Raw genomic sequence first — 1,078,301 nt, 5'->3', positions numbered from 1 at the left:
TGGAGGAGAGTGCAAAGCACTGTCCCATAGGAGAGAGCAAGAGACAGGTATGTAAGGGAGAGATTACTCTGGGAGGCCATACGCTTTCCTGAAGAGATGGGTATATAGGCCCTTCTTAAATGATTGAAGACTAGGGGAGAGTCTGATGGCAGTAGGCAAGTTATTCCATAGGAGAGGAGCCGCCCGTGAGAGGTCCTGCAAGCGCGAGTTGGCCGTACGGGTGCGTGCAGCGGTCAGGAGGTGGTCGCGGGCAGAGTGGAGGGTACGAGGAAGGGCATACCTCTGGATCAGTGCAGAGATATAAGAGGGGCTGGAATTGTTCAGTGCTTTAAATGTATGGGTTATCACTTTGAATTGACTCCTATAGGATACAGGGAGCCAATGTAAGGACTGGCAGAGGGGCGAGGTGTGAGAGGACCGACTGGAGAGGAAAATCAGTCTAGCTGCAGCATTCATTACAGACTGTAGCGGGGCAATACGGCTTTTGGGGAGACCAATCAGGAGAGGGTTACAGTAATCCATGCGGGAAATTACTAGAGCATGGACAAGCTCCTTGGTAGCATCTTGCGTAAGAAAGGGGCGGATGCGGGCTATGTTTTTGAGTTGGAACCTACAGGACTTGGCAACAAACTGGATGTGAGACTCAAAGGTGAGACCAGAGTCAAGTATGACGCCAAGACAGCGCGCTTGTAGGGATGGACTTATGTGGATATCACTGACTTGAAGGGAGAGTGAGAGAGGAGGATCAGTATTAGGAGGAGGAAAGACAAGGAGTTCAGTTTTAGAGAGGTTAAGTTTGAGAAAGCGTGACGACATCCAGTCAGAGATGGAAGATAGGCAAGCAGTGACACGTTGCAGGACGGCAGGGGAGAGGTCCGGTGAGGAGAGGTATATCTGAGTGTCGGTCTTTATCTTAGTATTGACAAAAATTTTGTCATGCCGTCATAACATATGTTATACATAATTAAGATCATGTCTACTTAAATCAAATTATAGTCACTTACCTGCGTGACGTACGGGAAAAGGTCTAATATGGTAACTTGATCATAAAGACACACCCAATCTGTGATTGATATCCATGTGAAATCCAATCCCTCTATCCAGGAAGGGCGGGAGGGAATAATACTTGCCTCCGTGTCTTTAATAAAATCATGACTTTACGTCATGTTTATAGTAAAATCTAGGAATTTTATTAAAGACACGGAGGCTCCTATTATGCTCTTTCAAAACTGAGCTATAACTCTTTCCAAGAAATGTTGGATTGGTTTAAAATAGAAATTCCGGAATGTGGATTCCGTAGACCAGTCTGCGGCCTTCAAGATGTCCTCCAATCGACATCCTATTGTCGATGCCTTAGAAACCATAGCGCCTCTGACAGAGTGGGCTGAAAAGACTGTGACGTCTATCCCGGCTGAAGCTAATAACCATTTGGCCCAACAAGCGAGAGTAGGTGTAGTTACTGGAAGGTGCGGTTTCTTCAGTGAAATAAACAAAGGTCCGTTGTTGGACGATCGTAGGGGAGAAGTACGGGATTCGTATTCTTTTAAGCACAGTATCGGGCACAGATTTGGTTGATTTGGAAGTCGTAAGTAGAAGACTTGTTTAGTTGCCGATTTCGTTCTCCACGAAATATCAAACAACACTCCTTCCGGAGTGAACATACGGGCTTGCCAGTCCAAAGCCCTCACATCTGACACTCGTTTACAGGATAGTAGACAGAATATCATAAGTAATTTTGCCGACAATTGTTTAAATGACCGTGCCGTGTTGTCGGGCCATTCCTCTAGGAATTTGAAAACATGTTGACATCCCAAAAGGATCCATATCTGGATTTTGGTGGGCGTGAGAAACGTACACCTTTGAGTTGGTGACAGACCAGGGGGTTCTGTCCAAGAGGAATTCCGTCCACAGTATCATGACCTGCCGAGATGGCTGTTCTATAGATGTTGACTGTATGGAAAGCTTTGCCCGATTTGAATAGTTGTGTGAGGAAGTCTGTTTTTACAGAAGTTGATACGGGATCCACTGATTTCTCCAGGCACCAATTGGACCAAGTTCTCCATGCCATAGCATATGTGCGCCGTGTTCCTGGTGCCCAGGCGTTTGCCAGGAGTTGGGTAGTCGTTCTCGAAACTTCCGTGATTTCCCAGGGTCCCCGGAAAGGAGCCATGCCATGAGCCGGGGGATTCCCCGTTCTATCAGGTCGTGGTTCTCCCCATCCGGATTGGTTAACAGGGAGGCTTGATCTGGAAGCAACTGTGGGAAATCGATCGCCATTTCCAGAAGGTGAGGGAACCAAGGTTGATATCTTCAGCAATCATGTTATCAAGACCAATGTGGTCTTGTACCGTCGAATGTGCGCCAGAGTCCGGGCAATCAGGTTGAACTGAGGGAAGGCATATGCTCGTCCCCCGGTCCAATCCTGAAGAAAGGCATCTGTTGCCAAGGCTTCGGGGTCTGGTGGCCAGCTGAAAAATTGAGCAGGTTGTGTGTTCAGTCTGGATGCAAAGAGATCCACACTCAAGGGTCCCCATAGTTGTGCGATCTTGGAGAATACCTTCGGTTGAAGTCTCCAATCCCCTAAATCCCTCAGGTATCGGGAGTTCCAGTCCACGGTGTAATTGTCTAGGCCTGGTATGTGTTCCGCAGTCACCGATACATTGTTTTGTAAACAATAATGCCAGAAGTCTCGAGCCAAAACCGCCAAGATGCGTGATTTAGTACCTCCTAGATGGTTTATGTACCTGACCGCCGAGATGTTGTCTAACTTGAGGAGAATTGAGCAAGAAATGCCCCCGGGTGAGAGGCTGCGGATGGCAAACGAGGCCGCCAATAGTTCCAGTGAGTTTATGTGTAGGAACGATTCGTTTACAGACCATCTGCCTCCTGTGAATATGGAGCCGCAGCGCGCGCCCCAGCCATTTAAGCTTGCGTCCGACTCTATCACTATATCTGGAGTGGAACCGAAGATCACCCGTCCGTTCACGCTTCCATGTGGGTTAACCACCAGCTCAGCTCTTCCTTGGATTCCTCGTCCAAAATGACGTTGGTCTCGTACGACTGACCGTTCCTTAGGCAAGATGCTTTTAGACGTTGCAATGCCCGATAGTGAAGTTGTCCCGGGAAGATCGCCTGGATGGAGGCCGCCGATCACACAAGCCAGTTGTCTCAGAGAAATGTCTGGGCGGTTCATTAACCTCCTTATCTCCTTTTTTGATGTTGGATATCTTGTCCGCCGGGAGGCACAGAATTTGCTGGACGGAGTCGACTCGGAATCCTAGGAATTCCATCTTTTGAGAGGGTTGTAGCACCGATTTCTCCCAGTTCACCAGGAAACCGAGGTTCTGTAGGAGATAAAGGGTCCATGACAGGTGCGACAACAGAAGGGATCGTGTCCCTGATAGTATGAGGATATCGTCTAGGTAGATAATAAGACGAATTCCATGTAATCTGAGGAATGCAACCACTGGTTTCAACACTTTCGTGAAGCATCAGGGAGCGGAGGATAGTCCGAAAGGAAGGCAGCAGAAACGCCCTTTCCTTGTGCCCCACTGGAATTGTAGTAGATTCCTGTGAGTTGGTGTTATCGGGATCGTGAGATACGCATCTTGTAGATCGAGTTTCACCATCCAGTCTCCCGGGAGGAGGAGATCTCTGAGGCAGTGTATGCCCTCCATCTTGAAATGCTGATATTGGATGAAGGCATTGAGGGATCTTAAGTTGATAACCGGGCGGACATCTCCGCCTTTTTTCGGCACTAAAAATAAGTTGCTCGCAAAACCTGGGGTATCTAGAGGGATTTCCTCTATAGCATTTTTGTTTCGCAGGACCTCGATCTCCATGGAGATGAGGTCGCGGTGAGAATTTGGCATGTGTGGCACACGTGGAAGGGAATCCTGAAAGGGAAGACTCGTCAGTTCTAGGTGGTAACCAACACCCAGCTGTCGGATGTGATCGTGGCCCAAGTCTGAGAGAACAAAGCCAATCTGCCCACATTTATATGGGAAAAATGGGGAAACATTGTACTCACCATAAGGGCGTTTTCCTGGGAGTGTTCCTCTGCCGCCACGGGCATTCCAAGGTCTTCCTTGAGAGGGGAAGAATGGAGTGTAGGAACGTTCCTGGTTTTGCCTCTGAGTGTTGAAGGAGCCTCTGCCCGGTCTGGAGAAACCTTGGGGATTGCGGCCAGGTAGACGGCTCCTACCTCTACCGGTCCCACCGAAAACCTTTTGGTGGAAGACTCTTTTGATGGACGATTGGGCTTTATCCAGAGCCGTGAAGGTTTTAACATAGGAACCCAAGTCTTTGACGAAGGATTCACCGAATAACAGGCCCTTAGCTGAGGCCCCTGGTTCAGAGGAGGCCATGCTAGTGTCAGGGTACCTGAGGCCTCTACCTCTAAGGGAGGTAGAGACTTGGTGGTTTATCCATCCAGGCGAGCTGTTTCCTCCGTTCCTCGCGGTTCATCCAGCCACTTAAACACCGGCCGCGAGGAATCCACATCCTTTTCTAGCAGGACGCTCAATACGTGACGTCATGACGCTATCACGAGCGATCTGTCACTCAAGTGTCCGATATCCAATCGGCACTTGTCAGAGGCGTGCTTACCATCCGGAGCCAGGGTATTTAAGCTTGCTTCTCTCTTCAGCTCATTGCCCTGTCGTGGTTCTAGCTTGTCTAGTCACTCAGTGCTCTGGTATTCTGTTTGCTCTATTTGGTTTTGACTCGGCTTGTTGTACTACCCTGCTTCTCTGTTATCCCTTGACCCGGCTTGTCTCTCGCTTATCTGTCTTCTCGTTCCCTCGACCTCGGCTTGTCTCTGACTATTCTCTATCACTCTCGGTACGTTAGTCCGGCCATTCTAAGGCCCGGTATACGTACCTTTCCACTCTTTGTACCCTGCGTGTTGGATCCCTGTCCCGATCCTGACATTACGACAGGGCCAATGGATCCTGCAGGTACAAACAGTCAGCTTGGTTCTTCTGATCCCAGGTTTGACGCCATGGAGCATAGGATGGATCAGATGGCTCTAGCACTACAGGCACTTTTGTCTCGTGCTAGTAACCCACCTGAGGAGACACGTACTCCTTCTATTTCTCCTGCAGTCTCAGGTCTAGAGGTAGCCACTGTAGGTGCTTCTTCCCGTATTACCCCACCAGTACGTTATGGCGGGTCACCGGAGAAGTGCCGTGGTTTTCTGAACCAGATTAGCATCCATTTCGAATTACAACCCCGCTCTTATCCTACAGATAGAGCGAAGATTGGATTTGTTATTACTTTACTCATTGAGAAAGCTCTGAGATGGGCCAATCCTTTATGGGAGAATGATAATCCACTAGTCTATAATTATAATGCCTTTGTAGCTGCGTTTAGAAGAACTTTTGACCCTCCTGGTAGAAAGGTCAATGCAGCTAGATTACTGTTGCGCCTTAGACAGGACAATCGAACACTTGTGGACTATGCACTAGAGTTCAGGTCCTTGGCGGCAGAAGTTAAGTGGAACGAACAGGCTTATATAGATGTGTTTCTGAATGGGTTATCAGATGTAATTCTTGACGAAGTCGCTACTAGAGAACTCCCTGAGAATTTGGAGGATTTAATTTCTTTTATATCTCGTATTGATGAACGCATAAGAGAGAGGCAGAACACTCGAGATAGCACCCGTAGACCCTCCTTTAAACTAGCGCCTACCTTTCAAAATTCTGAGTTCGAGGACTTACGTATTTCTGAACCTATGCAGATAGGCAGTACTCATCTCACAGAGAGAGAGAGACAGTACAGAAGGAGGGAGGGTTTATGTATGTATTGTGGAGTCAGAGGACATTTACGCCTAAATTGTCCTAATCGTTCGGGAAACGCTCGCACCTAAGTTTCTCTAGAGGACAGGCCTTGGGTGTTTCTACTTTGTCCTCTATTCACAATTACAAAGAGTTCAGGCTTCTGTTACCCGTTTCTTTGAGGTGGGAGAAGGGAGTAGTAAAGACTATGGCACTAATCGATTCTGGAGCTGCTGAGAGCTTTATAGATCAGGGTTTTGTTGCCAAGCATGCTATCCCATCCCAGTTAAAAGAGACACCACTGGCTGTCGAGGCCATCGATGGTAGACCGTTACTTGAGCCTGTTATTTTCCATGAGACCATACCGATTAACTTAACTGTTGGCATCCTGCATAAAGAGGATATATCCTTAATGCTCATTTCTTCTCCGTCTATTCCCATAGTCCTGGGGTACTCCTGGTTGAGGAGACACAACCCTATTATTAATTGGGAGTCAGGGGAGATAGTTTCGTGGGGAGAGAATTGTCAAGAAAAATGCTTGCGGAAGGTCTTACCTCTCGGATTAACTAATACATCGAATACCTCTGACAATCCTACAGAGACACAAATTCCGCCTCAGTATCTAGATTTAAAGGCAGTATTTGACAAAAAGAAAGCCGATACCTTACCCCCACACAGGTCCTTTGATTGCAAAATTAACCTACTCCCTGGTACCATGCCTCCCAGAGGTCATGTATACCCATTATCTATAAAAGAGAACTCAGTTCTAGAGGAGTATATTCACGAGAATTTAGACAAGGGATTCATCAGGAGGTCCTCCTCCCCTGCCGGGGCTGGATTTTTTTTTGTTAAAAAGAAAGATGGTTCTTTGAGACCTTGTATTGATTATCGAGGCTTGAATAAGATAACCATTAAAAATGCCTACCCGATTCCCTTGATCACCGAACTCTTCGATCGTTTGAAGGGCTCTACAATTTTCACCAAGTTAGACCTCAGAGGGGCATATAACTTGGTGAGAATCCAGCAGGGACATGAGTGGATGACGGCATTCAATACTCGATATGGTCACTATGAATATACTGTTATGCCTTTTGGGTTATGCAATGCGCCAGCTGTATTCCAGGATCTGATAAATGAGGTTCTTAGGGAATTTCAGCAAGATTGCGTCATTGTATACCTAGATGATATACTCATTCATTCTAGTGAGATTGAGACTCATCACAAGCAAGTCAGGAGGGTTTTGCACAAGCTTCTCCAGCATGGCTTGTACTGCAAGTTGGAGAAATGTAGCTTTGATCAAACCCAGGTAACCTTTCTCGGCTATGTGATCTCTGGGGAAGGATTTAAGATGGATCCGGATAAGCTCCAATCCATTCTAGAGTGGCCTTTACCCACAGGTCTTAAAGCCATACAGAGATTTATTGGTTTTTCTAATTATTACAGGCGCTTTATTAAGGGCTATTCTTCCATTATCGCACCTATCACTAATATGACCAAACAGGGGGCTGATACTAAGAATTGGACTACTGAAGCTCTCCTTGCGTTCAAAACTCTCAAGGAGCTTTTCGCTTCCGCTCCAATTTTAGTTCACCCCGACACTTCTCTGCCTTTTCTACTTGAGGTAGACGCATCAGAGACTGGTTTAGGTGCTGTTCTATCTCAAAGGTTGGGGGTTGATAAACCATTACATCCATGTGGATTTTTTTCTAAAAAATTGACCGGTACTGAAAGCAGATATGACATTGGTGACAGAGAATTACTAGCGGTTATCAAGGCTTTGAAAGAGTGGAGACATTTATTGGAAGGTACATTACATCCTGTTACCATTCTAACTGACCACAAAAATTTGTCTTATATCGGAGAGGCTAAGCGGTTGTCCTCCAGGCAGGCTCGTTGGTCGTTGTTTCTTACCCATTTCAATTACGTTCTGACTTACAGACCTGGGTCAAAGAATTCTAAAGCCGATGCGCTATCTCGCCAATATGAGCCCTCTGCTTCAGTTGAACCACTTATGTCCTCCATTGTACCCAAATGCAATATTATTGCTAATACCAGTCTCAAAATTCATTCTCCGCTACTTGACCAGATCTTGAAGTCACAACATCTAGCTCCCGGAAACACTCCTGAGGGAAGAAACTTTGTTCCTCCTGAACTTCAACTGGAGCTCTTACAATGTTTTCACGAAAGTAAAGTAGCTGGTCATCCTGGTATTCGCAAGACATACTCTTTGATATCCAAGGATTTCTGGTGGCCTTCACTTCGAAAAGATATTGAGGAGTTCGTCGCAGCTTGTGAAACTTGTGCCAAAACTAAACTACCTCATGCATCTCCATGTGGCCTGTTACACCCCTTGGACATTCCTGAGAAACCTTGGTCCTGTTTATCCATAGACTTTATCGTTGATTTGCCTGCTTCCAAGAGACAGACTGTTATTCTCACGGTGGTGGATAGATTTACTAAGATGGCCCATTTCGTGCCATTACCTAAACTTCCGACTTCTCCTGAATTGGCGGAGATTTTTGCAAAAGAGGTTTTTCGCCTACATGGGATTCCTTCAGAGATTGTTTCTGATAGAGGCTCTCAATTTGTCTCACGTTTCTGGAGATCCTTTTGTTCTCAAATGGGCATCAAATTGAACTTCTCCTCGGCCTATCACCCTCAGTCTAACGGAGCTGCTGAACGTACCAATCAAAAAATCGAACAGTATCTGCGTTGCTTTGTTTCCGAACACCAGGACGATTGGGTCGGTCTGATTCCTTGGGCGGAGTTCGCACACAATAACCTTGTTTGCGATTCAACTCGCTCTAGCCCTTTCTTCATGAACTATGGCTTTCATCCTTCGATTTTTCCTTCGGTTTCCTCTTCTCAGGGGATACCGTCGGTTGATGATCATGTCGCCAACCTGAAGAAATTATGGGATCAGACTCGGCAAATTCTGTTACATAGTTCCTCGTTGTTCAAGAAACACGCTGACAAGCATAGAAGAGCGGCTCCTGTTTTTGTTCCTGGGGATAGGGTATGGTTAAGTACTAAGAATATTCGACTAAAAGTTCCATCTATGAAATTTGCTCCTCGCTACATAGGCCCTTACAGGGTTCTCACTCGTATCAATCCGGTTGCGTATCGCCTTGCTCTGCCACCTGCCTTACGCATTCCTAACTCTTTTCATGTCTCCTTGTTGAAACCCCTTATTTGCAACAAATTCTCCTCTAAGGTCTCCTCGCCTCGTCCTGTTCAGGTGGAGGGTCGGGAGGAGTACGAGGTAAGCTCCATCGTTGATTCCAGAATTTCAAGGGGAAAATTGCAATATCTGGTCAACTGGAGGGGATATGGTCCTGAGGAGAGGAGTTGGGTACCTCAGGAGGACGTTCATGCTTCTCGCCTTCGCAGAGCATTTCACCTCCGCTTCCCATCTCGCCCCGGTTCCTTCCGCCCGGTGGGCGTATCTGAGAGGGGGGGTACTGTCAGGGTACCTGAGGCCTCTACCTCTAAGGGAGGTAGAGACTTGGTGGTTTATCCATCCAGGCGAGCTGTTTCCTCCGTTCCTCGCGGTTCATCCAGCCACTTAAACACCGGCCGCGAGGAATCCACATCCTTTTCTAGCAGGACGCTCAATACGTGACATCATGACGCTATCACGAGCGATCTGTCACTCAAGTGTCCGATATCCAATCGGCACTTGTCAGAGGCGTGCTTACCATCCGGAGCCAGGGTATTTAAGCTTGCTTCTCTCTTCAGCTCATTGCCCTGTCGTGGTTCTAGCTTGTCTAGTCACTCAGTGCTCTGGTATTCTGTTTGCTCTATTTGGTTTTGACTCGGCTTGTTGTACTACCCTGCTTCTCTGTTATCCCTTGACCCGGCTTGTCTCTCGCTTATCTGTCTTCTCGTTCCCTCGACCTCGGCTTGTCTCTGACTATTCTCTATCACTCTCGGTACGTTAGTCCGGCCATTCTAAGGCCCGGTATACGTACCTTTCCACTCTTTGTACCCTGCGTGTTGGATCCCTGTCCCGATCCTGACAGCTAGCCAGTTTGGGTTCAATCTTCAGCAGGATAGCTTTCCTGCATTCCGTCGACATGGCTGTATTGGCGTTGCCGATCATGCAGACCAAGCGTTGGAGCCAGCCAAACGCCACATCAAAATCCAATTGTGCCTCACCCGACTGAGCTGCGTCCAGCAGTTCCTACAGCTTAGTGACGGGACCCAGTGTGTCTAGGAATTTGTCCTGACAGTTGTGGAGGGAAAAGTCTAGTCCCCTCTTAGGTTTCCAGACGGTTTTGGCCAGAAACTGGGCTATCTGTGGGTCCACTTCTGGGGTTTTTTCCACAGCATCTGGTATTATGGGTCGGGGGCATTCCGCTCTCAACTTATTACGGCCCTCTTGGGAGAGGGACTTACGTACCCTGAGGGCCAGCTATTGGGCGATATGTTCAGAGGGTTCCCACTCAGCAGAGCGTGGGTGCCTTAAGTTATCGGGGTCAAATAAAGGTATATCTTTGGAGTCACGGGCTGCGTCTGCCCCGAGCGCCCCTGATTGTGTTGAGGCATGTGTCGGTGCCGAAGGGAATTGTTTTCCCTGGAGGCTCTCGCACTCCGAGAGCTCGTCCTCGTACGGATCAGAGTACGGGACATCTGACCCCTTATCCCCCTCCTCGTCTGAGTCAGACAGTATATCTTGGGCTCATGCCCGTTTCCAATCTCTGGTAGCCGTAGCTCGCCCAAAAGCTCTATTGCGCGGTTGTTGCGTGCCATCATGGACAGCATGAGGCGTGTCAATCAGAGCAGGGTTACCCTGCATGGGGGGGGGGGGCTTGAGAGTGTTTGCGCTTGCCTAGTGCTTTGCGCCCTGGTAGTGCCCCTTCAGGAGGGGTAGGGGTCAAGACAGGGGCAGTGTGAGGTTGGACTTGCCTGAGAGCCTGTGTAATGGAGTTCGAGATGGTAGAGGACATAGCACCCATTGCTGATGATATGGCCTTAGAGATAGAGTTGGACATGGTGGTGTCCAGAAGGGTTTGGAATTCTTCAGAGCCCATGAGCCCAGGGTCAGCCTGGGGGTCAGGGCTAGTAGTGTCCATTGAGGGACTAAGTTTGCCAGGGAAGTTATCACCAGACTGCATGGTAGATAAATTGAGTGCAAGTATGAAAACAAAAAATTGAAAGGCAGAGTACAAGGATTGATTAACCCAAGTACAGGATAAGAAAAAAGGTACAGGGAGATGGAGGATAGCTCCAAAGTATATATGCTATAAAGTAACTGTACCCATCTGGAGAGAGAAACTACAGAGTCTCCGGTCGTGTGAGTGAAAATCCCATGATGCACAAACACTTTAAAATGTCCGCCGCCTTAATAGGCGACGAGAAACCAAGAAAATGGCCGCCACGAGTCACCGCGCATGCGCGCCGCTCGCGAGCAGCGAAAATGAAAGTAAAACTGAAACGCCATGCGGACGAATGTAGGTCCGCCGGCGGTATAGAAAATTAGTGTCGGGAACGCAGCGGGGGTGCTGGTCGACCCCCGCCGACAATACCCGGCAGAGTGTGACCGGGGAAGGGAGCACCCAACCAGAGGGGGGAGGAAGGGGAGGGAAACAGAATGACCCAAAAGGGAAAACCTGGGAGTGCAAAACCGGTCACACAAAATAGCAATATACCAGAAAAACAGATAGATAATCAAATGCAGTGGGAAGGGAGCAACATAATAAAGAACATCCCAAATAATCAGAGTAAATAATCAGAACAAATAATGTAACACAATATAATCCCACCAGAGCATACTATTGGTAAGAGGAGAGTGTACTTATCTGGTCTGAGGGAGCAGGGAAGAAAGAGGAAGAAGCATGGAGTGCTACACCTTATATACTAAGGGGGTGGATACCATTGGTAGCACTGTGAATATGCTAATGTTATATTGTTTTTTTTTCTCTCTTTTGCATATATCTCTCTTCGCTGCTGAGGGAGAATTAAAGAAAGAGAAGCATAATAGGAGCCTCCGTGTCTTTAATAAAATTGTTGAGCAGCAGCATTTAATACTTACTGTAGTTTATTGAATTGCATAGAGTAGACAGAGACAGCATGCAAAGTAACCATTTCATTGTCACAATCCTTCATGTAAAAAACAGAAACCATTAGACATTTCTTTACATAGTACGGCCAGGCTACTTCAAGTTTACTGGTATGAGATCCATGCCTAACACAAGCTTACAGCATGCCCTATATACACTAGTATCTTGACAAAGGGCAGAAGCAAATTATTTTTCTACACCTTTCTGTTTCATTGTGTCTAATTATAAAACTGTCTGCTTGTAACTCATCCTTTAAGCGATATTTTTTTCTTATGAGTGATGTATAAGAAGGATAAATAAACCAATATTTTATTTTTTAACAAATGTGTTTTTGTAATCTAAGGATAATCTAGCTCATTGAAACAGCATATCTTTATTTTTCTTTAGATAGGTTGTTAGACTTTAGAGGGAAATCGTGAGTATCAAAAAGCTACAGGTAAGTATCACATAGTAAACAGGGCCGACGCGTCCATAAGGCAACACAAGTGGCCGCCTTAGGGCGCATCGGCCCAGAGGGGGGGGGGGGGGAGGGGCGCTAGATTGGAGTGACCGGCAGGAGAGAGCACTATCCGTCAGTCCGGCTGGGTACAGGAGACTGAAGCTCGTGTACCGCGGTCTGTTTGGCAACGCTACAATAAAGGTAGGAGACACACCGGGGCACTAAAGGGAGGGGGTGGAGGAAAACTATGGGAGGGGAGAAAAGAACACTATAGGACAGGGGAGTTGGGAGAAGAATGCTATGGGACAGGGGGGAAGAATACTATGGGACAGGGAAGGAGTGAAAATAATGCTATGGGACAGGGGAGGTGGGAAGAACACTGGGGTGGAGATGAACATGGGGGAACTGAGATACAGGGGAGGGGAAGGATAATGAACACTAGGGTAGTGGGGGGTCCACTAAAAGAGAAGGGAGAGGAAAACTAAGATCTGGGTGGGTGGGAGGGACATTAAGGAGAATGTGGGGCACTGAGAGACAGGTAAGGGGGAGGGAAGACAAACACTAAAGGACAAAGGAGGGAGGGGAGAGTAACACTAAGGGGCAGGGGAGGAAGGTGTTGCGGTTGCCGGCTCGCGGCGTGGCAAAGCTGTGCCCGACCGGCACAGTCTAGCCAACGGCACGAGCTTACCTGCGAGCCGACAGCCGCTTCTCCGCATCCTCCGACCGTCGCGCCCGGATCCAAAATGGCGCTGACCACATGGTCGCGCCTAAACTTGGCTCCATGCCCACGACATCAACGCGCACGCACGTTTTGGGGTCAGAGGTCGCCCTCTGACCAATCAGACCTTTGAGAGGGATATTTAAATCCCTAGCTCACTCCAGTACCTTGCCCTGTCGTGGTTTCCTGCTCATGGTTTCCTGAGAGTGCTTTATCATTGTGAATCTGATTTCCTGGTATCCTGATCTTGACTTTTCCCTGGTTATTCTGAATTCTGGTTTCCCTGACTTGGCTTGTGTAAACGGTATTGTGTATTTTCTGGCTTCCTTGAACTCGTCTTTCCCTTTGACCATTCTCTGTCTCTAGCGTATTAGTCCGGCCATTCTAAGGTCCGGTTTACTCTCTGTCCTTTTATTTTCCTTTTCTTGCCTATGTATATGTTTACATGTATATGTTTCTGCATGCTGGACCACACTAGTAGTCATGACAGAAGGTGAGAGGACCATTAAGGGACAAGGAGGGGAAAGGACCACTAATGGATATGGAGGGGGGGGGGGGGAGAGTGGCACGGCACACAGAAGGGCCTGATTGTCATGCTGATCCCCCCAACCTGGATCTGCATTGATCCAGGTTGGGGGGAACTGCATGACATCCCAGGCAGTCCCCCTGCATCCAGTCTTGCCCTCACGGACAATGCTCAAGATTTACCTATCAGAGCACGCTTATTGGTTTGCTTAAATCAAACAGAGTGGTCCGAGTCAAATTGCAGGCCGTGGGAAGACTTTATAAGCATTTCCCTGCCATGTGGAGTTCAGTCTGCGTGGTGCCCTAGCTGGTTGAAGGTGGAAAAAACATTTGTGTCTGTGTTTTCTATTTTTTTTTACATGTTTATTTTTGCACTCAGGTTTTTTATAAGTTCGACGGTAATTATGGATTTTTATTTGCCCTTTTTTTGTGCTGAAAAAAGGTTTTAGAAAAACGAAGACATCCAATGGTAAGTATGATTTTATTTTTTTTATAATTAATTAGGTTTATTGCTACCCCTATTGCTATTTTAGGGTGAGGGGACAGGTAGGCTTTTATTTTATTTGAGAGGGGGGTGACTAGAGGCTTTGGTATTTTACATTAAGCTCCTACACACCCCTCATGGGTGAGGGCTGGGGGGGACAAAAGGGTCTTCCCCCTTATTCTCACTAGAGCCCCCCCACCTATTGTCACTAGGGCCCCATTTTTAGGTGGTGGGTAGTAGAAACCTTTATTCTGTTTGTATGAACATTGAGGACTCATTAGGTACATGCAAGGCCAGTCTTCCATGGAACCTAAGGTTCTGGAGTTTTCTGGCCTTTCAGGACATGACAAACGGAGATGTCCCCTCTTACCACAATATGTACACAATTCCTCATTCCTTCTCTGTTTTCTCTCTATTTCAGACAGTCTTGTCATACCCAATTGCATAAGTTTAGGAATAGCCAAGGCCATAGAATCTGAGGGAAAGGTAGGTACTAATTTTATAGCCGGTCTTCTAGATCTCTCTCTGGTATTCTATCTATGTCTAAGCATCTCATCAATATGACCAATATAAGTAATGAGCTCTTCCAATGTTTCTGGCAAGTTCCTAGTCACTACCTCATCCACAAATGCACTGTTGTTCAAACGTATCTTTGCCGCTTAGTGCATAATACATAAGGGAGTGGTTGCCCTGTTTCAATCTCAAGAGAGACCTGGCAGCATTGGCTTTCCTGCCTGGTGGATCAAAGCTCTCCTTAAAAGCTGCTATAAACTGTGTGTAGTTGTAAACCAGGGGACTTTTTCCCAGACAAGAGCCATTTCAGTAAGTGGGATTATGATAAAGACTATTTTTGCTCTATTTATGGGGTACACTCTAAGACATAGCTCAAACAAAATGCTGACCTGGTTTCAAAAACTCTACTTCTAGAGGGGTCCCCACTATATAGCGCGATGGATAGGTTGGATTATTGCTATTCCTGTGGTTGGAGGATTCTGCACCAGCAGACACAGGACTAGGGTTGTCCCTCAGCTTGCATGTTAGCCAATCTGATTATTAGTTTGCAAGGCTTTTGCGAATTGATCCATGCCGTGATCAAGACCATCAAGCCTTCCGTCATTAGCTAGCATTCAGGGATTCACACCTGCATGGTCCATTGGCCCTGTTGTAATGTAATGCAATACCCAATACACAGAATGTAAATCCTCAGAGGAGTAAAAACTCAAAAATTGTCCCTAAACCAGTCTTAAGAGTGACCAGGTAAACAGGATAAATAACAGGACCATAGGAACGTCAGAACAAGCCAAGGTCAAGGGAAGCCAGAAAATCATGAAAATGAGAAACAGAGCCAAGTCAAGGGAACCAGAGAAACAGAGTAGTCAAGATAAAGCCGAGTCAATATTAAAATGCAATACACAAAACCGAGGTATGCAGTATTGGGACACTGGAACAATAGGAACCACAACAGGGCACTGTTGTTTTATATAAGATGTGACGGCAGAAAAGAACTATTCAGCTCATCTAATCTGCCCAATTTTCTAAATACTTTCATTAGTCCCTGGTCTTCTCTTATATCTATGATAGCATTATGCCTATCCCACGCATGCCTAAACTCCTTCACTGTGGTAACCTCAACCACTTCAGCTGGAAGGCTATTCCATGCATCCACTACCCTCTCAGTAAAGTAATACTTCCTGATATTATTTTTAAATCTTTGCCCCTCTAATTTAATACTATGTCTTTTTGTTGTTATAGCTTTTCTTCATTTAAATAAAGTCTCCTCCTTTACTGTGTTGATTCCCTTTATGTATTTAAATGTTTCTATCATATCCCCCCTGTCTAGTCTTTCCTCCAAGCTATACATGTTAAGATCCTTTAACCTTTCCTGGTAAGTTTTATCCCGCAATCCATGAACCAGTTTAGTAGCCCTTCTCTGAACTCTCTCCAAAGTATCAATATTTTATATGTTTAATGGTGTGGTCAGTGGTGTATCTTGGACACACCCCCCCCCACGCGCGCGACCCCCCCCCCCCCCCCGCCCCGCCCCGCCTTCTAAATACACACACATTCACTGACAGATATGCATACACTAGCTAACAGAAACACACACTCACTAACAGACACACACACTAACACACACACACACTCATACTAACAGACACACACACTAACACACAGTCAGACACACACACTAACACACTGAGTCAGACACGAAGTCACACACACACAGTCAGACACACACACACTAACATACACACACAGTCAGACACACACACTAACAGACACACACACACACACTAACAGACACACTGTCAGGGTTCCGCGGGCGGCTGTTAGGGGAGGCTGCAAGCCGCTCGCAGCACTCACCCTTGGTTCTTGGCCGCCCGCGGTCTCCTCCTCCTGTGTATGTCGGCGAGCGGCGTCCTCACTGCCTCGCACGCCGCTCGCATCCTCCTTCTTGTCCCCTGGCGGCAGCGTGTATAACGTTGCACGCTGGGAGACAGCACATTTATGCAAACGCCCGGGTCAGCCACGTGACCCGGCGTTAAAGTCACAGTATGACAATCACAGTGGGAGGTATAGATATATCCCACGTGTGATTGTTAATTCTGATTGGAAGTTATCCAATCAGAATTAACCACAGGGTTTATATACTTACCTTCCCTGCCCCTCAGTGCCCTGTTGTGGTCTTTGATACCTGTATTGCTGTTTGCTTGTAGTTCTCTCTGGTTACCGATTATTTGGCTTGTTTCTCCGACTCTCCTGTATTCTCCATCCCTTTGACCTCAACTTGTTTCTCGTTCTCCCGTTTTCTGGCTCCCCTTACTCGGCTTGTCTCCTGACTATTCTGTGTGTGCTTAGCCCGGCCACTCTAAGGTCCGGTACTGCACCTTTTCTGTGTCTGTGTGTGTGTGTTAGCGTGTTGGGTTCCCCGAATCGTGACACACACACACACACTCACTCACATTAGCCCACTCACTTCTTTTTTTTTATTTAACCCCCCCAGCCTCCTTACCTTTGGGAATGCTGGGGGGGGGGGTTTCTCCCATTCCCTGGTGGTCCAGTGGCTGCTGGTCGGTCGGGCAGGTGGCGCTGGCGAGGGAGCACTTTCCCCTGCGCTCTCTGCTCAGTTCCCTCGCGCGCCGCCCGCAGAGTGAGGCTGGGAGCCGGAATATGACGTGAGCTGAGCAGAGAGCTCAAGGGAAAGTGCTCCCTTGCCAGCGCCGCCCGCCCGACCGACCAGCAGCCCGCCTGCCTGGACTGTTAGCCACAAAGCTAACAAGGCATTTGCCCTGGGAATTTGGTGGAGGCTTTATTTGCCGCCCCCTGGAAAATGCCGCCCAAGGCAAATGCCTTGTTTGCCTCGCGGCTAAAACGTCCCTGGGCGTGGTAATCATAACCACGCCCCCAAAACATGACTGCAATGTGCTCTATTACTTATAGCTAGCCTGACGTCATGATGCCGGTTTGCGTGAAACCGTGTCAGAAAAAGCATCCAGCGTCCAAGGCGCTGATCGGAGCATCTGTATGTGTAGAAGCAGCGGTCTGCAGGATCTTCTGAACAGCTGACAGGTAGGCCACCAAGGTAGGTAGGTACCACGGACCAAGAGCCTACTTGATGACATAGATCAGACAAGTGTTTGGAAGCTCAGGTAAATGTAGCATGACACACAAAATGACTGACTATAACACTATAAGGTTATCCAATCAAAACCACAATGTCCTCAGTGAACCAGAACCCTACTTCTAACACTCACTGTTTGTGTAAGCAGGAAGCCAATGAGAGAAGAACTGAAGAAAATAACTTAAATGATTTCTTTGACTCAAAGTCACAATTTATTGGAGGTTACTACAGCAACATGACAACATGACTTGCCAGACATTGCCAATTTCATTATAGAATGTATTTTACTATAAACATAAACTTCTATGTCGCAAAACAAATCATTCAGTAAAAACAACACAACCAACATGTGATCATTGAAAAGACAGGTGCTATCATAATGTTGTTATAAATGGAGTATGATTGACAGATAGAGAAGCATAGGGCATGCGGTGACTGGAGTATAGGGAGGGACGTATATATGTGAGGAAGAGAGGGAAAGTGAAAGGATGGACTGATGGATGGAAAGGAAGAAAGAAACACAACCACTGACACAGTATTTTAACTTTTCCAATTTTAATTGCAGAAACTGACGCCATTGATGATGACTTTTCCTATCCCCCACCCACTTTTTCCAGAAAAATAACACCAGGCAAATTATTTATGGGACTTCACTAATCATATATATTTTTTTTTTAATTAAAATGAAAAACCCCAAAGCATACCTCTAGGGGTAAAATGGTATCCTGGACAGAGCCATGAAAAAACATCTTACTGCAGCCACATGAAGGCTAAACCATGGACCAAGAGCCTGCTTGATGGCAAAGATCAGAAAAGTGTTTGGAAGTTTAGGTAAATGTAGCATGACACACAAAATGACTGACTATAACACTATAAGGTTATCTAAGCAAAACCACAGTGTCCTCAGTGAACCAGAAAGCACAGTATTTTAACTTTCCAATTTTAATGTTTTACTTATCTAGATGTTAAAAAGTATTTCTTTAGCAGTGATGGCTTTTACTATCCCCCACTCCCACTTATTCCATAAAAATAACATCAGGCAAGTGAATTATGTGACTTCACTAATCACATTTTGTTTCTTAATTAGGATACAGCAAAATAAGGAAAAAAAACAACAACCACACCTCCAGGGGGAAAATGGTATCCTGGACAGAGTTGTGTGTTTGTACAAGAAGATCTTCAAGCTCATTATTCTGCTACTTACAAACATGACAAAATACTCAATGATACTCCAAAAGAGATCAAAACAGCTCAAGAAGCTGCAACTGCTCTATTAGAGAATGTAGAGGAAAAAAATGCTTATGTGGATTTCCATCCTGAGCCACGAATTCTAGATCCTGAGATCCCAGGTCTAGAAGAATATATTCCCCCCATGAGCCCAGTTTGTTCTACTAAACCTCTTACTAGTAGTGAACTACCAAAGGAGCTGCCAGTAAACTCTGTTCAGTCACAGTCCACTTTGACTTGCCAATCTGAGCCTATTGATTTAGATCGTAAGCAGTCAGTCACAGGTGTAGAAGAAGATATTCTTCTGGAGGACCATGTTTCTACTACTAAACCTCACACAAGTGAATTAGCAGATGAGCTGCCAGTAAACTCTGATCCACCACAGTTTACTTTAGTTTCTCATCCTGAGCCTACAAATCTAGTATCTAGGAAGTCAGTCACAGGATTAGAAGAGGATATTCTTCTAGAGTCCCCGCTTCATCTTACCAAACCTTTGACTACGGAATTGTCACAGGAATTGCCAGTGAATTCTACCAGTCTGGTTTATCACCCTGAGCCTACTTTTACGTCCATCAATTTTCCTGCAGGGGAAGTGCTTCTAACAAATAAAGAGGGACCCACTGAGCAGAAGTATACTGAATTAAGTTATCCAGCCTGAAGTACATGTGAGCTCTGTCTGCTCAGGAAAAAGAACATGAAGAAAGTGAACCACCTACTAAAACTAATGTATACCCAGAGCAGACCGCAGAAAGCCCGGCACAAACTGCTGAGGCTGTACCTCAAACACACCCAAATATCAAAATAGGAAACCAGATAGCCTTCCAGATATACCTGACATACAACTACATACGGCTAAGAAAATCCAACTGCAACCACTGTATTCATCACAACAGGCTACCAAGAATTTTACACACCCAACTGCAAGATTCTGCCGCCCTGCTAGGTCTAAACCTATATTTCCAGCTGGACCGAGTCGAAGGAGGTCCCAGCAAGAGCCTTGCAAACATCCTGGCAAAATTATAACATTAAATCAGAATATTCACCTACATAAAGCTGAAAATGCTTGAAAACCAGCTATGAGAAGGGCAAATGAAATGTCTACTGGTGTCCAGGCTCAGGAATTGTTCCGCAAAGTGCGTGGTATCCTGAATAAGGTGACTCCTGAGACATTTCAGCAACTAACACACCAACTGGCAGACCTCTCTGTACACACAGAATATCAGCTCAAAGGTGTCGTTAAACTACTATTTGAATAATCAATAGCTGAGCCAAATTTTTCATTTATATATGTCAACATGTGCCACTGTCTAATGGGGCTGGAAGTTCCAACTGAAAGTAATTCTAAAGTCTGCATTAACTTCCGCAGGTTGCTGCTAAATCTTTGCCAGGAGTGGTTTGAAAAAGGTGAAGATGGTGACGAGCGAATTAAAAAACTACAGACGACATTGGAAACAGCTACATGGCCTACAGAAAAGGCTCAAGTAAAGGAGTTGAGCGATTCTCGTAATACAGCACGCAAGCGCTCTCTAGGGAACAACACATTTATTGGGGAACTATTTAAACTGAAAATGCTCACAAAAAACATCATACATGACTGTCTTAACAAACGTCTGAACAGGCAAAGTGAGGAGTCAATGGAGTGCTTCTGTCGTTTGCGAACATCAGTTGGAAAACACCTGGAAAGTGGACTGCCTCTTATGGATGACCATTTCAGCAACATTGCTAAACTCATCAAAAACAGGAAAACATCTCCCCGAATTAGATTCATGATGCAAGATCTGGTGGATTTGAGGATTAACAAATGGGTGCCTCGCCGTGAAAATCTGGATTCAAAAACAATAGCTCAGATTCATAAAGAAGCAAAATTAGAACCCACATAGACAGAAAAGTGTAGAGAACAACCTTCTCAGTTACGTGACAATCTTGCTTACTATTGGGGAAATATGGGAAACGTTTTTCTAAAAAGGAATATAAGCTTTAAATGATTTTCTCATGTGGAAAGTTAATGTTCATGTTGTTAATCTGCCATAGTTATGTGACTTATTTTACTTCGTTCTACTACCCAAATACATGTTCTTCATTTGATTATCGTTATTATATAAATATCTTTCTGCATCAGCTTGGAAAGAAATTTTCGTATGGACCTCTTTCCATGAAGGAGTTTCTTGTTTATTCTGATACCTTGCTAGGGTGATTTTAAATGCCAAGAGGATATTTAAAATAAAATAATGAAAAAAAAATAGATGCTTTAACTTGTGCAGGGAAAATCCAAATGAAAAAGAAAAGTTTGTAAGTCATTTACCCAAATTCTAAAGATTTTCTGTATTTTGATTTTGAGATGGATCAAATATGGTAATGCGTGCCTATTTTACTTTTGCAACGTCAACATGAGTTTGTGTTACTTGAATTACATTTATTCAGTTGCTTGGGGACTATGTGATAGTTTGTAATATTGTTTTTGTAGGTTCACGCAGTGGGTTGCTTTCCTGGTGTTCTGCCATGCCTTAAACCACATATGTGTAGAATTTTGTCTGATACTCTCTTGTTCCCATTTTAGTATATATTTTGGTTTATCTGTGTGAGATTCTAGTGAGAACATTTTAGTTATTTTTGAAGTTAAATTAGCAGGGGAATATCAAGATAAATTCATCCCAAACATCTAGAGGTAAGGGAGGTGATGTGTTGTTCAGGAAATTCTTAACTCTTAGGTAATTAAATACGTCAGCCGATGGCAGATTATGGTTTTAAATTCTTTTTATTTTTCTTCATAAATATAAACTTTTTTTATGAAAATTTTTTTTCATAGATATCCCATTTATAATTACTACTTATTAACACAATTGTGTAATAGAAAAGAGTTATGGGTCATTATAGAAAGAACAAAAAACAAATAATAGCATTTAATAAAACCTATTTATTGTGAAATATTGTTTTTTTGTTTATGTAAACATATATTGTGTTGTATGTTGATTGAATATATATATGGTTGAATTTGTTTGTAAGTTTTAAAAATGTTTCTTAATAAACTTTATTTGAAGGTAAAAAATAACTTAGTCTGTGATAATGCACCATCTTCAAGGCAATGTCAGCTGCAACTGAGCACTGCTCACTGTTTCTACTTTTATAAATAATAATGTTCTAAAATATTCAAATTGCATTTGCCATCTCATGCTTACCATACCCAGGGGGCTATCATTCATCCCATGGTGGTCCAGTGGGTCATTGGTGGTCCAGTAGGCTGCTGGTGGTCCATTGTACTGCTGGTGCAGCCACATTCTATCGCAGTTCCGGAGCTCTGTGATGACATCAGTGCATTGACTGGGAAACCCACCGCCTGCGCTTTGACTCTCTCACAGAGCACCAGAACTGCAAGGGAAACACACACACATGCAGTTGCAAAATTATTCAACCCCCATTAAAAATCAGTTTTATTGTCAAAATGTACTGACTTTCAGCTGTTTGCAATAAACAAGTCAAACAAGAGCAATTGAAATAGCTTAACACACCAAATGCTTCAAGTGGTTTCCACAAATTCAACAAAAAACGCTAATTATAATGAATTCTACAGTATGAAAATTTTTCAACCCACTGCTAGTGCAACCGCATTTCCTCACGGTTCCGGCGCTCTGTAATGACATCAGAGCGCTAGCTCGGAAGCCTGGTCCCTGCACTATGATTTTCTCACAGTGTCGTAACTGAGAGAGAGTGCGGCTTCTTCAGGAACTCAATTTCTAAGAGCTGACAGGGAGATCAAAATAGGTGGGGGACCCGATCAGAACCAAAGATTAATGGCATCCAGCGCTGGTGCATTGCAAAACCTGTGCTTTCTTGCCGCGCCAAATTTGGTGATAGCCTGATACAACAGGCACCACAAGTGAGATGGCAGTTCAATTGGGGTGGCTAAGAATAATATAATGGGGGTATGGCCCCGCTGCACTCCCTTATAATGCCACTGCTGCAAAAATACCAATGTAATCAATGTGCTCCAGTGTCCCAGTAGGTTACAATATGTCGGTAGAAGAACCAAAAATGATCTGTGCAGATAAGAGACCATATGAGACCACATGAGAAAAAGCACATTTTGCAGATTCACTAGTCAACTGGACTAGTGCACACAGTGCAGACGCTAGTCAACTGGAAGTTTCAAAACACTGGAGAGGAGGTGATTACATAAAAGAGCTAGAGAAGAAAGTAATGAAGTGGATCTAACATGAAGGAAGGGCCGGCGTGCCCATATGGCTGATGCCTTGGGGTGCCAGAGCAGGGGAGACGCAAAAATCCAAATCCCCTGTCTCTGGCTGGGAACTCAGATTTTTCAACGTACCTGTCTCCCTGCAGCCAGGGAAGTTGGCCGGCCATTCCTGAAGATGCCAGGAGGATGGGACGTGACTTCCACTGCTCTTCTCCCAGGACCGCTGGGAAATCTGGGAGAAGAGATCATCAGTAGAGGCCAGCCGATTTCACTAGCTGCGGACTCCAGCTCCTGTCCCACCCCTCCCTGGCTCAAGGTAAGACCCAGGTAGGGGGAAATAATAATATATATATATATATATATATATATATATATTATTATTTAATACAATTTTTTATGCAGCCCCACCACAGCCCCTGTCCTTTTCCTCAGCCCCATATGTCCCCCTTTACAGCAGCTGTGCCTCCTTCTACTGCAGCTGCCTCCGCTCTCAGTCCTTGTCCCCCCCAACCTCAGCCCCTGCCCCCCCTCCTCAGCCCTGTTCCCCCCCGTCCTGAGCCCCTGTGCCGCTTTCTACAGCACACGTGGCCCTTTCTATTGCAGCTGTCCCCCCTCTGAGCCCCTGTTCACCCTCTCGGCTCTTGCCCCCCCCCCCAGCCACTGTGCTCCATTCTATAGCTCATGTGGCCCCTTCTATTGCAGCTGTCCCCCTTCTGAGCCCCTGTTCACCCTCTCAGCTCTTTCCCCCCCCCCCCTCAGCCACTGTGCCCCATTCTATAGCCCATGTGGCCCCTTCTATTGCAGCTGTCCCCCCTCTGAACTCCTGTCCCCCACCTCTCAGCCCCTGTCCCTTCCTCTCAGCTCCTGCCCCCCTCAGCTCCTACCCCCTACTCAGCTCCTGACCTCCCCCTCAGCTCCTGTCCCACCTATATCAGGTCCTGCCCCCTTTCAGTTCCTGTCCCCCCTCACAGCTCCATGCATCCCCCTCACAGCCCCTGTCCTTCTCTCTACAGCCCCTGCCCTCCACCACATAAAATACACTGAGTGTGTGAGGGTAGTCACCATCACCTGGGGTTTCATCTTCGCATGCCATTAGCCATTAGAGGAAAGGGTAAGAGAACAGGAGATGCTTGTCATGACCGAAGTGTGGTTAGATGAATCATACCGGCCTTGCGGTGGCATGCATCCCACTTCTACCCATGGCTGGTCAAGCCTAAATGGATAAATGGAGAGGACTACGATGGCCCTGGTCTTTTGTGGGAGGTTTTTGAGGATGGTATGGCGTTAGAAGACCCAGACAGTTCCCGCTTTTGGTGCATGTGAGATGAACAGGAAGACAGCTTGGACCTTACGGGGATAACAAATGCAGCCGGATCTGACTTTTCTGGTTAACCTGGAGTGGGAACTTGAACAGGACTATGAACGCCTGTTTCGCCAGATAACACCGCCAGTGTCCGCAGTGATGGAGCTCATAAACTTGGCAACCCAGGGAGAGGTGAGTATCGCACTTTATCCCCAGCAGCAGACGATGTTCCAGGGAGGAGAGACTGTCAATCTCACACCCCAGCAGCTGAGTAAGTGACAGGGAGTGGAGTTTGTCGGTCTCACTCCCCAGCAGCAGTGTGCATCCCAGGGACAGGAGTGTGTCATCCTCCATCCCCAGGGGCAGTGTGAGCTATTGGGAGTGGAGACAGTTGGTTAACTCCCCAGTGGCCGAGTGACTTATTGAGAGTGGAGACAACCGGTCTTACTCCCCAGCGGCAGTGTGGTGTCCAGGGAGAAGAGGCAGTTGGTTTCTCTCCCCAGCGTCAGAGTATGTTACAGGGTGTGGAGACAACTGGTCTCACTTCCCAGTGGCAATGTGTATCCCAGCCAGAGGAGAGTACTGTCCTCCATCCCCAGCAGCAGTGTGAGTTCCATGGAGGGGAGACTGTTGGTCTCACTCCCCAATGGCAGTGCGAGTTATTGGTAGTGGAGACAGCCGGTCTCACTCTCCAGCAGCAGAGTTAGTTACAGGGAGTGGAGACAGTCGGTCTCACTTCCCAGTGGCAGTGCATCCCAGGGAGAGGAGAGTATCGTCCTCTATGCCCAGTGGCAGAGAATGTTCCAGGGAGAGAAACATATCGTCCTTCCTCTCCCAGCGGCAGTGCGAGTTATTAGGAATAGAGACAGTCGGTCCTAGACGCTGCTTCCTAGACACTTGCAGGGACCCTGGAACACTTCAGAACCAGTCACCGAGGCTTGACTAGGATCACTGAGGGTCTTTTCCACCCTGGACAAAACACCAGACGACACTTGGTAAAGGTTAAAAACAACTAACTTATATATAGATAGACTTATAGATGTAGATATACTTATATATATAGATATAGCACCCACATGTTAACCCCTAACAGCCTCATTTACATACAACAGGGTGCATAGAATACTATAGTACAAGGAAGAATCGGGTCAGACAATAGCAAGGGCTGATGGGAGACTGAGGAGGGACAGGGCAGCTAGTTTAAACAGTTTTGCCAGGGTGCTGGGGAAACAATAGGACAGCAAAAGGGGGAGGGGAGAGGAACAGACAAGCAATACATTAGACATACCCTGCATTAATAATGGGCAGAGGGTGACCAAAACACAAAAGGAATCTGGAGACCTTAACCCTTACACTAAAAGGGTTAAGACATTTCAAAGAGGGGATAAGAAACACAAAAAGTTAAATAAAAATAAGGAAGGATGACCGAAAATTTGTTTTAGGCAATATGCCCGAAGCAGGTTATCAGGATACAGGTTGTAAGAGATAACTAGAAGCAGAACCTATAAACAAAATTATAGGTGAGTATAAAGGAAAACCTATAAACGAAATCATAGGCATGTATGAAGGAAAGATAAAATAGAAAGGTGAACAGCGCTAAAGATCAGAAATTGTACATACGTTTAGTAGAAATACTGGCCAGCGGAGTAACTTAAAAAAAATGAGAAACAAAGATACAAATAATGGTACAGTATGTATGAACGATATAATTCCACAAGAACAAAGGTGTTATATTCACACTCACACTTTGAGGAGCTATATCAGCTCGGTGTTAAGAGCTTGGACGGAATAATCCCCGTCTATGGATTTCTTGAGGTTCCAGATCGTTGGTGAGTTTATAGGTGTAAGTATTCGTTATATGAAAAACAAGAGTAAAATACGCCACATGGTCTAGTACGTAAATATAAAATATTGTAGTAAGAGTAGATGATCCTACTTACATATACTAGAGAAACGACCTGCTCTAGTTTGGAGAATTTCAGGTGGAATAATCCCCACCTCGGGATATAGTGGACCCAGGTATAGCAGCAAAGCAGTATTAAATAGGAAGGAGGACAAAAAAAATTACTGGATGGTTTAAAAATTATATATACTTTAATACAATAAGTAAAAAGTGAGTAATACACTATAAAACCAGTCCTGTATAAAAGTCCAAAATTCTTCCTCACTTGACGCGTTTCGCCGAAGCTTTCTCAAAAGTGAATTCAGGTCGTTGCTCTAGTATATGTAAGTAGGATCATCAACTCTTACTACAATATTTTATATTTACGTACTAGACCATGTGGCGTATTTTACTCTTGTTTTTCATATAACGAATACTTACACCTATAAACTCACCAACGATCTGGAACCTCAAGAAATCCATAGACGGGGATTATTCCATCCAAGCTCTTAACACCGAGCTGATATATTCACACTCACACTTTGAGGAGCTATAACACCTTTGTTCTTGTGGAATTATATCGTTCATACATACTGTACCATTATTTGTATCTTTGTTTCTCCTTTTTTTTAAGTTACTCCGCTGGCCAGTATTTCTACTAAACGTATGTACAATTTCTGATCTTTAGCGCTGTTCACCTTTCTATTTTATCTGTCCATTTATCACAAGGTAGAGGGAACACCTTGTTGGTGAACTGCTGCTCACCCTTGAGAAGAGAGCGCTTATTACCCTTTTGCATGTATGAAGGAAAGCCTATAATAGAAATCATAGGTTACATGGCTATACACACACACACACACACACACACAACTAAACAATATAAAGGAACAAGTAATACTGATAAGTTTGACGTTTAGAGGATCAGTCTCTTTGATTTTGGAGGTTGTACAGCAGGTATAAATAGAAGAAACGAGGTCTTTCAGGATGTTTGCAAATATAAGGAATGTTGTAATATCCAGAATTGTTCAGTAGTGTAGAAATAAAGTAATAATAAATCAAAGTCCAGTATTTTAATAAAGCTGGTAAGAACGGAAGATCAGGATTCCCATGTTGGTTAAATAGTTACCGGTAATTTGTAGGGACGAAGCAATAGTAAAATAAAGTCCAGTATTGACTAAAGCTGGTAGGAATAGACAATCAGGATCTCCAGGTTGGTTAAGCAGTGTTCAGTAAGTGAGGCAAGTTGAAAAGGATGAATTAGGATGGTTCAGATAGTATCAGGATTTCAGAGTAGGAGCCAGGATAAGAAGTCTTGTTCACTTCAGGGCACAAACTTCAATCAATGTAAAGGCACCATTTGAAGCTGGGTTTGGCCTCTTATAGCATGTTTGGATGATCATGCTATTCAGGTGAGCGTGTTTTTGGTTAGACTAGTGGCTAGTGAGTCCAGTGGCGGAAAGCAGGAATTGCTGCTGGAACTAATTGGCTTAAAGGTCAAAGTTTTGAATGAATATGTTAGACACACAGGGGCATTAAACGTCCAGAGCAAACGTCATAGTTTAGAGAGTGTGACCAGGGATTCAGTGAAAGTGTGCCCATCCAGCCTGGAATAGAGGCCAACAAGTTTCAAAGTGGGGCCAAGATATGGGATGGAGGAGAAAAGGGAAAAAAACAAAAAAAACAACCTACCATTGGTGAGCCAATCTAGAAAACCAGTGTTACACTATCGGAAAAAGCTCTATGCTGTTGACCCTTCCGTAGTTGAAAAGGAATACATTTCATGCATCTCAAACAGAGAAGCAATATGTGTTTTATAAAATAAATGCACCAAATGGACCATAGGTACTTTTGCCTTGTTACCATTAGTTGCTTACTGGGGTACGTATAGAAAGAAAAGTTTTGTTCCTCAAAGCATAGTTATCCCAATTCACTACCACAAGCTGGTGCTGCAGCACTGGCAAATGGAATTTCGTTTGTGATGGGATGTGTTGTAGATATGTAACTTGATGTTAATGTGTCTGCTATGGTTGAAGTCCTCTTGTTGTGTCCTGATTTCTTAAAAGTCAAGATACTTTACGGAGACAGTCGTGCTGAAAGAGAAGGCAAGCAGAGATAGCAGCAATCTGCAAACCACATCTTTTTTTCTCTTTAGATGGCCCTATTAATAATGCAGTTAAACCTCGTTCAATTTACTTTATTGCAGAAATTGTAACAGTATCTACATTAGGAAAAGCAGATGAAGAACATTTGCTGTGGGTTTGAGTATGTTTAGAAAGATATTTTCCGCACATGATAGAATCTTAGATTAAACAAACTGGGCTTTTTAATGCAAGCATAAAACAGTATATAATTCAGGCTAATAGGCTTTGCCTGCTGATGGGAAACATTAAGGGATGAGAATGACGCCATTCTCCCCTGTGATTAGATGGGAATTAAAGCAAGGGGAAGAGGATTAAAGAAGAGGACTGGGGATGGTGCAATAGGACTAGGAGTGATTACAACAAAGACGAGAATGAAACTGGGTGAAAGGGAGAAGACATAAATCTGAGGAATGGGTGGAATAAGAGTAGAAAAATGGATAGAAAAGAATCTGGTAAACAAGGGAGAGGAATGGACAGAATGGAGAAATAAAAGGGGAGAATGGTAAATAGGCAGGTGATAACTAGAAGGGACAATCCGACCCCCTGAAGCACTTCACCATGCCAATTACTTTATGTGTGAACAGTGTGTCCTTGTATTTTTTACAACTGGTCCTGTTACCTGTTACCAGGTTGTTTAGCTCAGTGAAGCTAAACTCAAGAGGCAGCAATTAATCAATGCACCTGCCTTGCAAAGACTTCTTATTGAGCTGCACTGTGAAGTCTGTGATTGGACAGCCACAGAAAGTCTGAGCAAGGTTAAAAGAGGAGGGCTTGCAAAGGCTGGAGACAAGAGCTTTGCAGCTTTTTAAAGTTGTTTTTAGGTATACCCGCAATTAATTTTTTTTTTAATGAAATACACGTCTTTGTTGGTGGTGTATCTACTAAACAGTGATTTTTTTTCTTTTTTTTGTATTTGGGCAGTGGAGTGTCACTTTAAGTAGACGTTTGCACTGGAGGCTTGATTTTGGCAAAATGTAAAAATTGCCACTTCTCTGACGTGACAGTAATTTACATTGTCCGAGAAAAAAGACAGCGTGCATGCACCAAAACTATTACACAATGATGTAGCAGTTTTATTGCTTAAAGTTTTCCCACCTGCACCCACTCATGTCTCTCAGCCGTTATCTATGACAGGCATAGGCAGCCTTCGGCACTCCAGAAGTTTTGGACTACACCTCCCATGATGCTTTACCAGCATTATGGGTGTAAGAGCATGGGGGATGTAGTCCACAGCATCTGGAGTGCCGAAGGTTGCCTATCTCTGATCTATGAAATACCTTCTGACTGTATCTAACTTGTTTCTTCAAGGTGTTTAACCTTAAAATTAAGAACCCACAATCCACAAAGGGCAAGTGAGTATATCCATCTTACAATGAGAGTGTTTATATTTGCAAGTTTATTATATTTCTTATAACCTTTTTCCTTTCATTCTTTATTCATTGGGAATATGGACAGGAGTAATTAAGGATGAAGTCAGAGCCGGGAACTTTACATAAAATATTTAAAATTTTTGTCATATATAATTAGAGAACAACAACTCAATATAACATCTACAGAATAAAATAAAATAATGCCGCTTATCTTAACTTTTAATAAAATAACATTTAAATAAAAGTATAGGAGAACATAATACAAACATAAATATGTGTATAGCGGTGCTCAGTACTCAGGATGAGTACCTCAGTTTGAAGATACTTCTTAGAGGAGAAAGTTACTCTTCAGTGATTTAAGCTCAATCTCCCAAACACTTGACTACACATAATGTAGGGTATTGAAAACAGCACATCTATTTACACCCCCATAGTCTCATTTACATACAATAGGGTTACATTGGTACACAAAGATCCCTTCCAAATCCTCAACTGTAACCTCTCCTAAACGGCATAGTGAGCCCAAGCCAACCAATAGCAGTATGCACTTGGGATGGTAACCAATTACACTATTTATCCCAAGTCAACCAATAGCAGTATGGACTTGGGATGGTAACCAATTACACTACGTATCCCAAACCAACCAATAGCAGTATGGTCCTGGGATGGTAACCAATAACACTACGTATCCCAAGTCAACCAATAGCAGTATGGACTTGGGATGGTAACCAATTACACTACGTATCCCAAACCAACCAATAGCAGTATGGACTTGGGTTGGTAACCAATTACACTACGTATCCCAAGTCAACCAATAGCAGTATGGACTTGGAATGGTAACCAATTACACTACGTATCCCAAACCAACCAATAGCAGTATGGACTTCGGATAGTAACCAATTACACTACGTATCCCATGTCAACCAATAGCAGTATGGACTTGGGCAGTAACCAATGACACTACGTATCCCAAGTCAACCAGTAGCAGTATGGACTTGGTTGTAACTGAGCTTCCTGTACCCCGGTTGGGTACCTCCGCCGACGGATGCTCCTAGTGCTTACCAAGGGCTCCAAGCACTTCTCCAGATACCATAAGTACTGCAGACCCCACGAACAGCTGCAGCTTGGTTGGGATCTCGCCGTCACCTACCCTACCCACACTGGACCTATGACAAGGCTCCAGGTGCATTACAGCACTATAATAACCTGAATGAATAACCCCACACCATAGGAGCTATGATGGACAATTACAGCTGTACTATAGTGACTTTAGTTTTTTTGAAGCAGTTGTGGTGTATAGATCATGCCCCTGCAGTATCACTGCTCAATTTTCTCCAGCCTAAGGAACCACAGGAGAACATGCAGAGATTAGGGAAACAGGGAAATGAGGTAGGGGAAAATAGACCAACTGGAGATGTGGGGAGGGCACATAAGATGAGAACAGGTGATTGAAAGGGGAGATTAGATAGGAACTAGTGATGGATGGGGGTGGGAGGTGGGGGAGGGGGGAAGAAGAGAACCATTGTGTGACGGAAGGGGACATAAAAGTGGAACAGGTGATTTAAGGAAGAGAGAAGAGGGGTTAAGGTGAGGGATGGGGATAAAGAAGACGGGTTCAAGTGAGGGATGGAGGTAGAGAAGAGGGATACAAGTGAGAAATGGGAAATGGGAAAATAATAATGGAACAAGTAAGGGATGGGGAAAGAAGAGGACAACAAGGGAAATAAGAAGAGGGGAACAATTGGCGAAAGAGAGGGTTATGGGGAGAGGGGCATAATTGGGGAATGGGGAGAGGAACACATGTGAGAGGAAGGTAAATGAGTAGATAAGCATGGAGAGAGATAATGAGGGCAGATGGAAAAAAATGGGTTAATAGTGCACAGTGCAGATGGGAATCGGAAACAGAGAACACAAACACCTTTACATGCACACTTAATACCTACACATGCACACTGAAACTTCACACAAATATACTGCTGCATGCACATAGTGACACTCTATAAAAACACACCACTAAATTCACACACTACCATTCTACACAAATACACCCATCATCCACATGCACTCACTAACACTCACTAACACTCCACACAAATGTGCTCCAACATACATATTCAGCAACACAACCAGCCACATACTCTGAACCGATCATATCCCCCTATCCACTCAGTCAGATAGTCTCATCTCACTTCACTGTCATACCCAATCACCCTGTCATGTTAATAAACTTGGCCACATAGCACGTCTTCTATTTCCGCTGACCTTGTACTTATTGCCAACCAACCATACATATAGTCATATTCACCACATCATCACACCCCAAATTACTCAGATTCATCTATCCTATCACATAAACCAAGCTTCATATAATAATGGGCTGGGGTGCATTGAGGAAACTGTCCTTGGGGACTCAGAGAGAGTACATCCAGCCCTGAGTTTAAACATATCAAAATTCAGCTACAAATCTGTAATTCACTACTTGCAATATGTGCCCGATAACGTCCCAAAAATAATTGTCCTAAAAAATAATAAGTCCTGAATATACGACACAAATTAACTATCAGGATTATTAATTAATTCTATTTTTAGTATTATTTTTTTTTAATGGTTGCATAGTTGTGTATAAATTATCATCAACAAAATCAAAAAACTTTTCTTTTTCTCATATTTTCTCATATTTTAATATTTTATTCATATGCAATGCTGTGCAATGCATTAAAATAGGCATTAGAAGAAAGCCTTATCCTTTAAGATATAATATATAATATTCATTTGTGCACTTAAAGGCTTTTTTTTCATACCCCTTCCCTCCCACCTCCCTTTTATCGTCCAATTATTTTCCTAGTTTTGATATATATTTATGTTTATTAAGAATGTTATAAAACACAGACAGTCGGTACTAATTCGGTACTAATGGACGTATCTGCAGGGCAAGATGCTTCTCATTCGGATCACGTAGAGAGGACTTCTCAAGCCTTCCCCATTACTGTTATTAGATGTACAGTTCTAATACTTCCCTGCAGAGATGAATAATACTTATTAATGAGATTGTATGGCCTTGTGTATTTTACTTACTGACCTCTATGCAAACTCTCCCCTCAGCTCAATGTCTGCGAGTGACATCATCAAAGACGTACCGGGAGAACCTGACTGTGCATGGGATCCTTTATTTCTTGATTTTATTTATAGTGGGGACCGTACTAGCAAGAACGGGGCTGTAATACAATATTGTTTTTGGCTGGAGTGACTCTTTAAAGACAAAGCATTAAATGATTATGAAAGACAGAAAAAGTGCCTCAAATCCCCCTATGAGAACCTCACAGGATAACTGAAATGGCTCAGTCATGTAGGTGTTAAAACGAGATGATTCAATTTTCACATCATTACTTTAAATAATCATACTTCTATCATTAGAGTTAGGTAAACTAGTTACTCGTTATTCACCCTTAAAACTTCATATAATAGGTTTAGGGTCAATGATGCTGTATGAAAATAATTATCATTAAATGGTAGTCCAGCAGGTGGCAGTAGAGTCTCATATCCTCCTCTCAATCAGGGTTGTTCACTAAAATAAGAATTTTTTATTTATTTCTAAAATATTTTACCAGGATGGATAAATTGAGATTTCTCTTGTTTTCAAGTGTGTCCTGGGTCCACAAAACATTGCATAGTTACAATAAGATACTATTAATAATAATAATAGATAATATTACAAAAATACAATATGCAAACTATATATATATATAAAACATACAAACATATATAAATTTAATACATAACAGGTAATACATATAATCAACCATGACAGGTGCATTCTGTGCTGAGGGATGTGCCATAGATCTCTTAAAAGATTTTAGATTGAATGAAGATTTGTCCCTGAGGTTATTCCATAATTGCGGAGCTCTGTAGGAAAAGGAGAGTCGAGCCACTTTATTTTTGTATCGCGGTATGCTAAATATCGTGCTTGTACTAGATCAGAGGTTATAGGAGGTGGGAACAGCCGGGGAGAGCATTATACTCATGTAGTGTGGGAGCTTCCCAGAAATGCTCTTATGCACAAGGCTGGAAAGATGAAGAGTGCGTTGGAATTCCAGCGACAGCCAGTTCAGCTCTTTTAACATGTCACAGTGGTGGGTAAAGTAATTACATTCTAGTACAAAGCGGCAGAAAGAATTATATAACATATTACGTTTATTAACGTGGGTTTGCGGTGCGGGTGCATGCACTACATCCCCATAATCAATGATCGGCATTAGCATTTGTTGCACTGGTTTTGGAGCACAGCCTCAAACTGTGGTAGCTTGGGTTTACTAGCGTAGATTACAGTGTCGTCTGCATACATGTGTACAGTTGAGGATTCAACTGTATAGATCATCAAATAGATCATTTATAAATAATGTGAATAGCAGGGGGCCGGGTATTGAGCCTTGGGGAGCACCACACGTGAATGGAAGAAGGAAGGAAGCACTATCAGAAATGGCCACATATTGTAATCGGTCTGAAACATACGTTCAAAACCAGGCTAGCGGACGATCACTAATGCCTGAGTTTTTACGTTTTTGCAAAAGAATGCCACGGTCTATTGTGTCAAAGGCCATGGCAAAATCAAGGAAAATAGTTCCAGTTAAGTCTCCTTGTTCCATGCCAATTTGGATGTCATTGCAAACTTTTAAGAGGGCAGTCGAAGTTGAGTGATTTGGACGAAAGCCTGATTGATCAGGGGTCAGATAATTTGATCGTTGATAATATTCACATAGTTGCGTGTGTACGCATTTTTCCAAGATATTGACAATACAGGGAGCAATGATATCGGTCGATAGTTAGATACCAAAGTATTCAGGGCCGTCTTTAATAGTGATTGGACCCTGGGCAAGCATTTGCTTGGGTCCCCTGAACCCTGCCCAACTAAAGGGTAACTGTGGTAAAGTAAGTGTGCCAGTGCAAGAGGGGTTAATGAGAAGGTTGTGGGATTAAAGTTAGAGGGTGGTGTGGTGTGGCATGGTTTTGGGGTGAGTGTTACAGGGTTTGGGTGAATGTTCCATGGTTGGAGTAGGAAGTGTGACAGGATGAGGGGAGGTGAGCATGACATTATTAGGGGAGATTGATGTGAAAGGGGGTAAGAGGTGAGTGTGACAGAGTGATGGAGGATGTGTGTGACAGGGCTGAGGGGTGAATGTGACCGTGAAAGAGAAGGCCAGTGTGATAGTATTAGGAGGATTAATGTGATAGGGTGAGTGTGGCAGAGCGAGAGAAGGTGAGTGTGACAGGATTGGGGGAGTTAATGTGACATTTGTAGAGTCATGGGGTGGCATTGTGTGGAGGGTGACAGGGGTGTATTTGTGTTCAGTGTCGGCTTTGGAATGCATTGTGTTGCAACAATGTATTGCCAAACACAGATACAAACTTAGACACACTGACACAGAAATGCACAAACACTCAGATGCACACAGTCGCACATGAGTAATGCACTGCCACATGCAAATATATGCACACTCTCAAAAAAAAAGAAGCAAAAAAAAACACTGACACATAGATACACATACACACTAACAGAAGTACACAGACACCCTAGTACACAAACACACTAATGCAGGTACACAGACACACGTATACATACACACAGGTACACATACTCACACGTATACATACACACAGGTACATATACACATACGTATACATACACACATGTACATATACACACATATACATACACACACATGTATACATACACATACACACAGGTACATACACACACACAGGTATGCATACACTGACACAAATACACAAACACAGGTACACATACACTCTGACACAGGTAGACAAACACAGACACATACACACACACACACACACAGGTACACTTACACACAAGTACATTTACACTCTGACACACATATACATACATATATAAATTGCAATTTACGTTTCCCTACTTTTGCTGCAGGCAGAAGGATGGCTTCACTGGGTTACAGTGGTAGCTGGCTGACCTAAGGTGATGGGAGTTTGAGGCACCAGGCTTTCTCAGTATCCCTTCATGTGTGTGTCTCCGCCTCCTCCTCCTCCCCCCACGCAGCTTTCTGTTAGCTGCCCGGGAGGAAGTTAACTCACATCCTCCCAGCAAGCCACGGGGAAACCGAGACACAGGGGCCCGGCTGTGGCCACATGGAAACATAGAAAAAGGGGACCGGCCGCGGGCATCACTGTGAGATGGGCCCGGTCGTGGCTCGCATGGAAACATGGTGAAGGGACCCAGTCTGGTGAAATATTAAAGGGCCACAGGCCCCTGATGAAGCAGCTAGATCTTTATCCTCTTCTACATACCTTCCTTCTTTTGTTTTTAATCTAACTAATCCTTGTTTTACTTTCCTTTTCTCATTTATGTATCAAAAATGTTGTGTCCCCTTTTTTACTGACTGTACTATTTTCTCTTCTGTGTGTGATTTGGAAAATCTTATAACTTGCTTAGCCTCTTTCTGCCTAATCTTATAAATCTGTCTATCTTCCACACTCTGTTTTTTTTTTTTCATAATTACTAAATGCTAACTTTTCGTTTTTTACTATTTTGGCCACATCTGCAGAGTACCACAGTGGTTTCTTCTTCTTTTTTTTTTTTTTTTTTTTTTACTTTTACTGACAAGCTAATGCAATTTTCTGTTGCCTTCAGCAGTGCACTTTTAAATAATCCCATTTCTCTTGGACTCCATTTAAACTGCTCTAGTCTGATAATGACTCCTTTACACATATTCTAATTTTAGAAAAAACCTGCTTTTCTAAAGTCTACAACTTTTGTTTTTGTGTTGTGACTCAGTCACTGTTTTATATTAAACCGCACTGACTGATGATCACAGGATCCTAAACTTTCACCTACAGTAATATCTGATACCAAATCTCCATTTGTTAACACTAAATCTAGAATGGCCTCTTTACAAGTTGGCTCCTCAACGACTTGTTTTAGAGACAATCCCAGTAGGAAGTTTAGAATATGTGCTCATGGCACATGCAGCTATTTTTGTTTTCCAATTCACATCAGGAAGATTAAAGTCACCCATTATGATAACTTCCCCCTTCGTTGTCATTTTAGCTATTTTCTCAACTAGTATATTATCTAACTCTTCTTTTTTTCCTAGGGGCCTATAAATCACACCTACACAAGTTACTGTGTGATTACCAAATTTTAAAGTAACCCAAACGGACTCTATGTTCGCCTCACTAACTTTTATTAGGCTAGATTTTATGCTATCCTTCACGTACAGGGTCACCCCTCCCCTTTCTTGCCCTCCCTATCGTTTCTATATAAAGAGTACCCTGGTATTAGGATATAGCTCCCTAATTTGGTATCCTTATGTGGGATAGCCATAATTGAGGGTTATCTTATCTACAAAGCAACCTGAACAGAAATTTTCTAATCTATCATCTGTTTACCATATTTATTTATCCTTCTGTCTGTCTAACTTATCTATGTACAATAATAAATATTAATCTTAACCAAAAGATTAACCCAAAGCTCCAGATTCACCATGACCAGCTGCCACTAGTTCTTGCACTGGACTACAGGATGAGGACTTCTGTAAAGGTGAGGGTTAAAGCCTGCAAAATTGACTCATTCAGTTAACTGAAATGGTGCTAGATTTAAAGGCAGTAGATTTGTAAAAAAAAAAAAAAAAAAAACAACAACAACCTGAAAACAAGTATTTAATTTGCTGAATTAATCATATTTATTGAAATGAGAACTAAGGCATTTCAACACAAAAATGTCAAATGGCGTTAATGTGTTTGTGGTTTCTAATAAATTTAAACCATATGATTTACTGTGGTAATATATATCTGTTTATGCATTAAAATAAAACAAAACAATATTTATTTGCTTTTCTATAATATTTGTTTTATATATTCCCATTTCATATTTTGTGGACCCCATTGGCCACTTTCTAAATGTATGTGTATTTTTTGTTATAAACTGTTAAAATGTAAACTTAGCATATTTAGTAATATCATTAGAAATATCGTAGAAATGTGTTTATTAACGCATTCTATCAGATTAAGGAATACATACTTGTAGCTAAAATTGACTGTAGCTTAATGGGGCACTATAGTGTCAGGAACACAAGGACTAGGCATATTAGCTACACTTTATTTTAATTATTCTCAGTCTTTACTTTGGACGTTTTTATTATTATATGTTTTAACTAAATAAAGGTACATCTTACACTTTAATACCATGATCCTGATTCTTCTACCGGGTTCCATCAGAGGCAGTGTTACCCTAAATAAACACTAAAGCACTACAACTTGGAGCCAGTTTACAAAGGCTCCTTACCATGTGAGCGTTCTCACATAAGTGTGTTTTCTTCACCACCTTATACAAGCATACTGAACTTAAGAGATATTTATTTCCCCTTTTTATATATTAGGGGAGTGACTGATTTGAACATCCAAAAGAAGAGGGGTGTGTATGCCACCTTAAAGCACACAAGCTGCAAAGTTTAGAGCCTATATTTCTAAATGGCTATGAATCATGTGAGTTTATTTCCAGTCACCCTCATTAATATATTCACATTTGTATTGCAATTATAGTTAAAGTCAATGTGGTTTTCTGCTTAAAGATACACTATAAGCCCAAAGTTATGTGGGCATCTGACCATCAACCTAAATGAGCTTTTGGGACATGCGATCCAAAACCATGGGCATTACTATGAAGTTATCTCCACCTTTGCAGTTATAACAGTCACCATATTTTGGAAGATATTGGGCCGTGACTGCCAATTTAGGCTCTTTCAGCCAAAAGAGAGTTTGTATGGTTAGGCATTGATGTTGGATGTGAAGGTCTGGCTCTGTTCGATATTCCAATTCATGCTAGAGGTCTTCAAATAGCTGACCATGTCTTCATGAACCTTGCTATTTCCACAGGCTAGAACAGAAAAGTGCCTTCCTCAAACGGTTGTCACAGAGTTGTTTGCACCCACTTCTTGTTCTGATTGTGCATCCAGAGCAGTGGCGGATCCAGAGCCTGATCTCGGGAGGGGCACTTGTAGATTATTTAAAGAAATAATCCAGACACAATAACCACTACAGCTCAGTGTAGTAGTTATGGCGCCAGTAGTGCCAGGATCCCATCCCAGATTAAGTAGTCAAATCATTTAAGAACAGTTTTACAACTTACCTGGGGTCTGCTGGGATATAGGGCATAGGAGCAGTGATATGTGTTAGGGGTGAAGTGTGTGTGAAAGGTGCAGTGTGTGTATGTGTGAGCCGTGAAGTGTGTGTGAGGGCGGCAGTGTATGTCAGGTTTGAAGTGTGTGTGTTAGGAGGCAGTGTATGTGTGAGAGAGCTGCAGTGTGTGTGTGTGAGCGGTGCAGTGTGTATGTGAGGGTGGCAGTGTGTGTGAGAGTTGCAGTGTGTGTATGGGGCAGTGTTTGTGGGGCAGTGTGTATAGTTTGTGTATGGGGCAGTGTTTGTGGGGCAGTGTGTGTAGTGTGTGTATGGGGGCAGTGTTTGTGAGGCAGTGTGTGCAGTGTGTGTATGGGGCAGTGTATGTGGGGCAGTGTGTGCAGTGTGTGTATGGGGCAGTGTGTGTATGGGGGGAGTGTTTGTGGGGCAGTGTGTGCAGTGTGTGTATGGGGGCAGTGTTTGCGGGACAATGTGTACAGTGTGTGTATGGGAAAGTGTTTGTGGGGCAGTGTGTGTATGGGGCAGTGTGTGCAGTGTGTGTATGGCGGCAGTGTTTGTGGGACAGTGTGTGCAGTGTGTGTATGGGGGCAGTGTTTGTGGGGCAGTGTGTGCAGTGTGTATATGGGGGCAGTGTGTGCAGTGTGTGTATGGGGCAGTGTGTGTATGGGGGCAGTGTGTGCAGTGTGTGTATGGGTCAGTGTGTGCATGGGGGCAGTGTTTGTGGGGCAGTGTGTGCAGTGTATGTATGGGGGCAGTGTATGTATGGGGGCAGTGTATGTATGGGGCAGTGTATATATGGGGGCAGTGTGTGTATGGGGGCAGTGTGTGTATGGGGCATTGTGTGCAGTGTGTGTGTATGGGGGCAGTGTGTGCATGGGGGCAGTGTTTGTGGGGCAGTGTGTGCAGTGTATGTATGGGGGCAGTGTATGTATGGGGGCCGTGTGTGTATGGGGCAGTGTGTGTATGGGGCATTGTGTGCAGTGTGTGTATGGGGCATTGTGGGCATTGTGTGCAGTGTGTGTATGGGGGCAGTGTTTGTGAGGCAGTGTGTGCAGTGTGTGTATGGGGCAGTGTATGTGGGGCAGTGTGTGCAGTGTGTGTATGGGGCAGTGTGTGTATGGGGGGAGTGTTTGTGGGGCAGTGTGTGCAGTGTGTGTATGGGGGCAGTGTTTGCGGGACAATGTGTACAGTGTGTGTATGGGAAAGTGTTTGTGGGGCAGTGTGTGCAGTGTGTGTATGGGGCAGTGTGTGCAGTGTGTGTATGGGGGCAGTGTTTGTGGGACAGTGTGTGCAGTGTGTGTATGGGGGCAGTGTTTGTGGGGCAGTGTGTGCAGTGTGTATATGGGGGCAGTGTGTGCAGTGTGTGTATGGGGCAGTGTGTGTATGGGGGCAGTGTGTGCAGTGTGTAAATGGGTCAGTGTGTGCATGGGGGCAGTGTTTGTGGGGCAGTGTGTGCAGTGTATGTATGGGGGCAGTGTATGTATGGGGGCAGTGTATGTATGGGGCAGTGTATATATGGGGGCAGTGTGTGTATGGGGGCAGTGTGTGTATGGGGCATTGTGTGCAGTGTGTGTGTATGGGGGCAGTGTGTGCATGGGGGCAGTGTTTGTGGGGCAGTGTGTGCAGTGTATGTATGGGGGCAGTGTATGTATGGGGGCCGTGTGTGTATGGGGCAGTGTGTGTATGGGGCATTGTGTGCAGTGTTTGTATGGGGGCAGTGTGTGTATGGGGGCAGTGTGTGTATGGGGTCAGTGTGAGTATGGGGCAGTGTATGTATGGGGGCAGTGTGTGTATGGGGCAGTGCGTGTATGGGGGCAGTGTGTGTATGGGGCAGTGTGTGAAGTGTGTGCATGGGGGCAGTGTGTGCATGGGGGCAGTGTATGTATGGGGGCAGTGTATGTATGGGGGCAGTGTGTGTATGGGGCAGTGTGTGTATGGGGCAGTGTGTGCAGTGTGTGTACGGGGGCAGTGTGTGTATGGGGGCAGTGTTTGTGGGGCAGTATTTGTAGTGTGTGTATGGGGGGGAAGAAGGGTAGGGAGGCTTTTTAATTTCTTTTTAGTTAATAAAAAAATATATACTTTATGTCCCCCCTCCCTTCTTGCCTGTACTGGGAGGAGGGGGGACATTTCTCGATCCCTGGTGGTCCGGTGGGGAATCCTTGGTGGTCCCAGTGGTTAGAGTTAACTCTAACCCGCGCTCCAGGGCTAGAGTTCACTCACACGAGCTTTGGAGCATTGCCGTGGTAACCGCGGCAACACTCCGTGCTTGCGAGAGGAGGACCCGGAGGAGCTGCAGGCTGAGCTCCCGGGTCCTCTCTCACTCCCTCTCCCTCCTCTGCCGGCTTCCAGCATAGTGCCTGTGGACCTGGGAGGGAGAGCTCTGATCACTGATCTCCCTCCCCGGTGCGCAGGCACCTTGCTGGGCTGGCACTTGGACAATGCCAGCCCTGCATTAGCCGGCACGGGAGAATCTCGAGGGGGGGCAATTGCCCCGTTGTCCCCCCCTGGATCCGCCACTGATCCAGAGACAGTTTAGAACTACACAGTTAGTGACAGGTGATTTTCACGTGTAGCAATAATAAATAGCAATGTTGATATTGCAGGATAAAACACACATCTAGAGGGTGTCTTCCAGGTAACCACGGGAGGTGTTTGCTTTGCAAAACCACAGTTTCACTTGGTCATGTGACGTTCAAGACAGCAGGAGGAGCGAACAGCACCACGGCCATTGCGGGATTAATGCTCTATCGGTCTGCATCGACACCCAATTGCACTGTCCCTGCAGCTGTTATCGCTCTGACAGCCTGTGCTGCAGGGACTCCTGGTCTGCCATCCAGTGCTTCCGCGTTCAGTGTGAAGTGCAGAGAGATGGATCTTCTCCCTGTAAAAAAAAAATTAAATAAAGTTAAAGTGAAATCCCACCCCCCTTTACCCATTTAGAATAACAAATTAACCCCTTCCTTGAGAACTGATAACTGAGTACAAGGATCAATTGGCAGGGACTACATTTTACTGTGATCTGATATTTTTTTAACTCTCAGGGGTTAAATTTATTTTATAAATTAATTTAAATATTTTAGAATTATATATTTAGCTAGCTGGGGTGGGTGGAAGTTAGTAGGGAATTGGGGGATTTGGTGGAAAAAAAAGCTTTAAAAAGTAAAAAAAAGTTTTACATTTTTTTAATAACATTTAAATAAAGTAAAAACAATACCACTCACCTATACCCAGTCCTAATAAAAATTAACCCCTTCCCTGCCAGTTGATCCCTGCCTACAGTGATCAAAATACAGATCACAGTATGATACTGTGATCTGATTTTTGTTTTTAACCCCTGAGGGATAGTTATTATTTTTTTTACCATTAGGGGCTCAATTTATTTCATTAATTTATTTCAATATTTGAAAATTATATATTTTGTTAGCTGGGGTGAGTGGGAGTTAATTATGAATTTACTGTTAGTGCTGCTTACTGCTAGGTACGGGTTAATGGTAAAAGAAAAGTTAATAGAAAAAAATGAGACAGCCACTAGAGGCTGGATTAACCCATAGATAAACATAGAAGTTTCTCTAAAACTGCTATGTTTACAGCAGAAAGGGTTAATCCTAGCTGGACCTGGCACCCAGACCACTTCATTAGGCTGAAGTGGTCTGGGTACCTATAGTGGTCCTTTAAGGCACAATATACACCATATAAGATACCCTGGGGTGTCTGCTTTATCTAATGAAAGTCCTTTGTGGGGTTATTTATTTGAACAGTCAAACTACTATAATACCCCAAAATGAGACATAGGCCTGTCAAGTCCATCTATGAAAATTCTAACTATAGAAACTGAAATAGCCTTGTCTCATATGGCATTGTAGCTTCACAGAATAGTGCAGAAGGCATACAATGGGGGTATCATAATACTCAGCAGATAAAGCTGAACACAATATGGGGTTCTGTGCAGGAATAGCACACAGCAGCTTTATGAAATACACATTACAAAACCTTGTTAAATGTGTATATGCCAAAATAGAGAAAAAACACAATTTTACTCCAATATTTAGCAGAGATTAAGGATAAAATGGCTACGTAAAAAGTGTCAAAAAATCCCTAGGCATGTGACAGCATGTGATATCTACTTAATATAAATGTATACTTTTCTGTGGCAATTTTGTTTACTGTGATGGCTACTAAACCTACAAGAGAAATATACCAACTTCTAAAATTGTTTTACATTGAAATTTTATTTTAGTCCTTGTATTTTGTGTCCTGTAACTTTCAAAATAAGCTGAAATCCTACACATATTATGTAGTCTATAAATCAAGACACATAAATTAATTTATTTTGAATTACTTTTCGTAGGCTTGACGTATTATGCACAAGCTATTATTGCCAAAAGTACGAAAAAACTTTTTTTGTTTGTTTTTACACCCATTTTTTGGCATTTTGTTTATAATTAATGAGAATTTATCTATGTATATGTGACATCAAATTAAAGCCCCTTTTGCCCTCTAAATGATATATACTATGTGTTGGTGCAATAAATGACAGAGATGCAAATTGCGTTTGAACACAAACATCAAAAAATGCAAAAATGGGTAGGACAAGCTTTTGAAGCTGTGTCCTTAAGGGGTTAATGTCCCTTCTTCCAGCTATTGTATACTTTTGTAATTATTAATCTGTTTGTTTTCACACTGTAGATTACCTTTTTTCTTACCCTGTAACTTTGATCCCATTCTCACAAAAATATCAGGAACATAATAATCATGTGGGTTTCGCCTTTAATGAAGGAAAAATTATTCTGGGGCTTATTTTTTCATCACACTCAGAATACCCATACATTGAATAAAATTATTCAACAAACTAGTGAATTGAAAACAGTATTGCAAAATTTTGAGCAAAAAAAGCTGATTTGGAACATGTCGTATAGTAATAGCTATTTCACATTTTTCAATTTAGTTTTCAGCTCACTACAATTCCGAGTTCGGTGAATAAACTCTTGGTTAATCTAAATCCAGGTCTATAGCGTTGGTTCTATGCCAGCTGGAAAAAAAATGTGATTCCTGAAACAATCAATACAGTACAAAGTGATAGAATCTCAATATGATATACCCTGATCTATTGGTGTTTCCAGCCTTTAGTCTTTGGCGACTAAAACGATTCGCACTTGGAGGATTTGAATGATGGTTATCATTATGGGCTGAAGGGCATAGAATAAAACTTCAAACCTGCTAAGTCTTCTAGATTTACAGTTCCATTATATTTTTATGTTTTAAGTTTCACTTGAATATATGTCATAAGATGTTAAAAAGAGTTTCAGTCCTGTTTTAATGTCTGCTGTATATTATTTTTATTACCAGTAAGTGCATTGTGCATAGTTGTTTTTGTAAAAAGATGCAACCAGCAGACTTCTTAAATAAAGTAATTCACAGTGTGAGTGTAATACGTGCAAGATTTAAGTCCTACGGGATGTTTTGTTGATTGTCCATCGTGGAAATACATTCAGAACAATATATATATATATATATTTCTGAATATAGCAGAATCAATAACCAACAAACCCCTCAACCTACCATCCATCAGTATATACAAAAAGAATAAAGGAAACTATGTTCTATAACTAAAAATAAAATAGAACAAAAGTATGCCCAGACAACCTTAATAATCAGGGCTGATCTGGTAGTGAAAAGCAGTCCTGGAAAAGTATTTATGCCAGTACTATAATGCATGCACCGGTAAAGCATGTCTTCCAAACAGTGGCGGAACTACAGGGGTCGCTGAGGTTATGAGGGCGACTGGGCTCTTTGAATTCCTCTGTCACAAGGGCCCATGAGCTGGACGGTAGGCACAGTAGACAAGCACCTGCTTTTCTGGACAGCAGGTGCCTACTTTGCCAATAAATATAGTGTCCGGGGGAGGGAAAGTAGGCAATAGCGATGGAGCACTGATTGTAATGCTTTTCCTCACTGCTCCATCTTGTGCTTTGTAGTGAACCAGGATATGATGTCACTTGGCCATCACTACACAGTGCAGGAAGGGAGCTGTGATGGGAGAACATTGAGATTACAACAGCCACACACCTGACCCCAGGAAGAAGATCCCCATTAGGAGAGGACACACACCAGCTCTTCCCTCTGTTCAATCAACCCATAGAGAGAGAGCCAGACGCCTCTGGTCTGCAGCTCTCCCAGGTGCAGAGCTGCAGACTATCAAATTAGTGTCTCGTGATATCAGCCAATTAAAGCATTGTCGTGGGTTACCATGGCAACGCTCTACCCGGAGCTCTAACCTATCACGTGGTCTGCAGTTCTGCACCTGGTGTGTAGCATTGAGAGTTTGTGTGTGTGTGTGTGTGTGTGTCTGTGTCAAATCAGTGAGAGTGTGTCTGTCAGTGAGTTTGTGTGTCAGTGTATCTGAGAGTGAGTATGCCAGTGTGTGTCTGTCAGTGGGTGGGTGTATCAGTGAGTGTGTATGTCAGTGTGTGTTTGTCAGTGGGTGGGTGTGTCAGTGAGTGTATGTGTATCAGTGAGTAATGTGTGTGTGTGTCTGCCAGTAAAAGAGTGTGTCGGTTAAACAGTGTATGTGCCAATCACATGCATGTTGTGTCGATGGGTGTGTCAGTGAGCGTATATGTCAGTGTATGTGTATCAGTGAGAGCATAAGTTGAGGCTTCTCTGCTTCTTGCACCGGGGACCTGTGATTGCTAGTTACACCCATGCTCCCAACTATCCCAGTTTTGATGCGACCGTAACGATTTTTGGGTCCTGTAGAAAGCACTGAAACAGGGCTCCATGTATGGTCCATCCTCAGTGGACTGGTTTTCTTCATTAGATGTTCTTGCACTACACCCAGGGAACTAGGACCCTTCCGAAAGCACTAACACAGTGTTTCCTGCATTGGTCCGTCCTCAGAGGTTTGGCCTGCTTGATTGCAGGCAGCCTGACATGCATTCACACCAGGCTTACCTGCCAGTGTTTTGGGTTGACCTGCCCCAAATTCCAGCTGGACCACAGCATTTGGGTGGCACCATTGACTGACAGAGCTGCTGGCAGACAGACGTCTTGGGGTCCCTTAAATAGCATTGCCTGGGCCCCCACTTAGATACAAAATCCTTCTGTGTGTGACACACACACAAATACATACACAAAAGCTGTCAAATACAATACACATAGACAGACACTATTGGATACACAAAGTCCACAATATCAGGCACACACACAGATAAACAATATAAACAAAGACAAAAACTCGTTTAGACACCCATACACAGATTCCCCCCTGTCAGACAATTTTTTTTTTTTTACTGGCATTTATAAAGCACCAACATATTCCACAGCGCTGATGTCAGGACAGACACACATACACACTGTCAGACAAACACAGACACTTGCATTTACAAGCACTGTCAAACACACAGACACATTCATAGACTCTGTTAGTACACTAACAGAAACAGACACAATCTCTCTCTCACACACACATATATTCTCTCTCACCACAAACATACTCAAAAAAAGATTTTATTAATAGAGTATTTATTTATTTTTTGAGTTCCATCCATTCTCTCTATGTTTGGAACGTCTCAAGTGAATCCTCTTCTAGGGGCTTAGTGTGGAGCTGCTCTGATTTCTATGCATTGCCTGCACAGCTCCCTTGCTCACCCTGTAGTGAGGCTTTGACCATGGTGACATCACATCTCGGCTCCCGGCATCACTATAGTGTGTGCAAGGGAGTTGTGCAGGCACTGCTATTCAAATTCAGAGCTCCATTATTGTCTATTTTCCCTAGACACTGTACAGAGTAGGCACCTCACCCCTGGTAGGAAGATGTCCTTATCATTGGGTGGTCTTTGCACCACCTTGTGGCACGCCCGAAGGTGGCCACCGGGACAGCCTTAGGCAGGGCCGTTTTAAGGAATTTGGGGGCCCCAAGCAAAACGGACATGGAGGCCCCCCCCAAACTCCAACCCCCCCCACCCCCCACATGCACGCTCAAGGTCTGGGCCCCCCGGCGCCTGTACCCGGGTCCTTTCCCCCCCCCCCCCCCCGAGTCCGCCCACAGGGATGCAGTGTCTGCAGGGCCGGTGCAAGGGTTTTTGCCGCCCTAGGCAAAAGTAAAGTTTGCCGCCCCCCATGTGACATCACAGTGCCCCACCCATATGATCTGCCATGTTAACTAACACACTGCTGCAGTGCCGCCGTGTTTACAATAAAAGGCCTGCAGGGACAGGCTATAGACACCAGAACCACTACATTAAGCTGCAGTGGTTCTGGGGACTATAGTGTCCCTTTAATGTGATGTAAATTAGAGATTAGTGCCACGAATAATATACTAGATTGCCTACTTACAACCAGATGAGGATGATGATGGGCTTCAGCTGCCATCTGGCTCCACTGGTCTGGTGTAGAACAGGCTCTCTGGAGGCGGTTTGTAACTGTGGTCACAAAAATCAATGTTCTGGGAGAACAGGAAGCAGCTCCATTTTTTGAGGGCCATTTACACAGCTCAAGGTCTGGGTCCCAGGGTCCACCTTCATGTTCCACCAATGAGTTTGTTCACAGGGGTGTGTGTGTGGGGGGGGGGGATGTCCTGATGTGTGTAAGGAATGCATTGTGTGAATTTGTGTTTGTATGTGTAAGGGCTGCAAGGTGAGTTTGTGTATGTATGGGATGCAGTGTGTGTGTCTGTAAGGCAGTGTTTCCCAACCCAGTCCTCAAGGCACACCTACCAGTCCAGGATTTAAGGATTACCCAGTTTTGTCTAAGGTGTTTTTAGAAAAAAAGAAAACACCTTAGACACAACTGGGTCACCCCTAAATATAACAGAAGTTCCACCTGTGAGGAAAGTCCAACCAAATAGGGACCGTTTCACTGGTGGAGGAACACCTATTTGGACACTCCAGTGGTGTCCTGGGGCTTGACCCCTATAACTTTTAGAACAGACGAAAAGTCTGTTGAAAAAGACTCAACTGCTGGAATGACCCAGACTAGTCAAGTGTACAACTGGATATGATGAACAAAATAATAATAAATCTACAAATAAAGTAAATATAGTCTAGTGAAAACACCAGTAAATAATGGTGAAAAACTTGCCGAAATGGCTTACCTCTATGTACATAAAATGATGCCTATGCGCCTACAGAGCTCCCCAATTGCTAACTGGCTAGTGACTTTATTAAGTAGAAAGAAATGGTCAAATCCAGAGCTAGGGGCCCATAGAGTAGGTATAAGTCAAATGACAAACATAGGTATCTGGGGTGCAGTCACGTACAGCTAAACACGGTGCTTAAGTCGTGTAACTGCAAGAAGGTCTATAAACTTAGTAACCAATATGTACGCAGTATCTGGTCTGCAGTATACTAAGTGATAGTTAAACTGTCATAAGGGGTGTCATACATGGGTAAATAGATACCTAGCATAAATGACATTGGGAATCAAAAGTATGGGGGATATATACATATTGTTATTAGGGTCCCCCTGAAAAAATCTCGATAACTGTAACGCTAAACAAATAATGGTTACAGTGTATACTTGAGAAACCCCAAATGCTACTTCTGTGAGAAATACTCAACAGATAATAAACGTGACAAAACCCCTGGTACAAATAAGAGGTGAAAAAAACACAAGATTAGGGTGACTTCATGTGCATAACCATACTTAGAGTGTTGGTTGCCTACACATGGTGATAGATTTCCCTAAGTGAAAATAAAGTGAATAGAACAGAGAGCCCATAGAGCCCGACGCGCGTTTCGGTGCTCGCTCAGATGCACCTTCGTCAGGGGCTAATTTGAGACTAGTCAGAAGTCTCCTTTCGTATGTATTCAAGTCCCAGCCACTTGCTAATTGACCAATGGGACCGCCGATATCAAGCGCCAAAAAGACCACGTGGGCGTATGTAAATGCCCTGGGTGGATGAGCCAATCAAGAGCCTTCAAGTCTGACGTCTTTCGACGTTTTTTTCTTCTTCTTATTTGCACCAGTACATTAACCCAGTGTGTGCCGAGTGGAAAACATCCTTATTGGCTACTATGTAACGGTACACTTGCGGAATTGTAGCGGTTTATTTTAGCTTAGCTACATTTCCCTCATGCCGTGTTACTATTATTGCCTTTTAGTGCTGTTACGGATTTAAGATGTACTTGAACCGGAGTAACGTCTAATGTGTTGGCATATAGTACTTAGCTGGTCTCTATCAGCCTATAAAGGGCTGTATACACCTTCATCACTCCGTCCGAGTTGACCCATTTGGGTGTTATGATCGGATCGGGTGGTTATGGTCTAGTGCCCTCATAGTGCAATAGTTGCTGAAAACCTTCACTGTATTTGGAGTGCCAATAGGAGGTGTGCTGCACTGCGACAATACATGCCGGATCCATAGCTGCTTAGTGGATAGGGTATTGGTCGTGTGGACCTATTCAGGTACATTAGAAGTGTACTGCTCATCCCTGAGTTGCTATATGAATATTCTAGAGCTCCTAGTTGTTCATGGGATAGATGTTGCCAAAAGCTCCTCTCATCATGAATCGGGAGAGGGTCCATCTATTTCAGAATCTCCTTGTAATACTGCATACCAACTAGGTATGTGTCTGGGTATCCGTTCACTTCAAACTGCCCTATTGCGGATGATCCGCGGGTATCTTACCCGTTGGGTGTCGAAAGGCATCAATTGGACAGACCTCTTAGTGTTATGGACGACATATGCAACTCCTCTCAAGTAGCTTGTTTGGCCTTAGTGCATATATAGAGTTTTAATACTGCTCTCTTCATGTTACGTGGCAGGGCTAATATGTAGAGCGCCGTGAAGTTTACAGATACTCTATTGTGTATGACCACAAGGACTGATAGATTAGTCTATCCGGTCGGTAATATGCATAGTGTTCAGTTTTTACTACGGCTATGTACTGGCGTGTTAGAAGTTAAGAGGGGATTATTTAGCCCCTGTATATGGCGTATGGAGGATCAAATTAGGCTGAGACGCCTTAGAGTCGCCACTCGCTTGGGTCATCATGGTGTATCCTACTCCATGAGAGTCCAGACAGTATTGGGTACCCAACCTTCTGTTACATAGGGGATAGTGTGAAATTACCCCATAAAGACTACTGTATTATCGTCTATACTATGTAATGTGGAGGTATCAGACTGTTAAGTGGCAGGGCGGTTGGTCAAAGGACCTGGAATACAAAAATAATAGTTATAATGGTAACTATTAGATCTAAATATTTACAGGTATTTACAATATGTACATATATATTAAAATTAGTAATGGTAAAGATTAGCAAAGCGTGCTTAAAAGCTGGATGTGTAGAGCCACTTACCGGGAGTGGTACGGATCATAATGTTGATCTTAAGTTTGCGAGACACACGTCCGCATATACAATATATGTCCAGTGTGATATATTTTTGGGATGGGGTAAACTCACTTCCCTTTGTTAGTGAGGAGAATTTTCATATAAAGGGGGTGTAGGAGAAACCCTCGTTCAGTCCATTTGGGGATAGGGTTTTTAATGTGAAAATCCAGTAACTCTCTCTTTGGAGAAGTTTGGTATCAATATCACCCTTTCTGGGACCTAGCTTTATCTTTTCAATGCCGTTGAAACGTAGGCCATGTGCTGAGCCTCCGTGTTTTAGTTTCAGGTGTCTAGAGATGACTGTATCGATTTGTCTAGTAGGGTTCACCGAGTTCACGTGTTCGAGAATCCGGTTTTTAAATGGTCTAAAGGTCTTCCCTACATATTTCAAATCACAGCTACATGTTAGAAGATAAACTAGGCCTGCAGTCTGGCAGTTAAAAAAGGTCTTAACTGCATGTGTCTGGGTGTTTGTAGAATTCGAGAAGGTCTTAGAATTTCTACGAATGAACTTGCATGCCTTACAACGGCCGCATTGGAAAGTGCCTTCTGCTGGGGTTTTCAGCCATGTACCTTCCAACTTCGGTAGTGAAAGGTGGCTGGGTACCAAAATGTCCTTGAGGTTGCGCCCTCTTCTGGCTGTAAGTGATGCATCTGAGGTTAAAACATCTTTAAGGTGTTGGTCTTGGTATATGAGGGGCCAGTATCTCCCTAGAATCTGTTTTACTGGGTCCCAGCCAGAATCAAAAGTGCCAATGCACCGGATTATGTTTCGAGGTTTATCATTCTTGTGCTTTTCTACCAGGAGTGTTTCACGTTCAGTCATTATGGCTCTCTTATAGGCGGATTTAAGACACCTATTCGAATAGCCCTTGGTTTTGAACTGAGATCTTAGGATCTTGGCTTTACATTTAAATTCTTCGAGAGTAGAGCAATTACGTCTGACGCGCAAGTATTGGCCTATCGGTATACCCTTTTTAAGAGTGCTAGGGTGATGGCTTTGCCAGTTCAGGAAATTATTGGTAGCTGTGGGTTTCCTGAAGAGGGTAGTGGAGATACAATGTTCATTTTCTATGGTTTGTAGTGTCAGGTCCAAGAAATTTATCTGTTTCCCGCCTATCTCATGTGTAAACTTGAGGTTCAAATTGTTTACATTGAGTGCCTTCACAAACTCTTCGAAGTATTCATTTGTTCCTGTCCAGACAATCAGCACGTCGTCTATGTATCGTTTCCACATTTTGATGTGGTTATGGTAGTCTACAAATTCTTGACCAAACACTACGTTGTGTTCCCACCACCCCAGGTGGAGGTTTGCATATGAGGGGGCACAAGTTGTCCCCATAGCGGTCCCTCTCACCTGGTGGTAGTATGTGCCCTCAAATAGAAAGTAGTTGTGCATTAAAATGAACTGTAAAAGTTGCAGCACAAAATGGTTATGGTCTTGTAGAGATGGATCTCGTGTCTGGAGAAACCATTGTGTGTTGTTAAGGCCTATCTTATGGGGGATAGAGCTATACAGCCCTTCTACATCAAGGCTACACAATTTCGCCTCGGGAGGTAATGTCAGGTCATGCAGTACTTTTAAAGTTTGTTTTGTATCCCTCAGGTAGGATGGGAGGGTTTTCACTAGTTCACTCAGTATATGTTCAACGTAGACACTGCAGTTTTGGGTAAGATTATTATTGCCCGACACTATGGGTCTACCCGTTAGTATTTTTTGTTGTTTGTGTATCTTGGGCAGTGAGTAGAAAGTGGCTATGGTTGGTTTTTTATTAAGCATAATCTTTTTTTTTTTTTTTTTTTCCTTTTGTTTCAGACTATACCCGCCTCTTTGTAATTCAGATATATCTTCATATATGGCCGGGTATCTTGGTCATCATAAACATTTGCTGGCTCAACTCTACTTAATAAAAACAAGCAGTTAACTACATAACCCAGGTTGAGCTTTTATTATTTACTCCTATCCTCTTCCTCCCTCCCCTCCCCCTCTTACTCCTCCTCCCTCTCCCTGCCTCCCTCTCTTCTTCCTTTCCTATTACTTGTCATTATTTATTCAGAGATCTTCTATCTAGAGAGGGGACGGGACCAGCCGAGGGGAAATTGAAAGAACGAAGAGGAAAAAACTGCCAAAAACAAAAGAAAAACAGCATCTTAACCTCATTCATACTCTCATTCACACCATACAGTACTGCTACCTTTCTTTCTCCTTTTCTTTACCCTTTTCTTTCTCTCTTTTCCTCTTCTCAGCTTTCTTATTTCTTGTGCCCTTCTTTTTATTAGTTTGTCCTCTTATCTTTCGTTTTTCTAGCTTATTGCCAAGAGAGTTCTATCTCTAGTTTCTCCAAATTTTTGAGCCACTCTTCCCATTTATCAAGTTCTTTATGCTGGTTTTTAATTTTATTCATCCCTATTTCCATTTGGATCTGGTATTTTAATTGCTGAATAATCTGTATCTTTGTAAATATTTGTGTCTTTTTCCAATTCCTAGCAATAATGATCTTTGCTGCTATTAAGGCATGTGTTGTCAAAATTTGGTTCATTCTACTAAGAGCGGGCCACCTTATATGGAGTAACATCATATCTGGATTGACTTTTAATCCTACTCCATTTAAACTGATTAATAATGAATTTGTCATAGACCATATGGTGGTTACTTTTTTACACCTCCACCAGATGTGGAGATAATCTCCTTTCTCTTTTCCACATCTCCAGCAAAGATCATTATTGTTATTAAACATTTTTGATATTTTTGAAGGAACCAGATACCAATTATTGATCACTTTAAAGTGAGTTTCCAACAGAGAGAGACAGTGTACATATTTATTTGTTTTTGATATAGCATCGTACCATTCTTCTAGTTCTATAGTGCATTTCAGAGTTTTTTCCCAGCTTTTTATTGCCGTTGGGCGGTTCTCTGTTTGTATTGTATCACATACTTTTGTACATTTAGCGAAAAGGTTTTTACACTCTTTTTGAGAGAATATCCCTTTTAAGACATTGTATGTATCTCCGCTGTTTAAAAAAAATTTTTGCTTCATATAGTTCCTAACTCTTAGATAAGAGAAAACCTCTCTATCTGGGAGGGGAAATATCCTTGTCAATGTCTCGAAAGTTTTTAATTCACCATTCTGCATTAAGTCTTCTACCTTCCCAATATTTACTTCTCTCCATGTTTTTAAAGAGATATTACTTATGTCTATTTCAAGGCTCTCTATATTTTGGAACCCCAGAATCTTATTACTAATATCTGCTTTCTTCTTTATTTTTTCCCATGTAGGGATAATTTGATTTAACACGAATGAAAGCGAAAAGTCGTATGCTTTGTTATTCCATATGATATTAGATAAGTTTTTGGATTGACATACTTCTAATTCTATCCTCCCCCAGGCCTCCTTTTGATATATCTCCCTTTGTAGCATTACAGTGTGGTAGATTATTCCGGCTTCGTAGAATTTTTCCATATCTGGGAAACCTAGTCCCCCTTTGTCTATATTACAGCTCATTGTTTTTAATTTAATTCTAGGTTTTTTTCCCCTCCACACAAAATTAGCAAAAGAAGATTTAATCATTTTTATCCAAGGTTTAGGGATAGATAATGGTAGCATCCTAAATAGGTAAATCCACTTAGGGAGCACATAATACCTCAAGGTATTCACTCTGCCCCACCATGATATCTCTACCTGACGCCATTCCTTTAAATCTCTATTAGTGTTTTTCAAGAGATGGATAAAATTAGATTCCATGATTCTTTCTATTTTTGTATTTATTCTTATCCCCAAATAAGTAAATTCTTCTGGTTGGGCAAAGTTATATTCATTTTGTAGTTTGATTATCTTATCTAATGACACGTTCCTATACATTGCGGTAGATTTAGAGAGATTCAATTTATAATTGGATACTGTGCTATACTGTTCTATTTCTGTTATGACATGTGGGAGGGATTTTTCTGGGTCGACGATATACAATAGAGTGTCGTCCGCGTATAGAGAGATCTTTAAGTCCCCTTTTGAGATTGGTAGACCCTTGATTAGTAAATTTTGTCTGATATTTGAAGCAAAAATTTCTACTGTTATAACATACAGAATTGGTGACAAGGGGCACCCTTGCCTTGTGCCGTTTTCCAGACTAAACCAATTTGCACATATGTTTTGGCCTATGGATCTTGCCACTGGCTTCTTGTACAGGGAACCTATCGCTTCATTGACCCATCCTTTTATATTAAAGGCCTTCAGCGCTTTAAACATGAATCCCCAACTGACCCTGTCAAACGCTTTTTCTGCGTCTAATGACAGGATCAGGAGGGGATTACATGTCTTATCAGACAGGTCCATTGAGTCTAATAGCCTTCTGACATTATTTCCTGAATTTCTGCCAGGAACGAATCCAACCTGATCTGGGTTGATAATTTCAGGCAGAACTGTTTTTAATCTTTTTGCAATGATTGAAGCAAAGATCTTAACATCTACATTTATCAATGAGATCGGTCTGTAGCTTTTGACATCTGTTGCTATTTTGCCTGGTTTCAAAATTGGTAAGATGTTGGCTCTTAGCATCTCTTGTGGAAATGCTCCTTCTTTTACGGCTTCATTAAATGATCTTGTTAGTGGCTCAGCAATTATATCTTTCATTAACTTAAAAAACTTATTACTAAAACCATCAGGTCCTGGAGTTTTATAGTTCGCCAAGTTATTTATTGCCTCAATTACTTCTTCTTTTGAGATGTCCTTGTTTATTGAGTCTAGCTGATCTGGGGATATTTTTGGTAGTTCAAGATCTTTTATATAACTGTCTATGGATTCCTCCGTAGATCCGTCTGGTAAATTATAGAGTAATCCATAGAAATGATTAAAGATCTCTCCAATTTCGTTTGGGTCTCTATATATATTTCCTTCATATTCTATTTTATCTATGCGGTTATCTGCCGTTCTCTTTTTCAGTTGATTTGATAAGATTTTATCTGCTTTGTTTTGTCGGTAGTAATATCTGATTTTTAATTTGATCATTTTCTTTTCGATGTTTGCTAATATTTTTTTCTTAATAGTTTGTTTGAGATTAGTGATCTTTACTTGTCCTTCTTTATCTGGATTTAATTTGTGTTCTCTGAAGACTTTGTACAACTGAATATATAATTCAGATAAACCCGGTCCGTCTTTTTTCCTAACTCTACTCTTAATATTTATACATTGTCCCCTAATAAAGGCTTTGTATGCACACCAATTATTTAATTCTGAGGTGTCTTCAGGTCTGTTATCTTCTAGAAAATGTTGTGACCCTAATTTTAATGAATTTAGGTTTTCGTTGTTATAAAGTATTGAATCATCTAATTTCCAAGTAGTTCTAGGATAGAGACGTATCCCGTCCTTTATATCCATTATAACGCTATTATGATCTGACCAAATCATTATATTTATACGTATGTCTATTACTTTATCTATTATTTTTGGGTCTCCTAGAAAAAAATCAATTCTTGAATGAGTATTATGCGGCCAAGAGTAGAATGTAAACTCCTTTGCGAGCGGGTTCCTGACCCTCCAAATATCATAGAGATTATTTTTATGAATTATATTCTGAAAGGAACTAGCGTTTCTCAAGGCATTTTTATCCACACATATCTTGTTAATATTAGATTTATCCAACTCAAAATCAAAAACACAGTTAAAATCTCCCCCTATTATCACACAGCCCATGGCTACTCTATCCGCTCTTTCTAATATGTGAGAGAACACTCTCATCGGATTTACATTCGGTAAGTATACATTAATCACTGTATATAGTTCCCCGTTAATTTCACAAATCAATATTATATATCTACCCTCTATATCGATATCCTTATGTTTGATTTCTACTTGAAGTGTTTTGGAAAAACCTATAGCCACACCAGCTTTTTTATCCTCCTTCTTAGAGGCGGCTACTATTAGAGGGAAGTTATTGCCAAGCCACCCAATACTGTCTCCTAATATCCAATGCGTCTCTTGTATCAAAAATACTTGTATTTTCTCTGTCATTAAATATTCTCTGAAGGCCACTCTCTTATGTGGGATATTTAAGCCCTGTATGTTAATTGTAGCAAATCTTACCATACTCTGTTCTGGTTCATTAACTCTTTGCCTTTTTTCCGGAAGATTCTATAAACTCGTAGCAATACACCTTTCATATTCTTACACCAGTCACACACATTCATACTAACTTTTATACTGGAGTCTCTAATTATAAGGGACTGTCTTCTGCACATACTTGGTTGCCTTATCACGGCAATCACTAAGTTCTATTTAGAACTTATGGGCGAGCTGTGTTGGGCCACCGTGGTGGTGTGGGTAACTGGAAGGAAAGAGGGGAAAAAAAAAACTAAATCTTAACTTTAACTTGTTAGTTGATTCTATTTCCTTTTAATCAAGTGATAATCTTCTTTAACTTCTTGTGGTGCCTCTATACTTTTAACTTAAAAGTTAATTCTATTTCATTATTAATCAAGTGATAATCTTTCTTAACTTCTTATAGTGCCTCACTCCTTTTGGCTTTATAATTAATTCTATTTCATTTATAGTCAAGTGATAGTGCCTCTCTCCTTTTATTTAAATGTGCCTTATTGGTTCAAATTACTCATGTCTACTTTCCATATATTTAGGCTGATTCTATTTATTATGGATGAGTGTAATAGTGTGATATCTCTCCTTTCATCACCATCTCTCTCTGTTGTACTTACTAAATAACATAGTTTATAGGTGTACCAATCGCTTCAAATTACCCTTACTTCTATATGTTGGCTCAGTTTCCTGATGTGGTGAAATTAATTCTATATTATTCTATATACATGTGAAAGTCTATATACATGTGTAAAAAAAAAAAAAAAAGCAACTCTCATTTGTTATCCCTTCCCTCTATCTCCTCCCACCCCCCCTCTCCTCCCCATCCTTCTTGCTTTAACCTAATCCATCAGCTTCTTATCTTTTAACCAAATAACGGCTTTTTCTACTGAGTCTATTACCACTAGCTGATCGTGTATGTATAATCTTATTGCAGTGGGAAACCCCCATGTATATTTGATCTTCTTAGCTCTCAAAGTTTCTGTAACAGGGGCGAATGCTTTCCTTTGCATTCTGGTGAGATAAGATAAGTCTGCGAATACAATTATATCCTTATATTCTTCCCCATGTGGTTTCCTGACTCTGCTTGCTTTTAAAATTTCCTCTTTGAATTGGAATGATTGGAAACAGCAGATTATATCTCTTGGTTTTGTTTCTGGGATATTTTTGGCTCTGTACAGCCTATGACACCTTTCTATGGAATGGGTGAATTTCTCTTTCTCTATCCCCCAGGCTTTCCATAAATTATCCAGAAATTCTGGGATCTTATCCTGGGTGATTTTTTCTGAGATATTTCTTAATCGCAGGTTGTTTCGTCTAGAGCGATCCTCTAGATCTCCTACTTTTGTCTCTAAATTTTTAATTTTATTTTCCATATGGGTATGTTGATCTTTCAATATTTTCTCTTGAAATTCCAGACAATTTATTTTTTCTTCAGCCATATTTATTTTCTCAGTTAGGAGTTTCACTTGGTTTAGAATCTCCTCTGAATTCTTATTTATTTGCTTCATTAGTGTTTCTGACTGAGAATTTAGACAACTCTCCAGAAATTCTGCCGAAATTTGATTATTCGCGCAGATTTCTGAGCTGTTTAGTGTCTGGTCTGATCTTGAAATTGTTAAAACATCCTCTTCTGCTTTTTTTTTACTTTCTGGTGAGAAAAAATTAGTTACTTCTCTTCCCATTTTAAGGTTTTTCTTATCCCTTTTTACAGTGACTTTCTCCTGTGTTTTAGAGGCCATCTCTGCATTGGACTTCTACTATCTAAGTCTGCTGTTTAGTCTGCTGTTTAGCTGATCCACCAAAAAAAAAAAAAAAAAATGTGCCAGAAAAGTGGGAAGGGGATTTTCGAAATAAGGAACTTGCCAGCTTGTAGTAGAGGAGGGAAAAATAATAGTTGAGGACTTTATACAGCTTTGAGGACTTTATACAGCTTTATACAGCTTGTCCAGGTTTAGGGGCCGGTCAACTCGTTACTATTGTAATTGGTTTAATTGGCTACTACCTTCAGCTTGGTGACTTCCAGGAGTGTTATTCAGCGTATTATTAGTGCAATTATAGTGCCATTATAGTGCCACTATAACTCCTTCTATACACACTATACACTATACACTCTATACACTCTTTACAATGTTATTTCACTTATCTGCTGAGGTAGTGCCGCAGTTTTCCGCTTGTCCTCCCCCTTTCCTCTGTAGTTCCTCTGTAATTTTCTTCCGTGCTATGTCGCCGGATGTCGGGCACCCTCTCACCATAAACTGCTCAGTGTTGCTGGATGCTGGATACTGTTCGCCGCGTAGGTTCTCTCCTAACTTCCCGCCGCTTCCCAACCACGCTTACCCGCTGTAGCCCATCATGGCTCCGCCCTGTCGAGCGCCCGTACGTAGCGTGCCTACGTCATCATCGCGCGCCCCCCGGACTGGGTTGGGAAACACTGCTGTAAGGGATGCACTGAGTGTGTGGAAGGGGTGCATTGTGTGTTGCTGTGTGTAAGAGATGCATTGCTTGTGTATGTGTGTCTGTGTGTAATGCATTGTGTGTTTTTCTGTGTGCAAGGGGTGCATTGTGTGTGTGTGATGGATGTCAATCTCTCCCCCTACCCCCGTCAATTTCCTTCTTCTCCCCCCCTCTCCAATTTCCCTCTTCTCCCCCTCCCTCTCATTGCCTTCTCCCCCCTCCAATTTCCTTCTTCTCCCCCTCCCTCTCATTTCCTTCCTTCTCCCCCTCCCTCTCATTTCCTTCCTTCTCCCCCTCCCTCTCATTTCCTTCCTTCTCCCCCCCTCCAATTTCCTTCCTCCCCCCTCCAATTTCCTTCCTCCCCCTCCAATTTCCTTCCTCTCCCCCCTCCAGTTTCCTTCCTCTCCCCCCTCCAGTTTCCTTCCTCCCTCCCCCTCCAGTTTCCTTCCTCCCTCCCCCCTCAAATTTCCTTCCTCTCCCCCTCCCTCAAATTTCCTTCCTCTCCCCCCCTTCAGATTTCCTCCCTTCCTCTCCCCCCCCAAATTTCCTTCCTCTCCCCCTCCAAATTCCCTCCCTTCCTCCCCCCACCCAAATTTCCTTCCTCTCCCCCCTTCAAATTTCCTCCCTTCCTCTCCCCCCCCAAATTTCCTCCCTCCCTCCCCCCCACTCCCTCAAATTTCCTCCCTCCCTCCCCCCCCAAATTTCCTTCCTCTCCCCCCTTCAAATTTCCTCCCTCCCTCTCCCCCCAAATTTCCTCCCTCCCTCCCCCCACTCCCTCAAATTTCCTCCCTGCCTCTCCCCCCCACTCCCTCAAATTTCCTCCCTCCCTCTCCCCCCACCCACTCAAATTTCCTCCCTCCCTCTCCCCCCCACTCCCTCAAATTTCCTCCCTCCCTCTCCCCCCCACCCACTCAAATTTCCTCCCTCCCTCTCCCCTCCACTCCCTCAAATTTCCTTTCTCCCTCGCCCCCCCTCCCCCACTCAAATTTTCTCCCTGCCCCCCCTCCCTCCTCCCTCCTCAAATTTTCTCCCTCCCCCCCTCAAATTTTCTCCCTCCCTCCCCCTCCCCCCTCAAATTTTCTCCCTCCCTCCCCCCCTTCCCCCTCCCCCTCAAATTTTCTCCCTCCCTCCTCAAATTTTCTCCCTCCCCCCCTCCCCCCTCAAATTTTCTCCCTCCCTCCCTCTCCCCCCCTTCCCCTCAAATTTTCTCCCTGGCCCCCCCTCCCCCCTCCCTCCTCAAATTTTCTCCCTCCCCCCTCAAATTTTCTCCCTCTCCCCCTCCCCCCTCAAATTTTCTCCCTCCCTCCCCCTCCCCCTTCAAATTTTCTCCCTCCCTCCCCCCTTCCCCCCTCCCCCCTCAAATTTTCTCCCTCCCTCCCCCCTCAAATTTTCTCCCTCCCTCCCCCCTCCCCCCTCAAATTTTCTCCCTCCCTCCCCCCCTCCCTCCCTCCCCCCTCTCGCCTCAAATTTCCTCCCTCCCTCTCCCCCACCCCCACTCACTGAAATGTCCTCACGCTGTCCCTGACACCCGGCGGGCGCGCGAGGGAGCACTCTCCTCTGAGTGCTTCCTCTTCAGCTCCCTCGCGCGCCGCATACTGATGCCGGAGCCGGAAGATGACGTCATCTTCCGGCTCCGGCATCAGTACGGTGCGCGAGGGAGCTGAAGAGGAAGCACTCAGAGGAGAGTGCTCCCTCGCGCGCCCGCCGGGTGTCAGCAGGGCCAGCCTCAAGGCACACCTACCAGTCCAGGATTTAAGGATTACCCAGTTTTGTCTAAGGTGTTTTTAGAAAAAAAGAAAACACCTTAGACACAACTGGGTCACCCCTAAATCCTGGACTGGTAGGTGTGCCTTGAGGACTGGGTTGGGAAACACTGCTGTAAGGGATGCACTGAGTGTGTGGAAGGGGTGCATTGTGTGTTGCTGTGTGTAAGAGATGCATTGCTTGTGTATGTGTGTCTGTGTGTAATGCATTGTGTGTTTTTCTGTGTGCAAGGGGTGCATTGTGTGTGTGTGATGGATGTCAATCTCTCCCCCTACCCCCGTCAATTTCCTTCTTCTCCCCCCCTCTCCAATTTCCTTCTTCTCCCCCTCCCTCTCATTGCCTTCTCCCCCCTCCAATTTCCTTCTTCTCCCCCTCCCTCTCATTTCCTTCCTTCTCCCCCTCCCTCTCATTTCCTTCCTTCTCCCCCTCCCTCTCATTTCCTTCCTTCTCCCCCCCTCCAATTTCCTTCCTCCCCCCTCCAATTTCCTTCCTCCCCCTCCAATTTCCTTCCTCTCCCCCCTCCAGTTTCCTTCCTCTCCCCCTCCAGTTTCCTTCCTCCCTCCCCCTCCAGTTTCCTTCCTCCCTCCCCCCTCAAATTTCCTTCCTCTCCCCCTCCCTCAAATTTCCTTCCTCTCCCCCCCTTCAGATTTCCTCCCTTCCTCTCCCCCCCAAATTTCCTTCCTCTCCCCCTCCAAATTCCCTCCCTTCCTCCCCCCACCCAAATTTCCTTCCTCTCCCCCCTTCAAATTTCCTCCCTTCCTCTCCCCCCCCAAATTTCCTCCCTCCCTCCCCCCCACTCCCTCAAATTTCCTCCCTCCCTCCCCCCCCAAATTTCCTTCCTCTCCCCCCCCTTCAAATTTCCTCCCTCCCTCTCCCCCCAAATTTCCTCCCTCCCTCCCCCCCACTCCCTCAAATTTCCTCCCTCCCTCTCCCCCCCACTCCCTCAAATTTCCTCCCTCCCTCTCCCCCCACCCACTCAAATTTCCTCCCTCCCTCTCCCCCCCACTCCCTCAAATTTCCTCCCTCCCTCTCCCCCCCACCCACTCAAATTTCCTCCCTCCCTCTCCCCTCCACTCCCTCAAATTTCCTTTCTCCCTCGCCCCCCCTCCCCCACTCAAATTTTCTCCCTGCCCCCCTCCCTCCTCCCTCCTCAAATTTTCTCCCTCCCCCCCTCAAATGTTCTCCCTCCCTCCCCCTGCCCCCTCAAATTTTCTCCCTCCCTCCCCCCCTTCCCCCCTCCCCCTCAAATTTTCTCCCTCCCTCCTCAAATTTTCTCCCTCCCTCCCCCTCCCCCCTCAAATTTTCTCCCTCCCTCCCTCTCCCCCCCTTCCCCTCAAATTTTCTCCCTGGCCCCCCCTCCCCCCTCCCTCCTCAAATTTTCTCCCTCCCCCCTCCCCCCTCAAATTTTCTCCCTCCCCCCTCCCCCCTCAAATTTTCTCCCTCCCTCCCCCTCCCCCTTCAAATTTTCTCCCTCCCCCCCTTCCCCCCTCCCCCCTCAAATTTTCTCCCTCCCTCCCCCCTCAAATTTTCTCCCTCCCCCTCCCTCTCTCCCCCCTCTCGCCTCAAATTTCCTCCCTCTCCCCCACTCACTGAAATGTCCTCACGCTGTCACTGACACCCGGCGGGCGCGCGAGGGAGCACTCTCCTCTGAGTGCTTCCTCTTCAGCTCCCTCGCGCGCCGCATACTGATGCCGGAGCCGGAAGATGACGTCATCTTCCGGCTCCGGCATCAGTACGGTGCGCGAGGGAGCTGAAGAGGAAGCACTCAGAGGAGAGTGCTCCCTCGCGCGCCCGCCGGGTGTCAGCAGGGCCAGCCTCTGGGGGGCCCTGAGGTGACCGGCTGCTGGGGCCCCCAGGAGAAGAGGCTGGCCCAGTGGGTACATACCGGGCCCCCTGCGACCCGGTATGTACCCACTGAATGTGGGGCCCGGACGACCTGACCAGTCCGGGCCCCCCAGGACCGCATGCCCTGATGGCGGCCCTGCCGGCTCTGCTTGGGGCCCCGGGCCAGCTCGGGGCCCCAAGCAGTTGCTTGGTTTGCCTGTCGGGTAGCGACGGGCCTGGCCTTAGGCTTTCACCAGCCATACCACCAGTATAAAATCAAAGATTTTATCCCCCCACCTAAAAGAGAAAAGAGCAAAAACTAAATTTTCTCTTTTAAAGATATCATGAAATATATGCAGCCATCCTATATACAGAACGAATGTCCCACACAGACACACCCTAGGAACACACATAGCCTCCACACATACAAAACACACAAAGCCTCCACAAACACATGACAGTAAAAGCAGCCTTCACACACACACACACACACACAGACAGACAGACTTTCTCCCACACAACCTTCAACACACAAAGACTGCGAGAGAAAATGGGAAATGTTAATTAGGATGAAAATGACAGAGGGATAAGCAAGGCTGGCAGAAAAAATGCAGAAAAGAGATGGAAACATGTGCAACACATTTCAAGACACGGAAATAAAGAGACATGCAGGCAATCCGTCACTATTGCCTACATGACAGATAGAATCATGCAATGCGAAAAAGATGGGACACCCTTTTTGCCTAGGGTTGATAATAATTAATGCCTTAACCCGGCTTGAACCAGGTATTGGTTCCCAAGCATCTTGCTGTTCATCTCTTGAAAAGGTTGCTTTTGGATGAAACACAGTGGACATGCCAATACGTGGTGACATCGCATTCAGATAGCATGGAAGTCATTACTGAATTCTGGATCCTTGGGTTTGGCTGTTGTGTTAATCCCTCTGCATTATCGGGGACTGAACACTCTTGGAACTCTACCATATACCAGCAATACTGTGTCATGTTTAATTGAACATTTGGTTCCTTGTTTTATTATACTCTTTAACATATTATATTGATGTGCATTTTATGCGCGAGTCCATTTGGTACTTATCCCTAGTTGGGTTTCATGGTTTTATGAATTAGAGTGCTATTATTTTATGTTTTATGTTTACCAGACACTTCCTTGGCCTTGTGACAGTCATTGATTTTAACATTTTATTTATCACATATATTTCTTATTAAACATTTATAACAATGATTGTGCTTGGCACCTTCTAGTAGTTTTACATACACAAGTGACAAACTAGATTCTAGCCTAGGGTAGTAATAATGTTTGACTTGGCCCTGGCTTCAGTCAGTCTTGGTTCAAGCCATGACCAGGGTGGCACCCCTTGGTGGCACCTCAGCCACAGCACCCTCTTGCCAATCTAATGCCATTGTACTGATTGATAAGAAGGAAGAAAAATGAGGTCTGTGCTAGTGGAGGTACACACTATACAACTTTTGAATAACTAGGTATGGCATCTGTACCACTATTCCCATAAACCCGACTTTCAAATTAAAGTTTTGAAACAACCCCCTGCAGGTGTGCTCGACATGATTAGAATGTTTAGAACCATCCTTTGGCATGTGGTTATGGTTTTTTTGTTTCTCGGATCAATTTCTTTATTTTTCCATTAAAACACAGTAGAATCTAATGAATACATTATAATATACTCATTATTTTCCCATGCCATTTTGTTTATTTTGCAATAAAAAGCAAAACACTTTAGTGCAAAAATATTGCCAAACAAAACACTCCAATCCATACTTCACTCTGATTTTGGTTTTCTTTATATGTAAACCTTGCCCCGTTCTTACTTTTTGGCATTTTTATGTGCCATGGGAGTTTCTTGTGGGGCCAACTCTATTTTAGGTTAAGCAATAATTCCATATTATTCCATGTCATGACTGCTATATTTTTGTAACATGAGCAACTATATCCCCCAGGGAAGTTGTTTGTTGTATGAGAGAGAATACAATATTAAAATATTGTGTATTAATACCCACAGTTTAAGGGACACACTGCTCAAATAAAAATGCTTTTAAAAAATCACTATTTAGTAAAAATACTAACGAAAACATGCATGAATTGAATTATGCATTTTTTTTTAATGGGGTAATATCTAAAAACAGATTGCAAATGCGCAGATCTCTTCTCTGCAACCTTTGCAAGCTCTCACCTATTTCCCCTGCCCAGACTTTCTGTGGGTGTCCAATCACAGACTTGCCAATGCAGCTCATTGAGAAGTCTTTGCAAGGCATGTGATCGGGGTAATTGCTATCTCTTGAGTTTAGCTCCACTAAGCTAAACAAACGAGGAAGGGACAGGACCGGTTGTCTGACAGCCAGGAGGTGTAACCAGGTTAATTTGTAAAAGGGTAAATTTCTATTGAAATCTACACTTTTTTTTAAATGAAAAAAGAGGACACCCTCTTCACACATGAAACACTTCGGAAAGCTAAAGTGCATTAGGGGTCCTTGAACATTCACAGCAATTACTTGCATTATCCTTGTTTTAATTTTGTTGTATTTTAGGAGTTGGCAATATCAGTGTGTACCTATATGTGTTGCCTAAAATGCAGTCAGATGTCTTTGAACTATTAATAAATAGCTAGGCATAGGCGTGCGCATGGGGTGTGACAGGTGTGCCTGGGCACACCCTAATGCCCACGGCACGCCTATGGATTGAGACCGACAGGATGGATCGACGTTTCACCTATGGATCGACGTTTCGACCAAAACAAGGTATTTTTCAAGATCAGAACTTGAAAAAGACCTTGTTTTGGTCGAAACATCGATCCACAGAACTTTGAATTTTCTGCACAATAAATCAAGTAATTTTTTAATCCAGGAGTGCACCTTACTATTTTTTCTATATATAAATTGCTGGTTTGCACCCTGGTATGTACTTTTGTATATATTAAATATAGGTAGTGTGTCAAACCCATCCACATCCACATACATACATATACATGCGGCATGTGTTATGTAGCTTGGATCGGTCCTACAACAAAAAATACCAATCATTAATTTCCCATTTGTTTCGCTCTTTATGAAGGTCATAGTCATGCCATAAGAGCGATTTGCTGCCAGCAACACGTCAGTAAGAGAGATGTATTTGATGTATCAGTGCTTTTAGAAAATTAGATGCTTAGATGCTGTAAATTTGTAAATACAAATACAAACATTCACAAAATCAAATTCCTTAGACGTATTACCAATCAGATATATTGAGTTGTGCTCTTAGATGAAGCAACAGAACAGCAAAAAATAAAAAAAACGCTTTACCAAAAGAAAGTAAAGTAACAAAACCACTTATTTGACTAAAAAAGAAATTAGAATGAAAACAGTAGCTAGTAGACTTGTGCAATTTGTCTTACAATTGATTCAATATTGTCTGAAATTCTGTTGATTTGTCAATTAGAAAGTGTCCGAATTTCTGAATCGCTACCACGAAAATCAAACGAAAACAAATGGATCCATAAAAAAAATCGAACTGATTCCGTTTTTGGAACCATTCCTTTTGATTTGGCCGGCTGAAACAATGGGAGGCAAGGGTAGATAAATAAGTAAGAAACTAATATTAATTAACGATGTAACCATTAGAAATTTTGTAATATTTGCAAGTTGCAGAAAGGGGTATGTTTAATAAGTAAGAAATGTTACAGAGTGTCAGTGTAAGAAGAAATTCAAATTAATACACATTATATCTAAATTCTCATATTGAATATTCAAGTTTTATAGGACAGACATTTTAGAAAACCTGTTATTTATCATTCCTTTGTGTGCTATAAGTGCACATAAAAGTTAAATGCAGTGCTTAAATTTAGATCAGTCTGAATGATCAGCGAGCACGGTAAGAAAGGCTGTTTTTTTGCAGGTGCCTCAGAGCGCCCATCTGCTTATTAAAACCTGCTGGAAATGTGTTGGGATGCATGTTCGTAGAGAACTGCAGACGTAAAGGGAGTAGGCAAGATTTGCGCAGGTCCTTTGCTAGTGGATTTACATTGCAGAAGGTGGCCTGTCATCTCAATGTCCTCCTAAATGGTCAACGGGAAAGTTCCTCAGGAGACCACAGTAGCTTGGGATGACCAGATAGCTATACTTAGTATATTCCGTCAGGGCCAGTGCAAGGATTTTTGCCGCCCTAGGCAAAAAAATTACCCCCCCCCCCATGTAGTGACATCACAATATCCTACCCATATGATCCACCCATGTCATCACATCACATATGCCCAATCCCTGAGGGTCTGCTTCTACAGTAGTCAAGTATGGCTCTGTCTTGGCGTCATACTTGACTCTGGTCTCACCTTTGAGCCTCACATCCAGCATGTTGCCAAATCCTGTAGATTCCATCTTAAAAACATAGCCCGCATCCGCCCCTTTCTTGCATCAGATACTACCAAGGAGCTTGTCCATGCTCTAGTAATTTCCCGCATGGATTATTGTAACCCTCTCCTGATTGGTCTTCCCAAAAGCCGTACTGCATCCCTACAGTCCGTAATGAACGCTGCTGCTCGACTGATTTTCCTCTCTAGTCGTTTCTCTCACACCTCACCCCTCTGCCAGTCCTTACATTGGCTTCCTGTATGCTTTAGGAGTCAATTCAAGGTACTAACTCACACCTATAAAGCACTGAACAACTCTAGCCCCTCTTATATCTCCTCACAGATCCATAGGTATGTCCCTTCTCGGTCTCTCCGCTCTGCACGTGACCACCTCCTGTCCGTTGTCCGCACCCGTATGGCCAACTCGCGCTTGCAGGACTTCTCGTGGGCGGCTCCCTTCCTATGGAATAGCCTGCCTACCGCCATCAGACTCTCCCCTAGTCTTGCATCTTTTAAGAAGTGCCTTAAAACCCATCTCTTTAGGAAAGCTTATGGCCTCCAAGACTAACCAATACCTCACATACCTCTCTCTTGCACTCTCCTAAAGGGCAGCCCACCTTATTTGATTGCAAATCCCTGTCCTAACGTGTTTTACACCCCACCTCCTATAGAATGTAAGCTCGATTGAGCAGGGTCCTCTTCAACCTATTGTTCCTGTAAGTTTATTTGTAATTGTCCTATTTATAGTTAAATCACCTCTCATAATATTGTAAAGCGCTACGGAATCTGTTGGCGCTATATAAATGGCAATAATAATAATAATAATAATACAGTAGTCTGACCATCTGGCTAGTATTAACGTTCTTTGCTGGGTCTGCCCGGGCCGCTCATTTGGTAAGACTTCAGTAAAGCTGCCACATGTGCGCATAGGCATGCACAGCCCATTTTATTATGGTATGCACCAGGAAATCCTTCCCCGATGTTATTTTTTTATTGTTATGTAATGTGAATATTTTTTTAAAATGTTGAGTGGATGTGTGGTGTGGGTGTGTGTGTTGTGTAGGGTGGCTGACTGTGCGTGATATATAAGGCTGTGTAATGTGTGTATAGCTGTCATTGTCTGCATGTGAGCGGTATGTGTGGCAGTGTGAGAAGCTGTGAGTAATACGTTTGGGCCACTGTGAGTGTTATGCGTGGCAATGTGTGACATGTGGGAAATATATGTAGGAAGTAGTGGAATTTCCATTTAGAACAAGATGGAAAGGCGATTCAAGTTAGCTCCCTCTCAGCCCAATACAGCTGGTGGGTGGGGGAGTTTAGGTGCTGTAGTGAGGGATTAAAGGCAGCAGTCAGGGTAAGGGGCTGTAGTGATGGATAGGGACAGTAGTGGATGTGAGGGGCAGTAGTGGATGTTAGGAGCAGTGGGTGGATAGGGGCTGCAGTGGGGGTGTAGTGTGGCGTTATGGGGTGAAGTGAGTGATTAGAGGATTAAATAAGGTGTTAGAAGCTGTCAAGGAGGGTTAAATGCTGAAGTGAGTGGTTAGGACCAGCAGTGGGGGCCAAGGCAGTAGTAGGGGGTCATGGGCAGTAGAAGCAGGTAAGGGGAAGTATTAGGGTGTCAGGGATAATGGTAGGGGGCTGGGGTAGTGGTAGGAGGGCAGGGGCAGAACTAAGATGTCAGAACCCGTAGTGGGGGGGGGGGAGTAAGGAACTGTGGTGGGGGATCAGGGTCAGTATTGGTGGGTTAGGACCTGCGATGGGTGGCTAGGGGCAATAGTAGGATATTAGGACCTGTGGTGGGTGATTAGGGGCAATAATAGGGGGTTAGTGGCAGTAGTAGAGGGTTTGGGTCAATAGTGTGTGGTTAGGGGCAGTAGTGGGTGGTTCGGGGCATTAGTAGAGGGTTAGGGATAGTAGTGGGTGGTTAGGGACATTAGTAGGGGGTTAGGGGCAGTAGTGGGTGGTTAGGGGTATTAGTAGGGGGCGAGGGTGTTAGTGGGTGTTTAGGGGCAATATTAGGGGGTTAAGGGCAGTAGTAAGAGTCAGAATCCATAGTGACGGGTTTGGACCTGCAGTGGGGATTAGGGTCAATAGTAGTGGTTTAGTGGCAGTAGTAGAGAGTTAGGGCCAATAGTGTGGGTTAGGGGCAGTAGTGAGTGGTTAGTGGCACTAGTGGGTGGTTAGTGGGACTAGTGTGTGGTTAGGGGCAATAGGTGATTAGGGGCAGTAGTGGGTGATTAGGGGCAGTAGTGGGTAGTTAGGGGCATTAGTAGAGGGTTAGGGGCTGTAGTGGGTGGTTAGGGGCAGTAGTGGGTGGTTAGGGTCATTAGTGGGTGGTTAGAAGCAATAGCAGAGAGTTAGGGACAGTAGTGCGTGGTTAAAGGCATTAGTGGGTGGTTAGGAGCAATAGCAAGGGGTTAGGGGTAGTAGTGGGTTATTAGGGACATTAGTAGGGGGTTAGGGGCAGTAGTGGGTGGCTAGGGGCAATAGTAGGGGATTGTGGGCAGTAGTGGGTGGTTAGGGTCATTAGTAGAGGGCTAGGGGCAGTAGTGGGTGGTTGTGGGTGATAGTACAGGGTTAGGGGTAGTAGTGGGTGGTAGGGACAATGGTAGGGAGTTAGGGGCAGTAGTGAGGGTTAGGACTTTAGGGGGTTAAAAAGGGGCTAAGGGGAATGTTAAAAAAATATGTGTGTGTGTGTATGTGTGTGTATGTGTTTGTGTGTGTGTGTGTTTTGCTTTTTTGTTTTTTTCCTGGCAATATCCATGGCAGCACAACAATGGGTACCCCCTCCTAGCCCTCCCATCCTCATTCTTTTTGTTCCGGTCCTATCCCTACAGGTCAAACTGGCTCAGTTTTTGATCATTTAGGTTTTTCTTTTTGGCTTACATGAGGGTTGTTATCCTCTGCCCCAAGGGAGTTCAGTGAGAAGGGGAGAACGTGCAGTGACCCTAGGGGTAGCAGGTTTTGGGCAAACACATACACATTACCCCCTCCTACGAATCCTTTACAAGACTGAGGTTGTGCTATTTCTAGATGAGAAGTGTCTTGGATCAGCCTGTCTGGAAGCAGCAGTAATCCCCTCTATACCTACTTCAGAAACATTGGATTATATCTAGAAGGCAGATTGGTGAATATGGCGAGGATAAGCTCACGAGAACCAAGGTATCCTGAGGTGTGTGTACTATCAAGAGGGCCAATTTGTCTCATAGAATAAAGTTGCTGAGTTCATATTACTTTTATCTTTATAAGACAAGTGGTGTATTTGACACTGTCAGTTTGCTCTGAAAGTGCTAAGAGTCTGGGCAATAAGGCAAGACAAGTAAGAGACCAAGCATAAGTTTTGTCCTCAAATATTGGGAAACAAATAGTTTCGTCCTTAACTATTGGGAAACTCGGATACTTACCTTTGCATCATGGATACTAAGTGATGTCGTTGTGATAAGTGTTTCATCACCTTTCCTATGGGTGGCAAGTGGCCTAAGAGCCTTTATGGGAAAGAGTATGGTTTATTCATCCTATTGTCTACACATCAGTTATTATTATTATTATTATTATTATTATTGCCAACAGATTCCGTACCGCTTTACAATATTATGAGAGGTGGGATTTAACTATAAATAGGACAATTACAAGAAAACTTACAGGAACGATAGGTTGATGAGGACCCTGCTCAAACGAGCTTACAGTCTATAGGAGGAGATTGCAATTGGCACTGGGTGAGATGATCCATTCGTGTTAAAAGAGTCATGAGAACGAGAGTCAATCACACTGTGAGTGCTCCATCATGTTGCGAAGATCATACTGTGACGAAACCAACCTCGCCACTGGGCCCTGGAGAAGCCTGTTTGCTAGCCTCCTACCTACTGACTATGGCCATGGGTTATTTGGGGCATATTGTACTGTATATGGCTGCTACGGGCCATTTAAAATCATCTATGGACAGATTGGGACTTTTGAGACTACTGTCCCTTTAAGACTGTGAAGCATATTCAGTATATTGCCTTTCATATTATATATGTATTCATATATGTGTTAAGTTTAACCTGGGTGATTTGTATGCAGCATTCAACTGATTGTTCGGTAGAATCACTCCATTCAGTATATTGAGTGAAACTACCGAACAACCAGACCACCCAGGAATGAGTGTGCCTCCAATTACCGTTTGCAACAATGTTGCAAACGGGTAATTGGCAATCAGTGCAGTGTGGTCTGTGTCCTCTGGGTGGCCGCCATTCGGGAGCCGAACACGTGGCGGCGGCCATCTTAAACTACCGAACAGCGGTGTTTTGCCGTCGAGCGTCTGGAACTAAAATCGGACACTCGACTAGGCAAACACCGCTGAGACCTCCAGACTTCCAGGATTTCGTGGGGAAACTACCGAACGGCCCGCCGTTCGGTAGAAAGAAACTCACGAACTAGGGGATTCATGTGAATCCCCCTTAGTCTATATAACACCAGTAATTCGTCTGTTTCATTCACTTGTTTGTGACCGACCGCAGGGCCAAAATGCATGGAACTGTTTTCGGATACTTTACCCATGCGGTCGGTCAAATCTTTGGAACCCCATATCTCCCGAACCATTCATCCGAATTACTTGAATTTTGGATATGTTGTCCCCCTGAATAAGGGCTATCCAGCGATGCTGGATTTAAAGGTGTACCCCCTGATTTTGGGGTACATCCAGAACTTGGCTGGAAAAGTTGACCGGATAATTGGGTTTAATGTTATCTGAGGGGAGGGGATGTGTGGGCTGAACCATGTATGTGATTGGTCAATTTCATCCTCCCCCTGGGAGTGTCCTGTATGTACCTGTTTGTGAATAAAAGCCAGGCTGGATGAGCCAGTCCAGAGTTCCTGTTTTACCCTCAAAGTGATGTGTCGTCTCGTTATTGGGGGGAAGGATTCGTGGTATGCTGTTCCAGTTTGACTTCTAGGAGTGTAAACCTATCGTATGGTTTTTCCTATTCGGCTGTATACAGCATTCATATGCTAGAGAGGATTTCTATGCTTCTCAGCGTTGGTGGTTGTGGTGTCTGCTGCAGTGCTTAAGGTCCTCAGGAGCGCTAGGAGCATCCTTCAACGGAGGTACCCAGTCGGGGTGCCAGGCGATCCGTTACACATACCGGTCGAGGTTTTCAGGATATAGAATGTTACTCCTTGTGGTTCCAGCTGCCTCCATCTATCAAACCCATATATCATTGGCACAGTGTGTACAAAGACAGGTCCATGAGCTTCATGTGCAAATAAGGTATAGCTTGTACTTCTGCCAAGAACAAAACATTGCCAGCCCTACCCTGTTTAAACCTGCTTCCGCACCCAAGTGTTTTATTTTGGTAAAATGTATATTTTTTCCACATATTATGTACAATGTATGCATTATATATTACTTATTTACTGGTGATACATCTCTTAAATATTCATTATTTTTACTTGTTTTATAAATATCATTTGAATTATATGACTGTTGAATATACAATTTATAGATTATGTGTGTGTAGACATTTTTGTGCTTTCCACTGCACAATATCATTAGCTCGGTTCCCTCACATTTATACAAAGGTCAAGAAAGAAGAAAAACTATAGTTAAATAGGCATCGATAAAAAAAAAAAAAAAAAAATAAGAATATTATCAGACCTTAATCAAAAGTACATTAAAGAAAAAGTAAAAAAAAGAATCTAATGGCAGGTTGGACTAACATACAAAAAAAAGATCAGAAAGATTCAGAGGTTTAGAAACCAAAGTGAAAAAAAGAAAATAAATGTGACCGGCGTGTATAAAATCTATCTGAGCAAGGTAAAATCTTTCTTAAAACAGTTTTACTCCACCTCGATGAATACATGAAAATATATTTTCTGGGGACTTAAAATATTTTCTCTTCTGTACACTGGGATATTTATTATCTTCTTTTTATAATATTGTTATTGCATATTACATTAGCATTATTTTGTTACAAGTGCCTTTGATGTTTATGATGGAGACCATGTTTGTTTGGTGTATTTAATAAAGATTTATTGATTCATTTTAAATTGGTGTGCTCCCCATTCTGTTATTTATGGACTTAAAATATTTTGTCAGAATGTTAGCTTGCACTGGACTATCTTTTACAGCATACGTGATTTGGATTAGCCTTTGGACGCATTTGGAAGACACAGGAGGGGGGAGGGGAAAAAAATTTACTGAAACTCTTGAGAATGTGTTATGTCAAGTACCTGATAAGACGAAGACCCGCCATTTGCTTTTTGAATGATTGGCATTCTGGAATGCGGTTAAACAAGTGTTGAAATGTGTGTAGCATGAAACTGGCCAAAGAAAAAATGGATGTTAATAAATACATATATTTGTCTTATAATAGTCTCAAGATCCCATTCCAAATTAAAGGGGCACTATAGGCATCCAGACCACTTCAACTCATTGAAGTGGTCTGGGTGTTAGGTCATTTTTGCATTTAGTGCTGCAATGTTTACATTGCAGCAGTAAGTCTGCCCACAGTGGCTGTCTATCAGTCAGCCACTAAAGGGCTTCCTGAATCGGTATCTGATGCTGGATGAGCTTTGCATGAGGACCTCCAGCATCAGATTTTTCCCCATAGGAAAGTATTGATTCAATGCTTTCCTATGGGCAGGTCTAATGCACGCATGGCATTTGCCGTAAATGCGCATTAGCACCCGCTCATTGCGGGCCATTGGAGGGGGTGGAGTTACAATTTTATACATAAGAAAATGTAACATCCAGTACAAATGTGAACTTTAACCCAGAGTGTTTAATGTCTCCTATTCTCTTTATGCTCCCTCTCTGCTGACTGCCAGGTGCAAAGGACAGGTGCTTTTATTATCCTGTTCCTGATTGACATTGGAGGGGGTGGAGTTACAATTTTATACATAAGAAAATGTAACATCCAGTACAAATGTGAACTTTAACCCAGAGTGTTTAATGTCTCCTATTCTCTTTATGCTCCCTCTCTGCTGACTGCCAGATGCAAAGGACAGGTGCTTTTATTATCCTGTTCCTGATTGACAGGGAGCAAAGATGAAGGTTCCGTGGTAAAGGAGAATACAGTTTTGAGAGTTTCTACATGTATTTATTTATAGTCACCAGAACAACTGGAGCTTAATGTAGTTGTTCTGGTGAGTATAGTCAGTCCCAGCAGGCTTTTTGTGCAGTGTTTGCATTACAGCCTAGGGATACCTCCGCTGGCCACTCCTCAGAAGGCTACTAGAGGTGCTTCCTGGGACAATGCTGCATTGTGATTGGCTGAGATAATCACTTCTGATGATGTCAGTCAAGAAGGCAGATAATTTGGGATTGTAGCTGATGTTGGATGTCCTCACGGAGCTTGCGTCAGTATGACCCAGAAGCGCCTCTAGTGGCTGTCTGCTAGACAACCACTAAAGGTGAAGTTAACCTTGCAATGTTATTATTGCAGTTTATAAAAAAAAAAAAAAATGAAACTAGTACAATTGCAGGGTTAAACTGATAGGGACACTGCACCTAGACCACTGCAATGAAGTGAAGTGGTCTGGGTGTAAATAGGGTCCCTCTAAATATAGGGGATGAGTACAATTCATATTAAAAATCCTGAGTAGAGGCATTCCCCTTTAAATCTTGCAAGCCATTAAAATCAGCTGTAGCCTAAAAAAAGAAAACTGAAATCTATAGAGCACAGTCCGTAATCTTTCAGGATTGAGCAATATGTGCTCTGGTCAGAGCATGCTGTTCTAGGATAAAGTTGAAGGTACGTGGCTACATGACATCTCATCATTTACCATCATAGTCAAAATACACTCGCCGGTATTAACCTTTAACAAAGCACCAGTCATAATACTTTAAAGGCACCTAATAATGAGAATTAATAATCAACCTTGATTTTAAAAACAATTGCAAATCTCAAAAAATTACAATGTATCAATCAAAGTGTAATGTTTGTGTTAAAGGAGCAGGGGAAAAAAGTAAAATGATTTAATATAATATAATTCTGATCTACATTCATTATTCCAATTGTACTGTAAATATTTTCTCATAGCAAAAAAGCCTTCTATTTTTCCCCTAATCTATATTTAATAGTCTTACATGCTGTTACCATGGGCAAGTCCCAGGTTCAACAAAGTTTCTCATTCAAGCGCTTAATGATAGAGACAAATGCCCAACTTTTAAACCAAAACAAAACCTAGAATTTGTGTTATGTGTTTGTTCCACCATAATTTAGGGGTTTCTCTTCTAGTGCTCCAATACATATTATATATTATTTTTAAAGGTAGACATGAGCTTGCTTTCATATCCTATAGACTTGGCACAATGGAAATTTATGTCAGGACCTAAAACTTGTTCATGTGGTCATTCAGCTCATTCAAATATTATCCATGAAAAGTGAGAGAATGTGATTTTATAATCATGACTTGTTGTTTTTTCTTCTGCAATCTTAAATTGATGAATAATGGGGAGCAGCAGCAGCAGCAGCAGAAGCCACAGCAGTTGTCATTTTAAGTTGAAACAAGTGAATTAAAAAAAAAAATCAATGACCATCCTTCAGTTAAAAAAAAAAAAATAGCAGGAGCAATGGAATTTGAAAAAGGGGTATTTTTCAAATGAATGAAATGGGTGGGTGCGTGGGTGCATGGGTGCGTGGGTGCATCTTCAGTTGTGCGCTCACTTTTTCTTTACATTTTTTTCAATTAATGTTCTCCCTAACTCTACCCCATTTAATTTTTAATGGGCTTGTGGGTTCTTTATTCTTTGTTAACTTTGCACTTATCTGCAATAAATCGCACCTGCCACTTGCCTTCTAAATACCCCAATTTATCCAAATCCCTCTGTAGAGGGGTTACATTATGTTCAGACTGTATTTTCTTACCTAGTCATCTGCAAACACAGACAATTTACTTTCAATGCCCACTTCAAAATCATTTATAAATAGATTAAACCCTGAGGCACCCAACTTACCACTTTTGTCCAGTTTGAAAATGTTTCATGTTCAACTACTCTCTGCACTCTATCTTTAAGCCAGTTTCTTTTTATCATTCAAATAAACTGGAATATGAATGTGCCTTGCTTAAACTAACAGAACTTTATAAAAGGGATACTATAGTCTCAGCAATACAAAGCTGTATTTCTGGCACTATCGCTCCCTCTGCCTCCGCCCTCCCTCCCCTGTAAATAAAGGGTTAAATACCCTTTGTTTACTTACCTTAACCAAGAGCCAAGGTCCCTTAGTGCTGGGTCACGGCTCCGCCCTTTACTCTGTCCCACTTAGAGCGGGTGATAATGCACATGCTTAATAAATGCTGCGCACATTAGACCTCCCCATAGGAAAGCTTTCCTACGGGAATAAATCTGACGCTGGATGTCCTCATCCATAGCATAATGACGTCTAGCGTCAGATACTGGAACAAAGGTAGGTTTCAAACCAGGAAGCCCTCTAGTGGCTGTCTGGTAGACAATGAAAACATTGCAGTGACACTGCACCCAGACCACGTCAATGAGATAAAGTTGTCTGAGTGCCTGTAGTATCTATTTAAGTCTAAATTAATGATGGTGTTGAACAATGAGGTTGCTTTCTGGTGAATTTACTAGTACTGCAACGTTATTGTGTTTGAAATGAAGAAATACTGGACGGCACACAGAGCACTGCCGAATCTGCTCATTTCAAGAAGAACTATTATGTCTCATGATTTTATTATTATGTTTACTTATTCCCTTTTGTTTTTAACAAACATGTATTAGGGGGGGCGGGGCCGGGCCGCCGAGCCGTGAGGAAGCAGAGCACTATGCCTCCTGGCCTGAGCCCGGAAAAATCTGCAAATAACAGCGCTCAGACCGCTCCAAAACAGAAGGGACTAACAAAATGCTTCCTGAGCAGCACCCGGGCTTTATAGAGACCCCAAACAGGACGGGCTCCGAGCCGGGACAACGCGAAGAACGAAGCAGGCCTACTCACCATCGCAATGGCGGCTCCCCACGGCACACTGATCGCGAGCAGGCAGCATGGAGGCAACAAAGCACAAGCTGTGATGGAAGACCACGCGGTTGCGCGGGGCGGCCCGGCCCCTGCTTCCCCCCCAACCGGCCGGGGGGGGGACACCCCCGGCCACATGGCGGCGGCACACTCCAAGGCGGAAGACACCGCGTGGGGTCGGAGCTGACCGCCTGTACGGGCAAAGGCGACCGAAATGGAGCCCGCCCGAAGACCTACTCCGAACAGAGAAACACCAGGGGGGGCTGCCATGGGCGGCTCACACGGGCCCTGGCGGAGCCGAGCGCCCGACGGATCCCCTGTGTGGCATCCCCAGCCGCTGGAGAGGTGGATACCCGGGCCTCTGGGTCTGGGAGGTCCCCGGAAGGCCCTGTCCCCGACGCTGTGAGCCCGGTGGGGCGGGACCGCACCAACCTCCCGACGGACCGGTGGTCGGGAGGGCTGGGCACCAGCTCCAAATATGTGGCCGGCACCGGGCGAGACACAGGAGTGTACACCTCAAGGGGCCCACGTGGAGTTGGAGAGGTGCAGGGAGCAGACGACCGGAGGACTTTTGTGGTGGGGTCCAACGGACAGCTCGTGCTCCTGAGTGCCCACAATACTGCGGAGGGCCAGACAGACGAGCGGGGATTGGCATGGGGGTGATGGAAGGAGGCCTGGCGTCCCAGGGACAGTGTGATAGCAATGCCATGGGATGCTCCCCCCAGACGCTATAACGCTCTCTCCAGTGAACTAGAACAGACAAGGCTTTTAAGGAATTTTTGGATGCCAGAAATCCCACAAAGCAGCACTCGTCCACATTGGAGTCATACCTTATAAAGCCTGTGCAAAGGGTCCTGAAATACCCACTACTGCTGAAGGAGTTGGTTTCCTTGACTGACAATGAAAGTGAGGAGCACTACCATCTCACAGAAGCACTAAAGGCTATGGAAAAGGTAGCAAGTCATATAAATGAAATGCAGAAGATCTATGAAGATTATGGTACGGTATTTGACCAGCTGGTTGCAGAGCAGAGTGGAACTGTGAAAGAGGTGACAGAGCTTTCCATGGGAGAACTCTTGGTTTACTCTACTGTAACCTGGCTAAATTGTTTCCCATCATTAGGGAAAGCAAGGAGAGACTTAGAACTAACAGTGTTTGTTTTTAGAAGAGCTGTCATATTGGTGCACAAGGAACATTTCAAGCTGAAAAAGAAAGCTTCCTCAAACACACGTGGATCTCTATATCACGGTGATATCGATCAATTCAAATTCCGATGGCTTATTCCTTTGTCAGCTCTTCAGGCCCGACTCGGCAATGCAGCAGGAACAGAAAATAACTGCATGTGGGAACTTATTCATACGAAATCTGAGATCGAAGGAAGACCAGAAACTGTTTTCCAGCTGTGCAGCAGTGACTGTGAAAGTAAAACAAGCACTGTAAAGGTAATACGTTCAATTTTGAGGGAGAACCTACGACGTAACATAAAATGTGACCTGCCATGGGAGAAGTCCTACAAAGATCGCCTGGTCCCTTTAAGAAACAGAATTCCTTTGCCTGCAAAACTAGCTTCCTCGCTACGACATGCTTTGGAATGTGATGCTTAATTTTGAAAAGCCTATGTATACTCAATATATATGAATATGTGCATACATTGACCTATACAAATGCGTTAATGTACCAGAAATTACATCTGCCTCTCACAAATATACACCAAAGTGTAGGCTCAGTTGATTAACTTCGCTATACGCCAGACCATACAGCTTTTAGATTAACAGTACACAGGAATACCCTAGAGCGTTTACTCACGTAAGGATCTATACTAAATGTTATAGGAAAAAAGGAGGGAACAAAAAAAAAAAAAAAAAAACATGCTATTACCTATATGTAAATTTTCCCTCTACTCGCTCCTTTAACTACATTAGCCCAAATACTAGATGCTTAAAGACCTACACTGTGTGACTACAACTTACGTCCTTTAATGTTTGCATTGATCCTATAAGGAAAATTTATTGCATAGAGCACACAACCAGCTCACGAAGCGATAACCCAATTTAATTGCATAGATCAGTTGACAATATGAATAAATATGTTCTGCTATACAGGCTATGACAAATCCGCTTCTGCGTAAGCGACGAAATGTTTGCACCTTTATTTACCAATGCTTATGCTCCTGCGCGGGCAACTACTTGCTTTATTACAAATCAGTTTGCTAAATGCGTTTATATTGTGAAAACAATAAAAAATATTCAAAACAAACATGTATTAGCGAGGAGCGAAAAATAAAATGAATTGTAGAACTCTACATCTCTTTATCCAGCAACGGGGTGTCTCCATCTTGTCTTTCTGTTGATCATTTTTATAAGCTCTGCCCTTTACACCTGACAGTCAACATAGAGAAAGCATACAGAGACAGGAAACAAATTACATAATTCTCATCCTCATTTACAACATGTGTCTTTCACTGCCAGGACTGTACTGAATTCTGATGACATTTCTTAAATTCTTTAATAAACATTTAAGGTAATGAGAACACCACATGATTACATTTTTAACACAAGTTATAGGTGATTGTTAAAAAGGGTCACTATAGTCGCCAGAACAAATATTGCTTAATGTAGTTGTTCTCGTAAATATAGTGGGTCCCTGCAGGTATTTTCATAAAAACACTGCCTTTTCACAGAAAAGCACAGAAAAGGCAGTGTTTACATTACAAGCTAGGAACACTTCCAGTGGCAGTCACTCAGGTGGCCACTAGAGGTACTTCCTGGGTCAGTGCTGCACAGTGTGCAGCATCTCCACGCTCTACATAGAGATGCTGATCTTTCCCCATAGAGATGCATTGATTCAATGCATCTCTATGAGGAGATAATGATTGTCCAGGGTGGCGTTTGGCTCTGCCCCTCCCCATTTTGCCTCCTTCGCTGAGATAATAAGAATTGACAATCTCAGCCAATCCAGGTGTTTTCCTATGGGAGTTTTATGATGTCAGCCAAGGAGACAGTTCAGGGGTGGAGACTCTGCCAACGGACCTGCACGGTGCTGGAGAAAAAGGTACGTTTTCCACCTTTTTAATGGGGTGGGGGGTAACATAGTTTTTTTCAACACTTTGGGGTCAGGAATACACGTTTGTGTTCCTGACCATTTTGTGTTCCTTTATGTTTTCTGTTGAAGTGTCTTTTCTGGAGATGTGTGATAAAACATATGAATAAATAATTTTTTTTTATTTTTTTTTATTCAGTTATCATTGCAAAACTGGATTATTTCATGTTTTGAAAAATAGCAAATTACTGTTTTGTTGCACTAATGGGAAGTGCAATTAATAAACAACTCCATTGTGAGTTTGATAAGAATGTAATACATTATTTTATAGGCGGATAGATTTGGGAAGAGCAATATTTATTGCTTACTCTTCAACAGGTCCTGCTACCTGTAAAATAGCCTGCTTTAACGAAATCTAAATATCCATTTGTCTGTTCAAAATTTAATTGGCTAGGTAGATTATTACTTATTGAGCACCGGTTAGCCTTGTTATATTATAAAAATGGGCTGAGGAATTGATCACCTCCTGGTTCTATATTGTTAGGAATAGTATTGGACAGCCATTGGCTATATTAGACTATTAATGGCACCAGAATTGGATCCCCTCTGGCCCTAATAGATTATTTGAGGATGGAAACTTGTAGACCCATACCCACTTTTGTATTATTTTACACACCAAAGCATATAGAAGGATGAAGGACAACACAGGTCCCTTCCCAGTTATGGCTACCCTCTACTAGGGATTTTTCGAATCACCTATTATTGCCCAAATCTCACAATTTGGTATTCACATCCCTACAATTCATTTTTTAAACAAATAAATCCCACATTGAGAAATGTCTGGTTGGAGGACCAGAAGTGACATGCATGAAAATGATTGAATGTCTGTGATAGACATTAAAAGTAAATCATTAAAGGGACACTCCACTACCCAAATCCAAAAACATATAAATCAACAGTCCCTTCTTCCACAGCCCAAACTTTCTATAGCTGTCCAAACACAGGACAATTTCCATATCAGGCTTAATTTTTTGATTTTTGTTTTTCCATTTATTGCAATTAATTGTTTAGCAAATAAACCCCTACATGGTGTATTAATTATTTTTTATTTGTTTAATAGATTAAGCCAACAGCAAGATTGTCTTAATTAATTTTGTTAGTATTTTTTATTTGTCTCTCATATACACAGAAATACGTTCCACTTAGTTTATTTCATTGTGCAAACACTATTTGTTTTTTATCATAACATTAATCGGCATTGCAATCTTTTCAACTTTGGACTCGCCATCATTTTGTACTGAACACATTTAAGATTTACGGGGTTAGCAATGAACCGATTTGTTTTGGAACACAGAACATGTTTTTTGTTTTTTTTAATGTAATCTAAAATGTTCACCTAGGAAGTCATTTCAAAGAGTTTCAATCAACATTTCCTAAAGTCAAGGACAGAATTAGATTTTACAAATCCACTCATTCAATAAAAACAACAAGAGAACAGCACATTGATGTCATAATGTTACAAAATATTTGATGTTAATTTAATAATTGACTAAAGCCACTATGAAAGATACAACCAGGACAAGCTCTAGTGCTCTACTTGAGATAATATTAATAAATGGAATGCAGATTGAAGAAGATATACGTACAATTCATAGTAATACTTAATTAAATGTTCTATCAACAGTAATAATAATTTTTAAAATAAGGTATTATTATTATCATCGAAAATTCATTTTCTGTCTGCATAGCACCAACATATTTTTTTAAACTTAAAGGCTCTTATTACCAAAACAACTTTAGTTTAATTAAGTACTTTTTTTACACACACACTATATATATAGTGTGTACACACTCACTTTTAATGGAGCCTTCTGATGGTTCCTTGCATAAGCCTGGAGTAGAATGATCCCCACGCTTGGATATATGTAAAGTCTACTCTCTCTCAGGGGTAGCTGGATTAAAATCCTTACCACGATATAAAAAAATAAAATACACTATAGTGCATATTATGTTGTTAAAATACAGTAAAATAACAGGAGATGTGCTCACTTGTTTTAGAGCAAAAATTGGTTTTGTTCAATCCAAAAGCATGGGTTGTGTGTTCTCCACCAATAGTGTCACAGTACCAGGGCCACAGGAAGGTCCAGAGGTAGAAATTATATATATAAAATGTATTGGAAGAATTTTAGTTAAACAATAAAATAGCACACAATGCATTTCACCCAATAAATAGGCATTTTCAAGTGTAAAAAAGAAAAAAACGAAGATAATTTGGTTTAAAGGAAGACTATAATGTGAGGAATACAAACCTGTATTCCTATCACTATACTGTCCCTCTGCCTCCGCAGTGACCCCCTTCCCATCATGAAAGGGTAAAAACCCTTTCATTTATTTACCTGACTTATTTACCTGATTCCTCGGTCCCTCGTCTGAAAAAATGTCCAAACAATTTATCTACGGAAGTCACCATTAAAGAGACTATGGGAATTTTTGTAAAATAAATAATTTGAAAAGTTTTTCTAACAGATCAAAGTCTAATTTAATTTTGAATTTAATTTTTCAATTTTCAAGTAAAAGCTGAGAACATTGGCCTTGACGTAATCATTTTTTGGTTAACGTCTAAAATTATTATATTTCAAAATATTAAAAATATATCATATAAAATAAAGCAAAATATTAAAATATGTTTTTTAATATTAAATCACTTGATTGGAGTTTCAGATTAATTATGAGAGCAGACAAATACCCTAACATATACCCAGTTGTATTTCTTTTTGTAATGCCTAACAATGCATTGATGGCTTATTCTGGCAATTACAGAGAGAGACCCAAACAGCAGCTTCAAAAATGTAAATTTAAATATTTTTACCAGATCCTTGTTGTATGTGTCGCTAGGAATGATGCAGATTCTGCATTATGGAATTATCAATCTATTTTTCTTTTTATGGATATTAAATTGATCGAAAGAAATGATTTGTGTTTGTGCTTGGGAGGAGAGAAAACTGCTGGTGAAGGAGATGAAAGAATAGATGATTGATGATGTATAAATGTTGGGGGTGGTAGGAAAGGGTAATAATACTATGGTGGGTTTAAAAAGGTCTAATGCCTGGGGCAAGGATGGTGAGTGGGTGGTAAAAAAGGAAAAGAGTAAAGGCCATGGGTGGGACAAATAAAATATACATAAACATGATTGGATTAAAAATGAATGTTAAAATATAATAAATTTGGTTTTCAGGAGTATCTTGAAAACACTATCAAATCTGCCAAAGCTCCCTCAATAAAGCTAATCCACATTTCAGCTCCCTGAAAAAATAGAAACAGTGATTTAATTGGCACTGTATCCTTATTATTATTAATTTTATTATTATTATTACTGGTATTTATATAGCGCCAGCATAGTTCGTAGTGCTTTACAATATTAATATTTCTTGTTGGCAACCATAAGCGTTTATGTGGATTCTATGCTGTTGGCAAGTTTTTTGTTTTTTGTCTTTTTAGTCTGTTTTTCTTTTCTTTGTCTACTGTGTCAAAATGACACGTCTGTATTGTTGCTGTATATTTATTAGAAAAACCTTAATAAAGAGTAATAAAAAAATTAAAATGATGTCATCTGTTTATAGAAAGTGATGATGATGCATGCAATAGTTACCATGGGGATAACTTTATTAATCTCTCTATGACTCCCCCACTGGCTTATTTAATCAGTTTCTAAAGGTAAACAAGTGGTGCCGTAGAAATTTGTGTCATCAGAGACATTTATTTTGTGAACTGCTGCCTTTTAGTCATCGGTCATTGTGACCAAGGGCACCATGGCGTGATTTTATACTCTGTATAATATAGTGTGTTGTCCCTAGTAACTCTGAAGAGTGAAAGGCTAAAGAGCAGTGTGTGAGTTGTGACTTTTATTGGGCAAATCATTCCTCTGTATGCGTCCAAGGTTTTCTTTATCGGTCAGGTTCAGGGATTAGTGTGAATTTGTTACAATCTATGTAGCAAGACAGCAGTTAAACAGAAATATCAATAATCCTATATAGATTGAGAGGGATCTCTGTTACCAGACAACGGCTTGTTATTGATGACATCAATAGGGGCATATCTTCAGCCCACATGCACTGAGCGAGTGAAGTATTGCATGATCTCCTCTCTCTGCTGCTAGATTAGATGACATTATCTTGATCAGAATTCATACAATCAAAGCCTGATGGGCCTGTTTCCAAGCAAGGACCACTGAGCAAACTGTAAAATGTCTAATAGATCCAATAAGCACAGAGATCCAATGTCGTTTTTTTTTTTTTTTTTAATCAGGTGGATGATTGGTTGGATGCATAATGGCATCAATAATTTCCTCACTGGGATTGGAGTCAATCACAGACGTCCAACCATACCGTGTAGTGCACACATTTTCTCGGCATGGAGACACAATGGGGGTTATTTATCAAAGTGTTCTGAAAATTCAATATTCAAAAAAGGCAGGTGCAAAAAAAGTAACATGAAATTATCTCACTGATTTAATAAATTGCACCAACCAATTGCTCCAAATTTTATTTTCTGAATTTCCTGCTAATGGCCTGCTAAATTAAACACAGCTTGGCTTAATCTAGCATACCTGTCTCACCAGCAATGGGCACATTGAACCGTACAACACCTATATTGTACATGGGACTTCATATTTAGTCACTTTGTGGGAGACATGGACACTGAACAGAGCACCATAAGAAGCTTTTTTAATTATTCATTAAATAGAAAGAACACTGACATTTTGTGTGTTGGTTGTCAGTTAAATAAAACACATTGACAGTGAACATACCCTGAAGCTAAATTTCATGCAGCGAAGATTTTACATTCTTACGTTGTGTAGTTCATTGCCTGCTACATCAAAAAGACAAACTATAAGTATATATATATATATTCTAAAGTGTATTTAACTACTAATTTTAAATGTACAATTTAGTAATGTTTTGTTTTTTTCTATTAAATGTGTCCTTTTTGCGTTGGCTTTTTCTGGGTGAACTTTTGTTTTATTGAGAATAAGTGAAAACTATAGTATGTGTATGCCAAGTAGGTTACAGAGTTTCAAAATAATTAATCTCTCTATTGCACAAATGCCAAGGACAATGTTATTTCCTGCAGTTATTCAGATACTGGGAGTTTGCAGACTTCAAATAAAAAAAAGAAAAAAAAAAAAAAGCTCAGCTAAAAATTTTGTATTGCAATGTCTCAATGTTACAAAAACTTTCTAGATTTGGAGGTCATGCAATAAAGAGATGGAAAGAAATGTACTGAAATGAGCCAAGAGCAATCTAGAATATAAAGTATATTCATAATTCCAGATGCCCTGCCTAAATAGATAGGTAGACAGATAAATAGATAGATACACACACATATACAACACACACACACACACACACGTATAATAAACACAGAATGACAATCTTAGCATTAAAAACAGTCATTTGCGCCATAGCCCTCCCCCCCATCCCTGACCCCGCGCTCATCCCATACTCCGCCCTCCCCCTACAGGCTTCCCTATGGAAAAGCATTGGAATGTCTGAAATAACTGATGATCTCAGCCAGGAGCAGAGTGTTGGCCATGGCAAGACCATGGTGAGACCAGTGGATATAATGTGAGTAAATATGCTTTCTTTAAGTTTAAATGGGAGACCCACAAATCTAAGCCAACAAGCAGCAGTTGAATATATACAGGGCCATCTTTAACATGGGGCAAACGGGGCAGCTGCCCTGGGCCCAGTTACTCCTGGGGAGCTCAAAGCAGCTGCCCCATGGGCAATCTGGAGCCCATCAGGGTATCACTGAACAGGGGCCTGATGGGCAGCACTGTCCCTTAACAGCGCGACCAAATCATGCTTATATTCAAACACACAAATACTGCTCACAAATAGAACCCTGCGAAGATGGGAAAATGGAAAATATGCAGCTGGCATTGCATCATGGGAGTTGAACAACAGATGGGGAGCTATCTTTTCATCACTCTTGCACTAGAGTGCAGGGACCCAACAAAACGTTATTTTAACAGTGCCCTCTCTACATTAGTTCTGTCACTCACAAACACTGCTCACAAATACAACCCGGCAAGGATGAGAAAATGGTTGATCTCCAGCTGGCAAATGATTGTAGGAGTTGCACAATAGTGAAGGATCTATCTTTTTGCCATCCTTATGCGAGAAGGGGCCGAAATAAAGATCTTGTCCGAGGGCCCTTTCTACATTTGTTCCACCACTGCCAGCAGCTGTGTATTTCTAATGTCAGAGTGCTCTTTTAAAGCAGATCTGCCCAGCACGAGTAACTCTTAGTTCTGGGCAGCACAGCATCAGGGCCCTGGTATGTGGCCGCACAAACGCTGGTGCTCAACACCAGGGGGCGTGTGGTTACCATGCACCAGGCCCTGATAATCCACTTCCACGCTGAAGACTCATCTTTTCATCAGGCACTTAGGGGTCCCGGTCTCCGTACCGCCACTCGTGACACTATTAATATAGTGGGGGAAGACTCAGGACAACTAGCGAGGAGAACTCTGACCATCTCTAACAGATATATCAGTGCTCCCCCAGCTGTACTATCGGGTTCTGGCTGTTAGCAAACCAGAATCATTCTGGGTTTAGGGCTCACACTTATCTACGTCCTCCACCACTTGGCTTATCGATCAACCTTTTGTTTGTCACCTTTCGGAAAACTCACACTTTATTTTGTCTATTTGATTTTTTGTTACAGAGGAATTTAGAGTAGAAGCAGTACAGTCTTAAACGTTCTAACATTAAACTGTGCTGTTAGCTTTGAAGGACTGCATGGTAGTTAATGTATATTCGTTTTTGACAATTTATTAGTCTGTTTTGCCTGTCCTTTTGCAGGACTCTTTTTGTTTCTTTTTTTATTTGGGGAGGAGGAGGCGGGGGGGGGGGGAGGGGGATATTTTAACAGTTCCAATATTATGAAACCATAGAGCTGGATATATCTGTGATGTAACTGGTCCCTAACGCTCGATGTCTGAGAGTGTAACAAAAGAGCAGACGAAAAGCCTTTTCACAGACATTCTGGGGACATGTAAGAGACAAATATCTTTCTTGCACAATGTAAAAATGCAGTAATGCACTACAAGGTCATCGTAGAATTATATTTCATACTGACTTTGCTGTGTAGCAATGGGTTTGGGATCAATCTCAGTGTCAGCTAAAACCTTGCCTTGAATATATTTTAGAAAGAAATTGATTAGAAATAGTTTATTACATTTAAACAAGATTAAGCTTGAAATGTAAAATGTACTTATCATGGGTACACTATGTTATTCACTAATAAAGGAACATAAAAATCACCTGTACATTTAGGTTATCGAAATGCTAGCAAAGATAGAGATTATCTTAAAATGCTGTTTAAAGATTATGCTCCTCCCATCACATGTCAAACGATTGTAAAGTGAAGTGAACGAGGAACTAAATCGGGGCAATTCTTTTACATGCATTTTTCCTGCTCTCCATTACAGTATGTACAGTTGATAATTAAAATTATTTAACCCGCATAAAAAAAACAGGTTTATTGTCAGAATTTACAGACGTTCAGCGGTTTGCAATCAACCAATCAAACAAAACCTATTGAAGTAGCTCAACACAACTAATCTTCAAGATTGTATCATTTCAAACCAATTTTAAACAGGTTAGGTTATTTGAGAATTTTTATTACTGATATTAACCAAACTGACTTATAGAATTAAAAATGTGATTCACGATAAGGGGTCGGCAACCTATAGCACATGTACCACGTATGGCATGCAAGGTCATATTGTATGGATCTAGTATTTTGCCGCCCCGGCCGTTAAGAGCCTGGGCCGCCTCTGCTGCATATATATATATATATATGCAGCAAAGGCGGCTCTCTAATCATTGAGGCAGACTGACCTGTCGGGTCCTCGGTCTATGATCGGGGGGCCCGACACCAGGAGCCCCTCTGCTCAGTCTGCCATGACTGAGAGCCTCCTGTCTGCAGCTGCGCCGAGTGCAGAGCTGCAGTCTATGCGATGGCGGTCTCGCGAGCTCCCAGAGCGTTGCCGCGGGTTACCACGGCAAACTCTTACCGGTGCTTATGAGAACTCGAACCTCGTGGTCTGCAGCTTACATTTGGTGGAGCTGCAGACAGGACAGCGATCCCACTGGATCACCAGGGAAATGGTATGTCAATTTGGGGAGGCTTGTCAATGTCTCGCCACAACTTGCCCACCCCACACTGCCTGCCCCCCACCTCAACCTGTCCGCCCCAACCACACCCTGTCCCCCCACCTCAACCTGTCCCCCCACCTCAACCTGTCCCCCACCTCAACCTGTCCCCCCCCAACCACACCCTGTCCCCCACCACAAATTGACCCGCCAACCACAACCTTTCCCCCCACCACAACCTGTCCCCCTTTCACAACAACCTGTCCCCCAACCTCAACCTGTCCACCCAACCTCAACCTGTCCACCCAACCTCAACCTGTCCCCCTCAACCACAACCTTCCATAGCCTGCCCCATCCCTTACAGCCTTCCCCCTCACAGCCTGCTGCCCCACACCATGTCCCTCACAGCCTGCCCCTTACACCCTGCCCCCCCAAGCCTGCACTCCCACAGCCTTCTCCCCCACACCATGTCCCTCACAGCCTGCTCCCACCCCCTGTCCCCCACACCTTGCAACCTCATAGCCTGTCCCTCCACACCCTGCTCCCCCACAGCATGCATACCCACAGCCTGCCCCCCCACTCTGTCAATTTTTTCCATGCACTTCAAAGTAAGCACCGCACATATCCATTTAAATTCTTTGAGGACACCCCGGGTGAGAGATTGCACTCAGTTACAGTGATTCTAGGGCAGCTAAGAGAAGATCCAGAACCAATTGTAGTTGGTGCAGGGCTTTTCCAGCTGCCTGGCACCTATCACAATTTAATCGGACAGGAAAGCATGCTCTATTCAGTAATACAGGAAAGTTTTTCTGTAATACGGAAAAAAGCCAGTAGATGGCAGCAACATCTCGACCTCTCTATACTGTTTTAACCAGGAAACCTATCTGCTAATATCAGTACTGACATTAGCAGAGGGTTTCTTTAGGGATAGGGTTATGGGTAGTGGCTGGGTTAGAGATAGTGTTGGTTGTAGTGGCAGAGTTAGGTATAGATTTAGGGGTAGTGTTAGGGGTAGTTGTAGGGTTTGGGTTAGTGTTAGGTAAAAAATCATATATACACACACGTGTATTAATATACATCTATATGTTATAAGCAAAATGATTCATATAACATGTTTATAATATGTACACAAAATTTACCATAACACACATGAATTAATCTAAAAAAATAAAACACAGAAACGTACTGTTTCTTCCAGTGGGCCGCCAGTAATAGGCTGAGGGCATCAGATTATGCTCTCAGATGATCACCGGTCGCCCGGACAAATTGTCCTCAAACTGCAGAGGAAGGAAGCTGGGAAGAGCAGTGTTGAGCACTAGAGCCTTGGCTTCAGGGTTAAATCATTGCAAAAGCATCATAGAGTCTCAACCTGTGCCCATAAAACCCAGCCCAGTGCTACAAGCAACCTGCCACGGCCTGGCCTGTTTTAGTAAACCTCTGATCAAAGTCACTGGGCATAAAATAGAAAAATGCAATTGTTACCTAAGACTGGCCTAATGTTACAGAGCCATGCTTAGTGATCCAAGACTAGCCCTATGTTATAACAAGGTTGCCAGCAATTAATCATGCAAATAAGTTATTTCACCTGCTCTTAAATTATCTTTGACTTCTTCCTCTCCTTAATCTAATTTAATCAGCTCCTCAAATACCTTATCGTGTTCTCTAAATCCCACTTATGAAATAACAAAATATCTCTAAAAGGTAGAGCGCTTACCGGTAAATTGAAATCTATCTTCAGCAAATGTCAGAGAAACATACATTTATACCATATCACAGTGCTACCATAAAAATGTTTTTACAATAACAATTGTGAACATAAAGTGCATCAAAAAAGCTAGCAATAAATAACTTGACAACACAACATTCCACAATCGACCTTAAAGTGCTTCAATACTGTATTATATCAACAAATGCAGCAATAAAGAGCTTTAGACTAAAATATCCCTTTAACTTCTAGCAGGGATTAAATAAGTTCTTCACTTAGATAGAAACCTCAAAAAAATAACAAATATAAATAGCGCAGATGGTGTGAACAGAAATCTGCCTCTTATATTATAGATGGCATAAAAACATTAAACTCACACATTTTAGAGTCTAGATAATGGCTCTATTATATATCTCAGTGGAGCCAAATAAGGGTGATACCCTTTTCCCGTTTTGGATCAATCTCTTCTCCTTATAAGGTGGATTTAACTTCATAGAGAAGTAGAGAAGTAGAGAAGTAGAGAGATAATATAGTGCAATATTGCAAAAAAAATAATGTAAGGACACCCTTTTTTCCAGACAAAACAGACTAAATGAAGGTCTATTGTTGTCTTTTTCATTTTGTAGATCTACAGCTGTATTCTCCATATATATTATCTGTTTGCATTTCTGTTAAAGGATACTTTCTGGGATATCCTGGGAGGAAGCTGTACCTAAACATAGGATCAGTGTTTTTATATAAATTCACTTGGTGGTGAGTAGTGATGTACCGAACTGTCCGCCGGCGAACAGTTCCCGGCGAAATTAGCGTGTTCGCGTTCGCCACGGCGGGCGGACACATGCGCAGTTCGATCCGCCCCCTATTCGTCATCATTGGGCAAACTTTGACCCTGTGCCTCTTGGTCAGCAGACACATTCCAGCCAATCAGCAGCACTCCCTCCCTTCCACACCCTCCAACCTCCCTCCCAGCATCCATTTTCGATTCATTCGGAAGATGCATGCTTAGTGAGAGGAGGGAAAGTTTAGCTGCTGCTGATTAGATAGGGAAATTGATAGCTAGGCTAGGGTATTCAGTGTCCACTACAATCCTGAAGGACTCATCTGATCTCTGCTGTAAGGACAGCACCCCAAAAAGCCCTTTTTAGGGCTATAACATCAGGCTGCTTTTTTTTTTTTTTCCTGTGTAATGTAATTGCAGGTGCCTGCCTGCCAGCTTCTGTGTGAGGTTCACATTGGATACTGTGCCTATTTGCCCAGTGCCACCACTCATATCTGTTTTAACAATAGGTTAAGCTTTACATTTAAAATATTTTTTTTTTCTCACTGTAATAGAAGAGCAGTTGCCTGCCTGCCAGCTTCTGTGTGAGGTTCACATTGGATACTGTGCCTATTTGCCCAGTGCCACCACTCATATCTGTTTTAACAATAGGTTAAGCTTTACATTTAAAATAAATATTTTTTTTTCACTGTAATAGAAGAGCAGTTGCCTGCCTGCCAGCTTCTGTGTGAGGTTCACATTGGATACTGTGCCTTTTTGCCCAGTGCCACCACTCATATCTGTTTTAACAATAGGTTAAGCTTTACATTTAAAATACCGTATTTATCGGCGTATAACACGCACTTTTTCTCCCTGAAAATAGGGAGAAAATCATGGGTGCGTGTTATACGCCGATATCCTACATTTACTTACCTGTCTTGAAGCGTGGGCCGGCTTCACAGCGCGCACCGCGGAACTGGAACTTAAATTTCAGGTTCCGGTTTCCAGGGGGACTGAAAGGAAGTGTGCACACTATTGTGTGCACACTTCCTTTCAGTCCCGCCGGTACTGGAACTTAAATTTCAGGTTCCGGTTTCCGGCGGGACTGAAAGGAAGTGTGCACACTATTGTGTGCACACTTCCTTTCAGTCCCGCCGGAAACCGGAACCTGAAATTTAAGTTCCAGTTCCGCGGTGCGCGCTGTGAAGCCGGCCCACGCTTCAAGACAGGTAAGTAAATATGGGACAGAGGGAAAGTGCACTAGGGGACACTATGGGAGGGGGGGGGACACACACTATGGGGGGTGGAGAATACTATGGGGGGTGGAGAATACTATGGGAGGGGGGAGAGAATATTATGGGGGGGAATACTATGGGAGGGGGAAGAGAATACTATGGGAGGGGGGAGAGAATACTATGGGAGGGGGGGAGATTACTATGGAAAGGGGGGGGAACACTATGGGATGAGGGGGGGGAATACTATGGGAGAGGTGGAAATTTCCTGGAATTTCCTTCTGGAAATGAGGTGCGTGTTATACGCCGGGGCGTGTTATACGCCGATAAATACGGTAAATATTTTTTTTCACTGTAATAGAAGAGCAGTTGCCTGCCTGCCAGCTTCTGTGTGAGGTTCACATTGGATACTGTGCCTATTTGCCCAGTGCCACCACTCATATCTGTTTTAACAATAGGTTAAGCTTTACATTTAAAATAAATATTTTTTTTTCACTGTAATAGAAGAGCAGTTGCCTGCCTGCCAGCTTCTGTGTGAGGTTCACATTGGATACTGTGCCTATTTGCCCAGTGCCACCACTCATATCTGTTTTAACAATAGGTTAAGCTTTACATTTAAAATAAATATTTTTTTTTCACTGTAATAGAAGAGCAGTTAGTTGTCTGCAAGCGTCTGTGTTTCAGGCCTACTTCAGCGTGTGCTCTGCAGACCTGTGCCAGCGTGCTTTGACAGTTGCCAATCATATCTGGTGTCTCTAGAGCGTGCTTTTACAACCAAAATTTTGTTTCCACTGTAATAGAAGAGCAGTTGCCTGCCTGCCAGCTTCTGTGTGAGGTTCACATTGGATACTGTGCCTATTTGCCCAGTGCCACCACTCATATCTGTTTTAACAATAGGTTAAGCTTTACATTTAAAATATTATTTTTTTCACTGTAATAGAAGAGCAGTTGCCTGCCTGCCAGCTTCTGTGTGAGGTTCACATTGGATACTGTGCCTATTTGCCCAGTGCCACCACTCATATCTGTTTTAACAATAGGTTAAGCTTTACATTTAAAATACATTTTTTTTTTTCACTGTAATAGAAGAGCAGTTGCCTGCCTGCCAGCTTCTGTGTGAGGTTCACATTGGATACTGTGCCTTTTTGCCCAGTGCCACCACTCATATCTGTTTTAACAATAGGTTAAGCTTTACATTTAAAATAAAAAAATTTTTTCACTGTAATAGAAGAGCAGTTGCCTGCCTGCCAGCTTCTGTGTGAGGTTCACATTGGATACTGTGCCTATTTGCCCAGTGCCACCACTCATATCTGTTTTAACAATAGGTTAAGCTTTACATTTAAAATAAATATTTTTTTTTCACTGTAATAGAAGAGCAGTTGCCTGCCTGCCAGCTTCTGTGTGAGGTTCACATTGGATACTGTGCCTATTTGCCCAGTGCCCCCACTCATATCTGTTTTAACAATAGGTTAAGCTTTACATTTAAAATAAATATTTTTTTTTCACTGTAATAGAAGAGCAGTTAGTTGTCTGCAAGCGTCTGTGTTTCAGGCCTACTTCAGCGTGTGCTCTGCAGACCTGTGCCAGCGTGCTTTGACAGTTGCCAATCATATCTGGTGTCTCTATAGCGTGCTTTTACAACCAAAATTTTGTTTCCACTGTAATAGAAGAGCAGTTGCCTGCCTGCCAGCTTCTGTGTGAGGTTCACATTGGATACTGTGCCTATTTGCCCAGTGCCACCACTCATATCTGTTTTAACAATTGGTTAAGCTTTCGATTTAAAAGAAATAATTTTTTTGTACTGTAATAGAAGAGCAGTTAGTTGTCTGCAAGCGTCTGTGTTTCAGGCCTACTTCAGCATGTGCTCTGCAGACCTGTGCCAGCGTGCTTTGACAGTTGCCAATCATATCTGGTGTCTCTTTAGCGTGCTTTTACAACCAAAATTTTGTTTCCACTGTAATAGAAGAGCAGTTGCCTGCCTGCCAGCTTCTGTGTGAGGTTCACATTGGATACTGTGCCTATTTGCCCAGTGCCACCACTCATATCTGTTTTAACAATTGGTTAAGCTTTCGATTTAAAAGAAATTTTTTTTTTTTCACTGTAATAGAAGAGCAGTTAGTTGTCTGCAAGCGTCTGTGTTTCAGGCCTACTTCAGCGTGTGCTCTGCAGACCTGTGCCAGCGTGCTTTGACAGTTGCCAATCATATCTGGCGTCTCTTTAGCGTGCTTTTACAACCAAAATTTTGTTTCCACTGTAATAGAAGAGCAGTTGCCTGCCTGCCAGCTTCTGTGTGAGGTTCACATTGGATACTGTGCCTATTTGCCCAGTGCCACCACTCATATCTGTTTTAACAATTGGTTAAGCTTTCGATTTAAAAGAAATAATTTTTTTTCACTGTAATAGAAGAGCAGTTAGTTGTCTGCAAGCGTCTGTGTTTCAGGCCTACTTCAGCGTGTGCTCTGCAGACCTGTGCCAGCGTGCTTTGACAGTTGCCAATCATATCTGGTGTCTCTTTAGCGTGCTTTTACAACCAAAATTTTGTTTCCACTGTAATAGAAGAGCAGTTGCCTGCCTGCCAGCTTCTGTGTGAGGTTCACATTGGATACTGTGCCTATTTGCCCAGTGCCACCACTCATATCTGTTTTAACAATTGGTTAAGCTTTCGATTTAAAAGAAATAATTTTTTTTCACTGTAATAGAAGAGCAGTTAGTTGTCTGCAAGCGTCTGTGTTTCAGGCCTACTTCAGCGTGTGCTCTGCAGACCTGTGCCAGCGTGCTTTGACAGTTGCCAATCATATCTGGTGTCTCTATAGCGTGCTTTTACAACCAAAATTTTGTTTCCAATGTAATAGAAGAGCAGTTGCCTGCCTGCCAGCTTCTGTGTGAGGTTCACATTGGATACTGTGCCTATTTGCCCAGTGCCACCACTCATATCTGTTTTAACAATTGGTTAAGCTTTCGATTTAAAAGAAATATTTTTTTTTCACTGTAATAGAAGAGCAGTTAGTTGTCTGCAAGCGTCTGTGTTTCAGGCCTACTTCAGCGTGTGCTCTGCAGACCTGTGCCAGCGTGCTTTGACAGTTGCCAATCATATCTGGTGTCTCTTTAGCGTGCTTTTACAACCAAAATTTTGTTTCCACTGTAATAGAAGAGCAGTTGCCTGCCTGCCAGCTTCTGTGTGAGGTTCACATTGGATACTGTGCCTATTTGCCCAGTGCCACCACTCATATCTGTTTTAACAATAGGTTAAGCTTTACATTTAAAATATTTTTTTTTCACTGTAATAGAAGAGCAGTTGCCTGCCTGCCAGCTTCTGTGTGAGGTTCACATTGGATACTGTGCCTATTTGCCCAGTGCCACCACTCATATCTGTTTTAACAATTGGTTAAGCTTTCGATTTAAAAGAAATAATTTTTTTTCACTGTAATAGAAGAGCAGTTAGTTGTCTGCAAGCGTCTGTGTTTCAGGCCTACTTCAGCGTGTGCTCTGCAGACCTGTGCCAGCGTGCTTTGACAGTTGCCACTCATATCTTGTGTCTCTATAGCGTGCTTTTACAACCAAAATTTGTTTTTCACTGTTATAGATTGAATAGCAGTTACTTGTCTTCAAGCGGGTGTCTCAGGCCTACAGTGTGTGCTCTGCAGCACTGTTCCAGTGCACATTGCCAATCATATCTGGTGTCTCTATAGCGTGCTTTTAAAAACAAAATTTGTTTTTCACTGTTATAGATTGAATAGCAGTTACTTGTCTTCAAGCGGGTGTCTCAGGCCTACAGTGTGTGCTCTGCAGAACTGTTCCAGTGCACATTGCCAATCATATCTGGTCTCACAGTAGCTTGCACGCATAGTACCACAAATCCCCCAAAAAATGACAGGCAGAGGCAGGCCACCCCGCAGGGACCGTCATGGTCGTGGTGCTGTGATTCCCTTTTGCCCTAGAATAATGCCCAGTTTTCAGAAGCCACGTACCCTGAAATTGAAAAGTTCTGAGGACTTAGTTGACTGGCTAACACAGGACACCCAATCTTGTACAGCCTCCGCTCTGAACCTTGACGCACCATCCTCCTCCAGCTTAGCTTCAGGCACCTCTCAAGATAGCACTCACCCGCCTGCCGCCACCACCAAAACTAGCACCACAGCCGCTTTACTTGGTTTGTCAGAGGAGTTATTCACACACCCGTTTGAAGAAATGAGTGATGCGCAACCATTATTGCTAGAGGATGTAGATAACAGGGATATGTCTCAGGCAGGCAGCATTAAACACATGGAGGTACGGTGTGATGATGATGATGTTGTACCCGCTGCTGCTTCCTTTTCTGAGTTGTCAGATACAAGCGAAGCGGTTGATGATGACGATGCGTCCATGGATGTCACGTGGGTGCCCGCTAGAAGAGAAGAAGAACAGGGCGAAAGTTCAGATGGGGAGACAGAGAGGAGGAGGAGGAGACCAGTTGGAAGCAGGGGGGGGTCGTCGCAAGGAGCTAGTGGCACAGTCAGACAGCATGCATCGGCACCCGGGGTCAGCCCGACAGCACGCCAATCAACGCATGCTGTGTCCACCACCAGAATGCCGTCATTGCAGAGCTCAGCAGTGTGGCATTTTTTTTGTGTGTCTGCCTCTGACAACAGCGATGCCATTTGCAACCTGTGCCAAAGGAAACTGAGTCGTGGGAGGTCCAACACCCACCTAGGTACAACTGCTTTGCGTAGGCACATGATCTCACATCACAAACGCCTATGGGATCAACACATGAGTACAAGCAGCACGCCTACTCTAAGCCGCCATCCTCCTCCTGGTCCAGCATCTTCAGCCACGTCAACCACTGCTGTCCTTCTTGCCCCCTCTCAACCATCCGCCACTCCGTCTCCCGCCTTGAGCAGTTCCCGCTCATCTGCCCACAGTCATGTGTCTGTCAAGGACATGTTTGAGCGTAAGAAGCCAATGTCACCAAGTCACCCCCTTGCCCAGCGTCTGACAGCTGGCTTGTCCGAACTATTAGCCCGCCAGCTTTTACCATACAATCTGGTTGAGTCTGAGGCGTTCAAAAATTTTTTAGCTATTGGGACACCGCAGTGGAAGGTACCCGGCCGGAATTTCTTTTCACAAAAGGCAATCCCCAACTTGTACTCGATTGTGCAAAAGGAAGTCATGGCATGTCTGGCACACAGTGTTGGGGCAAGGGTCCATCTGACCACTGATACCTGGTCTGCAAAGCATGGTCAGGGCAGGTATATCACCTACACTGCGCATTGGGTAAACCTGCTGACGGCTGACAAGCAAGGAATGCGTGGCATTGCAGAGGAGTTGGTGACACCGCCACGAATTGCAGGCAGTCCTGCTGCCACCTCCTCTACTCCTCCTACTCCATCCTCTTCCATAACCTCCTCGGCTGAGTCCTCTTGTGCCGCTGCTTCTTGCTCCACATCAACGGCACCCCCCCAGCTCCCCAGGTACTATTCCACATCCCGGATACGGCAGTGTCACGCCGTCTTGGGTTTGACTTGCTTGAAAGCAGAGAGTCACACCGGACAAGCACTCCTGTCCGCCCTGAACGCACAGGTGGAAAAGTGGCTGACTCCGCAGCAACTGGATATCGGCAAAGTGGTGTGTGACAACGGAAAAAATTTGATAGCGGCATTGAAGTTGGGCAAGTTGACACATGTGCCGTGCATGGCACATGTGTGTAATCTGATCGTACAACGCTTTGTGCATAAGTACACAGGCTTACAGGACGTCCTGAAGCAGGCCAGGAAGGTGTGTGGCCATTTCAGGCGTTCCTACACGGCCATGGCTCACTTTGCCGATATCCAGCGGCGAAAAAACATGCCAGTGAGGCGCTTGATTTGCGACAGCCCTACACGTTGGAATTCAACACTCCTAATGTTCGACCGCCTGCTCCAACAAGAAAAAGCTGTTAATGAATATTTGTATGACCGGGGTGCTAGGACAGCCTCTGGGGAGCTGGGAATTTTTTTGCCACGTTACTGGACGCTCATGCGCAATGCCTGTAGGCTCATGCGTCCTTTTGAGGAGGTGACAAACCTAGTCAGTCGCAACGAAGGCACCATCAGCGACATCATACCATTTGTTTTCTTCATGGAGCGTGCCCTGCGAAGAGTGCTGGATCAGGCTGTAGATGAGCGTGAAGAGGAAGAGGAAGAGTTGTGGTCACCATCACCACCAGAAACAGCCTTATCAGCATCGCTTGCTGGACCTGCGGCAACGCTGGAAGAGGATTGTGAGGAAGAGGAGTCAGAGGAGGATTGTAGCGTTGAGGAGGAGGAGGAGCAAGACCAAACACAACAGGCATCCCAGGGTGCTCGTTGTCACCTATCTTGTACCCGTGGTGTTGTACGTGGCTGGGGGGAAGAACATACCTTCAATGACATCAGTGAGGAGGAGGAACGGGAAATGAGTAGCTCGGCATCCAACCTTGTGCAAATGGGGTCTTTCATGCTGTCCTGCCTGTTGAGGGACCCTCGTATAAAAAGGCTGAAGGAGAACGACCTGTACTGGGAGTCCACGCTACTAGACCCCCGGTATAAGCAGAAAGTGGCGGAAATGTTACCAAATTACAACAAGTCGGAAAGGATGCAGCATTTGCAAAATAAATTAAAAAGTATGCTTTACACAGCGTATAAGGGTGATGTCACAGCACAACGGGAATCTAACACGACCACGCCGGCAAGGACAGGACGCTTTAAAGACGTGTTGTTGATGGAGGACATGCGGACCTTTTTAAGTCCTATGCATCGCCACAGCCCTTCGGGATCCACCCTCAGAGAGCGACTCGACCGACAGGTAGCAGACTACCTCGCCATAACTGCAGATATCGACACTCTGAGGAGCGATGAACCCCTTGACTACTGGGTGTGCAGGCTTGACCTGTGGCCTGAGCTATCCCAATTTGCGATAGAACTTCTGGCCTGCCCCGCTTCAAGTGTCCTGTCAGAAAGGACCTTCAGTGCAGCAGGAGGTATTGTCACTGAGAAGAGAAGTCGCCTAGGTCAAAAAAGTCTAGATTACCTCACCTTTATTAAGATGAATGAGGGATGGATCCCGAAGGGACTGACACTGGGCGATACATTCGCTTAAAAAAGGCCTGATGAGATGAGCTGCCTTGGGCTAAAAATGGTCCACTGCTGTATTTTAGCTCTGAATGACGTTTGACTTGCGTGACTTATCCAACTAGGGTTCAAGCCGCCATGTTTTAGGGCACTTTCTGCCTGTGAAACAAACATCAATTTTTCTGGCCGCTGCTACAGCAGCGGCTGCAACAATACCAAATTTTTCAGGCATGTGTACATGCCTAATTTTTAGCCCCACTGGTGCAAGTGGACTGATTACAATTACAGGGTCTCTAAAGAGTCCTGTATTGTTATTTGTCGTCACTACCTTCCCGCGTCGGGAAGATTTCTTGCACAGGGCGCCCAAAGGCCTAAGGCTGGCCCTGCGCATGGGTCAGTGGCTCTGCACCAGACTTCCCTCCAATTGATCAAAGTTAAAGGATTTCAAGTGGACTGATTACAATTACAGGGCCTCTAAAGAGTCCTGTATTGTTATTTGTCGTCACTACCTTCCCGCGTCGGGAGTGGGTCATTTGCACCCCTGCTGCCTTCCTTGCATGTGGCAGCTGTTTGTCAGGGATTCGTCAATCCATATCTGCCAAGTGACCCTATGTAGGGGTAACAGTCCCTATTCTGCTCTGTGTCAGTGTGTATCATGGTCTCTGTGGACAGGGAACAGTCTCTATTCTGCTCTGTGTCAGTGTGTATCAGGGGTTTTGAGGACAGGTGTCAATCCATATCTGCCAAGTGACCCTATGTATATCTGCTGTCAGTACACAGGAAAAGTTTAAATATTTCTTGTTCTACGTTCTCTGCAACTCCACGCACCGACTCATCCAATACGTGAAGATCTGGGGTTTCTCTGACTCTCCTCAGTAGTGTTTCAAACAGAGTCTGCACTGTGGTAACACGGACATCTTCAGGACATAACTCAACTATTTGCAGATAGGCAGTCTGCAGCTTCTCTTTTTCACCTGTTCTCTTCTTTCTCTTATGCGTATTCTTGTCTATATGCAGGTGGTCTCTTGCCTTTCTTTTAACCAATTCGTTCCTTCCATATGGTTTCAAAAGATCTCTGGCATCATTACTTTCAACGCAAATAACGTCATCATAGTTAGTCTCCTCATTATTCACCAGGAAGAGAGTGTTTGCACTGACTACCCACAGCATGCTCTTGCCATTGCCTACTCCACCTTCAACGACAGGGTGCAAGTCCCAAGGAGAAGGATCATTCACTTTATTATCTGTCTTTATTTCACAAGTAGTGCCTGGAACATCCTCATGGGTCACAAGATGTAAATCTGGACTAATGTCAACCCCAGGGTCTGGAAAATCTAAAGAGTCCTGTATTGTTATTTGTCGTCACTACCTTCCCGCGTCGGGAGTGGGTCATTTGCGCCCCTGCTGCCTTCCTTGCATGTGGTAGCTGTTTGTCAGGGATTTGTCAATCCATATCTGCCAAGTGACCCTATGTAGGGGGAACAGTCTCTATTCTGCTCTGTGTCAGTGTGTATCAGGGATCATTAGGATAGGTGTCAATCCATATCTGCCAAGTGACCCTATGTAGGGGGAACAGTCTCTATTCTGCTCTGTGTCAGTGTGTATCAGGGGTTTTGAGGACAGGTGTCAATCCATATCTGCCAAGTGACCCTATGTAGGGGGAACAGTCTCTATTCTGCTCTGTGTCAGTGTGTATCAGGGATCATTAGGATAGGTGTCAATCCATATCTGCCAAGTGACCCTATGTAGGGGGAACAGTCTCTATTCTGCTCTGTGTCAGTGTGTATCAGGGATCATTAGGATAGGTGTCAATCCATATCTGCCAAGTGACCCTATGTAGGAGGAACAGTCCCTATTCTGCTCTGTGTCACTGTGTATCAGGGATCATTAGGATAGGTGTCAATCCATATCTGCCAAGTGACCCTATTTAGGGGGAACAGTCTCTATTCTGCTCTGTGTCAGTGTGTATCATGGACTCTGTGGACAGGGAACAGTCTCTAGTCTGCTCTGTGTCAGTGTGTATCAGGGGTTTTGAGGACAGGTGTCAATCCATATCTGCCAAGTGACCCTATGTAGGGGGAACAGTCTCTATTCTGCTCTGTGTCAGTGTGTATCAGGGATCATTAGGATAGGTGTCAATCCATATCTGCCAAGTGACCCTATGTAGGAGGAACAGTCCCTATTCTGCTCTGTGTCACTGTGTATCAGGGATCATTAGGATAGGTGTCAATCCATATCTGCCAAGTGACCCTATGTAGGGGGAACAGTCCCTATTCTGCTCTGTGTCAGTGTGTATCAGGGGTTTTGAGGACAGGTGTCAATCCATATCTGCCAAGTGACCCTATGTAGGGGGAACAGTCTCTATTCTGCTCTGTGTCAGTGTGTATCAGGGATCATTAGGGTAGGTGTCAATCCATATCTGCCAAGTGACCCTATGTAGGGGGAACAGTCTCTATTCTGCTCTGTGTCAGTGTGTATCATGGTCTCTGTGGACGGTGAACAGTCTCTATTCTGCTCTGTGTCAGTGTGTATCATGGTCTCTGTGGACAGGGAACAGTCTCTATTCTGCTCTGTGTCAGTGTGTATCAGGGGTTTTGAGGACAGGTGTCAATCCATATCTGCCAAGTGACCCTATGTAGGGGGAATAGTCTCTATTCTGCTCTGTGTCAGTGTGTATCAGGGATCATTAGGATAGGTGTCAATCCATATCTGCCAAGTGACCCTATGTAGGGGGAACAGTCCCTATTCTGCTCTGTGTCAGTGTGTATCAGGGGTTTTGAGGACAGGTGTCAATCCATATCTGCCAAGTGACCCTATGTAGGGGGAACAGTCTCTATTCTGCTCTGTGTCAGTGTGTATCAGGGGTTTTGAGGACAGGTGTCAATCCATATCTGCCAAGTGACCCTATGTAGGGGGAACAGTCCCTATTCTGCTCTGTGTCAGTGTGTATCAGGGGTTTTGAAGACAGGTGTCAATCCATATCTGCCAAGTGACCCTATGTAGGGGGAACAGTCTCTATTCTGCTCTGTGTCAGTGTGTATCAGGGCTGGGCTTTGAGGACAGGTGTCAATGTTAGGTGATTTCTGCCCTTTATGTATTAAAAGCAGACTCTGCATCAACTGTGCAATTTTCCATGGGAGTTTTGCCATGGATCCCCCTCTGGCATGCCACAGTCCAGGTGTTGGTCCCCTTGAAACAACTTTTCCATCACTATTGTGGCCAGAAAGAGTCCCTGTTGTTTTTAAAATTCGCCTGCCCATTGAAGTCAATGGCGGTTCGCGCGGTTCGCCGGTTTGCGAACATTTGCGGAAGTTCGCGTTCGCCGTTCGCGAACCGAAAATTCCGGGTTCGCGACAACACTAGTGGTGAGGATCGAGCTGTATTTGTCTCCCCCTGCCTACTGTTTTTTCTGTTGTATATACATTAAAATAAATATACTGGGAGTGAAAATACTGAAACATGTTTCACCTTTTTAATCACGGGCATGCTCAGTCACTCTCCAATACACAATGACACTTACTCTAGTGCACACTAGAGATGTTGCGAACATAACATTTTCTGTTCGCTAACGGCGAACGCGAACTTCCGCAAATGTTCGCGAACGGGCGAACCAGGCGAACCGCCATTGACTTCAATAGACAGGCGAATTTTAAAACTCACAGGGACTCTTTCTGGCCACAATAGTGATGTAAAAGTTGTTTCAAGGGGACTAACACCTGGACTGTGGCATGCCGGAGGGGGATCCATGGCAAAACTCCCATGGAAAATTACATAGTTGATGCAGAGTCTGGTTTTAATCCATAAAGGGCATAAATCACCTAACATTCCTAAATTGTTTGGAATAACGTGCTTTAAAACATCAGGTATGATGATGTATCGATCAGGTAGTGTAAGAGTTACACCCGCTTCACAGTGACAGACCAAACTCTCCGTTTAACGCAACGCAAACAACCGCAAACAGTCCATTTACACAACCGCAAACTCCCCATTTGCACAAGGTTGGATACCAAGCTAGCCATGTCCCGTTCCTTGTCCTCACTGATGACAACATCATCATAATCACACCGTACGTCCATGTGTGTAATGCTGCCTGACTGAGACATATCCCTGTTATCTACATCCTCTGGCAATAATGGTTGCGCATCACTCATTTCTTCCAACTGATGTGTAAATAACTCCTCTGACAGATCAAGTGAACCGGCTGTGGTGCTAGTGTTGGTGGTGGCGGCAGGCGGGCCAGTGGTGCCCGAAGCTAAGCTGGAGGAGGATGGTGCATCAAGGTTCCGAGCGGAAGCCGTAGAAGATTGGGTGTCCTGTGTTAGCCAGTCAACTATGTCCTCAGAACTTTTCGAGTTCAGGGTACGTGGCCTCTGAACACTGGGCATTATTCTAGGGCCAAAGGGAATCACAGCACCACGACCACGACGGCCCCTGCGGGGTGGCCTGCCTCTGCCTGTCATTTTTTTTTCGATTAGTGGTAATATGCGTGCAAGCTACTGTGACAACAGATATGAGTGGCACTGTGCACTGGCAGAAGTTGGCAGAGTAGACGCTGTAGGCCTGACACACACGCTTGCAGACAACTAACTGCTATTCAATCTATTACAGTCAAAAACATTTTTTTTTTTTAAATGTACACTACTGTTACACCAGATATGAGTTGCACTGGTGTGACACTGTGCCCTGGCAGGCCCTGAAACGCACACATGTGAAGGAAACTGACTGCTATTATATTACACTCAAAAAAGTTTTTAGTTTTTTTTTTATGCAAGCTATTGTGACACCAGATATGAGTGGTGGCACTGGGCAAGTGGGCACAGTATACGCTGTGAGCCTGACACACACGCTGGCAGGCAGGCAACTACAATTAGATTACACAAATAAAAAGCAGACTGATGTTTTGGGGTGCTGTCCTTACAGCAGAGATCAGATGAGTCCTTCAGGACTGTAGTGGACACTGAATACACTATCCTAGCTATCGATTTCCCTATTAAATCAGCAGCAGCTACACTGTCCCTCCTCTCACTAAGAATGCAGCTTCCCGGGGGCGGGGTCTAGCTGTCATGGAGGAAAGACACACTTCGTGTGAGCTCCCTCAATATCTCACTTTAAACAGCTATCAACAAGTGAACTTCACCCCAGAAGGGGATGACCCAGCAATGTTGCTCCTACCTGACCGACCCGACATGCTTAATAGCGGTCAGCAACTCGACAGAGTCTTACTTACCTCCGCATGGCAAGTGTGGCCTGGTGCTCACCGGGCGGAAGAGGCGGCTGATCTCCTGATCCTGGGATGCCCAGGAGCAGCTACTTCCTGACAGGAGCAATGTTACCCCCCCTCTCAGACCGGTGGGGGTTATCCCGGTCCACCCCTGAGAGGCTGTCTGGAGCTAATGGACGCACAGAGCACAGCCGCCCAGGCTGACATACTCATCTGCGACTCTCCCAATATGGCGGCAGCCGCGTGTCCTCCTGGTACCAGCAAAGCATGGCAGGATATTGAGTCTAAGCTGGACAGACTCTTTAATCAATTTTGGAAGCAAATAACAAGCAGGAAGCCCCAACAAGCTCCACCACAGCTAAGCGAAGCAGTCCCCATTAAAATCCACCAACGCAAAAGGCGTCAAAGACGGGACCGGAGGCACAAACAGAAATGCAGAGCCTGCCCCACATCAAGCACTCGCCTCCACCTTAAGCCACCACAATCCCGCACCGGACGTGAAGCACCACCGGGACAGATCCGACCACCCGACAAAACAAGCTTCCACCACCTCAAGCCGCGAACCCGGCACTCAGCCAGAGACTTGCCTTTGTTGTTCCAGGTATCAGGGACTCCCAGGGTCTGCACCTGGCGCCCAGAAGGGATCGGATGAGCACAAGCAGTAAACAGCAGCCTGCCAAGCATGTCCCACTATAGCCGATTCTCCACACCATGCCTTTGATCACATGAACTGTTCTCTGCACATTAAGTAATCGTAAAGTAGCAAGCGTTTAAACATGTCATTATTTCACCTCTTAAAGAGTTTATTGTCGTAGTTCCTTACATGCCTTTACCTTAACCGTTCATGTATTATGTTATTCACTAGTCTCATCTCATGGGGCGACTCACACTTGATTTATAACTAGTGGTGGAGCTGCTGATATAAATACACAGTTGATAACGTGCAAGCTACACCCTAAACATGACAGCCATCTTTCACAACAATGTACTGCTATATACTCATACCCTCAGTGCAACTAGCCATGATATACGCACGTTCAGCCTAGCATGCTCAAATATAACACACTTCTGTCTAAAAAAAAAAAATGCAGCTTCCGAATGAATCTAAAATGGATGCTGTCCAGGAGGTGGGAGGGTATGGGAGGGAGGGTCTGCTGCTGATTGGCTGGAATGTGTCTGCTGACTGTGAGGTACAGGGTCAAAGTTTACTCAATGATGACGAATAGGGGGTGGACCGAACATCGCATATGTTTGCCATCTGTGGCGAACGCGAACAAGCTATGTTCGCCAGGAACTATTCGCCAGCGAACTATTCGGGACATCTCTAGTGCACACCTAAATTCACACACTCTTTTGAAATATATATGTATATTCTCTGACACTAGTGTGTTAGAATGCAGGGGCATATTTATGCTTTACAAATATTGTCTGCATTTACAGACCCTTCATACAAATACACACATGCAGTAACACACCAACACAGCCCTATTTTACACATACTAGCACATAATAGCACTTACACATTAATATACATCTACATTCACAAACTATGCTGCTATATAAACGTTCATCACCTTGGAAATGTACTCAAATACACCATTGTAGTAACATATTTGCAGTACATAAACATACATCCCTGCGTTAACACACATTTATTTGCACTGGGTATTACCACTGTAACCTGTCAAACTGTTTTGTTTTGTACTTGGGTCTTCCAGCTGCAGAACGTGAATGTCAATTTTGTGCAAGATAGGAGCTCATTCACTAACTGATAGCCTTAGTTAATAAATGAGTTTCTATCTAGCACAGAATAGACATATGGCTTCTACAGCTAGCTATGCTCTTTTAGGGCTAACATTTGAAATTTTCTCATTATTTCATAGTTTATAAACCCCTTAGTTATTTAAATACACTGCATTTGTGGTATGTTAATTTCTCACTGACATGAAAGAGTAGCTTGAAGTGGCATATTTTCCAGGCACCTATAAGTCAGTATGTCGATTAGGTTACAGGTAATTATGTTGGCTGAATGTTTTTTTTTTGATCCATAATAATTAAACTTGCTCCATAAACTCACATGCCCTGATGTTTTTGAATAATACATGTTTATTCTACTTCCTCCTCCTACCTTGCAATTTTTCTATGTTTGTTCAAAAAAGATCTCCAGTACATGATGTATGGATAACAAATTCTATAGTTGAAGCGGATAAGACGTACAGCTCCCAGAATCCTCTGCTGTGCCAATAAAGTACCACTTATAGGATATTCCCACCAGTGCCTTAACCCCTTAAGGACACATGAGGGATGTATTCCGTCGTGATTCCCTTTTATTCCAGAAGTTGTGTCTTTAAGGGGTTAAAAAGCTACGCAAGCTTGATTGACTACAACATGTCCTTGCTCGATGAAAGTTGATTACACAATCTCCAAAAACTAGCGTTTCGCAGCAAATAGAGGAACATTAAATATGTAATATTTATTTGCTATTATTACTCATTTATTGTTTTTGCATACGTTTTCATTGCATGATCCATTTAGTACTTAATTAAAAAATGGGTCTGCTCCATCTTGGAGTTTCCGTTTAAAACACAGAAAAGTATTTTCTCTTTGGGACATAAGAAGTGTTTCAAAAAACTATTGCAAGGCGAAAGTACAATGTCAAATGAATCTAGTAGAAAATGCATCAAAATATCTCGCCCTTACTCTAATTTATTTGGCGAATTATTGTGAAATAGTAATCTATGCTGTAACCATAGCTAACGGCAGATCCTGTCTAGACCCGGAATGTTATCTAACAGTGTGCTCTTATCCAAAATACTTGTCGGGTTTATCTATGACTGTCTCCTACAGCTCCTTCAGAAACCAATACAAATCGTTATTGTTTTAACTTGTGGTTAACCAGAAGATTTTAAAAATCAACAATATATTTCTACCCTGCTTTATTTCTGGGTTCAGCATCACTTTACATAACTTTCTTTGAATTGAAGTATTATTATGTGTGATTGTTGCAGTTGCTCTAAAGGAGTGGGGTGCTCCTAAGGCTGTGTGAGTGTGTGCATGCGTGTTTGCTTGTTTGTGTAAGCTGTAAATCACTTACCTTGTCGGTCCGCCGCTCTGCCGACATCAGGATCGGTCGGACCGCCGCTCCCACAGCGAGAAACTATGTATTTAGCATCAGAGACGCCAGCCGCTATGCGCCCGCCCCTTTTAAAGAGGCAGTACATGCACATGTGCTCAGAGGAGCTCTAAACAAAAGAGCTCAACATACACGTACCTTTTGGGGGCGTGGTTATGATAATCACGTCCCCAATCATATAAAAGCCCAGTCTGCCTCCAAATCAGTTGTAGCGGAGTGCAGTATTAGAATCCACGATCTCCGCTGGTATAACAGGTAAATCCACAGTCAGCGCTGAAAAGTAAGGCAATATCCCCAATCCTCCCAATAACTGGACGAAACACAGTCTGGGAGTCAACTGAAGGCTTTATTCACAGGCTTCCATTTTTATACAGTTCCCCATGCAAGGGGTTTCCCTACAGATATTTCAAGGGATTTCTCCCATCAGGCATTGCATTTCTCCCATCAGGCACCGCTGCACGAGAGGGATACTCCCACTAGAATATACAGTTAAGTGGATTATCCCCTCGTGCAGCAGAACCGATATTTCACATTAAAATCTGTAACTTGAACAATATTCGTCTATTTTGCACGAACAGCCGTTCGGTAGATAGCTGGGGTCTGCGGGTACATTTCGTGGGAATACCGCTCAGCTCCCAGCTAAACTAACCGAACGCCGCACAAAATACATTTAACCATCGAGTTCGGTTTAAAACTACCGAACACCGATGGGGAACATAATGCGATGCGAGCGGAACTCCCGAACGCTCTGGAAGTCTAGCGGTGTTCGTGCCGTCGAGTAGCCGTTTTCAGTTCCAGGCACTCGACGACCAAACACCGCTGAAGAGACAAAGGATCCAAGATGGCCGACCGCCGCGTGGTCGGTAGTCGAACGACGGGCACCTAGGAGAGCCTCTAATTACCGATTGCAACATTGTTGCAATCAGTTAACAAGCGCCACACGTCCCTTAATGTGTGGTCTATCAGGGGAGCCCACATTCGTTTCACGAACAGCCCGGATAGTTGTTGTTCGTGAAACGAACTGACTGTATGCTAACAGCTTACGGCTGCTAGCATACAAATTACCAGGGACATAGCATACACAGCAGAAACACATAGTACACAGCCTATAATACAGACAACCTTTATGGCAAGTAAAGTCCAACATTACAGAAGTGGCTAGGTTTGCCACAATGCTCCCCCAGAACCAAGCCGGCATACACAGTCTGATCCCAACGGATCGGCTTGGGGATGTCCGGGGGAGTACCCACAGATCACTTTTCAAGTTCAGTCTGTCTGGATAACCCGTCGGCGTTACCGTTTTGCTTCCCTGGCTGGTAATGGATAGTAAAGACAAAGGGCTGCAGCGCCAAACTCCAGCGCAGCAGCCTGGCGTTGTCCCCGGCCACACGGTTCAGCCACACCAACGGGTTGTGATCTGTGAGTAGGGAAAAAGGTTGTCCATACAAATAGGGCTATAACTTTTTGAGGGCCCACACCACGGCCAGGCATTCTTTTTCAATGGCGGCGTAGCTTACTTCACGGGGCAACAACTTTCGGCTCAAGTAAGCTACGGGATGTTCTCCGCCATCTGCTCCAACTTGGCTCAGCACTGCTCCCAATCCAAACATTGAAGCGTCTGTGTGGACAAGAAATCTTTTAGTTGGATCAGGAGCGGCAAGTACAGGAGCATTAGTTAAAGCAGTCTTTTGTTGCTGGAATGCCTGTTCACACTCTGGGGCCCAGACAACCTGTCGAGGAAGGTTCTTGCGGGTCAAGTCAGTCAGGGGTTTGGCCAGGGTACTGTAATTGGGCACGAACTTTCTATAATACCCCGCAGTACCCAGAAAGGCTAGCACTTGGGTTTTTGTCCTCAGGGTGGGCCATTTCGCTACGGCTTAAATTTTTGCTGGTTCGGGTTTCTGTTGCCCACACCCCACCCGGTGGCCCAAGTACTGCACTTCTGACATCCCTATATGACACTTGCTGGGTTTTAGGGTTAACCCTGCCTCTCCAATGCGATCTAGAATGGCCCCTATATGTTGTAAGTGCTCTTCCCAGGTCTGGCTAAATATGGCAATGTCGTCTAAGTACGCACATGCATAACCTTGGAAACCGTCCAGTAGCCGATCTACCATCCGCGGAAAGGTTGCCGGGGCATTTTTCATCCGAAAGGCATGACCCGAAATTGGTACAGGCCAAACGGGGTGACAAAGGCCGAATTAGGGATGGCATCTTCGGCTAGGGGAATTTTCCAGTATCCCTTACACAAATCTATGGTAGTGAGATACTGGCCACGTGCCATCTTATCCAGCAGCTCGTCTATCCGGGGCATCGGGTAGGCATCAGACACCGTTTTGTCATTTAGCCTCTGGTAGTCGACACAGAAACGTGTCGTGCCGTCCTTCTTAGGTACCAGCACTACCGGCGATGCCCAGGGGCTATCGGAAGCCTCGATAACCCCTAGCTGCAACATTTCGTCCAGCTCAGTCTTCATATGTGTCCTGACTGATTCAGGGACACGATATGGAGCCTGTCGCATAGGTAGCTGTCCCGGGGTTTCGACTCGGTGGGTGGCTAGCGGAGTGTACCCAGGCAAATTGGAGAAGGTAGCCCCTTTAGCTACGATCAGCTCTTGTACCTGAGCACGCTCCTGAGGGCTTAGCCGCTCCCCCAGCTGAACCCCCCGGGATGGCTCTATCTGTTCTTCTGACTCTAATAGGTCAGGTAGGGGCAGATTCTCCTGATCCTCTGAGGCGGAGGCACATATTGCCGCCACGTCCTCTATCCTCTCATGGTAGGGTATGAGCATGTTTACATGGAGCATGCGTCTCTTCCCTACCCCTGAGCAGGGGCCAATCACATAGGTGGTGTCACATCTCTGTTCCACCACCTGGTATGGGCCTTGGCAGATAGCCTGCAGCTTGTCTGTGCGGACGGGTTTTAACAATCAAAACCTTCTGCCCCACTTGAAAGCTGCGGTCTCTGGCTCCCCTATCGTACCAGCGGCACTGGCGTTGATGGCCCGCCTGAAGGGTGGTGCGCACAGTCTGAGTCAGCGCCTCCAGACGATCCCGGAATTCCAATACGTAAGATACGATAGGAGTTCCATCTGGGCTACTCTCTCCCTCCCAATGCTCCCTAATTAGATCTAACGGCCCTAGTACCCTCCTTCCAAACAGTAATTCAAAAGGAGAAAACCCTGTCGATTCTTGGGGTACCTCCCTATATGCGAAGAGCAGATGGGGTAAAAACCTCTCCCAGTCTTTATGCGCTTCTCCAAACGTACGGAGCATCTGTTTCAGCGTACCATTAAATCTTTCGCATAGCCCATTGGACTGGGGGTGGTAGGCAGAATTTACTATTGGCTTAATGCCACATATCTTCCACAGTTGTTGGGTGACCTCGGCGGTGAATTGGGTGCCCCTATCGGATATTATTTCTTGGGGAAACCCCACCCAGGAAAATATCTTCATTAAAGCCTCGGCCCCAGTTACAGCATGAATATTAGTGAGGGCTACGGCCTCGGGTACCGGGTGGCATAGTCCACTACAGTTAAGATATATTTTTTCCCAGAGGGACTGGGTTTGGGTAAGGGTCCCACTATGTCTACGGCCACCCTACTGAAAGGTTCTGAAATAATAGGGAGGGGACATAATTTGGCTTTGTGGCGGTCACCTCGCTTGACTACTCGCTGGCATATGTCACAGGAGGTGCAGTACTGTCTCACATCTTTAGAAATCCATGGCCAGAAAAATGCATGGGTTAACCTATATCGGGTACGGGTCATCCCTAGATGCCCAGACAAGGGAATATCGTGCGCAATCCTAAGTAGCTCTTGCCGATACTTCTGGGGAACCACTAACTGTTTGGTGGTCACTGTGACTGACCCTCCCACTCCTCTTTCAGCAATACGGTACAGTAGCCCCTTCTCCCACGTGTACCGCTCCCCCTCTAACCCAGCCTGGTCGGTGTGTACTCTGTCCCTGTATATCTGTAGCGTGGGGTCTGACTTAATGTCTGTCTCAAATGTAGTTGGGGTATCCCAGGACATACGTGTCGTGTGGGGGTCATGGTCTCTTACCTGAGCCTCAGAGTGTGCTGGTGGAGCCGTGATGCGAGCCTGTTGTCGTGTGGTCACTGGATGGGCTTCCTGCTGTGGAGCCTGGGGTATAAAAGCAGAGGTCATCTGGCCCAAGTCATTCCCCAACACAACATCTGCTGGTAAGTTTTGCATGAGGCCCACTTCTACAACCCCCTCTCCCACACCCCAATCCAAATGTACTTTAGCAGTGGGTAGTCGGTACACTGCTCCCCCTGACACCCTTACTGCCACTGATCCTCCAGTGTGTGCGGAACCTGGAACTAGATGAGGTGCGATCAAGGTGAGCGTGGCCCCGGAATCTCGGAGCCCTTGTACTTCCTTCCCTTCCAGGGTCACCAGCTGGCGATGATGCTGCCTGTTGTCGGTGGCTCGAACTGACATCACCTCGTGTAGTACCCCTAGAGGCTCCTCTGCTTGAACGCTCCACATTTCTTGAGCAGCTGGCTCCCGCTGATAATGATGGGCAGCAGCCCTTGGTGCCGGATTCGGTCGGGCTTGGTTCCAGGCGGGTCTGCCCCGATTTTGGGTGCACTCACGGGCCATATGCCCCCACTGTTTGCATTGGATATTGGCACGCCCGTTATACCTGGAAGGTGGTGGTAGGTTCCCTGGGGAAGGGCAAAAAGGAGATGCAGTGTGAGCGTGGGGTGGTGGAATACTGGGTGGCCCCGTGGGTCGTGGGTAACTTTTGGTTAGGGGTACATGATGCCTTCTCGCATCAAAATGCTGATCGGCTAAGCGTGCCGCTTCGGTTAGGGTAAGAGGCTTCCTGTCCCACACCCATTCTTGTGTCTCTGGAGACAAACCGTTGAAGAATTGCTCCAACAGCATTAACTGTCGCAATTCTTCCATAGTAGTGGATTGGCTGGCTTGTATCCACCCTTGTGAGGCTTGGTCCAGCTTGTGTGCCCACTCAGCATGTGAATCTTTATCTGGTTTGCGTAGGTTTCGAAACTTGCGCCGATATGCCTCTGGCGTGATGGCATATCTCTAATATCGCCCGTTTCACCTTATCATAATCTTTGCTGTCCTCACTGGGGACAGCGCGGTATGCTTCGGCTGCCCGACCGGCCAGCTTGCCTGCCAGTAAGGGGACCCATACTGTCCGTTCCAACTCATGTAAATCACATAGTCTCTCAAAGTCCTGTAAATACCCATCAATCTCATCTTTCTCCTCGCAAAACATTTTAAAGGCATGATAGGGAATTTTGGGTTTTACCTAGCTGTAGTGGGAACCAGTAACAGATTCTGCTCGTGACGATGCATGCTGCGGGCTGTGTGCCATCACGTACTCCTGCACATTCGCCATCACCATGTGCAGCATGGCATCAGATATGGGCTGTGACAAGAATTCCAGCCTGGTTCTCATTTCCCTCTGGTAGAGTGTCTCCTCCATGGCTGCTGGGGGTGTAGCGCTGCGGGCTCTGTCTCCCTCCATCAGCTCTGCAATTAGTACAGCTTTGGGTTTGCTGCTGGCTACTTTACCCCTGGCTTCCAATAGCTCTTTCAATGTCTGCCGTTTCAAAGCAGCATAATCAATCTCCATTCACCACGTTGTTCGGTCCTTTGTTCCATACGAATTGCCCTTCACTTTCCTTGTTCGGTAGTTTCACTTTACACGAACACCGCTTTTCGGCTGTAAGGTTGGATCCCGGCGCTTGCCACCAATTGTAGCGGAGTGCAGTATTAGAATCCACGATCTCCGCTGGTATAACAGGTAAATCCACAGTCAGCGCTGAAAAGTAAGGCAATATCCCCAATCCTCCCAATAACCGGACGAAACACAGTCTGGGAGTCAACTGAAGCCTTTATTCACAGGCTTCCATATTTATACAGTTCCCCATGCAAGGGGTTTCCCTACAGATATTTCAGGGGATTTCTCCCATCAGGCATTGCATTTCTCCCATCAGGCACCGCTGCACGAGAGGGATACTCCCACTAGAATATACAGTTAAGTGGATTATCCCCTCGTGCAGCAGAACCGATATTTCACATTAAAATCTGTAACTTGAACAATATTCGTCTATTTTGCACGAACAGCCGTTCGGTAGATAGTTGGGGTCTGCGGGTACATTTCGTGGGAATACCGCTCAGCTCCCAGCTAAACTAACCGAACGCCGCACGAAATACATTTAACCATCGAGTTCGGTTTAAAACTACCGAACACCGATGGGGAACATAATGCGATGCGAGCGGAACTCCCGAACGCTCTGGAAGTCCAGCGGTGTTCGTGCCGTCGAGTAGCCGTTTTCAGTTGCAGGCACTCGACGACCAAACACCGCTGAAGAGACAAAGGATCCAAGATGGCCGACCGCCGCGTGGTCGGTAGTCGAACGACGGCCACCTAGGAGAGCCTCTAATTACCGATTGCAACATTGTTGCAATCAGGTAACAAGCGCCACACGTCCCTTAATGTGTGGTCTATCAGGGGAGCCCACATTCGTTTCACGAACTGCCCGGATAGTTGTTGTTCGTGAAACGAACTGACTGTATGCTAACAGCTTACGGCTGCTAGCATACGAATTACCAGGGACACAGCAGAAACACATAGTACACAGCCTATAATACAGACAACCTTTATGGCAAGTAAAGTTCAACATTACAGAAGTGGCTACGTTTGCCAAATCAGTGCCCTGTTGTGGTTCCTAGTATCTCCTCAGCGCGTTCTTGTGTTCTTTTGACTGTTCTTAGTGTATTGACCCAGTGGCGTCGCTAGGGGGGCCAGAGTGGGCCATGGCCCCCCTTACATCATGCTGTGCCCCCTCCAAATGCCAGCAACTTGCTGGCCATGTGTTTAAATTATATTCCCTCGGACTGTAACAGTCTTTTACAGCCCGAGGGAATGCAGGACAGAGGAGCTGGAACGCTGGGTGCTCTCTGTGGAGAGATGCCGGGGCCGGAGGGAGCACTGACAGGCTCCCCGGCACAGGCCCCGCCCCAAACAAAGCCCCGCCTCCCACACATAAGCCCTGCCCCTGCCATTGAGCAGCAGAGCTTGCTGCTGTTGGAAAGGCCAGAAGATGACTGTCTGACCGCCCAGTGACAGGTAGGCTTGATATGCTTGTGTGTGTGTCTCTGCTAATGAGGAATCTTGTGTGTGTGTGTGTGTGTGTGTGTATGGAGTCAGCAGTCTGTGTGTGTATGAGTATGGACTCAGCAGTCTGTGTGTGTATGAGTATGGAGTCAGCAGTCTGTGTCTGTGTGTGTGTGTGTGTATGGACTCAGCAGTCTGTGTGAGTGTATGGAGTCAGCAGTCTGTGTGTGTGTGTGTATGGAGTCAGCAGTATGTGTGTGTATGAGTATGGACTCAGCAGTCTGTGTGTCTGTGTATGTGTGTGTATGGACTCAGCAGTCTGTGTGTGTGTGTATGTGTGTGTGTGAGTATGGACTCACCAGTCTGCGTGTCTGTGTATGAGTATGGACTCAGCAGTCTGTGTGTCTGTGTGTGTGTGTGTGTGTATGGACTCAGCAGTCTGTGTGTGTATGGACTCAGCAGTATGTGTGCCTGTGTGTGTGTGTGTGTATGGACTCAGCAGTCTGTGTGTCTGTGTGTGTGTATGGACTCAACAGTCTGTGTGTGTGTGTGTGTGTGTGTGTGTGTGTGTATGAGTATGGATTCAGCAGTCTATGTGTCTGTGTGTGTGTGTGTGTGTGTGTGTGTGTGTGTGTGTGTGTGTATGAGTATGAACTCAGCAGTCTGTGTGTCTGTGTATGAGTTTGGACTCAGCAGTCTCTGTATGTGTGTGTGTGTGTGAGTATGGACTCAGCAGTCTGTGTGCGTGTGTGTGTGTATGTGTGTGTGTGTGTGTGTGTGAGTATGAACTCACCAGTCTGCATGTCTGTGTATGAGTATGGACTCAGCAGTCTGTGTGTCTGTGTGTGTATGGACTCAGCAGTCTGTGTCTGTGTATGAGTATGGACTCAGCAGTCTGTGTGTGTGTATGGACTCAGCAGTCTGTGTGTCTGTGTGTGTGTATGGACTCAGCAGTCTGTGTGCCTGTGTCTGAGTATGGACTAAGCAGTCTTTGTGTCTGTGTATGAGTTTGGACTCAGCAGTCTGTGTGTCTGTGTATGAGTATGGACTCAGCAGTCTGTGTGTCTGTGTATGAGTATGGACTCAGCAGTCTCTGTGTCTGTGTGTGTGTGTGTGTGTGTGTGTGTGTGTGTGTATGGACTCAGCAGTCTGTGTGTGTGTGTGTGTGTGAGTATGGACTCAGCAGTCTCTGTGTGTGTATGGACTCAGCAGTTTGTGTGTCTGTATGTGTGTATGGACTCAGCAGTCTGTGTGTCTGTGTGTGTGTGTGTGCAGGGCCGCCATCAGGGGGTGACAACCATGACGGTTGTCACGGGCCCGGCTCTGGCAGTCCTGGGCCCCACTTTCCCTCCCTGCACACATAGATAGCGAATATCGCTATCTATGTGTGCAGCCGCGGGCCCCCGGCTCCCTGTTACCGCAGAGGGGGCCCAGGCAGCACACAGCTTCTTCTCTCTTGTAATAACTCTCGCGAGACCCGGTTGCCATGGCAACACTCCGCGGGTCTCGCGAGAGTTATTGGAACAGAGGAGAGAAGAGAGGCTGTGTGCTGCCTGGGCCCCCTCTGCGGTAAAGGGGAGCGGGGGGCCCCCCACCGGACCACCAGGGATCATGGAATCTCCCCCCTCCCTGGACAAGGTAAGCAGGGAGGGGGGAGAAACCATTTAATTAAAATTAAAAAAAAAAATTATGTAAAAAATGTTCCCCCTTCCTCCGAGTCCCACCGGGTGGCCCAAGCACTTAGGGCCACCCGGAGGGCTTGTATCAGCAGGGGCCCGGTCGGGCGCTCTTTCCCCCCACGACCGGGCCCCTTGCTTTCCGGCAGCCGGCTGGGAGGGAGTGAGGATGGGGGATCCTCACTCCCATCATCCTCAGGCACCACACTGGACCCCAGGGAATCCACCCTCCAGCAAAAGGTAGGAAACTGGAGGGTGGGTTTAAAAATTTACATTTTACATGTGTGTCAGTATGTCTGTGTGTCAGTATGTCTGTGTGTCAGTATGTCTGTTTGTCTGTGTGTCAATATATCTGTCTGTGTGTCTGTATATGTCTGTTTGTCTGTGTGTCAGTATGTCTGTTTGTCTGTGTGTCTGTGTGTCAATATATCTGTGTGTCAGTAGGTCTATCTGTGTGTCAAAATATTTGTGTGTGTGTCAGTATGTCTATGTGTGTGTGTCAGTATGTCTGTCAGTGCATGTGCATGCATGTGTCAGTCTCTGTATGTGTCTGTGTGTGTCAGTATATGTGCCTGGATGTGTGTCAGTATTTCTCAGTGTATATGGGTGTCAGTGTGTCTGTCAGTGTGTGTGTGTGTGTGTGTGTGTGTCAGTATCTCGGTCAGTGTATGTGCCTGTGTGTGGGTGTCAGTATTTCTGTCAGTGTATGTGTGTCAGTATGTTGATCAGTGTGTGTGTCAGTATGTCTGTATATGAGCCTGTGTGTGTCTGTCAGTACGTCTACCAGTGTATGTGTCTGTGTGTGTCAATATATATGTACCTGTGTGTCAGTATGTCTGTCAGTGTATGTGCCTGCTTATCTGTATGTAGTCAGTGTATGTATCTGTGTATCTGCTTGTGTGTCAGAGTATGTACCTGTGCATCTGAGCCGCAGCTTTATATACAAATACACCCCTCCATTCAAACTTCAACACTACATACAAGCACACTCCTACATTTAAAAACAAACACTACACATAAATGCACACTTGCATTCAAACTCCAGTACCACATACAAACACATTAACACAAACATACTTCATACAAACACATGCTTACATTCAAACACACAAAACAGTGCTAAATACAACCCTGCAAGCATGGGAAATTGGTAGAGCCTCACCTGTCAAAGCATTGTTGGAGTTGCACGACAGATGGGGTTCTACCTTTAGTCCAATCTTGCAATTGGGTGTCCCAATAAAATTCATTCTATTTAATGCCGTCACTGCATTGGGATGGATGCCGTGATTGCATACCAGGGAGTGAGGGGCGACGGCGGCAGGGCCCAGGGGGCCCAAGCAAGCGCTTGCCCAGGGTGCAGTCGTTATTAAAGACGGCCCTGCACACACACACTGCATACACTGACACAACACACACACTGCATACACTAACACAACACACACACTGCATACACTGACACAACACACACTCTGCATACACTGACACAACACACACTGCATACACGAATACAACACACACACACTGCATACACTAACACACACACACTGCATACACTAACACACACTGCATACACTAACACACACACACTGCATACACTAATACAATACACACACTGCATTCACTAATACAACATGCACTCTGCATACACTACACACTAACACACTCACTGCATCCACTATACTGACACACACTCTGCATTCACTACACTAACACACACTCTGCATCCGCTACACACTAACACACTCTCTGCATTCACTACACATTAACACTCTGCATTCACTACACTAACACACACTCTGCATCCGCTACACATTAACACACACTCTGCATCCGCTACACATTAACACACACTCTGCATCCGCTACACATTAACACACACTCTGCATTCACTACAAATTTACACACACTACATTCATTACACTGACACACTCTGCATTCACTACACCCTAACACACACTCTGCATTTATTACACCCTAACACACACTCTGCATTTATTACACCCTAACACACACTCTGCATTTATTACACACTAACATACACTCTGCATTTATTACACACTAACACACTCTGCATTTATTACACCCTAACACACACTCTGCATTTATTACACACTAACATACACTCTGCATTTATTACACACTAACACACACTCTGCATTTATTACACCCTAACACACACTCTGCATTTATTACACACTAACACACACTCTGCATTCACTAAACTATGCACACACTCTGGATTCACTATACTGACACACACTCTGTATTCACTACACTAACATACACTCTGCATTAACTGTACACACAGCATCCACTACACAAACATCCTGTATTCACAGTACACACACTACATCCACCATAAATTGAAACACTCTGCATTCACTATACACAGACACTGCGTCTAATACACACACTACATCCACTACAGACACTGCATCCACTAAACACATTTCATATAGTACATACAAACACTACATCCACTACATAAACACACACTACATGCACTACTCAAACACACTCTATGTTCACTATACACACTGCATCCGCTACATAAACACACACTCTGCATTCACTGCACAAACAGTATCTAATACACACAAACACTACATCCTTTACACACATTCTAATTTACTTCCACCATACACACCACATTCAGTCCTGCATCATTGTCAACGGACTAGGTAGGGCGTGGGCGGGCCCGGGAGGGGGGGGGGGGGGGGGGGGGCAGACCTTGTGCTTTGTCAGGGGCCCCAAAATTTCTGATGGCAGCCCTGTGTGTGTGTGTGTGGACTCAGCAGTCTATGTGTCTGTGTGTGTATGAGTAGTGACTCAGCAGTCTGTGTGTCTGTGTATGAGTATGGACTCAGCAGTCTCTGTGTGTGTGTATGGACTTAGCAGTCTGTGTGTGTCTGTCTGTGTATTGACTCAGCAGACTGTGTGTGTGTATGGACTCAGCAGTCTGTGTGTGTGTGTGTGTGAGTATGGACTCAGCATTCTGTGTGTGTGTGTGTGTGTGTGTATGGACTCAGCAATCTGTGTGTGTGTGTGTGTGTATGGACTCAGCAGTCTGTGTGTGTGTTTGTGTGTGTGTGTGGATTCAGCAGTCTATGTGTCTGTGTATGGACTCAGCAGTCTGTGTGTATGTGTGTGTGTGTATGGACTCAGCAGTCTGTGTGTGTCTGTCTGTGTATTGACTCAGCAGACTGTGTGTGTGTGTCTGTGTGTGTATGGACTCAGCAGTCTGTATGTGTGTATGGACTCAGCAGTCTGTATGTGTGTATGGACTCAGTAGTCTGTATGTGTGTATGGACTCAGCAGTCTGTGTGTGTGTGTGTGTGTATGGGCTTACGGCTGCTAGCATACGAATTACCAGGGACACAGCATACACAGCAGAAACACATAGTACACAGCCTATAATACAGACAACCTTTATGGCAAGTAAAGTTCAACATTACAGAAGTGGCTACGTTTGCCACATCAGTGCCCTGTTGTGGTTCCTAGTATCTCCTCAGCGCGTTCTTGTTTTCTTTTGACTGTTCTTAGTATATTGACCCAGTGGCGTCGCTAGGGGGGCCAGAGTGGGCCATGGCCCCCCTTACATCATGCTGGGCCCCCTCCAAATGCCAGCAATGCCATGTGTTTAAATGATATTCCCTCGGACTGTAACAGTTTTTTACAGCCCGAGGGAATGCAGGACAGAGGAGCTGGAACGCTGGGTGCTCTCTGTGGAGAGATGCCGGGGCCGGAGGGAGCACTGACAGGCTCCCCGGCACAGGCCCCAACGATTAATAAATTATACTTGTTGTTTCACTAAGTCTTGGGCCAAGAACCTTTCGAAATCCATCACCCAGATATTAAGTTCATGCCTCTATATAAATTGTTACATTTCTGCTTTAAGAAAAGCAAATGTGTCCACCAGTTCTTTCTCCATAAATCCATTTGGAAAATCACAATTTGTGAAATTATTATAAATATACGTAGCAATTCACTTAAGTGAGGATTGAATTTAAAGTGAATGCAAAGTGAATTTCAAATTAAAGGCCAATGTAGCTGAGATGGAAGCATAGCTAACTTAAGGAACATTTCCAATTTGTCCATTTTTACCTTAAAATTCACTTTGATTTCACTTTGAACTCTTGTGAATGTCATATGATCTTTTGGATTGACTTGAACTGATGTACTCTTTGATGGCATCGGCATTGTTGTGGCAACAAGCAGGACGGTGTTAAATTAAGCTTAGCCCATTTCCTGTGTTTTTAAAATTTTGGTTCTCAGAATATTTTATCATGTTTTTTGAACATCTAAAATATATTAAAGCACAACCATAAAACCCAAATACTATTTAATGATATATACTCACTATAGTCATCTATTCTGCTCATACTTTATCCATTCCAAAGAATGTAACCAAATTAATGGTTTAACAAAAATAATAAAGGCATCCGTATAATTGTGGTACTTGTTCGCTCTTCAGCTCTTCATCAGTTTCCAACATTATTATTTTATTTTTTATAAAGCGCCAGCAAATTCTGTAGCGCTGTACAATGGGTGGACAAAAAGACACGTAATTGTAACCAGACGAGTTGGACACTAAGGAACAGAGGAATTGAGGGCCCTGCTCAATGAGCTAACATGCCAGAGGGAATAAGGTAGTGACACAAAAGGTAAGGGTAGGGTAGTAAAGTATGTTGCTAAAAAAGTATTCACTGAGGGCTTAGTAGGTTATTTTTGAAAGTTGCAAGAGGAATCAGGGTGCGGGTGGGGAAGCTACTTACAGTTTAATTGGTACGCATTCCTGAGAAGTGAGAATCCAGACTGAACTGAGTCAAGCAGAGAGCGGTAGTTGGATGGCGGAGTTGGGGTCAAAGTTGGGCTTTTTCCAAATCTGGGTTACGGTTGCATGTTAAAATAGAATGTAACCATTGTCTTGCAATAGCAAAACAAATCAAATAAAGATTTTGATGCATTTTCTTTTTTAAGGGTACAAGATAAATTGCAGAGAATTATGGGAAATGCTTTGTACGGAACCCAGAGATACAGAGAGGTGCGTACAATGAAAAAGTCTGTCAAGGAAATACTACATATAAGTTTGTAGTATAGGAAACCAATGCTACAAGTTAACAAAGCAAACAATTATACGGATAGAATGCTATAAAGCAAAATGTTAAGGTGATCACAATGCACAATGTAAATATTTTTCCCTTTCTTTAGTTGTTGTCGTAAAATAAATGGCATTGGCGGCCTATTCTTTTAACTCTGCTATCGAAGGTACATTGTGCACCAATCTTATAGAACACTGTACGTTGTAGAGAATAGTTACATTGTGTACGCGCCAATGTCATGTTGTCATACGGTCTTCGAGCCAGATTCACATGTGATTTTAAGTCATGAGACCTGAGAAAGAATGTCTCTTGTTGTAATGACCTCTGTTAACTTAAACCGTAGACTGAAAAGGCAAGCGTTCACCTTGCTTTTTTTTTTATTATTTCTGCATAGAAGAGTATGTTTGTGTACAGCAACAGAAAAATGAGTAGCTGCCTTAAAAATATAAACATTGATTTCAACAGTTATTTTGAAGTCCGAAATGGTAACTGCTAATGCTGATATAGACACTACATACTATATAATACTATAACAAAACCAGAAACACACACATAATACTCCGAAGTACCGTAAGTAAAAAAAATTGTGACCAAAGTTTAAAAGAGCACAAAAATAAAATATTAAGCTATGTCATGTATCAAAATCATAATGCTCTATTATACCAGCATTGTACATATAGGCTTTACTGGCTGTTATTGCAAAGAATAGCTATGTTGGCTATTGTGTCCCAAAACAAAAGATCCAGTCAACCTAATAACTAGATTTAAAATACCAATTGTGACATAGAGGATGTATACCCCTGTTTAAAGTTACTCAAACCAATCACAGTGCTCTTCTGCTTTATCTTCAAGAACTTTAAAAATATGTTTAAAATAAAAGGGTGCATGTGATTCAGGTGATCACCATGATTACAAGAATTGGATGTGAAAACCTGATCAAATTGCACTTCAGACACCTTGAAAAAGAATTAGGGGAAATAAAAAGAGCTTGATTTTTAATAGGTGTTTCAAAAATGTAAAAGGGGAGGAGTCACCAACGGATTGTACCTGCTGGTTCCACTGGTTTCCATGGCGATTGCCACACTTTTAGTGCTGCAGGCCACTTTTTAGAACCGAACACTTTAATGTACAAAAAACATAATGTTGCCTTTGTATTTTCTCTTATTTCTTTTGATAAGTCGCTCTACCGCCCCCCCCCCCCCCACCAATGTTCTTTACTCACCCTTGTCTAATATGCTATCCAAGAGAAGCCCCAAATTTGTTTAAAGGATCACTATAGTGTCAGAAAAACATTATGTCATCCTTGGGGGACCCGCATCCTTAGGGTCCCCCTCCCGTGGCGCTGAAGGGGTTAAAACCCTTTTAGCCACTTACCTTAATCCAGCGCCGGGCTTCCTCGGTGCTGGAGACCTCTCCTCCCCTGCCGACGTCAGCTCCCAAGTGGGCAAGTGCCGCGCGTGCATTCAAACAGTCCATAGGAAAGCATTTCTCATTGCTTTCCTATGGACGCTCTGCGCGATGGATGCGAAATTCGCATCCAGCGTCATAGATGCGCCTCTAGCGGCTGTCAGGAAGACAGACACTAGAGGTTGGATTAACCCCTAATGTAAACATAGCAGTTTCTCTGAAACTGCTATGTTTACATCTGAAGGGTTAAAACCTGAGGGACCTGGCACCCAGACCACTTCATTGAGCTAAAGTGGTCTGGGTGACTATAGTGTCCCTTTAGTCTTTCACCAGGTCAACATGACCACACTGGTTTGTTGAGAAACTGGAGAGGTTGAGAAAGCTGCAAAATTGTCTCTACCGCGCACCTCTGGCAGATGCAGACTGTGCGTATTACCGCTATGATCATTGGTACTTTGGTAGCATAACAGTATTTTCTATAGCTATGAAGTTAAACCATTAATATGCTTACTACTTTTGAACTGAGGAAGCAATATTGAAAAACTATAAAGGAAATTAGACTAGTGCAAATTTTGCTTCAGTCAAATTTATTTGGACAAAAAGTAATAGGCTTCTGGATGGGAAGAATTTTTGGCCAACAAAAAATCATCTTGGAATGAAAAATTTCGGGAAGCCTGAAAATGAAAGAAAAACACTGACTCTGGGGTATCTTTAACAATAACATATCTCTCAAACTATAGATCAGTGACTGAAAATTGGTGTCAAGAAGCAGTGGCTACTAGAAGTAGACACAGCAAATGGAATTCCGAATTCCAAATCAATTGAACTGGCCCGCCCATCACATTATTCAACTAATTTGGTTACTTCAGATTTCATTGATACCCCATCAGCCCAAATTCGGACGAATTGAGATTTCGACTGAACTGACTCTCCAAGTCTAGAAGAAATAGAAATTGTTGTTTAGTTATTAAACAATTGGAAAAAGAAAACACAAACACTATATTCTATGGCATGCATGCCCTTGACCCAAGGTTCTACATTAACTAGTTCCTCATCTTCTGATCTTTGCTTGATAACAAAATCATTTAAAAAAAAAAAATAGATATGATTGAAATAATATACAGCCTTGTCAGCAATCAACATTTCTATCTAGGTTGGATCCTTTTTTTTTTTTTGCTTGTACATAACTATTAGCACCAGTAGAAGCACTAAAGTCACTCTGTGCTAGCAACTTTCAGAGAAAAGGCAGTGTTTACATTACGCCCCAGGAACACCTCCAGTGACCACTCCTCAGATGGCCACTGGAGGTGCTTTCTTGAGGCAGTGTTGCACAGTGGATATCCTCTGCATGAAGACCCTGAATTTTTCCTCATAGAGATGCAGTGATGTAATGCATCTCTATGAGGAGGTGCTGATTGGTCAAGACAGTGTTTGGCCCCGCCACTTCCCACCTCTTTGCCAATTTCAGCCAATCCAATGTTTGGCTGGAAACAATGTAAAAATTTTTTACCTTTGAAGGTTGAAGAGGGGCAAGTCACCTGAATGGTGGTTTTAACACTATAGGGTCAGGAATACACATTTGTGTCCCTGACCCTATAGTCTTTATTTAATCATTACAACGTATCTACTGTTCTGTGTGCGATCTACATTTTCAGTATCACTGAACTCTCTATATTTAGTCATTTAAGGAAATTCTAGGAAAATGTCCAAACACGCAGTTACACAAACACACAAAATTGTCTATTGCTCTACTGTACTTTAAAAAGAAAATTAATGATCAACTTTTTCCTCCTTAGTCTATATATTTACAATACTGCAAACCGTCTTCTATAGAAACTAGTTATTTGTTTCCTTTACTTTACCAAAGTGTTAGGTAAGGCGTTCCACAACATGTCTCACTTTGATATATCTGTTTTACCTAACAGTTCTCCTGACATGTTTTTTTATTTTACATTAGTGTCAGTTGACATGCAAGCAACAAAACTACTTCTTCAACACTGTCCTTTGAAACTTTGCAGTAGGTAGAAGAATGCTGCAGGCGTCTTTTAATTTTATATAAACACATCATGATACTTTTTCTTGTTGCTTTTATAAATTAATCATTCTACCAGAGAATCTAACAAAAAGAATACTGTTAATTAAAAAAAAAAAAAACATCAACTTGGTATTGATTATTACAGTGAGGGGAAAAAGTATTTGATCTCCTGCTGATTTTGAATGTTTGCCCACTGAAAAAGAAATGCTCAGTCAATAATTTTAATGGTAGGTATATTTTAACAGTGAGAGACGGATTTAAAAAAAAAATCTTGAAAAACGCATGTCAAAAAAGTTATAAATAGGTTTGCATGTCAATGAGTGTCAATGAGTGAAATAAGTATTTGATCCCGTATCAATTACCAAGATTTATGGCTCCCAGCTGTCTTTTATACAGGTAACGAGCTGAGATTAGGAGCACTCTCTTAAAGGGAGTGCTAGTAATCTCATCTCGTTACCTGTATAAAAGATACCTGTCCACAGAAGAAATCAATCTATCACGTTCTAAACTCTCCACCATAGCCAAGGCCAAAGAGCTGTCCAAGGATGTCAGGGACAAGATTGTAGACCTACACAAGGCTGGAATGGGCTACAAAACCATCACCAAGCAGTTTGGTGAGAAGGTGACAACAGATGATGCGATTATTTGCAAATGGAAGAAACACAAAATAACTGTCAGTCTCCCTCGGTCTGGTGCTCCATGCAAGATCTCACCTCGTGAAGTTTCAATGAGTGAGTAATCAGCCCAGAACTACATGGGAGGATCTTGTTAATTATCTTAAGGCAGCTGGCACCATAGTCACCAAGAAAACAATTGGTAACACACTACTAGTGATGTCACGAACATAACATTTTCGGTTCGCGAGTGGCGAACGCAAACTTCCGCAAATGTTCGCGAACGGGCGAACCGGGCGAACCGCCATAGACTTCAATAGGCAGGCGAATTTTAAAACCCACAGGGACTCTTTCTGGCCACAATAGTGATGGAAAAGTTGTTTCAAGGGGAATTACACCTGGACTGTGGCATAATGTATAATAAACACAGGTTACTGGCTATAGGAGGAATAATGTATAATAAACACAGGTTACTGGCTATAGGAGGAATAATGTATAATAAACACAGGTTACTGGCTATGGGAGGATAATGTATAATAAACACAGGTTACTGGCTATAGGAGGAATAATGTATAATAAACACAGGTTACTGGCTATGGGAGGATAATGTATAATAAACACAGGTTACTGGCTATGGGAGGGATAATGTTTAATAAACACAGGTTACTGGCTATGGGGGGGATGATGTATAATAAACACAGGTTACTGGCTATGGGGGGATAATGTATAATAAAAACAGGTTACTGGCTATGGGAGGGATAATGTATAACAAACACAGGTTACTGGCTATGGGAGGGATAATGTATAATAAACACAGGTTACTGGCTATGGGGGGATAATGTATAATAAACACAGGTTACTGGCTATGGGAGGGATAATGTATAATAAACACAGGTTACTGGCTATGGGAGGATAATGTATAATGAACACAGGTTACTGGCTATGGGAGGAATAATGTATAATAAACACAGGTTACTGGCTATGGGAGGATAATGTACAATACGCACAGGTTACTGGCTATGGGAGAATAATGTACAATAAACACAGGATACGGGCTATGGGAGGGATAATGTATAATAAACACAGGATACGGGCTATGGGAGGGATAATGTATAATAAACACAGGTTACTGGCTATGGGGGGATAATGTATAATAAACACAGGTTACTGGCTATGGGGGGATAATGTATAATAAACACAGGTTACTGGCTATGGGAGGGATAATGTATAATAAACACAGGTTACTGGCTATGGGAGGGATAATGTATAATAAATACAGGTTACTGGCTATGGGGGGGATAATGTATAATAAACACAGGTTACTGGCTATGGGGGGATAATGTATAATAAACACAGGTTACTGGCTATGGGAGGGATAATGTTTAATAAACACAGGTTACTGGCTATGGGGGGGATAATGTATAATAAACACAGGTTACTGGCTATGGGGGGATAATGTATAATAAACACAGGTTACTGGCTATGGGAGGGATAATGTATAATAAACACAGGATACTTGCTATGGGAGGGATAATGTGTAATAAGCACAGGTTACTGGCTATGGGGGGGATAATGTATAATAAACACAGGTTACTGGCTATGGGAGGGATAATGTATAATAAACACAGGTTACTGGCTATGGGGGGGATAATGTATAATAAACACAGGTTACTGGCTATGGGGGGGATAATGTATAATAAACACAGGTTACTGGCTATGGGAGGGATAATGTATAATAAACACAGGTTACTGGCTATGGGAGGGATAATGTTTAATAAACACAGGTTACTGGCTATGGGGGGATAATGTATAATAAACACAGGTTACTGGCTATGGGGGGATAATGTATAATAAACACAGGTTACTGGCTATGGGAGGGATAATGTATAATAAACACAGGTTACTGGCTATGGGAGGGATAATCTATAATAAACACAGGTTACTGGCTATGGGGGGGATAATGTATAATAAACACAGGTTACTGGCTATGGGAGGGATAATGTATAATAAACACAGGTTACTGGCTATGGGAGGGATAATGTTTAATAAACACAGGTTACTGGCTATGGGGGGGATAATGTATAATAAACACAGGTTACTGGCTATGGGGGGATAATGTATAATAAACACAGGTTACTGGCTATGGGAGGGATAATGTATAATAAACACAGGTTACTGGCTATGGGAGGGATAATGTATAATAAGCACAGGTTACTGGCTATGGGGATAATGTATAATAAGCACAGGTTACTGGCTATGGGAGGATAATGTATAATAAACACAGGATACTTGCTATGGGAGGGATAATGTTTAATAAACACAGGTTACTGGCTATGGGGGGGGATAATGTATAATAAACACAGGTTACTGGCTATGGGGGGATAATGTATAATAAACACAGGTTACTGGCTATGGGAGGGATAATGTATAATAAACACAGGTTACTGGCTATGGGGGGGATAATGTATAATAAACATAGGTTACTGGCTATGGGGGGATAATGTATAATAAGCACAGGTTACTGGCTATGGGAGGATAATGTATAATAAACACAGGATACTTGCTATGGGAGGGATAATGTGTAATAAACACAGGTTACTGGCTATGGGGGGGATAATGTATAATAAGCACAGGTTACTGGCTATGGGGGGGATAATGTATAATAAACACAGGTTACTGGCTATGGGAGGGATAATGTATAATAAACACAGGTTACTGGCTATGGGGGGATAATGTATAATAAACACAGGTTACTGGCTATGGGGGGATAATGTATAATAAGCACAGGTTACTGGCTATGGGAGGATAATTTATAATAAACACAGGATACTTGCTATGGGAGGGATAATGTATAATAAACACAGGTTACTGGCTATGGGGGGATAATGTATAATAAACACAGGTTACTGGCTATGGGAGGGATAATGTATAATAAACACAGGTTACTGGCTATGGGGGGATAATGTATAATAAACACAGGTTACTGGCTATGGGGGGGTAATGTATAATAAACACAGGTTACTGGCTATGGGAGGGATAATGTATAATAAACACAGGTTACTGGCTATTGGAGGGATAATGTATAATAAGCATAGGTTACTGGCTATGGGAGGATAATGTATAATAAACACAGGATACTTGCCAAGGGAGGGATAATGTGTAATAAGCACAGGTTACTGGCTATGGGGGGGATAATGTATAATAAACACAGGTTACTGGCTATGGGAGGGATAATGTATAATAAACACAGGTTACTGGCTATGGGGGGATAATGTATAATAAACACAGGTTACTGGCTATGGGGGGGATAATGTATAATAAACACAGGTTACTGGCTATGGGAGGGATAATGTATAATAAACACAGGTTACTGGCTATGGGAGGGATAATGTTTAATAAACACAGGTTACTGGCTATGGGGGGATAATGTATAATAAACACAGGTTACTGGCTATGGGGGGATAATGTATAATAAACTCAGGTTACTGGCTATGGGAGGGATAATGTATAATAAACACAGGTTACTGGCTATGGGAGGGATAATGTATAATAAACACAGGTTACTGGCTATGGGGGGATAATGTATAATAAACACAGGTTACTGGCTATGGGAGGGATAATGTATAATAAACACAGGTTACTGGCTATGGGGGGGATAATGTATAATAAACACAGGTTACTGGCTATGGGGGGATAATGTATAATAAGCACAGGTTACTGGCTATGGGAGGATAATGTATAATAAACACAGGATACTTGCTATGGGAGGGATAATGTGTAATAAACACAGGTTACTGGCTATGGGGGGGGGATAATGTATAATAAGCACAGGTTACTGGCTATGGGGGGGATAATGTATAATAAACACAGGTTACTGGCTATGGGAGGGATAATGTTTAATAAACACAGGTTACTGGCTATGGGGGGATAATGTATAATAAACACAGGTTACTGGCTATGGGGGGGATAATGTATAATAAGCACAGGTTACTGGCTATGGGAGGATAATGTATAATAAACACAGGTTACTGGCTATGGGAGGGATAATGTATAATAAACACAGGTTACTGGCTATGGGGGGGATAATGTATAATAAACACAGGTTACTGGCTATGGGGGGGATAATGTATAATAAACACAGGTTACTGGCTATGGGAGGGATAATGTATAATAAACACAGGTTACTGGCTATGGGAGGGATAATGTTTAATAAACACAGGTTACTGGCTATGGGGGGGATAATGTATAATAAACACAGGTTACTGGCTATGGGGGGATAATGTATAATAAACACAGGTTACTGGCTATGGGAGGGATAATGTATAATAAACACAGGTTACTGGCTATGGGAGGGATAATGTATAATAAACACAGGTTACTGGCTATGGGGGATAATGTATAATAAACACAGGTTACTGGCTATGGGAGGGATAATGTATAATAAGCACAGGTTACTGGCTATGGGAGGATAATGTATAATAAACACAGGATACTTGCTATGGGAGGGATAATGTGTAATAAACACAGGTTACTGGCTATGGGGGGGGATAATGTATAATAAGCACAGGTTACTGGCTATGGGGGGGATAATGTATAATAAACACAGGTTACTGGCTATGGGAGGGATAATGTATAATAAACACAGGTTACTGGCTATGGGGGGATAATGTATAATAAACACAGGTTACTGGCTATGGGGGGGATAATGTATAATAAGCACAGGTTACTGGCTATGGGAGGATAATGTATAATAAACACAGGATACTTGCTATGGGAGGGATAATGTATAATAAACACAGGTTACTGGCTATGGGGGGATAATGTATAATAAACACAGGTTACTGGCTATGGGAGGGATAATGTATAATAAACACAGGTTACTGCCTATGGGATGGATAATGTATATCCCCCCCTATGGGGGGGGGGGATAATGTATAATAAGCACAGGTTACTGGCTATTGGAGGGATAATGTATAATAAACACAGGTTACTGGCTATGGGAGGGATAATGTATAATAAACACAGGTTACTGGCTATGGAGGGATAATGTATAATAAACACAGGTTACTGGCTATGGAGGGATAATGTATAATAAACACAGGTAACTGGCTATGGGAGGATAATGTATAATAAACACAGGTTACTGGCTATGGGAGGATAATGTACAATAAACACAGGTTACTGGCTATGGGAGGGATAATGTATAATAAACACAGGTTACTGGCTATGGGGGGATAATGTATAATAAACACAGGTTACTGGCTATGGGAGGGATAATGTATAATAAACACAGGTTACTGGCTATGGGAGGGATAATGTATAATAAACAAAGGTTACTGGCTATGGGGGGGATAATGTATAATAAACACAGGTTACTCGCTATGGAGGGATAATGTATAATAAACACAGGTTACTGACTATGGGAGGGATAATGTATAATAACACAGGTTACTGGCTATGGGAGGGATAATGTATAATAAACACAGGTTACTGGCTATGGGAGGATAATGTATAATAAACACAGGTTACTGGCTATGGGAGGGATAATGTATAATAAGCACAGGTTACTAGATATGGGAGGGAGAATGTATAATAAACACAGGTTACTGGCTATGGGAGGATAATGTATAATAAACACAGGTTACTGGCTATGGGAGGATAATGTATAATAAACACAGGTTACTGGCTATGGGGGGATAATGTATAATAAACACAGGTTACGGGCTATGGGAGGGATAATGTGTAATAAACAAAGGTTACTGGCTATGCGGGGGATAATGTATAATATACACAGGTTACTGGCTATGGAGGATAATGTATAATAAACACACAAAAAAAAAGGATGCAGCTTCAGAATTAATCTAAATTGTATGCTGTCTAGGAGGTGGGACGGTGGGTGGGCCTGGGGCTGATTGGCTGGAATGTGTCTGCTGACTGTGAGGTACAGGGTCAAAGTTTACTCAATGATGATGAATAGGGGGCGGATCGCATATGTTCGCCGTCCGTGGCGAACGCGAACAAGCTATGTTCGCCAGGAACTATTCGCCAGCGAACCGTTTGGGACATCACTACACACTACGCCATGAAGGGCTGAAATCCTGCAGCACCCGCAAGGTTCCACTGCTCAAGAAAGCACATGTACAGGCCCGTCTGAAGTTTGAAAATTAACATCTGAATGATTCAGAGGACAACTGGGTGAAAGTGTTGTGGTCAGATGAGACCAAAATCGAGCTCTTTGGCGTACACTTAACTCACCGTGTTTGGAGGAGGATCTCGTCCCCATTAGGACTTTCCGTCCTCCCATATTTATAATGTATTTTGAGGGTTATTTCCCTACGATAGGGAGAGTGACATTGGGCACCATTGACACTAATCCATTAGCACACTGTATACATTGGGGCTCCTGGATCAGCCCCTATCTATTTATTTAGTATCTTTCAAACATTATGGAATCCGACATCCTCTGTAAAATAGTAGATTGTGTTACTATAAGAAATACTGTGAGACTACACATTGTATATATTTTAAAAGATACAGAATAACCATACAGCTAAGATTGCATAAGCTGTGTTATACTGTATTTTTGTGCATGTGCACTCTTCTCTTAAAGGGACATTATAGACACCAAAACAATGTTAGCTTAATAGAGTGGTTTTGGTGTATATATCATGCCTCTGTAGTCTTATTGCTCAATTCTCTGCCATTTAGAAGTTAAATCACTTTGTTTATGCAGCTCTAGTCACACCTCCCTGCATGTGATTAACACAGCCTTCCTAAATACTTCCTGCAAAGAGTGATCTAATGTTTAAACTTCCTTTATAACACATTCTGTTAAGTTTAGAAATTCTTATATCCTACTGTGTTAATAGTCTTCTAGACCCTTTAATGTGTATTTTCCATATATTGTGGTCTTTACAGCAGTCACTATTAAGAAATTCAAGTTCTGGGACATTATCCTAATTTTTCATGAGGCCAACAGCCAGGTTCAAATGACAGTTGCAGGATAAGGTGTAGATTTCTACGTTTCATTTTATTTTTCAAGCCTTACAAATATATATTTTATTTATTTTTAAATATGGGAAGTGAATAAACATAATGATAAAAATTCTTGGAAGTTAAAGTTCCCCTTTAACATACTGCCAATGATGACTTGTTTGGGGTAAAAATGATAAAAATTCTTGGAACTTTTTTTCTTTGTAAAGGCACACTATAGAGACACCCAGACGCTTGCAGACAACTAACTGCTATTCAATCTATTACAGTGAAATTTTTTTTTTTTCTTTTTAAATGTCAAGCTTAAGCTATTGTGACACCAGATATGAGTGGTGGCACTGGGCAAATGGGCACAGTATCCACTGTGAGCCTGACACAGAAGCTGGCAGGCAGGCAACTGCAATTACATTACACAGAAAAAAAAAAAGCAGACTGATGTTCTAGCCCTAAAAAGGGCTTTTTGGGGTGCTGTCCTTACAGCAGAGATCAGATGAGTCCTTCAGGACTGTAGTGGACACTGAATACCCTAGCCTAGCTATCAATGTCCCTATCTAATGAGCAGCAGCTACACTTTCCCTCCTCTCACTAAGAATGCAGCTTCAGAATGAATCTAAAATGGATGCTGGGAGGGAGTTGGGAGGGTCTGGAAGGGAGGGTCTGCTGCTAATTTGCTGGAATGTGTCTGCTGACCGTGAGGCACAGGGTCAAAGTTTGCTCAATGATGACGAATAGGGGGCGGATCGAACCGCGCATGTATTCGCCCGCGGCGGCGAACGCGAACCCGCTATTTTCGCCGGGAACTATTCGCCGGCAAACAGTTCGGTACATCACTAATTAGCACCCTGTATACATTGGGGCTCCTGGATCAGCCCCTATCTATTTATTTAGTATCTTTCATTATTATCCGACACCCTCTGTAAAATAGTAGATTGTGTTACTATAAGAAATACTGTGAGACTACACATTGTATATATTTTAAAAGATACAGAATAACCATACAGCTAAGATTGCGTAAGCTGTGTTATACTGTATTTTTGTGCATGTGCACTCTTCTCTTAAAGGGACATTATAGACACCAAAACAATGTTAGCTTAATAGAGTGGTTTTGGTGTATATATCATGCCCCTGTAGTCTCATTGCTCAATTCTCTGCCATTTAGAAGTTAAATCACTTTGTTTATGCAGCTCTAGTCACACCTCCCTGCATGTGATTAACCCAGCCTTCCTAAATACTTCCTGCAAAGAGTGATCTAATGTTTAAACTTCCTTTATAACACATTCTGCACATTCTGTTAAGGTTAGAAATTCTTATATCCTACTATGTTAATAGCCTTCTAGACCCTTTAATGTGTATTTTCCATATATTGTGGTCTTTACAGCAGTCACTATTAAGAAATTCAAGTTCTGGGACATTATCCTAGTTTTTCATGAGGCCAACAGCCAGGTTCAAATGACAGTTGCAGGACAAGGTGAAGATTTCTACGTTTCATTTTATTTTTCAAGCCTTACAAATATATATTTTATTTATTTTTAAATATGGGAAGTGAATAAAGATAATGATAAAAATTCTTGGAAGTTAAAGTTTCCATTTAACATACTGCCAATGATGACTTGTTTGGGGTTTTCCATATGGTATTGGCAGTGTGTGTGTGTGTGTGTGTGTGTGTTTCTACGTTAAAGTAAAGTTCTCTTTTCAAAAAAGGACAAACACTTACTATTTTACTACACAGATATACAATCTTTATTGTTGCATCAAAACAAAGAATAAAAAAAAAATATAAACAGGTAGCTATTGCATAATAAAAATAAATGATTTCAAATAATGTTCAAAATTTTAAATGAACTATATTTACATTTTAGAGTAAAAAAACGCTTCTATTTCCATAAGTATATACAAAACATAATTTACATTCATATACACGTATACATACACAGCAAATAAATAACAAAGATTGTGTACCATTAATGTGTAACAGTCTTTACTCTGCTCAAGTATCTTATTGTAGAAGTATCTTACTGTATAATCTGCTGAGTTTTTTTTATGTACTACACAAGGCAGAACATTTCTTGCTGTGCAACAACACAAATTCATTTTTGTGTATAATTAACACCGACAGAGGCTATGCTAATATATCAAAGTGTTAATGCAGTAAAAAATGTGATATTCTATTTTTTTTTTACAAAAACAAAGCATTATATATTTAAACACTGTATGGTTATTTGTTAACCAATGAACTGTGATGCCCTGAAAGACACATTCTTTCTCAATTTAGCTCAAAATAAAAGAGCCTGAAATAATCTCGAGATCACCTTCATTTGCAGCTTGGTTAAAGGGTAACCCCAAATCGCTAAACCACTTCGGTTTGCTGCATACTCCCTTGAGCCAATTCATAAAAGTGCACATTTCAAGAGAAGTTTTGATTCAAACTATTTAGGAAGACCCCAGGAGGCTTACTAATTCACTCCACTTTGAACAATAGTTTAGGCAGAAATAAAGCACTTTTATGGAGAAGCCTTGCTCTATGCTTCCCTACGAGAAGCATTATGTTGGGTAATCATCTGATTTGATTGACACATTCATGGCAATCAGTTTGCATGCACAAATTTGTACCGGAAGGAAAGACTGTAGTCACTGAAATTGGCCCTGGTGTGGTGTAAAGCAGTGAGAGGATTTGGCACTTAACGAAAAGGTCATATTTTTTTTTTTATTTAGGCAGTGTTTGGCACTAATAATTCGAAAAGAACACACTAATATCAGTATATCAGTTGTAATGTTGACGTTTTCCTTTAAGCTAGCCTAAATTTGCATTTCAGTACAAATACAATTTTATATTTTAGTTCTCAAAAGTTTAAAAAATGAGACGTATCTTCACACATTGATCTGCATTTTTGTTTACATCCCTAATTAAAATCTGTAAAACTTGGGCGTCAGCAGTAATAGTGTTCTCAGTAGTCAGTTGTTATTGGCTAGATCAGGGGTAGAAAACCTTCAGCACTCCAGATGTTGTGAACTAGATGTCCCATAATGCTCTTACATTGCTCTTACGTAGTCGACAACATCTGGAGTGGAGAAGGTTGCCTAGCCCTAGACTAGAACCTGCTTCCTAATCGCAACATTTTGAAAAAGTCTCACAAAACTGCAATTTAAAGTCCAATTGGAAAGTGTCCCCAAATGCGTCAATATAATTTTTAGAGCAATTCAGTTAACTTTAAAAAGTTTGCTCCAAAAAGTTTAAAAAGTTCAAATTCAGAGGTTGGTGTTCAGTTCAGAGATGGGTTTGCAAAAAGTAAATTTAATAAATATCTTCTGAACATTTTTAGCCCAACTTCCATAAATAGTTCAATGCACTTTTTATTTATTCAAGGTTAGAGAACACCATCACAAAATATGCAAAGTCCACTATGGTGACAGAACCACAATTACCACTTCACTACAAAAACTTTAAAAAAAATATATATATATATATATATTGGAAAACATTTGAAATATTAGCATAAAAGCAGAAATTTCATTTTTTTTTCATATAGTGTACAGATGTGTTGGAAAAAAAAAATTAAATATGGGTATGAATAATAAACCTAATGGCACTTTAAGCAATGCACCATCAGAAAAATGATAACAGAATATAAAAGTCAATTGGGAAGAAAGGATTGGCCAATGCCATTTTATGTTTTTCTGCAGAGAAATGTATGTCTCTAAATAATTGAATATAATTCTGCACCAGTTAAACTAAATGTGTTTTGTCTTGCAATGGGCTAAATTTAATCTTTAATTGCAAGGAAAAACACAAGTGAACTTCTATACATTATTGGAGATAATGGAAGGGGAGAAAGGCCTGTTTTAAATGGACAGTGATATCATTAATTGAACCTTATGCAAAGTTTGTATCTGTGAATTAAATGTATGGAGTTGAACGTTAACTTTAGTTTTATGGTCACTGACCATGATTGAAATTCCTACTGTATTTTGATTGGGTGCAAAATCGCAGCCTATCAGAATAGAGAATCAATTTTTTTTCGTTTTCTTGCCTCTTTGCAGCTGTAAAATGTACTATAATGTTTACATATGTATGTGATATTGTTTTAAAGTTCTGCTATATATTCCATTATGACATTATTGATGCTTTGAGGAATAATTATGATGACCCGTAATTGCGGTGTTACACACTTAAAAAGTAAATATTTGCTTCAACAAATTATTCATTAATAACATTTCCATCGTTATTCATAATTCCTCAGTATGTTTTGTCATTTGTACCGATATACAAAAAATTACTATGTTTTCATCTTTGCATCAGTATATATTTCTATCTCTAGGACAGGGCTGTGTAAAAGTCAGGACCCAAGATGTTTCAAACTACAAATACCATGATGCTTTGCCAGCCTTCAGAATGGTGAAGCATCGCAGAAGTAGGAGTTCTACATCTGGGCATCTACCATTTGCCCACCCCTGCTCTAGGGTATATAAAAAAAATGAATGTCAAGTGGAAATAAGGTACACAATAGACATATTACTGGAACATGTTTACTGTTAAGTGCAAAAGTGAAGACAATACATAAATATATATATATGAGATTAATTATTGTCTAGTAATGTACTTATAAAGTATATGAGATAGCTTGGTATAGTAATTCAATGTATTATTATTATTATTATTGCGATTTATATAGCGCCAACAGATTCCGTAGCGCTTACTAATGCTCAGTTTAACCATGTGAATGCTAGAGGTGTAAATTAGACTTTTGCACGATGAGTATATTCAATTCAGATGAACCATTTTTCTAAAAATTTCAGCCATATGTTGGGTAGAATTTGGGTACCCAAAAAACGATTTGGGAAACAAATCCAGCTAACCAGAAAGGGTGCACAAATGAACCAATCAGTGTCCTTCAAATATATATATATATATATATATATATATATATATTTATATATATATATATATATATATTATAATATTAGGTATATATTTGCAGTAACCATTTGGTTTACAAATAAAATGAGAAAAAGTAACCAATAGAAAAAAAAGCAGAAAGGAGTAATAAAATAAATCTATTTATATATTATATATTTATTAAGTATATAATATAGAAATATGTTGTTTTTTTTACAGCTACTCCTTTTCCCTCTATTAACCACATCTCACTTGATCTGTGAATAAAATTTAGTGACTATTCACTAACTATCAATCATCTTTTTTCGCACCTTTCGCAAAAATTCAGAATCATAAACCAAATCGAACATGCTCTACCATTGTGCGTTTCTTTTTGTTCGTGATTCGGCTACATTTCTGTTCGGAATTTAGTAATTCGTCTGATCACCTGATCAGCCCAAATTTGAGTGAATTTCTGTTTGGACCGAAAGAAATCTCCAAGCCTAGTGTGATGTTAAACCTACCACTCAACAAGTTATTCAAATCAACATAATTATGCTAAGTATATTTTTGTTTTAGTCTAATCGTTTGCAAGTAGGTCAATTAATCAACAAAGTTAAAATTATAACCTTTTCAGTTGATACAGTTTTTGTATAAACTCCTCAATAACCTGGCAATTCTCCTACCTTATGAACTTGTGAATAGCCAATTGGAAAGGTTGGAATAAAACAAACTGTACATTTACTAATACATTGTAGTCATAAGGGGGTTATCGACCTGATAAGTATGGATATATTTTTTCTGCCAAACCCCAAACAAATTTTATGAAATGCAGCATTAATAATATACTTTGTAACATCTATTAAACTACTTTCAAACCAACTGTTGGTTTGTAAAATACACACTAATCATACTGACAGCCACTAGAGGCACTATCGCTGAAATAGTGCAGTAATACTCAACTATTTAAATCTGGATCATCATCGTAGAAAAGAGGCAGAACAGAATGTCATAGACTAGCGCTGAGTCAAAGAAAAGGTATCCTAACTCACCTTCTTAACCCTTTCAGCAGGAGGTCACCCAAACGTTGCTAGGGAAGTATAGCGTTAGGAGTGCACATTTGAATTCCTTTTACTAAAAATTAATATCTCAACTCTTCTTTCCAAGAAAAAAAATACACTGTGGGGTTTAGTCACTAAAGCCTCGATTTCAAATTTTTGCATAAGCTTTTCAAACGATTAAACATTTTTGGATAAACTTTTAAAATAATAGTTTCAAAGTATTAAAATATCAAAAGAAAATGCATCATATAGTTAAAAAAAAATGGTCACGAAGGAGAGCTCTCACTGGATTTCTCAGCCAAATTGGAATATTTATTGTGAATTCAGTCACATTACATCAAAGTTTCAGTCTATAAGAGACTGTCATCAGAAAAATGATGAAATTATGAAAGTCTTTTATATACTGAAATGTTGATATAGTATGACTGTATTCAGAAGAGACATTTGAATTTGGTTGAAAAGTCCAGTAAAAAAGCTCTCCTTCGTGTCCATTGTTTACCCAAGGTTGGAGATTTCTCCTTGGCAAGTACTTGTGACAGGCGTGTGCAGAGCCTTGGATTACATATTTTAAAAAAAATATAGATATATAAAAAAAAAAAACTAAATGTTCAAATATTTTTTTTAAATATTGGATCATTTTAAGTTTTTCCAAAAATATTAAATTGTAGCCTGTGCTTATAACTGTAGGAAATTGACAAAGGAATTCCAAAATGCGTAACTGTAAAAAAATCCCTATTCCGCTATTTGTGCCTAAAAAATTCAATTCTTCTATGAATTCTTCACTGTAATGAATAAGCTACTTACTGTACGATAAAATGGCCAAGCTGTGTAGGTAACAAACATTTATATTTACAAATACAATCAAGCTTTTAGGTGCATTGTAGTTTATAATTGTAGTTATGTTTTTTGTTTTTCTTAAACAAACCAAACTTTGCATAACCCCTTAAGGGCACGTGACGGAATTTTTCGGTCATGATTGCCTTTTATTTCTGAAGTTCTGTCTTAAAGGGGATAAGATTAGTTTTTTTGTTGACTGCATTTTTTATGGGAGAATAAAACTGTTCTAATAATTGGGGACACTTTGCAGAATAAGATATTGTTTCAGTGCCCAGGCATCACAACAGATATTGCTCTAAAAATAGTTACTTAGTACTGTGTTGTTTCAAGTCATCATTTAAAAAAATTCAATCAATGTTGAACTTTAGTGCACGTACGGCTAAATTATGCAACTTTCGGTAATCCATTTTGGCTGTATAATATATTCACAACATATTTACAATCCACAGCATTCGGCTCCTTTCGCAATTATAGATTTTGTTTTAAAACACACTCTGAGTTGTTATTTATCAATTTTCTCAGTTATTTAACTTTGTACCAATCCCTGTAACTATAAATAAACATCTTTAAAGATGCAATCATTCATTCAACATAACATAACTGAGAAAACACATTATAAAACATATATAAAAGAAACCAGAGGCACTCAAAACAGAATATTCAGTGTGGGGAGGGGGTGGGGGAGTTTGCGAGGTATGTGGGTGTACAATCCAGAAAATTGAAAGCCACTTCAATCTAGCAGCACTCCCGCACTCCACATTCTCAGTAAAGAGAGAGCGATAAAATCTAACTTATGTAACATTTTCTCTCTCTACCTCTAAATACATATAATATAGTCTTTCTTAATAATAGCTATATATAGTAACTATTTTAAATGCCGTGTGCCGTGTATGCAGTTCCAGTTCTGAATAACGCTTTTCTTTTTCTCGACACCTTCAATGTTATTGACTAACGTCAATAGGAGTGCACAATAATTTCACATCTGCAAAAAGGAAAACACAAAATCACATATGGTGTGTTTGAATTAATTAGCTATCACAACATGATTTGTTTGTGTTGTCTGCTCATTTTATCTTTCATTCTTGTTAGTTTGTGAAAACATGACAAGTGAATTTCGAAACCTGGCCAAAAGAGTTACATCTGGAGAAACTACTGAATGGGATAACTTTTTAGGTTATATACTGTGGGTTAGAATTTGCAATTTCTATTGTCAATTTTTTAATTGCTCATGTTAACGAAAAAAAAAGAAACAAACAATGAGGTATATTAAAGGGACACTATAGTCACCTGAACAACTTTAGCTTAATGAAGCAGTTTTGGTGTATAGAACATGCCCCTGCCGCCTCACTGCTCAATCCTCTGCCATTTAGGAGTTAAATCCCTTTGTTTATGAACCCTAGTCACACCTCCCTGCATGTGATTTGCACAGCCTTCCATAAACACTTCCTGTAAAGAGAGCCCTATTTAGGCTTTTTTTTATTGCAAGTTCTTTTTAATTAACATTTTCTTATCCCCTGCTATGTTAATAGCTTGCTAGACCCTGCAAGAGCCTCCTGTATGTGATTAAAGTTAAATTTAGAGATTGAGATACAATTATTTAAGGTAAATTACATCTGTTTGAAAGTGAAACCAGTTTTTTTTTCATGCAGGCTCTGCCAATCATAGTCAGGGGAGGTGTGGCTAGGGCTGCATAAACAGAAACAAAGTGATTTAACTCCTAAATGACAGTGAATTGAGCAGTGAAATTGCAGGGGAATGATCTACACACTAAAACTGCTTTATTTAGCTAAAGTAATTTAGGTGACTATAGTGTTCCTTTAAGCTAAGTGTTCAAAACTAATAGTTAAATAGCATCATTGTATTTATTAAAGAGTTCTAAAAGTTTCAAATACCCCACTTTGTGCATCTCTATTTATTTGGTTTACTGTATGACTACTGAGAAAAAGGGAGAAATTACAAGGGCGAGTTAAAAGATTTAGGGAGATTTATTAAAGTGTTCGCTTCTAAAAAGTGTTGCAAAATTTTAAAGGTAGAGCAGTCAGCAATGTAGCGGACCTGTTGGATACACCAATTTCCTTGGTGATTGCCCTACTTTTAATACTTAAGCCACTTTTTTAGAACACTTAGATAGCTTGTCCCAAATGTGATAGCTCAACACACATTATAGGAAGACTCCAAACACGTAACTCATGTTATCTCACTGAAGTGCATTATGTGTAAAGAGTGTGTCCGCTTTTTTCATTTTACAAAAAGTGCAGATATCAATAGAAATTAACACGTTTGTAAATGGATCTTGCTACACCCTCTCGCTGTCAATCAGAAAGCAGGTCCTGTAACTTCCTGATTTGGTTAGCTCAGTGGAGCTAAACTCTAGAGGCAGACACCTGCCTTGCAAAGAAGGCTGGGATTGGACAGTCACATAAAGTCTAGGTGGGGTTAGAAGGAAAGGGCTTGCAAATGCTGCAGACAAGAGAACTGCAGCTTTTGCAATCTGCTATTAGATATACACACACAATTGTATTTTATTTGGACAGTGGATGGTCCATTTAAGAAAATGAGATCTACAGCATGGCTGAATGAAAGGCAAGATGGGAGCTGAGAATGGACTAATAAATAACTAGGATACATAGCAGAACTTATTAAAAACCTTTGAGCTACAAAGTTCAATGAGGCCGTTCATTGAATTTAATTTGAGAAAACAAAAAGGAACAAGTAGTCACTTGAAATGCATTTTTATAGATATGTAACATGCACATCCTATATTATAATGGCATTTTGTTAGTTTTTGATTATGTTTTTTATTTTGACTTCAGAAATTGTACAAGTACGTTTGACGTATCCCTCTTTTTTTGTTAATTGTATCTCTTCCGAAAATTTGTGTTTTCAGTTAAACAGTTAATAAACATTACACTTACCAAAGCTTTTTTCTTTGTAAAGGAGTGCTGATTGCATTTGACAAACTCTACAGAGTTTTTGCCCCTTATCAGAGAGGCATGGTTGCCCTCCTTGGAACAGAAAATTAACCTGAAAACATATATGAATATCAACATTTACAAATACTTCTCCAAACTGAACTTTGTTAATCTTACAAGATAGCTTTTGTAGAACAAAATAAATAAATACAGATGTATTCGAGTAAAATGAGAATGAAATAAAACGTAGCTAAGAGAATTAGATGCTATTAACTGATCACGTGATATGTGTTTGGCAATTTAATTTAGGAGTACCATTGATATTTTTTTTAATTCACTGCATATATCTTGAAATGATACATAAAAATAAATTGTGCAATAAAATATCAGATGGTATAAACTATACAATATGAATTTATTTTAGTATATGGCATTTACGGCAATATGGCAATATGATAGATGTAAAATAACTTACTTTTTCTGATATTCTCCTGATTTTACACGGATTTTTCTAATATTGTATGAATAGGTAGTGAACCAATTTGACCAGCTAAAATAGGAGTCTTTTTCCCATTTTATTTTCAACATCAGAAGTTCTCCTATATCTTGTTCAATGTAAACTAAAAATGAAAAGGTTTTGTTGGTAGAAATCTCAGGCCTAGAGAAATAAGATAAAAGATAAAACACAAAATTAGTCTTTATAGTAGGCAAATAATTAGCAGTGTGTCATAATAACATGTTGCTTGCTATAGCCCCTCCTCGCCACATTCAAATATAAATATCTTCAGGACAAGCAAATCTTATCATATCATGATGGTCATTCTTTTAAATTGTCATGAAAGGTTTAATGGCAGAGATACTGCTGGTTTAGTCTCAACAGAGCAGGGAAATGACAATAATAAACGTCATTCTTAGGACAAATCAGAAGATGATATTGCCATGAATAAGTGGGGATGCCATTTCAACTTGACCTATTTTTTTTCAAATGCATAATAGCACCTTTATGTAAGTTGTTTGCTGCTTAACCTATGGATATCAACATCAACATATTTAAATGTTGCCATTGTACAGAACACTGGGGAGATCTCACTTGGAGTATTGTACGCAGTACTGGAGACCGTATCTCCAGAAGGATATTGATACCTTAGAGAGAGTTCAAAGAAGAGCTACTAAACTGGTTCATGGATTGCAGGATAAAACTTACCAGGAAAGGTTTAAGGATCTTAACATGTATAGCTTGGAGGAAAGACGAGACAGGGGGGATATGATAGAAACATTTAAATACATAAAGGGAAACAACACAGTAAAGGAGGAGACTAGATTTAAAAGAAGAAAAACTTAACTGTAGTGGTTATGGTGTCTATAGTGATCATTAAACAATCAGTCTCACATTAAGATCGATATCAAACAGTGGCTATCAAACTACATAAGACTTTTAAAAAAAATAGTTTTCAAAACCTTTATACTTCACAACATGAGTCTTCTAATTATATTGCACCAGAGAATATCCCTAACATAGCTAGTGATGCATTCTGTTTAAAAAACATTTTTATTAATAATGTAAAAGTCACTGACAGGTCACCTTGCTTAATAGACACTTACAATGCGATTGCGATGTTCTCACTTTCTCCTTTTGTTCCATACAAAGAAATCAGCAAGGGTTGGTTGGTGACCGTTAAGTCCTTTTGTCCAGAGAAATGTACTTTAACTTGATAGTGAAATACTGGAAAGAAACAGAGAAGAGAGCAGCATCTGTTATATTTGTATCTTATTTCCAAGATTTCATGGCATCAACTGTTGTCATGTTGCCAAAAATGTTCCTCTTATGGGACCCCACCAGGCTCTAAGGTTCCCTGATGGTCTGGTGACGCACTTCCAACTGCAGAAGTCAGAAGCCGGGGTGGTCAACATTCATTGGCTGAGTGCAACAGCTGACCTCTCTCAAAAAGTTGCCCAGAATTGACAATAGCTAACCCGGAATGCTAGTTCTGGGCTGGCTGATGATAACCCTATGATGATGACAACCCTGTAATGCTACTGGAAGTGACAGAGAGGTTAATGCACATACAGACTCCAGGTACCACAATTACTTCAAATCACTGAAGTGGTCATAGGGCTTAAAGTAACCCTTTAATATTTATTTTGGAGGATAAACTGAAATAAGATTTTGTCTTTTTTTTATTTTTCCTTCAAGAACTTTGACATACTCTGTCTCTACACTGTCACCCAGTACAGAAATAAAGATGTTATGGCATGCTTCAACAAACACAACAAAACCATAAATATTTAGCTAATGCTTTGAAACATGAAAAATTGATAATTATTCTTAAAGTAGTTTTTTGTCTTTCCATAATGTAACTTTTCTTATTTCAATAGATATGCCTACTTTTTAAATATCAATGTAGATAACATATTTTAATCCATTGATAAAAGCTATTTTCTATTATGAGTACAGCAGTATATCACGCATGAACGCATGAGTTCTTAGAAGTTCAAAGCGCTGATTAGAGGGAACAAACTGTGCAATTAAATTCCATCAGCTGTCTCTGGAAAATATTTCTCAGAGTTGTGAGGTCTATTAGAGATTTAGTGAGTTATCGAATTGCTGACTCCAGACCAAAATAGATTTAGAAAAAATGTAAAAAAAAAAAAAAATGCAAGTTGGAGATTATTTTCCAATTCAACTGTTTTGTACTAATTCAGCATTCAGTTGGAAAATATGCAACTTTTTTTGATACGTTTATTGTATGAACATAAAAATCAAAACCCCCTACTGTATATATAAATTTATTGGAATATTTTTTTGTTCATTTTTTACATTTTATTTAGCAAGGATTATATTTGAATTACTGTAATATAAGAAGTTTAATCGTTAAACGGAATGCTTTTTAATAATTTTAACAAAATGGCACATGCCTTCAATTTAAAGAGTAAAACATTCAATACCGATATTGCCGTGCAAAATTTTTCAATAAATATGTTAATAGAATCCTAGGTATATCTAAGTTTCAGATTATATCCTAACACTAACATCACCCATTTCTAAACTACGTCAATGTTGTTGAGTCAATGCTTTAATGCACTGTTTATGGTGCCAAAATGCTGTGTACCCCATCATGATGACTCGAGCATTGTGGGTATTTTTACGATGCTTGCAGTCCACTTATAAGATAAAAAGAAACCTCCGGGCAAAAGTCCAACTTCATGTATATATTCCGCAGTCGGGCAGAAATTATATAGAAGTAAAATTGTATTTCCTACCATGGACTTTATAATTTGATTACTTGTGAATACATGCCCGCTTTAAATATGGTAAATTGAACCAGAGAGAGCATCGTTCTCTAACGTGGGTCTAAATTGTGAGAGTAATATAACATTAAAAGTAATTGATTAATGATAAAATAATGTTATCAGCAAAACTGTATAGAATTCATGTTGTTATTCAAATGGTAACATCAAATAGTAACATCATTATCGTCATCGACACGTGGCCAAAATAACAACTGATATCTTCTTATTTGAAATGTATAAAAATTCCCACTAAAAGAAAATGAATCAAACATAATATGGCAAATACATTTCCCGTACCCTGCTCAGTCTATCTAGCCCTTTGCTGAAGTAGGGCTTTGATAATGTGTATTTCAATTTTCATACCTTTGAAAGGCATCTGCGCTCTTGTTTTCAAAAACATCTTGCTGGACCTCTTTCCCCGTACTTTGTTCACCTTATATCCCAATGTGTTACAGCGATTCTTTCTGCAGCTCAAACATAGTCCCTTATCGAAGGCCTCCTTTGAATTGCATCGGTAGGCCATGCTTGACTTCTCTTCGTACAGAAGAGAGTCGATAAACAGGTGAATGGAACGTTCATGGGAACATTTGACAAGTTGGTCCATATCTGCAAAGTATAAAATGCAGGATAAGTATATATACTGTTTTGGAAAGAGAATACATTATTTTATTATGCAATATTGTTATCGGTATAACTTTGTAATACTAGATTTATGGACAGTACTTAGATCTTGGCCTTGTTTAGCCAGCAGGATGTATTAGAAATACTATGCTTTATTGGGTCACAAGATATTTTATTAGGTGAGAAAGTAAATCATAAATAAATCAAAATAACATCCAAAAGGCAAATGTTCACCTTGTATGCCATCAACTATTTATTTGTTCCTGATAGAAAAGGATTATTGATCTACCAGAGATTCTTTTGGATGTCTAGTGACACGCTTCATCTTAGGCTCCAATCTGGATAAGGAGAGGTAGACTATGGGGGTGTAGAAGAAGGGTGAGAAACAGCACGGGAGCAAAGATATAGTAAATATATAGGTATACAGCTGTACCCTAAAACAAATAGAAATAAAACGTAGTGTAATAAATTAACAGTTGGAGGGCAAAACAAGATTGCACTCACAAAATTTATGATTTTATAGCGTGCAAAGGGTTCCTCCCCCAAAATATGGGGGGGGGAGGGGGTCGTCAATTTCCCTCCAAACTTCTCAACTTCACTTGTTGCAAGAGCTCTCCAGCTGGTTAAAACAAGGGACTCCAGTAAAATGTATATTTAACAAAAAATGCCTTTTTAAAACAAATCCAATAAGGCTACAGCTGTATCCCTATATATTTTGTGTATAAGATTAGGTAAAGGGGGACCGTTTGAGTAGGCCGATTGTGCAGTGGTGGCTTGTCCATAGGGGCAACTGGGGCAGTGCCCCACCAGTTTGTATGTAGGTGAAAAAAAGAGTTACATTTTGAGGGAGGAGTTTGGCACCATACCATCTTAAAATTTCACCAGCCGCCACTGCCCTTGGGGTAGCTGGTATTTATCATCACACACCAGTTAAGTATTTTCATATTAGTGGTGGACTTAAGTTGATTTAATTTTTTTGTCAAAGGAGCAAAGATAAAGGGAAATAGAGCTTTATGGGCTACTTGACTTCTCTTCATTGCTTTGCAACACAAAATGAAAAGTTAATAAACAATATTGGATTGAAATCTTTTGAAACTAAATATCTAAAGCTTAAATAAGTCTTGAAACTTTTATAATTCAGATGATTAATTTCATGTAAGTAACACAATTTAGCAGATTGATATAAAAAAATATTATGTTAGGAATATATATATTTTATTTATCTTTTACATCCCTTTTATGATTCTTTGTATGCTTTGGAGATAGTTTAGAATAGAGTAAACTAAAATATTTTAATTATTTCTACTACTGTCCACATACTGACTTGGAATTGCTCGGGTGAGTGTATCCCTTTATTTTTTATGTATGCAGGTAGAACGTGAGACTTGAGTAGATTTTTATGGCACAATGGTGATTTTCACAAACTTAGTGAGATGCATTATTGAACTAAATATATCAAGATATGTCTGCTTAAATTACCTGCAAATCCCTTTTCTGCAATAAGACGTAGTGCCTCCCCAATATTGCAGCCTGGCTGAAAGCTTCCTCCATTTGGATAGATATCAATATGCCCCACTGGCTTTTGAATCCCTATACTGCGATCAGGAGATCCCCTTGTATAAGTGTGTAGAACATCAACAAATTCCGCATCATCGGGAGACAGAGTTACATCATTTTCAGCATACTCAAAGGTAGGTCCAGCAGGATCCAAACCTGCAAGGAAAAATAATGCATAATAGAAAATATTGTATTTAGGGCACAATTCTACCCAATGTATTATCATCAACAGGCACCTAAAGAATGGGCATCAGCTTAAGAGCTACAACCCTCGGACTTTATTGTAGAACAAAATGTGCAATGATCCCGCATCCTATAATACAATTAAAGAGACTTTTATTACAACTACCACCAAAAGGTGAATTGCCAACATTTCAGTCCTTGACAAATACTTTACAAAAGCCCAAAGAGGTGACCCGATATCAAGTCACCGTTAGTGGTGGCTGTAATTAAAGTGAAACTATAGTGCTAGGAAAAAAAGAACATTTTTAAAGCCTTGTTAAAAAAAAGTTCAAAAATCTTACCTGTTATTCTGTTCACTTTTTTATTTGTAAGACTTCCAGCAACTCCTGCTGCATGTGCACCAAGGCTGTATCCCAAAATATGAATGTTGTCTACTGGATAATTGAACTTTTCCTGTGAACAAAACATAGAAATGTATTTTTATTATTTCCCGTATAAACGGGACCATACCCAAAAAAACATTGTAAGGGATTAAAAAGACATTGCTTATTAAACATAGTTATTCTCTAAACTTTTAATTGTATAAAACAGAAATCCAAATCTCAGTAAACATTAATATCCTCTTGCTATCCTACTCTTCCATAATTTTCTTCCAGTGAAGAAAATTGTGTAACTGGAGAAAAAGCTTTTGATAATTTGTTAAAAACTGGACAACAGTTTTACCCAACAAAGGGGAAAATTATGAAAATTCCCTGGAATTAAAGTCAGGACTGCAGTGATGAAACTGGTAGGTGAAAAGCCTGTGAAAATGCTCCTCTCTCAATCAAAGTCTATCTAAAATCCTACCAAACCTGGCTGACATAGGTGAGTGTTTAGCGGGATAAACTGTATTCTATAAGAAAGTGTTTGTTCCTGAAGAGATTCCAGCAATTGGTCTTGAATGTACTTATAAATACATTACATTCTCATGCAACATAAAAAAAAAAACATTGTGGGAAGGAGGAATAAAAGGGGGGGGGAAAGTAAAAGTGTAGAAAATATAAATTTCTCTTAATAGTAGCTCATGGAAATCAGAGGGCATTTTTAAAAGCCGCGAAAGCAGAAAACATGCATGGGTGAGGCTGGGTGGGGAAGGATGGAATGAAATTCTAAGGAACATGGGTGTATTATGTTATTTGGCCACAAACGTTTCCTAGGCAGAATATGTCAGATTATCTGTTTAGAAACAGTGGGGTTTAAATGATTTTTATTCTTTTCTCGTGAGAGTGTAGTGTACACAAAGCAAGGTCAGGTTGTTACCTAAAATCAGTGTTACGTAGTATGTACTTTGATATTATACTCATCGTGATTTTCTCACGCATGTGACTTTTCACATTATTGTGCACCTATTCATTAAATGTACTTGCTCTATCAATTACAATTTTCACATCAATAATACAATTAAATGCCATTTTATATCATTCGTTAGTCTAGGACAGGGGTAGGCAACCTTCGGCTCTACAGATGTTGTGGACTACATCTCCCTTGATGCTTTGCCAGCAATATGGCTGTAAAAGCATTATGGGAGATGTAGTCCAAAACATCTGTAGAGCCGAAGGTTGCCTACCCCTGGTCTAGGACTATTTATTTAAGTTCTTTCTCTAAGTTGTTTAACCTCTTAAGGACCAAACTTCTGGAATAAAAGGGAATCATGACATGTCACACATGGCATGTGTCCTTAAGGGGTTAAGATCTTAATTAAATTCCTGCCTATGTAAAATATTTATGTTGTGCTAATTTTATACTGATTATTATTTGATTAGTTTCACAATTAATTTGACAGATGACAGACATCATTGCTGTTACATTTACTTACATCGATCCAATCAATGAAAGTCGCTACATCTTGGCCAACAAACTTAGTGTATTCTGCTGAAACCGGATAGTGTTGCTGGGATCGGGCTAGCCAGTCTACAACAACAACATTGGAATAAGGCTCTCTTTTATACAGTGCTCCTACCAGCTTGGGAACCCAGCTCTCATACATGCCCGTCACCTAAAGTAAATAAATATATAAATATTAATTATGATCGGATTTTGTCCGACAATTTACTCAGGCTTTCCTCAAAATTTGTCACCCATAAAGTGATGCAATGAACCAATTAGAACACTTAACTGGCTTTCAAAATGCACAATGCTTCTTGTTACTTGTCGTACAAGTGATTACCATTCATGCTAGCTGCCATACAAATATGGCTTCCGATGGCAGCCATCTTGTTTTCAGCAATACTCCAGGAGTGTTCTTTTGCCCCAAGAACACTGTTATACATGAGGCAATGAATTGGGTTTCTGGGAGTTGCAGTTCAGCAGAATGCAGATAAACAAACTACAATTACCCAGATTTTTTGATGAGTCCATACAGCTTTGTTTATGGAACCAAGCACGCATGATTGAAGCATTTCAAGTAAACATTTTAGACATAGAATATAATTGTTTGTGAGATTATATTACTTTTTCATACTTTTTCATTTATATTAGCTTTTTAAGGCACACCTTATCTCTTTATTTAAAAAAAATCAAAAAGGAACATTTGCTAAAATGATGCACTCTAGCAACAAAACATCCCTGTGAACAATTCCAAACCATATATATTTGTTAATATGCATATTATTCGCAGTTTATGTTCCTGCGCCAAAAGAATATCTAAGAAAAAGAAAATAACCTATCCCTGAGTCCACACCCTGATGGTTCTAAGCAAAAAATGTGCTACACACTAAAATAAATGTATCTTGTATTTACAATATGTTTTATTTATTTTTTTACCATTGCCCTATTCCACAAACCCATGAGCATTATGACTGTATATTTTCAGTAAATATTCTCAAATATGCAAGTCACTAGCAGGTGCCTGAGGGCTCAGTCCACGGAAGTACAATGCTCCTTCTTACTTTTGAAATTGAAAAAGTCATTTAAGGTCAGCACCTGTCATCAATTTTTACAAGCAAGCCCTTACTAATGCGTTGCTAATTACTCATTGGAGAGTATATGAAACAATTTATAGACCTAATGCGACTAAACAAAAAATGACCTCCTTAAGTGGTCCTAAACCAAACCACTGTAGACATCATTATGCTGATTTGCAAATAAGAAAAACTATAAAAATCCTTATATAAAGAAGCAGTCAATCAGCCTTAAGGAATTAAGGACCGTAATAGTAGCCTTCCAAATGGTTTATTATTTTTGGTTAAACGTTTCAAATAATTTTTTTTCTACATTTTTAAATATAAAAAACCTATACTACATGTAAAAAAAAAATATATATCAATTGATTGAAAAATATAAAAAAATATTGCAATATTAAAATATTTTTCAAAGATTGAATCATTTTAAAAGTTTAGCCCAAAATATTAAATAATTTAGAAACGTATGCAATATTATTACATTGAAGCCTAAGTTAAAAAACAAAACAAACAAAAAAAGGCTTATGGAGGTATCGTGCCTATTCTGCAATCAGAAGAAAGGAAACAAAATAGTAAACAATATCACATTTCTCTATTGATAACATATTTTTCAGAAATACCCTCCCACACACAGAGTATCCGCGAACTTACCGTCCAACCATGAATGACAACAAATGTTTTGCTTGTGTGGTTGAAATTGCATTGATTAACAGTGTGTTCTTGTCCGGGTACTAGATAACAATTGTCTTCATCGACTTCCTCAGGAGTTCGAAGGGCAAATTTGCTCTCGATATCATTAAAATCTTTTTTCTTGGCAACAGTAGTTCCTGCAAGCATATTAGATTAGATAAGTAATTGACAGTGATAGAAGATACAATAGATATGCAGTTAAAGTAGAAATGCTGATCATACTATTAAATTCAGCTGCCAAAAGCTGTTTGTACCATAAACACTATAAAATGCCGCTACAGCATTTTTAGTGTTTCTGGTACACACAGCTTTTGGGTACAGTCTCTAATTATTTTGTCAACCAATTTTTGAGTGATTTAACAATTAGCAGAGTTCTCTTGGTTTCCGAACTGTGCCCCCTCTGTTGCTGTTAACATAATGAAGAAGATATTGTGAAATCATTTAATCTGCTTATCGTTATCATCTAAATTTGGTTAAGCAAATTAAACTCCTCATTATCTATCGAGCATGAGAATTTGGTGCTAGAAAACCTGATTTTGTGTCAAACTGCTCAAAAACGTTTAATGAAAACTTGAGCAAGTGAACCTAATGCTTCTTGAATAATCTTCTGTATAATATGCTATATTGGTGGATATGCTTAGAATGCAATTTTAACATTTAATTATTTAACATTAATTCATTTCAAAGACCACAGTGTCAGTTTAATTATAGATGCTTATACAACAAGATGCATCCTAAAGGGTTGTAGGTGTTTACACTGCATCTGTGCAATATATCTGACCCATGGGACCATCATGGGAAAACGTGAAGGGTTATTCAATGAATTCTAAACACATTTTTTTTTTTGGTAAATTATACAATTTTCCAGATCCTATATTTCCCCCTCAGTTTTGCCACTTGGATTTTATTAACAACAATTTGTTGAGAGTTTGGTGAATAACCCTGCAAGTAATTAATTGAAACATAGTCCCCAGACATAAATGGCATTAATCAAAGGACGCTGATTCAGCAGTTCTAAAACTTTTTTAACAGACTTTATGCTAGATAGAAATGGGTTCTCTTTTCACCAGTAAAGTCCACACTGAATTTGGAACAAGGTAGATATGACAAGAGATTAATGCACGTTAGACCGACGTAGTTCAAGTATTCCATGAAATTTTTTTGTCTAAAATTGCAATTTTCCTGTTACTTTTCTGTCTCATTCATTTTTGACACAAGCAACAAAATGTCCTTGAATGGTTATACAACCATGGGAAGATAAACTTTAACTACAATACGGCAATATTTGAGTATGGGGTGGGAACTAGGCAAATGGACCCTTCTATTATGTCATTCTACGAATGGTTGGTTATATGCTGAGAATGTGGAATTTAATATAAGTTTATAACCACATTGGCTTCCTGCGACCTCCTCTAATGCCTGAGCTAAGCAGTTTGGGGCCTATAAAGATCCACTTAGTAATTCTCTTCTTCTCTTAACTCATGTGCCAGGGATCTTATGCTGAGACCTGGAGCAGCCTCTGCTCTGTAAACAATATTCAAATGGCCGGGGGATTGCAAACATTCCATCACATTCCTTCATCCATTTACAGATGCAGTCAAAGAGAAAAAAATTGGGATAATGCGATTGGCTGGGATGTTACAGCCAATCACATCAGTTCCTCCAGTGATGCCAGCATGCCATTCAAAGTCAAATATGTACAAAAATACAAACGTGTTTTCCTGACACTATAGTGCTGGTGTGGCTGTTTAGGTCCCTGGTGGGAAACACTGTTTACCGTTTTCAGCGTTTACATTAAAAAGCCTGCAGGGACAGACTATAGACACCAGAACAACTAAATTAAGCTGTAGTTGTTCTAGTGACTATAGTGTCCCTTTAAATAGTAAGTTTGGTTTCTAGCTGTAGCTTTGTGAACAGTAAACTTCCTAAGCATTAACCCCTTAAAGACCAAACTTCTGGAATAAAAGGGAATCATGACATGTTACACATGTCATGTGTCCTTAAGGGGTTAAAGAACCAGTCAGCATTTTATTCTAGCCCTGACCAAGTCAAGCATTGTTAGTCAGCTTAATAGGTGAAAGTGCAACTGGATTAACTGTATCAAAAGGTGACATGCAGATATTTCTCTAAATCCGTAATTTCACCTGTGTGACACGACAAGATTCAATCTTTTTTTCAACTGCTATTTTTTTATCATGTAAATTTTGGCCAGCCTACAGATTTTAATATACTCTGATCCACCGATTAAATTACTAGTAGTTTAGTATAAAAGAGTTGGTATAAATCAGTATACTGGGAGTACACAGAGTATACAACGTTAGTATATGAAGGAGACTCTACAAATATACTCACAAAAAAATATAAATCAGTACATTACAAAATGAGTGCATGCTTAAAACAGTAATTCTTATACGATATCATTCGTATATATAATAATTAAAGTATTTGACAACCTACAATAACAGTAAAAATCAGAATTCTACCTTGAAAGAAATCTTTGGATTTTTTTTTAAATTTAATAACATTTTTATCCAGCCATTTATTACTTGCAGTGAGCTGCAACTGCAAGACGGTATGGCTATATCTCAAATATAGGAATTTCCCCCGCATTTAATTTGGCGGTATCATTTTACACCAACGCCACTTTCCAAGAACTCCTAGTTACTTTAGCCGAGAGCGAAACAGTTCAGAGAATTAAGCAATGTTGACATTGTCTTAGAATTGGCAAGTGAAGCCGGTGGAGACTGGAAATATTAGCTTAGAAAACAAAAGGGCTTGAGCGGAATGATTCCTGATGCAGATCCTGACAACATAACATAAACACAACAAATTGTACAATGTGCAACAGAGCATCTGTTATAATCCAACAATGGATTTCAGAACACAATGCAGGAAGGGAATCCCTAATCTGACTCTGCTATGACAAATAGCTGGAGAAAGCTGTATATATTAAGTTCTCAAAGGGACCAGATGACAGCCATTAAACTGTCAACTGGTCGTTGTGGGAGCATAATATACTGTTTATTATTTCAAGAATTCATTTCTAATCTGCTTAACTAGCTACTCTGTATACTGTTTCTGTCTAGACTCTAGTGCATTGCATTAGTAGCACAATTAGTTTTATTATTATTTGTATTTATATAGCGTTAACTAATTCCGCTGTGCTTTACAATATTATGAAGGGGGGGGGGGGGGAGTGAATTGTGTTTATTTTTATTTTGCAAGTCAATTGCAAATTACAGCAAACAAATCGTCACATTACAAAAAATATCCACCTGAAATGAACTGAATATGTTTCTTAATGCAACTATTTTGTCCTAAATGTTAATCAAGGTCAATTTCAAATCCCCCTTACTCACGCAAATGTATGTCCCGTTCCCACAACACCCTTTATGTTCTAAATGAATTATTATTAACTATTAGAATCTGTGTTTATATAGTGCCATCTTATTCTGAAATATATCTTATTATATATTATAAAAAGGGGAAATTTTATTGCAAAGTGTTACAGGAACAATAGGTTGATGAGGACCTTGTTCAAAGAGCTTACAATCTAAGGTTAAAAAAAAAATGTTTCTGAAAAAGATTTTGCTCACATTCGAAAATCCCAGAAATAAACAGGATAGCCTAATTGCTAGGTTTTGAGCCGGATTGCCTAAACAGTGCTATACGATGTAGTATAACCTATGTGACATTGTTAAAGTCTCTTACCTAGGCTGATTTGCAATATGTCTAGCTGTCACGGTTAGACACGGCTGGCTGAGTGTTATGAGAATGGAAGGTCACAAAGATCTAGCACAGGCTTCCCCAAACTCCAGCCCTCCTGATGTTGCTGAACTACAACTCCCATGATTCTATGAATGAAATAGATAGGCTGAGAATCATGGGAGTTGTAGTCCAGCAACATCTCGAGGGCCGGAGTTTGGGGAAGCATAATCTAGCATGTCAACCATTACTCTAAATATATTCTGTAACTCATTTTATTGTAATATTTGGTTTTAATTGTTTTATTAAGATGGCTACTGGCGAAGATGTTTTAGTCCAATACCTTGCTTTTTACTATTACATTTACCCTAAATTCCGTGTTCTGTCAATGGAGTTGTATTTGGCAATAATTGACTGAGTTCTACACTTTAGCTCAGTTTGCCAACGTAGAGAAAATACAAAATAGTCTCCAAGGCTTCTAGGTCTGGGAAAGTGTCCAAGCAGAACAAGTGAGCAATGGGCTGGATATGTCACAATTGCTATGAGCCAAGAGCTTTTTGAAATTCCTGGACTAGCCCTCTCATGCTGTGTTTTCATTCAGCCAATCAGAGAGTCAGAAAAGGGGGTGGGTGAGCTAGGTGGAGTCTGAATGACCTTCAGTCAAGATAAAAAGTTTTCAAACTGCTGAGCTGTGTAGGGGTTACTAGCGGGCACATTCAGAACCTTCTTTCACATTATTATTATTATTATTATTTTTTCCGGGTTCCACAGTAGACCACTGTGTGTCCTCTAAAGCCAGCATTTCAGTCATAATAAACCGGATTACAAGCTTGAAAAAAATTAGCAGGTTCCCCCAGCACTTGAGCTTATGTCTTCTTTTTAATTGTAAAAAAATTAAATATATATATATATATATATATATATATATATATATATATATAAAATGTTTATATATACATCATGCATATATTCACATTGTGGTTTTATATATATATCATTTGAACATATTCTGTATGTTACAAAATGTTGGAATTATTCACTAAACAGTGAATTGTAAAGCAAATTTTCAAACTTATCGGCAAAATAGAGAATATAAGAAAGTGTCCATTATGCACATTTTGACCTTCATTTTATAAATTTATTTTTAATTCTTTACAAGTCACTATTTAGTTTGTAAGCCCCTGTCTGTGAAACTGTAAAATCCGTCAAAATATCGACTTCAGAATTAAAGTATATCTATCTACAGTGTGATTAATTGTGCGTGCACACACACACACACATACACACACACAAACAAGCACAAACATGTACAGAAGATGCTTCACAACAGCAGTAACAGAGATATAGCAGGAAGTATTATGAGCACTTAATGCTCCTGAAACGGTGCAGGACAAGGGCAAAGTTATTAAAAAAAAAAAAAAATATATATATATATATATATATATATATATTTTTATAAAATAAATTAAAAATAAATAAAACTCAATTCTTGGCAATATGATTTAACTTTTTTTTCCTAATGAATGTATGTATGAATGAAATATGTACAATTAAAAGAATATAGAAATAATCTGGAAAAAAAAAACGTGTCTCTAAAGATTTCTTTATCTACAGCTATTCTGGACTGTTTTTGGTAATCACCACAAATCACTGTTAGGCGAATAACGCCCTTGAATTTTATTTGTCCACGTTCTCCGGCTGTAAAAGTATATTTACACAGCAGTAAAATAGAAGTCATAGTTAATTTAGTAATTTCCCTTTCCTTAAAGAGACAAGGATTTTTCGAATACTACTATGTGCGACTTAAATGGAAGTTGCTATTTGTTGCAATGTCTCTTTAAAATAAACCAGAACATTACTCCCAGACACTGACTCATATATCTTGATTATCTGTTATCAAAAGCCGTTACAAACTTTTCAATGGAATTTGCATCTGTTATACAGATTGTGCTGTTACAACTTCTGGTTTCAAATTTACAGAAAGTATCATGTAGAACTGATTATCATACATTCTCAGCTAAATCTAGCTAACACACAAGCAAAGGGAGCTTACAGTCAAATTCTACAGTTGTTTGTAAACAATAGCATGCGTCAAGCATAGTTTTGTCTGTTTTGTTTTTTGTTGTTGTTGTTTTTCCAGAAACTTTTTATACTCGTGAGATCTAACTACAGCTTTTACAAATCAGAAAAAAATAAAAAATATATAAAAAATTACATTTGATTTTACACTCTAAAACACATAGAAAATTCTGTTCGGAATATTCCGCAGACGTTCTAGAATGTCTAAACTTACTTGTAGTGGGCAGTTCAGTGGTTGCAAAGATTCCACAGAAAGTAGTAAGGCAGATCATCCATATAAACAAATGAAAAATATCCACACTTCTCATGTTTTTTTTTCTCAACTTCTTGATTTGAATGACAATGATGGTATCCTTGTAAAGTAAAATTTATGAGCCCACGCTTTCAATAAACTTTGATTAATGCTTCTTGTGTAATGAATGGACGTTCCCCCCTCTGGCAGGCGTCAGATTGTGCTCTCAGCAGTTGCAAGACTGCTTTATGTTATGTTGCTGAGATATGCAAATTACTACCTTCCCACAAGAGGAGGTTCTCATATTTTTATTAGCACACAATAGGGTCATACATATAAGGTTATTCAGTAAACTCTGAATTACAGCAAATTGAATAGTTAAGCTTTGACTGTAGCTCAGAAAAAGTTGATTCTACAAATCAAAAATATTTGCCGTAGATTTTACCGTACAGATTTTAATCAACTGGAGTTTACTGAATAACCCAAAATTATATTTACTTATAATTTGTATTTTGGCTTTCAATTCACTACAATGTGGTGTTTAGTAAAAATTACTAGGGATAATGACAGACACTAATAGTACACATTTGCCATTTGCCAGTCGTTTTAACAAAGCCGTTTTTCTGGCACTATAGATTTCTAAGGTGCCCCCCTCCCTTGCACCCCCATTCTGTGGCTCTGAAGGTGTTAAAACTTCCTCAGTCACTTACCCAAATCCAGCTTCAATGTCCCTTGGCGCTGGGTCAGTCTCTGCCCACGCTCTGACGCCGGAGGGGGAGACCTAATGCACATGCGCGGCAACTGCCGCCCTCGCATTAGGATTTCCCCATAGAAAAGCATTAATCAATGCTTTCCTATGGGGAAACATCTGACGCTGGAGGTCCTCATGCAGGCGATGAGGACGTCCTACGTCAGATAACAGACCAAAGGTCTGTTTGGATTCCGGAAGCCCTCTAGTGACTGGGGGCAGACTTAGAGCTTTGCAGTTCTTTAGAACTAGCACTAAGTGCAAAAGGGACACAGCATCCAGACCACTTCAATGAGCTGAAGTGGTCTGGGTGCCTACAGTGTCCCTTTAAACATTCAGATCGATCGTTCATTCTGGCATGGTGCCGACATTTCCTGGAAGTGTAAGATATCATTTTATTTAATTATTGACAGAAGGACAATAAAGGATATGTTACTAGAGTTCAGTTCAAAACTTAGTAGTTTTCCTGAATCATTGTTAAGCAACTAAGACATAGCTCCAATTGCAGTAATGAATGACAGTGTAAAACTGGTTTGCAATGTTAGAAATAAAATGGAAAATTGAGATCTCTTTCTGTGTGCGTTGTAGACATGTGCTTGGCACACCCTAATACAGGACTGAATTCTGCTCTCAATCCCTATTCACAGTTTGAGTAACTTTGTGTTAGTTTAGGTTAGTGCATTATCTGAAAGATAAAAAAAAATAAAAATTAAAAACTGTTCTATTTCTGTGTACGAGTTAATTCTAGAGCAAATATAACATATTCTATGCCAGATTTTTTTTAAAGTATATTTTCACAGTTTACACCTTAATTCTGCTGTATGTGTCGGTGTGTGTCCTCTTTTTTGTTTGTCTACGTAGGTGTGCGTGTTTTACATCCACATATAACCTAGTTTTATATCCATGAATCTCAATTCTTTCAAACTGTGAGCTATGTAGTATAACAGATAAAACACTGGACTCTGTGTTTAGCGGAAATGATGCTATTTAGAGGGTTTATTTGAGAAAAAAAAATGCAACAAAGTGAAATGAAAACCAAGTTGCAAAATTAGATATATGTGGCTAAATGTTTCCAAATCGGTTTTTTGGGTTTTTTTTTTTTTTTTTTGCAATTTGTTTTTCCCTACAATTTTCAGTTTAGTTACTACAATCTATTGCGTATGGAGGTTTCCCCTTTCTCTACTGAAGTTCATAGCTTATATTAACACGTTCACTAATAAGACAGAGAGCTTCTTACAGAAAATTGATGGGAGAAATGAAGAAAACTGATAGTTTTGTACAAGTACGTTTCAATTAATGGTTCTAAATGACAACTTTATTATCAATACACAGAACAGACCTGTGCAATATTTAAATACCCAAACATCCACTAACAAGCGACGACAGTAACCCCTCAGTACTCTCCCCCTAGCTATATATATTCTGTAGTATATAAGTATAATATTATAGACTTAATATTCTATTATTACTTTCATGCAAGTTGACTTTACATTGAACACTCCCATTTGCTCCAAATTACACTTGAATTAAAGAAAAACAAAAAAAACCATAAATTTTTCTTTTAACTGAGACGACATTATTCAACAAATAATTTTACAGGCACTATAGGGTCTTTAGGTCCCCCCCACACTCATAGTCCCACTTCCGCCGGGATGAAGGGGGAGGAAAGGGTTAATCATTTACTTTTCTCCAGCGCCGGGCTCCCTTGGCACTGGGAAAAACTCCTCCCTCTTCCGACACCAGCGCTGAATCCGCATGCATGGTAAGAGCCGCGCGCGCATTCAATCAGTCCATAGGAAAGCATTTCTCTGAAACTGCTATGTTTACAGCTGCAGGGTTAACCCTAGATGGACCTGGCACCCAGACCACTTCATTGAGCAGAAGTGGTTTGGGTGCCTATAGTGGTCCTTTAACCTCAAAAAGGGGCTGACTATCTATAATATATGTTCAGAAATGAAGACTATCAGCTTCTAAACTAACCTTGAAATATCGATAGCTCCCTATAGAGATGCACAGAGTCAATGCTAGTTACATCCCCCCTCTCATAATATTCTAAAGCGCTACGGAATCTGTTGGCGCTATATAAATGGCAATAATAATAATAATAATAATGCATCCCTATGAGGAGATGCTGATTGGTGCACCGAGGCGTTTTGCCTCTACATGCGCAATAGCCTACTAATACTTTCCTATTAGAAATCTTTTGATTGTCTGAGATCGTCAAATTGGAGTGGAGTACATGTTTGTATTCCTGACACTATAGTGTTCCCTTAAGAACATCAAAAGACATCCAAATTAATGAGAGGGTGTGGAAATGAGGAGGTAAGAAAATGGCAGATGGTTTGGTTTTACTCAAAATGCTAAAACACATCTGTTATACTTTATTAGACATACCCATCCTAACATGCATTACTTAAGATCATGGTGTCTGGTAATTAGGCAATCTTGTGAACCTGTTAGTTGAACACCTCACCCACCCCCCATCCCACAAGAACAAGAGATTGGGGATCTTTTATGGTCAATAGGGAATCCTGAGAAGAAAAAAAGAATACTACTATGAACAATGTTATCCACTGCCATCCACTGCTTTGGGTGTGAGATATTATGGCAAACCCTTAAATTTAAATGTTCTCCCGTTTCCCTAAAATTTGGCAATGGGAAAGGGTGTATCATAGGGACATATTAACCATCAGGTAGAGTATGCCTTGGTCTATGACCTCAGGTTCCGGGGGGTGGCAGAATAAAGACTGCTTGACCCTTTATTATCATTATTACTGGCATTTATAAGACACCAACATATTCTACAGCGTTGTACAGTAGTTGGGGAAAAAGACCGTACAACATACACAGACCAATACAAATAGTAAAGCGGGCCTTGCTCGCAAGCTGAGATCCAGCCATTAAAGCTCTTTTATACAAAGTACTGCAAACTTACAATCTAAAGGTTAAAATTTGGGAACTGAGACAGGGGTAACAGGGGGAATATGGATGTGATGGCATGTGAAAAATAAAGGATAACATGGAAAGGAAATTAGGAGGTAGGTGAGTGCAATGGTGAATCCATCATCAGATTTTTTGCATTTTCCAGCAACAGAGCCGCTGCCTGAAGAAATGAGCATAGATTCGTAAAAAAGCATGTTCTTATCACCGAACAGACATCTTCATGTGGCTCTCTCTGTAATTATACGTGACGTTATCCTTCACTGTGAGACAACCAGATCTTCTCTGATCTCTGCCTCACAGAGCACAGTCCATGTGGCTCTGCTCACATCAGGAGGAGACCTCCGTGCCAGCAGAGTTAAGAACATGAGGGAGGTGTTATAATCAGTCGAGACGTTGGTGGAGGGAAAATGGAGAGAGACAAGTCGGAAAGGAAAATGGCCTACTACAGAAAGATGCAAAGGGAAGGGGAAATTGAATACTACTGGCTACAGGAAGGGGGGGGGGGGTATGGGCTATTAATTACTGTATTATGTTAGTAGTAATTATTATAATAACAGATGGTTCTGTAAGAATTTAAAAAGTCTATACCCCAAGTCTAGAACATAGCAATATATTAAATATAGAATATCCAGTTCTAATTAGCACAAAACTAGTGTTTCTCTTTCTATGAGGTTATAAGATACCATAAAATAATCTCTTTGGTGAACAAGTGAAAGAAACATTTAAATTGTGTTAATATGCATATTAATGTGTTTTTTGTATTAGTAGAATTTGTTAGTAAAGATCTTAATAGGGAAACTGTAGTTAAGCTCACTTGTGCTCTTCACTAATGTTCTTTTATGTAGAACATATTTTGTTTCAATTACCTTTATTACTCATATTAGTGACTTATAAATAATCATTTTAGTTTTTGACACAGCAGGAGCTCTTTGAAAAAAAATCCAAGTCTATAAAGGGACACCCTAAGCACCAAAATGTGTAGATTATGCCCGATCAGTCTCACTGCTCAATTATCTACTATTTAAGAATCAAATCATTTTATTTCTGCAGCCATAGTCACACACCCCCTGGCTGAAATTCACACAGTGCTGAGTTCTAAGATCTAAATAGCTACTTTTTCCTATTGCAACATTGTTATAGTTTTACTATAACATTTTGTTACATGTACTCTCTCTTACCATAGCTCTCACTCACTTCTATGTAAAATACTGATTTAAATGACAGCGAGCAGCCACTGGCTGCTCGCTGTTTAGGTGACATGCTCCTACTGCAGGGAGGGAGGGGAGGGCTGGCACATGTAGGGGCAGCAGGATTTTACCTGTGCCAGCCCCCCCCCTCTATTTATTGCACTAGTGACTGGGCAGTCTAGTCACTTGTAATTTTAAATTTGTTTAGGCGATTAGGGAGGATTTAATCTCCCTGTTATCAATATAGGGGTCAGAGTGACCCCCATATTGATTTATAATTAGTGTGTAATGACAGTGAGCAGCCACTGGCTGCTCGCTGTTTAGTTGACATGCCCCACTTTCGGCAATGCCGCGAGTAGGGGGTCATATAGTATTCTTTCCACCTCCTCCCTGTCCCATAGTATTCTTTCCTGCCCCCTCCACTGTCCCATATTATTCTTTCCTCCCCCCCCCTCCACTGTCCCATTGTGTTCTTTCCTCCCCCTCCTCCCCTTTCCCATAGTGTTTCTTCCCCCCATCCCTGGTGTGTCTCCTACCTTTCTGGTAGTGTGGATTGGCAGGGCAGACCACGGCCGGACTGACAGTAAGTGCTCTCTCAGTGACTGGCTCTCCTTTCAATCTGGCTGGGTATAGGAAACAGAAGTTCCTTTACTGCGGTCCGCTCCGCTTGACCATGCTACACTGAGTGACTGGCAGGAGGAAGCGCCCACCTCCTGCTGGTCACTCCAATCTTGTGTCCCCCGGGGTAATGCGCCCTAAGGCGGCCGCATGTGCCACCTTATGGACACGCCAGCCCTGCATGGTGTTGGTGGTGTCACCCCCCATGATTCAGCCTGGTGTGGTCTGCACCCCCCTTGTGACGCCACTGAATCCGACGTAGAAGCAAATGGACCGCACCCGGGCTCCCGATATTAAATGGTGGGGGGATCTCCCTACTCGTGGCTATATAATCCGATATATACAGTGGGACCTCGGTTTACAAACGCCTCGGTTAACATAATTTTCGGTTTACAAATGAAAATCCATTGAAAATAATGCCTCGGTTTACAATTTTTTTTCGCAATACATAGCAAGTTTCCCCAGGATGCATTGCACCTGGGAGGTGTATAGCACCGCCCCCTGCATGCTGGAGCCTGTGGGTAGCACGTGGCGTCGAGTGTGGAGGTGTTGGAAAAGTTCGAGCGGCTTTTGCATCGAGTTTTGGAGCCATTCTGGAAATTGTTTGCAGTTGTTTTGAGACTTTTTGGTGCATTTCTCAAGCTGTGAAAAGGTAGGGAGCTGAGCTTTGTCCTTTGTATACCTTTTATTGTGTGTTCTGCATTGTGGGTTGGTTTCCATGCCAGCTCATTTTGACTTTTTTTTTACCTCCAGAATGGATTAATTGGTTTTCAATGCATTCCTATGGGAAACTGCGTTTCGGTTTACAAATTGTTCGCAATAGGAAACGTCCCGAAGAACGCATTAATTTCGTAAACCGAGGTCCCACTGTATATATATATGTATATATATATATTTGTGTTCGGGCATTCTCATATGATATAGAATAAGATGGTTGTAGCGATGTAGCTTTAGGAATAATCGTTTGAGGTGTGCCGAAACCGACGTATGCTGTAGGCCGGTAAAAAGTGGGCTTACATAGAGGAAATATGAACAATGGGAGTGGAGGGTGGGGCTATTCGTCTGACCCACAAAGGTAAGTAGGGAAAGGGGGAAGTCCCTTTTGTAGGTCTATAGCCCCTCCCACAACTTCAGGCCATGCCTTCCAATTTGTGTTCGGGGCATTCTCATATGATATAGAATAGAAGATGGTTGTAGCGATGTAGATTTAGGAATAATCGGTTGAGGTGTGCCGAAACCAACGTATGCTGTAGTATTGTACAGTGACAGTAATGGTTCAGTGGTGCGTATGGTGGCGTGCCCAAGAACATAACCAGTACCTTAAACCGGGCACCCAGCATTGCTTGTAAGACAGTAGGTTATATGCACTGGTTCGCACTTCTGACTCGTCTTAGTTTTAGGAAGGGACCGGACATAGTGGTATTGTGTGTTTTAGAACAATAAGAGGTCAACAGGCACTCTTGTTTATGATGTTTGCAGCTGATAGTGAGTTATACCTTGAGAAAGCAGTTAAAGGCTAGATAGGTAGCAGTTTTGATGACTGCATTGGTGCATGGTTCGGAAGGTGCATGGTTGAGTGGTTCTGATATGGTTTGAACATTGTATATCTATGGCCAGTATTTAGTTGTAGTGGGAACGTCCGCTTGGCTATGTCTCTAAGTAAGGTATGGATGGGGTAGGAGGATAGGAACCTTTGTTGTTTGGGAAGGAGAAATACGTATAGTGTTGAATGTCCGTGAGATAAAGTTTAACCGTGTTGTGCGAGAATTTTTAACTTAAGGTGGCAAAAAGAAGTGAATGCCATAAATGGTGAAACCTCAAACCAGCTATCTAAGTCTCTCTATATATATTTGTTTATTTAAAAAATTTTTTTTACTTTGTTTTGGCTGTATGAGACCCGGGCACCCAAGGTGGCCTGGGCCCCTTAGGGGTGTATTATATTTATATTTACCCTCCTGATGGCAGCCCTCTTTTGGTATCAAAGCCCATCCTCAAAGAATGAAAACAACAAAAGACGCTTAAATTATATAATGAGACACAATTTTGTCATGATGGTATACATTGTTGTATCTATATGTCACTATGCCACGCTTATTAAAATCCTGGTGCAACGAGATCTGGGGTTGGCTACCCCTCCTGTAATATTTGAACAAAAATTGTAGTGCAGGCATTCAAGGATCAATTCAGCATGTTTAATGGAACAAAGTGCAATGTATCGATCCCACAAGGGATCTTTCTCAAGCTTGATGTTTATTAGAGGTACTACGTTACACGCTGTTCTAATATAATAATAATCATGCTGATGGCCATGCTGTATCGAGATAATCCATTGTAACGAATAGTACATCATACAATGTGGATCTAGAAAATAATATATATATATATATGTTTGTTATCTTTCAAAACTTGTCTGTAATCAGACAGTGTGGAGAAATGTGGAAACATACAGTGTCCTTGGGAGATAGCTTTCGAGAAGTAACCCAGAGGTTAGATTGTGGCTTCTGAGCAAGAATACCGTGCACATTTTGGTCCCAATATGACGTTTATTCTCCAATCTACTTAAATTTATTTCTACTGAGAGTTATTTCCCTTTCCACCATATGGTATTACACTGAAATCATTATTTAATATTACCACATTACTTTCTGCAGACTCATTTTTTTTTTTTAATATATAAACCAAAATATAAATGTAAATGAGTGCCTATCACGCCAAAAAGGGGGAATACATTTAAATAACATAAGAAAACAATGATGTTATTCAGTTATAAAAACAAACAAAAAATTCCTTCTTCTCTTTACTTAAAATATAAAAAAAATAGACACATAAATAAAAAAACTAACCATGGATCCTTGCCTTTAATAGAGATTTTCTGTCTGCTATATCTATTTATATCTGTACATAAGGTTTTTTTTTTTATTTATTTCTCCATTGATGCAAATCTGCAGCCTCTGTATACCCCTGGAAGGGGGATGATAGCCAATAATAATTCACCCATTGATGTAGGTTAGAATACTGTGCCTATCCCAAACATTCCGGGCCAGCAGGAGTTGATAGGATACGGTGTTCAGAATTCATGAATTGGCTCATTCATAAAAAAAATATGAATAAAATTACTCAACCGTAAAATGAAAATTGTAGAGCAATTTTATTATCAAGCTGAGAAAATTCATTCTGCTTTTTTTAGGAATGAATCTACCTGTGGTTAAACGAAGTGCACACACAGCTTCTATAAGACTCTCTAATAGAAAGGACTTAGAATATGTATGTGAAAATTGCAATGTACTTTTAGTGCATTTCCTGTTTTAACAAAGGTCCATCTATTTCAAATACATACATTGGGGGTTGAGGAGGCGTATTAGCTATTTAAAAATACTTGGATGTTTTTTACCTAATATTTTGATTATTTATACTACGTAATACTAACAACATGTTTTTTTTTTTTTCAATTTTTTTATTTTCCTTTTTTAGTTCTGATCCTGGTTTATGTCTCACAGGAAACCTATTCTGTATTCAAAAGAACACTATAGGAACTGAAACAACTTTACCTTAATGTAAACGTTTTAGTGTATAGACCATGCCTCAAGTCTCACTGCTCAATTCTCTGCCATTTAGGAGTTAAATCACATTTGTTTCTGTTTATGCAGCCCTAGCCACATCTCCCCTGGCTATGGCACACACAACCTACATAAAAATTGTATCAATATCAATCAGATGTAATTTGCCGTAAAAGGTTTTTATCTCCTGCTCTGTAAATTTAACTTTATTCACACAATGGAGGCTCCCAGTAAGGTATTACAAGTGCACGAGATAAGTCATTCTAAATTAATCTGAATTTGCAATAAAGGAAGTGTAATTATTATATGACTCTATACAGGAAGTAAAGAGTCTTATAAAGGCTGTTTAAGTCACATGCAGGGAGGTGTGACTACAGTTGGATAAACAAAGTGATTTAACTCCTAACTGGCAGAGAATTGAGCAGTGAGGCTGCGGGGACATGATCTAAACACCAAAACTGCTTCATTAAGCTAAAGTTGTTTTTTTGCCTATGGTGTCCCTTTAAGACTTGCTGTTTTAGATACGGCACAAGCAATGTGTACACAATACATAGAAATATTATGCCAATACTATAAATATTGTCAATGGGGTTTAGTTTTAAAGGATTTATATGTCCATCATTACAGTAATATAATTATTGAATTGTTTAAGTAGGTCTTTGTCTCTGATTATTTCCCTACTAACACTGAATTTCAGTGAATTAAAAACTAAATTGCAGGGGCGGAGCCTGGCTTCCTAGCAGAGTGGACGTGCTACACGACAGCTCCTGCAAACTAGCCACAATAACGGGGAATACACCTCGAATTATTGCACACACACAGCTGGGAAGGTGACTACAGAGTGGGGGAGACCCAGGCAAACGTATTGATACCACTCACGACCCCGCGACTCACCGGGTCCCCTCGAATCCAGCTTGAGGCCTACCTGCAAACGAGCCAGGGAGAGGCGGCCGCTCTCCTCGTTGGTAACCCTGCAGATGGCGACCTCGACGTACTCACCTCTAACCCCCCCCCCTCTGGACCGGCGGGGGTCATCCCGGTCCTCGCTGGGGACGATCACCCCCAAGCCACGACCAGCACAGGTGACAAGACCTCATGCGAGCAGAAGCGACCCAGGCACAAACAAAATGGCGGCACAGACACGGTCCACAAAGAACCGCACACTCAGCAAGCCCCCCATGTTCACGAGAGAATTCTATAACCGGCTATGTGCCAATCTGTGGACCAAGCTTCACGCCCGGGGACAGGCATTCAAGCGGGCAATAAAAATGGTAACGGCATGGATCCGCCCGGCGACACGACGCCAAATAGGCGGGAATCCTCCCCATACCTCCACAGCAGTCCCTCGACGAAGCAGAACCCACAAACTGGCACGGAGGGCCAGCAACCATACCCTCATGCCCCAGCAGGCGACTTACCAACGAGCAAGTTCTGCTCGCACCTCATCGACTCCAATACCTCTCAGCATGAAGTGCACGGCTCCACACACGAGCACCCACAGCGCCGGCCACGATATCGACCAGGCGACAGCACAACACCATACCAGCAGGACACATAGACGGAGATCCCCCCCACAGCCCGCAAGAGAAAAAGCATGGAAGATTGGGAGAGGGGTGCCAATAATGAGACCTTCACAGCGGGACTTTGTGCAGAGGCATCACCTACCGCAGGGAACACTCACCCAACTCCGTCAAGGCATCGGCTGACTCCACAGGGACTGACACTCTAACTCTGGCATAATACCATCAGACACTTGCCTTTCTTTACCCTTATGGAACTCACATGAATGTCTGCTGACATATACCATTTATTTTTTGACTTTTACTATGTTCAGCCTTGCTTTCCTACATATCCCATCACTCGCAGCCAAAACTGAGGCTATTGAACTAAGATGCTACTGTAGCTAGGGGGTTTTACTTATGACTTTTACTTTACTTTTCAAATCGATGTTTTCAACCCATGTCCCACACAGTTTACCCTCTAGTACTGCTCTTGTCTAGCTTGTTTATTTTCCATACAACGCGCAGATTAAGCTACTGAGTTCATCTATAATTTGTAGTCAATAGACGTCTATGCTTTGTTTGCATGCATAATTTAAAATGACTTGCGCTCGCCAATGAGACTAAGCATTATGAAGCCTGTTTACTTTGAACAATGCCATTTCTAGCCTGGCACTCCTATAGTCATAGAGGAGACAACTCGTTATAACGCTATAGCCCACTATATAAAAAATTTGTGCATAGTTACTTTCACTACTTGTACCACAATATGGTATTTTTACTGCAAAGTATGCAAAGTCTTTTATTGTTATGCCTATATTATGTTGTGTTTATATGCCTGCCTACACCAGCTGTTATGGCGATGTAGGCATCTCTGTTCTTTCTAAGCACAAATAAAATAAAGATTTACAAAAAAAAAAAAAACTAAATTGCAATATTTATGCTGAAAAAGATTAGTTGTAACTATACTTATATAAAGGACATAATTGCCAAATCAGCACTTTTTGTACAAATTCCGCCGTTTGGTATTTAATGCAATACAATTCAGCATTTAGTGTTCGGTGTGTCGATCCTATTTAATGCAATGTGCGCCAACATGTATCTATCAAGACTGTTTAATCTTGGAGAGGTAGGCTACACAAAACCCTCGATAGTAGAAACAGTAAATTCATTCTGGGTCGGGTCAATTATATGCAAATTTTCAGACCTTTGACCTAGGTTAATAGTCTGCTTGCTATTTTAGCTGGGAAAGTCTTGGGATTTAAAACATGCTCCTCCTTTACTACAAACACAGCATCCATTAGCAATTCCAGCCGGCATTAAACTTTTACATTGATAATCTTAATTAAAAAAATATATATATATTTGTCTTAATGCATCTACAATTATAATAAACAGGCTCTTGCATATCCACTAAAAATTGATACAGTGCTCAAGAATTAAAACCCAGAGAGGGTTATTGACTAAAGTGGGAATATCATGAATTGGAAGTTAATTTAAACTGAATTTCAAATTTAACTCTGAAAGTATCAAGGCTCTTTTGAGATATGACACGTTTTATTGACCAAGGCCTTTTGTTTGGCACTTTAGCCATGCTTTCATTCTACCACAATTTCACTCTGTTACAAAATGGGGGGGAAATATAAACAATAACTCATTTGTTTTTTCAGTTTTATCTTTTAATCCTTAATCCAACCCCTAATACTACATATAGTCTAATGCATAACTCTACCCCCTAATCCAACCCATAATCTAACCCATAATCCAACCACTAATCCTACCCATCATCCAACCCATAACACTAACCCTAATCCACCCCTAATCCTACCCATAATCCAATCCACAAATCTAACCCTAATCCAACCCATAATCCTACCCACAATCCAACCCATAACTCTACCCGTTATCCAACCCATAATCCTCCAACCACTAATCCTACCCATAATACAACCCATAACCCTACCCCAAAACTTATCCATAATCCAACTCCTAATCCTACCCATGATCCAATCCACAAATCTAACCCTAATCAAACCCATAATCCTACCCACAATCCAACCCATAACTCTACCCGTTATCCAACCCATAATCCTCCAACCACTAATCCTACCCATAATACAACCCATAACCCTACCCCAAAATTTATCCATAATCCAACTCCTAATCCTGCACCTAAAGCAGCCCATAATCTCACCTTCTAATCCCATGTCCTAGCCCTGCCCCTAATTGTACCTCAGAGGGATTCCCACTACTGACATCAGTACTAACATCAGCAAAGAGACTTCCCAGTTCACACAGTACCGAGTGCTTTGTGAGTACTCTGTATTGTATAATTGCAGCATGAGAGGGACATCTCCTTTTCATGCTGCAGCTCCTAAACTTGTGATTGGTGCTGTGCAGCTGGCACATCCCAGCACCAATTACTGGACAGAAGAGCATGCAGGGAGACCTCTCCAGGGTGTTCTTAGACCCTCTCTCACCAACGCAATTGTGTTCAGCTGCAGGATTTAAATGTCTTTAAAGGGCTATGTCCAACACTCACTTTGAGCTCTGCACATAGCTCATCAGTAAGTTTGGGAACACTAACAAGCCGACGGCGAGAATTTAACCCTGCTAATACTTTTAATGCATGATGGTCTGTGCCGTGAAGAGCGTTAAAGCTCTGCACACCAAGATGGCATAGACCACTTTGAAAAATAACCCAGTACGAATATTCTTTTTAATCATTCTATGTATTCACTGACTAGAGGGTGCTACCAGTCACTGTGTGATGCTCATCTTTTTAACTAATGGCTTTGCAGAATAAGTGATACTTTGCACAAATATTGGAAAGAAAGCAAATAGTTGGAATGCTAATTGCATAATGAAATGCCACCCTTGCATTCCTTCTATAAATTAAAAAATGAAAGACAAAGGAATTTAGATCGGGAAACTTACAGAGTTATTCGGTTGATAGGAATTCATCAGAGAATTGCAAATTTAGGGTCGAAACAGCTAAGCTACAAACTTGGTAAATTTCCAATTCAACTGCATTTGCCTATAATTTATATTTTCCATTGTTGACATTATTACCTTTTATTGGCAAATTTTAGGGAACAATATTTTCTAACATTGGCAATTTTCCATCCTGACTAATGGGCAGAAATAAAAAAGCAGTGGGGGAGTGGAAAAACACAAACACATACAGCGATACTGAACAATGTAGCTGTGTCTCTGTTTTTTATTCACTTTTAAAAACTTGTTGCATGAGCCCATTGGCAGCTTTTGTACTCTGCAGTTGAGTACAATTTGAATTCCCTGCCTCCCTTTTTCTTTTGAACCTGTGACATTCTTGGTAGTCTCCCGTAAAGTAGCTGATGGACATGAAAACAGCAGAGGATGTTCTATAACAAGTATCAAACCAAGAACTATATTTCAGACAGCCCCCCTGCTGGCAGATCCACAGTCAGCTATAGGGGGTCATGTGATTGCTCTTTGAGAGCGATCACATGGCCCCCGGGGGCCTCACTTGCCGGAGGAGGGCTGCCTGGGCTGTCAGGCAGTCCTCCAGAAGAGGATCGCGGCGGAGGTGAGTACGACGGACCTCCAGGGGCTGCAAGCCATTACGGCGTTCTATGTCGCCTCAACGGCTTTAAAGCCCTTTAAAGCCGCAACGGCATAGAGCACTGTAACAGCGTTAAGGGGTTAAGTTCAAGGACACTTCAAAGTCAACCAATCACAGTGCTCTGAATGATAAATCACAGCGGAGGAGTTCTTTATAAAAAGCTTTGCCCACCTTGAACACATTCTCATCAGAACCCACTAACCAGTTAGATGTAGGATTTTTATTTATTTATGACTGCTATTTATAAAGCACCAACAAATTCCGCAGCGCTCTACAATTAGTGGAGAACGTACAATATACCCAGAAAAATACAAAAGGTAGAGAGGGCCCTGCCTATAAGCTGAGATCTAGCCATTGAAGCTCTTTTATACAAATGGTAACAATTCTATTGTAGTGCATGATAATATGGTAGCAATGTAAGAATAGAAACATAGAATGTGACGGCAGATAAGAACCATTCGGCCCATTTAGTCTGCCCAATTTTCTAACTACTCTTAGTCCCGAGCCTTATCTTATAGTTAGGATAGCCCTATGTCTATCCCACGCATGCTTAAACTCCTTTACTGTGTGAATAAATGAGGTGACGTATCTTAAGATGAAGCTTAGATGGTTGTTTTTCTGGTGAAGTCGTTTTGATTTTGTGGGCGAGATTATTTAAATTAAAATATGGATTTTATATTGTCATTTTAAAGTTGAGAAAAAAAGAATGAGAAAGATCTTCATTCGATACAATGGCAGATAAGTAAAAAATATTATTTTTTTTAATATACCTACTAATAAGTTTGAGGGGGTAGGTAGGGAATTACTTGATGTTGGAGCCACCATAGCACAATAATAAGGTAAATAAAAACTGTGGGCACCCTAACAAATTATGGTGCCAGGAAGACCTGGGCTCCATCTTACCTTAAGGGCCCCTCTGATTTTCTGTAAGCATTTGCTGACACTCTCAGTATATCAGGAGACTGGGCATCTACTGGGGCCTGTTTATTACCCTTCGCCCCACTGCACATGGGGTAAAAGGAGAGTTTAAGGGCAACATTTTAGTTTCCCATCTCGTAATATTGGTTTCCCAGGGTCCCCACTTTTTATTATTATATGTAATAGTTTGCTTTATTTAATATATCACAAAAGTATATCAACAGTTTTATATACATATGTTTAGTATAACAACAGTCTATTTTCCATGGTTTAAAAACTAGTTTAATGGATAGATGTAGTGTTATTGGTTTCCCGGTGGATTGTCTGTTTTGCGTGTTTTATATCTCCACCGGGGTACAGCCTTTACACCAGGAAACCAATAACACTACATCTGTCCATAAAACTAGTTTTTAAACCATGATCCAGACTTGCAAATGTCCTGGATCTTTAAAGAAAAGCCATTTTATTCTTTACGATGCTGTACTACCACACTAATAAGTCAATCTGTATATTTTTAAAGATGCACATTAGTTTGCCTTCCATATCTAAGAACTAGAATACCTTTTTAAAAAAAAAAAAATTATGTATAATTGATATAAAATTCCTTTTTACTCTTTATCAGCGTTCTGCCTTTTTTATCAGTTTGAATAGAAGGATTCGTACATATATGTTTCTACTAATTTTCTTCTGACACATAAATTGGTACTGTGTGTTACAACAAACTATTTTTTAATGTTCCATTGTTTTTGTTACTTTGTTCCTAATAAATTATTGGCAAAAGAGTGCATTGAGCAAACAGGAAGATAGTGACTGTTAGTGGCCCTCGTAAGCTGAGTGATGGATATTATGCTTATGTTCTTCCTAAATTTAAAGTAACAGATCAAGACCAGGATTATTCACTAATGTGAGAATTTAACCCCTTAAGGACAAATGGCATGTGTGACATGTCAGGATTCCCTTTAATTCCAGAAGTTTGGTCCTTAAGGAGTTAAAGTGAATTTCAAATGTAAGGTCAAATAGCCGAACTGGAAAAATTATCTGAAGTCAACTAAGTTTTCAGTTTGGCCTCTCAGACCTTAAATATGAAATTCCCTCTCAATGCTCGCTTTAGTAAATAAGCATGCTAACATAACTTTACTGATATGTGATTTACACACACTTGCACACATTTACACAGTTTTTCCAACATGTTGCAATTGACACATGAGCTCTAAGCCAGGGGTGCCCAAAAGGTAGATCCCCAGATGTATTAAAACGGCAGCTTCCATGATTCTTTGCCACTCTAAAGGCATGCAAAGCATCATGGAAGTTGTAGTTTTACAACCTTTGGGGATCTACCTTTTGGGCAGCCCTGCTCTAAGCTACGTAATAGCTTTCTAACAAATCTTGCAACGTTTTTAACATGTCGCATATTTCATTTATTCTCAAACATAAAAAAAGTGAAAAATCAATATTAATACAAGTCAATACTTAAATAAATCTTAAAGTGACATTCTACCCCAATGGTGCATTCTCTGATAAGCCTTAAAGTGACAGACTACCACATATTTCTCTTCCTTGCAGGAAAAGGGGCATTACACTAATTATTACAAAAACAATACGCAATTGTATACCACTAGTATCCCAGACTTAAGAACACTAAACTCTTAACAGGGTATGAATAACATCTTAAAAAATAGAACATCGCTTCATTATAAATAATCTTGAAAACATCTGAAAATAACTCAAAAGTAAAGAATTCTTAATAAACAATCATTAAAATCTTTCAAATAATTTAAATAACAAATCCTCATAAAGGAGGTACACATTGTTGAAAGAGAAAAAGCTGCCATATTTAAACTTAGTAGTTAGGCAGACGATATGGAGGCTGAATTTCACATCCCCATGGATAGATTTTTAGAAAAACATCATAACCCCAAGCTGATCCAAGAGAAGACGGAGAAAGGTAGGAGTATGAGTAGAGAAGGGTTGTTGGAGAGTGGCTCTAAAAACATGATTGGGCTTTTTTGTTGTTGTTGCTACATATAGAATTGGAGCTAAATATGTTAAGACAATTACTGATAAACATTAAGGGATACTTCAAGAAAATAACATTTTAAAACACTGTTTAGTTAGAGCCATTATGTTTTATCAGCAGTTTATTGACTCCTGATAAGCCATTTATCAGTGCAGGTTGATGAAATTACCATCTTTAAAGGTTTATCAGAAGCCTATAAATATTGGAGTAAAGGAGTTTAATAAAGGAGTTTAAGCATGCGTGGGGTAGGCATAAGGCTATCCTAACTATAAGATAAGGCCAGGGACTAATGAAAGTATTTAGAAAATTGGGCAGACTAGATGGGCCGAATGGTTCTTATCTGCCGTCACATTCTATGTTTCTATGGTTCAAATCTAAAAACTGGTATCTATATTTTATAATGAAGATATCAGATGAGGTGACTTAATTCCATTCATCAGCCACATAATGCCCGATAAATGGCCTCATCGCATTTGACTACTACAATTTGCTGATAAATCCCTTTTTTTTTTCTATCTGCTCACTACTATCAGAAGCTGCGCAATCTGTTCCTGAGTGAAGAAGGTGTTATAGTAAACCATTGTAAATCTATCCGGACCAGGTACTTTGTTGGACTTCATAGAAGAGAGGGACTTCAACCGAGTGCCACTCATTTTAAGGAAAGCTGGGCCAAGAATGATTGTATCTCTTCTTAAAGTACCGGGAGTAATTATAGATTGTGGAGTAGTCTTGGAGTAGTAGACTTGGAGCAGTCTTGGACGTCCTCTTAGGAATATACTATATTACTTTTCGAGTCCCTGATGTTTATGATGGAGCATGAGGCATGTCCACCAAGGCAGCGGGCAATGGGTGTGTCATTTTATTGGAGCCTTCAAAGAAATATAACAAGGGGGCTCTAAGGTCTAATCCATTTATTTATTTATTAATGGTATTTATAAAGCTCCAACAGATTCCGCAGCGCTCTACAATTAGTGGAGGACGTAAAATATACACAGACAAATACAAAAGGTAGAGAGGGCCCTGCCCGTAAGCTGAGATCGAGCCATTTAAGCTCTTTTATACAAGGTAGCCCGTGAGCTTACAATCTAAGGGATACCGTGGGGATTTAAAACAAGAAGAGATAGCAGGGGAAATTTGGAAGTGATGGCAAAAAGAGTAAACAGAGAGTTGCAGCTATTAGTAAAATATAGAGGGAATGACAAGGTAATTTGGTGAGAGTTTTAAGAAGCTGAAGGATCATGCTATAAATTTAGGGTGAACCTGGGTGGGTGGATTGAGCCGAATAGAATTGAAGAGGCTTGTTTGCAGATGGTATGGGGATCTGGGCTTTAGGAGGGGTAGAGATAAACCGTAATTTCAAGGGATTTACAGGTAGGAGTGGCAAGCATGGGGGGGAGTGGCAAGCATGGGAGATGTGTGGGAGGACACGAGAAACATTTGTGGTTTACAATTTAGAATTTTGCCAATCAAATACAAACAGCCAGATTATTAATTAAAACATGTAACTGCAGGTGCAGAATACTACAGTAGTACATTATAGATAACAACGATAACATTATTGTAAGAAAGTAATAATCTAGTGGCAGAGGAGAAAGAAATCCGGTGCAGCAAATTCTGAATTTCTTGTCATTCTTTATTTTTATTGTGCAAATCATGAACAAAACAAGTTTGTTGCGCCACGACAGCGGTACAAACCCAAATTTTAACATACATGAGATAACAGTGTCATGGTATACAGATTTCTTGCACATTTTTATGAATGTAAGTGAATGCATGGTCGTCGAGTACGTCTACGGTAGATAAGCAGAAACCAGCTAACTAACTTGCGAGAGGGTTTGCTTTATGTAGTCACACGCAAAACTAAAACATTAAAAACATTGGAGTGGCATGCTTAGTCAGAATAACCCTTTCCTCTCTGACCTATATGCTATTCTAGGTAAAATGTGCCTTGCTAAATGACATTAAGATTGTATTCTTTTTTTGCTGTGTAGAGGTAGTTACAGGTATGTGTCAAGCCACAAAACAGCACGCATGGTTTGATCGTCAGTTTTGACACAGTGGCGATACAAGAAGCTGCACATTTTTGTTTATAAGTTAAAATAAGCTAGGAATAACGCTGGCATTAATTAAGCTGTCAATCGTTTGAAATATACCAGTAAAACAATGTGAGAGTAACATTCGCAGGGTATAGAGCTATAACGCATTTTAAATGTAGCTGGTGTGGCTACGGGGAGCAATAGCTGCCAGTATATTATAAGTAACCTAAATAGCTATGGCAGTAGGCCTGTCTAGCCCCAATAGCAATCGTATGCCAAATAATAACCGGCGCATTACAATATAACATGTTAAGAAGAGAGGTAATACAGTTTTAAAAAACAAAATGAACAATGCATGCACGGTTATTGATAAGGGATGTGACCTATCGGTGGCCTGTCTGTGTGGTATCCGTGTGGGAAGAGTCAAACTCCATGGAACTAAGCCGGTTAGGAGGCCTGTGTCCGAGTGTGTGAGCCTTGGGTGTCACTTCAGGCCTAGTGTATCGGGTGTTGTAGCCAAGCCGCCGCGTAACTATGTGTTGGCCAGCTAAAAGGTAATATGTAATGTGTGGGACCTTGTGGGATCGTGGCTTGATGCCTAGATTCAGGCTCATGTACAGGTCCTAACGCTAGGATTATTTAATCATGGACCAGATAAGGTCTTGGGATCCCCTAGTTGCTTCAGTCGCTATAGCATGTATGCTGGCTGGATAGTAGACTGTGTTCACCTGTGATGATGTGTAGAGGAATACAGTGTCGTGTAGCCATTAAGCCAGAAATAACTAATAAGAGCAAAACTAACATATGCATAAAAAGAAAAAAAGAAAAAAGGTTATAGTCATAGTCCGTGGCCACCCTGTTGTTCAAGGGTACATGTTACAAGACTGTGAGTCAGGTATCTAAAGGGTGCCGTCGTGGAGGATGTGGGCCTCCTGATCGTTGCGAGGTTCGGTGTAAATGAATTGCTTGTACATATGAGGTCGGCCGTTGGTTCCCTAACTGAAGAGCGTCCCTGCCATCTCAAGGTTGATTCCGAAGATATCGAGTCTGCCTGTCAAGTGGTAAGTGCCACGTAGGGGTCAGGTGTTCGGCCCGTCGGTACAAATGGTATAGATCTCGCCGGGTCCCACGGGTGTTGGGGTGACTTTGGACCCTGCCGGGCTGTCTGTGTGAGGGAGTCCGGCTGTAAGCCCAGTGCTTGCAGTAGCGGTGTCGCGTCGTTCAGCTCCCTGATTTGATGGGAGTCTGTTCCCTGTTGGACGGTAAGCACGTGTGTTGTTTGCCACCGATATTTGAGGCCTCGTTGGCGGAGGAGCGTGGTAAGCGGTTGGAGGGATCGCCTCCATGCCAGGGTACCTCTCGATAAGTCTGCGAGGAAATGCAACGTCATCCCTTCGAATTGGAATGGCGTCTTCTCCCTCAAGGCGTTTTGAAGTGTTGTCTTGTCTGCTCTAGATTGTAAGGTGAGTATAATATCTTGTGTGGCCTCTAAGGGCACCCTGGGAGATTTGGGAATTCGAAATACGTTTGCGGGGGTGATCTTGTTGGCCTGCATGGGTGGCAGTATGCTGGTAATGAGGCGAGCCACAGCCTGAGCCAGGTCTGCGTCGGGGATATTTTCAGTGAACCCTCTTATTTTCAAGTTGTCCCTATGACCTGCGTCCTCTTGTTCCGCCATGCGGTGTTCAAGGAGCACTTGATGGTGTTGGATGTCGAGTATGTTTTGCCTGATTTCTCCGATATCTCGGGTGGTGTCCGAGGCTGTGTGTTCCAATGTGTTTAGTCGGGATGTCATCCCTTGTATGTCATCCCCTGAGTGCCTCGATGTCGTTGTGCAGATCTTTGTGGTGGTCCGCAAGCAGCCGTGTAAGTGCCGCAATTGTTACCGGAGCTGTCTCTGGGTTGGGACTGGGTAGTTGTGGAGGTCTTACCGCCTTGGTGGCCGGCAGGTAGTCATCTTCAGATGGGTCGTCCGAAAAATCGGAACAACCGCCGTGTATTGCCGCCATGTCTGGTCCACATGCCCCACGGGCCTGCTTCCACATGTCGCCTATCGTAAGGCCGGGCGGGTCTTTTTCGGACGGTGGTTTCTTGGTTTTCAGTCCCATGTTGCTCTGGGGACTGCTGTATGCCTTCTTGGGTCATTTTAGGGTTTTCCCCCCGGATTTCTGGGGTTATTTTACCCGTTTTCCTCGATTTTCTGCCGGAGCTCGTAGCCCGTGCGACTGCTTGCCTCAGCTGTCAGGCTCCGCCGCTTTCAGGCTCCGCCAAATTCTGAATTTCTATCTCTACCTTAATGTTACAGCGTTCAATTGAAGAGACTTGTTTGAAGATGGTATGGGGATCTTGGCCTTAATGTTGCAGCGTTCAATTGAAGAGACTTGTTTGCAGATGGTATGGGGATCTGGGCCCTAATGTTGCAGCGTTCAATCTAGAGAAGGTCCTGTATTGACTCCCCTGATGAATTAGACTTGTTCTTAAACTAGTTTGTGCAAGCGACACTGGAGAGAGAGAAAGCCTGCCATTCTTTACTTTTTATAGTGGGAAACATGTTTATTGAAGGACTCCCAGGTTATAATCTTAAGGACAGCACAAATACATGACAATGTCTGCCCAGAGGCAGAATTCTCCTTAAAATAGTTAGCTAGGTCTGAGCATATATTTTCTAAAAGCTACTGACTTTGCAGGAGGAAGGGATTCATCCTCCAGGACTATGGTCAGGTAAACTTAGAAAAGTGTAGTTCTGTTATAAGTGGGGCAAGGTCCAACCACGAGAAAGGATCTACATCAGTGAAAAAGACATCCAGGGCTCTGCAAAGGGATATTACAAAATAATCTATGCACGCATAAGACTGATGGTGGGGGGAATAGGAGTAGTCCCTAACTGAGGGGTGTTGTGATCTCCATATCTCCAACAGACTAGAGTCTTGGACAAAGTCAAGAGTTTGTCCATGCTGAGGCATGTGCCAAAGTGGTAGTCCGAGTAATACACTGGGGGCACAGCATTAAAATCTCCTCCCAAACTCCTCCCAAACTTATGATACTCTCTGAGAAGGCTCTGAGTGTAGATTGAGTAGTGATAGAGTTCCCCAGAATTCCATATCTAAAGATGTTGGGGCATACATACAAACTATCCAGCACAGGCAATTCTACCCTGAGTATCAGTAATTGTTCCTGAATGACAGAAGGACAGTTTCTATACATAAGAACAGAAACCCCATTTTTTTTTTTTAAGAGTGCAGGAGAGACCCTAAAGTAGAGAACATCGTAGAGCCGAAAAGGGGCATTTTTAGAAATGTGTGTCTCTTGGACAAAAGGAAGATCTGCCTTAAGCCATTTAAGGTTTTAAAATATAAGTCTCCATTCTTACAAGAGTTGAGCCCCTTAACATTAAAGACATTTTTTTAAATTTAGGAGATCATTGGAAAAAATTACTGGGGAGCATTTTAGAAGATGCTCAGTCTCCACCCAGGTTCCCACCCCCAGCACTCCCCACTCCACCCAACAGAGTAGAAGGAAAAAAAATGTTTTAAAGATTTTTTGTGCTTTACGTTTGTTTGTATATTTGTTTAAAAGTCTTTTCTTGATCTAAAAAAAAAATTGATGCATGCCCCTTTAATGTAGAATCAGCATACTAAGATAGAGGAAGTGTCCCAAATGAAAACTATTTATATCCAAAAAGAATATTAATTAAGTATAATCCAGCACAGCTTGAAATAGTATGCTTGAATCAGCCTCATGTGGCATGCCAAAGCTCCCACGCAGACTTTGATATTTATGCGCAAGAAGCATAACATATTCTATATTTCCAGATTTAAAAATGGAATACGTCTTGAGTGAAATCTCTCTCGCTCTGATTAATTCCGTATCCTGTCAGAATTTTTTTTATCAATTTATAATTGTAAAAACTTAGCTACATGGTAACATAGGATGGAAAAGAAGACATGTTCATAAAATTAAATCTCTCATACATCATACAAATAGTTTTTTTTAAAAGTCCCAAGTGTTTATAGCCTTATCCAATTGTGCTGCAAAAAGTAAAAACAAAGGCCTTCTTGCATATAACCAAAGGAGGAATCCACACTCGTATCTGGTTCTGGTGGCTGGCAGTGGCTAACCCCACTCCAATGGCCAAACAAAAAAATGTAGTCCAGGCACTCAGGATCACTTATGCTGCAGTTTTATTGGACAATCAGAAAAAACATGCGTTTGCCTGGACTACATTTATTGTTTAATTCTTGCATACAAAGTGATAATCCAATAAATCCTTGCATCAATAAGGTGCTAGAAAACTTGCAATCTCATTACAACCCTAACATTTTCAGTAGGCAACATAAAACAAATGCATTTTGGAACCAAGTTCTGTGGTCTATTAAAGTAAAAAAAAATGTTATTTGGCTATAATCACCATTGGCTATACATTTGGAGATGAAAAAAAAAGAAGACGAATTTACGGAATAGAAGTTAAGCATGGGATAGATCTACAATGATTGTAGGGATTTTGGTCTGTTGTGGCACAGGAAATATTGCAACGGTAGAAAAATAGCTTCTACTAAATAACAATAAATCCTGATGTTCTACACCAGTGATAGGCAACTTTAGGCACTCCAGATATTGACTACATCTCCCCTGATGCTTTGATGCCTTATGGCTGTAAGAGCTTTATTGGAGATGTAGTCCATGACATCTGGAGTGTTGAGGATAATGATCTAAAATACCTTTTCACGTAACCATGAACTAAATCCAGAAACAGAATATAAATGATTTGTAATGACCACCACAGGTCTCAGATCTGCCTATCATTAGAAATCTCAAGGTTGATCTCAGACATACAGTGGTTGAGTGACACCCTAAAAATATATATGAACCAAGGGTATTCTGCTAAGAGTGGAGAGTAATTCATAAAGCAAGAAAGGTAAGACTGTTAGGTACAGTAGTGCTTGGAAGTTGAGTTGGGTTTTACAAAGAAACATAGAATGTGACGGCAAATAAGAACCATTCGGTCCATCTAGTCTGCCCAATTTTCTAAATACTTTCATTAGTCCCTGGCCTTATCTTACAGCTAGGATAGCCTTATGCCTATCCCACGTATGCTTAAACTCCCTCTACCACTTCAGCTAAAGGCTATTCCATGCATCCACTACCCTCTCAGTAAAGTAATACTTCCTGATATTATTTTTAAACCTTTGCCCCTCTAATTTAAGACTATGTCCTCTTGTTGTGGTAGTTTTTCTTCTTTTAAATATAGTCTCGTCCTTTACTGCGTTGATTCCCTTTATGTGTTACTAATTACAGAATGACAGGGTGACCAAACATTTGCACATCACATTTTTAAAATTATTTTGGAAAATTTATTTTAAATCAGTTACATGTAGCAAATAAATACTATCTGCCCATAACATATGCAAAATTATGTAGGGTTTTCAGTGAAGAAAGAATGCTAATTTATTTTTCGTTCACAAAATCAATACAACATGGTATGCTGTTAGAGGTCCCTAAATGTCTGGATACAAGTGTGATATGCTTCTTTTAAACACTTTCTCAAAATAATAATTTTTCCCAAATAATCAATAATTATTGATTTATAAGGAGGCAAAATAATATTTTCATGTTGCAAATGAATACCTATTATTACACATGCCAATGTCTTACTGGCCTTTACTGGCCACAGCTTATTGACATCACGTATTGTCTCCTAATGTAACGTCCTTCTCACCTCGTGATGATGTAATTAGGATTTCTCTTTGTATTTTATTTCATCATTTGCACTTATTTTACATTAATGAGTTTTGGGAAGAGATGTAAACTTATCTTGAGACTATTTTGCACTTCCTGGTACCACTACTTACAGGGATCAGGTACATCTTTGATAATTTCCCATATGTAGTTCTGAGACATTCTAGATTTGTTCAAATGGTGTTAGTGGCATTGCATAGGATCCTTGGATATATAGAGCATATCCATCAAACATTTTAATTTACTCCTGGAGGGTACTTTCCATTCAGTAACCGTGTAGAAGAGATGTAAACTTATCTTGAGACTATTTCGCACTTCCCAGTACCACTACCTACAGGGATCAGTTCCATCTTTGATAATTTCCCATATGTAGTTCTGAGACATTCTAGATTTGTTCAAATGGTGTTAGTGGCATTGCATATGATCCTTGGATATACAGAGCATATCCATCAAACATTTTAATTTACTCCTGGGCGGTACTTTCCATTCAGTAACCGTGTAGAAGAGATGTAAACTTATCTTGAGACTATTTCGCACTTCCCAGTACCACTACCTACAGGGATCAGTTCCATCTTTGATAATTTCCCATATGTAGTTCTGAGACATTCTAGATTTGTTCAAATGGTGTTAGTGGCATTGCATATGATCCTTGGATATACAGAGCATATCCATCAAACATTTTAATTTACTAACTGGTTTTCTTTAAGAGTTCTTTGGGGCGATTTCCAGTTTGACCTATTTTAAGTCATATATATATATAGTAGATATATAAGTGCTATCAGCAATAGTAGGATGAAAGGTCAAAAACCAACACTAGGCAAATATTAATGTGGTAAAGTAATACTTGGGCTAAGGGTTCTAGAGCAGGGGTCAGCAACATATGACACGTGTACCACGCATGGCAATTGAGGAGACTTTACACGGCACTGAAGGCTCCTAGAGCCAAACAGGCTCTGGCCTATCAGGAGTGCGAGTGGTTGCTAGTGCAACCCGAGTGGTGCTTGCAGATGGTGAGGGACAATCCTCAATTTATGCATTGCAGCACTTAGAGGAAGTGGTTTCACACTGGAATAGAGCTATTGCAGCTTCTGTCCTTGACCTGTACCTGGCCATTCTGGTCCCTACTGTACCCCAGGGAAGCCACCCACACTGCTAGATATACACAGAGCTGCAAATTAAGCCTCCCCTCATACAAATAATACAAACAGCCTCACATACAATACCTCAAGCAGACCAACACATACACGCACCAAACACACAATATGACATATCATCCACACACACACAATTCCACAAGCAGCCCACATACACAGCCTACATTCATAGGTGTCATACACAGCACCACAAACTACTCATGAACATATACAATACAACAGCCCACATACACACAAATAAAACATTACAAAGCAACTGCAACACACATAAATAACACAAGCAGAATACAGGAACACACACCTCAATTTAAAAAAACAAAGGACCGGCATGCAAAGTGACTTCAAGATTTTGTTTCGGCACAGTACTATTGAAAGGTTACCTATCCCTTGTCTAAAGTATCAATGCAAAGTAAAAATACAAAATATCTAACATACTTGATACAAGTATAAAAAGTACCCAACACATTGAATTGCAATGTAGAGGGTATGTGAGAATATTAAAGGAACACTATAAGGTCTGGTACACAAACATGTATTCCTGACCCTATAGTGCTAAACCCACCATGTAGGTTGCTTGTCCCCCCTCAGCCCTCTTAAAAGCATGAAAAACTCACCTTATTTCTAGCACTGTGCGGGTCCACCGGCACTAGCTCTGCTGTCGCTAGCTCCGCCCCCTTGGTGACATAATCAGAATTGCCAATATCTTGCCAATCTAAAATCAGCAAGGGGGCTGGGCCAAATGTCGTTTGGGCCAATCAGTACCTCCTCATAGACATGCATTGAATCAATGCATCTCTATGAGGAAAATTCATCGTCTCCATGCAGAGCGTGGGGACGCTGCACAGCAGAGCTGCCTACTGTGCAGCACTGAGCCAGGAAGCACCTCCAGTGGCCATCTAAGGAGTGGCAACTTGGAGGTGTCACTAGGGGCAATGTAAACACTGCCTTTGCATAAAAATTCCTGAAGGCAATGGTTATACTCACCAGTACAACTACATTAAGCTATAGTGATCTGATTTTTTTTAATTACACACATTCTTCCAAACACATTCATCTCTACTGCATTCCTCACCTGCGTAACTATCATGTTTATAATGGAAACATTTTTTTCTGCATAGCATTTTTTGTTGTTGTGCTGCATTAGGGATTTTAGAAAGGAAAACTATAACAAGTTACCCATCTATTGAAATCCCACTCTAGAAACCTGATGTATTTTCTTCTTCTTAATCTTGAAACATTCTGAAATTACAAAAAGGAATTCATTCTCTGAATTATAGGTTTATTGCCCTTTACTGTGAGTAGCTTTAAGGCAAAGGAGTCAAGACTCCCATGTCTCTAAATATTTTATAAATCCCACGCTTTGAAATATTTTGTGTCCTAATTTAATACACTCCATAAAGTCTCTGTAATGTATGTTTAAATCTATTATATTATCTCTGTACAAAATAATGCTACGTCCTCTAATTTCCTGGAAATGTACAGTCTGATTTACTCTAAATATATCATCTCTACCATCACGTATCACTTAAAATTCCACTAATCTAAAATTCCAATATTCTTTTGTAGCTTTTGCTAAGCTGAAATAGAGTGGATGAATTAGAATGGGCAAAGTGATCTATTGGCGATTTTTGTTAGTAGAAGCTAATTACATATATATAATGTATCCACTTCAAAAGATAGAACACCAATAATTCTACTTCTTTTAATTTATAAATGTATTAAGAAGTGTAATACAAGGAATATCAGTATGATAGTCTGGACAATGTACATCTACTATTGATGTACTTACAATACAAATCGTTGAAGCATGGATGGCTATCTGTAGGAGTTTTAAACTCTACCTCTTTTAAATTAAACAATAATAAAAAAAAAAAATGAAAAAAATCAGACCTTACCAAAAAAAACTGAGATTATTCATGAAATGTAGACCCGACATTTGACCTATAAAGAAACGTCAGATGACAAAGGTAATTTTAATCCAGTTCAAGTCAACAACATTAAATCTGCCAAAACCTTTTAAAATATTTTAGAAAGATATGATGCAGATCCTACTTATAGCAAGTGAGGGTTTAGCAAAAAATAAACAAAAAAACTGTTACAAATGGAAGTGGTTAATTTTATGATAACCATGGGTTTGCAAATCCACCTCCCCTTATTTCTACCATCACCATGGACTGTGGGATCTGGGTTAGTAAATCAATGATAGAAAAATAAGTAGCAAGAGAGGTGAGAACGGATAACAGTTCAATTAGCCTGAACTTCGGTGAGTCCCCGCTCAGATCTGAAGCTGGTTTTAGCACAACCTGTGCCGTTACAGAGAGAACATATCTAAAGCATATCAGACTGGTCCCACCCGTACGGGCAGTCCAGATCCGAAATGCCAGCAAGTTCCCTCTGCACAAGAGATACGGCAACCCCAGACAATCGTTTCAACCTTGTAAGGTATCATCAGTGAGGTATAGCCAATATCACTCTTGGCACTGTGAGCAAGGGGTCCATGTCTGGATTGCCCTTTAAACTTAAGGAGAGAAAACAATTAGCAAGATAGGTGAGAACGGACAACAGCTCAATTAGCCTGCCCTTCGGTGGTTCCCTGTTCAGATCTCAAGCTGGTTTTAGCGTACCATTACAGAGAGAACATATCTGAAGCATATCAGACTGGTCTCACCCGTATGGGCAGTCCATATCCGAAATGCCTCACGGTGCTCACGGTGCTCACGGTGCCTAGAAGAAATGTTGGCTATACCTCATTCCTTATTTGTTATACTAATAAAGTGAGTGTGAGTCTGTGAGAGTGAGTCTGTGAGAGTGAGTCTGTGAGAGTGAGAGTGAGTCTGTGAGAGTGAGAGTGAGTCTGTGAGAGTGTCTGTGAGAGTGAGAGTGTCTGTGAGAGTGTCTGTGAGAGTGTCTGTGTCTGTGAGTGTGTCTGTGAGTGTGTCTGTGAGAGAAAATATCTAAATATTATATTTTTTTCTATATTTTTCATAATATTAAATTATTTTGAAAGTTATATTATACATATTATAATATATATATATTAGTTATATTATATATGTATTATTATTATTTAAAACGTTTGTAATTAAGTTGTTTTGAAAGATTATCCAACAGTATTAACTCAAAACCATGATCTTTTAAAAGCTCCGTAGATTATTAATTGAAGCAAAAAGATTTTAAAAAATCCCAAAAGTTCACTCCATATATGAAACAAATTTCTGACTTTTAAATATATAAACTTTGTAGCGTATGATGAATAATATATCCATAAATAGTACTAATTGAATTAACAATGTACATGTAAATTTTTTGGAATATTTTAATTGGAAGGTGGGGGGGATACATTTTTTTTTCCAATGTCCCAATGGGAAACGGCATTCATTATTTGGATAAAAATGTATATTTGCAATTTCATCAACTAACAAATAAAATATAAAATAGAGATACTAAAGAAAAAGTGTATACTTTAATATGTGACTCCATCTAGTAAACAAAACCATGCATGAAAGCATGAAAAAAAAAGAGAGAAAACTAATTTGTAAAATTTCAAATAGTAAATTACATGCAATGTTGACTTTAGCTCTGGTGAACCAGGTTCATCAGCGTGATGCAACTTTACAGCATCCTGTCATGTATGCAGCGTGTGGTCACTTACAACAGTGTTTCAAACCTGTACTACAAAGGGCGTGCATCTCCACCCAACAGGCTTTAAAATTAGGAAATCTGCTGTCTACATCTATTTCTTAACAAAAATGTGGTCAAAGTGCTCTCATAAATACAAATATGTCTGTGTGAAGAAGGGGCGGTATCTGAAAGGATATTTCCATTATCAGGTGGCTTTTGATGGACTTATAGAAAAAGGAAACAGTAAACCTATTAGAAACTTGGTGGCATGTAATTAAATCAGGTTTCGGGGATCCTTGCTTGTTTTAGCATGTGTATGTGAATGGGCTATTTCACGTTTCATTGATTAGTCGGTTAGTATGGTCCACCTGAGTGATAAGTGTTTATCACAAAAATATCTCATAATGTATAATAAATAATAATAATAAAATATTATAGTTTAGACATTTTTTTTTTAATTCTTTATTTGTGATGTGCAGAAAATATACAGACACATAGAGGTGGCCACGATAGCCGAGACAAACAGCTAGCAAGTGTACATAGGAAACAATGTTGTGGCACATATAACAAAATTACATTAATAGCTGCACAGTTTTCATTTATAGTGAACATTTGAAACTAGTCAGTAGTTAGTTATAAAATATGATTAAACATTTTAAACATTTTAAACAAGTCAGTGGTTGTTTATGAAATATGATCGCGATTATGTTGGTGTGAATCTATACAGGTGAATTTTGTTCCATGTCAGCAGGTAATGCCCTCCTATGAGAAGGCACTTAAGGTGGACCTCTTCTCTGCCGCAACATGGGTGGACAGGAGATGTACCTATGTATTCCCCCATACGGGGAGCAACCTTTGTAGCTGTAGGCATATTACTGGTAGCAACCGTCCTGTGCCAGGAAACGAAGTGACATACAGTGGGAATTTACAATCTGCATAAGAAAGCCTCTAAATGAACCTTATAACCTGCTACGACTGCTAGGAAGTAAAACAGAACCTGGGTCCACAGGCTTAGTGACGTATATAATATATGTCGTCTAAAATATATTAAAGTGATATAATAATTAAGGCCCTATCTGCAGTTATGTGGGTCGTATTTAGTCATATATTATGTGCGCTTAGTGCAAGAGGGTTAGGTAGACTCATGCTGTGCTAACCACAGCTACTGGCACTAAATCGTCATCCAAAACTTAAGGTTAGACGTTTCCCGTGCTGCCTAGTTACCCTGGTAGATGGGGGGGATACTGTCTACATTAGTGTGCATCTTAACATGCCCTGTAATACATGCAGTCTGTCGGGGGGAAACTGACGATTATGCTGGTGTGGGTTTGTACCTATGGAGCTGTTCTATGTTATCAGGTAATGCCTTTCTGGGGGGAGGCACTTAAGGTGGGCCTTGTCCCTGCTGCAGCTTGGGTGATCAAGTGTGATGCCTATGTGTTCCTCTATTCGGGGTACAGCCCTAATAGCTGTAGGCATATATCTGGTAGCGGCTGCCCTGTGCCCGGAGACGAATTGACAGACATTAATAACTTACAATCCGCATAATAAAGTATCTTAATAAATCCTATAACATGTCAAGACAACTAGGAAACAAAACAAAACCTGGGTCTATAGGCTTAGTGACGCATAGATTATATGCCATCTAAAATATATTAACGTTATATAAGAATTAAAGCCCTAGCTGCCGTCATGCGCCACATATTTTGTCATATAGTACATACAATTAGTGCAAACAGGTTAGATAGACTCATTCTATGCAATCCACAGCTATTGGCAAGTAAAAGACCGTCTAAATTTCGGGTTAGACTTTTCATTTGCTGCCTAGATACACAGGTAAATGAGGAGATATTGTCTACATTAGTGTACATCTTATCATGCCCTGTAATACATGCAGTCTGTCAAGGGGAAACTGGATGCTGAAAACTGAAAGACGGGGGGGTCAAACACTGCGGGCAAGACATGAGTCTGTGGGTTTAGGTGCAAATTACGTATGTTTTGGTGCCGCTGCTGTCTCAGGTTCCTGCGGGGCCTAAAGTGCTGGAAGTGCTTGTAGTACGAGGAGTTGTGTTCACCGTGCGGCGGTGAGAGCGCAGGCTGTTGTCTTTGCCCCTTTCAAGTCCGTGAGGGGTTCTGTGGATGTTGTGCTCTCGAGCACGCACTGCCCCTGCCCCACTTTCACTGTTCATGGTGTCTCGCATGTCTTCTACGGGTTCCTGTTGTTGTAGCTGTAGGGCCCGAAGGAATCCCGCTGGGTCTTCGTCAGCAGACAGTGTCAAGATTGAGTCTTTTAGTGGGACTACTAGGGTACCCGCTACTCCCCATCGGTACCTGATGCCCTTGTCTCTCAGTTGTCTAGTGATCGGCACGAACTTCCTTCTTTCCACTAAGGTGAGAAACGGGAGGTCAGCATAGACTTGCACCTGGTGGTTGTCTACTGTGATGGAGGGAGTCTTCCTGGAATAGGCCATTAGGGCGGCCTTAACCGCAGTATCCCGGGTAACAGCTATTATGTCCCTTGATGCATCTGCGGGAGCGGTCGGGGCTTTGCGAATCCTGAACGCTGCCTTTATCGGCCATGCGTCGCCTTCTTTTTTTGCCCCCATTAGCTCGGCCAGATTATTGACATAAGTCAGCAGGGCCTCCTTGCCTACTTCTTCTGGGGCTCCGCGGATGCGGACATTCCGTTTGCGGTGGCGTGTTTCCAGAGCCGTTACGGAGTGGGTAAGTCTGTGGACTTGACGTGTTAGCGAGTCAATTTGTGTTTTGGCGTCAGCCAGCAGAATGTCCCGTTCTCCCCCTCGTGTTTCAACTTTGTCTAACTGCTCTTTTACGCCTGTTACCTCTGTTTGGACCCCCATCAGATCTGCCTTCCACAGCACCCTTAAGTCCAGGAGAAGTTTTTTAATGTCTCCTTTCGTAGAAGGCGAGTCGTCAGGGTCTGATGATTCCGATTCAATCGGTTCTGCGTCCGGGGTTGCGACCTGAGGGTTTTCCCCGTCTGTGGATGAGTCTGAGTCGCTGGAACTCCGAGGCCTGCCCAGCGCCATTTTAGGCTGTGGATGCGGTTGCGGCCTTTCAAATGATCGCCTGATATCAGGCTGATAAGGGCTCTCCAGGCGGGCGATTTTTTTATTCTTCCGACCCATTCTGTTGTTGAGGGGTTTACTGCTTCATGTAGCTTGATTTTCAGGCGATTGCTCTTCTTTTTGGGGCAATTATAGTCTTTTTTCAGTCGATGAAGCAGGAGCTCACTGAGAACACGTCTGCCATGCAGCTCGGCTAGCCACGCCCCGCCTAGTTTCAACATTTTGATTTACTGTTGATGGAAACCCGCCAGTAGAAAACTTGTGATATAGCCTTTATATCAGTTTTTTAGAGTGGTCTCATAATACCACTTGTCTTCTTCAAGAATACTGCTCAAATAATTAAAAGTACACAGATTGGCATACAGATACATTTACAGCCCGTAAAACTCATTAAGGGCGTAAAATAATATATTTTATAAACTAACATCAACTAATTATTCAAACGTTACCTATTATTTACACTATATACAGTCACGTACCTATACATATTAATGAGATCTCCTCTTAAATATAATAATATATATTTTTTAAAACGGAAGAAATCCCAAACCTCAATAGTTGAACAATGGATGAACAGGGTAGAGTATGAGTGATATGGAAAAACTCAATTGGTTGTCCAGGGTCAATAGACAGAGTTATTTGAAAGTCTGGAACCCGGAGTTAACATTTTGGGTACAACACCTGAGAGGCCAAATGGGTAAGACATAGGCCTTTTCGTAACACACCCTCACATTGCAGTAAAACATTAACTCTCACACATGAAATATCTGTTACTAGGTGTAGAATGGCAGGACTAAACTGTTCAGCAAAATATACAGAGAACATATTTTTAAGGCTGCAATCTCTTAGTGTGTAAGGCTCACTTGAATAATATGTATAGATTTGGAACACAACTGCAGAATCTGATGGTTCTTTAATGAATTAATTTGGGGTTGAAGCAAATAATAATACTGATTCTGTAGCTTTAAATCTCAGCGTAGTTAGACAAGCAAGTAGAAGCAGTTTGCAATTGAAGCAAGTAATAATACTGGTACTGCAGCTTTAATTATCAGCATAGTTAGACAAAGCAAGTAGAAGCAGATACAATTGAAGCAGGTAATGATACTGATACTGTATCTTTAAATATCAGCGTAGTTAGATGAAGCAAGCAGAAGCAGTTTGCAATTTGAAGAAAGCAATTAGTTAGTCCATGAAAAATGACTGCTTCCTGGGAGTAACAGTCAGACAAGTTTGCAGGAAGGATTGTTAGTTGTAGCAATAGAAAGTAAGACAGACTTGCGTGTAGGCAGAATCCAAATTAGCACTGAAGATTCTACTTAGCTTTTGATGAGAGTAGTTCCAGCTTGCTTTTAGCTTGTCGCTAAACTGGGGAGGTTATTGAGCATGCAGGGGTGGTCCGTGATACAATCCAAGGTCGTGGTGAGAAGAGAGGGAGTCAGCGATATCCAGTCCGGGTCTGGTACGCGTGTAAAGAGAGTGAAGAACTTCAGCCGGGTATGTGATTGCGGTCTTAAAGGACCACTCTAGGCACCCAGACCACTTCAGCTTAATGAAGTGGTCTGGGTGCCAGGTCCAGCTAGGGTTAACTAATTGTTTTATAAACATAGCAGTTTCAGAGAAACTGCTATGTTTATCAATTAGTTAAGCCTTCCCCCTAATTCTTTAGTTGCTGTCTCACTGACAGCCGCTAGAGGCGCTTGCGTGATTCTCACTGTGAAAATCACAGTGAGAGCACGCAAGCGTCCATAGGAAAGCATTATGAATGCTTTCCTATGTGACTGGCTGAATGCGCGCGCAGCTCTTGCCGCGCGTGCGCATTCAGCCGACGGGGAGGAACGGAGGCGGAGAGGAGGAGGAGAGCTCCCCGCCCAGCGCTGGAAAAAGGTACGTTTTTACCCCTTTCCCCTTTCCAGAGCCGGGCGGGAGTGGGTCCCTGAGGGTGGGGGCACCCTCAGGGCACTCTAGTGCCAGGAAAACGAGTATGCTTTCCTGGCACTAGAGTGGTCCTTTAACCTTTTTCAATAATCCAAAAATTTGGATCTGGCGCGGTCTCCCTAAGTAGCGCGGGAGGACCGAGTCAGAGAAAGGGGGCGTGGCAAGGCTCCAGCTACCCGGAAGTGTCAGGGTATCGGTGATACCATCAATTAAGCTATCACATAGTGTCATTTAAAAGTGACAGAAAGTAAGAATAGGATATACAATAAAATAATATACATGTTATAACCAAAGTTGTTACTATATAAAACATATAATAATTCATAATAAAAAAAAATATTGAAAAGAAAGAATAGGACATGACCATGAACTTTTATTAAGGTTTTTCTAAATTCCCCCTTTTTTTTAATTTGAGTTAACTTATGTTTATTGTTATCTTTGTTTCACTATAGAACACACTCAATATGAGTATAATCTAAATTCACTAGTTTTATGTGTATCATCTTTCCTAAATTCAATGAGTACACTGTAATGAAAACCATTCTTTTGAAATATATTTTTTTAACCTCAATTTCTTGTATTGTGCTTTATAATATTTATTGTGTGCCTTCTGCAATAAAAGCTCATATTTAATAAAAATATTAATAATATAGTATTTAAACAACTAAGAAATAAAAGGGTATCCTAGCTCCAAAAATGAAAACCCTCTCCCAACTGGATACTACTAAAAATGATATGATAGCACGCATATATGTAAAAATGAAATCTAAATATATGGACAAATTTAAAAAACCATATCATATATAATGCACAAATGAATACATGAAAAATTTAGGAAATACAAGAGAAAGAAAGGGAATGTAAGGCTGATTCCATAAATATAACAAAATCGGATTATTCAGTCCTTGGGTGAGAAATGGTTGGTGGCAATAAATCCGATGCCCTTTTTGCTGTTTAAGATTGCTAATCGCCTGTTCTCCAATTTAGTACCACCTGGTTTATACCAATACAAAAAAAAAAAAAATCTAATCAATCTCTATAAGTTGAGAGAAAAAAAAAAAAAGATGTTTCGTGTCTGGTAAATAATTTTTATTAAATAACAAACAAACATGAAAAAACATGAAAAAAATAGAGGGGTAATGACGCCCGATCAAAATAATGGTGCCGTTAATATCCATTTGGAATATTGTCACCAAATATCCTAATGCACAATGCAAACTCAATGAAAAATAGCCTATCATAATTCAAAACAAAATAGGTGAATACCTCTGTCTGGCCGAAGTTACCATAACGTGCGAATGGAGAACTTATTTTGTATGGTAACTATTTGTTCTGTGTGCCTTTTCACCTATTTTGTTTTGAATTATGATACGCTATTTTTCATTTAACATTAATATATACTGTAAAACTATGAATTCATTTCTGTTTACTTAAGTATGAGTGATGTCACAATATATTGATATATACGTTCACACGAAGGTACGTGTAACATTAGGAAATCAGGCAATAAGCAAATCTTAGAATAGACATTTTTTGAGGAAGTAGAGGAAGTAAAGGGAAGTCAGAGAGAGGAAGAATGATGTCCAGGAAAGATAAAGGCCAACAGTGATAAAGTTTATTATGTTAATAAAATGGAAGCCTATAAATTTAATTCTTTGTAAGTACAAGATGTGATGAATAAGAAGCACATGATAAAACGCAACATAAAAATTAAGGTCAACTATCCTTGTAGGCAAATTAATTTCCAGTGAAAAGAGGTTATAAGACAAAGAGTGTCCCCTGGCTGGTATGAAATAACATGGGTTATTCGTGTTCTCCCGGTAAATGTCAATTTCTGGGATTTTTAATTACTTTAGAAAAATGATAAAGAGATTGAATCTAGAATTTATAGGAAATAAGTATTTTATTAACTTAAAAAGTTAATGGAATATGAAATTAATTTTGTATAAAACCAATTAACTGTATGTATGATGGAATAGATGGGTTTGTAGGTTTACTGCACAAAACAGTCAGCTTTCAATTGTTTTTGCTTCATTACAGTAACAGAGCATCTAGCACTATAATTAACACTATAATATTATGCCTCCATTTTAAAAACAGCAGAATGATTTTGTTTTCCCCTAAAGAACGTGATCTTTCATCTGCATGAAGCTTAAGGGATGCCAAGATGGACATGGTTTGACAATGACATAGAGTGGATTAAATGACAGCGATAATGGGGAGATGGAAATGGTGGTCTGCCACCACAACCAAAAAAAAAAAATTTGATAAAACTTTAGATAAAAAGTTTTCCCTGCAGCCCAATCCTTCATGTCTAATATTACTACCTCTCACCGGAGGGGAAGGAGGGGTTTGCTAAGAGGAAGAGACAGCTTGGGTGTATTCTGTCATTGGCTGTCTGGCACCAGCACACTGTGTATGCTGGTGATGGAGAATACATTGTTTTACCTATGCAATGCTTAGTAAATAGTCCAATAGACATACAGAGCTATGTATATTTATTTTATGGTACAGGGTGTTAGTCTCATGTCCTGCTTTCTACTTCTGTATTTCTTATTAGGTAGCTAAAGTATTACTGTATACATGGCTTGAAAGACTGAATGGTCAGTAGACCTGATTATAATACAAGATACTCATGCTTTGAAATGGTTAAACTCGCATCTTTTAAACATACCATATTTTTCTGTTCTTGTGTCCTTGTGCCTTACACCAGCTTTCGCTATTTTTTTATAAACATCCTGCTGACCGGACCGCACGGAGGAGAAGGAAGCTGACAGGAGCTGCAGGAGAGGTAAGTAAACTCTCTGCCAGTCCCCCTCCTACACAGCCCCCCTGTCTGTATTATGGCAATGTACATTGCCATAATACAGACATTGACTCGAGTATAAGTCGAGTTGGGGTTTTTGAGCACAAAAAATGTGCTGAAAAACTCGACTTATACTCGAGTATATACGGTATATCGTGGCTTATATCCAGGCATGTAGTGTTAGAGTATGGGATTAGCCAGCTGTCTGAGAGAATATGCATATAAAGAACAAGCTAAATAGAGTGCAATTAGGAACAGCTAGGTAATATTAATAGAAGTAAGCACTAGACCCATATAATCAGAGCCCACCACATAGAGAGCAATGCTGATGAAAATTAGCAAATATAGCATGTGCAGTTGTGGAAAATCTGCTGATCCATCACAAACTCTCTCAACCGATGCCCGTGGATGAGAGGCTAGAGACCCATAAGTGTAAGAGTCCATCTGTAGTTCCCGCTTTCACAGCCTCCAGATCGGGTAAGTATTGCTGTAAGTGCCTCTGGGATCACAGCTCCACGTGTCTTTGGCTCCAGGCTTGCAAGAAAGAGCCAGCCCTTTAAATGCTGCAGCTGCCTGAGCACTCTATAGAGAGCGCTCAGGCGGCTGCCGCACTGCCTCACCTCACCTTCCCACTGTAGCGTGGCCGAGCTCCTCTCCGGTCCACGGTCCTGGCCGGACTGACAGGAAGTTCACACTGAGTGTGCACTTCCTGTCAGTCCAGCCGGAAACAGGAAACAGAAACTCCTGTACTGCGGACTGCAGAGGAGCTCGGCCAGGCTACAGGGAAGGGGAGGTTAGGAAAACAGGGGCAGGGGGAGAAGAAGAGATTACAGGGAGGGGGGAGAAGAGATTACAGGGAGGGGGGAGAAGAGATTACAGGGAGGGAGGGGGAAGAAGAGATTACAGGGAGGGAGGGGGGAAGAAGAGATTACAGGGGGGGAGAAAAGATTACAGGGAGGGAGGGGGAAGAAGAGATTACAGGGAGGGAGGGGGGAAGAAGAGATTACAGGGAGGGGAGAAGAGATTACAGGGAGGGAGGGGGGAGAAGAGATTACGGGGGGAGAAGAGATTACAGGGAGGGAAGGGGGAGAAGAGATTACATGGAGGGGGATAAGAGATTACAGGGAGGGAGGGGGAAGAAGAGATTGCAGGGAGGGGGAGAAGAGATTACAGGGAGGGAGGGGAGAGAAGAGATTACAGAGGGGAGAAGAGATTACAGGGAGGGGGAGAAGAGATTACAGGGAGGGAGGGGGAGAAGAGATTACAGGGAGGGGGGAGAAGAGATTACAGGGAGGCGGGGGGAGAAGAGATTACGGGGGGAGAAGAGATTACAGGGGGAGAAGAGATTACAGGGGGGGAAGAAGAGATTAGAGGGAGGGGGAAGAAGAGATTACAGGGAGGGAGGGGGAGAAGAGATTACGGGGGGGAAGAGATTACAGGGAAGGGGAAGAAGAGATTACAGGGAGGGAGGGGGGAGAAGAGATTACAGGGTGGAGAAGAAGAGATTACAGGGAGGGAGGGGGGAGAATAAGAGAAGATTACAGGGGGGGAGAAGAAGAGATTACAGGGAGGGGGGAGAAGAGATTACAGGGAGGGAGGGGGGAAGAAGAGATTACAGGGAGGGAGGGGGGAAGAAGAGATTACAGGGGGGGGAGAAAAGATTACAGGGAGGGAGGGGGAAGAAGAGATTACAGGGAGGGAGGGGGAAGAAGAGATTACAGGGAGGGGAGAAGAGATTACAGGGAAGGAGGGGGAGAAGAGATTACGGGGGGAGAAGAGATTACGGGGAGGGAAGGGGGAGAAGAGATTACATGGAGGGGGATAAGAGATTACAGGGAGGGAGGGGGAAGAAGAGATTGCAGGGAGGGGGAGAAGAGATTACAGGGAGGGAGGGGGGAGAAGAGATTACAGAGGGGAGAAGAGATTACAGGGAGGGGGAGAAGAGATTACAGGGAGGGAGGGGGAGAAGAGATTACAGGGAGGCGGGGGGGAGAAGAGATTACAGGGAGGCGGGGGGGAGAAGAGATTACGGGGGGAGAAGAGATTACAGGGGGAGAAGAGATTACAGGGGGGGAAGAAGAGATTAGAGGGAGGGGGAAGAAGAGATTACAGGGAGGGAGGGGGAGAAGAGATTACGGGGGGGAAGAGATTACAGGGAAGGGGAAGAAGAGATTACAGGGAGGGAGGGGGGAGAAGAGATTACAGGGGTGGAGAAGAAGAGATTACAGGGAGGGAGGGGGGAGAAGAAGAGAAGATTACAGGGGGGGAGAAGAAGAGATTACATGGAGGGAAGGGGGGAGAAGAAGAGATTACAGGGAGGGAGGGAGGGTGGGAGAAGAAGAGAAGATTATAGGGAGGGAGGGGGGAGAAGAAGAGAAGATTACAGGGAGGGAGGGGGAGAAGAAGAGAAGATTACAGGGAGGGGGAAGAAGAAGAGATTACGGGGGGGAGAAGAAGAGAAGATTACAGGGAGGGAGGGGGGAGAAGAAGAGAAGATTACGGGGGGAGGGGGAAGAAGAAGAGAAGATGACAGGGGAGAAGAAGAGATTACAGGGAGGGAGGGGGGGAGAAGAAGAGAAAATTACAGAGGGGAGAAGAAGAGATTACAGGGAGGGAGGGGGGGAGGAGAAGAAGAGATTACAGGGAGGGAGGGGGGAGAAGAAGAAGAGATTACAGGGAGGCAGGGGGAGAAGAGAAGAAGAGATTACAGGGAGGGAGGGGGGAAGAAGAGAAGATTACAGGGAGGGGGGAGAAGAAGAGAAGATTACAGGGAGGGGGAAAAGAAGAGAAGATTACAGGCAGGAGAAGAGGAAAACACGAGGGGAAGAAGAGGAGAAGGGGAGGAGAACACGGGGGGAGAAGAAGAGGAGAACGGGGGGAATGAGAACACAGGGAGGGGGGTTGAGGAGAACATGGGGGAGGGAGAGACCACTAAAGGAGGGAGGGGGTTGGGGAGAGACCCCTAGGGGAGGGGGTGAAGAGAAACCGCTAATGGAGGGTGGGGGGAGAGCAGAGAACACTAAGGGAGGGAGGGGGGGTGTGGAGGATAGACCACTAGGGGAGGGTGGGGGGAGAGTAGAGACCACTAATGGAAAGGGGGTGTAAGAAGAGACCACTTAGGGTGTGAGGGAGACCACTAATGGAAAGGGGGGGAGAGGAGAGACCACTAATGGAAAGGGGGGGGCAGAGGAGAGCAGAGACCACTAAGGGGAGACGAGAGACCACTAATGGAAAGTCGGGGAGAAAAGGAGACCACTAAGGGAGGTGGGGGGGGGGAGGAGAGTAGAGACCACTAAGGGACAGGGGAGGAGAGGAGAGACCACTAAGAGGCAGGGGAGATCTCTAAGGGACGGAAGGGAGAGCTCTATAGGACAGGGGGCAGGACAAGGAGATCTTTCACACTACGCACACACACACACACACACAAACACAATGCAACCCTTACATATAAAGACAATGCATCCTTTGCACACATACACAGAAACACACAATGCATCCCTTACACACACATGCAAACACACATTGCTTCTCTTACACACACACAGAAACACAATGCATCTTACACACACTCAACGCACCCCTTACAGACACACACACTGCATCCCTTACACACACGCAAACACACATTGCTTCTTTTACACACACAAAGAAACACAATGCATCTCTTACACACACTCAACGCACCCCTTACAGACACACAAAATGCATCCTTACATACACAGAAACACACTTTGCATCCCTTATGCATACAAACACAGATTCACACAATGCATCCCTTACACACAACGAGAAACACACAATACATCCCTTACACACAAACACACACTGCTTTCTATCTCTCACACAAAAACACACTGCTTCCACTACACACAAACACACTGTATCACCTACACAAACTGGTATCCCTGTACACTACATTCCATAAGCACACACATTAGATCCTCTACCATAACACATCCCCTACACACTCCACTTCTTGTGAGCAAACATATGGGTGGACCTTATGGGCATACTCACCGTCAGGCCCTGGGGCCCAGACCTTGAGCTGTGTAAGGTGCCCCAAAAAATGGAGCTGCTTCCCGTTCTCCCAGAACATTGAATTTTGTGACTACTGTTACAAACAGCCTCCAGAGATCCTGTTCTACACCAGACCAGTGGAGCCAGACTGCAGCCAGAGCCCATCACCATCCTCATCTGGTTGTAAGTAGGCAATCTGGTATATTATTAGTGACACTTATCTCTAATTTACCTCACATTAAAGGGACACTTTAGTCCCCAGAACCACTGCAGCTTAATGAAGTGGTTCTGGTGTCTATAGTTTGTCCCTGCAGGCTTTTTAATGTAAACACACACTGTGTGCAGCACTGGCGTTAGTTCATATGGCAGATTATATGGGTAGGGCATTGTGATGTCACTGGGGGGGTGGCAAATCTTTCTTTTGCCTAGGGCGGCAAAAATCCTTGCACCGGCCCTGACCCCACGGATGTATGGATGATGGCATGGAGTTGTCTCCAAGTGGGCCCCCACCCCAGAAGAGGATTGAGCAGCTGAGACTGCATTTTGCCACAGCAGTGTAGCAGGAGAGCTTAGTGTGTGTAATATGCTCCCAGAACCTCAAGCAGATATCATCAAATCTTGCATTAAAGAGTTCTCTCCACCCGGCATTGTCGAGGAGGTTTGTGCACAGCGACCATCTTGGGCGTGAATGCTGGTAAACAGGATATTCCCGGCCAGATTAATCAAATTGCACTCTGCTAAATAACAGTTTGCGTGCATTTCAGGACCTCTGATGTCAGAATGTCAACTTTTTTCGCTAGTTTATAGCGCGATGTGCCAGGAGCTAGTGCAAAGCATGTCTGCCCATCTTGGATAGTTCTACTACTATCGACCAAAACTCTGAAGAAAGTATATATTGTAGCAAAACTGCCAGCAGTTTATAATCAACAGAAAATATGAACTTCCCTGTATTTCTTCTAATAATGCTGATGAAAAATAAAAATGTTCATAGAACAAAAAAAAAAAAAATTAGCTGAAAATGTTTTACATTTTGTGCAATGAAGATTGTTGTTGTGAGTGTCAGGTAGGACATTAACCTTTTGGAACTATATTACATAGTTTAAATAATTATCAGAATTATGGTTTAAATAAAAGAAATTGTGTTTTGCAATAATATGAAAATATATATATCAAGAGAAAACTCATTCACTTTGTCCTAATTATCTCAGATTCTTTTCTGATGATTCTGCAACTTTTCTCTGTATACGATCCTATAAGTATTCCTTTTCATGATATTGTAATATTTAACTTTTTTTTTTCTGTGATGTTAATAATAAACCATGCTTTATAACTATATCACTTTGTACATTTTTTTTTCATTTAATGCGAGAGCTGCATTCAGTAATGTTTTCAAATCATAGTTTGACATAGTAATCTGCCTGTGCAATCACGTGAAACCAAGTAAATATCACTACTATATCATGAGAGCTCCTAAAATATATACCACAACTCAAATAAAATGAAAAAAAAAAAAAAACAGCAATTGTATATTTCTTTCAAGAGTTTACTGTAGGTTAAAAAAATGGGTGTGTGGCCAAATGACAGTATCTGATTGGCTGTTCATATAGCGTGGTGATCAGGTGCTTAGGTTAGTAGGGAGCCTATTTCTCCTCTTGAAATAGTTAGCATGTACTTGCTGACTTGTGTAAGGTTAATCAAACATATGAAGGTCAGACAAAGGACGATCCAATAAACATTCACTTTTATGTCGTTTTAGACTTCAGCTAGTCTTCCGTTCATGTGTAGGAGGTGACATGCAATGACTAGATAATACAACAAGTCTCTAATATCAAATGTCACTTTATTTTGGTGCTTGTTTTATTTTGTTGTTTTTAAAAAAAATACTTTTGAGGTTAATCACTAAAGTGGGGATTCAAAGTGAATACAAAGTGAATTTTAAATTTAAGTTAAAACAGATAAAATCAGCTATGTTTCTGGTTTGGTTACGCAGGCCTTAAATTTGAAATTCCATTAGAATTCTATGAATAAGCTTGTAGGTCTGTGTAAAATACCAAAGGTTATTTTATTTCATTTATTACTCCATCCTTCTGCAATATCTCTACTGACTGATTTGCTAACATCCCATTGTCATTTTATTATTATTATTATTTTATTATTTATATAGCGCCAGCAAAATTTGTAGTGCTGTACAATGGGTGGACTAACAGGCATGTAATTGTAACCAGACAAATGGACACACAGGCACAAAGGGGTTGATGGCCCTGCTCAATGAGCTTACATGCTAGAGGGAGTGGGGTATAGTGACACAAAGGTTATAAGTAGGGGTAATAAAATAGGTTGCTAGAAAAGTATTCATTGGGAACTTAGTAGGTTATTTGTGACAGTTGCAGGAGAGGAGTCATGGGCGGGTGGGGGGGGAGGATGAAAATCTGCTAACAGTTTAATTGTTATGCTTTCTTGAAGAAGTGAGTTTTCAAAGATTTTTGAAGGAGTGGAGACTGGGTGAAAGTCTAACGGAGAAGGGAAGGGAGTTCCACAGAAAAGGTGCAGCCCTGGAGAAGTCTTGGAGGCAAGTATCCGATGTGGGAGTACGGACAGAGGATAGACATAGGTCTTCGGCAGAGCACAGGGGCCTCAACGGGACATTCTTGTGTATTAGGGAGGATAGGTAGGTTGGAGCAGCATTATGTAGGGACTTCTAAACAAGCACCAGAATCTTAAATTGAGCCCTATATTATATCATGTTAATTAATCTCCTTTATAAATTTAAATTCCCTTACTTACTTCTCAATACACCCATATATTTCTCTTTTTTAAGGTCTCGCTTACAGGGTGCATTGCTAGCTTCCAAAACTACTTGGGTTTAAGCCCAAAGCAAACTTCACACGCCCTAAAATCAAGGGAGTCTGAGATTTTAAATAATGGAGCCAGATGACCTTGCAGATCAATTAAATACAAATTTTGCAAGGGGAGGGTGACAGTGCTAATTTATCCCACATGCAGAGGCAGGCCCAGACTGGCCATCGGGCACACTGGGCAAATGCCCGGTGGGCCGCGGTGGCCATGGGCCGAGGCCAGCAGGGAGATCCAAACGCTGGCCCTGCAGTAGTCCACGGCGAGCCGGTGGGGAGATCAAAGATCTCCCTCACCGGCCCACATACAGTATATTCTGGCCGCCGGCGGGGAGAGAGTGAGGGAGCCAGCCAGGAGAGGAACCCGGAGGAGCTCTTACAACTCTGCCGGGTTCCTCTCACGAGATTCTGAGCGTTGCCAAGGCAACGCTCCAGGTCTCGCGAGAGTGAACTCTAGCCCCACAGGCTAGAGTTCACTCACCATTAGGACCACCAGGGATGGCAGCAGCAGCAGGATCCCCCCTCCCAGGCTAAAGGTAAGAAGGGAGGGGGGATATAATCACTCAAGTAACAGCAGCCTCACTTACTCACACACACCCTGCACCCCTAGCACTCACAGCACCCTCACTCACATACACTGACCCCCTGACACTCACAGCACCCTCACTCACACACACAATGCACCCCTGACACTCACAGCAACCTCACACACACACTGCACCCCTGACACTCACAGCACCTTCACTCACTCACACACACACACACACACACACACACACACACACACACACACACATGCACCCCTGACACTCACAGCACCCTCACCCACACACACACACTGCACTCCTGACACTCACAGCACCCTCACACACACACACACCCACACTGCACCCCTGACACTCACAGCACACTCACAGCACACACACACACTACACCCCTGACACTCACAGCACCCCCCCCACACACTGTATCCCTGAAATTCAAAGCACCCTCACTCACACACACACACACACACACACACTGCACCCCTGACACTCACAGCACATACACACACACACTGCACCCTTCTAACTCACAGCACCCTCACTCACACACACACACACACTGCACCCCTGACAATCACAGCACCCTCAGTAGTACACACACACACTGCACCCCTGACACTCACAGCACCCTCACACACACACACACTGCACCCCTGACACTCAAAGCATCCTCACACGTTCACACTCCACCCTCACACGCACAAAGCACCCTCACGCAAACACAGCACACACACTGCACCCCTGACAATCACATCACCCTCACTAGCACACACACACACATGCACATTGCACCCCTGACACTCACAGCTTCCTCACACGCACACGCTGCACCCTCACACACAGCTTCCTCACACGCACATAGCACCCTCATGCAAACACAGCGCACACACACACACTGCACCCATCACACACACAGCACACTTACCCACATAGCACCCTCACGCAAACACAGCACACATCACTCATACACAGCACACACACAGTGCACCCCTCTCACACACACACTACACCCCTCTCACACACACACATAGCACAATATACTTATAAAAATATGCATTTTTGTCTCAAATTTCAAGCAAACACAGTGCAAGCATGTTATTAGAACAAATACAGGGTCTTTCTCTCATGCTAGAGCTCTTCAGCAGAGCTCTACGCATGGTCTACCCTGGAAGAGCATTGAACCAACATGCTCACTTTGAGATGGGGCCTGCTTGTCATTGATGATGACAAAATACACCACATCTGGCCCCGCCCCCTTTTTAGTGGGCCGCTGTAATGAAAATATGCCCGGGCCGAATTTTCTTCCCAGTCCGGCCCTATGCAGAGGGCAGATATATAGCCAGTGAAATTATATGTATCCAAACACACAATCATAAGTCCAGACATGAGTTGACCCACTTAAGACAGGCACTAATAGCATAGCCACACAGTGACACAAATGCATATATAGTCATGGATAGCGATATCTTGTAAGATTTCAATTTGGATTTTTGGGGGGATTTTTGTGCTCTTAATCTGTATTTTGTTGATATATTGGTCCCAACGGCAGCACCATTGCTGAGAAATGCACGTTCTGAATTTTTTCTTTCTCTGTATATTTGAGTTCAGACCAGATTCCTTTTGGGTTAAACAACCCCCCCCCCCCTCCCCCCTCTACTTCAGATGCCTCTTTGGATGTGACAACAGGTAAGTATCAAAATGTAGGTAATCTCTAGACTTGTGCATGTCCATGTAAATTATTCAGGAAAACATTTTGAACATGTCCGTAGGGAGTAAAAATGGGCCAATCTCACTTGATCTGTGATAAAATCAACATTTAGTGACTGACCCTTAGCCATTAGTCATCTTTATAAATACTCAGATATGGGATACAGCTAGGCACTATGAAAAAAAAAATGGAGCAGCACATAGTGATGTATTATAACACAATAGTACAAATCAATAATACAGTACAATATAACCGTATTACTGATATAACATGTTATATTTTACTGTATTACTGATTTGTTTTATCCCTGAGGAAGTCCACTTATGGAAGAAACACATAGGATTACATACTTATATTTTATTATCATTTTGACTCTTACTTTTTATTGGAGGCTTAATGAAAATAAAATTATACATTTTGTACCTGATCCCCCAACTGAGATTCCTGTTCCTGTTCCTTTATTGGTCATCTACTACAATCAGAGAAGGAGATTGCATAGCCATAGCCCTTTGAGAGCCTCATGGTGCTTATTCAATTTACTTCTTGTGAGTGCAGTCATTTAGTCACCTGATTCACTTTATGTTACAATACATCACTATGTTCTGTTCCATTTTTTTCTTTTCATAGTGCCTAGCTGTATCCCATATCTCTGTATATATATCTGTGTAAAGGGGCACTATTGCGGAAGGCCTTTTGGAAGCCATATCATATAAGCTAAGCATTTTTTGCTATACTCAAACACTTATTTGGTGCTATATTGTACTGCATTAGTCATCTTTAACTAAGACGAAACACTAAATCACATATCAAAATGAACATTATCCATTGTGTAAGGTTTGTTTGCTTGTTAAGTCTTAGGGCGGGTTGGAGTTTGGTAATTCGGACAATCACTTGATCGAACAAAACTTGGACAAAATGCAATTCTAACCGAATCTCCAAGCCTAGTAAGCTCATTATGAGAAAAAGCAACAAAGTTACAGCAAAAGTACAACCTGGAAGTTATATAGTGAGGTCTGTCGGAGGTCTGGTATCTTTGTTTAGTGGAATAGCAAGCCATTGTATCCTACAGATGTTGCTCATTAAGCATAAGTGAGGTGAGGTTAATCTCTGACCAAGAAAAGGGATTGCAGTGCAATGTCAAATGATGGCAAGTTAGCAAAAGCCCCCTATCACCTATCAAATATGTAAACCGCATGGGCATTACTCCATCTTGTTTAAATTTAATTCTGCAATTCAAGGGGCCCCATACCATCAGGGGTGTATTAGCCGCGAGGCAAACAAGGCATTTGCCTTGGGCAGCATTTTCCAGGGGGCGCAAAAAACGCCGCCCCCAAATGCCCAGGGCAAATGCCTTGTTAGCCTTGCGGCTAACTGACAAGCCCTCTGGGTGGGCGATCTGCTGGGCGGAGCTGGCGGGCGGCTGGCGAGGGAGCACTTCCTCTGAGCTGTCTGCTCAGCTCCCTCGCGCGCCGCCGAGTGAGGCTGGGAGCTGGAATATAATGTCATATTCCGGCTCCCAGCCTCACTCTGCGGCGCGAGGGAGCTGAGCAGACAGCTCAGAGGAAGTGCTCCCTCGCCAGCCGCCCGCCAGCGCCGCCCAGCAGCCACTGGACCACCAGGGAGAGAGGGAACCCCCCCCCAGCATTCCCAAAGGTAAGAAGGCTGGGGGGGTTAAAAAAAAGTGAGTGTGTGTGTGTATGTCTGTTAGTGTGTGTGTGTGTATGTCTGTTAGTGTGTGTCTGTTAATGTGTGTGTGTGTGTATGTATGTTAGTGTGTGTGTGTATGTCTGTTAGTGTGTGTATGCCTGTTAGTGGATGTATGATAGTGTGTGTGTGTGTGTGTGTATGTATGTTAGTGTATGTCTGTTAGTATGTGTGTGTATGTCTGTTAGTGGTTGTATGTCTGTTAGTGTATGTATGTTAGTGGATGTCTGTTAGTGTGTGTCTGTTAGTGTGTGTGTGTATGTCTGTTAGTGTGTGCATGTCTGTTAGTGTGTGTCTGTTATTGTGTGTGTATGTCTGTTAGTGTGTGTCTGTTATTGTGTGTGTGTATGTCTGTTAGTGTGTCTGTGTGTCTGTTAGTGTGTGTGTGTGTCTGTGTGTCTGTTAGTGTGTGTGTGTGTGTGTGTGTGTCTGTTAGTGTGTGTGTGTGTGTGTCTGTCTGTATGTTTTAGTGTGTGTGTGTGTCTGACTGTGTGTGTGTATGTTAGTGTGTGTGTGTGTGTATCTGCTAGTGAGTGTCTGTTAGTGTGTGTGTCTGTTAGTGTATGTGTGTTTCTGTTAGCTAGTGTATGCGTATCTGTCAGTGAATGTGTGTGTGTGTGTGTGTGTATTTAGAAGGCGGGGCGGGGGAAGGGTTGGGTGGGGGTGGCGAAAGCAAAAACTCTGTTTTTGTTATTATAGTCAAAGATGATGGGCAAAAATGAGGTAGTATTTTGAGTTTCTTTATTTTTATATTTTAAAAGGCTGCTTCTGTAATTGGATTTTACTTTAGTGATAATAGTGTTAAGTTTATCTTCTGGATAGTGTTTCTCTAAAAATTTGTTTTTTAAAATGTTACTCTGTTCATTAAAATCATCATTGAGCGTGCAATTTCTTTTGAGTCTTATAAATTGACTTTTAGGGGCACTTTCAAGCCAAGGTGCGTGATGACAACATTTTTGGTCAATAACTGTGTTAGTGCACACCTTTTTAAAAAAGGTTTTAGTGTTTAATTGTCCGTCTTTAATAAAAATATTTAGGTCTAAAAAATTAATTTCTTCCTTACTAAACTCTGAAGTTAAAACTATACCTCTGTCATTTTGATTTATGTGTTTTAAAAACAGTTGTAGCGAGCTGTTTGTGCCATTCCAGATAAAAAAACAGGTCGTCAATATAGCGGAAATAGGAGACCAGGTTTGCCCTCCATTCATGGTCACCCCAAACAGCATCAGCTTCCCAATCTGCCATGAATAGGTTTGCATAGCTGGGGCAAACCTGGTTCCCATAGCCGTACCCCTTTTTTGGATATAAAAGGAATCTAAAAACCAAAAGAAGTTATTGTTTAAGATAATCTTAATACCCTCTATAATAAAAAGAATTTGAGATTCTGGCAATCTTTTTTCTGCTTTTAGTATTTTAGTGACTGCTTCGCAACCTTTTTCATGGGGAATGATAGTATAAAGGGATGTAACGTCACAGGTCACCAAGATATAGTCTTTTTGCCATATAAAATCTTTAAAAATGAGAAGAAGGGACATGGTGTCTTTCAAGTAGGATCTCATATTTCTTACAGTGGGTTGAAGTAAAATATCAATGTATTCAGACAGATTGGATAGAATAGAGTTTATACCTGAAACGATAGGGCGGCCCGGAGGATTGGTCTCGTTTTTATGAATCTTAGGGGGAAAATAGATAACTGGAATTTTAGGATATGGTTTGTATAGATAGTTAAATTCTTGTTTGTTGAGAATATTGGAGTGGCTACCATCCACTAAATAGTGGTATAGGGTAGCTTGGATCTTAGAACGGGGGTCTGTGGGTAACTTCTCATATATTTCTTTATCATTTAATTGCTTAAGAGCCTCAATTATATACATATCTTTAGAAAGAATAACAAGGCCACCTCCCTTGTCTGCTGGTTTGATGACAATATCTGTTTTTAATTGTAGTTCTTTTAGGGCCTCTTTTTCTAGATGATTTAAATTAGATTTGTCTGATTTTTTTTTTGATGCTGTTAAAATCTTTTAAAACAAGTTTTTCAAATACTTCTAAAGGTCCTGATTTAAAATTGGATGGATAAAATTTAGATTGGGGTTTAAGATTAGTATTTATTATAGTCGAGGTATTTATTGTAGTTGAGGTAGTGGTTGGGGTAGACTGTGTGGAAGTGTTGGAAGGTGCAGTATCTTTTCCCATAAACAATCTTTTCAAAGTGGCCTTTCTAACAAATTTATTTACATCCAAAAAAGCTTGAAATGGTTTAAAAGATGTGGTTGGAGCAAACTTAAGACCTTTACTGAGTACTGCTAATTGCATAGATGTGAGAGATAGTTGAGATAGGTTAAAAATTCCCCTTTCTTTTTCAGTTTTTTGGTTTTCTATTCTGCTATTCTTTCTCTTTTGCTCTCTTCTTCCACTTCTCCTTCCACTTCCTCCTTCTAATGTATAGCTTCTTTTTCTGACTCGTGATGGTAGGAATGAGAGTGGGTGTGATTGTGGATTGGATCTTATCTCTAAAAAATTGTCCTCCATGTCAATTTCTGAATCTATTGATAAAAGTTGATATCTGTTTGGATTTGTGATAGGGGATTTTGAATGGTCTGTGAAGCCATAATTTCTGTGTGTAAATCGTGTTCTTTGTGGTCTTGGAGAAAAATCTTTGTAGGTTTTATTTGTATCATTTTTATAAGAAGTGTGATTGCTGTGGTCCAAGCGACTCTTATGGTCATGGTATTGGGGTGAGTGTGTGGAGTCTCTTTGAGAGACGTGATAATTTTGTCTAGGGTGTCTGTTTAATAGAGGCTGGGGTATTGGTTGTTTGTAGGATCTGTTTGCATTATCATAGTGAGATTTGGGATAGTAATGGGATCTATATGAGTGGTGTGATGCATATTTGGATATCTGGTGTTTGGGTGGGTGTTCATGTCTCGTAAAACATGTAGTGTGATTGTTGCGGTGATATATTGGGGAACTTCTGTTACTTTGATTTGGCAGTGCTGAATTGTATTTAGTATTTTAATGATAAGTTCTGATTTGGTTGTTGACATAGTCATAATTATCTCGGACATATTTTTCTACTTTGATGTGTTTTGTATCCATCTCTATTTTTTCTATTTTGTTTTGAATTAGGATTGAATTTTGTTTAAATACCGGTGTGTCGATGAATGGGGATAGTTGTTCTTTCAGATCATTGATTTCTTTGTCTAGAATTGACAATTTTTTGCTTTTCTTAATCACTAGTGTGTCCATGAGACCAAATGTACATGTCTCAAGTTTATTGAACCATTCATTCATAAACTACTCATCCTCTTGATCTGAGGGGGGGAGTTTGAATAATCTAAGGCCTCTGGGAGTGATGCCTTCATCTATGTATTTTTTGAAAGTAGCAATTTCCCATTTGAGTTTTATCTCGCTTGTTAGTGCTCTTTCCAATTTTATCAACAATTCTTGTTGGCTAAAAATTGGAGGTCTGGAAATGACAGGACTATGTTCTCTATTATCAAAAACTTTGTTTATAGTTTATAGTTAATAGTGTGATTATTTCTTTAATCAAAAATGGACATGATGGCTGTGATCTGAAGGGATGCAGCTGAAACCAGAGGGAAGATAGTAACTATAACAAAGAGAAATAGAATTTGGGGTGGAACAGCGCTACAGTACTGATCACAGAGGTGAAAGGAGCTTTTTGATAATAGAGAACATAGTCCTATCATTTCCAGACCTCCAATTTTTAGCCAACAAGAATTGTTCATAAAATTGGAAAGAGCACTAACAAGCGAGATAAAACTCAAATGGGAAATTGCTACTTTCAAAAAAATACATAGATGAAGGCATCACTCCCAGAGGCCTTAGATTATTCAAACTCCCCTCCTCAGATCAAGAGGATGAGGAGTTTATGAATGAATGGTTCAATAAACTTGAGACATGTACATTCGGTCTCATGGACACACTAGTGATTAAGAAAAGCAAAAAATTGTCAATTCTAGACAAAGAAATCAATGATCTGAAAGAACAACTATCCCCATTCATCGACACACCGGTATTTAAACAAAATTCAATCCTAATTCAAAACAAAATAGAAAAAATAGAGATGGATACAAAACACATCAAAGTAAAAAAATATGTCCGAGATAAATATGACTATGTCAACAACCAAATCAGAACTTATCATCAAAATACTAAATACAATTCAGCACTACCAAATCAAAGTAATAGAAGTTCCCCAGTATATCACCGCAACAATCACACTACACATTTTACGAAACATGAACACCCACCCAAACACCAGATATCCAAATATGCATCACACCACTCATATAGATCCCATTACTATCCCAAATCTCACTATGATAATGCAAACAGATCCTACAAACAACCAATACCCCAGCCTCTATTAAACAGACACCCTAGACAAAATTATCATGTCTCAAAGAGAGTCCACACACTCACCCCACTACCATGACCATAAGAGTCGCTTGGACCACAGCAATCACACTTCTTATAAAAATGATACAAACCAGGTTTTCCCCCAGCTATGCAACCCTATTCATGGCAGATTGGGAAGCTGATGCTGTTTGGGGTGACCATGAATGGAGGGCAAACCTGGTCTCCTATTTCCGCTATATTGACTACATGTTTTTTATCTGGAATGGCACAAACAGCTCGCTACAACTGTTTTTAAAACACCTAAATCAAAATGACAGAGGTATAGTTTTAACTTCAGAGTTTAGTAAGGAAGAAATTAATTTTTTAGACCTAAATATTTTTTATTAAAGACGGACAATTAAACACTAAAACCTTTTTTAAAAAGGTGTGCACTAACACAGTTATTGACCAAAAAAGTTGTCATCACGCACCTTGGCTTGAAAGTGCCCCTAAAAGTCAATTTATAAGACTCAAAAGAAATTGCACACTCAATGATGATTTTAAAAAACAAATTTTTAGAGAAACACTATCCAGAAGATAAACTTAACACTATTATCACTAAAGTAAAATCCAATGACAGAAGCAGCCTTTTAAAATATAAAAATAAAGAAACTCAAAATACTACCTCATTTTTGCCCATCATCTTTGACTATAATAACAAAAACAGAGTTTTTTATATGCTGACACACATTTGAGTCGTTGTACAAAGTATTGAAGAATCACCTATTGTCCAGCTATATCCTACATGTGGGGAGTTTCAAATACCACTGTATGCTGTTTTACCTAGAGCTGGGCATAGCTCTACTGATTGTGAGTTGGCATTTTTCTCTTCTGTGTTGTCCGTGACATTATCCTTTATGGTTGTGCACTATTGGTCTTCCTTTTTGTCTAATTTTGTTTTTCATATCAACCACTGAGGACCTCATCAAGAACCAAAGAAGACCTACCCAAGACCCCCTTGTGTATTTTCAGAGACTTGTCCTTTTACTACCTCCCATTCACCTAGTGCACCCTGTATTTTTGTTGTTTTCTGTTCCCAGATTTATTGAAGGGTTTGAGGGTTGCCCTTCCCCTCAGGTGTGCAGCTCCTTTCACCTCTGTGATCAGTACTGTAGCACTGTTCCACCCCAAATTCTATTTCTCTTGACTGGGATACCATAGATTGAAGTTCCCCCTTTATACAAAATGGATACAAATTAAAAAACAAAAAGAAAACACTTTAATTCTTCATGCAGAAGCTAAACATAGAAAGCACTAGTGCTGTCCAGGAACGTAATATACTGCATCGTTCCGTAGCCTACAATTCCGATCTTTGAACACCAAGCAGAGGTTGATGGGATATGTATTTTAGACCTTGGCTGCAATTCAACTCAGTACTGTGTCACTGCAGCTACTCTACGTTTGACTGTAAAACTGTAAGTTTGGTGTATAGGACAGTGCACTGTGTTTACCAGAACCACAAAGCAGGCACGTTCGGGCTCTCAATCAGTGGATGTCCGTGTAAACAGGGAATTGAATGACACAGCATGTGCTTGCCATACCAATATTTGTATGGAATGAGAGTTACAGCTTTAATGCTACAGTATTTTTCATTTTTTGCGATTGTAAGCAATTATGAGCAAAATGGCAAAGAAGTAGGACCTCCTTGCCCATAACCTGTTGTCATAATGCTTCAAGTGTCACAGTTTGCCATGTATTCATCCTTATCGCTTGTTAAACGCCAAACCATCACTTCTATACAAATTAAACCATTGAATAAAACATTGAGTATCACCTATAATTTGTGTTAAAGTTTTTTTTTTTTTTTATTCTTTCAAATTTATTTTAAAGATTGGGCCACGGCATGAGAAAAAAACAGAAACTTACAGGGTTATTTACTAAAGTGAGAATTCATGAATAGTGATGTACCGAACTGTCCGCTGGCGAACAGTTCCCGGCGAACTTAGCGTGTTTGCGTTCGCCGCGGCGGGCGGACACATGCGCAGTTCGATCCGCCCCCTGCTCGGTCAGCAGACACATTCCAGCCAATCAGCAGCACTCCCTTCCTTCCACACCCTCCAACCTCCCTCCCAGCATCCATTTTCGATTCATTCTGAAGCTGCATGCTTAGTGAGAGGAGGGAAAGTTTAGCTGCTGCTGATTAGATAGGGAAATTGATAGCTAGGCTAGGGTATTCAGTGTCCACTACAATCCTGAAGGACTCATCTGATCTCTGCTGTAAGGACAGCACCCCAAAAAGCCCTTTTTAGGGCTATAACATCAGGCTGCTTTTTTATTTATTTTTTTTCCTGTGTAATGTAATTGCAGGTGCCTGCCTGCCAGCTTCTGTGTGAGGTTCACATTGGATACTGTGCCTACTTGCCCAGTGCCACCACTCATATCTGTTTTTACAATAGGTTAAGCTTTACATTTAAAAGAAATAATTTTTTTCCCACTGTAATAGAAGAGCAGTTGCCTGCCTGCCAGCTTCTGTGTCAGGTTGGATGCCTTGCCCATTTGCACAGTCAGTGCCACCACTCATATCTGTTTTAACAATAGGTTAAGCTTTACATTTAACATAATTTTTTTTTTTCACTGTAATAGAAGAGCAGTTGCCTGCCTGCCAGCTTCTGTGTCAGGTTGGATGCCTTGCCCATTTGCACAGTCAGTGCCACCACTCATATCTGTTTTAACAATAGGTTAAGCTTTACATTTAAAATAAATAATTTTTTTTCACTGTAATAGAAGAGCAGTTGCCTGCCTGCCAGCTTCTGTGTCAGGTTGGATGCCTTGCCCATTTGCACAGTCAGTGCCACCACTCATATCTGTTTTAACAATAGGTTAAGCTTTACATATAAAATAAATATTTTTTTTTCACTGTAATAGAAGAGCAGTTGCCTGCCTGCCAGCTTCTGTGTCAGGTTGGATGCCTTGCCCATTTGCACAGTCAGTGCCACCACTCATATCTGTTTTTACAATAGGTTAAGCTTTACATTTAAAATAAATATTTTTTTTTCACTGTAATAGAAGAGCAGTTAGTTGTCTGCAAGCGTCTGGGTGTCAGGCCTACTTCAGCGTGTGCTCTGCAGACCTGTGCCAGCGTGCTTTGACAGTTGCCAATCATATCTGGTGTCTCTTTAGCGTGCTTTTACAAAGAAAAAAGGTTTCCAGTGTAAGCTAATAGCAGCCAGTCAGTGTCCTTCAAGCGGCTCTGTCAGGCCTTCCTTCAGCGTGTGCCCTGCACAACCCTGCCAGCGTACTTTGACAGTTGCCACTCATATCTGGTGTCTCTATAGCGTGCTTTTACAAAGAAAAAAGGTTTCTAGTGTAAGCTAATAGCAGCCAGTCAGTGTCCTTCAAGCGGCTCTGTCAGTCCTTCCTTCAGCGTGTGCTCTGCAGACCTGTGCCAGCGTGCTTTGACAGTTGCCAATCATATCTGGTGTCTCTATAGCGTGCTTTTACAAAGAAAAAAGGTTTCTAGTGTAAGCTAATAGCAGCCAGTCAGTGTCCTTCAAGCGGCTCTGTCAGTCCTTCCTTCAGCGTGTGCTCTCCAGAACTGTTCCAGTGCACATTGCCAATCATATCTGGTGTCTCTATAGCGTGCTTTTAAAACCAAATTTTTTTTTTCACTGTTATAGATTGAATAGCAGTTACTTGTCTTCAAGCGGGTGTGTCAGGCCTACAGTGTGTGCTCTGCAGAACTGTTCAAGTGCACATTGCCAATCATATCTGGTGTCTCTATAGCGTGCTTTTACAAAGAAAAAAGGTTTCTAGTGTAAGCTAACAGCAGCCAGTCAGTGTCATGGTCTCTGTGGACGGGGAACAGTCTCTATTCTGCTCTGTGTCAGTGTGTATCATGGTCTCTGTGGACGGTGAACAGTCTTTATTCTGCTCTGTGTCAGTGTGTATCATGGTCTCTGTGGACGGGGAACAGTCTCTATTCTGCTCTGTGTCAGTGTGTATCATGGACTCTGTGGACAGGGAACAGTCTCTATTCTGCTCTGTGTCAGTGTGTATCATGGTCTCTGTGGACGGGGAACAGTCTCTATTCTGCTCTGTGTCAGTGTGTATCATGGACTCTGTGGACAGGGAACAGTCTCTATTCTGCTCTGTGTCAGTGTGTATCAGGGGTTTTGAGGACAGGTGTCAATCCATATCTGCCAAGTGACCCTATGTAGGGGGAACAGTCTCTATTCTGCTCTGTGTCAGTGTGTATCAGGGATCATTAGGATAGGTGTCAATCCATATCTGCCAAGTGACCCTATGTAGGGGGGAACAGTCCCTATTCTGCTCTGTGTCAGTGTGTATCAGGGGTTTTGAGGACAGGTGTCAATCCATATCTGCCAAGTGACCCTATGTAGGGGGAACAGTCCCTATTCTGCTCTGTGTCAGTGTGTATCAGGGATTTGACTATCTTTATTCAGATTAAAAAATTACAATTCCAGGAAAAATTTAACAAACATTTACAAGAACATGTTATGCACATCATAGAAACAACGTAAACCTCTTTAAAGCCACAAACTTAAGACAAAAAATACGTACACACAATGTGTAAGGGTTTGAAAGAATATTCTGAATCCTTACATGTTTACTTTATCGTTTGTTTGATTTTTGTGAACCATATATAAACTACAAGCAGCGTGAAAACTATAAAAACTCAAGTGGCCATGCTGATCAAATTAAATAGTATGCTTTACACAGCGTATAAGGGTGATGTCACAGCACAACGGGAATGTAACAGGGGAAGAGGTGAAAGTCATCCTCCCCCTCCCACGACCCCGCCATATCTGCCAAGTGACTCTATGTAGGGGTAACAGTCTCTATTCTGCTCTGTGTCAGTGTGTATCATGGTCTCTGAGGACGGGGAACAGTCTCTATTCTGCTGTATCAGGGGCTTTGAGGACAGGTGTCAATGTTAGGTGATTTCTGCCCTTTATGGATTAAAAGCAGACTCTGCATCAACTGTGCAATTTTCCATGGGAGTTTTGCCATGGATCCCCCTCCGGCATGCCACAGTCCAGGTGTTAGTCCCCTTGAAACAACTTTTCCATCACTTTTGTGGCCAGAAAGAGTCCCTGTTGGTTTTAAAATTCGCCTGCCCATTGAAGTCAATGGCGGTTCGCGCGGTTCGCCGGTTTGCAAACATTTGCGGAAGTTCGCGTTCGCCGTTCGCGAACCGAAAATTTCGGGTTCGCCACAACACTATTCATGAATCTCACATTTATGGTCACCCTCTCTAAATTAGCTAGTCTTTCAGTTCAGCTACTTTGGCCTTACATTTATGTGGCAGACCGCCTGGTACCCCCACTGGGTACCTCCGCCAGTCACTCTTCCTAGTTATCACCGAGTACCATAAGCACTTTGCCTGGACACCATAAGCACTTCCAGCCCTTAGCCCCCACAGCTTGGCTGGGGTCTCGCCGCCTCTTCCTACCCTGGACCCAAGTCCTGGATTCAGCTCCCAGTGGTTAGAGCTCTCCTCCAGAGAGAATAGCAGGTATAGCAAGTAAATAGAGCAGGGTAGCTGTCCCCCCCCCCCACCACCACACATTAGCTGAGACTTAATGCTGGGAGTAGACTGTGTTTATTCAGGGCCACACCAGTTGACTCCTCTCCCTGCAGGATACATTGCCGCTGGGGAGAGAGAACGGTTGTCACCTCTCCCTGCATGATACACTGCCGCTGAGTAGAGGGACCGGTTGTCTCTACTCCCAGTAACTCCAGCTGTGGTTGGGGAGAGGGACTGGTTGTCTCCTCTCCCTGCAGGATACACTGCCGCTGGAGAGACCAATTGTCTCTACTCCCAGTAACTGCAGCTGTGGTTGGGGAGAGGGACTGGTTGTCTCCTCTCCCTGCAGGATACACTGCCGCTGGGGAGGGAAACTGGTTATCTCCTCTCCCTGCAGGATACAATGCCACTGCGGAGAGAGACCAGTTGTCTCCTCTCCCTGCAAGGTACACTGCCGCTGGGGAGAGAGACTGATTGTCTCATCTCCCTGCAAGATACCCTGTTGCCAAACTGAGCTGAACAGGCGTTGGTAACTCTACTCAATCTCGTGTGTCTGAACTCCACTTGTCCCTCTAAGAAGTTGCCGACCGCCGGGGGTCGCATAACTATAAAGGCATCACAGACTTGTTATTGCATAAAAAGGCTGTGTGTGGCCCTGAATAAACACAGTCTACTCCCAACATTAAGTCTCGGATAATGTGTGGGGGGAACAGCTATACTGCTCTATTTACTTGCTATACCTGTTATACTCTCTGGAGGAGAGCTTTAACTACTGGGTGCTGCGATCCAGGGCTTGGGTCCAGGGTGGGAAGAGGCGGCGAGACCCCAGCCAAGCTGTGGCGGCTAGGGGCTGGAATGGTGTCCCGGCGAAGTGCTTATGGTACTCGGTGATAACTAGGAAGCGTGATTGGCGGAGGTACCAGGCGGTCCGCCACATGTGGTAGCAGCAGTGGGATGGCTTCCAAGCAAGTGGAGAAGCATCCTGGGGACACCAGAATACAGTATGGATTACTGACAAGAGGGAGAGCGCTAGCATCCGTTCAGCGTCCCTGTCTGCAGAGGAACTCAGGAGGATGGAGCAAGCTAGCAGTGTCCCCATATGAGGAGGAGTTCCTCTAGAGACTACAGAGCAACTTGACCCAAAGGGATGGTCCTGTATCAGAGGAGGGCATGCCGGACTGCAGAGATGCCACTCGGAAAGAGCTCTGGTATGAGGCCCTGGAGGATGTTCAGTTTTGGTGGAGAGAGAGCCTTCCAAGCAAAGAGCAGAGGCTCCAGGTACAAGTGGACATGCAACTACCTATCCTGGGAGAGGGTGAGTACTATAATGGCCCAGGCTTGCTGTGGGAGGCCTTTGAGGAAGACATTGACTTTGGCAGTTAGGGAGAATGTCGGCTCTGGGGCATCCAGAGTACCAGGGAAGCCCTGATGGGTCTCCCTAAAGCTGACTACCTAGGTTCAGACCTGATCCATCTGGCCACCATAGAATGGGAGCTGGATCCAGGGCTTGGGTCCAAGGTGGGAAGAGGTGGCGAGACCGCAGCCAAGCTGCGGTGGCTAAGGGCTGGAAGTGCTTATGGTGTCCCAGTGAAGGGCTTATGGTACTCTGTGTTTTGGCAAAGTTACCCAGTCAGGGTGCCAGGCGATGAACTACAATTTATAATTCATTTTCGATTCAGTTTGAAATCTCACTTTAGTGAACAACTGCGATTGTTTAATTTCTCATCTCCTCTATATGCTTCTTTTCTCATTCCTGAATGCTAAGAGCAAATGACAACGTTTTTAACGGTGACTGAGCCTTGATTTTAAGGCAGTTTTTAATTTACTTAGGCAGTTTGGGGTTATGGGGCCCGATATACTATTACACTAGAGAACATTCTAGTAGTAATTTTAAATAAAACCGTTTAAAAAAAACAAAACATATTAGATGCAAAATTAAACGAACACTGTAGGCACCAAAACAACTTTAACTGAAGATCATGTATAGAAAAGTGAAATATTTTTTAAAAAATAACATCTAAAAAACATCTACATTATTCAGAAAGACTTGTGGGTTTTTCATTCTCTAGAATGATCATTATCTGCAAATACTAAAGACAACCAGAAAAAAGTTAAATTAATTCATAAATTAATAATTATAATAATAAATATTTAATGTGACAGAAATACAATTAAGAGGCATGAGTCATTTGTATGCTTTTTGCAACAATTATGCTATCTTTTGCATTATATGCCCATTCCTCATGTCTTACTTCCAAAAAGACATTTAAACCGGCATATTTCCCAAAGACCCACAATAGTAACATTGTGCTTGGCGAAGTATGGCCTGAGGATGCAGCAATGGTGACATATACTTACCTGATGGTGTCCCCATGGACACTGCCATCTTCGATCCTCAGCTACTGGAGCTTCATCTTCCAGGAGCCCATGTTAATTATGTACTCTCACACATGCATGATAGTACAACAATGATGTCCTTGGAGGATCCTACAAGACTGAATAAGTTCCTATAGATATTATCTCGATTTCTGTGAGAAATGCCTTATTCCCACAGCTATCATAATGAAACTTGGTAGCTTCATCTATGTCAAGTTTTGTCATGATAGAGATTTACCATTGTCACAATCTCACTTACCTGGGGATCCCTTGTTTCACACTGCAGCCTACTCTGTCCCTCTTCAATGCACGCTGGAGCCTTCAGCATGCTCACCAGCAGGGAAGAAGAGCCGGCTGCATGTGAAAGCGGTGCATGTAAAAGAGGTGCCGCGACTCTCCATGCAACTCTCCCCATCTCGTTGCAGACCACAGATTGTTCAAGTTCCCAGCCTGATCCACACATGAAAGGGTTAGAACCTCTACCCCAACAGTGATACCTTAGGTGTGTATATTGTTTAATGAGTCGTCTGCCCATGTTAAAGGGTTAGAAGCCTCATTATACAATAAAAGGAGATCAGCTAACCAATGGTGTGGAAGAGATGGGATCATCTCCTCCATATATAACCACAGCTAACCCATGTCTCAGTGCTCAGCTATACTCTGCATTTCAGTGCATACACTCGTGTATTCCCTGTTGCCTCCTGATTCTTTGACCTACCTGCCTGTTATACTGTTTATGAACCGGCTCTACCTGCCCCGGACCTTGGCTTCCCATGACTATGAGTTTGTTACATCCTTATTTTGTAATTTGCTTTTGGCTTGCTTCTGCTCACTGAACACCTCTTGTCAAACCACAACAACCCAGTGGTGTATTTTGGTTTTGTGCGGCCCTTGGCATGAGTAAAACTGGGCAGCCCCGTAATCTAAAATTACTCCACCCCTTCCTGTCAAGGCTCCATCTTTTCCTCTTAAAGCTCCACCTTTTCCTCTTAAAACTCCACCTCTTCGTACCTAATCATTTTAAGCACACACTCTCACTGACCCATACACACACTTATTGGCACACATACATTCCCTGACAGATAACATGCACTCACTGATACACATACAATCACTGACAGAAAGTCATTGTCTCACTGACTGTTTAACCAACACACATATTCACTGACAGACACACATTGACACGAACACACTCTCAGATACACATGCACTCACTGACAGACACACATTGGTAGATACAAACTGACAGTCACACACACTCAATGACAAAAAACACAGACATCATTGGCAGACACAGACTCTCACTGATTTAACACACATGCATTCACTGACACACACTCATTCATTGACAGACAGACATGCCCACTGACACACAGATGCACCCATACACTCACAGACACACAGACATGAACTCACAGGCACTCATTGTCAGACACACACTGATAGTCTAACACACACTCAATGACAGACTCTCACTGATATGACAGATACTCACAAACATACACACTCACAGACACACACTCACAGACACACACACAGACACACATACACTCACAGACACACATACACTCACATACACCACACATACATACACTCATAGACATACACTCATAGACACACACTCATAGACACACACACATATACACTCACAGACACACACATACACTCAAAGACACAGATACACTCACAGACACACCCACATACACTCACAGACACACAAACATACACTCACAGACACACATACACAGTCTCTCACACATACTCACAAATTATTAATATAATTATTATTATTTAATTTTGTGGATCTGTCGTTGGGGTGCAGTGGGGTTTCTGTGAGGCAGGCGGCTGTGTTCGCATCAGAGGCGGCTATGATCTTCCTGCTCAGCTCTCTTGTGTCTTGCGGGACATCTACTATGCGGGAGCTGGAATTACATCATATTCTGGCTCCCGTGGAATCAGCAAACAGTGCGTGAGGGAGCAGAGCAAGGAGATAATAGCTCCCTCGCCGCCTCTGATGCAAACACAGCCGCCCACCATTGGGGTCCATAAGGAGGCCAGATGGCCAGCTCTTGGAGCCCCCTATAGCAGGAGAGAGCACCGCGGAGAACACCAGGAATGTCTGAGCAGATGTTTGAGGGCAGTATTTTTTGTCGTCCCCTAGATAGTGCCACCCAAGGCAAATGTCTAGTTTGTCTTGGACTAAATACAGCATTGCAACAGCCATAGGTCAAAGTAGTCCCACTCCCTACTTTGTCTTATGATATATTTTGACTGTGGAACTTTGGTAAAATTAGTGGATTAAGTCCATTTGAATTCCTATGTTTTGGGAATTAGACATTGGCCAACAGAAGTACCCATAAACCCTATGGCATCACATATTTCCTGACTAGAGAATAGATCAACATGGCCATTTTAGTAATGTGTGTTGTCACTGAACTTGACTAAAGAACATTTCAAGTTCAGTAAACAGTTAAATATTTGAAAAGCATGGCATCTAGACATACAGATAGATAGACAAATACAGACAAAGATAGGACAGACAGCCTGGTTACCCAATTCAGTGACATTCTGAAGATTTAGATAAAGGCTTTGTGCAAGGTTGCAACACTGGATTCATAGAACACGCTGAACTATGTTCCATTTGCAGAGTATGTATTTTACAATGTGTCATATTGTAGTCTTAAAGTTAAAACTAAATCATGTGTTCTGATTTATATAACTTTAAAAAAATTAAACAGTGTCACTATATTCATATTGCTTAATTGAAGGTATATCCAAGGTTAAATATATGACAATGTCCCTTGTATAATAAAGCTTCCAGATATACAAGCCAATGAACAGAATAATTTGCTATTCTCTGCTTATTTACAGTAGATTAATTAATGGGAATCTTTGAATTCTGTACATATATACTAGATAGATAATAGCGTCTATTGTAAAAGAAATTGAAATAATAAAATATGTTATTTTTACTCCTACGTTACAATCATATTTGTTTGAAAAAAAAAAAAATATTAACCCCTTAACACCGCAGCCAAATGTACAAGTTGTGAACGAAACAAAATGTAAACAAAACCTGGCATTTGCGCTATATGTCTGTCAAACCGTAATTCACCTCTTTCATATTAAATGCACCCCCCCTTATTATATATCATTTTATTCAGGGGAAACAGGGCTTTCATTTAATATCAAATATTTAGCTATGAAACATAATTTAATATGAAAAAAATGGGAGAAAATAAGATTTTTTTTTATTTTTTTCGTTCTACATGACATTTTAACTGTCAATGTCATAATACTGTTTGCTTTTACTGCAATAAAATACACATATTTGTATTCAGCAAAGTCTCACGTGTAAAACAGTACCCCCTATGTACAGGTTTTATGGTGTTTTGGGAAGTTACAGGGTCAAATATAGCATGTTACATTTGAAATTGAAATTCGCCAGATTGGTTACGTTGCCTTTGAGACTGTATAGTAGCCCAGGAAATAAATTTACACCCATAATGGCATGCCATTTGCAATAGTAGACGACCCAAGGTATTGCAAATAAGCGATGTCCAGTCTTTTTTAGTAGCCATTTGGTCACAAACACTGGCCAAAGTTAGCGTTCGTATTTGTTTGTGTGTGAAAAATGCAAAAAACGCCAATTTTGGCCAGTGTTTGTGACTAAGTGGTTACTAAAAAAGACTGGACATACCCCATTTGCAATACCTTTGGTTGTCTACTATTGCAAATGGTATGCCATCATAGGGGTAATTTTCATTCTTGGGCTACCATAGGGTCATAAAGGCAACGTAAGCAATCTGGCGAATTTTAATGTGAAAAAAATTAAACACAAGCCTTATATTTGACGCTGTAATTTTTGAAAACACCATAAAACCTGTACATGAGTTGTACTCAGGAGACTTCGCTGAACACAAATATTTGTGTTTCAAAACAGTAAAAAGTATTGCAGCAATAATATCGTCCCTGTAAGTGCTGTTTGTGCGTGAAAAATGCAAAAAACGTCACTTTTACTGGCGATATCATGGTTGTAATACATTTTACTGTTTTGAAACACTAATATTTGTGTTCAGCGAAGTCTCCCGAGTAAAACAGTACCCCCCATGTACAGGTTTTATGGTGTCTTGGAAAGTTATAGGGTTAAATATAGTGCTAGCAAATTAAATTCCCTATACTTTCGGCATGGGTGGTCAGGCAGGTCCCGCTAATTGTAATTAATTAGGATACCTAATTATGTAAAATTATTACATAAATATATGTGTAGAATTAATATATGTATATATATACATATGTGTATATATACGTATATATATATATTTTTTTTATATATATTTTTATTTATATATAGGTATATATATAGTGATATATACGTATATATTTATGTATATAGATATATATATATATTATTTCGTTCTACGTGTATTTTGATATAAATATATATATATTAATATCACAATACAGTTAGAACGAAATAAAACACATCTATATATTTTTTAATATTTTATTTTTAATTATTTTTTTTATTTAATTTTTTTACGTATTTACATATTTATTTTTTTATATTATTTATAAATATATATATAACAATAATTATATATATATTTAATCAGTATCAGTCTACGTGTAATTTGATATTAATATATATATATATAATTATATATATATATTAATATTAAAATACACCTAGACGGTGTATGTGTGTGTATGTATATGTGTATATATATACTTAGATCATATATATATAATATATATATATATGATCTAAGTATAATTTTTTTTTTTTACACTTATTTAACATTATTTTATTTAATTTTCAGCCAGCAGGGGGACCAACTGTCATTACAGTTGGTCCCCCTGCTGGCAATACAGAAGCCAGCTATACCGGCCATGTGATTGTGAGGTCCTCGCAAGGACCTCACTCTCACATGACCGGGAGGGACCGGAGGAGGCAGATCTGCCTCGGGGGGGCTCCCTGGGAGTCCCCCCAACCGCGATCGCCGGCGTGGGACCACCGGCGACCGGGTAAGTAAAAAAAAAAGGCGGGCTGCGGCGTTTAGAGCCGCTTTTAAAAGGACGTAAATATACGTCCGCCGGACTTAAGGGGTTAACATTAACACTTTGAAAATAAGATGGATAGCTTGTAGACTAGTGATGTCCCGAACGGTTCGCTGGCGAATAGTTCCCGGCAAACATAGCTTGTTCGCGTTCGCCACGGATAGCGAACATATGCGATGTTCGGTCCGCCCCCTATTCGTCATCATTGAGTAAACTTTGACCCTGTACCTCACAGTCAGCAGACACATTCCAGCCAATCAGCAGCAGACCCTCCCTCCCAGACCGTCCCACCTCATAGACAGCATACAATTTAGATTAATTCTGAAGCTGCACTTTTTTTTATTTTTTTTGTGTTTGTGTTTATTATACATTATCCTCCATAGCCAGTAACCTGTGTTTATTATACATTATCCCCCATAGCCAGTAACCTTTGTTTATTATACATTATCCTCCCCATAGCCAGTAACCTGTGTTTATTATACATGATCACCCCATAGCCAGTAACCTGTGTTTATTATACATTATCCTCCCATAGCCAGTAACCTGTGTTTATTATACATTATCCCTCCATAGCCAGTAACCTGTGTTTATTATACATTATCCCTCCATAGCCAGTAACCTGTGTTTATTATACATTATCACCCCATAGCCAGTAACCTGTGCTTATTATACATTATCCTCCCATAGCCAGTAACCTGTGTTTATTATACATTATCCCTCCATAGCCAGTAACCTGTGTTTATTATACATTATCCCCCCATAGCCAGTAACCTGTGTTTATTATACATTCCCCCCCATAGCCAGTAACCTGTGTTTATAATACATTATCCCTCCCATAGCCAGTAACCTGTGTTTATTATACATTATCCCTCCCATAGCCAGTAACCTGTGTTCATTATACATTATCCCCCCATAGCCAGTAACCTGTGTTTATTATACATTATCCCTCCCATAGCCAGTAACCTGTGTTTATTATACATTATCCCCCCCATAGCCAGTAACCTGTGTTTATTATACATTATCCCCCATAGTAATTTATCGTTGGACCTAGGCAGCATGATGTCTTAGGCCGGCCCAGAGAGTGAGTGAGTGAGTGAGTGAATAATATAATATACATGTTCATAAACATATTGGTAATATATGTAAATCGGGTTCATGCAAAGAGGGTGAAAAGGTATTAAAGAAAAACACACTTATTGCATCAAATTTACAAAGCCAAACTTTTAAAAGCTTTCTTTCTCGGGATGAGGAATATATCGGTTGTAGACTGAGGATTTCCATCTGCCCAATCTTTTAATAATATGCACTGGAGTGTCAGTGTTGAAGGAGACCGAAGCTGCCCCTATTCTAAATGAAAGACCCGAGACATGGATACAACCCAATCTTAGGAGTAGTGTTCTGATGTAGAAGATGAATTTAGCCGTAGTGAGAGGGATTCAGTGAGAGTAGTGGTGAAATGTGTGTGGCATGACTGAGTGTGGGTAAGTAAGAGTCAAGTATTTTAACTGGGCACTAGTTCTAGGTGGGATAAAGTGGTATAGCGGATGGATGAGTAGTTTGGTTCGTTTTAGAGGTTTGTAGAGAAAGTGTATAGTGATCATGATTTTTAGCGATATCCAATATTTTTAAGGTGGTCTCAAACAAACATAAAATGCTATATAAAATTTGTGGGAATATCGAATAGTCGTGTACAGTAAATCAGAGAGGGCTCAGAATATCGAACCATCGATCGGTAACCTGGATGAAGTAGGGGGTCTATCTGTTTTATTAAATACGCGGTAATATGCTTTTAATGGGATAGGACGTTAGGAAAGGTGTGTGATTGGGATAAGTGGTTGTGGCTGTATTTACCTTATCCTGGGACCGACCTGGCTCCTAAGCTTGAGCCGCGCGTGGCTGGATCACTCCTGCCTCCACACGAGCCGCATGCGGCTTGATCTCCTCTTCTGACTTAGCCACGTGCACTGACAGCAGTGATCGGTCACGTGGCCCGCCTGGCACTAGGAGCACGGCTCGAGTCACGAGCTCGCTCTTAAAGGGGCAGTGGGAGCCAAAAGTTGATTCAGGCTCCCATTGGCCCACGTCATTCCAGCACCCCTACACACAAACGTTTTGCGGGCGTAGGCGTGACGTGGGCCAATCACTGGTGTAACAGTAGTGTACATTAAAAAAAAACTAGAAATTTGACTGTGAAATAATAGCAGTCAGTTTCCTTCACACGTGTGCGTTTCAGGGCCTGCCAGGACACAGTGTCACACCAGTGCAACTCATATCTGGTGTAACAGTAGTGTACATTAAAAAAAAAAAACTAGAAATTTGACTGTGAAATAATAGCAGTCAGTTTCCTTCACACGTGTGCGTTTCAGGGCCTGCCAGGGCACAGATTCACACCAGTGCAACTCATATCTGGTGTAACAGTAGTGTACATTTAAAAAAAAAAATACAGGGGGCTTGTTGTCACCTTTCGGGGACCCTTGGTGTTGTACGTGGCTGGGTGGAGGAAGAGACCTTCAATGACATCAGTGAGGACAAGGAACGGGACATGGCTAGCTTGGTATCCAACCTTGTGCAAATGGGGAGTTTGTGGTTGTGCAAATGGACTGTTTGCGGTGCTTTAAACGGGAAGTTTGGTCTGTCACTGTGAAGCGGGCGTAACCCTTACACTACCTGATCGATACAACATCATACCTGATGTTTTAAAGCACGTTATTCCACACAATTTAGGAATGTTAGGTGATGTATGCCCTTTATGGATTAACCAGACTCTGCATCAACTATGTAATTTTCCATGGGATTTTTGCCATGGATCCCCCTCCGGCATGCCACAGTCCAGGTGTTAGTCCCCTTAAAACAACTTTTCCATCACTATTGTGGCCAGAAAGAGTCCCTGTGGGTTTTAAAATTCGCCTGCCTATTGAAGTCTATGGCGGTTCGCCCGGTTCGCCCATTAGCGAACATTTGCGGAAGTTCGCGTTCGCCGTTCGCGAACGGAAAATTTTATGTTCGCGACATCACTATTGTAGACTTGTGAATAGCGAAAAATGAATCTTAGTTTGGATGGTCAGAAATTTGAAATTTGTTCATATAGCACTTTGGTTCAGATTAATTTTGTCCATGCAAATGATTCAAACGCAAAATATAAATATATTATGTGTATAGTTTGTAGTACACTGATAGGTGCATTTTCCCATCATTTAGCTCATGAATTTAAGTAAAAAGTAACCAATAGAGAAGAAAAAGAAGAGGAAAAACATCTATATTTATACATTACTTATTAACCCCTTCAGGACGGAGTCAATAGTGCACGTTCTGATAAAACAAAACGTAAACAAAAACTAGAAAATGTCTGTTCACCCGTAGTTCCCCTCTTTCAAATTATATGCACCCACACTCATTATATATAATTTTGCTCAGGAGAAACAGGGCTTTAATTTATAATTAACTATTCATATATGGAACATAATTTATTATGAATAAAATGTAAAAAAAATGTGAGAAAATAAGATTTTTTTTTAAATTTGCATTTCCGGCTGACATTTTAACTGTGAATGTCATAATACTGTTAAGTTTTACTGCAAAAAATGCACATATTTGTAATCAGTGATATGTCACAAGTACAACAGTACCCCCCATTAACAGGTTTCATGTTGTTTTGGAAAGTTACAGGGTCAAATATAGAACATTCCATTTTCAAATTGACATTTTCCAGATTAGTAATGTTACCTTTGAGACGGTGTGGTAGCCAGGAATGAGAATTACCCCCATAATGGCATAGCATTTGAAAAAGTAGACAAGCCAAGGTATTGAAAGTGGGGTATGTTTAGTCCTTTTTAGTAGCCACTTAGTCACAAACACTGGCCAAAGTTAGCGTTCATATTTGTTTTTGTGTGAAAAAAGCAAAAAACGAATATTTGGCCAGTGTTTGTGACTAAGTGGCTACTAAGAAAGACTGGACATACCCCACTTGCAATACCTCGGGTTGTCTACTTTTGCAAATGGTATGCCATCATGGGGGTAATTCTCATTCCTGGGCTACCATACGCTCTCAAAGGCAACATAACCAATCTGGCAAATTTCAATGTGAAAAAAATGAAATGCAAGCCTTATATGTGACTCTCTAACTTTCCAAAACACCATAAAACCTGTACATGGGGGGTACTGTTATTCTCGGGAGACTTCACTAAACACAAATATTAGTGTTTTAAAACAGTAAAACATATTACAACAATAATATAGACCATAAAAGTGCCGTTCGCTTGTAAAAAATGCGAAAAACATCACTTTTACTTAAAATATCATCGTTGTAATACAATTTACCAGTTTGAAACACTAATATTTGAGTTCAGCGAAGTCTGCCAAGTAAAACAGTACCCCCTATGTACAGGTTTTATGGTGTCTTGGAGAGTTACAGGGTCAAATATAGTGCTTGCGAATTAAATTCTCTGCACTTTCTCCCTGTGTTGTCAGGCATGTCAATCAAATTTTAATTAATCAAATCACATAATTACGCTAAAAGATTATTTAAATATACACGTAGAATTTTAATATATATGCATTTATAGGTATTTAAATTCTACGTGTATACTATTGTAATCCTTTATGTAATTATATGTATTTATCTATATATATATATATATTTTTGCGGTTATTTGTATTTTATATATAGAATGTCATTCTAAGTGTATTTTATTACCGATATATATATATATATATATATATATTAATAACAAAATACAGTTAGAATGAAATTACATATGCATATATAATTTATATAGAATTTTGTTTCAATATTTTATTTATTTATTTTATTATTTTATTTATTTATTATTTTATTATACGTATTTATATATAATATATATATGTACATCTATTATATATATATAATATATATACATATTATATATATGTAACGTCATTCTAAGTGTATTTTAATATTAATATATATACTTATATTAATATTAAAATACACTTTGTATGACGTTACATATATATAATATGTATATATATTATATATATAATATAGAAACATAGAAACATAGAAACATAGAATGTGACGGCAGATAAGAACCATTCGGCCCATCTAGTCTGCCCAGTTTTCTAAATACTTTCATTAGTCCCTGGCATTATCTTATAGTTAGGATAGCCTTATGCCTATCCCACGCATGCTTAAACTCCTTTACTGTGTTAACCTCTACCACTTCAGCTGGAATTCTATTCCATGCATCCACTACCCTCTCAGTAAAGTAATACTTCCTGATATTATTTTTAAACCTTTGTCCTTCTAATTTTAGACTATGTCCTCTGGTTGTGGTAGTTTTTCTTCTTTTAAATATAGTCTCCTCTTTTACTGTGTTGATTCCCTTTATGTATTTAAATGTTTCTATCATATCCCCCCTGTCTCGTCTTTCCACCAAGCTATACATGTTAAGATCCTTTAACCTTTCCTGGTAAGTTTTATCCTGCAATCCATGAACCAGTTTAGTAGCCCTTCTTTGAACTCTCTCTAAGGTATCAATATCCTTCTGAAGATATGGTCTCCAGTACTGTGTACAGTACTCCAAGTGAGGTCTCACCAGTGTTCTGTACAATGGCATGAGCACTTCCCTCTTTCTACTGCTAATACCTCTCCCTATACAACCAAGCATTCTGCTAGCTTTTACTGCTGCTCTATTACATTGTCTGCCTACCTTTAAGTCCTCAGAAATAATCACCCCTAAATCCCTTTCCTCAGATGTTGAGGTTAGGACTCTATCAAATATTCTATATATATACATATTCTATATATATATATAAATATATTTATATTTAATTTAATTTTACACATGTCTAATATATATTTTTTTTACTTTCCCACCAGCAGGGGGACTGTCTGATATTTCAAACAGTCCCCCTGCTGGCAGATCCATAGCCAGCTATAGGGGGCCATGTGATCGCTCTTTGAGAGCGATCACATGGCCCCCGGGGGCCTCATTTGCCGGAGGGGGGCTGCCTGGGCAGTCAGGCAGCCCCCCAGAAGAGGATTGCGGCGGAGGTGAGTACACCTCTCCTCCAGGGGCTCAAAGCCGTTACGACGTACCATGCCGCCGCAACGGCTTTAAAGCCCTTTTAATGCGGGACGGCATGGTACGTCGTAACGGCGTTAAGGGGTTAAACATATTAAGATAGATTTTGTTTTTAACTGCTGTTTTAACTGCTGATCACTTCTCACTTGACCTGTGAACAAAATCAATAGGATAGTGGCTACCCCCTTACCATAAATCATCTTTTTTCCCATCAGTTATCTCTTTTTTGGTGCTACGCATGGTTCTCTGAATCATGAAACAAATAAAACAGGTCATCCATTATCTGTTTTGGGGTTCGGTCATATGGCATTTAAGAGTTACGGAATTCGAACAACCCACCAATCGTTCAAAATTTGGACCAGTTGTAATTTTTTTAAATTAAATGCACCAATCTAAAAACTAGCATATAAAAATAGATTAAAACAACAATTTTGTGTAAAGACTTTCTAGAAAAACGTAAAAAATTAAATTATGCAAATTTAGACAGTTTTTATGTTGTATTTAATTGTTCGTCATTTATAGAAATATGGCAGCATAAAATGATTTAGACAGTAAACAATGTCACTTATCTATCAATATATTATACAGGATCTCTTATCCCTTATCTATCAATATATTATACAGGATATGAAATGTTAGTATAAATATATATATATATATATATATATATATATATTTTACATAATAGGTGTGATAGAAATAGCTAAATAAAAAAGTCACATGTTCTGCTTGTAGGTATTTGACCCTGACGAAATTACTAGCAGTACCGTGTCAGGAGCACTGTAAAAGAAACATGGGGTAGAGATCATTATTCATAAAAGATGCCTATTTCAAGTACAGAAAACACACTGAGACTCGGACTGTAGATATCTAGCCCTCACGGGAACCATTAAAACCACCACATTTCACTTGATCGGATCTTTTGACAGCAGCAGCGTTAATTACTAAACTGGGTTGAAACAACACCTCTATCACAAATCACCAACCCATCTCATTGATTAACTTTGACATAAAAATGTTTGTGAAAGTCCTTGCCTCTAGACTAAACCCCTTATTACCCACCATGATTTACCCAGACCAAGTGGGATTTGTGCCCACAAGGCAACTTTACGAAAATATCATATGGTGGGCAAAGTTAACACAGACTCCAGAGAAGGCATTTGATTGAGTCCAATGATACTATCTTTTCTCTCTATTACAACATATAGGCCTGCTGTTAGCTTTCATAAAAGCCATTTGAACCGAGAGCACAGACCCTAATACCAGGATCCTTAATACCCTACTCCATTCAAGCTTAGCAATAGCACCAGGCAGGGCTGTCCGCTTCCCCCCTCCTTGTTGTCCTAGCCTTGGAGCTGCTGCTCCATCCTATAATAATTCATCCTCATATAAAAAAAACATAAAGATCGCCAACGAGGAATTTAAAGTTTTGGCTTACTTGAATGAAGTCCTGCTCACTCTCAGGAAACTGTGTATCTCCCTTTCTCGCTTGTTGGAACTCCTTGAGATGTATAGATAAATCTTGGGTTACAAGATTAATTTAGATAAATTGGTAGCCATGCCAGGGAGAAGGTGCTACTGTGTTCCCCACATGACATATGATTCTTTACATTTTTTTAGGGGTGACATTGAAAGCTGACCCAGGTAAACTCTATGTTAAAAACTACATGACTATTATAAATACCCTGTTAAGAGATTTTGACATCTGGCACAAGAAGCCTGTCTCATGGATAGGGTGGCTTCATGTCGTCAATATGAACATATTACCACAACTACTTTTTATTTTCCAAGCGCTACTCATTAGAGTAACAAAAAAAAGATTTGAGTCACTTACAGTGCGACCGGCCCCTTGCTTTTCAGCAGAATGGGAGGAAGTGACTTCCGTGAGTCACTTCCTCCCAGAGAAAAGAGCTGCACAGGAGGAAGGACCAGGGAGTGAGAAGGTGGCTGGACAGCCAAACCGCAACTCCCTTCATCCTCAGGCACCACACTTGACCCCAGGGAACCCGCCCTCCAGCAAAAGGTAGAAAACTGTAAAATTTAAATATTGCATAGGTCAGTATGTATGTAAGTGTCTGTGTGTGTGTCAGTATGTCTGTCTGTGTGTGTGTGTCAGTATGACTGTGTTTGTGTCAGCATGTCTTTCAGTGCATGTGTCTGTGTGTCTGTCATCATGTCTGTCAGTGTATGTGTCTGTGTGTGTGTCAGCATGTCTGTCAGTGTATATATCTGTCAGTATACAAGTCAGTGTATATATCTGTGTCTGTCAGTATGTATGCTGTGTGACAGTATGTCTGTCAGTGTATGTGTCTGTGTGTGTGTGTGTGTCAGTAAGTCAGTGTCTGTGTGTGTGTCTTTATGTCTGTCAGTGTATGTCTCTGGGTGTTTGTCAGTGCATGTGTCTGTCAGTGTCTGTGTCAGTGTGTCTGTCAGTGCATGTGTCTGCATGTGTGTCAATATTTTTGCCTGTGTATGTGTCAGTGTGTGTGTGTGTCGGTATGTCTGTCAATGTATGTGTCTGTCAGTATTTCTGTCAATGTGCATCTGTATGTCAATATGTCTGTCAGTGTATGTGTCTGTGTCAGTATGTCTGTCAGTGTATGTGTCTGCGTGTGTCAGTATGTCTGTCAGTGTATGTAGGTGTCAGTGTGTCTGTCAGCGTATGTATGTCATTATGTCCGACAGTATATGTGTCTGTGTATCTGTATGTTGTCAGTATGTGTATCTGTGTGTGTATCTGCATGTGTTCAGGTTGTATATCTGTTTGTCTGTATGTGTATTGGTGTACCTGTATCTGCATCAGTCTGTGTGTCTGTATCTGCATGCATGTAAATGTGTGTATATGTGTCTATCTCTATGTGTGTCAGTGTGTATATCTGTGTATCTTCATGTTTTTCAGTGTGTGTATGTATTCATTCAAAGGCTAACACTACACACAGATACACCCCTGCATTCAAACTTCAACACTACATTTAAACACACTCCTACATTGAAGCATCAACACTACATACAGACACACCTCTATTTTAAGCACCAAACTTAAATATACACATGCTCCTGCATTCAAACGCTAACACCACATACAAGCACACCCCTACATTCACACAAACATACTCTATACAAAAACATGCTTCAATTCAAACACACAAACACTGCTCAGTACTAAACACAAATCTGCACTTATTGGAAAATGGTAAAACCCCATTGTTGTAGTTGCACGACAGATAGGTATCTACCTTTTGGCCCAATTTGCGATAGGATGAGCCCAAAACAATACTTGCACCAGACCCTTTCTACTTTAGCTCTACCACTGCTTTGGGGTGGATGGTGTGATTGCCATGGAGGGGGCAGGGTCCAGAGGTCCCAAGCAAATGTTTGCTGTGATAAGGTGAATGGCGCTGTTTGTGAGGGAGTTTATATTTCCGCTAAATTGTTCAGAGAGGCATATAACCTTTAACCCCTGGGGGAGTATGTGTTGTATGTAAATTAAATGAATGTTTATATGTGGGCCCTGGGGTGGAGCATTCGGAGAGTAGGGTGGGCCAGTGCTCCACTCCTCAGTTTACAAGTAACTGAGAGAAATAAGATCCAGACCAGGGTTTTGGACTGTATCCAACCCATTACTCAGCTGCAGAAGGGGAATAAAACTCTCCCTGGTAGACAGGTGGGGGATACTTTTGTTGGAAGCAGCAGTCTGACCTGTCATTGAGTACTGGAGTGGAGAGAGTTGCTAATAAACAAGGTTGGTGAAACCTGTATTTTGTTTAAGTTTAATTCTCGATAGAGAGGGAATTTAATGTTAGTAACCGCTCGGACAATCTAGGATTTTGTTTGCAGGGATTTCTGTTACATTATCATTTCTTTCCTTTGCTGTTGTCTCCTGAGTGAATTTCAACAATAAAGTGCCTGGATTTATGTTAGATCAAAAGACTGAGCATGTTTATACACTAGAGGACAATGCTAATTGCAATACAGGATCACATTGCCCAGGGTCTAATCAAAATTAAAGATGGCCTTGCCTGTATCACCCAAAGATGAGGGGGGGCTAGGTCTTCCCAAATTCTACCTATCCTATCTAGCTGCTCAGTTGTCAAAGATTGTCGTGTGGCCTAACACTTATAGATGGGTGGGCGTGGAGTCTCTTCTTATGGGCTCAGATCTACCCAATTTTGTATATGGGTGTCAAAGTCTGAGAGACAACCATACAGACCACATGCCCAGCTTTATTGAACTGGATAAGACAGTCCTAACAGCTATGGGACTTAACATCCCTCTAATTCCTTTGAACCGGGATGAGAGAAAGAAACTTCAAAGGATTGGAAACCACTGGTTTACAGCGGTATTGCCAACTGTTTGAACACAACACATTCAGGTCGCTTGAATACTGAAAGACTCTGGCCCCATTGGCCATAAGAGACTAGTTTCAAATATATATCCAGCCTAGGGACTTTAAATGGGACCGTAGGATATGTTCAGTGGCTACATCCTCTATGACATTGTATGAAAGGTTATGCCTTTAAGAAACCACATAGAAGGGTTTGATCACAATCATATATGCGTAGCTCAGTGACCCAGAGGTGGGAGATGGTAACTTATGATATGTTGACCAATGGGAAGTAGACTTTCAACAGACACTGGAGGATGGGGACTGGGAAGATATCTGGGAACAATCTTACAAAATGCTGATGAGGTGGTACACGGCCTCTATTAAACTATTTAGAATGGGTAAAACTACCACCAATGACGGCTGGAGGGGTTGTGGCCATAGAAGCACACATGTCCACATGTGGTAGACTTCCCCAAAAATTTAACAATTCTGGACCCTGGTTAGAAACCTAATAAAACATGTAATGAAAAAGCATATTGATATGGAGCCAAGGTCTTTCTTACTATCCAAACCGACTGAGGACCTGTCCTCACAAATACAAAAACTACAAAATAAACTTACATTGGCTGGCTCAAAATGGAAACTCCTACACTAGATTGTGTAGTAATTAATATAAAGGACAACTATCTTATGGATAAGTTGACAGCTCAGGTACGTAACACTGAGTCAGTATTTATTAAGGTATGGTAACCTTCGGAGCCTCCCCACCCTGGGAGAGGACATTCCCCCCCCCCCTGTTTTTGTTTTTGTTTTGTTTTTTTCTTCTGCTCTCTTCACTGTTGGAAAAAAAAAATTAGAGTCAAGGGACAGATCCTAATACGGAGAAGAACAGTGGATAGCATCTGTACGCTCTTGTATCCAATGATTTGGCATTGTTTGCTTGTTAGAACTATACCTGATTATTGTATTAACATGTAACTGATGAAATGATGTGTATAACTTATTGTTGTATACTGCAAAATAGATGTATGCATAAGCAATGTATCTGATCATTGAAATTGTAAGCAATTCTGTCTACTTGTGCTCCTAAATAAAGAATTTTAATCAAAAAAATTACTAGTAGTACAGCTTTCTGAAAATGACAACAGAATGTAAACATAATGTAAGGAGTGGTATGTTAAGCCAGCACCCCGGACCACCTCACACCATAACAACTTAATTTCGATAAAATAGTTATGGTGCCTGATTTGTTTCTTTAAAATCTAAAAAAAAAATTAAAAAATTGTTTGGGAACCTAATGACTCAGCTACCTCGGCTATGTTCTTAGAGTTGTACAGTCTATAATTGTTTAGCATATAAAATTGGCAGTCAAATCCATGTAAGTGTAAAAAAGATTGTTAGATAAAAACAGATTATGTAATAAGGCGTTTGAATTCAAGATTTTCGTTCATGTTGCAGGATTTTATCGTTAAAGGTGGAAATGTGGTGCAAGATTAGTTGAAACATGTTTGCACAAGTGAAATAGTTTCATTATAAAATGGGCTCGCTATATTGCAAAATCAATACATGGAACACATGTACAATGTACTGCAACAAAGCCAATAGTTAAAAGTAAGTTTAGAAACCTAATGTAAGTGGAAAGCTACAGAGGCATAGAAAATCATGAACTCACTTTTTTTTTCAACCGTTGCCGTTCCACCCATCAAAACTACGTATATTTTATTGAGAAAGCCAAAAGGTAATTCTAAGTTGTCTGACTGTTCGGAACAGTATAATTTGTGTCAACTGAGATCATTTCTGCAGAGTTAATATTAAGTAATGAACTGAGCATCTGAGCAATGCTAATTTAATATGTATTCGAACAATCTAAAGGGCATTAAATCTATATATTTGAACTGGAAAGAGTGAATATTAAATAATGGCCTTGATAAAACGTTTTTTAATGATTTAATGTTTTCAGATTTTGTTTTAATTATATATTTTTTTCAAACTATGAAGATATCAAAAACATATCAACGTATCACAAATATATCAAAATATTACGATATTAAACATTTTTCAATTTTTTTTTTGCATTTTAAACGTTAAATCCAAAAATATTAAATTATTTGAAAAATGTATCCAAAAATATTAAATCGAGACCAATATTATGTTGCAATACTAGCTAATTATCTTAAACAGTGACAAGAATTCAGTTAGGGAAATAAACTCTTTTACTAAATTATTAATTACAGTGTTTGTACATAATTTATAAACATAGTTGTATACTTTCATTAAGATAGAGAAGAATGGCTCCCGAGTCCAAACCCTACCTAGGTTTTAATTAAGAATATGCCATACTGATTTAATGTTTATTTCTGTTTTTTATATGTTTATTCTTGTACTTGACCAGATTGTTTAGGTTTAGTTTCTTGAACCTCACCTATTCACACACACATGTGCTATATACAATGTGTTCTGAAATTAAGGTAGATTGTAGTAGTGCTTGAAGCAGATAGATTAGCAACACAAGTGTATAATGAAGCCTATAACATGTCTATCAGGTTATGATGCTGTGTTAGGACCAACTGTTAAGGAGAACATTTTATATAAAAGAGGCTTTAAAAGATACCTCAACTTGGATATTTTCCATACCTTTTTTAAGCACCACTGTCACTTTATAGTTCTTTATAATAATAGAACATGTATGAAGAAACACATTACATATGCAAAAATGCCAACTCAATCATAATATATGCAAAACATAAAGTTGTGACTACCACAAGTACAAGTCAAAGTTTGTCAAAATGTGCCCATTTGTGGAGCTTCTGCCACAATGGTCTGCCATTTCAAATGATCTGGCCCTTGGGATATTTGATGAGAACAGACACCTTCTAGTACAGGGCTGCCCAACAGGTAGATCCTCAGTTGTAGAACTACAAAACTATAACTCCCATGAATCTATGCATGCCTTTAGAAGGCCTTTAGAATGACAAAGCATCATGGAAGCTGTAGTTTTAAAACATCTAGGGATCTTTATATGGATCTAGGGATCTATCTTTTGGGCTGCCCTGTTCTAGAACCATGACCAATAAATGCCTATGGCATCTTATTGTTCATATGCCAAAAATTGTATAGAGGATCTTGTTGTCTCATGGATATTCCATTGACTCCCATTGTAGTCATACAGGCTTCTAACAGATGAAATACCCAAGGATCTACAGATGGATCAGTAGAAATGAAGAGGTAGACCACGTGTAGTTGTTCTTCATTGTTTATACAAGTGGCACTGTATGTGGCTAGCTTTGAAGACCCCTGGACCAGATTGATATAAACCTCCCATTGCACTGCAGTAGAGAAAAGTTGAGATGGGTTACCATCATGAGACCCCTGATCTTTTATAACCTAACATTTCACTGCATAATAGCTTTAGGAAAGAGACAATGATGGGTAAAGGGTTTTTCCAGGTGCACAACTGTTCTACTTGAGTAAACATATTGGAAAATGATAACTTTGAGAACATCAAGTAAGTGTATAAAAGTATACATTTGCACTTATTGCTATCATTTAACGACCTTAAATATTTGGTGTCTCTTACAGGACAAGTTTGTAACGTACATTCCCTAGGCATAATGTTATGTATCATACCTTGCTGTCATTGCAAAAATAAAGAATTGAAAAAAAAAGTATACATTTGCACTATTAATAATATATTTTTAAAGTCAAATACTACATTTTTATTTGGAAAAAAGAGCGTTGTCAGTAAAAAAAAAAAAAAAAAACCTGAATGGTGTACATATTTAGCAATTGCCTCATTGTTGTGTAATAATGCGATACCACCCTACACCGTAAAAAAAATGTATTGCACATGTAGGAGGCAAAGTCATTTAGAACATAATATTTCAACATTAAATATTGACTAACATGTATTTTAGGAGACCATATTGTTACGACATGCCTGTATATTGCTTTTTTTGCTGCTGTAGGGAATTTCTAAAATACTTTGCAAGAAAATGTTTTACAATTCATCATGTTTTAGAAGCACAATCGGAAAAACGACTGTGGACATATATATATAAATATAACCACATTTTTTTGTCATTTAATAAGGTGTTTTACTGTATCCATATCTTGATAAAATTTAGAAATGTAAAGATCCATAAGCTGACATTCCAATTACAAACATCATAGAGACAGACAGAAAGCAATTTTCTAATGGGATATGGATCACAGTGTGTGATGTAGCTTAGATCTAAAATCCAAAAATTTAAATATATCCTTTTAGTAAATAAGTAAACAACTAATCAAATTTTAGTTACAAGAATACATATACAAATGAGTATACTAATGATTTTGAATATCAATTACATGTAGCAACAGTGGGTGAGCAATATTAAACTACTGCAATTGATTTTACAGATTTGTATCCTTTATATAGAAAGGGGTATTTGATAAGTGAAGAAGACTCTGCTCAAACAAGCTCACAATCAAGGAGAATTAGGTGTCTTACACCTTTATTGTTTCTTGGAAAGGGTTGTATATTGTGGACCCATCATTGAGCCAAAAACAAACAACAAAATACAAATACAAAAACGCTACAATGGATGATTAAATGTCTGCAAGAATAAATCTACAAAATGTGTTTATTATTTGTAAATTAAGGCAATTTACAATGTATCTATGGTAGTAGCAATACAAGACAGAGATTTGTGGCATCTTGAAGATTGCTGAAAGCCTTATTTGCTTCAAGAGATTCTCTATCCAGACAGATATTTTCTGTACATTTGTCAACCATAGAAATGAACAATATGCGAGACAGAATTGTGGGAAATTTATTTAAAGGGACAGTTGGCCAAAAACCATGACTGTCCCATAAAAATTGGGTCAGTTGGCAAGTATGATAGAAAGAACCCATAGGTAACATATGTCTAATACAATATTAAATCTATGATGGCATTCTTTACTTAATCCTTTTACCTTGTTCTGTGTAGTGTTTTGTACAGCCACCACCCTGTAACTTGAGATAACATTTGCCAGTTTGCTTTATCTATACAGTGTTCATGATGATTACAGAACCCCCCTTATCTGCAGTTTTAACAATATGGTTCTGGTTATCATTCACTGATTGTAAAGCCTTGATTTTGATACTAGTAAGGTTGGGTGTCTTTCTGTACTGATTGTCCAGTATTTCTCTGGTGAACTTGTGTCTCACACTTTCTATATCTCTATCCTATGTCAGTTTCTGTTCTGGTTTAGTGGTCCGTGAAGATCTCCTTGAAAATGTATCCATTTTGCATTATTGGTCAACAATGTTAAAGACCTTGTCTGTTTTATTGTAGAAGAATTGAGTGTGAGAGTTCTGAAGAATGTTGACACTGCAAAGATTTTATCCATAGCTTTAGCATAGCACAATGATAGGCCTTTAGACAGGACAGATGTTTTATCATTGCTGGGTCCGTATGTGGGAAGATTAAAACTGCACATCTGGTTTTATGGATAAAGGACACAATAAACAGATATTGCAACTGAAGGTGTTTGAGATGCCCTGTTTTCTCTTGCTCCTGTCTCATGAAGTTGCCTTGTCCTCACAATACGGTGGAAATGTCTGACAATCCTCCTGCAATATCCAAGTATGGTTTGCAGTAAGGTTAGACCTAGTCTACAGCCACCACCATACCCAGGCACCATGGGCTGCCACCAGTGTGCCATCAAAGAAAGAAAGACAACATCCGTCCTGCCTAACAGAGGAAGTAGGTATGCGGACGTAGTGCTGCTGCTTTTACCTCCCCTTTTTTAAAATGGCATTCTAGTAGTTTCACTACTAATGTAACATTATTGTGTGTGACTACACTGCATGCAGTACAATACATAGCACAAATACATTGAAAAAAAGAAAAAAAGACTTTGCAAACGTATTATTCAATTTCAATGTTACTGTACCCTGTCTGTAATATTACTACTAGTGCAGTTAGGGATTACATGTGCAGTATACTGCATCCACACACTGTGTTTGCAATTTACAAAGCACATGCAAGTTGTTGCACTGAAGCACACTGCAAATTAAATATTCTGTCTCTGACAAAAAATAGAAAAAAAAGTCACAGCACCGTGGAAAGAAACAAGCAGTGCCCTATCAGCTTCTACCAAATGCACCAGCAGAGGTAGCAGGTGTTGCAGGAACTGCAGTATGCAAAACCACTTCAATGAATACAAGCACCAGTGCACCACCACAACAATTTAAAATACCTTTTTTTTATTTAAGGAGTAAACAAAAGCCTGTCACACTCATGTGAGGGCGGGGTATGGGGCAATGACCCGTGTTTTCTATGGTAAGTTATTATTATTATTATTATTACTATTATTATTATATATATTATAAATATGTAATAAAAGCTGTGGACAATTTTGACCCATATACCCTAGTATCAGTGTTTTATTGGGAAAGGTATGTGTGGGGGGTTGTCCAAGGTTCCGACTGCCCATATGGCGACTACACACTGGTCAAGTTCTTGATTGGACAGGAGATCCAGCTGACATGATTGGTTTGACCTCATGTCTATCATGGAAAACTAAGCTGCTTATATGTCTCCACAAAAAAATAGCCTCTTCTCTATTCCATCACATTTTTTTATGGTTCTAGCAACAGCACTTCAAATCATGAATCAAAACGAGCATTTTAATGCATTGTACTAGTTATTTCTCTTCTAAGTTTCTGGCACATGGCATTTTCAGAAATCGTAATTTTGACCAATCCAGTGATCGGTCGAAGTTCAGTTTTTCTGAAAATACCGCATCTGCCTGAATTGCAGTTTAGAATGAAACAAATCTTCAAGTCTACAGATCCAGTTCTATTCATGTACCTAATATCCTGGGACATGTAGTCTCAGATAATTGTTATTGTGGAAAATAATTACTGCCTTAATCTTCATTTCAAATGTTCTTCCTTTAGGGCCTTTCAACATAGCCTTACAAAGCTGGAGGACAAAACCTCAATTGAGTGTTGTTGTCCTCCTAGAGCTGTGTCACTGTAGGCCACACCCTGCAGCTCATCTCCTAGTTTGACCCACCAGGATCTGCAGATTATCTACAGAGATAATCAAAATACTAACATATCTAAATTAGCAATGTCCTATTAGGATGGCAAAACCCTTAAGAAACCGCTATTTGTCTTCCACTCACTTTTGGTCATCTCTGAAATACTTTGCTCTACTTCCTACTATGGATGTCAGGTGCTCTGCAATTCATTCCACTAGCCTTTAACTAAATCTTTAGAGCTCACGCAAACAGATCCATTTGTCTTTATATTGTTGTCTCCAAAATACATGGAGATAATAGCTAGACCCTCAAGTTGGGATGGTATCATGCTTCCCAAAATAATTTAGTGGTCTACTTATTCATTAATTTATTATGAAAACTCAGTTTCTATGAAATAAATGTATAAAAGAACAGCAGGGATTATATTAATCTGTACAGGTTATGAGCAAGTACATTTTTTCTTTCAACACTTATTTTTTGGTAAGACTTTAACAAGATTAAATATAAATCAAGGTTTCCCTGTAAATAAACTGAACCTTTCATAACACTGGTTTACATAACCGCTGATCAAAAGAAAATCTCTAGCAAGCCAAAGGCTAAATGTTCCAGTTATGTAAATCAAATTTAAATCCCCCTTTTAAAATAACCTCATCACATAAACGGTATTTCAGACAGAAACATAAAAAATAAGCTGTTCTTAAGTAGTTCAACTAAGACCAAATACATTTTTATATCATTCCAAGCAGCAAAATGTTGTAGTAGGGGTATTGGAGATATTCAACATGTTGGCAAGTGTAGACTATAAAGAAATCACATGGTTTAAGATTGGAATGCCCAAACGTTTCGCATTTGCAGCCCTTGATCTACAAATCCCATGTTTCCCAAACACTTCCTGTAAAGTGAGATCTAATGTTTAAACTTCCTTTATTACACATTCTGTTTAGAGTAAAAATTCTCATCTCCTGCTATGTTAATAGCCTTCTACACCATTTTATTTCATGCAGGCTGCATGTGACTAGGGCTGCATGGACATAAACAAAAAGTAATTTAACTCCTAAATGGCAAAGAATTGAGCAGTGAGTTTGCAGGGGCATGATCTATACACTAAACCTGCTTCATTAAGGTAAAGTTGTTTTGATGCTTATAGTTCCCCTTTTAGTACCCTGTTCAAGTGGTGCTTGCTGAATTGTTATTGTCCATTTGTATGCCTAGTAGTGATGTCCCGAACAGTTCGCTTGCGAATAGTTACTGGCGAACATAGCTTGTTTGCATTCGCCACGGATGGCGAACATATGCGATGTCCGGTTCGCCCCCTATTCGTCCTCATTGAGTAATCTTTGACCCTGTACCTCACAGTCAGCAGACACATTCCAGCCAATCAGCAGCAGACCATCCCTCCCAGACCCTCCCACCTCCTAGACAGCATACAATTTAGATTAATTCTGAAGCTGCATTCTTTTTTTTTTTTGTATTTTTTTTTGTGTTTGTGTTTATTATACATTATCCTCCATAGCCAGTAACCTGTGTTTATTATACATTACCCCCCATAGCCAGTAACCTGTGTTTATTATACATTATCCCCCCATAGCCAGTAACCTGTGTTTATTATACATTATCCCCCCCATAGCCAGTAACCTGTGTTTATTATACATTATCCCCCATAGCCAGTAACCTGTGTTTATTATACATTATCCTCCCATAGCCAGTAACCTGTGTTTATTATACATTATCCTCCCCATAGCCAGTAACCTGTGTTTATTATACATTATCCTCCAATAGCCAGTAACCTGTGTTTATTATACATTATCCTCCAATATCCAGTAACCTGTGTTTATTATACATTATTCTCCCCATAGCCAGTAACCTATGTTTATTATACATTATCCCTCCCATAGCCAGTAACCTGTGTTTATTATACATTATCCTTCCATAGCCAGTAACCTGTGTTTATTATACATCATCCTCCCATAGCCAGTAACCTGTGTTTATTATACATTATCCTCCCATAACCAGTAACCTGTGTTTATTATACATTATCCCCCCATAGCCAGTAACCTGTGCTTATTATACATTATCTCCTCCATAACCAGTAACCTGTGTTTATTATACATTATCCCCCCACAACCAGTAACCTGTGTTTATTATACATTATCCCCCCACAGCCAGAAACCTTTGTTTATTATACATTATCCTCCCCATAGCCAGTAACCTGTGTTTATTATACATTATCCCCCAAAGCCAGTAACCTGTGTTTATTATACATTATCCTCCCATAGCCAGTAACCTGTGTTTATTATACATTATCCCTCCATAGCCAGTAACCTGTGTTTATTATACATTATCCCCCTATAGCCAGTAACCTGTGTTTATTATACATTATCCCCCCATAGCCAGTAACCTGTGTTTATTATACATTATCCCTCCCATAGCCAGTAACCTGTGTTTATTATACATTATCCCTCCCATAGCCAGTAACCTGTGTTTATTATACATTATCCCCCCATAGCCAGCAACCTGTGTTTATTATACATTATCCCCCCACATAGCCAGTAACCTGTGTTTATTATACATTATCCCCCATAGCCAGTAACCTGTGTTTATTATACATTATCCCTCCCATAGCCAGTAACCTGTGTTTATTACATTATCACTCCCATAGCAAGTAACCTGTGTTTATTATACATTATCCCCCCATAGCCAGTAACCTGTGTTTATTATACATTATCCATCCCATAGCCAGTAACCTGTGTTTATTATACATTATCCCTCCCATAGCAAGTAACCTGTGTTTATTATACATTATCCCACCATAGCCAGTAACCTGTGTTTATTATACATTATCCCTCCCATAGCCGGTAACCTGTGCTTATTATACATTATCCTCCCATAGCCAGTAACCTGTGTTTATTATACATTATCCCACCATAGCCAGTAACCTGTGTTTATTATACATTACCCCCCCCCATAGCCAGTAACCTTTGCTTATTATACATTATCCTCCCATAGCCAGTAACCTGTGTTTATTATACATTATCCCTCCCATAGCCAGTAACCTGTGTTTATTATACATTATCCCCCCATAGCCAGTAACCTGTGTTTATTATACATTATCCCCCATAGTCATTTATCGTTGGACCTAGGCAGCGAGATGTCTTAGGCCGGCCCAGAGAGTGAGTGAGTGAGTGAATGAATAATATAATATATATGTTCAGAAACATATTAGTAATATATGTAAATTGGGTTCATGCAAAGAGGGTGAAAAGGTATTAAAGAAAAACACACTTATTGCATCAAATTTACAAAGCCAAACTTTTAAAAGCTTTCCTCATTTCTTTTTCGGGATAAGGAATATATCGGTTGTAGACTGAGGATTTCCATCTGCCCAATCTTTTAATAATATGCACTGGAGTGTCAGTGTTGAAGGAGACCGAAGCTGCCCCTATTCTAAATGAAAGACCCGAGACATGGATACAACCCAATCTTAGGAGTAGTGTTCTGATGTAGAAGATGAATTTAGCCGTAGTCAGAGGGATTCAGTGAGAGTAGTGGTGAAATGTGTGTGGCATGACTGAGTGTGGGTAAGTAAGAGTCAAGTATTTTAACTGGGCACTAGTTCTAGGTGGGATAAAGTGGTATAGCGGATGGATGAGTAGTTTGGTTCGTGTTAGAGGTTTGTAGAGAAAGTATATAGTGATCATGATTTTAGCGATATCCAATATTTTTAAGGTGGTCTCAAACAAACATAAAATGCTATATAAAATTTGTGGGAATGTCGAATAGTCGTGTACAGTAAATCAGAGAGGGCTCAGAATATCGAACCATCGATCGGTAACCTGGATGAAGTAGGGGGTCTATCTGTTTTATTAAATACGCGTTAATATGCTTTTAATGGGATAGGACGTTAGGAAAGGTGTGTGATTGGGATAAGTGGTTGTGGCTGTATTTACCTTATCCTGGGACCGACCTGGCTCCTAAGCTTGAGCCACGCGTGGCTGGATCACTCCTGCCTCCACACGAGCCGCATGCGGCTTGATCTCCTCTTCTGACTTAGCCGCGTGCACTGACCACAGTGATCGGTCATGTGGCCCGCCTGGCACTAGGAGCACGGCTCGAGTCACGAGCTCGCTCTTAAAGGGGCAGTGGGAGCCAAAAGTTGATTCAGGCTCCCATTGGCCCACGTCATTACAGCACCCCCACACACGAACGTTTTGGGGGTGTAGGCATGACGTGGGCCAATCAAATGTTAAAGGATATTTAAGTAAATAGAAAAAGAAGAAGAGACTGAAAAGAGTCCCTGGGGTGGAGAGTTATAATGAAAATGGGGAGTCCCTACCTTTAATAATCCTAAGGGGAAGAAAACAAACAATAGGAGGAGGATAGGACAGGTAGAGCAAGGGTAAGGGGTAATACCAGCAGACACGGGACAAATAGTGTCACAGGTCCTCCTTAAAATTGGGAGGTTGCCTGGTTATGTCCTCAGCTAGATGGAATCCCCTTAACCCTAGTGGAGGGATCTGGACTTTAAGGTAGAGCTTGTAACGAGTGGAGGAGCAATAAAGGGAAAAAAAAGGGAAAAAATCCTTTACCAGGGGGCACACACAAGGTCCCAATGTAAACCTTAACAGGACTACTAAATGGAGAGGACTAACCCAAATACCTCGGCACTATGTGAGAACCAATAGTGCCTACTGTGACCAGAGTCCCTAAGGCTCCCCCAAACCAAAAGCCCTTGTAATGCAGAGCAGCGAGAGACCTCTGAAGAGGGTCACACAAAACCCAATTAAAGCAGAAAATGCTAAATGAAGAGGTCAGAACCTAAGTACCTCGGCACTATAGGAGCAGCCAGTGCCTACTAAAGCCAGCAAGCCTGCCGACCAGAACCCTTGCAGTGCAGAGCAGAGAGAGACCTCTAAGGAGGGGACACACAGATCCCAAATTACACTAAGCAGGAACCGCTAAGTAAGGAGGTCAGAACCTAAGTACCTCGGCACTATAGGAGCAGCCAGTGCCTACTAAGACCAGAACCCTGCCTGTCCTAATAGCTAAAAATAAATTTAAATTAAATAAATTAAATCAAATCCATAAGTGCTACCAAAAAGAGTGTAAATAAATTAAATGAAATTATAAGGTCTAGCTCAACGGGCGTTTCGGCGTGTCAGCACGCCGTCGTCAGGAGCAGTGAACTGTTGGATTCCCAAAGCTGGTTTAAATACCTCTCTATGTGATTGTTCCATAAATGTTGACGGCTGTGTGACCACGTGGTCTGCCGTCCTGATTAGATGCTCATTGGTCTGATCGTGATGCTAATACCTCCTCTCTATAGTGATTGGACTGACTCGTTTATGTTCCCTCCTCTTGCTAGCCGCGTCAGATGACGCGGGCTCAATCAGACGGGGGAGGAGTGATGTTTCCATTCATTGGTGCTGTGTCCTCCTGTCATCTATCGGACCTGCCCCATTAGCGTCATGTGACGCGGTGCTCGGCATAAGCCGAGAATAATAGTAACGGAGCGATGGATGGGATAAAGGAGTGATTTAACCCCTGCAGCATTAAGCTTAGGGCTGCATTCAGTGGTCAGTTTGAACTGTATATAAGAGAGGTACTGAATATTTATGGTGCTGAATGCATCCAAAAAGAAGCGACCAAAGTTATAATCAGTGCTATGTACCGTCTATGGAACAGAAAATAATGAGTTACTAAATAATGGTAACAAGGTATAACATCTGTAATTAAGACAACGTGAATCCTATTGGATTTATAAACTCAAAACCCTCTCCCCAGCAGGTCTGAATGAGGGATTTTCCTTCTCAGCCTTCCTCTAATATCTTCTCCATCCTCCTCTCAATTTTTGGATGTTTTTAATAATGGTGTTTCCCACCAGTCCTGTTGTGGGACACAAACTTAGTCACTGTAAATAATTCACACGTAAACCTTGTATATATATTGTTACTAAGGGATGTTGTGTGGTTATTCCCTTATGGATATACCTCTGTTACTTTATAACCATCATTACAGATGTTATACCTTGTTACCATTATTTAGTAACTCATTATTTTCTGTTCCATAGACGGTACATAGCACTGATTATAACTTTGGTCGCTTCTTTTTGGATGCATTCAGCACCATAAATATTCAGTACCTCTCTTATATACAGTTCAAACTGACCACTGAATGCAGCCCTAAGCTTAATGCTGCAGGGGTTAAATCACTCCTTTATCCCATCCATCGCTCCGTTACTATTATTCTCGGCTTATGCCGAGCACCGCGTCACATGACGCTAATGGGGCAGGTCCGATAGATGACAGGAGGACAGAGCACCAATGAATGGAAGCCTCACTCCTCCCCCGTCTGATTGAGCCCGCGTCATCTGACGCGGCTAGCAAGAGGAGGGAACATAAACGAGTCAGTCCAATCACTATAGAGAGGAGGTATTAGCATCACGATCAGACCAATGAGCATCTAATCAGGACGGCAGACCACGTGGTCACACAGCCGTCAACATTTATGGAACAATCACATAGAGAGGTATTTAAACCAGCTTTGGGAATCCAACAGTTCACTGCTCCTGACGACGGCGTGCTGACACGCCGAAACGCGCGTTGAGCTAGACCTTATAATTTCATTTAATTTATTTACACTCTTTTTGGTAGCACTTATGGATTTGATTTAATTTATTTAAATTTATTTTTAGCTATTAGGACAGGCAGGGTTCTGGTCTTAGTAGGCACTGGCTGCTCCTATAGTGCCGAGGTACTTAGGTTCTGACCTCCTTACTTAGCGGTTCCTGCTTAGTGTAATTTGGGATCTGTGTGTCCCCTCCTTAGAGGTCTCTCTCTGCTCTGCACTGCAAGGGTTCTGGTCGGCAGGCTTGCTGGCTTTAGTAGGCACTGGCTGCTCCTATAGTGCCGAGGTATTTAGGTTCTGACCTCTTCATTTAGCATTTTCTGCTTTAATTGGGTTTTGTGTGACCCTCTTCAGAGGTCTCTCGCTGCTCTGCATTACAAGGGCTTTTGGTTTGGGGGAGCCTTAGGGACTCTGGTCACAGTAGGCACTATTGGTTCTCACATAGTGCCGAGGTATTTGGGTTAGTCCTCTCCATTTAGTAGTCCTGTTAAGGTTTACATTGGGACCTTGTGTGTGCCCCCTGGTAAAGGATTTTTTCCCTTTTTTTCCCTTTATTGCTCCTCCACTCGTTACAAGCTCTACCTTAAAGTCCAGATCCCTCCACTAGGGTTAAGGGGATTCCATCTAGCTGAGGACATAACCAGGCAACCTCCCAATTTTAAGGAGGACCTGTGACACTATTTGTCCCGTGTCTGCTGGTATTACCCCTTACCCTTGCTCTACCTGTCCTATCCTCCTCCTATTGTTTGTTTTCTTCCCCTTAGGATTATTAAAGGTAGGGACTCCCCATTTTCATTATAACTCTCCACCCCAGGGACTCTTTTCAGTCTCTTCTTCTTTTTCTATTTACTTACATTTAAGGGTTATCCCCTTCTGGGAGAGTTATTACAGGGCACCGTGACACTTGTCCACCGGTCCTTCTCCTGACCTCTGCACAAGTGACACCATCTATACAGTTTTTGCTTTCAGGTGTTATGCACCATATTTAGCCCTGTCTTCATCCTATCTACGAGAGGACGTTATTTTAGGATTAGAGATAGATTATTGGTACTTATGGCTGGTTTTCTCACCAATAAAATAGACCACAAACAATGGTGCTCAGATGCTGATAGCATCTTCTCTACTAATTCTTCTTTACAGGCTCCACCCCCTGTGGATATACAAAGTGGTTTTAATAAGCTAACCAAAATTTTCAAACAACAAATTAAAACAAGTTGGGAGATCTCGACTCTCGAGACATACATCTCCAAAAAGATTATCCCAAGGGGATTGAGAGTCCTGGTTCCACCATCTAGGCATATTGAGATAGAGGGTTTTACACGGGAATGGGAAGATGCAGCAGCAATGTGCTCCTCAACATTCATGTCTATAGTGTGCAAATATGAGACCATAAATTTGACGAATATCCAAAAGACTTTGGATACCGAGATTGAGAATATTCAGAAATTTAAGGAAGATCCACAATTTCAAAGCCTAGAGGTAAAACTAAAGACTAACTTAGATAGATTCTCATATCAAATCAAAATCAAAAAACATCACAAATTTGTAAGAGATACCACAGATTTTGAAACAGGGAGAGTCTATCGCCAGACAAAAAGGAAAGTAAGAGTTGATTCGGACCATTTTAGCACCCCCGAATACGAATCCACCGACACTGAGGGTGAATCTATAACCACCAACCCAATACCAATTGAGCCAAAAAGCATATTAAGGAAGGGGGTTGATTTTTTAGGGCTAAGACAGGCAGACGAACTACAACGTCCGAGAACAAGACAGACACTGAGAGGCAGGGGTCAGCGGAGACAACGACGTTAGCAACTAACGACTTAAGGATAATTAATTTGTCCTCATACGTATTATCTGACACTCAACGTAAAACCCTCTCTAAAGGCCTGTCCTTCGTACCTACGCCTACATTTAATAAATTCATCTGGACAAAAGACCTGCATTTATTTGCCCGCAAATTGGCCCTACACAAATACCATATGCATAAAAAAGAACTCAAAGCTTCCAGCCTAGGCCTGACAATTAAGGATATGGACTGCCTAGACGCTCTAGTCGAACTTCTTGACACTAATAACCCCAATGTCAGTGACATCCCAATTACCCATCTCACACCAAAGAGTCGCTTTATACCTCATATAAAGGACTATAAGAACATTACGGTCTTTTTAGAAATGGTGTGCAGGGCAATTGAAGAAGCTGAACTGGGGACTATGGGTATTGAACCTCTTGGCAACCTCACTAGGATAGAAAAAACAGCACTAAAGGAACTCAAAGATAATAATCAATTGGTGATCAAACCGTCAGATAAGGGCGGTAATGTGGTCCTGATGGATCACTCGAATTACATACAGATGGTACAGAAATTACTAGATGATAGGGAGACCTATCAGGTATTAAAACACGATCCTACAACTCAATTTCTTACCGAAATTAAAACTATGTTGAATCAGGCCCTAACTGACAATTTGATTACCAAAAACGAATTTGAATTCATGTTAGTGAGACAACCAGTATTATCAACCTTTTATAGTTTACCTAAGGTCCATAAATCCCTAGACAACCCGTCGGGTAGACCGATCGTATCGGGATGTGGCAATTTGACTCAGAACCTTAGCATCTTTCTGGATAAGATCCTGTCACCCATTGTCTCTAAGTTGCCATCATATATAAGGGATACAAAACAAATGCTCAGCCACCTCAAGGACATCTCCATCCCAGACCAGGCACTACTATGCAGTCTGGATGTAGAGTCACTATATAGCTCTATACCCCATACACAGGGAATTAGCAACATAAGAACCATCTTGGAACAAGAGTTACAATCACCGCCTGCATACATTGAACTTATTTCTAATATACTTAGAACCATCCTCACTAGGAATATTTTTCTGTTCAATGGCACAGTCTACCGACAAATCAGGGGGACTGCGATGGGCACATCTTGTGCTCCATCGTATGCAAATCTCTATCTAGGCACCTGGGAAAACCATATCAGGTCCGCCCCACAATTGAGCCACTTTATGACAATGGTCTTCTGCTGGAAGCGCTATATAGATGACGTGTTCATCATCTGGACCGGCACTGCACAAGACTTCCAAACCTTTGTAAACCTTTTAAACAGGAATGACCTTAATCTTAAATTTACCAGCGAGATAGGGGGGAAACAACTTAACTTTCTGGATATCACTATATCCATTTCCGAAGGGGGCATTGCAACAACCCTCTTCAGAAAACACACAGCCACTAACAGCCTCTTGAATTGTCATAGCCACCACCCTCGCCCCCTTAAAGCTGGCATACCAATAGGGCAATACCTTAGATTAAGGCGAAACTGTTCCTCTGTGGACGACTTCAAGATCAAAGCATGGGAACTTAGACGTGCTTTTAAAGACAAGGGCTACCCCAACAGGGTCTTATGCAAGGCCTATAGCCGGGCAATTAGCACTGAACGCGAGTCCCTCTTGACGGATAACAAGACGCAAGGGCAAGATCATAAACTAATCCGCTGCATTGCCACCTACGATGCAGGTTGGGATTTTATGATGAGCACCCTTAAGCGGTACTGGCCCATTCTGACTTCTGACTCTCAGATCAAACAGGTAGTCACCACTTTCCCCTCTGTGACGGCACGCAGGGATAGAAATCTATGTGACACATTGGTACAGAGCCATCTTGCCCCCCTAAAGAAAGGAGTGAACAATTACCTACCAAAGGGGTCGTATAGATGTGGACATTGCAGCGCATGTCAATTCATCAATCTAAAGTCCAAGAATTTTACGGACAGTAACAACAAGGAAACTTTCCCCGTACACTCATTCTTTAACTGCAGGACAGAAGGAGTAATTTACTTACTCACCTGTTCATGCGGGATGAAATATGTGGGCAAAACGTTCAGACCCTTTAAACTGAGGATTAGGGAACATGTCAACTCAGTCAGAAGACATTTGGAAACACCAATCTCACGCCATTTGAAAATTCACTATCAAAACTCGGCAAATAAGCTAAAATTCATAGGGATCGAATATATTCCACAGACTCAACGGAAGGGGGATTGGGACACGAAATTAAGACAACGTGAATCCTATTGGATTTATAAACTCAAAACCCTCTCCCCAGCAGGTCTGAATGAGGGATTTTCCTTCTCAGCCTTCCTCTAATATCTTCTCCATCCTCCTCTCAATTTTTGGATGTTTTTAATAATGGTGTTTCCCACCAGTCCTGTTGTGGGACACAAACTTAGTCACTGTAAATAATTCACACGTAAACCTTGTATATATATTGTTACTAAGGGATGTTGTGTGGTTATTCCCTTATGGATATACCTCTGTTACTTTATAACCATCATTACAGATGTTATACCTTGTTACCATTATTTAGTAACTCATTATTTTCTGTTCCATAGACGGTACATAGCACTGATTATAACTTTGGTCGCTTCTTTTTGGATGCATTCAGCACCATAAATATTCAGTACCTCTCTTATATACAGTTCAAACTGACCACTGAATGCAGCCCTAAGCTTAATGCTGCAGGGGTTAAATCACTCCTTTATCCCATCCATCGCTCCGTTACTATTATTCTCGGCTTATGCCGAGCACCGCGTCACATGACGCTAATGGGGCAGGTCCGATAGATGACAGGAGGACAGAGCACCAATGAATGGAAGCCTCACTCCTCCCCCGTCTGATTGAGCCCGCGTCATCTGACGCGGCTAGCAAGAGGAGGGAACATAAACGAGTCAGTCCAATCACTATAGAGAGGAGGTATTAGCATCACGATCAGACCAATGAGCATCTAATCAGGACGGCAGACCACGTGGTCACACAGCCGTCAACATTTATGGAACAATCACATAGAGAGGTATTTAAACCAGCTTTGGGAATCCAACAGTTCACTGCTCCTGACGACGGCGTGCTGACACGCCGAAACGCGCGTTGAGCTAGACCTTATAATTTCATTTAATTTATTTACACTCTTTTTGGTAGCACTTATGGATTTGATTTAATTTATTTAATTTAAATTTATTTTTAGCTATTAGGACAGGCAGGGTTCTGGTCTTAGTAGGCACTGGCTGCTCCTATAGTGCCGAGGTACTTAGGTTCTGACCTCCTTACTTAGCGGTTCCTGCTTAGTGTAATTTGGGATCTGTGTGTCCCCTCCTTAGAGGTCTCTCTCTGCTCTGCACTGCAAGGGTTCTGGTCGGCAGGCTTGCTGGCTTTAGTAAGCACTGGCTGCTCCTATAGTGCCGAGGTACTTAGGTTCTGACCTCTTCATTTAGCATTTTCTGCTTTAATTGGGTTTTGTGTGACCCTCTTCAGAGGTCTCTCGCTGCTCTGCATTACAAGGGCTTTTGGTTTGGGGGAGCCTTAGGGACTCTGGTCACAGTAGGCACTATTGGTTCTCACATAGTGCCGAGGTATTTGGGTTAGTCCTCTCCATTTAGTAGTCCTGTTAAGGTTTACATTGGGACCTTGTGTGTGCCCCCTGGTAAAGGATTTTTTCCCTTTTTTTTCCCTTTATTGCTCCTCCACTCGTTACAAGCTCTACCTTAAAGTCCAGATCCCTCCACTAGGGTTAAGGGGATTCCATCTAGCTGAGGACATAACCAGGCAACCTCCCAATTTTAAGGAGGACCTGTGACACTATTTGTCCCGTGTCTGCTGGTATTACCCCTTACCCTTGCTCTACCTGTCCTATCCTCCTCCTATTGTTTGTTTTCTTCCCCTTAGGATTATTAAAGGTAGGGACTCCCCATTTTCATTATAACTCTCCACCCCAGGGACTCTTTTCAGTCTCTTCTTCTTTTTCTATTTACTTACATTTAAGGGTTATCCCCTTCTGGGAGAGTTATTACAGGGCACCGTGACACTTGTCCACCGGTCCTTCTCCTGACCTCTGCACAAGTGACACCATCTATACAGTAAAGGATATTTAAACTTCCCTAGCCCTATCCACTTTGTCCTATCGTGGTTTCTGTGTCAGTACCCTTTAGTGCGTTCCTTGATCTATTTTGTTTATTTTGGTATTGACCATGGCTTTGTTCTTGACTCTGAATTTATCTTTAACCTTTTCCTGTCTTGTTTGCCCGTGTGACTGATTACCATCTACCTGACTCTGGCTTGTTCTCGTTTTCGTAGTCTCTCTGTTACCATGACCTCGTCTCGTTTCTGATTACGCTTTATCTCTGTCTGACGTTTAGTCTGGCCATTCTAAGTCCAGGTAATAATTTATATCCTAGTCTTGTCCCTTGCTATCCTAAACTCTGCGTGTTGGGGTATTACATCATGACATTATGATAGGACCATGGGCCCTGCAGGTTTAGGACAGCAAATGGCCTCCTATGAGGCAATATTTTAAGAACAGGATCACCGTATGGACCAGATTGCCCAGGCCCATCAGACACTTTTGTCCAGAAATGCTTATGTGGCCCCTGAGACACTGGTATGCGTACCATCTCAACCCGTACCTCCCATTCCAGAGGCATCTATCCTGACTAGAGATGTCCTGAATAGTTCGCGTTCGCCACGGATGGCGAACATACGGTCCGCCTCCTATTCGTCATCATTGAGTAAACTTTGACCCTGTACCTCACAGTCAGCAGACACATTCCAGCCAATCAGCAGCAGACCCTCCCTCCATGACACTCCCACCTCCTGGACAGCATCCATTTTAGATTCATTCGGAAGCTGCATTCTTTATTATTATTTTTTTTGTATTATTTTTTTTTATTTTTTTAGACAGAAGTGTGTTATATTTGAGCATGCTAGGCTGGACGTGCGTATATCATGGCTAGTTGCACAGAGGGTATGAGTATATAGCAGTACATTGTTGTGAAAGATGGCTGTCATGTTTAGGGTGTAGCTTGCACGTTATCAACTGTGTATTTATATCAGCAGCTCCACCACTAGTTATAAATCAAGTGTGAGTCGCCCCATGAGATGAGACTAGTGAATAACATAATACATGAACGGTTAAGGTAAAGGCATGTAAGGAACTACGACAATAAACTCTTTAGGAGGTGAAATAATGACATGTTTAAACGCTTGCTACTTTACGATTAGTTAATGTGCAGAGAGCAGTTCATGTGATCAATGGCATGGTGTGGAGGATCGGCTATAGTGGGACATGCTTGGCAGGCTGCTGTTTACTGCTTGTGCTCATCCGATCCCTTCTGGGTGCCAGGTGCAGACCCTGGGAGTCCCTGATACCTGGAACAACAAAGGCAAGTCTCTGGCTGAGTTCCGGGTTCGCGGCCTGAGGTAGTGGAAGCTTGTTTTGTCGGGTGGTCGGATCTGTCCCGGTGGTGCTTCACGTCCGGTGCGGGATTGTGGTGGCTTAAGGTGGAGGCACGTGCTTGACGTGGGGCAGGCTCTGCATTTCTGTTTGTGCCTCCGGTCCCGTCTTCGACGCCTTTTGCGTTGGTGGATTTTAATGGGGACTGCTTCGCTTAGCTGTGGTGGAGCTTGTTGGGGCTATGGTGGAGCTTGTTGGGGCTTCCTGCTTGTTATTTGCTTCCAAAATTGATTAAAGAGTCTGTCCAGCTTAGACTCAATATCCTGCCATGCTTTGCTGGTACCAGGAGGACACGCGGCTGCCGCCATATTGGGAGAGTCGCAGATGAGTATGTCAGCCTGGGCGGCTGTGTTCTGTGCGTCCATTAGCTCCAGACAGCCTCTCAGGGGTGGACCGGGATAACCCCCACCGGTCCGAGGGGGGGGTAACGGAGCTCCTGCCGGGAAGTAGCTGCTCCTGGGCATCCCAGGATCGGGAGATCGGCCGCCTCTCCCGCCCTGTGAGCACCAGGCCACACTTGCCACGCGGAGTTAAGTAAGACTCTGTCGAGTTGCTGACCGCTATTAAGCATGTCGGGTCGGTCAGGTAGGAGCAACATTGCTGGGTCATCCCCTTCTTGGGTGAAATTCACTTGTTGATAGCTGCTTAAAGTGAGATATTGAGGGAGCTCACACGAAGTGCGTCTTTCCTCCATGACAGCTAGGCCCCGCCCCACGGAAGCTGCATTCTTAGTGAGAGGAGGGACAGTGTAGCTGCTGCTGATTTAATAGGGAAATCGATAGCTAGGCTAGTGTATTCAGTGTCCACTACAGTCCTGAAGGACTTATATGATCTCTTCTGTAAGGACAGCACCCCAAAACGCCCTTTTTAGGGCTAGAACATCAGTCTGCTTTTTTTTTTTCTGTGTAATCTAATTGCAGTTGCCTGCCTGCCTGCCAGTGTATGTGTCAGGCTCACAGTGTATACTGTGCCCACTTGCCCAGTGCCACCACTCATATCTGGTGTCACAATAGCTTGCATTTCAAAAAAAAAATATTTTGACTGTGAAATAATAGCAGTCAGTTTCCTTCACACATGTGCGTTTCAGGGCCTGCCATGGCACAGTGTCACACCAGTGCAACTCATATCTGGTGTAACAGTAGTATACATTTAAAAAAAAAAATACAGGGGGCTTGTTGTCACCTTTCGGGGACCCTTGGTGTTGTACATGGCTGGGTGGAGGAAGAGACCTTCAATTACATCAGTGAGGACAAGGAACGGGACATGGCTAGCTTGGTATCCAACCTTGTGCAAATGGGGAGTTTGCGGTTGTGCAAATGGACTGTTTGCGGTTGTTTGCCGTGCGTTAAACGGGGAGTTTGGTCTGTCACTGTGAAGCGGGCGTAACCCTTACACTACCTGATCGATACAACATCAAACCTGATGTTTTAAAGCACGTTATTCCAAACAATTTAGGAATGTTAGGTGATTTATGCCCTTTATGGATTAAAACCAGACTCTGCATCAACTATGTAATTTTCCATGGGAGTTTTGCCATGGATCCCCCTCTGGCATGCCACAGTCCAGGTGTTAGTCCCCTTGAAACAACTTTTCCATCACTATTGTGGCCAGAAAGAGTCCCTGTGGGTTTTAAAATTCGCCTGCCTATTGAAGTCTATGGCGGTTCGCCCGTTTCGCCCGTTCGCGAACGGAAAATTTGATGTTCGTGACATCACTAATGCCTAGCTCTGGACTAGTTAAAGAGTTTCTTTTGTAGAAAGTCACATCAAGGCCCAACAGCCAAACATCTGAGGGCTTGCCAACCGAATAAGAGAGATGAATTAAATCTTCACTAACACCATGTTTATATTCTCAGTACTTGAATAACTTTTCCTATCTAAGGGTATCGCGTTCCTCATTGTCACAAAAATATTACTAGATATTAGAAAAAACAATGTAACACATAAAACACGTTATTCTTTTAACCCCTTAACGCCGTTACGGCGTTCTATGCCGTCGCGGCTTTAAAGGGCTTTAAAGCCGTTGCGGCGGCATAGAACGCCGTAACGGCTTGCAGCCCCAGGAGCTAGGAGGTACTCACCTCCGCCGCGATCCTCTTCTGGGGGGCTGCCTGACTGCCCAGGCATCCCACCTCCGGCAAATGAGGCCCCCGGGGGCCATGTGATCGCTCTCAAAGAGCGATCACATGGCTCCCTATAGGTGGCTGTGGATCTGCCAGCAGGGGGACTGTCTAAAATATTCAGTCCCCCTGCTGGTAGGTAGTGTAAAAAAAAAATATTCAAATGTTATAAAATAAATTAAATGCCTTTTTATATATATATAATATGTATATATATTATATATATAATATATATACATATTATATATATGTAACGTCATACGTAATGTATTTTAATATTAATATTAGTATATATATATTAGTATTAAAATACACTTAGAATGACGTTACATATATATAATATGTATATATATTATATATATAATAGATCTACATATATATATTATATATATACGTATAATTACAATAATAAATAAATAAAATAATTAAATAAATAAATAAAATATTGAAACAAAATATAAAATAAATTATATATTCATATGTAATTTCATTCTAACTGTATTTTGTTATTAATATATATATATTGGAAACAGAATACACTTAGAATGACATTCTATATATATCTATCTATATATAAAATACAAATAACCGCAAATATATATATATAGAGATAAATACATATAATTACATAAAAGATTACATTACTATACACGTAGAATTTAAATACCTATAAATGCATATATATTAAAATTCTACGTGTATATTAAAGTAATTTTTTAACATAATTATGTCATTTGATTAATTAAAATTTGATTGACATGCCTGACAACACAGGGAGAAAGTGCAGAGAATTTAATTCGCAAGCACTATATTTGACCCTGTAACTCTCCAAGACACCATAAAACCTGTATATAGGGGTACTGTTTTACTCGGGAGACTTCGCTGAACTCAAATATTAGTGTTTAAAACTGGTAAATTGTATTACAACGATGATATTTTAAGTAAAAGTGAAGTTTTTTGAATTTTTTACAAACAAACGGCACTTTATGGACTATATTATTGTTGTAATATGTTTTACTGTTTTAAAACACTAATATTTGTGTTTAGTGAAATCTCCCGAGAATAACAGTACCCCCCATGTACAGGTTTTATGGTGTTTTGGAAAGTTAGAGAGTCACATATAAGGCTTGCATTTCATTTTTTTGACATTGAAATTTGCCAGATTAGTTATGTTGCCTTTGAGACCGTATGGTAGCCCAGGAATAAGAATTACCCCCATGATGGCATACCATTTGCAAAAGTAGACAACCCAAGGTATTGCAAATGGGGTATGTCCAGTCATTTTTAGTAGCCACTTAGTCACAAACACTGGCCAAATATTCGTTTTTTGCTTTTTTCACACAAAAACAAATATGAATGCTAACTTTGGCCAGTGTTTGTGACTAAGTGGCTACTAAAAAAAGACTAAACATACCCCACGTTCAATACCTTGGGTTGTCTACTTTTTCAAATGGGGGTAATTCTCATTCCTGGGCTACCACACCGTCTCAAAGGTAACATTACTAATCTGGCAAATTTCAATTTGAAAATGGAACGTTCTATATTTGACCCTGTAACTTTCCAAAACACCATAAAACCTGTTAATGGGGGGTACTGTTGTACTCGTGAGACATTGCTGATTACAAATATGTGCATTTTGTTGCAGTAAAACCTAACAGTATTATGACATTTACAGCTAAAATGTGAGGCGGAACTACAAATTTAAAAAAAAAATTAAAATTTCTCACAGTTTTTTTTTATTTTATTCATAATAAATTGTTTCATGTACAAATATTTTATATGAAATGAAAGCCCTGTTTCTCCTGAACAAAATTATATATAATAAGTGTGAGTGCATTTAATATGAAAGAGGTGAATTGCGGTTGAACAGACATATAGCGCAAATTCCAGTTTTTGTTTACGTTTTGTTTTGATCAGAACATGTACTATTGACTCCGTCCTGAAGGGGTTAAGTCTGAAAAAAAATGTGTCTTATTTGTTAGAACAGTTTGAGGTTTAAAAATCTGAATACCGATGTCCCTGATTAAGGAAAATGAGGGCCAGTACAATGTGGTGGGACACTGGTGGCAACACCGCTACAGACCTTCTGTTCAGGCATACGTTATATTATTATTATTATTATTATTATTGCCATCTATATAGCGCCAACAGATTCTGTAGCTCTTTACAATATTATAAGAGGGGGGATTTAACTATAAACTTACAGAAACGATAGGTTGAAGAGGACCCTGCTCAAATGAGCTTATAGTCTATATAACTTGGAATCTTAATTAAGCCTGATTAAAGACCATAAGATCTAATTTATTCATTCCACTTCCAGGTCTGTGTTTGGGATTCTGCCATAAGACTTTTTGAACGTTTTTTCCTACATATACTTTTCAACAAGGACATTTAAAATGCAATTCACAAATGCAGATTCTTATATCTAAAAAAATCATTGCAATGCCCTTGAACACGTAAGAGGTTACCTGAAGACCTGAACCTCTCCTTGCAAACCCACATAGGGAACCACAGGGGAGTAGTAATACTTTTATGCAAAAAGATTATGTTAAATATATTTTAAGAAGTAAAATTCAAAACAGCATGGTGAGATTGTTTCAATTTAAATTTTTTTAAGAAAAAGACTTAATTTGTATACTGGGTCCCTGACCGTATGAACTATATTGGACCAACAGTGGCCAAATTCTTTATAAAGATTACTACAAATGTTTTTTTTTCTTTTTTTTTCATATTGAGAATTGACTTTTTAATTTATGAACTGTGGACTTCTATCTCTTTGTATTTTTAGATCTTAATTTGACCTCAAGTTGGCCACTCTCACCTGCAGACTGATTATATCCTAAATACTGATCAGCCACAACAGTAAAACCACCTGTCTAATATCATGTAGGTCCCCCTTGTGCTATCAATACTTCTCTGAGGCCTCGAGACTTGGACCTCAAGAACTCTGAAAGTGTACATCTGGCACCAAGACATTAGCAGCAGATCCTTTAGCTACTGCAAGTTCAAAAGTGGGGACTTCGTGGATATGATTTGTTGTTCCAGGCCATCTAATCGAATTGAGATCTGGGGAGTTTGGAGGCCAAGGCACAACCTTGATCTCTTTGTCATGTTCCTTAAACCATTCCTCAGCAATTTTTGGAGTGTGGCATCGTGCATTACCATGCTGAAAGACACCACAGCCATGAGGGAACACCATTGCCATGAAGGTCTGCAATAATCTCTAGGAAGTAATATGTGTCAAAGAAACATCCACATGAATGCCAGAACTCAAGGTTTTATCAGCAGAACATTGCCCGGAGCATAACACTGCCTCCGTCTGCCTGCCTTCTTCCCATCCTACTGCTATCTCTCCCCAGGTAAACAATGCACATGCACCCGGCCATCCACCTGATCTTAAAGACAATGTGATTCATCAGACCAGGCAACTTTCTTCCGTTGCTCCATTGTCAAGTTCTGATGCTCACGTCCCCATGGAAGGTGCTTTTGGAGGTGGACAGGCAGTGTGTTGTGACACATTTCTATCATGGCCTGCATTATGTTTTCACTAATTTGAGCTACAGTAGCTCTTCTGTTTGATCATAACAGATAGACTAGCCTTGGTACCCATGAACCTTAGGCCATTTTCCTTCCTTGCACCCTTTTTGGTAGGTACTAACCACTGCAAATCAGGAGCAACCCACAAGACTTGTCCAATCATCTACCCATCGCTATTTGGCCCTTGTCTAAGTCAGGCAGATCTGTTCGTTTTCCTGTTTTTTGCTTCCAACACATGAATTTCAAGAACTGACTGCTCACTTGCTACCCCAACCCATAACAGGTTCCATACCTGTCTCTTGCTCTCTCCTAAAGGGCAGCCCACCTTATTTGATTGCAAATTCCTGTCCTAATGTGTTTTACACCCCCACCTCCTATAGAATGTAAGCTCGATTGAGCAGGGTCCTCTTCAACCTATTGTTCCCGTAAGTTTTTTTTTTTGTTTGTTTTTTTGTAATTGTCCTATTTATAGTTAAATCCCCCCTCTCGTAATATTGTAAAGCGCTACGGAATATGTTGGCGCTATATAAATGGCAATAATAATAATAATAATAATAATAATAATAATAATTGTAACAATATAATCAATATTATTCAATTTACCTGTCAGTGGTTATGGCTGATCAGTGTGTGTTGGACTGCTTACCTTGAATAGTTGCCTTATTCATAATATTGGCAGAGTTTTTATTTTTATTCTAAACCTTGTGGTGTGCAGTAACTGAGTATTATTGCTTAACCCCTTAAGGACCAAACTTCTGGAATGAAAGGGAATCATGACATGTCACACATGTCATGTGTCCTTAAGGGGTTAATGTAACAACCATTGACTAAATGTTCATTTCTAACTGTTATTCACTTGCGATCAGTTTGTTTTGTTTTATTTTCCTCTTTTGCTCTTTTATTTCCAATTGGTTTATTGCCGTTAGAGAGTGTAGAATTAATTTCTCTGTCATTTTTCTGATCATCCATAAAGCCTCAGTGAGAGGCTACAGGTAAATAAATCACTTCATTTAACTTTTTGAGGGGGACCAAATAACCTAAATAGTTAGGGTCCCTTTAAGGCAGGCAGCGGAAAGTCGCAGTGTCGACGTTTCAGTCCACAGAATGAGACTTATCTCAGGACCATGTAAATTTTTTTGTTTCTAGCCATCTACAAAAGCATGCTAACACATACAATTGTGGTGTAACTTTTCTGTGTCACCAGTGTTTTGATTGTAAATTATCCAGATTGTTTCTGGGAACTTGTGGTTTTATTTTTTTCCCCCAAGGTTTGTAAAGGCTAACTTTGAAGTTAATTAGGTACATTAAAAAGTAATTTAATCTAATTTGTAAATTGATTTATTTATTTTTTTGTTCCTGAAACTACTTATTAGAGCCAAGTTCTTCCATGGAACACAAATATAAACAGATGTAGTAGCTGTAAATTTAGTGAAATTGCAATTTTGGGTTTTGGTACTGTGTATCATGCATCTATCTCAAATGGTTTATATTAAGGTACAATGTTCTCCAGAATTTTGACTGGATTTTAAAATATTTGGGTTAATTTGTTCTCTAATCAAACGCAGTAAAGGTCTCAAAAAGCAACAAATTAAGTACTTGTTAAGGCCGGTAAGGAAGACTGAGCTAAATCAATTTTCATTTCAACGTGTATAAATGCCGGGAGTTGGATAATTATTCAGTCAATAACGTAATCTTCAAAGCTGAAGACAAATGCCAACAGTTAATATCCCTTGCAGTTTGCACACTTTTTTATCAATAGTATTTATACTCCCTTCTAAAACTCAAACAGCTAATTAAAAATAAATTCATACTAAGGGAGCAAAAGACACTGAGGAGGTGTACTGGGGAAAAAAATATTTAATTCAGAGATATTATTTTTTGAGAGATGGGAATGTGGGCCTTATGCCGGACATCCCCTCGGGTGTATGGACTGAGCTATGGAGTAAGTCCAGGTGGGCTGCCAGCCCCGAAGAAGAACGGCCAGCCAGATTGGTAGCGTTGAACATCCTCTCAGCAGTAGCAGCAGACAGGTGAGATATTGTATTTATTCTATGCTAGAATGCCATGCAAATTGCCTCAAACCTGACTTCAAAAGCCTCCCTCCATTCTTGGTCCGCTAGGCCCAATTGGCTCTGCTGTCATTTCAGCTAAGTGGCCATCTTGGTAGCGCTGTGCTGGGTGTGTGAGTGTCACTTAGGGTCAGCTGGAAACGGGTTTGCTGCTTCAAGGCGGTATGTTGCCCCAATGCAAAGGGGGTGTGACAGGGCTGCAGTGCAGTCACTGTGAGCATGTAACTGCAGCCATGGGATCGGCCACCTCCCCCAAGCAGATATTCACTGGGTCAGGCGCAGAGTGTGCCAGTCGGAGCAGTGTCAAGCTCAACAATGTTTGTTTAGCTGAAGGTAGATTCTGCTATCGATTCTAGAGTGTTACCAGGCCTAGGACAGGTCAGATCAACATATAATAAGCTCAGATTTGATGTATTTATAATGGGCGGTTGTGATCGCTGTTTTTTACGTTGCTGTTAAGGGAAAGGGGCAGTGGTGTATTTAGTGGTGTATTTAGTATTTGTGCTGCCCTAGGCACGATGGGCACCCTCCCCCCCCTAATTTAAATTTTCCCCACCCCTTCCTGTCAAGGCTGCACTTTGACTGACAGACACTCACTCACTGACAGATGCACACTCACTGAGAGACGCACACACTTATTGACAGACACACACTCTCATGTACACTGACAAACAATGACACACACACTCACTGATTTGACACACTCATAGACAGACATACACTACTACTCGGACACACACTGACAGACTCACACTCACTGACAGACTCACTGTCACATTACAAGAAAAGAGGGACATTAGGATAGAAAAGAGGAACAGAGGGCTCAAAATATGGCTGTCCCTCCTAAATAGAGACACTTGGGAGATATAGATACCTTTTGTTTACCAGGAGCTCTGGGATTTTCAGCATTTCTGATTGCAAAATAAGGCAGACAAGGTCACTAAATAAGAAATAAAAAGTGCTACATACAACCAATACCCTCCTGAAAATGGCATTTTGTAAATAAATGCTAATGCAAAGGGATTTTGCAAAAATAACTAAAACCATTTACTTGCTTCTCTAAATAACCATATAGTTGTCAAAAATTACACTTTGTATTTTAACTACCCTTTTTGAATTACCTTTGTTTTTCTTCCATTGTGGAAATAGAATTAATTTATTGCCCTATATTTTCTATCAGATCTCTTTCTGATGTACAATATTTCACTTCCATTTTTCTGAATTTTATATCTGCCCATTTACTACTTCAATGTTCGGAAGATTTTTTTTATAATTCAATAAAACCACAGCTTAGGATAAGTACGTAATTTCTCTGTTTTTTTCCCTGTACACTTTTGAAAACATCACAATACATAACAGTATTCACAGAACTGGGCACGCAATTAATCAATATAATTTACATAAACTTCTAGAAGTTACATCGACTGCCTGTCTAAGTGAGATTTGTTTTGCTATTTTGTATTGTAGTGCTTTATAATTTTCTCAAGAAAAGCTAAAAATGAGAATGAAAGTATATTACGAGTTAGGCCATTTATAGCAGATTAGTTTAATCTAAAATACAACATTTAAATAAAATGTCAATTCCAAACAACTCTTCGTCACATAAAAAAATAATAATTTGTACTTGTTTTTCTTCTCCGTATAGCTTTAGCTGTCATTGTCTGTTTAAAAGTGACAAAGAAACAAAACCGGTGTCAGAAAATATCAAAGGCAACACATCCGATAGAGCAAAGTGTGAAAGATAGCTGTCACGGTTCAGTAAGCAGCATTACAACTTGTGATGGACAGTGCAAAATGCGCCGGTCGAAAGAGTGAATTATATAGTCAAATAAACTAGAGAAGGGTCAATAACCTGCTGTATTAATGCCGTATTTGTGAGGTGCACTGAGTGGCATTGTAGTTTGGAATTGGGAAAACAAAGTGAAGTTTTATTATTGCAACATACATCATACTGCACATAAACAAGTCAGCTTCTACAAAAGTCTAAAAAAAAAATAAACTTAGAAGCATCAGGGAGCATAATAACCTTCGAAAAACAAATACAAAATTCGGACCAATATAACGTAAAGTCTATCATATGAAATGCCAATGCATATTTGTTTTCATTTCTGAAGAAAACTGATGCTCCCAGAAGATCATATAGAAACATGTTTTCTTGGAAAAAACTATTCTTCATTGCTATGGTGCCTGTAAGTCTAAGACTGGTGGTGGTGGGCTCAATTCCCTGTTGGCTCCAGAAACATAATGATGAATAGTTAATATAGTAAACATAAAAAATAAAAAATATTTTTTTTTAAAAATCAGGATTGTGTGAGGGTGGTCAAGGCCAGTGATAATGGTGTTTTACATGTATTTTCTAAATAATTAACCTAGGGATTATTTGGTAACTGTTAAAGGGACTTTTACCAATAATAAATATAGTTGATAGGATTTGGCCTCATGTGCATGATGTGTTTTTCTCCACATTAAATTTCTTTAGTTTTATTGTTTGTTTTATTTTTTTTCTCTTATGTTATAATCGCTTTAATTTCTCTTAAAAATAAAAACCATTTGCCGCTTTCTGCATCATAACCCCACCTCTTTTGTCATGAGTCCTCATGTCATAAAAAGTCTTCCTGGTTGGCCTTCACTTTACATACACAGCTTAGCCAGTAAGAGATCACTGGGAGCTGAGCGACTAAAATGGTTCCCTCCCACACCCGATCATTGTCCTCTGTGAAGCCGTCTTTGAAAACAAACTTCACGTTGCTAAGTAGAAAGGGGTAGAAAGGGGTAGATGATAAAGGGGAATGGAGGGGATGTGGGGCAAAGTTATTGTAATGGATCGACGGGCACCCCGACTGGGTACCTCCGTTGAAGAATGCTCCTAGCGCTTCCTGAGGACTCCAAGCACTGCAGCAGACACCACAACCACCGAACCGGAGAAGCATATGAATGCTCTTAAGCATATGAATGCTGTAAACAGCTGAACAGGAAAAGCATACTTTAGCTTACACTCCTGGCAATCAGCATGCAATCCAATTCCCCCAATAGCGAGACGACACTTCGTTTTGAGGTAAAGCAGAACTAACTGTACTAGCACATACAGCCTCTTTTATTCCCAATCCACAAACATAGTACTGCCCACAGGGTTTTACAGAACAACCAATCAATACGTACAATACACAGAGACACTCCCACACAAAATCCTCCCCTCTGCCTGTGATATGATTACTGAACACAATGGGTAATATAATTATCACAGACAGAGAAATACAGTTTTATAAAACATATCACAGGGACCCCTAAACATGCAATAACCCCATATAAAGTATATCCTCAGAACCGGGGGATCTGGGTGAACCACATATCCAAAATTTACCCAGATCCGTTCAGTAGTTTGGAAGATACAGTTTAATGCAGATTCCGCAGAACATATACAGATTATTTAAAAAATAATTACTGTATAATGTGTCCCCTGTTGTATAGTTTAAAACTACTGCACGATGTCTTTGTGCACCAAATACCGACGAGATGGCACCGTGTAGAAAAGTCAAAACAGTGTCTGTGAGTTAAAATGGCCGCCATCCATTGTTCTCACCATGTGCTTCATCCATTGTTCTCACCATGTGCCTCTGATACATGAAATGGTGGCCACCCAGCAACTCCACAGTATGTCCCCAGATGGTTCTTAAAGGGCCAGTAGCAGCATAATACAATACAACATGCCCAAATCCTGTATTTAAAGGGTCAAATCTCCCAGGGGCCATAGTCAGCAGGCAGGAGGCAGGCAAACAGGCTTCTTCAATGCCCAGTGACGAGGTTGGTTCCGCCACAGTTATGTCAGCAAATCAGTTTACCTTGCTCTTTTATTGGCTGAGTTGCACACACGTAAAGTTCTAATCAGCACTATACGAGAATTCTATTAGAGCATGTTGCTAAATAAATTAGGATATGTGATGAGTTAACCTTTAGTGCGAGTGGAATATTTTCTGTGGGTGACATCAAATGTACCCACATCATATGTACACAGAGCCTGTAGTAGCACCAAGGGGGGGGGGGGGGGCAGTATTGCCCCTCCAAGGGACACTAGGGAAGTCCCTTTCAAACACATTCCCTCTCTTACTCTTTGGACAGCAAGTAAGCAAGAGGTGAGGAAAAGACAGTAAATGTGGAAATTGTGAGTGTCTGTAGGAATGCCAGTGTGAGTGTCTTGTATATGATTCTGTGTATGAGTGTGAGTGAAAAAGTAGAAACAAACCTTAATCCTCAGCTTTTAGTCCTATTCCACCACACTTTTGTCAACTTTATTTAGACCTAACCTATTGATTCTTCAGATTACAGATACAGAAACTCTCCTCATACCTCTATACACTAGATGAACCTTACATGCCCACTTCACTTGTTAACCACAGTAGTACTGAATGCTAGACATGGTATGAAGAAGTGGATTAACTATACCATTTAAAAGCTTTAAATGACTGCATACTACTGGTCAGTTTTGTATGTGAGCTTCATATAGTTAAAGAAGGACTGTTAACCACCTTCACTACATCTAACAGACAGCCAAAAGCTCTTTGTCTGAGTTAAGCCTGGGTTTGCAGGGCTTATCTCATTGGTTAAGAGTGATCAGTTAATGTTTACAAGCTTCCAACTCTCTGTTGTTAGTAGTTGAGATTAGGAACTGGTGGACTCAACGTGAGTTGTCTAAAATGGTTTGACTACATACAATGGGTGGCCATCATGGCACTACGGGCCATATCAGCATATTTGCATTTCCAACAAACAATATGAAATGGGCAAGTTGGCCATCACGCTAGGAACGTATTTCACAAGCATTCTGCAAACGGTATTTGTTTAGGAGACCAACAATTCGAAAGTTGGCAGGCTTCTGAAATCTCTATAAATTCAGCTGATCAGCATCCTTTCCAAACTCAGTTAATTAGTTTATTGCCTGTTTATAAAATGTCGACCAGCAGAGTAGACCTATTGATGTATGGATTTATTGCAGTCACACGTAATGTAAGCAGTAATTGTTAGTGACATATTCTATTATGGTTAACATTGAATTTTCATCGACTAGTTTTTTTTTTTTAAATGTCTCTTAGATCCCATGGGATATGTGAGCTGAAATGATCAAGAATTAAATATTTCACAGAGTAGTATGCCACAAAAGAAATTTCATAACCATAAAAGTATTGAAGTACTTGTATTCGAACAAACAGTATTTCATCCTTAGTGATGTTTGCTTATGCGTTGACCAACATCCCACCACCTAGGGTAAGCTTATCATGACATAACTAGTGAGTGGACAAGGAAGAAAGAGAAGATAACACAATACGTTAAAAAAGAGACAAGAAAACTGAGACAGAAATATAATAAGAAGCTATAGAAAGAATTAGAAAAAAACGATCAGTAAATGGGAGTGACAAGAGATTGATGAGAAATAGATGAAACCTTTAGAAATGAATAGGAAATAAATGTCTTTAGAAGGAAGAACAGTGCACATAAATAGGCCAAACCCATGCAAAATTATAATATTAACCTTCACACTGGTGATGAGGGCAGTAACTTAAGGTGCCATAATTTAGGCAATATCGTCTATAAGGTGTTCTAAAGCATGCCCAGACTGCTGTGTAGGGTAAACTATACTAGAGAAACAACAGACACATAGTCATATCTTTATTAGCCACATTATTTCCCCAAAGCCACATTCTTCTCCTGTCAGGTGTGTGCAAATCCCATGCAAGTCTCGAGAGATGTGACCAACCAATCAGAGTGCTCGGACTGAAATTGCATAGTGTGCTGTGAAAGCTCAGTCTGTGTGAGTCCACATTGGGTGAAGATGGATTATTTTTATTGCATTGCATTTTTTTTCTCTTTTTTTGTTTTGTTTTGCAATATATATTTTTTATTTTTTATTTTGAGAGCAGCATTGTGACGTTATGTGTTTTCTTTTTTGGCTTGTTTTGGGAGTAAATAAAATAAGTTTTAATAAGAAAAAAAGACATCTAATTGTAAATAGCTGTAAGGCGATCTTATTATCTACATCTTGTGAGTTCTACTTATATTGATGCAGTTTTAACATTTATTTACAGTATTACACTATTGTATTGTGTTTTTTTCTGTAGACTATCAGCTATGCTCCTCTGCCATTTATATATACATTCTACTTGTACGGGATAAAGTCTGGAACATCCCGAGAGGAAGCTGTTTCATTATTACGATAAGTCATTAATTTTGTTCAGTTATATATAGAGGTGTGGGTTTAACACACTCTCTTGCTTTTCTGTCACTTATTGATACAATTTACAGGCTTTCCGATGTTTGCAATGAACAAATCAAACAAAAGTAATTAAAATAGCTCAACACAAAGAATTATTTAAGTGGCTTCCCCAAATTCAACTGAAAATGCAACTTATAATGACTTCTTCAGTCTCAAAATTATGCTGAAAATCTGTAAATTTTGACAATAAACCTGATTATCAATGGGTGTTGAATAATTTTGATTACAACTGTAGCATGTGCTATGCACCTATTAAAATGCACCTGCTAAATGGAATTAATTCCTCAAACATATATTTTCAGTGTAATAAATAGGCTTTGGATTCAATATTCAAAACAATATTTTTTTACTCCCACTAAGCATTCAACAGTTGCTTTAAATCCATCTGAACTGTTAAAAGGGCTTATTGGGAGCAGAAAAACTGCAATACACGTGATCGGCTCATATGCAATCAAGGCCATTGTTTGATGAGACTGATGGCTACCTACCTGTATTGCCTTAGTATTACTTAATTGGATTAATTAAATAATGAATGGCTGCTCCAGATCAGTGCTCCTCAAGGCACACCTAACAGTCCAGGATTTAAGGATTACCCGGTTATGTCTGAGGTGTTTCGAAAAAAAACTCCGGCCCCCCCGTTGTACTACAACTCCCATGATTCTCTGGCTATCTATGTAATTTAAAGAGTCATGGGAGTTGTAGTTCAGCAACATCTGGAGGGCCACAATTTGAGGACCCCTGCCTTACACTCTAAGGTGTAAGGTGTTTTTTTTTTCTAAACACCTTAGACACACCCTAAACTGGACTGTTGATGTGCCTTGAGGAAAGGGTCGAGGAGCACTGCTCCAGATTATAAGTGAAATATAATTGAGGATACCTGATAAATAAAGACTTGGTGTTACGTGAAAGATGCAGTAAAGAACAAAAACATTACAATATTATTAATATTTATTTTCTATATTATATATACTATTATATTGTTATGAATATTAAGTGAAAAATATTAGCCTAATTTATTATTTTTGGATAAACTTTTCAAATGATTTATCTACAAAAGATTCCCATAGTCTTTAATTTCTGACTTTTGTAGATAAATTATTTCAAAGGTTTTTCTAACAGATTGTGATCATTTGAAAAGTTTATCCAAAAAATATGAAATCTATGCCATTCTATGATAACCTGTCAACAGAGACCATTCCGTACTTTAAGAATAATCTGTGCCGCAAGGTGTGCAACTGCGCATTAATTTACCTCATTTGTTTCAGGGCATAGCAGACTCCTGCTGGTGGGTGGTGGTATGGGCAGGGTTAATTAACATATATATAAAATATAAAGATAAATATCTGATAATAGAAAATAAAATAATAAAGGAATGAGTATATTAGGTATTATGTGATAAGGAATTATGAAATGTATGTAGGACTAAAAAACTCTGAATGATAATGTAAGGTGATCCTTCATTCACTACACAGTCTGAAGCACTGGGACATGGAAATCTCAGCAGATAAATCTTGAATGTGATGAATACTCTTGAATAAACATAACATTATGAGACAAGATTGTAACCTTTACCAACACTTTGCCTAACATGGAGTAATTGTGTAAAATTGATCCAATGCATTTGAAGTAACTGGTGGTATATCTGTTTGTTAAAGGGACACTCCACTGCCCAAATTCAAAATAAATAAAAATCACTGTTTAGAAGATATATCCAAAATGAAAACATGCGTGTATTTAATTATCCTTTTTTTCTTCTTTTTTTTTTCGGAGTATATGTAAAAACTGCTTATAAAATCTGCAGTTCTCTTCTCCGCTGCCCTTGCAAGCCCTCCCCTTCTAATTCTGCTCAGACTTTCTGTGGTTGTCCAATCACAGACTTCCAAATGCTGCTCAATAGAAATATTTGCAAGGCAGGTGCTCTGGGCAAGTGCTGCCTCTTGAGTTTAGCTCCATTGAGCCAAGCTAACCAGAAAGTAGCAGGACTTATTGTCTGCTTGTAAGCCAAGGTTGTGTAACCAGGTGCATTTATAAAAGTGTCCATTGCTATTGAAATCTGCACTTTTTACAAAATGAAATAAAGAGGACACTCTCTTCACACATAAAGCTTTTCAGCAAGCTAAAGTGCTTTAGGACTCTGGAGTGTACCTTTAAGTACGTAAGGCCACATGACTCAAAAGACCCATTTCAAATTTAGTGAAATGAAACCAAAGACTGTCCACTCCTTCCAGAACAGATACAAGATATTTTTTAACAACATGGATATATTATGTGGATCTATATATGCAAAGTACTCACTGTCCTAAATGGTCATCTCCAAGGTGCGTCATTCTGGAAAAAAACCTTCAGAAAAGCCAAACATTAACATAAGGGATTCTTGCACTCAAAATTGGAATGAAATTAAAAAACATACCATCATGTTTATTGTCATCCAAAATACAAAAAACAAAAATGCAAAATGTAAGGTAGGCAGTAAATAAAAATATATAAAAAAAAAATCTGAGTGGGGGGGGGTAATGTAGGACAGACACATGCCCACCAGGCCAGATGTAATCAACACTCGTTCACTGCTACTGAAGAAGCATCAATCTAGATGTGAAATGCACATCTTTTGCTATATTTTGTATTTTTGTTAAAAAAAAAAACAACAAAAAAAAACATTCCTTCCATACAGAGATGTAACAGTGGAAAAGGAAGAAATATCGGTGTAGCGCTCTATAGTGGTGAATATATAGGAATAAATGAAGGGAAACCTTGCTGTACCTTAATAGGTTTATATACATATGAATAGCCCCAATGTTTTCAGGTTTACCTTAAACAGAAAACACAAATATACAACAAATTTTAATAGAAAGATAAGCACGGTGGTATAGCAGCTCACACTAATTTGTTTGGTATAACCTAGAGTTAAAACTATACATATAAGCGCTTGTACTTTCCATTCTAGAGATGTAACAGTGTTTTGTAAGGTAAGGTGTTTCACAGTGTAAAGGTAAAAAGAATACTTAATAATTTAAGATGACAATGAATAAAATTACAAGCACGTACTCTTTGGCACACAATTCTTCAGATAATAATATTATATGGAAGCATTAGCTAAAAAGAAACATTTGATGTATTAGGAAAAGTTAAGAATACGGAACTTTGGAAAAGAAAAAATAACAAATAGGCGGTTAAGATTTGTAAAATAAAATAGAAGGCCACCACAATGGTCAGGTAGGGCGACCCTTCCGTGATAGACTTGTATCATGCCATGGAAGCCAAATGTGTTTTTTTAGAGTTGTGTCCCTCGGTCTTACATCTTCCACTGAACTGATGTGGGAAACCTTGTGGATAAGTTGTTAATAGGTAGGCACATAAGAGTTCTGGAGTTTTGCATCGAAGATGTGTGCAGCTTCGTAGACTCTCTATGCATATTTGGGAAGTTTGATGTGGGTAGATTTACCCAATAATAGGGAAACCTTGAAGTCAGACTCTATGTACTAGTTTCAATGCATATTTAGGGAATTTTGATGTGGGTAGGTTTACCCAATAATAGGGCAACCTTGAGGTCAGACTCAAAATTAATGTCCAAAACATTTCCTAACAAGTGAAAGAGTGCACACAGTCACCAGGCATGGTAATATGAACCAACCTCACCACAAGCTCTAAAACAAAGTGGGTAATGAGACCGATACATTTTACTCAAGGGTGAAGGTACCAGTGTAACATCTTGCACTTAGTAGTATGCTGTTTAGCTACCTTGATGTTGTTCCCATTTTGAGTGCAAGGATCCTGTTGGAACTTTCCCTGTGTGAAAACACCTGCTATGCGATGCTATGGATTTGTTGGTTCTAACCTGCTGACGTTTCTCCACACAAGGCCTTGGGAAGCAACAAATTCAGGCAGACACAAGGGAGATACCAGATCATCTATGTGAAACTTTTCCAAATTAAGTGATTGACCTTCAGTAGAGAAATATATGGCTTATGACTTGTTCTTGAACTTTACATGTGACCTCTGTGATACAGAGAGATCAGGGTTAAATGACTTATAACCAGTTGCTAAATTGAGTCCGTGACTTCTGTATAAAATTAAACTTAAGGAAAAATAGTTTATGACCAATACCCAAACAGAGCATTTAACCTCTGCCTTAGAGTAAGCTTGTAGCTGAAGGAAACCTATTCAGAATCTTAACTGAGCATGTAATAATGCACACAAATACAGAGACCGCAAACATTCAATTTGTTCTACCAATTACCTATCGTCTCCTTCTGCTCATTCCTCTGGATAGTAACAGGAAATGAAAACGTTACAGGCAGTGAAAAAGCAAAATATAACAGCAACGAAAGCATGAGAAACATTTGGTTGAAAAAATATCATTCGCAAATAAGCAGGGAAAGAAAGTAGTCTGCATTGATGACAAACGACAAGAGATAGAAGTTGCCAAGAAGACGATGTGCTGATTGGCGCAATAAATAGCACCATTGCCTGGTAACATTGTAAAGTATAGCAAGCAGAGGTGTATCAGATGTATGATAGTGAGGAAAAGCCATAAAAAAGCTCAATGTGAGAGAACAGTTAATGCAAAACCCAAAATAAAATGTAGGCTTAATAAATAAAGTGTTGTGTCACATCATGCTGTTATGTACTATGTGTTAGAGGAATACATGTAACTATAATCGTCGCACAAAGCTATGCAGAGCTAAAGCATCATTAACCCCTTAGGGACACAGCTTCAGAAGAAAACTTCCACATGATGGAAAATTTCCGTCATGTGTTCTTATAGGGTTAAGGAATCCCACAACACACTCAAAGCCAGAGTCTCCTATAATGCTAGCATGAACAGATTTACAGAGTGGCAAATGGAGCAGCAGCTCCAGGCTCATGCTTTAAAATAAGTCCAAAGCAGCCACAACATAAAAATTATTTTTATCCCATGTATTTAATATAAAAAAGGCTGCAAAGACTACAGTGCAGCTCCACTCAACTAGTGAATACAAGTCAGGTTGAAACAGAGACATGATTTGCAGCCCCACTGAGAACTCCTGAACTGTTCTAAGCATGTACTAAATGCCCTGAAACTAACACCCAAGATGCACTAGCACAGTACTTGCTGGGAACAATTCTCTAGTATTCCCAGATCTAGATGTGGACAACCCCAGGAAGACAGGACAGGACCTCGAATCTGTGACTGTCCCACCAAACCAGATACTATTGAAAGACATGGTAATGTAAAGAAGTTGCACAACAAAATACATGAGAATTTATAAATATTTGAAAGATACCCAATTAAGTAGAAAATAAAATAATAAAACTTAAGGTAACAAAAGAAAGGTCAGTTTGTCTTCTCCCTGTGGAAATCAACCTCAGAATGAAGGCATCCAGTAACATTTTCTTGCCTCATCAGTGAAATGTGTTTACATGAGCATATGTGTTCGTTCCATCTTCCAAATTCAAGAAAAACTAGGAAATTATATTTTGTTTTAAGTAGTAAAAACTAACAAGTCTCAAAGGGTTAATTGTCTGACTTTTATGAGAGCTGCTTCACATTTGTAAACTATAAATTATAATTCCCTTATCAGTTCTTCATAATTCCCACTTTAGTGAATAAAACCCTTTTGTGCATGTTGGGGATGGTGGTGATGACAGCTTCCAAATCAATCTGCGAAATGGCATTTTAAACAATATAGCGTTTTTTGTTATCTAATAAAAGTAGCTGATGCAGGTTTTGCAAAAGAAAAAACCCCCATAAAATTCATATCTAGCTGATTACATTATATTCTTTTGTCCTTCAATTATAGTAAACACAATTGATTCCTGTCCTTTGTTTCCCCTTCCCTGTTTTTGGATAGTTTAATGCTGAAAGATTTGAGAAAATGTTCACTAAATACAGGGATTAGCTATTTTTCAAAAGCTAACAGTGCCACCTACTGTCTCTTTAGAAGATCTACATTATCATACAGCACTTGAAGTGAAATCAATGTTAGTTGGATGATATTGGTTTATCGATTTGTGGTTGCACCTGCATTCTCATGACATGCGCACAGTCGTTATTCGGCAGGTGCAATATTTACCCCAACACCCCAATAACTACAGACACCATATTTCTGTTGGAAATATAAAAAGTCCACAGCTTTATTTATTATAATAAACAAGGTAACAAATTGGGGTCATTGCCACATAATGTAAATTTCCTACCATCCCCCACCGTTCATAAATTACCCCTGGCAATGACCCCGACCAATAACAATACATTACATTATAAATAACTAATAATACATAACACATGGCCTACCAAAGAGGCCCCATATCCATACATTTTTTAACTGTAGGGGTGTACCAAGACCCCCCTACACCACCTGGTTCTGAGCCACCGATGAGCTCGAACCTACAAACCACTTAACACTCCGGTCTAATCCAGCCTAATTTCAGCCTAACCACTTGATACTCCTCCTACCTTCCAATTACCCAAGCCCTATCCCGCCGCTGTGACCAAACGGGAACTCCTCAACTACAGGGAGGGTGGGAGGGACAATTATCAGGTAAGTGAGGGTTCTGTTAAAATGTCCACTACTCTAAAATGGCTGCTTAATATACCCCATATTCCTCCAACCCCTTTCCCAGCTAAACACACCCCTTTAACTAGTAACTCCCCTGCCTACTCCCTGGCTCTGTCATGGCCCACTCCCCTGACTCCGCTGTTCCATGGGCTTCATTCATAAGGTAAACAATCAAGGTAGCGCAACTAGATACTACATGTGCGCAATTAGTGCTACACACAATTTTTTGAAAGACCAAACAAACGCTTCAGATTCCCTTTATCAATGCCAGGACATTTCTGACATTGATGAAGAGGAAACCCAAACCGTTTGTTGTTTGGTCCTTCATTAAACTGTATGTAGCAATGGTTGTGCACATTTGGTATCATTTAGTATCTAGTTGGGCTTCCTTGATTTTTTACTTTAGTCATTTGGATTTAAACCTGATTTGAGCAACAGAGTGCACGGTCAGTAGCACAGAGTTATTCACATTGTATTTTTGTATTTTTGGGGGGTACTGCAGTAACCCATTCACCCATAGGGCCACTAGAGGTGTTTCCTACTGCTACGATGAGCATCTCCAAACCCTGCATGGAGATGCTGAACTCCCTGTAGAGATGCATTGATTCAATGCATTCTATTAGGAGATGCTGATTGCTGAAGCACAGAATTTTGCCGTGCATGCACAATAGCTTCCCAATGCTTTCTTATGGGATAGCAATGGATTGGCTGAGATCACCAATATTGATGATCTCAGCTATGGAGGCGGGGCCAACGCTGGCGAGACTAGTGCTGAGGTAGGGAAAAGGTGATTAAACTACCTTTAATCGCCACAGAGACGGGGCCAGGGACCTGATGTATTCCAGCACGATAGTGTCAGTAATACATGTTTGTTTAACTCTAAGTCTTCAGAGTGCCAGACTTTGTCCTGCCACATATGTAAACGTTACTCACAGATTCCTCTTAGCATGGAGAATGATGCGTGCTCCTCCATCTTATCCACTTGATTAACCTTACAAGTCATTTCTACTTGCCATCTCCAAGACTAGCGAACATTAGTAGCAGCATTGTAAAGCATTTTTTAAAAGAACACTATAGGGTCAGGAACACAAAAGTGTATCCCTGCCCCTATAGTGTTAAAATCACAATTTAGCCCCATGGCTCCCCCTTGCTCCCCTTAAAAAGCTTTAAAACTCATATTATTTCCGGGGCCACATGGATCTGCCGGTGATGGCCCACCCGATTCGCCTCCTTTGCTGACATCATCAGAATTGATGATCTCAGCCAATTCAAAGCTTTCTCATAGAAAAAGCATCAGATAGGTTGAGTACGTCAAGGAGGAGGGGCAGGGGCGCGGCCAAACACTGCCCTGGCGAATCAGCATCTCCTCAGAGAGTTCCATTGAATCTATGCATCTTTATGGGGAAAGTTCAGTGTCTACATGCAGAGTGTGAAGATGCTGAACATCAGTGGCCCAGGAAGCACCTCTAGTGGCCATCTGAGGAGTTGCCACTGGAGGTGTTCCTAGGCTGTAATGTAAACACCTCCTTTTCTCTGGAGATGTAGTGTTTACAGCGAAAATCCTGCAGGGACAGGCTATAGACACCAGAACAACTACATTGTGTTTTACTTGTACTGGTGACTATATTGTCCCTTTTAGCCCTACAAATGCTTCATTTAAGACCTGATTGTTGTTTCTGGTATGGCAGAAAAAGTATTGTTTGTCCACGTTAATATAAATGCATTTGATGCCAGTTAGTCCTAAAAATAATAAAACATTAGCTTCAGTTGAGGATTTGCAGATGGAAACAGATCCTCTTGGGCTATTGGCTATATTATATTGTCTATCTCAGGGTGGACCTACCCAACAGTTACCTTCTCTCTACAGATATATAGTGTGCATGTTCTCAGCAGATAGGCCGCTCTCTAAGTCCATCCCTAAAGCACCCATCTCTATAAATATATAACAATATCTTCAGGGCAATTGCCCTTATGTTTCATGGGTATGCAGCTTTCAAATGCTGCTAAAGGAAAATGAATTACCCATGGGTATCCCATTCCCAGTTTATCATGTAGCCTTTTTGCAGCATTTTTATTGTAGTGCTAGATTGTGCTTTAAATTTTAAACTGTGTGATTAAACGTAACCTTGAGTTCGGAACTCCTGTCCCCTAACTTTACAAAATGTCTAATGTCTTTTTGTATTTTATCTTCATTCTCCTCCTTTTTTTTTTCCATGTTTGATAATGTAACAATGTAATATTTGCACTGATCAGCCACAGCATTAAAACCACTGGCGGGTGAAGTGAATAACATTGATTATATTGTTACACTTGCACCTGTCATGGAGTGGGATATATTTGTTAGCAAGTGAACAGTCCGTTCTTGAATTTCATGTGTTGGAAGCAGGAAAAATGGGCAAGTGAAAAGATCTGTATGGCTTTGAGATGGGCCAGATAGTGATGGCTAGATGGGTCAGAGAGTCTCCAAAAGACTTGTTGGGTGTAACCAGGGAGCAGTGGTTAGTACCTGCCAAAAGTGGTGTATAGAAGGAAAACAGGTGAACCAGCATCAGGGTCATGGGCATCCAAGGCTCATTGATGCACGTGGGGAGTGAAAGCTAGCCAATCACAAAGAAGAGCTACTGTAGCTCATATTGCTGAAAACCTTAATGCTGGCCATAATAGAAATGCATCAGAAAATGCAGTGCATTCAAGTTTGCTGTAAATGGGCATGTGTAGCCACAGGCCATTCAGAGTATCCATGAAGACTCCTGTCCAATGCCAAAAACACTGTCAATGGAGATGTAAGCTGGACCATGGAGCAGGGGAAGAAGGTTACCTGGTCTGATGAATCATGTTTTCTCTAAGATCAGGTGGATAGAGGGAGCTTGTGCGTCATTTACCAGAGGAAGAGATGGCAGCAAGATGCACTATAGGAAGAAGGGAGAAAAACGTGTACGCAGAAAAAAAGGTATTTTACTTACCTTTTCTCTCTCACAGACTGGCCTTGCATAATTGGCTGAGATGCTTAAGATCGCTGATCTCATCCAATCCATTGAAAGCATTGGGAGGCTAGTGCCCATGCACGGTACAACACACTGCACCGATCAGATGGTCTCTCTGAGACCAATCTAATTGAAATAGCAGAGTTTTACTATAATATTTAATTGGAATGTTAACAAAACACAAAATTCAAGCCACACACTCCCCACAAAAGTGCTGTGTATTGTAGTGTAAAATGTATTGTAGTCTTGTAGAATACTAAAAAGGTTCCTCAAATTCCTTGTAAATGTGACATAAAATGAGTATCTACAATAGATAAAAACAGGATCAAACATAGAGCATTAGAGTAAAACACTTGAAAAGGGGGTAAAGTTCAATGTTCAACTCACAAGAATATAAAAGAATCAAGCTTCTCTGGTGTATACATATATTTCTGGATAAATCTGATTATTCCGATACGATGAATCTGATTTTCTTGGATTTTCAAATTTGCATGTAAAAGAAACATAGCAAAAACATAATGTAACACTGTATAAAAGTTTAACAAATAGCTTTTAAAGATCACACTTACAATATCCTTTAAAATGATGGGCCCATCATCAAAATCTCTGCAAAAACTGGAACATTAGTTAAGTGCAAGACAGGTTCCTCCTCTGTCTCTTTCTTTGGGATAGTGATGTAAGGGATACAATGTTTAAATCATTAAAATAGTAAAATTGTCCAATCTCACCCTACGCGTTTCGTCTCCCAGGAGACTTTGTCAGGGGTATAAATGACAAAAATTTACAAGAATTGGTAATGCTAACATGCAAACAAAACATAGTTATAAAGGAAATATGAGTTCGGCTCTGGGCTGCCTTCAGCAAGCCAGTAGATGTCTTCACAGTTGTTTCCCTTCTTGATAATTGAAGTTCCCGTCAGTAGACCTTCATTCCCAATTGCTCTCTTTGTCTTGGAACGCATATGCATTCCACCAACGTGCGCTGGGTCTTCTTCCGGTTTGTCAGAATCACAACTAGTGGCTAGTATGACAAGCACTAGAGTCATTTAAACCCTGCAATGAAAACATTGCTGTTCTGCAGTACGATAGTGTTTTCAACTGCAGAGTTAAAACAGAGTATAAAGAATAGATTAATTAATTAATTAATAATTACAATTCTGTTCGTTATCATCCCTCATAAGGGGGTTTGTGTTTGCTGCTCCTAGAGGGCTCATTGAGCAAATCATTATTCATAATATTTTTTCCCATTCTTGCTATTAAGGTTAAATAAATTATGGTTCTGTAACTTTATTTGTAATTAATTTGTATATATTGTGAATGGTTAGTGAAAGGTGATTGATTCATATTCACGTTTATGTACTCATTGTTTTCCCGTTGATTTCACTTTGTTTCTGTTTGTACATGTATGTATATGAATATATTGTATGGGAAGAGGAGCTTTTCACAGTGTACATCCAGACTGAAAGTATATGTTGAAAGAAAAAACTTCTTTCTTTGGGGGAGTGGGGGAGAGTTTTATGGTATTAAAATTCCTGACTTTCCTAAGTACACGGGCTCCTCTGACCAGTTGCTCAACACACGGGCAACATCCCGACATAATTGGCTCACCCAAAAGACGACACAACGACCTAAGCCGTAGCACCTAAGATTGAGGGAACATTACACACAGAGAATGACCATTCGTGAACGGTTCGGACCTGGCGGCCCAGGTAGCACGCCTGTCCCCGATACGAGGGTACACAAACCCGACAGGTTCCCACCCCACGCGCGACTGTAGCTCACATCCCACCAGACCCACCTAAAACCCTCAAACCTGCCATATACACCCTCACGGACAAATGCTACAAAATGATAAAAAATAAATAAATAAATAAATAAATAAAATAAGATACTGCGACATGCCGTAACAAACAATAAACGCTACTCTCGATTTGACCCCCTACCTTTACTCTTTTCTGTACCCCCACGTGATCTTGGAAACAAGAAAACATAAAAAACGATAAATAAAGATTGTCAAAACAAAATAAAAAATTCCTGACTTGAACTTTAAAACATGGTAATGTTTAACGTAAAGTTTGGACAACCTTGTATAAAAAGTATGTCCAGAAAAGTTTTGAAACATCTATTATAGCTTTTATCACTTCGGAATGCCAACATTTCCGAATGGACAAAGGGCTTCCATTAGTTTATTCTTACCTGTATATTTAATGATCATACTCTGGCCATGATTACATTTTAGGCACATTCGGAACACCCAAAAAGCCAATCATAATGTATATCCGAGTTCAAGTGTGACAGCTTTGTTTTACTGCATTTTATTAGTTACTTTTTCTAAATTGTATCATTAAACGGTATAAGAGGCACATTTATTAAACCTTTGCATGCATAGTTAAACTCATGTAAGCTTGATATTTTATAAAAACCCGTCTACTTTTTAATAAGGCATAACTGACCCTTTTGCTACTGTTATTTTTACCTGGCTATCAAATTGCTGTAAGAATATTAAATATGTTGAGCTGCACAGTTTTTTGCGTGGGCAGCAGCGATGGCTCAGAGTTCAAACAAAAACATGTTGCATTGATATACAGATAAAAGTAATACTTTTGGCCTCCCAGAGTAACCTCTACCTCACATACCTGTCTCTTGCTCTCTCCTAAAGGGCAACCCACCTTATTTGACTGCAAATTCCTGTCCTAATGTGTTTTACACAGGGGCGGGCTGGGAAGGGGGGCAGGGAGGCAATTGCCCCCCAGGCCGCCCTAAACCCAGGGCTGCACACATCCAGCAAAAAAATGAAAAATCTGAATCCCCTGCTTCTGGCTGAGGAGTCAGATTTTTCAACTTCCCTCACTCTTCCTTCAGTCTGCAGTCAGTGGAGTCGGCCGGCCTCTCCTGATGATGTCAGGAGGAGGGGGCGTGACTTCCACTGCTCTTCTCACAGGACCGCTGGGGAGTCTGGGAGAAGAGCAGAGGAAGTCACGGCCCCTCCTCCTGACATCATCAGGAGAGGACGACTTCACTGGCTGCTGCTGGTTGCTGCTACTGTTGGCTGCTGTCCACCCCTCCCTGGCCTAAGGTAAGACTCAGGGAGGGGGAAATACACTTTAGTGTTTTTTTTATTCCCCTCCTCAGCCCCTGTCCCCTTAGTCAGCCCCTGCCCCCTCCTCAGCCCCTGCCCCCTCCTCAGCCCCTGTCCCCTCCTCAGCCCCTGTCCCATCCTCAGCCCCTGTCCCATCCTCAGCCCCTGTCCCATCCTCAGCCCCTGTCCCATCCTCAGCCCCTGTCCCCTCCTCAGCCCCTGTCCCCTCCTCAGCCCATGTCCCCTTAGTCAGCCCCTGTCCTCTCCTCAGCCCCTGTCCCCCCTCCTCAGCCCCTGTACCCTTTCCTCAGCCCCTGTACCCTTTCCTCAGCCCCTGTACCCTCTCCTCAGCATCCTGTACCCTCTCCTCAGCCCCTGTACCCTCTCCTCAGCCCCTGTACCCTCTCCTCAGCCCCTGTACCCCTTCCTCAGCCCCTGTCCCCATCTCAGCCCCTGTCCACACCTCAGCCCCTGTCCACACCTCAGCCCCTGTCCACACCTGTCCCCTTGGTCAGCCCCTGTCCCCTTGGCCAGCCCCTGCTCCTTTCCCCCCTCTCAGCTCCTGCCCCCTTCCTCAGCCCCATGCCCCCCACCACAGCCCCATAACATCCCCACTACAGCTCCTCTCCCCCAATTGCAACCTATATTACCCTCACCACAGCCCCTTTCCCCAAATTGTAGCCATCAACTTGCTTCAGCCCCTATCCCCCCGTACATTTCCTAAACCCCCAATTACAGCTTTTACCCTCCACTACCACCCCCTGTCCCCCACTACAGCCCTGTCCCCCACTACAGCCCTGTCCCCTTACTCAGCCCCTGTCCACTGGTTTTAAAAGTGTAAAGTTTGGGTGTGTGTGTATGAGTATGTCTGTGTGTATGAGTATGGCTGTGTGTATGAGTATGGCTGTGTGTATGAGTATGGCTGTGTGTATGAGTATGGCTGTGTGTATGAGTATGGCTGTGTGTATGAGTATGGCTGTGTGTGTCAGTATGGCTGTGTGTGTGTGCGCATCAGTATGGCTGTGTGTGTGCCAGTATGTCTGTCTGTGTGCCAGTATGTCTGTCTGTGTGTGTGTCAGTATGTCTGTCTGTGTGTGTGTCAGCCAGTATGCCTGTGTGTGTGTGTGTGTTTGTGTCAGTATGTCTGTCTGTCTGAGTCAGTATGCCTGTAACAGTGTGTCTTTCTGTGTGTGTCTGTGTGAGTACCAGTATGTATCTCTATGTGTGTGTCAGTATGTCTGTGTGCAAGTATGTCTGTCTGTCTGAGTCAGTATGCATGCAACAATGTGTCTTTCTGTGTGTGTCTGTGTGCCTGTCAGTGAGTGTGTGTTTTTTAGTGTGTGCCAAATAAGCAAGTGTGTGTGCCTGTCATTGATTGTCTGTTTAGGTGACTGCTCCCCTCCCCCCCCCCCCCCCCCCCCCCCACACACACACACACTTTCAATCACATGGGAAAGGTGTTTTTACTCTCCTCTTGGTGCAATGGGCCACTTGACTGGATTTGCCCCCCAGGCCTAAGGCTGCCAGCCCTCCCCTGGTTTTACACCCCACCTCCTATAGAATGTAAGCTCAATTGAGCAGGGTCCTCTTCAACCTATTGTTCCTGTAAGTTTATTTGTAATTGTCCTATTTATAGTTAAATCCCCCTCTCATAATATTGTAAAGTGCTACGGAATCTGTTGGCCCTATATAAATGGCAATAATAATAATAATTATTATTATTATCATTTAATACTAATAGTTGCAATGATCAGAAGTCATTTAGGCTAAAATAAAGAAGGCAATAAAAAAAATCAAAATCAAACTTAAAATAAAAAAAAATAACCAAAACGAGTTATTAAAACTAGTTTTAACTGCACAAAGAATCTGTGAACTGGTACTGTACAGGTCAGTATATATTAGTATTTGTAGCTCTCCTAACTTGATACCATACTGTAGTATTACTTTGTCACAATCCACAGGGATATTGCTAAGTGACCAGGTGCTTCAGCCCAAAGGGTAATGTTTATGATCCCTCTCAAGTGTTTATGGCCCCTCCTAAAACTAGTCGTATTCCATGCCCTAACGTAACCCTAAACCCTAACATGTCACATTATGACATCAAATCTTTGAACTATTTAGAGCAGGCATAGGCAACCTTCGGCACTCCAGATGTTTTGGACTACAAATCCCATGATGCTTTGTCAGCATTATATGTGTAAGAGCATTATGGGGGATGTGGTCCACAACATCTGGAGTGCCAAGGGTTGCCTATCCCTGATTTAGAGCATTATATAAGCCTAGATTTATAAGCTGCATATGTTGTATTAAACCTACATCCACTTTATTAAAACCGTGAACCCAAATCAATAACCCCACACTGTGCTGTATAATCAACTCCAAATATGGTGCAATAAAGTTGCACTATCACAAACTATGTAGTTGGATGTGTTATTTCTCTTTAAATATTACCAAGGGACTTGAGATGAACAATGAAAGGGTATCAAAATAAGACCTGTGACAGAAGTCACCATCACCTGGGGTTCTATACGGACACTTTTTGTAGGACCCTGGACTACTCCTATGTCTAAGTCACCCTATACCCATTATAGGTGCAGGGTGTGAATTGTTGTTTCATTGTTATATGTTTTGTGTGCTCTCCTGTTCAGCTGATGCTTGCTACCAAATAGGTGGATTTGGCTATGTTGCCTGTACAGCACGACTTGTTGGTAGCAACAGAAATATGCACTAGCTGAATAGCAAGGCTTGTTAATTTACATATTCAGGTAGATTTGCATTTTGTAAATTCTGCACGCAGGAGAGATATTTTGTGCTGGTTATTGTCTTCCCCATCCCTTTATAAATATATTATTATGCTATTGTAATTTCCTGTATATTTTGTGACATGTTTTGGTTATTTTAAGTTTATCATGTTTGTCACAACAAGCTTTATTCAATGCGCATATGGGCTAGTCCCGAGTTAAAAAAAAAGTTTTGTATGTTAGTTCCATTTGGAAATGGGTATCGTGTGTAGATTTTCAGGGATCCCAGTGACAGAGTCTTTGGACCCGTTGGCTGTCTGCACGATCTCTTTACCTTGGGATAAATTAAGAGAGTTAGGTCTGAGAGCTGCAAGTGCTTTTGTAAAGACAATAGCAATCACTCTAAGCAGAGCTGCAGAGAAATCGGCAAAGGGGACGATACCTGCCTGGAAGGAAATCTGCAGAGGAATAGGCAGAGGACACAATACCTGCCTGAAAGGAGAGCTGCAGCCTGCGGTGGAATAGCCTCAGGCAAAAGCTTTACAGTTTTCCCAGTTCTAGCTAGGAGGCAAGCTTGGCGGACGTACGCAGTCAGGGTACAGGGAGCTCCTTCACAAGACTCATGACTTCTTAAGATCCAGCTTGTTGCCCAGCCAGGTCAGCCCATCTTTGCAACATACACGGTCCTATTTCACAATCTGCAAATATACACCCGAATTGCAAACTCTAATGTTATTCTCATACACATACATAACAATGTTTGCAACTTGCATATGATGGTAACTGGTCTTCCACCTCATTCCTGACATCCAGGGTATCCTTAGAGGAAGAACCTCGGTCAGATTTGAGATGGGAACTAATGAGCAGTGACCACCATCCTGGGAGTTGTGGGGTACAACACAGTTATAGGCTTTAAATACATACTTACATTTGTTTTCATCTTGTAGATTGTGGAACATTGTCATGAATAACAATACTTTTTCTCTGTCTCAAAAAACATATTTCTGCCTTAACTACCATTTTATATGACACATGGCATGAATAGTTAACATATATTGGATAAAATAAACATTTTTTTTGTACAGACTGCTGTTTAATTACAAATTACAAAACATTTTACATAATACAATTTTGTAAGAACATATTGTTCTAATTTCATTTATTTGTTCATCATTTTATTTGTTCACAATTTGAGAAATATTTAAGGATGAAAAGTATTAGTTATTATCTGGTAACCATCATCAGATAGGGTCTTAAATTCTCTCAGAAGAAACAAATGTTTTGTCACATGCAATAATTGTGAAAATGGTAGATAATTAAAAATTCTTATTGGTGTATGTAAAAACAAGATGGCACAGCAGACCCTCTTCCATTTAGGTGCAATCCAACACAACTATAAAAATTGTACCCAAGCCAAAAATCAGTCCAGGGCTCTGAAAAGTCGAAATCATCCTTCCTATACCAAGACTTTAGCCATTGCCATCCATAATCTCCCACTGCCTTTCTACTGTAGCACTGATAATACTTCTGAGAATACAACCTCCGAGGTAATTTTCTTCAGTTTACTTAATAATTTCCTGATCCCATTCTTTAGGACCCTCCATTTTCCTCCGACTTTTTCATTGGTACCAGTATGGACCTTGACAGCCCCTCCCAATAATCCTTCCACTCTGTCATCAACATGCTGGACCTGAGCACCAGAGAGACAGCAAACTGTCCAAACGATCAGAGTGGCAGACTACCCTATCTACTCTTTTAATAAAAGAGTCCACTACCACTACAACCTGTTTCTTTTTTTTTTGCAAACGTCCCAACTGCCCCTATGGATAAGCCATCACTGGTGCCCAGAGTTTTTCTTTTAACTTCAGTTTTACTCAAATTAAATCAAACCATTCTGTGGTGGAAACGAGACCTAAATCATGGTCCAGAATAGATGAAAGACATCCACTTGCTATTCAAAGATAATAGGAGATTAGATAACACTTTTATAGCAAAACTGGCAAAATAAAGTACAGACTCTGTAATTCTCCAAGCTATAATATTATTGACCTCAACAAAAATAATTTATGCATTATATTTGTCTTTGTTTAAAGGATCCCTGTTAAATAATTTGGATGAAGCTCGCATGTTTCTCCAATTGATTTTGCATTCCTCTTACAACTTGGTCTTTCATGTTACATTTATCATTTGTTGTTTTCTCTGCACATCCTTTAAGCATAACACAGAATTTATAATTTCTGCTCAGCTATTTTCAGTGAAGCAAATCATTTGTCAAGGGAGAAAAGAAAAAAAAAAACTTCCTGTGCAGTATGTCAGGCCCGCTTTCACAATCAATAACGATTTAATAGATAGCAAGTCTAATCTCTTTCATCTCGATCTGTTTGGCCATTAGGTTTTCTGCTTGTTCAATGCTAAATGAAGCAAGATTCACTTACAAATGTAAATCATAGCTTGAGCTAGTACTTCCAAAACAAGTTATACATTTCTTAACGTAAATAAGGAACTAAAGGCTTATTTTCTACCATTTTGAAAGAAAAACAAGTTGACAATATCTCCCGAGAGTGTTTATTATAGCATAATGGCATGGGGTAGTAAAAACTCTCAGTAGATAGACAGACAGAGACAGACGGACAGATGGATGGACAGACAGATAGAATGCATTAGATAGATAGATAGATAGATAGATAGACAGACAGATAGATAGATAGATAGATAGATAGATAGATAGATAATGATTAATCACACACAGGAGGGTCCTAAAGGGTCTAGGAGGCTATTAGTAGAGCAGGAGATAATACATTCTAGCAGTGGAGTATCCTGGTTTTGTGCTGCCCTAGGCATGACAAAACTCAGGCAACCCCCCCTGTACCCCGCCTTCTAAATACACATACACACTCACTGACAGACACATATACACTCAGTGTTAGACACATACTTTCACTGACACACATAAACTAGCTAACAGACATACACTCTCACTAACAGACATGCATACACACTCACTAACAGACACAAATACTAACACATTCACTAACAGAGACAGACACGCATACACTCTTACTAACAGACATGCATACACACTCACTAACAGACACACACAATAACACACTCACTAACAGACACACACACACTAACAGACACACACATAGTAACACACTCCCTAACAGACACACACACTCACTAACAGACACACACACTAACAGACACACACACACACACACTCACTAACAGACACAGACACTCACTAACAGACACACACACACACACACTGACAGACACACACACACACTAACAGAAACACACTAAAAGACACACACACCAACAGACACACACACACACACTCACAAACAGACACTCACATTTTTTTAACAATTCAATCCCTCCAGCCTCCCTACCTTTGGGAATGCTGGGGTGGATTATCACTTTCCCTGTGGTCCAGTGGGGCTGCTGGGCGGGCGGCCAGCCGGTCACTGCATTTGGCAAGGGAGCACTAATCCTCCTGTTCAGCTCCCTCGTACGCCGCAAAGTGATGCTGGGGCCCGGAATGTCAGCATATTCTGGCTCCAGCATCACTGCGGTACGCGCCAGAAAGCTGAATAAGAGGATTAGTGCTCCCTCGCTGCCCGCCAGGAAAACTCCGCCGCTGTCAGCCTGGAGGGGACAGCTCCTGTGCCCCCCAGGACAAGAGGCTGGGAAGGCATTTGCCAGGGCGATTGGGGGGTGACTTTTTTTGCCGCCCCCCAGAAAGTGCCGCCCCCCAGAAAGTGCCGCCCAAGGCAAATGCCTTGTTTGCCTCGGGATAAACATACTCCTGCATTCTAGATTAAACAATCTGCACTAAAGCAATCTAAAATATCTAGGTTCTTTTTCAGGAAGTGTTTAGCAAGCCCGTGCAAGTCACATGTAGGGAGGTGTGACTTGGGCTATATAAACAAAGTGATTTAACTCCTAAAGTGCAGATAATTGAGCAGTGAGACTGTAAGGGCATGATCAATACACCAAAACTGCTTCATTAAGTGAAAGTTGTTTTGGTGCCTATAGTGTCCCTATATATTGTTATAGTATTACCCTTTGAAAAAGATGGGCATAAGGCAACTTATTTTATGTGTGCATATTGATTGCAATGAAATTACTATGTAACATACATCTAACCATGAAGAACTCAGAAATAAATAGTACACTTTTAGTTCCCTCACCACTTTGACGCTCTACTTTGTAGTTTTTCCAGCAAATTCATTAATCATGACATGACTACATATGAAATGACATCTGGAAATATACTCAACTAAAATGATCAAAGAATGTAAAGAAAGTGACAGCTAAGCAATTAACAGGGCATTCATTACGATATGTTTTACCAAACAATCAATTATTTGAAAGTGGCATAAATGTGAAAAAAACACTAATCTACAACAACAACAAAATGTGAGATAGAAATAATAGCACACATTTTTATTCATAATCACACAGTACATTTTTTATTCTTAATTTATTAACAAGATTATAAGCGTTTTGAAGTCTATTTAGGTGTTTGAGGGTTCCCGTTAAAATATTGGACTCTCTTCTTCAAAAGTATTGTGATGATAAAACGTTAGTGTCGAAACCCGCACCACTCCAGGGGCCGTCCCCCCTCCAGCAACCCCGAACAAAGCTTTTCCCGGGGGCCCTGTGACTGTCCCTGAAGGCCCCGGGACCCCCCTGAGCTCCATCAATGCATCCAGGGAGACCAGCTGACCCACTCACACCAAGGTCACTTGCCTGCACATGGGATGCTCCTCTAGTGACGCTGCTCCTGGTCCTCCTGGAAACAGCAGGCTTGCTGTTCCGTCTCCCGCCGCCTGGGGCCGCCCTCCTGTTGGACGGCCTTGTGATCTGCAGTCCTGGGCTCCATTTTAATCCGGACACCAAATGCACTCTGGTGATTGCTGATTTCTGACCAGAATAAGATTTTGTAAATATACAAATTTCATATATTGAAATTTCATTCGGAATTCGGCAATCTGGCCAAAATCTATTTTTTTGTGAATAAATAGTCAATTATATCTCTATGTTTAAAATGTTTAGTAGCCAGAAGATATTTGTAACCAGTGGAATCTACTTACGTTTATTTATTACTGAGTGTTGTTTACATACTGTGGTGAAGAATTGCCTTTTGTGGTAATACTAAAGTACGGTATATATTTTTTAATAAAGTTTTCTAGAACTAAGGCCTTGATTTAATTCATTTGTATCAGCATTAAAAATAATTGTAAAGGTTTTAAATGATTTATTTACAAAAATTCCCATAGACTTAAATGATGAATTATATAGATAATCTAAAAAGGCCTTGATTTAATATTGTTGTGTACACTTTTGATATGATTTCATATTTATAAACGTGTAAAATAATGTAACATTACAAATATTTTAATATAATGTTTTTTCTATATACACATATATATACATATATATATATATATATTAATATATCGAAAAAAAATGTATCCACAAATATTTATTAAAGTGTAAAAAAACACAAAAACACAAATAAACAAACAAAATCAAACAAACAAAGAAACAAAATCCGTTTATATTTATATTTTTATAGCGCTCCACTTAAGGTATTTGTTTCACTTGTACCACTTGATGTTTTATTTATTAAAATATATTATATTATTTTCAAAAGCTTATCTAAAATAATTAAATCAAGGCATAAGTTGGTTATATTTTTCATGAATTATAGATGCATGATTTATGTATTTTACTACCAAGAAAGTTACTTAAAATATAACAGCTTAAACCCTTAATTATTGAAATTAATGATATCATCACAGAGGCAAGATTAAGAAGAACATTTGAGCAAAGGTAAAGTAAGGACACACTGAAAATCAGCACAGAAAAATGTTGTGTAAGCACTTTGCAGCTGTTATGATCCGAATTTCCCGTATATAGGATGATTTTACTATATTCTTTTTAAACAAAAATTTAAATATTTCAAAGGAAAAAAATTAATAAAAAACACTCATTGGATTTTATACATATTGCAATAAATTAGCAGTATTGCAGTGAAGTATAAAAAAACCTCTAATTGATCATATTACTATATATAATTTTACTATAGATAGTTTTACTATATTCTTTTTAAACAAAAAATTTAAATATTTCAAAGGAAAAAATAAATAAAAAACACTCATTGGATTTTATACATTGGATTTTATACATATTGCAATAAATTTGAAGTATTGCAGTGTAGTATAAAAAAAACTTCTAATTGATCATAATATATGCTTCTTAAACATACTGTATATGCGCATTACTGCAGTACAGTACAGCAAGTGAGGCTATTAATATAGCAACCGAGGGAACAGCGCATGACCCTCTGCCCACCAGAGTGATCTATTTGATAAACAATGCTAATGGACAAGCTAGTGTCCAAGCCTCCACCTCTCCTCACATGGGCTTCGGATGGGAGGTATTAAATGTGATAAGGTGGATTTTGGCATGCCTTTGGCCACAATTACAATTTCTTATACAGTCAACATATTTTGGGGTGCTGTACAACAAGTAAAACAAGATAAACTAATAATTATAACAAAACATGTTTAAAATACAGGTTCTCTGGGTGAAGTGGGATCTGTCCAAATGTGCTTACAAAATTTATGGCCAATCACACCTATTACTCACCCACCTGGTAGCTATGGGTTTCAAAGGCCTTAGACACCCCCAATAGTAAAATTCTCTATCTACCCCCTCACCCTAATGATAGTAAGGGTGGGCAATAAATCTTAGTTCTGTAAGAAAAAAATACTTACCTTCAGAGGTCTTCTTTCTTCTAAACCTTATATTCTTCAGGCTCCAAAAACGGCTAAATAAAGATGTATTGCATTCTGACACTAGTAGTAAAAATAAAAAAAGAACCGTCAAAAAATAAAAATGTGTAACAAAATGAAATCCATGTGAGACCTGCAAGGGCTCCATGCAGACTGAGCTTTCAAGGTGGGAAAAATATTTTGTAAATCTTTCCCACTCTTTAAATTCTCAATTAGATAGCTCTGATTGGTTGGCTTGTAGGCCAACCAATCAGAGCATTTTCACAGGCAAGTCTCATCTATCTTGAGACGTCCCTGGGAATATTCCAATTTGGACCAAATTCTGTCTCATTTGGAGCCTGATTTGCCAAATCCAGATTTTGTTACATAATGTGAGCTATGTCCAAATTTTGCAGATTTATTGTTTATTATACTAAGGATAATCTGAGCATTTTAACCATACCTCATAGTTATATACTGGCAGTGTAACCTTCAACTTTAGGTTCACAGACTGCAGGAGAGACTTGTATATACTATATTTACCGAATTGTATTGAAAGTTAAGTTTTAATTTACAAATGTAAAACCACCAAACAGTCTGGACAAGTCTTTAGTTCTTCTCTGTATGCTAGTACCTCACCATCGTTAAACGTCATATTATCATTATAGGAAGCCTTTTTTACCATAGCGTGCATTTCTGATGAAATTTTAATAGTACCTTATAATTAAAAAATGATTTGATACACATTGTAGCTGAATCCAAATTAAAAAAAAAAAAAATAATAATCTCAGACTTATAAGGAATATAATAAATAGAACATTAAAAAATCCTACATAGAAGTTAATGAACACTCCAATTAATGAGGCATTCTTAAAGCGGTTGCCTGAGTAAATATGCATTTTAAAGAATTGTCTGTAATTTAAGCAGATTTAAAATAAATGTGATATACCATACTCTGCCTATGCTTTGCATTGTACTGTTTACATTATACGTCAGCGTGGGAATAATGTATACAAATAAATGACCATAACTGGTTAAAAAAAAAAAAAGTATTGCCCTTGTATGAGTACATGAGCCTACACATTTATTTACCAAAGTAAGAATTTACCGAGAATTTCCAATTTAAGGTCATAATAGCTAAATGTTAAAGAATCTCTAAGTCACCTGATTCTAGTTTCGCTACTGTGGCCCTAAATTTGAAAATCACTTTAATTTATCACTCTAGTGAAAAACCCTGTGGATGTTTACAAACCGTAATTGGACTGCAGTGCTTTTAGTGCTGCAGTCTCCAAGATTAGAAAATCAACGAGACATCACTGCCACCTAGTGTTCATTGCTCAACGAGTAGCAAATACCAAAAACGAACGAGCATCTCCATTAACAGTATATACTGATTTGAGCAAGCTGGTTACGTTGAATCGGTAAGTAAGTCAAGCATTAAACACGTTATTTATTTTGGTCCTTAAATATGCAGTAAAAAGGGTTGAGAACTGCATGTTGCTAGCAGTTTAAATGATATAGACTGACTGTAAAAATAAATAATATGCTTCAATTTATTCCTGCAAAACAAAGTGCATATACAGAGTTTAATGACAGAACTGTGACATCATTTAATAATCAAGTATTTGCAGCCCATTAACCATTGTGTTTTTATTGCTTGTATATTAAGCATTTGATTGAAACTGTACACATTTACATTATTCTTTTAATTCAATTATTATTATTATTTACTTCATTACAATTCAAACAGTGGCTGCATTTATACATGACTTTAACATTAGAAAGCCATTTGTTCGTTGATGGTGATGCAGGTGATTTATCCGCATGTATCAAGGAAACCCTGAGACTCCTTTGTCTCTTGTACACCATGATTGGAGGATTCTTGAATAGATCACCCAATTTAGGGTCTGACGTAAATATGTGCCAGTGTTTATGGATTATCTAATTCATTTTTGATTGTATGGAAAAGGTGGTTACACAAGGTATTCTAGTGTTACTACTCCCTGTCATATGGGTCCTCGCTGTGGTATGGTCAAAATTATATTTGTTTCTAGTTACGGTCCCTTCCTTTCGCGAAAGTCATCCACAAGTTTGTTGGTCTTAAGTTCAAAGTTGTCCCCTCTAGAGATGATGCATTTCCTTCTCACCAATTGTGAGTATGCAAGGCCACGTTTAATTTGGGAGAACGAAAAGAATCAAAATGAAGGAAGGAATTGTGATCCTTGTTTTTTGAGTATATATCATCATTTTCATTTAGGGCCCCCACCCGCCGCTCATGGGTGGGGGCTGGGGAGATGGACAATAGGTCCCCCCATTGTACTTTAGGGCCCCCACCAGCCGCTCATGGGTAGGAGCCTGGGGGATGGACAATAGGTCCCCCCCCATTGTCATTTAAGGTCCCCACCCGCCGCTCATGGGTGGGGGCTGGGGGGACCCTATGACCCCCGTTTAGTTGAATAGCCCCCACTTGCCGGGCACTAGATTTGCATTTTATATCTGTTTTTATATATAAAATGCCAAAATACCAGAGAATTGCAGTGTGCAATGATAGCTTTTTTATTGGACTAACCTAATATTTCAAAGACAAGCTTTCGAAAGTTTTCCTGTCATCCTCAGGTCTGAAGCAATACTGATAGAGTTCAACACTTAGTTCCCAAGGTTTTGTATGTGTGAGAACATGGAGTGAAAGTGAGGGAGAGACAGAGGTTCCATCGGTAGAAAGAGGGACCCATCCACAGTCTTCCCAAAGTGCAGGGCAGGGACAGACTCACCCTTCGGGTCCAGAAAGGATGGACACGTGGAAGCATACTATTGGGGGAGACAGGAACCTTGTCAGCTTATCACAATCACATCTCACGCATACACCCAAGCCAGCTCAGGAGCAAGAGTCTGTCTCTAAGCAACTCTCTAATTCTGAACCAAAGGTTCAGAATCAGATAGTGCAATGAGCCCAGCAGACAGTTCCCAAAATAAAAGAGATGAAGGGTGTTGATTCAGTGCAGGTATCCTGGGAGTGTTCTCTGTCTCATCTTTTGTGTGCTTACAGGGGAGTGCTGCAGAAATCCATTGGTTTGTTCCCCTTAGAACTACTACATAAGCGCAGTGAGTGTGGTCCAAGGGATGTGACCAGAGATTGATGGGAAATGGAAACAGGAAAGTCAGTCATGTTTGTTGTGGATATGGCTATTGTATGGGCGTTGCAGAAATTACAGTCATATCTGTACGGCAGAGACTTTACTGTCATCACTGATCACTACCTGCCGCATTGGCTAGAGAGAGTGTGGAGTAACAATGGTAAGCTGCTTCGTTGGAGTCTATTCCTCCAACAGTATAATTTCACTGTCCAACACAAAAAGGGGAGCTTGCATGGAAATGCAGATTGTCTGTCTTGGCAAGGGGAACTAGAGGGCTAATGGTAGACAGATAAATCAGCCTGTGGCAGAATCTTTCTGTCCACCATCTCAAGGGGAAGGTGTCATGCAAAAGCATGAGTTATCATTACTAGATAACCATCATCAGCATTGGACATAGGTCATCATAAAAGGTATTGGTGCATAAGCTCTGAATTTGGGTTTTTCAAAGGACATCATGTAAAGAAACATAGAGAACATGTGTGTATACATATATATATATTATGAAAAGGCCCAATATAAATAGATATTCAAATTGCCCAGGCTATGTCCATTTGTTTAGCACCAAACATGCCCAGCGGAAGGGTGTGCCTGTCATGGGAAACCAGAATGGACACTTTCCAAGAAGTTAAAGTTATCATGTTCAATCTCTAAAATTTTACAAGAATTGGAGGAGTATGATGATAAGATAATTATAGAGAGATACTGTAAATGGCACAATAATATCTGAACCTCCCACAGGAACTATATATAATCGGTAAATACATGTAAGGATTTCTTGTGTTTTCTTCTATTTTCTTTTACGGACTGTTTTGTAACTTGTTATCTGTGTTTCTGTATGTCATTTACTTCTCTATTTTTGTACACAGCACTGTGAATCCTTTTTGTCAGAATAAATGCTCACTTAATCAGCTCGTGTCTTTGTTCTCTATGAGCTCACTCTCCAGAGGAAAGCTCAGGTAAACACTTTGCCAAAAGGGTTCATTATATAGGTCTGATCAGTAAAGTAAGGTTGTGATCCTATAATTCTACTGTGTGTGGGGTAACCTAAGACGCCCGGATATAAAGTCTTAGTGGTGGCAGCAAAGTGTGTACTAGGGTGCTAGTGTAGAAGGGATTGTAGGAGTTAATTTAGTAGTTGCTGGGGCTAGCAACAGGTAACCAGGCATCTGGTGTCATTATCCCTTTTCACTTCCACACTCTCCCCACTGTCTCGGCTTGGCCAATAGCCCACGTTTGGGAGTGTTAAACTCTACCAGATTGATAAGTAACGCTTCAGACCTGACTCTCGAAAGCTTGTCTTTGAAATATTATGTTTTTCAAATAAAAATAGGTATCATTGCATACTGCAATACTCTGGTATATTGGCATCTTGTCTACTGGACTAATGCGGCTAATGCCATCTACACACATATATATATTCCTGTGGAACTCACTTCTCTCCTCCGTTAGATGCTCACCCAGTCTCCACTCCTTCAAAAAATCATTAAAAACCCACTTCTTCATAAAAGCGTATCAATTAAACTGTTAATAGCTCCCGACTGATTCCTCTCTTGCAACTGTCACTAGTCTAATACTATCCTTACCTTTTTGTGTCACTTTACCCCACTCTCTCTAGCATGTAAGCTCATTGAGCAGGACCCTTAACCCCTCTGTCCCTGCGTGTCCAACATGTCTGGTTACAACTACATGACTGTTCGTCCACCCATTGTAAAGCGCTGTGAAATTTGATGGCGCAATATAAATAATAACATAATAATAACATAATAATAATAATAATAATAATAATAATTAAAAAAAAGTTGTTTTTTTAAATGCATCTTTACCTGTCTGTCACCGTCACTGGGGATAAAACACAGACACTATGTGCAGGTCCCCAGAATCCTTTTGTGTTTTGGTCACCCTCTGCCCATTATTAGTGCAGGGTATGTTGAATGTATTGCTTGTCTGTGCCTAGTTGAAAGATCCACCTCATTACTTCCTTCTCTAGCTCTTTTATATAATCACCTCCTCTCCAGTTTGAAACTTCCAGTTGACTAGCGTCTGCACTGTGTGCACTAGTCCAGTTGACTAGTGAATCTGCAAAATGTGCTTTTTCTCATGCGGTCTCATGTGGCCTCTTATCTGCACAGATCAATTTCTGGTTGTTCTACCCACACATATTGTAACCCACTGGGACACTGGAGCACATAGATTACATTGGTATTTTTGCAGCAGTGGCATTATAAGGGGGTGCAGCAGGGCCATACTCTCATTATATTATTCTTAGCCACCCCAATTGAACTGCCATCTCACATGTGGTGCCTGTTGAAGCAGGCTATCGTAAATGTGGCGCCGCAAGAAAGCACTGGTTTTGCAATGCACCAGCGCTGGATGCCATTAATCTTTGGTTCTGATTGGGTCCCCCACCTATTTTGATTTCCCTGCAAGCTCTTAGAAATTGAGTCCCTGAAGAAGCCGCACTCCCTCTCAGTTCCGATACTCTGTGAGAAAGTCATAGTGCAGGGACCAGGCTTCCTAGCTAGCGCTCTGATGTCATTACACAGCGCCGGAACCGTGAGGGAATGCGGCTGCACCCGCAGTGGGTTGAAGAATATTGACACTGTAGAATTCATTAGTCGAGTTTTCTGTTGAATTTGTGGAAACCACTGGAAGCGTTTGGTGTGTTAAGCTATTTCAATTGATTTTGTTTGACTTGTTTATTGCAAACAGCTGAAAGTCTGTAAATTTTTACAATAAACCTGCTTTTTAATGGGGGTTGAATAATTTTGATTGCAACTGTATGTATGCATTAGTATGTGATGTGTGTGTGTGTGTGTGTGTGTATATATATATATTCCCTTGCAGTTCTGGTGCTCTGTGAGAGAGTCAAAGCACAGTGCACTGATGTCATCACAGAGCTCACGAACTGCGACAGAATGTGGCTGCACCACCAGTACACTGGACCACCAGCAGCTTTCTGGACCACCAGTGAACCAGTGGACCACTATGGGATGAATTATAGCCCCCCTGGGTATGGTAAGAATGAGATGGCAAATGCAAATGCAGCTGACATTGCATTGAAGTTGGTGCATAATCACAGACAAAGTTATTTTTTACCTTCAAATAAAGTTTATTAAGAAATTTTTTTAAAACTTACAAACAAATTCAACCAAATTCAATGAAGGTACAACACAATATATGTCTACATAAACAAAAAACAATATTTCACAATAAATAGATCATATTTAATACTATTATTTGTATTTTGCTCTTTGTATAATGACCCCTAACTCTTTTCTATTACACAATTGTGTTAATAAGTAGTAATTATAAATGGGATATCTATGAAAGAAATTAAGTTTATGAAGAAAAATAAAAATAATTTAAAACCATAATCTGCCATCGGCTGACGTATTTAATTACCTAAGGGTTAGGAATTTCCTGAACACATCACCTCCCTTACCTCTAGATATTTGGGATGAATTTGTCTTGATATTCACCTTCTAATTTAATTTAAAAAATAACCAACATTTTTTCACTAGAATCTCACATAGATAAACCAAAATATGTACTAAAATGGGAACAAGAGAGTATCAGACAAAATTCTACACATATGTGGTTTAAGGCATGGCAGAACACCAGGAAAGCAACCCACTGCGTGAACCTACAAAAACAATATTACAAACTATCACATAGATGGTACTTAGTCCCCAAGCAACTGAATACTTTTAATACAAGTAACACAAACTTATGTTGGCGTTGCAAAAGTAAAATAGGCACGCATTACCATATTTGATCCATCTCACAATCAAAATACAGGGAATCTTTAGAATTTGGGTAAATGACTCTTACAAACTTTTCTGTTTCATTTGGATCTTCCTGCACAAGTTAAAACATCAATTTTTTTATTTTTTTTATTTTTTTTTAATATCCTCTTGGCATTTAAAATCACCCTAGCAAGGTATCGGAATAAACAAGAAACTCCTTCATGGAAAGAGGTCCATACGAAAATGTATTTCCAAGCTGATGCAGAAAGATATTTATATAATAACGATAATCAAATGAAGAACATGTCTTTGGGTAGTAGAACGAAGTCAAATAAGTCACATAACTATGGCAGATTAACAACATGAACATTAACTTTCCACATGAGAAAATCATTTAAAGCTTATATTCCTTTTTAGAAAAACGTTTCCCATATTTCCCCAATAGGAAGCAAGATTGTCACGTAACTGAGAAGGCTGTTCTCTACACTTTTCTGTCTTTGTGGGTTCTAATTTTGCTTCTTTATGAATCTGAACTATTGTTTTTGGATCCAGATTTTCACGGCGAGGCACCCACTTGTTAATCTTCAAATCCACCAGATCTTGCCTCATGAATCTAATTCGGGGAGATGTTTTCCTGTTTTTGATGAGTTTAGCAATGTTGCTGGAATGGTCATCCATAAGAGGCAGTCCACTTTCCAGGTGTTTTCCAACTGATGTTAACAAACGACAGAAGCACTCCATTGACTCCTCACTTTGCCTGTTCAGACGTTTGTTAAGACAGTCATGTATGATGTTTTTTGTGAGCATTTTCAGTTTAAATAGTTCCCCAATAAATGTGTTGTTCCCTAGAGAGCGCTTGCGTGCTGTATTACGAGCATCGCTCAATTCCTCCTTTACTTGAGCCTTTTCAGTAGGCCATGTAGCTGTTTCCAGTGTCGTCTGTAGTTTTTGATCTTCATCATCTTCACCTTTTTCAAACTCCTCCTGGCAAACATTTAGAAGCAACCTGCGGAAGTTAATGCAGACTTTAGGATTTTTTTCTGTTGGAATTTTCAACCCCATTAGACAGTGGCACATGTTAACATATATAAATGACAAATTTGGCTCAGATATTGATTTTTCAAATAGTAGTTTAACGACACCTTTGAGCTGATATTCTGTGTGTACAGAGAGGTCTGCCAGTTGGTGTGTTAGTTGCTGAAATGTCTCAGGAGTCACCTTATTCAGGATACCACGCACTTTGCGGAACAATTCCTGAGCCTGGACACCAGTAGACTTTTCATTTGCCCTTTTCATAGCTGGTTTCCAAGCATTTTCAGCTTTATGTAGGTGAATATTCTGATTCAATGTTATAATTTAGCGATAATGTTTGCAAGGCTTTTGCTGGAACCTCCTTGGACTCGGTCCAGCTGGAAATATAGGTTTAGACCTAGCAGGGCGGCAGAATCTTGCAGTTGGGTGTGTAAAATTATTGGTAGCCTGTTGTGATGAATCCAGTGGCTGCAGTTGGGTTTTCTTAGTCATATGTAGTTGTATGTCAGGTATATCTGGAAGCCTATCTGGCTTTTGTTTTATAAACCGAAAACTGAGCCGAAATTTACGGCTGTAGCATATCCTTGTTTTTTGTCCTATTTTGATATTTGGGTTTGTTTGAGGTACAGCCTCAGCAGTTTGTGCCTGGCTCTCTGTGGTCTGCTCTGGGTATACATTAGTTTTAGTAGGTGGTTCACTTTCTTCGTGTTCTTTTTCTTGAGCAAACGTATTAACTGGCACAGGCTGCTCTTCGGGTTTAATGACAGAGCTCACATGTACTTCAGGCTGGATAACTCTTAATTCAGTATACTTCTGCTCAGTGGCTCCCTCTTTATTTGTTAGAAGCACTTCCCCTGGTGGAAAAAAATTGATGGACGTAAAAGTAGGCTCAGGATGATAAACCAGACTGGTAGAATTCACTGGCAATTCCTGGGACAATTCCTTAGTCAAAGGGTTGGTAGGATGAAGTGGGCACTCTAGAGGAATATCCTCTTCTAATCCGGTGACTGACTGCCTAGATGCTACATTTGTAGGCTCAGGATGAGAAACTAAAGTAAACTGTGGTGGATCAGAGTTTACTGGCAGCTCCTCTGCTAATTCACTTGTGTGAAGTTCAGTAGTAGAAACAGGGTCCTCTAGAAGAATATCTTGTTCTGCACCTGTGACTGACTGCTCACGATCTAAATCAATAGGCTCAGATTGGCAAGCCAAAGTGGACTGTGACTGAACAGAGTTTACTGGCAGCTCTTTTGGTAGTCCATTACTAGTAAGAGGTTTAGTAGAATAAACTGGGCTCACGAGGGGAATATGTTCTTCTAGACCTGGGATCTCAGGATTAGTGATGTACCGAACTGTCCGCCGGCGAACAGTTCCCGGCGAAATTAGCGTGTTCGCGTTCGCCGCGGCGGGCGGACACATGCGCAGTTCGATCCGCCCCCTATTCGTCATCATTGGGCAAACTTTGACCCTGTGCCTCTCGGTCAGCAGACACATTCCAGCCAATCAGCAGCACTCCCTCCCTTCCACACCCTCCAACCTCCCTCCCAGCATCCATTTTCGATTCATTCGGAAGATGCATGCTTAGTGAGAGGAGGGAAAGTTTAGCTGCTGCTGATTAGATAGGGAAATTGATAGCTAGGCTAGGGTATTCAGTGTCCACTACAATCCTGAAGGACTCATCTGATCTCTGCTGTAAGGACAGCACCCCAAAAAGCCCTTTTTAGGGCTATAACATCAGGCTGCTTTTTTTTTTTTCTTCCTGTGTAATGTAATTGCAGGTGCCTGCCTGCCAGCTTCTGTGTGAGGTTCACATTGGATACTGTGCCTACTTGCCCAGTGCCACCACTCATATCTGTTTTAACAATAGGTTAAGCTTTACATTTAAAATAAATATTTTTTTTTTCACTGTAATAGAAGAGCAGTTGCCTGCCTGCCAGCTTCTGTGTGAGGTTCACATTGGATACTGTGCCCACTTGCCCAGTGCCACCACTCATATCTGTTTTAACAATTGGTTAAGCTTTAGATTTAAAATAAATAATTTGTTTTCACTGTAATAGAAGAGCAGTTGCCTGCCTGCCAGCTTCTGTGTCAGGTTGGATGCCTTGCCCATTTGCACAGTCAGTGCCACCACTCATATCTGTTTTAACAATTGGTTAAGCTTTAGATTTTAAATAAATAAATTTTTTCACTGTAATAGAAGAGCAGTTGCCTGCCTGCCAGCTTCTGTGTGAGGTTCACATTGGATACTGTGCCCACTTGCCCAGTGCCACCACTCATATCTGTTTTAATAATTGGTTAAGCTTTAGATTTAAAATAAATAATTTGTTTTCACTGTAATAGAAGAGCAGTTGCCTGCCTGCCAGCTTCTGTGTCAGGTTGGATGCCTTGCCCATTTGCACAGTCAGTGCCACCACTCATATCTGTTTTAACAATAGCTTAAGCTTTAGATTTTAAAGAAATCATTTTTTTTCACTGTAATAGAAGATCAGTTAGTTGTCTGCAAGCGTCTGGGTGTCAGGCCTACTTCAGCGTGTGCTCTGCAGACCTGTGCCAGCGTGCTTTGACAGTTGCCAATCATATCTGGTGTCTCTTTAGCGTGCTTTTACAAAGAAAAAAGGTTTCCAGTGTAAGCTAATAGCAGACAGTCAGTGTCCTTCAAGCGGCTCTGTCAGGCCTTCCTTCAGCGTGTGCCCTGCACAACCCTGCCAGCGTACTTTGACAGTTGCCACTCATATCTGGTGTCTCTATAGCGTGCTTTTACAACCAAAATTTTGTTTCCACTGTAATAGAAGAGCAGTTGCCTGCCTGCCTGCCAGCTTCTGTGTGAGGTTCACATTGGATACTGTGCCTACTTGCCCAGTGCCACCACTCATATCTGTTTTAACAATTGGTTAAGCTTTACATTTAAAATAAATATTTTTTTTCCACTGTAATAGAAGAGCAGTTGCCTGCCTGCCAGATTCTGTGTGAGGTTCACATTGGATACTGTGCCTACTTGCCCAGTGCCACCACTCATATCTGTTTTAACAATTGGTTAAGCTTTACATTTAAAATAATTTTTTTTTCACTGTAATAGAAGAGCAGTTGCCTGCCTGCCAGCTTCTGTGTGAGGTTCACATTGGATACTGTGCCCACTTGCCCAGTGCCACCACTCATATCTGTTTTAACAATTGGTTAAGCTTTAGATTTAAAATAAATAATTTGTTTTCATTGTAATAGAAGAGCAGTTGCCTGCCTGCCAGCTTCTGTGTGAGGTTCACATTGGATACTGTGCCTACTTGCCCAGTGCCACCACTCATATCTGTTTTAACAATTGGTTAAGCTTTACATTTAAAATAAATATTTTTTTTTCACTGTAATAGAAGAGCAGTTGCCTGCCTGCCAGCTTCTGTGTGAGGTTCACATTGGATACTGTGCCCACTTGCCCAGTGCCACCACTCATATCTGTTTTAACAATTGGTTAAGCTTTAGATTTAAAATAAATAATTTGTTTTCATTGTAATAGAAGAGCAGTTGCCTGCCTGCCAGCTTCTGTGTGAGGTTCACATTGGATACTGTGCCTACTTGCCCAGTGTCACCACTCATATCTGTTTTAACAATTGGTTAAGCTTTACATTTAAAATAAATAATTTTTTTTCACTGTAATAGAAGAGCAGTTGCCTGCCTGCCAGCTTCTGTGTGAGGTTCACATTGGATACTGTGCCCACTTGCCCAGGGCCACCACTCATATCTGTTTTAACAATTGGTTAAGCTTTAGATTTAAAATAAATATTTTTTTTTCACTGTAATAGAAGAGCAGTTGCCTGCCTGCCAGCTTCTGTGTCAGGTTGGATGCCTTGCCCATTTGCACAGTCAGTGCCACCACTCATATCTGTTTTAACAATAGCTTAAGCTTTAGATTTTAAAGAAATCATTTTTTTTCACTGTAATAGAAGATCATTTAGTTGTCTGCAAGCGTCTGGGTGTCAGGCCTACTTCAGCGTGTGCTCTGCAGACCTGTGCCAGCGTGCTTTGACAGTTGCCAATCATATCTGGTGTCTCTTTAGCGTGCTTTTACAAAGAAAAAAGGTTTCCAGTGTAAGCTAGTAGCAGACAGTCAGTGTCCTTCAAGCGGCTCTGTCAGGCCTTCCTTCAGCGTGTGCCCTGCACAACCCTGCCAGCGTACTTTGACAGTTGCCACTCATATCTGGTGTCTCTATAGCGTGCTTTTACAACCAAAATTTTGTTTCCACTGTAATAGAAGAGCAGTTGCCTGCCTGCCTGCCAGCTTCTGTGTGAGGTTCACATTGGATACTGTGCCTACTTGCCCAGTGCCACCACTCATATCTGTTTTAACAATTGGTTAAGCTTTACATTTAAAATAAATATTTTTTTTTCACTGTAATAGAAGAGCAGTTGCCTGCCTGCCAGCTTCTGTGTGAGGTTCACATTGGATACTGTGCCCACTTGCCCAGTGCCACCACTCATATCTGTTTTAACAATTGGTTAAGCTTTAGATTTAAAATAAATAATTTGTTTTCACTGTAATAGAAGAGCAGTTGCCTGCCTGCCAGCTTCTGTGTCAGGTTGGATGCCTTGCCCATTTGCACAGTCAGTGCCACCACTCATATCTGTTTTAACAATAGCTTAAGCTTTAGATTTTAAAGAAATCATTTTTTTTCACTGTAATAGAAGATCAGTTAGTTGTCTGCAAGCGTCTGGGTGTCAGGCCTACTTCAGCGTGTGCTCTGCAGACCTGTGCCAGCGTGCTTTGACAGTTGCCAATCATATCTGGTGTCTCTTTAGCGTGCTTTTACAAAGAAAAAAGGTTTCCAGTGTAAGCTAATAGCAGACAGTCAGTGTCCTTCAAGCGGCTCTGTCAGGCCTTCCTTCAGCGTGTGCCCTGCACAATTCTGCCAGCGTACTTTGACAGTTGCCACTCATATCTGGTGTCTCTATAGCGTGCTTTTACAACCAAAATTTTGTTTCCACTGTAATAGAAGAGCAGTTGCCTGCCTGCCTGCCAGCTTCTGTGTGAGGTTCACATTGGATACTGTGCCTACTTGCCCAGTGCCACCACTCATATCTGTTTTAACAATTGGTTAAGCTTTACATTTAAAAAAAAATATTTTTTTTCACTGTAATAGAATAGCAGTTGCCTGCCTGCCAGCTTCTGTGTGAGGTTCACATTGGATACTGTGCCCACTTGCCCAGTGCCACCACTCACATCTGTTTTAACAATTGGTTAAGCTTTAGATTTAAAATAAATAATTAGTTTTCATTGTAATAGAAGAGCAGTTGCCTTCCTGCCAGCTTCTGTGTGAGGTTCACATTGGATACTGTGCCTACTTGCCCAGTGCCACCACTCATATCTGTTTTAACAATTGGTTAAGCTTTACATTTAAAATAAATATTTTTTTTTCACTGTAATAGAAGAGCAGTTGCCTGCCTGCCAGCTTCTGTGTCAGGTTGGATGCCTTGCCCATTTGCACAGTCAGTGCCACCACTCATATCTGTTTTAACAATTGGTTAAGCTTTAGATTTTAAATAAATAAATTTTTTCACTGTAATAGAAGAGCAGTTGCCTGCCTGCCAGCTTCTGTGTGAGGTTCACATTGGATACTGTGCCCACTTGCCCAGTGCCACCACTCATATCTGTTTTAATAATTGGTTAAGCTTTAGATTTAAAATAAATAATTTGTTTTCACTGTAATAGAAGAGCAGTTGCCTGCCTGCCAGCTTCTGTGTCAGGTTGGATGCCTTGCCCATTTGCACAGTCAGTGCCACCACTCATATCTGTTTTAACAATAGCTTAAGCTTTAGATTTTAAAGAAATCATTTTTTTTCACTGTAATAGAAGATCAGTTAGATGTCTGCAAGCGCCTGGGTGTCAGGCCTACTTCAGCGTGTGCTCTGCAGACCTGTGCCAGCGTGCTTTGACAGTTGCCAATCATATCTGGTGTCTCTTTAGCGTGCTTTTACAAAGAAAAAAGGTTTCCAGTGTAAGCTAATAGCAGACAGTCAGTGTCCTTCAAGCGGCTCTGTCAGGCCTTCCTTCAGCGTGTGCCCTGCACAACCCTGCCAGCGTACTTTGACAGTTGCCACTCATATCTGGTGTCTCTATAGCGTGCTTTTACAACCAAAATTTTGTTTCCACTGTAATAGAAGAGCAGTTGCCTGCCTGCCTGCCAGCTTCTGTGTGAGGTTCACATTGGATACTGTGCCTACTTGCCCAGTGCCACCACTCATATCTGTTTTAACAATTGGTTAAGCTTTACATTTAAAATAAATATTTTTTTTCCACTGTAATAGAAGAGCAGTTGCCTGCCTGCCAGATTCTGTGTGAGGTTCACATTGGATACTGTGCCTACTTGCCCAGTGCCACCACTCATATCTGTTTTAACAATTGGTTAAGCTTTACATTTAAAATATATTTTTTTTTTTCACTGTAATAGAAGAGCAGTTGCCTGCCTGCCAGCTTCTGTGTGAGGTTCACATTGGATACTGTGCCCACTTGCCCAGTGCCACCACTCATATCTGTTTTAACAATTGGTTAAGCTTTAGATTTAAAATAAATAATTTGTTTTCATTGTAATAGAAGAGCAGTTGCCTGCCTGCCAGCTTCTGTGTGAGGTTCACATTGGATACTGTGCCTACTTGCCCAGTGCCACCACTCATATCTGTTTTAACAATTGGTTAAGCTTTACATTTAAAATAAATATTTTTTTTCACTGTAATAGAAGAGCAGTTGCCTGCCTGCCAGCTTCTGTGTGAGGTTCACATTGGATACTGTGCCCACTTGCCCAGTGCCACCACTCATATCTGTTTTAACAATTGGTTAAGCTTTAGATTTAAAATAAATAATTTGTTTTCATTGTAATAGAAGAGCAGTTGCCTGCCTGCCAGCTTCTGTGTGAGGTTCACATTGGATACTGTGCCTACTTGCCCAGTGTCACCACTCATATCTGTTTTAACAATTGGTTAAGCTTTACATTTAAAATAAATAATTTTTTTTCACTGTAATAGAAGAGCAGTTGCCTGCCTGCCAGCTTCTGTGTGAGGTTCACATTGGATACTGTGCCCACTTGCCCAGTGCCACCACTCATATCTGTTTTAACAATTGGTTAAGCTTTAGATTTAAAATAAATAATTTTTTTTCACTGTAATAGAAGAGCAGTTGCCTGCCTGCCAGCTTCTGTGTCAGGTTGGATGCCTTGCCCATTTGCACAGTCAGTGCCACCACTCATATCTGTTTTAACAATAGCTTAAGCTTTAGATTTTAAAGAAATCATTTTTTTTCACTGTAATAGAAGATCATTTAGTTGTCTGCAAGCGTCTGGGTGTCAGGCCTACTTCAGCGTGTGCTCTGCAGACCTGTGCCAGCGTGCTTTGACAGTTGCCAATCATATCTGGTGTCTCTTTAGCGTGCTTTTACAAAGAAAAAAGGTTTCCAGTGTAAGCTAGTAGCAGACAGTCAGTGTCCTTCAAGCGGCTCTGTCAGGCCTTCCTTCAGCGTGTGCCCTGCACAACCCTGCCAGCGTACTTTGACAGTTGCCACTCATATCTGGTGTCTCTATAGCGTGCTTTTACAACCAAAATTTTGTTTCCACTGTAATAGAAGAGCAGTTGCCTGCCTGCCTGCCAGCTTCTGTGTGAGGTTCACATTGGATACTGTGCCTACTTGCCCAGTGCCACCACTCATATCTGTTTTAACAATTGGTTAAGCTTTACATTTAAAATAAATATTTTTTTTTCACTGTAATAGAAGAGCAGTTGCCTGCCTGCCAGCTTCTGTGTGAGGTTCACATTGGATACTGTGCCCACTTGCCCAGTGCCACCACTCATATCTGTTTTAACAATTGGTTAAGCTTTAGATTTAAAATAAATAATTTGTTTTCACTGTAATAGAAGAGCAGTTGCCTGCCTGCCAGCTTCTGTGTCAGGTTGGATGCCTTGCCCATTTGCACAGTCAGTGCCACCACTCATATCTGTTTTAACAATAGCTTAAGCTTTAGATTTTAAAGAAATCATTTTTTTTCACTGTAATAGAAGATCAGTTAGTTGTCTGCAAGCGTCTGGGTGTCAGGCCTACTTCAGCGTGTGCTCTGCAGACCTGTGCCAGCGTGCTTTGACAGTTGCCAATCATATCTGGTGTCTCTTTAGCGTGCTTTTACAAAGAAAAAAGGTTTCCAGTGTAAGCTAATAGCAGACAGTCAGTGTCCTTCAAGCGGCTCTGTCAGGCCTTCCTTCAGCGTGTGCCCTGCACAATTCTGCCAGCGTACTTTGACAGTTGCCACTCATATCTGGTGTCTCTATAGCGTGCTTTTACAACCAAAATTTTGTTTCCACTGTAATAGAAGAGCAGTTGCCTGCCTGCCAGCTTCTGTGTGAGGTTCACATTGGATACTGTGCCTACTTGCCCAGTGCCACCACTCATATCTGTTTTAACAATTGGTTAAGCTTTACATTTAAAAAAAAATATTTTTTTTTCACTGTAATAGAATAGCAGTTGCCTGCCTGCCAGCTTCTGTGTGAGGTTCACATTGGATACTGTGCCCACTTGCCCAGTGCCACCACTCACATCTGTTTTAACAATTGGTTAAGCTTTAGATTTAAAATAAATAATTAGTTTTCATTGTAATAGAAGAGCAGTTGCCTTCCTGCCAGCTTCTGTGTGAGGTTCACATTGGATACTGTGCCTACTTGCCCAGTGCCACCACTCATATCTGTTTTAACAATTGGTTAAGCTTTACATTTAAAATAAATATTTTTTTTTCACTGTAATAGAAGAGCAGTTGCCTGCCTGCCAGCTTCTGTGTCAGGTTGGATGCCTTGCCCATTTGCACAGTCAGTGCCACCACTCATATCTGTTTTAACAATTGGTTAAGCTTTAGATTTTAAATAAATAAATTTTTTCACTGTAATAGAAGAGCAGTTGCCTGCCTGCCAGCTTCTGTGTGAGGTTCACATTGGATACTGTGCCCACTTGCCCAGTGCCACCACTCATATCTGTTTTAATAATTGGTTAAGCTTTAGATTTAAAATAAATAATTTGTTTTCACTGTAATAGAAGAGCAGTTGCCTGCCTGCCAGCTTCTGTGTCAGGTTGGATGCCTTGCCCATTTGCACAGTCAGTGCCACCACTCATATCTGTTTTAACAATAGCTTAAGCTTTAGATTTTAAAGAAATCATTTTTTTTCACTGTAATAGAAGATCAGTTAGATGTCTGCAAGCGCCTGGGTGTCAGGCCTACTTCAGCGTGTGCTCTGCAGACCTGTGCCAGCGTGCTTTGACAGTTGCCAATCATATCTGGTGTCTCTTTAGCGTGCTTTTACAAAGAAAAAAGGTTTCCAGTGTAAGCTAATAGCAGACAGTCAGTGTCCTTCAAGCGGCTCTGTCAGGCCTTCCTTCAGCGTGTGCCCTGCACAACCCTGCCAGCGTACTTTGACAGTTGCCACTCATATCTGGTGTCTCTATAGCGTGCTTTTACAACCAAAATTTTGTTTCCACTGTAATAGAAGAGCAGTTGCCTGCCTGCCTGCCAGCTTCTGTGTGAGGTTCACATTGGATACTGTGCCTACTTGCCCAGTGCCACCACTCATATCTGTTTTAACAATTGGTTAAGCTTTACATTTAAAATAAATATTTTTTTTCCACTGTAATAGAAGAGCAGTTGCCTGCCTGCCAGATTCTGTGTGAGGTTCACATTGGATACTGTGCCTACTTGCCCAGTGCCACCACTCATATCTGTTTTAACAATTGGTTAAGCTTTACATTTAAAATAATTTTTTTTTTTCACTGTAATAGAAGAGCAGTTGCCTGCCTGCCAGCTTCTGTGTGAGGTTCACATTGGATACTGTGCCCACTTGCCCAGTGCCACCACTCATATCTGTTTTAACAATTGGTTAAGCTTTAGATTTAAAATAAATAATTTGTTTTCATTGTAATAGAAGAGCAGTTGCCTGCCTGCCAGCTTCTGTGTGAGGTTCACATTGGATACTGTGCCTACTTGCCCAGTGCCACCACTCATATCTGTTTTAACAATTGGTTAAGCTTTACATTTAAAATAAATATTTTTTTTCACTGTAATAGAAGAGCAGTTGCCTGCCTGCCAGCTTCTGTGTGAGGTTCACATTGGATACTGTGCCCACTTGCCCAGTGCCACCACTCATATCTGTTTTAACAATTGGTTAAGCTTTAGATTTAAAATAAATAATTTGTTTTCATTGTAATAGAAGAGCAGTTGCCTGCCTGCCAGCTTCTGTGTGAGGTTCACATTGGATACTGTGCCTACTTGCCCAGTGTCACCACTCATATCTGTTTTAACAATTGGTTAAGCTTTACATTTAAAATAAATAATTTTTTTTCACTGTAATAGAAGAGCAGTTGCCTGCCTGCCAGCTTCTGTGTGAGGTTCACATTGGATACTGTGCCCACTTGCCCAGTGCCACCACTCATATCTGTTTTAACAATTGGTTAAGCTTTAGATTTAAAATAAATAATTTTTTTTCACTGTAATAGAAGAGCAGTTGCCTGCCTGCCAGCTTCTGTGTCAGGTTGGATGCCTTGCCCATTTGCACAGTCAGTGCCACCACTCATATCTGTTTTAACAATAGCTTAAGCTTTAGATTTTAAAGAAATCATTTTTTTTCACTGTAATAGAAGATCATTTAGTTGTCTGCAAGCGTCTGGGTGTCAGGCCTACTTCAGCGTGTGCTCTGCAGACCTGTGCCAGCGTGCTTTGACAGTTGCCAATCATATCTGGTGTCTCTTTAGCGTGCTTTTACAAAGAAAAAAGGTTTCCAGTGTAAGCTAGTAGCAGACAGTCAGTGTCCTTCAAGCGGCTCTGTCAGGCCTTCCTTCAGCGTGTGCCCTGCACAACCCTGCCAGCGTACTTTGACAGTTGCCACTCATATCTGGTGTCTCTATAGCGTGCTTTTACAACCAAAATTTTGTTTCCACTGTAATAGAAGAGCAGTTGCCTGCCTGCCTGCCAGCTTCTGTGTGAGGTTCACATTGGATACTGTGCCTACTTGCCCAGTGCCACCACTCATATCTGTTTTAACAATTGGTTAAGCTTTACATTTAAAATAAATATTTTTTTTTCACTGTAATAGAAGAGCAGTTGCCTGCCTGCCAGCTTCTGTGTGAGGTTCACATTGGATACTGTGCCCACTTGCCCAGTGCCACCACTCATATCTGTTTTAACAATTGGTTAAGCTTTAGATTTAAAATAAATAATTTGTTTTCACTGTAATAGAAGAGCAGTTGCCTGCCTGCCAGCTTCTGTGTCAGGTTGGATGCCTTGCCCATTTGCACAGTCAGTGCCACCACTCATATCTGTTTTAACAATAGCTTAAGCTTTAGATTTTAAAGAAATCATTTTTTTTCACTGTAATAGAAGATCAGTTAGTTGTCTGCAAGCGTCTGGGTGTCAGGCCTACTTCAGCGTGTGCTCTGCAGACCTGTGCCAGCGTGCTTTGACAGTTGCCAATCATATCTGGTGTCTCTTTAGCGTGCTTTTACAAAGAAAAAAGGTTTCCAGTGTAAGCTAATAGCAGACAGTCAGTGTCCTTCAAGCGGCTCTGTCAGGCCTTCCTTCAGCGTGTGCCCTGCACAATTCTGCCAGCGTACTTTGACAGTTGCCACTCATATCTGGTGTCTCTATAGCGTGCTTTTACAACCAAAATTTTGTTTCCACTGTAATAGAAGAGCAGTTGCCTGCCTGCCAGCTTCTGTGTGAGGTTCACATTGGATACTGTGCCTACTTGCCCAGTGCCACCACTCATATCTGTTTTAACAATTGGTTAAGCTTTACATTTAAAAAAAAATATTTTTTTTTCACTGTAATAGAATAGCAGTTGCCTGCCTGCCAGCTTCTGTGTGAGGTTCACATTGGATACTGTGCCCACTTGCCCAGTGCCACCACTCACATCTGTTTTAACAATTGGTTAAGCTTTAGATTTAAAATAAATAATTAGTTTTCATTGTAATAGAAGAGCAGTTGCCTTCCTGCCAGCTTCTGTGTGAGGTTCACATTGGATACTGTGCCTACTTGCCCAGTGCCACCACTCATATCTGTTTTAACAATTGGTTAAGCTTTACATTTAAAATAAATATTTTTTTTTCACTGTAATAGAAGAGCAGTTGCCTGCCTGCCAGCTTCTGTGTGAGGTTCACATTGGATACTGTGCCCACTTGCCCAGTGCCACCACTCATATCTGTTTTAACAATTGGTTAAGCTTTAGATTTAAAATAAATAATTTGTTTTCATTGTAATAGAAGAGCAGTTGCCTGACTGCCAGCTTCTGTGTGAGGTTCACATTGGATACTGTGCCTACTTGCCCAGTGCCACCACTCATATCTGTTTTAACAATTGGTTAAGCTTTACATTTAAAATAAATATTTTTTTACAATGTAATAGAAGAGCAGTTGCCTGCCTGCCAGCTTCTGTGTGAGGTTCACATTGGATACTGTGCCCACTTGCCCAGTGCCACCACTCATATCTGTTTTAACAATTGGTTAAGCTTTAGATTTAAAATAAATATTTTTTTTTCACTGTAATAGAAGAGCAGTTGCCTGCCTGCCAGCTTCTGTGTCAGGTTGGATGCCTTGCCCATTTGCACAGTCAGTGCCACCACTCATATCTGTTTTAACAATTGGTTAAGCTTTAGATTTTAAATAAATAATTTTTTTCACTGTAATAGAAGAGCAGTTGCCTGCCTGCCAGCTTCTGTGTGAGGTTCACATTGGATACTGTGCCTACTTGCCCAGTGCCACCACTCATATCTGTTTTAACAATTGGTTAAGCTTTACATTTAAAATAAATGTTTTTTTTTCACTGTAATAGAAGAGCAGTTGCCTGCCTGCCAGCTTCGGTGTGAGGTTCACATTGGATACTGTGCCCACTTGCCCAGTGCCACCACTCATATCTGTTTTAACAATTGGTTAAGCTTTAGATTTAAAATAAATATTTTTTTTCACTGTAATAGAAGAGCAGTTGCCTGTCTGCCAGCTTCTGTGTCAGGTTGGATGCCTTGCCCATTTGCACAGTCAGTGCCACCACTCATATCTGTTTTAACAATAGCTTAAGCTTTAGATTTTAAAGAAATCATTTTTTTTCACTGTAATAGAAGATCAGTTAGTTGTCTGCAAGCGTCTGGGTGTCAGGCCTACTTCAGCGTGTGCTCTGCAGACCTGTGCCAGCGTGCTTTGACAGTTGCCAATCATATCTGGTGTCTCTTTAGCGTGCTTTTACAAAGAAAAAAGGTTTCCAGTGTAAGCTAATAGCAGACAGTCAGTGTCCTTCAAGCGGCTCTGTCAGGCCTTCCTTCAGCGTGTGCCCTGCACAACCCTGCCAGCGTACTTTGACAGTTGCCACTCATATCTGGTGTCTCTATAGCATGCTTTTACAACCAAAATTTTGTTTCCACTGTAATAGAAGAGCAGTTGCCTGCCTGCCAGCTTCTGTGTGAGGTTCACATTGGATACTGTGCCTACTTGCCCAGTGCCACCACTCATATCTGTTTTAACAATTGGTTAAGCTTTACATTTAAAATAAATATTTTTTTTTCACTGTAATAGAAGAGCAGTTGCCTGCCTGCCAGCTTCTGTGTGAGGTTCACATTGGATACTGTGCCCACTTGCCCAGTGCCACCACTCATATCTGTTTTAACAATTGGTTAAGCTTTAGATTTAAAATAAATAATTTGTTTTCACTGTAATAGAAGAGCAGTTGCCTGCCTGCCAGCTTCTGTGTCAGGTTGGATGCCTTGCCCATTTGCACAGTCAGTGCCACCACTCATATCTGTTTTAACAATAGCTTAAGCTTTAGATTTTAAAGAAATCATTTTTTTTCACTGTAATAGAAGATCAGTTAGTTGTCTGCAAGCGTCTGGGTGTCAGGCCTACTTCAGCGTGTGCTCTGCAGACCTGTGCCAGCGTGCTTTGACAGTTGCCAATCACATCTGGTGTCTCTTTAGCGTGCTTTTACAAAGAAAAAAGGTTTCCAGTGTAAGCTAATAGCAGACAGTCAGTGTCCTTCAAGCGGCTCTGTCAGGCCTACAGTGTGTGCTCTGCAGAACTGTTCCAGTGCACATTGCCAATCATATCTGGTGTCTCTATAGCGTGCTTTTAAAACCAAAATTAGTTTTTCACTGTTATAGATTGAATAGCAGTTACTTGTCTTCAAGCGGCTCTGTCAGTCCTTCCTTACAGTTCTGCTCTGCAGAACTGTTCCAGTGCACATTGTCAATCATATCTGGTGTCTCTATAGCGTGCTTTTAAAACCAAAATTTATTTTTCACTGTTATAGATTGAATAGCAGTTACTTGTCTTCAAGCGGGTGTCTCAGGCCTACAGTGTGTGCTCTGCAGAACTGTTACAGTTCACATTGCCAATCATATCTGGTCTCCAAGTAGCTTGCACGCATAGTACCACTAATCCCCCAAAAAATGACAGGCAGAGGCAGGCCACCCCGCAGGGGCCGTCGTGGTCGTGGTGCTGTGATTCCCTTTTGCCCTAGAATAATGCCCAGTTTTCAGAAGCCACGTACCCTGAACTTGAAAAGTTCTGAGGACATAGTTGACTGGCTAACACAGGACACCCAATCTTGTACAGCCTCCGCTCAGAACCTTGACGCACCATCCTCCTCCAGCTTAGCTTCAGGCACCTCTCAAGATAGCACTCACCCGCCTGCCGCCACCACCAAAACTAGCACCACAGCCGCTTTACTTGGTATGTCAGAGGAGTTATTCACACACCCGTTTGAAGAAATGAGTGATGCGCAACCATTATTGCTAGAGGATGTAGATAACAGGGATATGTCTCAGGCAGGCAGCATTAAACACATGGAGGTACGGTGTGATGATGATGATGTTGTACCCGCTGCTGCTTCCTTTTCTGAGTTGTCAGATACAAGCGAAGCGGTTGATGATGACGATGCGTCCATGGATGTCACGTGGGTGCCCGCTCGGCAAGAAGAAGAACAGGGCGAAAGTTCAGATGGGGAGACAGAGAGGAGGAGGAGACGAGTTGGAAGCAGGGGGGGGTCGTCGCAAGGAGCTAGTGGCACAGTCAGACAGCATGCATCGGCACCCGGGGTCAGCCCGACAGCACGCCAATCAATGCATGCTGTGTCCACCACCAGAATGCCGTCATTGCAGAGCTCAGCAGTGTGGCATTTTTTTTGTGTGTCTGCCTCTGACAACAGCGATGCCATTTGCAACCTGTGCCAAAGGAAACTGAGTCGTGGGAGGTCCAACACCCACCTAGGTACAACTGCTTTGCGTAGGCACATGATCTCACATCACAAACGCCTATGGGATCAACACATGAGTACAAGCAGCACGCCTACTCTAAGCCGCCATCCTCCTCCTGGTCCAGCATCTTCAGCCACGTCAACCACTGCTGTCCTTCTTGCGCCCTCTCAACCATCCGCCACTCCGTCTCCCGCCTTGAGCAGTTCCCGCTCATCTGCCCACAGTCATGTGTCTGTCAAGGACATGTTTGAGCGTAAGAAGCCAATGTCACCAAGTCACCCCCTTGCCCAGCGTCTGACAGCTGGCTTGTCCGAACTATTAGCCCGCCAGCTTTTACCATACAATCTGGTTGAGTCTGAGGCGTTCAAAACATTTTTAGCTATTGGGACACCGCAGTGGAAGGTACCCGGCCGGAATTTCTTTTCACAAAAGGCAATCTCCAACTTGTACTCGATTGTGCAAAAGGAAGTCATGGCATGTCTGGCACACAGTGTTGGGGCAAGGGTCCATCTGACCACTGATACCTGGTCTGCAAAGCATGGTCAGGGCAGGTATATCACCTACACTGCGCATTGGGTAAACCTGCTGACGGCTGACAAGCAAGGAATGCGTGGCATTGCAGAGGAGTTGGTGACACCGCCACGAATTGCAGGCAGTCCTGCTGCCACCTCCTCTACTCCTCCTACTCCTCGGCTGTGTCCTCTTGTGCCGCTGCTTCTTGCTCCACATCAACGGCACCCCCCCCAGCTCCCCAGGTACTATTCCACATCCCGGATACGGCAGTGTCACGCCGTCTTGGGTTTGACTTGCTTGAAAGCAGAGAGTCACACCGGACAAGCACTCCTGTCCGCCCTGAACGCACAGGTGGAAAAGTGTCTGACTCCGCAGCAACTGGATATCAGCAAAGTGGTGTGTGACAACGGAAAAAATTTGATAGCGGCATTGAAGTTGGGCAAGTTGACACATGTGCCGTGCATGGCACATGTGTGTAATCTGATCGTACAATGCTTTGTGCATAAGTACACAGGCTTACAGGACGTCCTGAAGCAGGCCAGGAAGGTGTGTGGCCATTTCAGGCGTTCCTACACGGCCATGGCTCACTTTGCCGATATCCAGCGGTGAAACAACATGCCAGTGAGGCGCTTGATTTGCGACAGCCCTACACGTTGGAATTCAACACTCCTAATGTTCGACCGCCTGCTCCAACAAGAAAAAGCTGTTAATGAATATTTGTATGACCAGGGTGCTAGGACAGCCTCTGGGGAGCTGGGAATTTTTTTGCCACGTTACTGGACGCTCATGCGCAATGCCTGTAGGCTCATGCGTCCTTTTGAGGAGGTGACAAACCTAGTCAGTCGCAACGAAGGCACCATCAGCGACATCATACCATTTGTTTTCTTCATGGAGCGTGCCCTGCGAAGAGTGCTAGATCAGGCTGTAGATGAGCGTGAAGAGGAAGAGTTGTGGTCACCATCACCACCAGAAACAGCCTTATCAGCATCGCTTGCTGGACCTGCGGCAACGCTGGAAGAGGATTGTGAGGAAGAGGAGTCAGAGGAGGATTGTAGCTTTGAGGAGGAGGAGGAGGAGCAAGACCAAACACAACAGGCATCCCAGGGTGCTCGTTGTCACCTATCTGGTACCCGTGGTGTTGTACGTGGCTGGGGGGAAGAACATACCTTCAATGACATCAGTGAGGAGGAGGAACGGGAAATGAGTAGCTCGGCATCCAACCTTGTGCAAATGGGGTCTTTCATGCTGTCCTGCCTGTTGAGGGACCCTCGTATAAAAAGGCTGAAGGAGAACGACCTGTACTGGGTGTCCACGCTACTAGACCCCCGGTATAAGCAGAAAGTGGCGGAAATGTTACCGAATTACAACAAGTCGGAAAGGATGCAACATTTGCAAAATAAATTAAAAATTATGCTTTACACAGCGTATAAGGGTGATGTCACAGCACAACGGGAATCTAACAGGGGGAGAGGTGGAAGTCATCCTCCTCCTCCTCCTCCCACGACCACGCCGGCAAGGACAGGACGCTTTAAAGACGTGTTGTTGATGGAGGACATGCGGACCTTTTTAAGTCCTATGCATCGCCACAGCCCTTCGGGATCCACCCTCAGAGAGCGACTCGACCGACAGGTAGCAGACTACCTCGCCTTAACTGCAGATATCGACACTCTGAGGAGCGATGAACCCCTTGACTACTGGGTGTGCAGGCTTGACCTGTGGCCTGAGCTATCCCAATTTGCGATAGAACTTCTGGCCTGCCCCGCTTCAAGTGTCCTGTCAGAAAGGACCTTCAGTGCAGCAGGAGGTATTGTCACTGAGAAGAGAAGTCGTCTAGGTCAAAAAAGTCTAGATTACCTCACCTTTATTAAGATGAATGAGGGATGGATCCCGAAGGGACTGACACTGGGCGATACATTCGCTTAAAAAAGGCCTGATGAGATGAGCTGCCTTGGGCTAAAAATGGGCCACACGCTGCTGTATTTTAGCTCTGAATGACGTTTGACTTGCGTGACTTATCCGCCACCAACTAGGGTTCAAGCCGCCATGTTTTAGGGCACTTTCTGCCTGTGAAACAAATATCAATTTTTCTGGCCTCTGCTACAGCAGCGGCTGCAACAATACCAAATTTTTCAGGCATGTGTACATGCCTAATTTTTAGGCCCACTGGTGCAGCACTGTGGCTTCAAAAACCAAACCAAAAATTAAAATCCTCCAAGATGGCACCAATATACCAGTGGTCTAAGCATCTTCCCACCTTGGCCTAAAAAGGGGAGGTGATTCAACAATTAAAAATCTCTGCCATTTACACGTCCACTGATAGGAGACGCGGAAGGTATTAAACTGATATGAACAACACTCCACTCCTATCAGTAGGTCCGTCCCATTGTGATTTATGCCCCCCACCCACCGCGCAGGGATGGGGGCCGGGGGGGAGGAAAGTAGGCCCCCCCATTGTGATTTATGCCCCCCACCCACCGCGCAGGGGTGGGGGCCGAGGGGGGGAGGACAGTAGGTCACCCCATTGTGATTTATGGCCCCCACCCACCGCGCAGGGGTTGGGGAGGACAGTAGCTCCCCCCAGTGTGTATCAGGGGCTTTGAGGACAGGTGTCAATCCATACCTGCCAAGTGACCCTATGTAGGGGGAACAGTCTCTATTCTGCTCTGTGTCAGTGTGTATCATGGTCTCTGTGGACGGGGAACAGTCTCTATTCTGCTCTGTGTCAGTGTGTATCATGGTCTCTGTGGACAGGGAACAGTCCCTATTCTGCTCTGTGTCAGTGTGTATCATGGTCTCTGTGGACGGGGAACAGTCTCTATTCTGCTCTGTGTCAGTGTGTATCATGGACTCTGTGGACAGGGAACAGTCCCTATTCTGCTCTGTGTCAGTGTGTATCAGGGGTTTTGAGGACAGGTGTCAATCCATATCTGCCAAGTGACCCTATGTAGGGGTAACAGTCCCTATTCTGCTCTGTGTCAGTGTGTATCATGGTCTCTGTGGACAGGGAACATTCTCTATTCTGCTCTGTGTCAGTGTGTATCAGGGGTTTTGAGGACAGGTGTCAATCCATATCTGCCAAGTGACCCTATGTAGGGGGAACAGTCCCTATTCTGCTCTGTGTCAGTGTGTATCAGGGGTTTTGAGGACAGGTGTCAATCCATATCTGCCAAGTGACCCTATGTAGGGGGGACAGTCTCTATTCTGCTCTGTGTCAGTGTGTATCAGGGCTGGGCTTTGAGGACAGGTGTCAATGTTAGGTGATTTCTGCCCTTTATGGATTAAAAGCAGACTCTGCATCAACTGTGCAATTTTCCATGGGAGTTTTGCCATGGATCCCCCTCTGGCATGCCACAGTCCAGGTGTTAGTCCCCTTGAAACAACTTTTCCATCACTATTGTGGCCAGAAAGAGTCCCTGTTGTTTTTAAAATTCGCCTGCCCATTGAAGAAAATTTCGGGTTCGCGACAACACTACTCAGGATCTAGAATTCGTGGCTCAGGATGGAAATCTACAGAAGCATTTTTTTCCTCTACAGTGTCTAATAGAGCAGTTGCAGCTTCATGGGCTGTTTTGATCTCTCTTGGAGTATCATTGAGTATTTTGTCATCTTTGAAAATAGCAGAATAATGAGCTTGTAGATCTTCTTGTACAAACACACAACTCTGTCCAGGATACCATTTTCCCCCTAGAGGTGTGGTTGTTTTTTTTCCTTCATTTTGATGTATCCTAATTAAGAAAGAAAACGTGATTAGTGAAGTCAAATAATTCACTTGCCTGATGTTATTTTTCTGCAATAAGTGGGTGTGGGGGATAGAAAAAGCCATCACTGCTAAATAAATAATTTTTAACATCGAGATAAGTAAAACATTAAAATTGGAAAGTTAAAATACTGTGCTTTCTGGTTCACTGAGGACATTGTGGTTTTGCTTGGATAACCTTATAGTGTTATAGTCAGTCATTTTGTGTGTCATGCTACATTTACATGAGCTTCCAAACACTTGTCTGATCTATGCCATCAAGTAGGCTCTTGGTCCATGGTTTAGCCTTCATGTGGCTGCAGTAAGATGTTTTTTTATGGCTCTGTCCAGGATACAATTTTACCCCTAGAGGTATGCTTTGGGGTTTTTCATTTTGATGTATCCTAATTAAAAAATACATTGTGATTAGTGAAGTCCCATAAATAATTTGCCTGGTGTTATTTTCTGAAAAAAAGTGGGTGGGGGGATAGGAAAAGTCATCATCAATGGCGTCAGTTTATGCAATTAAAATTGGAAAAGTTAAAATACTGTGTCAGTGGTTGGGTTTCTTTCTTCCTTTCCATCCATCAGTCCATCCTTTCACTTTCCCTCTCTTCCTCACATTATACGTCCCTCCCTATACTCCAGTCACCGCATGCCCTATGCTTCTCTATCTGTCAATCATACTCCATTTATAATAACATTATGATAGCACCTGTCTTTTCAATGATCACATGTTGGTTGTGTTGTTTTTACTGAATGATTTCTTTTGCGACATAGAAGTTTATGTTTATAGTGAAATACATTCTACAATGAAATTGGCAATGTCTGCCAAGTCATGTTGTCATGTTGCTGTAGTAACCTCCAATAATTTGTGACTTTGAGTTAAAGAAATCATTTAAGTTATTCTCTTCAGTTCTTCTCTCATTGGCTTCCTGCTCACACAAACAGTGTGTGCTGGAAGTAGGGTTCTGGTTCACTGAGGACACTGTAGTTTTGCTTAGATAATCTTATAGTGTTATAGTCAGTCATTTTGTGTGTCATGCTACATTTACCTAAACTTCCAAACACTTGTCTGATCTTTGCCATCAAGTAGGCTCTTGGTCCATGGTTTAGCCTTCATGTGGCTGCAGTGAGATGATTTGTCATGGCTATGTCCAGGAAACCATTTTACCCCTAGAGGTATGCTTTGGGGTTTTTCATTTTGATGTATCCTAATTAAAAAAGAAAATGTGATTAGTGAAGTCCCATAAATCACTCGCCTGATTTAATTTTTCCGGAATAAGTGGGTGGGGCATAGAAAAAGTCATAATTGCTAACATCTAGATCAGGGGTTCCCAACCCGTGGTGCACGTACCCCCAGGGTACAATTCAGTGCCCCAGGGGGTACGCGAAAATAAATCAGTAATGGCGGCGGTGTAGCTGCATTACACGGGTTGGGAGCTTGGCTGGAGGTCCATCAGTTGGTCCATTCAATTAGGGCCTCCTGATGGACATATGCCATGATCGGTCCAGCTGTGCACTGTAGAGCTTTAGCGTGACCAGGGCCCATCTTCTCTGCAGTGAGAGCTGGGAGAAAGTCCGAGAGAGCCTTCCAACTCAAACAGATACAGCCGCGTGGGAGGTGCAGACAGCGATGTGCTAGGGGCGGGCCGCCAGGTTCTAGTGCCTGCCCTCACCAGTAAACCCTAATTATCCTAACTCTGCCCCTTACCGCCACAATCCCACCCCTGCCATCATAATCCTGCCCCATTTCTGATATAACTCCGCCTCGTCTTTGATAACCCCACCCCCTGTAAGTTAACTCTGCTTCTATTACACATTAAGCTCCATTGGCTCTGTCTGCCTCCCAACTCCCACCACCTCCTGCTCCCATAAGGTAGGAAACTGGAGGGTGGCTAAAATGTTCACTTGTATGTGTGTTTGGGGTATCTGTATGTATGTAGTATTTGTATCAGTGTGTGGTTCTTTATGTCTATGTATCTGTATCTATATGTCTGTATCTGTATCTGTTTGTGTCATTGTTTGTATCAGTGTGTGTATCTGTATGTCTGTGTATCTGGGACTGTATGTCTGTGTATCTGTCAGGATCGGGACAGGGATCCAACACGCAGAGTACAAACAAGTACAGGGTACGTATACCGGACCGTAGAATGGCCGGACTAACGTAAGGAGTAAGCAAAGAATGGTCTAGAGACAAGCCGAGGTCGAGGGAACGAGAGAGCAGGTAAGCGAGAGACAAGCCGAGTCAAAGGGTAATAGAGGTAAGCGAGGAGAACAGACAAGCCGGGTCAAAACCAAAGAGACTGACAAATAACAAGAGCACTGAGTGACTAGACAAGCTAGAACCACGACAGGGCAATGAACCAATGTCGAAAGCCCTATTTTATACCCTGGTCCCAAGCAGGTAATCACGCCCCCGATGAGTCCTCATTCGTGCTCGGGGCTTGATTGACAGGTCGGGTCGGGTTGTCGTCATGACGTCGGCTACTGAGCGCCGCGTCATAAAAGGAAGTAGATCCCTCGCGGCCGGCTTGTAAACGACCGAGGGAACCGCGAGGAACGAGTGATTCAACCCTTTTGCGAGGAAGAACGTCCAAGTGTCTCACCTCCACAGAGGTAGAGACAACAGGTACCCTGACAGTACCCCCCCTCTCAGAAACGCCCACCGGGCGGAAGGAACCGGGACGAGAGGGAAAACGGGAGTGAAAAGCCCTGCGGAGGCGAGGCGCATGCACATCCTCCTGAGGTATCCAAGACCTCTCCTCAGGTCCATATCCCTTCCAACCAACCAGATATTGTAACTTCCCCCGAGAGATACGAGAATCGATGATGGAGTTGATTTCATACTCCTCCTGTCCCTCAACCTGAACAGAGCGAGGAGAGGATACAGTGGAGGAAAACTTGTTACATACTAGGGGTTTCAACAAGGAGACATGAAAGGAGTTAGGAATGCTTAAGGCAGATGGAAGAGCCAGACGATATGCAACTGGGTTAATTCGAGTCAAGACCTTGTAAGGACCAATGTAACGAGGAGCGAATTTCATAGAAGGAACCTTCAAGCGAATGTTTTTGGTACTCAACCATACCCTATCACCTGGAACAAAGACTGGAGCCGCCCTTCTATGTTTATCAGCGTGTTTCTTGAACAACATGGAATTATGTAGAAGAATTTGTCGAGTCTGATCCCACAACTTCCTCAAATTGGCAACATGAACATCAACCGACGGTACCCCTTGGGAAGGAGAAACCGAGGGAAGAATGGAGGGATGAAAGCCATAATTCATGAAAAAGGGGCTAGAATGAGTAGAATCACAAATGAGATTGTTGTGTGCGAACTCCGCCCAAGGAATCAGACCAACCCAATCGTCCTGGTGTTCGGAAACGAAACAACGCAAATATTGTTCAATCTTTTGATTAGTGCGTTCAGCAGCTCCGTTAGACTGGGGATGATAGGCAGAAGAGAAATTCAATTTGATACCCATTTGAGAACAGAATGATTTCCAAAAACGGGAAACAAATTGGGAACCTCTATCGGAAATAATTTCGGAGGGTATCCCATGTAAACGAAAAATCTCTCTTGCGAATATCTCAGCCAATTCAGGAGAAGATGGAAGTTTAGGTAAGGGCACGAAATGAGCCATCTTAGTAAACCTGTCAACCACCGTGAGAATCACAGTCTGCTTTTTAGAAACAGGCAAATCGACAATGAAGTCCATAGCCAAACAGGTCCACGGTTTTTCGGGAATTTCCAAGGGATGCAAAAACCCACATGGAAGCGTCTGAGGTCGTTTAGTCTTCATACAGACCTCACATGCTTCAACAAAATCCCTAATATCTTTGCGTAATGAGGGCCACCAGAAATCTTTAGATATTAAGGAACATGTCTTGCGAATGCCAGGGTGCCCAGCCACCTTACTGTTGTGAAAGCATTGTAACAGTTCCAGTTGGAGTTCAGCAGGAACAAAATACCGTGACTCAGGACTCTGTCTAGGAGCCAGATGTTGTAACTTCATAATCTCGGCAAGCAACGGAGAATGAATCCTGAGGCTAGTGTTGGCGATAATATTGCACTTGGGAACTATAGAAGACAAAGCCGTCTCAGATATAGTAGAAGGTTCATGTTGGCGAGACAAAGCATCAGCCTTAGAGTTCTTAGAACCAGGTCTATAAGTGAGCACGTAATTGAAATGAGTGAGGAACAAGGACCAACGAGCTTGCCTGGCGGATAAGCGCTTGGCCTCCCCAATATAAGACAAGTTCTTGTGATCCGTCAAAATAGTAACAGGATGCAAGGTCCCCTCCAATAAGTGTCTCCACTCCTTTAAAGCCATGATAACAGCTAGTAGTTCCCTGTCACCAATATCATATCTGCTTTCAGGCCCAGACAATTTCTTGGAAAAAAAACCACATGGATGTAATGGTTTATCCACGCCTAACCTTTGAGACAAGATAGCGCCTATACCTGTCTCTGAGGCATCTACCTCGAGTAGGAAAGGTAAAGTTGTATCGGGGTGAACTAAAATTGGTGCAGAAGCAAAAAGTTCCTTAAGTGTCTTGAAGGCAACGAGAGCTTCCGTAGACCAAGTCTTAGTGTCAGCCCCCTGTCTGGTCATATTGGTAATAGGAGCAATAATGGAAGAGTATCATTTAATGAAGCGCCTATAATAATTGGAGAATCCAATAAACCTCTGAATGGCCTTGAGACCCCTAGGTAATGGCCAATCTAAAATAGACTGGAGTTTATCCGGATCCATCTTAAAGCCTTCCCCAGAAATCACGTAACCAAGAAAGTTTATCTGAGATTGGTCAAAACTACATTTCTCCAATTTGCAGTACAACCCATGTTGTAGAAGTTTGCGCAATACCCTTCTGACTTGTCTGTGGTGGGTCTCAATCTCTCTAGAGTGTATTAGTATATCATCCAAATATACAATAACACAATCATGTTGAAATTCTCTAAGAACTTCATTGATCAGATCCTGAAATACTGCCAGTGCATTACAGAGCCCAAAAGGCATTACCGTGTACTCATAGTGCCCATAACGAGTATTGAACGCTGTTTTCCACTCGTCACCCTGCTGAATTCTCATCAAGTTATACGCCCCTCTGAGATCTAACTTGGTGAAAATCTTGGAACCCTTTAGACGATCAAAGAGCTCAGTAATCAAAGGGATTGGGTAGGCATTTCTAATAGTTATTTTATTCAAACCTCGGTAATCAATGCAAGGCCTTAGCGTGCCATCCTTCTTATTCACAAAAAAAAAACCCGCCCCAGCAGGCGAGGATGATCTCCTAATGAATCCCTTGTCTAGATTCTCACGGATATACTCCTCTAAGACTAAGTTCTCCTTAGTGGATAAAGGATATACATTGCCCCTCGGCGGCATAGTACCAGGTAGGAGATTAATCTTGCAATCAAAGGACCTGTGTGGGGGTAAAGTATCAGCATTCTTCTTGTCAAAGACTGCCTTTAAATCCAGATACAGAGACGGTATTTGTAAGTCTGTAGAGTGGGTGGAGTTAACCGGTGTATTACCTACGCAAAGTGGTGAGACTTTCTGTAAACACCTGTTCTGACAACCCTGACCCCATGAGGTTATCTCCCCTAGCTCCCAATCAATAATAGGGTTATGTTTCTTTAACCATGGATACCCCAGAACTATAGGAACAGAAGGAGACGAGATAAGCATAAGGGATATACCCTCCTCGTGTAAGATACCAACAGTCAAAATAACAGGTATAGTCTCATGAGAAATAACAGGTTCGGATAATGGTCTACCATCTATGGCCTCAACGGCCAAGGGGGTGTCTCTTAGCTGGGATGGGATAGAGTGTTTAGAAACAAAAACTTGGTCAATAAAGCTCTCAGCAGCTCCGGAGTCTATCAATGCCATAGTCTTTATTACTCCCTTCTCCCATGCTAAAGAAACAGGTAGCAGAAGCCTGTGATCTTTATAATTGTGTATAGAGGACAAAATAGAAACACCCAAGGCCTGTCCTCTAGAGAAACTTAGGTGCGAGCGTTTCCCGGGCGATTAGGACAATTTAGGCGTAGGTGCCCTCTTACTCCACAATACATACACAACCCCTCCCTTCTCCTGTACTGTCTCTCTTCTTCTGAGAGGCGAGTATTGCCTATCTGCATAGGTTCAGAAAAAACTGGGATAGTGGTTTGAGGACTTTGAAATAAAGGAGCTAGTTTAAAGGAAGGTCTACGAGTACTATCTCGAGTGTTCTGTCTCTCTCTTAAACGTTCATCAATACGAGAAATAAAAGAAATTAAATCCTCCAAATTTTCAGGAAGCTCTCTAGTAGCCACCTCGTCTAGAATTACATCTGATAATCCGTTTAAAAATACGTCTATATAGGCCTGTTCATTCCACTTAACTTCTGCCGCCAATGACCTGAACTCTAGTGCATAATCCACAAGGGTTCGGTTATCTTGTCTAAGGCGCAACAGTAATCTAGCTGCATTGACCTTTCTACCTGGAGGGTCAAAAGTTCTTCTAAAAGCAGCGACAAAGGCAATATAATTATAGACTAACGGGTTATCATTCTCCCACAGAGGATTGGCCCATCTCAGAGCCTTATCAATGAGGAGTGTGATAATGAATCCAACCTTTGCTCTATCTGTAGGGTAAGAGCGAGGTTGTAATTCAAAATGGATACCAATTTGGTTTAAGAAACCACGGCACCTCTCCGGAGAACCACCATAACGTACAGGAGGTGTAATACGGGAAGAAGCACCTACAGTGGCTACTTCTAGACCTGAACTTACAGGGGAGATGGACGTGGCTCGCATCTCTTCCGGTGGATTACTAGAACGAGATAATAAAGCTTGCAGCGCTAGAGCCATCTGGTCCATTCTGTGATCCATGGCATCAAATCTAGAGTCGGAAGAACCAACCTGAGTGTTTGTACCTGCAGGATCCATTGGCCCTGTCGTAATGTCAGGATCGGGACAGGGATCCAACACGCAGAGTACAAACAAGTACAGGGTACGTATACCGGACCTTAGAATGGCCGGACTAATGTAAGGAGTAAGCAAAGAATGGTCTAGAGACAAGCCGAGGTCGAGGGAACGAGAGAGCAGGTAAGCGAGAGACAAGCCGAGTCAAAGGGTAATAGAGGTAAGCGAGGAGAACAGACAAGCCGGGTCAAAACCAAAGAGACTGACAAATAACAAGAGCACTGAGTGACTAGACAAGCTAGAACCACGACAGGGCAATGAACCAATGTCGAAAGCCCTATTTTATACCCTGGTCCCAAGCAGGTAATCACGCCCCCGACGAGTCCTCATTCGTGCTCGGGGCTTGATTGACAGGTCAGGTTGGGTTGTCGTCATGACGTCGGCTACTGAGCGCCGCGTCATAAAAGGAAGTAGATCCCTCGCGGCCGGCTTGTAAACGACCGAGGGAACCGCGAGGAACGAGTGATTCAACCCTTTTGCGAGGAAGAACGTCCAAGTGTCTCACCTCCACAGAGGTAGTTAAAATACTGTGTCAGTGATTGTGTTTCTTTCTTCCTTTCCATCCATCAGTCCATGCTTTCACTTTTACTCTCTTCCTAACATTGTCCATGTGAGGTCCCCCGTACTTACCTTGGTGGTCCACCTGTCAGCTGTTCAGCAGATCCTGCAGACGGCTGCTTCTGCGCATACAGATGCTCCGATCAGCGCCTTGGACGCTGGATGCTTTTTATGACACGGTTTCACGCGAACCAGAATCATGACGTCATGCTAGCTATAAGTAATAGAGCTCATTGCACTCATGTTTTGGGTGTGCGGTTATGATAACCACGCCCCCCAAACATATAAAATATTGATACTTTTGAGAGAGTTCAGAGAAGTGCTACTAAACTGGTTCATGTATTGCAGGATAAAACTTACAAGGAAAGGTTAAAGGAACTAACATGTATAGCTTGGAGGAAAGACGAGACAGGGGGATATAATAGAAACATTTAAATACATAAAGGGAATCAACCCAGTAAAGGAGGAGACTATATTTAAATGAAGAAAAATTACCACAACAAGAGGTCTTAATTTAGAGTGGCAAAGGTTTAAAAATAATATCAGGAAGTATTACTTTACTGAGAGGATAGTGGATGCATGGAATAGCCTTCCAGCTGAAGTGGTAGAGGTTAACACAGTAAAAGAGTTTAAGCATGTGTGGGATAGGCATAAGGCTAACTTAGCCATAAGATAAAGCCAGGGACTAATGAAAGTATTTAGAAAATTGGGCAGACTAGATGGGCTGAATAGTTCTTATCTACCGTCACATTCTATATAAAACAACAGTGCCCGCCCTGTTGTGGTTCCTAGTGTTCTAGTGTCCCAATACTGCATACCTTGGTTTGTGTATTGCATTTTGGTATTGACCCGGCTTTATCTTGACTACTCTGTTTCTCTTGACTTGGCTCTGTTTCTTATTTTCATGATTTTCTGGCTTCCCTTGACCTTGGCTTTTTCTGACGTTCCTGTTATTTATCCTGTTTACCTGGCCACTCTAAAGACTGGTTTAGGGACAATTTTTGAGTTTTAATTCCTATGGGGATTTACATTCTGTGTATTGGCTATTGCGTTACATTACAACAGGGCCAATGGACCATGCAGATGTGAATCCCTGAATGCTAGCTAATGACGGAAGGCTTGATGGTCTTGATCACGGTATGGATCAATTCACACAGGCCTTGCCAGCTTTAATAATCAGATTGGCTAACATGCAAGCTGAGGGACATCCCTAGTCCTGTGTCTGCTGGTGCAGAATCCTCCACCCACAGGAATATCAATAATTCAACCCATCCATTGCTCTAAAGCGGGGACCCCTCTAGATGTAGAGAGTTTTTAAACCAGGTCAGCATTTTGTTTGAGCTATGTCCTAGAGCATACCCCATAGATAGAGCAAAAATAGGCTTTATCATAATCCCACTTACTGATAGGGCTCTTGTCTGGGAAAAAGTCCCCTGGTTTACAACTACTCACAGTTGATAGCAGCTTTCAGGAGAGCTTTTGATCCACCAGGCAGGAAAGCCAATGCTGCCAGGTCTCTCTTGAGATTGAAACAGGGTAACTGCTCCCTTATAGATTATGCCCTAAGCGGCAGAGATACATTGGAACAACAGTGCATTTGTGGATGAGGTAACGACTAGGAACTAGGAAGAGCTCATTACTTATATTGGTCATATTGATGAGAGGCTTAGACAGACAGAATACCAGAGAGAGACCTAGAAGACCGGCTATCAAATTAGTACCTACCTTTCCCTCAGATTCTATGGCCTTGGCTATTCCTAAACTTATGCAATTGGGTATGACAAGACTGTCTGAAACAGAGAGAAAACATAGACGGAAAGAGGAATTGTGTATGTTTTGTGGTAAGTGGAGACATCTCCATTTGTCATGTCCTGAAAGGCCAGAAAACTCCAGCAAACCAGATTCTAAGGTCCCATGGAGGACTGGCCTTGGGTGTACCTAATGAGTCCTCAATGCTCATAAAACCAGAAAAAAAGGCTTCTAATACCCACCACCATGAAATGTGGCCCTAGTGACAATAGGGGGGGCTATTGTCCCCCCTCAGCCCCCACCCAGGAGCAACGGGTGGGGGCCCCAGTGAGAATAAGGGGGAAGACCCTTTTGTCCCCCCTGGCCGCCACCCATGGGAGGTGGGTGGGGCTCTCAATAACAATAGGGAGAAGACTCATTGTCGTCCCCCAGCCCTCACCCATGAGCGGTGTGTGGGAGCTAAATGTAAAATACCCAAGCCTCTATTCACCCCCTCTCAAATAAAATAAAAGCCTACCTGCCCCCCTCACCCTAAAAATAGCGAGAGGGGCAGCAATAAACCTAAATACCTATAAAAAAAAAGTCTTGTTTTTTCAGCACCAAACTTTCTTTTTTCAGCACCAAAAAACTATTTTTTTCAGCACCAAAAAAGGCCAAATAAAAATCCATAATTCCCGTCGAACGTATAAAAAACCTGAGTGCAAAAATAAACACGCCAAAAAAAATAAAATACCGACACCCCAAAAAAAATAACATTTTCACCCAGCTAGGGCACCATGCAGACTGAGCTCCGCATGGCAGGGAAAGGCTTAAAATTTGACGGCCTTCAATTTGACTCGGAGTGCTCTGATTGATTCAAGCAAACCAATAAGCGTGTTTTGATAGGTAATTGTACACGTTCCGATATAAAACAAATGTAAAAAAAACTTGAATTTGAGCTATATGTTCAACCATAATTTACCTCATACATATTAAGTGCACCCACACTTATTATATATGATATAGCTCAGGAGAAACAGGGCTGTCGTTACACATCAAATATTTATATATATTTAGATATGAAACATAAGTTTATATTGAGATTTGCCAGATTGGTTTGCTGGGCCTTAGTGATGTACTGAACTGTCTGCCGGCGAACAGTTCCCGGCGAACTTAGCGTGTTCGCGTTCGCCACCGCGGGCGAACACATGGGCGGTTCGATCCGCCCCCTATTCGTCATGATTGGGCAAACTTTGACCCTGTGCCTCTCGGTCAGCAGACACATTCCAGCCAATCAGCAGCACTCCCTCCCTTCCACACCCTCCAACCTCCCTCCCAGCATGTCAGGATCGGGACAGGGATCCAACACGCAGAGTACAAACAGTAGCCAGATACGTATACCGGACCTTAGAATGGCCGGACTAACGTAAGTAGTACAGTATAGAATGGTCAAAGACAAGCCGAGGTCGAGGGTAACAGAAGACAGGTAAGCGAGAGACAAGCCGAATCAAGGGTAACAGAGATAAGCAGAGTAAGGTAAACAAGCCGGGTCAAAACCAAAAGGGATAATAGAATACACAAGCACTGAGTGACTAGAACAAGCTAGAACCACGACAGGGCAATGAGCTAATGAAAGAAGCTCTGTTAAATACCCTGTTCAGAGCAGTAACCACGCCTCCGAGGCGTCCTGATTGGTCCTGCAGCAATTGAGTGACAGGTCGTTCCGGAGGAGTGTCCTGATGACAACTTCCTGCCTAGATGCTGTAAAAGGCAGTCACTCCCTCGCGGCCGGCCTTGCATGACCGGATAGACCGTGGGGAAGGGAGCCATCAGGCCGTCTGGATGGAGGAACAGCTAAGTCTCTACCTCTTTCGGAGGTAGAGACCACAGGTACCCTGACAGTACCCCCCCTCTCAGATACGCCCACCGAGCGGAATACACCAGGGCGAGAAGGGAATCTAGAGTGAAACGCCCTGCGGAGACGGGGAGCATGCACCTCCTCCTGAGGTACCCAACTTCTCTCCTCAGGACCATAACCCTTCCAATCGACCAGATATTGAAGTTTCCCCCGGGAGATTCGAGAATCAACGATGGAATTGACCTCATACTCCTCCTGACCCTCCACCTGAACTGAGCGGGGAGGGGCGATCGTGGAGGAGAACCTGTTACATATTAATGGTTTTAGCAAGGAAACATGAAATGAATTAGGAATGCGTAAGGCATTAGGCAACGCTAAACGATACGCAACTGGGTTAATTTGAGACAGTACCCTGTAAGGTCCAATATATCGAGGAGCAAACTTCATAGACGGCACTTTTAACCGAATGTTTCTAGTACTTAACCATACTCTATCGCCTGGAACAAACACCGGTGCTGCCCTTCTACGTTTGTCAGCGTGTCTTTTAACCAGCGTAGAATTGTGCAGAAGGATTTGTCGAGTTTGATCCCACAACTTTCTTAAATTGGCAACATGAACATCCACCGACGGTATCCCTTGAGAAGAAGACTCCGAAGGAAGGATGGAAGGATGAAAGCCATAATTCAAGAAAAAAGGGCTAGAATGCGTAGAATCACAAATGAGATTGTTATGTGCAAACTCCGCCCAAGGAATCAAACCGACCCAATCGTCCTAGTGTTCTGAAACGAAACAACGTAAATATTGTTCAACTTTTTGGTTAGTGCGTTCAGCAGCTCCATTGGACTGAGGATGATAGGCAGAGGAGAAATTCAATTTGATGCCTAGTTGGGAGCAGAATGATCTCCAAAAACGGGAAACAAATTGGGAGCCTCTGTCAGAGACAATTTGGGAAGGTATCCCATGCAAACGGAAAATCTCCCTGGCGAATATCTCCGCTAATTCGGGCGAAGATGGGAGTTTAGGTAAGGGAATGAAGTGAGCCATCTTAGTAAATCTGTCTACCACAGTGAGGATGACAGTCTGCTTTTTAGAAATAGGCAAATCAACAATGAAGTCCATTGCCAGGCAGGACCAAGGCTTTTCAGGAACCTCTAAAGGGTGCAGAAATCCGCATGGAAGCGAATGGGGTAGCTTGGTCTTGGTACAAACTTCACATGCCCCGATGAATTCTTTAATATCCTTGCGTAAGTCAGGCCACCAAAAATCTTTAGAGACCAGCGCATAAGTCTTGCGGATGCCAGGATGCCCAGCCACCTTGCTGTTATGGAGACAGCGTAGCACCTCCAGTTGGAGAGCGGCAGGAACGAAGTGTCGATCCCCAGGAGTCTGTTTGGGTGCCAAATGCTGAAACTTCATGATCTCAGAAAGCAATGGAGAGTGAATCCTGAGATTCGTGTTCGCGATGATATTCCCCTTAGGAACTATGGAGGACAGAAGTGGTTCAGTTATAGTGGATGGTTCATATTGACGAGACAAAGCATCGGCTTTAGAGTTCTTAGAACCAGGTCTATACGTAAGAACATAATTAAAGTGAGTGAGGAACAAAGCCCAGCGAGCCTGCCTGGCGGACAAGCGCTTAGCCTCCCCAATATAAGACAAGTTCTTATGATCCGTTAGAATAGTAACAGGGTGTAGTGTCCCTTCCAGTAAATGTCTCCACTCCTTTAAAGCCTTAATGACCGCTAACAGTTCCCTCTCCCCGATGTCATATCTGCTCTCAGGCCCAGAAATTTTTTTAGAGAAGAAACCACAAGGGTGTAACGGTTTATCCACCCCTAACCTTTGAGACAGAACAGCCCCAACTCCTGTCTCAGAAGCATCGACCTCGAGCAAGAAAGGCAGAGTCGTATCAGGATGAACTAGAATGGGAGCTGAGGCAAAAAGTTCCTTGAGAGTCTTAAAAGCAACAAGAGCTTCCTCAGACCAGAACTTAGTATCAGCCCCTTGTTTGGTCATATTGGTAATAGGCGCAATGATAGAGGAGTAACCCTTAATGAAGCGCCTATAGTAGTTGGAAAAACCAATAAACCTTTGGATAGCCTTGAGTCCTTTGGGCAAAGGCCAGTCTAAAATAGATTGGAGTTTACCAGGATCCATTTTAAAACCTTCCCCAGAAATCACGTACCCAAGAAAGTCTACCTGAGACTGATCAAAACTGCACTTCTCCAATTTGCAGTATAGACCATGTTGCAGAAGTTTGTGTAACACCTTTCTGACCTGTCTATGGTGAGTCTCAATCTCCTTAGAGTGTATTAGTATGTCGTCCAGGTAAACAATAACACAATCATGCTGAAACTCCCTAAGTACCTCATTAATCAAATCTTGAAATACTGCAGGAGCATTGCATAGTCCAAATGGCATAACAGTGTATTCGTAATGGCCATACCGGGTATTGAATGCCGTCATCCACTCGTGACCTTGCTGGATTCTCACCAAATTGTAAGCCCCTCTGAGATCTAACTTGGTGAAGATTTTGGAGCCCTTAAGACGATCAAATAACTCGGTAATCAGTGGGATAGGATAGGCATTTCTGACAGTTATTTTATTCAAGCCTCGGTAATCGATACACGGTCTCAGCGTGCCATCCTTCTTCTTAATGAAAAAGAACCCCGCCCCGGCCGGAGAAGAAGACCTCCTGATGAATCCCTTTTCTAAATTCTCCTGAATATACTCCTCTAGAACCGAGTTTTCCTGAACAGACAAAGGATATACATGGCCCCTCGGAGGCATAGTCCCGGGTAGAAGCTTAATTTTACAGTCAAATGACCTGTGTGGCGGCAAAGAATTGGCATTCTTCTTGTCAAACACTGCCCTTAAGTCTAGGTAAAGGTCTGGTATTTGTCCTTCTGTGGCCTGAGTAGGGTTCTCCTGTATGTTAATATTAGCTAATGGAGAAACCTTGCACAAACACCGATCCTGGCAGCCCTGGCCCCACGAGAGTATCTCCCCTAACTCCCAATCAATAATAGGGTTATGTTCTTTCAACCATGGGTACCCCAGAACTATGGGAACGGAAGGAGACGAAATGAGCAGAAGAGATAAATTCTCCACGTGTAGGATACCAACATTTAAATCAATGGGTATGGTCTCACGAAAGATAACAGGGTCTAGTAGTGGTCTACCATCTATGGCCTCAACGGCCAAGGGTGTCTCCCTTAGCTGGGATGGGAAATTGTTTTTACTAGCAAAGGCTTGGTCGATAAAATTCTCAGCAGCACCGGAATCTATCAAAGCCATAGCCCTTACTACTTCCCTCCCGCAAGTTAAGGAAACTGGTAGCAGAAGCCTGTGATCTTTATAATTAGGAGTAGAGGACAAAATAGAAACACCCAAGGCCTGTCCTCTAGAGAGACTTAGGTGCGAGCGTTTCCCGGGCGGTTAGAACAGTTCGAGAGTAAATGACCCTTAGCTCCACAATACATACACAAACCCTCTCTTCTCCTGTACTGTTTTTCCTCCTCAGAGAGGCGGGTACATCCTATCTGCATAGGTTCAGGAAGCAAAGATACCGTGGAGTCAGGACTTGGAAAAGCGGGGGCTAACCTAAAAGAAGGTCTCCGGTTCCTGTGTGGAGGTAGAGTATCAGCATTCCTTTTGTCGAATACTGCTTTTAAATCCAGGTACAGAGGCGGTATCTGTATATCTGTAGACTGGGTAGAACTACCTGGTGTGTTAATTACACCCAATGGAGAAACCCTCCGTAAACACCTCTCCTGGCAACCCTGGCCCCATGAGAGTATCTCCCCTAACTCCCAATCAATAATAGGGTTATGTCTCTTTAACCATGGGTAACCCAGGACTATGGGAACAGAAGGGGACGAAATAAGCATAAGCGATAAGTTTTCCTTGTGTAAGATACCAACAGTTAAGTTAACGGGTATGGTTTCACAAAAGATAACAGGCTCAAGTAAAGGTCTACCATCTATGGCCTCAACAGCCAAGGGTGTATCCCTTAACTGGGATGGGATAGTGTGTTTAGTAGCAAAGGCCTGGTCGATAAAATTCTCAGCAGCTCCGGAATCTATCAAAGCCATGGTCTCTAGTACTTCCTTCTCCCAAGTTAAAGAAACTGGTAGCAGAAGCCTGTGATCTTTATAATTATGAGTAGAGGACAAAATAGAAACACCCAAGGCCTGTCCTCTAGAGAAACTTAGGTGCGAGCGTTTCCCGAGCGATTAGGACAATTCAGGCGTAAGTGACCTCTGACTCCACAATACATACACAATCCCTCCCTTCTCCTGTACTGTCTCTCCTCTTCTGAGAGGCGAGTATTGCCTATCTGCATAGGTTCAGGAAACAGTGAGGTAGTGGAATCAGGACTTTGAAATGCGGGAGCTAATTTAAAGGAAGGTCTAAGGTTCCTCTCTCGAGTGTTCTGTCTCTCTCTTAAACGTTCATCTATACGAGAGATGAACAAAATTAAATCCTCTAAATTCTCAGGGAGTTCTCTGGTAGCAACCTCATCAAGGATTACTTCAGATAAGCCATTCAAAAATACATCCATATACGCCTGCTCATTCCACTTGACTTCTGACGCCAGAGACCTGAACTCTAGTGCATAATCCACCAGTGTTTGGTTCTCCTGTCTCAGACGCAACAGTAATCTGGCTGCATTAACCTTTCTACCTGGAGGGTCAAATGTTCTTCTAAAAGCAGCTACAAAGGCGTTATAGTTATAAACTAATGGGTTATCGTTCTCCCATAATGGGTTGGCCCATCTCAGAGCTTTCTCAATAAGTAGGGTGATAATAAATCCTACCTTTGCCCTATCTGTAGGATAAGAGCGAGGTTGCAATTCAAAGTGGATACTAATTTGGTTTAAGAAACCACGACACTTCTCAGGAGACCCACCATAGCGTACTGGGGGGGTAATGCGAGAAGAAGCACCCACTGTGGCTACCTCTAGACCTGAACCGACAGGAGAAACAGGGGTATTACGTATCTCCTCTGGTGGGTTATTGGCACGAGATAATAGAGCCTGTAGCGCAAGCGCCATCTGATCCATTCTGTGATCCATGGCTTCAAACCTAGGATCAGGAGAAGCCAGCTGACTGTTTGTACTTGCAGGATCCATTGGCCCTGTCGTAATGTCAGGATCGGGACAGGGATCCAACACGCAGAGTACAAACAGTAGCCAGATACGTATACCGGACCTTAGAATGGCCGGACTAACGTAAGTAGTACAGTATAGAATGGTCAAAGACAAGCCGAGGTCGAGGGTAACAGAAGACAGGTAAGCGAGAGACAAGCCGAATCAAGGGTAACAGAGATAAGCAGAGTAAGGTAAACAAGCCGGGTCAAAACCAAAAGGGATAATAGAATACACAAGCACTGAGTGACTAGAACAAGCTAGAACCACGACAGGGCAATGAGCTAATGAAAGAAGCTCTGTTAAATACCCTGTTCAGAGGAGTAACCACGCCTCCGAGGCGTCCTGATTGGTCCTGCAGCAATTGAGTGACAGGTCGTTCCGGAGGAGTGTCCTGATGACAACTTCCTGCCTAGATGCTGTAAAAGGCAGTCACTCCCTCGCGGCCGGCCTTGCATGACCGGATAGACCGTGGGGAAGGGAGCCATCAGGCCGTCTGGATGGAGGAACAGCTAAGTCTCTACCTCTTTCGGAGGTAGAGACCACAGGTACCCTGATACAGCATCCATTTTCGATTCATTCTGAAGCTGCATGCTTAGTGAGAGGAGGGAAAGTTTAGCTGCTGCTGATTAGATAGGGAAATTGATAGCTAGGCTAGGGTATTCAGTGTCCACTACAATCCTGAAGGACTCATCTGATCTCTGCTGTAAGGACAGCACCCCAAAAAGCCCTTTTTAGGGCTAGAACATCAGGCTGCTTTTTTTTTTTTTTTTGCCTGTGTAATGTAATTGCAGGTGCCTGCCTGCCAGCTTCTGTGTGAGGTTCACATTGGATACTGTGCCTACTTGCCCAGTGCCACCACTCATATCTGTTTTAACAATTGATTAAGCTTTACATTTAAAATAAATATTTTTTTTTCACTGTAATAGAAGAGCAGTTGCCTGCCTGCCAGCTTCTGTGTCAGGTTGGATGCCTTCCCCATTTGCACAGTCAGTGCCACCACTCATATCTGTTTTAACAATAGCTTAAGCTTTAGATTTTAAAGAAATCATTTTTTTTCACTGTAATAGAAGATCAGTTAGTTGTCTGCAAGCGTCTGGGTGTCAGGCCTACTTCAGCGTGTGCTCTGCAGATCCTGGGCCAGCGTGCTTTGACAGTTGCCAATCATATCTGGTGTCTCTTTAGCGTGCTTTTACAAAGAAAAAAGGTTTCCAGTGTAAGCTAATAGCAGCTAATATTCTGCTCTGTGTCAGTGTGTATCATGGACTCTGTGGACAGGGAACAGTCTCTATTCTGCTCTGTGTCAGTGTGTATCAGGGGCTTTGAGGACAGGTGTCAATGTTAGGTGATTTCTGCCCTTTATGGATTAAAAGCAGACTCTGCATCAACTGTGTAATTTTCCATGGGAGTTTTGCCATGGATCCCCCTCCGGCATGCCACAGTCCAGGTGTTAGTCCCCTTGAAACAACTTTTCCATCACTTTTGTGGCCAGAAAGAGTCCCTGTTGGGTTTAAAATTCGCCTGCCCATTGAAGTCAATGGCGGTTCGCGCGGTTCGCCGGTTCGCGAACATTTGAGGAAGTTCGCGTTCGCCGTTCGCGAACCGAAAATTTCGGGTTCGCGACAACACTACTGGGCCTATGTTGTCTTTTAGACTGTATGGCAGCCCAGGAATGAAAATGAACGCCATCATGGCATACTGTCAGGATCGGGACAGGGATCCAACACGCAGAGTACAGACAGTAGAAAGGTACGTATACCGGACCTTAGAATGGCCGGACTAACGTACGGAGATAGAGAGAATGGTCAAAGGCAAGCCGAGGTCGAGGGAACGAGAAGACAGGTAAGCGAGGAACAAGCCGAGTCAAAGGGTAACAGAGATAAGCAGAGTAATACAAACAAGCCGGGTCGGAACCAAAGGGATAACTGGAATACAAGAGTGCTGAGTGACTAGACAGGCTAGAACCACGACAGGGCAATGAGCAAATGGGAGAAGCACTGTTAAATACCCTGGCTCAGGAGAGTAGACACGCCTCCGACGAGTCCTGATTAGTTTCCAGACAATTGAGTGACAGGTCGGTCCGGGTTGGCGTCATGACGTCGACTACTGAGCGTCGTGTTACAAAAGGAAGTGGATCCCTCGCGGCCGGCGTGTAAATGACCGGGAGGACCGCGAGGGACGGAGGAAACAGCCCTTCTGGACGGATAAACTTCTAAGTCTCTACCTCTCTCAGAGGTAGAGACTTCAGGTACCCTGACAGTACCCCCCCTCTCAGATACGCCCACCGGGCGGAAGGAACCGGGACTGGATGGGAAGCGGGAGTGAAACGCCCTGCGGAGGCGAGGGGCATGAACATCCTCTTGAGGTACCCAACTCCTCTCTTCAGGACCATATCCCTTCCAGTCGACCAGATATTGTACTCTCCCCCGGGAGATTCGAGAATCGATGATAGAGTTGACCTCATACTCCTCCTGACCCTCCACCTGAACAGAGCGAGGAGAGGATACCGTGGAGGAAAATCTGTTGCAGACTAGCGGTTTCAGCAATGAAACATGAAAGGAGTTAGGAATGCGTAAGGCAGATGGGAGAGCTAGACGATACGCAACTGGGTTAATTCGAGTCAGAACCCTGTAAGGTCCAATATAACGAGGAGCGAACTTCATGGAAGGCACTTTTAAACGAATGTTTCTTGTACTCAACCATACTCTATCGCCTGGAACAAAAACCGGAGCCGGCCTTCTACGTTTATCAGCGTGTTTCTTAACCAGCATAGAATTGTGTAGAAGAATTTGTCGAGTCTGATCCCACAACTTCCTCAAATTGGCAACATGAACATCAACCGACGGTACCCCTTGGGAAGGAGAAACCGAGGGAAGAATGGATGGATGAAAGCCATAATTCATGAAGAAGGGGCTTGAATGAGTAGAATCACAAACGAGATTGTTGTGCGCAAACTCCGCCCAAGGAATCAAACCGACCCAATCGTCCTGGTGTTCGGAAACAAAACAACGTAAATATTGTTCAATCTTTTGGTTGGTGCGTTCAGCAGCTCCGTTAGACTGAGGATGATAGGCAGAAGAGAAATTCAATTTGATACCCAGTTGAGAGCAGAAGGATCTCCAAAAACGAGAAACAAATTGGGAACCTCTGTCAGATACAATTTGGGAGGGTATCCCATGTAAACGAAAAATCTCCCTTGCGAATATCTCTGCCAATTCGGGAGAAGACGGAAGTTTAGGCAGAGGAACGAAGTGAGCCATCTTGGTGAATCTGTCAACCATGGTGAGGATAACAGTCTGTTTTTTAGAGATAGGTAAATCGACAATAAAGTCCATAGCCAAACAGGACCATGGCTTTTCTGGAACCTCTAAGGGATGCAGAAATCCACATGGAAGCGTATGAGGTTGCTTGGTCTTTGTACAAACCTCACACGCACCGATGAAATCTTTAATATCCCTACGTAAAGCAGGCCACCAGAAGTCTTTAGAGATCAAAGCGCACGTCTTGCGAATGCCAGGATGTCCAGCCACCTTGCTGTTGTGGAAACATTGTAACAGTTCCAGTTGAAGAGCAGGAGGAATGAAATGTCGACCCCCGGGAGTCTGTTTAGGGGCTAGATGTTGCAGCTTTAAGATCTTGGCAAGTAACGGAGAGTGAATCCTGAGATTCGTGTTAGCGATAATATTGCATTTCGGAACTATAGAGGAAAGAACAGGTTCAGATATAGTAGAAGGTTCATATTGGCGAGACAAAGCATCGGCTTTAGAGTTCTTAGAACCAGGTCTATAAGTAAGCACATAATTGAAGTGGGTCAGGAATAAGGACCAACAAGCTTGTCTGGCGGACAGTCGCTTAGCCTCCCCAATATAGGACAAGTTCTTGTGATCCGTTAAAATGATAACAGTATGTAAGGTCCCCTCCAATAAATGTCTCCACTCCTTTAAAGCCATAATGACCGCTAACAATTCCCTGTCACCGATGTCATATCTGCTCTCAGGCCCAGATAGTTTCTTGGAAAAAAAAACACAAGGGTGTAGTGGTTTGTCCACTCCTAACCTTTGTGACAGAATAGCACCTACGCCTGTCTCAGAGGCATCGACCTCGAGTAGGAACGGCAGAGTCGTATCAGGATGGACTAAAATTGGAGCAGAAGCAAAAAGTTCCTTGAGAGTCTTGAAAGCAACGAGAGCTTCAGTAGACCAAGTCTTAGTGTCAGCCCCCTGTCTGGTCATATTGGTAATAGGCGCAATAATAGAAGAGTATCCCTTAATGAAGCGCCTATAATAATTGGAGAAACCAATAAACCTCTGAATAGCCTTGAGTCCCTTAGGCAATGGCCAATCTAAAATAGACTGGAGTTTGTCGGGATCCATCTTAAAGCCTTCCCCAGAAATCACGTAACCAAGAAAGTCTATCTGAGACTGGTCAAAAGTACATTTCTCCAATTTGCAGTATAACCCATGTTGAAGGAGTTTGTGTAATACCTTTCTGACTTGTCTGTGGTGGGTCTCAATCTCTCTAGAGTGTATAAGTATGTCGTCCAGGTACACAATAACACAATCATGTTGAAATTCCCTAAGAACTTCATTAATCAAATCCTGAAATACTGCCGGTGCGTTACAAAGACCAAAAGGCATGACCGTGTATTCATAATGCCCATAACGGGTATTGAACGCTGTCATCCACTCGTGTCCTTGCTGGATTCTCACCAAGTTATATGCCCCTCTGAGATCCAACTTGGTGAAAATTTTAGAGCCCTTTAGACGATCAAACAGCTCGGTAATCAAGGGAATCGGATAGGCATTTCTGATGGTTATTTTGTTCAAACCTCGGTAATCAATGCAAGGTCTTAGCGAACCATCCTTCTTTTTAACAAAAAAAAAACCAGCCCCGGCAGGAGAAGAAGATCTCCTAATGAATCCTTTGTCTAGATTCTCCCGAATATATTCCTCTAGAACTGAATTCTCCTTGGTGGATAGAGGATATACATTGCCCCTCGGAGGCATGGTACCAGGTAGTAGATTAATTTTACAATCAAAAGTCCTGTGTGGAGGTAGAGTATCAGCATTCCTTTTGTCGAATACTGCTTTTAAATCCAGGTACAGAGGCGGTATCTGTATATCTGTAGACTGGGTAGAACTACCTGGTGTGTTAATTACACCCAATGGAGAAACCCTCCGTAAACACCTCTCCTGGCAACCCTGGCCCCATGAGAGTATCTCCCCTAACTCCCAATCAATAATAGGGTTATGTCTCTTTAACCATGGGTAACCCAGGACTATGGGAACAGAAGGGGACGAAATAAGCATAAGCGATAAGTTTTCCTTGTGTAAGATACCAACAGTTAAGTTAACGGGTATGGTTTCACAAAAGATAACAGGCTCAAGTAAAGGTCTACCATCTATGGCCTCAACAGCCAAGGGTGTATCCCTTAACTGGGATGGGATAGTGTGTTTAGTAGCAAAGGCCTGGTCGATAAAATTCTCAGCAGCTCCGGAATCTATCAAAGCCATGGTCTCTAGTACTTCCTTCTCCCAAGTTAAAGAAACTGGTAGCAGAAGCCTGTGATCTTTATAATTATGAGTAGAGGACAAAATAGAAACACCCAAGGCCTGTCCTCTAGAGAAACTTAGGTGCGAGCGTTTCCCGAGCGATTAGGACAATTCAGGCGTAAGTGACCTCTGACTCCACAATACATACACAATCCCTCCCTTCTCCTGTACTGTCTCTCCTCTTCTGAGAGGCGAGTATTGCCTATCTGCATAGGTTCAGGAAACAGTGAGGTAGTGGAATCAGGACTTTGAAATGCGGGAGCTAATTTAAAGGAAGGTCTAAGGTTCCTCTCTCGAGTGTTCTGTCTCTCTCTTAAACGCTCATCAATACGAGAAATGAACTAAATTAAATCCTCTAAATTTTCAGGGAGCTCTCTAGTAGCAACCTCGTCAAGGATTACATCTGATAGCCCGTTCAAAAATACATCTATATAAGCCTGCTCATTCCACTTAACTTCTGCCGCCAAAGACCTGAACTCTAGTGCATAATCCACAAGTGTTCGGTTCTCTTGTCTCAGGCGCAACAGTAATCTAGCTGCATTGACCTTTCTACCAGGAGGGTCAAAAGTTCTTCTAAAGGCAGCTACAAAGGCATTATAATTATATACTAACGGGTTATCATTCTCCCATAATGGGTTGGCCCATCTCAGAGCTTTCTCAATGAGTAAGGTGATAATAAATCCAACCTTCGCCCTATCTGTAGGATAGGAGCGAGGTTGTAATTCAAAGTGGATACTGATCTGGTTTAAAAAACCACGACACTTCTCAGGTGAACCACCATAACGTACTGGTGGGGTAATATGGGAAGAGGCACCTACAGTGGCTACCTCTAGGCCTGAACTCACAGGGGAAATAGAAGTAGTACGCGTCTCCTCTGGTGGGTTATTAGCACGAGATAATAACGCCTGTAGTGCTAGGGCCATCTGATCCATTCTGTGTTCCATGGCTTCAAACCTAGGATCGGAAGGACCAAGCTGACTGTTTGTACTTGCAGGATCCATTGGCCCTGTCGTAATGTCAGGATCGGGACAGGGATCCAACACGCAGAGTACAGACAGTAGAAAGGTACGTATACCGGACCTTAGAATGGCCGGACTAACGTACGGAGATAGAGAGAATGGTCAAAGGCAAGCCGAGGTCGAGGGAACAAGAAGACAGGTAAGCGAGGAACAAGCCGAGTCAAAGGGTAACAGAGATAAGCAGAGTAATACAAACAAGCCGGGTCGGAACCAAAGGGATAACTGGAATACAAGAGCGCTGAGTGACTAGACAGGCTAGAACCACGACAGGGCAATGAGCAAATGGGAGAAGCACTCTTAAATACCCTGGCTCAGGAGAGTAGACACGCCTCCGACGAGTCCTGATTAGTTTCCAGACAATTGAGTGACAGGTCGGTCCGGGTTGGCGTCATGACGTCGACTACTGAGCGTCGTGTTACAAAAGGAAGTGGATCCCTCGCGGCCGGCGTGTAAATGACCGGGAGGACCGCGAAGGACGGAGGAAACAGCCCTTCTGGACGGATAAACTTCTAAGTCTCTACCTCTCTCAGAGGTAGAGACTTCAGGTACCCTGACACATACCATTTGCAAAAGAAGACAACCCAGGGTATTCAAAATGGGGTATGTCCAGTCTTTTTTAGTAGCCACTTGGTCACAAACCCTGACCAAAGTTAGCATTCACATTTGTTTTCCCAAGAAATCAGCTTTTTCAGCGATGATATTATCAGTAGTGATGTCCCGAACGGTTCGCTGGCGAATAGTTCCTGGCGAACATAGCTTGTTCGCGTTCGCCACGGATGGCGAACATATGCGATGTTCGGTCCGCCCCCTATTCGCCATCATTGAGGAAACTTTGACCCTGTACCTCACAGTCAGCAGACACATTCCAGCCAATCAGCAGCAGACCCTCCCTCCCAGACCCTCCCACCTCCTGAACAGCATAGATTTTAGATTCATTCTGAAGCTGCATTCTTGGTGAGAGGAGGGACAGTGTGCTGCTGCTGATTTAATAGGGAAATTGATAGCTAGGCTAGTGTATTCAGTGTCAACTACAGTCCTGAAGGACTCATCTGATCTCTGCTGTAAGGACAGCACCCCAAAAGGCCCTTTTAGGGCTAGAACATCAGTCTGCTTTTTTATTTTTATTTTTCCTGTGTAATCTAATTGCAGTTGCCTGCCTGCAAGCGTGTGTGTCAGGCTCAGAGCGTATACTGTGCCCACTTGCCCAGTGCCACCACTCATATCTGGTGTCACAATAGCTTGCATTTAACAAAAAAACACTTTTTTGACTGTAATATAATAGCAGTCAGTTTCCTTCACACGTGTGTGTTTCAGGGCCTGCCAGGGCACAGTGTCACACCAGTGCAACTCATATCTGGTGTAACAGTAGTGTACATTTAAAAAAAAAAAAAACACCAATTTTGACTGTAATAGATTGAATAGCAGTTAGTTGTCTGCCAGCGTGTGTGTCAGGCTCACAGCGTATACTGTGCCCACTTGCCCAGTGCCACCACTCATATCTGGTGTCACAATAGCTTGCATTTGAAAAAAACTAAACTTTTTTGACTGTAATATAATAGCAGTCAGTTTCCTTCACACGTGTGCGTTTCAGGGCCTGCCAGGGCACAGTGTCACACCAGTGCAACTTATATCTGGTGTAACAGTAGTGTACATTTAAAAAAAAAATTTTTTGACTGTAATAGATTGAATAGCAGTTAGTTGTCAGCAAGCATGTGTGTCAGGCTCACAGCGTATACTGTGCCCACTTGCCCAGTGCCACCACTCATATCTGGTGTCACAATAGCTTGCATTTAAAACAAACACAACTTTTTTGACTGTAATAAAATAGCAGTCAGTTTCTTTCACAGGTGTGCGTTTCAGGGCCTGCCAGGGCACAGTGTCACACCAGTGCAACTCATATCTGGTGTAACAGTAGCGTACATTAAAAAAAATAAAATTTTGACTGTAATAGATTGAATAGCAGTTAGTTGTCTGCAAGCGTGTGTGTCAGGCTCACAGCGTATACTGTGCCCACTTGCCCAGTGCCACCACTCATATCTGGTGTCACAATAGCTTGCATTTAACAAAAAAAAACTTTTTTGACTGTAATATAATAACAGTCAGTTTCCTTCACACTTGTGCGTTTCAGGGCCTGCCAGGTCACAGTGTCACACCAGTGCAACTTATATCTGGTGTAACAGTAGTGTACATATAAAAAAAAATATTGTCTGTAATAGATTGAATAGCAGTTAGTTGTCTGCCAGCGTGTGTGTCAGGCTCACAGCGTATACTGTGCCCACTTGCCCAGTGCCACCACTCATATCTGGTGTCACAATAGCTTGCATTTAACAAAAAAGAACTAAACTTTTTTGACTGTAATATAATAGCAGTCAGTTTCCTTCACACGTGTGTGTTTCAGGGCCTGCCAGGGCACAGTGTCACACCAGTGCAACTCATATCTGGTGTAACAGTAGTGTACATTTAAAATTTTTTTTTACTGTAATAGATTTAATAGCAGTTAGTTGTCTGCCAGCGTGTGTGTCAGGCTCACAGCGTATACTGTGTCCACTTGCCCAGTGCCACCACTCATATCTGGTGTCACAATAGCTTGCATTTAACAAAAAAAAAACTTTTCTGACTGTAATATAATAGCGGTCAGTTTCCTTCACACGTGTGCATTTCAGGGCCTGCCAGGGCACAGTGTCACACCAGTGCAACTCATATCTGGTGTAACAGTAGTGTACATTTAAAAAAAACAAAAACTATTTTGACTGTAATAGATTGAATAGCAATTAGTTGTCTGCCAGCGTGTGTGTCAGGCTCACAGCGTATACTGTGCCCACTTGCCCAGTGCCACCACTCATATCTGGTGTCACAATAGCTTGCATTTGAAAAAAAAAAACATTTTTGACTGTAATATAATAGCAGTCAGTTTCCTTCACACGTGTGCGTTTCAGGGCCTGCCAGGGCACATTGTCACACCAGTGCAACTCATATCTGGTGTAACAGTAACGTTCATTTAAAAAAAAAAAATTTTTTGACTGTAATAGATTGAATAGCAGTTAGTTGTCTGCAAGCGTGTGTTTCAGGCTCACAGCGTATACTGTGCCCACTTGCCCAGTGCCACCACTCATATCTGGTGTCACAATAGCTTGCATTTAACAAAAAAAAACTTTTTTGACTGTAATATAATAGCAGTCAGTTTCCTTCACACGTGTGCATTTCAGGGCCTGCCAGGGCACAGTGTCACACCAGTGCAACTCATATCTGGTGTAACAGTCGTGTACATTTAAAAAAATAAATACAAATGTTGACTGTAATAGATTGAATAGCAGTTAGTTGTCTGCAAGCGTGTGTGTCAGGCCTACAGCGTCTACTCTGCCAACTTCTGCCAGTGCACAGTGCCACTCATATCTGTTGTCACAGTAGCTTGCACGCATAGTACCACTAATCGAAAAAAAAATGACAGGCAGAGGCAGGCCACCCCGCCGGGGCCGTCGTGGTCGTGGTGCTGTGATTCCCTTTGGCCCTAGAATAATGCCCAGTGTTTAGAGGCCACCTACCCTGAACTCGAAAAGTTCTGAGGACATAGTTGACTGGCTAACACAGGACACCCAATCTTCTACAGCTTCCGCTCGGAACCTTGACGCATCATCCTCCTCCAGCTTAGCTTCGGGCACCTCTCAAGTTACCACTCGCCCGCCTGCCGCCACCACCAACACTAGCACCACAGCCGCTTCACTTGATATGTCAGAGGAGTTATTTACACATCAGTTGGTAGAAATGAGTGATGCGCAAGCATTATTGCCAGAGGATGTAGATAACAGGGATATGTCTCAGTCAGGCAGCATTACACACATGGACGTATGGTGTGATGATGATGATGTTGTACCCGCTGCTGCTTCCTTTTCTGAGTTGTCAGATACAAGTGAAGCGGTTGATGATGATGATTCGTCCGTGGATGTCACGTGGGTGCCCGCTAGAAGTGAAGAAGAACAGGGGGAAAGATCAGATGGGGAGACAGAGAGGAGGAGACGAGTTGGAAGCAGGGGGAGGTCGTCACAAGGAGCTAGTGGCACAGTCAGACAGCATGCATCGGCACCCGGGGTCAGCCAGACAGCACACCAATCAAAGCATGCTGTTGCCACCACCAGAATGCCGTCATTGCAGAGCTCAGCAGTGTGGCATTTTTTTTGTGTGTCTGCCTCTGACAACAGCGATGCCATTTGCAACCTGTGCCAAAAGAAACTGAGTTGTGGGAAGTCCAACACCTACCTAAGTACAACTGCTGTGCGAAGGCACATGATCGCACATCACAAACGCCTATGGGATCAACACATGAGTACAAGCAGCACACAAACTCAAAGCCGCCATCCTCCTCCTGGTCCCGCATCTTCAGCCATGTCAACCACTGCTGTCCTCCTTTCCCCCTCTCAACTATCCGCCACTCCGTCTCTCGCCTTGAGCAGTTCCTGCTCATCTGCCCACAGTCTGGTGTCTGTCAAGGACATGTTTGAGAGTAAGAAGCCAATGTCACAAAGTCACCCCCTTGCCCATAGTCTGACAGCTGGCTTGTCTGAACTCTTAGCCCGTCAGCTTTTACCATACAAGCTGGTGGAGTCTGAGGCGCTCAAAAAATTTGTAGCTATTGGGACACCGCAGTGGAAGGTACCCGGCCGAAATTTCTTTGCACAAAAGGCAATCCCCAACCTGTACTCGATTGTGCACAAGGAAGTAATGGCATGTCTGGCACACAGTGTTGGGGCAAGGGTCCATCTGACCACTGATACCTGGTCTGCAAAGCATGGTCAGGGCAGGTATATCACCTACACTGCGCATTGGGTAAACCTGCTGACGGCTGCCAAGCATGGAATGCGTGGCTCTGCAGAGGAGTTGGTGACACCACCACGACTTGCAGGCAGGCCTGCTGCCACCTCCTCTACTCCTCCTACTACTCCATCCTCTTCCATAACCTCCTCGGTTGAGTCCTCTTCTGCTGCTGCGTCTTGCTCCACATCAACGGCACCCCCCAGCTCCCCAGGTACTATTCCACATCCTGGATACGGCAGTGTCTTGCCGTCTTGGGGTTGACTTGCCTGAAAGCAGAGAGTCACACCGGACCAGCACTCCTGTCCGCTCTGAACGCACAGGTGGATCAGTGACTGACTCCGCACCAACTGGAGATCGGCAACGTGGTTTGTGACAAAGGAAGAAATTTGTTGGTGGCATTGAATTTGGGCAAGTTGACACATGTGCCGTGCATGGCACATGTGTGTAATCTGATCGTACAACGCTTTGTGCATAAGTACCCAGGCTTACAGGACGTCCTAAAGCAGGCCAGGAAGGTGTGTGGCCATTTCAGGCGTTCCTACACGGCCATGGCGCACTTTTTAGATATCCAGCGGTGAAAGAACATGCCAGTGAGGCGCTTGATTTGTGACAGCGCGACACGTTGGAATTCAACACTCCTAATGTTCGACCGCCTGCTGGTATCAGATATTACTGTAGGTGAAAGCTTAGGATCCAGTGATCATCAGTCAGTGTGGTTTAATATAAGAACAGTGACTGAGTCACACCACACAAAAACAAAAGTTTTAGACTTTAGAAAAACAGACTTTTCTAAAATTAGAATATGTGTAAAGGAGTCATTATCAGACTGGAGCAATTTAAATGGAGTCCAAAAGAAATGGGATTATTTAAAAGTTGCACTACTGAAGGCAACAGAAAATTGCATTAGGCTTGTCAGTAAAAGCAAAAAATTCAAGAAACCACTGTGGTACTCCGCAGATGTGGCCAAAATAGTAAAAAAACAAAAAGTTAGCATTTAGTAATTATAAAAAAACCCAGAGTGAGGAAGACAGAATGACCTATAAGATTAGGCAGAAAGAGGCTAAACAAGTTATAAGAGCTTCCAAATCACACACAGAAGAGAAAATAGCACAGTCAGTAAAAAAGGGGGGCAGAACTTTTTTAAGATATATAAATGAGAAAAGAAAAGTAAAACAAGGATTAGTCAGATTAAAAACAAAAGAAGGAAGGTATGTAGATGAGGATAAAGGTCTAGCTGACTGCCTCAATGAATATTTTTGTTCGGTATTTACAGATGAAAATGAAGGAAAGGGACCTCAGTTAAGAAAAAGGATAAATGAGTCATTTATTACATGTGGGTTTACAGAGGAAGAGGTTCTATTTCAACTGTCAAAAGTAAAGACAAATAAGTCAATGGGACCTGATGGAATACACCCAAAGCTATTAAAAGAGCTTAGTGGTGTACTAGCAAAACCATTAACAGATTTATTTAACCAATCATTGATAACAGGAGTAGTCCCAGAAGATTGGAAGTTAGCGAATGTTGTGCCCATTCACAAGAAAGGTAATAGGGAGGAGTCGGGCAACTATAGGCCAGTAAGCCTTACTTCAGTAGTGGGGAAAGTGATGGAAACCATGTTAAAGGATAGGATTGTTGAACATCTAAAAACACATGGATTTCAAGATCAGAGACAACATGGGTTTACTTCAGGGAGATCATGCCAAACTAATCTTATTGATTTATTGGGTAACTAAAATTATAGATCAGGGTGGTGCAGTAGACATTGCTTACCTAGATTTCAGTAAGGCTTTTGACACTGTTGCACATAGAAGGCTTATCAATAAACTACAATCTTTGAGTTTGGATTCCAATATTGTTGAATGGGTAAGGCAGTGGCTGAGTGACAGGCAACAGAGGGTTGTAGTCAATGGAGTATATTCGAAGCTTGGGCTTGTCACCAGTGGGGTACCTCAGGGATCTGTACTTGGACCCATTCTCTTTAATATTTTTATTAGTGATATTGCAGAAGGTCTTGATGGTAAGGTGTGTCTTTTTGCGGATGATACTAAGATATGTAACAGGGTTGATGTTCCAGGAGGGATAAGCCAAATGGCAAATGATTTAGGTAAACTAGAAAAATGGTCAGAGTTGTGGCAACTGACATTTAATGTGGATAAGTGCAAGATAATGCATCTTGGACGTAAAAACCCAAGGGCAGAGTACAGAATATTTGATAGAGTCCTAACCTCAACATCTGAGGAAAGGGATTTAGGGGTGATTATTTCTGATGACTTAAAGGTAGGCAGACAATGTAATAGAGCAGCAGGAAATGCTAGCAGAATGCTTGGTTGTATAGGGAGAGGTATTAGCAGTAGAAAGAGGGAAGTGCTCATGCCATTGTACAGAACACTGGTGAGACCTCACTTGGAGTACTGTACACAGTACTGGAGACCCTATCTTCAAAAGGATATTGATACCTTAGAGAGAGTTCAAAGAAGGGCTACTAAACTGGTTCATGGATTGCAGGATAAAACTTACCAGGAAAGGTTAAAGGATCTTAACATGTATAGCTTGGAGGAAAGACGAGACAGGGGGGATATGATAGAAACATTTAAATACATAAAGAGAATCAACACAGTAAAGGAGGAGACTATATTTAAAAGAAGAAAAACTACCACAACAAGAGGACATAGTCTTAAATTAGAGGGACAAAGGTTTAAAAATAATATCAGGAAGTATTACTTTACTGAGAGGGTAGTGGATGCATGGAATAGCCTTCCAGCTGAAGTGGTAGAGGTTAACACAGTAAAGGAGTTTAAGCATGCGTGGGATAGGCATAAGGCTATCCTAACTATAAGATAAGCCCAGGGACTAATGAAAGTATTTAGAAAACTGGGCAGACTAGATGGGCCGAATGGTTCTTATCTGCCGTCACATTCTATGTTTCTATGTTTCTATGCTCCAACAAGAAAAAGGCGTTAACGAGTATTTGTATGACCGGGGTGCTTGGATAGCCTCTGCGGAGATTTTTATATATATATATATATATATATATGTATATATATATATAAAAAATAAATAGTAGGTCCATATTCCATAATATTTCTATATACAACATTGCTCATTTTCAAATATGGCAAAGTAAGTCGTAACCAAAGGTCATATAACTATCTTCAGTAGTAAAAAAAACTGCTTTGGGTACAATCAATGAATTCAAGTCTATGTTTAACATCTGCTATATGGCATTTTAATGTTACACTAGCATGGCTTTAGAGAAATGTATAAAACATCATGAGGAAGTATGAAGCGAACAGATGGTACAGTGAGACTAGAAGCTACACGTCCCAGTAGACTTAAAAAAAGAGTATACATCACCTTGCTATTAGAAAGAGTAAAACTACCTTTATTTATTTTTGCTTAAAAATAAAAGATGAAAACAAATCTAAAAATACATAATGTAATGTACAGCTGCACTAATCTTTATTTATATCGTTTAGTATTCCTTTTTAGATTTTTTTTAATCTTTTATTTTTAAGTTAAAGGAACACTATAGTCACCTAAATTACTTTAGCTAAATAAAGCAGTTTTAATGTATAGATCATTCCCCTGCAATTTCACTGCTCAATTCACTGTCATTTAGGAGTTAAATCTATGATTGACAGAGCCTGCATGAAAAAAAAACTGGTTTCACTTTCAAACAGATGTAATTTACCTTAAATAATTGTATCTCAATCTCTAAATTGAACTTTAATCACATACAGGAGGATCTTGCAGGGTCTAGCAAGCTATTAACATAGCAGGGGATAAGAAAATCTTAATTAAACAGAACTTGCAATAAGGAAAGCCTAAATAGGGCTCTCTTTACAGGAAGTGTTTATGGAAGGCTGTGCAAGTCACATGCATGGAGGTGTGACTAGGGTTCATAAACAAAGGGATTTAACTCCTAAATGGCAGAGGATTGAGCAGTGAGGCTGCAGGGGCATGTTCTATACACCAAAACTGCTTCATTAAGCTAAAATTGTTCAGGTGACTATAGTGTCCCTTTAATAAAAAAAAAAAATATATATATATATCATTTTACATCTGCATCACTGGACTAATATAGCTACAATCTGTACTATACTATACCTTAAGATAGAACTTGACTTTTTTGAAATTAATCCTTCTCTAATCATAAACGACTCATCTAACATGTTAAGTCTTTGGAAACGACAAACACTATTTTCTTAGAGAAAATGTTCTCTATTGCGTTACATTTCTTTTATCTGTTCTATTTTCACATTGTTGTAACTTTTATAAATGTAGAGATTATTTCAATTTATGGACTTGTTATTGGAGGTAATCTAAAAGAGACTAAATATGGAGTTGCAGTTACAATAAATGATTTTGGAACATGGAAGTGGAATAGCAATATTTTAGTAACTGCTAGTTTAACATCTCAAAATGTGATCAGATGACAATCTGGAATTTTTCGGTTTCAACTATTGTGGCAATTATTTGTATTTGTACGCACCTAATCTACTGCGTTTAAGAAATTGTTGGTGATTTATAAATAATAAAAAATATTGAAAAGTGCCAGGCACTAAAGTGCTAAAGTGAGTATTGTCAAGAGTTCAAAGTGAATTTCAAATTTTACCCTGGAAACATGAATGGAAAACATTTTCAAACATCGAGTTGAAATTTTGAACTTGAAATTTACTTTGAATTCCTGACAATTCTTACTTTAGTAAATAACCCTGTATTTGTTTATCATATTTGTCTTAGGTAATAACAACTGTAGTGCAAGATTAACATTGTAAGAGTCTCTTGCTCATGGTTATTTTAACCATATGTATTTATTTATATTACATGATATTTCTCCCTCACCCTTATAATCCTACCCACTTAGATTTTAATATTCTGTTTTAATTGTTTTAATGTTTTTTCCTTATATGATTGCAACTTAATTTTCCTAAATAATCCCCAAAAAACTATAATGCATACCACTTTTATGCACAGTATGCTGTTGCCAAACAGCTAATGGCAGCACGTGACCCCTTCTTGCAGCCTATGTCTCGTCCTAAGCCCGCCCATCCGTTCTCCTCCATTGTGGTATAGTAGTGCCAATAGCCGAAATTCATGTATTCTGGGAGAACGGACCTGGCACAGCTTCCACAACAGCAGACCTGATTAGATGCTAGGGATCACGCGCAAAAGATCATACATGAGCCATGACGAGGAAGACATTTCCATACTTATAACTATACAGAGGGTTGGGCCTACATTTGTGCCCAAAGAGAGATGATCAAAGACATGCTAACAGTCCTTGACTGCCAATGAAAGCTCACTGGAAAACTGCCAACAAACAGTATGCTAGCAGAGGAGCAGAGGTAAATGAGGCAACCAAACCCAGCTAACACCATCACAGAGACTAGCAAGCTCATCAGCGCTTTATAAATACCACTACTAATAATAATAATAATAATAATCTATATCTCAGCATTAGTTGTCCCCCAACAGCTTGACTGCAAGGTCAAGATAAGAGAGAAACAACATTGTCCACTAGGGAGACTAAGACTGGAAGCCAAGATAAAGGCAACATGTAAGGCAGTTAGTAGGTTTGATTAATTTCACAGAGGTGGAAAGATTAATGTTAGATGTAAATCTGAGGAAATATGCCCATATCAGAGACTCTGAAAACATCTGAGCAGATACATCAGAGGAGAAGAAGCAAATATATTAAGTATCCTGGGTAAGAGAATATCCACCAAAGACCCACCCAGAGCTGAGAAAGAAGCACCACATAACACCTAGGATCAGGCATGCTCCCAGAACAGGAACCAGTCACCACCAGAGTTGAACATATCCAATAACGAGTATCCCACATGTAGAGTTGGTCAGCTCCAGGATCCATACCTACTGGATAAAGAAACTAACAATGCTACATAAATGATCCAGCTACTAGCAACAGTGACTGGCTAACACTACTGGTTAGTGTTAGCCTTGTCACTTCACCAATGGAACTCCACCATGTAACTACAGATCAATTACCTGTCTCCCCACAGCAGTGAAGTTTTTTGTAAAGTTATCATAGCCTACAAGATCAATGGGCATATGAGACAATACATGAGCAATACAAAGAAGGGGCAGAGGCTCAAAACACAAGCTGCTGGTCGACTAAGCAGTCACACAAGATTCCAAGACCAGACAGACCAATCTGTGCACATTCTGGATTGACTGCAAGAATGCCTATTACACAATGCGCCATACATGGATATTGGAATAAAAAGAGAAAGTTAGGAGCTAGAAGGTACAACGCTCTACCTAACCCTATGGTGAAGGCAAACCTTCTTTTCCAGAATAGGTAGAAGGAATAACCAGTAAGGCTTGTGTATCCAAAATAAAACAATTTATTAAACAAAATATATTAAAAACAAATATAATATATGGATACTTGTCCAACAATTGTAGTCTGGTTCTCTAAGATGCGTTTCGCCCGGTCCATTGGGCTTTTTCAATTAGAGTTTCTTCTTCCTTGTTTACCTTTGCTTTTAAATCACCGTCTTCGTCTTCATTGTTTCCCACCTCCTGTTCTGCACCAGTTGCAAGTGCGGCTGATGACGTTGCTGATCATCCGGCTGATTTCCATTATTGAGGCAGAAGTGACGTCTTTTCCGATCACTTCCGGCTTCTTCCATAACCATTTTTCTTATGGGAATATTCTTTCCAAAGCATTGCTGTGTATCATGGTACCGGATTTCCTGTTTTGGCCATTTTTAGTGTTGTCATCTTCTATATTGCCGTTCTTTCATATTAAGACATAGTTCTGGAATTCAGTCTCATTTCATGGGTCCATGATCTGTACCCAGAAGTGATATATTCCATTTGGGGGTATATATTATGTGGAGAAACATAACAGAAAAAAACAAAAGAAGAGATTAAGACATATCATGACATAAATAGATTCCTACTGAGGAATTGCTGATCAGATTTATTGAAAAAAAACATATGTATTATGTGCTTAATAGGTAAGTAAGTATATATATATATATATATATATATATATATATATATATACTAAATGGAGAAATTAATACATATATTAAAAAGTAGTAGTGAAGGTAGACAGCACTCCACGGACTCCAATCTTCAAATAAAATATAACTTTTATTGCTCCAAGATTAAAAGATTCAACGTTTCAGTCTGGATAACCAGACTTTCATCAGGACCACATCATCAGGATATTAAAAAGTATATATGAATTTTAAAAATCCAATGGTTAAGTAAAATGAATTTGTTAAATAAAAATAATATTCTATCTAGAAGCCACATATATTTAAAACATCACCCAAAACATACATATCCTCAATAAGTAGTATAAAAAATCCTAAATACAAGATGTACAAAATTCCAAACAGACCAAAAATGGCTATTCACCCCTATTATTTTAAAAATATATATTAAGATCGAATTTCAAATATTGTCCAATGTAAGTTGTTTTTAAAACATATAATAGGTATTTCTCCTCTCATTTTACTTTTTTGGGACATCTTATAAATAGCCTTTATAAAAATTGATATAACTCAAAGTCGCTATTTAATCCAAAGGGTAGGAATGAGTTTAGGTTAAAGATCCATCTCATTTCAGCTTTCCCCATTGCTTGTGTTAGATCCTCTCCCCTCCAATTGGTGTTAACCCTTTGTATTCCCAAAAAATGAATCTGGCTAGGGTCAATAATATGTTTTATTTTAAAATGATATGATAGGCTATGCTTTTCAAATCCATATTTTATGTTCCGGATATGTTCTTGTATCCTAACCTGTAGGCTTCTTGTTGTTCGTCCCACATATATTAGTCCACATGAACATACCATAATATAGATTATTCTATTGGTATGACAAGTAATTATATATTTTATCGGTAAAGTATCTTTATCTTTTTTTGGGTGAGTACATTTTTCCAAAAATCTTTTTTCATACTCGTGCAAGCACCACATATACCACATCGTTGAAAACCCGTTAAATAATTTGGAGTGGTTTTAGGTTTAAGTGGCTATGTACTAATAGTTTTTTAAACTTGGCACCCCACTACAAATTATAGACGTTTTTTTCTGGAAGTATGGAATTAAGATTAGCATGTCTTTTTTAAATTAGCCAATATGTATTAAAAATCTTTTTAATATAATAACTTTTACAGTTAAAATCACAGATAAATGAAAGTTGATTGTTCCTATTTGAAATGTCTTGTTTATTCTTACATAGCAGATGTTCTCTATTCTCTAGACTAGCTTCCTGATGGGCCTTTTTGTAATAGCTCTTTACTATATCTTTTATCCTTAAAATCTTCTAAAACTTTTGTTGCCTGGTTCTGGAATATTTCTTCATCTGTACAATTAAGTTTTAATCTTAATAATTGTGATTTTGGTACATTCAACAGCCACGAGAAGAAATGGCAGCTGCCTTCCTCCACGTAGCTGTTGACATCAACCTGTTTGAAGAAGGTTTTAGTTTTGATTCTTCCTTCTTCTATATATATATATATATATATATATATATATATATATATATATATATATATATATATATATTCTTAGATCCAGAAAGTTAACATTAGTTTGGCTGATCTCACTCATTAAGACACTTCCTCACCCTTTACCACAGATCACCTTTTCAAAGTACTATGGGTATTGGAATGTTTAGCTCTATACACGGTCATTAAGACACAAAGAATACACATATAGGTTCAAGAGTGGAGTTACCATCAGCCAATACCTCTATACGGACAACATCAAGCTGTATGCCAAGAGTGAGCAGGTCATTGACTTCCTAATCCACCAGACTAGGGTATACAGCAAGGACACTGGAATGTCATTCACCTAAGTGTTTGTGAATGATCACAAGAAGAGGGAAGATGACCATAAGGCCAAATAGGAGAGCAGCTACAAGTACCTGAGAAAACACAACACATGGAAACGATGAAGAAGAGACAAGGGGGATAGCAACATCCAAGTACCTAACTAATGAGTGTTCTCTTATTTAAGGGAACACCAAAGCATTGCCACCAACAAGTACGTTTCTTGAAGGGCGGGTATAGCCCACTTAAGGTTTGCATCTGGATTATTAGCACTAGGAATGGATCGCACAGCCTCCCAGCACAAATACAGGCCCTGCCTGACTGCAGTAGGCAGACATTCATCCCCTTCTCCTTTTTCTGGTTCCTCACCTACTTTATTCCGTTATGCTAGTGCCAATATGAGAAGATGCTATATAATGTCCTTGAATTCCAATACTATATCATAAGCACCCAGTGTGAATTAGTTTATGGCACCAACAGTGTTTTCAGCAGTATTATATATTTGTGCTTCTGTATCTTGCCTGTAACTCATGCTCAAAACTTTTGTCTCACATGTTGTCAAATTTAAATAAAGAATTATTCAAGTAAAAATAATTTAACAGATATTCAACACTGACGCATTTCACATTGGGTAGCTTAATCAAAGTGCAAGACCCCTTCTGCAGTCAAGCTCTTATACACTCAGTTATTGTACTGAAATTGAAATTCACAGTGTTTTCATAACTCTTGCAAGACTTAGGCACTCAGAAGTGATTTGCAATCGGAATTAAGAGAAATGCCAAATTCATCTGACGTCTTTACTTTCTCATGTAAGTAATTACAGAAGTCCATGATGGCTAGTTATTATGTAGAAAAAAACATTTATTGGCTATTTGCAGCCATTTATGGATTAAAAAAAAAGTTTAATAGAAATTTAACAATAAAACTATTGGTATTGTGCTAAACACCAACTAGAACTAGCGTAAAGAAAAAAATATATTTCTTAGACTTGTATGTAGAAGAAGAGACAATAATGAGAAAGACGCTATTCAAATAAGTGCATGTTAATAATCCTACAGGCTATCTAAAAAATCGATTTATATAACTGCAGATAAACTGCACATAACTGGACATGTTTCAATAAATAGAAAAAATTATTACAAAATCATAGCTAAATAGAAAATACATCCGCATCAAAACTAAGAGAGAAAAGTGACATGCCAACCTTAGCTATTATTCTTGATACAATAATAAACACACAAAAAATACAAAATAAAAAAGTTTAGATGCACATAATGGATAATATCACAGAAGTTAATCTATAAAACAAAATCTGGGGAAAAAAAACAATATTTAAAACTCCCAATTTAAAACAAAAGCACAAACATTGCATCAAAATAAATCAAATTCATTGAGATTATTTTTATTATAGCCTAATTCATTGGGATTATTTTTATTTTAGCAAACCAAAAAGGGTTTGAATAATGTAATATGTATAATATATGTAGCAATAAAAAAACAAGGAAACCAAGGATAAAATAAAAGACCTTACAGAGTGTAACAAGGAATGTAATATATCTGTTGGAATGCCCTTGTTGGTTACAATATCTTTGAAGGACAGTGAGAAAAAAAAAATTAAAAAAAAAATTAGGAGAGCACTGTAGAAACATCATACAAGGTTAAAAAAATCCTGCTTTTTCTCAACATTTTATAAAACATAACAAAAATCTATAATACCTTTAATGTTGTGATATTTCAAAATGCTTACTGAAGAGGAGGGAACATGATTAAAACATTATCAAAAACAGATGCAGTGGCTATGTCATTTTAAATTATTAACAAGAACAGTCTTAAATATAGAGTTTAGTCAATTGTCCTCCAGTTTATTTCCTCTAAAAAAATAAAATAAAATAAACTTAAAAATGCTATTCTCAGAATTAACCTCATAAGACATCTGTATCTAATTCTTCATTTAAACCTTTTTGATTACAAGTATCCATATCCAATGTATAACTGCATTTAGTCTCTGCCTTAAGCACAGCTAAGCATCTTCCTTTTCAATACCCATCACAGGTTACCTGGGTTGGAATTATGCATGGATTTCAAATGGTGAGATATACAATTTACAGATTAAGGAACAACGCACACAAAATAAATAAATACAAATATACAGTTTCAAATTTCACAAAGCTACTTAAAATAACCAATTTTAGCAAACAAATATGGGGTTCAGTTACCCGATATAGCCATATTGTGTTAAGCTCATCACTACGTAACAGTACCCCAATATCGATGGGTCCTACACTAATATTAATAAAAATAAAGATGGTTGGTACTGACAAAATTTGGTAGGTGCCAAAATAATTTTTAGGTTTGGTGCTTCATTAAACGTGACCATGGGTTTGAAAAACAGAATATTAAAGCCAAAAGTCCTATAGTAAACAACACTATATTTATTTAAAATACCTATGATGTCATCATAACATCTATTAAACTTGGTCACAAAGAATAGGCCGTAACACTATCTCCCAATGTTTCCTACTGATTTTATATGCAAATTGGACAAATTGGACAGGAGTGTGCATAGGATAATTTACCTAATTCATCTAAAATGGAACAAAAGTAAGTCAGAGAAACATGACTTATTTATAGCATAACCTACTGTATCCCTAGGATGGGGTATTGCATTGCAAATTCTATCAATTACATTTGACATAAGCACTTAAGTAGGCTGGGATTATACTGGGATTATAGCCTTTGGCAAAGATGCCTCTGCCACAAGCTTGTGGAGGAGCATGCTGGCTAGCCTTCAACCCAAGGACTATGGGCCATGTAAAAGACATGCTAAAAGACTTGGTTTGTAGGATTTCCCTGTATGGTTCGGGAATCAAACAAACTCACGAACTAAGGACCACCCGGATGCTTGTTAAGTCCTATTGACACCTTTTAACGATTCACACCTCAGCTGAACTTCCATCATTGCCTACATTCAGTTCTTTACATCTTGGAAGGACACTGTTCGGTGGAAATGTTCGAATGGATCGGGTGAACATGTTCCACATTACAACTATGGACTACGTTCAGTAGTTTGTTCGTTTTTATACTCCCGAAATTGACCGACCATGGTCGGTCAAAAGTTGACTGCCATAGAAAATGGCAAATCACTGAACCGATCTGAGTGATTTTTTTTATATGTTGGTCACTCAGATCGGAGCTACCCAAAGATGTGACTCTTGTGGGGTTTCCATGGATTTTGGCTGTACTTTTGGGGTGTTTGGAAATTTTATGTTTTTCTGTGCCTGGAGATTATTGACTTTGTACAGTTCCAGACTCAATTATCTCTCAGGCTCAGGGGAGGAGTTTACTGAATGTAAAAATTTTAAGTGCTTGCCTTCATTAAAGAAACTACATGCCAGCATTAACCCTTGGATCATGTGTAGGGGTAATGCTATACTGCTCTTATAAAGCTATACCTGCTATACTCTCTGGAGGAGAGGTCTACCCACTGGAAGCTGGATCCAGGACTTGGGTTCAGGGTGAGAGGAGATGGCGAGACCCCAGCCAAGCTGCGGCGGCTAGGGTTTGGAAGTGCTTATAGTGTCCCGGTGAAGTTCTAATGGTAGCTCGGTGATCACTAGGAAGCGAGTTTGGCGGAGGCACCCAGGTGGGTTACCAGGAAGTCCGCCACATAGCCCTTACCAAGGAATCTGTTCTTTAAAGAACAGTCTTATTTTTTAAAATCAGCCAAAAGGGTACAAGTTCTCCTGATTCTAATAAATTAGCTTACGGGTACATTGTCTATCCATTGTGGGGGGTGATGACTACCTACCTACCTGGACATACCTATGCACATTGACTTTCTTTTGGATTTCAAATATGTCCTAAGTTTCTGCCATGCCTTGTTGCCCTCATGAAAGCTTCTTCAGGCAGTCAGCAATTAGAGAGCATGGGCCCTGCAGCATTGCAACCTACTCCAGGATTAAAGAGACATACACTTTATTTATTTTTTTACTGTCAACTTAATAAATATCATCATCATAGGAAATCTCCATTTCAAAAGACCACCAAATTTAGAGTGGCAGAGCATTGAGAAGTGAAAAAGAATACTTTTTGGAAAACTAGTTGGAAAAAGTAACCAGAAGTGATAAATTCGTTACATTGCAGAAAAAAATGATAAGTAAGTAGGGCATAGAATACCGGTTATAACATAAAAAAAAAACATGAGATGAAAAAAAAACTTTCATATTTAATAAATGGTGCCAAATATTTACAGAAAATGTGATGGGCCTGTCTGTGACACTTTGATACATCTTGCCCATCGTACTTAGTGATGGGATCGAGTGGATCCATAGATATGATGATACCAGCCCATATTGCTGGCATTCTGTTGAAAGGATAGCTTTGTTCTCTATGGTTGAGCCTACAATAAATTTTCATTATCTGTATTATATATCCAACTGAATTTCATTAAACCAGTGTGTACAATTCACTTGTTAATTATTTTGTCATATATATTTAATAAGTATACTCTACAAACTGGTAAATAATTTACATACATCTCCTAGTAATGAAATACATATTTAATATCCATACAATGTCAATACTAGAAGTGATAATTAATAATTACTAAGGGAATATTGTAAGATAGCATTGTTTAGCAAAATGCCAGAATGGTTGATGTTAAAACCAAAAAATTAATTAGTCATTGAGTGCATATTGAAACGTAAACAGTTATTTAATAGAAAATAACAGTTATTTAAGCAATCAAAGTAACATATAATTACAACAAATTTGACTGGTAAAATGTGCAGGGGCAGTCTTTAAGAATCTGAATTTTATTTTTAATTCATATATTTAAAAATCATGGCTTAGCAGATCCCGTCAAAGAATTGTGTTACTATAGAAATAAAATCATTCATATCACTCACACAGTATAAATATTGGCTATAACTGGGATTAACATGCCTCAGGACCGGTGCATATAATCTGAAGGATTAAAGGTGTATTATCCATTTTGATCAGCTAGGGAGAGACAAAATATTCCCAAAAGGCAAAGCCCTATGTTGACCAAGTACGTGAGGCTGAGAAGGCTTGTATGGTTAGCTGGACATTCCTGATGGACATAATCTCATACTTGGGATTTTGTAAACTCAAAAAAGATAGAAAGGTTTTTATGCTAGACCAAGTTCAAAGCTCATGTTTCCTGGAATGATTGGTGCTTACCTCCCAATTGTCCCTATTTAGGAGCAGCAGTCCTTATTTGAGTTCAAATCCCTCTTTCCCTCTTTTCTAAGAGCTCTTTATTGTTGGTGTGTCTGAGTGTATAACAGAGCTCCACGGCAATAATACTCACAGTAAGGTGTCTTTAAACTACAATAAATGTGTGTGGAAATCAGCCTGTGTAAAACAAATACATTGTTCTAGTTCTAAATTACATTTTAGTTGGATAAATTGTCATTAGTAAGTCTCCTATAAATGCTCAGAACAGCCCCTCCCCTGGCTGCACGCCCTTCATCAGATTCCTGAAAATTAAAATATACATCTTTGTCTCTCTTTGGCAGATATGGAAGTGACACATTCAAAAAACTGCAAGATGAAGATGCATTCAAGCACAACTGTTACAAATTATCCTGGGTGAAACCTTAGCAAGAGACAATAAGGGAATGGGATCAAATCCAAAATGTTATGAAAGGATTAGTGCTGACAACACTTTCATAGTGATTGTTGAAAACTAAGTAGCATTGCTTCACCACTCGCTTAAAAGAAGGAACTGTCAATTGCTGGAGATCTGCTTAGAAGAATAAAAATAAAAGAAATACCCAAATATAAATAGGAAGAATAGAGTATAGTTTATTGAACCCCTTAAGGACACATGACGGAAATATTCCGTCATGATTCCCTTTTATTCCAGAAGTTGTGTCCTTAAGGTGATAAAAATTGCCTTGCAGCTTACAGGGACACTTATTTACATTATCACACTTTTTATATTAATAATATGTAACCCTGTGAAGTTACACAGGCTGCATTATCTGAAATGCCCAGTAGATGGCACATGGCCCCAGTATGTTGTTAATAAAACATTGAGCATTGATCACATGACTTGCTGAAATCAGTGGGAGGAGTGTGGCATCATCAGTTCCTGGGAGGATTTCCTGCACAGCTCTGGGGAAGGAGGGCCAAAAAGGATTCTAGAAGGATGACATGCTGAGCTGAAATGGAGGACATGTGAGAGACTGTAAAAAGAGATGGAACCTGGCAGAGAGAACTTGTTTCACCCAAGATCACACCAGATGAGAGAGGGACCTGCTGGCAAAGACAAGCATTGAGCCCAGACGTTTGGTGAATCCAGTGAGAGGAGACTGCTACTGACTACCTGGTTAATTGTGTTGTGAGGGTAAGCCAAATCTCTCCCTGTATCACCACAGGGCACCTGTCTTCTCACTCACAGTAAAGACTGAGGTCCCGTACAGACATTACACATCTGAGGCTGTGTCAGTGACTCTGTGGAGCAGGACTTATTAGAGCCCCAACTCTCCTATGTGCACCAACGGCCGCTAGGGCGAAGATAAGGGGGTGGGACGCAGGTGTGCTGGTGGGTGAGTGGGAAAAATCACATTTGCATTGTTATCTGTTACGCCATTGTATTTTCCTATGTGTGTCGGTTCAATTGTTATTTACCATATAAAGTTAGTTCCAGTTATGCTGTGTCAGTCTTATTGCACCAAGTATGTTCCCAGTGGGACCCCACATCCCTACCCCGGATGTTCCACTGGGTGGAGGCGCTGCCGCAGACATGTACCCCAGCTCCCAGATAGCGGAGGCTCAGGATCCGCCTGTCAGGCATAGTGAATTAACTAGGTTTAAGGACCCCAAAGACACTAGGGGGCATCCCCAAAACCCCGTTACAATAAATTATACAAGTGGGAAACAATCATATTTAATTGTTAAAGTCGTCATTATAATTTCAAATCTCCTTTAAAACATATCATCATTTTTAGGATTACCCTATTTCAAATCATGTTCTCCTGCCTCTAAAGTGCTAAGGAGTTTTTATTGCAGTTTACAATTGTTTTTAAATCTAGTATAAATGTAGTTATAAGAAAGTAGCACAAAAAGGATTTACAGCACCAAATGGACCAAAGTGAGATAAAACTCACAATTTAATTTTAACAGAGCTGGATTGGAGTAAGATAAATCAAAGAAGACTGGTACTCAATTCTTGTGCAACCTTTAATCTTATCATGTTCTTTGGCTAGATACAAAAAAAGTAATCTGTTCTTTGGACATATTTAACAAAGTAGTTAACAGTCCTTTTTATAGGAAATGGTAAGATAAAGGAACATTTTCAAAAAGAAAAGTATTAAAGAAACAATAATGCTTTCAAGGAAATCATTCAATGTTTAGAACCTGGAAGACAGGCCAGATCACTAGAAAAACACAACCAACAGTGATAAATTATGTCGCTCTGCGTAAAAAGACACACTTTCAGTACCTTGACCAAAAAAAAGAAAGAAAGATCAAATGCAAGTTATAACATGTAAGGAAATGTTTACCCAGCTTTTAAGTGGGCTGGTCTCCTTGGCCACCAAAACTGAGTGGTCACATGTTTGACAGCTGTTGGGGAATTGGTAAGGGAGTGCAAAAGTAGAGGAAAATGTGCTCACAGAGGTCCACGTACTTATTTTCTTCAATATATAAACTGAAACTGGGACCAGATACCAGATGAAGACTGAAGACAGGGAGATGTAGTGAGGCAAGGGTTGACAAGATATTGGTGTGTGAGAGGTTAGGGGGGGGGGATGGGTAATGGAGATTAGGTTTTGGATGGCGGGGAACCTTGGAAGAGAAGATGGAGAAACACTGGAGAGAGAATGGAAATGGAATGATGAAATTAGACATTGAAGGGTTACGAGATTCTCTGAGAGAAGGGGGCATGAGAAACTAGGAAAGGATGGAGGAAGGTTAAGGCGAGATGAATATGCAAAAGGAAATAGGAGATCTTTTTCTTCATTATGGAAAAACAGCACTTGCCCACCACATGATGGTTAAATACATGTTCTTTCTAATTTCCAATGCACATAGTCTTTCCATCCAGCCATACTGTGAAGGTGACTTGACACTGTAAAAGGAGAGATGAGATGAGAAAGGAAAATGACGTGAACATGGGGAGAGGGAGATGAGGGGACCACAGAAGGAGAAAATTAACAGATACCATGGGAGAATAGATTATGTAAAACTGGAGAGGAGGAGGTGTAATGAGACTGAGGAGGAGTAAGTGAAGAGGCAGGAGGTGATAGGAGATGGGGAGAGGCTGGGGAAGACAAAGAGATTAAGTAAGTAAAGTTGAGGAGGCCAATGTAAAGTAACTCACAAACCAAGATGTCAATAAACCGGTCTCCAGTAACAACCCCTGTGTTTTTCTTCATGCACATTTTGCAGAGTGTACCCCCACCCCATAACATTTCCTTTTTTTCGTTAATCTGTATATTTCATCCAGTAATTTTTCCTCTCTTAACCATATTCCAATGTTTATTTTTCCACATCACATACACATTTCTGTTAAACTGTGTGCCATGTAGTGATGTTGTTTTCCATCTACAGAATATACAAATGTTTTTTACCACTGTTTTTCCTGCTTGTACTCATACCTAAATGTGTTTCCCTCCTATGTAGTCCTTCTTTCCTTTACATCTCCCCAATTTTTTTTTGCTATGGCTATGCTTACCACTCAGTGTTTTCTTCCCTTGTCCATCTCTCATTTATTTTTTCTTAGGGTGCTCATCAACCAATGTTTTCCACTATTTGCATATGTAACACCTTACCCTCCCTGCCAAATTATTTTGTCTAAAAGTCTAAATTATTTGTGATGTGTATAGGATCATGAATTCAATCATCAATTCTACTTGAAATATATTTGTTTATTGTTGCCAGGCAACAGCATTTTTTTGTTCAGTTCTCATCAGCTTGCCAAAAATGTTATAGTGATATAATTTGGGATACTATGAATTTTAATGATTTCTAATAAAATGTTTAATTTTACAAACCTTAAATATTCAAAAGAACATCTGGAATAATATGGTTTAAATCAGAACAAACATTTTGGTTATTACACAGCTAGTGGTTCTATGAACAGTCTCTGCCAAGTTGTATTCGCTCCCATAGACAGTGGGGCTCAGGACACAACATGCTCAGAGGTCAAATTTTCTGTTCGGTCATGGTCTTCTGCAAAGGGTCAACTCCCCAGAAGGCATTGTCCCAACTAAAGAAACAGCCTGTGAAAATGAAAGCCTTCAACCCTTGCTTGATAGTAGTGATGGACATTCCGTTATCATAGGACTTGTTTGCGATCTTGTCTTGAAGTTGCAATCTGTCACTATTTAAAACAGCTAGTACTGGATGATTTTGCTGCACAGTGCCACCAGGTTTGTTGCTGCATTTTTGTAGCTTATAGCTAATAGAAGCAGCCACTACAGATGCCACCCATTCGCATATTAGCAAAGAAACACACATCTAACCATGTGCCCTTCACCCTGTGTGGCAAGTAGCGATGGGGAACTTGTGGCTGGCCAGTAAAAATTTGTGACAGGGTTGGAACAAAATTTTTGGTTTCGAAAGAATGTACAGGTATTTAACTTGTGTTAACCTATTTAGTCCAAGCCAGCTGCTGGTGTCAATATTTTTGGCTTTAGTGGCAGTTGATAATCAGTAGCAACAGGGTTGTAAATCATTTGGAATAGTAACGTTTTCCATAGAAAATAGGGGGAGCCAGTAGCCTCGATCTAGCGATTGACTTTTATTATTAGCAGTCAGGAATTCCGTGTCACTACTATTAAAATGTTGCAGTCAGTAACCAACTTCTACTCAATAAATAGCAACAGGTGTGGTACTTCACAGCAACTGGTAGATAAAAAGTAGAAACAACATTGTAAATAAATCCTTAGTTGCCAATATCACACACACAAAATATGCAGCAAAGCATGTATTCCATTAACTTGAACCTGTCATGACAGATTTATGTTTGCAGTTTTAACCATCTGGCTCGACTCATATTCTACAATGTTATACTCATGTTTCTACCCTCAATACTGTTAAAAGTTCATAAACGTTTTTTTCAATTATCCCTGTCTTCTGCTGTGTGCATCAATCGTCTTTCAGTGGGTGTTACACTTGCTGCACAACAAACCTCTCCTATATACCCCTGTTTGTGAAGCACACACTTTCTTCCCATAACAGGTTAAAAATCCCCAACACTTTATGTTGGCTTTGTGCAAATTAAAATGTATCTGTTCCTTCTATCCCCATTCTCAGACTGCTTGTCTAAAGCTGCTGCAATAAATTACTCTGGATGTTTCTCTCCTCTCTACATGCTAGCTGCTGGTGCTGCTCTGACACAGAGCCTGCCACTCCCCACTACTTTCCCTTACAGTCATTGCTTTCACCTAGGCTCAATTCAAGCAGGAGAGATGCCCAGAGATAGATTCCATGGTAATAGACATGTAGTAGACAGCCTTTTTCTTTATGTGCAAATAAATACAGATTAAACTAGCTGAAAAGAGGGGGAGGGGCTGTTTTTTTAAACTCTGAAATTAGAGAAGTCTAGACATTTGCTAGCAGTTCTGCTAGCACAGTGTATAGATGAAAATTAATTCAATATCATTGAAGATTAAATTGTATTGTCATGACAGGTACACTTTTTACACTGCCAGGGTTATTAACTAAAGTGAGGATTCAAAGTGAATTTTACGTGGATTTCAAATTTAAGGCCAAAGTAGCCAAACTGACAGGACAACATAGATGACTTATCAAATGTTTCCAGTTCAGCTATTTTGAACTCGTATTTGAAATTCCCTGTAATTCAAATTCAAATTCTCACTTTAGTTAATAATCCTGTGTATGTGTCCATCATAGAAAAAATGTTGCAGATATGAACATAAAATGGCAAACATGCTCCATAGTAAAAAAAAAAAAAAACTAGTTTGGTGTCAGTTGACGCTCTCAGCCTATCACTGGCCACCTAGCTAAACCTCCCTCATGCTGCAGAGGTGAAGAGGAGGAAGCCCAGAGGCACCGAAGGAACCACCTCTGGATTAAACTGGACCCTCCTGCCCCATAACAGATTCAATGAGCTAAAGTTATGGGGGTGGGAATTACTCTTATTATAAAAAAAAAGTTTATTTTTGACTTTGGACTATTTAGCTTCCTGCCTCACACAATCTGATATGTTGCAAATCTAGGATAACAGATGCTTATTATTATGTTGTGAAAGTTACTTTACACACATTATTTATATTATTTTAATAAGAAAGTTCCACTATAAGAGCCTTTGTTTCTCAGCAGTTGTGAGCTATGTTTCCTTCAAGTGAGCTATGTTTCCTTCAAGTCAAAGTAAAGGACGCAACAGCGAAATTGCAAATTATACAAATGTACAACTTAAAAGTAAGAGCGTTTTAAATCTGTTTCTTGGTTGGTGCAGGGCAATGGTTAATCCTGTCGCTCAGTTCACCATAATTTCATTGTCCGTCAATCTCCGTAGAGTTCCCAAGAATTTTTCATACTTTTTATAAATATAAGGTAACCCTCCTCTGATAGGAGGTCATAACAGGAATTAAATGGCCTTTAGAAAATGGGTACTTTTGCTGAGTTGCAAAATCTTTGACATTTATAAGATCTAGCATTATTTACAACCAAGGATTTTTTGCCAACCCTGAAAAATAAAAGGCACGGTTAAAAGACTATAACTTACCTAACAGAGAAACATAAACCTTACCAGCTATTATTTTTATTTATGTATAAAATGTTTCTGGGTGCGAAAATAGAGGTTTATAATCCTTTTAAGATTCAGCTTACTTTTAAATACTTGTTTTTTCCAATTAATTCTATAAATATATCATGCATTTATAACTCTGGCAAAAGAAACACATGTCCTGGTTAATCAACACAGCATTGCTCCGGAGTTAGCTCCTCTAACTCACAGCTGGAAGGACACAAGGGAGCCTTAGAAAAGTAATATGAATATGTACTGTACATACCCCTTGCAAATATGCACTATAACACTATAACCAAATACAAAGAAAATTAACTATACTAGTGCGGTCATATTCAGAAAATGAAGATTTTCAGTCATTTAGTGAGAATCCAAATGCAAATGGCATAAACGAAAGCATTTCCAATGGCTCTCCAACTGAATTTCATTCAGTTTCATTTGGTTATTCAGTTACTGCAGCACCGTTGCTCGTGTTTAGAAGACATGCCTACACTCACAGCATGACTAGCGGGTGCACTGAAGAGGTATAAAAAACTTTTTAAAACTTTTATTACTTCCCAATGCACCCACTCACCATGCCACGAGTGGCGGCATGTCTTCTGCATAGCAAACAGCCACTGGGGTAGTCTTAGTTGTGATAGGAGCACTAGGGACAGTAACCCCAAAGTTAGGAGAAAGGCTTCAGCAGATCTGAGAACTCTGGGAAATCTCAAAACTCTGTCTAGAAGAGTGCAGTTCTAGGACTAGCTAAGATATGCAAAACCCTCAGACTCCCAGGTCTCTGGTAGAGGAGCAGAGCATGAGGAGTACACAAAATACCACCAAGAGGGTTAGAAAATCGATTATTTAACACATACGAGTATATATGATTTATTTTCCACAGCATCCTGAAACCACAAGGAGCAAGTGTTCAGACATGCTTTCGGAGTGGTATGAAAATCTAAGTGAAGCCCTCAAGTTTTTACATCTTAATCTGATATGTCGTTGCAGAGAAAAGATGGTGTACATAGATATTGTTTGGTACCTCTATGGGTGGTATAGAGTTTGAGAGAACAGAAGATATTGTTCATTGGTAAGGGAAACGAGAAATCTTTTGAACCCTTTTCCAGTGCTGCCAGAACAAAGACCTTACTGTTAATCTACTCAACGGGGTGGGTGGGTGGGTGGCCTATTGTCAAGCAGCAATGAAAGAGGACTAGCATGTCCTTCCACTCCTAAGTGCTGTCAGGTTGTGAAGTGTCATGTTATGATGTCACATGTGAATGGCAGTGAGTTCACACAATCTCCATAGAAGCTGTCTATGCTAGTAGTAGTGATATCCCTTAGTCAGCGTTCTTGACAGATTGAAACAGATAGAAAGACAGACAACAAGATAGCAAGGCAGAGACAGATTGATCCTAGGCATGGCTGTTTAGCTATGTGCATATATAGTTACACAGTTAAAGTATAGATAATTATCTCATTAAACCTTCACAGGTTCTGCTGTTTGTCATAGAGATGCCTTTTTTAGATACATCATTTATTGAAGACTACTGACTCCTATTAATATCACAGATTCAAACTTAGGAAAGGTTGCAAAGTATATGGAACATACTCACAATAATATATTACCTCCTATTCCATAATACAGGGAATGATCGAACATACAGGGAGTGCAGAATTATTAGGCAAGTTGTATTTTTGAGGATTAATTTTATTATTGAACAACAACCATGTTTTTAATGAACCCAAAAAACTCATTAATATCAAAGCTGAATATTTTTGGAAGTAGTTTTTAGTTTGTTTTTAGTTATAGCTATTTTAGGGGGATATCTGTGTGTGCAGGTGACTTTTACTGTGCATAATTATTAGGCAACTTAACAAAAAACAAATATATACCCATTTCAATTATTTATTTTTACCAGTGAAACCAATATAACATCTCAACATTCACAAATATAAATTTCTGACATTCAAAAACATAACTAAAACAAATCAGTGACCAATATAGCCACCTTTCTTTGCAAGGACACTCAAAAGCCTGCCATCCATGGATTCTGTCAGTGTTTTGATCTGTTCACCATCAACATTGCATGCAGCAGCAACCACAGCCTCCCAGACACTGTTCAGAGAGGTGTACTGTTTTCCCTCCTTGTAAATCTCACATTTGATGATGGACCACAGGTTCTCAATGGGGTTCAGATCAGGTGAACAAGGAGGCCATGTCATTAGATTTTCTTCTTTTATACCCTTTCTTGCCAGCCACGCTGTGGAGTACTTGGACGCGTGTGATGGAGCATTGTCCTGCATGAAAATCATGTTTATCTTGAAGGATGCAGACTTCTTCCTGTACCACTGCTTGAAGAAGGTGTCTTCCAGAAACTGGCAGTAGGACTGGGAGTTGAGCTTGACTCCATCCTCAACCCGAAAAGGCCCCACAAGCTCATCTTTGATGATACCAGCCCAAACCAGTACTCCACCTCCACCTTGCTGGCGTCTGAGTCGGACTGGAGCTCTCTGCCCTTTACCAATCCATCCATCTGGCCCATCAAGACTCACTCTCATTTCATCAGTCCATAAAACCTTAGAAAAATCAGTCTTGAGATATTTCTTGGCCCAGTCTTGACGTTTCAGCTTGTGTGTCTTGTTCAGTGGTGGTCGTCTTTCAGCCTTTCTTACCTTGGCCATGTCTCTGAGTATTGCACACCTTGTGCTTTTGGGCACTCCAGTGATGTTGCAGCTCTGAAATATGGCCAAACTGGTGGCAAGTGGCATCTTGGCAGCTGCACGCTTGACTTTTCTCAGTTCATGGGCAGTTATTTTGCGCCTTGGTTTCTCCACACGCTTCTTGCGACCCTGTTGACTATTTTGAATGAAACGCTTGATTGTTCGATGATCACGCTTCAGAAGCTTTGCAATTTTAAGAGTGCTGCATCCCTCTGCAAGATATCTCACTATTTTTGACTTTTCTGAGCCTGTCAAGTCCTTCTTTTGACCCATTTTGCCAAAGGAAAGGAAGTTGCCTAATAATTATGCACACCTGATATTGGGTGTTGATGTCATTAGACCACACCCCTTCTCATTACAGAGCTGTACATCACCTAATATGCTTAATTGGTAGTAGGCGTTCGAGCCTATACAGCTTGGAGTAAGACAACATGCATAAAGAGGATGATGTGGTCAAAATACTAATTTGCCTAATAATTCTGCACTCCCTGTATTGCCTAGCTTATTTCTCTACTAGCTGAGACATTTTTTTACAATCATGTCAGTTGATAGGTGGTCCTGATAATCCTGATTATATTTAATCACAATTTTTGTCTCTTGCAAATAGGGGGCATTAATATATCCAATATTTTTTTCTTTTTTTTTTCTTTATTGTTTTTTTTGTTTGTTTGTTTGTTTTTTTCAAGGGGACAGACATATTTTTATGCTGTCTGCTGCTGCCACAGAAAAGATAAGGTTGTCAGTAATGTATAATTTGAATATTTTTGAATGGGGATTTAGTCCTTGTTTAGAATGTTCTTAGTAGAGTTAGTGATATCCTGGTATTTTTTAGTTTTTAAATAGATATAACACTAGATATAACAAGGCATCTTTTTTTTCTAAAAACATTTGCAGCTAACAGGTTGTCATGGGTAGCAATAAAACTGCTGATAGTTTTATTGACACAAGCTTTTTACAGCACTATATCTTACTAGTAATGGCTACTGCTAAAATTTTAACCAAATGTTGTTTGTCAAAACTAATGATGAAATTGCTGGAAAGGAATTTGGGAAGAAAGTCAATATAAAGAAACAAAGCTGAACGGTTTCACATTCAGGATTTTCATTGCTAGCAAACATGCTGACTTGTGCAAGGTGGTTAAATGCAGGTAAAATTAAATTCTAATTAAATCCATCCATCAGAGATGTGTGCACTGAAAGAATATGATGGCTAATGCTGACTACTGCAAAATAATTAAACACAGATCAAGAAGAGTAAAATACATAAATTAATTTGCAGTATCAGTAAAACAGAGTAAGTTCTATTGGCCATGTTGCACTGTAGTAAAATCCGCAGCCTGGGTTAAAGAATGTCTTTCAAAATGCTTCAAGAGACCTGTTTATTGTCCATGGAGACTGACAACCTTGATCTTCAGGTTGAGCATGCACAGTGCACTTTTCAGGCATTCCTAGGGATCATACACTGATTGGTTAGAATGTCCCCCTAGAAGCGGAAGTTCAAAAACACCAGGCAGAAGAAGCAGGTGAATATGAATAAAATTAATATTTTAGCTGCTAATTCAACTTGCAGAATGAGACACTATCTCATTCAAAGTTAAAACGTTTGGATGAGACAGTTGTCTCAAATTTGTGAATCTCCCTTTAAAGTCCAAGAGGAGTTTTCAACTGAATAGTGTTACCATGTTAAATGCATGGATATTATTTAATATATTGACTAATCTTTCATATTTATAATTTTTCGATAATAAATTACACTGGAAGGAGTTTTTTTTTAATTTTTTGATTAAAGGAGACAAGCAGTGGAGCTATATACTACCAGGGGATTTAATGTGTTTGGCAAAAGCCATGTACCTGGCAGCAAACAATAAGAATGATCAATAAGATTTTCTCCTTTCATTAACTTTGTCAGAAACACCATGTGCACTCTGGAGATCAGTTCTTATGAAACTACTTTAGAGTTTTGCAAATAAAAGGTAAAAAAAAAAAAAGGTTATCTTTCCCTGTCACCAAACAGAGAAGTATTTCATTCTTATAGAAAGTGGTCAAAGTATCTCATTCACTTACTTCTCTGTGTGTTTCGCTCTCTCATCCCTTTAGATCATAAGCTCATTTGGACATGGCCCTCTTTAGCTATTGTTCCCTGTATATCATAAATGTTTTGTTTGAATTAAACGTTTCTTGTTTACATATTGTACAGTGCTGCTGAACATGTTGGCGCTATATAAATAATTGTAATTATGCCTGGAACACTAATGTATCCATTCTAGAGGGATGTTTATTACCAAAGATCCATATCTTCATCATAGGTGTTTCGGTCTGCGTGATCATAGGACTTCTTTACCTCCAGCTTGTCCTATGTAACCTTGAGAGAAGATACATATGGAATTAGAAACATGTTGCCATTCTGCGGGAACTTCAACGTTGATCTTGCAAGCCTTAAGAACAAGGGTTAAGAACAAGGTTTTCAAATAAATTGCTGGATATTGTTTTGGATATGAAGGTAGACTTGACTGAGAAGGATATGAAGGTAGACTTTGAGTTTAAAAGCCTCTTTGTTAGGAACCTTACTAAAATGATGACCCATATTAGCTTCTAGGTTAACACTGATTGAAGACTATCAAGTGCCAACTCTGCACTAAAATACAATCTAATTTCCTTTGACAGGTAAATGCTTTTAGGTTTACTGGATGAGACCATCAAGAAAACAGAGATAGGCAATCAGGCTTCAAGGAATAAAGAATGTCACTTATTAATTAATCTCTATAATATGGAATTTTCTCGTAAAAAGCAATACAGATGATAGCCCCGAAGGCTGCCAACTATGGATTAACCAGTCAGTTTAGTAACAGAATCTCCTGGATCATCAGAGCTCCTAGGGCATTTCAGTGATTTTCCTTTACTTTTATACTTAGATGCCAACTCTTAGAATTCTCAGCCATAATACATCGAGACGAGAAATGTAATCTATAATTAGGAGCCCGTTGGATTCATTACACTGTTATGTATACGAGATGAAAAATTTTCTGGAACTGGATATAAGACCCTTCCAGAAGCACACTGAATAACTGAATTGAATAAATGAATTACAAGTGAGATAAATTAGATAATAGATAAGGTACAACATTATCAAAAGCGTTTCAAATCTCTAATTTTAATTAACTTCACTTCCTGCTGTGAAGGGAAGAATAAAAGAGGGTGGGAGGCGATAATTGTATAAATTGTGTTTTACAAAAACATTTCATACATTTTCCATTATAATTTTGAATAATAAAGGATGTCAAATTAATTTTGCTGGAATAATAAACGTGAGCCTTTGTTAAACTTAGATATCTTTCTCCCAGGTCTTCAAACACATAACTGTATCTGACATAACTGTGTCAGATATAGCTTCCTGTCTTGAACAAGATTATTCTCATAGATTTTAAGCTCTTTTGAGCAGGACCCTCTTTGATTCTAATATCCTTTTTCTATAATTGTAAAACACTACGGAATATATTGGTGCTATAAAAAAATGAAAATATTCCAAATCAAATGACAATATTGTAAGCCAATAGGATCAAAGGTGAACTTTTTTTCGTTTATAGTTCCTGCCACTTCAATACAGTCCATGTGTAGTGTTTGTGCAGATTGTAACCCTGAAATCACTCTCTTATCTAATTCCGAATACTCTGCCCTTGCGTACTCCATGGTAGCAGTCCCAGGATTAGCACTGTATAATACCCGAGAAATTAATGCCATAGCCTGTTCCCTCGCCAAAGGTTTAAATGCAACATCCCAGGCCCTGGACGAACTTATAATGGACACCCAGGTTAATAAGAAAGCGCTCCTTGAGAATAGAGCAGCTATTGGTTATTTACTGTTAAAACATGACTTAGGATGTGAAGCTGTTAAGGGTATGTGTTGTTTTAACCTCTCTAATCATGGGACCATGATACACGAACACACATACACGAACTTACACAACTTAGTGAAAGAAATTAAGCAAGACACCGGGTTCTTTGAAGATTGGGATTGGGCATTTGGACTGGGAACATGGTTGAGTTTATTGATTAAGAAAATGTTGTACTTGTTGTTACTGTCTGTGTTTATCATAATGGCAATTTTTCTCACTTTTAAGCTCTTTTCTTGTCTACTAACATCTATGTGTAAAACCAAATCTACTGTTGGTCAAACCTTAACCTATATGTCAGTTTCTCCTATTTCTGGAGTCTACAGCGCTTAACTGATGAAAAAAAAAATCTCCTCATCTGGTTCTTGGGTTCCCCAGTCTAAGGGAACAATGGTGAAAATGTATTGAAAGTCTCACAGGTGTGACTAGCACACCTGGAAATACCTTGGACAATTGGGTGACCATTGGATCAAAAGAGGGGTCTGTGTCTGATTTCAAGGCTCAATCTACAGATGCCATTTGGTCCAGGCTGTATTAAAACTGGCTAACTTGGATCATAATATGCTTTATGTGTAAATTAACTTTGTCCTACATTAAGTTCTCTTTCTTACAAAAACTACCCCCCACCGGAGTACTTCTGTAAACTGCTTATCTTTTGACATTTAGAAATATGTCTCTTCTTACATTTCTTTCCTTGATCGCAAGCACGTATACTCTACTGTATAAATCTGATCTCCCCCAATAAAGGTTGAAGCAATTCTTCTGGATTCACAACTATCACGTGTTGTGTGCCTTATTGCTTCTCCAAGTGCTTGGATTGATTTGGGTTCCCCTGAACATAATTAAAGGATGATTTATCCTTGACAACTGCTATGTGTTACTTGCCACTTTTCTTGTCTTGTTCTTATATTTATTTTATGATATCCTTACTCTTCTTCAACTGTCTACTGTTAATGTCTGTTGTACTTGCATAGATTGCAATTGAAGCTGCTTGGCATTGAAAAAAGACCTGTGCTATCCTTATAGTAATATGTTAGTCTATAATGGCCCGTACCTCCTTTCACAAAAATGTTATTCTTTTTGAGATTATATTAGGCATTTTAAACATCGACAATATGCTTATAGTGACCCCTTTTTCAGGAGTGTCCAAGGATTGTTGTAGTTTTACAACACCAGCCGTTTTGACCATCCCTGCTTTTTGCATCACACTTTAATCCTATTATAAAAAGAATGTTCCTAAAATCTATTTCACTGCTGAAAATTAAGAGATGTATAGTTTAATAGCACTCCTTTTTTTTTTTGCTGATATTAAACGTACTGCCTAAAGCATTTTTATTCCCCATCTCTCTGAAATTAACATCATAAACCTTGTTTCGCTATATCTTTTTCCATTTCTATTTTGTCAATTTGTCTTGAATATAGAATGTATCTGGAGGATATAATAATGAGCAACTGTAACACACATTTTCACATGCCTATCACTGTAAAACATATCTTCACTAGGCACCTACTAAACACAACCAAGAGCATCGTGCCATTATTCTATAGGATCAAGTTCAGAATTGATAAAAAACTATAGAGCTTCGTACCATAGAGCAGCTCATTTTTAGTATGTCTGGTATTCGCAACAGTTATTGCAATTAAAATCCAAATACAATTTATTGTTAAGATTGATATCTTGCAATGTCAAGTTCGAAAGGGCAAAATTTCAAGTTTTTTTTGATTAGAGGTGTTAAGTCCTTCGAGGTGTTAACATTTTGTACATTTTGATGACCCCATCAAGGTGTCACTAATTCATTTTCAGCAGAATTGTGAAGGACTATACATAACATAAAATATAGGGCCCTTTCTCAACGATCCAATAATGGTAAGTGCTGTCTAAAAGTATTGGAATGGTTGGTTTGTGATCAGTTTGATATTGTTAATGGCTCACCAATTAGTGATAACATATCAGTAAATATCACATATGAGATTGTGATTTGGCAAAAATTTAGAAAGCTAGTGTAGCTTCTGCATATATATTGAATATTAACTCTTACATATATACTATCTGATTTAATTTTAGTTGCAGTTATAAAATTGGATAATAGGAGAAGGAGTGGAGATTATTTTATGCTACAGTGTAATCTCTTTAGGCAGCCCATCAATCAGATTTAAAACACATCGCAAATCTCATTTTTCACACAAAAGTTGAGTATGCATTTTTTTCCTTCATAAAAAAATAAATTGGTTATTATTATTATTATTATTATTGCCATTTATATAGCGCCAACAGATTCCGTAGCGCTTTACAATATTTTAAGAGGGGGGGGGGATGTAACAATAAATAAGACAATTACAAGAAAACTTACAGGAATAATAGGTTGAAGAGGACCCTGCTCAAATGAGCTTACAGTCTATAGGAAGTGGGGTATTAGAAACATTAGGATAGGAAATATCAAGTAGGAGTGAAGCAGAGCTGGAGGAGAGAGCAAAGCACTATCCCATAGGGACAGGTATGTAAGGGAGAGATTACTCTGGGAGGCCATACGCTTTCCTGAAGAGATGGGATTTAAGGCCCTTCTTAAATGATTGAAGACTAGGGGAGAGTCTGATGGCAGTAGGCAAGTTATTCCATAGGAGAGGAGCTGCCCGTGAGAGGTCCTGCAAGCGTGAGTTGGCCGTACGGGTGCGAGGTGGTCGCGGGCAGAGCGGAGGGTACGAGGAGGGGCATACCTCTGGATCAGTGAAGAGATATAAGAGGGGCTGGAATTGTTCAGTGCTTTAAATGTATGGGTTAGCACTTTGAATTGACTCCTATAGGATACAGGGAGCCAATGTAAGGACTGGCAGAGGGGCGAGGTGTGAGAGGACCGACTGGATAGGAAAATCAGTCTAGCTGCAGCATTCATTACAGACTGTAGCGGGGCAGTACGGCTTTTGGGGAGACCAATCAGGAGAGGGTTACAGTAATCCATGCGGGAAATTACTAGAGCATGGACAAGCTCCTTGGTAGCTATGTAGTGAAAGTATGTAATTACTCATTTAGACACCCCCCTCCTTTCAATATCCATTTCACAATTAAGCTAATTTGATATCCATCTCCTAGAGCATCTAATATTTTTTACAATAACCTGAAAATTAGATTTTTTTTTTATATAGTTGCACTAATAATAATAAAAATATTAATAATAAATAATAATGAGGCTTCGAACATTTTGCCTTCTACATTACGATTTATTCTCCTGGAGTTTTCTTCAATTGTGTTTTCCAAAACAGGTTCTATTAAAAGGAAACCCCGCCAGATATGTTTGGTGGATGCCATCTCTGATTTACACATTCTAAATATTTTGTTTCTTGTCGGTTAGGGAACAGATTTTTGTTGGAACTAAGCACCATCTATGCGTGAGTTCTTTGTAAACTCTTTATTTATTATGCTTTTCAGGTTTCACAAGTGAAGAATAGAAAAAAAAATAGGGTGGTATTTTTTTACCAAGTGTTTGCTACATTAGATTTTCCAGATTAGGCAATTTTAAATTATTTTACAGAATTAATTCTAAGTCTTTTATACTCTGTTCAGATACATTGCATTCTTTCCATGCAACTTTTCACTCTTATAATTTCTCATTTATTATTTTCTTTGAACATCTTTGTACTTCTAAAATGAATATAAAGCAAACCTGATAAATTCTCACCCTCAAGCTACAGAAAATTTGTAGTTTAATGCTCTATCGTATTATTTCGATTCCAGAACCTTTGTGAACAGATGGTAGCCATCTGCTAATAGTATATTAGTCCAAGTTTAATCTCATAGCACAACGATCTAGACAGTTTTAATAGTTCATTATTATTAACAAGATAGCAAGAGTAAAGAGGTATATACACCAGGTTAAAACAAAATTATATGTAAGAAAATAAAAACTGGTAGACGTGCTTACATTTTTGTTTATTTCTTCTGTGCAATAATGTTGAAGTGGTTTTATAAATCCATCATGAATCTTGTCCTTAAATCCCTAACACTTACGCGTTTCCATCTTTTTTAAAGGAAGCAAATGTATACAATTCTATGTCTTGTGTTCTTCAGCAATAGTAAAATGATAATCCCATTGTTATTTTTGTTTATGTTTTTTATACGATCCTCTTGTGCTTCCTTGCTTACCACAATGAATAGCTTGTTTAAGTACTACCACTCAAGACATTGATATTGAAAAGTGCCATCTTAGGAGGCATATGCTACTCTATTGTATAGCTTCCTTTCCCCATATCTGTCTTCTCTCTCAAGCCACCCATGTTTGTTGTGTGACTTTTGACTTCACCGTGTTCTTTCTCGCTATTTGCTCGGTCCATTCAGCTGAATATTCCCATGTTCTAGAGTGCCTAGTTTTAAGTATGTCCTTTTCTCAATTTCTTATTATTATTTATCAGTCCACATGTGATCCAGCAGCCTGAATATCCTTTTTGTATCCTACCTAAAATTCCAACAAATTTTACTTTTAAGTAAAGGTATAAAGTTTGTTCCTGAGGAGCAACCTAACTGTTTTCAATTGTTCATCGATGCACAAACATTTGTCAGGAAGATGTCTATCAAAATATTTTTTATCAAAAAAACTAATGAAGGCCATATAAATGAGCCACTAAACACAGTTACAAATAAAGAGCCCCAGAGATTTAAACCAAAATCAAAATTCTGCCCAAATGAGAAAAGGAGTCAAATCAAAGCTTTTAATAAGTTGATAGAAACTTGGACTTGGAAAAGTTAGGCAAGAACCTCGGTAACGGGGATAAACATAAGAATGTAACTCAGGGAGAGATTAAAATATTACTAATCCTTAAAAATAGAAAGGCTCTAACAATTAAAAATGCAGACAAAGGAGGAGGCATAGCTGTTATGTCAACCAAATACTATTTGATGAAATCTATTAGATGATTGTCATACCTATGTTAAACACTCTCACAATCCTAATCACAAGTTTAATTTAGACTTACAACAACTCTTAAATGGTGCTAATGAAGCAAAATATTATTTAATTTTCTCTGATTTTCCGAAGGTATCTACTTTCTATTTCCTCCCCAAAAATTCACAAATGTAAAGATAAACCCCCTGGTAGGCCCATAAGCAGGGCCGGATTAACATAGGGGCTGATGGAGCTGCAGCTCCAGGCCCAGGCCCATGGAATAGGCCCATTGGTTTTAAAAAAAAAAAAAAAAAAAAAAAAATTTTTTTTTTACATTTTTTTTTTTTTTTTTTTTTACACACTACTCTTAGGGTTGCCAGGTATTTCTCATGTATTTCTTAGGGTTGCCAGGTATTTCTCAGAAGTATTTCTCAGGTATTTGAGGCTGCCTAGCCGGTGCCGGTATTGCAGTAATACCGGCAATACAAATGTCTGTCTCAGTATAAACATAGTTTATTCTGCAATACCAGCGCCGGCCAGTAGGGGTCGCTGTTTGTGTGGAGAGAGGCAGTGATAAGAAGTTACGGCATCTCCCTCCCTGCATCTCTCTACTCACTGATCCGCAGGGACCAGTTCTGCACAGAGAGTCCAGACAGCAGCTCCGAGACATGGGGACGCTGAGACATTGGGACACTGGGTAACATGGGGACCCTGAGCATGGACGTCCGCAGGAATTTTTCCGGGGGGGAGGGGGGACATAATTGTAATGACATCCATGCTTGGCCCCTTTTTGACAGTGTCATGAAAGGGAAGGAGCATAGTCATTTTCACATAAAGCCAGGGTGAATAGCGTTTTCACAACTATGGTGTCAGGAATATATGTTTGTATTCCTTACACTATAGTGTTCCTTTCATCAAATTACAGGAACATTCTGGTCACCATAACAACTTTATCTAAATGAAAATGATGTGATGCAAGGAGGCCCCTGGGTGCTCTTTCTTTGAAGGGGTTAAACCGCTCTCAAATGGTTTACCCCCAAAGGCTTCCTTCAGCTCCAGATCTCCAGGTCGCTCAGTGGTATTCAACTTCTGAAACAGAGTGTCAGGAAGTGCAGATTGACGTCAGGCATGGGTGCTGCAGATTGGCTAGAGTGGTCAGCTGACCCTCTAAGCCAATCGCTAGTTCCCGATTCATAAAAATGTTTTACGTTTTTATGAATGGGGAGCTACTGATTGGCTTAGAGTGCTAGCTGACCCATCTAGCCAATCAGCGGCACCCCTACCCAGCGGCCCTCTGTGTTTCCTGACACTCAGTAAATAAAAGTGAACACATTAACATTGATATTGTTTGTTTTTACCTGGGGAGATGAGAAGGTCCAAAGTTTCCCTGCCAGGCCCAGGTACCAACGCCTAATGATGTGGTGTCCAGAATGAAGTGCTCCAATCTCATTTTCTTCTCCTTCATTTGACACAGTCTTCTTTGCCTTCTGAGGCTCCTTCTGCTCCTTTACCTTTCTGCTACTTTCTGCTTATTTTGCGCCCTTCTGCTCTCTTTCTGATCCCTTTCTGCTCATTGATGGCCCTTCCTGCTTCTTGATGGCCCTTCCTGCTTCTTGCATACCCTTCCTGCTTCTTACTGCCCTTCCTGCTTCTTTCTGCCCCTTCCAGCTTCTTGCAGCCCCTTGCTGATCCTTTCTGTTCCTTCTGATTCTTCCTGCCCCTTCCTGCTCCTTGCTGCTCCTTGCAGACCCTCCCTGCTCCCTCTTCCTACTCCTTGCTGCCTCTTCCTACTCCTTGCTGCCCCTTCCTGCTCCTTGTTGCCCCTTCCTGCTCCTTGCTGCCCCTTCCTGCTCCTTGCTGCCCCTTCCTGCTCCTTGCTGTCCCTTCCTGCTCCTTGCTGTCCCTTCCTGCTCCTTGCTGCCCCTTCCTGCCCCTTCCTGCTCCTTGCTGCCCCTTCCTGCTCCTTGCTGCCCCTTCCTGCTCCTTGCTGCCCCTTCCTGCTCCTTGCTGCCTCTTCCTACTCCTTGCTGCCTCTTCCTACTCCTTGCTGACCCCTCTTGCTCCTTGCAGACCCTTCCTACTCCTTGCAGACCGTCCCTACCCCTTCCTGCTGCCCCTTCCTATTCCTTGCTGACCCCTCCTGCCTCTTGCAGACCCTTTCTGCTCCTTGCTGACCCCTCCTGCTCCTTGCTGCTCCTTCTACTTTACCCTCCTGTTCCTTGAAAACCTTTTGACCCCTTCCTGCTTCTTGCTGCCCCTTTCTATTCCTTGCTGGCCCCTCCTGCCCCTTGCAGAACCTTTCTGCTCCTTCTACTTTACCTTCCTCTATGCGGTCTCCCCCACCCCCCATCCCTCACTTACCTGCTCTGTAGGCTGCCTCTGTGCTGCTCCCCTGCGGTTTCAGTCATGAGAGAGAGGCAGGGATAAGCTGTAGCTTCCTGCCTTTCTCCATTCACAGCGCCACCTACTGGCCAGCGCTGGTATTGCACTGTATTCTCACACTAAAACAAAAAATAGCAGCACAAGCTGAAAAATCCGGGGGGGCCAAGTACCCCCTTTACCCCCCCATTCGGATGCCCATGACCCTGAGACACTAGGGACACAGTGGCCCCATGTCTCCCAGTGGCCCCTAGTCTGTGTCCCCATGTCTCCCAGCCACTGTCCCTAGTGTCTCAGTGTCCCCATGTCTCTCAGTGTCCCCATGTCTCTAAGTGTCCCCTAGTGTCCTAGTGACATCAGGACACATGGAGACATGAGGACACAGACTCTAAGGGACACTGGGAGACATGGGGATACAAACACTAGGGGACACTGGGCGACATGGGGACACTGAGAGGCATGGAGACACAGGGAGACATGGGGACACTGGGCGACTGAGACATAGGAGACATGGCAGTGTTCCCATGTCTCCCAGCCAGTGTCCCTAGTATCTCAGTATCGCCATGTGTCCCTGGTGTCTCTCAGTGTCTGTAGTGTGCCAGTGTCCCTAGTGTCTCAGTGTTCCCTAGACTCCCAAAGTCCCCTAGTCTCCCAATGTCTCTGTGTCCCCATGTCTCCTAGTGTCTCAGTGTCCCCTAGTATAAAAGAAAAAATCTCAGGCACTCAATGTGATAGATTTAGGCAGGTTTATTGGACACCGCAACGTTTCGACCTGTACCCAGGTCTTTATCAAGTCTCCAATGTCCCCTATGTATCAGTGTCCCCTATGTATCAGTGTCTCAGTGCCCCATGTCTCTCAGTGCCCATAGTGTCTCTGTGCCCGTAGTGTCTCTGTGCCCGTAGTGTCTCTGTGCCCGTAGTGTCTCAGTGTCCCCTAGTATAAAAGAAAAAATCTCAGGCACTCACTGTGATAGCTTTAAGCAGGTTTATTGGACACCACAACATTTTGACCTGTACCCAGGTTTTTATCAAGTCTCCAGTGTCCCCTATATATCACAGTATTTCAGTGCCCCATGTCTCCCTGTGTCCCCTCGTGTCTGTCACCCAGTGTCCCCAAGAGTCTCAGATTTCCCAGGTCTCCCAGTGTTCCCTAGTATCTGTGTCCCCATGTCTCCCAGTGTCTCCATGTCTCTCAATGTCCCCTAGTGACATGGGGACACTGGGAGACATGAGGACACAAACACTAAGGGACTGGGAGACATAGGGACACAGACATTCCCCCTTTTTGTGTATGTTCGCCCTTTCGGCCGTTCTGGTTATGTCATTTGTGTCAGTAGCCCACCCTTTTACCGCATCCATAGACTTCCTGCTTTACTGGACACTGCTGTTGGGGGTATGGGTTTACTTAAAAGATGAAAGCATGAGATTAGCAAAGGGTATGTGTTTTCTCATAGTTGCATCCTATGAGTTTCCCTACAGCATCATCTCCATCAGATACATGACGCTTAGGAGGTAGGACTGTTTTAGTGTTTTTGGTCAATAAGATTTTGTAATTAGGCCCATCATAATTATCAGCACCAGGCCCACTGGGCTCTTAATCCGGCCCTGCCCATAAGTAGTGGCATAGACTCCCTCACATCCAAACTCTCTGAGTATATTGATTTATATTTACAAGAACATGCTCAGGGAGCTTTATCTTACCTCAAAAACACTAAGCACTTTATTCAGGAATTGGATTTAATCGAATGGGAAGATGATTTTATATGGGCCACTCTTGACGTGACATCGCTTTATAACGTGATAGATCACGATCTTGGTATAGAAGCAGCCAAGAGTAACTTAGAGAGAGACAAAGTCTTGGGACCTGTTTATAGCTAGGTATTAGAAAGAAAACATAAAGAGAAAAATAGCAATGGTTTACTAATAGTGATGTCGCGAACATGAAATTTTCCGTTCGCGAACGGCGAACGCGAACTTCCGCAAATGTTCGTAAACGGGCAAACCCGGCGAACCGCCATAGACTTCAATAGGCAGGTGAATTTTAAAACCCACAGGGACTCTTTCTGGCCACAATAGTGATGGAAAAGTTGTTTTTAAGGGGACTAACACCTGGACTGTGGCATGCCAGAGGGAGATCCATGGCAAAACTCCCATGGAAAATTACATAGTTGATGCAGAGTCTGGTTTTAATCCATAAAGGGCATAAATCACATAACATTCCTAAATTGTTTGGGATAACGTGCTTTAAAACATCAGATATGATGTTGTATCGATCAGGGTTCCGCCCGCTTCACAGTGACAGACCAAACTCCCCATTTAACGCACCGCAAACAACCGCAAAAAGTCCATTTGCACAACCGCAAACTCACCATTTGCACACGGTTGGATACCAAGCTAGCCATGTCCCGTTCCTTGTCCTCACTGATGTAATTGAAGGTCTCTTCCTCCACCCAGCCACGTACAACACCAAGGGTCCCCGGAAGGGGACAACAAGCCCCCTGGGATGCCTGCTGTGTTTGGTCTTCCACCTCCTCAAAGCCACCTTCTTCCTCTGACTCCTCTTCTTCAGACTCCTCTCTCTGCGTTGCCTCTCACAAATTTTTGGAACGCCTCAGACTCCACCAGCTTGTATGGTAAAAGCTGGCATGCTAAGAGTTCAGACAATCCAGCTGTCAGATGTCAAAAGGTCTCTGAGGCACACATGGAGAGACGAGAGGCACCGGACCGGACCCGCGAGACAGACCGACCGGGCCCATCAGCCGAAAACACCGGGGCCGACCCAGAGCCCTGTCGGACTACAAACCCCTCACAGGATGCTACAGCCCCATCTGCAGGTACGAGACCGGACCGGCATGCTTACCAAGCACTGCAGTGCTGCTCCATGCGCCAGCCTCAGACCCAGGCCCCGAATGGGCATAGGATGACTGGGCAGTACCATGACTTTGGAGGGCCAGCACCGGGCTTTATGGAGGCTACAGGACTCACCCACCGAATAGCATTGGCAACAATACCCGGCAATCTATGGCTCCTGAATAGCATTGGCAACAATACCCGGCAATCTATGGCTCCTGAATAGCATTGGAAACAATACCCGGCAATCTATGGCTCCTGAATAGCAGTCGCAGAGATACAGCACCCACGGACTGGTGAACCTTAAGGTGCAGCTAAAGCCACTTCGTCTATAGACAGTCATAACAGTTAACCTTTCCACATCATATACATGTCGCAATGCATAGTCTCTGAGAGCGGTTGATCACGATTCATACTAGGATGTCTTCCATGTTTTAGTGCAAACTAGTCTAACTACTGATATAGTTGAAACATGCTACTTTTATTCATGCCAGACAACCATGCAGGCCAGACTAACAAACATGCCAGGGCCAATCATAGTTAACCACCTCAGATAGTAACATGGCTCCCTCTATATACAGAGTAAACATGGCTCCCCTCTATAAACAGTGTAACATGGCTCCCCTCTATATACAGAGTAACATGGCTCCCCTCTATATACAGAGTAACATGGCTCCCCTCTATATACCGTGTAAACATGGCTCCTCTCTATATACAGAGTAACATGGCTCCCTCTATATACAGTGTAAACATGGCTCCTCTCTATATACAGAGTAACATGGCTCCCCTCTATATACCGTGTAAACATGGCTCCCTCTATATACAGAGTAACATGGCTCCCTCTATATACAGTGTAAACATGGCTCCTCTCTATATACAGAGTAACATGGCTTCCCTCTATATACCGTGTAAACATGGCTCCCTCTATATACAGAGTAACATGGCTCCCTCTATATACAGAGTAACATGGCTCCCTTCTATATACAGTGTAAACATGGCTCCCTCTATATACAGAGTAACATGGCTCACCTCTATATACAGTGTAAACATGGCTCCTCTCTATATACAGAGTAACATGGCTCCCTCTATATACAGTGTAAACATGGCTCCCCTCTATATACAGAGTGACATGGCTCCCCTCTATATACAGAGTAACATGGCTCCCCTCTATATACAGTGTAAACATGGCTCCTTCTATATACAGAGTAACATGGCTCCCCTCTATATACAGTGTAAACATGGATCCTCTCTATATACGGAATAACATGGCTCCCCTCTATATACAGAGTAACATGGCTCCCCTCTATATACAGAGTAACATGGCTCCTCTCTATATACAGAGTAACATGGCTTCCCTCTATATACCGTGTAAATATGGCTCCCTCTATATACAGAGTAACCTGGCTCCCTCTATATACAGAGTAACATGGCTCCCCTCTATATACAGTGTAAACATGGCTCCTCTCTATATACAGAGTAACATGGCTCCTCTCTATATACAGAGTAACATGGCTCCCTCTATATACAGTCTAAACATGGCTCCTCTCTATATACAGAGTAACATGGCCCCCCTCTACATACAGAGTAACATGGCTCCCCTCTATATACAGTGTAAACATGGCTCCTCTCTATATACCGTGTAAACATGGCTCCCTCTATATACAGAGTAACATGGCTCCCCTCTATATACAGAGTAACATGGCTCCCTCTATATACAGTGTAACATGGCTCCCCTCTATATACAGAGTAACATGGCTCCCCTCTATATACAGTGTAAACATGGCTCCTCTCTATATACAGAGTAACATGGCTCCCTCTATATACAGTGTAAACATGGCTCCTCTCTATATACAGAGTAACATGGCTCCCCTCTATATACCATGTAAACATGGCTCCCTCTATATACAGAGTGACATGGCTCCCCTCTATATACAGAATAACATGGCTCCCTCTATATACAGAGTAATATGGCTCCCCTCTATATACAGTGTAACATGGCTCCCCTCTATATACCGTGTAAACATGGCTCCCTCTATATACAGAGTAACATGGCTCCTGAGCTGCGGGTGGGGGCCCTATAAAAGAATAATGTGGGGGACCTATTGTCCTAAGTTACAATAAGAGGGGGGGACCTACTGTCCTCCCCCTGGCCCCCACCCCTGAGCTGCGGGTGGGGGCCCTATAAAAGAATAATGGGGAGGGACCTACTGTCCTCCCCCCCCCCCGGCCCCCACCCCTGAGCGGCGGGTGGGGGCCCTAAATGAAAATACCCCCCCATCAAAGGTGACTAGGGGTCCCCAAGCCCCTAATCACCCACATCCCACATCCCACCCAAATAAAAAAGTCCCTAATAAAATTACTACCCTGTAAAGTAAAATTCAACTTACCATTCAACGTCTTCTTTTTTCTAAAATCTCAATTTTTCAGCCCCAATAAAAAGCCATCATACCCGTAGAACTGAAAAATTAAATAAAAAACCCGAGCGCAAAAAAAAATCCTGACGAAAAAGAAAAAACCCGACGCTCAAAAAATTTATCCATCTTCACCCATGGAGGGCTCCGCGCAGACTGGGACTTCACCAACCCACACAAAGATGGCAGCGCCCTGAATATAGATCAGGGCAGAAAATATAGATTAATAAATAGGTAATCTGGGGGGCTTAGGGGCATTTGGGGGTGACTAAGGGGTCAATTGGATGTAGTGGAGGCGGGAGGGGGGTTAAAAAACAAAATTGGATTCGGCATGACAGTGCCGCTTTAAATTCAAAGATGTTCTTAAATTATCTAAATGTATATATATATACTCACGCACTGCTTAATATAACGTATTCACTATGACATAAGCTTAAGCCTGTTTACATTCAAAGATGTTCTTAAGTTGTCTAAGCCTGTCTAAACACTACCAAGTTGTTGAATCTGACTGACAAACCTCATAATAATTTAACATATAAAATGTGCACGTATTAACATATACCCTATTGTTACAATTGTTACTTGAAAAGCATGAGGAATGCCGTTGGGGTACCACATGCTCATTTGTTATACCTCCATGCACTACAAAAATAAATAATAAAAAAATAATAATAAAATAAAAAAATAATAAAAAAAAACGAAAAAAAAAAAATGTATGCAGCTTCCGAATGAATCTAAATTGTATGCTGACTAGGTGGTGGGAGGCTCTGGGAGGGAGGGTCTGCTGCTGATTGGCTGGAATGTGTCTGCTGACTGTGAGGTACAGGGTCAAAGTTTACTCAATGATGACGAATAGGGGATGGACCGAACATCGCATATGTTCGCTGTCCGTGGCGAACGCGAACATACAATGTTCGCCAGGAACTATTCGCTGGCGAACCGTTTGGGACATCACTAATGTTTTGTTTTTCACATTTACCTGCTTCTTATTTCTTGTGCTTTGTACACACACTCTGGGGGGGGACATTGATCTAACCAATCAGTGTATTATCCCTAGGAATAATGCAAATGTTTCTTACACATATGCATTTAAAAGATCTCCTCACTTTACAACTTCCTGACAGTGGGATAAGAGACAGACTCTGATAAGTGTGATTTGTGAATGCTCCAGTGTTTTTGTTCCTCCTGCTGTTTTACAATGATGCTTTATTTCTGTCATTAGACTTGAATCAATGCATCTCTATGAGGAAAGTTCAGTGTCTCCATGCATAGAGTGGAGACACTGAATGTCAGTCACACTGTGCAGAACTGCCCCAGGAAGCACCTCTAGTAGCCATCTGAGCAGTGACCAGTGGATGTATCTCTAGGCTGTAATGTAAACACTGCTTTTTCTCTGAAAAAAACAAAACAGTGTTTACTGCAAACAGCCTGAAGGGACTGATTATACTCACCAGAACAAATTCAATACGCTGTAGCAGTTCTGGTGACTATAGTGTCCCTTTAGGTATATTTTATTAAAATGTGTTATGACATTGTATTATGTTTATAGCATATTTTGGTTAGCAATGTCAGTAACTTAATAATGCAGTCTAAATGTATTTTTATAAATATCTCACAATCTTTTGCTCACATAATATGGAGCACTCTGCAATATCTTTGTCTAAGGATGGTTAGTATGTCACACTAGTTACATTTAATCTCTGTTTTGGCAGTTTACAATTGTTCATGCTTTACGAGGAAATTGGACTGGGCTCAAAGCATTGTGTGGCTACCAGTGGGGCTGTCTGTATTTACCAGTAATTGACAAGAAGCTTTTCTCCTTTTGATAAATGTATTCTCAACCTGAAATCTAATGTTTCCACCTCTGTAGACTGCTGGTATGTGGATGTGCACATATGACAAAGTGTGGGCCATTCACTAAATAAGCCAAAATAGCTGAGCTGAAAGCATAACTAAGTTCCAATTTGCGATTCCCTGGACAGTGGTTGATAGATAATGGTATAGCGAATAACACTGTTTCATAATCAAATTAATTTATATTGTCTTCAAGGGAGAATTAGGAGATGTACCCCCATTCAGTTTATTTCATTTCTCGTCAGAATGCTACAGTGGACCCTGAATACCACCACCCTGTTGCTTACTTTTAGCCTATTTATCCATATGTCTAAATTGTATTTTGCTTTCTTGGGCAGTTTGCACTCTTCATGTTATATAAGATATTCAGAGACACCAGGGCCACATTGTCACAATACATATTAGTTTTTATCTAATTATATATAAATATATATACTTACAGTATACTATATATATATATATATATATATATATACAGTCATAGGAAAAATAAATTCTATGAATTCCTTGACAAATCTTAAAATTAGGTAAATACAACCTCAGATGGACAACAACGCACAACATATTACACCGTGTCATGGTTTATTTAATAACAATAAAGACAAAATGGAGAAGCCAGGTGAGAGAAACAAAGTACACCTTATGATTCAATAGCTTGTAGAACCACATTTAGCAGCAATAACTTGTAAATCGTTTTCTGTATTACGTTAGCAGTCTCTCACATCGTTGAGAAGGATTTTTGGCCCACTCTTCTTTACAATGTTGCTTCAGTTCTTTGAGGTTTGCTGACATTTGTTTATGCACAGCTCTCCTAAGGTACCATCACGGCAATTCAATTGGATTAAGGTCTGGGCTTTGACTGGGTCATTGCAAACCTTGATTAATTTCTCCCTCAGCCATTCTGTTGTACATTTGATGGTGTGCTTGAGATCATTGTCCTGTTGCATGGCCCAATTTTGGCCAAGCTTTAGCTGTCTGACAGATGGTCTCACATTTAACTCTAGAATACTTTGCTATACAGAGGATAGTCAATACAGTGTTAAACACAGATCTGCACACATCAGTCAAGCCCTAAGACTTGCTTTTCCTACAGAAATCTCAACATTGCAGTGTTATTACTACTGCAAGGGATTCTGGGCGGGCATATGAAAATCAGTATAACAAAGAATACCTTTTTGCATTATTACACTTTAGACAAAGTGTCCTTGGAGTTAATGTTTGCTCTATATAACAGCTTTAAAACACAACTCAGGATGAACTGCAAAGCCAGTAAACCCCTCACGGAGAGACTCATGGAGTGTAAAGTTATTTCAATAGATATGCAGGCGAGCTGTGTGAGTCTCAACCAAGGGAGGTGTGGCTAGAGCTACATTAACAAAGTGATTTAACGCCGCAGTGGTAGATAATTCAGCAGTGGAACAGCAGGAGTAAGATCTATGCACCAAAACCACTGTATTATGCTAAATTTGTTTTGGTGCCTTAAGTGTCTGTTGCCACATTTTCTATCTAGACATCTGTATAAATGTACCCATTATTCTCAACTCCACCCCCTACCTAATGAATACCCTCTACGATAAAGCAGAACCACAGTAAAAAGCCGCATTAGCAAAACATCATGTATGCCAGGGTTCGAATGCCATGCTTGTAACAGTGTCAACTGAAAACCTTGTTATTGCTATATATGTGAAATATTTTAAATCGAACCCTGCTTTATCAGATTTTTGTAATTCATACCTTTTTCTCCGCACCGTATCAGGATTTAATTTTCTGCATGGATTCCTTTTCATTAGTTAATTTCTCAATTAATTCCATTTAGCTTGTCTCACTGGTAACACACAATAGATCTTGTAGAGCTGCTAATTTTTCATTTAGCACTTTAGGTGATTTTCTAAATGAGTGTTCCTATCCATTTCATTCATAATCTTGACAGGAACACTTTGTGGGCAGCAGCTGAGCAGTTTGCCATAAGATTGCTGACTAATTTATATATTCACTGTATAGCAACAAATACGAGCATCAAAAACAGCCAATGGTCTCATTCAGCAGTGGCACCATGGCAAAAGATTAGTGATCCAAGATTTTGTTAATATTAATTCATTAGAACATTCTAGACTCATACAGTCAGGTCCATAAATATTGGGACATCGACACAATTCTATTCTTTTTGGCTCTATACACCAACACAATGGGTTTGAAATGAAACAAACAAGATGTGCTTTAACTGCAGACTTTCAGCTTTAATTTGAGGGTATTTACATCCAAATCAGGTGAACGGTGTAGGAATTACAACAGTTTTTATATGTGCCTCCCACTTTTTAAGGGACCAAAAGTATTGTGACAGATTAACAGTCATAAATCAAACTTTCACTTTTTAATACTTGGTTGCAAATCCTTTGCAGTCAATTACAGCCTGAAGTCTGGAACGCATAGACATCACCAGATGCTGGGTTTCATCCCTGGTGATGCTCTGCCAGGCCTCTACTGCAACTGTCTTCAGTTCCTGCTTGTTCTTCTGGCATTTTCCCTTCAGTTTTGTCTTCAAGTGAAATGCATGCTCAATCGGATTCAGGTCAGGTGACTTGGCCATTGCATAACATTCCACTTATTTCCCTTAAAAAACTCTTTGGTTGCTTTTGCAGTATGCTTCGGGTCATTGTCCATCTGCACTGTGAAGCGCCGTCCAATGAGTTCTGAAGCATTTGGCTGAATATGAGCAGATAATATTGCCCGAAACACTTCAGAATTCATCCTGCTGCTTTTGTCAGCAGTCACATCATCAATAAATACAAGAGAACCAGTTCCATTGGCAGACATACATGCCCACGCCATGACACTACCACCACCATGCTTCACTGATGAGGTGGTATGCTTTGGATCATGAGCAGTTCTTTTCCTTCTCCATACTCTTCTCTTCCCATCATTCTGGTACAAGTTGATTTTGGTCTCATCTGTCCATAGTCTTCTCTTGATTGTTAACTTTGACACACATACACTTACCTCCTGTGTTCTTGATCTGGCCAATTGTTCAGAAGGGTGTTTTCTTCACCAGGGAAATCATTCTTCGGTCATCCACCACAGTTGTTTTCCGTGGTCTTCCGGTCTTTTGGAGAAATATATAACTGAATACTTCGACTTATTTCTTTATGGTTCCAGTCCAGTTTTTAAAGTGTGGCTGTTGAGTTATAACAAATAGAAAGTCTAGGAGAGAAGCAGGAGAGAGAAGACGAAGGAAGCAGGAGAGAGAAGCAATGGTCGTGTAACACAAATGGCGAATGAAACCAAAGAGCATTTTCTTTGTAATTATATGAACATGGGAGCGCAAATAACACATAATTAATGTGTTCATGTAATTTAATTACTTTTTATCAACATTCAAACTATCTTTAAGGTTTACTATTAGATACACCTTTCGTAATGCGAGAAAGGTGTATCTAATCGAAAAACATCTTTAGACTTCTTCACAACCTCTTTCTTTGACATGTGAAGAGAAGAAACCATCAATATGCATGTTATCATGGTCATTTAGCACTTATAAAACCTTCCCATACTCACTGACTAGCCCAATAAAAGCCAGGAGAAGCACTCAGGTCATGCGTTTTGTAATATTACTGAACTCCAATGTTGTGGAACCACGATGTATCAGTAAGTGCCCATTTTTTGCTCCTTCTCTTCATTTTGAGCAAATAGCCATTGATCCAAGAGATGTGGATACATCCTGCCATTGAAGGTATGGAGGTTAGGTACACCTCTATAAAGGTTTCAAGTATGTTTGTGTGAATAATCTATTTTGTATTCCTAAATGCCTTTGCTAGAGGAACTATAAAAACAGTCCACTTTTCTGACTTTAAGGCGTTATGTGAAGAGCAATATACTGCCATTGGCCCTTTTGAGAATTTTATCAAATTGAGAGTCTCATCGCTTGATAATAGTACCTACTCATTTTAAATATCCCATGATTATTGGCCATTGAGCACATAATATTTGCTCCTCCTTATACATAACTATCCTAGGACAACCAAAAATGTACTCTTCTTGGAATATATACAGTGAGGGAATAAAGTATTTGATCCCCTGCTGATTTTTAACGTTTGTCCACTGACAAAGACATGATCAGTCTATAATTTTAATGGTAGGTGTATTTTAACTGAATGACAAAAAAAAAAATCCAGAAAAATGCATGTAAAAAAAAAGTATAAATTGATTTGCATGCCAATAAGTGAAATAAGTATTTTTGATTCCTTCTCAAATTGAACAATTTCTGGCTCCCAGTTATCTTTTATACAGGTAACAAGCTGAGATTAGGAGCACTCTCTTAAAGGGAGTACTCCTAATCTCAGCTTGTTACCTGTATAAAAGACACCTGTCCACAGAAGCAATAAATCAATCAGATTCCAAACTCTCCACCATGGCCAAGACCAAAGAGCTGTCCAAGGATGTCAGGGACAAGATTGTAGACCTACTCAACAATGTAATGGGCTACAAGACCATAGCTAAGCAGCTTGGTCAGAAGGTGACAACAGCTGGTGCGATTATTCGCAAATGGAAGAAACACAAATAACTGTCAGTCTCCCTCGGTCTGGTACTCCATGCAAGATCTTACCTCGTGGAGTTTCAATGATCATGAGAACAGTGAGGAATCAGCCCAGAAATACACTGGAGAATCTTGTAAATGATCTCAAGGCAGCTGGGACCATAGTCACAAAGAAAACAATTGGTAACACACTACGCCGTGAAGGACTGAAATCCTACAGCACCCGCAAGGTCCCCCTGCTCAAGAAAACACATGTACAGGCTTGTCTGAAGTTTGCCAATTAACATCTGAATGACTCAAAGGAGAACTGGGGGAAAGTGTTCTGGTCAGATGAGACCAAAATCATCAACTCAACATTATGCTTTGGGGGTGTTTTTCTGCTAAAGGAGACAGGACAACTGCACCGCATCAAAAGGCATGATGGACGGGGCCATGTACAGTCAAATCTTGGGTGAGAACCGCCTTCCTGTCAGGGTACCTGTGGTCTCTACCTCCGAAAGAGGTAGAGACTTACCTGTTCCTCCATCCAGACGGTCTGATGGCTCCCTTCCCCGCAGTCTATCCGGTCATGCTAGGCCGGCCGCGAGGGAGTGACTGCCTTTTACAGCATCTAGGCAGGAAGTAGTCATCAGGACACTCCCCCGGAACAACCTGTCAGTCAATGGCTGCAGGACCAATCAGGACGCCTTGGAGGCGTGGTTACTGCTCTGAACAGGGTATTTAACAGAGCTTCTTTCATTAGCTCATTGCCCTGTCGTGGTTCTAGCTTGTTCTAGTCACTCAGTGCTTGTGTATTCTATTATCCCTTTTGGTTTTGACCCGGCTTGTTTACCTTACTCTGCTTATCTCTGTTACCCTTGATTCGGCTTGTCTCTCGCTTACCTGTCTTCTGTTACCCTCGACCTCGGCTTGTCTTTGACCATTCTATACTGTACTACTTACGTTAGTCCGGCCATTCTAAGGTCCGGTATACGTATCTGGCTACTGTTTGTACTCTGCGTGTTGGATCCCTGTCCCGATCCTGACATTACGACAGGGCCAATGGATCCTGCAAGTACAAACAGTCAGCTGGCTGCTCCTGATCCTAGGTTTGAAGCCATGGATCACAGAATGGATCAGATGGCGCTTGCGCTACAGGCTCTATTAGCTTGTGCCAATAACCCACCAGAGGAGATACGTGATACCCCTGTTTCTCCTGTCGGTTCAGGTCTAGAGGTAGCCACAGTGGGTGCTTCTTCTCACATTACCCCCCCAGTACGCTATGGTGGGGCTCCTGAGAAGTGTCGTGGTTTTTTAAACCAAATTAGCATCCACTTTGAATTGCAACCTCGCTCTTATCCTACAGATAGGGCAAAAGTAGGATTTATTATCACCCTACTCATTGAGAAAGCTCTGAGATGGGCCAACCCACTATGGGAGAACGATAATCCATTAGTTTATAACTATAACGCATTTGTAGCTGCTTTTAGAAGAACATTTGACCCTCCAGGTAGAAAGGTTAATGCAGCCAGATTACTGTTGCGCCTGAGACAGGAGAACCAAACACTGGTGGATTATGCACTAGAGTTCAGGTCTCTGGCGGCAGAAATCAAGTGGAATGAGCAGGCGTATATGGATGTATTTTTGAATGGCCTATCTGATGTAATCCTTGATGAGGTTGCTACCAGAGAACTCCCTGAGAATTTAGAGGATTTAATTTTGTTCATCTCTCGTATAGATGAACGTCTAAGAGAGAGACAGAACACTCGAGAGAGGAACCAGAGACCTTCTTTTAGGTTAGCTCCCGCTGTTCCAAGTCCTGACTCCACGATATCTTTGCTTACTGAACCTATGCAGATAGGGTATACCCGCCTCTCTGAGGAGGAAAGACAGCACAGGAGAAGAGAGGGTTTGTGTATGTATTGTGGAGCCAAGGGTCATTTACTCTCGAACTGTTCTAACCGCCCGGGAAACGCTCACACCTAAGTCTCTCTAGAGGACAGGCCTTGGGTGTTTCTATTTTGTCCTCTACTCCTGATTATAAAGATCACAGGCTTCTGCTACCAGTTTCCTTAACTTGGGGGAAGGAAGTAGTAAGGGCTATGGCATTGATAGATTCCGGTGCTGCTGAGAATTTTATCGACCAAGCCTTTGCTAGTAAGAACAATTTCCCATCCCAGCTAAGGGAGACACCTTTGGCCGTTGAGGCCATAGATGGTAGACCACTACTAGACCCTGTTATCTTTCGTGAGACCATACCCATTAATTTAAATGTGGGTATCCTACACGTGGAGAATTTATCTCTTCTGCTCATTTCGTCTCCTTCCGTTCCCATAGTTCTGGGGTACCCATGGTTGAAAAAACATAACCCTATTATCGATTGGGAGTTAGGAGAGATACTCTCGTGGGGCCAGGGCTGCCAGGATCGGTGTTTGTGCAAGGTTTCTCCATTAGCTAATATTAACATACCGGAGAATCCTACTCAGTCCACAGAAAGACAAATACCAGACCTTTACCTAGACTTAAGGGCAGTGTTTGACAAGAAGAATGCCGATTCTTTGCCTCCACACAGGTCATTTGACTGTAAGATTAAGCTTCTACCCGGCACTATGCCTCCGAGGGGCCATGTATATCCTTTGTCTGTTCAGGAAAACTCGGTTCTAGAGGAGTATATTCGGGAGAATTTAGAAAAGGGATTCATCAGAAGGTCTTCTTCTCCGGCCGGGGCTGGGTTCTTTTTCATTAAGAAGAAGGATGGCACGCTGAGACCTTGTATCGATTACCGAGGCTTGAATAAAATAACTGTCAGAAATGCCTATCCTATCCCACTGATTACCGAGTTATTTGATCGTCTTAAGGGCTCCAAAATCTTCACCAAGTTAGATCTCAGAGGGGCTTACAATTTGGTGAGAATCCAGCAAGGTCACGAGTGGATGACGGCATTCAATACCCGGTATGGCCATTACGAATACACGGTTATGCCATTTGGACTATGCAATGCTCCTGCAGTATTTCAAGATTTGATTAATGAGGTACTTAGGGAGTTTCAGCATGATTGTGTTATTGTTTACCTGGACGACATACTAATACACTCTAAGGAGATTGAGACTCACCATAGACAGGTCAGAAAGGTATTACACAAGCTGCTGCAACATGGTCTATATTGCAAATTGGAGAAGTGCAGTTTTGATCAGTCTCAGGTAGACTTTCTTGGATACGTGATTTCTGGGGAGGGTTTTAAAATGGATCCTGTAAAACTCCAATCTATTTTAGACTGGCCCTTGCCCAAAGGACTCAAGGCTATCCAAAGGTTTATTGGTTTTTCCAACTACTATAGGCGCTTCATTAAAGGATACTCCTCTATCATTGCGCCTATTACCAATATGACCAAACAAGGGGCTCATACTAAGTTCTGGTCTAAGGAAGCTCTGGGTGCTTTCAAGACTCTCAAGGAACTTTTTGCCTCGGCTCCCATTCTAGTCCATCCTGATACGACTCTGCCTTTCTTGCTCGAGGTCGATGCCTCTGAGACAGCAGTTGGGGCTGTTCTGTCTCAAAGGTTAGGGGTGGATAAACCGTTACACCCTTGTGGTTTCTTCTCTAAGAAATTTTCTGGGCCTGAGAGCAGATATGACATCGGGGAAAGGGAACTGTTAGCAGTCATTAAAGCCTTAAAGGAGTGGAGACATTTGTTGGAGGGGACCCTACACCCTATTACGATTTTGACGGACCACAAAAACTTGTCCTATATTGGGGAGGCTAAGCGCTTATCCTCTAGACAAGCTCGTTGGTCCTTATTCCTGACTCACTTCAATTATGTACTGACTTACAGACCTGGTTCCAAAAACTCTAAAGCCGATGCATTATCTCGCCAATATGAACCTTCTACTGTACCTGAACCAGTTCTTTCTTCTATAGTTCCGAAATGCAATATCATTGCTAATACGAATCTCAGGATTCATTCTCCATTACTGGCCGAGATCATTAAGTTGCAACATCTAGCACCTAAACAGACTCCTGCGGGCCGTCATTTCGTTCCTCCTGCTCTTCAACTGGAACTTTTACAGTGTTTACATAATAGCAAGATGGCGGGACATCCTGGTATTCGCAAAACTTACGCGTTGATCTCTAAGGACTTCTGGTGGCCTGCTTTACGGAGGGATATTGAGGAGTTCATCGCTGCATGTGAAGTTTGTACTAAAACCAAACAACCCCATACGCTTCCATGTGGATTCCTGCAACCCTTGGAGGTTCCAGAAAAACCATGGTCCTGTTTGGCCATGGACTTTATTGTCGATCTACCTATCTCTAAAAGACAGACTGTTATCCTCACCGTGGTTGACAGGTTTACTAAGATGGCACACTTCATTCCCCTGCCTAAACTCCCGTCTTCTCCCGAATTGGCAGAGATATTCGCTAAGGAGATTTTTCGCCTACATGGGATACCCTCTCAAATTGTATCGGACAGAGGCTCCCAATTTGTTTCCCGCTTTTGGAGGTCCTTCTGCTCTCAACTTGGTATTAAATTAAACTTTTCTTCTGCCTATCATCCTCAGTCTAACGGAGCTGCTGAACGTACCAACCAGAAAATTGAACAATATTTACGATGCTTTGTTTCTGAACACCAGGATGATTGGGTCGGTTTGATTCCTTGGGCGGAGTTTGCACACAACAATCTCGTTTGCGATTCTACTCATTCAAGCCCCTTCTTCATGAATTATGGTTTTCATCCGTCTATTCTTCCTTCGGATTCCCCTTCCCAGGGGGTGCCGTCGGTTGATGTTCATGTTGCCAATTTGAGGAAGTTGTGGGATCAAACTCGACAAATCCTTGTGCACAACTCTATGTTGGTCAAGAAACACGCTGATAAACGTAGAAGGGCGGCTCCGGTCTTTGTTCCAGGTGATAGGGTATGGCTGAGCACGAGGAACATCCATTTAAAAGTGCCCTCCATGAAGTTCGCTCCTCGTTATATTGGACCCTACAGGGTGCTGACCCGTATCAATCCAGTTGCGTATCGTTTAGCTCTTCCTAATACCTTACGCATCCCGAACTCTTTTCAAGTTTCATTGCTGAAACCACTCATATGTAACAGATTTTCCTCCACAATAGCCCCTCCTCGCCCCGTTCAGGTGGAGGGTCAGGAGGAGTATGAGGTTAACTCTATTATTGATTCTCGAATCTCCCGGGGGAGAGTACAATATCTGGTTGATTGGAAGGGATATGGTCCTGAGGAGAGGAGTTGGGTACCTCAGGAGGATGTTCATGCTCCCCGTCTCCGCAGGGCGTTTCACTCTCGCTTCCCATCTCGTCCCGGTTCATTCCGCCCGGTGGGCGTATCTGAGAGGGGGGGTACTGTCAGGGTACCTGTGGTCTCTACCTCCGAAAGAGGTAGAGACTTACCTGTTCCTCCATCCAGACGGTCTGATGGCTCCCTTCCCCGCAGTCTATCCGGTCATGCTAGGCCGGCCGCGAGGGAGTGACTGCCTTTTACAGCATCTAGGCAGGAAGTAGTCATCAGGACACTCCCCCGGAACAACCTGTCAGTCAATGGCTGCAGGACCAATCAGGACGCCTTGGAGGCGTGGTTACTGCTCTGAACAGGGTATTTAACAGAGCTTCTTTCATTAGCTCATTGCCCTGTCGTGGTTCTAGCTTGTTCTAGTCACTCAGTGCTTGTGTATTCTATTATCCCTTTTGGTTTTGACCCGGCTTGTTTACCTTACTCTGCTTATCTCTGTTACCCTTGATTCGGCTTGTCTCTCGCTTACCTGTCTTCTGTTACCCTCGACCTCGGCTTGTCTTTGACCATTCTATACTGTACTACTTACGTTAGTCCGGCCATTCTAAGGTCCGGTATACGTATCTGGCTACTGTTTGTACTCTGCGTGTTGGATCCCTGTCCCGATCCTGACACTTCCCTCAGCCAGGGCATTGATAATGGGTTGTGGATGGGTATTCCATCATGACAATGACCCACAACACACAGCCAAGTTAACAAAGGAGTGGCTCAAGAAGAAGCACATTGAGGTCTTGGAGTGGCCTAGCCAGTCTCCAGACCTTAATCCCATAGAAAAATCTGTGGAGGGAGCTGAAGGTTCGAGTTTTTTTGTTGTTATTCTGTCTCTCACTGTTGAAATACACCTACCATTAAAATTATAGACTGATAATTTCTTTGTCAGTGGGCAAACGTTCAAAATCAGCAGAGGATCAAATAGTTTTTTCCCTCACTGTAAATAATCAATTCTCACATGGTGGACATAGACCCATAGACCGCAGATTAATGACTTAATTTCTTTTTCAGATCTTATAAAGTCTATACATAATGTTTAGACTCAGCTTCTAGTTTGGACTCGCTGAGTATTGTTAGCTTACAATTTACTTATATGTATACTTTTCATTTATACCTTGGTACCCTACTTATTTCCCTACAGTATTTGTTGTACCAGTGTAAAGTATTCAAAAATTGTTTCATTAAAAATAAAAATGAATTACTATCCTTATGTTTATTTCAACATACTGCCCACACATCTGCCAGGTTCATTCTTTTCCACTTTAAGTGCCATGTTTTGGGGATTATTTTGATATGTGTAAAAGTTACATGTTCCAATGCTCCCTCTTGCTTCTCCGACAGAAGGATGGAAGCCGCACGGCGATCGTGCACGTCTCTTTATGTTCATTCATGCCAACATTTGAATGTCGTGACTTTGCCAATTTATTTGACTTGAGTCTTCCAGTGCTCTAAATTGACGCTAGCCAATCCAAATACAGCTTAGGCTATTTATACCCTAGCCTTTCTTGTCCCAATTGCTATGTTGTGGTTCTTTAGCCCAATGGTGACCCTTCTGCCCTTGCATACCATCTCCATCATCCAACCCTCTTCTTGCTTCTTTTTCATCCCTACATTGTTTATTGTTAAAAAAGGAGACCAAGGACAAAGAGGTTTAGAATCCTGTCTAATAAATGCAACATCTTGTTTAATTCTGAATTTTGTTTTAGATACCATTGTATTGTTTAAAATTTGCCACAATTTTGTACTTGTTTTACAAATGATGTCAGATACATGAACCATATTTAACTTCATAACTTATATAAATAATATTTTATGTGCAGTATCTCTAGAGCAAACAACCCAGGGATAAGATGTGCGAGGTTAGACGATAGTAGATTGCTGTGTGAGAAGAAATCACTCAAAAGGACTGGGAACACAAGCAGCCATATATGGTCCAATGCACGATTAGTAAAAAAAATAGTGGGATTAAATGCATTGGGTTTGTAAAACACGCTAAAATGGTCATTTTTCACCATCATTGTGAATTCCACTGATCAAACAAGAAGTATTTTTTAATAGGTTAAATTCTCTATGTCCATAATAGTGAAATGCGTAACTATTAATGGAGCTAAATTTGTAGTGCAGAAAAATTAAGTATTATATTTTTCCTATGATAGAATATATTTTTATCAATAAAATGTTCAAGGATGTGTTTTTAAAGCTACCAAATGTTTCGCATCTGCTACCTCGCAGTTCGCATCATTGAGGGATTCATTAGTAGGTGGGGCACATATGTTTTCCAAAATTCTAAAATTTACAGATGGAAGAATGATTAAATAGAAAAAAAAAAACTCTAATGTTTCTAGATTGTGTTTTATACCTTGTTTCTCATCCGAACAATTTAATAAAGAAAGACTTGCAACAAAGCACGTCTTCGATTTATAATTACATGGGATTATTCGTATTTCTGAAAAACACGTGTCTTCACAAAATAAAAGATCTTTTCACAGTCGTGTTGATAATGTATATTACTTTTGCATTATTTCATTGTTTCTTTTTTCAGTAAGTGCAGGTATTGTGATGATAAAACAAAAAGACTGAATCATTGGCAAACTTACTTTTTATGAACAAATAAGTGTGTAAATTAAACCACCTCTGCTGTGCTTCCCACACAGAATGTTCCACTGCTTTGCATTCCGTAGCTCTACAGTTGGTTTGTGCCCCCACATTGTAGAGTGGGTGCACCTTGATTTGATCCTGAATTGTTGCCACAGAAACAAAGAAAACAACCTTGGAAACAAGAGATACCCCTGCAGGGTCGTAAGCAACGTGGATTTATTAATCTGCACGAACTGCACATATTTTCATAATTGTTTCATATTAACTGAACTAAAAATTATGGAGTGGAAGAAATGTCCATATTTTTGTTTTGTGTTCTCGTTACAGTACTCTTTGAGAGGAATTTAATTTTTTCCCAGTTACGAAGAAAATTATGAAAATAGCTAATAAATAAAAGTACTAAAAAACAATATCTGTAGTGTGAATTAATTGATCATGTTGTGCTCAACATCACTTCATTTAGAATGCCTTAAGCTGTGAAACCCAAGGATATTTATACTATATAGCTATATGTATATATAGTTCACCGTGTTATCTTCATTAAAATCTAGAAATTTTCAAATTTAACCCTTTAAGACCGGAGGGTGTACTATTACGCCCTATTTTAAGCGGCTCTAAACGCCGCCGGGCGTAACAGTACGCCCTCCGTTTTTTTTAAACTTACCCAGTCGCCGGCGATCCCACGCCGGCGATCGCGGTTGGGGGGACTCCCAGGGAGCCCCCAGCGGCACGTCCTTCCTCCTGGGGGCCTCCCCGCCATGTGAGAGTGAGGACCTTGCGAGGACCTCACAATCACATGGCCGGGTTAGCTGGCTGAGGCATTGCCAGCAGGGGGACTAACTGTAATGACAGTTAGTCCCCCTGCTGGCTGGAAATAAAATAAAAAAAAGTTAAATCATTGTAAAAAAAAAACAATTATATACTTAGATCATATATATATATATATATTATATATATATATATGATCTAAGTATATATATACACATATACATACACACACATACACTGTCTAGGTGTATTAATATATATATAATTATATATATATTAATATCAAATTACACGTGGACTGATACTGATTAAATATATATATATATAATTATTGTTATATATATATATATATATATATATATATATATATAATATAAAAAACAAATATGTAAATATGTTAAAAAATAAAATTAAAAAATTATTAAAAATAAATAATTAAAAAATATATAGATGTGTGTTATTTTGTTCTAACTGTATTGTGATATTAATACATATATATTTATATCAAAATACATGTAGAACGAAATAATATATATATCTATATACATAAATATATACATATATATCACTATATATATACCTATATATAAATACAAATATTTAAAAAAAATTATATATATATATATATATATACATATGTATACACATACGTATATATATATATATATATATATACATATAGAAACTATGCAATTTCTGGCACTCTTCCCAAATAATAATACATACCAGGTGCTTCTCTGTGCAAAATACTATAAACAAAGCAAGAAATGAGAGCACTCCATGGGTTTGGTAAATCAAATTACTGTATTCAAATAGCACGCAAAAAAATCGACGTTTCTACCGTCTAGCGGTCTTTATCAAGATCTTGATAAAGACCGCTAGACGGTCGAAACGTCGATTTTTTTGCGTGCTATTTGAATACAGTAATTTGATTTACCAAACCCATGGAGTGCTCTCATTTCTTGCTTTGTTTATATATACATATATTTATGTAATATTTTTACATAATTAGGTATCTTAATTAATTTCAATTAGCGGGACCTGCCTGACAACCAATGCCGAAAGTAAAGGGAATTTAATTTGCTAGCACTATATTTAACCCTATAACTTTCCAAGACACCATAAAACCTGTACATGGGGGGGTACTGTTCTACTCGGGAGACTTCGCTGAACACAAATATTAGTGTTTCAAAACAGTAAAATGTATTACAACGATGATATCGCCAGTAAAAGTGAAGTTTTTTGCATTTTTCACGCACAAACAGCACTTACACGGACGATATTATTGCTGCAATACTTTTTACTGTTTTGAAACACAAATATTTGTGTTCAGCGAAGTCTCCCGAGTACAACAGTACCCCTCATGTACAGGTTTTATGGTGTTTTCAAAAGTTACAGCATCAAATATAAGGCTTGTGTTTCTTTTTTTTCACATTAAAATTCACCAGATTGGTTACAACCCAAGGTATTGCAAACGGGGTATGTCCAGTCTTTTTTAGTAGCCACTTAGTCACAAACAAATGCAAGAATGGGGGTCAAGGGCTGCGCTTGAACAAAAGAAGTAAAAAGTGTATAAAAATATATATAGATAAAATAAGCAATAATAATAAAATCAAGTAAAGTTCATCCGGATGTATAGAAAAATAAATATAAATGAAATTGAAACAGTCTCACTGGTGTGTAATGATACGGTAATAATCCTCAAGTGTTGCTCCGTCCGTATGGTAGGTAGTCCATATATGTGAAAATAAAAGAGAAAAGAAAAAGCTGCCAATGGTGAAATATTGTATGTCCAGATGTGGTATATATTCAAAGGAAATGTATTTCACTCACATTTGTTGGAGCTTTAGCCAGCTCTAGGAGAAAAGACACTTAGTGGTTTGATCCCCACTATCGGATGTACTTAGATGGTTGGTCCGTCTATCCGGCTTGGGATTCCTGTAGTGTAGGCTAGGACCTACTCAGATATGCATTGTTCTTTAATGCTGGGGAGATAGGTCCGCCTTTCCGGTATTGGATGGTAGATGTCCACGGAATATATATAAAACAGCAAATAGTGCTCTCAGTGTGAACAACAAGGTAATATATTTAAAAGAGTTATACTTACAAGAATAGAGCAGACAGGTACTGCTCTATTGCCACAGCGCTGGTGGAATTATCCCCACCTAAGGATTTCTTTTGACGGGATACACTCCGAATAAAAAATAAAAAATAGAAGGATAAAAAGTCATAATAAAACTATAGTATGATAATATAAAAGTATATATAAAAAATATATAAAAAATATATAAAAAATGACAGGAGTAGAAAAAGTGTATAAAATACAATAAAAATAAGTATACAATTGGTCCTAGTATAAAAGGTAACCAAAAATAACTTTTATTGATTAAAACACACTTATTAAAACCATTTACGCGTTTCACCTTTGGGGTTTTCTCAAAATGGTAAAAGACCCCAAAGGTGAAACCCCAAAGGTGAAACGCGTAAATGGTTTTAATAAGTGTATTTTAATCAATAAAAGTTATTTTTGGTTACCTTTTATACTAGGACCAATTGTATACTTATTTTTATTGTATTTTATACACTTTTTCTACTCCTGGCATTTTTTATATATTTTTTATATATTTTTTATATATACTTTTATATTATCTATACTATAGTTTTATTATGACTTTTTATCCTTCTATTTTTTTATTTTTTATTCGGAGTGTATCCCGTCAAAAGAAATCCTTAGGTGGGGATAATTCCACCAGCGCTGTGGCAATAGAGCAGTACCTGTCTGCTCTATTCTTGTAAGTATAACTCTTTTAAATATATTACCTTGTTGTTCACACTGAGAGCACTATTTGCTGTTTTATATATATTCCGTGGACATCTACCATCCAATACCGGAAAGGCGGACCTATCTCCCCAGCATTAAAGAACAACGCATATCTGAGTAGGTCCTAGCCTACACTACAGGAATCCCAAGCCGGATAGACGGACCAACCATCTAAGTACATCCGATAGTGGGGATCAAACCACTAAGTGTCTTTTCTCCTAGAGCTGGCTAAAGCTCCAACAAATGTGAGTGAAATACATTTCCTTTGAATATATACCACATCTGGACATACAATATTTCACCATTGGCAGCTTTTTCTTTTCTCTTTTATTTTCACATATATGGACTACCTACCATACGGACGGAGCAACACTTGAGGATTATTACCGTATCATTACACACCAGTGAGACTGTTTCAATTTCATTTATATTTATTTTTCTATACATCCGGATGAACTTTACTTGATTTTATTATTATTGCTTATTTTATCTATATATATTTTTATACACTTTTTACTTCTTTTGTTCAAGCGCAGCCCTTGACCCCCATTCTTGCATTTTCTTGTTTTCAATAAAGGGTTTCCCGAGGGATCTCCCTTTTAGGGTTGCTGCTTAATTGAATTAGCGCAGACTCTTCCTCCTTTTTGTTTTACCACTTAGTCACAAACACTGGCCAAAATTTGCGGTTTTTGCATTTTTCACACACAAACAAATACTAACGCTAACTTTGGCCAGTGTTTGTAACCAGATGGCTACTAAAAAAGACTGGACATAACCCATTTGCAATACCTTGGGTTGTCTACTATTGCAAATGGTATGCCATTATGAGTGTAAATTTTATTCCTGGGCTACTATACAGTCCCAAAGGCAACGTAACCAATCTGGCAAATTTCAATTTCAAATGTAACGTGCTATATTTGACCCTGTAACTTCCCAAAACACCATAAAACCTGTACATAGGGGGTACTGTTTTACACGTGAGACTTTTCTGAATACAAATATGTGTATTTTATTGCAGTAAAAGCAAACAGTATTATTACAGTTAAAATGTCATGTAGAACTAAAAAAATAACATAATTTCTTATTTTCTCCCATTTTTTTCATATTAAATTATGTTTCATAGCTACATATTTGATATTAAATGAAAGCCCTGTTTCCCCTGAATAAAATGATATATAATAAGGGGGGTGCATTTAATAGGAAAGAGGTGAATTACCGTTGGACAGACATAGAGCGGAAATGCCAGGTTTTGTTTACGTTTTGTTTTGTTCACAACGTGTACATTTGGCTCAGTCCTTAAGGGGTTAAAGGGACACTATAGTCAACTGAACAACTACAGCTTAATGTAGTTGTTCAGGTGAGATCTATAGCTCCCTGCAGGCAATCTAATGTAAACACTGTATTTTCAGAGAAAATACAGTGTTTACATTGATTGATAGGAATACCTCCAGTGGTCGTCACTCAGACGGCCACCAGAGGGACTTCCTATCATGCAAGGCCCTAAAAAGGCCCTGTGCACGTCAGACGTATTAAAATACGTCTGACGTGTGCAGGAGAGATAAGGCACTGTGTGCCTTCTCTCTCCAGCCTGTCAGCAGAGGAGGGGGGCGGGCAAAGACCGCGAGCTGAGCTGTCAGTCAGCTCAGCTCGTGGCCACGCACACTGCCAAATGGAAGCGTCTGATTGCTCCCTGCTCGCGCCTGCCTATTTCGTCATTTTGACGAAATAGGGGGCGCGGCTTCATGAGGCTCCCGGCGCTGGAACCAGGTGAGTAAAAACTGCTGCCTGGAGAGTCCCTTTAATAAAGTTTTATTTATTTATTGTTTGGGGAATAAACAAGCAGCATAAACAAAAGGCACATTAAATATAGGGAATACAGACAGGTAAATGAAATAAATTATATTAATCATTAATTTATAAGCCTAAAATTTTAACTCTAGGGAAAATGTAAAATAAAAGAATGATCTAGACACATTTCTAGATAACTAGTTTCAGATGGTCCAGGCTGCCACCATATACATTTCCTCAAATCCATGCGCTGTCAATTTCATAAACGTGGACCTTTCAAGTAACTGCCCTAGATTGTCTGAAAGAGTCCCACATTTTCCAGGCCTATATTGTTTTGATGGCTTAGGTAATTCCCATTTAAGATGACCTCCATACCTATATATTACCTTAACAGCCGTCTTTAGAAGTCTGGACATTAACATCTGCTTTAAAATATTTGATGTTATAGGATGTAGGATGCTGTGCCATGTCATAGATCACTAAAGGTAATGACAAATATGTTTATTAGACAACTGAATGGTTCACTTGGTCTAGTGGATGCTAATGTACTCTGCTCAAGGAATGTCACACAGCACTCATGAAAACAAGGCCACCTCCTATGAACATATAAGACCAAAAAAAATAATTGTAGAAAATGGTAAAACAACCAACTATAAATGCAGAGCATAGTGGATTTTACCAGGTTACTTTAAAATACGATATGTACACACAAAGGATGTAAATCCAATTCTCACCAGCAGAGTGAAAAATACTTAGCTGGTGTGGGAGTTAACTACAGCTTCCCAGTAAATCTCCCTCCTATAAGACAATACAATCTACCAAATAAGCGGGACACCAGCTGAACCTAAAAAAAAAAAAAAAAAAAAAATGGAACAAAACATAGTGTAATACAGTAAACTGACACAACAAAGTGCTTGAAAATATAAATGCAAATAAATGGTCCTATGCGCTTCCTCCCAATTCAGGAGCGCAGACATCAAGACCTGGAACGCAGATGTAGCTTCCAGGAATAACGGCAACTTCAAAGGTTAACGTGCATGCTCCAGGAAGCACCTGTGATTGGATTCCACTGAAAAGAATATCGTACTCACACCCCCCCAGGAGGACCAATTGGAATGAAGAGAGGGGAATTTAAAGCAGGACTCGGTGGGGAGGGTAATTTTTATGTTGATTTTAAATTTTGGTTCTGGGGAAGTCCCGAAATGGGAAGAAACATGTAGGACCATTTCTTTGCTTTTATATTTTCAAATATAGTCAATAAAAGCCACTCAGTATAGTCAGACACACACTCTTAGAGACATACATAGCTAGACAATGCCAAACATGCCAAAAAATACATGTGACTACATGTCTATATTTGTCAATGTGTGTTTATCTGTGCATCAGTGTGTCTGTGTGTGTGTATGCATGTGCTTGCATCAGAATGTGTATCAGTATGTGTGTATCAGTGTTCATGTAACAGTGTGTATAGGTGTGTATGTATTAGTGTGTGTGTCTACGGCTGCAATGCGAGGGAGGTTTTGTATGGGTAATGCAAAGGTAAATTGACTGCATATATAATACAGTGTATATAATATACATACATATACAATACATGAGGCAACACAAATAAAACACATACAGGATAATATATATGTGAAAAGATTAGAGAATATGTAGGGGAAATGTCTATGACACTGTTTTCTTATCTATAACTTTATAATTTGGTAAATGATTTTTTTGCCAAACTAAAAGTTTCATTTTTCAATAACCCCCTCACACCAGCCCTTATGTATACACGACTGACAGGCTATGCAACCATACCCAGCAATCATGTATGAACTATTAGCATAATTGCTAATTAGATTTGTTTAATGCAAAATAATTTGGTTTGCCAATTATGCCATAACTACAGTCAGAGAGCTCATAACGCAGCGGCCCAGGGGACTGTGACACTGAACGATGAATACAGAGACTAGCTCTCTGTATTCAGTGCTGCAAGCCCACCCTTCAATATAACTACAGCTCCTTATACACACAATGAACCCCTATTTTTTTCACTTTTGGTGTTAGTGGGTGCCTCACGTTTGAGTTCTGCCTAAGGCATCGCAAAGTTTAGAGCCGCCACTGGATGAGTGTGATGTGCATAGGTCTGTGTGGTTGTCTAAGCGTGATTGTGTATGGTGGCTGTGTGTGAGGTGTGAGTGTGGTCGTTGCTGAATGTAATGAGTGGACGGTGGCTGAGAGTGATTCTGTCTGGCTGAGTTTGAGTGTGTGGGGGTTGTGTGTTCATAACTAAAAATATGTTAATGCAGCAATTGTGTTTTCTCATCTGTTGCTTCTTTGTACTAAAATTACAAGTTTTTAATATATACCATCTTTAAGTGGCACAACGGATTTATCCAACTGTTACTTATTATATAAACAAACATACATACAGTCATAGAGACACATATACACAGACATACACACACAGTAATACAAACACAGTCCTATTGATACATATAAAGAGGCATACAGACACGCATTCAAAGTCATATAGCACAAATACACAGACTCCTAGAGACACACTTACACACTCATACAGACACTCAAACAGACACACATGCACACACTCAGACACATAGTCATACATATACACATATACATTGCCGACCCCTACTATACTGAAACGTTTCTTTCTTATCTTTATTACTCTGACTTGTTGTTACCCATGAGTTAATTTACCCTTCTTGTGGTGACTCCCTAATACAGGATGAGCAAACCTGTTTCATTGTATCTCCTCAATCTCTTCCATTATGTTCTTGCATTGTTATACTACATAAAATGAACCAGACATTGTTCAGAATGTGCAACGACTTATGAAATACAGTGACCTTGGGAAAGGTGCAAATCTCGAAGAAGAAGAAAAAAAAAACAAGTGATTCTTTTATATAATGTAATGGCTTGCTACGCAATTGGCTGCTTCACCGACTAATTGGCTCGCACAATCGTACCTAGTTGCATGGATTCCTAAGCTATATTAAAATGTACCCTACAGCAGATGTCTTAAACATATGGCATTTGTAATTTAAGGGAAGCAGTGACAGTGGGAGATTCACCAGAAACAAAAAAGCATTTTTTTAATTTTTGTGATTAAATAAAGAGAATGAGAAAAATATAAATGGTTGTATATGCTTATATTCAAAATCATTCAAAAGTATGCAAGATCATGAATAATTTATAGTCACTTCAACATAGAGAAAAATAAAGAGTAAATTAAAGTATCTGCGACAGTTTATACGTGTTAGGCTTCCTGAGAATCTTAGTGGGATTCAAATGAATGTAGTGCATGAAATTGATCATGACAGACCTTTTAGCCAAAACAAATAAACTACAATAGAGTAATAACCAAGGAGAATAAAAGAGAGGCCAGAAATAGAGCAGGGTTAAATCGGGGAGGAGGGGGGGGCAGGTTCAAAGTGAGTGCTGCATACAGGCCTTTTTAACAACGTTCAGCCATAATGATCTCTCTGAATATTTCAGTAGAGGGATTTTCTCTGAGTTAGGGTTACTTCTACAAAGTATGGTAGGTAACTGTAAAAGCATTACGAGAGATGTAGTCCATAAAATCTGGAGTGCTGAAGGTTGTCTCTTCCTGGTGTGCGGTGAGGGTTGATGTAGGGTTAGGTCTGGTATAGGGTTAATGTTGAGTTAGGGTTAATGTTGAATTAGGGTTAAATATACTGTAGGAATGAAGTTAGAGGTAAGGTTAGGTTAGGTATATGGTTAGAGTTAGTGTAAGCATAAGGATAAGATATTTGCCTATGAAAATATTAATTTATCTGGACCTGGGCCAGATACATGTATGTTTACAGCAGCATGATCTCAATGCTAAAGCATCTCATTATTTTTATCAAGACCGAGGCAAACAAAAATTTGCCGCCCCTCATATGTAATACCCACCATGGGACATCACAATGCCCCATCAATATGATCTGCCATATGGGCCAATGCCAGTTCTGCACACAGTGTCTTTTATCTGAAAAGGCAGTGTGTTTATATTAAAAAGCCAGGAACAGGCTATAAACACCATAACCCCTCCCCCCCCATAGTGGTCCTCTCCCTCCCCCTTTGTGGTCCTCCCTCTCCCCATCTCCCCCCTCCCTTAGTTGTCCTCCCTCTCCTCCTACCCTCCTTTGGTGGTCCCTCCTATCCCCCCTTACTTTTAACCCCCTCCCTGTTGTGCCTCCTACCTAGCTTTGTAGCGTGGCCAGGCGGCAGGTGCTTCTGTTTCCTGTACCCAGCCGGACTGACAGGAAGTTCTCACCGAGTGAGCACAACCTGTCAGTCTGTTCCGCAGCCGGCCGCGCACACGCCCGGCCACGCTACATTGAGTGACTGGCAGGCTGGAGCGCTGTGCTCTTCCCTCCTGCCGAGTCACCCAAATCTGGCACCCCTTGGGCCGGTGCACCCTAGACGACTACCTAAGTCGTCTATAGGACACGCTGGCCCTGAAGTTGAGCTCCTCGGCTCGCAACTTTGCGGCTCTTTTTTGGACAAGAGGTAGCAAGGATCCCGGCCATAATAGTGGAGTGCACATGCTCTCCCAAAAGAAGGCCGGACTGCCTTCTTTTCACTACGTCAGGATAAGGTTGTATGTAGCATGTCTCTCCCCCATTTTGGCATGATCATTCAATACAATATTAAGTTTATTAAGATTGAGGATTAATTTTGTAAGTTTTTTTTAATTTTTTTTTATGTTTTTTTTTTTAATATATTCTCCTGCTTAAACAAACAAGCAAAAGAGGTGAAAAGGCACTATTTAACAATGCCATATTTATAAATCTAATCTATTTGGTCACAATAGGCCTTACAGCAATAGGTTTTTGGTTATGCTTTCCTGATACTCCTTGGGCTTAAAAATCAAGTTAAATCATGTTAATACCAGAAGTAATTAGGACGTATCTCAGTGGATAGGTCCTAAAAGGATACTACTTACTGCATAAGGCTTTATTGAAATAATGGGCACTAAGCAGAGCCAAGATACAAGTGAAGCAAGAGAGGCAAAAATTGCCTCAAAAAAGGAGATTCTGACTAAGGCCAAGATAAAGAGATGAAAATAGCCTCACTATTTTCCCCTCAAACTTAGAAAAAACACAAGAACTTAACTAAATCCCCTGCACCCTAAATCCAATTGACCCCCCTGAGAATCTAAAGTCACATCTGCACAAGCAGAGGGGGTACTGGAAAGAGGTGCTCAACTGAACCAATTCAGAAAAATATTGGACTATCATTTTAACAAATTCAATTAAAGGTAAAAGCAAATGAGGAAAAAGTAGAATATCTTGAGTTTGCATTAAAAGCAGCTAATAGTCAGATGCAAGATTTAAAGGGGAAAGTTGAATCCCTAGAGTTTAAAATTACAGATAGTGAAGATAGAGCACGCATAAAAATATCCGTATAAGTGGTGTATCCGAAAAAATCAAACAAACAGAACTGAGACGTTTTCTCCTTGAGTTATTTAAAGATATGGGTATTTCAGAAGCTCAGGATGAGGCAATTATAGAACGGCACATAGAACCTTCAAGCCAAGCAATATAGGGGATGATCTTCCCAGAGTTATAATTGTAAGGATCTCCTCTTATTTTGTCAAACAAAAAATAGTAGAGGCGATTAAAGTTTTTGACGTATCTGAAGCTAGATTTAGAAACTTACAAATGTTTCGGTATTTGTCAGCTATGACAACAGCTATAAGAAGCTATAAGAAGGTCTTTTGATTTTTTTACTGAAACTCCAAGAGAAAAACAGATCAGATAGAACTGGGGGTTCCCCTGACATTTTTTTGTCAGACTCGGCGATAGAACGCACATTATAAATTCTAAAGAGGCTAAAGATTAAATGTCTAAGTATCTAAGTTAAAGGACAACTATAGTGCCAGGAAAGCTTACTCGTTTTCCTGCCACTATTGTGCCCTGAGGGTGCCCCCACCCTCAGGGTCCCACTCCCTCCAGGCTCTAGGGTGAGGAAGGGGTTAATCCCTTGCCTTTTTTCCAGAGCCGGGCTCCCTTGATAATGAGGAGAGACACTTTACCATGAGATTTTTTTCACTATAAGATTATCAAGGGAAGTTAGTAGGCATGTGCATGGGGAAAATTTTCGGTTCGGCATTTCGCAATTCGGGACTTCCGCAATTCGGCACTTCGAAACTCCGGAACTTCGGCAACTTGGGAAGTTCGGCACTTCAGCACTTCGGCACTTCGGCACTTCAACACTTCAACACTTAGGAACTTCGGCACTTCGGCACTTCGACACTTCGACACTTCGACACTTCGACACTTCGGAACTTCAGAATTTCAGAACTTCGTCATTTCGGAATTTCGGCACTACGGAACTCTTGCAGCCACTTAGTAGATAACTACCGAATTCCCACGGCATTAGGGAGTTATCTACCAAAAGGCTGAAACACCTAAATTGGTCTTTCAGCCAAATTTCCTAATACTAAGTAAAAATTACTTAGTATTAGTAAATTTTGCCCCTACTCGCTATATCGTGAGTAGGGGCACGTCTATTAAACAGTGACCAGCCTGTGGCTGCTCACTGTTAACAGTGGGTGGGTGCCCTAAATTAGGAAAAAGGGGGTCCTAATGTCCTCCCCCTGGCCCCCACCCCTCAGCGGTGGGTGGGGGCCCTAAATACTAGTAAGGGGGGACATAATGTCCTTCCCCCTGGCCCCCACCCCTGAACGGTGGGTGGGGGCCCTAAAATTAGAATAAGGGGGGACCTAATGTCCTCCCCCTTGCCCCCACCCCTGAGCGGTGGGTGGGGGCCCTAAATACTAATAAGGGGGGACCTAATGTCTTCCCCCCTGGCCCCCACCCCTGAGCGGTGGGTGGGGGCCCTAAATACTAATAAGGGGAGTACCTAATGTCCTCCCCCCAGGCCCCCACCCCTGATCGGTGGGTGGGGGCCCTAAATACTAATAAGGGGGGACCTAATGTCCTCCCCCCGGCCCCCACCCCTGAACAGTGGGTGGGGGCCCTTAATTAGAATAAGGGGGGACCTAATGTCCTCCCCCCTGGCCCCCACCCCTGAGCGTTTGGTGGGGGCCCTAAATACTGATAAGGAGGGGCTAATGTCCTCCCACCTGGTCCCCACCCCTGAGCGGGGACCTTAAATAAAAAATTAACCCCCCCCCTCCAGGTGACTAGGGGTCCCCCATTTTTTTAGGGTGTGGGGTGTAGGTAGGGGTTAGTTTTTTTTGGGGGGGTACTAGGGGTTTGGGGACCCCTAGTCATCTGGTGGAGGGGGGGTTATTTTTTTATTTAGGGCCCCCACTCACAGCTCAGGGGTGGGGGCCATGGGGGACGACATTAGGTCCCCCCCTTATTAGTATTTAGGGCCCCCACCCACCGCTCAGGGGTGGGGACCAGGGGGGAGGTCATTAGGTCCCCCCCTTATTAGTATTTAGGGCCCCCACGCACCGCTCAGGGGTGGGGGTCAGAGGGGAGGACATCAGGTCCCCCCCTTATTCTAATTTAGGGCCCCCACCCACCGCTCAGGGGTGGGGGCAAGGGGGGAGGACATTAGGTCCCCCCTTATTAGTATTTAGGGCCCCCACCCACCCCTCAGGGGTGGGGGCCAGGGGGGAGGACAAATGTCCCCCCCATCATTTTACTTTAGGGCCCCCACCCGCCGCTCAGGGGTGGGGGGCAAGGGGGAGGACATTAGGTATCCCCTTATTATAATTTAGGGCCCACCACTCAGGGGTGAGGGCTTGGGGGGAGGACAATAGGTCCCCCTTATTCTGATTTAGGGTCCCCACCCGCCGCTCAGGGTGGGTGCCGGGGGGGATGACAATAGGTTCCCCCCAATTATTTTACTTTAGGGCCCCCACCCACCGCTCAGGGGTGTGGGCCGGGGGGGCAATAGGTCTTTTTTTTTTTTTTTTTAACAGTGAGCAGCCACAGGCTGCTCACTGTTTAATAGACATATCCCTACTCGCGGTATATCGAGTAGGGGCATAATTTACTAATACTAAGTAATCTTTACTTAGTATTAGTAAATTTGTCTGAAAGACCAATTTAGGTCTTTCAGCCTTTTAGTAGATTGCTCCCTAATACCGTGGAATTTAGGGAGTTATCTACTTATTCATTCCTGTCATTACATTGACTGGCTAAGTAACTTACATTTTTATATGAATGTATGTTACTTTATTGTTGTAAGTGTTGCAAATGCTTACAGCTGAATCCTGGCTATGTTTGTATACTTTTTATTTAAAATTGTATACAGTGTAACATTCTTCATTCTTCCACTGGGTAAGTATATTAGTTCTTAGCAATACTGTGCTTCGGAACTTCGGCACTTCGACACTTCGGAACTTCGGCAACTTCGGCACTTCAGCACTTCGGAAATTCGGAAATTTAGAACTTCGGAACTTCGACCATTCGGCAGTTCGGCAATTCGGCAATTCATCTATTCGGACAATCGGAAGTACCTGAATGTCTGAATTGCCCGATATTCGTCCGAATTCACATTTGGACCGAAACTAATTGCACATGTCTAGAAGTTAGATTTAGGGATAATATAGATATTGGATCTACTACTTCAGTTAGTTTTTATTATGGATAAATGATTCAATAAAGTTATGCCTTGTTATTGTTGTGAATCACTTTACCTTGAGAGTCACTTCACTACTAAATTAAGGTTAAATGTATGGTGAATGGTTAGGAAAACCAAATTGAATAGAGTGTGTTGTTAATATTGAACATTCCTCCCTTTCCTACCCTTTGATTCATGACTTTGGAAGGATCCCCCCCTTCAAGTATCTAAGAGCAATGACACCCGTGACTAACCCTGATAGATATGTTGCACAAAGAAAAGATTGATATAGCTGCAATCCAGGAGACACACTGGAAATAAGCTGATGCCACGTGTTTCAATTTTGGTAACTATACAGTGAAGGTGCTTTCATCTATGGATGATAGAAAACAGAGGGGGGTGGCGATTTTCTTTTCAAAGGAGATTCATTACGAGTGCATATCTAAGATAAACGACAAAGTGGGGAGATTTGTTTTTGTGGTTTGTAGACTGAATGACAACCTGCTTTCTATATTGAATTTATATGGCCCCAATAAGAAACAAATTTGTTTTGTAAATGCGGTTTTAGATTAGATCCAGAACAGGGAACATTTATAGTCTTAGAAACTTTAACTGTATAGTTGGCACTGACTTAGATGGGCTTGGAAAAATAAACAGGTTTCAAAACCCTGCAGTTAAAAGTCTGGCTCAAGCATTACAATCCACTCTATGGAAATTTAAACTTTATGATACTTGGTGGACACTAAGACCGGAAAACAGAGTTTTCACATTTTTGTTAAATCGTCATTGCTCGTATTCAGGAATCGATCTGGTACTGACAGACCAGCATTCTATTACACAGTGTAAAAGCATTCAAATAATCCCAATTTCATGATCCGATCATGATGCAGTCATTACAGAAATGCAAGATAACTATAAGAGAAGTATAAGAACTTGGAAAATAAATGATACCCTATTATTAAAAAAGAAAATGTATACAGTCTGTCAAAACTGGAAGAATTTTTTTTTTAAAGAAAATTTTACAGGGGAAGTAAGCCTTCCAACAGTTTTGTGTGCGTTTAAAAGTGTGATGGGGGGTTAGTTAATTAAGTTAAATTATGTTGATGAAATTAGTGTTGTTGATGAAATAAGAACAAGAAAGATTTCTCAAATAAGAACTGCCATTCGAGAACAATGAAATATAAAAGCAGAAAGGATTATGGTAAATATGAGACACAAATGGTATTACCTAGGTAACTGAGCTGATAACCTTATGTCAAATCAATTTAAAAGGGACAATCTGAAAACCAGAATTTTTAAGATTATACATGAGATGGAAACCTGCTTAAGTCCCGCTGCTATTGGGAACCCTTTTAAGAGGTTTTATATAACACTATGTAACCTCCCTAAAAGATCTGAAACTTCAAAAATAATGAAATATATAAGGGATTCAAACTTAACCCAGATTTAGCAAGACCAAAGAGAGTCGCTAGATTCCCCTATGAAGGAACACGAAATTAGGAGGGCTATAGACAGGCTCCGCACCAAAAAGGCCCCAGGCCCTGATGGATACTCAAATTTATTCTATAAGAAATTGAAACTCTTGATAATTCCCCATCTGACAAGTACATTTAATATAATCAAGGAAAGTAGGAATTTCCCAGCTGAAATGTTGCTAGCAGTAATAGCCCCTATTCCCAAACATGACAAGGGCAACACGAGGGTTCCTAATTACCGGACGTTCTCCATAATAAACATAGACACTAAAATATACTCTTCTGAAATTGCAGAAAGAATGAAAGCCGTTATCCCCTATATTATTCATCAGGACCTGACAGGGTTTTTTAAAGAAAGGCAGGCATGTGGGAACACCCATAAAGTTATAGACCTTATTCAATATATAACAACCTACAAAACTCCATCAATCATTCTGGCCTTAGATGCAGAAAAGGCCTTTGACCAGGTTGACTGGCACTTCCTGGAAGAGGTTCTCAACGCTTTCAATTTCGGGAGGGGGCAAATCAACTCGGTCATGGCCTTATACACTATTCCATCCGATAAAATAGTGGGACATGGTTTACATTTTGAATGGTTTCAGATTCGTAATGGAACTTGCCAGGGGTGTCCGCTGGCACCAATGCTTTACATCATAGGCGTGCGCAGCCAATTGCATTAGGGTGTGCACCCTAAAGCACAAACACACGGCGCATGTATATATATATATATACATATATATATATATATACATACACACACATACATATACTGATGTGTGTGTGTGTGAGGGTGTTTGTAGTGTGCTATGTGGGTGAGGGTGCTGGTAGTGTGCTGTGTGTGAGGGTGCTGTTTGTGTGATATGTGTGTGTGAGGGTGCTGTTTGTGTCGTGTATTTGTGAGGGTGCTGTTAGTGTGCTGTGTGTGAGTGTGCTGTTTGTGTGAGGGTGCTGTATGTGTTTGTGAGGGTGCTGTTAGTGTGCTGTGTGTTTGTAAGGGTGCTGTGTGTGTGTTTGTGAGGGTGCTCTTAGTGTGGTGTTGTGTGTGTGTGTGTGTGTGTGTGTGTGTGTGTGTGTGTGTGTGTGGGTGTGTGAAGATGCTCTGTGTGTGAGGGTGCAGTATGTTTGCTGTGTGTGTGTGGGTGCTGTATGTGTGTGGGTGCTGTTTGTGTGCTGTGTGTGTGAGGGTGCTGTTTGTGTGCTGTGTATGTGAGGGTGCCGTGTGCACGCGCTGTTTGTGTTAGGGTGCTGTATGTGTGTAGGTGCTGTGTGTGTGTGTGAGCTCTGTATGTGTGTGTGGGTGCTGTATGTTTGGAGGGATTGTGAAGGTGGGGGCAGATTAGTAAATAACCCCCCTCCCTTCTTACCTTATGTAGGGAGGGGGGATCCTTGCTGTCCAAGGGAGAGTGAACTCTAGCCTGCGGGGCTAGAGTTCACTCTCGCGAGATCTGAGCATTGCCGCGGCAAAGCTCAGATCTCGCGAGAGGAACCTGGCGGAGCTTCTGTCTAGAGCTCCCCGGGTCCTCTCCTTCCTCCCTCCATGCTGCTGTGGCTGGTGAGGTACATCGTTGATCTCCCCGCTGGCCCATGGAGGCTAAGAGCAGAGCCGGCAGTCAGATAGCGCCAGCTCTGCATGAGCCGACAGGGGAGATCTGGAGATCTCCCCTGCCGGCAGGGGTCAAGTCCTGGGGAATAATATGTGGGATCTCTCCCAAGATTCCCACCCCCTCAAAAAAAATAATATACACTTACAGACACACACATATATTCACAGACACATACACACTTACAAACACATACACTCACAGACACACACACACTCACATACACACACACATTCACAGACACACACACATTCACACATACACTCACACACACACATACAGACACACACACACAAACACATACATTCACAGACACACATTCACAAATTATTATTTTTTTAATAAAAAAAAAAAATTGTCCACCCAGCCTCCCTACCTGGAGTGCTGGCATGGACTTGTCCCTGGGGTCCAGTGGGGCGGGCGCCTCTCTCCATATCAGCCTCTCTCTCCATATCAGCCGCGGCGAGGGAGCTGTGAGCTCTCTGCTCCCTCTCGCCACGCGGGCTGTCTACAGTAGCTGGGAGCCGGAATATGACGTCATATTCCGGCTCCCAGCATCAGCAAACAGCGCGCGGTGAGAGGGAGCAGAGAGCACACAGCTCACAGCTCACAGCTCCCTCGCCGCGGCTGATATGGAGAGAGAGGCTGATATGGAGAGAGAGGCTGATAAGGACAGGGGGGACACAGGGGGTGGAAGGGGGACATTAAGTTGCGCTGAGTGCCTGCAGGAACGGCGTTCCTGCGCAAATAACAGTGCAGGAACGCTGTTCCTGCAGGACAATCCATAGACGTTCCGCGGGGATTAGGGTGTGCCCAGGCACACCCGGCACACCCCGTGCGCACGCCTATGCTTTACATGTTGTTGTTGGAACCCTTGGTAGCAAGAATCCGGGCATTGGAAACTATTAGAGGAGTTAAAGTGGGCAAACTGATATGTTAATGAAATCTGTTCGTGGATGATGTGCTGCTGACCTTGACAGAACCTGAAAAATCTATTGAGGCAGTTTTAAGGGAGGCAGATAAATATGGAGAGATGTCAAATGACAAAATTAATATACATAAGAGTCAGGTAATGCAGATTGGCTTGGATCAGGCAACAATTGTCAAATTAACTAATAAATATTAATTCTCATGGACAAAAGATTGTCTGAGATATCTAGGCATATACAGCTGATTCTCGAAAAATTTGAATATCGTGCAAAAGTTCATTTATTTCAGTAATGCAACGTAAATGGGGAAACTAATATATGAGATAGACGCATTACATGCAAAGTAAGATAGTTCAAGCCGTGATTTGTCATAAGTGCGATGATTATGGCTTACAGCTCATGAAAACCCCAAATCCACAAGCTCAGTAAATTAGAATATTACATGCAATCAATAAAACAAGGAGTGTACATAGAACAATATCGGATCTCTGAAAAGTATAAGCATGCAGATGGACTCAGTACTTGGTTTGGGCTGCTTTTGCAGCAATTACTGCCTCAATGCGGCGTGGCATGGGAGCTATCAGCCTGTGGCACTGCTGAGGTGTTATGGAAGACCAGGATGCTTCAATAGCGGCCTTCAGCTCTTCTGCATTGTTCGGTCTCATGTCTCTCATCTTTCTCTTGGCAATGCCCCATAGATTCTCTATGGGGTTAAGGTCAGGCGGGTTTGCTGGCCAATCAAGCACAGTAATCCCATGGTCATTGAACCAGGCTTTGGTGCTTTTGGCAGTGTGGGCAGGTGCCAAGTCCTGCTGGAAAATGAAGTCAGCATCCCCATAAAGCTCATCTGCGGAAGGAAGCATGAAGTGCTCCAAAATCTCTAGATGTCTGCGTTGACCCTGGACTTAATGAAGCACAGTGGACTAACACCAGTAGATGACATGGCTCCCCAAATCAACACAGACTGTGGAAACTTAACACTGGACTTCAATCATCTTGCAGTTTGTGCCTCTTCATTCTTCCTCCAGACTCTGGTTCCAAATGAGATGCAAAAGTTGCTCTCATCAGAAAAGAGGACTTTGGACCACTGAGCAACAGACCAGGTCTGTTTTTCTTTAGCCCAGGTAAGACGCTTCGGACGTTGTTCAGGAGAGGCTTGACAAGAGGAATATGACAACGGAAGCCCATGTCCAGGATCCGTCTGTGTGTGGAGGCTCTTGATTCACTGACTCCAGCCTCAGTCCACTCCTTGGGAAAGTCCCCAACACTTTTGAATGGCCTTTTCCTGACAATCCTCTCCAGGCTGTGGTCATCCCTGCTGCTTGTGCACCTTTTTCTTCCACACTTTTCCCTTCCACATAACTTTCTATTAATGTGCTTTGATACAGCACTTTGGGAACATCCAACTTCCTTCGCAATTACCTTTTGAGGCTTTCCCTCCTTATGGAGGGTGTCAATGATGGTTTTTCTGCACAACTGTCAGGTCAACAGTCTTCACCATGATTGTGATTCCTACTGAACCAGACTGAGAGACCATTTAAAGGCTCAGAAACCCTTTGCAGGTGTTATGGCTTACTTAGCTGATTAGAGTGGGACACTGTGAGCCTAGAATATTGCACCTTTTCACAATATTCTAATTTACTGAGATTGTGGATTTGGGGTTTTCATGAGCTATAAGCCATAATCATCACACTTATGACAAATCACAGCTTGAACTATCTTGCATTGCATGTAATGCGTCTATCTCATATATTAGTTTCCCCTTTTACGTCGCATTACTGAAATAAATGAACTTTTGCCCAATATTCAAATTTTTTGAGTATCACCTGCATATATATATATATATATACCCCAAAATTTGGAGCAGATCTTCTAAAGCAGACTAGTGAATGGAAAAATCTAAATGTGTCCTTGTTGGGCAAAATTAACTTGGTCAAAGCCTATATATTACCAAGAAGGTTCTACTGCCTCAGAATGATACCTATTCCAATACCCATGGCTTGGTGTAGAAAATGTCAAAGTATTGTAGGTAAATTTATTTGGAATAATAAAAAAAACCTTGAATAGAGATAGAGGCACTACACAGACACAAAGATTGAGGGGGTGCAGGGTTTCCACGTCCAGGCCAGTATGATCATTCATTTTTGTAAGATCCAATGCCCCTCCCCCAAAATGGAGGACTGGTATTGGATAGAACAGTTAATGGTGTGAGCAACCTGGCGAGTCTCCTATGGATGGATCAGGATGAACTAGGAGTCAGAATTACAGATTCAAACAATTGCAAACCAGACATGCTGTTGAAAATGTGGACTCAGTTTAAAAAGGTCCGTTGAATAATTATATAATTAAGGTGGTTCCCGTTTCCATATTTGAAGATCTGATTTCTAATTCGAATATGGCATCATGGCCAAAGAGAGAAAATATAAAAGCTATAGACCTGTTCCATGGGAGTGGAATCAAGAGTATTGCTCAATTAAATCGTGAATTCAATATCCCAATGAGTCAATATTTTAATGTATGTAGAATTCAATATTACGTTGTAAAACATCTGTGCCCAGAGGACAACGATGAGTTAATTGCAGAAAAAGAGAAACTGTTTAGTAAAGTCCCCTAAACTGGTTGTTTAAAAAGATGGTATCATATTTTGCAGAAAATGGTTCCAGAAAAGTTCCCCAAAGCTTGGATTAGATGGTCAGAAGATGTAGGCATTGAGAGGGAGTGGACAATATGGTCTGAAAACTGGAGTATTACAAAAAGAACCACACATTGTATAAATATTCAGGAACTCCAATTTAAGACAATGTTTAGATGGCATATTGTCCCACAAACGATCCATAAGTTTTAACCAGTTAATGCCCGAGTTGTGCTGGCGATGTGGAGAGAGCACCAGAAACTATATACATAGGTGGTGGGAGTGCAAACTCATCAAACCCATGTGGGATGAGATTTTGGGGCTAATTGCTGCTTTGACTAATACTGTAATCAATCCCCACCCGAAAATAGTTATACTCCATAGTGGGCTAAAAATCATACCGCCAGCAAAGAGGAGTTTGGTTATTCATGTCCTTCTGTTCATAAAGTTATTAATTGCTCGTAACTGGAAAACTCAGAACCATATATGTTGGGGAGAGGTTAAAAAGCAGATTGACCATGTAGCCTTGATGGAAATTTTTTATTTTATTTCTCATCTAAATTTAGAAGGATTCTATAAGATCTGGCAACATTGGTACTCTAAATTCCCAGAGAAACACACAGTCAGGATAGGGGTCGATATTTAGATTTTTAGTATCCCTACTGATGGACTGATTGACTGATTGATAGACAGATGGGGTAGCATTAAAAGTGGTGGTGGTTGTTTGTCTAAAAGAAGGTTTTGTGGATAGTTATTTGACATGTAGGGTGGTTTCAGTTATTAATTTTGTTTTCTTTTTCTTATTCAACCCCTTTTTGATGTATATAAATATGCAGCAGAATGATGACACAACCAGAGAATATCTGATATATTTATGTAAGAGTAGTCTGAAACCTGCAAAAAAAAAAGAAAAAAGAAAAAAAAAAGGATCACTATATTTATATATAGTTTACTATGAAAATTCACAAATGACTGACATACCTTCCTCTGTCAGCCACTCTCTCCCCACTTAATGCAAGATTAAAAACAGCTATGCATCAGTCATACTTAGATTCTTCTTGAGGTGGAGTCAGAAGGCCCAGAGGCCCATGGTCTGCTGTTTTATGTTGTGTTGTTGTGAGTGCCTGTTTGTTTCCCTATATGATTTAGTTATATGTATTACATTGCATGTATTGATTGTGTCACGTTTACATAGATTGAGATGGAGCTCAACTGCAGATTTCTTGGATTTAGATGTAGAATTAGATTTATAGAGAGTAATATAGGAACTGGCAATTCAATATAAGAAATACGGTTACTGTATCTTTAATTATTTCGGTTGAAGGAGAATATAGGTTTTAAGCTAGCAGGATACGTTATCAGCTGGAGCCTGAAAGTTTAGTGGGCAGGTTACAGCAGAATTGATTGGAGGACTTGAGAGCAGACCTAAGGATGAGTGCTCAGGAGTCTTTGAGAGGAAAAGTTCGTATAACAGAGGGAACGAATAACTTAGCTTCCTGAGGTTGAAGTTTGGTTCCAGAGTTCCCTTCCAGGGAGGTTCTTTGGGGAGACAGGACGAGAGGAGTCAGATACAAGCCGTGGTCGAGGAGAGGAGAAGGCGGTTAGACGAGTTTCAGTCCGATTCGGTACACAGGTAAGTTGTAGAGAGAGAATTTCAGCCGGTTAAGTTCCGCGGTACGCCGTTCATTAATCCAGCGTCTTGTGTCTGGTGCGGTCGCATTATGTAGCGTGATGAGACCGCATCAGAGAGGGGGTGTGGCTAAACTCCGTCAACCCGGAAGAGACAGGAATTACTGGTAACGGGCATGACAGATTGTCCAGGTTGTATATGCATTTCCCTCTCCCCCATTTTCCTGTCTTATTGTTTTCCGAGCAGGGCATTGTCCCATTGTTTTACGGACACGTTCAGAGTAGTTCAAACTGGCTGCCCTGCCACTCCTTTAAATACCTAATGTGGTATCAGCTCTTGCTATTGTCTGTCCCCACCCTTGTTTGTACCACAGTACTGCATTCACACTAATGTAATTAAGTTTTGTAATGTAAATGGTTACTAGCCCAAGTCCATGCTGCTATTGGTTGGCTTGGGATATACAGTGTAATTGGTTACTATCCCAAGTCCATGCTGCTATTGGTTGGCTTGGGATATGCAGTGTAATTCGTTACTATCCCAAGTCCATGCTGCTATTGGTTGGCTTGGGATATGCAGTGTAATTGGTTATTGGCCAAGCCCATACTGCTATTGGTTGCCTCAGACTCACTGTGCTGTTTGGGAGGTGGTTACGGTGGAGGACCTGGTGGAGAACTTGGTGTACCACTGTAACCCTATTCCATATAAAATAGGCTGAGGAGGTATAAATAGATGTGCGTTCTTCAAAAAAGGTTGTTGATCTCCCCTTCAGTAAGTGTTGTCTAGTGTTTGGGAAGGTGAGCTATAATCACTGAAGCAGCATTTCTTTTCAGCCTGAGTGGTCTTAGATACTCATGCGGCATATTGCACCTCCTCTACAGGTCTGTCACATACATATATGATCAATCAATATAATTAAAATTGAACAATCTCCATTGAAACTAACTGAATCTTCCTTGCACAATGTTTAAAAATTTGCCCCAGAACTGTGCTTAATGTATGATTCTCACGTTTGGTTAATGAAGGGGCAGGCTGAGCACCATGACCCCTCTAGCCTTTGGACATCATTCACTGGCTACGAGTGTCAGGTTAGTGTACAGTTAGAGGTAGGGTTAGGATAGTGTTAGCATAAACAATTAAAATAGAAATCTATATGAGGAGTTTAACAATCAGGACTGATAAGTGAATCTATTTTGAGTTTTTTTCTTTAGTTGCACTGAATGTGTAAAAATTGTTATAAGCAAAACTGTGAAAAAATATTATTTGTTTCATTTTTTTTCTCATTTTTAACATTATACTCATACTTAGTATTATGTTAGTTATACACATAGCATATTAACCCCTTAAGGACACATGACATGTGTGACATGTCATGATTCCCTTTTATTCCAGAGGTTTGGTCCTTAAGGGGTTAAACGAAAGCCTTTTTATCTGTCCTTTCAAGAACATACATAGTATGTTTGGGTGCTTGTAAAGTGAAACCCTTAGATTTACTCTCAGGCTAGTTTTCTCAAAGCACTACATAATAGAAAATTGTTACAGTACTTATCGTAATTTTCTTTTCCTGTCCAATATTCATGTGAGCATCACATGTGGGTTAGCTTCTACCTCTCAGCTGATAGGAAAGGGATCTTAATTTTAAATGATGGTATATAAGGAATCCATCTCCCCAGAATAAGCAGTCTAGTAACCCAAGTCAGTCCAGACAAAAGGAGGGTTCGTTGATGCTGACATAGATATATGCCAGGAAAAGAAAATTACAGTAAGTATTATAACAATTTTCTGTGTTCCTGGCCAATCCATGTCAGCATCACCTGTGGGACTTCCCAAGCAAAAGTAAAGGGTGGGTGATAAAAATCAACTGTACCATATCAATGTTAAATCAAATATAATCAAACATTAGTTGCGGAAGTAGGACATTTCTCCCAAATGAGGAGGCAGATGAGCCTGAAACATCTAGACCATAGTGCTTCACAAATGTGTTGAAAGATGACCCGGTTATAGCCCTACAAACGTCTTCTGTAGAAGCATCCACCAAAGAGGCCGAGACAGCTCTAGTCGAGAGAGCTTTAACACCTTCCAGCACTGGTTTGTCAGTGACTCTGTAAGCTTTCTGAATCGCAGAAGTAATCCATCTCCCGATAGTAGAAACAGAGGCAGATATACATTTATGGTAACCAAAAAGGGACAATAAAAGTCTATTTGACTTACTAAATTCTTTAGTACGATCAAAATAAATGCATAAAGACCTAACCACATTAAAAGTATGCCAAAGGCATTTTTTTTTAGGAGAAGGGTTTTCCAAGAAAGAAGGTAGGATAATCTCCTGGTTTAGGTCAGATTATGAAAGGAACCTTTTGAATGAATATTGGAACCAACCTTAGAACTGCCTTATCTCCAACAAATTGAGTAAAAGGATGATCAGATGAAAAAGCTTGAAATTCTGAAGCTCTTCTGGCTGAGGTGATGGCAACAAGGAAAACACATTTGAGCATTAAGACCCCTAAAATTTATGAATTCATAGACTCAAAAGGTGTGCCTGTCAGACTATGCAAAACTGTAGGCAAGTCCCATGCTGGGATGAAGTTTTTAACATGTGGTCTAATTCTCACCACTCCTTTGTTAAAATGTTTAATCGTAGGATAGCCGACAATAAAGCAGATAATTGTATTTTAAGAGAACTAAGGCTCAAACCTTCATTCACATAATTTTGTAAAACTTCCAACAAATCAGGAAGATTAAGGGTTTTTAGAAACTTTTCGGAGATCAACATAAGCTTTTTAGATTCTATTGCAGGGGTAGGCAACCAACGGCACTAGTGCCATGCACGGCACTCGAGGTGTCTTTCCACGGCACTCAAGGCTGCTAGAGCCAAACAGGGTCTGGCCTATCAGGAGTCTCAGTGAAACTTCAGATATCTGCTAATACAAAGAGGTAGTGAAGGACAATCCTCAATTTATGCATTGCAGCACTTAGAGGAAGTGATCACAGATCACTTCCTCCCAGCACTTGTGAATGGGAATCCACACTGTAGTAGAGCAGCCCACAGCTGATGTTGCAGCTCCTGTCCTTGACCTGTACCTGCCCAAGCTGGTCCCCAGTGGAACCCAGGGAAGCCACCCACACTGCTAGATATACACAGACCTGCAGAATAAGCCTCCCCACATACAAATAATATGAACAGCCCACACCCCACAAACCCAACACCACTAACAATCTACATACATGCACACAATCCCACATGCAGCCTCTCACATGCAAAACCCTAAACAGCCCCCATACACTACCTAACACACAATGTGTCATATCCACCCACACACAATTCCACAAGCAGCCCTCATACACAGCCCACATTCATATGTATCATACACGATACCATAAACTACTAATGAACATATACAATATAATAGCTCAAATACAACGATACAAAGCAATTACAGCATATATAACACAAGCAGAATACGGCAGCACACACACCTCAATTTAAAAAAATAGGAACGGCAGGGCCGTTTGAAGGAATTTGGGGGCCCCAAACAAAATGGACATTACTCCCCCCCCCTCCCCCTGCCTCTTTATGTTCTTCTCACCTCCCCTTCCCTGTAGCGTGGCCAAGCTCAGGGTACACTTCCTGTCAGTCCGGCCGGGAACAGGAAACTGAATCTCCTGTACCACGTGGTACCCGGCCAGACTGACAGGAGGAAGAGGAGCTCGGCCACGCTACAGGGAAGGGGAGGTGACGAGAGAGGCAGTGCTGCAGCCGCCTGAGGCTCTCAATAGAGCGCTCAGGCGGCTGCAGCCTTATAGGAAGCGCCGGCCCTGCTTGGGGGCCCAGGCCAGCTCGTGGCCCCAAGCAATTGCTTGGTTAGCTTGCCTGGTAGCGACGGGCCTGAGGATCGGCACGCTACGGGACATCACAATCCTATATCGGCACAGTGCTGCTAAAAGGTTGCCTACCTCTGTTCTATTGTATACTTTTGACGTATTGTGAAGTTGTTTCTGCTTGAACCAGGAATATTAGATAAATGGTATTAACGGAATAAATCCAATTAGCAAAGGCTAAACAAGAAGAAAAAGGGGTATATTCACTAAACAATTGAATATTTAAAATGCAACAATGTTATATCAAATCTTAAATAAGACTAAATGATAAAAGAATAAAGGAAAAGGGAAAAATATTTCACAATTTTCTCAGTCCAACGTCCTCCACTAAGTGGTTTCTCGCGAGGTAGTCAATTTGTTATCGTCCTGGTATTGACAATGTATCAGCTTAATGAAAGTGTAGTGAAGTAACCCCTACTATGGTAAAAAGTCTGGGGACGTCCTAAATACGCTGAATCCAGTATATAGCATAAGCACTAATAGAACTTAAAATGCTTGATTGTTTGTACATTCCAGATGATTATCTCTGTGTCAGGATCCCACGGTGGGGAAAATCTGTAATGAGAATAGCAGAGACATAGTGCTCTCTGGTAAAACTTTTATTTGAGATGCAGGTATAGTTTGCACATCGCCCTGTAGAAAATTGGTATCAGTTAGTATGTCCCTTGAGTCCTCTTTCCCCTTTACCATCTCTCGGAGAAAGTTGGGGATCTGAATACCGTGTTTGCCGCTGGAAATTCCTCGCGTGCTGTCCACTGTGAGCTGCTGTGCAGTCCACCTTCTATACTTGTCAGTGAAGTGTTGATTAATGCCGCCTTATGCGTTTCGTGATAGCTTGAATTACTTCATCAGACGCCTCTGATGAAGTGATTCAAGCAATCACGAAACGCGTAAGGCAGCATCGAGCATGCAAGGAATTTTCAGCGGCAAACACTTTCTCCTATCAACTGAGAGGGAGGAGCTAATCCACAAGTGATGCTGACATGGATTGGTCAGGAAATATCGTTTCTAATAACAGGATAATTTTGGATCTTTTTTATTAACTGCAAAATAGGATCCAACTACCCAGGTGTGAATCTAGAGAATGATTTAGGAGGGGCACCCAATGGATTTTATGTCACACTTATAGATTCACACACACCACATAGCAGCACAGATTGGGAACAGAACTAGGGGAACCCCTTATTCAAACACTATGCCCTCAAATTCGTAGGGGGAATTGTCTTGGTGCTCCCCCTTAGGACGTGCCACTGCAAATAGTACAGTATCTCCTTAGATTTAACTATTTGTGGTTGCTGGGGGTGAAATGGTTCCCTCCTACACAGTCTACTGTGTTATAAAATTATAGATTCACACGTATTGCTGATAAATATTATCAGGACAAAATATGATTTGATTTTTAATGTGCATCTAATTTTGTAACTGATTTGGGTTCTAAAAATACATTTTACAAATAGATATAGTGTGTTTTAACATTGTTGATTTTAATTTATTTTTTACTAATTTGACATATTACTTATAATAATAATAATAATGATGATAATGCAAGATTACATCATCTTTAGATCTTCATGTTACATCCAATTGGAGCAAGATAATATGTTGCTATGTAAACATTCAGGAGCAGTCTGTTTAGTGGATATTACTTTTTATCATCATATCTGATCCACTGTAGTTCTCAATTTTCTTTCTTATCGCCTATTATAGTAACAGCATGCACATGCATATGCTCAAAATTAATGGAACAGCAGTCAGTATGATGTGTTTGATATTTTGTAGTGTTATGATTCATCATGTGTATTCTCATGTGGGTCACGCTATATTTTTCCATTTCTTTTTTCCTTTGAGAGCTTCATCGTCAAAATCAAGTTCAAGCATCAATCAACATGCCTAAGTAAGTCCACAAAGAATTGCAGGGCTCGCAGGCATACCATAACTATTGCAGACTGGGCTGCAAAGGGCCAGTTTGTATAACTCTGCTGTAATCATTCCAGTGTTGAGGCACTGCAACTAAATGCGTGTTGTAGAGGTTACCCAACAGCTTTTTTTATTAACACAAAGTGTATTGTATATAACATATATAGGATATAATTTATAAAATATAAATAGTATGATTTACTAGGAAGTGGTAAAGTATGTAACTTGTTTCAGTAGCTGATAAAACAAGTTACATTCATAAGTTAATAAAAAAGATTCACAAGCCAATTCTAAATGTAATTCTGCTCAGTCAGCGCTACGGAATCTGTTGGCGCTATATAAATGGTAATAATAAAAATAATAATAATAGTTATTTCCACTAGTCCTGTAACTGGCATAAGCTTTTACATTTAGCCTGTACATTATAGCTGGTGCTTGGTCACTGCTAATAAAGGCCTCAGCATTTAATTAGAGTTGTGACAGTACAGTTATACAACATTCAGTACCATATCAGAGATCAGAGAAGAGAACATGTCTGTAATGACATATGCTGGGGTTTCCAGACCCCAGCAGATAATCAGTAAAGGCTGTTTGTCTTCTTCATCTCTCTCTAATTCTATCAGATTGGCATGTAGACGCCCCACTTCATTCATCCTGTGTGCATTGGGGATGGTAGAGAAACAAACTTGGCAGGGGTTTGCTGAGTGGTCCCTATCCCATCTTCCACCCAGTGAGTTTTGAGAAAAAGACTAATAATTATTGGAACATAAACAAAGAAAGATTGGCACAGCAAGCACTCGCAAAAATCAAAGAATCAAATTGGTGAAAAAAGGTTGAATAGAACTACCTTAAGGGCTTCAGAGCTCCGGGTACTTAAACATAGGAATATCACGTTTAAGAGTGCCAATTACACACCCAAAAGACTATCTGCCCGCTCTCCAAAGAGTGATAGTTTGTTTCTTCTGGGCAAACCAATGTATAAGTGTGGCCACTCACTCTTTCCAAAGCGCTTTAAAAGATGGTGGCTTGGGACTCCTAAATGTGAAGTTATACTACAAAGCAGCCTTACTGAAGGTGGCCTTGGTGATATCCCATGCCACTATAGAGCCTCCAAAGTGGATAAACAAACAATCTCACTGGGTATGCAGTTAAGGCATGAATCACTTGTTTTGGATTCCCAAGCACTTAAGAAACAACATTTTTGGAAATGTTTCCAACTACCCCTTTAACACTAAAAATGTGGGAATTGGCAAGGGGCTCACTGGGCATGGTTGGACCACTCACATTAGTAACACCAGTGGGTACCCGACATCAGGTCATTAGATAGACTACTAAGTAAAAAAGAAATTATACATACAGTGGGAAGGAAAAAAGGGGAAAGCAGCTCTAAACACCTAATATGTGGTATCCCTTACACCACTATAAAAACATGAATATACATACAAAACAATAGGTGGAACCGCTTGACTACTAAGCCCACACAACCTCAAGACCGATGACATGAGATATACAATCTATAGTACACAAACCTTGATACCCAGGCACAGACATTCAGACACCTATTCACCCTCAGTGCCAACACTAGCATTATTGTTCCACTCTTCCTTTTTCTATCAGTTTTATCCTCTTTTAGTTACAATTTCCACTGCTGTTCAATATGTACGAAATCCAAACTACTGCTTGATAGCTACAGTGTATATACGCAATCCAGGTAGAGATTGTAGTCCCTATAGATATGCTGCAACATTAAATTTATATAAGTGTATATTTAATGCATGACACAAGCTATATTGTAAGGCTAATGTTAATGGCCGTGCTGTAAACTCTGAACCTTTAAATAATACGCCTGAAACTGAAGAATTGCGCTGTTCTCTAACTTTGTCAATAAAAATTGTCAAGTAGAAAGAAAAAAAATTCATGCATTTTCATGAACGACACCAGAATATTGCAACTGACAAGGAATCCAGCTTTGAGAATGTAATAGTATAAAACTTTGATCTACCTTACTAAAAAGGATGCTAAAATATCAATTGAATGTACATGCAGAAACATTGTTTTAATAAATGGAATTTTGACAGGAAGGGATGAAGAGGAAGTAACCACAACTACTTAAGAAGCATGTGTGGGAGTGGAGTAATACATACACTATAAAGGAATGTATGAATTACTTGTCTTTCCCTGCTGGTTTGCCGTTTTTCATGTTCAAAATCATTTGCAGAAATGAGCAAATGTTAAGGTAATTAAATGTACTGTGGAAGCATGGAAAGGTAAATTAGAGAAAGACTGTGTTCTCACACCAGAAGGTATCTAATTGTCTGCTAACTATACTATTTCCCTCATTTTATAGTTATCTAACAGAATAGCTGGAGGTTAACATTGCTAAACAGTGTGAAGTTTCCTAGCAGATGGAAGACTTGATATATTTTGATATTTGACTTGTAAAATTTATGAAACAGCTTTAATCTGAAAACTGTAATTTATAGCCCCCATTTGAATTGGAAGACTTTATAGCCCCCATTTTGAATTGGAAGACTATAATTTGCCTTGTGGTCATCTTGACTTGCTATACAGTTTCTTAGTTAATACTTGGTCGGGATAATCGCCACAGAATGTGGATGGCTGAGTCAGGAAGGGTTTATACATAAAATCTATACTGCCAGCAAATATGTAGGTTGAAGTCACCTGAAAAGTTCTACATACTAAAAGACTCTTTCAAAATGGCTGCCAAAGAAGGAAGCCACAGACTTTGAACATGGCTGCCTTATGATGCATACAGCAAAAACAATAATTGCCATGTATGTTATTTGGGAGTAGGAAGGTGCACTCTCATCTCTCTACAGGCACTCTCTTCTATTTAATGCGGTCATAATTCATATTTTGCTTAGAACTCAGGAGATTTTATGCTCAATGTAAAATAATGTTTTTTTTATGCATTTTGGCTAAGACAATAAATACAATTTATTTCACTACAAAATTGAACTGTGTCTGTAACGGACCGTTTCAGCATAAAAGGGGAAAAATCAGTTTAGGCGATAATCCCCTTTTCTAGAGACAGGCACAGCTACTGCAAACACCACTCTCCCGACTGGAGACACACGAACACTGGATCCGAGAAACCTTTTAAATTCTCCCAAGCATATGAATGCTGTAGACCGTTGAATAGGAACCATACGAATAGGCTTACACTCCTAGCAGTCAACTGGAACAGCATACCATAAATCCAGGGGCGGGCTGGGCCGGGGGGCAGGGAGGCAATTGCCCCCCAGGCCGCCCGAAATTATTTTAGGACCGGCAGCGGCGGGCCGGCCCTTTAAATGCTGCAGCCGCCGAGCGCTCTGTAAAGAGCGCTCAGACGGCTGCAGCTGCTTCTCCCGTCCCTCCCCTCCCCTGTAGGTGGCCGAGCTGCACTCCGGTCCGCGGTCCCGGCCGGAGTGATGGGAAGGTGCACACTGAGTGTGCACTTCCTGTCAGTCCGGCCGGGTACAGGAAACAGAAACTCCTGTTCCGCGCGGAACAGGAGTTTCTGTTTCCTGTACCCGGCCGGACTGACAGGAAGGTGCACACTGAGCACCTTCCTATCACTCCGGCCGGGACCGCGGACTGGAGTGCAGCTCGGCCACCTACAGGGGAGAGAGTAAGAAGAAGGGGGGGGGGAGAGAGAGAGTAAAAAGAGGGGAGGGGGGGAGAGAGAGTAAAAAGAGGGGAAGGGGGGGAGAGTAAAAAGAGGGGAAGGGGGGGGAGAGTAAAAAGAGGGGAAGGGGGGGGAGAGTAAAAAGAGGGGAAGGGGGGGGAGAGTAAAAAGAGAAGAAGGGGGGGGAGTAAAAAGAGGGGAAGGGGGGAGAGTAAAAAGAGGGGAAGGGGGGGAGAGTAAAAAGAGGGGAAGGGGGGGAGAGTAAAAAGAGGGGAAGGGGGGAGAGTAAAAAGAGGGGAAGGGGGAGAGTAAAAAGAGGGGAAGGGGGGAGAGTAAAAAGAGGGGAAGGGGGGAGAGTAAAAAGAGGGGAAGGGGGGGAGAGTAAAAAGAGGGGAAGGGGGGAGAGTAAAAAGAGGGGAAGGGGGGGAGAGTAAAAAGAGGGGAAGGGGGGAGAGTAAAAAGAGGGGAAGGGGGGAGAGTAAAAAGAGGGGAAGGGGGAGAGTAAAAAGAGGGGAAGGGGGGGAGAGTAAAAAGAGGGGAAGGGGGGGGGAGAGTAAAAAGAGGGGAAGGGGGGGGGAGAGTAAAAAGAGAAGAAGGGGGGGGAGTAAAAAGAGGGGAAGGGGGGGAGTAAAAAGAGGGGAAGGGGGGAGTAAAAAGAGGGGAAGGGGGGGAGTAAAAAGAGGGGAAGGGGGGGAGAGTAAAAAGAGGGGAGGGGGGAGAGTAAAAAGAGGGGAGGGGGGAGAGTAAAAAGAGGGGAAGGGGGGAGAGTAAAAAGAGGGGAAGGGGTGGGGGAGAGTAAAAAGAGGGGAAGGGGGGGGGAGAGTAAAAAGAGGGGAAGGGGGGGAGTAAAAAGAGGGGAAGGGGGGGAGTAAAAAGAGGGGAAGGGGGGAGAGTAAAAAGAGGGGAAGGGGGGAGAGTAAAAAGAGGGGAAGGGGTGGGGGAGAGTAAAAAGAGGGGAAGGGGGGGAGAGTAAAAAGAGGGGAAGGGGGGGGAGAGTAAAAAGAGGGGAAGGGGGGGAGTAAAAAGAGGGGAAGGGGGGAGAGTAAAAAGAGGGGAAGGGGGGGAGAGTAAAAAGAGGGGAAGGGGGGGAGAGTAAAAAGAGGGGAAGGGGGGGAGAGTAAAAAGAGGGGAAGGGGGAGAGTAAAAAGAGGGGAAGGGGGGAGAGTAAAAAGAGGGGAAGGGGGGAGAGTAAAAAGAGGGGAAGGGGGGGAGAGTAAAAAGAGGGGAAGGGGGGAGAGTAAAAAGAGGGGAAGGGGGGGAGAGTAAAAAGAGGGGAAGGGGGGAGAGTAAAAAGAGGGGAAGGGGGGAGAGTAAAAAGAGGGGAAGGGGGAGAGTAAAAAGAGGGGAAGGGGGAGAGTAAAAAGAGGGGAAGGGGGGGAGAGTAAAAAGAGGGGAAGGGGGGGAGAGTAAAAAGAGGGGAAGGGGGGGAGAGTAAAAATAGGGGAAGGGGGGAGAGTAAAAAGATGGGAGGGGGGAGAGTAAGAAGAGGGGAGGGGGGAGAGTAAGAAGAGGGGAGGGGGGAGAGTAAGAAGAGGGGAGGGGGGAGAGTAAGAAGAGGTTAGGGGGGAGAGTAAGAAGAGGGGAGGGGGGAGAGTAAGAAGAGGGGAGGGGGGAGTAATAAGACGAAGGGGGGATTAATAAGAAGAAGGGGGTAAGAAGAACAGGGGGGGGAGTAAGAAGAACACAGGGAGGAGGGGGGGTAAGAAGAACACAGGGAGGAGGGGGGGTAAGAAGAACACAGGGGGGGTGAGAACACACAGAGGGAGGAGTGAGAAGAACACAGGGAGGGTGGAGGGGGGATGAGAAGAGCACAGGGAGGGTGGGTGAGTGTGAGAAGAGACCGCTAGGGGAGGGTGGGGGAGAGGAGAGACCACTAAGGGGCAGGGGAGAGCTCTAAGGGACAGAAGGGACAGCTCTATAGGACAGGGGGCAAGACAGGGAGCTCTTTAACACTACGCGCGCACACACACACACACAATGCATCCCTATACATACACAGAAACACACAATGCACCCCTATACATACACAGAAACACACAATGCATCCCTATACATACACAGAAACACACAATGCATTCCTATACATACACAGAAACTGAACATGCTTCCCTTACACACAGAGAAACACACAATGCATCCATTACACACACACACACACACACAATGCAACCCTTACACACAAAGACAATGCATCATTTGCATACATACACAGAAACATACAATGCAAACCCTTACACACACATGCAAACACACACACTGTTTTTCTTACATACACACAGAAACACAATGCATCTCTTACACTCAATGCACACACATACAGACACACACCTTGCATCCCTTATGCATACAAACACAGATTCACACAATGCATCCCTCACACACAACCAGAAACACATAATACATCCCTTATACACAAATACACACTGCTTCCACTACACACAAACACCAAACACACTGCATCACCTGCACAAACTGGTATCCCTATACACTACATACCATAAGCACACATATTAGATAACACATAACACATCCCCTACACACTCCACTCCCTGTGAGCGAGCTCATGGGTGGGTGGAACATATAAGTGGACTTATGAGTGGGCCTTATGGGCATACTCACCGTCAGGCACTGGGGCCCAGACCTTGAGCTGTGTAAGAGGCCCCCAAAAAATGGAGCTGCTTCCAATTCTCCCAGAACGTTGAATTTTGTGACCACAGTTGCAAACAGCCTCCAGAGGTCCTGTTCTACACCAGACCAGTGGAGCCAAACTGCAGCCCATCATCATCCTCATCTAATTGTAAGTAGGCAATCTAGTATATTATTAGTGACACTAATCTATAATTTACCTCACATTAAAGGGACACTATAGCTTAATGAAGTGGTTCTGGTGTCTATAGCTGGTCCCTGCAGGCTTTTTAATGTAAACACACACTGTGTGCAGCACTGGCGTTAGTTCATATGGCAGATCATATGGGTGGGGCATTGTGATGTCACATGGGGGGGGGGGCAAATTTATATTTTGTCTAGGGTGGCAAAAATCCTTGCACTGGCTCTGATCCTGGGCAGGTGCACCAGTCTACTGGTGACCCACAGGAGGGGAGTGCACTGATTGCACTGCACTCTCCTCCTGCCCAGACCTGTCTTGACCGCAGTGCAAGTGCCCTCTGCCCCTAATTTACAGTGGCTCACACTCACAACAAGCAGTGCCTGGAGCCCTTTACAGAGACGGAAACAAAGAGGTTCTGCGGCAGCTGGCCGTCCTGCAAGCATTACTTTAAACAGCTGTTCCCCATGCAGCCACAGGTGGCGTTGTGCTGGGAGACTGTGATTACTCTTCACTTCCTCCCAGCCTACAGAGCAGTGCATGGGGGAGAGAGGAGGAGGCATGATTTAATCTTGAATAAATCCTCTAAGCAAACCTTTATAAATTTGGGGGGATCAGCTCTGTTTCCACAGTTTATTGGTGTTTACTCTCATCTCTGTATTAATATTGAGGGATGTCTAAGTAGTAACATCAGTGTGTGTCAGCAGGGCCAGCCGTTGGGGTGGGCAAGCTGTGCGGTCACGCAGGGTGCCATGACAACAGAGGCGCCCGGCGGCCAACACAGCTCACAAGTTGGGTACACCAGCATATTTAATTTAAACGATTCGCTGGTGGTCCATTGGTGCGCACCAGCAGTAGGTGCAGTCAGATCATATCCTCTCCCTCGTGGTTCCGGCGCTCAGTTAGTGAGTCAGAGCACAGGCTCAGAGATTCTCAGCCTGTGCTCTGACAACATTGAAAGTCAGAGCCGTGAAGGAGCGGGTATGGCAAAGAGCTACTGATTAGCATAACATCAATATCCGTTATAAAACCAGAAAAAGGTGGGCATGGATGGTGAACTGATTTGGTGGCGCAATGGGCCACTTGACTGGTTTTGCCCCCCAGGCCTAAGGCTGCCAGCCCTCCCCTGCATAAATCCTTCCCCCAATAATGAGATGACACTTCACTTTGAGGGTAAAACAGGAACTCTCAACTGGCTCACCCAGCCTGGCTTTTATTTCCAACTCACACATACAGGCCACACCCAGGGGGAGGCATAAAAGAACCAATGACATAGATGTTACCTCCCACACATCCCCTCCCCTTAGTGTGACGCATAATCCCATTATGCATACAGTTCAAAATATACTTTTACACAACTTTCATAACTTTAGAACCATACATCACATTCACATAAAAATACATATCCACAATCAATCCATTCAGGGGAACAACATATTAAAAAATGGCATGAATCCGACCAGGGGTTCAAAAGTTACTAAAAGTATCTTTTGTTCCTTTCTGGCTGGCAGAAAAACATCCCCACAATGCACCCTGGTTTCCTCCCTTCTGCCCTGGAGTTAATTGGAGAAGTAATCCAATTATCCAGGACTAGAGGCAGACTCCATTAACCACATGGTTGCAAAACGACATAAAACACTTTAAAATACATAAAGTCACATTTACACATAACACACAGACATTTCACCTATCCCCAGATAGCTGGGATCTGCGCGCACAAAACTACCGAATAGCGCGCAGATCCTACTCACACAGTACAATTGCCATGGAGCTAAAGTCTTTCCCATAGTCTTTCATTATATGAATAGGCTCCATGGTATGGCTATCTGGGGTATCACATTCCCATAAAGTCTGGTCCATAGTCCAAAGGCAAGAGGCGGGCAATCAGCCCCCTCCAAGGACACGTGGCGAGGTCGGTTTCGCCACAGTGTCATTATTGTCACAATTCATACTTCAACTGCATTTGCTGTCTGTGTCAAGTTAAACCATTGGTAAACAATCCCAAAGTTTGAAATGTATGTATGTGAGTGGAGATGTTTTTATGTCATAAATGCTACATGGGAAGACCTACTACAGATCTCTCTCCTCTGCTGCTCCTCATACACTTGGTAACTATTGACAAACCATCTCCTGCGGACGCGAAACGCGTTAAGTTAAATCAGACATGTGGTATGTCTCCCCCCCCCCCATGTACAGTTTGTAATTTTTCAATGTTAACCTATTGATTTTGCAGCATCTTATACAGTTGCAAGAAAAAGTATGTGAACCCTTTGGAATGATATGGATTTCTGCACAAATTGGTCATAAAATGTGATCTGATCATCATCTAAGTCACAACAATAGACAATCACAGTCTGCTTAAACTAATAACACACAAAGAATAAAATGTTGCCATGTTTTTATTGAACACACCATATATAATATATATAATATATATATTATACACACCAAGTTACACCATATATGAGTTATTTATTGTTATTACATTCTATTTCTCTTGATGTAATTATTGTTCATGTTAGCTAATGGGCCCTGTGAGCTGCCGTTAGCACAAACAATCTATGACGCACCGCATATTATACAGTGTTTTTATGCAGTCACTATTGATTAACCGTCCTACGAGTTGAGGCATTACATTTGATGTAATAAAATAAGAACCAAACACAAAATATCGGGAAATGGGAAACACTAAATCATTGTAGCTTCAAAACCATTTTGCTTGGAACCAAATTCGTACATTATTGTTAAAATATAAATGCTCCCATCTAATGTCTGTTAGTCACTATTTGTATATATATATATATATACATGGCATATACTGGGAAAAATACAAAATGCAAAGTAGATGCTAAAAGCAAAGAAATCGTATATAACAACTTATAAAGACACAGTTTCTCAAGGTGGCCGTCCCAGGTAGGTACCTCATGAAATGGTATATAAACGTATAAAAAAGAATGGGATACAGCTGTATAACCTATCAGTGAAAAGGAGAGTAATTTAGATACCGTGTATATACGTATACATTTTTTTATCAGGGGAAATTCATAAGGAAAAGGATCTCCCCCAGACAACACAAAATGTGGGATCTAGCCAGTCTATCACACTGGTCTGTGTGCCCCGCCTGTCTAGGGGAGATCATTTTCCCTATGAATTTCCCCTGATAAAAAAATTATTTTATATACGGTATCTAAATTACTCTCCTCTTCACTGATAGGTTATACAGCTGTATCCCAGTCTATTAGTCACTGTATGGAATGCACAGGCTTATTCCGTCTTCATTTATGACAATTTAAGAGTGCTTCAGTTGACTGTGTGTCATCCGGGGATGGTAGCGCAAAAGGATCAAATGCCCCTTTTAATTGAAATGTGTTACTAGAATGCCACCAAGGCAGCCCTACCTCTGCCCATGGCTTTAAGCACCAGTGTTGCCAGTTATGGATATGAGGGAATGAGGGACAGTCTGTAATGTCCACTTAGTCAATATGGACCCACTCTGTACATCCAGATGAATTAAATCCTTCCTCCAACTGCTTTTCAGCTTTTCAGACCATGACAGATATGGTCCAAAGAGATCGGAAGACGAAAAACAAAATTAATATCCAAAAGTGTCCATTACAAAATGGGATTCGTAAAGTCCAAAAAAGAGTGAAGGTATAATTACACTGAGAATAGAAAGAGAAAACATTAAAGCATCACCATTATAAAAGAGAAAACAGGGTCCTTAACAAACTGTAAGCAAAACATAAATCTGTTATGTGGACATATAGCCTATTGCCAAAAAACAAACAAACAACATAATCAGGATAAACATACCAAAACTCACCTTGCAGTAAAAAGTAAGAGGTGTTTAGGAGGTAGCTGGGAAAATATTCATCTACTATTAAAATTATGAATATACTGCCGCCAAGGTTTTTATTTTTTGTTTGGGCAGTAGAGTGTTCCTTTAACCCCTTAAGGACACATGACATGTCTGACACGTCATGATTCCATTTTATTCCAGAAGTTTGGTCCTTAAGGGGTTAAATGTATAAAATAAAAGTATGTATCCTAGATCTAGGTGTCTCTATCTTAGTTCCCTGTCAATCATTGTTGACTGACAAACTATGCCCTTTGTACCTGTCAGTCAGCATAAAGAAAGCATATGGAGAAGAATAGAATTGAAACAATCACAGGCCTTTTCTGCTTATTTGCAATGTCTGTCCTGGTTTTACCTTGTCTGTACTGGATTATGATATAATTTACTAAACTTTATAGAATTTTAAAAGAAAATGAAAAAATAAAAAAAAATGTTATCACACCTTATAGTTGATTTTCAATGTTTTGTTCAGTAATGTAAATTCCCCAAAAGTGAGAGATCCCCTTTAACCCCTTAAGGACACATGACATGTGTGACATGTCATGATTCCCTTTTATTCCAGAAGTTTGGTCCTTAAGGGGTTAAACCTCAGGATATAGGATACAAAACCACACACAATTATCTGTTTAAATTTGAAAACACAAAAGGTTAAAAAAAAGATGCTGATTCATAGATGTAGTTAAATAAATCTATTAAGCAGAAATGAAATGTAATTCATTTTTCCAAACATTTACTGTATCCTTTGTGCACCAGTAATCTCCTAATCTAACAGCCAAAAGACGTTGACAAATTGCCTCGAATATGTTATCTGAAGTACAGAAGTAGTTGTAAAATACTCCCCAGCAGCAGCTAATATCTCTGAAAATAGATTTACAAAATGCTACAAATGGGTAACACTAATCACCAGAAACACTTTCTGTTTTAAACCAGATACGTTGAAGATAATCTACATTAAATTATAACATACTGTAATTTATTCAGTTGGCAGCCGTTTCTAAGCCTTTGACTATATTATTTTACTATATCAGAGTTTTAGCATATGTGCTATGTATATTAACATGCTAAATACTCTGCAGAAAATGAATTGTAATTTTTCAATTTTAAAAAATTTAGCAACTAGCACTTCTGTCACATGTAGATAAATATGGAGGGGGAGTCCATTCTAGGGGAAAAAGAAGGAGAGAAAGCATTGTCCATGGACTTTGATTGGCCACAATCAAGAGATATGACGGCCAATAAACTCATGCTCCTGTCTCCTCTAACCCCTTAGATGCCAGAAGCTTGCTTGAACAAGAAAAATCCAGGTATTCCCTCTTTGCCAGCTGGGCCAAATTTAACGGCTGCTTGCTTAGATGTTTGTAGATCAGATGTGTGTAGTACTCAAATTGATTGCTGAGCACATCGATGGGGATTAGAAAGGCTGATGATCTCAGCTGTGACGTCACTGAGTACTCTACAAAGGAAGGGACCTAATCCCATCCTGCAATAAGTGATCAGTGCTGGGCACTGCAGAGAGTTGAGTTCTGGTCATTCTGTTTGCCTTGGCAGGGATTAAGGGATTACTACCCTCAAGAAGCCTTGAACTGTAACATCTAACAACTACAAGACACATGATCAATACCAACAGGGGAGATCAATACAACTTTGTTTACAAATCTAAATTATAGGAATGGTAAAGACTAATGATGAGTGAGTTGGAAAAAATATGTTCTTCTGTTTCCTCCCACTCCCAGTATGATGGATGAAGATGCTGCTGAGAGGTTGAGCCACAAATCATGTCAAGATTTTTGGGTATCTTGGAAAAAAAATGCCCATCAGACATGCTTAGTCTCCACTAACAGGATTTATGACATCACCCATTACCTTTGCATTTGGTAGTCAGATACCTGATGCCCTAAATGATAGGCCTGTATTTACTGTCTTCTAAAATTGTGTTTAGGTATCAGCACCAGGTTGTGGAGTTGGACCTCTTAAAAAGATCACCCCACTATCTTTAAGCATCCGTAGCTGCCGTTACTTGCAAGCATTATCACTATTAATAATTTTAATGCAGTTATGGCTGCTTTTTTAACTGACATCAGTTACATTGTAATTATGCAATATGATCAATAATTCAATAGACCCGACAGATAGGTAGACACACGAACAAAATTGTCTGAGAAATAGCACTAAATACTCACATTCTGCAGACTGTTTAGTGACTAACCCAGCCTTATGACTATACAAACTAGGTAAACCATTGCAACAGAGAGCATATCCTCTAACAGTCAGAGAAGATAACAGAATCTTCACACACCAACTGTAGGTTGAAATCCAGGGGGTTAGTATTCTGATCTTCTCACAACAGGGAAAAAAAATAAAATGAATAAATCAAGAAGCTATAATTGCTGGAATCAATATGATCAGTCTGCATACGTTCTGCCTGGCTCCTCACATATGTTCCTCTTCCATGATGACATACACATTTCACAACAGTGCATTTTGTTTTACATGTTTTCTTTGAGGGTATATGACAGATGTAGCATGAGCTGATTAGTCCAGGTAGCCTTAGAAAGATGAGTGGAAGAGAATTAGTTTGGCAGGTTTGTCCCACGTGATATTTGACCAGCTGATTTAATATACCCCTAATGACCATTTCTCTGAAACTATGTATTGACTGAAAACACAAAATGTCAGTGCTACAGGTTTGTAATAAAGGTGTACGTCTTCCTCATTCTGAGCTTTGTTAAATTTTAACACCATTTTTTTTATTTATTGTAGACAAAGCTTTTGCACGTAACTTATATATGCAATGGCACATTACACATTTACCTTTATATATAAAACATCAAAGCTAAACTGAAACTGCTATACTTAACAACAGGCCTGCACTGGCCATCGGGCAAACCGGACAAATGGCCAGTGCTGGCCTTTCTGTGTGCCTTCATGGGCCAGTGGGTCACACTGTACCACACACACTGCACCATTCACACAGACACACAGCACCCCTCACACACACAAAAGCATTAAACTAACACATTCACTTTGAGGGATGGCATGCTCTCCTGTCCTGCCCCCCTTTTCACTGGGCCACTGTAATTAACAAATGCCCAGCCCGAATTGTTTTCCCAGTCCAGCCCTGCTTAGCAGTGAATGAAACTCATTTACAGAGATAATTACTAAAGTGAGATTTCAAGGTGAATACGAAGTGAATTCCAAATTTATGGTCAAAATACGTGAGCTGGAATTTTCTAAGTCGGTTATGCTGTAGAAGAGGATAAAGGTCTAGCTGACTGCCTCAATGAATATTTTTGTTCGGTTTTACAGATGAAAATGAAGGAGAGGGACCTGATGGAATATACCCAAAGCTATTAAAAGAGCTTAGTGGTGTACTAGCAAAACCATTAACAGATTTATTTAACCAATCATTGATAAAAGGAGTAGTCCCAGAAGATTGGAAGTTGGCGAATGTTGTGCCCATTCACAAGAAAGGTAATAGGGAGGAGTCGGGCAACTATAGGCCAGAAAGCCTTACTTCAGTAGTGGGGAAAGTGATGGAAACCATGTTAAAGGATAGGATTGTTGAACATCTAAAAACACATGGATTTGAAGATCAGAGACATCATGGGTTTACTTCAGGGAGATCATGCCAAACTAATCTTATTGATTTTTTTGATTGGGTAACTAAAATTATAGATCAGGGTGGTGCAGTAGACATTGCTTACCTAGATTTCAGTAAGGCTTTTGACACTGTTGCACATAGAAGGCTTATCAATAAACGGCAATCTTTAAGTTTGATTTCCAATATTGTTGAATGGGTGAGGCAGTGGCTGAGTGACATGCAACAGAGGGTTGTAGTCAATGGAGTATATTCGAAGCTTGGGTTTGTCACCAGTGGGGTACCTCAGGGATCTGTACTTGGACGCATTCTCTTTAATATTTTTATTAGTGATATTGCAGAAGGTCTTGATGGTAAGGTATGTCTTTTTGCTGATGATACTAAGATATGTAGCAGGGTTGATGTTCCAGGAGGGATAAGCCAAATGGCTAATGATTTAGGTAAACTAGAAAAATTGTCAGAGTTGTGGCAACTGACATTTAATGTGGATAAGTGCAAGATAATGCATCTTGGACGTAAAAACCCAAGGGCAGAGTACAGAATATTTGATACAGTCCTAACCTCAACATCTGAGGAAAGGGATTTGGGGGTGATTATTTCGGATGACTTAAAGGTAGGCAGACAATGTAACAGAGCAGCAGGAAATGCTAGCAGAATGCTTGGTTGTATAGGGAGATGTATTAGCAGTAGAAAGAGGGAAGTGCTCATGCCATTGTACAGAACACTGGTGAGACCTCACTTGGAGTATTGTACGCAGTACTGGAGACCGTATCTTGAGAAGGATATTGATACCTGAGAGAGAGTTCAGAGAAGGGCTACTAAACTGGTTCATGTATTGCAGGATAAAACTTACCAGGAAAGGTTAAAGGATCTTAACATGTATAGCTTGGAGGAAAGCCGAGACAGGGGGGATATGATAGAAACATTTAAAAAATAAAGGGAATCTACACAGTAAAGGAGGAGACTATATTTAAAAGAAGAAAAACTACCACAACATAGTCTTAAATTAGAGGGACAAAGGTTTAAAAATAATACCAGGAAGTATTACTTTACTGAGAGGGTAGTGGATGCATTGAATAGCCTTCCAGCTGAAGTGGTAGAGGTTAACACAGTAAAGGAGTTTAAGCATGCGTGGGATAGGCATACGGCTATCCTAACTATAAGATAAGGGCAGGGACTAATGAAAGTATTTAGAAAATTGGGCAGACTAGATGGGCCGAATGGTTCTTATCTGCCGTCACATTCTATGTTTCTATGTTTCTATGTTTCAGTTCGGCTTCCATGGCCTTACATTTTAAGTTCTCTTTGAATTCTTATTTTAGTGAATAACCATGATAGACAAAATAAACATTTTCCTCAAGTGATATTGTTTAGTCACTAGAAGATTCTGGTCTAACACGAAGCAGGCAACCTTTGGCACTAGAGATGTTGTCAACTATATCTTTCATAATGCTCTTACAGCCTCAACGCTGGCAAAGCATCATGGGTGATGTAGTCCACAACATCAGGAGTGCCAAAGGATGCTTACTCCTGATCTATTGACTTCACTATATCCAATTGGTTCTTTATGTTATTTTTCTTCAAGCACACCAGGAATGCGCTCCATATTAGAACATTTCAGGCGAACCTGGCTGTGTCAACTGGACCATCTCTGTGATGGAAAGATATGTAATTATTTTATTAATAAAATTGGGGAAGGAAACTAAATCTAAAACAAAAAAATGAACACCCACACAGGCTGTTGAAGATTGACAGATAAAATATGGGCCAATGATGGCGAATTGCAGTGGACTTCATTTCCCAAGATGCTTAGTTTTATTGGCCGTGAAGACAGTCAGCCAACAATTAGCAAATATCAGATATCACAGACAGATCTACATGCCTTTAATTGGCATTGCAGAGATGTTGTGAATTCCAGAGCTGAATATTCTGTTGGGCTTTTGGTCTACTGCCAGGAATAATGGGATGGCATGATGCACACGTGTCACATCATGCTGAGATACCAAAATAAGCGCTACAAGGTATGGTGCGTGCTCGCTACAGCTCACAGTATCTAAGAGACTAATTGATGGAAAAACACAGCTGTTGAATCAATTGGCTATTGCAACCTCTTACACGTTGTACATATAGGCTCTATGTTTAGTTAACTCAATACAGGTTTCTGTATTAAAGGTAAACACCTAAAGGAATATATTTTTGATGGAATTTTATAGCACATCCATGGATGATTTAGTCAAATATGTGTAAAAATAGAAGAGGTAAGTAAATAATGACAAGGCACTGGAGAATACTAAAGTACTCAACATGTTTTTATATAGTGGCAACCACTTGACAATAACAAATATTTAAATAGCTGAATCTAAATATTGTGCTTGGATATTATTCAATTCCACATAAATTAAAAACTTCATAATTCAGGACTGGACCATGCATGGACATTCAACGTAGCAGTCAACGCCTGTTTTGTAATGCATTTTGGGACATATTTACTAAGGTTAAGGTATTAGCCTTGGGCACAGTGCTTAATAAAGAGTTATATTCTGTGCAATGCAATTACCATAATTCTTTGCAAGAATGGAAACTTTGTCAGCCTTAAAGACCACATATGAACTTAATGCCACCTTCCACATATCTCATCTCCTAACTATCATGGGACCTTTGTCCGAGGTCCTCAAATCAGGCAGGATGGGAAAGATGGCGCCCCAGGCCTATTTTCTACAGAGTTTTATAGTTGTAAAAGAGGTTGCACTGTAGTTAGCAGGTTTCTTTGGATAGGTTATAGGCAAATCACAGATTAATCTCCCTGTTGATGCACTGTTTTCCCATAGGACACATCCGTTAATAGGAGGAATATGACTTTATGAGATGCTTGGACAGACTGGTAAACATTTTTCAAAGTTTTAACCAAGCTTCCTGCAAGTCTTTTGGCCTATATTTTGCAGTGTGTTACTAACTGCCTGTCAGGGGTGGCAGTCCGGTGACCGGGACCCAGTATGCCTGATCTTGATAGTAGAAGTCACTGTGTGGAAATGGATTAGCAGGGTCTGGTGCAGGGTAACCGCACACCCCCTGGTGTTGAGCACCAGCGTTTGTGCGGCCACATACCAGGGCCCTGATGCAGTTTCTGCGGATCCCAGGTGCCAGATGACAATATGCAGACCTCCCAGGATCTGAATAGGGAGGCTCTGCAGTAGATATGTATCCAGTACAGAAACCAGGTAAGACTAGAATAGACACCAAACAAGAAAACAAGACAAAACTAGGAGAGCCCAGAACCGGAGCAGGACAGAAAGCAGAACCTAGAACATGTACACAATACATAAGGAAAACGTGAACAGGACATGGACAGGGAAGGACATGACAGGACTGTACATGAACTGGGAATACAAGACAAAATAAAGACAAGAGATACGAGGCAAAATAAGAGGAGACATAACTAAGGACTAATATGTGCAATAAACATTGGAGATTTAGAAATACATAAATGGCCAAAATGTATGCAGCCCACCACTGCGTCAAAGTACTCCAATTGGGTCCTAGACTGCCTAGATATGCATGACTAAATAAACAATAATAAAACACACAAAGCACTTACCTGCAAGAAAGAGGCAGAGGACTTAAAACAACTGCCTGCAGGAACCAACTGAAACAAAAGGATTAATGGAAAAGAAATGGGTGTGGCAACATAAAACAAACATTTAAAGGAATACAGGAGACTGGGAATTCCAGGAACAGAATAAAGGAATGAACCCAGAAAACCCAGCATAAAGAAAACCAGACACAGAATAGAAAAACCAGAAAAACTAAACAAGAATTGTAAAAAGAGTACTGGATACCAGAAGCCATTGCCAGAAATGATCCGCAGCCAGGAACAGGATGTGACACTAAAGACAACAAATACAGGGTGCGCTAAATAAAATAAAGGGAGATGAAAAAGTCTTTAGGTACAATGTGGACCTTGAGTGAGTGTTCTTAGGTTCTTTCTTTGGGATCTCAGTAGTCGAATATGGAATACAAAAGCAGAGAGGGGAGACCAATAGTGCAAAACCGTAATGCGAAAAGGATCACGAACAACACAGACGTGGAGAAGTGCCAACTTACAATTTAAAGAGCTAAGCCCAGCTCTAGGTAAAACAGCATACAGTGGTATTTCAGGTGTGCAGCTCTATCCCCCCTTGTGATCAGTACTGTAGCGCTATTCCCCTCCCTTTCTATTTACTACAGGATGTGACTGTGGCAAACCTAGCCACTTCTGGACTGTAGTTATTAAAGGTTGTCTGTAGGCTGAATATGTACTGTGTATTTTAACCTGTGTATGTGCCGTATTGTGGCCGTTTGCATGCTGGCAGCCGTACGCTGCCAGCATACAAATCCCTTTCGTTTGACGAAACCCGGCTATCCAGGCCGTTCGCCATACGAATGAGGGCTCCCCAGGTAGACCACCCACTCACCAGTCGTGTGGCACCAATTAACCGATTGCAACAATGTTGCAATCGGTAATTAAGGGCTCTCCTAGGTGGCCGTCGTTCGGCTACCGACCATGCGGCGGTCGGCCATCTTGGATCCTTTGTCTCTGCAGCGGTGTTCGGTCGTCGAGAGCCTGGAACTGAAAACGGCTACTCCATGATCCGAACACCGCTGGACTTCCAGAGCGTTCGGGAGTTCCGCGTTCGGCACATTCTGTTCCCCATAGATGTTCGGTACTTTTAAACCGAATTCAATGTTTTAATGTATTTTGTGCGGCGTTCGGTTAGTTTAGCTGGGATCAGAGCGGTATTCTCACTAAATGTGCCCGCCGACCCCAGCTATCTACCGAACGGTCATTCGTCTAAAAGCGAGTAAAAATGTATAAAATATGGATTTCTGTGTAAATTGTCGGTTTTACTCCACGAGGGGATAATCCACTTAATCGTCCATTTTAGTGGGAGTATCCCTCTCGTGTAGCAATGCCTGTTGGGATAATTACAATGCCTGATGGGAGAAATCCCCTGTAACATCTGTAAGGAAACCCCTTGCAAGGGGAACTGCATAAATATGGAAGTCTGTGAATAAAGCAAGTTAGTTGACTCCCAAACTGTGTTTCGTCCGGTTATTGGGAGGATTGGGGATATTGCCGTGCTTTCTACTCTGACTGTGGATTTCCTGAGGATACCAACGGATATCGTGCATTATTATACTGCATTCCGTTACAATTGGTGGCAAGCGACGGGATCCGAACCTTACAGCCGAAAAGCAGCGTTCGTGTAAACTGGAACTACCGAACAAGGAAAGCAAGGGCAATTCGTATGGAGATTGATTATACCATACTGAAACGACAGACTTTAAAAGATCTACTGGAAGCCAGGGGTAAGATAGCCAGCAATAAATCTAAGGCTGTGCTGATCGCTGAACTGATGGAGGGAGACAGAGCCCGCAGCGCTACACCTCCACCAGCCATGGAAGAGACCCCATACCAGAAAGAGCTAAGGACCAGGATGGCTTTTCTGCCACAGCCAGTGCCTATGGAAGTAATGACCGTGCTGATGTCAGATGTACATGATTATCTGATGGCAAACCGCACACCGGAGACACCGCCTAGGGCAGAGTCTGTTACTGCCTCCACATACGGACAGGTAAAACCCAAAGTCCCGCATCACGCATTTAAAGCGTTTTGTGAAGAAAAGGACGAGATTGATGGGTATTTACAGGATTTTGAGCGGCTGTGCGATTTGCACGACTTGGAACCCGCAGTATGGGTGCCGCTGCTGGCAGGCAAATTATCGGGTAGGGCAGCTGAAGCCTGTGCCCCGAGAGGACAGCAAAGATTACCCTAAAGTAAAGAGGGCAATCTTGGAGAGGTATGCCATTACCCCAGAGGCATACCGGCGCAAGTTCAGGGGCTTGCGCAAACCTGAGAAAGATTCTCATGCAGAGTGGGCGCACAAGCTGGATCAAGCATCACTAGGCTGGATACAGGCCAGCAACGCTACTAATATGGAGGAGTTGCGACAGTTAATGCTGCTGGAACAGTTCTTTAATGGTTTGTCCCCAGAAGCACAAGAATGGGTGAGAGACCGTAAACCACTCACCCTACCCGAAGCCGCTAGATTGGCGGATCAGCATTTTGATGCCAGGAGGCATCACGGAATACAAAATAAGACTCTCCCTAGGATTACCGGGACACCCAACACTTTTACTCCTACCGGCCCCACAGTACCCCTGCACAGGCCAGCACTGAATGCTCCACCACCCCCCTCCCGATACAACGGCCGGGCTAACATTCAGTGTCACACCTGCAAGCAGTGGGGACACATTTCTCGGGAGTGCACCCAAAACCGGAGCCGACAAGCTTGGAACCAGGTGCGACAACATTTAACACCCAGGGCTGCTGCACATCACTACCAGGTAGCACCAGCCACCCAGGAAATGCTGAGCGCTCAAATTGAGGAGCCTCTAGGGGTGCTCCACGAAGTAATGTCGGTCCGAGCCACCGACAACCGACAACATCACTGGCAGCTAGTGACCCTGGAGGGGAAGGAGGTACAAGGGCTCCGGGATTCGGGAGCCACTTTAACTTTGGTTGCACCACATTTGGTACCAGGCGCAACACACACTGGCGGCTCAGTGGCAGTACGGGTGGCCGGGGGAGCAGTATACCGGCTACCCACTGCCAAGGTACATTTGGATTGGGGTGTGGGAGAGGGAACTGTGGAAGTGGGGCTTATGCAAAATTTACCCGCAGATGTTGTGCTGGGGAATGACTTGGGCCAGATGACTTCCGCTTTTATCCCCCAGGCTCCATACCAGGAGGCCCACCCCGTAACCACCCGGCAGCAGGCTCGCACCACGGCTACACCGATACACTCTGAGGCTCAGGTAAGAGACCATGACCCCCAACCGACTTCCATGTCCTGGGATACCCCGACTACATTTGCGACCGAAGTCCAGACAGACCCCACCCTCCAAGTATATAGCGACCGGGCACAAGCGGACCAAGCAGGGCTAGAGGGGGAGCGGTACACCTGGGAGAAAGAGTTATTATACCGTGTCACGGCAAAAGATGTGGGGGGGTCTGTCACCCTGACTAACAAACAGTTAGTTGTACCGCAGAAGTATAGGCAGGAGCTGCTTAGAATCGCTCATGATATCCCCCTGTCAGGACACCTAGGGATGACCCGTACCCGATACCGCTTAACGCATGCCTTTTTCTGGCCCGGAATCTCTCAGGATGTGCGACAGTATTGCACCTCCTGCGACGTCTGCCAGCGAGTAGGTAAACGAGGAGATCGCCACAAGGCCAAGCTATGTCCCCTACCCATTATCGCAGAACCGTTCAGCCGGGTAGCGGTGGATATAGTAGGGCCCCTGTCAAAACCCAGTCCCTCTGGCAAAAAGTACATTTTAACTGTAGTGGACTACGCCACCAGATACCCCGAAGCTGTGGCCCTCACTAATATCCATGCTGAGACCGTAGCTGAAGCTTTAATGAAAGTGTTTTCTAGGGTAGGGTTCCCCCAAGAGATAATATCGGACCGAGGCACCCAATTTACGGCCGAAGTCACCCAACATATGTGGAAGGTATGTGGCATTAAGCCAATAGTCAATTCCGCCTACCACCCCCAGTCCAATGGACTATGTGAGAGGTTCAACGGGACGCTGAAGCAGATGCTTCGGACGTTCGGGGAGACCCACAAAGACTGGGAGAGGTTCCTACCTCACCTACTCTTTGCGTATAGAGAGGTCCCCCAGGAGTCGACAGGATTCTCCCCGTTTGAGTTACTATTTGGAAGGAGGGTGCGGGGACCCTTGAACTTAATTAGGGAACACTGGGAGGGGGAGAGTACTACTAACGAAACCCCTATCGTATCATACGTACTGGAGTTCAGAGACCGTCTGGAGGCGCTAACTCAGGCTGTACACGCCAACCTCCAGACGGCCCAGCAACGCCAGCGACGCTGGTACGATAGAGGAGCCAGAGACCGCAGCTTTCAGGTGGGACAGAAGGTTTTAATTTTAAAACCCGTCCGCACAGATAAGCTGCAGGCCATCTGGCAAGGCCCATACCAGGTAGTGGAGCAGCGATGCGACACTACCTATGTGATTGGCCCCTGCTCAGGGGTAGGGAAGAGACGCATGCTCCACGTGAACATGCTCAAACCCTACCATGAGAGGATAGAGGATGTGACGGCGATCTGTGCCTCCTCCTTAGAAGATCAGGAGAACCTACCCTTACCCGACCTACTAGAACCAGAAGAACCGATAGAGCCCTCCCGGGGAGTTCAGCTGGGGGAGCGGCTAAGCCCCCAGGAGCGTGCCCAGGTACAAGCGCTGATTGTAGCCAAAGGGGCTACCTTCTCCAATTTACCTGGGTACACTCCGCTAGCCACCCACCGAGTTGAAACCCCGGGACAGCTACCTATGCGACAGGCTCCATATAGGGTTCCGGAATCAGTCCGTACCCATATGAAAGCCGAACTAGATGAAATGTTACAGCTAGGGGTTATCGAACCCTCCGATAGCCCCTGGGCATCGCCGGTAGTCCTGGTACCTAAAAAGGATAGTACCACCCGATTCTGCGTCGACTACCGGAGGCTAAATGACAAAACGGTGTCTGATGCCTTTCCCGATGCCCCGGATAGACGAGCTGTTAGATAAGATGGCACGGGGCCAGTATCTCACTACCATTGACTTGTGTAAGGGATACTGGCAAATTCCTCTAGCCGATGACGCCATCCCCAAGTCGGCGTTTGTCACTCCGTTTGGCCTGTACCAGTTCAAGGTCATGCCTTTCGGAATGAAAAACGCTCCGGCTACCTTTCAGCGGATGGTAGATCGGCTACTGGACGGTTTTCAAGAGTATGCCTGTGCCTATCTAGATGACATAGCCATCCTTAGCCAGACCTGGGAAGACCACCTACATCATATAGGAGCGATCCTAGATCGTATTGGGGAAGCCGGGTTAACTTTAAAACCTAGTAAGTGCCACATAGGTATGGCCGAGGTGCAGTATCTGGGCCACCGAGTAGGGTGTGGGCAGCAGAGACCCGAGCCAGCCAAAATTGAGGCCGTAGCTAAGTGGCCTACCCCAAGGACTAAGACTCAAGTGCTAGCTTTCCTAGGGACTGCCGGGTATTATAGAAAATTTGTCCCCGACTACAGCACCCTGGCCAAACCTCTGACAGACCTGACCAAAAAGAATCTTCCCCGACTGGTTGTCTGGGCCCCAGAGTGTGAGCAGGCATTCCAACAACTCAAGACCGCTCTGACTAATGCTCCTGTGTTAACTGCTCCTGATCCAACTAAAATATTTCTTGTCCACACAGATGCTTCAATGTTTGGATTGGGGGCAGTGCTGAGCCAAGTGGGAGCCGATGGCGGAGAGCATCCCGTAGCCTACTTAAGCCGAAAGTTGCCTGGCCGTGGTGTGGGCCCTTAAAAAGTTACAGCCGTATTTGTATGGGCAACCTTTTTCATTACTCACAGATCACAACCCGTTGGTGTGGCTGAACCGTGTGTCTGGGGACAATGCCAGGCTGCTGCGCTGGAGTTTGGCGCTGCAGCCCTTTGACTTTACCATCCATTACCGCCCAGGAAAGCAAAACGGTAACGCCGACGGGTTATCCAGACAGACTGAACTCGAGAAGTGATCTGTGAGTACTCCCCCGAACATCCCCAAGCCGATCCGTTGGGATCAGACTGTGTATGCCGGCTTGGTTCTGGGGGAGCATTGTGGCAAACCTAGCCACTTCTGGACTGTAGTTATTAAAGGTTGTCTGTAGGCTGAATATGTACTGTGTATTTTAACCTGTGTATGTGCCGTATTGTGGCCGTTCGCATGCTGGCAGCCGTAAGCTGCCAGCATACAAATCCCTTTCGTTTGACGAAACCCGGCTATCCAGGCCGTTCGCCATACGAATGAGGGCTCCCCAGGTAGACCACCCACTCACCAGTCGTGTGGCACCAATTAACCGATTGCAACAATGTTGCAATCGGTAATTAAGGGCTCTCCTAGGTGGCCGTCGTTCGGCTACCGACCATGCGGCGGTCGGCCATCTTGGATCCTTTGTCTCTGCAGCGGTGTTCGGTCGTCGAGAGCCTGGAACTGAAAACGGCTACTCCATGATCCGAACACCGCTGGACTTCCAGAGCGTTCGGGAGTTCCGCGTTCGGCACATTCTGTTCCCCATAGATGTTCGGTACTTTTAAACCGAACTCAATGTTTTAATGTATTTTGTGCGGCGTTCGGTTAGTTTAGCTGGGATCAGAGCGGTATTCTCACTAAATGTGCCCGCCGACCCCAGCTATCTACCGAACGGTCATTCGTCTAAAAGCGAGTAAAAATTTATAAAATATGGATTTCTGTGTAAATTGTCGGTTTTGCTCCACGAGGGGATAATCCACTTAATCGTCCATTTTAGTGTGAGTATCCCTCTCGTGTAGCAATGCCTGTTGGGATAATTACAATGCCTGATGGGAGAAATCCCCTGTAACATCTGTAAGGAAACCCCTTGCAAGGGGAACTGCATAGATATGGAAGTCTGTGAATAAAGCAAGTTAGTTGACTCCCAAACTGTGTTTCGTCCGGTTATTGGGAGGATTGGGGATATTGCCGTGCTTTCTACTCTGACTGTGGATTTCCTGAGGATACCAACGGATATCGTGCATTATTATACTGCATTCCGTTACAGTGACACTGCCTAATTCATGTCAATAAATATAGATGACAAAAAAAAGAAAATGAAAGTTTAAAAAGCATTATTATAGGGTTTACAAATAGCTGAAAAATCTGGGAAGTGGTCTCGCTCTTTCATTTGGCTACAGAATATTTGAGACGAGAAACTAAAATCTACGACTTTTGTTGTTTTTTTTTGTTGCATGTTTTCTTTTTTTTTTCTTTTTGGTTCCCCAAGATTTAAAATCTAGGAGATTGCAATGTCTACATTTAGTGTCCAGGAAATTGCAGTGAATTCCTCCTTTTATATGGTTGTCATGGGGACATCATATAATGCATAAAAGCAGTATTAGCAACAGGCATCTCTCTCTGTCATTGGCTGATCAGCACTCTATTAGAGACTTGACTCTGTCAGTGCCAAATATAGTCAAAAACCACATTCTGTAGAGCGACAACTTGACAGTATGGCTTATAAGCAAATATTTTTTATTGATTTTTTTTAATAGATTTGTTCTTTAACCTCACAGAATTCTTGAGATGATGCAATGTACTAACACCATTGTCAAGCTGTGAATCGAGCTGCTTTTGTCCTAGAGCTCTCGTAATTCTAAGATACACACAGCCAGGGCAAAACATATTTCTAGTCTAAATACTTCTAGGAAGCTTTGGTTCATCACCTCTGGTCTTGGCTTTTTAATTATTTTACTGCCAGATGATTACGCAATCCATGGGATCCATTATTTGGCAACTAATAATTAAATAACTCAAGGTACGGTGTTTTAATTCCCTTCCAGGGTTGCATACATGACTCTGAAGGAGTTAAACACGATTTTTCGTTCTTTACATTACACCCATTTATTTTATTCATTTAGCCAATGTATTAACAAATAATCGTGTACATATGTGTGACCTTTGCTCAAAGCATCTCATTTTCTTTGGAAAAATCCATGTAGTGAAAAACAAATAATATTACTGGTCCGTGGTTAGAGAATGTTAATTATAGCCTGAGGATGAACCTTTGCATTATAATGGGGAAACCATTAACCATTTGAGTGTCAGATGGGAGTTACCCATCGCAAATTTGTGTTCGCTCATCGTTATTTTTATTTTATTTTTGTCACTGAAAAAATTGGTCCTCGTGTGTTATACTCATTTTGTCATACTTGCATTTGGAAGCTTCTATGTTTAGAACATGGCTTTAATTATGTATTGTGAATTATTCCAGTTTTTTGCTTTACATGTAAAATGTCATTTTATGTTTTCAGGTAGTGGTTATTGAACACCACGACTGGCAGGTTGTAGGACAAGTTATGCCCTTTGTGGTAAAAGTAAATCTACATCTGAATTCAACAGTTGGTATTTTACTATTACTGATCACACGACAACTCCCAATTTCTCTTTTTTTCCCCCAGAAAGGGTATCCTCATATGCTATTAAAAAATCCCTTATACATTAATCACACACAGGCAAGTAGAACAGATGGCGTAAATAAAATCTGTCAAATTGGAAAGCTATATGAAAACAGTTGCTCATTGTTTTAGAGTTTTAGAGTTATTTTGCTTTTGTTTTGTTGCTTAACCCCTTAAGGACACATGACGGAGATATTCCGTCATGATTCCCTTTTTTTCCTGAAGTTGTGTCCTTAAGGGGTTAAAACTGTTGGAGCTGATGGAACTTTATATTATAAACACAGATGATCTTTGTATTTATAATATACTTCTGCAAATGTATACACTGCTATCACAAGTGAATTAGGCAGCTTAGAACTATGGGGGTGCCCAATTATCAGTTCTGTGCGAAAAATATGTCTGGCATCAGCTTGCATGTCATTGCAGTATTATATATTTGAAAATATATATTATGACAAAGGTTTGGAGTAACCCTTTAACTAATAAGTAGGTTGTTTATTTTTATAAACACTAGACTATATGTTATCATAGCTGTTCTAGAGCTTAACAGTATAGCAAATGCATAAAAAGTACAAAAAACAGTTATCATGAAACGTATAGAACATACAAAACAGTGGACAAAATAAATGCATTCTCAGAGCCTTCATTTTGAATGCAAATCATTAACAAATATTGCCTTTTTATCTATTATTAAAAATATAATATAATATATTTATAATATATAAAAATATTGACATATGTCAAATGTATTTATATAGTAAAAGCATGAAGGAAAAAAAAATACCGTATTTATCGGCGTATAACACGCACTTTTTCTCCCTGAAAATAGGGGGAAAATCATGGGTGCGTGTTATACGCCGATATCCCATATTTACTTACCTGTCTTGAAGCGTGGGCCGGCTTCACAGCGTGCACCGCGGTACTGGAACTTAAATTTCAGGTTCCGGTTTCCGGCGGGACTGAAAGGAAGTGTGCACACTATTGTGTGCACACTTCCTTTCAGTCCCGCCGGTACTGGAACTTAAATTTCAGGTTCCTTTCAGTCCCGCTGGAAACCGGAACCTGAAATTTAAGTTCCAGTACCGCGGTGCGCGCTGTGAAGCCGGCCCACGCTTCAAGACAGGTAAGTAAATATGGGACAAGAGGGAAAGTGCACTAGGGGACACTATGGGAGGGGGGACACACTATGGGGGGTGGAGAATACTATGGGAGGGGGGGAAGAATACTATGGAAAGGGGGGGACACTATGGGAGGGGGTGGAGAATACTATGGGAGGGGGGAGGAGAATACTATGGGAGGGGGGGAAGAATACTATGGAAGGGGGGGCACTATGGGATGAGGGGGGAACACTATGGGAGGGGGAAGAATACTATGGGAGGGGGGGAGAACACTATGGGATGAGTGGGGGGAATACTATGGGAGGGGTGGACATTTCCTGGAATTTCCTTCTGAAAATGAGGTGCGTGTTATACGCCGGGGCGTGTTATACGCCGATAAATACGGTGTGACAAAAGTACTCCTTTCCCTTGGTACCTTGTCCTGGGATTGGGGTGTTACACACAGTCTTTTCAGGCTTTAGAGACACTTCACACGCTGGATGAGGTAAATTAACTTGCTCTTTTATTGAGGTTCCAAAATAAATGCACAGTAAGGTATAAAGGTAACAAAATATATAAAACAAAAGCCTTGCTCTTCTGAGCACTAACTAAACAAAATAATCAGCTAACTGGGTTGGATGGCTTGTCCATTTCCCAACATAAACATAAGCATAAACAACCTTACTGTTTCAGGGTTTTCAGCTCTCTGTTTCCACTCACAGAAACCAAACACAATCTCCCTCCTTCCTTGGCAGGGGAGTACTTAATAGCACTGGTAATTGACAATCCTTTTCAGGTGAGTTAAATTAGGATTCAAACTCTGGAACTGGACTTCTCACCTGTAGGTTCCAAGCAACTTCCAAAATGTGGAGTGGAGCACTGGCCCACCCTACTCTCCAAGTACTCCACCCCAGGGCCCAAATATACACATATTTAAAGTGCAACATTCATTATAACATTACACATTTCCCTGGGGCTAATTACACAAAGTAGGAACCTTGCAAAATCTGGGGAGGTATATAGATTCCCTCCAGCACAATTCCTTGCTTTCGGTCACACATCCTCCCCCCCAGCTCAGACCTATTGGGTCGAGCGACCATGGACATTAGCGAGTGCATCCGCGAAAGACCATCTGCATTTCCCTGTTTACTCCCAGCCCTATGCTCTATGGAGAAATTATAGGGTTGCAAGCTAAGGAACCAGCGGGTTACTCTACTATTTTTCTCCCTGTTTTGGCTCATCCAAGTAAGGGGTGCATGATCTGTCACTAGTCTGAATTTTCGTCCAAAGAGATAGTATTTAAGTGTGTCTACTGCCCACTTTATAGCCAGACACTCCTTCTCAACAATGGAATAGTTTCTTTCTTGGGGATTAAGCTTCCTGCTTAAATATAATATGGGGTGCTCCTCACCCTGAATTTCCTGAGAGAGAACAGCACCTAGTCCTACATCAGAGGCATCTGTCTGTAAAATAAATTCTTTAGAAAAATCAGGTGTTACCAACACTGGTTGGGCACAAATGGCTTCTTTAAGCTTTCTGAATGCTTGTTCAGTCTCTGGGGACCATTTTACCACTACTGGAGCATTAGCTTTAGTAAGGTCAGTTAATGGGCTTCCAATTGTAGCAAAATTGGATATAAATCTCCTGTAATAGCCAATGAGGCCAAGAAATGTTCTCACCTGTTTCTTAGTCAGTGGTCTCGGCCAATTTCGTATGGCTTCAATTTTAGCAACTTGGGGTTTCACTACTCCCCTACCAATAGAGTAGCCCAAATATTTTGCTTCCTCTAGGCCAATTGTACACTTATTGGGGTTAGCAGTTAAGCCAGCATTTTGTATTGAGTTAAGGACAGCCTGTACTTTTGGAAGGTGAGATTCCCAATCCTCACTGTGTACTACAACATCATCCAAGTATGCAGCTGCATAGCGCACATGCGGCTTTAGTATTCTGTCCATCATTCTTTGGAATGTGGCAGGGGCACCATGCAAGCCAAAAGGCAAAACTCTGTACTGAAACAGGCCATCAGGAGTAGAAAATGCGGTCTTTTCTTTTGCTCGCTCTGTGAGTGGTACTTGCCAATAACCTTTGGTTAAATCTAGTGTAGTGAGGTACCGAGCTCTCACCCAAGTCGTTCTACTAGCTCATCAACTCTAGGCATGGGGTATGCATCAAACTTAGAAATAGCATTCAGTTTGCGATAATCATTACAAAACCGTACTGTATTATCAGGCTTTGGTATGCTCCAGTCACTTTGTGACTCCTCAATGACTCCAAGATCTAACATTTTCTTAACCTCTGCTCTGATAGCTTCTCTGCGAGCCTCGGGTATTCTGTATGGTTTGAGATTGACCCTTTTTCCTGGTTCTGTCAAAATGTCATGTTTAATCACACTAGTCCTTCCTGGGACTGGGGAGAATACCTCTTTATTTAATCTAATAAACTCCTTAACTTCCCTTGTCTGGCGTATTGACAGGGTCTCTGAGATATTTACTTCAAGGTCAATATTACACCTATCAGGGAAGGTTGAAGCCTCTGTAGTAACCAGAACTTCCCTTTCTTTCCATGGTTTTAGCAAATTGACATGGTATATTTGCACTTCCTTTCTTCTACCTGGTTGCCTTACTTTATAATTTACCTCTCCTACTCTTTCAATAATCTCATATGGCCCATGCCAAGTTGCCAGGAATTTGTTCTCTACTGTGGGAACCAGGACTAATACTCTGTCTCCTGGTTGAAATACTTGAATTCTAGCATTCTTATTATAGCTATTCTGCTGATTTTGTTGAGCCTTTTGCATGTGTTCTCTGACTATTGGCATAATGGCTTCAATACGTTCCTGCATCTGAGTTATGTGTTCTATTACACTGCGATGTGGGTTTGCTTTTTGTTCCCAAGTTTCCTTTGCTATGTCAAGTAATCCCCTGGGGTGTCTGCCATATAATAATTCAAAAGGTGAGAAACCCGTAGAAGCTTGGGGTACTTCTCTAATGGCAAACATTAAATAGGGCAATAGAAAGTCCCAGTTCTTCCCATCTTTATCAGTTACTTTGCGCAGCATAGCTTTTAACGTTTTATTAAATCGCTCAACCAAACCATCGGTTTGTGGGTGATAAACAGAGGTTTTGAGGTGTCTAATGTGAAGGAGCTTGCAGAGTTCCTTTGTAACCTTGGACATGAATGGAGTACCCTGATATGATAGGATCTCCTTGGGAATCCCAACCCGGCTAAACATCATCATTAACTCTTTAGCAATGGACTTTGCTGAGGTTGTGCGCACAGGTATTGCCTCAGGGTAACGGGTAGCATAGTCTAGTACTACTAATATATACTGATGCCCCCTACTGGATTTTACCAGAGGACCCACAAAATCCATAGCAATACGTTCAAAAGGCACTTCAATAACAGGCAAGGGTACTAAAGGGCTCCGGTAAGCCGTAAAGGGCGCAGTGACCTGACATTCAGGGCATGACGAACAGTAGTTCTTGATAGCTGCAATTACTCCAGGCCAATAAAATCTCCTCAAAACACGCTCTCTTGTTTTGTCAACCCCTAGGTGACCCCCCAAAACATGGCTATGTGCAAGGTTTAACACAGTGCGCCAATAGGCTTGTGGTACTAACAGCTGCTTTGTAATAACGGACTCTTTTTTCTCAACTCTGTACAACAGATCATTATCCACTTCAAAATAAGGGTAAGTAAGAGAATTCCCTGGATTGATAGGGGTTCCATTCCTTATAGAAATATTATTCCTGGCTACCAATAATGTTGGGTCAGACCACTGTGCACTTCTGAAGTTACCAGGCCTAACCTCTAAATCAGCTAACTCTATATCTGGTTCAGAGCTTCTAGAAGGTCCCGCATTAGTTTGTTGTGGGTTTTCACCAACTAATGTTTTTATAGGGGAATGCTGCATATTGTTAGGCTCATCATCATGATCTCTCTCATCTGCCAGAGTATTTGCAAAAGGAAATTCATCATTCTGTTCACCTGATGGGTTTTCAAAACATGCCCATAGGTCTAGAAAATGGGGAAAATCCCTTCCAATAATCATCTCATGTGCCAGTTTTGGTACCAGCCCCACTCTGCAGTTTACAGTACCACACTGGGTTTTAACAAGTATATCTGCAGTAGGGTAGTTATGTATATCCCCGTGCACACAAGCAATATCAACTTTTCCAGAGTTAACAATATGAGTATCCTGTAATAAGGATTGGTCTAGAAGGGTAACCATACTCCCTGAATCTAGCAATGCCTATATATTTTTTCCCTCCACATTCACGGTACACCCAGGGTGACTATTCAAATAACCATTTTTTTCCACAGAACATACAACCTGTGAATAAAGTGCAATTCCTTCCCAATTATTACCAAAATTACACTCCATTGGTTCAACATTTTCAGGACAGTCTTTTGCAATATGTCCAAAGTTTCTGCATTTAAAGCATTTTATACCATAATTAGTACTTTTTGATTCATTTGTAGGCTCTTCCCACCTCCCAAAGTCTTTTTCTCTTTTAACAATGTCTCTTGGGTAATAAAACCCTGTTCTCTCATCAAAAGACCCCCTTTTCCCTGGAACAGTCTTACCAGATTTGCTGGGGCTGTAGGTTTTCGGATTCTTGGGTCTCTCTTGGCCAGGAGGTTGAAGCAGTTCTCCCGCTGCTATATACCGTTCAGCCAATTCAACCAATTGGTCTGCTGTTTGGGGATTGCTCTGACTGACCCACCGACGAAGTCCAATAGGTAAGCCTCTTAGGAATCTTTCCATCACCAGTTGCTCCACAATGCGCTGGGTGAGTTGATCTCTGGCTGCAACCATTTTCTGGCAAGGTGTATCAAGGCTGTAAGTCCACGAATGAAATCTCTGGGCACGGACGGCTGTTGTCACCCCCAGGCGTGCCAGTATTTCTGCTTTCAGCTTCTTGTAGTCACTGGCTTCCGCTGGTTCCAGATCATAGTATGCTTTCTGGGATTCACCAGTAAGAAATGGTGCTAGCAGACTTGCCCATTCCACTTCAGGCCAACCTTCTCGCTCAGCGGTTCGCTCAAATGCCATCAGGTAGGCCTCTACATCATCTGTGGATACCATCTTTTGCAAGTAGTGACTCACTCTGTTCACCTTTGGACATTGTGGTGATTCTGTGGCATCCCTGGCCAGCCTTTGTGATAGACTCTGGATCTCCTGCTGTATGACACATGTGGCATGCTGCTGCTCCTCTCTGAGCAATTGATGAGCTGCTGCCTGTGTTGCTTCAACTTGCTTGAATAAAGCATCTGTATTTTCCTTTTGAGCCAGTACAAGCTGCTGCAGTATTGAAATGCTCTCTTGCTGTATTGCATTAGTCTCTGCAGTCCTCCTGTTTGTCTCTTGCTGTATAGCAGTGGACTGGGGCAAAGCTTTCATGACATCCTCCATTTTCTCAGCAGTCTCTTTCTCCCTACTTACAGACTTTGCCGTGTGCTGCCCGCATTCTCCACCATATGTGACAAAAGTACTCCTTTCCCTTGGTACCTTGTCCTGGGATTGGGGTGTTACACACTGTCTTTTCAGGCTTTAGAGACACTTCACACGCTGGATGAGGTAAATTAACTTGCTCTTTTATTGAGGTTCCAAAATAAATGCACAGTAAGGTAACACAATCTCCCTCCTTCCTTGGCAGGGGAGTACTTAATAGCACTGGTAATTGACAATCCTTTTCAGGTGAGTTAAATTAGGATTCAAACTCTGGAACTGGACTTCTCACCTGTAGGTTCCAAGCAACTTCCAAAATGTGGAGTGGAGCACTGGCCCACCCTACTCTCCAAGTACTCCACCCCAGGGCCCAAATATACACATATTTAAAGTGCAACATTCATTATAACATTACACATTTCCCTGAGGCTAATTACACAAAGTAGGAACCTTGCAAAATCTGGGGAGGTGTATAGATTCCCTCCAGCACAATTCCTTGCTTTCGGTCACAACGGTAATCTGAATTCTGACAGATGCACTCAAACATTTGACTGGTAGTATTCATGTATACATTATGGTTTTTTATCTTGCTTAGAAAAATATGATGCAGCATACAAAAAAAGATGTCCACATTGATTATCGTTCACATGGTATTTCACCTTGTTGCAAGTAGTTTTGTATGCTGCCCTGCTGAAAGCATCGTCTTAGCCTTGTTGGTTGAAAATGAATTTTCATTTCCTCTACATATCCTTCAACAACAATTTGAAAGATCATTATTGACTTTGCATGTTTTTATTAATTATGCTTGGAATGCAATGCCTGGCAGCCCGGGAGAGGGTTGTGAATGTGAATGAAGGCAGTAGATATGACATAAAATAAAACCACTATGGAGATAGAAAAATGAAAAGCAGGAATGTGTTATAGGCTGGGTCCAGAAGTAATTAAAGAAACACTATAGTCATCAAAACAACTTTAGCTTAATGAAGCAGTTTTGGTGTATAGATCATGTCCCCGCAATCTCACTGCTCAATTATCTGCCATTTAGTAGTTAAATCACTTTGTTTTATGCAGTCTTAGTCACACAGCCTTCCAGTAAAGTGAGATCTAATGTTGAAACTTCCTTTATTGCACAGTCTGTTTAATTTAGAATTTTTTATCTCCTGCTCTGTTAATAGCTTAATAGATTAAAGTTCAATTTACAGAGCAGGAGGTAAAAACCTCTACAGCAAGTTAACACCTGGTTGAAAGTGAAACCTTTTTTTCATGCAGACTGTATGAATCACAGTCAGGGAATGTGTGGCTACGGCTGCATAAACTGAAACAAAAGGGATTTAACTCATAAATGGCTGAGCAGTGAGACTGTGGGGACATGATCTGTCCCTTAAAAAACTGCTTAATTAAAGGGACGCTATAGTCACCAAAGCAACTTTAGCATAAATAAATGGTTTTCTGATGACTCTGAGTCTGGGCCCATCATGTAAAAGAACACTGAAGTAACCTAGACCACTTAATATTAATGGCAGTGTCCCTGTCTTTTTAACTCTGCAATGTAAGTACATTGTTTTTGTGGATTCTGTAATGTTTAAATTGCAGGATTGTAATACTGACAGCCACTAGTGACGCTTCTGCTGCACTGACTGAATGAAACTCGCTCACGGAATGTTGAAGTCCATATGAAAGCCCTCCTCGCTTGCCTCGAACTCTGGGATTTTTTCATCCACTTCAGCTGGGACGGAGGGAGTCCCCTGCCATGCTACCAATCTCTGTTCTACCACCTACCCTGCCGAGGTATCGGCTAACTTATCAATGTTTTCTACTCCTGTACTTAATAGACATTTCTCCATGATCATAGCAGCGATGGGCGGCAAGATCATTCTACAGGTCTGGAACCAGCCGGGTACTCCACCATTCAATTTATTCTTAAACAAACTCAAGTTCCTTGTTTTTAATGTTCTTCTGAAACGGTGGGCGGGGAGGTTCAATGTACCGGTGCCTTTATATAGTTCTCGACCTTGAAAATGTTTGGGTTAAACATACATTGATTCTATTAGCCAAGATGGGTCTGTCCAAAATCTGTCAATTTTGATCCTGCTGACCCTTGCTACAGCTACATGGTCTGGTAAATCTTCATCAATGTATTACACCTGACAAATGTTGGTTATGTTTTACCTATGTTTTATTGTTAAATGCAAAGAAGACAAAAGAAAAGAGAAAAAAAATGAATGTGAATGCTTCATGTACACTCCTGATACTGTATCTAGCACTTTATGTATTTCAAGTGGCTGAGATTGCACCTATGCTGTATTTAACATTCACAATAAAAATGTTTAAGAAATAATTCAATGCTTTCCTATGAGGAAGCTTGAATGCTTGAATATGCGTGTCTCTTGTCGGACTTTCTAAATGGTTTGACTACTTAAATTGGGAGGGTGTGTAAACATTAGATGACTCTTTACAGGAAGTGTTTAGAAAAGTTGTGCAAGTCACATGCAGGGAGGTGTGACTAGGGCTGTATAAACAAAGTGATTTAGAGAATTGAGCATGATCTATACACCAAAACTGCTTCATCAAGCTAAAAATTATATTGGTGCCTATAGTGTCCCTTTAAGAGTGTTTTTTCTACAATAAATGTAATGCTTACTATCTCATTTTCAATCAGTTCATCTATGTATCAGTATGGATGCACTTATGGCTAATATTTGATACATGTAGATATTTTGGGACAAAATGCTCTCTGCACAAATAATTCAAATGCAATTATTTTCCACTTCTAAGCTTTGCATGATCGGTGAAAAGGATTATATGAAAAAAAAGACATATGTTGGACATTGTAACTAATTTTCTCAAGTGGCTACGTAAATGATGAGCTGCAAAGAATACTGAAAAATGCATAGATATGTCTACTTTGGAAAGGGCCCTTCAGGGACAAGTAATTATCAAGGGATTCATTGGGTTTGATTGAAATATATTCGTCATGTTTCTTTATTAGAAACATGAGGATGGAAAAAGGTTGCTAAAGATTTATCTCAACTTCTTTCTCAGCATCCTCAAAGGTTTACTGAAATCACCCCAGTAGATTATGGCTTTTATTTTTCCTAACTATGTATGAAAAAGAAAATTAAAGAGCTTTCTTTAAATTTGGAAATTATTCTGTAAAAGGTAATGCACTTTACAGGAATTGTATTATATATATTTTTTACTTATCCCTTTTATTTAACAAACATGTCTTTGCAAAGTCTGAAAAATTAAATGGAGAAAACCCACACTGCGGTATTTAGCTTTTTCCTGGAACTAAGGTCCTCCGTCATGGCTTCCTGTCAATCAATGTTATACAGTGTGCCCAGTTCTGCCATTAGATGCAATATGTGGAGCAGAGATAGGACCATTTTTTCAGTTTCTTCTCCTCCAATGCAATATGTGTCCTAGAAGTGCTAGGATTCAACTAGTTATACGGGCCAATTACTAAATCATTACAGGACAACTCCAGACTAATTTTTTTTCTTTTTAAAACAAAGAACACTGTTTAGTAGATATACCCACATTGAATACATGTATTCATTTTTCATGTACATATTCATTCGGGGTATACCTTAAAACAGCTTTCAAAAGCTGCAAGTTCTAATGAACTGCCTCATTTGCAACGCCTTATATTCTTCCCTGGAACAGACTAACAGTATCTTCACAAGGAATAAATATATCAGAGGCTTCTCACTTCAGAAGTTTCTGAATCTGTACATGTGCCAGATTGTGCGTGCACGCGTCTGATCTAAGGTCTGTTGAGGCGCTAGAGTTCCAGAATACTTTGAAGACTGTGGAGGAGAAAACTGGCACACTCTACTTGAGGGAAGCTAACGGAAAGAGTAAGCAAACCTCCATGGATGATGAAAAACGTTGACTCTAGTTGTAGGTAAATTTTGATTGCTTTATTCAGTTATGTGATTTCCGGATAAGCAATGGTTCAACCTTGAGCTGCCAAAGTAAAATAATCTTGCTAGCACTTTTCATAATAATGTACAGTTGTATCCAATGTTCTCATCACAAAACTCAATATCTAAAGCATGTAACACATGGAGAAGCCAGATACATTTTTAACAGTTTATGAATGTATAAAGCAATAATAAAAAGCATGTTAGGTGGTTTCCAGAAGAGTTTGGTAGACTTGTGTGTTTGGATTCAGTGATTCGACCAAACTTGGGCTAATTCAGCCAAATTCAATATTTCTGAAGCACCGTACGGATGTATAACCAAGCAAACAACTGTTGCAATGGCCAATCATGTTTGTTTGATTGAGTTCCACCAATGGAGTCAAGAAAAAAAGATGATGGCTAGGGGACAGCCATTAAATGTTGATCGTTTTCACAGATCAAGTGAGAAGTGACCGATAGAAGGAAAAAAAGGAGGAACAGTAAAAATATTATTATATTTATGTTTATATATTTACATCTTAAATAAATATATGTTTGTATATTATATATTTAATGCATATATGTAATTAATAAATATAGATTTTTTTCAGACGTATGAGGGAAACTGTAAATCTCCCTTATAATCCATTGGGGTGATACTGACCCCCATAGAGTTTTATTTCACGATAAATTCAGTGGATATCTGTCTTGAGCTAAGCGTACAGATAATTTAATCTATTGCTCCCACTTTTATTTTTGAATTATCCACTTACAAGGAGGGAGACTATAGCTCCATACTTGTAATTGGATAAACATCGAATGAATAAAGCTTGTGGACAATTTTTCATCCACATTTACTTTGTTTGTCAGTCACTCCGTCAATTTTGCAATTTGTTCATTCGTGTTTCATACAAATGAGCAAACAGCATTAGATTCAGACAAACTTACATTCGTCTGAAAACGAATGGCGAAGTCTAAACAAAAGCACTGTCACGCTAATATAAGAAAAACTATTAATTTCTACATATTTTAGCTTGCCAAAAGTAAAGAAAAAATAACCTTAAAATAAAAACAAGATGTAAGAAAACCTAGCATTTCCCAGACTTTGTTCGAACAATATTTCACATGTTTTCCCAGTTTCATTTATGTGTTCTGTAGTTTCAAACTACCAAACCACCAACCACCCCCTGGCTCACTATTCCAAAGGAAACCATCAATTAAGCGCTCTCCCTGTGTCCCTGCCATTCGTATAGTCTAACGCCACGCGCAAGAGAAAATGGTGGCCATCTTGTTTGAACAAAAGGAGGCAGGAGGACTTGGTCATCAAGTGTCTGGAACTAAAATCGGATGTTCGACTTCCCGAAAACTGGTCAAATTAGACGAACGCCTGCTTTCTTTTCCCGGACAGCTAGGAGAGCGCTGTTTGGTAGTTTGGTTCCCACGAACCAGGAGAACAATCGCTACTATGAGCCAGGGGATTCCGTTTGTGCATTATTTTGGTTTTGTAACTTGTGGAAAAAGACCGACCACACAGCCTAAACTCATGGAACTGTTTCTGGGCAGGAGCCATGTGTGCTGTCGGTCCAAATGGGTGATTTTTGGATATGTTGGTCACTCAGATCAGGGCTATCAGTTTATATTTTTTGGGGATACCATGAATTTGGGGGTATTTTTTAAGTTTTGTGAAAATAATGTTTTTTCTGCCTGGAGATAATTAATAACGGAAATTCTGGTCTTTCCTCCCTCAAGTGTTGTTACTCCTGTGTCTGTCTCCCTACAAGTCAACGGTGCTACCATCAGCTCCACCACGCAGGCTCGCTGCCTAGGTGTTCTCTTTGACTCCGACCTCTCCTTCAAGCCTCATGTTCAATCTATTGCCAAATCCTGTCATTTCCATATCAAAAACATTGCGCGCATCCGCCCCTACTTAACACCAGATGCGACTAAGGTGTTGGTCCATTCCACTGTCCTTTCTCGCCTTGACTACTGTAATCCGCTTCTCACTAGTCTTACGTGCTCCCAACTTGCGCCGCTACAGTCCATAATGAATGCGGCAGCGAGGCTCATCTTCCTGTCCGCCCGCACCTCCAATGCCTCACCCTTCTGTCAGTCCCTACATTGGCTTCCTATAAAATATAGAGCTCAATTTAAAATTCTGGTTCTTGCTTTCAAATCTCTACATAATGCTGCTCCCACCTATCTATCCTCCCTTATACACAAGTATGTCCCGTCTAGGCTCTTACGATCTGCTAAAGACTTACGTCTATCTTGTGTCCGTACTCCCACCTCTGATGCTCGCCTTCAAGATTTCTCGAGGGCTGCACCGTTCCTGTGGAACTCACTTCCCTCCTCCGTTAGATGCTCACCCAGTCTCCACTCCTTCAAAAAATCGTTAAAAACACACTTCTTCTTAAAAGCGTATCAATTAAACTGTTAATAGCTCCCAACTGATTCCTCTTCTGCAACTGTCACTAGTCTAATACTATCCTTACCTTTTGTGTCATTTTACCCCACTCCCTCTAGCATGTAAGCTCATTGAGCAGGGCCCTCAACCCATCTGTTCCTGTGTGTCCAACTTGTCTGGTTACAACTACATGTCTGTTCGTCCACCCATTGTAAAGCGCTGCGGAATTTGACGGCGCTCTATAAATATCATAATAATAATAATAATATCTGACTCAATTATCTCCAGACAGAGAGGAGGGAATTGCTTGTTTGTATTGGGAGTGTCACAGTTTGTCACTGCATTGTTATTGGCTGTACGTTTTGTGTCCCTGTCCCCCACAAGGTCCCCGGGGGAGTGTCCCTTGCTTGGGGAATTGTATTAAAGCCAGTGTGGCACCAATAAAGCTTCAGTCTTGTTACACCCTTCAGAAAGTTTCGGCTGATGTTTGGGAACCTGTTCACTGCGTTGGGAGAACTTGCTGAGAAAGCTGTATCTGATCTGGAGAAAGAGACAAATGAGTGATTATAGCTCGCAGTTCGGGTGGAAACAGACGAACCGATAGCTACCACATCAGGGTTCGTTACACAAGCCTAATACAAAATGGCATCCAGACAATACGAATCTTTAGAACTGACCCTGCCCTGATGATGCTTGAGACTCTGCAATATTTTGCCATATGCTGAATAAGTTATGAACTATAAGAGGATGGACTGGTAATATTACTACAACACCATTGACTAACATTTACTACTAGATGTCTGTTTTTCATTCATCTTTAAAATGTGCCTTGGTGTAATACGAGCTTTGTAACATACTAAAGAATTTGTTAGCAATATTGCTGCACATATAGCTTTAAAGCTGCCAGTACAATTTATACTTTAAAGATTGCCATCTGAATACCCTGCTGTGTATGCATTTTTTATTTGATACTATTGGTTTAGTTATTTTAAAACATATAGGTCATAAAGCTATACAAGATCATCTTGGCAATTTTTCGGTGGAAATGAGAATGTCCCTTGAGCAAGGAGTCATGATGAATTTACATGTTCTTTTATTTGGTGAACATATTCAAGGATGTAGCACCTGTCAGTTTCTACAGTCCATACTCCACAGCACCCAACTACTCATTCTGTACTTTAAATGGATATAAAGTACTTTGGTGGGATGTTGTTCAATTGTACTAGAAAAGTTGACTGTATATTAGACATGTGCAATTCGTTTCGGTTTTAAATGTGAATTCGGATGAATTTCGGGCAACTTCCGAATGTCTGAATAGATGAATTGCCGAATTGTCGAAGTCCTGAAGTTCCGAAATTATCGAATTTCTGAAGTGTCGAAGTACCGAAGTTCCGAAGTTGCCGAAGTGTCGAAGTGCCGAAGTACAGTATTGCCTAAGAACTAATATATTTACCCAGTGGAAGAATGAAGAATGTTACACTGTATACAATGTTAAATAAAAAGTATACAAACATAGCCAGGATTCAGCTGTAAGCATTTGCAACACTTACAACAATCAAGTAACATACATTCATATAAAATTTAAATTACTTGGCCAGTCAATGTAATGACAGGAATGAATAAGTAGATAGCTCCCTAATACTGTGGGAATTAGGGAGTTATATACTTACAGGCTGAAAGACCTAAAATTGTCTTTCAGCCACATTTACTAATACGAAGTAAATATTACTTACTTAGTATTAGTAAATTACTTCCTTAGTATTAGTAAATTATGCCCCTACTCGCTATACCCCGAGTAGAGGCATGTCTATTAAACAGTGAGCAACCTGTGGCTGCTCACGTTAAAAAAAAGTCCCCATCTCCCGAGTCCCCACCCATGCCGCCGGAGTGAGGGCTTCTAACCTGAAGGGGGGACCAATTGCCCCCCAGGCCCCCATCCCTGAATGGCGGGTGGGAACCCTACAGTAAAATAAGGGGTGGGACCTATTGTCCTCCCCCTGGCCCCCATCCCTTAATGGCGGGTGGGGGCCCTAAATTAGAATAAGGGGGGACCTAATGTCCTCCCCGCGGCCCCCACCCCTGAGCGGTAGTTGGGGGCCCTAAATTAGAATAAGGGGGGGGACCTAATGTCCTCACCTCTGGCCCCCACCCCTGAGCGGTGGGTGGGAGCCCTAAATACTAATAAGGGGGGACCTAATGTCCTCCCCCCTGGCCCCCACGTCTGAGCGGTGGGTGGGAGCCACAAATACTAATAAGGGGGGACCTAATGTCCTCCCCCCTGGCCCCCACCCCTGAATGGTGGGTGGGGGCCCTACATTAGAATAGGGGGGACCTAATGTCTTCCCCCCTGGCCCCCACCCCTGAGCGGTGGGAATTTCGGGACTTCGGCACTTCTCTTGCAACCGCTTAGTAGATAACTCCCTAATTCCCACGGTAGATTACTTAGTAGTAGTAGCGAGTAGGGGCATATCTATTAAACAGCTCACCGTTAAAAAAAAAAAAAGGGTCCCCCCCTCCCGAGCCCCCACCTGCGACGTTCGAGTGGGGGCCCTAAATACTAATATGGGGGGGCTAATGTCCTCCCCCTGGCTCCCACCCCTGAGCGGTGGGTGGGAGCCCTAAATACTAATAAGGGGGGACCTAATGTTCTCTCCCCTGGCCTCCACCCCTGAACGGTGGGTGGGGGCCCTAAATTAGAATAAGGGGGGGACCTAATGTCCTCCCCCTTGGCCCCCACCCCTGAGCGGTGGGTGGGGGCCCTAAATACTAATGAGGGGGGGACCTAATGTCCTCCCCTCTGGCACCCACCCCTGAGCGGTGGGTGGGGGCTCCAAATAAAAAAAAAATCCCCCCTCCCCCAGGTCACCCCCTCCCCCCCAAAAAACTTACCCCTACCTACCCCCCTCACCCTAAAAATAATGAGGGGGGACCATTAACTAAGTACCTGTAAAAAAAAAAAAACTTACCATTTGATGTTTTCTTTCTTCTAAAATCTTATTTTTTCAGCCCCAAAAAGGCCAAATAATAAATCCATAATAACTGACGCACTGTGTCATTTGACTCATAACTTTTCCGATTGGTGGATTGAAAGTAACCAATCAGAGAGTTATGAGTCAAATTACACAGCGTGGGACAATTCCAAATAACTTTCCCACGCTGTGTAAAATGACACAGAGCACTCTGATTGGTGGATTTCAAGCCAACCAATCAGAGTGCTGTGACAGGTAAATGTAGAGACCTACCTGTCAGTCTCTTCATTTATCTGTCAGAGCACTCTGATTGGTTAGCTTAAACCCACCAATCAGAGTGCTCTGAGCCTAATTGCAGGGCGGAGCAAGGCTTTATAAGCCTTCCCCCGCCGTGCAGAGCTCAGTGTGCGCGGATCCCTCCATGGGTGAAGAAGGATCAGGGGTGGGGGCCAGGGGGGAGGACATTAGGTCCCTCCCATCATTTTCTTTAGGGCCCCTTCCCGCCACTCAGGGGTGGGGGCCAAGGGGGAGGACATTAGGCCCCCCCCAATTTGTACTTAGGGCCCCCACCCACCGCTCAGGGGTGGGGGCCAGGGGGGAGGAAATTAGGTCCCCCCTATTATAATTTAGGGCCCCCACCCACCGCTCAGGGGTGGGGCCCGGGATGGAGGACAATAGATGCACCCCATTATTTTACTTTAGGGCCCCCACTTGCACGTCGCGGTTGGGGGCTCGGGAGGGGGGACCCTTTTTTTTTTTTAAAGGTGAGCAGCCACAGGCTGCTCACTGTTTAATAGACATGCCCCTACTTGCGGTATAGTGAGTAGGGGCATATTATTTACTAATACTAAGTAATCTTTACTTAGTATTAGTAAATTTGGCTGAAAGACCAATTTAGGTCTTTCAGCCTTTTGGTAGATAACTCCCTAATACCGTGGGAATTAGGGAGTTATCTACTAAGCGGTTGCAAGAGAAGTCCCGAAATTCCGAAATGCCTAAGTTCCGAAATTCCGTCACTAATCACTAATTGCGGAAGTCCCGAATTTTGGAATGCCACACTGAACCGAAAATTTTCCCCATGCACATGCGGGGCAAACTTGCTGCTTCCTTCTTAAAGGATCTATCAATGATGTCTGTAGATTACTGCGTAAAGAGACTTTTTCTACAACATTTAATGCACTCTTTCATTGAAACAAGCAAGATAAATAAACCAAGTTAAATATATATCAAATTTAATTTCCATATAGCCCATTCAACTTTGGAAGGAAATGATTGGTTGAGAACCCCTCAGGGGTATGAAAGTCCAGTTATTCTGCCTGTTAACGCAAACATTAACTTCCACATCAACAAAATATTGGTTGTAAGTTCAGAGCCCCATTCTTTGTCAAATATTTTAATATTTACAGTGCATTCAGAAAGTATACAGACCTCTTAGTTTATTTCTCATTTTTAACTTGCAGCCTTATGCTACAATCCTTTTAATTAGTTTTTATAATATTATCAATGTACTCTCAATCTCATAAAATAAAGCAAAAAAAAAAAACTGCAAATATATTAAACAGAAAAAAACCTGAAATTTGACATTGACATAAGTATTCAGACTTTTAGCTCAGTACTTAGCTGAAGCACTTTTGGAAGCGATTACAACCCCAAACCTTTTCTGGTTTGATGTGACAAGCTTTGCATACCTAATTTTCAGTAGTTTTTTTCCAATGGTTAAAAACTGAATAAAATGACAGCTCCAGAGGACTCCAGGCACTATAATCAAATCAAAGAGATGGCATGGTTATAATGCTTACTGTGTTCCTTTAAGTTAATGCTTTAAAGCATGGATCTGTAGACCTAGGGAACAATAGAGATTCGATTATGAGAATTAAGGATGTGCATGGGCAAAAAAATTGGTTCGGTCTGGAAATTCGGGTAAGATTAAAAATTCAGCACTTCGGCAATTCGGTTCGGCACTTCCGAATTCGAGACTTTGGCAATTCGGCATTTCAGTTAGGTTCGGCACTTCCGAAATTCGGGACTTTGGCACTTCTGGACTTTGGCAATTCGTACATTGGTAAGCATCCCTCTCTTGTCACCACAACCACTTACACATCTGTAGGGCTCCCTAACCCTACCCCTAACCACCACAACCACTTACACATCTAGGGGTAGGGTTAGGGGTAGAGTAAGGGGTAGAGTTAGGTGCGCAGACTGCCATCAAAACAATTGGTCTAGATTCCTGTCATCATTCAAGTAATTTTCCCTCCCTCTCTTGCTTTGCCACTTTTCAGAAATCTGAAGTACTTCGGCACTTCCAAAATTCGGCACTTCAGCAATTCAGTTTGGTTCAGTACTTCCGAAATTCGGCAATTCGGACATTCGGAAGCATCCGAATGTCCGAAATCCATCCGAATTTACATTCGGAACAAAGCTAATTGCACATCTAATGAGAATATAATTAGACTCAATAGATTCAAAATTACTTCCCAAAGTATACTGTAGTTTGAATTAATTTTTCATAACTACTGACTGGAATCTTATTAATGGTTTGAAATAATTTATTGTTGTTAAATATGTATTTGGGGAGGTAAGAAATCCTCCCTGTGTCTTACATGCAATTAATTCTTTCATCCTGTATAATGATATTGCAATTAAGAAGGATTTCGTAACCACGCTAAGGGTCAGTAAATGTGAATTCATAAAAAACATGAGATAATAAGATGTTTGCTTCAGAATGCGAAAATCTAGCAATTAAGCAGATCGTTTGCATGAATCTTATTCCTACAACATTTATGGATAGAAAATTACAAGTGGCATGTGATAAGAAAAGTTTAAGAGCAAAAGCCTATCACTAAAGATAATTAATGTAATGGAATGCCTGTCCTATTTTATGGGGCTTTGAAGTGGTCGCAAAATCCCACAAGTAGGATTTCAAACTCCTTGAAGAATTATTACACTTGAACTTCATTCAGTCGATCTGGATACATTGTTTGTCTGTTACAAAATAAATTAAAAATTAATCTCAGAAAAAGGGAGCTATTATCTATTAGCTAAAAGGCTGCAAGATGCAGCTGTGGCACAGCTTGCGTAATTTCATAAGTCAGAATGAGATTCCAAAACAATAATAATGAATTATTTATTCCGGAAACAAATGAACCAATGGCCGAAATTGGTTTTGGAACAAACTAAAAAAAAATTTCTTCTGAATCTGAAAAACTAAGAGACAGTTTTTTTGCAAACTGCTTAAAAGTGAAAGGGTTCATTTGCAAGACTTAATTTTTCTCATACAGATATAATAATACAATTTAGACAACTCACTAATAGGTGCATTTTCAATCTACATTCGTTCATCTTTATTTCGTTCAGCTTTTCAAAAATTATCGCAAAGATTCATCAGAACCAAAACAACAGAAAACGTGGTTCGTACTGACCAAATTTTTTTTTTCACAAATCATTTCGGACAAACCAATTTTTGTTTACCATGAGCTTGTCTACGGAGGAGTTGATGCTCTAACTAAGCTACTAATATGCATGTGAACCATTAAAGGCTGGAAAAGTTGATAATTTGTAGCTGCTACAAGCTAGCAGCTCTTGTTAATAGCAACAGCTTACAACCCCTATTCACTGGCAAGGTGGTAAACAGGCTTGTGGAGATCTATTTGCAATTCCCCTGGTTTGTATGAGTGGAACTAAAACAATCAAACAGAGAAAATGTGGCTTTTTTTGAGAATATCCACATTACCATGTTAAATAATGTTTAAGCTTATTTCAACAAACAACTGAACTGGAAGTGCATATTTAGTTGAAATAACTGAGTTTACTTCTTGTGAACAGTAGAATGGGTTAAAATAGTCGAATTGTGAAAAATCGAACTGTTCTGCATTCAATCAATATTTCTCTGAGTGTCATTACTCTTATAGGTCAGAGGGAAGGAGTTTAGCTAGATGTTAAGGTATGCATGTGAATGCTGTGATTGGGTGGTTCTTATTGTACTTTCTGATCTTACTCCTGTCTAAACCACCAAACTGTACTCAACTCTCTGAACCAGGTTGGTTTCTGTCCAGAAGGCCTATAACTCTATGTTCTTCCTTCCCTTAAACCAAGAGTGCCCAAAAGGTAGACCCCCAGTTGTTTTATTCTAAATGTTGTCAAAGCATAATTCCAATTGGAATTCTACAAACTACCAACACCGAGGGTACAAAATTAAGATAGGGGGTATGTGGAACTAAAGGGGCACACCAGTAATGCCACTAGCATCACTGGCACACTACAAATGGGTGGTCATGCCTTGAAAAGAGTATGTCAGCCTGACTGAACTCCAGGTTGACTGATAACCTCCCTAGCCAGACCCACTCAGAGCCTAAATATAGGCTCCAATTGTGCTTTTTGGGGACAATATACCAGTGTCCCCTGATATGGGATACCAGGGAACCGATCATGGTCAATAGTACAGGACCCCAATATCAGGGCAGTCCGACTGTATCTGTTGGGAGGTATCATTCTACAGCAGGCTTCCAAAAACTACAGACCTCCAGATGTTGCTGAACTACAATACCGATGATTCTCAGTCTATTTCATTCATAGAATCACTGAAGTTGTAGTTCAGCAACATCTAAAGGGCCGAAGTTTGGGGAAGTCTGTTCTACAGCATCAGTAGATCTAGCTTTTGGACTTAGACCTTTTTCTGAAGGAGAACTATTTTAGAGCTGAGAAAGCCTTTGCAGATTTTAATGCCATATGTGTGGACTAGGCATTGACCTGGTACTAACACTCTTTCTTCAATTACTGATGGCCTGGCAGGCACTTCGATTCTTGTTTTCTAATTCTAATATAAAACAAATGTAACAAAAACAAAAAAAACAGTAATAAAATAATGATGAGGTCAACACTGCAGGTGAAATACATTTGTTTTATTTCCTGCTAAAGTTTGTACATTTACATATGTCATATACACTCTTTGTTTCTTTAACTCCTTCATTGTTTTGGATGATTTTACGTCACATAAAAATCATTGAATTTTTTTTTTTTTATGCCTTCGTTTTCATTTTGTTTTTGTAAAGCAACAATATCCCAAACTATAAAAACACAGAGAAACAGAATAATTAAAGAACATTTTACACAATAGAGAAATGTACTATATCACAGCTTCTATATTTATGAAGGGGAGCCATTTGTTCTAATTTACATTAATCGATCGGAATGAAAAGTATGCGAGTGATATAAAGTACGTAGGTATTTAAATTAATAACAAATGCAAATGTAAACTTTATAAAGTACTGCATTTTCTGAACAGTACCTTTGATTAGAAAATGTGACATACATCTCTGCACGTGTTTCATGTTCAATGTAATTTGCAATTTAACTAGGGATTTACATCATACATCTGAAAAGCAAGGTTATTCTGTAATGTCTCACAAGAATAGTCAAAGCAATCACTGACCGTACAACTGTCAAAAGTGATGTATTGAGAGAGAAGTGCGAATTACTTTTTCTTAAGCTGCCCGTGCAATGATAGGTTCCATACAGCAACAAATCGCAATGGGAAGCTGCATTGTGTCAAACTAACACCGTACCACAAAATCTGAAACTCAAGAAGTGGGATGTTTTACCTTATACATCTATTGAGTACCACCCCTCGTTTGTTAGTGATAAATATCAAGCGTTTCATAATTAAATGTAAATAACGTACACTTTAGCTGTGTGTTTGTAAACCATTAATAATATGGTGAATTGATTTCCCCTTTAAAGATGGACATGTGTGTGATGTATAATGCACCCTACAAGGCAGCACTGGAGTTAATTGCAGTCCATACGTAAAAATGTTTACGTCTGTCCCCTTAAAGGATCAACCTGGTCAACCAAAATATATATTATACCTAATTGGACACAATTTAAAGATTCTGTGGCTGGAATGCCTTCAAGTCTTCTACAAAATACTGGTGTTCAAGAAGAGAGTGTAGCCGTATACTAGTACAGACGAGCCCGTTGATAGCAAGTCATATTATATGTATCAATGTGTTATCTGCTATTAAAAAATGTAGAAATGCTTGGAATAAACATGGGTCCAATGAGTTTAAATATGAGTAAAAGAAAAACAAATATGGCACACTAATACTAATGTTGAGATACGAGAATTCAGGATTGTGAACTACTGAGGTTTTTTTGGGGGAAAAGATCTCAGATGTCTACACTTAAGTCCATCAGAAGTAACCCTAACACTCTTTGGTGTGATAGGGTTTCAACAAAGTAAGACTACAGGAATAATGCATCTAGCCTTTGAAAACGACTTTAGTTAAAAGAGACATTGCAGCAATCTAGAATGCGACAAATGGCATAGCATTACACAAGAGTTCTCCATATTTTTTACAAAACGCAAACACTACTTGCACCCTAGCTCTATCTTGGGATCTGGTTAATCACTTAAAAGAAGAAAAGGTGAAAAAATAAAGCTGTACACATCGCCCATAATCTCCTGTGGAATAGATTGAGCTCTCTCCGATAGCTAATGCAGATGCTATAGATATAGCAAATGCTAAATAAAAGTCTTGCACAAGGGCAAAAGACTTGAAGGGTTTGATTCATGAAAGAAAAATTTTAATTTTTATAAATACGTTTATAAAAATAACCTGGTGAGGTTTTAAGAAATATGCACTGCAAAAGACCAAGATTGGTTGGGAGATATCTGCCATTTGCTGGTTTATTTTTGAAGAATCATCTATATTCTTCAATGTGGCTTATGTGGATACTTTAAGCATTAAAATCCATTACAATTAAATGATTTGGGGGTACAGAGGCTGCCCTTTCTTATAAAGGGCACTGTTTACTTTTTGCAGTTTCCACACCATAGTGGCTGTCATTCAGACAGCTTTGGAATAAAATAGATTTAAGAATTGAATCTATTTTATGTGCAAAGAACTATGCTGACACTGACTGCTGAATGTGCATCTAATGCCCAACTCTAAGTAGTATTTGATTCAATTGTTCTCATAGAATAGCACTGGATTGGTGGATTGCAACATTAGGCATTGATGTGTCATATGGCCGCCATGATTTGAACACCACACTGATCATCAAGTTTGATGATCACAGTCCGAGGATCGGGCTGCAGTGAGGAGACTGTCCGAGTGCTGGATTACAGGTACCGTTTAATTGTGTTTTTAAAAGTTAATTTGTGTACCCATTATTTTAAGGGGTGCTCAGTAATGTAATACATTATAAGAACACATATAATTAAACAAACAATTTTTTTTTTATAAATAATTAATTATGTTTAATAAACACAAATAATTGTGTTCCTAAAAAGCCTGAAGTATCCCTTTACAGTATAAATAAGATTAATCTATAGAAGTGTATAGCAGACATGGAAGGCTTCAAGCATTTTTCATACTCACATTCCTTACCAAAAAAAAAATCCCCAAATATTTCCTGATAGTTTGGAATTTTTACTTTTTCTAAATAAATGCCCCACATCTAAAATATTAGCAAATTCCTAAAATGTTTATTATATTTTTAGTGACATGCAAGAGCATCGATTCTGCGTTATACAGCGGGATAATCTCTAGAACTAGCAGGAAAGCCAATCTTTTATTAGAATGGCTTTTAATCTTGTGAAACTGTCTTGCGACCTGATAGAGTTCTCACTTTATTTTCTTCACAATACAGTAAATGGTGTTTACTTGCAAGCACCCTGAGGAACTGTATGTAACATTTTTCACAAAAGAGATTCCACAGACAAATGCTCCTAACAATTTAGAGGTTATGCAAAAATAAAAAAAAAATAAAAAAGTTTTTGGTTTTTTTTAGTGAAAAGTCTTCGTAATAGCACAGATACTAAAAAAAAAAAATTCTTCTGCAGCAAATGATGTTTTAGTTACAACAATAATGTACCAATAAATCTTTTGGTAACAGATGGCCAATAATGCATTGCAAACAACCTTCAACATTGAAGACAAATGGCTGAAAGGTGACTGGACCCTCAGAAATTAGACCAGTGTTTTGGATAAGTTATTATCAATTCTATTCAGTACCTGAAATTAAGTTTTAATATCATTCAATTCTTAATTAACACAGAATTAATGTTCTGTATTACGAGATGTATAAATCCACCCTTTGGAATGTTACAGATATATATCTGCATTTCTAAATTAAAAATGACTGCCAAATTTGACAGAAGGTAACATTTACTCATTAAAACCAATATCTCATGATTCCAATTTAACTTTCTTAAAACCTTCTAATCCATTATGCTTCCCAATGATAGTTTATCCATCAGTCATGCGTTATTAAAAGGCATGACGTAACTACCACATATCGTGGTCATTGTAACTCGCTTACTTTTGGGATACATTATTAAACACAACTTTTATGCATGTTATAGTTTTTGGACCGAACCTTTGAATATTTACATTTATATAGTTTCTTACTTTCTTTTTTAAAAGCCAGTATGTTTTTTGCAACATTTAATATCTAAGCCATGTTTCCTCTGCTCCACCTACCCCATTCTAAAATGCTTCCTTCACCATAGTTACACTATTGCTGTACATTATATCACAGCTCCAAAAGTCCACACGTTCTGTCTCTCTCTTCTAAGCTGCAATGTTTCTCCCAAAACACAAGAGTACAAGTCTTAGGTAAGACAGCAAATATTTCTAAAATCATAGTTCATCTAACAGCTTTCACATTCAGAAACCCAACACTTAAACTGCAAGTCTTAGAAACTCAAGACAGCTATGCAAAGAGAACTTTAGAAACATAGAAACATAGAATGTGATGGCAGGTAAGAACCATTCGGCCCATCTAGTCTGCCCAGTTTTCTAAATACTTTCATTAGTCCCTGGCCTTATCTTATAGTTAGGATAGCCGTATGCCTATCCCACGCATGCTTAAACTCCTTTACTGTGTTAACTTTGAAATCTGCTACTTAGCCCCTCTCACCTACACACTACTTAAGAACTCACTTTTAGTGAGTTTGATCCCTGTGTGTATGGTAGACACCGTCACATTTTTATTTGCAAAGAGAGTTAAACAGCTAGTGCCAGGTATGCACTTCAAGCTTTGCAGTACTGGTTTAAACATGTCCAACATTTCAGACGCAACAGACCAGAATGGCAGACACCTGATAGGCCTAGCTAATTCCTGGTGTGGACAAACCTCAAGACTGAACTGGTTGAGTTTGGCTTAATAGTACATTTTATGAACTTAACTCACCCTCAGTTGTAACATGTCACTATATTCCCAATGTTGCGAAGAATTATAGGACATTAGAGTCTACAGCAGCTAAAATAGAATTAAATATGCCTAGAGTTACCTGCCAATCCTCAACCTCAATAAATCTCCAAAAATAATTAATATGTACATAACACTCACACTTTAAGCACCGTACCAATCTGAGTGCTGTTTTCAAATTATTAATTTGTACCTATAATATAAATTAAGAAAAAAAAAATTGAATGAAGAATGTCATCTACACGATGTTGGGAAAAAGACTTAATATTCTTATGACACTGGCAATACTCAATGGACAAATATTTTATTTAGAGAGCAATAACTCAAAAAAGAATCTGAGTCGATGTAGTATTAAAAGATTAAATATTGTTAGCAATTGCCCTTCCTGTAGTTCTACGGTAAGATTTATTACGACATACACACAATAATGTCAGAATCTATGCATTATCAGGTTAATTCATGGCTATGTCTTCCCAAACACTTATACAGTCTCACTGATGTGCAGTAATGAAGGTCTACATTACAAAATAAACGGTGTCATAAATCTTGCTATTCTGATATTTACAATGCCCAGCAGCTAAAAAAGCCCAAGCTTTCTTTAAACATTTTAAATAATTTAAAACCAAAATCTCTTAACTCCAAATGGTAACATTTTCAGTGACGTAAATACTGGCAATGTATGTCTGTACAATATTGGAGCCAGGTTAAAATACTAAATATAATGTACAATTTACTACAATTGTATTTTTTTTTTCTATTTCCTACCAACATTAGTTCATACAAGGGCCATGTCCTAACACAGTGCTACAAGTTAAATGGTATCATTCCTGGACATTATTTGTTTTAAATTGATGTATCAATAATGAACCGCAAGGTGAGTATACATTTTTTAGACATCCATTTTTGTTCTTCCAATGACAACACAAGTCTTAGCGGTCTCGTCAATGTTGTAATGCAACTAACTGTAAAAATATCTACAATGTTAGCATTTCAATTCCAAAACTCAATCTCCTTTTTTTATATTTGACCGTAATTAGTGACTATAAAAAGCTTGATCAATGCAGCATATGGAAACACATATAATTGTATGCATACACTGTAAAGAATCCCGATGAATGACTGACATACAAACGATGTTCCTATTTAGATATTCACGTCATTTTGGCAGATGGCCATTTATACTTTTTTTTTTTTTACTGCTCTATAGACACATGGAGAATTCCATCATCTATCGATCTCAATTTGCCCTGACAAGACTGGAACACTAAATCATTGTAGTTGCTTTGCATATGAATGACTGTAGTTGCTTGGTATATGAACTACATTTAAAAGCGCCAGTCTTAGCATCGTATGGTGCTCCCATCATCCGCACTGTGTAAAACTGAGTGTGCGTGAAGAATGTTTACGTAGTTTTATCTTGATAAAGGTAATATACAATAAATATGCCAGCAACAAAAATGATTATTAAACAGTATTATGGTAAAATACATACTTTAAAGTGATTCTGTTAAAAAAAAAACTCCTATGAATAAAGGAATGTACTAAAATGAATATCAAGGAAATGTTATCAAGTACCATATTCGCTCTGTGTGGAATAATGAAAAAGCTCAGATGAAGGTACTTTGCACCAACAATCTATTGATTTATTTGTGGACTGGTCCCTTTGTGATTAGCCTTGCAGCAACATCCTTCCAACAGATTGTGATGCAACTGACATTGAAACACTTATATCCTAGAGTTCTCATTTCTAGGTTTCAAATATTGGCAGCACTTGCAATTGCATAAACATGAGATGAAATTTAACTAGTTACAGTTGTCAGGGAGACCAGAAGGTGTGAAATGGTAGGTGATATGTAAACAGAGATCTCTAACCTTCATTGAAAAACTATTGAGGAATTGTACCTTTACAGAAGAAAAAAAACTAAACATAACATAAAAAAAGTAATATAAAAACAAAAAACAAATGCACACACACAACATATATACATGTATATACAGGTCACATCTATACAAAGTACAGATTGTCATGACGGACAGTAGGTGTCCTTTGTCTAAGCCCTATGGGTATATGACATTAATAAATAGATGCTTTTACAATTGTACAGTATTTGTTTGTGCCTAGACCACTACTGATATGGTGTTAACCCATTCAGGGCTGGAAGGACCTTCAATTTACCACCAGGCCCCAATTAGTGATGAATGGGTTAAAACACTTTCTTGAATTGGATACCTTACATGTTTATATAAAGTTTGCATCTCCCACCCATCAATTTGTGGTTATTTTTGTCTCAATAAGTATCTTTTCTACTGTGTAGGATTTTCATTGTCATCTTGGTATATTCTATGTTGTCAAGATATTAGATGTGATAAACTAGTTACATGTTTGTATAGACAGCCTGGTAAAAATCACATTGGCCATCAATGCATAGTTCCGTACACCCGTACACCATGGCCGAATCACAGACTCAACATTTACAGACGGCATGAGTGTTATGTGTTAAACTACAAGTAATCGATTCCATAATTAAATTAAAGTGCAATCATACAGCAATATGTTCCACAAGCATCTAGTATACACAGATACAAGATCAAAAGTTGTCAAAATCCATATGAAACATTGATTCAGTGCCAATGGTGAGCCAATAAAATCTGAACAAGAGTTCAAATAAAACGTATCTTTGGCCAATGGCTGAGAATAAAAATTTTTTTTTAGATTTTTGGCTTAAAATTTGAGGTTTTCTCCATACTGGAAAATTTGGAATTTTAGTTTGTGAAATATTTTTTTGTTGTTTTTATGCTGTCCTATACTAGCTAATCAATACTAACTGACATTGGTGATTTCACGTACACTGGGCTTTTATTTCCTACCGCTCGTCAAATGATGCATTCTAAAAGATTGAAGAAGTTTCTGGATTCAATATGGTGTAGCTGACCGTATGTCATACACCTATGAAGATATCTATAAAGAATGTTCACATATAACTATCACCCAAGTGTGATAACTGCTGATCCTTCCAATGTCTAAAATTCATCTTGATATAATCTAACTAGGTAATCATAATAATATTAGTTCTATGGGTGTCGTTGACCTTTGTTAACGCATGGGAGCTGGTCTAGGTGCTAGGAGTAAAATGCAGTACATAAAACTGTAACAAGCAGCAAACAGCATCAAGATTTCATTGGTTACCATGGTAATTGCTCCCCAATTGCTCGTTAGAAATAACCCCCTACGTTCCTTTCATTTATGATCTTTCAGTAATTACGGTCTGTAATCGTGCATGCCTTCACTCTGACAAATGCTATGGAAACTACAAAGGATATAAAAACACTAAAGCATTTGCATTAAACTATGTACCAAATAACATCTGAATTGTAATGTAAGTCATGATAGCCAATGAAACGGTCTGTTACAATCACAGCAAATCGCAGTTGTATAAACTTCCGAGGGCATCAGATCTCAGAAAGGAAGTAGAAAGAAAATGTTGTCATGGACCGAATGAATCCACCAACATACTTAGAATTTCGTCCCTATTTTTGGCGGGTTCTATCATATCCCTTATCCGTACCAAAAATAAATAAGCCAATGTAAAATAACAGAGTGCATACAATTATATGGAAATACTAGTTCTGGGGTAAACACAGAAAATGAGGCATTGCCCACTCGGGTATATAGTGAGATGAAAACTGTACAGTACATTCGAAAAATTGGCTAATTCTAGAAGAATGCTTATTGGAGATGATATGAAATATATTAAAGTACCAAAAAAGAAGCAGACACGCCAAACATCCCCACTCCATCGTCACATTGATCCTATTGGCCAATATCCTTACAATAAAATATACTGTTGCAATGTATTGGTCCATATCACTGGTGTTCAACAACGTGTTTTTTTTGTTCACTTTCATCTAAGATGTTCGCCTTGTGTTTATGACTGACTAGTATGCAGTGCGGGTTATGCGAACTCTGCTGAATTTACTACACTATGAAAACACTGAGATCATGCTTTATCTATAACTTCTCCTAGTCTGCAAAAAACGTGCCTGTTCCTTCTTCTGCTAAAATGAAATTCTAGCATTTACATATATCCCCTAATTAAACATCTATATGTTTGCCTCGGCTCTGCATTGTTGCTAAAGTTAAGTCATATAAAAAAAATTTAATATAAAAAAAAGAAAAACAAAAGTTAACTTTATGAGAGCTAAGAGTGAAAATGAGGTGGTGTGGGACAGGCACATATAATTTTGTCCTGAAATGTATCCCCTTATAAAACAGGTGCATACGTTACTAAGCCTTTTAGCACAGGAATAAACCCGCGATGCAAGAGGTGTTAAAAAGCCAAAATAACTACACTCTGCAGATTGGGAACAAGACATGTACAACATAGTGAGCAGTCAACAGCAAAAAGAAATGTGCAATAGAAAATGCTATCAAGCCCCAGCCAGTCACAGACTCATTTTGTTTTTTTGAATGAACCACAGATAGTAACAATTGTGACGGACGATATAAGTTGCTGCGCTTGCTGACTGACACCAGCTCATTCCAACTTCATTCCTTCTTAGGTGACCTTCTGCTTGATGCTTGGGGTCTCTGGCCTGTAGTCCTTCCTCTCCGAAATATTACGTTTGATCTTGGCACTGGCTGGAGACGAATCCTGGGTCAGCGAAGGGCTGGAATGGGATTTTTTGAGCCCGGAGTTGTCATTTTCGCCATTGATCAGCAGGTCTTTGCCACCATCTTTAAGTAGTTTCACATAAACCTCATACCGAGTTTTCTATAAGAAAATGAAAGCATACAGTTAAAGTAAGAAAGACATGCAAACCAAAAAAATAAAAATTGAAGATATTTAGCACTATGCAATCCCATCATTGATCATCATGTGACATTGTAAGGAAAAATATATCTGGCAAAAATGAACTGAAAACATATGATTTTATATATTTGCTTATACTATCCTTAACCATTTTATGTCACTTTACCCCACTCCCTCTAGCATGTTAGCTCATTGAGCAGGGCCCTCAACCCCTCTGTTCCTGTGTGTCCAACTGGTTACAACTACATGTCTGTTCGTCCACCCATTGTAAAGCTCTGCGGAATTTGATGGTGCTATATAAATACCATATTAATAATAATAATAATATTATCATCACAAGACTATTCCATAAAAAAATGAATCTCATCTGAGCAGGTCCATTATATGTTGGTTATGATAGAACAGCAAAGTCAATAGAAATCTATATCTTATATGGTATTCATTATCAAAAAGAACAGAGCATTTCTATCTATAAGGCACTCTACTGGCCAATTTTCCTTGTGATAACCTCATTTTAATATTATAATCGGATTATATAGGTCTCCTTAAAAACAGTTTTGAAATGATGTGCCAAAAATAGGCCCAACATCAAGAGCCTGTGCATTTCCCTCTATAGATGGCTGTGAGAGCAATGGGTGGGCTAATGCGAAAGTGTCGTTTCCGTCTTATCAATAAAACTGTATCGGTGATGTGAGCGAATGCCTGGGAGATCCCCGTTTTTTGTCAAAACTGTTCCACGGCAAACATTGAATGGTACGGAATGTATAAATAATTTCAAATCACACCTAATTAATGTAATATTAGACCAATAGGAGTCAAGTAAAAAAAAAACCCAAAGATTAGTTTATTTCCACAATAAGCACGTAATATTAACTATTGTGGGGAAAACTCAGCAACTGTTCCTTCAGCTGCTGTTAGACTAAGATTATGCACGCTTGTACAACAAAAGGACGGCTACGGGTTTCTGTCTCCGGAATAGCATGTTGAGAACTCTTAAATGTGCAGTGTTTTAGCATTTTTATCTGTGTAGCACTGTACCAACGATGGCTAACCTCTCACACCCCAGCTGTTGTATATTGTGTCTCTTCAAACACATCACAGAAACCGTACAGGAACAAAAGTGGTGAGCCACAGGTTAGCGATCACTGCGCTACACCATGCCATAAATGCACTAGATCTGTGCTTTCTAGCTTTCTTTAAAAAACAAAAACAGTGCACCTCACTCCAAGAATCTTTCCCTCATTAATATTTATTTTTAACTTAATTACAGAGAAACACCTTGATTTGTGCGTTGGACTTAAATCACAAAGCATCATAAATGAGAAAGTCTCCGGAAACAATAAATGCTAGGTAAATATAGTCGTTTGAGAAGACTGATTTGCGCAGAAATATATTTCGCGCAAACTGTAATTTCCAAGTCCTGGCCCAGAGCTTTCTTTCCCTTTGAGAACAAAACAACCCAGACGAACAATCATATTTAAATGTACTTAGTTTCATGCGGTTTAGATGAACAGCCATCTCAGCGAGAGCCACCGAGAAAGGTATTCGAACCATAGTTGGTAGGGTTTACTGCAATGCCGATGAAAGCCTTCTCGTGCGTTCAATCATAATTTTTAATACAAAGGGGGCTCTGCAGCAGTTAATCTCTCGCTATTCATTTGTGCAAGTTTCAAAGCTCTGGCCATAAAACACATGAGTGGAGCTTACAGCAGGGTGCAGTGAGGGGGCGCTTTTTCAAATGTTTGCAAAATAATTTTATATAACCTTTCCACTGTTCCTAGTTTTGATAATGTGAGATTTAAGAATACTATGTCATCCACAGAAAAAAAGGGGCAAAACTTCTGAGCACCGAACGTTCTTTTTATACGAGACTTTTCAAATACAGGTTTCAAAATATTCTGCACCGGTGAAACGGAGCAATTTAATGGGAGTATAGCTTGTAATTCTTTCATTTAAACGATCAAGGCTACAAATAGAGGTCTTTTCTTCAATGCAAACAAACGTTACACCTGACTGTTCTTATACACATTGCCAAGCATACAGGTACAATTAAAAAAACAACAGTACGGCTCCAAACATGCATCTGCATATATGAAGATAAAATCAAGGGCAGAATGTGTCTACAGAAATTACTTTCGTAGCTCGTATTTTCCACTTATTAAACATAAACATAAACAAAGACAACGCATACGAAAGTGCACACAGAGGGTTATTAACTTAAGTTAAAATCTAAAGCGAATTCAAAATTAATGTGAAAATCAAGGTCAAGGTAGCCAAATTTGAAACTGAATTTTCCAAGAATCTTCCCGGTTTGGCTATTTTGAACTTAAATTTGAATATCACTTTTAATTTTCACTTTGGGTGTATAACCCTGACAGTGTTCCGTTTTTATGAACACCGCTACCTGTCTACTTGTTAATATATAAAGAGCTACTTTGTTTACTTGGCCCTTTTTAATTTTTGTGTATTTTTTTAATATCTGGTCACTGGTTTTGTCACTTATCTTCAATTTTCGAAAAAGAGTATCTCTGTTTTGTCAATTTTGTTATAGTAACCTATAGTTAAAAAAAAATAAAAAATAAAATAAAAGAACACTCAATTAATGCTTCTTCTAAGTATGCTAGTGACTTTAAACATGCACATATGTTTTTGTTACTTTATATATTCATGATTTTCTATATATATAATTAAACTTATTTTGAACACTTCTTTTTTTTTTAATCAAATCTTACTGTATCACTGTACTTTAGCCTTTATTTTCCTTTTTTTTTTTCAGTCAATGGATTGTCACGTTCTGTATTCTACCTTTTTATCCTCAGATTTTCCCAGTTCTACGCTTTCTATGCTTTTTCTCTATGCGTGCCCATGCACCGGCACATCTAGATAATAGGGGCTCTAACAAACATCATTTCTTTTTCATCCCTCAGCAGGGTCGGCATTTGCACATTGTAATTTTCTGTGGGAGTGAGAGCTGGGTTGATTTGCATGTGCTGACAGTGTATAAGGAATCCATTGCCTTCCATTGTGAACGAAAAAACATGATAATGTGGATTCAAAAATGTCTATGATTGTGCATGTAAAACAATTTGAAACAGCATGAAGAATATGATTACATGCTGCTAATCTGACATGGTTCTGCAATCAGAATGTGACCTACCAAGGACTGCAAACAGCATCTCAAGAAAGAAAAAAAAAGTACACTTAAAGGGACACTATAGACACCAGAACAAATATAGCTTAATGTAGTTGTTGTGGTGTCTATAGCCTGTCCCTGTAGGCTTTTTCATGTAAACACATTGCATTTTTAGAGAAATGTGACTGTTTGTGTAGCATTGTGTGTATGTGTAGCGGTGTGAGTGAATACTGTCTGCACGAGTGTGCATAATGCAGTGTGCCATTGTCCAAGTGTGTGTATAACAGTGCGTGTATACTGAGTGTGTGTGTCAATGTGTCTGAGTGTGAGTGTGTGTCTGCTGTGTGTTATTGTGTGTATAAAGCAATCTGGCATTATGGATGTGCATGGGCAAAAAATTCAGTTTGGTTCGGTTCGGAAATTCGGGTAAGTAAAAAAATTTGGCACTTTGGTAATTCAGCACTTCGGCAATTCAGTTCGGCACTTCCGAAATTCTGAACTTCGGCAATTTGGAACATCTGTAAGGCTCCCTCACCCTACTCTAACCTTACCATAATTCATGTAATTTGCCCTCCCTCTCTTCTTTTGCCACTTTTCAGAAATCCAAAGCACTTTTGCACTTCCGAAATTTGGTTCGCTGCGGCAATTCAGTTCGGCACTTCAGAAATACAGCACTTCGGAAGTTTGGTATTCAGACATTCGTAAGCATCCGAATGTCCGAATCGCCCCAAATTCACATTCGGAACTAAACAAATTGCACATGTCTACCTGGCATATATAACAGAGGTGGATATGTTGGCCTTATTTCTCGAATCACTTGGCCAGAGTCCCCTCAGAGAAAAATACTAGCCTTTGCATTGCTGGTATTTTTGCAATACAGGCACCGGCCAGATAGCCTCTCACAGCAGCTATTCCTGTAAAATAGCGGCCAGATGGCAACCTGACTACTCATGTACTTGCATTAACTTAGAAGTAGGTGTTACCACTAAAATGCATGGATGTCTACTTTTTAGCATTTATCTTTCTCCAATTCTGCTGCAAAGAAACAAATAGCCTCCATTTTAATGGGGCACACTTAATCTTTATGAAGTGGTTTTGGTGCACATATGCTGCTACTGCAGCCTTGCAAATGAAAAATGCACTGTTTCTAAGAAATGACACAGTATACATTTTGCAATCCTCACACTCAAAGTGGCTGTCAGATATACAGATACAAGGCCTTTGGACAATTTTACATCGGGTGTGCAATGCTTTTTTGCATAAACAAGCAGTGGATTGGTGGATAATGGTGACTGCTGCGCATCCACAATGCTTGGAAACTGGGAACAGATCTTCAAACTTGATGTTCACACTGGAGGAAGACCGTGTTTCAGTAAGGAGTCTAAATGGAGGAAGACCGTGTTTCAGTAAGGAGTCTAAATGGAGTTTTAAAGTCTTATTACACCATGTCATGATTTATGTAACAATAATAAAGCCAAAATGGAGAAGCCACGTGTAAAAACTAAGTACTCCGTATGATTCACTAGCTCGTAGAACCCCATTTAGCAGCAATAATATAAAGTAATTGTTTTCTGTTTGACTTTATCAGTCTCTTACATTGTTGTGGAGCAATTTTTGCACAGTCTTCTTCACAACGTTGATTCAGCTCATTGAGGTTTGCGGTCATTTGTTTACGCACAGGTCTCTTAAAGTCCCAGCATTTCAATCAGGATGAGGTTTGGACTTTGACGGCGCTATTGCAACACCTTGATTCTTTTCTTTTTCAGCCACTTTGTTGTAGAATTGCTAGTGTGCTTGGGATCAATGTCCTGTTGCATGACCTAATTTAAGCAAAGCTTTAGCTGTCGGACAGATGGCCTCAAATTTGACTCCACTCTATATTTTGTATACTTTGGTATACAGAGAATTTTATGGTCAACTCAATGACTGCAAGGTTCCCAGGTCTTGTGGGTGCAAAACAAGCCCAAATAATCACCCCTCCACCACCGTGCTTGACAGTGGGCATGAGGTATTTGTGCTGATATGCTATGTTTTCACCAAACGTGGCACTGTGCATTATGGCCAAACATCTCTTTAGTCTCGCCTGTCCAAAGGACATTATTCCAGAAGTCTTGTGGTTTCTTCAGATGCAACTAAGCAGTGCTGCCATGTACTTTTTAGAGAGAAGAGGCTTTCTCCTGGCAACCCTTCTAAAAACAAACCATACTTGTTCAGTCTTTTTCTAATTGTACTGTCATGAACTTTAACATTTAGCATGCTAACTGAGGCCTGCAGAGCCTGAGATGTAGTTTCTCTAAACATTGCAAGGTCTGACCTTGGAGCGAATTTGCTCGGACGTTCATTCCTGGGAAGATTGGCAACTTTCTTGAATGTTTTCCCCTATTGAATAATCTTTTTCACTGTAGAATTATAGATTCTAAATTGTATGTAAATGGCCTTATAACCCTTCCCAATTTGATGAGCAACAACAATTGCCTCTCTAAGATCATTCCTGATGTCTTTCTTCCTTGGCATTGTGTTGACACACACCTGAATGCTTTAGACCAGCAAACTGCCAAATCTTTGGTTTTTGTAGAGGTGGTCACACTTGCTGATAATCAATTAATCAAGGGCAGTTGATTAGCAGCACCTGTCTGCTACTTAGCCTCTTAATTCCTATGGGAGTGGAAAGGGAGTAGTTTTTCCACACATGGCTGCTCTATTTTGGCTTTATTTTTGTGGTGTAATATATCATGTGCAGTTGTTTATCTGAGGTTGTAGTTACCTAATTTTAAGACCTGCTAATGAACATATGATTATTTTGTCCTGATATTTAAAACCATATAATTAAAAGAGGATGTACTTTCATTTTCCTATGACTGTAAATTATATATATTTTTTCCTTTAATTGGATGGGTAAGATTAGGATTGGATGGACGGAGGGTGGTTGGACTGACAGACAGACAGGAAGTACACAAATTCCTTCAGATTTATTAAACTATTTGCATATATTTAAATAGTTTAAAGGGTTACCCCAAGTACCATGACCTCTTTTTTTTTTGGTAAGTTAAATATTGTCCCCTTTGTATCCATGTACCAAAAGCATGAGAAAAAAAATGTTGAAGGAAACCACTTGAACTGCGGCATGAGCAAATAAGCTTAGCTAAAGAAGGAACATTTTCTGTCTGGATGCCACTCAATTTAACATAAAATTAGTAAATGACAACAATCCAAAAACAGTTCATTCTGTGAAATGATTGCTTAATAATTACTGCAGTAAAAATCTATCTCGGCTTCTTCTTAGAAGCATGCTATGTTGAATTATTCTTCAATAAACCTTGCTAGGCAGGACCAGCGATTTAAGTCACAGAACACTGGGTAACAAAGAGGTTATCATAACTGACATCCCTGTGGATATATCTGCTGACAGATCAAAATCTATCGAACTGCAGTATGTCTAGAATTCCTGGCTATAAAATCGAAGAAGTTAAAGGGTTTTAATGAAACGACTCAACAACATCAAGGAAAATGTAGACCAGCAGGGCTTTTGTTCACCAACAAGCAGAAAACATTTCCTTTTACTCTATAAATTGCCTCGGAAAGTGTTGAAAATTAGTACTAGCTAGACATCATTGGGCCAAATATGTTACTCTGGCAAAAAAAACAATCCTAGCGGCATACATATATATAAGATCGGTTCGTTCATGACATCTTTGCAATCACCATACCCACTTTACGTTATATATGCATTGCACTAGGGCAGGAATTGGCAATTGTTCGCACTCCAGATGTTGTCGACTACATATCCCATAACACTCTTACTGCCATAATGCTGGCAAAGCATCAGAGGAGATTTAGTCCACAACATCGTGAGTGTTGAGGGTTGCCTACCTCTGCACTAGGGTCTACTAAAATACTGGCTCTAGATCTGTAGACTAGGACAGGTATAGGCAACCTTCAGCTCTCCAGTTGTTGTGGACTACATCCCCCATAATGCTCTTACACACATAATGCTGGCAAAGCATCATGGGAGGTGTAGTCCAAAACATCTGGAGAGACGAAGGTTCCCCACCCCTGGACTAGGACAATCGTGAACATCAAATCTCTACTTAAGAGGAGCCCAGTCCCCTTCAGATGTCTATGACCGCAGTGGGTATGCAGCACTGTATTAATTTTTTTATTTTTTTGCACTCACAGTCATGTGTAGACATGAACACACAGATAAATATACTTTACTTAGTGAAGCTACAAAAATCTATAGACTCTGTTCCCCTTCTCTGGGGAAAATGTGGACTGAAGCATGGTACATTTTGAGTCTTGCACTAGAATCTTTAGAACAAGATCAAACAGTGAGGAGGGACACAATTGTCAGGAATATAAGATGACCTTCCATAGTAATACATCATAAAGTCAGGAATTATGAGAGCTGTGTTCCAATATCCTCTGGGAGCACAGTTTCAAGCCCTATCTACTAAGGGTATACAAACACTGTCCTATAATTTGGTGCATGTTCTTTGTATCTTTGAAGAGAACTGCCATTTTTATCAATATAGATAAAGCATACCTCTGAACACAGCAGGTCTACAGGTCTACATTAACCCCTTTGTTTTCATAGCACATACAAGGTTAACATTTCTAAGTCATTATAGGCTTTAAGGATGGATGCTGAAGTGCTAAAAGCCATAGCAACACCATGGTAACATGCTTATTTAGTCACAGTATCTCAGCATGAACAAAGAGGCAGAGAGAACGCTAGCGGAACGGTAAAACACATTTACAAGGGTTGCTGCCTGTTCTCAACAAAGTGAGAAATCTCAAGAGCATGATTCATACATGTGAACTTTCAAAGACTTCTGAGCGTTTTAAATGGTGATCGATTTTCAAAGAAGCCACAAAGGCTGTGACATGGAATTCCATTTTCCTATGTTTACCAAATAATATATTGACAGATTCCATAGACTCTCCGGAACCTAACCATGCCAATTAATGAGCGGGCAGCTTACCGTACAGGTATTGTTATACGGACTCCTGATTGTTACTGGAGAAAAACTGTCCTAGCAGCGTGGTAGGTGGATGATGTCGAATTATGTTGGATGCCGTTGATAGTTTTAGTAGCTCTAGATATTCGGCATGGCTACTTACTGTACAGTAAGTTACTTACAGTATTTGAATAATGTGAATCCTGCTTTTTTGGATTATTTGCTAAAGTCAGCTTGGCATGTTTCACAATCAACCACCTAAACTTGCCCTTCTGCAACCATTGAGCACCGCAGTCCTGATAGTATTTTATATCATTCTAGTATAAATTTAGCAGCTAAGGTTCTGCAACTCTATTTTACAAGTACGTAATCTAAAGCAATGATATCAAGAGGAGATTCTGAAAGCTAACCTTTATTTACAATGATATTTACTATGAGAGAGAACAAGACTACACAATGTGACCTAGCTTAATGGCTTAAGGCACTGGAAGCAGTTATAAGTCAATGTCGAAAAGACTAGTCAGTTCCAGATTACCAAATGGAATAGCCTCTAGCCTCCTGCTAATAGATCATTTGTAACCAGAATGTTATTTTATTTTTTAAGCACAACTTTTATTGAACAAAGTAAATAATGGTAGAATCATATAGTAAATCACACTTGTTTAAAAAAAATGGCATTCAAAATTATTGCTGAAACTTTAAACAAAGAGTACAGTAAAGACAATGATAAAGTGTAACTTAAAGGAACGCTATAGGGTCAGGATCACAAACATGCATTCCTGACCCTAGAGTGTTAAAACCACAATCTAGCTGCCCTGGCCCCCCCTTTCCCCTCCTAAATATAGGTTTACTTTTTTTGCGGTCGGCTGTTGCTGGCTCTGCCCCCGATCTGTCTGCTTGGCTGACATCATCAGAAGTGTTGATCAAAAGCCAATCACAATGCTTTTACATAGGATACTGTCAAGGAGGCAGATCAGAGGCAGAGACAGCACAAGTCGAACACAGCCCTGGCCAATCAGCATCTCCTCATAGAGATGAATTGAATCAATCCATCTCTATGAGAAAAGTTCAGTGTCTCCATGCAGTGGGTGGAGACAGTCAATGTCAGCACTGCCACATGAAGCCCCTCTAGCAGCCATCTGAGGAGTGGCCAGTGGAGGTATCGCTAGGCTTTAATGTAAACATTGCATTTTCCCTAAACAAACACAGTGTTTACTGCAAAATGCCTGAAGGGAATGATTATACTTACCAGAACAAATACAATAAGCTGTATTTCTTCTGGTGACTATAGTGTCCCTTTAATTAACCCCTTAAGGACCAAACTTCTGGAATAAAAGGGAATCATGACATGTCACACATGTCATGTGTCCTTAAGGGGTTAAACATGCTCTTTTTCATCTGAATACTTTATAACACTGAAATAAAAATAAAACATCACTAAATAAAATATATGTATAACAATCAGTATTGTCCTAAATGTGACTTCTGTCTGTGTGTGGCCATCGGGGCCTGGGGATTTATCTGAATGCAGCGTATGTTTTTTGTTGTGCTTGGCTACTGAAAAAGGCTCATTGCTCACTGTTAAGCTGTGATAATGCTTGCAAAATAATTTAAAGTGCTAGACATCAACTCAAACAAAATAAAAAAAACACAAAATACACTTTTTTTTTTAGACATACCTCGAACTCCAGGTAGTGATCCTTCATCTTGTACTCATCTATTTCCTTAGCTTTCACTTTCTTATCGGGTGGATAGGAGCGATGCTCTGCCAGCTCAGTGGAGATTTGCTTCAGCTTAGTTTCATGAGATCTCAGCTGTTCATCCTGAAAGCGGACAATAAACCGTTAAACTATAGAGTTTACATCATGGAGCGTACTGCAAAAAATGTTAAAAAGGGAGATACAGAGCAGGAACTGGTAGGCTCCTGTAGAGCTGCAGAAACGCAGCACTGGACCACCATTGAGCATCAGAGCCTGGTCCAGGTGAGAAGATAAACCATTGATAAACGCTTTGCCCCATTCCCGGAGACCTGGGACAGGGTACTCCTGGCATCATAATCACTACAGTGGGATGTAGTGGTTATGAGGCTTGGAATGACTATTTGATATGCCCTAAAAGGCGTTCTAAACTTTACATCCTAGGTACGGAAAACCTGATTAAAACACACAGAATGATATTTTTCATGGTGTTTTACACTGCGATACAATTTCACTGTCTTAGTAAGTTAGTGCCTCCTCCCTACATATTTTGATCAAGCCTGCGCATCAGCTTGGGCGTATTTTGGCCCATTCCTATCTAAAACTGCTGATAACTCTGTACTTCACACATTTCTAATTTCTTCACAAATACAATACTTAAGGTGTGTTAAGGTCAGGTCTTTGACCCTACCATTCCAAAATACAGAATTCCATCCGCTTCAGCAATTCAGTTCAGTATTCAATTCAGTAGACGTATTTGTGTTTCCAATTGTTCCTCTGCATGACCCACATATTGTCAATCCTTAGCTCGTGGAAAGATACAATCTCCTTTAGAATTTTCAGGTACAATACAGAAGTCATTGTTCCCTAAATTACTTGAAGCAATCTAGGTCACAAGGCTGCAGAACAGCCCCTAACTATTATACTCCCAACAACAAGTTATACAGAGGAATGAATTATTTGTGTTGGAATTCAAACCTATACATAGCAGTCATCTCACAGCATCTGACTTCATTTTCTCTTACTGTAGTTGATATGCTAGAGAGGGTCACATACTTTTTCCAAAAATGGTAGAAAATATTAGACCAATGAGTTTGAGACATTAAACATGTTGATTCTTGTATACTAATTGTTGAGTCTTTATCTAACATTATGAATTATTTGAGAATCGGCTGCAATTTTAGAACAAATATAGAAAAAAAATAGATCAAACGCAGGAAAACAGTAATTCTCAAATGGCTCTCATCTTTGTACGAGTTGGCCAAGCATGTGACAGATAATGAGACATATTTATTTAAACTGGGTGCTGCATACAGCCCTTTAAACGGGGATTTAAATCCCTTCGGCTGTAACATGCCCTTAAATTACTATGGTTGAGGGAGTTCGCACTTAGCTGCGGTGATTCTGAGCCTGCTAGCACTTAGAGGAAGACTCACAGGGACTAAAAAAAATATTGAAAGGGGATCCCTGTATGCCCATCTGCCAACTGCGATCGGTATTGAGCTTTGCCAGCAGTATTACAGGTAGACCGTATGCCTGTCATGTTGCAAACAGACACTAAAAGGCCACTAGATTAGATTTTGTAGCTTTTAGCTGGGGAATTTCTTTGCTGATATCTATTAAGATTAGGAGTAGGGTTAGGATTGGGTTAAGGTAAGGAGTTAATGCTGGCTAAGGGTTAGTGCTGTTTTAGGGTTAGGGAAGTGTAGGGTTATGGTGAGGGTTAAGGCTAGGGTAGGTGTATGGCTAGACTTAGTCTAAGCATAGGGTTAGGGTAGGGTTGGTATAGAGATATGGGGTGGCTGGTAAAGGATTAACCATAAGTACTGAAATGACAATCTATTTTGAGTTCTTTTTTTTTTTAATTGACACTTTACACCATTTAATTTTTCATTTGTTTTTTACATATTACTAATAGTACTCCTACTATACGGTGTGTTAGGTATACAATTAGTATATTAAAAAAAGAAGCCTTTACTGTCCTTTAAAAAACAATATATAACAAGTATGGGGGCATTTAAAGAGAAACCCTTAAATAACACCAGAATAAACAAATTCTAGGTTTTGTTTTGGTTCAGATGTTGGGCAATTGTCTTTGTTAAGGGGTTAATTAAAGTCAGAACATTCCAAGCACATTGCCAACAGCTGATATATTGTTTAATTTTTGGAATAACAAGTCCAATGACAAGATGCTGGAAGTGTGACAATCTTTGACCAGTCAAGCAATGCTGATTGAAAAATTCTACCGAGAGTAACAGGGATGTAAAATGCTTGATAAAATGAGAAAGCATTGCTCTATCCCCTGGGCTCCCATGGTCTATCCAGGTTAGACGTACATAGCTTAGTTTTGGCAACCATCCATACCCATTGAAAGCTGCAGATGTCCAGGCTTAATGATCCTTTCAAATACCAAACATGATATACTGTTCCTTGTTTTTCCCTTCCTAATGACTAAGTATACAAATGGCAATTTCTCGTAATACTGGAGACTTTTTTATAGAACATAAAGTAAATGAAGACAATGTAAATGTGCACCTAGGTTAGCTAAAGAAATATTTAAATGTTTGAAATGAAAAGGTTTTCCAATACAAGACAATGCTACCAACTCAGCCAGCAATGTGCAGGTAACATACACAAAAACAATTTAATTTTCTAAGCTACGCATTCTACTCAAAAGGGTATTCAGTAAATTGACAATTCCAAGTCAAATTCAAATTCAAGGTCATAGCAGTTGAACTGGAAACATTTTCTAAGTCAGCTATGCCTGGAGTGCCCTGGCACTGTCCCTCCATTCAGTGTTGCACCATGTCCGTGCAGTATGCCACAAAATAAGAGTCCCTGGTCACCCACAGTCCGGCCCCTTCTGTATGTGTAGCCAAGGCAGAGATTACACACTTCCTTGTTGTCATACCCATTCATACAGTCAGTTGGAGCTCTGACAGGCTGAAAGCAGTCAGCTGACACTCTCAGCCAATCACAGCTGCCCATTGCTGATCAGGCTAAAACTTCCTTATTAGTCAAAGCAGCACAGAGGGGATGGACTGCCGGTGACCAGGGGAGGGCTGGCAGCCTTAGGCCTGGGGGGCAAAACCAGTCAAGTGGCCCATTGCAGCACCAAATCAGTTCACCATCCATGCCCACCTTTTCCTGGTTTTATAACGGATACTGATGTTATGCTAATCAGTAGCTCTTTGCCATACCCGCTCCTTCACGGCTCTGACTTTCAATGTTGTCAGAGCGCAGGCTGAGAATCTCTGAGCCTGTGCTCTGACTCACTAACTGAGCACCGGAACCACCAGGGAGAGGATATGATCTGACTGCACCTACTGCTGGTGCGCACCAGTGGACCACCAGCGAATCGTTTCAATTGAATATGCTGGTGTCCCGACTTGTGAGCTGTGTTGGCCGCCGGGCGCCTCTGTTGTCATGGCACCCTGCATGACCGCACAGCGTGCACACCCCAACGGCTGGCCCTGCTGACACACACTGATGTTACTACTTAGAAATTCCTCAATATTAATACAGACATCAGAGTAAACACCAATAAACTGTGGAAACAGAGCTGATCCCCCCAAATTTATAAAGATTTGCTTACTGGATTTGTTGTAAGATTAAATCATGCCTCCTCCTCTCTCTCTCCCATGCGCTGCTCTGTAGGCTGGGAGGAAGTGAAGAGTAATCACAATCTCCCAGCACAGCAGCACCTGTGGCTGCATGGGGAACAGCTGAATTTGCCGCCCCCCATGTGACATCACAATGCCCCACCCATATAATCTGCCATATGAACTAACGCCAGTGCTGCACACAGTGTGTGTTTACATTAAAAAGCCTGCAGGGACCGGCTATAGACACCAGAACCACTTCATTAAGCTGAAGTGGTTCTGGGAACTATAGTGTCCCTTTAATGTGAGGTAAATTATAGATTAGTGTCACTAATAATATACTAGATTGCCTACTTACAACCAGATGAGGATGATGATGGGCTGCAGTTTGGCTCCACTGGTCTCGTGTAGAATAGGATCTCTGGAGGCTGTTTGCAACTGTGGTCACAAAATTCAATGTTCTGGGAGAATTGGAAGCAGCTCCATTTTTTGGGGGCCCATTACACAGCTCAAGGTCTGGGCCCCAGGGCCTGACGGTGAGTATGCCCACAAGGCCCACTCATAAGTCCACTTATATGTTCCACCCACCCATGAGTTCGCTCACAGGGAGTGGAGTGTGTAAGGGATGTGGTATGTGTTATTGTAGAGGATCTAATATGTGTGCTTATGGTATGTAGTGTATAGGGATACCAGTTTGTGTGTGTGTGTGTGTGTAGTGGAAGCAGTGTGTATTTGTGTATAAGGGATGTATTGTGTGTTTCTGGTTGGGTGTAAGGGATGCATTGCGTGAATCTGTGTTTGTATGCATAAGGGATGCAAGGTGTGTGTGTGTGTGTCTGTATGTGTGTGCATTGAGTGTGTGTAAGAGATGCATTGTGTTTCTGTGTGTAAGAAAAGCAGTGTGTGTGTTTGCATGTGTGTGTAAGGGTTTGCATTGTGTGTTTCTGTGTATGTGTGCAAAGGATGCATTATCTTTGTGTGTAAGGGTTGCATTGTGTGTGTGTAATGGATGCATTGTGTGTTTCTCTGTGTGTAAGGGAAGCATGTTGTGTTTCTGTGTATGTATAGGGATGCATTGTGTGTTTCTGTGTATGTATAGGGATGCATTGTGTGTGTGTGCGCATAGTGTGAAAGAGCTCCCTGTCTTTCCCCTGTCCTATAGAGCCATCCCTTCTGTCCCTTAGAGCTCTCCCCTGCCCCTTAGTGGTCTCTCCTCTCCCCCACCCTCCCCTAGTGGTCTCTTCTTACACTCACCCACCCTCCCTGTGCTCTTCTCATCCACCCTCCATGTGTTCTTCTCACCTCCCCTCTCCCTGTGTTCTCCTCACTTCCCCCCTCCCTGTGTTCTTCTTACCCCCTCTCGTCCCTGTGTTCTTCTTACCACTCTCCTCCCTGTGTCCTCCTCACCTCCCCCTCCCTGTGTTCTCCTCACCACCTACCCTCCCTGTGTTCTTCTCAGTCCCCCCTTCTCCTCATCTCCCCTTCTCATCACCCTTACTCTCCCCCTCCTCATTGTGTTCTTCTTACCCCCCCTTGTTCTTCTTACCCACCATTTTTCATACCCCCCTTCTTCTTCTTACTCCCCCCTCCTTCTGTTACTCCCCCCCTTCCTTCTGTTACTCCCCCCTCCTCCTGTTACACCCCTCTCCTTCTGTTACTCCCCCCTCCTTCAGTCACCCCCCTTCACTTACTCTCCCCCTCTTTACTTACTCTCCCCCCTCTTCACTTACTCTCCTCACCACCTACCCTCCCTGTGTTCTTCTCAGTCCCCCCTTCTCCTCATCTCCCCTTCTCATCACCCTTACTCTCCCCCTCCTCATTGTGTTCTTCTTACCCCCCTTGTTCTTCTTACCCACCATTTTTCATACGCCCCTTCTTCTTCTTACTCCCCCCTCCTTCTGTTACTCCCCCCTTCCTTCTGTTACTCCCCCTCCTTCTGTTACACCCCCTCCTTCTGTTACACCCCTCTCCTTCTGTTACTCCCCCCTCCTTCAGTCACCCCCCTTCACTTACTCTCCCCCTCTTTACTTACTCTCCCCCCTCTTCACTTACTCTCCCCCACCCTCCTTCACTTACTCTCCCCAACCCTCCTTCACTTACTCTCCCCAACCCTCCTTCACTTACTCTCCCCCTTCACTTCCTCTCCCCCCTCCTTCACTTACTCTCTCCCCCTGCACTTACTCTCCCCCCCTCCTTCACTTACTCCCCTCCCCTTCCCTGAAGCGTGGCTGAGCTCCTCTCCGGTCCGCGGTGCCTGGCCGGAGTGATAGGAAGGTGCACACTCAGTCACTCAGTTAGCACTTCCTGTCAGTCCAGCCGGGAAAAGAAAACAGAAACTCCTGTTCCGCGCGGAGTTTCTGTTTCCTGTACCCGGCCGGACTGACAGGAAGTGCACACTGAGTGACTGAGTGTGCACCTTCCTATCACTCCGGCCAGGCACCGCGGACCGGAGAGGAGCTCGGCCACGCTACAGGGGAGGGGAGAAGCAGCTGCAGTGCTTGAGGCTCTTTACAGAGCGCTCAGGCGGCTGCAGCATTATGACCGGCCCGCCGCGGCCGGTCTTAAAAGAATTTAGGACGGCCCGGGGGGGGGGGGGGGGGGGCAATTGCCTCCCTGCTCCACGGCCCAGCCCACCAATGCCGGGGACTCTTGTTTAGCATTAAAACATTAAACACTGTTTAATGCTGAAAGAAATGATGGTACCAGGGGACTCAAGACACTATAACCGGTTTAATGAGATGAAGCAGATACAGTGCCTACAGTGTCCCTTTAAGAAAAGAACCCTGACAATGTCTGCCAAATAGAGCAACACAAACTAAGACATTCCTTTCTGATAAAAAAAAATATTTATTATAAATATGTTTTTGAAGATAAAATTACCGTCATCCCTGGCCTTGGTTAAAGTGGCCAGAAGTCGTTGGGGAGATTTATATTACAAAGTGTTGTACTCTGAAAAATGTTGCAAAGTTGTAAATATGGGGCAATCGCTATGGAAACACATTGATCCAGCAGTCATATTCCATTGGTGATCACACCACAAAATTGCACAACTTTTTAGAACATGACACTTTTCCCTTTACATAATGTGCAGGTAAGGCTTAATTTTAATTGTCTTCTATTGCAGCCTTTATTTTACACAGTTTGGGTTAAGCCGATGATATGATAATTGTTAAAGGGACACTATAGTCACCTGAACAACTTTAGCTTAATGAAGCAGTTTTGGTGTATAGAACATGCCCCTGCAGCCTCACTGCTCAATCCTCTGCCATTTAGGAGTTAAATCCCTTTGTTTATGAACCCTAGTCACACCTCCCTGCATGTGACTTGCACAGCCTTCCATAAACACTTCCTGTACAGAGAGCCCTATTTAGGCTTTCTTTATTGCAAGTTCTGTTTAATTAAGATTTTCTTATCCCCTGCTATGTTAATAGCTTGCTAGACCCTGCAAGAGCCTCCTGTATGTGATTAAAGTTCAATTTAGAGATTGAGATACAAATATTTAAGGTAAATTACATCTGTTTGAAAGTGAAACCAGTTTTTTTTTCATGCAGGCTCTGTCAATCATAGCCAGGGGAGGTGTGGCTAGGGCTGCATAAACAGAAACAAAGTTATTTATCTCCTAAATGACAGTGAATTGAGCAGTGAAATTGCAGGGGAATGATCTATGCACTAAAACTGCTTTATTTAGCTAAAGTAATTTAGGTGACTATAGTGTTCCTTTAATGCTACGGAAGCACCGTGGTGCAATCTGTACCAAAGTGCTTGCACTAAATTAGTCCTACAGCAATCTAAAACGCATTGTTTTCCATACATTAATAGCATTTACATTAATGAATAAAAAGAAATCAAGTACTGAAAAGGTACTGAATTAAAAAATTTGGGTAGTGGATGCAAGTAAAAATATCTCAACAAATCAAAAATAAATTTGTTGAGAAGTGCAAGTAGATTACTATTTTGAAACTAATCCGTAAGACTGCAGTGAAAGGTTAACTACTTTAGCTTAATGAAGCAATGTTGGTGTAGAGATTATGCCTCTGAAGCCTCACTGGTTAATTCACTGTCATTTAGGAGTTAAATCACTTTTGTTTCTGTTTATGCAGCCCTAGCCACACCTCCCCTGGCTGTGACTGACACAGCCTGCATGAAAACAAAATGGTTTCATTTTCAATCAAATGTTTTTATCTAATGCTCTGTAAATTAAACGTAAATCACAGACAGGAGGCTCCTGCAAGTTCTAGTAACCTATTAACAAAGCAGGAGATAATAAATGCTAAATTAAACAGAATTTGCAATAAAGGAAGTGTAAACATTAGATGTCTCTTTAGAGGAAGTGTTGAGGAAGGCAGTGTAAGTCAAACACAGGTAGGTGTGACTAGGGCTGCATAAGCAAAGTGATTTAACTCCTAAATGGCACAGAATTTAGCAGTGAGACTGCAGAGACATGATTTATACACCAAAGCTGCTTTATTAAGTTATAGTTGCTTTGGTGATTATAGTAGCCTTTTAAGAAGTAAGGTGCTGGGTTTAAGTGTTGAGCAAGATAAAGAGGTTTCCAAACGAAACACTTATTATTGATAACTATATATGCTTGATGCGGTTTGATCAGCTCTCAAAGTGGCGTGGAACGCCCTACACCAATTTACTGTATATGTGAGATAACCTGATCAGAAAGCTCTGGGGCATACTAATGACATATACAGGATTAGTTACTAAAGTGAGAATTCAAAGTAAATTCAAAATTAATTTCAGATTCAAGGCCAGAGTAGCCAAACTCAAAGCATAACTTACTGAGAATGTTTCTATTTGGCTATTCTGATCTTACATTTAAAATTCACTTTGAATACATTTTCAATTCTCACTTTCGCGAATAACCCTGATATTCCATTTCCCGTAAGCATGGTTTTCCTATTTAGGCTTCTTACTGTGCAAATCATTTTTTGCCTTACAGTCTGCTGTTTGGGATGCTCCCCAGTTATGTTATACAAATGATGTGTTTTATCAGAAAAAAAAAATCCATCCAGTATTCTTGAAAGTAATAGGTAAAGTACAGATTTTACAGAAAAGCAACATTCCAATATGTCAAGCAGCATAAAAGTTAACATTATACAAAGTACATTAAGAACAGCTGAAACACCAAGCACAAACCTTGGACAGTTTGGTAGTGGTGGCTGGAAGTAATGGACGGCTAAATTTCTTCTGTGATCCTATAGCCGCCGGGAAGGGAGGAGCGGAAAATACAGCTGCCACACAGTTTATCTTGGTAATCCAAGAATCCATCTCCTCGCTGCTCCTGAAAATGGGAGCAAAAAGAAGAAACATTGTATCAACTTAACCAGTATATTTCAAAGATATTCAAATTCAAATCTCAGTCGTAAATCAATCTCAGAATTTGGATGAGCTCCTGGTAATCTACCCTGTTTGTGAGGAGAACCACGTTTCAGCTTTGAGAATCAATTCATTTTTAGCATTCCAAATTTTTCAGAGAACGTTCCATCGATTTTAAAAACCATATACTGTTCACAGCCAGATTACTTATAAGGCGTATCAATAAAAGTTTGGAAGGGTATAAATTGGAGGGATGTACCACCTATTTCTGTCTATATTACACTCATTTGTTTCATGTTTCTTTCGATAGTCAGCTAAACATCGCTTTTTGTTTTTGTTTGAGAGGCACCCATGATACTGAAATTATAAATCTGTCAAATATCCAATAAAATAATTTACTGGACGTTCTAAAGCAAGGGTGGGGAATGTTTTAGACTACATCTCCCTTGATGCTTTGCCAGCATTATGGGTGTAAGAGCATCATGGGAGATGTAGTCCAAAACACCTGGAGGGCTGAAGGTTCCCCACCCCTGTTCTAAAGAATGCAGCTAACTTTTCATGCAGTGGAAAGTATTCCCTATGAAACCTTACCTATTATTTATGGTGTCACCCCAAGCACCAAACCCAGAACTAGATATCAGATCACCAAGCAAATGATTGCACACATTTGTCTGCAACAATTAAAAAAATAACAACTACAGCTCCATCCGAGTAAAAAAAAAAAAAAAGAATAAAGCTGGTCGCTTCCTTTAAGGTAAACTGGACACTCACACATGTACCATGGCTTTTGCCTAAGTGACTTAATGCATGCACATCTTCAGTAGTACTTCCATTCAAGTGAATGGAAGACCAAGGGTTGGCCAAGATATCTTCTGTCACTTCCTTAAAGAATAATCAAAGACTAGAAAAGCTACAATTTCTGGGGAAATTGTGTGAAGTGTTCTTGCCTCCACCAGTAGTCTACAACTGGAGTGGGCGAAGTAACTGGGTGGAGTGGCTGGAGTAACTGTTGTGTGGTTGGAGTGGCTGGAGTAACTGTGAAAATGTTGGACTGGGCAGAGTAACTCTGTGTGGAGTGTTGGAAGTGAGTAAAGATTGTAAACATCACACTAACCAATTGATTGATCAAATTTAAAAAGTGCACATGGCAAGCTTGATAGAGGGAGAAATGCATTTCAAATTTTATTTATTTATATAGCACATTTAATTGCAACATTGTTGCCCAAAGTGCTTCACAGTTACATTAAAACATACATTTATAAAAACATTAGCAGGTGTACAAAAGGCCCTGTCTATGACACCACTTGCTGCTCCAGCCTGGCACAGGTCAGAGTATTTTGGCGGTTGCCATCTTCAAAAGGTCGTATTTTAAAAACTATAAATCCTACAGCGATAAAGATAAAAAGATAATGGCATCTGAATTGAGTTCAAGGCATAAAATATTTAGTAAAATGCCTTGAGTGATCCATGTATTATTGATAGACATTTTCATGGTTATTGACCGAAGTAAGAATTTCAAAATTAAGGTCAAAATAACCAAACTGGAAAAATTAGCAAAATCCGCTTTGCGTCTCATTCAGCTGCTCTGGCCTTTGATTTGAAATTCACGTTGAATTCTCACTTTAGTGAATAGATCTGCTTGAGTAATTTCGGCAGAAACTATTATTGTTCATTTTTTTTCTGTTTGAAAACTATAGAGGGCTGAAAAAGTTAAAAATATAATTTTTTCAAGATAAATATTTCCGCCAATGTTCTTCAGCATAATGTCATAATAACTATGTTCTTATCTTCAGCTTTCTAAGTCTGATTTCCCACAAGGTTGAGATAAGGAAATTCCAAATGTTGTAGATAGACGTTTGATTGAGGTCATCGTTTTCTGCACAGTAAAAAAACTTAATAAAACAAAGCAATAAAAGAAACTTACTGTGCTTGAAAAAGAAAGACTCGCCAATCGGCTGTTTTGAGTTTCAAGACATTGGGCCTTTTTTCATAGTCTGTTGCCTTTGAAGCCAGTGCGTGGTGCACACTCACAGCATTCTTCAAATCATCTTCTGACAGTGCCTTTTCTGGCTTATATTCATCCTGTGGGATTAAATTAAGTTAACATTATTATTAAATGAATTTGTCTTAAAGCTAGACAAGCTGTATTTTCTAAAAACAAAAAGAGTTAAATTACATTGTGATGGCAAGATAGATAGATAGACAGACAGACACTTATATACCTCTCAAGTGTCCCTGTTTAGGAAAGACAAACTCTATTCCCCTCTTTTGTATCCCAATGTCCCTGTTATCTAGAAACTCAATATTGTTGGTGTGTTTAAGTGTATAACAGAGATCCACCGCAATTATACTCACAGTACTGTATCTTTAAACTACAACAAATGTGTTTAGAAATCCGTCTGTGTAAATAAGATACATTGTTCTTGTTCAAAATTACATTTAGTTGCATAACTTATTTGTAAGACACTTAATGGAATAATATAGGCATTAAAACATGTTAGCCTAGTGAAGCATTTTAGTGTATAGATCATGCCCCTGCAGTCCAACTGCTCAACAAATCTGCCATTTAGAAGTTAAATCACTTTTGTTTCTGTTTATGCAGGCCAAGTCACACCTACCCTGGCTGTGACTTACACAGCCTGAATGAACAAATGATTTCCATTTCAATCAGACAATAACTTGCTTTAGAAGTTTTTATCTCCTGTTTTGTAAATTGAACTTTAAAGGGACACTATAGGCCCTCAGGCCACTTCATCTCATTGAAGTGGTATAGGTGCAGTATCACTGTCCCCCTAAGCCCTACATTGTAAAACATTGCAATTTTATTGCATTGCAGTGCTAAGACGTTCTCAAGTGACTGTCTACCAGACAGTCATTAGAGGCACTTCCTACAGTTTGGTGCTGGAATCAGGTAAGTGACTGCAAGTTTTTTTAACCCTTTCATAGACGGGAGAACGACCAGGGGCGGTGCGAGGTCATAGGGACACTTTAGTGTTAAAGAGTGTTAGGAATACATCTTTATATTCTTAATGCTAAGTGTTCCTTTAGTCACACACAGGAGGCTCCTGAAGAGTCTGAGAGGCTATTAGCAGAGCAGGAGATAAGACATTCTAGATTAAACAGACTGTGCAATAAAATACCCTTAATTGTCTAGGTTATGTTTCAGGAATTCCTTAGGAATGTTATGCAAGTCACATGCAGTGAGCTGTGATTAGGTCTCTATAAAAGTGATTTAACTCCTAAATGGTAGAGAATTGAGCAGTGAGATTGCAGAGGCATGATCTACACACCAAACCTGCTTCATTAAGCTGAAGTTGTTTTGGTGCCTGTAGTGGCCCTTTAACATGTCTCAGAACAGCCAGGACCTAGCCACAGCCCCACTCACACCCCTAAAATTAAAATGTCCCTCTTTGATCTTTTGAAATGTTGGGAGGCATATAGACAGACAGACATACAGACAAAAAAATCTGAACTGTTCAAAACTACTGTTTTTGTAATATATATTTTCCATAGTGTGTGCAACTGTTTTTTTAAAAGCATGTGTGCGTGTGTACCACTCAGGGTTATAAGAACAGGCACAACGTTAAGGAAACAATCACAGTAAGAGAAGCACATAAAGACAGAGATTAAAAACAAAGGAAATGAAAGGTGATAATCTGATTGTGAGATCTCTGTGCCTCTGTTTGCTTTGTAATTTTATGTCCTTATCTTCACTTCTCACATGCTCTTTTCAGCCATTTTAAAAAGTTGTATTTGAACACTAGTTCACTAAAAAGTGAATCAAGGTAAAAAGCAATGCAAAATGTAGGCCAAAAAAGTCACACAGGGAATATAGGTAAATTGGATATAAACGTTTGTTTTTCTAACTGCGTAGGCTTAGAGAATAATAAATGAATCATATTCTGTGTAAGGAAGGTTTGCATTTCAATGGGGAGCTGTGCCACACTGTATTTTGCTTAATCCACCAGCCCTAAAGCAAACATTCTATTCTGGGGTACTGGGCTCAATGCAGACAGAGGCGTAACTACAAACTACGGGGCCCCAGTGCAAAAATTGCCCTGGGGGACCCCCATAGGTCTATCCTCCCCCCCCCTCTATACAACCACCGCCCCCGCCCTTCTCCCCTTGCCCAATACATCCACCCCCTTCCCACACACACATGCAGACAAACAGATACACATGCAGACACACACATAGACACACACATACATACAGACACACATACATACACACACAGAGACACATGCACACACATACATACAGAGAAACATACAGACACACATTCACAAACACACACACACACACACATAGAGACACATTCATATAGACACACATACAGAGACATACATACAGACACACATACACTAACACACACACATGCAAAATGTTTAAGTCACCCTCCTGTTTCCTACCTTTTAGGTGCAGGAAGGTGACTTTCCCTGGGGTCCAGTGGTGGCTCAGACTGATGGGAGTCAGAGTTCCCCCTCTGATTCCCTCTCCTTCATGCTCCGTGTCTCTCTCTGATAGCTGGGGGAGTGACCAGGGCAGTCACTTCCTCCCAGCATTTTACATCATCACAGGGGGCCCGGTCGCGCTGTTAAAGCAGCGCAGCGCTGACCAGGGCCCCCTAGATATTCATTGCCATCGGGTGGACCTAACAGAATGGGCAAACCGATGGGCCCCTGAACTTGCGCCCCGAGTAGTTCTAACGCACAGACGGGGCCGCAACACATGGGGGTAGGCATCCAATCACTCAGATTGGGGCTATCAGGCTAACTTTTGTGAGGGGTTTGTGTGTTTAAAGGTATTTTTGGGGTTTTATATAAATGTATGTTTTCTGTGCCTGGAGATAATTGAGTTAAGTACAGTGCTTGACTCAATTATCTGTGCGGTGCTTATGGTAATCGGCAACAGCTAGGAAGCAGCGATTGGCAGAGGCACCCAATCGGGGTGCCAGGCGGCCTGTCACAGAGATCATCTATAAGTTCATTATGCATTCATGCATGCAGTCAAAAGCACTTCTCATCACACACCATCTAACTGATACCTTAGGGTGGTTATTTGCTAACTTGTGACATTGCTAAAGAGGGTTATTATTACTCAGCAAAGACAAAGATTATGGACATCATTTATGTTCAGATTTGCATAATGCAATATCATTTAGCTATTCATAAATTAATGTCGTTATTAAATCAGTTATTAATATAGTAAGCTATCTAATTAAACTATAATAATCTGGAATAGATCAGCGGGACAACTCCTTACAGTTAATTAGATATAACTTAGTGCAAATGAAAAGACGCAATTTGGCAATGAGTCACTTGTCTCTCATGTCACCTGGCTAAGTCACTAACTCAGAATTTATTATATAGATAAAGGCTCCTAAAATGTCTGTAAATAAATAAAGATTGCCTTTATCGACATTTCATTTATTTCTACTCTATTCTTTCATGAACTAGGAATGGAATGAATAAGAAGGTATGGAAGTGGAGGGGAAAGGAGACTTGTCAAAATGTAGCAAGTTCCAAATCCTAAACTCTAGGAGCTCTAAATTCCTGGTACGCATACGGCTTGGATGGCAGAGGCAAGTCAATGTTGAAACACAGGGGGCATCACTGGCAAAGGAACCTTATCAGCCTTAAAGGAACACTAAAGTCACCTAAACAACTTAAGCTTAATGAACTAGTTTTAGTGTATAGCTCATGCCTCTCAGGTTTTACTGCTCAATTCACTGCCATTTAGGAGTTAAATCACTTTTGTTTCTGTTTATGCAGCCCTTGCCACACCTCCCCTGGCTCTGATTGACACAGCCTGCATGATAAAAACTGGTTTCACTTTCAATCAGATGGAATTTACCTTAAAGGGACTCTATAGTCACCATATAAAAGCAAGAAAGACAGGTCCCCCAGCCTTCCTTCTTGCTTTTATATGAACTTTCATTCATTAAAAAAAAAAAAAAATCGGTGGTTTTATATTAAAAACTTACCTCCGTTCCAGCGCCGAGCTCCCCGCTAGGCCGCGCCCCCTTTTTCGTCAAAATGACGAAATCGCGGGGCCCAATGGGACGGCTTCGCGCTGGACCAATCGCGTTCTTCATAGAGCGGCATTGAATGCCGCCCTATGAAGAACCTGAGCGCTTTACCGCGCATGTGCGCGGAATGCGCGTTCGCGAGCTGAGCTGTCTGACTGACAGCTCAGCTCGCTTTCTAAAATTATCAATAATAATTTAGGGCCCCCACCCGCCCTGTGCGGCGGGTGGGGGCCCTAAAATTATCAATGAGGGGGGGGACCTACTGTCCCCCCCCCGGCCCCCACCCCTGTGCGGCGGGTGGGGGCCCTAAAATTATCAATGAGGGGGGGACCTACTGTCCCCCCCCGGCCCCCACCCCTGTGCGGCGGGTGGGGGCCCTAAAATTATCAATGAGGGGGGGGACCTACTGTCCCCCCCCCGGCCCCCACCCCTGTGCGGCGGGTGGGGGCCCTAAAATTATCAATGAGGGGGGGACCTACTGTCCCCCCCCGGCCCCCACCCCTGTGCGGCGGGTGGGGGCCCTAAAATTATCAATGAGGGGGGGGACCTACTGTCCCCCCCCCGGCCCCCACCCCTGTGCGGCGGGTGGGGGCCCTAAAATTATCAATGAGGGGGGGGACCTACTGTCCCCCCCCCGGCCCCCACCCCTGAGCGGCGGGTGGGGGCCCTACAATTATCAATAAGGGGGGGGACCTACTGTCCCCCCCCGGCCCCCACCCCTGTGCGGCGGGTGGGGGCCCTAAAATTATCAATGAGGGGGGGGACCTACTGCCCCCCCCCGGCCCCCACCCCTGAGCGGCGGGTGGGGGCCCTAAAATGATCAGTAAGGGGGGGGGGGGACCTACTGTCCCCCCCCGGCCCCCACCCCTGTGCGGCGGGTGGGGGCCCTAAAATGATCAATAAGGGGGGGGACCTACTGTCCCCCCCCCCCGGCCCCCACCCCTGAGCGGCGGGTGGGGGCCCTAAAATGATCAATAAGGGGGGGGGACCTATTGTCCCCCCCCCGGCCCCCACCCCTGAGCGGTGGGTGGGGGCCCTAAATACAAAGGGGGGGGGGGACCCTAGTTAACCCTCCCCTCCCCAAAAAAAAATATCTCCCTACCTACCCCCCTCACCCTAAAAATAATGAGGGGGGACCATTAACTAAAAACCTGTAAAAAAAATGAGATAAAATCAACTTACCATTCGATGTTTTCTTTCTTCTAAAATCTTCTTTCTTCAGCCCCAAAAAAGGCCAAATAAAAATCCATAATAACCGACGCAATTAAAAAAAAAAAAAAAAAAAAACGAGCGCAAAAAAAAATAATCCATCTTCACCCATGGAGGGCTCCGCGCAGACTGAGCTCCGCAGGGCGGGGGAAGGCTTATAAAGCCTTGCCCCGCCCTGCAATTAGGCTAAGAACACTCTGATTGGTGGGTTTAAGCCAATCAGAGTGCTCTTTGTCATTTTACAAGCGTGGGAAAGTTCTTTGGAATTTTCCCACGCTTGTAAAATGACACAGAGCACTGTGATTGGATGGATTTCAAGCCATCCAATCACAGTGCTCTGTGTCATTTTACAAGCGTGGGAAAGTTCTTTGGAATTTTCCCACGCTTGTAAAATGACAAAGAGCACTGTGATTGGATGGATTTCAAGCCATCCAATCACAGTGCTCTGTGTCATTTTACAAGCGTGGGAAAGTTCTTTGGAATTTTCCCACGCTTGTAAAATGACAAAGAGCACTGTGATTGGATGGATTTCAAGCCATCCAATCACAGTGCTCTTTGTCATTTTACAAGCGTGGAAAAGTTCTTTGGAATTTTCCCACGCTTGTAAAATGACACAGAGCAATGTGATTGGATGGCTTGAAATCCATCCAATCACAGTGCTCTGTGTCATTTTACAAGCGTGGGAAAATTCCAAAGAACTTTCCCACGCTTGTAAAATGACAAAGAGCACTGTGATTGGATGGATTTCAAGCCATCCAATCACATTGCTCTGTGTCATTTTACAAGCGTGGGAAAATTCCAAAGAACTTTCCCACGCTTGTAAAATGACAAAGAGCACTCTGATTGGCTTAAACCCACCAATCAGAGTGTTCTTAGCCTAATTGCAGGGCGGGGCAAGGCTTTATAAGCCTTCCCCCGCCCTGCGGAGCTCAGTCTGCGCGGAGCCCTCCATGGGTGAAGATGGATTATTTTTTTTGCGCTCGGGTTTTTTTTTTTTTTTTTTTATTGCGTCGGTTATTATGGATTTTTATTTGGCCTTTTTTGGGGCTGAAGAAAGAAGATTTTAGAAGAAAGAAAACATCGAATGGTAAGTTGATTTTATCTCATTTTTTTTTTCTTTACAGGTTTTTAGTTAAAGGGTCCCCCCTCATTATTTTTAGGGTGAGGGGGGTAGGTAGGGAGATAAGTTTTTTTTTTTTGGGGGGGGGGGGGGAGAGAGAGGGTTAACTAGGGTCCCCACCCCCTTTGTATTTAGGGCCCCCACCCACCGCTCAGGGGTGGGGGCCGGGGGGGGACAATAGGTCCCCCCCTATTGATAATTTTAGGGCCCCCACCCACCGCTCAGGGGTGGGGGCCGGGGGGGGGCAGTAGGTCCCCCCCCTTATTGTGAATTTTAGGGCCCCCACCCACCGCTCAGGGGTGGGGGCCGGGGGGGGCAGTAGGTCCCCCCCCTTATTGTGAATTTTAGGGCCCCCACCCACCGCTCAGGGGTGGGGGCCGGGGGGGGGGGGGCAGTAGGCCCCCCCCTTATTGTGAATTTTAAGGCCCCCACCCACCGCACAGGGGTGGGGGCCGGGGGGGGACAATAGGTCCCCCCTTATTGATAATTTTAGTGCCCCCACCCGCCGCACAGGGGTGGGGGCCGGGGGGGCAGTATGTGCCACCCTTATTTTTAGGGCCCCCACTCACCGCTCAGGGGTGGGGGCCGGGGGGGGGGGGGAGGAGAGTAGGTCCGTCCCCCCCCCCCCCCCTTCAACCACTATTGTGGCCAGACAGCATCCCTGTGGGTTCGGGCTTCAGCTGTCAGCTGGAGCCACGCCCACAGCAGTGCTGACAGGCTGTCAGCACACAAAGCGCGTTCACAGTGCTTTGTGTGCTGATAGCCCGTCTGATGCATTCACCCAGAATGCATCGGACGAGAGGCCTTTTTAGGGCCTCTGAACTCGGAAGTCCCTCTGGTGGCCGTCTGATTGACTGCAACAAGAGGTGTTCCAAGCTTCCAATGTAAACGCTGCATTTTCTCAGAAAATACAGTGCTTACAAGAAAAAGGCTCCGGGTAGCTGTAGCACTCACCTAAACAACCTCATTAAGCTGAAGTTGTTCAGGTGACTATAGTGTCCCTTTAAATAATTGTATCTCAATCTGTAAATTGAACTTTAAATCACACACAGGAGGCTCTTGCAGGGACTAGCAAGCTATTAACATAGCAGGGGATAAGACAATATTAATTAAACAGAACTTGCAATAAAGAAAGGATAAACTTTAGATGATTCTTTACAGGAAGTGTTTATGGAAAGCTGTGCAAGTCGCATGCAGGGAGGTGTGACTAGGGTTTATAAACAAAGCGATTTGACTCCTAAATGGGAGATAATTGAGCAGCGAGGCTGCAGGGGCATGTCCTATACACCAAAACTGCTTCATTAAGCTAAAGTTGTTTTGGTGACTATAGTGTCCCTTTAAGCTCTGCAATCAAGAGACACAAGTATGAACAGAGATCTGTATCAGATTGTTCACTACATGTCCATTCAATAAGAGGCTTCTACTTTTTGGAGGACATTAATATATAAAAAAAAAAAAGATCTTTGAATCCTCCCCTTTTGACCTACCAACAGATAAAAATATTAAATTATCCCTAGTAAGTAACATCTGTGTTACCTAGCAGAAAAATATTATCAATTGGGAAGGATAGTATAAAAGCTTTGTAACTACCAACCATCGAAGGGTCCACAGAACTGCACATCATCTTACCAACATAGAATGCACAGAGTTGCTTATATCTTACCGAACAATTATTATTCCATCCACGTAACCAGCCAGCAGGAAAAGAGAAACTTTATTTTCGTCTCACCCAGCAACATTTTCAGGTATTGACTGACGCTTGGGGGTTGGTAGAGTGTGACTGTGTGTGAGTGTATGTATATATAAAAACATATTCACATACACGCACACATACACACATCAAGTATTTAATGTTAACCCTCTAAGTGACAAACAGGAGAACAAAGTACTGCCTAATATTGGATCTCCCCTACTGCCCATCACTTAGAGGTTACAAATACAAGGACTTAAACTCATTAATATGTCATGCAGAGATAAATATAGGGCCAATTTACCACTCCAGAGACTTCATGCTAATGTCAGTGATTTATTGACCGACTTCACTGTGACCTACACAAGTCAGATCTTCCTAAACTTTCACCTAAAAGAAGGTTTATTTTGTTAGCACTTGATGTTGTTGGATCAATAAATCACTTGGTTTTGTTTTGAATTCCCAGGAGCTCTTTTATCCTTTTCTTCCAATGATATTTAAAGGATACGGGAAACATGAGGGTCAAGCTGTCCTCAACTATTATGCACTATGTTCATGTATGTTTGGTCAATGTGGATAAATAACAACAATTAAAATAACATTCTATATCGGTTTACAAAATAACTAAACAGCAAATGTGTGTGTGTTTTTTTTAGGACAGAAAACTGAACAAGCGAGAAAACGAGACTTGAATGCTAAATGCTTGAAAATCTGCTAAATATGGACCTTTTTGTGTACATTCTATATCCTTAGACCAAGCCTTTCAAAGTTGTAAGATATTCCATAAACACTCAATTCAAAGCATTTTAAGTCCATAGAACAAACCACTGACAGTACTGTAAGGGTTTCACTTAACCATAGAACACTCAAAAATAAAGAAATATATTAAACTACAGCTTCATTTAAATGTGATACGCTTTTCAAAGTTGGTAGGGTGCCCTTAAAAAATAGGACTGGAGATATTCATAGAACATCTCCAAGAAGTATTGATTGTGCGCATCATAGCTATAAAACACCCACTTAAACTTAATTACTAAACAATGCTTAGAGTTGCTGCTATACAAAAAAAAAAAAACTTCAACTTGTACTACCACAAACAACAAAACAGAAGACAATAAAAGCCATTATTTTTTTGCTTTTCTGCTAGGTTAGTTTGGTTTGCAAGTTTCACATCTTTATAAGCTGATATGTTTTAATAATTATGGAAATAAAAATGGATGCCCCAATTAAAGGGTAACTGTCACTTCCCAGCATTTCTTAACATTATGTTAACTTATTTTTGTATTTAAGAAAATATCTACTTATGAAGTGTCAAAAATAGAATGACATTTTCAGATCTACACCTCTGTATTCTGCAAATGGACATCTCCATCTTAGCTCCCTGTTCGTCATTGTTATAAGATGTGCCCTTTGCACCTGGCAGTCAGTATAGAGTAAACATACTATTTTGCATTGTTATTAATAATGTTTCCCGGGTCTTGCATTGTCCGAACAGGTTAATGATGTCATCTGCTTCATTTTAATACAAATGTATATGAAAACAGAGCATTTCGTGGATAAAATGTTAAAACAAGTTATAGTTGACCTTTCTTGACCTTCGTGGGGATAAAAAGTATTATGATAGCTGTAAAACTCTAGGAATGAACAGAAAGAAACATAAAATGATAAAGTAAAATGAAAAACTATTATGACTACTCGGTTTTCTCATTCAGACACGTTTTAACATTATACTTGATGTGCAGCAAAGCTTCAAAAAAAATGTTGATTTTCAGTTGAGTAGTATTAAATAGGGTGCTCATAGCATTGAAATGAAAATAAAATCCATTCTTTAAAAAAAAAAAAAAAATCATAAAATATTTCTGTAAAAAGAATGGATTTTATTTTAACTTCTAAGCTATGAGGACTTTATATCATCATACTACTTTATGCCCGTTTCTGTACTTCAAGGATATCTATGGACAGATATCTTTTCATTCTTAGGGCATCTTGTTTGCTTTGCCAGTGGTTAAAATGATTTAAGCTCCATGGAAACTCTCCGTGGTTGGGGTAGTCTACCTATTATTTTTTCCAAGTTCTAATGTTTCCCATGAAAGCGATTCCTACTCCTCTACATGTTTCCCAAATAAGGAACGGTTCGAGTAAGTAAACTGACCTTTACTTGCCCACCCCCCGGCCACCGGACCACCAGTGGCACTGTCACCATCGAGGTAAATTCGGTAAAGTCCACAAATAGTGACAGTGCCGCTTTGCCTGTTGAATACCTGAATGGAGAAAAAAAAATGTAAAAAAGAAAACTCTTCTATGAAAAAATAAATGTGTCCGCTTGTGAGCGTGTCTAAACAGACCTCACATTTATAATGGGACGCTTTGGCTTGTTGAGATCATTCACATTATACAGCAGCAATTCCAATACAGCAACAAACAAATCAGTTGTGATAGATTGCCTTCGTGGCTGCTGTGCGTCTTAGAGCTTTTTTTCTGTTTCATTGTCATCATTGTCTAATTTATCACTTGTTTCTAATAGACATGATATAAAATAAATGAGCGACCCAAACGACTGCGAAAACAATAGCAAGATCCTAAGTGGTATTTATTGGTTTTAACTAAATGATTCATTTTAATAGTTTTGCAGGCAAAGGATATTCAGTAGTTCATCAATTATGTTACAATCAGTAATATCACGGGAAATGAAAGGAAGAATTGTTTAAACCCAGGAGAGTTATCGGTAAATCAATGGCGCCCACAAGATAGGTTTAATTTAATTGTGATGGCACAGCAATTCATGGCAATGCTCTGCATTAAGCCAATAATACATGGCACACCATTCATCAGCAATTCATTAAAAGAAAACACAGACTTACAATCACTGAATTATTTTAAGGCTAACCCTAGGCTATCTAACTACACACAATATCATATGAACTTGTGTCCTTAAAGGAGAAGGCTCTGCCTTTTCACTAAAATTCCAACCCAGTCAAAAGATATAATAAGACAAGTTAGGCATTTTTTTGTCTTAAGCATTTTCTCCTGCACTTGGCAAAGCTTAACCAAAAGAAGGAGCGACGGACGAGGAGAAAAAGGATCTGTCTGTTTAAGGAGGATCATTGCGGTCTCCTAAATAGACATCAGGATTGTACGTTCGCTGCTGATAGATGAAGATTCAGCAGCTGAAGAGGGCTTGGAACACAAGCGACAGATTAGAGTAAATAAAACTCACCCTTACCTGCACCCTACGGTCCTGTAAGCAGTAAAGTCACCATTTGAGATCTTTGCACAATATACAAAGTCCTTATAAGGTGACAGAGCAACTTTAATTAGCATGAGCTTAACAATCTTAGGTTTCCGATTGAATACAAAGAGAATGAATGGGGTAATATATAAAGCAAGTATGCGCACCCACTTTTTCTCAAAAATGTTTGGCTCTATCTTTAGAATGGGTTAGTAGCTGTCCCATCTCCTGGTGTTTTAGTCATGTGATTTACTTGGTCACGTCCAAATTCAGGAAAAAACACGAGGTAGGCATTCCGATGCAATAATACTTGGAAAGTGATATTTACTTCCTGTGCTGACTAAACCGATACATCACAATACAAAAACAAAAAACTGGTGCAACACTTCCTCCTAAAAATATTATTTCACTGAAAAACTGAATTTCAGTCCTTTATCAAGCGACACGAAAAATGTGCAGCAGTATTGGAGAAAAAAGCTTATATTTTGGCTGTTACATTGAGTGGCTGGACCACCATTTTATTTTTCATTTATCTAAAAGTGGGGTTTGGCCATCCTCGATCTGGTGCATCCTGGTTGCCTGGTGAGTGCGGTATACTCTACTTTTTTACAACTGATGTTATAGTACTGGCCACAGACACTCTAGAATGAGTGATCCCATTTTTTTAGATTATAATAGAGATAATGCATTTAAAATATGCACACAAAAAAGGAAATTCAAAAACTTCTCTTAAAGTTTCTGGTCCTTTCATAACGGCAACAGATAGATTGTAGTAGCAAACAGTCCCTTTTCAGACCAGGAAAAGGCTCTTACTCTCGTCTATGAATTTGATGTTATTTGATAAACTGATATCCAGCAACTTCTCTCATATCTCATCAATGAGCGAAACTGCTCAATAAGCTGAAAGCAGTCATAGTTTTGTTAAAGAAAGGGAAGGCAGTACCACGAACGCTATGAACTTCTGCAGCACACAAACTCAGAACAAATATCTGTATGGCCAAAAAATGCTCATAGTAAGCAACTGTGTGCAAGATAAACACGTGTTCAGATAGTGCTTGTAGTGTCCCTTTAAATAATATTCAGAAATGTGCTTCTTGACTTGCCAAGATGTCCTGGACAAATAGATAATGTAATCTGACATTAAGAAATTTAGCTGCTGAAAAATGTCATATAAAGCATTGCTGTCGCTCCATATTCAGTTTTGAAAATCGATGAGTGGTTTTTCAAAATACCCATTTCTAGACGAGTTCTACAGAGGCTGCAAATATTTGTTGTGGAAAAAGAATAACTTGGCTACCCAAAGCCATTATCAAATTAGTGTCCAGTATAGTAGATCCGTCATCAGAAAAACAGGATTATGTTTACATACTTTAAAAGAGACCCCAATCAGGAAGGAAAGTCATACTTTTTTAACTGTATCACGCAGTTTCCAGAATGCACAACCCAGATTTATCTTAAAGGATCACTATAGGGTCAGGAACACAAACGTATTCATGACCCTATAGTGTTAAAACCACCATCAAGCCCCCCTGGGCACCTCATGCCTCCATAAATATAGCAAAATCTTACTGTATTCAAGCCTGAAGCTTGAATCTGCATGCTGTTTGCCTAAAAAAAAAACAAGCAGTCTGCTGACATCATCAGAAGTGGTGGCCCGATCCAATCACAATGCTTCCCCATAGGATTGGCTGAGACTGACAAAGAGGCAGATCAGGGGCAGAGCCAGCATGATTCAAACACAGCCCTGGCCAATCAACATCTCCTCATAGAGATGAATTGAATAAGTTGAATCTCTATGAGGAAAGTTCAGTGTCTGCATGCAGAGGGAGGAGATACTGAATGTTTGGTTGCATTTTAGGTAGCCATGACCCAGGAAGGATCTCTAACAGCCATCTAAGGATTGGCCAGTGAAGTTATCACTAGGCTGTAATGTAAACACTGCATTTTCTCTGAAAAGACAGTGTTTACAGCAAAAAGTCTGAAGGTAATGATTCTACTCAACAGAACAAATTCAATAAGCTATAGTTATTCTGGTGACTATAGAGTCCCTTTAAACTTGTTTTCTGGTTGTCTTGCAAGAGTATCGAGGCTATTCACTGTAGTGAGAATTCAAAGTGAATTTTAAATGTAAGTAGTTAAATAAAATTCAAGCATAACTGAATTCGAAATGTATTCTTTGTGGGGGGGCGGGGCCGGGCGGCCACGCCAGCAGGTTGCTAGTCACAATAGCTCCAGGGGAACTCTACTAATAATGGGCAAAAAAAACACCAAAACCAGCCTGGAATCCCCTGGGAGTGTGAGATACCTGGTCCTGAAGTGTCCTGGTGCAGCTGGAGCAACTAAGAACGGGTGGACCGGATCCTGGTGAGATGCTCCGGGGCTGGGGAGACTGAGGCCTGACCGGGAGGGGAGTGGGGCGGACGGCCACTGCCTCGCTCTCCGCCCCGGTATTGACTGAAAACAGCACCAACTACGGGGTCCCCGGCCACGTTCGCCCCCCCTCTGAGCTGGTGGGGGTTATCCCGGCCTCCACCAGGCAGGCAACATCCTGGCAGAGCTTTTTGGGTGAACCACGCGGCCCTGAAAAAATGGCCGACGGAGATGCACCTAGGCTGCTGACCGAAGAAGAAGGCGCGCTGAGAGAGCACCAGCGGCACATGGCCCGAGCCACGACCACCCAGGGTATTTATATGCACGTTGGGGCAGCAGCGGAGACCTGCGGTTCTGCCGACTACCCACACCGCAAACAGACCCACCCAGCGCCTATCTAACCTGAGCGCGCCTCACCAGAGCTCCCTATAATGCACACCGCGGACCGACATGGAGGCAGTGCCCAACCGACTACCCCATTACAGCGGGGCCCACACCTGATCACTGCGACCTGTAAAGCGTCATACTCATACCCGCGTACCAGCAGGGAAAGAAAATCCATAGAGATCTGCAGACACTCTGACCTGCAGTGGGTCCCAAGAACGCAAAGGACATAGAGGTGTTCTACGAGGACTAATTAAAAAGGACACTGCTTACCATCATCCCTGACTCCAAAACTGACAGGTACCCCAGCTCCTTACGACAGACGGCACCTAAAGCAGAAGCTACTGGACCAGTTGCTGATAGCCGTAACAACAGGGACCCTGGCTGTGGGTACAACCAAACAGACATGTCCACCACTGGTGCTATAACCGAGGCTACAGTTAGGGATGGTCTTGATGCCCTAGTGTAGATAACAACCTAGCAAGCCACAACCTGCCTGGTGGTATAATATCTCCCTATTTGAATACTCACCTTAAGATAAGCTATTGTTCCATATAAGCATAAGCCTGTATAACTGCAAATTATTCACTTGCCTAATGAAACCTAGGTCTTAAGCAAACCTAGAATGAAACGTCTTGAAACATTAGCCTGAATAACCACTCATCCCCCCCCCCGCTTCAAGTTTCTCTTGTAAACAAGCTGATCACTAGCATTGTGCAGGGTAGCCACGTAACTACAATGTAAAAGCGAGTTTAAAAAAATGAAAAATGTGCATTTCTTTCATGTGACATGGCACTGTACAACTGCATGTATATCTTGGTTGGCTCTGCTGTCGTGGCACTGTGAACCGTATTGTATTTTCTCTGCACGAAAAAAAAAGAATAAAAAAAAAAAAAAAAAAAGAAATGTATTCTTTGTTTGGCTTTTTTGACCTTACATTTGAAATTTTCTTTGAATTCTCACGTTAGTAAATAACCGGGTATGTTTCAGTTCTACACTGGGCCGACAACTCTTTTTTGGTCACTTTGTCGGTTGCCTCCTAGGTACAGTCCCTGTGCAGCCATGCTTTTTTCTGACTTTCAAATCTCTCAAAGTGCACACAACACAAAGTTCTAAGGAGACAGTAAACAGCGCAAATACAAGATAAATGCATGGTACTTGCATATGTATTTCCCACCAACGCTGCACATTTGTTACAAAATGGAATTAAAATTGATTTTCTAGAGATTTTAACAATTAACATTACAACTCATATTTTATAAGTGCTAGGTGTGTTTTATTTTGACACAGTATTAAAAAAAAAAAAACTGGGGGCGTGGCCTGCTGCTGGAGCTGAGCGGACGCATGTAAGATCAGCTCCGACTTATAGAGACCAAAAGAGCAAAAATAAACGGCACGCTGAGCGCAAAACCTGCTACAAACACATATACTAACCGGGGGAAGCAACCACCATGTCGCACAGACAGAAAAACAAAGCGGGAAAACCCGACAGAGCTTCATTCTTTTTGACGAAAACTGCGGCCTCCAGATTGAGGGAGAATCAGGAGCCTGCACAAGATGGCGACGCCCAAGAAAGGCGGGAAAATTCCCCCTCACCGCACGCTTCACCTTCTCGCGCACCAGACGAACAGCCCCTGACGATGGGAGGCATAAGGGAGATGATGGAAGAGTTCACAGCCAATATACAAAAGAATATGAAGAAGCAACTTCAGGAGCTGAAAGCTGAATTACATAAAGAGGTGCAGGAGATAGGTAGCCGCACCGCATTAATCGAAACAAAACTGGACAAACATGCTGTGGCCCATAACAGCCTGGCGGACAAAATCCAAGAACTGGACAACATTGTGGAAGCACACAGACTCAAACTAGCAGATATGGAAGACAGAGCGAGGAGGAACAACCTCCGGTTCCGGGGCATCCCAGAATCTGTCCAGACGGCTGACCTCCATAACTACCTGTCCGACATGTTCCAAGCTCTTACCCCAGAAATCCACCCTTATCAACTTATAATCGATAGAGCGCACAGACTGCACAGGCCTAAACATCTACCGCCTACAGCAGCAAGGGATGTGATCGCTAGAATTCACTTCTTTCACGCAAAAGACAAACTCATGAAAGCCAGCAGAACTGCAGGCATGCCTGAAGAATATAAAATAATAATAATAAGAATATTTATTAAAATCTTTGCGGACTTATCAGCAGAAACCCTGCACTTCAGGAAATCGATGTCGCCCATCACCACGACCCTGAGAGAACAGAATGTAAGCTATCGCTGGGGATATCCTGCTAAACTCCTCATCTCGCATCAAGGTGCGGTCCACATGGTTGCAGATTTACCACAAGGCATCCGTCAGCTGAAGGACTGGGGACTGCCGCTGCCACCCGGTGGACCTGAAAAATCGGCGAAAGTTCCAAGAATGTCGCCAGAATGGTCCTCTCAGTGAAGAGCTCGAGATATACGTAAATATATTACACAAGCACACACACACTTAATCAACATGACAACCCTTAGATCCTGCTAAACTTCGACAGAACTTATTACCCTTAATGCACAACACAAGTTCGAACTGTTTATAGTCGTATAGACGTAAAGCCCGGAACATTGGCAGCTAACACAGCTGGTTAGACTTTGACTCTGCCCTACACAAAATGGATTTCGCATAAGGGCATGAACTGTGCACAGGGACCTTGTCACTTATCTCAGTAACGGTGTCAAAATGTGTTGGCTCTTTTGCCTTTAAATTCAGTATTTGTTTTGAGTAATAACTGTTTGGTTAAACTGTATAATCTACTGTTAAAACTGCTCTGAGGCCCCTAGGTGATTGACTGACATGTTAATAGGCATCACCTGCACCCCCCCCACTACCCGCACCTACTGGTTAGGTGGCGGACCGCGGCCCCGAATATGGGAGCCCGTCTGGGTACACCACCCATTGATTGTTCTGACCCCTCCCTACACCCCTCACTCTCGACATACTAGTAACTTGTTACACCCCAAGAAAACGCATTCCTCTATCCAAAATCAAAGTTGGACACTCAAAAATGCCGCAAAACACATAGTACACTTAAAGAAGCCATGGAGGCACAAAATTAGCACAGAAACACCTCTACCCCAACATGAATCTGGTCACCTTTAACGTAAAAGGGTTAAACACACCAGGCAAGAGACGCCTTTTATTGCAAGAACTTAGATCTAAAGAGATAGACATCGCTTGTATCCAGGAGACGCATCTCCAAAACACTAAGACACCCGAATTATACACCAAATACTTCCCCAATCAATACCATGCGCTGTCCGCGAACAAAACGAAGGGGACATCCATTTTAATACACAAGGATGTAGCATTTATTGAGCAAAGGACACTAATAGACCCACAGGGCAGGTTCATCGTGTTGGTGGGACTCTTCAATAACATTCAGTACACCCTGGTCTCGGCGTACTTCCCCAATAAAGGGGCAGAGACCTTCCTTCACCGTCTCATTCAAAAAATTGAACTGATCAAATTAGGGGGGCTGATCCTCTGCGGCGACTTCAATTTTATTACATCGCCAGAGGAAGACACGACAGCGCTCCCACAAGGTGTAAGGCGAGGGCAGATGGTCTCCATATGTAAAACACTCTCTAAAAAAATCATACTACATAATATGTACGACAGTTGGAGGGTTCTTCATGCAGGGGAGCGTGACTATACGTTTCACTCGAAAGTTCACAACACTTACACAAGGATCGACACCTTCTACGTGGACCAACAAACATTAGCACAAGTCTCTAGCTGTAACATTGGGGAAATAACTTGGTCGGACCATAGCCCAGTTTACCTAACCCTGTTCGACTCTTTCCAATTTAAGGGGAGAGGAACTTGGCGGATGAATGAGTCGCTGTTGCACGACCGCACATTCACGTCGCAAGTACACAAAGAATTGGCGAATTACTTTAAAGAGAACTCTAATGGGGAGGTATCGGACCAACATGTATGGCTAGCACACAAAGCTGTCGTAAGAGGACTTTTCATTAGGCGCTCCTCTTACCTCAAAAAAAACAGACAGAAAACCCTAATAGAATGCCAAAAGCTACTGGCGATAGGGACGACCCAAAATAAACTTAACCCGACCCCAGCCCTACTGGAACAAATACAAACACTAAATAATCAACTCATAGAACTGAATGCAGCGAAAACTGCATACTGTTTGCAAAAACTGAGGGCAACATCTTACCACCATAGTGGGAAAGCAACTAAATACCTAGCCAATCGGCTAAAAGCGAAGCTAGCACAATCCAAGATACCCTACTTACACACCACAGACCATAAAAAGATCCAAAATCCCCTAGATATATCTCAAGAGTTTGCAAAATACTATGCAGATCTTTATAACTTAGGACACCGTCCCGGAACAGCCCCTTTAGATGATAATTTGATTAAAACATACCTGGCAAAACTCCCTTTACCACAGCTAGACCATTCACAACTTTCGACATTACCTGAACCAATCACCGTAAATGAAATACTAAACACAATCCGACAGCTGCCAGTGGGGAAATCCCCCGGGGCGGATGGCCTATCTAATTCGTATTACAAAACATTCGCAGACATACTAGCTCCGTGGCTGGAGCGGACGTTTAGGACGGCAACGGACACGGGTCAACTCCCCCCTGAGATGCTTCTAGCCACAATAGTGACCCTACCTAAGCCAGGAAAACCCCCAGACCAATGCAAAAACTTCAGGCCCATATCACTGTTGAATTCTGATGCTAAGATCTATGCTAAGATACTGGCCACCAGGATGAACAAACTACTCCCAACACTGCTAAACGACGACCAAACTGGGTTCGTACTGGGGAGACAAGGGACAGACAACAACAGAAAACTGTCCCTAATTCTGGAAAGGATGAGGGGGGCTGGTCCCGGCGGTCTACTCCTAGCTCTAGATGCCGAAAAAGCATTTGACCGCCTGGGCTGGCTCTTCCTCCGCCGGGTATTGGAAAGGTTTGGGTTCCCGCAGCAATTCATCAAGCAAATATTTGCCCTGTACTCCCGCCCCACAGCCCAAGTCCTACAGGCTGGCTTCATGTCCGCACCATTTGATATTACCAACGGCACGAGACAGGGGTGCCCTCTGTCACCCCTGCTTTACGTGCTCGCCTTAGAGCCACTACTTACTGCAATTAGAACCCACCAAGAGATAGAGGGAGTGGACTGGCACGGACGGACGATTAAAATCAGTGCATTTGCAGACGATTTCTTGCTGTACATTACAAATCCAATAAAATCACTACCCCACGTTATGCAACTCATTACAGAATATGGGGCGCTGTCATACTACTCCCTCAATACTGCTAAAACACAAGCACTAGGCTTGAGACTGGACCCAAAAGTACAAGCGAGACTTAAGAGGGAATACATATTTGAATGGAGGACAGACAACATAAAATATTTGGGCCTGACATTTACCAAAAACCCACAAGATATGCTCCCCTCAAATTACATTAGGGTCTGGAGGGACTGCACCGAAACACTGAAGGGCTGGGGAAATCTTTTTCTGTCCTGGACAGAGCGAATCATAGCAATTAAAATGACGATATTGCCCAAGCTCCAGTACCTGTTCAGGAACCTCCCATGGCAGGTGCCAAACTCATATTTTAAAAATGTGCAAACCAAGTTGATACAATTTGTGTGGGGAGCGGGACGGGCGAGAATATCCCAAAAAATACTAATGGCACCCGCAAAAAAAGGGGGGATGGCGTTCCCCCACATTAAATCGTATTACCAAGCAGCAATATTGGCATCGCTATTAACGCACCTTAAGGGGACAGACCAGCCCCAATGGGTACATATGGAGAACCAAACCATGACCCCCTTCCGGGTATCTAGAGTATTATGGCTACCAAAGCCTCTCAGACCAGTAATCCCGTCCATGCCGACACAACTCAGTTTAGCTCTTAAAACCTGGGACAAACATAGAATACACTTTGAATCGCACCACCCACTATCGTTAGCTACCCCTATTGATGCAATCCCGTACTGCATCCCTACATTCCACGCAACACCATGGAGAGACAGGGGAGCCACTCACCTGACGCACTTATGCAAAGGTGGTAAACTATTGCCATTCTCGAAACTATGCAGCAAATACGAGATACCTCCCACATCCCACTACTCATATATCCAACTACAATCCTTTCTCCATAAACAAACTAAGGAACAACCACATAAGCAAACTCCAAAAGGGAAATTAACGACCTGGGAACACACGGGAATCACAGGGGTACTCCCTCAAAACCTCAAACCACTATCTGAATGTTACAGAAGTAATCAGCCCTACCAGCCGTTCCATAGCTCCACTCAGGCACAACAATGGGCTGCAGACACGAACAATGACATTACAGAAGATACATGGTCACATTTAGTGACATCGGTAAAGAAGCTGGTGAAGTCAGCCCCACTGATTGAACAATATTTAAAAACAATGTATAGGTGGTATATGGTGCCAACCCGCTTGCACAGACTGTTCCCCAATACATCCCCGACTTGCTGGAGATGCACCAGAGACGTAGGTTCAGTCCTTCATATCTGGTGGCGATGCCCTAAACTAGAAAGGTACTGGGCGGAAATAAAACAAATCATAAAGCAATCCACCAAGATCGAATTAGCCTTAGACCCATTGACCTTTTTGCTACTAGACATACCAACCGACCTACCTACCGCAGTTAAAAAACTGATATATCACATCTTACTGACAGCACAGAGGGTTATAGCGAGATCCTGGAAATCTCCTGCAGCACCGAAAACCCTTCAGCTAATACAAGACATAGACAAGCAACTCATATATGAAACCCACTACTCGGTGACACAAATGAACCAACATAAACACACAGATGCATGGGAAATGTGGAGGTCATGGAGGACGGACACACGATCCACCTCGAGTTAATATTCCTTTTGCAAGGACACATAATAGACAAAGACGTTCAGTAGACATAGGTTGGACACTAGAAAGCTATCCAATAAATATATAACTAAATGCACCAGGTAGCAATGAGACAGACAATGCGGAATCGGCAGATAGCAATTAATTCACCGTACTCCCAATGGGTACGTAATCGACCGCAAGGTGCCACAACATACCAGGGCAAACGGTTTGAAATATTATGCTGGGAATGTAACCTCTAACTGTAAAATTTAAAATGTACAATGTAAAGTGAACGTATGCCTCCCCTCCCCTCTTCTCTTCTGTATCCCTCCCCCGTTACCATGACTTGTGGAAAACTCAATAAACTTCAAGTTTCAAAAAAAAAAAAAAAAAAAAAACTATTATTTGCACCTATGCCTGTAAAATGTTAAAGTTTTTAAGGGTAAATTTAAACCAGCTTTCCTGCAATTTTTAATTCTAATTTAATTTTATAATACTTCTTGGTAAATTTGCTTGAGCTGTGTGGTACCATTGGATTAAACAGTTTTCATTTCATTTCAAATTTAATTTTTTTTATTTTTTTTTTGTAAATCAGTAGTGCAAGAGTTAACATATGTTGCATTAAAATAAAAAAATAAAAATAAAAAAATACTCTGGGGTTAATGTGACCCCCATATTAATATAAGTAAGATTATTTGGTGGGGTTATATTTACCAAACATTGAGCACCAGCAGAAACCCAGTTGCTAAGGCTGTAAAATATCAGGGACAGGTGGACCTAAGACTGGTATTAGAATCTTATTTTGAACATTCAATAAAGCTATTAAGTATGCTGTGTAGATCAAATGGCATAAAAAAATAAAATTAGTTAAAATCCATTCTAATTTGGATTTGCAGCACTTCAAAATATGGAAGTGCCTGGGACAGAAGGGTGTTCACCTATGCAACACACTATAAGCAAGTAAAATCATTGATTCATAACAGATGTATGTTAGTCTACGGCCCATGTTGAGGATTGAAGTATAGAGCAGTGCTGAGCACCACAATAGAGAACATGCCCCATCTGCGTCATGATCCTACTAAACATCTCCACAGCTGGGGAGTGTTGATTGGACAACTACTAATTTCCAACCATCAGGGAGCATCCATTGCAGACGTTCACATTGTGATTTTTTTTTTGTCGTGTCAGTTAGACTGGTCACGTCTGTTAACATTCAGTTTTTTATTTATCTGCGGTTTACGATGATTTAACTTTTTAAAAAATATATAAATGTTCTATTTTACCTTTTGCAAATACAGGACAGTTCCCTTCAGTATCGCATAGAAGGTTTTCCAGCCTCGTTTTCCCCTTGGAGCTGTGAAGCAAACAAGAATAATTTATTAGCAAAGAAATAATCACAATAATTATGGTAATCACAATATTTTCAAGCAGATGCAAGAATTATAGTGAGCTTGTCACCAATACTTTGCATTAACCAAATGAGCACAAAATTGCCTTGTTTGTTTTTTTTTGTCAAGTTAAACTTTAATTAAAATAATTCAAGAACCTACATAGGAATCTATCCTACTAGCCTTGGATTTCAACATGCACATATGGCAAACTTGCTCATTAACACCCTTTCTTCATTGAACGTCTACATCTTTTTTGTACCAATTGCAAAACGAGCAAAATACAAAACACAACAAATAACAACGTGGTGGGATGAATAGGACAGATGTACACTGGTATGCATTATATGATTTGAAAAGGACAAAGTTTGTCAGAATTAAGAGCAATGAAGGCATATTATAGAAACATCTTAAAAGCAACTATTAAAAAGTGCATACATGCCCAAACACAATTATTCTGCATATGCTCCTTTACAGATATACTACATGCATCAAAATTTTAGGTTAAGGGACGACCTAAAGTATAATGCCCTCCAAGTATTCATACATTGAAAACACAGATGTACAAAAAGTTGGAGTAGCCTTCAAGGGACTCATTGTAGTCATTGTAAGATATTAAATGGTATCAAGTAAAACAAATCACATCCATCCCTCTACAAGCCTCCATCAGCTCCGTTAGTATATGAATGGTACAATTGAAGATGTTTTGATACCCAGATGGTATTCTACAGAACTTTCGGTAACATCACTATTTACTTTAATAAGTAGGATGTGGTGAGTTTGATGATTTGTCTTTACTAGAAGCAAAATAAACCCAAACAAACACAAATTGCATCTTGACTTAGGGCAAACAGCATGTGGTTCTTAAAATGTTTAATCTCCATGCTCGCTATGACCAACAATTGTCACTGCTGTGACACAGAATATGAGCTAATGTGCCTAGGGCACCTGAAACCCTTGGACCAGCGCTGCCGGCCAAAGCAGGATTTTAATGTTTGTTTTTATTGAAAACATTAAATGTCAGCTTACACACCAAAGTGCAAATCATTTGCTTTAGATGGCAGACTAGCTAAGAATTTAGATTTTTATGTGAATACCCATGAGTTAAAAAAAGAAACAAATGGTGACATCACAAATAAGATGATTTGGATTCACAATGGTATTTTGTCTCCATAATTATACATCTTAGAAGAATCTGAAATGAAATAAAAACTACACATCTAGTTTCTGTACAATAAAATGATTTATGAATGGTGTGCTCCAGGCCATTATTAAACATTTATCTGTTTTTGAGAAACTGCAATGCTTACATTTTATGGTTAAGTCCACCTTTAATGGCTTTCAGTATGACCACCACTAGAGGCTCTTCCACTGCACTGACTTGGTAGAATTAGGTCATGTGACGCGGAAGAGCCATTGGAAATCAATGATTCAATGCGTTTGTTTCAATGTGTGTCGGGCACTCGGTGTGCATGCGCACTATTACCCTAACGCACCTCTGTGAGGATCATTGAATTGTAAATCAGCGTAGGAAGCACAGAGATGACCAGCACAAAGGGAGCCAACACGGGGACATAAAAAAAATAGTATTGTCAGGGACACTATAGTCCTGACGGCTGAAATGAAGAAAAAATGAAGAACAAAAGTAGGAAGCACCCATAGGGAACAGCTTCAGGTAAATATAACTTACTTCTGCTTCTAACCCTTGGGTCACCACACACCAAGCAGCGATGTCATCACTGGGAATATGTGTAAATTATTCAAACATAAGCACTAGAAACACTGATGTAGTTGTTATGGTGCTAGCATAGTTTAAGGCTGACATTTTTCAAGCAATCTGACCAAATACTGAGAGCCCACATGGCACGTGAGGCCCAGCTCCACCTCACTGTATTGTTAATCTGTTAGCTCCACTTCTGCAATAGCTATGTCAATATCATCCAAGGTCAAAGGTCTTCTATAGTGTTTACACAGCCATTTCAATTCTTCATCCATTATTGGTGTTGGATGTGTCAGTAATTTCTGTTTTCTGTGCAAGTTCTCTGGTAGTAGAAGAGAGTATCGACAGGCATAAATAAGGTGCAGCAAAGCTAATCTGGCCAGAACAAAGGAAGCATGGTGCACGTATGTGGATTATGAAAATGGGCTTTATTTTACCTTTTTTTGTTTTATGTTGTTTAATGTCCATGCTCAAAGCCAGTTGCAGTGGTTATAATGCCAAGAAAGCCTTGGCAACCTCCAAGAGTAAATGGCAACATGGATCCCATGTGTGACTGCACAACATTAGGTTTCTCCTGCTTCTTCACTGAGCTACGAGGGTCTGATATAAGACCAAGTTCATGCACTCAGACAATAAATGCGACCCTGCACGACCTTGCTTAGCTCAGTGGACTCAGGTAAGATGTCAGGCCAAGCTAAAATGGTTTGACAAATTACAGCGAGTAACTGTAGTGGTTATGGTACTTAGTATGTTCTTTTATAATTACAGTGCATAAGTTCTAATGTAATATTGACTTTATGGCGCATTTTAAATTAATTAAGACTAATTTTGACATTACTAACCTTTGTAAGTTCTGAGTTTTTTTTCTGTTAAAAACCATTTAGGTTAATTGTGAGGACTCTCGTTACATTAGAGAGAATATAATTTTCATTTGAACGCGGGTTGTAAAATTGAAGCAGCCATGCACCTGTTCGAGGGTAATGAAGTGTATAAAGGTTATTAGCAGGCAGTGGAAGCAAACCACTCCAAGGGAAACTTTAAAACATCACTGTGTGTGATTCATGGCACAGTTTGTACAGAAAGCCAAGGATTTTTATGTATAATGCAGATCAATCGGGAAACAAAATCAAACACAAAATAACTGCTTTATGTTCATAGTTACATAGTTACACACATAGTTACATAGTTACATAGCTGAAAAGAGACTTGCGTCCATCAAGTTCAGCCTTCCTCACATATGCTTTTGCTGTTGATCCAAAAGAAGGCAAAAAACCCAGTCTGAAGCGCTTCCAATTTTGCATCAGACTAGGAAAAAATTCCTTCTTGACCCCAAAATAGCAGTCAGATGTCTCATTGGATCAAGCAGCTATTACCCCACTAATTAGAAATACAATGTTCCTTTGTATTGTATATTTTTTAAGATATACAACAGCTATTCACGTTCTTTCATTAATTCGTTTTCTACTTTCCCCACTAAAAATAAATTAAATATCAATGTAAAGGTAGGTGCTATGTATGCATGATTTTCGCAGCCATAGAAACAACATGAAATAGGTTGCTATTTAATAAGACGGGGAACAGCATTTAGACTGAAGCCGAAAAATCTAAAGAGTTAACAAAGATTTACAATCTATTTTGAAGTGGGAAAAAAAATTAGATTAACAAATATACCTTAAAGGGTTACTCCAACCTCAAAGAGCATTTTTGTTGTTGTAGTTGTAGTTTGCTTAACTAATATTGGTATTGGACCGTGCATGTTACAAGGACCACGTTACGAGCTTGAAAAAGGCTCTATTCTGAGCCAACGTATTATTTGTTACATAGTTACATAGTTACATAGTTAGATAGCTGAAAAGAGACTTGCGTCCATCAAGTTCAGCCTTCCTCACACCTGTTTTTTGCTGTTGATCCAAAAGGCAAAAAAAAAACCAGTTTGAAGCACAATTTTGCAACAAGCTAGGACAAAAAATTCCTTCTTGACCCCAGAATGGCAGTCAGATTTATCCTTGAATCAAGCAGTTATTAACCTACATTGAAAGATGATATCCTTGAATATTCTGTCTTTGCAAGTATGCATCTAGTAGCTGTTTGAACATCTGTATGGACTCTGATAAAACCACTTCTTCAGGCAGAGAATTCCACATCCTGATTGTTCTTACAGTAAAAAAACCTTTCCTTTGCCTTAGACGAAATCTTCTTTCTTCCAGTCTAAACGCATGGCCTCGTGTCCTATGTAAAGTCCGGTTTGTGAATAGATTTCCACACAATGGTTTGTATTGGCCCCGAATATATTTGTATAATGTTATCATATCCCCTCTCAGGCGACGTTTTTCTAAACTAAATAGGTTTAAATTTGTTAACCTTTCTTCATAGCTGATATGTTCCATTCCTTTTATTAATTTTGTAGCCCGCCTCTGCACTTTTTCTAGTGCCATGATATCCTTCTTTAGAACAGGTGACCAAAATTGCACAGCATATTCAATATGTGGTCTTACCAGTGATTTATAGAGAGGCAAAATGATATTCTCGTCCCGAGAATGAATGCCCTTTTTCATGCATGACAATACCTTACTGGCCTTGGCCACTGCTGATTGACATTGCACATTGTTGCATAGTTTGTTGTCTATAACAATTCCCAAGTCCTTTTCGTGTGTTGTTATCCCTAATTCACTTCCATTAAGGGTATACGTTGCTTGTGTATTCTTTACGCCGAAGTGCATAACTGCATTTTTCAACATTAAATTTCATCTGCCATGTCTAATAAACTTGCATTGGTCTTACATTAAGTGCCCAGCGCCCAGTTCTATTTAAGGTTCAAGTATCATTCCTTACTGGCACAATCCCTGCACTAAAAAAAATAAATATATAAATAAATAATTAATTTACCAGCCAATGAGCTAAGCCCTACATCGCAGCTATTGGAAGTTTCTATTGAAGAACTATTTTTCGTTTTTCTGGTTATTGTAGAAGAGACAGGGAGCAGCACCCAACACACCTATTCAAAAATGGTTTGACTCCAAGCAATGTGGGGTGCTAGTGTACCCCTGGATCCATAACAACTATAGCAAGCTGATGTGGCTATGGTGCCTAGCGCATTCCTTTAAAATTATTGTTGATAAATGAGGGGGATATTTAAAATCATGGATTTCAAACCTCTCTTTCACTCACAAAATTGGGCATTTATAGGCTAAGTGCAAATATTAAATTTAGCTCATAAATGCCCACTTACCTCCCCCAAAGGCGGAAAAGTATTTTTTTCCCCCAAAGATACAATTCAGCCCTAGTGCACAAAATACAGATGGAATATTAATGTAAGCTGGCTTCTTGTTCCCACACTCTGCAGAAAAACTGTATACCAAAATGTATGTACAATGTACCAGGTCGGTGAGGGAGTTCAGAGCACACTACAGTGCTTATTTGCAGGCTGCCCTGTACAGTACAGAATCTTGACCTAGTTCTATTTACTATATGTTGGCATTTTAGGCAAAAAAAGCATATAGGCAAAATTGGTATATTGGGGGGAGATTGTATACTCCGTTGGATACTCAGAACAGGAATTGCTGGCTACACATGAACACCTATTCTCCCCCCATCCTCATGGCTCTAACACACTACATGTCACTATGAGACAAAAACAATACACAGCATTGATTCTTTATTCTACATGTATGTGCTTCCCATGTTTCAAATACATTGTATGCATTTTTTTTCACAGAGCTTTGTTAATATGCACGAATAATACATCAGAATAGAATTATTGGATAAAGTATGAGATGCATTGTTTTAATGTTTCGGAGAAAGTTTTATAAACCATTTTCATATATTTTCCAAGGAACGTGTTATTGGATTTTTATGTTGGCCACAAATCAATCAAACTGATTTAATAAAGAAATGGATTTTAAACTTTTTTTTAATTATGTAATGGAGTCTTTTAATCTAATAATTTAAATTACTTTTTTTAAAGGGGCCATAAAACCCGAGTATATCAGGAAATAGAAAAGGAAATGGTGATTTGCATCATGACCTCACAAACACTGAAAGAACATACCGTATATACTCGAGTATAAGTCGACCAGAATATAAGTCGAGACCCCTAATTTTACCCCAAAAAACTGGGAAAACTTATTGACTCAAGTATAAGACTAGGGTGGGAAATGTAGTAGCTTCTGGTAAATTTCTAAATAAAATTATATCCCAAAAAGATTATATTAATTGAATATTTATTTACAGTGTGGGCATTTAATGAATGCAGTGTGCGTGTGTATATATAATGCAGTGTGTTTGTATGAATGCGCTGTGTGTGTGTATGAATGCAGTGTGTGTGTGTGTATGAGTGCAGTGTGTGTGTGTGTGTATGAGTGCAGTGTGTGCATGAATGCAGTGTGTGTGTGTGTATGAATACAGTGTGTGTATGAATGCAGTGTGTGTGTGTGTGTGTGTGTGTGATGCAGAGTGTGTTTGTGTATGTGATGCAGAGCCTTGGTGGGAGGGGGGCATTTTTATTTTATTTTTTTACTTATTATTATTATTTTAATATTATTTTTTTGTTATATTATTAATATTTTATTTGTATTTTATTATAATTTTTTATTATTAATATTATATTTTTTATTTTATTAATATTTAAATTTGTATTTATTTTTATTCGCCCCCCCTCCCTGCTTGATACATGGCCAGGGAGGGGGGCTCTCATTCCCTGGTGGTCCAGTGGATGGGCTGTGTAGGAGGGGGCTGGCAGAGAGCTGTAACTTACCTTTCCTGCAGCTCCTGTCAGCTCCACTGCAAGTCTCGCGGTGTGAGTGCCGCTCGGTGGCAACGCTCTGACCCCGCGGCTCTCGCAAGACTTACAGTGGAGCTGACAGGGGAGCTGACCGGACCGGAGGAGAGAGAAGGGAGCTGACAGGAGCTGCAGGAAAGGTAAGTTACAGCTCGCAGCCAGCCCACAACAGGACCGCTGGGCTTGTAATGAGCCCGGCGGTCCTGGTCTGTATTATGGCAATGTAAGTTGCCATAATACAGACATTGACTCGAGTATAAGTCGAGTGGGGTTTTTTCAGCACAAAAAATGTGCTGATAAACTCGACTTATACTCGAGTATATACGTTATATCTCAGAACAGAAAATAACACATTTATATTGATGGTATTTTTAATATTTAATTTTAGCTCATGCCCGTATTCCTTTTTTATTGTTATGCATTTAACGAGACACTACCCGCATGATGAAAAACTACAGCTAATTGTCATGGCTGCAGTCTCTCAGTGTCATGATTAACGGGGCCTGCCCTCACCTAAATCGCGGCACTCTCTGCATTGACTTGGAGAGGTATCTGCTCCACGTGGCAACACATGATGTAAGTTGCATGTTTACTGATGTACGAACCAGAAGTCATGTCAATTATGGCATGATATTTGCAGGTCACATCATCTATGATGCATGACTCAGAGATTGCGTCCTTATAAGTGCAACCCAGAAAGATACTGGGGTCATGTGGAATAGCACACAAGCATCTGAGATGAGCACTGAAGTAACACTGATGAGCCTAGTGTCTGTGTTTGGGCCTGATATGCCCCCACATGTGTTACTTAGGCAATGGGGGGTGTCCCGTGAAAAGCAAACACCCCTGTAAAATCCTAAGGCTCCCCAGACCAGTGCTCAGTTATCCTGTAGCTGCCTATCCTGGCCACCTGTGTTCTGTTCCTGTCTCCATTGCTGCCCTGATCCCTTCCAGACCCCATCCTGACTTCCCTCCAATTCTATTGGACTCCAAGATTTTTGGCCTTGGTCTGACTATTGGATCTTGGGTTAGGTGGCTACATTCGATTCCAGGAGTAGATTCTCAGTTTGGGGTGCATCCGGTTTGGAGCGCAGCGGTGTCACGGGTAATTTCTTTGGGCTCTTCTTCATCCCATATTATGTGTTCAGTAGATTGTGAAGATACTTTCCAGGTTTAACATTTTTGCTCTTCTTCTCAGCGTTAAAAATGCAATATATGAAGGCTTTTTTCATGTAATAAAATTGTAGATTATGCTAGCTGTAGTATACTTATTAACTTAATGTTAATAATGACAGGAGGTGAAAACTTTCCTTTTGATCCCTTTTGATCTAGTTTCTCTAGTTTATTCTCTCTTGTTTTTCGTTCGTACTTGTTTTACACGTGGTCTTGTTTAGTCATACAGTGCAGTGCTATGCTTTATCTGTTTGTAATTGTTAATACTATGAATGCTCTTCCCATGTTTGATAATATGCTTTGAATGTCACATTTCAGATGGCCTCTTCATCGTGGGAATACTTCTCTTTGTATTTAATTTCTATTCTTTGTGTTATTGTTTTTTGTTGTTCACGTCAATGTAGAAAAGGTGCTTTTCCTGTACTGATCTTATGTAACCTTCTATTGTTTTATTATTGTCACTTGTTTGGTAAGATCTGTGACGCTATGGCAGTACAGTAAGGATAGATGAGCAAAATATTTGCCTTCTGTCTTTATTAAAATTAAGATTACAAGTACACAAAAGCTAGCATAATCATCAATGCTCTGCCATTCAGGAATTAAATCAATTGTTTATAGAAACCTAGTCACACCTCCCTGCATGTGACTTGCACAGCCTTCCTAAACACTTCCTGTAAAAAATTATCTAATATTTAAACTTCCTTTATTGCTCAATCTGCTTACCGTATATACTCGAGTATAAGCCGAGTTTTTCAGCACATTTTTTGTGCTGAAAAACCCCAACTCGGCTTATACTCGAGTCAGTGTCTGTATTATGGCAATTTACATTGCCATAATACAGACAGGGGGCTGTGGGGGCTGCAGAGAGCGTTTACTTACCTTTCCTGCAGCTCCTGTCAGCTCCCTCCTCCTCCGCGCCGTCCATTCAGCTCTTCTGTCAGCTCACACTGTAAGTCTTGCGAGAGCCGCGGCTCTCGCGAGATTTACACTGGGAGCTGACCGAGGTGCTGAACGGACGGCGCGGAGGAGGAGGGAGCTGACAGGAGCTGCAGGAAAGGTAAGTTACAGCTCTGCCAGCCCCCCTCTCCCCCCCACTGAACTGCCAATGCCACTGGACCACCAGGGAAGGAGAGCCCCCCTCCCTGGCCAGCTAGCAAGCAGGGAGGGGGGGACGAAAAAAAATTAATAATAATAATACAAATAATAATAGAAAATAATAATATAACAAAAAAAAAATAATAATAATAATAAAAAAATTAAAAATGCCCACCCCCACCAATGCTCTGCATCACACACACACATTGCATACACACACACACACACACACACACACACACACTGCACTCATATACACACTGCACTCACACACACACTGCATTAACACACACATACACACTGCACTCATATACACACTGCACTCATATACACACACTGCACTCATATACACACTGCACTCATATACACACACTGAATTCATACACACTGCACTCATACACACACACTGCACTCATACACACTGCACTCATACACACACACTGCATTCACTCATACACACACACTGCACTCATACACACACTGCACTCATACACACACACACACACTGCATTCATACACACACTGCACTCATACACACTGCACTCATACACACACACTGCACTCATACACACACACACTGCAGTCATACATACTGCAGTCATACACACACACACACTGCACTCATACACACTGCACTCATACACAATGCACTCATACACACACACTGCACTCATAGACACACACACTGATACACACACTGCAGTCATACACACTGCAATCATACACACACACACACTGCACTCATATACACACACACTGCAGTCATATACACACTGCACTCATACACACACACACTGCAGTCATACACACACACTGCACTCATATACACACACACTGCATTCATTATATACACACTGTAAATAAATATTCAATTAATATAATTTTTTTAGGATCTAATTTCATTTAGAAATTTACCAGTAGCTGCTGCATTTCCCACCCTAGTCTTATACTCGAGTCAATACGTTTTCCCAGTTTTTGGGGGTAATATTAGGGGCCTCGGCTTATATTCGGGTCGGCTTATACTCGAGTATATACGGTAATTTAACATTTCTAATCACCCAAACTGTTAATAGCGTACTACCCTAAAGAAGCCTCCTGTATGGGATTAAAGGTGAATAAAAACTTCTAACGCAAGTATAACATCTGATTGAAAATGAAACCATTTTTTTCACGCAGGTTGTATGAGATTCAGCAAGGTTAGGTGTAGCTAGGGCTGCATGGACAAAACTAAAATTGATTTAACTCCTAAATAATAGAGAATTAAGCAGTGAGACTGCAGGGGCATGATCTATATACTAACACAGCTTCATTAAGCACGTTATGTTGATGTCTGTAGGTGTCGCTTTAATAATTACTCTTTACACAAAACCGTCCCACTTAAAAATAAACATATTAACACTTTTCCCTTTCTCCAATAATATAAGAATCTAGAACCTTTCACAAAAAAATGATTCACTGATCTAAATATACAAAACTTACAATAATTATTAATTGACTTATATGAAACATTTAACAACCAATCAATCCTGCTAATTAAATCTAATGGTTGTTTCAGTCTCAGGTTTTATTCGGTGCTTAAAGTCTTTTCTAAAGGGTGACTTTCCACCCCCTGATTACCACTCCATTACGGCAGTGTCTTAGCTTAAAGAAAGATGAGATGATCTTCCTAAAGAATAAATTGGCTCACATCATTCGATTCTGAAGGTGTAATGTCTGAATTGTAACAGAGCAGAGTAACGCATCTGTAATTCATAAGCTCATGCTGAGAAAATTCAAAAGCCTTAATAACAGCGACGAGAAGCTCACAAAGATTATACTGAAGATACACTATAGGAAAAAAAGTGTTAACTTGAGAATTGAAATGTCAGAGGGATCAGGAGTGTACTATAAACATTGTAACAATCTGAATTTAGATTTATTTTGTTGGTTGAAAATCCCTATTTTAGTAAAAGACTAATCATTTGTGGACAAGCAAAGGATCTTCTTTGGATCCCAGTTGCAGTGTTTTCAGCCACAAAACAAGGATTTGCTCATGTCACGAGCGTGGGCTATAGGCATATCTCAACACACATCAAAAACCAACTCATGGTTTTGGCATGACAGCTCATCCAAGAGGTACATCGACAACCCTAATTTCATGTTCTAGCTATTCCATTTAACAGTCATGAAAAGAGATATGGTGAGAATCCCAAAACAGTGCATATGCAGTTTTAGGAATAAACAGCTTTATTCCTAAAACAATAGTGCTCCTGTCCTTAATCGGATTAAGGGTCCCCCTTTTCCTGTGTAAAAAGCTGCAAAAAACTATTTCCCTTACCATTTTCTAGCACCGAGACTCCGTTCGCACTCCTCACCTCTCCACCTCCTGCGATTCTTACATCACTTGTCCAATCCAATGCTCCTCATAGAGGACCATCGGGGACCTGATGCGCAAGCATGATGTGCATTTAATTCAATGTTTTCCTATGAGTTGGAACCAGGGTGACCAGACCCACCATGTTTAAGGGACACATATTATAATGTCATATTTATGAAAACGAATGGAAAGTGTTGTCCTTCAGTATGTACAATGCATATTCTGCAGGATTCTTTATTGCATAATTACTTAATCTCATACACATTCTTCTGAATTCTACATACTACAGGGCAACCATTTTTATGTGCTGCACATCAATATGTATATGTAATATGTGTCCCAGAAAACATTGTAGACCTGGTCACCCTGGTTGTAATGTCACGTGGCAGAGTTTTATGTAACATTTGCAAAACCAGACTGCAACAACCATGTTACAGGCCATTCTAATGTAGAACAGCTAAGCATGCATACAGGCATCTCTGCAAGATTATCAAAAGTGCATCATAACAGATGAGGGCACTGCAGAAACATTGTAGCTCCTAATGTCAGCTCACCTTATATGAGGTGTAGGTTTACTACATGATTTAGGAATTAATATTAACTTTGTAAACATACAGACAGGCACCTCCCATAGTGGGAAGATACAGTACGTTGGCATGTCAAGATAACATATTCATTCATAAAATGGCCATACAACTGTAAGAAAAAAAAAATCAGTGGAACCTTTAGAATTGTCTGAAGTTCTATATTGATTACTTATAAAATGTGGTCTGACCACAATTGTAGACAAACACAATTTGCCAATCTATAAAAAGTAAGTGAACCATTGTACTTCACAACTTGTAGATCCTCCTTCAGCAGCAAAAAACACCCAAAGGTTTTCTGTAGCTGCCGGTAAAACTCGAAAAACCCTGATAATGACTGTTAGACAATTTCTCCCGGTTTCATTTTTATCAATATTTATGGGTGGTCTTCTACATGTCATGCCACAGCATCTCAGTTGGGTTAACACCGGGACTCTAACTTGGCCATTCCAAAACATGAATCGTCTTTTTTTCCGCTATTCTGTAGCTGATTTACTTGTATTCTTTGGGTCACTGTCTTGTTGCATCACCCAACCTATCGTAAATGTTAGTTTGTTAACTACTACCCTTACATATTTTCCTGTAAAATGTATTGATATACAAATTGATTATAGTTTCTTCAATGAATGCAAGGTGTCCAAACATAAAGACAGAAAAGAAGCCTGAAACTATGATGCTCTCTTCATAATGATTCACGGGTGGGAAGAGATTTTGGTAACATAGTCCAGTGACTTTTTTCCTCCACCCATAGCATTGTGGATTTTTGCCTGAAAGTTCATCTGTCTGCCGCACATGATTCCAGATGCATTGTAGAACATTTAGGCAATCTTGGGCAAACATGGATGTCCTTCCATGAGCACTATTCTTGTGTTCACGTTGTTTTCCGATAGTAGACACACGAATAAAGAATTCTGCAGTTTGTAGAGTTTTTGGGTGGTCTTTTGCAGTTACCCTTGGATTCTTTCACACACAGTATTGCCTGGGCACTCACACTTAGGGAGAGTAGCAACAGTTCAGAATTTTCTTAAATTTTTACACAATTTGTTGTACCGTGGTTTGATAAATACCCACGTATATTGCAATGTTGTTGTAACCTTTCCAGGTTCGTGCCTCTGTATATTGTGTCTTCTGAGCTTCTGTAAAAGTTGTCGGGATCGAGGCATGGTTCACATTAACAATCTTTCAGGAGAAGAATAGATTTGTCAGCAAACATTTTATCTGTGCCTTTATTTCAGAGACAGGGCACCTGTGCAACCCACTCTTCAAATCTCATTTCCTTAATTGAAACACCTGACTCCAAATAGCTTTTCATTAAGAAGTCATTAACACAGAGCCTCACGTAATTTTCCCAGTCTGCACTGTGAATGATGACTCAGATTGTGTTTGTCTATAATTTTAACTTGCATGAAGACCAGACCACATTTTATGAATATTCAATGCCAAAATCCAGCTAATTCCAAAGGGTTCACAACTTTGTCTTGCAACTGTATTCATATACATCCCTAGTATAAAGTTGCGGGCTGTGCAAATGACACTAAATAGAAAAATCCAGCATTTATTGTGACTTGTGACTTATACAAGAAATGAAAACCTCTCTAGGAGACATCCTCGGGGGCAAAGATCTTCCACTTCTGTTCCAGACAACGCAAAATCACAGACATAACCACTAAAAAAAAGCTACGTGATTACGTGAATAATTCAGCAAAGTTCATGTGTGGTTAAACCGTAAAATTAAATCATTTATATTTGTTTTCTATGTATTTATATGAGGCGACTTTAGTAACTTAAAAAGTTAGAGCTGGCCCTGTGCTCTATAGAACATTAAGCATTCCGACTGTTAAAAACAAAACATCCACAAGGAATGAATACTAATTACGAATTGTATCGTTAGGTTGAGGATGTTTTATGAAGACACTTTTCAGATAAAGTGCCATAAAATATTAACAAGTATTGGAAAAGCACAGTCTTAAATTATAATTTAATGATTTTAAATGTAATGCATAGAGATGCAATCTATTTCATTTCATGATATAACTAATGGACTTTCCAGAGATGTTAAATGATTCAACTTAAGGAATTTATATAGTTAATTAGAATTTGTCTATGGATACTTAAATAGGACACTTAGTTTGATAATTATACCGTGTGTGCAGGAAGAAATCTATGGCACAGATAAAACCAAATTTGATTCATTATAACCCTCTGAGAAACAGAAGAATGAGAAATGCTTTATTTTGCTGAAGAGTACTAAAAAGACAGGATGTGTTACAAAATTCGAGCTGCACAAACTGTGACAATATCTTAAATGTTACTATGAGATGATATATATAAAAAAATAAAATATAATTATGCAACAGAACACATGAAACCCAGAATGAAACCCAGAATGGAACACGCTACAAGACAATGAAACAATGCATGAGCACATAACAAGCATATACCTCCGTTTGTTTAATGTATGGATAAAACATATTTTCAATGATCATTATCACAAAGCAAAAAAAAAAAAGAAATATACATTACATCGAGCATATTGAAGTACTCTTTACTCACATGTCATAGAGCAGATTGCTGCTCTAATGTAAGAGTGAATGCTCATGGAATTATCTTTATGTTGATGGATTTATACTTTGCATATATTTAGTGCTAATAATACTTTCATGCAGCTAATCAATGAGTTATATACAACGGACCTAAAGCATGGAGCTCCAGTTAAATATCCCATCTTTTGCAAACCATTATTGCACAGCAAACCTAAAGATGACAAAGGAGATATCATATTGAAAGTACCTCTATTTAAAGTCAGCCCGAACAGAAGGACATTTGAAGAAAGAGTATAGAAGTACAAACTCCTGGCTTGTGCACAAACTTGCCAACAATCACCCCAAATAAACCTAGCTGTGCATGTGCAAAGTGCCCTTTAACCCCTTAAGGACACATGACATGTCTGACATGTCATGATTCCATTTTATTGCAGAAGTTTGGTCCTTAAGGGGTTAAAAGATTTTGTGGCATTAGGACACCACTAATATAAAGCTTGCTTTATCTGTAGTTGTAAGTGGAGTAAAATACGGTGTATTTACTTAATGCTGGTGTTATTTAAAATAAAATGGCAATTATATATGCAGGGACTGTGTGTGCATAAGAGAAGTATACCTTGCAACCAGGTTTTACTGAGTCCTCAGAATGTGGGGCAAAGACTCAAGAGGTATGAAAATAAAAAGCAACTCCCGTAGCTCTTCATCTACACACTAGTGGAATGGATGGAAGTAGAAAGTCTAATGACTTTCTACTCAGCAAAATCACAGCCATTATGAAAGTTGATGCTCGATAAATCCCTTTTAATGGAACATATTAATAACAGATGACTACATTTCAGGTATATCTGTCAATCTATCTGCCCATCTTTTAGACTTTCGTAACAGTATTTATATGAAGAGCACGTAATTACAGGAATGGCCTTATGTAAGTCTTCACATCTATAGTGATCTATAAAATAACACGTATCCCAGACTCTTTGTGGATGGCGCATGTATAATGAATATTAAAATATGGCTTTGCTTATTGTGAATTCTAATTGATTAAAAAAAATAAAAAAAAACCCTGCAAACTAGCGTTTCAGAGTGATGAGGTCCCACAAGGTTCTATGGTTTTATCGCAGCCAAGATGTTTCTTTTTAACCGGACCATACATAATTTAAATGATTCCAGACAGTTATGTTCCATTTTTCAGATGAAATGTTTTAGACTGTAACAAAAGCAGTTTGTGCACTTAGGTTGATAAGAGATGTGAACAGGCTTCAGAACTTGACAAAAGTGCTAAATGGGGCCACTTTACGTGCTTTGGTTCAATTATAAATTATATGTTTTTCATCTAAAGTACTTATATAGACTACTGAAACTACCACTGTATAACACAGCACTAACATTAGCCTACGCACGACTGTAGCTGTGTGAATAACTTAGAACGTAGCTGTATCCATCATAAGGTACTTGTATATCAAACTATAGGATACTAAGGTGTGCCGAACATCCCATGTCCCGATTATGTTTCCTGGTGTCGTGTATCAGTGGACACCAAGGAACTGCCTTTCGGCAACACAGTGCAAGCACTTTATTGGATGGGATTGCCCTGTGAAAGAGCACTAGTCCCTGCAGAGATCCTTCAGCAGCACTCTCTACAGTGGCCTGTAGGTTAGGGGTCGGATGATAAGCATCACTACTGACATCACCCTCAGGACATCCCCCACCTGTCCCCATCTCAAATCTCCCAATGTTGGAAGGTATGATAGATGAAATAGAGTCTCCTAAACATACATGCACTTACATACTTACAGTGTTGGTCCAAAAACCTAGTAGAACACATTTTTACTGATATAATAGATAGCATCTCTTTAAATAATAGCAGCAGGTAATGGGTCATGACGGAATAGAGCAGGTATCTACCATTTTTTATGATAACCTGCTATAATTTTCTTTATAGCATAAAATAAGGTCTCTGTGCACCAATTCAAATTTGCTATCGGAAATCTTCCTAGTAGTATAATGCGACTTCACAACCCCTTCTGTATTGTTTATTTAATGACCTATAAAATACATCAGTCTGTTACGTATAGCAGAGAATGTTAATCAACATTCTGATACAGTGTTATAGGGTCTACAGAAACCAGTAGCATAATATAAAGTTACTTTGCTTTAGCATTAGCTTGAGAAAAGGACACATTGCAAGAGAAAACAAAGTAAACTGGAAGACACTGTCAACAAATCTATTATTCTAAAAACAAACACATGACAAAATATTAAATGTATTATTTCCACACTGTACATAAAAGCAAAGAACATTCCTATAAGGTGTCAATCTTGTAGCAGATCTAAAGGCTATAATCTGAAGCTTATACAAAGTATCTAAGCACATAAAATGTTCACGGTGCAGATTTTAACGGACATTCCAGCTGCCATGACAATGTACCAGCATTGTATGGTCTTTGCTATGTCATGTGGCCAAAAAATATTGTTGAATCACGTGGCCGAAATGTTGTTACAGTAGCGTGATGTTCCTATTAAAGTTGGCACCCTAAAGATTTGTGTGTGCCAGGATACTTTGTATTTGGTTTCAATGTATTTTTGGAGTCCCGGAGCACCAATAAATTAATGCAGTTTTGCAGTTTAACACAAGTGCAGTCCCTTGCTGTTATAAATCCAGTGTGAAGCTTGTGACATCCTCTTCAACTAGGAAGTGGCTGAGATACCTCCAACAACTGATGTAACTGAAGTTAGTGGGAGAATCATTTTCCATGTCTCCGATTGAGTTTTATTGGAAAATATTAGACATAGAGAACTGTGAGATTACAGCTGCTTTCGCCAGGGACTGTCCCCTAGAAATGAATGGGAGCTGTTTACACTATAGACGGAAGAAAAATTAAGTTACATTTGATAACTTAAAAAAACCTCTTTGAAACTCATGACTTATCCTTTAACTAATTTCCTTTTTAAGATTATAGAAAAATGTCCTACATTCTAGCCTAACCCATACCTCCCAACATTTCAAATGGACAGAGAGGGATTCGACCAGGGGCGAGCAGTTCAAAAACACATTTGGGTGATTTACTAATAATGTATGTAACTAAAATGTAATTTAGAACAAGAACAATGTATCTTATTTACTTGGACTGATTTTTGAACACATTTATGGTAGTTTAAAGACACATTACTGTGAGTAATATTGTTGTAGAGCTCTGTTATACACTCAAATGCACCAACAATATGGAGCACCTAGAAAAGAGGGACTTTAGGATAGAAAAGAGGGACAGATTGATTTAGGCACAGAATAGGGATTGTTGATCCTAAATATGGATGGTTGGGAGGTATGCTAACCCATTTTTTAAATTTTCACTCAGCACTACATTTATTAAAGAAGTCCGCTCCCAAATCCAAAAACTGTTTATTTTTTTCCCCCCAGATAAGTAAAAAAAAAAAATTAGGAACTTATAGTACAATGCGACCGTCAAATTAGGTGACACAAAACCTACTTGTGATTTAATATATATATTAGCTATCTTTCACAATAATTTAATGGTTATGCTATAAGACCTCTATACACAAAAATATAAATACATTTACGTAGATCTTTCTTTTAATTATAATTTAGGATCTGTAGAGATCTGTAGAAAACCTTTAGAGAAAGGTTTTCAAAGTAATTTTTTTTTCTATTAACATCTTCACTTAGTTTGCCAGGTGTCAGCATATCAAAAGGCATGGAACTCCAAATTACCCAATATTATAACATGACGGAGAAGCGGTATTCACAGCACACGGCTCTCTCTCGGACGGAGACACTAGAGTGCATCTAATGCCAACATTACTCATCTCAATAGCATTTAAGTGCTGAAGGGCATCAAAATGAACCATGTGACTAAGCAGAAATGTCAAAAGTAATTACGTTATGAGGTCTAAACATAATGCTAAAGTCATGAAAGGAAAGAACATTGCTGCAGACTCCCTGTGACGGGTGAATGAATGGGAATTATGACCCACTTAGGGATGTATTGTATTGAAAACTCAGAACTGAATGACTCTCTTAAAGTGACCACAGTAGCATTAAAAATTACAGATCACGTACATGTATCTTGTAGCAAGCCTTTCTAGAGCTCTGTGGTACAAAGAGCCCTGGATTTTAATGTCCACCTTTTTAGCAATCCAAGTGCATTGATAGCATTTTCTGCAAACATTTTATTTATTTGTGGTCAGGGACAATAAGCAAACTTATGTTATTGGTGCACAAGTCGGTTGTGGTGTGTGCCGAAACAGACATTCGGGTTGGCCTGTAAAAAGAGGGCCCACCAATTTAAATGGCTTGATAAAGGGAGTGGTGTGTGGGCTTAACCAAAGAGTCTCAGCCCAGAGGAAGGGGCGGCCTGTGAACTTGTAGGCCGGAATATTCCGTCCCACAACTACAGGCTCTGCCCACAGGCTCAGCTTTTCCATATATAAAATCCAAACAGTCTTACACTTCTAGAACATATTTTCCTTGCCTGTTGCTTATCAGCATTAGCACAAAAATCACATACGGATAGTACTCCCAGGACTTGTAAAAAAATTAGCTTTTATTGCTCAATACATTAAAAATTTACTTTTTCAGTTTTCCGCAGCAAACTTTCACATATCAGGGTGCATGAGGCAATAGACCCTCTCAATACATTAAAAATCATTGTTTTAGTTTGCCCCTGCAAACTTTCATATATCTGTGTGCATTACACATGGGGGCATACATACACAGTCATAAAAAAAAGAATGTGCACCCTCTTTGAATGCTAGGTTTTACATATCAGGACATAATAACAATTATATGTTCCTTAGCAAGTCTTAAAATTAGGTAAATACAACCTCAGATGAACAACAAGACATGACATATTACACAGTGTCTTGATTTTTTTTTAACCAAAATAAAGCCAATATTATGTGTTTTTAAATATCTTTGTAAAATGTAAAACTGTATTTTTGTGTGCGCGTTGTTCCTTAACCTGTATTTCGTATACATTTTAGCATTTAAAGCAGAACTACTGCTGATAAATGCATACACTGGGCGTGCCCCCCAATTCTCCTTTTTTCTAAATTGTCAAAACGGTCGAGCTGGAAATATCGTTATATAGTTATGGATATGTTTTTGTAACTTAGTTGAGTAGGACAACTGTTTTATGAGCTCAGGCACCTCAGCATATATTTTGCATATTCATTTTTTTTTATTTTACCACAATCATCATTTAGTAGCTAAATCCTGTTAGCTTATATTTTACAATGTCTGCAGTTGGCTTTAGACCATTTACTTGATAATAACACTTTGAACATGTCTATATGGATAGACTTATTGCTCAGCAATATATATTGGGGAAAAAAATTGTCTCAGGCCATTGTCACTACTTCAAACAAGTTATGCTATCACACCATCATGAGGTGACAATTCCAGTCATCATGGCAACCGCTGTTTGTCCTGGATGTTTCATCAAATCGGAGTAGAATATGAACTTGGCAGCTCCAGATTGTGTGAAACTGAGAATGTGTCCCTTCACCAAGAGACCAAAGTATAAATCCTGAAATGAGGTCAAGCTGTGAGAGTTCCCAAGTTCTAGTCAGTGTTTATTGAATATATATTACGTGAAAAAGGAAGACAACTCCCGACTAGACTCATTTACACTTACTTGACTTCTGTCAGAATTTCCCAAAAGAAATAAAAATGAATAACAGTTATAACAATGATAAAATCCTGAAATATACCTGTGCTTTGTCATATAAAAAATAAAAAATAAATTAAATACAGGACATTAGATAGGTCCTACCTACCATAGTACCTGAAGGGGTGCAATTCTGGTGCAAAATACTAAATAGTGAGCAGTTACCAAGGAAACTAATAGGCCTATTACTTAAAATAAAATGTTATAAATTACATCTGAATGGAACAACTGAGCCAAAAATAGCCGAGCAGTGCCTAGGGCTGGAAAGCAAAACCCCTACTTTAAGAGTGATGTGTGTCCTGATATATCCCTGACTCTGTATAATATGTCCTCTTCTGTATGCTGAACCGCGTGCTGTATTTGCTTTGCACGATACCAATTAAATAATAAAAACACAACTATCATCCTACTTTCTTTGGCAATTGTAGAGTTCCGGGGTTCAACAGCTACACATCTAGAACATCAGGCTGCAAAGCCCCCACCCCAACTACACACAATGAATTCATTTCTAAAGCAGACATGCCTTCCCCGGTGCAAAGGTGACCCATCTAACACTAAATAGTCTAATGAAGGTACTTTGTAAAATTAATTTTGTTGAATGTGACGCAACAGTTGAAGACTGTGTCACTGAGGCAATTTCAAAACTGAGGAATGGGTCACTAATCTAATGTCACATATGTAATTTGGGATCCTATTTTTAATAAAAAAAAAGGAACCTAGAACCCAGGGCTGAAATATAGGAGTCAATCACTGTTACAACACTTTAAATGTCAAAGCAAATTGACACGGCCAGCAAAGAGAGATGAAGCACAGATATATTGGATTTTCTTTTTTTATGCATGGTGATACACAAAAAGGCAATGCAAGATAGGCCTAATGAGAAATCACAACACATTAAAGATAAAACATTTGCAATTACTGTTACCTCAATTTATTTATCTTTTTTCCTCAAGAGTGGAATGCAAATTAAGGCGCCTGGATATCACTGGGGTAGATTGCTTGCCTTATAAAGTAATAATGATAACAACAAAAATATAAAGACATAATCAGCGAAGTAACTAAGTGTAGCGGATTGGTACCGGGCTGTCCCACGACATGTATGAGAATAAGTGTATTTGGTCATATGGCTGGTTTAATGTGTATGTACATGTATAGAAAGCATGGTATCCGGGTATAATGACAGTTAAATGGATGTAAAGAATTGTATTCCTCTAGTTGTTCGGTAGAATCATTCAAATAAAACAAGGGAATGAAACTACCGAACAACCAGACCACCCAGGAATGAGTGTGCCTCCAATTACCGTTTGCAACAATGTTGCAAACAGGTAATTGGCAATCAGTGCAGTGTGGTCTTTGTCCTCTGGGTGGCCGCCATTCGGGAAACAAACACGTGGCGGCGGCCATCTTAAACTACCGAACAGCGGTGTTTTGCCGTCGAGTGTCTGGAACTAAAATCGGACACTTGACTAGGCAAACACCGCTGAGACCTCCATACTTCCAGAAATTCGTATGGAAACTACCGAATGACCCGCCGTTCGGTAGAAAGAGCCCCATAAACAAGGGAATTCATTCAAACCCTCTCCAGGCTCTATAACACAGGCAATTCGCCTGTTTTCATTCCCTTGTTTGTGACCGACCGCAGGGCCAAAATGCATGGAACTGTTTTCGGATACTTTACCCATGCGGTCGGTCAAATCTTTGGAACCCCATATCTCACGAACCATTCATCCGAATGGGCTAATTTTTAAGTATGTTGGTCCCCCAGAATAGAGCTATCTGGGGATGTTGGATTTGTGGATGTACCCCAAGTATTTAGGGTACATCCAAAACTCGGGGAAAACTGTGTACACAATAAGGGGATTATGATGCTAGAGGAGGGGAGGAGATCTGTGGGAGGTTACTACTTAGAGATTGGATAATGTCTTAAGTGATAGAACCTCCTCCCTTGCATGGGAGAGGGCTTTATAAGGAACTGTGGAATAAAGCTTGTCAGTCTACTCCTGAAACTGTGTGTCGTCCAGTTATTGGGATTGCGATGGGGATACTGCTGTATTACTTTACCTGCTGGAAACCTTGCCTATGGACTTAACATCACCTTGTTCCTGAGCCTCACTGGAATCTCTAGTGGAGAATAGCTGTGCAAGATCGGCTCTCCGCTACATTGGTTGGCAGCGCTGGGATTCAAACTCACAGAGGAACAAGCGTAAATGGAGTACGGATGGAGATTGATTTTTCTGCGCTAAAGGACCTCCTAGAGGCAAGGGGTATACAAGCCAGCAATAAGAAGAAAGCAGTACTTGTTACAGAACTCATGGCAGAGTACAGAATGGAGGGCGATTCAGTTCCGGCACAGAGGGAGCCGGGAGGAACACCACAAGGATCGGAATTCCAGAGGCAGGTTCAGTTCAGGCTATCCTTTTATGGGGAAAACCCCCCAACAGAAATTGTTACCAGGACAATGGCCGAGGTACAAGAATTCATCCTAAGGACACAGGCACCAGAACAAAGCTCTGCAATTAATGTGCCACAGGAAGGTAAGCCTAAAATACCATACCAGGCTTTGAAAACATATGTGGAGGCAGAGGAAGATATAGACGCTTTCCTGCAAGACTTTGAAAGACTGTGTGCACTGCATAAAATTAACGCAGAGGACTGGGTACCTATTTTGGCCGGAAGGTTAACTGGGAGGGCAGCAGAGGCATATCGGACTGTACCTAATGACGAAATAAGGAATTACAGTAAAGTGAAAGAAATTATACTCGCCAGGTATGCTATAACACCCGAGGCATACCGGCGGAGGTTCCGGGATCTAAAGAAAACAGAGAAGGACTCGCACGCAGAGTGGGCATGCCGATTACAGGGGGCAGCGCTCGGGTGGGTGCAAGCTAGCAAGGCACGTTCTATGGAGGATGTAATACAAATGTTGCTGATGGAGCAGTTCTATGAGGGAGTAACCAATGAGGTCCAGGAATGGGTAAGGGACAGAAACCCTACTTCCCTTACCGAGGCGGCTAGGAAAGCGGATGACTACCTGGATGCACGCAGGTCACAAAAACCTGCAGCTCCAAAAGCAACCTTTAAAACATTCGGGGGAAACAACTACACCCCAGCTCCACCGAGACCGCTACCACCACCTCCACCACCCGCTGCACAGCCCCGGTTCCGACAACCCACCGCTGGCCCCTGTCATCACTGCCAGAAGTGGGGACATTATAAAAGGGAATGCCCACAGCTACGGGACCGTTCCACCTGGATTCGTCCAGGCCCACCTCCACCCAGGGCGGCCGCAGCCCACCACTACCAGGACCTAGTCACCACCCCATATGGTTCCGCAGTCCCCATTACTACTGTGGAACAATGGGAGGTACTGCACGAGGCAGATCCGGTCCAGGCCAATGTGGATAATCTACGGCACCATCGACAGACGGTATATCTGAATGGTACAGCAGTCCGGGGATTACGAGATTCGGGAGCCACCATCACTTTGGTACAGAGCCACCTGATTTCAGATCAGGCAAAACTGAACAAAACTGTTGCCGTCCGGGTAGCTGGGGGAGCAGTGTACCGGCTACCTACAGCAAGGGTACATTTACATTGGGGAGCGGGGGCAGGGGAAGTGGAGGTGGGGTTGATGCCACATTTACCGGCGGAGGTTTTATTGGGGAACGATCTGGGGAGGCTCACTTCTGCTTTTGAGCCCCAGTCACCCACCACAGGAGAGGTCAACCCTGTAGTCACCCGACAACAGGCCCGCACCCAGGACCACAACACACTGCCGGAGGTCCAGGTAAGCAACCCTACCCCCCCTCTAGAATGTGTCCCCTGGGCTCCACCTAATGAATTTGTAGCTGAAGTCGCAACAGACCCCACGCTTCAGGTGTATAGGGACAAGGTTGGCACGGGTTCCCCCGGGGCGGAGGGAGAGAAGTTTATCTGGGATAAACAACTTTTATACAGGGAAACAACCAAACAGATTACGGGGTTAGACCCGATAGCGAGGAGACAATTAGTGGTACCACAGCGGTACCGGGCTGAATTACTCCGGATAGCGCATGATATTCCGCTATCCGGACATCTAGGGGTTAGTCGCACCAGGTACAGACTAACCCAGAGTTTCTTCTGGCCAGGGATTAGCCAGGAAGTACGCAGATATTGCACGACTTGCGATACCTGCCAGAGAGTGGGAAAAAGGGGGGATCGCAGGAAGGCTAAACTTCACCCCTTACCCATAATAGAGGAACCTTTTAGCCGAATAGCGGTGGATCTGATAGGCCCCCTCAATAAAGTTAGCCCGTCAGGAAAACGGTATATTTTAACGGTCGTAGATTATGCCACCAGGTATCCAGAAGCAGTGGCTCTGACCAACATCCACGCTGAGACGGTCGCGGATGCCCTCATGCGGATATTCTCCCGGATGGGATTACCCAGGGAGATTATCTCGGATCAGGGTACCCAGTTTACCGCAGAATTCACCCAACACCTCTGGAGGATCTGTGGCATTAAGCCTATTATCAGCGCCCCTTACCACCCCCAGACGAACGGGCTCTGCGAACGATTCAATGGTACCTTGAAGCAGATGCTCCGAACCTTCGCAGAGACCCACAAGGACTGGGAACGATTCCTGCCGCACCTCCTATTTGCATACCGGGAGGTGCCGCAGGAATCCACAGGGTTCTCCCCGTTTGAATTATTGTTTGGAAGGAGGGTCCGAGGCCCATTGGATCTTATTAGAGAGCATTGGGAGGGAGACCGGAGCACAGATGGCACTCCCATCCTACCATATGTGTTGGCCTTTCGGGACCGACTAGAAGCGTTGACCAAGACGGTACGGGAAAACCTTCAGGAGGCCCAGACCCGCCAGCGTACATGGTATGATCGGGGAGCCAGGGACCGTAGCTTTCAGGTCGGGCAGAAGGTACTAATTTTAAAACCTGTCCGACATGATAAGTTACAGGCCGCCTGGCAGGGCCCATATAAGGTGGTGGAGCAAAGATGCGATACCACCTATATTATCGGCCCTTGCACAGGGACTGGGGGGCGACGCATGCTCCATGTGAACATGCTGAAGCCCTACCACGAGCGTACTGAGGAGGTAACCGCCATCTGTGCCCCTAACACGGAAGAGTTTGACAGCTTACCCCTCCCCGATTTGCTGGGGGATGGGCAGCTGTCCGGAGATTTAGGGGAGGTTACGCTGGGAGATCGGCTGAGCCCACAGGAGCGGATCGAGGTACAGCAACTATTGGAAGAGAAACGCGACACGTTCTCTAATGTACCTGGATACACGCCTCTGGCAACTCACCGGGTCGAGACCCCAGGGCAACTACCCATGCGCCAGACGCCATACCGCATTCCAGAAGCGGTACGGGCAAACATGCGTAAGGAGATCGACGAAATGCTCCAACTGGGGGTGATTGAACCCTCAGACAGTCCTTGGGCATCTCCTGTAGTCCTCGTACCAAAGCGAGACGGTACGACCCGCTTCTGCGTGGACTATAGGAGATTGAACGAGAAGACTGTATCTGACGCCTATCCGATGCCCCGGATAGACGAGTTACTGGACAGAATGGCCAGGGGCCAATACCTCACCACTATTGACTTGTGTAAAGGGTATTGGCAAATCCCCCTGGCCCCAGACGCCATCCCGAAGTCGGCCTTTGTCACCCCATTTGGCTTGTACCAGTTTAAGGTCATGCCATTTGGGATGAAAAACGCCCCAGCCACCTTCCAAAGGATGGTGGATCGACTCCTAGATGGATTCCAGGACTATACATGTGCCTACCTGGACGATATTGCTATTTTTAGCAATACGTGGCAGGAACACTTAGCTCACATCGGAGCTGTACTAGATAGGATAAGGGAAGCAGGTCTGACCTTGAAGCCGGCCAAGTGTAGTATCGGCATGGCTGAGGTACAATACCTGGGACATAGAGTAGGGTGCGGTAAACAAAAACCCGAACCTGCCAAAGTAGAGGCTGTAGCCCAGTGGCCCACCCCTAGGACTAAGACCCAGGTTTTAGCGTTTCTAGGGACAGCAGGGTATTACCGGAAGTTTGTTCCCAATTATAGCGCCCTGGCCAAACCCCTCACTGACCTGACCCGTAAGAACCTTCCCCGCCAAGTAAACTGGACCCCGGAGTGTGAGCAGGCATTCCAACAATTGAAAAATGCACTGATAAATGCCCCTGTCTTGGCAGCTCCCAATCCAACTAAACGTTTTCTTGTTCACACAGACGCTTCTATGTTTGGATTGGGGGCAGTACTGAGTCAAGTCGGGGCCGATGGCGGGGAACATCCAGTGGCTTACATCAGTCGCAAACTGTTACCTCGAGAAGTAAGCTACGCCGCCATCGAAAAGGAATGCCTGGCTGTGGTGTGGGCCCTAAAGAAGCTACAACCCTATTTATATGGACAGCCCTTTTCCTTGCTCACGGATCACAACCCGTTAGTCTGGCTGAACCGGGTGGCTGGAGACAACGCCAGGCTGCTGCGCTGGAGTTTGGCGCTACAGCCTTTTGACTTTAATATCCAGTACCGGCCGGGTAAGCAGAATGGAAATGCTGACGGGTTGTCAAGACAAACTGACTTAGAGAAATGATCCGTGAGCCCCCGGACATCCCCAAGCCGATCCGTGTTGGATCAGACTGTGTATGCCGGCTTGTGGGCAAGGGGGAGCAGTGTAGCGGATTGGTACCGGGCTGTCCCACGACATGTATGAGAATAAGTGTATTTGGTCATATGGCTGGTTTAATGTGTATGTACATGTATAGAAAGCATGGTATCCGGGTATAATGACAGTTAAATGGATGTAAAGAATTGTATTCCTCTAGTTGTTCGGTAGAATCATTCAAATAAAACAAGGGAATGAAACTACCGAACAACCAGACCACCCAGGAATGAGTGTGCCTCCAATTACCGTTTGCAACAATGTTGCAAACAGGTAATTGGCAATCAGTGCAGTGTGGTCTTTGTCCTCTGGGTGGCCGCCATTCGGGAAACAAACACGTGGCGGCGGCCATCTTAAACTACCGAACAGCGGTGTTTTGCCGTCGAGTGTCTGGAACTAAAATCGGACACTTGACTAGGCAAACACCGCTGAGACCTCCATACTTCCAGAAATTCGTATGGAAACTACCGAATGACCCGCCGTTCGTTAGAAAGAGCCACATAAACAAGGGAATTCATTCAAACCCTCTCCAGGCTCTATAACACAGGCAATTCGCCTGTTTTCATTCCCTTGTTTGTGACCGACCGCAGGGCCAAAATGCATGGAACTGTTTTCGGATACTTTACCCATGCGGTCGGTCAAATCTTTGGAACCCCATATCTCACGAACCATTCATCCGAATGGGCTAATTTTTAAGTATGTTGGTCCCCCAGAATAGAGCTATCTGGGGATGTTGGATTTGTGGATGTACCCCAAGTATTTAGGGTACATCCAAAACTCGGGGAAAACTGTGTACACAATAAGGGGATTATGATGCTAGAGGAGGGGAGGAGATCTGTGGGAGGTTACTACTTAGAGATTGGATAATGTCTTAAGTGATAGAACCTCCTCCCTTGCATGGGAGAGGGCTTTATAAGGAACTGTGGAATAAAGCTTGTCAGTCTACTCCTGAAACTGTGTGTCGTCCAGTTATTGGGATTGCGATGGGGATACTGCTGTATTACTTTACCTGCTGGAAACCTTGCCTATGGACTTAACATCACCTTGTTCCTGAGCCTCACTGGAATCTCTAGTGGAGAATAGCTGTGCAAGATCGGCTCTCCGCTACACTAATAGGCTTGCTGCGTTTGATATCCCTAGCCATTAAGGCTGGGGAAGGGGGTGAGGCAAGTCACTAAATATGATGGTCTGACCAGAATTAACCAAGCACCATGGAGATATAACCAATCTCAGATGGTGAGATATATCGTTGGTAGGGAGAACTTTATCCAATGATAAAATCACATGTGAGAAATTAAAAGATGATGGGAAACTAAAGTGAAATGAAACATGTGAGAAAATGATGCCCATTTCCATAGTATCCCCAAGGTGGGTTTGACGCACACAGAAAGTTAACAGAAATTAAATATGGTGGTGGCTCCTTAATGTTTTGAAGCTGGTTTTCTGCCAGAGGACCTAGACATTTGTTTTAGGATACATGGCATCATGGATTCTATCCAATATTAACAGATATTTTTAGCAGGACAATGATCCATGACATACATCAAAATTAACACAAACATGGTTTACTGACCATAAAATCAAGATCTTGCCATGGCCATCTCAGTTCCCTGACCACAACCCCATAGAAAACCTGTGGGGTGAAATGAAGACGAGAGTCTCCTAGTGTTGACCTTGAACTTTGAAGAATCTGGAGAGATTCCATGTGGAGGAATGGTCTCAGATTCCTTGCAATGTATTCTCCAACCTCATTAGGCATTATAGAAGAGTTGTTATCTTGGCAAAGCGAGGTAGCACAAAGTATTGACTAAAAGGTTGCCAATATTTGTGTCACACATATATCTAACAGAGATATATACATTTTGGGGATAATTGTTTGAAATCCATGAGAGCAGAGTATTTTTGTGTATTTTTTTGAACAAAAGATCAAAAGGTTAATCAATAAAGACAATTCACTGCCTTCTTTGCTCATATTTACCAAGTGTGCCAATATTATTGGAGGGCACAGTATGGTGTATTCAATAGAGATGTCCCGAACAGTTCGCCGGGAACTGTTCGCCGGCGAACATAGCTTTTTCGCGGTCGCCGCGGCGGGCGAACATATGCGATGTTCGGTCCGCCCCCTATTCGTCATGGAGGTGCGAGGGTCTGGGAGGGAGGGTCTGCTGCTGATTGGCTGGAATGTGTCTGCTGACTGTGAGGTACAGGGTCAAAGTTTACTCAATGATGACGAATAGGGGGCTGACTGAACATCGCATATGTTCCCCCGCCGCGGTGACCACGCACACGGCGAACAGTTCCTGGCGAACTGTTCGGGACATCTCTAGTATTCAATGTATATAGGAGTGATTTCAGGTACGTAAAACATTTTTCACAACAGGTCCACTCTAACACTACGTAACTTGTTTTTTCACCCTTGTAAACACTGACATTCCCGATTGATTATTTTCCTCTGTACTTTTGAACTGCAGAGGGTGACTAGTTATCTTCAGTACAGCGAAACAAAAGCAGTAATCAGCAGCTAAATGGCTAATGAAAGTCCACATTGCATAGAAGCGTACTGCTGCCTATTACTTGATACCATATGGAAGTATTTCATTTTCCACCATACAGACTTAGCCAATGAGTGAAGTTACATTTAAAGGGGCACTTTATGTGCCAGAACTACTACTACTATAGCTCATTGAAGTATTTATGGTTCTATAAGTCCCATTTTTTTATTGTCAGACATTTAGGATCAATATGACAATCACCAAGGGCCCACCAGGAAGCTAAAGCGGGAGTGGACCCCGGAATTGAGACTGTTCTGTGTAAAGTGGTACTGTTGGGAGACAAGATGTATTCAGGAGGATGTAATGAAGATCCATAATCATATAAAATATCACAAAGAGAACAATTCTATGTGTATACTGTCATAGGTCAGATATACATGTGAGTAGGCATTTAACAAAAAAAATCAATTTTTTAAACTTCTCACAGAGATAAGAAGCTTAATGGCCATGACAGGGAACTTTAGATTTTTCCTGGTTGCTAATCCCATTCTAGGAATTATTACACACATACAAAAATTATTAAAGCTAATATTTAGATGTTGAGCTGGACGTTTCTCCATCCTTATGATCATATTCTTATTTTTTTTTTTAAATTGCTTAGGACTGATATAAATTAATTACCGTATGCTAAAAGGTACTTTGTAATATTCCTTGCATATTCATGAAAATTAATTGCGTTTATCAATTAAGAAATGGATTCAGGACACCGTGGTTGGATGTTGATTTTAAGAGATAACAAGAAGATAGAATGAATGGATTTGAATGGTAAATTTAAATGATCTAATAGAACACTTGAAATGGTGTACTGTGCTGGGAGGAGCAATTTGATTTGTAGAGAGCAATGAAGAATTACTGACAGTGATTAAATGAAATCCCAAGCTTGTTGTATGCCCTAAGTAGCGCTTCACAAGGCCAAAGATCATTATGATGCATAGACTAAAGAATCAGTCACTGATTATAATCTAGAAACATTCATCCATTAATATAAAAGCCAGCGCCCACGGTTAATTTAATTTTGTAGAGCTGTCAGTTGAAAATAGCTTTTTCACTTGTGGTACAGTGTAGGGAAGCTTTTTAGCGATTTCTTGCCTCATTGCATTATTGGGGGTGATTGGTATGAATGTGAAGATTCGGAAAATGCACAGACGCACCTATTGCCGTAACTACAAAACGTTAATAATTAGATTTTTCCAGTAAAATTATGTCCTACCTCCACCAACAAAAATCATTATTACTTCTAATAAATGCAACAGATCAACTGAAAGCATACATGTTATTCTACATTAACATTAAATGAACCAAATAAACCATTCATTTAGTTTATTTAGCATATTCAACAAAAAGCAGAGCAGTTCTAGTCACAGTAATTTAGGGAGACATTTCTTTTATTCATGGAGGTTTGCTTTTTTTAAGGGGCTGGTAATGAAAACCTTCTTGATCAGTTAGGGAGAGGGAGCATACTTTTTTAAAGTTGTTATGGTGCCAGGAGGTCCCTGGCGCGTCCTTACTTGTAGGGGTTAAAACTTTCACAAACGTTTAACCCCAAAGTTGCCCCTCCAGCTCCATTTCTTGCTGTCCGTATTATCACCCGGTTTCTACAAAAAAAAAGGCAAATACCTTTTTATATAAATGGGGAGCTACTGCTCGGATCTGAGCAATCCATGATTCCTCTAGCTGAATTTCAGAAACAAGATGTGTATGGGGGGAGGAATGGTGCTGGAGCGCCAACTTTGGGGTTACACCATTTGTGAAGGGACATTTTGGCACCAAAACAACTTAATTTTGCTATGTGCGTATCTCTGAAACAACTCTTGCTGCTCCTTGTTACTGTATTGTGGTAATCCTGATGATATGTATCGAAAGAATGCTAAAGCAATAAACAATTCAATTAAAATAAATTAAACATCCCCCGAGCTGATGTTTTAATTACAGAACATTAGTACTGCTTAAAATGAAAGGAATAAAAAACACTCAAATGAAAGTGTGAGAGAGGGCTTTTTTATTCTGTCACAGGGAAGATGACCTTCTGGTCACAGAGTGACCATTATCAAGCCATCTCTTTGACATAATAAATACCACTTTTGACATGCTATTCCTTTCATTTGAAGCACTCGGGATTGAACAAGTCCTGTACAGGGTACCAGTCGTAGGTATAATTACTACATATTTAGTGTGCAGGACAACGTTCTCTACTCATTAATAACACAGGTAGCAGACTTCGAATCTAATATGACATGTCATTATTTGACAAATTGTTTCATAAGAAAGAAATTAAATGGTGGAACGTTAATTAAAAATTAAAAGCAGAATTGCTTCTTTTTTAAATTTATTATGATGAGGATGTAACTTAAAAAAAGAAAATTAAAAAAAATGTAAAAAAATAAAAAAAAAGGACATTGCACGCTCTCTGCTTCCATAACACCATCAAAGTATGACGTAGAACGAAAATTCTTTCACTATGTTCAGTTTACATAAACATTTTTTTTTTTTAAAAGGAGCTTGTCTCAAACGTGTCACTTGAGAGGAAGAGGAAAGCCAGAACATCAATAAAGATTAGCATTGGTTATCTGTGCAGTTGAGTCACACTCCATTTAGCAGTTTGTGTGAGGATTATTTTTTTATGTATTTATTTTGTTTCATACAAAGATTGGAGGTTTACAAAGAGTGTCTTAGAATTATTGCCTGGATCACTGAAAACATTATCAATAAATATATTTATTTATAACACCGGAATGTTGGTAAGTTTCCTTGGCCCCTTTCCTCCCACAATATCACTTAATAAAATGTTTAATTCATCTATAAAGCCATCAGTGAGATGGTCTCCCAGCTTCCCTCCGTCCAATATTGATGATCTTCCACCCAATCATACAGAAGCATTGGGAAACAGAGCACGTGCACAACAATGCTTTTCATAAGAAAGAAAAGTCAACTGGATCAAGGCCCACTTTCAGAATATACTTTCTCTTGTGTATCTCTATATGATCTAAAGTATCCTGCGTATATGTCTCCATGTGATTCACAGTTCCTCTCATGTAATGTATCTCTCTTTATAATACCCAGTTGTTATCATTTACCCCTTATGATATGCAGTTCCTCTCATGTATCTCTTAACATAATCCATAACTGCTTACATGAGTCTCTACCAGAGCTCATTAAATTACTTTAAAGGACTAACATTTTTACCCTAAATGGTCCATAGGATACTCAACAGGGGATAATGTCTACATTGCCAGGAATTAATTCTCACTCGCCAGTGGCTAGTGATTGAGTGGATCTTTTGAGCCCTCTCTATGATCCAAATTGTTTGCTTCACTCATGACTGATACTTATCAACCCATGAATTTAATTTCATAAGGAACTAGTAAAGATAATCATCATTTCAAGGACCACTATAGGCACCCAGACCACTTCAGCTTAATGAAGTGGTCTGGGTGCCAGGTCCATCTAGGATTAACCCTTTCTGCTGTAAACATCATTGACAGCCGCTAGAGGCGCTTCCGCACTTCTCACTATGGTTTTCACAGCATCTCAGTTTGCTGCGTATGAGGCTGCTGGCCGATCAGAGTGCCCATGATGACTCCTGTCAGATAAATCACGTTTTCTTTTAGATCAGGTGGATTGCCAGGTGAGTTGGCATTGTTTACTTGGGGAAGAGATAGCATCAGGGTGCACTATGGGAAGAAGGCAGGCTGGTAGAGGCAGTGTTATGCTGTGGGCAATGTTCTACTGGGAAACCATGGGTTCTAGCATTCACGTGGTTGATTCTTTGACATGTACAACCTATGTAGAGATTGATGCAGGCTACCTACACCCCTTCATGGCAGTGATGTGTTTTGATGGCAGTGACCTCTTTCAGCAGGATAAAGCACACTGCCATACTGAAAAAAGTGTTCAGGAATGGTTTGAGGAAAGTGACAAAGAGTTCAAATTCCCCAAATCTCAATAAAATTGAGCATCTGTGGGATGTGCTGGAACAAATCCAATCCATGGAGGCCCCACCTCACAAACCACAGGACTTTGCTGCAAATTTTATGGTGCCTGATACCCCAGGACATGTTCAGAGGTCTTATGGAGTCCAGGCCTCGATGCATCACATCTGTTTTGGCAGCACAAGGGGGATCTACATGATATTAGGCAGGTGGTTTTAATGTTGTGGCTAATCCGTGTATTCCGTGTACGTCTATCAAATATATTTTTTTATAAATTGTTTTACATTGGTAATTCATACATAAACATTCCTTAAGTGAGGTAAAAGTGTTTCATAATGTTTATGCTAATATACACTCGATACGCCTGATTTAAATGCATGAATTAAGCACTATATTTTCAAGGTCACCAACGGCATGAATTGAGTCTTTTATTAGATATCTCACATTTTATGAGTCTTAAAGGTGTGCTAGAAAATAGGTATGTTGAAATGACAACTTCACCATACGATGTTACTAAAAAAACAGGTAAAACTCATTACAGGATAATAGGCAGTATAAATGTAAAGAACAGACAGTAACTTACTCTTCTTCCCATCCATGTCAGCATGAATTTTTCGAGCAAGGAATCCGGCCTTGTATACAGCAGCATTTGGATCATGGGGTATATCCAGGAAAGGATTGCTGCTGCCAATCCGACTTATACTCTTTGACTGGCTACCATTGAGTTTCTCATCGGCATTGTCTGATGGTGATTTTTTCATTGCATCAACATCATCCCTAAGGAAGAAAAAAAACAATCAATTTCAATATCTACAACAGCAATTACTCATAATCAGTGCTAGCAATCAGATTCTTTTATTTTTAAGACAATATTAGCTTTTTATGATGGCCCATACAGATTTGTTAGATGGTGAACGTGGTTGAAGTCCTTGAAGTCCTTGACTTCCACCCTTTCGGAACACAGTGAATCACTGTTACATTCTGCCCGTTTTGTCATTGAACATAGTAAGTGGAGGAGAAGAACAAATCGAAATAATATTTCAGTTTGTCCATCTGAATTGTAAAGTGTGTCCTGGATGTGCCGGGACTGAATTGGATTGTGATGTCTATTGTTAAATCTATAATATACATTTAAAAAACCGGAGCGTCACATGAAAAAAAAGGTTAACACAAGTTATAGGTGTTCTTCAGTGTTTCATTTAACGACGTAATTTCCAGAGACTTGATGGTTCCCCTTTCATGCATGGAGAGACATTTTAATTCTGACAAGTCGAGTTTTATTATACTTAAAACCTTGCTTTAAAAGTAATAACTAACATGAAATATTAGTTACATTCCAGAAAATGCTCGGAGAGAGAACATTTGAGAACCCTTTTAGAATCACTTGCTTTTACTTGGATTACTTTGACCTATACTGTGACCATCTTCATCTATGTCCCAAATATGGAAAAAAATCTAATGTGACCAAAAAAGTAACGCCTGTAATATTAAAATAGTTACCGAGTGTTCATTGTTTAATCAGATTATATTGAATAATGGGAGGTAAATGAAGACTGGGTCATATTTTACCATACTGATTGTAAGGTTATCATGCTTAAAGGATGACCTTCAAAAAAAATGTCTCTCACTAAGGCTGCTAATAGTCAATGTGCATGGTCCGTGTGCCCTGCCCTCCCCTGCATTATAAAATCTCCTGGTAGATTTCAAAATGTAAGACAGATCCCTGGGACCTATATTTGCTGGGACAGTCCCCCCAAATGTTATCCTGGCAAATTTGGAACTATATGCACCTACGAGCTTGGAAGCCAAACTTGGATATGCGTGATTGTATTGGATTATTAAACCGCAACCAAGCCTCAAATTCAAAGTAACACAACTGTTTACTTTCGTCCAAGACGAAGGTTACAAAGTCACGAAGGGTATACAGAAAACCCCAAAACCTAGCGTGTTTCATGTGGACACCTTTGGTTACATGCGCATGCCTGTGTGTTTTGCGCTCTCTGTATATTTGACCACCTGTTTGGCTTAATGTTGGATACTTTGAATTTGAAGCTGTGCTGTGGTTTAATAAACCACTACAGTCAACCTACAATCATGTGATAAGAACTTGTTTTTTTATTTTATTTTTATTTAATTAAATTGCAATTATTACCTGTGGCTAACTAAAATGTCAAGCAACATTAGAAGTGCAGTCCTAAACAATCCCTATAGTGCCCCCAATGTCAACTCACCCCCTTCCCCCGGTAGAAAAGGGGTTAAAAACATTAACATATGTCTGCCCCCCTGACCACCGCACTGCCCAGTGGCAAAGTCACCATTGGGGGTCTTTGCAAATTATGCAAAGTCCCCAAATCGTGACAGTGCTGCTTTAATTACTAAATAAACTGAAAAGACTCTTAAATGGTTACTCCAAACACTGTGACCACTTCAGTGTTTGGAAGTGATCATGGTGTTTGGAGTCTGTATGTTCAGCAATTCTGTTCCATTACCAGGGAACGGCACCAGGGTATGATTATATGGGGTTTTAATTTGTTGGTTCATCTTTTTCAATTCATTATTTATTTATGTGATATTTATTCTTCCCAGAATGCTTGTTTTAATTGGATGATTACAATATATTATAATCAGTGCCCAGTTCTTAAACAATCCCACATTGAGTATAAGCCAAACTCAAATGAAATATGTAAAAGCAGGGAAATAGAAAAAATTATTCTAGTTCTATATTCTTATTCTATATATATATATATATATATATATATATATATATATATATATATATATATATATATATATATATATATATATATATATATATATATATACAAAATAAAAATAGTATGGCTGCACTCACGGAAATTTTCTGGTTAAAATATAGCTTTTAATGAAGTTCCATAAAATAAATCGACGTTTCAGTCCATCATGTGGACTTTCATCAGGATATCCTGATGAAAGTCCACATGATGGACTGAAACGTCGATTTCTTTTATGGAACTTCATTAAAAGCTATATTTTAACCAGAAAATTTCCGTGAGTGCAGCCATACTATTTGTATTTTGGATATCTTTGGCCCTGGTAATGCACCCGGTTTGTGCAACTATTGATAGCTTGTGTACAAGGTATTATATATGTTTATATATATATATATATATATATATATATATATATATATATATATATATCATGTGCAGAATTCCCAAGTCGCTGTGTCAGATAATCACTCCCACCAATCAGATCTCCATATTTAACCAAATAATTTCTTCGGCAACAGGCCTGCAAGGAGTAAAGCGTACAGATCAGTGTTGGTCACTAATTAAAATATTGTGTTTTAGTAATTGTCTCCATTTACATTCCGTCAACGTTCTGAAAAAATTGTAGCCTGTTGTCTATGCATTTTCTGTACAGTTTAACCATCACGTTTCTATACCGTTGAAAATAGTACCTGTGATTTCCCTTCCATCTCTGCGGACACACTGACATATTGGTAACGCCTCTACAGAATAATCTTCTATTGGGTCTCGTCAGAGATCTATCACGTAAATCATCATGACACATTGCTTCAATCAAGGGCAGTATTCAGCCGCTATGATAGTGTGACTGATTGCAATATGTAGGGTAGAATAAACGGAATTACTGAATCACTGCCTGGATAGAGCAGGGCCTATGTGCAGGATGGGATTGGTACAAAAAGAGAGCCTCATGGTGCATACAAAAAAAATCAGAACATTTTGAATGAAATATAAAGAAAAAATGACCGTCTCATGGAACAATGAGTCAGTTTGCATGTTGTGTTTCAATTAAAATGCACAAAACTAAAATAAGCAAAAGGGGGATGAACAGAGTTATTAACAGAGCAGGGCCTATGTGCAGGATGGGATTGGTACAAAAAGAGAGCCTCATGGTGCATACAAAAAAATCAGAACATTTTGAATGAAATATAAAGAAAAAATGACCGTCTCATGGAACAATGAGTCAGTTTGCATGTTGTGTTTCAATTAAAATGCACAAAACTAAAATAAGCAAAAGGGGGATGAACAGAGTTATTTGCAATGTGCAGAATAGTATGTTTTTGGAAGAAAAACTAAAAATGAAAGAATGATCAAGCATCGTAAAGCATCAGCTCACAGGTAAATCAATACTGTGTGCTTTTAGCAGCCTTTGGCCACAGTGTTCCTTTAGTATAAGGATAGGTCTACAGAGAAGAGAATTATTGATTTCTCGAACGTTGCAATAGGGTATCTGCAATGGTCATCTTATGATCAAGGTATGACTGAGGTACCCGACACAGAAATGCAATTCTAGTCTACAAACCTGAGGGGCATAATTTATATAGGCATATAGCATGAAGCTATTTTATCATACAATGTTATAATTTAATGTTATTTCAATATTACTTAGAACCTGCCAAAGGTAAATGATTTAATTAAATTTCATTGCTCGTTTTTTTCCATCATATGAATTTTTGCAAAATGAATCCAGTGGATGCCATATCTGTATTCTTTGTCACCATGGGTGATGACATCGGGCATTATACATATTTATATGCATACCTATAAAGTTTATTATAATTCTTAACAGTTTAACAGAAATCTTGCATGGCAACCATAATGCCATGGCAACCATAATTTGCCATAATTTTTCACTCTTCTCGCTTGTTTCGCTCTGCCGGTGACCTTCTCTTGTCCACTCTTCGTACCTGTGCAGCTAACTCATGCTTGCAGGACTTCTCACAAGATGTTCCACTACTTTGAAACATCCTAACCACTCTCATCAGACTCTCTAGTTTTCAAGAGTAATTGCTATTTTACAAGCCTATCTTTCGCTCTAACCTAGAGGGCCACACTTCACTCTCCCCTTCCAACTTTTCCACCCTGCCACTTGGTTACCACACTCCACGCTGCCCTTCCTATTGTGTTTTATACCTCACCTTTTCTAGATTGTAAACTTTCGAGGAGGATCCTCATCAACCTATTGTTTCTGTAACAACTTGTTATTGCCTAATTTATTGTTAAAGGGTTAATGTAGTTGTTCTGGTGAGTACAATCATTGCCTTCAGGCATTTTAATGCAAACACTTTTCAGAGAAAAGACAGTGTTTAGATTGCCCCTGGGACAACTCCAAGTGGCCACTGGAGGTGCTTCCTGGCTCAGTGCTGCATAGTAGGCAGCAGTGCTGTTTAGCGTCTCCACGCTCTGCATTTTTTCCAGAGAGATGCATTGATTCAATGCATCTCTATGAGGAGGTGCTGATTGGCCAAAACATTGTTTGGCTCGCCCCTTGACGGTCCATGGGATCCCCCCATACCCACCCACCCCTATGGGAAAGCATTGGATTGGCTAAAAATCAGCAATTCTGATGTCACCAAGGGGGAGGGGCCGGTGCCAGCGGACCCGCGGAGAGCTGAAAATAAGGTGAGTTTTAACCCATTCTGAGGGGGCTAAAGGAGGGGGGGGGGAGCCACCTAAATGGTGGGCGTTCACTATAGGGTCAGGAATACATGTTTGTGTTCCTGTCCCTATAGTGTTCCTTTAAATTGTCTACTTTACACTATATTAAAGCACTGAGAAATAAGATGACGCTATATATGCCAATAATAATAATACAATTGTACCACTGTTTGCCACTTGTTATGAATCTGACTCTGAAGAATAAGGAGTCTTTTCAACTGTTATCCGATTTGAAGATGACATTGATTTAATGAAAATACATATTTGAACAAATGTGTTCCGCAACAAATACTGTAGCAATATATTGGTTGATAATTTTAAAAAAATACTGATAATAAATAAAGAGGGATGCTATCTAGCGTATAATAATAATCTCAGCACAGCAAACCAAAAATCTGTTTTTTTTTTAGTTTCACTAGACAACCAACATCTCTCTCTTCCAGATATCCAGCTATCTCTAGATTTAGAGGGAACGCTTTGTATCTACACACTGGGAATCAGTTATAAAAGCCTTTAAGGAAACAGAAAAAAAAACAGACAGTATGAGAGAAAGAAAGTGAGCTGTAGAACGGAACCCAAGAGAGAGATTATCTGTGATGGGCTGGGCTCTTTTGAAGGATTTTTTTTATCCTCCAAGTCCTGGAACTCTTCTGTTTTATTAGTCCCAGAGCCTACAATCGTATAAATAAATTATAAAAGAGCCAAAGGCACAGTATGGACATATCACTTCAAGTATTACACGTTACTATTAAATATACTTAATACAACAATGTCATATTGTTTGCAGATTAAATAAACCTGTTTTATATATCCTTGGAAATGATACACGGACTATGGGTCCTCATGGAATTACCACTTGTCTTTTACATATGCTGATTGGTTCTAGCTAGCCAGTTCTGACATTCTCGAAAGTCGGAGAGAAGACACAGGAGTGGAACTCATAACATGAAGACATTATTTAAGCTCATATAACCAAGAACTGTACTGAGGTTAAGTCAAGTCAATAGTGTTAAGGGACACTATAGTCACCAGAACAACTACAACAGTGTTTACAGAGAAGAGGCATTGTTTACTTTGCTCCCCAGGGACACCTCCAGTGGCAGACACTAAGACAGCCACTAGAGGTGCTTCCTAGGTCAGTGCTGCCTGATGTTCAGCATCTCCACGATCTGTATGGAGATGCTGAACATAGAGTCAATGCATCTCTATAAGTAGGGCCAGATTAAGAGCCCAGTGGGCCTGGTGCTGACAATTATGAGGGGACTAAGTACAGAATAGTATCGACCAGAAACACTAAAACAGTGTTTCAGAGTTGTTGTTTTTTTATCATTTACATTACTGTAATGATATACTGCACCAAAAAGCCTTTTCCTGCTTTCTTTCTCCTATATATAATGGACGTCAACCATAACAAAGCTCCACATATTCTAAGACAGGGATTGTACCGTCCACGCGACTTGCGAAGTGTGAGTTAGTCCTCGATACACTTTTTCACAAGCACGCTTAATATAAGTGGCATATTGCACTATTTGGTATTCTCTCTATTTTTTTTTTTTGTCTTTTTAGGTTATACAATTGACCAATATAGACACTGTAACGGATCGACGGGCAACATGACTGGGTACCTCAGTTGAAGGATGCTCCTAGCGCTTCCTGAGGACTCCAAGCACTCCAGCAGACACCATAACCACCATAGACTCCTTCAGAGAGCGAAGCAGGAACAAGCTCTTAAAAAAGCTCTTAGGAGTGATTATAGCAAGGGAATATTCAGAGCATAGTAATCCCTTATAGCAGATTCTCCCAATAAGAGACAGGACTCCAAATTGAGGGTGAAGTAAAACTCAAGCTTTTAATCAAACACTCTGCTTTTATGCCCATTTTATAAACATAGTACCGCCCACAGGGTTTTGAAGAACAAACCAATCAATACATTACAACACAGCTAAACACTCCCATTCATACCAGCAGAAATCCTCCCCTCTGCCTGTGATACAATTACTGAACACAATGGGCTAACGTAATTATCACAGGCAGGAAAATACACAGTTTTACACAATATTCATAAAAGTATACATCACATTCACATAAACTTACATTTTCAGAATCAGCATACTCCAAATACAAACATGTGTCAAAATCATACAAATTGGTCCAGTGGTTCAAAAGATAGATGGAAGACCTATTTGACCAACTTCAAGCATGGTTTGGGTGTTGCAAGCTGTGGCGAAACCAACCTCGCCACTGGGCCCTGGAGAAGCCTGTTTGCTAGCCTCCTACCTACTGACTATGGCCCCTGGGTTATTTGGGGCATATTGTACTGTATATTGCTGCTACTGGCCCTTTTAACAGCATCTATGGACATATTGGGACTTTTGGGACTACTGTCCCTTTAAGACTGTGATACATATTCTAGTGTACTGCCTGTAATATTATATGTGTATTTGTGTGTTAAGCTTAACCTGGGATATGTATGCAGCATTCACCTGATTGTTCGGTAGAATCACTCCATTCATTATATTGAGTGAAACTACCGAACAACCAGACCACCCAGGAATAAGTGTGCCTCCAATTACAGTTTGCAACAATGTTGCAAACGGGTAATTGGCAATCAGTGTAATGTATTCTTTGTCCTCTGGGTGGCCGCCATTCGGGAAACAAACACGTGGCGGCGGCCATCTTAAACTACCGAACAGCGGTGTTTTGCCGTCGAGTGTCTGGAACTAAAATCGGACACTTGACTAGGCAAACACCGCTGAGACCTCCATACTTCCAGAAATTCGTGTGGAAACTACCGAATGACCCGCCGTTCGGTAGAAAGAACCCCATAAACAAGGGAATTCATTCAAACCCTCTCCAGGCTCTATAACACAGGCAATTCGCCTGTTTTCATTCCCTTGTTTGTGACCGACCGCAGGGCCAAAATGCATGGAACTGTTTTCGGATACTTTACCCATGCGGTCGGTCAAATCTTTGGAACCCCATGTCTCACGAACCATTCATCCGAATTACTTGAATTTTGGATATGTTGTCCCCCTGAATAAGGGCTATCCAGCGATGCTGGATTTAAAGGTGTACCCCCGGGTTTTGGGGTACATCCAGAACTGGGCTGAAAAAGTGTACCGGATAATTGAGTTTAATGTTATCTGAGGGGAGGGGATGTGTGGGCTGAACCATGTATGTGATTGGTTATTTTATGCCTCCCCCTGGGTGTGGCCTGTATGTGGATTAGTGTAATAAAAGCCAGGCTGGATGAGCCAGTCCAGAGTTCCTGTTTTAACCTCAAAGTGATGTGTCGTCTCATTATTGGGGGAAGGATTGATTGTATGCTGTTCCAGTTGACTGCTAGGAGTACAGGCCTATTCGTATGGTTCCTATTCAATGGTCTACAGCATTCATACGCTTGGGAGAATTTAAAGGTTTCTCGGATTCGGTGATTATGGTGTCTGCCAGAGTGCTTGGAGTCTTCAGGAAGCACTAGGAGCATCCATTAACGGAGGTACCAAGTCGGGGTGCCAGGCGATCCGTTACATTGGTGGCAAGCGGTGGGATGGCGTCCTAGTGCGAGGTAAAGCAGCTCGGAGACACAGTACGTTTGGATTTACAAATTGAGGGCAACGCGAGCAGTCGTGCAGCGCCCCTGGGAGCAGACTAGTATGGAAGGTTCTGGCTCTGGAGATGATTGGCTGGCCGAGGTGAGGCAGCGAGTGGCCGAGTATGGGGATGATATACCCATGGAGACACGCCGGGTGATCTGGAACCAGGTCATGGCCGAGCGAAACACAAGGCTGGACCGAGAATTCCGGTTGGCGAAAGAGAGGGAGTATGCTCAGCAGCAGGAGCGTTACAGCAGCCGAGTAGAGGCTGCATCCGAGGAGGTTAGCCGTCTTTCCCTGAGGCGGCGGGAGGAACCCAAAGTGGGGGTCCTCATAGACTGGTCCTGTGAGGAACCACAACAGGCAGGTAGAGATGGGACCAAGGTCTCTCCACCGGGCCCACCGGGATGCTGGGCAGCCGGCCCAGATCCCCAGCAGCAGCCAGAGTTTCCAGGTGGGGAAGCAGGTGGCCCTTACTCACAAATGTTGAGGGGCCTCACGGATTGGTCCTGGGAAGACCCACAGATGGCAGGTGGAGATGGGACTGCGGTCTCTCTACCGGCCCTACAGGGATGCTGGGCAGTCGGCCCAGATCCCCAGCGGCAGTGTGCGTTACAGGGAGCTGAAAGTGCCGTTCTTGCTCCCCAGCGGCAGTCTACGGTGCAGGGAGAGGAGCCTGTTATCCCCTCTCCCCAGCGGTTGAAGGTGTGTAAGGGAGAGGAGTTTGTTACCCCCTCTCCCCACCGACAACCTAACCCACCAAGGGGAGACAGTAAACCCCTCACCAGCGCAGATGGGACCGTGGTCTCTGCGCCCAAGTTACAGGGAGCTGAAGGGGCCGTCCTCCCTCCCCAGCGGCAGTGTGATTTGTTGGGAATTGGGAGCCCAGTCTCCATTCCCCAGCGGCAGTGTGAATTGCAGGGAATTGGGAGCCCAGTCTCCATTCCCCAGCGGCAGGCTGAGTTACAGGGGACAGAGGTAGTTGGTCCTACCCCCCAGCAGCAGAGTGATATGCCGGGAAGGCAGTGTGAAGTGCAGGGAGAGGAGAGCAGCGTCCTCCCTCCCCAGCGGCAGGCTGAGTTACAGGGGGCAGAGGTAGTTGGTCCTACCCCCCAGCAGCAGCGTGATTTTTTGGGAATAGAGAGCCCAGTCTCCGTTCCCCAGCAGCAGGACACTGAATTGGGAGGAGAGACAGTCGGTCTCCCTCCACAAAGACTGAAAGTAGGCATGGGAGAGGAGATTGTTACCTCCTCTCCCCAGCGGCAGATCATCAATGGGCAGAGTGTTCTAATGGGAGAGGAGATTGTTACCACCTCTCCCCAGCGGCGGATCATCAATGGGCAGAGTGTTCTAATGGGAGAGGAGCTGGTTACCACCTCTCCCCAGCGGCAGCTTAATGTACCAGGGGGAGACTGTAAGCCCCACACCTGTGCAGATGGGACCGTGGTCTCTGCACTTCCAGCACAGGGGGTAGGGACGGTCGGTCCTGCCCCCCCACAACAGGGCTGTTTAGCCAAAGGGGAGACAGTCGGTCTCCAGCAGCAGAGCTGTGTAACTCAAGGGGAGACAGTCGGTCTCCAGCAGCAGAGCGGTGTAACTCAAGGGGAGACAGTCGGTCTCCAGCAGCAGAGCTGCGCAGCTAAAGGGGAGACAGTCGGTCTCCAGCAACCAGGCTCCAACCAGACTACTCCTGTAGTAGTGCTGGCACCAGGGCAGAGTACCGCTGGTCTCTGCCCACTCAGCACCCCACCAAAACAGCCTACCAGTCCCCCACACAGCCGGGGTGAGGCACCTGGACCTGGACAAGTTTTTCCATTACTCAGGTGTAGTAACCATTCATTGTGGGTGGACTGTACTGCTGTTTCTGTTTTGTGGGTGGGCTGCTGGACTAACAAGGGCACTGACCGGCAAGAGGTCAGGTACCCTGTTAGTATGTTGGGAAAAGGGGAGAAATGTGGCGAAACCAACCTCGCCACTGGGCCCTGGAGAAGCCTGTTTGCTAGCCTCCTACCTACTGACTATGGCCCCTGGGTTATTTGGGGCATATTGTACTGTATATTGCTGCTACTGGCCCTTTTAACAGCATCTATGGACATATTGGGACTTTTGGGACTACTGTCCCTTTAAGACTGTGATACATATTCTAGTGTACTGCCTGTAATATTATATGTGTATTTGTGTGTTAAGCTTAACCTGGGATATGTATGCAGCATTCACCTGATTGTTCGGTAGAATCACTCCATTCATTATATTGAGTGAAACTACCGAACAACCAGACCACCCAGGAATAAGTGTGCCTCCAATTACAGTTTGCAACAATGTTGCAAACGGGTAATTGGCAATCAGTGTAATGTATTCTTTGTCCTCTGGGTGGCCGCCATTCGGGAAACAAACACGTGGCGGCGGCCATCTTAAACTACCGAACAGCGGTGTTTTGCCGTCGAGTGTCTGGAACTAAAATCGGACACTTGACTAGGCAAACACCGCTGAGACCTCCATACTTCCAGAAATTTGTGTGGAAACTACCGAATGACCCGCCGTTCGGTAGAAAGAACCCCATAAACAAGGGAATTCATTCAAACCCTCTCCAGGCTCTATAACACAGGCAATTCGCCTGTTTTCATTCCCTTGTTTGTGACCGACCGCAGGGCCAAAATGCATGGAACTGTTTTCGGATACTTTACCCATGCGGTCGGTCAAATCTTTGGAACCCCATGTCTCACGAACCATTCATCCGAATTACTTGAATTTTGGATATGTTGTCCCCCTGAATAAGGGCTATCCAGCGATGCTGGATTTAAAGGTGTACCCCCGGGTTTTGGGGTACATCCAGAACTGGGCTGAAAAAGTGTACCGGATAATTGAGTTTAATGTTATCTGAGGGGAGGGGATGTGTGGGCTGAACCATGTATGTGATTGGTTATTTTATGCCTCCCCCTGGGTGTGGCCTGTATGTGGATTAGTGTAATAAAAGCCAGGCTGGATGAGCCAGTCCAGAGTTCCTGTTTTAACCTCAAAGTGATGTGTCGTCTCATTATTGGGGGAAGGATTGATTGTATGCTGTTCCAGTTGACTGCTAGGAGTACAGGCCTATTCGTATGGTTCCTATTCAATGGTCTACAGCATTCATACGCTTGGGAGAATTTAAAGGTTTCTCGGATTCGGTGATTATGGTGTCTGCCAGAGTGCTTGGAGTCTTCAGGAAGCACTAGGAGCATCCATTAACGGAGGTACCAAGTCGGGGTGCCAGGCGATCCGTTACACAAGCCAATTATCTCCAGCATACAGAAAATATCTCCATTTACAACAACAGCAAAAACACACAAAAATAGATAATTCCTATCATACTGAACAGAACCCCCTCATTCAACCTATCCCCAGATAGCTTGGATCTGAGCGCTCACTATATCCGAACAGTGCTCAGATCCCACAAACACAGTTAAATCGCCGAAGGTTGCCTACCCCTGACTTAGACTTACATAATATTTGCCTAAATAGAGTGTCTGTGTATTCATATCACGTGGTCTACCCAACACTGGACAAGCACAATACTTATCCTTAAATCAAGGGAACCTGCAGAGGGACTCTATAGTGTAAGGAATACAGCTTAGCATTCCTAACACTATAGTGTTCCTTTAAAGGACAACTAACCTCAAATTTTCCCTTCTGTTTGTTAAGTTTGTTACATTTAATGAAACTTAAAGGAACACTATAGTGTCAGCAACACAAACATGTAGTCCTGATGCTATAGTTGTAAAAACACTGTTCATTACCTTAAGTGTAATAAACTTTTATGAAACAAAAAGTGAAATTATGATAAAAACTTTTAAAAAAAAAAACAAGTGAAAATTCGATGACAGTTGTCCTTTAAACATTTGAGTGAAAGGGGAGCATGGTCAGTGACTGGTACACATGTGATAAAACAGACCAGTACAGCAATGTAAAAAAAAAAAGTATTAACAGGAGTATAAATATATGAACAGACAGGATGAATGCTGCTTGTACACTTAGGGAGCCATAATGGTGGGAAGCATGTAGCCAATTATCATAAATCAGTAAATTAACTAGCTGGGAGAATGGCCAGATAATAAGATAGTGAACAGAATGGCGCTCTAAGTGCATTGTAAAATATTTTTTTAGCAATTTATATGGATAATGGATACTACACATCTAAGGCAGTACCAAGCACCCCAATTTTGCACAATAACACATCACAAAAGGTTTAACCAAAAGGGGGCTGCATTGTTTTCAGTTATATTTTACAATCTGGACACTACACGACACATGCCTTCACAGCTCAGGCAGGCCATTTACCATAGTATGTCATACAGACAGGACATGTAATAAAGTAAGTTTGATAGGGAGCCCCACATTCAGCCTTCAAACACACCATTCTTCAAAAGAAAGGATAAGGGCACTCCAAAGGTTCAATTTCAGGCAATTTATTGTCACCAGAATGTGCAAAACAACGTTTCGGCCAGTGTGGTCTTTATCAAGCTTGATAAAGACCACACCGGTCGAAACGTTGTTTTGCTCATTCTGGTGACAATAAATTGCCTGAAATTGAACCTTTGGAGTGCCCTTATCCAAGCTTGATAAAGACCACACTGGTCGAAACGTTGTTTTGCACATTCTGGTGACAATAAATTGCCTGCAATTGAACCTTTGGAGTGCCCTTATCCAAGCTTGATAAAGACCACACTGGTCGAAACGTTGTTTTGCACATTCTGGTGACAATAAATTGCCTGCAATTGAACCTTTGGAGTGCCCTTATCCTTTCTTTTAAAGTATTACATTTGGGATGTGGTGCTGAACCCGGATCTGGTTGAACCCTGGTTCTAAGGTTGGAAGAGTGAGGGCAGTTCCTGTGTTACATTGAGGATTCAAACACACAATGACACAACTCTCAACATTCTAACATCTTCAATGTCAAACTTATATTTCCTCTCCATTAAATGCTTTCACTCCCAGTGTCTTGGAGCAGGGTGCCTGCAAAATAGATATATATTTTTTGACTTTGTTCTCCTGAAATTTGTGTACCCTTCCGGATCACCAGTGTAGAATATCAGAGGGGTGATTTTGTGTGGGGCAATATGTCCCCAATCATCCAATTAGTGACTCATTGCAAGTAAATGAGATTAGCCAAACATAGTCAGCTTGTTCTTGTGAAACTGATAGAAATGTGTTTAATGCTGTCTTGAAACTTGCCAAACTGATTGAATCCTACTTGTACTCTAGCGTTGTCTCTCTCTCTCTCTCTCTCTCTACTGCCACAATCGCTATGGAAACTAGAATGCTGTCGGAGGGACTGCATTGACATCAATCTAATGCCCTTTGTAGCATTTGCAGCTAACTTTAAGAATGTCCCTAATATACAGAAGGCGAAGCTAGCAAGGCAGTGCAAGACACTATTTTATAGTAATGATATGAATTTATTTAACAAGGAATCTGATAATGTCACTTTGTCGATTACTAGTTAAATCATTTTTTCCTGAAATGAGGGACTATATCACTGCTATAATCAAACCCTCGTTTGGCCAGTGGCTTCGTAATAGCCATGTGGTTCACCCAAGCCAACGGGAAGCAGCTGATTGCATGTAACAGATCGGTTAAATATGTGTCGAATGGCTGGGTGATACCATTTGCGAGTCTCAGAGGCTGTACAAAAGATATAGCTGTATATATTTGCTACAAATTTTTTATTTTTTTTATTAAAGTAGAAAATGTAACATACATCAAAGTAGACCCAATATAAAGAAAGTCTTACAAAAAGATATCTTCCACATCAGGTCTAAAACATACTTACACACTTTTATCACCAAAATGTTTTTCATACTTCATTAACATTCATACTAACTTACATACTGTGCGTCGGTGTCGGAGTGCTACCCTTGCTTGGTCTGCTAGTCCAGTGAGACCAAATATCGTAAGAAGCATCTGTTGATTTTTCATTATTTATGTAGAAACCTTTCTCCATCGAGGCTTGATATCCTATCTGTGATTCTATTTTATCCCATGTTATTGGGGATAGAGATCCCTAATTTCTTACTCTCTCAAGCTTTGTTGCCAATAGGGTATGGATTAGGAGACTCGGCTCAGCCCTCTTGATTTTTGGGGGATTTAAATGAAATAAAGCCATAATTGCTAGACAGATTAATGACCATAATGAGCCTTCCATCTCCACCAAGTTACATTATAATTAATTCTTCTTCTGCTTTAAATGAGCTCATTGAGGAGGTAATGAGGACCCTGGTTCCATTTCAAATTGACTCAATAATATTGTATGAGTGTTACAACCTGCACTATACAACAAAGCCATCCATATAGAATCATGATTTGCACACAAGATAATTTTTAGAATCTCCGAATTTTAGTATGTAGGTATGTCCAGGGTTGTAAATGTTACAATTAATCAAATTAATTATATTTGGTTTATTACCAAAATGAAAGGCTGTGCTAGCCCTGCTTGAATAGATCTGCATTTCTCATCTCTGAACAGCTAATATTTTAACCCTGATGAATTGGTTTTGCTGTCTAGATCCCGTTCTTTGTGAGTAGCAATGTAAAATTTTGCCATATCAGTGAAATGACAAGGTTTCCATTTTGCGATAATCATACCTCTGACAGCCACTAGAGGCATGTTATCATTGGAGTAAGTGAAAGTCTTAAAGTTTGGCTGTATGCCCCATAGCATGATATCGTTGAATGCTATAAATGTGTCTCCCGGAAGCATTGGATCAGTTGGAGGAGCTGGTTGAGGTAGACTGCCAAAATCTGAACGTTTGCTCAGGAGAGTTAAAGGGATTCTCCAGTGCCAGGAAAACATATTTGTTTTCCTGGCACTGCAGGACCCTCTAGTGCCCCTCTACCTCCCACCCCCATCCCAAGGTGCTCCGCCTACGCTCCTCCCCTGCCAACATCAGCCAGCGGGGAGACCTAATGCGAATGCGCGGCCGTCTGCGGGGGAGACCTAATGCACATGTGCGGCAATGGACACGCATTAGATCTCCCCATAGGAAAGCATTACATAATGCTTTCCTATGGGGATTTCGGCGACGCTGTGTTCTTTGAACCCGGAAGTCTCCTCTAGTGGCTGTCTAGTAGACAGTCACTAGAGGAGGACTTAACCCTGCAATGTAAATATTGCAGTTTATGAAAACTGCAATAATTACACTTGCAGGGTTAAGGGTAGTGGGAGTTGGCACCCAGACCACTCCAATGGGCAGAAGTGGTCTGGGTGCCTGGGGTATCCCTTTAACGGAAGATCTTAACAGGAGTTGTCGGAAAAAGTTAAATTATTTGATTACTTAGGATAGAGGGAGCACCAGAGAGCATGCCTAACACCATAACCACTACAGCATGCTGGTGCTTAGACTGTTACTTTAACAAAACAAAAACAAATAAAAGAGCTAGTATATATATAGATATATATCAGATATCAATCAATCACTGTGTAACCCATCTAAGCTAGAGTTAGGCAAATTCGTGTCACTAGTCAGAAAAGGGTTAAAGGAATGAAGTATAATAAAATGTGTCCATTTGGCAGTAGGGAGGTTAAAATAAAACATATTTCTCCATAAAAGTTTATAATCACTTCCTTGGAGCAGCCGCCTACAAGCTAGTGAATATGAATGACATTGATTGCATATTATTATTACTTTGGCCACCTACACAGCGTTTGAGGAGCATAGTCACAAAAACGTGATATGGCTGAAAGCTTTATTCCTGAATGATAGATATTAATTTGCTACAACATTAAGATGGGAAAAAATTAGATTGTTTGGTTCTTGCTGCTCAAACGAAAAGTCAGATTCCATACAATCGTGATAAAAGTCACCCGTAGCATATTTGAACTTACCTATAATTTAAAAAGTACTAATTTCACTATTGTTAAAATATAAATGTCACAACACATACTGTACGGAATCAGATATTAGTGACAACTCAAATGTAAAATGTTATATATAATATAAAATATAAATGCCGTCAAAGAACCGTAAAAATAAAAAGTATGGAAATTCCGCTAGAGGTACCAACTCTTTCTGTTGGTGGAACACCTGGGTTTAATGAATAAGCACAGCTAGTATTCTGTTAATATGATGGCAGATAAAGATGATATTCTGAATTGCTGACATTATAAGCAAATTAGAGCAGAAAGACAGACGGAACACCACCCTGACAAACCCTATGTCACTGGATTTTGTATATGACTCCCTGACCTTCATGATGTTTTTGTCTACCTGACATCGGAGGTACGGAGAGGAGAATTTAAAGGGACATGTTAAGCACCAAAATAACTCTAGCTTAACAGAACAGTTTTAGTGTATGGCTCATGCCCCTTCAGTTTCTCTGCTCAGTTCTCTACCATTTAGGAGTTAGATCATTTTTTTACACAGTCCTAGCCACACCTACCCTGGCTGAGACTCACACAGCATCTCTACACACTTGCCGAAACAAATGCTAATTTTTAGATTCCCTTTATTGTACAGTATGTTTAATTTAGAGTTTATTATCTTCTGCAGTGTTAATTTCCTGATAGAGCATGCTGCAGCATTTTGTGTGTGATTAAAGTTCAATTAACCGAGCAGGATCTAAGAGCTTCTAAAGTAAACACCCTATGCTGCAAAAATTAAACCTTTTTCACGGTGATTGTGTGAGACAGGCAGGGGAGGTGTAGCTAGGGATGGGTCACATGTTGATTTAACTCTGTATAGCAGAGAATTAAGAAATGAGACAACAGGGGTAATCATCGATTGATATTTTGACCACAGCTTTAGCTTATTTTAATTATTTTAGCTGGGGGACAAAGTCATGAAAATGTTGTGCCTTCAACTCAAAATCTCTGTTAGATGTTATCCATGGTCGGTAAATAGTAGCATGAGCGGTCATGTAGTAAGAGTCATTAGGAAAGATAACTCCTCTACATGGCCCTGTAATGTTCAAAGCACATGAGGTGACATTATATGACAAGAATGCACTGTAAAACTGTATTCCTAACGCTATAGTCCCTATTTCTCTGTGGCCTTTGACCCAGTGATTAAAGGGTTAAAAAAAACATTTCACTTACCTCTCTACACCGCCGAGCTTCCTCAGTGCTAGATTGGTCTCTTCCTCCAGAGTTCGGGCGCTAATGGGGGAACCTCATGCAGTGCAAGCACTGTGTGCCTATTGGACTTTCCCCAGAGGAAAGCATTGAATCCATGCTTTCCTATGGGGAGTTTGAAGACACTGAATGTCTTCATGCAAAGTATGAGGACATCTAATGACTTTTCATGGAGTTAAACTTTGTACATTGCAGGTTTAAGAGGACAGGGGAACTGCACCCAGACCACTTCACTGAGGAGATGAGAGGTGCCTATAGTGTCCCTTTAAGCATATTGTTTGGTCATGATGTCTCCCTGTTCCAGGAGTATAAAGCCACATAAACACAGCTTAAAAAATTAATTAGGGTTTCATGTGTAATAGGATGAACAGAAATGCTTTGGATGACATTCACAAACATCACTGAACTTTCTTGAGACGTTCTGAAGGACATTTGGTTTGATATATGCTGCAATATCCAACTACAGATCAGGTCTTACGTGACTGATATTCATTAGGGACTGATGCTGTTCTGGAAGCAAAGGGTGGCTCTACTCCTTATAAGTTCCTGATTATTAATAAATCATAATGGGTTTTCATTATTTTGTCTACCCCTTATATGTGTAAGATTTTCTACCTTTTTTTCTGTTAAATGTATCAGTAGCCTTTATGGACACCAACATTTATACGCTGGCTGTGGCAATGTTTATTTAAATGTCATTAAAATATTTCCAACTGTGCCTACCTTCTAGGCTAAGAAGCTAATTTAAATGAAAGTCCCAAGGGATAGAAAAAGACATTGTTACTGCATTATTAACACACTGTAAATTGGTACCGGAAGCAAGAACGTCATACATTAAAACATCTTCACTGATATTTGTATTTTCATTAACCTGCACTAAAAGAGACACATGCATGTACTAACAGCTAATACCTACCTATAAGGGTGAATGCACATTTATGGAATTAACAAAGGGAGACGGCCCTTTTGTCATTCGAAAGATGGTCTATTTATCGCCCTGAAGTGTAGAAGAAGTAATTGTATTTTCCGACACAGCTCATTCAAGTAAACACATCCACCATTTACTAAAGGAGGGGATAAATTGTGACAGTTCCTTTAACCCCTAAGTAACTTTTCAATTTTCTTACCGTTAAGGACCAGGGCTGTTTTTACATTTCTGCGGTGTTTGTGTTTAGCTGTAATTTTCTTCTTACTCATTTACTGTACCCACACATATTATATACAGTTGTTCTCACCATTAAATGGTCTTTATACAGATACCATTATTTTCATCATATTATATAATTTACTATTAAAGGATTATAAAATATGATGAATTGTTTTAAAAAAAGAAAAACACTTTTTCAAACTTTGACCCCCAAAATCTGTTACGCATCTACAACTGCCAAAAAACACCATGCTAAATAGTTTCTAAATTTTGTCCTGAGTTTAGAAATACCCAATGTTAACATGTTCTTAGCTTTTTTTGTAAAGTTATAGGGCTATAAGTACAAGTAGCACTTTGCTATTTTCAAATCATTTTTTTTTTTTTCAAAATTAATGCAAGTTACATTGTAACACTGATATCTGTCAGGAATCCCTGAATAGCCCTTCACATTTATATATTTTTTAAAAGAAGACAACCTAAGGTAATAAACTTGGGGTATTTGGGGACTCTTTTTCATGCAACCATTTTACCAACAATCTATGCCAAATAAAAAAAAAAAGAATAATTGGTGACTTTTTTGACACACATAGCAATTTAATAATACGTGTACTGAGAACTTTAAGGGTTACTGCCAGAAAACACCTTGAAATGTGTTCAGCAACATCTCCTGAGTACAGTGATACCGCCCATGTATAGGTGTCCCGGGTTCTCTGGGGGCTAAAAGACCTCATTTGGAGGGTGCGCATTACAGTTTTCCTACTTGGAATTTTCACAGCTGGTTATCATGCACCCATATCCTATTTGGGACATTATTGAAGCCAGACAATGAATTTACCTCCCCCACCCCCAACCATATATTTTTTTAAAGTAGACAACCCAGGGTATACGATATAGGTTATGTCAAGTGTCTTTTAGTAGCCACTTAGTTACAAACACTGTTAGCATTTATATTTGTTTGTGTGTTAAAAATGCAAAACAACTATTATGAATGCTATCTTTGGCCAGTGTTTGTGACTAAGTGGCTTCTAAAAAAGACTGAACGTACCCCATTTGCAAAACCTTGGGTTGTCTTCTTTTGCAAATGGTATGCCATCATGGGGGTAATTCTCACTCATGGGCTACCATACACTCTCCAAGGCAACATAACCAATGTGGCAAATTTCAATGTGAAAAAATGGCCTTATATTTGACCCTGTAACTTTCAAAAACACTATTAAATCTGTACATGGGGGTACTGTTATGCTCAGGAGACTTTGCTGAACACAAATATTAGTGTTTCAAAACAGTAAAACATTTTACAACAATGATATCATCAGTGAAAGTGCCATTTGTGTGTGAAAAATGCAAGAAAACTTCACTTTCACTGACAATATAGAAGAAAACATTTTTTAAATGTTTTTTTTTTAATTTGTGTTTTTTAGCTGTGAAAATAGCATTTGTAACCACGTGTACACAATACATAATGAACTGTAGCAACATGCTTTGTACTTTACTTACGCAGCCCACTCTAGCTTTTCATTCTTAATGGAATTATACAAAGCCTATGGAGAAAAAAACAAAACAAAAAAAACAATATTACTAAAAGACAAATTTATAACTATACACACACATTTATAACTAGACACATACATTTAGTATCATGGCTTCAAATTTAAAGTCCTACATATATACATTGTCATTGTACTATATTATATTTTTATTTTAACATATATATATATTGCATTTCTATGCATGTATTTGGATAAATACATAGCCATTGTCTAGGTACAGGCATAGACAACCTTCGCCACTCCAGATGTTTTGAACTACACCTTCCATGATGCTTTGGGTGTAAGAGCATTGTGGGGGATGTAGTCCACAACATCTGGAGTGCCGAAGAGAACATACTGTAAATCATTTGCTTATTTTTTTTCAAACATATAGTTGACCCCTATATTTGTTTTCTCAATTACTTAACACATTTCATTAACTACAAATCGCTTCTGTTTTGTGCAGATTACATTGTGGGCTGTCTACCTTTCAGAAGGTTAACGTTTTGTTGGGGTGGCATAAACCAATTATACTAATTATAAAACATAATATAATGATTTATTTTAAAATAATCTATCATTTTAGAAAAAGTATCTGTTCCTCAAGTTGTTGGTTTGCGGATAATCAGCCTTAGAACAATAGTGCTGAGTTGACTCTCTGTGGAGCAGACCTTACAATTCCAAGGTGTGAACAATACTGCTGACATTCCATTAACTCAAACTCAATTATATTACATTAATTAAAGGGACACTATAGTCACCAGAACAACTACAGCTTATTTCATTTGTTCTGGTGAGTAGAAACATTGCCTTCAGGAGTTTTGCTGTAAACAATGTATTTTCAGAGAAAATGCAGTGTTTACATTACAGCCTAGTGATAACTTCACTGGCCACTCCTCAGATGGCTGTTAGAGATCCTTCTTGGGTCATGGCTGCCTAAAATGCATCCATACATTCAGTATCTCCTCCCTCTGCATGCAGACACTGAACTTTCCTCATATAAATTCATTGATTCAATTAATCTCTACGAGGACATGCTGATTGGCCAGGGCTGTGTTTGAATCATGCTGGCTCTGCCCCTGATATGCCTCTTTGTCAGTCTCAGCCAATCCTATGGGGAAGCATTGTGATTGGATCAGGCTACCACCTCTGCTGATGTCAGCAGGCAATGGGCAGGTCTAAAGGAAAAAAGGGACAAATCAAGCAGCTCCAGACTTGAATACAAGTAAGATTTTACAATATTTAGGGAGGCATAAGGGGACCAGGGTGGCTAGATGGTGGTTTTAACCCTATAGGGTCAGGAATACATGTTTGTGTTCCTGACCCTATAGTGCTCCTTTAAGCTTTTGGAGGGGAGATGGGTGTTGAATAAAAACGGTTTAGGTTTACAAAACAGTAGTATAACAATAACTAAATTAAATTAATCAGCTAAAAAATTATTTCATGTTTCAAATAACAAAATGTAAAAATATTTTTTTTTAAACCCGATACAAATGGAAATTTAATTAGCAAAAAAGACATTGTAAATCGTCTGCTTAATTCAGAATGCAATGCAACCCTTAAAATTAGTTATCCCTAGTCTACAGCAGAATTAAGCAAAGAGTTTGCACCAGAATGGCACGAATGCAAGATTTAACAAACACTTTACAGTTTATATATAAACTGCCTGTTATGTCTGTATGACAGAGCTGGGGAGACCGAACAGCTCCAAGTCTACAGCATCCTTCGTTAACATGTAAGCTATCCGCAAGGAAGAGAAGATATTATGGACTAGACTTCACAGAAATCAGAATTTATATTGCGCATTAATTCACTAGGCAGATACAGATTTTACAGAGACAAAAGAATTTGTTGCAACAATTATTTTAGGATCTGAAGAATGCTATCTCAATGACTTAAGGCTTGATGCTTCTGAGTGTACCACGGGCCAGACACTATTTCTTTGCAATAATATTCCTTTTGCATGTGTCAAAATAAGGATTTAGAACACAATAATCCTTGCTGTTTATTTTTAATACAGTGGACCACACAGAACAAATTACGATTAGCAATACCACAACGTTGTACCTGGATATAATTTGCTATGTTACAGAAACAGAAATCGGTGCCTATTATTCCACATGTCCCTCTGGGGTACAAATCTTCTTGGTCCAATTTTTGGACATAGAATAGCTAAAGTAAAACTCAGTTGCCTTTTGATTATTTTGAACTTAACTCTGAATTTCTTCTGAAACGTGAACATTCTGACAATTTAAACTCTAGTGAATAACTCTGTAGATATGTATGAATGCATCACTGTGGTCTATTGCAATAAGACATATGACCCCCCACCCTTTAAAAAAAGTGTCAAATAATCCTTCAACATAGATGCAGTTCAGCAGCAGGACAGACTCCAAAAGACTGCAGCCCAATGCACCTCTGCTGACATCATTAAGAGATGTTGTGCAATCTCCTGGTAATCAGACCGGTCCCCTGGTTGTTCCCGCTCTGCTCTTAATTTATTTCTGTGTGTGTATCAATAAGAGTGTGAGTGTGTATATCTGTGTGTGTGTATCTGTGTGAGTGCATCTGTGAGTGTGTGTGAATTTGAGTATCTGTTTGTTTGTATCTGTATCTGTTTGTATGTGAGTGTCTGTATCTATGTGCATCTCTTTGAGTGTGCCTGTGTGTGTCATTCTGAGCATTTTTCTTTGAGTGTATCTGTGTGTGTGCGTCTGTGTATGTACAATGGTGTGCTCATGTGTGAAAACACCTTTATATTCATATGCCAACAACACACACAAAAACATTCTTACAGTCGAACACACACACATGCCATATAAAAACTAGCCTACATTTAAAGGGACACTATAGGCACCCAGTTTACTTCAGCTCATTGAAGTGTTCTGGGTGCGTAGTCCCAGGTCCCTTAACCCTGCAAAGGTAATTATTGCATTTTTTTTTAATAAACTGCAATAATTACCTTTAAGGATTAACTCCACCTCTAGTAGCGGTCTACAAGACTGCCAGTAGAGGGACTTCCGCGTCACCTAAATAACGCTGGACGTCCTCACACTATGCATGTGGTCATCCAGCATGTTATTATGTAAAACCCATAGGAAAGCTTTATACAACTTTGTTTTTCTGGCACTGTAGTTTCATTTTAAGCACACAGAATCTAAAAAGATATAGAACACTACGATCACACACACATGCTCCATATAAAAATGAGCCTACCTTCAAACACACAGAAACTACACACAAATACACTCCTGCATTCAAATTCCAACACTACACATAGATACATAATGTTTCAAAATGATATATTCTGTCCGAAAAAAGTGTCAGAAAGAAGGATAAATCAGTTGTATCTCTGAAAAAATGGCATGTATGAAAAAAAAAAAAAAAAGGAAAGTGCACAAAAGCAACAGATTAAAAAAAAAAAAAAAATTAACAGATTTCATAAACTACGCCAAATATTTGCTGACAATTGTATGGAAAACTGTCGTCAGCACTTAAATAAATCTCCCCCAAAGTGTCCCTGATTTATTTTTTCTACACATTTTGAAAACTACTATCAAAAATTAAATTTTTAATATGGAATGATTTGGGACCATAGAGTGTATCTTTCACCAATCACATACACTATGGTAGTAGTAGTTCTAAATGTTTTTGGTTACAAACTTAATAAATAGGATATGACTTCCCCTAGAATTTACCCGAAATGAGACATTCTCTGTTACCAATCATTATGACTAAAACTTAACCTGGAAGGGTGCAGGGGCACTCCTGACACCATAAACACTACAAACTTAATGGTTATAGTCAGGGCCGGTGCAAGCATTTTTCTGCCCAAGGCAAAGATTGATTTTGCTGCCCCCTCATGTCACTCACTGACAGACACACAGACACTCACTGACACACACACACAGAAACTCATTGACAGGCATACACTCACTCACTGACAGACACACACAGATGCTCACTGACAGACATACACACACATACACTCACTGACAGACACACACAGACAGAAACTTACTGACAGACATAGACTCCCTCACAGACATACACTCACTAACTAACACACACACACTGACAGACGTATACTTACTCACTGACAGACACACACACAGACATACCCTCACTCACTGACAGACACACACACAGAGAGACTCACTGACAGACACACACACACACACTTATTGACAGACATACACTCACTCACTGACAGACATACACTAACAGACACACACACACACACTGACAAACAAATACTCACTCACTGACAGACACACGGCACCTCAGAGGGCACGCGAGGGAGGAGTGGGAAGCTGCAAGAAGAGCCTCCCTCGCTGCCAGCTTTCTTCTTCCATCTCTCCTCTGGTCACCGGCATTTGATGGCAGAGCAGGCACCTGCCACCAAGGTAAGAAGGTGCCTGCTCTGCTATACTGAAGGACAACTCAGGGGGTGCTTTGAGGTAGCCAAATGGCCAGTTCCTGTGCCCCCTATGACAGGACTTCATTAGGCGCCCCCACCTTCGGGCGCTGCGGCCCAAGACAGGGGAGCTAACCAGGAAATATCCCAGTAGGCGCCCCCAGCAGGCCGGTACCCTAGGCAAATGCCTAGTTCGCCTAACGGTTACGCCGGCCTTGGTTATGGTTCTTGGACCATTTCTTTTCATTAGGAGAAGGAAGATTTCAAGATCACCGACCTTCCTATTGCTCTAACATATGTGCATTTTTGCACATTTCAGATATGAGCAGGGAGTACTTCTATTGAAAAAGTTTTACAAAACGAAACACGAGGATGGAGATATCACATTGATCCATGCAATTTCTGGCTTTTTATCTATGAAAAAACAAACATAGGTTCCAAAAACAATTATAGCAGAGACCAAGTATTTTTGTTTATCCAAAGAAACATTCCTTAGAAGCATCAATCATAAGGTAAATTTGATTTGGAAACCTTGTCATTAATACTGAGAAATGAAGGCTGCCGCAGCTAGAATAATAAAAAGTCTAATTTCTTACCCTGAAGGCATATCATATGGAAATATATACAGTCTGGTTTCATCTTTTGATGCCAAGAAGCTCTTTAAATATCTCACAGAAAATGCAGAGCTGTGTGTTAAATGGGTAATTAGGAACAAATGTAAAATGTATTGCACTGGTAAAGTCAATATTATATTTTCTGACTGCTGTATTAGATGATTCGGTGCATTCTGAGACAGTAATTACTACAGAGTAATTGTCTCTGCTGAGCTTTTTTTTTTAATTTAAAAAAGAAAAGGAAGAATACACCCCCTCGCCTCTTCTGTACTTAACTATGTTGCGGCACAGCCTGGCAATTGATGCAAATTTATAATGCCCCATGAATCAAGTATTCCTTACGCATTATCTATTAACATGCAGGTGATTTCACAGAATCATAAGAAAATGATATCTAGCCTGGGGGAAAGTACGAAACCTCCAATGCAGACTTCAATGTCATCTGCTGGGTAGATGAAATGGAAAATTGGCCCAAACAAAAGCGTGACCGATCTCCTTTAAAGGAACACTATAGGGTTGATGTGGAATTATTAAAAATCTTTATTGTACTTGTATTGAATTATTGTACTAACTCCATTTTAACTTTATACTGTGACTTCGTCCTCCATTTTGTCCTCCTAACCTGACTTCTTCAATCCTCCATTTTGTCCTCATGACTTAACTTGTTCATTTTAAAACTACATTACGTGACTGAACTTCTCAACCCAATTAGTATAGTAGACAAAGACTGTGTTTCCTTCAAGGACAAGTACCAGGAGGTGCTGGCTACTCCTTAAGACTTGCTGGCTACTCCTTAGAGCTTGTAAGATAGTACAGTTTGAAGGCCACAGAACACAGTAGTAATGAAATGTTCTATTCATAAGAGACCTTGCACCTGGACATAAAGCCTGATATCACTGACCGTGTAAAATGACGCTTAGGACCCCCTTGTCCCCCACCCGTGTCCAGAATAATCCCACCTCTGATGGGTGGGCACGGGACTAACCTCTTAATTTTACTAACCAATAGGTAAGACACTAACTCCGTCACTTAACAATTAATCCAATTGATGATGTTTATTTGCTGATATTCTAATAATCAATGATGACGCAAAATGCCTCTTAAAAGGGCCTGCGCGCCCGCTTTTTCTTCACTTGCCAATAAACTTTCTCGAAGTTATTTTAACCTGAACCTCGTGTGTCAGACTTAATTACTTCAGCGTATATACGCAATTTAATTTTATTGATTTGGACAGGAACAGATAGACTTTGAACATTTTGGTTTACTTTCAAAAAGTACCATAACAACTTGGCGCCCAACGTGGGGCATCGGGCTATGTCCGGCCGGTGAGCCGTCCTAAGGAAGACAAGGGTGGACGGAGGAATCCAGGGGGAAGGAAGGGAGATTGATCACCTCCAGATACACGGTAGAGACTTCTGCAGAGCCACCGGTACGTTCCGGCCCCTTTGATTGACCCGTCCACGTGTCTGTGACTGCTTCCCGGGAGGACATCAAAGACAGGTAATATCTTGCCCGGTGTCTCGTTACTCACTTGTTTACCTGCATTTTAGTCTATCTGTTGCCTGGGTGTGTTTGAATTGTGTTTGAATTGTTTGCCTGTTTCCCCATTTTGAGATAAAGGGGGGGTGGGGACCTGCAGGGGTTTTGCCTGGGGTTCTCTGTCTTGCTTGTTTTCCCCTTTTTGGGATAAAGGGGGGTGGACCTGAGGGGATTTGCCTGGGTCTTCGGTGTGACTGTCTATCTGTTTGTATTTTCCCTCTTTTGGGATAAAGGGGGGTGGATCTGAGGGGATTTGCCTTGGTCTTCTGTTGCCTGTTTTACCTCTTTTAGGAACCACTGTGCTGTGGTTGTAAGGAAAAAGGGGGGTTGACATGTGGATGTGTTCCTGGGGGTCTTCTGTTGCCTGTTTACTTCTTTTAGGAGCCTCGTGGCTGTGGCTGTAAGGAAAAAGAAGTTGGTGGAACTGTGGGATCTGTGTAGAATCATAGGTTTCTGTGATCCAATGGTGTGTCACTTTGATAGCCTAGCTAGCTTCACTGTGCACGTTCGGACCATCCAGCTCTAGTTGAGTTGGGGACGTCCTGGCCCGGACCTTTCGGCTCTAGTTGAGCCGGAGATCCACTGGTTATTTAATTGTGGTAGGAGACTGAGCCTTGTGGCAGGGGACTCAGTTTCCGGGGGGGATTCAGGCAGGTATTGCTTGTTTTTCGCATCACGTGGTAGTGAGACTTATAAAGTGGGTTTTATAGGGGCACTACGGGAGTGAGGATAGACGTGGCCACATTCTCGTGGACTGCAGAGTAGAGGGAGGCTGGAAAGGATTTCGGACCGGTGTTAGCTGTTATCCTTGGCCGCTGGTAGTGAGACTTATGAAAGTCGTTCTCCGAGCGGGGACACTACGAGATTGAGGAAGGTGACTTTGGAGTAAGCACATGTAGAAGGAAAGGGATTATTGTTGATTTTATTTGAACTGTAATGCATGCACTGTATTTCAATTGTATTGTTGTCTTGTCTGTTTAATTGGGAGTCTCATGAGCTCCTGTGTCTGTCTCTAAGGATTTTTCCTTGTCTTTCATCTTTTCTAAACTTCCTATATTATTATACTATCCACTCCCATTTCTCTTGAAAGAGAAGTGATTGGTCACACACTTCTCACCTCGCTCCAATCCGTGTCTACCACCCCGGGTAGGCGGATTCAGTGACTAGTCTACGTTTTGGGAAGACGCACCTGAGAAAGTCCCACGATTCTCGGGTGGCAGTCGAGCATTGTAGACGTTCTTGTTCAGTTTTCCTTCTCTCTCCCTATATCTAGGACGCTGGTATAGGGGTAAAGGGATTATGGGACAGGATTTAAGCAAGCCCAGTAAGGGCTGGTTAGCATGTGATTTAGTCGAAGATAGAGAGGGTGAGGAAATGGTTAAAGGTGTTGAAAAAATTGCAAAAGTATGTAGAATTGCTGTACCGACATGTGGAAGATTGCAACCAGAAAGTTGGCGTAGGTTACTGACAGAAAAGAAAGGCAAACTTACAGATAATGGTTTATTAAAGACTGCTGAAGCATGGTATAGAGTAGCGAAGGCTATTCAGCTAGAAGGTTGGGTTGAGGAAGAGATAAATCACAAAGGTGTGAAATTGTTTGTGTATCATAATAATTGTGTTACTGGGGTCTATCCTCAGCCAGCGCCCAAAACCGGCGCCCAGGGAATGTCTATCCCCAAGGTTCAGTCAGCAATAAATGAAAGCCAGCTGACTATATTCCCCACTCCCAATACCCATCCCATCACCTCCCCTGTCTGCCCGGTCCTGAATTCTGATGGATCTTTCTTTTCCCCTGCCCCATCTTTAACATTCCCATCATCCTCATCCATCCCTACGCTACCTGCTATACCTTCCCCTAACATTTCATCTGCCATTCCTGCCCTACACTCTCTCTCTGTTCATGACCCCCTCCCCTCTTCTTCCGCCCAACTAACCACCTCCTCCGCCCTTGCCCCGGCTCCTCCCTCTACACCCACCCCTACCAATCCCTCTCCGTTCCCTCCCATCTCCACCCCAGCTCAATACCCCACCTCCTTCCCCTCCCCAGCCTGGCCCTACCCCTTCCCATATCCCATGGCCCTGCCCTACCCCGGATATCCACTCCCCACTCCCCAAGCCACGCCCCAGATTCCGGTCATGCCCAGTCCGGCACAGTCTGCCCCGGATGTGCCCTCTTCCAACATGGCCGCCACTTCTTCCCTTAACCCTAATGTAGTACCTTCTCCGGCCACCAATATGGCGGCCCCCAGTTCGGCCCTGATGCCGGTAATTCCCAGTGACTACCTATCCCCAGGTTATGACTCGCTAGCCACCCCTGCATCTGGGGCTCGTTCCCAACCACCGATCCTTTCACCTCATTCAGGCCCTGCACCACGCAAAAGAGCCAATATCATAGAATTCGATGATGACGAGATGGACAGGGTGTCCCATGTCTCATCGGAGCTTGCCGCGGGAGCCCCAACTCATCGTTCTATCGATGACCCCTTTGGCCACAAGGGTCGGGGAGAACAGGCCCCTCCTAAATATGTTGCTTTCAATCCCACTCAAGCTAGTGCTCTAATGAAATCACTCCCTGACCCAGAAAAACAGCCTATGCCCTTCTATCGAGGGATAGTTCAAATTCAAAAGACTTATTCCGCAGCATGGCGTGATCTACTGAGCATTTGTGCTATAAAAGCAGGGGATGCATATTGGCCAAGCATGGCCCGACACCTCAGTACGGATCTGCTCGGCAGTGACGTTGATTACCCCTCCGGAGTAACTTTTTGCACCCAATTAAGAGAATGGGCTAAGGACAAACTTGCGGATCAGGCTGCTGGCCTTACTGATGTTATTCAAGATAAAGGAGAATCAGTGGAAAGGTTTCATGCAAGGCTGTATCAAATGTTCACAGATTTGGGGTTTGATCTTACTGACAAGATTCATTCACAAATGCTGTCAGGTGCGTTTGTCCAAGGTGTTAAAGACTCTATACGCAAGGGAATTATTGCTGCACGTCCTGAATACAAGGTTGTTCCCCTGGATACCCTGCTTTTAGTTGCTAGAGGGTTGGAATCTGTTCAGACCCCAAGAAGATCCAATCCAGCTCCCCTCATGGTAGCTCGCGCTACTCCCGTCACCTCTGGCACCAAGAAAGTCAGGTTAGAAGATGTAACCTGTTTCAATTGTGGGGCTCAGGGACACTACAGAGGCGACTGTCCGGAACCTAAAAAGGAACCAGGGGCACCCAAGAAGTTCTCTAAGCCTGCCCCAGGCCCCAGGACCGAGACAAAGGTTCCAATTGTTGAAGAACCGGACGATTAGGAGACTGGCAAGCCTGTGTCTGTAACCCCTGTAATGGCAGTGTCTACAGGAGATAAGGGGGGGCCACTCGCCACAGTGACTTTACCTATTGAAGGCCACCCTACCACATTCCTTGTTGACACAGGTGCAGCCCGTAGTGTTCTGCGAGAACAAGACCTGCCAGACCCATCTTTTCTGTCAAATATCGACGTCTCTTGTGTTGGAGTGGATGGCCAGCCGAGACATAGCCCCCTAACAACTCCGCTGCGAGTTGGTTCTAGCCTGCTCGCTCGCTTTGTAGTATCCTCCACATGCCCCATTAACCTGTTAGGTGCTGATGTCCTCTCACGCCTGCAAGCATCCATCACTTTTACCCCGGATGGGCAGGTAGAAATGTTTACACCTCTGTCTGTATCAGACACTTCAGCCCTATGCTCTTTGCCTCTGATGCTGCATTTAGAAAAGCCCCGTGAGGGGGCAGCAGAATTAAGGTCCAATTTCCCAGAGGAATTAAAAACACAGGTGCCCGCTAAGTTATGGTCCTCAGGCCCAGAGGACATAGGTCACCTAAATGTTCCCCCTGTGGTGGTAAAGCTTATTCCAGGGGCTAAGTTACCAAGAAAACCACAATATCCATTAAAACCAGCACAGTCCGCTGCAATTTCTGTCCACATCAAGGCACTCTTGGAGAAGGGTGCCCTGGTAAAATGTAAATCTGAATGCAATACCCCGTTATTTCCTGTGAAAAAGAAAACTCCAAAGGGTGAACCAGAGAAGTACAGGATGGTCCAGGACCTCCGTGCTGTTAATGAAGCTACCGTCCTGGACACCCCTCTTGTACCAAATCCTCATACTCTGCTCTCTGGAGTCCCACCATCTGCAAAATTCTTCACAGTTATTGACCTGGCCAATGCCTTTTTCAGTGTCCCACTGGACCCATCCTGTCAATACCTGTTTGCTTTCACTCATGAAATGCAACAGTATACCTGGACTGTCATGCCCCAAGGGGCACAAAATTCTCCAAGTCAATTTGCTAAGGCCATGGGCACCATCCTTGACCCATGGCAAGCTGAGCACCCAGAAGTTGTCCTGCTTCAGTATGTGGATGATCTATTGCTATGTGGAGATGATGTACCCACTACTAAAAGGTGTTCCCTTAGTCTCCTTTGCTATTTGGCAGAACAAGGATGCAAAGCTTCACTCATCAAGCTACAATTCTGTCAATCTTCAGTGATCTTCCTTGGACATTGCCTATCTCAAGGTACCAGACATCTTACTCGGGACCGGGTAAGAGCTGTTTTGGACATTCCACCTCCAAGGACTTCAAAGTCTCTTCATGCCTTCCTAGGCCTCATTTCCTACTGCAGAGCATGGATCCCAGAAGCCTCTCTGCTTATGCAACCTCTCTATGATGCTCTTAAGTCTGACCCGTTCTGTCTGACCAATGAAGCCCTGGCCAATTTCGATGCTTTAAAACGGGCCATTGCTTCTGCTCCTGCCTTGGGCCTACCTGACTACTCCAAACCCTTCAAATTGTTTGTCTCTGAAAGACAAGGCCACGCAACAGGAGTGCTCACCCAAACTAATGACTTAAGAGGCCGCCAGAGGCCTATTGGATATTTCTCATGTCAACTGGACATTGTGGCCAGAGGGACTCCTTCCTGTCTCAGGGCTGTTTTTGCTGCGAGAGAACTCATAGAGAGGACCTCAGACCTGGTCCTTGGCCACCCTCTGGTTGTTTTGGCCCCTCATGACATCTCTGCCATCGTCAACCAAGTCCAGCTCAAGCACGTGTCTCCAGCCAGACACCTGCGCCTACAGTGTCATCTTCTTTTGCCTGACAACATTTCCATCCAAAGATGTCAAGTGCTTAATCCGTCCACTCTTCTTCCACTCCCTGAGGGGGGTATCTATTATGGATTTATCACAGATGAAACCTACATCTACCTGCTCTGTGGATGTATCAAGAAAGTCATGCATCCACATTTGTCATTTCATGAAGATGAGACACCTCTTTGTGAAGGCCCGGATTACGCCTTCTGTACCATGTGGTACAAGCCAAATATTACTCCCGAACCTTGCTATGAAGATGAGCTTTACCACTGGACCGATGTAAAGCTCACTGCACAAGACTTTTATTGTGACTCTGAAGGTAATAGCATGGTCTTGGTCCAGCTACCTCAACAACTTAACTACCTCTACCGCCATTGGGATACCGCTATCCCACATATTCCTGTTACCAAGTTGAAGACAAAGTCATGGAATGATCTTGGGCCCATGGCAAAACTATGGGCCACCATGAATGAAGAACAGCTACAGGAAAATGGTATTGTCAAATACCCAACAACTGACCTTCTGGAAGCATGGCCACGCCATTTCCTGGAAAAGGAATTTCAAGACCTGGTCATAAAGAATGATTATGACCCAGAAACACCTCATGACTGTTTTGAACAGATGAAAATGGAAACAGTGCACTTACCAACTGTGCATGAGAATCCATTACCAGATCCGGATTTTACCCTGTTTGTGGATGGATCAAGATATGCCGATGAAGGAGGAACATATCATACAGGATATGCCGTAACCACAACAGATGAAGTTATTAAATCATCATCCTTACCACCAGCAATGTCTGCACAAGAAGCTGAATTACAGGCTCTGACTTCAGCCTGCAAAATTTCCGAAGGAAAACGTGCCAACATCTATACAGATTCAAGATATGCTCTGGGTGTGGCACATGACTTCGGCCTAATTTGGAAGACAAGAGGATTTCTTACCACCGCCGGTACACCAGTCAAACACAGCACTGCAATCAAGGAGCTAATGGATGCCCTCCTACTTCCCGAAGAGGTGGCCGTTCTGAAAGTCAAAGCCCATGGGAAATTGGATACAGATGAAGCAAAGGGCAACCATTTGGCTGATCAGGCTGCTAAGTTAGCGGCCAGGGATCTGCAGGAAGTGGATGAAGAAGTGTCCGGACAAGAAGAAGAAGAAGTCCCTATTTTTGCTCTGCAAACTCTTCCTACTGATTTGCGAATTTTACAAGAACAACAAGCTGCAGTCACTCCTGAAGAAATCCAGAAATGGAAAAAGAAAGGAGCTGTCCAAAAGGACGGAATATATTACAACAACTTCAAATTTTGTCTTCCCAGAAATTTGTATCCAGCAGTTGTCCAATGGGCACATGGGCCTGCACACCTGTCAAAAGAATTGATGGCCGCCCTCATACAGAAGTATTATGAAGCACCTGGAATCACAACATTGATCAATAGCTTCTGCAAGGCCTGTGTCATCTGTGCAAAATGCAATCCAGGAAGACCAGTTAAAGTACCTACGAAACACCTGGCAAAGCCCATGTACCCCTTCCAGCGGATTCAAATTGACCACATCCAAATGCCCAAGAGTGGGCCCCATGAATATGCACTAGTAATAGTGGACATGTTCTCAGGCTGGCCAGAAGCCTACCCAGTGGCCAATATCACTGCAAAAACAACCGCAAAGCGCCTACTTACAGATATTGTATGTAGATTCGGACTCCCAGAAGTTATTGAGAGTGATCAAGGCCCAGCCTTTACAGCAACTGTGACTAAAGAAATTTGGACCGCTCTAGGGGTGACTCTAGCCTTCCATACCCCTTACCACCCACAAAGTAGTGGTAAAGTGGAGCGCATGAATGGCACCCTAAAAACCAGAATGTTAAAAATGTCACAAGAAACAAAGATGCCCTGGCCAGAAAGCCTACCAATAGCCCTATTTAGTGTTAGGCACACACCTAGAGGGAAGCATTCACTGTCCCCATATGAGGTTCTATTTGGGACAGCACCCAGACTAGGTTGTTATTATCCGCAGCAGTTGCAACTCCAATCAGATGTTTTAGTAGACTATGTAACTGAACTTGCAAATGTCCTAAACAAAATACATGCCCAAGTTTTCTCTTCAATTCCAGATCCCGAATTGGATACAGGTTCCCATAACCTACTTCCCGGAGATTGGGTCCTGGTCAAGAAGTTTGTGCGGAAAAATACCCTGGAACCAAGATTTGACGGTCCATTCCAAATTCTCCTGATTACCGCAACCTCCGTCAAATTGGCCGGTAGGCCAAATTGGATCCACGCTTCCCACTGCAAGAAATCTTCTGCCCCAGAGGAAGCAAATATCGCACAAACATGTATCTCTGGTACATCTTCTCCTTAATTAGCCTTATGAAGGCCCAACAAGTAGCCATTACCAAAGATATTAGTGGGTACACCTTCTGGTATAATTCATCGTGCACCCAGGTGGCTACTTATACCTTTGACTACTGTGATATTGTAGAATGCCCATTTCCCACACCACAAATCCAAAACATCTATAGAGATATCCCTCATTCGAAAGACCCATATGTTTGTGTAGTTGACAAGCAATGGGGGCACAATTGTGACCATTGGGGGGCAGCGGGATGGAATGCCGGGCCTGCCTGGGGTTACAAACCAAAAAGTGCCGTATCTAAAGTAGATGATCATGGTAGATCCCTCCTCCAGAGAATGACTTTGAGAAAGCCCGGGGGGAGTACACCAATGAAACTAATCCTTAACATTGAGCATCCAAGCCCAACAGATGCAGACCAGTATGTGATGGGAATGTATTGGAAAAAGGGTTCCTATAAAAAGTTAGGGCATTTCTACCTCAAAGATATGTGCAACTCTTCTGAGTGGCAAGGGGCCACCCATATGGTCCCTAACCCATTAAAACCTCATATCCAGACCTTTCAAGACATGATGGCCATTGCTAACCCCACTTTTGAAGATACCATGGCCGCTGAAACAGGTTTTAATGACGTAAATCTATGGTTAGAATGGATGAAATATAATGCTAATAAGCATAATAGAACTGCATGTTATGTGTGTGGCGGTGCCCGGCCTCACCTGGGTACCGTGCCTTTAATCCTACCAGTAGATATAGAAGAATGTGTTTTAAGCCTTTTTGCCTATCACTATAATTTTAACAGGTCCATATGTATTGCATGGACAAAGGAGTATCCTCTCCTAACCCAGGATGTCAAACCCCCTGATGGTATTACCGTATATAAAGGTAATTACACGTGCTATGCCATGTACGATGGTATTGGTAAATTTGTGGGTAACTTTTCCAAAGGTTATTGTGCTACATACAGAACTGTTCCTGTACGCTTGCTGCAACACCATACTAGGTCACTAGGAGACATTTACTGGTTGTGTGGGGACTTACAGTTAAGATCCAGAATGGACACAGCGTGGTGGGGGGAGTGTACGTTGACTAAGGCCATTATGCCTATACACATTATCTCTGACACACACCTCAACACCCATGGGCCCAGCCACACTAAGATTAAACGTGAAGCCCCAGTAAAAGGAAGTTTTGACCCTCACATTTACATTGATGCCATTGGAGTGCCCAGGGGGGTGCCCAATGAATTTAAAGCAAGGGATGAAGTTGCCGCAGGATTTGAATCAATTTTTACCATAGTTACCGCAAACAAGAATTTAAATTGGATAAATTACATTTATTATAACCAACAGCGTTTTGTCAATTACACCAGAGACGCCCTCCAGGGGTTGGCCGAACAGTTACAGGCCACATCCCAAATGACTTTCCAGAATAGGATGGCCCTAGATATGATCTTAGCCGAAAAAGGAGGGGTTTGTAAGATTTTGCCCGACACTATGACATGTTGTACATATATCCCAGAAAACACAGGCCCTAATGGTAAAGTCACACTAGCCATAGAAAAATTAAATGACCTGTCTGAAGAGTTAAAAAGGAATTCTGGGATAAAAGATCCTTGGGAAAGATGGTTTGGTTGGATGACAGGATGGCAAAAGGCTTTAATGCAGATTGGTATGGCTATACTAATTTTTCTTTTTATTTTTGCTCTTCTCTTTTGTTGTGTCCTCCCATGTCTGAGAAAATCCCTCATGAAGACTGTTGACCAAGCGGCACCCACTTTCACCCATCTCGAAGTTGATGACCAAGAATTTCAAGACATCAACTCACCCTGTCTGCCGCTGCAAATTATCCCCTTTGTTGATAAAGTGCAGGAATTCTAGGAAGGGACTGGATTAGGGACAGCATCTGTCAGTGAATGGTAAAGGCCCCATGTGGAGAAGTGGTGGGTTAGCTGCCATGGGATACCCTTGGGTGTGAAGCGTTCGAGAGCCATACTGACGGATGAGTTAGCCTATCAGGGTCAGATCTAGGGACAGACTTGCACTTTGCATTAACATCTAGCTAGCGGCCATGGGGTTTCTGTGCCTTTGGGTTAACACGTCTTCTGATACTAACATAATAAAGTTTTTATCTCTTAGAATCTAACATTTCATAGGGGGGACTGATGTGGAATTATTAAAAATCTTTATTGTACTTGTATTGAATTATTGTACTAACTCCATTTTAACTTTATACTGTGACTTCGTCCTCCATTTTGTCCTCCTAACCTGACTTCTTCAATCCTCCATTTTGTCCTCATGACTTAACTTGTTCATTTTAAAACTACATTACGTGACTGAACTTCTCAACCCAATTAGTATAGTAGACAAAGACTGTGTTTCCTTCAAGGACAAGTACCAGGAGGTGCTGGCTACTCCTTAAGACTTGCTGGCTACTCCTTAGAGCTTGTAAGATAGTACAGTTTGAAGGCCACAGAACACAGTAGTAATGAAATGTTCTATTCATAAGAGACCTTGCACCTGGACATAAAGCCTGATATCACTGACCGTGTAAAATGACGCTTAGGACCCCCTTGTCCCCCACCCGTGTCCAGAATAATCCCACCTCTGATGGGTGGGCACGGGACTAACCTCTTAATTTTACTAACCAATAGGTAAGACACTAACTCCGTCACTTAACAATTAATCCAATTGATGATGTTTATTTGCTGATATTCTAATAATCAATGATGACGCAAAATGCCTCTTAAAAGGGCCTGCGCGCCCGCTTTTTCTTCACTTGCCAATAAACTTTCTCGAAGTTATTTTAACCTGAACCTCGTGTGTCAGACTTAATTACTTCAGCGTATATACGCAATTTAATTTTATTGATTTGGACAGGAACAGATAGACTTTGAACATTTTGGTTTACTTTCAAAAAGTACCATAACAGGGTCAGGAACACTATAGGGTCAGGAACACAAACTTGACCCTATAGTGTTAAAGCCACCATCTAGTCCCCTGATCCCACATTCCCCCCCTAAATACAGTAAAGTCTTACTTGCATTCAAGTCTGCAGCTGCTGGCTCTGCCCCTGATTTGCTTGCTTGGCTGACATCATCAGAAGTGTTCTGAGCCAGTCACAATACTTTCGCATAGGATACATAGGATTGAATACATGCATCTCTTTTAGGAAAGTTCAGTGTCTCCATGCAGAGGGTGGAGACACAAAATGTCAGTGCTGCACACTGTGCAGCACTTCCTAGGAAGCACCTCTAGCAGCCATATGAGGAGTGACCAGTGGAGGTATCCCTATGCTGTAATGTAAACACTGCAAGCTGAAGTTGTTCTGGTGACCATAGCATCCCTTTAACTACTGTGCAGCTGCCTATGGCCCTTGTCATTGAAGGGGTACCCAGGTATTCATTAAAAAGTGAAACTGAACTAATAAGAATGTTGCATTTGGAATTCTACTGTCTCTAGCCCTATAGTGCCTTGATATTGAATTAGCATGTCCTTGCAATTGATGAACTCAGGAAAACATGATGCACATAACCATACCTCCAAAAATGTCAAAATGGTCAAAGAACGACACTTTAATTTTAAGGGTGTGAGTAGGGATGTGGCCAGGGGAGAGGCTGGTTTGCAAATTTTTTTGTAGCATACTAAAAACTATTTGTACAACTAAAATGGAATTTAGAACAAGAACAATGTATCTTATTTACACGGATTTCAAAACACATGTATTGTAGTTTAGACACATTACTGTGAGTATTATTGCTATGGAGCTCTGTTTTACACTCCGAGGCACCGACAATATGGAGCTCCTAGAAAAGAGGGACAGAGGGATTTGAGCCCAAAAGAGGGACTGTCCTTTCTAAATATGGATACTTGGGAGCTATGCCTGACCTGTGATGTTCTACTGTACTGTGAACAGTTCTATGCTCTAAAAGAGAAAACATTATTAAAGCAGAGGTTTTTGCTGATCACATTTACAGGATTGTCTAATCCCATTTATCTGAGAACATCAGCTTTACAGACCTCAGTGTAGCTGGAAAGTGTTCTTCAGAGAACCGAGTCAAGTGCAAGACGCCAGTTCATATAAACTCAGACTGTGATGACAGACAAAGCCAATCTGCCCCCTAGCCAGTCCATCCTGCTGTGCTTGGTTTCTAAAGTCAGTTAACAATAAAATCAATTCTTGCCTTTTATTACAGGAGAAACTATTACTTTTAAAATGGATCTTGGAAATCCAATTGTAAAAAACACTAACATTTAAACTGTAGCATACTATCAACGTTTGTTCATTTACCAGACGGAAACATACTCTAGTCATCCTGGCATGCCAGAATCACCGGAGACCAGGAGTCAACGTAAATGCTATCTCAACCACTTAAAGACTGAGGCAATTTTTTTAAAGATCACAATCTGGTCCCAAACGACCCAGTGCAAGCATAGAGTGTCCTTCACATACAGTAATGGCAACTCCGACAACAACAGTAATGGCAACTCCGACAACATTGGAGTCTTGAAAAGCAGTACGCCGGTGGTTAAAGGTGGTTGGCCGATTACATCATTGGTCACTGGCTCCGCCAAAAAGTGGTGGACATGACTGAAAGTTCTGCCTAATATTCTAGGCTACCTACCAATCATGCATGCCAGCCCACTAAGGGCAGGACTTGCAGGGAGCCTGTTTCAGTGTTCTTTGCAGGATCCTAGTGCCCTGGGTCAACTGCGAATGCATCTAATGTTGTGCTTGCCCTACACTTTTTGAGGAAAGCTCCAGGGTGTCCCCAAAAGCACACCAGGGAACAAAGCCAGGACAGGACCAGAAACTGTGATTGTTCCAATCATGATGGTTGGGAGGCATATTAAACAAACAATTTTTTTGAATGTATTTTTAAGTTTGTTACACGTAACGAAGAAATGTTTTTTTTAATGATGTATATTGATGTTTGAGATCATTTAACTTTTTTATCTGATGGGGGGCATGGTGTGTGCAATGTTTGTATTTGCTAATTTGTACCAGCATACAAAGGGTTGGCTGACTAGCCCAATGTGAAGGGTTCTCAGTTGTCACGCACTCATCTCTTACTTACAGTACATGGAATAATTCTTGCTCCGTCACGTCTATTTCACACAGTCTTTTCTGTTAACGTTAACCTACACTATGAAATTCAGTTAGATTTAGCAGATACAGTTTCTGGTTTATAGATATATATTTTTTTAATTTTATTACATAAATAAATAATAACCTGTTTTTAAAGGGCACAATTCACCTCTTGTTTGGGCATCAATGTGCGCACATTAAGTCAAATAATATTCCTATGACTAGACACATATGATATATATATATGGTTTAACAACCTCGGAAGGAATACTCAGTGAGCAATCAAGACTCAGCCCTGTGACCTTGAGGTTACACACACATATCTTTACAGCCAGCGCATCAGTGCTTTATATTAGATTATATAAAAATCCAATTTAATAATAAATTAAATTAAATGTTGTACATAGCTTTATCATTATAACCAATTCAGTGCCACAACGGAAAACACTGCAAAGCTCTACTGTCCATTGCAGCATTGAAAGACACACCAAATAGTTAAACTAAAAATAAAGTGAATTAATTTGGTCAAAAAATAAATAAATATATATATATACATACGGGTGGGAGCTTAGTGAGTGGGCCTCACCTCAGCCTTCATACCATGTGTAGCAGGGTGTAGAGTAAGGACATTAAGCCCAGGAGATGGCGTTAACATGGGAGTGTTAACTTTAAAATATCAGGGCCCAGGAGATCAGTCTTCTGGACCACTAAATAGGTCTTATACACTGGCCTGGGACATACCTATTTTATGGGTGGAAGATGATATAGGGCCCATATCTAATAACATTGCTGCTATGGGGGTATATGTTTTATTTAAAGGACCAGTTTGGGCACCATAACAACTTAATCGACATTAAGATGTTGTGGTGCCAGGAGGTATCTGGTGCTGGCTTACCTTTTTTATGAATCAGGAGCTACTGATTGGCTTAGAGGATCAACTGACAGCTCAAAATCAATCAGCGGCGCCCCTGTGCGATGCTACCCAAGCATTCCGTTAACCAGGATTTCAGAGAGCAGAAGGATGGGGGGTAGAGGAATCCGGCACTGGAGCACAGATTTTGGAGTTTAACCTCCTGGCACCATAACAACTTCATTTTGACGACTTTGTTATGGTGCCTAAACTGGCCTTTTAATGTAATTTTTTTCAACTATAGCTTGCATTAACATAAAGGGCTTATCTGCTCTGTATGTGTAAGCTGATCATCTCTTTTTATAGTACATATAGACGAGTTCTGACTGTTTCTACCACTCAGAGGAAGGTTTTAAAATTTGAGGGATAGCGTCATCTGCTAAAATGTAGCGAGTATGTAAGAAACCAGTCAGTAACTATGCTGTTATCAGCTCAGTTGCAACAGTGAAATTCAGCTTAAAAAAACACCCGTTACTTGCTATATTTAGCAATAGCTACTGTAAGGACTTGGTTGGTAAAAAGAACTTTGGAAATGAGCCTCCAATCTGCCAATATCCCTGGTTTGAGAAAATGTACAGGTTATTTATTGACAGCCAAAGAAATAAAACATAATAAACACACAACATACTAAGTGCTATCCAGTAACTAAGAGCCTCCATCTTGGCTTCCTGTCAGTCATTGTTCTAAACTCTATTCTTTGCACCATAGAGAAAGGAGTTCTTGTATCAAAGTTCTTGTTTCTGTTCCCAATTCTATTGGAATCCCAATTGCTAAATCTTACACATTTTTAACATTAATTTAAAAGAAGACAGAGCATAACGAAAAAAAAAAAAAGTTACAAGGACTCTCCAGTGCCAGGAAAACAAACCATTTTCCTGGCACTGCAGGCCCCTCTCCCTTCCACCCCCCATCCCATGTTGCTGAAGGGGTTAAAACCCCTTCAGTGACTTACCTGTATCCAGTGCCGATGTCCCTCGGCGCTGGGTCAGGGTCCGCCCACACCCCTCCCCCGCCTACGTCATCCGGCGGGGGAGACCTATTGAGCATGGGCGGCCGGCGGCGGGGGAGACCTAATGCGCATAACGGAAGTGTCCTCTAGTGACAGCCACTAGAGGAGGACTTAAGCCTTCAAGGAAAATATTGCAGTTTATGAAAACTACAATAATTACAGTTGCAGGGTTAAGGGTGATGGGAGTTGGCACCCAGCCGACTCCAATGGGCAGAAGTGGTCTGGGTTCCTGGAGTGTCCCTTTAACATCATGAAGTACGGTAGTTTCCAAAGATAGTTCTGTTATCTTACAGGTAAAGAACTACTCTATGGTTCTATGGGAAATAATGGACTTTTTCATATATTTACACGGAGACCATGGGCAGCAGGAAATCAATTCTGACAAATATCTGATATTAGAGGAAATGTGCTATCTCAGGTTTATTTCTATTGAAACTGGGGTTCATGAATCTTTAGAGATTCATTTTCCATTGAAGCAGCAGATTATATTGGTTGAAGTATTGACCTGCGGATATTACTGGAGATCAGCAGAAAATAGGCCATTAGACAATCAGTGATATAATGTATTGGCGGAAGGTTAGAGAAGAGCCTTCTAATAACCAGTTTTAGTGAATAATTTAATCGGTTGAAATTATTTTATATGAAGATAATTAGTAATATTGAAACCTTGCGAAAACAAATTAAAGTAATTAAAGTAATAAGTAACACCCAATGAACATGGTATACCATAACACCCAACATTTCACATGGATAAAGATGGACTCTTTATTTTTAGTGATGTGTGGGGGGGGGGGGGGAGTAGGGGTACTAAGAAATTTTAGGTGACTAACTAGTAAAACAATAACAATGTATCTTACTTACAAAGACTGAGTTTTAAACACATTTAATATAGTTTAAAGACACATTATTGTGATTATAACTAAAATTGAGCTGTGTTATACACTCAGTCATACCACACTCCTAAAAAAAGACAGACATGTGGATAGAAAAGAGGGACAGAGGGATTTGGGCCCAAAGCTGGGACTGTCCCTCCTAAATAGGGACACCTGGGAGGAATTGTATACACTTCAGATGCTGTATGCAAACATACACACCTGACTCTGATTCTTGGACAAATATGTATTCCTAATGCTACAGTGCCATGGACAGGCATGCCCTAGAGGTGGGGGGGAGGGGGTCTGCATCATTGTGGACAGATTATGGCCATTCTGCTATGCATGAATCTGGCATAAACACATGCCTGGCTAACTACCAGACATTTAACCGGCCCCACACTCAGCAGACCATGCAGACAGCTAAGCTCAAGCGCTCTAGTGCGCTCGGCACTGTTTTAGCACGTCTAACGATGTGCTTGTGCTGTGCTGCCTGCGGAAGGTTCCCTGGTATCCCCGGATGTGAGAAACCAGAGAACCAAAACAAGGACTGTCTAGATGAAATCAAGGCAATTGGGAGGCCTGTACTTCTAGTTCTTCTGTATGTCCCATGTGCAGGCTGTGTACTTCATTATGTAAAATAAGCTGCGGTATACTTGCAAAGGGTTTTTAGTGCAGCCACTGCCCTTGGTTGCAGTAATTTATTTGAATGGGGCCAACGCACTCGAAAACGAAGTTATGTGTGTGTGACAGAAGGCCCAGTACTTCATGCTATAAAGATAGATCATTAACATTTAAATGGCCTTGGAAGCAGAGAATATTCTCCAAATAGCTTTCATTTGGCTTTTCTGGGAAATTATATGAAAGGCATATCATTTCATGCTTCAGTTTATACGTATCTTCATTTTAACCGCTGTAATAAAGCGCATGCTATATTAAAACTCCGAATAGAATCTACATCCACAGCGATACGTTTTGAGATAACTCAGCAGAATATCTAGAATCTCTAGAATCTAGAATATCTAGAGTGTAATAATTGCTTAGCAATGTCAAGCGGGTGTCTTACAAGTTCAGGGCCCACTAAATGACATGTTAATGTTAACCGACATATAGCTGTCTCTCAATATCAAAATTCAAAAAAGCCTACATCTTTATAGTCTTAAAATTTTATAAATTGTTTATTTCTTTTCTCCTCTCTCTTTTTTTGTCTACAAGATTTCTTGACATGCGCACAGTCACTTCTCCGTCATAGTCGCTAACACCTACCCTGAACGGCATTAAGACACGGACACAGATTTTACTGTTGGAGAATATTTGGCCAAGCTTTATTAAATAATTATTTAAATTATAACAAAATAAGGTCATTGCCAACAAATCTTTAATAACATTTAAAACCACCATCCTCCCATACATTAAATATCCCTGGCAATAACCCAAAACAGATAATTACAATATAAATAACAGATAACACATATCATGGCTGTCCAAATGGTCCCATTTCCACCAGATTAAACAATAGGGGTGTACTGAGAAACCCCTACACCACCAGATTCTGAGCCTCTGACAAGTTCGAACCTACAAACCAACTGTAACACTGACTAATCCACACTAAACCTAGCCATGCCGCTTCCTATTCCATCTACCCCCCGATTTAACCTGGCTATTCTTGTTTTTTGTGAGTTTATAGTCGACTGCCATTGAATGTCATTTGGTATATAATCTGTCGGTTTTCCTTTTTTTCTTATGCTCTTTCATGAACTGTTGACCATTAAGCGGAGGTTTGTTGTTTAGCAGATTCCTTATGTCTCACCCAGTGGCATTTCGTTTTTATTCACTAGTTGTTGGAGTTTAAGAATGCAGTCACGTGCCTAGTGAATTTTCATATGCATAGTCTATTTACATATATTATTCTCTAACAAGGGCTTTTAGGATTTTTTAAGATTGTATGAGTCCTAATGTCTAAAAACGTTGCTTATATACATGTCTTCTAAATGCTTATTGCTGTTTTCATGCACTACCATCTCGACATGCCTTACTTGGGTCTTATTTTCTTAATTGGAATCAAGGTACGTGGCCTATTCATACAAGTGCGGATTCAGTTGTCTACATCGGCACAAAAAAACTAAGAAACGAAAAATTAAAAAAAATGTCCAAACCCTCACCTAACACTGGCCTTTAAAAGAAAATGTTTCAGAAAATAAAATTCACAAATTAAATATTAAAAAGCTTAAAAAAACATAAAGCAAACAAAAAAAAAAATGCTTATACTGCAATAAGGAGTACTAATCAGCAGGAAGGTGTCATTAGAGTAATTACCAGATAAACCAGCAGAGCATGATGACTGAATGTAGTAAATATAACGGAAGCAGGATACAGACGTACACAAATAATTGTAAACATATATTCCGATCCAGCGTCAAATGAAGCTGCCATAATTTTAACAATCCATTAACTGTTTTAATTTCAATTAGAAGAACCGTCAGTAAGATGTAATATAATCAAATTAAAGTTCATGAGCAAATCTAATAGACTATGGTCCACAGGCAATACCACCCAACTGTCCCTATTTAGGAGGATCAGTCCCTATTTTTGGCCCAAATCCACCTGTCCGTTTTTTCTGTGTCCCTAAGTATTGTTAGTGTGCCTGAGTGTATAGCAGGGTTCCATGTGTCTTTAAACTTCAATGGAAGTGTTTAGAAATCAATCTGTATCAATAGGATATATTCTTTTTGTTTTAAATTACATTTTAGATGCATACATTTCTATTAGTTAACTCCCAGAACAGCCCTGCCTCTGGCCACATCCCCACACACACAACTAAAATGAAAATGTCTCTCTTTGTCCATTTGAAATGTTCAGAGGTATGCACAACTGTTTGTCACAGTCTTGGTAATTAGCACAAGAGTACACCCTAATAGGTTTCTGAATATTACTGGTCCTATAGGAATCAGAGACCTGCTAACTAAAGGCATGGGTCACCAAGTATCACCATGTGTCGCGGCAAATAAAAGATTTATTATACAGCAAAGTACAGGACCATGCCATTTTTTCCACTCATGCATTTTCATTAAGATTCATAAATGAAAACAGGACTGTATTCATTAAGATGAATGATACATTGAATGATACACTGTGTCATAAATAAAAGTGTGTAGCATAGTATTTCTATGTTAACCAGATATATAATTTCTTTCCTTAGAGAAAAAATTAATATGACCCTGATCATTTGAGGAATTAATAAATATAGTGAACACAAAGGTATAGAAATCGGCAGCCCAAGACTGAAGGTGGCCAAACCTAACAATTGGTGGGCATGCTGGAGATCCACTGGTAACCAATGTTGAGGAACTAGTGCAGAGGACTTCTCAATTGCCCCTTGCATGCCCATAATAACGCATCACTGAGGCTACCTAGAGGCGGAATGTAATATAAAGAATCAAAATCGTAACTCGAGCACAAATTCCGCAATACTCTTTTATTAATCTACCCCGTTATAGCACAACATTGCAAACTGTCACTTTTCTCAAAGAAGGTTTACAAGGCACGCTCGACTTATGATTAATGTGTTGTAGCGTAAAACACTGAAGGCTTAGATGAAAACTTCTACAAAATGCTTATTTGCGTGCAACAAAGGATATGAAGGAAAATGTGTCAAATTCAAGGTTTACTGCTTCTACTATGGCTACTTAACACATTTCAGTGTGACTTTTGCCAGCGATTGGAAGTCTTTTCTGTAGGATATTCCACCAATAAATGTCCTGTCACTTGTCCAGGCACAAATTATGTTGCTTAAAGCCTTCACAATAAAAAAGAAACCAAAAAAAAACCCTCTGCTACTCACTAACAATGTTGAAATTCCATACACAATAAGCCGATAATGGCAGATAATGTCAAGAACCACAAATCAACAAGTAACAACAGCGAACAGCTACCAGCGAACAGCTCCCGCACTGGCGAAGACGTTGAGCCATTTTCTGAGAGGTACATGCTTTCATAGGAAGGGGCCTTGTTTAAATGGGGAAAAAAACAGCAATTGCTTGAAGATTATACGTGGCTAAAACCACCGTACGAAGTAAATCAGAAAGCAATAAAGAGGAAGGTGAGTTTGTGAAGGTCAAAAGACAGAAGCCGTCATAATTATCCTATAAATTTTAGAACATCCTGTGAGCATTATCAGAGCACCCTGCGGCTTTGATGTGAATTATTGTGTCCTGGACTGCAGGTTAAATTGATCTCCTTGGTACTGGACATGCCAGTGATGTATAAATACACTGCAGGCATCTCCTGGGCATCTGATTCTAAGATGAAAATGCCCTTTATTAAGATCACATGAGTATGAATTTGTGATTTTCTTCTAACACAGTTTCTTTTCTTTTTTTTGTAACGTAATGCAGAAGAACGTAGTACAATATAATCCCCAGGTAATTCTTAGTATGTCACAGAAAATATCAATATATCGAACCTGATGTTGGTTAAATGAGTTTTCTTGATAGGTTTGTCAATACCATATTAACACGTGAGATAGTTTTATAAGCATAGTGCTGACATTCTTTTTGCCCGGTGCATAATTTACGCTTAGGCTAATAAGTCTTATTTGCGGAGCAGGCTTAGAACCGTTACTCCTTAATAAAACAGGACGACCCTATTTGGGGTGAAATGTAACATTATGCCCTATCAGAAGATTGCTGGCTCGATGGTATTTCTCCATAATTTATAAGCTTTGCTCTCCCTGCTGTTATTGTAAATACAATGCCTGTGAATGTTTCTGTCTCACTGAAGAATTACATTAACCTACAATTTGTCGTGAGTGAAACAGATCGTTCAATCATAGATGCCGGCTTTTGGGATTAACCCATTAAATTACATATAGAAGACTTGTACATTTTTTTCTGTAATTTATTCTTTATTGGGTAGCTCAGAGTGAGATTAAAAAAAATTGTAACATATAACTAAGACATTTCAATTACATAGACTGTAAACTGGAGTATCATCAGTTATATCACCATTATGAAAATCACAATAAGTCAAATTACATAATGCTACTAAAACTTCATGGGAACATAGACATTGGTATCCTGTCTATAATGGGTGGAGGGTATAGAGACTAGCGGTTTTGGGTCTAGTTGCCCAGATGTAAATTGAGAGAAGGGGTCATCTTGAGAAAGTCTTCCTGTAGTTCAGTGGTTCCCAAACCTGTCCTCACGACCCAGCAACAGTCCAGGTTTTGCCAGTGTCTCCATTGGAATAAAAAAGGAAATACCTAACGAGCAGGACAGGCCACATCATGGCGGCGGACCACGCTGCATAAGAGGCGGAAACACTGCACAAAACATCACCAGAGACACACTGCACAGAAGAGAAGCAGGACCCGACCTGCTCACACGCCCCACCTGACAATACTCAAGACCAGAAGCCTACAATATCCTGCTATGTTCCAGATCCCCCTCGTGGACGTTCAGAGAGAAGAAAACATCGGGGCAAGAGCAGCCTCACATCAACAAGGTGACCAGCTATGGCCCAACCACGACCCTCACACTGGGCCCATGCACCAAGCCTCCAGAGTCGGAGTGGGATGATCACTATGGACTGCCATAAAGACTAATCATGCTCCTCAGTGCAAAGAAGCAGGTTCAGTCCAAAAAGCCCAAAGTTAACCCCCATTGAGTTAGTTAAAGCTAGTCACTCTTATTTGTGTCCCAGTTAATTTTAAATGTTAATCCACAGCCTGTACCCACAAACCTCACTGGGCTTTTAAACCCTGTCTCACTCCCAGGATAGCTCATTAAGTCCATCTACAAGCCTATTTTAAAGGGGCTATACTACAAAGTTACACATGCTATCTATATAACTAAAATCTAAGAAACTGTATAATTTTCCTTCATTGAAAACTAAAATGTTAATCTTTGTTAAAACTTATCCTTAAAAATGTGCCTGTTCAACGAATGCCACAACATGTAATACAAATGACTGCTAACTTACCCTGATGTCGCTGTTGTGGCGCACCAAGGCTACTTGTTAATTTTGTGCACAACAAAAATAAAGAATTAAAAAAAAAAAAAAGGAAATACAAAAAAACCTGGATTGTTGGTGGCCCATGAGGACTGATTTGGCAACCACTGCTGTAGGACATTTACTGTGGCACCACTCCATCAGTACTTAACCAGTTTATGGGGTGCTTAATTTTTATTGAACTATACAAGGGCCATCATTAGAGCAGTATCATCTAGGATTCTCTTGAAAGATCAAGCTGAAGCAGACTAAAGTTCTTCAAGACTGACAGAACACAACAAGAGCTGTGAGATGTCCAAAAGTCAGTCCATTAGATAACGACAGACCAAGTCTGATCAACAGGTAGGAAAAGACACAAATAAGTATTTCTTCAGGACTGGGTCCAGTGATTTGATATGAGCCACCAATAAGCTAGGTTTCTAAGACACCTCTATCTCAGAAACCGAGGAACCTGAATGGGGTTTTAATCTTAGAGATTGGAAAACAAAGTCTGATGTTTCTGAAGAAAGAAGATATTAGTCTGTACAGAATGTTCTAAATTAAAAAATAAATAAATAAAACTTTTTATTGTGTAAAATTTCAGGTTCCCGATTTCACATTAGACAAACTGTAGTTTGTGTATCTAATTGTGATAGCATAATTTAGGGCAACAAAATATCCTTTTTGTGTCTTGCCAACTATCATTAAAGGGAGACTATAGCCATCAGAGCAGTTTTTTAGTTTAATTAAGCACTTTGGGTGTATTTAGGAGTTAAATCACTTTGGTTTCTGTTTATACAGCCCTAGTCACACCTCCCGCACTAAATAAAATTGTCAAATGTTAACTTGCTTTAGAAGTGTATCATCTCCTACTCTGTAAATTGAACTTTAATCACACACAGGAGGTTCCTGCAAAGCAGGGGTTAAGGAATTCTAGATTAAACAAACGGTGCAACCTATAATATCTGGGTTCCTTTACAGGAAGTGTTTAGGAAGGCTGTGCAAGTGACATGCAGGGGTGTGTGGCTGTATAAACAAAGTGAATTAACTCATAAATAGTTGAGTAGAATTGAGCAGTGAGACCACAGAGGCTTTCATCTATACACCAAAGCTACTTCATGGAGTTAAAGTTGTTTTGATGCCTATAGAGTCCATTTAAGTATCACAAATTCTTGACTCAACATAATAGGAGTTATAATTCAGGAGAAGCTAGATGCATGCCATTAGTCTCAGTAATGTTTCTTGTTACAAAGATGGATGCAGTAAATTAGTAATTACCTAAAATGACATATTGTTTTGATAAATGTTCCATATACTTAGTACGAGTGTGCAGAAAATAAGGAGGACCTTGCAATATTTCCTATATATCAAGTGTCGCGCGAGTTATGGGAGAAGCCAGTAGATTAATAGTCTTTCTACCATATAATCAACTTCACAACCTGATTACATTCTGAGCAATAAACCGTTCCCGTGCTTTTCTAAGATCATCACTCTACTAGCAGGATGTGATCAGAATACATGGCACCATCAGAGGCAAAATGGATATGAATAAACCAAAATACTGTAAATTTTCCCTTAGCAACATGTCAATAAATACTTGTTTCTTCATTATTTTTATATTGTGTCTGATAAATGCACAAATTGTACAGGTAGAGACATAATGAAGAAAGTGTCCATGGATGCTGTATACTTGCATTTAATTTTCCAGAATGCAACAATGTTCCCTAAACAGTTAAACATCAGTGGGTAGATGAATAGATGATTAAATTAAAGATTTTGGCCTCAATAATATGCTGTATATTTTGCATGCTTAATTCTTAGAAGAAAAAAGAAATGTTTCAGTAACGTAAGCCTGCGTCATTTGCCACACCTTTGATCACCCCGTTTAATGCATACGGGCCAGGTTTACATAGATCACCTAGAAGGCTAGGTGTGACAATGACTCATGACGTGTCACCCAGGAACCAGTACAAGGCATCACTGCAAAAAATAAATATTAATACCCATGATGTTCAGGGGCCTGGACCTGCACTGGGGCATGCATGGGGACCCCGATGTACACTATTCAGTACAGCTGGGGAGATATTTCTAGTTCGCAAAACTGGACCTTGTTAACGAGCCGCACCTACCCAAGCCCCTGAAATGCCTGGCTGAGCTTACTGACTCCACGCGTGGTAGCGATGTACTGGAAGTAAGTGACTTCATATTACTTCCCTCCTTACTGCAAACAGAGACATGTGAGGAAAGAGTTGCCAAATTGCTACAGGAATTTAAATTTCCCCCCACCCCTTCTTGTCAAGCCCACACTTTGACTGACAGACGCTCACTCACTGACAGACGCACACACTCACTGATGGATGCATACACTTATTGACAGACACACACTCTCATATACACTGGCAAACAATGACATACACACATACTCACTGATTGGACACACTGATAGACAGACACACACTGACAGACTCACACTCACTTACAGATGCACACACTCACTGACCGACATATACACACTCACTGACCGACACATACACACTCACAGACACACAAACACACAATCACTTAGATGCACACACTTACACACACACACTTACACACACACATTCACTTAGACACACACACTCATACATTTACACCAACACTCACAAGTTATTATAATTTTTTTTATTTTAATTTAAATCCACCCAGCCTCACTGGGAGAGCTGGAGTAGATTACTTACCTGTCCAGTAGGGCTTCTGGGCGGGCAGGCAGGGGGCAGACAGGCTGAGTAGGAGGCGAGGGAGCTCTGATTTTCCTGCTCAGCTTCCTCGCGTGCCGCTTAGTGATGCCAGGAGCCGGTCTGACGTCATATTCCGGCTCCTGGCTGCATAAAGCGGCGCGCAAGGGAGCTGAGCAGGAAGAGCTCAGGTGAGCATGCTCCCTCGCTGCCCGCCTTGGGGGGCTCAAAAGTTCTTGAGCCCCCCAGGATACGAGGCAAACAAGGGATCTGCCTGGGTGTTTCGGGCGACTTTTTTTGCTGCCCCCAGCAATTGGCCACCCAAGGCAAATGCCTTGTTTGCCTCGTGTAAGATACATCCCTGATGGTAATGAGATTTTTTCCTGTTTCTGGTTTGGCATCCCTAGTTTGATAGACATATCTCAAGTTTAGGACAAGAGTTTGGCCCTTTTAGAGTTAGATAAATATCCAGCCTTTTAAGCACATATCTTAATCTAATAATCTGTTGATTTTTCAAACACTGTCTGACCCAAGGTGCATGCATATGGTTGAAAGATCATGTTGTATACTAAAGGTCTAGATGAGTTTCTCATTTTGTTTCGATATATTTTATTTTAAAAAAAAAATGTATTTTGTATTTAAATGTTCCTTTAATACTCAATAAATTGATTATTACATTAAAATATTTTTTAAGGTGACAATTATCCTTTAAGTTTAGGATTTGCCTTCTCTGGTTCTATACAAATCTCAATGAGTCATAATGACGCAACATGCAAGACTTAAATCTAACTATTATTCTATGGACATTACTGGACTATAGAATGACTGGCTTAAAATAATATTACATCCACGCACCTGGCACCAGCATTAAGTGCATTTGATACACTGTGACCTCATATTTATGCTGTAATTTTTAATCATCTTTAAATGCCTTTGGTTTTGCTACAAAAGAAACATGTGTTTTCTCTTAGTCGAGCCCCCTCTTCCACAAGTAACTTCCTTATTACATGTAGTCTAAGTATGTACTAAGCTCAGCCAACGAAATATCTGTGTGGGCCGAACTGTTGACATCACTCTCCCCCACAGCCAATCACAGACCTCTTATTATCTGCCTCCTTTCCCTTTAGCATGACTTTGAAATGCTATACAGATAATAAAAGGACAGTGTTCTCACATTGGCTAAGCTACATGGTTTACCTTCCAATCAGGAAGATGTTTTGTGAAAAGGGGAGGTGTGGCTAAGTGGGTGGAGTTATGGGAATATACTACAGAAAGCAGCAACCCATTTATCTATTTTTTTTAAGTAAATTTAACAAAATTTGAATGTGAGTGTTGATTTAATATGGTCCCAGGAGAAAATCAAAATGACAAAAGAATAGCCAAAATCAAGCCAAGGCTAAATAAGGATAGAATAATAAAAAAAAATAAAAAAAATTGATAGGCCAAGCTAGGTCAAAGATGTAACAGAAGAGAGGAAACGAGCACAGCATAAGATTCTTCTGAAAAACTGGATTTTGCTTCTGATTATTATGCAAAAATTGCTCTCTGACTAATGTTTCATAATCACACAATTTTACTGTTTCGTATAAATATTCAATGCAATTTTCTGTTGCCTTTGAGCTCTGTACTGTGATTTTCCAAATTAAGGTATTTTATCACAGTAATACCAAACAATTACCTACACTGCGTCAACTCGTGCACTATGTAATTGTTGTTTTTGTACCATTTAGCTTTGTAGTAGTAAAACATAATTTCTCCCATTGCATAAGTTGTAAAACTGTTGCATATTAAATATGTTTTAAACTAATGTAAAAATTGGGAATTTGCTGGACCCATGTAAATTATAACCAATATATCAATATAAAAAGCAGATTTGTGAACAATTCTCAAGTGAGAATTGTTAGGAGTTCAAAGTGAAGGTCAAATTAAAGGCCTAAGTAGTCGGGTTGCAAATCTGACCCAATATTTCCAGCTGGGCTATTCTGGTCTTAAATTTCAATGTCTTTTTGAATCTCATTTTGTCTGAATATATCTCAGATCTCTATAGGCGAACAATGCAGACGCTGAAAATGAATAGCTCCCTCTACTCAAAAACAGGTATGCTCATGTTATGTGGAAGACCCTCATACAAACATGGTCTCTTCAATGGGATTAGCGACTCGGAGCCTGAGCAAAACATATCTACAGTAGGAAATACTCCAGAAGGCTATAAAATTACCATATCTTGCCTAATACCTAGTATGCTCTTTAACCCCTTAAGGACCAAACTTCTGGAATAAAAGGGAATCATGACGTGTCACACACGTCATGTGTCCTTAAGGGGTTAAAAGATAATATTCTTGCTACCGTAAAGAAGTGTCATGACTAAACCTGCTCTATATCTTAGCGGAACCAGCGTATCGAACATGAACTACTCCAGAAGAATAAATCTAACATATAGTTACATCGCTGAAAAGAGACTTGCGTCCATCAAGTTCAGTTTTTCTCACATATGCTTTTATTTTATTTTTTTGCGACAATCTTTATTTTTATGTGACTTCAAAAAAGTCGTGACAGGCAGACAAAACAAGGGTTTGGAGTTAGAGAAGTAGACATGTAGTCGAACCTTAGGAAAAACCAGATTAATTGAATAACATAGGATGGTAAATAACATCAAAGGTGGGTTCACACACACAAGGATACTCTCTGTCAGACACACTCTCAGGCACATATACAGGTAGACAGTGCATCAATGTGTATATGTGACACTTTTTTGTTAGTGGGGCCTCATGTTTGCGTTTCGCCAAAGGCCTCATAAAGTCTAGAGCCGCCTCTGCTCTTCAGGCAGAGCATTCCACACCCTTATGGAGCTCATCTCTGGATTTGTGCTACAGAATTAGAACTAATACATTCTATCAATTGGCTTTTATCGAATAATTTGCATAAAACTGCTATGTACATTAAACTGAGAGCATGAAGTAAGAATCAAATATTTATATGCGATGATATATGTCAGACAGTTTTTCATAAGTATTGGATGCAATACAACACGTAGTTGCTGGCTGATAAATACTAGGTCTGATGACTGGCACAATTACTAATCCCAATGACTGACACAAATATATGCCAACTACTGATCACAGGTATTGATAATCTCAATAAAAAGCAGCAATGTGACACTGATAAGCATTTAGTATAGTGATAGTCACTAAACAGTCAAATACAGATCCCCCCTAACATCTTTGATTGACATTGGTAAGAGTTTTAAAGATTGACAAAAACAATCACTAACAGACAGACATTGATCACTATGGGTCCATCTGGAATCGTGCAGAACACATACAAGACTATCCACCACACGATAGCAAAATAAAATCGCAACTGAGAAACTGTGACTGAAATGTCAGAACAGTGATTTCAGCCTGCATTTTGCAATTCAAAGTTTAATTCGGTACAATGCAGATTTTAGCAAATAACCTTGCCAGCTTGTGCAGAACTATTGATAATGCTATGTATGTATACTAAATATATTGCATATTGTTAAAATATGTATGATAATATCCAGTGCATTTCTCTGACCAATATACCATGCATGCCAAAAACTATTTTTTTTCTATAAAAACAACTTATCGAAAGTGGTCTGGGTACAGTGTCCCTATTGCACTTTTGCATTTTTAGAGAAGCTGCAATGTTTACATTGCAGCACTAAGACAGCCTCTAGTGGCTGTCTACCAGGCAGCCTCTAGAGGCGCTTCCTGGATGTTAATGGACTTTTTGTCCGCTGGCGCTGGGCATCCTCGCGCTCTGCATGAGGACATCCAGTGTCAGCTATTTTTCCATAGGAAAGCATTGATTCAATGCTTCCTATGGGGAGGCCTAATGCACATGCCACTCGCTGCACATGCACATTAGGGCCTGCTCATCAAGGGATGTCAGCGGAGGCTGAGCCATGATTAGGTAAGTAACTAATGGGTTTTTAACCCTTTATTCATGGCCACAGATGGGCGGAGGCGGTGTGAGGGAGGAGGGCGGGAGAGGGAGCTATGGTGCCAGGCTTTGTATTCCTGGCACTTATAGTATCCCTTTAAATTCCAATGCTGGCTATATGAGTTTTATATAAAGATTCCGATCTTTACAAACAAAAATGAAATACTAAAAAGTATACTAAAAATACTGCGACTTTAAATGTAGCTAATGTAATGTTTCCGGGCATGTTTCAAAGCGGGAACTATAATTTCTCTGGAAGTGGCAATTCCTTGTTTTCCCACTTTAGTAAATATTACTGAATCCCTTACTTGGGTGAATAGCACATTGGATGTAAGTACTCACTTACCACCATAGAACTTCCATTTGAGAAGTGGCATCATTGTTACTTGGCCATCTGCATAAAAATGCTGAACCGGTGCTTGGCTTTGGAGCATTGCTTTTTTAGTGCCATACATGCGCATGCTCCTGTGGTTACAATACTGTAAAAGTTAAATTAATTTACATGGTACACTCAGCCAGGAATACAATATAATTTGAAAAATAAAAACAGATTAGGTAATAAAATAAATACAAATATTTAAACCCATTCCTAATGTTTAGTTAGTTATCAGGTTGTGCAATAACCTGACAGCTGCATTTTTAAAATATTCTGGCAATCTGACAGGCAAAACACTCGGTAAATAAATGGTCTAAAAAGTACCATCTCAAATGTGGGCTAAAGACCTACAATGTTTATTTTCTAGAATTAATATGGACCATTAGAAAAGAAAAATTAATTCGATTTTGAATGACACATTCATCGGACCGAATTTGGCGTGACCTGATGAGGTTCTGAATCAGCCTCATAGGGTTTCACCCAAGTGTCGTCTGGAATTCTAAGATGACGTGGCCAATAGTAAACAAGCCCTGCCTATTTATACTCACCTATCTCACTCCTTATTTCTTTGTTGTGGTTCTAGTTAGCCTAATAGTGCGTTCTTGTGTATTCTGAATCTGATATATCATTTTTGGCTGGTTTGTTTCTCCTGACCTCTATGCTCCTCTGACCTTGACTAGTATTCCATTTATCCAGGTTTCTCATATCCTAGACTATTTACCTTGACACTGTAAACCGTTAGTCCAGCAACTCTAAGGACCAGCACATGGATAGTCGCTCGTTTGTTGTGTTCTGGGTATGTGTGTTTTGGTTCCTACCATATCCTGACACTCTGTAAGAGGCGGAGGGATTGACCAAAACCGATGGAGTAAGGATCTGTGAGGGAGTGGGAATAGTAGGTGAGTGAGGCTTTATATATTTTGGTTCTGCCTTGCAATATATTTTAACCCCTTAAGGACACATGACATGTCTGACACGTCATGATTCCCTTTTATTCCAGAAGTTTGGTCCTTAAGGGGTTAAACAAACACAACCTTTGCATGCTTGGTGGGTAAATTAGTCTGCGCTGAGGAAAAGACATTTTAAAAAGGTTAAATTGTAAAGATATCATATAAACCATATTAATGTTTGACATTTACTTTCTCTGTCAAATCAGTTGCCAATATGGTACAGAACACAGCGCCAAGAACTTCAAAAATTGCATTTACTTTTTTGGGGGGGGCTAAAGAATGAAAAAAAAGAAAGGGAAAAAAAGAAAATGATTTTCCATTAAAGGGACACTATAGTCACCAGAACAACTACAGCTTATTGAATTTGTTCTGGTGAGTAGAATCATTACCTTCAGGTTTTTTGCTGTAAACACTGTCTTTTCAGAGAAAATGCAGTGTTTACATTACAGCCTAGTGATAACTTCACTGGCCATTCCTCAGATGGCTGTTAGAGATCCTTCCTGGGTCATGGCTGCCTAAAATGCATCCAAACATTCAGCATCTCCTCCCTCTGCATGCAGACACTGAACTTTCCTCATAGAGATTCATTGATTCAATTCATCTCTATGAGGAGATGCTGATTGGCCAGGGCTGTGTTTAAATCATGCTGGCTCTGTCCCTGATCTGTCTCTTTGTCAGTCTCAGCCAATCCTATGGGGAAGCACTGTGATTGGCTCAGGCCACCACTTCTGTTGATGTCAGCGGGGCAGGTCTGAAGGAAACAGGGACAAAGCCAGCAGCTTCAGGCTTTAATACAAGTAAGATTTTACTATATTTAGAGAGGCATGAGGGGACCAGGGTGACTATATGGTGGTTTAAAGCGGCACTGTCATGCCAAATCCTGTTGTTGTTTTTTTAACCCCCCTCCCGCCTCCACTACATCCAATTGACCCCCTAGTCACCCCCAAATGCCCCTAAGCCCCCCATATTACCTCTTTTTTATTCTTTATTTTCTGCCCCGATCTTTATTCAGGGCGACGCCATCTTTGTGTGGGTAGGTGAAGTCCCTGTGGGACACGTCATCTGCCCACACTAGATAGCGCTGAGATTCCCGCACATGCCCAGTTAAACACCTGGACATGCGAACGGGAATTTCATCTATTCATTCATTCATCAGACAGACGAATGAATGAATAGAAAAATCAGACGAACAAACGAACACTGAGTATCAGTGTTCGTTACGTTTATTACAAGGAGGGAGCTACCGGCACGCAGCTCCCTCCTTGTAATATGTAAAGATAGAAGCGGCAGGGAGCAGTGCAATGAGCTGTAGTGGAGTGGTTATGGTGACCCACAATATTTGACTATAAAACATAAGCAACAAAGGTAATTTAAAATATGTTTATACTATTTGTTTATCGGGCATAAAATTAAATTTTAGGTTTCTAAACCACTGTCTTCGCTCAAGGGATTGTGTTCGGTAATATGAATTGCTTTTTGAACAAGCTATACTTTGTATAAACCCCAAACTGTACAGCCCTGCTTAGCTCAAGGTCACCAACCCACAGCGTTGATATTAATGATGGACTGCTTTAGAGAGAGCAGGAGGATTAATCATAAATGAAATGTTACCTGCCTGAATTATAGTGATATTCTGGGTGGATTCATTTCTAGTACAGATTAATTCTCTGCCTATTCTGCAGAGCATGCATGGAGAATGATCTATTAAGCTCCTAGACACATATAAATATTAAAATGTGTGTTTGGAGTAAAACTGGGGAAATTCAAAAGAAAATAGTGTCCTGCATTTGAAGAGGAAGATTGAGCCCTCTGCAGAACGTGGAGGTTGGTCTCTAGTGGCATCTACTGGTGAATATCACAAACTGCATTGTTAACTGTTTCGGTTGTTTGTTAGTTTGGTTTTAAGAAAAATGGGAAAAATCTGGGTGTATTTTTAACAAATGCTACCTAATATTATTATTATGACTGGTCTTATTATTACTATCTTATTATTACTGGTAATTATATAACGACAGAGTATCAATGGTTAATGATCCCTAAGGTAGAGGATAATAATAATAATAATAATAATAATAATAACAATAATAATAATAATAATAGATATAAGGTTCCAATAAATTAAAATCTGTTATTTAATAATGTACCCCATTTTGTTATCTGCATAAGAGCTGCTGTTTCCACAAGCTGACTAATGTAATATGTAGAACTGCAGTACTTAATTGACTGTTTTAACATATTTAAGGAGATCTGACAGGGTATTAGCATATGTTAAACCAAGGCAGATACTATTTGAGCATTGCATTCTTGTTAATCATGTTCAATAGGCATCAACATTCGCCCTGCTGAAATACCAGAGCAAATCACATTTCATTCCAGGGAGCGGGGAAAAAAAAATGGTAAGATCACAACCTAACAATTTGTGCTATCGTAATTGAATTTTTAATTTTTTTTTTCCCCGTCTGTGGATCAGTGTATGCATCCCCCCCTCCCCCCCCCCCCTTTTTATAGCATTGCCTGGTGGAAAATTGCCAATAGTGAGCTTAAAATGTAGAATTATTAAATGCATAATTTATTAAATACATAAAAAGAACAAAAAAGAAAAACATGAAACGAAGACTATTCCTATCTAAGCAACTTTAATTATTAACAATTTTAAGAACTAACCTTCAGTAAAGAAAAACTGCAAAAATGTTACTGGCCCTAAATTCTTTATTTATCAAGGTCCTCGTCATATTTCACAAGTATGCTCCAATGGAACACGTCACATTGTGTTATAGATGCCATAGATACTGTACAGTCCACACTGATTGTTATGCATGTCACGAATAAGGGTTTAATTTGTATACAGCATGCTTGTCTTTATATTTAATAAATAGAGAAAAACAATGAGAATGTATACACTTTTCATCAGATCTTGGTTCCCCAAAATCCAGTGATTGTTCTGCACTCCTTTAGTACATGTTCCTTTTTGGTCAAATGAAGGACATTTATAACACCAGATTTCATAAAAGTTCTGTATTGGAGCAAAGCATTACCTGTTACTTGTGGGAACGTACTCAGAGGTGAAGAAATCTTTGTTTTGTGTGTGTGCATAGATCTGAACTTCATTTGTTGCAGTAGTACTTAAATCATTGGCTATGCACCCTCAGTGGGTTAGGTATGGGCTGCTCAAAACGTAGAGCTCCCAGTTGTATGTCAGCAGTAGTTGGAGCTCTACCTTTTCAATATGCATAAAGTGTAGTGGCACATGCTAAAATGTCCATCCATAGTGCCTCCAGACCAGGGTGAAACATTCCCAACATATCAATAATGATAAACAAATTTGGACCGGGCACATAGATGGCGTATAGGCAGCTGTTATTGGAAAACCACACAATGTTTCGGCTCCCAAAGGAGCCTTTATCAAGTTATACCTTTTTATCAAGTTCTACCTTTTAGCCACGTCACCCTGAATAAAGACTGGCTTGGAATCACTAATTTACTGAACCCTCTCTGAGCCAAACAATTAGGCAAGGACCAAGCAAGTTCTTCTTCACCAAGTGATGAGAATTGTTGGCTAGTTAAGAATAATATATAAACATACAAACATAGAAGCACACTCAAATGTATAACTACTTACTAATAGCCATTGGGTTTGTCAACAATTGGTAAGAGTTTGTTGTGATCTGCTATAATTACAAAAGTATTTAGATATTTGCAAAGCAAGCGTGGATTTTGGTCATCAGTACTGGTGCACATAAAATAGGAATGTGAGATAAAAAAGACACATTTACTATTATTTTTTACTAGACTCTCGGAATTATCATATGCTTTAATACAACGTGCCAAATGGTGTGTAATATATTTCAAAGAAATCAGTTAGGGTGAATTTTCTTCCATATAATATTGCTCGAGTAGAAAAACTGCAAATGCCTTGCATTTACTCTTACATAATTCGTTTAACCCCTTAAGGACACAAGACATGTGTGACATGTCATGATTCCCTTTTATTCCAGAAGTTTGGTCCTTAAGGGGTTAAGAAAATGCTATTGGAAATTCTATTGAAAATGTGTAGATTTAATTATTTATTACATGATTAGCCTATTCTCTAGTGATAGATATGGGAAACATAGGCCAATCTCCAGCTTAAAAAAAACAATTAAATCATCTACAACCCAGTTCCTTGTTCACGGTTAACATTCTGGGAAGTCCCTTGTCTATGTACTGACCTACTTTAGAGTAACACGTATGAGCTAAGCAATTGTATATCCCAATGAGACAGATACATTTTCTTGACGTAATACCATGGAACATCTCTCATCGACATACAATGGTGCATAGTAGCCAAATATATAGAATATATCCCCCAAAAACAGTTTCTGATAAGCTCCTCGTTTTTCATTCTTACTTTATCAATCACCATTTTGACTACACTACAACGGACATGTAAGCGTTTTAATTAATGCCTCAACTTTTGAAGAAAGAGACGTAAAGAAACGTTAACAATTAAGCTCAAAAGATGAAAGTTGTGAATTGTAAATAATCGGTGGTACCCAACATTGAGTCACCAAAACCTGACATTTCATGTCAAGCATAATGTTTCAAGCCCATGAATTATGCACATACTGTGGCAAATATAATCAGACGCCGATCAAATGTAACTCAATTGTATTTTTAAGTCCAGACGGTGTGTGACGAAGGCAGGATAGGAGATCCCATATGCTCAGCACACAATCACCATTCTGCAAATTGATTCTCCTTCGTTCCTATGAGATCTTTCATTAGCCGCCCTCACACATGCACTTGGAAGGGTGGCAAACCCTAATTAAAATCAGTTCTGCTGCTCATTAATATAAAAAGTGTTTGTTTCCTACGCAATTTTATTAAAACTAGAAAACAAGGGTGTTTGGCTATGTCTGTGAAAATAGATTTTCCCAACCATTCGTTCTGCCCATGTATCATTTATCAGAGGGAGACACTCTGGCAGTGCTGTGTAATAATGTCACGATTAACAAAGCTTCCCTTAATTGTATTAACCACTTCCTTTTAATTACTAGAATCGACATTGCCTTTTATTCATCAAAACCACACGCAATAATTATCTGCTTTAAACCTAGGGCTTACGGCAAACACTATTCTTACAGAGAAACACACAAGCTATTCTTGGGTGACACCAAAATATATATAAACAGGACCTGTCTCCTCATACACACATAAAATCATGGAATAGCGAAATAATTAATAAACCTCTAACGCCAACAGTCATAAATTAAACATTAACAGTTACAATGTAACTGATCATAACATTTAAAGAGCCCCAGAAAATTAACTTACTTTGTAAGATTAATAAAATAACTTATAAGTAATAATATTACTTCCAAACCCCTTAGACAAAAAGCCCCCCGTAGTCAAAAAAGCAGGCTATACAGTTTCTTTATAATGCATGCTGACCACTCAGTGTTAGATGTGCAGCTAATATACCTTGCTGTCTTTCACGTGCCCAGATGAAAATTCCGATGAATGGGAGATTTTGAGAGATTTGGACCTGTGGGACTGGCGTCGGACAGACTCTTCCCGGGCATATTTCACGGAGCCCGTGGCCCTAACCCGGACCTTGCTGGTGCTCTGCACGCTGTTAACTCCAATCATTTCCAAAGGTTCAGTTTGGAAATAAAAAGCAAAGGCAAAAAAAAAACGCGCACAGAGTGGATAACAAACAAAAATGCAACAAATAAATATAAAGGCACAACTGACACCTCTGCAGACTTGTCTGGCTAGTGATTCCCTTCGAAAGACTACGAGAGTCTTTCTATGCAGCTTGCAATGCAGGGGTGATCAGCATTTGCTTAAGATGCAAAAGGGTGCTTGTGCCAGCATCTTCAAATCTACTGTTTTCATTCTGCCTGTTCGTTCTAGGCATGTCTCACGTCACTGGCTGTAAGTTAGAAAAAAAAAAAAAAAACATGAAATCCAGCCTCTTCTCCACTCCCCCCTCTTTTGTCTCAAACACACATATACACACACACATTACACACAGCCTCCCCACTCCCTCCCTGATCTTCATGTAGGGACCAGTGGCTGCTATCCAGACAAGTAATTAATTGCATTCAAAATAACACTACAAAACCCTTCGGTTTCCAGCTCAGTGTCTGAATTCTGCAAATAAAACCCCTCAGTATCTTGTCAATATAAACAGCCATCACAATAGATAATAAGAAGGAAGAGAGCTTTGAATACATCACGCTATGTGAGACAAGGCACCCCTACCAGCAGAGCAATGCAGTGGAAAAAGTAACTAAACACTGTGTTGTGTAGGGTCAGACCTTTCCGTTGTATTCTACCATTGACCTACACGATCGGCTCTTCGTCACTTTTTATTTTTAATGTTAATCCTTTACAGTACCCCAGATTGCAATCATTGTATTACTTTATAAAGTCTTAAATGTGCCTTTTGATCGTAACAGGATGAAAAGAGAGAGAGAGAGAGAGAGAGAGAGAGAGAGAGAGAGAGAAAGAGTGTGTGTGTGTTTGTGTGTGTGTGTGTGTGTGTGTGTGTGTGCGCGTGTGTGTTTGTGTTTGTGTGTGTGTGTGTGTTTGAAAGCTAGTGATCTAAAGAGCTGGCAAGCTGGTATCAATATTAAAGTGCCAGCAATTGTGGATAATCACACATCACTACTTGGTGTGCTCAGTATTTCACCCATGCCCGTACAGAGGTACTAAGTGTTGCTCAAGCTATGGCATGACTTGTAGCTGTTAAAAATCTAGTGAATGAAAACATTTAATTAGCTAGCTCCATGGAAAAAATGGATGCATCAGGCATACAATACATTACTGTTTTACACAGGAGGTGTTCCAGTAGATACGAGGCCGGTTTTAGGTGACAATACGAGTAACAGCTCAGGTCATGAGGTGTTTAATAGTAGAATACTGAGGTGAAGGTGACAAATCTACACTTATAGAGAGAGCAGACAGCCACAAGGGAAGCTGTGTGCCATAGTTTGACAAGCACCCTGGCTCAGATTGGTGGGAGTGAGTGCAGTTCCACATATACTATTCATAGTTTGACATCAGAACATTCTGATCCACAAGGGCAACAGTCAACTTTACTATAAAACAGAATCTATATCGGGGTGCCCAAAGGGTAGATCCCCAGATGTTGTAGAACGACAACTCCCATGATGCTTTGCATGACTTTAGAATGACAAGCTGTAGTTTTAAAACATCAGAGGATCTACCTTTTGGGCACCCCTGATCTAGATCACTGTCTTGAGTTTGTCCAGTGCAAAAACCTTCTCTAAACAAATAAATTATCAGTCCATATTTTTAATTAGTCTTTTTGTTACTATTTATTTGACTTCCCCTTTGTTGTAAAAATTTAGCATGCGATCATTATCATTGTACTAAATCATGAATAATAACAATAACTGAAAAAGGGAAACTTGCCACATTTCAGTAAAAAAAATAAAAAAAAAATGGTATATCTAATTTTATGAGCTCTTTTCGATGTTTGTAAGAAACCCCATGATGCAATCAAGAAAGGCGTTCAAGATAAATACAATTTGAAAAAAAAAAAAACTAATCCTTAGTCTTACAAAACAGTCAAATCAAGTAACAAGTGGTTCAATAAAGTTTCGAGTTAAATGAACCTTAAGTTATAAATATAACTGAATTCCTGTGGTAATTGAATGGATTGGCCATTGCCACCCATAAGTAGTCCGAGTGATTGAACACTAAAAAAAAATTTTTTTCAGGGGTACTTTCACACATTTACTTTCTTATACTTTATTTTTCTACTTTTGGAATTGCAAAAAAAGTGAAGGACAAATGTAAAATTATTTTATAGACAGAACAATACAGAAGACAACTGCCATGGCAAAATCTATGCAAATTGTAATTTTACCTAACCCTTAGAGAAATAGGCAGGGGACGTGTTTTGTTTGTTAATGGTATTATAAATCCACAATTAATAGGACAATCCACAGTTAATCTGGTTACATATCTTCATCAGGCTGCAAACAGGAGGTGCAAACTTAGCAATACAAACCGTATTTGCATACGAAAACTGCCTATGTAACAATAGAATGTTTTTGTCGTTGTTTTGTGTGTTTTTGCCCTTTTTTCACATTTACAAAAGGTAAAAAAGGCAGACACTATTAACCCCTTAAGGACCAAACTTCTGGAATAAAAGGGAATCATGACATGTCACACATATCATGTGTCCTTAAGGGGTTAAAGAACAAGTGAAGAAGATAAGGTTTTTCTTTCTATGGACTAGATACTATTGATAAGAGAGATGTGTATCACTAGATAGTAACTGAAGAGCACTCTCCAACAGATGCCAATGGAGGGACTGCTAAGGTTACCAGTTATTGCACGTTTAGGTCTTGTAACAGTCTATAAATCTATAAAATAATGGGTTTTTTTTATGTGATATGGTGTTTAAATATCCATTAAATCATTGTAAATCATTGTGAATAATGTGAATTATGTACAAAAAATTGTGCTAACTTTTTATTTTTTTTATTAAAAAAAAATTCTGGCATATGTCCATTTTGCATCTATTAATTCTTTATTCCTTATTGTGCATCTTTCAACATTTTATTTTCCTGTTCTCTTCAGGTTTTTTTTTTTTTTTCTTTTTGGATGGGGAGCACCACAACGTTTTCTCTTCCAATGTATAAAAAAAGGTGCCAAAGTGCAAACCTTCCTTCTGATACATTTTTCTGCCTGTTAGAGTGAAACTGTGAATTCTATGGAATTCATACAATCTAATAAAACATTGACAAGTGTTAACCTTTTTTTTTTCTCAATTCTCTTTTAAATTTTCATTTATTTTCCATTTAAAGATTTAGGAAATGACATCATAATCCAGATTAGACAAGGCATAGTCAGGACAAACATTGTAGATGAGTTAGATAAATAAATGCATTTCAATTTCCTCTTTTCTGTATTCTTTCTGTCTGCTGAGTGCTAGGTGGAGACAAACAGAGTTTATGAGAAAAAAATGGCAGGGTGCAAAGATGTCTTGTCTCTTGTCTGCAGCTTTTACATGCCCTCCCCTTCTAGCCCTGCCCATAATTTACGTGACTGTCCAATCATAGACTTCCCAATGCAGCTCAATGAGACTTCTTTGCAGTCTTTTGCTCTAGGAAATTACAGACTCTTGAGTTTGGCTCTACTGACCTAAACAAGCAGGAAGTAACAGGGTTTCTACTGAAATCTTCCTTTTTTTTTTTTTGTCACATGAAAAGAAAAGGACACACTTTTCACACATAAAGCACTTCAGCAAGATGAAATGCTTTAGGGGTCTGATGTGCCCCTTTAATGATACAACCCTGTTTCAATTAAATTTAATAAAGCATTTACTAAGCTCAAACAAGTATCAATGTACATGAAGTAATAGTGCAGTTTATCCCCATTTTATAAATTGTAATTATTGCGGATGCTACATAAAGGAACATGTCATGGCCTTGGATCAAAAATGTCTTTCTGAAGGTCATTCTGATAGAGAGATAGTGAGCGCGCTAGAATGCAGAGACGCACACGCTTTATGGTTTTGATAGCTTTCCCTCCTGCAAGAGAGACCATATACATTTTATTACATAATTTCCATATTGTAACATGAACAGGAGGATTCTACGACTAGAGTGAAATGTCTCCAGCCAATCACACGGTCCCAGATTTATACTATCGTATTGTGTGCTCCCCACAGCTAGCTACGTGGACAAGGCAGATCATAGATATATCCCCGTGGAAACGGACAAAACGAAGACATTCAGGAGTGAGCACCTTTTCTATTATTATTTGCAACTGCATGTTTAGAAAGAATGAATGCATTAATGCATTTCTGCTGTCCTATGACTAGTAAAAACACAAACTCCATTATCACAAAAATGGTCTTGTCACAAATGTTACGCTGATTCAAAATATGCGTTAAAAGGACACTATAGTCACCAGAACAACTACAGCGTAATGTAGATGTTCTGGTGAGTATAATAGCTCCCTTCAGGCGTTTTCATGTAAACACTGCCTTTTCAGAGGAAAGGCAGTGTCTACATTGCTCCTAAGGACACCAACAAGTGGCCACTCCTTAGATGGCCAGTGGAGGTGCTTCCTGGGGCAGTGCTGCACAGTAAGCAGCCCTGACGTTCAGCGTCCCCACGCTCTGCATGGAGACGCTGAATTTTCCTCATAGAGATACATTGATCTAGCTGACCCGTCTGTTGCTGGAAATAAGGTGAGTTTTTAACTTTCATAGAAGGGTTTGGGGGGCAAGCCACCTAAATGGTGGGTTTAGCACTACAGACCAAGAGAACCATGCAAGAAGTCTAGTGTAAGACCATGCCTGGCCCTAATGTTAGATGCCAGTGTGGATGGTATTCAAGAGCGATGCAGTAAAAATGATAAATAACTTAAAAGATGCCTTTTTGCAAGATAAATAACTAGCGTTACTTTAAATAAGAGAGAAATTCCAAAGCATACATTTACAGTCATCTAAAAACTGATTTAAATAATTTTAATGAGAATACTAAATTGTTATGATTCTGAGACATGGTGTATGAAGTGGAGAAATTAGAGATTGTTTTTATTAAATCATTACGCTACAGGAAGCGTTCCCCTTTTTAAGAAAATGTTATTTAGACATCAATAAAGGTGCATTGCCTCAAGACGGGTGTTACAATTAACCAACATTTAAAAGAAAAAAAACTGAACAAGACACAATTTGTGTCTTATATTATTTCAGCAATGGGATAAAATATAAATTGGGGGGGGGGGGGGAGGCACAGAGTAATACACTCTTCTTGAACATTTTCTGTTTTGGAGACATTTCCCATGATTTCCTCAAGCAACTGTCAAGGGGTTGAGATATTTGAGCCAATCAGCGATCCCCAAAGAGGATGTTTGGGAGAAAGCAATGGGTGAGTGGTGTCACACACTAGATCACAATGCATCCAAGGGAGCACATGGACTTCCACAGCTAAATTAAAGGTAGGGGCTTTGTATTTAGCAATGTCTATTTTCCATTGGAAACAGAAGTCTGTCTGGCTGTGGTAATGTGCTTTATGACATCATCATGCAAGAATTCCAGCAATAAGCCTTGACCAAGATGCACTGTGGCTCAGAATTTCACCTCCTATGCTACTAGCTATACCTAAAATGTACTCAGCCATGTAAACGTCCGACGTAAAGGAGTGACTTCCTGTGGGAGGTCTTTACTGCTGTCTCTTGTCAGCCAATGCCTCGGCACGCCTAGGCATTGACTGACAGCTGGGGGAAAAAAAAAACTTTTTCAAAAACTGTTAGCACAATGTATAGATAAAACCTTATATTCAATCTAATAAGCATAAATTATTTAGGGCATGACAGGCGCCCTTTAAAGGACACAACCTTCATGCAAAATTGGCTTTTTTTTTTTGTTTAATTAAATAAGATACACACGATACATCTCAGCTGTCATGGATCATTGAAACAGTTAATGATTAACGGACGAGTGTTGTCAGATCATAACATGCGGTTTTTATTACTTTCTCGTTTAGTATAATTTAAGCATCAGGATTTAAAGTTTATTTTCTTCCTTCAAAGAACAACTAAAGAGATCACTACTGGCACCATAACCCCAACACGTTACTGTAGTGGATATGGTGCTTGAAGCATACATTTCCTGTCTATATGTAAAACCGAGAAATGTAGGGGGGAAGGAGGAGGAGGGGAGGAACAGCCAATGAATGCTCAATCAATGCTCCCCTCTAAAGCACATCACTGCCACTTGAAACCACTTGTCAACTGATAAAATTGAGAGTGACAAATACATATCAGTTCAGTGTTTGCTTTATAGATTACAGTAAAGTTTGTAAATTACAAAGGCAAGAAAGATGTTAGTACATAGCGACCCAAGATGCTACTGAATAAAATGCAAAACATACAGGGGCATTTTTTATATCATTAGAAAGGATAATACTGTATCGCGTTCAGCATAGGAAACATTGTTACAGCAATGGGGAACTTTTAAAGACTTTACCTAAAGTGATCTGTTAAGTAGATTCAGGCACTACCATTTCTAGTAACACATGCATACAAGGTGCGGCCAATTATATTCCACAGAACAGCTATCAAGCAGGGGAAAACTAGCAGGTATTGTCCCACCGGAGACACATTTTCTGATTAAACAAGTTCCCATTGATAGATTGCGGGTCCTTTTTCATCCTAATTAATTTGCTCGTGTTATTTGTAAAAGGGAAAAAAGGCTCACAGTAATGTTATTAAGTAGACCTTTCCAAAGCTATATTAAGGGGACAACATATGCACGGACTGACAAACCTTTCCATTTTTTTAATGCATAGAATATGCTAAAACACCAGGCAAAATATATAGCAAAATAAAAAAAATAAAAAAATACTGTTAAACAGTCACTAAATACCTTCACAACTTTGCATAGAGCATCTTCTATATGCTCTGACAATGGCTTAGAACTAACGATATCTGCAAAATACTTAATCAGATAACAGCTGCATTATGCTTACATTTTATAGAGCATTCCGAGTGATGAATGTGTGTGTCCACCCAGTATCTATCTCTAAAGGAGGAAAGCAGTGTCCAGCCTAGGTGGACCATCCTAGCTAGACTGTCCTAGATAGACATAGATCCCACAAGTTGGATAGCGATAGCAAAAATAATTTCTGTGCTGTTTGACATCCAGGTTGCAGACTTGTAGCTACAGTCGTTTTTGCGCATGGATGCTGTTATATGCCAATGCAATTTGTATTTTAGAATTAAACAAGGACCGAAACCATGTTTTCTTTTAAATTATTTTACTTAAAACAATGAGTCTAAAGCTAAAAACCTTCCTGTATATTAGCAGACGTGTTCTCAACGAGCTAAATAAGGAGGAAACCAACACAATATCTTTCAACATTAAAGGAACACTCCATACACAATGGCCTTTACAGCGCAGTGTAGTGGTTATGGTGTCAGGAGTGTCCCGTAGTTAAACTGTTTCAGAAAGGTTTGACTTCTTACCTGCAGTCTGTTAGGCACTGCTCCATGCATCCACTACTTCTGACAAGAAGCTCTATATATTTCTATATATTTCCCGTATCTACTTTTATCTCAGAGGAACAAACAACCCTCTTCCAGAGAGGGTAGGAGTCACCCATACAGACTCGACAGGCGCTAAACTATAGCTGAATTTTAGGCTCTGGTACATGTGAGTGAGCATTTTATAGAAAACATCTATTTCCACTTATATTGCACAATCATATATTGTAATGTGTGTCTTTGAGGTTTTAAATCCCTGTGGAAGTTTCCTGCGATGTCAAGTATAAACGAAACACAAGCACAATATCTGCCCTTATACCGCACAAATAATATTGTCACTTTAAAAAACTTTTTTTTAAGCGAAACAGTTTATTGCAATTTTGCACATTTAGCATATTTGTAAAATTTTATAGGAACTTTTTTCTAACCCATTTTGTGGTTATGTGAGCACGTGTAACATTTATGGTGACTAATGAGACACTGTGAAGTGCTACACTATGTTAATGTTCTGTTTTCTTTTTTTGTTGTTAGAGGAAGCATTTAGGAATGGGTAGCGGCTTATTGAATTAGCATTCTATTTATTTATATAGATTTCAATGAGAAATTGAAGCCCCTTGATATACCATCTACTTGTTTAACCAGAAGTTCTCTGTCTGTGCTAAGTCCAGCGGTGGAGATTGACAGTGCACTGTAGTTGTTTTGGTGCTTGCTGTGTCTCTTTAAGCACTCTGCCTTGAGAGAGCACCAATTTGTCTTCATAAAACTCCCCTTTGTCTCCTATGTTAATAATGGAATAGTATGAATCTCATCAGGAAAATGTTCAACTACAAACTCTCGATAGGCCTTTGTGTAGTATTTTTATATCTAATCAATAAGAATCATGTATACTTAAAACTAAGAAACAAGCCGCTCATGTGAAGTTAACTAGCGGTTCAACTGCACAAGAAAGCCCGTTTTCTCAATTCACGTAACTCAAATTACTCAGCATTTATATGCACATGCTCAGTAATGCCACTACCCTTGGCTGTAATGCAATTACAATTGACTTTTCAATTTGCATATTGAAACAATCCTACGCATTTCACCTCAACAGATCTTGCGCACCGTTCAATCATGTGTCGATCTCTTGCCTTTAGTGGAATAACATAAATTTGTGGATTTTAAGCCGGTGAGTTAACATTTATTAGGCTTGCAGTTTAGGACACATTTTTCTATGTTTGCTGGCTATCATGTGTTAATCTGGCAGCTTGAAACACTGCCTTGTCCACAAATATATCCACTGTTACAGACTTTGTAAGAAGCTGCTTCAGACAGTATACAATACTAATTTATGTTATTCAGTAGACACAGCTGTAAATAGCATGCTTTGGGTAAATATCCATATTAATAAACTATTATTTTTCTTCCCCTGACTCCCTTTTAAACGTATAGTACCCAAAAGGGAATTGACCATTTGTTATAAAAATGTTGTAAAGGTGACACAATCATCAATCTCATCCCATGTATTTAAAGGGACACTATAGTCACTCACACCACTTCATCTCAACAAAGTGATCTGGGTGCAGGGCTCTGTCCTTTAACCCTGGAATGTAAATCACTATGGAAAATTCTGGAAGAGGCCATTATTATTATTATCGCCATTTATATAGCGCCAACAGATTCCATAGTACTTTACAATGTTATTAAAGTTTTTTTTTTAACTATAAATAGGACAATTTCAAGAAAACTTACAGAAACGATAGGTTGAAGAGGTCCCTGCTCAAATAAGCTTACAGTCTATAGGAGGTGGGGTATAAAACACATTAGGAGAGGAAATAACAGTCAAATTAGGTGGGAGTGAAGCAGAGCTGGCGGAGAGAGTAGAGTGCTGCCCTTTAGGATAGAGCAAGAGACAGGTATGTGAGGTAGAGGTCAGTCTGGGAGGCCATAGGCTTTCCTAAAGAAATGGGTTTAAAGGCACTTCTTAAAGGATTGAAGACTAGGGTAGAGTCTGATGGCGCTAGGCAGGCTATTCCATAGAAAGAGCATGCCTCTTCGATGAGATAGAAAAAGGTAATTAAAACTTTTTTTTTAATTACAAACGGGGGTCGTGGGACCAATATCTAACAAGGGAAAGGGGCACTTCAGCTTTAGGAATACATGATTGTATTCTTAACGCATAGTTTTTCTTTGAATGGTTTCTCCAAACCTTTTTAGTGTCAAACAGAATAAAGCCCTATTGGCATTACTCTATTGATTCTCCATAAAATAAATACTCAAAGAGTTTTTTAAATGTAGTTTTATTCATCTTAAACCAACACCGTGTAAAGCTCCCCCGGCGCTGCTCAGTGCACCCCCGTCTGACAGCAAGGGGGCCGTGCAGAGGTCCAATCAAAACTGTATGAGGATTTATTTTTCTTCTACATTCTCTTGCTTACTGCCTGGTGTATTTTTATTATCTTTTTTCACAATAAATAAGCAACTACAAGGATTATCAATTTTATTTTATTATCAGCTTATTACTTTGGATTCTCAAGAGTACAATATATTGCTAATTTTTCATTCTTCTAATAGAGAAGCCTTTGATTGGAGGATTTAACAGGCTCAGAGCGTCAACGCATGTTTTGAACTCACAAAGGGAGGGGGAAAGGGACGGGGGGAATGTAGCAGGAAAGAGGGTCGGGGGGGGTAAAAAAATTGAGTTGGGGATAGGGATCAGGGAGGACTTTAATCAGCGTGGGTAGGAGGGGAGACAAGAGCTCTGCCTGCAAGGAAAAATCAGTTATCCTAGTTGGCAGAGTGCAGTGCGAGCTCACAATAGACGTAAAATATGCACAGACTTGACATTAGGCAGCCGTAACAGAGTTCCATTCTGCTTAAGTCATGTGTGCTGGGGGTACAACAAGCCCCTGGCACACAAGTGCTGATAGCCCTGGATGTGCTGCGTTTTAAGCTAAAAACACTGCTTTTGAAGGCTCCTACCATCAACACCGCTTCAAAAAGCAGAAGTGGTCAGGGAGATTGGAGTAACCCCTTAAGAACTTATCACACATTTCACTTGCTATGATATTCAGTATGCAATTGTCAAGTGTGCATGCCAGGTTGTATAATTTTTTATTTTATTATCAATCCTTTCTTTGTTTTGGGGTTGTTTTTTTGCCAAAAACAAAAGCATCTGAGTAATTGTCACAAAAACTCCAGATTTTTACACCTAACAAGTCGCAACCAGAGGAAAAATACATATATTACATAATAAATAATATTCTAAATAATATACGTTTTTAATAATTATATATGAATGTCATCTGAAGGATGTACCTCGGAAAAACAATGACATATATAACAAAGTTTGACCAGGAACTGTTGTGGCTTCATAATATCACAGGAACAGCCATATTTGTGTGAAGAACCTGAGTGAGCAATTCTAAGCCTGCAGAGTTATGTCAACATTGGGACACGTTCTAATATAAGGTAATTGAGTCTCTATGTGTAAAACAATAGCAATATAAAGTAATATGATATAATATTTACATACTGTCTAATACAAATTTACATTTGTGTTAACGTCCTATTTTCGAGTCATTTTGAAATTATCTAGCAAGAAAGAAAAATATAATTGTACAGGTTTTTTTTTCTTTTTTTACAAAATCATATTCTGTCTCTCTAAAGCCAACATTTTAACACCTGTCATTGTCGTATGAATGTAGAAGATTGTAACCATAGCTACAAATTTCTTGGAAAAGAAAGGTTTGAGTGCTATACAAACCAGGTTAAATTAGCCATAATGCTGTGTGGAATCTTTACAGAAATGAAATGCTTTTTTAACGATGCAGAACATTTGTATTTTGCATTTCTTTCAATATTCAGTATTTTACTGAACAATACATACATTTTGAAGCAACCCATTGCAGATCTAAAATCAAGATTGGGTTGGTCCAAAGATGCCATGTTGTCATATGCTGTTACATTATGTTGCATTCCAGTCCATTTAGTGCTATAAACCACATGTTGTGCTATTTTACTAATATTTTTAATCACCCCTGTATTTAATATTCAAGTGCAAAAGTATGTGGTACCTTGACTCTGATAACAGTCTTCACCCCTTGTGATATTGATCACCACTTATCTAAGAGAGGAGCCATCGAAAGGATGTAAGGAAGTCACAAAGTCAATAAAAAAATTCCAACGTAAGTCAAGGTGCAGGTATTGCATAAATCTAATATTTGGTATGTGGTTTACAGAGGTGTATTGATAGTCAATTATTCTGAATAATAAAGGGACACTATAGGCACCCAGAAATGCCTCTGACAACCACTAGAGGCTTTCTGAGGAAGTAGTCGATTAAAACATCTGAGTCAATCACCTTTTCGCCATCATGTGCATCATGCAACTTGCTCCCACATTACAATTAATTCATTTATCTACAAAAATGTCCATGTATTTATAATCACGACTTCTGTAGATAAATCATTTGGAAACGTTTCTAACAGTTTTGAATCATTTAGAAACTTTATTAGATCTAAATTGGAAAAAGGAATAGATATCATTAAATAAAATATAAATTCTAATGCAAAGTCTGTCTAATACAAGCATTAGTATATAATGAAAAATAGATGATTTAACTTTAAAAAGATGGAAATAATCAAAAGTTTAATTTTTTTTACAGGAAAAATGCAAAGACCGATAACAAGAAGACTGGGCAAGCAAAGTTTAGTCCGTATATATTTTTTATTTCCTCATCAACACCCTTACTTACAGAGTTGTTTGGTTATATTTTTTGATTATTTATGACCCGCTCATCCAGATGGCTTACAAAAGAACGATGTGAAGTTGCTGTCAGTTCCAGTCAACAGCTCTATCAAGTCGGATTGATTCTTGACAAATGTAGTCACGAAAGATGCAACTCAAACATAGTCTATCTGAAAGGCCTCTGTCTGAGCCAATTACTAAATATGACGGGAACGGGAGTTACTGACTGCAAAATGTATAAGTATGTTGGGATTCAGCTTGTTTTTGAACATTTTAATTGATAGAACGCTGATAAGATACATAACAAATAAGAAAAAAACTAAATCTGATTTATTATTACATTCATTTTCTTTTCGTTCGACCTATGTGACCTCCTGTCTGCTGAGGCCCCATGGGATAATATATTATTCCGCTGTCCTATAAAGAGAATACTCAACTCTAGTGAGATATATTATCAGGTTTTATTTATTTTATTCATCAGAAATGAATGCATCTAAAATATTCTCTAAATTAAACAGAGGCACCAATGCATGCAGCATATGGGTATATAAAGCCCATTAGACGAAATCCAATTTACTGGTGGAATTTCCAAGTGCGTTAGTTAGGAACGTTAGTCAATACATAATTACTCAAAGATCATTTTAAGAAAAGGATATGTAGCTGGATTCATGTTGAGGCATGAATAAAAAATGCAAAATAAATGTTCTCTATATTGATTTGAAGAGGAAAACAAATTATGGATAAGAAAAATAAGCATTTTAATTTATATCACCAACAGTCCATCGCTGGATGGCAGATATTTCTAGAGGGTAGAAATAAATGAAATAAATAACATTTGAAGAAAAAATATAGGAGATATCAGAAGATGTCAACGGATCAATGGATTTTAAAACAATTTTAACAGTTGGGTTTATTCAATAGTAAGTTTGTAATCATCGGGCAACATTTAGACCATATTAGCCAAAACAGAATAAATATCAGCATAGGTGCTTTTGGCATTTAACCCCTTAAGGACCAAACTTCTGGAATAAAAGGGAATCATGACGTGTCACACACGTCATGTGTCCTTAAGGGGTTAAAAAAAAAAGTTACTATTTTGGGTTAAATTGTATAGGTCACAAGTCAACTGTATGTTCAGTTAAAAAAAACACTAAATGAAGACAGTGTGTGAATAATTTAACTCTTTAAACGAAAACATATAAATCAATGTGTGCGCCTGCCGTGGGGCTCGAAATAATTTACTAAAAGGGTCTGCTTTTTAGAAGTATTCTTCTTCTACATAATCGAATTCCAAAAATGATTTATATTCACAGTATTCATTAGGCAGGATTTTACTGACAACCTTAAATCAAATTGGCTTCTGTGCCTGCCGCAGATCACCCCTGACCTTGCCTTATTTAATGGAAATATCAATGAGCAGCGCATATTAGGATGAAATACAGTATAAAGATATGAAAAAAATACTCGTTTGAGATTATCTCATCTGTATTAAAAGGAGTTTGTATGTACACACATCAAAGATGTTTGGTACCAAGCAGATCCTACCCTAAGACAAAGAGAGACAAATGCACAGAACAAAACTGATTTGGACGTTATTAATCGGGGACACTGAGAATTAATAAAGTGCCTCAGCTACGGCTACTCGCTTACTTCATAGTTTTTTTTTTTTTTAAAGAATAGAAGGCAAGTATTTAGCTAAAGGCAACAATAAAAAAAAAAAAACAGCGTTCTTGTAAAAAAAAAGTCTAGATAGGGGACTAATGTTCTGCTAGACTTGCTTATTTCTCTGGTGGACTCAGTTGATCGGAGACAAAAAGCGTTGACAGACAACAAACAGCACTTGAGCATCATACATCGTGTTTAACATCAGAGAAACCTTCTAAAGGACTTACAACTGTATATCAGAGATACATTCCATAAGAATTACATTGCAGGAAGACAGGGAAATAGGGTCCACCAAATTTATGTAATCTCCCCACAATGCAACAAGTTCCAGACCGCTAAATACACACTACACTACAGCCACATAAAGAGCATGTGATTAAAGAATCATGTCACTTGCCGCTACTTTATCAAAATTAAATATTTAATTGCTTAAGGAGGTGTTGCATCCTACCTCCTGCTTCCTTATACTTAATGATTGGCCCTCAAATAGAGCAATCCTCCCCAAGATGCTGACCACATGAATGGAGGGACATTTGTCAATTAGTTACTATATTATTTTGGCAAAGTCCTAGAGTTGGCACTCGAAGAATAATTTAGACATCTACAGTATATGAACTGCTGTGATAAAAGGCCAGGAGAACCACGTGTTGATGAGTTCTCCTGCTCTCCAGTCACCTGGTTCTTAACGTTTTGTAGTAAATATTACTTATGGACAAATGGAATGTTAAAAGATGTAACCAAAAAAAATATCTAAATAATAGGACTGTGATAACATGTTGAGGATGTGCTTGCACTGTGTTTTGTGAGAACACCAAGACGCAAACCCGGGACCCAACAATCTGGACACTCCTAATGAATCCAAGACTGTTGAGATGTATGTTGCAGCAAGAATGTAGAACTTTGCTACTCCAACCAGGTATAGTCATGTTGCAGTTTTCAAAGCCCTATAAGTTCCAAGTGTGACAGACAACTCTTCCTGTAAACTTGCCTCTTAAATGTAAAATTAATTCGAATCTGCAGAATTTAATGGTAGTTCCACCGAATCCTATTCTGCTCAGTAAAAGGCAAAATATTAAGAAGTAATAGCGACTTCTGTTCATTTGTCCTCTTATGTTTTTCTGCCATTACAAGGCATATAGAACCTAGCAATGGTCACTGCTACTGCAAACCAAGAGAGAACAGATTATTATGCACTATCAAAGGCAGAGGAGCGTGGCGGCCGTACAACAAATGCATTCCACACAGACTTCGTTAGATAGGAGACTCCCTGGCTGCTGCTGGTACACTTTGTTTAATGAAGTTTGAAACATACTTTACCTATAGAGCTGCAGCAAACTGGTGGCACACATCCATTGACATAATTGACCAAGCTCCACCTAGTCAACACTTGCATAGTTGGTCCCTCAGTGATTAGAGAATCAGATACAGTGTTAGAGACCCCTAGCACTCAAGATGTTTGTAAACTGCATTTTCCATAATGCTTAACGAGAACAAACATCATGAGTGCTAAGGGTAACCATCAGCAAAAACAGTCTCTGAGAAAAGGGGGCATGGAACCACTAGGCTTCTTATAACTAGAGGTCTGGTTACATGTATATCCACTGACACCATGACATTCCAATACTCTAACTACGGAACGTGTACTTAAAGTGGCCCTGTCACCTCAAACGTACCTTTATTCTATTGTTTACTCATCCCTTCCTCTTTCAGAATCTGATTTTATTTTCTTCATTTCTAATGTAGTTCTAGGGACTATTTTGTCTAATCTATTTTTCGTACGTTTGACAATCTTGACAAACGGTAAAGCTTAAGGCAAGCTTCAGTGCCTTTGCTAATTGACAAAAAAGGAATTGTACAATATATTTTATAAGGTGATTGGTCCATGCTGTGTAATGAAACAATTAACACTATCCACACCTTCACGGTAGAATAAGTGTGGTAAAAATTATCCTTACTATAATGTCACATCAGCTTTAGACTTCATACATTTTGGATGTTTTGATTATTCTTCCACTGACCGTTTATTGCACTTTGCTACAAGAATACGGAAATGAATTGACAAATGTCCCTTCACATTATCAAGATTCTCAAGCGTAGGAAAAATACAAAAGACAAAGTAAAGAGAAATAGGTCAGAAATAAAGAAAAGAAGAACAGATTCTGAAAGAGGAAGAGAAGAGGATTCAAGGAAACAATGAAGGGTAAGTTTGAGGTGACAGGTTAACTTCAATATGAATTCAATAATAGAATGAAAGTTAAATTATTTTTCAGCATATCTCAGCGTGACACCGTGTATATTCTACTAACATCTTTTTCAGAACAGTATGGCCATTTTTTACCACACTAATTCTACCGTGGAGGCGTGGATAGCGTTAATTGCTCCATTACACAGCATGGGCCAATCGCCTTATAAAATTGTACAATTTCTTTTTTTATGTGTATTTTCTTTCAAATAGTAAATGCCATATCTGTGTGGTTTCCAAAGAAACAGTTTGCGATTTAATTGTACTGTTGCCTATTCTGAGAGACGTACAAGAACTTTAAATAGATCACGATGACACGGGTATATTTATTTGGTTGTATAGTACCAAAGGAGCAAAATGAGGTACTTTGAGTGGAGGCATGACACAATTCCGATTATCATTATCAAATTTAAGGTTAAATTACCTCTCCATAGCTGGAAACAGTCAGAAAGGAAAGAAGACCCAAAAAATGCTAATAACATAAAACACCATCTCACCCTTAAAGTAGAACTGTCATACATAGGGTTTCTGAACCACCCAATAGATAACTTTTTTTTTCTTCAAATGTAATTTACAATGCATAGCAATCGACTAGGACACACTTTTATTTACAGTGACCAAGATGGGGCTGTGCTTATAAAGGCTGTATGGAAGTAAGCACACAATTATGGGACTAAGGAAGCAGTAGAGGAACGAGCAGAAGCGTTTTAAGTTCAGTCAGTTCTGAAACTGAATTGAAAATGTTCAAAACGTTCTGATTTGGAATTATTCGGCTCAGCTACAGTGACAGCTTGGTTCTTTTAGCCTAGCCTAGATGTTAGAATTTCTGCAGTGTGGTGTTTCACATATAAAACCTGTCAGAGCAAGTGATATACAGACACAACAGCTCCCAAGTGTCCCTATTCAGGAGGTATAGTCCCTACCTGGAGCCCAAATCCCTCTGTCCCCTCTTTTCTATCCTAATGTCCCTTTTTTTAAAGAACTCAGTATGCTTGGTGTGTCTGAATTTATACAAGAGTTCCACAATAATAATACAGTGATGTGTGTTCTAAATTACATTTTAGGTTCATAAATTGTTATTGGTAAGACACCTAAACTGTCTCGTAAGAACCCCGTCCCTGGCCACACCCACACCTCTAAAATTAAAGTGTCCCTCCCCATCTGAAATGTCGAGAGGAGAGGTGTTATAAGCATTCATTGGCTATGTGTCTGTTAGTCCTTACTATATCTAACAGGAAGACGACTCTCTACATGAAGGAATCATTACCCTGGGAAAACAAGAAGTCAGTTTAATCTGCTTCAGAACCAGAAAAGGGCAAATTTATTGTCTATGTGACAGTTTAAACATGTTTTTGGTTCTGAAAGTGTCATTGCAGACACCCAAAAGCTTAAACGGAAACTATAGTCACCAGAAAAACTACAGCTTAATGTAGTTGTTCTGTTGTCTACTATCTGTTCCTGTAGGCTTTTTAATGTAAACACTGCCTTTTCAGATAAAAGGCAGAGTTTACTATGCTGCCTAGGAACACCCCCAGTGGCAGTCACTCAGACGGCCACTAGAGGTGCTTCCTGGGTCCAAGGGCAGCGCGTCCTATAGGCCGATTAGGCAGGTCCCTAGGGTGCTTCTCAAGGGGAGGAGGGTGGGCGCCAGCAGCAGTTTTACTGCTAATTTGGACTGCCCGTCTATGTGGGACAAAGTCTGTAGTGTGTGTGTTTTAAATAATGTGTGTCAGTCTGCTTGAGTTAGTGTGTGTGTGTATGCTTTGATCAGTGTGTCTGCTTGAGTCACTGTGTGTGTGTCTGCTTGGGTTAGTGTGAGTCTTCTTGGGTTAGTGTGTGAGTGTCTGCTTGGGTCTGTGTCTTTGTGTCTCCTTGGGTTTGTATGTGCGTGCTTGGGTCAGTGCGTGTGTGTGTGTCTGCTAGGGTTAGTGTGTGTCTGCTAAGGTTAGTGTGTGTCTGCTTGGGTCAGTGTGTGTGTGTCTGGATCAGTGTGTGTATGTATCTGTTTAGGTCAGTGTATGTGTGTCTGCTTGGTCAGTGTGTGTGTCTGTTTGAGTCACTGTGTGTGTGTGTGTGTGTTTGTTTGTTTGTTTGAATCAGTGTGTGTGTCTGCTTGAGTCTGTGTGTCTGCTTGGGTCAGTGTGCATGTGTGTGTGCTTGGGTCAATGTGTGTGTGTGTGTGTGTGTGTGTGTGCGCGCGCTTTGGCTAGTGTTTGTGTCTGCTTGAGCCAGTGTGTGTGTCAGTCTACATGAGTCAGTGTATGTCTGCTTGGGCCAGTGTGTTTCTGTCACACTGCATGAGTCAGTGGCTTTGTGTGTGCATTGGTCAGTGATCGTGATGAACATTGATTGTAAGTGAGTGAATGAGTGTGTGCGTGAGTGTGTGTATGTGTGTATCCAGTGGCGTACATACCGGGGTCGCAGGGGTCGCGGCTGCGACCGGGCCCGGCCCACCAGGGGGCCCGGCCGCCCTGCGACCCAGGTATGTACCCACAGGGCCAGCCTCTTCTGCTGGGGGGCCCAGGAGCTGGCCACCTCAGGGCCCCCCGAGGCTGGCCCTGCTGTCACCCGGCTGACGGGCGCACAAGGGAGCACTGTCCCCTGAGTGCTCCCTCTTCAGCTCCCTCGCGCACCGCACTGAAACCGGAACCGGAGCCGGGAGCTGAAGAGGGAGCACTCAGCCAGGGAGAGTGCTCCCTCGCGCCCCCGCCAGCCGGGTGACAGCAGGGCCAACAACACCACTGGACCCCAGGGAAACCCCTCAGCTCTCCCACAGGTAAGGAGGCTGGGGGGGATTAAATTTAAAAAAAACAAAGTGTGTTAGTGAGTGTGTTAGTGTTAGTGAGTGTGTTAGTGTTAGTGTGTTAGTGTGTGTGTTAGTGTGTTAGTGTGTGTGTTAGTGTTAGTATGTTAGTGTGAGTGAGTGTGTTGGTGTTAGTGAGTGTGTTAGTGTTAGTGTGTGTGTTAGTGTTAGTATGTTAGTGTTAGTGAGTGTGTTAGTGAGTGTGTTGGTGTGTTAGTCTTAGTGAGAGTGTTAGTGAGTGTGTTAGTGTGTTTGTTAGTGTGTGTGTGTGTGTTAGTTTTAGTGTGTTAGTTTTAGTGTGTGTGTTAGTGTGTGTGTGTGTGTGTTAGTGTGTGTGTGTTAGTGTGTGTGTGTTAGTGTTTGTGTGTGTTAGTGTGTGTGTGTTAGTGTGAGTGTGCGTGTTAGTGAGAGTGTGTGTTAGTGTGTGTTTTAGTGTTAGTGAGTGTGTTAGTGTTAGTGTGTTAGTCTGTGTGTTAGTGTTAGTGTGTTAGTTTTAGTGTGTGTGTGTTAGTGAGTGTGTTAGTGTGTGTGTGTGTGTGTTAGTGTGTGTGTTAGTGTGTGTGTTAGTGTTTGTGTGTGTTAGTGTGTGTTTGTGTGTGAGTGTGTGTTAGTATGAGTGTGTGTTAGTGTGAGTGTGTGTGTGTTAGTGAGTGTGTGTGTTAGTATGTGTGTTAGTGTGTGTGTTAGAGTGTGTGTTAGAGTGTGTGTTAGTGAGTGTGTTAGTGTTAGAGTGTGTGTGTTAAAGTGTGTGTGTGTTAGTGTGTGTGTGTCTGTTACTGAGTATGTTTGTGTGCGTCTGTCACTGAGTGTCTGTCTGTCAGTAAATGTGTGCGTCTGTTCATGAGAGTGTGTGTGTGTGTGTCTTAAGCACTTACCTTTCTCCAGCGCCGGACTCCCTTGGCGCTGGGGATCTCTCCGTCCCGATCCGCCTCTCAGCTCCGAATGCACATGCGTGGCAAGAGCCACGCGCGCATTCAAACCGCCCATAGGAAAGCATTACTCAATGCTTTCCTATGGACGTTCAGCGTCTTCTCACTCTGATTTTCACAGTGAGAATCACAGAAAACCCTCTAGCGGCTGTCAATGAGACAGCCACTAGAGGCTGGATTAACCCTCAGTGAAACATAGCAGTTTCTCTGAAACTGCTATGTTTTCAGCTGCAGGGATAAAACTAGAGAGACCTGACACCCAGACCACTTCATTGAGCTGATGTGATCTGGGTGTCTGTAGTGGTCCTTTAAGTGTATGTGTTTATGCAGCCCTGCGACCAGGTGCCCGCCGCCATGTGTTGCGGCCCCAGCCCCGGGGGGGCCCACGGATCAGTTTTCGCACCGGGGCCCCATGGGTTTTGTGTACGCCACTGTGTGTATCAGTTACTGCATTTGGACACAAAGGACCATTTTAATAAAAAAAAAAATTATACTTTTAGAGGAACACTATAGTGTTAGGAATATAAACCTGTATTCCGAATACTATAGTGTCTCTGTCCCTACATAGATTCAAGCCAAAAGCGAATGGGGTGGCAACATTTCTTTTGCCTAAAGAGGCAAAAATCCTTGCACTGGCCCTGCCTGGGTCAGTGCAGCACTGATGTTCAGCATCACCACGCTTTGCATGTAGGCACTGAATGTTTCTCATAGAGATGCATTGATTCAATGCATCTCTATGAGAAGATGCTTATTGCCACAGCGCATGAACTATAGCGTCCCAATGCATTAGATTAACGGAAATCATCAAGTTTGATGATCTCAGCCATGAAGGTGGAAGGGTGGCAGCGTGGCGCTGGAAAAAAGGTGAATAACATCATGTTTTACTCTGCTGAGACGGGGGCTGGGGACCTAAATGGCACGATTAGAACTATAGTGTCAAGAATACATGTTTGTATTCCTGACACTATAGGGTTCATTTAATAAAAGCATACAGATACAGGCATGGTTTTATTAATTAAATATTAGTTTATATTAATCACAAAACATTAGTCTAGAGCTGGAGTTAAATAGGAAAACATTACCAAGCAGTGCCAACAGCTGTGGTAGGAGAATTCTTCCATATTATTTATTTTTATCTATATTTTGCCATTTTCTTTATAATGTCTACAATTCTCTCTTTAGTGAATAATCCTCATTAAAATATTATTTCAGGATTATCTACTAAAGTGAGAGTTCAAAGTAAATTCAAAGACAGTTTCATATTTAAGTCCAGAGTAGACAAACTAAAAGCATAACTGACTTAGAGAATGTTTCTAGTTCAGCTTTTTTAACCTTAAATTTGAAATGCACTTCGAATTCTCACTCTAGTGAAAAACCATATTTGACTACATGGAAATCCTGAGTTTTATACAAGGTTATTTCCGTTTAATCTTTTTACTGTTGTATGTTAACCTATATTTATAAACTATAAAAAAAAGCTGCTTTACGAAAATGACTTTGAATCTAACAAGGGGTTAACAATTACCAATTTCATAACTGCTAATCACCAAGTTTTCAAATGTATTCTGCAATAGACAAAGGCCACATTGCGCTAATGTCATGGTATCTGCAAAGCTGGGTTTTAAAGCACACAATTCCATGGAAACCAAGCAACGGAATTAAAAAGCATTTAGGTGCTAAGGTATTTTATTTCCAACAATTCTTATCCAAAGGAAATGTTATAATGGAGATGTTTCTTAGATAATTCGTAGACTTTCTGTTTCCACCCTAATAAAAATGTATATTTTTATTTCCCACTACATTAAAGTGGCACTGTCACAAATTAAGTAAATGGAGGCGTTTGTCTCTTAAAGGAACACTCCAAGCACCATAACCACTACAGCTCCTTACCATGGCTTTGGAGCCAGGAGTTCCGAATAGCTAATAGTTAACTCATACATGCTAATAGCTCAATGAGAACTGGAAGCTCTCAGCTGTGAGCTAAGTCGGATGGTGTAGGATTTAGGTCAGAAGAACATAATGCAAGATTTTGACTGACTCTCAGACAAAAAGCAGGAGGTAAAGCCCAGCAGACCTCAGGTACCAGGAGTGTCCTGCACTGGGGGAGAGCAGAGTACTCCTGGTACCATAATTAACTCAATGTGCTGTAGAGGTTATGGTGCTCGGAGTGTTCTTTTAATATTACAAAGGACTCAGGGCTAACAATGGTTATGCGTGTAAAGGAACATTCTGGTCATCATAACAACATGATCAAATGAAGTTGTTATGGTGCCAGGAGGCCCTTGAGCGCTTTTTTACCTAAAGAGGTTAAACCGTTATCAAACAGTCTAACCCCAAAGGTACTATCAGTTCCACCAGCAGCATCCGGGTTTTAAAACTGGCGTTTTATCTATGGATCATCCCGCCGTCGCACGGGATCCTCCATAGACCCCAATGCTGCACATTGTACATAGACCTCAGTGCTGTAACACCTAGCCAAGAGTGTGTGCTCCTTCTACCTAAATTCACTTTTATGCAGACTACTACACGTATCATGTTCCCTCTCACAATCAGTCATAGTTCAAATTTATCTTTCGTCCTTTCTATCCCTAGCATCCCATCAACCATTTTTCATTTTTACGTTTTGATTCCTCTCCTCGTTATTAATCTCCTACTTCCGTTTCTCATTCTGAGTCATAAATGTCAACCTTACCAATAAATAATAACTGATGTCTTCCTTACTCCAATCAGCCATGCTTTACTAAATAATCCTCTCTACCCCAGTCAACCGTACCCGATGACCCCTTTCCCCTGGCTCATCTATAAGCCATAGCTCATATCCCCTTTCATTCTCACCAGCCATATAACTCCTGCCCAGTAAGTGTCACCTTTACTTTCCTTCCCATAATAAGTCGTATCTCATGTTCTTTTTCTCCAGATAAGTCATGTCTGGGCTATGTCTGTTTTTAGTTGTTTTTTATGGCTTTTTGCACCATCTAGGACTCAAAGTAGTAGCTCACATTAAACTTATAGGAAAAAAACATAACGAAAACAAGAGGATTGGGCCAAGAAAAATTACACAGGTCTAACCTCGAAGATGGAATGCTGCCCTGAAGACTCTCTATTTGTTCCAGCTCAGCAAAGATGTATGTTTTGGAATACCTTGATGGTTCTATTCAAACAATTTGTTCTATATACAAAGTTTTATATTTTACTTTATTTATGATAGCAGTCTTGTCTGTTGATGCAGGATTTTGGAATTTAAATGTATTCTCTTTCATAAGCCACATGTTATTTTGCTGGACATAACGGTAACTGAATTTGAGTAGCTGTTTTAAAACGTGATGACATTAAACCCAGAGGATCTAAATTCAGTATGTGTAATGAGATATATTTTTCACATATATACGTGTCAATTTAATACTTGCAGGCAAAATTGAATTCCTTCTAAACTAAGTGATTTTAAGTGATCTAAACTAAATGCAAAATTGTTAAACTCTATAAGAATTCCATAATAATAAGTAAAATAATAATAATATTATATTAATATCATAGGATGATTTTATAAATACCATCTACTGCATTATATCCCAATAAGTTCGAGTAAGAACCTGGGTCAAGTTGTGTCTGTGTTTCTGGCAGTAAAATATGGGCGGGAGATAAATAGGATGGACCACACACTGATTTACAGGATGGGTAGTCATATCTAGGATAGGGAGAAGATACCTTAAATAGCCTTAGTAATAGCCACTAACATAAGCCACAATTTAATATTTTTGGTTATTTTAATTTTGGAATATTTTGATATTTGCTGATGTATTGATACATTGTTATATTCGAAATATGTTTTCATATTTTCTTTCTTTTTTTTATGTTGGCCAAAATATTAAATCATTTGGAAAGCTTATTCAACAATATTATAAAATAATAATATTATAAAATCCGGGCCATGGTGTCTATTTTTTTTCTTCACGAGTGATTTAAACACACAGGAATACTTAAACTTAGGGGTGCCAAAAAGATGTTTTAAAACTACAGCTTCCATGATGCTTCCATGATTCTAAATGCATTCTAAAGGCATGCAAAGCATCATGGGAGTTGTAGTTCTAACTGATCTAACAATTTCTTAAAAGGACACTATCGGCATCAAAAACAACTTTAGCATATTGAAGCAGTTTTAGTGTATGCCCTGCAGTCTAACTGGTCAATTCTCTGCTATTTATGAGTTAAATCCCTTTTGTTTCTGTTCATGTAGCCCTATCCACACCTCTCATGGCTGTGACTTACATAGCCTGCATGGGGAAAAAAGGTTTTACTTCAATCAGATGTTAACTTGCTTTAGAAGGTTTCATCTCCTGCTCTCAAAATTGAAGTCTAATCATACACAGGAGGCTCCTACAGAGTTTAGAAGGATATTAACAGAACAGGAGATACACAATTATAGATTAAACAGACCGTGTTATAGAGAAAGTTTAAACTAAATAAGAGGCTTGATAACCTATTAGTTTATGAACATGTTTTATTTAAGTCAGCTTTTTTAATGTTTCAGTTTGATGAAAATTCATATCAATCTTGAAATTGAGTCTACTATTACAGACCATGCATGTTTACACTTTGCTTTGCTAAGTAGAAAACTGACAATGCTTCTATTCTTTTAATGATCAACAATGGTGTCATGCCACATTGTGCTTTTTCAACTAATACTTGTCTGGGCTACAAGCTGCCATCCATCTCAGCAAAGAATGAGAGCTGTAGCCTAGCACAGATGGCAAGCTACAGTTCCAACACCCCACATTGGAAATCGAGGCAGGACACGTGCATACCACCTAACATTGGGAAGATATGTAACTGGGGGGAAAAAATCGGAGGGTATCAGGTGGTGCGGAGCTGTGGTGTGGGCATGCATGTTAAGAAATCAAATCAAAAGAGACTTGGTTGTTGGTAAGGATGCATGGCATCCCAGATGGCATGCCAACCATGGAAAATTCTCAATTTGGTTGAATGTCCGGGGTAGACATGCCCGAAACAGTCTAAGTAACACTACTGCTATTATATATTTCTCTTCTTTCTTCTTGTTGGGTGGCTCCCCGCGATGTTAATATACATATATATTATGATTATTCTGTGTGTCAGTTCGACATATCAATACCCAATACAAAGCATACATTTTCTTTAGGTTTATTCTGCTTACAGTTACTAATATATCACAAAATAACAAAGGATGTTACAGAATGATGGATATTCGACAGCAGATGTTAATTGCCGGAGAGATAAGAGTCTTCAAAATCAAAGAACAACCAGACAACAAGCCTCGTGGTCCTTTGTCCACTATTCTACATAGTTATGACCATAATGACATCAGACCTTTTAGCTAAAATTCTGGCCATATAAGGACACATAAGAAGATTTTCTTGATATACAATCACACTTCACATTTCTCAAAGAAAGCCATGAGACTTTTTGATATGAACTGTTACTTATGCTCGATCCAGACTCCCATATCTAATGTGAACAGAATATGCAATATTCTACACTAAGAACTAAGCACTTTGAATCATCTTCGTGGAGTACAGCATTATTCTGGCTAATTCGATTATTATTATTATTATTATTACTTTTAATAGCAATTTATATCAAGTATATAAAAGTATATATTTTCTCCTGATAGTGAGATCATGGCAGCATATCAGAGACAGATGGAGCCTGGCATTGTACATTTTATTATGAACAGTAGAAACTGGAGCAGTCATGTCCCGTTGGAGGTTTAAATGCAAATTAAAAAAAACAAACAAAAAAACCTCTCTAATATATAATAGGACATTGTAATCCGATAACAGCTTGATTGACTAGATTGGAGACGCGTTTTCAACCTGTTACTACAAGGTTTGCTTAATATATACAATGCTATCCATTTCAACACACTGTGTCTCTCTTGTCGATGTTCATTTAAAATGCCATTGTTTGCTATACGTTACTAAAAAATTAAATACCAATTAGAAAGTCTAGTCAGATGACATCTGCTTTTACTTTGCTTTCTCCGGCCCTTCTGATTGCCTAAAACAATTGCTTATAAATAAAACAGCTTTTGTCCATGGCTAACACAGCAGAGCTAAAAGTTAAAAACAAATTTGTTTTTATATTACATATTACATTTAAAAAAAAAACCCACACATTTACATAAATCACAAAATGAACACGCAACGTGGTGTAATAATTTTCATATTTTTGGAATACTGTGAAACAATTAAAACATGACCTGGTCAGAGGTTTAATTAATGGCTTTTGATTTAATTTGATGATAGATGAGGGCGTGGCTGACTGAGTAACAAGACAGACGTGCCACTGTGGCGCTCCGGCCCAAAGCTTACAAAAACAGTGACTATTCCTTCCAGAAAAGCTCCAAAATCCACAATCACCATTGCCTCCCACCCAGCTGACACCATGGTGCGCAAAAACAAAAAATGTTGCATTCCCAAAACCCCAAGAATGCCAGACATACGGCTTTCATTTGAAAGGCCTACCTCGCAGGCTCCACCTAAGATGGCGCAGGCGAAACTAAGTGAAGAGGAGGCCTCAGAAGCATCCCGAGGTCCTTCCTCGCCTCAGACAAGTGACCTCGACAGTGAGTTTGACTCCGGAGAGGACTCAGCGCCGGCAACCAAAAGAGATATCAAGAATCTCTTGCTGGAAATGAGGCAAGTCTGGAAAGACCATCTCAAGGAAACACAAGCATAGTTGAGGACCCTGCATCAAAGGCTTTCAGTTGTGGATGCCAGGGACCGAGGGCTACAGTCTACCCGAGACCAAGACCTCTCTCAGCGAGTACAGTGATTTACCAAAACAGTAACGGTGCTGGAATCCCATCACTCACGGAAGAACATCCACCTCAGAGGGGTACCGGAATAGATTGGAGGAGATACCCTACTGCCCTTCATCCAACGACTACTGGCCCACATGGGCATCAGGAGAGGAACTGACCAGAATCTGCAGACCACAATGTTCTGAATCTGCAAAGCTGCATCTGCTCTCACAGATGCCGTTAAAGACATAATTGCTGTGACCACAGACATAGCGGCCCGGTCCGCGATTGTGTCTCGCTCCAGAGAGCTTGGAAATGTCCACTTTGAAAATTGCACTCTAGCCATTTATGGGGACCTACCCTTCACAGTACTCAATGCAAAGAGACAGCTGGCACCAACAGCTACGGGATGCTAACATTAAGTATAGATGGTGGGTAGACAGCTCACTAGTAGTCCAACAGGGAGAGGGCACATTCACTCTAACCCCATCAGGGGACCAGGCGTCCTTCTTGAAACATATGATTCTGACTGTCTACACCAAGACAGTAGCTGATAGAGCAAAGAAAAACATTATTATGAAATGTTGACACATAAATAATGGTAGAGTGGCCTGTCTCACATGACTCAAAGCCTTCCACTTTATGATGGCTACCGGGAGCACATAATGAATTATCACAAAATAAAACCCATAACTTATTGTGTATGTCAACCATTCCAGATGTACGTTTCTGGCTATAGAGCCATATATGGTGACCTATTGTATTCTTACTACAATGACATTTTAGAACTAGACACAAACTAATAGCAAAGTGCTCCAAGAATAGACCGGAAAGGATTAGGCATATAGCTGCTTCAAGAAATAGTTTATAAAACAATTATACGGAGTGCTTGTGTTTCTTGATATAAACAGTGAAGTACATTAAACAAGGGTGCGTTTTTTCATTTAGAATTAATGGCACTTTCAATTAAAAGTGCTGATCATGCTCCACAATGCAGTGTTTCCAGCTGTAACTGTATCTTTGGTTGATAAACTGAGAGAGATAACGTTGGTCTTATGTTGCTGTTTAGTCATCAACAATCAAGTAATGTACCTGGTATACCCTAAGGGTAATTGGTTGAATCCTGAAAAGACTACTCTTTCATACAATAATGGAAACTATCATGATAACTAAACTAGACCTTCACAAGGTACCTCGAGAACAATTTATGTCACAGACAGGGCCAGTGTAAGGACTTTTGGTTTTTGCAGCGCTCCCCCCTGCAAAAAATGCCTCTTCACGTGTCTTTCGCTAAACCCCCCCTTTCTAATTTCTAACCCTCTTTTATGTTTATTATTCCCTCTTGATTGTCTTGATTGTACTTCCTCCCAGCCCATTTGTGTGTATCTCCCCCAAAGCCCCTTTGTTTTTATTCTTCCCACCAGCCTCCCTGTGTGTATCGTTTTCTACCCGCAGCCCCCCCTGTGTTTCTCTTTTCCCAAAAGTCCCTCTGTTTGTCTCTTACTCTTTTTCCCCAGTCCCTTTTGTGCGATTCTTTCTCCCCTTACCCAGCCCCTTTTATGCACCTCTTTCTCCCCAAGTATTTTTTGTGTCTTCTTCTCCCCTCAGCACCTCTCTGTGTCTGTTTCTCCCCTCCGCCCCTCTGTGTGTCTCTTCCCCCCAGTCCAACCCTGTTTGTTTGCCTTTTTGTCTCCTTCCCCAGCCTTTTTTTGTGTCTCTTTATCCCCTTCCCCAGCGCGTCTGTGTGTCTCTTTCCCCCCAGCCCCTTTGTCTTACAGTTGCACTAGCCCTGGTCTCGGAAATATTGTGAATGGACTAGAATTTGCAAATCATCTGCTTGGCACACAGTTTACAACTGGTTTAAAAGTCTAAAAACTAAAACTAAACAACTAAACTTCGCCTTGACGTGGCAGGCGGGCATTCCCTCCAATGGGCATTGGAGTAACTAAATAACCTCCATTTGTTTAAATATACATAGGGATTTAGGAGAGAGCGCAAATGACTTTTTTTCTTTGGTTTTTACTGTATGTATTGGGGCTGATGTGTACTATGGTCATTGCTGCCGCCCAGGAGTAATGGAAATTTGAGCACAGGACTTGATTTCTGTATTTGTAAACAACTAAACTGCCCATACTCACCAAGTGTTAATATTTAGGAGGAACCATCCTTATTTTCATCCCAAATCCCTCTATTCTCGTTTGTATCCCAACGTCCCTCTTTTCTAGGGGCATCATATTGTCGGTGTGTCTGTGTACATAAGACCTCCACAGCAGTGATACTCGTAGTAATGTGTCTTTAAACTACAATACACGTGATGAAAATCAATCAAGATACATCGTTCTTGTTCTAAATTACATTTCAGGTGCATAAATTATTATTAGTGCGTCACCTGCCCCTGGCCACACACCCTAAACATTGTCCATTTGAAATGTTGGAACGTATGACAACCCATAACTGAAAATAACAAGATATATAGAATTCTGATGAGCGCTGGTCACAATAAAGCTAAAAATATATGAACATTATTGATCTCACTGTTTTAATTATTAGATTATAAAATCAAATATAGAATTCAGCTACATATATTTAAGGTTATTCATTGTGAACGTGAATGTGTGTGAGTGATGGTCAGTATGAATGGGTGATTGATCACTGTAAGTAAGTAGTAAAATATGTATTAATTGACAGAAGAATAATTAATAATAAATAATATTATCAGAGAGGCTTAAGATACTGTACAAACCAGAAATCTCTTTCTCACTACTGCAGCTTTGGAACTTAAACGCTGAGCGGATAAGTGGGTGGAAGATAAAAGATTTTGTTTAACATTTAACTCTGCCCACACAGTGGGAGTAATATGTCAGCAGGGCTAAAGAGATGGTGGCAGTATATTACAGATTTCGCCATCTAAGGAGGATCCGGCAGCATACGTTTTTTAAAGTAACACGCATGTGCCTTTTCATCTAGTAATTTAATGGAAACCTCAGAAAAGACGTGTTTGTGTTCCTTGGCAGCAAAAGCTTCTTCTGCTAAAGCACAGTTTTTAATCTTCTCTGCAGCATTAGAACTGAATAGCACTCTTCATTTAAATGGAAATTATTAGTAATTACTAATACAGGTTGGTTGGCAATACCAGGAACAAACAGAGCATCGGCGACAAGAAACAGAACAACAGAGGGAAGATGTGTCAAAGGCTGAACCCAACGGAATCACATTTTCTTGTTTAAATCAAAAACTGACTATATTTAACCCAATAAGTACCAACACTGCATCAAGTCAACAGAACAATTAGGTTTTTAAGGATTCTATGCCAACACAAAATGCACTGTATATTTACCATCATTTCATATACTTATATCATATCACTTCACATCATATTTACCATCAGCAGTTCAAATTATACTAACAGTAAATGGGCAGAAGTGTTATAAAGTAGGATTTTACAAAATACAGACTTTGAAGGGATTTATTCACAAATTAATGTAACACTTTAAGCACCATAACCACTGCAGCCCACCTGACAAATTACACAGGGAGGCCTCTAGAGGACTACATTAAGCTATAGTGGTAATGGTGCTTGGAGAATTCCTTTAATCCAGTGCTCCTCAACCCTCTCCTCAAGGCTCACCTAACAGTCCAGGATTTAGGTATTACCCGGGTGTGTCTAAGGTGTTTCGAAAAATGGAAAACAGCACCTTAAAGTCTAAGGTGGTGTTTTTTTAACACCTTAAACACACCCGGGTAATCCCTTTAATCAATCAACCATGGTTAATTGAAGTCAATATTGCAAAATGCATGCTAGAATGAAGTTGTTAAAATAATACCTGGGAAACACTAAAATGTCCAAGGATGGATGATAAAGTAAGGGGTGCTCATGAGCTGAAGTAAACTCTCTTGTATCTGTAGAGTGAACCTTTCTTGACTGGAAGGTGCTGGGACTAAGGCTTGAGGAGGGTCTTCTACTCTTTGATCTCCTTCCATCCACAACAGTTGCTGAAGGCCTCCCATCAATAAGTAAAACTGTGGCAGAGGTCCTCAGCAACCACTCCAAAAAGAACTGCAGATAGGTGCCCTGAGCTCCAACATAGTCATGGAATTGTGCCAGCAAGGACTCCAGCACAAGGGAGCCTCATCTGTATCATGCACAATGGCTGTTTCTCTTTTCAGGGCCGGAAGAGAGTAGAATTGTCATCTTGGGAAGAGACTTTGAGAAGACCCGTGCCTTTTTGAAAGATGTATATTCACTCCAAACTCTCATATTTAAACATTTATTTTTTTTTATCTACAAATATTGCCTGACTGGAAGCACCCACAATCCCAAACACATCCTCATCTTGGCAGTTCAGGCAAGCAGTCATGAACCCTTTTTCTTTAGTTCCAGGGTTCATGCTTTTATGACTTATTTGGTGTAGTTAGTCTGAGAAAGCAATACTTCTGCAAATCCATACTTTTTGTATGACATCTTTTTTTTATTTTTTTTATTTTACAGTTTTATTGGTATTGTGAATACTGCTTAATCTGCAAACCTACCTGGTGACAGAATGGCAAAATTCTTCTGGCTTTAAAAACCTTTTATTTTGTAACAATAAAAGATACATTGGTTTTATGATGTACGTTACAAATGATTCAAGGAGCAAGTATAAAACATTATTCTATGGAATATTATGTGAATGATTTAATAAAATGAATACTGTTGCAACTGAAAACAGCTGAGTTTTACTGAATGAAGCAATTTTGTTTCAAGATGTCTCGTGCACTTAAAGGAACACTCTAGTGTCAGGAACATAAGCATGTATTCCTAATACTATGGTGGTAAAATAACTGTTTAGGATATCGGCCCTCTTTGCCTCCCTACAAAAATCAGATTTTGCACACCTGATCGCCCATGCCATGCCAGTCTCAAAATGGCTGGCCACGCTTTGCTCAGCCTCAGTGGCTGAGATCATCAGACTTGATGATCTTAGAAAATCCAATGCTTAGCCATAGGAAATCATTGGGAGGTTATTGGGCATGTGTGGCAAAACGCCACGCTATGCCAATCAGCATCTTCTCATAGAGATGCATTGAATCAAGGCATCTCTGTGGGGAATGTTCAGGACCTCCATACAAGGCATTGATACACTTAATGCCAGTGCTGCGTATTGTACACTGTGCAGCACTGACACAAGAAGCATCTCTAGGGATGTCTGAGAGACAACCACAAGAGGTGTTACTAGGCAGCAATGTAAACTGATATTACGTAATGGCACAAGATTCACTAAAACTTTCTTGCGAGCTGAGGGGGATTCAATAAGGGTAGAATTGTAGTCAGTTTCCTGTTTAGATTTGTTTGCAAATCGCCTTTTCTCTGAGTTATCACTAAGCCAACAGACGTGTCTCCTTGGTACTGTCCCCTATCTAAGCTGATGATAAATTGGGGGACTGAGCAGGCAAGTGGCAGATGAGATTAAATACAGGTAGATGCATGCATTTTGGAGTAAGGAACCTACAAGCCACTTATACATTAAATGGGGTTGAGTTAGGGATAACATTTAATGGAAACAACTTGGCAACAATTATAAATCACAAACTAAGTCTGCCACAGTCTGCCATTGCAAAACATATTAAAGTGTTTACAGGGCCGGAGCAAGGATTTTTGCCGCCCTAGGCAAAAAAAAAATTGACGCCCCCCCCCCCCCAATATGTCCTGCCCACCATGTGACATCACAATGCCCCGCCCATATGCTCTGCCATATGGGCCAACGACAGTCTTCACAAAGGGTCTTTTATCTGAAAAGACAGTGTGTTTACATTAAAAAGCCTACAGGCACAGGCTATAGACACCAGAACCACTACATTATGCTGTAGTGCTTCTGGTGACTATAGTATCCATTTAATGTGAAGTAAATTAGAGATTAGTGCCACTAATAATATATTGGATTGCCTACTTACCACCAGATGAGGACAAGGGGCTGATGATGGGCTCAGTCTGGCTCCACAGGTCTGGTGTAGAAGTGCTCACAACAATTAACAAACAGGAAGCAGCTCCATTTTTTTAGGGCCCCTTACACAGCTCAAGGTCTGGGCCCCCAGGGGGCATACGCCTACAATGCTCACCCATAAATCCACCTACATGGCCCATCCATGAGTTGGGGATGTTTTATGTGTGCAATTTGTGTAAGGGATGTAGTGTGTTTATAGGGGATGTAGTGTGCTTGCGTGTAAGGAATGCATTGTATGTTTCTGTGTGTGTGTGTGTGTGTGTGTAAGGTTTGTTTCTGTGTATGTAATTGAATGCAGTGTGTGTCTGTAAGGGGGGCATTAATTATGTAAGAGAACGTAAGGGATGCATTGTGTGTTTCGGGTGTGTCTGTGTGTGAGTAGGAATGCATTGTATGTTTCTGTGTGTGTGTGTGGGGGGGGGGGGGATGCATTGTGTATGTGTGTAGTGTAAAAGAGAGGGTTTGTGGGGTAGGATAGGGACTGAGAGGGGAACAGCTCTTTATTTAAAAAAAAAAAAAATTCATAGTGCTCTCCCCTCCGGTCAATTATTGATTTCCCCCTCCCTTCTGTCCCTCCGTGTTCTCCCCTTCTGTCACTTAGTGCTCTCCCTTGGCCCCCTGTCCCCCTGCAGTCCCCCCTTGGTGGTCTTCTCACTCCCCCCTTAGTGGTCCTCCCTCTCCCAAACCCCTTAGTAGACCTTCCCCTACTCCCCCCACCCCCTTAGTGGTAATCTCCCCCCCTTAGTGGTCCTTACCCTCCTCCCCTCTCCTTAGTAGTCCTCCCTCCTTACACCCCTTTGATGGTCCTTCCCCCCCTTAGTGGTCCTCCCTCTCCCAAACCCCTAGTGGACCTCCCCTCCTCCTCCCTCAGTGGTCCTTACCTCCCCACCCCTGTTCCCCCTGTGTTCCTTCACCCCCCTCCCCCAGTGGTCCTGACTCACGCCTCCCCAAGTGGTCCTTACCCTCCCCTAGTGGTCCTTACTTCCCCCTCCCCTCCCCTAGTGGTCCTTACCCTCCCCTCCCCTAGTGGTCCTTGCTCCCCCCTCCCCTCCCCTACTGGTCCTTACCTTCCCCTCTCCTAGTGGTCCTTATCCCCCCTCCCTCCCCTAGTGGTCCTTATCCCCCCTCCCTCCCCTAGTGGTCCTTATCCTCCCTCCCTCCCCTAGTGGTCCTTACCCCCCCCTCCCATAGTGGTCCTTACCCCCCCTCCCTCCCCTAGTGGTCCTTATCCCCCTCCCTCCCCTAGTGGTCCTTACCCCCCCTCCCTCCCATGGTGGTCCTTACCCCCCCTGCCTCCCATGGTGGTCCTTACCCCCCCCCTCCCTCCCATAGTGGTCCTTACCCCCCCTCCCTCCCATGGTGGTCCTTACCCCCTCCTTCCCTCCCATAGTGGTCCTTACCCCCCCCCTCCCATGGTGGTCCTTACCCCCCCTCCCAAAGTGGTCCTTACAATCCCCCCCCCCTCCCTCCCAAAGTGGTCCTTACAATCCCCCCTCCCTCCCAAAGTGGTCCTTACAATCCCCCCCCCCCCAAAGTGGTCCTTACCCCCCCCCCCCGCCTCCCTCCCAAAGTGGTCCTTACCCTCCCCTCTGCCCATGTAGCGAGGCCGGGCGGCGCGGAACGCGGGACAGGAACCTCTGTTTCCTGTACCCGGCCGCCGGCGGAATGACAGGAAGCGCTCACTAAGTGAGCACTTCCTGTCATTCCGCCGGCGGCCGGGTACAGGAAACAGAGGTTCCTGTCCCGCGTTCCGCGCCGCCGGCCACGCTACATGGAGAGACCGGCAGGAGGGAGCGCTCTGCGCTTCCCTCCTGCCGGTCACTCAAACCCGGCCGCCCTCACACAGCAGTGCTGCGCCGCCTGAGGCTTGTTAAAGCGCTCAGGCGGCGCAGCATGAGGAGCCACACCGGGCACAGGGATCCGGCGCCCCCTGGTAAGTTGCGCCCTAGGCGGCTGCCTAGGTCGCCTTACAGGTGGCGCCGGCCCTGAGTGCTTATGTGTATAAAAAGGGGTATTGATTCATGTGATAAAACAATAATTGTGTCTGTTTATAAATCAATGATAAGACCCCCACCTTGAATATGTGGTGTAATTCTGAATGCCAGATTTAAACAAGGATTTTGAAAAAGTAGAAAAAGTGCAGAGGTAAGCTACAAAATTAGTAAGGAGGATGGAAAACATTAATTATGAAGAATAGCTAGACAAACTGCATTTGCTTTCTTTAGAAAAAAGGTGCCTCAAAGATGATATACAAATATATACAGGGTCCGTACAAACTGCTAACTATGTGATAACTTGTTCATTAGTAGGGATATATAACAGTCATGATGAGACTGGAAGAAAAGCATTTTTACTTACAGCAGAGAAAAAAAGATTTATTACAGTAATATAAATACAGATGTGGAATTTTCTATCTGAATATTCAATTATATAAATTATAAGTATGGGAGCATCTAAAGGTAGAGTCCAGGTTCAGTTGGGAGACCCCCTTTCCCAGCCCAAAATGGGGTGATCAAGGCGGGTATCCCTCCCAAAACCCTGAAATCAGAGAAGCCACCAGGTTGTACAGAGTACAGGGGGTAACCCTAGTAGAAAATAATTAAACAAGAAAAAAAGGTTCTAATTCACCAGCACAAATACCCAAATCGGTATTGTGCCAGGAAAAAGATGTACAACCCTATTGTCATGTACTTATGATAAAGGTATGTATCATAGTTTATTAAATAAAGCTAAAAGCCTTAGTCTCCAATCCACTAGGTACTAGGTTTAGTAGGTCACAAAAAGTCCATGTCAAAAAGGCTAGAGGCAGTATTCAGGGATAGTAGGCGGCCTGCTCTGAATGAGAGGTCTAGCAAGAACTGATCATAGGTATCCAGCTGTTGATCTAACCGCTAGGGTCAGGGTATTACCTCATCAAAAGATGTGGGCTCCATGGATGGATGGTCACAAGGGAGATAGTAATAAATAGTATGATTGTACAACCTTGTGATTTAGAGTTCAAGTATTCTTTCCTGGCCACTTTCGGCTTACTTCTACTTTATCTTTTACTCCTACCTGTCTTTTTAAGTGTTCCTATTGATATAGAAGTATATACTGATATCAATCCATGTTTTCTAAATTTTATTGCTTGGGTTTCTTGCCATGGCAGTCTAAAAAACATTTAGAAAAAAAAATAAAAAAATAAAAAAAATGCAGTTTGTCTTATGATATCTTTTGACTATGGTGGAATTTTAGCAACATTCCAGTCAGTATGAGCATTTCATAAAAAAAATATTATCTTTATGAAATGTTCTTTTTTGGGGGGGGAAGGCAGACAGAAATGGGGGTAGATATAGCTGTTTATCTTTAAGAAATGCTTTTGGACACATTTGCTGAATTTTGGTGCTTGAATTGCATAGATTCAGCCTATCAATTTATCCACCATTTCACGTTTAGCTAGGTAAGTAGTAAATCCATACCCCTTCCTTTTTTTAAATCACTGTCAATATATAGCTTTAAAGAAACAATTTATAAGTATACCACCCCAAAATAGCTAGAAATGGTGGTAAAGAGCAGCTTCACTGGAGGTTGGGTAGCTGCATCTCTAGCAGCTCCGGATGCCGAAGTGTGTCTTCACTCCTATTTTTATGCTACATACAATGAAATTTCATTCTAAGTGACACCATGTCATTCTGATTATGATAGGTAGACTTAATGGTTACCTGGCTTGAAGTCCACCCATATAGGATGCTATCTGACTTTCCAAGAACACTAACCGTCTCAAGCTCAGTACAAGATGTCCTGTCCAACATTAACATTCAGCAAAAGACTGAATATAAAACTCCAAAAGTAGATAAATGTCAGCGCTGTGCAATAGCCCCAAATCAGTGTTTGTGGGGAAGCTGGGTATTGAGGTAAATGTGTAGGATTTCCACCTCCACAGCGGTGGTTTAGGAAATTAGAAGTATTCTGTGTGAACTTTGTTTCCAACAGCAGTGGTCACAGTAACGTATCTTCAAAGATACAAACCAAGCAGAGAAAGTGCAACACAGTTTATTAATATCATATAAAAATAAAACTCCAAATCCTTTAAAAAAAACTCATACACAGTAAAAAAGATGGTGTTTAAATCCTACTTTCCATCTAACGATCCAAACAGAGTCCAGGACATGTAGCAGATAAGCAGTGTGCTGAAAGTATTACCACTCCGTTGGTGCAGTAGAAATCCAGAAAATGTCCAAGGAGCTAGCCGAAATGCTGCAAGTTCAAATGGAGGGATGACAAAGCACTTAACTGCCAAAGGTGTCTGCCTGGAAAGATAACATATAAGGCTTCTAGCTCATCCACGCGTTCCACCCGTACTCAGCGGGCTTTTTCAATCATACACATTTACCTCAATACCCAGCTTCCCCACAAACACTGATTTGGGGCTATTGCACAGCGCTGACATTTATCTACTTTTGGACATTCTATCACATAGGTTTGCGGAATAACCTTTTATGTCTGGCAGCTAACTAATGTTTATCTTTGGACTTTTAATATTTGGTGTCATACAGACGATTTTATTTTATATTGCGCTTTTTTGTTCTATTTTTTTTAATATAAAACTCATTGAAGGAATAAAGAAAAGTATAAAAACTGTGACGTGTTTTGTTTTTTTCCTAGAAATCTGTAATCCAAGGGCGTCAGTCCCCCTCACCAGATCTCAATGATAACATCATATGCTTCCCTGCTGCAGAATGATAGAAAATCAGCATTTCTTTATAAAACAGCTCACATAAAGAGTTACAACCGAGGCTCTGATAGAGCTTCATCTATATTCATGGTTCTCGTACCATCTCAAGATAGATCTATTCCTCTATGCCTCACTTGGAGGTGTCTGAAGACTTGGAGCTTGACTACACTCAATCTTATATTTTGTGCAGCTACTTGTATGACCATTATCAAAGATTGGTGCTTCTTCAATGGAAATTTTAGGAATTGTTAACGCTGTGTTTAGAGGTTTACAAATAGGGAAGGGAGGGAATTACCTGGTGTACTGTTGTATCATCTATCAATCTCTGTTTAATCTACTTTAGTAATATGTCCATCACTCGGCCTCTCTATGTATCTCTGTGTCTATGTCTCTTGGCCACATTTAATAGTTTATGAAAGAGTAACCCTGCACCTACTGAATGCCTTTTAAAGCCCAGATGGAAGGGCAGTCCTTCAAGCCACGGTTCCCCAGAGGTTTCCTCCACTCGAGGTTTTTTTTTTTTCTTTCCTTTCCTGAGTGCTGAACGATGACTCTTCGTGAATTCAGAGGTACCCCACATCTTAGCAGCTTTCTGACCAAATTTGTAACAAAATCCAAGATTGCAAGATATATCTTGGCCCCTAAATCCCCAATTCTTCCTTTTAGAGACCGCAAAATAACATTTCTACAGTTAAAGAAACTTCAAATGTAACATTAATTTTTCAAATATAACGCTCAGATAAATGTAAAAAATAACCACATACAGTGAAGTAGTATCACCAACAAAGAAATGCTTGATTGCTAAGTATGTTAGTAAATAAATATTTCACAGATATGTTTTACCTTGTTCATTTTCCATGGACTTAATATTTTGTTAAAAATAAAAAAAAAACGACATAAATAAAATGACCCTCCAATGCCCAGTCTCTGGAAACCAATTTTTACAGGGGGCTTTTAACACTATTCAGCAAGACTATTAACTGACAGTTTTCATTAAGCTACTGCAGGGCTTAAGACTAAATTGTGTCCTCTGCAGAACTGCTCCGGCTGTGCTTCCTCTGGCAGTACATTAATGAGTATCTGCCATCTAACATTACTCTGAAGCAGGAAAACAAATGCTCTCAGGAACTTGTAGAATCCTGTGCGCTAACATCTCTTCGCTTTCATAGACAACATCACACAACCATTGACTCTCTGTGTCTCTGAAGACCAAGGTGACACCTTCAACCAAAACCAAAGACAGGCGATAACAGAGAACCATAACAATAGCACAAAGTTATTTCTTTACGTTCTTCTTTTTAATTTTATAATGTAAATGTGAAAATTCACAGAATGCTTTGTTTTCCTGGCATTATATTAGCGTGGCCTGACTCTGTATTGTAGTGTTAATTTTGTCGACTAACAATTCTAGTCAACTTTTAGTCAACTATTCAGATGACTAAAATATGACTAAAACTAAAATGTCTTTTTAGTCAAAAGACTATGACTAAAACAAAATTGAAATTTGCTGCCAAAATTAACATAGGTGTGTTGAGTATAGCAGCAATGGGCAGTGCATGCAAGAGCCTAGAACCCACTTTAGAAATGGATGCATCCATTACCTAGAACAGTGTTTCCCAACCCAGTCCTCAAGGCACACCTACCAGTCCAGGATTTAAGGATTACCCAGTTTTGTCTAAGGTGTTTTTAGAAAAATAAAGAAAAAACACCTTAGACAAAACTGGGTAATCCTTAAATCCTGGACTGGTAGGTGTGCCTTGAGGACTGGGTTGGGAAACACTGACCTAGAACATAGGATCAACCAGAGATCTTTTTCCTTCAAATCTTTCTTTTTAATAAGGTTTCCAATGGTACTGCATTGTACAGTATAAGATATATCGGAAGATTACAGAATGCTCATTTCAGACAATAACTATAAAGTAAGAAACAGGTGTGTGGAACTGCACTCAATCCCCATGGTGATATGAATCTGGGTGCAACCAGGCCAGTCCCAGTACCAAGAACCAAATACTTGATTAGGCAAAAAAAAAAAAAAAAAAAGAGGTCCAGGCACTCCAGAATTCAAAGAACGCTAACTTGACAAAGACCGTTCAGGTTGAAACGTTGTGATTGGCGGTGGGTTCAATAAATTGCCTTCTTTCAATTCTGGAGTGCCTGGACCTCTTTCTATTTTATGCCGTTTCAAATAACTATAAAGTAGTGAGAATATTTTGGCATATAATGTATATGAAGTGTATATGCATAAATTAGCTAACATTGATTGAAAAAAAGCATATAACATATAAAACAGGCAAATTATAACCAACACATACATAAACAAGAATATGTACATCCAGAGTCTCAGAGTTATTTACTAAACTAGAAATTCAAAGTGAATTCAAACTGAAAGTGTAAGCCACAATACTCAACCTGTAAAAAATCCCCTTGTTACACGTGCTTCCGGTTTTGCTATTTTGGCATTAAATTAGAAAATTTGCTTTGGATTCAACATTTTCTGGGTACCATGTTAGTGTAAAACCCTCCACTTTAATTGTCAGAAAACAACACCGAGTCCATCTTCTACCAATTTTAAAGGTAAGACTGATCATTTACTATTTGCCATTCCCACAAGTCAATACCTTTTTATAGATCAGAATTCCACCCAACCTGACTCAATAGTAGGAGATGTTTGAGCAAATGTGGCATGGTAGGTTCCCAGACAAGTTTTCGATGGCTGATCATGTTTGTGATTCCAAAGTCACCCATCAAAGTCAACCATTCATACATGTGTAATGGAGCTGGGAACCGTATGTCACTCATTTACGATTGGAAGTCACATTTCAGAAATTGTGAGAAGTCTTCAACGAAAACCTAAACTTACTATAGCATGTTTGATGAAAATAATATTAAGATGTTGGAAATATCGTTTAAACAGAAATGTAGTGAGCGTGCCACTTTAAGCATACTATCTGATAGAACGTAGGATTTGAAACAATGGCAATTCTAATTTAAGATGCTGAGTGTTCCGTGTTCCGTCTTACATGTACCCGAGTGGGTGTATGCAGTCCTTGAGTTGTACTGCTCTTTCAGCTTGCTTTTTCAGCCCCAGCACAAATTTCAGCCTTTTACCTACACTAATATTATCTGCTGTTATGTTCCAGTAGAAGTCATAAGAAAAAGGTAGAACAAAATAAATGGCTATTTGAAGGACAATAAGCACATGACGTTTTTCCCACTCTTAGAACATTCTCGAGTACAGTGTGAAGGCAGCAAGCACTAATGTAATTACCGCGCCTTTGATTTTCAATTTCATAAGTTCAATTTTAGGAAGCTCTAGAACAGGACCATTGACACTGAGAACCTCCTGCAAGTCCAAAACAATTGTCTTGTATAGTATGAAGGTTGAAGTCTGAGAAGGAATGTAAAAATATATTAAAAAGGCAGTAGATACTTTGATAACTTCCCACTATGGTAAAGGCTAACACAATATTGTAGTTGTTTTTTTAATTGTGATAGTTATTTTAAAAGAACTACCACGTAAGAGGACATAGTCTTAAATTAGAGAGGCAAAGCTCTAAAAATAATATCAGGAAGTATTACTTTACTGAGAGAGTAGTTGATGCATGGAATAGCCTTCCAGCTGAAGTGGTAGATGTTAACACAGTGAGGTAGTTTAAGCATGCGTGGGATAGGCATAAGGCTATTCTAGATATAAGATAAAAGACCAGGGACCTATGACAGTATTTAGAGAATTGGGCAGACTAGATGGGCTGAATGGTTCTTATCTGCTGTCACATTCTATAGTTCTAGGTTTAAATAACTGAATTAAATGTCCTTGACATGTGAATAAGGCTACCTTAAAGAACAAAGAGATAAGTATCAAGCTAAGACGTCAAAAAGAGCAGTGTAGATGAGCTAATTAGTTCTTTTTTTTTTTTTTTGTGTGTGCGTAGAGTAACATATATAGTCACATTGCCACAACAGCTTTGGTAACATTCCATGGCTTGTCATATCATGCACATTTTAGTTTTTGGTCGTATTATGTAGAGCGGTCTCTATAGCTTGGGGTTGCATTCCCGGTGTCCTGTGTGAGCTTGTTGTCTCCGTCGGACCCTTTGCTAAGTGCGGTTTGAGTGAAATAAGCAGTGTGTGCTGCATGTAGGCAAATAAGCTTGTGTCTGATCTGTTTGGCGTTCATGGTATAACCCGGGAAATTTAATAGTGAGTGGTGCATTTAAATGACATATTCCCTGTAGCGCAGGGGCGTATTAGCCGCGAGGCAAACAAGGCATTTGCCTTGGGCGGCATTTTCCAGGGGGCGGCAAAAAACGCCGCCCCCAAATGCCCAGGGCAAATGCCTTGTTAGCCTTGCGGCTAACTGGGCTGCCGGTCGAGCTGCTGGGCTGGTTGCTGGGCGGGCGGCTGGCAAGGGAGCTCTTCCTCTGAGCTCTCTGCTCAGCTCCCTCGCGCGCCGCAGAGTGAGGCTGGGAGCCGGAAGATGACGTCATCTTGACGTCATCTATTATATTATATTATATATTATATATATATTATATTATATATTATTATATTATATGATATATTATATTATATATTATATTATATATTATATTATATATCAGAGAGTGTGTGTGTCTGACAGTGAGTGTGTGTGTCTGCTAGTGAGTGTGTGTGTGTCTGCTAGTGAGTGTGTGTGTGTGTCTGTTAGCTAGTATCTGTTATGCGTATGTGTGTCTGTTATGCGTATCTGTCAGTGAATTCGTGTGTGTGTGTATTTAGAAGGCGGGACGGGGGGGGGGGGGAAGGGTTGGGTGGGGGTGTCGCGCGGGGGGGGGGGGGAGCCTGAGTTTTGTCCTGCCTAGGGCAGCACAAAACCAGGATACACCACTGCTGTAGCGGGATGTCATGTCGCTTAGTGCCTTGCTTGGTGTGTCGCCTGCTTCTGTTGGGTTGGGTTGCGAGTTCCCTGCTTAAGTTCTGTCAGGCGAGGGGGCCCACCGGCCGTCTAGTCAGGTGTGTCGAGAGTGTGGTCAGTCGTCTTGGCAACTTGTAAACATTTAAACATTAGGAGGTTAACATTGAAAACAGAGAAATTATAGAGAGAAAAAAAAGAGAAAAAAATCATGCTTTAGTGTCCTTAGGGTGATTGCTCTCGCCTGTGAGTTCAGGTTGTTGCCGGATCATGTTGTTCCCGGGTCGGACCTCGTGGGACGAAGGGGGTCACCCGATCAGGGTTCCATGTGTGTGTCGAGGTGGTAGCACTTTGGGTTGCAGCGGGGCGTAGTGAGTCCATCGGCAGCCCCAGGGCAGGTAGCAGCGCCGTTGCTTCTGTGAGGGTGCTTACTGTGTGCTTGGTGTCACCTTTCTGGATCCATAGGGCTCGGGTCATCAGCCACTTGTAGGGTATGTTTTTCTGCCTCAGCAGCATGGTGAATGGTCTGAGGGACCTTCTCCAGGCGAGTGTGCTGCCAGTTAAGTCCGCGTAGAATGTTAGATCCATCGCCTCAAACTGATAGAGTGAGCTTCCCCTGGTTGCCGCCACGACCGCCATTTTATCCTTGTGGCGCTGAAATTTTATGATTAGGTCTCTTGGTGTTTCGGTAGGTGCCGTAGCTGGCTTTGGGGCTCGGAAGAAGCCGTCCAATTGCGTTGTTTTGGCCTGTCACGGCGAGAGTAGGGCTGTCAGCAAGCGCCTTAGCATGTGCGGTAATTCGTCTGTTGGGGTATCCTCCGGGATGCCCCGGATTTTTAAGTTATTAGCCCGCTTTGCATCTTCGAGTGCTGCGAACCGGCGCTCATGTCTATCATTCTGGCTTTTGAGGTCCTGTACCTCCATTTGCAGCACTGCTAGTTGCGTGGCTTGGCTATTTGACTCAGTTTCCAGGGCTCCCATTCTCCCCGTTAGGCCGTGGATGTCGGCCCGCAGGGACGCCACATCCGATTGGAGGGTGCGTTGGAGGTCAGCGAGCAGTGATTTCAACACCGCCGTCGTTACCGGCGAGGCATCCGCCTTTTGAGTAACCGATTTTGGTGCCGGCTCTGCCGGGATGTCTGCTTCGTCTTCTCCCGAGGAAAAGTCATCGGAGAATTCAGGGTTTCCGGATAAGCGGCCATTTTGGGCCTGGACGCCCCCTGTGTTTGGCGGAGCAGCTCGGCTATGTTAGGGCCCAGTCTCGGGTTCTCTTGCTTGGACTTCTTTGATTTCCGCTCCATTGTGTTGGTCCGGTACCTGGCGGTTCAGTGGGCTATGGTAGTACCGTTTAGGTGTTGCCAATTGCTGGGTTTTGGTAAGTTTGGGCCTGGTTGTGTCGGAGCTCATGCTCCATGCGACTTTCTCTCTCGGTTGCTTAGCTCCGCCCCGAGCTAATTAGTTCTTATCCTAAGTGACATTCCATTTTTCTCTGCACAGGTAGTAGTATCTGGCTACAGCAATTATCCTCTAACACTCTATATCTTTGAACATTTTAGATCCACAGTGATTCATCATAATTTGATACGCTTGTGTTACAATCATGCCACCGTTTTCTATACACGTTAAATATTTGATAGTAAATCTTTGATAGTAAATCGGACGGTACATAAAGATAAACACAATTAGTCTTCCGTTCTAGACTCCAAATGCTTGCAACAACCCTCATTTATTTAAGAACAGATTTATTTAATGGCTTATTTCATTTAATATTGAAAGCTGTTCTCTTTGTGGAAGATCAGAAGACATGTCGCACCACAAAAAAAAATGGACGGCTTTGGGTTTGTAATTCATTTATTCAAGATTAACTTTTCTAAAAACTTTGCTTCACACAGCACTGTCCTAAGATAATATATTTTATTTTAAGACTAACAATATTCTAAAAGAAACACAAAAAAAGCAATAAACGACTTGAGAACGTAGAGCTTTGCATAATTATTAATGTGCCTTAAAAGCATGGCACTAAGCTGGAATTAGACTTTATATGCACCTTGATCTCACTTGCTAGCTGTGCAGTCACAGAAACAGATTTTGATGGCAGATAAAAGCCAACAGGCCCAAACAGTTCCCCTGTTCACAGTGTAAGGGTACTGGTGTCATTTTTGATTATGTTTCCTGCTCTGGACAGCAATATGTGTCTGTCCCAAGCAGGGCCGCCATCAGGGCATGACAACCATAACGGTTGTCACGGGCCCAGCGGCCCTGGGGGGCCCGGACTGCTCTGGCAGTCCTGGGCCCCACTTTCCCTCTCTGCACACATAGATAGCGAATATCGCTATCTATGTGTGCAGCCGCGGGCCCCCGGCTCCCTGTTACCGCAGAGGGGGCCCAGGCAGCACACAGCTTCTCCTCTCTTCTCTCTTCTAATAACTCTCGCGAGACCCGCCATGGTAACCGGGTCTCGCGAGAGTTATTAGAAGAGAGACGAGAGGAGATGCTGTGTGCTGCCTGGGCCCCCTCTGCAGTAACAAGGAGCCGGGGGCCCCCCCACCGGACCACCAGGGATCATGGAATCTCCCCCCTCCCTGGACACAGGTAAGCAGGGAGGGGGGAGAAACATGAACATTTAATTTAATAAAAAATTAATGGGAAAATGCCCCTTGCTCCCCCTCCCCCCCCCAGATTGCACATTTACACACACTGCATGCACTAACACAACACACACACACACTGCATACACTAACACAACACACACACACTGCATACACTAACACAACACACAGTCTGCATACACTAACACAACACACACACACACTGCATACACTAACACAACACACACTCTGCATACACTAACACAACACACACTCTGCATACACTAACACAACACACACACTCTGCATACACTAACACAACACACACACTGCATACACTAACACACACTCTGCATACACTAATACAACACACACACACTGCATACACTAATACAACACACACTGCATACACTAACACACACACTGCATACACTAACACACACACTGCATACACTAATACAACACACACTGCATACACTAACACACACTGCATACACTAACACACACACTGCATACACTAATACAACACACACTCTGCATACACTAATACAACATACACTCTGCATACACTACACACTAAAACACTCACTGCATCCACTATACTGACACACACTCTGCATTCGCTACACATTAACACACTCTGCATTCACTACACTAACACACACTCCGCATCAGCTACACTAACACACACTCTGCATCCGCTACATGCTAACACACTCTCTGCATTCACTACACATTAACACTCTGCATTCACTTCACACTAGCACACACTCTGCATCCGCTACACACTAACATACTCTCTGCATTCACTACACATTAACACACACTCTGCATTCACTACAAGTTTACACACACTCTGCATTCACTGCACTAACACACACACTACATTCATTACACTGACACACTCTGCATTCATTACACACTAACACACACTCTGCATTCACTAAACTATGCACACACTCTGGATTCACTATACTGACACACACTCTGCATTCACTACACTAACATACACTCTGCATTAACTGTACACACAGCATCCACTACACAAACATCCTGTATTCACAGTACACACACTACATCCACCACAGATTGAAACACTCTGCATTCACTATACACAGACACTGCGTCTAATACACACACTACATCCACTACAGACACTGCATCCACTAAACACATTTCATCTAGTACATACAAACACTACATCCACTACACAAACACACACTACATCACTGTACACACACTAAATCCACTACTCAAACACACTCTGCGTTCACTATACACACTGCATCCGCTACACAAACACACACTCTGCATTCACTGCACAAACAGTATCTAATACACACAAACACTACATCCATTACACACATTCTAATTCACTTCCACTATACACACAACATTCAGTCCTGCATCATTGTCAGCGGACTAGGTAGGGCGTGGGCGTGGGCGGGCCCGGTAGGGAGGGGGGCCCAGACCTTGTGCTTTGTCAGGGGCCCCAAAATTTCTGATGGCGGCCCTGGTCCCAAGCTTGGATTCTTTAAATGAATTCTTCCTCTCATTATTCAATACTGTGTTAGAAATACCTTGGTAAGAGTTGCTAGGAATGATGAGAACTGCCCCTTAGATTTCTGAATATATTAAGCAATTATTTTCTATGCAGTCACTGCCCAATCATTGGTGCCAACAGTCCCGAATTCTGAGGTAGTGTCCCTGCAAAACTGGGTTCAAGGGACCTGTACCGCATTTTGAAATCTGCTGACAGATTTCAAGACGAGGAGAAGACTTTTCACTAGGACCATGCACAGAGTGCTTCAGCAGTGGTCCTTGCATGGACTGCCTTGATAGGGCAGGCTGTCAGTCAGGCTTGCCACCCTCTTTAGAAGCAGGCCCGGCCTTTAAAATGGCATACCTGCCCATTGCACTGTGCCATGGGAGCACTCTATTCCGTTGTCTTCCCACCTCCGTACTGGAAGATGGGCAGGCAAAATTGGCAGATAAAACAATTATTACAATTTTTTATTGAAATGCTTCTGTTTGACATCAGGGTCATGTATTCACAGAATAAGAAAGAAAGACCAGAAGGAGATGTCCCTGATTGAACGTGTCATACTGGTGTGGAAGAGGTCCATCTGCGTCCGTAGACAGATCCACTAAACAGTGTTTTGGATAACATCTTTTAAAATATCCATTTTGTTTGTATTTTTTATTTGTTAGTATAATTTTTAACGCTTTTTCTATAATGCATTAAAAATAGGGCATCAATTTTACCACACAGTTTCCATTAAAGGACTATCTTTTTGCACTGGTTATTGTGCAAGGAGACTTTGGGCGCAGTCCATCAATTTTTTTGTCAAGCAATCTTAAAGCTGTTTGACAAAAAAAAAGGGGGGGGGGGGTATTACGTGACCTGAAGACCCTACCCTTAGTGTAGATGAGATAATGAGGAATTTCCCTTCCACAATGTCCATCCAAATTTGGATAGCACTGATAAAACACGAGCACAGGAGGCAGTCTAGCCAAGAGCTCATATCCTATCATTGCTATCACGTATAATGCATGTTTTGAGCCATGAAGTGAAGGGTGAAGTTGGGACACTTGGAAGAGAGCACACTTGGCTTCATTATAATTTTACCTCATTTCTATGGCAAAAAATAGTAAAAACAGAATGTTTTGAGTGCCCGGATTTATCTGGCAAGCCTTCAGGTCCTGACCAGTGAGGCTAACAAGATATTTCTTTGAATGTGGGAGATTAATGAACTTATCTTGGTACTTCTAATACTTTTAAGTAGTAATTTTAAGGAAAGTAAGAAACTTGTGATTATATATATATATATATTGTTTATGCAGCTTGAGTTTGGAATCCTTGAAGTGCCATTCACTTCACTGCAGACTCCTTTGTAGAGCAAACTGTAAGTTACTTTAAGAAATATATAATTAGGTTGTCTTTTAATGCATATTTCCCTAAGGAGTTTCCTGTCATGTTAAATGAAATTCTTTTTTTTACAACAATTTAAATATTCATCTTAGGTCATAAAATCTCAAGGTTGCTGGTTCAGGCTGAGGATGTATGTGAAAGGCATCTAGCCAGGGCGTGTTTTATTGCCATTGCTAATTATTATTTCATAATGGGAAATAACTATTCAAAATGTCTGTCATTTTTTAAATATATAATTTAGCTGTTCCTGTTAAGATTTAGTTTTGTAATAAATGTAATGTTTTAATTGAATTAGGCCTGCAGGCATTCTTTCTGTTCAAACGTACTAAATAATTACATATAAAATACACAGTGCAAGCACCTTGAAAATTGTACTTTTGAACATCTTAACGGGCACCTCAAGTCTGGCCTCCCTTCTCTAATGTATCTTCTACAATTGTTATATTAATTTAATTCCTATTCGGATGAAGTTTATTTGACGAAAGAGTCCGCTGAAGGCCTCAGACATCAAGTTCAGTCCAAACGGGCAGAATTGACATATCAAATGAGGAAGTAGAATATTCTGCTTTAGCAATGTAAGGAGTCAAGGGCAAAGACTATAGGACCCTGTAGGTAAGTGTCAAACTGATCACAAATGGTTTGACAACTTACAAAGTGATGGGGCCAGGAAACTCCTGGTACCATAACCATACAGCATGCTTCAATGGTTGTGATGCTTACATTATACCTATGTAGAAACAAAACAAAGGAACAAAAGGAAAACAAAGGAATTAAACCTTACCTAATACCAGGTAAGACCAAACAGAAAAAAATAAATATTACTGTGATCGACCAACATTTGGAAAGCTTCTTACAAATTGCCAAGTAATGCCGTACCATTTTTATCTATACAAAATGATTTCAGTAAAAGTCAGTCTCTCTAGATTTGAGGAGGAGGGGGTTCCTACGCCAATCTGCTACAACCAAATATTTTTGTACAGTACAGGTTTATTGGCAGTGATGTATTTTCTTATTAATAAGCTGCCCTACCACATGTTTGGGGCTCCTAAGCAATGTGCTAGTAGATGTTTAGAAAGTAACCTAACTTATAATAAAAAAAATAATAATACAAAAAAAAAAACAACTGAAACCAAATCTATTTATTTTACATGTCCTATTAAGAAAAATAATATCAATAACCCAAATTACATTTCATATAAATAGCTGTGTTTGAGTTGAACAAAGAAAAAAAAATGTAACTAACTTAAGTGCTGTATTAAAGCAACAAACAATAGGTACACAGTGAAATATGTTACGCCGAAAGTACATTCGGTCTTTCATACCCGAGGGCGATGCATTTATCAGACACTACGCAAGCTGAAAATTAATGGTGACCAAGAGACACAGCTTTGTACTCATTATGTCAGCCCAGTAGGAAGATTTGTTAACTCAGAGAGAAACAATACTAAAAAAACTTACAATGGGGGGGAAAGGCGTGTAATGAAACAGGAAGCTCACTTGCAAGAAACAAAGAGTACAATGCAGTGCTCAAAGACCACAAACTCAGAGGAATGACATCTGGACTTTAACAATAATGTGTCCATCCTTGTAGCATAATTACCAATACATGTGAGTCCTGCCTCAACTGTAACAAGTGGTCTCTGGTGAAGTGACGTGAGGTGAGACACGCATAAGCGTCATCGTTGTGATGTCTTCCCCTGTTGCAGAGTCCAGCCACGAATTTGAAATGACTATATAAAGGTACTATGTCGTAATTTACAACTGGGCACTCGGACACTTTTTCTTCCTGTGTATCTTGACTTTTTTAAATGTTGTTGTTTTAAATGTTGTTATAGAGGTTGCAGGCTCGGAACCTGCAGACGTCCTTGTACACTTGTAATATAAAGACATTTATGAAGTAACCCCTTGGGAGCTATTTCACAAGTGGAACAATCAGCGACTCTGTCTTTTAAACAGATCCACTGAGGTGAAATAAAGATGTAATGGAACCCAACAATGGTGAGGTAATGTAATTATGAGGACTTTACAGCTCTGAATCTAAACCAGAACATTGCTGACCTGGACAGCTTCTGAGGGCAGTCCTAAAGATAAGCCCTGAAAGTGGGCTGCTCAATTGTGTATTTTAGTATTACTTCATTTGTTTTCTTTTTCCAAAGAGATAATTTAAAGACTTAGAGGGTTGACAGTCCTTGGTCCTACATCCTAAAACAACTCAATTATTCTTTTCTACTCTAGTGGTATCCATTTTTTCATATCTTATCAGAGTTCTTTCAGAACAGTGAGGATGTTAGTAGTTTTAGTCATATTTTTTGAGTTAATCGTTATTGTAAGTACAAGGAACGGGGACATATGAAACATGCACGGTTGCTCCACTTGAAACAATGGGAGCACCAGGATTCGCTAAAAAAATGTCAGCCACTCCCCAGTAACCTGCAGAGATCTGCACCCAACAAGTGACATTAAATAGCTTATAAAACTGTCTGATCCACTGAACGCTGCAAGCTGCAGGGGGCACTGTGTGAGACCAGCAATTACAGCTACATAGAATTATCAAAATGTTGTGTAGAAACAATAAAACTTTTCACACATGGGCAACAAAAAAGCATTAAAACACGTTTGGTTCCACTTGGGCTCGTACGAAAGACATGTACACTAAAATCATCATAAAGATTAGTTTGACTATTCCCATGGGTTGTTGTGCTACGTGTCTTGGCACAACTTATTCAGAGATGCCCTTATTGAGTCTTTATAAAAGTGAGGTCTGCTCTAAGACCATTTTAGATCTGACGTCAAACATGTGCCTCACATTCTCCGCTCTCCCATTGTAACTTGGTTGCAAAATGGACTTTTAATCTTCCAAGTTATGGACAAAATTGACTTGCAAAGGAGGCGATTCAAAGTTGCAGCTTTGCAAATTAGAAATACATTTATATGAAAATGTGACTCATTACTATGGTAATAATATGACACTCATGAAGAAAAAAATGTGTTATGAAAACCAAACGTATTTTTATGTAGATATATTTATTTTCACCTATCTCATACATCTTCCAGCATATTTTTTGGTACTGAAACAACACACACAGGCTTATTAAGTGTATGGGTAAGGAACAAAGCATGAGGATTCTGCATGGGTTAAATTCTGAAACAAGTCAACCTAATAATTGTATTAGTTTATACTGATCAGAAACAACATTAAAACCACTCCAAGTCTTGTGGGTTGTTCCCGGTGTGTAGAGGTTAGTACCTACCGAAAGTGGTGCAAAAAAAGGACAACTGGTAAACCGGCATCAGGGTCATGGGCGCTCAAGGCTCATTGATGCATACGGGGAGCGAAGGCTAGCCTGTCTAGCCCGATCACACAGAAGAGCTACTGTAGCTCAAAATGCTGAAAAACTTAGTGTTGGCCATGATAGAAAGGTTCAGAACACACTGTGCATCACAGTTTGGTAAGTATGGGGCTGTGTAGCCGCAGACCGGTCAGAGTGCCCGTGATAAACCCTGTCCACAACCGAAAGTGCCTTCAATGGGGATATGAAAATCAGAACTGGATCATGGAGCAATGGAGATGATTGCCTGGACTATGATCTTTTAGATCAGGTGGATGGTCGGGTATCTGTTCATCATTTACCTGGGGAAGGGATGGCAGCTGGATGCACTATGGGAAGAAGGCAGGCTAGAGGAGGCAGTATTATGACCAGGACAATGTTCCGCTTGGACACCTTGTGTCCTGGCATTCATGCAGATGTTACTTTGACATATGCTACCTACCTAGAGATTGTTGCAGATCACACTTTGGCAGCATGAGGGGAACCTACACGATATTAGGCCGGTGGTGTTAATTGTGTGGCTGATCAGTGTATATAGGTAGTCTTGGCAAAATGAGGAGAATTTTATAACAAGGAAGACAACAAACCATGACAGACCTATAATGTATTCAATTAATAATGTAATTCGGACTATATCATGTCCCATGGCTAACCTACCTTCCTTTCTTTCCTCAGTCTATCCGTGAAGTCTATAGAATTCCTAAATACTGATCCAGCAATATTTGTCCAACTAGCAAGATCAAATATGTTGGACAAGTCTGTTTTTAGGTATATGCTAAACCATAGGAAGCCGCGTGTTACTGCAATGGTAACATACAGAGGTTGGTGTATAGTAAAAGGAATTGGTAGCTTGTAGCCAGCTGGATGGCCACATGATGCCAAGCACTATTCTAAAGTATGGTCTGTAAACCATAAAAAAAATCCATATTCCATTAAGTGCATTTTAGTAAAATCATCGACTGTCAAAAACATCCAGAACTGTCATCACACATAACAGTACGCATACCAAGTCGGTAAATGGTAATTTAACCATTGACCTTCTCAACAAAGTGAAACATTGTCGGTGGAGGATAATGGCTTTCTATAATAGCAAGGTAGTCTGGTGCTCAAAACTCTAAATCAGCATTGTGTGTACTGCTCATTTAGTATCAGACACACTAAAGAATCCCTGTCACCAAATACATAAAGTCACCAAGGCTATTCTAAGCACATAGGGAATCCTGTTACCGTAATTAGTCTGTAAAGGGAAACATTGTGGGATTTACCTTCATATTTAAACATGGCTATAGAGTGGATGTACTGTCTACAATGCTCATCTATATTTCAATGAAAATGCTTTAGCAACAAGGTCACCAACTCAAAACCATCACAAAAGTCACACAATGAATGTTTTGTGCATGTAAGTCATTTATATCGAGAAATATAAGCATACCGAACTAAAATCTCTTGGAAAGCAGCTCTTACACGTGAATAGAAGAGTTATGAAGGAAAACGTGCTTTTCGGAGTGCTAAGTGCTAAGTGTGGAAACATTCTATTGGTTTCCATGGTGATTTTTCCTTATACTTTGCCCAGGAATAGCACATGTTTTTGCCTTGATAACTCTCTGCTATAATATTTTTTTGATGGCTGGAAAGAATTCATGTGTGACTTACATTGTTTCAAGAATGCGACAAAACGTGCGAGGAAAAAAAAAAAGTGCTACCATGTGAGATAACTACATATACTATGTGTGATCCAAACGGCCAGCATTTTTATAACACTTTTATGCAAATTAAAATAAATTGTGATCAGTAAAATAATTAATTTTACACCATGGACCATGTTAGATGTGTAAAAATATAAATAGAAAAGAATGCTTAAAGGTCTGAATCCCCGCTAACATGTTGGTTATATATTTAAACAATTTTATTTTTTTTTTTTATTAGTTATATATACTTAGAGCATACATAGGATCGGCGCACAGAGAAAGCTAATTTCTCCTTAAGGAGCTAAAGAGTAGGGATCATTTTGAAGCACCACAACCACTGCAGATTACTGCAATAGTTATGGACTTAGGAGGCTATAGGTCCAATCCTTCCATTTATTTATTTTTTTCAAAATATATTTTGACAAAGTCATTTGACAAAAACTGAGGATCAAGTCTATGACCATTGGAGTATAGGTTTATGGCCCTGGTTAAAGGGTTGCAACAGTGCAACACACAGCTTGTTACCCCGCCACTGATTGTATGCCTTCTATCTCTGATTGCTGTTTGTGGGCAGCCAACTCAGATGGAAGCAGTTTCCAATAGCTAGGGCATAGCTCCCTTGCTCTATGAAACTAGAGACGAGGAACACTGCAACTTTAATCTATTTTACTCACCCATAGTGCTATAAGAGAGATGCTGCAGGTGATGAGAGTATTTGTTTAATCTATGTCCATTTTATTGTCACGTGGAACTCCATTTTCTTTCAAAAGTATTTGAAAAGATTTGCAATTCATATCACAATCCTGTTTAATCCTGGCATAGCTTTCTCTGTGCTGACTGGGAGATGAAAAGGTCTGTAGAACAATGATTGACAGGGAGCCAAGGTGGAGGCTCACGTGTCTAGGATAAAGCCAAGTACAGAAATGTGGAGTTCTACATTTGATTTGATTTCTCAGACCTAACAAACACATAATTGGTACATATAAAAAAAAAATCTGGAATGTAACAGTTCCTCTTTAATGTCAATTCAAAGCATTTCTTATGGCATAGCCTGACTGTACATTTAAGGTCAAAATATCTTTTTCAGCTATGGTTCCAGCACAGCCAGGTAAGAAGGGGCAGGAGAAAGAGGAAGTGACAGTGACACCCCATTTTGGTTGCCATTTTTGCTGTGCATGTATGTTTAAGGGACACAGCAATTTTGCCAAGTAGGTAAGTATATATTTAGCATTTAAAATCCCTGCACTATGGCCAGTTCGCAGATATTCTAGCATCGAAGATTGTCCTATACTAAGTTCAGTATGCATGTATTTTTTATATTTAGTATTTGTCTATACAATGTACTAGTGCCAATTTTACAGTCTATGCCAATTCTATGGTACCACATTGCAATTAAAAATATGCCCCTTGATTTTTCAGCCATACTAGTGACTAAAACATCCTTCTCTGAAGAGCAAGGCTACAGAGATGCCAGGATTTCCAAAACCGCATCTGTAATGGGCTTTTAAATGACTTTCTCTATTAAATAAAACATGCCGCTCTTAAGAGAAAACTACCAAATATATTATTGATCTTGCAATGACAAACCGAAGTGTGAGCTAGCAGAACCAAGGTAGTAAGTATATCTCTAATAATCATGCTCAAATGTATATGGCAATACTTTAAATACAGGTAGAGAACGCACAGATGACATATGTGTTGGACATTGATTAAGAATGCAAACAACTTGGTATCGTTTATACAATACAGGAAATGATGGCTGTGGTCTATTTAAATCCATGATCCATCATACTAATGGCTTCATCCAAGTGTGAAGCCATTGGATAAAGACATTAGTATGACGTAAGGAAAAAAACACATGCGTAGGGTGTCCAGAGCCTAATCAGGACACCAAGGATTAAGGAGGAACCAAGATCCACTGAAACTAACACATGTTTGTGTGAGCAATCAGTATAAAGGCAACGCAGTTTGATATATACCGTAAACTTCATTTTTTTCTGTTTTAATAAATGTATAATCGAGGATCAAGAAGAATAAATGAAGAAGAAGAAATTAGTTTAAATTTAAAAACTATTTATTTTATTTTTACGTAGAGGTATTACATGCTAATAAGTGATTTCGACCCCAGTTTTGTACAGAAACCTAACATAATTTTAGCTTTATTTTATATTGTCAATGACACACTTTGTGGCTGTTCAGCACAAACAAAGCGTTTGTTTCTTGTTCCGTACAGTTTTTCCACTTTTTTTTTATCAATAAGTTTAACTTCCCAGGCCAAATTATGAAGAAGTATCACAAATATAAGTGTGAAATTTAACAATCGGTAAAAAGATAAAACAGTTTGAACCTGGTGAAATGCTATATTTCATCTATAGTCAACTCATGGCTTAAAACTACAATTGTACTTTTTTCATTGGATTTTACAAATGTTTACCATTTTCATAAATGGCATAACCTCCAAAAAAAACAAACAGAACAGAACAGAACAAAGACATTTGGTACATTCTGTCCATCAGCCTAGGCACCCAATGCCCTTTATATTTATATTTGTAAATTGTCTTTATAAAAGAAAGCTACCTGGGAAGGACTCGGAAAATCCAATACTTGCCCAGATTGTTCGGAGGTCAATGATATGACTAACCTATGCAGTGTTAAGACTAAGAAGCATTGTGGAGCTATTTACTGCAAGACTGACCTTGAGCAGACCTCGAGGGAAATCGCTTCCTTCATTCACCCCTTGTAAGTTGGAGATGAATTCCTGACAGCTCATCTTCTTCCCAATGTTCTGGAAAACAGAAGGTCGCACATTACAATGATATATATATTCCTCTTACTGGCAATAATTAAGCGGACAAACATAATATGCCTTTATGTGCACAAAAACTGATGCGTTATGGCATGGAATTTTTGAAGCAAATATGTATTTTGTTTTTATTATCACTATAATTATGATCCACGCATTAAAATGGTACAAGAACATTAACATGCATTAACGATCGCGCATATTTTATTGAAAGCTGAATAAAATTACTATTTTCCGTGCAAGGGTGTCTACCTGAAACATAATGGGTTAAATCCAAATACAATCCACACACACAAATATGGAGAAACAAAGCTGAAGTTAATTTGTCAGTGGATAAATTACTAGTCCTCCCACTATTACACATATAGAACATCATAATTTGTCACCTGTCAGCTGAATGTTTTTTTTACTGGTCACACACTAGTGGGCTAAATTACATTTTCCACCTGCCTTTTGCATCTTAGACTTAACTGAGCTGCTAAAGCTAAGAAACAAAGTATATGCACCCAAGGGGTGGAAGCACATTCATTCCTAGAAACTAATGGATATCAGTGCAAAAAAACAAACAAAATCAAAATACTGATTGGCTAAAGCGGGTCATTTTTCTTTTTGGGAAGCTACGTGATAACTGAGCAGAGTGAACCTCGACATATAACCGGAAGAGAGATACTTGGGATGAAGACAAGCCAATTTTTATTTTCTCTCTATAAAAACATTAAAAAAATATTTTTTCTACAGAAATTGAGATGCGTTTCTTCTGTATAGGGACACTAAAGGCACCCAGATGGGTGCATTGCTGCAATTATTATTATTATTATTATTTATTATTTATATAGCGCCAGCAAATTCCGTAGCGCTGTATAATGGGATGTAAAACATTGCAGTTTTCATAGAAACTGCAATGTTTACATCGCAGGGTTAAGGCTGCCTCTAGTGGCTGTCTCCCAAACGGCCACTTCAGACGCTTCCTGGTCTTTCATGGAGTTTAACTACATGAAACGACGCTGAACATCCTCACACTTTGTTGCCTTTTCAAATCCCCCGTAGGAAAGCATTGATTCAATGCCTTCCTGTGGGGAAGGCATAATGCGTGAGTGATGCTCGTCACGCATTATGCCTTTAGGTTACCCCCATTGACCATGTCGGAGGAGGTGGAGACGGAGCCAACGCAGAGGGAATTCGGCATTGGAAAGAGGCAAGTGTTTAAAGCACTTTGACATAAGTTTTTTGTTTCTCACAAGTCTTTCATTTAGCTTACATATTTCCCGTCCAAAGTAAGAAATAAAAGAAAGAAATGCTATTTTCAAACTAAATCACGGTTCTGGTTTAAATAATTAAGGGTCTAGAGCTGCAATTTATTTTTATTAAAAGTGACAACATTTCCCAAACTTAATGGAAAGCTGGGCTTATATAAAATATCTACACAGATAGAGTTAAAACCTAAAACTAACCGAGCTTTAAATGTGCATTTTTATTCAGTGTGGGTTTGTAGTATCCCTTTAAGATAGAAACAAATCACTAAGTGTTGATGTTTTTAATGTCCATTTCATTGCTCTGTCTAAAGAATGTATAACAGACGGTGTTTGTGAGTTCTCTCATTACTGCTCCCTCTGTGCAGATGTCATAATACTGCCAAGCTTTTCGGTTTGTTTAGTGGTTCTGCAGTGTTTACTGAGGCAGTGGACATTTGGCTTAAGTTCCTGTGCCAGACTGACTCCATGATGTTAGCGTTTGATGGGGTTGGCAGTAACTGACAAACTGACTTGGATCTAACAATTGGGAAATCAAGTGAAATATAGAGATCTAGAATGACAAATAAACTGTTAGCATGTTTAACATAATTGTACGTTTACACATGTACTTTTTTTAGACTCTGTTTAAACGTGTATATATGAAACTATTTCAAATTCTCAACCAAAGACTAACTGCAATATTATGAATATAATTCTGTTGATATCAACTTACCGTATTTATCGGCGTATAACACGCATTTTTTTCTCCCTGAAAATAGGGGGCAAATGATGTGTGCGTGTTATACGCCGATATACCGTATTTTTCGCTCCATAAGATGCACTTTTTTTCCCCTCAAAAGTGAGCGAATGTGAAGGTTTACTTACCTGTCTTGAAGCTTGGGCCAGTGTTCAGCGTGCACCGCGGTACTGGAACTTCAATTTCAGGTTCCGGTTTCCGGCGGGACTGAAAGGAAGTGTGATGTAATTCCAGTAAAATACAAGTTTAGCAGGCTAAGATTGCCACAAGGCATATGTATGTATATGTGTTTGTAGTATCAGTTAGTTAATTATACGTAGCTAAGATACTGTCATCACTGTACTGACCAGGTGCAGGAATGTAAGAACTGGAATTACGCGTCCCTCTCCTTTGTATCAGATGAGCCACGTGGTTAGACCGGAGGGATGAGTTTAGACTCTATTCATTAAATAGGTTAAGGGTATGTGTGGGTGTAGTTAATTGTGGGAGGAGCTACAGTGCTATATAAGGAATGTACTCTATGTATTCAGTACTCAGACTTTGCTGTATTTTGGTGACGCTAGTCCCTCTGAGTCCCGATCGGTGATCCAATAAAGAATCTCTTCCTTCCTGAAGAAACCTGTGTCCATCTCTCTGTGCTTGGCTTCCGTCAGTTTCTCCGGTATCATTTGGTGCATTGGCCGGGAAGCTCATCGTTCAACGGTAGCTGAGAGGCAGAGGCGTGAGACGGTCTATCTTTGCCCACGTTCTCTACGGCTGCACCCCTGAACTTCTGCGTGGACCTCCCTTCGTCTCGGCGCCACTGGTCTGTTGTCCAGGAGATCATCGGCCTCTACGTGAGAAGTGCTGGGGTGTCCCCGTCGATGAGTGTGAACTCAGGTTCAGGAACGAGGAGGTAAGATAACTGCTGTTTTAGACGGCAGGACCCGCTAGGGGTATACCGATTGTGCGGTAGGCCCAAAGGGGTTTTTGAATCTGTATCTGCCCCCTCTGTCGGAGGGAAGGAGCGAAGGCGCACCGCTCGATCGAACGCTCTTTAGTCAGACCGTTTGATTTGGTTAGTCAGGCGGGGTCCTGGTGTAAATAGCCCTAGCCGGACACCGGTGTCTTGTCTAGACTAGCGTTCTAGGGTGTATATTACGTTCGCTAGGTCGGAGGGACCGGGAGACTAAGCGGCGCCTGTGTAAATTCGGTTCGCTAGTTCTCATCCTATCTGGGCTAAGTGGGAAGGCGTGTAAATTTGGAACCCACTAGACTTTTGATAGTACGACTAAGAGGCGCCTGTGTAAATTCGGTTCTCTAGCTCGTTGTATAGTGCGACTAAGAGGCGTCTGTGTAAATTCGGTTCTCTAGCTCGCTATATATGTGGTGATTGGGCAGTGTGGCTAACCAAAACGGGTGTATATAGTTTTAGGTAGTCCATTCAAGGTACTGGCCAATAGTTTAGTTGGGAATTGTAAATGTGTTAACGATTGTTTTAGTAAAGTGTATATCTTGTTAGATAGCGCGAGCTCAGCCGTCTAGCGAGAGTGTTAATAGTGTGTTGCTGTATTATAGTGCACGGTACCATAACCCTGTATATTTACTGACATTGTATAATAAGTACTAATCATTGTCGTCCATTGCATGTTTTAACACCATAACCACTAATAATTGTATTGTGACCTTAACTTGTGCTTTGACCTATGCTAACCGTACTGTAACCGCTATTTGTAAAAGACGATGTTACTGGGTGTGTTATAGACGGGTAATTCGTATATAGAGAATTATAGCGTGGGTGACTGTGTAGTTACGCCAAAGGGCATAATATTGATTATATAGTGACTGGTGTAGCAGCTGTGTGTGTACGGGAATTCCCTGAGTGTTTATTGTTATGGTGTACGTTTCACTTGGTAACCGTACCACGTGGTGCTGTTGCCAGAGGAAACGGGTGTGACTGTTGAATAGTACGCGTGTATAGTAATCGTTGTCGACGACGTTCCACTGTTAAATATGGGTGCGTCGCAGTCAACGATTCCGGATCCCTTAGGATGTATGGTTAAGAATTTTAAAAAGGGATTCAAAGTTTGTGATTTTGGGGTTAAGATGTCCCCTGTACGTTTGGTCACTTTGTGCACTAGGGAGTGGCCTACTTTGGTTGCGGCATGGCCGCCACGTGGCAGTTTGGATCCAACGCTGGTACAGCGCTTACACGTGGCTGTATCAGGTAGGCCTGAACTTTACGGCCAGTTTCCTTATATTGATTGTTGGAGACAGGCCGTAAATGACTCGCCAAAATGGCTCCAGACATGCCACGAGGAGCAGTGTCGCCTCATGGTAGCTAGGACTTGTTCGTCCACTAGGGCTGGTGTTAGGCCCATTTTGGACACGCCCCCTGAGTCCGAGATCCCTTTGCCGCCCCCTTACTTTCCGGTAAGAGGAAGTGACGCAAATACAGGAAGTCCTGTAACCCTTCCCTCATTACCCTCATCCACTTCCGCTTCCTCCTCCAGTACAGGATCCACCCCCCCTCGTACTAAATCTCCCCTTCCGGAACCAGAACCCACCCCCATTAGAAACGAATATCCTGATTTGGCGCCACTTCAGACTTCCGGTCAAGCTTCATCTAGCTCGGCCCGAAGTGTTCTATTCACTACCTTTTCCCAAAACCAACCTCCCACATCCCCATACCCTATATCTCCCCGACCGGAACCCATGACTGACGCTTCCCTACGTAGCCCCATCCAAACCCGACAGTTGACTGGTGCCCAACAATTAAAGCACTATCAGATGCCTCTTCGCTTAAATCCCGGGTCAGCTTATATCGATGCCGCAGGTCAAATGGCACACGCTGACCCTGTCTTCGTATATGTCCCTTTCACCACTACCGACCTTTTAAACTGGAAGACCCATAATTCCTCGTATACTGAGAAACCACAAGCCATGACTGATCTGTTCACCTCAATAGTACAGACACATAATCCGACATGGGCTGATTGCCAGCAGTTATTAATGACTTTATTTAACAATGAGGAAAGGACAAGAATAAATCAAGCAGCCATTAAAGCATTAGAAGATAGAGCCCGTGCTTTGAACCAAGCTAATCCAGCAGCATGGGCCGCAACACACTATCCCAACACTGATCCCGATTGGAACGTAAATGGTGCTGATATGGTTCAACTCAGAGCCTATAGAGACGCTATAATTGCTGGCATGAAAGCAGGAGGAAAGAAAGCTATTAACATGTCGAAGACAGTTGAGGTGATTCAGAAAAGCGATGAAGCGCCCAGTGTCTTTTATGACCGATTATTGGAGGCGTACCGCTTGTACACCCCCTTTAATCCGGAAGACGCAGATAATTCCCGAATGGTGAACTCCGCCTTTGTCAGCCAAGCTTACGGAGATATTAAGCGCAAGCTACAAAAGCTAGAAGGGTTTGCAGGTATGTCAATCACCCAACTAATGGAGGTAGCTAATAAGGTGTATATGAATAGGGAAACAGAAAGCAAAAAAGAGGAGGAGCGCAAGATGCGTAAAAAGGCTGATATGCTAGCGGTAGCGATCGCAGGCGTAGATAAACGGGGCCCAGATAGAGGCAATAATAGATGGAGTAGGGAGCCTTTGAGTAGGGATCAGTGTGCGTATTGCAAGGAAGAAGGGCATTGGAGGAACGAATGTCCGCAAAGAGAGCAGTACGAGAGAGACCAACCCAGGGCAGGCTACGGAAACTTTAGAGGCAGAGCGAGAGGTAGAGGAGGTCCCGGAGGGAGTAATGGTTATAGAGGGAGTAATGGGAACAGAGGAAGTGTTAGGGAAGACAGGTATATTCCAGCAGCGCAAAGGTCTCGCGATAGAGAAGGTAGGGACTTTGTAGGATTGGCTGACACGGTCATGGAGGACTATTGATACCGACCGGGCTCCATCCCCCTTGGTCGAGCGGAGCCTATGGTCGATGTATCAATAGGGGGGAAAAGGAGTGCGTTCATGATCGACACTGGTGCTGAACATTCAGTGGTGACTAATCTAGTTGCTCCTCCATCTGGAAGGACTATTACGGTGATAGGAGCAACTGGAAGAAGTGCTGAAAGACCGGTTCTTAAAAGTCGACTCTGTACATTGGGAGGCCACGTAGTAAAACACCAATTCCTTTATATGCCTGAATGTCCAGTCCAATTGCTGGGACGTGATATGCTATCCAAATTACAAGCGCAGATTACGTTCCTACCAGATGGAACAACATCTTTAAAGTTTAATGGACCTTCAGGTATTATGACTTTATCCGTACCAAAGGAAGAAGAGTGGCGACTTTATACAGTGTTGACTAGCCAAAACCCTAGGAGTGATGAGACATTGTTTAACATACCAGGAGTTTGGGCAGAGAACAACCCACCAGGACTGGCCCGCAATATTCCACCAATAAAAATTGAACTGAAACATGGGGTTTATCCAGTAAGCCTAAGACAATATCACATTCCGCAGAAGGCTAAGAAGAACATTCAATCCTATCTGGATAAGTTCATACGGTATGGTATCCTAAAATTCTGTACTTCCCCCTGGAACACCCCATTGCTGCCTGTTCAAAAGCCCGGCACAGATGAGTATCGACCTGTGCAGGACTTAAGAGCAGTCAATGATGCGGTTGTTAGCATACATCCAGTTGTACCCAATCCATATAACCTGCTTGCTTTAATTCCGGGCGGGGCTACTTACTTCACAGTCTTAGATCTCAAAGATGCCTTCTTTTGCCTCCGAATTGCCGCAGAAAGTCAATGTATTTTCGCTTTCCAATGGGAGAACGCTGTAACGGGCTCAAAACGCCAAATGACTTGGACAAGACTGCCCCAAGGGTTTAAAAATTCACCTACCCTATTTGGTTCAGCCCTAAGTCAAGATCTATTGGATTTCGAGTCCATCCCAGGAGAGTGTGTATTGTTACAATATGTAGATGACTTGTTGATAGCAGTAGTTACAAAAGAAATCTGTCAGCAAGCAACGCACGATCTACTACACATTCTCTGGAAGGCAGGATACAAGGTGTCTAGAAAGAAGGCTCAGTTGTGTTTGCCAACTGTCAAGTATCTAGGATTCCATATCTCTGAAGGTCAAAGAATTATGGGGCCAGAGAGAAAAGAGGCTGTCTGCCAAATACCAATACCCAAGAATAGAAGACAAGTGCGAGAATTCTTGGGGGCAGCAGGCTTCTGTAGGATATGGATTCCCAGCTACGCGATACTAGCAAAACCTCTGTACGCAGCTATCAAAGGTACAGAGCACGACCCCTTCTTATGGACCCAAGAACAGCAAACGGCATTTGAAGATGTGAAGAAGGCTTTGATGAGTGCCCCAGCATTAGGTCTACCTGATCACACACGACCATTCTACTTATATGTACACGAGCAAAGAAGAATGGCTGTGGGAGTATTGACACAGTACTTGGGATCATGGCAAAGACCTGTTGCCTACATGTCTAAGCAACTGGATGCAGTGGCCAGCGGACTTCCACCTTGTCTAAGAGCCGTAGCTGCAGCCGCCCTGCTAGTAGCTGAAGCCGATAAACTCACTCTGGGTCAAGAACTTTATGTACGAGTCCCACATGCAGTACAGACGTTGTTGGATTACAAAGGAAATCATTGGTTTAGTAACAGCCGTATGACCAAGTATCAAGCAATGTTGTGTGAAAACCCAAGAGTGCATTTAGAGACTGTAAACACCTTAAATCCAGCTACCCTTTTGCCACAACCTACTGAAAGTCAACATGATTGTTTGGAAGTAATGGATGAAGTATTCTCAAGTAGACCAGATCTTCGTGATTTTCCCATCCAGAACCCCGATGTTCAATATTACACCGACGGCAGTAGTTATGTGAAAGAAGGGATCCGCTATGCAGGATATGCAGTGACAACAATAGACAAGGTGATAGAAGCTCGGCCACTGGCGAAAGGAACATCAGCACAAAAGGCAGAATTAATAGCACTAACACGAGCGTTACAATTGGCTGAAGGTTTAAGAGTAAATATCTATACGGACTCTAAGTATGCGTTTTTAACCACTCATGCCCACGGAGCTTTGTATAAAGAAAGAGGACTACTGAATTCAGAAGGCAAAGAAATCAAGTACGCAGCTGAAATCCTACAACTATTGGAAGCAGTGTGGGAGCCGAAAGAAGTCGGTATCATACATTGTCGAGCGCATCTGAGAGGAGATGGTGATGTAACCAAGGGAAATCGGATGGCAGATAGTGCAGCTAAGCGTGCTGCTGAATCAGGAAGACAGGAGTATGTAGGGCATATAGCTGCTCTTATACCAACTCCACTGTCCCAATGGACTCCAGTTTATACAGCTCAAGAAGAGGAGTGGTTAAAGACTGAACCGGGAAAGTATCTGGAGAACAAGTGGTATCAGCTAGAAGATGGAAGAATAGTTATACCAGCATCGCTAGCGGTAGAAATTGTCCAAAATTATCACAACGGGACACATTCTGGGAGAGACAGTACTGAAGAATCTCTTAGAAAACATTTCTACATACCAAGATTGTCCAACTTGACTCAGGCCATTGTACGCAGATGTGTAACGTGTGCTAAGAATAATGCAAGACAAGGACCAGTAAAGCCACCAGGAGTTCAGTTTATGGGGGGACTCCCCATGTCCGATCTACAAATAGACTTTACAGTGATGCCTAAATCGGGTGGACATCGTTACCTGCTGGTAATTGTGTGCACCTATTCTGGCTGGGTAGAAGCATGTCCTACTCGTACAGAGAAAGCAGGAGAAGTTGTGAGATTCCTGCTACGAGAAATAATACCCCGATATGGACTACCCTGTTCTATAGGATCGGACAATGGTCCAGCTTTTGTTCACCAGTGCCTACAACAACTGACTCATATGCTTGGTATAAAGTGGAGGCTTCATACTGCATATAGACCCCAGAGTTCTGGTAAGGTAGAGAGAATGAATAGAACTATAAAGAACCAGTTGGCTAAAATGTGTCAGGAAACCCAACTTAAGTGGAACGTTCTCTTACCCATAGCTTTATTGCGAATCCGCAGTACCCCTACCAGAAGGATGGGCCTCTCTCCTTTTGAAATCATGTATGGGCGACCACCTCCCGTACTTGGTAACTTAAGGGGGGACTTGAGTCAGTTGGGAGAAGGAATTACCCGGCAGCAGGTTGTAGAGTTGGGTAAGACTATGGAGGAGGTACAGAAATGGGTACAAGATAGATTACCTGTGAATATTTATCCCCCTGTTCATAGTTATCATCCAGGAGATCAAGTATGGATTAAAGAGTGGAATACTGTACCGTTAGGGCCCAAGTGGAGAGGTCCTTATGTTGTTCTTTTGTCTACCCCTACAGCAATAAAAGTAGCAGAAGTGACTCCGTGGATACATCACTCCAGGGTTAAACCAGCAGCAGTCGATTCTTGGCAAGTTACAGCAGATCCAGAGAATCCCTGCAAGATCCGGTTAAAACGTACTACTCAGTCGGAGTAACGAGGAATTATTGTGGATTACAAATTTTATTGTTACAGGTGTGAGTGAGAAGGCCATAATAAAGCCTGTCCGCTTACCATCACATAGTGTATAAGCCAGGAAAGTCTCGAAGGGACACCTGTGAAGACGAGCAGAACTCCATTCCCTGCAGCCCTCACATCCTGGAAGCTGAGGTTCCATCGCACGGACGAAGACTGAGGATGACGGCGAAAGATGTGCTTTTGATTGTGTTTATTTACATGTGTTTTTATATTCAGGAAGGTAGAGGTACCGACACTCCTAGCTGTGAGGTATGCATTAAGACTACGAGAACAGGTAACCATATTTCCCAAACCCTAATTTGGCATTCACAATACGAATGTAAAGGAGATGTATCGAGATGTAGATACTTAAATATAGATTATAGTGTGTGCCATTTAGGAGTAGGAGAACCTAAGTGCTTCAGTCCGGAGTATCAGCCTCGTACAATTTGGTTGACTCTCAGGAATGGAGATCCTCAGGGGACCCTAATTAATAAAACGGTGTTAGAATCCGTACATTCTTCGGGTGTTCTGCTATTTGATGCGTGTAAAGCGATATCGAGTGGTAGAAAGCCGTGGAATGTATGTGGGGATCTTAGATGGGAGAGGACGTATGGGTCTAACGATAAATATATTTGTCCCAGTAGCAAAAATAAATATGTAAGTCCTAGATGCCCAAATAGAGATTATAACTTTTGCCCATATTGGTCTTGTGTGGGGTGGGCGACTTGGGGACAGACAGTAGACAAAGACATGATAGTGACTAAGTTGCCGACTAGCCCTTATTGTAAGTCTATGGAATGCAATCCAGTCCATATTCTTATAAATAACCCCGACAAGTTCTTAGATAAGTATGGAAATTTATTTGGGTTTCAAATATACGGGACGGGTTTAGATCCTGGGACATTATTGTTTATAGGAATAGAGACTGATACGGTATCCTCCCAGACTCATCAAGTATACCATTCCTTTTACGAAGAGATGAGTATAGATAATAAGATCCCCCATAATGCTAAAAACCTGTTCATCGATTTAGCTGAAAGTATTGCCGGTAGTCTTAATGTTACCAACTGCTATGTGTGTGGAGGTACTAACATGGGAGACCAATGGCCTTGGGAAGCAAAGGAGGTAATGTCCGGTTCTGAGGCAGTTGACCAATTAATATCTACACAAGCCGATTATCATATGAGTGTTAGAGGTAAATCTGAGTGGAGATTAAAGACCTCCATCATAGGTTATGTTTGCATAGCAAGGAAAGGAATAATGTATAATACCTCTGTAGGAGAATTAACTTGTCTAGGGCAAAAAGCTTATGATGATGATACAAAGAATACAACTTGGTGGTCGGCTTCAAATGTCTCAGAACCATCTAACCCGTTTGCTAGATATGCCAATTTAAAGGACGTGTGGTTTGATCTATCCATCACATCTACCTGGAGAGCCCCAGCAAATTTGTACTGGATCTGTGGTAAGAAAGCCTATTCGGAGCTGCCACAGGACTGGGAAGGGGCATGTGTGTTGGGTATGCTCAAACCATCCTTCTTCTTGTTACCGATTGAAACAGGTGAGACTTTAGGTGTTAAAGTGTATGATGTGAATCATAGGAAGAAAAGGGGACCCATAGAGATAGGCGCCTGGGAAGATGATGAATGGCCTCCCCAGCGTATTATAGATTACTATGGGCCAGCCACGTGGGCTGAGGATGGTACCTTTGGTTATAGAACCCCTATTTATATGCTCAACCGTATTATAAGATTACAGGCGGTGGTTGAGATTATCACAAATGAGACATCACAAGCGCTCAATCTTCTAGCGAAGCATAACACCAGGATGAGGACAGCAGTCTACCAAAATAGATTAGCCTTGGATTACCTTTTGGCAGTAGAGGGAGGTGTATGTGGGAAGTTTAACCTAAGTAATTGCTGTCTTCAAATAGATGACGAAGGGCAAGCAATAGCTGAGCTTACTAGCCATATGGTTAAACTAGCGCATGTGCCTACTCAGGTATGGAAAGGGTACAATCCAAGTAGTTGGTTTGGTAGCTGGTATGAGTGGTTTGGAGGGCTTAAGGCAGTGGTAGGTGGAGTCCTACTGATTTTACTGTTGTGTCTACTCCTACCGTGTCTTATACCCTTAGTAGTTAGGTCTGTGCAAAGCCTGATAGGAAGTATAGCAGAGAGGAAGGCTGCTGCACAGATAATGGCGATATATAAGTATAAGGCTCTAGATCAGGGAGAACCAATGCAAGAAGATGAATGTTGAAGATTCACATCATAAGATAAGTCTGGTCTGGTTCATGGTAACCTGAGGTATATGCAAACCAAGGTTAAGTGATGCCTCAAGTAATTGTGAAATATCAGAGGCATCAAAGGGGGGAATGTGATGTAATTCCAGTAAAATACAAGTTTAGCAGGCTAAGATTGCCACAAGGCATATGTATGTATATGTGTTTGTAGTATCAGTTAGTTAATTATACGTAGCTAAGATACTGTCATCACTGTACTGACCAGGTGCAGGAATGTAAGAACTGGAATTACGCGTCCCTCTCCTTTGTATCAGATGAGCCACGTGGTTAGACCGGAGGGATGAGTTTAGACTCTATTCATTAAATAGGTTAAGGGTATGTGTGGGTGTAGTTAATTGTGGGAGGAGCTACAGTGCTATATAAGGAATGTACTCTATGTATTCAGTACTCAGACTTTGCTGTATTTTGGTGACGCTAGTCCCTCTGAGTCCCGATCGGTGATCCAATAAAGAATCTCTTCCTTCCTGAAGAAACCTGTGTCCATCTCTCTGTGCTTGGCTTCCGTCAGTTTCTCCGGTATCAGAAGTGCGCACTCAGTGTGCACACTTCCTTTCAGTCCCGCCGGAAACCGGAACCTGAAATTGAAGTTCCTGTACCGCGGTGCGCGCTGTGAAGCCGGCCCACGCTTCAAGACAGGTAAGTAATTATGGGACATGGGGAGGGAAAGTGCACTATGGGACAAGGGGAGGGGGGAACACTATGGGAGGGGGGAGAACACTATGGGATGAGGAGGGGGGATCACTATGGGAGGGGGTGGAGAATACTATGGGAGGGGGGATAATACTATGGAAAGGGGGAGAACACTATGGGATGAGGGGGGGACGACACAATGGGAGGGGGGGAAAGTACTATGGGAGGGGGGGGAAATTTCCTGAAATTTCCTTCTTAAAATGTGGTGCGTGTTATACGCCGGTGCGTGTTATACGCCGATAAATACGGTATTTCAAATGAAAGAAAAACATTTTCATTATTTCCCTTTAACATTCTACCACTTTTCTATTCCTCCTCTTTTATTTTTTGTCAGTTACGCTCTCGAATCTGTACATAGTCCGTTCACTGGTTCTCCTACAATTGTTTGTTTTGCCCATAATTTTATCCCTCTTGTACTTACCTCCCTTACTTCTGCTTCCCATTCTCTCTTTGTAGTGAACATCTACCATAACCTCAACAGCCCCTCTTGTTCTGCCCCTCTTCTGCCACTTTCTCTTATCTGACCTACCATTTTAACCCCTTAAGAGTTCAGCTTCACAAGTAAAAGGCCAGCATGCTGGAAAATTCCCGTCATATGTCCTTTAGAGGTTAATAATTATAAAATCTTCATTGACTGGCCATGGAATATTAACGACAAAAGCAATAGCGAAGGCAAAAAAAAAGAAAGACAGGAAGAAAGAAAAGAAGAACAAGGGGGGGAGAAGAGGGATAAATTGTATAGTGAGGAAGAGAGTCGAGGCCAAAGAGAGGGAGCACAGAGAGATACAGGGACAAAAAGTGAGATAAGAGAGACAAAGAAAATGCCAAGGGAGATAGGTAGAAACTGTGTTTAGAGATAACCAAATATATTATAGTAAATCAGAAACATTATTATTATTATAATTTATATAGCTCTTACATATTTCGTAGCACTTTACAATTATAAAATGGGGATATTTGACAAGAAAATTAGATACCGAATGTAACAGAGACAAATGTTAAGAAAGCCCTGTTTAGATGAGCTTACAAACTTATAAACTCAGAATATCTAATTCTATTATTCATTTTTTATGAACTCTGTTTGAACAATTTTCTATTAGAATTTTTTTAAATATATCAAGATGTTCTGCTTTCACTTTATTACATCTGTTAGAGTTTTTTTCTATTTTTTTTATTTTTTTTTTAAACTTACACCTTGTAAGCTGGTGTCTATTAATCTCCTTAGTAACTAATAAATTACTCTGGCCTTTATTAGGTGTTTAAGGATGAAAGGTCAGCCAGTTTGCCCTTTATATGACATGATATATTGAAAATGCAGTTTTATGTGAAGGAAAAACAAATACCTAAAATAAAAATTATTGCTTAAAGGGGACCCTTGCACCTGCTACACAGTATGCTTCAAGAATTTTCTAATAAAGAGATACTATAGTAAAGTGCAGAGAATGTCTTAGTAACTAAGTATTATCTGGTTGTGTGTCTAGGTAGCTATTATTACTAATTATGTCACCAACATATTCTGCCACGCTTTACAATTAGAAAGGGGATATTTAAAAGGCTCTGCTCATACGAGCTTACAATCTATGAGGATTTTTAGGTGGGTCGATACATATCGTTAGGTGTCTTGCCCAGGGACACTTACTGGTAAGGAGGTCTGACCGGGATTTGAACCAGGTATTCTGGACAATGAGTGACTCTGGATTATTTTAAAATAAAGAGGCACGCTATCATAACCACAGCTACATTTACCCCACTTCACACATATGCACATATAACCCACAGCTAGAAGATCCACAATTAATTCACCCAATCCTATATTAATTTGTCAGGGAGGCCTACAAACAATGCATGTCTCGGGACTGTAATCAGCAAGGTTCAAACGGCAATACACAGTATTTTATTCTTACTTTTATCCAATGCAGGCCTGAAGCATGCATGTTTACAAGCTTCCGATAAAATCATAAATGCGGTCACCTTATCTCTCACAGCTATCATAGAAACATAGAATGTGACGACAGATAAGAACTATTCGGCCCATCTAGTCTGCCCAATTTTCTAAATACTTTCATTAGTCCCTGGCCTTATCTTATCTGGTTAGGATAGCCTTATGCATATCACACGCATGCTTAAACTCCTTTACTGTGTTAACCTCTACCACTTCAGCTGGAAGGCTATTCCATGCATTCACTACCCTCTCAGTAAAGTAATACTTCTGGAACAACAGCCGAGCCAGGTAGGAGCCGAACCTACAATCTTCTGATATCAACCCAGCTTCTCCTGAACCTGTAAACCTCATTATGGACCCCACCACAGACATAGTCTCATATCCAACAGAAAGGCTCCCCTCTACTCACAGTGATTAATTTCCTGCCGTAGTCATATTCCTATCCATTTCATATCACATCTACTTCACAATATCACATTTTGGGCTCTAGAGCACAAGCCCCACAGCTACAATCCCTTAAATAGTACAGCTATAGCATACCCCACCAAGACCCCCCTCTCCTTCAAAGAGCTCACTTGCTGGTGTTCCCATGGGTCTGAGCAGGCATGGATGGGTATGAGATTTTGAATTTATTGGCTGAGGAGCACAGCTTGAGGGTATTGACAAAGGTTGTGTAGTCGCAATATGTACAATGTGCTGCAACATCATTGCGTCTAGCTATACCAAGAAGGAAAAAGGTGGAGATGCCTCTTCTATGTTTGGGGAATCCAGCGATCAGTGCTGATGTGAGATAGGTGGAGTACACCCAAATAGTAAAACTGAGTAGCGTATTACCGAACCTTAGAATGGTCAGGTTTAACGTAGGCAGAAAAGAGCAGTCAGGGCATAGCCATGGGTCAGGATACCAGAGATCAGTAGAGCGATACAGGAATAGCTGGGTCAGTATGCCAGAAATGAGAAAAGTCAAGACACAAGCCGTGTCAGAAAACCGGAGAACTGAAGAGTCAAAAGCCAAGCCGAGACAAATCACAATAAAGCAATAAATCACATATAATATCAAGTAGCACTATAGGGCAAACAAGGAACCACAATAGGGCAAAGAATAAAGCGAAAGGTGCCCTTTTTATAAGGGAGCGTCTTTTGTTTTAAGGCTACGCCCCCAAAACGTTCTAGGCTAGTACAGATGATGTGGGACCACGTCATCGACGTTATGACATCGGCGCGCATGTGTCGCATCATGAAAAAGGGGTGTGATCCCAGCATCTGGTGTGGGACATGCAGATCTGGCTGTGAGAGGAATCGGCTTCGGGTGCCGCACCACGTGGGAGCGCTGGAGAGAGGTAAGAGATTGTGACACCATAATGTTCTTACAGGCAGAATGCTAGCAAAGCATCAGGGGAAAAGTAGGCCACAACATTTGGAGTGCAGAAGGTTGCCTACCCTAGTGGACGAAGCTATGCATTGGCATAAAAAAAAATGTTATGAAAGAGTATATCGTAGAACAGAGAGCCAGAAATAGTATGTAAACCTTAATGCAGTATGGGCTTATTAGCATATTTACATGGCATTCTGGGGCAGATGAGTAAAATATATTTAAAGGCTGATGTAGCAGGAAAAATGGTTTATAGAATATGCCTTACAAAAGACAATATATAGATTAAAGCTGTTCAATTTACTTAATTTCATATAAAATATTTAATCTTTTATTTAACACTCACCCCAATATGAATAGATATACACATACATATAATGTCCCACAGGGCAGAGAGTATGCCCTTGCCTACTCAAATCTGTACCTCAATAAATCATTTTAATAGTGTGACAGTTTCATCTGACAAAATACTAAACCTAGGAAAACAAATTTGTCAGGAAGGTTCATTTATCAACCATGAAGATGATGGCACAGAACATGGCCTTATGTTACTTTATCGGAATATTTTGCTCTTTCTTGAACCCAAGTCACTCATTGTCATTTATATTAAGGTATTTTGCGTTTGAAAAGAAAAGGCCTTTGAAAAACGTATTTTTAACATGATGTATCGGATATACATTCTGTAGAGCAGGGGGACCCAAAAGGTAGTTCCCCCAGATGTTTTAAAACTACAGCTTCCATGATGCTTTGCCATTATAAAGGCATTCCAAAGACATGCAAAGCACCATGGGAGTTGTAGTTCTACAACATCTGGGGGTCTACCTTTTGGGCACCCCTGCTGTAGCGATTCAAAGACATGTTTTATTTTGTACATAAAGGGAAAACAACCACATAATGAAGGGAACACAAAGCTATGCATGCTACGCAAATCATACCTTGGTGTAGTACTTAACCAAATATAACAACTTTTTTTTTTCACAAAACAGTGTAAATTTTAATATTTTCAGTTGGATACTCAACAATATATATAGTCAAACAACTCACTACTTCTTACAATCACTTCACCCACTTTAATCTCCATTGCACCCTGCAAGGGCAAGCTTAATTGGAAAGCGGCAATTGAAGGGATGCATTTAAAACCTCCATTTGCTCACCTGGACGAGAAATAGCCTTCTGCTGTGTTTTAATAATGGCAGTATAATTGCAATGGTAAAATGACAATACAGTCAATACAAGTTCCAAAGACTGCTACCTTCTAACCGTTTGGAGGTGTGGCATTACGTGGATCACGGAGGTGGGCAGTTAGAAGTGCTTAAATTAGAGGTTTTGTACACACATATATATATATATATATATATATATATTTATTTTCCAAGCCCTTCGGGTGATCAGTAATTGTGTCATGTTTGTGTCATGAAATGTGAATTCTATGCGTTGTACAGGTAACAACACGAACGAGCAATAATCGACTAGTTATCTGTGATCGTTAATAAAGCCGTCGTATTTTTCCCAGTACTTAAAGCATCCAGTGCCTCGTAGTTGGTTTCAGGTAATCTCTAATTATTTTCTTTCACAGTGGGAAGGCCATGTTGCTTTGGAAGACATCCTGATAATTTGTTTTGTTATTGCTGCCTGACTTGTGCTCTCAATAATTAAACCTGTTGGATAGCAGCTGGGGCCCGTCATAAGAAGATGCACAATTTCCACAAAGAAAACGGGAAGAGATTTAAGAAAGCACGTAAATAGATGGATGGACAGACAGGCAGACAGACAGACCAATCAAAAATCATATATCGAGAACTGAAATTTTTAAACAACTCTATTTCCAAATGTAATACCTAAAGAAGACCTCCGTCAATGTATGTCATCAATAAATGACTGCGTATTTCATATTTGTTTGTATATAGATAATATATATTCAGTTTTATTACTGTATAAACGTTTGTAATGATAAGAAACCGACATACTCAAGACCTAGATAAGCAACACGGGGGGGGGGGGGTCATTTAATGAAGAGTGAAAAAGAATTTGTCAAATTTACGGCACAATAGCTACCTCTCAACCTTTGGTTTATCTTTTACAAATTTATTTTTTAAATTATTCATAATTCATTGTGCATTAAAAAGTCACCTGTGTATTTCCAGGGACTTTGAAAATCCTATGTTCCAAATAAACAAACAAACACATAAACGAACACTATCGTATCCACATAAAATATTAGGACACCAGATTCCTCTTGTTCAAATTACTTGAGATCTGCGTGTCTCGCTATACGTTGACCTAGGTTTTTGAGCCCTAAGTGACCTGTCTTGTGTCTCTGCTCTTTTTTGGAAATTAACTTCAATAAAGCTTTGTCTGCAATAATAAATACAAATAGGACACCAGATATTTACCAAGGTATAATCTGATATCTAAGCCAGTGTGACAAAAGCAGTGGACTTTCCATTTATTGGTGTCTGTCTTCCCCTACTATTGTTCTTCCATCCACACATGCTTATGGGTGTGCACTGCACTTCATGCAAAAATGCATTTTCTTTTTTTATTTAATTCTACAGGGTTCTATTACAAGAAGACTTGCAGAATAATTACTGCTGTGGAGGAAAGGCCTTATTTAGCCTTATTCAAGACTGTGCTAGAGAGGAGAGGCATGTAAGCTATATCATATTTTATTCATATATATTTTACTCCATGACTGTGTCTGACAATCATGGCATGTACATTTCATACCTCCCATCATTTCAAACTGAACACCACTTTCATTTTTATTTTTTGGGTGGGGGAAGGGGTACAGCCAGGAGGGGAGAGGTGGGTTCTGGGAAATTTTACGTGACTTACTAAAGGATCACTATAGGGTCAGGAACACAAACATGTATTCCTGACCCTATAGTGTTAAAACCACAATCTAGCCCCCCTGGGCCCCACATGCCTCCATAAATATAGCAAACTCTTACTGTATTCAAGCCTGAAGCTGTAAATCTGCATGCTGTTTGTCTCAGAAGAAAAAACAAGCAGTCTGCTGACATCATTAGAAGTGGTGGCCTGATCCAATCACAATGTTTCCTCACAGGATTGGCTGAGACTGACAAGGAGGCAGATCAGGGGCAGAGCCAGCATGATTCAAACACAGCCCTGGCCAATCAGCATCTCCTCATAGAGATGAATTGAATCAATTAAAGGGACACTATAGTCACCTGAACAACTTTAGCTTAATGAAGCAGTTTTGGTGTATAGAACATGCCCCTGCAGCCTCACTTCTCAATCCTCTGCCATTTAGGAGTTAAATCCCTTTGTTTATGAACCCTAGTCACACCTCCCTGCATGTGACTTGCACAGCCTTCCATAAACACTTCCTGTAAAGAGAGCCCTATTTAGGCTTTCTTTATTGCAAGTTCTGTTTAATTAAGATGTTCTTATCCCCTGCTATGTTAATAGCTTGCTAGACCCTGTATGTGATTAAAGTTCAATTTAGAGATTGAGATACAATTATTTAAGGTAAATTACATCTGTTTGAAAGTGAAACCAGTTTGTTTTTTTTCATGCAGGCTCTGTCAATCATAGCCAGGGGAGGTGTGGCTAGGGCTGCATAAACAGAAACAAAGTGATTTAACTCCTAAATGACAGTGAATTGAGCAGTGAAATTGCAGAGGAATGATCTATACACTAAAACTGCTTTATTTAGCTAAAGTAATTTAGGTGACTATAGTGTTCCTTTATTCTCTATGAGGAAAGTTCAGTGTCTGCATGCAGAGGGAGCAGATACTGAATGTTTGGATGCATTTTAGGCAGCCATGACCCAGGAAGGATCTCTAACAGCCATCTGAGGAGTGGCCAGTGAAGTTATCACTAGGCTGTAATGTAAACACTGCATTTTCTCCGAAAAGACAGTGTTTACAGCAAAAAGCCTGAAGGTAATGATTCTACTCACCAGAACAAATTCAATAAGCTGTAGTTGTCCTGGTGACTATAGTGTCCCTTAATGCAACTAAAATATAATTTAGAACAATGACAATGTATCTTATTTACACAGACTGATTTCTAAACACGTGTATTGTACTATAAAGACACATTGCTGTGGAACTCTGTTATACATTCACCAACAATATGGAGCTCCTAGAAAAGAGAGACATAAGGATAGAAAATAGGGATTTGGTCCTATAAACAGGGACACTTGGGAGGTATGCTGTTACCACAAACAACTGGATATAGTTATCAAGTTTTGGATTCCAAACAAGAAATTAAGGACCACTAATATAACAGTGCACATAGGAAGTCTTTCAACATGTAGCATTTGCAACTAAAATAGTACCTATGTTTTGCCATAATAAATGTCCCAAATAATTATCTTACTGAATACATTGCTAGATAAACAGCTCTGGGTCCTGATGGCTGCCCATTGCGGGTGAATTCCCATAATTATTATATTTACCATCTATTTACATGATTACTGGGTAACATCCGTTAATGTCCCCTGTTACCGTTGATATTGAAGGAAGTTTGTGCATCCATCTCCGATGTATGTCATTTTGTGTGTCCTCATGAGAATCACTTGGACGGGAGTCAATGATTTGTCTTTATTCTCAAAAGACTACCATGGAAAACTGTGTCCATTAGCGAAATACGCCTGACCAGTTGGCAGTAAAAATAATATATTACAAAATGTGTTGTTGAATTAAACGAGAAGCGACTTACGTATTTGTTTGTTATAAGATTAAATGAACACTTTAGGGTTTATTCACAAAAGAGTGAAATGTCGTGAATTCAAGCCTGAGGTGTCAATTTATAGCCAAGATATTTTCTATAACATTCGGTATAGTTACAACTGGGCTATTATGTTTTAAATGTGCCAGTTCAGTGTTAAATTTACAAGAATTCACAGTTTATTAAATAAACCGCAGTGATCCTGCGTGCTTCCAGAGGACTTGCTGAAACCAATCATTACAGAACTTTGATAGTGCTTCCTCTATCCTGTAATTTTGGGGGGGATTGTCTTAAGCATTTAAGCAGCACTCCAACTTGTATAAATACTACGGTGTGTTTTTTTGTGTTGAGTCTCTGTGCTTAGTCCCCCAGTTCTTTGTCAAACTGTTTGAGAATTTGTAGGTACGCAGGATTTCAATAATCCTGAAAGGAACAGCTACTAACTAGAGTTGAGTGGACACTTGGATGTTCGGGTCCGGCGGGTTCGGCCAAACTTTGAAAAAAAGTTCGGGTTCGGGCTCGAACTTGACCCCCGAACTTGACCCCGAACCCGAACCCCATTGAAGTCAATGGGAACCCGAACTTTTGGCCACAAATATGGCTCTAAAAAACTCCTGGAAAGTGCTAGAGGGCTGCAAAAGGAAGTAAAATGGGGGTAAGAGTAGGACAAGTGCCCTGCAAACAAATGTGGATAGGGAAATCACTTGAAAATAACATAAAATAAGCAGCTGCTTAGTAGATAACTCCCTAATTCACACGGTAAAAAACCTATTGCCCCCACCCCTGTGCGACGGGTGGGGGCCCTAAATAAGAATGTGGAGGGGGGACCTAATGTCCTCCCCCAAGCCCCCACCCCTGCTCGGCGGGTGGGGGCCCTAAATAACAATAAGGGGGGGACCTACTGTCCTCCCCCAACTCCCACCCTGTGCGGCGGGTGGGGGCCATAAATAACAAGAAGGGGGGGACCTAATGTTCTCCCCCTGCCCCACGCCTGCGCGTTGGGTGGGGGCCCTAAATAACAATAAGGGGGGGAACCTAATGTCCTCCCCCCAGCCCCCGCGTGGCGGGTGGGGGCCCTAAATAACAATAAGGGGGGGGACCTACTGTCCTCCCCCCGGCCTTCACCCCTGAGTGGTGGGTGGGGGCCATAAATAAAAATCCCCCCAGGTGATTAGGGGTCCCCAAACCCCTAGTCACCCCCCTCCTCCCCCAAAAATTACACCTACCTACCCCCCTCATCCTAAAAATAATGAGGGGGGACCCATGTCTAAATACCTGTAAAAAAACTTAAACCCACCAATTAGAGTGCTCATAACCTAATTGCAGGGTGGGGCAAGGCTTTATAAGCCTTCTCCTTCCCTGCAGAGCTCAGTCTGCGCGAAGCCCTCCATGGGTGAAGAAGGATTTTAAAAAAAAATTTGCCCTCGTTTTTATTTATTTTTATTTATTTTTTTAAGTGCGTCGGTTATTCTGGATTTTTATTTGGACTTTTTTGGGGATGAAAAAAAAATTTTTTAGAAGACATCAAATGGTAAGTCTATTTTTTTTTAACAGTTATTTAGACAAGGGTCCCCCCTCATTATTTTTCTTTTTTTTTTTTAATTCTTTATTTTTGTAGTGCATAGGACGGAACTTAAGCAGAGAATGACATGACATTGACAGTTAATGTAACAAAGGAAATTGCAGGTACACAACGGGCATGTTGAGAGACTTGCACTTTTTTTTATATATATAGATCATTCTAGAAGTGTGAAATCCTGACATGAACTATTATTATTATTATTATTATTATTATTATTATTGCCATTTATATAGCGCCAACAGATTCCGTAGCGCTTTACAATATTTTGAGAGGGGGGGATGTAACAATAAATAAGACAATTACAAGAAAACTTACAGGAATAATAGGTTGAAGAGGACCCTGCTCAAATGAGCTTACAGTCTATAGGAGGTGGGGTATTAGAAACATTAGGATAGGAAATATCAAGTAGGAGTGAGCAGAGCTGGAGGAGAGAGCAAAGCACTATCCCATAGGAGAGCAAGAGACAGGTATGTAAGGGAGAGATTACTCTGGGAGGCCATACGCTTTCCTGAAGAGATGGGATTTAAGGCCCTTATTAAATGATTGAAGACTAGGGGAGAGTCTGATGGCAGTAGGCAAGTTATTCCATAGGAGAGGAGCCGCCCGTGAGAAGTCCTGCAAGCGTGAGTTGGCCGTACGGGTGCGAGCAGCGGTCAGGAGGTGGTCGCGGGCAGAGCGGAGGGTACGAGGAGGGGCATACCTCTGGATCAGTGAAGAGATACAAGAGGGGCTGGAATTGTTCAGTGCTTTAAATGTATGGGTTAGCACTTTGAATTGACTCCTATAGGATACAGGGAGCCAATGTAAGGACTGGCAGAGGGGCGAGGTGTGAGAGGACCGACTGGATAGGAAAATCAGTCTAGCTGCAGCATTCATTACAGACTGTAGCGGGGCAGTACGGCTTTTGGGGAGACCAATGAGGAGAGGGTTACAGTAATCCATGCGGGAAATTACTAGAGCATGGACAAGCTCCTTGGTAGCATCTTGCGTAAGAAAGGGGCGGATGCGGGCTATGTTTTTGAGTTGGAACCTACAGGACTTGGCAACAAACTGGATGTGAGACTCAAAGGTGAGACCAGAGTCAAGTATGACGCCAAGACAGCGCGCTTGTAGGGATGGACTTATGTGGATATCACTGACTTGAAGGGAGAGTGAGAGAGGAGGATCAGTATTAGGAGGAGGAAAGACAAGGAGTTCAGTTTTAGAGAGGTTAAGTTTGAGAAAGCGTGACGACATCCAGTCAGAGATGGAACTAGACATTAAACAGAGATAATTATAAGCTTGGATTGTGCATGTCAAGAAGTATATTCAGCTTGTTAGTATGCTAGACAAGAGTATGTTGCCGCTTATACTGAGGCTATTGTGAAGTTACAAGAGAATTTGTTAAATGTTGCAAGATTAATGGCGGTATAAACTTCCAGTATATCTGTATAGTGACACATGCCTATACGTTTGCTAGGCCTGCATGACAGATGAGAACTTAGTCATTCAAATGATGAACATAAAACTGTGAGATAATCTATAGTAAGCAATATGGCGGTTATGTGGCTTAGTGTAGGCTCAGATTAATGAATCTCGCACCTCTATCTCGCACCTCTATCTCCAACTATGTTCAGGTAGCAGCCCGCCGCTTGTTCACGGGTATTTCCCTGTTCAGGGTCCATGGGTCCCCTTCTGAGGTCTCCCTCTCCATACTTCGCTTATCTGGTAGTTGATGTTTGGTTGAGGAGCAGGGGTGCTGGAGCCCTCCAGGATTTAGAAGCGCTGGATCAGTTGTCAGTAAGTTGAGCAGCTTGGTCCTCTTCCCCAGCCCACTCCTGAGGCATGTGCACCAGTCTTCCTGTGAGCCGTGGCTGTGGCAGCTTAAGCCCTGCAGAGTCCACACAGCCCAGCCCTCCGCACTGCGGGTTTGTTGAAAGCTGATACTGTCCTGCGATGTACTGCAGGATCCATGCGGTGTCTGGCACGTCTTACTGGGGTTGCTTTTCAGTCTTTTGTCACGGTGGGTGGTGTGACTTCTCTTCCCTGGGGTTAACAAGGTGTGTGCCATTGGTACCGGGCTCGGCGTTGCCGCCATCTTGTAAGGTAGGCCTTTGGGGTTCCGCGCCACCTAGTCTCCACATATCTTGAACTGTGGGGCCCGGGATAACCCCCCCGGCCCACGGGGGGGAGACGGGACCGGCAGGCACCTCAGAAAGCCGGTGTGTGGCAGTTGGGGAGGGAGACTGGGCAGCGGCAGTCCACCCCGCTACCCTCCGGAGTTTGCCGCAGTCTGATTTCTCAGGAGCCTCTCCTGCATGCGACCGGTCAGCATGGCGGTCCGGCCCCGCCCCCCTCATTATTTTTAGGATGAGTGGGGTAGGTAGGGGTTATTTTTTTTTTTTTGGGGGGGGGGGGGTAGGGAGTGACTAGGGGTTTGGGTACCCCTAGTCACCTGGGGGGAGGGTGGGATTTTTATTTATGGCCCCCACACACCGCTCAGGGTGGCAGGTAAATGAAGAGACTGACAGGTCTATAATGACCCTTTAACCCCATGAGATGCCTTGTTCAAAACCAGATGTATCCCCAGTCATCAATAAAGGGAAGAACATGTATTTTTTTAACAACCACTTATCAGCAGTCCTTACAATGTAAAAAAAAGAAACAGGCGGGTGCCTTACCGGCCCCTGTGGAACAGCCCCACTGGTAGAAGTAATGTTGCTACATATCTCCCAGCATTTTAATGTAATCTAGAGACTTAGACAAACTTTTTTGACACGGTTTATTTAACGTGGATACAGGCTTGATAAAACAGCGGCATGCTTGCTGAAAGGAACTTCATGGAGAACGCCTGTGGTTGCCCCCCTACGGATACGGTTCACGAAGGGACAACTCAATTTGCAATAACAATCCAGATAAAATAAATGTAACAGTTGTTGATGAGCTGATCGAGACGACAAGTGATAATTCAGAACTTGAAAAAAGCATTTACCGAGTGTAAACATCAAAGCATGCAATAAATCTAAGCGTTATGAACATCAAACAAAATGGATTTTTCAGGGTGAAACAGGACAGAACAATAAATGTAAACTTCAAGTAAATTAAAAGTTTTCTCCGCAAATAATATGATGCTATTGTGACAAGACTAATATAGTGTGGCAATAAATAGTTCTTATGATAAGTTTAAGATTCCATCACAGTTAGTTTTGGTATAAATCAGGGAGGTTGCAGTGTGGTGAAAACACCAGGGGCTTCAGCCCACGGACACATTTTATGGGTCCTCCCACATACGTCAACTTAAAAGGTTACTCCAAGTATCATAACGACAACAGCCCGCTATAGTGGTTATGATGCCAGGATTACCATGACCTCATTCCCCAGTACCCACTTACCTGGGTCCAAGCCAGGTGCCTCGTCTCCTGAGCTGATGGCTTACGATATCTGAATTCTGCAGTGTTGCAAAAGCCAGATACCAATTCTGCCACCTATTCAATGACCGAGAGCATCAGCTGACTGCTCTCAGCCAATGAATAAGCATCTGTGAATAGAAATATGCACAGAATTGACATTAGACATCCCAAAACACTTGTTCTGAGCTGCCTGGCGATGTCCCAATGATGCTGCCATTTGAGGAGTCACACCTCCAACAGCAGAGGGTTTTAAGTAACACTATAGTAATAGGAATGCAAACATGTATTCCTAACACTATGGTGCTGGAGTGGCTGTTCAGGTGACCGCCTTCTCGCAGTTTTACCCACCTTACCTCCCTCACCGTGCTGGTCTCGCTATGGCTGCATTAAAAAGTATACAGGGGCTGGCTATAGTTATATGTTAAGCTGTAGTGGTTCTGGTGACTACAGGGAGTGCAGAATTATTAGGCAAGTTGTATTTTTGAGGATTAATTTTATTATTGAACAACAACCATGTTCTCAATGAACCCAAAAAACTCATTAATATCAAAGCTGAATATTTTTGAAAGTAGTTTTTAGTTTGTTTTTAGTTATAGCTATTTTAGGGGGATATCTGTGTGTGCAGGTGACTATTACTGTGCATAATTATTAGGCAACTTAACAAAAAACAAATATATACCCATTTCAATTATTTATTTTTACCAGTGAAACCAATATAACATCTCAACATTCACAAATATACATTTCTGACATTCAAAAACATAACAAAAACAAATCAGTGACCAATATAGCCACCTTTCTTTGCAAGGACACTCAAAAGCCTGCCATCCATGGATTCTGTCAGTGTTTTGATCTGTTCACCATCAACATTGCGTGCAGCAGCAACCACAGCCTCCCAGACACTGTTAAGAGAGGTGTACTGTTTTCCCTCCTTGTAAATCTCACATTTGATGATGGACCACAGGTTCTCAATGGGGTTCAGATCAGGTGAACAAGGAGGCCATGTCATTAGATTTTCTTCTTTTATACCCTTTCTTGCCAGCCACGCTGTGGAGTACTTGGACGCGTGTGATGGAGCATTGTCCTGCATGAAAATCATGTTTTTCTTGAAGGATGCAGACTTCTTCCTGTACCACTGCTTGAAGAAGGTGTCTTCCAGAAACTGGGAGTTGAGCTTGACTCCATCCTCAACCCAAAAAGGCCCCACAAGCTCATCTTTGATGATACCAGCCCAAACCAGTACTCCACCTCCACCTTGCTGGCGTCTGAGTCAGACTGGAGCTCTCTGCCCTTTACCAATCCATCCATCTGGCCCATCAAGACTCACTCTCATTTCATCAGTCCATAAAACCTTAGAAAAATCAGTCTTGAGATATTTCTTGGCCCAGTCTTGACGTTTCAGCTTGTGTGTCTTGTTCAGTGGTGGTCGTCTTTCAGCCTTTCTTACCTTGGCCATGTCTCTGAGTATTGCACACCTTGTGCTTTCGGGCACTCCAGTGATGTTGCAGCTCTGAAATATGGCCAAACTGGTGGCAAGTGGCATCTTGGCAGCTGCACGCTTGACTTTTCTCATTTCATGGGCAGTTATTTTGCGTCTTGGTTTCTCCACACGCTTCTTGCGACCCTGTTGACTATTTTGAATGAAACGCTTGATTGTTTAATGATCACGCTTCAGAAGCTTTGCAATTTTAAGAGTGCTGCATCCCTCTGCAAGATATCTCACTATTTTTTACTTTTCTGAGCCTGTCAAGTCCTTCTTTTGACCCATTTTGCCAAAGGAAAGGAGGTTGCCTAATAATTATGCACACCTGATATAGGGTGTTGATGTCATTAGACCACACCCCTTCTCATTACAGAGATGCACATCACCTAATATGCTTAATTGGTAGTAGGCTTTCGAGCCTATACAGCTTGGAGTAAGACAACATGCATAAAGAGGATGATGTGGTCAAAATACTCATTTGCCTAATAATTCTGCACGCAGTGTATAGTATATTTAAAGGACCACTCTAGGCACCCAGACCACTTCAGCTTAATGAAGTGGTCTGGGTGCCAGGTCCTTCTAGGGTTAACCCATTTTTTCCATAAACATAGCAGTTTCAGAGAAACTGCTATGTTTGTGAAAGGGTTAAGCCTTCCCCTATTTCCTCTAGTGGCTGTCTCATTGACAGCCGTTAGAGGCGCTTGCGTGATTCTCACTGTGAAAATCACAGTGAGAGCACGCAAGCGTCCATAGGAAAGCATTATGAATGCTTTCCTATGTGACCGGCTGAATGCGCGCGCAGCTCTTGCCGCGCGTGCGCATTCAGCCGACAGAGAGGAGAAGAGGAGGATCGGAGGAGGAGAGCTCTCCGCCCACCGCTGGAAAAAGGTAAGTTTTAAACACTTTCCCCTTTCCAGAGCCCGGCGGGAGGGGGTCCCTGAGGGTGGGGGCACCCTCAGGGCACTCTAGTGCCAGGAAAACGAGTATGTTTTCCTGGCACTAGAGTGGTCCTTTAAAGGGTTTCCCCAAGCTCCATGACCACTTCACTTATATTTGTGCCTGTCGTGACTAATATGACTGGTCATGCCTTTATCACTAAAAAGGGAATAAAATTTCATGTTTATATTGTAAATTGCTAGCAAATGTATAGATGAAAAACGATTCAACTGTACATTTATTTGCCAGCTAGTATAATTACAATTACAATTATTTATATAGTGCCAACATATTCTGGAGCGCTGTACAATAAGAAACAAGTCAATCATTTAATTCTAAACAAGTATGACATACAGGAACGGATAAAGAGGGCCCTGCCCAAACAAGCGCACAATCTAATTAGCTGTACAAAAATATTAACCCAGAGGTGTGATGTATGCTCGATGCTACCCCATCTCCAAGTGACTCTGCAGTTTATACCACTCTATGGTAATACGGAGACAAGTCCAGATTACTGCCATTAAGTAAAATTAAATGGAATCTCTGCGCCTTTTGCAAATGAGTATGGTTTTAAAGGAACACCCATAGGAAAGCTTTGGGAGACTATTGAGCATGCGCGGCAAAGCACTGCGCTACGCCAATCAGCATCTCCTTATAGAAAAGCATTGAATCAATGCATCAATACGAGGAAAGTTCAGTGACTCCATGCAGAGCATGGAAATGCTGCAAACTGTGCAGCACTGACCTAGGAAGCACCTCTAGTGGCCGTCTGAGTGACTGTCAGTAGAGGTGTTACTAGGCAGTAAGGTTTACATTAAAAAGTCTAAAGTCCTTCAAGTTCAACCTTGAAACTCGTTCTTTTATATTTTTGATCCAAAAGAAGGAAAAAATCTAATTGTGGCCATTTCCAATTTTGCCACAAAAAGAGAAAACATTTTCTTCTTAAATTCAGAATGGCAATCTGTTCACATACATAACAATTATATCCTTGAATATTCTGTTTTTGCAACAACATAAAAAAAAAGCATCCAAGCATTTAAAAAAGAAAAACGTTTTATTTTCTCTTTATAAAATAAAGATGTCTGTAAGTTAGTTCCTATAGTGGCAACTCTACCAACGTAGCAGTATGGCCTGACCAAGAAAACTTAGATTCAGATTTGCACACAAGGGCAACGAAACACAGTTGGCCTCTGAGCAGAAATTGCAGCAGTGATTTATAACAAATACTATTTAAAAATGTACTTCCAGTCTACGCTTTCCAATCTATACTTGAAGGGTCACTCCAGTGCTAGGAAAACAAACCGTTTTCCTGGCACTGCAGGTACCCTCTCCCTCCCACCACCCATCCCATGTTGCTGAAGGGGTGAAAACCCCTCCAGTGACTTACCTGAGACCCCCGCCGATGTCCCTCGGCGGTGGTTTCGGGTCCGCCCACGCTCCTCCCCCACCAGCAGGGGAGACCTAATGCGCATGCGCGACAATGCCGAGCGCATGCGCATTAGACCTCTCCATAGGAAAGCATTGAAAATGCGTTCAATGCTTTCCTGTGGGGAATTGAGCAATGCTGGAGGTCCTCACACAGGGTGAGGACGTCCAGCGACGCTCTAGCACAGAAAACCTGTGCTAGAAACCAGGAAGTGCCCTCTAGTGGCTGTCTAGACGGCCGCTCTCGCGGCCCACCAAAACAAGCAGCACCCGACGTATCAGACCCCTCCCCCCCTCCCCCCAGGACCGGTGGGGGTTATCCCGGTCCCAATCAGCATGTCTCACAAACCAATTTGAATTACAAACGACAGCAACAGCCTGAAACGAGCATCAAACGTGCAAACTGCCGCTAGCAAAATGGCGGCTGCGGTCCATGCGACTGAACTTGCACCCTCCCGGCCCCTCCATGAACGCCTGGAGACCCTGCTCCGACAATTTTGGGCAAAATTGGAGCACAGGGAGGCCCAACAAAACCCCACTCGCCACAAGGTGGAGGAACTGACTGAAGCCATAGGGCGGACGGAGCGGATCCCGGGCAAAACCGCCTTACCACGAAGGGCGGTATGCCCATCCAGACTGGGGGTCACTAGGATACTTCCTCTAAAACGCCAACCACACCGCGGGAAGGTCACCCACCGCCGGCGGTGGACTACCACCAGGACCTTCCACAGCGCCCACAAAGGGAAAGACCCGGTCCCGAAAGGTAACCGAGCCTGTGGCCACATGGTGACGACCCCACACACGGTCTGGAGCGGGGCAGAAACTCCCCACCACACACACACACCCTCCTCACCCCAAGCTCTCTGGACAACCACCACCACAATGCCTAGACAGAGCCACAATCCCGCCGACCGGAGAAAGAAGACCTACAGACCATGGGCAAGGGCCTCCCTCACAACCCGGAGCTACAGGGCCTCGGAAATGCCGTGCTGTGACACGCTGACAACAATTCTTAAATGCCTGCAGCTCAGCTTGACCGCCCGCATGCCGGATAGGGGAACCGGTACATCAGAGTAGAGAATAGACTATCCAATGTGGCACGCACTGGGAATTGGCTGAAAGCAGCAAACAAAGCCCTTCCACGCACCACTCCTGTTGCCAGGCAAATGGACTGATGTAGGACAAACCTCATGGGCACACTGGCCGTCCTTACCGAGCTAGTGACTTATATACTAGAACACAGCCTGCTTAATCTCACTCAAATGTATCATAGCATAGCCTATATAAAAAATAACCGACAATTGAATAGTTACTATGCCCTAGTTTAAAATAACGACCAGTAACGTGTACATATGCCACTAGATGTGTGTTTATACCACCTACACTGCTGTAAACGCTGCCGTAGTATCGCTTTGATAACCCTGCATGACAGAACAGGGCAGTGTTTTACTTTATTTCACTTTACTTTTTATTTTACTTTGAGTTGCTTTCCCATTCCTAGCCCGATACACTACACCTAGGCCACACATCTGTTCTCCCACACGCACCCAGCTCGGTCCTAAACATGATTAGTTAGGCATGCAGTAACGAGCTACTGCCTTGCCACATCTATAACGCACTAACATGGCTTCTCCTGAGATATACTTGTCATAATCCACTTGATGTTTCGCTTATGGTTAGCTACTTTATTATAAATGCGCTACTCTTGTTAATAACCTTATTGAATGTTTAAATAATATAAAATGAGGCAGTCCCTCATAGGAGATGTTCTACTGTGTTAACGTAACCCCAAGCTGTATGTAAACCGTACATCCCCTCTTGTTTATTTTGTACCCCATTTAACTAATGCCCATTTAACTAATGCCTCAATAAAAGAAAGATTGACAAAAAAAAAAAAAGTGATCACGTTGGCCATGTGCATACGAGCAATTTGAGCACAACAGTGCAAATGTGAGCATATCCGTGACTAACATTTTCCAAAGGAATATTTAGAGCATAATAGATTGTGAGGTTTTTTTTAAGAGAATCTCGGGTTTTCGTTTTGATGAATATAAAAAGGTTTTTAGGAAATTGGTCTATCTAATATATCTACTTAATAAAATAGGCAGATTCATTCAACTGTGGATTAATTATTGCATTGCCGTTGAATCTGTCATTCTAAATTGACTGAAGGGAAGTCAGGAGAAAGCTCTGCGTAATGCGTATTTGTAATTGACCTTTCGCAGGCAACTTATTTGAGAGAATCAGTAATGAAAGTTCTGATAGTTAAAAGCAGGCTTCCCCAAACTCCTGCCCTCCAGATGTTGCTGAACTACAACTCCCATGATTATCACCCTATCCATTTCATTTCATAGAATCATGGGAGTTGTAGTTCAGCAACATCTGGAGGGCCGGAGTTTGAGGAAGCCTAGTTAAAAATAATATCATAGGCCACAATCTTACCACCATTGTGTTTCTAGTTCTGAGGACAGAACGTGAAGCCGGTAATTTGGTCCATAGGAAAATATATCTTCTTTAACAGTTATGCGAACCTCTGACCTTTCTAACTGTCCAGTACTTACTATTGACAAGCCTATTTATGTTCAAGGAGACAGACATAAATCACATTTAATACGAGAATGGGTGGTGTTTGCCATGCTTAACAGCTGTGAATCTGGGTCCCTTATATCCTTCCATAAGATGTTTTGGGGATAATGTGCCCAAGCCCTTTATAATGTTTTACTGACTTCCTCAATGTTGTACCCGTAATTTAAAAGGGAATAAATACACCAAATCGGACAAGAAGAATATGAAACAGGCAACATCAAAAAATGTAACTAAAGGGGCATGGGTTGGGATTCGACAAAGATTGAGGCACATTTTTGAGCTCTCTGAGAGTGGTAACCAAAATCCGGGCCTAGCAACAGTGATTATCTACATCAAAAGCAATTACTACCAGTTTTACACATCTTACAACACTCTCTCACATGCAAATAACCAAAGGTGGAACAAACAAGCACTCATCTGAGCAATCACAAGATAGCAGAGGGGCCTTATATATACAGATTCTGGCATCGTCACAAAGGCCCAATTATGTGTAAGGGCCAATTACCAGCATAAGCAAGCAACTCATGTTTTAGACCACCACAATTTTGATAAGACTCAAACCAGGCTTGTTGACGTATATAAAAATCGAATTAAATCTAAAAAAAAAAAGTATATTGGCCCATATGCCAAACTTCTAAGTCCAATATGGCAATTTTTGCAGATTTGCATAAGAACAAAAGCATGGTTGACCGAGTGTCGCCCTTGGAAGACCAATTAGAAGCCTGTCAGCCAAAGCTCACATACATTGACAAAACATTCAGCAATTATCTGCTTATACGGTACAATGGTGGCACAAGCTAACATGGCTAATTGACTCTTTGATTTCTGTACAGTTCGCTTGCAACAGATGACATGTGTTACCCTAGAGGGTTTATGAATTTACCATCACACCGTGACAAATAAATTGATATTTTGTCACATGACAATTATCACTGTTTAAGGTTTCTTTTTAGTGATGCATATCTACTGTATATGAATTGGATGTTTATTAATGTTCAATGTGAGGATTCCAACCAGTGGTCTATTTTGGATTTGTGCTGCCCTAGGCATGACGGAGCTTGGGCAGCCCCCTAATTAAAATGTACCCCTTCCTGTCAAGGCCACACTCCTTCCGGTTAAAGACTAACACACACTTTGACTGACAGACACACACACACACACACACACACAATTATCACTGTTTAAGGTTTCTTTTTAGTCAGTGGCAGTTAGTTTAGTCAGTGACCCGGTATGTATCCCAGTGTGGCCAGCCTCTTCTCCAGGGGGGCCCGGGAGCCGGCCACCTCAGGGCCCCCCGAGGCTGGCCCTGGTGTCACCCGGCGGGCAGGCTGGCACGCACATGAGGGAGCACTCTCCCCTGTGTGCTCCCTCTTCAACTCCCTCGCGCACCGCACTGATACTGGAGCCGGAAGATGACGCATTCTTCTGGCTCCGGCATCAGTACACGACACACGAGGGAGCTGAAGAGGGAGCCGGGTGTCACCACTGGACCCCAGGGAATCCCCTCAGCTCTCCCTAAGGTAGGGAGGCTGGGGGGATTAAATAAAAAAAAAACATGTGTGTTTGTTAGTGTGTGTTAGTGTTAGTGTGGGTTAGTGTGTGTGAGCGTTAGTGTGTGTTAGTGTGTGCGTGTGTGTTAGCGTGTGTGTCTGCTAGTGAGTGTCAGTGATTGTGTTACTGTGTGTGTCTGTTACTGAGTGTGTTTGTGTGTGTCTGTTAGTGAGTCTGTTTGATGTCTGGTAGTGAGTGTGTGTTTGTCAGTGAGAGTGTATGTTTTGTAAGTGAGTGTGTATGTATGTCTGTCGCTGAGTTTTTCTCTGTCAGTAAATGTGTGTGTCTGTTAGCTAGTGTGTATGCGTCTGTTCGTGAAAGTGTGTGTGTCTTCAGCACTTACCTTTCTCCAGTGCTGGGCTCCATTGGCGCTTGGGATCCCTCCTCCTCTCAGCTCCGAATGCGCATGCGCGGCAAGAGCCGTGCGTGCATTCAAACCGCCCATAGGAAAGCATTACTCAATGCTTTCCTATGGACGTTCAGTGTCTACTCACTGTGATTTTCACAGTGAGAATCGCGGAAGCTCCTCTAGCGGCTGTCAATGAGACAGCCACTAGAGGCTAGATTAACCCTCAGTGAAACATAGCAGTTTCTCTGAAACTGCTATGTTTTCAGCTGCAGGGTTAAAACTAGAGGGACCTGGCACCCAGAACACTTCATTGAGCTGATGTGATCTGGGTGTCTGTAGTGGTCCTTTAAGTGTGTGTGCATCTTCATGCACTAACATACATACCGCGGTCGCAGGAGTCGCAGCCCTGCAACCCCTGCGACCAGGTGCCTGCCACCATGTGTTGCGGCCCCAGCCCGCGCAGAGTAAGCACCGGAGGGGGGGGGGGGGATAAATTTTTGCACCGGGGCCCCATGGGTCATGTGTACGCCACTGCTTTTAGTGATACATTCCATGATGTATTGCAGTGCGCCCCAACCTTTTTATCGCCGCGGACCGGTAAACGTTTGATAATTTTTCCGTGGCCCGCTTGTTTTGATTTAGTAAGACAAAAAAAAAAAAATAAACAGTCACATATATTAAAAAAAACACGCAGACACATACATAGTCAGAAAATCACAAACACAGTCACATAAAGCAATAAAATGGGTGCACAATGTGGGGGTGATTAGGGACTGATGCTCAAACACCTAAAAAGTGGTATCCCCTACACCACTTAAAAATACATAGTATACATACATAAAAAGGTGGAGCTCAATGCAGCAAATATTCTGAAAAACAAGATAATGCAGCAAAATAGTGTAACACAGTATATGTAAAATTTGGTTTAAAAATATATAATGGTGTCACTCACAAGCCTGGAGTCATACCGTCATATGACTCCGGTGGTATATGCCTCTGGACCATTCAAGGTTGTCCAAACCCCTTCTGTGTGAGGTGTTTTCCTTTAAAGTGCTGTAGTTCTTCTTTCCAGTGCTTTGGAATAATAGATACACCAGGTCCAGGATAGTGAATCCAATAAAGTGCTTTATTTCTTCCAGACTTTTATCTGATGGCTTTATCAAACGGTTTGAGAGTCCCTGAGGCACCAAATGTGATGCTGACCGGAAAGAAAGCCACTGGATTAACGGAAAGCCCTGCAGCAGGATTCCTGGACACAGCTTGGAGTAGGAGACCTCACGGAGCAAAGGTGAAACCAAAATGGCGTCTTGTATGACCTGGAAGTGCTATTCGTCTGACCCACAAAGGTCAGACCCTTTGTGGGTCAGACGAATAGCACTTCCAGGTCATACAAGACGCCATTTTGGTTTCACCTTTGCTCCGTGAGGTCTCCTACTCCAAGCTGTGTCCAGGAATCCTGCTGCAGGGCTTTCCGTTAATCCAGTGGCTTTCTTTCCGGTCAGCATCACATTTGGTGCCTCAGGGACTCTCAAACCGTTTGATAAAGCCATCAGATAAAAGTCTGGAAGAAATAAAGCACTTTATTGGATTCACTATCCTGGACCTGGTGTATCTATTATTCCAAAGCACTGGAAAGAAGAACTACAGCACTTTAAAGGAAAACACCTCACACAGAAGGGGTTTGGACAACCTTGAATGGTCCAGAGGCATATACCACCGGAGTCATATGACGGTATGACTCCAGGCTTGTGAGTGACACCATTATATATTTTTAAACCAAATTTTACATATACTGTGTTACACTATTTTGCTGCATTATCTTGTTTTTCAGAATATTTGCTGCATTGAGCTCCACCTTTTTATGTATGTATACAGTCACATAAAGACATAGACTCAAAATTGTGTGTATGTGTGTGTGAGCGGTGCAGTGTGTATGTGAGGGTGGCAGTGTGTGTGAGAGTTGCAGTGTGTGTGTGGGGGGCAGTGTTTGTGGGGCAGTGTGTGTATGGGGGAAATGTTTGTGGGGCAGTGTGTGCAGTGTGTGTATGGGGGCAATGTTTGTGGGGCAGTGTGTGTATGGGGCAGTGTTTGTGGGGCAGTGTGTGTAGTTTGTGTATGGGGCAGTGTGTGTAGTGTGTGTATGGGGCAGTGTGTGTATGGGGCAATGTGTGTAGTGTGTTTATGGGGCAGTGTTTGTGGGGCAGTGTGTGCAGTCTGTGTATGGGGCAGTGTTTGTGGGGCAGTGTTTGTAGTGTGTGTATGGGGCAATGTGCGTAGTGTGTGTATGGGGCAGTGTTTGTGGGGCAGTGTGTGTATGGGGACAGTGTTTGTGGGGCAGTGTGTGTAGTGTGTGTATGGGGCAATGTGTGTAGTGTGTGTATGGGGCAGTGTTTGTGGGGAAGTGTGTGTAGTGTGTGCATGGGGGCAGTGTTTGTGGGGCAGTGTGTGTAGTGTGTGTATGGGGCAATGTGTGTAGTGTGTATGGGGCAGTGTTTGTGGGGCAATGTGTGTAGTGTGTGTATGGGGCAGTGTGTGTAGTGTGTGCATGGGGGCAGTGTGTATGGGGCAGTGTGTGTAGTGTGTGCATGGGGGAAGTGTTTGTGGGGCAGTGTGTGTAGTGTGTGCATGGGGGCAGTGTTTGTGGGGCAGTGTGTGTAGTGTGTGCATGGGGGCAGTGTTTGTGGGGCAGTGTGTGTAGTGTGTGCATGGGGGCAGTGTTTGTGGGGCAGTGTGTGCATGGGGGCAGTGTTTGTGGGGCAATGTGTGTAGTGTGTGTATGGGGGCAGTGTTTGTGGGGCAGTGTGTGCATGGGGGCAGTGTTTGTGGGGCAATGTGTGTAGTGTGTGTATGGGGCAGTGTGTAGTGTGTGCATGGGGCAGTGTTTGTAGTGTGTGTGTAGTGTGTTTATGGGGCAATGTGTGTAGTGTGTGTGTGTGGGGGCAGTGTGTGTAGTGTGTGTATGGGGCAGTGTGTGTATGGGGGGTAAGGAGGCTTTTTTAAAATTTATTTAATTAAAATTAATATATTCATGTCCCCCCTCCCTTCTTACCTTTACTGGGAGGAGGGGGGACATTTCTTAGTCCCTGGTGGTCCGGTGGGGATTCCCTGGTGGTCCGGTGGTGGTGAGGTGAACTCTAGCCCAGTTACAGGGCTAGAGTTCACTCTCGCGAGATTTGGAGCGTTGCCGTGGTTACCGCGGCAACGCTCCAAATCTCGCGAGAGGAGGACCCGGAGGAGCTGCAGGTAAGAGCTCCCGGGTCCTCTCTCACTCCCTCCCCTGCCGGCTGTCAGCAATGTGCCTGCAGACCATGGAGGGAGATCTCTGATCTCCCCTCCGGTCCGCAGGCACATTGCAGGGCTGGCACTTGGGCAATGCCAGCCCTGCATTAGCCGGCAGGCTCGCACACCCCACACCCCTGGGCGGCCCGGTACCGTTTGATCCACGGACCGGTACCGGTCCGCGGCCCGGGGGTTGGGGAACACTGATGTATTGTATATGAATTGGATGTTTACACACACTTTGACTGACAGACACACACACACACACACTCACAAACGCACACTGACAGACACACACAATCACTGACACACAAATTCACTGAAAGACACATGATCACTCACAGACTCCCAGTCACACACTCTCAGATACACTGATACACACACACACACACTTACTGATTTGACACAATCTGACAGACACACACAATCACTCACTAACAGACACGCGGACAGACACACACACTCACTGACAGGCACGAACACACTCACTGACATACACACACTCACATACACACACTGACAGACAAACACACACACATACTCACAGACACACACCCAAATTCATTGTCAGACACACACTCACTCACAGACACACTAACAGACGAACACACACACACACACATTCACTGGCAGACACACACTCACTCACAGACACACACTGACAGGCACACACACTCATTCACAGAGCCACTCACTCACAGACACGCTGTTACAGACTGTCAGACACACACACTCACAGACACACTGACAGCTACACACACATGCTGACAGACACACACACTCACAGACACACTGACAGCTATACACACACACCGACAGACATACACACACTCATTGACAGACATACACACACAAACATTCACTGACAGACACACACACACACACACACATTTTCCCCTAACACTCACAGATTGTTATTTTTTTATTTAAATTTTTTAAGTACTGGGTGGATATTTCACCTATGGTCCAGAAGGGCTGCTGGGCTGGTTGATGACTGGGCTGATGAGCCTGCTGGGAAGGCAGGTAGGAAGGCAGGAAGGCGAGCGTGCAGGTATGCTAGCAGGCGTGCAGGCTGGCGGGTGGGCGCGCAAAGCAGGCAGCTTCCTCGCTGAGTTCTTCCAGCTCAGCTCCCTCGTGTGCCACAGAGTAATGTCGGGAGCCAGAATGACGTCATATTCCGGCTCCATTTATTTGCTGTTGTTTGCTATACTCACTTATATTATTGTCTAAATGTTTGTTAAAATGTGCAGCTGCAAACACTTGCATATTGAGATAATGCTATACATACCTTACATGCACCGGATTTATTTTCTGTAACTGAGCACCACAAAAAAATTAAATTAAATTTTAAAAAAATTGTCTTTAACAATTATGCATTGTGTGTTATATTTGTTGACAACTATGACTATGTCATGTACAAGTATAATAAAATTGTCTGTTGGAATACCTAAACCAGGGGTCGGCAACCCGCGGCTCCGGAGCCGCATGTGGCTCTTTTGAACCTTTGCCGCGGCTCCGGGGCGGATACTAGGGAGGGGAGGAGGCGCATTGTGCGCCCTGACACTCCCCACTGTGGCGGGCGCTGTAGTTACGCACCGTCCTGACGTCTCCTTCCCGCCCGCTGTCAGATCGGAGGGCAGCGGCGCGCATGCAGGTCTACGACTGCGAGGAGGAAGATGACATCCGTCCAGACTCCCGTCAGCAGCAGCAGCAGCAGCAGCAGCGTGCCAGGCACCAGTGTGAGGTAAGTGAAGTGATGCCTCGGGGGGGGGGGGGAGCCCGGCCCACACACTTACACAGACAGAACTTAAAGACATTTTTATCCATTTTAATGTGCCACTAGTGTACAATGTATTTTTTTTTTTTTTTTTTAAGTGTAATTGATATCATATAATAAAACATAAATCCCAAGTATTCCTATTTAGGAGGAGAAGTCCCTATTTCCCAAATTCCTTTGTCACTCATTTCTATCATCATTGCCCCTCTTTTCTAGGAGCTCCATTTTGTTGGTGAGTCTACAGCAGAGCTCCACCAAAATAATACTGACAGTAGTATGTCTTTAAACTACAATAAATGTGTCTGAGTCTACAGCACAGCTCCACCGCAATAATACTCCCAGTAATGTGTCCGAGTTTGTAACAGAGCTCCACAGTAATAATACTCCCAGTAATGTGTCTGAGTGTATAACGGAGCTCCACCACAATAATACTCCCAGTAATGTGCCTGAGTTTATAACAGAGCTCCACCACAATAATACTCCCAGTAATGTGCCTGAGTTTATAACAGAGCTCCACAGTAATAATACTCCCAGTAATGTGTATAACGGAGCTCCACCGCAATAATACTCCCAGTAATGTGTCTGAGTGTATAACAGAGCTCCACAGCAATAATACTCCCAGTAATGTGTCTGAGTGTATAACAGAGCTCCACAGCAATAATACTCCCAGTAATGTGTCTAAGTGTGTAACAGAGCTCCACAGCAATAATACTCCCAGTAATGTGTCTGAGTGTATAACAGAGCTCCACAGCAATAATACTCCCAGTAATGTGTCTGAGTGTATAACGGAGCTCCACAGCAATAATACTCCCAGTAATGTGTCTTTAAACTACAATAAATGTGGTTAGAAATCGGTCTGTATAAATAAGATATATTGTTCTTCATGTATTCCTTTGTCCATTTGAAATGTTAGGAGGCATGTTAATACTTGTTAATAGATACTACTTGAAATCTGCTGTAGTAAACTGTATGATCAGTCATAATAATGAAATTAAATGTGTTACGCATAACCAGCTTTTGTGGACAATTGTGACCATAATACATAAAGGGTAACTGAGCATAGCGCAGCCATAATCCTTAGTAGCTGGGTTACTAATACTTTGTTGTCATCTTTTTAAGCAATCAGAAGGAAAAAAAAGTGACAACAAAGTTCTTTTTATAATGACGAGGATGACATTGGGCCCTCATTATTAATTATTATTTACATCAGGCACTGATTATGATTTATAGTAGACTGGGGCCCTGATTAATTTTCTATGGCATTTTGGGGCATTGATTTTGCTATGGGGCCCTCTGATTTCTAATTACGTCCCTGTTTTGGACCCCCGGTAGGCCAGCCATGGATAAAGGCAAGAAAAGAAAAATTTCTGAAGAAAACAGAGTGTTTAATGATACATGGACAGAATCATTTGCATTCTCTACTGACAAGACTGGTTTACCAGTATGCTTAATATGTGGTGAGAAATTTGCAAACAACAAAAAGTCAAATATTGCAAGACATTTCCACAATAAACACACAGCCTTTGCTGAAAAATATCCAGATGGAGATGAGAGACGAAAAGCCATTGCAGAACTTATGAGGAAGGTTGATAGGAGCAAAAATAATTTCAAGAAGTGGGTGAAGTCTGCAAATTCCACAACATATGCTAGTTTTGTAGCCGCTCAGGAAATAGTCAAGCACGGGAAGCCGTTTACAGATGGAGAGTATATAAAAGAAGCATTCATTAATATTTCGGAACATCTATACATGGACTTCAAAAACAAGAATGAAATTGTGCAGAAAATCAAAGACATGCCTCTCTCTGCGAAGACTGTTAAAGACAGAACCCTAAAAATGGCAGAAAACATTAGCAAACAGCAAATTCAAGACATTAATTCAGCTGTGGCGTACTCCATCGCCTGTGATGAGTCCAAAGATAAAGGTGATATTGAACAAATAGCGCTGTTCTGCCGATATGTGAACTCTTTTGGGCCACAGGAAGAACTGATTGAGCTGATACCACTAAAAAACCAAACAAGGGGTGAGGATATCTGTAAGGCTGTCCTGGACTTTTTAAGTGCTAAAGAAATAAACACCAACCACCTGGTCTCAGTGGCTACTGATGGGGCACCGAGCATGAGAGGAGCACAGAAGGGCTTTGTGGCTCTACTGCAGAAGGCGCTGGGTAGAACACTGCTGTCATTTCATTGCATCCTGCACCAAGAGGCATTGTGTGCTCAAACATTTCCCCCTGAATGCACAAAAGTGATGGATGTGGTCATTCAGATTGTTAATAAGATAATGGCAAAGGGTTTAAATCACCGCCAGTTTCGTTTGCTATTGGATGAGGTGGAAAGCACATATTCTGACCTCCTGCTTCACAACAAGGTCCGGTGGCTGTCCAGAGGCGAGGTGCTAAAACGCTTTGTCACATGTTTGGAAGAAGTAAAAACCTTCCTGGCCAGCAAAGAGCTCACCTTTGCTGAGCTGGAACAGCCAGAGTGGCTGGAAAAATTACATTTTATGGTAGACATGACAGCCCATCTAAACACGCTAAATACAACCCTTCAGGGGAAAGGAGGCACAGCCCTGCACATGCTGGAGGAGGTTTTGGCATTCGAGCGCAAGTTGACAGTGTTTGTCAAAGATTTCCAGAGAGGTACACTGTCTCACTTTCCCTCTTTGAGAGAGTTCAAACAAAGTCATGATACGATAAATTTGGAATATTTCAAGTTTGCAATCACCGCAATGCAAAGCTCGTTTGGGAAACGATTCTGTGAGTTCAGAGAGGAAAAAAACACATTATCCTTCCCTGTCACTCCCCTGGCGATCGATCCATCCCTATTGAATATGACTGCATTTGCAGGTGTAAGTCAACCTGATCTTGAGATGGAACTGGCCGATATAGCCGACAAAGATATATGGGTGTCCAAGTTCAAATACTTGACCGCTACTCTTGAGGATGTTGCCCGTCAGAAGGCCATTCTGGCTCAGAATCATAAATGGAGTGATATTGAAAACCTTCCCAAACAGGACAAACTTGTATTCGAAACATGGAATGCCATCCCCAACACTTATATAAACATGAAAAAGTATGCATTTGGAGTCCTGTCGATCTTCGGTTCCACATATGTATGTGAGCAGGTCTTCTCCAACATGAACTATATTAAAAACAAACATCGATCACGCCTCACAGATGACAGCTTGCAAGCCTGTGTGAAAATGAAGGTGACGTCTTACAGCCCTGATGTGCAGACACTGAGCACTGAGGTTCAGGAGCAAAAGTCCCATTAACCAGGTAAATTAAACATTTTAATTAGCTATTAATTTGCAAAAATATATTTTACATTGTTAAGTGAAAGTCCTTGTTTTCTTCAGATTGACAGCTGACTGCACGATCCTGTATATATAGCATTAAGGTAAGAAACAATATATGCAGTGTTATATTTGTTTTAAATGTCGCAATGGTTTTGCGGCTCCCAGTTTTTTTTTTTCTTCGGAAACTGGTCCAAGTGGCTCTTTTTGTCTTAAAGGTTGCAGACCCCTGACCTAAACCATCCGTTTAGTGTGTTTATACAACTACAAGCACAAACCTCCACAGAAACTGACTAGAGAATGGATAGGGGCCAGTACTAATAAATGTAACAAAGAGTATAAATATTGATCACAAATTCAGATCTGCAGGCAACGTACAGCAGTGAATTTCAAGACTGACTTAAATCAATAGGGAGTTCTCTCTTTTTAGTAATGGGCAGATATATGCTTTTAGACAGATTTTCATCAATTTATTTGTATTTTGCATATACTTCATGGAATTCTGGGAAAATTGTAGAAATAGAGTTTTTCAGAGTTTCTGTGTCTGGTGCAGACATTTTCTAATGTATGCCTTGATATATGCAAGTGATGCATAAAATGTAATTTCTGAATTGATTTCAAGTTAAATTAAAAATGTTTACACTATCTATCTAACCACCTTCCTGAAGGCGCCCATATTAAAACAAATAACTATCTATAATAGTTTATTCCAACACTTTGGTGAAACAAGAGAAACCTTATGAACTGGAGATCAGTCCAGCTTTCCTATACAAAGTACAGGTCTGCCACGATAACAAAGATCTAATCTACAAACTAAAAACGGTAGATCTAACATATGGTTCAAAACCCTACAACATAAGGACAATTTATTCTGGTATAGTTAATACGACAAACATCTCAAAAGCAAAAAAAACCCAAAAAAACCCACACAATACAAAATAGCAAATATTCATTTGCAGGTTCACCCAGAAGAATCTATAAAATGAATTGGAAGGTGCGCGCATCGCACAGACAACTTATGACAATGACAAGAAACACACAATGTTTAAGTTACTGAGGTTTGCTGATGTTGTATAAACCCAGTCGTTCAAAATACTAAGAAATGTAAGAACGTTAAGCATGTTAAGGTTACTACTGATTCATCTATGGAAATAATGGACCTAAAAACACACAGTAATTAAATGGCCACTGGCTACTCAGTCAGAGCCATCTAGGCATGCGACCACACTGTGACTTTGCATTAAAGAATATGGTATGATGTCCCAAGCTGATGCAGAGATCCCAATTTTGAAACTCCTATAAAACACCAAATAAAACTGATATTTGTCTCCCTGCATCCATCATCAAGCCATCATACCTTTCAAAGCTATGTACAAGTAGCATCCTTTAATTATATTCCTAAGTACCATGTTTATGCTCCAACTGTCAGCACTAAGAATCATATGCTACTTTCTGCTAATATGCACAACATTCCCAAAAAAAAAGAAAATCAAAAAGCTTGTATTTGTGCAACCTTTTCATTATTATTATTATTTTTATGTGTTTATTGATATGACTGCAGTGGTGATTTACTGCCCTCCAGTGGCTGATGTTTGTAGTACAGTACAACATTAAAAAGCTCAGGTCTCCCGACACTCAAGGGTAACACAAATTTGAGGTCCCAACCCCACCATGGGGGTCACCACCCTAACAGCGAAAATGTATGTCTGTATATGAGCACACCTGTACTGTACATAAAATCGCATAACTATGGTGAATACCGTGCACGTATCCCCCCTCTTTTTTTTTTTCTATAAAACCCTTTACTATATAAAACACAAAATAAAGACTAAAAAAAAAAAAAAAAAAAAAAGCTCTGGTAATAAAAAAAAATATATCATAATTTTACAAAAATCATGTTATATTTAACATCAAATATATCAGATGCCTCTTTTACACGATGCTGTCATAGAAACTCGTGGTAAAATAATGTAAGTCACTGCAGATGGTCTGTGATATTTACTGTACATCGACTCACATTTCCAAGCAACTATTGTTACTGACTGTACCTTCTTTTTTTAGTAGTACACATAATGTATTGTGGTTTTTTTCCTCTTGTCTCTGTTATATTCTCTATGTAATTATCCCCTTCCTAACACAATTACTTAGTAATTATAACCTTCCTAACACATGATGAGATGGCGAACCATTCTAACGTATGATGGAGACATGGTTTAACATTTACTAGCTTGACTGAGCTCCTTCCAGTTGGATTAAGACGTGCTAAGCTTTAGAATCAACCTAGGTAGAATTAATGGATAGGGCAGTGAAGGAACAATTACATAATTTTACAGATGGACGGATGGATAAATGAACACGTAAGCAAATCAAGAGATATTGTATGTTGTATGAATTGGCCCCAGCAGCACCCTTATAATGTATGCATGTTCAGGTGAGTGCAGCCCTTTTGGTTTCATATGTAAATATATTTAAGAGTCCAGGCCAAGTCCCGTGGTTTTGCACTTCTCTCTGTCACATGTGCCTCTTTCCAGGGTCCCATTCAACTAGCACTGCAGAGAGCCCGAGGAGAAAGGGTTTTCCAAGTAAGTGGGTTAATCTGATAAAAGCAGGCATTAGGTGGGTAGGACAGGACCTGCCAAGAATGAGGTACATTGGCGTTGTGGCAGGTTTATGCCATGTATGATCATATACAGTAACAAAACCCCCATTATTTTTACCTAAGTCAGATATAATTTTTTTTATTTTAAATATTCAATTCTGTAAGCTTTGAAGTTGCTGTTTGGTGATTGAGTGAATGTGCTGGGCCTTGTATGTTAAGTAAATCAAGAGACACTGATTTTTTCACCAAGTGTGATGTGTGCGTGTGAAGTATATTGTGTGTGAGCATCATATTCAGCTTTTATGTTTTAATTATATGTGTACACCATCTGCAGTGCCAATGGTTAAACTTGACCTATTGTGCCTTCCAGTCCTGTACCACCAAGATCATGCCTCGTACATTAATAATATAAATGTAAATGCACTCGAATTATTAATTAATCAGCTTCAATTCAATCAATTCACCCACTTAACATACTATTTAACATTACACATTAAAAGATCGAGGACATGACAACAATGGCCAGGTTTGCCGAAATATGCCGCTTTAAGTAGGGTTTAATAAACAGAGGCTGGAGAAATCCTTCAGCATCAATCACGGCTGAAAATGGCACTTACACTGTCACCGTAGCTCAGTTCGGCAAAACTGCTTTCTACAGAGAGTTACGTGCCCATGAGGAATACCAGCTGAAATGAATAGGGACAATAGCGCGTTTATTTGTTTGACTAATGATGGCTCCATATAGACACAGACAGCAATTGCAAAAAAAAAGCACTTTGTGGCAGCTCCGGGAAAAGCTGACAGCCATTGCTTGCCTCGAGGGTACATTTTTCCTCTATCTGATCCCTGCTAACGGAAATAGGAAAAATCACTGTCGAATACCTGCCGAGGGGGGGAAGGGGTTATGTGGCGGAGAGCATGTGTAATTATCTGACATAAAAGGCAGAAACAGAGAACTGCAATGTATCCAGAGCGACGAGGTTATTGAAAATAAATATATATAACAGCATTGTATTGTTCAACTGAGATCTTAATGTATTCCCACTTGGCAAACCACTTTCTAAAAAAAAAAAAAACCCTTTTTATTTTCTCACTAAATACCTAAGTAGTGAACTGAAAATCAAACTGCAAAATTTATGATGTAATAGGTCAGCGGTTACTGCCGCTCGTGGTAGCCACTATTTTAGCCTAACTTTTACAATTCGCTACCAATTCCAAGTTTAGTGAATAAGCACCAATATGTTAAAAGGAAAAGGAAAATTTTGGATTCAAAACATTATGGTAACGTCACACTTAAACAATAAAACACTGAAGAGAGACCGAGCTTGTCAAGGAGGCAGATCAGGGGCCGAGCCAGCACAAGCCAAACAGAGCCAGCACAAGCCAAACAGAGCCCTGGCCAATCAGCATCTCCTCATAGATATTCATTGATTCAATGCACCTCTATAAGGAAAGTTCAGTGTCTCCCTGCAGAGGGTGGAGTCACTGAATGGCAGTACTGCACAGTGTGCAGCACTTCCCCAGGAAGCACCTCTAGCAGCCACCTGAGGAGTGGCCAGTGGAGGTATCACTGGGCTGTAATGTAAACACTGCATTTTCTCTGAAAAGAAACAACTGCAAATTATTGCAAAAAGCAAAAAAAAAAAGGAATGATTCTACTCACCAGAACAAATACAATAAGCTGTAGATGTTCTGGCGACTAGAGTGTCCCATTAAAAAAAGCTGCCCTCCTACAAAAAAGACAACTTTCAAACTGTAACCACAAAACTAATTCCGGATTAAGAAGGAACCAAATTATTCCAGCCATTGTACTATTAAGTACTGGTCTTAATGCTTAGACTGCCCCTTTGTATTTCACAAAGCTGTACATGCTCATTACTACTTTTATTTTAATGTTTGGAGTTGACAAAGTCCACAAAAGTCAGAAATGTACAGTTTAGCAATAATTATTTTTAATACTGGGCATTTGGCTTTCAATATACCTTTCTGCTTTCATATTTATTGGACATAATGTAACATGGTCCCTTTCCTCCCCCTCGTCATCCCCAATTAAATTTTCAGTAGTGCAGCCCAGAGTGGGGTGCTGAAAAACCATGGGTCTAATTCTGGGACCACTACTTTGTTAGCTCCAAAGTCCCCTGTAATATTGAGAAGGAACAAACACCTGGGAAAAAAAATATACAGCACAATGTAGGAATAGTGCTGTGGGTGCAGGGTATTTATTGTAGTGGGTGCAGGATTAATACAGTATGATATGACGATAATACAACAAATGTGTTGAGTTTATAAATACAGTTTAATTCTGAATTCATTCAAACATTTGATATCATAATGTGATTTATAGAATACATCAGGGTTTAGGTTTGGACTTAGGGCATGGTATGGGAATGGTTTTAGGAGTGGCTTAAATCAATGTATGTGGAGGGTCCATAGAATTTACCCTTGGGTTTTCTGCCACCTACCAACACCCCTGCTAGACACCAGTTGACGGGGAAACACACAGGGTTTCTGTGATTTCTCTAGTAATCCCCACAGATATGAAGAATATCAACCAGAACCCAACACACAAACAACAGATACACACACATCACGCTTTGCACATTCCACACTATACATACACAAACACATGTATCACAAACATTACACAAACACATGCATATATATATATATATATATATATATATATATATATATATAAACAAAAGCATTAACGTGCATTCACATGCACACATGCATTCAGACAAGACACTCAACACATTCACATCGGCAAGGGAATGGTAAGATAATTATATAGGTGGTAAAAGAGACTACATCAGGAAGAAAACGACCAAATTGGAAACCAACAGATTGTTTTCTGATTAATTATCCACTTTCAGAGCTTCCAAAAGAATGGCTCCTTGCATCTTTTATCCAACTAACATAATCTATGGGAAATTATCTATTTCATTTAAGGACCAGCGTTCGGCATTTCAGTGTTGTGTGGGTATGTCAAAACGTTTTCTTTGGTGAAATTGAATAAAGTCAGCGTGTAAAGCTACTGGTTCTCCTAAAAAATGCTAATGAAGCTACCGTACAAACCCTGGTGCGTCATGCTACGTCTAGAATATTGGTGATGGAGTAGCATGGAGTATAATGCAGAGATACCATCTGGGTAATGTCCTTCTGGTTATGGGAATTTTCTAAAGACTTAACCAGAGCTACTCAACATTTGGTTCACATTATATTCTATCTCTGGGATCCACGGACATCCTGTGAATGCATGAATTCTATATATCGTAACATCAGTGTGTAATATATGCTTTGCAATAGCTCCATTTCAGAATGTTTTATTGTTAGACGTGTTGAAGCCTTCTGTCTACAAACACCAAAAACACAAAAACACACAATTGCATGGAATTCATTGAATTCCTGCCTTACCTAACTTGGTGGCTGCGTTTACGTTTTTTTTTTTATGGTACTGGGCACAGTTAGGGTTGAAATGGTGGTATGGTTTTCTAAAATCTAACTCTACAACACTATCCGTCTGTATTATTAATAGTTATAAAATAATGTAGATTAAAGTGCGCATGTGATAAAGAAAGTCAAAAAGTGTTTATAGAATTCCTTCATAATCACTTAATTGAAAACTCCTATGGTATTCTTTAAAGCCTGATATTTAAACGAATAAATTGACACCGTACACAATAAGATCATTATGTTATATTGTTAACACACTGCACGCTGTTAAAATAGCCAGAGCTCAAGATTAAATGGATGGAATGTGTTTCAATGGATGACAAATACACTGCAGCAAGACTGGAAAATGAACTTACCACCTAAAGTTTACAAATAACATGGAATCCCAACCGGGCAAAGGAAAAAAAAAAAGTAAGAAAACTGTCGTTAGTTTTTTTATTTTCTATTGAGTGAAAAAAAAAATGTATTCGGATGATATTTTAAGTAATTCATTTGTTAAAAAATTAAATAAATAAAATCCATCAATCGATAAATTATAGAAAGTTAAATTTCACTTTAAATGTGTACAAATTGAACTACTCCAGCATCCAATATAACCACATTCAATCCTAAAATTGCCTACTTTTATTTGTTTTTGTGTGAGGTGTGAGCTACAATTCATGTCTAGCTGTGAATCATTAACGTATTATCAGGGAACATCATTTAAGTACTTAACACATCTTCTCAACAAATCAATAGCAGATGTATTATTTCAGGATTGATCAGCTATAAACAATGCAAATGACAGATCATAAAATCCCCGAAGACAAATACTCTTCCCTTGAGAAATCAGCCACAAAATCATTTTGGCTCTTTCTCTCCATGCAGCTGTTGCTGCTCTCACAAAGAGCCTGCCTCTCGTCACTACTTCCCCTTCAAGCCTTGCTTTCCCTTAGGTTTAATTCAAGCACAAAGAACAGTCCAGAGAAAGGTTATTGGTGACAGTAATGCAAAGCACTGCCTATCTCTGTGCTGGTCATCACAGACTGTACTGACTGAGAGCAGGGGTGAATTGCTGGTTTTAACCTTTGATGTTACAGAAATATAGACATTTTCTAGCAATTCTGCTAGCTCAAAGTATAATTTAAGATTAAGCTTGTGTTGTCATGACAACAATTACCATTTAAAAAGGCTACATACAACCCTACACTGCCATTTTAAAGGACATTTACAAAATGCTGAGTATCTTAGAAACTAAACCAAATGTACTGCTGGCATCTGTCATAAAAACAAATTGATTTTAAATCATAAGTGTCTTGGTAAGTGTGCAGCTACTTGTTGACCGCCACTTATAAGAAATTATAATGAAGAAACATATTTCACCTTCTCAGCTAAACATTATAGGGATGAGAGTTTTGCTTTTATACTCAGGTGTGAATGTATCTTTAAGTACTTGTTGTGACATTGTGCTACACATTTCTGTTTCTGGGATTACTTATTGACACATAGTAACTTACATGTCCGTGCAAGTCAGTGTTGAGAAGCATCATCGCGCAGGTTAGGCAGTGCACTCCATCTGCAAACAAAGAAATAAAAAAGCACTAATATTAAAGCCAACCCGATTTCTAAAAGATACTTTTTACTTAAACAAATGAAAATATTTCTTTAAAAAAACTGGCAGTAATTATAATTATAATTGTCTAAATCATTTGTATAAAGTAACATAAATACACTTATATATCCAGTTATGTGAACTTATATAAAGTTATACGTTTTAAAGTTTATCAGGACCTGGATGTCCACATTGGGCACAATAATTCCAAACAATATGTTTCCACATTTTCCCCAAGATTCCAAACTCGACATGCAAACTAGCACAAACAAGTATCATGTTTCACACTCCATCATCCATTCCTCCAAACACCCTTACTAATGGAGCAGCACCATTTTAAACACAGCTTTTAAAACCAATACATTGGTAGTTAGGTACATTAGATGTATGTACTGGCCAAAATAACTTGGCATGGGCAGTTGACTGACCACCGTTTTTCTGTACAGTAGTCTTTGTGAAATATACAGTATATTGCCACCATTGTATCACTAATAAGCTCTCTGTCTCACCAACAGCAAAAGAAGAAACTGTCCAAGAAACCTTGAAAATGAATGATGGACACAAGACTACAAGCTGGTAGCCTGGCGTTTTCATGTGTTTATTTTATTGTAAGCCATTGATCAAATTATGAAGGTGACTGACCCTTAAGCTTGCATGTTCTGAGTTTTTTTTATTTCTTCTACTGTAACCATGATGATGTATGCTGCTGAAGGATTTCTTTGACACTGTATTGTTTTTTTTGTACCTGAAAATTCTTTTAATACACTTATAATGTTCCACACGCTTTCTATGGATTTTCCGAAAATGGAAGGTTAAAGTGTGAATCGTTTTTCAATTTCGTTTCACGCAAGATGAATTGCACCCTGCACTGTCCGAGGGCATGATTATGTGACCAGATATAAATGTATCTCTGGTAATTGAATAGCAATTTTCCAATATACCTCTATAGGAGAATTTCAAATCAATATCCAGAGTAAAACATATTTCTGGTCATATATCCCAGCTACAAGTCACACATTAATGCCCAGGGCAATTTGGATGTTCTGTTAGTTCATGAAAAAGTAATATTTTTAAAGGCCACTATCACATAATAATTTTATTTTTAAATGCCATTATCATAGTTACATAGTCTTCCTCACATTTATTTTTTGCTGTTGAGTCAAGAGAAGGCAAAAAACCCAGTTTGACGCACTTCCAAATTTGCAACAAACTAGGAAACAAATTCCCTCTTAAATATTATGTTTTTGCAAGTATGCATCTATTTGCTGTTGGAACATCTGTATGGACTCCGATTAGACCACTTCTTCAGGCAGAGAATTCCACATCCTTATTGTTCTTACGGTAAAAACACATTTCCTTTGCCTTAGACTAAATCTTTTTTCTTCCAGTCTAAACGCATCACCTCGTGTCCTATGTATGTGAACAGATTTCCACACAATGGATTGTATTGGCCCATAATATATTTGTATAGCATTATCATATCCCCTCTGAGATGAAGTTTTTCTAAACTAAAGAGGTTTACATTTTTAACCTTTCCTCATCAGTTAAAATGTTCCATTGCTTTTATCAATTTTGTAGCTGTCTCTGCACTTTTTCTAGTGCCATAATATCCTTCTTTAGAAGAGGTGCCCAAAATTGCACAGCATATTCAAGATGTGGTCTTATGATTTATAAAAATGCTAAATTATATTAATGCCCCTATTTATACATTACAATACCCTACTGGCCTTAGCCACTGCTGACTGACATTGCACATTGTTGCATAGTTTGATTCCAAAATCCTTCTCGTGTGTTGTTATCCCTAATTCTCTTCCATTAAGGCTATAAGTTGCTTGTGCATTCTTTATGCCAAAGTGCATAACGTTGCATTTTTCTACATTAAATTTAATCTGCCATTTGAGTACCCAGTCACATAATATATGTGCTGTCCTTGGGCACTTGGGTTTACCCTTTGTCTGCCGGGATCAAATTTAGTGACCCTATACTGCCCAATTAGCTGTGTTCAATTCTGAAAGTCAGAGCTGCGTACAGCTATGGGAATTAGAATGGACAATGATGCTAATCCTTGGTTTTTCTGAAAAACCCGATCAGGTCTCCCCGCATGTCTCCTACTATACAACAGTACTGGATACAATTGAATGGAATGTTAGCAGCTTAAATCAGAGCTTTCTGATTCTCCTACAAACGGCATAGATACATATTTCTGTACACAAAACAACGTTTTATATACTTGTCATATTTTTTACTTTACTCCTGCTTGCAAAAAGTATAAATTCATGATTCTTTTCTTGAAAGATTCCCTTCAATAGGAATCCCCACCACCCTTCTTTTTTTATCATTTCTCCTTTTATTTCTAAAATAAATAATATTACACATATTTATATGATTCAATGTTACCTGTGTTATATTGCTACATTGATCAGGAAAGAAGGATATAGATTCCACAAAGTGTATAACAATAACAGGGTAATTTATAATGAATTTATTTATAAGCAGAGCATGTTCTCGTGTATCGTGATTGTGTAGGCAGCCTCTAGCACTCCAGAATGTTCCCATAATGTTCTGACAGCCATAATGCTGTCAAAGCATCAAGGGAGATGTAGTCCACAGACTCTGGTTGCCTACTCCTAGCTGGTCTGCTTTTACTTAACTTGAGATTTTAAATATTTCATGATTCATATTTAGATTGGTTTATTCCTACTGTACTAACCGGCATCTGCAAAGATTTACATGCAAGGTATGATTTTAATTATTTTCCCTATAAGCCAGTACATTCATTTACATTCTGATAAGATGAGCCTGCATTCTTACATACAAATATCTGCAGTAATCGGAGGGATGTGAAAATACCTGAGGATAAAATGCTGTTGGGATTACAATGAAAGAATCTGTTGGAGAAGTGGATTAAGACTCTCTCCCTTTCCTGAGTTTCTCCGATGAGTGAGAATGCCTTAAAGAATATCCTATGCAAAAGAAAAAAAAAAGAAAAAACAATATAATGAATAATATATTCCAGCATCAATCAGCAGACAATACCTGTTAGACATAACAGGTGCTCCACTCTATGGTGTGAGAAAATCTACAAGCATCCCAAAGTTGGACCCCCATGGGGTAATATGGCAACACGTATGGGGCAAAGCGACAACATATAGGGCAATAGATTTGAGAACAACATAAGAACATTAGACAATATGTGGAGCAGTAAGACATTACATTAAGCATATGGCCATATGTGAAAGTATTTTGGAATATCTTGACGACTGTACCATGCATTTAGAGTAAATTACAAATGTCACACATCAAAAAAATAAATGAAAAATGGATAAATTCTGTGTTCTGCCCATAAAACTATAACGTATGCCTTACTTTCCATGTTCTGGTAGTCAATTTATGAAAATGTACAAATATTAAAGGACCACTATAGGCACCCAGACCACTTCAGCTTAATGAAGTGGTCTGGTTGCCAGGTCCAGCTAGGATTAACCCTTTCTTCTATAAACATAGCAGTTTCAGAGAAACTGCTATGTTTACCTATGGGTTAATCCAGCCTCTAGTGGCTGTCTCATTGACAGCCACTAGAGGCGCTTCCCCGCTTCTCACTGTGAAAATCACAGCCAATACTGAAAGACCACAAAAAAGGTACCAAAATAAATACTTGCCAAGGGTATCTGCATATGTAAAAAACAGACACAATTTGTTTCTTGTAATACCTTTTTTATTGGACTAACCAAATTTTTGAATAACAAGCTTTCAGGAGAATCTCCCTTTCTCAAGTCTAAAGCATTTCTGAGCACAATAACGACACATAAAATGAGCCTATCCCGTTTTGGACGAAAACGGGTCAAATTTGCCGAAATGAAATATATATATTTATTTATATTTATATATATATATATATATATATATATATATATATATATATATATTTTGTAGTGCATTGTTTAACAGACATGCTTGCATTAACAATTCAGATGATTATATATCACAATGAAAGATAGTAATGATAACATTAAAAGTCAAGAATACTGCACTTGGGATGGAGGGGGGGAAAGAGCACTATGGGACAGGGGAGAGGGAGAACACTATAGGACAAGGGAGGTGGGAAGAACACTATGGGACAGGGGGGAAGAACACTATGGGACAGGGGAGGGGGTGAAGAACACTATGGGACAGGGGAGGGGGGAGAACACTATGGGACAGGGGAGGGGGGGAGAACACTATGGGACAGGGGAGGGGGGGAGAACACTATGGGACAGGGGAGGGGGGGAAAGAACACTATGGGACAGGGGAGGGGGGGAAAGAACACTATGGGACAGGGGAGAGGGGAAAGAACACTATGGGACAGGGGAGGGGGGGGAAGAACACTATGGGACAGGGAAGGGGGGGAAAGAACACTATGGGACAGGGGAGGGGGGAAAGAACACTATGGGACAGGGGAGGGGGGGAAAGAACACTATGGGACAAGGGAGGGGGGAAAGAACACTATGGGACAGGGGAGGGGGGGAGAACACTATGGGACAGGGGAGGGGGGAAAGAACACTATGGGACAGGGGAGGGGGGAAAGAACACAATGGGACAGGGGAGGGGGGAAAGAACACTATGGGACAGGGGAGGGGGGAAAGAACACTATGGGACAGGGAAGGGGGGAAAGAACACTATGGGACAGGGGAGAGGGGAAAGAACACAATGGGACAGGGCAGGGGGGAAAGAACACTATGGGACAGGGAAAGGGGGAAAAGAACACTATGGACAGGTGAGGGGGAGAAAAAAAACACTATGGGACAGGGGAGGGGGGAGAACACTATGGGACTGGGCAGGAGGGAGGAAAAACACTAAAAAAGAGGGAGGGGAGAGGAACACTAGAGGGGGAGAGAGGAACATTAAGCAGGGAGGACCCCTAAAAGAGAAGGGAGAAAGTAAGTTTTTTTCATATTAGGTTAATTCAATTTATTAAAAACTCTAATATTAATACAATTATAGCACAAAATACTTTTTTTAAAAATAATTAAGTGAAAAAAGTCATTTTCAGTTTTGGTTTTCGGCCAAGGGCATCCTGAATTTTTGGTTTCGGCCTAGAATTTTCACTTTGGTGCATCCCTAGTTGTGATACAGGGATTAAAGTGACATTAGTGCAGACAAGGCACATAAAATACAATATACAAGTGAAAAATTCCTAAAAAAAATAAAGTGCTGGTGCTACAATCACCTTAGTGGGCCACAATAACCACTAAATAGATAAGAGTGATTGATTAAGAAAAGGAATGGTGAGAGCACTCAAATCAAATAAAAATGATATTACCCAAATTGAGATCAAACTCTGCAAATGAACATAAATTGACATAGGGTAATACCGTTTAAAACAAAACACTTCAAATGATGTGTTAGTCTCACTCACATAAGTGGAGCCACTTATAAAGCTGGCTCAAACTGCATGCCTTAAATGAATCACGTATGGACTTCTGCTGGGTTCTTTCCAAGATAATGTCGGTTGTACAACCAAAAACGCAGGTTCAGGGGGTTACAAAACTTTAATCATCCAAATATAGGAAACAAGATAAAATGACCATGAAAGTCCCATATGTAAAAAGTCCAAAATGCACCTAGGTGCATTTTGGACTTTTTACATATGGGACTTTCATGGTCATTTTATCTTATTTCCTATATTTGGATGATTAAAGTTTTGTAACCCCCTGAACCTGCGTTTTTGTTGGTACAACCGACATTATCTTGGAAAGAACCCAGCAGATGTCCATACGTGATTCACTTAAGGCATGCAGTTTGAGCCAGCTTTATAAGTCATCATTTGAAGTGTTTTGTTTTAAACGGTATTACCCTATGTCTTTTCAATTTATGTTCATTTGCAGAGTTTGATCTCAATTTGGGTAATATCATTTTTATCAGATAAGGCACATGTTTGATAGAATAGACACCATTCTTACAGAGGGTAGTAAATATATTGTGTGAAGATCACAGGGTGAGAAGGGGAAAGAGGGAAAAAATAAAACACTCCGTAATTTTCAAACAAGATTTTTACAACCATCTCCAGAATGGTGTTTATTTTCAATCAAACCTGAGGCTTATCTGTAACTTTTACCTCTGTATACATGCAAACATACTCATAATAAATATATATAATAGACACACAAGAGCTTTCATTTTCTCCTGTCATATAGCTACTTACCTGAGTGACTGATCTAGATTCATTCCGGTAAAATCAAAAAATTTAAGATACTCTTCCGCCACAAGTTTGCTGAAATCGTTGCTAAAAAGAAAAACAGCGCAAGTTGAGTCTTGCTGTATCACACATTGCAATTGTTTGACTGTAAACAACATTTGAAAAGGCTCATTTGGCAGCAGTAATTACAGCATCTACAAATATGTCTGATTTTGGGGCCACGGTTATAATTATATCGAAATAAAAAAATTACAGTTCAACACAAAACAATTGGATACAAAACATCAAAGTTTTTAAATGCAATAATTAAACGCTCAATGGAAAAATACAAATTTAGTAATTTAGAGTTTTTCTGTTTTTTTTTTTTATTATCCAAACACAATGCTCGTCTTAATTTTTTTTTACCAAACTATTATTATATTAGATTGATATATTTACCATGAATACGCGAGAAGCACAAAAACAGAGATCACAAGGAAATTAATAAAATGAGAGTTATTAGAATGCAAACAGACACAGGGTTATTCACAAAAGTTAGAACTGCTGGTAATACAACATTGATATCAAATTTAAAGGGTAACTACAACCCTTTTTGGCTTTTTTTTTATTAAAAATTTATTTTTGTGCATTATACACTTGGTGCATGTCCTCTTAGTTTTTAGAATAAACCTGTAATATAAGCAATAAAATTACCTTGAATCCAGTGCCGGCAAAGCTCACCTCTCTGACGTCACTGCTTCCCTTGCCACAGTCCAATCAAATGATTCTCGTCGAGAAGCATTTGATTGGACTGTTCGCACCACTTCAGAGCGCATGCGCCTGCTGTTACTTGGGGACAGAGAGAGTGGGGGGTGGATAGGCGAGGGAGGTAATTAAAAACAAAAATAAGTACTATAGAAAAGCAGAGGGTTGATAGAAGGAAGGGAGGGCAAATTTAGGATTTCCCTTGCAGGCACTATATGACTGCCTATAACCCTGCAGACCTAATTGCGGAGAAGCAATAAGTTTCCGTCGTGCAATTTATTGTTTAACACTTCGTATACAGTATAGCGCTAGTATGTTTAAGCATTTTGTTTTGCTTTACTTTATTCTAACCTAGCTAAATTCAATCACTTGTCACTACCTTACACCTAGGAACCATTAAGCAGGCATTGCTAGTGCTAGCCTAAAAATGTATACTCTGCTATGTCTTTAACTAATGTTTTGATACATTTCAATATACCTTCGCACCTTTATGTCCATCTAATCGAATACGGTAATCTGACGTTATTGGTTTACCTTGCTAGCTTTTGATACTAAACTGTGACAGCTGTACCTGCTCGTATCTATACGTTTAATGTTGATTGTGCCTAACATATACCCCAAACGTCTGTCCTTAGCACACAATGGCAGCATAGCATGATGGGCAGCGATAGGGCTTTAGACGGACCTAAAGAGTAGTGTATATACCCCAACGACAATGACAGCACATGTGCTAGGCTAAGCAGACCGGGAAGTAACGGAAAAGCAACCTTATACGACATAGCATGACAGAGAGGCACTAGACACATTGAATGAACCACGCTTGACTCCTTGACTCTCACTTTAGCCTGCTGATAATATGATACAGTTCATCAACGCACAAAAATAAAAAATGAGGCATTACTGTTCTGGAAATGTATATGACCACTGCTTGCAATGTTTTTGACCCTATTTTGTAAATCTCTTACGCATTTCCCGTTCTTTATTCTGTACCCCTCAAATATGCCTTAATAAAAGAAAGATTGACAGAAAAGACACAAAAGAAAAGAAGAGTGAAAAAGACCATCAGACTCCACCAGAAAATTTTCATTAAAAATGTTTTAGATTATTCTGTAGCACTTTGATAAATCTATCATTCATTCTGTGGAATGTTCTAAAAGTGAAGCCTATGGAAATCAATGGAATGTTTCTCCCACAATCTGCACTTTTACAATTCTGCTCTTCATGTAATATTATTAATACAGTGTTTTGTTGCTGGGTCACATACCCAACATATGATCACAGGGCTTTTTCAACAACATAGTAATGTATGTATTGCTTTGTGTCGTCTACAGTGTCATATGTCCATGCTATATATGCTACACAAAACCTGCATTTTTACATACTTTTTTCCTAAATGCTTTGCAACATCAGAGCGTTTAAAACCATCCAGCTGGTACAGGCGCTTAGCCAAGCGTTTAGCAGCTTGTAAATTATTATTGGTCCCATTGATGAGGTTTTCAGTGCTTCCTTTTACAAGAATCTCAGTGCTGCCCATGTCACGAGAGGCCTCTAGAGTTTTGCTGATAGATTCCACATCACTGCAGAACAAAACAGAAACAACACAAAATGTATTACAGAAAGCTACTGGCGCACAGAATACAAATGAAAATGGTTAGGTCTCCACATTTTAAATGCCATGCTAATACATGCGTTGGTGGTCTACATTTCTGCTAAAAACTGTTTTTTACAGTAGTGGAAATAATATTGTGCCCAAAATGAGTGCAGCTAAAGAAAAGTCATTCAAAATAAATACATTTATCTCGGATTTCAGCTTATTTTGGTAGTTACGAGTAACAAAATACAGAGAGTAAAATATCATTTTTAGTGTGGAACAATTTTAGATAGAGGTATGTTTGTCAGAAAACACAATTGCCTCACAAAAGTATAAATTTATATAAAGTAGATATTACAAACAAATTGTTCCTGCTTCACAACGCAGAGACTTGGCAAATAACTCGAACATGAAGCTCTCCTTTTATGCTACAATCAAGAGCTGGGTTTCTATTTTGTCTTTCTTTGTTTAATTTGATTTTTTTTTTTTTTTTTTTTAGTAAATTGGTATAATTTGGCGCTCGCTATAATCAACAGCAGTAAATCATACAAGGATTCCCAAAACCTTGTGACAGCACACAATAGACCAAAACAATGTATTGATCAACTGCTCCAAACAAAGTGGTTTTAAAAACAACCCTTATGAGCAATAATATATAAAGACATGCACATACATAAATCAATAAGAATTTATTTTGTGGAGTATCAAGTATCTCAAAAAGAAAAGAAAACAGACAAAGAATAGTGTAATATGTAACAGCAGTGAGGAAGTTTAAAACAATGTAACAAATGCTAATTAACAATTTCACGAACTACTGGATCTAGTTCTGGTTCATTCAAGTAGGGGAGCATTTGGGAAATAGTGATCACAATATGGTAATTTTTTTAAATAAACTCAAAAAAGCAAAAGCACGTGGGGTATACTAAAACGTATAATTTAAAAAAAGCCAATTTCAATAAGATTAGGGCAGCTCTACAACATATCGACTGGCATAAACTCCTTAGTGATAAAAACACTGAGGATACCGTATTTTTCGCTCCATAAGACGCACTTTTTTCCCCCTCAAAAGTGAGGGGAAATGTCTGTGCGTCTTATGGAGCGAATATGAAGCTTTACTTACCTGTCTTGCAGCGTTGGCCGGCAGCACAGGGCGCACCGCGGTAGTGGAACTTGAATTTCATGTTCCGGTTTCCGGCGGGACTGAAAGGAAGTGCGCACTCAGCTTGTGCGCACTTCCTTTCAGTCCCGCCGGAAACCGGAACATGAAATTCAAGTTCCACTACCGCGGTGCGCCCTGTGCTGCCGGCCAACGCTGCAAGACAGGTAAGTAATTATAGGACAAGGGGAGGGGGACAGTATGGAAGGGGGATAAAGTCTATGGGGAGGGAGGGGGATAAAGTCTATGGGGAGGGAGGGGGATAAAGTCTATGGGGAGGGAGGGGGATAAAGTCTATGGGGAGGGAGGGGGATGAAGTCTGTGGGGAGGGAGGGGGATGAAGTCTGTGGGGAGGGGGGGGTGGAAGTCTGTGGGGAGGGAGGGGTGGAAGTCTGTGGGGAAGGGGGGGGGTGGAAGTCTGTGGGGAGGGGGGGGGGTGGAAGTCTGTGGGGAGGGGGGGTGGAAGTCTGTGGGGAGGGGGGGGGTGGAAGTCTGTGGGGAGGGGGGGGTGGAAGTCTGTGGGGAGGGGGGGGTGGAAGTCTGTGGGGAGGGGGGGGTGGATGTCTGTGGGGAGGGGGGGTGGAAGTCTGTGGGGAGGGGGGAGATGAAGTCTGTGGGGAGGGGGGAGATGAAGTCTGTGGGGAGGGGGGGAGATGAAGTCTGTGGGGAGGGGGGGAGATGAAGTCTGTGGGGAGGGGGGAGATGAAGTCTGTGGGGAGGGGGGGAGATGAAGTCTGTGGGGAGGGGGGAGATGAAGTCTGTGGGGAGGGGGGAGATGAAGTCTATGGGGAGGGGGGGAGATGAAGTCTATGGGGAGGGGGGAGATGAAGTCTATGGGGAGGGGGGGGAGATGAAGTCTATGGGGAGGGGGGGAGATGAAGTCTATGGGGGGGGAGATGAAGTCTATGGGGGGGGGAGATGAAGTCTATGGGGGGGGGAGATGAAGTCTATGGGGGGGGGAGATGAAGTCTATGGGGAGGGGGGGAGATGAAGTCTATGGGGAGGGGGGGAGATGAAGTCTATGGGGAGGGGGGGAGATGAAGTCTATGGGAGAGAGGAGAAGACTATGGAAGGGGGGGACACTATGGGACAGGGGAGAAAAAAAATATTCTGTACAAACTGTCCCATAGTAAGAAACACTATGGGACAGTTTGTTCAGAATATTTTTTTTCTGGGTTTCTTCCTCTAAAAACTAGGTGCGTCTTATGGTGAGGTGCGTCTTATGGAGCGAAAAATACGGTAAATGGAAACTCTTCAAACAAATATTAGAAAGTTAAATTTCTCAGTATGTACCATGGGGTAATAAATATAAAAGAAACAAATTGAAACCAATATGGCTTAGTAGAGGTATAACAAGAGATTAAAAATAAGAAAAGGACATTTAAAGCATTTAAATCTGACAAATCAAGAGGCATCCTATATAAGATATAAGGAAGACAATAATGCTCGCAAAAAAAGGCAATTAAAGTGGCTAAACACAAAAATTAGAAAATTATAGCCAAAGAATGCAAAACCAACCACAAAACATGTTTCAAGTACATAAATTCTAAAAAAACAAAAAATGAAAGTGTAGGTACACTGGAAACAGAGATGGGTCTGTTAGTTAAAGTTATTAACTGCAAAGGGATTTAGTTATTGCTGCAAAGGGATTTAGATAGATTAGGGGACTGGGCACTAAAATAGCAGATTTAAATTTAGAGGGACACTATAGTCACCTGAACAACTTTAGCTTAATGAAGCAGTTTTGATGTATAGAACATGCCCCTGCAGCCTCACTGCTCAATCCTCTGCCATTTAGGAGTTAAATCCCTTTGTTTATGAACCCTAGTCACACCTCCCTGCATGTGACTTGCACAGCCTTCCAAAACCACTTTCTGTAAAGAGAGCCCTATTTAGGCTTTCTGTATTGCAAGTTCTGTTTAATTAAGATTTTCTTATCCCCTGCTATGTTAATAGCTTGCTAGACCCTGCAATAGCCTCCTGTATGTGATTAAAGTTCAATTTAGAGATTGAGATACAATTATTTAAGGTAAATTACATCTGTCAATCATAGCCAGGGGAGGTGTGGCTAGGACTGCATAAACAGAAAGAAAGTGATTTCACTCCTAAATGACAGTGAATTGAGCAGTGAAATTGCAGGGGAATGATCTATACACTAAAACTGCTTTATTTAGCTAAAGTAATTTAGGTGACTATAGTGTTCCTTTAATGTAGAGAAATGTAAAGTTATGCTCTTCAGGGTCAAGAATGCATAAGCAACTTACACCCTAAATGGTAGTGAATTAGCGATAACAACACACAATAAGGATTTGGGAATGGTTACAGACAATAAAATAGGCAGCAATATGCAATGTCAATCTGCCGTTGCTAAGGCCAGTAAGGTTTTGTCATGTATAAATAAGGGCATAAATTTTCAGGATGAAAATATAATTTTGCCTCTTTAAAAATCGCTGGTAAGACCACACCTTGAATATGCTGTGTAATTTTGGGCACCTGTTCTAAAGAAGGATATCATGGCACTAGATAAAATGCAGAGACGAGCTACAACATTTATCAAAGGAATGGAGCATTTTAGTTATGGAGAAAGGTTAAAAAAATTCAAATATCTTTAGTTTGGAAAAATGGCACCTCAGAGGGGATATAATAACATAATACAAATATATTTGGGGCCAGTACAAACCATTATCTGGAAATCTATTCATAAACAGGGCTATACATAGGACACGAGGTCACACATTTAGGCTGGAAAAAAAGGAGATTTAATGTAAGGCAAATAAAAGGTTTTTTTACAGTAAGATCTATAAGGATATAGAATTCTCTGCCTGAAGAGGTGGTTTTGTCAGAATCTCTACAGATGTATAAACAGCAATTGGATAAATACTTGCAAAAACATAACATACAGGGATGTTATTTCTAATTAGTGGGAAATAGCTTCTTGATCCAGGAGACATCTGACTGCCATTTTGAGGTCAAGAAGGTTTTTTTTTTGCTAGTTGTTGCAAAATTGGAAAGTCTTCAAATTGTTTTATTTTTTGCCTTCTTTTGGATCAACAGCAAAAACATATGTGAGGAAGGCTGAACTTGATGGACGCAAGTCTCTTTTCAGCTCTGTAACTATGTAACTATATACTAAGAGATCTTATTTGTCTGTTTTATTTTCTCATTCCATCGCTGCTAGGCGTTTTGTAAATAGGATGAGTGTGACTGTGATAAACCCTTCCAACTTATGCTCCGGTACATCTTCTGAGTAAAACTATACCCCCAATGTATGTTGTAGCCACTATCTTGTGCCATCTAAGACACCACACCTAAGCTAAGCTTTAAGAGACCACATCCAAACTGAGCTTTTCATTGGATTTTCATAAATGGTTTTGATGGAACTATGTCTAATTTCTAATTCAAATTACACCGCAATGGTCTATCATTTCCAAATTAAACACCCCAGAGTATCTCACATGGCACAGCTTAAAGATTATTATGGGGCAATTTTTTCACTAATTTGTACCAAGTATAGTGGTAATAAGTGTTATTTCTATCTTTTACACACACACACACACACACACACAAACACACACACATTCATATTCTGCTGTATATTTTGTAATCTTTATGTGTACCACGACAGTATGACACCTAATATATACTCACCAAGGCCTTCTGAGTACAGCAATACACCATATGTATATGTCGACGTTGAAGGGGCAGATCTGAGACTGACTCATTTCAGTGTTTGTCAAACTTTGAATTTAGATGCTGGGTCCATGTCTCATTGTGGTGCATTTTAGCAGTTAGCTAGTTCAACCTACCCCACAAAGACCTACTTTTTTTTTTTTTTAGAGAAAAAGGGTCTGTCTCTAGCACCCATAGTTAAGCACCCGATAAGTTGCAATGGTAATGCAGTAGAAGGTGCCTCTTTAAATGTAGCTATTACTTAAAATGTTATTAGAAGTTTTTACAAGGTATTCAACTTTTGTTTGATCGGTTTTTAGTTCTTCGTGTTCTGTGTTATTTCTGCATTGTTTTACTTACTTTGTTCAGTGTTTCTGTTAGGAAATAGAAGGCTCATTGGTTACAACAGCTGGATTTCTAGGTTTTAATCCGCACTAGAATATCTTTTTTCGCACTATTTATAGCAATTTCTCCTCTCTACACAACCTCCAACTGCAGGTTCATAGACGTGAGACACATGGTTCCTTCTAAACATATACATCTCCAGAGACTGTTGAAATATCTGCACTATTTATCCAAATTGCTGTGCTGAGCAAGCTACAAAGCTGCGGAGTGCAATCACACAGCTCTCCCACGAGACTTTCCTGTAATCTGACAAAAGGACCCATGTGACGGTGTACAATTTACACCCAGCACTCTGAGGAATTAATACACAGACTCCTAACCAGTCCCGGGAGGGGCAGGTGTAAATTTCAAATAGTAAACAAATACCATCAAGTCCTCTCTGACAATACAAATGGGTGCAGAAAATATAGGTGTATAAATAAACATAACCTTGTGTACATCTGCCTGTGTTTTTTTTATATTTTGTTATATTATCCCTATATTTAACAAATATGTATTTGCAAAGCATGAAAATTTGATGTAAATAATAAATCTTAAGGATAAAATTAAGAGAAAATTGAGCATTTTATTAAAAAATAGTTAAAGGAACACTATAGTGTCAGGAACACAAACGTGTATTCCTGACACTAAAGGTCTAAATACCTGTTTAGACAACTGGCCCTCCTTACTTCTGGTTGAAAAGGTGACTTACTCACCTGTTTCCAGTTCACATGTGGCCATGCCCCCCCTCTCCTCCCCCCCCCACTTGTCTGAGATCATCAATGCAGCACTGACCCAGGAAGCACCTCTAGTGGGCGTCTGAGTAAATACCACTAGAGGTGTTCCTACACAGTAATTTAAACACTGCTTATTCTCTGAAAAGGCAGTATTTACATTAAAAAGCCTGCAGGGACATGCTATACTCACCAGAACAACTACATTAAGCTGTAATTGTTCTGGTGACTATAGTGTCCCTTTAAACAAGCTATAGGTGATTTTTGCCGTTTTATTCATTAACACAAATTCCCAAAAAGTGACAGTTTTCTTTCAAAGATAAAATACAAAGATGTACAAAATTGCATACCTCAGCAAAACACTGTCCCACTTAACATTTTAATAAACTAAATGTTGCGCTTTTTTGTTGCCAGGAATATTTAGTGTATTCATTCATTTCCTTGTTACTATTATGGAAGAGAAATATATTGGATTAAGGTTCTCTACACAAATTCTTCAAAACGATGAAAGGTAAATCTCTGCATAATAAGACTAGTCACACTTCACTAACCTCAATTTTAATTTTATTTTGAAAATAAAAAAACTAAATTTTGTTGACTAGGCGTCTTAAGGTAATTATTCAAAATGGATAATAATTTAAATAATTACTTCAAACCTAAAGAAAAGGATGAAGAAACTGTAATATTTGAAAACGTATTTGGAACGTTTTGTTATTCTGACCATAATGCTTGGAGGTAGATAACATTTTCTGAAACTTCTTCTCTCTCTCTCTCTCTCTTTTTTTTTTTTTTTAAACAAATCCCTGAAGTTTATGAAAGTGTTTAGCTAATAAGGAAGCCTTTTAACTTCATATTGGTGATACTTTTAAAATAAAATAGGCACCAATCTTTAACTCTTCCTCCAAAATATGGGGAGAGAGATGGGTTCTGTTGAACAACAAACTTCTACATATATGTTTTTAAGGGACATACTCAAAACTAATCCCCAAAAAAGGGAACCAAAAGAATATGCATTCCTGACATATTTGCACCACAGCTTGTTCCCAGTAAAATAGATCTCTTAATTCAAAATAGACATTTAGTGGAAAAAAGCTCCTAAATCTTCAAAAACATTTCATACAACCTACGCGTTTCGTGTACAGAGGACTTTATCAAGACATTCTCAGCACTATAACAATCTATGTTCAATGGTAAGGCTATAGTGCACAGTGTTCTCTTGTCACCGTGTCACTGCATACATTAGCGTGTAATTGTAATGGTTTAAAGTAAGACAGCTGGATTAGTGATGTCATAAGTGGAATTTTACTTCCTCCTTTACCATCCAACATCCATCCAATTTGTGCGTGTGGGGTGGTACACACTGAAGACATCTTTCCCGTTCTCTCTCCTGCTCTAGAGAAAACCCAAGTTACATGCACGGTCAGTGGCTACATGGATCACTGTGCATAACTCAGTTGACGAACCTTGGCTGCGATTAAAGTGATCTATGTTAACGTAAAGCTGCTATCAGTGTATGAAGCAGTTCCACTCATCCTTTGTGGACAGTAACTGCAGAAGGTAGCTGAACTACCTGTACAATAAACCTCAGGAGGACAGGAATTTATGGCACAAGATAGAATAAAAGGCTTCTGACCGGTAGAGCATTTTCCTGGTTTGAGAGGGGGCTGTATGCTGACGCCTGATCAAAGATAGCAGCTTCACCAATTTTCCGGGTGATTATATTTTTCCTAATTCATTCTGAATTTATTTTTCAATACAATCCATTAAAAACGGGTTATTTTCAACATACTATGTTTTCATAATGATTTACACACCAATAATCTCTATGTTCTTGATAATTGACTAATAATTTAGATCTGGTAGCAGTAGTGTTTGCTAAGAAAATGTGTATTTGCCGTTTCCTGTTTAATATCTGTGTTAATTTTTTATTACGGTAAACATGTTTTAAAGATAATATGTGAATAAGGCAGTTTCGATCTCATTGGACAGCATGTTCGTGATATTGATATAGATGTAATAGACACAGGATTGAGAAAGACAGAAGTTTAGTTTATTTGTGTATCATTTTTACATTACAGTGATGTATGATTTGTATATTAAAGAGAATTCGGTTCACACAATTTTTGCACAAAACCGCAACTCCAAGTGGTGATTACCATCACTTGGCAATGGGCAGCAAGCCCCTCTGTTAAAAACACATTGAAAAGCCTAACAGGATAAAACACTGTTGACTGACATCACCAATACTCACTGGCTTAAAGGGACACTTTTGGCACCAAAACAACTTTAGTTTAGGGAATCAGTTTTGGTATATAAATCATGCCCATGCGTTCTCACTGTTTAATTATCTTCCAGTTAGTTAAATCAAGTTTGATTTTGTTTATGCAGCCTTAGACACATGTCCCCTGGTTGTGATTCACACAGCCTACATGAAAAAATGGTTTCCTTTTCAAGCCCAATTGACACCACAGCATGTTTACTTTAGAAGTTATTGTTATTAAATTGTAATTACACAAAGTTGGATGCTGTAGGCTGAGAAGGAGATATGAAATTCTAAATGAAACATACTGTGCAATAAATTATTATACTTCTATTTACAGGAAATGTGTAGGGAGACTGTGTAGGTCACGTGCAGGGGAGGTGTGACTATGGCTGCATAATCAACATGATTTAACTCCTAAATGACAGAGAATTGAGAGTATTACACAGCAGGGGCATGATCTACGCACACAAACCACTGCATTAAGCTAACATTGTTTTGGTGCTAATAGTGTCCCTTTAAAAGGACAAGCTAATGGGGCCCCACTCAGGAATATATACATCCTGTCTATTGCCGCTGCGATTCACTTAAGAGAAACACAGATCGTTGTAGATGTTTAGTTCAGCAGGAAACCTACACAGGTGGATGCTATATGACAGAGTGTGGATTGAGAGGAGGTGAAGTGCCATAATACACAAAAAGACACATAGAGAAACAAGATACAGCAGGACACAGGAGATTTCAAATCATGTAGGAATAAGGAGACAGTCATGGAGATGTCAAGAGAAACGTAGAGGATATCAGACACAGATAGGAGGATGACTCACCTCCAAGAGAACCTTTGCAATCTGCCATCTACAATTGTTTTTTGTTGTTTACATATAAACAGAGTGCACCAATAAGCCTTTCCTTGATGGTTGGCATATTCACTTGTTAGCTACTAGCCTTACAAGACAGTCATAGTCAACAACAGAGAGACCACTAGCTAGGGCTGAGTGATGGCTAATTGGCTCCTGGCATTTGTTAGCTTTCAAAACTGATTAAGGCCTCAATTTAAAAATATATTTTTTAAAATGATTCCATACAGGCATACCCTGTTTTACATACTGTGGCAAAAGCGACCTCGCCACTGTTTTTTGGAGGGGACTGATTGCCAGCCTCATGCCTTCTGGGGACATATTGTGACTTTTTGGGACAATGCCCCTTTAAGACGCTGTCCCCAGACTATTAAAATCCTGTGTGCCTGGCTTTCCCCCACTTGGTTCAGTAAATGGAGCTTACTGAACCAAGTATTGCATAGGCGGACCACACAGAAGTGGAAGTGTGCCGTCAATTTACCTCCAAGGCTGTGAGGCTGCGGTAGGTAAATTACCGACCGCTGGGTGGCCGCCGTTCGTACAAACGAACACGTGGCGGCCATCTTTATTCATTCGAACGCGGTCAGCGGTGTGTGCAGCCAAATCTATGGAACTGTTTTCGGCTACCCATTTGCACGAACACCGCTGACCCTTACCTTCTTCTCCACTTAGTTTTAACCGCCGCGTCGAAATCCCGTTCGGCTATTTGAACACACAGCTACACTAAGCTATTTGCACGAACGGTGCCCCGTTCAGTGTGAAATTGACTGACCGCACAGCCCAAATCTATGGAACTCTTTTGGGCATAAAAATGTGCTTGTCGGTCAAATAGGACTTCCACTTAACTTTTTAACCCCTGAACCGATTACCCTGATTTTTGAGTATGTTTATATTTAAAGTATGCTGATTCTGAAAATGTATGTTTTATGTGAATGGTATGTATATTTTGAAAGTTATTAATAATGTGTAAAAACTGTTTATTTCCAGGATTTTGTGGGAATGAATGGGTGTGTTTTACTATATATTACGTGTTTGATTGAGTGTACTATGTGTGTAAAATGTGCATAAAAACAGAGTGTTTCATTAAAACTTCAGTTCTACTTCACCCTCAATTTGGAGTTCCTTCTCTTATTGGGGGATCTGCTACAAGGGATTGCTATGCTAGTCATACTCTCTTGCTATAATCACTCCTAAACTCTTTTAAGGGCTTGTTCCTGCTTAGCTCTGAAGAAAGAGATGTTCGGCCAACGGTGGTTGTGGTGTCTGCTAGAGTGCTTGGAGCCCTCAGGAAGCGCTAGGAGCATCCTTCAACGGAGGTACCCAGTCGGGATGCCAGGTGATCTGTTACACATACACTCACTTTAAGTACACTTACAGACATTCCCGTGCCTCTTCTATCTGTGAGTGAACAGGAAATGGAAGGTTCTATTCTCGCCCGGAACAGCTCAGTTCAGTGTCTTTGGGGCAAGAACTTTCCACACCTTCTGACATGGCACAGGTTAATCATCTCAAATTTATAATGCCTACTCCTAGCTGTATATATATATATATATATATATATATATATATATATATATTTCTGCCACTACATTGTCCATATTCTGCAATCGGCGCCATCCAGTGAAAGGTTTTACCCTGCCATTTTCTATAACTATGACTTAGCAGCTTAGCTGCATTAGCCACAATTCTGAGGATTCAAAGTTAAACCATAAATGCTTAAAGTGATGAAGAGGTGTTTCTAAACAAAGTGTGCAACTAAGCTGCTAACAAATACAACGGTTGTTTAAGGTTGTCAGATGAGTAAAACATTAAAGATAAATGGTACAATCTGGAATGAGTTTTTTTTTTTGTTGTTGTTTTTTACTGTATATTTTAACTGAATAAAAGCCTACCGGAAATCACTAAATAAATCACTGGAAATCTGCAGTTGCAGTATCAGTTATGCCTGTAAATGACTATTGCAATGCAGTACATGCATTGGGAAGTGAAAAAGGGTATTGCTTCACTTTAAGAACATTTTCGTTTTACATACATGCTATGGTCCCATTGTGTACTCAAAAGTGGGGTATGCCTGTACTCCTAGAAAAATCTTCCCAAATGATTTACCTACAGAAGTCACCATTAAAGTCTATGGACCTTTTTGTAGATAAATCATTTGCAAATATATATATATATTTTTTTTTTTAAAGAGTATTTAATTATTTGGAGAGCTTATTAAATCGAGGCCTAAGTAAGGTTTGACAAATTATTTTATGAATTCTTCTATATTCTGGAAAGCAGATAACCAGAAATATTTTATTTTAGAAGAAAACAAACCAACACCCTATGACATCAGCATAGTCAGCTTATCGAAGGAACAGGACGACAACTTAGCTGTAATGAACTCCTGTGGTTAATCACTGCTGTCTGTCTTGAGAAATCGGGTGCACCCTTTTAAAAAACGACTGCAATAAAAGCATTCCACGCAGTTCTGAACTTTAGTCTAGTGCTTTCAAACATAACGGATGTAAATATAGGGAAAATAGGATTTCAACACAAGCACTCCTAAGCTTAATGAATTGTAAAGGTCAATGATCCTTAGAGGGACAATATAACAGTATTTTGATTAACTAGATTCTAATTCTGACAAATTATGGACTGAAATTAGAGCTTAAAGATCAGCCTACACAATTTCCCTCATCAACCATGACAAAGATCTTCATTAAATTGTGCCTGACAGGATGAACCCCTATCTCGGTAAATGAATCCACGCCGACCAGGTCGTTTTCATCCCGGGCAGACAGCTTTTCGCAAATACACGACTAAACATAGACATACACTTGGAACTAGCCTCTACACGAACTACCTCGCTAATCTTATCCCTCGACGCAGAAAAGGCGTTCGATTGGGTGAAATGGCCATACATGTTCGAGCTCCTTAACCACTTAGACCCCCTCCCTCATTACAACGGTTGGAGCACTTTACACCAACGTTACAGCACAAATAAAGATCACAGGTACCATCAGCATGCCCTTCACACTGAGCAACGACACACATCAGGGCTGCCCACTACCCCCCCTGCTTTTTGTATTAACACTCAAACCACTACTTCACGCTATTCGAACCCACCCCTCTATACGCAGTCTGTATGTGGGACGCCAACATTTTACAGTGTCAGGCTACGCAGATGATGTACTCCTCACCCTGACACGCCCATTTGAGTCTGTACGGGCCCTGCTTCCTCTACTCACACAATACAGAGACCTATCAAATTATAAAATCCACATGACAAAATCTGGTGCACTGCCAATAGCCATGTCGGCGACGGACATGGCCCACATCAAACACACCTACCATCTCCAGACTTCTAAAACCCATCTCATGTACCTCGGTATCAAGTTACCGGCTGACCCCTCACATCTATACCAACTAAATTACACACCCACACTCACCACTCTGATCACAGACCTAAAAAGGTGGACCGATAAACAAATCTCATGGATCGGTAAAATACACTCAGTGAAAATGAACGTCCTCCCATGCATACTCTTTCTGTTCCAGGCCATCCCCCTTCCCGTATCTAAACAGGATCTAGCCCCCCTAAAAAATGCCATCGACCGCTTTATATGGCAAAACAAAAGACATAGAGTCGCACGAAACATCCTATGCAGACCAAAACCTGTAGGAGGATTGGGCCTCCCCCACCTCCACTACTATTACCTTGAGGCCAAATTAGCCCAGATCACACTATGGCATTCCCCCCTGGACGAAAGACGATGGGTGTACCGGGAATCCCTTCTGATGGTAGCATACCTGCTACAATTCTTTATATGGGTGTAGCTGTACTTACCCTTTCCAGGGGCCGGCCGGGGTCCTCTGTTCGAGCCGCACGTGGTCTTGCGGCTCATCCAACGGCTGTAACAGGAAGGCGGGCAGTGACCGCGAGTAGCGGTCACGTGTCCCGCCTAACTCTAAGAGCACGCCGCGGGTCTCGGGCGCGCTCTTAAAGGGACAGTGGGAGCCTAAATTGGAAAAGGCATCCCATTGGTCCCTGTCATGCCACACTCCCCATACACTTACCTTTTGGGGGCGTGGATGTGACAGGGACTAATCAAAATAAATGTTTAAGTATATAAACTCACCTTTTTCCCTTAGTTCCTTGCCCTATCGTGGTTTCTGTTTCAGTTCCCTTTAGCACTTGTTGTGTTCAGTTGTGTTCCTTCGTACTTGACCTTGGCTTTGTTTCTGACTACGTTATCTCTTTATCCTTTTCTGTTCTGTTTGCCGGCTCGCTGTTTACTGTGTACCAGACCCCAGCTAGTCCTAGTTTACGCTGTCTCTTTATACCCTTGACCTCGGATCGCTCCTGACTCTGTACTCCTCTCATATACGTCGAGTCCGGCCATTCTAAGGTCCGGTAGACGTTTCTCCCCTCTGTGTTGTCTTCTGTTGAGTTGAATCCTGCGTGTTGGGGTATATTTTCGTTACATTGGGTCCCTCCGCACAGATTGTCCATCGATGACTATCTCCATCCGGGTCTGGGATACAACCTCTAGCAAATACCAACTCATGTCTTCTCCTTCCCCGCTCACACCACTCCTAAGGAACAGAGCATTTCTCCCAGGCATAAGACCTAGAGAGTTTAAAGGATTAGAACACGCAGGATTGCAAAAAATGCACCACCTGTATGAACACGGAGCAGTGATCCCCTTCACAGAACTCAAAACTAGAGCAACCCTAACAACCCCCGATTTTTTTAGTTACCTGCAGGTCCGTAAGTATAAGCCGCCGCACTGGCCAAGCCGACCTTTTTAAAAAAAACTATGTGATGGCGAAACTTACCATAAGGGTATAATCACTCTGCTATATTCCCACTTATGTTCTACCACAATAGCATGGGGCAACTCCACTACACCGACAAATGGGAGGCAGACCTGGGGAGACCCTCGAAAGCACAGACTGGTAGGATATATGGGAGGCCAATAGCAAAACATCGATATGAGTGGTCATGCAGGAACAAGCCTACAAGACCATGTTCCGATGGTATACGACCCCGATGAAACTGTATCACATGCGAAAAACACCATCAGACTTGTGCTGGAGGCTCTGTGGACACAAGGACACATATATCCATATGTGGTGGAATTGTCCAAAAGTAGCTAGATTATGGACTGCAATTCGGGACTTGGCATTCCAGATTCTCTCCAAGCATGTGGACTTAGACCCCTGGGTTTTCCTCCTTTCTAGGCCGATTGACACATGGACGAGAACAGAACAAAGACTCTTAGACAAACTTAATCTAGCCGCGAGGCACTCCCTGGCCCAAACCTGGCTCCTACCAGATACGCTACCAATAGCCATAGTGATCTCTAAGATGAAGGATACTTATCTAATGGATACACTAACTGCACTGACACGGGGAACCACAAAAACGTTTGCCAAGTTATGCGAACCCTGGGAGACATACACTAGGGTTTAATTAAAATTCGGAGACCCCAACTAATAGCGACAATACTCAGGCACCCCTCCGCTTGTTGGGACACCTTGGTTCGGGCCGACCAGTCCCTACCCCTTCCTCTTCTCTTTTACTCTTCTGTTCTTTTCCTTCTTTCCCTCTTTTCAGAACCATGCTACTCAATCTACCTATATTTCTGTACTCTGAGTTTTCTCCTATAAAAAAAAAAACACTTGCAGAGAGCAGGCTACATTCTAGCCCTGTCCTATGGCCACCTAGCAGTTATTCACCAGGACAACCCTCTCATTTTTCAGCACCTAACGGTGTACTGACCTGACTCCCTACAGAGGAGGTGGGAAATGCATTATTTGCTTGATGATCTTGTAGACACATAGATTTCACTCCATAGCATACACTATTGCAAATGTGATTTATCGGCCATGTGTAACTAATACACCTGTAATGTGAATTGTATGTGTTCTTCCATCACTGTTTGTTATCGCACCACACCATACTGTGCTGGCAATGCCAGCTGTCTGTGACCAATTGGATAATAATACCCCCCCAAAAAAAGAGTTTGAGATAAAGCAAGTGGACGATGTGTTACTTTGCTACCACTTCAGTTAGCTTAGACACTATGATTGCAGTTAGGCCTGATATATAACTGATGGCACAAGTTAACATTATCTTATACAGTCTGTACAAGAAACAGCATTACCGACTTAATCCAATGTATTGGCGTAAGTGTCACTGTGATTCACTACTTCATTGTCTTTTATTTCTTTACCACTGAATCTCCGAACTAATAAATAAAGAATTGAAAAAAAAAAGACAGACGAGAATTACATTTCCTTGCTGACATACTAACGGATACCAGTGAGTCGGTACGTGACTGCCAGAGCAGTGGCTGGTCTCTTTGTTTGATCCCAGGAAGTAATATCTAAAAGTGCTTTCACTCCAGCATGCAAATTAAATTCCTGGCACTCCAAGTGGCAGAGCTTCTAAGTGGAGTCAACGGGAGAAATTAGTTAATCAAAAAGCTGCAGGGACAGAACCCTGGCACCATTACCATTTCAACAAGTGGTTATAGTGCCTAGCATGTCCCTTTAAATGAAAGGACCCCACCAACAATAACACAGGTAAACAGGGAAATATTACAGGCAATATAAGGAATGAACTGTTTCTTAAAATGACAACAAGGAGTTCTTGGATAATGCTTTAACCCCTTAAGGACAGACGACAGATATATTCCGTCATGATTCCCTTTTATTCCAGAAGTTGTCATTAAGGGGTTAATATTTCCCTTATTGTTTGAGTTAATTATATGTACATTATTATGTGATTAGATATCTAGGAACCTGCAAAACGCCTGTTTTGGGATCTCTACTAACTTGTATGTGTAACACGCATTGATCACGTAGGAAGGACATGGCAAACAGCAGAGTTTTTTTAGCATTTTTCTTTTATAAAAATGAACATCATCCGTACACAGCACATAAAGTGATTACCATGAACCTCCATCAACTACCAGCAATCAAAGCCGTATTCTCTCTCTATCTTAAACTGCTCCAAGTTCTCGATGGCAAGCTCACAGACAGGGTATTCAATCCGATCTGAATTAGTATCTCTAAATAGGTTTTATACTTTCTAAGTGCATCTATATGCCAAATTGCAGGACTGAACGGTGCCTTAAAAATACATGTCAATGTAACACTTAATGCATACACATTTCTATCAGTGCAGAAATAATTGACTTACACATAATTGGCCACTAGAGGGCAGATGTAGCTGAGCAATGACTGACCTCAATATATTTTAGTCTCTTGACACATTTTGCTTTGAAATGATTCAGATGAAGACTCTTTACTCCCAGACACGCGCACTGGCTTTAGATGATCTGTTTGTATATCACAGAATTAAAAAAATATATCATTTTACTTTATTTTTTTATTTTTTATAATTATTTATTGATGACATAACTAATAACAGATAATCTTGCTGTGCCACTATAGCATAAGCAAGCATGGTGAAGACAGTAAGTATCATGGCAGCAGAGAAAGAACAGCACAATTTTTTTATATGCAGATATGCTAGGCATGCACGAGTGTGTTTCTTTGAGGTGAACAAGCTAGGAGTGCATGAGTAAACTATGAGAGAGTTCTATGAGGCTAATAAACATGAAGAAAACACTAAGTTGGTATACAACCCCAGGGAGGTCCAGGGACATAACATTTAGGCTATTTTAGCTTAGCAAGAGGGCTGCAGACTTAGGAGCACTAAGGAAATAGATATAAAATAAAATAAAGATGGGATGGTTTCTAGAGAGATATCTATGCTGTGTATAAACATGCTTGAGTCTCAGCAACGCGGTCAGCCAAATCCCGTCATGGGTACGTTATAGTGCCAGTCTCTTCTATTCCCTGGATCCTCCCCACTCAGTACAGGTATGTGTAGGCCTGGAGCCTTTGCGGTTCCGCGGTCCTGCCCATCCGGTGGTACACGAGAGAGGACTGCGGATCAGGCTGGTAGTGCCGAAGTTGAGGGGGGCAGGTGCTCCGCATTCGGGACAAACAGTGGCTTGTGTGTGAGATTAGATGAAGTGCAGCTAACCTCTGCTTCGGCTTCTTGCACCTTTCCCCTGCAGCCGCCATTTTGGGCTTCTTGGTGCATGGTTAAGTGGTTACTTGATTGCTAAAGGACCGGCTGGATATTAGCTTGGGCAACATGCAGATGGAGCAGACACGTGGTATGCGCCATGATTGTGGAGTCGCTGGGCTGGTGTCAGGATTACTGTATGATCCAGCACGTAGAACTGTATAGCATGGATGCCAAATAAGTAACGTATTACCGGTCCTTAGAATGGCCGGATTTAACGTACATAGAATAGTCAAAAATACTAGCCGAGGTCAGGGAACACAGAAAGGGACGCAGCGATGAGGAAAGCCAGGAGTCAGAATACCAGAATATAGAGAAGTCAATAAACAAAGCCAAAGTAAAAAAACAGGTAGAAAACTAATAACAGGAACGCGCTCTCGGACAACCACAAGGGAAACCACGACAGGGCACTGAGCAGGATGAGAACTGGGCCTAAATACCCCTCCTCTAGATCTTATAAGCTGTAACCGGCCTTTGACCCCAAAGTCAGTTACCAGGTTTCATTTGCATAATTGCTGCTCAGCATTAACCCTTCTGTGGATTAGGTTGCTGCTCGGCACAACTTTTCCTGTGTGGACAGTAAATGTCATTAACCACATTTCCATAAGCGGATGAATACGTGACAGCTGGTCATTGAGGTGTAGAGCTGTGTCCTGTTCCTCTTTCAGATCGGGGTAGCTTGCCTGAGTGGGACTGTGATCACCCCCAATGGTCCAATAGAGGGGGGGGGGGGGGGGTTCTTGCCTCATGGGAGTAGTCGATGTGCCGATGTGTTATTATAATAATATGTGACTAACAGTAGAACACTTTATTGCTCCCACCAAAGGTTTAAAGGGTCAGTCAAAGCCTGATAACTTTGTATTATTGTGAAGGTTATGGAATAGTGAGTGCCCTGACTTAAAACTCTAGTGATTTGTCAAAAGTACTCTGTCAACTACTGTGAACATTGTAAAAAAATAAAAGAAAAGAAAAATATAAAAATTACTTTTAAACACTAATTTTAATTGACATAATTTTGCTAGGTCTCCTAGAAAAAAATGAAAGACTATTTTTAAGATTTCTTTCAAACGTGTCCCATCAACTGTCTCAAAGAAATGCAAAAGTTGTGCGGTTTGTTTGTTTAAGAGCAATACAGATGGTTTGGCATCTCTGGGAAAGTCATTATCAGTATAATTACCACCAGCACTATTACAGAACAGCATGTGTCACAATGCATCTGGTGCCATTATATAGAATGAATAGATCTTTCTACACCTAGCTAGATTTTCCAGTGTGATATGCTTGTCTCTTAATTAGGTACTATCGTCACTGTACAGAGAATTTTCACATTTGTCATTATCAAAGAAAGAGGTAATTGGAAATGATTAGAAGGGAAAAAAACTAGACTGAAAATGCAGGGAAGTAATGGGAAGCGTGGAGAGAAACTGCAGGCAGAATGCGGATGGGAGTCAGACGGTAAATGGTGTAGGGGAGGCAGAGAGCGGGGGGGGGAGCAGAGAGGAGGCAGGAATGGGAGGAAAGGTAAAAAGCAAATTGGAGAAGACACAGAGAGCAGGGGAGGAGGGAGAAATGGGAGTAGATGCAGAAAGCAAAGGGGAAGAGAGGCAGATAGGAAAGGGGAATAGAGGCAGAAAGCAAAGGGGAATAGAGGCAGAGAGGAAAGGTGAATGAAGGCAGAGAGCAAAGGGGAATAGAGGCAGAGTGGAAAGGGGAATGGAGGCAGAGAGGAAAGGGGAATGGAGGCAGAAAGCAAAGGGGAATGGAGGCAGAAAGCAAAGGGGAATGGAGGCAGAAAGCAAAGGGGAATGGAGGCAGAAAGCAAAGGGGAATGGAGGCAGATATGAAAGGGGAATGGAGGCAGTTAGGTAAGGGGAATGGAGGCAGTTAGGTAAGGGGAATGGAGGCAGAGAGGAAAGGGGAATTGAGGCAGAGAGGAAATGGAAATGGAGGCAGAGAGGAAAGGGGAATTGAGGCAGAGAGCAAAGGGGAAGAGAGTCAGACATCAAAGTTTAAGGGAAGCAGAGAGGGTAAGGGACCCAGGCATAGAGAAGAAGGAAAGCAGAGAGGGGAATGGACCCAGGCATAGAGGAGAAGGAACCCAGGCATAGAAGAGAAGGGAAGCAGAAAGGGGAAGGGACCCAGGCATAGAGGAGAAGGGAAGCAGAGAGTGAATGGACCCAGGCATAGAGGAGAAGGGAAGTAGAGAGGGTAAGGGAACCAGGCATAGAGGAGAAGGGAAGCAGAGAGGGGCAGGGACCCAGGCATAGAGGAGAAGGGAAGCAGAGAGGGGCAGGGACCCAGGCATAGAGGAGAAGGGAAGCAGAGAGTGAATGGACCCAGGCATAGAGGAGAAGGGAAGCAGAGAGGGTAAGGGAACCAGGCATAGAGGAGAAGGGAAGCAGAGAGGGGCAGGGACCCAGGCATAGAGGAGAAGGGAAGCAGAGAGGGGAAGGGACCCAGGCATAGAGGAGAAGGGAAGCAGAGAGGGGAAGGGACCCAGACATAGAGGAGAAGGGAAGCAGAGAGGGGAAGGGACCCAGGCATAGAGGAGAAGGGAAGCAGAGAGGGGCAGGGACCTAGGCAGAGAGGGAAAAGGAAAGCAGACAATCGAAGAGAAGTAGAGGGGGAAGAGATGCAGGCAGAGAGGGGAAGGAAAGCAGAGAATCGAAGAGAAGTAGAGGGGGAAGGGATGCAGGCAGAGATGGGAAGGAAAGCAGAGAATCGAAGAGAAGTGGAGGGGGAAGGGATGCAGGCAGAGAGGGGAAGGAAAGCAGAGAGGGGAATGGAAGCAGAAAGGGGGAGGAAAGCATAGAGGACAAGGAAGCCGATAAATTAGGGAAGGCAAAAAGCAAAGTGGAAGTGAGGCAAAGACATAGAAATTGAGGCATAGTGCAGAGGGCAAGTAATGTAGAGAACAAAGGAAAGAGAGCATAGGGGTAAGAGAAAACACATTTGAGGGGAGGCAGAAAGCAGAGGGGAAATGGGAGGAAGAAAAGAAAGGAAAAGACATATAGGGAACAAGGGGGAAATAGTCAACCAACAAAAAGGAATGGATGTAGAAAAAGTGGATAAAGGCAGTAAAGCAAAGGGGAGGTTAAACAGGCAGAAAACAAAGGGGAGGAGAAAACTAAAAGCAGAAAGTGGGAATGGTGGACAGGCAGAACACAGAGGCCGACAGCAAAACAAAGTGTGAATGGGAAGCAGACAGGCAATGGGGGCAGAGAGGGGGAGAGACATACTGGAGTAGCAGAGAGGTTATGGCAGAATACAGAAGGGAGCATAGTAAGCATGAGACTCAGTGTAAGCGCCCTTGGGGAGGGGGGGGGCGGGGGGGGGGGGGTTGAAAGGACGTCGGGCAGAACCAGGAAGTTAAAGTTGAATTAACTTGAAACAAACCGATCCATTTTTTTTCTACTAATGAAAAGACCTTCACTGTATTTAATGGTGCCAATATACAGAGTTGTTCCCATGGCTGCTTTTATGATTACTACTGTAAACGTTCATTTTATCACGCAGTGAGGCTCCCAAGAACACTGGGCTCTATGAGTTATTAAATCTTTCTCTAACCCACGGCTTTTGAAGCCTATGGACCGATGGCACATCAAGACTCTCAAGCTAATAAGTAATATGCTTAGACCTGATTACAAATGGCTGCATTCAAAATGTGATAGACTGATTATAACTATATTCATTCACTTTTAATTATAACAATTATTTCTCTTAACCCCTTAAGGACCAAACTTCTGGAATAAAAGGGAATCATGACATGTCACACATGTCATGTGTCCTTAAGGGGTTAAAGGCTTACTTCAATCATCATAACCACTACAGCCTATTGTAGTGCTTATGTTGCTAGGATTAGCCTGGCCTGGCTCCCTGGTAATTGGGAAAACCGTTTAGCCACAATGTTCCTTTTGCCGCGGTCCCCACCAGGCTATGATGCTCCCTGGTGGTCCAATGGTACGCTTCCAGAGGCAGCAGCCATTGCCATTCATTGTCTGAGAGTCTGACAGCGTCAGCTGACCACTCTCACAATGAGAGTTGCACAGAATTCTATTTCCAGGATGGCACCCCAATAAAACTGCCAGAGGTGGCATTAGACCTCCAGCATCAGAGGGGTTAAACTCAAAATGAGCAGTTGTATGAGGAGGTGGAGTTTTTGGCGCTTGTCCAGATGTCTGAGGAGGTGGCCACAGGCGCTGCCTCCGTGCACCTTTTTCTACACATCAAAATGAGCGGTGTTTCGTAGCAAAACACTGCATGTACAGACTTCACTTCACTGAAGTGGTTATGGTGCTCAGAGTAACCTTTTAACTCGTGAGTGCAAATGACAGATCACAGAAGACATCTCAAAAACTCAAACACCTAAATTATTTGCTATTATGCATATTAAGCCAAATAAATGATGTCATAAATTATACTACCTATTAATGCTGGAGTATCGCTTTAAGCATGAAGCCACTGGATATTTATAACAAACTTAAATGTTTTCTTATGTACAGTAAGTTTATACAGAATTGGGGCATTGCATTATAAATCATTAAATAACAGAAATTAATAAATATATAATGTTGTGCCTATTTAAGGCTAAGAACACACCACTATCAAACTCACTAGAACGCAAAGCAAAGCCAATGAGTTTTACTTACGGTATACAATGTATAATAATACATTGTTTGGCTTAGCTAAACATAATCTACTTAGCCGAGCTTTGAAAGTCTTTGAATGACTCTTAACCCCGCTTTCTTATACTGTTAGCAACGTACGCCAAAGGAATTATTAACAGTTTATTGTAAGACCCATCAGGTTAAATGTAGACACACATACCAAAGGAACCAGTTTAGATCTTACTTTCCATGTTTACGAAGATACTATATTTTTTTTAAACATGGTTATATTTTGTACAGATAAATTACTTTTTAGGAATATTGAACCATTTATTCACGAACAAGTATTGTTCCCCCCAGTTCAGCAAATGCTTTATAAATAAATGTCAGCTGCTAATTTAAAAGCACCTGTTAGCTTAATAAACACCTGTTCATTAAACCGTAACAATTATTCAGCTGCTTTTTAAATTAGCCTTTAAAACTTATTTTAAAGAACCACTATAGTGCCAGGAAAACATACTCGTTTTCCTGGCACTATAGGGTCTCTAGGTCCCCCCCACCCTCTGGGTCCCCCTCCCGCCGGGCTCTAGGGGGTGGAAGGGGTTAATCCCTTACCTTTTTTCCATCGCCGGGCTCCCTCGGCGGGGGGAACTCTCCTCCTCCTTTTCACCGTCATCGGCTGAATGTGCATGCACGGCAAGAGCCGCACACATTCAGCCAGTCCATAGGAAAGCATTATCAATGCTTTCCTATGGAAACTGGTGTCTTCTCACTGTGAAAATCACAGTGAGAAGCGCGGAAGCGCCTCTAGCGCCTGTCAATGACACAGCCACCAGAGGCTGGATTAACCCATAGGTAAACATAGCAGTTTCTCTGAAACTGCTATGTTTACAGCAGAAAGGGTTAATCCTAGATGGACCTGGCACCCAGACCACTTCATTAAGCTGAAGTGGTCTGGGTGCCTATAGTGGTCCTTTAAAGCAGCCATTCCATGGAGTTTGGGACCAAGTTATATAAAAAGTCCAGTAAATATGCAAAACAGGCTCTATTTTCAGAAAAATTCAGATGTTAAAAAAATACGAATTGTGTAGGTCTTCAATAAACGTTTTTTGTTGTTTTTTTAAACGCACCACCCTGTTTACCTAGTGTCCACTGGTATGTTCCCACAGTCTGTCTGCTAACCCCAGTTCTGTTATCTTTGGTGTGACTTTATCCTAGTTCCATCTCTGGACTAATCCTTTCCCTTTCCTTCAACAGGGTCAGTGGAATCTCTGTGAAGATTCCACACCTTCACAGGACATCACAACTTCGAGAAGGATCTTCTATAATGGACAAGTTTGTAAAAGACCCCAAAGAGTTACATATATGTCTATTCAGGGTCTCGTGACACATATCAATAGCACATATGGCAGATTAATAATATCGAAGCTGCTTAACATATCTGGAGCCACATGTAACATTTTGCTTTCTACAGATGTGGCCACGTATAAGTTACATTTGGAGAGGATTGTGTGTAAACTGCATTCTAATGCTATGCAGTGTTGAGGCTATATATCAGCGACTCTTACAACTAGGATGTCCGAAAGACTTTTAAAAGAGCGCCCAGGTGGACAAAAAGAAGAGGACAAGGCTTGCCAAATTTTCATAAAAATCAGAAAAGTTTTTTTTTTTTTGCTGGACTTGTAAATTAAAACAACAAATATAATAAAATATATGTATATATTTGGCATATCATTAACAAACCTCAAATGTCACCACATTCCAGTGCATCACCTAGAGTGTCTTTAACCTGCTCTTTATTCAGCCTCCTCCAGGAAGCCTCTAACCACTTCCTCCTTCTAATGCCTGCACTATCATTCCCTCAAATCCTAAATGTTTTTAAGGAATCAACCTCATCTGTGTGCCAATGAATGTCATCATCTTCACTATTTATTATGGGATTTGTTTGATTGCTCCTCATGCAGCCATTTGAAATAATTATCATACTTAAAGGAACACATTCAAATGGTCCGGGTGCCGTGTACATGTTTGTTTAACCCAGAAATGCAAGACATTACCGTTTCCGAGAAACTGCAAGGATTACATTTCAGGGTTAACTCCACCTCTAGTGGCTGTCTTCCAGGTCCCTAACAGAGTCTTACTCCGTGAAACAACGTTGGAAGTCCTCATGCAAAGCGACTAACATCTTCAAATTCCCCAGTGGAAAGCACTTCCTGCGGGGAAGCTATCATGTACGTGCGGCGATAGCCGCTCATTAGGTCCCACTATTGCTGTGACGTTGTGGGAGACCTCGGATAGACGTTATTTCAAGTTATTCGGGGTTATTAAGTTAGGGACACTATAGTGTTATGAATACATGTATCATTAAGTGTGTTCCTTTAAGTTAAAGGAGGTGAGGGAATGGGTGAAGACTGAAGCAAATCCAGTATCACCAACTTTTGCAGAGAGATTTCTACATACCAAGAACTGGCTGCTTCTTTGCCACAGATACACTACTCTTCCCTTTGTTTTCAATGGAAAAGCTGCACATATCCTACGACAGCAAAATAGTTTTTGTATCTACGTGGTATGTAGACCAGCTCTCAGCTATCTATTTTAAGCCATAAAAAGTATAACGACAAGAAGAATAATTCATAAAAACAATTATTCTAAGTTAATTACAGTCAATAAACTACTATCAAGGTTATTTACTAAAGTGAGAATTTAAAGCAAATTCAAAGTGAATTTAAAATTTAAGTTCAAAATACCCGCACACGAAAATTATGCTAAATTAACACTATAGGGTCAGTAACATAAACATGTATTCCTGACCCTATAGTGTTAAAACCACAATCTAGCTCCCTCTGCCCCCCACCCCACCTCCTAAATTATAGTAGAATCTTACTTGTATTCAAGTCTGCAGCTGCTGCCTCTGCCCCGCCTGCTGTCTGCTGACATCATCAGAAGTGGTGGTCTGAGACAATCACAATGCTATGCCACAGGATTGGCTGAGACTGTTAAGGAGGCAGATCAGGGGCAGAGCCAGCATGATTCAAACACAGCCCTGGCCAATCGGCATCTCCTCATGGAGATGAATTGAATCAATGCATCTCTAAAAGGAAAGTTCAGTGTCTGCATGCAGAGGGTGGAGACACTGAATGGCAGTTCTGCAGAGTGAGCAATACTGCCCTAGGAAGCACCTCTAGCAGCCATCTGATGAGTGGCCAGTGAAGTTATCACTAGGCTGTAATGTAAACATTACCTTTACTCTGAAAAGATTGTTTACAGCAAAAAGCCTGCAGGGAATGATTATACTCACCAGATCATATACAATAAGCTGTAGTTGTTCTGGTGACTATAGTGTCCCTTTAAGTTATGTTTTCACTTCGGCTACTCTGAGCTTCAATTTGAAAATCCCTTAGAATTTAATTGGAATAACTCTATATATCTCTAAGACAATTGCAGTGAAAACCAAAAACACAGGAAGTAGAAAAGATAAATAAATAAAAGCAGTGCATATTGTCATTCTTGGAAGCAGCAGAGGTCTGGCAAAGACGCTGGCGTGTTTCTGTTGTTTTTTTATGTTTGTGTTTCCTACAGCTGTACAGAAATGCTAGTGTCAGCATCACAGTGTAAACAGGACTGACCAAGGAATGACCCGAGTTTGGCCTGGAATTCCTTTCCCTTCTCCCATCACAGTCATCCAGACAGCTGCAAACTCTCCATTACATGGTCACCTTATCCCTCAGACACTGTCTGAAAATGGAACTCCTTCTACTAAGCCACCATTGTCCAAATGGAAGGCCATGTGGCTGGTGGAAGGGAAGACCCCGTATTGGTTCTGCAGTTAATTTAGGATCTTCTGTCACTGCTTAATAACAGGGCTGGGAGAGTTGCAGTTGTTCCTGGATCCTCTGTCCCAGGAATAACTTTTGTTCCAGTTAAATACTATAAGATTGGCCCTTTGTCCTGTATAAATGTAGCACCCACCAAGATGTGGATACTTATTAGAGAGTTTATGGGTGTCTTGTCTCTAAGGGGTAACTCTGACTTCCCTGGATTTTAAATATCACGTTTCCTTATCCCTATATTTAACAAATATGTATCTGAGGTGTGACATTTTTAACTGGACGCCTCCATCTTAGGTTCCGGACAGTCATTGTTAAGCAGCTCCATTCGTTGCACCTGGCAGTCACTATAGCGAAAGCATACAAAAAAGAGGAGAAATAAAACAATGTTCTTTTTTTTTCTCTTTATTTGCAATTTTGTCCTGGCTTTGTCTTGTCTGAAATTGATTTTGATATCATTCTGATTATTTACCAAATTTTCATAAATTTAAAGGAATGAATAATTTAACTTTATTAAATTGGTTATAGTGCTTGGACGCCTCTGGTATTGTCCTTCTTTTCAGTGTTTGACCATTTTCTGAGACATTTAACACCTAGTAAATAAGGATCCCGGGTTCCCATAGCTCGGCCTCTACTGGAGGTGTGGCTAAGGCAGGGATTACACACTTCCTTCTAGACATACTGATTCATATCAGAAATGGACGCTGTGAAAGGCGGAAATCGTTCAGCCTGCACGCTCAACCAATCACAAGCATGCACTCCTGCTCACGCTAATGCTTTCTCTTAAGTCTGAGCAACACAGAGGGGACGCACGGGCTGCTGGACACTCGTTTAGTATTAAAAATGGTTTAACACCACACAGAAAGACACCACCAGGGGACTCCAGACACCATAACCACTTAAATGAAAAACAGAGCATATTATGAAAAAAAAGGTTAGCACAAATTAGTTTAAATGTTTAACTCAATGGTGTTTGACAGTTGCTTTTAAATCTAAAATACCAGGCTATACCTCTAATAACCTCTAGCGTAATAGTGTGTTTCGTTTTTTGGGGGGATGGTGGCAGTTGATATTTATTGGTATGAAAATAAGGCTATTAAAATAGATCCTTTTTAACCATTTACAATGAAAGGCATTGATAAATTGTTATGTAACATCATTAGCACATTATACAGCCATCAAGTTGCATGGCACCCTGCATCACAGTTTATTCATCCTCACGGTCAAGAAACATGACTACCAGCAACAAATACAGTATGTTGCAGGGCTATTTTCCTTTAATGTTACCCTTAGGTTTCAAATTGTGTGCACAACGCATTCTATAGCCATATGGTGCTCATTAAGATGTTCAAAGGGACGGTCAGAGCACAGTAGATAGTAGGCAACCTGTGTCTCCATTCTGTGAATTTAACAAGAACTCTGGAATTCAATAGCGTTCACTGTTGAAACAAAACTGTGTGATCCTAATGCCAGAATCTTGTGCAACTAATTGAAAGTGTATATGTTTTATTCATATAACACAGACATGTGTACTGAGGACATTACATGTTACTCTGCAGTAGAGGAAATGTACAATCAATGCATCAGGTTTACAGAGCATTAATCACCACTTTATAGATTACAATAACGTGCAGTAGGTGTACAGTTTAAGCACCATAACAACATTGCACTACAGGTGCAGGCAGTGTTGCTGTCTGAGGCTGAGAGGCTTATAACCACAGCAAATTGAAAAACAACAGTAGGAAATCGGTGAATGACCAAGTAAAATATTTACCTAAGGAAACACAACAGTTAATTGTAACTGAATACAGAAAAATCCTTTGTCACCTCATTCCTTATCAAGTTCCAAGATTAGGTTTCATTTTCATAATGGCAAACATTGCAAAGTGCTATGAAAGGTGATCTTGGTGGTCTGCAACTCGTGACATCTATGTCCCATACACAATGATTGCCTGTGCAATTTTTATCCCAGAGGTCCTGGGTCATAAGTATGCCCTGTGCATTAAATCACAAGGACACAACTTCAACTGCACAGTACATCCAAAAGCAACACGGGTTAAACCTTGACAAATTCTGTATTTGTCAGAGCTATAAAAGACTTTAGATTGCATATATCACAGTATATAAGCGAGTAAATATATAAGTGCTCTGAATTAATTAAGCAACAGGACACACTATTTTTTCTCTAAAGACACAACGAAGTGTTGATGATATCGACCATGCAAAGATCCACTGCTAAATGCAGTACATTGAACCGTGGCCTTCGTAATAAGAATCTGTCTACTGCAGATTAATGTCCAGAAGAGGTATTTTTTCGGGTTTTTTTTTTTTTTTTCGTTTTGTTTTTAATTGGCAGATGGACAAAAGACCATTTGGCCCTAATCATGCGGCATGGCCAGCACACGAGCTCAATTAGTGGTGAATGTCCCTTGATCACAGAACTGATGTTAAATTTCTAATAGACTACAGTGAGTATTTTGATCATATGAGATGAATCCTTATGTTATTAAAATTAATAAATAATTAGCATCTTTCAAACCATTATGTTTATACACCTCTGGCCACTACACAATCAGATTTACACACACCTTGCTGTTATAAACCATCGTATATCGGAAACAGTTTTAAAATCCTTAGGCAGGATACCAGTTTGGGACCCATTCATTATTTACACTGGTAAATGGGGCCATGCAAATTTATAGTTCCAGGTCCCTTGTCTAAACTCTGGGCGTTAGGCAGATACCTAAGTTCACTTTTTGGTTAATCCTGTTCTGGGTCATAAACACAATTTGTAGCTATATATAGCTTACAGTAAGTACAGTTCCCTGGTATATTCATATCTAACTGCAAAATAGATAAATACACGTTTTAGAGTCAGGTAGAGGGGTCAGCAACAAATGGCACGTGTGCCATGCACGGCACTTGAGGTGCCTTTGCCTAGCACACAACGCTGCCAGAGCCTAACAGGCTCTAGGGCGATTATCAGGAGTCCCAGTGGAACCTCCGATATCTGCCAGTGCAAGCCAGCTGTGAGGGACAATCCTCAATTTAAGCATGGCAGCACTTAAAGGAAGTGATCTCAGATTACTTCCTCCGAGGACTTGTGAACGGGAATCCACAATGGAGTAGAGCAGCCCATAGCAGCTATCACAGCTCCTGCCCTTGACCTGTACCTGGCCAGCCCAGTCCCCACTGGACCACAGGGAAGCGACCCACACTGCTAGATATACATAGAGCTGCAGAATAAGCCTCCCCTCATACATACAAGTAATACAAACAGCAAAAACACAGTCCCCGCAAACACAACATCGCTGACAATCCACATACATGCACACAACCCCACAAGCAGCCTCTCACATGCAATACCACAAGCAGCCCCACACGTACATGCCCCACCAAGCACACAGTGTGACATCATCCTCACAACTACACAAGCAGCCCAAATTCATAGGTATAATACATAATACCACAAACTATTCATTTAACAGCTCACATATGCACATATACTATGCTACAAAGCAACTGCAGCACTCATCAATAACACTGAATACGGCAACATACACACTTCTGATTTACTAAAAAAAATATTTTATTGGAATAGTACTACTAAAAGGTTGCCTATGCCTGGTCTTGTATATCCATATATTGGTATAACAGGCCTATTATATACATAGTACATAGCTGAACAATATGGTGTACCCACATACCTGGCTGCTATACAGCCAGTGCCATAAAAATATAACTGTACACATTTTTTTGGGCATATACTTATCTCATTACTATATAGTCCATCATATGATTTTCTTACTGCTTTAAAACCTGCCGTATACACATCTTTCTACCAAATATCCCAGCAGATTATTTATAGCAACCAGCAATACGGATGTGGAATTCTCTGCCTGAAGAAGTGGTTTTATCAGAGTCCATACAAATGTTCTAACAGCTACTAGATGCGTACTTGCAAAAACAGAATATTCAAGGATATAATCTTTCAATGTAGGGTAATAACTGCTTGATCCAAGGATAAATCTGACTGCCATTCTGGGGTCAAGAAGGAATTTTTTTCCTAGTTTGTTGCAAAATTGGAAGCGCTTCAAACTGAGGTTTTTTTGCCTTCTTTTGGATCAACAGCAAAAAACAAATGTGAGGAAGGCTGAACTTGATGGACGCAAGTCTCTTTTCAGCTATGTAACAGTATAAGGCTGGTAACGCTGTTTCTACTTACTTACTTATAAGCCACATACAGAATACTGCAATTCTGTGAACACGCAAACCTAAAACCCATTTTTATCAGAAACTGTCTGGTGTGCAGATTTTGATGAAATGACAAAACTAGTATAAAGCGAAAGAGGTAGAGTGCAATCCTGCCAATTATAGTTCCGTCTGAGATGGTACAAGATATACAAGCTCAGGCATTTCCTTTGTTTCCTGCTAGGCTGATCAGATATCCCTTATAAAGGCAGTAACAGGACAGTAACTTTGTAAAGCGAATATATCGACGCAATATAAATAACAATAATAATAATAATAATATATTATTACTGGGTTAACAAGGTAGGTACTATCACTGCTTTACCATAGGCATGTGCAGCATAATTCAGTAGAGTGAGTAATTCAGAAATTGTATTTGTTTGTTTTAAAGCAAACGTTTCTGACATATTCAGTAAAAAAAAAGTATATTATACTTATAATTTGTTCATAGAACAAAGTTATAAGAACAACTTATATTTGTTCATCAAACAAAGAAACTATAGCATAACTAAACACAATGTTACATGGACAAATTTACTTAAACACATAATACATATAAAACCTAAAAAACATAATGAAAATAGTACAAAATAATAATTTTTGTAGTAGATGTTTAGCTAGCAGAGATGGTGGAAGCTGGGACAGACATAGGCTGGCTAGCTAGAATGGAGGGTGGTTAGTTTAGGAACAGGAGATGTGGCTAACTAGCAGTGAGAGTAACTAGCCATTTTTCCTTTATATTCCTCTTAACTTAATGTCTGTAGGTAAACTTTTAAAAATATGTAATATTATAAATATTTGTTTAATTACTATTAAATGTTTAATTTTTTAATAATTGTTTATGTATTGATATATTTTTTAAATAGTTGAAAAAATTATTTTAAAACAATATTAAATTGAGGCCTAAACTTGTAAGGAGACAGCGAATACAGCTCACCCAGGTTGGGAGGACTTTTTTAAAGAATGCACAAAAAGCCAGCCTAATCTCCCCCCTCAAGAGCCCCCCCCTTTGGGTAGCACAAGAGATACTACTAAAACAATGGCAGCAGTCTATGTCTTGCTGAGTGGAACATTTCTCATTATGTAACAGGTGGTTTGGGAGAAGGTTAATATGAAGGAATATGTGAGCACAGTTTTAGATAGCACTGAGAATTCTGCATGTATGGAAATGTTTAAATATTTTGTTATTTTTCTGTCCAATATTTTTAATTACATCTTACAAACATAATATACAATTAACGAGGGTAAAACCAAAAACATACAATACAAAAAGGAAAAAAATGTACAAAAATGAAAAAGGGATAGCACATCCAATCCAATAACAATGACTCCAGTAATGAATATAGCAAGCATTTATGCTTATATCAACCAAACCATCAGTTTGACATCACATAGTTATTGCAGAGTGGATATTATAGTATATCCATTGCTAGACACAGTCGCCCATGGGGAGATCTTCTTTAATGTTACAACACTCTATGAGAAGTATCGTTACCTCTGTATAGAGATACAATTCAGAAATAACCTGAATTAAAGAGCAAACGACTTGCGAATCGCATCATCCCATATGTTTCAAAATAATTTAATTTGTCGCTTACCGATGACTGTTGTCTAAGCGCTATTTAGTTATTTTTGTCTGCCCCTTAGTGGAATGAACTGCAGAGATGAAAGTAGAGGCAAGGAACAAATATAATAGAAGAGACAGGCCAATTTAAGAATGGGTTCCACCTGGACAGCTGGGTCCTCACTCGTTGCACAATGCTGTCCACATATACATGACATCAGCAAAGCCTCCTGTGCAAGGAGTGGGGAGTGCAGAGCATGGTGACCATGACACCAGCAGCACCGTGACAGTAGGATGTATATTGATGGCATGCGGAAATCCCAACACTACACATGTAGGTGCAGCAATTATCTTTATGCTTTGGATCAGGTCCCTCCCCAGCAAATACCTCTCTCTCAGCAGCTTGTGCAGACTGTGTGTGGCCAGATGGCTATAACATACTTAAGCAGCCTGGCTGGTCCAAGGGGCTATGACTTGCCAGGTATACTGGATGATCAGTCTGGTCATGGATACATTAGAGCAGTGTTTCCCAACCCAGTCCTCAAGGCACACCTACCAGTCCAGGATTTAAGGATTACCCAGTTTTGTCTAAGGTGTTTTTAGAAAAAAAAGAAAAAACACCTTAGACACAACTGGGTCACCCCTAAATCCTGGACTGGTAGGTGTGCCTTGAGGACTGGGTTGGGAAACACTGCATTAGAGTGTGCCTGGGCACGTATAGCTGTAATAGCACACACTGCGTGCATGCCTACGTACTACAGGTTTCTCTCTAAATACTTAAAAACCTCTCCTAATTACCTGCCTCGATAGAAAAATGCTGTAAACACACTTAGATATACATTACACTCTATGCTCTCTGTCATGGCACACACAAAAACCATTTGTATGTAAACACTAAAAGTGCATTTACAGCAAACGCAGTCACAAACAAACACTATCCAGAAATTCCCACCATACACATTACACAAAAATACACACCGTATACACATTGCAAGCACGCTCTCAGAGACTCAAACATGCACACTCACATACAGACATTCTCAGCGCACTGAAAAATAAAATAAAACAGATACACATTGCACAGATACACGCACAGTCTTAGCAAGAACAACAGTGAAACAAAAGATCCACATGGAAAGAGATAAAAGTTGGTTAGTGAATTAGGAGTGGTCACTGATATGACATTGAATTGAGGATATTAATCTATAAGTTGACCTTAACATAAACAAAGCACGCAGTAGAAGGGTGTAAAATTCACACCTCTTATCTTTTTAGGGAAGTTAGTAGACTTTCATTTTTTTTTTTTTTTTTTTTTTATCAAAACTTTAATGATTGTCAGTTTATAAAGAGCCATACTATGTTCCTGCGGACCATCCCCTCACTATGTGATGAGCACCACACACAAAGTTGTTGCTAGGGCTTCCAACTGTTGCCAAGGGTTCTGGTTAACATCACTTATTTAGGAGAGTACAGCAAATCTGATATGCACTAGAAAGCATAGTTGGATTAATATTTATTTAATAAAATAGTGATTTTTTTGTTGTTGTAATTCTCCCTTTGACTCTGGTGTAAGATAATCAAACTCAATGATCAAACGCAAAAAGGCGGTTGCTTGATGTCTTTAGCTAAAAGAGGGATTTAAAAAAAAATATTTAAAGGGACACACAAGACACCATAGCCAACGAGATAAAGTGGTTACAGTGCTTTGGGAGTCCTTCAAAGTAAATTATAAAATTGGAGCACATTTTAACCCCTTAAGGACACATGACATGTCTGACACTTCATGATTCCCTTTTATTCCAGAAGTTTGGTCCTTAAGGGGTTAAAGTGCTGTTCAGAACAATGTAAATGACAATAGTGGTAGATTGGAAATTTTTTCCATAAATGACATTTCAAGCACCATAACTACTCCAGCTCAATGCAGGGGTTATGGAACAAGAAGGCACCTGGATATCACAGAGAAAATATTTTATATTTTGCACCTTAAGTATGTTTTCATTAAACAAATGTTAGCTTTTAAAAAAAAAAAAAAGATGTGTATCTTCATTATTAAATATCCTTGATTAAAGTATCAATTAATAATAATAATAATACTATGATAGATAATAAAATAAAATAAAAATATGGGTGCACACTGAAATGTAACATGCTGTGGAATGGAGGTGGTTTGATCCTTTAGCCATTGTCACCAGTTTTGCTCTCACAACCAAAGATACTCTATGAATCTACAGCAGTGGCAGTCCGCCTGGTCCCTCCCACTCATTAGAGGACGATTCAAGATTTCATGGTGGGTGGTGGCGGATAATGACTGGCCGAATGGGTACAGGTGTGGGTGTTGGAGGTGCCCGGGGTGCAGGCAGGGGGTTATAGTTCCTCTCCTGCCTCTGGTATGCTACGTCCCAGGACTTTGGCTCCTTTTATACCTGTCCGGGGGAAGCTTCAGTAGTTACGTAACTTCCCATATATGGACACACACAATCCTGTGATGTCACAATGGAAGCTCCTTACAAAGGAACATTATGAAGGCAGCAGGAAGCTGCCGGACAACACAACCATATGCTCCGCACAAGCGCGCGCCTCCTGCCAGCCATCGAGAGAGACTTCACAAAAACAACGCTTTGCGTGAACACCTCTGTTTCCTAAATCTCTCTCGATGGCTAAGAGGAAGCATGTGCGCGGCTACACTCCTGATCAGAACGGAGAGGGGTGTGATGATGTAACACGCCAGAAGAAGAGGGGGCTGATGCACTCAATGTGAAAGCAGGGACAGGAAAAAGCATAGTGTTTCGAGTGGCTGATATTGAACTTAGGCAAGCTCTGTTATTTTCCTTTGGCAAGCTAAATTGATGGCTAATAATAAAGTGGGCTCCCTAGTTCAGTCTTCCTTCTGGTGATTGCAAGGAAGGAGAAAAAGAGAAGAAGAAAGGAAAAGGAGAAAAAAATGAAAAAAATGTAAAAATGCAAAAAATAGGGAAAAATAGAAAAGGGGAACTTTTTTTTATGTTGATACGTAATAAAAATGGGCACCTAATGCAGAGTTGTTATTGGTGTTTGTAATAAAAGAGAAAATAGAAAAAATAAGTTTTAAATTAATTAAACTTAAATGATATATGTATAAACATAAAAATACATTTGAAATAAAAAGATAAATTTAAAGGAACACAGACAAAAATGTATTCCTGACCCTATAGTGTTAGAAAATGCAGTGTTTACATTGCTGCCTAGTAACACCTCTAGTGGTCGTCACTCACACGGCCCACTAGAGGTGCTTTCTGGATCAGACGCTGAACTTTCCCCAAAGGAATGCATTTATTCAATGCATCTCTATGAGTAGATGCTGATTGGCGCAGAGTGATGTTTTGCCGCGCGTGCGCAGTAGCCTCCCAATGCATTCCTATGGGAGACCGTCAGTTCTGAGCTGAGAACAAGTGCATTAAAAATATGTAGCAACACCTGAAAGCAGTTCCCCTTTAAACATGTAAGTTTACTTTGTAAACAGAGCTCAATTCTGAATAAAAACTAACAGGGTTATTAACGAAAGCGAGAATTCAAAGTGAATTTCAAATTTACGGTTAGAGCAACCGAACTGAAAATACAGCTAATTTAAAGAGTTTTTCCAGTTTTGACTTTAAAGTTGTAATTCACTTAGTAAATAACAGCGTATCTGGGTTTCAATAATAGTTTCTTTATAACAGAGAAAACAGATTTTGTGAGTTCAGTCAGCGTACCACACCCTGCTTGGTTCCATTATAAGGATGGGGCCCGGAATGTGAAGGAAGCCGCAGAAGCACTTTGTAGATGAGATTCTCTCAGACCAATACATATGGCTGACTTAGCACGATGGGGTTATAAAACTTGACATCAGTATGAAATGAATCGTGCCACTGAGTTCCCAAGTCAAAAGCCATTTTTTACAGTATAAACTCTGGTCCAGCCATAACTGCAGCTCTGTGTGCCAATGAATTAAAGGCACACTATAGTGTCAGGAATACAAACATGTATTCCTGACGCTATAAGGTCTGTGTGGCTGTTTAGGTCCCAAGACCCCCTGTCAGAGCAGTTAAAAGGTTTTTTTTACTCCCCCTTCTTTCCTAAGCCATGCTGGTCTTGCCGCAGCAGGCCAGCCTGACCCTGCCTCCTTGGCTGAGATCATCAATTTTGATGATCTCAGCTAATCCAGTGGTTTCCAATAGGAAAGCATTGGGAGGCTATTGCGCATGCGCAGGAAATTGCCACGCTGCACCAATCAGATTCTCCTTATAGAGATGCATTGAATCAATGCATCTCTATGAGGAATGTTAATCGCCTACATGCCGAGCGTGGAGACGCTGAAAGTCACACTGTGCAGCACAGACAGAAGAAGCACCTCTAGTGGCCGTTTGAGTGACTGCCACTAGAGGTGCTCCTAGACAGCAATGTAAAAATAACCTTTTCTCTGAAAAGGCAACGTTTACATTGAAAATCCTGCACGTACAGGCTAGTGACACCAGAAACAATACATTATGATGTATTTATTCTGGTGACTATACTGTCCCTTTAAACACTGAACCCCTTACCCCCAATTAAACTCAAGGGGTTTCATACAACAGCGTGCTGACAAAACTGACAGAAAATGTATAAATTCTAATACATTTTTAATTGAGAGATGCATCTACCTCTTGCCAATCGGCATTAATCTTCTAATTACATATTCAGAAGCATTATGAGCTTTTTTTCAAATGGAGTTTGGCACCAAAATTCACAAGTTTGATAGCAAGTAAAATTTGATTCTAAATATGTATGTTCAGTCTGTTTAAAACATAACTATCATGTTTTGCTCCTAATAATTTGTATTATTAATAAAGTGCCAACACAGGCCATGGCACTCTAAAATGGGAAAACAGTGGGACAAAATAACGCACCAGAAGCTGATCGTTAACTACACACGTATTCAACAAAAATATCACATTCTTAATTTCAAAGATTTTTGTTGAATACATATTCTTAATTTCAAAGAATTTCAAAGAGAACATATTAACCACTTGTGTGGAGTTTGTTCAACCACTCTGCTTTTATATGAGTAGCTTGCATTGGCACACACCACCACCCAAAGCCACACATTCCGCGCTGGATGGTATGCCAGAACATTCTTAGATTAAAGTCAGGAAAAGGGCATATTTTTTGCACATTCAGCTATTGCTCATCGGGCAGTCTTTTGACCATCTCTTTGTTTTCTGTTCTACCCCAAGTTAGCTAAAACACACTAGATGCAGGGACGTTATCTGCATGCACAGATAAAAAATAAATGACGTCTTGGCTTAGCAAACAGGGAAAACACATCTAAGTGAGTTAAAAGGACACTGTAGGCACACAGACCACTTCAGCTCATTGAAGTGATCTGGGTGTAGCGTCCATTTTGCACGTAGTGCTGGAATGTAAAACATTGCAGTTCCTGAGAAACTGCAATGTCTACATTGCAGCACTAAGTCTGCCACTAGGGGGCTTCCTGGATTGAAACAGGCCTTTGGTCTGATATCTGATGCTTGATATCCAGCGTTCGATTTTTTTTCCCTATAGGAAAGCATTGGAGTGCATGCTCCTTAGAGTCCGCTCGTCACGGGTCGTTGGAGGGGGCAGAGCATTGACTCAGTGCAGAGGGATATTAACACAGACTGGGGAGGGGTGGGGGGACGTGAAGGAGGGGGTTGGCAGAGGGAGCGATAGTGCCAGGAATACAGCTTTGTATTCCTGGCACTATAGTATCACTTTAATTTAACTTACATTTCTGCTAAAGAAACGTGTAGCTTTTTAGCTACAAAAAGTACTGCCCCAGCTCCTGCCCAGGTCAATTTATAGGACGGCAACCTTCAGCACTTCATATGTTGTGGTCTACTTCTCCCATGATGCTTTGTCAGCATTATGGCTGTAAATGCATTGTGGGAGATGTAGAACACAACATCTAGAGTGCCAAAGGTTACCTACCCCTGCCATACTTTATATCTCCCTGTTTCATCTTCTCCATACTGAGAGTGTGTGTATTTTTATAATCCTTTTATCGGACAGAGTGGGTTTAATCTTTCAACTCCCTCGAGCTGTACACTTACATTAAGGTTATCTTCCATCTTTTTTTAAAAGGGTCTCCCTGGACTATAAGGAAGGGAGACAATGATTGATGCCCGAGCTAGAGGAGTTGGTCTTTAAGGGATACATTTGTTGCAAATGGTGGATAGATTAAAAAGGGTATGAGCAGGGAAGGTCCTCACCGGTTGGAGAGAAAGTGTGTAGGGATTCTAACTTTTCCTGCCCTCCTTCCCTAATTTGTCAGCCAAATGCCTTGCTTGCGGTTGTGTGTTTTTCTTTGTGTTATTGTGTTGTCACAGCTTGCAGTATTCCTGGCTAGAGCAAATACTGTGGAAGAAAGTGCCATATCGGCTTGGTGGTCGTAGCCTGCTAAGACCTCATGGTGGAAGGCAGGCTGCCCTGGACTCTTGATTTCCAGATTGGATCTGTCTGTTGGAGAAAGACCCCAGCAGCCGACAGGTTAAACGTGTTTTGCTGGCATTGTTAAGCTGATTTAAATAAAGCTGTGGTCGTTGCCCTTGACCAAATATATGGTTCCGTGTGTCTACTGGATACTGGGGCACGAGTTTTGGGTCAGCAGTCATGTAATTAATTCAGTATGTATTGAATGATGACTGTCTTTGTGGAAATACGTTCTGTGACACAGCGCAAAGTAACCACAAAACCTACTTACATGCGTTGACGTGGCTTCTCAATATCACCATATTATTAACAAAGAGGAAGATAAGGGAGGAGAAGTGGAACTGTACAACAATAATTGATCTGAGTGAATAGCATAGTGTAGATCAAAATTGAAATCACAGCCAAGTTCCTGATTTATAATATTTAATTTCTCTTGGAACTGGGAAGGAAACAAAACTGACGTTAAATACATAAATCCATGTTATTGAATGGCTTAAAATAAACATCTGACTCCGATGTTTATTTAAAGCCATTCAAGTCTGATATGTTGCATTTGAATTTAGTTTCATTTCTGTTTAAGAAATGATTTGAACTTTTTTTTATATATATATTTTAAATTCCTATTACGTAATTTACATGTATAAGTTGCGTTTTGAATACAACAGTAATGCAAGATTTTAATCTTAATGAAGAGATACAGAGCAGACTGCAAAGAACAAAATATCTGGGCAAAAGCCATCTAAAAAATGATTTAATAATGAAAAACACCAACAGCCCATAATGCTCTGCGCACCGAGCAATGATTTAAGAGTGCGTGCGCTGTAGTGCTTATGGCGCCAGGAATGCTCCATAACGTCAAAAGGCTTTTAAACAGGGCACTCCTGGCACCATAACCACTAGAGTGTTAAACTATCAAGACCAGTTTTGGCAAATCTAATCACGAAATAGATGGAAAGCCTTTTTCATTTAAAATACAAAACAATTTTTTAATGTCAAAAAGCTCTCTTTCATATTTGGTGCACAAAATATTTTAAAAAATAAATCATATTCTTGAAATGGATCTATCTATGACATAGATCTGCTCAATCAGTTCTGAAAATATACAGATGGATGGAATGAGAAACGTCTATGTACAATCATTAAGTAAAAATCAAATGTTATTGTCTGTGTGTGGGTATAAATAAAAGCACACACAAACACATACATATACATACACAAGACAGTAACATTCAACGCACGTTTATAATTCTCGCAATTTACTTTCCCAATGCATATGTTAATTCTAAGAAAGCTAAAAGGTACTCAGTGCTTTACAGTAAGCAGTTACGGCTGTGTTTAGTATGCTCCAATGATTATGGTATGTAGTTGGATAAAAACGTAATCATAGGCTTGGCCGAAAAAAGCCTACTACCACAGCTGGTACAGTATGTCTAACATCACTATTAATAACAAAGAACAGACTGAGTGGCTGGAGAGCAGGAGGGGCTCATTCATAGTATAGACTAGTGTATGAAATTGACATCTTTATCTGGACACAGCCTTTCTGGTAAAAAGACCAATAAAGAGTATGTATTGTTTATGCTACAAATTGTGATTTCTGAAGAATCCAGAACAGGAATTATCTATCAGTTCTCCAGAAATCACAGTTAACTGTCTTCAAGCTCTAGACCAGGCTTCCCCAAACTCCGGCCCTCCATGATTCTATGAATGAAATAGATAGGCTGATGATCATGGGAGTTGTAGTTCAGCAACATCAGAATCATGGGAGTTGTAGTTCAGCAACATATGGAGGGCCGGAGTCTGGGGAAGCCTGCTCTAGTCGATTAACGGAGAAACATGTATACAAGCTACATGTACAAAAAAAAACTGTTTAAAATCTTCAGAGACACCTCCTGTCATCCTACTCGGGTTACAAAACGGCTCCAGGCCCAGACATAACTGAGAACACAAGCAACCAGCTGTGCTGAAATAGGGGGTAACAATCTAATGTATCCCACACCAGCAGTAACATAGACATTCTACTTTATAAAATATCATAATTAGGCAGATATATTATATATTGTCGTGGTATGGATAAAACAATCGGACCAAATACAGTAAAAAAAAAGTATATATTTTTAGATCACTGTTTAGTAGATATTCCCCTAATGAAAAACATTCAAGCATTAATTATGCATTAAATATTTAAAAAAAAAAAACAGCTTGCAAAACATGCGGCTCTTGTTCTGCAGTCCTTTCAAACCCTCCCCAAGCTTTCTGTGACTGTCCAATCACAGACTTCTCAATACAGGTTAATGAGGCGTTTTTACAAGGCAGGTGTTCTGGGCAATTTCTGTTTCTTGAGTTTTGTTCCACTCATCTAAACAAACCAGGAAGTGACAGGAAATGTGTTCTGAATAACACAGCAATCTGAAGTGCTGTAGGGGTCTGGTGTGCCCTTTTTGTAACCTCCATAGCAGTCAACATATAATTCCTTTATTTGGCCTTGCCACGAATAAGGATGCACAAACACTCTTTATATTCAAATAAGAATGCATCAATACAGGATAAAATGATATGGGTTGCTCTTAAAACCAAATAAACAGAGAGGGATAACTGAATGCCCCCCATCTTACCTGGCACCAAAAGTGCCTATAACCACGTTTACCCATCATGGGATGTATAGTGCCCTTAATGCATAAAAACGGGGGCAAATTGATAAAATCCTTACTTTCCTCACTCCCCTCACATTTATGTTTTAGAATTCTCTTAACCTTTATTTTTATTTTTTACAACACCTGCCCAACTGATGAAAGTCAAAGTGATTGGTTGAACGGTTGCCGTCAATCACACTGTCATTTTTGCTTCCATCAATGCAGCCAAAACGTTTGTAACTTGAAATTGTAAAACCTATCCCCAAATTGTCAAACACAAGAGATATTTCAGATGTAATTTGGTGCTGGGATAATGAATGAGCTCTTCTACTTTGAATGGAATGTTGCCTTTTTTTTAATACAGTATAGCTTAGACTGCATGGCCCCGACACAAGACACGTTTCAAAATTCTGGGGCAATAAAGGAAACTTTTAATTTGCATTCAATTTAAATGTAGTAAATAAATAAACTTGATTTTATTTGGCAATTCACATTCACAACCTAATAAAAATTCTATTAAAGGAAGATATTTATGATTTATGAAAAAATAAGGAGAAGACCAGCTCAAGTGCATTACTAAATTGACTCCTAGAGTGGGTACACTTCCCTTTTACCGTTAGAAGACCGTAAGTTATTTTTACAATCTGCTTTTATTACCTTAAAGGGAAACTATAGTGCTAGGGGAAAAAAGCTCCCTATGGTGCCCTGCTCCCTTACCCCTCCTCCCCCGCCCTCCCACTCCCCATCCACCAAGTGCCCCTTTCACTTCTACACTTTCTGTTTTCATAATTTCATGATTTAGGATTCAAAAAAAAAAATAATTGCAACTGTTATTTAAATTAATTTATAGCATAAACTCTAGCTGTATTTGATGGTTATTGTTTTATTTTGTATCCATTTGGCCATCTTCATAGTTTTTCTCTTACTGTCACTGTCTCTGGTTTTAAGGGGATACATATATTAAACAAAGGAGGCTGCACTCACCTGAACATGCATACATTATAAGGGTGCTGCTGTGGTCAATTCAAACAACATAGAAGATCCAGCGCACGCACTCACTCACTCACTCAGAAATGCCTCTGCCACGTGTTCCAGGATGGGCCTCCTGGCTAACCTCCTGCCGAAAGACTATGGGCCCTTTAAAAAGCCTGTTAAAAGACTGTGTTCATGCCTGGGAACCGAACAGGCGCACGAACCATGGACCACCCGGAGCTTGTTAAGCCATATCATCACCTCTTAACGATTCTAACCGCAGTGTTCCAATTGTTCGTTTTGGTGGCCGCAGTTCGTATGAACGACCACAAGGCGGCAGCCATCTTGTTCCCACGAACGCAGGCAGCGGTGTTTGGGCGTCAAGTTCATGGAACTGAAATCGTGTTTATACGGTTCCTGACTCAATTATCTCTCAGGCAGAGGGGAGGGATTTCCCTATTGTTTTGTATTGGAAAGCCCTTGCAGGGGCTTGTGCATAAAAGGCCATGTGTGGCCTCTAATAAACAGATGGCTTCCCAGCATTAAGCCTTGGCTCATGTGTGGGGGGATTGCTATACTGCTCTTTGGATTACTATACAGCGATACTATCTTGGAGGAGAGGTCTTCCCACTGGGAGCTGGATCCAGGTGTTGGTCCAAGGTGGGAATGGACAGCGAGACCCCAGCCAAGCTGCGGCAGCTACGGGGGCTACAGTGGCTATGGTGTCGGGTGCGGTGCTTATGATACTCGTTGAGCATTAAGAAGCATGATTGGCGAAGGTACCCAGTCGGGGTGCCAGGAGGTCCGCCACAGTAACTTTTTTTAAAAAAATTTTAACCTAGGCAAAAATGATAATTATTATTATGATTGACATTTATATAGCGCCAACAGATTCCATAGCGCTTTACAATATTATAAGGGGGGGATGTTTAGCTATAAATAGGATAATTACAAGAAAACGTACAGGAACGATAGGTTGAAGAGGACCCTGCTCAAACAAGCTTACAGTCTATATTGGGGGTTTATGATGCGTGTGTGTCAAATGTTATGTAATGGTGTAATTTCAACAGAAGTGACAGTTCCCCATTTAAGTGGTTAACTTAAAGCTAAAATATCTTTAAGAAATATCACGGCAGAAGCAATTTGTTCGAGATAAAAATTAGTTTTATACAACAGCAAGTATAAAATAAATAAAAGCCTAGAGGATGGAGGGAGAAGCTATAGTTTGTCTGCTAAATAGTGATTTTTTTTTATTTGGGCAGTGGAGTGCCCCTTTAAAGTGAATGACCATAAAAAATGTCACTGTGATTGTGAAAAATGTGCTTAAATTAAACTATTACAATTACCATTGCGATTTGCAGGCACAATCACATATTTATGCTTTATAAGGTGGCAACACGTCATATATGCACAACAGGAACATTTTAAGGTCAATTTTGTTTTAAATAAAACGTGGTACAGTTTATGGTGCCTTAAGGGCCAGAGCCAAGCAATGTTCGGTATTATTAATACAATTAGTGAAATTACTTTCTAGTGGTCTTCTACACAGTAAGAAACGGTAACATAAAAGTGTGAAAATTATATATATATATATATATATATATATATTGTCACATTATTACTTATGAACCATACACCTCTATACATCATCAAACTGCAACAATTTACAATGGGTACACATTCTACAACTATTAAAATGTTCTCAGTAATCTGACTACAAGTAATACAAATAAATACATACATTTTTAGCAGACTATAATTATTCTAGCGACTTGGAAGTCGGTGAATCAGATAAGACATCTCTCCATGCTCTTAAACAAGCCATTGTGAGACCACTTAAGAGTGACCAGATACTATATATAAATCATAATAGCAGTGTTTAAAATGATATGCTTTCTACACAGCCCAGCCTACAACCGCTTAAAAGCATGTATTACAGGACGCAAAGACCCTGAGATTTTAACTTTTATCTTTAAAAAAAACAAAACAGAATAATAATAATAATAATAATAATAATTCCCTTAATTATACAAAGGCATTCTTAACAATCCTTACGTATGGCTTTATTCACTAAACGGTAGTTTGTAAAAAAAAGTTTAAAAAAATACTGCATTACAAAATATAAAAGTAAAATGTTACTCCCAGCACCATTACCAAATCACTGGTTTGAAGTTGTCATGGTGCCTGGAATCTCTATGTGCAGTGGTTTGCTACGAAACACTGCCCATAAGAAGATTGATCCCTTTGCTTCCAGGAGTGTAATTCCACAACCGGTAGCATCATTGGGGCGTCATTAGCCAGCCTGTAACAATAGTTCTGGCTGATGTCAATTCTATGCATATTTCCAAGCACAGACTTGCATTCATTGGATGAGAGCAGTCAGCTGACGTTCTCAGTCAATGAATGGCGACGGAATCGGAGACTTCTGCAGCCCTGCAGAAGGCGGATGCACATCGCAACCAGCAAGAGAGAAGCCTCGGCGCCTGACAGGACCAGTTAGAAGGGCAAACCGTTCCAAACCGGTTGCCTCATTACTGGGAAAGGTGCCCATGTTTTTCCTGGCATCATAGCCAAAACAGCGTGCTGTGTTAACCCTTTAGACAACTAAGATGAGACTATAGCTGAGATTGACTATTTTTCAACTCAGCTTTGGTCTAAATTACAATTACAAGTACAATTCCGTTTAATGAATTTAAGCCTTAATATTTTTTTTTTTTTTTTTATTATACCTACTATGTAAAGCCTACATTATACATTAAAAAAAAAAAAAGGTTAAACGCGTCCATATGTCTGGTCATACATCTTGTAGGTGTCTGCATGATATGGTAAAATCCAATTCATTAGGAGCCAGATGTCTATAAATAGTTCTTTATTAGGTGGCCAATGCCCAGATTTACAAGAGGTGCCAGAAACGAAACATTCCATTAGGAAAACGTAAACGTACCATAGGGCACGTTTGAAGCACTCAGACAGTTAAAGAGAACATTATTTAGTCTTCATTCAGAGTGGAATGGTTGGGGGGGAAAGGGGGCTTGCATCAATGTAAGACATTCAAAGAATTCCCAATTCCTTATGTTTGGGATAATGCAAGGATTAACCGACATAAATCAAGATAAATAAAAGTTTCATTCAGCAACATGAGGGCATACTGGACTGCTCTTTCTATAATCATTTATTTTATTAAATTGATCCTCAGACATGCTGTTCTGTTGTTAAATCCCACATCTCGAATTTCATTTGTCTGAACACATTACCGTTTGCAAAACAAACAAAAAGTACATAAGCACACTTCTGAGACATTCAGCCCTTATGAAAGATGTTATACGCACTGGTCATTCTTTTAGTGTAATTTGTAGATGCAACATAAAATTATGAAAACAAAGACATAAGATTTTGAAAACACACAAAAATAACATTTTCTAAAAGATGTAAACTAAAATCCCAAATTAGAATGGGTTCTCAACTGGCAATAAAGCACAAGCATTTCACGGCTTCTGAGCACATTGAACGAGATGTGCATAGCAGATGTATTAGAGAGATGTAAAAGAAAGGATTTGTGTAAAAGAGAAATTACCTTTGTCACTAAAGCATTATGAACATTCATCCCATTTTAAGGAAACTCCTTTTCAAACTTTCCACTTGCGAGCGTGCTGGAGTCAGGCTCTTCACTGTTGCTATTGTATGAACAACAGATACAAAGATGCACGATTTGCAATGACATTTTCCCAGAATGCCCCCACACTGCTCAGGGCAAGGATCAGAGCTTAAAAAGTTAAAGGACTTCCCATCTCTCCCCTCCCTAGGAGCCCCTCCTTCCTCCTCTCATTCCAGCACCCTGTGACCTCCCTTCTATCCAAGAACTTCCCTATCAGGGACCTGACTGCACTGACTGCAGAAAAGTGAATGCCTTTCACAGCCCATCAGTTTCACTGTAGCCTGTAACAAGCTGCCTGTAGCCTGCAACACTGAGAATGCAAGAGTTTAATACATAAAAAAAACACTATTGTTAAAGGGACACTATAGTCACCAGAACAACTACAGTGATTCTGGTGTCTATACCCTGTCCCTGCAGGTCAGAGGTGGCTCTCTAATTAGACGATTTAGGCGGTCGCCTAAGGCCTTGCGCTGATGGGGGGCCTCGAGGCCACCTAAGTCGCCTTAGGGCCATGTCTGGTCCTCGGTCAGAGACTGAGGACCCTTTACTCAGCGTGTTGTTTATCTGTGCATGCGAAGTAGCCAATAAGATTTACAATAAGAATAATGTTCTGCTCCACAATACTATGGGCATGTAAAAATTCAAGTTATTTATGAAAAGGTGAGTTACATATACAACAATTAAGAAAAATGTTGTAAGGCCAGTTGAAGGCAACTTGTATTGTATGAAAAAAGTGACAGAATGTTAAAGTGTAATGTATCAAAAAGTAAGACTGGTTGGAAGGTGCACATTACACTATGTAGCCAGAATTATATACACCTTAATAGACAGACCGCTACAGACAGGATCTCTTTTTTTATTTTTGCTTTTACTTATAATTGATGCAATTTCAAAATGCGAGTAACTCTAACACTGTAATATTAGTTTGAATCATATGCTAATAGTTTCATACTTTTTAAATGGCTAAATTATGTTAGGACAGTCCTAATTTTGGACACCATTTTGAACTTTTTCATGAAAGTCCTCAACGAGCTCAGTATGAGTGTATTTATATACAGCTGCCTGACGCTATTCCAGGGTATTTCTAGCTATATGATCTTGTTGTAACAGTGCTCTTGTTGTCTGCTGTACAGGGCAGTCTGTAAACCTAGTGCAAATGCATGCTGGGAGACCACGGGCCCTTTCCTGGCTATATACGTCATGTGTACCTGGAATGCCCTCTACTGTGACGATTTTGTATCTCCCATTGGTATGGTATGGTACAATATTGTATAGAAGGATCTAGTTCAGAATAATCAGAGCTCTGAAAAAAAAGTCACATCTATGACAGAGACTTGATTCTTCATTTTGTTTCCTTATTGATGCCTAGTATATTGGTATAAATGGGATTCAAGTGTTTAACCTCCATACTATGGTATAAACGTAAAGCATACCTCCCAAGTTCCTTGTCCCTGCAAGTGGGATGTCGGTGGGTGTAAAGGTGGGTAGGCCTGAATTGCATCACTGTGGCCAACAAGAGGGGGCAGGTTTGCCTGGAAAGAGGGAAGGTTCTCCTGATGCAATGACAGGTCAGCCTGGCATGAATGCACGACAGGCTGCCTGTCAATCCCACAGGCCACCCCATTGATGGCATACAAGGGAGCAGCACACATCTAATGACAACCACCTTTGTGTCTCTTGCGCTAATATATCTAAACCGTGTATCAATTATATACATTCCTCACTAACTATAGTTCATTGGAGTGCTTGTGGTGCAAAAAACCTGTGGGACAGGTGAACTTGCGCAGTAACATGTCCCTTTTCAGGTAGCAATGAAATGCTGAAAGGCCTGGGGGCGGGCTAGTGACACTTCTGAGGGAGCAGATACAGTCATTATCCTTGGGCAGTACCTTAGGTAGATTTTTTAAGAGATACTAAACTTTCTTTGGGTATATCAGTTTAAAACACAGATCAATATTTTCATTCAACAAAGCTACAGATCGCCCACCGTTATCAGTGAATATCCAAAGCCAGCATACAATAGTAATTCACCAATGGGAAATCCTGTCTCATTCTTAGTTCTCTCGGGGCTGCTTAATTCTGGTCTGTGACCATGTGCTACAATGAGGGCCCGGTGATAGGCTGAATGCCTTTAGTTCCATAGCAGCAAAAAAGGCTTTTCTAAAACATTTTGTTGTTAAATATATGCTTTTAAAATAATGGATTGAGGGGGGGAAGATTACAGATCGATTGATGTAATTAACATACCAATGTTCTTTATTTAATTTTGTCACGGTGGAAAGGCACCTGTAGGTGATGGAGCTCCAAGATATTCGCCGAAGTGGGAATACCAGTTAAACTACAATTAAGGTTATAATTCAAGAGGCCCTGTTTACGTACTAATGGCTAGGGTCAAAACACTTGTTTAAAACATTTTGGACACACTATTATTAGTGTAATTTATATCTGATTCTAAATCACACTGTAAGAAGCCAACTCATTCCTAGCATACTTTAACAAATATTCCGGATGAATAGCTGAAAACTAAAATGAAAAATAATAAATTATAAAAATATTCTCTTTTGAAAGACACCGTTCTAGCTAGATATAACACATACAGAACCCTGTAAGATGTTAAAGGCACAGTCAACTCTATATGTAGGTTTTACATACCTTATGAGCTCAAATGTAAACAACACACAGATTTTAGCATGGTAAAAAAAATTTCACATGTTGAGACACACGCTGAAAGATAAACCTGATGGTGTAACAATACTGTATATAGGTTTTTATGTAATATTTTAAGGAGCCGGATATAAAACTTTTACAAAAAATATTAAAAGAACACAATGGGAACCAGGAAAACGTTGACGCATATTACAGTTTATTCAGGGCTGATCCTGGGCGGGTGCAGGGGGGTGCACAGCACCAAGGCATTTTGCAGATAGAGGTGCATTGCCGTGGAGTGCAGCAGGAAGTTCCGTTCCTCGTCTTAGGCCCGCCCCTTGTATTAGGCTCCCCCTTTCGCACTCGGCGCCTTAGACCATTAGCCATCAGGATTCCACTCTCCCTGGCCCAAGATAAATCTCAGGGAGGGGGGAATACACTTGTGGGGTTTTTTTCCAGCCCCTTAACTGCAGCTCTTATGCCCCACTACAGCCCATAAACACCCCCCTAAAACAACTTAACCCTCTCCTACAGCCCCTTACTCCCCACTACAGATCCTAATCTATTTAGGCACAACGATGAGACTGATTAGCTATTTTGGAGCAAAGATCGAACTAGGAACAGAGATAGCACTGAGATTGGGCACAAAGATGGCACCAATAAGCTTTATGGTGGTAAAACTGGCACTGCAAGAAGTGGGTAACATGTTACCTGGTGAAGTGGGGAGGGGCCAAAAGAGGTGGTCTATGGTGGTTTCCATAGAAAATGGGTGTGGTTAAAAGTATTATGTTATTAAAGGGGAGGTGTTAGTGATATAACCACACCCACCCAGGGCACCAAATATATTACACCCAGGAGTCAGTGATCCTAGGATCGGCCCTGAGTTTATTAATAAACGTAATTCAAAGCTGGTGCTAAATTTGCAAATCGTTCGCAGAAACGCATAATAAAATGGTTGGCTAAAGAGTCCTGTTCCTTTTCCTTTTATTCTTGGTTTGGGGTTGCCTGTGTGACTTTTGTCCAATTCGAGGACTGAACCCTCTCTTCCCCTGAGTTCACTAAACAGACTGATAGCAGCTGCATTGGTATATTCTATATGATGAATTGGTGTATAAGCCACTTATACCAGAGGTGCCCAAAAGGTAGATCCCCAGATGTTTTAAAACTACAGCATCCATGATGCTTTGCCATTCTAAAGGCATTCCAAAAGGCACGCAAAGCATCAATGGGAGTTGTAGTTCTACAACATCTGGGGATGTAACTTTTCGGCACCCCTGACTTATCCCACAAAAAATCGGTAAGAACATGGGATAAGAACAGATCCCATAGGCTAGAATAAGAGGCTTCTGATTGGTAAGCTTCTTCCTGGTGAGGAAGAGGCCAGCCTATAAAGTCAACATTTTGCTAATTTATTATTATTATTAATATTTATTTATTTAGTAATTAATATATTTTTTAAGATTTTATTCCAGACAAATGGCACATACAATAAGATTAAATAAATGTACAATGGTCAGACTTTTTAATTTCTTTTTAGGTAGTAGTCTTCAATACATTATTAGGGGTTAATTTTTACATACCTCCCAACATTTCAAACAGACCAAGAGGGGACATTTTAATTTTTTTTTGAGTGTGGGCAGGCGCGGGCTGTTCTGAGAGACATGATGTGACTTACTAATAACAATGTATGCAACTGAAATATAACTTGGAATGAGATCAATGTATCTCATTTACACAGACTGATTTCTAAACACATTTATTGTACTTTGAAGACCCAATACTGTGAGTATTATTGCTGTGGAACTCTGACTCTCACACACCAACAGCATGGAGCTCTTAGAAAAATGGATATTAGGATAGAAAAGCGGGACAGAGAGATATGTGCTCAAAATAAGGACTGTCCCTCCTAATTAGGGTCACTTGGGAGGTATGTATACAATGTAATGTACCAACTGAAAGTTCTACACCAACTTTGTGCTTAGCTACTAGACACGTATTCGCATGAGGATATTGATCTCAATTCTCAACAATGAGGCAGATAAATAATACAATCATACTTCTAACAGCTTCCTTCCTGGAATATTATTTCATTCACAGGTCGCTCGTCAGATACCACTAAGAGTACTACTTCTTCTTTCTAGACATAAATGTCATAGCAGCAATGTGTTAAAGGTAATGCCGCCATTCATAGAACATACTACACTATTTAGAAGGCCTGTATTAATTAATAATCTCTGCCAGTATAAATTGGAAAAGTAATTTACAAAAGCTGTCACTGAAAGCGAGTATTAATACTGCATGTGGAGCAGAGAAAGTTAGTGTCTGTGGATACACAACACGTGCGCTCTGACAGTGACTGCTAGCTTGTGTACAACTTCTGCTCTTTAGTTTCGGTTTGGTTTCATGTTTTGAGGCTTACCCAGCACGAACCCACACTTTTCTCACACACAGAGTGTATAAATGGACTGTCAGTGCATTGCCTCAATATACGAACATATATTCCTGACACTTTACTTGTAATAATGCCGTTTAGGTGACTGGCGTCCCTGTCATCAAGGTAAAAGGTGACTTTATTCACCTTTTTCCTGACCCACGAATGTCTCCTCGCAGCTGGTTCTGCTCCGCCCCGTGGCTGAGATCAAACTTGATAATCCGAGCCAATGAAATGCTTACCCATAGGAACCACGGGGGCCAGGATGTGTTTTTAAAGGATCACGGCGCCTGACAGGGCCCCTGTTCAGTGATAAAGCAACAATACCCATAGGGTGGCACTAAGGCCATGGGCCACCAAATGGGCCCCTCATACTGCACCGTTGGTAGTTCTGCCACTAAGATGGATTTTCTTTTCCTCCCTGGCAACATCAGTTTTGTGCAATTTTTGATCCTTTGTACAGCGGTTAGAGGGGGAAAAAAACAGAAGCCACTGCGGTTAGAAATTCATGTCCCAGCAAAGTGAGTGCAAGAAGTTGCCTTCCCTTATTGGACTAAAACTCCTATCATCCTTAATGATATTCTGGCTGATGGGAGTTGACATAATAAAATAGTGAAGTCCCCAGAAGTTGTCAAACTACTCTAAAATGTTTTTCACGACTCACTCTAGGAGGGCACTCCTGGCACCATAACCCCTAAAGCAGGCTTTGGGGGTTATAGTGCATGACATGTTTCTTCAATTCTGCCAATATTCACCTTTGTAAAAATACTCTAACAATTGCAATAGTTAAATGGTTCCTTTGATAGGCACATTACACTGTTTTATGACATCACAAGATGAACATTCTTGTAAAGGTACCAAGACTCTGTTGTCATGGTGACTATTTCAAATATCAACATGACCTGCTGTTACTTTGTTTACAATGCAGCTTTAACCCATCAAACGCAAAAAGGGTTAAGAAAAATTGAACTTTTTTGAATAAAGCATCGGGTAGCGTGAATAAATGATGGAAAACGCAGTTCGGTTATCATTTGATGAAAATGTGTTTGATTTACTAGAAGAAAGAGAGAATATTTGAGGTTAAATGTTTACAAGCCTTGTTCAGAATGTATTTGCACCATGTGAGTATTACACAGTGTTGCCAAAAGAACTACTGTATGGTGCCATGTAATTGGGCCTTTTCATGGTAAATTAACCATATCCCATTTGCCAAAGGCAGAATAGGCATGCTTGCATTACTACACTGCAAAATCACTAAAACATAAAACACAAATAGGGTTTATTCACTAAAGTGCAAACAGTTGAGAATTCAGAGTGAAGTTCAAATTTAAGGCCACTTTTTTCAGGGCAGCAATTTTGGTATTAAAGGGATACTATAAAAGAAAGGAATACAAAGCTGTATTCCTGGCACTAAAGCTCCTTCTGCCTCCCCTCTCCCTTTATTTACTTACTGATCCCAGTGCCGATGTCCCTCAGCACTGGTTCGGGGCTTGGCCTCCTCCGACGTCCCTCGACAAGAGGGAGCTAACGCGCATGCGCGGCAGCTAACGCACATGCGCGGCAACTGCCGCGCACGCCTTAGGCCACCACATAGGAAAGCATTGAATCAATGCTTTCTTATGGGGAAATAGCTGACTCTGGATGTCCTTATGTCCCAAATAATCTGAAGTGGTCTGGGCGCCTGTAATGTCCCTTTAAATTTAAAACCCACATTAAATTCTGACAATTCTCACGTTAGTGAATAATAACCCTGAACAATTTAGACAGAAAAATATTTAAAAAATAAGCCTGCTCACGCTAACATTTGCCCCTTTTGATGCAAATATATGAAGAGGCACGTTTTGCTTTAATTTCATGTTTTTGCCCTGGCAGTTTCCTTATTACTGGCAAACCGGATATTTATGACCCTTTTAATAAAAGTATTGGGGATTTCTATATATGCTTTTATACACAGATATTCATCTAAAGGCCTACATGAATAATATGCTTAATAACAACACAAACAAAAAACAGAATTAATAATATATAAATGTATTTAACAGCATACATTCAAACAAATCTCCAAAATCAAATAGTTATGAGTTTTTACAAGGTCAAAATATAACTTTAAAGCATCACATACGTTAATTTGCATTATAGCTGGTCTGAAAGTCTCGGGGGCTTTTGTACAGACAGTTTGAGAGCTCTGTATGTCATATACTCATCATTATAGATAGAGGCCTGTCCACCACTGTGTGGGTCCACATTATGCTACTAAGGCCCATCCCTTAAAAAAATAATGTAATACAAAGCAGGCTAGAGACACAGCTGGATCTCATAACTTCTGTTGGACAAAAGTGATTTCAGAAAGCACAGAAAAGCAACATACGAACATCTACACAAATCTAAAACAACATTAAAAAGGGAAAGGTGTGATATGGATCAGAACTTACTAATATGAGGTCCTGTCCTTGTTTGCAAAACAAACGGGAGACAAGCACGCACAGACACCCAGGTCCATAGGTGCTGGTAAAAGATCCCCCTTTCTGCTTTCACTCATATGTGGCTTCCTCTGTGAAATGGGAACTAGCCCTCCCTTGCAGACACATCAGGCCAGACAATGCAATGACTCTTTCTGCTCATTCTATGAAACACTCATTTGAAACAACATGCTAATCAATTAGATCCTTCATTATAAGCCACTGTCAGATCAATGGTTTAGGTTTCCCGGCACTTAATCATTCGGGTATTACCTTGGTACAGGCACAGAAGAGTTTGACTTTCAAACTCTATAAATGCTTTCCTAGTCAACGCATCAATAAAAAGGAATATCTTACGGGGACATGCTAAGCATTATAAACGCACAGCACAGCGTACTAGCTAGGGGGCTATGTGTCTTTGGCACCGCTCCTTGGTTTTCTGATGGTCACACTGGCGGACGCTCTTTCAATCCGCCATTCCATACCTCCCAAAGAATGTGCTATTGCTGTTATTAAACATGTCCTATGGTGTCACAGATCATGCATACGTATTATGATAAAAGTCTAAACAAACTCTTCCAGGAATCAAACTGTGTTATTAGTAGGTAGCTTGACATTCATTCACACACACTGACCTTCCAATTAATTGGGCAGACCAGACCCCTTTACGGGCAATGCAATTGCCATTAAAGTGCCATTGAAGTGATTTGCATCGCTGGCCCACCTCCTTTTACCCTGTCCACTAACGTTCCGTTTCACAGGATGCCGATGTTGATTGGTATGAATTTGATTGAGAGATGAAAGTGAGAGATTAGCGTAGGGTATGTGTATTCTTATAAATGCATTCTGTGAGTTTACCCTTAGGCACCACCTCCACCTGATAAATGAGACTTGGGAGGTATGACTGTTTTAGTGTTTTCTGCCAATAAAACGCTGTAATTAGGCCCAGCGTAATTATCAGCACCAGGTCCAATGGGCTCTTAATCCAGACCTGTTATTGCACTCAATGAGTCAATGGCTTACGGACATCATTCTACATTTGGCAACATTGGTAAAATGTTACAGTCAATTCTGCAAAAAATGAAAATATAATAGCTTATAGAATCAATTATTTTATAACCAAGAGTAAAATGAAAATTCGAAGTAAACCCAGCATCGTGTGAAATAAAATGCACACATTCTTTTACATCACAAAATACAAGAAACAAGTGAAACTTCACACACGTAAATGAAATACCGTACTCCAAAAACAGCTGAAACTTAATGAAAACCAATGTTTAAATAACTCACAACAAGTTAGAATGAAATGATAAGGTGAGAAGGAGTCATGCCGTTATTGTCGATGTATTGAAAATGGCTGGCTATATAAACAGTGAGCAAGTACGCGTTGCCTATGATGAACATAGATTTGTATTCTACATCTGTTAAATGCTGACAAAATCTTCTAAATATGATCGTTATATCTGTAATGCAAAGTAGAATTTTATCAGTTCCCCCGAAATCATTACACAACTTCTTTCGACTCAAATGAAATACCCTGGAAGACGACATTGAAACTTACAACTGGTTTCAAGTATGTCCTACAGAATGGAGTTGGCCTATAACTCAAAAATGCCTTTGTTACATTTTGCCAAGTCCCTCTCATTCCCCTAGGATGTACTTGAAAACCAGAGTAATCTGAATGTGCCTTTCCTGGTTAAATACTTTGTTATTATTATTATTATTATTATTATTATAGCTTTCTTCTACTCAAGATCTTTTTAACTGGGACTAAAAGGGGTTGAAAAAAAAAGGACCAGATGAAAAGTCCCTACAATAAAAGTTTAAGAAATATAATAGATTGTTATAAATAATAATTTCATCCAGATTTAGGAATGTCAGTAGCCCCTATGATTACCCTTACAATGCTGCCCAATGTACAGCAACTATTCCTATTTATCTTCATAATATTTGTGTACAACTTTGGCAAGTGAAAACAGAATGCACAAGAGTGTCATCTTACCTTCCTGAGAATACCAGCTCCTCAGTGTTTTTAGGAAACTCTATTCCGGTGACTTTGTCCAGGCCGTTGATAATGTCATTACAATAACCCATCGTTATTCCGGTGCCAGAATCAACTTTGAGAAACTCCTGCTGGCCATCAGATGCTGAGCTCCGCTCCATAAAATGACTAGTTTCCTTGATCCTCTGTTGTATCATTGGTGTGAGTGGCATCTCAAAACTGAAGAAGCTATCAGGCTCATAGTACAAGGTGTCCAGTGATTCCACACTGTAGTATAAGGAGGTATTGTCCAGTATGTTCTCAAACTGGGAACTGTACAGGTCAGTGGAGTCCTCCGAACATCTCTTTGACCTGAGAAAGTCTTCTTGTGGATCTTCAGCTACAATCCTAGGGCTTGAGCAGAACAACTAAATTAGTTTTTGAAAATAAAAACTAGACTGCCTTGAGTTGCCACCTTAAAAGAAAACAAGCTCAGTTATACAGATGGACTTTCAACGATACTTGTCACTTTTTTCAGTAACTTCCTGCTCAGGAAGGATTCTACAGTGCAGTCACTAAAGGGAATTACATAGCAATATTGGTTTAAAGAAATTAAATTACACATATACATGTATACAAATAACTTGAGATGTATCTATTTTCTTCTTAACAACCTCACGCATCAGCAAAATATTAGTCAGTGTATTCTTCTCACTTCTCCAAATATTTTCTTTATTACCAATAGAGGAATTTAGCCTGAAACCACAATATTCTCCAAAATTACCAGCTCTATAGTGTAAAACTACACAAAAAAAAAAAAGCAAAGCTGTCCTGAAGAAAAAACACGGATCAACTCAAAATGAGAGAAATGTTATCAAGCACCATTAGATATATATAATAAAGAACTAGTGCTCTTAACTGGAAATTGTGGAAACAGAAAATCATTTTAGTCTAAATTAGCCGAGCAGGAAACATAGCTGAGTTATTCCAATCAGGATGTGGAATTCTCTGCCTGAAGAAGTGGTTTTATCAGAGTCCATACAGATGTTCAAACAGCAGCTAGATGCATACTTGCAAAAAAACAGAATATTCAAGGATATAATCTTTCAATGTAGGGTAATAACTGCTTGATCCAAGGATAAATCTGACTGCCATTCTGGAGTCAAGAGGGAATTTTTTTCCTAGTTTGTTGTAAAATTGGAAGTGCTTCAAACTGGTTTTTTTTTTTTTTAATATCTCCCAACAGTTCTATATTTGTTATGACAGTCATGATATGGAGCTGCTCTCTCAGGCTTGTTGACTGGTGTTCCACTTCTGAAATGTTCCCAATACTAACAGAGCAAGTGCATCAAAGGACTCCCTCAATATCACTCTGCACGTGGGCATCACCATACTTCCCAACATCACTATGCCATGAAGAGGGGCGCTGGTGTAAACCGCTCACTGACACCATCCAAAGAGGGCGGACCTGCCTCGAAAGGAGCAGGTCCGCTCTGAGAATTGCCAGGTCAGCCTGGCATGAATAGACGCCAGGCTGCCTGCCAATCAAACAGGATGGCCCTCCAAGAGTGGACAATGCAGGGAGTACAGTTTCAGTGCTCTCTGCAGGGTCCTGGTGCCCTGAACATAGAGCAAGTGCTTCTAATGATGAGCTCATGCTACACTTTCAGGGACAGTTCTCAAGTGTCCTCAAAAGTGGGACACCAGGGAATGAAGTTAGGACGACCCTGGGACGGCCATGAAACTATATCTCTGGAATATCGTCGAAATCAAAAATGTTGGGAAGCATGCATCCTGGTGGGGCTGCCTATCAGTCTGGCATGTGAAAATTGCAGGCTGACATGTCTTTTATTGCGTCCCCTTCCCCCCCCCCCCCCCCGACTATTTTACATCCATACTCCTTCTAATACAGGTAACAATTTTGTCACCCTAGGAAGAACAGTCTAGCAAGATGAGATTAGGCTAAAGGCTCTCTGCACCACAATCACTACACCTCGTTACTGTGGTTTTGGGGATAGAAAACTAAGGGTAACAAAGCAGTGTTTCTGTTTTTTGTCAAACTGTTTTCCGGTATCTTTTTGAAATCAGAGTTGCCGCCAAGATTACAAAGAATGTTACTTCTTCATTATCAGTACACATGGTTTATGCCACCCCAGCGCTCTCATCCTATCACTGCCATCCATATTTGTTAAGAATCATTACCAATTTTATGTAAAATTTGACCTGTCATGCTCATTTGGGAAAAAAAGAAACATGTAGATTTGCCCTTTCTCAGAACACAAATTGTATTCCCAATACAATATTATTCACGATGTAAATTCTACATGTCAAGTATGCGTAATTCATATAGTGTTCCTTTACCAGTTATTACAAACGACTGTTATCTTTTATTTATAAGGACCATCATATTCTCTGTGCACAGAAGACACGTGACATCAATAATATATCTGGAGAAATGGTAGTAACTGGTGTTCTCAATGGAGCGTTTTAACTCGTCACCACTAACCAAATCCCAAAAGCCACTGAGCTCCTAGAAAGGTCACTGTTGGATCCTATATGGCTCAGCTATTCTATATAGTAAACTATGTATTTAACACTTTCAGGCTTCTGAAACTCTATAGACTGACCTCTTTGTTATGTGACCTGCAAAGTAGTGTATCATGTCCTTACAAAGATGGTCAGGTTGGTTAGTTTAAGTAAGACAGATTTAACAAAGCAATTGTTTTATTTTAATGCTGCAAGTAATCGCATTTTATATATCAGTGGCATACAAAAATTACTCTTTTGTTTTTAAGGAACTTCAACTGCAATAATATCAAGGTACCTGTAAACACATTTATCTTAAAAAGCAACTATTTCCTAGCATAATAGTACTTGCAGTTCTACCATTGCTGGATAGGTACCTGCTGATTAAACCTGCTGAATAGCATTTTCTGTAAATCTATTTATCAAAACTCTCTGCTTTATTCTGGGTACATAATACTAAGGCAGGGGTAGGCAACCTTAGGCACTCCAGATATTGTCCCCAACATCTGGAAGTTTGCCAACACCTGTACTATAGCTTACATACCAATGGCTTGAGGGACGATACACAATTCTATTATTTTTTACTGTTCGGTTATAGCATTTCAAACATTACTGAAGATTCTAATAGTGACCATAAAATAAGTACCCAACACTGGAACTCCCCAAATATGTTAAAATTGTTTTTGAATAAATTAACTACCTTTGGAAAAGTTGTCCTGACACCGGCAGTTCATCTGTTTCCTTACTGAAGACGTCATTGTCTATCCCATTATGCTGCTGAAATGTATTAGATCCAGAGGCTGATGACTCCTTTATTCCCTTAGTCCTCTCTGAGGTTGGAATGTGATTGCTTGTACCTGTTGATATAAGTGATGTTGTATCCATATGTTCCCCATCTGCAGGAGGAGATTTTTTATCCCATGTTTCTACCATATTTGTTTGTACCTTTGAAGCACATTTACTATAAATAGCAGCACTTTCAGTATATACCAGTCCTGCTGGAGATTCCCCTTGAGAGGACCCAAAAGTTTCATTACCATCAGCCTTCTTCCGTGCACAGCTTTCCATTGCATCCCGTTCCATTGGAGTGCTGCCGTCTACTACGACTGCGGGTGAAACTTGAATACTAATATGCTGTGATTTTGGAAAGTCTGCAATTTCTGTAATCTGAGATAATGAGGATTCCGACAGAGATATTGTTTCTTCTTCAGAAATTGCAGCTAGCTCCCTTTCAACGTATAAGTAAGATTTCCGTTCTGCGGGGGCTACTATCGTTAAAGGCGATTGTGAGGTTTTCTCTTGGCTTGGAACCACCAGGTCTTCTTCTGCTAAATTAGGACTGGCTGTGGGATGGTCCAATTTGTTCTCCTCGGTTGAAGATGGGAACACATGGTATGAATTGCCATCATCTAAGGCCTCTGCATTAAGCTGTCCAGATGACATCAAAGTTTTTGAAGAACACTGCGTATCCATACAATCACCTTCTAAACTTCCCTCTCTGTTCTTCTGCTTTTGCTGCACACATGGCTTACACTTTTCCGTTAAACAGTCATTCTGCATTAATGGGCCAAGTTCTTTTAGTTCTTCTAAGCATGGTGCTGGTTCTCCTACAGAGCCAGTCTCTAATGGGTCATTCTCTCTGTGTTCTGATGTCCCATACTCTGGGAACTCATTTGTGACACTAGCCGTCTGTGGGAGTAATCTCGTGTTACCAGGGTCATCTGTAAAAAAAAAGAAAAAGAAAAAAAAAAAAAAAAAGAACAAACTAATTATATTTTGCTCACAAAAAAAGAAAGAACAAACTAATTATATTTTGCTCACAGAAAAAAAATCACTAAAAAGAGAGTTTCAAACAATATACGTCCTCAAACATCTTTATCCATATTTATACTAAATATTGCAATTATTCTTTATTAGTTATTAATTCAATAGCTGCAAATCAAGTTTTCCAATAAAGATCCAGTTTAACGGAGTTTGAAAATATAACAACCATATTAGAAATGTGTAAGTCTAAGTATTGTACAGCGCTGCGGGAACTTGTTGGCGCTTTATAAATATTATTAATAATAATAATAATAATATCTAAAATCCATTGATTCCGTTGAGGAAGAACATCAAAGCATAACCAATGTGTGGCAATTATGACAAGAAAAAAACTTTAGAGGGAAAATGTTTCCCTAAATACAGAAATAACACATTAAAAGTAAAAAATAAACCCTTTATTTATATCTGGGAGTTATAACGGACTATACAATACACACGCTGAGCAAATAAAAATGAACTTATTATACATAACGGTTTATAAAGAGGAAAGTTTACTGACTGAATAATTACCATTCTTATCCACTAGAGGGCTCTCCTGTACAAAGACATGTATTTTCTTTTTGTTGTTTATTTTAGAGTAACGCGTTTTTCCATGTTTTTATTCAAGCAAATAATATTTTAAAAAGTCTACAAGTGAATATACTGTCAATATTTAAAGGAACAGTCTAAACACCATGACCACAATATGCCGTTGTAATGGTTATTATTATTATGTTATTATTTATATATAGCACCAACAAATTCTGCAGTGCTTTACAATGGGTGGACGAACAAACATGTAGTTGTAACCAGACAAGTTGGACACACAGGAACAGAGGGGTTGAGGGCCCTGCTCAATGAGTTTACATGCTAGAGGGAGTGGGGTAACGTGACACAAAAGGTAAGGAGAGTATTAGACTAGTGACAGTTGCAAGAGAGGAATCATTCGGGAGCTATTAACAGTTTAATTGATACGCTTTTATGAAGAAGTGAGTTCTTAGTGATTTTTTGAAGGAGTGGAGACTGGGTGAGCATCTAACGGAGGAGGGAAGCGAGTTTCACAGGAATTGTGCAGCCCTCGAGAAATCTTGAAGGCGAGCATCAGAGGTGGGAGTACGGACAGAAGATAGACGTAAGTCTTCAGCAGATCATAAGGGCCTAGACGGGACATACTTGTGTATTAGGGAGGATAGGTGGGAGCATTTTAAATTGAGCCCTATATCTTACAGGAAGCCAGTGTAGGGACTGACAGAAGAGTGTGGCGCGGGCGGTGCAGGCGAACAGGAAGATGAGCCTCGCCTCCGCATTCATTATGGACTGTAACGGCGCAAGTTGGGAGCACATAAGACCGCTGGTTATGGTGCAATTAGGCTGTGGGCACTGTCCCTAATTCATGGCAAAACCATTTTTGAGCCACTTTGATCCTGCTTTCCTGAATCGCAAATGTGGAAGTTGCACTTTGCTATTCGCAAGACAACCTTCCTCCATATTTGGATGGCATTGATGGCTGAACAGACTGGTGACCTTTTAAAGGATAGGAGAGAATGTTTGCAATATTGCTGAGATGGCAATATAGAAAAAAATGTAAGTTGAGCTTTCCTTTTATCTGAAATTTGTATTATTCAATGGGTGCTCTGTATGAATGCAGTGCTTCTCTCTTCATTGGAGGTATGGTGTGAACTCTGTTCTCTCTGCAAATATAGGCCCCTTTTGAAAAATTATTTTAAATGATTTCATATTTTTTTTATAAACTTTGAAAAAAAAATTTCCCCAAAATATTACAATATTAAAAAATACCTTGCATATAAATAAATATCAATATATAAAAAAACATCAAAATATTTTTCAACATATTAAGCACTTTTTAAAGATTATCTGAATTATTAAATCTTTTGAAAAGGCCATAATATGGAAAATTAGTTCCTATGGGTCCCCACTGTGCAGAGCCCTGAATAGACTTATTCCAAAAGGGGCATCCTAAAGAGAATATTGGGATGATGGGATGATTGGCTGCAATGCCCAGTACTTTCATTAGGTGTCACTATCCTTTCCACCCACATACCTGGTAATGATTCTGATGTCACTCAAAAAAATGTGGGTAACAGCTGCTGCTGGGCTTGATACAAAGTTGCAAAAAGTAGTTGCACATGTTTAACTATTCACGTGCTAGACTGCATATGTTAAACTATCCACGTGCTGATATAAAACAGTTGTATAATGCAATTATAGTAAATTACATAAAAATAATAGAAAATTGGACAATACACATGCCAAGGAGCATATTTAACCTGTTTCTGATGCAATGATAGGTATAATTATTTTTCTGTAAGGGAATTATGGGTGGACCATCATGTTTACACATGCCAAGGAACATATTTAACCTGTTTCTGATGGAAACATGGGTATAAAATAGACAATGTATTCCATGCTTACCGATATGTTCTTTTCTCGGATATAGGCCATGGCAGCACTACAGATGGGTATAGCTCCTCCCACTCCTAAATTGGACAGGAACACCTCATTAAAAAGAGACTCCATCTCCTACATCCGTAGTCTTTTTACATGTCCATTTTACTTGGACATAGGATGTTTTGCACCTCCTGTTTATTTGGTGGCTTACTTGGGTGTAAGCATATCATTAGCCCATTGGGTGTTCAATGTCTCTCTTCAGGACACCTTAGCGACCAGGGAGTTACACTGCAGTGACCCTATAGTTAGCAGCTGGATGTGCTAAACCTCCCGGAGATGATAATTCTCAGATGGGGTACGTATACCTGATTGTGGAGTCGTGGGGTACCTTGGCTTTCCCATCCATCTTGGCTGTCCTAGAGGAAATGAGTACCATTGACATTGTAATATAAAAAGGATTTTCCTTAGCCTTGGTGTGTTTTATTACCCTTTTATAGAGCTGCTGGTGGACTCCTTTCCTTTTATTCCTCTTTTTTGATTTGCGTTTGTCAATTTCCCTCCTTTTTGTGCTTTGTTCCATGGTGTTCCAGGGCCTTGTCCCAGGGACATTGCCAGACCAGTTTAAACTCCTCCTCAATCTCTCATCAGCCCTTGCTAAACTTTTACCCCCCATGGCGATTTTATTCTGTTCGTGGGATCTGAGCGCTGTTCGGATATATTGAGCGCTCAGATCCAAGCTATCTGGGGATTATGTTCAATATAATAGCAATTATGTATTTTTATGTATGTTACTGTTCGTGTAAAATAGAGATATTTTCTGTACCTTGAGATAATTGAGTTTACTGCAGTTCCTTAAGCCAATAATCTCCAGTATAGAGGGGCGGGATTTTACTGTGTATGTGGGAGTGTTATTTTGTTAATTAGTGTTCCCATTGGTTTGTGTCCCTTTTGTCACAGTTTACCACTAGGTCCAGGGGGTGTGCCTCTGGCCTGAAAACTTGTGTAAAAGAAAGTCATTTTGTGTGCATTAAACAGACCTGCTTTACCCCTTCATGAAGTCTTGGCTCATGTTTGGGGGATGGGATAACTACACTCTTGAGGATTGCTATATCACAATACTCCCCTGAGTATAAGCTCTTGTAAGAGCTTGTTACTGGCTCCTGCTCTCTGGATTATAAGAGAGGCCTACCTACTGAAAGCTGGATCCTGGTCTTGGGTCCAGAGTGAGTGGAAGACGGCGAGACCCCAACCAAGCTGCGACGGTTCGTGGGGTCAGCGGTGGTTATGGTGTCTGGTGGAGTGCTTGGAGCCCTCGGGAAGCACTAGGAGTATCCGTCAGAGGAAGGTGCCCAGTTGGGGTGTCAGGCGTTCCGTTACAATACCTTCTATCTGACACTTGGCTTCTCAGTTCTGCTCACAGATCCTCATATAAAAAGGACAAGACACCCTTCTACGAAGCCTGTGATGACAAAGTGTTGTCTGGAAGGAGACTTTTTATGGCCTGTCTTAAAGCAGAAGCTGGATACTGTAGAGCCTGATCCAGTTCTACTCTCCTATATCCACCACGCAGTCAGACAGTCTACAACAAGCAGAAAAATCGAGGAAGATATCATGAATGGGGTCAATAGGTCCAGATTTTTGAACGCCTTGAAAAAATTCAGGTTGGCAATTGGTTTCTCATATAATGCTTTGATCAGTTTGATGCTGGTTTGGTCCATCTCAAGAAGCATGGTTCTCTCTGTAGCATCAAGATTTACTCTTTGGCTATGAAATTGGGTGGCAGATTCCTCTTCAAAGAATAGTCTATGTGCCCTTCCATTTCAAGGGGATATGCTCTTTGGAAAACATCTAGATGATTGTATAAAGAGAGCAGTTAAAGGACATAAAGCCTTTCTTCCCCAAGATTAATGTCCCAAGTGGTCCTTTCCTCAAGAGAGATGGTCCTTTCAAGACAAAGATTTTGGGCTTTACAGACCTGAGAATACTCCAGAACGCAGACATGGAAGGGAGGTCTCTCCTATTCAAAAGCTAATCGTGGCAAAGGAGTATCATCCAGACAAGCCAAGCAATTCCGATGGGGCGCCAGTTCAGTCCTTGGGGACAGGAGCCAGACTTTTCAATTTCTCCAAGGTTTGCGCTCAGTTCATGTCAGAGAAATGGGTCTTGAAAATTCTCCAAAATGGCTATATCCAGGAATCTACTACTGGAATCTATCTAATCGTGGCAAAGGAGGATCATCCAGACAAGCCAAGCAATTCTGATGGGGCGCCAGTTCAGTCCTTGGGGACAGGAGCCAGACTTTTCAATTTCTCCAAGGTTTGCGCTCAGTTCATGTCAGAGAAATGGGTCTTGAAAATTGTCTAAAATGGCTATATCCTGGAATCTACTACCATTGCTCATTCCCAATATCTACCTATTAGCATTAATCAAGACCCTGAGAAGGCTTTTATTTCAAGCATTATTGAGATGTCGTCCTCCAGTGAAGTCTTCCTCCCCTCCATGGGACTTGCCCCGGGTATTTCATGCCCGAAGAGCTGCAGCACACCACAACACTCTCTCCCCTCATCCAGCAGCAGGACTCCAAACAGCCACCTTCCTGGAAACAAAAGGCAAGCTAACAGGAGGGTGGCTGCAAATATAAAAATTTACATTTGTGTAATTTTGTCACATTGTGTGTGTTTGAGTGTGTGTGTGTGTAGCTGTGTCACTGTGTTTGAGTGTGTGTGTGTGTGTGTGTGTATGTAGTTGTGACACAATGTGTGTGTGTGTGTGTGTGTGTGTGTGTGTGTGTGTTCGAATTTGTCACAGTATGTGTGTGTTTGCATCTGTCACAGTGTGTAAGTCTGTGTTTGCATGTGCCAGTATGTGTATTTTTGTGTCTGTGGTTGTATGTGTCAGTGTGTATATGTGTATATGTGTGTATGTATGTATTTGTGTGTTAATGTGTATGTATACCTGTGTAAGTATGTAGATCAGTATGTGTGTCAGGGTGTGCTTCTGTGTATGTATATACATGTCACTGTGCATGTATCTGACAGCCGCTAGAGGTGCTTCTGGCCGTTTCACAGAGTTTAGTGAGTCAATTAATTCCTACGTGGAAGGCCTAATGCATGTGCGTCACTAGTTATGCATGCGCATTAGTATACCCCATCGACTGACATCGGAGAAGTCCAACCCAGCATTAAGGGACCTTAGTGCTGGAATCAGGTAAGTGTTTAAAAGGTTATTTAACCCTTTTATGGCCAGGAGGGGACCGATGGGGGTCCACGGAGGCAGAGGGTAATTATAGTGTTCCTTTAAAGGGACATTCCAGCCACCACAGCATATGCATACCTCCCAACATTTCAAATGCACGAAGAATAAAACTTTAATTTTAGGGGTGTTACTGGGCGTGTGGTCAGGGGCGGGGTTATTTAGAGAAATTTTAGGTGACTTACCAATAACAATTTATCGAACTAAAATGTAATTTAGAAGAAGAACAATGTATCTTATTTTACACAAGCTGATTTACAGACACATTTACCGAGGTTTAAATACAACTTACTGTGAATTGTATTATTGTGGAGCTCTGTTATACACTCCAACTATATGGAGCACCTAGAAAAGAGGGACATTAGGATAGAAAAAAGGGACAGAGGGATTTGGACCCAAAATAGGGACTGGCTCTCTTAAAAAGGGACACTTGGTAGGTATGGCAAATGTAACATATGTTTCTTTCTTAGATTATGGTCACTCTGTCCAATTTGTAAAATCCTCTACAATTTGCATCAGGGAAAGCTATATTTATCTCTCCCCATATATCAACTAGTACAATCCTGAGAAGCTTTGCCAGCAGGGGATCCTGGAAGTTGTAGTATAGCTGCAATTTTACAGTAGAACGTTGACAACTGACCCTTTAACTCCCAGAATCTCCAGCTGTGTCTACGAAGCCCTTCCGTGCAATGATTCATGGGACAAAATGTATCATTAGTTGACTCAAGTCCTAGGAGGCAAGGAGCTCACTACAGATGCTGAAACATTAAAATACGTATATTTTTGATGTAATGCTGTTTTGTATATAAAGTAGTTTTAAAAAAATTTGTTATAAAGGTTGAATAGATCTAAAAAAAAAATTAAAAGGGGACTATTTCATGTTTTTTATGTATTCAAATGTGAACACATTACACATTACAACCAGTAGGGGGCACTTGAGAAATATCCTTCTACCTTTGGTGGGTATCTGGTGTGTAGGTGAGAGGAAGCCTAGTTTGGCGTCATCGATGTATAATTTATTTATTTATTATAATTTTATTCAAAACAGGTCAAACATACAGTTGGTAAAAAGGTACACTGTGTAGTTTCGTGAGATGATCAAACTAGTTATAGATTTGTGTTGTTTATTGTCATCATTCCAATCCATGAATCTTGACATTTTAAAAACAGAAATAAACCAAGATAGATACGACAGATTTGGCTGTAGTATAACAAAAAAAAGGGAAAGAGTTACTTGCGCACTATCCAAAATCCCTATGCACATTTAAAGGGACACTATAGGCACCCAGACAATTCAGTTTAATGAATTGGTCTGGGTGCTTTGTCCCAGGTCGCTTAGTTCTGAAAAGCTAATTATTGCAGGTTTACAGAAACTGCAATAATTAGGTGATGGGTTAATGCCACCTCTAGTGGCTGTCTACCAGACAGCCACTAGAGGGACTTCTGGGCCGTTAGGCAATTTCTGGTCGCCTAAGTGACCCTGGACGTCCTCACGCTGTGCATGGGGACGTCCAGCGTCACCCAAAACCCCATATGAAAGCATTGTATAATGCTTTTCTATGGGGAAATCATAATGCAAGTATGGCCACTGCCGCGCATGCGCATTAGGTCTCCCCCCCCCCCCCACCCCCCCCCACCGGCTGACATTTGCAGGGGAAAAGTGAAAGCGGACCCAAGCCAGCACCGAGGGACATTGGCATTGGACTGAGGTAGTGGCAGAAGGTGTTTTTAACTTTGTTTTTCTGGCACTATAGTTTCCAATTAAATAACTGGAGGTTTTTACTACCACTCTAATGGCCATTAGAGTGCACGCTCACCTACCACACCAAGGCAAAACTCTTAGGTGAGTCCTATGCTAACAATTTACATTGCTGCTTTCAGCTCAGGTAAAAAAAAATATCTAATGAGACAGAGAGGGGTATTTTCCTAAACTCCTACACACTTATTAACCCTTAATAGGGAACACATGGGTTGGGCGTCAGTTAAAGGACCACTATAGGCACACAGACCACTTAAGCTTAATGAAGTGGTCTGGGTGCCAGGTCCCTCTAGGATTAACCCTTTCTGCTGTAAACATAGCAGTTTCAGAGAAACTGCTATGTTTACTTTAGGGTTAATCCAGCCTTTAGTGGCTGTCTCATTGACAGCCCCTAGAGGCGCTTCCGCGCGTCTCACTGTGATTTTCACAGTGAGAAGACGCCAGCGTCCATAGGAAAGCATTGAGAATGCTTTCCTATGAGACTGGCTGAAAGCGCGTGCGGCTCTTGCCGCGCATGCGCATTCATCCGATGACGGCAGAAGAAGGAGGAGATTCCCCAGCGCCGAGGGAGCCCGGTGCTGGAGAACGGTGAGTGTTTAACCCCTTCCTCACTCTAGAGCCCGGCGGGAGGGGGGCCATGAGGATGAGGGGGACCCAAGGACCCTATAGAGCCAGGAAAACGAGTATGTTTTCCTGGCACTATAGTGGTCCTTTAAGCATTTAAAAATCGGAATTGTCTTTACTGTGCCTGAACAAACACATTATCCAGAGATTCCCTTCCTTAGCTTTGACTACCGATGTCACTTTGGAAATACATACACATAAATGTACTGAGCGCAAGAGAAATAAAATGATGCATTCACGCATTCTGCTAATTCCCTAATTCAAGGCATTAGGGGAGGAGGAAAAAAAAAGATTCAAAATTGCAAAATTAGTCCAACTAAAAACATAGCTCATTGAACAAGTATGCTTGAAGTATACATGATTTCCTTTTCATTTCCGTGTGGATTGTATACACCCACGCTAAAAGTAAAACCTCAACATTAAGTAATACTACATTTTAACTGTTCTAGAACCAGTCAGATACACCAATATTTAGAGTGGCAGTGAAAGTCATTATATCTATAATTATAATATCACTTTTTAATCATGCAAAATGAATATTAGTGTAGGTTTGGAGGGGGGGGGCGTATGACAGTAAATAAATATGCACATAAGTGTCCAATTAAGCTCATTATGTTTGTGGGTATAGTTAGAATATATGCCAATTAGCAATTCTTGTTTACTGAGATACTGTAGTGTTTCCTGAGACAGAATAACTACCCTATTAAAATGTTTACTCTGCTTTATGTAGCGTAATTTACCACGTTCCATTCTTTTGGATTAGTTTACTAAAAGAACAGACAGAAAGGTGGACGGATGGACAGAGGGGTTGATGGATGGACAGAGGAGTTGATGGATGGACAGAGCGATGGATGTATAGATGGATGGATATTATAGACTGATACAGCCACAGATTTACAGCAATATTTGATCATTGAACTAAGAACTAACTAAATCATTGAAAGCCAATGACTCTATAACTTAAAACAAGAATGCTCAACCAAAGTTATTTGCAAGCTTATTTATTACGTGCCATTAAAAAAAAAAAATAAAAAAATGTATGATCCGAAGTCAAATAAATAATTTGTGATATATTACCTCTCAAGGCTCGCACTACCACAGCTTGTGAAGTCTAAGCACTTGTAGACCACAGGTAAACAAGACTCTTTTTAGCCATGCAGGAGGGCCATATAGGGCCGCTCTCAGTAAGCGGAGCTTAGGGGAGACAGGGAGCCTAGGTAAGTTGTCTAAACGTTTTCAAACTGTTTGACTACTTACTCTTGGGGGGCACGTGGGTACTCCTGGTACCATAATCACTACAGCAGGCTGGGTTAGTGGGAGTTTCCCATTTTATATTGCCGTTTGAGATGTGATGTTATAAAATAGTTTGGAGAACGAGTGCCTAGAGTAGAGGCAGGCCAACTGCAACAAGAAGCAAATCGCTATAGCATGTAAAAAGCATGAAAATTGTCAGAATTAAAGAAACACTCAAAGCACCCTAACCACTACAGCATGCTATAAAGGTTATGATGGCTCGAGTGCACGGGTGCCCTCCCAGAGTAAGTAGTCAAATCATTTTAAAACGTCTGGCCAACTTTCCTGGGTCCCACCGTATGCCTGCCTCCAGCTGCCCTGTTGTCAGAAGCTTCTGCAAGCTTCCAGTTAGCGCCACTGAGCTAAGTCCTGCTGTAGATTGCACGCTGAATGGCTGACAGCCTCAGCTGAGTGCACTAATCACTAAGTTTGTTGAGGGCACCCAGTTACTGCTGGCACCATAAACACTACAGCAATTTCCATTTAATATTATTATTCTCTCCACCTTACTGCTCAGAGGGTCTAGGAAGTAGTCTGTAAGGCCCCAACTATTTTGCCTCCCATCACAGAGGTGGAGGAGGGAAGGTGTTATGATGATTGCTAGCTAACCATTCCGCTCATTTATGTCTATATTGTCTCATTTGTTCCATGCAGGGACCTCACAGAACCCAGTTTTTTTTCTCTAACTTTTTTTTTTTACTTTCAATGCCACTGAAGTTGCAGAAATTAAAGGGTTATGGATGGATATAGATTGATACAGCTAGAGATTTATAGCAATAATTCATAATTGAAGGACTAACTAAATAATGGTAGCCAATTACTCCATATAATTTATTTTAGCATGCTCGTCCTTTGTGGCTGGAGATGGAGGCTGCCAAGATCTTAACTTACTCTATTAGGGAAGTCTTATGGTTGCCCCCTGCTCTTCGGCCGCAGATGGCGAATATGTATCAAACAACCAAAGCTATTACTAAGGCTTGGAGAGTGTTATACACCAAGATTAACCCTTCCACTAGCTGGTCCAGAGATACTCCCTTATCGGTGTTGCGATCTGCATTACCTGACTTAGACGTGGAATATTGGCTTTCCCACTCTGTCATACATATTGATTATTTATTTTTGTCCAATTCCTTTTTATCTTTTGACCAGTTACAGGTCAAATTTGGCCTGGTCGCCTTTGTTGCCCCTATGCATAGACAAATGGTAAATTTGCTCAGTGAACACTTTAACGCCTCGGATAGGGATCTTGGAGAACGTAACGTAAACATGTCTAATCTAGAAAAGATATATCTTTTGGATCCTGACCTTAGACGAACCATTTCAATCTGCTATGCTTATTTTGCTGGGGAACCTGGTCCAAAATTGGACTATATGACAAAGTGGGTAAGAGGACTGAATATGAAATTTACTATTGAAGAGTGGCATGGGCTTCGAATGGCGCTACGGAGCACAGTCTGTGTTATAGATTGGATTGGAGTCAATAATAGGGGCTGTCCCTTCTAAATAGGGGCACTTGGGAGGTATGGTATATCACGGTCCTTTCCATAGTCTTCCTCAGTAGGAATGTTTGGTATATTTGTGTGTCTGGCACCTAGTGTGATGCTAGCGGGAAGAAGATAGAAACAGAATATGCAAAGGGCATATTAAACTAGTATATTGTGTGTGTGTTTATAAAGCAAGTGGCTAAATCAACATACTTGGAACTAGGACTGCTGCGTACCACATGTTTTAATACAAGCTTACTTTGTCTCAAAAAACATATGTTTTTTTGGTGGACTTCAGAATTAACTCCATCGATAGCAGCCACGTATCACAACAATACAGTAACAGCTATCACGCTTGATTTGAAACCCCACACATGACAATATCGCTTGCAATTAATATTATTTATTAAACCACCAAGATACTCCTCAGAGCTATACATTGGATGAATAAAACACACAAGTAAAAAGAACTGCGCAAATTTGACTGGCTTGAATGAACTTTTAATATTTCTATTGTGAGCTGTAGATCGGTAAATATAACGTACAAATAAAATAATGAATGTAACAAGGCCTTTAACCCCTTAAGGACACATGACGTGTGTGACACGTCATGATTCCCTTTTATTCCAAAAGTTTGGTCCTTAAGGGGTTAAAGTTCTTGGTTAGACTGGTGGCAATTAGAAAGATCATATACTTGGATAGTTCTCTCTATTTTACCATGTCCTGTTCACGTTTCCTCTCTCAAGTTCCTTTCTAGGTGGTTCAATTTCATGCCGTCCTCATTTACAATCCGATATTTTATAGCACTTTTAGAATTTTTGGGGTATCCATCTTGAACTATTTCTATGAATAGCAATTTTCTACTCTACTGTTCAGACTTCTTCAAAGTAAGAAGGTTGTCCTTCGGCGTCATCACTGGTTTGAACATCAAAATTGTTCCATTGTCTACTACACTGCATATTAAGTTGTCTTTTATATTGAAAACAACTGATTAACAAAAATAAAAAAAGTCATTCTAAGTCATCATAACCCGGCTTTGGACCTGGAAGACACCAGATCAACCAATTTGGATAACACATATGTTGGAAAGCAAGATAGTTATGGAGATACACTACAGCTGTTATTTCTAATCTTAACTTAAATGCATACCACGGTTTTGGGAGTTCACAGTAAAATTTAGGGGGAGTTAGAGTTGTGTTCTTGACTCCAAAATTTGATCACTTGTGGCTGCTGAAGAATGCATGGAGACATTTTAAATAGTCCAAAAATGACTTTTGGCATCTAGACTGGATGAAATTTATAAACAACAAGATCCAACAGAGAGTAGAGTTTGTCACCATTCGATTACGGCTAATCTTAGCTGAAAGATGGAAAATGGTGAATGTGCCACCAACTTCTAACAAATATTAGAAGATTTGAGTATCGAGAAGAAACCTCCAAAAAATTGCCAGGAACCATTGACAACTTCGAACAAAATTCATCCCTTTGTGATTTGAGATTGTTCTGCTGTAAGTGAATTAAAATGGATAAAACGCACATAAAGTCTTATTAATAATATCGTATCATGTAACACTCTATAGTGCATATAATATATAACGACTGATCACTGGAAGACTAAGCAGTAATTTTAGCCCGGCTGGCATCCTATCTTCCGAATTCCAAAAGACCTGAGGTCAAGTAAACATATCTGCTCTGAAGAATGGTGAGGACAGCTGAGAATTGTGTGTAAGACAATCGCTTATCATGTGCTCCTTACTAATAAAACGTTCTGTATTGTACAAATTACTATACACAGCGCGTGTTTTGCAGATATTTCAAAGAAAATGTGATTATCTCCAATCTCATGACATACTGCATTAAGCATTCTCCCACAGAATGGAAGGTTAGTAGTACACACAACCCCCCCCCCCCCCCTACTAATCCATCACAGGAAAACCAAATTGTTGTAACACTATCATCAGAGGGTTAGCAACAGGGCTAATCCACATTTTGTCAAAAGAAGACTCACCGCCCTATAATCCACACCTCTTGTAAAAGTTCCACGTTAAATATAAACAGACACATCAGAGGTTAAAATAGATTTAATGGGCTTAGACACATCCCAGAACTACCCCTAAAATAGACAGCAAAATCCTGTTTAAGGGGGACATCTGAAAAAAATTATGGCATAGGCAAGCGTTGATACAATGTAAGGCCACGAGGAATATATATAAATTAGAGGAAACTTTCAATTTTCCTGCTGGAAAAAAAAAAGCACAGCTATTTCATAAAGATGTGTTTTTTTTGTTTTTTGTTTTTTTTTCCTATTCTCTTTTGTTCATGTGCTGTCACTTGGAGGAGAGACAGACGGTGCTAGATGACATTAGCAGAAGCCATCCAATGCTCTTAGCTCCGAGCCTCTGCCTATTCCGAGGTACCAGGGCTGATATAATGTTGTGGATTGTACCTTTTAATGAAAACTCCTCCCATTCTGACTGCGTTTTCCCTAGATAAAGAAAGAAGGGGAAGCTGCGCCCGGATTGTATTTGCAGATGAGGCATTATGGGGGGGCCAGTGGCCCCCAGGAGAAAAAGATATTTAATCAGAAATCAGAATGAACATCATCAGCACAGAGGAAGGTACGTATCCAGCCTATTGGCTTGTTTCATGCAGCATAGCCCCGGAAGGCATTGTGCAGTGATTAAGCTGACATAGCATTTCATAGGATGCAGGGACAGACAAAATGAAATCACCCATCGTTTGTCTTACTCGTTGAGTTTAGGGGAATGGACCTCTGCTGTGTAGCTTTTGTTTCACATTCAGAAATTTCAAAGAAAGCTTTGCATGCAGGCTCAACAAACATCTAATTTCTACTGCACATTTTCCAGGAGAAAAAAGGTGGATACTGCCAAAAAACACACACACACACACACACACACACACAAACAGAAACCCCATAAGCAGTCGCTGGCTACAGCAGGGATAGCAGAATATTATGTGTACAGGACAAAAGATAACATGAGGCTACTTACAGTGACAATGGCAGGTACAGCAGTTACCCATCGATCAATGAAATTGCAGGGATCATCAGTTTATTGCTCCGGCAAAGTTAGCTAAAAGGATCCCAGCTAATTCAGGCTCTGCTATTCCAGATTACTGGATGCATACTAGTTTCAAATTTCCTGGCACAGTCTTGTCCAGCGCTGCACAGAGTGATGTAAATGGCAGCATTATGGGAACGAGGAGGGAGATGCAGACTCATTCTCTCCAGGCTTATAGCAGAAAGAAATCATTTGCAAATGGCTAGGGTGTTGCACCCTATCAGTACTCTACTATCCGTGAGCAGTTGTGTCTGTTGAAGAGACACACATGCATATATTATATATAGATAATTGCAATAAGACGCATCATGTAAGCATAGTTTTACGTTAATTAGCAGCTTAATCATTTTAACCTCTTCATAAATGCTACATCTCTTTAGGCTCTATAATTAAAGACAAACAGATACCTCTAAAGCTCCAACCTAGTCCATAGCGATGTAGAATGCTTTGTTAACTTCAGCGGATGCAAGAGGACCTATTCTGGCAGTCTAAGAGATTGGTGACTAAACCTTTTGCACTACAGTGGTTGCGGGCTTGAATTATTTATCATGTTCAGGATGAGTATAACACGAGATGGGATCAATAGAAGCAACAAGGTACCAGTGGTAAAGCATCATGGGAAATGTAGTTTATAGTAGCTCCAGTGCCAAAGGCTACCCATCACTGGACTAATAAAAAAGAAGAATCTAAGTAGAATCTTTGTCATATACACATAACTTTATTTTCACAGGGAAACTGTTTAACCCCTTAAGGACACATGACATGTGTGACATGTCATGATTCCCTTTTATTCCAGAAGTTTGGTCCTTAAGGGGTTAAATGCCGTCACAAGATGTAAAGAGAAAAGGTAAGCAGAGTGTGAGACACAGAATCTCACAGATTTCATAGACAGACGAAATAAAATACTTTTATGAACATCTGAGCTTCGGCGCTTTACTTCTAGGCACGGAGAGAGAGAATATGAGTGAGTTTGCTTTTAATGCGCCTTCTTTGATTATTTGAAGTTTGTCGCTCACTTGCCGGAGCTATCTGTGAATGCTTTAATCAAGCTCTGAGTCACCCGGTGACTCAAATTGAAGCTTGTTAGCAAAGTCCCAGCCCAATATTATATTTATAACATGAGAGACTAGAGAAATGTTTATTTTTAATGACTTTAGAAGAGGATAGAAATCACATCCGCACAGATGGAGAATTAAATTCAAAGAACACACCTGTCATGTTCGCAAGCATTTTCAATAACTGTCTGTAATGTTGAAATGTGTTTAAAGATAGCATCAATTGTAGAATTGTTAATGGTACATTCACTTTTATTTTAACAGACTGGAGCTGTTTGGTGGACCCGTAGCATTCCCATTTGAATTTAAAGGGACACTCCAGGCATCCAGATCACTTCAGCTTATTGAAGTGGTCTGGCTGCTGTGCCCCTATTGCACTTCCAGAGAACTGCAATATTTATATTGCAGCTCTAAGTCTGCCATCTGTGGCTGTCCATAAGACAGCCACTGGGGGCGCTTCCAGATTCATAACAGACCTTTGGTGCGTTATCTGACGCTGGACGTCCTCACAGACCTCCAGCGTCAGACTTTTCCCATAGGAAAGCATTAAATAATGCTTTTCTATGGGGAGTTCTAATGCGCACGGACATTGCCGCGCTTGCGCATTAGTCCTCCCCTGCCGGCTGACGTCGGCAAGAGAGGAGCGTGGGCGGAGCCTGACCCAGCGCCGAGGGACATCGGCGATGGATTCAGGAAAGTAGCTGAAGGATCTACAGGATCCTGCAGTGCCAGGAAAACAGGTTTGTTTTCCTGTCACTGGAGAGTCCCTTTAGCAAGATGCTGTCTGTTTAATGCTTCATTTGGTGGATGTACCGAATAGTTAGCAGAGGTTGTTCTGTTGTACACGCATTCACAAATGTTGAATATACCAACTAGAGTTTCTACAAGAGACAGCCTTATTCTCAGTATTGTTTCTTGTCTTTACCTGACTTAATAATATAAACAGAACCTGATTAAACCCACAACAAAACCAATATGCTGTCAATTTGCTGTCTCTGAGCATATTGGTCCCATACTTCATTGTCTTTCCTACATAGTAAGTTGTTTTAATGGAGTGCAACTTTGCTATGATTGTCCAATTAATTGGTGCATTTGCAGCTATCACTGCGCCTGCGCCAGTTTTCCCAGGGCCAAGCAAAAGAAGAAGCAACATACACCTGTTGCTGAATAAAAGGGTAAGTAATATATATTTCTAAATTCATATAGGTGGGGGTGCCTGGCATGTGATGGGTCAAAGAAACACACTACGCATATATATTGTTTTTCGTGTTGGAGTTCTCCTTAATGTAGGCCATTTGTCTGACAGGATTTATGATGGGATCTTTGGTCACCTATTTCAGCTATGCTAAACAGAAAGAAGGGAAGGGTCTATGGTGACTATCCATTAGGCCAGGGGTCCTCAAACTCCGGCCCTCCAGATATTGCTGAACTAAAACTCACATGATTCTCTGGCTATCTATGTAATTCAAAGAATCATGGGAGTTGTAGTTCAGCAACATCTGGAGGGCCGCAGCTTGAGGACCCCTGCATTAGATGTTCATCAAGACAGGAAATAGCTGCAAATGAGGTTCCAAAAAATTACTTATTTCGTGAATCGGATCACAACTTGCCTCTGTGGTGATGAACAAGTTATCTAGGTTTCACAAGAAAATTAGTGAGTGGCTCAAATGAGACATATGACTTAATATCCTTTTCCAACCCCACAAACAAAGTGAGACTGGGCTAAGAAAATGATGTGTACCATTGATATGGTCTTTAGTTGGGCCTGAGACAGCAAGGCTGAAATTCTGAATAGCTCTTAAATCGATTAGTCCATCCCCTTAGGGCCTAGCTGTCTTTGCTCTAATATGTATGTAGCTACCTGATGCATGTGCCTGATTTTGTCACATGGTTTAAAAATCTAAGTTTTAGGCATCAAACAAGGGCCTAAAACATTGTGTGAGTCTATGTAACTTGCTTGCTCTTTATTCTAGCAAAACTCAGTCAATTGCCTACAACTACGTCACCCTCACAAAAAATAAAAATCCATGCTTGCCTATCAAGGGGTCCAAGCAGACTGAGCATTGAAGGCGGGAGAAGCTATTATAAAAGTAGCCCTTGCCTGGAATGTTGAACCAACCAATCACAGCAAAATTGTTCCACATGAAGCGTTAACAGCCGGTTGGTAAACCTTACGGACAACATTGAAAATGAGCCCTTGGATATACAACAACAAATCATCTTCATTGTCTATCGTAACTCACAGGAACTATATACTGTAAAAGCGTGCATTCAAATCACTACTAAGGGTAAGATTTGGTTCTACACGGTTAAACAAGAGAACTCGAGGAAACAATGTGACTTTTTCTTTCATACGGGAGAAAGATGACACAATGTAAATTTTACAGACAGAAATTCCTGGTCAGTAAAACTCTTTACAAGCAGAATGAATCTAGGCCTTGCAGTTGCTATAACATTAGGTTTTATTATTGCCAATGGCAACGCCGTTCACGGTCTCACTTTATACACAGTGGAGTACGTTTTCAGAATCAATAAAGCTGGATACAAAAAAAATAATAATAATTGAACAGTACACTCCATATGTCCTGTCACATTGTACATTATATCAGCAGTCATGGTTTGCAAAAATGGGTGAGAATGATGTTTAAAATCAGAAACTTAGCACCTCCCAGTCCATTTTTACCACGTCAACAATATATGTGAACACAACCCAGTGAAGCAAATTATGTATATGTGATTTAAAGCAAACCAGGACTTCCCTTAATGTTTCAGGTGAAGTATCCTGGTAACTCCTCGAAGACTTCCTCTTGTCTTCAATAGATATATGCACATAGATAGGGGAAAATCTGCTAAATATAAATACAATAAAGGAACATAGCGTTTAACTGTGTGGGGACTGGCACTGATTTAAAGTTACAATTGGTCACTCACAGATTTGCAGAATTAAAAGAGCCTTGAGTGGTATCTTTCAGTGTCCAATCTGTTGTCCCTCCTCACATGTTCCTCTCAGAGCAGAATGTATGTATCTCAAAATAAAAAGATATATACACGAATGTAGTACACTTCCAGAGTTGAAATAAAAAAGTATTTAATGACTTGCATATAGGTAAAAAACAAACGGCTTGTCACCATGCACGTCCTACGCGTTTCGTCCTAGATATGGACTTCCTCAGGGACTTGGTGCAGTAAAGTGCAAAAACGAAATAGCAGCATAAAGCATATCCCCCCTCCCAGTCCTTATATACATCCCCATTTAGTCCCAAATGTTCGCCAGCTGGTTTTCAATTTTCGCGGCATTTTCCCGGTGACGTCATCACGTGTGCCGCGATGTTTCTCCTGATGACGTCATCACGTCCAGCGTGTGCGTTCCATCTTGCGTTTCACAGACCCGGAAGTGGGTCGCGGTCATTGCAATTCAATCGTTTTAGCTCAGAAAGTTTACATGCGAGTAAGGGAAATCGGGGTGGGGGGAAGAGAAAAGGGTTAAAAGAACTCTGGATGGTACTACTTAGAATGAATAAAAAATAAGTAAGAATATATGTTTCCATTACAATTTATATTCATCATGCAGACTGCAATTGCAGGATTTATGAATGCATCTCACTATACAAAACAAAATATAATAAAAAATGAAGAATAAAGATTTATGTGCAAGCATGAATCAACTATTCTGCATGTGTACATATATAATTCTTGGATTTCCATACATATATCATTCTTACTATTTGGAGGTTTTGTCAAATACAAACATTGCTACTCTTTAATGTACATTGATCATACAGTACAATACATTGGTTATACAGTGTTAGTTATCTATACACATTGTAGTGATTGGTGAGACCCATTTATATCACACTTCTGTCTCTTTCTACTTGAAGGTGAATGGAGTTCATTTTATCTTTGAATTAAATGAAATCCAGAATTTGAAAAAATTATAAAAAAGTTTTTTGAAAAAATTATGAGTATACACAAAAAATAAAAAGTTATATGTAATGATGAATATGGAAAATATAAAAAAATAAGAAAATGTATGAAATATATAAAAATATGTAGGAAATATAAAAAAGGTTATGAAAAATTATATCAGTAAAAAGGAAAAAATTAAAATAAAATAAGGAAATGAAATGAAAAACGCAGAATAAAAATTAAAGATTAGATAAAGATGAAAATAAAAATAAATAAAAATAAAAATACAAATAAAAATAAAAATATAGATAAAAATAAAAATAAAAAATAAAAATAAATACGAATGTAAATAAAAATAAAAATAAAAAATAAAAATTCAAATATAATATAAATAAAAAATAAAAAATAATTTATTTATTTTTTTTAAATGTATATAATTTGAATCTTCAATTTTTTAATGAGAGAGAAGTGTGATAATACCCATGCACTACACAAGAACCGGAAAGGAGATAATTTGTTTAGTCTTCAAAGAAGCTCCACAGGTCAATATCTAGGTTTAGGCCAAGAGGTTGGAGTGTTTTTAATTTGCTGATCCAAAAAGTCTCTCTTTGAGAGAGTTTTTTGGTCAAATTACCTCCTCTCCAATATGGATCCACTTGTTCAATACCCAAAAACATAAAACTCCGCCAGTCAAATTTGTTGCAAGTGTTGCAATGTAGTGGTACTATATGTTTCATTGATTTCTTTCTAATATTATTTTGGTGTTCCAATATTCTCTCTTTTAGTTTTCTGCATGTTCTCCCCACATACTGTTTCCCGCAGGGGCATTGTAACATATAAACTACATTCCTTGTGTTGCAATTAATATTAGATTTTATTTTAAATCGTTCTTTCGTAGTGAAGCTTGTGAAGTCTCTTTTTTGTATAAATTTTTGATTTTTACAGGCTTTACAAGAATTGCAAGGGGTGAAGCCACTGATGTTAGAGGTTATGCTTTTACGTGGGGTTTTTAGGGCATAGCTTGGGGCTAATACATTTTTTAAGTTTTTTGTTCGCCTGAAAATCACTGGTGTTTTTTTTGGTAAAGCTTTACCTAAAATGGGATCTTGACGCAGAATGTCCCAATGTTTGTTGAGGATCTTTTTTATTTTCCAGTGTTGTGTATTGTATTGGGTTGTAAAAGAAAAATTATAATTATCCTTAAAATGTCTTTTGGGGTTTGGAGCTATCAGGTCCCTTCTATTCTTTTTTCCTATTTCTTTAATTTCTTTGTCTAACAGAGTTGTTTCATATTTTTTTGCCACAAATTTGTTTTTTAAATGCTCAGCCTGCTCTCTAAAATCTGAATTTTTCGAGCAATTTCTTCTTACTCGTATTAGCTGGCTTTTTGGTATGGTCTCCAACCATTTGTCTTTGTGGCAGCTTTTTCTATGAATAAAACTGTTACCTTCAGTTTTTTAAAAAAAACATTTTGATTGGATCTGGTTGTTTTCTACAAAGAGGTTTAAATCAAGGAAATTGATGGTGGTGGTGTTAACTTCATATGTGAACTTTAAGCCATAATCATTTTGGTGAATGTAATCTATAAATGATGACAAATCATCCTGTGGTCCTTGCCAAATTAAGATAATGTCATCAATAAAACGCTTCCATAGGACCAGGTTCGCTACCCAGCTATGCCCACTCCATATGTGGTTGGATTCCCAATCCCGCATATATATGTTTGCATAGCTGGGGGCGAACCTGGTCCCCATGGCTGTACCAGTCGTTTGGAGGTAAAATGAATCATCAAAGAAAAAATAATTGTGTTTAAGGATGTAGTGGATACTGTTTAGGATGAAATTTCGAAAATTTGATGATATGTTTTCATCTTTCTCCATAATTCTTTCCACTGCACCCAGGCCTTTCTTATGTTTTATTATTGTATATAATGATGTGACATCTAGAGTCACCCAAACATAGTCGTGTTCCCAAATTATATTCTCCATAGTTCTTAGAACATGTGCAGTGTCTTTTAGGTAGGAGGGGGCTTCTTGCGCATATTTTTGAAGGTGGTGATCCACAAATTCTGAAAGGTGAGCGGATACAGAATTTATACCGCTGATGATTGGTCTCCCCGGGGGTGTTATTGGGTTTTTATGTAGTTTGGGGAGAAAATAAAAAATGGGTATGATTGGAAAATTATTAAAGAGATATTCTTTATTGTTTTTAGAGATTATATTGTTTTCATAAGCCTGGTCCAACAGGAGTCCTAGGATGGTATTACATTTTTTTGTTGGATCTCCTGTGAGTTTGATGTAAGTTTCTACATCTCCCAAGATTCTGTGTGCCTCATTCATATAATATTCTCTCGTCATAATAACTATGGCTCCCCCCTTATCAGCTTCTTTTATTACTATGGTGTCCATTTTTTTTAATTTTGTTATACTTGCTGATTCTTCCTTACTCATATTATATTTATTTTCCCTTGGATTTTTTTCTTTTTCTAATTCTTCTAGGTCATGGCATACCATACTATTAAATGTGTCTAGGAAGGGACCTCTATCTCCTACTGGGTAAAAATGTGATTTATTTTTAAATTGTTTCTGCTCTAAACTGGTTTCATCTGAACTTTTTGTAAATGTGTTTTCTTCTGTCTCTCTCTTTAAGAAGAATCTCTTAAGTGTCATTTTGCGGATGTATTTCTGAACATCAATGTAAGTGTTAAAAAAATTCATTTTTTGGTTTGGTGCAAATTTGAGGCCTTTACTTAAGGCTTTCAAATCCGTATCACTTAACTCAACATCAGTTAGGTTATAGATTCCATAATGTTTCTCTAGTGTCTTTGTCTTACATTTGTCAAACATTATGGAATCTATAACCTAACTGATGTTGAGTTAAGTGATACGGATTTGAAAGCCTTAAGTAAAGGCCTCAAATTTGCACCAAACCAAAAAATGAATTTTTTTAACACTTACATTGATGTTCAGAAATACATCCGCAAAATGACACTTAAGAGATTCTTCTTAAAGAGAGAGACAGAAGAAAACACATTTACAAAAAGTTCAGATGAAACCAGTTTAGAGCAGAAACAATTTAAAAAGAAATCACATTTTTACCCAGTAGGAGATAGAGGTCCCTTCCTAGACACATTTAATAGTATGGTATGCCATGACCTAGAAGAATTAGAAAAAGAAAAAAATCCAAGGGAAAATAAATATAATATGAGTAAGGAAGAATCAGCAAGTATAACAAAATTAAAAAAAATGGACACCATAGTAATAAAAGAAGCTGATAAGGGGGGAGCCATAGTTATTATGACGAGAGAATATTATATGAATGAGGCACACAGAATCTTGGGAGATGTAGAAACTTACATCAAACTCACAGGAGATCCAACAAAAAAATGTAATACCATCCTAGGACTCCTGTTGGACCAGGCTTATGAAAACAATATAATCTCTAAAAACAATAAAGAATATCTCTTTAATAATTTTCCAATCATACCCATTTTTTATTTTCTCCCCAAACTACATAAAAACCCAATAACACCCCCGGGGAGACCAATCATCAGCGGTATAAATTCTGTATCCGCTCACCTTTCAGAATTTGTGGATCACCACCTTCAAAAATATGCGCAAGAAGCCCCCTCCTACCTAAAAGACACTGCACATGTTCTAAGAACTATGGAGAATATAATTTGGGAACACGACTATGTTTGGGTGACTCTAGATGTCACATCATTATATACAATAATAAAACATAAGAAAGGCCTGGGTGCAGTGGAAAGAATTATGGAGAAAGATGAAAACATATCATCAAATTTTCGAAATTTCATCCTAAACAGTATCCACTACATCCTTAAACACAATTATTTTTTCTTTGATGATTCATTTTACCTCCAAACGACTGGTACAGCCATGGGGACCAGGTTCGCCCCCAGCTATGCAAACATATATATGCGGGATTGGGAATCCAACCACATATGGAGTGGGCATAGCTGGGTAGCGAACCTGGTCCTATGGAAGCGTTTTATTGATGACATTATCTTAATTTGGCAAGGACCACAGGATGATTTGTCATCATTTATAGATTACATTCACCAAAATGATTATGGCTTAAAGTTCACATATGAAGTTAACACCACCACCATCAATTTCCTTGATTTAAACCTCTTTGTAGAAAACAACCAGATCCAATCAAAATGTTTTTTTTTAAAAACTGAAGGTAACAGTTTTATTCATAGAAAAAGCTGCCACAAAGACAAATGGTTGGAGACCATACCAAAAAGCCAGCTAATACGAGTAAGAAGAAATTGCTCGAAAAATTCAGATTTTAGAGAACAGGCTGAGCATTTAAAAAACAAATTTGTGGCAAAAAAATATGAAACAACTCTGTTAGACAAAGAAATTAAAGAAATAGGAAAAAAGAATAGAAGGGACCTGATAGCTCCAAACCCCAAAAGACATTTTAAGGATAATTATAATTTTTCTTTTACAACCCAATACAATACACAACACTGGAAAATAAAAAAGATCCTCAACAAACATTGGGACATTCTGCGTCAAGATCCCATTTTAGGTAAAGCTTTACCAAAAAAAACACCAGTGATTTTCAGGCGAACAAAAAACTTAAAAAATGTATTAGCCCCAAGCTATGCCCTAAAAACCCCACGTAAAAGCATAACCTCTAACATCAGTGGCTTCACCCCTTGCAATTCTTGTAAAGCCTGTAAAAATCAAAAATTTATACAAAAAAGAGACTTCACAAGCTTCACTACGAAAGAACGATTTAAAATAAAATCTAATATTAATTGCAACACAAGGAATGTAGTTCATATGTTACAATGCCCCTGCGGGAAACAGTATGTGGGGAGAACATGCAGAAAACTAAAAGAGAGAATATTGGAACACCAAAATAATATTAGAAAGAAATCAATGAAACATATAGTACCACTACATTGCAACACTTGCAACAAATTTGACTGGCGGAGTTTTATGTTTTTGGGTATTGAACAAGTGGATCCATATTGGAGAGGAGGTAATTTGACCAAAAAACTCTCTCAAAGAGAGACTTTTTGGATCAGCAAATTAAAAACACTCCAACCTCTTGGCCTAAACCTAGATATTGACCTGTGGAGCTTCTTTGAAGACTAAACAAATTATCTCCTTTCCGGTTCTTGTGTAGTGCATGGGTATTATCACACTTCTCTCTCATTAAAAAATTGAAGATTCAAATTATATACATTTAAAAAAAAAAAAAAAATTATTTATTTTTTATTTATATTATATTTGAATTTTTATTTTTTATTTTTATTTTTATTTATATTTTTATATATTTTTATTTTTATTTTTATTTACATTCGTATTTATTTTTATTTTTTATTTTTATTTTTATCTATATTTTTATTTTTATTTGTATTTTTATTTTTATTTATTTTTATTTTCATCTTTATCTAATCTTTAATTTTTATTCTGCGTTTTTCATTTCATTTCCTTATTTTATTTTATTTTAATTTTTTCCTTTTTATTGATATAATTTTTCATAACCTTTTTTATATTTCCTACATATTTTTATATATTTCATACATTTTCTTATTTTTTTATATTTTCCATATTCATCATTACATATAACTTTTTATTTTTTGTGTATACTCATAATTTTTTCAAAAAACTTTTTTATAATTTTTTCAAATTCTGGATTTCATTTAATTCAAAGATAAAATGAACTCCATTCACCTTCAAGTAGAAAGAGACAGAAGTGTGATATAAATGGGTCTCACCAATCACTACAATGTGTATAGATAACTAACACTGTATAACCAATGTATTGTACTGTATGATCAATGTACATTAAAGAGTAGCAATGTTTGTATTTGACAAAACCTCCAAATAGTAAGAATGATATATGTATGGAAATCCAAGAATTATATATGTACACATGCAGAATAGTTGATTCATGCTTGCACATAAATCTTTATTCTTCATTTTTTATTATATTTTGTTTTGTATAGTGAGATGCATTCATAAATCCTGCAATTGCAGTCTGCATGATGAATATAAATTGTAATGGAAACATATATTCTTACTTATTTTTTATTCATTCTAAGTAGTACCATCCAGAGTTCTTTTAACCCTTTTCTCTTCCCCCCACCCCGATTTCCCTTACTCGCATGTAAACTTTCTGAGCTAAAACGATTGAATTGCAATGACCGCGACCCACTTCCGGGTCTGTGAAACGCAAGATGGAACGCACACGCTGGACGTGATGACGTCATCAGGAGAAACATCGCGGCACACGTGATGACGTCACCGGGAAAATGCCGCGAAAATTGAAAACCAGCTGGCGAACATTTGGGACTAAATGGGGATGTATATAAGGACTGAGAGGGGGGATATGCTTTATGCTGCTATTTCGTTTTTGCACTTTACTGCACCAAGTCCCTGAGGAAGTCCATATCTAGGACGAAACGCGTAGGACGTGCATGGTGACAAGCCGTTTGTTTTTTACCTATATGTAAGTCATTAAATACTTTTTTATTTCAACTCTGGAAGTGTACTACATTCGTGTATATATCTTTTTATTTTGAGATACATACATTCTGCTCTGAGAGGAACATGTGAGGAGGGACAACAGATTGGACACTGAAAGATACCACTCAAGGCTCTTTTAATTCTGCAAATCTGTGAGTGACCAATTGTAACTTTAAATCAGTGCCAGTCCCCACACAGTTAAACGCTATGTTCCTTTATTGTATTTATATTTAGCAGATTTTCCCCTATCTATGTGCACATTTTTACCACGTGACATACACAATACTTTATACCAGGTGACTGGGTAACCACTAGTGCAAAATTAAATATCTCCCTTCCACTCTCAAACCTCATGGAATGAATTGACATATTAAAGGCCATTAACAAGAGCATTGGGTACTATTTGCATGGTCGGGGTTACTAGAGGCCCATAGGGATCCTTGCACATTATGTGGCCAATTGCTGGGTCCCATCTTGTTTCCATGGAGATCATGAGAAACTACAACACTTTTTATTAGTGTATTTATTCTTATGCTCCTCATGGAGTGAGGAATATAGGCTGCCGTCAACCCCTTTCAAAGTCTGACCCAGAACCAATGGAATTTTAGGTAAAAAAAATCAAATCATGGTATGTCACTAGAAACATCAAAATACCGGCATTTTTTTAAATATTAATTGAAGCAATACTGTATTTAGAAAACCATTTCAATGTCTAAACAGTTTGTTGCTTTAATATAACAAAGGTCAAATTAGTTTATTTTAAAGAGACACTAAAGGCACCCAGAATTCATTGAAATGACATGGTCTGGGTGCAATGCCTCTGTCGTTTTAGTCTTGCAATCTAAAACATTACTGTTTAGTAGATACGGCAATGTTTTCATTGCAGAACTAAACACTCCTCTGGCGGCAACGATTTGGTTTGACTCATGTCGAACATCATCAAATGTTCCATGTCGAACGTCATCAAATGCTGACCATGGAGAACTATTGGATTACTTGCTTCCCTATGAGTAGCATTTGGAAAAAATGAGAGTGGTGCATATCACGCAGGAGTCTCGCACCCCCAATGCTGGGGAGAAGCATTGGATACATTTAAAAAAATGATGCCTGTGAAAGAACATCACCGAAGGGAGTGGCTGGCAGTACCGAATGAGTCTTGGCGCTGGAGAAAATGTGAGAGACGTTTTCTCCCTTATTTTAATTTAATTTCCTGTTTTCCTTTAATCATGTGTCAGTAAACCCCATTAACAGGGGTTGGCACCGTGTCCATATCTCTGCTCTAGAAACCTGTCAGATAGCAAGTAGAAAAGAATATCTCAAATATATCTTAGAAAACACCTCATATTAACCACATTAACAATTACTATAAATAATTTGGGGAAGGTAGTAGATGGAACAGATTAGAATACCTTGACATGGTTATTACAATTGTTTTCTGTGATGTTTATTCAGTGAATTCGGCAGTGAACTGAAAACCAAATTGTAAAATTTAGGTCAAAACAGCATATTTGGAAAAAAAATTAATTGAACTGAGTTATAACCTCAGCTTGACAAATTTGGCCTAAATATTGTAATTAAATCATCAATTCACTACAATTTCTTGTTTAATGAATACGCTTTCGTCACTGCCCTTATATTATTTTATTATGAGCAGATGACTGAAAAAAAACAAGGATTGTTTTCTTTTACTTTAACAATTACCTACTATTGCATTAGTAAATAAAGTGTGACATTCGTTCAACTGACATCCAGGTCAATCTTCAATGCCAATGAGACCCTGGTCATATTTTAACTGCAGGAATCTCTTTTATTTAATAAAGTGAGAATTAATGGTCAATTCAAGATGAATTTCAGATTTGAGGCCAGAGCAGTCGAACTGAAAACATGGCTTTATTATTTTGCCTTGTCTGGATAAATAAATCTCACTAACACAAACACAACTTATTACCTGAAAGCTCTGCAATCCATTACTAATGCCTGGTAACACAATCACTTTTTTTTTTGTCTTATCCAGCGGTAAAAACCCAGTTGTTTTAAATTCTCCCTTCACGGCTATTTTCGTCCTCTTTGCCCTACCCATTCAGATAGCACTTGCTATTTCTGTCTACAGTATTTCAAGTGCAGACACGCAAAACCCACAACACGCATGACAGAATTATCTATTCTGAGCCGAGGAAGCATTGCCGAGTGATAAATAACAATCCAGCTCATGCAGGTGTACTTCAAATAAAAGTAATAAAATACTGAATGCCAACTGGAGCATCGTATCACACGCCATCATGTTTAGAAACAAAAATACAATCTACATCTAAACACGATATATTAAAATAAACTGGAGAAGAGGGGGAAACAGTCTGTTATTTTTTTCCTATGTTTTTTAGCCAATGTTTGTGTTTGTTGGATTTTAATAAAATGAACGCCTTTGACAGATGCATACAAATGTAATTGTGCGAATGGCTGGGTATAGGGAGCTATGGAATAGGCAGGTGTGTAGAGAGTGTTAATAGGTGTGAATAGGTGAAGGGAAAAACACCGGAGGGATTAGAGAGAATGAGCGGATGAATGAAAATAGTGAATGGGGTAATTGGGTTTGTGTGCAGAGGCAAGAGTGAAGGAGTCAGTGATTGGATGGTATAAGAGTTAAGAAAGTGGAGTGGTGGGTGAGAAAAGCATCACTCCCACTATTGTGAGGTAGGAAGTCAGGATGCAGGAGTGCTAGTGAGACACAGCTAGCATCAAGGGGGAAAGACCACCTTTAAATGGGGCTTTTCAGCAAAAACAGAAGATATAAGAACATGGGGAACAATGGGGAAAAACATTGTTTTGCTCACATGTGCCACTACAGAGAGAAAATGGTCTGTTGTATATAGACTGATTCCACCCACAAGGACAGTCCAGATCCAAATGTTTTCTCGAAAAGCTCCCTCTGCAAAAACAACTCCAGATGATTATTTGGACCTTGTTGGGCCTCAACAGTGAGTAGCTTATACCACTCTAGGTACAGTGAGCACAGGACTCCACGTCTAGACTGCCCTTTTTAATTTAGGGACACTCTAAGCAGCTTTTTTTTCACTTAGTCCCCACACAGGTCTGAAACGAGTTTTTGCTTACATTCACTGATCAGCCACAACATTAAAATTACCTGCCGAATATCGTGCAACAAGGCATAGACTCCACAAGACTTCTGAATATGTCCTATGGAGTTTCTGAGAGTCTCCCACTTCTTCATAGTGGCTCCCTGACATCCGCAAATCATATACAAAAACCTGGATATCACACTCACTCAATCTGACATACAATGTATGTCAGATTGTGTGTTTGTAATTTCTGGTATATTGTATATGATTTGCGGATTACCTGATGGCTATTATCTCTGGTCAGAGCCCCTGTAGGATCAGCTGGCTGTGAGGAAGTGACTGCCGAGCTTCATAAGAGGGCGTTGCGTGGGAGGAAGGAGGAGGCGGGAGGAGGAGGCTTGGTGAGGCAGCATCATGGACAGGGGCGGACTGAGAACCCTCAGGGCCCACGGGCAAAATAAATCAAGGGCCCCCTTACAGGCCCCACCCATGCTCCGTAGCAAGCCCCACCCTTGTCCCGCCTCCAGCCACACCCTACACAATCTTTAGACACAAGGAACAAAAGTGCAATAATCCCCTCAAGGCCCCAGTAGAGACTACAATTGAGGGCTAATGGGCCATGGAGGGGGGGGGTCTTTCTAGCAGAGGCTATCTCAGTGTTATTTAGAGAGTGTTAGAAAGAATCTACTCGAGCCCCATTAGAGACTACAATGGAGTCTAATGGGGGCCTGGAGGGGGGTCTCTCCAACACTCTGGTTCCTATTTACAATATAGCAACACAACATAGCTTGCTGATACCTAGGCCAAGTTGGCTCATCCTACCTTAATTACTGTTGCTGGAAGGCTGTGGGCTTTCTGGCTGCGGCTGGCAGGCTGTGGCTTCCCGGCAGGCTGTGGACTTGCTGGCTACTGCCGGCAGGCTGTGGGCTTGCTGGCTGTAAGCCTGTGGCTTGTTGTAAGTCTGTGGGCTGGCTACTGGCCTGTGGCTGGCTGCTGGCCTGGCTGGCCTGGCTGGCCTGTGGGCTGGCTAACTGGTGGCTTGGTTGGCTTGTGGGCTGGCTGGCTGGCTACGGGGGCACTTGTAGATTATTTAAAGAAATAATCCATGCACAATAACCACTGCTGCTCTGTGTAGTGGTTATGGTGCCAGGAGGGCCAGGACCCCCTCCCAGAGTAAGTAGTCAAACCGTTTAAGAACAGTTTGAAAACTTACCTGGGGTCTGCTGGGATATGGGGCTGTAGTAGGGTATAGGAGCAGTGGTGCAATGTGTGAGGGGTGCAGTGTGTGTGAAAGGTTCAGTGTGTGTGTGTGTGTGTGTGTGTGTGTGTGAACATATAGGGTGTGTGTGGCAATGTTAGTATGGGGGGCTGTGTATGGGGGTCTGTGTATGTGTGTGTGTGAGGCAATGTGTGTAAATGTGTAGGGTGTGTGTGGGGACAGTGTGTGTGTATGGGGGGCAGTGAGTGAATGTGTATGGTGTGTGTGTGGGGGGGCAGTGTTTGTATGGGGCTAGAGTTCACTCTCACTACTACGACCACCAGGAATCCCTGGTGGTCGCAGTGTTGAGAGTGAACACTAGCCCGTAGCTCCAGGGCTAGAGTTCACTCTTGCGAGAGCCGGAGCGTTGCCGTGGTAACTGCGGCAACGCTCTGTGCTTGCGTGAGAAGGACCCAGAGAAGCTGCAGGCTAAGCTCCCGGGTCCTCTCTTCTTCCCTCCCTGCCAGCTGCCCGCACGGTGCCTGCAGACCGGGGAGAGAGATCGGCTGGGGCGATCCACCAATTATATATACAGCCCTACTGTGTGCCTTTTTGTCTCCCCCAGTCCCTCTGTATGTTTCTTTCTCCCCCTCACTGCTCCTCTGTGTCCATGTCTCCCCTCTCCTTCCCAGTCTCTCTTCCCCCTCTGCCTCTTTCTCCCCCTCCCCTTGTGGGTCTCTCTCCTTTCTCCCTGTGTCTCTCGTCCCCTCTGTCTCTTTCTCCCCCCTTTCCCTGTGTCTCTCTCTACCCCACATCTCTAGTCCCCTCTGTCTCTTTCTCCTCCCTTTCCCTGTGTCTCTCTCTACCCCACATCTCTCGTCCCTTCTGTCTCTTTCTCCCCCCCTTTCCCTGTGTCTCTCTCTACCCCACATCTCTCATCCCCTCTCTCTTTCTCCCCCTTTCCCTGTGTCTCTCTCTACCCCACATCTCTCGTCCCCTCTGTCTCTTTCTCCCCCTTTCCCTGTGTCTCTCTCTACCCCACATCTCCTATCCCCTCTCTCTTTCTCCCCCTTTCCCTGTGTCTCTCTCTACCCCACATCTCTCGTCCCCTCTGTCTCTTTCTCCCCCCCTTTCCCTGTGTCTCTCTCTACCCCACATCTCTCATCCCCTCTCTCTTTCTCCCCCTTTCCCTGTGTCTCTCTCTACCCCACATCTCTCGTCCCCTCTGTCTCTTTCTCCCCCTTTCCCTGTGTCTCTCTCTACCCCACATCTCTCGTCCCCTGTCTCTTTCTCCCCCCTTTCCCTGTGTCTCTCTCTACCCCACATCTCTCGTCCCCTGTCTCTTTCTCCCCCTTTCCCTGTGTCTCTCTCTACCCCACATATCTCTTCCCCTCTGTCTCTTTCTCCCCCCTTTCCCTGTGGCTCTCTCTACCCCACATCTCTCATCCCCTGTCTTTTTCTCCCCCCTTTCCCTGTGTCTCTCTCTACCCCACATCTCTCTTCCCCTCTGTCTCTTTCTCCCCCCTCCACCATCTCTCTATTCCCCTTCTTTCTCCCCCTGTGTCTCACTCTCCCCCCCTGTCTATTTCTCCCTCCTTTCCCTGTGTCACTCTCTCCCCCCCCTCTGTCTCTTTCCTTCCCCTCCCCCTGTCTCTCTATTTTCCCACTGTCTGTTTCTTCCCCTGCCTCTATCTTTTCCCCCTCTCTGTTTTATTTTTCCCCCTCCCATTTACCAAGAGAAGACTGAAGGGGCCGGGTACATGCTGGAGCCGCCGGGCCGGGTGGCAGCCTCGCCGGTCCGGCGGCACTCCGGTCAGGCTGTCAGTAACGCTGAGGACGGAAGGAGGGGAGGAGCATGTCTCTCTCACATGCTCCTTTGCGGTTCCCACAATTCCCAGCACAGGATGTGGGAACCGCAAAGGAGCATGTGAGAGAGACATGCTCCTCCCCTCCTTCCGTCCTCAGCGTTACTGACAGCCTGACCGGAGTGCCGCCGGACCGGCGAGGCTGCCACCCGGCCCGGCGGCTCCAGCATGTACCCGGCCCCTTCAGTGTGCCACCGGACCGGCCACCCGGTGGCACTTACATGCACAGATGCCGAGGCCGCGGTGGGGCAATCCGGCCCTGCCGCCGGGCCCCCTGATGGCGGCTCTGGCGGCGGGCCCCCCTCCCAGCCGGGCCCTCGGACCATGTCCGAAGTGCCCGACTGGTCAGTCCGCCCCTGATCATGGAGGCAGATGAGAGGCTGCTGGCTTTTGCACACTACCATCAGCCTCAGTTGGACACAAAAGGTAAACTAATAGGAGGGTGTCTGTAAATATAAACTTTATAGCATATATGTGTCTATGTATGTCAGATTGTGTGTGTTTATCTGTGTGTATGTCAGGGTGTGCATGTGCCAGTATGTGTATCTGTGTATGCAAGTGTGTGTATCTGTTACGCTAGGAACTGGGAACTAAAGTGGAACGCAACTGCAGAAGATATAAACAGTGAATATCCTTAGATGAGGTAAAAGATTTAGAGATTAGGATATAACAAGAACAATTTGTGTAGCTTTAAGGAATTCCAGTTAAAGGTAGATTGTTGAGAGGCTTAAGTAATTGCAGCAGTTAGTAAATTAATGTAGCGATGGCAAGTGAAGTTCAGTTCATATTAGGAATACCAATATGCTAGAGAGTTGCTAAAAGCAGGAAGAGTGGTAAATTTGTAGCAACAAAGTATTGGAATTACAGAGGGTAGATACATTCCAATAATAATTCACTGCTGAGTGAGAAGAAAATTAATACTTAGGGTAAACTGGGGAAGGAGATCCAATTCCACTTGCTGTTTCCTTTATATGGAATCTCAGAGAAGATAAATCCAGTTTAAGAAGCTGTAGAAAAACGTAAGTCAATCCTTGGTCAGGGGTAGGAGAATGGAGATCAGCGGTAAACAGTCCAGGTTCGGTAGTTTAGTGAGAGAGTTTTATTCAGCCGGTCAGAAGATCTTGAGGAAGCCTCAAAATAACCAAGCGCTTTGAAACTGGCGCGGTCTCCCTATGTAGCGTGAGGAAGCCACGTCAGAGAAGAGGGTGTGGTGTTGCTCCGTCTACCCAGAAGTGTCAGAATCGGAATAGCGGAGAAGCCGACGGGTAAGTCCTGACAGTATCTGAGAATATGTGTCAGTGTGTGTATCTGTGTGTCAAGGTGTGTATGTGCCAGTGTGTGTGTTTCACGATCTCTTACCTTACTACTTCGCAACCAACGTGGTGTAGAATCCGACGCCGGCTCCACTCTCAGTGTGTTCGGCATGTCCTACACCGGACGCTGGAATCACTCCCCTTTTCATGACGTGGCGCATACGTGCCGACAGCATGACGTCAATGACGCAACCCCGCGTCATCAATACCGGCCCAGAACATTTTGGGGGGCGTGGTCTTGAAGCAAAAGACGCATTTTGCTTTGTTCCTTGACCTATTGTGGTTCCTTGAGTCCCCCTTAGTGCTTTTTGGTTCTCCTTGCTTTTATATTGTTTTTTCTGTGTACTGACTCGGCTTGGCTTTTGACTTTCCTGTTTTCTGGTTCCCTGACTCGGCTTGTATTTTGACCTCCTGATTTCTGGTATCCTGACCCGGCTATTGTTGTATCGTTCTCCTGATTTCTGGAATCCTAACTTCTGGCTATTCTTTGACTACTCTTTTTTACTTACGTTAAACCCAACCATTCTAGGGTTCGGTAATACGTGTTTGGGTCTTCTGTGGGTTTACATACTACGTGTTGGGTTATCACACGACCATGATAGTGTGTATGTGTCAGTGTGTGTATCTGTGGTAGTGTGTGTATCTGTGTGTCAAGGTGTGTATATGCCAGTGTGTGTGTGTATGTGTCAGTGTGTGCATCTGTGTCAATGTGTGTATCTTTGTGTCAAGGAATGTGTCAAGGTGTATGCCTGTGTCCAGGTGTGTGCATGTATCAGAAGTGGGCACAGTAGCTGATGAAGCCACCTCCCTGAAATGAGTTTTGGAATGTTGGGATGTCTGCCAAGGCAATGTCTTGAAGTCTTTGTCATGTTCCTCAAACCATTAGTGAACATTTTTTTCAGTGTGGCAGGATGCATGAGGCCACTGGCATCAGGGAACAGCATTGCTATGAAGGGGTGTAGGTGGTCTGCAACAATCTCCAGGTAGGTGGTACTATTTAAATTTACATTATCATGTATTCCAGGTACCCAAGGATTCCCTGCTATACACTGCCCCGACTTTGTATGTGTACTGGTTTCTAAGAAACACAAACAATGAAGGATTCCAGTGCTTTTACATATCAAGGCCTACTTGTCTGATTAAAATAGGATTGTATAAAATGACGTAGAAAGGAACCACATGGCGTCAGTACTGCCACAGCTTAGCCTGGGACAGTACCAACTTTCTGATTTAGTTCTACTGGCAGAAATAGAATATAATCTCTGCATGCACTTTATATTGGCACATGCACAGTGCCAGCATAGCAGTTGAATGGGCACTGCACATTACCTTAGGGTTATAGAGAATTATGGGAGTTGTAGTACAACACCAGATAGAGAGTCAAAGCTGTAGACATCTAATGGAAATCCAACCAATAGTTATTGTCTATAAAAGGTGAATAATATGAATTTTTATTTTCTATTTTAACGTCTAAAACTTCATTTTAACGTCTAAATGTCATTAATTGCTGCTCTGAGCAATGTAGAACTCATAAAAGTAGCATATTCACGGCCTTAAGAATCTTGTGCCACTAATGGATTTTTCGCAATCTGCATATCTGATGAACATGTCTCTTCTGATGTGGTACCTACATGTTGTTTTATGATATGGTTTATTTTTAGACAACGCACGTCCCATACAATGAAATTTATTTTTCCCTGGCACTCGGCAGCAGCTGCAGAGAGGGAGCTTCACCCACACACTACGACTCCCGTAAGCACAGAATACTATCTCTCTCTTTATTGCAATGCCGTTTCCATGCAATTACTGTAAATCCTCTCCCAATGTACAACAATACATTTCTTAATTTCCACATGAAAAAGTGATCACATTTCCTAAAACCCGGTTTCCCCATTCAATACTACGGACAATAGAATCTTATGGCTTGGCACTGTTTTAAATTAATAAAGCAGTCAAAGACAGGTCTTGAAATAATTTGGCAATATCCATTGTGTGACATCATTATCAGGATTTCTTTTACTAATGTGAGTGTTTTTAGGAATTGAACCAGAATTTCAAGTGTTCGCGCTAGGCTGCTTCAATGCTGGCATAGCTGACTTGGAGAATTGTTCCGATCCACCGATTTTGGCATTACATTTTAAATTCACTTTGCATTCCTGGAAATGATCACTTTAGTGAATAGAGGTTGACTATGTTATGATATGTAAATCATTTGTCCTCCGCTGTCGATGTTTATCTAGAGACAGGATAGCATGGCACGGCCACTTTATGAAAATTGAAAATGTAGGCCTTTGGAATTAATTTACACAAGCTATATTACGCAAGCGTTTCTGCGTATAGTTGTTAATAGCGCTACAGCATCCTACACCAATTGTCACGCACGGCCATCATATAACCAAATCCACAGCATTCACCATTAACTGTCAATCATGTAGGTATCACATCAGAAAGGTCCATGGTCTGTCAATTATCTTGAAGCAGTCATAGCATAGCAGTGTTTACCATTAACTACTATGTTCTGAGCCACAGATAATTTACCTTCAGGTGACTTAAAAAAATTGTGTATTAAAGGGACACCCTGGGTACCAAATCCACTTGAACTAATTGTCGTTAGGTGCCCTCCCCTGTTTCATTGTTAGAGATTTTCACAAAGGTTTTTGAACATGAACCAGGATCTGTGAACGCCTGCAGTCCCGTACCCTCTGACGGGAAGGCTAAAATTATACGGAAACATATCAGCAATTGCGAGATTTGGTAGACCGAGCAATCATGGCACAGTGAGGAAGATTTCTCAATACGCCAAAAAAGTTAAATGTTCAGAAACGTGATAGGCTCCTTGTAGGTTCTTCATTCAAAACTGCATTTATCTATATTTAATATCACGTGCCACTTGCTTGCCCAGTTCTCTAATTCATCCGAATCCGTCTGTAGAGGGATTTCACGATAAAGCAGGAATTGTGGTTAATTGATGAAAGCAAATTTTATCCAAACAGTTTGGTTTTCCATTTCATTTTTTGACCTTACAAATGTTTCAAAATGTATGCTTATAGCAAACGACAAATGTATTTAAAAATTAAATAGATATTACCAAAACATGCCTGCATATTCCCTAGTTTATTTACTAGGGCCTAGGGGAGCCCAAAAAGTAGATCCCCAGACGTTGAAGTACTACAACTCCCATGATGCTTTGCATGCATTTGGAATGCCTTTAGAATGGCAAAGCATCATAGAAGCGGTAGTTTTAAAACATCTGGGGATCTACCTTTTGGGCACCCCTGATTTAAAATACTTATATAATAAGAACATCTGCATACAAAACCACTGAGGAAGCAGCCTCTGTGCACAATTCCCTATGAATAACATTTTATGACATAATTAGGCAAAACACTGTTTGATGGGCCATGCTTCCTGACATTTAATATTCAAAGCGGCTGGTCTGAAAGCAATCCACACTACCATATCGTCTGAATGACCAGGAGCGTTTGAAGTTTTAATAGTAGCTTTCAAAATCCACAACAAAGCCATGTAACATATCGAGCATATAGCATACGTATTCAGTGTGCACCTTGTTCATTTACAAGGGTATTCAGTAAAGGGAGAATTCCATTTCACAATTTAAGGCCAAAGTAGCCAAACTGGAATTATAGCTGATTTAGAGAATTTTTCAAGTTTGACTATTTTGCCCTGAAATTTGAAATTCAATTTGAATGATCAGTAAATAGCACTGAAAATGGGTGTCAGTTGGATGAATACCATCTCCGGTGGCAGAGACAATATTGCTCCATATCCAGGGAGTAAAGCAATGATAAACTATCTGTTGTGTCTAGTTATTTCGCACATACATATTCTTGCAATTATAATATGGATTGAGCCTGCTAAAGGGACACTCCACTGTCCAAATACAAAATAAATAAAAAATCGCTGTTTAGTAGATATATCGCACATGAAAACATGCATGTGTGTAATTATGCACCTTTTTATTGGAGTTGTGTCTAAAAACAGCATGCACAAACTGAAGATCTCTTGTCTGTTGCCTTTACAAGCCCTCCTCTTCTAAGCACGCCCAGTCTTTATGTAACAGTCCAATCACAGAATTCCCAATGCAGCTCTAGGAGATCTGGGGTATTGCTGCCTTTTGAGTTCAGTACAACTAAGCTAACCGAACCAGGAAGTAACAGGACCGGTTGTCTGCTTGAAAAGCCAGGGTTTGTAACCAGTATAATGTATGAAAAGTGTAAATTTCTTTTGAAATCTGCCCTATTTCTAAAATGAAAAAAATAGGACACACTCTTCACACAAAATACTTCTCAGCAAGTTAAAGCACTTATAATTAAATATAAATTCCTATTAACTTGGAAAAACACGTCTATGCAATTATGAAAAAACAATCCTGTATATATACATTTCATCCTTTTCTAGGGTTAGCTACTTTTTTATCCTTTTCCCAAACTTTAATTGAGGAGAAATAGCCACATTTTGCAATCATTGTGTATACACTAATTAACCTTGTAGCAATGTATACCGAACCCATGAAACAATATTGCCATATCAAGTTACAGAACTAACAAAAATACATTTTTAATCTGGTCCTCAATCTTATCATGTCTGCAAATACACCCATTAAGAGTCTTACAATGATTATACTTTGTGGGATATGATATTCCATTCAGATGTTGGATTCAATCACATCCTTTGAGCCAATGTAAGAAGAAGACTTTTAAAAAAAGCACAATAACACTGAGGTTTTTTACCTTGCTTATACTAATGTGGGGTTCACATTGACCCCCATAGACTTTATTTTTCACTTTTTAACGTGGCAGCTGGATAACAAGCACCGGTTGGTTGTCAGAAGGTTAACCTTCATTTTGCTTAGGGGTTTTATCTATTTGGCTGCTGGCTGGTAGAGACGCTGAATGCTCCCCTTAGAGAAGCATTGATTCATTGCATCTCTATGAGGAGATGCTTATTGGCACAGCGCCGCATTTAGCCGCGCATGCGCATTAGCCTTCCAATGCTGCCAGCAGGCAAAAAGTACTTCAAATTATCGCTTGCTTGCACAAATGCAATTGAACAATAATTTGCGAATGTACATTGTGATGGATGCGTTCGGCCCCGATTAAGTGTAAAATCATTGGTTTGTACATGTTCCAAATCCTATACTTTGTGAGATAAGGGATAAATGTTCCATTCAGATGTTGGATTCAATCACATCATTTAAATCAGTGTAGGAAGCAGAATGTTAAAACCACAGTAACACTTTCTCCAGTGATTCTTAAAGGAAGATCCCAAGTTCCATAAACACGACAGCAAGCTATGAAGGTAGGGAGCCAGGATAGCTCTGGTGCTCCCCCGAATGACTCTAGTCCCCAATAAACTCGGTAAAGATCAGGGTGTGGATGAGATTAAATATTAGCTAGTGAGAGCAGTGGCAACTGCTTAGCAGGAAACCCAGATTTGAATCCTGGTCAGACCAACTTACCAGTAAGTGTCCCTCGCAAGACACATAGGGATATATAAGCACAAAAAAGATGGGTAAATAACACTAAAAACAGAATACAATATGCAATAGATATATCCCAGTGAGTCTAAAACCAAACCAGTGTTAAGTTACCTTTAAACACTTACATTCATGGAATTGGATACAGAGGAAGGAGGTTTGCGCACACGATGGATAAAAACTGTTAAAATCTGTAATATATAAGAATCCTTCATAGGGCAATATATATGCATAAAATGCAAAATAAAAGCATAACTAGGAGCACTCACAATCTAAAGAGCCTTACGAGTCGGCTCTGAACTGTAGTAGCGTGTTAGTAACTCCAGTGAGGTAGCTGTAGTAGAGATGAGGGTCCCCCAGGGAAGGAAATTTCTCCGTCTGGATGAAGATTCAGAAACCAAAATAAATTTAAAAGTAGCTCTTTATTAAGGAATTAATGTGCTATTTGTCTATGCTTATTTTAATTCCTTAATAAAGAGCTATTTTTCAATTTATTTTGGTTCCTGAAAGCTCCATGTACCATAAAGTAAATAGAAGAGTTTTATATACCATACCAGTTAGCCCACAGCACAAAAATCTCCATAAACCTTTATTAATAAGGTATATTTGTTGCTACAATTACATTTTGAAAACAATTTTGAGAGTGTATCAAGTTCCTCAAAAGAAAACAAACAAACCATAATATATGCAATGTATGGTTACATCACAGCTATTTATATAGCTACATAAGACATGTTTCATTGGAGCAGGCATTAAAATAGTGAGTAAATCTAACAGGGATATCTACTAAACTGAGATTTCAAACGGAAAAGGCACACTATATTCACCAGATCCACTACAGCTTAATGTAGTGGTTCTGGTGTCTGTAGCATGTCCCTGCAGGCTGAGCACTGTAAACGGTTGCCTTTTCAGAGAAGGTGCAGTGTTTACAGTGCTGCCTAGTAACACCTCTAGGTGCAGCCACTCAGACGGCCACTAGAGGTGTTTCCTATTTCAGAGCTACACTGTGGGCAGGACTTGCGGTCAGCGTCTCCACGCTCTGCATGGAGACGCTGAATACTCCCCGTAGAGATAAATTGATCCAGTGCATCTCTACGAGAAGGTGATAATAGGTGCAGCACTGCGTTTTACCGTGCATGCGCAATAGCCTCCCAATGCTTTCCTATGGCTAATTTAACCTTACATTTGAAATTCACCTTGAATTCACTTTAAAATCTCACTTTAGAGAATAATCCTGTAATTAAGTTAGTCTTCACATGGTGGAATAAATTGGCCTGTAGACCTGTCTAGAAGATCAAACAGTATCTGTACTACCCCCTAGTATCAAAGAGAACAGAAAAGTGTGCTTTTCATGCAGTAACTGACAGCAAGCAAACAAAACACAGACTCATCACAGAATAGCATCATGCCTAATTGAGGTTGACAGGAAAGTTCTGTAGTATTTTCCGTGAAGGACAACAGGGCAGAAAATGTATCAACATTCAACAACAAGATCCCCGTCGCTCTAGATCAGGGTTCTCCAAACTCTGGTCCTCCAGATGTTGCTGATCTACGACTCCCATGATTCTCTGGCTATCTAGTACAGTCAAAGAATCATGGGAGTTGTAGTGCAGCAACACCTGGAGAGGTCTGCTCATTGTGATAGAGGACAAAGACTAGACAGCGTTCAGGTTCCAGAGCAGGTTAGTAAATGCCAATGACGTAGTGGCACATATCGGTAATCTGTGACCATTAAAAAAATGCAGAGCAGCTGCATAGTTTTCCAAAACCAAAATAAAACAAAATAAATGATAGCATATTAGCTCCAGCCTATTTTCTAGAATTTCCCAAAGAGATCAAACACACAGCTAAGGGTATTGGAAAACCTTCTGCTCTGTAGTTAACCCTCGCATAGCATTATACAATAAAAGCAAACACTGCCCATTGGTTCCGTTATCTCGTGCAATTAGAACCATTTTTTTTTCCATAATAAAAATACTTCTAAATGTGTCTGCCATGCAATGTACAGCTTTGAAGATAAATACACAAACTTACAGATGCCGCAATGTACACATAAACCATAAAAAAAACTAATAATAGCATGCATGTTAAAGACTTTTTTCGATGTAAAAACATGAATAAAGCTACTCGCCCTACCTCATAGCACCCAACATCGCAAACAGACAAAGAAGGACTCTATCATTATTTTTTTTTGAGGGGGGCAGGGGGGAGAGATTTTATATAACATAATCATTTTTTGTACTAATATGTAATTTTAGAACCAGAACAATGTATCGTATTTACACAGACTGATTTCTGAACACGTTTATAGTAATTTCAAGACAGCTTACTCTGAATATTATTCCTATAGAGGAATAGATTTAGACACACCAAGTAGATGGAGCTCCAAGAAAAGAGAGGCATTAGGGCTGGAAAAAGGGACAAAGGGATTTGGATCAAAATAAGGACTGTACCCCCAAAAATGGGACACTTGGGAGGTATGCAATCTAATAGAAGCTGAGAACAGCTTCCAATACGTTATTGAAGCAGAAACACTATTTTAACTCAGATGTTAGAGTGCATCGAGAGGTTTAATTGTGTACTGCATTATATCATAATCGTTTATCTGTCAGCAAACCAAGACCTGTCTTAAGTTTGTTGCCTCTGGCAACCATCATGTTGCTCTTGTCAATGTATTAACCCCTTCAGTGGCAGAAGTGCGTCCAATCTATTGTAAAGCAATTACATGACACCTATTGGAAACCAACTACGACAACAGAAAAATGTAGATTAAAAAAATGTTACAACTCGCATGGGTGAGGTGTTCTCACTTACCTTATTTACCATTCTTGTGAAAGCAACAACAAAATAATGTCAGAGAGTAACTGAAGGAATGAAATCTGATTCCTGCACGTTAGGTTAATGAATGTATTTTGTCAGAGAGAGACAAAATAACTTGGACTACAAAGCCGCGTTTCTGAGGTAATGGTCGTGGTAACTAAAAGCAGACAGAATAAGGCAATTTTAGTCACATGAATAACTGTGGTCTTAGATTCCAAGTGGTTACATACTTTGATTCTTGAGAAAATTAGCCAACTAACAGAATACGGTTCTACAGAAACCTACTTAAAGGGACACACCAAACCACCTAAAGCACGTTGTCTTCTTTTTTTTTTTTTTGGTTTTACAAAGTGCAGATTTCACTTCCAATTTTTACATCTATAATATAACCAGACAACAGGTCCTGTTACTACCTGGTTTGGTTAGCTCAGTGGTGCTAAACTCAAGAGGCAGCCAATTGCCCAAAGCACTTGCCTTGCAAAGACTTCTCATTGAGCTTCATTGGGAAGTCTGTGATTGGACAGTCAGAAAAGTCTAGGCGAAGTTAGAAGGGGAGCGCTTGCAAAGGCTGCAGACAAGAGACCTTCAGCTTTTGCAAGCTGTTTTAAATCTACCTGCAATAAAAAGGAAATTATTAAAGCGACACTATAGTAACCAGAATTATTACATCTTAATGTAGTGGTTCTGGTGTCTATAGTATGTCCCAGCAGGCTGAGCACTGTAAACACTGCCTTTTCAGAGAAAATGAATTGTTTACATTGGTGCCTAGTAACATCTCTAGGTGCTGCCATTCAGATGGCCGCTAGAGGTGCTTTCTATCTCAGAGCACACTCTGCATTGAGACACTGAACATTCAACGCCCAGCCCCCTAGCTTCAGAGGCCCCTTTGGAGGTCACCATAGGTATATATTTGAGGAAGTTTTGGATAATAATGTTCAATTATAATTTTTATTTTTATTGAGCAGATATATAATTTGCATTGTGAGTATATATGTCAAAGCACTATCACTTTAATGGTTTTGTTTTGACACAGAGTTTTTTAAAATTACATATATCACATTCATTTTGCATTATATATATATATATATATATATATATATATATATGAAACATGGGGGGATGGTTGCACTCACCTAAACATGCTTAAAGCGGCACTGTCATGCCGAATCCCGTTTTTTTTTTAACCCACCTCCACTACATCCAATCGACCCCCTAGTCACCCCCAAATGCCCCTAAGCCCCCCACATTACCTCTTTTTAATTCTTTATCTTCTGCCCCGATCTATATTCAGGGCGCCGCCATCTTTGCGTGGGTAGGTGAAGTCCCTGTGGGACACGTCATCTACCCACACTACATAGACTGTGAGATTCCCGCACATGCCCAGTGAAACACCTGGACATGCGAACGGGAATTTCACCTATTCATTCATTCATCAGACAGACGAATGAATGAATAGAAAGAATCAGATGAACAAACTAACACTGTGTATCAGTATTAGTTTGTTCGTTCAGTTTATTACAAGGAGGGAGCTACCGGCGTGCAGCTCCCTCCTTGTAATATGTAACTATAGAAGCGGCAGGGAGCAGTGCTCCTCGCCACTTCCTAAGCCCCCCATGTCCCCCCCTCACTCTATGGGGGTCAATATGACCCCCATAATAGAACAAGGGAGATTAAAATCTCCCCAATACCCCTACTCGCTATACCGCGAGTAGGGGCATGTCCACTAAACAGTGAGCAGCCTGTGGCTGCTCACTGTAAAAAAAAAAAATTGGTAATAAGAGGGGGACCTACTGTCCCCCCCCCCCGGCCCCCACCCCTGCGCGGTGGGTGGGGGCCCTAATAAAACAATAAGGGGGGGGACCTATTGTCCTCCCCCCCGGCCCCCACCCCTGAGCGGTGGGTGGGGGCCCTAATAAAACAATAAGGGGGGGGACCTATTGTCCTCCCCCCCGGCCCTCACCCCTGCGCGGTGGGTGGGGGCCCTAATAAAACAATAAGGGGGGGGGCCTTCTGTCCTCCCCCCTGGCCCCCACCCCTGAGCGGTGGGTGGGGGCCCTAATAAAACAATAAGGGGGGGGGACCTATTGTCCTCCCCCCCGGCCCCCACCCCTGAGCGGTGGGTGGGGGCCCTAATAAAACAATAAGGGGGGGGACCTATTGTCCTCCCCCCCTGGCCCCCACCCCTGCGCGGTGGGTGGGGGCCCTAATAAAACAATAAGGGGGGGGACCTATTGTCCTCCCCCCCGGCCCCCACCCCTGCGCGGTGGGTGGGGGCCCTAATAAATCAATAAGGGGGGGGACCTACTGTCCTCCCCCCCTGGCCCCCACCCCTGCGCGGTGGGTGGGGGCCCTAATAAAACAATAAGGGGGGGGACCTACTGTCCTCCCCCCCTGGCCCCCACCCTTGCGCGGTGGGTGGGGGCCCTAAATGACCCCCCCCCCATCAAGGTGACTAGGGGTCCCAAGCCCCTAGTCACCCCCCACCCAAAACATTCTATCCCCTACCTACCCCCCTCACCCTAAAAATAGTGAGGGGGGAATAAAATAACTAACCTGTAAAAAAAAAAAAATGAAACTTACCATTTGACGTCTTCTTTTTTCTAAATTCTTCTTACTTCAGCCCCCCAAAAGGCCAAATAAAAATCCATAAACCCGTCGCACTTTAAAAAAACAAAAAAAAAAAAAAACGAGCGCAAACAAAAATTAATCCATCTTCACCCATGGAGGGCACGCCGCGTACTGAGCTCCGCAGGGCGGGTCAAGGCTTATAAAGCCTTGCCCCGCCCTGCAATTAGGCTTAGAACACAATGATTGGTTGGTTTAAGCCAATCAGAGTGCTCTGTGTCATTTTACACAGCGTGGGAAAATTCAAAAGAACTTTCCCACGCTGTGTAAAATGACAGATCACTGTGATTGGATGGTTTTCAAGCCATCCAATCACAGTGCTCTGTGTCATTTTACAAGCGTGGGAAAATTCCAAAATTGAACTTTCCCACGCTGTGTAAAATGACACAGAGCACTGTGATTGGATGGTTTGAAATCCATCCAATCACAGTGCTCTGTGTCATTTTACAAGCGTGGGAAAGTTCTTTGGAATTTTCCCACGCTTGTAAAATGACACAGAGCACTGTGATTGGATGGCTTGAAAACCATCCAATCACAGTGATCTGTCATTTTACACAGCGTGGGAAAGTTCTTTTGAATTTTCCCACGCTGTGTAAAATGACACAGAGCACTCTGATTGGCTTAAACCAACCAATCATTGTGTTCTAAGCCTAATTGCAGGGCGGGGCAAGGCTTTATAAGCCTTGACCCGCCCTGCGGAGCTCAGTACGCGGCGTGCCCTCCATGGGTGAAGATGGATTAATTTTTGTTTGCGCTCGTTTTTTTTTTGTTTTGTTTTTTTTAAAGTGCGACGGGTTTATGGATTTTTATTTGGCCTTTTGGGGGGCTGAAGTAAGAAGAATTTAGAAAAAAGAAGACGTCAAATGGTAAGTTTAATTTTTTTTTTTTTACAGGTTAGTTATTTTATTCCCCCCTCACTATTTTTAGGGTGAGGGGGGTAGGTAGGGGATAGAATGTTTTGGGTGGGGGGTGACTAGGGGCTTGGGACCCCTAGTCACCTTGATGGGGGGGGGGGTTCATTTAGGGCCCCCACCCACCGCGCAGGGGTGGGGGCCGGGGGGGAGGACAGTAGGTCCCCCCCCTTATTGTTTTTATTAGGGCCCCCACCCACCGCGCAGGGGTGGGGGCCAGGGGGGGAGGACAATAGGTCCCCCCCCCTTATTGTTTTATTAGGGCCCCCACCCACCGCTCAGGGGTGGGGGCCGGGGGGGAGGACAGTAGGCCCCCCCCCCTTATTGTTTTTATTAGGGCCCCCACCCACCGCGCAGGGGTGGGGGCCAGGGGGGGAAGGACAATAGGTCCCCCCCTTATTGTTTTATTAGGGCCCCCACCCACCGCGCATGGGTGGGGGCCAGGGGGGAGGACAGTAGGTCCCCCCCCTTATTGTTTTATTAGGGCCCCCACCCACCGCTCAGGGGTGGGGGCCGGGGGGGAGGACAGTAGGTCCCCCCCCCTTATTGTTTTATTAGGGCCCCCACCCACCGCGCAGGGGTGGGGGCCGGGGGGGAGGACAGTAGGTCCCCCCCCTTATTGTTTTATTAGGGCCCCCACCCACCGCTCAGGGGTGGGGGCCGGGGGGGAGGACAGTAGGTCCCCCCCCTTATTGTTTTATTAGGGCCCCCACCCACCGCGCAGGGGTGGGGGCCGGGGGGGAGGACAGTAGGTCCCCCCCCTTATTGTTTTATTAGGGCCCCCACCCACCGCGCAGGGGTGGGGGCCAGGAGGGAGGACAGTAGGTCCCCCCCTTATTGTTTTATTAGGGCCCCCACCCACCGCTCAGGGGTGGGGGCCGGGGGGGAGGACAGTAGGTCCCCCCCCCCTTATTGTTTTATTAGGGCCCCCACCCACCGCGCAGGGGTGGGGGCCAGGAGGGAAGACAGTAGGTCCCCCCCCCCCAATCTTTAACCCCCGCGCAGGGGAGGGGGGGTGTTTATTAGTTTTTTTTTGTTTGTTTTTTTTTTACAGTGAGCAGCCACAGGCTGCTCACTGCTTACTAGACATGCCCCTACTCGCGGTATAGCGAGTAGGGGCATATTATTTACTAATACTAAGTAATCTTTACTTAGTATTAGTAAAGTTGGCTGAAAGACCAATTCAGGTATTTTAGCCTTTTAGTAGATAGCTCCCTGATACCGTGGGAATTAGGGAGTTATCTACTAAGCAGCTGCAAGATGCAGCCGCGGCAATGAATAGGATCGGAGTTTCATTCATTAGAATGAAATTCCGATACAAACAAAGTACCGAATTGCATCCTAACAACAATGGAGAAACAGTGCTCATTCTGTTAGGATGCAATTCGGCAGTTTTGCCGGCGTTCTGTCTAAGTGACAGGACGTTCGGCAATACTGACAGGAAGCATTGTGGGAACAGGGAGGAAAGCTAGGGATCATGGGAAAATTGCTCTGACCAGCGGAAATGAAGCACACTTTGCTCCTCCGCTGGTCAGAGCTGGTCAAGCGGAGGAATCCCATAAGACAAAGAGTCTCTACTTTGTCTTATGGTTTTAAAGAAAACTAAAGAAGACAGGAAGAAAAGAAGAACAGATCCTGAGAGAGGGGGAGAAGAGGAAGAGATTGAGGAAAGGTAAGTTCGGCATGACAGTGCCGCTTTAAATGGGGTGCTGCTGGGGGCCATATTATACAATAAACAATACACAAGATCCAGCGCACTCTCCTCTCTACTAAACAGCAACTTCAATGTTGACAGATTTTATTAGTTTGTAAAAGTTTTTTTAAAAACACCTTATCTAGGCAAAAAAATGGGGATTTAGTTACATTATATGATCATACATTGCATAAGCCTGCCACAACTTCAATGTACCCCATCTTTGGCAGGTCCTACTCTCACAGTCTAATGTCTGCTCTTATGAGATTAACCACTTACTTGGGAAAAAAATCCATCTGAGGCTCTCTGCAGTACAAGGCTAAATAGGGACCTGAGATGAGGCACCTGTAACAGGGAGGGGTATATATATATTCACAATGCTCTTACAAATAGATTAATGAATACACTTTAGTTCATTTAGCACTATTTTGATTTTTCTCCCATGTTGGAATTCAGGGCTGCCATCAGAAATTTTGGGTGTGTATAGTGACTGCAGAGTGCGTGTAGTGACTGCAGAGTTTGCGTAGTGACTGTAGAGTGTGTGTTTTTGTAGTGGATGTAGTGTGTGTGTGTGTAGAGTGACTGCAGAGAGTGTGTAGTGACTGCAGTGTTTGTGTAGTGGATGTCGTGTGTGTGTATAGTGACTGCATAGTGTGTGTTTGTGTAGTGGATGTAGTGTGTGTGTACAGTGACTAAGGAGTGTATGCAGTGACTGCATAGTGTGTGTCTGTGTAGTGGATGTAGTGTGTGTAGAGTAATAGCATAGTGTGTGTAGTGACTGTAGAGTGTGTGTCTGTGTAGTGAATGTAGTGTGTGTAGAGTAATAGCATAGTGTGTATAGTGACTGTAGAGTGTGTGTCTGTGTAGTGAATGTAGTGTGTGTAGAGTAATTGTAGAGTGTGTGTAGTGACTGTAGAGTGTGTGTTTGTGTAGTGGATGTAGTGTGTGTAATGAATTCAGTGTGTGTGTCGTGATTGCAGAGTGTGTGTTTGTGTGAAGATGTCTTGTGTGTAAATAGGGACTGATTCTGTGGGAAAAAGCATTTTTGGCTGTTTTTTTATATTTATTTGAGCACATGTTATGTTATTCCCCCCTCCCTGCTTCTTACTGTCAGGGTACCTGTGGTCTCTACCTCCGAAAGAGGTAGAGACTTAGCTGTTCCTCCATCCAGACGGTCTGATGGCTCCCTTCCCCGCAGTCTATCCGGTCATGCTAGGCCGGCCGCGAGGGAGTGACTGCCTTTTACAGCATCTAGGCAGGAAGTAGTCATCAGGACACTCCCCCGGAACAACCTGTCAGTCAATGGCTGCAGGACCAATCAGGACGCCTTGGAGGCGTGGTTACTGCTCTGAACAGGGTATTTAACAGAGCTTCTTTCATTAGCTCATTGCCCTGTCGTGGTTCTAGCTTGTTCTAGTCACTCAGTGCTTGTGTATTCTATTATCCCTTTTGGTTTTGACCCGGCTTGTTTACCTTACTCTGCTTATCTCTGTTACCCTTGATTCGGCTTGTCTCTCGCTTACCTGTCTTCTGTTACCCTCGACCTCGGCTTGTCTTTGACCATTCTATACTGTACTACTTACGTTAGTCCGGCCATTCTAAGGTCCGGTATACGTATCTGGCTACTGTTTGTACTCTGCGTGTTGGATCCCTGTCCCGATCCTGACATTACGACAGGGCCAATGGATCCTGCAAGTACAAACAGTCAGCTGGCTGCTCCTGATCCTAGGTTTGAAGCCATGGATCACAGAATGGATCAGATGGCGCTTGCGCTACAGGCTCTATTAGCTTGTGCCAATAACCCACCAGAGGAGATACGTGATACCCCTGTTTCTCCTGTCGGTTCAGGTCTAGAGGTAGCCACAGTGGGTGCTTCTTCTCACATTACCCCCCCAGTACGCTATGGTGGGGCTCCTGAGAAGTGTCGTGGTTTTTTAAACCAAATTAGTATCCACTTTGAATTGCAACCTCGCTCTTATCCTACAGATAGGGCAAAAGTAGGATTTATTATCACCCTACTCATTGAGAAAGCTCTGAGATGGGCCAACCCACTATGGGAGAACGATAATCCATTAGTTTATAACTATAACGCATTTGTAGCTGCTTTTAGAAGAACATTTGACCCTCCAGGTAGAAAGGTTAATGCAGCCAGATTACTGTTGCGCCTGAGACAGGAGAACCAAACACTGGTGGATTATGCACTAGAGTTCAGGTCTCTGGCGGCAGAAATCAAGTGGAATGAGCAGGCGTATATGGATGTATTTTTGAATGGCCTATCTGATGTAATCCTTGATGAGGTTGCTACCAGAGAACTCCCTGAGAATTTAGAGGATTTAATTTTGTTCATCTCTCGTATAGATGAACGTCTAAGAGAGAGACAGAACACTCAAGAGAGGAACCAGAGACCTTCTTTTAGGTTAGCTCCCGCTGTTCCAAGTCCTGACTCCACGATATCTTTGCTTACTGAACCTATGCAGAAAGGGTATACCCGCCTCTCTGAGGAGGAAAGACAGCACAGGAGAGGAGAGGGTTTGTGTATGTATTGTGGAGCCAAGGGTCATTTACTCTCGAACTGTTCTAACCGCCCGGGAAACGCTCGCACCTAAGTCTCTCTAGAGGACAGGCCTTGGGTGTTTCTATTTTGTCCTCTACTCCTGATTATAAAGATCACAGGCTTCTGCTACCAGTTTCCTTAACTTGGGGGAAGGAAGTAGTAAGGGCTATGGCATTGATAGATTCCGGTGCTGCTGAGAATTTTATCGACCAAGCCTTTGCTAGTAAGAACAATTTCCCATCCCAGCTAAGGGAGACACCTTTGGCCGTTGAGGCCATAGATGGTAGACCACTACTAGACCCTGTTATCTTTCGTGAGACCATACCCATTAATTTAAATGTGGGTATCCTACACGTGGAGAATTTATCTCTTCTGCTCATTTCGTCTCCTTCCGTTCCCATAGTTCTGGGGTACCCATGGTTGAAAAAACATAACCCTATTATCGATTGGGAGTTAGGAGAGATACTCTCGTGGGGCCAGGGCTGCCAGGATCGGTGTTTGTGCAAGGTTTCTCCATTAGCTAATATTAACATACCGGAGAATCCTACTCAGTCCACAGAAAGACAAATACCAGACCTTTACCTAGACTTAAGGGCAGTGTTTGACAAGAAGAATGCCGATTCTTTGCCTCCACACAGGTCATTTGACTGTAAGATTAAGCTTCTACCCGGCACTATGCCTCCGAGGGGCCATGTATATCCTTTGTCTGTTCAGGAAAACTCGGTTCTAGAGGAGTATATTCGGGAGAATTTAGAAAAGGGATTCATCAGAAGGTCTTCTTCTTCGGCCGGGGCTGGGTTCTTTTTCATTAAGAAGAAGGATGGCACGCTGAGACCTTGTATCGATTACCGAGGCTTGAATAAAATAACTGTCAGAAATGCCTATCCTATCCCACTGATTACCGAGTTATTTGATCGTCTTAAGGGCTCCAAAATCTTCACCAAGTTAGATCTCAGAGGGGCTTACAATTTGGTGAGAATCCAGCAAGGTCACGAGTGGATGACGGCATTCAATACCCGGTATGGCCATTACGAATATACTGTTATGCCATTTGGACTATGCAATGCTCCTGCAGTATTTCAAGATTTGATTAATGAGGTACTTAGGGAGTTTCAGCATGATTGTGTTATTGTTTACCTGGACGACATACTAATACACTCTAAGGAGATTGAGACTCACCATAGACAGGTCAGAAAGGTATTACACAAGCTGCTGCAACATGGTCTATATTGCAAATTGGAGAAGTGCAGTTTTGATCAGTCTCAGGTAGACTTTCTTGGATACGTGATTTCTGGGGAGGGTTTTAAAATGGATCCTGTAAAACTCCAATCTATTTTAGACTGGCCCTTGCCCAAAGGACTCAAGGCTATCCAAAGGTTTATTGGTTTTTCCAACTACTATAGGCGCTTCATTAAAGGATACTCCTCTATCATTGCGCCTATTACCAATATGACCAAACAAGGGGCTGATACTAAGTTCTGGTCTAAGGAAGCTCTGGGTGCTTTCAAGACTCTCAAGGAACTTTTTGCCTCGGCTCCCATTCTAGTCCATCCTGATACGACTCTGCCTTTCTTGCTCGAGGTCGATGCCTCTGAAACAGCAGTTGGGGCTGTTCTGTCTCAAAGGTTAGGGGTGGATAAACCGTTACACCCTTGTGGTTTCTTCTCTAAGAAATTTTCTGGGCCTGAGAGCAGATATGACATCGGGGAAAGGGAACTGTTAGCAGTCATTAAAGCCTTAAAGGAGTGGAGACATTTGTTGGAGGGGACCCTACACCCTATTACGATTTTGACGGACCACAAAAACTTGTCCTATATTGGGGAGGCTAAGCGCTTATCCTCTAGACAAGCTCGTTGGTCCTTATTCCTGACTCACTTCAATTATGTACTGACTTACAGACCTGGTTCTAAAAACTCTAAAGCCGATGCATTATCTCGCCAATATGAACCTTCTACTGTACCTGAACCAGTTCTTTCTTCTATAGTTCCGAAATGCAATATCATTGCTAATACGAATCTCAGGATTCATTCTCCATTACTGGCCGAGATCATTAAGTTGCAACATCTAGCACCTAAACAGACTCCTGCGGGCCGTCATTTCGTTCCTCCTGCTCTTCAACTGGAACTTTTACAGTGTTTACATAATAGCAAGATGGCGGGACATCCTGGTATTCGCAAAACTTACGCGTTGATCTCTAAGGACTTCTGGTGGCCTGCTTTACGGAGGGATATTGAGGAGTTCATCGCTGCATGTGAAGTTTGTACTAAAACCAAACAACCCCATACGCTTCCATGTGGATTCCTGCAACCCTTGGAGGTTCCAGAAAAACCATGGTCCTGTTTGGCCATGGACTTTATTGTCGATCTACCTATCTCTAAAAGACAGACTGTTATCCTCACCGTGGTTGACAGGTTTACTAAGATGGCACACTTCATTCCCCTGCCTAAACTCCCGTCTTCTCCCGAATTGGCAGAGATATTCGCTAAGGAGATTTTTCGCCTACATGGGATACCCTCTCAAATTGTATCGGACAGAGGCTCCCAATTTGTTTCCCGCTTTTGGAGGTCCTTCTGCTCTCAACTTGGTATTAAATTAAACTTTTCTTCTGCCTATCATCCTCAGTCTAACGGAGCTGCTGAACGTACCAACCAGAAAATTGAACAATATTTACGATGCTTTGTTTCTGAACACCAGGATGATTGGGTCGGTTTGATTCCTTGGGCGGAGTTTGCACACAACAATCTCGTTTGCGATTCTACTCATTCAAGCCCCTTCTTCATGAATTATGGTTTTCATCCGTCTATTCTTCCTTCGGATTCCCCTTCCCAGGGGGTGCCGTCGGTTGATGTTCATGTTGCCAATTTGAGGAAGTTGTGGGATCAAACTCGACAAATCCTTGTGCACAACTCTATGTTGGTCAAGAAACACGCTGATAAACGTAGAAGGGCGGCTCCGGTCTTTGTTCCAGGTGATAGGGTATGGCTGAGCACGAGGAACATCCGTTTAAAAGTGCCCTCCATGAAGTTCGCTCCTCGTTATATTGGACCCTACAGGGTGCTGACCCGTATCAATCCAGTTGCGTATCGTTTAGCTCTTCCTAATACCTTACGCATCCCGAACTCGTTTCACGTTTCATTGCTGAAACCACTCATATGTAACAGATTTTCCTCCACAATAGCCCCTCCTCGCTCCGTTCAGGTGGAGGGTCAGGAGGAGTATGAGGTTAACTCTATTATTGATTCTCGAATCTCCCGGGGGAGAGTACAATATCTGGTTGATTGGAAGGGATATGGTCCTGAGGAGAGGAGTTGGGTACCTCAGGAGGATGTTCATGCTCCCCGTCTCCGCAGGGCGTATCACTCTCGCTTCCCATCTCGTCCCGGTTCATTCCGCCCGGTGGGCGTATCTGAGAGGGGGGGTACTGTCAGGGTACCTGTGGTCTCTACCTCCGAAAGAGGTAGAGACTTAGCTGTTCCTCCATCCAGACGGTCTGATGGCTCCCTTCCCCGCAGTCTATCCGGTCATGCTAGGCCGGCCGCGAGGGAGTGACTGCCTTTTACAGCATCTAGGCAGGAAGTAGTCATCAGGACACTCCCCCGGAACAACCTGTCAGTCAATGGCTGCAGGACCAATCAGGACGCCTTGGAGGCGTGGTTACTGCTCTGAACAGGGTATTTAACAGAGCTTCTTTCATTAGCTCATTGCCCTGTCGTGGTTCTAGCTTGTTCTAGTCACTCAGTGCTTGTGTATTCTATTATCCCTTTTGGTTTTGACCCGGCTTGTTTACCTTACTCTGCTTATCTCTGTTACCCTTGATTCGGCTTGTCTCTCGCTTACCTGTCTTCTGTTACCCTCGACCTCGGCTTGTCTTTGACCATTCTATACTGTACTACTTACGTTAGTCCGGCCATTCTAAGGTCCGGTATACGTATCTGGCTACTGTTTGTACTCTGCGTGTTGGATCCCTGTCCCGATCCTGACACTTACCTGGCCAGGGAGGAGGGAGAATGTATTCCCTGGCAGCCGCTGTATACTGCAGGGGGACCCAGCGTCTTCACCTTCTGGCTGATCCTCGGCCTCTAACTCTCATGAGATGATCTGCTTGTGTGCAGAGCGGAGAGTTGACATGGTAACCGGGGCTGGCAAGAGTTAGAGACCAAGGATCAGCCGGAAAGTGACGACACCGGAGTGTGCTGGGCCCCCCTGCAATACTCAGCTAGTCAGGGGCCCGCAGTGCACATATATCTAGCAATAATCGCTAGATATATGTGCACATAGGGAATGTGGGGCTCGGGACTGCCAGAGCAGATCGGGCACCTCAGGACCGCCGGGCCCATGACAACAGTCATGGTTGTCATGCCCTGATGGCGGTCTTGTTGGCGGAACCGATATTGGGGTACTGTGAAGTAGTGGTGGCCTAACACAATATGGCCATATGGTGGAACTGAACTCCCATATTTCTTTGCTGAGATAGGCGATTTTAAGCCTTATAGAATTTAGAAATGTATTTTATGAGTGCGCTGTTCCTTAACCCCTTAAGGACCAAACTTCTGGAATAAAAGGGATTCATGACATGTCACACATGGCATGTGTCCTTAAGGGGTTAATCTGTATTAATAATAATAATGCAAGAAGCACTGATTTTGCCAGACACCAAATGGATCTAGCTGATTGTTAGCTTTAGTAAATATGACATTTGCCATTCTAGGGATCAGTGAATAAACCTAATAAATGGGAGTATATGACTATATGTGTGAGACAATACACGTGTGTCTGTATTTACAGTGGTTCTTACCACCTGAAGAAGTGATGCTTGGGAAATTATATCATGACTCATATCACTTTCGGCTGGCTGGATTTTACTGTAATTTGCTGTCAAATGGCAAATTCTCACGGTAATGGGACAAATTTTGGGGGGGAATTTCTGACGTATCCAGATAAATGGTTAGAATTTCATTATGAATCTCAGGGTATATCCTCAGGATGCAGGGGTAGATCATCAGATTGCTACAATGTAACGGTGGCGAGGCAGAGGTTCTATAATATAACATTTTAGAACATTATGAATGTAGCTAATTATTATTATTATTATTGGCATTTGTAAAGTGAAAACTTATTCTGCAGCGCTTTACAATATTAGAAAAAGGTGGGAAATGTAACAATAAATGAGAGAACTACAAAATGTTACAGGAACAATAGGTTGACGAGGACCCTGCTACGATGAGCTTACAGTCGAGAGGTGGGGTATAAAAATGCAGTAGGATGGGCATGGAGAGTTTTGATGGGTTTTAAAGGACTTCTTAAATGATTGAAGACTAGTAGAAAGTCTGGTGGGGGTAAGCAGGCTGTTCCAAAGGACAGAAGCCACCCGCGAGAAGTCCTACAAGTGCAAATTAGCAGTAAGCGTGCGAGTAGTGGACAGGAGAAGGTCACCGGCCGAGCAGAGAGACCAAGAAGGGGCAAACCTACAAATTAGTGAAGAAGTATAAAAGGGACTAGAGTTGTTTAGAACTTTATGGGTATGGGTCAGTATATTGAATTGACTTCTAGAGGATACAGGAAGCCAATGTAAGAATCGACAGAGGGGCAAGGTAGGGACTGGAGAGAAAATTCAGCATTCATTACATATTGTAGCGAGGCAGTACGGTTTCTGGGGTGACCAATTGCTTGTTCATACGTTAAAGAAGTAAACGTGAAGTCAGAGTGAATTTCAAATTTAAGATCAAAACAGCTAAATCAGAAAAAAAGTAACCTATGCTTTCAGTTTGGCAACTCTGGATTTAAATTTTAAATTCACTTTGAATTTTTATTTTAGTAAATAACCCTGTTAGATTTAAAGTTTAAAGAAAAAAAAAAGGGACCCCACAAATATCTCTAACCAAACACATATGCCACCGATGGCCCTGTTATTATTCTTCTTATTCAATCACTACTCTATTCTTTTCCAGCACAGTGACATCATGCCCCCTTGTGGTGGAGAACCCAATTACATGCTGAAAATTCTTGCATCACTGCCTTTAATCATAGCACAGCAGGATTTTAGAAGACTCTTATGGGTAACTAAAGCTTGTGTTGTAAAGAAAGTACTCATCAACTAATCTACATTGGGTGTACTGTTGCAAAAATAAAGACTTCTGGGTCACTTCGTAAATATATACAAATATATGAAATGAGGAAAGGTACGTATGAGAGATTGTGTATTATTTTAGATTCTCATTAGAGTACATGTCTAATTAGCTGTGAAAATATTTTCCAAGCTATTTGTTTTGGTGTTCAAGCGATCCGTAAAATGCATGCGCTGTACGGCATTACCGAGCAGTGTAAATCAAAGCACATGTGTGCTTTGCTAATAAATTAGTTAATTTAATATAAAGAAAGCTGGGCCAACAATGCACCTTCTCAGCTTCATTCCTGTCAAACATCATTTTTTCATTCCTCATTCTCATTAACCAATATACTGTTTCTAAAGTAACCAGTCTGCATATATTATCTGTAGAAGACTTAGAATGCTAAGATTGTGGATCAATATTTAACCCCTTAAGGACCAAACTTCTGGAATAAAAGGGAATCATGACATGTCACACATGTCATGTGTCCTTAAGGAGTTAAAGGTTACCCAGTAAATACGGAATTTCCCATGGTATATAAAGATACTATATGATTAATAACCACAAAAAAATTGATCAGGGGATTGCAAATTATAGGCTAAAGTAATGAGTTGGATAATATTTCCAGTTGAGCTTCTCTGGTATAAAATTTGCAGTTTCCTTGTGGATTTTCAAAAATCCCTGCCTGTCAATAAAACTTGTTTTTCCTCAATTCTGTCCTCAGTTTAATATTGTTGGATAAGCTTTTCAAGTTAATATTTTGGGATACACTTGTAAATTGATTTAAAAATTGAACATGTGAAAATGTAAAAAAAAATGTAAAATATCATACATGAAAAAACCAAAATATATATAAAAAATATTTTAAAAGTTTGTCCAAAAATATTAAATACGGTAATTTGAAAAAGTTTATTAACAAATACTAAATTAAGGTCTACATGTGTGCCAAAACAACAGTGAACAGATAATGGAAAAAATGTTTGCCTTTTAAAAAATAATAATAATCATATATATATATATATATATATTTTAGAAGGCAAACATTTTAGAATCAGTGATGTAGGGTATATAGGACGTAAGAATACAAAAAAGATTTTAGCAAGAGAGTCAGCAAAATTGATTAAATGAACACTATAGTCACCTAAATTACTTTAGCTAAATAAAGCAGTTTTAGTGTATAGATCATTCCCCTGCAATTTCGGAGTTAAATCACTTTTTCTGTTTATGCAGCCCTAGCCACACCTCCCCTGGCTATGATTGACAGAGCCTGCATGAAAAAAAACTGGTTTCACTTTCAAACAGATGTAATTTACCTTAAATAATTGTATCTCAATCTCTAAATTGAACTTTAATCACATACAGGAGGCTCTTGCAGGGTCTAGCAATCTATTAACATAGCAGGGGATAAGAAAATCTTAATTAAACAGAACTTGCAATAAAGAAAGCCTAAATAGGGCTCTCTTTACAGGAAGTGTTTATGGAAGGCTGTGCAAGTCACATGCAGGGAGGTGTGACTAGGGTTCATGAACAAAGGGATTTAACTCCTAAATGGCAGAGGATTTAGCAGTGAGGCTGCAGGGCCATGTTCTATACACCAAAACTGCTTCATTAAGCTAAAGTTGTTCAGGTGACTATAGTGTCCCTTTAATTACAAGGATGAAACAAAATAATTCTAACATTCTTTAGCTTATTTTCCAAAAACAAAAGTAACAGAACTTTGATGAAGCATAATGGCTTATCAGATCATCATGGTGAGACTAAATCGGTCCTTGACTCTTTATGCACAATATAGATAATATATACAAAGAATATACATATATATATATATATATTTTATCTATTTCTAACAGTACCTTGTTAGAAATAAAATTAAAAAAATATCTCATTCATAAAAAAAATTAACCTTTTTTTTTTTTTTTATTAAAAAATAATGCAAACTATTTTTTTTAAAAAAGCATAGAAGCAAGCATGGGCTCCCATTCTTTTCCACAATGCAACTGTGTGAGTTTTTTATCAATATTTTTTTTCATTTAAAAAAATAAAGAATAATACAATCCAGTGTCAGAAATCAATCAATATTTTTTTCTGAATTTGTTCTGGAGTCACAAAACAGTTTTCAGATAGATCATAATATCAGTTTAAACATGCACGTCACAGTTTATCTCTGGGCTACGGAAAATATTTAATAGCTAGCTATAATATTGATGTACGCCAGTCACACCAGTAAGTGTGACTAAAGAAATGCTAAAATTACAGAAACCACATCCTCGATTTTATTTCTTTATTCAAACTAATCATCAGCCAGGATGTAAATCCATCAAAACGTAAAGCTATAGGGGGGGGCGGAGCCTGACCTCAGAGCGAGCAAGACGTGGTGTGCCTGAGCTCCCGACCTTTTGGTTGAAATACATGCCTGAACCCGATGAAAAAGGCTGCCACCCACACTTAAAAGTGTCTTCAGGTCAGGGGAACCCAGGTAAGCTGCCTGATACCTCACCCGTGTGCCTCTCCCACGGAGAGCCTGGGAACCTTGCTGCGGCCTACCTGGAACGGAGCTGAGAGGAAGCGGCCAATCCTCTTGTGCTTCGGGCCGGGGTCTGGACCGGCGGCACTCCTACCTCCTCCCCCCCCTCTGGACCGGCGGGGGTCATCCCGGTCCTCCAACTCAGAGCCACGGCTGGTACTCACTAGCACATCCAGACTACACTGCCTCACCTTTGGCGCTCCAAAATGGCGGCAGCTTGTCCCGTGCAGCCTCGTGGCGAGTACCTCAAGCAAAGTACACGACCCCACAACGGACTCCCTGAGGAGACTAGACAACATTTTTCAGCACTTCTGTCTGAACCTGCAGCGCCGACTTTCCGCCACCTCAGTTACCCTCCGGCTGGGAGAAGGGGAGGCCTGGCAACAGCAGGTAAGGGAGCCTGCTCGCTCCCCGGCAAGCGCAGCGGCAGGGCTATCGCAGGCTTCAGACCCCTATGCACGCCGCCTGCCCAAGCCGAAAGCTTTCAAGGCGGCACACCGAAAACCCCGAGCACGCAAAAGACGGGCTGTCAAGAGCTGCAAGAGACCCACACAACAGACCCACAGCACCCAACGCCTTACCTCCCTGGGGATGAGCCTGAACCCTGCCAGACATCAAACTTCCATGAGGTCAGGGTTTCCTAGCCGACAAATCCGGAGCGGGGATAGATCCTCATCTAGCCTCCTGTACCCACAACCTCGCCGACTTCCCCTCTGGCTTGCAAATCAGATCAGCGTGAGACAGGACTGGCCTACGACTCCTGCAGGCATAGGCTGACCGGGAAGACAATATGGGACTAATGGCCTTGGACTGGCTGCTTCTCGCAGGGCCGTACTAACAGACAGCACCACAACTATACACCTGCATGAGCCTAAAATTACAGTATGAAAAGCGTGCTTCCTTTCTCTCTCCCCTCTTTCAGATTGCATCCCTGGATTAATTACTTTACCCTCACAACATACAATGCTGCCGACCCTATTGCACATTCATAATTTCACCCTTAAAGAAACTGAAATTTTGCAGAGGGGGTATCTCAATGGGATGTAGCAGGTATTTGTTAGATGTGTCAAACATTGTCTTGCCATATCTTATGTTAGCACTCAATGTCTGGTCTTAAGATAGTACGCACGCAATGCTAGCAGCACCTACTTAATATGTTGACATTCATGTATTATCAGGCAATCCAATGGTCACTAGCTCTTGTTATATATGTAGCTTCTGTTTTCTTTCTTGTCCTGCAAATGATCTATGACACACTCTTATGCTATTTCAAGGCAGCATGTCCTCTCACTATCTAGCATGTTACACAGAATTCTACTTAATTACTAGCCTGTCTCTTACACCTCATGCTATAACAGAAACACAGTTGGACATGATTATTTTGATTATTTTGTTTGTTGATACTCCTGTTTGTAATTTGCTATTACTCGTGTTCTTAAAAAACGAAAAACAAGTGCAGCATACCATGATGACGCTAAACAACACATTGTTACTCTTTCTCTAAAGCCATGTGATAAGGCTGAAGTGTACATTCAACACTGCACTCAAAAATAAAGAATTAAAAAAAAAACGTAAAGCTATAGCATAGTCTGCATTAAAGGCTAAACAGACAAAAATGTCTTCGGTGTTATTAAAGCATATATCACTAGATTTTTGTATTTATTTATTTATTTATTTATTTATTTTATTTTTTTATATTTGACCTTTGTAGTAACTGTTGGCATGTTTGTGCAGCTATTAACCCGCCTCCCCAGGACTGGGTCATATTTAGCAATCTTCAACTTTCCATTTTGTATGCAATTTAAACACGCCTTCATGTCAACTTGTGTTCGACAATATAATTTTTTATGCTAATTACTTGTTAAATAACTCCATTTCATAATTACCATGTGCTTGTCACTGTAGAAAAGTAGAAATAGTGTATGAATGCATATGCATGTGTGCAATGTGTGTGCATGCATGTGTAGTGTGTGATGGAATAGAATTAGCGAGGTGGCCCGTGCAAGTCTGACTGCTGCTCAGATGGAGGAGCGGTATACTGGGGAAATCACAGCAAACCCACAAAGTGGAAGTATTTAAAGGGACACTATAGGCTCATTGAAGTCTGGGTGTTTACATTGCAGCACTAAAACAGCCTCTGGTGGCTGTCTATCAGACAGTCACTAGAGGCGCTTCCGGGATCTTACCAGACTTTAGGACACCTAACTGACGCTGGAGGTCCTCACGCTCTGCATGAGGACATCCAGCATCAGTTAAATCCCCATAGGATAGCATTGTGTCAATGCTTTCCCATGGGAAGGGCCTAATGCGTTCACGGCGCTTGCCATACACGCGCATTAGCCACCCCCCTTTGGATGACATCTGAGGTGGCGGAGGACTGATAATGGGCCGAGGAACAACGGCGCTTTAATCGGGTGAGTGTTACAAGGTTTTTTTTTTAATCATTGCAGTGCTGGGGAAGGGGGAGGGGACAGAGGGAACCAAAGAGCTAGGAATACAGTTTGGTGTTCCTAGCCCTATAGTAACCTTCTTAAGGTGGAGCAAAATACTGAACAAGTGCAAATGCTAAGGGAAGCACCAGGCAGCGGACACTTAACAGCATAATTTTGCCTTCCCAAATTACAGGCAGTCACCAGAAATATAAAAAATACATTATATTTAGAAATAAAGTATTATATATTTACAATATAATGCCCCAACAATAGACTGTAAGCTTGTTTAAGCAGGCCCTTCTCCTCTTTAGAGCGGCAAAGGTTTAAAAATAATATCAGTGTTATGGACAAAATATTAGAATTAGTAAAATGCCTATTTACTCTGTGCTTATAATTTACTGTGTTAACCTGGCTGCTAGAGTAACTGTTTCCCCTCCCATCCCCTCCTTTGTTCAGTAACTGTTCCCTCAAGAGCTTCCTCGTATAACAAGATGGTTTTGGGATGTGTAGGAGAGTTCCATGTTAGTAATGACATCCCGCCCAGTAGGATGGAATTAGATGAGACCCCTTAAAGTGTAACCAATTGTTGAAGTTTATTCTCTGTTATCTATAATTATGCATATGATGTATTCTTGCTTTATAATGGGCTTCCCACCCCTCGGAATAAAACATCCCTTACGTTTTCATGAACCTGAAACTTGTGTCCGGTGTGAATTACTTTAGGAAGCGTGCAGGCAATTAAATAACTAATTTGGAAAGGAGCGGATAGTCAAATAATCAAACACTTGATTTGATCCATAACATCAGGACTTTACTGAGAGAGTAGTGGGTGCATGGAATGGCCTTCCAGCTGAAGTGGTAGAGGTTACCACAGTAAGCAATTTTAAGCATGCGTGGGATAGGTATAAGACTATCCTAACTATAAGATAAGGCCAGGATACTGGTGCCTCTCCTACTGTGCTGTCCTGGTTTAAAACTAGTACACATGTGGGTAAATATGAAATTCATTCCTGTAATTTACTTTAAGCATATATGCGTCCTTATGATGTACAAATCACAACACTTACTCCAGAGCCCCAAAATGTTCTATCAAAACTTTCACTGTCCTGGTAGCAAACTAATTGGGATCTGAACTTCCTGGAGAGTCCAAGCCATCCTGAAGCATTATATAAAGTTTGAGAAGTACAACTCTGAAACGTTCTCCGTGATGTTTTAAAACAGCCAAATTGTCTCTGTATGATATTCATAACCTTATATCACTTCCTTTAAGCATTTCAGTTGAGAGACAACCAGATAGGTAAGGGGCACACGAGTGTATCTAATAATGTGGCAAACAGAAACTCCAGTAATCAATAAAACAATAACGCATCTGATATTCTGTCAGTATTTGAAAAATATATATATTTTTCAGAATTGTGCACCATAAGCTTGACTCCTTGGCTCCTTAGGTTTTCTGATCGGAGTACCTACACAGATCAGCTGCCGACAACAGAACTACTACTGCAGGCCAAGTAGCCTCCATTCGAAGAACAGGGCACCCGTGCAGACCCGTACAAAATGTAACACTAAAAGTCTGTTCTTCACACTCTCTGCTGTTTTGTTGTGGATTAAAAAAAGCAATTTCATTGTGTGGGCCGCATGGGCCAAACATTACACCCCAAGGATGATTAACTAAATTTTGTATATTGTGGGAGGGACCAAGGGTTGCTTCTGTTTGCCCTGCTCCCTAAGGCAGTGTTCGGAACACTGGTAACTTGGCATTGACTGGACAAGCTGTTGTTTAAATGAACAACAACAAAGAAAATATGTTTGTTTTTTAAAAATGTATTTATAAGACATAATATAGGTTTTAATGCTCATGTTTATGGTAATGTTTCACATGCATTATAATGACTAGTGAGCTTTAACCAAGATTGTCCCTTTAATTCACACTTTGTGCATTGCAAATGTGTAAGAAAGAAACACATTTGGTTTAATTTAGCCCCAGAAAAGGAAAACTCGTTGCATTTAGATACTAAGTATATAGATATATATAAAAAAAAAATGACACTTAACCACTTAATATTTGACATGCCAAGTACTATGGACTAGATTTTCCAGAAATGTCCATGTCATTAACTGTCACTGTATTACAGTTAGGACATCTTTCAGCCATTCAGATTCTCGCACCATATAAAAAAAAAAAAGAAATATAAACTCCATGGTGGCACAGAATTAAATTTGACAAAAGGAAATCCAAGTACACAGTAGTTTATGTCAGCTCATTCACAGTGCAGTAAGTACGGAAAAATTATTCCAATACAGTCTAATGTGACGATAAAACATTATGTGCTTGTTAAGACACATTAAATCTGGAACATCTCTCAGATGATTTAAGATGAATGCTTACCAATTTCTGGTGCCGTGTTATGTGTTGTTTCCATGGACTCGCCAAATAAAAATTCATACTTTGCTTTGGCAACATTCTGTGAGTGCGCCGAGGTGCTGTTAACCCAAACATACCTCTCCGCCTGTGAAGAAAAGAGAAAACAATAAAATTAAACAAACAACTCTTTTAGCTTTCATTAAAGCTATGGGGAAAAAAGTGTAACACACACACACATATATATATATATATATATATATATATATATATATAGGAAACATTAGACTGTGAGAGTAGGACCTGCCAAAGATGGGGTACATTGACGTTGTGGCAGGCTTATGCAATGTATGATCATATAATGTAACTAAATCCCAATTTTTTTGCCTAGATTAGGTGTTTTTAAAAAAAAAAAAAAAAAAAAAAACTTTTACAAACGAATAAAATCTGTCAACATTGAAGTTGCTGTTTAGTAGATAGGAGAGTGCGCTGGATCTTGTGTATTTATTATATATATATATATATATATATACACACAGAAATAGATCAAGGTTGGTAAATGCTTGCATAAAAGTTGGATTCTGACAGAGTCACGCAGAATATGCCTACTTTTTATTAGGATTCAGGGAACAGTTACAATGACACATTTCTATTGAGTCATTTGGTTTCCTAAGCTCAAACAAGTTTATATAAACCCTCCATATACACTTAATCACATTTTCACTTACATAGGCCGTGTGAATACCAGCCAGGGGAGGTGTGGTTAGGGCTGATAAAACATGACATGCGCATTATCGTCTTTTTGTCCTATTCCTGTTATAAACCAATTAGAACCTTCAAGAATCACAGACACATGAATTATTGGCAAAATATTCCACGGCTTTATTAAATATATATAAATATAAATTTAAAAGGTCATTGTCAACAACGCTTGAAAAGACATCCCCCCAATTAACATAACTAAATACCCAGACAATGACCTCAAACATTTTACAGAATACATCCATATAACAGTGTAACATAGTATAAATAACATAAACATTAACATAGCCACCAAGGGCATCCCTTTCCACTGTAGGGGCATACCAAGACACCCCTTCACCATTATCCCAGCCACCAAGGGCATCCATTTCCAGTGTAGGGGCATACCAAGACACCCCTACACCCCCAGGTTCGTAGCTACCGCCGAGCTCGAACCTACCACCAAATCCAAAGGTAAATATTCCTCCTGACCTATCCCACTTACCAAAAAACCGACCTACCTCCAATTAACCTAATCCATCCCCCGCCACCGTGACAAAACGGGAGAGTCATACCTCTTAGCCATAACCAAACTAAAATTAGGGAGGGTGGGCGGGACAGCTAACAACAGGTAAAGATTTAAAATTAAAATGGAACCTGAATTTAAAATGAAGAATTATTATATGACTAGGCCACTCCCCTTAACCAACTTAACCAATCAAGTCACACTCATCCATAGGCCTGCCTCCTAGCTATGTCAAGGCCCATTCCACCTAGCTTTGCTATTCCATGGGCTTCATAAACAAAAGTGGTTTATCTACTAAATGGCCGAGTACACCCATACTGCTACATTAAACTAAAGTTGTTTTGGTGCCTATAGTGTCCCTTTAACCCCTTAAGGACCAAACTTTTGGAATAAAAGGGAATAATGGCATGTCACACATGTCATGTGTCCTTAAGGGGTTAAGGTAGCACCAGCCCTGTGTGAAGAACAAGTGTCATCTCACTTGTAAAGCACAAGCAAGATGTGGCGTTGGAGGAATGGGTCGTACACACAGTCTAGCAAACTACAAAGAATCAGCCTCTCAATATATGAATTCAAATAAATATAATGTATTTTTGCCTACCCAGCACATGAATACAACAGGAAAATAAATGACAGATCTATCTCCGGAAATCAATGAGGAATGCATTATTTAGCATACAAAATATAAGTGTAGTTGTATATGAGCACCTGTGACCATCAACTGTGAATATTGTACTTTGAAAAAGATCCCTAAAGGACAGACTGTTTGTTATAACTGCAAAGACTATCAACAGTCATTGAGCAATTTAGACTGTCTTTAGAATGTAATCAGCAAATGCTGCTGAATTACTATTACATATTGTATTAGGGGATTTTGATACATAACTTTACCCAATAAACTTACAGTGGTAATTTCTTTATATAAATACCTCAATCAGAAATCGGTCCCCTGAAAATGTAGGTCACACTACACCATCAGCAATGCTGGCATTAAGCTGGGTGCTGACCTAGCCTTGGTAGAATATTATGAAATGTTGGAAGCCCTACATGTATCAAAACACGTCTTTAAGGTGGCTTTTGCGTGAGAACGCCTCTTGAGCGAACATTTCTCCATAATACACTAAATCCATTATTACCCAAATAACTAATTTCCATGAAGAATCAACAGATAATTACATGTTATGTTTGACGCCATCCGCCATTATTTTACTAAAGGATTTTCAAAGTGGTGGAGTACGTAATTAGAAGCTTAGAAGCTGCTTACTCCATTCGGTCAAGCTAGACGGAACTCAAGCTATTTCTTAAAATGAGTTCTTTGTGTAATCATGCAGTTCTAGAGCCTGGCTAGCAAATCCAAAAATGAAATCACTGATGGGGAACAAATCTGAGGCATGGCAAGATATGTTTTTTTTTTCTTTACTAGACTGCCAATTATTGTTTATCATTAGTAGTCATACAATTTTCTAACAGTAATTCAAAACACTTATTCTAGAAGAAATATGAAGCGATGTAGAATAAGAACACACTTCTAGAACTTCATTTACTACAGCATGATATATTATATGTACCTGTGGACAAAGGGCAGCATAATAATCTCCTCTGTGCCAAGGTTAATAAATTTAAGTTTAGAAAAACGTCGGCTGAGAGGGGATATGATAATATTATACAAATATTTTCAGGGCCAATACAAACCATTGAGTGGAAATCTATTCACAAACCGGACTTTACTTAGGACATGAGGTCATGCATTTAGACTGGAAGAAAGAAGATTTCGTCTAAGGCAAAGGAAATGTTTTTTTTTTACTGTAAGAACAATAAGGATGTGGAATTCTCTGCCTGAAGAAGTGGTTTTATCAGAGTCCATACAGATGTGCAAACAGCTACTAGATGCATACTGTACTTTAAAAAACAGATGAGCTACAGGTGGGCAGCACCAGGATCGCTGATGACCACGCACAACGGGACTACCCATACACTTACCTCTCTCGCAGAAGCCCCGACCTTCCTTGAAACTCTAGGGCTGAAAGCGGCGGACGCACAAACCACAGAGGGAACCTGGGACCCAGAGAACAGCGCCCCCTTTACCCCGCGCGCTGCCCCGGCACACCACCAGTCCACATGAATGCAGCTAAAAGAAACAGCCCCATGGACACTGCACAGAGACTTTGTATAACCGGGCTCTTCGGACACTAACGATAAGAATGTTTTTTTTTTTTTTTTTTTGTTGTTTTGTTACCTGTTTATCTGTTCATCTCAAATTAGAGACCGAGCGACAGACACTTATATCTATACTTGAGATGAGATTGTTTATACCCCAGCTTATCAGTTCCCAAGCTGCACAGTATAGCGCAGCTCAAATCCTGGCACAACGAAAGGGTTTCCTACTTACACCTACCAGACATGTAGGGACCCCCCTCAAAGGTCCATGACCCCGCCATAAGCACCTACCACCGTGCCAACACGCACACACCCAATAGACGAGACGACCCCCCCCCCGCTAACCCCCTTGGTCAGGGGTAACAAGCAGCACATACCTAGCACTGAACACCACACTGAGATGGAAATGCAACCGTAGGGATGGTAAACAGACACAGGATCAACAAGTGACACAGCTTGGCAACATCCCATAACGGATTTAATCCCAGTAATAGGAACCATATAGTAATGTTCGATAAACACACGGTTCTGAGATAATAATGTCACCTAATGACAACCAAAGCATCTTCTCTGCACATATAACCCCAGAACCACAAATCCAGCCTCAATCTCAAGCTTGACTCAACTCATGAGCATTGACATGTCCTGTACACCTTAGGAAGCTCTCATTTAACCTCTGACATGCCCTATCAAACGCAGTAAATACACATAAAAAAGTGCTGTATAATCATTAATAACTCTCTGTCACACAAATGTATGCCTGTTTATAACCTATTCCTGCTGTTGTGGCAGAATAGGTACTTGTGTACCATTTATGCACGATAAAATAAAGAATTTAAAAAAAAAAAAAAAAAAAAAAAAAACAGAATATTCAAGGATATAATTTTTCAATGTAGGGTAATAGCTGCTTGATCCAAGGATAAATCTGACTGCCATTCTGAATTTTTTTCCTAGTTTGTTGCAAAATTGGAAGCGCTTCAGACTAGGTTGTTTTGCCTTCTTTTGGATCAACCGCAAAAAACAAATGTGAGGAAGGCTGAACTTGATGGACGTAAGTCTCTTTTCAGCTATGTACCTATGTAACTATGTAAGTCCCACAAGAATCATCTCCTCTTGATGAGATGCCCCAGGTAGTAATGAAAGGATCATAACAGCGTGGGTCAACCAATGTTCCACATATGACTTAAAATAAAATGGCAGTACTCAAAATAATGTCACTACTCTGGAAATTACACAATAAAATATTTTAAATCAACTAAAGCAGACGTGCCCAAAAGGTAGATCCCCATATGTTTTAAAACAGCTTCCATGATGCCTTGTCAAGCATCATGCGCGTTGTCATTCGACAACATCTGGGGATCTACCTTTTGGACACCCCTGATCTAAAGCTTCTGTTAACTTTTCTTCATGTGTTGTTATGTTTTCATTTACTTTTATAATACAGGATTACCAAATGACATCACAATCATCCAGTTCAGTCCAGGCAGAGCCATGGCACACAATGCAAAGGAAGAGGAGAAACATGGTTCAATATTCCTCTTCTCTACATGCGGTCTCTATTCTGATTGCCATGTGCAAAGGAGTTGAATAGTTACATCAAGGGCAGGCTTTCACATATCTGTATTAATGCTGGTAATTCAAAAGAAGGCAAATAAATTCTAAAAAAAAATTCTAGAGCAACTTCCTATTTTGCCAAACATTTAGGAAACAAATATTTTTTTTTTACTCCAAACTAGCAGGTTACCCAACATAGTGACAGTTACATTCTTGCATATTATGTTAAAAAAAAGAAAAAGAATCCAGGTATAGATTTATCCCCACATATGAATCCCCTTCTTAATATGGTACCACTACCAGGACATGAAGACTAGTCCTTAAAGGGATACTATAGGCACCAAAACAACTTTAGCTCAATGAAGCAGTTTTGGTTTATAGCTCATGCCCCTGCGGTCTTACTGCTCAATTTACTGCCATTTAGGAGTTAAATCACTTTGTTTATACAGCCCTAGTCACACCTCTCTGCATGGGATGTACACACTTCCTATAAAGGGAAATCTAATGTTTACAGTTCTGTTTAGTTGAGAATTTTTTTAACTCCAGCACTCCAGAAAAACCCAAATATGAGTAAAGCATAAAAAATATTAAAACCTGCTAAAGTGTGTATAAAGAAATAGTTCATAGCCTTGTAGAGCACCAAAACTAATTTGTCATTACAAAATGCAAATGAAGCATCAAATTGGTAGTTCATTATAAGGAAGCAGGGCTGCTCACAGCTGATACAGGATTGAAATCTAACCAAATTTCAAACCACTTAGCAAAGGTTACCTTGAAAACAATTAACTCTAAAGGATGACGGTCCAATCCAAATATCCAATACTCTTTATAGCGGAGCACTGGGGACCTTAGGCATGTGAGCGGCTCTAGCCGCAATGTGCCTACGATTTTGTCATCTGAGAGACTGAAGCGGACGTTATCCGTAATTATGGTTCGGATAGAACAGGAAAGTTTCTAGAGAGGGAAGAAAATGTTACGTATTCTAAAATATACACAACATTTTCTTCCTAATTTTTAGTGCATTGTAAAAATACAAAATTAAGAAAATACCATATAAAAAATGGGTTTCACAAACTGTAGTGGACATTAAAATATTGCATCTAATGAACTACTATTTTGATTTGGTTCTAACAAACATGTTTGAATGTTTCTTTAGAAAAACAGACTGCGTAGCTCATGGGAGACAATTTATTTCAAAAACTAATTTACAAACTCCTTTTACCTATTAGAAATTATGGACAGCTTGCGTTCACTTAGGGAATATGGTAATGATGTGGATAGGAAGAAAACATATGGCGAAGCCTAAGGGTATATTCAGGCAGAACACGTGGTTTGCTAAACTGATTTTCACTGACATTTAGCGACACGGCACTACAGGCTGCCAGATAAAGCTTTCTAAATTATATAACGACTTCATGCTCGTCTGACCTTTCATGGTCAGTAACTAGAATATTCTCATCAACAAATATTAAGTCACCTTCATTTTACTCATGAAATTGGCTCATAGGTCACATATTAAGCAATGGGCCTAGCAAATGACCTATTCAGAATTGGTTCAAGCACAATAGTGTTAGTGGTTATATTAAGAGAAAGGTTTGCTGGCATGTCCTGCCTGCTGCTAAAGATAGTTTTTAATAAGTTGACTGCATGTGGAACATGGTTTTTAAATATATCAATAATTAATAATTTTAAGGAGCATGCATCTATCTATCTATTTCCATAATCTGTCCACCAGCTGATCAATATCAGTTTATATATATATATATATATATATATATATATATATATATATATATATAAAGCAAAAAGGTTATGGTGGGGGAAAATTGTGGTTCAAAACCCCTTCCACCTGAAGTCTGTGGATAGTTAATACAATGCTAAACAAAAATCTACACACTAGTTAAGCCATAAGACTTGCTTTTCCCACAGAAATCACGAACCTGCAGTGATGTTGCTACCACAAAGGATTCTGGGTGGGCATATGCAAATTAGTTTAACATAGAATTTGTGATTTATGTGGGAAAAGCAAGTCTTATGGCTTGACTGGTGTGTAGATTTTTGCGTAACATTGTATTATATATATATATATATATATATATATACACATACACTGACCAGCATCAACATTAAAACCTCCCAATTAAAGGGACACTCCACTGCCCAAATGCAAAATAAATAAAGAAAAATCTCTGTTTAGTAGATATACCCAAAATGAAAACTGTCATGCATTTAATTATTAGTAATTTTTCATTGGAGATATATCTTAAAAACAGCTCGCAAAACCTGCAGTTCTCTTGTCTGCTGCCTTTGCAAGCTCTCCCCTTCTAACCCTGCCCAGACTTTGTGGCTGTCCAATCACAGACTTCCCAATACAGCTCAATGAGAAGTCTTTGTAAGTCAGGTGCTTTGGGCAATTGCTGCCTTTTGAGGTCAGCTGCATTGCGCTAACAAAACCAGGAAGTAACATTACCTGCTGTCTTCTTGAAAGCCAAGGAAGTGTAACCAGGTTAATTAATAAAAGTGTCAAATTCTATTGAAATCTGCACTTTTTGCAAAATGAAAAAAGACACAATCTTCACACATAAAGCTCTTCAGCAAGCTAAAGTGGTTTGGAGGTCTGCAGTGACCCTTTAATATCATGTAGGTCCCCCTAGCAGGGCCTTTGCTAGACTATTTTGCACCCTAGTCAAGACCAACTAAAACAAAACACAAAATTGCTTCTCAGGACACAAATGTTGGGGTAGTTTGCATACATTAATAGGGACGTATTTTGTTGGAATTATAGTGAGCGGCTCATGTTACATCATTAAGAAACAAAATAAACATAGAGCATGCAAAAAATAAAGCATATTAATAAGGCCAAAATCTTTATTTATTTATTTATTTATAAAATATTTTACCAGGAAAGATACATTGAGATTTCTCTAGTTTTCAAGTATGTCCTGGGTCCACAAGTCATTGCATTGTTACAGTTAGTGCACAATAAAATACAAAAAAACAATATTAATATACAATATATACAAAATTTAACAAAGAACAGGTAGGAAATATATAATTAACCATGACAGGTGCATTCTGTTTTGAGGTATGTAGAGAGGGATCTCTTAAAGGACTTTAGGCTTAGGGAAGATTTTAAATTGTGTGGGAGGTCGTTCCACAATTGCGGCGCTCTGTAGGAGAAGGAGGATCGGGCTGCTTTCTAATGCAAGTTGCAGTGGTGCCTGGAATGTCCCCTTAATGTGTCAAAACGATATTTGTACTGAACTATTTCAGAGAGAAAATCTATTTGCTGAAACAAATTGCAGATAAATGTGTGAAATTAACCTGAAGTCATTGCAAGCCATTTATGGTTTTTTTTTTTTGTTTTTTGTTTTTCAATCTGCTTTCTCAAAAATAATACAAGAAAATAGTAATGGTCCTCTCTCCCCAGCCGTTCAGCCCCTCCTAACAAAAACTGTTCACAGATGAGGTGACATTCGAATGACACAAAATCACAGTACTTTGTGATAAACTAACTGCTAGGGAATTATAAGCCCTGTCCTATTGCTGTCTGTCTTCTGTGACAGCCTGTGGTTTAGCCTATAAAGGCAATAGATCAGCACTTCTCTGGCCACTTAGCTTTCGTGATGTGAGCATATAATAACACTTCTGGCAATTAGAGATATTCTGTGCACTTCACAGACCTTTACCTCTCTGGATGTAGAAAAAAAAAAAGGCACACTGACAACTGTGCGGGAAGGAAATAAATTAACTGCTTCACTGCTGTTAGCAGAAACAAAGAAACCCAAATAAATAGTTATAAAAACAAATGAAAAGGTCATTTAAAATGATAATAACTCAAAAATATAAAGAGAGATATATAGATAAATGGACGGACAGACGAACAGACAGATCGACAAGCAAACAGACAGACACATTTTTAGTACATCACGTTAAAGTAGCCTTAACTCCTTTTTTATTATTAAAATCTTTAACCCCTTAACCCCTTAAGGACCAAACTTCTGGAATAAAAGGGAATCATGACGTGTCACACATGTCATGTGTCCTTAAGGGGTTAAGCAGGCAAAGCATCCCTAATAAAAAAAATAAAAATAGACAGAATTTTTTTATTTTTTAGAAGATTCTTCTGTGCATAATTTGCCACAGTCCTCATTAACAAAATTCTGCATGTTACCATTACAAAAGTACAGATATATCAGCAGCCAAACCGGTACTTAATGCGGGCAAAATCTTGAAAGCATGTAAATCACTGTTCTGGAAGCCTTGTCAAAATACTTCACAGAATACTTTCTTCTTCCTCTTTTTTCCTTACTGACTCATTTAATTTATTACTTAATTATCCAGCATATTGTGACAGAGTGCTAATTATATTATCACTGGTGATTTTGTAGATTATGTGATCCTGGAAAGTCTATTTTATGCACTGCTGTATATTTGGGAATATGTGATATAATGATACATTGCATTAACAGCAAAATGGCTGTCCATGAGTGGTTCACTGGCTTTGCATCTCTTCCTGAGTTGTGTTTCAAAGCAGTTGTATACAGCAAACGCAAACTAAAATGGAATAAAGAGGCAAAAAGGTGATTATTCGTTGAACTAATTTGCATATACCCACCCAGAATCCCTTGCAGTAATAACATCACTGAAAATTTGAGATTTCTGTGGCAAAGCAAGTTTTATAGCTTGACTGATGTGCAGATCTGTGTTTAGCAATGTATTGACTATCCACTAACTTCAGGTGAGGGAGGTTTTCAATAACTTTTGATATCCACCATAACTTTCTTGGTTTGTGCTCTGCTATATATATATATATATATATATATATATATATATACACACTTTTTTTTTTTGGCTTACAATACTTTGAAAACTTTAATTGCAAAAAAAACCCACAAAAATAAACACCTTACTCTGTAACATCTATATCAAAGAAGTGCCTATAACTTTCTATTTGGTGTGCAAGCTAACATGACACGCAGCCTATTTACAATGAATCTTTTGACCATTATTCTGATAATGATAATGACTACCTCTTGAGCTCCACTGAGCTAACCAACCAGGAAGTTTGGTGGGGGGGTGTAACAAGGCTAATTTATAAAAGTGCTAATTTCTATTGAAATCTAAAAAAAAGATTTCACAATCTTCACACATAAAGCACTTCGGCAAGCTAGAGTGCTTAGGGTGTGTGAAGTGTTCCATTAACCGTAAGCCCCAAAACCCCAAAACAATAGGTTTCTCTAATACCCTAACGTTAGCCCCTAACACTAACCACTTCACTTATGTTCCTTTCACACTACCTCAACACATCATAAACCATAATCCAAACCCTAAAAAGAAGACATTATCCTAACCCTAAACATGTGTCCCAACCGTAGCCCTAAACCTAAACAACTCTCTTACCTTTGAGGCTATCTGACACAGCATACTTATAAATGGGAACGTTCAACGGGAACATTTGAGTCTCAATGTTTTAAAGTCAATGTTTTAAATGTTACAGTATTATGTCGAGGTCACTCTGCAAGTCGATTAGAGGGCAACAACACTGCATGTTGAAGATGATCTATTTAAAACCAACATAGCTTTATTAATTGACCTGTCGTATTCCGTTTGCAAAACATTGGAAGCCTTTTCTGTACAGGACTCAACACACCAAGATACAATTTGGAGTCATGTAATTGCAGCCTTAAGGTGTCTCAAATTTGGATCACTATTTCTTTATGGGTTTATAAACACTAGGCCGTGCCTTAATGGATACTAACAGGTTGTGTCTAATTTTTTATACGTGCACCAGAGATACAGTGTGATCAGAGCTTTTAAAATAGACATATTTTAACATTTCAGTCCATTAGTTAACATAAATAAGTCCCCCATCTATAGCGAGTGTATTAATGCATAACAAGCACCAATTAATTGGTCCTTTAGTGAACATATCCTGAAGCCTTCTCTATTATCAACACAAGGCTTTTGTGATTTCTTTAAAAGGGCAGCCCAGTCAATCGAATGTTGGGGGGTGGGAGAGGACCCTTGAAACAAAACAAAAAAAATACTTCGCTTGAGACATCTGTCTGCTTTTTAATGTCAGCGGCTCTGAAAATCTAACACAAAGGATCAATAAACAGCTGTTCTGTAAGCTACCATGTAAACAAAAGCTGTAAATATTTTATACTGCATTCATATATATTCTAATAACTATAACTAATTTATAGATAGCTTTATCGCATAACACATAATATGACATGTTTTGGATAAACAAAAAACACAGCGCTCCTAGATTTGTTTATTTTAAGAGAGGCAAAAAAAACAAACCTTGCACAGACAGAGGAAAGTCAAAAAAGAAAGTATTGTACATAACCATGATTTAAAAAAAGCAAACCATAGTCATTTTTTATTAACTTCTATATATATTTATATATATATCCACTATACTGTTTGCAAAATTCATTGACAGAGTGCATTATTTTACTGCCATAATAATAAGCACTTATATGCATAGAGATGTGGTGTGCTAAAATATCTAGGACCCCTGAGAATTGCTGGGGAAAAAAAGTCTTATTCTACACTAGACTCTTTCCATTATAAATGCATGCACCGCTCATTCAGTTAGGTATTTTTCTTGCCATAGATAACTACTACTCACACTCTACGGAGACCACAAACTTTAAACACACTGCTTTCCCTATCACCATTACTAACCTGACTGCTCAAAACCGTATGTCTCACTTCACTCGCTGAAATTGTGCAAGAGACCTTGACTCTCTTCATCCCTCACTCACACTCCTTCAGCCCCATCTACTTCTCTAACCTAAGTTAACTCATAGCCACTACACAAAAATACATTTCTGCTGTGCGTCTGCCCTCCTGCCTCACTGACCCTATCCTCTCAGCCTCTTCACTTATTGTGCTTCTTTCCTTCTCCTGTGTCTGTCCTGCTTTAAACATGCAGCCCGAAGGCCCAACCTTGACCCAAACCTCCCATCTAACTTCCACCCAATCTCCATACCACCATTTGCCTCCATGATCCTTGGTGGAGTTTTAAATAGAAGACTAGCTTTTTTGAGTTTAACTCTCAACTAGACCAGCTGTAGCCTGGTTTCCATGCTCACGCTGAATCGTTGAGAAGGGTCACTTATCCCTTTTTAATTATTTTTAAACTTTCTGCCAGTTTTGACCCTGGTGATCACCAACTTGTACTTCTCGCCTTAAACTGTTAACCACTTTGCTTCTCTCTACTCCCCTTACTCTTCAGTAACCTGCATCACATTTCCTCCACCAACTTCCTAATCTAACAATTAAAGCATCTCTGTCACTACGATTTCTGAGTTTGCCATAAAAATATTAAGATAACAGCGCCTGCATAGTTGTGCTTCAGGTAAGTATAACTCACCTGTTACCCCCACCCTACCCAAGCTGCTGCCATTGACCACAACTTTTTCTTATGTATGATAATGTCCAACCGATAAAATGTTTTTCCCCATTTTGCTACTTCCTGCATCACAGTGAGCTTGAAACATAACTGGAGGACTTGTGATCTCTCTGTCCATGAAAGAAAACAAAACTAAACAAAATCACAGAGTAACACAGCCAGCGTCACTATAGCACCATGAAATTCTAGCACTCTATGACGTTGCTCTTCAATAATGTCTGTGAGACACAGAGTGGTCAACAAGCAAAATCGTCAGCATGTTACAATATATTTACATTCATGTATTGTACTATACAAATACTGTGGCTGCACAGTTCGTTGCTACAAAAATTGGGATAGAACAAGATAGACCCAGACATAACACACGAGAACCTGGCTTAAAGCATCCTTGCCGATTCACAAATGAACACCAAAGCTCCCCCAACCTGACCAATTGTTTCTGCCGTCGGTCAGAATCTTGGAATATCAATGGCTTTCAATGTTGAAGATATTTCTATAATATGGCAAGTACAAGAAGCTCTTGGACAGATATTATACAGATATTAAGTCGGGCATACCTATTATTTATATTTAATAGCAATTTGCCATGGAACGCACAAACAAAATCTCATGTGGTCCTCAGTCAATGAACTGCATGCTCCACTTCCTCAGCAGATGCTAAATACTTAGGAAAACATGTGCCAGTATTTCGTCTAACCGATGGACTAAAACACGCGTGTGTTCAAAGTTAACCTGTCTGCTAAAAAAAAAATGAAATATTAAGGTCACCAACATTTCTTCTGGAAATAAAAATGAAATGCATCAAGTTTAGCCTTTCAAGTATGCCTTTTGTTGGTTACAATGCAAATAGAAAAGCAAGAAAGAATTGGACTCCAGTCGTGTCTCAGAAAGGAGGAATGTCCCAAAATGTCAATCATATTTCTCTCTGATCGAAAAAGCTATAATTATTACTACAAATATATGGAAATTAGAACTGTAAATGTATGGAGTAAATTATTACTTTAAGCATATGGACTATACATAATGGTGAACTGTGTTTTATAGAAATATAATGCCACTGAGAGGTCCAGCAGACATCATAATAGGATACCTCCCAACTGTCCCTATTTAGGAGGTACAGTCCCTATTTTAGGAACAAATCCATATTTTCTATCCTAATGTCCTAGTTTTCTATAAGTTCAATATTGTTTGTGTGTTTCAGTGTATAACAGAGCTCCACAACAATAATACTCCCAGTTACATAGTTACATAGCTGAAAAGAGACTTGCGTCCATCAAGTTCAGCCTTCCTCACATTTGTTTTTTGCTGTTGATCCAAAAGAAGGCAAAAAAATCCTGTTTGAAGCACTTCTAATTTTGCAACAAACTAGGAAAAAAATTCCTTCTTGAACCCAGATTTATCCTTGGATCATGCAGTTATTACCCTACATTGAAAGATTATATCCTTGAATACTTAAATATTCTGTTTATGCAAGTACGCATCTAGTTGCTGTTTGAACATCTGTATGGACTCTGATAAAACGACATCCTTATTGTTCTTACAGTGAAAAACCTTTCCTTTGCCTTAGACGAAATCTTCTTTCTTCCAGTCTAAACGCATGGCCTCGTGTCCTATGTAAAGTCCAGTTTGTGAATAGATTTCTGCACAATGGTTTGTATTGGCCCGAATATATTAGCATAATGTTATCATATCCCCTCTCAGGCGATGTTTTTCTAAACTAAAGAGGTTTACATTTGTTAACCTTTCTTCATAGCTGATATGTTCCATTCCTTTTATTAATTTTGTAGTTTTTGTAGTCAGTGTCTTTTAAAATACAATAAATGTGTTTAGAAATCACTGTGTTTAAATAAGATACATTGTTCTTGTACTAAACTACATTTTAGTTGCCTAAATATGTATTAGCAAGTCACCCAAAATGTCTTGGGAACATTCGCACCCTTGGCCACACCCCCACTCACACGCCTAAAATAAAAGTGTCCCTATTTGCCTATTTGAAATGTTGTGGGGGTGTAATAAACTACAAGACAGGCTTTAAAGTTACACTCCACTAAAAGTTTGGAGGGTCCATGGCACACTCACAAGCGGTCAATATTGATTTGCTAGGGCGAAACTTTCATTCATCAAGGGCAAGTGGGTAAGTAGAAATGTTGAGCCCTGATTTATTATTAAATACATTATTTATTTATTTTTTTAAAAGAGAGTCAGCTACATGTGAAAGAGAATGTTAAAGGATCAGTCTAAGACCCAAACCAACACAGCCTACTCTAGTGGCTATGGAGCTGGTAAACCACCGGCACTGCCCACCTGCACAATGTCAAATCATTTTTTGACACCCTCAGCCTATTACTGCTGTTCAAATATGGATGACTTACATATTGCAAATAAAACGTGTTTGTAATATGGCACATGAAAGGCTGCTGCTACGGGCTCCAGATGAAAACCTATTTTTTTTTATAAAAAAAATACTTGAAATGGTTCGACACGGACCAGGGGAACCAACAATGAAAAAGTGCCCCTTTAAGAATATGTATTACATTTACCAGTTACCAGGAAATTCTCATAATCAGATCATTACAACTTGGACATAGTGTGTCTATGGTTATTTACCATACAGAGACACTTGGGAGAATACTATATTAAGTGGCTAAACACACAGATTGATTTATTAACAGGTGAAATGTCACATTATTGAGTCTTTTCATGAAATAGAATATGAGGTGTTATTATGGCATGGACGTAGTTACTTCAGTACTCACTCTCTTTTATCATTTATTACAGTACTAACAAATTTGGTTTTATAGCAGGTGAAGATCATGACAATTTTATATAAGATTATACAACAGCAAAGTACAGTAAAGTACACTAATAAGACAATGGGTAAAGAGTACAAAATAGAAACATATGCAAACCGTAATAGAGATAGCATACAATCAGAAAATCATGTATGGGAAGAGGTTCATTGGACAAGGCGTGATGCGGTTAAAGGAGCACTATAGTCACGAAAACAACTTTGGAAGCAGCTTTGGTGTATAGATCATGTCCCTGCAGTCTCACTGCTCAATTCTCTGCCATTTAGGAGTTAAATCAGTTTGTGTATACAGCCCTAGTCACACCTCCCTGCATGTGACTTCACAGCCTTACTAAACCCTTCCTGTTTAGAGTCATCTAATATTTACACTTTCATAAATAAATCGCTGCTCTGCAACTTTGAAACAAGGCATGTTAACCGCTAAATATAATAAAAGATTACCTCATTCATTCTATTGTTCTCTGCAACTCAGGTCTATGGAGTTTTCCCTAAGGACAATTAAACAAACAAGTCCCCAAAGAAGTCAATGGCAAAATAGCCGTGGAAGCTGCAAACATTAAATATATATGTGCACATCATTGGTGGAGCATTAGGAAACACTGTTGTTTAAAGGGAACCTATCGTCTCGAATGTAACAAAGTTTTTTTTAAGGACTATGGGTTCCATTTCATCATTGAGACCACTGACAATCTCATTTGCTGAAAAAAAAACATTAAGACGTCATGCCTACTGACATCTTCTGCAATCTTGAACACACAAGAAGCATTGGATCGGAGAAAGACATTTGTGGCCAAAAGCCGCACTCCTCCAATTAAATGTTGCTAAGTGCTTCCTCTGGAAGAGGGAGCTCTTCTAGAGGCTTTCAGAAAGACAGTATTTAACCCTGCAATGTAAACATTTCAGGGTTAAAAAGGCAACTGTACCCAGACTACTTCATTGAGACACAGTGTTCTGGGTGACTTTAGTGGTCCTTTAAGGTATGTGATATGGCCAGTATGCAACATGACAATATAATTCACAAGACCCAAAAGACAGACAGATCTGTGTAGGGGGCAGGGCCGGACCGCCATGCGACAAAGTCGCACAACAGAGCAGCTCCTGCAATTTCTTATATTTTAAGCCCATAAAAACTTAAAAAATACCTACCTAACAACTGGAAGCTGTGACTCAGTGCAAGAGGGCATCCTGGCTCAGAGGAGAGGCTTGCTGATCAGTTCTAGTCCCTTGGAGGGGTGCTCTCCGTTGTCCATGATGGGGATCACTCGGGCGGTGAGTGGGTTGAACGTCCGCTGCCCCGCTATCCAGCCTAACTGCGCCATGCCAGAAGTACGAGGCTATGTGAAACTGGCCCTGTTCTGCACCCCCCCCCCCCCCTCCTGGACTGGTGGGGGTGAACCCAGTGCTCACCCTGGGGCCCCAAGGTGTGCAATGACACCGGTGTATCGAGTTGCGTCAATGTCGTCCCGGTGCTCAGAGGCCGCATCCAAAATGGCGGAGACCGCGTGGCTAGCCACCACTGCCAGAAGAGAGACCGACGCTCCCACCACACTGGCGGATTGTCAGCGCAGGCCGGGCGAATACCTGCAGGTGCCTGCTAAGAAGCAACCCAGAATCTGGGTTCCGGTCCTGGGACGAGCCAGGTTATGGCGGAGGAACCGGAGATGTACTAAGCCACCGCATGCAGCACTGCAGAGATCAACGGAGGCTGACACCCACAAATCTACCACCAAACCTACCCAAAATACGGCTCACAGAATGAGACACCGCTCCGGCCTGCCATACCTACCTAACCGCCACGAGGGGACCGCAACGCTTGGGCCGACTGCTTGCAGCTGGAGTGCTGAAACTAAAGATCAGCGGGGCCGTGAGGATCCATATCCTGCCCACGGTGGGCATCGGTTGAACCGCAGGTTAAACATTAGGGGACTGCCACTCTGACACCTGCATAGAATACAACCACTGTATTTCATCCCATACAGTAGTTTCAGGCTTTTGTCCCTATCTGATTATCTAACTAGGCTGGTCCAGGGATACATGGTCACTGGACATCTTGCTAGCGAGGGGGTCAGCAAGGGTGGTATTTTCTACAGATATACTCACACCTGTCTGGGGATTTACCTTACTGATGTTTTCAAGCTGTCTAATAACCTATACCCAGAAAGGAAGTTTAGCATATAAAGCATAATGAGACGTTTGCCTACACAGAGATATTCATTCATTCAATAAGCGTCTGCTACAATTCTATTAACATAATTAATGGTTAAGCCTATACAGCCTCTTACACACACATGCTATGACTTGCACCACACTACTGTCTACTCTTATAAATTTTTAAAAAATGTGCACAGTTATTCATGCCATACGTTTGTCTTTATAAGTTTATGGAAACTCTGGCATTAGCTGTTGTGGCATTGCTGGCGTAAATGTAACATGTATAATCCATGCACGAAAAAATAAAGATTTTTTACAAAAAAAAAGCAGATCTGTGTAATCAGCCAGTAAATATCAGTACAGACATTAAACAATGTTGTGGCCTACATAGAACTGCAATCAGATAACAAAGAGATCACTATAGACCTCTCAGTTCATTAGACAACATCCAGATCAATACAGAATTACAGGATAACCAGGCAAAGTCAAGGGTAATGTGCTCATACTTTCCACTAAAATATGTTTACAATTCAGATAGCACTCAGAATGCAGAACTGAGAATGTTTTACTCATATCAGTCCCGTACATAATTAGATTTAGGGCATTTCTGCCACTCGGTTTCTATTCTTGGGGAAAAAGATCAGAAGTATTATGCACTACCTGCAACCTCGCTCTAATTCATCTTGAATCGCATGTTTCAACCAAGTCCTGTTTGTCTAAGATAACAACAAAAGAGGCCCCTGGATCATGCATTTAAAATGAGAACATTTGAGAACTTAAAATCGGCATAACAAAGATCCCCTCTGTCTGCTGGAAATGGAGATTTTGGGGGAGAATTGTACCGGTAGTTTTTTTTTTTAAATTATTGTATGTTATTTTAGTGCCTTTATTAAATTTTCATATATATTTTAGGCTTTTACAGAACAGTAAAATGTGTGAGAAAATCTCATTTGAATTAAATCATCACTGGCAAGGTAGGTTACTATACAAGTTTCTACCCATGTCAGTTCAAATGAACAGCTAAACACTATACAATAATTAGATTAAGAAATGTAGGCTTGCCAGCAGTTTTATTTAAAAAGGATGTTCTTGCCAAGTTCAAATATATGTATACTGGCTAAGAGTTATGGGTTAGAACATGTAGTTACAAACCAAAGTTCTAGTTTGGAACAACTTTTTCAATAATATCAGCTACCCCCTAATATAACAGACAGCAGACACTTTACAAGCGAATACATACATAGTACTGTGCTCTACACAGACTGAGTATATAGAAATGTGAGCTATGCATGACTAAAGAATGGCATAGATATACTGTGAGCAGGAGATACTGTTCAGGAATTGCAACATGGGCAGTAAAAAGCAAAACCTTAAGTCAAGGATAGGCAGCCTTTGGCACTCCAGATGTTGTGGACTACATCCCCCATAATGCTCTTACACCAATAATGCTGGCAAAGCATCATGGGAGGTGTAGTCCAAAACATCTGGAGTGCCGAAGGTTGCCAATGCCTGCCTTAGGTCTTGCCACCAAAGTCTCAACAGATGGGCTTTCCACCCACAGAATGCACACTAGTGAGAAAACAGTGCTGAGTCCTATGCTTAAGGACAAGCGTCCAGACTTGGTGTAAATAGAAAATTGCTGTGAAAAAAAAAAGTACAAAAAACAGGCAATGTAAAGCGAGGAGCGGTGGGGTGGGGGGAGCACAACAGCAGGAAAAATGCATATGCGTTCCATGCCAATTCCGTGCACTTCTTCAGAGACTAGTCTCTAGCAATGTTTTCTCACTATAGATGTATAGATGCATCTACTAGTATTTTTTGTACACAAAATTAGACAGTAGATACAAAAAACAATAACTGCAAAAAAAATGATACTTCGCAATCATTAAAAGGGTAAAATGATTAAACGAAAACAAATAAACATAATAACTCTGAACTAATGTAGGCTAAGGGCGTTTTCATCACGACGCCAACAAGCATTAGTCCCAACAAACACTGCAGACCCCAACCCAACACTTGTCCTGTCAGTGTTTTTAGCTATCATCTCGATGAGAAACATTAGCTTTCTAGAAATACGTTCTCAAGCAAGCAGAGTCCAAAACAAAGTCCAAACCACAGACAAAACATGCAGCAATGTCCTCTTTGAGCATACGACTCATGACATTTTAAACAGAGCAAACCAGGGCTGTTTAAATTGTCTGATCCTAGCAATGTCCAGTGATAAAACAGCATAAATGATAGAGAAAATGAAAGAAAGAAAAAAGTGAATAAACAAAGGATATCCATGGCAGGTTTAGACATGCTTAGACTTAAAAAAAATTCTTCAGAGAACACAAAGATACCAATGTAACATGTTAATTCAATAAACACATAATCCCATTTGTAAAACACGTACTCCACATGCTCAATTATAATTAGAAATTGCCTAGGGAAACACTGGCATGTTGCATAGTATACAAGCCAAAATACGCTTCCAAACTGCTTTTTATAGAAATTGCAGTGCAGAAAAAGAGAAAGAACATATGCAGGAAAAAAACATATTCTAACCGCTATTTTTTTTATTTATTAATTTTTGTTAAAAAGATTGAACGCTTGAGAAAATCTTGGTTAGCCAGTCCTGAAAATAAGGCATCCATTTGCAAACACAGGTCAAGCAATGTATTGACATTCATTTCAGATGTTGACATAACGCTTATCTACTTATGTGTCCTTGTGGCTTGAGCTGTGTGTTCACAAAGAGCACTTTGCAATCTACTTATACAATACAGTGTGTACATGCATAGCTTAGAAGGCAACTTTCAATAATTTTAAAAAAGTCTGCTCTTACTGTGCGGCCAAAAATTATTCAAGAGAAATAACTGCTGCTAAAGTACATTGTGTGAAATCAGTGTAGTGAAAACAATACGTTTTGTTATACAATCAGTTATACAATCGGTTTTTCAATATTCAAGTGCTGGTTTTACCTTGAACCAGTAGCAACTCATTTTGATAATGTTGGTATGACTTCTTTCCAAGCATACCTGAAATAATGTTTGGAAACACGGAAACAGAAGTTACTTGTATAACACTAGGCCTTTGGACAAATGCTCTAGACCGCCGGGGTAGGCAACCTTCCCCGGCACTCCAGATGTTTTGGACTACATCCCCCATAATGCTCTTACACCCATAATGCTGGCAAGGCCTCATGGGAGGTGAAGTCCAAAACATCTGGAATGCCGAAGGTTGCCTATGCCTGATCTATAACATGGGTAGGCAACTTTCAGGATTTCAGATGTCATGAACTACATCTCCCATAATATTCTCTAAAAGGCATAATTCTGGCAAAGCATTATCTAACAGTAAAATGACTTCAGTAAGCTAAAGTTGTTGTGGTGCTTAAAGTATTCTATTAAAGCTCCACGTGATATTCCTTAAAGGAACACTGCAGCATTACAATACAAATCTGTATTCTAATGCTATAGTGTCCCTTTCCTTAACTTGTTAGCCGAGGCTCTCTCCCTGGCTAAGATTCCTCCCCAGTGACGTCACATCGATTGTGGGACCTAATGTGCATGCCGGCGTTTGCAGCACATTAAAGCGTCCCCATAGGAAAGCATTGAATCAATGCTGTCCTATGTGGAATTTGAAGATGTTAAATGTCCTCATGCAGAGCATGAGAACGTCCAACGTTGTTTCACAGAGTAAAACTCTGGAAGACAGCCACTAGAGGTGGACTTAGAGGGACACTGCAAACCCTACAGCAAGTTAGCTTGCTGAATAGCTTTATATGTGACGAGTGTGTCCTATTTGATTTATTTTGGAAATAGTGCAGGTTTCAATAGAAATCAACATTTTTATAAATTATACTGTTTACACCCCCTGACTTTTCAAGTAGAAAACAGGTCCTGTTACTTCCTAGTTTGGTTAGCTTATTTGCACTGAACTCAAGAGGCGGCAATTGCCAAGATCACCTGCCTTGCAAAGGCTTCCCATTGTGCTGCATTAGGAAGTCTGTGATTGGACAGCCACAGAAAGTCTGGGTGGGATTACAAGAGGAGGGCTTGCAAAGGTTTAACACTGCAGGGTTAAACAGACAGGGGCACTGCACCCAAACCAATTTAATATGATTAGATGGTCTGGGTGCCTATAGTATCCCAAGCTAAAGGGGTCCACAAAAACAGCAATAATGACAACTGCCTTAATTGATCACTTTGGATTGCATATCTTGTCACTAGATAAATTAGAAGTCAATTATTGTATGTAGATTATGTCTTAACTAAATCATGCCAGCATGATGTATTTTACTTTAACATAACCATACTATTTTTTATCAATTCTTTTGTACGTATTAAGAAATAAAGCTTTTTTTGAATTAAGACTCTCGAACAATTTAAACAATACCCCCTATCAGGGAACATCTGTGTGACTTCTAACTCTGAATGCACGCGGCTCGTATAATACAACGCTGCAAAGTAAAATATAACTCAATAAGAAGCCGCATAATCTTCTTAGAGGCTTTGAAAGCGGCAATATTAAAAAAAGTCCCACAAACAAGAAATATTGGATTCCTCTGGCCAATTACTTTGCAATATAAGAAAAATAAGAAAAATATATATATATATATTTTTGGTTTATTCAATTTTGTACAGTGTCAATGTAATATTCAGCACATAAATCAAACTAGGACAACAAAGACTAGTTTAAAGATCAATAATGTTCCATAATTTTGTTTTGATTTTCCTTCTTTGGCATCTAAAGTGGACCGATCTCGTCTGGAATTTTGCGACATTGATTTTACCTTTGAAAGCTGGCTATATTTTGTGCTTTTATTCTTCCAACAGAAGACTGTATGTAGAGATATTTAAATAATTATTTAGCCACTATTATTGCACAAACAAAGCTCCATATTATCAGCTCAATTTACTCGATTAAAGGAAAACTATAGGTGTATTTCTAGAGTTCAAGTGTCCTTGTCACTGGGAGGCTAATGCGCATGTGCAGCAAAACACCACGCTGCACCAATCAGATGGTCGCTATTAGACCATCTTATTAATAGCGCCTCGAGTGGCAGCCAAAGTGACAGCCTCTAGAGGCATTTAAGACCTGCAATGTAAACACCACTGTTCCTGCAAAACAGCAATGTTTTACACTGCAGGGTTAAAGGGTGGCATGGCACCCGGACCACTTAAATGAGATGAAGTGGTCTGGGTAGGTAAAGTGTTCCTTAAAGGTGAAGACAACATAGATGCTAAATGATTTACTCTTGGGAGTCCGTTAAAAACTCTGTGATATTTTCCATCACAGGTTCACAATCTGACTCCTGAACATCACTCAGCAAAGTCAGCATAGTTATTTTCCTGTCACAAGTGCAGGTTTTGCACTACACATGAAAAATAGCTAGCATGTGTTCTAATCTTTGGGATCTTTGAGAACACAATATATATTAACAGACATGCCAGAATTTTAAAGTATTTGTATGTGTCAAGTTCAGTGTGTAAACCAATACCTACAAACCTATAACACAACAAATAGACAAGCCGTAAGCCGATCCTTAGAATGGTCGGGGAAACGGTAGAATAGTCAGTAGGAAAGCCGAGGTCAAGAACAGGAGAGATACGGATAAACGAGAACCAGCCAAAGTCAAAGTATAACAGAAATCAAAATAAGTGAGAGAACGGGAAAAAAAGTCAAAAGCCAGAATATGAGAATCAATGAACGCACTCTTGGGATGCTAGAACTATAGTTGGAGTGGGAGAAGTGAGTATCTCTATGTATAACTTAAAAACTATTGGTCCACGTCATATTTGAGTTAAGTATGATAAGTGGAAGATAGAACATGTGTTTAGCATGGCACACGTAATTTTTCGAATTTGTCACTTTGAGCCGAGCGCAGTTTGGTGAATTTGCCTTTAACTCCCAACATGTTTAACATGTCATGTGTCCTCAAACGGTAACCTCTTCTTCAGTGTGATGGCATGAACAGAATATCTCAATATTTATCTATCTGTAACATTTTACAAATCAATAAAGGCAAATTAATTTCTCTGTCCATCATTATAGTCTGAGTGCTCGTTAATCTGTTTTACACTTTATCCAACCCTAGACTAATGGTAAAAATGCCAGAATCGATTAATGTAACTCTAATGAATCAATATGGTTTCCCTTACAGTCATTGAACACTTCAAACATTAGAGTATGCAATACAGTATCGCGCAAAAAAACATATATCCTGACGTTTTGTAAGAGAAACGCACAAGTGGTAAAAATAAACATAAACACAGCATAGCTCCACCTTCAGAACACTAGTTTCAACGAATGCATTGGATGTTATAGGCCCTTTACAGATCCTGGTCAGCTGTACATTACCCATAATCCTCCAGCTAGCTTTCTCTATTCTTGTGAGCTGGACATGAGCTGTTGGGTTTTTTTTTTGTTTGTTTGTTTTACACTCTTTGCAATTTTTTTAAGGTTTACAGCAAAAAAAGAAAAAAGTAACAATTGACAAAAATGATACCACACACACAACACCTGTTGAAAAATATGAAAGAAAGTAATAAAACAAATTTGTGCAGGATTTCTCAAAGCCACGCAGTGACCATATCAAAACAGAAAAGTGGGAAGGAAGAAAGAAAGAAGAGGTAAGAGGAAGGGTGTATGGAAGAAGGTAAGAAAATGGAAATATGGGAGAAAGAAGAGACAGCAACATTCTTAGTTTACTCCTAAAAAAAATCACAATGACATTGAGCTATTAAGAGTCGCCAACGGGGGTCTCTGCCAGTTTCCAGATACTTAGCAGAATGATCTAATAACGCCGCAGTAAGTTCCTCCAGGGATCTAATATCTTCACGTTAGCCATTACTTTAACATTATAAGCTCATTTATTATAAAAAGAAAAGAGAGAACCATTCAAGCAAGTGAGTGAAAACCACCACTGGCTTAAATTCACTTGCACAAGTGCCTCTTATCTATATGAATTTGCTGCCTTAACTGTCAGCATTGTGCACACAAGCACTCTTATTTCTATAGCAAATTACTGCCATGTGCACGTGTGATGTCGTACGAATGCACAAAAGTATTGATTTACCCGTAGAAATGAAAGGAGAAAGGGCTGAGATTTAACAGCTATTTCCTGGTTAAAGTGCACGACAGACAACGTGGATTATATCACAGGGAAAGACATTACAACAAAACAATTTATGTATGTGCATACCAACAAGAAATTCCACAACACTAAACATAGTAATTAGAAGGTCATTAACAAAAACTCAGTTTAAGAGACAGAGACAATCTCAGGTTATGCGTTGGGTTCACTTTAGATGGGCCCTCCAAGCACTATAACAACTACACAATGCCAGACGTCTGAACAGAACAATTTCGGGAGGGTTGTCAAAGCCAAACGTGTTTCGGCACTGTAACTCTTAGCTCCCATCTAAATCAAGGGAAAATCTGTTCATAGCAAAAGAAAATTGATATTGGTATAGAGAAAGGAGAAGTTCCGCTCTAGTGATATCTGTGAAGAAGGAGCGGAGCATCGAGTCCCAGGTAAGTGTCAAACCGTTCTAAAATGGTTTTACTCTTAACAGTGGGATGGTGCCTGGGAACTGATGGCACCATAGCCACCACAATGTGCTACAGTGGCACCTAATATCTTAAGTACAAAATTCTGTGATAGCTAATGTCTTGCTACTCTGTCCAGTCTGGCAGAGCTCCAAGGAAAAAAGGACAGCCATCTATAGAGTTTTCAAGTCATAATGTTAGTGTCAAGCACCAGTGGCCCCGGGTGCCATCCAGTAGGGGGGTGCCACACTCTGTCCCTCCTGCTGGTCGTCCTCTCCCTCGCGGCTCCGGCGCTCAGTGAGTGAGTCAGAGCACAGGGAGGGGATTCCCAGCCTGTGTTCTGAGTCATCACTGAGCACCAGGGAGGTTGTTATGGAGTGTGCCAGCAGGGGGCGCAGAGCGTGCATTCTGCCAGGTTTCTCCCCTGCGGCCACTCTGCCTGCACCTGCAGGGATCCCCTGGACTGTAAGGAAGGGGAGGCATGACTGCTGCCACACAGTAAGGGGTGTGGACTGATGGGATACAATTGTGGCAATATGGGGGACAGTATAAGTATGTATGCTAGGGGAGGGTACTCACCATTCCTGAAAGAAGGCTGGAACAGGTTTTTCCCTATTGTTTCCCTTCTTTCCATATACTACACACAAAAAAAAAAAAAAAAAAAAAGGAAAATTTCAGGAGATTTTATTATTGCCTTACCTGATTGTTGATTTTAAGATGGCTGCAGTGTCTAAGGATGCCCTGATTGGGATGCTGCAGGCTTACCGTTCGTCTCAAGGAGGTGAGAGGAGAGGACCTGCTGGATGCTGAGAGCCCATCGCTGGCGAGTGGTAGGAGGCCTAGGCGGTCTAGGCCTCCTACTCGTCTTTCTCCAAGCCCAGTGAGACGAGGTGGCGGTGAGGTGGCTGTTCAGGTCGGGAGAAGCACCAGGATCGTTGATGGCGTGGTGAGCGGTGGATCCCGGGCTGCCAGGAGGCGGCCGCGGGCTGCAATGATGTCGGTGAGTCGGGCCCAACATGGCGGAGCGCGGGAAGAGCGCTCGAGGAGTCCTCCTTCTCTTCCGGCCGCACCGGAAATGACGCGCTCACTCAGGATGGCGGGAAAGAGCGTGGTCGCGCCGGCAGTGACGGGCGGCGCGCGCGTGATGACGTCACGCGCGCAAGTGCCGCGAAACCCGGAAGTGGGGCAGAGGAACCCGGAAGTGGGGCAAAGTCGGCGCAGAGAGGCTCGGGAGAGCCAGGAAAGAGCCTCAATATGTGAAGGAAGGCACCGGAGAGGCAATATGGCGGGGGGTCGGCCCCTGGCTGCTGAAGGACGTGGAGGAAGCAGCAGAATGGTCACTACCAGCAACCCATCTGGTAGTGGACCCAGCAACTGGCGGACCGGCCGGAGTACTGCTGACCCACAGGATTCGGAGTCTGGATCCCACGAATCAGATGACCAGGACCAGCAAGGAGATGGTGGCGACTGCCCTGGAGAGCGGGCTCACGTGGCAGCTCCTGTCAGCGGTGAGTTGGCCTGCGCTAGCGCTTGGGGTAGCCTAGCTGGGGGGTCACATCAGGAGCAAGGGGACTTGTTGCGCCTGCTTAGAGAGGTAGTAGATAGGTTGCCTCCCGCTGCGCACAGTGAGACCCATAGGGAGGTGGTACCTAGGTTGCCACCCGCTGCGCACAGTGAGACACATAGGGGCCTGGGGGTGCAGGCCCCAGCAACGCCGGCATGGGGAGGGGTGTTCCGCCCTCCGCTACCTGGCTGTGAATTGTCTCCTTTGGGCATGCATGTCCCAGTAGAGACATGTGATAAAATTTTAAAAGGAGAGTTTGTAGATTTTCTCTCACTGGTCCCTCCGGAGAAGGATTCTGTAGATAGGCCACGTCGTGGCGATCCCCAGGACACGGAGAAGAGCAAACAACTCCCACGGACATTTGGGAATTGGTTGCAAGGTTTTGCCGTGTTCGCTACTATCCTGACCAAGAGTTTTCCGGACCGGGCACCTGCCTTGTTCGGCTACCTAGACCTTATTTGGGGTGCATATAAGGTTTATGGTGGTCAGAGCTGGTACCGGTATGACCAGCAGTTCCGCCAAAAGATGGCGGCGTGTCCAGGGTTAGATTTTAGTACCCAGGATGGTAGCCTATGGCTGCTGATCATGACTCCCAGTCGTCCTTCCCCCTTTTCAGGAGCAGCCGGGGCTCCTTCAGGGGCACCGGCTGGTCCAAAGAAAGGAGTGTGCTGGCTCTTTAACGAGAGCCACTGCAGGTGGTACTCCTCCTGCCGTTTTAGGCATGAGTGCTCGCATTGTGGAGGGGCTCACCCCGCTATGCGGTGCTTTAAGAAGGCGAGGCAGCCTGTGCCTAAGGCGGGGGGGCGAGACGACGGGTCAAAGGGGGAAGACCCCAGTGAGCGTGGCAAGGATGTTGCCGTGGCTCGAGCTTTACCCTAGACGCCACGACGCAGTGGTGCTGGGGGAAGGGTTTTCCGTGGGTTTTTGGATCCCTTTTGTTTTTTCCCCAGAGCCACGTTGGGCTGACAATCTCCGGTCAGTCAAGGGCAGGGAGCCCCTGTTGGGCGCAAAGTTGGCTAAGGAGACAGCGATGGGTCGCATGGCTGGGCCATTCGTTTTTTCCCCTTTTTCTAACTTACGGGTCTCCCCTTTGGGACTTGTCCCAAAAAAGGAGGCTGGCTCTTTTCGGATGATTCATCACTTGTCCTACCCGGCTGGGAGTTCAGTGAATGATGACATTGACAGAGAGTTCAGCAGGGTCCGGTATGCCTCCTTTGATCGGGCGCTGTCGCTGGTTAGAAAAGCGGGAGTAGGGGCACTCATGGCAAAATCTGATATTGAATCGTCATTCCGGTTATTGCCGGTTCACCCGGAATGTTTTCACCTTCTGGGTTGTCAGTTTCAAGGGTCATATTTTTATGACATGTGCCTTCCCATGGGTTGTGCCATTTCCTGTTCCTATTTCGAAATGTTTGCTTCATTTTTGGAATGGGTAGTTGTTCAGTTCTCAGGTATTGCGTCAGTTACGCATTATCTCGATGATTTTTTGTTTGTGGGTCCTCGGGAGGGGGTGGAGTGTGCCCAGTTATTGTCGGCGTTCCGGGCAGTGGCGCACAGGTTTGGTGTGCCGGTGGCGGAGCAGAAGACAGAGGGGCCGCTTACCAAATTGTCGTTTCTGGGTATCGAAATCGATTCGATTCGTATGATTTTTCGCCTTCCCGACGAAAAATTAGTGGTTCTGTTGAGGATGGTAGATCTGGTAAAAGGGGCTAGGAAGGTCCAGCTCAGAACGTTACAGGTGTTGCTGGGTCATCTAGCGTTCGCTTGTCGCGTTCTACCTATGGGTCGTGCTTTCTGTCGACGCCTGTCGTTGGCGACGGTTGGTATCAGGGAGCCACATCATTACATCAGAGTCACGGCCAAGCTGCGGGCTGACTTACAGGTATGGAGTTCCTTCCTAAGCAAATATAATGGGCGGTCGTGCTGGTTGCATGAAGCGGTGTCGAATTCAGAGCTGAATCTCTTCACTGATGCGTCTGGGTCAGTCGGTTTTGGGGCCTTTTTTAGGGGCAAGTGGTGTGCTGCGGCGTGGCCTCCAGAATGGCGTGAGTTACCTGTTATGCGTAACCTTACCTTCCTGGAGCTTTTTCCCATAGTAGTGGCCCTGGCATTGTGGGGTGAGAATCTGCGGGATCAGGTGGTGGTTTTTCACACGGACAATATGAGTGTTGTCCATGTGATTAACCGATCGTCTTCTGCGTCTCCTCCTGTTCTGGCTCTCTTGCGGCATCTGGTGTTGCTTAGTTTGCAATTTAATGTGTGGATGCAGGCCCGGCATGTACCGGGGGAGCTGAACGTGGTAGCTGACTCTCTTTCTCGGTTTCAGTGGGACCGGTTTCGGGAGTCGGCTCCAGTCGGCTCCAGAGGGTCTTCACTGCCCTTCCTACTTATGGGACCTAATTTCGGAGGTTTGATGTCCTTGGTGTCGGACTCCTTGTCAGCTCCTACTTGGAAGGCATACAGGTCGGTATGGGTGGGTTGGTTGGCTTTGGTGGATGGGTCAGTGAGGCTGTCCTCTGAGGCGGCCCGGGTGGAGATCACTTTGAGGTACCTGGACGCGTTGCTCGCTGCTGGTAGGTCTTGTTCGGCGGCAGACAAGGCGTTGTCTGCCCTGTCTTTCCTGTTCCGGTTTCTGGGATGGAGGGACATCACCAGAGATTTTTGCTTACAGAGGGTTATGCGAGGTTGGAGGAGTCGGAGAGGTCCGGACCGACGTCGGCCGATCTCCTTCGATTTGCTGGGCCAATTGTTGACGGCTCTTCAGGCCGTCTGTGTATCACCAGGTGAGTGTCTGCTGTTTCAGGTGGCATTCTCCTTTTGCTTCTTTGGCGCGCTTAGAGTGGGGGAGCTGGTGGCCCCTTCCCGGCAGGCGACCCCCCCCTTTACTGCTGTCGGATGTCCGCTGGTCTGACATGTTTGTGGACTTGCATATCCGTAGGTCTAAGACGGATCAGTCGGCAAGAGGCATGTGGTTGCGTGTGGGGAGTACTGGCGGGATGTTGTGCCCGGTGCGGCTGTTTGGCCAGTATCTGGCCATTCGTCCGTCGTCTGTGGCCTTGCTAGTTCATGCGGATGGGTCTCCATTGACGCGTTTTCAGTTTGCGTCAATGCTGGTTAAGGCGTTGCAGCATTGTGGTCTGGATCCAACCGGTTTCTCTCCTCATTCTTTTCGGATTGGTGCAGCCACTCAGGCTAGTGTGTTAGGATATTCGGGGTCTCAGGTGCAGCGATTGGGTAGATGGTCGTCGCGTAGGTATCAGCTGTACGTGCGGCCTCATTTACTGTAACTTGTCTTTGTTTTAGGGTGTTCTTCCCGGTATGTTTGGATTGTAGGACACTCTTTCATCTATTGGGCTGCTCGCCGGGCAGAGTCTCGTTCATATGGCCGAAATTTGGGGATTCCAGACGAGTTAGCAAGGGTTCGTTGGAGGGGTATTCGGGGTCTGTCATGGTGCCAAATCTACCCGGAGTGCGTTTCTCTCAGCAGGTTTGTGTCTGGGTCTGTGGTAATTGTAATCCATGCAGGGGGGAATGACCTAGGGAGGGTAAGGACGGTGGATTTAATACACGATGTACGGCGGGACTTGGCTCGGTGCATGCAATTATTTGAAGAATGTTGTTTGGTGTGGTCAGAGATTGTCCCCCGTCCGTGCTGGCAAGCCTTGCCGCATGCAAAAGGGTTGGAAAAGGCCAGGCGTAAATTTAATGTTGCAATTTCCAGGTTTGTTCGCTGCCTTGGCGGTGTGTCGGTTCGACACACGGAGTTGGAAGGGGACAATCGGAGTTTAATGAGGGCTGATGGGGTTCACCTGAATCCGATTGGGCTGGATATACTTAATGTGGGTATCCAAGGTGGGATTGAAACGGCGCTGTCTGCGGGGGGCGCGATGCCGACAAATGGAGATCAGGGTCGGCACCGCGGTGGCGGAGGTCCTGGCCAGCGCAAGTAATGCAAGACAAGGCTTTGGGGAGTCGCAGCTGCCAGGGCTGATGGCAGAAGGCAGACTGTACGGACTCTTGGAATTATCCGGTATATCTGTCTGTTGGGTAGTCACCCCAACAGCCGACAGGTGGTGATAAAGCTGGCTGAGTTGATATGTTGGTATAATAAAGCTGTGGCCGTTGCCCTTATCCAATACTCAGGTGTCTTGTCGTTATTGGGGGGGCAACGGGTATGTAAGTGGTCTGCAGTCATGCACTGCCTGGGCTGGGATGGAGAGAGACAGCCCTTGAATCATGGTAAGATAATATTATTATTGTAAATTCAACCTCACCCCCTCCCTCAGTCACCCTGTCATCCCCCCCTCAGTCACCCTGTCACCCCCTCCCTCAGTCACCCTCTCACCCCCTCCCTCAGTCACCCTCTCACCCCCTCCCTCAGTCACCCTCTCACCCCCTCCCTCAGTCACCCTCTCACCCCCCTCAACCTCCCGGTCACCCCCTCCCTCAGTCACCCTCTCACCCCCTCCCTCAGTCATCCTGTCACCCCCCCCATTCAGTCACCCTGTCACCCCCCCACTCAGTCACCCTGTCACACCCCCACTTAGTCACCCTCTCAATCCCTCCCTCAGTCACCCTGTCACCAGTCACCCCCCCTCAGTCACCCTGTCACCCCCCCTCCCTCAGTCACCCTGTCACCCCCCCTCAGTCACCCTCTCACCCCCTCCCTTAGTTACCCTGTCACCCCCCTCAGTCACCCTGTCACCCCCCCCTCACCCTGTCACCACCCCTCAGTCACTCTCTCACCCCCTCCCTCAGTCACCCTGTCACCAGTCACCCCCCTCAGTCACCCCCTCACCCTGTCACCCCCTCCCTCAGTCACCCTGTCACCCCCCTCAGTCACCCTGTCACCCCCCCCAGTCACCCTGTCACCAGTCACCCTGTCACCCCTCCCTCAGTCACTCTGTCACCCCCCTCAGTCACCTTGTCACAAGTCACCCCCCCAGTCACCCTGTCACCCCCCAGTTACCCTGTCACCCCCCTAGTCACCCTGTCACCAGTCACCCCCCCGTCACCCTGTCACCCCCCAGTCACCCTGTCACCCTGTCACCAGTCACCCTGTCACCCCCCCTCAGTCACCCTGTCACCCCCCCTCAGTCACCCTGTCACCAGTCACCTCCCCAGTCACCTGTCACCCCCCTCAGTCACCCCCCTCAGTCACTCTGTCACCAGTCACCCCCCAGTCACTCTGTCAACCCCTCCCTCAGTCACCCTGTCATCCCCCCTCAGCCACTCAGTCACCCTGTCACCCCTCAGTCACCCTGTCACCCCCCTCAGTCACTCTGTCACCAGTCATCCCCTCCCCAGTCACCCTGTCACCAGTCACCCCCTCCCTCAGTCACCCTGTCACCCCGTCACTCTGTCACCAGTCACCCCCCCAGTCACCCTGTCACCAGTCACCCCCTCCCTCAGTCACCCTGTCACCCCGTCACTCTGTCACCAGTCACCCCCCCAGTCACCAATCACCCCCTCCCTCAGTCACTCCCACCAGTCACTCTTTCACCAGTCACCCCCTCCCTCAGTCATCCTGTCATCCCCTCCCTCAGTCACCAGTCAACCCCTCCCTCAGTCACCCTGTCACCCCCTCCCTCAGTCACCCTGTCACCCCCTTCCTCAGTCACCCTGTCACCCCCTTCCTCAGTCACCCTGTCACCCCCTTCCTCAGTCACTCTGTCACCAGTCACCCCCTCCCTCAGTCACCCTGTCACCCAGTCACCCCCTCCCTCAGTCACTCTGTTACCCCCTCACTCTGCCACCAGTCACCCCCTCACTCTGCCACCAGTCACCCCCCCTCAGTCAATCTGTCCGTCACCCCCTCACTCTGCGACCTGTCACCCCTCACTCTGCCACCTGTCATCCCCTCACTCTGCCACCCCCTCACTCTGCCACCTGTCACTCCCTCCTTCCCTCACTCTGCCACCTGTCACTCCCTCCTTCCCTCACTCTGCTACCTGTCACTCCCTCCCACGCTCTGTCAGCCCCTCCCTCCTACGCTCTGCCACCTGTCCCCTCCTCACTCTGCCATACCTATCCCACAGCACACTATGTGCCTTACAATGCCCTACACACACTACATCCCTATCCCACCCCCACACTATGTGTCTTACCCATACTACATCCCTATCACCCCTACACCAGGTCTGTCTCCTAAATTACTATCAATAAAGATTTGTATCAGGACAAGTAGATTGTCACGGCAGACAAGTAGATTGGGCAAACACTTTAGTCCCTGGACAAGTAGTTTTTTTAAAAAAAAATTAAACACCCCTGCCCTCTCTGCCATATACACCCCCGCCATATACACCCCTGCCTTGTCATAATATCCTCCCTGCTATAAACCCACTACCTGGTCATAATTCCCACCCTGGCATATACCCCTTTAACATGTCATATAATACCCACACTGCCATAATCCCCTCCCTGCTATATACCTCCACCGTATCATAATACACACCCTGCCATACACCCTGGCCCTGCCTTGACATAATATCCTCTCTTCCATATAACACCCAATCCTATTGTTCCCACCTGTGACATAAAACACCATATACTCACCACCTCACCTGCAGTCACCTCCTTCAATCCACTGTGTGCAATGGCACACACTGTCATAGTATCCACCACACTTTCCCACCCTGCCATATACGGTACCTTTCTCCTGATAGTAATACTCACCCACTTACATATACATCCACGTTGTCACATTCCCCCAGACAGATAGGACAGATATATACTAGAAGGCAGTGAGATTAAACATTTTTATGGACCATATAGGAGTTTGTGTACGCCCTGCAGTAAGCCGGCAGCCGGGGTATGACGTCATCCTGGCATCGGCATCACTACTGGTCGTGCAAGTGAGCTGTGAAGGAAGAGCACAGAGATCCCAGCCCAGCAGCAACCGCTTGTCACTCCCAGAGTAAGGTAGGGAGGTTGGTTGGACCTCTTAATAACTAAATGTGTGTGTATATCTGTGGTTGTGTATATGTTTAGTAGATAGCTCCCTAATTTGGTGTCCTTAAATATGTCAATCCCACATAAGGATAACAAATAAGTGAGTTATCTACTAAACAACCTAAAGATTCAAATTAAGAAAAGGGCTTTTTTAAATTTTGATCTGTTAGCTGTTTAGTAGAGAATTCCCTAAATTGGTGCCCTTATGTGAGATTCCATATGTAAAGATACCAAATTAGGGTGCTGTTTAGCAGATAGCTCCCTTATTTGGTGTCCTTAAATATGCCAATCCCACATAAGGATAAGAAATAGGGGAGTTATCCGCTAAACAAAGATCAAAGTTAAGAGGTGTCAGCCATCCCTGAAATCTAGGTCGCTAATGTGAATTCTATGCAAATGTGTTGTCTGATGCCAGCATGCACAACATGCTATCGTCAGACAGCCAATGGCAGCACATTACCCCATTACCTAGTGAAAATTATTCATGCTTCCAGCCCCCACTGTTTATGTGCCTCCTCTATATATTGTTCCTAGAGTCACCACTGCTTCAGGGGCCCAGTTGTGCGCGGTGGTGCTTTAATGGTGCGACCAGGCTTCTGTAATAATATAATGGCAGTCCTGGGTGAAGTGAAATTCAGTCACTTCCTCCCAGCTAACACTGACACACGCAGGATGGAGGGCGGCACTGATTGGGAGAGAACTAGAGCCCAACTCCCAACAGCCTCAGCCAGCAGGTACTAAACAGGAGGATGGCATTGTGTCTGTGTAGTTGCATGTGTGTAAATGTGTGTCTGTATCTGCATGTGTGTCAGTGTGTGTATATATCTGCGTACATCTCAGCATCTTGCCAACACAACACACAAACACATCCCTGCATTCCAGTGCAAACACTACATACAAACACACCTCTGTATTAAAACATCACCATTATATATAACCACACTGTGATGTAATTCCAGTAAAATACAAGTTTAGCAGGCTAAGATTGCCACAAGGCATATGTATGTATATGTGTTTGTAGTATCAGTTAGTTAATAACACGTAGCTAAGATACTGTCATCACTGTACTGACCAGGTGCAGGAATGTAAGAACTGGAATTACGCGTCCCTCTCCTTTGTATCAGATGAGCCACGTGGTTAGACCGGATGGATGAGTTTAGACTCTATTTATTAAATAGGTTAAGGGTATGTGTGGGTGTAGTTAATTGTGGGAGGAGCTACAGTGCTATATAAGGAATGTACTCTATGTATTCAGTACTCAGACTTTGCTGTATTTTGGTGACGCTAGTCCCTCTGAGTCCCGATCGGTGATCCAATAAAGAATCTCTTCCTTCCTGAAGAAACCTGTGTCCATCTCTCTGTGCTTGGCTTCCGTCAGTTTCTCCGGTATCATTTGGTGCATTGGCCGGGAAGCTCATCGTTCAACGGTAGCTGAGAGGCAGAGGCGTGAGACGGTCTATCTTTGCCCACGTTCTCTACGGCTGCACCCCTGAACTTCTGCGTGGACCTCCCTTCGTCTCGGCGCCACTGGTCTGTTGTCCAGGAGATCATCGGCCTCTACGTGAGAAGTGCTGGGGTGTCCCCGTCGATGAGTGTGAACTCAGGTTCAGGAACGAGGAGGTAAGATAACTGCTGTTTTAGACGGCAGGACCCGCTAGGGGTATACCGATTGTGCGGTAGGCCCAAAGGGGTTTTTGAATCTGTATCTGCCCCCTCTGTCGGAGGGAAGGAGCGAAGGCGCACCGCTCGATCGAACGCTCTTTAGTCAGAACGTTTGATTTGGTTAGTCAGGCGGGGTCCTGGTGTAAGATAGCCCTAGCCGGACACCGGTGTCTTGTCTAGACTAGCGTTCTAGGGTGTATATTACGTTCGCTAGGTCGGAGGGACCGGGAGACTAAGCGGCGCCTGTGTAAATTCGGTTCGCTAGTTCTCATCCTATCTGGGCTAAGTGGGAAGGCGTGTAAATTTGGAACCCACTAGACTTTTGATAGTACGACTAAGAGGCGCCTGTGTAAATTCGGATCTCTAGCTCGTTGTATAGTGCGACTAAGAGGCGCCTGTGTAAATTCGGTTCTCTAGCTCGCTATGTATATGTGGTGATTGGGCAGTGTGGCTAACCAAAACGGGTGTATATAGTTTTAGGTAGTCCATTCAAGGTACTGGCCAATAGTTTAGTTGGGAATTGTAAATGTGTTAACGATTGTTTTAGTAAAGTGTATATCTTGTTAGATAGCGCGAGCTCAGCCGTCTAGCGAGAGTGTTAATAGTGTGTTGCTGTATTATAGTGCACGGTACCATAACCCTGTATATTTACTGACATTATATAATAAGTACTAATCATTGTCGTCCATTGCATGTTTAACACCATAACCACTAATAATTGTATTGTGACCTTAACTTGTGCTTTGACCTATGCTAACCGTACTGTAACCGCTATTTGTAAAAGACGATGTTACTGGGGTGTGTTATAGACGGGTAATTCGTATATAGAGAATTATAGCGTGGGTGACTGTGTAGTTACGCCAAAGGGCATAATATTGATTATATAGTGACTGGTGTAGCAGCTGTGTGTGTACGGGAATTCCCTGAGTGTTTATTGTTATTGTGTACGTTTCACTTGGTAACCGTACCACGTGGTGCTGTTGCCAGAGGAAACGGGTGTGACTGTTGAATAGTACGCGTGTATAGTATTCGTTGTCGACGACGTTCCATTGTTAAGTATGGGTGCGTCGCAGTCAACGATTCCGGATCCCTTAGGATGTATGGTTAAGAATTTTAAAAAGGGATTCAAAGTTTGTGATTTTGGGGTAAAGATGTCTCCTGTACGTTTGGTCACTTTGTGTACTAGGGAGTGGCCTACTTTGGTTGCGGCATGGCCGCCACGTGGCAGTTTGGATCCAACTCTGGTACAGCGCTTACACGTGGCTGTATCGGGTAGGCCTGAACTTTACGGCCAGTTTCCTTATATTGACTGTTGGAGAAAGGCCGTAAATGACTCGCCAAAATGGCTCCAGACATGCCACGAGGAGCAGTGTCGCCTCATGGTAGCTAGGACTTGCTCGTCCACTAGGACTGGTGTTAGGCCCATTTTGGACACGCCCCCTGAGTCCGAGATCCCTTTGCCGCCCCCTTACTTTCCGGTAAGAGGAAGTGACGCAAATACAGGAAGTCCTGTAACCCTTCCCTCATTACCCTCATCCACTTCCGCTTCCTCCTCCAGTGCAGGATCCACCCCCCCTCGTACTAAATCCCCCCTTCCGGAACCAGATAGACCAACCTCCATTAGAAACGAATATCCTGATTTGGCGCCACTTCAGACTTCCGGTCAAGCTTCATCTAGCTCGGCCCGAAGTGTTCTATTTACGACCTTTTCCCAAAACCGACCTCCCACATCCCCATACCCTATCTCTCCCCGACCGGAACCCATGACTGACGCCTCTCTACGTAGCCCCATCCAAACCCGACAGTTGACTGGTGCCCAACAATTAAAGCACTATCAGATGCCTCTTCGTCTGAATCCCGGGTCAGCTTATATCGATGCCGCAGGTCAAATGGCACACGCTGACCCAGTCTTCGTATATGTCCCATTTACCACAACCGATCTTTTAAACTGGAAGACCCATAATTCCTCGTATACTGAGAAACCACAAGCTATGACTGATCTGTTCACCTCAATAGTACAGACGCATAATCCGACATGGGCTGATTGCCAGCAGTTACTAATGACTTTATTTAACAATGAGGAAAGGACAAGAATAAATCAAGCAGCCATTAAAGCATTAGAGGATAGAGCCCGTGCTTTGAACCAAGCCAATCCAGCAGCATGGGCCGCGACACACTATCCCAACACCGATCCCGATTGGAACGTAAATGGTGCTGATATGGTTCAACTCAGAGCCTATAGAGACGCTATAATTGCTGGCATGAAAGCCGGAGGAAAGAAAGCCATTAACATGTCGAAGACAGTTGAGGTGATCCAGAAAAGCGATGAAGCGCCCAGTGTCTTTTATGACCGATTATTGGAGGCATACCGCTTGTATACCCCCTTTAATCCGGAAGACGCAGACAATTCCCGAATGGTTAACTCCGCCTTTGTCAGCCAAGCATACGGAGATATTAAGCGCAAGCTACAAAAGTTAGAAGGGTTTGCAGGTATGTCAATCTCCCAACTAATGGAGGTAGCTAATAAGGTCTATATGAACAGGGATACAGAAAGTAAGAAAGAGGAAGAGCGCAAGATGCGTAAAAAGGCTGATATGCTAGCGGTAGCGATCGCAGGCGTAGATAAACGGGGCCCAGATAGAGGCAATAATAGATGGAGTAGGGAGCCTTTGAGTAGGGATCAATGCGCGTATTGCAAGGAAGAAGGGCATTGGAGGAACGAATGTCCGCAAAGAGAGCAGTACGAGAGAGACCAACCCAGGGCAGGCTACGGAAACTTTAGAGGTAGAGCGAGAGGTAGAGGAGGCCCCGGAGGGAGTAATGGTTATAGAGGGAGTAATGGGAACAGAGGAAGTGTTAGGGAAGACAGGTATATTCCAGCAGCGCAAAGGTCCCGCGATAGAGAAGGTAGGGACTTTGTAGGATTGGCTGACACTGACATGGAGGACTATTGATACCGACCGGGCTCCATCCCCCTTGGTCGAGCGGAGCCTATGGTCGATGTATCAATAGGGGGGAAAAGGAGTGCGTTCATGATCGACACTGGTGCTGAACATTCAGTGGTGACTAATCTAGTTGCTCCTCCATCTGGAAGGACTATTACTGTGATAGGAGCAACTGGAAGAAGTGCTGAAAAACCGGTTCTTAAAAGTCGACTCTGTACATTGGGAGGCCACGTAGTAAAACACCAATTCCTTTATATGCCTGAATGTCCAGTCCAATTGCTGGGACGTGATATGCTATCCAAATTACAAGCGCAGATTACGTTCCTACCAGATGGAACAACATCTTTAAAGTTTAATGGACCTTCAGGTATTATGACTTTATCCGTACCAAAGGAAGAAGAGTGGCGACTTTATACAGTGTTGACTAGCCAAAACCCTAGGAGTGATGAGACATTGTTTAACATACCAGGAGTTTGGGCAGAGAACAACCCACCAGGACTGGCCCGCAATATTCCACCAATAAAAATTGAACTGAAACATGGGGTTTATCCAGTGAGCCTAAGACAATATCACATTCCGCAGAAGGCTAAGAAGAACATCCAATCCTATCTGGATAAGTTCATACGGTATGGTATCCTAAAATTCTGTACTTCCCCCTGGAACACCCCATTGCTGCCTGTTCAAAAGCCCGGTACAGATGAGTATCGACCTGTACAGGACTTAAGAGCAGTCAATGATGCGGTTGTTGGCATACATCCAGTTGTACCCAATCCATATAACCTGCTTGCTTTAATTCCGGGCGGGGCTACTTACTTCACAGTCTTAGATCTCAAAGATGCCTTCTTTTGCCTCCGAATTGCCGCAGAAAGCCAATGTATTTTCGCTTTCCAGTGGGAGAACGCTGTAACGGGCTCAAAACGCCAAATGACTTGGACAAGACTGCCCCAAGGGTTTAAAAATTCACCTACCCTATTTGGTTCAGCTCTAAGTCAAGATCTACTGGATTTCGAGTCTATCCCAGGAGAATGTGTATTGTTACAATATGTAGATGACTTGTTGATAGCAGCAGTTACAAAAGAAATCTGTCAGCAAGCAACGCACGATCTACTACACATTCTCTGGAAGGCAGGATACAAGGTGTCTAGAAAGAAGGCTCAGTTGTGTTTGCCAACTGTCAAGTATCTAGGATTCCATATCTCTGAAGGTCAAAGAATTATGGGGCCAGAGAGAAAAGAAGCTGTCTGCCAAATACCAATACCCAAGAATAGAAGACAAGTGCGAGAATTCTTGGGGGCAGCAGGCTTCTGTAGGATATGGATTCCCAGCTATGCGATACTGGCAAAACCTCTGTACGCAGCTATCAAAGGTACAGAGCACGACCCCTTCTTATGGACCCAAGAACAGCAAACGGCATTTGAAGATGTGAAGAAGGCTTTGATGAGTGCCCCAGCATTAGGTCTACCTGATCACACACGACCATTCTACTTATATGTACACGAGCAAAGAAGAATGGCTGTGGGAGTATTGACACAGTACTTGGGATCATGGCAAAGACCTGTTGCCTACATGTCTAAGCAACTGGATGCAGTGGCCAGCGGACTTCCACCTTGTCTAAGAGCCGTAGCTGCAGCCGCCCTGCTAGTAGCTGAAGCCGATAAACTCACTCTGGGTCAAGAACTTTATGTACGAGTCCCACATGCAGTACAGACGTTGTTGGATTACAAAGGAAATCATTGGTTTAGTAACAGCCGTATGACCAAGTATCAAGCAATGTTGTGTGAAAACCCAAGAGTGCATTTAGAGACTGTAAACACCTTAAATCCAGCTACCCTTTTGCCACAACCTACTGAAAGTCAACATGATTGTTTGGAAGTAATGGATGAAGTATTCTCAAGTAGACCAGATCTTCGTGATTTTCCCATCCAGAACCCCGATGTTCAATATTACACCGACGGCAGTAGTTATGTGAAAGAAGGGATCCGCTATGCAGGATATGCAGTGACAACAATAGACAAGGTGATAGAAGCTCGGCCACTGGCGAAAGGAACATCAGCACAAAAGGCAGAATTAATAGCACTAACACGAGCGTTACAATTGGCTGAAGGTTTAAGAGTAAATATCTATACGGACTCTAAGTATGCGTTTTTAACCACTCATGCCCACGGAGCTTTGTATAAAGAAAGAGGACTACTGAATTCAGAAGGCAAAGAAATCAAGTACGCAGCCGAAATCCTACAACTATTGGAAGCAGTGTGGGAGCCGAAAGAAGTCGGTATCATACATTGTCGAGCGCATCTGAGAGGAGATGGTGATGTAACCAAAGGAAATCGGATGGCAGATAGTGCAGCTAAGCGTGCTGCTGAATCAGGAAGACAGGAGTATGTGGGGCATATAGCTGCTCTTATACCAACTCCACTGTCCCAATGGACTCCAGTTTATACAGCTCAAGAAGAGGAGTGGTTAAAGACTGAACCGGGAAAGTATTTGGAGAACAAGTGGTATCAGCTAGAAGATGGAAGAATAGTCATACCAGCATCACTAGCGGTAGAAATTGTCCAAAATTATCACAACGGGACACATTCTGGGAGAGACAGTACTGAAGAATCTCTCAGGAAACATTTCTACATACCAAGATTGTCCAACTTGACTCAGGCCATTGTACGCAGATGTGTAACGTGTGCTAAGAATAATGCAAGACAAGGACCAGTAAAGCCACCAGGAGTCCAGTTTATGGGGGGACTCCCCATGTCCGATCTACAAATAGACTTTACAGTAATGCCTAAATCGGGTGGACATCGTTACCTGTTGGTAATTGTGTGCACCTATTCAGGCTGGGTAGAAGCATGTCCTACTCGTACAGAGAAAGCAGGAGAAGTTGTAAGATTCCTGCTACGAGAAATAATACCCCGATATGGACTACCCTGTTCTATAGGATCGGACAATGGTCCAGCTTTTGTTCATCAGTGCCTACAACAACTGACTCATATGCTTGGTATAAAGTGGAGGCTTCATACTGCATATAGACCCCAGAGTTCTGGTAAGGTAGAGAGAATGAATAGAACTATAAAGAACCAGTTGGCTAAAATGTGTCAGGAAACCCAACTTAAGTGGAACGTTCTCTTACCCATAGCTTTATTGCGAATCCGCAGTACCCCTACCAGAAGGATGGGCCTCTCTCCTTTTGAAATCATGTATGGGCGACCACCTCCCGTACTTGGTAACTTAAGGGGGGACTTGAGTCAGTTGGGAGAAGGAATTACCCGGCAGCAGGTTGTAGAGTTGGGTAAGACTATGGAGGAGGTACAGAAATGGGTACAAGATAGATTACCTGTGAATATTTATCCCCCTGTTCATAGTTATCATCCAGGAGATCAAGTGTGGATTAAAGAGTGGAATAATGTACCGTTAGGGCCCAAGTGGAGAGGTCCTTATGTTGTTCTTTTGTCTACCCCTACAGCGATAAAAGTAGCCGAAGTAACTCCGTGGATACATCACTCCAGGGTTAAACCAGCAGCAGTCGATTCTTGGCAAATTACAGCAGATCCAGAGAATCCCTGCAAGATCCGGTTGAAACGCACTACTCAGTCGGAGTAACGAGGAATTATTGTGGATTACAAATTTTATTGTTACAGGTGTGAGTGAGAAGGCCATAATAAAGCCTGTCCGCTTACCAACACATAGTGTATAAGCCAGGAAAGTCTCGAAGGGACACCTGTGAAGACGAGCAGAACTCCATTCCCTGCAGCCCTCACATCCTGGAAGCTGAGGTTCCATCGCACGGACGAAGACTGAGGATGACGGCGAAAGATGTGCTTTTGATTGTGTTTATTTATATGTGTTTTTATATTCAGGAAGGTAGAGGTACCGACACTCCTAGCTGTGAGGTATGCATTAAGACTACGAGAACAGGTAACCATATTTCCCAAACCCTAATTTGGCATTCACAATACGAATGTAAAGGAGAGGTATCAAGATGTAGATACCTAAATATAGACTATAGTGTGTGCCATTTAGGAGTAGGAGAACCTAAGTGCTTCAGTCCAGAGTATCAACCTCGTACAATTTGGTTGACTCTCAGGAATGGAGATCCTCAGGGGACCCTAATTAATAAGACGGTGTTAGAATCCGTACATTCTTCGGGTGTTCTGCTATTTGATGCATGTAAGGCGATATCAAGTGGTAGAAAACCGTGGAATGTATGTGGGGATCTTAGATGGGAGAGGACGTATGGGTCTAATGATAAATATATTTGTCCCAGTAGTAAAAATAAATATGTGAGTCCTAGATGCCCAAATAAAGACTATAACTTTTGTCCATATTGGTCTTGTGTGGGGTGGGCGACTTGGGGACAGACAGTAGATAAAGACATGATAGTGACTAAGTTGCCGACTAGCCCTTATTGTAAGTCTATGGAATGCAACCCAGTCCATATACTTATTAATAACCCCGACAAGTTCCTAGATAAGTATGGAAATTTATTTGGGTTTCAGATATACGGGACGGGTTTAGATCCTGGGACATTATTGTTTATAGGAATAGAGACTGATACGGTATCCTCCCAGACTCATCAAGTATACCATTCCTTTTATGAAGAGATGAGTATAGATAATAAGATCCCCCATAACGCTAAAAACCTGTTCATTGACCTAGCTGAAAGTATTGCCGGTAGTCTTAATGTTACCAACTGCTATGTGTGTGGAGGTACTAACATGGGAGACCAATGGCCTTGGGAAGCAAAGGAGGTAATGTCCGGTTCTGAGGCAGTTGACCAACTAATATCTACACAAGCCGATTATCATTTGAGTGTTAGAGGTAAATCTGAGTGGAGATTAAAGACCTCCATCATAGGTTATGTTTGCATAGCAAGGAAAGGAATAATGTATAATACTTCTGTAGGAGAATTAACTTGTCTAGGGCAAAAAGCTTATGATGATGATACTAAAAATACAACTTGGTGGTCGGCTTCAAATGTCTCAGAACCATCTAACCCGTTTGCTAGATATGCCAGTTTAAAGGATGTGTGGTTTGATCTATCCATCACATCTACCTGGAGAGCCCCAGCAAATTTGTACTGGATCTGTGGTAAGAAAGCCTATTCGGAGTTGCCACAGGACTGGGAAGGGGCATGTGTGTTGGGTATGCTCAAACCATCCTTCTTCTTGTTACCGATTGAAACAGGTGAGACTTTAGGTGTTAAAGTGTATGATGTGAATCATAGGAAGAAAAGGGGACCCTTAGAGATAGGCACCTGGGAAGATAATGAATGGCCTCCCCAGCGTATCATAGATTATTATGGGCCAGCCACGTGGGCTGAGGATGGTACCTTTGGTTATAGAACCCCAATTTATATGCTCAACCGTATTATAAGATTACAGGCGGTGGTTGAGATTATTACTAATGAGACCTCACAAGCACTCAATCTTCTAGCGAAGCATAATACCAGGATGAGGACAGCAGTGTACCAAAATAGATTAGCCTTGGATTACCTTTTGGCAGTAGAGGGAGGTGTATGTGGGAAGTTTAACCTAAGTAATTGCTGTCTTCAAATAGATGACGAAGGGCAAGCAATAGCTGAGCTTACTAGCCATATGGTTAAACTAGCGCATGTGCCTACTCAGGTATGGAAAGGGTACAATCCAAGTAGTTGGTTTGGTAGCTGGTATGAGTGGTTTGGAGGGCTTAAGGCAGTGGTAGGTGGAGTCCTACTGATTTTACTGTTGTGTCTACTCCTACCGTGTCTTATACCCTTAGTAGTTAGGTCTGTGCAAAGCCTGATAGGAAGTATAGCAGAGAGGAAGGCTGCTGCACAGATAATGGCGATATATAAGTATAAGGCTCTAGATCAAGGAGAACCAATGCAGGAAGATGAGTGTTAAAAGATTCACATCATAAGATAAGTCTGGTCTGGTTCATGGTAACCTGAGGTATATGCAAACCAAGGTTAAGTGATGCCTCAAGTAATTGTGAAATATCAGAGGCATCAAAGGGGGGAATGTGATGTAATTCCAGTAAAATACAAGTTTAGCAGGCTAAGATTGCCACAAGGCATATGTATGTATATGTGTTTGTAGTATCAGTTAGTTAATAACACGTAGCTAAGATACTGTCATCACTGTACTGACCAGGTGCAGGAATGTAAGAACTGGAATTACGCGTCCCTCTCCTTTGTATCAGATGAGCCACGTGGTTAGACCGGATGGATGAGTTTAGACTCTATTTATTAAATAGGTTAAGGGTATGTGTGGGTGTAGTTAATTGTGGGAGGAGCTACAGTGCTATATAAGGAATGTACTCTATGTATTCAGTACTCAGACTTTGCTGTATTTTGGTGACGCTAGTCCCTCTGAGTCCCGATCGGTGATCCAATAAAGAATCTCTTCCTTCCTGAAGAAACCTGTGTCCATCTCTCTGTGCTTGGCTTCCGTCAGTTTCTCCGGTATCAACACCACTGCATCTCGCCAACACTACACACAAAAGCATGCCTGCATTAAAATGCCAACACTACATACAAACACACCCATTCATTCACTCACACTCACTCCATACAAAAGCATGCTTACATTGAAACATGCAAGCACTGCTCAATGCTACATACATTAAAAAAATTGTGGGTGTTTTGTACATTTTAAAGTGCAGGGGGGGTGCCAAAACTAGGACCCGCCCCTGGTGCCATATGCTGTAGGTACGCCCCTGGTGTCAAGTGTACATATGAAGCTTGCATCACATCATACACAGTTATACACTAAAGTGTGTAATGCCAGGAATTTAAAGAGAAATTTACGTTTCAGATCAGCTAACAATGGCTACATATTCTACATATGGAAAAAATAGAGAGGTCCAGGCACTCCAGATATCAGTGGAATAGGCAATTTATTGAACTCACAGCCAAAGCAAAGTTTCGACCAAACTGGTCTTTATCAAGTTTGATAAAGACCAGTTTGGTCAAAACGTTGCACTTGATAAAGACCAGTTTGGTCGAAACGTTGCTTTGGCTGTGAGTTCAATAAATTGCCTATTCCACTGATATCTGGAGTGCCTGGACCTCTCTATTTGTTTCATGAATTCATCGGTCTTTGATACTGTGGCTGGTCTGGTTGCACCCAGACTCAGATGGGGATTGAGTGCAGTTCAATTTCGTCTTCTACATTATCTACATATAACATTTATGTCTACTAGTCCAAATAAGTGCGATTTACTCAGTATCATGGAGACAGCCACTAGAGGCTGGATTAACCCTGCAGTGTAAACATAGCAGTTTCTATGAAACTATGTTTTCAGCTGTAGGGTTAAAACTAGGGGGACCTGGCACCCAGACCACTTTATTGAGCCTATAGTGGTCCTTTCATGGTACACTATAGTCACCAGAACAACTACAGCTTGATATAGTTTTTTCTGGTGTGCATAGTATGCCCCTGCAGGCTTTTTAATGTAAACACTTCTATTTCAGAGAAAAAGCAGTGTTTACATTTCTGCCTAGTTAAACCTGTAGTGACAGTCACTCAGAGAGCCACTAGAGCGCCTCCACTATCAGCATGGAGGCGTTGAATGTTCCCCATAGAGATGTATTGATTCAATGCATCTCTATTAGGAGATACTGATTGGAGTGGCATTTTGCCGCATATGCGCGATAGCTTCCAAATACTTTCCTTTGAGAATGCACTGGATTGGCTGAGATTATCAATTTTGATGATCTCAACCAAGTGGAGGGGCGTCGGCGGAGTCATATGCAGTAAACCTGCAGGGTAAGTTTTAACCCTTTTTAACAGGGCAAGGGGGAGGCAGCCACCTAAATGGTGTTTTTAGCACTGTAGTATCAGGAATGCACGTTTGTATTCCTAACACTATAGTGTTGCTTTAAAGGGTTATTACTGATGTGAAGTTGTCATGGTTCATGGATTCTGTATGTACAGCTTTTTAGTTTAACCCACTTGCATCATTTCGGCAATAATAGCGAGTCTGGAACAGGAGTTTCTGGCTGGCTAATGTCAGTTCTGTACATAGTTGGTGTGACGGACCGCCTGGCACCCCGACCAGGTACGTCTTCCTAGTAATCCTGGAGTACCATAAGTACCACGCCGGACACCATAACCACCGTAAACCCCACAAACCGCCGCAGCTTGGTAGGGGTCTGGCTGTCCTCCAACCACCCTGGACTCAAGACCAGGATCCAGCTTCCAGGGGTAGACCTCTCCTAGTCCAGAGAGCGAAGCAGGCTGCTCTTACAAGAGCAATTGTTGTGATCCAAGAGAGTATAGTGATTATAGCAATCCCCAGAGTGAATATAGCTCTCCAATCCCCCAGACACGAGCCTAGACTTCATGAAGGGTAAAACAAATCTGTTTAATGGCAGCCACAACTGGCCTTATATGCAGGTCCCCATGCAAGGGGCACTCCCCCCTGGACCCAAGAGTAGATTACAGTAAAAACATACACACGATTACATTGGATCTCTGGTCCAGGACACAAAATACAAAATAGGTCAATCCCTCCCCTGTGCCTGGGAGATAATGGAGTCAGCACTGTATTAAACTCAATTATATCCAGGCGCAGAAAACATACATTTTTACAAAACCCCAAAAATACCTTTAAACACACAAAAGTTATATCCCCTGATAGTCCCGATCTGGATGACCAACGTATCCAAAAATCACCCAGATCAGTTCAGGGGTTCAGGAATTTCCTGGAAGTCATAATTTGACCGACCGCACGCATGATCCCATTGCCAAAACAGTTCCAGAGAATCAGGGCTTGCGGTCGGTCTAGATTGGTAGTTTAAAAACCGAACAAACTACCGAACATAATCAATGTTCTTACCCTGGAGCTTGTCCCCCCTCATCCGGACGAACAATTCCACCGAACAGTGCCCTTCTATGTTGTATAGAACCGAATGTAGGCGATGATGGAAGTCCAGCGGTGTTCAGGAGCTTATGTTTCCGATTTTAGTACAAATAATTTACGTTCAAAAGTAGCTGAACTATAAGTATAACTGAGTTGTAGAATGTTTCCCGTTGAATACATATACATTGGCCTTAAATTTTTAAATTCACTTTGAATTCCAAACAATTCCTACTTCAGTAAGTAACGCTGTCTATTTTGTTTATCCACACAATTGTTTACGCAGGTGCCCTGATACAGATCAAGACTATTTAATAACACCGGCTAGGAGCCACGAACGTGACAGCAACACTTTAGAGATAATTAATTAAAAAGTGTATTGCACTAGACTGTAACCCAAACTGCAAAACACTGCATTTAAAAAAACGTCAAGCTGCAAGCATACCTGATTTAAAGATTTTTTTTTTAAAAATCCTCTAATTTTATCCAAAATTTCGCAACACAGTTTTCAATTCACTAAAATTCACCATTTAGTGAATAAACCACTTTGTGATTTTTTTTTGTGAATACCACCCCAACAGACCCTTTCACAATCCAGTGTGAGCACTACAAAATATTAATCAAAATGTTTTTCTTTTGTGCACTTCATGTTCCTCTATGTATATTTCACTGAGACTTCTTTAATAATGATTTAATCACTAAAAAATAAAATGTACACCAAAAATGTGGTTTCTCAATGCAACTTGATTTTTGTGTTTTCTTTCCCTTGTTGTTAATTGATAGAACGGCAAGTTTTCTTTAAAAACCTTTAACGAAAAATAAAAATGAATTATCCTTTCTGTTATATATTATAGTGGGAGCATCAGATGGCTAACAACCCCTAATGGACACATGGCCTTTTACTTCTGAAGCTTTGTCCTTAAGGAGTTTAATTGGCTTAGCATAATGGCAATTATAATCCACAGCATTTGTCCTGCCAAACATTTCCGCTTGTTTAGTCACTGCATCTTTTTTTCTTAAAAAAGCAATTCATTTGGTGCGGTGGGGGGGGGGGGGGGGGGGATTCCGTATATGACATTAGTATTCTTTATGTTTACTGTGCTAAGCGTCCCTATCAGAACCAAACATCACCATGGAATGATGTCAGCAGCCACAGTGAATAGCCTGTTTCTTTAAGATGAGAATACCCACAAACACAATGTTTGAAACAGTGACAGATAGTACATGACACAGATTACATAATTCTGTGCTGCAAATAAAGAGCTTATGTTATATAAATAGACAAAGCATAAATCATAAGGGGGAGGGGTGATATCCTCTGTCATCTGGAAGAGTGTGAAAAATACCCATTTTTCATTGTAGACAGCTTTACAGGTGTATGGGTTTACACTGCCTGTCCTTGTAGTTAGGCCATCTACCTAAAGTATGGATGTTTACACAGTAACCTGTTCTATTCTATTGTGAAGAGACTTGCATACTTTGTAGAAGGGAAATGTAGAAATGTCTTCGATATATTTGTTTCTCTCTTTTTTTTTTTTTTTTTACTGAATGAATTAATTCAGGTAAGGGAAAATGATAAAACGACTTTTTCTCAACTTAATGAAAGCAAATCTGTCACTTGTGAAATTTACGCCCAACCCGACAGCAAACTAAATATAGGTTCTTCTGAATATTTATTTATTTAATGTATTCTCTGCGTAGGCATATGCACTGGGCAATGTTCTGCTGGGAAACCTTGGATCCTGGCGTTCACATGGATGTTACTTTGACACGCACTACCTACCTAGAGATTGGTGTAGATGACATACACCCTTTCATGCAGAGGCGTAACCACTGGGCCCCAGAGCGAAAACTGCATCTACCCCCCGCCACTCCCTCATTAGTCTACCCTTCTCCTCCCATATGTTGCCCTACAACACATGCAGACAAACAGATACACATGCAGACACACACACAGACACACACATACAGGCACACTTACAGACACAGACATACATACATACAAACACACACACATACATACACACACATGCATACATACATACACACACACAGGCACAGACAGACACACACATACATAAAGACACACATACCGACACACAGACATACAAACACACATACACAGACACACCCACACAGACATAAACAGACATACACACACATACATACAAACACACATGCATACAGACATACAAACACAAACACACACACACATACAAAAAACAAACACACACATATAAAAAAATATTTTAGTCACCTTTTTAGTGCAGGAGGGTGACTTTCCTTGGGGTCCAGTGGTGGCTCAGACTGATGGAGTCAGACTCCCTCCACTACTTCCTCCCGCGCGACTCCCTATGTAAGCTGGAAGGAGTGACCAGGGCAGTCACTTCCTCCCAGCCTCTGATGTCATCACAGGGGGCCCAGTCGCGTTGTTAAAGTGCCACAGCGTTTACCAGGCCCCCTGGAAATTAATAAGAGCATGGGCCACCAGATGGGCTTCTTAACGTGCTGCACCGTCGGTTTTACCGCGTGGGCCGGTGTCACGATTCCGGGAACCAAACACGCTAACACACACACACAGAAAAGGTGCAGTACCGGACCTTAGAGTGGCCGGGCTAAGCACACAAAGAATAGTCAGGAGACAAGCCGAGGAAGGGGAACCAGAAGACAGAATAACGAGAAACAAGCCGAGGTCAAAGGGTAGGAGAAAGTCACAAAGTCAGATAAACAAGCCAGAGAGTACGTAACCAGAAACACAAGTTCAGTAGCAATACTAGCAAGCAAAGACCACAACAGGGCAGAGAGGAACAGGAAAGGTAAGTATTTAAATGCATAGGTTAATTCTGATTGGATAATTTCCAATCAGAATTAACAATCACACGTGGGAGATATCTAGACCTCCCACTGTGATTGAGGCACTGTGCCTTTAACACCGGGTCAGGCTCAATGGAGCTAAAGAGTTCAAGGCGTAATCTAATTGAGCATCTGTGGGATGGGCTGGAACAACAAATCTGATCCATGGAGGTTCCATCTTGCAACTTGCAGGACTTAAAGGATCTGCTGCGAATGTCTTGGTGCCAGATACCAGAGGACACATTTAGAGGTCTCGTGGAATCCATGCTTCAATGCATCAGAGCTGTTTTGGCAGCACAAGGGGGACCTACACGATATTAGGCAGATGGTTTTAATGTTGAGGCTGATCAGTGTACATGCACCTTGGATCAGACAGTTTTTAAAAACTGACAGTCTCTATGGACTTCCCTGCTTCACTCCCATAGAGACTAACTGTTGGTTTTCAAACACTGTCCGACATAGGTGTATGTATATGGCTGAAGGATAGGGTCATGTACCAAAGGTCGGGATGCGTTTTTCTCATTCTACATATACTTTATTCAAAAATATTTCTATTTTCTTTCAAAACCTAATGAAATGATTATTATATTATAAAATAGTTTTGAGGTGACAAGTTTCCCTTCAAATGAACCCCTGCAATTGAACCCCTGAGCTAATCACAGCCCGATAAACAGTCATTGGCTGTGAGCGCTCAGCTGACTCTCAGCCAATGAGAATGGCCGCGATGCTTAGCTAAATGGAGCTAACGAGATTCTCCCTGGAAGCAGGGATGCAGTCAAAGCGCCCAGGGGGACACAGGTAAGTTATCCAACTGCTCTTGAACAGTTTGACAAATTACTCTGTGAGGGCACCAGACAACTCCTGGCACTATAACTAATACAGCAGGCTGTAGTGGATATGGTGCGTGGAGTGTTCCTTTAAGAAAACACTGATTTTATTTTTCCAGTGATCTGTAAATGTGTGCACTACATACATGACCAAATGTATTCATAATTTATGGGGGAAAAGCTACAACATTTTATGTTATAAAAGATAAATGTGTTTTTTCGCATTACGTTTCAATTAGCACAGTAGTGGAAGTATATTTGATAGAAGCGTTTTGTAACTATATCCTTACAGCATGCCTTACCCCCTCCTTTCTGTACTGCTCACCATGACTTTCCACATCTCATTATGTATTTCTCTGTTATTTTTATTGATTTCTCCCCTCTACAGATTTTCTTGGCATTTACATCTGTAAAAAGCTGTGTGAGTCATCGCTGCTTTACCTACGGCACAAAGCCGAACTCTGAGAAATGTGTCCTAAACTATGAAATGTCAGAAGAAATAAAAAAAAAGGTATTATCATATTTTAGGAACATAGGACCTTTTTACTTTGGCAACAACAAAAATAATGCATACCTCCCAACAACAGTGTACATGGTGGAGAATCTTAATTTGGGGTACGTGCACAACCCCCCAAGGACAGAAGAAAAAAAATCCAGGGTAGCACAAGTTTATCCTTAAAGGGACACTCCACTAACAAAAAATAAAACAATCATGAGAAGGGGAGGGCTTGCAAAGCCTACAGACAAGAGATCTGCAGCGTTTGCAAGCTGTTTAGAATAATATCAACCCAATGAAAAAAATCCAATTAAATTCATGTACATTTTTATTGGAGGTTTTGCTACTAAACTGTGATTTTTACAATTGTATTTGGGCAGTGGACTAACCTTTTAAATATGCATTCTTTTCATGGGGTGTACGTTTAAAAAATGATTTTATAAAAAATTTTTTTTTTTCTATAAAACCAAAAAAGAACCTGAAATAATTTGATTTATTTTAATATATGCCACCTCTACCAAGGCTCTGCAGTGGACATCCTAGTCTCAAATAGAAAGTATATTAATTTATTGTTACGAATGCATAAAATGTTTATTGGCCCAATTACTTAAATTACAAATAATAATAATTATTATTTTATTTTTAAATAGGAAAAAATAATGTATTTAACCTTCTTCCTAGGAAACCATATGTGTACTATCCAACAAACACCATACATATCACCATCACAATGCACATATGCACATACAATATAATATACATATAATGCACATACATATCACCATCACAATGCACAGTATTCCCCACTTTCATTGAACTGGCATGCTAGACGAAATTTAAATGTACAATATATGTTTACAAGAAACAGAGTCTATGCTCTATAGAAAATCTCTGTCTCTCTAATGTCAGAGCAACCTGGTACAGCAGTCTGCTATTCATACTGTGCTAGTGAAATGTCACATCATGACGCTGGCTTGCTGTGCACTGAACAGTGACTCTGAGATTATTATATAGCCTTTGGGACTGCAAGTGCAACTTAACATTTGGGGCATAATTAAATATGCCTATGCGTACTATAGTTGAGGCACAATAAAAGAACATTAACAGATAAATAAAGTTAATAAAAAATAATGTAAAAAAAATACAACATTTATGTTTAGATTTGTATCTGTTACATACATGCCAAGTGTCCCTATTTAGGATACACAGTCACGATTTTAGGCCCTTATCCCTCTGTCCCTCTTTTCGATCCTAATGTCCCTCTTTTCTAAAATCTCCATATTCACAGTGTCTCTGAGTGCAACCGAACTCCACATAAATAATCATTCCAGTAATGTGCCTATAAACCACAATAAATGTGTTTAGAAATCACTTTACGTAAATAAGATGCATTGTTGTGGTTATAAATTGCACTTAGCTGGGAAGAGTTAAAAAAATGGAGTAAGGCACCAAACGGACTCTTTTCACATTAGAGGAGCATTACAAGCACCGTTGATGTAGATTACCGTATTTATCGGCGTATAACACGCACTTTTTTCCCCTGAAAATAGGGGGAAAATCGTGGGTGCGTGTTATACGCCGATATCCCATAATTACTTACCTGTCCTGAAGCGTGGGCCGGCTTCACAGCGCGCACCGCGGTACAGGAACTTTAATTTAAGGTTCCGGTTTCCGGCGGGACTGAAAGGAAGTGTGCACAATAGTGTGCACACTTCCTTTCAGTCCCGCCGGAAACCGGAACCTTAAATTAAAGTTCCTGTTCCGCGGTGCACGGTGTGAAGCCGGCCCACGCTTCAGGACAGGTAAGTAATTATGGGAGGGGAGGAAAGTACACTATGGGAGGGGAGGGGAGGGGGAGGAAAGTACACTATGGGAGGGGAGGGGGAGGAAAGTACACTATGGGAGGGGAGGAGGGGAAGTACACTATGGGAGGGGAGGAGGAGGAAAGTACACTATGGGAGGGGAGGGGGAGGAAAGTACACTATGGGAGGGGAGGGGGGAGAATACTATGGGAGGGGAGAGGGGAGAATACTATGGGAGGGGAGGGGGGGAGAATACTATGGGAGGGGAGGGGGGAGAATACTATGGGAGGGGAGGGGAGGGGGGGGAGAATACGAGGGGAGGGGGGGGAGAATACGAGGGGAGGGGAGGGGGGAGAATACTATATACTATGGGAGGGGAGGGGGGGAGAATACTATGGGAGGGGAGGGGGGGAGAATACTATGGGAGGGGAGGGGGGAGAATACTATGGGAGGAGGGGGGGAATACTATGGGAGGAGGGGGGAATACTATGGGAGGGGGGAGAATACTATGGAAAGGGGGGAGAATACTATGGAAAGGGGGGACACTATGGGATGAGGGGGGAATACTATGGGATGAGGGGGGGGAATACTATGGGATGAGGGGGGAAATTTCCTGGAATTTCTTTCTAAAAATGAGGTGCGTGTTATACGCCTGTGCGTGTTATACGCCGATAAATACGGTAATTTAGAAATAAACAAATATGTTTAAATGTCTATCTGTTCCTGTCCAAATCTGAGATGATTAAATTGTTTATACGCAGAAGTAAGTTCACACTGACACATGGAGTTCAGGTTAAAAGCACTTCGAGAAAATTTAATGGCATCTGGTAAAAAACAGGCTTGCAAGCCCTTATAAGAGCAAAATTACATCATCATTGAATATCAAGATATCAGTAAATAAACATCATTAATTGGATTTAGTGTTAAGTGGCTATGTCAATGTCCACCCATCAATATTATTAATTGGCTCAAGAACTAAGTGGTTAGCTAGGTGTCCTCCCACCGGGAGGTGGCATTGTTCTGGGCACGGGTGTGGACAGATGGCTCAAGCGCCATCTTACCCAGCACGAGGCTTACTCGGTGGGAAGGGGGGCTTGGGCGTCATTTTGCGTAGTTAGTGATGTCAGACTCGTGGTCAGGTTCAGGGTTCTTTTTATGAATAGAACATTTCATTAGGCCAGCTTCCCATGGCCTTGGCTATACTTTGTTGCATGTTACAGGAGATTCAATAATTCCGGGGTTAGTCATGTCTTTCTAGAAAATACAGTCTCTATTCATTATACTAAATGCTGTTAGGAAATTCTGTCATGTAATGTAGTTAAAATGGAGGATTTGTCATAATATGAAGTTAAAATGGAGTTAGTACAATAATTCAATGCAGGTTCAATAAAGATTTTTTTTAATAATTCTACATCACCGTAACCAAACTATAAGAACAAATTGTAGGTAAGTAGTCAAACTGTGCCACTCCCTGCTTCCCAGGCAACGGAGAGCTCCTAAGCAGGAGCTTCCATTAGGTCTCTTGAGCTAAGCCTTGCAAAGCTAGCTTATTGGCTGAGAGCTGTAGTGGATTGCTCCAAAGGGTTTTGCTCAGACAGAGAGATTCCGGCTTTCCATTTTAAGTAGTGAGGAGGTGGCACCAGGTCACTCCTGGCACCATAACCACTACAGTGAGATGCAGTGGTTATGGTGTTTGGCGTGTTCTTTTAACCACTACACTGAGCTGCATTGTTTATGGTGCAGAAAACAAAGACTTGCTATCGTCAGATTGTAAACGTATCTGATCCCTTGTTCCTGTATAAGAAAGTAATCGTGCTGAATTTGCTTATATGTCTAGTCCACCAAATGAACAGATTGTGGAATATGTCAGGATTTCATAAATAAAAATAATTATAGAAATAATTAATAATTATCATTGTTAGTTTTCACTGTTTTACATTAATAATAAATTGGGGGACACATATTCTTCTCCCAGGGAGAAAAATCTACGACAAAATCTATGCTTTAGTTACAAATGGGATGACTACAATGGCTTTTATTTCACTCAAATTCAATGGGCGAATAGTCAGAGCAGGATTAACCGTCAGTTGACCTTAGGCAGCTGCCTAGGCCCAAGGATTAGACAGGGCCCCAGAACCATGAATTTGCTTGGCCCCATTTACCGTGAAGAATGACGGGGGGAGTGTCCAAAACAGTAAACTGTATGCGGCCTTGAGGGATCTTACTAATACTTCAACACAATAATCACACCGTAGTGTCACATGTTAGGCAGCACTAACTTACAATGGCCTTCAGCATTTTGACTTTGATGCCAGAAATGACATGCGTATTAGGGTGATGCACAGGCAATGTAATGTTCCAGCATCATTTGAGTATAGAGCATCAAGGAGGAACACAGGTGACTGAAAAGATGAGTGCAAAAACAATGTGCAGTGTGTGACGACTTTTATAACTTCGATGACTCCAAATATGTATTTTTATGAAGTTGTTAAACTGCAGACTGTTATATTTGTTACTGTTTACCCAAGCAGAACGCAAACATACCCCGCGAAATTCTAAAAGGACCACTAAATGCTTCCAGACCACTTCATCGCAACGTGGCCCTGTAGTTTTTAACGCTGCGTTGTAAAATATTGCCATTTTGTAGAAAAGGTAAAACACATCATTAGTGGCTGTGTGACCAAATGCGGATCATAGGAAAGAATTGAAATCCAATACTTTCCTATGAGACGTGTTTGATCGGACGTACGTGCGTTTTGTCCCCATGAGAAGCACTGGGTTGGACGATGGCCAAGGAAGTGATACCTCCACAATGATGCTGCGGTAGGCAAAGTGGGCAGCAGCACATAGGTAGCAGGAATAAAGTTAAGTTATATCTTTTATTTCGCACAGGGGGAGGTGAATAAATGTAATTAGGGACTAAGGTACTATAGTGTCAGGAATGCAGATTTGTATTCCTGACACTATGGTGTTGCTTTCAAAATTAGTAGCAAATAGAAACTAGTTTCTGAGTATTGCCGTACTGAATTTAATTTTTTCTTATATATAATTCTTTATTTTTGAGTGCAGAGTAAATTGCAGGCATAAACAAAGACTTGTTCAACATATTAGATTGTCAGAAACAATTGATATGGGTAGTCAAGAGATACTGCACTTTTTTTTTTCATGTTAGAAACACGAGGAAAACAAGAAATGATATAGTAGTGATATACAGAAATGTTCAAGCTAGGCACACGTAGCTATTTGATTTTCAAAGATTATAGGCTGTAGTTTGGCATGACCAGCGTATTGGCTAGTCTGTTGATGACACTTATTATACTGGTATCAAACGCTAGCTGTGTAAACATGTTATGTAGTTAAACTGCATATTTACATTTAAGCTAGGTCTAGGTAATAAGTATGCAATCATTGAGTAAGCATTGTGAAATCTTATATGGCTGAAAACATATATAGAGTCCACATGATGTGTTCCCCGGCGCACTCTGTGTGGATTAGGGATGGTCAGTCCCTGTGGGGTCGTCTGTTGCTTGTGCTGGGGGCTGCAAACCTTTGTCGTTGGTCTGGATCAGCTTCCCGCATGGTGACCCTCGGGGGCTGGTGCAGAGGCGGCGCACAGCTGGGTATAGAGCTTGATCTCCATGTTGGGTGAGCTTTCGCTCCTTGTTTATGGCTATCACTGTTGGTATCGGGTTGCGGCCAGGAAGGAGCCGGGGCTGGATGTCACCGGGTCGCGTGGCTGCCATGTTTGATGCCTGAGGGGATGGATAGGCCTCTTGCCGTCGCTTTCTTTGGGGCTTTTCTCCTCTACTCCATCTCCCCCAAGGCCATGTCCACTGTGGGGTTGCCGCCAGACCTGCCCTGCCTCGCTCACAAACGTTGGCTTTCCTGGTGTGTGAGGTTGCATTATGTGCCGCCGCCATCTTGATTAACCCCTTAAGGACCAAACTTCTGGAATAAAAGGGAATCATGACATGTCACACATGTCATGTGTCCTTAAGGGGTTAAGCGGTGTGCCCGTGCCTCCACCCGCCTGTGGCCATCCAACAGGGCTTGTGTTTGTTCGCCCCTGTTTGTGAGCATGCCATGGTGGACCGCGATGACCCCCGGGGGGGGGGGGGAGGTTCTGCATCTGCAGGACTACGGGGCCGGAGGACCGGCCGCGTCCCCCAGCCCCGCATCAACTGCTAGGCCGCAGGTCGGACCTGGCTCGGTTGGTGCCTCTGGGTTGCTTGTATCGCCCCAAACTTGTTCCCACCCGGGGCTTGGCTGGGTGGCCAGATGTGGTGCCCGTTTAGTCTGGCTGGATTGCGGCAAGAAAGGCTTATATTTAGCCATTTGGTGGGAGCCCCGGGTGTTTGCATCCTCTCCGCATGGCGGCCAAGCTCCGCCCCCCTGAATTTAATTTTTTCTTGATTTTTGTTATGAAAGTTGTCTGTTTCAATCAATTTCAGAAGAACACAAAATGATTGTGAAAAGCCTCTGGGGGAAACTTACATCACATTTATACAGTAAGTAAAATGCAGAGTATGGCTGAAACCCATATGATACAAGATAAGGAAATATATTCAGTGACGGCATGTACCCACTCTGTCTGAGTGAAAACTTTAATCAAATAATAGAGTGGACATACCTAAACAGGCTGAAAACCCAGACTGATTGAATGGCATTTTCTGTGCAACAGGGCTACCATCCAAGAAGGGTAAAAGGGCACAAATGGGAGCACAGGTTATAAGGTAGACAAAACCAATTCACTTTATGGCAAACAGTAAAACACTGTAACAAACAATATATGGACAAAGCAGGTCTCACACAGGGCTGTAATGGCCCATTGGAAAATTGGGAATTCCTGGTGGAAAGTAGCCGTGGAGTTGAGGGGCGTCATTATTGATAAGGACATTTTGATACCCCAGTGGCAGAGACTGTAGCTGGGCATATGGACAGTGAAGAATACAGGTTGTATCCCCAGACACAGTTCCAACACAGTCTTGCGCAAGGGCCCTTTCTACGTTAGTTGAGTCGCTGGTTGTGTGTCTGCTTAAAACATTGTATTTTTTTTTTTGTGTTTATTTTGACGTCCTATGAGTGCATTCCTTCATGTTGGAAAAATTATTTTCACTTTTATATTGTGCCCAAGGCTGGTATCATTTTTTTTTTCCAATGCTGCTTTTTATTCCCAATTCGGCCCTGATCTCAAAATGATGTTTGGTTGTGATACAAGTCCGTTATCGCTTTGCTGTAGAAGAAGCATTAATTGTGTATTATTAGATATGATAGAGAAGATGGACAGAGGGATTGAGGCCTAAAATAGGGACTGTCCCTCCTAACTAGGGACGCTTGAGAGGTATACTTATACAATCACACATTGCCATTTGTTATTGTCAGTGATACTTCTGGTTCAATTGTAAAAGGCATTATGCGATTTGTAACATATATACTTCAGTTGGTAATGATATCATACATATCAAGTTAGTACATAACTACTATGAAATTATATTTATGTTACATGTAATTTAAAGGGCTATTTGTTCACTCCATGTCCTTCATTGAGATGCAGAACATGACTTGGATGACAAACATTACATACAATTCTTCCATTGGTTAAACTCAAAATCATTATGTATTGGTCTCCTCTCTCTGCTCATTATTTGAGCACTTTAAAATAATTGTACTTTATTGAAGGGGCATATCGTTTGCAGACGCTGTGTGTACCAAGTATAGGAACTGTTTAACCCTCTTTCTTGGCCTGTTTCTGGCTTACATCCAAGTGGAGCATCATTATCTCGTGTTATCTTAGCTCTGGTTTTATCAGCTGTCTGTGGACTTGTTCCTTATGTTTTATATTTTGTATTTTTTTTCCATTTGTGGAGTGGTCACTCTTTTAACCGTTGAGTTGATATTTAATTATTTTATTTTTTTATTTTTTTATTTATTATTCATCCTTCTATTGAGAACCATGATTCTGCCTAATTAAATCATGTATTAATTCAATTGACTATTTGGTTAGTATCAGAGAGTGTACAACAGTTGTTACATACACATATGTATGCAGTATGAAGATAAAAAGAGGACATTACATCTCGAATAAATAATAAAACAATAATAACAATCTGAAATATACATTCTACAACTGAATGTCACTAAATGGATTCGTTTAAATTTGCAGACTATATGAAGTCAGCTGATTGATGTATCAGTGATAAAACTGCGCAATGAATGAATGTCATTGCAAGATAAAGTCATGAATCAGCAAGATTGACTTGCACTTCACAGGGGTGTGAATGAAGAAGCCTTGTGCATTGGCGTACCAGATGTATGCAAATGTATCATTAACAGGACAGCAGACAAGGCAGCTGCTACCGAGTCTAGGGCCCCCAGGGGCCTTTCCAAGCATGCACGGCAAACTTCCTGCTTCCCTACCCAAAGTGCTGCTGGGGGGTTGGAAGGGAATAGGCAATCCATTGAGCCCTAAAGCTAACATGTTGTGATTTCATAGAGGGCACCAGCAAATTATGTTCATTGGCTCTGTCATTTCTCATTAGATTTTCAGATTTTTCAGAACCTGAATGATATATATAAAAGAGAGGAAAACCACTGTGGGTCTGCTTATATCAGGTTGGGTTTTTGCCTTGCCTTTATATACTGGCTTGGGTTGATAGATGTTCACAGGCTGTCTATCTAAGCACTTTGCATAAAACAGCTTCAATAGTTAGATATTAGCTCACGGACAGAGCCTTCTTCACCTTCTGTATTGGTCTGTGCATATTGTACGTTCTACCCTTATTGTACAGCGCTGCGGAATATGTTGGTGCTTTATAAATGCCAATAATAAATAAATAGATGTTGTGGACCATTCTGAGTTTGCAGGTGTGTGTGATATGTAAAGACATTTTAAGGCTCCAGGACTTCTGGTATAGTAACATTATTACTAGACACAATTGCTGTAAAATTGGGGATAACTCGCATAATCCATTCAAGGCGTCAAACAAGGTCTGACAGCAAATAAACTTGCTATGGAGATGATGCAGACTCCAATCTCTATCTAGAATAGTAGTACCTTACTTGGGTGTCACTCACAGACTACGAAAAGTAAATGAATCTGCTTAAATCAACCATCTCATCCAGATTCTTGGTGCTATCATAACAATGAATATTTTAATCAACACTTTGCAACAGTACAGGTATCTGCTAAGCGCTTTTTTTATGAAGACTTTTACTAACTAGATATAGCTACCACGGCTACAGAATACAGATGTCACAGCTACCAGACAGAATTCTGAGGATGTTGTGGTAGTGCGATTTATATACAAGGGATCTATTATACCTCTAGATTGTAAGCTCTTTTGAGCAGAGTCCTCATCAACCTATTCTTCCTGTAACATTTTGTAATTATCTCATTTATTGTTCAATTTCCCCATTTATAATATTGTACGGCGCTGCAGCAAACGTTGGCGCTACATAAATGCCAATAATAATAATCATTATGTCTCAACACTACAATCAATTAATACTGGCATATTTATTTACTGTATAACCATTTCTGAGCAAATATATGGAACTCGGTTGAACAATGTGAGTCAGGAATAGTTTCTTTGGGGCAGGCCAAAATATACAAGAAAGTCAATCAAATGAATGAATAGACACAACTACACTTGCCCCAATGTAGACACATGCATGTATTAGCACTATTTTTATAACATTCTTGCAAGCGTAGATGAATTATCTGCATAAATGTGAGCATAAATGCAAATAAAATGTAATACATGTTTAGTAAATGACAAAAAAATTCAAAAAGATAACTGTCTTATATTTAGCATTTCTGTATCAAAAAATTACAATATTGTACGCAACGTCTTTAATCTTTTTATCTAAATATTCGAATGCTCATATTTTCTACGTTATAACATTTACTTATGAACATAACTTTATTTTACACAACTACTTATACTGGTGTTATCCACAAAAAATAAACCAACACACTGAACTCGTAGTCGTGATATTCTGAGAACACAGACAATTACGGTAACTACTAGAGACCATTATTCATTAAAAACTGCATTGACAGTGGAACTGCAAATTGATGCCATCCAAAGAGAGTTCAATAACATTCTCTGATTCAACTATTCTTCTAAATGCATTATGCTGGCTTAAATAGTTCAAGTCAGTTGTTGATTCACGATCAATCATTGTTCAGCAACTAAATGGTTAGATAGTCCCATTGTACAGCGCTATGGGATTTGCTGGTGCTATATAAATAATAAAATAATAATAATAATAAAATAATAATAGTTTGGAACCTTAAAAAGTTCCAATAGATTCATCACTCGTCAGTATAAAAATATATTTAGAGAGAGTCATACACATATACTGCAAAATACATCAAAACTACACATACTTAAAATTATTACTTAAATAGCCATATATAACAGGAATCTAGTAGCTTAAAGCTAGCTAGCTCCATTTGCATCCTATGTTGCCTGATTACTTACTCAACTACTTATTGAGACATTATAATTCCTTATTATACCTGTAACCTTGCCATAATTAGCTGCCCAAGAGAAGTTAACTTAGTACAAGAATGAGGTTTCTGTTTGGGCTCATTATGTTTGGCTTTGTAACGTGCCCCTGACACTGCACTGGGTGAATACATGCTTTAATGAGACAGCACAGACTGAATGAAAGAGTACAAGATGTAATTCTACGAATCATTGAGTTTTATACAGTTCAGTAGACTCAACCGATCTCGAAACAATGCAACGCTTTGAGTTGCGGAGCCAATATTTTACACACTCTTTTCGTAAGAACATTTATATCAACATATTTCAAAACTGTAATTTTTGCATTACAGATCCCCTCTTAAGAAGGGTCCCCATGTCACACATATTAATTTGTGAAACTAATACTGTTAGAGCCAGTAGGTGAAGCTCTCACTCTTAAGAGATCATTTCTAACAGATGTCACTTGTAAAATTTCTTTTTTGGATGTTTACAGTTCCCAGAAACCACCTGAGTTTGTTTCCAATCACATACTGTTTTTGTTTAAATGTTAACGCTTTTTGTTATATTTTACAAATACCTTTTAAATATGTGTGCACTTTTAAGATACGATAGGTGCAATAAGGTCAGCGGGGAATATACCAAGCAAACAACAAATACTATATATACAATGTATATACAATCTGTGTGATTTAGAATGTATGCCCAACACATAGATTCAAAAAGTACCTGCAACAACAGCGTACAACTGTCTGCAACTAGTTTTTACAAGTGTGGGTTTCACTTTGTCACAATCAGAAATATGTTGGAATTTCAGCAGTTCAGTCAAAGCTATTGATCATGTCAACATAGACGTGACAATGACTGAATCATTTTAAGGACTAGTGTGAATAATAAAAAAAAGAATATAAAATTACAATTCTCGTGTTCACAAAATGAGCAAGTTTTTAAAATCATAATCTAAAGGGGGATGTTGATGAGGCTTAGTCACTGACTTACAATATAATTATTATTATTTGTAAAGCGCCAACAGATTCAGCAGCGCTGTACAATGCTATTAGGTTGCATGATTATTTAAACCAATGGGAAGACCTCTGGATATTGAGATATAATATTCATATTTGATTTCAAATATTACTTGCTTTGCAGTTAGGGTGCTTCTATGGAGTAAAATGGATTGTGGGAACATTGCGAGAAGCCCTTTGCCTGTCAATATGTATCAGATCATACAAAGTTTAGTTCTGAAGCCATAAGCTGTAAAACCAAAAGGGAAATAATGCACCTGCATGCACAGCATTTTAAATAAAGAAATAAAAAATGAAAGTAGATGACAATACACCTGCATGTGACAGTGAAGGCTAGCAATGCCCTGTGATCTAAGGCAGGCAGATAGATATCCTGTATGTTGTGTCACAGTGTAAGCCAAGCCCCCACACTGATCATCTCCCAGCTGGAAACTTAAGACAACAAAACAAGAACAAAAACACAATGCATGAGGCTGTGATTCCAACCAGAGTCATACAGTGCAATACATGCAGTCTCACTTACCACACCATCTCCTTCTTCCATTTTCCATGTCTGAGCTGTGGCGTTAGCAGCCTGGAGAATACACAGTCCTTTCCTTTTGTGCTGTGCTCTCTGTTGCCTTTTCTCTCACCCCTCCTACTGCCTTGTCTCTGGCTGTCTGTACACAGAAGGTCTCCCTCTCTCACACACCCCACTCCTCTCCTGTGACCAGTCTTTGTTGTGAGCCGTGGTGGGTGCTGTCTGTTCTCCTCCCCCAGAAGGAATCCGGCTTCCTGAAGAGGAGCAGACCGGTGTGTGCAGCACCGCCTACTGTACTCCGTGTTTATACAGCACATGGCTAGAGAGGGCACTGCCTCACATGGCTCATAGACATGAAGCACCTCACCTATACATGGCTCATTGTGATAATGTGCCCTCTGCCTATACATGGATCATTGTGATAATGTGCCCGGTGCCATCTGCCTATACCTGGATCATTGTGATAATGTGTGCTCTGCCTATACCTGGCTCATAGACATAAAGCACCTTGCCTATACCTGGCTCATTGTGATAATGTGCCCTTTGCCTATACCTGGCTCATTGTGATAATGTGCCCTTTGCCTATACCTGGCTCATTGTGATAATGTGCCCTCTGCCTATACCTGGATCATTGTGATAATGTGCCCAGTGCCATCTGCCTATACCTGGCTCATTGTGATAATGTGCCCTCTGCCTATACCTGGCTCATTGTGATAATGTGCCCTCTGCCTATACCTGGCTCATTGTGATAATGTGTGCTCTGCCTATACCTGGCTCATAGACATAAAGCACCTTGCCTATACCTGGCTCATTGTGATAATGTGCCCTTTGCCTATACCTGGCTCATTGTGATAATGTGCCCTCTGCCTATACCTGGCTCATTGTGATAATGTGCCCTCTGCCTATACCTGGATCATTGTGATAATGTGTGCTCTGCCTATACCTGGCTCATTGTGATAATGTGCCCTCTGCCTATACCTGGCTCATTGTGATAATGTGCCCTCTGCCTATACCTGGCTCATTGTGATAATGTGCCCTCTGCCTATACCTGGATCATTGTGATAATGTGTGCTCTGCCTATACCTGGCTCATAGACATAAAGCACCTTGCCTATACCTGGCTCATTGTGATAATGTGCCCTTTGCCTATACCTGGCTCATTGTGATAATGTGCCCTCTGCCTATACCTGGATCATTGTGATAATGTGCCCAGTGCCATCTGCCTATACCTGGCTCATTGTGATAATGTGCCCTCTGCCTATACCTGGCTCATTGTGATAATGTGCCCTCTGCCTATACCTGGATCATTGTGATAATGTGTGCTCTGCCTATACCTGGCTCATAGACATAAAGCACCTTGCCTATACCTGGCTCATTGTGATAATGTGCCCTCTGCCTATACCTGGCTCATTGTGATAATGTGCCCTCTGCCTATCCCTGGCTCATAGACATAAAGCACCTTACCTATACCTGGATCATAGTGTTAGAGCACCTTTATTACATCTTGCTCATAGACATAAAGCATTTACCTATGGATCATAGTGTTACAGCACCTTACCTCATAATGCTACTGCCCTATACCCACATCATGCATAGAATCAGTGTAACTTATGTAAAGAACAATATTAAAGCAAAGTGCTGAATGTGGATCGGTCACCATGGAAACCGATAGATTGCTCCCGCTGATTGCTCCATATTTAGAACGTTGCCCCAGAACGTTCCCTCATGCCCAAGACCTTACGGTACAATCAGCAGGGGAAAGTCCCAATGGCGTCCATGGCGACTGAAATACATTTTATACGTTTTACCCCCATATCACTATTTATAAATATGGTCCATTATATCTAAAAATAGGCATTCCTCGGGGCGGGGGGTTGGTTTGATCATCTTAGATGATCACAATCTGACCCACTAGTACTTATCAAGTGTATTCATTAACCTCGCAGGCTATAGGAGCAATGCTTATACCGTCAGCCGGAATATTTAGTCTGCAGGCTGACGTCCATTCAGTGCATGTTGAGACTGGAGGCGGCATTTGGCCTTGGCACTGCCCCATTGTGTCTGACACTATATATAGCCTACTATATTATGATGTCTTAATAGATTTCTACAAACTTTATTCCTGTGTCACACTGGCTGCTATTAGAGATGTACAAAGCTCCCTGGGCAAAGGCTTTATTAGAGATCAGGAGGCAATTAATAATGCAATATGTTAATTTGCAGTGGGCGGTACTATGACCCAGCGGCACAGCCAAGGGGCAGAGTTCACCGCCTATTGTATTGGAAACTACCGTCAGCTCCATTCACGGACTGAACCAAACCTCCAACACAGGGGAGGTCATGGGAGACTGCAATCAATACAGTCATTCCCTCTGCAATTATAAATGTTATTCTGTAGCTTTTAGGCAGGTCTTTAATTTCTTTTTAACTCCAGAGAAATCTATCTTTTATTTTATTTATTTATTTATTTAAAATCGAAAAAAACACCATAAATGAGATAAGATGGTATTTACCAATCGACATAATTTGTTTCGATTTTATTTTATGTACTCTCAAGGTTGGGGTTATTGCTGCTGGTGAATCAGGAAGTATTTGGCTCTTTATTTCTCAGATCTAATTTAACCACGTCACAAACTGATTTTATAGAGCTGCATACCTCCAAAGTGTCCCTATTTAGGAGGGACAGTCCCTATTTTTGGCACAAATGCCTCAGTCTCTCTTTTCTATCCTAATGTCGCTCTCTTCTAGGAGCGCAATGTTGTTGTCTGAGTGTATAACAGAGCTCCACAGTAATAATACTCACATAATGTGTCTTCAATTACAATAAAATTGTTTGCAAATCAGTCTGTGTCAATAAGAGACATTGTTCTTGTTTTAAATTGCCTTTTAGATACATAATTTGTTATTAGTAAGTCACTTAAACTCTCAGAACAACACTTTGTTCTTTTTAAAGGGACACTATAGGCACCCAGACCACTTCATCTCATTGAAGGGGTCTGGGTACTTGTCCCCCTTAGCCCAGCAATGTGAAAGTTGCGGATCAAGAGAAACTGCAATGTTTACATTGCACTCCTAAGACTGCTTCTAGTGGCAGTCTGCCAGACAGCCACTAGAGGAGCTTCCTGGAATTTCCCGGAGTTTTAGTCTGTGTAACGATGCTGGACACCCTCACGCTCTAAAGTGTTCCTTTAATTACAATTTAGTTGCGGAGTTTCTTTTTCCTGTAACCGGCCGGACTGACAGGAAGTGCACACTGAGCGTGCACCTTCCCATCACTCCGGCCGGGACCGCGGACCGGAGAGCAGCTCGGCCACGCTACAGGGGAGGGGGTAAGAAGAAGAGGGGGGGGGAGTAAGAACTGAAGAGGGGAGGGGGGGAGTAAGAACTGAAGAGGGGAGGGGGGAGTAAGAAAAGAAGAGGGGGAGGGGGGAGAGTAAGAAAAGAAGAGGGGGAGGGGGGAGAGTAAGAACTGAAGAGGGGAGGGGGGAGTAAGAAGAGGGGAGGGGGGGAGAGTAAGAAGAGGGGAGGGGGGAGAGTAAGAACTGAAGAGGGGAGGGGGGAGTAAGAAGAAGGGAGGGGGGAGAGTAAGAAGAGGGGAGGGGGGAGTAGGAAGAAGGGAGGGGGAATAAGAAGAGGGGAGGGGGAGTAAGAAGGAGGGGGAGTAAGAAGAGGGGGGGAGTAAGAAGAGGGGGAGTAAGAAGAGGGGGGGGAGTAAGAAGAGGGGGGGAGTAAGAAGAGGGGGAGGGGGAGTAGGAAGAAGGGAGGGGGAATAAGAAGAGGGGAGCGGGGAGTAAGAAGAGGGGGGGAGAGTAAGAAGAGGGGAGGGGGGAGTAAGAGGGGAGGGGGGGAGTAAGAAGAGAGGAGGGGGAGTGAGGGGAGGGGGGTGTAAGAAGGAGTGGAGAAAAGAAAAAGAGGGGGGAAGAAGAGAAAGAGGGGGGAAGAAGAGGGGGAGGAGGGAGTAAGAAGGAGGGGAGATAAGAAAAAGAGGGGGGTAAGAAGAAGAAGGGGGGAGTAAGAAAAAGAGGGGGGAGTAAGAATAAGAAGAGTGGAGAGTAAGACGAAGAAGGGGTAAGAAGAAGAGGGGGGGAGTAAGAAGAAGGGGGAAGTAAGAAGGAGGGGAGATAAGAAAAAGAGGGGGGTAAGAAGAAGGAGGGGGGTAAGAAGAAGAAGAAGGGGGGAGTAAGAAGAAGAAGGGGGGAGTAAGAAAAAGAGTGGGGAGTAAGAAGAACAAGAGTGGGGAGTAATTAGAAGAAGGGGGTAAGAAGAAGGGGGAGTAAGAAGAAGAGGGGAAGGTAAGAAGAAGAAGGGGTTAAGAAGAAGAATGGGGTAAGAAGAAGAAGTGGGTGTAAGAAGAAGTAGGAGGGTTAAGAAGAAGAAGGGGGAGTAAGAAGAAGAAGGGGGGAGTAAGAAGAAGGGGGAGTGATAAGAAGAAGGGGGGTAAGAAGAAGGGGGGAGTAATAAGAAGAAGGGGGTAATAAGAACAAGGGGGGGAGTAAGAAGAACAAGGGGGGAAGTAAGAAGAACACAGGGAGGAGGGGCGGTAAGAAGAACACAGGGGGGTGAGGAGAACACACAGAGGAAGGAGTAAGAAGAACACAGGGAGGGTGGAGGGGGGGGAGAGCTCTAAGGGACAGAAGGGACAGCTCTATAGGACAGGGGGCAAGACAGGGAGCTCTTTCACAACACACACACACACACACACACTGCATCCCCATACATACACAGAAACACAACATGCTTCCCTTACACACAGAGAAACACACAATGCATCCATTACACACACACACACACAATGCAACCCTTACACACACACACAATGCATAATTTGCACATATACACAGAAACATACAATGCAAACCCTTACACACACACTGTTTTTCTTACATACACACAGAATCACAATGCATCTCTTACACTCAATGCACACACATACAGACACACACCTTGCATCCCTTATGCATACAAACACAGATTCACACAATGCATCCCTTACACACAACCAGAAACACATAATACATCCCTTATACACAAATACACACTGCTTCCACTACACACAAACACACTGCATCACCTGCACAAACTGGTATCCCTATACACTACATACCATAAGCACACATATTAGATCCTCTACAATAACACATAACACATCCCCTACACAATCCACTCCCTGTGAGCGAACTCATGGGTGGGTGGAACATATAAGTGGACTTATGAGTGGGCCTTATGGGCATACCCACCGTCAGGCCCTGGGGCCCAGACCTTGAGCTGTGTAAGAGGCCCCCAAAAAATGGAGCTGCTTCCAATTCTCCCAGAACATTGAATTTTGTGACCACAGTTGCAAACAGACTCCAGAGATCCTGTTCTACACCAGACCAGTGAAGCCAAACTGCAGCCCATCATCATCCTCATCTAATTGTAAGTAGGCAATCTAGTATATTATTAGTGACACTAATCTATAATTTACCTCACATTAAAGGGACACTATAGCTTAATGAAGTGGTTCTGGTGTCTATAGCTGGTCCCTGCAGGCTTTTTAATGTAAACACACACTGTGTGCAGCACTGGCGTTAGTTCATATGGCAGATCATATGGGTGGGGCATTGTGATGTCACATGGGGGGGGGGGCGGCAAACTTCTATTTTGTCTAGGGCGGCAGAAATCCTTGCACCGGCTCTGATCCTGGGCAGGTTCACCAGTCTACTGGTGACCCACAGGAGGGGAGTGCACTGATTGCACTGCACTCTCCTCCTGCCCCGACCCGTCTTGACCGCAGTGAAAATGCCCTCTGCCCTCTGCCCCTAATTTACAGTGGCTCACACTCACAACAAGCAGTGCCTGGAGCCCTTTGCAGAGACGGAAACAAAGAGGTTCTGCGGCAACTGGCTGTCCTGCAAGTATTACATTAAACAGCTGTTCCCCATGCAGCCACAGGTGGCGTTGTGCTGGGAGAATGTGATTACTCTTCACTTTCTCCCAGCCTACAGAGCAGCGCATGGGGGAGAGAGAGGAGGAGGCATGATTTAATCTTACAATAAATCCTCTAAGCAAACCTTTATAAATTTGGGGGGATCAGCTCTGTTTCCACAGTTTATTGGTGTTTACTCTGATGTCTGTATTAATATTGAGGGATGTCTAAGTAGTAACGTCAGTGTGTGTCAGCAGGGCCAGCCGTTGGGGTGGGCAAGCTGTGCGGTCACGCAGGGTGCCATGACAACAGAGGCACCCGGCGGCCAACACAGCTCACAAGTTGGGTACACCAGCATATTTAATTTAAACAATTCGCTGGTGGTCCACTGGTGCGCACCAGCAGTAGGTGCAGTCAGATCATATCCTCTCCCTCGTGGTTCCGGCGCTCAGTTAGTGAGTCAGAGCACAGGCTCAGAGATTCTCAGCCTGTGCTCTGAAAGTCAGAGCCGTGAAGAAGCGGGTATGGCAAAGAGCTACTAATTAGCATAACATCAATATCCGTTATAAAACCAGGAAAAGGTGGGCATGGATGGTGAACTGATTTGGTGGCGCAATGGGCCACTTGACTGGTTTTGCCCCCCAGGCCTAAGGCTGCCAGCCCTCCCCTGTTGGTAGGTATGCCATCTGGTGTATATTTGTAACATAATTTCTCCTAATTGTGTCATATTTTGATTAGTATTATTTGCTGTGCAATCATTGTGAACATGAGACCAGTTTCCCACCCCATGTAGTTCTAATTTAGGAGGCAGGAAGCAGGCTGGTGATAGGTGTGGTGGTTTTAAACCTATTTATAAAATTAATCTCCATTTTGCTACCCTAAGGCTCTAGGCTTTTCTGTAATTGCACTGGGGAAGTAGGGAGTGTCAGGTTATTTTTTGTTACATTTTGCTCTTACACGGTTATTCACTGAACTTTATTTGCTCAGAGTTCTATGCATTTCCACTACATATGTTGCATGGCAACGTGATTTGTGGATTAAATAATAGAATGAGGCTATATATCTATAATGGATGAGGAACATAGTCGTCACAACAGTGGGGCAATTGCTTCATCCACCCAGATTGTGCATTGGCCACCCATGTGCCCTGGAGAGATTACTTCAGCCCACATTACCCACTGCTCCCACTTCAGCACTTATTACACCTTGTATCCACTACTGCCCCTATGCCACCTGCACCCACTACAGCCCCTATGCCCCATGCACCCACTACTGTCCTTATCCCTCTCATAAACTTTCTAAAGTAGCTATAACTCCTGCACCCACTACAGCCCTTATCTCTCCACTGCACCCTCTATCCCTCCCCAGCACTAAAAGCCCCTATACCCCTGCACCTACTAAAGCCCCTAATATCTATTATACCCACTACAGCCTCTAATACCCCTACACCCAATAGAGCCCATATCCCTCCCATGCACACACTACAACCCTTATCCCTCCAGTGACCATTACTAATATAATTTAGTGGTGAAAATGATTAGTGCCGCCCAGTTTTGACTGTGGTATTTTTAGTGTCCCTCCTGTGTATTGTACCACCATTGGTGAGGAAGGAGTGAATTCAGATTTGAATTTTCATGCATATTTTTACCGAAAAACAACAAGTTGGCACTGTTCTATCACATGTTTTAATACGATGTATGTATTACCTGATCAGTACATTATTTAAAAAAAAACATTTATATTTTCCAATCCATGCTGGGAAAACAGACACATTATTTAGCAATTGGCATATCACTAAAAGGAGAACGGCTGTGTTGTCCAGAAGTGTAAATCTCAGATAGACCAAACCAATCGCAGCCCTAAAATGAAAGGACCACTCTAGGCACCCAGACCACTTCAGCTTAATGAAGTGGTCTGGGTGCCAGGTCCAGCTAGGGTTAACCCATTTTTTTTATAAGTTTATTAATGGGTTAAGCCTTCCCCCTATGTTTATTAATGGGTTAAGCCTTCCCCCTAATCCTCTAGTGGCTGTCTCATAGAGGCGCTTGCGTGATTCTCACTGTGAAAATCACAGTGAGAGCACGCAAGCGTCCATAGGAAAGCATTGTAAATGCTTTCCTATGCGACCGGCTGAATGCGCGCGCAGCTCTTGCCGCGCGTGCGCATTCTGCCGACGGGGCGGAACGGAGGCGGAGAGGAGCTCCCCGCCCAGCGCTGGAAAAAGGTACGTTTTAACCCTTTTCCCCTTTCCAGAGCTAGGCGGGAGGGGGTCCCTGAGGGTGGGGGCACCCTCAGGGCACTCTAGTGCCAGGAAAACGAGTATGTTTTCCTGGCACTAGAGTGGTCCTTTAAAGGAATATTATAGGCACCAAAACAACTTACCTTAATGAAGCAAATACGGTGCATACAACATGCTCCTGCAGTCTCACTGCTCAATAATCTGCTATTTAGGAGTTAAATCGCTTTGTTTATACAGCCCTAGTCAGTCACACCTCCCTGCATGTGACTTACACAGCCTCCCTGAGCACTTCCTATAAAATTAGATCTAATGTTTAAACTTCTTCTATTGCACGTCTGTTTAATTTAGCATTTCTTATTTCCTGCTCTGTTAATAGCATGCTAGACCTAGTGTGTGTGTTAGTAAAGCTTAATTTGCAGAGCTAAGGTTAAAGTAAGTTAAGATTTGATTTTAAATTTAAAAAAAAATTCACGGAGGCTGTGTTAGTCACAGCCAGGGAGATGTGGCTAGGGCTGCATAAACATAAACACAAGTGATTTAAGTCCTAAATGGCAGAACATTAAGCAATGAGACTATAGGTACATGATCTACACACCAAAACCGCTTCATTAAAGGACCACTATAGTCACCCAGACCATTTCAGCTCAATGAAATGGTCTGGGTGCCAGGTCCCTCAGGTTTTAACCCTTCAGATGCAAACATAGCAGTTTCAGAGAAACTGCTATGTTTACATTTGGGGTTAATCCAGCCTCTAGTGGCTGTCTTCTGGACAGCCACTAGAGGTGCATCTGCGACATTGAGAAATGCTTTCCTATGGACTCTTTGAATGCGCGCGCGGCACTTGCCGCGCATGCGTATTCCGCTCCACTAGGGAGCTGACGTTGGACGGGGAGGAAAGGTCACCAGTGCCGAAGAAGCCCGGTGCTGGATTAAGGTAAGATGCTGAAGGGGATTTAACCCCTATAGCGCCACGGGAGGGGGACCCTGAGGGTGGGGGCACCCTCAGGGCACTATAGTGTCAGGAAAACCACTTTGTTTTCCTGACACTATAGTGATCCTTTAAGCTAAAATTGTTTTAATGCCTATAGTATCTCTTTACAGGAACCCTAGCCCTAACTCTATAAAAATAAAATGGTATAATCAGAGTTATGGGGACACTAATGGATGCTGCTGTAAAAACATACATTATCCCACAATATGTATGTGTTAATCAAGCAATGTCCTCAACAAGTATTTCATCTATGTGGGAATAGAAAATTAGAGGCATCTTCACCCATTGTCCTCCTCTTGCAACTCGAAAGAAACTGCCTTTTGGATATGATATGTATACGAGTTTGCTGACTTTGCAAATATTGTTTGCTAAATGGATGTTGGTGAATGTAGTTCATGAGTGATAAGGGCTGTATGTGTGATTTCAGTCCTGGAGTTTCATTTGGATGCTGGTTCTATTGTAATAGATGAGTGATATATGTGTAAGAGGGTTGCGCATCAAATAGCATCTGATGTGAGTATCATGGGAGATATATGTAATGTGTGTGACAGGTGCAACATGAGTGCTGTATAATTTATGGCTCCTAGAAACTGTAGTCTTCCAGATACAAATTAACTTCACGATTCCCCTATGTAATACTCAATGGAGGTTGCAGGCAAGTGTAATGATTTCAGTATCCCCTGCCAGTTATTCAGAATGTATCACGGGCTGTCAGTCTGTTTCCTTGTCAAACTTATTTATGATGATGATAACCCTGCCAACGCCAAGTATCTAGCTTTTTCACGTCTAACAAAGAATAACATACATAATAAAAATGAGTTGTTTTTTAAACAATCGACTACATCCTACTCTCTTGAGAACAATACCATTGTAGGTAGGGCAATATTCGCTTCTTACAATGTCTCATTTCTATTCTCCAGCAGCTCGTAGTCCATAATCTGTCTGCTTTATGCATTGATAAGATCACTCTAAAATAATGAAGGGATGCTTCAGCGCTGTGTATGTCAGGCTGCAAGTGTATGCATTTTAGAACTAAAATAGTGTATTCAATATTTATACTAAATTATGACAACATATGTTACGGCATGGAATTTGTTGTTTTTGCCATTTATTTTTAAAGAGAGTTTATGAAAACACAAAATGTGTTTCTTTTCTTTTACTAGACCAGAAACAAGCCAGACTTATCACAGCGGAACTGATACATTTCTCAATCCCGTCTGGTTTGTAAATGTTATTTTGGTAAACATTTCTCACAAATAGGACTGAGTGCACGAGGTTCTGTGCAGGATAATGAGCGTTTAGGCTGAGGTCCTGTAGCCTTGCGTCCATGCTCCTGTTAATTAAAAGAATGAAGAACTCACATGGCCTCCTGTCTTTGGGTTTGTCTACACTCCCTCTTTTTATTATATATATATTTATAATATAAACACACACACATTATTATGAGCACTTTTTCATTGATGCAAAATCATGCAGGCATGGTCTCAAGGTCCTGTTATTCGACCCACATGTGAGAACTGGGAAGAAATGTGATCTAATTGACTTTGGACATGGAATACTTGTTGGTGCCAGATGTGGTGGGGTGAGCATCTCTGAAACGTCTGATCTCCTGGGATTTGTATACACAACAATTTCTAGGGTTTGCGAAGAACGATGTGTAAAACAAACACACACAAAAAATTCCAAAAATGGTAGTTAGTAAGAGAGGTCAGAGGAGAACGTCCAGGACGGTGCAAGCTGAAAGTAGAGCAACGATTACTAAAGTCACCATGTGTTACAACCGTGCTATGAAAAAGTAATCAGTTATGTTTGAGCATTCAGAATATCAGTTTTCTGAAAGTCATTTCATAGGAGGAGTAGCTGTGGTATCTGCGAAATATTTGCAAATCTAATTGTAGCCGTATTAATGCGATACAACCGGGAGATTTGTAGCTTGAACCATTGAGCACAGAAATATGTAATTTTGTTTTGAGTAATAAGTTTATTATTATTTACTCATAAAGTAATAAGCTTTACACCTAGGAAAGATAGGGTAGTGGTCCTCCAATCAAATGCGTACATAGCTCGGAGGGATGCAGTAAGGTGTTTAGGTACGTTTGTAGGCAATGCTTGCATTTTAGATTCATTGTTGCGATAGAAAGACCTTGTCTAATCCTCCTACCAGTTCTACCAGCTAGTATTTCATCCAATTGTTCATGGAGTATCTGAGATTTGTCCTGAAAGTATCGAGCCACGCCATATGAAAAATAGAGACCTTTTATTGAAGAAGATCCAAGAAACATTGTACATAGGACAATGACGCCTTTGGTCACCTTCAAAGTAGTCAGATTGAGAATTCAAACAGTTCCCCCAGTGTCTCTACCACTGTTCAAAACACTCTGCAAAACCTTATGTTGTAATCGCCATCAGCTGCCTCGTTGTATTTGCCTGAATCTCATCGATGGTCTAAAACCATCTTTGAAGCATTGGGCCACATTTTTATTTGCGCGGTACTCATTGCATTGTCCCCGAAAGCCTTCTGAATCATCCGAATAGTTTCCGCGGAGGAATGTTCAAGCTTAATGCAAACTTTGATGCAGATTCGTTGCTCTATTCGCTCAGTCATTTTCAATACGACGGCTGCACAGTACACATGCTCACTCAATGGCGTCTAGTGCCCCCACTGACTAGTAGAGTGAAGTTGTAATTTTTCACGCATGCGCATTCCAGTCCACTCTCCTTGGTTGCCCGGTTATATCGATATGGCGCAAACAGTTTTCTTTATATTAACAATGGCAGGACTTTTTCCGAACAAATCTCATATATTCATGCCATGTATTCCTGATGTCATGTTACTTATTTACCTTACCACAAGACTGCGATACCTATGTTATCTCTTTTAAAGCTACTTTAATGTTTAAAAAAAATTGATTAAATGGAAAAAAAATTAGCAAATCTGCAAACTTTATTTTTTATTCATATTTGTGTTGTCGTCTCATATTGTTTTACATATTTATCTTTGACTTTTAACGGAGAAATGCCTTTGCTACACATGGAACTGGCGTGAATGGAAAAACCAAACATCGAATTTTAGGCTCAAATTATTGATTTGGAAAAGTTCTGCAACTCAGAAATATAATTAAAGCTTGGATATTTTATCCAAAATGTTGCGATATGGTTTACACTCCATTCCAGTTCCGTATCTAGTAAATAAACTGGAAGGATTTTTTGTGTCCTCTGTTTTCTTAGGTTTTTCATTAAACCCTTTATATAAGGTTTAATATGACGTCTGCACCAAGTCGCCATGGAGACTGTAAATTGTATATTGACACCATGCTTGGCAGCAGTGCACCAGGGGTGTGCTGATTTCTAAATCTAAGATAAAGGAAGGTGTGACAAATCAGCATAGGTGATATCTCTATGTAAGAGCAAAGAATGCCTTGTGGACATGTGAGAAATGGATGCAGATGCCCCCATACCAAAATGTGTGCAGGACACATTGGAGAAACTGTACTTATGGTTATTCTAAAAATTGAATGCAAAAGATATACAGTTGTTAGTTGTGTATTATGAGAAAATAATGCCATCTCGGGGCTCTAGAGACATTCATATATCACAAGGATGAAGGTTCCCAGAACCCAAAGATTGCATTCATAAAAGTCGGCCAAGAATAGTGAGTCTTGTGTTCCAAATCGGAACAGTCCCTCTGGCCTATGTAGTTAAGAATGCATAATAACTAAATGTAGTTTAATATGGCAGTCTTAGATCATTTTCTTCTTGTTTTTACAAGCTGTGGACTTCAATCGTCTACTCCTTGTGCAAATAAAAGTACTCAGTTTGCTTTAAGTGGAGGTGGCACCTGGCAATCTGAAGCCATCACACAATATCTTAGCCTAATGTTTCACATTTACTGACTCAGCCCAGCTTTAAATGTTCTGCTTCTTCTGAAGCTGAACCAAAATCAAACTTTGAATAAAAATAATAAGCGAATGGGGAATGACATATTCTTCCCCTCTATTATTCTTCCTCATTATCCTAGTTTGTGAGTTGTGATTCACTCCATTTAACCGATGCAAATGAAACAAAGTGAGTGCCAAAAGTAACTGTGGGCAGTAAAGTGGTTTTGTTGAATAGGACAGCATGATCTAAATTATATACCATGATGCATTACCACTTCGAGACCATTCTGGAAGTTAGCATGGGGTACACATAAAGAAGTGAAGAGTATAGAACGGTAACCTGTAGTTTCTTTGCCTGGGACCAAACAATAAGGGATTTCTATCTCACCTTTCTTTATAAACGCAAGAAAATAAAGGGACACTATAGTCTCAAGAACAACTACAGCTAAATGTAGTTGTTCTGGTGTCTTTGGCCTATCCCTGCAGGCTTTCCAATGTAAAAACTGCCTTTTCAGAGAAAAGGCAGTGTTTACATTGCTGGCTAGTAACACCTCTAGTGGCAGTCACTCATAATGCCACTAGAGGTGCTTCCTGTGTCAGTTTAGCATTCAGCATCTCCACGCTCTGCATAGAGGCGCTGAATGTTCCTCATAGAGATGCACTGATTTAATGCCTCTCTATAAGAAGATGCTGATTGGTGCAGCACAACGTTTTGCTGCACATGCGCAACAGCCTCCAAATGCTTTCCTATTGGCTGATGATTTCAGCCTTAGAGCTTGGATCAGGCAATCTAAGGTGGGCCAGGAGCCAAAACAGCAACACAGGCACTATAGTGTCAGGCAGAGCCGTAATTAGAAACCACAGGGCCCCTATGTGAAAATTGTCCTGCCCCCCTCGCACCCTCGATGTGTGTCATTCTCCCTTTCCCCAGCACCTCCATGTGTCTCATTCCTTCCACCTAGCATCTTCATGTGTCTTATTTCCCCCCAAGCCCCTCAGTGAGTCTCATTTCCCCTCAGCCCCTCCATGGCTCCTCCCTCCCCCTGCAGTCCCTCCATGTGTCTCCTCCCCCCACCCCCCTCCCCTGCAGTCCCTCCATGTGTCTCCTCCCCCCACCCCCCTCCCCTGCATCCCTTCCATGTGTCTCTTTCCCAACCCCTCCATGTGTCTCTCTGTTTTTGAGGAATTGTCAAGGATCCTATTGCAATAGTCAGATGAACGCTGGCTGGCTTAGCCAATCAGTACCTCCTCATAGAGATGCATTGAATCATTGACAGTTCAGCGTCTCCATGCAGAGTGTGGAGATGCTGAACAGGAATACTGCACACTGTGCAGCAGTGCCCCAGCAAGAACCTCTTGTAGCCACCTGAGGAGTGCCCACTGGAGATGTCCCTAGGGCTGCAATCTAGACTGGCAGAGAATTTGGGGATTTGCAATCTATTAGCAGATAGATTCTGTCTATGCCAGCAAAAAGCATGATTTAAGAGTTTACTGGCATCCGCTGAAAAGAATAGTTTAGCAACAGCTTTAGCAAATATAAAACATTACTGTACACACTCATAACCTGTTACAACTAAGATATTAATGACTAATTGCGAAAACACGGGAATCTTGCTAGCATTGACATGCCATTCTCTATTATTCAAGCTCCTGGTTTATCTAAGGTAAAATATGAATGTGCTACTTCTGAGATCGACATAAACAGATATGCAGACTACACTTAGCCTTCGGGCAAGGGATTTCAGGAATAATACATTTTAAGCAATGTGAATAATTATTCAGAATTTTTTTATAATTTCTTAGAATTTTACTAGTCACGCTTATAAAGACATACTTTTTTCCGCTGCTGAATATATAATTGAGATAGCCGGGACTGATATACCGGTGATAATTTGTAACAATTGCGGGGCAGAGTTCCAAAAGTAGATCAATCAGCAGGTTTCCACTGTGATCACTCAGATATTGTATGTTCAGAACTGCTCTTTATACATAACTCACATTCTCACAGCACAATACTAAAAACCTCAAGCATTTTATTTTGTTTTCGTATTATTGCAAGGTTTTATGTCAGACTGTTAAAAAATTTGTTTTTAAAATTCCATTCTTAGGAAGAAAGCCAGATGTCACTGCTAACAGAAAAGTAGGACTGCAGTCGCTAGCTAAGAGCGTCAGCTCTGTAGAGCAAGTCTGTTGGAGCAGAGCAGATGTGGCCCATGTGGGCCAGGTGCCCGGGTCAGTTATGAAAGCATACTTAAATGATTTGACACCTTACCATAGAATGCCACCAGGGCACATGCGGCACCATAACCACTACATCAGGCTCTATTGGCCATGGTCCTTATCATGTTCCTTTTAAAGATCTTACAACGTTCGGCACTTCAGATGCTTTGGACTACATCTCCCATAACGCTCTCATAGCCGTAGTGCTGGCAAAGCATCATGGGAGATGTAGTCCCTATGACATTTCACATTTTGGTACTCAGGGCCTGTCTGCCGATGAGGCTGCTTCAATGCTAATGCGCTCTACATGCAACAAGCTGATTTACACACATGAAGCGCTTTAAAAACTCCCAATTCTTTCAACTAATATTGATGGGAAAGAAACGGAAAATCTTTATCAATATTGAGTGAAAGAAAATCTTATACTTTTAGTGCTAAAAAAAAATAAATGCTATTTTTAGTCTATCTCTATGTTAGCCAGTTGTGTAATTAGGTTGTTTTGGAGTACGCAAGAGTATCTTACTAAGACTATTTCTAAACATTTTTGCTGTAGTTTAGACTCACATCATTACAGCTGGGAGATCTGCTATGCACTTGCACAATATAAATATTCTTAGCTCCTAACAATCCGTGACACGAGTGTAAAAACAGAGATCCCCTGTAGTAAAAAGGAACATTGGGCTATGTTGATGTCACCCTAAATAGGTCCATTAATTTTACTGATATCATCTAAAACCAAGGCTTAATGCAATATCTACTTCTCATAGCTGCTTTGATGGCTGCTATTGACTGGCTGAGGCACACACTGCCTTAGCCAATCCGTAATCAGGCCACAGTCACTATGAAGGGGAGTTTTTAATATTTTTCCACGGATTCAGTCTTCAGAAAGCTGGGATATAGGACAATTTGGCAAGGCTAGATTGTCACAGCCCTTTTGGAGCATTGTACACACAAATAGAGATGGCACTCACCAAACCGTCAGGGATAAAGGAGATTGAGTGCATGATGGTCCAGAGCGGCAAACCCCCAGTGTTAAAATAGCTATATAAAAAAAATCCGGTACTCATAAAATCCCCAAAACAGCAAATTTATTTGGAAGTTGGAACCCTCAAGCAATGTTTTTTGTATTGCTGTTTTAGCCATTTTAAGACACCCTCTGGTCTAGATTCAGTGTCTCACACGTTTACCTCATACAAGAATATTTACTGGAGAAAAACATTTTATACTTAGATTCCATGTCTTTTATTCGTAATAAATTGTGACCTATTTGTGTTTATTAAAGCAGGAAACTTGTCAATTTTTTGTAGGAGTGTGAGACATAGGAATAAAATGTGACTAATTATCCCAAATTCTCCCAGCCTCCAGTATGCACAAAATGCAAACCTGCACGGACACTAAAGGGCTAATACAACTTTTTTTCCACTTCCATTATTTTTCTAAATGTTCGATGTCAGATTTACATGTTCTAAAATTTAGAGTGTAATCCACACATTTTAAGCTAACCTAATCTTCATAAGAGATTACCATCTTTGGCATCTACAGGGATGAAGCTGGCTGTTGCTTTTTACTGAACCCTTTGTCACTTTCATTTCTAAGAACATTTGACTTTGCCGTAATAATATTAAAAATGAGCATTGCTAACATTCTATAAATTGACAAAAGTTTATTCCTGAGGCATTTTTAAACAAAGCCACACACCCGCTACGTGTCCTCTCACCATAAAATCTTTCCAATTGCCATGGGGAACAAACTGTCCAAAAATATTCATCAACCTCCTATTATTATTCTGACGGTACACATAGCTATGAAATGCAACGAACACAGAAAACGTTCACAGAATGTTGTCCATTTACAGCTTAAATATAGTTTTCCCAAAATATGGTTTGTTTTCATACCGAATTATTGTAAAGGTAAGCTACTAAGTCCTGAACTTGTAGGACCAAATGAAAAGAAGAAAAAAATGAGGCAGAAATTTACTATTTAACATCTTTAAAATCAGGGGTGCCCAATTGGAAGATCTTCGAATGTGTTAAAAATACAGCTCCTGTGGCGAAACCAACTTCGCCACTGTGAACTGGAGAAGCCTGGTTGCTAGCCTCCTGCCCTGCGACTATGGCCCCTGGACATATTGCACTGTAAAAACTATATTTGGGCATGTAATAGTTTATATTACTGCTACTGGGCCTTTAAGGGCCATCCGTGGACCTATTGGGACTTTTGGGATACTGTACCTTTAAGACTGTGGAGCATATTACAGTAATACTGCTTTTAGTCCTTTAATATCATGTATGCATGTATGTGTTCAGTTAACCTGGGTTATATGTATGCAGCATTCTCTGATTGTTCGGTAGAATCACTCCATTCAGTATATTGAGTGAAACTACCGAACAACCAGACCACCCAGGAATAAGTGTGCCTCCAATTACCGTTTGCAACAATGTTGCAAACGGGTAATTGGCAATCAGTGTAATGTATTCTTTGTCCTCTGGGTGGCCGCCATTCGGGAAACGAACACGTGGCGGCGCCCATCTTAAACTCCCGAACAGCGGTGTTTTGCCGTCGAGTGTCTGGAACTAAAATCGGACACTCGACTAGGCAAACACCGCTGAGACCTCCATACTTCCAGAAATTCGTATGGAAACTACCGAATGGTCCGCCGTTCGGTAGAAAGAACCCCACAAACAAGGGAATTCATTCAAACCCTCTCCAGGCTCTATAACACAGGCAATTCGCCTGTTTTCATTCCCTTGTCTGTGACCGACCGCAGGGCCAAAATGCATGGAACTGTTTTCGGATACTTTACCCATGCGGTCGGTCAATACTTTACAGTCCCATAACTCCCGAACCCTTTATCCGAATGGGCTGATTTTAACGTATGTTGTTCCTCCAGACTAGGGCTATCTGGAGATATTGGATTTGTGGATGTACCCCAAGTATTTAGGGTACATCCAAAACTTGGGTAAAACTATGTCCATGTTAATTGTGTTAACAGATAAGTTAGAGGGAGGAGATGTGTGGGTTGTACCTTAAACTGGATTGGTGTATTGCAAATCCCTCCCTTGCATGGGAGAATCTCATATAAGCCTGTGTGTGAATAAATCAGAGTTGTTCCTGTTTAACCCTCAAAATGAAGTGTCGTCTCGTTCTTGGGGGGGATTGGATGCTGACTGCCAGGAGTGTAAGCGGATTGTATGCTTTTCTTGTTCAGCTGTTCCAGTTCGGAGTGTTATCTTGTATCCAGTTCGGGAGTTTGGTGTTCTGCAGTAGCTGTGCCGGTCTCTCAAAAGGGGATTATCGCCTAAACGGATTTTATTCCCTTTTATGCTGAAACGGTCCGTTACAGCTCCCATGATGTTTTGTCATTCTAAAGACATTCTAAAAGCATGCAAAGCATCATGAGAGTTGTAGTTCTACAATTTCTGGTGATCCACCTTTTCAGCACCCCAACTTCATATTGACCTTCAATAGCACATATTTAGAAATCTCAATTTGAAAGCCATTTAGCAATTGATACATTTCTGTCATCCTATACTTTGTATGAATTCAGACATTTTCAGATTGAGACAAATTTGGACGTTCTGGACTTAGCTCCATTAGTACCTAATAATTGATTTTAGCAAATGCCCAAATTGTAAATTCTGGTTACATTTGAAAATGTAGGGCTTAGCTAATTGGCTGAGAGCCAATCACTCTCAACCAATGAGCCAATGGACATTCTTGCTTAGGAACGTCCTGCTCTATGGTATTAGTGTCACGGTTATGATGCTGGGACTATTCCTTTAACAGTTTAATTGTACTAAAACTTACAAAAAAAGTTGCAGGTCATTTGAAAACGTCTTTTAAAATCCGTCATTAAATGTCCATCATATGAGTCGTCCTGGCTATATGCAAAAGATTACAAATGAATTACACAATATATACCACCAATCTGCTATATTGAATAGTACTCAGAGATATTTGCTGTTCCATTAAAGTATCAATAAGCTTTGAACATTCCGCTATCTCTGTGTATACAATCATTAAACTTGGCAAACCTCATTTCATGTGCTGTGGAAAAGTATCTTTTGCAATTACTCTTCAAATTAGGCCTAATGATGTAGATTATAAAACCGCTCAACAATAAGGAACTGGAAATAACTGACCCGGTGAATCACAGCCCTCATCAATCTAACAAATAACATCTGCTCCCTGTAGGTCAGGATAATCATTTTATGTCACAAAATGACACATAAAAAGAAAAGCATGTCGGCAAAGGTGTACAGTAGGCCTTTCAATGCCGTAGCAGAGAGAGAATACAGTGCAGGCCTAGAGGCGAAGGAGATGCTGAATGGTCATTTGTAGACATGGGTGAATGTTCTGCTAAATCTGTGAATGTGTCTTCGGGTTTGGCAAACGTAGACTTGGTTATCCAGACCTCTTACAGGCTCAAGTGAGATTTAGTTAACCCCCTTATTTATGTAAAGATGTCAGTATAGATGAAGAACATAGTGATCTAAACCAGCCGATTCAGATTATTATTAAAGGACCACTATAGGCACCCAAACCACTTCAGCTTAATGAAGTGGTCTGGGTGCCATGTCCCTCTAGTTTTAACCCTGCAGCTGAAAACATAGCAGTTTCAGAGAAACTGCTATGTTTCACTGAGGGTTAATCCAGCCTCTAGTGGCTGTCTCACTGAGAAAATCACAGTGAGAAGACGCTGGACGTCTATAGGAAAGCATTGAGTAATGCTTTCCTACGGGCGGTTTGAATGCGCGCGCGGCTCTTGCCGCGCATGCGCATTCGGATCTGATGACGACAAAGGGAGGAGAGTTACCCAGCACCAAGGGAGCCCGACGCTGGAGAAAGGTAAGTGGCTGAATGGGGTTTTAACCCCTTCAGCCCAGCGGAAGGGGAGCCCTGAAGGTGGGGGGGACCTAATGACCCTATAGTGCCAGGAAAACAAGTTTTGTCCTTTAAGGGGGAAGCAGCTATATCTCCATCCTATAATGGATAGAGCGAGGTAATCTGAGGTTTCCTTTGGATTTGAAGACTGGAAAGCAACATCCTTGGTGGTTGCTATAACATCCCAGAAGAAAAAAAAGTTCATGGTGGCCTCCAGCTTGCTAAACCTTCAGTTTACACTCATGAACAATAGTGTAAACAGATCTACTTTATGGTTCACCAGAACTCTTGTCACCCACGATTCCATTAATCCGATCAGAACACATGCATGAGTACCAGTGTGTACGCTGCTAGTGGTGCCCAATTCTGGTTCTAACCTTTAAAGGAACACTGTAGTGTCAGGAATACAAAAATGGTTTTACTATTTAATGTGATTTTACTCAAATTTTTTCCACGTTGCTCTGTTCTCGTCTTGATGATCTCATCCAATCCAATGCTTTGCCATAGGAAAGCATTAGGAGGCTATTGTGCATGCGCGGCAAAACACGTTCAGAGCCAAGCACCATCCCCTAATAGAGCTGCATTGAATCAATGCATCTCTATGAGGAGCGCCCAGCTAAGGCTTATTATAACTGGTGTAGTCTGTTTTGGGTTTCTCCTACTGTTACTTGTAGTGAGATTGGCGCCCTAATCACATACCACCAAAACTCATTCCTTGTCTCCAGACCATGATTCTATTATTCCATAGCAAAATTAAGCACTGGAAACTTTATCCTCTTAAACAACTAACAACCTATTATTTATTTTTATTTTGATATTAAACTTTTGATATCCTTATGATATAAACGCAACTGAAATTAAGTAATCAATAGAAAGCCGAGTCATAAAGGTTCCTGCAGCACGTATATCTAAATATTTCAGATAATGATTGCCAAACAGCGCTTCCTGGTAATCTCCGATAGATAGGAATAACGATTCTAGATTCATACAATATCGTCAAATATCGCTAATTTGGTATATACTTATTAAGAAAAATAAAAAAAGTGCACAACATATATATGAATGTCCAAGGATGCAATATGTACAATAGTGTATATGTACGTGTGAATTTGGATGTACTTTTTGTAATCACTGCACTTAACAAAAATAAAGAATTTAAAAAAAATTGTGATACGTGATGCCTCATGGAACTACTCTTATGCTTTATGAATAATATAAATTCAATAATGACTCAAAAAGTAAACAGATCTGTCTGAAATATACCATACTAATTGAATTTCCTAAATCCATGCAATAAAACGTCATAGAGCAATGTGTCCATCCGCGGCAGAAATTAATTATGTAGACTCATTTTTAAATAAACATTCCTGTGTCAACATTGCACAGCCATAAAAATTGCTAGAGGTATGTAGTTATTAAACTAGCTAGACTATGTTGAGAAAGTCTGAATATAAAAATCATATTCAGGGTGGCATCCTGACGGGACATTGCTGTAAATTGGTTCCTTAGGTGAAATTTGACTAATATAACCTTTACTGCCTTTCTGTACACTGTACGGTGTAATACTAAGGGGACATGTACAGTTTACCTAAGGGGAAATGTACACAAGCCTGTCTTTTATGAGCAGCATGCCGTGCCCTTGAGCAAAAGTAAAATAAAATGTCCTTTCTAAGTTAAATAAGGCTTTTAACTATACATTTCATTAAAGGACCACTACAGGCACCCAGACCACTTCAGCTCAATGAAGTGGTCTGGATGCCAGGTCCCCCAGTCTCAACCATGCAGCTTAAAACATAGCAGTTTCGGAGAAACTGCTATGTTTACATTGCAGGGTTCATCCAGCCTTTCGTGGCTGTCTCCCTGACAGCCACTAGAGGCGCTCCTGCGATTTACACAGAGTAAAGTGCATTTATTTGACGCTGGACGTCCTCACGGAGTCCAGTGGCAAATGAAATCCCCGTAGGAAAGCATTGAGTAATGCTTTCCTATGTGCGGGTTTGAATGCGCGCGCGCCTCTGGCGAGGGAGGAGAGGTCACCAGCGCTGAGGGAGCCCGGCGCTGGATTAAGGTAAGTGGCAGAAGGGGTTTTAACCCCTTCAGCACCGAGGGAGGGGGCTCCTGAGGAAGGGGGCTCTCCAAGAGCCTATAGTGCCCAGGAAATGGGTTTATTTTCCTGGCACTATAGGATCCCTTTAACCCCTTAAAGGAACACTATAGTCACCTAAATTACTTTAGCTAAATAAAGCAGTTTTAGTGTATAGATAATTCCCCTGCAATTTCACTGCTCAATTCACTGTCATTTAGGAGTTAAATCACTTTGTTTCTGTTTATGCAGCCCTAGCCACACCTCCCCTGGCTATGATTGACAGAGCCTGCATGAAAAAAAAAACTGGTTTCACTTTCAAACAGATGTAATTTACCTTAAATAATTGTATCTCGATCTCTAAATTGAACTTTAATCACATACAGGAGGCTCTTGCAGGGTCTAGCAAGCTATTAACATAGCAGGGGATAAGAAAATCTTAATTAAACAGAACTTGCAATAAAGAAAGCCTAAATAGGGCTCTCTTTACAGGAAGTGTTTATGGAAGGCTGTGCAAGTCACATGCAGGGAGGTGTGACTAGGGTTCATAAACAAAGGCATTTAACTCCTAAATGGCAGAGGATTGAGCAGTGAGGCTGCAGGGGCATGTTCTATACACCAAAACTGCTTCATTAAGTTATAGTTGTTCAGGTGACTATAGTGTCCCTTTAAGGACCAAACTTCTGGAATAAAAGGGAATCATGACATGTCACACATGTCATGTGTCCTTAAGGGGTTTAAACACCTGCTGCCAATTCAGTCATTTGTAACAGCTCACTAAATGTCATATACACAGTATGTAGGCCATCTTTGACATTTACTACTTCTGCATTTCTTCGTTTTTTCTATATTTTGAGAGCATTAAACTTCAACCGTCATATTTACTTGCAACCACTTCTCAGTAGTTTGAGTCTTACCTGGATAAAGCCAACATTTTCCAAGTATATATATATATATATATATATATATATATATATATATATATATATTGCTTACTCAGAAAACCCATTAATCGGTTGGGTAGGTATCTTGATTTATTTATAACCACCTCTCAGTAGGTTGGGCCTCATTAATCTAGGCAGACCTGCCTTCTTGCATATACACTGAGTTAGAGGTTTTCCATCAGAATAATACTTGGTGGACCTTATTTCCTGCTGTTTGGTACCTTCCAAAATCTTTAAGAATAAACATGATTTGAATTCGATCGGTCAATAACCTTTTATCATGTCCAACGATAAAAGGTTACACTTCAATATCTACCACATTTTCTTTGTAACTTTTAGTCATTTAGGAGTCCTTAAACCCCTTGGTCTGGTGGTGGACCACATTACTTTCACACTATAAGAATGTTAATGAGTCTTTTATTGTCTCAACCGTCATATAACTTTCATTACACATTTGCTTTGCCGTTTCTTAAATCCCTAATCTTTTATGCGTACAACTCATGTATTGAGTTCGAATTAAACATGTTTCTGAACAAGTGTGTTTTTCAAGTTTGGGAAAGTGTTTTTCTCATCCCAGTCAATAAATTGTAGAGTAGGATGCTAGCGTTTGATAAGTGTACATGCAGTCAGAAACCAATTATTTAGATGAAAGCTGGGATATTGCAGAACAATTGGCATCCTCCCCTTAATGACTGCTTACAAATTGTAGCTTATCTTTTTTTTGCAACATGCATAATCCAATTGTTTTTTTTTCCCCGGAGATTGGAAGTCTAAAGGGAGATAGAATGTTAAAATTGTGATTTAAACAAGTCCTAGCTGGCAGTACAACAAAGATCTATTATCCTATACGTGCGTAGCATATGATAAAGTGACTTTGCAAAGATTTGATGGATTTTATTGTTAAACAGGTTCTCTGTATGTTTTTTTATAGCATCTTTTGGGAACCATATTCCTAAATTCATATTTTAGGGACGCAGGAATATGTGGGTTTATGAGCTCTCAGTGCAGCAGAACTTACAGTTATAATAATGTATCCAGCATGATTCCGCAAGTCTGAGTCTATTTTACCGGACGAGCATGTTTGTTTTGATTCGTGATTCAGAATTCCACCTGGTGAGAATGACCAATAGAGGAGAAAAATGCAGGCGCAGTAAAAAGAAATGTTTGTGTATACAGTTAACAAATATATAATAAATAAATATAGATTTTTTTAAATGTATTTTTTACTACACGTCCTCTTTTTTCCTCTAATAACTTTTCTCACTTGATCTGTGAACCAAAGGGCGGGATAATGCGCTTATCAGCGTACTGCAAAATATATACATAATATTTATATTTAGTATAAATTCTGCAGTACACTGATTGGCCCATTTTTGCGCCCTGTTGGCTCATCTGATAAGTTTTCCTGGAACGAAGAGGCCACTGATTTCTGGGTATCTTGGAAATTTAAGAGTTTGACCCAATCTGACAGCTCATTGCAAATTTTATGTGACAGTCTCAGATATCCTTTCTCCGGGATGGGGACGTGCTTTTGCATTACATTAAATTTAGGGTTTAACTGCCCCTTTCTGATCAGTCTTTTCACCCAGGTCTTATTAATGAATTTCAAGGACAGGTAAGTTACATTTTGCTGGGGACCAAACTGCTATTTTACCAGTATAGAGAAAATACATTTGTGTGCAAGCTTTCATGTTTGCTGATAAGAGTATTGGTGACCTAAATTTAGGTTGATCTCAAACTGGGCAAAATTTCTCATCCTCTTCACACGGGGAAATGAATACTTGGCACGTAGACATCTTAAGGAATCTAACTGATTCAGTAACTCACCCAAGCCCTGCTTCACTAGTGGGGTCAAACAAAGGAAGAATTCATAGCAAGACAGAATGTCTACTGGTAACATTAATATGTTACTAAAGATTATTTGTCCAATGGTAAAAAAAATGTAGGTAATTTAATAAAGGTCTCGAAGATGATTACCAACAATCCAATACCAGTATTTAATCAGTAACATTTTCTGAACTATATATATATATATATAAATGGTGGGCCAAAATTCAGAGTGAGGTTTGAGGAGTCAACAACTTCTTTGTTATTAATTATTATTAATTAAAATATTATTCTTTTTTTAAACGAATTTCAATGATATTATATACAATGAATGCTTTGTTTGACTAGGTACAGAAGATGACATCTTTTAAATAAGCTCCATTTGTTCGTAACATTAGTTAATGTTTGAGGCTTCAGCGCTCAAATTTCTGCCCGATAAGGTCGCATTATACGGTGCATTCGGTATTGTGCAATTGGCACTGATTAATTATTCATGGATTTTCTGTACCCCAGAAACAACGGTTTTGCTTATTAAGCCATTTAAATATAAACAAGCTTCTTCAGACATGATGAGTTTATATATATATATATATATATATATATTCATTGTTTTCTCTGACTAATTAGTTTTTCCTTCGTGAAATTACCTATAATGAATCTCCCAAGACTCAGTTATCATTAACATTGAACTACTAACAAATAGGTTATTTACATGTCAAATCCTATTCTGAAAATATGTAACTGTTAAGCATCACCTGCATATCTCAAGTTGGACTTTGAGAAGTCTTCATTGGGAGCAGAAACACGAGAAATCATGCTTCCATGGCTATTCCGGAGTTTCTTGACATGCAAATGAGCACAGATAGGCATCGTGTCTCAGACTTCATACCCTTAAAGGGACACTATAGACACCCAAACCACTTCCGCTCATTAAAGTGGTCTGGGTACAGTGTCCCAATTGCACTTAGTGCTGCAATGTTAAACATTACAGTTCCAGAGAAACTGCAATGTTTACATTGCAGCACTAAGTCTGTCTCCAGTGGCTGTCTACCTGATAACGGACTTTTGTTCCAGTAACTGACGCTAGACATTCTCACGCAGCCGGCGCATGCGCATTAGCACGACCCTCGTTGACGTTGGCTCTGGGATCAGGTAAGTAAATAAAGCATTTTTAACCCCTTACCTACCACTGCGGTCAGTGGAGGGGGGGGGGGGGGAAGGTGCGAGGGAGTGGGAAGGCATAGGGTGCTTTAGTGCTAGTAATACACTATATAGAACTATAGTATACCTTTAACAATGGATACTGTATTAAACACACATTTTTTTAACCAAAGCATGGGCTAAGATCCAAAAGGACCAATGGCCAGAAATAAGGAATAGACTTCATTCTTTTGGGTCTCGTCAGCATGGGGAGAGTTTCTGATCTGAAAGTTGTATATTCTGTACAAAACACACCAAGAGGAAGAGTTTGTGCTCTGTATTTTTGTCTGATGTCTTCCATAGATACACGTGTTTGAAATGCCCATTGTTCACAGTTTCACATTGCATCTAGTTGTTCATTTTTCAAACACACGCCAACACTTTCACTAACTGGGTCTTTATTGTTGCTCCTGTGGGAGTTTGTTTCTTTTAGACTGAAATGGTTGTAGGTCTGTTTGCGTAGAATGTGTAGAATATAATACAGACATTCTATTCATCACGCAGCGTCGTACAAACACTGGATTGAATATTGTTTGACATGTTGCTGCACTATCTGGCAAGCAGCACAAGGCCGGGATTTGGCAGAAATACGATGGGTTCACAGTTAACATTAATTGGAAAGTAATAAACACAGATATACACACCTAATATATTTACATTGAAATACTGGAGAAAATATGCAATTAATTTAATGAATGAAGTGTGATATGTGTTAAGTAGAAAAAAATGCACTTTTTCAGACTTCAACCTGATAGAATTCAAAGCATTTCAGTGATATGCAGTGGTCACGGAGCCTGGAGTCATGAAAGACTGCACATACAGCATTTAACCTCTCAGCGTCATTGGGGTGTCATCAGCCAGTCCAGAGATAGTGTTCCGGACTGGCTAATGTCTATTTCAGAGAGCGTCAGCGAATGGATGGTGACGGACGCAGCTTTTGGCTTCCGTGGCTCTAAGGAAGCTAAAAGCTCATCATTGGACCATAAGAAAGCATCTATATCCTTTAATATAAATCCATAAATTACATGGACTGAAAGAAGCAAAACTCGCAAGCTCTTCTGATCTACCTAACTTTGCCATCTGACACCAAGTACTTTTGCATTTCTCTTGCAAATAAATTTATAAAATAAATAAATAATTTTGAAAAAGGCAAGGCCTGACTGCCATGCCGAATGATCGCATCCTAAGTGAGCTCCGACACATCTCAAACTTTATTACAGTTATTTTACAGATTATTTCCCCTTCAGCAATCCCAGCTACCTTAAAAGATCTCATAGCACAAACATTGCTATATCTGAGAGGCTTCTGCAGACACACTGTTGAATTACGCGGATGGCCGTGGCTCCATTTCCTGAACAGGCCCTACCAGAGAGAGAAGGCAACTAAAGAGAGTAATATTTTAGAAGGTTGTGTACAACCCCTCGATGAGCAGTGGTAAGTAGAGGCCATGCTTTGATAATCCTATTCCCTGGGGTCTACAAGTGGGTCTTTGCCAACTTCAGCAGGCATATACTGTCACCACAATGGGATCCACATATGGGCTATCATGCCTGATACAGATCTTTCCATTGTGGGACTTTGCTCAGCCCATGCAAGGCATCGGTTGAACTGGGTTCTGTGTCCGGGACCCTCCTTGGCATCGTGCCAGTCATCACTTCCTTCCACAATGAAACCTGTTGAGCACCTGTTTTATTTGATTGTTACACTTGTCATTTAGCCACTGTTTTTTTTTGGTTTTTTTTTAGCGATAGTCTCTTGCGTTGTCGTTGGCTGTTGATCTCTGGGATATCAAGGAGGTGGGCTGTAAGTCAGTGGCTGTGTATATGGGCTAGTACCTTGTACGTCTAGGGGGGTTACAGAGGCGGGTAGGGTGGTTGGAAGGCGGGGGGGTCGCGCTTACGTTCGTAGGTCTCTATAGTCTCCATGAGGCCAGTACCTCACGTCGTGGTGCGGGGTTGGTTCGGTGGATAGGCCTTGATCTGTCTGAGTCAGTGATCTGTGGTGGGCGCTTCGGGTCAGGAGCCTGCTCGGGGGGATGTGGGTCTCGTGGTGAGAGTTAGGGGGGGAGGGGGGTGAGGGTGTTCGCCCTTTGTAGGTTTCGGGTGATGAGGGTTAGCCACTGTTTTAATGCCTCCTTTACTGTTTTCTATGCTCTTTATGTGAGGCACTTTCTGACTACTTCAGGAGCCTCCTGGGGGTTTCACTCTTTGTACTGCAATTGACCCTCTAATTACACTTACTAATTGTTTAATGATCACTTCATCACCATATGTCAATCCACACGATTTACTGTCTACTTATCAGGCACCATCTTACAAACCAAAATGCTCATACCTATTAACCCCTTAAGGACACATGACATGTGTGACATGTCATGATTCCCTTTTATTCCAGAAGTTTGGTCCTTAAGGGGTTAATGTGCCTACATTTTCTCATCAAACATATAATGACATGTTTGTCGTCATTTAAATTACATTACTTAAAAAATGAGTGTTGGTTAAACCCGAACGATTCACTTCTTTTTCACCTGTGTTGATATACTTATGTATTTATATATTGTACTGTCTTTTGTACTGACCTTTGCTCGTACTATGTTGTTCCCAATCTCCCAGTCAATAAAAATTGATTTACAAAAAAAAGTAAAATATTTGTACAAAACACTTGGAAATAATAATATTAATAACAATAATAATATATAATAATATATGCTTTATATTTGCATGATGTCCTTCATTGTTATAAGGTAACTGTATTGCTATAATGCCACCCTGTGGCTCTATCTTGAATAATTGTCACACGGCAAAAATAAATAAATACATTCAACAATTTGTTAAAATGTATTATTATTATTATTTTATTATTTATATAGCGCCAACAAATTCCGTAGCGCTGTACAATGGGATGTAACTATACCAATGCCTTAAAGCAGGCCTACCCGCTTCTCACAATCCCCTAATTAAGCTATAGAAGCTGTTCTTGAACCATTGGAATAGATAGAAGCTCAAGTAACGTCTGTAATGCATGGGTTTTAAAAGACTAGTATTCCTATGGCATGTACAAACAATTAAAGGATACTGATATTAGCGACGTGTTAGGTTATGTGCTGCCCTTTGAATAGCCAAGTTCACCCTACCTGATGTGCTATAAAGACATAAGAACCACAAGTTAGCCTCCTCAATAAGTCACCTACTCCTTGTATGTTAACTTGAAGATATTGTTTCTCAAATTCACAACTTCACAAACATCACCGATTTGTGACCAATCACATCCTTTATGAAAAGTTTAAAGTCAGTCAAATAAACAAACTGTGTTTAGGTGGAGAACAAACCATTAAAGGGCCACTATAGTGCCAGGAAAACATACTCGTTTTCCACCCTCAGGGCCCCCTTCCCGCCGGGCTCTGGAGAGAGGAAGGGGTTAAAATCTTACCTTTCTCCAGCGCCGGGCGGGGAGCTTTCCTCCTCCTCTCCTCCTTCCTAGCGACGTCATCGGCTGAATGCGCATGCCACGCGCGCATTCAGCCAGTTCATAGGAAAGCATTTACAATGCTTTCCTATGGACGCTGGCGTCTTCTCACTGTGATTTTCACAGTGAGAAGCACGCAAGCGCCTCTAGCGACTGTCAATGAGACAGCCACTAGAGGCTCTAGAGGCTGGATTAACCCTCAGTGTAAACATAGCAGTTTCTCTGAAACTTCTATGTTTTAAAAAAAAAAAAAAAAAAAGGGTTAATCCTAGATGGACCAGGCACCAAGACCACTTCATTAAGCTGAAGTGGTCTGGGTGCCTATAGTGGTCCTTTAATTTCAAAGCAGAACTGAGAGTAATTGTAAAAAAAATATTATCAGCACTATCAATAGATTGTATAGTAGTAAAAAATTAACTCTTACTACTCCAAATTACACAATAGAATAAAACATTCAAAATTGCCTATAATTTGTGTTAACCTTTTTTCCATCGGATGCTCAGATTTATTAAAAATGTAAGTTAAAGATTTGGCAAGTGACGTAGCAATTGGGTTTAATCCTGGCACAGTCAAGGCACTCAATGGATTGGAACATTAAGAAACATTGTATCTGTTGCTATTTCTCTTTTTAGCTTTCTCTAAGCTGAAGATAATTGCAATGACCAGAATTTGCAGTGCAGTGGAGTCTGATTCTTAGAGGTATGCCTATCCCCAGTTATAGAAGTGCTTTACGTGTGATGAGTGTCCCTTTAAATTTTTCAAAGCATTGTATTTATCACTATCTACTACTCTTTGCTCTGTTTTATTTGGCCACTCAAAATGTGGACAGCTTCCTAAATGGATATCCCCACGAAAACTGGCAGAATTTACTATGAAGAAAGCGGTCACTTTTTAGATAACTTTAAAAAAACTCCAATAAATATGATCGAAATAATGACTCAATAATGACGGAATTTAATAAGCACTCTTCATAGCTGTTTGATAAATATTCCCGGATGTGATTCAAAAGGAGTCACAGTTGAACACCATGCCGGGTGACACTTACAGAGCAATGTTTCAGTGCTTAGAGCTCCATCAGATTCTAATTAACGTTATCCTTAAAATTCTATTTAAACCCTAAATATCAAAATCGGCTGAAGAAATCAATTTAGTGTTCATTTGTTCTATAACAAAGTTAGTGAATACACAACTTGGTACTTTCTTTTTTTTTTTTTTGTAAATCTTTTTATTAAGTAATCATATGTCATGTAAGGCAATCAGTATGATTAAACAGGTGAAACTCGCAGGTTTCTAACAACTATAAGATAAACAGTAAGTCAAAATGCAGATGTCTCAGCATTAGTATCAGCAAGGAGGCACGCAGGGCTCCGTATGAAAAAAGAATAACTTAAGTGTGAGATAAATGGTACAATAACATTGTTCACGGGAGAAAGGTAACATACAGGATGACATTTTCAGGGTAAGTTGGAAGTATCATACAATACAATGATATGTCGTTAGCTATTACGTATCGTTATTAGACATAGTAATCTGGGAGCTTAATATAAACATATGCGGTGTAGGCAGTGCCAGAGGCACCGGACAGGGTGAAAGCGTTAGATTGGGATGTCGAAGGATCAGATCAATAGGTGACCCGCCAATCCCTTTCTACTGTGGGTTCCCGGGACGGCGTAAGGTTCTCAGGGCGATCCCTGGAGGGTGGGGGTAATCATAGTCGAGAGTCTAATTGGGCGTGCCCATGGTGCACCCCAACATCTCCATGTTATAAGTGGGTCAGATTACGGTCTCCCTTCCCAACCCTCCAGTCAGGGTCTGTGAAATGCGAGAGTCCCAGTATGCTTTTGACCTGTCGTCCTCATTGATAGTGTAGCAAGCTCGCTTTAGTGCATATGAGTAAGTGGTGGTCTGTTTATCCAGCTAAGCTCAGTTTTGAGTGTGGTGTATGTCTATATGGTTAGCGTTGTGTGCTGTGGGCCTAGGCCTTTCTACGTCTCAGGGTTAGTCGGGGTGATGCGTGTTGCTAAGTTTAGCTCCTGTTCCCAGAGCACGGGGGTGTGTCCGAGCCCTGTGAGAGTTAAGAGTATACGTTCCCTAAAGGTGTATTGTGTTGTATGTGTAGTTTTATATCCCTTAAAATCTGGTTTATGACCTCCTGGTCTCAGTCCTCCGGTCCGAATCTTGTGGGGTGGAAAGAAGGTGAGGAGGGGATAGGTGGGGATAGAAAGGGGGAAAAAAGGGGGGGGGGAAGGTGAGGATAAGTAGGAGGGGGTCTGGTTGCGTCAAGTGGGTCCCACAGCTTGTGCCGCTCCGCTAGAGGTTGCGGGAGTGGTGTCCGATTGTCTATATCGAGTGATGTATGTGAACCATGGGAGCCACATTTCTAGATGTTTCGTTTCACGGCCTGTCAGGGAGGCCTGCATGCCTTCCGCCTCATATATATCTTCAACCCTTCGGATCCATTCTTTCTTAGTAGGTGGATCGCGTTGTTTCCAATGTGCTGGGATATTTGCTTTAGCGGCGTTAAGTAGGTGGCGTAGTATGGATCGTTTGTATGTCCGGATAGACAGTGGCGATATGTGAAGTAGGGCTAGTTCCGCGGTCCATTCCGGGATGTCTCCCAATATGTCGGAAACAGCGTCTTTAATCATCGCCCAATATGGAACGATGTCCCTGCAGTCCCACCAGATATGCATAAGTGATCCGCGGTCCGTCTGGCATCTCCAGCACAGTGGGGTGATCGATGGATAGATCCTGTGGAGTACGGTCGGGGTCCTGTACCAGGAGGAAATCAGTTTGTAATTAACCTCCTGATAAAACGAGCTCATAGAGCTTTTCTGTTGCCAGAGTAAAGCCGTGTCCCACTGTGCTGGGGTTAGTGACTTTCCAAGTTGGGTTTCCCATTGGCGTTGAAAAGTGGTGGCCTGGGTCGAGTCTCCTATTAGCAAGTGTTGGTATAATGTCGAGATTGCATGCTCTAGTTGCTCGCCTCGGTCGCAAAGGCCCTCAAACCAGGTGAGATCTCGGTGTAGACGATCCCTGTGTGGAATTGAGTTGTAGTAGTGTTGCAACTGTAGGTACCTAAGTACCGCGATAGGTGTCCCGGGGTGTGTACCCATGAGAGAGGTGAAGTCACGTAATTTGCCCCTGTCAAGGACCTGGTAGATGGGGATATATTCCCTGTCGCTCAAAATGGGCCATGCACCCGATGGTATACCTCCAGCAACCTCCGTGTTGTGTGTGAGTGGGATCATGGGACTAGGGGAGGGTGAGACGTGGCTCGCACTTCTCAGCGACTTCCAACCAAGTAACGTCTGTCGAATCGGGCTTCCTTCTTCCTCGTTGGGTGTTCGTCCCTTTGGGTTCCCCCAAACCTCCACCTCAAGTGACGGCCCCGCTAGTCCCCTGTCTAATGTGACCCATTGTTTTTCCACTGGGCTAAGGTGCCAGTCCAGAATCCGTTGCATTATCGTAGCCTGATGGTATTTCTTGATGTCTGGAAGGGCAAGCCCTCCACGGGGCCTTGGGCGGCATAGGATATCATGTCGGATCCTGGAACGTCCTCCGCGCCACACAAACTTGATGATAGCCGTTTTTAGGGAGGAGAAAAAGGTGCTTGGGATAGCCAGTGGAATCGTCTGCATGAGGTAAAGGATCCTTGGCAAGATATTCATTTTGATCACGGCTATCCTGCCGTGCCATGTTAGATGAGGATGAGACCACCTTTTCAGGTCTATTATAACAGATTTGAGGAGGGGGTCAAAGTTGAATCGGTAAGAGTCCTCCGGGGCTGTGGTTACCCAGACTCCCAGGTACTTCATTCGGCTTTGGCACCATGTGAAGGGGAATTGCTGGCCCAGGGATATATATTCTTCTGTAGGGGTTGTAATGTTCAGGACTTCGCATTTGGAGAGGTTAAGTTTGAAGCCTGAAATGCGGCCGAATTTGTCGAATTCTGAGAGGAGATTAGGAAGAGTTGTCCTGGGATTTTGTATGAAAAACAAAAGGTCATCCGCGTATGCGGCTACCTTGTGGTTTGTTGTCTGCCATGTGTACCCTTGGATGTCCGGGTTCATGCGGATCGCCTGGAGTAACGGTTCTAATGACATTGCGAACAGAAGGGGGGAAAGTGGGCAACCCTGGCGCGTGCCATTATTGATCGCGAAGTCCGCGGTCGTGGACCCGTTGACTCTCACGGTAGCGCGTGGATTACTGTATAGTGCCGATATCCAGGCCAGGAATCTCTGCCCACATCCCATCCGTTGTAATGTTGCCAGCATGTATTTCCAGTCGACCCTATCAAATGCTTTCTCCGCATCTGTTGAAAGAAGTAATAGTCGTGTTTTGGTCATTCTGGCGTGTTGCTGGATGGAGAACAGGCGAAGGGTACTGTCTCTCGCTTCTCGTCCCGGGATGAAGCCCGTCTGGTCCACATGGATTAGGTCCGGCAGAAGGTGGTTCAATCTGCTCGCCATGACCTTTGTAAACAGTTTGGTATCAACGTTCAGAAGAGAGATGGGGCGGTAGTTGCCGCATAGTAGTGGGTCCTTTCCTGGTTTAAGCATAACTGTGATGGTAGCTGCTAAGGACTCCGCACCCAGGTTCCCACCCTCGCCTACCGCATTGAGCGCCTTCGTCAGCCAGGGCAACAAAAGGTTAGAGAATCCTTTATAATATCCGGACGAGAAGCCGTCCGGTCCCGGGGCTTTGCCTGGCTTGGTCGTTTTGAGGGCTGCCGCTAACTCCTCCACGCTGAGCGGGGCGTCAAGTGCGTTCGCTGGGTCTTGGTTTATCATATTGGTGATCGTGGTGGACAAGTATTCCGTTATGCGCCTATCGTGGTTTCCGTCTTGTACTCCTTGTTGGGGTGGGCGTAGGTTATAGAGAGTTTGATAGAATGTTCTGAATTCATCGGCTATTTTTTGCGGGAAAGAGGACAGTTCGTTGGAAGCTAAACGCAGTTTCCGTATTTGCGTGCGAGGCATGGGGCCTTTTAATAGCCTTGCTAGGTATTTCCCCCCTTTATTGGCATGGGCATAATAAAATCCCTTTGTGCGTTGTATGGTACGAAGGTGTTTTTTAGTGATGAGCTCCTTAAGTCTCCTCCTGTGTTCCATCAATTCCCCATAGACACTGTGTAGCTGTGAGCGTTTATGTTGACCTTCTAGTGATGATATCTTCTGGTATAGGTCTGCCATTTCAATCATAGTTGTTTTTCGTTTATGCGAAGCGATGCGTATAAGTACCCCCCTGATGACACTTTTGTGGGCTTCCCACACGGATATTGGAGAGGCGTCGAGTGTATCGTTCTCCCTGAAGTAGTGTTCAAGGTCCTGCTTTATCTGGTCCTTCACGGTGGGGTCTAGTAGGAGTGCCTCGTTGAGTCTCCATGTCCATGATGAGGGGCGGAACAGGGGGGACTCCAACTCTATCCAGACCGAACCGTGATCCGACCATGTGGCGGGGTCTATCTCGGATCTAAGCAGGCGGGTAAGACCTTCTTGTGCGATGAAAAGGTAGTCTATGCGCGAGTAGCGGTTGTGGAGGACAGAGTAGTAGGTGTAGTCTTTGTCCGACGGGTGGAGCGTTCTCCAACAGTCGGCCAACCGTAGCTCCTCCAGGGATCTGCGAATAGATCGTAAGCTGGTCTGTGGGACGCAGCTATGCCCCGAGGAGGAGTCCAGGAATGGGTCTAAGGGTACATTGAAGTCCCCCCCCACAACTAGAATACCATCCGTGAAGTCTTCCAGTAGATGTAGGGCGTTTCGTAGGAATGGAGCTTGCCGCCGGTTGGGGGCATAGATATTAGCAAAGGTATATATTTTATCAGCAACAATCCCTTTGATGAAAAGGTATCGTCCTTGGGAGTCTTGAGCACATTCAAGTTCTTTAAACTCGAGTTCGGCAGCCAGGATGATAGCCGTACCTGCCTTGTGGGCCGTCGGGTGGTTGGAGAAGAAGTTATGTGGGTAGTGTCTATTTTGGAGTGTGGGCGCCGCGCCCGACTTGAAGTGAGTTTCCTGAATCATGGCAACTGATATGTGTTTTTTCTTTAGTTCCCTCAGAAGGTGCGACCTTCGTTCGGGTATGTTAAGGCCTCTGCAGTTTTGTGTGAGGATCCTAATAGGTGAGTCGCGGTAGGCCATTTTCGTGATATATTATGGTTAAGAGCCGGAGACACCTCTGTATCTGGGCTAAGTCGTGTTCCCAGGGGGGTGCAGCGGCTGAGTTCGACGTCCTGACGCAAGCCAGGGAAAGAGGGGGGGGGAGGCGAGAGGGGAAAAAGGCAAAGGGGGGAGGGGTGGGAGACAGACGGGGTAGGGTCAAGTAGTCAAGACCAGGTTCCGGATCCCAGGAGGATGGCGCCCGTTTAGGGCTAGTGTAGAAAAAGGGAGTTTTTAGTGTCTAATGCGATCTTTTAGTAAAAGATAGAGATATGGATAGTAGATCTCGTGCTGCAACTAGTGCTAGTGGTGCCTCGTTCCGGTACCTGCCCAGGAAGGGGGGGAACCACAGCCTAGCTGCTCAACTCGTAGCACGAGTGTATGGTGTGGGAAGCGCGGATCAGGCTCCGCCCAAGAGGGTAGGTCTAACAGGTGAAGGTATCGTCCGCCCCGTCCGGCCCCTATCTGCAAGCATTGAGTCAAGCGTGTCTGAGCATAATAAATGGGGACGTCTATGCTTCCTAGCAGCATAGGGCCAGTGTGAGGAGGCCGGCTGCACGTGAGCGTGCCCATTCCCAGCCCCCGTGGACCTCTCAAAACCCCTATACAGATTGTAGTCATGTGTCCCATATCACAGGACGGTGGGGGGGGGGGGGGGGGGGGGGGGGAGAGGTCTCCGTGACATCCCAAGTAACGCAATCACAAGCATTTTATCCAGCTGGTGTAAAGATAATGGGTTCGTCTATCCGACAGGTTTAACATACTATTGAGCAGATGCCAGTCCCGCCAGTGCACGGTCTCATGGTCGTAGTAAAGCAATGCAAGAACAGCATGCGTAGGGGAGCAAAACCTAAGGTGTAAGCCTAGGCGTGGATCAACATAATAATATAGGTCCCCCGAGGTGGCTCTTCGAAAAAAGAGGGGGGGGGGAGGGGGGGGGAAGGGGGGGGGGGGAAGGGGTGAGGGTGGTGCCGGGTATTAGCCTGGTTGGCATCGTGTGTGGGTCGGGAGTGGGGGTGGGTGGGAAAGCCACGATAACACTATAACCTCACTGGTGGGCCTGCAACATCCATGCGGGGAAAACAACATTGCAGGGAACGTGTAAAACAACCCCAGTGCTGTCCCCCACCCCGCACCCCGTACCTGAAAACATATTGCAAATACATATGAGTGAATAAATGGAGAACGTTATTGACAAAAAAATCATATCTATATGGCAGTATGGGGGTCAGAGGTCCTAGGGTACTATGCATAGCCCATGTCGCTTCTCCGCCACCATGCCACCTCACCCCCCTCCAGCAACGAGCGTTACTCGGGCGGGGGGGGAGTCATGTCTGGATACACACAACATTCCCTCCATGCCCACCACCCCACCACCCACTCCCGAGAGCAGTTACCAGTATACATATGTTGGCCGTTCCAACCCGATCTATCAGCATTACGTCACCCGGTGATGGGGACACATTCGTAACCGGGTGATGTGAGGGATAGAACTAAGATCATGCACGATGTCCCCCATACACCCCCCACCCCACACCCCACATCTATAACATTTTAGGCCAGAAGGCTATACAACACAGAGAAGATGAGGTAAAAAAGGGAAACAATATCTACGTGGTGTCATGGGAGTCGGTCCTCTCAGGGTGCAGTCCATATTCCATGGGGTGTAGCTGTGTGGCTCAGTCCCCCCCGGTATCCCCCCTCCCAAACCATCGTGCCCCAGTCCCAGTGAGGAGGTTCCGCTTCGGATGGAACAGTGGGAAAGCCCCCGTAAGGAGCGGTGCCGGCAGACCTCCGCCAGGTTGGAATGAGCCCCGGGGTCTGGGTCTCCAGCCCATGGGTATCCCAAATCCCATCCCCCCCCCAAAAGAAAAAGGGTGGCCCAATGTACCTGTGATTAGAACCTGCCTCGAGGAGGGCCAGGTTAGCTGGGAGGCTGGAGTCAATAGCTGTACGAGGGGTTCGGGAGCAGTGTCAGGATACGGCACAGAACCAGGGTCCAAGGAGAATGAAGCAGGTCTTACTCTTCCGGAGAAGTCGGGTTGGGACGCCGTCTGGAGGGCTGGGTGGAAGGGGATCGGGCTTCTCTTCTTCGAGACGGTCTCGGTGGTCTCGTCGGGGGGGCCGCCGGGCCCAGGATCCAGTTAGGTACAGCAGGAGGGGGAAGGCCTAGGTCTCCCATGAATCGAGGAACATCTTCGGGCCACCGGATAGAAGTCCATCCATTGCGATGCCTGGCCATGAGGGCGAAGGGGAACCCCCATTTGTAGGCGATGTCACGTTCCCTCAATGCAGTAGTCACAGGGCGGAGGGCCCGCCGGGCCTCTAGGGTGATCGGGGAGAGATCATTATAAAGTGTGACTTGTGTGTCTCTATAAGGCCATGTCGGTCTCTCCCTGGCCTTCCTCATAATGGCGTCTTTAACGGGAAAGGAGTGGAGACAGCATATGAGGTCTCTCGGTCCATCCTCTGCAGATCTGGGCCTAGCAGCCCTGTGTGCCCTCTCAAATTCGATATGTTCTGGTGAGGTCGGCTGCAGGATGGTCTGAAAAAGTTCTGTAAGGATATCGATAGCATTTTCTGCCATACCTTCAGTCTCAGGCACTCCTCTAATGCGAATATTGCACCTCCTGCCCCTGTTATCCAGGTCTTCAAGGTGTCGTCTCATCGAGAGCAGCATTGTACCCTGACGGGCTATTGCGGTGTCCGCGGACATTTGATGTGTTGTGAGGGCCTCAACGGCCTCCTCCGTGCGGGCAATGCGATCCGCATGGGATGAGACCTCTGCTCGGAGTCCTGCTATCTCAGCTCGAAAGGTCTCTTGTATAGTGGAGGTAAGGGCTTTCAGGTCGTCCTTAGTGGCCATAGAGTCCGTTAGGCTCCTCAGCCTGTCCTCGATTCTTGCGAGGGCTGTGCTGTCCGTCCCCGTGGGGGTTGTCGGCGCCATCTTGGGGCTTTCCCCCTCTCCGCTTGCGCCCTGTTGCGGGAGGAGAAACCCGTCCAGGGGCCCCTGCTGTGGATTCCTGGGGGTCTGGGGTTGTTCCGGGCGTTTAGTGCGACCCATTTGGCTCATGTGTGTCGCTTTTCAGAGCTTTGTTGGGGTCGGACGGAGCGGAGCTCACCCTCTATGCGGCCATCTTAGTCGGCGCCGTAACCACGCCCCCAACTTGGTACTTTCTAACCCTATATACAAACATATATTTACATAATATATATTATCTCTGTATAAATGTAATTACAGTACATTTCAATGTATTAAGTCATACCATCTCTATTAGGCACATATGCCTGTCTAGGTGTCATTGGACATGAATCATTTGATTCCAAAACCGACTAATATTGAGGTCGGAGACCACAATATTTTCAGGGACTGTCAGTTTAGTTATCCTTTTGTGGATATTGGACTTATGCTGACATATGTTCCCTTTAATCTTTTCAGGTTGTTTTACATAAATAAGCAAGACAACATGGTTATTTAAGAAGAGAAAATCACCCATGTGGATTCACACACGTACATGTCTTTGACTTGGAGAACCTCCCTGTTCTGGGGTATGTGAAACCGGAACCACAAATAATTGAGTTGCGGTTTCCAAAATTAGAGGTATTTGCTGTTATATGTGTCTAGTTTTATGCCTTAGCAAGCTTTCTCGGTTCTAATCTGTCACTTTGGTTTTCTTCCTTGACACATGTTGTGGTATAGAATAGTGAGTGCCAGGATATGATGTAACATTGAAGTGAAACTTTTTTTTTTTTTTTTTTTGGAACTACTTGAGAATTCAAAGTCCTAAACAGTCTACAAAATTTGAGTGGCTTGTTCAAAGAGGGATGGGGTTCATTCACTAAACAACACAGCAACCTAAAATGACCAAACTGGGATTATAGTTGGGTTGGAGACCCAACTCAAATGAGCTATTTTTCTTGAAATTATGCAATTTGGTTTACCAGTTCATTAGAATTCACTGTTATCTATTAAGCCCTATATGAACCGACAGTGGCAAATGTTTAAATGGTGGCAATATTCAGTTTAGCGTTCTTATTTCTACATAAGTATAATGGTATTTGGGTCTTGGAACATTGTCATGGTAAGAAGGATCTGAGAAAGGTGGACCAATAGGATGCTGTATCAACTGTAGACCTGGACAGGGTTAGGGAAAAAAGACAATGCTTTCCCAAAACCCCCTTCCACAATCATATCAACCCCATTGATGGTAGCTACAATTGGCAGAAACCTATCACTGCTCCTCCATAGTGGTACTTTACAAACTTTTTCCAAGGCCGCACTGTAGAATCCAGTGACATATTTGCCCATAAGACGATAAGGTCAGATCCTATGGCAGACATATTGAGGAAACATTCCCTTGACCTTTACACAACACTAACAATTAACCCAGACAGTACCCTAACACTAACCATCAACCCTGACATTGTCATATCTCCAGCTGCCATGAGGCACTTGCAGGCTTCAGTGCGAGCCACACGGCAGACTCGATGTTCAGGTTCCCGCGCCACTCATGTCCAGCTGAGCGCAGTGTGCTTCACCACCTCCAAATTGGAGACTGCACGGCATTCCTCTGCTCCACATGCAGGACGTGTTTTGAACATCAATTATCTTGTGAAGTTGTCAAATCACCATAGCAACTTCACGCAGCCTACAGGAGTCCTTAAAGTTACAGGACCCTGTAATTCGAAGTTAATATATATTAAACGTTCGTATAGTCACACGTCGTCAAATCCCTTTGTGTGATTTGGTGCAGGGTGAAGATGCTATCCAATAGCATTGGGGTAATCCCTATATATACTTCCCCCTTACTTAGGCTTATTGCCTTGTCGTGGCTTATAATTGCTCAAGAGTGTATTCTAATTTTTGGTGTTCTTGTTAGGGACCCAGCTTGGTATTGACCATTTAGCTTTTCTGTATCCTTGACCCCGGCTTATTTAGTCTTAATATGAAAACTTCTGGAATCTTTGACGTTGGCTTACATACTGACCCTGTGTTTTCACCTATCTTGAGCACACGTTAAGCCTGACCTCTCTAAGGTCCAGAATACATATCTCGCTCTTTCTATTACTTCATTCCAGTTACTGCTTCCCTATTCTCTGTGTGTAGGGGTTACCCCATCTTGACAGACAGTATTGTAACACTAACCATTAATGGCCAAACTTGGTTAATACTTAGACCAGGGATAGGCAACCTTCGGCTCTCCAGATGTTGTGGACTACATCCCCCATAATGCTCTTACACACATAATGTTGGCAAAGCATCATGGGAGGTGTAGTCCAAAACATCTGCAGAGCCAAAGGTTGCCTATGCCTGACTTAGACGAATCCCAGTCATTTGGAGGGCAGTGCAAATAAATACGTGTGAAATATATTACTCACAAAAAAAACAAAAAACTTTTGGATTTTATGCAAACAGTTACAATAATGTTAACATTTTATATAATCTTCACCATCTTTTTAGCATAATATAATACAATATTTAAGGCAATGTTCTTTTTAAGCGCTGGTGAGAGAAAGTATTTGTATGCAGGAGATCTGTAGGCTGTGAAATCTCCAGAAATTCATTTATATTCAATGAGATCCACATGGAAACCATTCCTTTTTTCCCTAGAGAAACTTTAACACGGCAATATAAATTCTAGAATTCTAGGCTGACACAGCATTTCCTCAGTTTCTCGAAAAAGAGATGGAGTACATTTTAAAGGGACATTCCAGTGTGTAGCTATTCTTTTTGTCATTTTAAAAACTTAAAAAGATTCTCACATCTGAGTGCCCCTTGATAGCATCAGTAACCAGAAAAATAGCTCTCACATACTCCTGCTGCTTATATAAAAACCCAAAAGTGGGAATTGTCCAGACTACAGAAAGCCATACAATGCATGCATGCATCTACTGGCTTTTTCCCATTCATTAAACAATGAATGAAAGGAACGAATGCAATTGCATAAAGATGACAGGGTTCCTATTCTTTCTCTTTAATGAATTTGCTGTTTCTACAATTAAGACACTTCTGGGCCAACCCTAGGCCTCCCATTAATAGCCCGGGCATAGACTTGTTAGCCAGTTCTCAATCATTAGAAAAAAATATAAAGCACTTTGAGAGGAAATGAAGACCAGAATCGTCAAAGGAAACCAAAGAAAATGAGGGAGTTGGTGGGGCAGAATTTTATAATAATCCCAGCTCTACTTAGGTGCATACATTGAACCATGCAGGTTTCTATAGGCAAAATACTATATTACCACTAGGGAGTCTATGAGTAAAATAAGATAGTCAACCCTTTTTTAAATATGGTTTTATTTTAACAGTACACATTGAAAAATATGATCTTAAAAGCTAAACTAGACTTTCTGGGTGGATGATGTGAATTCAGCCTCCCCCCCCCTCACAGTTTTTACACCCATTAAAGCTAGCATAGGATATTCATTTTAAATGAAATAGATAATATATGCAAATGGTTTTAAACTCTCCCTGGTGTCCTGTTCCCATCTTAATCTTGAAAAAAAAAAGACAAAAGTAAACGTAACTAAGGTGCTCATAGATGTTGCCTTTTTTTGTGTTTAGGGGGTGGGGGATAATAGAGTTAAAATTAATATTTTTACTCTTTGAAACCATGTTTTGCTGCTGTTCTTAAAATTTTTATTTGTAAATTTTGCAATAAAGAACAGAATGTTTCTCTTTGCCTCAATCTATTGTTGCTTAACGTGCAATAAAGGCTGCCACTGACTCACACCAGCTTGGCAAAGAGATATTCACACTTACTTCATGTCTACATTATAATAAGAAGTTACAACATGGCAAATGTGGCTTACATAATGGTCTTCTTCCTTGGATTTACACAACGATGGCGTCTTCCTAACAATCACGCAATGCTTTCACTTCTCTTATACGTCAATTATTTTCATTAAACTGACACTATAGTGTCCCAGTCCCACTTTGTCCTGCAATGTAAATCATTGTAGTTTTTCATAAACTTTTATTACATTGCAGGACTAAGACTGCCTGTAGTGGCTGTCAATCAGACAGCCACTAAAGGCACTTCCTGGTGGCAAACTGACTTTTGGTTGCCTGACGCTGGATATCCTCACGCTCTGCATAAGGACATCTAGCATCAGTAAAATCCCCATAGGAAGGCACTGAGGCAATACTTTCATATGAAGAGGGCCTAATGTGCTCCCAGTGCTCACCACGCATTAGCCCCTCCATCCCCGTCAGATGGCGTCAGAGGAGGCAGAGAGCTGAACCAGCACTGAGGGAGATCGGCACTGGAATCAGGTAAGTGATAAAAGTTTTTTTCACCCTTTATGAGCCGGGGGGAGGGGGTGATCAGAGGGCTCTATTGTGTTAGGAATAGAACTTTATATTTCTTCTTACACTATAGAATCCCTTTAATAGGGCTCTATGACCATCTGATTTAAATAGCCAGTATGTGAGCCACTAGAGATGAAATGGTCTGGGTGCCTTTAGTGTTCCTAATGAAACATAAGCTTTATCTCAAATCTCTATATAAGACTTGACTAGTTAAATTTAACTTACACCACTTGTGCTTATACCACAACACTCTCTTTCAAACTTTCAACCATGTCCCTTTCAGAAGTACTTAAAGGACCACTATACGCACCCAGAACACTTCAGTTCAATGAAGTGGTCTGGGTGTTAGGACCCCTAGTTTTTTTTTTTTTTTTAATTCTTTATTTTTGAGTGCGTAAAGCAGGGGTAGGCAACCTTCGGCTCTACAGATGTTGTGGACTACATCTCCCTTGATGCTTTGCCAGCAATATGGCTGTAAAAGCATTATGGGAGATGTAGTCCAAAACATCTGTAGAGCCGAAGGTTGCCTACCCCTGGCATAAAGGATAACAAATGCAAATGCGTATGCCATGCCCCAACAGCATGTACCCGCTATAGAGTAGTAAAACAACATAGGCATGACAGTGAAGTACAATGCACATTTTTTGGTTGTAGTAACGAGAAGACAATTTGTTTAAACTTAGAAAGTAGCGGTATAGGTCTAGAATCAGAGTATAATTGTCTAAGTGAGGGATGATACGAATGGCTCATACATGACGATCCTTATACCTGGCGATTGTTAAAATTAGCAGTTGGGGGGAGGAGGGGGTAAGCGAGCCAGCTGCGCTCCTATGGTAGTTAGCTGCCGGAGTTGTAATTATGGACACTTTAATGTGCTGTTCTTTGTACACTATAGGCAGATTATCTACTATGCGTCCCGATGTGGTGTGCGGTCTGGATGCCTAGCTAGGCAAGCTGGTGCTGCTTAGGTAACTGGTCTAGGTTTGGAAACAATCACAGTATAGCATTACTCAGGATTATGCGTCTTTAAGCATTAACCATAGAGAATAAACGGTTTAAAGCAAGTGAAGCTAAAGTGGTCTCGGTAATAATTAACGGGGAGTGGATATATCTCAACATCTGATACCCCCTATGTGTTCGTTACTCAAGTCCTGGCGTGTGTGTCCCTCTTGCCATCTATGGAGATAACGTGAATTACGCTACCTAGAAGCTGGGATGTGTCTATCCAGTGGTGAAGAATCTACAGACCACTCCGATAGCCAAGCAACCCTGTTCCGATCAAGCGCTGTGGTACAAACTTTGGCCTTGCAGCTTGTTTGGCCTATATATTAGCACATTGTGTAAGGCATAAATAAACGTCCCAGGGTGTGTCAAGGCCTAACAGGATGGGCATTAGAGTTTAGGGAGGCATGTGTATCGTTACCAATGTGTGATGCTGTATCTAATATGATGATTGTATGATGAAAATCAAGACATATAAACAGACTTTTGAGTCCCGGTATAAGCGTGCAGAAGCACCATAACCTGAACAGCGAAGGTGGATCGCTCAGCGGTAGGAGGGTCTAGGACGTGGGGGACTCGAGGATGGCCACTTGGGCTGAAGCTCTCCATGTCCGCATCAGGCTCTGTAACCGCTTGTGGTAAGTACATGTGGGCCTCAGTGTCTGCCCCAATTAGGAGGTCCCCATAGGCTGGAGTGAGTCTTCGGTGCGTCAGGTTGTGGCTACGGTGTGCTTCAGATTTGTTATCGTCAGGGAACAGTTGAAAATTGTCCGTTGAATTGGAGCCCACTGGTTGTCGAGTGTGCCGCATCGCGGTGGGGTGTTTAAGACCCACAGCCAGGGGTATTTTGTGCGGTCTGTGGATTAAATAACCAGGAAACAACAGTTGGGTAATAGTCCAGCGGCATGTTGAGCTGCTCTCCGAGAGTTTCGAGCCCCTCAGGGCGGTCATGGTGCTGTGCAGGTAAGTGGGAGTGCTTGTAACCCCCGTGTATGTGGTGATCGAGGCGTAGGCGTCTGGTGTATTATTTCTTGGTTCAAACGTGGCAATTCGTGCCGGGTCCCAACTGTGGGTTGGGGAGGTATGGTCTTGGGATCTCTCATGGGTGTGTGGGTCCTGTGGTAGGCCCAAGGTGTCCCGAGCGTCGTGGATCTGGTGCGTGTTTCCTCCTTGTTGTACGAGGAGTGTTTGGGAGGGTCGCCAGCGGTAATGTATGTTGTGTCGCTGGAGCAAGGATGTGAGAGGCTGGAGTGACCTGCGCCATGCCAGGGTGCCTCCGGACAGGTCGGCGTAAAAGGTCAGATGCATGTTCTCAAACTGCAGTGGGGTTTTACCTCGGAGGGCAGCGAGGATCGACGATTTGTCCTTCCCATTCCTGAAGGTGATTATGGTATCCCTTGTGGCCGTGGCTGGGGCCCTGGGAGGTTTGGGGACCCGGAAAAAGTCCGTGGGTGTGATGGACTTAGCCTGGCTGGAGGGCAGTATGGCCGTCAACATTCGTTTGAGTGTCTGCGGCAACTCTGCCTCCGGGATCCCTTCTCTTCTGGGATGCCTCTGACCTTTAAATTATGTCTCCTTCTGGTATCCTCTTGGGCAGCAAAGCGCCGTTCATGTAGTAGGTTCTGGCGTTGTCGATCCTGTACAGCCGTCTGTAGTGAGGATATGTGCTGTTGGTTATCTTGGGAGGAGACCTCCAGTGTTGATATGCAGCCTGTCAGACCCTGCAGCTCGCCTCTCAAAGCGGTGACGTGCGTGAGGATGTTTTTCTGCAGGTCTGCTAGTAATGCTTTTAATACCCCGGTGGTTACCAGGTCAGCATCCATGTCAGCTCTTGGTTTGTTAGGATTCACCTTCTGCTTTGGGGCTGGAGCTGGGGGGTAATCATCCTCTGCATCCCCAGAGCAGTCATCCGAAAAGAAATCCGAGCAGCCTCTGTGGAGAACCGCCATGTTGGATTCGCCCGTGCCGCGTGCGTGCCGCCACATGTCTCCAATTGTCCGCCGTCGTTTTTTTATTTTTCCGACCCATATGGCTAGGAGTATTCCCACGCTTGTATAGTTGTTCGTGGGGGTGATGTATGTTGTATTTAGGTTCAATTGCTCGTTTTTCGCTCGGAGCATTAGGATTGTGCTTCTGCTTGTCTCAGCAGTTAGGCTCCGCCCCAGGACCCCTAGTTTTAACCCTGCCATAGCAGTTTCAGAGAAACTGCTATGTTTCCCTGAGGGTTAATCCAGCCTCCAGTGGCTGTCTCCCTGACAGCCGCTAGAGGTGCTTCTGTGATTTTCACTGTGAAAATCACAGTGAGAAGATGCTGACGTTCATAGGAAAGCATTGAGTAATGCTTTTTTTTCTACGGGCGGTTTGAATGCGTGCCCGGCAGGAGGAGGAGAGGATCACCAGTCCTGAGGATGGCCCTGAGGTTGGGAGAGACCTAATGACTCTATAGTGCCAGGAAAACAAGTTTGTTTTCCTGGCACTATAGTGGTCCTTTAAGAGGTTAATGTAAAAGGTTAAAAGGAGTGAAGAACACTCTTCAGAGTGTAGCACAATGATACAATATTTATTTATAAAGATATTCAAACAAGAATATCAGATAAGCAGTGCATTAGTGTCAATGCTCAATGTTCCTGTTATGTTACTTTTGTTTTGTAAAACGGGCAAAATTTACTAAAAAGAATAAAAAATAAAATGTAAAAAAAAGAACTTTAATTCTAATACTAACTTTCTAACCCATACAATAGCCCACCCAGACCCTAGCCATATGAAAATCATTTACTAACAAACCATGTAAAAACAAATACTTAACACCCCACACACTTAGTTTGAAAAACTGTGCTGTTCACCGATATGTTTTATGTACATAAACAATTTTGTGGAAAAACTGGTCATTGCTACAAATTGGGGGTTTTATGCCTACGTTTGGATTGACAGCATAAGAAGATTATTTTTAAAGGATGAATTTGAAGGGCTTATCTTTTTTCAACCTAAATTACAATATAACTACAGTATATTTATAGTGTGTTTGTGTGTGTGTGTATATATATAAATATATACACACACACACACACACACACTACAAAATATAAAGTTTAATGGCTTGACAAGCGATTTTATGGGAAACTATGTCCTGAGTCCGACCAGAGTAGTTAAATATTTTAGGCATTTAAAGAATATAGCCAATTTGGACTAATGCCAATAAGAAAGATCAGTGCTAAGTTTCCATGTTAAAAGTTGGAAGCTATGGGATTAGAGTAAATTAATAATGTTCTAGGTCACCCTATAATTAAAGCATCTATATTTATTCTCCTCCAGTATGATAATTAGTCCAGAATAATTGGGAATTGTCATAATTGTCACAGGTCATATCAATTATTAAATCCGTCCTCTGAGACATAAATGTATGTCAGGGCTATTTACTAAAATAAGAATTCAACGTGAATTTCACATTTACGGCTAAAGTAGGTTGAAATAAGAGCGTAGCTGACTTACAGAATTTTTCCATTTCATCTATTTTTAACTTAAACGTGAAGTTCACTTTGAATACTTACTTTAGTAAATAATGCTGTCAGTGTGCGTGATTTTGCACTTATATACATTCATATGTGATTGGCGTTGACATGATGTAGTATTGAAATCACAATTCTCAGATATACATAACGGAGCCTGTATTATTATTATTATTTTTTTTTTTTTTAGATAAAGCGCCAACAAATTCCGCAGCAATGTACAATTGGATAATAACACAAGCAGTCATTGGTTATGAGCTCAATTGCGTATTGTAGAGAATTAAACATGAATTTGAAAATTTTAAGCCAAAAAATAAGAACTAGAAAAATTATCAAATACAGCTATTTTTCCCATTTCTGCTGTTTTGCATAACTCCCAACAAAATCAGGTATGCAGTTTGAGACAGGTGGGCCGGGGGCGAGCCTGAGAGCTGGTGTCGCCACTGAAGGACTGAAGGGGACTGTCTGGCCAGCATCCAGACTGCTCCCAGTCCGCTACTGAAGTACCAATGGTGGCAAAAAAAAATGAATCTACATGGCACAAGCTGATTAGATTTTCACTAGGATCTCTTGATCCGCCGACAAACTGACTCGGTCACCCGGTGTTGGGGGGGGGGGGAATGTCACGTGCCGAGCAAAGACATTTTTAAACGCACCTATGAATTTTTTACATTCAAATTCGTAGGTGAGTGCATAAGCAGCGCTCAGCACATCTTTACGGTTGGCAAGTTGTCCGTGATGCTGACTACAATGTGGACATGTCCATCCACCAGCTTGCTGAAGTTGTCTGTTCAGTAAATAAACCCCCTTAAGAACAAATGTGAGATTTGTTGTGATTATACTTCCCTTTTCTTTTTCTTTTTTTTGGTACATAAATATAGCACAACCAGAGAGCAAGGGTAAAAAAAAGGTCACTAGCTTTCCGGGAAGTGCCTTAAAGAAGATATTAAGGAGATATCAAAGGAACATTCCAAGCACCAATACTGCTACAGTTTACTGTATTAGTTATGGTGCAAGTAGGTTTTAGGTGTTATCCTCAGATTTTTCTCTAACTGTCTTTTTGAAGCAGAGGATTCCCTACATCCAAAAATCAAGCTCACCCCCCTCCCTCCTGATGCCAACCTGATGAGGAGGCAATTTCTCTTTTTTAGGCATGTATTTATTTTTATTTGTCTTTTCCTAACTCTGTTATTTTTCTATAAGTTCTACTTTGACATCAATTTCAAATGCCGCTTATCAACTCACTACTTGGGGTGATTCACAAGACGTCCATCTACTTGTGCCAACCTTTCTATATCCCATTCAAAAGAAAAATATACTGGGCATCAGGCTTGCTTCATAAAGTACTTATTTTTGTTTGGGTGATTTATCTTTGGGTATATCATTTTTGTTTCAGCAGGTTAAAAGAGCAGTCTAAGCACCATAACCACTACATACCATTGTAGTGACTATGGTACCAGCAGGCTGTGGGCACTGTTCCCGTGGTTTGGTTCAAATACTTTATTCGCAATTTTACGAAAACCAGATTTCTTTTCATGGCACCATAGCCCGGACCCACTCTCCAGATTGTAATGGTAATGTTCCACTTTTGCATTTTCAATATAGGTTTCATCCCTATTATATAAACTTGTATCTTTTAATATTTTGGCTTTTCTAATAGAACACGAGGTTAAAAAGAATGTAGTATTTAGAATGGGAATAAAGTTCATTCTGTCATTCTGTCTGATGATAGGTCCACTCTATTTGCATTACTCATTCTAAATTCAGAATTTATTGGGTTTTAATAACTTTACCGAGGGAAAACAACCAAGTGATAATGCAAACACAACCAAATGATAAACAAATATAATCGTTTCAAACAGTTTCAAAGGAAAACTTCATGTATGTCCTGTGTACCCATTTCCCAAAAATGAGGGTTTCTCATTGTAACAGAATCGGTAAATTGTTTATCCCTATTGGCTGATGGTTGGCACAATAATAGTTATATTTTGAACACATGCCCAGAGTCTGATCACAGTTGGCAGGGGGTAAACTAAATAATACATGAACTAAATAAAGAGGAAGACTGTTGTAGTTTATGCAGTGTGCTTCTACTCCTGAGACCCACAATGGATATAGAAATTAAGATGCTCATTGCTGTTTAGTAAACTCCTCCTTAGTGGATATATTTATTCCGCCAAAAACAAAAAGCTCTTTTGGCTGAATTAATATTTTCCAAAGCTGGTGCAGAGTCTCTTTGGCAGGTGATGAGTGTCAGTCAAAATAGCATCTATATGTAAAGGCATATATTAGTTTACACTAATATCGAAGTTTGACGTCACATTGAACCTCACCTCCCTAGCTGAACTTGAGTGGACTTTATGGTTTTACAATACGCTTTTGGTTTGAATACTTCTTTAAAAATTGGACACTCAAGGTTATTAACTAAAGTAAGAATTATCAGAATTTCAAATTTAAGGCCACATCAGCTTTACTGTAAACATTTTCTTAGTTCCGCTGCTTTGAGCCCAATTCAGCTATTTTTGCCTTGAATTTGAATTTTACTTTGAATTTACTTTGCATTTCCAACAAATCTAATTTTATTGAATACCCCTGCCTGAATTTGGAATGTGCAGCCATGATGACTATTCATGACACTCAATTGTAAGTTGTGTTACTGTGTGAAGCCTATCTTTGTATGTATCAACTTTTCTGGAATAAAAGCCCAAAAAACTGACATTTGACTTGTGTAACACAGACTTTTAACTTTCCGACAGGTGGTAACCCTGAAGGTGTAGAGCGTTGTTGGATGTTGAGGGTTTCTGATGCTGTAAGAAATTCATTTTGACATGTATTAGGCACAGTGGACCAGTGGATGTCAACCATCAAGGGCAGTCTACGTGCTCTGTGTAGAGCGTGGCGCCTCTCTCCACGGGACAAAAATGAAAAATCTAAAGTACACAACAGTTAATTAGTACAGTAAGTGAATTGTGATTTAACCGTTGCTTCTATTAAAGAACAAAGTTTACCAAAAGTTTTGATAACAAAAGAAAATCTTTATAAGCACCACAGCCTTTACATTTACAGAAATATGGCTGATTGACTCCTCTTGGCTTCCTTTGTCCCATGGCAAATAGTTATGCAGAGAGTCACGTATAGTAGAAGTTACTATTTGATCCCCGTTTCCGCACTCCTCAACATTTCAAATGGACAAAGATGGAAACTTTAATTTTAGGTTGTGACTGGGGGTGTAGTCGGGGTCGGGTTGTATTGCTGTGAACTTCTGTTATATACTCAGACCCACCAACAATATGGGGTTCCTACAAAGGAGAGACATAGGATAGAAAAATGGGACTAAGGGATTTGGGCCCAAAATAGTGACTGTCCCTACTAAATTGGGACACTTGGGAGGTATAGACTTCTTATATCTACCATCTCCACTATTTCCAGAGTTATAAAGGATGAAATCCATAGCTTTTATAGCAATTTCAAACTTCCCTTTTTACAGCCATTATAACGTTTTAACCTTAAGGGGTGTTGGCACAATATTAAACATATTTTATTAATAGGATAGCTTTTCTAAATGTAAACATATTCGTGCAAATATCTTTTAAGCAGATGTTTTATTTTAACCACACTTCGCGTACGTTTGATAGATTTTGGCCTCATAATCATGCGGTACTTCATTCATTTTCATATTTCATTTTCTAAAATCAAAGATCAACCAATCAATGATCAGTGTGAGCTGAGCTGCTGACCTACAGCCAATCCCTATCCTTTTATGATGTGGCTAAAAATCTCAAGCATTTTTTGTTTGATCGATCCTTTTTAGATTCTCCGCAAATAACCAATTAAGATTATGGGGCTCACTCACTAATCAAAGAATTGAAGGGATTAATGAAGAGATTCTCAAATTGTATTACAAAATAGTCTATTTTGGAATCAAATCTGCAATCGCGCCAATTTTCTCAGTTTTCTTAATTCTATATTTAGTGAATAAACAAAATGGCGGAAAAATAACTATTAAAATCAGAGATATGAGGGTTACTTCACAGCCCAGATAATAATTAAACAGAGAGAAAAGACATGGCATCAATCCATGTTGCAAAATATTTTGTTTCTTATAAGTAAACTAATAATTATCAGTGGATAATAACTAGCACACTCACCGGATACTTCACTAATGAAAGCCTTTAAATATGTAAATCAAGTCATCTGTCACTTGTACTTCAATATTAGTGATATTCTTGAATCCATTGCAATTTTTCTTAATATTTGTAGCTACAGTTGCGAGAAGGCACTTTTATCAAAAATGTTTATATTACTAAAACTTTCTCCAATATAACCCTAAAAATAAGTATTTTTCTAAAATCCCCTTATTAAACCTTTAAAGACGGAAAATTTCCATCATGTGTCCGGTCAGACATTGTATGCCAGAAAATATTAATATTATTTAAAATATCAATCTGGTAACCACAGCTACAAATAATGTCTTCTCATCCAAACAGTGTTTTATCCAGTATATTCATGTATTATTTTTTCTATACATTCCAAAAAGCAAGCTGAAGAGAATCCCTCAACCATTTTGGTACCAGAGTAGTGCTCTAGGCATGAAACGGTTAAAGAATTAATGGAGGAACCAGACGTAAATATGCTCAAATAATTTTACAGTTACAGGAACTTGTCGACATCTTACACTGATCACAGATAATTTATTGTTCTATAGAAAGTGCAGTCACAGAATATACAGGGCAGGGCTGATTTAAATATCATTTTGGCCTTTATGATGGATAAAAAGGAATGGGGTTATGATGGATAGCCTATGTGTCCCTAATTAATAGGGATTTATGGTCGCCCTCCATAAACTCTTAAGTTCTGATTCTCTGTCTATATTCACGTTGTGCTTTCCTTTTACAGTTATCTTTAGAATACTCTGGTGCTTTCTAAGTAAACAGAAGTATCTAAAATTAACTATAACTAAAAATTCCAAACTTGCATCTAAATCTAAACAGTATTAGAAGTGATCACTGTAAGGAGTTTAGACATTCTTTCTATGTTAGCTGACATAGTTACACCGGCAAATAAGGCTCTGTTGCCAAAACAGTCAAAAATATTGTAATCACTATTATTTCAACTGGAAATCGTACGCCTCTGTATGTATTCATGCAACATCCAAACTTAATTTCCTTTATACCAATGCGTCAGCAAATATACCCAGTGAGTCATCATGTCTCTAACTGGTTAACACAGTCATTTCAGGACGGACACCCTCTGTAGTCATGGGGAGTATGTTGCAAACAGCTAGATTTGGGCATTTTGAGCCAAAAAACTGAAATATCTGTATACATCATCAGACGTTCAAATAAACTTAAAGGACCACTATAGGCACCCAAACCACTTCAGCTCAATTAAGTGGTCTGGGTGCAAGGTCCCCCTAGTTTTAACCCCAGCTGGAAACACAACTGCTTTGTTTACACTGCAGGGTTAATCCAGCCTCTGTCTCCCTGACAATCACTATAGGCACTTCTGCTAATTACACGGAGTAAATTGCACTTATTTGACGCTGGACGTCCTCATGGAGCCTATAGAGCCTATAGTGCCAGGAAAATGGGTTTGTTTTCCTGGCACTATAGGATCCCTTTAACTCATGGCAACCATGGTGGATCACTGAATAAACAGGAATTGTTTATAGTTGCAAAACGGAACATTTTATGCAACTAGGGCCCCTTTAATATTGTTGAGTAAACGTTTGTAATGATTTTATATTTTTCGATAAACTTTTCTAATGACTTTTCAGCAAATTAAAATATTAAAACATATATATATATATATATAAAGAAACATATAAATATATATAAAAAATTATCAAAATATTTTTGACATTTTTATATTTTTCATAATAATAAATCATTTAAAAAGTTTATCCCAGAAATATTGAATAGTTTGGAAAACTTATCCAACAACATTAAATCAAGGCTTAGGTGATTTATCCAAGACACTTCTCACTTTGTCTAATGAATAAATCCCAGTCTTGCTTCATATTAAAAACATACAAACCCAAACTTATATAAATTAACATTGCTTTGCCTCAAATGAAATTTAAAAAAATTCTCAAATGTCCTCACAAGTTAAAAGCCATTATAACAATAAACACAACTGCATTACTGGAAGGGTTAATTAATTACTAGATTACATATATACAAATTTAAATAATAATAATAATAATAAATATGTAATATATAACACTTTCAGATTGCATATATTCTATCTTGGCTATTTTTGGTCTATAATGTGCCATTCTCTTTAGAATTCCCCATTACACGTGGATTAAAGAATTAACCCCATCACAACTAAACATTTTTTTCAGCATCACTGAATCCAGATGTTGAGCTGTCAGCCCTCAGCTGCATGAATGTACCCTTTATACAGGTCCCCCCAGTGCAGCTCTGCAGTGAATGCTCCCATTGAGAAGTCACCTACCTTCTGCAGCCTGACAGGGTTGACTGTGGCCACTGTCATGGCGTAGTTAGTGGCCACCAGCTGTCCCTCAGTCCTGCCATCGAAGTCTGTTAACCTTGCTGATTTCTCAGCCACAGCCTCACTGAAAGTTTTTGTCTCTGGGCTTTTTAAAAGGATGGGAGTTTTGATGACTGTGGGTTTACATACTTCTACCTTCCACCAGACCTTATCCTGGTTCATTCCTGATGGATTATCCATTGCAGTCCATCTGCTGGAAACATAACAGAGACAAGGAGCTGGAGAGTTACTGTTACTTGTTGCCACTTTAATTGTGTCTGTGGCTGCAGTCTGTTGGTGATTGTGGTTGCTGCTTGTTTCTTCTTTCAGTTTTCTACCCATGTCTGATAGGAGGTGCTTGTCATTGGGTTTGTTGAGTGGCACTGCGTGTGCCTGGGCAGCACTGGGGCCCCTGTCTGTGCCATTGCTCATTGCTGTGCATTTGGTTGTGCATGACAGTGCAGTCTGAGCAAGACAAGGCTCTGTGTCTGTGTGTGTTTCTAAGTTGCTGTGAGTAGGCTGGCCATCATCTCCCCCAGGAGAAGCAGGAATCTGTCTGTCACATGGTTCTGTTTGTGATTCTGTGTTGCTGTGAGTGTGCTGTGTGTCTTCTATCCCAGTAGAAGAAAGTGTTTGTACCTTAATGTTCCAAAAGTTAGTCTGTGTGTCCTCTCCTCTTTGAAAATCAGCTGGCCCCTTGGTTCCACCTATATCTAGTGAGGTCTCTGTGATTATGCAGGAAGGCAACACATATTGTTTCTCAAGAAAATCTGTCCTCTGTTTATTACATGTATCTTCTTGTGGATGTGTGGCATTGCAAGTAGGTGGCCTCTTGTGGCATGTGGCTCCCTGTGCCTTTAAGATGCTGTAGGTCAGCTGTGTGTCTTGTGCTCTCCCAGGGTAAAGTGGCCTTTCTGTGTCTGTTTGTGTCTTCAAGTCCCTGCAGGTAGCCTGGGTGTCCTTTGTCACACAAGAAGTTGGTGTCTTGTGATAAGTGGCTGCTTGTAACTTTGAGTCTTCCTGGGCAGACTGTGAGTCTGCTCTCCCATTAGAAGTTGGGCTCTTGCTGGAGTGTGAGCCTGTCTGTGACTGTGAATTGCTGCAAGCAGGCTGTGTGTCTCCTCTTCCAGGAGAATCTGGATTCTTTGTGTCACATGCTTTACTGTTTGTAGCTAAAACATCTCCCAGCTCAGCCAGGCTGCACGCCTTCTGTGTGCGCTCAGCACATTCACTGGGGGACTGCAGCTGGATAAAGAGGAAGGAAGTTTTCATCTGTTTTAGATCTGCCATTTCCTTGGCTTGAACTTGAACAGTTATATGTGCTGTATATGTCCTGTAGGGGAAATAAAGTCAATCCTTCCCAGCCTGACCATCTCATCATCTTCAGAATGCTGCATACCTGAAAGCAGAGGGGAACCTGATTAGTCATATTAGTGGCATCAATTCTGTCAATCATACTTCATCTGATCAAATACCCCTCTCTGTCTCATTAGAGATTTTACCTTTTAGCGGGAAGCAGCACGTTAGCGTAGGACTCTCCTAAGAGGTTTTACCTTGACTTGGCAGGGGAGCTTACACTTTAATGGCCATTGGAGTGATACTAAAAAAAAACTAAATTTATTTAAATTGTATGTATTGGGGATGATGTGTACTATAGTCATTGCTGCCGCCTGCCGCCAGGATTAGTGGGAGTTTGACAGCAGGGCTTACTTTTGTATGTTTCTACGTGCTTCATCTGTCTCCAAATAGAAAAGTAAAATTCAATGTTAAATTCAATGTTTAACTTCATCCTACAGCTGGAAAATAAAATAAAATAACAGCCATCCTTCCATCGTTTGACTGAGACAGAGGAAGTTACATAAATGCACGATAGATGCATGTATTGTGGGAGAAGACTGAAGACGATTGCTCCACTTTGGGAACTTTGTCCATTTAGAGATTAAAAGCATACAGCTATTAAGAAGACAAAAACATAGTTGAGCTAATTAAATGGCAACTAAGAAACACACAAAAAAGGGGGGTAAGCCCTATATTCCTAATTGCAAAAAGAGGTAAGAGATAGTTTCTTAGTAGTTAAACCAACAAAAAGGATGGGGTTGAAACTTAAATTTTATTAAGATATGCAAATAAAATCTATGCTAGGTCATCAAGATGATAGTTAAAACATTTATATAAAAGTATTATTGATTCAGAATATCCTCGCAGGCTACTAGAGTAGTCTTACTAATGGCCTAATATGTAGAATCAAGTCTCACTTTAAACAAATTGTGTGGATCACAGTTTAACACTTATCAGAGAAACAGTTGCAATAGTGTTTGCAACAAGTACATTAAGTAGCATAAAAGGTAAAAAATATTGCAAATATAATGCTATACATCAGAAGATAGATCATTAGAAGACCCAGGAATGAGCAAACCTCACATGTGTAAATAAACTATATTATAAACCTGTTGCTAAACTACACATTCACCCCAGGTACTTGCTATTGTTCCATCACAGCTATTAGAGGGCCTTCATTTTGTTTTTCAGGTGGGCCTCGCACCTGGTGGTTATTGCGTCTGGATCTGTTCGCCAAGTCTTCCACTAACATCTCCAGTTCATTTACGTGTTGCTCCATTGAATGTGAGTGGGTGGCAGTTGTCTTGTGAGTCTGTGCTATTTGTTCGACCTTGGTCTCTAGCTGGGATGTGCGGGCTCCTATAGCGTGAATTTTGGCCTTTACCTTCCTGGAGCTGTGGGTGATTTCTCCCTCCAAGTAGCTGTGGACCTCCGCAATCTTGGCCAATACTTGGATGGTATCTCCCGGTGGGCTCTTGTGGTTCTCACTGTCTGCCGTCGAGGCCAGTGAGTTGGAGCCTTGTGGGCTAGCTTGGCGGCCATCTTGCGACGTCCTAGAGGGGCGCGAGGCGGCAAACATGTCTGCTACGGAGACACTGGGTTCCTTCCATTCTCCTCTCTTTTTGCGCAGTGTCTTTGCTTCTGTTCCATTACCAGGCATTTTCCACGTCTTTTAATGTCGTTTGTGAGGTTCGATGCTAATGGCAATTGCTTGATTTCAAGTGGATTGAGCGGGAGCTCTTAGATTAGGCGGCTATTCAGGTCGGCTGGCAAACCACACCCCCATTTCCCAGAAATTTTTATGAAGGAGGAATGGATTAGAGAAAAAAAATTATAATTGTGTACATTTATATCATGTTAATTTTTAAGTTTGTCTTCAAAGCACTGTATACACAATGTTGCTGTGTTGTGATGTATAATTGCTAGCTATGCATACCTCGTTTCAAATAAATGGCATGCTAATATTTTTTTTTTGTAAATCTTTATTTTTGGTGCTTTTGAAATAATACATACATGGTCAAAGACGCCACAACAGCGTTTGCAGTTGGTTCGATAACAGTTGAGGTGTTGTATTATACGGGGCACAATCTCTCTTGTACACAGTTTTTTTTTTTTTAAATCATGGACTGAGTGTTCTAATGAGGTGTCTTACTGTACCAGTGGTTAGTGAGGTGAGTATAGCTAGTGTTATCCCGCAGGGCGCTTAAGCCACGTCTGGTCCCTGGTACAGGGTGTGAACTTATAACTGGCCTCGCCCCGTGTATTGTGTAGGCTATGGTGGGTGTAGTAGCGAGTGAGGGACCAGGCGCCAGTGGTTTATCAGTGTTAGGGTAAATTATGATATGGAGCATAAGCCTCTGTGTCATAGTAGGGTTGAGACTATGTCTTTGCAAGGCTATTTTGTGAGGATGCTCTGCGATATGTCATGCCTTGTAACCTTAGGCATTAAGGGGGGGGATGAGTATCATATTTTATTTTATGAGTACCTTTCCATGGTGCTATGCGACTGTGTGACTGAGTAACTTAGCAAATGAAGTCTAACAGAACAAAACAATCAACGGGAATGACAGTACTGTTTAACTATCAGTATAGTCCGCATGGGTGACAGGGCGTGGGTCCCGGGTGGGCAGTGGTCAGCATCGCAGCGTCGGTGGGTATTCCCAGCGTGGTCAGTAATGCTGGGCCTTCTTTCAGATTGGAAACCTTGTAGTGTTGGTCGTTCTTGGTTACCCACAGTGTTCTAGGTGTTGACCATTTGTACTTGATTCCTGCTGTTTGCAGGGTGGCAGTGAGGGGTTGTAAGCTCTTGCGCCATAAGAGAGTGTCTCTGCTTAAGTCCTGGAAAAAGGTAAGTTGGTGTGTTTCGAAGTCGTACGGCGATTTCCCTTTGATGGCTGACATGAGGGCTATTTTATCCGTCAAGGATTGACATCTCAAGATGGTGTCGCGTGGGGCTGCTTTTGAAACTTGCTGGGGTTTGGCTATGCGGTATACACCATCAAAGGTGAAGTACTTTGCTTGTTTGTTAGGGAGGAGGGAGGCCACTAAGCGCCTTATGTAGTGAGGCAGTTCTTCCAGTGGCACCGCTTCTGCTATGCCCCTAATTTTAATGTTTTTCCTCCTTCCCCTGTCATCCAGTATGGAAATTTGTCTGCTGGTGGTATCTTGTGCCGTTTGGATTTGAGTGACTGTGTTCTTAAGGGAGGTGAGGTCTCGGCGAAGTTCTCTCACCTCTTGTTCTGCCGCTTGGGTGCGGGCCGACACCGTTTGTAACTCCGCAGCTAACCCCTTCAGGTCAGCTTGCCACATTAGCTGTAGGTTCTGTTGGAGTCCGGTCAGCATGAGCTGAATGTCCTGCTTAGTTGCTGGTTGTGATGCAGTAGCGGATTGTGCTTGTGCGGCGTCAGTGCTTGCCACGGCCGCGCTATGTGTGGAGTCCCCTGCTTCTGACCTCTCCGGTGAGACCGCCTCAGCGGTTTGAGTCCGTGCAGGAGGGGGGATTGAAGCATGCTGCCTATGTCCCGGTGTAGTTTGGGAGCGCTCGAGGTCTGTTTGAGGGTTCTCCTACCCATTTCTTCCGGGGTGTAGAAGTCCTCCTCGGGGTATTGGGAGTTTGCTCCGAGCCACAACGGCAGCTCCCTGGTCTGGAACTGGTCGTGTGTGCGGTAGGCCCCAGATCTTTAGGTGCGGCGTTTTGTGCCCGACGCCTGAAAGAAAGGCATCTGCGTGTGCTGCCGGGTGCCGGGAATGAGTTCCCGTAAGTTTTGTGCCTCTATGGGTCCATGCAATGTTTTCCTTCGATTTGTGCGCTGGAGAATCGGAGCGGTGGTAAATGGCGACCGCCGCGCTGCTCCGCTAGCTCCGCCCCCCGAAAGTGCGATGATTTAGGAATCTGAAACTCGGGTGATATCACCCCCTGCCATCCCAAGGCCCCACAAGGACACCTTTGTAGCCAGTCTCTCACCAGAGGCTTCTCTGGAGCCTGCTAATATTTTTTCAATCAAAAAGTGCTTGGTAGTGAAGGGGTTAATAAATTAAATACATATTTTACCTGATGTGACTCTCTCCCAAATTATTCGTTAGCAGGGCCTCCTCTTTCATACCATACCAGAACTTCACATATTAATATATATATTTTTTTTATTTGACAATTTTTATTATTTTTCCCAAGTCAAGACAAACATGAGGATTGTAAAAGAGAACATGCACGGTACAAACATGGCATATATTCATCCATCTTTACATTTACATTGTATTCAATCATGTACATAATTTGAAAGATTACGGAGAAGTAGTGATGTCCCGAACGGTTCGCTGGCGAATAGTTCCAGGCGAACATAGCTTCTTTGCGTTTGCCGCGGACGGCGAACATATACGATGTTCGGTCCGCCTCCTATTCATCATCATTGAGGAAACTTTGACCCTGAACCTCACAGTCAGCAGACACATTCCAGCCAATCAGCAGCAGACCCTCCCTCCCAGACCCTCCAACCTCCTGGACAGCATCCATTTTAGATTAATTCTGAAGCTGCATTCTTAGTGAGAGGAGGGACAGTGTGCTGCTGCTGATTTAATAGGGAAATTGATAGCTAGGCTAGTGTATTCAGTGTCCACTTGAGTCCTGAAGGACTCATCTGATCACTGCTGTAAGGACAGCACCCCAAAAAGCCCTTTTTAGGGCTAGAACATCAGTCTGCTTTTTTTTTTCCTGTGTAATCTAATTGCAGTTGCCTGCCTGCCAGCGTGTGTCAGGCTCACAGCGACAGCGTATACTGTGCCCACTTGCCCAGTGCCACCACTCATATCTGGTGTCACAATAGCTTGCATTTAAAAAAAACAAAACAAAACTTTTTTGACTGTAATATAATAGCAGTCAGTTTCCTTCACATGTGTGCGTTTCAGGGCCTGCCAGGGCACAGAGTCACACCAGTGCAACTCATATCTGGTGTAACAGTAGTGTACAAAAAAAAAAAAATTGACTGTAATAGATTGAATAGCAGTTAGTTGTCTGCCAGCGTGTGTGTCAGGCTCACAGCGTATACTGTGCCCACTTGCCCAGTGCCACCACTCATATCTGGTGTCACAATAGCTTGCATTTAACAAAAAAAAAACAGTTTTGACTGTAATATAATAGCAGTCAGTTTCCTTCATACGTGTGCGTTTCAGGGCCTGCCAGGGCACAGTGTCACACCAGTGCAACTCATATCTGGTGTAACAGTAGTGTACATTTAAAAAAATAAATACAATTTTGACTGTAATAGATTGAATAGCAGTTAGTTGTCTGCCAGCGTGTATGTCAGGCTCACAGCGTAAACTGTGTCCACTTGCCCAGTGCCACCACTCATATCTGGTGTCACAATAGCTTGCATTTAAAAAAACAAACACTTTTTTGACTATAATATAATAGCAGTCAGTTTCCTTCACACGTGTGCGTTTCAGGGCCTGCCAGGGCACAGTGTCACACCAGTGCAACTCATATCTGGTGTAACAGTAGTGTACATTTAAAAAAAAAAAAATGTTTTGACTGTAATAGATTGAATAGCAGTTAGTTGTCTGCAAGCGTGTGTGTCAGGCCTACAGCGTCTACTCTGCCAACTTCTGCCAGTGCACAGTGCCACTCATATCTGTTGTCACAGTAGCTTGCACGCATAGTACCACTAATCGGAAAAAAAATGACAGGCAGAGGCAGGCCACCCCGCGGGGCCGTCGTGGTCGTGGTGCTGTGATTCCCTTTGGCCCTAGAATAATGCCCATTGTTCAGAGGCCACGTACCCTGAACTCTAAAAGTTCTGAGGACATAGTTGACTGACTAACACAGGACACCCAATCTTCTACAGCTTCCGCTCGGAACCTTGACGCACCATCCTCCTCCAGCTTAGCTTCGGGCACCTCTCAAGTTACCACTCACCCGCCTGCCGCCACCACCAACACTAGCAGCACAGCCACTTCACTTGATATGTCAGAGGAGTTATTTACACATCAGTTGGTAGAAATGAGTGATGCACAAGCATTATTGCCAGAGGATGTAGATAACAGGGATATGTCTCAGTCAGGCAGCATTACACACATGGACGTACGGTGTGATGATGATGATGTTGTACCCGCTGCTGCTTCCTTTGCTGAGTTGTCAGATACAAGTGAAGCGGTTGATGATGACGATGCGTCCGTGGATGTCACGTGGGTGCCTGCTAGAAGAGAAGAATAACAGGGGGAAAGTTCAGATGGGGAGAGAGAGAGGAGGAGGAGACGAGTTGGAAGCAGGGGGAGGTCGTCGCAAGGAGCTAGTGGCACAGACAGACAGCATGCATCGGCACCCGGGGTCAGCCAGACAGCACGCCAATCAATGCATGCTGTTGCCACCACCAGAATGCCGTCATTGCAGAGCTCAGCAGTGTGGCATTTTTTTGTGTGTCTGCCTCTGACAACAGCGATGCCATTTGCAACCTGTGCCAAAAGAAACTGCGTCCTTTTGAGGAGGTGGGAAGTCCAACACCCACCTAGGTACAACTGCTTTGCGAAGGCACATGATCGCACATCACAAACGCCTATGGGATCAACACATGAGTACAAGCAGCACACAAACTCAAAGCCGCCATCCTCCTCCTGGTCCAGCATCTTCAGCCCCATCAACCACTGCTGTCCTCCTTGCCCCCTCTCAACCATCCGCCACTCCTTCTCTCGCCTTGAGCAGTTCCTGCTCATCTGCCCACAGTCAGGTGTCTGTCAAGGACATGTTTGAGCGTAAGAAGCCAATGTCACAAAGTCACCCCCTTGCCCAGCGTCTGACAGCTGGCTTGTCTGAACTCTTAGCCCGCCAGCTTTTACCATACAAGCTGGTGGAGTCTGAGGCGTTCAAAAAATTTGTAGCTATTGGGACACCGCAGTGGAAGGTACCCGGCCGAAATTTCTTTGCACAAAAGGCAATCCCCAACCTGTACTCGATTGTGCAAAAGGAAGTAATGGCATGTCTGGCACACAGTGTTGGGGCAAGGGTCCATCTGACCACTGATACCTGGTCTGCAAAGCATGGTCAGGGCAGGTATATCACCTACACTGCGCATTGGGTAAACCTGCTGACGGCTGCCAAGCATGGAATGCGTGGCTCTGCAGAGGAGTTGGTGACACCGCCACGACTTGCAGGCAGGCCTGCTGCCACCTCCTCTACTCCTCCTACTGCATCCTCTTCCATAACCTCCTCGGCTGAGTCCTCTTCTGCTGCTGCGTCTTGCTCCACATCAACGGCACCCCCCCAGCTCCCCAGGTACTATTCCACATCCCGGATATGGCAGTATCACGCCGTCTTGGGGTTGACTTGCCTGAAAGCAGAGAGTCACACCGGACCAGCACTTCTGTCCGCCCTGAACGCACAGGTGGATCAGTGGCTGACTCCGCACTAACTGGAGATCGGCAAAGTGGTTTGTGACAACGGAAGAAATTTGTTGGTGGCATTGAATTTGGGCAAGTTGACACATGTGCCGTGCATGGCACATGTGTGTAATCTGATCGTACAACGCTTTGTGCAAAAGTACACAGGCTTATAGGACGTCCTGAAGCAGGCCAGGAAGGTGTGTGGCCATTTCCGGCATTCCTACACCGCCATGGCGCACTTTCCAGATATCCAGCGGCGAAACAACATGCCAGTGAGGCGCTTGATTTGCGACAGCCCGACACGTTGGAATTCAACACTCCTAATGTTCGACCGCCTGCTCCAACAACAAAAAGACGTTAACGAGTATTTGTATGACCGGGGTGCTAAGACAGCCTCTGCGGAGCTGGGAATTTTTTTGCCACGTTACTGGACGCTCATGCGCAATGCCTGAAGGCTCATTCATCCTTTTGAGGAGGTGACAAACCTAGTCAGTCACACCGAAGGCACCATCAGCGACATCATACCATTTGTTTTCTTCCTGGAGCGTGCCCTGCGAAAAGTGCTGGATCAGGTCGTAGATGAGCGTGAAGAGGAAGAGTTGTGGTCACCATCACCACCAGAAACAGCCTTATGAGCATCGCTTGCTGGACCTGCGGCAACGCTGGAAGAGGATTGTGAGGAAGAGGAGTCAGAGGAGGAATGTGGCTTTGAGGAGGAGGAGGAAGACCAACCACAACAGGCATCCCAGGGTGCTCGTTGTCACCTATCTTGTTCCGTGGTGTTGTACGTGGCTGGGGGTAAGAACATACCTTCAGTGAGATCACTGAGGACGAGGAACGGGACATGAGTAGCTCGGCATCCAACCTTGTGCAAATGGGGTCTTTCATGCTGTCGTGCCTGTTGAGGGACCCTCGTATAAAAAAGCTGAAGGAGAACGACCTGTACTGGGTGTCCACGCTACTAGACCCCCGGTATAAGCAGAAAGTGGCTGAAATGTTACCAAATTACCGCAAGTCGGAAAGGATGCAGCAGTTCCAAAATAAATTAAAAAGTATGCTTTACACAGCGTATAAGGGTGATGTCACAGCACAACGGGAATCTAACAGGGGAAGAGGTGAAAGTAATCCTCCTCCTCCCACGACTACGCCGGCAAGGACAGGACGCTTTACAGACGTGTTGTTGATGGAGGACATGCAGAGCTTTTTAAGTCCTACGCATCGCCACAGCCCTTCGGGGTCCACCTTCAGAGAACGACTCGACCGACAGGTAGCAGACTACCTCGCCTTAACTGCAGATATCGACACTCTGAGGAGCGATGAACCCCTTGACTACTGGGTGTGCAGGTTTGACCTGTGGCCTGAGCTATCCCAATTTGCGATAGAACTTCTGGCCTGCCCCGCTTCAAGTGTCCTGTCAGAAAGGACCTTCAGTGCAGCAGGAGGTATTGTCACTGAGAAGAGAAGTCGCCTAGGTCAAAAAAGTCTAGATTACCTCACCTTTATTAAGATGAATGAGGGATGGATCCGAAGGGACTGACAGTGGGCAATACATTCGACTAAAAAAGGCCTGATGAGGGGGACTACTTAACACACCACTTCTATCTGGTGGCACATTAGATTACACACGCAGTGCCCCAAATTTGAAGTAGGAGGACCAACTGATAGGAATAGTACTACCTAACACACCTTATAATAATGCAGAGAGAGGCAACGCATAGAGAGGAGTCTGAAGAAGAGGAGTCAGAGGAGGAAGGTGGCTTTGAGGAGGTGGAAGACCAAACACAGCAGGCGTCCCAAGGGGCTTGTTTTCACCTTTCGGGAACCCTTGGTGTTGTACGTGGCTGGGTGGAGGAAGAGACCTTCAATGACATCAGTGAGGACAAGGAACGGGACATGGCTAGCTTGGTATCCAACCTTGTGCAAATGGGGAGTTTGCGGTTGTGCAAATGGACTGTTTGCGGTTGTTTGCAGTGCGTTAAATGGGGAGTTTGGTCTGTCACTGTGAAGCGGGCGTAACCCTTACACTACCTGATCGATACAACATCATACCTGATGTTTTAAAGCACGTTATTCCAAACAATTTAGGAATATTAGGTGATTTATGCCCTTTATGGATTAAAACCAGACTCTGCATCAACTATGTAATTTTCTATGGGAGTTTTGCCATGGATCCCCCTCCGGCATGCCACAGTCCAGGTGTTAGTCCCCTTGAAACAACTTTTCCATCACTATTGTGGCCAGAAAGAGTCCCTGTGGGTTTTAAAATTCGCCTGCCCATTGAAGTCTATGGCGGTTTGCCCGGTTCGCCCGTTCGCGAACATTTGCCGAAATTCGCGTTCGGAAAATTGTATGTTCGCGACATCACTACTGAGAAGCCAAACAAAACTATATCATCATGCACTAGGCTACATCTTTGGTGTGCACGGTATGGAACCACTTCCGTGCACAAGCCCACAACAGGGTCAAAGTGACAAACATTGTATTTGTTTGCTTCACATATTAATTAATGTCGGTCATCAATTAACTTAGATAGTAGGGTAAGCCAGTTTTATAGTATAGAACTTACTAAAGCACACAGTTTCTAACACTGTAAACTTAAAGGAACACTATAGTCACCAAAGCAACTTTGCCTTTTAAAGGGACACTATAGTCACCTAAGCAACTTTGGCTTAATAAAGTGGTGTCTGTGCAGTCTCAATGCTCAATTATCTGCCATTTAGGAGTTAAATTATTTAGTTTATGAAGCCCTAGTCACACCTCCCTGCATGTGAATTGCACAGCATTCCTAAACACTTCCTGTAAAATTAGATCTAGTGATTACACTTTATTTATTGCAATTGCTATTTATTTTAGAATTTCTTATCTCCTGCACTTTTAATCAATTGCTAGACCTCGCAGGAGCCTCTTGTATGCAATTAAAGGTCAATTTTAAACATCTAAATTAAGTTTAAAGCTGATTGAAAATGAAACCATTTTTTCATGCAGGATGTCTGAGTCACAGTCGAAAGAGGTGTGCTAGGACAGAGCATTTTTAATATATTTCTGTCTTGTTATCTCTAATACGCCAAACTGTGGGTGAAATGTCTCTCTGAATCACCCTGAGTATGATCAAAAATGATCACAGATTGCTTATGAATTTGAAACAAAAAATAAAAAGGGCCACGTGCAGCATATGTTTCCAGTAGGTATTTATGTAAAATAACAGCAATAAAATAACAACAAAAAAAAGAAATAAGTTTTCCCTGAATCTCCTAATAACCAGGAGGAAGATTTGCCGGCACACTTCTTTTTCTTCACACCAGGTATGGAAGCTACTAAACACACAAACCAGGCAAGTGCCACCAAAAATATAAAATGGCAAGTTGAACCTCTTTAGTCATCCTGACAAATATATTTTAAAGAGACACTCTAAGCACCATAACCACTTCAATGTGTTAAAGCAGGCCCGGACTGGCCATCGGGCACACCGGGCAAATGCCCGGTGGGCCGCGATGGCCGTGGGGCCGAGGCCGGCAGGGGAAGGTCCCAGGACTTCCCCTGCCGGTTTATGCAGGGCCGGCACTATCCGAGCGCCGGCCCCGCTGTATTCCATGTCGGGCCGGTGGGGAGATCAAAGATCTCCCTCACTGGCCCACATGCTATCCAATGCGGCCGCCGGCGGGGAGAGAGGGAGGGAGCCAGCCCTCCCGGAGACAGGACCCGGCGGAGCTCTAACTTGCAGCTCCGCCGGGTTCCTCTCGCGAGATCCGGAGCGTTGCCATGGCAACGACCGGATCTCGCGAGAGTGAGCTCTAGCCCGCAGGCTAGAGTTCACTCACCACGAGGACCACCAGGGAACACTGCCACTCTGCCTCCCAGTCCCAGGTACCAGTCCCCCCCTCCCAGGCTAAAGGTAAGAAGGGAGGGGGGGACATAATGCCTGTTATTTTATTTGTTTACCCCCCCCCCCACACACAAAATCCATTCTAACATTTATACATCACTCACACCCATCACACTCAGCACTCTCACACCCATCACTCACACCCATCACACTCAGCACTCTCACACCCATCACACTCAGCACTCTCACACCCATCACACCCAGCACTCTCACACCCAGCACTCTCACACCCATCACCCACAGCACTCTCACCCACAGCACTCTCACCCACAGCATACACAGCACTCTCACACCCATCACACACAGCACTCTCACCCACATCATACACAGCACTCTCACACCCATCACACACAGCACTCTCACACCCATCACACACAGCACTCTCACACCCATCACACTCAGCACTCTCACACCCAGCACTCTCACACCCATCACCCCCAGCACTCTCACCCACAGCACTCTCACCCACAGCACTCTCACCCACAGCACTCTCACCCACAGCATACACAGCACTCTCACACCCATCACACACAGCACTCTCACACCCATCACACACAGCACTCTCACCCACATCATACACAGCACTCTCACACCCATCACACACAGCACTCTCACACCCATCACACACAGCACTCTCACACCCATCACACACAGCACTCTCACACACAGCACTCACACCCATCACACTCAGCACTCACACCCATCACACTCAGCACTCTTACACTCAGCACTCTCACCCACATAACACACAGCACTCTCACACCCATCACACTCAGCGCTCTCACACCCATCACACTCAGCACTCTCACACCCATCACACTCAGCACTCTCACACCCATCACACTCAGCACTCACACACCCATCACACTCAGCACTCTCACCCACATCACACACAGTACTCTTACACACATCACACTCAGCACTCGCACATTCAGCACACTCACACACAGCACTATCACACTCGGCACTCTCACACCCATCACACACAGCACTCTCACACCCATCACACACAGCACTCTCACACCCATCACACACAGCACTCACACCCATCACACTCAGCACTCACACCCATCACACTCAGCACTCACTCAGCACTCTCACCCACATAACACACAGCACTCTCACAACTATCACACACAGCATTCTCACACACAGCACTCTCACACACACAGCACTCTCACACACAGCACTCTCTAACCCATCACACACAGCACTCTCACACCCATCACACAAAGCATTCTCACACACATCACTCTCACACACATCATACACAGCACTCTCACACACAGCACTCTCTAACCCATCACACACAGCACTCTCACACACATCGTACACAGTACTCTCACACACATCACACTCAGCACTCTCACACACAGCACTATCACACTCAGCACTCTCACACCCATCATACACAGCACTATCATACACAGCACTCTCACACACATTACAAACAGCACTGTCACACACAGCACTCTCACACACCACATTCTTACACACATCACACACAGCATTCTCACACACACCACTTACCGCACCCTCACATACCACTTACCGCACCCTCACACACAGCACCCCTCACACACAGCATCCATCACGCACACATACTGCACCCCTCACATACACACAGAACCCCCCCAACACACTGCACCACACACATACACAATAGTTCCAAACACACACATATATACACATACACACACACACAGCACCCCTCACACATACTGCACCCCTAAACACATTACATTCCAGACACACACTAGATCCCTTACCCAACTCTGGATCATCTACACACATATAAACACTAGATCCCTATATACACTCTGAATCCGTTATAAACACACACTCACTAGATCTCCTACACATTCTGGGTCCTTCAAACACACACTAGACTCCTATACACATACACACACACACACACACACACACACTACACTCTTAACATATACACTCTGAATCCCCTATACACACACACACACACACACACACTAGATTCCTTGTAAGCAAACACATACTACACCCCTAAACACACACTTTCTACAAACACTACATCACCTATACACACACTCTATAGCCTGTTTGCACACATGCTACATCCCCTTTACATACATTCTCTACAGCCCCTAGCCACATATGCATCACATTACACCACAGGCACAACATGTCTAAAACTAACCTTATTACACAATACCACACCACAATCAGCTCACTCTACACACACGCAATACCACAAGCAGACTCCAAACACATGCACAATACTCTTTCCTGGCATTTTTGTCTCCTGGTATCCAGTTATAGAGACACCAGAGACAAGTTGCAAGGAAACACAGTGCAAGCATGTTATTAAATTTGCTTGCACTGTGCAGAACAAATACAGTTTTTTTTTCCTCATGCTAGAGCTCTTCAGCAGAGCTCTGCGCATGGTCTGCCCTGGAAGAGCATTGAACCAACATGCTCACTTTGAGAGGGGGCGTGCTTGTCATTAGTGATGACAAAACACACCTCCTCTGACCCGCCCCCTTCTTAGTGGGCCGCTGGGATAAAAAAATGCCCGGGCCGAATTTTTCTCCCAGTCCGGCCCTGTGTTAAAGTAGTTGTGGTGTTAGGATGTCAACCCTGCTTTGTTTCTTTTCAATTATATTTTTAAATGTCCAGACAGGGGTTTAAAGTGGACCTTATATCTCTACTTACAGTCCTGTCAATCAGAATTCATTATATTCTAAGGCTCTCTGCTAACATCGCGTTTTGATATGTGAGGGACTTGTGGGTGCAATTCCTGGGGAGTGAGAGCTCCCATTTAGCAGTTTTATTTTTAGGAAATAAAGGTTCTGGTACTGTCTTAAATGAAGGAAGAATATTGTTCAAAGACGAGCTAAACTCACAGGAACAGAGGGTGTTGAGGGCCCTGCTTAAAGGACCACTCTAGTGCCAGGAAAGCATACTCGTTTTCCTGGCACTAGAGTGCCCTGAGGGTGCCCCCACCCTCAGGGACCCACTCCCGCCCGGCTCTGGAAAGGGGAAAAGGGGTAAAACTTACCTTTTTCCAGCGCTGGGCGGGGAGCTCTCCTCCTCCTCTCCGCCTCCGTTCCTCCCCGTCGGCTGAATGCGCACGCGCGGCAAGAGCTGCGCGCGCATTCAGCCGGTCACATAGGAAAGCATTCATAATGCTTTCCTATGGACGCTTGCGTGCTCTCACTGTGATTTTCACAGTGAGAATCACGCAAGCGCCTCTAGCGGCTGTCAGTGAGACAGCCACTAGAGAATTAAGGGGAAGGCTTAACTAATTGATAAACATAGCAGTTTCTCTGAAACTGCTATGTTTATAAAACAATTAGTTAACCCTAGCTGGGCCTGGCACCCAGACCACTTCATTAAGCTGAAGTGGTCTGGGTGCCTAGAGTGGTCCTTTAAACGAGTTTACAATTTACCTTTTGTAATAATCCCATCCCCACTTAGAAAGAATAAATTAAGTAGTATGTCCTCTCTTTTTCCTTTTCCAAAAAAGTGCAGAATTCCATCGAAATAGGCACTTTTATTAATTAACCTTGTTACACCCCCTTGGCTGTCAGACAACCAGTCCTGTTACTTCCTGGTGGTTTAGCTCAGTGGAGCTAAACGCAAGTGATAGGCAATTGCCAACCTTGCAAAGAGTTTTCATTGAGCTGGATTGTAAACTCTGTGATTGGACAGCTACAGAAAGTCTGGGCTGGGAAAGAAGGGGAGGGGTTTGTAAAGGCTGCAGACAAGAGATCTGCAGCTTTTGCAAGCTGTCTTTAGATGTACCCAAAATTAAAAAAAGAAATGCATAATGCATGCATGTTTCCATTGAGGTTTATCTCCGAAACAGTGCTATTTTTTTTAATGTTGGTAGTGAGGTGAGGTGAGAATGTTATAGTGTGGGTAGTGTTATAGTAATTTAGGGTTAAGGAGAGTTATGGTTGAGGATCCAATTTTCATAGTCTAAATCAACAGAATTGTATTTAAAGGAACACTATAGTCACCTAAATTACTTTAGCTAAATAAAGCAGTTTTAGTGTATAGATCATTCCCCTGCAATTTCACTGCTCAATTCACTGTAATTTAGGAGTTAAATCACTTTGTTTCTGTTTATGCAGCCCTAGCCACACCTCCCCTGGCTATGATTGACAGAGCCTGCATGAAAAAAAACTGGTTTCACTTTCAAACAGATGTAATTTACGTTAATTAATTGTATCTCAATCTCTAAATTGAACTTTATTCACATACAGGAGGCTCTTGCAGGGTCTAGCAAGCTATTAGCAGGGGATAAGAAAATCTTAATTAAACAGAACTTGCAATGAAGAAAGCCTAAATAGGGCTCTCTATACAGGAAGTGTTTATGGAAGGCTGTGCAAGTCACATGCAGGGAGGTGTGACTAGGGATCATAAACAAAGGGATTTAACTCCTAAATGGCAGATGATTGAGCAGTGAGGCTGCAGGGGCATGTTCTATACACCAAAACTGCTTCATTAAGCTAAAGTTGTTCAGGTGACTATAGTGTCCCTTTAATAGATAACGAGGATTAATTTCCAATACAGCTTTCTGCTTTTTGTAAATAGGCTAAAAAACAAACCTACACTAAGGTTTCGTATAGCAAAACAATTGGATTTGGAAAGCCAAATTCCATTCACCCTGTCACTTGACATTTGATGAATAGACTTTTGGATGAGAAATGTCTGGGCTGTAGATTAACTACTCATATTTTGTGGTTTCATGTTTTTGCTTTTTTTCAGTTGATTCATTGAAGTATTGAATTTTAATCACATCGTATCTAGTTACAGAGTTGAAAGCAGTTCATTCAGTTGTATCAAGTGATTCAATAATGTTGTTGCGTATTATATTGCATACGTAAATGGTCATATAAGTAAGATAAACTCTATACAGTAATGTATTATGTTTTAGTTATTTTAAGATGATTAAAATAATTTGCAAAGACACACAACGGTAGCTTCTCCGCTGGGTGTCCCGTGGCCAGGGCCGGCGCTACCATAAGGCAGCATAGGCAGTCGCCTTAGGGCGCAGCGGCCAGGGGGGTGCAAGGTTCGGGTGACCTGCAGGATGGAGGAGCACAGAGCCATTCTGAGCCCACGGAGATACAGAGAAATTTCCCAGTGGGTTTCTATGATGGCACTCACTGCTGGCTTTTAGAAAGCTTGCTGCTGCGAGATGTAGGAGGAGCGAGGAGCGAGGAGCGCCAGCAGCCCGTCGCTGCTCACAGTGCACAGAGCTAAGGCTGCTGGGATACATGATGTCACATTCAGCAGCCTTAGCTCTGTGAATGGCTGTAATGATGTATCAAGCTGCATTGCTCATCAAAGTACCATGGCAGCTGCTACCTAACTACAGTAAGCCAGTTAGAGTGAGTGTGTGTGTGACAGTAAATGTGTTCATGCCAGTGTGTGCCAGTGAGTGTGTGTTAGTGTGTCAGGCTATATTTCAATGATAAGTGTATGTTTGTGTATATCAGTGTGTTTGTGTGTGAGACTGTGTGTGTTTGTGTGTCTGATTGTGTATCAGTGATGAGTGTGTTTTTGTGTGTGTCAGTGTCTGTTTGTGTGTGTCACTGTGCTTGTGTATCAGATTGTTTGTGAATGATTGTGTGCTTGTTTGCGTATTAGACTGTGTGTCAATGATGAGTGTGTGTTTTTGTGTCAGACTGTGTGTCAATGATGAGTGTGTGTCAGGTTGTGTGCTTGTGTGTCACACTGTGTGTCAATGAGTGTGTGTCCATGTGTGTGCTTTAATGTGTGTCAGTGATCAGTGTGTGTTGGTACTTGTGCGTTTGTGTCATTGGCAATGTGATTGTGTTTTTGTGTCCATGTGTCTTTAAAACATCAAGTTTGAAAAATAAGTATATTCACATAAATAGTATTAGCATATATTGATATGTATATATTTTGTGTTTATAATAAATACAAATATGAATATAATACATAAACATTTGAGGAACACTCAAAAATTAAAAGCCACTGTATGGTTTTAACGTTTGGGGAATTCCTTAACCCCAGGAGGTGCCAGGCTCCCCCCGAAATATCTGACAGTGAGTCTTCTTTTACTGCTGCTCTGCTCAACCCCTGGAAGACTGTCAGTGTCAACAGTGTCTATTCCTTTCTTGGTGAAATTGGCTCACACTCTGCAATTACCGCAAATGCACCAAGGGGGGAGGGGTAAAGAAAGACACAGGCAAAGACACAATTTACGTCTGTGTTTTCATAAATCCTAGCACCGGCCCTGACCGTGGCTGCATGGTGCAGGGAAAGGCAAATTATATTTACCTGAACTTTGGTTTTCCTGCCTTTCCTCTTTAGCTCCTGGTTCTTCAGCTGCCTTGAGCCCACGTCAGTGTTGTACTCTCGCGCATGCTCAAGAGTACAATTCTGAGGTCTATGGAGGATGCTGCAGTGGACAGAGAATTTTCCTCTACAGCCGTCAATAGTGACAGCTGGGTGAAATGACAAAACTTGACAAAGGTATCTTCACCTTTCCTAAAGCATTAAAAAAAAAAAAAAATACTAACAGGATTATTTGCTACAGTGAGCATTCAAAGTGACTATCAATTTTAAGGTCAAAACTGGAAACATCGTCTATGCTTTTAGTTTGGCTTCTCTGGCCTTAAATATGAAACTTCACTTTGAATTCACCATGAATTCTTACTATAGTGAATGACCCATGTAAAGGTTTGATAGGCAAAGTAGTCCCTCCCTACTTTGTCTTAGTATATCTTTTAAATGAATTTCACTAAAATTCCAATGCAGTCAACGTTAGTATTATATAAAGATGTTATTTGTACTCATTTTTGGGGAAGGAGGGAGGGGTGCGGGGGAGAGGCTTTAAAGGTACGAAATAGTCACCAGAACAACTATAGCTTAATGTAGTGGTTCCAGTGTCTATAGCCTGTCCCTGCAGGCTTTTTAATGTAAACACTGCCTTTCAAACAAAGCGACCCCTAGGGGTGCTTCCTAGTCCAGTGTGATTGATACAATGCATCTCTATCAGGAGATGCTGATTGGTGCAGCGAGGTGCTTCAAGTTTGATGATCTCAGCCATGGAGGTGGGGCCAGCCAGAGCCACGCACAGCCAGCCGCAGTGAGACCAGCGTGGATAGTGAGAAAAGGTGTTAAAGCCCTTAAGGACGGTGGGCGTTCTATGCCGTCTTTGGGGACCCGGCTCTAAACGCCGGCGGGCAGGATAGAATGCCCAAGCCGGCATGTGATCACAAGGTCCTTGCGAGGACCTCACAATCACATGAACGGCATAGCCATCCATAGCAATGCCAGTAGGGGAGTGCCTGTAATGACAGGTACTCCCCCTGCTGCTTGTAAATAGTAAAATAAATGTTAAAGTTACAGTTTAAAATAAAATATATACTTAGATCATCTATATATATATTTATTTATTATATATATGAACTAAGTATATATATATATACACATATACATACATACACATACACTGTATAAGTGTATTTTAATATTAATATATATATAATTATATATATATATATATATATATATATTAATATCAAAATACACGTAGCATGATATTGATTATATATATATATAACTATAATTATATATGTATTTATACATAAAATAAATAAATATGTAAATACATAAAAAATTTTAAATAAGAGGGGGCGTGGCCTGACTGTGGAGCTGAACAGTCGCACATGCTTTGAGCTCCTAGGCCCTGATCTGCACAACGGCTGAAATCGGGGGCAATTTGCCTGATCTTGTACCCCTACTCGCCCTAATTTGCCCCGCAGCAACTGATGACCCGAGGGACACCCTTCGACGCCCAACTTACCGCCGGAATGACCGAGCCGGGGTCTGGAGCTCATACCAAGCAGGGCGAAGGAGAGGCGGCCGCTCTCCCAGCCCGCAATCACAAGCAACACTCGCAGCACATGGTTGCTTCCCCCCCCCCAGGACCGGTGGGGGTTATCCCGGTCCACACACCCTCGACCAGCGCACCTCTGTGGCCCCTCCATGCTGACTACGGCACAAACCACGCACCAGGTATGCAAGCAGCTCGCCTCACTAAAATGGCGGACGCACAGCCATGCGGAGGAGACATGCCGCCAACCTGCAACCCCATACCAAGCGACTCACTCACCACCCGCCTGAACGAGCTGTTCAAGACCTTCTGGGCACGAATCGAGGCCCGACAAGCGGCGGAGCAGCAACGGAAACAGGAGAACGGGAGTGAGAGGGTTCAACGTGGCGGTGTCGACCGGAGTGGGCCTGTGCCACCCCGGGGCAAAACAATGATACAGCAGCCTACGCCTCACCTCGCTAGCCCATCTGGGCCGCAGGCCACCAGGGACCCAACCCTGGCGCATCAACCACACAGGCGGAAGCCGGCCCGCCATAGGCGGCGTTGCACCAACATCCAGGCCTCCAAACCTACCCCGACAGGGAAGGATCCGGCCCCCAGAGGTACCCGAATCCGTGGACAATGGATGCCGGCCATGCTACAGGCCCGGAGCTGGAGGGCGCAACCGGCCAACTCCTGGCTGACTGCCTGCCACCGCGAACCCCCAATGCCGCAGATACGGTTCCCACCTGAAGGAATGGGGTGATTATCCAGCAAGAGGGCAGCTTCCCCCATGATCACTTTTGAACGCTGCCCAGACGCTTACAGACACTGGCTAAGCATACCAGGGACTCTAACACATTTCTGTTTGTAGCTGTGACTATGCTATATTCCTCTTCCACATAATGCCACGAGAAGCACATTCAACACTTATAAACACACACTCGTATTACCCTCAGAGGTCTATTACTCATAACCGCTACCATTTAAACTTACACATACGCATGTTTTCTAATCTTGTGTTTTAATTTCTGCTCTATGTGACATAATGAAGCTTTAAGCATGTTCCTGAACCACTGATATATACTGTTTTCCATGTCACTGTCCCATCAGTATGTCGGTACACCTGACTACCTTTAAGCTTGCCTATATTATAAAATTGTGCATGCCATTCACATGTCCCGTATGTAAAACAAAGTAAAGCCTGAGGACTGCTTTCGGGGCACCTCAAGCCTGTATGTATCAAATATGCACTGCAAAAATAAAAAATTTAAAAAAAAAAAAAAAAAAAAAAAAAAAATTTAAATAAAAATAAAAAAATAAAAAAATATATATGTGTAAATTCGTTCTAACTGTAATAATATATACATATATATATATATATATATATATATATATATATATATATATACATAAGTATATCACTATATATATACCTATATATAAATACAAATTATTTAAAAAAATTATATACATATATACATATAAACAAGTCCCAATGCCTGCACTCCTGTTGAAAAAAATGATAATGTGCCCGGTGCCTGTCCGCCAAAAATACAAAAGTAGGGAAATGATAGCACTCCAAGGACTAACATAGAGTAAAAAATAAAAATTAACTGTTATTCAAGTTGATGGCTGGTAAAAAATGTCGACGTTTCAGTTCAAGGTCCTGAAGAAAGTTCTTTTTAAGTAGCCACTTAGTCACAAACACTGGCCAAAATTGGCGTTCAAATTCGTTTTTTGCATTTTTCACACACAAACAAATATTAACACTAACTTTGGCCAGTGTTTGTGACTAAGTGGCTACTAAAAAAGACTGGGCATACCCCATTTGCAATACCTTGGGTTGCCTACTTTTGCAAATGGTATGCCATCATGGGGGTAATTCTCATTTCTGGGCTACCATACGGTCTCAAAGGCAATGTAACCAAACTGGCGAATTTCAATGTGAAAAAAATGAAAAATGTAACACGCTATATATCACCCTGTAACTTCCCAAAACACCATAAAACCTGTACATAGGGGGTACTGTTTTACACGTGAGTATTTTATTAGGGTACTGTTTTACACGTGAGTATATTATTTTTAAATACAAATATGTGTATTTTATTGCAGTAAAAGCAAACAGTATTCTGACAATAACAGTTAAAATGTCACGTAGAACTAAAAAAAAATGAATTCTTATTTTCTCCCATTTTTTAAAATAATTTATTCATATTTAATTATGTTTCATACCTAAATATAAATGAAAGCCCTGTTTCCCCTGAATTAAATGATATATAATAAGTGTGGGTGCACATAATATGAAAGAGGCGAATTACGCCTTGAACAGACATATAACGCAAATTCAAGTTTTTGTTTACGTTTTGTTTTGATCACAACGTGTACATTTAAGGGGTTAAAAACACCTTTTCAAAGGGATGCGGAGAGGGGGGAGGGGGCGTGTGCCTAAATAGTGGGTTTAACACTATAGTTTCAGAATTCAATTTTTAGTTCATGACAGTATAGTGATCAGTTAAGGTATTATTTTAATTAGTGGGGGGGACAAATTAATCAAACTTAAACTATTTTTTTTTAATTTTAAACCAAATGTTTCACACCTCGCTATCAACCCCAGTTTGAGACTTCTATTATGATAAATGGCCCACCAGATAAATGGGAAAATAAGCATGATTTAATCTGAAATTCACAGAAATGCAAATGAAGCGAATTGTCAATATACAAAGCAAATATAAATAACAAGCAAAAAAAATAATGAACAATGTGCATATTAATGTTGCAGAGACAAATAAAATGTCATTTTGGGGAAAAAGCCAGCAATTGCATGCAAACAAGCTCTCGGAATCCCCTTTTACCTTCATCGGTGCAAGATTCGACCTTCCATACACATAGCTTACTACTCACTTTGCTAAAAATATCATTGCTAATAATATACTCTAGACAGACTGCCAAGCATTTCACAAAGTGATAGCCCAGGACAGCAGCCCAAGAAAGAAGAGGTTTTTTTTCATGTAGGCTTTTTATCAACAATGCCTACTTACAATCTCATTCGTTGGCTACCCGAAAAGTGAGAAATTAACTACTGAGCATGTTTAAATTGAAAAAACGTATTAGGATAACACGTATTAGAAGAGAGAACTTGTAGCTAGCGTATACACAGATAAGAGAAAATTTGTGTAGAGATTGCTTTGCAGAAAAAAAAAAAAAGAAAATATGTACATTTACACAATTTTTTTTGTAAATATATTTTTATTGAGCATAATAATATTTCTTTTATGTTTTAGACAAAATACTTTTAAAAGAAAGAAACCGGGTTTTTTGTTAGGGCTTCAGAAGGTATGCGAGAACAGATAGGTACATATATATGCAGACATTGGGGACACGCAGGTCCCAGTGTATCATCATGACCCGCCGTGCAAGGGACTCGCAGGTCCCATTACTTAACAGTAGCATCTATCAGGGTAGCCGGGGGGTGGGGTATCAAACCTTATGGACTCGTAGTTCTAATCGCGCATGTATCTTGTTGTGTCATCTCGGTCACCCGTGAGCAGACCTAGCTCATCCATAGCGAACCCGCAGGTCCTGATGTGTGTGTAACAAAACAGGCATGGTTCTGGGTCCCCCGGCGGGTCACTATGCTCGGTCTTGTTTTTTGTCCCGGCAGTCCCAGGTGGTGGTCTGTAGGCTAGGGGCGGGTGTCGGTTATCGTGAGGGGGGATAGTGAGGGTGTTGTCACCCTCGCTGGGTCTGCTCGCGGAGAATGCTACGTGGGCCCCTCTGTGCCCCGTGGTCCCCTATTAGTGTCTTGCTACCCCATGTATTTGGTACTCTAGTTTGTGATCCTGTTGTTTCCCCTTCAGTGACCCTTTTCCAACTGGTGTCGGTGCGGTGAGTTTCCCCCCCTGTTCCCCTTATCTGCCTTCATGGGTGTAACGTGTCCTATCACTTGTGCTCGGGCCTGCCTGTCTGGGGTGGCTCCTTGTCTGATCTCAACGTTTGCTCTTGCGCGCTGCCTCGCACTGGCCCACTGGGGGAGGGGGTGGAGGGGAGTGGGGGGGGAGGGAGGGAGAGGGAGGCAGGAGGGTGGATGTCTTTCTTCCTCCAGACTGTCAATAGCCCAGTCTATGCCATCACGGTCAGTGTAGCAAGTCCTGGAAGTCAGGGCGTGCGGTAGTCACTATCCAGTGTGTCCAAATCGACAGGTAAACCTGCGTTTTCCCCTCTGCCAGTAGGGAGAGCTCCTCTAGTGCTTGGAGTTCCTCCATGCGTTGGTACCAGGTCTCCAGTGATGGGGCGAATTGTTTTTTCCAGTAAATGGGGATGAGGCTCTTAGCCACGTTAAGTATCTGAATTGTGAGGGATTTTTTGTAAGTTGATGCCTGCGTCGTGGTGTGGTGGATAAGGAATGTGGCAGGGTTCTTTGGCGGTGGGGTGTCAGTGAATCTCTTGATGATCTGATATATGGCCTCCCAGTATGGTTGGATGATTGGGCAGTCCCACCATATGTGGAGATATAGGTGCCTGTGTGGTTCGTGCATCTCCAGCAAACATCATCAGTCGTGTGGTCATATCTGTGTGTCTGGTGCGGGGTACGGTACCATAGTGCTAGCGTTTTGTAGGCAGTTTCCAGCGTTCCACTGGACGGTGCGCAGTGTAATGTGAGAGTGCATATCTGGTTCCATTGGGCAGGTGTGAATGTTGTGCCTAACGCCACCTCCCATTTCCCCATGAAGCTTGGGGGTGGCTGCCTCGTCATCCGCATGAGCATGCCATAGATCGTGGAGAGTCCTTTAACTAGGGGATCTGGGTCCATACAGATGTCTTCAAATGGGGTCAGTGGTCTAGAGGTGTTGTGTAGTTGAAGGATTGTGTGTGTGTGAACATTTGTAATTGTCTGTATCTGAACTGTAGCATGAATGGGTTGTTGGTGTTTCCTGTCATGTCTCCCAGGGTCCTGAGTTTGCCGTTGGTAGTAGCGTGGTGTATTCGTGGGACCTCATGTCCCAATAGGCTGGTTAGCGCCCTTGGTTCCCTCCCTGGGGGGAAGGTTTCGTTGTGGGTCAGTGGGAGCAGCGGGGACGGTGTGGTGGTGAGTGACAGTGGTATGGCTAGCTTATGCCACACCTGCATGGTCGCTTTAATAAGGGAGTGTGGGGCCGCCAATAGTCTGCCTTGCTGGTGGTCTAGCCAGGGGAGGACGGCGATGGGTCTACCCATCTGTGCGGCCTCTATGTCCTTCCAGGGTTTAGCAACCCCTGATTTGGTCCACTCTACTATTCGCTGGATATGAGTGGCTCTATAGTAACCCCTAAAGTCTGGGAGGGCGAGCCCTCCTTTTTCTTTCGGGAGCGTGAGTACATCATGTTTGATTCTCGCTTTCATATTTTGCCAGGCAAGCCTGAGGACCATGGTTCTGAGGGAGTTGAAGCAGGCCTCCGGGATGGCGCTGGGGATGGCCTGGACAGGTACAACACCTGCGGTAATATATTCATTTTAAGGACTCCAACCCTGCCGAACCACGAGAGTCGCACCTGCTCCCAGTCCCTGAGGTCCTTCTGGATTGTGTGCAACAGCGGTTGAAAGTTGGCCGCATATAGCTGGGTGAGATCTTACATGATCTTTGTCCCTAGATATCGTATAGAGGTGTCTGACCACTGGAATGGGAGGTCTTGTTTCAGTGTCGTCGCCTCGCGAGCCGGTAATGATACGTTAAGTACCATGGACTTGGAGTAATTTATCTTGAAGTTTGAGAGCTCTCCGTATGTGTCGAATTCCTTCAGTATTACTGGCATCGCGGTTTCTGATTTGGTTATGAAGAATAGTAAATCGTCCGCGTATGCTGCTACCGAATGTTTCCGCTTCCCTACCTCTAGCCCCGGGATAAGCGGGTTGTTCCTGATTGAGTTCAGGAACGGTTCCAAGGCTAGTATAAAAAGGAGGGGTGAGAGGGAGCAGCCCTGTCGGGTCCCATTCTTTATCGGGAAGGGATCAGTGAAGGCTCCATTTACGCAGATTTGTGCCGTCGGTCCTGAGTATAGCGCTCTGATCCAGGCCCCTCCAGCACCTGGAACATGAAATCCCAGGAGATCATATCGAAGGCCTTCTCTGCGTCTGTGGAGAGCAGGAGAAGGCCCTCATTGCTGGATGTTGCTGTGTGGATTAGGGCCAACGCCCTGATCGTGTTGTCCCTTGCCTCTCTATGTGGGGTAAATCCCACTTGGTCCCCGTGTATCAAGTCCGGGAGGGAGGACTTCAGTCTCTGCAAGAGTATCTTGGTGAAGATTTTCAGATCATAGTTGAGTAGAGAAATTGGCCGGTAATTGGCACATAGTTCAGGGTCCTTTCCATCTTTGGGGATTAAGACGATGTTCGCCTCCAGGGTCTGTGTCGGGATACATGCCCCGTCGCGGATCGCGTTGAGCGCCACCAGGAGGCGTGGGATGAGGAGCTCCGAGTAGGCCTTATAATACCGTATGGTTAGACCATCCGGACCTGGGCTCTTGTCCGGTTTAGCCGTTTTGAGGGCCCATGCTATTTCGTGTGTTGTGATCGGTTCGTCTAGTTCCGCGCGTGTCTCTAGCGGGAGGCGTGCGCCGATGTGTGATTCTAGGTATCGTGTTGTCCGGTTTTGCCTGTCTGCTAGTTCCCCGTCCGTCCGGTGTGTGTCTAGTGCGTTTAGGTCCGCATAATAAGTCCGTATAGCGTCCCCCATGTCTCGTGGCATGCTTTAAACCTTCCCCTGTTTGTCTCTAAGTTTGGGGATGTACGCTGATGCTCTTTTTTTGCCAATCATGCGGGCGAGGAGGGCACCACATTTGTTAGTGTTAGTGTAGAAGAATGCCTTGGTGTGTAAGTATGCCCTGTGGTAGTTAGCGTTGAGAATGAAAGCAAGTTCTCTACGGAGTACTGTCAGTTTCGCCCCATCGGCTGCGAGGTGTGTCAGTTTGTGTTCGTCTTCTATTGTCCATATCTCAGTCAGTAGGGTTTTAAGTCTGGCGGCCTTTGCGCGTTTGATGGACGCTCCCGTCGCAATGAAGTGTCCCCTCATACCACATTTGTGGGCCTCCCACAGGCAGAAGGGCATAACGTCAGGTGTGTCGTTGTCAGCTAAATATTGCTCAAGTCGGTGTTTGGACTCTGTCATCACGACCGTGTCATTAAGGAGGGAGTCATTGAGCCTCCAGTTGGGGCAAGTGGGTTTAAACAGTGGGGACGTCAGAGTCATCATAATAGGGGCGTGGTCAGACCAGGTCGCCGTGCCTATAACCGTCCGTCGGATTTCCGTCAGATAATAATGTGGCATGAGAAAATAGTCCAATCTTGAATACGTCTTGTTGGGAGTCGAGTAGAAAGTGTAATCTCGGTCCACCGGGTGTGTTGCCCTCCAGCAGTCCACACGTCTATTTTCACGGAGGGTCTTATCTATGTCCGTTAAGTTGCAGACTTAGTTCAGTGTAATAGTTGTTTTGCATTTGTTTCACGTTCCACTTTTTGGAGGTTTGGTTGTTGTCTAATCTGTAGACAGTTCTCTATCTTGCGGCAGGAGATTGTATTTTTGAAGTCTGAGATTTGTAAATTATCTGGTAAACAAACTCAGGCTGGAACTGCTGCAAAGCCACTGCCACAGAGACATACTAGGAATGGCAGATGGATTACTGTAGGATCTGGTAGACTTAGAGTTGTGGATAAAAGGCATATTGCACAGTCTGTTGTTCTACATAATTCATTTTCTGCACTTTCAGAGTGTAATGGTGTCATGGAGACAGGCACTGAGGCTAGTGGTGTTGTGCAGAGAGGCACTGAGGCTAGTGGTGTTGTGCAGAGAGGCACTGAGGCTAGTGGTGTTGTGCAGAGAGGCACTGAGGCTAGTGGTGTTGTGCAGAGAGGCACTGAGGCTAGTGGTGTTGTGCAGAGAGGCACTGAGGCTAGTGGTGTTGTGCAGAGAGGCACTGAGGCTAGTGGTGTTGTGCAGAGAGGCACTGAGGCTAGTGGTGTTGTGGAGAGAGGCACTGAGGCTAGAGGTGTTGTGGAGAGAGGCACTGAGGCTAGAGGGGTTGTGGAAAGAGGCACTGAGGCTAGAGGTGTTGTGGAGAGAGGCATTGAGGCCAGTGGTGTTGTGCAGAGAGGCTTGAAGACTATGATGAGGCCTAATAGAAAGCAGTTGTTGTTGGGGGATTCCATCATAAGAGGTGTGGAGATGGACAATGGTGGTCTTGTGAGGTGTCTTCCCGGAGCTACTGCTCACAGAGACAGGAGACGTATCTGTAATATTGTTAAGCAAGCAAAGCAGGAAGGGGAATTGGATGTACTTGTCCATTTAGGGACAAATGACTTGGCTTGCAATGAGGTTTCAGAGGTTAAGGAAGTTTTTAGTGTTTTTGCCAATGATATACGGCAGGTTGCTTCCACACTGTCATTCTCTGAAGTTCTGCCTGTGCATAACACTCAGAATGACAGGTGGATGCGTATTAGGGACTTTAACTTGTGGCTTGGTGAATGGTGTCGGGAGCAAGGATTTGGCTTTATTGCTCATGGTAGCTCTGTTTGGAACGGAAATAAACTGTACAAAAAAGATGGTTTGCATCTTTCTCAAAAGGGAACAAATGTTCTCAGTGAGCAGTTCAGAGGTTTTGCTAAGATGTATTTAAACTAGGAGGGGGGGGGCAAAAGGGTGATAAAACATCAATCCAATTGTCCCCCAAAACAAGGACAGAAGGTGCCTGTAGCAAGTGTGTTAAAAAATGATAAGCTTAGAGTCATGTCTACAAATGCTCGCAGTTTAGGGAATAAGATCCATGAACTTGTGGCAATAATGGCAACTGATAGTGTAGATTTAGTCGCTGTTACTGAGACATGGTATAATGAAAAACATGACTGGGACATAGCAATACCAGGGTACTCTTTATATAGAAAAGACAGGGAAGGCAAGAAAGGGGGAGGGGTGGCCCTGTATGTGAAGGATAGCATAAAATCTAGCCTAATAAAGGTTAGTGAGACGAACATAGAGTCCATTTGGGTTACGTTAGAATTTGGTAATCACACAGTAGTTCGTGTAGGTGTGATTTATAGGCCCCCAGGACAAATTGAAGAGTTAGATAATCTACTAGTTGAAGAAATAGCTAAAATGACAATGAAGGGGGAAGTTATCACCATGGGTGACTTTAATCTTCCTGATGTGAATTGGAAAACAAAAATAGCTACTTGTGCCAGAAGCACACAAATTCTAAACTCCCTACTGGGATTGTCTCTAAAACAAGTCGTTGAGGAGCCAACTCGTAAAGAGGCCATACTAGATTTAGTGTTAACAAATGGAGATTAGGTATCAGATATTACTGTAGGTGAAAGTTTAGGATCCAGTGATCATCAGTCAGTGTGGTTTAATATAAGAACAGTGACTGAGTCACACCACACAAAAACAAAAGTTTTAGACTTTAGAAAAACAGACTTTTCTAAAATTAGAATATGTGTAAAGGAGTCATTATCAGACTGGAGCAACTTAAATGGAGTCCAAAATAAATGGGATTATTTAAAAGCTGCACTACTGAAGGCAACAGAAAATTGCATTAGGCTTGTCAGTAAAAGCAAAAAATTCAAGAAACCACTGTGGTACTCCGCAGATGTGGCCAAAATAGTAAAAAACAAAAAGTTAGCATTTAGTAATTATAAAAAAACCCAGAGTGAGGAAGACAGAATGACCTATAAGATTAGGCAGAAAGAGGCTAAGCAAGTTATAAGAGCTTCCAAATCACACACAGAAGAGAAAATAGCACAGTCAGTAAAAAAGGGGGACAAAACTTTTTTTAGATACATAAATGAGAAAAGAAAAGTAAAACAAGGATTAGTTAGATTAAAAACAAAAGAAGGAAGGTATGTAGATGAGGATAAAGGTCTAGCTGACTGCCTCAATGAATATTTTTGTTCGGTATTTACAGCTGAAAATTAAGGAAAGGGACCTCTGTTAAAAAAAGGATAAATGAGTCATTTATTACACGTGAGTTTACAGAGGAAGAGGTTCTATTTCAACTGTCAAAAGTAAAGACAAATAAGTCAATGGGACCTGATGGAATACACCCAAAGCTATTAAAAGAGCTTAGTGGTGTACTAGCAAAACCATTAACAGATTTATTTAACCAATCATTGTTAACAGGAGTAGTCCCAGAAGATTGGAAGTTAGCGAATGTTGTGCCCATTCACAAGAAAGGTAATAGGGAGGAGTCGGGCAACTATAGGCCAGTAAGCCTTACTTCAGTAGTGGGGAAAGTGATGGAAACCATGTTAAAGGATAGGATTGTTGAACATCTAAAAACACATGGATTTCAAGATCAGAGACAACATGGGTTTACTTCAGGGAGATCATGCCAAACTAATCTTATTGATTTTTTTGATTGGGTAACTAAAATTATAGATCAGGGTGGTGCAGTAGACATTGCTTACCTAGATATCAGTAAGGCTTTTGACACTGTTGCACATAGAAGGCTTATCAGTAAACTGCAATCTTTGAGTTTGGATTCCAATATTGTTGAATGGGTAAGGCAGTGGCTGAGTGACAGGCAACAGAGGGTTGTAGTCAATGGAGTATATTCGAAGCTTGGGCTTGTCACCAGTGGGGTACCTCAGGGATCTGTACTTGGACCCATTCTCTTTAATATTTTTATTAGTGATATTGCAGAAGGTCTTGATGGTAAGGTGTGTCTTTTTGCGGATGATACTAAGATATGTAACAGGGTTGATGTTCCAGGAGGGATAAGCCAAATGGCAAATGATTTAGGTAAACTAGAAAAATGGTCAGAGTTGTGGCAACTGACATTTAATGTGGATAAGTGCAAGATAATGCATCTTGGACGTAAAAACCCAAGGGCAGAGTACAGAATATTTGATAGAGTCCTAACCTCAACATCTGAGGAAAGGGATTTAGGGGTGATTATTTCTGAGGACTTAAAGGTAGGCAGACAATGTAATAGAGCAGCAGGAAATGCTAGCAGAATGCTTGGTTGTATAGGGAGAGGTATTAGCAGTAGAAAGAGGGAAGTGCTCATGCCATTGTACAGAACACTGGTGAGACCTCACTTGGAGTACTGTACACAGTACTGGAGACCCTATCTTCAGAAGGATATTGATACCTTAGAGAGAGTTCAAAGAAGGGCTACTAAACTGGTTCATGGATTGCAGGATAAAACTTACCAGGAAAGGTTAAAGGATCTTAACATGTATAGCATGGAGGAAAGACGAGACAGGGGGGATATGATAGAAACATTTAAATACATAAAGGGAATCAACACAGTAAAAGAGGAGACTATATTTAAAAGAAGAAAAACTACCACAACCAGAGGACATAGTCTAAAATTAGAAGGACAAAGGTTTAAAAATAATATCAGGAAGTATTACTTTACTGAGAGGGTAGTGGATGCATGGAATAGCCTTCCAGCTGAAGTGGTAGAGGTTAACACAGTGAGGGAGTTTAAGCATGCGTGGGATAGGCATAAGGCTATCCTAACTATAAGATAATGCCAGGGACTAATGAAAGTATTTAGAAAACTGGGCAGACTAGATGGGCCGAATGGTTCTTATCTGCCGTCACATTCTATGTTTCTATGTTTCTATGTTTCTATGTGGCGGGGTAGTGTGGAGGTGCCTGTGGACGTATCCATGGTCGGCCTCAGTGCCACATTCAGGTCACCCCCCAGGATCAGGCAACCCTCGGCGAACCTTGCTATAGCCCTGGTCGCTACGCGCAGGAAATGGTGTTTTCGCCTATTGGGGGCATAAAGGCATGCAAAAGTGTAAGGTCGGTCAGCTATTATTCCCTTCATGCAGACATACCGTCCCTGTTTGTCTCGTAGTGTATCGGTGGGAGTAAAGTGCAGCGATTTATGTATCAGTATTGCTGTGCCTTTAGTCTTCCCTTCAGGGTTATTACTAAGAAAGCACTGGGTGTATCGGCTGTCAGTGAGTTTCGGGGCCTGACCCTCTTTAAAGTGGGTTTACTGGATTAGCACTACTTGTGCCCTCTGACCGTAGAAGTGGCGTAACGCGGTGGAGCGTTTTTCTGGTACGTTCAGGCCCTTGGCATTTATGGTAAGGAGATTAATCTCGGCTCGCGTGTGGGTGGCCGCTGCAGGCATGGTCGGTGTGCGGCTAGGTCAGATACTGTCAGGTGGGGGGGATATGGGGGGCACGGGGCAGGTGGTGAATCGGTGTGGGAGTCTCGATTGTCGTTCAGCGGGTATAGGGCAAGTTTCCCTCCACGCCTCCGGGGGCTCCTTGGGCGAGAGCGCAGCGCAGTGAGAAGTAACAAATTCAACCAAAAACAGTTAACTGAAAAACTAACCGTGTAACCTAATAAGGTAAAGGTGTGGGCAAGGCAGGAGTCGGCCCGGTCGTACCAGCCGGCCAAGCCAAGTCCCCCCGCCGTAAACTATACACCCCCGTCCGGTGGGAGCGTGGCCGATCTCCTCATCTTCCCTTTGAATTAGTTATTTTCCTGCAACCTGGGTGTAGAGGGTGGTGTGTCTAGAGATACCCATGTCCCCAGTCTCTACCCGCCAGGTAGTCTGTCTAGCCATCGTCAGAAGATATGTCAGTTGGGAGGCCCTAGCCTCAAACGTCGTAGCGTGCCTTAGGCGTCCACCAGAGCTCGGGAGGCCCGTGTGGTCCGGTCCACCCCATTGGGTAGATGTCCCGTCTCACCTAAGCCTCCATACTGCTGGTAGAGCAGTCTACCGCACAAGAGCGACCTTGTCTAGGTGGGGCCCCCTCTGTGGGCCATGCGTGTCATCCTAGGTCCTTTCCCCCCTGTCGCTATTGTGATGGGCCAACTAGTTGATCATCTCGATGTGCAGGGTGGGGCTATAGAGGGGTGGGGTTCACCCTACTCGTTCAGTCAATCTGCCTAGTGAAGACTTCAGTCGTGAGATACCCCTTAACCTTCTAGGTCCCCTGCTGTGTTGGGGGGGTCGAAGCATAAGGTGATTGGCAGATAGGGATATCCTCTTCATTTCTAAAACAGCATTTAGTATTTAGACGATTTGACTACGAGTGAGACCCCCCTGTGATGTCCGGACCCCAGGCCCCAGTTCGCTGCTGCTCACCCTGTGGCTCGAGTGTGGTCTCAAGAGGGCGACCTGCTGGAGCTTAACTTTCACGGGTGTAGTATTAGGAGGAGGTCCTGCATCCCTCCGCTGGATACCTCGAGGCAAGGTGCTTGGCCCATCGGCAGTCAGTAGTGTGTGCGCCGGAGGCTGTAAGCAAGCCTTCAACTGCTGCCAGAAGGAGGTGAAGATTGCATTGAGTCGGAGCTCCGTTTCCAGTCATGTAGTTTGTGGACAGGCCGTGTGAGTGGCATCCCCCATTTTGGAGAGCTTTATGGCGGTAAGTTCGGGTCTCGGTATAGTGGTCGCTTTCCCTGCTTTGCAGGGGTATCTTGTGGGGGTAGACCAGGATGAACCCCACCGGTCCAGAGGGGGGGAAACAAGGGCTCAAGGCCTGGAGCTTGGCCGGTTGTGGCATCAGGAGAGCGGCCGTCCCTCCTGTGCTCGCCATTCTTGTAGGCCTCACCTTCGTGTTGGGTGAATGGGGTTTGGTACGTTGCTTATTTGCACCCCGATGTCACCGCACTCTGGGTAGCCGTTCTGGCCCGATTAATTGCTGTTTTGGCTTTGAAAGTCAGCGTTTTTGCCGTGATCCACAGGAGCTGCTGTGGTTAGCGTCTAACCTGTTCCACGCTCAGGCCCCCCCCACCAAAATCACTTTTTTTTTTTTTTAAATTCTTTATTTTTGAGTGCTTGATTGAACATAAGCATCTCACAATGCCACAATAGCATATGCAAGATTGGTATTATTACAGCATTTTACAGTTATGACATTTAGGTTTAGCACATTTTTTTTTTTAGTATAGAGTTAGTCGAGTAATACATACATGTCTTATGGTTGTACACAGAAATGAAAGTAAAGCGTATAAACTAGACGTGGCGAGTAACAGGTAAAAAATAAAGATAAAAAGAGTAAGGTCAACAATTATACTGTGTTAGCAAACTATTAAGAGGAGTTAGCATCCGCTAGGCTTGAGTACAAACGAGGAGGCACAGGCAGGCAGTCTGCTTCTCTACCCACATTAAGCTATATACTTTAAGCTGTATATCGCTCTCATCAGGGTGAATCTGTGCCTCTCATGGTTTATGCCATGGGGGGAGCAGAACATGGTTAGAAACGAATTGGAGGTACAGTAAACTACCATGGTTCCTGTATCAAAATTATCTTTGTCTGTTTATGCCTAGCAGTAACCTTAGTAAACAGTAAATGTTAGCTACACATTGATCTATGAAAGTGAGACAGGTGGTACAGCGCAGTTTTAGAATGCGAACGTTAAAACATCAGGCTTTACAACTTCAGTGGAATCTGTTAGCTTGTTAAGCAAAACTTAACCAAAAGAGTCTGCACATCTTGAAAAGGGTATTAAACAAAAGAGTCTGCACATCTTGAAAAGGGTATCACTGTCATTAGTGGTGTTCCTGTTGTGAGATATTGGGGAGATACTGGTTATGTTGTGAAACAGACTGTGCGGTGGTATCTTGCAGAGTCTCTACTATAGGGTCTGCAGGGCACAGATTGTCTCTGAGGCATTCCGCTTCAATCAGCCGACCCCGGCTCTAGGTTTTTGGTAGTCGGGACCGGAGCGCTGGTGTGGTGGGTATCTTAGCGGGGCTCCGTCTCTCAGGAGAGCTCTCTGTCTCTGTTTGTCCCTGGTGGGTGGCTGTGCTGCGTGCCGGTTGGCGTCAATGCTGTCGTCGTGGCTCCTGGGTCGCAGAGATGTGTAGCTGTGGTCGGGGGCTTTGAATGCCGCTGGGAGGTAAGTGGGTCGAGTGTGCTTGGTGGCCCTGTGCTGGTGTGCGGGAGGGCCAGTGTTGTCGTCCGCGAGGTCTGTCTGCTTTCCCTGCCGCCCCGGCCTCCTTCCTCGTTTCTGTCTGAGGGCCGCTCTGGGGGCTCTGGATGGGTGTCCGCACAAGAGGCGTCGGGTAACAGGGCGAAGCCACGCCATTGCTTCTTTCATTACCCGCCTGTAGAGCCATCTCCTGGTGCTGAGCTTTTTCCACAGGTTGGTGCCAAGTCGGTCATAGAATATTAGCGTGTGTGCGGGCGGCTTGACCGGGAACCTGTTTGTTACAGGTTGTGTCTGAAGCGCCATCTTGTGTAGGCCCTGACCGCCTCGGGCGTTATCTGTGGTCGTCGCTTGTTTGTGTCTCATTGTGGGGGTGACCGTCCCCAGCGGAGACCGGGATATCCCCCACCGGTCCAGAGGGGGGGGTAGCAGGGCATTTTGTGATTCGTGCTTGTGAGCGGGTCTCGGGCCGGGCGATCGGCCGCTTCCCCCAGGCCCCAGGCTCCGCTTCAGTGTAGGCCGCATGGCCGGGTCAAGTGCTCGTGTGGCGTTTCGATACGAGATTAGTACCGTTTTGGTCCCAGTGGGGTTCTGTATCGTGTTCTGGGCACCGTGGGCCGTTGGCTCGGTTTGGTTCGTTAGGGTTGGCATTTATGTGTCCTCCGGTGCAGGAGCTCACAAAGAGCACGTCCCGCCATCTTGGCTGTCAGGCCCCGCCCCCCAAAATCACTTTTATGTATTAGTTCTCTGTTTATATCAGTTGATTTTTTTTATTTCTTATTCAGTTGTGTTCCGCAGCAACTGCTTCCCTGTTATTCCAGCTGCTGTGGAAGGAAACAGACTAACAGACACAAACACTCTCATAAACACAGACATATACACACATAAACACATATACACATACAAATTATCACCTGGGTGTACTTTTATTGTCCAGTTTCCAAGTCTCTGTATTTGACTATTATTCTTCAAATTTGCATCATTCAGTAAACTTCAACCAGAGGGCAAAACATATATTTTATTTTACGTGAAGGGATGACATGAAATATTGTTGTAGGTTTCCCCTCAGTTAGTCGAACACGCATCACCATGATTTTTAAACTTCCTTTTTAGATAAAGCGTAGACCACATTGATAGTTTAATACGTTTGCTCTATTTCCAAAATTAGTTGCAGAATGAATTATTTGCAAAAAAAAAAGAGAATCTCATCTTAAATGTATGCTGTAATACAAATACATTATATTTTATATAATTATATAATCTGTTGGACATACCTTCTAAAAACATCTCGATTGTGTCCCAGAACTAAATTACTATCAGGGTTATTCGCTAAAGTGAGAATTCAAGGTAAATTCAAAGTAAATTTCAAGGATGTCCAGCATCTTTAAAATCCCCACAGGAAAGCATTGATTCAAAGCTTTTCTACAGGGAAGGTCTTGCAGAGCATGCTCATGACGTCCTCTATTGGCGTGATGTCACTGGAAAAGGAATCCAGGCACTCCAATGAATTCCAAAAAAGGCAGTTTTATTGGACCCAAGAACTAGCAAGCAACGTTTCGACCCCTTAGGGCCTTTGTCAAGCTACTAAAGCACATACATCACCAACAATATACAGGTGTATGAAACAATTTAACAAGTGATTATACACTTGTTAAATCACTTGTTAAATTGTTTCATACACCTGTATATTGTTGGTGATGTATGTGCCTTAGTAACTTGACAAATGCCCTAAGGGGTCGAAACGTTGCTTGCTAGTTCTTGGGTCCAATAAAACTGCCTTTTTTGGAATTCATTGGAGTGCCTGGATTTCTTCTATATTCAAATGTCATATTTGGTCCTTTCTGGTACTGGGACTTATCCAGTATAGCACCCAGGATTCCAGCACGAAGGGTTGAGTGCACTTCCATTATATACATATGGGTCACTGGAGAAGGAGGCGGAGACAAAATTGAATTTAGGAGACTGTGACCGAATTAAGGCAAGTTAAAAAAGGGGTTTCGGGGCGGGGCTTGCTAACCGACCAGAACGGACGCCATTCCTGAAAGCTCCTCCAAAACTAACTTGAACCCAGCAAATATCCTCCCAACAAAGCCCCATCCGACGATAAAAACGCCCCAGCTGACCTGCCTGATCGGAGCCGCACCGATAGATGCCGTTCTTATACACGGCGAAACACTCCAAGCCGCGGCGCAGGCCTGCGGCCTACTACGCACCGACGATCCTGGGCCTAGAGGCTCTCCTGCACAGCAGCTACACACAGAGCTCGCCAGGCACCGATCCTCACGCCACACAGACCACCCACAACTCCATGCCTGCAATGGGACGCCGGTCTCAAAAACCGAACTCCACGGCAGACAGCAGGGACATAGGAGACATGCTGAGGCAGCCTACACAGCCCAGAACGCTCCGTACAGAGGATCAAGGGGCGAGCACCCAGGCGCAGAGGGAGAAAGATCCCACACTACTCACACAGGCAAGTCTCATACAATCCATTGAGACCTCTGACGGTTCGGCCCCCACCACCAAAAATGACCTGAAAAACCTGCTTGCTGACATACATAAGTTGTGGGCAGCAGACTTAAAACTGTTGAGAAACGACATACAAACCATCACAGACCGGGTACAAACCACAGAGGAGGATATCCTTGACGCCAGATCAGACATAAAAACCCTTAAGGAGACAGTGCACCAGCTACAAGAACATCACTCACACTTCTCCCTGCAACTCACAGCCCTAGAAGACAAACAGCGCCGAAATCACATAAAAATACGAGGAATCCCTGATGCAGTTACAGCTGAGGAGCTCCCACACTATCTCCGCAGGTTACTAACCACCATATTACCCCACGCTACCGCCAAAATGATAATCGTAGATGGGGTACATCGCATCAATAGCGCTGCCAAGCTGACACCTGGCGCGGCAAGAGACGTCATACTCAGATGCCTAACCTTCCAAGACAAAACCCGAATAATGTCAGCCCTGAGAAACAAAACGCCTCTGACCTTTGAGGGCTCCTCCTTGTCTTTTTTCCAGGATCTCACCAAAAGCACACTACTCTGGCGCAAATCAATGGGAACTGTCACCTCACAATTGAGAAACGCAGACATCCCCTACCGCTGGGGAGTCCCTGATAGTACCCCACAACGGAACTAATCACACCATCACCTCTGTAGAAGGGGCACCAGCGCTCATGAAAGCACTGGGATTGGTAGGGCAGAACAGGAGACCGCACTCTAACACTGCCACCGAAAACTGGGACCCAGACCGCATCGCCCCCTTTGTCCCAAGGAACGACAACTCGCAAGCTACTACCACCTGAACCCTTCCAAGTCTGGACATGGAGAACTGTATACGAGGAAGCTTCCTATCCCTGTTGATATATTGTTTAAATTTGTTCTCTCACTTATCTTTCCTCTATTCTTTCATATCTACCATGTTTGTGTAGGACACACAGCAACTGGAGACCACTAATATCGAACTGGCCCGTAGACCCCCCCCCCCCCCGCTACCCCCTAGGTTAGGGGTACTTTTTTAAAAAACGGAGGTATAACCCCATACGCTGGGCGATCTATCACCACTACTGCACACCTGATATACCCGATCTCAGGCCACCAGATAATCTTTAGAACATACCCGGGTTGAACACCTACAATCCTCCGTGAGCTAAAATATGCTGACCCCACCCTAGTCTACTACAGACTCTCGAGCATATTAATACCTAAAGCTCGGGAACACCTGGGAGCTCCCACTCATACAAAAACCGCCCTACCCAGTCGCCCCTCTCAGACACATCCCGAAGGTTGAACCTTGTTGCATTATGGAAAAAATAAAAAAAAAGGTGCCACATTATGACAATGCTTGTGTAAATCCACTCTGTATACCTGCTTCTTACGAATTTGCCATGTACCAACCATGTCTTTGTTATGCACCACCAAAATAAAGAATTAAAAAAAAAAAAAAAAAAAAGGGGTTTCAACACTTTTTGTGCTCACGGGAGACCTAAAGTTAGGAACAGGGACATACTATAGAGTCAGGAGTACAGTTTTGTATTTCTAACACTATATTGTTTCTTTAACCCCTTAAGGACCAAACTTCTGGAATAAAAGGGAATCATGACATGTCACACATGTCATGTGTCCTTAAGGGGTTAAAGGACCACTATAGGCACCCAGGCCACTTCAGCTCAATGAAGTGGTCTGGGTGCCAGGTCCATCTAGGGTTAACCCTGCAGCTGTAAACATAACAGTCTCAGAGAAACTGCTATGTTTACATTAGGGTTAATCAGGCCTCTAGTGGCTGTCTCACTGACAGCCGCTAGAGGCGCTTCCGCGATTCTCACTGTGAAAATCACAGTGTGAAGACGCTGACATCCATAGGAAAGCATTGACTAATGCTTTCCTATGGCCTGATTGAATGCACGCGCTGCTCTTGCTGCGCATGTGCATTCAGCGCTGACGTCGGAAGAGGGAAAAGATTTCCCCAGCGCCGAGGAAGTCCGGCGCTGGAGAAAGGAAAATGATTAACCCCTTCCTCCCCCTTCAGCCCGGCGGGAGGGGGACCCTGAGGGCGAGGGGGACCTAAAGACCCTATAGAGCCAGGAAAACAAGTTTGTTTTCCTGGCACTATAGTGGTCCTTTAAGGAGATATTTATCAAAGTAAAAACAAGTTATATTCTGTGGCACAATTCTAGCTAAAGCCCGATCGCCATAGAAACCTATAGAGTGTCTCTCAAGATTTAACGCAATGGTAGAGAGTTATCTGGCTAACGTACTAAAAGAGGAGTAATCACCATGGAAACCAGTGGATCAAAAAGGCACAGTGCATTGGTGACTCCTTACCTTTTACATTTCTGCACCATTTTTCAGAACACAATGCTTTGATGTAATTATTATTACCTAGTTGCATGCCAATAATAGCATAGTAAAATTGTAATCTACATTGAAAAAAAGACTCAAGTCTATCAAGTTTAACTGTTCATACATCTGTTTGCACCATTGATCCAAATGAAGGTTAAAAAAAAAATAGTTTATTTTCCATTTACATAGAAACATAGAATGTGACGGCAGATAAGAACCATTCGGCCCATCTAGTCTGCCCAGTTTTCTAAATACTTTCATTAGTCCCTGGCCTTATCTTATAGTTAGGATAGCCTTATGCCTATCCCACGCATGCTTAAACTCCTTTACTGTGTTAACCTCTACCACTTCAGCTGGAAGGCTATTCCATGCATCCACTACCCTCTCAGTAAAGTAATACTTCCTGATATTATTTTTAAACCTTTGTCCCTCTAATTTAAGACTATGTCCTCTTGTTGTGGTAGTTTTTCTTCTTTTAAATATAGTCTCCTCCTTTACTGTGTTGATTCCCTTTATGTATTTAAATGTTTCTATCATATCCCCCCTGTCTCGTCTTTCCTCCATGCTATACATGTTAAGATCCTTTAACCTTTCCTGGTAAGTTTTATCCTGCAATCCATGAACCAGTTTAGTAGCCCTTCTTTGAACTCTCTCTAAGGTATCAATATCCTTCTGAAGATAGGGTCTCCAGTACTGTGTACAGTACTCCAAGTGAGGTCTCACCAGTGTTCTGTACAATGGCATGAGCACTTCCCTCTTTCTACTGCTAATACCTCTCCCTATACAACCAAGCATTCTGCTAGCATTTCCTGCTGCTCTATTACATTGTCTGCCTACCTTTAAGTCATCAGAAATAATCACCCCTAAATCCCTTTCCTCAGATGTTGAGGTTAGGACTCTATCAAATATTCTGTACTCTGCCCTTGGGTTTTTACGTCCAAGATGCATTATCTTGCACTTCTCCACATTAAATGTCAGTTGCCACAACTCTGACCATTTTTCTAGTCTACCTAAATCATTTTCCATTTGGCTTATCCCTCCTGGAACATCAACCCTGTTACATATCTTAGTATCATCCGCAAAAAGACACACCTTACCATCAAGACCTTCTGCAATATCACTAATAAAAATATTAAAGAGAATGGGTCCAAGTACAGATCCCTGAGGTACCCCACTGGTGACAAGCCCAAGCTTCGAATATACTCCATTGACTACAACCCTCTGTTGCCTGTCACTCAGCCACTGCCTTACCCATTCAACAATATTGGAATCCAAACTCAAAGATTGTAGTTTGTTGATAAGCCTTCTATGTGCAACAGTGTCAAAAGCCTTACTGAAATCGAGGTAAGCAATGTCTACTGCACCACCCTGATCTATAATTTTAGTTACCCAATCAAAAAAATCAATAAGATTAGTTTGGCATGGTGTGCTCGAGGAGGCGTGATGACGGAGGACACGTGAGGAGGACGTGCACGCGCACGCCGTGAGGGGAGGAGACAATGCCCGCGAGAGAGAATAGGTGGGGTGTTTGGCGGGAGAGGAAAGCAGCGAAAACAGCGAGATAGAGCCGCTGGTTGCGCCGGCCGATACGCTGGACACGCCGGCCGACTGAGAACAGAAGGTGATCGAGGGCTCCAGAGCTTCAAAGCACCTCGATATTTTGGCTGCTCCAAAGTATATTGGAGGGGGTGAGGACAGTTCGAAGCAATCAGAAAGGCAAAAACAAGAGCCGGCAGTTAATGAGACACATATTACATGTGGATATACACTGATCATATCGCTGAATATCCCGCCCAGGAAAGACTGGACCAGACCAGACCGAAAAAAATAAAGGCAACAGAAATCAGGTACAGGCATATGTAATGCTAGTTTAAAGACCTGATATTCTGATGTGGTATCTTACCAGGCCATTTTATCTGGCGATCAAGCAAATAGTGCCTCTATCTAACTGCTATTTAATTATTATCTGCTATCTTCCGGTTTAAAATTTTAGTTACTAAATTTGGGCTTAAAACCCACAAGCAAAAAAAAAAAGGGGGAGAAAAAAGGGGAAAGAGGGGAAGGGAGAAGAAAGGAATAAAAAAAAAGGGGGAAAAAGACTAAGCTGCAATTTGATACTGACATTTAATAGTCTGCTAGTGGGTAACTTTGCAAGCAGAACGGCATGCCGATTGCCGATTGGCAAAGAATTGGTAATGAATAAGTTCATGGGTCACACATAATAAGTTCGAATTCACGAATTCATGAACAATTTCCCTTGTGTACGGCTCTACGAATGGACTACCAGAAAAGGAAATGTAAAGATTTGATAAAAGGCTACACATATATCCCGGGGGGAATTTAACCGGTGGCTCTATAGTGGAATCAAAGTAGCAACATCAAATTAGGACACGATTAATAGCCCAACAGCCGGAAGCTTAAAGGACAAACAGAAAAGACATAGAAAAAGATAACAGAAAAAAAACAGAAGAGGAAGAGGAAGATTAATCAATAAATACAATCAACAATTACAAAAGGGAAGGAAAGTGAGACCCCCCCCCCCCCAAAAAAAAAAAGAAAAAAGGGAAAGGGGAAAAGGGAAGAGAAAGAAAAGGGGAAAGAAAGGAAGGAAAAATAACAGGGGAGAGAAGTTGCAAAGACAAACATGGCAGCGAAAAAAAAGACACATGATCAAAAAATGTCAGCTAAACCAGAGAAAGTGCAAAAATCGGAAAAGAGGCTCTCAACGTTTTTTTCTCCACAGTCAACTCAAGAAATATCAGAGATTTCAACAATGGAACTTTCTCAGACATCCTTACCTCCCTCCCCAAAACCAACAAGAGGAAAAGAGTCTGTCTCATTGCAAGAATTAAAAACTTGCCTGGAAGAAGCGGTATCAGACATTAAAAGAGAATTGAATGAGAAATTCTCAGAAATAAAAACAGAGATCGCAACACTAAATGAAAGAATTCAAAATATAGAGAGCAGAGAAGAAACAAGAGATTTCCAGATAAAAGAATTGAAAGAACTATATAAAAAATCAATAATAAATTTAAAAGAAATGGAAGACAAGGTCTGCATAATGGAAGACAGATCAAGACGATGCAATCTAAGGATTAGAAACATACCAGAGGAAGTAACAGATAACAACTTAAAAGAATTTTTTGAAGCCTTTATGGAGCATATAGGGATACAGACGAGACAAATAGAACAACAAGTTATAAGGATACACAGATTAATGCAAAGAAAACAAGATCACAACTACCCAAGAGATGTGATAGTTGCCTTATACTCACAAGATCTCAAACTACAGATATTTTACACTGCAAAAAAAATCTCAATTACAGATGAAAAATTCAAAAATGTAAGAATTCTGAATGACCTGTCAGCCACTACAAGATCTAGAAGAGCTGTCTTCACACCAATCTTTACTATTTTGAAAAAACATCATTTAAAGTTCAAATGGAATCCCCAATCCAAACTCTCAATTTTATATAAAGAAGAATGGAGAGGATTTAATTCATTGGAACTAGCATTGGAATGGCTTGGTTCTAACGACTTGGTGTAAAGGAGGAAGAAGGAAAAATTATGAAAAAAGGAAAGGAGAAGGAAGGAGTAAATAAGAGAGAGATAAAGGGAATAAGACGTGGAGATGCAAAAGACTTCTTCCTCTCTCTTTTTTTTTTTTTTTTCTCACATTAGACACGAATAGTATAATGTTATGTACATAAAGGAGAACACATGTGAGATGTGGTAAATACGATGATAATTAAATGTATAACATGGCAATTTGATAAGTTACAATGGTAAAAAGGATGTGAATAGGCACAGGATGTACACATGATATTTAGTTACGGTATAAGCTATGGATATAAACGAGAATACACGTGAGTTGTGGTAGACATGATGATAAACTAATGTATAGCACTGAAATATGATAAGCTACAATGGTAAAAAGGGGGGCATAGAGGCCCAAAATGAAATAAGAAATACAAAGTTGGTTATAACAGTTGACAATAGTAAGTAAAATATTGACACAAGAATGTGAATGTGAATAGGTACAGGATGTACACATGATATTCAGACAAATTCAGTGAATACACAGATAAAATAGGCAACCAACTCAAATAATATTATTAATGGGAAGAGATGATAGCACGAAATGAATTTGCACAGTAACCCAGGTGAAAATAGCAACTAAACGGAAAGAATGGATTCCCAAATAGACAAGGGGGATGCACAGGTTATGGAAATAAGTTATGACATATGTTAATGTATGGATTAATTACCTAAAGGTTTTTTTTTTTCTCTCAGCTAAATAGATGTATAAGTAATGTAAAGTAACGCATATACGAGGTCCTCTGGCTAGACATAGAACAACTAATTTACTCAAGATAGAGAGAAGGCAGTATCTGTTGTTTTTTCTTACTTTCTCTCCTCGTCCCCGCGGGCAGAGCTGTCTCCCCCCACAGGGTACCGAAGGATAGTACTCAGACCTTGGATCACGCACGGTTATCCAAGAGATGGATGAATGAGTATGGGCGGATGAATGGAATGAATGTTTGTGGATATTCAGCATATGTTTTAAAAAATGGGGTAAAACTTTCAGGCTGTTCTAAAACTCTAAAGGATTCATGATTAGACTAATTTCAATAAATGCTCAAGGCCTAAATTCCCATGTTAAAAGAGGTTTTCTATACGACACAATGATTAGAGAAAAAGTTAATGTGGGATTTATTCAGGAGACGCACTGGCTAGCAAAAAACAAAGGCTTATGGCACTATAACAAATTCCCAATTTTATATAATGCATCCCAACAAAAAAAAAAAAAGAGTGGGGTTTCTATAATTTTTTCCAAAGACACAATATTTGAGCCCCAATACCAAAAGGCCGACTTAGAAGGAAGATTTATAATACTGATCGGTCTGCTTAATGGAGTGATGTATACACTTGTGAATGTATACCTGCCAAATAAACATCCAACTAGAAAACTGATTGAGATTTTGAGATTGGTGGAACAGGTAAAAAAAGGAAAAGTAATAGTGGCCGGGGATTTCAACTGCATACTTGACCCCTCGATGGATAAACAACTGAGGGGAAATCAAAAAATTAACCAAAATTTAGTAAAACAGGCTAAAGAAATGAATAAAACAGTAAATAAATACGAGTTAATTGATTGCTGGAGATTGATGCATCCCAACGATAAAAATTACACTCATAGGTCTGCCCCCCATGGATCAGTTGCAAGAATTGATTTAATACTTGGAAACCTAGACTTTTCTAAATCAGTGACCTCAATTAAGATTCTAGGTAACACCTGGTCAGATCACGATTTAATATTAGCCGAAGTGGCGGAAAATAAAAAAAGAAACCCCCCACTATGGAGATTAGATGACCGTCTATTGGAGGAAAAAAATATAGAATATATGAGTAATATGATGGAATTTTTTTTTAAAGAAAACACAAAGGTAGAGACCACCAAAGAATGTCTCTGGTGTACCTTCAAAGCGGTAATTAGAGGGTACTGGATTAAGCTGGCAAGCCAACAAAAAAAAAAAAAGAGAGGCAAATTTATCAGATTTGTACATTGAATATTACAACTTAGTAAATTTGAATAAAAATAACTTTTCAACCGAAAGACAAAAAAAGATTAAAACATGTGAATTAACTATAAACCAGCTAATCGAGGCCAGGATTCAACGAAACCTTAAAAAATTGAAAATAAAATTTTACTATAAAAACAACAAAGTAGATTCCATACTAACAAACAGATTAAAAAAACAAAACGTAGAAAGAAAAATCTATAAATTAAAAGTAGGAGATGAAAATATTATAAAACCGGAGGACATAGCGGAGGCTTTTAAAAAATTCTATGGCAAATTATATAATCTACATTTAAATCCTCCTACAAAAGATATGGAAAGATATTTAGCAAAGATAAAAATGCCAAAAATTACTATAGACCAAAAAAGGAAGTTAAATGAAACATTCACCACAGATGAATTAGAATGGGCAATAAAGAATTTAGCAAAAAATAAGGCCCCGGGACCGGACGGATACACTAATCAATTTTATAAGAAATTTAAATCTCAAATCATTCCAGTGCTAACAGACACATTCAATGAAATATCAAACAAAGGCCAAGCTTCTAATGATTTCTTGAGAGCACATATCACTCCAATACTAAAACCGGGTAAATCCCCGATAGAAATATCAAATTACCGTCCAATATCACTAATCAACGCCGATGCAAAACTATATTCAGCAATATTGGCAAAGAGACTCCAATTAGTAATGCCAGAAATTATACACAAAGACCAGATAGGCTTTGTGGCTGGAAGGCAGTCTAATAACAATACTAGGAGAATGATAGAGATACTGGACTGGGTTCAGAAAAGCGGGACGCCCCAGCTGACCCTGTCTATTGACGCCGAAAAAGCGTTTGACAGGGTCAGCTGGGATTTCCTAAAACAAACCATGTATAAAATGGGTTTTGAGGGTTGGTTTACGGGGGCAGTGGAGGCCCTGTACTCAGCCCCGTCTGCCAGGATTGTAGGTAGGGACTTAAGATCAGATTGGTTTCCAATTCTCAACGGTACGAGACAGGGCTGTCCACTCTCCCCATTGCTATATGTCATTTCTGTGGAACCCCTGGCATGCAGGATTAGACAAAACACAGGCATACTAGGAATTAAAATTCCCGATGAACAACTTAAAATCAGTCTCTACGCAGACGATGTAATACTGACCATTACAGACCCAGAAAACTCGTTACCTCAGGTGATACAAGAGATTATGCAATATGGAGAGGTCTCTAATTTTAAAATGAATATTAATAAAACCTCAGCTCTAACTACAAACATAAATAAAATACAGTTACAAAGATTAAGACAAAACTATCAGTTTAACTGGTCAATTACAAAACTACCATATTTAGGTATTCTGCTAACAACAGATGTTGATAGGCTAATGGAAATTAATTTTTTGAACCAATTAAAAGAAATGAATAGACTCTTGAGGGAATGGAGGCGCTATGAAATTTCATGGTGGGGCCGGATAAACACGATAAGAGCTTATATAGTCCCAAAATGGATTTACCTGTTTCGTATGATACCTCTTAAAATCTCAACCCACTGGTTAAACATAATACAAAAATGTTTCACAGATTTCATTTGGAGGGGCAAGAAACCCAGAATTAATTCATTAACACTAGCAAATAAAACTCATCGGGGGGGCCTGGGGTATCCATTAATAATTAATATCTATCATGCAATTATGACAACACATGCCTTAAACTTACAAGCTACAGATTGCAAAGAACAAGCATGGTATAAAATAGAACTATATAGAGAAAAGGCTACAAATCTAGAAACACTACTTTGGGCTAATATAAATAAAAGGGTACGCCTACCAGAAATCAAAAGTAAAATTATTTCACAAACAATAAATGAATGGTATATAATAAAAAACAAATTAGGAATAGCAGATCAAATTCCAGACACTACACCCATAAAAACGATAGAAAAAATTATGGAGGATATAAATATGGAAAACTGGTATAAAAATTGCGACATATGTATTAAGGATTTATATAAAAATGATCAGATAGAAGTCTACCCGATCATAAAATCTAGACTAGATTTACCATCTAGGGAAATTTTCACCTACTTACGCATTAAAAGCTTCTTAAAGAAGCACCTGATAAAATACAATGGAGAAATAGGAAAGTTAACCAGAAAGATCTTAACCAATGACACCACGAATAAAAAATACTCCATAATAATTGAGTTACTTAATCTCAAAAATCAACCATATATTCCAGTGATCTTTAAAAAATGGGAAAGAGAACTAGATAGTAAAATCGATTTTATCTCATGGTGCAAAGCTTTCCAAAGAATTAAGAAAAACTTCCATTCCCTAAACATATTGGAAAACTTTATAAAAGTCAGCTATAGATGGTACATGGTCCCAAAGAGACTAAATAAGATTTGCCATACTAACCCCCCAAATTGTTGGAGATGTTTTAATCTGGACGGCTCTATGCTACATATATGGTGGAGCTGCCCAAGAATCCAACCAATATGGGAGCTTATATATGACATAATAACACAGATAAGTAATATACAGTTAAACTTTACACCAGAAACGGCCTTACTACATATCTACAATACCGAACTAAATAAAAAAAATGAAATATTAGTCATTCACTGTTTTATGGCTTTAAAGCTGTTGATTGCAAGATCATGGAAAAATACTGACATCCCTGACCTACAACACATAAAAGAGCAAATTTTGAACCAATTAGAGATGGAAATAGGAACAACCTGGTATAATGATAATAAAAAACAAAACCTACTAAGAGAAATATATAACTCTCTAATAATGGATATAAAACGAATAGTATAGAATGTGGTCTACTGGCATAACGAAACAGGGATTACCCATTGTACATGAGAGATATTAGTATTTAAATATATGCTGGTGGATATGAATGTAGATATATTAATCATAGATAAGAGACAACAAATGTAACTAACAATAATTTTCTTTTTTTTGTTTTTTTCCAATGGCTGCTTCAATATTTCTTATGTGTGTATATATAGGAGAGAAATTTCTATGATTAAGATATAAATGTATGGAAATGTAATGTATGTTGGATTCCTAACAGAATCATGTTTTTATTGATTAAGTATAATTGTTAATACTTAATGTTTTGTAAAATAAGAAAACTTAATAAATACTATATTAAAAAAAAAAAAAAAAAGATTAGTTTGGCATGATCTCCCTGAAGTAAACCCATGTTGTCTCTGATCTTGAAATCCATGTGTTTTTAGATGTTCAACAATCCTATCCTTTAACATGGTTTCCATCACTTTCCCCACTACTGAAGTTAGGCTTACTGGCCTATAGTTGCCCGACTCCTCCCTATTACCTTTCTTGTGAATGGGCACAACATTCGCTAACTTCCAATCTTCTGGGACTACTCCTGTTATCAATGATTGGTTAAATAAATCTGTTAATGGTTTTGCTAGTACACCACTAAGCTCTTTTAATAGCTTTGGGTGTATTCCATCAGGTCCCATTGACTTATTTGTCTTTACTTTTGACAGTTGAAATAGAACCTCTTCCTCTGTAAACTCACGTGTAATAAATGACTCATTTATCCTTTTTCTTAACTGAGGTCCCTTTCCTTCATTTTCATCTGTAAATACCGAACAAAAATATTCATTGAGGCAGTCAGCTAGACCTTTATCCTCATCTACATACCTTCCTTCTTTTGTTTTTAATCTAACTAATCCTTGTTTTACTTTTCTTTTCTCATTTATGTATCTAAAAAAGGTTTTGTCCCCCTTTTTTACTGACTGTGCTATTTTCTCTTCTGTGTGTGATTTGGAAGCTCTTATAACTTGCTTAGCCTCTACATACCTTCCTTCTTTTGTTTTTAATCTAACTAATCCTTGTTTTACTTTTCTTTTCTCATTTATGTATCTAAAAAAGGTTTTGTCCCCCTTTTTTACTGACTGTGCTATTTTCTCTTCTGTGTGTGATTTGGAAGCTCTTATAACTTGCTTAGCCTCTTTCTGCCTAATCTTATAGGTCATTCTGTCTTCCTCACTCTGGGTTTTTTTATAATTACTAAATGCTAACTTTTTGTTTTTTACTATTTTGGCTACATCTGTGGAGTACCACAGTGGTTTCTTGAATTTTTTGCTTTTACTGACAAGCCTAATGCAATTTTCTGTTGCCTTCAGTAGTGCAACTTTTAAATAATCCCATTTCTTTTGGACTCCATTTAAATTGCTCCAGTCTGATAATGACTCCTTTACACATATTCTAATTTTGGAAAAGTCTGTTTTTCTAAAGTCTAAAACTTTTGTTTTTGTGTGGTGTGACTCAGTCACTGTTCTTATATTAAACCACACTGACTGATGATCACTGGATCCTAAACTTTCACCTACAGTAATATCTGATACCAAATCTCCATTTGTTAACACTAAATCTAGTATGGCCTCTTTACGAGTTGGCTCCTCAACGACTTGTTTTAGAGACAATCCCAGTAGGGAGTTTAGAATATGTGTGCTCCTGGCACAAGTAGCTATTTTTGTTTTCCAATTTATATCAGGAAGATTAAAGTCACCCATGATGATAACTTCCCCCTTCATTGTCATTTTAGCTATTTCTTCAACTAGTAGATTATCTAACTCTTCAATTTGTCCTGGGGGCCTATAAATCACACCTACACGAGTTACTGTGTGATTACCAAATTCTAACGTAACCCAAACTGACTCTATGTTTGCCTCACTAACCTTTATTAGGCTAGTTTTTATGCTATTCTTTACATACAGGGCCACCCCTCCCCCTTTTTTGCCTTCCCTGTCTTTTCTATATAAAGAGTACCCTGGTATTGCTATGTCCCAGTCATTTTTCTCATTATACCATGTCTCAGTAACAGCGACTAAATCTACACTATCAGTTGCCATTATTGCCACAAGTTCATGGATCTTATTCCCTAAACTGCGAGCATTTGTAGACATGACTCTAAGCTTATCATTTTTTAACACACTTGCTACAGGCACCTTCTGTCCTTGTTTTGGGGGACAATTGGATTGATGTTTTATCACCCTTTTGCCCCCCCCTCCTAGTTTAAATACATCCTAGCAAAACCTCTGAACTGCTCACTGAGAACATTTGTTCCCTTTTGAGAAAGATGCAAACCATCTTTTTTGTACAGTTTATTTCCATTCCAAACAGAGCTACCATGAGCAATAAAGCCAAATCCTTGCTCCCGACACCATTCACCAAGCCACAAGTTAAAGTCCCTAATACGCATCCGCCTGTCATTCTGAGTGTTATGCACAGGCAGAACTTCAGAGAATGACAATGTGGAAGCAACCTGCCGTATATCATTGGCAAAAACACTAAAAACTTCCTTAACCTCTGAAACCTCATTGCAAGCCAAGTCATTTGTCCCTAAATGGACAAGTACATCCAATTCCCCTTCCTGCTTTGCTTGCTTAACAATATTACCGATACGTCTCCTGTCTCTGTGAGCAGTAGCTCCGGGAAGACACCTCACAAGACCACCATTGTCCATCTCCACACCTCTTATGATGGAATCCCCCACCAACAACTGCTTTCTATTAGGCCTCACCAAGCCTCTCTGCACAACACCACTAGCCTCAATGCCTCTCTTCACAACACCACTAGCCTCAGTGCCTCTCTTCACAACACCACTAGCCTCAGTGCCTCTCTTCACAACACCACTAGCCTCAGTGCCTCTCTGCACAACACCACTAGCCTCAGTGCCTCTCTGCACAACACCACTAGCCTCAGTGCCTCTCTGCACAACACCACTAGCCTCAGTGCCTCTCTGCACAACACCACTAGCCTCAGTGCCTCTCTGCACAACACCACTAGCCTCAGTGCCTCTCTGCACAACACCACTAGCCTCAGTGCCTCTCTTCACAACACCACTAGCCTCAGTGCCTCTCTGCACAACACCACTAGCCTCAGTGCCTCTCTGCACAACACCACTAGCCTCAGTGCCTCTCTGCACAACACCACTAGCCTCAGTGCCTCTCTGCACAACACCACTAGCCTCAGTGCCTCTCTGCACAACACCACTAGCCTCAGTGCCTCTCTGCACAACACCACTACACTCTGAAAGTGCAGAGAATGAATTATGTAGAGCAACAGACTGTGCAATATGCCTTTTATCCACAACTCCAAGTCTACCAGATCCTACAGTAATCCATCTGCCATTCCTAGTATTTCTCTGCGGCAGTGGCTTTGCAGCAGTTCCAGCCTGAGTTTGTTTACCAGATAATTTACAAATCTCAGACTTCAAAAATACAATCTCCTGCCGCAAAATAGAAAACTGTCTACAGATTAGACAACAACCAAACCTCCAAAAAGTGGAACGTGAAACAAATGCAAAGCAACTATTACACTGAACTAAGTCTGCCATTCCAATGAGGTGAATAATTTAAATCAAACAAACCTTAACTTTTTATTTATCCTCCTGAATACCTCGGATTACCTCCAGTTTACCTGTAACAGTAAAAAATAACTCTTAGCACAGCTCTTAGACAGTTGAAGCTTCTGTAAAACTCTCCAGAATATCTCCAACCACACACACACTTAGAAGCAACACTTAGATGAAGCAACCAAGCTCTATTAGCCAAGCTAATGACAACTACCCTTATATACTCCTAAAATCACCTCCCACTAGGAATGTTTAACACCTGGGTAGGCCTCTGCTTATTAGCAAACAATAGCTAATTTAAATAGCAATCAATAGCAAGTAGCTACCTAATCCAATCAAATGCCTTATAATTACCAACAGGAAATCAAACCTTGTGCAGTCAGTAACCTTTTCCTACAGATGAATCTTACCTGTAACAGTAAAAAAGAACTCTTAGCACAGCTCTTAGACAGTTGAAGCTTCTGTAAAACTCTCCAGAATATCTCCAACCACACACACACTTAGAAGCAACACTTAGATGAAGCAACCAAGCTCTATTAGCCAAGCTAATGACAACTACCCTTATATACTCCTAAAATCACCTCCCACTAGGAATGTTTAACACCTGGGTAGGCCTCTGCTTATTAGCAAACAATAGCTAATTTAAATAGCAATCAATAGCAAGTAGCTACCTAATCCAATCAAATGCCTTATAATTACCAACAGGAAATCAAACCTTGTGCAGTCAGTAACCTTTTCCTACAGATGAATCTTACCTGTAACAGTAAAAAAGAACTCTTAGCACAGCTCTTAGACAGTTGAAGCTTCTGTAAAACTCTCCAGAATATCTCCAACCACACACACACTTAGAAGCAACACTTAGATGAAGCAACCAAGCTCTATTAGCCAAGCTAATGACAACTACCCTTATATACTCCTAAAATCACCTCCCACTAGGAATGTTTAACACCTGGGTAGGCCTCTGCTTATTAGCAAACAATAGCTAATTTAAATAGCAATCAATAGCAAGTAGCTACCTAATCCAATCAAATGCCTTATAATTACCAACAGGAAATCAAACCTTGTGCAGTCAGTAACCTTTTCCTACAGATGAATCTTACCTGTAACAGTAAAAAAGAACTCTTAGCACAGCTCTTAGACAGTTGAAGCTTCTGTAAAACTCTCCAGAATATCTCCAACCACACACACACTTAGAAGCAACACTTAGATGAAGCAACCAAGCTCTATTAGCCAAGCTAATGACAACTACCCTTATATACTCCTAAAATCACCTCCCACTAGGAATGTTTAACACCTGGGTAGGCCTCTGCTTATTAGCAAACAATAGCTAATTTAAATAGCAATCAATAGCAAGTAGCTACCTAATCCAATCAAATGCCTTATAATTACCAACAGGAAATCAAACCTTGTGCAGTCAGTAACCTTTTCCTACAGATGAATCTTACCTGTAACAGTAAAAAAGAACTCTTAGCACAGCTCTTAGACAGTTGAAGCTTCTGTAAAACTCTCCAGAATATCTCCAACCACACACACACTTAGAAGCAACACTTAGATGAAGCAACCAAGCTCTATTAGCCAAGCTAATGACAACTACCCTTATATACTCCTAAAATCACCTCCCACTAGGAATGTTTAACACCTGGGTAGGCCTCTGCTTATTAGCAAACAATAGCTAATTTAAATAGCAATCAATAGCAAGTAGCTACCTAATCCAATCAAATGCCTTATAATTACCAACAGGAAATCAAACCTTGTGCAGTCAGTAACCTTTTCCTACAGATGAATCTTACCTGTAACAGTAAAAAAGAACTCTTAGCACAGCTCTTAGACAGTTGAAGCTTCTGTAAAACTCTCCAGAATATCTCCAACCACACACACACTTAGAAGCAACACTTAGATGAAGCAACCAAGCTCTATTAGCCAAGCTAATGACAACTACCCTTATATACTCCTAAAATCACCTCCCACTAGGAATGTTTAACACCTGGGTAGGCCTCTGCTTATTAGCAAACAATAGCTAATTTAAATAGCAATCAATAGCAAGTAGCTACCTAATCCAATCAAATGCCTTATAATTACCAACAGGAAATCAAACCTTGTGCAGTCAGTAACCTTTTCCTACAGATGAATCTTACCTGTAACAGTAAAAAAGAACTCTTAGCACAGCTCTTAGACAGTTGAAGCTTCTGTAAAACTCTCCAGAATATCTCCAACCACACACACACTTAGAAGCAACACTTAGATGAAGCAACCAAGCTCTATTAGCCAAGCTAATGACAACTACCCTTATATACTCCTAAAATCACCTCCCACTAGGAATGTTTAACACCTGGGTAGGCCTCTGCTTATTAGCAAACAATAGCTAATTTAAATAGCAATCAATAGCAAGTAGCTACCTAATCCAATCAAATGCCTTATAATTACCAACAGGAAATCAAACCTTGTGCAGTCAGTAACCTTTTCCTACAGATGAATCTTACCTGTAACAGTAAAAAAGAACTCTTAGCACAGCTCTTAGACAGTTGAAGCTTCTGTAAAACTCTCCAGAATATCTCCAACCACACACACACTTAGAAGCAACACTTAGATGAAGCAACCAAGCTCTATTAGCCAAGCTAATGACAACTACCCTTATATACTCCTAAAATCACCTCCCACTAGGAATGTTTAACACCTGGGTAGGCCTCTGCTTATTAGCAAACAATAGCTAATTTAAATAGCAATCAATAGCAAGTAGCTACCTAATCCAATCAAATGCCTTATAATTACCAACAGGAAATCAAACCTTGTGCAGTCAGTAACCTTTTCCTACAGATGAATCTTACCTGTAACAGTAAAAAAGAACTCTTAGCACAGCTCTTAGACAGTTGAAGCTTCTGTAAAACTCTCCAGAATATCTCCAACCACACACACACTTAGAAGCAACACTTAGATGAAGCAACCAAGCTCTATTAGCCAAGCTAATGACAACTACCCTTATATACTCCTAAAATCACCTCCCACTAGGAATGTTTAACACCTGGGTAGGCCTCTGCTTATTAGCAAACAATAGCTAATTTAAATAGCAATCAATAGCAAGTAGCTACCTAATCCAATCAAATGCCTTATAATTACCAACAGGAAATCAAACCTTGTGCAGTCAGTAACCTTTTCCTACAGATGAATCTTACCTGTAACAGTAAAAAAGAACTCTTAGCACAGCTCTTAGACAGTTGAAGCTTCTGTAAAACTCTCCAGAATATCTCCAACCACACACACACTTAGAAGCAACACTTAGATGAAGCAACCAAGCTCTATTAGCCAAGCTAATGACAACTACCCTTATATACTCCTAAAATCACCTCCCACTAGGAATGTTTAACACCTGGGTAGGCCTCTGCTTATTAGCAAACAATAGCTAATTTAAATAGCAATCAATAGCAAGTAGCTACCTAATCCAATCAAATGCCTTATAATTACCAACAGGAAATCAAACCTTGTGCAGTCAGTAACCTTTTCCTACAGATGAATCTTACCTGTAACAGTAAAAAAGAACTCTTAGCACAGCTCTTAGACAGTTGAAGCTTCTGTAAAACTTTGTGACACAAACAGGGGAAAAAAATCCTCCTTGATCCCAAAATGGTAATAAGATATCTTCTTGCATCAACACCTGTTGCCACATATGTCAGTTATTATGATCTGTAATATTCCGGTTTTCAAAAAAAATATCCAGGTATTTTAAAAGACTCTACATAATCTGATAAAATAACCTCTTTCACAAATAATTCCACATGCTTATTGTTCTTACTGTGTTCTTCTGTAGGCAAAATTTCCTTTCTTCAAGTCTCAAAGGATGACCTCTTGTCCTATGTGCAGTACTGTTAATAAACAGTTTGCATTACAGCTGTTTGCACTGACTCTGTATAAATTTGTACAGTGCTATCATATGCTAACTGAGCCACTTTTTTTTCCTGAAGGAATCCATTTTAGTTCTTCTAGCCTTTCTTCATAGCTAAACGTTTGCATTGCCCTTATGATGCTTGCCTTTGTTCTAATTCCTTAATACCCTTTTTAAAACTTTAAAACTTTTTATTCATTTATAAAGTGGCAAAATTACAGTTTTATCATGTGAATGTATACCCCTTTTTATGCAAGACAAATTCTTACTGGCCTTTGCAACTGCTGACTGACATTGCACATTGTTGCCTAGTCTGTTGTCTACAATTATTTCGAAGTCCACCTTATTAACATTTATTCCCAACTCAACCCCATTGAGGTATAATTTGCCTGTGGGCTCCCTATGCCTATATGCGTAACGTTGTACTTATTTACATTAACTCTCAATCTTGTTCGCTATAAGAGTATCACGCTGGAACATCCCAATGTCTCCCAGTACTTCAATGCTATTGCTGATGGACACCATTTGGTTGTAGCCATATTAATATTTCCTAAAATAGGTCTGCCTTAGTCATAACCTGCACGTTAAGGAAGAACAAGTAAAAAGGCGTTATAACAAAAGCGGTTACAGTGGTGACTCCGCCTTCCGCAAAAAGTTACAATGGTGCACAAGTCATTTTATGAACTGTAAGCCGGCATTTGTATAAGAACCTTGGCATACTGCTTGTGATGGGAGAGTGTTCAACAAAGCTGTTTTCTGGTTTCACTGTGCAATAAATACTGAATGTGGATCGACTGCCTCTGTCATTTTCTGTCCCAAAGTGGATTTGAGTTGGAGCTATTACAGTCAGAGCAGGCTCGTCTGCCCCGCTGCTGTGAGTTTTACTATTCTACCCATTTGATACTTTAATATATTTTTACAGTTTTGGACTATTGGTATTTTTTCTCTGTTTTTATTTCCATGTTTACTGTCACATATGGTTGATTCTGAAAATTGAGCATATGGAATTTTCTCCTTATTTAAAGAAAATATTTTGTGTAAGTGTATTGGTTTTAAATACACTGCAGTTTGCACTGATTTGCAAATAACACAATTGCACAGTCTTTTGCACTTTAAAGTTTGTATTCCACATCTGCACTTTACAAAATATCTTTTGCACTCTACAAATCGATTTGTCTTAAAGGCACAGCTCTCCTATATTTGATTTCTATAGTTATAGTTATAAAAGGACAGGATGGTTAAGGCAGCTGGTCAGGTAGATGGTTTATACTGTTGGTTATTATGTTTGGTAGGTTTCAAGCTGGTCGTGGCTCAGAACCTGGTGGGTAGGAATATCCGGGTATATCTCTACCATGGTTAATTAAAATGTTAACATTTTATTTATTTATGGTTTTTAATTGTTGTTCGTGATGTTGTTTATGTTTATCGATTACAATTATGGGTCATTGCCTTTTATCACATGTGGGTAATGCTATGTGGCAAAGACTTAATTTATTGTATGATATATATATTTTATTAAAACTGTGGACATATTTGTCCCATACATCATTATTGTCTGTCTTATTGGGTTATGGGTATCGGTGGGGATGTTATGTCCCCCCGCCCATATGGCGGCGTTGCATCTGTCATGTGCACTTGGCAGCCAGTATAAAAAAAGTATATAGAAAAAAAAGAAATTAAATAATGCCTCTGTTTCTACTCTTCATTAGCAATGTTTGCCCCGGTTTTGCATTGTCTGAAATGAATTATGATGTCGTTTTCTAAATCTTTCAAATAGATTTAATAGAAAATTGAGCATCTCATAGAAAAAGTTAACAAACATTGTGTTTTATTTAATTGTGTCAATTTCAGGGAAGTGACAGATACCTTTTAAAGAGATTATTTTGTTTGATTATAATTCATCATTAATGTTTTAATCATGCAATGAGCACATTTTTAGTTACGGTTTGATATGTCCTGCATGCGTCCGATGGGTAATTCCACGTGATCCAAGAGGAAATGCTTAATGTCAAGGTTGTGCAGTAAATGGGCTTTTCGGGAAGGAAATTGACTAATGAGAAAATATACAGGAAGAGTAATTCATTTTAATTTGTCCTGGAGTGACGCAGGGCTTCACTATGCTTCTAGACTGACGTATCAAGCATACCGTTTATAAAGAAACAAAATACTGTACATCTGATGGACAGAATAAAATCTATCTCAGTAATATTTTCTTCTTATTTGGGTGATATAATGTGATAATCCATTAGAATAACTTAAAGGAACACTATAGTCACCTAAATTACTTTAGCTAAATAAAGCAGTTTCAGTGTATAGATCATTCCCCTGCAATTCCACTGCTCAATTCACTGTCATTTAGGAGTTAAATCACTTTGTTTCTGTTTATGCAGCCCTAGCCACACCTCCCCTGGCTATGATTGACAGAGCCTGCATGAAAAAAAAAACTGGTTTCACTTTCAAACAGATGTAATTTACCTTAAATAATTGTATCTCAATCTCTAAATTGAACTTTAATAACATACAGGAGGCTCTTGCAGGGTCTAGCAAGCTATTAACATAGCAGGGGATAAGAAAATCTTAATTAAACAGAACTTGCAAAAAAGAAAGCCTAAATAGGGCTCTCTTTACAGGAAGTGTTTATGGAAGGCTGTGCAAGTCACATGCAGGGAGGTGTGACTAGGGTTCATAAACAAAGTGATTTAACTCCTAAATGGCAGAGGATTGAGCAGTGAGGCTGCAGGGGCATGTTCTATACACCAAAACTGCTTCATAAAGCTAAAGTTGTTCAGGTGACTATAGTGTCCCTTTAATGTCAGTGTCAATGGTTCAGTAATAACTTAATTTAATTGGCTTTTGTATGAACAAGTTCATACATGTATCTAAATGGTATGGGATATGCCTGATATGCTGTAGGATGAACTGTTTTATTTTATTACATTTTTAAGGTGCACATAACAAAAATATCACAATGCAATACATTTGTTAAAGGAGCACTATAGGCACTCAATAAAGTGGTCTGGGTGCCAGGTCCCCCTAGTTTTAACCATGCAGGTGAAAACATAGCAGTTTCAGAGAAACTGCTATTTTTACATTGAGGGTTAATCCAGTCTCTAGTGGCTGTCTACCTGACAGCCACTAAAGGCCGCTTCCGTGATCCTCAATGCGAAAATCGCATGGAGGACACGCTGATGTCCACAGGAAAACATTGAGTAATGCTTTCCTATTGGCGGTTTGAATGCATGCGCGGCTCTGGCCGCTCATGAGCATTCAGAACTGACGTCGGCAGGGAGAGGTCAACAGTGCCGAGTGAGCCCGGCGCTGGAGGGGTTTTATCCCCTTCAGCCCAGCGAGAGGGGGGCCCTGCGGGAGGTGAGGACCTAATAACCCTATAGTGCCAGGGAAACGAGTTTGTTTTCCTGGCACTATAGTGCTTCTCAAAGTAAAACAATGAGTGTGAGTGAACTTGAACCCTTTCGCTCATCTCATACCCATGAATACATACGCATGTGACTTTTCATACAATGGGGAAAAAGCAAACAAAACAGGTTCACTGATTTACTGTATTAAATCATAAGGAGGGAGGGTGGGGGGAAGAGGCAGAAAAGAGAAAAGGAAACAACGGAAAACAAGTGTGGGGGGAGGGGGGGGATTAGCTGATTTTTTGAACTAGTAATGAGGAATTCCGAGAGACACATCTGAAGTCAAAACAGTGATCTTTTGAGATTCCTGATATATTTTTTCACTAGACAGTGCACTGTGGTACATTGACAAATCTGCATGTCTGGTCATCTGGTCATGAATAACCTAACATGGAATTAACTAGTCATTTGCCTCTGACAACCATCTCCATCCAGAGTCTGAGCCTTGGACTAATGTCATGCAGCAAACATGACCTTAAAGGGACACTGTAGTCACCAGTGCAACTACATGTATTCCTGACCCTATAGTGTTAACACGACCATCTAGCCCCCCTGGTCCCTCATGCCTCCATAAGTATAGTAAAAATCTTACTGTATTCAAGCCAGAAGCTGTAGATCTGCATGCTGTTAGACTCAGAAAAACAAGCAGTGTGCTGACATCATCAGAAGTGGTAGCCTGATCCAATCACAGTGCCTCCCCATAGGATTGGCTGAGACTGACAAAGAGGCAGATCAGGGGCAGAGCCAGCATGATTCAAACACAGCCCTGGCCAATCAGCATCTCCTCATGAATTGAATTGAATCAATGAATCTCTATGAGGAAAGTTCAGTGTCTGCATCCAGTGGGAGGAGATACTGAATCACAGGATGCTCGTGCACAGCAGGTCTGAGTGGATGGAGGCATATTATGCCTCCATCAACTCAGAAGTCCCTCTGGTTCACTCTGCAACTGACTGCAACTGGAGGTGTTCCTAGCTTTCAATGTAAACACTGTATTTTCTCAGAAAATACAGTGTTTACATGAGAAAGGCTGCAGGGAGCTATAGTTCACACCTGAACAACCTCATTAAGCTGACGTTGTTCAGGTGACTATAGTGTCCCTTTAAGAATAGACATAATTTTAGGTCAGACAGAATCCAGAGTCTAAACAGAGATATGAAAGATGTTTGAGGTTTAATATCTGGTGATGTCATACACCAGTTTGGTGCATTTTTGGCTGCATTTGAATTGTAAGCAATGTTAATGCAGTATCAGTGTCCATAGAAGTGCTATGCATGCGCTGAAAGTTTGACTAGTACAATGTAGAGGTGACTTTTTCATATAAATTTAGTTTTAAAGATGAGCCTAGATTTTTTGGGGACCTATAAAGTCCTGAAGATATAACGTCTCATTTGGACAACAGTGTCCAACATGTGGGTTGGTGCTTTACACTACAGATATTGCAACCCACCATGGAAGCTGGTTTATGGTGATCAGGGCAAAATGGACTTGAGCCTTTACAGATATTAGGTAGCCTTTAACGAGAGACTTTGGTAGTCCTCTACATCTTTGGTGTTATGAATTTTGGTAATTTAGTGTCTGGTGTTTGGGGCAACAACATTAAATAGAAGTGGATGGGCTAAGAAACGTCTTTCTGGATCTCATGGCACGTTAACTTTTTGACTTGATATAGAGAGGTGATAACTGGATTTTTATTTGAACATGGACTATAAAAGGCTTTCCAGTGCTTATGGGTTTGGAATTTTGCCAGCCACATCATGGTGACAGGCTGACTTTAAAGCTATTACACTTGATACTGACTTAATAAATCAAAGGCTAAGAGGGTGAAGTATTGGAAAAAGTAATTCAAGTCATCACTGTTGAAAAACGAAGGCTAGTTATTGAAGTAGAAACCCTTCTCGGTCAACAGAGATATCCCCAAAGCCATAAGTCAAATTAAATTCAGTTTTTATAAGTGTTAAAGAATCTTTACAGAGAGCGATATGTTGGGCATTTTGTAAACATATTTATAAATATATGAAAGTGGTGCATTGATGGAGCTGAGTTTGGAATCCAGAAGAACATTCTCGAGAAAGCACTGGTAACATTTGTGCTGCTCGAATGTTAATTTGTTTCTTAATTTTTGGGGGTTTTCTTCATTGTTTATTCAATTAATACTGTGCTTATAAAATAAAAACAAATCTATTTTTAACTGCACATGAACTATACAGATTTTTGGCTTTTGTGGCCTGTTCATGAGAGCATCTGAGGACGGTGACATAAGCTAACCCACTACATCATGTAGAATGATTCATTACTGCAGAATGTTTCATGTTAGAGTCTAATAGTCCAAGAAGAACAGATGCAAGATTGTTGTTTGGAGACCACGTGAAGCTCGTTTTTAAAGAGTTACAAACTTCTCACTTATAAAAAAGTTTTATCTGCCACAATACACATTGTATTTAACGTTAACGGTATTTAATTTCAAAGTTTTTTTAAATTAAGATGCCGGTTGCCTAATGATGGATTTCCAAGTGTTGTTAGTCTACTTTTGCAAATGCTGGATATGGATTAGTTGAGGAATCATTCAAGTACTTCTAGAAACCTGTATTTTAGCCAATACTGATTAAATTGTGGATGATGTTTTGGTGCGTACAACGCCTTAAAGGAACAAAACTGTATTCCTATCTCTATAATGTTCTTTACCTGCGTCCCCATCACCCTGGTGATTAAAAGGTTAATAAACATTTTAAATACTTACCTGATTCTATCACTGAGGTCCCTTGGCGCTGGATCGCTCTCCTCCTTTAGAGGTTTTAGCCGATGGGGTAACATAATGTGCATGCGCGATGGCCGTGCACAAATTGGACCTTGCCTATAGGAAAGCATTGAATCAGTGCTTCCCTATGGATATTTTAAAGATGCTGGATGTTCTCATTCAAAGTGTGAGGATGTCCAACGCAATTTTCCAGCATTAAACTCCATGTAAACGCAGGAAGCACCTTGAGTGGTTCTTCGAAAGACAGCCACTAGAGGTTGTCTTAAGCCTGCAATGTAAACATTTCAGTTTCTCTACCTTGCTTCTACAATACCTTTTCCAAAGTTACTACCTTCTTTTCAGTAGTACAATTCAGACATCCTTCACCAGTTGGGTTTCACATTTCTTCATCTCAGTACCAATCTTCTAAATTTAATTAATCACAATGTATCCTCTTATTCTTCCATAACAGTTGTTCTTCTTCTTAACTCAAGCCATTTTCAGCTCCCAGCTTTTTCTAACCTGTCTGCAGGCAGTTCTGACCCAATTTGCTCCTGATTCCCTATTACCTCCTAATATGCAACCTGGGTCCAGCCCGGAATTTCCCTCCTAGACCCAGCAACTACAGATGCTCTAGACAGAAAAAGGATTACAATTTAAAATATGTTGTTCGTTGGATGTGGGTTTAACATGCACAAAGTGGGCAGGTTACCCTTAAAACAGATGACACTGTACCAATAAGCAGATGTGTAGAAAATCGTATACACTAGTAAATCTTATTTTTCTGCTGTTCACATTAAGCATGGCACTCTAGGCTTGTTACAAGATTGCATTATTAAAAAACAGACCACAAACGCGCCGGCAACATGTTGATTTGTAAGGTGACTTAATGAATCCTTGGTCTTACATAAGGTCCAGGTTAATCCTCAGCTTACTTCAATTGTCTGCATGATCATGGGACTATGAGCTTCAGCGGTTGTTATGCACAAAGTGCAACCGCCAACCACCATTGCTACATGCATGTTAATTTTCACTCTCCACAGCACTGTCAAGGGTGCTAACTTTGTTCCTCTTCTCAGAGTTTACTCTGAAATAACTAGGACTGTCATTTTTAAAAATGTAAAATATTTTCTGGGACTGTAAAAGAGCATGTAATACGTAACATATAAAGATAAGCAAGTTGTCAGTAATGAACACTCTATCATGAAAACATTGGCAATAGCTAAACAGAAAGTGTGAAAGAACTAAAAACACAGGAAAGAAATGGAGTATCAAAAACGGGATGAAGCGAGGTGGGATTCCAGTCTGACATTGTGATAAACCTAAGAAGACAATTTGCGGTAGTGCACCAGAGAAAAGTTTTAAAAAGCATGGTAGCTCTCGGTAGTTCACTAGCCAAGGGCACCAGATTTTAAGGAATGAGAAACCGGCATTCAGGTTATATGTAATCCTCGCTAGAGAGAAAATTTCGTTTTTTTAAAAAAAAATCAAATGTGATATTGGATGATTTCTGATAATTCATCATGCATAATGTGAAGAACCAGTGTCTAAAAAGACTTAGTTAAACTGGAGGGTTCTATAAAGATCTACTCGAGGCAAGTTCGGGTTTAATTGCAACATATCATTCTCCAAAAGCTATGGATCTGACAGCAGGCAAGCCACATATGAATGTATATGCTCATGTCCTGCATCCTGTAGCAAGATGAAGATGCTGCCGTTTTTAAGTTATGTTTCCATGTCAACATTTTTAAAGTGATTCCCAAGTCAATAGCTTAAAAAACAAAAGGAGAACTAGATATTTCTATTGTTTAGATCACAGAATGTATTTTTGTCCTAAAAAAAAATTCCGTAATTATATTCAATATAGATTAACATGAATGCAGCCTAATTAGAGCATCAATTAACACAAGTAATTTTAGATTCACTTTTCTGCAATGTAGGCCAGCATGCTTGTCCTATTTAGAACGGGGGTAATAGTTATGCTGATGTGCAGATTAAAGCAGTATTAAACTTTAATTTTAACTTCGGTTTCTCTGGGTTTTTTTTTTTTTTTGCTGGTCATTGCAACACAAATAATTGTGCTTTGGGTAAGTCAGTAGACATTCAAAACCAATTTTTTGGGATGTACCCAAACAGCAATGGTCGATATGGGGTTCTAGTTATATATTGCTGAAATATATTCATTATTATTATTATTATTATTATTATATTATTTATAGAGCGCCGTCAAATTCCGCAGCGCTTTACAATGGGTGGACGATTTAGAAATGCAATTTAGTTACTTTTGTATAAGAAAAACATTGGACTTCACTCAAGTAATGTGCAGTTGCTGACGCAAGCAATTAGCATCTATTCAGTATAAGCTATAAAGAATTTTCAGAGCAGGAGAACCATTCTAGATTTTTATGGCAGCCTTCTAAATGACGGAGTGTTACTTTACTATGTCACCATTTATAACAGATGTACTCAGTGGGGGATATCATTCCATGATAACGTAATCCTGGATTATTTTACTGCTACATTTTTTTCTGACTTTGTTTATATACTTTTATTCTGATGTATTGTGTTAAATATGTGTTCTTTTTCTCTTGGGCTTTTTGTTTTTCCACTTAATATGGAATTTTCTATCCGCACCACCAGTTCCTTGAATCAGTAAATGTGAACAAAGATTTGACTTAAAACGTGTATCTGTCATGGTATAGACAGGTTGTGCTGGCAGAATTACTTCAATGCTTATACATTGGAAGAAACCCTATTTAAAAGTAGGAACATTGGTCCCTTCTTCACCTGTCAATCAAAGAGTTACAAGTATAGGAACAGAGTGACTGAAGTATTGAATCCATTGTAATCGCATCATGTGGAGGTATTGCCCTCAAGTAGGGCCTTTTAAATCAGAGTGCATTTATACTTTTGCCATGATACAGGAATTGAAGCATGTTGGATGTTTTCCTAATTTTTTTTTAAAAAGACATGGATGTGAATATCCATAAGTATCGGTAGACATTAAATTTGAAATTTACTTTGAATTCTTTCTTTTGTAAATAACCATTTATGAGATATCCATTGTACAGCGCTACAGAATTTGCTGACGCTTTTTAAATAATAAAATAATAATAATAATAATGAGATGACTGTAGTTCGCACATTCTTGCCAAAAGTAAAACATTCGGCAGCGTGTGTAAAATTAATTGAGAGATGTATTTGTGTTTTAAGAGATTGCTGATGTGTGTGTGTGTGTGTGTGTGTATTTGGAATGTGAGTTTGCAGTGTATGAGGCGAGGAAATCAAATCAATAATAAAGGTATGGAAAGAGAATTTGTTGCTTATTTTTTGTTGAAATGGAATTGATGGTGTGTGTGTGTGTGTGTGTGTAAATGGAGTTGGTCAGATTAACAGTGTCTGACATAATATAATAATCTTGAAATAGTTGCATTTCATTTAACATTAGTTATATCATTTTTAAAAGATAGTTACTGCTCAAAAATATTGAAATTAATTTACATTAGTGGAGAATCATACCTTACTCATCAACTGCAGTGACATCTAGTGGTCAAATGGAAAAGAGCAATCACAGACCAAAAGGATTTTGTGATAATGTAGAATAATACTTCATTTTTAGAAAGTGGAGTTTTAGGTGTCCTTACAACTCAAGCTCACAAGGTGGGCTAGAACTAGTGACTGAAGTTTTAAAAAGATTTAATTTGTTCAAGATTGAGGTCTTTCGAGCAATTTGACTGTGTTTCCTATTAAGTTAACCCATAAATATGATATACAATACACAAACATATATGGATTTTATTTGACACCCAATGTGTGTGCATACCACAATATAATGCATTAATAAAATACAAATAAAATGAAAATGTTGCTTATAATAATTTCTATACAACTAGTGCAAAAGAAACAACCAAACTACATCAAAATAGATTGCCTCATTGGCCCTAATTGTTAAAATTCCGCACATTTGCAAAATCTGGTCTGCTGAGTATATAACTTTAATAAAAGTTGCATAATTCAAAGCTGCTAAACAAAAGTATATGTTTGTAGAAAGTGGACCCCCCTCCTCCACACCCCTCCCCCCTCCAGGGAATTTAAGTAAGAAAATTTTGACACTTTTCATTTAACTACTTTATCTCCAAACTCAAAATCTGCTTTTTAAACATTTTGTTTATGTCTTTCACATTTTCCTTAAGAACTTCACAGACCTCGTGAGTCCAACTACTGTAAAAAACAGAGATTTTTGAATAGGTCAAGCAATCGCCTAGTATACAACCGTCATTGTGTCTACTTGACGATCCACCTCATATCCTCTTTGCCTATTTCTTTTAACAAACTATCACCTCTCCAATGTTTCTGGATCTTTCCTATCCCCCCTCAAAAATATTTTTGGCCCTCATGATTGCCCTTTTGAGAAAATGAGCTGACACCCTATCATTTAAAACATATTTTTTTTTTAAATATTTCTAACATACCCTTCAACTCTGAAAATCTGTGAACATATTGTCCACAATAATAGAAACCACAAGAACAGGTGAGTAAATACAGCCTGTTTTACTGTGGCACATTATAATTTGTGTTTTGTACCATTAATTGTAAGCTCACTTGAACAGGCCTTTCTCATCGCTTTCTCTTATTGTAAAGTGCTGTGGAATATATTGGTGCTACATAAATACTACTAATAAATAAATAATAACGTTAAATATTTGTAAAAATGTTTTTTCCTGATGTCTTATTTTCTTACTTCCAGGACAGTGTCCGCATCTAAAAATACTTGTTGTTTGGTATCGAATAAGTTACCCCAGAGCCAGACTGAAGGAATAAGAGGTTTACATTTTATGTGGAAGTAATGCTTAATGGTGTCCTGTATATTGCAATGTATTTATATAAAATATATTTTATTTGTTTTTACATATATTTGTGTGGATGAATATCTGGATGTTTTACTTGGTTGAATAATTTACTAAAAATTTTGAATTGAATACTCGTTACTGTTTTTAGTGCACATTCTATATGTATATCTTTTTTGTTGTCTTATTGGGTTCCATGTTTGTTAATGAGTTTTAAAAACTAAAATCTTTATTTAATCATGTCCATTCATTTCCTAATATTCTCTAACTAGATATTTCATTCTTTGTGAAATAAAAGGATACAATTATGGACTATAGCATTCAACTCATCCACTAGTTTATTATCCTTTCATGGAACACTTCAGGTACCATAACACTTTAGTTGCAATTAAGTTGTTATGGTGCCAGGAGTCCCTGACACCAGCTTAGGCACTGGCCGCCTATTGAACACTTGAGACTCCAGTCCATGCATGTGAGTTTTAATTTTGGATACATCTACAATTTGGGAAAGGGGAGCGTTAATGCTGACCTGACCATGCCTTGGGGGCTGGATAACAAACAATTGGTTATTATTGTCACAATTATGGAGTGACCCAACACACAGAATATTAACCCTCTGATAGGTAAAAGGACAATTCCCTAAACCGGACCTTACCTGAAGGTAAGAATAAAGAGAATAGTCAAAGGGAATAGTCAAAGTCAAGGGAACCAGAAATCAGAATAGTCAGTGAAGAAGCCGAGTCAAAACCAGATAAACACTAAACCAGATGCAAACGCACTGTTGGGACACTAGCAAGCTAGGAACCACAATAGGCCACTGAAACATTGGTTAAATGAGCTTTTATATGTTTGGGGACGTGATTAATGTATTCACGCCTCCAAAACGTAAGAGGACATTTCTAAGTCCTGCCCATAGTACTGCCCTTATTCTGACTTTCGGCATGCGTTCACTGCATCATAAAAAGGGGCCTGTGCACAGTCCAGTGTCCGGGACACTATCAGATCTGGTAGGAAGGCTGAAGGAGGCGGTCCGCTCAATCAGAGGAACAGCCGATCGACGGACCGCCAAGGTAAGTATAGGATTCCTTAAAATTATGTTGCAATTTGGATATTTTGGGTAGATGCTGGGAAGGAGGCTTACTATGCAGCAAAAATGGTTGGAAGGTTAATACTGTGTTTCCCTCCCTCCCACCCTATTTTAGGAGTATTGTGGTGTGGTGTCTCTTTGTTGGTTCTTTGTTGTGTCACTTTGTTTTGTCATTCCTGGATAGCGCAGATAAAAAGGAACAAGAAAAAGAGTCGCTTTGGAGAAACGACAACCTGAACGGGAGCTGATGGCAAGTGTCGGCTGTTGAGGCTCTTGGTGAAAGGTTGGAGAACTGTCTGTTGGGCAAACGCCCAGCAGCTGATAGCTTTACGGTGTTAAAATTGGAATGTTTAACCCCTTAAGGACGGAGGACGGTTCAGGACCGTCATCGGCATTTTTCCATTGCCGACCGATGACGGTCCTGAACCGTCCTAACTTTAAGATGTACTTACCCGATCGCCGTCGTTCCCCCGGCGGCGATCGGCGGTGCTCCCGTTGAGGGGAGACTGCCTGCAGCCCAGACAGTCTCCCCATGGCGGATTAGGACCCCTGGGGCCATGTGATCGCTCAACAGAGCGACCACATGGTCACAATAGGTGTCCATGTGTCTGCCTGCAGGGGGACTGTCTGTGCTGACAGGCAGTCTCCCTGCAACTGTAAAATCAAAGAAAAAAGAAAAAAGAAAAAATGAAGTTAAAGTTAATAAAAAAATTATAATTATATATGTGTATATATATATATATATATATATATGATATATAGACATATATTATATCTATATAATATATGTCTATATATCATATATATATATATATATAATGTCATTGTATATATATATTATTATAAAATACAAATAATAAGTAATTTAAATTAAATTAAACGTAAAAATAATAATAAAAATGTAAAAATACATTATATATCTATACAAAATTTTATTCTAACTGTATTTTGATATTAATATATATATATTTATATCAAAATACACTTATAATGAAATTGTATATATATCTATGTATATATAAATAAATAAAAAGAATACGAACTATTCATATGTCCATATACAAAATTACATAAATAATTATATAAATATACACGTAGACTTCAAATATATAAATATGCATATATATTTAAATTCTACGTGCGTATTTATGTAATATTTTTCCATAATTAAGTTATTTTATTGATTGCAATTTAAGGGACATGCCTGCCAACCCAGGCCGAAAGTCCAGAGAATTTAATCTGCTATCACTGTAATTTACCCTGTAACGTTCTACGACACCCTAAAACCTGTACATGGGGGGTACTGTTTTTCTCGGGAGACTTCGCTGAACACAAATATTAGTGATTCAAAACAGTAAAACATATCACAGCGATGATATTGTCAGTGAAAGTGACTTTTTTTTTCATTTTTCACACACAAACAGCACTTTTACTGCTGTTGTGATATTTTGTTGTGATACATTTTCCAGTTTTGAAACACTAATATTTGTGTTCAGCAAAGTCTCCTGAGTATAACAGTACCCCCCATGTACAGGTTTTATAGCGTTTTTGAAAGTTACAGGGTCAAATATATGGGTCAAATATTTTTACATTGAAAATGGCCAGGTTGGTTACGTTGCCTTTGAGAGCATATGGTAGCCCAGGAATGAGAATTACCCCCATGATGGCATACCATTTGCAAAAGAAGACAACCCAAGGTATTGCAAATGGGGTATGTCCAGTCTTTTTTAGTAACCACTTAGTCACAAACACTGGCCAAAATTAGCGTTCAATTTAGTTTTTTACTTTTTTCACACACAAACAAATATGAACGCTAAATTTGGCCAGTGTTTGCGACTAAGTGGCTACTACAAAAGTCTGGACATACACCATATAGAATACCCTGGGTTGTCTACTTTAAAAAATATATGTACATGTGTGGTGTTATTCAGCGATTTATGACAGATAATAGTGTTACAATGTCACTATTGATACATTTTAAAAATGTATGTTTTGAAACCGCAATATCCTACTTGTACTTATAGCCCTATAACATGCAAAAAAATAGCAAAAAGCATGTAAACACTGGGTATTTTTAAACTCAGGACAAAATTTTGAATCTATTTAGCAGTTTTTTTCATTCGCTTTTGTAGATGAGTAAAATATTTTTCACATAAAAGTCAAAAAACATGTATTTCTTTCAATTTTTCATCATATTTTTTCATTTTTAAAAAATTAAATTACATGAGATTATATAAATAATGGTATGTAAAGAAAGCCCCTTTTGTCCTGAAAAAAACAATATATAATTTGTATGGGAACAGTAAATGAGAGAGCGGAAAATTACAGCTAAACACAAACACCACAAAAGTGTAAAAAGATGCCTGGTCGCAAATGTACAACATCGCAAAAACAGCCAGGTCCTTAAGGGGTTAATAAAGCCGTGGCCTTGCCCTTATCAACGGTGGGGAAAGATATATGTATATATACATGGGTCAGCGGTCATGTGTCCTCATGGAAGTGTCTTGTCCAAAAAGCTCAGAAAAACAAAACCTGGATGATTCGCAATCTAGGAAACCAAGAAAATCATACTTGTGGTTTAGCAGCAGTTTCTATGCTCGGAGAGGCCCGAGAGAGAGGTCTCCTCCAAATTTATTCAAATGTTGTTAACAATTACATTCATTCACTAACATGAAGGAGTACAGAGGAGGGTGAAATATAGCGTTACACATTTTTATTTCAAACTGACACTTTATCAAGGCTTTTGGCATTTTTTTAAGAGCAACAACTTTTCATCTCCCCAAAACCAAATTTGCCATCAACCTCTGCTATTACAAATGGCATTACACACAAAATGTTCATTATTTTTTCTCCCCAAGAACCATAACCACTACAATGCACTGTAGACAGTTATGGTGTGAGAAGTGCACTAGCAAACCACCCATTGTAAGAAATCAAACTGTTTTAGAACAGTTTGACTTCTTACCTAGAATTGCCAGGTATAGCTCTACATTTCCTATACAGCTCAGTATGAGTCAGAAGTTCCAGTAGCTCTCCTGAGCTAGAGCGTTGACTGAAAGCGTCAGCTGATTTCTATCAGCCAATGTGAAAATCAATGCATTGCTTAGTCCAGTGAAGAGATCTTCTGGCTCTCACTGAGCTTTAATAGAGGCAGGGAGAGGCGCCCAGAGAAACCCAGTAAGAGGTCTGACTCCTTACAATTGGGGGGCAAGTACATTCTGAGCTGATCCTGCGTGGGTGCGAACCACCCAGGTGCTTTGTAGTTCTCAGATAGATACCGCCCTCTTATTAGGCCCCGAGCCCTCACGTTTGGCGCCAGATGGCAAAAGATGCGGGGAATAATGAGATGGGACAGGGTCTACCTGAGTGGTTGGCGCTTAGCACTGAAGACCCCGCCTATCTACAGAGCACCTGGGTAGTCCACCCCCCCAGGATTGGCCCTGAGTACATTCTTGGCATGATGTAGTGTTTATGGTGCATTGGTAAAAGGACCATTTTACACCTGCCTTGCAAAGACTTCTCATTGAGCTGCATTGGGAGGTCTGTGATTGGACAGCCACAGAAAGTCTGGGCGGGGTTAGAATGGGAGGGCTTCCAAAGACTGCAACTATTACAAGCTTGTTTTAGATATACCCCCAATGGGGAAAAAACGCATAATTAAATGCATGTGAGTTTTAATAGTGGATATATCTACTAAACAGTTATATTTATTTTGTATTTGGCCAGTGGAGTGTCCCTTTCAATTAGAAAAAAAAATCACTTTGAATTCACTTTGAATTCTCAGTTTAGTGAATAACCCTGTAAGTCATACACATTCATTTTTCTGTTTACAATTTGCTAATAGCCTTAACATAGGACAGCGACACAAGGCCAACTGGGTTTTTACGAACTGGAAAAATAGACATTTGTTCTGCAGTCTGTTTATAGATGTTGACCGCAAACTACTCTAACTCAGCTTGAATGTACTTGTTTACACCCATGGGGAGAAGATCACATTAATATATGATCTCATAGTACAGTAGTGCTGAATTCGCAGTTTGGAAGTGTTTATAAAATGTCTATTGTACAGGAAGTACTAAATATGCAAACGTTTGATTTCAAATTTTATGAGGTTTTCGAATGCTTAATACATAATTATGGTTTAGGAACTGAAAGGGATGATGTTGTCTGTTATAATTATATTTATGGCATCTTCTGCTTACTTAAAGGACCACTATAGTGCCAGGAAAACAAACTCGTTTTCCTGGCACTATAGTGCCCTGAGGGTGCCCCCACCCTCAGGGTCCAACTCCCGCCGGGCTGAAGGGGGAGGAAGTGGGTTAAACAGTCACCTTTCTCCAGCGCCGGGCTTCCTCGGCGCTGGGGACTCTCCTCCTCCTTTGGCCGTTATCGGCTGAATGTACATGCGCGGCAAGAGCCGCGCGCGCATTCAGCCAGTCCCTAGGAAAGCATCCTCAATGCTTTCCTATGGACGCTGGCATCTTCTCACTGTGAAAGTCACAGTGAGAAGCGCGGAAGCGTCTCTAGCGGCTGTCAATGAGACAGCCACTAGAGGCTGGATTAACCTATTTGTAAACATAGCAGTTTCTCTGAAACTACTATGTTTACAGCAGAAAGGGTTAATCCTAGGTGGACCTGGCACCAAGACCACTTCATTAAGCAGAAGTGGTCTGGGTGCCTATAGTGGTCCTTTAAGGTAATTCTCTGCTTTTTATTGGTACAAGAGACTTCTGTAAAATGCGTAAAAGTTGAGCTATGAAATGCACTGTGGTAGATGAGTAATGATGTAATGTACTCTGGTGCCTGGGACCCTCTGGTCTATGGGGCACTTGCATCACCCCTGGCATCAGTCTACCAACCCATAACTTTATTGGAAGCAATTTAGTTAGAGCAGTGGTAACATCACTTCCGTAGACCTGGGAAACCTATATTCCTATCCTGGTCAGACCTCACCGGTACACATCCTTGGGCAAGAACCTGATGATATATATCTGCCTACTTCAAATTATCATAGATTGTAAGGGTCTTCTTTACTTCTAAACATCCCCTTTCAATAATTGCAAAGTGCAACGGAATATGTTGGTACTATAAAAATAGATATAAGTAGCCAAATCTATAGATAAGTTGTTAAGACAGAAAATGAAACTCTGCTACATCTTAAAGGGATACTATAGTGCCAGGAATACAAAGCTATATTCTTGGCAATATCGCTCCCCCTGCCTCCCCCCCTCTCTCGAGCGCCCCTCCTCCCTGGTAAATAAAGGGTTAAAACACCTTTATTTACTTACCTTATCCCACTGTCTATGTCTCTTGGTGCTCTAATGCGCATGCGCGGCAAATGTCACGTGCGCATTAGACCTCCCCATAGACCTCTGCTATGGAGACAAATCTGATGCTGGAGGTCCAGCATGAGGATGTCCAGCATCAGATACCGGACCAATGGTCCTTTTCAAATAAAGAAGCCCTCTAGTGACTGTCTGGTAGACAGGCACTAGAGCAGGACTGTCCAACCTGCGGCCCCCCAGATGTTGCTGAGCTACAACTCCCATGATTCTTTCGATGAAACATATAGCCAGGGAATCATGGGAGTTGTAGTTCAGCAACATCTGGGGGGCCGCAGGTTGGACAGCCCTGCACTAGAGGCTTACTTAGTGCTGCAATGTGAACATTGCAGTTTATATGGAATTGCAATGTTTAACATTGCATCACTAAGGACAAAAGACCACTTAAATTTGCTGAAGTGGTCTGGGTGCCTACAATGTCCCTCTAAAGCCTACTTGGAACTGAAACAAATCTCTGATTGTAGAAAGCAGACCTAGAACAGGTGATCCAAAAGAAAGAAAATCTATGCTGCACCTTCTCTAGCTAACTGCAGTAAAGTCAGGAATTCTCATTTATGCAAAGAGGGCATCAGTGCATCGTACAAAATGTTTAGATTTGCTGATCGTGCCATTGAAAAAATGGCCAATGGAAACATGTATTTTTTTGACAAGAGACCAGTGGCTGGACTTCTTGTTGTAGAGAACTCCAGATGATACAAGCGTCTCTTTCAAATGGTTTCAAAACCTGTTTCCCCTAGCTGATTTATAAACCCGCTATCTCAATCAATGTCTTCATAATTAAAATCTGCAATAATTAAACCCAGATGGGCAATGGTTTTCAGATTGTGAATATTATAGTCCTCATCATTATTAATATTGGAGGGTTTGTTACATATTCATGCAAATAATGTATTGTCATTCTTATCTGCTTGTTTACCTGTACCATTATAAACCATTTAGTTAACTAGTTCTAAATAACAGATTAGGTAACAATGGGCAATGTTAGGCAGCAGTTGCAGAGACCAGGAAGGTATTGTCATGCATAAAAGAAGTATTAATTCACGTTCTGAAAGTATATTTTTACCTCTCTAAAATGCAGATCGAGAACCCACCTAGAGTACCAATACTGAGCATCTGGAACTAGGAAACATGCAGAGACAGGGCACAAAATAAGGGGAATGGAAGATTTTAGTAATAAAGAATGGCTAGAAAAACAGAACTTGTTATCATTATGCTTTTTTTCTTTCTGCATGTATGAGTGTAGAGTAAGTGTGCTGTGTTGTATGGCTTATTATACAAATGGAAATAGCCAGCTGATTAAAGAGAATGTGGCAGTCGAATGATGCCCAATGCGGACAGCTTTAGAGTTTTGCAATGTGTGTGACTGCACGGAGCACATACCATGAGGGAACACATTTAAAGATGTCTTGTCATCCTAATAGGATGTCATAAATCAGCATTTCTTGCCCACAGAACTCTTGCTCACCGGACCGGTTTTCTTTATTACACCAATTCCCATAAATGCTAAAGATTAAAGTAAATCCCAAGGGATCAGCTGTCTTTGAAATACAAGCTCAAATCCATCGGACATTAACACTGATACCAGAAGCAGAGTCATTTACAAGACCTTGTACATGTAACTAGAAGACCTTCAGAATAACTATGGACTGGAGAAAGTCAGAAGGAATTTTTGTAAATCAGCTGTACCAAACCATCACCATCATAGCTGAAATTCTGAAAAACAAAGGAAGTGTTTCACAAATGTTATTTTTTATAGAATGTTCACTTTATTTTAGAATGTCAAGCAAAGACTGATATTTAGGTTGGAATATTTTCGAAGTTGATATCCTTCTAGATGTGGTCTCGAAGGTCACGTGTTTGTAATGGAATGCGATGTAGTGTTTGGATGTGCTTCAATATGAAATGTACAACATGGCAAGAACCTTTATTCTCAATGAATTTCCTGAAGTGTTCTTGCCAGTATGGGTTTTCAATACAGTAAGCCGGACCAAGTTAAAAGCTTCAGCTAAGAAAACTGAGATGGAGTTTCCATTTCTATGCATGGTGTTATTTAAACATAAAGACCCATTGATGCCCTTCACACATCTGGAGTGTGAAAGAATGCCTTTGATGTCAGTATATTTAATCATTTTCGTTGTCAAGAATCCCCCAAAACACCATGTATGTCTGATCACCCTGTCTGGGTTTTTTTTCTCTGTTTCTCTAGGTGTAGGTAAACATGAATGAATGATAGTGATGTGTAGGCAAGATTATGACTATGTGCCAGTGCCAGGAGCAATAGAAAACAGTGACTAAGAACGGGTTTAAAGAAACAGTAACTAATGAACATGAGGATGTAGAAGATCACAATTAGAAATCTTAGTATGAAGCTTTGCATGTTTGCTTTTCTTGTTCCATGTAGTCTGATTTAAATAACTACATCTTGACATGGTGTTCATGGACTCTTGTGGTGTTATTTACAAGAGTAAGAATACACTGTAATTTAGCATAATTTGTTGAAAGTTTTTGGTTTTTATTACTTCAGATTTGCAAACTTGATATTTATGTAAGATAAAACAAAAAATAAAAAATAAAAACACGATTTTTGCCCAAGGTGCTCATCTCATTTGAAAAAAATCCAAATGTCTGGTTAAAAAAAAAAAATCAGCAATTCCTTTTTTTGAATCCGATGCAAACTAAACATTTTTTTTTAATTTTTTTTTTTAGCAATTCATCAAATTTACCAAAGTTACTGTGATCTGTTCTAGCAGAATGCACATTTCAAAATAGATTCACCTCCTTTCTTCAGGAGAAGGCACATACATCATCAGTAGTGATGTCGCTAACATGAAATCTTCCGTTCGCGAACGCGAACTTCTGCAAATGTTCGCGAACGGACGAACCCGGCGAACCGCCATAGACTTCAATAGGCAGGCGAATTTTAAAACCCACAGGGACTCTTTCTGGCCACAATAGTGATGGGCCCCCACCCACCTGAGCGGTGGGTGGGGGCCATAAACAAGAATAAGGGGGGGACCTAATGTCCTCCCCCCTGGCCCCCACTCCTGAGCGGTGGGTGGGGGCCCTAAATACAAATTGGGGGGGACCTAATGTCCTCCCCCCTGGCCCCCACCCCTGAGCGGTGGGTGGGGGCCCTAAATACAAATTGGGGGGGACCTTATGTCCTCCCCCCTGACCCCACCCCTGAGCGGTGGGTGGGGGCCATAAACAAGAATAAGGGGGGGACCTAATGTCCTCCCCCCTGGCCCCCACCCCTGAGCGGTGGGTGGGGGCCCTAAATACAAATTGGGGGGGACCTAATGTCCTCCCCCCTGGCCCCCACCCCTGAGCGGTGGGTGGGGGCCCTAAATACAAATTGGGGGGGGACCTTATGTCCTCCCCCCTGACCCCACCCCTGAGCGGTGGGTGGGGGCCCTAAACACAAATTGGGGGGGGGACCTAATGTCCTCCCCCCTGGCCCCCACCCCTGAGCGGTGGGAGGGGGCCCTAAACACAAATGGGGGGGGACCTAATGTCCTCCCCCCTGGCCCCCACCCCTGAGCGATGGGTGGGGGCCCTAAACACAAATTGGGGGGGAACCTAATGTCCTCCCCCCTGGCCCCCACCCCTGAGCGGTGGGTGGGGGCCCTAAACACAAATTGGGGGGGGACCTAAGGTCCTCCCCCCTGGCCCCCACCCCTGAGCGGTGGGTGGGGGCCCTAAACAAAAGTAAGGGGGGGAGGACCTAATGTCCTCCCCCCTGGCCCCCACACCTGAGCGGTGGGTGGGGGCCCTAAATACTAATAAAGGGGAGGGACCTAATGTCCTTCCCCCTGGCCCCCACCCCTGAGTGGCGGGTGGTGGCCCTAAATACCAATAGGGGGGACCTATTGTCCTCCCCCCCGGCCCCCAACCCTGAGCGGCGGGTGAGGGCCCTAAAAAAAATGTCCCCCCCAGGTGACTAGGGGTCCCCAAACCCCTAGTCACCCCCTCCCCCCCAAAAAAATGATCCCCCTAACTACCCCCCTCACCCTAAAAATAACAAGGGGGGAGACATTTAACTAAGAACCTGTAAAAAAAAAAATCTATCTAAAATCTAAAATCTTCTTTTTTCAGCCCCAAAAAAGGCCAAATAAATATCCATAATAACCGACGCAATAAAAAAAAAAAAAAAACGAGCACAAAAAAAAAACATCTTCACCCGGTGAGGGCTCCGCACAGACTGAGCTCTGCAGGGCGGGGGAAGGCTTATAAAATACCTGTCACAGCACTCTGATTGGTTGGTTTGAAATCCACCAATCAGAGTGCTCTGTGTCATTTTACACAGCGTGGGAAAGTTCTGTGGAATTTTCCCACGCTGTGTAATTTGACTCATAACACTCTGATTGGTGGATTAAGTAACCAATCAAAGAGTTATGAGTCAAATTACACAGCGTGGGAAAATTCCACAGAACTTTCCCACGCTGTGTAAAATGACACATAGCACTCTGATTGGTGGATTTCAAACCAACCAATCACAGGGCTGTGACACGTAAATGTAGAGACTTACCTGTCAGTCTCTTGATTTACCTGTCAGAGCACTCTGATTGGATGTCTTAAACCCACCAATCAGAGTGCTCTGAGCCTAATTGCAGGGCAGGGCAAGGCTTAATAAGCCTTCCCCCGCCCTGCAGAGCTCAGTCTGCGCGGAGCCCTCGCCGGGTGAAGATGGATTTTTTTTTTCTGCGCTCGTTTTTTTTAATTGCGTCGGTTATTATGGTTTTTTATTTGCCCTTTTTTGGGGCTGAAAAAAGAAGATTTTAGAAGAAAGAAAACATCGAATGGTAAGTTTTTTTTTCTTTTTCTTTACAGGTTCTTAGTTAAAGGTCCCCCTCATTATTTTTAGGGTGTGGGGGTAGGTAGGGGGATACTTTTTTTTGGGGGGAGAGGGGGTGACTAGGGGTCACCTCGGGGGGGGACATTTTTTTAGGGCCTCCACCCGCCGCTCAGGGGTGGGGGCCAGGGGGGAGGACATTAGGTTCCCCCCCAATTTGTGTGTAGGGCCCCCACCCACCGCTCAGGGGTGGGGTCAGGGGGGAGGACATTAGGTCCTCCCCTTACTTTTGTTTAGGGCCCCCACCCACCGCTCAGGGGTGAGGGCCAGAGGGGAGGACATTAGGTCCCCCCCCCCAATTTGTGTTTAGGGCCCCCACCCAACGCTCAGGGGTGGGGGCAGGGGGGAGGACATTAGGTCCTCCCCCCTTACTTTTGTTTAGGGCCCCCACACACCGCTCAGGGGTGGGGGCCAGGGGGGAGGACATTAGGTCCCGCCCCCCAAACACAGGTTACTGGCTATGGGGGGATAATGTATAATAAACACAGGTTACTGGCTATGGGGGATAATGTATAATAAACACAGGTTACTGGCTATGGAGGATAATGTATAATAAACACAAAAAAAAAATGAATGCAGCTTCAGAATTAATCTAAATTGTATTCTGTCTAGGAGGTGGGAGGGTCTGGGAGGGAGGGTCTGCTGCTGATTGGCTGGAATGTGTCTGCTGACTGTGAGGTACAGGGTCAAAGTTCACTCAATGATAACGAATAGGGGGCGAACCGAACATCGCATATGTTCGCCGTCCGTGGCGAATGCGAACACGCTATGTTTGCCAGGAACTATTCGCCAGCGAACCGTTCGGGACATCACTAATCATCAGTATTTATCCTCTAGGGGAGCAAGTAGCGCTCACTCAAGTTTCAAACAGCCTGATAGCAACGTCGGCAGAAGATTTGTTGGAAACGTGTTTCATGACCAGAAAAATGCCAAGTGTCAGCTGTACTGATGTAAAACATTCTATTATTGGACAGGAGAATATACAGAAAAATAAGTATGTTAATGCCTAAAGGTCTGAGAAAGTGTTGTAGATTTACAAATCCTTCTTACAAAAGCCTTACAGCAAACAGGTGATTGGTTAACATAGGATTAAGTGCAACAAATTACATCACGTTCATGTAAACAAAGCTCCAAAACCAGATGGTATTCACCCACATGTGTAAGAGAGCTTAGTGTAGAGATATCGCTTCCACTGTTTTTCATTTTTCAGGATTCTTTTCTTTCAGGAATTGTACCACAGGATTGGATAAAAGACTAAATTTAAAAAGGGTTTAGAAGCTCAACCTGGAAACTACAGATCCATGAGCTTACATCTGTGGTTGGAAAATTATTTGAAGGACTTTTAAGAGATAATATTCAAGAATTCATTTGGAACAAAAATATCATTAGAAAGCTTCAACAAGGTTTTATGAAAGACAGGCCATTCCAAACTAACTTAATTGGGTTCTATGAAGAAGTTAGTAGAAATATAAATCAGAGTGATCCAGTAGATGCCATCTACTTGGATTTTGCCAGGGCATATACACTTTTACACAAAAAAAGTTACTAGTAAAACTGAAATCAGTTGCTTTAGACAAAAATAAAAATGTCCTTGGCTAGAACCCGAGCAGTTCTAAATGGAAAATTGATTGCCTCATAGTTTTCTCCTAGGTCTATGCCTCATTAATCTGTGTATAAATGATCTTTGGTATAAATTGGCATTGGAAGTCATTTGTCAGTGTAGCGGAACCAACCACGCCACTGTCCACTGGAGAGGCCTGGTTGCTCACCTGCTCCCTTTAGACTATGGCCCCTGTTCTTTTTCCCTGCAGAAAGGCTGGTTTGTGCCTTTCTGTGGACTGTTAAAGCCATGCTACCCCAGATAGCTATGCCATGGAGCCCAGCCGTATACTGAAAGACTGTATGAAATACTTTGGCTCCATGGCGATTGAACTGGATGTATGTGATCTGAGCACCATTCGGTAATAATGTGTGCTCAGATCTAAGCTATCTGGGGATATGTGGAATGTATATGTTTTATGTACTAAATGTACCAGTATGTATTTTTATGTCTTGCATTGTCCTTTGTCTGCCGTGTGTAATGGAGTTTGCCTCTGTCCTTGGAGATAATTGGATTCCTTCCCAATTATCTCCAGGCCAGAGGGGAGGGATTGTCTGTTTGTGCTGGGTGTGTTTTACGGTTCTCCTGTAAATGATTGGTTGTACTGTGCCCCACCCTGTGGGATGTCCCCTTGCATGTGGACTTGCATAAAAGCCAGTGTGTGTCCATTACAGTAGAGTTCCTGCTTAACCCTCAAAGTGAAGTGTTGTCTCATTCTTGGGGGGAATTTGACTGTATGCCGAGTGTAAGCTGTTCGTATTGCTTTTCCTGTTCGGCTGCTTCCAGGGTTTGTGTGTCTCTTGTTCGGGAGTTGGTGAATACGTGCAGTTTGCAGTTCGGGAGATTGGTGATTGCAGTAGCTGCTGGTCTATCTGGAAAGGGGATTATCACCTAAACGGTTTTTATCCTCTTGTGAGCGAAACGGTCCGCAGAAGTCAGTATTAGCAGATGACACAAAAATAGGTAAGAAAATGCAGTCTGAATATGATATTACCACTACAGAGGGAATTGGATAAATTAGGAGACTGGGCAGGCAAGTGGCAGATGAGATTCAATACAAACTCATGCCTTTTGGAATAAGAAACCCACAAGCCACTTATACATTAAATGGGGTTGAGGTATAGATAACATTAAATGAAAAGGACTTGGGAACAATTATAGATTACAAACTAGGCAACAGTCTTTCATGTCTAAAAATCGGTTTGGATTCATGGGATCCAAATATAAGTTTGATTCTGTACAAATCAATGGTAATGTTAAATCATTTTGGCCTTCACTTTTAAAGGATATTGCAAAACTTGAAAAAGTGCGAGCTACAAAACTAGTAAGGAGGATGGAAAACATTAGTTAAGAGGAAAGGCTAAAACAACTGGATTTATTTCTTTAGGAAAAAAAAACACCTCAGAGGGAATATGAAAACGATATACAAATATTTACAGCTTAAGCACAAAACCGCTATGTGCTAACCTGGTACGTAATTATCAGGAATATACAAGAAACAAGAGGTCACCCATTGAGACTGAAAGAAAGGCGTTTTATCTCACAGCAGAGGAAAGGGTTCTTTACAGTAAGAACTGTAAACATGAGGAATTCTCTGCCTAAAGAGGTAGTGTTATCAGATTATATAGATAATTTAAAAAAGGCTTGGATGCTTTTTTTTTGCATAATCAAAATATTCAAAGATATAAATGATATGTATGTAAACAGGTGGTTGATCCAAGGAGAAATGTGATTGCCATTATGGAGTCAAGAAGTATTTTTGGAAATGGCTACAATTGGACTTCATTCTTTTGGATCAACAGCATAAAAGAATGTACTTCAGGGTTGAACTTGATGAACTTTAGTCTTTTTTCATCCTAGACAACTATGTGACATAATATTTATATAATGTATAGCATTTTGCACTACACTACATTTTTGCTTTGTCTGATCCATTTTCCAAATCTATTTTTAATTACTGAAATATGGATAAGCTGAACCACCTTATGTCTGAAATTTAGCAATACCAGCTTTTTTTTAAATGAAAATAAAGTATCTGCATTGGAAAATAAATGGGGTTGCATACATACTGAACTGCCCATGTGCTTTGAGGACTGGGTGAGAAACCACTGCTCTAGTGTGTATCCAACTTAATGGCAACAGTTTGAGGTAGACCCTTTCACCCTTTTTTATCAGGATAGTGGACTCATACATATACTTACTAGACTAGACTGAACTGAGCCCCAACCTTATCCTCTATTGTACAATTCTGGGATGTACTGGAGCAGGGCTGACGCTACCATAACATGGTGCATGCAACCGCCTTAGGGTGCCGTAGTGGAGGGTTGGGCAAAAATCTGAATCCTGGGCCCCTGACCTTTGGCTCAAATGTAAAAAATGTTATTCACCCATTGCCTGCTTCCCCTTTCCCCAAGCCCCAATATGGCAGCGGAAATGGACAGGCCCTCTGTGACCCTTATAGGTACTTGCTACAAGTAATATAGTCGCTATTATAATACTGAAATGTACTGTTGGTCTCTTCTGAATTTGATTTGTGCTTGTCTACTCTTATAACATATTTCAGAAGAAATATCAATAATTAAAAAATACATACCTTGTTCAGTTCTGATGGAGACTGATAACATTAAAAGTAAAAGTTCACATTGGTATAACTATCACAGCTAGATGGATGCTGACAGGCCCACTTTAAATTACTTCTTATGACCATCTTTATTATCATCTTCATCATGACAGGTTCACTGTAACATATAACAGCTCCCAAGGCAGTACAAATATATGAATAATGATACTAATAAATTATATATTTGCTTGCTTTGAGAGCCGTTGTAATCTTAGTTGACTGCTGTCTCTTGTTTCAGTGCTACCATTCTTGGTGGGAATATGGGAGTTATACTATTGTAACACCTACCGTACGTTGTTGTCCTCTGTCTGCTGTGATTGGTCCTGCTTGGGAACACTTCCGGAAACCAGGCAATCATCTCTGGGGATATGGTCATGTTGGTTTTACTGCCAAAACATCGGCATCAGTGCATTCCATACTTCCCCAGAAAACACGAGTAGGGAGTAAGACTGTTATAGGGAACAAGAGAACTGCGTGGGGAGAGCTTGTTTGCTCTCTTTGTTACTCAATCCACTGCATTAGGTCTGTTTACCGGAAGCACACAGGTCTAACGCCATGGATGGTCTGACAGGACAGAGGGGTGGACATTTTAAAGAGCTGTAAACTACAATCTATACATTTTCTAGTATTTCTCCTACCCCAATGCATAGGTTGACTTTAAGGTTCTTTAAAATGGCTCTAAGTAGTGTGTACCATGACAGGTACTCTTTAAAGGAAGGACAATTATATCATTTGCATAAATTGGAAGAATGTGGGTGCCAGCATCAGGCAAATATATTCATGCCTTATACAGTTTTTCATACATATATTTTTTTCTCCGAATACTTTATTCATATCTTACAAATCTTGATATTAAAACTAGAGTTTGTTGATTTGAATGCAAACTTTCTTATTGCGTCTTGTCTTCAGAACTTAGAGGAACACTGTAGGCCCCATAACTACGTCAATTGATTGAAGTGGTTGTGTTGCCTGAAGTCTGTGGGTGTATAGCTTCTTGGTGCTCAAGCTCCAATGATGATATGGCAGAGAAGGAGCTATTCTCCACTTCACACCTTACCAGGGGTAAGCAGGCAGCTATATATATAAGCTGAGCACAATCATTGTCCCAACCCCCAGCATAAATTAGTCCACCTCTGCTATTTCATCATTGGAGGCCAGGTTGTAGACTGCCAAAGATCTCTAGTAAACTGTGAGTAAGCTGTTTAGTTATAATGTGGAACACAGTGTCCGTAGTCTCCAGGCACCATAATCCCTTAAATTGAGTGAAGTGCTTATGGTCCTTAAAGGTTTCCTTTAATTATTAAAAAAGTAGGAGATAGCACTAAAACCTATTTTGAGTACCTGTACAGTATGGTTAAATGGGCATACATTGAAATAAGTCTGTCCATCCATTTGTCCATATTAAAGAGACACCATAATCACCGGGACAACTAAAGCTTAATGTAGTTGTTCTGGTGAGTATATCAAGTCCCTGCAGGCTTTTTGCTGTAAACACTGCCTTGTCAGATAATTACAGCCTAGGGACACACCAAGTGGCCACTCCTCAGATGGCTGCTAGAGGTGCTTCCTGGGTCAGTGCTGCACAACGTGCAGCACTGATGTTCAGAGTCTCCACGCTCTGCATGGAGACGCTAAACTTCCCCCATATAGATGCATTGATTCAATGTACCTCTATGATGAGATGCTGATTAGCCAGGGTGGTGTTTGGCTTTGCGCCCTGCCCCGCCTCCTTGGCTGAGATCACCAGACTTGGCAATCTCAGCCAATCCAAAGCTTTCCTACGGTAAAACATTGTGATAGGCTGTGATCATCAATTCTGATGATGTCAGCCAAGGAGGCAGTTCAGGGTGGAACCAGCACCGGCGGACCCACGGGGTGCTGGCAATAAGTTGAGTTTTTACTATATTTAGGGGGTCAAGGTGGGTCAGGGGGGCTATATATTTGTGTTCAACTGTTTATCAGTTTATCTTTGCCAAATTGACCTTAACATATTGTTTGTACTCTACATCACTGAGTAAATAGTAACCTTCCTGTATCAATTACATATTGAGACAGAGAGGCAGAATGCAAGAGAGGCAAAGGATGGTGTTAGGTTAGGCATTTTATAAGCCAATTCAGCCTATTAAATATTATGTAATACTCCGTGGATTACTTTACATATATTGTGGTTATTTGGTAGCGCACAAAAATGTAATAGGATAGAGCATTGTAAATATTAAACGTCCTGACAATTCAAACAAACACGTCTTATTCTAAGCTGCTGCTCTGGCCAGGGCTACTGCAGAACAAATATGGTTCAAAACAGACCATCCACTTTGTTACATAACATCAGATGTAATATAACACATGATTTAAATACCTGTATCTTAATTTTCTTTTTCATTCATCTAACTTGATTTAATGAATGCAAAGACAAATATAAATGTTTAATTCTAAATATTGCAACACTATTTAGCATAGGAGATTACACTCAATGTTATTATATCATATAAACAGGGTGCAAACCCAAGTGCATACTCCCCTGGGTATCAAAAACAAATGTCTAATAACAAACGAGGGCGCACACCAAAACTACTGCAAATACAACTGTAACTTTATTTACATAATAATATGACAGACATACAAAAAAACAAACAAAAAGTGAAAAGATTAGAATCTATATGTACAAAATCAACATTGGCATCAATAGCCTACCAGAGCAGGGGACAAGTCACACACAAAAATACGTTTCGGCATGCAAAAAGGTGCCTTTCTCAAGGGAAACCTTCTTTAACCCCTTAAGGACACATGACGTGTGTGACACGTCATGATTCCCTTTTATTCCAGAAGTTTGGTCCTTAAGGGGTTAATGAATGCAAGTACAGATGTAAATGTTTAAATCGAAATATTGTGCACAAAAAACAAGCAAGATCTAGCAATCACAGTAGAAACAAGTAATATATGCACATTGTGGCAAATATACAAGGATAATTTGAAGTGTATAGACCTCTTTCTTGATTGAGATCTCTTTGAATAATACCAATTCAAGTTTTTGATATAGTAAATAATTTTAACCCGTTACAAACAGCGGCATTTCACCATATCATTATAATCTATTCCCGAAAAACATGGTGTTATTAAAACTCCTGCTTATTTAGCAACAGAAGCACGATCCGGCCCTGCTTATAAATAAATGGAAAACTCCATATTAATTAAGTTCATATAAAGACTTTATTATCGTGACTGAATTATTCTGCAACTTTTCCTTGTGGTATAGAAAGTTATGGGTAAGACGCAAGTTCGAAAATTGGAACAATCAAACCAAAATAATTTTTTTTGCTAATTGCTCCACTTTTTAGAACTTTTCCCAAGAATTCCTCAACTTCTGGAAAACAAGAAAATGTATGCATTGAATTTTTTTTTTTATCTTTTAAATTGTACGCAGAAAACAAAAAAAGTATGTGAGCATTATAAATGTTCTATCTTGTACGTGTAGCAGAACAACAAACGAAAGGACATTTTTGTTCTTAGCAAAGTGACAGTGAAACGCAAACAGAATGCCTCCTTAGAACGCACAGACAGCCTTACATTATTTTCGACTAAATTCTTAATAGAAAACATCTGGAAAACTAGCAAAAACACATGGAAACCCCCCTCAGTTAAAGAAAAAAAAAATCTGGTCTACTTCCTGAGGCACAGTTTAAACATTCACATAGCAACAACCAATATAAAACGTAAAATAAAATAGCAATATTTTGAAAAAGAAAATATTCGCACACTTACCCCCAGTACAGAAGCATCTGCCACATTTCAGCGTCGTGTCCTGACTGTAGATGAAGCGTAGCTTTCTAAGCAAAAATTCCTTTCACACGTTTTTACAATGAATGAGAAAACTCAATAGAGAGCTACCAAGAAAGGAATAAGACGAAGCCTGAGGTACAGAACAAGCAAGGAAAAGAAAACTGAATGAAGAGTGGGTGGGTTCTACCGAAACACTTAACATTTCAATACGTCCAAAAAAAAAAAAATGTCTATCGCTTGGCTGTGTGGTAAATATTAAAATGTACGCCATTGCTGGATTCAATTAGCCCTCGTGCAAACGGAGAGTGAGAAAGGGTTAATTTGCATTAGAAATTGTAATCATTTTTAATTCGACAATTAGGAAAAAAAAAAAAGGATTGATTTTACTAACGTTATTTAAATTAAATATATTTTTCTAATTAAAGAAAAATGTAGTATAATAAATGACGTAAAAAATATATACAATTATACACTCACACTGTAGAATGTTTACACTAACAAACAAAAAATACATAAATACGTGACTTCCTGTCTACAGTGATCTTATGTTTCCAATTAGACCATTTAATAGGCGAAAATAATTACTTACTAATTTGCCATTTCTCAATTCCCCGTTAAAGTTAAAAGTTCGTTATTAGTGTAAGATTTTTATTGTACACAGCTTGTTGGAACTCGTTTTAGACTCTAGGTTATTATTATTGTGTAATTGTATAGACATACTCTTTCATGCATTTAAGCATGAAGAATTCAAAATAATTTTGCTGTACACACTACGTCTGCTTTCATTGGTTAGCTGATTAATAAACAAAAAAAAAGGTTATTTATTCTATCAGAATACTTTAGATAAATAACTTGGGTGAGGGGGACTTTACACAAAAAATGTTTATGCAATCTTTAAAAAACTTAATTAATGCAACCGTTTGGTCCAAATGCATGAAAGCGTATGGGTTACTGTTAAGATTAAATGCATATTATCTTTGCCTCATGATGCTGAAAATCTGTGTGCTCACAGAAACTCCAGGTTAGCAGGAACTCTTTTATTCAACATTCATTCAAAAATAATATATAAATATATAAAAACACAGCTTCTTGTCTATGAGGAAGTCCCTTGCTAGGACGAAACGCATAGGACTGGTGGACTGCTATTTTTACTACCACATTTGCTGGTTTTAACGTATATGTAAGTGATTAAAATTATCTTTGCACTTTATACGTATCTGCACTATATTTTTTCCATTTCTTTTCCCAACATCTATGGCCCAATGCTATTGAGGCTATCCAGAAACAGGAGAAATCTATTGATATCATCAAATATATTACGAAGGCTTGAACTTGGCATTTAAGTGAGAGTGGCTAATTGTATCTAACATTATATTTAAAATCAACACAGTTAAAGGACCACTATAGTGCCAGGAAAAAAAAATTGTTTTCTTGGCTCTATAGGATCTTTAGGTACCCCCCACCCTCAGGGTCCCACTCCCGGCCGGCTCTAGGGGAAAGAAGGGGTTAAACACTTACCTTTCTCAAGCGCCGGGCTCCCTCGGCGCTGTGGACTCTCCTCCCTCTTCTGACGTCAACCGCGGAATGTGCATGTGCGGCAAGAGCCTCGCGCGCATTCAATCAGTCCATTTCTCAATGCTTTCCTATGGACATCAGCGTCTTCTCACTATGAAAATCACAGTGAGGAAACGCCTCTGGCGGCTGTCAATGAGACAACCACTAGAGGCTGGATTAACCCTAAAGTAAACATAGCAGTTTCTCTGAAACTGCTATGTTTACAGTTACAGGGTTAACCCTAGATGGACCTGGCACCCAGACCACTTAATTGAGCTGAAGTGGTCTGGGTGCCTATAGTGGTCCTTTAAGCACTATGTTGTGCCTTTCTTCTTATTTCCCCTAGCAGATTAACCCCTATTGTTTTTATATATTTATGTTGCTGATTGAGGAAGTCTTTGGGGTTGTCATTTCTGCATAATGGAAGTTTGATCAAATTTTTTTACTTTTATCTGCACAGTTCTACTGCTTAAGGACTGTGATTGTATGTTTCTAGATTAAAAAAATAATAAACTGCTAAAAAGTTCTATCAAACCAAGGAATCAGCTAAGTTTAAAATGGTGCAAACTAGGAATATGGAGTTTATAATAACAGAGCAACAAGACAATAGCACAGATTAAAATATTTACCTTTGCCTCTGTATAACTTTTGAATTAGTTGAATTTCTGTAAAATGGACACCTTGGAGGGCATCCCAAGATGGATGCCAGTTTAACATGTGCAATTTATCTTACAGGGCATCCCAAGATAGATATCGGCTTTCTAACTCCTAGTGCAGATGGATGTCATCTGCAGGACTGCCATCATATAGATTTGAAACACACCAATTGTCTACTTAACACAAAAGGGTTTGTGCATCCGTTTGTGGGGAAGTTGTTAGAAGTGTATGTGCACATGCTTGTGAACATTTGTAAATGTGTAGACGTTTGTATTAATGATGTTTAAGAATGTACGCATGTATCTGTATATGAGTGTGATCAAGAGGGTAGTGTACTTGTTTTAGGCAGTAGGAGTGTATGATTGAGGACCCATTCGAATTTGTAAGAATTCTATGCATTGCAAGTCCAAAACACCCATAAGGTCAGCTGGAGTTTGGGAAACTGATCCCTCTATCCAAGGTGCTTTCCTCATGTGACCTAATTCTGAGAACACTGGAGAAAGGTTTATGGGCACCAAAATGGCAAGCCCTCTTTACGGGAATATGGTTCCAGTATTCTTCTATATTCTGCTTTGGCTTGTATGCATTTTCTAAGAAGCTCCTTAACAGGGCTTCCATCAGAACACTTGGGGCCCAACTCACCACCAACCCACCCACGCATATTTATACATATGCACCCTGACACATAAACACCAGTCACACACACATATACAATGCAAACACACTCACAGATACACACACATGCCAGATACAAACAGCTAGTCAGACATACATACAGTGATACTCAATGCCAGATACGAATACACACTTCCATACAAACACATACTGACAAACATACACACATGCTGACAGCCATGCACCGACAAACACACAAGCCACCAGACACACAGGTAGACACACACACACACACACACACACACAGAAACACATGCAAATGTATAGTTCATTCCCCTGCAATTTCACTGCTCAATTCACTGTCATTTAGGAGTTAAATCACTTTGTTTCTGTTTATGCAGCCCTAGTCACACCTCCCCTGGCTATGATTGACAGAGCCTGCATGAAAAAAAAACCTGGTTTCACTTTCAAACAGATTTAATTTACCTTAAATAATTGTATCTCAATCTCTAAATTAAACTTTAATCACATACAGGAGGCTCTTGCAGGGTCTAGCAAGCTATTAACATAGCAGATGGTAAGAAAATCTTAATTAAACAGAACTTGCAATAAAAAAGCCTAAATAGGGCTCTCTTTACAGGAAGTGTTTATGGAAGACTGTGCAAGTACCATGCAGGGAGGTGTGACTAGGGATCATAAACAAAAGGATTTAACTACTAAATGGCAGAGGATTGAGCAGTGAGGCTGCAGGGGCATGTTCTATACACCAAAACTGCTTCATTCAGCTAAAGTTGTTCAGGTAACTATAGTGTCCCTATAACAGTTCAATTGATACGCTTTTATGAAGAAGTGGGTTTTTAATGATTTTTTGAAGGAGTGGAGACTGGGTGAGCATCTAGGAGGGAAGCGAGTTCCACAGGAACGGTGCAGTCCTCGAGACATCTTGAAGGCGAGCATCAGAGGTGGGAGTACGGACAGAAGATAGACGTAAGTCTTCAGCAGATCATAAGGGCCTAGACGGGACATACTTGTGTATAAGGGAGGATAGATAGGTGGGAGCAGCATTATGCAGCGATTTGAAAGCCAGAACCAGAATTTTAAATTGAGCTCTATATTTTATAGGAAGCCAATGTAGGGACTGACAGACGGGTGAGGCATGGGAGGTGCGGGCAGACAGGAAGATGAGCCTCGCCGCCGCATTCATTATGGACTGTAACGGCGCAAGTTGGGGAGCACGTAAGCCCACTGAGAAACAGATTACAATAGTCAAGGCGAGAAAGGACAGTGGAATGGACCAACACCTTAGTCGCATCTGGCGTTAAGTAGGGGCGGATGCGCGCAATGTTTTTGAAATGGAAATGACAGGATTTGGCGATAGATTGAACATGAGGCTTGAAGGAGAGGTCAGAGTCAAAGAGAACAACTAGGCAGCGAGCCTGCGTGGTGGAGCTGATGGTAGCACCGTTGACTTGGAGGGAGACAGACACAGGAGTAACAACACTTGAGGGAGGAAAGACCAGAATTTCAGTTTTGGTCAAGTTTAGTATAAGGAAGTGGGCAGCCATTCAGTTAGAAACAGCAGAGAGGCAGTCAGATACACTAGTCAAGAGGGACGGGGAGAGATCAGGAGAGGACAGGTAGATTTGCGTGTCCTCTGCCAAGAAATGATATTGGAAGCCAAAGGAGCTAATGAGTTTACCAAGGGAGGCAGTATAGATGGAGAACAGTAGGGCACCAAGGACTGAACCTTGGGGGACACCAACAGAGAGGAGTTGGGGAGAAGAAGCAGAGCCAGAGAAAGAAACACTGAAAGAGCGCTGGGAGAGGTAGGAGGAGCACCAGGAGAGAGCAATATCTTGTAGACCGATATTGCGGAGGATGAGAAGAAGCTGTTGATGATCAACAGTGTCAAAAGCCGCAGACAGGTCAAGGAGAATTAGGATAGAGTAGTGACCACGAGATTTTGCAGCGAGTAGATCATTGGATACTCTGGTCATTGCCGTTTCCACAGAGTGCTTAGCGCGGAAACTAGACTGAAGCGGGTCCAGCAGAGAGTTGGACTCGAGGAAGTCTGTCAATCTCGCATACACAATTATTTCAAGGATCTTGGATGCAAAAGGCAGTAGTGAGATAGGACGATAGTTGGATGGGGAGTTAGGGTCAAGATTGGGCTTCTTTAGAATTGGGGTTACAGTTGCATGTTTGAAGGGCGATGGAAATATACCAAAGGAGAGAGAGAGATTGAGTATTTTAGTGAGAGGTGGAGAAAGAGAAGAAGACAGATTATGGATGAGATACGAGGGAATTGGATCAAGGGAGCAAGTGGTGGGGCGGGAGGACTGGAGCAGAGCAGAAATCTCTTCCAATGTAGCGGGTGCGAATGAACATAGAACAGCAGAGGGAGTGAAGTTAGGGGAAGTATTGTAAGGGGAAGAAGAAATATGAGAGATCTATTCTCTGATTGTAGAGATCTTGTCAGTAAAGTGAGTTGCAAAGCCTGACGCGGTCAAGTTAGTAGGTGGAGGAGGAACAGCAGGGTGAAGAAGAGAGTTAAATGTGTGAAATAGTCGTTTGGGTTCGTGGGAGAGTGTGGTTATGAGGGTATTGAAGTAATTAACTTTTGCAGAGGAAAGTTTACTCATAGATTCTGTATAGAATCCCAACCAAATTACTGTAAATTCTGCATAATTCCACTTTTTTTGTTTGGGAATGCATTAAACTAAAAATCTTAATTAGAAACAAAACATTTTGTTCACATTTGCGTGTGGGAGCGATTCATTTGTGCTCTATGCATGCACATGCTTTATTTTCCAAAATTATACAGTCGTTAGTAGTACTGTAATTATCAGTTAATTGTTCTCATTTGCCAATAAAAATACATTCTGCTATTGTATATTGCATTCTAGTAGTCTTAACGGTGTTAATTTGAAATATTTTACATAAAATTAAAAAGAAGTTAGAAAAATGGTCTGGCTGGTTGGTTGTAAAAAAGAGCCATTTATTTGTAGCAGCCCCCCTTCACAGAGACAAAAATCCCCTGCTGTGTATTCCTGTCTCATGGCAATTTACTGCTCACGAATCGGTGGGAAGCATTGTATGAGTGCTGTTATTGATTATGGGTAATATCTTCTCTTTGGTGCAAGATTTATTTGAACATTGAATTCTCACAGCCCTACAGGTACCCTCTTCATGAATGCAAAGGCATTCACGTATTAAGAAATATAAATCAGTAAGCCTCACTATTTCTAAGTCGTCATCACAGCAAACACAACTGGACACAAGAGTCACTTCTCTAATGTTAGACACCCATTTTGGAGATTGGAAAAAGTTAATAACAATGTAATGGAAATAAGCTCATTCTGGTAATTGTACAGCCTCCCAACTTTCCCAAATACGGAGGGTCAGTGCCAATTTCAAGGTCCTGACCCGCCGTCTTGGGTTGGTTTGTTACCTACTATCTCGCTTTTGCGACACCGTGGAACTGTCGTCTGAAAATGTGTTGTGAGCACATCATTAGATGTACTTTTTCTATGCTACGGGCACTAGAACCATGTAGAAAGCCCTGGAACTGTACGTGGTCTACCCTTAATGGGGTCAGCCAATGTGATTTTACACTGGAAATGGGGTGGCAATGTCAGTGATGCAGTTTGCATTGCTGGTTTGCCCCATTTTAACCTGCCCACCAGCATCCTGTTTTGCAGGACAAGAATGTTGGGATTGTATGTATCAGAATGTAATTCTGAGCTAATAAAACGATTTATTTTGCAATTTATGTATTGATTGCCAATAAGGCTGCCAATTAACTTTGTTAGATGATGCTGTAAAGGTCTACTTAAACATGCAAGGAATAATGCAAGAAACGATAAAATACACAAGTTGTTGCAACACAATCTCTAACCGTTTTAAAGGGACTCTCCAGTGCCAGGAAAACAAGCCGTTTTCCTGGCACTGCAGGTCCCCTCTCCCTCCCACCACCCATTCCCGGTTGCTGAAGGGATAAAAACCCCTTCAGTCACTTACCAGAAGCAGCGACATATCCCATGTCGCTGCTTCTTCCTCCACCGCCGCTCCTCCCCTTCATTACGTCAGCCGGCTGGGGAGACCTAATGCACATGCGCGGCATTGCCATTAGACCTCTCCATAGGAATTTAGACATCTCCATAGGAATTGCATCAGACCACTCCATAGGAAAGCATTGAAAATGCTTTCCTATGGGGATTTTAGCGATGCTGGAGATCCTCACACAGCGTGAGCACATCCAGCGACGCTATAGCACAGGTTTTTTATGCTATGGACCAGGAAGTGCCCTCTAGTGGCTGTCTAGTAGACAGCCACTAGGGGAGGACATAACCCTGCAAGGTAATTATTGTAGTTTATGAAAACTGCAATAATTACAGTTGCAGGGTTAAGGGTAGTGGTAGTTGGCACCCAGACCACTCCAATGGGCAGAAGTGGTCTGGGTGCCTGGAGTGTCCCTTTAACTGTAGTTGTGCCTGCTCCAGTTTTTCCGTTGTAGTACTCTGGGTCCTACATAGGGGTAGGAGTTGCACACACAAGCCAATAAAAGAAATAGAATGTAAGAGAACACATTCAGGAATCTGAATGGCTCCATATTATAACCTGTGTTGGCATAAACTATGCCAGAGAGAATTATATTAAATGTGATCATTTTCTATCATTTAAAACTATAATATAAATTCTGTAACTCAATATACATTTAGAGCACTTTTCCCCTGATGTCTATTGGATACTTACTATTGCGTTACCAAGCAAAGCTCATTGTGTCCAATGGGACTACTTAAACCACTAAACGTAGACTTACTCATCAATGGGAAATATTAACTAGGAATTCTGCTAAATGAATCATGATGGCAGTAAATAAGCATAATTGGATTAATATGACAGTTTGCATTTAAAGAGTTTTATAGAGAAGCTATCTGGGTCAGGGGAAAAGATGATGACGTCTGCTTTTTTACATTTTCTTGTACAAACACATATAAATCTGCATTACTTGTAAACCCAACAGAACTGCTGTGTAATGAGTAACAGACTATCACGCTAGACATCACACTACAATATATCAAAACACACAATCTGTTAATACAATCAGCACAAAAGTAACCCAGTGTTTTATTTCATTTATTTATTTTAAATGCACATCACAGCCGTTTGCTAACATTATATTATGTTATCTTAAATTTCTTAAAAAAAGAAAAATTGAAATTTGTATGTGATTTATTTGCAATTCACTTTTAAAGGAGTAATCTCACAATTTAACCATAGTAGGAATAACTGCAGAACAAATATATCAATGTTTCAGTCCTCATCAGTAAGTATTATAAAGATATTGGCTTAGTTTACAATTTTAATGGTCTTGGTTGAGCCAAAGGTAGGTGTCTCCTTGGAGTAAGTTACTTTTGATGATTTTTTTTTTGATGATCTTTTTGATTTCCTTTATACATGCCGCCTATGTGACAGGTGGAGATGTATAAAAGTGGAAGGTGAGGAGGTAACAGAGTTGGGGATATACAGTGCATTCAGAATTAATTTTTTGCATTGCGTATGGCCTTATGCTACAATTGTTTAAATTATATATTTTTCCCATCAATCTACACTCAATAACTCATAATAAAGCAAAACCCAGATTTTTTAAAACTTTGCAAACTTATTAAAAATAAAAAAAAAACGTAAATATCATATTGACATACATATTCCGACTCGTTGCTATGCTACTTGAGATATAGCTCAGATACATCCCATTTCTCTGGGTCACCGTTGAGATGTTTCTACACTTTGATTGGAGTTGACTGTGTCATGTTCAAATGATTGGACATGATCTGTGAAACACATACCTGTCTATATACGATTTCACAGCTGTAACTGCATATCAGAGCAAAAACCGAGCCATGAGGTGAAAGGAACAGCTTGTTGAACCGAAAAACATGATTGTGTCAACTTCAAGCACAGATCTGAGAAAGGCTACAAAACAAATCTGCTGTCCTGAAGGTTTCCGAGAGTAGAGTGGCCTCCATAATTTTTAAATTGAAGAGGTTTGGAACCACCAAGAATCCTCATAGAGCTGGCTGCCCAGCCAAACTGAGCAACTGAGGGATAAGGGCATTTGATAAGACAGGTGACCAAGAGCCATGTGGTCACTCTGGGTAAGCTTCAGAAATCATAAATAGAGATAGGAGAAACTTGTGTTAGGACAACCATCACTGCAACACTCCACCAATCTGGCCCAATGGCAGACTAAATATACACATGAAAGCAAGACACATGAAAACCCATTTGGACTTTTGAGAAAGTGAAGACTTATCATTAAATATTTTTTCCTATCTTTATACTATTAAGCTACAATTCCAGGGAGGGACTACTCTGTACTGAAGCAGTATATCTGTCCTTGTTTCTATAAGTTATACCTATTATCTGTATGGATTGATGCATTATTTAACTGGGGGCTTGGATGACATCCTTCTGATACTAAGCTTTATCATGTTATAAAGCTGTGACTACCTGTAAAATATGTTCCTTTAAGCCATGTCAGTCCATTGAAGAAAGTTTGGACTTGTTTTCACAGTTTTTGTCACATCCTCACAGGACACGTGCGTGCCGCAGCTTAGTACACTGTCCCCCCCTGACCAGTTCGCTGGTGTTCCATGACATACATAGAATGACAATCATGTGTCAGTTTGGTTTACTATATATCTAGGTATGAATGTGTATTAAGTTCAGTATCAATACGTTGTATCATACAGGCTTTGTATAAGTGGTTAATCCAATAAATTGGTTCATTATGTGTGGTTGCTCTACATAGCCACACTAACCCTCGTAATTCCATTGGATATTTTTGTACTTAAACTTAAGTAACATACATCCCATACCAATTACAGTGCATGGGAGTTTGAAACCTTGGCCTGTATCAATAAATCCACTACTGGAGACCATATCTCCAGAAGGATATTGATACCTTAGAGAGAGTTCAGAGAAGGGCTACTAAACTGGTTCATGGATTGCAGGATAAAACTTACCAGGAAAGGTTAAAGGATCTTAACATGTATAGCTTGGAGGAAAGACGAGGCAGGGGGGATATGATAGAAACATTTAAATACATAAAGGGAATCAACACAGTAAAGGAGGAGACTATATTTAAAAGAAGAAAAACTACCACAACAAGAGGACATAGTCCTAAATTAGAGGGGCAAAGGTTTAAAAAATAATATCAGGTAGTATTACTTTACTGAGAGGGTAGTGGATGCATGGAATAGCCTTCAAGCTGAAGTGGTAGAGGTTAACACAGTAAAGGAGTTTAAGCATGCGTGGGATAGGCATAATGCTATCCTAGCTATAAGATAAGGCCATGGACTAATGAAAGTATTTAGAAAATTGGGCAGACTAGATGGGCCGAATTGTTCTTATCTGCCGTCACATTCTATATTGGGCTCCTCCTCGTGGTTGCATTTCTAAAATATAGTTTTCCTTATTTATTAGAGATAGGATTTGAAGTGTTTTCATAAATACTAGTTAGTCACTTGGGTTTTTGTTTAGTTATTCCTTCAATCATCCATTACAAATACCCAAGCAACACACTCCCACATTTTTTGAGAGAGTGCATCTTGTTTTTTGATTACATATATATATAAAACTATATTTGGGATTAAGCCCTGGGACACCCCATATTGTGTCCCTTTGTTGCACTGAATGTGCCGTTTTTGGCACGATTCAGTTATTTCTTCTTTTTTTGTTTATACTTACAGTCACCACAGTCATTCCCCATACACCGTCTTACACACACCTCACTAGTTTGGCAGTTTTACAATTTCCATGGGTCCCCCAGACACATCACACCTGGTCTTCTCCTACAGAAGACGCTGGATGTTTTCATAGAGCTAAATCATGTCTTGCAAGGTGAAACTGGAAGGAGGTGCAGCAGGTGCATAACCCATTGGGGCCCAGTTAATTTGTTCCAAACCAGTATGACAGTCTACACTTGGAGGACCCCATAACGTCTACAGTGGGCTGTTGTAGTTATGGTATTTGGAATGCTCCTTTAACCCCGTAAGGACCAAACTTCTGGAATAAAAGGGAATCATGACATGCCACACATGTCATGTGTCCTTAAGGGGTTAATAAATATTCAACTTTTATAAAATTTGAAAAATAACATAGACAGAACTCCTGGGTGCACACCATAATGAAAATTCCTGCGCATGCCAAATTGTTCCACCATGCTCAAGCATTTAGCATTATCTTTTATCAGGTTAATTCCTACAATGTAGGCAGGGCCGGATTAACATAGGGGCTGATGGAGCTGCATGCGCAGCTTTTTTACACACTACTCTTAGGTTTGCCACCTGAATGGTATTTTAATTGTTTGCCACCTGACTTGTATTTGAGGCTGCCTGGCCGTGCCAGTATTGAAGTAATACCGGCAATACAAATGCAGGTATTTTTCTCAGAATAAATGGAGATTACTCTGCAATACCAGCACCGGCCAGTAGGGGGTCACTGTGTGTGGAGAGAGGCAGGGATAGGAAGTTACAGCATATCCCTGCCTCTCTCTACTACTTGCTGATCCGTGGGGAGAGTCCAGACAGCAGCTCTACAACTCAGGTAAGAGAGGGATGGGGGGGAAAGGCAGCAGGGACACATGGGGACACTGAAACACTAGGGGACACACGGGGACACTGAGACACTGAGACACTAGGGGACATATGGGACACTGAGACACTAGGGGACACAGACACTAGGGGACAAATGGGGACACAGACACAAGGGGACACTGAGACACTAGGACACATGGGGACACAGACACTGGGAGACCTGGAAACACTGAGACACTTGGGAACACTGGAAAACATGGGGACACTGAGACACTAGGGGACACTGAGACACTAGGGGACACTGGGACACATGGGGATGCTGAGACACATGGGGATGGTGAGACACATGGGGATGCTGTGAGACATAGGGACATTGGGAGACACTGAGACATTGGGACATGGAGACACTATATCCCCATTTCTCCCAGTGTCCTCATGTCCCCCATCCAGTGTCGCTAGTGTCTCAGTGTCCCCAAGTCTCCCAGTGTCTGTGTCCCATGTCTCTCAGTGTGCCTAGTGTCCCCATGTGTCCCAGTGTCCTTATATGTTCCAGTGTCCCCATGTCTATGTCCACAACTGTCCCCATGTCTCCCAGTGTCCCCAAGTGTCCGTCTCCCAGCCAGTGTCCCTAGTCTCCCAGTGTCTGTGTTCCCATGTCTCTGTGTCCCCAAATGTTTCAGTGTCCCCATGTCTCCCAGTGTCTGTGTCCCTAGTGTCTCAGTGTCCCCATTTCTCTCAGTTTCCCTAATTGTTTCAGTGTCCCCATGTCTCTGTGTCCCCATGTCTCTGTGTCCCCAGCAGGGCCGGACTGGGGATGCAAAGCAGCCCTGGAAAAAAAATCTATGCCAGCCCCATAAGTCAATGCGACATATATTGTCGCATGTAATATGTAAAGCTATGTCTTGCCACCCCAGATGATTGAGTAATATATATATATATATATATATATATATATTTCTATATATTGCTTTTTCTAATATAAAATATTGGTCCTTTCAGAGTAAAACGTTTAATTATACAGTAAGCATACTCACATGCCGACACAGACAATCTCACTGACACGCACAAGCTCATTGATACACAGCCTCATAGACAATCTCACTGATATACATAAGCTCATTGACATAAAAACACAAGCTCACTCACTAGCAGACACACACACACACATACATGCGAGCAAGCTCACTAGCAGGCGCACACACACACAGCTTAATGTAGTGGTTCTGGTGTCTATAGCCTGTCCCTGCAGGCTTTTCAATGTAAACACTGACTTTTCAGAGAAAAGGCAGTGTTTACATTGCTTCCAAGTGACACTTCTAGTGACCGTCACTCAGACGGTCACTAGAGGTGCTTCCTGTGTCAGTGAGTAAAAACACTATTTTTAAAACACACACACCATGGCAGACACACACACACATAACACGACAGACACACACACACACACACCATGATAGACACAAACGTGACACAGACACACACACACCATGACACAGACACACACAGTCTATGACACAGACAAACACACCATGACACAAAGTCCATGACACACACACCCACACTATGACAGATAGACACACACACCATGACAGACAGACACTCGCACACCATGACAGACACACACACCATGACAGACACACACACCATGACAGACAAACGCACACCATGACAGACAAACGCACACCATGACAGACAAACGCACACACCATGACAGACAAACGCACACACCATGACAGACATACACACCATGACAGACACACACACGCACACCCTGACAGACAAACAAACGCACACCATGACAGACAGACACACACACCATGACAGACAGACACACACACACACCATGACAGGCACAAACAAACACACACACACCATGACAGACAGACACACACACAAACACACATGCATACACTGACAGCATTACACATGTGGGTGATTACCTGTGGGTGATTGGCTAGGGGGTCATGCAGGGCAGAGAGCTGGGAGCGCTGTCGGCCGCAGAAGGTGCTGGGAAGGCGGCCACGGAAGGAGCTGGGGAGGCGGCCGCGGAAGGAGCTGGTGAGGCGGCCGCGGAAGGAGCTGGTGAGGCGGCCGCGGAAGGAGCTGTTCTGGCGGCCGCGGAAGGAGCTGTTCTGGCGGCCAAGGAAGGAGCTGGTGAGGCGGGCGCGGAAGGAGCTGTTCTGCGGGCGCAGAAGGAGCTGGGGAGGCGGCCTCGGAAGGAACTGTTCTGGCGGCCGCATGGGAAGCTGTGCTGTCTCTGCTCCCCCGCCCTCGAGCGCTACTGAATGAGACCGGGGCCAGAATATGACGTCATATTCCGGCCCCGGTCTCATTCAGTAGCGCGCTGGGAGCAAAGGCAGCACAGAACAGATCCTTCTGCGGCCGCCAGCAGACCCAGATGTCTGCCCGGCCCCAGGTGCCGACGGCCCACCGGGAAATTTCCCGGTGTCCCGGTGGGCCAGTCCGGCCCTGGTCCCCAGTATCCTAGTGACATGGGGACACACTGAGACATTGGGACACTGGGAGAAATGGGGACACTGAGACACTGGGAGACTAGGGGACTGGGCGACATGGGGACACTGACACCGTGATACATAGGGACACTGAGACACTGGGTGGCTTGCGAGACTGAGACACTGGGAGCAATCCATCTATACAGCAGAATCAAACTGTGAGTAGTTTGTTGGTGATTTTACAGAATTTTCTCTGATGTCACTCCTTGTGATTATGCAAATGATTAAGGCTGGTATTTTTTTCAAAGAAAAGTGGCAACCCTAACTACTCTTCACATACTCTTGCTTAAAGGAGCACTATAGGGTCAGGAACACAATCATGTATTTCTGACCCTATTATGTTAAAACCACCACTCTGGCCCCTTCTTGCCTCCCTTAGTATAGTAAAATATAACTTGTGTTCAAGTCTGCAGCTGCTGGCTCTGCCTCTGAACTGACTGTCTGCTGACATCATCAGAAGTGGTGGTCTGAGCAAATTACAATACTTACCCATTGGATTGGCTGAGACTGTCAACTAGGCAGATCAGGGGCAGAGCCAGCACAAGTCCAACATAGCCCTGGCCAATCAGCATCTCCTCATAAAGATAAATTGAATCAATGCATCTGTATGAGGAAAGTTCAGTGTCTGCATGCAGAGGGTGGAGACACTGAATGGCAGTGCTGCACAGTAGGCAGTACTGTCCCAGGAAGAACCTCTAGCAGCCATCTAAGGAGTGGCCAGTGGAGTTATTTTCTCTGAAAAGACAGTGTTTACTGCAAAAGGCCTGAATGGAATGATTCTACTTACCAGAACAAATACAATAAGCTGTAGTTGTTATGGTGACTATAGTGTCCCTTTAAATTTGGAAGCTTAAGAGAGATGTATGGGAACAAAACCTGTGTGGACTGGCTGAAAATGAAATTAGTTTAGGTAATGCAGACGTTGGTCTCTCTAACATTGTGGCATGTTCCCTTTCTTCTACACTCACTACAAACACATTTTCTCTGTCTCAGACTATATACCAAGAACTTCTGCCTGCTAGTAAGAAGGTAAGGAGACAAGTGGACATGTGAGTGCTAGGGGACAGTCCTTAGAAAGCATGGAGTGAGCGCATCATTAGAAGCATTTATGTCAAGCTCAGGGTGCTGCCTGCATAGTATGCCCTTAGTTGGACAGCCTGCAGGATTGGCGAGCAGCCTGACATGCATTCATGCCAGGCTGACCTTCCAATTCTTTGGACAGATATGCCCCCTTTTTGGTGTTAGGGGTTATGGATTTACTTAAAAGATGAAAGCATAAATTAGAGAGAGATTAGCATAGAGTATGGGTTTTCTTATATCCCCATCCTATGAGTTTCCCTCCAGCACCATCTCCATCAGATACATGACGCTTGGGAGGTATGAGTGTTTTAGTGTTTTTGGTCAATAAGATTCCGTAATTAGGCCCATCATAATTGTCAGCACCAGGCCCAGTGTGCTCTTAATCCGGCCCTGAATGTAGGTGCCTATAATGTCACTTTAACAGCTGCTAACTGATGCTTTTTCAAAACAGCCCAGTAATTTGATTCAATTATGATGCATATATATATATATATTCTTGCAAAAACACGATATGTACGTAGACATACATTTTGAAATTTTGACACATGTGCGCCACACATACATACACCCCTGTGCACACTTGCACTACATGCTAATATGCACCTACATTCACAAACAGATACCTCCCTGCATTAATAAACCAAAATCCAAATAAACTCATGCATACACTCCAAGAGTACACAAATACAACATACATTAATGTGTATACTGTATATACAAAAAAAGAACATGCATTCACACTGACAATACATAAAACTGCAATTGACCCTGGGTTGATGTAGTACAGGGATGGGCAACCTTTGACACTCCAGATGTTTTGCACTACATCTCCCATAATGCACTTACAACCATAATGCTGGCAAAGCACCATGGGAGGTGTAGACTGCAACACTTGGAGTGCAGAAGGTTGCCTATCCCTGATATAGTAGATTATTCTTCCTGGCACTCGACAACATAGAATACACCCTCATATTTGTTTGCATCTTTTACACTACAATGTAGTCAGTTAAAACCATCTAACCGTTACTAGATATTCGTGTTATCCAACAGGTTGCCATCGGACGCTACACTAAAACTGCTAAGGTTTTGTGGCATTGTGATACCCAACGCTCAAGCAATATCAGAAAATAGAAATTCTGCAAAGAATGTTAAAAATTCAGTTTTTTCTTACCAATGCTTGAAGAATTTAGTCCACGGAAAAAATAGTTCCTTTGTGTCTCCACTAGGTGGCATCGGAGTTTAGTATGTGTTACGACATCCTCTGTAGAGCAGTAGTTCCTTATTCATAGTTTTGAATTAATATTTTTAGGCTGTCAATCCCGAAGAATGTCATACATTTTAAAGCTACCCTTAATATACAAAAAGACGACGTGAGGGGAACTTCTTTAAAACTTTCATTTCACTCTGCCTCTTCATAAGCAGTCCAGTGTAGAACGTTCCACGGTGAAAGCTTGCAAATACAGGACTCAGAGCTGGAACTGTCACATTGATTATTTATGGTCTGGTAATTTATTTTACCCTGCTTTCATAGGATGCACAAAAATTAAACACATGATGATACAGTAACAAAAGTTTGTTGACACAGACAGGACAAACAGAGATGATCACATTGGTGTGCTAAACAGTGCTAATTGCAATCATAGACTTTGCATTTGCACGATTTTACTGGGATATGACATACTCTAGTATTACAAATAGAACGTTACCATTTAAGTAAAAAAAACTATAAACAAGGGTATCAAGCAAGCAAATAGAACATTCAATAACGACGGTAAAAACAAATACAAAACATGAAATTTCACAATGGTATTGAAAATCTGTTTACTTTTTATTTTGTTTATTTATATTTATCCATGCGGTGTGCAGTTTGGGTAATGGGCAACGGGAGCAACAGTCCAGATGAAGAACAAGTACTGATATTTTTTTACATCAAATAAGTTGGGATGATTGGAGTTACTATGAAGGAGTTATATGTTTTTTTCAAAGCCATGATGAAAACATTTGTATGAAGAAATGGTGGGAGCCTCCATGGTATCATTTGAATAATTTCTGGCCTTCATTTGTGATTGTAAGTACTCCTCTATACGCTCACCCAGAGGTGAAAATAAAGCAGAGAGGGCCCTGGTGCCTGGAATTTTTTATTGCCCCCTCCCCCGAAGCATAAGGGTGGCCAAAAGGTAGATCCTCAACCATCGTAAAATCTCACAATGCTTTGCCAGATGGGGATCTACCATTTGCCCTTTCTCGCGGCATGTATTTGTGACCAGTGTCTGTGTGTTTGAATGTTTTTGTATGGACTATGTGCATCAATGTAGCTGTGTATTTGTGTGTAGTGTTGGCATTTGAATGCAAGGGTATGCTGGCATTTGAACGTATGGTTGTGTTTGTGCGTGATCTTGGTGTTTGATTGAAGAGGTGTGCTTGGGTGTATTGTTGGTGTTTGAATGCCGGAGTGTATTTTTTTGTAGTGATGGAGTTTCAAAGCTCAAATGTATGCACATATATAAATTAATTGCCAAATACACACAATTACACATACACACAAAACAACATACTGCCACACACACTGATGCGCAAATACAGACTAGGGATCTGCATGGGCCGAAAATTTGGTTCGGTTTTGGGACTTCGGCAACACGGCACTTCGGACATTCGGAAGCAATTTTAATTCGAACCAAAACGAATTGCACATGTCTAATACAGACACACTCCCACACAAACAGATACAAACACATGCACACACACTGACATACAGATACATATGTACATTGCCACACGAACACAGATACATACACACAGATACAACAGAAGGAGCTAACTTATGTTAGCTCTCCTGAACTAAGCAAAGTCAAATGATAAAAAATACGAGACCAAATACTAAAATTCTGACAGGATGAGCTGAATCGTCGACTTGATGTAATTTGGTTGACCGAGCTACATTTTTCTGCCATGCACAAATCTAATTTCTTTTAAAGCGTCTTGTGCAAAACTTTGTGCAAGAGTCATTAAATATTAATGACTCTTTCTCAACTCATTGAGTGGTCATTGAATATTTAGTCCGTGTATGTATGAACTAGTGAGATACATTGTATATTGCATGTGACATCATGAAAGGGGAGGAGCCATTATCATGGGTCTCATACATATGGAACATGTCATCCAGTAATCATACACATGCCGAAATAAATTATGCATATTACATAATTAAAGGAAATACATCACCCTAATTATTAAAACAGTATAAACAGTACTGTTTCCATAGCTTTTGGGTGCTGGAGAATGGCTTCCCTGGGGTCCACTGGCTACAGGAGGTAATGGCTGAGGTTGATGGGAGTCTGTATTCAGGCTCTCTCCATGTTGTCATTTTCGTCCTCCTGTCTCTGCGTCCTGCGCAACACTGTGTACACTGGAAGGAAGTGACCTCACTTTTTCTCAGGACCGAACTGCAGATTAATCAGTGACCCAGTCCAGTGTGCTATTAAAGGGCCAAGGCTTCTGATAGGGTCCCTGATCAGAGAACCTCATCGGATGGATCAAAGTGTGAGGTCCACCCAATTGGCCGCACCCGCAGTAGCTCCACCATTGAACTCACATTAGTGGAGGCATTATTACTCTGATTTTTTTTTTTTTTTTTTTTTTTTTTTTTATAAATTCTTTATTTTTGAAGTGCAGTGTTACAAATATAGGTAAGC

General features: G+C 41.3%; 3 protein-coding genes across 7 annotated transcripts; 1 reads left to right on the top strand and 2 right to left on the bottom strand.

Moving 5' to 3' along the window:
• Positions 1-69,858: 69,858 nt before the first annotated feature.
• LOC134612259 (rho guanine nucleotide exchange factor TIAM2-like) lies at positions 69,859-78,279 on the top strand. The gene is made up of 2 exons (XM_063456605.1): positions 69,859-69,887; positions 77,430-78,279. Exons 1-2 carry the CDS (start codon positions 69,859-69,861, stop codon positions 78,277-78,279), a joined length of 879 nt encoding a protein of 292 aa, XP_063312675.1.
• A 60,197-nt stretch (positions 78,280-138,476) lies between these two features.
• On the bottom strand, positions 138,477-157,137 carry LPL (lipoprotein lipase). The gene is made up of 10 exons (XM_063455811.1): positions 156,896-157,137; positions 150,859-151,034; positions 149,124-149,303; positions 147,610-147,721; positions 147,008-147,241; positions 145,271-145,513; positions 143,219-143,339; positions 142,092-142,274; positions 141,620-141,728; positions 138,477-139,686 (listed from the first exon to the last, which is right to left on the bottom strand). Exons 1-10 carry the CDS (start codon positions 156,987-156,989, stop codon positions 139,681-139,683), a joined length of 1,458 nt encoding a protein of 485 aa, XP_063311881.1. The 5' UTR covers positions 156,990-157,137; the 3' UTR covers positions 138,477-139,680.
• A 324,754-nt stretch (positions 157,138-481,891) lies between these two features.
• Positions 481,892-973,937, bottom strand: PSD3 (pleckstrin and Sec7 domain containing 3). Of its 5 annotated transcripts, none has more exons than XM_063455812.1 (16): positions 973,277-973,937; positions 856,360-856,480; positions 792,878-793,898; positions 789,673-790,065; positions 734,806-735,000; positions 732,686-732,766; positions 729,355-729,467; positions 726,408-726,468; positions 676,613-676,703; positions 579,691-579,734; positions 559,490-559,683; positions 525,722-525,792; positions 503,421-503,578; positions 501,317-501,461; positions 492,552-492,695; positions 481,892-482,742 (listed from the first exon to the last, which is right to left on the bottom strand). In XM_063455812.1, exons 1-16 carry the CDS (start codon positions 973,742-973,744, stop codon positions 482,527-482,529), a joined length of 3,516 nt encoding a protein of 1,171 aa, XP_063311882.1. In that variant the 5' UTR covers positions 973,745-973,937; the 3' UTR covers positions 481,892-482,526. The 5 variants fall into 5 exon arrangements, with proteins under 5 accessions (XP_063311882.1, XP_063311883.1, XP_063311884.1 ...); XM_063455813.1 differs by lacking the exon at positions 973,277-973,937 and adding an exon at positions 919,208-919,421; XM_063455814.1 differs by lacking the exons at positions 856,360-856,480; positions 973,277-973,937 and adding an exon at positions 807,813-808,012.
• Positions 973,938-1,078,301: the final 104,364 nt, after the last annotated feature.

This window comes from Pelobates fuscus, chromosome 5 (assembly GCF_036172605.1).
Source record: "Pelobates fuscus isolate aPelFus1 chromosome 5, aPelFus1.pri, whole genome shotgun sequence".
In the NCBI taxonomy this organism is placed as follows: Eukaryota; Metazoa; Chordata; class Amphibia; order Anura; family Pelobatidae; genus Pelobates; species Pelobates fuscus.
This window is presented reverse-complemented; position numbering and strand designations above follow the sequence as displayed.

Excerpts from the sequence above, each read along its gene's own strand:
- LOC134612259 (XM_063456605.1), top strand. The coding sequence starts at position 69,859 with ATGGCGAGGATAAGCTCACGAGAACCAAG. Across the intron at positions 69,888-77,429 it reads ATAAGCTCACGAGAACCAAG|AACAGACAAGGCTTTTAAGG; the intron begins GTATCCTGAGGT and ends CCAGTGAACTAG.
- LPL (XM_063455811.1), bottom strand. The coding sequence starts at position 156,989 with ATGAGAAGTGTGGATATTTTTCATTTGTTTATATGGATGATCTGCCTT. Across the intron at positions 151,035-156,895 it reads CACTGAACTGCCCACTACAA|GAACTACTGTTGCCAAGAAA; the intron begins GTAAGTTTAGAC and ends ATATGCTTGCAG. Across the intron at positions 147,242-147,609 it reads AAAAGTGAACAGAATAACAG|GTTTGGATCCTGCTGGACCT; the intron begins GTAAGATTTTTG and ends TTTTCCTTGCAG.
- PSD3 (XM_063455812.1), bottom strand. The coding sequence starts at position 973,744 with ATGAGCAATGGCACAGACAGGGGCCCCAGTGCTGCCCAGGCACACGCA. Across the intron at positions 790,066-792,877 it reads TCAGGACAACTTTTCCAAAG|CCCTAGGATTGTAGCTGAAG; the intron begins GTAGTTAATTTA and ends GTTCTGCTCAAG. Across the intron at positions 729,468-732,685 it reads AATCTAGATCAGTCACTCAG|GATATTCTTTAAGGCATTCT; the intron begins GTAAGTAGCTAT and ends TCTTTTGCATAG.